This window comes from Marmota monax, unplaced genomic scaffold (genome assembly GCF_021218885.2).
Source record: "Marmota monax isolate L192 unplaced genomic scaffold, Marmota_monax_Labrador192_F-V1.1 WCK01_AAM20220418_F8-fsc00042, whole genome shotgun sequence".
NCBI lineage: Eukaryota > Metazoa > Chordata > Mammalia > Rodentia > Sciuridae > Marmota > Marmota monax.
Window position 1 is genome coordinate 3,373,701 of NW_026693008.1, and position 891,419 is coordinate 4,265,119.

The 891,419-nt window shown below is 42.2% G+C and overlaps 1 protein-coding gene across 8 annotated transcripts; it reads left to right on the plus strand.

Annotated features, from left to right (window-relative positions):
* The first annotated feature begins 405,652 nt into the window (after positions 1–405,652).
* Positions 405,653–885,978, plus strand: Cadps (calcium dependent secretion activator). Of its 8 annotated transcripts, XM_058582085.1 has the most exons (31): positions 405,654–406,486; positions 503,148–503,261; positions 515,963–516,295; positions 616,214–616,294; positions 629,812–630,045; positions 633,121–633,242; positions 685,384–685,495; positions 694,994–695,133; positions 708,753–708,819; positions 719,642–719,750; positions 727,481–727,693; positions 741,217–741,353; positions 744,824–745,011; positions 759,036–759,137; positions 760,525–760,588; positions 761,201–761,324; positions 763,972–764,040; positions 764,921–764,938; positions 776,627–776,733; positions 782,219–782,239; positions 783,463–783,619; positions 784,651–784,792; positions 794,147–794,293; positions 797,627–797,782; positions 802,138–802,285; positions 811,809–811,883; positions 812,788–812,871; positions 837,547–837,579; positions 845,723–845,830; positions 881,162–881,266; positions 884,713–885,978. In XM_058582085.1, the coding sequence occupies exons 1-31, from the start codon at positions 406,049–406,051 to the stop codon at positions 884,890–884,892; spliced, it is 4,128 nt and encodes a 1,375-aa protein (XP_058438068.1). In that variant the 5' UTR covers positions 405,654–406,048; the 3' UTR covers positions 884,893–885,978. The 8 variants fall into 8 exon arrangements, with proteins under 8 accessions (XP_058438073.1, XP_058438068.1, XP_058438074.1 ...); XM_058582090.1 differs by lacking the exon at positions 794,147–794,293 and having other exon boundaries at positions 405,653–406,486; XM_058582086.1 differs by lacking the exon at positions 782,219–782,239 and having other exon boundaries at positions 405,655–406,486.
* The last annotated feature ends 5,441 nt before the right edge of the window (positions 885,979–891,419 follow it).

Here is an 891,419-nt window from a genome sequence, read left to right on the forward strand (position 1 = left end):
AAGTTTTTTTTTGTTGTTTTTTTTTTTTTTGGTATTGGGGGGGCACTTAACCACTGAGCCACATCCCCGGCTCTTTTTATATTTTAGAGACAAGGTCTTACTAAGTTGCTTAGGGCCTCACTGTTTCTGTGGCTGGCTTTGAACTCATGATCCTCCTGTCTTAGCCTCCCAAGCCACTGGGATTACAGGCATGTGCTACTGCTCCCAGCTCTGGGGAGAAGTTTTGAGAACCAGTCATCTTGCTTATTTCCTTCTACTATGATGAATATAATTTCTACCTAGAGGTGACTTGTGGCAGCCTGGGTCCGGATACAAATATGCTGAAGAGTAGAACTGAAACTCAAACATGATGGACATGCAGCTGAGATATTGAAGTCTTTTATTACAATTATGCCACATAACCTAAGATGATTGACAACAATATTTGTCACACACACAGCTGGGCGCAGTGGGGCATGCCTGTAATCCCAGCAACTCAGGAGGCTGAGGCAGGAAGATCACAAGTTCAAAGCCAGTCTCAGCAACTTAGAGAGGCCCTGTCTCAAAATAAAACATAAAAAGGTCTGGGGATTCAGCTCAGGGGTTAATTCCCCTGGGTTCAATCCCTAATACCACAGGGGGTGGGGGGGAACACATTTGCCACACACAGGTAATAAAGTTGCTGAGCCAAAATTCTACCCTAGGATTCTATAACCTTATTGTTCTTGCATCCTAGGACATTGTCCTTGCTCGTTGTATTACAGTCAGTTAGTGTACAGGGTATAACTTCTCCTGCATAGGTTGAATCATGATGATAATTATTTTAATGGCTAATATCATTTGAGCTTCTGCTACATGCTAAGTATTATATAAACTGCCTTATATACTTCATTTAAGCATCACCTAAGTCTCTCCTTTTATGGATAATAGTATATCCATGCCTTGAAAGGCTAAGGCACTTGCATGAGGTCACCTGTACATTTGTATCTCTTTAGACAGGGAGAGAGAGAGAGGTGTATATGAAGTTTTTCCTACTTACATATCACTGGAGTTGAGAACTTGGCAAAGATGAAGTGTGATTACTGAGCCTATTCCCCCAGGTCTCTCTTCACACCCAACATTCCTCGTTGCTAATATGATAACATATTTTTCCAGTTCTCCAAACACCATGTGAAGGAAGCCAGAATGGTGACGAATGGCAATGTAATAGCTTAGACAACAATTGCACATTGTCAGAGGATGCTTTTCACATTCCAGAAATGTAGCAAACAGCGACATTTCTAACAGCTGAATCACCAAAATAACCCAGAGTTCCACAGCATGTTTGCAATGTGAAAAATTTGTAGACTTTGAGGTTAGAAGCTCTGGGTTCAGACCTGGAAACAACAAAGTTACAAAAACAATCATCTTTCATCTCAAAGAGGGTTCGTCTTGCAGCAAAACTATAAAAAAAAATCAAACTACCACGCTACCAAAGGACTTGGATTATTGAGCAAATTAAATCTTTTTTTTTCCCCCTGAAGAACTAAGTTGAGAAAGGCAGGCGAGATGATATAAACATTGCCACAATATTATCATCATGGCTGAGGGTGACCCTTCTCCTTTGCCCTAAGATGAAGAAACATAATTTCTCTTTTATTCTAGTAAACCCATTAAAATGGTTCAATGATCATCTTAACTTTGGTGGGGCATAAGATCCACTTTAGTGGCCTTTGGTAACTATGGAACTTAAGAAATTTCCAAAGTGCTCTTTTGTTTTAGATGAGGGGCTCAAATTTATGAAGACTTTCTTTGACATGCCAAGGCCATCTTGCAGTGGATCTCATTCTCAAGAGATGGTGATTTGGGTCCTTTCTTCCTTCAGGAGATATTTTTGGCAATGTTTTGATTGTCCCAGCTGCAGTGGTGGTGACGAGGAGTGCTGTTGGCATCCAGGTAGTAAAGACTAGAGATGCTACACAGCATCTTCCAACGCAGAGGAAAACTGTTCAAGATAAAGAATTATCTGGAAAAACACCAATAGATTGCCAAAGTTGGGAAATTCTGGTGCTCATTCAGTAAGTAAAGACCGAGTACCTCTTGGGTGCTAGTGCTGATCTAGGTACTATAAATAGCTTGCCCAATTCCCTGCCTTCACAAAGCTTATTTGGCAGTGGGAAATATATTAGATGTCAAGCTCAGTATTGGTTAAATAAGCAAATTTTTAAAATGAAGTCACAAAAGCAATCATTTTTTTCGTCTCAGAGAGGGTTGGTCTGGAAGCCAAAGTACAACACCAAACTGTCATGGTGCTGAAAGACTTAGATTATTCAGGCAAATTAAATCTTATTCTCAGTTTAAAAAAAATGCCTGGATTTCTTCTTTCTGACTCTTGTGAGAAAAAGGAAAAAAGTAATTTAAAAATTTTATCTTTAGCAACTTGATATAGAAGGAAACATTACTCACATGTTATAAAATCTAAAATATTTGTTTAAGTAATGAATGAAAATCTTGTCAAAATGTCGTATGTTTGTGATGGTGCTGCTAACCTGAATGTTCCAAATCTTTCCTTAGGTCACTGAGTGAATGAGTATGAAAGCAAAGGCCACTAGCATGCTCGTATACTGATTTGTGTGTTTGGTTTACATAGGGCTATTGATAAACAGGATAGGCGATGGCGTGGAAATATTTCCCAGAATTCTAATTTCATAGTAAATATAGCATTATTTCTGAAGTTAAAGGTCCATAAAACCATCTTTACTTTTTTGTTTTTGTCTTAGGTGGATGTAATATAACACATAAAGATATGATTGAAAGTGAATCACAGCCAGGCATGGTGGCACATGCTTGTAATCCCAGCATCTTGGGAGGCTGAGACAGGAGGATTGCTAGTTCCAAGCTAGCCTCAGCAACTGAGTGAGGCCCTGAGCAACTCAGTGAGATGCTTTGTCTAGATGAAATATAGACAAATGTTTAGGGATGTGACTCAGTGGTTAAGTGTCCCTGAGTTCAATCCTTGACACACACACACGCACACACACATGTGTGCATACACACAAAACGCACAAAATAAAATCTTATAAACTTCCTATTGGAATTCCTAGCATTTGAATAGGGTCGTTTTTAGGCTCATCCTAACTGACATAAAAATTCATATTTGAGGGTTTAGCAGCACCAGCGCACACATATGACATTTTAACAAGACTCATTGCTTATGCCAATATTTTAGATTTTATAACATGGGAGTAGCGTTTCCTTCTATATCCAGTTGCTAAAGACAACTCACATAAACTCACATCATAAAATGCTTTTAATATTTCTATGTTTTAAACAAAAATGATCTGCATAAATTTGTAAATTTGGACAGGCCTGAATATATGTAGATGAGAAGATCAAAACTGGCATCGAATTAGCCACCATGGAAGAAAAGTAGTGCTTATAATCATAATTATGACCCTTTTAATACCTTACTATTAGATAGAATTTGAAAAGAAAACTTAAGTTAATTTCTTCATCATCCTTAAAACCGGGTACCATTTCTCTCACGATGTAGCAAAGAAACCACAGACTCCAAGAAATTAAAAATCTTAGCTAAGGTTTTATGGAAAGTAAACAGCAGAGTCAAGATTTTCCTCCTACTCTCACAACTTCCCAGGGAAAAGATGATATAGTTTCTATTGCAAATTCAAATATGTCACAAGCTTCAGGCAAAAGTATTTTTTCCTGCTGAAACGTAAGCAAAATTTTTCTGGGGGAAAGGAAGGAAAGATGGGCCACATATTCCTTCCAGAACTACTATTATTGCATGAATGTTCTAGAACAATTAGAAAAACCTCTCCTCCTTCTCCAGGACTCAATTGTTCTAATTATTTTTGCCTTTCATCATTAGCTGTTTTTCTCCTAAAATACCAAAGTGTTCTGCTTGGATCACTTCTGTGGTTTTTGTAACTGGAAGAGCACAATAGCTTTGAGTTCATCTTATAACACCCATTGCAATTTATTTTAATTTTTTAATTCTTATTTATTTATTTGTTTGTTCTTTCTAGATATAGGTGACAGTGGAGTGTATCAGTGACCCTGCCACATCAATGCTTATAGCAGCTCAATTCACAGTAGCTAAGCTATGGAACCAGCCTAGGTGCCCTTCAACAGATGAATGGATAAAGAAATGTGGTAGATAACCACTGAAATTTTTTGAAGGAGGCAAAGGAAGCCCAAGAGAATGGAGGTCTCTTGCCTGATGTCTTCTTCTTTGGAAAGAAGCTAGCATAAGAAGTACCAACACGCGGCTGGGGCTCAGCGGTAAGCGCACTTGCCTGGCATGTGTGAGGCACTGGGTTCGATTCTCAGCACCACATATGAATAAATAAAATAAAGGTCTATCAACAACTAAAAAATAAATAGTACTAACACGAGTTCTGGAATCAGATTGAGGTCATCATACCCTAGTTCTACCACTTCCCAGTTGTATGACCCTAGGAAAGTCACACTTTGTCCTTTAGTTTGCTCATCCATAAACATAGAAGCAATAATTTGACCAGCCCCATCAACTTGTAAGAAGGAACAAATGATTCCATGCAAATAAATCACCCAGAAGGATATTTGGCACCAGGAAAATCAGTGTAGCTATCTACTACAACATCAAGAAATGGGATCAATAGTAATGGAATGCTCTAGGAATTGCTTTTGCACATATAAATATTTTTCCCTTAAACAAGGAAAGACATGGTCTGTGATATCACCCCATGAGTGGTTATCATATGATCTCTACTCACAATAAACAATTTAAGGAAATCACTTTCTTTCTCATACTTCCTTCTTTGCCAAATTCTCATTTCTCCCCCCCCACCCCCAATTTTCTTTTCTCTTTGAACCTCTAGCCTGACAGTTAATCTTGGAATTTTCACTGAAGTTAATAATATTGGTTCATTCAAGACATTCTTTTGGGGAGCTTCCAGATATACACATATTTCCTAAGATTATATAAATGCTATGGATTTTTCATGACATACAATTATATAAGAAAAATGGTATAGAAATAAACAAAATAACCCAATTTTAACAAATACATATTTTTTCTTTTTTTAGTAGTGTATTATTGTTATGCATAATCATTTTAACACAATTATACAAGCATGCAATACAATTTGCTCCATCTAGTTCAGTTCCTGGGCTCCCCAGCTCTCTGACCAGTTAGTTCCCTTTCCTCTACTCTACTGGTCTGTCTTCTATTTATTCATAGTTGTTTAAAATCAGTGCATTGGAAGATGTACATAAAAGTGAAATTTGCTGTGGTCTGTTCATATATGTACATGGGATAATTTGACCAGTTTCATTCCACTGTTTCTCCCTTTTCCTGTGGTTCCTCCCCACCCCCAATGCCCTTCCTCTCCTCCACTGATCTCGCTTCTATTTTCATGGGATTCTCCACCTCTCCCCCACACTTTTTTTTCTCTCTTTTTGATTTAGCCACATATAAGCGAAAACATTTGACCCTTGTCCGGGCTTATTTCACTTAGCAGGATATTCTCCATTTCCATCCATTTACTGATGATTATAAGTATTTTTTTTTTTTTGCCAGAGATTTTAAGATTTCCTTAAAAGTTAGTTAACTTTTAAGGAAATCATAAAATGTGCCAATATTTTCACTTTTTTAATATTTTCTTCTTGCTTTAGGGAAGAAATATTTATATGTGAAGCAACAATTTATAAATGATGAAGATTGGAAAGATCTGAAAGGCTCTACAAAGGCCCTTGATTATAATTGGTATCACTCTAAAGAAATTTACAACAGAATACATAAATGGCAAGAATGACGCTATACAATTTGATCTTCTCCTAATTTATATACATGAAGGTGTATAATCCAAATTGTGTTGGATGTGTTCACCTTATTAAATTCGTTTGTCTTCAGACCTTGTGCTTCGATATGACAAAACAAGATTTCACAGCTGCTCCAAACGAGGTAAGAAAAAAAACCTTAGCTTGCTCAATTATCGTAAAAATCCATGTACTTCTTCTTTCCTAGTTTAACCTTTAAGTAAAAAGCAGGTTCAAATGATCTCACTCCTCTGGCCCTCTGCAATCATATTTTTGCCTGCCCCAGGTCTTTGACACAGCTTGATGGCTGTGAGGGGACAATCCTGAATCCACTCACACAGACAGAAGCACAAACCGGATACCTAAAATTAGGATTTGACTAAATTATACTACACGGCACTTTTACACCTGCTTGGCAAAGAAACACCCAGAAGAAAAATACAATTGCAAAGATTCTTTTTTTTTTTCCAGAAATAGAAGGCAGGTTTATAATAAACCTTGAAAAGAGAAAAAGAAGGATCAAAGAAAGGAAAGTGGGAAGGTAGTATAGAGAAAGAGAAAGAGAATGAAAACAACCTTCTCTCCAAATCATGGTTGGGAGATATCATCAACAACATCATTGAAGTTTACTTCTATTCAGAATTTTCGATGTGTCAGGTACCTCAGTAAGCTGCTCATGACACTGTGGATTAGTTTTTGTTGTTATTGTTATTTTTATTATTATTATTACTATTGGTACCTGGGATTGAACTCAGGGGCATTCGACCTCTGAGCCACATGCCCAGCCCTATTTTGTATTTTATTTAGAGACAGAGTCTCACTGAGTTGCTTAGGGCCTCACTTTTGCTGAGGCTGGCTTTGAACTCGTGATCCTCCTGCCTTAGCCTCTCCAGCCCCGGCGATTATGGGCATGTGCCACAGCGCCTGGCTTGGATTAGTTATTATTATTCACATTTTTCAAATAGCGCAACTATTATACAAGGAATTTATAAGATAAATTGCTCAAGACCATATAACTCTAAACCAAGCCAAGTTTGAAGCCAGTAATTCTTGGGAATTTGAATTAATCTTATACCTTCCAGTAAAAAACACATTTCTTGTTTGCACAACTGAAACCTGGAGAAATTCATAAGACTTTTCCTTAGCAGCCAATCCCAACAGCCTAATCAGTATGGAGATGGGCGGCACACATCCTCAACCATTACAGATTCCGGGGTTTCAGTCTTATTGCTCATGGTATTTGCCACATCATGTGAGCTTAAGAAAAGTATTGCCTCATTATGTTTGTAAAATATCTGAAGGATTTCTTCTTTCATCTTAGTTCTGTAGAATATTAAATATCAATGAAGTGACCAAAAAATAAAAGTTAATTTAAAAAAGTTAATCACTACTTGGCTTGGCTATTTCCAGCCGGGGACCCATTTTTCTCAATGGTAGAATAAGCCATGGTTCCTATTTATGAAATCTTTCATCTGGTGAAATGAATGCAGGTTTACTTCTTTAGCATGATCTATAAATTAACCAGGAAAAAAAAGCAATTTTTTTTTTCTGAATGACTCTTATATTATAAAGACCAATCCAAGGTAATGTTCTTAGTTTTAATGTGTGAATGTCATGTGTGTTTGTTTGTGTTTATGTAGAAAACACAATCACACTAAAACCTCCGGTTTTTTTTTTTTTTTGGTAGTAGTGAATGAACCCAGGGGCGCTTAACCACTGAGCCACATGCCCAGCCTGTTTCATATTTTATTTATAGACAGGGTTTCACTAAGTTGCTTAGGGTCCCTCTAAACTGCTTAGGCTGGCTTTGAATTCACAATTCTCCTGCCTCAGCTTCCTGAATTGCTGGGATTACCTCGGCCCCTCTTGTATCTTTCTTGCTCTATTTATTTTTACTATTATTTAAAAATTCCAATGATATAGAACTATAAAAAGTAAAAGTAAAAATCCTTGTTCCTTTGCTTTCTACTTTTATAGCCGTGGAATAAATAATTTCCTATATAGAATTATTTATGTGCATATGTGTGCGTATTTGTATGTGTTTATCTATATGTACACATGTACCTATGTATATTTGATTTATATAACTATCCCACATATTATACACTTATTAAACACATATATATTCCAAATGGTATATACCTGCATTTTATAGAAACGAGGAAATACCACATAAATTATTATGTAACCTGTCTTTTCACTTTGCACTAATCATGATTACTTTTCCTTATCATTGCATAAAGATTTACTTCATTATTTCAATGGTTGCATTTTGTTTTATTATTTAGGTCCACTAAAATTTATTTGACCAATCCTGTGCTGTTGATCTTTGGTATTCATACCTATTTTTTCATGTTGTAAATACAGCATCATGCATGTAGAGATGTTCCCCTGTTTCTATGAGGTTTTTGCATGTCATTTCCTAGAAGCATAATTTCTTGTCCAGGTCAAAAAATAGGTTCTAATAGGTAGCCTTCTACTATCTTTATTTCTGTAAATTTCATAAGTGGCTACTGGATGCAGAAAAGGGTTAGTATTCAATGCCATATTTTTCATGGAGAACGACCCTTTTTTTGTATATGCATTTTTTAAGGAATTTGTCATGAAAACATTACTGTCTGCTTGTAGTCAAGAACTCCTTTATAGTTAGGAGGAATAAGTTTTGATGTTTTATCACACAGTAATTAACATAGTATTGTTAATAATAATATGTATTTTAAAATAGTCAAAAGAGAACATTTTGAATGTTATACCATAAGGAAGTGGTAAATGTCTGAAGTGACGGATGTGCTAATTATCTTGATCTGAGGTTTCTACAGTGCGAACACATATGGCAACATCGTATTGTACCCCCATGTGACTGTACTTATGTGTCAATTAAGAATTTTTTTAAAATAGAACATCTGAGTTTTAACAGACACATGGTTACACGGGTAAAGACCACACTTCCCAACCTTCCTCAAAACACCTACCCATATCTATCTACTGGGACATAGAACACCAGAATTTATTTCTCCTAACTGTAACTTGTGCCCACAGAGGAGTTCTATTTTAAAAGAAGGAGGGGATTGAGGATAAGCAGACAGTAACATTTTCACTATAAATGCATTGAATAGGTGTTCTGGAACAGGTCAATCACACCAAGGGGGTGTGATAAGCAGGTTCAATCCCAACTGTGGAAAAAAAATAGTTTGTTGTATGAATATATGATTCCCTTGAAGTTAGAAAATATAGATTTGTAGCCATTGATTGCTAAGCTCAATGTCTGCCACTCCGGGGTAGCCAGTAGTTGCAACAAACTCAGTTTGAATGGGATGGTGTTAAATGATATAAGAGGGAGAGAGGATGAAGTGTTTGGGATAATGGGTTCTGTGCAGGGTCATTGATGAGTATTTTTGGTATAGAATGTCCCTACCTAAAAGCTTATCTGGAAGTATTTCTATGAGCAAGAATTTTTAAATTCCTTTATATGTGAGATAGGACTGTCGATAATAACAATAAGTGAGCAAGAAAGGAATGGCTGCTACATAAACTCTAAGATGAACCTTGACATCTTAAAAGCACTTGTGTGCTTCTTCATGTCAACTTGAACCCCTATACCTACACTTCTTTGGTCAAGTGTTTGTGAGAAATATCCATCACTAGTTAATCTCCTTATTTACAAAGAAATTATATCCTTAGGTTAGTAGGAGAATAAATATATGAGGAACCTAAACATTCCTCATTAATTTGTTACTATTGTTGAAATCATTTAAAAAAGTCTTTTACCAAATGCTTCATGCAACTAAAATTGCCTGGATATTGAAAGAAATCTTTGCCTGGGATTGACATAGTGAAAAAAATTCAAAAAATAATATGTTCAGGATACTGACTTGGAGTACTAAATAACCTTATTCAATTCCCTCGGAATAAAATAGGCTCAGTCTTAGGTTCTCTAAATTTTCAAAATATTCTATAATTTCTATGAATGTGTTTATGTAAGTTGTGATTATTTTCAAAATATTCTATATTTTCTATGAATATGTTTATGTAGAAACTATCTCAACCAAACACATCTTGTATGTATCAGGAACGGATTGATTGTCTCCAGGTAGGGTGGCTTTTCCTTTTCTTTATACCCTGTACATTCATCTACCATCGAGGAAATTCAGGGACTGAGATCTCATGGGACCAGTTCTTTGGCTTGACCAAGGGCACTCAGATGGTCCTGTTCTTGACATACTGTTGTGGGTTTTCCTACAACATAACCTTTCACATAAGTAGGCTGCCCTGAACCATTGGAAAGAGAATTATAAATGTGTATGCCAGGAAGATCAGGAAAACACTAGAGTATGCTCATGGTGTGAGCCCAGGCAGAAGTGAAGGGGTTCACTTGGTGAAATTCTCATGAGATTGCCTAAAAGGAAAAACATGGCGGCAAGGCTTTTTGGAGGTTCCACATGTTCTCTGGGTTGGTGTCAGGACCAAGCATGCTTTCCCTGTGGAGGAGCAGAGAACCATTGTGAAAATGTCGAAGGCACAAGCACTGAGTCAAAAAGCTAAACTTAAAAAAAAAAAAAAAGGACAATAGACTGAATTTGATTATCAATCTACAATGCAAAATGGTTTCAGCCTTACTATCACTCTGGGGACTTATTTTTCTCTCTGTATATCATGTGATCAATAACTCTACAAAGTTGTCACTGTATGAATAATTGTAAATTATGTGTAAATTTACCTTGGCATGCAGAATGAGAAGTTAATGGATGGAACTGGAGACTATCATGCTAAGTGAAATAAGCCAATACCCAAAACCAAAGGCCAGATATTTTCTCTGATATGTGGATGCTAACTTCACAATAAGGGGGAGGGGGTTTAGGAAAGAATAGAGGTACTTTGGATTAGAAAAAGGGAAATGAAGGGAAGGGAGGGGGAATAAGAATAGGAAAGATGGTAGAATGAATTGGACATTTACTGTTTTATGTGCATATATGATTAGATGACTAATGTAATTCTACATCATGAAAACCAGAAGAATGAGAAGTTAAACTCTATATATGTAAGGTAGGTCTAAATACATTCTACTAATTAGAACAAAAAAATGTAAACAAAAAATCTGTGCTCATTTTATTTGCTTGTTTATATTAAGAATAATTATTCCTTAGGGCAAAATAATGAACATTCAAGTGACAGGGAATCTAGATATTGGAGACCTTTGCTAAAGTTATTGACTATTTTAGAATATTTTTGCCAAAATTGATGACACTGGGCAAATTGCCTTTGGGTGTGTGTGTGTGTGTGTGTGTGTGTGTGTGTTTATGTCTCATGTTTCCTTTAATATTATTTATTCAGTTAGGGTAAAATTTCCCCAGGTCTCTGAAAGAAACATCAGTCATGACTCTGATGTTTAATACAAAAAGTATATGGTCATTTAAAATAATCTTGATTCTGAAACTTGTAATTCCTGGTCCCATATGAAAATCAACATTGCAAACTGGATTAAAAAGTTAAATGTCCTGTCTCCCATGCAAGTGAGAAATGGGATAGACAGGAGGCTACCTGATATGGATCTCTGTAGTGCCTATGAATTTTGACCAAGTTTGCTGGATTCTGTGTTTTGAGAACTGTTTCTTCAGTGGTACAAAGGGTCTATTAGATATGGTATTTAGTATTTCCACTGTTCTAGAATGACTAAAGCAAGTGAGATAAAACATGTTGTTAAATATTGATGAATCCAATTTAAATCCATTAACTGGACAGAGGTGATACATCTAAATACTTCTCCAAACAAATGAAAAAGAAAAACACCTCATTCATTAATAATTGTTTATTGACTATCTACTCAACCCAAAGAGTGCATTAGGTATTGGGGTTACAATAGTCATGTCGCCAACCCACATGGACTGTGAATGTGTAGGGGAATGAATACATCACCCTGTTCATCCCTCGTAGGATATTAAACATTATGGAAGAATGTTCTAAGAACATCATTGGGAGCCAAGCCACCACCATATACTATACTTAAAAACACATTTGAATAATGTCTGTGGTTTTCCGTGACTCCTGGGTCTTCCTTCTAGGGAAAACTACATTGAGTCAACAAGTCTGTAATGTACCTTGTGCTCTCTGAATATCACACATTTTCTATATTTTCTGTAAAGAGAACTGGGTTTCATGTTAAATATATAAGCAGCACTAATAGCCCGGTGGAGGGGGAAACTAGACCCTAATTGACATTTAGTTCTGGAAAGCCAATAAAAGTATGTATGTACTGCTTCCATGTGCTGATAGGGGTTGGTTTGACTTAAATATAATTTCCCTTTACCCAGAATCCTTTTCCTCTTAAAAGCTCCACTGTGCACTCCAGGGACATGTGTATCTCTATCTGAAATGAGTTTTTCAAAAAGCCTTGTAAGTCAAGTGTGACTTTCTGATATGATCTTACTTTGCTTAAATTTAAGCATCATTTTGATCACTTATTTGTTAATATTTCCATATAGAGAGCTTCACCTTTTCATCTATTCAATATCAATTTTTCTCAATTTATGAAGGCCTTTTTTTGTTGTTGTTTTACACCCAGATACCAAATTCATGCTATCAATAATGAGCTATGTGAAGTTTTACACACCCTCATCCCAAGTAGAGACAGAATACCAGGGGTCATATTAGTGTGGGCTTTGGAGACAGAAAGACCTGGGCTCAAGTCCTAAATGAGGTGCACCTTGAGTCCATGAATCTCTGTAATTTCAGTTTCCTGATGAGACTGAGATGTATTAATAGCAAGTCTACCTCCTATGTTTGTTTGAAGATGTAGCAGTGTGAAAAGATGCCCCTGAAACTCTTTGATACTTACCCCACCAAGTGGGGCTGTGTCCCCTCCTAATTAATCCGGCTCTGAGACTCCTAACCATTAGAATACACTGTGTTAGTTTCTGGCACCTTCTACTTGCTATCTCATGAGGTGTTAGTTCCAGGCACCTAGCCATGCAGTTATGGTGAGGATCTGGGGAAGCTCATGAACAAACAAACATGGAAAAGGCTGCGGCTCCTGGCCCTTGGCCATGGCTGAGTGTCCAGATGGCACTAATTTGCCAGTCACGTAAGTGAGATGTCTTGGAAGAAAAACCTTGCTGCTCAGGTCAAGCTGCCCAACTGACACCACATGGAAAAGACATGAGCCTTCCCTGTTGATCACTGTCCAGAATCAATGAATTAAATAAAGCTATTTTAAGTCACTAAGGTTTAGAATGGCTTATTATGCAACGATTTTAATTGAAACAAAGATTAAAGGAGATGATAAACATAAAGTATTCATATCGTTCTAGGATAGAGGAAGCTCCTAACAATTTATTATCTTAGGGAAAATACTCAGAAGGGACATTAAACTTTGACCTCGATATTCCAAAGACTTGTTAACATTGAAAGAATCTTAGAGATCATCTAGGTGAGGGGTGACTCATTGGTGTTACAAGGGACTGACAGGTATGCTTCCTTTGGCTTAGGTGGTATTTTTTTTTAAATGAACATATATTTTTAAAATATAGAGACATCTCATGAAAATTTGAACTTCCAGATTCTCTCCTTAAAAAAAATATCATCTATCTGGCAATATGAGATCCACATTCCCACAGGTACCAAGAAGCTGTGGCCGTGGGAGGCTGTCTTCCTGATACAAAACACATTGACTCGAGTTCAGTCCTTCTCCAGCCTAACAACACCTTCAAAGCTGGCCGATGCTCTCATTTATGTTTCTTACCTGGCTATTTGGCCAGGCAGTGGGCTTTTCAACATCTGGCTTACCCCAACTTCTTTATCATACAGATAAAAAAATAAAGGCCAAGAGCAATGAGAAAGTGCTTTGGGTTGGATCTTCTGACTTGGAACCCAACATGCATGCCACCATTGGAGGTCTATCTCACGGTGGTCTCTGCAACTCCAGTAGGCAATCCACACGATTTGTGGTGAAGCCAGAGTCTGTGCTTTCCTAGATGTCCTTGGGCCACTTGAACCTATGCCTTGACTGCTTGCCTATGGCTTCCAGGGGTTGGTGACTGCCTCTGTCTTTTATGAAACTCTGGATGGGCTTTGGCTTGGCCTCCATCACACGGGCTAGAGCGATGAAGGCACCCAGTCTACCTGAGTGGACCCACATTCCCACCACCTTATGGTGGCCCAGATGACACCTTAACTTATGGCATGAAAGATCTGCTTTCCTATCTGCTTCCTGGAAGGGTCAAGTATCACAGCCTAGAAGGACAGGGGAGTGAATGTCCTGTGGAACAAATTTGTACAAGGGAAGAAGCCATTTAGATAACTTCCTCAATTTTCCTCTCCCTACTATTCTTCCCCAACACACTGTTCCTAACCACAAAGATTCACTTGTCTCTTAAGTAAAGGTCTTGCAAGCTGGGCACAGTAATCCCAGCAACTTGGGAGATTGAGGCAGGAGGATCACAAGTTCAAGGCCAGCCTCAGCAACTTAGCAAGATTCTGTCTCAAAAAAAATTTTTTTTAAATGGGCTGGGGATGTGGCTCAGTGGTTAAGCACTGCAGGGTTCAATAACTAATACCAAAAAATAAAAATAAATAAAATAGAATAAAATAAAGGAAAGGGAAGAAATGTTCTTGCAGGACCAAGCTACCAGCTGTGTTTTCCAGCAAGCTCTGATCATTGTGGTTAGGCATCACTTGTATCTGCTTTCTCACCTCTTCCTTCCTTACTCCCCCACCCCCCTAACTCTTTCCATCCTTGAATTATATATCCCAGTATAGCATTAGCACATAAATTTTGTCCCAGACTTTGCTTTCTAGAAAACTCAAGGCGCTTTCTCCATAAAATGTTTACTGATATTTTTTTCTTAAGAAACAACTTTTAAAACGTCAACATTGTAATGATAATCCCTGCGCTAAAATAAAAAATCCTGAGTCCTTAATCTCACTTCTTCTACTAACAACAAATGCAACAAACAATCATTCAATTAAGTTGATCCACATTTTGCCCACCTAAACAGCGGAAGGGAATAGCATACATCAACACTACAGGGACTTTTCACGTCACAACATACACAAAACTGTGTTCACACTTTGGCATAACTAGTTCAAGCCTGGAGGTGACAGGCCCAGGATGTCCTAGGTGAAGGATTTATATCTTGGCATTCCCACCATCCTACCATCATTTTCTAGAGTGCTATGGCAGGGTGCAAAGGGGAAGATTTTCAAGTGTCTTGACAGCAATACACAATAAGAAACTCATCTGGGTGCAATGACACACCCTATAATCCTAGTGGCTCGGGAGGCTGAGGTAGGAGAATTGCCAGTTCAAAGCCAGCCTCAGCAATTTAGGCCCTAAGCAACTTAGCGAGACCATGTCTCAAAAGAAAATATAAAAAATTGCTGGTGGTGTGACACAGTGGTTAGTGCCTCTGGGTTCAATTGCTGGCTTAAAAAAAAAAGAAAGAAAAAGAAAATAAAAGAAATTCACGTTTACCTCGTTAGTACAATCAGGTACCTCTAAAGCAGAGTTTTCAACCATGGGTGATTTTGTTCCCAAGAGAACTTTTTTCAATGCCTGGAGAAATTTTTGTTTGTCACAACTGAGAAGGAGTTACTACTGTCATCTAGTGGGTAAAAATCAGCTAGTGCTGTTGTAACAGTGTACCCCAGACTGGGCAACCTGAATCGCAATAAACACAATAAAAGATTATCTGAAAGTCATTCATGTGAGTGCGCACCTATAATCCCAACGACTCCAAGGCTGAGGCAGGAAGATCACAAGTTCAAAGCCAGCCTCAGCAACTTAGCAACCTAGTGAGCCCTGTCTCAAAATGTAAATAAATAAATTTATTAATAAGGGCTGAGGATGTGACTCGGTGGTTAAATGCCCTTGGGCTCAATCCCTGGTACCAACAAAAAAAAATGTGTGAATATTTGATTCTTATTAGGACAGTCAAAAGATTTTGCCATAAAGCAATCTCCAAGGAACTTACCAAATATTTTCAGTGGTTCAGAAATAACTATAAGAGTAATTTGAAGGGAGCCAAATTGAACCCAGGGGCCACCCAACTATGGAGCCACATCCCCAGCCCTTTTTTTGTATTTTATTTAGAGACAGGTCTTGCTGAGTTGCTTAGGGCCTCGCTAAGTTGCTCAAGTTGGCTTCGGACTCACAATTCTTCTGCCTCAGCCTCCCAAGCTGCTGGGATTACAGGTGTGCACCCATGCCTAGCCAAAGGAGCCATTCTCAGGTGCATATTCAAATTCTGTTGACTTCTTCAGTGTTCATTAGCTGCTTGCAAGATCATGTGCTAGGGAATATGAACATATGTGAACATGTGTGTCTGTCTAGGTCCTCAGATCTTGTTCTGGCTATCAACACATTTTCAGGAAAGTTTCCTGTAGCTCTGTTTCGTGACTAGCTAATAGATAATTCTGTAAATGTCCACTTTTACAGAGAGATAGTGGGAAGTTTCCTTTAGCAGTACATTGCAACCTTCTTCAAAACTGAAAAAAGAAAACCAAATGAATTCTCCTTGGCAGCTGGATGCTACACACCAAAGACACTTAAGACACATATTTTCATTCTTTATTTCGAAATAAGCGCTGCATAAATGGAATTTAAAGGCAATGAGATGGATCACAAAGCATGGCATAAAGACAAAGAGGATATTCTATTACAAATTATAAAAGTCAACACGTTCTTGGATTAAGTAAAATCTTTATAAAATAAAATAGCATAAAATGAAAAGTTTAGGGCACCAGAGGAGACCATGGTTAATTGTACCATCAATATCCTGGGAACATTGAGAACATAACATTTTTATGCAAATAAAATGAACACTATTCAAATTGTTCTTCACCTTGCCTTTTTTAATTTAAAATTTACCTTGCAGATCTTTTTTATCAGAGCATATTTACTTGCCTCATTATTTTTAACAGGTACATATTACTCCATGATTCGTGAAGTGAGAGATCATCTCATTTCTCCACCATAGGCATGGAAGACTTTCAATTGTCTTTACTCAAATTTATTTTATCTGAGGATTCAATTCTTCGGAACAGTCAAAACTTCATCTCTGCCAAGTTGAGATCCGCTCCCCGATGACATTTGTGTGGATTCCACGAGGTCTCATGGGGAAGAGAGGGCCAGGGCAAGGGTATGGCATCTTGTCCTCCAATTGTCTTTCCATGCAGGTAGACACCCCACCTTGACCTCAGTCACCAGGGAGATTCTGCTGATCATCTCTGGCTTCTACTCCAGGCCCTATAGATCTTCTTTGTGTGTGTGTGTGTGCGCCAAGAAATTTTATTTTCTTTTTCTGATATGAAAGTAGATACAGGAATGCAAATTTTTTCCTGTGTCCTAAAAAATACATTATTGATTTTTGAGATCCCCAATTTAATTTTAATCATTTGTAATATATACCATTGCTTCAAAAATATATAGCTGCTATTTTAATCCAATGAGCTTTCTATTTTAATTACTCAAGTACAGACATTTCACATTTTTCCCTTTGGTAGCAAATGGAAACTTCTGTGGGGGGCGTATCAGGGATTGAACTCAGGGGCATTCAACCACTGAGCCACATCCCAGCCCTGTTTTGTATTTTATTTAGAGACAGGGTCTCACTGAGTTGCTTAGCGCTTTGCTGTTGCTGAGGCTGACTTTGAACTCGTGATCCTCCTGCCTCAGCCTCCCAAGCTGCTGGGATTACAGGCATGTGCAACCACACCCGGCTTCAAATGGAAATTTTTACTGGTCCAACAACAATAGAAGAATTGGATTAGCATTTTATGAAACATTAAGTGTTTAAAAGATTACTGTAAAAAGTCATCTTAGAAATTATGAGTTGTGAATTTGTCAGTTGTTTCAATAGATCCAATTTTGGGCTTGGTAATCCCATTTCTTTTTATTTTCTATTTTATTAGTTTCCCAAGGCCTTGTGCATACCAGGCTGGCACCCTATTCAAGGGTCACACCCTTAGTCCTTTGGATCTTCTTAATATAGTTCTGTCACTCTCAGATACTGACTTTCGGTGCCAGGCTGGAATTGGGGGGAATCCTACAGTCTTACACTCATCACTGTGTTATACCAGCCATTAGGATTATTCTACTCTTTCATCACTGTGTCAGAACATAGGCAAAATTTGGGGTCTTGTCATCTTCCACACATCTAACTAATTGGTAAGTTTTATTTTTTTCTTAGACTCAGCAAAATAATCACAGATTTTGTTACCCAAACACCCCCACACACCCTCCCTGGATCCAGCCTTCAATGGAAGGCTTCTTTGGGGAGACACATACATACATCCTTTCAGAGTCCTTCCCAACCTTCCAAGCCACGGATTTTTATCTATGGGAACAGGTACCCAAGTTCCTCCCATTCAAGGCACAAGTTTTCAGATATCTTGTTTACGTCCAGGCTTTTGAAATTCGAAAACCAGACTTTCTCTATTTAGTTCTTATTTGCAGTCTGCTGTGCCATGTGTCCCCTGAAGCAAGTCATACCAAACACCAGATGAAAAAGAAGTTCAAGCCAAAATAAACAAATAAATAAAGCAGAGATGACAAAAGATAATCTCATTATGTATGTTTGTATCCTATTTATGATATCTTAGAGGTCCTCATTTATGATATTTTCATTTATGTTGCTGTTGTGGTTACAAACTACCATAAATCAAAATCTCCTGGTCCACAGAGCTTGAGAATTTATGTTAGAATATTGTCAGTAAAACTCCTTGCATTAGAATTCCTGGATAATGAATGTCTGTCAAAGATTGATAGATGTCATTTTTGTTTGTTTGTTGCTGGGGATTGAACCCAGGGCACTTAACCACTGAGCCCCATCCTCAGCCCTATTTTGTATTTTATTTAGAGACAGAGTCTCACTGAGTTGCTTAGGACCTCACTTTTGCTGAGGCTGGCTTTGAACTTGCAATCCTCCTGCTTCAGCCTCCCAAGCCGCTGGGATTACAGGTGTGTGCCACTTGCCCACCCAGCTGGATATTACCACCTTTACTTTTAACAATGTCACGCTATCACTGTTACGTATATGAGTACCAGTTTCTCCATTCTTCATCCACTTTTATCACATATTTTTCATTTTTTTTTCAGCCTGACAGCTCAAAATATTCTCTCTTGATTTTCTAATTTCCCCATGTCTTTAATTATAAGAGTCATTGAATATATTCTCACAGTCATTGAATATATTCTAGCCTTTTCCATCTTTTGTTCCCTGAACTACTTGTTGAAATGAAAAAGATCATGTTAAGTAATTCTAACGTATGTTTGTTCAATTGGATTTTTTTTCCAACAGCTATATTTATTTCTTTCTTTGTGTGTGGAGATTCAGATTATAAAGAATTTAAGACAAAGTCCACTCCAGTCTCTACTTCATGGGATGGCAATCGAATAACTCTTATGTAGGGACAGGACAAAGACCAAAGTGAGGATGAAAAACGGAGTCACTCACACAGAATTAGTAATTATGCTTCGACGTTGTCTTCATATCTCCAAAATGCAAGCACAGAGCTAGTTTCCAGCAAAAACGGCATTTGCTCCAATGCTCACTTGATAGCATCTTGAGAGACAGCTACCATAAACAGCGAGTGTCCCCTGAGCATGTGTAATTATGCAAAGACGCAGAGAGATAATTAGCACAATGGATTTTGGTTTCAATTCAAATGTCACAGAGCACCCATTTCCCATGTCCTATGTCATCACTGCCTCAAAGAGCTTCCACTGGAGTAGATTTGCTCCCAGTAAGAATTCCACAAAGAGAAGCCAAGAGAAGATAGATAAGAACTTCAGGAAAAATAGATGGCCGGAGTAACTGCTAACGGTATGTTTCACTTTTTAGCCCCCTAATCATGTAACATCTAAAATAGTTAACTTCTCTGCCAGGCACAGTGGTACACACCTGTAATCCCAGTGACTCAGGAGGCTGAGGCAGGAGGATCTCGAGATCAAAGCCAGCCTCAGCAACAGTGAGGCCCTAAGCAAGTCAGCGAGACCCTGTCTCTAAATAAAATACAAAATAGGGCTGGGGATGTGGCTCAGTGGTTAAGTGTCCCTGAGTTCAATAATCAATACCAAAAATAAAATAAAATAGCTGACTTCTCATTCTTTGAGCCTTTTCCCTGTCCATTTGTTATACTTTCTATTTCATACTTATTTATATTTTATCCCAACTAGCATATACCCTTCCAGCTAGAAAGCCCCTTGAAATTTCATTAACTCCTGAGCTACTTGTGACCACTATGCTGTACCTTTCTCTTGATCATCATTGGTACCATGTCCTCACTCCATACGATGTGCAGGCAGCCTGCGGCTTCAATATCATCAGTCCATTTTATAAAGAGAGACTAACACTCATAGAAGTTAAAAAACAAACAAAAAAAACTTGTCCAAAGTCAGTACCTAGTAAATTGCAGGATTAGCATTAATAGGTTCTGGAAGACTGATACATTTTGAGAAGAAAGAAAAAATGAGGGAGATTTTTGCTATGAACTGTGGCATTTCTTGAAACAGACTTTACTGAAAATCTCACTTAATAGGTCTCAATGCCAAGGTTGCCTGTACATTGCTTTCCCTCTGGGCAGCGGGCTGTCCCTGCAGTGCTCTGACAGTTCTGTTGAAGATGGCTTAAAGATGATAAGGGTAGATGAGGCAGTCTGTGTTGCATAACCTGAAAATGGAGAAGGAGACCATGTGAGGTAGGGACTGGATTCCTATTTCCTGCTCCGTGGTCAAACTCTCTCCATGATAGAAATGGCCCTCCATGGACCCCCTTCCTGTTGCTGCCTTCTCCTTTTGGATAAGCTGCTCATCCACCGTCTTCTGACTCTCATCCCTTCAGGCTGACTCACCAGGAGAGCCTGTAAAGTGCCTTTCCCTCAAGAAGCAGTAAGAGAAGAAGTGGGATTTAGAAAGAAAGAGTTGGAGAGAGATTTTAGCTCTATGAAAGGGACCATGGTAGTTCAAGTGTTGGTGCTAGACCTAGATGATGGAAATGTCTTTGGAAATAGCTCAAGACAGGAGTTCAGGGAACGCAAAGCTCTTGAGGTACATGTCAGTTGGGCAACCTTTCAGGGTGGTACCTTGAGCAGATTGGCATACTCCACTGGCAAAGGCCTTCTCCACCGAACCTCCTGCTTCATAATTCAGTCCTTCCTTGAGGGTTCCGCTTGATGGCTGAGTCCCTTATTATCTTTACCCAAAGTAAATAGAAAATTTCATCCAGTGATTTTAAAACAGGGAGAGAAGCTCTCATGCTACCTGGAGGCTTTATATTTAAAAAATCCACCATAATTTAATTCCTTCACTTTGCAAAAACTACCACTCATAGAGGGCAATGAGCTTGTTCAGGATCACACGAAGAATAACATTTCTGTTCACATTCTAATTTTCAATGAATACTTAGAAGACAGTTCCAGTCCAACACTCACGATTGATTTCATATCTGAATGTTGAAGAAAATTCAGGTTTCCCCAAGAAGCAGGGTTTTTTTTTTTTTAAATAATAGCCAATAGTTATTAGGTTAGCACAATACTGGGGAGCATGCTAAGCTCTTGTCTGCAATATTCCTTACCTTTACAATTGCAACACAAATAAAATTGTATAAATCCCCATTTTTTAGGTGAAAAAATTAAGGCTCAAAGATTTTAAACCATTTGCCAATTTCTAATGCAGTCATGGGACACATAGTGATAGGGATAAGTTCTCAGAAATGCATTGTTAGGAGCTAGGGCTGTGGCTCAGTGGTAGAGCCCTTGCCAAGCATGTGTAAGACACTGGGTTCGATCCTCAGCACCACATAAAAATAAATAAAACAAAGGTATTGTGTCCATATACAACTAAGGAAAGAAAGAAAGAAAGAAAGAAAGAAAGAAAGAAAGAAAGAAAGAAAGAAAGAAAGAAAGAAATTCATTGTTAAGGGATTCATTGTTGCTGGACAAACATCACAGAGTATTCATACCAACATGAGATGTATCAGGCTGTTGCTGGCCTAATACAGTAAAGAGTTTTCCAGTACACTTAAAAAAAATAGGTAGCCAATTCTAAAATACAATAAAAAGTAGGTGGAAGTGGTGGCTTGTGCCTGTAATTCCAGCATTTGGAAGGCTGAGGCAGGGGGATCTTGGAGGCCAGCCTCAGCAACTTGGTGAGACCCTGTCTCAAAATAAAAAGGGGTTGCGGTGTAGCTCAGTGGTAAAAACACCCCTGAGATTAATTACCAATACCAAAAAAAAAAGTATAGTGTAGTACATACATAAGCCAGTAGCTCAGTGGTTCATTATCAAGTATGACGTACTGTGTAATGGCTTGTGCTCTCCTTTGGCATGAGTGCCAGTGCGGTGTGTGCACACAGCGTCTTCACAAACATGTACGTAACACACCGTGTTATGATATTACAGGGGCCCTGCCTCGGGTGCTGTCCCTTTCACCAGCAATGGTCTTTCTCCAACTATCCTCAAAATTTCAACTCTCCTTACTTCAGGTTTCTGCCCACTTGTCACTTGATCAACCAAGACTTTTCTGACCATTTGGTGTAAAAAAACTCAACCTCTATGTCCACTCTGCCTTATTTTTTGTACATTTAACTTATTATCACATATCATTTTATCTGTCTTGCTCACTAGAAATGTAATCTCTCTGAGGCCATGAACTTGAGTCTCTTCCCTGTGTCTTCAGTACCTAGAAAAGAGCCTGGCACACAGTCAATATTTCTAGAATCAATCAATCAAACAAGTGCAATTCCATCTCTATCATTCACCTCAGGAAATGTCTATCACAGGAGTATCTGGGGGACTCCCGGAAGCCTGATTTAAAGGGTATCTGATCTTGTGAAGAAGTTTAATTTAATCATAGCATGCAAGAGGGTACATTTTTTTTTTTTCCTTCAAGAACTGACAGCTGGGAGAAGAACGTGCAATTCTGTTCTCCTCATTTGCCCTTGTGTTCCCTGCCCCCCTCCATAGCTCTGTATGTTTAAGGGTCACCGGGGACACTCACTTTGAGAAATGTAGAAGAAGCATCTCCTTCCCTTTTCTAAGCCAAACACGTATTCCCAGCGGGTAACATTTAGCAATGAAATGTTTTTGACTCCCGCACTTATCAGTGTTTCAGAAATGTGCAGTATAATTAAATTACTGAGAGGCTGTGCTTTAATCAGGAGCAAATTTAATGAATATTCAGATGGTTCATTGTCAGGAAATGGAAAAGATTGTCAGAATATTCTCGTTACAGCCTCAAAGTCATCCAGAAGAGGGTGCTGATGTACTTTATTGAAAAATACCACACACACACACACACACACACACACACACACACTACTTGAAAGCTTTCTTATGTAATCGATCAACAGATACTTACTGTATTGTGAACATTAAGTAGAAAATAGACACATGAGCATTTCACAAAGTGAAAATCAATGCCTTTTTATAGTGATAAAGTTCTTTAATAAAAAAAACCTACCTCAGTTTTAGAGAGATTAGCTAATAATTAAATAAACTGCAATGAAAAATCATCTACTTTTTTTTTTTTTTTTGGAGCTGTGGATTGATCCCAGGATTGCTTAACCACTGAGCCACATCCCCAGCCCTTTCTACATGTTATTTAGAGACAGGGTTTCAATGAGTTGCTGAGGGCCTTGCTAAATTGGTGAGGCTGGCTTTGAACTCACAATCCTCCTGCCTCAGCCTCCTGAGACACTGGGATTACAAGTGTGTAACACCATGCCCAGTGAAAAATCATATATTTTCTATCATCAACATGCCCATCAGTGTTAATACTATGATATTTCATTAAATAATAAGCTTTTATTGAATCTAACACAAACAAAAGTTAAATACATTGGCAGATGCTTAATATTGTATGCAGTGATAGATTTTAAATGAAAAATGAAAACTCCTTTCATTTGATTAATAGCACATTCTTCAAAGGCAAACAAAGATGATTACCAAGTATTGCTTAATGTTTATTCAGGAATGATCTTATTCTAGATTCTGTTCATATACTCAAAATTAAAACAAAATTTGAAGACAGATATCTTTTTAGGTTCACATGGTCACTGCTATGGTTTGGATGTGAGGTGTCTCCCAAAAGCTCATGTGTGAGACAACGCAAGAAGGTTCAGAGGAGACATGATTGGGTTATGAGAGTCTTAACCCAACCAGTGAATTAATCAGTTAATCCCACCAGGGATTGCTGAAGGTTATGACAACTGAAGGTAGGTAGAGTGTGGCTGGAGGAGGTGGGCATTGGGGATGTGGCTGTGGGGTATATATTTGGTATCTGAGTAGAATTTCTCTCTCTCTCTCTTTGCTTCCTGATCACCATGTGAGCTGCTTCCCTCCACCACACTCTTCCTCCATGATGTCCTGCCTCCCTCTCGAGCCCTGAGGGATGGAGCCTGCTGTCTGTGGACTGAGACCTCTAAAACCCTGAGCCCCCAAATAAACTTTTCCTCCTCTACAATTGTTCTTCTGGTCAAGTCTTTTAGTCACAGTAGTGAAAAAGCTGACTTAAACAGTCACAAACAGGATTTTGGAAAGAATGACATGCCTATGAACTAATTTTTTTTTTTTTTTGGTATTGGGGATTGAACTCAGGGGCACTCGACCACTGAGCCACATCCCCAGCCCTATCTTGTATTTTATTTAGAAACAGCATCTCACTGAGTTGTAGTGCCTCACCATTGCTGAGGCTGGCTTTGAATTCACAATCCTTCTGTCTAGGCCTCCTGAGCCACTGGGATTACAAGCATGTGCCACCACGCCCTTCTCTAAGTAAATTTTAACAATCCTTTTCTACTTGTACTTTGGGTATATGAGTTAAAGATAGCTATGGCAAAAACATCTTTAATTTATGTTTAAAATGTACCCTAGATTCCCTTCCTTCTCCTAAGTTTTCTGAGTTCTGTCGTCACAGTTTAAGCAATTTATATGTTGACTGTTTCTTTAAAGCAGAGCAATCATGTGAACTCTACATTTTCTGTGGGCAAAATGAATGCAAATAAGAAGAGCTTTCTGTGTCTGCCTAAGTGATTTCACTTGGAATACAAATAAGAAAAGCCATGCAGACAGCAAAAGCTATTTTTAAATCCCACTATTAGCTCCTAGGCAGAGCAGATTTAAGAGGACATCTGTATTCTAGAAAGCTCAATAGAAGGATGGGCTTAAATAAGGTTCCATCTGGAGAGCATGCAGATCCGGGGCTCTCGCTGGGAAGAGACATTGTCTTCATGTGACAGGAGGAATCCATGGAGTCACTCAGCAAAGGTATTTCTTCCAAGTGGCACTGTCTCCCACCAAACTAAAATGCAAGCCCTCAGGCAATGGGAAGAGGTAGAGAGGGGTGCAAGCACAGCCAGGACCCTGACCCTGAAAACACCTGTCCTTGAACTAAGAGCCACTGCAGTGAAGCTCCTGCCTGTGTCAGCCTGGACGAGTTGTGTCCATCACTTCCCCATGCTCAGGCCCGTTTTCTGTCTTTCTCCATGTGCTTGTGCTTTGCAGGAGACTACATTTCCCAGGCTCCCTTGCTTCCTGCTGCAGGATGGTTCTAGCTAATGCAAGTCTCTGAAGGAGGCATGGGGAAGCAAACAAATGATAAAGCCAAGACATGGACCCCACTCCTACCCCTGCTCCGTTTCAGCAGAAGCTGCCACATCTGTGTGGCTCCAGTTCCTGCAAGATGGTGCCTTATCTCCAGAGTCCCCATTCCCACCAGCCTGGCCCACTAGGCGACCTCCACCCCTGCGCTCTGCCGTGGCCCCTCCTGCTTTTCTCACTCCAGCCCTTGGTGAGCAGTGACTTCCTTCCTTCTGATAAATTTGGGGTTGCCTCCAAATTTAGGTGTCCCACTCTCAAATTGATTCTTTCTTTCTAGAATTTCTATCAGACATATATTAGACCCTGTCTTCTTACCTCCCATGTCTTATCTTCTCTTGTCCTAATTTCTCTGTTCCACATTTTAGGTTATTATCTTGCCTCTAGGCTCCAACATATACACATTGTTCTTTGTATGTGCCTTTTCATTCCATTGGTTAATCAATTTTTTTTTGTTTCTGTGAATTAAATTTTTCATACTTTTTTAGTTGTCGATGGACACAATGTCTTCATTTTTATTTATTTATTTTCATGTGGTGCTGAGGATCGAACCCAGGGCCCCATGCGTGCGAGGCAAGCGCTCTACCCCTGAGCCACAACCCCAGCCCTGTTTCTGTGAATTAAACTTTTATTTTAAGATTCCCAATATATTCTTTTCTACTTCTCAAACTTGATCACTTAATAGCTTTGGGCTTGCTTTATCTTTTCTTTTTTACCTCTGAAAACATTTTAGACATAATTTTAAAGTCTCCTAGAAGTAATCCTATCATTTCTTTTCTTAGTGTGCAAATTCTTCTTTTTGTCATATCATCTCATGCTCCATCCCATTAATTCATTTTCTTCCATGGTTTGAGTATTTGACCAGGAAATTCTTTTCAGTTGAGACTGATTTTTTGGGTGCTCTGGGTTCTCTGAGCTATGGGAGTTGTCCCTGTTGGGATGTTTGGACTTCAATCCTTCTGAGGTTCTATTTCACTCATTTTGTGTCAGTTTTCATGTTGAGTTCTTAGCTTTGGGGTTTCTTCTCCAATACTGATGGTATGAATTTGGACCTGCTCATGTACTGGGTGGTAGCTTCACTTTTCCTAGGGTTACATCGTTTTTTAACCTCTATGCTGTTTGGAAGCATTGTCCAATCCCTAGGGCTCCTGGCTGTGGCAGGTATCTCAGCTCTAGTTCCCTGTATGAATGTCACCTGGGTCCTGGACTCCTTTTTTTGCACAGGCACCAAAGCTCCCAAACCCACCCATTAAAGCCTGTCTGATTGGAGTTTCCTCCCAACTTCTGAAAATCTGTCTTTTGTTTTTGGATTTGAATTCATATCTATTCACATCTCTTATGTGATATAGTATTTTATGAATTCAGATTCTAATGGCGGGAATGTGTGGGGATCCTTTTCTCTGCTTTATTTCCTGTTTTGACCATGCTGGGGGAAAAAAAGGTACTTGAAAATTATAAAAAGATTCTTCTACCATGTATAGTGTCTGCAATCTCAGAAACTTCTGGAAGAGGGATGTAAGTATAATCCATTACCAGAAAGAAAATAATAATACTATAAGCTGGTTGTGAATCCACAAGGAGTTTGTGAAATGCTGCAAAATAATGTTAATTTTCCATCAGATTCTTGATTTGTTTTGTTTACTTTTGACGGGAAATAACCACAAACCCCAAATAAACTAAGCTTAAAAAGTAAGATCTATTTTCTTATCGTAACCAAGGCTAAAAAGTAGGGTTATTTCAGAGTCAGTTCAAATTCACCATGAACAGCTTGGTCTCTCCTCACAGTTATATGTACAGCAGTTCCAAGAGTGACAGTTTTAATATCTATAAAGATGTAGGAAAGAATGGAAGAGAATTTCTTTTTTTTTCTTATATCTCTCTCTTTTTTTTTAACAGCAAGAAAAAAACCTCTAGAATTCTTGATGGTCTTAGGTGAGTATGTATCACATGGACTAGAAGTGTGTCATACGTCCATTCTCAGACTAACCACTGACAAGGGAAACAGTTAAACAAATGGCAAAGATCAAATGAGACTCAGACTGGGGTGGGTAGCAAATCCAGGCCTCCCTGAAGTATGGGGCTGACTAATGACTGAACAATATCAGGAATCTGTTACCCTGTTGGCTAGGGAAGCAATAGTGTTTGCCATTGTCACTTTCAGGTTCCTCAGAGATGGCATGAAGCATTCAGAACACAGAGGTCCATTCTCTGGCCTCCTTTCCTCTCCATTGGCTCTCACTCTTTTCTCCTTTGTCCTTTCTAACTCTTGCCTCTGCTAGTGCACTCCAAAGATCTTGGAGGCTACCATGCTTTCTGTCTCTATTCTGAATGAGCAAAGGTGGATCCTGATAGGTGGGATCTCTTTGCCCGGGCAAACTTAGTTATTTTACCATCTTCAGACTGGACCAGTTACAAAATAAATATGGGTCATACTCTTCACTGGCCTGCTTTGGAAACTTAGTTTTTCAGAAGTCCCAAGGCATTTTTGAGAGGTGCAGACATGGAGGTCATTGGGTGGGGAGAATGCCAAGTCTCAGGTCATGGTGGGATACTACCACAAGCAGGGAATTACCTGGTGACGTGGTAACCATGAATGGTTCAGCCTTTCCTCCTGGAACAGGCTGTCAGGTACAGGCTGCATGGTTTGCAAGATGAGTAATGGAAAATTCTTACTTACATGAAGGCTTGTGGGGACAAATGGCAATGAGTCCAAGTCATCGTGGATCATGGGCCTTTGAACAATGCCTTTGAAAATGATCCTTCTTGCTTCCCTTGCAGGCTGTGCCATTTGTTATGTCATTTGGGATAAAGCCCCTGAGCTGAGGTCACTGTCACTTATAGATTGCCTCAGTTGTTTTTGCACCCCAGTTCATCCCATCACATAAAGACGTGTCTGCTCTTTTATTTCCTTCTAGAGTTCAGAGGTCCATATAATAAGACCATAGACTATAAGCCAAAGGAAAAGTTCTTTCCAAAAATGCCGTTAACAGTTTCCAGATGGTGAGGGATAACATTTGCTCTTTCTCCTGGAGTGTGGGCTATGGGGTTAGCGTCGAGTTAAAACTGGATGAGTGCTTCTAATACAGGGGTGGGTGGGACACTATAACAGTTAAGTTTTACATTAAAGTAGATACACCATTTTTATCCTGTTAAATCAAGAAATTCTTCTATTGCCGGTGTTTATTGCTTTGAATACTATATCTCTGATGTGTTTTATATTTTTAAAAGCCCAAATAGTTCATCCAGACATAAATCAAGTAAAGACTAAAAAAAAAATATTATTAATGGAATGGAGTTAACAGACATCTATAGAATATTTAACTCAGAAACAACTGGATTTACTTTCTTCTCAGTTGCCCATAGAATCTTCTCTAAAATATTGTATATTTTAGGATACAAAGCACATTTTAGTAAATACAAAAAAATAGAGATAGATCCTTGCATTCTGTCAGACAATAATGGAATGAAATTAGAAATCAATAATGACAAAAATCAAAATCCATTTTAACCCACAGAGATTAAATAATACACTTATGGATGAGAGATGGGTCATCCAAGAAATCGGGGGAGAAATAAAAAAATCCTTAGAAACAAACGAGAACAGAAATACAACAATATCATTCTGAGACAGTCTGAAGGCAGTTCTAAGAGAAAAGTTTATAGCAGTAAGTGCCTACATTAAAAACAAAACAAAACAAACCAGAAAGGTCCCAAATAAACAACTGGATATTGTATCTCAAGGCCCTAGAAAGCAAGAAGAAACACATTGTAAAATCGGTATAATTCAGAAAATAATTAAGACTGGACTGAAAATTAATGAAATTAACAATAAAAAAACCAATACACAGAAACAATGTAACAGAGTTGGTTCTTTGAAAACATAAGAAAGATCAATAAACATTTATACAAATTAATAAAAAGATATAGAAGAAGACCCAAATCAACAAAATTAGAGAAGTAAAAGGAGACATCATCACAGATACAAAAGAGGCTCATTAGGAACTATTTGGAAAATTTAGAATCCAATAAAACTGGAACATCTAGAAGATATTGACAAATTTCTAGATACCTATGACCTACCCAAATTGAACCAAGAAAATATAAGAAAACTTAAATAGACCAACCTAGATGAGATTAAAGCAGCAATTAAAAGACATCCAACAAAGAAATGCTTAGGATCATTTGGATTCTCAACTGATTTCTACCAGACCTTTAAGGAAGAACTAATACCAATCTTCTAATTATTGCATGAAATAGAAAAGAGAGAACACTGCTAAATTCATTCCATGAAGTCGTTAATAACCCTGATATCAAAACCAGACAAAGATATACCAAGGAAAGAAGAAAACCATAGACCAATATCTGATGATCATAGATACAAAAATTTCTTAATAGAATATTAATAAACCACATGAAAATACACGTCAAGAACATAGAACACCAGGTTCAAGTGGGTTTCATGACAGTAATGCAAGTTTGGTTAAATATACTCAAATCAGTAAATGTAATTCACCACATAAATAGAATCAAAGGGGAAAAAATCACACAATCATCTCAATAGATGCCAAGAACAAAAACATCAACAAACCCCATTCATGTAAGAAACACTGAAGAAACTAGAGACAGCAGGAACTTACCCCAACATTATAAAGGTTATGTATGACAAACCCGAGGCCAACATCATACTGGAGAAAAACTGAAAGCATTTCTCTAAAATTAGGAGCAAAACAAGGATGTCCAGGCTCACCACTCCCATTTTATATCATTCTTGAAAAGTAAGCCATAGCAATCAAGCAAGAAAAGGAAAATCAAAGGATACAAATAAGAAGACAAGAAGGCAAATTATCACTATTTGCTGATGACATAGTTATTTATCTAGAAGACTCAAATAATCCACCAGCAGACTTCGAGAGCTGATATACAAATTCATTAAAGTAGCAGGATACAATATCAACCTACATAAATAAATATCTTTCCTATACTCCAATAATGAATCTGTTGAGAAATCAGGAAAACTATTCTTTTTATAATAATGTAAAAACAAAACAAAGACAAACAAAGAAATAAAAACCTCAACAATAAATCTGACAAGGTGAAAGACCTCTACAATGAAAACTGTAGAACACTGAAGAAAGAAATTAAAAAGACCTCTCATATTCTTTGAAAAGAATTAATGTTGTCAAAATGGCCACATTACCAAAAAGAGTTATACAGATTCAATGCAATCCCCATTAAAATACCAGCAACATTCTTCACAAAACTAGAAAAAAATTCCTAAGATTCATATGGAAGAATAAAAGATCCAGAATAGCCAAAGCAATACTGACCAAGAAGAGGAACGCTGGGCTTACAATACCTGATCTTAAATTATACTACAGAGATCTAGAAACAAAAACAGCATGGTATTGGCACCAAAATAGATAGGAAGACCAATGGAATGGAATAGAAGACATACAGACAAACCCACACGATCACAGCCATTTGATATTCAACAAAAGTACCAAAGATATGTTTTGGAGGAAAGGAACTCCTGGAAAAATTGGATATCCATATGCAGAAGAACAAACTTAATCCCTATCTCTCACCCTGCAGAAAAGTCAACTAGAAGTAGATCATAGAAATAGGAATCAAATACCAGAAGCTTTGCAATTGGTAGAAGAAAACATGGGGTCAATACTCTAACATATTTGGCCTAGGCACCAACTTCCTTAACAAGATCCCTAAAGCTCAAGACAGAAAACAAAGAATCAACAAGTGGAATGGCATCAAATTAAAAACTTCTGCACAGCAACGGAAACAAGAGCAAGAAGATAATGTATACAGAATGGGAGAAAATCTTTGCCAGCTACTCCTCTGAGAGGGGTTAATATCCAGAATATATAAGGAGCTCAAAAACTTAACTCCAACAAATGATAAATGGGCATAAGAACAAAATAGATATTTCTCAAAAGAAGAAATGCAAACAGCCAATGCCTATATGAAAAAATGACCAACATTCGTAGCAGTCAGAGAAATGCAAATCAAAACTACATTGAGATTCTACCTCACTGTAGTTAAAATAGCAATCATCAAGAATACAAATAATAATAAATGCTGGTGAGGTTATGGGAGAAAAGGTCCCATCATACATTGTTGGTTGGACTGCAAATTAGTATAACCACTTTGGAAAGTTGTATGGAGATTGCACAAAAGACTAGCAATGGAACCACCATATGACCCATCTAGCCCAATCTTTGGTATTTATTCCAAAGAATTAAAATTAGCATTCTATAGTGATACAAGCACATCAATGTTTATAACAGCACAACTCAAAACAGCCAAGTTATGGAACTAGACCAGGCCTATCAACAGATGGGTAAGTAAACAAAATGTAGTATATATACATAATGGAGTTTTACTTGACAATAAAGAAGAATGAAATTATGACATTTGCTGGTAAATGCATGGGACTGGCGAACATAATGTTAAGTGAAATAAGCCAGATTCAGGAAGTCAAAAGGAAATGCAGAAGCTAGAACAAAATAGTAGGAAAAAATGGGGAGTTCCCACAAAAATAGAAGGGACATCAGTGGAGTGGAGAAAGGAGATTGAGGGGGAGTGAGATGAGTTGGAAAAGGGGAGGAACTCAGTATGAAATTGATCAAATTCTGCTATGTACATGTATGGATATATCTTTTTGTATGTACAAAGCACCAACTAAAAACAATAAATAAATAAAGGGAAGACCAATAGAATAGAGAAAAGGGGGGAAGGATGAAGTACTGGGGATTGAAATGGATACATACTGTATGTATGGTTTTGTCAAAATGAACCCCCCTATTATGCACAACAATAGTGCACTAATAAAATTATTTTTAGCACAAAAAGTAAAATCAAGAATTAATAAATGGGATGGATTCAAATTAAAAAGCTTCTTCTTAGCAGAGGAAACAATTAATAATGTGAGGCAAGAGCCTACAGATTGGGAGAAAATCTTTACCACATGGACCGCCAATAAAGCATTAATCTCTAGGATATATAAAGAACTCAAAAAACTTAACAGCAAAATCAAATAACCCAGTCAATAAATGGGCTAAGGAACTGAACAGCCACTTCACAGAAGAAGAAATACAATCAATCAACAAATATATGAAAAAGTGTTCAACAACTCTAGCAATTAGAGAAATGCAAATCAAAACTACTCTAAGATTTCATTTTACTCCTGAAAGAATGGCAATCATCAAGAATACAGGCAACAATAAATGCTGGTGAGGATGTGGTGAAAAGGCTCACTCATACATTGCTGGTGGGACTGCAAATTGGTGCAGCCACTATGGGAAACTGTATGGAGATTCATCAGAAAATTGGGAATGGAACCACCACTTGACCCAGCTATCCCATTCTTTGGTTTATACCCAAAGGACTTAAAATCAACATACTATAGTGACACAGCCACATTAATGTTTATAGCAGCTCAATTTACAATAGCTAGACTATGGAACCAACCTAGGTGTCCCTCAATGAGTGGATAAAGAAAATGTGGTATATATACTCAATGGAATATTACTCAGCTTTAAAGAAGAGTGAAATTACGGCATTTACCAGTAAATGGTTGGAGTTGGAGAAAATCATGCTAAGCGAAATAAGCCAATCCCACAAAACCAAAGGCTGAATGTTTTGTCTAATACGTGGATGCTAATTCACAATAAGATGGGGGGCACTGGGGAAGAATAGCATTACCTTTAGGTAGAGGGAAGTGATGGGAGGGGTGAGGAGGGGATGGGGGGATAGGAAAGATAGTAGAATGAAAAGGACATTATTAGTGTATGTATCTATGTGACTGCATGACCAAAATGACTCTGCAACACGTACACTCAGAAAAATGAGAAATTATATCCCATCTATGTATGATATTCAAAGTGCATAAATGCATTCAACTGTCATGTATGACTAATTTAATCAAATAACAAAATGAAAAGAAACCCAGATAAAAAAACTCATGACGTGTGGAGTGACAAGGTATATAAGAATGAAAGGAAGGCTAATTAGGCACATCATTCCATCTCACACATTACCCCAACCTAATTTACTAAATTTCTTAGCCTTTTAGGGACATGAAGAAATTAGTAAGACTGTCAAGGTTACATGTCCAACTGATAAGCTATTTCTACCTCCTAAGTCCTTTTATGTATTAACTAGTTACTTGTCAGTGCAGTGGTAGTAAATGTGTGTGTGTGTGTGTGTCACAGGCTTGACAATGAGAGAGTGGGTACCTTACACCCTTTATAATGGCAGGGTAGGTGTGTGACATCGATAGTGGTAGGATGGGCACATGCCATGTTTGACATGGTAGAATAGGGTCATGACACCTCTCACACATTAACAACCAAGGGGCATAGAACGTGGGTTTTGAAGGAATGGTGGCAGAGTGCTAGGTGGGAATCTCAGCAAAAGCGTATATTGTGTCCATGTCTGTAAAGGTCATAAAACAGCTTCCCAAATTCAGACTTAGTGGACAACTGTGTGCACATTTGGAGCCTAATTCATGGTCAGCCCCCAAAGAAGATGGAATCTGTGCCACTTCATTCTCCAAAATGATATTGCTCTCTCTTGGTTTCTGTCAAGCCTAACAATCTTACCAATTCCTTGGTTATTTTTTTTAAAAGATAAAATAATGGAAACATTATAATGAAGCAATGATAATTTTAGAATCCATGCTTTAAAGATTACACATCCTCTTCCAAGATACAATCATACAAAATCACCCCGGCTACCACACTACCACTATTAGGAAATGATATCTGCACTTACAAGGTCTCTGAACTTACACCTTCAGGGCTATACTTTGTTTCCCTTTGATCCACATTCAGCATGGATAACACCTAAGAATTGTTGAAACATGTAAGTTCCATCAGGCATTGAAATGAAGCGTATTAATCTCATCTATCTTCCTGTTTTCTATCACAGCTAATTTAATAACACAAAGAAAACCTTAGAAGTGGAAGCTTCTGTATTTTACAGCTGCCTTTGTATGGACCTAACATGAAGCCCTGTTCTTTTAAAAATTTGTTTGTTTCTGCATTTTTCTGCTCTGAGTTTCTCCTAGTATAAAAACCAGACCAACCCGAGACCTTAGCAGCTGCCAGGGGCGGTGAGAATTGAAGGGAGCGAAGTGTGGAGGTTGAGGGAAGGGAACTGTTGAGAGGAAAGAGGATCCAAACTAACAGGGACTTCTCCTCTATGGCAGGTGGAAATCGAATTTTTTTTAAAGTGAGTTTCTTTTGGATGAAATAGATTAACTCTGGATAAGTATAAAATATCAGAGACAAGTTTTTCCCTGTCCTTCAACATGAGGTGTGACTCTGAGCCCTGAAAAACATCAGAAAACGACTAAAGGTCAATGCTGAGAGGTGGCAGGGGTGAGATGGTTCCAGGTCTCAGGACATGAGGACCGTCACAGCGGCAGAACGGTCATGGCCCTTCACCCAACAGAGGAAGGTGGCCCAGATGCATTGCTTCCCAATCCCGCACCTTGTGAGAGAAGTCAGTCCAGCGTGGCTCATTCTCTCCCCAGATCAAAAAGGAGTCCCATTGGGAACACCAGGAAAGGTCCACAGGTAAGAACATCCAGGGACAGCACTCTCTTCCCTCTTGGCCTGAGAATGTCCATCCCTCTCAGGGAATCCTGAGGCCGAGCCTGGGGAAATGCCATGCAAGAAGTGATGGGAGCTTAAGGGGCATGACAGAAACCAAGCAGACAAAAACCATGAAAAAATAAAAAATAATAAACTCTGAAAATTAAACTGTCATGGAAATCACCACCAAAGAAATTGTAGGCGCTATACCTGGGAGAGGACTGCTTGCCCAAATGCCAAATGAAAGATTTAAGTGGGACCCTGCCTCTCCTAACCGATCATCATCATCATCATCATCATTATGACTGTTAATTATGATAACAATCATATTAATCAGAATAGAATATTCACAGTATAGGTGAAGGTGATTCATCGTACTAAGAACCAAGAACGTTATGACTTGAGAGAAGACAGTCAAATGATGCCAACATCCACCAAGATAAGTCAGATGTTGAAATTACCTGACAAGGGTTTTAAAGAAGCCAGTATAAAAATGCTACAACAATCAGTTATAAATTCTCTCAAAACAAATTGAAAAAAAATAGAAAAATTTAGCAAAGAGGCAAATTGGTTATTAAAAATGGAAATTATAGAACTCAGAAATATAATAAAGCTTAATACAATACTCACTGGTTAGCCTCGGCAATAGAGCAGATATTTCTGTTTTAGTCACTTTTTTGCATCACGGTGACAAAAATACCTGAAAAGAACAACTTGGAGGGGGGAAAAGTTGATTTTGGCTCAAGGTTTCAGAGTTCTCAGGCCAAGGTTGGCCATCTCCATTGGTCTAGGCCTGAGGCGGAGCAGAATGTCATGGTGGGAGGGTGTGGAGGAGGAAAATATCTCAGGACATGGTGACGAGGAGGCAGAGAGAGCTCTACTCACCAGACACAAAATGAAACCACAACGTCATGCCCTCAGTGATCCAATTCCCCCAGTCACTCCCTACCTGCTTACATTTACCTCCCAGTCGATCCATATCATTGGATTAATCCACTGATTAGGTTACAACTCTTAGGTGAATTTTCATCTCACCTCTGAAAATTCTTGCATCGGCTCCCACATGAGTTTTGGGGGACACTTCATATCTAAACCATAACAATGACAAAGGAGAAAATCAGTAAATTTGAAGACATGAGAATAGAATTCACCTAAATCTGAATAAGAGAGAAAACAGACTAAGGAAGAAAAAATGAAAAGACCATCAGAGACCTTTTTGTGAGACAATAATGGCATATATGACATAAACCTATCAACCATGTTAAACCATGATCACATCAATTGACACAGCAAAAGCATTTGACAAAATCTAACACTCATTCATGATAAATATTCTCACAAAGTTAGGAGTGGAGGGTAATTGGTAAAGAGCATCTACAAAAAACAATAGTTATAGTCATATTTAGTAGTGACCAATGGAATGTTTTCATCTTAGTATGGAGAATGAGGCAAGAATGTCCACTCTCACCACACTTATTCTACAGAGTACCACAAATTCTAGTTGCTGCAGTAAGCCAAAGAAATAGAAGGCATATGGATTGAAAAGAAAAATAAAGCTTTTCCTATTGACCAATGACAGGATTACTTACATGAAAACTCACAAGTAACCTGCAAAAATACTCCTGAAGTTAGTATGCAAGTATTTACAAGATGTAGAAGATCTGTATGTTAAATAGTATAATATGCTAATGAAAGAAAGATAAGCAGACCTAATTAAATAGAGAGACATACCATATTCATGGGTTGAAAGACTGAACATATCTGTTCTCTCCAAACTGATCTATAGGCTTAGTGCCATTTCTACAAAAATCTCAGCAAGTTTTTTGTAGATGCAAACATTTTTAAAAGTTTATATAGAAAAAGCACAGGCTCTAAAAAGGCTCAAACACTTTGACTAAAATATGAAACAGGAGGAATTACTCTCCCTAATTACTATTTGGCTATAGAAATTACAATGGTGTAGAATTAACAAAGAGATGGATATGTAGATAGATGGAACAGAATAGAGAATCCAGATTTAAATCCGTACAAAAACAGCCAACTAAGTTTTATAAAGGCAAAATGAATAGTTCTGACAAAAACAGGTCAATGGGGAAAGATTAGCCTTTTGGCAAAGGGAGTCAGAAGAATTTCACATTCACAGGCAAAAATAAATAAAGAAAAAGGATCCTCAGCTTCATATGTTCTATGCAAAAACTAAAACAAATCATGGGCTTAAATGTAAAACATAAGCTATAAAAATTGTGTGGGAAAATCTTGGAGATCTAGAACTAGGCCTAGTGTTCTTAGATTTAACATTAAAGCCATAACGATTAAGGAAAAAATTGCTACATGGGACTTCATTAAAATTAAAAACTTTTGTAGAGGTCCTTCACCTCTTTTATTGATTCCCAAGTATTTTATTTGTTTGTTTGTTTGTTTTGAGGCTATTGTGAATGGGGTAGTTTTCCTACTTTGTCTTTCAGAGGATTCATCACTTATGTTTAGAAATGCATTTGATTTATGGGTATTGATTTTATATCCTGCTACTTTGCTGAATTCACTTATTAGTTCTAGAAGTTTTCCAGTGGAGTTTTTTTGGATCCTCTAAGCGTAGAATTATGTCATAGTATGAGTTCTTCTTTTCCTATTTATGCCCTTTAATTTCTTTTGTCTGCCTAATTGCTCTGGCTAGAGTGTCAAGGACTATGTTGAATAGAAGCGGTGAAAGAGGGCATCCATGAATTGTTCCAGTTTTTAGAGGAAATGCTTCCAGTTTTTCTCCATTTATAATGATGTTGGCCTTGAGTTTAACATAGACAGCATTTACAATGTTGAGGTATGTTCCTAGTTTTTCTAGTGTTTTGAACATGAAAGGGTTTGTCAAATGCTTTCTCTGCATCAGTTGATATAATCATATGATTCTTATCTTTAAGTCTGTTGATGTGATGAATTATATTTATTGATTTCCATATGAAAACTACAGAACACTAAGGAAAGAAATTAAAGAAGACCTTAGAAGATGGAAAGATCTCACAAGCTCTTGGATAGGCAAAATTAATGTTATCAAAATGACCATACTACCCAAAGCACTACACAGATTTAATGTGATTCCAATTAAAATCCCAATGACATTCCTTATACAAATAGAAAAAGCAATAATGAAATTTACTTGGAAAAATAAGAGACACAGAATAGCCAAAGCAAAACTTAGAAAGAGGAGAGAAGCAGGAAGAATCACAATACCAGACCTTAAACTATTATTCAAAGCTATAGCCACAAAAACAGCATGGTATTTGGCACCAAAATAGACATGTATGCCAATGGCACAGAAAATAAGACACAGTTATTTTATACTAGACAAAGGCACCAAAAACATTCATTGGAGAATAGACAGCCTCTTCAACAAATGGTGCTGGGAGAACTAGAAATCTGTATGCAGCAAAATGAAACTAAAACCCTATCTCTCACCTTACATAAAACTCAACTCAAAGTGGGTCCAGGACCTGGGAATTAGACCAAAGACCCTGCACTTAATAGAGGAAGAAGTAGGCCCAAAGCTCCATCATGTTGGATTAGGCCTTGACTTCCTTAAGGGCAAGAAATAAAATCAATAATTAATAAGTGGAATGGACTCAAACTAAAAATCATTTTCTCGGCAAAAGAAACAATCAATGAGGTGAAGAGAGAGCCTACATTTTGGGAGAAAATTTTTGCCGTACACACTGCAGATAGAGCACTAATCTCCAGCAAATATAAAGAACTCAAAAACCTTAACACACACACACACACAACAACCAAACAACCCAGTCAATAAATGGGCTAAGGAGCTGAATAGACACTTCTCAGAACAAGATATACATTTGATAAACAAATATATGAAAAAAATGTTCAACATCTATAATAATTAGAGAAATGCAAGTCAAAACTACTCTAAGATTTCATCTCACACCAGGGTGAATGGCAGTTATCAAGAATACAAACAACAAGTGTTAATGAGGATGTTGGGGGAAAAGACATACTCATACACTGCTGGTGGGACTGCAAATTGGTGCAACCACTCTAGAAAGCAGTATGGAAATTCTTTGGAAAATTTGGAATGGAATCACCATTTTACCCAGCTATTCCACTCCTCAGTCTACACCCAAAGGACTTAAAATCAGCATACCATGGTAACACAGCCACATCAATGTTTATAGTAGCTCAATTCACAATAGCTAGACTATGGAACCAACCTAGATGCCCTTCAGTAAATAAATGGATAAAGAAAATGTCGTCTATAGACAGTGGAATATTACTCAGCATTAAAAGAGGATAAAAGTATGGCATTTGCAGGTAAATGGATGGAGTTGGAGAATATCATGCTAAGTGAAGTAAGCCAATCCCAAAAAACCAAAGCTCAAATGTTCTCTCTGATAAGTGGATGGTGATCCAAAATGGGGAGGGGCATGGGAAAAATGGAGGAACTTCCATTGGCCAAAGGGGAGGGAATAGTACCAAGGGGGAATGGAGGCAGGAAAGACAGTGGAATGAGATGGACATCATTACCCTAGGTATATGTATGACTGCACATATGGTGTGACTCTACATCATGTACAACCAGAGAAATGAAAAGTTGTGCTACAGTTGTGTACAATGAATCAAATCCATTCTGCTGCTATATATACCTAATTTAAATAAATAAAAAAACAAACACTTTTGCTCTGTGAAAAAACTAATTCAAAGAGACTAAAAAGACAAGTTTCAGATGGCAAAAAAAATTGCAAACATATGTATGCAACAATGGACTACTGTTTAGAATAAAAGGACCTCCCAATCCAGCATTTTAGGACAAATTAATGGTTGTCAGGGAAAGATGAAATGTCCTTGCAGAGCTGCAAATAGTCAGTATCTTGAATGTGGTGGTGCTAAAATTTGTTTTACCTTGATGAAGAGCATCTACACAGGCACTAAATTGTTAAGAATTTAGGGCGTGCGCGCGCACACACACACACAAATGGTATGAGTAAAACTAGGAAAATACAAAAAAGACCTATCGATTGCATCAAGTTCAGGGTCCTGGTTGTGACACATGAGTTGAGTTTTGCCAACTTCCTTCTTTGGGGAGGTGAGGTGTACAAGGACCTTTCTATTTGGTTTCTTACAATTATATGCAAATCTGTAATTATCTGTAATTTTTTTGTAAAAAATGGAAGAGCCTATTATTTCAATGATAACTGAAGTTTGGGCTGAGATGTCGCTCTGTGAGTGCTTGTCTAGCATGCACGAGATCCTGGGTTCGATCCTCAGCACAGCAACAAAATGATGTGTTTTTTTTTAAACTGCATTTAACTATGTTCTCTCCTATCAACATGTACAAAACTACATCTTTCATGAGAAACAAGCATCAAATGGTCCAGAGAGAACATACTGTATTCTGGTAACAAAAACTCTGGTTACAGGTAAGTCATCATTGAAATAGATATTGAAAGATACACTTGGGAGCTTACAAAGCCTATGTCTCTCAGCTATAAATTCCACAGAGGGGCAGCATCAGAACTTCTACACAGCTGGAGTTGATTAGAGACAATTCTTGCTCATTGTCTAAATTGCAGCTTGCATGTCTACTGAAAGGCTATTTTAGAATAAAATCCCTTTATTTCCATCTTGACCCGTGAACTATGGAAGCCCACAGTTTTCAGTTAGTGTGCCTGCTCTGTGATTCTAAACCATTCCCCTGCTGGGTTCCCAAAAATCTAGGAGATGGGGAAGGATACAAGCAAACCTATTTTTCCATATACCAAAACTACCTTCTCCAACCTAGCTTTCATCAGAATAATGTTTACCTATGTATTTATTTATTTTGATACTGAGGATTGAACCCAGGCATGCTACACCACTGAGTCACATCTTCAGTCCTTTTTATTTTCTTATTTTTGAAACGTGGCCTCACTAAGTTGCTGAGACTGGTCTTGAACTTGTGATCCTCCTGCCTTAGCCTCCCAATCCACTGGGATTACACAGGCGTGCATCGCTGTGCCCGGCAACACTTTGATCTTTGTATATCTTCCATCCAAGGTCAGTTTCTCCATTATTCCTAAGCTTAGGTAAAGAAGAATGGAATTATATGGGTATTTCATATGTCTGGTATGGGGGAAGCAACTGGTATCAGTTTGAGAGGCTCTCTCTCTCTCTCTCTCTGCATGACAAATATGTCATTTTAACTTAGACTGCCCAGTTATTCAGAATGACTCCAAACTTGACTATAGAGATGCAATGGGCTAAGTACAGCCTGGAAGACAACTCTTTCCTGGGCCACGTATCTCAACTTTATGTAGCATCATCCTTTTCAGTTTTGCGGGGGCGGGGGGGGAGGTAACTATAAGTGGTATGATGTAACTAATCAAGTTCAAGTTCAAGTTCATTCTACCCATGCAGAGTGGAATGGTATGATGTAAATAATCAAGCTCAAGTTCAAGTTCACTCTTCCCATGCAGAGTGAATAGCATGCTCAGAAACGCCGAATCACTTGCACAGATTCTTTTAGGGATTCAGAATAATCGTATATGGAGTGTAGAGGTGGCAGTGGTATCAATATGGTATGGAGGCAAAGAAAGTGATGAGAGATCAGGGTCTGGTGGCTGGAGATGGAAGACCTTGTGTGCTATGCTCAGGAGCAGGATCCTTATGATGAGGTTGATGGAGAACAAATGGGGTATTCACTAGTTGCCTCTTTTAAACCTTGGCATGAAGAAAAGAGGATTTCAATTTAGATCTCTTCCTAGGATTTATAGATTTTCTTCCTAACTACACACTAGATTTATGATCATGCCTAAAATCACAAGACCTTCCTGTGAGCTGAACACTGGTTTTGCCAATTCTCGTGGACTGAAGGATCTGCTGGATTTTCCGTTAACCACAGAGATTCTTGGGCCTCCCTCTCAAAGAGCCTGGTTTAGCTGGTCTTGAGTGGGCTCTGGGAAGCTGCATTTGAACCCCTGAATTGTGAGTCCCCAGTTCTGCGGGCCCCCCTTGGAGACGGACTGTGAATGATCAAAATTGAAAATAAAACTCTCCTTACTCCTGTCCTGTGAGCAAAAACCTGCATGCACTTTCAGATGGAATTTAAAAATAGGTCCTAGTCACCACTAGAGGGTAGCATTTCAAAATTTTGATTTTTGAACATTATTTTAATTGTGTGATTTAAAAAACAAAGGAATTGGAAGGCTTAAAGCATTGTTATGTGGCACTTTTTACACATGACAATGTCAAAATGAAAAGTATTCTTTGGAAAAATGACTTCCCCCACTTTTCTTAGTCTGATCAAGTTTTACTTCAAATTAAAATATTTCCTCAGTTGCCAACCCATGGTCATTCTGGGTGAGGACAGATAGCCCACCTTCTCCATTTAACACAGGAGAAACATGAACTCAGCAGCTCAAGAGCTCAAGGTGTCTATATTTAGTAGCATGGGAGAGACTAGGTCCCAGGTGGCCCAACCATGAATTCAATATTGTTTCCTATATGTCATCTTATGGAGGGAGGTAATTTTGGAGGTGTCTGGGATGGAGAACAAAGCCATTATATGATCATATTTTAGTTCTTTCAGCTACAGTTCCCATAACTCGAGTCTGAAATATTTATTCGAAGCAGCCCTTAAGAACTGTGTGAAGTAACTATTTAATGACTTTATAAATCCCTGTGCAGATGAAGAATTCCATATTTCTTTTTCTTTTTTTCCATGGTATTAGACCATCTCTGAATTATATATAGCTCTTTGATTTCTACCTTTTCGTCTTGTATATATTAGTTTGCTTTTAATGGTGGAACTACAGCCAATGGGTGTTAATCATATTTTTGTCACTGTGACAAAATGCCTGAGAAAATCAGAAACAGAGGTTTCAGTCCATGGTTGCTCAGCCTATAGAACATCAGTGCAAAGAACACAGGAAGCTTCTGACCTCATAGCAGCCAGGGAACAAAGCAGAAAGGAGGGTGCAGGGACACCAGTAGCTGTGCCATCTAAAGAGCTGGGAGCCTCAGATTAGAAAGGACCAATGATCAATCCCAGTGGAAAAATGAAGCCCACAGGAGAATCACCAGTATGGCCCACCTTCAAAAGCCAAAGACTGTGGAGTCTGACATCCATGGGGGATAGCATCAGCAAAAATCCCTCTCATTCAAAAAGAGCTGAGGGAACACGTGCATCTGAGCATAGCCTTTCTGCACCTCTTCTTACCATCCGGTCTCTCAGCCGACTAGGTCATGCGTCCCACTCCAAAGAACCATCTTCTCCACTCAGTTCACTGACCCACGTGTCACTCATCTCTGGAAACACTCTCACAGGCCCACCCAGCAGCTTGCTCCACCAATTTCCTAGTTGTCTATCCATCCTGTCAAGTTGACAACCAGGATTAACCATCAACTCAAGTAAAGAAAAAAAAAATCATACAAATCAGGAAAAAGAGCAGCAGGGCAGTTCTAATTTTTCATCTTGTTAAAATAAGGTCCACCCATCAGTCAGTTTACATTTTAAATGGTCTTGGCTTTGAAAAAGAAATCTGGCTGGGTGTGGTAGTTCACACCTGTCATCCCAGCGGCCTGGGAGGCTGAGGCAGGAGGATCACAAGTTGAAAGCCAGCCTCAGCAACTTAATGAGGCCCTAAGCAACTCAGTGAGACCCTGTCTCTAAATAAAATATAAAAAAGGACTGGGGATGGGGCTCAGTGGCTAAGCTCCCCTGAATTCAATTTGTGGTACCAAAAAGAAATCTGTGCAAGAGGGTTGAACTTTCTTCTTTCTTGATCCCTCTCTCAACATGTAGCTTTTTTTTTTTTTTCTGAAAGGCTTTGCAGCAGGTGAAGCCTGTGCTTTAAGACAAGGTACTGTCCCCCAAGAGCTGCTACAAGGGATGGAGAGAGAGCCTTTTCTTACAGATCCAGGAGTTTGTCAGACCCCAAAATGGTATCATCTGTACAAACAGAAGCAACGACTGTACTTCTTTATCTTGGTAGAGGTAATTTCCCGAGGAGGATGACTTAAGAATTTAATTAGAGGATGGGAGGGAGTCACTACGCAGTAATCTAGCACTTTCTCCTTTTTGATGGAAACTGTGAATCATTATTCCATGCCCTTTAAAATTTTATCTCTTGTGCCTCCTACTTACCTATAACATGGGTCAGTAAACTCCAAATTTCCAAGGTACAAACCAGTCTCACTCACTGTTATCATAATAAAATTTGCCAAGCTCCAAATAAGTGTCACTCACTAGGATAGGAAATTTATCCATAAAATCTTATTTATTTCTCAGAAGAATCTTACGTGGTGGTTGCTATGATTAGTCCTATTTGAAAGATGATGATACTGAGACTTGGATGAGATAAGATGTTAACGTCAAAAACTGGAGGTTGAAGACTCTTGACTCAAAGCCAAAGTTCAAGTACAATTCTGAACTGACATACAGAGATGTGTGCCCAGGGAATGCTTATGAGGATAACCCCATCCAGTTCTGAACAGTCATACAATGTCTATCTATATTCTGTTTAAAGTTAAGGTGATTCAAGAGAGGGGACAAGAATTACTTATCAGCCATATCTTAGCTAGAGAGACTCCGCCTGCAAAAGCTGAGTAGGGTTAATGTCTAGGCTAACATTCAAGCCAGACCTGATTTTCATGCTCTATTTACTGTAGCTCAGAATCCTTCCCTCAGAATCTCTGTAAACAGGAAGAATAAATAGCAAATATATTAAAAGGACACAGACCACAGACAGGCTATGCATATGCACATTAGAAATGAGAGTGTTATTTCAGATGTATATTAAATCACTTCTCTGGATCATGGGGACACAGTGCCTCAATTCACAATAGTTTCAAGCTCCATCTTTGCAAGATTACCCTGAGCATCCGCTGAAGCATGCAAGAAGGGGAACAGACCTCAGGAAAGAAAGAAGAAGGCTGAAATTCCTACTCGGGAGAGGCAGCAGAGGACAGGGCCGGATTGTACCACGTGGTCCTTCATGGACCTGCCATGATTCTAGGTGGCACCTGAATACATTTCGTGAAGAAATTTTTGATAGCTGTGTATCCATTTAATGAGGATTAGAGAAAAAAACCAAAAACCCTAGCATCTAAAACCCAGTGATTTCATGGACATTATTTCTCAGGACACAATTAAGGTTAAGAAATAAGCAAATTCAAATCTGATTTGAATAAAAGCATCAAGTGAACAATGCTAATCGTGATAAAAAGGCCTGGACAAAATTCTGAAGATGTTTTATGTAAGTCATTGGAGTTTGTCCCAAATGAACAAATCATGGGCTATTCATATATATATTTCTTACTGATTCTGCGCAAGTGGTAGAATCAATATATGTTAATAACTTCAGATTTGGGGGTCGAGTTTCTGGCTCTGAAACAGACTCTCCATTTGATCTTGGGTAAGTCATCTCACACTTCTAATCCAAGTAGCTTTGACTATATAATAAAAGGCTGTACCAAATCAAAGAGGGGATTTCAGGGACTATGGATCCCTAATAAGGTGTTGGAGTTACCCCAAAGGATCTCAGAATCCACCCAGATGATAAACAATGAGAGAACACTGAATTAATATACCTTACCAAGAAACAGATGACAAGTTCACAAAATCACAGAGATGCTATCATGATTAATTAGTAACTTAATTAATTTGAATTCATGTAAAAGCTCTACTTCGAGCAGAGGTACATGTATTCAATATTAGCCACCCCCTGTCCCAAATAATAAAAGTACAATTGGAATTAATGTTTCTGATATTGGCAATCCATATAGATTTTATTTTTGATATCATGAAGATATTCCCTGTTAACCCAGTTTAAACTTCTGCACTGTGAGAAAACTGCTACCCTGTGCATGACAGAAAAGTGTCCTGAGGGATCACGAATAGAAACTAATTAGTTCCCCTGTTCCATGAGGGTGCTGAGGGGGAAAATACCCTCATTTGAACTTTTTCCTGACCTAGAATATCTGTACACACATGAGACCCACTCATTCTAATGGTCTCACATACACAGGCTGATTTGAAAAAAAGTAGATGTGTAGACATCTCTTTTTTAATGATAATAATGACATGAATGACTCCCTTTTATTTACCACCTATTGTGTGAGGGGGTGTGTGGGCATCAGGTGTTGGGCTCAGTATTTCATATATCTCTCGCCTTTCAGTGTCTCTGAAAATAAAGTATGAGTAATTCTAATTTGTAGTTGATGAAACTGAAGGTCAAGAAGATTAATTTTTTTTTCTTTTGCCCAAAGCCCACAAATTCATAAGTGGTAATTTTGGGGTTCATGTTCAGAACTTCTTGGTCCCGAAGTGCCAGCTATTTCTGCATCCTAAATGGAAAACTTAAATAGATACAGGTGTAGGAGACAGGGTTGTAAGAAGCAAGCTCTACTGACCTCAAGATAAAGGCTCTGAGGTTGACAGAAATGAGGATGCAATAAATATAAGACCCATAGACACCGTCTGAACTTTGTGTTGCTGTGACCAAAAGAACTAAAAAGAACAATTTAAAGGAATAAAATTTACCTTGGGCTCACGGTTTCGGAGATTCAGTCCATGGCCGGCTGACTCTATTGATCTGGGCTTGAGGTATCATCATGGCAGGAGGGAGTCGTGAAGGAAAGGTGCTCAGCTCCTGGCAGCCAGGAAGCGGGTAGGGGTAAAGGAAGAAGCCAGGGACAAGATATAGTCTCTCAGGACATTATCCTCTATGACCTACTTCCTCCAGCCACACTACCTGCCTCTCATTATCATCCAAATATTAATCCATCCAAATATTAATCCATCCAAATATTAATCCATTAAATGGGTTGGTTTACAACTCAGAATTCATTACTTCTGCACATTGCTGCCTTGCCTAACAAGCAAGCTTCACAGGGGACATCCCCAGATCCAAACCAAAGTCACAGTTTGGATTAGGATTGACAGTGAGCATTGACACTGAGGTCTAAAGTGTATCTTCTGGCAATTACTGAAATACTTTTCTCAAAAGTTGAGCTATTAATATAATCACAAGGTTCTGGTGTCCCCATATTGTAAAACTATTCAGACTGGCAGTTCATATTGGAGACCCGTCCGACGTGGGTATGGTGGGGGGCAGCTCGCATACCGCCATAGACAGGGTAGAGGGGAATCGCCCCTCCTTGCCACAGAACCCCTCCCACATGGGTGTCGGGGGAGCTCCTACACCACTACCACCAGGGTAGAAGAGACTCGCACCTCTAGGCAGGAGACCCCTCCCATCTACAGCAGTAATTGGTTCTCATCCAACAATTTGGCAGTTCAATGGATTAAACAGATCTAGAAAGCCCACGAATAATAGTTTAAACCAAACATTATAACTATCATATTTCCATAGTTGCTTATCTATATCAAAGTACCTATGAAATAAGACCAGTGGAAAAGAAGTATGGGTGATGACACTGTTTACACAGTGGTCAAGGACATGACTTTTTTTTTTTTTTTTCATCCAGCTATGGTGTATGGAAAAGAAAAAAACCCCTCACACATTCATTTATTAAAATACCATTTTTTGAAGGGGGTGGGTTACCAGGAATTGAACTCAGGGGCACTCAACCACTGAGCCACCTCCCCAGCCCTATTTTGTATTTTATTTAGAGACAGAGTCTCACTGAGTTGCTTAGAACCTTGCCATTGCTGAAGCTGGCTTTGAACTCACGATCCTCTTGCCTCAGCCTCCTGAGCCACTGGGATTACAGGTGAGTGCCACAGCACCTGGCTAATATACCATTTGATCAATTCCTATCATGTGGAAATTACAAATGGCGGGAGCATGCCACTAACCAATATAAAAATCAATATTAGAGAAGCTCAGACAATAATGTAGGTATTTTCCACCACTCATCCTAAAGACTGACTTTATGGAAGACAGTGATCAAGTCCCAATTTTTCTATTTTAACAGCTTGTAGGGTCTTGAATAAGTGAAGCTGTCTTGGACTCAGTATCCCTAACTGAAAATGCGATAGGAATATGTCACATCAAAATAAAGGTCCAAAGCAATGACCTTTGCCTCTGCCTTTCCTCCCATTATCTACCTGAGAGGATCCCAGAGCTCTGAGAAGCTCATAACACAGCATCACTTTAAGATGACAGCCATCAAGTGATATTATCTCGTTTTCTGTCAGATCTCAGATGGCCAGGAAGTATTTTCCTATGCAGTTCCTGAAGTAGCCACTAGGTGGTGGTAGATGGCTAATTCCATTTATTATTATTATTATTATTTTATTTACATACAAGGAAAAATAAAAGCCAGAAATGAATATGTTTTCTACATCAGGCTGCCTGGGAATTCTCCCCTCTTTGTTATTTGTTAATATTTGAAACTTTGTCTTAAGTCTTAAAGAGCTGGTAGAGCCAGGTGTGGTGGCACAAGCCTGTCATCCCAGCAGCTCCAGAAGCTGAGGCAGGAGGATCACAAGTTCAAAGCCAGCCTCAGCAACTTAGTGAGGCCCTGTCTCAAAATGAAAATTAAAAATGGCTAAGTCGTTAAGCACTGCCTGGGTTCAATCCCGGTGCCAAAAAAGAAAAAGAAAAAGAATTGGAAGGAAGCCTAGAAATTTGAGAGTGAGGTAAATTGAGGAGAAATAAAGGAGACCTAAAACTAAAGAGAAAGGTACAGACTATCTGGATTGAAGAAGGAAACGATTACAACAAGGAAAGTTTTCACAAATGTGAGAGGGTGTTATCATCAGATTCAGAAGTAAATTCAATTAATTGTTTTTAATTATACATTAAGGAGTTGGCCTAGTGGCTTCCTTCAACTGATCCATAAAATAAAAATGACAATTCTTTAACAACCCCAAAGTAAGACTGTCATGATCACTTGGGCCAGCTTCTTGTTCCCGGGCTGCCACAGATTCTGCAGGATGACTGAGACAAAAGATACCACCTTTAGATATCAGTGTCCTCTCCACCCACAGGGTAGATGGTTCCTTAGGCAGGACGGGTTTGTCCAGGTGGGATGGTGGTCCCATATTCCATGTCAGGGAGTCTATACAGTCTATTGGCTCAGCGCCCTCCCTTCTCTCTTGTCCTCCTACCGTGGCCTCCTCGATGGCCTCACTGCTTCCTGTCTGCCTCTGTAGAGCCCACTCTGCCTTCTGAGTAAATTAAATTATATCACTCTCCTCCTGAGAATCCTTCAATGGCCATTCACTGCATTTAGAATAAAGCCCAAACTCCTCTCTGTGCCTTACAAGGCCCTCCACGATCTGGCCTTGGCCGGCCTGCGGCAGATGCTGTTGGTCCACTCTCAAATATCATGTGGATGTTTCCTCCTTTCTTCTGAACAGAACCCCCATTGTGTGGGGGGCTGCATGAGCGCAGTTGCAAACTCAGCTCTCAGAGACCCTTCCGGAGTGAGGAGTAGCCTTTGACCCATTTCTAGCAAATGAAATTAAGTGGAAGACTACCGGTGGGGGTCCTCCTCCTGCAAGGTCTTTTCCCTGCTGCAGGCTGCATGATTTTAGATAAGGACGGGCTCAGCTGGCCCGGGCCTTTGCCCTTCACCCCTTTTTCTTCCTGCCTTGAATAGGAACGGGAGAACCCCAGGTAGAGCAGTTATTTCGTGACAATGAAGACAAAGCCCTGCGTGCTAAATATAGAGAAGCCAGAAGATAAAAGGAGGCTGAGACCCTGAGAGCATGAAATGTGATACTGTCTGGATTTTTTTTTTTCCTAACGTGATAAAAATACATCTCCATTTGATTAAGTGACTGTAGTCTGGTTTTTATTTCAAGTTCCCCAAAGGGATCTTATGTAACGTACTATCTTTCTGATTTGCTCGTCTGCATTTCCCCTCGTCCGTCCCACGTGCTGGGGTCGGGCTGGGCTGTGTATCTCACATCCTCCTTTTCAAACTGAAAAGACTTTCTTGCACTTTAGGAGTCTTTAACAGGAAGTCAGTTTTCAGTTTCTGTGAAGATGAATAACTGATGGCTCCTAGCTCTGCAGCTCCTCAGGGCATTGTCTCATGTGAAGAGACCCAGCTTCAATGTCACACTTCCATTCAGGGCAACCCATGTGTGATCACTGTTTTAGTCAGTTTCTTTCTTTTCTTGTTTTTTCTTTTTTCCTGCTGTAACTAATAGATCTGACAAGAACAACTTCAGAGGAGAAAAAGTATATCTGGGGACTCTCACAGTTTCAGAGGTCTCAGTCCACAGACAGCAGGCTCCATTCCTCAGGGCTTGAGGGAGGCAGGACATCATGGAGGAAGAGTGTGGTGGAGGGAAGCAGCTCACAAGGTGATCAGGAAGCAGAGAGAGACTCCACTCTCCAGAGACACATAGAGACCCCAAAGCCACGCCCCCAATGCCCCCTCCTCCAGCCACACCCACCTGCCTCCAGCCACCACCCAGTTAATCCCATCAGGGGTCCATTCACTGGTTGGGTTAAGGCTCTCACAACCCAATCATGTCTCCTCTGAACCTTCTGCACCGTCTCACACGTGAGCTTTTGGGGGACACCTCACATCCACACCATAACAATCACTAAGAGATGCTGGGATGTATGTGCTCAGCCCTATGTGTTTTCCAAAGTGAATAAACTGTCAGAGTCCCCTGAGAGACTGAAGGAGGCCCTTGTTAAGACTGTATCCTGTTCCAATGACTCTTTCTTCCCCAGCCTGCCTCTTCCCCTTTCATTTCATTCCCTTGCCTTTCAAAGACACTAATCTCAAAAGCACTTCCTAATCAGCTTCCTGCTCGCCAATCTCCATCTCAGAGTCGTCTTCTTAGTGATCCAGTGTTCAAGAGTCCGTTCCGGGAGGGTCTGAATAATCCACGCTAAGATGAGATTCTGGAGCTGGATCACTCACCAGCCTCATGGCAATGAGAATCTCAACACTGTTGATGAGTGTTGTAGAGCGAGACTGCTGACCATATCACTTGGCAGTGCCACCTAGAAGTGACAAATTTCACAGAGCAGTGGAGGGACCGATAAGAGGCACAGCAGAAAAGGCAGCTCAGAGACCATGCTTGTGGAAGAGGCTCCAGGCTCCATCCTCCGGGTCTCAGCGCACACTCTACATCAATGACACTTATCCATACTGTGTCAATGGCACACGGGACACATGGGCTCCCTGCTTCTCTCACACCCCACGACACACTGGGTTCAATTATGCTTCACATTCCCACAGCTGTGGGTTTTGCAGGCTTGAAAATCTTGGTTTTCAAATCTGCGACTTTCCACCAAGGGACACAGGGAGAGGATCCATGAGCAAAAGGTATGGCTGCAATCTGGGAACATCAAAATCCTCATGTGGAGGGACCCGGTGGCAAGAAAAGACATCACTCTTCTGGTGGGCCATCCACTGTGCTCACAGGAAGAGACAGGGCTGTGACACGGGGAGACCAGGGGACGCTGTTTGGCCTCCTCTTGGCGCTCCATTGCTCAGTGTGGTCTTCAGGAGGAACACAGCAGGCGAGGCCTGAGAAGAACATGGCCACCAGGAGTCGGGCTGCTGAGTCAGGCGGCTCCATCTCCCTTCCCTCCACAGATGCCTTAGTGCTCTTCATTGTTTAGATGATAAGGCCCAAACTTGTTGGCCTGGTCTTCAGGGAGCCCCACTGTGTTGTCCCTGGTTATGCCCTGGACCATGTTCTCCACCTCAACTCCACCCTGAGTTTCTTAAACTTTCCACTAAATTCTGGGCCTCACATCAAAAATCCAACTCTTCCTTTATTCCATTTATTTTTCTGCCTAAGAAATTAGTACTTGGTTCAACTATACTGTATTGAACTTCCCCCAACCCCAATGTCCCTCTCCTGATAAAAATCAGTCACATCTTCTCTCACACTTCTGCAATAGAGGATACTCATTTCTTTCAGTTCCAGACCATAGTTAATTTCCAGGTCTGGCTTCTCCAAAAGACGGTACATTCTTTGAGGGCAAGGACTATGTCTTATTTATGGAACTAAAGACAATGAATTTACTCAACAGAAATATATGGATCACTTACCACGGCCACAGCACCCTGCTGGGTATCAGAGAGTGTGCAAAGATGAACAAGTTCAGACAAGAATTCTGCTCTCAGAACTCCATCTAGGGTCTAGCAGAGGAGGGACATGTGTATGTAAATCGCCACAACAGAATGTAGAAAAAGTTAAATGGCAAAGAGAGAAAATCCTCTGGGAATATGGAGAAGGAGTTTTTTATTTATCTTTTGCTACCTAGTCTCTGTCTGCATAGCACCTATAATGAAGGATATGTAAATGACAACCCCCCAAAACAGTGTGGCCTGGGACAAGGGATGGAGGACGAAGGCAACACACTGATAACATCGATCCTTTCCCAATACATCCTTTCGCTCTGGGAGAACAATCCCTGGAAAGGAAGCAAACATCACCCAGTGACAAGAAAATCCCTGGGAAAAGGGCGAGCATTGATCCTTTCCCAATATATCCTTTCTCAGGGACAGTACACTGGACCCTGGAGGAAGAGAGAAACAAGGGACTCTGATCTCTGGACCCTCCATCCTGGCCCTATAAAAACACACTGCCCAGTAAAAACAAATTTTTGATTTTTGCAACCTTTTTCCTGAATACTCACATCCTGTTAAAAATCTTCAATGGCTAAGTCACCTCCCAGTGTATAACCTATGTTAACCCAGACTCCTCCTATAATTCATGGCCATTTTCTATCCAGAAAGTATGCCCATCTGATGCCTGACTATACTGCTGAATAAAGGCATTGCTGAATCCGTGAGGTCTGCACCGTCTCAGTCATTTTGTGCTTACCATGGCTATGTTAGGCTCTTCCAGCTCCACATGAGAGAAAAGGAACATTTTGAAAGGCTGTTGACTGAAAGTCAGTATTCCCAGGAAAAGTGAAAAACAAGGATTAGAAGACAGGCAGAGAAAAATGGAGGTCAGAACCTCGGTCTACACCATGGTAGCTCTCTGTGGCCACCACATAGCATGAGATGTCACAACTGGTGCCGCCCCATCTCCCACCAAGGCTCATCAGGTGGAAAAGTTGACAACATGAAAGAGAACCCAAGAGTAACCAAAATGGCGCCACCATCAGATCCCAATCAAGGACACCTTTACTGCAAATGTGAGATAAACTGAACAAGAAGCATTTACAAACTGGAAACTCAGATCCAAAATCACCCCAGGCAAACATGCCTCGGGTTCACTCATGGTTTTGAGCTCTTGACCTTTTGAGGCACAGTAGAATGTTCTTCTCAATTAACAGGCAGTTTAGTTGGATGATTCTGGCCCATGAATGGAATGGAGGAGAACTTTTGGGTCTTCCAGACTGGAACCTCCCTATGTAATTCTTGAGCCTCTCTCTTTCCCTTCTGTGAGGAGGGTGGAGATGGTGGAGAACCAAGATGGCTGAGTCACTGTATGGAGTAGAGCAGCCTGGGAGTGCACCCAATCCCAGCTATTGTGAGTTGTTAAAAAAAAAAAATGCATGTATATGTGTCAAACCACTAAGGTCTAGCCCTAGCCCATCTTGCCCTGATCCAACACCCAAGAACAATAAGGACTTTCTAGCACTTATTTTGAAATGCTTTAGCTCATCCACATAAAAATAATATGCCTGAACTGTGACAATTACTACCATCAGCTTCTGTTTGCTGATTGCCAGTGATGTGTACGGCCCTATGCTAAACCCTTGGACGAGATTTAATTTAGCTATCCCAATATCCCTGTGTGCCACACATTCTTATACCTCTTTTGCAAGCAAAGTAAAAACCAATGCTTGCCAAAGTGACACTGTTCTGAAATTATACAGCCAGACAGTATTATTATCTCTTTACAGCGTCTTGTATACTTCCCAATTATACCTTGAGTTAAAAATGAAGGCAGGAGGCATTTTTTAAAAAATGAAAATCATTCTAAAAATTTTAAGTGTATCATTTTATCCAAACTTAAGGCATAACACCAATTCTTAATGTCCTTGGGATCCGTCATTCTAAATTCTTGGGATATTATTCTATTCTTGGGTTCTGTCATTCATCACTTCACTGTCAGGCTTTGGCTGAGCCATGAATCATTTGGAAACTGTGCAGTACAGTTGACCTCGTTTATCCCAGGCCTTCCTCAGAGCAGCTCATTGCTATTTTCCACCAAGAAGAATATGCCGCTTGATGTCTTCTCCAGAAAGGCAGGGTCCTGACACATGATCTGCCAGGACACATGAAGTTTATATTAAGGAATGACTCTCTTCTCAGGAAACATTCTAGCAGAGTCTTCGCCATGATGTTAGGGGTCAGACAGGTGAGGATGCGGGGAACACGAGGGTAAGAGAATAACTCCATAAAATGGGCCCACGGTGCTCACCCCCACGTGCTTTCTTTTACAAGAAGCAATTCACCTGCAGCCCTGCCTGGCCTCAGGGGACAGGACATGTCACATTCCTCAGCAAACTACCTGTTCCCTGCAGGAGAAACGCAGGCCCAAGGTAACTTTAATAGGAGGAACCCAAGTTACCCTGAAGGAGGTGACTTTTGTGACCAGATCCTAAAACTCTGGGAGATTAGGGTAGTTCCTCCTAACCATAAGATCTGTAAGAATGCATGGTGAAGAATCCAGTTAGAACCAGTCAGCATGGGCCAAGGTGACCTAGAGTTGCATGACAGTGGGGACTTGAAAGTCTGATGTCTTGTCAAACGTCAAAAGGTGGACCTGGGCAGGACTCTCTGGAAACTTCTGTGGGATCCCCCAGTAAAACTGGAGTGCAGAAGAGGCACATGGCCCCTCTCCTCTCTGAAAGGACTCACTCTCTCCCTTGAGAATGTCCCCTTTCCCTTTTCCTATCTCTTCAATAAACTCATCCCTGTTACTCTGAGCGACGTGTCTGAAATCTTTCTGACTTGGTCATAAGAATCCGGACTCGAAGGAGGGGTCTTTGTGCTGCCTTGGTTTCTCCAAAGAGCCCAGCTTTATAACAATGGAAAAGTGTGAGTTACTCTTCTTCTGCTGTATCGATTGTGACAATTACTACTGTCAGCTTCTGTCTGCTGATTGCCAGTGATGTGTGTGGCCCTGTGCAAAACCCTTGGAAGATATTTAATTTAGCTATCCCAATGGCCTTGGGTTGAACAAATTCTTATGCCTCTTTTACAAGCAAAGTAACTGATGCTTGCCAAAGTGGAACTGTTCTGAAATTATACAGCTAGACAGTATTAATGCCAAGGTTCAAACCAGGTTTTGCTGACTAGGCAGCCTATGCATTTAACCACAGAACTCTGCTCATTGCAATGAAGGAACTAGGACAGTCACAGATAGGGCTGAAATATTCTTCCCCTCAGTCAGGTCTGCACCTCTCCAGACTGCTTACCACTGGGCTTAGGGTCAGAAAAGGTCCTACAGCAGATAAATATGTTTCCTATTCTTAACTGGGGAATCTATCCCTACCTCTTTTCTATTTTCTTTTTTTTTTTAATGGTACCAGGAATTGGACCCAGGGGTACTTAACCCCTGATCCAGGTCCCCAGCCCTTTTTTATATTTTATTTAGAGTCAGGGTCTCTCTTAGTTGCTCAGGGCCTCACTAAGTTGCTGAGGCTGGCTTTGAACTCATGATCCTCCTGCCTCAGCCTCCTGAGCCACTGGGATTACAGGTGTGCGCCATCATGCCCGGCTGCCTTTCAATTTTCCCTACTCAAAGACTAGAGCAGAGTTGCCATAACAATTACTAATTCACAGTGAATATAAGCGTAGCTAGTCACTACTCAATCCTAAGGCACTTTTATTCTTTCCCTAGATGAAATAAATCCCTTTTAATCCCCTTATAGTCTCTCCCTTCAAGGAATCATCCAGCCTTGTGAATTTCGATGGCATCTGAATTGTTGAATTCCCCAATTATATTCTAAATTTAACCTAAGCTTATTTCCCCCAGGATCTGCTTGACATCCCTACCCGCGGTTATCACAGGCATCTCGAACTTGGTATTCAAATCCAAATTCTTCATTTCTTCCCCCACCGGAATTGATCTGGGTCTCTCCCCGTCTTCCCCACATCCTAGCAGTCCAATCAGAAGGCTGAGGCCTGCCTCAGGGTCCCACTGGGATCGAGAAACCACAGGAGGTATCGGAACATAGCTCACACAACTAGGTTTCAAGTTGTGAACTAGGTAATTGAGAAAAATCAAAGACCAGTCAGTGATCCTAGAGGTAGCCGTTGCAGAAATTGCCAGCCGTCCTGGAGGACACAGGACAAGGTTGAGGCTTATTAAAATTCAAAGCTGAAAGGAGGAGACCCACAGGGGTGAAAGGCAGGCCGCTGGGGTCGGAGCACCAGCTGGTGCTGGGAGCTTGCAGAGGAGAATAACGGAGCTGTTCTGTGAGTGGTAGATAAACAGCAGATTGGCTGGATCCTCTGCTCTGGGAAGGAAGGGCCTCTGCGGACGGGGAGAGGGCTGGGGAGCAGGAAGCCCACCCAAAGTGAGCAGAAGGCCCAAGTTCTGCCTCTGTCTCCCGTGCTCCCTATTGGCAGAGTGAAAGAGAGCCACAGCAAGCAAAAGCATCTTTGCAAAGAATCCCAGCCCTAGCCTTGCAGAGCCCAGGAGACAAGGCTGGACTTCCAACCCAGAGACGATAACCTGGTAATCAGCACCTCTGCTACGAACCACTTACTGACTGCATTATCTCTGGCTCTTTATTCTTGTTTGATTCCTGCTTCAAACCCATCAGAAAGCCCTCATATCGCTCTCTCCTCAATATGTATTCATTTGTCTGTTTCTGTGTATTTATTTATCTTTGCTTTTCCCCTTCTTTCTTTCCCACAATAAATTTGAGTCCAAAGCTCTGTGACATTTAACCTGCCCTATAGCAATATCCCACTCACTGGACTTCTTCGTTTCACTCCTGTTCTCTTTGAAATGAAACATGCATTCAACGGAGGTTTAATTGAGCACCTGCTATATACTCCAGGCCCCGACCCAGGAATGTGGGCAAAATGAAGGGTTATACTTGTAGAGCTTCCACTCCCATAAAGCAGTGAGGAGGCTTTTTAAAATATACATTTGAAATCATATAGCTGTTTGAAACTCTTCAGAGGCTCTCCACTCCAAATAGAACAGAAGCCACGCTCTCCATGCCCAGCCCCGTGGGGCCTAATGTCCCTCTCTCCACACTCAGTGTGGGCTCTCTCCTCCTCTGCACTGAGCACGTCCTCGCCACCTGTCAGTTTCTTGGGCTTGCAATCTTTTCCTACTGGAAGCCTTCTTTTGTTATATCTCCTCTGACCAGAAGGATCTTCAACTCCCTCTTGGCAAGGGTCCAGGCCACCATGGAGATGGAAAGACCCCAATTCTCGTGATCAAGTCAGAAAGATTTCAGATGTCACTCAGAGTAACAGGCGTGAGTTTGTTAGGAGGGAGGGGAGGAAAGGGAAGACGCTCAGGAAGAGAGTGGGTCTTCTCAGAGAGCAGAAGGACAGAGTACTTCTCCTGTCCTCCAGTTTCCTGGGGATCCCAGAGATGTTTCCAGAGAGTCCCACTCAAGTCCTCCTCTTGACTTTTGATGGACAGCAAAGTGACATCAGACTTTCAAGTCCCCCCTGCCATGGCAACTCTAGGTCACTCAGGCCCAGGTTCTCTGGCTCTAGTTGGAACCTGGTTTCACAGATTCTGTGGTGGGGGATTATCTGGGATCTGGTCTGTGTAAGAGTCACAAAAAAATGCCCCCTTCAGGCTAATTCGTGTTCTTCTTGTTGGCATGTTGGGGCCTGAATGTCTCCTGTAGAAAACGGGCAGTTTGCTGAGGAATGTCACATCGTGCCCTGTTGACCAGGCAGGGCCGCAGGTAGATTGCTTTTCAAAGGGGAAAGCACATGGGGGGGGCGGTCAGCCCGGTGGGTCCAGGTTATAGAATTACTCCCTGAACCTCATATTCATACCACTCATGTCTGTCTGTCCCCTAGGATCATATTTTATGTCCTGATGCTTGTCTGCACCCCAACTCCTGCACTTTGGGGCCATTAGGGTTACATGAACACGGGAGCTGCAGTACTGTGACAGTCAATCTGATCATGGTGGTGGCTGCTAAGTAACCAATGGGAAGAGGAATTTAAATATGCTGGACAAAGAATGTCTCACATCCAGGCAGGATGGAGCAAGACAGTGCATGACTTTGTCATTGGTACACAGTTTGAAGGTCATGAATTGTTTAACTCTGGAATTTTTCATTGACTATTTCCAGTTGGTCCTGGGAACCGATACCACAGAAAATGAAGTGGATGAAGAAGTTCTATTGTATGTTCAAGAAGCTGCCTTCCTTATCTGTCTTTATCGTTTCTTCCTGTTCAGTTGTTTCCTGGAACAGGTGAACCTGTGTTATTTTCATGAATTGGTTATTTGAATCAATGAAAAGCACCAAGAAGTCAGTTTCATGTTGTTTCAATCAGCAATACCCAAATTTATTTGATATGAACAACTTATATTCTATCAAAAATGCCAATCCCCTAAAAGAAGATCAATGAAGAAATATGAGGAAGAAAAAGAAGAAATATGAATGGTCAACAAAACTGTGAAAAAATATTCAACTCCTCTAGCAATTAGAGAAATGCAAATTAAAACTACACTGAGATTTCACCTAACTCCAGTCAGAATGGCAATCATCAAGAATACAAGTAACAGTAAATGTTAGCGAGGATGTGGGGAAAAGAGTATACTCATTCGTCGCTGGTTGGGACTGCAAATTGGTGCAGCCACTCTGGAAAGCAGAATGGAAATTCCTCAGAAAACTAGGAATGGAAGCACCATTTGACCCAGTTAGCCCACTCCTTGGTATATACTCAAAGGACTTAAAATCAGTATATTACAGGGACGCAGTCACATCAATGTTTATAGCAGCTCAAGTTACAATAGCTAAGCTATGGAACCAAGGCCAGATTCCCATCAACAGATGAATCTATAAAGAAATTGTGGTGTACACACAATGGAATATTACTCAGCCATAAAGGAGAGTGATTTTATGACATTTGCTGGTTATTGGATAGATCTGGAGACTATCATGAAACCAAAGGTCAAATGTTCTCTCTGATACGTGAATGCTAACCCACCACAAGATTGGGAAGGAAGAATAGAAGTTCAGTGGATTAGACAAAGAGGAATGAAGGAAAAGGAGTGGGGATGGGAATAAGAAAGACAGGGGAATGAATCTGGCATAACTTTCATATATATATATGAATACAGCACACCACAGTGAATGTCACCATCACATACATCCACAAGACTGGGATCCTAATTAGAATAAGATATAGTCCATGCATGTATAAATACATCAGAATAGATTATACTGTCATGTATAATACAAAGAGCAAATATGAATTAAAATATGTTAGGGAACACAGACTTTCAGTTGAGATAGACCCTCTTTGACTTTTTTATTTTGCTCTAGGAAAAGCACCTTCCAAGCAGAAGGTATATAGAGTCCAGTTGTATTTTCTCAAAAGATAAACAGTGTAGAAGCTGAGTGTGGTGGCGCACACCTGTGATCCCAGCGGCTTGGGAGGCTGAGGCAGGAGGATCTCCAGCTCAAAGCCAGCCTCAGCAATGGAAAGGCTCTAAGCAACTCAGTGAGACCCTGTCTCTCAATAAAATACAAAATAGGGCTGGGTATGTGGCTCAGTGGTTGAGTGCCCCTGAGCTCAATTCCCAGTACCCTCCCCCCTACAAAAAAAGAGTGGAGAATGTACAGATAATTTTGATTAGACTCTGAGAGTCATTCCAGGAGAGAAGCAAAGGTAGAGATTGGATTCTAAGCCTGACTCTCATGCAAAATGAAGATTATAATCCTGACATTTCAGGATTGTTGAGAGCATATAATGAAATAAAGCATACAGAGCACCTGGTGCAAAGTGCATAGTAGGACCTCAATAAAAGTTAGCCCCTCACGCTTTGCCCTGTTCCCAGTGTCTGTGGATTGGAGAAATAAATTAACAACATTCTTCCAGAGAATAATAGAAGAAACAACCCTGCCTCATGGATTATATTGACTGCTGGTGGACATGATTATCAATTAATGTATCCCTTATTATTTTTTTTTTATCTCAACAATTTGCTCAATCCTCCAATAAATATTAGACATGGCTTTTCCCTTGGGAACCTTAAAACCTAATTGTAGAAAAAAAAAACCCAAAGGAAATAAGTAGAGAAAAAAATATAATACGAATAGGCTGTAAGAGTTTTAATAAAGCAGGCATAAGGACTGGAGTATCTGAGGTTTCTCCTACAAGAGCAAGTACAAAAGACAGATATAGGCGTCCTCTCCGCCAGCCTGAAATACCAAAGCAGCTTAAACAATGTTTTCGGGAGGAGTTTGGGAAATCCACCCCAAATTAAATGAAATTCTGATTTCACAATGTGCCCTTCTAAGATCACAGTGCATTTTAAGGAGTCTGTCCACATCAATCCCCAACTAAAAAAAGATCTAAGCTGCTTTCTAAAACCTGACTTCTCAGCAGATCGCTCCATTACAGACCCTGGGAAACTCAAACGACAGGGCAATTTTTCTTCTTCCCCCAAATTGAAAACAGCTTGAGCTCTCTAAAATCCTTGTCATCTACCAAGGCAGATGGAAGCTAAAGACAAGAACAACCTCATAAGAAAATAACAGCCGGATTAGCCCGTGGAGAGAGAATGGGAATTGCCGGGATTCAATAGAACTCTATCTCTGCAAAAGACTGTGACCTTGAGTCTCCTTGGCCTGTGGGCTACCCTGGCCTTGTGCTAAGGGAGGAGAAAGACTCCAAGGCAAAGAAGGGACTCCAACACCTTCCCCAGGAGCCTAATTTTTGAAAACCAAATCTAGTTAGGATCTGGGGAACAGGATGGGCAGTGGCAGTTCAAGTTCATTTATCTCACATTGAGTGTGACCTACCAGTGAATCATGGCATGAAGATGTCAAGGATGAAGGGAGCTGACCCAAGGTGACATTCAATTACAAGGACTACACAGTTAAATCAACAATGTTTTGATTTGTTTGTTGTGGGCGGGGGGTGGGGGGGGAGTACTCAGGGGCACTTGACCACTGAGCCAGCTCTATTTTGTATTTTATTTAGAGACAGGGTCTCACTGAGTTGCTCAGTGCCTCACTTTTGCTGAGGCTGGCTTTGAACTTTCGATCCTCCTACCTCAGTCTCCCAAGCCTCTGGGATAAGTCAATGGTTTTTAATACTGGGTTGTGGTGCACTTCATAATTTATCAATGGTACCAGGGGAGGCAGAGAATTAACAAATCATTTCTTTTGCACTACACAGTCAGCCCAAATAACCTGATGTGTCATTTTAATATTTTAGTTTTGTTTCTGAAGAATGGATTCCAATGCTCAAAAAATTTGAAGTTCATAGTACTATGTGATTTGTGAAGAGTGTTGCAATTTCTAGGAGGAATCTGAAATTTTGAGATACTCCAATGTAAAACAAACAGTGCCTAGGTTCCTACCTAAGATTGTCAACATCTGGAATGGTAGGTTCCTTTTACCATGAGGTGGCAATTTTCTCTTTGTATTTAGCTCCCTGATGATCTATGGACTTGATAATAGCTTTTGACATTAGAAAGGCAGACATTTCCATACTAAAGAGCATTAATTAATAGAGAGATCGAGAATTTTACAAGTGACAAAATATAAATGAAATCTTTATTTGTTTGCTAAGGATCCATTTTTAACATTCAATCTTGGGTAAGAATAGATCTTGGGCACAGAGGTCCTTGAGAATCTACAAAATACCATTCATACTGTTGATGAATGTGGTATCAGCTACCAGTATAGACAAGTAAAGATGGGTCTCTACTAAGAAGATAAAAAGGAGGGAAATACGGTAAGACAGAAAGGAGAAACAGAGAGAAGAAAAGAAAATTAGAAAAAGGAAAAAGAAAATAAGAAAAAGAAAGGGAGGAAAGAAGGAAAAAAAAAGAAGAGAGACACATAGAAAATCAATATAGCAAGGCATGGTGGTGCTCACCTGTAATTCCAGCTACTCAGGAGGCTGAGGCAGGAGGATTGCAAGTTCAAGAACAGCCTTAGCAACTTAGCAAGGTCTTGTGTTATGGTGTGGATGTGAGGTGTCCCCCAAAAGCTCACAGGTGAGACGGTGCAGGAAGGTCCAGAGGAGACATGACTGGGCTGTGAGAGCCTTAACCCAACCAGTGAATGGATCCCTGATGGGATTAACTGGGTGGTGGCTGGAGGCAGGTGGGTGTGGCTGGAGGAGGGGGCATTGGGGGCGTGGCTTTGGGGTCTCTATTTGTCTCTGGAGAGTGGAGTCTCTCTCTGCTTCCTGATCACCATGTGAGCTGCTTCCCTCCACCACACTCTTCCTCCATGATGTCCTGCCTCCCCTGGAGCCCCGAGGAGTGGAGCCTGCTATCTGTGGACTGAGACCTCGGAAACCCTGAGCCCTCAGATAAACTTTTCCCTCTCTATAATTGTTCTGGTCAGGTCTTCGTAGTGGCAAAAAAAGCTGACTAAAATACCTTGTCTCAAAATTAAAAATAAAAAGGGCTGGAGCTGTAGCTCAGTGGTCAAGCCCCAGGTTCAGTCCCCAGTACCAATAAGAGAAAAAGAAAAAGGAAATCACTGCGGACAGCACAATTTCTCCTACTAATAGCTGCGGGAGTTTTATCCTTCCTTTCCCCATCACTCTTCTTCAGCCTTTCTTGTTGCTCTGTTTTCTGGACAGGGACATCCAAAGGCAGGGGAGGTGACAATGAGGATGACTAAGTATAGTAGAGAGAAAATGGAAAATAAGTAAGATTTGTGAGGAAACAGCAGAGAAATCGACTCTGCTCACTGAGAATGTGATTTTGAGCCACTGCTGCTGATGCTGAGATTGGGTAAAGGCATCATGTAAAAATCAGTTGGATCCACTATTTATTCCAGTTAGACTGAAGGAAATTTCTTCTAGGCCCTGGTTAGTCCTGATTTCCATGAGGACTCTGTCAACTTTCTATCAAATGACTTCTTGAGGAGGGGGAAAAAACTATTGAACTGAGCCTTTTCAAGGTTCTCATCTGAATTGAATAAGTGCAGTGAGCAACTAATATTGGCCAGGTATATAAAAAAAAATCATCCTCATTAATGAGTAAGAGGCACAGAGTGAATTAAATCTACTTTAATTACACAAAGCTAACAGTCTTAATTTAGTTAAATATTTGGATGGTTTCCACAGTTCTATCTGTTTGATCTCTTTTAGTAAGAACAATGTCCTTTTAGGGGAAAAAATTGTTAGTGAATGTGGGCTTTATGAGAATTCTTGCACCCTATTTAATTGCAAAATAAAGTACAGAAGAGCGTGGTGGTGTATGCCTCTAATCTCAGTGGCTCAGGAGGCTGAGGCAAGAGGATCTTGAGTTCAAAGCCAGCCTCAGCAAAAGCGAGGCCCTAAGCAACTCAATGAGATCCTGTCTCTAAATAAAATATTAAAAGGATTGGGGATGGGGCCCAGTGTTTCAGTGCCCCTGGGCTCAATCCCTAGTACCAAAAGAAAGAAAGAAAGTTCTAATTTACTCAGCAAATATTTATCAAGCACAGAGTTTTAGACTGGACTGAGCAAGTCCAACATCTCATCTTGTCTCACAGAGCGTCCAGTTTATGGAAGAGACAGATATTAAGCAACTTAACTACCCAATCAATCATCTGATTTAAATTGTGATGAATGCTTGCTACGGTTTAGATGTGGTTTGTTTCCTTCAAGGATTCACGTCCTAAAATTTAACACCCCTCTGTGAGGCATGAAGACAGCAGAACTTAGTCCAACTAGGGTGTTTAGAGGTGGGGCCATTAGAGGTGATTAGAATTAGTCGAAGTTATCAGGGTGGAGTCCCCATGATCCATTACTGGTGGGTTTGTAAGAGGAAAGTGACCAGAGCAGACACTCTCCCTGTCTGTTGCAGGATGCCCTGCATAGCCCGGGGCTTCAGCCAGCATGAAGGTCATGACCCGGATGTTGGAGCTCCCAAACCACCAACTCAAACCAACCTCCATTCTTTACAAATGGCCCAGTCCATGGTGTTCGGGCATGAGCAACAGAAAATAAACTAGCAACGTGCTGCTGTGTCAAAGTTTAGAATGCCAAGAAACTGTATAGGGAAAAGAACTGAGGAATCCTCCCTGAGAAAAAAGAGGATGACTGAGCCACGTATGGAGGTTAAGAAGAAATTAACTATGTGAATAAGGAGGAGCAAGAAGAGTGTTCATGGAGCTTGTCTGAAGTCCCTGCGGGAAAAAGAGCAGACATCAAAGGAAGGCTGTATGGCCCACAGCAAGGGAGATGCAAGGGAGGAGGGTCTGAGAGGATGGCAGAGGTTATGGTACGGAGCTTCACGTTTTAAACTGGACAGTCAGATTATTCAGAAAAGCTCATTTAGTACATGAAAATCATCAAGGTCCTGAATATGGGCCATGGCTGCCGGTGGGATAGAAGAACTTATCCTTTTAAGATTTACTCCCCCTCAATTCTTTCCTGACCTTTGAAACAGAAAATAATGCTTTCCATTTCCAGACCCAAGGTGCACTTTCCAATGATAGCCAAATTTATAGGTGTTTTCATTTTTTTTTACTGAAGTGATCACTTAAACCTCAAAGGAGAACCAAGGGTCAAGGAACTAGCCATTGTGTCCTGTAGTTGTAATCCAGTATTGCTTTAAAACACCAAAGAGAAGCCGGGCACAGCGGTGCACACCTGTAATCCCAGAGACTGAGGAGGCTGAGGCAGGAGGATCAAAAGTTCAGGGCCAGCCTCAGCAACTTAGTGAGGCCCTAAGCAACTTCGTGAGACCCTGCCTCTAAATAAAATATTAAAAAGTGCCACAGTCTGGCTGGGCACAAATCATGAGCCACTGAAGCAGGAACAAACTTTATTTCTGAACTCCACCAGCACACTCCACACATGCTCCCCGGGAACTATCCCCAACCCCAGGCGGCTAGTCCAGGAACCAGCCACCGGAAATATCTCCTCCGCAAATCCCTCCTCCTGCACTTCCCCAACCAATAGGAACTCTCCGTGAATCCCCGGGAATCCCGAGGAGAACTCCAAAGTAGCAGCCAAGGCGGATTGCCTGCCTGTCAACCAATACTATTGGCAAAATGCCAGGGGCCATTCTGACTTGGCTGTGGCTCTCAGCAAAAAAGGGCTGAGAATGAGGCTCAGTGGAGAAGCACCCCTGGGTTCAATCCTTGGCACCAAACAACAATAAAAATACCAAAGAGCAAGGGATGGGAGATGGCGCAAGGGTGCCTGCCCCATCAGCTCCTTCAACAGCCACATACAAGGGGGCGGGGAGCGCAAGCGCACCCTAGCAGAGAAGGAGGCCCCAGGTTGGGCTCCCACTTCTGGAGAAAGCTGCTACCCCAGGAGTTCCTGTGGCCTGGGAAAGTGCACACTCCCTTGTGCTAGAGCCTCCAGGGAAAGAGGCCACTCCCCTCGGTCCCGGTCCCGCTGCCAGGGGAGGCGCAGGCTGGAGAGGCTTCGCTGGGCTCGGACCACCCAGCCTGCACCCGGGCCCCTCCTCCTGCCAGGAGAGAGGACATCCATGCAGCTGACCAAAAAAATTCCCAGAAGGTGCCCGAACCACAGACTGAAATAGGAACAAAGAAAAAGTTTGGAACATTCAGACCCTGGATCCCAAGGGAGAAAGCTCCGGCTGCTGCTGGTACTACATCAGCCGCACAGGAGCGTCTGGGCTCCAAGGCAGATGCCAAGTGGTTCATACTCTTAGCAGTGATGGTAAAACCCATGGAGGTTTTGTCCCTGGGCATTAGAAGTGGAGGTTACCAGAAACCCTAGAAATCCAGATGTCCTGAAGAGATTGGCATTCCCCTTCAATATTCAAACAGCCACCCACAGAGGGCCAAAGTTTGATGTGGACTAAACCCCAGTTACTGGAATCTCTGAGTTAGAACTCTGCTGCACCCCCACCGCAGAAACACACAACTGGTCAACACCCACATTGTATTATGCCACTGTACATGGGAAGACTGGAAGCTGAGGTCTTCTATAGCCAGCTTTGCTCCTAGCCACAAAGATGTTGCGCTTAACAACCCCCAGTTCTTGATCCCAAGGCTACAAAGCCAAAAACCAATACCAAAAATGAACCTTCACCCCGGAAAGCAGTTTTGACCTCCTCAGCTGACCCAAGTACTTTTTATTTCTTAGCAAGATTATTTATTTTTTATTTTATTCTTTATTTTTTAAAAATATCATTACATCATCTTATGTTACTTTTTGCTTTTTTTCTATTATGTATGATTTTGTGTGCATGTATGTGGGTATGTGTGGGGGTGTGTAGGTGCTCACTATGTGGCTAGGTTCCAAAAACACATGTATTTATACAAGTTTACTTTCATGTTAATTGCTTTCTTTTGCACTGGTTTATTATTTAGCCTTGACTTGTCTCAGGTGGGGTTCAATTATTTGAGGGTGCGAACAGTTTTGATCTTTCAGTTTTTAGTTGATTCATACCTCAGTTCTCATCCCTCTTCTCTCCCCTTCATTCCTCTCTTCCCCACCAACAGCCAAATGTTTCTAACCTTACATCCTCTCTTTATTACTTTCTGTAAGTCCTTTATTCCTTCTTCATTACTGCTGACATCTCCTAACTACCACCTGCCTCTCTTTTGATCCCTTTAAAAAAAATATTTCAAACTCTCTCTCATCTTCCCTCCTTGTTTCCTCTCTGCTTAAAAAGCCTTAATTCCACTAGATAATAAAATCATATTGCTTATATAATTCATACCCCATTCATGTGATTGTGATTACTATTAAAGTGGGTGACAGTGTGGGTACCTGAGGTTGAATGCTTGATCTAGTTCACAGGTTTTAGCTGCTGGTATTGATGTTAAATGCTGACCCCCCCCCCATTCTTATGTAGATGTCAAAGTGGACACTGGACATTCATCTCAAACCTGTACATCTGCAGCTGACATTCATCCTATTCTTGGCTACCTCCTTCCTCTGAGAGGGGCTGGAAGGTGATTGTAGCACTTCAGAACCAAAGAGGAGAAATTCTGCAGCTAAAAAACACTCACGACTCAGCCAAGCAACAGTACATCTCACCCCACACATGATCTAGCCCCACCTGAGTGTAAACATTGCTCCAATTCATAGAATTGGGGAGGAAAAAACTCCACGCCAAAAACCAGGCCCCAAGGAGGACCAACCAGAGGGGAACTTCAGGTTGTACCACTTGACATACTCATATATCAAAAACCCAACAAACCCCTAGAATAAAGAAGAGCTACATGCATAAGGACACACATACAAAAGAGGAATGGGAATCTCAGTTGCAAGTTCAGGACTTCTGAAAATATCAGGACAAAGAGGCATAAGAATCTCCCCCCAAAATTCACAATCCCCAACAAAGGATCCCACAGTTATGGACGAGGATGAAATTCCAGAACAAGATTACAAAAACTGATTATTAAAATCTCTAATGACTAAAAGAAAGATCAGAAGAATTAAGATATCAAACACAGGCAATGAAACTTCAATAAAGAAATAGATACAGTATAAAGAAACCAATCAGAACTCCTGGAAATGAAAGATACAATGAGTCGAATTCAACATACACTTGAAAGCATCACCAACATAATGGGTAGAAAATAGAATGTCACCACTTGAAGACAGAATTCATGAATTAGAGTACTCAGAATTAAAAAGGGGGAGGGGCTGGGGCTATGGCTCAGCGGCAGAGCGCTTGCCTAGTACGTGTGAGGCACTGGGTTCGATCCTCAGCACCACATAAAAATAAACAAATAAAATAAAGGCATCCTGTCCATTGACAACTACAAATTTTTTTAAAAAAAGGGAAATAATAGAATGCCTCAGTCCGGCTGCAGCAAACTAACCGGGGGGTGACGAGCAACTTGTGTAGATTGATACAGCAGGAGTGGGAGCCATTTATTGCAGGACAGGAGCAGTATTTATACATTCCACACAGCTTATCTAATTAGCATAAACTAGATACATCAGTCAACCAATAAGAAATCTCCACACTTAATGGCTGGCGTTACTTCACAAACCACTCCCTCTGGCAAAATGCCAGGCGCCATCCAGACTTGTTTACAGACCCTAACATTTCTCTGGCAAAATGCCAGGCACCATCCTGACTTGTTTACAGACTCTAATAATAGAACATGATTGGAATATACAGGAATGCTGGGAAAGCATCAAGAGATCAAACATGGTGAATTATTGGGATAGAACAGGACATGGAAATACAGGCTAAAGGGATTAAGAACATTATCAATGACATAGTCACAGAAGACGTTCCCAATATCAGAAAATAGATGGATAACAGGAGGCATACAGGACCCCAAATAGACCTGATTAGAAGAGAAGTTCTACAAGATGTATCATAATCAAAATGCCTAACATAAGAATTTAAGGAAAGGATATTAAAAGCTGCAAGAGAGAAATCTCAGATGACATTTAGAGGCAAATCAATCAGGATCCCTTCTGACTTCTTAGACACTAGGAGCAAGGAGGGCATGGAATGAAATACTTTAAACTCTGAAAGAAAACAGCTGCCAACCCAGATTTGTATACCCAGGAAAACTCTCTTTCATATTTGATTGGGAAATAAAGTCTTTCCATGACAAGGATAAACTAAAAGAATTCATGACAACCAAGCCAGCACTACAAAGAATTCTCAAAGGAAACTGTACAGAGAAACTCAAATCTCAAAACTCCCAAATAGATGAATTATCAATGAAAGGCTAATCATTTAAATCAGAATCAAGACAGAATTAAACATAAGAAAAATTAAAATGGCATTAAACCACAAACCCATATCCATACTGACTCCGAAAAGAAATAGTCTCAACTCCCCAATTAAAAGACATAAATTAGCAGAAGGTGTCAAAAAAACAAAATCCACTATACGCTGTCTGCAAGAGACTCCTCTCATAGGCAAAAACACTCACAGGGTGAAGGTAAAAGAATGGCAAAAGAAATTCCATCCAAATGGAATCTGTAAACATAATGAGGAATGGATCAAAGAAGATGTGCGAGAGGAAATTCTTAGAAATAAATGAAAACAAAGATACAGCATATCAAAATCACTGCAACAGTATGAAAGCAGTGATCAGAGGAAAATTTATTTCACTGAGTGCCTACATCAAAAAAAAAAAAAAGAGAGAGAGAGAGTTACCAACTAAATAAGCTTACTCTCCATCTCAAGGCCTTAGAAAAACAAACTAACACCCCCAAATCAGAAAAGAAAGGAAATAATAAAATTCAAGCCAAAATTAATGAAATAGAGAATAAAAAAGTCAATGCACAGGATCGATGAGTTGTCTCAATGAGTTCAAAAGGATCAATGAGTTCAAAGAGTTGGCTCTTTGAAAAGATAAATATGATTGATGAACCCCCTACTCAAACTAACCAAAAGAAAGAGAGAGAAGACCAAAATCAACAAAATTCGAGACAAAAAAGGAGATGTCACTGTAGGCACTTCTGAAATCCATAGGGTCATTGGAAACTATTTTGAAAATTTATGTTCCAATAAACTGAAAACTCTAGAAGAAATAGACAAATTCCTAAACACATATGAACTGCCAAGACTGAAGCAGGAAGATATAGAAAATCTAAACAGACCACTATCAAGTAATGAAATCAAAACGGCAATTACCAACAAAGCCTACCAACATGGAATGAGGTGGACACTATTACTCTATATACATGTATGATCACACTATTATGTGACTCTGCACCATGTACAGCCAGAGCGACGACAAGTTGGGCTCCATTTGTATACAACGTGTCAAAATGCATTCTAGTGTCATGTACAACTAATTAGAACAAATTTTTTTAAAAAGTCTACCAAGAAAGAAAAGCTCAGAACCAGATGGATTCTCAGCTGAGTTCTACCAGACCTTTAAAGAATAACTACTACCTGTCTTTCTCAAATTATTCCATGAAATTGAAAGAAAAAGGAAAACTCCCAAATACTTTCTACGAAGCCCGTGTGACCCTGATACCAAAGCCAGATCAAGACCCACCCAGGAAGGAAAAACTACAGACCCATATCCCTGATTTACATAGAAACAAAAATATTTAATAAGATATGAGCAAAATATACTCAAAAGCACATCAAGAAGATAATATACTATGACAAAGTGGGGCTCATTCTAGGGAGGCAGGTTGGTTCAACATAGGCAAGTCACATACCTTACATTACCCTAAATGTAATTTACCATGTAAAGAGAATAAAGAATGAGAACCTTATGATCATCTCAATAGATGCAGAAATGGCGTTTGATAAAACCCAGCCCAACTTTATGTTAAAACTGCTGGAGAAATCAGGGATAATAAGAACTTACCTCAACATTATAAAGGCTATATATAATAAACTCAAACCCATTATCAGATTGCTTGCATGAAATAAGTAACAACAAGTATGTCCATTCTCACCACTTCTATTCAATATAATTCTCAAAACTCTAACCAGAGCAATCAGGCAATAAAAGGAAATTAAAATGATACAAATAGGAAAATAAATCAGACTATCTCTCTTTGCTGATGACATGATAATTATGTCTAGGAGATTCCCCCCTCCCCCCCCAAAAAAAAATACCACCAGATTACTCCTAGAGCTAATAAATGAATTTAGCAAAGTAGCAGAGTGTAAGATCAACACTCATAAATCAGTAGCTTTTCTCTACTCCAACAGTAGTTCAGCTCAAAAGAAATCAGGAGACCAATCCCCTTCACAATATCCTCAAAAAATTTGAAATATCTGAGAATTAATCTAACCAAGGAAGTGAAACATGTCTACAATGAAAACTTTAGAATACTGAAGAAAGAAATTGATGAAGACCTCAGAAGATGGAAAGAATTCCCATGTTCTTGGACAGGCAGAATTAATATGGTCAAAATGGCCATCTACCAAAAGCACTATACAGATTCAATGCAATCTCCATCAAAATGCTAATGGCATTCTTCACAGAACTTAGTAAAAACAGCCCTTAAATTCATTTGGAACAGTAAGAGACCCAGAATAGTCAAAACAATTCTGAATAAGAAAAGCGATGCAGCAGGCATCACAATACCTGATCTCAGACTATAGCCTGAGAGTTACTTATTTCAGTAGCAAACACAGCGTGGTATTGGCATCATAGTTGAAATGAAGATGGATGGAATATAACAGAAGACACAGAAACAAACCCACATACTTACAGGCATCCAGTACTTGACAAATATATTGGTGGTGAAAACAGTATTTTTAACAAGTGGTGCTGGGAAAACTGGATATCTATATGTAGAAGAATGAAATTAGGTTCCTGCCTTTCACCCTGCACAAGAGTCAAATATCAAAATGGATCAAAGACTTAGGAATTAGACCAAACTGCTAGAAGAAAACACGGGGTCAACTCTCTCCATTGTATAGGTTCAGGTATTGGCTTCCTCAACAAGACGTCTAAAGCCGAAGAAATAAATCCAAACATCAATATGTGGTATGCCATCATACTAAAAAGCTTCTGCACCACAAAGGAAACCATTAAGAGAGTGAATAGAGAGCCTATGAAATGGGGAAAAAATATCTTTGCCAATTACACCTCTGACAGGGGATTAATATCCAGAATATACAAAGAACTAAAAAAAAAAAATACAAATTAATGCCAGAAGCCAAATAACCCGATCAATAAATGGGCAAAAGAACTAAACAGAAATTTCTCAAAAAAAAAAAAAAAACCCACAAATGGTCAAGAAATACATGAAAAAATGTTCTGTATCTCTAGCACTCAGGGAAATGCAAATTCAAACCACACTAAGATTTCATCTCACTACAATCAGAATGGCAATTTTTAAGAACAGAAATAATAATAAGTCCTGGAGAGGATGTGGAGAAATAAAGATGTGCTCATACATCGCTGGTGGGGCTGCAAATTAGTATATACAATTTGAAAAGTAGTGTGGAGATTTCTCAAAAAAAAAAAAAAAGAAATCTAGGAATGGAACGGAACCATCATGATCCAGCTCTCCCACTCCTCAGTATATATCTGAAAGGACAAAAATCAGCATGCTGTAGTGACACAGCCACTATAATGTTTATAGTAGCATCAATCTCAATATCCAAATTATGGAATCAGCCCAGATGCTTATCAATAAATGAATGGACCAAGAAATTGGGGTGTATATACACAATGGAGTTATGCTCAGCCACAGAGAAAGAAATGATGTCGTTTGCTGCTGAATACTTGGAATTGGAGAGCTTCGTACTGTGGGAAACAAGCCAGACTCAGAAAATCAAGGTTCAAATGTTCTCTCTCCTATGTAGAAGTCAAGGCAAAATAATGGGGGGAAAAAAGTCAGTGAAGGAAGGAATTGGATATCATAAAGATAGAGGGAAGATTAGTGGAGTAGAGGAAAGAGAATGAGAAGGAGGGAGGAAGAAAGGAAAAGGGATAGAAATATGGAACGAATCTAACTGATCATGTTACACACCCATGTAAATGTACCCAAGGGAATTTCTCCTTTATGTATATGTGGAAAGTTCCAATCAAAAACAATAATAAGGGGCTGGGCTTGTGGCTCAGTGGTGGAACACTTGCCTAGCATCTGTGAGGCACTGGGTTTGAATCTCCGCCCCACATAGAAATAAATAAATAAAGGTCCATTGACAACTAAAAAATATTTTTTTAAATAATAAATAATGGATTGAAAGGAAAATTAGTAGAGGAGGGGAAAAGGGGGGAGAAAGATGGAAAGGGATGGAGAATGGGAAATGAAGTAGAATTTCTTGTATGTATAATTTTGTCAAAAGTAATCCAAATAGAATGTATAATACTCTAATTAAAAAAAAATGTTTTCAAAAAACTCACAAAAGAGTGCTATAGTCAGACCTATGGGTAAAATAGCAAATTCAGGCCAGGTGTGGTGGAGTAATCCTGTAATTCCAGAGGCTCGGGAGGCTGAGGCAGGAGGATCATGAGTTCAAAGCCAGCCTCAGCAACTTAGTGAGGCCCTAAGCAACTCAATGAGACCCTGTGTCTAAATAAAATTTTAAAAAGGGCTGGGGATGTGGCTCGGTGCTCGAGTGTGTACCTGAGTTCAATTCCTGGTTACCTCCCCCCCCCCCCAAAAAAAAGGAAATTCAGTATAGGTAAATAGGTTTTCCTGTTGACAGAGTTCTCAGAGCCTATTCTACAGAATCAGCACTTCTTCTTCACCTACTCTGCCAGTTTTAGGCTGAAGTTTAGGATCTAGAATGAATGGAAAGTCATAGTCTCTGAGCTCATGGAACTTAGAGTCTATAGAACATGGGTTGTGCTCTTCCCAGAGGGAAAACAGTTTGAAGACCTTCCCAAACTTATTTGAGAACAGAATATATTTCTTTTTTTCCAGCAGAGCCTCTCCCAGGACCACACTTGAGAAATGCTTGCTAGTCCTATCTGGAAGAGTCATTCATAGGCACCCCCCAAACACTCAGATTGTGTTATGTGGAAAAGTACTTTTAAAAATGCCAGAGGAGGTCTTGTTTCCTAGAGGACGAACTGATAACATATGGTAGGACAGCCTTTTAAATTACTGGGAGAAGCAGCGACATTAAGAAACCATATGCACCCTGAGCAAGAAGTACCAGCTCACTCTCTGCTGGGCTTGACAGCCGCATCGGGAGATCTCAGAATGAGCATGAGCATTAGAAAATCACATTTTTCCCTCATCCCGACTCTGAAGCTGGACCAGTTTATCTTCCCCAAGTAATTTAACCCTTGTGCCAATTATAGGATAATTGGGTCTGGTGTTGGTGGCTTTCTTGATGCGATTTTAATTGAAAGAAAGGCATCACTCCAGGTGGGAGACTAGTTAGGACACCCATCTCCACATGCAGAAAACAAAGGCATAGTCGGGAAGTTGTTGACTCGGAGTCTTTTGTGGGTGCACGCCTGTAAAACTAATGACAACTTTCTTTTATCCTTTACCACTATCTTTACCCAGATCTTCTCTGAAGTTCTCACCCAGAAAAAGAAATATCAACTTGGCATTGCTCAAATAACTGAAGACAGGGGGCCCCTTGATGAGAGAAATGGGCTCTTGGGTTTCATATTATTTTAGATTCCTTTGGATTCATCATGCTTGATGCTGGGATTTGAATGGAAAGTCTTTCTTTCTAAAATGCTATAGCCAGTAGTGAGCAGATTTTCAGATATCCAGAAAAGCAGAAACCAGAAGACAGCTTGTCTTTCACACTAGTTTTGTGAAGTTTCTCTCCTGATGCTCTCAAGAACTCTGTTCTGGATCCTCATGATTCACGCGATATTGAATTACGGGTATTGTGTTGTGATTTTATTTGGAAGGATACTTGTTTCAGCTAAAGGCATAAAAAGAAGCTTTCTGAGTACATCAAAGGGACTTAGGATGCTAATTAAATTGTTTAATTTTGTTAGTGACAAATGTTCCTTGTGAGTCATCTTTCTTTTGGTGACAGTGCCTTCCTGAGTTAGTCAAGACAAATATTAAATCCACCTGCTCTGGGGCCCGATTTCAAAACCACTTTGAAGGGCAGGAGCATTATCGGATAACATAATGGGAGAAATCAGAGCAGAACACATATATAGGAAAATAATATTGAGTCAAAACACTTAGATATATGTCAGGAACATGGCATTGAGGGTAAACAATGAAATTTGTTGATCTCCAACTTTTGTACCTCATTGAGTACTCAGTAAGTTCTGCACCTTGATTTTTAAAAATAACTTTGGTTCTGTGAATACAAAAACAAAGTCATTCTTTACCAAAAAGTGCTGAACATTCAAATTGGACCTGCAACATGGATCTGGTCAATTTGGAGTTCCTCCTTTCTTTCTGAGAGCTTAGTGCTTCCGTTTACGTCTGCATATCAACTTCATCCTGTTCTCTTCTGCAAAAAATGTTTCTCTATTTCTCCATGAAGTTAGAGCAGGATGAGTATCCTAACCTCAATTCCAGGCACAGCTCCTGATCTGCCCAGCCTCTCATTCCTCATCCCAACCTAATTTGCATTTTCCAGAATCCAGAATCTGATTGGTCCAGCCCAGGCATCTGCTTCTAGTGCCCTCAGCGATGGCCAAGATCAAAGAGAGATGCAGTGTGCAAAGTGGTTGACATGTCCCTTACACTTTCCGTGCCTTTTCACGTCTATGTTTAAGAACATCCCTGTGTCACATTCAAAAGTTTTATCTCCAAGAATGTAAAATTTAAAAAAATAAAATAAACCCCATGAAACTAAAAGTTTTGTGATTTCTCTATCAGGAAATATTTATAAATGTCCACTAGAGGAATCTTATCATAATGGCTTGCCTAAACTCAAAATTCTATGCAAGTGGGTTCTTAACTTTTAGAGCACCCCATAGATTAAATTCTGCACTTTTATTAACAATAAAAATAAGAATCCCATTCTGCTCTATATCGGGAAGTTTTGTAACTCTAGGGAGAATATCAGGAATAAAGTTTTATTTTTTTATGATTTCCATGTGATTCAGTTGTAAGTGGGTAACAGTTTGAGAAACACAAGAATGGATTACTTAAATACAAGACCAAAAAAAAAAAAAAAAGGAAAGTCTAACAATCTGAGAGAAAGGTGTTCTATAGAAGGGAAAACTGAAGAAAACAAGCCATTTATTGTTTCTGGAGAATCCTTTCCTAGGTATAAACTTTCTCAGTAACTAGAACTGCTAAACCCTCATTCCTAGACCAAAGGTCCTCCATAGACTTTTGTCATAGTATCGAACATGCTTCAAGGACCTGTGGCCAGAACCCTCCAGTATTCCCATGAGAGGATGTGCAACCTCTGGTTTCAGATGAGAGCATTTCTGAGGTAGTCAACACATTAGGTACAACTGCCTGACAGGCAGCAGACTGAGATGTTTATATAGTTATGAATACAAAGGCAGCTTCCCAGACAGCAGGGCTCAGCTATCCTCAGGGACCAGCTGTTTGTTACAGATTCTCTAAGCACCTGACCGAGGAGAACCACAAGCATCTCACAAAGGGCTTTGTAAGCAAGCTTGCACCCAAACACATGATGCTTTCATTCTGCTCCACAGGAGCCAGCTCTAATAGCACTAGGAATTTAACAGTTGGGAGTGTATTATGGTTTGGATGTGAGGTGTCCCCCAAAAGCTCACATCTGAGACAATGCAAAAAGGTTTGGAGGACAAATGACTGGGTTGTGAGGTTCTTAACCTAATCAGTGAATGAATCCCTGATGGGGATTAATGAACTGGAGGCAGGTGGGTGTGGCTGGAGGAGGGGGCATTGGGGGCGTGGCTTTGGGTCTCTATTTGTCTCTGGAGAGTGGAGTCTCTCTCTGCTTCCTGATCACCATGTGAGCTGCTTCCCTCCACCACACTCTTCCTCCATGATGTCCTGCCTCCCCTCGAGCCCTGAGGAGTGGAGCCTGCTGTCTATGGACTGAGACCTCTGAAACCCTGAGCCCCCAGATAAACTTTTCTTCTCTATAATTGTGCTGGTTGGGTCCTTAGTCACAGCAGAAAAAAATAAAAAAACTGACTAAAACAGAGTTTAATTCCAAAATTTTATATGCACCCCTCGTGTGTGTGTGTGTGTGTGTGTGTGTGTGTGTGTGTGTATGTTGCTAGGGATGGAACCCGGGACCTCATACATGCTAGGGAAGTGCTCTACCATTGAGCTGCTTCGCCAGCCCTCACCCAGACTTCCTGAAGCCAAACCTAAAGTAGAAAAAGGTGGGAACACCTGTTAACATTCTGAAAAATTCACTTTTGAAAATCTAGAGTGGAGAGGTGTTTTGTTGTTGTTGTTGTTGTTGTTGTTGTTTAAACCGGGATTGAACCCAGGGGCACTCGACCACTGAGCCACATCCCCAGGCCTATTTTGCATTTTATTTAGAGACAGGGTCTTGCTGAGTTGCTGAGGTTGGCTTTCAACTTGCAATCCTCCTGCCTCAGCCTCTCATGCCACTGGGATTACAGGTGTGCACCAACGCTCCTGGATGGAGAGGTTTCATTCACTTATTCAACTTTTGGAACCAGGAAGTTCTAACCAGGAGTTATTTTAAGTCTTGCTGTACAATTTTTCTGTTTCTTGTGTTCCTCATCCCCTGGGAGATAGCTGCTTACAATCTGGGAAGTGATCATGATTTTGAAGCTTGAGTGTCCCTTCCTTTTTCTTCTCCCTTCTGACTTTTTTTTTTTTTTTTTGGTACCAGGGATTGAATCCAGGGGCACTCAACCACTGAACCCCATCCCCAGCCCTACTTTGTAGTTTATTTAGAGACAGGGTCTCCCTGAGTTGCTTAGGGCCTCACTAAATTGCTGAGGCTGGCCTTGAACTCAGGATCCTCCTGCCTCACCTCCTGAGCCACTGGGATGACAGGTGTACACCACTGCGCCCGGCAATTCAAACTCAGCCTCAGCAATGGTGAGGCCCTAAGCAACTCAGGGAGTCCCTGTCTCTAAATAAAATACAAAACAGGGCTGGGGATGTGGCTCAGTGGTTGAGTGACCCTGAGTTCAATCCCTGGAACCAAAAATAAATAAATAAATATTTTTCCCCCTTAGTAGTCAATTTTAGAATGTAAACTGCACATAAAACATTAAAGAGGAGTGTCACTCCCTGGAGTGACCTAGGCCTCCCTGACCCCACCCAGCTCTTAGCAGGCTTTTTTGCTCCCTCTGTGGAGACAGCACATTGATATCATCCCACCTGGACCAAAGTAAAAGCCCCACTGTCCCTGTGTCCCCTCATCCTGACATCCTTTCTCTAATTCAAAAACAGCTCGACATGGGGAGATGCTGATAAATTAAGAGGAGAAACAATAGCCTAGACCCTGGTCCTACAACTTGTTTGCAGGGTGAACTTGGATGGGGCTCTTCATCTTTCAGCTTGTTTCTCCTCTGAAACCAGGACGGGCAGCACTGGCAACGTTGCTGGGTACTGCAGCTGAGGCTGGCACGTATCTTCATCCTTGCCGGCGCATCAAAGCGCTCAGCTTGTCCCCTGGCCTCCCTCCGCAGTCCGGCTTTGAACTTCAGCATCTGATTCGTGGTAGCTTCCGAATTCAAATGCCAGCTGCATGTCTAAAGGAGAGTTCGCCATGTCAGTTTAACCTACAAGACGATCTGTCATCCAGAACCTGTCTGACACCAAGGGTTGAACAGAAGACCACTACAGTAAAGCACTGGGAGGAAAACAGATGAGACAAAGATGACTCTGCAGAAGGTCATGGTGGGAGCTCTGTCCAGGAGTAAGAGCTTCCGATAAAATCAAAACCATCAGTGTAGCCTACGGGCCACGTCAGCTGTCCTGCTACCCACAGATGCGCGAGCCCTGGGGATAGCGGACAAACCTGAGAGGCAATGAACTGTGGTGGTTTGGAGCATGAGTTTGGGGTCAAATATAATTATAAGTTCATTCCCAGGTGTTAAGGTTTGGATGTGAAGTGTCCCCCAAAAGCTCCCATGTAAGACAATGCAAGAAGGTTTGCAGGAGAAACCATCGGGTTCTAGCCTTAACCCAACCAGTGAATGGACCCCTGATGGGATTAACTGGGTGGTGGCTGGAGGCAGGTGGGTGTGGCTGGAGGAGGGGGCATTGGGGGCGTGGCTTTGGGGTCTCTATTTGTCTCTGGAGAGTGGAGTCTCTCTCTGCTTCCTGATCACCTGTGAGCTGCTTCCCTCCACCACACTCTTCCTCCATGATGTCCTACCTCCCCTCGAGCCCTGAGGGATGGAGCCTGCTGTCTGCGTACTGGGACTTCTGAAACCCTGATCTCCCAGATAAACTTTTCCTCCCCTAAAATTGTTCTTGTCAGGTCTTATTGCACAGTGGTGGAAAAAGCTGACTAAAACATTAGCTCTGCCATATGCCTGCTGAGCCATCTTCTGCAGACTCTCTTACCTCGGTGAGCTTCAATTTTCTTATCTGTAAAAAAAGGGAATAATATAATAGTATCTAGTTTTTAGGGTTGTTCTTGTAAGTGATAAATACTGTAATGAATACACAGTGCTTTGCAGGATATCAGCCAAGCTGACAAATGGTATCCATAAATGGTATCAATTACCATTGTTCTTTCTTTTCTTTTTGTTCCCTAGGCACTGAAGGTCAAGTCTGATTCACGCCTAATCACACAGCTCCTGCCTTCTGATGCTCTACAATGCAGAAGAGGAACCCAATGCTTGGGTGTGCAAACAAATAAAAGAGGAAAATTCTCACCTCCAATGGACCCTCCCCCTCCATTCAGCAGTCAGGAAGTAATCCACTGGGTATTGGAAGGATGGAAGCAATCTGAACATCTAACTCTCAGGAAATCCAGAGGAACCTGGAGTCCGTGCTCTGTGCCCTTCCCACATGAGGTAAGGATTCTGTAAAGCATGCTTGTTTTTGTTGATCAGTTTCCTTCCAGAACAAGAGGAAGATACATAGCCATGTAACCAAAGCGGGTGTTCCCTCCTTTGTATTGGGCAGCTGGCCGGCCTGACCACGGAAATAATAGCACTCTCCCATGTCATCCCTTTTAGATGTCTAGAAAAGATCGGATGCCTGGATTTGTGTTAAATGGCGAGTATTGAAAGCAAAATCCAGCAGAGGTACTGATAATTTCTTGGGTAAAAATCTAAGTGATTTTTTTCCAGAGGACATTCAGCTTTTCTTTGCTGCATGAGAACACAGACAGGAAGCTGTAAATCATCAGTTTGCCAAAGATGGAACGTTTCCGCCTCAGTTTGGGAGAGCACAGGCCTTCGGCAAAGGAGATGAATGTGATTTGCTATGAAATCAAAGGGAGGCATCTATTGTATTACTGCCACGAGTGACTACCACTGAGCAAAAACCAGCAAATGAAGGAGCTCAAAATTCAAATGGTCAGTCAGCCTTTGCTGATCCTGGACAAGATGTTCCACTAGTCAACAACAGCAAACATTTTAATCATTTCACCCTAATTTTTTTTTAGTAGTCAGATATAGATATACATGTTCCTTAAATATTATGTGTATGCTTTTATATATGTGTAATTTGACACGTTGGGGAGGTCGGCATAACCTATAATGGGAGTATTGTGAAATTATGCAATTGGCCAACATGAAATCAGAATGCTTCTGGGTTTTGCACAGGAATGTTTTACAACAACTTTATTTGTAATTGTTGATGACTGTGACCAATCCAGTTAGCTGTGAGCTATCGATTAAAAGAAAATGTGGCATGTCCATACAGTGGATTATTACACAGCACTGAAAATGAATGCATGAGTAATTCACACAACCACGTTGATGAGTCTCAAAAGCATGAGATTGTATAAGTGGTACCATGAGTCAGGAGGCTGCGTACACTATGAGTCCACTCACAGGATTTTCTGGAAGGGGCAAAATTACAGGGGCAAAACTCTGAGCAGTGTTTGCCAGGGGCCAGGGCCTAGCTATAAAAGGGGGGTGAGAATTTGGGGAGGAGAAGTTATCAATCTTTTTCAAAATACTTTTTATTTGTTCTTTTTAGATATACATGACAGTACAGTGTATTTTGACATATTATACAGACATGGAGTACTTCTTATTAGGATCTTAGTCTTGTGGCTGTACATGATGTGGAGATTCACTGTGGTGTATTCATCTAGGAACATAGGAAAGCTAAGTCACATTCATTCTACTGTCTTTCCTATTCCCATCTCTATCCCTTATCTTCCTTCCCCCTTGTCTAATCCAATGAACTTCTATTCTTCCCCTCCCACTTCCTTGTTGTGTGTTAGCATCTGCATATCAGAACATTCAACCTTTGTTTTTTGGGGGACTGGCTTATTTCACTTAATATGATAGTCTCCAGCTCCATCTATTGCCTGGCCAATGTCATAAAGTCATTCTTTATGGCTGAGTAATATTCCATTGTGTATAAACAATGTGTAATATATAATTTATCTGTTCCTCTATTGAAGGGCACCTAGGTTGGTTCCATAGCTTAGCTATTGTGAGTTGAGCTGCTATAAACATTGATGTGGCTGTGTCACGGTCATATGCTGATTTTAAGTCCTTTGGATATATATATATAACAAACAGTAGTATGAATCTTGACTGTGATGTTGGTGACCAAAGTTCATGAACCTGTACACTCAAAAGGAGGAATCTTATTATCTGTGAATTGTATCTCATGAAAATAAAAGAAGAAAATCTCTGAGTTCATTGAAATTGCACAAAAGAATGCAGCTCCTCAAACATCCCTTTAAAAAGCTGAGGCTCCTCCTAGAGGCAAGCTCATTGCCGAAACCTGGCCTTGATGAATGCAGCTGATCAGGCCCCTATGATTGGTCTCAAAGCAAACCAGTACATCAGCGAAAGCAGCAACTGTCCACTTGAGACACTTGGCCACTTTCTCTCACTTGTGTGGGCCCTGCTGGGTATGTCTGGTCATGGATCCTCCCAGCGTCATCCAGTAATCGACGAGATTCAGATGCTATGCAGATCCCAGCACAGTGGCGCATATCTATAATCCCAGAGGCTGGGGAGACTGAGGCAGGAGGATCACCTCTGCCACTTAGCAAGGCCCTAAGCAACTTAATGAGACCCTGTTCTAAAGTAAAATTTAAAAAGAACTGGGGGTGTGGCTCAGTGGTTAAGCACCCCTGGGTTCAATTCTCAATACCAAAAAACAACCAAAAAAAGAAAAAGAAAAATTCCAAGGAAGCTAAGACCTTGGCATAGTGTCTGGATTATGGGGAACTTCTGAAAATGATTGTTATAATTAACACGGAACTGGAGATTTAAGTAATTAAATACTGCATGGGGCATTCAGGAAATGTCAACTTGTTAAATGACTTTAATATACAGAAATAAGTTTGGATAGAGTAGAGCCAGGTTGTAGAGTTTTGTTACCTACCTGTAAAATTAATTTAAAAAGCATATTCTGTAGGTCTTGTGAGCGGGCTAGACTTTCACCTGAAGGGGAGTGTTGGCTGTGTAGGGTTACATGGGAATGCTGCCCAGCTACTTCTCTGAAGTTTGGGAGAACTGGAGCTGAAAAATTAGACACATTGGCTGAGACCTGGAATACCGTGTCCTGGGGATTATGAGCTTGGTGGCCAGACTGTCCCTGGGCCAGGCCGAGGAATAAAAATTTAAGCCAGGCATGGTGGCGCTCACCTGTAATTATAGCTACTCAGGAGGCTGAGGCAGGAGGATTTAAAGATCAAGGCCAGCCAAGGCAACTTAGTCAGACCCGGTCTCAAAATGAAAAATTTTAAAAAAGAGCTGGGGTGTAGCTCTATGGGAGAGTGCTTCCAACTGAAGAGGAAAGTTGTGTCCTCCCTCCCCCACTTCTTTAATGACAGCAAAATACACACGGATGGATGTTGTGGTCAGTGGCTGTGTTACAAATTCATGGTGGATTCACATGGATTCTTTTGTACACTGGCAAATGTTTTGGAATAACATATATCTTAAGTGTTATCGTTTGTTTCTTTGGTTGTTTGTTGCTCGTGATGGGATAAAAATTAGGGAGGTGTTCGATTATTATGTTACCTTTCCATAGGACTTAAGGACAGTGCTTTTATAATAATAATAATAATATTCTAACAATTATTATAATATAATAATAATAATAACAATTTGAGAAAAGGTGCTTTAATAATAATAATGTTATCACTGTGGAAAAGTGCTTTTAAAATGATAATGAATTACCATTTGGGGAAAAATGATAGGAAAAGTGGACAGGAAAAATATATATTTCAATTGTCATTAATGCTTCAGGACCTTCAGGACATAGATAAAGGCCTGTTTTTTTTTATTTGCTTGAGGGCTCTGGGAGTATGTATTCAGTTATTTGGTCTCTGGCCACATCCTGAAGTGGCCCCACTCCTCAGGGCATTATCTTTTGAGAGCTGCTCTGGAATGGGAGGGGCTGGGCCATCAGCCTCCTCTTCCCCTCTTTAGGGCACAGGATAAGTGCCCTAGAGCCTAGTTCTCCTTTCACTTAGCTGTTCACATTGCTCAGGTGTCCATTGTTGGGTCCTCTTCCCAGGATCTCTTTCCAGGAACAACTCTCAGGGGGAAGTTCCTGTTTCTGCTGTGTCATACCATACCTCCCGCCATATTGGTTTAGAGCCAGAAAACTGACTCCAAACAAGACCTGCCAATGGTGTCGCCCCCCAAAACTTGTAACTGAAATGAATAGAACGTTGGTCCCAGAGAGTATGTGTAGTCTCAGACAAGGTGACTTAGAACTTGGAAGCACCACAGAAAACTTGGAAACGGAAGCAGCCAAGGGTCAGAGGAAGCTGAGAATGGTGGAAGAAATATGGTAAAACTGGTGGCTGAGCTCTGCGAAATTCTTCCCTTGCCCATGGGACGGTGGTCTTTGGGTTATAGGAGAAACAACTCTACTTTGTGATAATTTCCTGCCTTTTTTTTTCTCAAGTCAATATCTAGTTGGTTTCAACTTCTTACAATCAAAGGGTCTTCAGGAATGTAGGTAAAATAGCTACCTATCCAGATTCAACAAACAAGGGGCTCTTCTCATTGGGAGGACCTATCATTAATTAGTCCCAGCCTTCTCATTTATATGTAGAGGAAATAATGCATATTTTTTCTTCCCTGCTAATGTTGTGAATTTATAGAAGAGACCAGGGTTAATGAAATATTTGCTAGAGAACTTTGTCAAGCAGTATGATTGCTACTATGTTCTCACAACCCTGCCACCCCAGCCTTCTTAGCATCCTTGGCCTTCCAAATTTGTTGCTAACATTATCCCACCTTTATACATACATCTCTTACAAAAAAGTAATTACAGTGAGTTTCTGGCCTCAGATAAAAATAACCTATGCCATTACTCTCAGGAAACAGAAGGGGGCGACCTAGGAATATTAAAGTAATGGCAAATAACTGCTCTGACCCACCTTTATGTACTACAGTGAATGCTTTCAAGCATAGGAAAGAAAAACGGGGTTCATTTGATAACTGAAATTATTCTGTGGAGCCACATGACTAGGGAATGAAAATCAAGAGTGCCTAAGTCAGTTTCTGAGAGAAAGGCAAAAATTAGGATAAAACTTACAATCTGCCAAACATAGGCTATCCCCCTCAAATAATTTAATTTGATTGTCACAATGGTTTAGGGGGAAATTATGGTAAAAAAATTATTGTCATACACGATTATGGGTGGAGATTAGAGGAAGAAAATAACAAAATCAACTTTATTTATTTATTTTTTAACTTTTTAAGCTTTTTTGTTATTGTTTTTAATTTGATGTCATCCTATTTATCAACTCTTGGCATTATTTCCTGAGCTTGAGGGGGTTTTTGTTTTTGTTTTTTGGTACCTGGGATTGAACCTATGGGTGCCTGACCACTGGGCCACATCCCCAGCCACCCTCCCCTCCCCTTTATATATATATATATATAAAGTTGCTGAGACTGACTTTGAACTCACGATCCTCCTGCCTCAACCTCCCAAGTTGCTGGGCTTACAGGTGTGCACCACTGCATGCAATTAACTTTAAAGGAGAAATTTCTACAGGTCAAACATTATGTTGAATCAACATTATTTAATATTCTACAACAATTCTAAGAATTAGATACTCAAAACTCCCCAGACCTCTAGTAACAAAGCTAGCCTCTGTCTGACTCTTTTTTAAACTAGCAGTTCTTTTTAATTAGCATTGGTCCACATCGTCTTTTGAAAAATGATCAACCCGGTAAACAGGCAGATCGTTCCAAAAGTCTTTATTAAATGAAACAGATTAAAAGCAAAGAGATGAAGATCAATTGAAAGGGGTCTAGGAAGAAGGGTGCAGGGGATGGGGGAAAGAGAGATGAGGAGACAGCGCCCAGCAACAAAGAGAAACAGCTAGGGCAGGAGGCAGATTGAAACCTTCCCTTGGACCTGCAGAAGGACCTTCATGGGTCAGAGGGGCCCGGCTCTCCTTCGCTTCCCTACACGCCCACAGTGTAAATATCCACAGTTCAGAGGCCGCACAGAAGCCCCAGATATTAACAAGGCGACAGTGGCCTCACCTGGGAGTGAAGCCCGGGGCGGCTCTCTGATGGCGGAACCATCAAAAGAGAGAGATTGACTTGGCAAGCTCTGAAACCAGCCCTCCTGAAAGGTCCAGCCGTCCCCAGCTGTTCATTAGTTAATGAATATGAAATATTGACTCAAGGGGGTCCCCAAAGGTGGCCAGGAAAACAATCTCATTTCCAACCTGTCAATAGCACAGGGATTGCAGGGCGGCAGGTGGGGAAGGAAAGCAGTCCCCAGAGCCGCAGGCCACGGTGGAGCTTTGGATTCTTCTAGATTCTTTCTCCTACGTGCAGAGGTCCAAAAATAAGGACAAAGGGGACCTGTTTTATCTTTTTCTATACAGGTTAGGACAGGGATAAATGGAGTCTCAAGCTTGGGGTGACTGTGGTAGGTAAAATAGTTTTAAATTCACTCTTATGAATTTATTTTTAGTATAGTTGGATAAAAATAACATGCACATAGTACTCTGGATTTCCCAAATATTGGAGCAAAAGCTAGAGGAGGCATTTGTATTTAAAGTAATTATTTTAAAAAAATAATAAGGCAAGTAGTGTGCAGACTAATATCTGTTGAGACTAGCAAGAGTTAAATTCAGAGTTTCAGAAGCACTGAATTAAGGCATGGCACTGTTCAGCCCAGAAATAGTTCTTTGTAAGAAAATAGGTGGATAGTTACTATTGGTTGAATGGGTAATAGATATGCCATGATGCATTGGGAAAATGGGTGCACGTTTAAAAGACAAAATTACAATGCATCTCGTTTTTTAGATTTTTTTTTTCTTTGGTGTTGGGGGGTAGGTACCCCAGATTGAACTCGGGGGCACTCAGCCACTGAGCCCCAAATTCAGCCCTATTTTGTATTTTATTTAGAGACAGGGTCTCACTGAGTTGCTTAGGGCCTCACTTTTGCTGAGGCTGGTTTTGAACTCGGGATCCTCCTGCCTCAGCCTCTGAGCCCCTGGGATTACAGGCGTGCACCACCATGCATGCACCACCACACCGAGCTCATTTTTCAGATCTTAATTGGCATTATTTATGATTCCAGAATCAGCAGTATGGACCCAAAATGGCTCAGAATGCCTTGACCCACCACAGGAGCAGGTTTTATTTGTAGCCAGAAAAAAAAGGAGATGATATGCAGAACATGGAAGTGAGGTCTGAAGACAGCCCATTGGTTACAGCTTGTGTCTGTCTTGAATGTGGTCTGAACAGGTGGTGGCTTGTGTTTGGTGGAGACTCAGCTACTTGTTACAAGAATAGGTCACAGTCTGTTTACGCACCAAGTTAGGGTGTGGTTTACTGTGCAAGAGAAGCCTTTGGCCTAACAGTTCAATTTAACAAGCGGATGGATAGATAGCTAGATAAATGGATGGTGGGACAGTTGGGTGATTAAATGTGTGATAAATCAGAAACAGCTATGAGAGATGTATCCTTAGCTTAATTATTTGCTTGTATAAAGTGGGTGCCATTGGAGTGAAGAAAAATCGAAGTAGAAATGGTTAAGATGTACAGATGGGTGCCCATCTGTACATCTTAATAAATAGGGGTAAGGTTCTCCCTTCATATGGGAGCTGGCAGTCTAGGATTAAGTTTATTTTTCTTATGATCTCAAAATGTTTGTTTAGGGCCTGGGGATGTGGCTCAAGCGGTAACGCGCTCACCTGGCATGCACAGGGCTCTGGGTTCGAGACCCTCAGCACCACATAAAAATAAATTAAAGATGTTGTGTCCACCGAAAACTGAAAAATAAATATTAAAAAAAATTTCTCTCTCTCTCTTTAAAAAAAAAATGTTTGTTAGGACTGTGTGCTTTGGAGTCAAATTTTCTATGTTGAAATTCCAAACCTTCCATTCACTTGCTGTTGATGCTGGGCATGTTGCCCTACCTCTCTGTGCCCCAGTCCCCTCACTTACAGAATGAGGCCAGAGGACCTACCTTCAAGGGTTGCTGTGAGGTTTACAAATAGAGGTGACCACAACGATCAGCCAATGCAATCCAAATGATCATTATTGAGGGATGATTTTGTGTTGCTGCAATTAAAATTAATATTGATTATAAGATAAATAGATATTTGTGTGTTTCAAGTTTTACTTGTCAGTTTGGATATTTCAGTTTCTGGTTAATATTATCATCAGTTAATGTCATTTTTCCATTTTAATGATGAATTTTTTTTAAGCTCTAACCATTATTTTCTTGAACCATTCACTTGAATAATGTACCCCCAAAGTATGATATTTAATTTTTATGAGTATTTTTTTAGTTCAAATTTACTTTTGACTGGTACATGAAAAAATTAAAATGATCTTTATTAATGAATTGCCTGATGTTTTGATACATGTATACCCTGCATAATGTTTAAACCAGGTGAAGCATATTTATCTCCCCAAATAGTGCTCATTTCCTTATGGTGACACCTTTCACAATTTTTTTTCTTTTTCCTTATGGTGAATCCTTTCACAATCCTTTCTTTTAGCTTTTTCAAATGAGTAACATTCTCATTATCTATATTCACCCTACTATGCAAGTGCAGAAGTTCTTGCTCATATGTAACTATAACTTAGTAGCTGTTGATCAGCCTTTCCCCATTTCTCCCTAACCCCCTGTCTCCCCAGCCTCTGGTACCCACATTCTACTCTCAATTTCTACATGATCCATTTTTCAGATTCCATAGATGAGTGAGAGCATGCAGTCCTAGCACTTGGCTTACTTCACTTAACATCATGATATCAGTTTCATCCGTATTGTTTCAAATGGCAGGATTCCATTCTTTTTTTAATGTCCAAATCCTGTCCCATCATGTATATATGTACCATATATTCTTTCTCTAGTCATTGATTCATGGACACTTAGATTGTCACCTTTTCTTGGTGGTTGTGGTGAGTGGTGCTGCAAAGGTTGAGGGTGTACAGATGTTTCTTTGACATACTGATTTCATTTCCTTCGGATGTAAAGGCAGGAGTGGGATTGCTGGATCACATGGTAGTTCTATTTTTAATTTTTTTGGGGGGGAACCTCCATACTGTCTTAATGGTGGCACTGTAATGGTGGCACTAATTTGCATTCCCACCAACAGTCTCCACATACTTACCGGAACTTGTTATCTTTAGTCCTTGTTATGGTTTGGGTGTGAGACGTCATCTCAAATCTCCCCGTTAATGAAGGACTGTTCAGAGGTAGAGTGATTGGATTGTGAGCGCTAACCAGACCATCCTAGTTTGAGTGATTTGATGGTAAATGCAGGCAAGAGGGGCTTGATGGGAGGAGATGGGTCACAGGGGATGTGCCCTGGACAGGTTCATCTTTCCTATAGCTCCCTTCCCTCTGCCCCCACCTCACCCTCTGCTTCCTGACCCTGATGCAAGCTGAGCAGCCTTCCCTCACCTTTACCTGCCACCATGATGCTCAGCCTCACCTGGAGCCCAGCGCAATGGAGTTGGCCATCTATGGACTGAGACCTCTGAAACTGAGCCCCAAACAAACTTCGTTTCCTCTAAGTTGTTCTTGTTGAGTATTTTAGTCATAGCAATGAAAAGGTGACTAAAACAATCCTTTTAATAATAGTCCTTCTTACAGGGGTGAAATGATACCTCATTGTGATTTTAATTTGCATTTGCCCAATAATTAGTCATGTCAATCATTTATTTTCATGATCCTGTTTGCTATTTGAAAGTCTTCTTTTGAGAAATGTCTACGAAAGTCATTTTTCATTTATAATAAGATTTTTTTTGTTATTGAGTTTTTGGAATTTCTTACATATTATGGATATCAGTCAGAGGTATGGATAGCTATCAGTGGTAGACATTGCATATACTGCCTTCCATAATGTAGGATGTATCTTCACTCATGATTGATTTGCAGAAGCTTTTTAGTTCAATGTAATCCCATCTCTATCTCCTATTTTGGCTTTGGTTTCCTATATTTTCAGGGTCTTCCCCAAAAAGCCTTTCCCTATTCCAAAGTCCTGAAGCATTTCCCCTATGTCCTCTTCAAATTGTTTCATAAATTGAGTTCTTACATTTAGTCTTTTCTCCATTTTTTAGCTGATTTTTATAAATGGAGAGATAGGGGGTCTACTTTTATTTTTCTACATGGGAAAACACAATTTTCCCACTATCATTTATTGAAAAGACTATCCTTTCTCCAAAGAGTATTCTTACCACCTCTGTTGAAAGTCAGTAGATGTGTGGGTTTATTTCTAGATTCTCTATTCAATTCCATTAGTCTGTGCATCTGTTTTTACACCAGTACTATGCTGTTTGATTACTACAGCTTTGTAGTATTTTTGAAGTCAGGTCGTATAATGCCTGCTGATTTATTCTTTTTGCTCATGATGGCTTTGAGCATTCCAGTATTTTGTTGGTTTTCGTATGTTTTAGAATTTTTTTTTCTAGTTTTGTAAAGAACATCATAGGTATTTTGTTAAGAACTACATCGTTTCCGTACAATGCTGTGTTTTATGTATATTGCAACGATACTGAGTCTTCCAATCCATGAACATGGGATATAATTTCATTTTTTATGTCCTCTTCAATTTCTTTCTTCAATATTTCATCATTTTTATTAGAGATTTTTTTCTTTCTTTGGTTAAATTTGTTCCTAGATATTTTGTGGCTATTATATATGGGATTGCTTTTGTGATTTCTATTGCAGATATTTGGCTATTGTCTTTTAGCAGTACTGCTGATTTTTTATGTTGATTTTGTGCCCTGCTACTTGACTGAATTTATTTACTAGTTCTGATAGTTTTGGTGGGGACCTTGGGGTTTTCTGTGTATAAGATCAGGTCATGTGCAAATAATGGTAATTTGACTTATTTTGCAGTTTGGCTGCCCTTTATTTCTTTCTCTTTACTAGCTCTGCCTAGGACTTTGACAATCATGTTGAGTAAATTTGAAGAAAATATGCATTCTTGTCTTGTTCTAGATCTTACAGAGAAAGCTTTTAGCTATTCCCCATTCAGTACAAGGTGAGTGTTTCTTTATTATAAATGATCTTTGTTATGTTGAGGTACTTTGCTTCTATACATAATTTGTTCAGTATTTTTTTTAAACCATGAAGGGATATTGAATGTCATCAAATGCCTTTTTTTTGCATCTATTAAGGTGATTGAGTGGTTTTGTGCTTTGTTCTATTAATGTGGTGTATCACATTTATTAATTTATATCTATGGCGAACCATTCTTGCACCCCCGAGATGAATCTCACTTTGTCAAGATGAATAATCTTTTAAATGTGCTATTGGGTTCAGTTTACTAGTATTTTGTTGAGGATTTTTGCATCTCTATTCATCAAAAATATTGGCCTTTAGTTTTCTTTCTTTTATTAAAATTTTTGTTTTCTTATCTGTTTTGGTGCCAGGGTAATACAGGCCTAATAGAATGTATTTGGAAGAATTCCTTCTCATTCTATTTTTTTTGGAATAAATGAAGGAGAATTGGAATTAGTTCTTTAAATGCTTGGTGAAACTCAGCAGTGAAGCTGTCTGGTCCTGGCCGTTTATTTGATGGGAACCTTTTTATTGTTCCTTGTTATTTGTCTATTCAGGTTTTCTTCTTTGTTTTCAAGTCTGGCAAGGTGTGTGTCCAGAGGTCCCTCTCTCTAGGTTATCGAATCTGTTGGTGTCTAGTTGTTTACACTGACCTCTAATGATCCTTTGCCGCTTGTGGTACCTGTTGTAGTGCCTCCTTTTCCACTCTGCTTTTACTTACCGGAGTCGTCGTCTTCTCTCTCTCTTTCTTAGTCTAGCTAAGAGTTTATTTAGTTTGTTTATTCTTTGTTTTTACCTTGAAGTATTGGAAATTGAGCCCACAGGCACTGTACCACTGAACGCTAGATCCACAGCCCTTTGAAAAAAAAAAGATTTTTTTTTTTTTTCTTGAGAAGAGGCTTCCTAACTTAAAAATGCTGTCCTCTCACTTGTTCCTCCTGCCTTAGCCATCTGGTATTACAGGTATGTACCACCTTGGCTTGCCTTTTTTTAAAATTTTTATTTTTTAGTTATAGTGGACACAATACCTTTATTCTACTTATTTATTTTTATGTGGTGCTGAGGATGGAACCCAGTGCCCACACATGGGAGGTGAGTGCTCTACCGCTGAGCCACAACCCCGGCCCCTTGCTTTACCTTTAGGAATTTTGTCGGGTTTTTGTTGTTGTTGTTGTTGTTGCTGCTGTTGTTGTCTCTAATTCATTTTTTTGTTGTTGTTGTTGCTACAATCTGATTACATTTTCCCTTGTGCTGATTTGGGGTTTGGTTTGTGCCTGTTTCTCTCCTTCCTGTATGTGGGGCTCTGTATGTGCTGCCCATTTGAGATGGTTCTGCTTTCTTGCTTCCTGGATGGTTATAAACTCACCTATTCGTGCCACTCTTATTGTACGCCATCTGTTCTGTCTCCTTTTGCATTTGTTCCAAGAAAGTTTTAAATTTTCTTTTTGACTTTTTATTGATCCATTTGTCTTTGAAAGACAAGTTGTTCAATTTCCATGTATTTCCCATGTTTCTTTATTATTTAATTTTTAAAAATACCTTTATTTATTTTTTTATGTGGTGCTGATGATCAAACCCAGCGCCTTGCGGGTGCTAGGTGAGCGCTCTAACCGCTGAGCCTCAACCCCAGCCCCTATTATTAATTTCTAACTTCAGAGTATGTGGTTGGAAAAGACTCTTGATGACTTTGATTTTTAAAAATGTATTGCAATTTGTTGTTTGGCCTATCATCTCTCCTGAAGAACGTTCCATGTACTGAATGTGTGCTCCGTGGCCTCCGGGTGGAATGTTCTGCAGATGTCTGCTAGGTCCACTGGGTCTAGGGTACAAGTGAACTCTGCTGTTTCTTTCTTGGTTATCTGTCCATTGCTGAGAGTGGGAAGCTGAAGTCTTCAACTATTATTGTATCAGACCCTGAAGGTCTGTCAACATTTTCTTTATATATTTGGGTGATCCAGTATTGGGTGTGTGTGTTTGTGTGTGTGCGCGCGCGCGTGCACGCACATGTGCGTGTGTGTGGTGTATAATACACACATAATATATATGTAAAATATGTAAAATTATTTCCTCATGGTAAGTTGACATTTTAATAATTATATAATGACCTTCTTTGTCTCTTTTTACTGCTTTTCATTTAACGTCTATTTTATCTGATAGACATAGGGCTTCTCTACATTCTTTTGGATTCCATGTGTCTGGACTATTTTATCCCATCCCTGTCAGTCTATGCAGGTTATTAAAGTTGAAAGAAGTTCCTTGTAAATAACAGATAATTGGGTCTTTTTTAAAAAAAATCTTCCAGTTGTGTAGATGGACGTCATACCTTTATTTTGTTTATTTTATGTGGTGCTGAGAATGGAACCCAGTGCCTCACATGTGCTAGGCAAGTGCTCTACCACCGAGCCACAACCCCAGCCCCTAATTGGATCTTATTCATTCAGTCAGTGACTCAACGTCTTATAATCAGATAATTTAATCTATTTACATTCAAGGTAATTACAGATAGGCAAAGTCTTATTATAGCCTTTTTGTAACTTGTTTTCTAAATTTATTACAGTTCGTTTCCTTTTCCCTCACCTTTTAATAGTTTATCTTTGTTGTTAAATTATTTATTCTAGTGTTGTATTTTTGTTCCTTGCCTATTATTTTTAAGTTAGTCTAAAATAACTCATCATTATTTTGGTGAGCCATTCAATCACATCATGTACCCCCGAAATATGATATTTAACTTTAAAATAATTGCCTAATAAAAACTTTATTTGGGCATATGTTTCTGGAAGAATCTTTTTTGGTAGACACCTTTCACCTTCTAAAATCGTTTCCAATCCTCACTCTTTACGTGCATACCTTTGGATAACGGCAGCACACATTCCCCGTGGTTGTGGACTGGACACAGTGATTCAGGCCCAATGAATAGAGTATGGCAGAGGTGATGGGATGTAACTTTGTTATACTTTAGTAATTACTAGTTTTACTAGTTTATGCGCATGCACACACGCACACGCACATCCCTCCATCTTTCTCCCTCTTTCTGTCATTATTACTTAGAGTTCTAGTTGTGGAAAAATTAAGGTGCCACGTTCCTGAGTAGCCCTGGGGAGAGGTTCCTATGACAAGGAACAGATGTATCTGGGCAAGAGGCCCTGGGGACTGGACATTGCCCACAGTAAATGAGCAATTGAGGCTGTGTCCTCTTCCCAAGTGGAGGCTCTCCAGGTAACTACAGCCCAGCTGATGACATATTAGGGTTAAAATTTAAGAATTCCTAGAGAACTTTTTTTTCCATTTTGAAATTTTTTTAATTTCTTCTAATTAGTTACACATGTCAGTAGAATGCACTCTGACACATCATACATAAATGGAGTATAATTTCTCATTCTTCTGGTTGTACATGATAAAGAATCACACAGGTCGTGTAGTCATATATGTACATAGGGTATTAATTTCCAGTTCATTCTACTATCCTTCCTACCCCAATACCACCTCCACATCCTTCACTTCCCTCTACCTAAGGTAACTCTATTCTTCCCTAGCCCTACCCCCTTTTATTGTGAATTAGCATCCACATATCAGAGAGAACATTCAGCTTTTGGTTCTTTGGAATGGCTTATTTCACTTAGCATGATATTCTCCAGCTCCATCCATTTACTAGCAAATGCCATCATTTCATTCTTCTTTAAGGCCAAGTAATATTTCATTGTGTACATATATCCATTCATCTTTATCCATTCATTTACTGAAGAACACTTAAGTTGGTTTCATAGTTTAGCTATCTTGAGTTTAGGTGCTATAAACATTGATGTGGCTGTGTCACTTTCGAGAAGCTCTTTAGAGAACTTCCTTTACCTACTGTGCATATGAGCTTTGGCAATTAACTTGCTTAACCTCTCTGATTTCCATTTCCTCATTCATAACAGTTTATAATAATAAATCCCACACTCTGCTTAATTTTTAATTTGCTCAGTCTCTGCTATAAACTTGTGAGAGGGCTTCGTGCTTCATGAAGTGCTTGGTGTGTACATAGGCTAGGTCTCTCTTTGCTCCACTTCATGTAGGTAGAAAAGATGGTCTTGTGTGAGGGTGAAGGACTTCCATACCAGTTTTATAAATAGGGATTTTTTTTCTTGGGAAGATTAAACCTAAGCCAAACTGTCCACCTGACTTTGAGTTCAAATAAGAATTCAACTTCCAATGTGTATGTTTAAACTTTAATCAATTGTCACCTCCACAGAGAAGTCTATGTATCCCTGGGTAAAATCGCATGCCCTACCCCACCCACATTCCTGTTTTATTCTCTTCATTGCACTTAGAAGTAATGAAATGGGTTGCATGGTTTCTTTTCTGCTTCCTTTCTTGGGAAAATTGAAATTTTAAGAGTATGGTTCCATTCTGTCTTAATCATTGCTGGGGTATCAGCAGAATGCAGTAGGAACTCGATGCATATATTTCCTGCCTGCCAAGGCAAGATCAGTGCATATATTGCCTGTCTTATCTGTTTGGTCTCAGTAATACAAGAGTATTACTGAGTAGCTTATAAACAACAGAAATTCTTTTTCTCACAGTTTTAGAAGGTGGGAAGCACTAGCAGATTTGCAGGCTGGTGAGAGGCTACTTCTTGGTTCCTAGATGGTGGCCATCTTCCGGCTGTGTCCCTACTTGGCAAAAAGGATGAGAGAACTCTCTGGAGTTTCTTTGACAGGGGCACTAATCCTAGTTGTAAGAGCCCCACCCCCACAAGCTAATCACATCCCAAAGGCCCTACCTCTTAATTCTATTATTTCGTGGGTTAGGATTTAAACATATAAATAGGGGAAGGGAGAGGTCACCAACTTTCAGACCATAGCACATTGGAAATATGTTTTCTGACTCATGTTTTTGCCAAGAAAAAGAGTCTTTCAGATAGATCGACTAATTAAGAAGAAAGAAATAATCTCCATATTCAATTTAGATTTTTTAGAAAATTTTCATTGTAGTCAGAATTGATGAGGGTGGAAGGGCTGTGGATTGAAATGGATGTAGAGTTATGAAAAAAAATCATTGTAAAAACTCTTGCCCCCCAAAATTAGAATTTGAGAAATGGACCCAGGGGCTTGGGACTGTTCTGCCTGCTAGCAATCCCAATTGGAACATTTAAGTTCTAAGGGGGGCAATTATCCTGTTCTCTCTGTCATTGTTAATATTTGTCTAGGAAATAGTGCAATCCATTATTAGCTCATTGGTGGCTGAGTGCAAATTTTCAAAATCTTCAATTGAGAGAACAAGGGCCTCCCTTTTGAAATCTTACTCAGATGACATTTTTTTCTATGGAACCTCCATTTATCTTCCTCCTATTAGAATGCATCCTCTGTTGTGTGTATGTGTGTGTGTGTGTGTGTGTGTGTGTTGGGGACTTGGGAATGCTGTGGAAGGAAGAACAAAGAGAAACCTATGTGTATTAATACTTTTTTTTTTTTTGGTTTTAAAAAAAGTGCTACACACCACAGGTAAGATGCATTTTCCTGTAATACTCTAGGTACCAAAGTACCAGCAATTATTTCACTTCACTTGAGCTTCTGAAAGGATACCATGTAGTTTATAGTGTATAAACTACTTTGGGGAAAAAAATGGTTTAAAAAATAATAATCTCATACCTTTTAATTTCAGGGATGTCACTGAGCCTTTAGACCAAAAAAAAAAGAAGTAAACATTGCAAGAGGAAAAATGAATTCCAAGTTTTCATCATCGAGGTGGGAAAAGAGCAGGGAGGATGTGTTTTGCTCCTTACTTAACCCTTCTTCCCTCAGACGTGATGCTGAAAGTGAATGAGGACAATATGTTCCAAATTGCCAATCACATTAGTCTCTGTGTGGGCTGCTTAAAACATGCAAATGGCTCTGAGAAATGCCTCTCATCCTGCCAAGATAAATGGAGGCACACCTCACCATCAATCGCAAGGGGAGTCACAGGAGGTCGGAAAGCGTTGATGAATGAGCAAACTTCGCCTGTCCCCGCAGACAAACATTCTGTGCGGAAACACGCGTGTTGATGGATGGCGGTCCTGATGGTTGGCTCACCTGTAGCCTGGCTGCTTCCCTCCTCTGCCCTGCCAGACACACCTTCCTGCTGGATGGCTTCAGAGTCTGTGCTCGAACACCTTCTTCAGTGACTTCTCATTAAGTGACGGTGGAAGCCCCAGTTTTTCATCTTGGAGTTCAAGGCTCCAATGAGCGTTTCCATTCTTATTTGTCACAGTGGCCAAATATCTGTCTTGTGTTCCAGCCCGAGTCGACGTCAGGGGATCTTTATTGCCTGTTCCTTATCAGAGTGTTCTCTGATAATGGTGCTGCTTCTCTAATAATGAATCTTCTCTGATAACCCAAGTGAAGATGTTTGCAAAAGGACGTTGAGGCTGGATTGAGAGGAAAAAGGTTCACCCGGGGAGAAAATGTTTAAAAGTTTAGGATTCTAACACCTCTGCTCTTTGAGTCGATCTTTTGGTCTTGTCATGGTTGGTAGAGGGTTCAGCACACACAAGGATGCAACGTGAGTCAATCTCCAGTTTCATGCGGTAAAAGATGCAGCGTTTGAGAGGCTGATGAAAATGATATAGAAGAGATCAATGGGGCTGTCAGAATATTTTGGCAAGTATGACCTCCTCATGGTCAATGTATGAAGGCTGAACACAGTGACATCTCCATCTCAAACAAGGGTTTCACACACACACATCCTTGATCCTTGCTTATTTGTCTTAAGACAGCATGTGGCTGGGCATGGTGATGCACACCTATAATCCTAGGGGCTTGGGAGGCTGAGGCAGGAGGATCTCGAGTTCAAAGCCAGCCTCAGCAACTTCGAAGGGCCCTAAGCAACTTACTCAGACCCTCTCTCTAACTAAAGTATGTATATAAAAAGGGGCTGGGGGTGTGGCTCAGTGGTTAATTGGCCCCAGTTTTAATCCCCAGTATGAAAAAAAAAAGACTTAACATATGGCTGTGATTATAATTGATGCATAATAAAATGTAATAAAACATCATTTAAATTTATTTCTTGTATGTTTTTAAAAACTTTCTGAGATAAGTTTCCAATGAAATCTCCCTACGTTACTGACTAGGAAATTTTGATTCCCACTCTATGTGAATCCCCTTTAATGAGAGAGCAATTTCCTTTTGTCCTTGCCCTCATCTCAAAATATTCCACACTCTTCTATTCCTGCTGATTTGCACATCTTCCTGTTGTGACTCCTTCCAGGTGCAGCTCAAATGCTTCCTCTAAAAAACCCTTCTCTAGTAAAAAAAAAAAAACAAAAGAGAAATCTTTCTCCTCAAAACACCCAGCAGATTTTGTTTATAGCAACTGTAAATAGATGCTGCCTTGAATTCTAGAAGCTTGGAGTACCTAGTTTAGGCTCAAGGGCAGGTTCTATAGAGTTTTTATTTGTTCATTCCGCTAATATTTGTTGAGCTGTTTTATGTAGGAATCAATGCTCTGGGATCAATGTGGGGAAGCGGAGGGGCCACGTTGCCTCTGTAAAACATGTCTGCTTTGTGAATTCTATTTATCCAACAAAGAGGGGGACGTAAAAAGAGCCGAGCAGAAAATGAAGATTTAAAATTTCCTTTCCATTGGGTTTCTAACAGTGAAAGTGACGATTACAAACTTTCGAATTCCTTCAATCCAGGTAGATCTATTACTTGGCCAATGTGTACCTCGATTCAAGAGGCAAAGTTTCTCCATGGGAGAGGGGATCCCTTTGGAAAGGACCTGGACCCTGGTTGACTATTTCTTTTCCTTTTTCTTCTTGTTTTCATGGTTGTTTATGATCTACGGCTCTGGGTGGCTAAAAGTGGAACGCGACAGCTGGTACTTATAGGATGGTGTCAGCTGGAATTATAGGCCCTGTCCGCGGTGAATCCCATAATTTGTTTGGGTTGGTGGCTGCAGAATTAGAAAGCTGTTCGAGAGGCAGTGGCCAGTAATTCACAAGTTGGTCTGGGCTTGTGTCTAAGCTTCTTCAAGGACAGGACAGGGGAAGTGGTTCAGGGCTGCAAATCTCTGCAACACTTATTGGTGTTTCTTGTCAATCTCGGTAGAGAAACCTGAATTAAAAATACCAAGGAACAGAGTTTGGGTGCTCAGTGATCTGAAGCTTGAGATGCAAATGTGCCCAGTGGTCTCAGTGTGGTAGTGAGGGTGTGAGGGATGGCATGAGGCTGCATACCTCCTTTAGAGAGACCCAGTCACGTCTTTTTGCAAACACTCTAGGTGCTTGCCTTAATTCAGTTTTGGCCTTAACCGGTCCTAGGGATACCAACTGGTCAATTATAACTTAGAGAAACCAGGAAACTCTAAAATTATTTTTAGCGAGTTTGATGTATTCATTCATTTTGTTGCTGGTCATCTTTCCAATATCTGTTTGCACTGATACCAAAGCCATGTCCCCTCATAATAAAGGGGTAAAGCAAAATCCTGGAGCTGGGCATAATAATGCTTGCTTGTAATCCCAGCCACTTGGGAGGCTGAGGCAGGAGGATTGTGAATTCAGAGCCAACCTCAGCACTGTAGTGAGGCCCTAAGCAACTTAGTGAGACCCTGTCTCTAAATAAAATATAAAAAAGGGCTGGGGATGTGGCTCAGTGGTTAAGCACCCCTGGGTTCAATCCCTGGTACAAAAGGAAAAAAAAAATCCTTCAGTATTGAGCCCCAGCCTATGTGAAGCATTTGGGACTGGGAGCTAACTGATCCTCGTAAATCCACTGCAACAGGGAATTAGTGTACCGCTGATCAGTGCCGCTGTGACCTCACCAGCAGGCTGAAGCTTGAACCTTGGCTGAACCCTAGCATATGTCTCTAGCTGCCTTTGTGGAGAGGACTATTAATCTAGGTCCTTACTGAGTACCCTGCCCACCATGAGGGAGCTCCTACAATAGGAGGGCCACAGGAAATCCACACTCTGATCTCCTCCAGAACCAAAGTTGGCCACAAAGTCAAGCAGCTCTTTCCTGTTTCAAAACTCTCCTTAGAGGACAGGAGGATGGAGGGAAAAGAGAACTGTTAGGTTCCGTGACCTAATTACTCTCCTCCTTGTTCTGTGCCCTTGGAACTGTCTTTAATCAGGCTCTCAAACTTGGCTGCACATTGGTGTCACCCAGAGAGCTTAAAACAGCAGCAACAACAAATCCCCAATGCCTGGGTCCTGACGTGGTGCAGCCAGGGTTGGGGACAGCAAGGCCCTTGGGTGTGTGGTTGTGCTGGGATGAGGGTAGCAGGGTGGTCTCTGGGAGTGCGCCATCTGTGACCTCATTCTTTCCATTTCCATTTCCCACTGTGGTTTCTTTAAACCCTTTGCATTTGCTCTCTGGTTTATGTCCCCTCTCCTGTATAAAAAGTCAAAATTCAATTTCCTGTCTAACTATCTTTTTGATGTTTATCAAATTTAGCTACCTTAAGCGTCCCTGGAATATTAAAGCTTTCACCCCAGGGTTAGATTTTCTTCTCAGCTGCTAAATATTTGTCATAAACATGATTGTACCATCTGTATAACACCATGGCACACCTGGTCATTTATTAAGACAGCTCTCTATATAGTCATGCATTTTGGTTATTTTCATGTTTTGTGAAATGTTCTGCAGTATGTAAAGTCACTTCATTTAATTGTTAATATGTGCTTACTTCTCTACTTCCTTAGGGGTGTTTCTTAAGCAGTGGAAAATATCGGTGCAAAGATAAACATTGGTTTTGTTGTTGTTGTTGTTGTTGTTTGGTATCAGGAATTGAATCCAGGGGCACTCAACCACTGAGCCCCATCCCCAGCCCTATTTTATATTTTATTTAGAGACAGGGTCTCACTGAGTTGCTTAGGGCCTCACTAAGTTGCTGAGGCTGGCTTTGAACTCGCCATCCTCCTGCCTCAGCCTCCTGAGCCACTGGGATGACAGGCCTGTGCCACTGGGCCCAGGAGGGTAAACATTTTTAAGGCCCTTGGTATATATGGCCAAACTACTTTTCAAAGCACCTAAATTGATTTACAAAGCCAACAAGTATGACATTGTATAAGTAAGTAACTCTTAGCTTCTGAGATGGGTACATTTTAACTGTCTGGCATAATGTAAACAGAATTCAATTAAAGCCTATGTTGCAGGCTGTACTAACTAGTAATAAGTTTTTTGTTTGTTTGTTTGTTTGTTTTTTGTTTTTTTGGTACCAGAGAGATAGGATCTCACTGAGTTGCTTAGCACTTCGCCTTTGCTGAGGCTGGCTTTGAATTCATGATCCTCCTGCCTCAGCCTCCCGAACCTCTGGGATTACAAAACGGGCCACTGCACCCAGCTCAATAATAACACTTAACATAAGATAATAGCAACATCTATTGTGTATTCCAAGGAGAGCTTCATTTTATTAGTTCACTCCTCCTCTTTAAAACAGTGAAAAAAAAAAAAAAAAGAACAACAACAACAAAACTCTTAGGTTTTATTTTCACCTTGAATCATTTCCTTTATACATATAAAAAACAGGTTCTACCTGTGAATTATAAACCAGGGCTGTGGATCTGCTGATTCTCTAGAGAATCATCTGAGCTCTGCAGCTTTCTGAATTGCTTCCACAGGAGACTCAGTTATCCGATTTGATCTAGAGACAGAGAGACTATATTTTAGCAGAGGCTGCCCAGGTGAGGCCAGCTGGGGGTCAGTCATGGGTACCACAGGCATGTGTTATTAGAAGAGTGTCTTTATGCTCTTCTGTGAATACGTGTCACCATTCCTTCTTGAACTTCACATCTCTTACCTGTAATCTCAACAATTCAAGAATCATTAGAATTTCTCCTAAAATGGGATCAATGTAGTAAAATGCTTATTAAAATTTATGCTAAGATTCAACTAAAAATCTCTGTGGATGATGTCACTGTGGCAAGATACAAAGGACAGTCTATTCTCTTTAATGTAAAATAAGTGTTGTAATGTCACAAATAAAAATAAAAATTCTGGGGATGTGGCTGAGTGGTTCAGCACCCCTGGGTTCAATCTTCAGTACCAAAAACCAAACAAACAAAAGGATCAGTGTACACATTCCTATTATGCATTGGTGAATTAGTCTCTTATTTCCTCTTGTTCTTGGGAAGAAGCCCCCTTTTTCCTTCCTTTCCTCTGCTTATCATGATATACCTACGCATGTATCTTTGTGTCTAGAAAAACTAGAGAAAAAAATGTCGATGCTGATATCTTTTTTAAAATTTTATTTTTAATTGTAAATTGACAAATTATGGTTGTGTATATTCATGGGGTATAAAAGCAATGCTATAATTGATGAATACAAAGTTAAATTGATTTTATTGCTAATTTGCTATCCATGGAAGCCTTTTATTTTGATGCAATTTTATTTCTCTATGTTTGCTTTTACTGCCTGAGCTTTTGGGGTCAAATCTAAAAAATAAAAAAAAATAAAAAAAAAAATCATTGCCCAGAGCAGTGTCTTGTGATCCATGAATCTTCTTTAGGAGGATTATTCTGAATCCTTTGCTATTTCACGGATCTCTCTTCTTTAGTTTCCGTATTTGGAGCTTGCTTGGTTTCTTTTGGGGTGCCATGTTCTTCCTAGTCTTTATAACCCTTCGTATCTCCCACTGGGATCCGTGTGTGTGAGTGCACAGCCACCTTTCCCAGCTTGTTATAGGTGTTTTCTGGAAGGGATAGGCCTTCATTATTTGGTCTAACTTTTGATTGAGGATGGGTCAGATGGTATTGATCTGGGCAGATAGAGCTTTTCTTGAGTTCTCTAGATGCTTTTGTTCGGAGTTTGAGTGGGGCAGCTGAGTGGGCTCAGCTACCTAGTAAGAGAGGTTTTTTTGGAGGGGGGAGGATATACTGGGGATTAAACTCAGGGGCACTCAACCACTAAGCCACATCCCCAGCCCTATTTTGTATTTATTTAGAGACAGGGTCTCACTGAGTTGCTTTGTGCCTCACTTTTGCTGAGGCTGGCTTTGAACTCATGACTTCTTGCCTCAGCCTCCCAAGTGCTCAGCGACGTAATAAGACCACTGAGTGAACCCTGCAGTCATGCTGAGCTGCTGGATGGGCACCGTCGTCACCTCATATCAGGCCAGGCCACAAGATATATTCAGGGATGAGGCAGTGCTGCTATTTGAATTCAGGAGTGGAACAGCGTTGTGAAAGAGTCTGAGGTTGAAGAGGGTCACTGATTGCTATGGAGGAGACCAGCTGCTTTGCTCAGTAGAAATACACAATGGAGGTTCATTCAATTCCCTGCCAATGTGGGTCCTTGAGAGGAGCTTTAAGCCCGGACTGAGCACTGTTTAAAATCCCACAGGTGGTACACCTAGGCCATGCTCCCTTCCAAAATTCACTGCAGTGGGGTCTACAGGTGTGCTTCGAGGTCACGCTGAGCACTGTTAAATTGTGTGGATAACTCGACTCTGATCTTTGCTGAAGTTTTCTCATGCTGTGACCTTTCTGTAGAACATCTAGCAACACCACACAGAGCCCTAGCACTGAGAAATGACATTTGGATATTGCTGACCATTTTCATTATGACTGATATATTGTGACAACAGGAAATATATTCAAACTAATTCATGCCACAAAGTAGTTTTGAAACAATACAAGAACAGCTCATCCAGCTTTTTCATGGGCATTGATTTTCCTTTTACATTTTTACATTTTTTTGCTATTATAGATATCTGTGTAATAAATTCCAGTGCATACACATTAACTCATTATATCCTCAGATAATTCCTGGATTGATCTCCCATTCGTTTGTGTCAGCAGTTGTGTGAGAAGCAGGATAATGCACCCCTACAGACAAAAATTTTCATGTCCCAATACCCATGGTAGGGGTTCTGATATTAGACTATGTGGCAAAGAGAAATTAAGATTGCTAATTGGAAACTTTTAAAGTAGGGAGATTGCCTTGGATTATCTGAGTAGCACCAGTATAATCACAGGGATCATTAAAAATAGAATAGAAAGGCAAAGAGAGTCAAAGATGTAGCTCCAGAGGAAGGGTACAGAGAGAGGCAGTGTTGTTGACTTGAAAATTGCAGAAAAGAGCCAGAAGCCAAGGAATGTGGGCAGCCTATGGAAGCTGGAAAGGGCAAAGCAACAAATTCTCCACTAGAGCTTCCAGCTTCCACAGAGCTTTATCAGTATTTGAGTTTAGACCATTGAGACCCATGTCAGATGTCTAACCTACAGAACTGTGAGATGATAAATTTGTGTAGTCTTGAGTTGCTAACTTTGTGGCAATTTGTTACAGCAGCAACACAAAGCTAATACAGCCCACTTCCAGATTAATAGTTAGCATTGGCTCTCAGCTGATTTTTATTTTGTGTTCTACTTTATGGTGAGAGGATAGCCTTTGAGGTTTTCTCCTACTGTGGATTATAATCCACCTCAAAAGAGGCCTTAAATATCACAAAATCATCATATGTGGGAGGCTCATAAATATTATGATTTTCCCAAGGGCCTGGGTTTTCCCTAGCTGTTTTTCTTATCATATCTCCCCAGTTCTGAGATAGGAAAGACTGTAGATGACTGCTGAGCTGGAATAGCTCTTTGTCTTTGAGGTCTCATACTAAAGGCTGAAAAATCCCCCATGCTTCCTTGCACGTGCCATGATAAGCAACAGTTCTTGCCATGAATGGAAGTCCTTTAGCACCCCTCTTCCTGTTTATCTGCCTCGATTGAAGACATGAGCATTAGCTCTCAGGTATCCAAATTCCAGCAAGCAGAGAAGGACCACAAGAAAGTCAGAGACCTTGGTCCTGATGTCCCCGAATCCCCCATCCACTGCCAGGATTCTCTTTATAAGAGAAAGGTAAACATTTACTTGTTTAAGTTACTGATAATTATTTGTTCTATAATGTGCACCAAAGCACTCCTTACAGGCAGAATCTCCACTCCATCCTTATTCAGACTCTACCCTGTACTTCTCTCAGCTAAGCCTCCCCGTCCTTGGCTTATCTTCTCCTTGAAGCTGCGTTTACTGTATGACCCATGGAATCTCCTCCTCTCGACCCCTCCGGCACCATCGGAGCCAAACACATGGCAAACTATGTTGAATATTCCTCTGGCTATCTCCTGGATGTCTGCTCTGCCTACTCACTAGAGTAGCACTATCCAGTAGAACTTTCTGTGATGAGGAAATTTGTTTATCTGTTCTGTCCAACATGGTGGCCAATTGGGCACCTGAAATGCAGCTAGCACAACATACATTTTAACTTTATTTAATTTCATTTCAAATAACCACATGTGGTAAGTGGCTGCCCTCTTAGCACACACTAGAATATCAGTTCCTTAAAGAAAACAGGGATAATTGATAAAATTCTTTCTTTTAGCAGAGAGGTGGGCACTAAATACACAATAATTCTTTTTTTGGTGTGGATGGGTACCAGGGATTGAACTCAGGTGCACTCCACCACTGAGCCCCATCCCCAGCCCTATTTTGTATTTTATTTAGAGACAGGGTCTCACTGAGTTGCTCAGCGCCTTGCTTTTGCTGAGGCTGGCTTTGAACTTGAGATCCTCCTGCCTCAGCCTCCCCAGCTGCTGGGCACATAAGAATTCTTAAATGACCTTTGATTACTCCTCATAGCCCACAGTAGTCATTGCTAATCTTTATGCCTATAGGAAATCAACAGGTAATGTGAATGAAAGAAGTTTCTGGAGTGTCATAATATAAAAGGTGTATGTAAAGTGGGGACTGCAGCAAGCTGTCTCATGGGGGGCAGTAGCTCTTCAACCCAGATGATGTTGTCTTGTTAAAGGGAGAATCAGTGTGGCCAAACTGAGAATGAAAGTGACCAAATTATGCTATGAGCATATATGAACATATAAAAATAAGTTCCACTTTTATATATAATGATCACATGCCAATTAAAAATAAATAAATAGAAGGAAGACCAATAGAGCAGAGGAAGGTGATCAGAGGAAAGCACTACAGACTGAATTGGAGCAAATTTTGTTATATGCATTTATAAACATGACAAAATGAACCCTGCTATTATGCATGACTATAATACATTAATAAAATAAGAAAAAAATAATATCTAAAAACTGGTATATTTAGATAAAAGTAGCAGATTTTAAAATATTGATAAATAATTTGAAATGAAAAAATAAAGAAATTTGGGTAGCTTTAATAAAAGATCCCATGGCCAGATGTGGCCAGAGGGCCACCAGTTTGAGGCCTATGGCCCACAAGACGAATTTCAGATTCTTGTCAATTAGCCCTGCCTGAGAAACTGGCAGACATCCCAGGTCGGTCACCTGAGGTTCCTTCCTGCTACTCTGCTCTAGCAACCTGGGACCACCTGCAGTTCCCCAAACTGTCCTGCACTCTGGTGAATCTATTTTTGCTCCTGGCAGTGTGATTGCTTCTCGGTTACCCAACCTTACACAGACCTTGATGCCCCTGTTCCCCTAGGAGTCTGCTAGTTATTCTGCAGGTCTCAGCTCAGACGTCCTTTCTTTAATAAACTCTTCTTTAACCCCAATCAAAGGACAACCCGGCCCTTTGTACAGAAAGTACAGCTGCCACTGTCCTGCTCTTGTGGTGTGAGAATAAGTTGCTTACCAACCAGCTTCAGGAACAATCCCTGCTAGTTTTCCAGCAAAAGCCTAGATCATTTGAATAACCAACTGTGCTGAGGGATTCATTTAGCTGTCTACCTATTCTCCCTAGCATTAAATTAATAAGTCCCTGATGCCATTTCTTGTCTGCAAAGGATGAGTAACGAGTAGCCACCTCCAGGGGCGGAGAAGAGTAAAAGATGTGTTTCATAGATAGTGCTCAGTATAGTGTCTGAAGCACAGGGAAATTTAAATGCTCAGTAAAATATTTCTCCCATTGTCACCTTGTAGCCAGAAACATGTCAGGCAGAGGTGCCCATATGAAAGCAGTTCGATCACAAATCAGTATGTGCTTTCCCAAGAGAGTCTGCCCTGGAGAATTGGGTTCCGAGGGATGCAGGGATATTCCACCATTGTTTGCTATTGATGTTGCTTTCTGATTCTGCATCATTTTGATTCCCAAGACATGTCCTGAGACTCAGCAGGTTCATGCCCTTCTCCGTCCTTCATTTCAGATGCTTGGAAAGATCAGGAATTTTTTTTCTTTGAGTTGCTCATTAGCACGTTCCAAAGTGAATCCTGCAGGTGCCAGATAGCTTAAATTTAAAATCAATTATCCAGTTAAGCTAAGATGTAGATTTGGTGGGGAAAAAATCTACTCGATGGTTGAAAAAGTGAGCAGACCAACAATTTTGTTCAGATAGAATTTCCCCTTACAAGAGTACTCCGTGACTTCATGTTAGGAATTTTATCTGATACATTCAAAACACTGAGACTCCTACAGGTTGAACAGGCAGCCCAAGGGTGTGGGTGCTGGCGTGGGTTTGGAAGTCAGGACTGTTTAAAATCTAAGCACAATGATGCTGAAGCACAGCCCCGGGCTGTCCCCTTTGTTTCCAGGCTGCTGGGTGATGGTCACCTTGTCAGGGCAGGGACCCAAGTCCAGGTCTCCTGACTCCAGGGGCTGCTTCTGTTCTAGCCCGCTGCCTCCCCCTGTCTGAAGGAGCAGTTTGTGTTCAGGGACACCCTGAAGGAAGGACAGAGCCAAGCAGGGCTATCAGCTGTTTGGACAAAGGGCCTCTGAGGCAGGGGCATTTCCTTAAGTCTGCTGGAGCAGACTCTGGGAGCATCCGGGATGGCACCGTGATTCTTACGAGTGCCACAGGAAAGAAAGACTAGAGGGCATAGCCACCCCATGCCAACCAGGCCAAAGTGCACATGCCCTCTGCTTTCTTCAGAGATGACCCTGTGGCTCTTCTTTGTTTTCATGGCCCTCCAAGCAACCTAGACTATCCAGAAAGATACACTTAATAAATTTTAAGGTAGCAGGCCCTAAGTTCCCCAAGGAATCCCTGCAATTTTTTTTTTTTTTTGAATGATGCTGTGAAGCTTATGGCTTCAGAATTTTTTATTTTTATTTTTTTATTAATTAATTCATTGCCATACTAAGGATGGAACCCAGGGGTGCTCTACCACTGAGCTACGTGTCCAGCCTGTTAATTTTTTTTTTTTTTTCCTTAAGGCAGGGTTTCACAAGTTGAGGCTGGCCTCAAAGTTGCAATCCTGCCTCAGCCTCCTGAGTAGTGGAGATTACAGGTGTGTGCCACCACAGCCGGATGCAGAAGCTTTTTAAATTTGAGACCGTCTCATTTATTAATTCTTGGTATTATTTCCCAAGCTTTAGGAGTCCCGTGAGGAAGTCATGGCCTATGACTGGGTGTTAGAGTGCTAACACCCAGTGTGTTTTCTTTTGGCAGTTACGACATTTCTGGTCTAATTCCTAGGTCTTTGATCCATTTTGAGATGACGTCTTTTGTGGAAGGTGAGCGATAGGAACCTGTCTCATTCTTCTACATATGGGTGACTAGTTTTCTCAGCACCATGGTTTGTGTTATGGTGTGCATGGGAGGTGTCCCCCAAAAGCTCACGTGTGAGACATGCAGGAAGGTTCAGAGGAGACATGACTGGGTTGTGAGAGCCTTAATCCAACCAGTGAATGAACCTCTGATGGGATTAACTGGGTGGTGGCTGGAGGCAGGTGGGTATGGCTGGAGGAGGGGGCATTGGGGGCGTGGCTTTGGGGTCTCTATTTGTCTCTAGAGAGTGGAGTCTCTCTCTGCTTCCTGATCACCATGTGAGCTGCTTCCCTCCACCACACTCTTCCTCCATGATGTCCTGCCTCCCCTGGAGCCCTGAGGGATGGAGCCTGCTGTCTATGGATTGAGACCTCAGAAACCATGAGCCCCTGAATCAACTTCTCCTACCCTTAGATTGTTCTGGTCAGATCTTTAAGTCACAGCAGTGAAAGGACTGACTAAAACAATTTGTTTAAAAGCTCGTCTTTTCTCCAACATGTATTTGAGTGCCTTTGTTAAGAATCAGATGATCATAGATATGTGGATTTGTCTCTGTCTTTGATCCCACTGGTCTGTGTGTCTGCTTGTAAGCCAGAGTCTTGCAGCTCTGGTTATTATAACTCTATACTATAATTTGAAATTCAATACTGTGATGCCTCCGGCAGGGTCATTTTACTCAACATTGCTCTGACTTTTGTGGATCTTTTATTCTTCCACATGAATTTTAGAATTGTTTTCCTACTTCTGTGAAGAATGTCACTGGTACTCCAGTGGGGATTGTATTCCATCTATAGTTTGCTTTTTTGGAAATAGGATCATTGCACAATATTAAGACTGCCATCTATGAAAGTGGGAGGTTTTACCATCTTTTAGTGTTGTCTTTGATTTCTTTCTTTGGTGCTCTGTAATTTTGTAGAAGAATTTCCCATCTTTTGGTTATACTTATTCTTAGATATCTATATTTATATCTATATCTATCTATCTACCTATATCTATAAATATCTCTCTCTCTCTCTCTCTCTCTCTCTCTCTCTCTCTCTCTATATATATATATATATATATATATATATTATTTTGAGGGGGCTTTTGTGGTTGGGATAGTTTTCCTGGCTTTCAGTGGGTTCATTATTAGTGTATAGTTTGTATCCTGCTACTTTGCTGAATTTATCAGCTCTAGGAGTGGTTGAGTTGTTAGGATCTTCTAAGTATAGATTAGATCATCTGTAAGCAGTGATAATTTGAAGTTTTCCTTTCTGATTTGTCAGCATTTATCTTATTTCTTTGCTTACTTAATTGCTTAGGCCAACATTTCAAGTACTATAATGAACAGGAGTGGGAAGAATGGATATCTTCATCTTGTTCCTGATTGTATAGGAAGTGCTTTTAGTTTTTTCCCATTCAATATGGTGTTGACTTTGAGTTTGTCATATACAGCCTTTATGGGGCTGGGGTAAGTTGTTTCTATCCCTGGTTTCTCCAGTGTTTTTAGCATGAGTGAATGATGGATTTTATTGAAGGCTTTTTCTGCATCTATTGAGATGATCATGTGATTTTTATCCTTTATTCTATTTAAAAAATTTTTAAATTCTAATTATTTATACATGACAGTAGAATACATTTATGCACTTTGATATATCGTACATAAATGGAATATAATTTCTCATCTTTCTGATTTTACACGTTGTAGGTGACATGGAGTTTCTTAATTCTATTTATGTGATGAATTATACTTATTAATTTACATGTTGAACCACCTTGAGTCTCTATAATGAAAACAACTTGATCACGATGTACAATTTTCTTAATTTGTTGAAGACATTTTGCTAATGTTTTACTAAGAATTTTTGGATCTGTGCTCATCAACAGTATTGGTTCCTAGTTTTTTCTCCTTACTGTGTCCTCATCTGATTTGGGTATGAGGCTGATACTGGCTTCATACAATAAATTTGGAAGTGTTCCTCTTGATTCCATTTCATGGGGTAATTTGAGAATAATATTAGTTCTTCTTTAAAGGTTTGGTAGAGTTTGGATGAGAATTCATCTGATCCTGGGCTTTATTTGTTGGAAAGCTCTTTATTAATGCTTTAATCTCGATGCTTGTTATTGATCTGTTCAGGTATCCTCTTGGTTCAATTTTGGTAGGTCAGATGTATCTGAGAATTTCTCCATTTCTTCTAGATTTTCCAATTATTGGAATATAAATTTTCAAAGTAGTCCTAATATTCCTCTTCCCTTGGTGATGTGTGTTTTAGTATCTCCTTTTTCATAGATAAAATTTTAAAATTTGGGTCTTTTCTCTCTCTATTTAGTTGTTTGACTGAGGAATATGTATCTTGTTTATCTATTCAAAGTTCCAACTCTTTGTTATGATGATCTTTCATATTGTTCTTTTATTCTCTGTTTCATAATTTCTGCTCTGATCTTAACTATTTCCTTCCTTCTAATGGGTTGTGTATTTATTTCATTCTAATTTTCTAAAACCTTGAAATGCATCATTAGGCTGTTTGAATTTTTTTTTAATATAGGCACTAAAGATTTTCCTCTTATAACTACCTTTGTAGTGTCCCAGAGATTCTGGTATGATTTATTTCTATTCCCCATACTTCTAAGAATTTTTAAATTTCTCCCCTCATTTGTTCTATGACCATTCACCATTCAAAAATGTATTCTTCAAACTCCATGTGTGTATTCTCTCTGTAGTATATTTTTCCTTTTTATGTCAAATTTCATTTCATTTATCTACTGATAAAGTACAAAGTGTTACATCAACATTTTTTTGTATTTTCTAAGACTTGCTTTTTGGCCTACAATATGATCTATTTTGAAGAAAGTTCCTTTAGCAGATGCAAAGAAAGATGTTCAGCAACAGCTCTTAATGTGCAATGAACTATTCTGTGGATGTCTGTGAGGTCAATTTTATTTATAGTATTTTTTTAGATTTGAAGTGTCTGTTGATATTATGTTTGGATGACCTATGTTTTGGTGAGAGAGGTATGTTTAAATCACCTAGTATTTTTGTATTGGGATCTACCTCTCCTTTATGTGGAATAGTATTTACTTCATGTAATCAGATATACTAATATTAGGGGCATAAATATTTATTATCATTGTATCGTCTTCCCTTTCTATTTTGAAGTGAACTTCTTTGTCTCCTTTGATTGATTTTGGCTTGAAGTCTGCTTTGTCAGATGTGAGAGCAGTTGTCTCTTATTGGGTTTATACTCTATTTATTGGTAAATCATTTTTTCGTCCTTCTACTTTAGTCATGGATGTATTTGCCTGTGAGGTGTCTTTTGCAAACCACAAATAACTAGATTTTGATTTTTAATCCAATCTGACAATCTATATCTTTTAATTGAGAGTTGAGACCATTTACATTCAATGTTACTACATTGTTGTTTTATGTGGAGTGTTTAATTTGATTCTAATTCTCATTTGTTTAGCTACTTTTCTAATGAGATCATCCATTTAGGAGATCTGAAGTTTGTATTTAACTTCTGTGTCTGGTATTTCTTTGGGTACTTTCTGTAGTGCTATCTTAATAACTCTGAATTCTTTTTGTTTTTGCTTATCATTGAAGGGGTTTTTTTTAATATCTTCTTGATTCTGGAGGATAGCTTTGTTGAGTATAGCAATCTTGGTTAGTAAGGATTTTCTTTTAGGACTTGGAATATATCTTTCCAAGTGCTGCTGGCTTTTCGAGTCTCTGCAGATAAATCAGAAGTTATTCTGATCAGCTTCCTTCTAAAATATAACCTGTTTTTCTTGAGTATTTAAACATTTTATCCATATTCTTAACATTAAGCATCTTCATTTTCAGGTATTGTGGAGAGGTTCTTTTTTTTTTTTTAATGGGGTTCTCCTGTATCTTTATATTCACCTCATTCCCAAGGTTTGGAAAACTTTTTATTTCACTGAAGAGTTATCCATTCCCTTATGTTGTATCTCATGTCCCTCTTTGATGCCAATGCTTCTTAGGTGTGGTCTCTTAATGTTGTCCTAGATTTATTGTACGTTCCTTATATGGTTTCCTAACTTCTTTATTAAGGTTTCAAGTTTGTATATTTTGTCTTCAGTGCCTTAGATTCTGCCTTTTATGTGATTTAATCTGTGGGTGAAATTTTCAACTGAATTTTTAATTTGATTTATTTCCTCTTTTATTTCCAGCATTTCAGTTTGGGTCTTTTTCAGAATCTCTCTTTATGAAAATGCTCTTTCGTATCCTGCATATTCTCCCTTAGTTAAATTCCTTAGATCTTCTTTTAGTTTGTTGATCACTTTAACCATCAACTTTCTGAATTCCTTTTCTGGTATTTCCTATACTTCAGGGTCTGTGAGTTCACTTATTAGAGTATATTGTGAACTTTCGGGGGCACGTCACTCCTTTGCTTTGTCATAGCACCTCTATTTCTACATTGATTTTTGCACATCTGCTGGAATGATGATCTCTTCTGTTAAACCAGGAAATTTTTCATGCACTTCTCTCTCTTTGCTAAGTGCCTCTGGCTTGCTGCATATCTAACTGTTGGTCCTCCCACTCAGTGTGATCCTGCTGCTCTGTTCTGTGTCTAGCATTGCTTTGGGAGAATATAATAACCTCCAGTAACTGCAGCCACTTCAGAACAAAGCCATCTACTAACAAACCTTTAAAACTTACAGAAAATTGTCTCCACCAGTCCACTATTTCAAGTGGAAAATGGGAGTAATTTTCCGGAATAGGCTGAGAAATTAGGTATTAAAGAAAATAAGGTTACTATTAAGCTATGCAGGGTATGAAAAGGAAAAGAGAAAGAAAGAATGAGGTCAAAAGAAAAAATGGGGGAGAGGAAGATGGATAAAGGAGCAGAGAGAGAGATTCTTAGGAAATTCTTAGAAGAGGGATATAAACATAATCAAAGAGACAAAGGACATGATAATTCCAATTAATGCATTAAAATACTGAAGGAAATACTTTAAATTGGAGAAAGGAATGCAATATCAAATAAGGGAAAATCAATACGAAGATATCTGTCAAATGAAAAGCAGTTTTATGTTGTTTCATGCTGAGCTATTTGAGATGGGGAGACTTATTAGGTTTTTCTGATTTGAATTTTCTAAGGTTTGGGGGGTTTGGTGTATTCCCACTGTGCTCTGTCTTACCCCGAGTTTCTCTTGGGGTGGAGATGGCAGTCTCACCAGCACATCTCTGATACAGTTCTAGGATGCTCCCTCCATTCTTTGGTTTGTGAGGGTACCTCTTAACTTTCTGGTAAGTCAGAGGAGAGAACTCTTTTTATGACTTAGCAGCCAAGTTTCTCCCTGACTGGAGATACAATCTAGTATGCTCACCTGTAGAAATCCTTCATGTGCCCAAAGCTATAACAATAGCTGTGAGCTTACCTGTGTAGGTTTAGGAGGTTACAGGATATGGCAGCCTAAGGCAGAGGTACACTCCAGCTGTAGGTGCTGGGTGGCTCCTGAGAGGTTCCAGATGGCTTCCGCCACCCCCTTGGCATGTGCACATGCTTGGTGACAGCTGGTGGCTTTGAGTTCCATATCCGCAGGCCCTCTGAAGTATGTATGGCACTCTTGATTACCGAGGCCTCTGCCTTGGCTGCTGCAGATCACAGGGTTTCTGCCAGATGCTGGGGTTTCTGTCAGGAGCCCCATGTCTGTGCACTATCTGGAGTGACCCATGGCTGTGGAGCCTGCGTCTGCAGGACCTTGGGGTGATGCAGGTGCTGCTGGGGCACAGGGATGTTTCTGCAGCTGTTGGGGCTCATGTTGCTTCCCCGGGGTACCATACTCCCTGAGAGTGACTGGCTCTCTGTGCCACTCCACTCCCTTGTCAGTGGTCGAGGAGGATTTTGACAACTTCACAGAGCAGTGAACCCTCTGCGTGGATTACTGGAACCATTCTAGTCAGAGGCGTGTTCTATGATAGTATTTGCTGCTCTCTGTAGTTGGGAAGAAGTTGTGTAGATGTCATTGCTTTCAGGAAGGAAGGCTTAGGTATGTCTTTACAAGGTGGCTGCCTGGCACTGTTTTCCACCAGCAATTTCAGATGATGTGTGCATTTCTCCCCTGCTAAGTGACTTTGCAGCCCTTGTCCTGGCTTAACTGGGTCTGATTTTCTTTTCTACTGATTTTAAGGAAGGAATCTTGCCAGCTTGCCTCTCCCTCTTTCTCCCTCTGTCACCCCTCTCCCTGACCTGCCCTGATCAGGATTCAGGCCTCATGAATTATTTCCTGTTTATTGTTCTAGTAACCAGAGTTTCTTGGACCTTCCAAGTCTCATCCTGTCCAGGACTGGGTCTTTGTGCATCCCCTGTGTTACCCACCTTGTGGATCAACTGTTCTCTCACTGCTGAACTCTCAGTCCAGATTTGTTGTAAAGACAACAAAAAGAGAAGCAAGCAAGGTGCAGGGGAAATGTAAAAGGGGCTGCTCCTCCGAGCTGTCAGCTTTATTTATATCCATAGGTTACATTAGGTCATTGGCATCATCAGAACATATTGCTCATTGTATAAAGTGACTGTAACATGGGCAGGGTTAGGTGCAGTGACATATTGGTGTTGTCTAAGAGAGTTCCTTTATTCCCAGAAGCTGAATGTCTGAGATTAAGGTCAAGGCTGATAAAACTCTAACACAGAGCCTCCTCACAAAGGACATTACCATAGCAGCTAGGGATTGAGCATGTATTAGTCATCTTACTAGTTCTAGGGAGAAACTGTAGAATATTCCAAGTCTGGAAAACAGGGCGCCTGTTCACCCTGGGGGAGTTTGCTCACCAGAGGAACACTGCCTTGTACATTTCCACAGCCAGAATCCTTACAATTTGCTGCCTAGTTCCACTCCACAATCTCAAGAAGTCTTCAACAGTGATAGAATTTCACAATAAATCCTTTGTTTTTCTTTCCTTGGGGGGAAATGGATTCAAATAAACTCATAGAGTAATAACACCCAGCATGCGTTGATGTGTACACTTTGGAATATAATCTTTCTCTATCAATACATTAGCACTCTGTTTTTCTCAGTTTCACTTTTTAAAGTTTCCATTATATGCAGTCAACCAAGGTATGAAACTATGACATTAAAAATTCCGGAAGTAAGCAATTCAGGATTTTTAAAACTGCGTGCCATTCTGGGCAATGTGATGGAATCCTATGCTGTCCTGATCTGTCCTTTCCAGGACATGATCATCACTTTGTCTAGCGTATCCACACTGTATACACTACCTTCCCAGTAATCAGTTAGTAACATGTCAGTTATCAGATCAACTATTGACGAATTGCAATGCTTGTATTCTATAACCCTTATTTTACTATAACAACACCTATTTTATTTATTTTACTGTTATAATTGTCCCCCACACAAGAACAGTGACACTAGCAATTTAGATATGCCAATTAGAAGCTCTAAATTGCTTGAAGTGAGAAGGTGAAAGAACAATAGGATATTTTATAATAGATATTTTCATACAATGTATATTTATAATTGTTTTATTTTATCATTATTTATTTCTAACTGTGAAAAATGTATAAATTAAACTTTATCATAGGTGGGTATAACTAGGAGAAAACAGAGTGTCAAAGGTCAATACTCTCTGAGGTCTCAGGAATCTACTGGGCATCTTAGAAGAGAGCCCCCATTAATAATGTGAAACCACTGTACCTCTCTCATAGATAAAAGGTTGCAGTTTTCTAACTAAAAACATCAAGCAGAAACACAGCCCCTAGAGAAAACTGAGGGTGTCCAGGCAAGTTCTAACTGGAAAATGTGAATAGCTGCTTTCTTATCACTCAGAGTTAGCCATAGTTAATTTCCTGATGTTTATTTGCAGTTTTTAAAAATAGGGATTAGTTTTGTTTTTTTTTTTTACATAACACACTGAAAGCATTTTGGTAGATATTGTCTTATGTCTTGACTGTGATGTTGTTCACCCATATCTACACTGGTGACACAATGGCCCAGAACTCAATGTGTGCGTGTGTGTGCACGCGTGCGCACATACACACACACACATGCACACACACACACACACAAATAAGTCCATGTAAAAATGGTGAAATCCAGATAAGGTTAGTGTATTGTATTCACATCAACATGCTGGCTTTGATATTGCCCTAGTACTCTGCAAGATGTTACCACTGAAGAAAACTAGAAAAATAGGCTGCCCGGGATCTTTCAATACTGTTTCCCCAAGCTACTTAAATCTACAATTAATTACAAAATTAAAAGTTTAAAAATAACACATACAACATCCTTCCTCATCAACAAACATTGTTATAAAGTATCATGTTCAATAGCTGCCTAATTTATAATTGTATGGAATGATTATATAGTAAATGCCCTCTGAGGATCTCAGAGACAAGGAAAAACTGCTCATTGCAGTTATTAATCTAAATTATGAGTGTATCCAACCAGAGAAGATCCTCCTGATCACCTCCTTCTAACACATCACTTTACAGAAGGGGGAAATTGAGGCTCACAGAGGCAAAATGCCTTGTTCAAGTTCAGAAAAGCAGTCAATGGAAAACCTTGACCTAGAACCTTCATCTCTAGACACACAGCCTGGTTGTGCCAGCTCCAGAGAGCCCAAAAGCTGAGTTCAGGGATTGACAGGATAACATGCAGCCACCTCATGTGGTTAATTAGCTTACTACATAACGACATGGAAAGAGCAAAAATATACTGCAACATTTAGCAGAAAGGTGAGGGATGATTGCATGAAAATCAAGTTTAGCAGAAAGGCATGACTACTGCAGGAGTGTCCATCAAAGGTAAAGTGTCACTCATCATAGACGAGTGAAAGATCATGAATGGGGCCCAAGAGAGTGGGCAAGGAGTACAGAAAACCTGAATGACAGCAACTACCCACTTCCAATTAATGGGCCCCAAATGAGAATGCAAGTCACATGGCCACCAGGGAAGGTAGGCCTTCATGTAAAAACAGTACCTTTTAAAAGGTTCTATTCAAGTCCTTCAAAACAAAGAAGTATGTAAGACAAACAAAACCGGTTTGTGGATTGAACCAATGTATGCCCTATATGAGGGACAAGTCTGTGACCAATAAAGAATGTTCCAGTCTATGCTATTGAAAGTGTATATGTCCATATTTTTATTGGTGCACTGTAGTTGGTCATAATGGTGGGACTCATTGGTACATATCTGTATCTACACATGAGGTACCAACATGATTTTGGCAATATTATCCCTCAGTATTTACTCCTTCCCTCCCCTCCTTTCTTGCCCTTGTCCCTTTACTCTACACCACTGATATCCCTTTGATTTTCATGCAATCACCTCTCACCTTTTTATTCCTTTTGCCTCCCTAGCTTCCACATATGAGAGAAAACATATGACCTTTGGCCTTCTGATTTTCTCATTTTACTTAACATAGTGTTCTCAAGTTCCATCTATTTGCCTGCAAATAACGTAATTTTGTTCTTCATGATGGGCTGAATAAAACTCTGTGGTATGTAAATACCACAATTTTTTTATCCATTCATCTACTGACGGATGCCTAGTCTGGTTCCACAAAAAAGGTAATTATACTTCACCCATCAGGGATGTTACTCCAGACTCAAATTTAAAACTGATGATACCAGGAAGTAGAACTGCTCTGACATCTTCCCTGGAAATTCCGGCAACCTTAGTAGCTACTGCCACTTCCTGGAGACCTCCTGATGTGACAGAGGGGAGGCAGTGTTCAGTGGTACACGCTTCTTGGTCCATAGAGAAGCACTATATATGGTCCCAGGAGGGACAATGGCAGTACCTTCATGAGATGAGTTCTGCAGCCTGTGACTTTGAACATTGTTCCTGAGTGTTTCAGTAGCATTTATTCAATTATAATTCTGCTATAAATGAGCCAGAATTTTTTATGTTATCTATAATTGCAAATCCTGATCAATACAATGGGAGTGGGATGATGTATATTGATGTGTCTGTAGTAGCTCTATTTTAACACCAGTTTGTATTCATTGAACAAAGAAATGCTCAAGTACTTGGTCTTCAGATAGAGGGTCCTTGAAGAAGTATAATCTTTTAATGAATGATTCATCCCCTATCTATTTGCTCCCTCAAACACACCCTACACTTTTTTTTAAAGAACTGAATTCTGTGAGGACTGGGCTGGGTGGCAGTTGGGTGCGGGGTCTGCAAGGACCTGATTCTAAGGTGACTTCTTCACTCCCGTCCCTCATCTTGGGGATCTTGGTATCCTTCTGTCCAGATGCTTTGCATACTCCAGAGCCTTTCTGTGGGTCTCAATACCCTCAACTTTTATTTTTGCTAATTCTTCCCCCTGAAATGCCTTTCCTCCTTCCCACTTATGAAAATCCTACCGCCCTCTTGGTCCAACTTAAATAATTCCAAGATTTCTAAGTTTGGAAATGCTCATTAGCATTCTGCTCCAAGGTGTTAGTTATCTTTTTCATCGCTGTGACCAAAAGACTTGACCAGAACAACTTAGAGGAAGAGAACTTTATTTTGGCTCATGGTTTCAGAGGTTCAGTCCATGGCTGGCTGACCCCATAGCTCTGTGCCCTACATCATGGTGGAAGGGCATGGAGGAGGAAAACTGCTCAGGACATGGTAGCTCAGGAACAGAGAAAGAGTTTCACCCACCAGAGACAAAACCTGAACCCCAAAGTCATGTCCCTGTGACCTCCTTCCTCCAGCCAGACCCCACCTTCCCACAGTTACCACCCAGTTAATCTGTATCAGTGGGTTAATCAAATGATTGGGTTACAATTCTCATAATTGGGTGTTTTCACCTCTGAACAGTTTTTCATTATATCATGAGCTTTTGGGAGACACCTCCTATCTTAACCATAACACATTACCCCCATCATTACCCGTCCATACAGATTTTATTTGGCTCCAAAAGCAGAGGTACCTGGGAACAGAAGGTGTAGGGAGGAGACCAGATGAGGAGACAGACATCCCTGACCCCTTTGCCCACTAATGTTCTTGTGTTTACCAGCCTGTCTTCCCTCTCTGGAGGATGAGCCACGAGTTTGCATTCCTGCCTCCACAGCATCTGGGAGAGTTCTAGAATATACCAGACCCTCCAGGAAGGCTTGTTGAATAAGCAATTCCAGGGGTGGAAATTAAAGATGTCTGCTCACTGACACATCAGCATTTTTGCTCTGTGTTTATTTTTATACCCTCAACCAGTCAATCAATTAGATGAATCTGTGCATGATCACAACACCACTTAAGCAGTTGGGTGGTTTCCAGGTAAGTACCATTGACATGCAACTCCCCTGTCCTCCCCCAGGGCGGGACTCACATGATCCAGGTTCTCGGGCTGACAGGCTCTTCAAGGAGAGAGCTGTATGGTTCGCTCCATAGGCAGTAGTGAGAAGGGCCCTAGGGCCTCTATTTGGAGGCCTAAATGCTGTTCGGTGTTCCTCCTGAAGAGATGCTAAAGGTGACCACAGTCCCTGGGAGGTGAGAGTCTGTGGCTCAAAGTCTGGGAAAAAAAATCTCAGAAAAGTTGACATCTGAAAGGAAGTGCAAAGTCTGCAAATCTCATTTCATACTACCTAGAAGGCAAAGGGAGGATCCCATGTTGGGCTGGAATGGCTTTGAGGAGGAATCCGAGGCTCTGGCAGGAACAGGGGTACATGCCCGCCATGCCAGCACATCAGAGCTAAATGGAACTTGGATGGTCACACCCAACCTCTCATTCCACAGATGAGCAAACTAAGGACAGAAGAGAGCAGAACGGAACTCTGCAATAAGACCCAGTGCTGACACATTCCCAGGTACAAATGTCTGTCAGTGCATGGGAATCTTATTGCCCCTAGAGAATTGTACAACTCGACTCTCAGACCTTTGGTGATGGCAGGTGCTGTTGATCTGGGAACTCAGACACTACAAATGTCCAGTGGCTTGACTTGAAAAAAGTCTGATCAGCTCTCCTAAGAAAAAAATCATTCTGCCTGAAGCGCTCAATTTCCACATATTATGTTTCATCCAGCTTTCTTAATCCACCTTTAGTGGAAGGATATCCATTCGCACATTCATATTGATCAAAACTCAGAACTTGAATGAAGCAGACATATTTTAGTTTATAAGTTCAAGTCAAAGATATGCATTCTCTCAGAAATACTGTTCTCCTCTAGGGAGGCTACAGCACCCCTACACTCTGGGATGTTTGCATCATATCACAGTTCATTGGACCAGGGATGGTACCTAACTCAAGCTGGACCAATCAGATCGCCTTTATGGATTTTGAAATATGAGGAACTTAGGGAGTTTGCCAGGCATCTGAGGTGGTTTCTGACATGGAAGGAAATACTCCAGAAAGTTATAAGGAAGGGTTTTCCCTGAATATGCAAAAGAAAAAAAAAGCCAGTTGAAAAGAGATAATAGGATAATGGTGTGTGTGTGTGGGGGGGGGGGTGCTAAAGACCAGAAGAAGGAGAAACTGGCAGACCAGAGAAAAAGGAATAAGAGTATTATGGCTTGATGTGAGGTGTCCCCCAAAAGCTCACGTGTGAGACAGTGCAGGAAGGTCCAGAGGAGACATGACTGGGTGGTGAGAGCCTTAACCCAACCAGTGAATGAACCCCTGATGGGATTAACTGGGTGTTGGCTGGAGGCAGGTGGGCGTGGCTGGAAGAGGGGGCATTGGGGACGTGGCTTTGGGGTCTCTATTTGTCTCTGGAGAGTGGAGTCTCTCTCTGTTTCCTGATCACCATGTGAGCTGCTTCCCTCCACCACACTCTTCCTCCATGATGTCCTGCCTCCACTGGAGGCCTGAGGCCTTTTCCTCCTCTACAATTGTTCTGGTCTGGTCTTTTAGTCACAGGAGTGACAAAGTTGACTGAAACAGAGAGAAAGAAACAAAGAAGAAAGGGTGAGAAGAAAGTATTAACGGAGGGCTGGGGACAGGGAGAGAGATGGCGACAAGGGGTGGGGGGAGAGGGAGGCGATCAAAGACTGTCTGAATTTCACATTTCTGTTTCAAATCCCTTGAGAGGCCCAGCTGCTTTGGATTCTATGGATGACACAATGTTCTTCCAATATTTCCCCCTCTTGTAATGTGAGCTTTTGCTGTTTTCTGCTAATTGCTACTAGAAGTTTAAACTATAAACAGCTTGGCACTTCAAAAAGCAGCGCTGGTTAAAAAGAAAATGGAGAAAGAACGTCCCTCGTAAAGTGACGCATTCTGGATTTCAACACATTTGGAGATCACCGTGGTCTCTCCATATCCCTTTATACACAAGTTAATTATTTTAGTTAACGAAACCTTCACCATCAAAAGAAATTTAACTTGGCTTCTTGACAGGGAGCATCCACTAAAAATTCTTTAGGCAGAACCCTGGGATGGGTGGAACAAGTTCAGGCATCCAGGCTGGAAGGAACTAGAACAGAGATGGCCAAAGAAACTGTGGGCTTAGTTGACATATGAGCCAGAGGGGCTGAGTCTGGCCTGGAAAAGTGCCTTTGGAAACTGGGGCAGCAGAGGGTGGCACTGAGTCAGGTGGGAGCAAAGGAATGAAGACTGACAGGTGGTATCAGCGCTGTCCCTGGTACATGACATCCCCTTGCCATACCATGCTTTGTTTAATTACTTCTTTCTTCTTGCTCCAGGGTCTTATCCTGCCCACCCTGGGCAAATCGGATCATTCCTTCCCTGTCACCTCCTCCATTACTTTTGGCACTGATACCTGTTACCTGCTGGGCACCTTTCTAGGTATTGGAAACAGCAATAAGCCAAAAGCATTGTCTCACTGGCATTTCCAAGTTGCTTTGAGAGACAGACAATAGACACATAAGCAAATACATGCTTTTCACTTATGGTAAGTACTGTGAAAAAAATCATGCTGTGTAGCTCAGGATGGAAGAGGAGGGAGGGGGTCTTATTCTGGTGGTTTCACATATAAGATCTGATTATCTCAAGGTCCATTCACCCAGCCGAGAGCTCTGAGAGGTATCTTTGCCTGGCACATGGCAAGTGCTGGATAAGTTGGTATCAGAACCACAAATTTCAGGGTTTCACAGTCAAAGAAAGCTCTCCTAGCTTTAACAGAGAGCAGGTGGACTAGAGAGTTAACCAATTACCCAGAAAATGACTGAAAATTATTGTGTTCTCTGAAAAATGTAAGTATCATATTTTCCCCTGACTTTCACCCAGGAATGTAATTAACCGGAAAGCTCTCGGTATGGGTAGGTACCAGACGTCAATATTCCATTTCTCAGTTTCACAAATAGCCGTGTAGGCCCAACCCCCTCCCCCATTCCATTTTTCACTGGTTTCAATTATTTAATGCCAGGCTCTCCCATCCAAAGTGTACGGCTTATTATCTGTGTTCCTCACATTATTTTTCTAGACACCAGTACAGCTAAGTTGTAATTTCCAATTCAGTGTTTGTTATATGGCTTCCATTTCCAAATACTGGTTAATTTGACTATGGGGAATCTTGGGGGGCTGAGTTACTTGGCTGGAATAGGGTGCATTTTGTTGAGCAAAGCATAGTCAACTCATTTCTGATTATAGGCAGGAGGTGGGAGGCAGAATCCATGATCAGTAAGTTGGAGAATAGCATTGCAGAAGGCAGGTCCTTAAAATCTAGAGGTCAGCAAAGGACATAGGTTTGGGAACCCATTGGAGATTGGTTTGAATTTCAGTTCTGCAATTTATTATTTAGGTAGTTTTGGATAAAGCAATCCCAGTTGCCTCCTGAAAAAGAAAATGCTTGTTTTGCAAAGTTGCTGCAATAATCAAACTCAGAGTCCGTAAAACACCTTGTAGAGTATCTGACACATAGTAGGCACCTACAGAACAAAGTCATTAAGACCTTGACCAAAGTAGTCATCAATGTTAGAAGGAAATTTGAGTTCAATAGACTTTCCCTGTAGATCAATTACTTCAAAACTCTCTGGCCATAACTATGGCATCACTATTTTTATGGTTTGCATCATGGTAGAGATTTGGTTTCAAGAACACAAGTGGGACCCCGGGTTTGAAACCTGTGTAACTCTTCTAGTTGTATGACCTTGGTGGGCACCTTCAACTTACAGTGACTCCTTCATCTATAAAATGCAAATTGTCCCAAATACGTAAGATTAGTACAAGGGTAATTTGAGAAAATTTTCTTTTAAATTGATCTGTTCTTAAACTTAGATACACTCTTTTTGTTTTTGTTTTGGTACTAGGGATTGAACCCAGGGGTGCTTAACCACTGAGCCACATCCCCAGCCCCCCCACCTCTTTTTTTTTTTTTTTTTTTTGCATTTTATTTAGAGACAGGGTCTCTCTGAGTTGCTTAGGGCCTCGCTAATTTGCTGAGGCTGGCTTTGAACTCACAATCCACCTTCCTCAGCCTCCAGAGCCACTGGGATTATAGGCATGTGCCAAGGCTCCCAGCCGATATATTCATTTTTAAAGGAGATTTTATATGTTTGTAACCAGAAAGCACTAAGCATTAAAAAGAAGCACACAACAAAATCTAAGCAGTGTTATGGGAAGATGAGGTACACACGATTGCCTGTTGGAACCCTGTGCCCCTTTGTTGAAAGGAAATTTTTCAAGTGCTGTAGAAGGGTTCAAGTCAATCCTGCACTAGACTGAGACTTCCTGCATTGAATCAGAACAGTGCTGTGATTTGTTTTTGTTTCTAATTTTTTCTTTTTAGATATACAAGTCGCATTGTGATTTGGTCAAAGGTCTCTGTGCTTCCTGAGAGCAGCTCTCCTAGATCTAGGTGCAAACACTGGTGGAAATGGAAATCTGGGAGCAATCAGACCTAGGGCCTCACGCAGCATGGCATGGCCACCCTCTACCTAGTTCCTGTATGGAATGAAGGAGCCAGGCTCCCCAGATGCCTTTGATCTCTGGAATGCCTGAGACAAGTCGAGTTTTACTGTGACCACTGGAATATGTCAGTTTCCCTGGGAGGGTGATGTCCTCACCTCAGCTTGACGGGCAGTTACTGACAGGCAGGGATAGAGCTCATTTGCTATTTGCTCTAGTGCCAGGCTGTGGAAGGATTTGATGATTTTATCTGCTTGATCTAGATAGGACGCTCACCAGAGTTATTGTCTGTTAGGATGGTAGGAGAGGGACAGGAGGGGCATCACTGACAGAGTGAAGTCTTGTCACCCTGGAAGAACAGACTCTGAGACCCTCACGGGGCGCCAGGTTTGGAGGAGAGGCACAAGGTTGGTACAGAAAGAAAAAAGAACTTCCCACATCTAGCTCAGGTTTCCTAGGATTAGGAACCTCTACCACTGGGAAGCCCTTTTTATATAAACAACAACAACAAAAAAAAACCATTTTAAACATGCCTCTTGGTCATTTAAAAAAAATCTCCTTGGAACACTTATTAAAACAACATTATAAGCTTACCATACCATATCTTTCTTTCTTTTTTGGAGGGGTGGGGGGTAACCAGGATTGACCACTGAGCCACATCCCCAGCCCTATTTTGTATTTTATTTAGAGACAGAGTCTCACTGAGTTGCTAAGTGCCTCATTATTGCTGAGGCTGGCTTTGAACTCACAATCCTCCTGCCTCAGCCTCCCAAGCTGCTGGGATCACAGGAGTGTTCCACTGCCCCCAGCTCCAAATAGTCTTTTATAACACAGCGCCTCATTAAGTATGATTTGCTTTCGTTCTCAAGGAACTCTTTGCATGTCTACCATTTCTTCCTTTAGCCTACTCATAAGTATTAGCATTCTTCTCTTGCCTTCCTTCTATGCAGCCCCAAGACTGATCAGTCTCATCTCTGATGGATACAGAATCCCTGTAGCCACCCAGGTAATGATACCACAGGTTACCTTGAGGAGTCCTGCTTCCCAGAATGCTGAAGTTCAACACCAGAGAGGCGTGACAAGCCAAGTGTAGCATAGAAACCTAGAGGCTTTGTTGCAGGATAGTAGAACAGACTTCTCCCCAAAAGATGGAATCCATGGGACTTCTCCATCCCTTTTATATCTAAGATTTTCTTTGTCCTTCTACATTCTTGTCCTTTATCTTGCTTATTTCCCTTGAACCTGCATGTGATGGGGGATGCTGGAGGGAATTCCAAAAGGTGGGAAACAGGTGGGCAGATGAGGGAGGAGGAGTGATCCCTGTCTGCTGGGAGTTGCTTCATTAACAGTTCTTTAGCCCCTGCCAACTCCCCCCTTCCCCCACCAGCCTTGGGGATGTTAACATTTCAATCTCCCAGGTGGTGTTTCTGACTTTCTAGACTCAGACTCAGATTGGACTCCACGTTCTTTATTATGAAAGACCCACGGATTCCCTGTCCAAGAAAGACGCACGAGGCACTGGCTGCAAACGCAAGAGGTTTATTCAGACACAGACGCCTGTGGGTGCTCAGCGAAACCTCAGCCGGAGCTTTGGTGAACTGGCACACCGGGCGTTGGAGTACAGGTTTTTTGTAGGGTCAAGGGGCAGGTTTCGCGCGCGCGGTGAGCAACAGGTTTCTTATTGGTGATTTTGAACCCAACATACAGGTTACCTAAAGGGTAAAGTTATTTTTCATTTTATGTTCCTGGAATTACACCATATGACAGTTACATATGAGCACTCTGATTTTTCTATTCCTGCTTATTAGCCCCTGTTTAGTCAGGCATGCCCTGGAATCTATTCTTCTGCTCTTTCCCAACCATCCTGTTTTTTTTTTTTTTTTTTTCCTTTTAATCGGTTACACTTAACTGATTTCAAAAACACTTCTGGTGCCTGCGCAGGTTTGTGACATGGCCTGGTTATTCTGTAACTAAGCCTCGGGGTTACTGGGCTAGGGTCTTTCAATTAGATTCGACTCCATTTTCTCAATTAGACCCAATTTACCTAGCTATACTAACTACCTACCTTTAAATCTGGCTTCAGTAACATGGTGAAGTCGGACACCAGTCCAGCTTGTAAGATCCTTAGGGAATAATACTGACTTCAAGATGCTGGCGCCATCTTGGAATTAGATACCTTCTCAACCCCAGTTCATGGGAGGAAGTTTTCCAAAACTTTATGCAGATGAGATTCCTCCGAATATCACACCCTCTTCACTCTGCCCTCCCAGCTCAGCATTCCTCCCACACCAGAGCAACCCACTGGCCTGTCATTCAGATATGGCTTGTTAACCTGTTGATTTGGTCTTCCTCGCTGGAGCTCCAACATTAATATGCAGCCTCAAGTCTAATCAGTGCTTTAGGGGCCCTGTCTAAGGATAATACTAACCACAAACTCCTAACACTCTGCCAGGAATCATGCTCTAAACACATATATTTCATGGTCCAACGTACTCAGCACTGATAACAGGTGGTGACGAGTTCCATTTCCCCCAGAGGTGAAGGTCGAACACCCAAGAAACACTCAAGCAAGCACAGAAAGCAAGTTTTACTAAAAGGATAGAACCGAGGCAGACTTCCCCACAGAGAAGGGGTCCCAGAGCTGGGTGTCCGAGAAAGTGGGGGGTGTCCTGTCCCTTTTCTACATTTTAGATTTTCTTCTTCTCCCCTTATCTTGCCCACAGGACCAGGGACCAAAAGATGAGCCAAAAGCCAGGAGAAGGGAGCTTTCCAGGGGTGCCTCTCTCTATCTGCCCAGAGGCGCTGGGAAAGGTCACTCCAGGGGGAGCTTTATTACCACCCTTTGGGAGGAACAATCTCCTATAGGCAGGTAACCTTGGGGAGGGGTGGAGGAGGAGGGGGAAGGGCTCTGGAAGTATTAGCATTTGAATCCCCCAGTGGCAGCCACTGTCTCCCCAGACCCAAATGGCTCCCATGTTCCCAATTACTATCTACATTGCCTGCCTTTTGTCCCCGGGCTTCAGCACCATTTCATGAGAGATGTTCTTGTACAAACTCCAGGTCTCAGAGCTTGTGGATGCTAGATCTTCCATTCAAACTGACCCTGGCTTGTAAAGAAGTTTTTTCAAAGACAAAGCTCAGTCCTTGAAGTCCTTGGCAGTATCAAATAATGGAGAGTAGCAATGTTTATTTATTTATTTTTTCCTTTTCTTTCCTTTTTAAAAAGTGGTGCTGGGGATCGAACTCAGTACCTCCCACATGCTAGGCAAGTGTTCTACCTCTGAGCCCCAGCCCCAGCCCAAGAGTAGCGAAGTTAGCTGGATCAGAAAGAAAGTAAATATGGGAAGCTATAAGATGTTCCAAATCCAACCATCTTCCTTGAACTCCATCATAAAATAAGATTAGAGAGAGGAATGCACACCCTCACCAGGGAGTACCTAAAGAGAGAGTGTCACGAGCCATCCACGAGTGTTTCTTGCCATCCACGGGCTATCTGTGTGAGCTATGCACATTTGAGCATGTGAGGGAACTGGCCTGGCACAGTTTGGGGGCTGTGCAACCCAGGTGTGCCTTTTCTCTCACTCCTCCTGGGATCCCACATGGCACCTGAGATGGGCGTGACTTGCCAAGATGTCAATCAATCTCTTGACCACAAGACATCACCAAGCAAGACCCCACCGTGGCCTTATTTGGGTGGAACTTTCAATGGAATGGAATGTCTTTCCCCTAAATAACCAGGGGGGTTTCAGGTGTGTTCTCTCTCTCTTGCCTCCCTTGCTCCCCCTCCTCTTGCCTTCCAGCATGGGAGCTGACACCTGAGGTCTCAGAGCTGTCCCTGACCACCCCCCAAAGGTATTTCTGTGTTTGTGTGGGTTTTCAGTTGCCAGCCTGGCCAGCTGAGAAAGGCAGGAAGTTAGAATGATTTCCCCCTCCACCTTGTAGACACCACAGGCCAGTTTAGTAAAATGCATCCCTTGTCTCCCGCCTTCACATGATCAGCACAGCTCAGCCTTGACTTTAACTAGCCACCGTTTTGTTGTTGTTGTTTGTTTGTTTGTTTGTTTGTTTTACACGGTGTCCTTGAGTAAGGAAGAAAGGAGAAGCTCCACTATTTGCCTTCTTCATGGGCAGTCTTGACACTGTATGTTAGGACAAATGATGCACACGTGACAAAGGCGGGAGACAAGAAGCAAACCTCAGATCTACAGGCTTTTCTTGATTCAGTATTTAGCTGCGGAGTCTATTGGTGAAACCCAGGCATGGCTCACTTTCAGGGCAGAAAACAGCAGTCAGGTAAAGCAAGAGTCTGGGCTTCCTTTAGCGTAGGACAAGGGTCTCTCATATTGGGGTCCCTATCATTCTTTAGGGTGGGACAGGAATGTGAAGAGGGAATTTCCTGGGGCTTATTGTATTGGCTTCTGGTGACCCCATAGGGTGAGGGATCAGGTGCCAGTTCCTTTTGTGTTCCTTGCTCCAGCTGAGGCCTGGGATTTTAAATGACAAAAGCTTAAGAAAAATGTCCTTGGAGTTATTTTCAATGCATCTGTCCGAAAACTGTGCCCTAAAGTCAGGCCAATGGTATGTGCTGGCAATTTAGACAGGGGCATTTGGGAGGAAAAAGGAAAAGATTTGATAGTGTCAGAAGAGAAAAACCACCCACCCAGTCAGTCAGTCACTTATACCTCATCAACCTAGGTCCATGGCTTTTTACCCAGTCCATGCCAGTGAGCATTTGGAAGTGTGAATCTGCACTCATATGAATTCGCTGTTTCTCTACCTATAACTTGATTCTCTAGCCATCTCTCTTGATAGCACTATTTGGGATGTCAGATACAATGTGCCACAGTGGAGGATGATTGTTTCACAAACAAACTTGTTTTGGAGTCTGTTTCTAAAAACAGCAGAAACACCTTCCTAGTTGCTTAAACCAGAGATCTTGGAGTCTCATGAAAAACCAGCCTCTACCTCAGAGCAAAGCCTGTCCAAGGAAGGGATGTCACCTTTGTCCTTGGAAAAACCCACAGAGCACTTCTAGGCACATTCCCACCCTGCTAAGTTGTTTATCTACAAATAACAGGAGAGACCTGCTGTGCCAGGTGTCCCTGACTCAGTCAGGCTAGGTGGGGATCCATAGCGACCCCCTAGCAGCCACCAATCAGCATGAGACAGGGAAATACCTGGGATGCCAGATGACCCTCCCAGTAGTTTATGGTGGTTGATAACATGTTGGGAAACCTTGTAGTTCAGCACGTACACCCCTCTTGGCTTAAACCAATCGGTTCAAATGAATACCCCTTTTGTACTGACCAATCACCCCTACCCAACTTGTTCCCGCCAGTGAATGTGCTAATCGTGTTTTAGAGTTGTTATTTGATTTTCCCGGGGTGTGTGATGATTTGCTAAGAGATGCTATGATGTATGTGAAGTCCCTGCCTTCTCCAAAGAATGTATAAAACTGCTGCAAACCCTGGGATCGGGGCCTTTCAGCGTCACCAGTTGCTGTGTGTGTGTGTGCGCGCGCGCGGGGAGGACCAAGCTAGCTCGTAATAAACACTTCTTTGCTGCTTACATCCATCTTGGGTCTCTGGTGGTCTTTTGGGGGTCCCGAATTCGAGCATAACACTCATTTTTCCCCCCAATTATAATTATTCAGCTGGGCGCAGTGGCACATACCTGTAATCCCAGTGGCTCGGGAGGCTGAGGCAGGAGGATCGAGAGTTCAGAGCCAAACTCAACAACTTAGCAAGGCCCTAAGCAACTCAGTAAGACCTTGTTTCTAAATAAAATACAAAATAGAGCTGGGAATGTGGCTCAGTGGGTTCAATCCCTCATTCCACCCCCTCCCCCCCAAAAAATTGTAATTATCCTATCAACAAATCCTGTCTATTCTACCTCTCAAATACATCTTGACTCAATATGGACTCCACTACTACTTCTTCTGCTAGTCCACTCAGAGCCATTGTGGTCATTCTCTTGGTCCTGTGCCTTAGATTCTCTTGACCTTCACAAACCAAGAGTAAAAGGGATTTTTTTTTCTTGGTACTAGGAATTGAACCCAAGGGTGCTTAACACTGAGCCACATAGCCAGGATCATATATATATATATATATATATATATATATATATATATATAATTTTTTTTAAGAGACAAAGTCTTGCTAAGTTGCTGTAGGTTTGCTAAGTTGCTGAGGCTGGCTTTGAACTTGAGATCCGCCTGCCTCAGGCTTTCAGGTTGCCGTTACTCCAGGTGTGCACCACCACACCTGGCTATAAAAGGGACTTTAATTAATTAATTAATTAATTTGGTACCAGGGATTGAACTCAGAGGCACTTGACCATGGAGCCACATCCCCAGCCCTTAAAAGGGACTTTTAAAGCCCAGCAGAGGATCCCAACACCCTCCTGCTTAAAAGCCTCCATTCACCTCTCGTGGTACTTAGAAGCAAAGCCAGCCTCTTTCATAACAGGTATGTTTCTTTCTGTGCATGGCTGTGCTCCTTGTTCTCAGGATTCTCTCTCCATGTTTGTGTTTCTTGAGGTGCTTTGGCCCATTCTGCCTGCCCCTGTGTCTCCTGGTCTGACTCCATCCCAGCCTGCAGTCTAGTTCTTCATACCAAGGTTTACCAAGGCGGCTCTCCTGTTTCTTTGTCTCATATCGTCCTGTGCTTTTCCTCTATAGCTCTTACTTTGGGGATATCCTATGCTTTTCCTCTTACTTTAGGGATATTAGCTGTTTACTTACTTGCTTAATTGATTTCTCCCCTGTGGGGCTGCAAAGTGCTTGTGGGCAGGGCTCATTTATCTTGTTCACTTCTAATCTCCTCATCTCTGCCTCGTGCCCAGCACATACAAGACACTCAATAAATATTACATGACTAAATAAATGAGTGTCCGAACTTACCTTTGATTCTTTCTGTTGTCTGCTGTCTCATCGATTGTTACATAATTCCTTTCCTCCCATCTGCTTAGAGATTTATAGTTCGCAAAGCCCTTGCATTATCTTTTGCTCATCAGTGAAAAAAAAGCAGAGATGCTGAGCTGATTCCTTCCTGCAGTGGAAGAGGCTAGGAATCAGGGAGTTTTAAGTGATTTTGTCTGAGGCGAATGAAGAGCTGGAAGGTGGCAGAACCGAAACTGGAATCCGAAATTTCAGATTTTTTTTTCTGTATTTCTCTTAAGCTTCAAACAAAGGCTTGACTCTTTTGTTCAAGTGATTAATGGCTGCTAATAAGGGATTAAAAATATGTTGAAATATGAGAAAAATAAAGATAGAAAAAGGCCTAAGTACTACTTAATCTTATTTTATTTTCATTGTTTGTCTTATCAGGGAAGAAGTTAATAAAGCTCATTTATGCATTCTGTTTCCGGGAAAGCTAGGCAGAAAAGCTCGTCACTGACATTTCAGAAATAGACTCTTTCCAGGTTTTATGAAGATTTATTACAAGAGAGGCATTATAGTGGGTAATAAAGCTGGCTTCATTGACTGAGGCAATGATGAAAAGTAATTAAAAAGCTGTGGCCATACTAGATTTTAATTAGTGTAATGGACATTTCTGAGAGGCAGGTATACCTAGTCATTATTCAGTAAGTGCTCCATATTTTCTAAAACATTAACGTGTAAATGTATGTCCCAAGATTGATTGAATGGCGGCTGCATATGATGGATTATTTTGAATATAGATATTGTTCTAAATTTTAGCTGAAGACAATATTTTCTGAAAGTTCACCGATGCAGTTTTATTCAGGAGAAGTTTCCGCTACCATTGAACCACACTGGTCTCTTCTTTCTCCATGAGCTTTCTATAAAGCAACTTGTCTGCTTAAAATTTTTAGGGAAGGGCATCAGTACCAGGTTTGAGTATGGTATTCACACTTCCCGATTGATTCATTTCATTTGTTGTGACTTAGGTAGAATAAGATGTCTCCTTCCTAATCACTCATCAAATGATATCTATAGGAGAGTTAAAAATGTAATAATGGGGGCTGGGTACATAGATCACTAGTAGAGCACTTGCCTAGCAAGTATGAGGTCCTGAATTTGAGCCATGACATTACCAAAAAATTAAATAAACAAATAAATCTTAAAAATAAAATAACTAAAACATGTAATAATAGAATTAACTGATTTACCTATTATTTTAGTCAACTTTTTCACTGCTATGACTAAAAGGTCTGACCAGAATAATTTTAGAGAAGGAAAAGTTTACTTGAGGGCTTGCAGTTTCAGAGGTCCCCGTCCCTAGACAGCAGGCTCCATCCCTCAGGGCTCCAGGGGAGGCAGGACATCATGGAGGAAGAGTGTGGTGGGGGGAAGCAGCTCACAGGGTGATCAGGAAGCAGAGAGAGACTCCACTCTCCAGAGACAAATAGAGACTCCAAAGCCACGCCCCCAATGCCCCCTCCTCCAGCCACACCCACCTGCCTCCAGCCACCACCCAGTTAATCCCATCAGGGGTCCATTCACTGGTTGGGTTAAGGCCCTCACCACCCAGTCATTTCTCCTTTGACCTCTTGCATTGTCTCACATGAGCTTTTGGGGGACACCACATCTAAACCTTAACAGCTTTACAACATGATTGAATTAACTAGCACATGCAGATTGTTCTTTAGGAAGGATGCCAACAGTTTCTCCCATACTTGAGTGTACCTATTTCTACTCCTGCCAAGAGGTGAGACTGTTCCCTACCCCTTGAATCTGGTTGGTCCCATGAATTGCTCTGAAATCAAGAGTGAGACAGAAGTGAGCCCATACATGCTGAAGGGAAGATGTGAGGATCCCAGTAGCTTTTGTTTTTGTTCTCTTGGGATCTAATTCCCATGTAAAGGAACTCAGATGCTACTGCAAAATGCTGAGAGACTGCAGGGATGGAGAGAGAGAGGCCAGCTGGCCATTCCTGTCCTCTCGGCAGAGGGAGCAGACACAGGAGTGAAATGTCCTAGATGTCACAGCTCCAGCTGAGTCCTCTGCTCAGTGAAATCACACGTGTGGCCAGAGGACAATAGCACGTAGAAGAGTAGCAAGCTCTACCTGTTGGTCATGCCCAAATTTCAGAATTATAGAAGAATAGCTGGCTAGTGTTTTGAACCATTATATTCCAGGGTAGTTGTTTATGCAGCAAGAGGTGACTGAAACATCAACTAACTACATTTACCCTGGCTGCATGTAGGCAAAGCTACGTTGGTCAGGTCAATACCCCTATGAGTGCTAGGGGTATAAAGATGATTGACATACAGTTATCCTCTCTAAGGAGCTTCTCTTCTAAAGGAAGATAGAGAAGTAAAGTTACACCAGGGTTATGCTGTGATGCTTTAAGTGCTAATATAGAGCTGTGCATTTAAGAACTCTTCAGACAAACCCATGAAATCAGAGAAGGCTGGGGGAGGGGACGATTGAACTGAATCTTCAAGAATTGTCCAAGCAATAAAAAGAACAGAGTTTACAAAGCATGGAAACAGGGGGATACTGGGAAAGTGGGGGTGGGCACTTCCGTGTGTGCCCTGAGACTGGGAATAAAGGCAGTAACCTAAGGAGGATCCCAGAAAACGCTGGCCTCATGCCATAGTGAGGATCTTTGTCCACACAATATATAGTCCAGGCGAGCATTGGCAGTACTGTATATTGGGCCTGGGCCTGAGTACTAATTTCTTTAAAGGAATCATTATCATAGATATGTTGAAGCCAGGTGTGGTGGTGCACACCTATAATCCCAGCGGTTTGGGAGGCTGAAGCAGGAGGATCACAAGTTTGAGACCAGCCTCAGCAACTTAGTGAAACACTATCTCAAATGAAAAATAAAAAAGGGCTGGGGATAAAAAGATTAAACATATTGATGGGGTCTACAGCTTTCAAGATAATATCCTAGACTCTTAGTTGTAACCGAATTTCAATTCACAGGGGACTAAGTAAAAGAGAATATTCCTGGAGCCATGTGACGGGGAAGGGCATTGAGGCAGCTAATAGAAATGGAAGGAGGGCTGGGGAGATCTGGGACTCAACAGGATCAGAAAACCAAAATAACCAAGACGCTCCAATTCCCCAAGACACCTTCACTAATTCTGTCTTGATCTCCTCCAGGGCAACAGCTATAAACTCCAGATGTTCTCCCAGTTATTACCCTGTATTTCTTAAAAACAAACAGAAAAAACACTATTTCTTCAATTCCCCAAATGTAGACCCTGTGCACTGACTTCTTTAGAGAGATGAACATTTTACTTCTACATTCCATTTCTTTCACCTCTTCCCCTTTCCATATAATTATGTAGCGAATTTTGGTTAACTATGTATGTTTTAATGCTTTTATTACTATAAAATTTACATATTATTATGCAAATATTTCTCACTGTTCAAATAGTGTACATTGTTACATGGAGTTTGAACAGATTTCCTATTTATTGCTCAGTTTTATGGAAATCAATGAACTCCTTCCATACCTCCAAATTATTCTTCAAAACTCTTTTTGATGCCATTTTTTCTAATGCCCAAATTTGTGATATTTTGGTTTCAATAGAGTTGAAACAGATGGGAACACTGTTCTGTTCCCATCTGGAGTACCCTGCCCCTACTATAACTTTAACTTCTTGTAGCTGCCATTGTGGGAGTTCCCTTAGTCTGAAGTACATCTGAGCTGAGGGCCCTCTTCCATGGAATCCATTCCTCTGTCTCATTTGATTTTTAAATTTGTTAAATTAAAAAAGGGTTTATTGAAGGTAATAATTTTGAGATATGGAAGTCCAAAACATGTTTTCTTCCTATTCTCATACTTGATTGATAGTGTTATGTAGATTAAAAATAATTTTATTATTTGTACAATTTGTAGGATTTATTATTTGTATTATTCGTACAACTGTGCAATTCAATGTAGCTTAAAAATAATCTTCCCCTAGAATGTTGAAACTATTACTTAGTTTTTACTGTTGTTATTGAGAGCCCTAATGTCATTCTTATATCTGCTATATATCTAGGGTATGGGATATGTGGGTATGTGTGTGTATCTGTGTGCATATATGTATATTTGTGTGTGTATGTGAATATCTGTATTTGTGTGGTGTGTGTGTATGTGTGTGTGTGTGTGTATGTGTGTGTGTGTACCAGCTCTTCATTCACTTTGAAGAATATTATGCTCTGTATCTCTGGTCTGGGAGGATTTGGTGATGGTCTACTTTCGTGGAGATTTTTTTACTTCTATCAAGATACATGCTGAGTTCTTTAAACCTGGAGACGCATGGTTTTAAGAACTTGACAACTGCCTTACAGTATTCTTGGATGAATTTTGTAGCAGATGTATTTTCTCATCAGCTCAGCATTCACCTCCATGCCCAGGGCTACTACAGTGAGTTGAATAGCGTCCTCTCAGAATTCATGTCTACTGGGAACTCTGTGTGACTTTGGTTGGAAATAGGGTCTTTGCAGATATAAATAACTAAGGATCAAGCTGAGATCGTATCAAATTAGGATGAGCCCTAAATATAATTGCTGGTGTCCTTATTTTTAAAAAATGAGCAGGCACACAGAAACATACAGAGGAGGTGGAGACTGGAGTGATGTGTCTCTAAAGGCAAAGAATGGTTACGATCGCCAGCAACCACCAGAAGTTAGGGGAGAGACACGGAATGATTTTTCCCTCAGAGACTTCAGGTGGAACCAGTCCTGCTGAATCATAGATTTTAGGTTTCTGGCTTCTCAAATTAAGACAAAATAAGTCTCGGTTGCTTTAAGTCACCAAGTTCATGGTAATTTGTCACAGCAGTTATAACAAACCTATATAGCTACTGATGGTGAACTTCCCATGTCTCTGCATGCATGAGGGATTTTCCTCCCCCTGGCCATAGAGACCATATGTGATCTGCTGAAGAATGAGCGAGATATCTCTAGAGGCCAGCCTCAAACAGCGATAGGTGATGGAATGTATGAACAGCACACTTTCCCCTCCTTTGTTTTCATAACTCTCATGTGTATTGTACACTATCTTCTAGACCCTTCTATACAGTGAGCTCCAGTTGTCTAACAATATTTGGCGTGCTGACATGCGTTTTATTAGATTTTTTTTTCCCTTCCGTATTAACTTTTCATTACAGTAACAAAATACCTGAGCTAATCAATAACTGGGGTGGCATCAAATTAAAAGCATCTGCACAGCAAAGAAGACAATTAAGAGTGTAAAGAGAGTCCACAGAATAGAATAACATTTTTGCCAGCTACTCTTCTGAAAGAGGATTGATATCCAGATTGCATATAAAGAACTCAAGACTGGGTGCCATGGTGCAGGCCTGTAATCCCAGCAGCTGGGGAGGCTGAGGCAGGAGGATTGTGAGTTCAAAGCCAGCCTCAGCTAAAGCGAGGCACTCAGCAACTTAGTGAGACTCTGTCTCTAAATAAAATACAAAATAGGGCTGGGGATGGGGCTCAGTGGTTGAATGCCCCTGAGTTCAATCCCTGGTACACCTACCCCCACCAAGAAAAATATCTAAAAAAATAAATAAGTAAATGTAACACAAACTCCCCTCCACATCATCCCCCAATAACCAAATTAATAAATGGGCAAATGAACTAAATAGACATTTCTTAAAAAAAAGAAATGCAAATAGCCAACAACTATAATAAAATGTTCAACATCCTTAGCGACCAGGCAAATAAATGCAAATCAGAACTACATTGAGATTTCATCTCACCCTGGTTAGGATGACAAACATCAAGAATGTAAATATTTTAAAAAATGATGGTGAGGATGTGGGGAGAAAGGAATATTTCACACTTCAGGTGGAGCGGCAAATGAGGATGACTGCTATAGAAAGCGGTATGGTGGTTCCTCAAAAAACGCAGAAAGGAGCCACCATATGACCCAGCTGTGCCACTCCTTGGAGTTTATCCCCAAGAGCTGAAATTAGCATATTATAGTGATATTTACATTCCAGTATTTCCCACTAACACAGTTCACAATAGCCAAGTTATGGAACCAGGCTAGGTGTCCATCAACAGATGAATGAATGAATGAATGAATGAAGAAAATGTGTTCTAGATACACAACAGAGTTCTACTCAGTAATAAAGAAGATTAAAATATGTCCTTTGTTGCTAAATGGATGGCACTGGAGAATATCATGCTAAGTGAAATAAGCCAGATGCCCAAAGTAAAGAATCCAAATTTTTTTCTAATATGGAAACTAGAGAGAAATAAGTAATAAAAAATAGAGAGGTGTATCTAACAAGAATGGAAGAGAGAACAGTAAAGCAGAGGAAGGGAATCGGGAGGAAAAGAAGAATGGAAAAGGAGAGAAACTCAAGAATGAAACTGACTAAGTTATGCAATATGCTTGTATAAATCTATCCCAATTAATTCCATTTTATGTATAATTATAATGCAACAATTTTTTAAAATAAATAAATGCTAGTAGTAGAGGAAAAGGATCAGGGACAAAGAGGAGGTGTGAGGGAAAGAGAAAGTACTGGGAAATAAAAATGGAACAAATTGTGTTCCATCAGTGTAGGAATATGACATAATGAACTGCGCTATTATGTGTGCCTGTAATGCACTCTTATACAAAAGATAAAATCAAGAGGAGGGCTGGGGCTGGGGCTCAGTGGTAGAGGCACTGAGTTCAATTCTCAGCACTGCATATGAATAAATGAATAAAATAAAGGTCCATCAACAATTTAAAAAAATTCAGAGGAAATGTTAGCTGGGTGTGCGGATTCACACCTGTAATCCCAGTTACTATGGAGGATGAAGATTGCGATTGCAAAGCCAGCCTCAGGAATTTAGCGAGGCCCTAAGCAACTCAACAAGACTCTGTCTCAAAGGAAAAATTAAAAAAGGCTGAGGATGTGGCTCCCTGGTTAAGCGCCGGGGGTTCAATCCCAGGTACACATACCAAAAAAAAGCATGAAAAAGTTTATTTAGGTTCATGGGTCCATTGGCCCTGTTGCTTTGGGCAGCATATCAGGGTAGGGAGCTCAAGGAAGCGAAGCAAAACACAGGAGGAAAAAAAAAAAAAAGAAAGTGGAAGGGCCTGGGTGGGCTCTCCCTTCAAAGCCACGCCCCCAGTGACTTAAGACCTCCCCCTAGGCCACGCCTCTTAAAGGATCCCCACCTCCCAATAGTGCCAAACTGGGAAACATACATCCAGTATATGGGCCTTTGAGGAAATTTAAGATCCAACCGATGGCCCTTTCCCATCTTGGTGTTCTATGACCCCCACCGTAATTCCTGGGATCACCTTCCCAAAATAACTTGAGCTTAAATCTATGTCTATGAGTGACTGCCTGAGGAAACCCAGACCAAGACATTGTCTCCCCATTATATTCTTAATTCTATTTTTCTAGAATTCTAATTAATCAACAAATGGAGCTACCTAATATTCTTATTGTTCACCTTCAGGTGTCTACTTTTTTTGAGGGGGGGGGGAGTGGTAACTGGGATTGAACTCAGGGACACTCGACCACTGAGCCACATCCCCAGCCCTATTTTGTATTTTATTTAGAGACAGGGTCTTGCTGAGTTGTTTAGCACCTTGCTTTTGCTGAGGCTGGCTTTGAACTCAGGATCCTCCTGCCTCAGCCTCCTGAACCACTAGGATTACAAGCATGTGCCACTGTGCCTGGGTCAGATGTCAGATGTTTGCTTTTTATTGTTTGTTTCTGTTGTTTTGTGTGGGTAGAAGATTTACACACACACACACACACAAACACACACATCCCACATCTTTTATTTTTTCTACTCTCCTAGTTTTTATTTCCAAGAAATGTTTTAAAGTTACTTCTTGCTTCAGCAATATAGTGTTTTGTTTTTTAAAAGCTGCTTCTTGTTTCTATTTTTCTGTTTCTAAATAGAAATATTCTATTTTCTTTTACACTTTGAAGATTTTTTCAAAGTTTCATATAAATTTTCTTTTTATTTCTCTGTTTTTTCCAGTGTTTGTTTATTTTTTTCTCTCTTTCTTACAGATTACTGGATATAGTGGCTTTTTTCAAATATTTGGTGATCCTTGACTACCTTTTTTTTTTTTTTAATCAGGTTCTAAAAAGTTGAATGGAAATTTGTTTGCATGGTTGGAACTTGTCACCTGGGAGTTTAATTTTAGATTTCACAGGTGGATGGGTATGTGGGATTTCCAAGCAGATCTTTCTAGAGGGTAGTTTGGTTTTTCCAGATAAGGATCCCTCTCTGTGATGCTGTGGGTGAACGGTAAGGTAAAATGGGTATTAGCCTGCTCATAAAAGCTTTGTCCTGGGAAGGGGTATAAAGTGTAGATCTAACCTGCAGAAAGTAGCCTTCTACCTAACTCCATTTCCCATTCACACTAACCTGCCCTCATCTGTGTCTGGACTCTCAAATCTGAAGCCTCTTGGGTTCAGCTTCATAAAGGATCATTCTTTTCATCTTGTTGAGGGGTGATGGAAGTCAGGGTCTAGAGACCTGTAGGTACCTTTGCTCCCTTACACTGACTTTCAAAACATCTTGCTTTCTGCCACCACCTGCCTGCTACTATCTGCAAAACCGGGTGCCTTCAGTTCTTAAGCTTTCCGAAGTTCTTCAGGGCAAAATGACACCTCAGTATGTTGCTACTGGGCTTGGTCATTTACCATTACTACATCCGCCTACTGCCTTCAGACTTAAGGTTTGGCTGGGTCCAAGGTGGAGTTGGTACTTCTCTATTCCTTGATGGCTTCAAAAGGAGGAGGTTGATTTTGTTTCATTATCTGAAAGCTAGAATTCCAGGAAATAAATTTAATCGGAAAATGCAACTGACTTCTAAGCAGATAATTTAAATTTTGACATTAATTACAAATATATCTAAACCCAAAATAGGGAACTTTTAATTAAAGACTTATTTCTGTCTGTTTATATTCTGCAACCTTAGAATCACAAGGTCTTTGAGGGCAGAAAACACACACTCCATTATTTCCCACACTATCTCTAGCATAATGCTGAATATGAGAAATGTTTGATAAATATATAAAGTCGATGGAGAAGGGATAAAAGAAACCATACATGCCTGCAATTTTCCTTTGCGGTTTATATATTCCCAGGCCGTCATTCATATTTGCAACCTTTGCAAACCCATTTTTCCCCATTGCTTTCCTTTTGGATTTGCAAGGAGCAGAGCATAATTCTCTCTGCTCAGAACAAAGCTCTTTATCTTCTAAGGGAACAGACAACCAGTGCTTCAAAAGTTAAGTCCAAACTACCAGTGACTCAACTCTATAAAAAGGAATTCGCCCTTGGTTCTACCCCTCTGAGTCGACAAACATGAAGAGCTTCTGGGAAATAGAAAAACTTTTTTTTTTTTTTAAAGATAATCAGGGAGCATATGAACATGGTGCATGAGCTCTGCTTCACAAGAGAGAGCTGACAAGTGAGCTGGCATAGACAGGGTTCCCCAAAGAGAGCTCCTACAAAGAAATCGAACAAGGAGAGATACGTTTGGCAGTCACTGGGTAAATGTCCCCAGGAGATTCTGAGTCCATTAGCATATTAAAGAATTGCTTGAGATTAATTGAGAATTATTATAACCAGCTCAACTCGGTTCCTTCCTCCGGGTTTTATTGAGCTATGATGAACAATTAAAAATTTTAGGTATATAAAGCAAATGGCGATTTCTTTTTCTTTTTTGGGTGCCAGAGATGGAACCCAAAGGTGCTTAAACACTAAGCCACATCCCCAGCCCTTTTTTTATATTTTATTTTCAGACAGGGTCTTGCTAAGTTGCTTAGGGCCTCACTCAATTGCTGAGGCTGGCTTTGAACTCACCCTCCTCCTGCCTTAGACTTCAGGCTGCTGGGATTACAGGCCTGTGCCACCACACCTGGCTTGCCCTGATATTTTGTTAGACACACACATTTTGAAATGATTAATGCAATGAAAGGAATTAACATATCTGTCACCTCACATAGCTACAATTTGTGTGTGTGTTGTGATAGCACTTAAGATCTCTCTTCAAAAATTTCAAATATACATTTTGTTAGCTATAGTCCCTATGCTGAGCATTTGGTTTCCATTATTCATTAATCTTATCTCTGCAATTTTGTATGCTTTGATCAGCATTTATTTCCCCACTGCTCCCTTCCCCCACTTGCAGTCCTTGGAAACCAAAGCGCTCTTCTACTCTCTTTTTGGATTCCGCATGTGAGATCATGATGTGTTTGTCTTTATGTGCCTGGCATAATGTTCTTTCATCCATGTTATTGGGAATTTTAGTTTTTTTTTTCTTTTTTTTTTGGGGGGGGCTACCAGGGATTGAACCCAGGGGCACTCAACCACTGAGCCACATCCCCAGCCCTATTTTGTATTTTATTTAGAGACAGGGTCTCACTGAGTTGCTAAGCACTTTGCTTTTGCTGAGGTTGGCTTTGAACTCACGATCCTCCTGCCTCAGCCCCCCAAGTGGCTGGGAAGGTTTTTTTTTTAATTTTTATTTTTTAAAATAAGGCGAAATACATTTCCTTTGTGTGTGTTGACATTTTCTTTATTCCCTCATCTATCCATAGACACTAGCTCATTTTCACATCTTAGCCATGGTGAATAACCTGCAGTGAATACCGTAGTGCAGATCTGTCTTTCAGGTGCTTATTTTATTTCCATTGCAGCAGGTTAGGGTCCCTATTCTCTACACTCTTGCTGAACTTGTTACTCTTTGAATGTTTAATAATGGCCAGTCTGAAAGGCAGAGGGGATCATCTTCACTGCGGCTTTGATTTTCATTTCCCCATGATGAATGATGATGATCCTTTTTATTTTTATATACCTCTTTGTCATTTGCATGTTCTCTTAGGGAAAAAGCCTATTTACATCATTTCTCTGTTTTAAATTCAATTATTTGGTATTTGGCTGATTCAAGTGAGTTCCTTATACATTTTGGATATTAACCCTTTATTGGATGAACGGTGTGCAAATATTTTCTCCTCTTCTGTTGAATACCTTTTTTCTTTTGTTACTGTTTTCTTTCATGTTCAGAATCCTCTTACATCAACCATCTTGATGTGAGGGTGAGGAGGAACTTAGGAATAAATTTAACCAAGTTATAAACGGGAGTCTTCTTTGTTTCATTTTTATTTTTTTGTAGTTGGTTGTTTGTGGATAAAAACAAAACAGATCTTTGTATATTGATCTTAAATCCTACAACTGTGTTGAGTTGATGTGTTAGTTTTTTTAATACCAAGAGTCGAACCCAGTGACACTTAACCACTGGCCACATCCCAGCCCTTTTTTGTATTTTATTTAGAGACAGGGTCTCACTGAGTTGCTGAGGGCCTCCCTAACTTGCTGAGGCTGGCTTTGAAACTGTGATCCTCCTGCCTCAGCTTCCCGAGCCACTGCGATCACAGGCGTGTGCCACTGTGCCTGGCCGATGTGTTAGTTCTAACAGGTTTGTGTATGTGTATGTATGAGAGAAGCCTTATTTGTTTTCTCTCATAGCTGACTGAACTTCTTTAAAACAATTATTTTGAATTATTTGCCAGGCACTTTACAGATCTCCTTTACTTTGGGATCTGTCACTATGGCCTTGTGAGTTTCCAGGGTGACGTCATCACGTTCACCTGCCTCTGCCCCATCCATGCAGATGCATGTTGACATCTGTGCCTCTGAAGGGATGAATACCTCTCCCTGGCCTCGCAGAATGGTTTTGACAAATAAACATGTTCTTCCTCCTGGTCCCCAGTCTGACAGGGCTGCCTCATGGATCTCAGTCCCGTGGGCTGGAGCCAAGTCACTTGGAGCTACAGTTGGCAGTTCTGGGACTGCAGGCCTGGCTCCTGCTAGCTCCCCAGGCAGGCAGGACTGACGCAGGACCATGGTCACGCAGGGCTGGAACTAAGTCTCTGGGCCACGTCAGGGTTCACAGCTGGGTCAGAATTCAGGGTCCAAAACTGAAACTGAGGTTGATGGACCCGATACCAGGGTGGAGATCAGCTTTCCTAGGTCCCTGGGTGGGCAGGACTGAGAGCAGGGCTGGAGCTGGGTCACAACTGGGACCAAGGTCAGCAGGGCCATCACCAAAGGCACGGACAAGCCTGTCTCTCCTCAGGTCCATGTGCATGTGGGACTAACGCTGAACTGGTAGTACAGCAGCGCCAGAGCTGGGCGACAGTGCAGTCTTGGGATCCTTAATCAGGTCCATGCCAGTGGGCCTGTTGCCAGGGCCACAGACGGGCACGGCTCCCAACAGGTTCCTGTGCAGGCCATAGCCAGGATGGGGGTGCGGGGGGCTGCTGTGGTTGTTCTGTAGCCAGTGGGCACATAACTACGGGGTAGACAGACATGACTTCTCCTGCATCTTCTGGTGGATGGAGCTGTTTGAAGGACTGTGATCAAGTGGGACTGGAGTCAGGTCCATAGGGACAGGCTGCATTCAGGCTGTGGTCAGGACCACACGTGGCCAGCCTACGTCAGGGCATGGATCTGCCGTCTCAAATCAGCTCTTCTTTAGTTATAGGCTTTACCAGGGTTTTACATCCTCTCCCCTGGATCTGAATTATTTGCCAGGCGCTTTATAGATCTCCTTTAATTTGGGGTCTGTCACTATGGCCTTGTGAGTTTCCAGGATGACGTCATCACATTCACCTGCCTCTGCAGGTGAACAGAGGCTCTTTGGCTTATGGATGGCTGACAGATCATGGTGTAGGAGATGTGAGCTAGAGAACTCCTGCTGTTATCAGCTGACCTACAGACCTCGACTTGGCCTCATGAAATGGTTCCAAAATGTATTTGAGGACTTTTCTCATATTAATAATTAATTCTAAGAATTTTTTTTTCTTATATAAAATGAAGATAATAGTGCCAGGCAGAGTAGCAGGATTGCTCCTGTAATCCCAGCACTTGGGAGGCTGAGGCAGGAGGATCCCAAGTTCAAAGCCAGCCTCAGCAACGTACCAAGACCTGCCTCAGAATAAAAAGTAAAACGGGCTGGGGATATGGCTCAGTGATCAAGTGCCCCTGGGTTCAATCCTGGGTACCAAAAAGAAAAAGAAAAAAAAATGAAAAAAAAAAGACAATAGTATCTATATCAAAGCAGCATTTTAGGTATTTAATGAGAGAGTCCATTTAAATCCTTTAATCAATGTCTGACTTATAAGTGCTTATTGTAAGCCCTCTGCAAATTTTAATTGTGATAGTTGGATACTATGAGAGGTAGTTGGATTAATTGTAATTTCATTAGAGTAGTCGTTCTTATTTTTGTTAATAATAACGCAATATTCTATGGGATATACCTTGGAAGATGTCATATGGTAAAAATCCCAGTGTTTGCACACTATAATCAACAAAACCTACTAAGCAAACAATTCTGAGACTGGTGAAGACACTATGGACCAAAGTTTACATATATCCCCTACAGTTCTTCCGGGCTTTCAGCTCAGTATTTGTGCTATTACATCATTTTCAGCATGTGAACTAACCTGACCTTCAGACATGTTGTGAAATGATCCAACTAGAATTTCAGCAATGCAAGGTGAATGGGAGAAAAGAGCAGCAATTTTGAAGCCAGAACACATTATTGTTCAGATCTAAGGTTTATCCTTGGCTTTCTGTGTGATCTTGGGTGGTTGACTTCACCTCTCTGGGCCTCAGTTTCCTCCGCTAGTCAGTGAGGGAAATGGTTTACCTTTTACAAGGCTGGAAAGATTTATAAAGGTTATATGTGGGATGCGGGTGAATTCGTGTCTGGCCCTAGGAGGTTAATCCTGATTAGTCCTTGTATAGTCAGGTTTTTATGTTACTCTTGCTGAAGGCTTACGTTCTAATGCTGGAATCTAGAAGCTGAGTCCTTCCTGTTCCACAGAGGACATTGTTTGTCACTCACCTCATCCTCCTCCTACCCTGTCACCACCCACCCTGTGCCAATGGAGCTCGACCTCATGAGATGCTGTCCATGAACTGACAATACTAGAAATCTCTTTAACCCAGCGGATGTGTCCACTGAGACAGGCCAACTGGGGAGACAGATAGATAGGGACTTTGGGGCCTATTAGCACAACGAGGTAAACTGACATTCTGATGGACTCAAAAGCTAAGATTTTCCTATGTGAGCATTGGGTCATTTGGCACACACAGGAGACCCATAAAGGATCGCTCTCTTTTCATTCTCCTCTTGGAACAAAAGGAAGAACCTCAGAATTGGTTTAGGATGTCCCCCAGGTCATATTATGTAATGCAGGCAGCATTAGAATCAGCCTTTTGAGCTCACATAATGTATTCCAATAATACATAACACCCACCATGACGAGGACTGCCTGGCGCAGTTCAGACACCTCACCTGCCAATCACATTGAATCCCAGAAAGGTCTGAGAGGTAAGGTAACACGACTTCCCTTCCACAGACAAAGAAACAGGGACGACTGAGAAGTGGCAGAGCCAGGTACTGAATCGAGATCTGTCTGGCTCCAAAGCCCCTGCCCTGTCCACTAGATTAGGCCTACCCTGGGTGGACACTTAGGTCCTCTTTTTTTTGCTTTTGTTGCCAGGGATTGAACCCAGGGGCACTTAACCACTGAGCCACATCCCCAGTCCTTTTAAATATACTATTTAGAGACAGAGTCTGGCTGAGTTTCCTAGGACCTCTCGAAATTGCTGAGGCTGATGCGATCCTCCTGCCTCAGCCTCCCAAGCTGCTGGGATTACAGGCATGTGTCACTGTGCCCAGCTCTGGGGTCCTCTTAATGGCAGGAAGAGCTCAGTAAGATGGGCTTCTGTAATTCAGCCCCCAGGGCTACAAATAATTTTAGTGATTACTTATTGCACACAAACACCTAGATGGCTGTTCTTCAGACACAGAGTTTGAGATGTCTGGATAGACTGGCCGAGTCAGCTCATCAGGACCGAGTCAGCTGCACTGCAGAGATGGGCCAGAGGGAGCAGGTGTTTGCCTGCTGGGCTTCCCCCTGAGCCTCTGATGGGCCTGCTGTGCCCATGTTCTCTCAGGACACTCAGCCTGCTGGGCACTTTATTTTCTTCTTTCCCTTTATATCAGAAATGGTTAACAGCAAAAGAGTTAATATTCCCAGGGAATTGACCACAGGTGCCTTGAAGAAATCCTTTACCTTCATTAAAGTATTTAAATTCCTGAAGGGTTCTTGGTGGTACTTTTATTTACGAGCCCCATTTTGCCAATGAGAAAACAACATTCTTGGGCATGTCACGTAATGGATACAATGTTGCCACCTTGTAAGTGTGTATGCCCCTGGGAGGGTTGTGGGAGGGCTATTTAACCCCCGTCAGCCTAATTCCAAATTACAGACCCTTTTCCAGTTTGTCAGACTGCCCCTCCTTTAGAATGGAAAAGAAAATACAACCTTGCAGAACAACTCTTAAGAAATGCCTGGCTCTTTATCCACAAACACTGACCCCAGAAAACCAGGACAGGTGGATCAACAGGAGTAAACATGACACTAGAAGCCAACACTAGAAGTGAGATTGGTGATGCTTACTTTAACCAACTTTTATTTCTTAAGATTTCATCTTGGCTAATCTCTGTGGATTACACTATCCCAGGACAGATTCCAGAGATGCATCCATCAAACATGTCTTAGGTTCTTTTATTTATTTATTTATTTTGGGGTACCAGGGATTGAACTCAGGGGCAATCGACCACTGAGCCCCATCCCCAGCCCTATTTTGTATTTATTTAGAGACAGGGTCTTGCTGACTTGCTTAGGGCCTCACTAAATTGGTGAGGCTGGCTTTGAACTTACGATCCTCCTGCCTCAGCCTCCCAAGCTCTTGAGTTTGTTTGTTTGTTTGTTTTCCTTAAAGTTACTATAGCAAAGCCTGGGAGAAAACATCCTCTTCTACTATCCTCTGATTGGGGGTCTGCAATATCCTCAATCGGCTCATCCTTCTTTCTTCCCAAATGTTTCTTTTTTATATATGCTTGGATTAGTGATCAGACCCTCTTTGAGGAGTGAAAAAAGAAGAAACTGCATGTGCAAGTCCAGAACCCTCTTTGGTGTACTGTGGGAAAGCAAGGCAGGGAGATACCATGTGCCATTCATTTTGACTGGTCATCCCCAGGACAGATTGGGTTCTCCTTGAAGCAGATCCTGGAACAGAATTTAACATGTAGGATAACAATTAAGGATTGCTTTGGGGGAAATACCTAGGGAAGGGAAGGGAAGGCAGAGGAGGACACAATCTACTCTGTAGGTCTCAGGACCACTTTGGCTGACCTTGTGTTATGGTTTGGATGTGAGGTGTCCCCCCAAATCTCACGTGTGAGACAGTGCAAGAGGGTTCAGAGGAGACATGACTGGGTTGTGAGAGCCTTAACCCAACCAGTGAATGAACCCCTGATGGGATTAACTGGATTAACTGGGTGGTGGCTGGAGGCAGGTGGGTGTGGCTGGAGGAGGGGGCATTGGGGATGTGGCTTTGGGGTCTCTATTTGTCTCTGGAGAGTGGAGTTCCTCTCTGCTTCCTGGTCACCATGTGAGCTGCTTCCCTCCACCACACTCTTCCTCCATGATGTCCTGCCTCCCCTCGAGCCCTGAGGAGTGGAGCCTGCTGTCTATGGACTGAGACCTCTGAAACCCTGAGCCCCCAGATAAACTTTTCCTCCTCTACAATTGTGCTGGTTGGGTCTTTTAGTCACAGTGGTGCAAAAGCTGACCAAAACCCCTTCTAAGGAGCTCTGGAGTCAAAGTGGCCCATCAAAGCTGTCCTGCATTGGGCTGAAGTGGCCTGACCTTCATAGAGTCACTTCAGCGGGTCACTGGTGGTAAGGCACCCAGGGGACAGCGTGACTCTGGGGAAGGCAGCTCTCAGCAGCTGGGACAGGTCCTGAAGGGACTAAGGAAAGAAGGCTGTCTGCCAACAGGCATCCTGGCAGCCGCAGCCACAGCTTGTGAGTGGCTCGTCACTGTGTATACCACAGTCCACACATGGGACAGTGCATGTTCCTGGAACCTCATAGGCAGTTCATAAATCATAGCCGCTAGCTGGCTCTGACTGCTGGCCCCTCTCCATAGCATTCCTGGGAGCTCTCTTCCTAGAACCACCAGAAAGCTTCACTTACTGCTCCTCAAACTGCAGGGAACCCAGATCAAAACCAGTAGGCACAGACGGAGCCTCGGGGAAACACAGGCAGTCGGGCCAGGCTCTCCCCTTTTAATGTTGTAATGTTTTCTGGGAAGGGAGACTTGTCCTTAACGGGCTATTTCCTGGAGCTCTAGATCATGCAGAGATTTTGCTAGAATGCCCAGGGTCTGGCCCAGCATTATGCTGCCTCAGTGAGTTTTGTGAACTTGGCCTTCACACTTAGCACACAGCTCTGGTACTGGCTGCGTCTGACTTTGCCAGCGATGGTGCCGCTCTGTGTACTCAGAGCAATAAACTGTGAGCATTTGTGCTGGAGGTAGGACTCCCTATAAGGGACATCTCAGCATCTCCTCTGATGCAGGCAAGGGCAAGCCCACTAATCACCCCTCGCAACACTCTATAAGAAATCAGGTCAAATGAATATCACAGGCAGCTTTGAAGGGAAAGAGAAATGACCAGAGCTGAGCCTCAGGGAAACAGGAAAGGAGGGAGGTCAGCTTGACTTCCTCTCCCTGGGAATAAAGGGTTCATAGGCTCATTACATGTAGGAGCTTATTATTTCTCTCTCTCTCTCTTTCTCTACGCACCCCCCCCTTTCTTTCTCTGCCATTCTCAAGCATTGCCAGGAAATTATGGATAAAACCAGAGCAATTATCAAATGGCATATGACATACGCCACCCTAGGTGGACCCTTCTCTCATTCAGCATATATTTATTACAGGACCAGGTGCTGCTGGATACCTGGGGATAGGGCAGTGAGCAGACTAGGGCCCGTCTTCTTTGCCATTGGAATGCTGTATTATTGGACAGATGTCTAGCAACTGGAATTGGAATCCCAAGTTAAGAGCATTACACTTTAATCCCAGCACTCGGGAGGCACAGGCAGGAGGATGGCAAGTTCAAAGTCAGCCTCAGCAACTTAGTGAGGCCCTAAACAACTCAGTGAGACCCTGTCTCAAAATTTAAAAATAAATAAAAAGGGCTGGGGATGTAGTAGCTCAGAGGTTAAGCACCAAGCATCCCTGGGTTCAGTCCCTGGTATAAAATTAAAAAAAAAAAAATAAGTACTTAAATTTTTTATCCTTAACCACCATACCACACCATCTGTGTCTTTCTGTTTCCATAATATAATCCCTCCCTTCTTGCCTTTTTATTTATTTTTTATTTATTGTTGTCTAAAACTCCAAGATTTATTGTTAGAGTCTGTAAACAAGTCTGGATGGCGCCTGGCAAAATGTCAGAGGGAGTGGTTTGTGAAGTAACACCAGTGAGCCATTAAGTGTGGAGATCCCTTATTGGTTGACTGATGTATCTAGTTTATGTTAATTAGATAAGCTGTGTGGAATGTATAAATACCGCTCCTGTCCTACAATAAACGGCTCCCACTCCTGCTGTATCGATCTACACAAGTTGTTCGTCACCCCCCGGTAATTTTGCTGCAGCCAGACTGTGGCAATTTATGGCATGCAGAATTCAGTGTGGGAAGATAGGCAACTCTGAATTTTCCAAGAAATTAAAACGGGCATTTGATGGGGGGAATGGAATTACAGACTTTCCATTTGGAAGACACTGGGCATGCTCTCTGAGCCAGGACCCCTTCCTTTCTGCCTCACATCTCATGCTTGGTTTCTTTAACCAATGCTCTCTGCAGGGGTCACCCAGCTTCTACTTAAGACACCAAAATTCTTTGGGAATTCTCTCCATTTTTTGATAGATCTATATGATAAAATTCTATTATTCAAAATTTGGCTAGAAGCAGTTTGCATTCTCCCTCCGTCGTTGTCTGGCTCCTGCTTCCTTCCAATCTGTCTTGTAGAATACTCTCTGCTACCTCAGCTACTGGCTTCCTTTCAGATTCTTTCATGTACCAGGTTCTCTCCCACCTCTCCTGTTCTCTCTGCTCAAAATGCTTGTCCTCTCTGTTCATCTGGCTATGATGAAGGCATCCTTCAGGTCCTATAGGAAAGTCTGTAATAAACCCTGAAATGAAGCTACCAGTCATCTAGACTGCCTTCTTCTCTTTAAGAGTTTATTGGGTGGATGGATGAGGGGAAAGCTAGAGTAAAGCAATTTCTACTAATGATTGGATTCCATTTTCTAGGCTTTATTACACAGGCTTGGTTTATCAGATTCTCTCACTGTTTACAGAATGATATTTTGTTTTGTTTGTGTACCAGGTCTTGAACTTAGGGCACTTGACCACTGAGCCCCATCCCCAGCTCTATTTCATATTTTATTTACAGACAGGGTCTCACTGAGTTGCTTAGGGCCTCACTTTTGCTGGCTTTGAACTTGCGATTCTCCTGCCTCAGCCTCCTGCGCAGCTGGGATATAATATAGGCGTGCGCCACCACACCTAGCTCAGAATGAGTTTTTACCCTGCCTGACTCTCCATAATCGAAATATCCTCCATTCCTTCTGTGTTCCATTGCAAACCAAAGCATGAACAAGGACCAAAAGGTACCTCTCTTAGTTATATTTGACTCAATTGATTCTGAACGGAATGAAATTTAATGCATGTTAAGAAAAGGATCTTTGACAGAGGCCAGCTGTGAAGGAAAGGAGTGGAAACAGTGACAGGAAATCAATGTGGTGACATTGCCAGGAGGCAGCTAAGTGTAGCAAAGACCTGCATAAATGTGACTTAAACCATGATTGCAAACACCTATAGACATTTCACCAGCAGTCCTTTCCCAATAGGACCCAAGTTCCTCCTGAAATGTCTATATGTAAGGCCAACTTTCTCTAAATAAAAATGGCATGCAGTCATTTCCACTTTCTTTCCTGTTACTATTTGTAAAAAGAGTTGAAGTTCCTGCAGCCTGGGTCCTCTTACCAGTCCCACCCTTCTTACACCTAGAATCTCACCTGGGGGAGTCGTACCTCTTGGAGAGTCACAGACGAGGTCGACCAGTTATACAGCCTCTTTTGAGAAGTGTCTATCTGGATCATTTGCCCATCTCTCAATCACATTATCTTCTTGTTGTTGGGTTTTTGGAATTCCTTGTATGTTCTGGATATCCGTCCCCTGTTGGATGAGCCCTTGACAAATAATTTTTTCCTATTCTGCAGGTTGGGTTTTCACCCTGTGGGTGGGTTGTTTCCTTTGCTGTGCAGATCCTTCTTAGTGTGCTAAAATCCCATATGTTTTTCTGTTGTTGTCTGTGTTTTTGAGATCTTTTCCCTCCCAAACCATTGCCTATACTGATGTTGTAAATGGTTTTCCCTGTTTTCTTCTAGCAGTTTCATAATTTCAAGACTTATATTTATTTATTTTTTATTTTTTGATTTAATTTTTTTTTTTTTTTAGTTACACAGGACAGCAGAGTGTATCTTGACACCCTATACATACATGGAGTCTAACTTCCCATTCTTGTGGTCGGACATGATGTGGAGTTTCCCTGGTCGTGTGTTCGTATATGAACACAGGAAACTTCTATCCCATTCATTCCACTGTCTTTCCCATTCCCATCCCCTCCCTTCCCTTTATTCCCCTTTGTCTCATCCAGTGAACTTCCATTCTTCCCTTCCCTTCCTTTATTATGTGTTAGCATCCAGTATTCAGCCTTTGTTTTGGGGGAGATTGGTTTATTTCACTTAGCATGAATTCTTTGATAAATCTTGAGTCTTTTATTATAATAGAGCTGATAGTAGGGGTCCTTTAATTCTTCTGTATATGGATACCCAGTTTTAAAGAGGTGTCCTTTCTCCAATTTCTCCCTTTATCAAAAAAAAAAAGAGTATCATAGAAGAAGAGAGTGTAATAGTGATTACTGGGGGTAAGTAGGTAGTAGGTAGGGCAGACAGTGGTTGAATAACAGGTACCAAAATACAGTTAGATTGGAGGAATAAATTCTAGGGTAACAGGAGGTTGACTGTAGATTTAGTAACTACATGCCATGACTCTTGCTTTCATCTAAGATGCAATGCAAATTCCTTCCCATAACCCATGAAGTCAGCAAGACCTTCCCGCCTCTCCCAAATCAACCTGTACTGTGGGTTCTCCTTTTCATTGTGTTCCAGCACACCAGGCTTATAGCGACACTTTAGCACAAACTGAGGGCTCCCCTCTGCCTGGAGCGCCCCTGTTCTCCCACATCCTATAGACATTTCACCAAACGTCTTCAGATCTCTCTTTTAATGTTCCTTGCTTCGATGAGGCTTTCTCTGACAACCTTACCTAAAACAGATCCCAATCCCTTTATTTTCCAGTACGACACTTTGTGTCCTTCTGAAATATTTGTTACACATGGTAATTATTGTATATATTAATACAAGTGCTGGGTCTTGGTCTATATCCCCTCGCTAAAACACAAGTTCCATAAAAAACAGGAAGTAGCCAGGCACGGTGGCACATGCCTGTGATCCCAGCAGCTCGGGAGGATCGCAAGTTCAAAGCCAGCCTCAGCAACAGCGAGACACCAAGCAACTCAGTGAGACCCTGTCTCTAAATAAAATACAAAATAGGGCTGGGGATGTGGCTCTGTGGTCAAGTGTCCCCGAGTAGTCCCAGTAACCACCCCCACCTTGCAAAAAAAAAAAAAAGAAAAGAAAAGAAAAACAGGAAGCAATCTTGTGTCCTGAACATAGAGCATTACTTTGTGTTTGACGCACAGAGAAGCCCTTGATGAAAGTTGTTATTATGTCTAATGCAATGAATAAATCCACATTTCACCTGTTTTTGCTAAATGGTAGGTCTCTGAAGACCGGGCTGGGCAGATGCATCACAGCCTTGGTGGAGTTCAGTCACTCAGTGTTTATTCACTTGAGAGAAAACACTTGTATATCACAGTGACTTTTTTTTTTAAAGGAAGTTGGGTATGTGGCTTATGAATTGTTACTGGAAATTCTCAAGGTTGATTTTGGTTCTGACTGATGAATTTCCTCCCTCCCTGACTCAGCCATGAATCCAAAGGAAGTGGCAGATCTAGGTTTAGGGTGTGAGTGTAGAGGAGTGGGAGGCCATGGTGGTGTGCCACTCAAGTCTCCCTTCAAGAGACAATGCTGTGGAGCCAGGTGCGGTGGCGCCCGCCTATAATCCCAGCAGCTCAGGAGGCTGAGGCAGGAGGATCATGAGTTCAAAGCCAGCCTCAGCAACTTAGGCCCTCAGCAACTCAGTGAGACCCTGTCTCTAAATAAAATACAAAATAGGGCTGGGGATGGGGCTCCATGGTCGAGTGCCCCTGAGTTCAATTTCTGGTACCCGCCCCACCAAAAAAAGAAAATGCCATGGGGATGGAGAGGGCTGACAGCCTCCAGCTGAAGAGCCATCAGCCTCACTGTGACATTCTCTCCATGGCTGTGCTTCCTCTGGCTGTTTCAACCAATGACTGATCACAGGAGAGCTTTCAAAGTTGTCCAGCTTGTTCTTGATGGAGCAGTGCTCCTCCAGTGGCCCCCCAGCCCCCACTGACTTCTCCAAGCTTCACTTAAAGCTTCACTATGGCCTGATGCTCTTACTACCCAACCCCAGTTCTCCTTCCTCATTTCTCTTCCTTCACAGGTACCAAGACCCACATGGCCATCTAAATGCTCTCTCTACCTCACCCTGCTATCTCTCTCCTCCTCTTCCTCCCCTCAATAAACCTTTTGCACATCCAATTTCCTTTTGGTGTCTGCTTTCCGCAGGACTCCAATTAACACAAGGGATAAATAAATCATCATCACGGATGCTCATTTACTCAGCTTTTTCACTGTGTGACTAAAGGACCCTACCAGCACAATTGTAGAGGAGGAAAAGTTTTTTGGGGGGCTGATGGTTTCACAAGTCTCCGTCCACAGACAGCAGGCTCCATTCCTCGGGGCTGGAGGGGAGGCAGGACATCATGGAGGAAGAGTGTGGTGGAGGGAAGCAGCTCACATGGTGATCAGGAAGCAGAGAGAGACTCCACTCTCCAGAGACAAACAGAGACCCCAAAGCCACGCCCCCAATGCCCCCTCCTCCAGCCACACCCACCTGCCTCCAGCCACTACCCAGTTAATCCCATCAGGGATCCATTCACTGGTTGGGTTAAGGCTCTCACCACCCAGTCATGTCTCCTCTGAACCCTCTTGCATTGCACTACTTCTAAGGTTTCCCAGCTACATCTGAAAAATGGGGATCCATGACCTATATCACAAAACCAAATGAAAGAATGAATCAGGAACACTTTGCAAAATGACTGTATGGTTATTAATGATGGTTATGCAATGTGTACTGTACCAGATACAAAAGTATGGGGTGGAAGCAAGGACCTTGGGTAGAGGCATATAAAATATCCTATCTCTTAATTTACTGAGAATATAAACTTAGGAGGCAGGTGACACCTTACCTTGTCTATGTGCTTGGTGGCCTTAGTAGCAGGCAGTGACATACATTATAAGAAGGTAATTTGTTTTTGCCCAAATTAGCTAGACTGGCATTTGTTAATTCCCCTGGGCATTTCACCTGCATCAGAATCTCTTAGAGATGCTGCTTTAAAATGCAGATGTCTTGATCTCAATTAGGTCCCAGAAAAAATAAGAGAAGGTGAGAGATGGGGAAGGTGTCCACATTTTTGAGAATCATCTCAGGTAATTCTTATGCAAATCCAAGGTGCCTCCTCAAACTCTGGACCCAGATTGTCCCTGGTTACAATGACAGTAACTTCCATTTCCTTGTGAAGATTTCATTTTCACAAAGTCTATTTTAGCACATCATATCTCTCTCCCTTGAGATCACCACATGTTGGGAAATATTGATCAAGAGGAGATTCTGCACTTTTCGATGAAACTAATTTTAAAGTGGATTGTAGGAAGACAATAGATGCAAAAATCAACATTCAGACAACATATTGTGTTAGTTAGGAACATAAATCCAAAATTCTTCCTTATTCTGTAGCACCAGTTCAGACAGAAGAAGGAAAAGCAAAGGAGTAACTGCTTCTTCCTGCTTCCTAACATCTACACTCAGGTTGGCAATAAATGTCACTCCTGTCTTTGTGATTTCTCACATGGATCTCGAAACATCTTCCTGTTCCCATGTCCTGTGTCCAATATGACCATCCTACTTTAGTGAGATGGTCCTTCTGGAAAACCACATTATTCCCTGATTATAGCCTTCAGTGCTCCATCTCTTCAGCCCTTTTAACCCAAACTATTGTGGTCTTAGACCAGAAGCATTACACCCCTGCAGCTTGTTGGAAATGACACACGTCAGAATTCACCCTGGACTTACTGAATCCGAATCTATAATTTAAAAAGATCCCCACATGAGATGCACGTCTTTACAGTTTGAAAAGCTTTCGTCTGCAGCATAAGGGTATAAGTCATTTAGCCTGTCCACACAGCCCCTTGGGATGTGGTACCTGCCCCTCCATACCTGACTCCCTTCCACCTCTATCAATTGCAAGCTACCCACCTTTCTGCAAACACAGGAGACTATTCCACTCGTTCTTACTACTATATATGCTGTTCCTGCTGTCTGGAATTTGCTTGGGCATCCTTCCTCTGCGAAGCCTCCCCTGATCCTTCCTGAGGGAATCATTTGCTGTCCTCTCTGAAATTCTTCTATGTCATCTTTATCAATGTATGTTACAAATGTTGTGTCTGTTTTCCAACATTGGGACCATGTGGAGGGAAGGGCCTGCTTTTATTTTTAATATTTGTATCCTGTGCAATCTCTGGGATAGACTGATGGAGGGAAAGAGGTTCTCCGTCAGTGCTTGGTGAACTGGGCTGCATACCTGGGGGACATGTGGCTCAAGGACTCAGCGACTGCTCTGGTTTTGATCTTCAGTGTCCCCCCAAAGCCCATGTGATCAAGGCTCTGTCCCCAGGGCGGTGCTGTTGGGAGGTGGGGAAAACTTTAAGAGGTGGGGCCTACTGGGGGGGGCTCTATGTGGGTGAGGGCATGACATTGAAGGGAGTCAGGCACCCTGGCTCCTTCCTCCTCCTCCCTTCTGACCTTATCAGGTGCAGTTACACTCACACCACGATGACCAAGGTAACGGGGACAACTGAAAAAGCTGTAAAACTGTGGTCTGAGATAAAGCTTGCCTCTTCATAAGTTGATTTCTCTCTTGTACTTCATCATGCTGTTGGAAAGCTGATGAAAACCATGACTGTAAAGATCAGAGTCACTGTACATGATTCCCAAACACTGCCAGGACCCTTCCCCATGTCTCAAGGCCATTTCTAATTTATTCTTGTCTTATTCTATGCAGACAGACTTTCTCTGCTGCTTGACACCTGTAAATTTAAGTTCTTCCCATTTTCTCCATGTTGAAGCATTATTGGTTCAGCCACTTGCAAGACAGAGAAAGTTTCCAAAATTCCCAGGGAAAATAATCTGATTGGTCCAAATCAGATATTGTTGACCCAATATGGCCTGGGATTGGACTGTGCAACTGAAACAGGACATCTGAGGCCATATCTCTGTGGATATGTGGCTGGCAATGTCAAACTCTGGAACCAGGTAATGGGAGTATCACAGGAAAATGATACACCTGTGATAGATGGGGCCCATCGGCTAGTGATTGGAAACATACCCCAAACGAAATGTTGCTCATTCTAGTGGGATTATTTAATAGGCATTACCGACTTAGGTACTACTACTAATAAGATAGAGGCCACGGAAGGTTCCTTCCTTATTTATCCAGGGAGATGGGTCCTTTTCCAAACAGCACATTGAGATCCAGATAGTTGTCTCAACAATGATTTGGATAGGAGTCTTCTTCCATTCCTATGCTGGTCCATCAGCCATAAACTATAGAGAAGAAGTGAGCCACAAAGAGTTGGTGATTGCAAGAAAATAAAGACAAAATCCTCTGATAGACTGACTTCACTAGGGGCAGGAAGTACATTTTTTTTTTTTTTGGAGCACCAGGGATTGAACTCAGAGATACTTGACCACTGAGCCACATCCCCAGCCCTTCTAGTGTTTTATTGAGAGACAGGGTCTTGCTGAGTTGGCTTTGTATTCTCCATCCTCCTGCCTCAGCCATTGGAGCCACTGGAATTTAGGGGTGCACCACCATGCCCAGAAGGAAGTTCATCTTATTTATCCTCCTCTTCTTTTTTTCCTCCCAAGAAACTAAAAACACTGCATGAGCCTTATGAATCTTCTAGGGGATTGAATTAAAATTGACTGGAGCAGGGCATTTTAAATTCCAGGCAGAGAGGCAGTTTAGAACAGCATTGAAAATGATGTATAAACGAGACAGATTGAGCTGCTGAAGGTGGAACAATTATCAACTCTTGGTGACGGAATTTTACTTTCTTATGAATGTAATGGGTGGCACCCTGAGGCTCCATGTTGACTTTGCCATGTGTCCCTTTATACTTATCAGGGAAACGATGTCACCCACCCAAATCTCATTTTGCTCATATGAAAAATGGAAAGGATGGAAAAACCTATAATGCAGAAATGTCTATGGAAAAAATAAATGTCTAGCAAGTATTGGGCACAGAGGTCATGACATAGTGAGCACCCAATAATTGTTAACTGCTATTATTTATGTTTTTATTTCAAACATCGGCTAGTTAAGGGAACTTTGCCAAGACACCAGGCACCCACATGAGGGAGTTTACATTTCTGAGTTATATCCTAAGCCCCCAAAATACATCATAGCTTGGATGAAATAATAACTCTTCAAACCTAACTAATTTGTGACTAAGAAGCATATAGAAAGATAACGCTTAATGGGAAAATGCACAACCAATCTGTATGTGTTCTTTTTAGAATTTGCTCAACTCCCAAGGGGCCAAAAGCTTAACTCAATATAAAAGTGTTTGGGGGAAGCCAAAAACACTGCAGCATGAAAGCTAATGGCAAAGTGATTTTCTGCCTTTGATACGGCCCAAGCCTCCACCTCTCTCTCTGACCTCCTCTATGACCTTGACTAAAACCCTGCCCCTGCTCAAATCTGTAGGAAAGAAATATCCTCTCCTGTCCTTGGAAACTCTGGCATTCCAGAAACCTTGACCCAACTGCCTTACCTTCTTTTTTAGGGACTCCAGCCTCTTCAGTGACATTTCCAGAATAGATGTTCCAATTGCCGACGGGGTTGTCTAAAATGAGGAACCTGCCGTCTGAATGATTTTCTTAATTAAGAATGAGGAGGCAGAAGAGAAAACTCATTGAACTGAAGGAAAGCCCGGTGATAACTGGCTGCCCAATATTTTGTAAGCAAGTCTATCCAAAGATCCAGAGTCAAATCGCTTGGGTCATTTTCGTGAAGGTGTACAACATCTTCACCAACCACACACATGAACTAACAAGCTCCTAGTTCACTCATGTCTTTGTTCTTTTTCTCTGTGTTTTGTTTGTTTTCACGGTGAGACCTTAAGTGACACAGGAGAAAAACCACAGGCGTATCATTTTACTGTGATAACCCATTTTACTGTGATAACTGGCATAGAGGTGGCATCTGGTAGGTACCCAAAAACATATCGATGGTGGGCACAGTGGTGCATGCCTGTAATCTCAGTGGCTCTGGAGGCTGAGGCAGGAGGATGGTGATTTCAAAGCCAGCCTCAGCATCAGCAAGGAGCTAAGCAACTCAGTGAGACCCTGTCTCTAAATAAATTACAAAATAGGATTGGGGATGTGGCTCATGGTTGGGTGCCCCTGAGTTCAATCCCCATTACCAAAAAAAAAAAAATAATAGTAGCAAATAAACATTTCTTATTTAATATTTAAGGGAACAAAGTTCTTTTTATGGGTTGGGGTGGGGGTGGGTACCGGAGATTGGACCCAGGGGCACTTAAACACTGAGCCACATCCCTAGTCTTTTTAAAAAATATTTTATTTAGAGACAGGATCTTGCTAAGTTGCTTACACTAAGTTGTGGAGGCTGGATTTGAACTCGTGATTCTCCTGCCTCAGCCTCCCAAGTGGCTGGGATGATAAGCTGTGCCACTGTGCCCGGCTCTAAGAGAACATAAAGTTAATAATCTATTAGGGAGTCAATGTCCTTGAAAGAAAAGGAGAGGATTAGGGTTGGGCAGAGGAAGAAGTCGAACTATGATACAATCCCTTCAGGGCTTTAGCCAACTTGATGGAGAAACTAGCAAATTTTGGTTGACCCTTTATATCTCCACTTTGTTCTATCACTGGACACAGGCCTCCCCAGAAAGTGTTGACTTTGATGGGAAGGCTCCCTTCAGCTAAGGGCTATCTTGAAAGAGCTCACAGCTAGAGGCTGTCCACTCCCCTTATTCTCCCTCTGTTGGGCACCTCGGCCTCCCTTGAAGAGGTAACTGGTCGGTGCATTTTCATGTTTGCTGTGATCTCTGCCTTCCTTTCCTCTCAGGTGGGAATGGACAAAGGGTGGGTGAGATGTGGAGAAGAAGGCTCTTTGTTGGCTGAGCACGGTAATGAATCTCTGAAGGTGCAAAGAGAGACCCCACATGTAGCTAAGAGGTAACCAAGAGAAAGATGAAGTACAATTTACAATAAGAAAGGATGTTTTGTTTGTTTGTTGTTGATCTGCTAAGGCATAGTTATAGGATGGGTACACACCAGGAACCTGGTGTCTGTACAGGCAGAATGGCTAGACTATTTTGTAAGGCTTAATAATATAGACGTTTCATTTTAATTATCTGCTTACAAACCTTCAGCCTCACTTCCCACACCTAGCTCTTGTTGAATCTGTCCCTTTAGTAAATATGTGCCTCAGATCTATCTACTCGTATCTTGTTAACCTGCTGGAGTACATTCAAAAATTCAAGCTTTACACATATGAGTTTGAGAAGACACATGATACAGGTTGTGTTAGGATGTGGAGCAGAGGTGCCACCAGACCACAGGGAGAAAGTATCCAACAGAGGCTCTTACAGATCTACAAAAATGAATCTATCAGGATAGCAGAACTGGGTGGCCCACGCCTGTAATCCCAGCAGCTCAGGAGGCTGAGACAGGAGGATCACGAGTTCAAAGCCAGCTTCAGCAATGGTGAGGCCCTAAGCAACTCAGTGAGATCCTGTCTCTAAATAAATTACAAAAAAGGGCTGGGGAAGTGGCTCAAGGATTGAGTGCCCCTGAGTTCAATCCCTGGTATCAAAAAAAAAAAAGAGCAAAATGAGCTGGGAATGGTGGCATATGCCTATAATCCCTGTGACTCAGGAGGCTGAGGCAAGAGGAGGATTGCAGGTTCAAGGCCAACCTCAGCAATTTAGTGAGGTTGTATGCAACTTAGTGAGACTGTCTCAAAAAATGAAACAGACTGGGAATGTGGCTGACTGGTAAGCATCCTTGGGTTCAATAATCCCTAGTACCTAAAAAGAAAGAAAGTAGCAAATCTGAAATGTTCCCAACTGACCCTAGCCAGGCAACATTTTTAAAAATACTTCCTTCCCAGAGTGTATTGATCCATGTGGTAGTTTCATGTGAACCATATCAACCAGCCAAGATGCACACCCAGCACTGACAGTACATACACACACATAGGTTGTTTCTACCTCTTATTGATGGCTGTTAGAGTCTGTAAAGAAGTCATGATGGCGCCTGGCATTTTGCCAGAGAAATGTTACAGTCTGTAAACAAGTCTGGATGGCGCCTGGCAAAATGCCAGAGGGAGTGGTTTGTGAAGTAACACCAACAAGCCATTAAGTGTGGAGATTTCTTATTGGTTGACTGATGTATCTAGTTTATGCTAATTAGATAAGCTGTGTGGAATGTATAAATACTGCTCCTGTCCTGCAATAAACAGCTCCTACTCCTGCTGTATCAATGTACACAAGTTATTCGTCACCCCCCGGCTAGTTTGCTGCAGCCGGACTGCGGCAGATGGCCCCATGTAAGGTTCCTAGTTCACAATGCCCTTCCTGCCCACTGAGCCTCCCAAACTGACTTCATGAAGCCAGGGAATGAGAACTCAGTTTCATTTGTGGGTCATATAGCCAGGACAGATGAGAGATACACACGAGGGAAGTGAACCAACCATTGACAGCAGGAAATTTGAACATAAAACATTAAAAAAAAAGGATGCCCAGAAGTCGGGGAGCTCTCCTAGAATGTGGGTTTGGAGATAACATTTATGGTTGAATATCCTCCAAAGCAAGGATCCAGACTCCATTCACTTCAAGAGCAACATCTCCAAGATAATCTCCTTGGTCAGTGTTATTGGTTCTAAGAGAAATCCTTTGAACATAATAGTGACACACACCAGTGCCTAACACATATGGTACTCATCAAAATATTTAGGTTGCAGGAAGCCATAAACACAATTCAAACTGGTAGGAACTCTGGAGCGCTCATTGTGGGGTGGGGAGGGTAGATTTTGCCCCCAGGGACAGTTGACAATGTTTGAAGAGACTGACGGGTTGACTGGTAACTAGCAGGTACATCCAAGGAAGTTGTTAATGCCTATAAAGCACAGAATAACGTCCCACAACCAAAAAATCACTTAAAAATTTAAGTAGTGCTGAGGTTGAGAAATGCTGCTGTAGAGGAAATCCACTGGGATAATGCGCTTGATCTAGAAGCTTCCAGGGACATCACCAAGGACCTGGGTCCTCTGTGCCTTTTGTCCTGTTTTCTGTGCTTGTTGGTTAAATCCCATGCTCTCTGTCACCTCCCATCTGCCAGTGCCTGATACTCTTCGCTGTACTGAAATGGCTTCAGAACTTCTGTCTTGACACCATGTTACTCAGGCAAAGGGAATTCTTTTCTGGTAGCACTCACACAGGTCCTGGGCTGCCTTTGGTCATCTGTATAATAGGTTAGGAAACACAGCGGCCAATGGATTGGCTTCTCAGTCCAATGATTCTCAAAATTTAATTCACACCTGAGTCACCAGAAAGCGTTGGCTAAATGCAGATTTACTAGGTTACACTTCAGTAGGTCTGAGCCATTCTCTCTACAAAGGGCAGAAAAGTAAAATTTTAAGTTTGTAGGCTGCATTCTATTCCCCTCCCCCCTTTATCAACCATCCTTTGCTGTTGGCACCACTGATTTCTCAACTCTCCTCCCTCTCCACCTCTTCTACTTCCTCCTCCCCTTCCTCTATCTCTTCTTCTTCCTCTTCCTCATTCTTTTCCTCCTTTTTTTTTTTTTTTTTAGCCAACCCTTTAAAAATGGAAAAGACACTTTAGACCATAGGCTATATAAAAATCCCAGCCCACTGCCTGGATTTGAAATTAGGGTTGTGTTCTTATTGACCTTGAGCTTCTCCTGTTTAATTCACTGTGTTGTTTATGAGTAAATCGTGCTAAAGCCTATGACAAAAAAACCACTGAAGGACCTAAGACATCTCTGTGCGGTCAGAGGGTTGGGGGAGTGTCTTTCATGTGTGAGATGGTGCAAGAAGGTTCAGAGGAGACATGACTGGGTTGTGAGAGCCTTAACCCAACCAGTGAATGAACCCCTGATGGGATTAACTGGGTGGTGGCTGGAGGCAGGTGGGTGTGGCTGGAGGAGGGGGCATTGGGGGCGTGGCTTTGGGGTCTCTATTTGTCTCTGGAGGGTGGAGTCTCTCTCTGCTTCCTGGTCACCATGTGAGCTGCTTCCCTCCACGACACTCTTCCTCCTCTTCCTTGAGGAGCAGGGCTGTGTTTTTTGGTACCAGGGATTGAACCCAGGGGCACTTAACCACTGAGCCACGTCTCCAGCCCTTTTTTGTATTTTATTTAGAGACAGAGTCTCACTGAGTTGCTGAGGCTGGCTTTGAACTCACAATCCTCCTGTCTCAGCCTCCTTCTTTTTTAATGGGGGATTATTTCTTGTAACCACAAAGGCCTAAAAACTGTTTCCAAACTGCAACAGAGCAGTGTACATGTGGCCAGCCAACTTAGCACTGACCTCACTACCCCAAGGCTCTGCTTTGGTGGCTTGATGTCCTCAGAACTAGTAAAATTCTGGGCAGCAGCTAGAGATCAGTGTTGAAGGTCACATCATAATTCTCTTTCCTTCTTCGCCACTCAAGAAACCTTCACTGTTCCTTGGTCAAAACCATAAAAATACTTAGCATAAAATGTATAACCTCTTTGAAAATCTTTACCCTCCTGGATCTTCAAGGGGAAGTGATGAAAGAACATTTGAAAAATTCTGGTCACACACACATCTATGTTTTTTATCCAATTTTATCATTGTCACAAACGGGAAAAGCATTAGAGAATGCAAGATGGGTTTCCCGAATGTTTTTTTTTTTTTTTTAGCATCTCTGAGCTTTGGTTGAAAAGTTTATCTATCATTCTATTTATTATTGGGTCCTTGGACATTTGTAAACTGTTTTGCAAAAGCTCACGAAATGATCATTTCTTCACTTGCTGAGTTCCTCTCCCTCATGAACCTTGCTTTATAAATACCCAGAGAAAGTAAAAGTGGCCCTGGAGCAATGACATTTATGAAGTGAGTATCAGTTCTCTCAATTCCCACAGCCATTTATTTGCTTTGACTTTTGTACTAGAGAGACATTTAGCGGTCCTGAGGTTTGTGTTTTTTAATTTGTTGGAACTAGATTCTCTTATTTACTTTCACTTTAAAATATCAATTGCTTTTAAATCAAAAACTTCTAAATAAAGCTTCATAGGTTAAAGTATTTTTATAAATGTACTCCATGCACACAAGAGAAAATTCAGACAATGACAGAAACTATAAAAATAAATCCAGCCACCGTTCCACCACCCAGAGGCAGCCAAGGCTAAGGTTTTGGAGGGTCTCCTTTTGAGCTTATCCTTTCTATGTGTCAAAGTTTAGCACATTTGTATAAATCCATCAGTGTAATTTCAGGTAGTGGTTTTCTATGAATGATTATTTTTATCACCCCTGTGTATTTATCCTTGGTATAACAGGCATACAGAAAAGTTCTCAGCTCACAAGTGTGCAAGCTAATGAAGCCCCCAAACAGAACACACCCAGGTGAGAAGCATGCATAGAGGGACCAGAACATCTCCAGCACCTGGGAGGTACAACCTCCAACCCATGTCCTGCGGTCCCCACTCTACCCGAGACCAACCACCACCCCGACTTCAAGCCCCATGGATTCATTTGCTTGTTTCAGAATTTTACATAAATGGAACCAGGCAGCGTGTGCTCACGGTTGGTTTTTCTCATTCTACTCTGTGTGTGAGGTTCTTTCGTGATGCTGTCTGCAGTAGCAGTTAGTTCATATTTGGTTCTGCATACAGACAACTTTTGAAAAAAATACCAGGTGAACCAGGCATGGTGGTGCACGCCTACTATCCTGGCAACTCAGGAGCAGAGGCAGGGGGATCACAAATTCAAGGCCAGCCTCGGCAACTTAGTCAGACCCCCACTTCAAAGTATAAAAAGGGCCGAGAATACAGCTCAGTGGTAGAGTATCCCTCAGTTCAATCACCAGTACCACCAAAATATACTTATAAGTAAATAAATACATGTGTGTGTATATTATTTACTTATACATAACATACATGTGTATATTATGCCCATATATATGCATATATATACTATGTGTACATAGTATATGTATTAATATATGCAGACATATTTATAAATAAATATATGTATAAATACATATATATTCACATATACATGCATATATATACACACATATACATACACAAATATATTGGATGAGAGGAGAAAAGTTCATGTACATTCTAGAAATCAGAAGACTAATGTCTGTCATCTCCTGGTAAGGGCATTATTTAAAAAATTCTTCGTTGGTACCAGAAATTGAACCCACAGGACCCTAACCACTGAGCCACATCCCCAACCCTTTTCTTTATTTTTTTATTTTGAGATAGGTCTTTCTAAGTCACGTAGGGCCTTGCTAAGTTACTGAGGTTGGCTTTTGAAGTAGTTATCTTCCTGCCTCAGTCTCCCAAGCTGCTGGGATTACAGGCATGCGCTTCTATACCCAGACTCAAATTATTTCTGATTTGCATCAGAGTGTTTTCTGGTTTTTTTTTTTTTTAGTAGAATTTAAAGTGCTTAAGGCCATTCCCATGATGGCCTCTGAAGATTATGTACGTATCTAGGACTTCTAAGAGTCCCTCAAAATGTAAATATCCTTAAGTTAAAAAGTGTTTTCTTTCTTAGAAGATGTGTTATTGCAAAAAGGGCAAAAACATTGATTAGACAAAGCAATAAATAAACTCATCATAACTTCTTATTCTGGTTATTTCTGGAGCAGACTGCAATTCAGAGAAGTCATTAATTCATGAGAAGGCTAGCTTCTTTTTATTGAAAGATAATAATTGTACTTATTTATGGGGTGCAATGCGATGTTTTAGCACACATATGTTTTGTAATGTTCAAATCAGGATAGTTAGCAAATCTATTACATCAAACAGTTCTCATATTTTATGATGAGAACAATCAAAATCTCTTCCAGCTACTTTGAAATGTACATTATTATTAACTGTAATAACCCCAGTTTGCAATAACCCAATATTATCCCACTAACTGTAACTTTGTACCAATGGAGGAACATCTCCCCTTTACCTGTACATTCCCTCCTCACCCTCAGCCTCCAGTAACCACCATTTTATATACTATTTCTAGGAGCTTTTGGAATCCATGTATAAGTGAGAGCATACCATATTTATCCCTCTGTGCCTGGCTTATTTCATTTAACACAATGTCCTCTATGTTCCTTCATGTGGTTCCTTTAGTTTTCCCATCACCATTTATTGAAGAGATTTTCCTTTCTCCATTGTGTATTGTTGGCACCTTTGTTGAATCAGTTGGTTGTAAATGCATGGATTTGTCTCTGGGCTCTCTTTTCTTCCATCCATCCATGTATCTGTTTTTATGCCAAACTATTATGTTTGCTTATGATAGCTTGGTAGTATATTTTCAAGTTAGGTGGTGTGATGACTCCAGTTTTGTTTTTTGTGCACAATAGCTTTGGCTGTGCAAGGTCTTTTGTGGTTGCGTATGAATTTTAGGATTGTGAAGACTATCACTAGTATTTGATAGGGATTGCTTGGGGGTAGTGTGGACACTAACTGTATTTTTTCCATCTAGGAATACAAATTATTTTTCCATTTACTTATGTCTTCTTCAGTTTTATCCATCAATGTTTTATAGTGTTGAATTTTTTCACTTCTTTGGTTATGTTTATTCCTGAGAATTTTAATTTTTAATTTTTTGGTGGCTAATTTAAATGGTATTGATTTTTTGGTTTCTTTTTCAGATAGTTCACTATGAGTGTAAACACACTACTAATTTTATATGTTGGTTTTTGTATGCTGAAACTTTACTGAATTAATTTATTAAGTCTAATTCTTTTTTTTTTTTTTTGGTGGAATCTTCAGGGTTTTCCAAAATAAAATCATGTTATTTGCAAAGAGGGACAATTTAATCTCTTTTCTTCCCATCAAGGACACAACAACCAAATGACAGGCCCATGTCCTTAAGGAACACAGATATAAAAACTGTCAACAAAACACTAGCAAACTGAATTCATTAAAATGATTATTTACCAGGAGTGAGTAGGATTCCTTCTAAGAATGCAAAGACGGTTCAATACGTGCCAATCAATTGACGTGAGGTATCACATTAGCATACTGAAGGATGAAATTCATAAGATTGTCTCAGTAAATGCAGAAAAAAATGAGCAAAATTCTACACCTTTCATTACAAAAACTCAATCAATTAGGCATAGAAGAGAAGGTCCCTCAAAAAAAAGGAAGGCTATGTTTGATAAACCCATGGCTAACATCATGGTGAATAGAGAAAACCTGAAATATTTTCCTCTGAGATGGAGGAATAGAATAAGACATGGATATTGTTATAGTTTGGAGTGTCCCCTGCTAAGTCTCATGCATTGAAGGCTTGGTTTTCACCTGGTGGCACTATTAGAAGGTGATTAAAACTTTAACTTTAGTGGGAGGAAGTGGGCCACTATGGGTGTGTCCTTGAAAGTTACATTTCGTCCTTCCTCCTTCCCCCACTTCTTGACTTCGGTGACATGAGCAGCTTTGCTCTTCCCCACCCTTTCTGCCATACATCCACAGGATCAGGTGACTAAGAACCAAACTTCTGAAACCATGAGCCAAAATAAATCTTTCTCCCTTTTTTTTGTTGTTTATCAGGTATTTTGTTATGGCAATGGAAAGTTGGCCAACACCAATGCCCACTTTTGATATTTCTACTCAACATAGTATCCCACGTCCTAGCCAGAGCTGTTAGGCAAGAGAAAGAGAAAAAGACCAACTTCTTCAAAAGCAGTGCTACTCAAAGTGTGGTCCTTGGACCAGCACAATCAGTTGCACACTAATCTTGTTAGAAATACAAATTTTCTAGCTCCATCTCTCAAGTACGGAATCAGTATTTCTGGGCCTAGGGCCCAGTAGTAATCTGGGTTTTAATGAGCCCTTTACATAATTCTGATGTTGTAAAATTTGAGAAGCCCTGTTGTAGAGCAGAAGAAGGTAGTAGTAGTGAAAACATAGATTTTAAATGTAAGGAAAGTCCAGTTCAAATTCCACCTCTGCCATTTACCAACAAGTGACCTGAGAGGATTGCTCAACCTCTTTGAGATGCTCTTTTGTTACATATAAAATAAGATCACAATACCTTATTCCTAGCCTTTCAGCAAATTTAAGACAAGGGCTGTTCTCATGAAGGGCTCATCCCAATGCTCAGTTAAGGATTCTTTTTTCTTAGGATCTATATTTGTTCTTTAGGGTTTTTATGAACACTTGATTGGCCCACACGTGATACAAATTGGCCCAGCAGGGTCCATCAGAGACTTTTTTTGAAACTTGGAGGGATAGATATGAAAGTCTCTGTCTTCAGTCATTGCTTGACGTGTGAATGTCAAGGGCATGTGAAAGAACAAGCCTGGGGCAGCTGTCTTCTGCCATATGTGCAGAGATGGAGATTCAGCAGGAGTGTCAAAAAGAGAAGAATGAAGCTGAGGTGCAGAATTAAGGAGGAATGAGAGAACATATGGCCTCAAAGAGACCGTGAGAGAGACAGAGACAGAGAGATAGGGAGAGACAGAGCACATTCTCAATTTTTCAACCCACACTCTGCATGCACTGGACTACAACAAATATCCCTGGGTACCACCAAGGTTCTTTTGTCCTGATACTAGAGTCCTTTCTTATTTCAACTCATATGAAGGAAGCTGCTAATTGCAACAGAAAATAAATCTTGACTAAGATGCAGTACAGCGTCAACATGACTCCAACAAAAGCCCCATTGCTACCACCATCTGAACCAGGACCCTGGCAGCCAGGACACTCTGACCCCGCAGCATGCCTGATGTTCCTAGCTTCTCACGTAGGCATCTTTAAAATAGAGCACCTCTGGCCAGCACACCAATAATCACAGCAGGGGGAAGATGTACATGATCAGCAAAACCAGCTGGAATAATAAAGACAGAGAGAAGGTTGTCTATGGTTCTTACAAATAACTCCCTTGACTCTCTCCTTATGATCATGAGAGACATTTACTCCCCTGAGTCTAATAATATCAAAGTGGCAGATAAGTCTGATCATTAAAGTGTCTTTTGATGGTTTTATTTTGCAAGCTCCTGAAGAAATTAAAAGCAGATCGTGTAAAGAGCGAGGAAGTGTTCATCATGAGTCGATCTCCTATGTCTGTCCTCCCTACCCTGATTGACAGATGGCCAAATGGAATGCAGGTCCAACCTGGACCTGCTAATGCCAAGGTTAGTTTTTTAGATAGTCTAATAGGAAGATGTCAGTAGCATATGGATCTTGTGCATTGAGCACATGATGAAGAACACAGTATCCTACTACCCATGGGACAATTGAGAACAAGGATCAAGGCTCTGTTCTCATTTCACACTCAGGCATTCAAAACAATTTTGTTCTCATCAGAGGTCACAAAGTAGTAGCCATGATATCTATATGAAGATTTTCATTGTTTTTCACATTCTCTGTTCTCATTCAGAAAAGTATCTGGATTATTCAAGGAGACCCTCCACAGTCCTGCTGACATCCAGTTAAGCACAGGTGTGAATGAAATGTGATCATTAAACTCTGTGGATGCCACTAAAGAAGTTATATTGTACATGAAAAAGGAGTAAATATATGTGACATCTACAAAAAGTTCCTCCAAAAGCATTCTTTTGTACAAAAATCATGCCTACTTGCTTTTCATGGTTTTACTTAGAGGGGAACTTGCTCAAATGTCTCAAATGAGTTCTAAGAGTCATGATTCAATGCCAACATTGCATATATTTTCTGCTCTTAAGAAAATAATAAAAATGGGAATCACTGGTCAGGCAGCCTGTGAACCCTGTGTGCCCTCTAGTTTGTCCAAGTGGCTCATGGCTTGGGGAGGTAGTTGCAAGGGGAGATGGAATCTAAGGATGCTCAGGCATTCAAAAAAATTGTGTTCTCATCAGAGGGCACAAGGGAGTAGCCATAATATCTCAACCATGATTTTCATGTTTTGGAGACTGTATTAGTCAGCTTTCTCATTGCTGTCACTAAAAGACCCAATGAGGACAATCGTAGATGAGGGAATGTTTATTTGGGGGCTCATAGTTTCAGAGGTCTCAGTCCATAGACAGCAGGCTCCATTCCTCAGGGCTCAAGGGGAGGCAGGACATCATGGAGGAAGAGTGTGGTGGAGGGAAGCAGCTCACATGGTGACCAGGAAGCAGAGAGAGACTCGACTCTCCAGAGACAAATAGAGACCCCAAAGCCATGCCCCCAATGCCCCCTCCTCCAGCCACACCCACCTGCCTCCAGCCACCACCCAGTTAATCCCATCATAGGGTTGATCCACTTCTTGGGTTAAGACTCTCACAACCCAATCATTTCTCCTATAAACCTTCTTGGATTGTGTCACATGTGAGCTTTTGAGGGACACCACATCTAAACTGTAACAGAGACTGAACAAATTAAATGTAATTAAAGTGAATTTTAAACGTTCCATTGATTTCTAATTTATCTATTTCTGTATGTCCTGAAACTATATTTTATGGAATCAAAGTAAGATTCCTCTATGGAGTGGAGTTTAGCTTTATTAATTTTTAAAACATTTATTCATTTTTTTACATTTACTTGTTCTACTTCAATAAAAGTATCTAATTCAAAATCCACACTATATAGGTAAAACCTGAGTCCCGGAAAATATAGCAGCCCTGTCCAGACTAGGACAGGTAGGGACCCAGATCTGGTCTTCCAGATCCTAGGACACCTGTGCTTTCTCCCTTGGTCACTGTTTTACTTTAGCAGAACTCTGGCTGTCTTCAAGATATGATTAATACCATTTTGTTTAAAGTCCTGAAAACACAATTTTCCAAGTTATTGAAATTCTCAGCAAAGGCTAAGATATTATCACTGGGCATCATATCTGAGTCATTCTCTAGATATAGTTTAGACCTGAACACCAAGTATGCTTCCTTCTGATACTTCCAAGGTCATATCCCACAGAGAAAATCTTGAGATCATCTTCCATTAGTCTGAAGTTGCACTAAAGAATATATTTAAATGGAGAAGGTGCCTGTTATTATTATTGAACTTTCTAGAACTTTAAGCATCATAGATGAACTATAACTTCCTCTTGAATCAGGATTTGTCTTGTTTGAAACAGGCAAAATTTGTTTCATATGTATTTTGTCTTTCTCTTTCCTCTGCATCCTTTAGGAATTTGACCTTGACTCTGATCCCTTGGGATTCTAGAGAGATGTCAATCATGGAGTTTAGAGCCTCAGACCTCAGTGTAGGTGAAGGATCCAAGATATGACCTGATCAAAATCATATTTTCCCTCTAGAAATCTGAGTCTTGGGCAGTCATGCATGAAGTGTCTGAGGCAGAAAGATCTAATGGCCCAATCCTGGAGAGACTACTTACCGGTTCCTACCACCAAGCCCACTGGTGATGTTGGTCTCTGTCTTTCTCAACACCTGTGTCTCCATCTCTTCCTTCAGTTCCATGAATCATCTGGTATCTTTCTTACTTATTCTTACTTATCTACTTATTTATTACTTAGATTGCTACAGGGAATAATCGTTGCTCAACTACTGACTATGGGTAGGATCTTGAGAAGTTTCCTTCCCCTCCCTGGACCTCAATATTTTTATCTGTATAACAGGCACGATGCATTGGATTGGATGATCCCTTTACATGAACAAATAAGGGGGTGTAAATGAGATAGCAAGCCACACTGATTAAAAAAAACAAATAATTGCTATTTTAAGCTTTATGCTAAGCCCAGGGAACTAGAAAAATAAATGAGACAGTGTTAAGCTTCCACTTCCTTGGTTCTACATTTTTAAGGAATTAACATAGTCGAGTCAGCATTTGCAAACCTCCCATATTGGAATAAGTGATCTTTCTCCACATTTGGACAGAAATGGTGGGAAGTTATGAAAGGGATTATGGAAGAGTTACCTTGGATATGAATATTTGTTGCAATGGTCAATTGGTCCTATTAGCCCTCCTTGGTGTCCCTGTTGGAAGGACAGGCACACTGGTGCTGGCCTGCCACCTCTGCAGCCATGATTTTCTTACCCCAGAGCAGTGCCCAGCACACATCATAAAGCACTGGTCCTTAATGGATCAATGATCGGTGGAGCCAGAGTAGCATTGGTGGTTTGGCTCTCTTGTATTCCTGGCACTGACAGTGATGATAGTTTCAAGATTTGGAAGCTCTTACTTCGCCCAAACCCAGGAAGGAAAGACAGTAAGACATGCCACCTGCTTGCTTACCTCCAAATTCACCTTTTCTACTTCTTTGTGACTCCAAGTGATAGCCACTGTAGGTGGATGGTTGAAAGTAGTAAAATGGATGGAATCTCACTGAAAATGTGGTGTACGACCGGGAATCTCCCCAGCCCACACCTGATTTTTCATGCATATTCAGCCTTAAGAGGGAGAATGTATGAGCAGAAGCTTTCTTTTCAGAATTAATTTTTTTAAAAATTAAGATTTATTGAAAAAAAATTTTTACATACCCCATCCATCTTCTTTTAACTCACAAAAACATGGTGAAGGGAACTTGGTCCTCATTTGCAGTTGAGGAAGGTTTAGGATTTACAAAAAGTCAAAGCAAAAATCCAAAGCACACAGTCTGCCTCCAGTCTTCTGGCTTATCTTAATAGATTGCATCAATGCCTCTCTCCCTTTGGTAATGAAAAGAGGTAGGTGAAGGATCCAAGATATGACCTGATTAAAATCATATTCTCCCTCTAGAAATGACAAAATCATCAGAGACAAAATGAGTGACTACTTGTGTCCTCTGTTTCATTGTGATGTAGGATCCATTCCGAGCATCTCCTGACAACAATCTTACCTGAATACAGGTATAAACATCCAACTCGGTGAGTGAGATCTTGGTGTGGCTAACCCAAGAAATACCAGGCACCTACCTGGCTTGTCTTCCGTTTCCTACACCTTCCGGTGTTCCGCTCTCAGTTATCCACAGGAACATTTTGAGTTCCCAATGGCTTTGCCTCAACACCCAGAAATTCAGTTTGGCTATGAATTTCCCTCTTGTTCTTTTCCTCCTAGGGCACAGATTCTATTTAATATTGAACTGTGCAAACCCTAAACAGATTGGCCAACGAGACACTCCTGCTAAATGCTGTCACGCATAACAAGGTTGAGTGAGCTGATCTGGAGCAAATGATTCTCTGCTAGTTGATGGATACCAGCAGAAAAATATCCAACCAGATCTCCAGGCTACAATAAAATGAGTATACAAGTACAACTGGAGGGAGTCCCTGAGAGTTATTGCTATAGTTGTTATTGGGTTCTCTTAAGGTGTTCTAGTTTCCATCTATCATATTATTATCAGTTAATAAGAACTAAATATGTGCCAGGCACCATATAAAATTGGGTGTGTGTATGAAGTTTGAAGCTTTATATATATATATATATATATATATATATATATATATATATATATATATACATATATATATATATCCATATATGCATAACTTATAGCCTAATATATATATATATATATGTATATATAACTATGTATACATATATAACTACATATACATATAACTATATATGTAACCATATATAAACCACACATATATAACCACATATATATGTGTGTGTGTGTATATATATATATATATCCACATATATACATATAAAACCACATTTAATTGAAATAATAATAAGACACATATAAGAGATATGTCAAGATCATTGTGCTATCATGTGTGACTAATTAAAACAAATAAAAAAAGATCAAATGAAAGATCACCAAATAATAACTCAAAAAAAAAGAGAGAGAGAGAGAGAGAGAGAGATGCCTCTATTACTCCCAAGGAATTCGAGGCCTGGAAATTTTCCCAAATAAATAGTGCAGGACTCATGTCCCCAAAGCCTGTATTCCTAAGCCCTGAGCTCAGTGACATCTACTCTCCCAAGAAAGGCAGCATTTTGTCAATGTCATAAATCATCCCACCTATGGGTTCAATGTCAGGTACTTTACAAATATTCAGATAAATTCCACCTCCCTCACTCCTACTTATCAGAAAATAGAGAAAACGTATAAAAATATCCAGCTACATTTGTCAAACATGATGTGTTTTTTATGAAGGCAGCAGAGACTCAGTAGATTTCCACTGATACCAGCCAAGGAAATAATCGATTCTGCTGCAAACTCACCTTGCACTTAATGTCATTCATTTGCCCTTGTCGATGATTTAATAGACTTTCTGGGAACTGAAGTGTTCCTACTATAAAAGGCCAATGTTGAGAGATGTAGGAAAAAGCTCAGAAGGCCAGACTTTTTGAGTCGGTAGAATCTCTTTATGGCTGGGTGATTTAATTAAAGGGCTTGAGTGTTAGGGACTTACCTTGGACCCAAGAGACCGAGGGACTGAGCTCTTGAGTAAGCAAGAAGCAGTTAGTTGGTTCTTTCCTAAAAGGCTAAGAGCTCACTCAAAGTCCTATCATCCATTTCTCTACGGTATAATACATTTCTCTGGAATATGGTATAATATGTAATATAAAGGATTTTCCCCTCTGTCTCTTCTCTGTGTACCAGTGTAGCACCAATCTCAAGTAACCATGCTGTTCATATAAAATCCAGCAGGGACACTGTCTCATGTCTAATCTAACTACATGATACTGGGTCAAAATCACCTCCTCTCTTTAGAATGCAGTTTATATTCTCCACCAATGAATTCACTGAACATAAGAGTAACCACTTGATTATCTGTAAAGAAGACATCTTTGTACTCTTATTACACAATTCTGCAATCATGACAAAACTTGTATAGGAAGGAAAGAAGGACGTTATGGTATGCTCCAGAAGTTAGTTATGTGGTTAATTGAGTCTGTTATTCAACCATCAGAGGAAACCCAAAGAAGGAGTAATGGGACAGTTTTGATGACACAAATGTGTAATGCCTGCCTTGTTTCCGACAATGAATTCAGATTTTCAATCTCTTTGGAGTTTAAAATCTACCATGCAAAGATCACCTGAAGGGCTTTCTTCCAGTTAGCACCTAAAAGACCATCATTCCCAGCCTGAGAAGAACACATTGGATATGATATGGAACACTGAGGATGCAAGGAAACCTGAAGAACTGAATTCCAGAAAGCAATACCTTCTTAAGAGAAGACAATCAAATTCTTCTGTAGCCCACAAAGGCCTAAGAGATGATGATGATGATGATGATGATGAAGAGGATGATGATGATGATTTTGGTGGTACTAGGGAATCAGCATGCTATAGTGAAGTGGCCACATCAATGTTTATAGCAGCTCAATTCACAATAGCAAAGATATGGAACCAACCTAGGTGCCCTTCAATAGATAATTAGATAAAGAAAATGTGGTATATACACTCAATGGAATATTATCCAGCCATAAAGAAGAATGAAATGAGGGCATTTCGTGGTAAATGGATGAAACTGGAGACTATCATGCTAAGTGAAATAAGTCAATCCCCCAAAACAAAAGGCCAAATGTTCTCTCTAATAGGTGGATGCTAACACACAACAAGAGGAGGAGGAAAGAAGAGAAGTTCATTGGATGAGACAAAGGGGAACGAAGGGAAGAGATGGGGATGGGAATAGGAAAGACAGTGGAGTGAATGGGACAGAACTTTCCTGTGTTCATATGTGAACACACGACCAGGGAAACTCCACATCATGTCCAACCACAAGAATGGGATCCTAATTAGAATAAGTTAGACTCCATGAATGTAGAATATGTCAAAAATACACTCTGCTGTCATGTATATCAAATAAGAACAAATTTAAAGAGAGAGAGAGAGAGAGAGAGAGAGAGAGAGAGAGAGAGAGAAAGAGAGAGAGAGAACAATAGCAGGGGGGAAAATCTGCTGAAACATAGATAAAGATGAACCTGCCCAACTTTTAACAAACATTTAATTGCTGTATGTGAGTTTGCATGGGTATCAGAATCCTATAACTCCTCAAACACAAAGTAACTCTGCACCCATTCACTAACTCCTGCCCACAAGCTTCCTCTGGGGTTGGGGTGTCATGCTGAGAAGCAGAGCAGGGGAGGTGGGAGTTCCTCCCAGAGATCCCGGGCTTTCAACAAGATGGACTTTAGTGGTCCTCTAAAGGCTGAGAGGGTGAGTCACAAGGTCTAAGAGAGACTCCCCAAGGTATGCAATACTAAAAAACAAAGACAACTCTCCAGAGTCGAGATGCTAGGAAATTTGAAGCTCAGAAGTCTTACCAGTTCTGAAACCTTCTGTGTTCCAAAGGGGAAATCCTTCCAGTGGTCCAACTCTGCCTACCACTTCATCAGGCATGGCTAGATACAGATTAGACTTGGATCCTAACACTATTAACCTCACAGAAGAAGCAATGTGACATTCTCTGGAAGCCAATGATGTTCCCCTGCGTCTCCACTGATCTTTTTGCCCAAGGCACACAGGGCACGAGAGAAAATCAAACAATGAAAAGCAAGAACAGGACTCATCCTTGGAACAAGAATTGGTTGAAAGTGAGACACCCAGAGATAAGGCAAATGTTAGTGGTGTAAATACAGGGAATCTAAATACTAATGAAAGGTCAGTGAAGGGTCTAGAAGAGATGGCGAGCAACACGTTTGACGGATGGGGAATTTCAACAGAGTAATCGAAACTATTAAAAAAAGAACCAAATCCAATTCCAGCAATTTTAGGTGAAGAAACTGGTGCTCCATTGTAAAGTGATTTGCCTGAGGTCATCTAACTAATGAGGAAGAGCAGAGCAAAAACTGAAAAAAAATTCAATTCCCCTGTCTCCTTTCACACTTGAGAACAGAGTGAACACACCTTCTGTTCTTCTGTCTGCACTTCCTGTGAGATTTTAAATTCTTCCTCTGAAGACCTCGTTTATTCTCGGAATGGGCTGTGGAACCCAGTCCACCATCTTTGGGCTGAGGAAACTGGCTTTCTGCAGCCACCTTGGATTCTGACCTGGCTTACAGATTCCTTTCAGCTGAGGGGCTATCACCCTACTGAGTCTGGAAGTGGGGGTCTTGTGGTAGGTCATAAACCAGAGTCCAGAGGGGAAAAGCACCATGTCCTTAGCTTCCAGTGACTCCATTCATGCTAAGGCTACTGGTGACCCAGACTGGAAACCAGGAACCTGTATTCCCTATGCAGCCTCACAACCCACAAAGCAGTTCCAAGTTGCAATGGGAAAAATCTGTGGGCCTTCTCTTCTGAGGAACCCCCCACCCCACCACCATGTTTTCTTTCTTTTTTTTTTTTTCTCAAAAAAGTCTCCCTCATCTCATAGAGAGTAAACCATGTTCAGGTCGTATTGGGTTCATTTCACCTGCAGCTTTTAAAGGTGGACAAGTTATGAAGTCTAGCCTATCTGAGCGTAGGTGGGCCACCTGTGGGTGAATCAAGAAATATGTCTCCATGGTTCACACTCTTCATATTAGGTATTGAGACCATTGAGACACATACCCAATGGGAGCCACGGAGCTGCTGTCTGGGGTTGGATGGTAGGACTTGTGTGTAAAGACAGAGACGTGGTTCCTCTTTTTACCAACCCTGGAGATTGAAAAATAGAAGCTCACGGGATGGGGTGTAGCTAGCCATATAGCGCTTGCCTTGATGCACAAGGCCCTGGGTTCAATCCTCAGCACCACAGAAAAGATTAAAAGTAAAGAAATAAAAGAAAATCAGAAGCTCTCAGTTTCCACAGATAGTATGATGTTTTTGTAGAAGGATTTTACCTGAGGATGATGCTCACAGGGAAAAACAAAACAAAACAAAACAACAACAATAATGAAAACGAAAAGCCCTGGTTCTTGATCATACTGCTGGCATTTTGAATCAAGAAGAGACATTTCCTTTTATTTATTTATTTATTTTGCAAGGGAGGGTACCCTGGATTGAACCCAGGGGCACTCAACCATTGAGTCCCATCCCCAGCCCTATTTTGTATTTTATTTAGAGACAGGGTCTCTCTGAGTTGCTTAGGGCCTCAGTGAGTTGCTGAGGCTGGCTTTGAACTCGTGATCCTCCTGCCTCAGCCCCCACCGAGCTGCTGGGATTACATGCATGCACCACTGTGCCTGACTTTTCTTCTATTTTTAAACTTTGAGAGTCCTAGCTGATAAGGATGATGTTTTATAGACATGTAAATATGATAGGAAATCAATGAAAATTTAAAAATAGCACCCAAACTCTCAAGAGGCACTGAAGCAGCTTCATTCTAAGAATAGGGAATCTCCTGCCGAAACCCCAGTGGGGTGGACCTGGGTCAGGCAATGGCTGTAGTACGTGCTGACACAGGTGTCATGGCCTGGTCTACCAACAAGACTAACTGGACCCTCACTTGAAAGAATTTGAATTAGAAAACTAAAGGAGAAGTTAAATATTTGGCACCAAAAACTGAAGCTTCAAATATTAAACAGATGTTCTGAAAGGACAGGGCATGAGGCAGGTTTAGGCCTCCCAGATAGAATTTGGACACAAGAGGTCGCGGTTAACTCCAAGTGATGAAGAAGAAGAATCCATCCATCACAAAGTGGAAATCACAGTGAGAATAGGAAATTCAGTCAAAGAAGAGAGGAGAAATAGATAAGTCAAGAGTAAGGAAAGACCCAGCAGCTCATGAGGCTGAAGCAGGAGGATCACAAGTTCAAGGCCAGCCTCAGCAACTCAGTGAGGCCCTAAGTAACTCAGTGAGACCCTGTCTCTAAATAAAATAGAAAAAAGGGCTGGGATGTGGCTCAGTGGTTAAGCACCCCTGGGTTCAATCCCTAGTACCAAAACAAAACAAAACAAAAGAGTAAGGGGAGAGAAGATAATTAGTCACAGAACCACAGATGCCACCCAGAAGAGAGGGAAAGACAGAGCAGTAAACTCTGATAGAATTATTTTGTGTCTTTGAAATTCCATCTCTCACCACACCTTGCTTGTTCCCAGCAGGTCTTCTTTTGGATTCTGGTAGTGGTTAGGGACACTGGCTTTCATATCTCTAGACCTATATTTTTATCTCAGCAGCTGGACACATAGGCTTTGTCATACTGAGCTCGTCATTAACTTCACCAATAGGTCATTTCCTCATCTGTAAAAGGGCAGGTGATGGTATTGTCTTCATTGGGTTGTGATGAAGATAAACTGGTCCTCATAAGGGTCTCAGCATCCTGATGGACACACAGCAAGCCCTTGATAAATAGTGGCTCGTATTGTTCTTTCTACTGTTCATGAAAATACATGCTGACATTCTAATAGGGACAGTTGGTCTCATATACTGTGGGGACACAATAGCCAATGGGAAAATATCCCACGACAAAACAAAGCAACTGACCCACAAGTCACATGTTTTCTGCCTTATTGATTACACCCACCAAAATCTTTATGACAGTTCGGTTCTCACTGACCTTTTCTGAATTGTCTTAACTAAGAATCCATTCCTGGTGCCCAAAAGCATGCAGTGAAATCCAGCGGCCTGGGAGAGTAATTGAAGATTAAGAAGCTGGAGATTGGCCTCTGGATCTAAAATGTCTCCTTTTGAAAAATTACTCTCTATACCTCGATTTTCTTACCAGGGAAGTGAACAAAGAGCATGAAAAATAGCCCAGGTCATGGGAAAGGTTTTTGGATCTCATTCGAAGAAAAATAGTAAATGGAGCTGGAGGCATGGCACATGCCTATAACCCCAGCGGCTCGGGAGGCTGAGGCAGGAGGATGGTGAGTTCAAAGCCAGCCTCAGCAACTTAGTGAGGCCCTAAGCAACTCAGGGAGACCCTGTCTCTAAATAAAATGCAAAATAGGGCTGGGGAATGTGGCTCAGTAGTTGAGTGCCTCTGAGTTCAGTCCCCAGTACCATCCCCCCCCAAAAAAAAAATTACTAGATGGAGTCATCAAGACATCATAGCTACTTGTCCATACAACTGTCAGTTATTTTTGACATCAATTATTTAATAACTCCAGAGCATACATATTTAAGTCAATCATATGGCTCGGTTATGCTCAGAGTACAAAAATATTATTTTCTTAACAATCTTAATAAAGATGTCAGACAGCCCAGAGTTGACACATCGGGAGGAGAGATTCCAAGTCAGGAATGTAGAGAGAGAAACCAGATCCTCCAGGGTTTCAAAATTTGTTTTCCTCTGCTTTTTATTTTGGATAACGTGATCAAAATCATGGGTTGTTTCTCTGACATTTTTCAGTCCCTGAAAAATTATGACTCCAGGATTTCAAGGTCCAGAGAGATCTGTGCTTCTGGTGACCTTTAGCCTTATAATTCCATCTCATTAACTTAAGTCTGAGAAGAATAAATGAGAATTCCACAGGGAAGGTGAGACTGAGCGCCAACATCAGTCATAATTGTGGAAAATAACGTGACTCACTGTGCCTGTTTTATAACTGTGTGTCATCCAAGTGCAAAATGGGCACGTGCCTCGCCAAGTTCACTAGATGGTGAGAGTGTTGCTGAGGCTCCCTGGGGACAGCCCATGCTACCCGACATCACAGCTCAGTGGAGACCAGCTTCAGACATCTGATCAGAGGAACTCAGTTTGAGTCTTGGTGTTACCATCTGCTGTTCAGGGCTATGTGTAAGTCAGTCACATCACCCACGGAGCCTCTGTCCTTCTCTCTTTGTAGGTTAAGGGATACCTTCCTTGTTGTGAGGATAAAATTCCAAATGAGAATGAAAACCCCGCTGGAAAAAAGTGATTATGTCATCGGTGTGTGTTCTGATGGGTTGTGAGGTGTCCCCCCAAAAGCTCACGTGTGAGATCCTGCAGGAACGTTCAGAGGTGAAATGATTGGGTTGGGGGAGCTTGAACCTCATCAGTGCCTTAATTCACTGATGTGGATTAATTGGGTGGTAACTGTAGGCAGGTGGGTGGTGGCTGGAGGAGAGAGGTGACTGGGGGCGTGCCTCTGGGTTTATGTCTTGTTCCTGGTGAGCGGAGCTCTCTGTGCTTCCTGTTGCCATGTCCTGAACTGCTTCCCTCCACCACACCTTCTGCCATGATGCTCTGCCTCACCTCCAGCCCAGGGCCAGGGAGTTGGCCATCTATGGACTGAGACCTCTGAAACCATGAATCCAAACAAACTGTTCCTCCCCTACATTTTTCTTATCAGGTCGAAGAAAAAAAGCTAACTGAAACCATGTTGAATAGAAAAAGATATAAATGAATTGAAAAATACCATAAAAAGGAAAGATATTGGAGAGGGCTAAGAAATTTCTAATAAGAGATTGAATAGATCTAGAGCTACCTTTCAAGGGTGGAATTAATTTCCTTCTGGGATTTAGACAAATTTCCTAACCAGATTCCTAACCAAATTCCCACGTCGATAATAGGTTAAAATGGCCCACTTCACTTATGCCATACACACACACCTAGACAATATCACCCCACGAGGGCTAGATTTCAGTTAGAGTGCCCACTATATTCAGTCACTGACTGAACCATCCAATATATATTTAACCTCTACTGTGTGCCCACCTTATGCTGCTTACAAAGGACAAAGCAAACACGAGACCCAGTGTCTGCCTTTCTTGGAGTTCACATTGTAATATATTGGAACCAATCCTTTGAAGACCTTATAATGGTGGGTGACAGGGGAAATGCAAAAGTTGTGCACAACTGTGGAAAGAGCCTGCTATTGTTTGGCTCCTAGATGTCCCCTGAGGTCCCTGTGTTAAAGGCTTGGTCTCCCCAGGTGCCGTGGTGCATACCTGTAATCCCAGAAGCTTGGGAGGCTGAGGCAGGAGGATCACAGTTTAAAGCCAGTCTCAGCAACTCAGTGAGACCCTGTCTCTATAAATAAAATATAAAAAAGGGCTGGGGATGGGGCTCAGTGGTAAAATGTCCCCAGGTTCAATCCCTGACATCAAAACAAACAAACAAAACAAAACAAAAAGTCTCTAGCTTGGCATTGTTGGAGGTGGTAGCAACTTTTAAAGTGGGGTCTGAAGGGAAAGCCTCATGCCATTGTGGACGTGCACTTGAAGGGGATAGAGGGACCCTGGTGTTTTCTTCCTCTCTTTTGCTTCCCTGGCCACATGGTGAATGATTTCCCTCCACCAAGTGATCCTACCATGTTGTGCTCCCTCCTCATAGTCACAAAACAAAAGGGCCAACCACTTATGGGCTGAAACCCCTAAACCTGGAGTCCAGATAAACCTTTTCTCTTTTTAAGTTGATCGTCTCAGGTATTTATCACAGTAACGGAAAGCTGACTCACACAGAGCCCTCACCCTGTGCATATATTGCCAGGGGAAATCCTACAAACCCAAACATTTCAGAGCTCTGGCTTTTCTAGGCAAGAGTTAATAGCATCACCAGAGCCTGGCAGGCTCCTCGAGCTCAGCTGTCTGCTGTGAATGAGAGTCAGAAGTGACATCTGTCACCGCAGATGACACCGGCTGTCACAAACAATTGGGTCTTTAAGAAAGGATGAAGAAAATTCTCCCTCCTAGTCCCAAGTGAGTGTGCCAGGTGTAATTGTTATGCAAGAGGAGACTTTTCAAATCAGCAGCTAAAGCAGAGCTCTGAACAGCCTGGGAAGCAGCAGATCCATCCGTCAGGTGGCTGGCAGGCCTCCTAGGGGGAGGAAGGCATATTCTTTCCCAACAAGGAAAGGCACCTCATTTGTATCCAGGAGCGCATAGATCTTTCTAAAGAAAAGATGTATGGGCAGAATTCTGTTGTGTTTTCCTGCATACAACTGTCAACCCTCATCTTAGCAAAAGAACCTCCATTTTCTTTAGGAAGCGAATTCTCCCTGATGCTGACATGACGTGATTTTCACAGGAGGAAGGCACAGACCTGGAATGTTCTACCCCATCTTCACCCTAGTGACTGGTGGAGAAACAGGGATCAAACAGGAGCCAATCCAATATGTTCATGAAGACTGACCACAGCACTTTAATCTCAAAGACACAAGAAATGCAGCATTCCAGTTCTGTGCTTGGCATGAAGTCCAAGCCACCTTGCCACATACCAAGGAGAGTCCCTGTCAGAAGGAAAGCAGTAGGAAAAAAGATGAGCCAAGGGGTGGAGAGAGGTCGTCACCTGGACTCCAATAAATAATTTTCATCTTGGAACTCAGCAAAGCCTAAAGCAGAACCAATTTTCAAAATGAGTTTGAATGAATTTTCTGTTATTTACATTTGGGAACATTATGATGGATACGGATGGTACGTACCTATTCCTGAGTAGGAGGAGGGCTTTGACCAACGGGATGGCCTGTTTATAGGTCTTCCTTTTATACCAGTCATCTTTGAGAAGGTAGCTGAGTTCACTCAGAGCTTCGTGAGCCCACAGTTCAGATATGTAACCATTCCTTTACATTTATCAACTAACTTTGTTAGTCTTCCCACCCAAGGGCATTTGAATTTAAAAAAAAATATTCTTTGTTGTTTTTAGTTTTACATGACATTAGGGTGTATTTTGACATATTGTACATACCTGGAGTACAACCCTGTTGTGGTTTGTATGTGAAGTGTCCCCCAAAAGCTCACATGGGAGGTCTGGGGCTGTAGCTTAGTGGTAGAGCACTTGCCTACCATGTGTGAGGCACTGGGTTTGATCCTCAGCACCACACGAAAAAATAAATAAACAAAATAAAGGTGTTGTGTCCATCTATAACTAAAAATATTAAAAAAAAAAAAGCTCATGTGTGAGACAACACAAGAAGGTCCAGAGGAGACATGACTGGGTGGTGAGAGCCTTAACCCAACCAGTGAATGGACCCCTGATGGGATTAACTGGGTGGTGGCTGGAGGCAGATGGGTGTGGCTGGAGGGGGGGGCATTGGGGGCGTGGCTTTGGGGTCTCTATTTGTCTCTGGAGAGTGGAGTCTCTCTCTGCTTCTTGGTCACCATGTGAGCTGCTTCCCTCCACCACACTCTTCCTCCACGATGTTCTGCTGAGAAAGGGAGCCAGCCTTCTATGGATTGAGACCTCTGAAACCGTGAGCTCCCAAATAAACTTTTTCTCCTCTACATTGGTTCTGGTCAGATCCTTTAGTCACAGCAGCAAAAGAAAATCTGACTGAAAGAAACTCTTTCCAATCAGGATCCCATTCTTGTGGTTGTATGTATGGATTTACACCTGTCCAGTTCATGTCAATTCATTCTACTCTGTTTCCTGCCCCCCTTCCTTTCCCTTCATTTCCTATGTCTAATCCAATGAACTTCTATTCTTTCCTCCTCCTCCCTGGTTATGGGTTAGCATCCAAATATCGGAGAGCACTTTTGGCATTTTTTTTTGAATTGGCTTATATCTCTTATCATGGTAATCTCTGGTTCCTTTCATTTTCTGGCAAATGTCATCATTTCATTCTTCTTTATGGCTGAGTAATATTCCATTGTGTATATGAACCACATTTTCTTTATCCATTCACCTGTTGAAGGGCACCTAGGTTATTTCCATAGCTTGGCTATTGTGAATTGAGCTGCTGTAAACACTGATGTGGCTGCATTGCTGTAGTATGCTGAATTTAAGTCCTTTGGGTATAATCTGAGGAATGGAGGACATTTCAATTTTAAAAGGTGACACTAGTTAGGAATTAATATCCCAAAGGGGTCACATGATTGAAATCTGATTGAAATACCTTCCCTCCCTCTTTCCTTATTTTAATTGTTAAATGGAAGAACAATTTAAAGTGAGCTATTGTTAAATAGCTTTCCAAGCTGTGCCACATTCAGAAGCTCCTTCCTCCTGTCTCACTTGCAGCCAGACATCTCCAGACGTCTACCTAACAAATATCTAAAGAATCTTAGGAGTAAATGACCATTCCCTGTTAGTTGAATGTGGATGGGTTTTTAAGAAGGCAGATGGTGCTGGAATGTGTAGAAATTCCTGACTGTACCTGGGTGGGCTGAAGTCCCTGGTGCCTATGACAGTCAGGATATCAGTCACTGACAGCCTTGTGATCGCCTGCCTTGGGTCCAACATGCCACACTCCTCCACACGGAGGCTTTGAAATCAGATGGCCCTTAACTCAAAAACCAGCTCAGCAAACTAGGAATGGGGGAAGTTTGGATGAGTTAGGTAACCCTCCTAAGCCTCAGCATCCTCGTTAGTAAAATGCCTATAATTCTACTGTCTATAACACAGGGCTGGTGGAAGATTAATTGAGATAATGTGGCTAAAGGCTGTAGGAACAAAGGAAGGGCTCAGTCAACTTCAGCCATCATTAAAATCAGGCTGCCAAGGAATCCCAGTTCACCACAGTTGCACATCTTCACTGCGTTGGATCCTTCAGGAGACAGAGAGAAAGGCTCAAGGAACCGACTTCCATGGCCCATTTATGTGAATCTGGGCCTAGAACCTTCTTTCCAAACCCAGCATTCATTTTTTCTCTGCCCTGGGGCAGCTAATCAATAGGGCTGGCTCCTCTGCAGTGAAGGCTAGCCTCCCCCAGTGGCTGGAGGTTCTCAGGATGTGAATATCAATACATGGTTGAGGACAGTGGTGGTGTGCATAGGGACATGTGTCGACTACTGAGTGCTTAACCACTGAGCAACATCCCCAGCCCTATTTATTTTTTTATTTTGAGACAGCATCTCCCTAAATTACTTAGAATTTTGCTAAATTGCTGAGGCTGGCCTCGAACTTGCTATCTTTCTGCTGGAGCCTCCTGAGCGGCTGGGATTAGAGGTGTGAGCCATCAGGTCTGGCATATATAATGTCCACATTAATGATTTACAGTGTGCATTCAGTAGTATGGTCCATCGATGGGACAGTAGCCCGACACTGAAAGACAGGCCTTTCTTTGGATCTTTGTCACTGTTCTTCGGTGACTATGATTGCTTTGTTTGCACAAAAAATCTAAAATGTCCACATGTAGGCATTTTAGATCCTTCATGAATATGAATCTCAGACATGATGACTCCCCATAGCCTTCTTCCCTACCCAACCATGCTTGGTCCATATCAGCAGACATGGAACTTAGGTGTAAAGAAAGCAATCTCATAGCACCCTTCATCATCCTCTCATTAGTCACATATGCAAAGCCAGCACCATTTCTTTCTTCCTTCCCTTTCAAAATATGTTGCCTACAGCTCAGGAGGCTGAGGCCGGAGGATCATGAGTTCAAAGCTAGCCTCAGCAACTTAGCAAGGCCCTAAGCAACTCAGTGAGACCCTGTCTCTGAATAAAATACAAAATTGGGCTGGGGTGTGGCTCAGTGGTTAAGTGCCCCTGGGTTCAGTCCTTGATGTGTGTGTGTGTGTATATAAAATTATATATTATATATAAATGTATTTTATACACACACATATATATTTTAATTTTATTCATATATATATATATATATATATATATATATATATATATATATATATATCAATCAGTATAAAATAGACTACTCATCCCCTGGCATAAGAAATAAACAAGAAATAAACATCACTAATATAGCTAAGCTTCATTTTATTGTATTTTTAAAAAGTGTATCTTCCTGAGTTGTAGAGAAGCAGAAGGCATGTTATAGTGGACATTTCACTGGGTCCCCTAGACTTACACAATCCTCAGAGAACCCATTTTAATATGAAGGTAAACAAACATTTTCTGAGGCCAGAAGGCCTCCTGACTCTCCAAATCACACCCTTCTTCCCACACCCCGCCCCCTTTCCTGGAGCTGAATGAGTACCCCCGGGCCTTGGCCACCCCCACTACTGATATGGACAGCCTGAGATCCTGCAGGCTGATCCTGTGGCCGTCTCCCAAGCCAAGGCAGAGCCCAGTGAGGCTGAGAGGAAATGGCCAATCATCCTACAGTAGGACGGAACTAGAATTTAGGTACCACCCGGAGCTGAGCTTCTGTCCATAAATCCCCTAAGTCCGCCTCAGACTTTTGAAAAATCCCAGTGTGTCAGCTACTGCTACAAAAGCAACTTTGGCCTGGGAGATTAACTTGAAAAAGTGCATCTTGGGGCTGGATTAGTCATGATCCCCGTCTCTGGCTTTAGGAATGACTGTAAGTCATTAGATACCAAAGTTGTCTGATGATTCCTAAGTCACACTCTTAAGCCCTTGTCTCGGCTACAGGATGAGAAATGAGCACAGACCTAGGGTTTAGTGAGTGTTTAAATCAGGGTAAGCACAGCCAGCGTTTTCCAAGATGCCACTAGATGCTGAGGTCTTAGATCTGATGGGTGGACAACGTATTTACTGAGAACACTTAGCACTCTCTGACATCAAAAGAAATGGAAGACTTTAATATTCTCTCTCTCTCCTTTTTTTTTTTTTTTTTTTTTTGGTACCAGGGATTGAACCCAGGGACGCTTAACCACTGAGCCACAGCCTCAGTCATTTTTTGTATTTTATTTAGAGACAGGGTCTCACTGAGTTGCTTAGGGTCTCACTAAATTGCTGAGGCTGGCTTTGTATTTGTGATCCTCCTGCCTCAGCCTCCCAAGCCATTGGGATTATAGGCATGAGTCACTGAGCCTGACTGGGTTCTCTTTTTAAACCATCTACTGGGGTGACATTTGCAAGTGTATAAATAACATCTATGAAATAATTTAATCAACCCAACGTGTCTGTCTATGCCAATGCGGATTTTCATTGCCATCCAAAAGCAGTTTTTGTTGACTTCCATGTGGCAAATCATCTCTGATCATTCTATGCAAATGTCTTGTGCCAATAAAAGCTAAGAGGGTGGTCAGATTTGTGAGCCCCAGAGAAGCCACTAAAGCATAAATCTGTCTCCTGGGATCTAAATTTCCACCTCGAATACAATTACCTGTATCTATGCCTTGCTGAAAATCCCCAAGGGCAACATAACCAGCTAGGAGGCAGATTAAAGGGCTTTGGGGGATGATCTGCCTACTAAGTAACTTCTTTTTAGTAAACAACTGGTTCCTGGTAAAGATACTTGAGATGATCACACTTCTTTAGCAGCTGGTCCTTCAGTTCAGCACTTGTTTACTTAATGTCTGTGACATTGTATTAGGCACTTAGGGAAAGCAATCATGAAAGAGATTCCTCACCTTCAGTAAATTACATTGTAATAGTTGTATTCCAAACCAAGAATTCAAATGACTATAATTCAAAAAGATGAGTCCCTTTTTTTTCAGGGGCTGGTACCAGGGATTAAACTCCCCTGAGTTTAACTTACCTAGACACACAACCACTGAGCCACATCCCCAGCCCTATTTTGTATTTTATTTAGAGACAGGGTCTCACTGAGTCGCTTAGGGCCTCGATATTGCTGAGGCTGGCTTTGAACTCTCAATCCTCCTGCCTCAGCCTCCTGAGCCACTGGGATTATAGGTGTGCACCACCATTCTGAGTGGTGTTAGGGATTCAAAGGTTGCAGAGATACATCATGCAGTGAGGCATCAGAAAAAAATTCTAATTAGGGACATTTATGTAATAATACACGTATTGAAAGATGGAGACAACATTGACAGGTTAGAATGAAAGAGATTTCAATTAGACTCAACAACATGAGAAAAACAGAGATTTTCGATGTGGGATCCTTTCAGGAAAAAGCAAGTAACTCATTTTAATTAAATCATGGGATATCTGCTGGGAAGAAACAGAAGATGATTACAACATGAAGAAAACAACAATAATAGGAAAATAACCACAGTGACCTTAGCAGCTAACATTGATGGAGCTAGGCATGGGTGTGAGTTTTTTCTTTCTATTTAATAATGTACAACCACCGAATATATGAGAAAATAAGGATATTTATATGTCATGTAGATATATACATTTTGGGGATCATTTAGTCAGTAAGGAATCAACAAATACATATTTTTAAAGGTACTCATAGGTGCAGTGTTAAATGCCTGTAACCCCAGTGGCTCAGGAGGCTGAGGCAGGAGGATCATGAGTTCAAAGCCAGCCTTACCTAGTAGTGAGGCCCTAAGAAATTTAGCAATACCCTGTCTCAAAATAAAACATAAAAAGGGCTGGGGATGTGGCTCAGTGGTTAAGTGCCCCTGGGTTCAATCCCTGGTACCAAAAAAAAAAAAAGAAACATATATTTAGACACTATCAGTTGCACAAATTTAAGAGAATAATCATAGAAATATTGGGAGTGATTCAAAATTAGAGTGAAACCAATTTATTCATCAGTCTATTAAACATCATCCCAGCTTATAGAAGACATATTTCTACTTATGTATTAAATAGAAACATTTCTGGAAGGACATCAGACAGATTTCTAAAAATTTGCATGTGGATATTTTGTGCACATTAAATACTTTGCTTGTCTCCATTTCTTCCTTTTTCTACCATAATTGCCCATTGAGTTTATGAGCATAACATAAGTGTGAAAGTTTGAAATAAAAAAGAACTGGTGCTTTCAAGCAGCTAGATCTCACTCCATGTGTTTCCCTGGAGTCACTGGGGGGTCCTTCTATGTGACCTCAGGGCTGCGGAGGGCTTTCTGATCTCAGTCACAAGGGATGAAGCGCTACTCAGACCTTTCATGCAGCCACAGGGAGGCTGAATCAGTGGCTTAGGTCAACCCCATCTTTTTGCATTCTTAAAGCTCTGCGAGTCCTATGGGAAGCCAATGCAAAGATAAGATGAGGTGGAAGAGTGGCCCCCAACTAATTCTGACGGGATCTGAGAACTGGGCTGGATTTTGAAGGATGAGAGATTAACCCAGAGACTTTCCGCTTGGTGAGACAAATATGATCATCTGTGGAAGAAAAAGCAAGAGAGCACCCTGAGATGCTGGATCGTCTGGGTCTCCTTCTTACCTCTGGCTGTGAGAACTAGATGCTACTATTTTCAGTCTTACCAGGGAGGAAACTGACTTCAGTTATGTAACTTGGGTCACCCTGGGTAGTAAGCCACGAGGCACACCCACAAAGCGGACACGTAGGATTTATAGAGATGAATTTCAGTTCAGCACCGAGAGGAAGAAGTCTGAAATAAGCCTCCGTGTGCAAAATGAGCTCCACACCACCCGTGTCAACAAAGCACAGCTTAGATTTCTATTCCCAGCCCTTTTTATTTTTTATATGGACACAGGGTCTCACTGAATTACTTAGGGCCTAGCTAACTTGCCGAGGCTGGCTTTGAACTTGCTATCCTCCTGCTTCAGCCTGAATCACTGGGATCATAGGTGTGTGCCACTGCGCTCAGCTCTTTCTTTTTCTATTTCTTCTCCCTGATCGTCTCTGGGTCAAATTGCTTTATTCACTACCTGATTACCTTTGTTCCTTTCCGATGCTCTGTCTTGTGTTGTTTAAGAGACATAGCCTAGGATGATTTCACTTTTCTCACTTCTCTTTTTAGACACTTTCAATCGATACATATCAGCACAGATACAGGAAACCGTGTACAATGAAAGAAATCATGTCCCAAAATACTGTTCACATGCTTTCAGAGGGCCTTTGTTCGTGGAAGTCAAAGCCAAGTTCTATCATATTCTCCCAGCCAGCGCCCTGGAAACTGTCCTTACAATGTTAAAATGGGAATGGTGAGCCTGCTGTGATCTCAGTTAAAAGAGAGAGAGAGAGAGAGAGAGAGAGAGAGAGAGAGAGAGAGAGAGAGAGAGAGAGAGAGAGAGAGAGAGAGAAAAGGGTACCTGGGGCCAATATGGAAACCCTAGGACATGCAACCTTTTCTAGCTCCCCCGCTGACAACAAGAGTTCCCAACAGACCTGGCTTCACTCACCTGTTCATCCAATCATTTTTTCATCAAGCCTCCATGGACCGTCTATCATGTCCATAATAGATTCATCACCAAAGAACTCAGCCGAGAGACAGACAAACGTCTGTGATCCTACCATCTCGGGAGGCTGAGGCAGGAAGATAGGAAATTTGAGGTTTGTCTCAGCGATCTTGGCAAGACCCTGTATCAAAATAAAATTTAAAAAAAGGATCTGGGGCTATAGTTCAGGGGCACAGTGCTTCTGGGTTAAAACCCCAGTAGTGCCCTCCCACTCCTGCCCCCAACACACACTCTGCCAAAGAAACACAGGGAAACTAGATTTGAAGTTGGAGGAGTAAAATGGCCTCCAGCTACTAATTCCGGTATTCGTACACCTCTCTAGACAAGCCATTGTAGCAAAGGTGACATTGTAGCAACTTTTGAACACCGATGAGTATAGTTACGGCATGGTAAGCATAACTTTATTAATCCCCTCTTAAGATAAATGAGATTCAACAGGTTTTTGTTGTTGTTGTTTGTTTGTTTGAATACTCACAGGGTCACACAGCCCAGAAGAGGAAGACTCTGGGTTAAAATCTGTCTCCACATTTTATGCATTTTGCCTTAGAGTTGAGATGAAATGAAAGGGAATACATCTCTACACCTTAGGGAAATTTAGTTTCTTTTCACCAGTTCTGGAAGGTAAATTCCATTCAGAGTGTCCTCTGATGGATGCCTCCAGGAAGCAGAGAGGCAAGACAAACAGAAAGAATGGATAGAGTTAAGAAAAAAAAAAGAGGACAAATTGTTGCTGTTTTTCCTTCTCCAACATCCCATCTGCAACCCTGGCAGGTGTGCACATCCATGAGGACGCCCCACGCCCACGACCTCTCCTGCTCGGGGTATCCTTCTCGTACTTTCTGGAATACCTTTCCTGGTCACATGCATCCTATCAATGCAGGCAAATCCCCCATCAAATCTCTCATTTTATATTCTCCCTGATTCACTTCATTAGTGACACCATTTTCTGAACCAAACTTTTTTTTGGGGGGGAGGGGATACCAGGGATTGAACTCAGGGCACCCGACCACTGAGCCACATCCCCAGCCCTATTTTGTATTTTATTAGAGACAGGATCTCACTGAGTTTTTTACCACCTTGCTTTTGCTGAGGCTGGCTTTGGACTCACAATCCTCCTGCCTCAGCCTCCTGAGCCACTGGGATGATGGCAAGGCCCACTACACCCAGCTCCAGACTTCAAATAGAATCTGTACAATCCTGCCAGTCAAACCCCCTTGAACTTATCCACAAATCCAGCATGTCTCAACAACTCAACCTGAAAACCCCCCCTGCCAAAAAAAGAAAGAAACCTTGGTTTCCACGTGTTTAATTGTTTTCTATTTTATAACACAATCCTGGGCACAAGCAGAGATTTAAAAATCAATATTCAATGAAAGGTATGATTGAGAACAGTTGGAAAAAATGGTTCATGGGAAGTGAGTGGAAGCCAGGTGGCAGATCAATATTGTTGGCCAAGACATAACATTTTATGGGATGGTTTCAGCCTTGTTCAATCAAAGCCTGTCTCCAGGGGCACTTGACATGATTGGTCATATCTCCAACCTGGAAGAAATTTGACTGACAGTAGGGATGGAATACCATCCAAGTCACTACCGCCTATGTCAACACCATGCTGTGTCGGACACAGCTTATTAGGGCTATCGTGGGGACTGAGGCCTTAGCCAAGCGGCTCTAGCAGAGTGAAATGGAGAAGAAGCCAGTCTGAGGCTGATCACAATTTCTGACGAGGTGTTTTGTTTTATTCTAAAGTAAACCAGATAATTTTGAACTTGGAGGAGTTAGTGAGCGTCTGGGAATACAAAAGAAAATAGTGGTGATGACTTAATTCATAGAAAACACTGAATTGGATAATAGTTTTTCAAATAATGAAAGAATATGTTCTCAACTTCTTTTTCATGGAGGGCGGTTACTGGATATTGAACTCAGGGGCACTAGACCCTGAACCCCATCCCCAGCCCTATTTTGCATTTTATTTAGAGACAGGGTCTCACGGAGATGCTTAGCGCCTCCCTTTTGCTGAGGCTGGCTTTGAACTGGAGATCCTTCTGCCTCAGCCTCCTGAGCCGCTGGGATGACAGGCATGTACCATCATGCCTGGATGTTCTCACTTTTCATGCTAAACAAAATGTTACAGCTTCCAGTGTGACACACTTTTAAGCTTCATTTGCTTTGTTAATATTTTCTCTGTAACTTACCGAAGTTCAGACAAACAACAAATCAATGGATATGGAGCGTTTGCCAGTTTCTGTGCTGCGTAGACTTCCATGATGGCTATTTTAAGTTACCAATGGGACATCACGGAAGGTAGAATTGGGTGGATATCCACCATAGCCCTCTCCTATATGGTAATCCATCACATGGGAACAATGGACCAAATAGACCAGTGAACGAACTTAATAAACAAATTAGGAAACTATATACTTTGAATTCTATCACCTTTGTTTTTTTTATTTAATTGTTAGTTGATATAATCTAAATTCTAATGATGGTTCTATTTAACTCAGCATGGGTGTTAGCAAACTTTGTGTCACTGAGCAATATATCCAATAAGAACAACTTAGAGGAAGAAAAGTTTATTTGGGACTCCCAGTTTCAGAGATTCAGTCCATGGTGGACGGTGGGTGAATCCACAGCGCTGGGCCCAAGGTAAGACAGGACATCGTGGTGGGAGGGCACAGCAGGGGAAAGCCACTCAGTTCATGGTAGTCAGGAACCAGAGAGATGGAACAAGGAGGCCAGATATAATCCAAGCGCAAGTCCCCAGGGACCTGCTTCCTCCAGCCACAACCTACCTGCCCATTGTCAGCACCAGTGTATAGTCCTTTCTAGTTATCAATCTGTCAAATTGCAAATCCACCAACTGGGTCATAGCTTTCATTATCTGATCATATCACCTCTTAACATACCTGCCTTGTCTCCTACAGGAGCTTTTGTGGGGACACATCCTATTCAAACCATAGCAGCTTACAACGCCCTGGAAAACTGAACGTAGCAGGCCTTGGTCAGTTTCTAGAGGCCAGCTTCAACACGCCAGCTCTGTGTCCTTGCGCTAGTTTCTCTCTGTGTCACCATGTCAGGATAATTCTTTCCGGGTACTAATCAAGATCCAGTGCTAGAGTGTCTTGTGCTTTAGCGTCTCTTCCCCACCCACCAATGCCCTAGATCCTCCTGAGAGCAGCAGTCCTGCAATTTTTCTCGTGTTGTGGTCCCAGCTCCAGGAATAGCCTCTGGCACCGTGGAACATGCTCAGTAAACATCTGCCAGGTGCCGAACGCACACAGAATATAGAACACCTGCCGATTAATGTGAAAAAAAAAAAAGCATAAATTGGCTAATAGTACCGGGTCTGAGGAAATAGGAAGCATTCGGCAGCTGAAAAAATGAGAAGGTTGGAAAGTGTAAGAGGAGACAATCAGCCTCAGGTAGAAATTATGAAAATGTCCATCACAGTTACTATGCAGCTGCCCCTACCCTGCTCACAGAGAGGGCCTCCTGCTCACCTTATCTCCCCATGTGAAGGAGTGATCTTCCAATGTGGGTGTCCACGCCAAGCCTCTTAGAGGGCTCTGATTCTGTCAACTGAAGGATCTCCTTTGGAGAAGCACAACAAAGTGGCCCAGAATTTGGGGTAGAATCTCAGCTCTGTCCCTAGCTGGTGTTGGGATCTTGAGCAGGTTGTACCATCTTTATGGTCATCTCCAAAACAATAAGATGCTCTTTAGGCCTTCCAGGGGGATGCATCTTTAATCATGCTGGACCCAGTAAAGAAAATTTCAAGTGGCAGCTGTCTGCCAAGGGACTTTTCAGACATGGGGGACATGATACCATTTACGCCTTAAGTTCTTCTCCAGCAAAGTGAAGCTGGTTCTGAATCAAGGTCACCAGCAGAAAAATTCTAAAGGCCATTTATATGGCACTGCTGGGACCATCCTAGAGACAACTGATCAAATTCTCCGCGTTCTTTCTCTCAAAGCCTTAGGGTATTGATAATTCAGTTCACAAAGTAAAATAGCAACACAGCACACCCTAAACAAGAATGTTTGGATGCACATAATTTTTGTACTTTATAGAAATGGAATCGAACTGGATGTATTTCTATTACTTGTTTTCTTGCCCAAAATCATATTTTTGAGCTTCACTCTTGTTGAGTCATATAATTATGGTCTATTTCATTCATGTCCAGTTGTCCTTTGTCTGAATTGACTGTAACTCAGGGGTCATTTTCTCTTTGATAAACATTTGGGCTATGTCTAGTTTTTTGTTATTGCAAGCAATCTTGGTATTATGTGTCTTGTGTATACACATGTTTTAAAATTGTAAAGAAGGTATGGTGGTACATATCTGTAATACCAGCTGCTCGGGAGGCTGAGGCAGGAGCATCACAAGTTCAAAGCCAGCCTCAGCAACGTAGCAAGGCCCTAAGCAACTTAGCAAGATGCTGTCCTAACATTTAAAAAAAAAAGTGGGGGAGAGGTGCTGAGGATGTTGGATCAGTAGTTGAGCACCCCTGGGTTCCATCCCCAGTACCAATAAAATTAATTAATTAATTAATTAAATTGTAAAGAAAAGCAAGAGAATGTTAATGAACCCAAGATTCAGCACGGGAGATCTTCCTGGCATTAGAGAGAGGCATGCAGAGCCATCAAAAATCATGTTTTTGTTTTATTTTTAATAACTATTTTTTTAAAATTTATTATGTAGTTCTGGGGATCAAACCCAGTGCCTCACACGGGCTAGGTAAATGCCCTACTACTGACTGAGCCACAACCCAGCCCATGTTCTGTTTTCTTTTTTGAGGGGTGGGGGTACCAGGGATTGAACCCAGAGGCACTCAACCACTGAGCCACATCCCCAGCCCTGTTTTGTATTTTATTTAGAGACAGGGTCTCACTGAGTTGCTGAGTGCTCCGTTTTTGCTGAGGCTGGCTTTGAACTGGCGATCCTCATGCCTCAGCCTCCCGAGCCGCTGGAACTACAAGCCTGTGCCACCGCGCCCAGCCCATGTACTGTTTTCTTAAGGTGAGTGTATAACTGGGATTTTAGTATGTGTGTGTGTGTGTGTGTGTGTGTGTGTGTACACATGCAGATATATACCTACATATACAAATGTAGGCTTTTAAATTTTTTAAATGTCAATGTAATTTCAAAATAATGCACCTGCAGTTGTGAGACATGACAGAGAGATCCCATATCTTCTCCTCCAAGTATTTATGTCTCCTGGGTGGCATAGTACCAGCCATAATGGTGCCCACACAAAGCTGATGCAGGCAGAGATAAATGGACCAGACACCTGCTTTGTAATCCAGTGGACTGCAGGATCCCAAACGATGGAACTTGAAGGCTTCACCTTATTTGCCCTTCCTTAGTCAGAACCTCTCTCTCCTAGTTATACGGTCTCCTACCAAAAAAAGTATTTCTTTCCAGTCGCAGATTATAATATCAAGGCACATAAAGAATAAGCCATTATCCAGGGTCATTATTAGATGGAAACGATGCATCATTGCAAATCCAATGGGTTAATACAAGGAGTTTACCTGTGAATGTGAGCCAGAAAATAAAAGCCACATCTAATCCAGCACCTTATTTTAGAGATGAGGAAACTGTAATCGCTAAAGGGTGAGCATGTTATCCAAGATCCGTTGGTTACTGGAAACGCTGCTCTCTGGACAGCCAATCATTTCAACCACACTAGCAGCTTCCACTTCTGACTGCACATTAATAATCCCCCTGGAGCTTAAGAACAGAACAAGCAAAGAAAAACATAAAGACATTGATTCTCTGAACACAATGCCAGAGATTCCAGATCACCTCATTTGGAATGAGCTTTGCCATCAGTGTTTTTTAAAGACCACTGTGGGTGATTCTAACATCAAGTCCAAGGTCAAGACACACTCAAGGGCTGGGGATGTGGCTCAAGCGGTAGCTCGCTCACCTGGCATGTGTGTGGCCAGGGATCGATCCTCAGCACCACATACAAACAAAGATGTTGTGTCCGCCGAAAACTAAAAAATAAATATTAAAAAAAATTCTCTCTCTCTCTCTCTTAAAAAAAAAAGACACATTCAAATGTTAGAGTGTTTCAGAATCATTCAGAATTGGGTTGTACCCTCAGAATTTCTTTCTTTCCTTTTTCAATATTTTTAGGGGGGGGTACTGGAGATTGAACCCAGGAGCACTTCACCACTGAACAAACTCCTACACCTTTTTTAAAAAAAGATTTTATTAGAGACAGGGTCTTGCTAAGTTGCTTAGGGCCTCACGAAGTTGCTGAGGCTGGTTTTAAACTCGTGATCCTCCTGCCTCAGCCTCCTGAGCCACTGGGATGACAGGTGGGCACTACCACACCCGGCATACCCTCAGAATCTCTAAATCAATATGCGTGGGATAAGGCCCAAGAATTTCCATTTCTGGCAAGTTACCATGTAATGCTTGTGTTACTGGTCTCAGGGTCACCCGATGAGAAGCCACTGTACTGAATTCAATGTAATAGCACATCATAGTTAAAACTGCTGGATTAACTTCCTCCTTAGGCCTCTTCTTGCTTCAGGGAAGATGGAGGCAGTTACATATCCTTTATAGTGGAGGTTATTCTGCCGTCTCTCCTCCCATCCCCCTATCCTGGAGATCATTTGGTAACATCTGGAGGTGGTTTTTGTTTTCCCAAAAGACAGCCTGTCATAACCCGTCCCCTGGTGGGTAGTACCAGGGTGCTGCTAAAGATCCTGCAACACACAGTACAGACCCTGCAGTCAAGACTCACCTGTCCTCAGATGTCAGCAGCAATAAGGTTGAGAAACTCTGCTCTATTGCTTTAGTTTCCTTTTCTGCAAAATGAAGATTATAAATGATCTGCCTTGTAAAATTAGTAGGAGGATTGAAGGAAAGACAGCACATAAAGAAATCAGAACTGTGCTTGGCACATGTTTAAGGAAGCAAATCCCTTTTACTCAGGGTGACTCACCTTAAATGCCAAAGGTTTTGATAAGAAATATGGGTCCAATCGCTTCCTTAAATGTAGAAATGGTCCTAATACATCCGGTGCTAGGGGTGATGAAGCAGGTCCACAGTGCAGGGATTGAGAGGGTGCATTGCCTGTGGGCAGTTTAAAAACAACAATAAAGCAGACCAGAATTGGTCTGTGTTTATTAAGGATCAGAAATTCTGAACAATAGTATCCAGCAAGCATTTCCCCCACCCTGGGGCATTTTGCTTCCTCAGCCTCCCTGATTGTCCATACCACCGTGTGCAAGAGCTTATTATAAACCAGGTACTTTTCCTAAGTACTTCACATTACATTAGCTCATTTACTAATTTTATTATTTTATTTTTTGGGGGGTACCAGGGATTGAACTCAGGGTACTCAACCACTGAGCCCCATCCCCAGCCCTATTTTGTATTTTATTTAGAGGCAGGGTCTCACTGAGTTGCTTAGGGCCTCACCATTGCTGAGGCTGGCTTTGAACTCGCGATCCTCGTGCCTCAGCCTCCAAGCCACTGGGATTAGAGGCCTGTGCCCCTGCGCCCAGCTCAGTTACTAATTTCAACAACACACTCTGAGGAAGTTATTGATGTCACCCCCATTTTCTAGGCAAGAAAACTGAGAACAAAAGAAGGATATTAATGTGCTCACAAGCACAGCCAGCAGGTGGTAGGAGGAGACTGGAACCCAGCAGTCAAACTCTCAAGTTCCAGTGGCAAAACCAGATGCCTTCAGTAACATGCCTCTGGACATCCCAAATTACCCCGGAACCTTCTGAGGAATCGTAGCTCAGTCCTCCTATTGCTTTATCCTTCCTTCTATCAGAAAACAGAAGAGATTCACCGATGAGTAAATTTATAATATTAACGATGGGAGCATTTTGCAGTGTGGTCAGCTCATGGTCTTATAAGTCAGAACCATGATTGGGTTCGCCCCATTTCCCCAGCAGAAGACCCCAGAATACATGTCCGTGGATTGAAGGAATGTTTGCTGATTCCAAGTGGAGAAATGTTCCAAGTTCTGGCTCCCACAGGGGTTCTTGCCTGTGGGTGGACAGAAAGTGGCATCTGCCACTCGGATCCTGGGCTTTTCCAAGAAATGTTGGAGGACTCTTGTCTGGGGTTTGTTTGCCTCGGTGCTAGCAAACGTGTGCTCTGCCTTCTTTTGTGCTGAATAATGGTTTCACAGAGTCTAATTTCACAGATAAAAAGCCGTATCGATCATTCTATTTTTAAGATTCAGGACAGAGGTATGGGAGCAGGAATTGGTGAAAAATGCAGGCTAGGGGAAAATAATTCAGTTTCCCATGGAAATATTTCTGCTTCTAAATTTACTCCTAAAGACAACATAGGGAAATCAAATGCATGAGTCCGGGCAAGACTGTAACCATCAGTTCTTAAGCCATCTAAATGACAAATAAGGTTATAAAGAAAAGGGTTAAATCCGGGGCACTCAATCTCCAAGGGCTGATGATTTCAGATGACCCTACCATTTAGACAACCCCACCAGCATCACCCACCCCCACAGAGAGCCCTGCTCTCTTCTATGAGTAAGAAAAAGCATTGAATAGTCTTGGAGACTATGTGGTATTTAATAGTGTTCTCCCACAGGGTGGAATAAATGGGAGAGGTTTGAAAGGGCTAACCTCTTTACCCAGGGAGAGGTAGAAAATCAAACCTGCCTAATATTTCCAAAAGATGAGCAGTGCTATCAAAACGTATTTTCAAAGAGGAAAAAAAAAATTAACACTATTCCTTTTGGAAATTTTTTTTTAATGTGGTCCATTTTCCTATCATCATCCAAAGAGGTACAAGCATTGTTGTGTTGATTTGGGGCTTAATTAATGATCATTAGTTACAGAACTGTCTCTAATAGGACACTCTCTCTAGGGTTACCAACACGTGTTGTCTCTCACTTATGCTAAATGGCTAACTGCTAAAAGCTACACTCAGTGTTATTCTCTGAGCTCCCCTAGTTTTGCTGTTTCTAGTGCCTTCCCTGTTGTCTGGTGCCTGTGGTTAACTCTGGTATTTTGTATTCTTCTTGCCTGTTCTATTTTATTGAAGTCTGGAAATCCAGATAACCAAGCTAATTAGAACTGTTTGAAATATAAGAGTAAATGGGCTGTATGTGAAACTACTACAGGGTTCTTCTATGAGTAAGGAAAAACACAGAATAGTCTTGATGACTCTCTCTCTCCATATATGTATCTATATGCAAAATCTTTTTTTTTTTTTTTTTTTTTTTGGTATCAGTGATTGAATCCAGGGGCACTTAACCACTGAGCCACATCCCCAGCCCCCTATTTTTATTTTTCATTTTGACACAGGGTTTTGTTCAGTTGCTTAAGGCCTTGCTAAGTTGCCGAGGTTGGCCTTGAATTTGTAATCCTCCTGCCCCAGCCTCCTGAGTTGCTGAGATTACAGGCATGCACCACCAACCCCGGTGGTGACTATTATTTTTGCTCTTAAGAGTTCCTAGGCCCCAGGATAATTCAATCAGATGGACTTCAGATGAGTGTGGTTTTATTATGTTTATTTATAAGTAGATTCATGTGCTGAAAACGTCATCTCCAAATTCAAATGTTAATATATTTGGAGGTGGGGACTTCAGAAGATATTTAGGCTTAGAATAGGTCAGGAAGTTAGGGCCCTCAGGAGGGCATTAGTGGCTTTATAAGCAGAAGACAGACTTATCCCTCCATCTCACCATGTGATGCCCTCCACCATGTTCCAATGCAACACAAGGGCCCTTACCAGGTTCCAAACCGATGTTGGCACCTTGCTGTTATACATCCCAGTTCTACAAACCTCCATTCTTTATAAATCATCTGGTCTGTGGTATTCACTTACAGCAACAGAAAATGAATTAAGATAATCATTTCCCCTTAAAAATAAAATATCTGTTGTGACTAGACAACTTTGTTCTTTGCTTGTGTTTTTCTGTTTCCTATAATGCACATATTAGCTTTTTAAAAATAACAGCTACTTTAAAAAATAGAAATAAAACATCTAAACCAAATTACTATGCCTCTGAATTTTACGATTTGGCATCAAATATAAAATAGAATGTTCTTGAACTCATGAAGTACATATCCCAATACTGTTTTTTCATATAATGAAATGATGACTCCAGGGGTTCACTGATTTGCCCAGAGCTGATTAAGAGTTAAATCTAGAGCAAAACTTGGCTGTGAACTTTAATACCGAAGCTGGGGCCTCCTCCCATACTAATAATATCAGAATATCTACCATGTGGCCTTTGTACTGGTATTTTTTAAAAACAATCCAGGTCTCATTTTCAGTGGCCTGAGCATGCATCAGATAACAAACAGTGATTCGAACAAACACTGCGCAAGACCATTTGCCACATAAAACTACAAAACATTATATAAGAAGACCTAAGAAAATAGGCTGTGTCCATGAGTAGGAAGACAATATGCTAAAGTTGTCACTTCTCTCCAAACTGATCTATGTACTCAATGTAATCCAAGTCAGATTCTCAGTACATTATTTTTAGTAGTAATTGACAAGCTAAAATTATCATGCAATGCACAAAGCCAAGCCTAACCAAGACAGTCTGGAAGAAGAATAAATCTGTAGGCCTTGCCATTATGTAACAAAACTACTATAAACTTAACAATAGTTGAGCCAGTATGGTCTTGGTGCAAGATTACCCAGAACAGAATTCAGTATAAAAACAGACCCACAAATGAATAGCCACCTGAGCCGTGTCAAAGGAAAGCTGTATTGCAGTTGGCAAAGATAAACAAGGCTGGGTCAAGTGGATATCAAATGGGGAAAAAAATTTTATCTTGTCCCCAACTTCACCCTACACCCAATGCCAATCCCAACCACATTGCATATCTAAATGAAGAAAGAAGAGTAATAAAGTCTTCTTTAAAGGAAAAAAAAAGTAAGATTATCTATATAAGATCTTAGAGTAGGTAAAAATTTCATTTTATGGAACTACTATAAAGGATAAAATTGATAAGTCAGACTATGCTAAGTTCATCAAATACAGCATTAAGTGAAAAAGCAAACCCTAGAGTAGAAGATATTCATTTTATGTATGTCCAGTAAGGATTCACATCCAGCATGCAGTAAGAACTACAAACCAAGGGGGAAAAAACAAACAGAAATTTAGGTAAGACGAAAGAAATGACTTTGAAACACTGATCAAAAAATGAGCAGCATGCACAGAGAAAGGAATGCAGCTCTCAGGGAGTGCATCTTAAAAGCACAAAGCAATATTACCACATACCTACCAAAATGGTGGAAATGAGAGACGCAGAGTATCAAGTGTGGGCGAGGCTGTGGAGCAACTGGAACTCTTACACACTTACAAGTGGGCATGCACAATCATTGTTATGGTTTGGATGTGAGGTGTCCTCCAAGATCTTATAGGTGAGACAATGCAAGAAGGCTTAGAGGTGACCCAATCAATGAATGAATCCCTAATGGGATTAACTGGGAGGTGGCTGGAGGCAGGTGGGTGTGGCTGGAGGAGGTGGCATTGGGGGCGTGGATTTGGGGTCTCTATTTGTCTCTGGAGAGTGGAGTCTCTCTCTGCTTCCTGATCACCATGTGAGCTGCTTCCCTCCACCACACTCTTCCTCCATGATGTCCTGCCTCCCCTCGAGCCCTGAGGAATGGAGCCTGCTTTCTAGGGACTGAGACCTCTGAAACCACTAGCCCCTAAATAAACTTTTCCTCCCCAAACTTGTTATTGTCAGGTTTTTTAGTCACAACAGAAAAAAAAAAAAGCTAACTAAAACAATGGTACAAACACTTTAGAAAATTAATTGGCAATATCTCCTAAATCTGAACACATCCCAGTTCTACAGCTTAAGAATTCCACTCCCAAGAGAAATGGGTCTATGTCCATCAAAAGATAAGTTTCGAAGTGTTCACAACAGGACTACTGAAGAGAGTTCAAAAACCGAAAAGATCGCCTTCCAGTCAATAGTAAGATGGATTCATTTTTTATTCACAAACAGGGACACTATAAACATTGAGAATGAATGTTATAATACTACACACAATCATATAGACAAATCTCAAACATAATGTTGGATGAAAGAAGCCAGACACCAAAGAATACATTCTGATTATTCCAATTATATATAATGTGCAAACATAGCCAAAACTTATCCAACGTATAGAGTTGGAAGTCAAATAGTGATTATTCTTTGCTGGGGTTAAGGCCTGAAAAGGGACACATCAGGAGCTTCTAAGATGTCCTCAATATCCTGCTTTACTGAGATGGGTCCATCTGGCTGAATGCTAATGACCTGGGCACTTCTCTTTGTGTGTGTTACATTCTAAAACTGGATGGAAAATTCCCCAGGTGATTCTAACATGGAGCTAGGATTGAGTACTAGCTGACGGGGGCTCAGGTCAGTTTTTGTCCCTCCCTCCCTTCCCTGCTCATCCCACCCACCATGCTGCCCCCTCTCGCATTCTCTACCTCCAACATGCCAGACACTGTTCTGGGTACCTAGGACACAGAAGAAAAAGCTGTCATTCTGCCTTCAAGAAGCTAGATGTTTTCCTTCCATTTCACTTAAGCCTGTGTTTTAGTCAGCTTTTTTTTTTTTTCTCACAGTGGCCAAAATACTAGACAGAAACAATTTGGAGAAGGAAAAGTTTATTTTGGCTCAAGGTTTCAGAGGTTCAGTCCACAACCTACCAACTCCACCAAGAAGCAGAAAGAAAGAGAGCTCTGTTCATCAGAGACAAAATATAAACCCCACAGTCAGGCCCCCAGTGACCTACTTCTTCCTGCCACACCCTACCTGCCTCGAGTTGAGTTACCACCCAGTTAACCCACATTAGCCCACTGGTTAGGTCACAGCTCTCACCATCTAATCATTTCACCTCTGAGCATTCCTGCACTGTCTCACCCATGAATTTTGGGAAGATGTCTCATATCTAAACCTTAACAGCCTGCCTCCCGACAAGACTTACCTGTGTACACTGTGGTGGTTACAGTTATCTCTAATGACCAAGTCATCCCTAATGGCAACTGCAAATACCCCCATGACCTTCATGAATAATCGAAGTATCCGTGCAGAGGCCATGTCCATAATGTGGGCAAACTGTACTGCAACAGGTACCAATTACCTGTTGTATTGTGTTGGGGTTCTGTTCTACTCCAGGTATAACAGAGGGTATGTAAGAATGAGCTGAGTGACAGGCACTAGGGTTCCAGAGCTTGATGTTTCAAATTGCACCTGGCATAGGACCACTTCCACACCCAGTCCTGCTCTCCGTCAACACCACATGCCTTCCTGAGCATAAATTACTACAAACCTCTTTTTTTTTTTCCTAGCCTGTCTTTTGCAAGCAGTGCGTAAAAATTAGGCTTTCTTCTCTCTGCTTTTTTTTTTTTTCCTCTGCCTTTTTTTCATTACTCGGAAATAAAAGCAGCCTCTCTGCAGAGCCTGCTCTGGGGATTTCTAGAACCCGTCTCCTGGCTCATAACTTTGTCCTCGGGCATTTCCGATAACCAAGGCACCGGCTGACATGGAAAGTCAAAGCAAATCATCTTTATCTTTCTGAGCACACTCTGTCTCTTAAGAACATGGCCATTGATTATCTGACCGTGGCCGTTATGGTAAGGTCTGCCTTCATAAACAACAAAAAGATGCACTAACCTTGACCTGAATCCTGCCTTTCATTTACACCCCTGCCCTGTTGTTACCAGAAAATATAAATGCCCAGGTGAGGAAGGTCCTTGGGAACTTACAAGGGCTTAGATCCTCATGAGCCACCTGGTTAAGAATAAGAAAAAGACGTGAATGAGTTCACTGACTCCAACTTACCCTTCAGATCCCACGCTAAATGTGGCTTTGAAGACAGCCCTCCCCTCACTCTTCCAGAATAGCTTCTGCAATCTGTACAATTAGAAAAATGAGAAATTATACCCCAATGATTCAAAGGTATGAATTGCCAAGATCATTGTAATGTCATGTGTAGCTAATAAAAAAAAAATTATTAATCCATCAAATGGATGAATCCACTGAAATGAATTGCATCCTGCCATCATGTATAACAAATTAGAATAAATAAATAATTTAATAAAGACAAAAAATTATAAATAAATAATTTAATAAAGATTAAAAAAAATTTCACAGAACTGTGGAATGACCCTTTAGAGTACTATTTGCCTCTAATCCATTATTGTGATTATTTGTCATATTCACCCAGATAGCCCTAGCACACAGCATGGGGCCTGTTCTAGTCAATTTTGACATGGTTGGGACCAAAATACCCAACCAGAACAACTTAGGGGAGGAAAACTTTATTTTGGCTCATGGTTTCAGAGGTCTCAGTCCATAGATGGCCGACTCCATTGGTCTGGGCCCCAGGTGTGGCAAGACATCAAGGTGGATGGGCATTGGCAGAAGAAAGCTGCTCCCTTCATGGAAGCAAGGAAATTTAAGGTGAGGACACTGGGAAGGGGCCTGGAGAAGATGTACCCTTCGAGGGCACACCCTGGGTGACCCCCCTCCTCCAGCCAGGCCCCACCTGATTAGGTTACCACTGTCCAGTCACTGCACCTCTGCACATTCCTGTGTTGACACAGGCACATTTAGGGACACACCTCATATCTCAACCAAACCAATCCCTCCTATGCTGTAGATGTTCAGTAAAGTCACTGAGTGAATGAGCAAATCAATGAAGGAAGGAATGGGTGAGCTCATAAAGAACTTGTTACTTTTTTTTCTTGGTTGGAAGATAGGTTTTTCTTCTCCGGGATCCCTTTCTCCTACTCTAAGTAAAGCACAGTACCCCTTGAGCTCAGTAGAAGTGGGTGGCAAACAGTTGCCCAGAGTGTCATTCATCAGATCATAAACCATGACAACGATGCTTATTCTGAGACGTTACGTCTTGTTGATTTTCTCTGAAGGAGACCTCGGTCATGGGAGCAGACTCCAAAAGAAGCGTACTTTGTGCGCAAGTTTGTGCCAAGCACTGGAGAATCCGTGGTGATCTAAAGTCCTGCTTTCAAAGGATCCACTTGCGACTGGTAGGAAGGGGTGGTTGGGAAAGTCTTTCTGGCAAAGAAGATGTCTAGTGATTTAGCATGCCTTGTGACCAACTGCGGGGCTTGTTAAAACACAGATGGCTGAAACCCTACCCTCAGTTTCTGATTGTCTTGGATGGGCCTGAATATTTTTGCCTTTATTTTTTATTTTTTATTTTTTTTTGGTACTGGGGCTTAACCCAGGGGCACTTAATCACTGAGCCAAATCCCCAGCCCTGTTTATTTATTTATTTATTTTTATTTTGAGACAGGGTCTCGCTAAGTTGCTTCTCCAACTTGTGATCCTCCTGTGTCAGCCTCCTGAGTCACTGGGATTACAGTCATGGGCCACCACACCCAGCTGAATTTTTTAAGACCTTTTCCCAGATGATGCTACTGGTCTGGGGACCAAACTTGGAGGACCACTTGCCTGGGTTCAGTGGAATATTAAACAAGAATAGAGTTGACAGAATTTAATAAACATCTGTGGGATGGATACGTGAATGTTTTGGTCAGTCAGCCAATCGGTGCAAAGCCATCAGTTATACATCAACAGCATTAACTCCCCCATAAAAGGAGCCCATAGGGATGGATCCCATGGAGGTTTAGTTATCACAGAGGTGTGAGGGATTCTGCCTCTTCTCTCTCTGCGGTTCCAAATACAACTCCTTCCTAACAAAAATGGTATCGTGGAAATTAATCAAGCTGCTTTTCTCTATTTGTGTCTTGTTCTGTCTGGGGTTGTGACGGGCACTGCCTCCTCTGGAGTGTAATTCAGGTTGACTCATTTCCAAGGCCACTGTCAGAAAGGTCAGCCTAGCTCCAGTTCCCAGGGAAGGCGTAACAGGAGCTGTTGATCAGGAGTTGCTCATCAGAGGCCCCTCCTGTGGGTTTTCTCGTCTTCTTTGTCAGGATCTGGCAGGTCAGTGGGACCAAATATTAATATTGGGGGCTGTCAATGTGGCTCAGTGGTACAGCACTAGCCTAGTGCTGAGGCCGTGGGTTTAATTCCCAGTACCATAAAAGTCAAACAAAAAAAAAATTATGCAAGGTGCGATGGCGCACTCCTGTAATCCAAGCTGCTTGGTAGGCTGAGGCAGGAGGATGGTGAGTTCAAAGCCAGCCTCAGCAAAAGTGAGGCCCTAAGCAACTCAGTGAGGCCCTGTCTCTAAATAAAATACAAAAAGGGCTGAGGATGGGGCTCAGTGGTTAAGGGCCCCTGGGTTCAATCTCTGGTATCCCCCAGCAAAAAAAAAAAAAAAATTATATTGCTATGTCTGTGGATGAAAATGCAGCTCACTGCATAGTAAGTTATGATACTAGTCCTGTGGAGACTCAGTACATAAACCTTGCATTCAGACAGAGGTGAGGGCAAGTTCCAATTCTGTCACCTGTGACTTACACAAAATGCTTCTAGTCTGCAGTTCCTGCCACTATATAAAAAGAACAGCAGTAATAAATAAATTATGTTGCTGTATAGAAGGGTTAGCACACCACTGTCATAGTCACCATTCAACATGGTTCAGCCGGAATTGTTCTTCATTAGCTTCTCAAACTTCCTTCATCGGTGTTGTTTTTGGTTTCCTCATCTCTGTCAGGCATGGGCATCATCTTTTGTAAATACTAAATGTTGCTTATATCCTTCAGTTACCTTGAGGCTGAGTCTGTAGGGGAAATATTGGTGCTTGGACTTTCAGTCCTGGGTCTGAGAGTCGGGTAATTTCTAGGTGCTGGATTCCCTTTGCTACACAATATTAAGATCCCCTCACCAGGCCAGGATTCCTTCCCCGTTAAAAGTAATGAGAGGAGATCTGTCAAGGAGGTTAGTTGTCTTCCTAAAAATCAGCTTTGAGAATTAAGAACATAATGCTTCTAGTTCCTCTCTTCCCCAGACCCTAAACCTTGTCTTGCATCTAGCAGTATTCCTTTGGATATAAACAACTAAATGGGGAGTGTTCCACATCCACTTAAGGACCAAGCACACCTGGTTTCCAATCCTGCCTCTACCACCAAGCTGTGTGACTTTGAAAAAGCTACTGTGTCTCTGTTTCATTATTCTGGGACTCATAATTATTACTGATGGAATTATTGTGATGATTGAATTATTCAATGTAGTTCTCAGTACCTGAAAAAAAAAAAAAAGCTAAATGCTTCATGCCAGCTATGTGAATTTTTAACATATTATCCTGTTCTATGACCTTCATTCTAAGATTCCTGGCTTTAGCCGGGAGTGGTGGTACATGTCTGTAATCCCAGTGGCTCAGGAGGCTGAGGCAGGAGGATCAGGATCAAAGCCAGCCTCAGTAACTTGAGGGACTTAGGGAGGCCCTAAGGGACTCAGGGAGACCCTGTCTGTAAATAAAATATAAAAAGGGCTGGGGATGGGGCTCAGTGGTTAAGCGCTCTGAGTTCAATCCCTGATACAAAAAAAAAAATCTGTATTGGAAAGGCTTCAATCATATCCCCTTTCAACACCCTTTTTGAATTCTAATATAAAACTGCTAATCCTTTTAAAAAACCTACATCCCTTTGAATACCTGGTGATTTTTTTTCCTCTTACAGATGCTTCTTCAATCTCACTGGCAACCCTTAATAAGATCTTCCTAAAGTGGGCTTTGTGCTGTTGCTGCCATAGGACCTTGCCTATATAATACATCAGGAGATGATTCTGTAAACATTTGTTGAATAGGTGAACACATAAATTTAGCCAAGACAGGCAAAAGTCATCACGGCACTAAGCTACAGATAATGCCCCTGGTTCCTCTGTGGCTCTCACTAGAGCAAAATTATCCCATGGCCTCCAAAATCACTCCAAAGCAGTCACCCATAGAGGAGCTGTCCCCAACCCTAACTATCCCAATGCCATTATAAAACACAGGAGGAAGAGGGCACTGTCCCCTCTGCATGGAAGATCTGTCATCTTCCAATTTGTGGCTGAAGATCCACATCACCTAGCTAGAGCCAAAATCCAAGGGGAGTCGCCTCAGCCTCATCTGTAGGTGTCTCCAGAAACCCATCTCATTTAGGACCCGACCTGCTGCTAGTGAACCTTCCAGAAGTCAAATTGGAGGATTGTGATTCTCTGTTTAAAACTAGCCTGTGAATAATTTATACTCCATGTATGTATGTCACGTATATCTAAAAAGAACAAATAAGAACTAAAAAATAAATAAATAAAACTTCCCATTCCATGACACATAAAACCCAAGCCCCTCACCATGACCTAGAAGGCCCCACGTGACGTGCGTGGGTCCTGCTTCCTCAGAGAATCATCTCCTCTCTCGCCCCCACCCCCAAGGACACTCTTCCTTCCTTAAGACAGAGTGTGGGTGAAGATTTAGGTGGTCACTCCATAAAGCTTGGGGGGCCACACAGTCTCTGTCACAACTCCTGAACTCTGCCATTTGTGTTTGAAAGCAGCCAGAGAAAAAAATGTATGGGATAGATGAGACTTGTTGTGGTTCAATAAAGTCTTATTGACAAAGATGGGCAACTAACTGGATTTGACCTGGGAGCCTTAGATTGCTAACGCCTCCCCTAACAGAAGACAGACCCCTTCCATCACTGTCTTTCCTACATCCTGCTTCAGTGGCTGTCACGTATTTTCTTGCCGGTTACTTGTCTGATTTGGAAACTAGAATCTGAGCATCCTGAGGACCAGTTGTCCAATCGCATCTCCAGCACCTAGGACAGCTCCTAGCATGCACTATCTGTTCAGTGACCACTGAATGACTGGCCTCATTGATACCACCCATCGAGTCCTGCTCCCTCATATGTTGAGTATAGCATTCGAGAAGCACACGGAGGCAAGCATAAAGCAGGGTTTATTTAAAAAGGGGTCACACAGCCTATTCCCAGGAAGGAGAAAGGGGCCGTTGATGGTATCCTGGTATCCCAAGGAGTGAGGGTGTTTTGCCTTTGTATATGTCCTGGGCTCCCTTTGTTCTCCTGTTCTCTCCCCCCTAATCCCTCTTCTTTCTGCTTACAGGACTAGGCCCAGGAGATGCTCCTTGGGATGAGCCTAGCCATGGGCTGGAGGGGCCAGGGAGGAGTGATCCAGGCAGGAAGGGGCCCAGGGCAAATTAATTAGCAACTTTTCCAACTCCCTGGGGAGGGTCAGACAATTCCTGGGACAGGTTACCTTAGCAGCAGGTTGGAGCAGGGGCGCTGTTCTTGATGAGGGTGGAGGAAGGGCTCTGAAGGAATTAGCATTTCAATCCCTCCCTTCTCTGGCTCTGGCCCTGGCCCAGCTGCCTGCCTGCTCATTGCTCATTACTTTTCTGTCATCCAGAACACTCCAGGCTCCTCATTCTTACCTCCGGGGCCTTGGGACTGTCCCCCCTTACCTTTACATGTCTGCCTCCCTTTCAGGTCTCAGATCAAAGGACAGCTCATTGTATAACCCTTTGTTTTTTTTGGATGGGGGGAGACCTGAACCCAGGGTTGCTTAACCACTGAGCCACACCCCCAGGTCTTTTTGTATATTATTTTGCGACCGGATCTGCTGAGTTGCTTAGGGCTTTGCTAAATTGCCAAGGCTGGCTGGGCTTTGAACTTCCCGAGATCTTCCTGCCTCAGCCTCCTGAGCCACTGGGATTACAGGTGGGTACACAGCCTTTCTTTAAAAAAAAATCATAAATGGACATGATATCTTTTTATGTATTTATTTTTTATTGGTGCTGAGGATCAAACCCAGCGTCTCTCACATGTGAGGCGAGCGCTCTACCATGGGGCCCCAGTCCAGCCCACATAAGCCTTTCCTGATGGTGCTAAGTACAGCTTTCCAGGAGCCAGGAGTCTTAACTTGTCTGATTTGGAAACTGGAATCTGAGCATCGTGAGCACAAGTTGTCCTGACTTACTTTCTCCCTTCTTAGGAACTGCAATTGTGTTTTTTCACTTCATTCTTGTACATCCTCCCTGGGGACTCCAGAGAGTTCCTCCACCTCCTTAAAACCTAGAAGGATCTATGACACACAGACTTCAATAAATATTTGTGTAGAGCAGTTCTTTTTAAACTTTAATGTACATATGAATCATCCCAGGATCTTGTTGAAATGCAAATTCTGAATCAGTAGGTGTGTGGGGGGGCCTTGAAACTCTACTTGTCTGAGAAGCCCCCCCACCCCCACCCCCCCTGGGAGACGCTGCTGGCTGCTGCTGAGGATCTACATTCTGAGCAGGGAGGGTCTTGAGTAGTCTTAGCTGCCCGGCAAAAAGCACTGAACTATAGAACAGGAAATGGAATGTAGGTTGAGGATCCTTCAAAAGCCTTGGGAGGCAGCCTGAGCCAAAGATCAAAGTGAGAGAAGGATCCCAGCCTTAAAAGGCTCAGCCAACAGCAAAAAAAAAAAAAAAAAAAAAAACCAAAAAACAAAAAACAAACAAACAAACAAACAAACAAAAAAAAAAACGAGCAGAAACAGATTTTCCTGAGTCATTTAAGTGGTTTTGGCCCCAGGCCCCAGGCCTTCAATGAACAGGAAATGGGCAACATTTTCCATATTCAATTTACCTTGAAAATGCTGACTCATCCCCAGGAACCAGGGGGAATCTGTCCTTATCCTGAGTTCAGGGATGTCCCCCTTCCTTTCGACCCCTTGCTCCCACACCTGGAGCAAATGCCCCGTTCTCCACCTGAGTGTGGGAACCCAAAGAGACCTCAGGTCTCCACTGATGGAGCAGTCATTGTCACTTTGTGCTGATGTGATCTGAAAGAAGGCTCTCTACCTCCCAGCAGAGAGGGAAGATCCAGCTGAGAAACACATGTGGCCCTGAGATGGGGAGCTGGGCTCTGGGGAGTCTGATGACCACTTCATCTCCGTGACCTTGAGCAGGACACCTGCACTTTCAATGCTTCAGGGTGTTTTTTTTTTTTCTCTCTCTGTCTTAAGTGGAATAATAAAGGGACCTGACTCATAAAGTTGCCATAATGAATACTTCTTGTGGAGAGCGTGACACAGGGCCTGACACACACGAGCCTTCCTGTATACCAGTGAGAACTCGTATTCTGCTCCATCAGAGAATGCCGTGATTTTGTTGAGTGTGATCTCACATCCCAGAGTGTGCAGAGTGGCTTTGAATATACAATTAACAGGTAACATGATTATTTAGCATGATAATTAAAATATGGACTGCTCCGGATGTATTAGGCCATATATTAAGTGCTGTTTTGTCTCATTTAATCTTGGAAATGAATCTTATAGAAAGTGAATCTAGGGCTGGGGTTGGGGCTCGGTGGTAGAGCCCTTGCCTAGCACGTGTGAGGCACTGGGTTCGATCCTCAGCACCACATAAAAATAAATAAATAAAATAAAGGTATTGGGTCCATCCACAACTAAAAAAAAAGAAAAGAAAAGAAAATCAATCTGTAAAGTAGACATTGGTGTGTCCATTTTGCCCATGGGAAAATAGGGTCTGAGGATGCTGAAGAGATTTTTTTAGAGGTCACTCTGCTAGTAGGATTGGAGGAGAGATTGGAGCCCAGGGCTGGCTGACCTTAGGGTCCCGGATCTTTATCACTATGCTGTACCCCATTGCTAGTATTTTTCATACATTTAAGTATAGACTTAGAAATCCTGGCTCCATAACCATGAGCCCTTTCTATGACAGCACCAGTCCTTTGGGTAGTTTTCTCTCCTGTAAGACAGAGAGTTCTAGTCAATGGTTATGAAGCCTATTTCCAAGTCAGGCAGTGTGGGGTTCAACTCTGATGAGACAGTGGGTTAGCTGGCTAACTGGCTGATTTGTCTAACTGCTTCCCCCTGTAGGAACACCCAGCCTCAGAAGTCACATGATGTCACTTCCTTAGTGCTCTGTGCTACAAATGATAATGAAGAAATGCTTGGATTCCAGGGAGGAGTATTAGACTGTACTTTTCCTCCATTTTTAATTTTTTAGTTAGACATAATATCAGGATCCCTTTTGACATAATGATAAAAGCATGAAATAGAATCTGCTCTAATTTAGTCCTCAGTGTTTCCTTTCTCTATCTTCCTCCCTCCCCCCTATTTTCTTCCTTTTAGTGAGCTTTTCCTGATCTTTCTGCTATTTACTTATAGTCTTTTTTTTCTTTCTTTTTTCTTTTTTTCCTTTTATCCCCCTTAGTGTCTTGTTGATACCCCAGTGGCAAGAAAGGTCGCGGTGTTGAAAAGTGAGCCATATTGTGCCAATCGGTGGGAAATGCAATCTGTTGTGATCTTTCCCTCCATATTTTCCATGTTTCATCACATTAAATACCCAGTACCTTGAAGAGGCCCAAAGCTTCACTTCCAACCTCCAAAGTTATGGCAATAAGGAGAAAAAGAACTTCATAAATGTCTCAAATGACCTCAGAAACCATTACCCCTTGGTAGGTAGAATGTCTTTGAGACATGAAAAATAGTATTTCATAAAGGCTTTGGTAATTCCCAAGTGGTTGAAGCAAGGGATGTGATAAAGAGAAAAAAAAAAGTTAAACTGAAGGGACCTTGCTAAATAGGCCCACCATTTATGAATTCCTCAAGGGTCTTCTCTTTCAAGTATATAATCTTAATGATCCCAAAATATAAGTAATATCCCAAGTTCATTGTATAAGAAGCAAAGTGAGGGTTAGAAACTCCAGGTAGGAAGTCAAGTTTGCCCCAGACAGGAAGTCGTACATAAAGCAAGGATTCAGGCCCCATTGTCTCAGAGAACCACAGCCATTCAGTGATCAACTGGTGATCTTCCTTGGAGATGAGTTAGCTTCAAACTCCACTTATCAGTCAACACACATTGATTATGGTGACAACAAACAAACAAGCAAAAAAATAATGACTGCATTAAAAAAATTGGGTTATATAAATGGCAACTCATGTCAGTTATAGGAGCTTCAGGCATGGCTGGTTCCAGGAGCTCCGACAATATCAGCATGAAGCTGTATTTTCCCATCCCTTGGGTCTCCTTCTTCTTCTCCTACTGGTTTCATTCTTTAGTCAGCCTTCCTCATGTGGAGAAAGAGATACCAATCACTAGATGATCACTGAATGGCTATGGTTCTCTGGCCTCTGCCAGCCACCAGGTCTGTGTCTTACCACTTGAGCCAAGACAACACATATTCAGCTTCCTTTCTCTACCAAGTCATTCATTCATACCAAGGATTCTTTTAATTCTTCAACTTACTAAACTAGTTGTCCTCAATTGAGTTTCAGCCCATTCCATTCCCATCAATCACATGTGATGGGGAGATGAAATAAAGTGACTGGCATGTCTAAGCCACGCCTTCACAATCAGCTTGATCACGTGTGGGGGAGGGATGGCTTCCGGAAGGAATCTCAGGGTAAAGTAGACAATGGCCAATGATGGGCACTAGGCTGGGGGGGGGGGGGGAACAAAACAGGTGTTGATTATATCCTGGTTTTGCAGATGGATAATCTCCTAGCTGGCAAGATGGATCCTCATTCCATTTTTATCCATTCCTTCCCTTTGGCTCCCGGTGTTCTATTCTTGCATCTGTTCCCCCTTCCTTGGAGGAAAAGAGTTGACAAATTTATTCACACTAAAGTGTGAGTCACTCAATCACCAAGAATCCGTGCATTCCAGTTTCTATGAAGAGCCTCCACTCCCTGACTGCTGCCTATTGAGCTTTCTCTAGGTGACAGGCTTGCCCCGGGTTAGCACTGCGGATGCCGAGGTGAACGAAGACAGCCATGTTTTACAGAGATTTGAGTATGTATGTGTACTCTCGTGGGGGGAAAAATGAACCACTTTCACTTAAAAGACATTTTAAGGTCATCAGAGAGGAAAGAAATACTCAAGGATTTCCAAATTGGAGGACTTCATCATGAGGAGGTGTTTTCTCTTCCCCAACCCTAAGCCGAGCCCCAGAGCTGTGACTTGGCAGGTCTGGAGTCAGACTCCGGAAGCTGATTTGATAAAGCATTGCCATGTTATTTTGGTGAAGATGGTTCAAGGATGTTGCTTGGAGTCTCATTGGAGTTCGTCTGTCATGGCTACGTTTCTAGGATCATGGAACCTCACTGGAAAAAGAAAAGTCTTGGAGCAAGAATGCTCTTCCCTTCAGAAGATAATGCACCAGTAGTATTTACTCTGGTCTTTCTGTAAAAATCCCTCCATTCTGACCCCACTGCATTTCATATTTGTTGAGATTTGCAAGGTGGATGCAAGACTCCTGAGGGTCACGTGACATTCTGCAGCCAGGGTGGGTGATTCCTTTCGGTCATGTGTACAACAGAGGCTGTCAGTGCCTGGCCCACAGCCCCTTGGTACTAGCAGGTAGGAAAGCTGTACTTTGAACCCCTGCAGGTGTCTGAGGACATTTTGTCTGGCTAAGGGAGTCACAAGGATGGTACAAGAGCACATAGCAGGTTGGAGAGGGAAGCTCCCGGGCGGCCCTCAGCCCGCGTCTGAGGAGGAGTTGGGGAACACACACCCAGCTTCCTTCCTCTCCTGGGATGGTCCAGTCATGTTCTCCACTGTCCCTCAGAAAGCCCCAAGGGTGTTACACCCCAGTCGTCCACAGTGGTGCTGGGCATGCAAAGTCCCCTTCCTTGGCCCTCTTCCCCACCCGGTGTCACCCCTATTCTTCTACGAGTGTGTCTTGGGATCCCTTCCCACGCAGGTGACTAGCACGTCAATCCTTGTTCCCAAGGGAGTGCCCATGCGTGTCTATTTGTAAAAGCCACATGCTGTGCTCAACTTTGGTCTTAGGGACATTAAATGCTGACAGGTGCCCTGAGATGAAATCACCAATGAAGAGGTTCTGTTTGAGTATCTGAAGAATTAAGGCAGGGCTTATGTTAGAGTGAATTCCTCAATGTCTATGGCGCAAATTAGTTCACACGCTCTCAGCCTGTCAAGCTGAAGGTGGAAACCTTACAATTTATTATTATTATTGTTATTATTATTATCATCATTATATTTACCCTTAACTCTGAAAAACCACTCAGTCCAAATCATACTAAGTAGCTATTCCGAAAAAGGAGAACAAACTGATATTAAAATGATTAAAATGTTAATGTACTAAAATAATCATAGAAAGTGCAAAGAGTGTGTCTATCACACATGATGCACCTGAGCCTCATTAGATATGCGGCAGAATGGAAATAAGGAAGGAGTGGGAAAAGCCCAGCCAGACCCAAAGATTTACTGTCAAACAGAATGAACAGAGAACTGCTTCTTGGGATTTCGATGTCGATGCTAACTGCACCCTTCTTCATCTAATTTCACATGGCAACAAATCATTCGGGTGATAATTGCAGAACAGGTCTATTTATGGCTGTGGGATGGCCGAGGAGATCATCCTGTCCTGTGTTCTATTGATCACCCTCCAAACTGGGCTACCTAGGAGCCCAGAGAATAAATAACAACTTTAGGGCTTTTTTCCCTAAAATGAAGAGAAAAAGAAAAGAAAACTACTTGTTCAATGAACTTGTGAGAAAGGAGACCAAATCAAAACCAGTATTCAAGAGAAGGCTGGAAGGATGTATGTGTGTGTGTGTGTGTGTGTGTGTGTGTGTGTGTGTGTTTGAGAGAGACAGACAGACACTAGGAGAGCTTTTTCAGACTGATGCTTAGAATTTCTCTTCTCTATTCTGGCTATAACCACCAGGGAGAGATCAGTTTAAAAATTTGTTCTCAGTTCTATAATTCAGACTGCCATCTTGTCACAGAAGAAAACACGCAGTAGAAAACTCTTGGAAATAATTTTGCGGTCTTTGTTTTGGTGAGAATTTCAGATGGGTGCTCTTCCTCTGAAACTATTTATTGGATATGCTCAAAAATTATGCCACAAATCCTACTCTTCTAATCACAACAAAACCATCAATTTTCTTTAGGATTCTAAGTTTGCAAGCAGGAGAAAATGTGAGTGAGGTCGGCTCACTTAAATACAAAGTCATTCATTGGTGGGACAAAAATAAACGACAAACTACCCAGACAAGTGATTCTCTGGTGATCTTGGGGACAGGAAAAAGAAAAAAATGGGCAAACTCATCAGCCACCACAGCTGGGATGAGCCAGCTTCAACTCCTCCTGGTCCTCATGTCACTTTGCCATAGATTAGGAGAACTGGGAAAGTATCATCTGTCCATCTTGGACACAAGCTGACCTCATGTCAAGGGGACATCAGGGTACCTGGAATGATGCTTCCACTGAGATGGCATGCCGTGGAGAAGAAATCACCTCCCTGGAGAAAATGAGGTACTGTGACAGAAGAAGGAGACAGTCCAAGCCGAGGACCAGGCTGGAGGTCTGCACAAGTATCACTGATGGCTGAGATGGCAGAGTGTGACGAACGGACCTGCCTGAGACACTCTGTCTCCCCTCTTATGGTCTTGCTGTTTGGCTGCCGCATCTAAACTATTTCATTTGTCATCTTTATAACAATAAACCAACACTACAGTTTTTTGAATTAATTTTTTATTTGTTCTAATTAGTCATACATAACAGTAGAATGCATTTACCCACCTTGCTATATCATACATAGATGGGATACAATGTCTCATTTTTCTGAGCGTACATGTTGCAGAATCATATTGGTCATGCAGTCACATATACACACAGTAATAATGTCTGTTTCATTCTACTATCTTTCCTATCCCCACACCACCCCCCTCCCATCACTTCCCTCTACCTAATCTAAGGTAATGCTATTCTTCCCTAGTGCCCCCCGCCTTATTGTGAATTAGCATCTACATATTAGAGAAAACATTCGGCCTTTGGTTTTGGGGCATTGGCTTTTTTCACTTAGCATGATATTCTCCAACTGCATCCATTTACTGTCAAATGCCCTCATTTCATTCTTCTTTAAAGCTGAGTAATATTCCATTGTGTTTACATACCACATTTTCTTTATCCATTCATCTACTGAAGAGCACCTAGGTTGGTCCCACAGCTTACCTATTGTGAATTGAGCTGCTGTAAATATTGATGTGACTGTGTCCCTGTAGTATGCTTTTTTAAGTCCTTTGGGTATAGACTGAGGAGAGGGATAGCTGGGTCAAATGGTGGTTCCATTTCCAGTTTTCTGAGGAATCTCCATACTGCTTCCCATCAACACTAGAATTTTTGCTGAATAGGGGTCCCACATCCCTCTCAGGGCTCCCAAGCATGGAAGCTCTGCCATCTGTCCTTGTTGGTCCTTCAAACACAGAGGCAGCCCTGCCCACCTTCTCTGGTGCCTTAAGGATTTAGGTTTCAGAATTTAAGTGTGACTCTCCATGTTCTAATAGGAGAACAATTACTGTGTGTTAGCAAGCAGACGCCGCAGCCCTGTGACAGGTATTTAACCTCTATGTTCACTTACGTGCAGTACAAATAATAATAATAATAATGCTAATGCAACGGTACTTCGGAGCCCAGGCAATTATATTGCAAGGTCTTTGAAAAACACCAAACACCCAGGCATAGCTCTTCAAATTATATTTTTTTTCCCTACAAAATGCAGTAAGGCATAACTGAGAAACTATGAATTATCCCCTCGGTCTTTAATGATTCTATAAATATGAGACGAAAGTCATTTACAAAGCCATTAGCATAAATACTGGCCAGAGCCCTCACTGAAACAACTTCACAAATTACTTTTGTGTGTGTGTTTTCATAGTTGAGAGAGCAGAGATTCAGCTCAGTGCTGATGGGAACATTCTCTATTTTTATGTTTCCAACACATGTAGTTTCCAGATAAGAGCTCCCAGTTTTACAAACTGTGCTGTGTCCCCCATTGATGCTGGTGGTTGGGTTAGGGCCCAGTAATGAACTGGGCTTTGGAGTTAGAGTTCCCAATTTCAAATCCTAGATCTGGTGCTTGGTACTATGTGAATTCGACAAGGCCTCATTTTTTTGTGGTGGGTTTGGGGGGTTACCGGGATTGAACTCAGGGGCACTCGACCACTGAGCCATATCCCCAGCCCTATTTTGTATTTTATTTAGAGACAGGGTCTCAGTGAGTTGTTTAGGGCCTCACTTTCGCTGAGGCTGGCTTTGAACTCATGATCCTCCTGCCTCAGCCTCCTCAGCCACTGAGATTACAGGCGTGCACCCCCACACCTGGTCAACAAGGCCTCATTTTCATAAGCCTCGTGTTCCTCACCTGGAAAATGGTGTAATGACATTATCTGCATGTGACAATTCATTCTAGGCACTTGTCGAAGTGTCTGGTACATCGTAAATGCTCAATATATTTTAATTGTTACTTTTTATTTTATTTTTTCTCAGAGGCAGGGATGGAACCCTGAGCCTTGTGCATGTTGGGCAAGTGCTCTACCATTGAACTACACCCCAGCTGTTACTTTATTTTTTTAAAAAAATAGTCTTTGAAATAATTATATTAGGAGACTAATTGCACCTGCCAGAAGTACCAGAGAACATGGAAGCACCTTGAAATTTTAGTGCGAGGTGCTCAGGCCAGCCCACTCACAAGAGGGTGACTCATTCCCCACACAATTCATAGTTATGTCTTAGAAAAATTCAAAATTTCTTTATGGCCTCGACCTTCAAGTTTCCTTTCCCATCAGTAACTGAAATAGTAAATTCATATGCATCAAGGATTTACTGCCCAATTGCCAAACAACTGGAGAATAAAGTAGTAAACTTTTAGTAGCAATGTCCCTGAAATACCACCCTGCTTTGTGACAGAAACACACACACACACACATGCACACACGCACACACACACACACACACACAGTCTACAATAAAGTTATTCAGGCATAACTGAGCCACAGAATGTTGTATAGAAAACTCTGTAGTCAGCCAGGCACGGTGGCACATGCCTGTAATCCCAGTGGCTTGGGACCCTGAGGCAGAAGATTGCAAGTTCAAAGCCAGCCTCAGTAACTTAGCAAGATCCTAAGCAACTTAGGGAGACCCTGTCTCTAAATAAAAAAAAAAATAAAAGAGTTGGGGATGTGGCTCAGTGGTTAAGTACACTTAGGTTAAATCCTTGACTTAAAAAAAATAAAAGAAAAGAAAACTGTGTAATTTTCCAAGCAACTTATTAGAACTTCAGGTTTAATATCCAGTACCAATAAGGTACTTGAGATCACTGAAGTGATCATCCCATAATGATAAGGCAGTGTTTCCTAGCAAACACACTGAAGTTGCTAAATGGAAGGATTTGGTAAACATAAAATCCCACAATCATCTTGCCTCACAGGAATTGGCTTTAACATGTCATAGGAAGCACATTGGTGATAAGGTCCATGTTCGTACAATGTGATTAAACAGCAGTACAATGTGATTAGTACAATGTGATTAAACAGCACAGTGAAACTCACTGAGGGCAGCCAATTTGGTGTCAAGAATTTCCCATTCATTTTCACGGAACATATTCTTCCCAAGTCCATTACAAAAAGTTACAGATGCTGGCTCAAACATGGTCTGGAGGAGGTACAGAACTTGAATGTGGTAGGACTGTGGTACAGTTTACACATGGCCTCGGGGAAGATGTGTGACTTCAAATAAACGAGAAACTGAAGAACATCAGATAAATATTCCTCTCAAGGACTCCTCTCTGCCCAAGAGGCCCAGGAGATCCCACTGCAGGGAAATTTACTAGTCAGCACTTTCCCTCCTTGGCAACACTACAGAGGAGTCTCTCTCTCACAGTTTGTTTGATCTAGTATGGGGCCCTTCCCAGCAGCTCGGGTTTTGTTAATTAGGGTGATGATCAGCAGTTCTGCGGGCCTGTGCACTCAGGTGTCACCGCACCAAGACATACAGGCGCTCCTTCCTCACTTGATCCTCAGGGTTCCCCATTCTCCTTGCAAACTGTATTTATCTCAAATATAAATGCTCCCAGGATGAGGCAACACATGATTGCTATTGCCTTAGTGGGAGCTAATTCAAGGCAACCAAAAGCCATTCACACTTGCAAAACAGATTTACAGATCTTTTTGTGCTATAGGGGGATGATGCCGTGGAGCAAAGGAGTGGAGATTATTGGGTAGATGTTATGGTTTGGCTATGAGGTGTCCCCCCCAAGAGAGAATGTTCCAAAATGAAAGGATTAGGCTGTGAGATTCCTGATTGGGTGGATTAATCCACTGATGTGGATTAATCCACTGATATGGATTAATCCACTGATGTGGATTAATCCACTGATATGGATTAACTGGATGGTAAGCATTGACAGGTGTGGATGGAGGAAGAGGTCACTGGGGACGTGCCTTTGGGATTTGTATCTTGTCCCTGGTGGGTGGATTCTCTCTCTCCTTCTTGTTACCCTGTCCAGAGCTGCTTTCCTCCCCCACACCCTTCTGCCATGATGTTCTGCCTCATTTGGGGCCCAGAGCTGTGGAGCTGATTGACCATGGACTGAACCTCTGAAAATGTGAGCCAAAATAGACCTGTGCTCCTTTAAGTTATACTTGTCAGGTCTTTTGGTCACAGTGATAAAAAACTGACTAAAACAGTAGACACCAATAAAATGTCCTGTTTGGATGCTACATATTAAAATCATAATAAATGAGATTATTTTCACCAAATATTAAATTTCCTCCTCTCATCCCACTTTGAAAGGAGCACTTCTCTGTCCCACTCTTATGGTTTGGATGTGAGGTGTCCCCCAAAAGCTCATGTGTGAGACAAAGCAAGTTTTAGAGGAGAAATAATTGGTTTATAAGAGCCTCAACCAACCAGTGAATGGATCCCTGATGGGATTAACTGGGTGGTGACTGGAGGCAGGTGGGTGTGGCTGGAGGAGGGGGCATTGGGGGCGTGGCTTTGGGGTCTCTATTTGTCTCTGGAGAGTGGAGTCTCTCTCTGCTTCCTGATCACCATGTGAGCTGCTTCCCTCCACCACACTCTTCCTCCATGATGTCCTGCCTCCCCTGGAGCCCTGAGGGATGGAGCCTGCTGTCTATGGACTGGGACCTCGGAAACTATGAGCCCCACCCCCCCAAATTTTTCTTCCTCTACAGTTGTTTTGGTCGAGTCTTTTAGTCACAGCAGAAAAAAAGCTGAAGAAAACATCCACTGACTTTGGACCTGGTCATATGACTCACCTCAACCAGTAAAATGTGGCCGTGAAGTCAACAGAGGACTCTCCTGTGTTTGCTTGACCTGTCTCATTCTTTTGCTCCACTGGCATTAATGTCCATAAAAGGAATATTCCCAGAACATTCCCAAATTACAAGCCTCCTTGAAATTTGGTATGCAGCATATGGAACAATAATTGTTAACATAGAACCAAAAAAATGGACAGATGAATAACAGCAGCTCAGACCAATTGAATCCTGATTTTTTGCCAGGCACTGAGGACTTATATGCATGATTGTTTCATTTCTTAAATGTATCAGAGAGATGGGTCTTACTCTCCTGTTAAAAAAAAGTTAGATGATTGGCCTAAAATCACATAATTTCAAGTGTCTGAGTTAAAATTCAAACCCAGGGTAACCAGAATGTAGGGCCCAGTTATTTTCCATTGTGCTATATCCCTCTCTAAGTATATGGAGGTATATAGCATTTAAATCAGTGTAGACAGTGGAGGATTATTGAACCATAAAGATGAGTAAAATCATATAATTTGTAGGAAAATGGGTAGAGTGATAAAGTCTGATTCATTATACTATCCTTTCTGCCCCCTACATCCTTCACTCCCCTCTGCCTGATCCAATGTACCTCTATTTTTCCCTAGCCGACACTCTTATGAGAGTCTCCAGCTCCACCCATTTACCAGCACATTCCATAATTTCATTCTTCTTTAAGGCTGACTAATATTCCATTGTGTATATATGCACATGTTCTTTATCCATTCTTCTATTGAAGGATATCTAGGTTGGTTCCATAGTTTAGCTATTGTGAGATGATAACTACTGTAAACATTGATGAGGCTATGTTACTATAGTATTCTGATTTAAGTCCTTTGGGTATAAACAAGGAGTGGGATAGCTGGGTGAAATGGTGGTTCCATTCCAAGTTTTTTGAGGATTCTCCATACTGTTTTCTGAAATGGTTGCACCAATTTGCAGTCCCACCAGCAATATACGAGTATACCTTTATCCCCCACAATCTTGCCAACATTTATTGTTGCCTGTATTCTTGATGATTGCCATTCTGACTCTAGTAAAATGAAATCTTAGAGTAGTTTTGATTTGCATTTCTCTAATTGCTAGAGATGTTGAACATTTTTTAATATATATGTTGATCGATTAGATTTCTTCTGTGAGGTGTCTGTTCAGTTCCTTTGCCCATTTATTGATTGGGTTATTCGTTTTGTTGGTGTTGATTTTTTTTTGAATTCTTTATATATCCTGGGAATTAATGCTCTATGTGAAGTGCATGTGGTAAAGATTTTCTCCCATCTGATAGGCTCTCTCTTCAGGGTCTTGATTGTTTTGTTCCATGTGAAGAAACTTTTTAGTTTGACTCCACCCCATTTATTTATGTGCATATTGGATTACACATCTGTGTGATCCTACATCACGTACAACCAGAAGATTGAGAAGTTATACTCCATTTATGTATGATGTATCAAAATGCATTTTATGGTCATGCATAATAATTTGAACAAATAAAAAATATAATTTAAAGAAAAAAGAAAATGGACAGTCAAGAAAATGATGTTAAGTGAAGCAAACCACACTTAGATAATTATCACATGTTTTCTTGCAAATGTGAAATGTAGTGGGAAAAAGACAACATGAAAGTGGAATAGAGACTATTAGAGAAGAGGAAGGGGTGGGGGGTGAGGGGAGAGTACGCATGCACATGGCCAAAGTCTGCTATGCATGTTTGGATATGCCACAAGAAACCCATAATTCTGTAAAATTAATATACACTAACAATAAATAGAAGGGAAAGGAAAAAATCAATATGGAAAAGGCAGAGTTTATTTATTTTTTTTTACCCATATTGAGTTAATAACTCTTACATTAGTAAGCGTTGATTGCCAGGCACAAGAGTACATGCCTGTATTCCCAGCAGGTTGGGAAACTGAGGCAGGAGGATCACAGGTTCAAAGCCAGCCTCAGCCATTTGCCGAGGCCCTAAGCAACTCAGCGAGACCCTGTCTCTAAATAAAATATAGAAAAGGGCTGGGGATGTGGCTCAGTGGTTAAACACCCCTGCGTTTATCCCTGATTCCAAAAAAAAAAAAAACCCTATTTATTAAGAATTTATTACATGCTATTCATGGAGTCTGGAATACAATAAGCCCTGATTGCTGGTGTACATTAACTACCATTGTTTTGGTTTTACCCTGTGGGTATATGGGGGAAAAAAATCAAACCAAATGAGATCTTGAAATTAAAAGTAGAAAAATCACAACAGTTCTATGAATAATATATTTGATCAATGTGAAGAAGGAAATCGCCTGTAAATGTTTATGCCAGATAATTGATTACCACCAAAAAAAATCTCAAAGGCTTAATTTCATTAATCAGAGCCCATAAATTCATTTGAAGCCTAGAAAAACATTTCTATTTTAATTCTATCATATTTCTCACTAACAGCTTTTATATTTTAAATTACATCTTGTACCCGAAGTTTGTTTTAAAAACAAAACCCAAAGATCCTCCCTAAACATAGCACATAACTCCCTCCCACCCCATCTCCACCTTTCTCTCTGATGCCTATAATGTGAGGATGAATTAAATGGATGCTAGAAAGATTCTAGATTGAAAAAAAAAACCCACCTAACCCTCCATACAATGTACCAGAGGAGGGCATTCTTTTTCTATAAAGGATTTTTCAAAGCTTTTAATAGTTAGAAGGGGGAAAGCACTTCTGAATAATTACTAGATACCAGATATTCATGTAAGTTCTAGAAATCTTATCATCCAATAAAACAACTTTGTTTTTTAATCTTAGGACATCACAGAAGTTGTTTATGATGTCCCTGGTCACACACTAGTAGTGTCCTTTGGAGAGGTATAGACAAATTTATCCTAAACTAACAAATGGGGTGCTTTGGTTTGAGTGAGTCCCCTGAAAGTTCATGTGCGGAAGCCTTCATTCCTCAGTGCACCAGTGTGGGGAGCTTCTTCATGGATGACCCAGTCTCGGGTATTTTGTTATAGCAACAGAAAATGAAGCAAGATATGGGGCATCTTGTTATGCTAGAACCAGACAAGAAGCAGGAAGGTAATAAAGGTTGCTCTAGGCCTAGAGTCACAAATGCCCATAATGACTACTCAGGTGAAGGGAATGAATGGCTGTGGCTGAGTCCTGCCATAGGAAGCAAGGGGGACTGTGGGGAATGGGGAGCATGAATACATGGCAGGCCCCGTGCATTACCACCTGTGTTCAATCCTGACTTGCTCACTGAGGGGTGGTGATAATGTTCCCAGTCCCAGGTGACAAATGAGGACTAATATAATCAAACCATAGTAATCCCATTATCCTTTGCTAGTAAGGGGGGTGGGGGTGGGGTGGGGGTGGGGTGGGGGTGGTCATGTGACCCAGCTCTAGCCAATGAGAGCCAGGGAAAGACTCCAGATGGCTTTGGAGAAGATGGACAGGGAGCTCTTTTTGAGGGAATGTTTTCTCCTCTTACATAATGGAGGTGGAGGGAGCCAACACACTTAGGATGGCAGCAAATAAAAGGAAGCTATCCCTATCAAGCTCCTGAGTGAAGTCTGGACAAACCCAGCTCCGAACTCAGACTCCTTCTTTCTCTTTTGAATTTTTATTTTTTGGCACTGGGGGTTGAACTCAGGGGCACTCAACCACTGAGCCCCATCCCCAGACTTTTTTATATTTTATTTAGAGACAGGGCCTTACTGAGTTGCTTAGGGCCTTGCTAAGTTGCTGAGGCTGGCTTTGAACTTGCAATCCTCCTGCCTCAGCCTCCGGAGCCACCAAGATTACAGGCATGAGCCACCGTGCCAAACTCCTTCTTAAGGAAGCAGTAAATGCCCCTAAAATTTCAACTGCTCTTATTTACAGCAAAACGCGTGTTTAAGAGCTCTATGTCCCAACTAAGGAGTCAGCTGCCATTCCGCTCCACTGACGTGAAGGTGGGAATGGAAGGCCAGTGTTGCCGCGTCTCCCAAAGTAGATAGAAATCTGGATTTTTAAAAAACTGGGAAATCACCTGCTTTTAAAATACTGCTCACTAAATCCAATTATGAAAACATTGTAGATTCTCAACAAAGCATACCCGCAGGCCAATTCTGAGAGCCACAGATCTTTAGAGCTGTGTTTGTAAACTGTGCCCTAAATTAACTACCCCTTTTGCTGCCTGATCTTATAGGAAACCCACAAAAGGCCAATCAAAAGGCAATTATTATGTGAACACTGAATTCCGCAGACAGAAAGCCAGAGTTTACCTTCCTAGCTCCAGCAGGAAAGTCGTGGCTGAGACAGGAAAACAAGGTTGGATCATTTGGTCATCGAGAGGATTGGGCCTGTGCTTACGTCTCAGTAGGTCTGTTTTCCAAACTGATTTGTCATTCTTCAGATAAGATCTCCAAAACCGATTGCAGAGCTACTTTCAGCTCGGGATTCATGCAACTCTCTGCAAAAAGAGGAAGAAAATAAGACCCTTTCTATGTCAATAGTCAAACCCGAGACCTGCTGCTAATCTTGGGTTTATTACGGGGCTTCAGATACTGTCACAGAGTGGAGAAAAAATAGCAGCAGTGACAGTCACTACAGCAGTAACAGGAAGGGCCTCCACCCAGTCCAAGCATTGAAATAGATCTCTGTTGTTTTTATGTTGGTGTTAGGACATTGCTGTGCCCTATCTCGATGGTGTCGGTGGAACCGTAAATCCCAGCCTGCCTCATCCATGCTGAGGACAACGTGTGACTCAGGCCTGGCCCTTGATCTTCCTGTGGGATTGACTGGAGCCTTGAGCGTGTGATAGAAGCAGGGAACATCAGAGACCCTTAAAAAAAAAAAAAAGCTACTATGTGGACAGAAAGACAGAGCCTCTTGCCACCGCTGTCACCCTAAACTATTAAGAAGAGCTCTATGCAATACCAGGCCCCATCTCACCATCGATGCTAAAACCTGCATATAGAAGCAGCCAAGTGTGTAGCCAAGAACTGAGGACAGAGTTGGAGCCCAGGCAATGGGACATCAGTTCCTGGATCCAGCCATACCTGAATGAACTCCATTGTCTGGATGTTCCAATTAATAAAACCTATACATTTCCAAAGAAATATTGCTAAAGAGTCTGAACCAAAGGTACTGGTGTGTTGAAGATAAGGCACAACTACATGTAAACTATAATTAAAGGGTAACTATAATTCAGATCCTTATTAGAAAATTCTCAAAGGAAGGAGAAAGGTGTTTTTAAGAACTCAAACAAACAAAAGTAACACAGCATGCACAGATGACATTCTTAAATTTGTAAATTCTTAAACACCCTCGGTCTTTGTTCTTATAAGTAACTTTTTTTTTTTTTTTGGTACCAGGAATTGAACCTAAGGGGCACTTAACCACTGAGCCACTTACCCAGCCCTTTTTAAAAAGTTTTAATTAGAGGATCTTGTTAAGTTGCTTAGGGCCTTGCTAAATTTGCTGAGGCTGGCTTTAAAAAAAAATGTTCTTATTAGTTATACATGATAATAGACTGTATTTTGACATACTATGCATATTTGGAGTGTAAGTTCTCATTCTTCTAGTTGTACATGATGTAGAATTACAGTGGTTGTGTAATCATACGTGCACATGAGTTTGGCTTTGAACTCAAGATCCTTCTGCCTTAGTCTCCTGAGCCACTGGGGTTAGGGGCATGTACTGATAACCATATCTTGAATGGTGTGTCTTCTTTTTACTCCGTTTCTCCTCCTCCTCCTCCAAATAAGGTGCATAGTCTCCAGACAAGAAGGGCATGACCTTCAGAGGTAATGCTCCTAGGACAGATAATGCTCACAGGCCAGGAAACACCTGTCTCTTACTTAAATCCTTTCCCTTTCTCACTATTAACAAATTATGTTATGTCATAAACAAGAGAGAATAGACATTCATTCTGAATACAGGCCTCAGACTTGGCTGGATTGTCAAAACAAGCTGCAATAGATCAGTTACTTAAACTCCATGAGCCTCGGTTTTCTTGGGATGAACTGTGGCTTTTTTTGAGGGGGATACCAAGGACTGAACCCAGGGGTACTTTACCACTGAGCCCCATCCCCAGCCCTATTTTGTATTTTATTTAGGGTCTCACTGAGTTGCTCAGGGCCTCGCTAAGTTGCTGAGGCTGGCTTTGAACCTGCGATCCTCCTGCCTCAGCCTCCTGAGCGGCTGGGATGACAGGCGTACACCATCCTGCCTGGCTGCACTGTGGTTTTGGTGAGCACTGCACCAGATCTGTGGACAGGTTCATGATACCATGCACCTGAATCAAGAGGTGTTGGAGACTCTCAGTTCCTTTGTTCCTCCGATATCTCTTCCTTGCTCTTATTCTCTTTAATCTTCCTTTGTTTCTCAAAGTTTCCTCTGATCATCTTATTTGTTTCCCTTTCTGGAAAAGAGCAAAATGGAGAACACCCTTCCCCAAGGCTTATGCCTTGAGCTCCCACATTGCGTCTCCGGAGCTTCCTTGACATTTCTTTGTAGCAGATTTAACACAGACACTAGAGAGCTCCTTATTTCCTCCAACTACTCAAGCCCATTTTTTCCTCCATCTGAGGAAATCACACCACCACACACCCTATGCCCAAGCCAATTTGTTGCTTTGTTCATTTCCTGCAACCAAGACCTCAACCAGTCCTGCTGGGCCTGTCTCTAATTTATCACGTACCCCATTATTCTTTGCTCACTACCCCCCTACCCCGTCATGCCAGTTCAAGACCCCATCACCCCTTACCTGGCTCCTACATCCCAACTTGCCTGTCACTGGGTTTGGACCAGCTGGCCCAAGCTCTTTCCCATGGATGTTTCTAATAAAACCAGACTGAGTTCCAGCCAAGAAGGATTTTCTGCAAACTCAAAAAGTCAATGCACAGTGACATGAATTTTCTCACTGCAGGACAGAGCCCAAGAATTCTTGAGAAGGAGGGCTCCAAGTGTCATGCCGGCAGAAAGTGAGTTGGCACCAGTCACATATTCTTTCAGGCACGGCCAGTTTTTCTAGAGCTATTTGCCCAACCCTGTAACCCTGGGAGGGAAAGCAGGCTTCTTAAGCTCCTGAGACATTTAAGGGGAATTAATTGGAGGCTTGTGAAATTCAATCAATCAATGCCTGAAGCCCTGACAGAGAAGGTAGCAATCAGTTTCAGGTTTCTGCTGCTCCAACAAAACAAAGTATCTAGGCTACAGGGTTACTAGACAAAGAATTTGGATGCAATTATAGCTACCCTTGAGGAACTCCAATATTGAGTTGAGCCATATGAAATTGCCATTTCTCCAGGTCAATGGGGTAGACTCATAGCAACTTCTATTATTAAACTTACTAATAACAACTGACGTTTATGCATTTTACCTACTATGTATTAGAAACCATACTAAATGCTTTATAGAAAGCACTGTCTATATGAAAGTGCTTAGCCATATTAAAACCATTAGTAGCTGAGTGCAGTGGTATATGCCTGTAATCCCAGCTGCTTGGGAGGCTAAGGCAGGAAGATTGCAAGTTTGAGGTCAGTCTCAGCAATTCAGAGAGACCCAAAACAACAAGATCCTGTCTTGAAATGAAAAATTCAAAGGGCTGGAGATGTGGCTCAGTAGTTAAGCACTCCTGGGTTCAATTCCCAGTACAAAACAGAACAAAACAAAAATTAATAATTACCGACTGCAATTATAGCAGCCAATAATGCACCACTCATTTAAACCCCATCCCAAAATATTATTATCCCTTTTTATAGATGAGGAAACTGAGAGTGAAATTGGCCAGTTACTTGGCTAAATCTAATCTCTTATTAATATCAGTGTCAAATAATAATAGGTTTCTCACATTCTACATGCCACCAGTCTTGCTTTACAGGTGCCTAATATGTATGGAGCATTTAAAGAATATTAGTGATGCAGCTACATCGATGTTTATAGCAGCTCAATTCACAATAGCTAGACTCTGGAACCAACCTAGGTGTCCCTCAATAGATGAATGGATAAAGAAAATGTGGTATATATACTCAGTGGAATATTACTCAGCTTTAAAGAAGGATGAAATGAGGGCATTTGCCAGTAAATGGATGGGGTTGGAGAATATCATGCTAAGCGAAATAAGCCAATTCCAAAAAACAAAGGCCAAATATTTTCTCTAATATGCAGATGCTAATTCACAATAAGGCAGGGGACACTAGGGAAGAATAGCGTTACCTTAGATTAGGTAGAGGGAAGTGATGGGAGGGGAGGGGAGGGGATGTGGGGATAGGAAAGATAGTAGAATGAAACAGACATTATTACTGTATGTATATATGTCACATATATACATACAGTAGTATGATTCTGCAACATGTACACTCAGAAAAATGAGAAGTTATATCCCATCTATGTATGTTATATCAAAGTGCATAAATGAATTCTACTGTTATGTATAACTAATTAAAACAAATTAAAAATTTTAAAAAACAATATTATTTCTAATTTTCACAACAGGATATGAAAGGTAAGGATTATTCTTACTTATTTATTTACTGGCACCAGGGATTGGGCAGAGGTGTTTAAACACTGAGCCACACCCCAAGCCCCTTTTATATTTTATTTAGAGACAGGGTCTTGCTAAGTTGCTTAGAACCTTGCTAAGTTGCTGAGGCTGGCTTTGAGCCTCAGCAACTTAGCAAGGTTCTAAGCAACTTAGCAATATTATCCATATTTTATAGAGGAGGAAACAGCCCATGAGGTTAAGTGACCAAAAGCCAGGTAACACACGGCACAGCTGTAGCTCCAATGCAGAGCTGATGCCATAGCACTGTGGGGTTGTGGGTGATGGAGGGTTCTAGGCTGCTCAGATGGATTTTTAAGAGAACACTATTTTCTTTGACTCCTGAGGATCCTGTGATGTGCATCACTCTCCCCAGGATCCATGCATATCCACATGGAGCTCAGGAATGAAATTTGGACACTGAGCTCCAAATTTGTTCTAGATAAAAATGCTACCTAATGGTTTCCTCTTCCCCAGTGAATTTCCAAGCCCTTCATGTGCCCGGCATAAAACTTCCTCCTCCTCACAACTGCCCCCAGGGAACCAGTGTGTGTGGAATGACTCACAAAAACATCGTAAAAATGAACAGATCTTTGCGAGGCTGTCAGCCAACACTGAGAAATTTGGTACAGACCGTCAACCAAATGGAACTCATTCCGTCTATATTAGGAGAGGGGAATGAGTCAATCTCTGGAGCCCTGAACTTTTCATTTCAATTAGTCCAAATAATGTAAAGCAAATGTTTTTAAACCACTAAATTTCAACAAACTGCCCACAACTTACCATAAATACTCTGCCTCCGCCCTCCCACCCCATATTTTACCTTTTTGCAGACAGAAGAAATAACTAAAGTCCAAGAAGAGCATTTGGGATCAGGTTCTCTCTGCTCCTCCATGAACTGAAGCCTACAGCTGCCAACTTTGTAAATCTGGTAGCTACAGAAGCTAGGGAAGGCCACTCGAGATGAAGGATTCAGATTAGAATTCGGAATCAACCCTAGACTGGAAAAGCATGTGGTCCGGAGTAATTCTTCACAACTTGAATAAGCACAAGGAGTCTCAAATACCTATTGCTCATCATGTGAAGGCATTTGCTTCTGGTTAGTGATCCCAACATGGAGGTAAAGAACACAAACTCTGAAATCAGATAGACCTGGGTTCAAATCTTGCCTCTACCACTTATTAGTAGCACAGACCTTGCCCGTTTTCTTAAAATCATCTGGCCTCATTTCCCTCACCTACACAGTGGGACAAATATTAGTCTCTAGTTCGTAGGATGTTTTTAAGATTAAGTGAGATAGGAAACTTGTTAAGTGTTTAGAACAATATTGTAGCACATCATAAGCCCCCAGTGAAGAGGGCAAGAATATCTATTATCATCCAAATATTGGACACAAGTCTTTGGATTGTAAGCAAGAGAAACCTAACTTAGACAGGTTTTGGGGATAAAAAGAAAATAATACAAAAATAAAAATGATACAATGGAAATTCGGTGACTCACATAAATATATAGGGAATTATCTGACATAGCTGAGCCCACAGCTCTACCTAGATCATTAAGAATCTGAGGATTTAGGCCAGGCGTGGTGGGTGCACGCCTATAATCCCAGTGTCTTGGAAGGCTGAAGCAGGAGGAGTACAAGTTTGAGGCCAGCCTCAGCAATTTAGCAAGGCCCTAAGTAACCCAGCAACAGCCTGTCTCAAAATGAAAAATAAAAACCGTTCGGGATGTGGCTCAGTGGTTCTGTGCCCCTGGGTTCAAAAAGAAAGGAAAGGTGAGGGTTTGGGGGGAGAGGGAGGGAGGAAAGAAAGATTGATTCTGCGTATTCATTATCACCTGACATTTTCCCATTGGAAAGAGAATCTTCCTTTCTTAATAGATCTGGAATATCCATAGGCATGTTACATACTGGGCTAAGAAATTTTGGGGGCGGGGCAGGTACTGGGTATTGAACTCAAGGGTACTCAACCACTGAGCCATATCCCCAGCCCTTTTTTATATTTTATTTAGACACAGGGCCTCGCTAAGTTGCTTAGGGCCTCACTAAGTTACTGAGGCTGGCTTTGATCCTCCTGCCTCAGCCTCCGAAGCCGCTGGGATTATAGGCATGGGCCATTGCACCCCCAGCTGGGCTAAGAATCTTATCTACCCATTTCTCTCAGTAGTTGCTGTGGGTCTTACTAATCAATCCCAGGTCCTCTCACAGCCCAAAGGACGTAGAACAGTGGAAAGTCTACTTGAATCCATGTTCCAGGATCAGGGGAGAAATGAGTTCCCCCCAATAAAACTACATTCTATGTTCAGAACAAGGAGGAATGGAGGCCAGAGAAACAAAGGTAGCCCTCCTGGTCCCCAGAGTCTTGTGGTGTCAAATGCAAGACAGACACGTTTTCTCATGATTCGTCCTGTAGAAATCAGAAACTTCTGAAGCCGACAAGAAGGGTCTCTTTCTTCTAAGACGTTGTGCATTCTGAATTCATTCTTAATACAGGGAGCCAAGTGCCTGGTCTCCAGACTACTTTAAATTCTTTCCAAGACGCCTCCAACAGGACTAGCCACAAACAGCATGGCATTTCACAGTTCAGTTAAAATCGCTTCTAAATGTCGACAATTCTGAAGGGCCAGCTCTGCCCCCAGGGAAAGAAGGGTCCTGCCTGCTTCTCTATGCACCTTCTTTCTTTAATTCTCAGCCCTGAGAAGTAGGTGTCATCATCTTATAGATGAGGAAACTGAGGCTCAGCAAATCTAAGTGACCCAGTAAAAGCCATGCAGACCTGAATGGGTCCCAGTTGTGTTTGTAACCCAAATCTGTCCAACTTCAAACTCTTCCTAAAAGAGACCATTGTTTTTTTTTTTTCTCCTCAGCAAGATCCAAGAATAGTTCCTCTTTTTTTTCTCTCTCTCTCTTTTGCTACTTTTTCCACATTTGAAATGCTCTGTGAAGTAGAGAGCACGGTCCTGTGGGTCCTGTGTTAGAGTCTGTAAACAAGTCAGGATGGTGCCTGGCAAAATGCCAGAGGGAGTGGTTTGTGAAGTAATGCCAGCAAGCCATTAAGTGTGGAGATTCCTTATTGGTTGACTGATGTATCTAGTTTATGCTAATTAAGACAAGCTGTGCGGAATGTATAAATACCTCTGTTGTCCTACAATAAATGGCTCCTACTCCTGCTGTATCAATCTACACAAGTTGTTCGTCACCTCCCCGGTTATTTTGCTGCAGCCGGACTGCGGCAGTCCTGGGTGAGGATGGTGGGTCTCTGCAGATGTGCAGGCAGTCCTTTGTAAGGGCACCGAGTGCAGATGAAGAAGCACCTTGAAAAGCAGAGGAGATGCCACTTCTAAGAAGCCACCCTCTCCAAACTGGAACGTCTCGGCATCCTCTCTCTGCTGAAGAGTGGCTGCTTTCCACACACCTGAGAGAAGTCCTTTGAGCCATTTGTGTCTGTGACAGCGGACACACAGAGCCTGCAGGATGTTCTCACCTTCGGATCACTATGGAAATTCCCACTCTGGCGACAGCGTGTGTGAGGTGAGCAGAGACCTTGAAGAAAGGACCTGAAATCTCTTGGTGGTTGCTGTGCATTTTGATTTTAGTCTACAAGCATGATGGTTTGGGCACTTTTTTTTTTTTTTGGTACTAGGAGTTTAACTCAGGGGCACTTAACCACTGAGCCACATCCCCAGCCCTATTTTGTATTTTATTTAGAGACAGGGTCTCGCTGAATTGCTTAGGGCCTCCCTAAGTTGCTGAGGCTGGCTTTGAACTGGTGATCTTCCTGTCTCAGCCTCCTGAACTGCTGCGATCATGGGCATGCGCCATTGCACCTGGCACATGGGCACTTCTTAAACTGATTATCCCGAGTGGGCTATTTCTGGGAAATTTATCAGAATAGAAAAATGGCCTTTTTTAGAGGTGGCCTCTCACAAATGATAGTTTATGTGAGAAAACTGCTTTCCCTGAAATGTGGCTCTGATTATGGTCTTATGAAAATTTTCACTCCATAATCGCTCACACACATCTTCAGTTGAGATGTGGAAGAATTTAATTTTGGGTTTCCTCCTCTCAGAAGAACTCAGGAATGTTCCAGTTACCATTATGGTGCCGGGCTGAACAGAAAGACGGGGCATGGTGATCGCAGTGTCTACCTCAAAGGCTTCTTCCCACTGTCTTTCCCGAGGCAGAAGAGATCACTCCCGGGGAGTAGATGCACAGAGGTCGAGATTATCAAATGAATCCTCCAAATTAGCACTTGACTTCTTTTACATAGTTAATTTACTTTCTTTCTGGCTTTTCTAAAAATGTGTTTGACGCTTGCTCCATGTATGTCCTTCAAAGCGTGTGCTACGAGACACAGACACAAACGTACGTCAAAGAGAACGAGGTACATGCATCTACAGCTAACTAGTCTACAAAGTCAGAACAAATATCACTACAAAATCACCACGACTACAACCAACACGAGGAATAAGAATAAATAAGACATTGCCTTTCTTTCCTTGACAAAGCTCATGAAATACAGAAATCAACTTTCTAAAACGTCAGGTAGGTGGTGCATCGGAGTACATGGTGGTTGCTTGATAAGGGATTATTATGGTTTGGATGTGGGGTGTCCCCCAAAAGCTCATGTGGGAGACACTGAGGAAGGTCCAGAGGTGAAATGATTAGATTATGAGAGCTGTGGCCTGGCCAGGGGGATAGTCCATGGGTTGGGTTAATAATTTGAGTGGATTAACGGGTGGTAACTGGGGGCAGATGGGGCCCGTTGGAGGAGGTGGCTCCCTGGGGATTTGCCCTGGGGGACCATATCATCCTGCCTTCTATTGCTCGGGTCTCTGCTTCCTGGGCTGCCATGGGCTGAGACGCTTTCCTCCACCAGGCCCTTCTGCCATGATATTGCTTTACCTCTGACCCAGAGCAATGGAGCCAGCCGACAATGGACTGAACCTCCTGAAACCGTGAGCCAAAATGAACTTTTCCTTCTCTCTGTTGTCCTTGTCAGGTCTTTGGGTCACGGCAATGAAAAGCTGGCAAAAATAATCACCCATGGAATAAAGAACAAGGGACACAATTGTGTGATTCCTTGGAGTCTGGCAATTTCTTGGGGCATTGCGGCCATGGGTAAGAGATGTTCAGGGTTTCATTGTTTAGTTGCCTCCTAAGCAGTTCTGACATAAGGAGTAGAGTTGAATAGTCAGGGAGGCCATTCCAGGAAGTGCCAATACGGAAAGAGAATGAAATGTGAACCAGCAGAGAGCTAATAAAGGGGGCTTTCACAAAGAGTTTACCACAGCGGGCACCAGGAGTTCAGCACCCCCGGAGACACTGGAAGCTCTGTGCCCCCAAGGACACCGGGGGGTTATGTAGATCACACCTCAGAACCATGGGCCTTGAATCACCTCCCCTCTTCCTTTACTGATTGACACTTGTTCCTAAATGTGTTAATCCCCCAGCATTTCTGGCCGGTCTTATCTGTGAGCCAGGCATACTCCTGTGGTCAGAGAAGGCCCTCAGAGTTTTAGGTTCTTTTTTTATTGTTGTTGTTGTTCTAATTATTTAGACATGACAGTAGAATGCACTTTGACACCTCACACATAAATGGAGCATGACTTCCCATTCTTCTGATTGTTCCTGATGTAGAATCACACGGATCGTGTAATCATGTATGCACATAGGGTAAGAATGTCCGATTCATTCTACTGTCCTTCCAACCCCCATACCCCTCCCCTCCCTTCTCTCCCCTCTGTCTGATCTAAAGTACCTCTATTCTTCCCTAGCACCCCACTTATTGTGAACTAGAATCTGCATATCAGAGAATACATTTAGCCTTTGTTTGGGGGAGATTGACTTATTTCACTTAGCATGATATTCTCCAGCTCTATCCATTTACTGGCAGATGCCATCGTATCATTCGTCTTTAAGGCTGAGTAATATTCCATATCGTGTATGTGTACCACATTTTATTTATCCATTCATCTGTTGAAGGGCACCTAGGTTGGTTCCATAGTTTAGCTCCTATGAATTGAGCTGCTATAAACATTGATGTGGCCGCTTTACTCTAGAATACTGATTTTTAAATCCAGTTATAGGTTCTTGATGTAGGATAGAATCACATGTACTAGAATGGTACATGCAAGATATAGCTGCGTGCACGTTGTACAGACAGCTCCTCAAATGGCCCCAGTGGTTCCCACATGTGGGTATTCACACTCATGATCTTGGCCCTTTGAGTGTACACTGGACCCAGTGATCTGCTTTTAAGGAGCAGAATAGGGTGGAGAGATGGGATATGACTTCTGCAATTAGGTTACAAAAAGATGACTGTCTGGACCACTCTCTCATGCTGGGAAGCTAGCTGCCCTGTGAGGTGTACTATGGAGAAGCCCCCATATCATGGTGAGGGACTCAGACCCACAGCAGCGGGGACCAGAGCTAACCACCTGCTAACCACCATGTGAGTGACCCATCAGCCTCAGCCTGGTTGTGAGATGACTGCAGCCCAGGTCCACCATGTGACTTCTACTTATGTGGGACACTGAGCCAGGGGAGCCAGAAGAGCCACACCTAGATTCCTGACCTGCAGAAACCCATGAGATAATGGATAGTTTATGGCTTAAGCTGCAAGTTTGGGGATAACCCGTTACACAGTGGTATGTTACTAACTTAGCAGCATCAGAAAGACAGAAAGTTTCTATCATTTGCTTATGACGATGTAAGAGCTTCAGAAGAGGTACTACCTTCTCTGTGCCATGGAGTGGCACTACCCCAAGTTTTCAAACAACAACTTTCAGAGAAGGAATTTAAACAGGTCACTGGAGATTTTGCCCGGCTCTTAATTTTTTTTTTTTCATAGAATTCATAGGGCCGAATCTACCATCTAGAACAATAACTCATTTATTGCACACAATAACAGACGTTATAACCTGAGCAGACATATTTGAACTAAAATGTGTTACAGCCAGATGAGAGTCATTAACTTTCTACAATTGATTTCTGACTCTTTGTGTGTTTGTTGAAGCTATTGACGGAAATACTAAACCCTGCTACTTTTCTTTCTTTTCTTTGGTATGAGGGATTGAAACCAGCAGTGCTTAACCACTGGGCCTCATCCCCATCCCCTTTTTAAAATATTTTATTTAGAGACAGGGCCTTACTTAGGGCTCCTCTAAGATGCTGAGGCTAGCCTCGAACTCACCATCCTCCTGCCTCAGCCTCCCAAGCTGCTGGAATTACAGGCATGCGCCACTGTGCCCAGCAACCCTGCTACATTTCTTCCTGAAAAGGAAAATAGTGGAATGTCATCTGAGTGTGTCCATTATCAAGATACAGTTTGAAGACCCATACATTTGAGACCATAGAGATTAAGTTGGGACAGAGTCATCATATAGTAAGCCTTCAGCCTCATTCTCAACTTGAACATCTTATCCTAAAAGGGTCTATAAACTAAGATAGTTTATGATGGACGCACGTGTTTTGAGCGCTGCCTGTTTACTGTCTTAGGGAGGGAATTCCATCTTAGGGTTTCCAGATGGCCAAGCACAAGCCACTTACTTGATACTTGACAGATAAGATTGATAGCAGTTTATTAGTCACATATAGTCCTGGAGAGAGGGACACCATGTGCCATGCAAGGACACATGTGGGTTTTACCCAGAACAGAGTGAGCAGCCAGAGGCCTGGGGATAGACTTGGTAGCTTCAGGATAGACGACCCGTGGATCCTGCAGAAAGGTGAAGCTGGATCCTGATAATCCCATGATGTGGTAGGGAACTGACACCCTCTAAGCAGGAACGGCATTTGGCCCATTTAGAAGAAGGGCTATTTGTCCAGGGGATGTTTAATACAGAGGAGAAGTTACATGAAGACCCTCTGAGGCCCTCCCGATTTTACCTGAGACGGGAGGATAGCAAGTTCAAAGCCAGCCTCAGCAACTTAGTGAGGCCCTAAGCAACTCAGTGAGATCTTGTCTCGAAATAAAATACAACTAGGGCTGAGTATGTGGCTCAATGACCGAGTACCCCTGTGTTCAATCCCTGGTACTTCTCCCCACCCACACACACCCCAAAAAAGAAAGGAGATATCCTTTATTGGAGTAACATACATTTGTTTATACAGCCACAATTTAAGGAACAGAGACCCTGAGATATAAAGTACTGCCAGAAGATCTCATAGCTGATCAGTGGTTTGAAGAATGTGTACAGAACCCTTGGTGTTGGGGTCAATTTAATCTGAGTTTGAATCCCACCCAGTTCTTCACCCAGAGTGTCACAATGAGCTGGTGATTTCAAGTCCTGATTCTGGCTTGCTCTTTGGTGTGAAAGGTTTGAATACATGTATTTTTACCAGTATGGAAGCAAAATTAGAAATAGTGAAGTGTACATGATCAACGTAGTTGAGACAGAATTCAATGCCTGGTATACCACTCTGAATTCACTGTGCACATAGATTCTCACTTAGTAGCGTCCATGCCACTAACAGATCCCGTTAGAATGGTCTAATATCTGCAATTCCCAGATGAAGATGCATCAATAGAAAAACATTCTGGCAACATATTAAGACTTGAAATTAGTGCTTGATTCACCACTAACACTGACTCTCTCTGTCTTTCCATCTCTTGGAGCAATACTCACAAAGAAGTATAATGCTCCCTTCTTTGATTTGAATTCTTTTGATTCTATTTGTATCTAGAGCTGGGAAGCAAAAATAGATGCTAGATTGATGGATGAGTAGACAGATGGTAACATGTGGAGCCATCAGAGTTCAGTGATCTCTTGCTCCTGGATTGTACTTTACAGTTTGCAATGCCTCTGCATAGAATTTTTTTTTTTTTTAAGAATTCAGCCTATGAATAATTAGTGCCTATCCACAATGTCCCAGGCACCATTCCAGATACTGAGACTGTAGAATAAACAAAAGAAAAATATATTCCAGTGCCTTCACTTAGCTTAAATCTCAGTGCATAGGTAGTGAGGCCTCAAAATTGAGAAAACAATTCTCTTGTAAAACAGATGGTGGATAATAACTGCTGTGGGGAAAAAAAGTCAGAGAAAGAAGATAAAGTTTGCTTCTGGGAAGCGGACCGCAATTTAAAATATGGTCCTCTGGGGAGGCTGCTTTGAGAAGGTGACATTTAAGCAAAGGCCTGAAAAAGCAAAGCCATCAGGAGCGCTCTAGTCATAGGCAACTAGATGCAAAGGTCCTGGGGCAGGAAGCCAGCTGTGATGTTTTGTTCCACAAAGAGCAAGGAGGTCGATGTGATTGAGGGAAGGGAGCAGAAGAGAGTGACGGAAGAGGTGAGAGACGTATGGCAGGGGCGGATTGTGAAGGATTGGCCTTGCTTGACTCGTGCTCCAAGTGAGATGCGAGGGTTAGGACAGACAAGTGGCAGAGTCTGATGTAGGTTTTAAAAGATCGCTCTGGTTGCTGGGTTGAGAATGGATGGGGAATGCAGGCTAGAAGGAGGGAGAATCAAACAGGGACTATGGCAGAATCCAAGGGAGAAGGTCCTGCTGGCTTGTTCCGTGGGGTTAATCGTGAAGATGGCGAGAAGTTACAGGATTCTGGAAATATTCTGAAGGCACAGCAGTAGAATATGCTGAAGTGGATGACAGGACTAATGGGAAGAGTTAGGGTGACCCTGAAGGTTTTTGATTGAAGCCAGGAGAAGGAGAGAGCTCTGTGTGAAGTTCCCAAGACCAGTTGTTCAGGGCCCCGGATTTCAGAGCAGAGGGTCAGATCAGGGCCTGAGCTCTGGAATGTGCAATGTTTTGGGGGAAATGAGGACAGATGAACACAGATCACCTGTGTGTGCTTTATGACCCACGGAGATCTTGGAGTCTGTCTTCTCCCCAGAATGCCTTCCCTGCTGAGCTGCATTTCCCTGCAGGGGCAAGGCAAGGTCCCCGTGGGAAGCCTGGATATTGAAGAGCACATAACTCCGGGGCAAGACACAGGTGAACGAATGAGCAGGCACCTAGTGGGTTTTCTGCAGCCTGCATCCGAGTGACCTGTGACTTGGGACTCCTTCCCCTCAGACATAGCAGAGGGGAGAGTGCCTGATTCCTGGGGGCTTGGGGGACAAGGCAGAAGCAGCACAGGTCACCACAGCCCCCGTTCCCCACCCCTGCACTCAGGACGGTGTGTGGAGCCCTGGGTATTTTTCCACTGGAGAGCTGCTTCTGTGGGCTGTGGTGGCAGGAGCTCCTCCTTCAAGATGACTCAGCGGCTCTGGTGTGCCGCCAAGCTCCTGCACCCGGGGGAGCCCGAGGAGGCTCCAGGCAGTGGGGATGGCTCTGGGGTCTGGATGCCACTTTCACCCACCTAACAGTGGCTCTTGGTTTTTCTTTCAGCAAACCATCACGCTGTGCCAGGTATGCAGACATGCCGTCTGCTGGATGCGTTTGGAAGGCATTGGGAAAGTGATGCAAAGTGAGGTCCTTCTGAGCCTGGGTTGGGGGGTACCCAGGATTGAACTCAGAGACACTTAATCCCTGAGCCACACCCCCAGCCCTATTTTGTATTTTATTTAGAGACAGGGTCTCACTGAGTTGCTTAGGACCTCGCTAAATTCTGAGGCTGGCTTTGAACTTGCAACCCTCCTGCCTCAGCCTCCTGAGCCACTGGGATTTACAGGTGTGTGCCACCACGCCTGTCATGAGCCCATGCCCTTTCTTGATTGCTACAGATGGCTACACCTTTGGTGTTTCTGAGCAACATCAGATTCTTCCAGGTGCTTCCAGAAGGAGGGTCTTGACAAGGTAAACTCAGAGCTCGCCCTTTTAGCCTCACCTCCTCCTTAGACCCTGCAGATAGAAGGAAGGGCTCAGGAAAATAGCCATAGAGCACTCTTACGTAAGGACACACATTGCAGGAGAGGAAAGCAAAGCTTATTTCGGGATAAGTCCTTTTCCCTTGACAGAACTACCTTTTTATGTACGATAGAGTTGGAGCCACGAACCAGCCACACACGTAGCTTCTTTTCCTAGGAAAAGAAAGACCTGGATAAGAAGATCCCTATGTTTAGCTTGATAAATGTCTCACCATTGTATCTCAGCTCCCCAACGTATATTTTTACCATCAGAAGCAGAGATTCTCTCAGCTGAGGTCATCTGCTGTTGAAAGTGGCAGAGAGTGCCCCCACCTTCTGGCTATGGACCAAGTGACCCACCTTCTCTGTTACCACCAGGGCCCTGAGCCGTATAGTCTCCCCACATTCCACACTAACGAAATGATTTTTTTTCACCCCAGACAGGAACAATGTTTCTGTATTTATAAATCCAAGAGATTCAGACACATCTGCTCATATTTACACCAATTCTGTCGTGGCTGTAAAATTGCATATGCTCTTTTGATGAAACTCTATCTTAATTTCATTACCAGCATGATTCATCATGTGATCATTGCCTGATTTCCAAGTAACCAGGCAAAAGTGATTTCTTTTTTTTTTTTTTTTTTGACTCATGACTTCAATAAAAATACTGTGCTATTTGCTAGTATGGAAGTCAAAGTAAGAGATTTTCAAGCTACTCAGGTGTCTGAACTGGAAGGGAACATGGTTGACTTTCCCTTAAAATGGAAGTCATTGAAGATCATGGGGAATGATGGTCTAACCCAGGCACAGAAAGCCAAAGGAAAGTGCATTTGGGGTGAGAAAACACACTGTAGAAGAAAGAGCTCAGTATTTTGACATCAGATAGGTTTAAGTTAGCAACCAGGAGCTTTTGCTAGTTAGTTAACTGTGTGACTTTAAGCTAATCACATAACTTCTCTGAGCCTTTGCTTATTTGCCAGCTGTGTTCCAAACCAATAATTCTCAGCCCCAACCAATCATGAGTCACCTGAGGATGGTTGTAGAGTGTCCAATGCCTGCTACTACTTCACTAAAAAGTGCATTCGATAGCATCTGGGTCAGCCTGGGAATCTGGTGGGGTTAAAGCCTCTGAAAGGGTTCTAATGTTGAGACAGGTTTAGGAATAGTAGAGCAGGTGATTTCCAAGGTGATTTCAATGCTTTCTTAAGTTATTTTGAGCTTTGTCCTTAATATGACACTTGACTAGATGATGACAATATCCTGTGCCCCTGAGGAATCCCAGGCAAGGGTGCAGATGAATCTGCAAATGAATCAGCCACAGCATGTTGAGTAATTTAGGATTCTCCCATAATATACCTTTTTGGGTATGCACTGAGCCAGAAAGAGAAGATCCCTTGAGGCATTGAGAGGGGTGATAGCTCCCAGACTCAAGGGAAGGAAATGTAACTGATTTATTTTCTAGAGGCCTAAACCACAGATCCCTCCCTGAAAAACTTCACATACGGTTAAGAGGAGCCATCGACAGTGAGCTTCCTACCATGACCTAGCCGGTGAGGTACATACAATTGCCTGCACATGAAGATTTCCCGATTAGAATACTAAAACCTACCAGGAATTACATAAAAATATTGAACAGCTAACACTTATTAAGTGCCTACTCTGAGCCAGCTCTTGGGCTGAGACTCCCCTGCCTTATTTCACTGATACTCCTCAATAGACCAATGAGATGGGTGTTTGTGTTATCACCATTTAATAGATGAAGACAGTCCAGAGGCTGTTGTGGTTTGGATGTGAGGTGTCCCCCCAAATGCTCCTGTGTGAGACATGCAAGAAGGTTTGGAGGAGAAATGATTGAATTATGAGGGTCTTGACCCAATCAGTTAATGGATCTCTGATGGGATTAACTGGATGGTGGCTAGAGGCAGGTGGGTGTGGCTGGAGGAGGGGGCATTGGGGACGTGGCTTTGGGGTCTCTATTTGTCTCTGGAGAGTGGAGTCTCTCTCTGCTTCCTGATCACCATGTGAGCTGCTTCCCTCCACCACACTCTTCCTCCATGATGTCCTGCCTCCCCTCCAGCCCCGAGGAATGGAGCCTGCTGTCTATGGACTGAGTCCTCTGAAACTGTGAGCCCCCAAATAAACTCTTCCTCCTCTACAGTTGTTCTGGTTGGGTCCTTAGTCACAGCAGTGAAAAAGCTGACTAAAACAAGAGGCATTGGTAGACTTGGTTAGAGTCACAGAACTAGAGTGGCAGAGCCAGCCAGGGTACATGTAGATGAGACTCCAAATCTCACACCCACTAGTGTGCCATTTAACTGCTTGATGATGCTGTCATTGATGCAAAGGAAGGATGATCTCGTTCCAGAAAAAAAAAAATGTTCTTCTAAGACACATTAACTGTGATAGAATGTTAAATCAAATTCATAACCATGCAAAGAAAATGAAGTGCTGGCTGGGCGAGGTGGTGCATGCCTGTAATCCCAGCAGCTTGGGAGAGGCAGGAGGATCATAAGTTCAAAGCCAGCCTCAGTAACTTAGTGAGGCCCTAAGCAGTATAGTGTAGATCTTGCTTCAAAATAAAATATAAAAAAGAAGGGTGCTGGGGATTTGGCTCAGTGGTTGAGCTTTCCTGGGTTTAATCCCCACAACCAAATAAAATAAATAAACAAATATATTTTTTTTAACAAATGAAGTTCTAGTTCTCTCCCTTTCTCATCAAAAGTTGCAATCCTGCTTGGCACGGTGGCACACACCAATGATCCCAGCGGTTTGGGAGGTTGACACAGGAGGATCACGAGTTCAAAGCCAGCTTCAGCAATGGTGAGTTGCTAAGCACCTCAGTGAGACCCTGTCTCTAAATAAAATACAAAATAGGGCTGGGGATGGGGCTCAGTCTCCCCCATAGACTCCCTCATGAACAAAGAAGACATAGTTTCTTAAATTCCCAAGGGCTAAGATCACCTGAACAAGGCTTGTGTCTCAATTTCTTGCAGGGACTGGGGTCTTTGGGAAAGCTCAGCATTAGCAGCTCTACGTCAAGTAGCTCTTCTAAGGTGGATGGAACCCTTTCTTAAACACTAGTTGAAATTCATTATAATAAATATTCAAAACCTTGCTAACTTAACCCTTAGATCACCCCCTAGGAAGGTGGGGAATAACTGTGCTTGTTGAATTAACTCACATCCTATACTGTAAGGACTGAGTAAAAGTTAGGTATTATGATGATTACTGTTGCCATTATTTTTACAGGTTAACTAATTAAAAAATTAAAAATATTATCCCTAATTAAAAAAAATCCAAAATGACTTCATTGAAGCATGAAATGACTGAAGCATCTAAAAATGACTGAAAACTCTTAAATGACTTAAGTGCCAACCTGTCACCACAATTGGAAAACTTTACAGGAAACTTCATGTGACAGGTATCAGAGACAACCCAGGCTTTCTAAAAATACGGTATAAAATCACCTTCAGACTATATCCATAATGTGTATTAGAAACAAATGAATTTCATGTTTACACGAGACCCATCCCCAGGATATCTGAGGATGTATATGCAAATATTCTAAAATCCCAAATCCAAAATATTTCAAAACAAAAATCTCAAGTATTTCAGATCAGGGATTCTCGACGTGTATTATATGTCTCTATTATACTTTGCAATTAGGGCTGGGAAAGGAAAATGCCTAAAATTGATTAAAATAGTTCTTACCAAACAGCTTAAAGTAGCCAGGCACAGTGGTGTACGCCTGTAATCCCTGTGACTCTGGAGGCTGAGGCAGGCAAAAGATGAGTTCAAAGTCAGCCTCAGCAAGTCAGCAAGGCCCTAAGCAAATTAGTGACAGCCTATCTCAAAATATAAAAATATAAAAAGGGCTGAGGATGTGGCTCAGTGGTTAAGTGCCCCTGGGGTCAATCCCTGGTACCCCCCCCAAAAAAAAAATTAACAAACAAAAAGACAGCTTAAACTTGACACCCAGATATTCTTAGTGTTCTACATATTTTAAAATAAAGTAGGCATTAATAATATTTCCCTTTCTACTTATGAAGAAATTGAAACACAGAGGTCGAAGCCACTTGTCCAGAGCCCCCAGGCTAAAATGTGGCATGTCCAGTATTTGGAGCCAGATTAACATGTCTGCAAGCCTTGCCTCCTCTGCCTGAAATCATTGGATCATTCCCTCAAAGATCATCAAAGAGAGAAGTCCCAGGTGCCAACATAGCTGGAGCCACTAGGAACTTAAGGCTCAAGAGAAAGAAGCTTTTGGGGAATGAATTTTCTTTTGACTGTTAGAATGTCCTGGCAAGGATTTTCAGGATCGAGAATATTAAGATTGCACACATATACATATACATCTGCAAAGGGTTCAGTGGAAGCTTAAAATGTCTTTGTTAATAAGAGGTTAGACATCTTTAGATAAAATATACTATAAGGTCAGACTTGGAAATTAAGGTCTACCTAGCTAAGAAAAAGAAAACTAGAATATGTTTCAATTGAAGAGATTACCCAGTGATTTAATATGAAATTTATTTTATTTTCAATGAATATTTTTCATGTTTTTTTCTCCTTGAAACCCTTTCATCTTGTTTCACTCAATACTTCAAGTGAGAGATTAATTATTAAGTCATAATTACATGTGCAGCTAGGCACAGTGTTGCACACCTGTAATCCCAGCAGCTTGGGAGGCTGAGGCAGGAGGATCACAAGTTCAAAGCCAGCCTCAGAAAGAAGGCCTTAAGAAACTGTCTCTAAATAAAAAATAAAAAGGGCTGGGGATGTGGCTCAGTGATTAAGTGCCCCTGGGTTCAATCCTTGGAACCAAAAATAAATACATTATAATTACATGTGCAATAAAATAGCTTTTGTTCCCTAGTTTCATTATGGTCAATAATGCTCATCCAAATCTTTCAAATGGATAGGTAACATAAAATCTTTTTGAAGAGTCAACAACTAACCCATTTCATTGAAGAATAAAATCTGATCTTGGCCTCTAACGCTGTGATTGTCTTGTGGGAATTCCCATTGATGCCCCTCAATTTTAGAGTTATTTCTAACCTGCATCTGCATGATGCCACCAAATTTAAAAATTCTCCCCAGATATGTGAGCCTCTGTCTTTGGTGGGAAATGACCACTCTCTGTACTCTCAAATCATGAGATTAGAATTGAAATAACAACAACTGGCCCTATTGCAAGAACAGTATTTATTAATTTTTAATGCAGCAATATGTCCATATGGTCAAGATTCATTCATTTAAAAATGCTTTGGGATTAGAATATGAATAAATATTGCATAGTACGTATTGTCCCACTTAGAGCTTTCACAAAGACCATATTATATGCTGTCAATATTATGATGACCCCACTTATTTCCTTTATTTGATTATCATAATTGTATTGCCACCTTTAAGTACTATTTGATTTTACTGTGAAATATAAATGACTAACAAATAAGGAGGCAGTTCATAAAAACCCACTAAGTAATTCTAAATGAGGCTGTTCCTGCAGCAGGGAAAGCTTGGTTCCTTCATAAAGCTCTTATTATATATGTGTAAGCCTGAGTTCGTGTACCATCCATTAGATGTGATCTGATAACTCTGTAATAGAATGCAGAATCATCTCAGTTTCGCCTACAGTATGTGGACCTTCTTTCATAAGGAATAAAGTTACAGACTCATTAGTGTAACCGAGATATGTGCATTGAATTTTCTCCCACTAGTAGTTATAGGTCACAAAAACATTTAGAAATCATTAAGGTCATTTAACCATCTAATGCCATGACAAGTGGATGTTTTCAAGATGATGGGCTAAAGCCTATGGGGGGCAGTGAGTGCCTCGAGGACTTTTTTTTTGTTCTATGTAGACCTCATCAACAATGCCAAGTGTCAAGTTCAAGTTTAGATCACACTAAAATTCATTAGGCGAGAACATAATTCTGTAGACGAGGCCTTTTCTTGCAATCTAGGAAAAACCCTGAATGTCTCTTATTCTACCCAGTAATTACAGTTGCTAAGTTGGGTGGAATGCATGTTGAAATTTTAAAAGGGGTGAGTTAGAGTGGGGCTAAATATAGAAGCCATGATCCAGATTCCATTGTATTCGAATTCTACATGACTCAAGCAATTCCCATAGGTTGATAAGCTGTCTAATTTTAAATCATGATTCTTCGTAGCCATAAAAAGAATTTCCTAATTAGGTAAGGCACTTGCCTGCCATTCCACACTCTCTCGTTAGTTATCATGAGAAAAGTAATTTGTGTTTTTCAACTTAACATTTTCAGAGTTCTCCATTTTGTTCCAAGCCCCACTTGACTTCCAAGAAATGGCCTAATTGTCTTACGTGTAGAATCATCTCTAAACCATTCTGGGAACTGAGCTGGAATTCCAGTAAGCAGAGCTTCAGTTACAATGGCCAGTATTTTACTGTCACTCACACTCACCAAATCTCAAAGGCATGAAAAATGACAGAACCTCATTTAATTACCATTTGTTCTTCATGACAGTAGAATTATTATAAATTATGCAGATAAGTAATTCATCATGGGGAATAAGGCAAAAAAAATCTAAGTCTGTGATATTAAATAATGTTGACTCAAGGCTTTGTGTAAATTAAAATCATATAGCAAGTGGATAGCATTTGCCCTAATACTTGGGACAAATGAAATCTCTTTTCTTGTTTGAATATCTCTAGTGCTATCAATTCTTCAATCATGATTCAATTATGCAGGGCAAAGACATACTAAAATAGTTTAGAAAAGTTGACTTCAAACAAATTAGGCATTTATTCAGTGTCTACTGTGTACAAACCTTTGCGTGAAACTCTAGTTCACGGGGACATATTAGACGCATTGAAATTCAAGATCCCAGTGATAGTCCATTTCCCAAAGGAGTTAAATGAAGAAAATGTCAGTCCCTCCTTTATCTTAACAAAACTTCTAAATTCTTGAAACTCCAGTTTTCCAAAATGAGAAGAATTTGCTAAGATTCTTTTGCCTTATCAAAAGCTGAAGTTCCAACTTGTGTGTTGGTGAATGAGATGTTAAAGTTCAAGTTCAGTTCATTTTCCCTTCTATAAGACATCCTTTTCTAGAGTTTACAAAGGGTACTGATACCCCCAGTTATCGGTGACGAGCTCTGCTTCCTCAAATGTTGAAGTTTGAATGTTAGAGAAGCAAGCGAGGCAATCATATAAAGCAGGATTTATTTTAAAAGGGGCATCATAGTCTTCTCCCCAGAGGGAGAAGGGTTAGGGTTAGGGTCCATAGCTGGTATCCTGTTATACCCAGAAGCGAGGTGTTCTGCCCTTTTTCTATGTCCTAGGCTTCCTTTGTTCTCCTGCCCTCTTGCTCTTATCTTTCTGGATCCTGTGTATGTGACTAGGCCTAGGGATGCTCCATGGGGTGGCCCCAAGGTGGGAACAGGTGGGCTGAAGGGGGAAGGGCAGGACGGAGAAGCCCAGGAAACATTAATTAAAAATTTTATAGCCCCCCTATAGGGAAGGTCAATTCCTGGGGCAGGATACCTTAGCAACAGGTTGGAACAGGGGCAGGTTCTTGATGAAGTGGAGGAAGGGCTCTGAAGGATCCTGGAACTCATCCAAATTGACCTGACTCTATCTGACCTGACTGGATTTACCTATCTATACTGACTGCCTGTCTATTCTGGCTTCAGTACTGTCAATGAACACCAATACTGAAGTGGCACCCCCTTTCTTCACTGAAAAGTCTTAAATGGGCCTCTCCAGAAACCTTCACCATGGCTGATTTTAGGACTGTCAGCAAAAGAGTCTCTGAGAAAGAGTCCAATGTAGATAAACTTCCTATTTTCCTGTCGCCCTGTTTACTTGGCCACTGGCCAAGAAGATACCAGCACTCCAGGTGCTGGACACCCCCTTACTAGTTTTTCACAAACATATCCAGTATAGTACTTTGAAGAAGTGTGCAAACAAGGCCTCTGGCCTTGAGCAGGGCTTCACAGAGATTTCTACATTTTTAAGATAAATTACAACTGGGCCCATGGTAACAGCTGGCAGGGGGTGGAAAGAAAGGGGAGAAGAAGCTCTCCCCTTCTCAGGAGTTGTCCTTGAAGGGTTAACTTGCCCAGAACAGTGAAAGAAAAAGCTGCTTTATGTGAACTTCTGCAGACTGTGAACTTCTGAGCCCCTCCCCTTACACGCTGGGTATAAAACTCTGAAACTACCAGAACTCGGGGTTCAGGGGATTGATTGATTACAGCAAAAGCTGTGCCCTCTGAACCTGGCTGCAGCCAAATAAAACTGTTTCCTGCTATCTTTGGTGCCTTGCCTCGTTTGTCCCAACAACAATCCTGCAACAGCTGGGCGTGGTACAAGCTGTGATAAGGGGTAATTGGGATTTATGGGAGAGTGAGGCTCTTAGGTGTTCAGGGCAACCACAGAGAAGCCCTGGAACTCTAAAGAGCTGGGAAACTGCTTCAAGGGAAGGAGAAAAGATCTAATGAGAGCAACGACCAGCACTACTATCACTTTTGAATATAAGCTGTCCCAGGGACTATGCCAAGTGCCTCACATATATGATTTCATTCAATTCCCACAATAACAGCCACTCTGGACTGCTTGTTTTTGAGTTCAGAAAACTGAGTAATGGAAGGATTGAAAAATTTCCTGAAGGAAACTCAAAGTTGAGAAGTAGTAGAGCCAGGAACCAAACATACATCTACCCCCAGAGCTCAAATTCCTCATCACCACATTTTAATAGATTTCACAAATCTGAAGGTTGGCAATGCTTGGGCCAGGACATAAATGGCAACACAACTGATTTAAGTTAAAAAAAAAAAAAAAAAAAACTAGTAGTAATCCCTAAACAACACTTTCTGGCTACTTACTCCCAACTTCTAATCCACTGGGTCAATTCTACCTCCAAATTGTGTCCCACCCGTGGCCACCATTCCTCATGTCCACCATTTTGTCTTGAATCCCAAAGCCATTATCTCTTAAACTAGATGACTGAAGTGTTCTCTAGATGGTCTCCTGGCTTCCATTCTTTATAAAAGATTTTTTATTTTATTTTATTTTTGAGACATGCAGACATGAGAATGTATTTTGACATACCTACATACATGGAGTCTAACTTCCCATTCTTGTGGTTGGACATGATGTGGAGTTTCCCTGGTCGTGTGTTCATATGTGAACACAGGAAAGTTCTGTCTCATTCATTCCACTGTCTTTCCTATTCCTATCCCCCTCCCTTCCCCTCATGCCCCTTTGTCTAATCCAACGGACTTCTATTCTCCACCTGCTGCCATTTTGTGTTGGCATCCACATATCAGGAGAACAGTCACCCTTTGGTGTTTGGGGATTGGCTTATTTCACTTAGCAGGATAGTGTCCAGTTCTCTCCACTTACCAGCAAAACTGGCCCCTATTCTTGCCTCCCTATTCATTTGCCACTTAGCTGCAGGAGTGAACTTTAGAAAAAAACCAATCAATCAATCAAAGGATAACACCACCCTGTTGAGAACTCCCCAATAGCTTCTGATGAGTTTTAGAATAAAATCCAATATGCTTTCCATGGTGTGTTGTTGGCTTCTTTGTTGCTGCAACCAAAAGAACTGAGGAGAACAATTTCAGAGGAGGAAACATTTACTTGGGGCTCATGGTTTCAGAGGTCTTGGTCCACAGAGGACCGACTCCATTGCTATAGGCCGGAAGTGAGGAAGAACATCCTGGCACAAGGGTGTGGGGGAGGAAAGCAGCTCAGGACACAAAATTCAGGAAGCAGAGAAAGAGGTCCACCACCAGGGGCAAAATATAAGCCCCAAAGACACGACCCTAGTGACCCATCTCCCACCTCCTGCACCTACCACCAGCCAATCCATCCAAGTGAATCAATGCACTGATTGGATTAAGGCTTTCAGAAGCCACTCATTTCACCTCTGAACCTACTTGTATTGTCTCAGAAATAAGCTTTTGGGGGACACCTCATTATTAAACCCTAACACACCGGATATTATCTTTTAGCACCTGTTCTGTGTACCTCTTCAGAGCTACCAGTAGCTTCTATGTGATAGCACTTGCACCTGGTCACTCTGGTCTTTCTTTTTATATCTTTATTTTATTTATATCTTTTTATGTGGATTGAACTGAGGATGGAACCCAGTGCCTCCCATGTGCCACACTCTGCCACTGAGCCCCAGCCCCAGCCCTGAACAAATTCTTAAACTCACCCATCCTTCAAATTCCTCTTCTCACATGAGCAGGCTAGACCCAACCTCACAGGCTGTTGTGAGAATTCCGGGGTGGGATGTATTTAACACGTCCTCCTCCTTACCTGGCCCACAGTCAGGGCTCACAAGAATGGAAGCTATAATTCTTCCCTCCAATCCCTTTCCTGTCTTCTGACCAATTTTATCCAACAAGTGACTCTTTACCTGGCGGCTCGACCTGAAGCGGTTTCAAGGTACTGAAGCAAAAACGACGATACTACTGCTGAAAGTGTAAACCTTGACTGGTTGTCAATTATTCGTTCAACAAACACCTACTGAGATCCTACTCCATGCCAAGCACCATGTGGGGAGTGACAGGGTGGCAGAAGGTCTTCATATTCAAAGTCGATTTCAGAATAATTAATTTAATGGGAACAGGATAAAATAGCTGAAATTTGAAATTGGGAAGATACACTCCCCATACACAACTATATGCAAAGCCAAATGAGAGAAAAATGTTTTCCTCTACTTTTAATAAAACTTACTGTATGAATGAATATATAACTTGACTGGTGGATCCAGTAGGGAATTTTTGTTTTGTTTTTGTGGCCTTTGTTTTTTGAGCCAGAGAGGTACCGTCCTGGGCCATTATTGTTCCTTCCTGCCTGGGAACTCGTTTCCTCCAGATCTTTTCAGGACAGCCTCTTCCATTTCAGACCCAAGGAAAGCATCGTTGCCTGCATGATTCACAATTTGAACTCCCATCACATCTTGGTTCCTAGTCCCAAGATGGCATCATGTCTTTCCTTCATAACACCTATCAATACCTGATTGTGTGTCATCCATTACTGATTAATGATCCACTTTCCCAATCTCAAATACAATTCCTGAACATAGCCCTCTGGCCTGTCTTTGGCCTTCATGGTCCACCCCCCAGGAGACCACCTAGAACATATTTAGTCGCTCACGAAATATTGAAGAGTGTGGGACTGAAAGAACAAATGATTGGAGAAAACAAGACTCTGGGAAATTGAGGGAGACTTAATCCTTACTTCTGTGCTAGTGTAAGGAGCAGGAAGCAGGAGCCAGGAGGTGCTGAGATCCCACCCACCCCGTGCTAGGGAACAGGAGCTCAAGGAGTCAAAGGATTTGAGCTGAGTCTTAACAAGAGGAGGATTTTGACATGCGGATACAGAGACCAGGGCAATTGAAACGGAGTGATGGGAAAGTTCAGGGAGAGCGCGTTCCCCCACAAGAACAGAATATCAAATGGGCAGAGATCTGCAAAGAAGAGGAAAGCCTGATACCTTAGCCTCCCACTCTGCAGCCTCCACGCTTATGGGAGAGTTTTCCCAACTGACACTTAAGAGATTCTTCTTGTACCTTTTTATTTTTTAGCTCCGCAGTTGCAATACCTAGCCCAATTCTACTCCACCTCCATCACCAAGTTTTCACCCAGCTCAGATTTAATAATGACCACGAGGTCGCCTCAGACTCTGAGAACACACACGCTGCAAAGCTTGATGGGGGGTGGGAAGAAGTGGGAGTCGGGGGGCTGGGGTCATTTGGGACCTGGGGTTGACAATTTGATTTCTCAGACCTAGCTGCAACACTCCATTTCTAAAATTCTGTGGTTTGGCCTAGAGAAACAGTTATCCCTGTTAACTTCAAAGAATTTAATATTTTTTTTTTCAATCAGGCAGGTTTTTTCAAAAACTTTTTTTTTTTTAGTTATACCTGACAGTAGCATGTATTTTGACATATTAGACATCCAACAGGCAGTTTTTATTGGTTTTCTGTTTGATGGGGTGTGGACTTATTTCCTAGACCTGCTATAACAAAGTACCTGAAGCAGGTAACTTTATTTTTTCATCATAGTTCTGGAGTCCAGAAGTCCAAAATCATAGTAGGGCCATGCTCCCGCTACGGCTGTAAAGGTGGAGAATCTTTCTTTGCCTCTTGAGGATTCTGATGGCTCCAGACATTTCTTGGGATGTGGGAGCATAACTGATCTCCACGTCTGCCCCTGATGGTCTTTTGCTTTGTGTATTTCTCTTCACCTCAGAACAACAGGCATTGGATTTAGGATCCACCTTAAGTTCAGAGGAATGTTCCCTTGAGATCCTTAAATTAATGACATCTGCAAAAGCCCTGTTTCCAAATAAGGTCACGGGTACTATAGAAGACCTTGACTTATCTTTCTTTTTAGGAGGACATAATTTAATCGACTGCTAGAAACTGCACAGGGTACAGAGTTGTCCCAGAGTCACAGCGTTGGCTGAAAAAACTTACTTCCACCACTTCTTCCCCGTGTGACCTTGAACAATGTACTAAATGTAATCATCTAGGATTGTTCAGAGGATTAGATGAGAATATATGTATGGCACTTTGGCATAAGACTATCCATGAATGTTAGTGATTCTAACTGTTGTTCTCCTTAGCAAAGTGTTTCCTATGATGGAGCCGTCTGTCTATCAAGAAGACAAGCCTGAATCCACACTAAAGCATTATAAAGGAGAGCAGGGGTAGTTGACTGGAAATTACAATCCAGAAAACTTACCTTAACAAACACAGACCTGAGTAGGGCATGGGGGTACACGAGGCTGAGGCAGGGGGATCCCAAGTTCAAAGCCAGCCTCAGGAACTCAGTGAGGTCCTAAGCAACTTAGTGAGACCTGTCTCCGCTGGCCTCTCCGGCTTCACGACCCATCCACTGATTGAGGCACACACTCTCTTAGATGCAAAGTGCATTTCTAGTAGCTCATTAGATTTATCAAATGTAGATTTTTCTAGGATTTTCTAGTTCTGGCATAGAATTCCAAGGAGCCTGACCACCTTGACCTCTTCTTTGTATTAAAGGACACATCACCAGCTCTCAAGACACAGGGAACATGTGACAGCAATGTTCTCTCTCTTCTGGAAAATTAACGCTGAGGATATTGCCTTAAGAGTGAACTGGAGGAAGTTGTTCTAGAGCTTCTTGATGCTTCTCTCAGGTTTGGTCTGTGTTATGGTTTAGATAACCATAACACAGTGTATAAGGGTATATATTAGGTGTCCCCCAAAAGCTCACGTGTGAGACAATGTGAGAACATTCAGAAGAGACATGACTGGGTTGTGAGAGCCTTAACCCAACCAGTGAATGGACCCCTGATGGGATTAACTGGGTGGGGGCTGGAGGCAGGTGGGTGTGGCTGGAGGAGGGGGCATTGGGGGCGTGGCTTTGGGGTCTCTATTTGTCTCTGGAGAGTGGAGTCTCTCTCTGCTTCCTGATCACCATGTGAGCTGCTTCTCTCCACCACACTCTTCCTCCATGATGTCTTGCCTCCCCTCGAGCCCTGAGGGATGGAGTCTGCTGTCTATGGACTGGGACCTCTGAAACCCGAGCCCCCAAAATAATCTCCCCCCTCTAAAATTGTTCTGTGGGTCTTTCTGTCACAGGAGTGAAAAAGCTGACAAAAGCAGTCCATAGAAACACCTCTGCTGATTACCTGCACATCGTGCCATTTGAACAGATGCAAGAGTTTTCATTCTCCCCTAATTCTGGAGATCAGAATCAGGGCAAGGCTCAGTGCTATTCCGTCACCTTTGTTTGATTTATACCTGTTGCCCCCAAATGTTACAAACACCTGTCTGGCTTATCACTGTGTATAGTAAGCCATCAATAAATATGTGTGAGAAGGGAGGAAGGAAAGAAAAGAGGGTGGGAGGGAGGGAGGGAAGGAATAAGGAGAAAATAAGGGGAAGGGAAGGGAAGGACACTTGGGAGCCTGGTGCTTCCTACCGAGCTGCATGGTGTCCTCAGCTACCACTTCCCAACTCTGCCCAGTTGGTACTACCTTGATCTTACAGCTCGTATTATTCATGTTTTTATATTGCTCCCTTCCAGACACAACATCCTGGGGTCCAACCCTAGCAGGGCTTCTCCATTAGCCCTCGCAGCACCTACACCTCCTTCTCTGACTCTTCCCCAGTTCAAACTCCCAAACGATGGAAAATACTATGGTCCCATTTTCTCTTTTCCAAGTTTCAACCTTGCCACACCACAGACGCTTCATGGCTCCACCCTATGTTGGAGGCTCACACTCCGTCCAGTTAGCTTCGATTAGATTTAGTTGGGACCGGACATTTACTTTGTAAACATTTTTTTTTTTTGAGTGATGAATGCAGAGCTTTTGAGATGAGCCCATCCAAGGATGCACCACTTTTATTATTTAGCAGCAACATCCCATTACCATATTGGTCAATATCTTTTAAAAAGACAGGGACCCAAATCCTCTTATTAGGATGGCAGAGAAGCCAATAAAACTCATCATCCATATAGCTTAGGAGACTGCGCCTGACTCATTCCCAGAAAACTGTCTCGGTGGGAATAGCTGGAAAGTTCTCTCTCTCTCTCTCTCTCTCCACTCCCCATACTGCCTCATCTCCATGTCAGTGAGTTATTTTCACACACTCAAAGCACCCAGAGGGGAAGCAGTTCCCCATGTCGGCTCCCATCCGAAAAGAGCTCTCTTTGCTTGCTTATTTCACAGAATACAATTGATACCCCTTTCCCTCTTGCATTGGACATTGGTGCCCATGGGAAGAAACAGTCCTGAGAGAAATTTATAGTTTTCAAAGAAGTAGCAGTGCTTTGTTAGGGCAATAAAGAGGCTTTTGGGTGTTGGGCAAAATTGGAGCAAATAATAATATAACAGTTTCTTTCTAATCTCTTGCTGCTAGGATATGTGTTTAAGTGGAGGATTTTTGCAAAGGGTACACAAAGCTGAGATGGTGCAATGATTGTGCACCTCTTGTGATAAAACCAGCCACTACTCCCAGCCCTCCGAACCTCCTTTAAGCTCACAGATAATATTCGGTTTATTTTAAATCAATCAAATGTCCCTAGAGGATTTCACCAGCAACCCAAATATAATTACATAAACACACAGGCTTCCTAACTATGCATGTGTTATGCTCACAGAGAAAAAAATTTATATGGATATATATATATATATATATATATATATATATATCTTCAGAATGCTACAGAGAAAGGTTTAGAAAATGCGTTTGAGTGACTTAACAATTCTGCACTTAGAGTCGAACACATATGCCTTATCAAAAGAGAAAACAATAATTAAGTAGAGAAGATGTTATTAGACCCTGACTGTGGTTGGAATTACCCCGAAGTGGCCTCTCCTCATTTCAATGAGGCTCGATTCCCCTTTGGTCTTTGTTCCCGTAGTGTACTTATTCAAATCCTAGAAAATTGCTAACTTCATCAGCACCAGGCATGGCCAGGGCCTGAGGGTAGGAGCTGCTCTTTTATTTATTCATTAGATTTTCTATAACTTCTCTTTTCCAAAGTGCTCTTAAGCACTGCAAGGAATGCTTGACTCATGTTCCACCAAGGTTTTGAGAAAATAAGAAGGGAAACTGTGTCCGAGGATGCCAGCTCTTTATGCACTTATTTTGTAGCAGTGGGGAGGGAACCCAGGACCTCCTGCATGGGAGGCAAGTGCTCTACCACTGAGCTGCGTCCCGGGCATGTCTGCGGGGAAGTGGAAGGAGGGCAGGGCAAGAGAGGAAGAAGACATGGAGGAGCTCATGGGGGGAGAGAGGGGAGCAAGCTTAACATGCTAACAGACAAAAAGGGAAGTCCCAGGGCCAGATCTCTGTCCTGAGTCCAGACAGCAGTAGGGTGACAGAGAGCCTACTTCTATAAAGGAACATTGTTTTCAATCTCTTTCTCATAACTGCACATATCAAACAAGCTTCTGGGTATCTATTTTTTTTCCTTCTTCTGGTACTGGGGATTGAACCCAAGGGTGCTTAATCCCTAAGCCATATCCCCAGCCCTTTTTAAAAAGTATTTTATTTAGAGACAGGGTCTTGCTGAGTTGCTTAAGGCCTCACTAAATTGCTGAGGCTGGCTTTGAACTCAAGATCCTCCTGCCCCAGCCTCCCAAGCCACTGGAATTATAGGTATGTGCCACTGTGCCAGGCTTGGCATCTCGTTATTGATAGATACTTTAAACATGTGCTGCATGCTGACAAAATCTCATGTTGAAATCAGTGACACTTATTTTTAACATTTGAATATGGCCTTCCCTAAGAAGTAAAGCTTCCTCCCACGTCTCCTGAGACTGATGTGACTGAGTTTTTTGTTTTGTTTTGTTTTGTTTTTTATAGTTCACACCATTAGGAAAGTTGTAGAAGTCACAAAGGAGGATGGGTGGAAGGCGGTGGGATTAGTAGGTATTAGACTGTAAAAGCCTGCAGTTAATGGGAAGCTCCGCTGTGGCATGTTTTCCCCCTTGCCTGGCCACAGAGATGTTAGGCTCCTTCTGTGACGATCACTGCAAACCTCATTCAGTTGTGGGCCCAGCAGGTTCTGAAGTTTAAACATTAACAGCAAAAAACACCACCAACAACAAAAAACCAACTCTACAGGAGCTGAGCATGGTGGCGCACGCCTGTATTCCCAATGGCTTGGGAGGCTGAGGAAGGAAGATCTTAAGTTCAAAGCCAGCCTCAGCAAAAGCCAGGCCCTAAGCAACTCAGTGAGACCCTGTTTCTAAATAAAATACAAAAATAGGGCTGGGGATGGGGCTTAGTGCTCAAGTGTCCCTAAGTTCAATCTTGGTACCAAAAAAAAAAAAAAAAAAAAAGAAAAAAGAAAAAAACCCAAAACTTCAGCAGTATATTATGATCATATCATGGGCTACAATAGATGGCATTTTAAAAACTTCATTTGGGGAGAAAAACAGAAGATTAAATAGTTTATTCATTTTATATTCTTGTTGCTATTAAACATCGTTATTTATTAAAACACTGATCATTACTCACTTTAAAAATTGAACCTGACATACTCATAAATTGCCTATAAATAATTAAGTCTAGGCTGATGGAGAGAAATCGGAATAGACAGAATTTGGAAACTTTAGTTATTAGAGTGTGGATGGTGGAAGATGAACAAGTAGGAGGATTAGTTTGATCTCAGACAAATGTGTCCTTCAGAACCACATTGGGGAACCACAGAAAGAAAGATAAGTGTTTTTCTCCTACTGCAGCATTTTAGATCAATTTAATTTAGTGCAGTTCACTATTTGCTGGACAGCAGCATTACACTTGAGGTAAGATGTGTCTCTAGCCTCCTGATCTAGGAATCCATCATGAGTAGAGCCTGAAACACCATATTAAAAAATATATATTTTTGTTTTAATTTTAATTTTTTTCTTTTTGGTGCTGGAGATTGAACTCAGGAGCACTTAACCACTGAGCCACATCCCCAGCCCTTTTTTATATTTTATTTTAAGACATAGTCTTGCTAAGTTGCTGAGGTTGGCCTCAAACTTGCCATCCTCCTGCCTCAGCCTCCCCAGTCACTGGGATTATAAGCCTATGCCACCACACCAAGCTTTTTAAATTTTCAAACCAACTTTCTATCAGAAGATTATGAGAAACCACTGAGGGAAAAAAAAAAAGAGTTTTTACTATCAGGATTATGGGAACCACTGAAAAAAATAATTTTTACTATCACAAGTATTTTTTAAAAAATGGTTGAAAAAATCATAGACGGTGACAGATTTTTATTCATATTCTTTTAGAAAAGAATGCTATCTTTAGTGGCTCTCTGGAGAAAACTCTTGTTTTACTTCAAAGATCGATAAGTGAATTCTAAATCAGGAGGACTAATTAATAATGGTTTATTTATTGCTTTGTTGGATACACAAGGTTTCAATTCAGTATCTGCAAACGTTATTGACCAAACAAAATAAATGTTTAAGAACATCAATGACGCCTAGAACACAGAAATGAAAATCAAGTGAACTAAAATGAAACTTTAGCTCTTGTCTATTCTTAAAAAAAGAAAGAAAGAAAGAAAGAAAGAAAGAAAGAAAGAAAGAAAGAAAGAAAGAAAGAAAGAAAGAAAGAAAGAAAAGAACTTAAATTAGGCCTTATAACCGGAGAGCCCATTAGAAAGCTGGATTGAGCTGAAGGTGGTCGTCCGACAGCCTGTCCTCAGACATTTGAGCTTTTTGTCCAAATGGAGTTTGAATCCTGAGTGACAGAAATTCAGAAGGACTGTCCCTGCTCCTGCAGGGTTCCTAGTTTTCTGAGGCTGCCTTTGAGCCTCTCTCTGTGCCCCAGGGGGACTCTACAGGGTATCTTTTCTGCCTACAATAAGATGCCCAGGGTTGTTTTGTTAGGGAACTCAGGTCTGTTTGAATGAAGAGCAAGCTGTTGAGGTACAGGGAAAGGATTTACATGACAAGCCAAGAAGAAGCAGCACTAACACCCCAGAAGACCACCTTGGCTCAGCACAGGATTCTCGCTCCTTTTATCTTTACGCAAAGGAGTGAGAATAGGTTAGCCAGGGACAGGTGGCTGGAGACTTCTAGGTGCTGCTCTGGTGGCCCGGAGCAGGAATGGATGCTGTGACACCTTGGTATTGGGATGCCCCTATAAATTGAGAAAGAATCTCAGTTGTCCTTACCTTGGTGACATCAGTCCTGTTTCTGTCACTGATTGTACACCGGTGCAGGCCCCAATGGAGAGTCAGTGATTTGGGAAAAAAAAAAAACATGGCCTTCAAGTCCCTAAGAAATAACCTAGCCATCGTTATTATTCCCTTCGTGTCAGAGGTGTCACCTGCAAAGAAGCTAGAGGGAGCTGAACCATGTACAGCGTCCTCCAAAATGAGTGGACTGAAAGCAGGTGAAGCAGGAGGCTGATGTAGACTTCCCGAATAAATGTAAGCCCAAGAAATTTGCTCAGACAAAAACTTGTGAAAAATGGGGCTGGGGTTGTGGCTCAGTGGTAGAGTGTGCGCCTAGCACGTGGGAAGCCCCGGGTTCCATCCTCAGCACCACGTGAAACTAAATAAGATAAAGGTATCATGTCCAAATACAACTAAAAAAAATATTAAAAATAAAATACTTGTGAAAAATGGTGCTTACCAGATTGTGTGGATTTCCAAGGGATGAGACAGCTCAAACAGGGGACGTTTTTATTTGTGAACTCCCATATCGTGCCTCCTGGGGACATTTTTTCACATGTAGCTTTGGGCCTCAGAAGGGAAGACAAGCTTATTTATTCACAGATAAGTGTTTTCCTGGAGTCTGGTCATTGAAAGAAATAAGAAACTTCTGGATGTCTTTCAGCCGTCCAGCCGTCCTCCTTCTCTGAAATTGTGGGCCAACTCGTCTCACTCCAGCTCTCCAGGACACTGAAGCAAATGACAAAGGATTAAAGAGCTCAAGATGTACTGCTCAGCCAGCCACCGTGGCCCACACCTGTCACCCCAGCGGTTTGGGAAGCTGAGGCAGGAGGATCACAAGTTCAAAGCCTGTCTCTAATGAAATATTGAAAAAAATGGCTGGGGATGTGGCTCAGCAGCTAAATGCCCTGGGTTCAATCCTTGGTAAAAAAAAAAAAAAAAAAAAAGAATTATTGCTCAAAGGCATTTGCTCAGAAAAATCCAAATCCAAGTACAAGGAATAGACTGAACTGTAAGGAATGCAGCTTCCTGAGTTTACCCATGAAATTCTCAAGACAGAGAGAAGTGACCAAATGGCAGCCTTTAAATATAAGTGCGATGCTTCCTGACAGCGAAAATGGTATCATTTTACACTTTGGTTGTGCTAGCCGGAAAAAAAAAGATATAATGTCAAATTACATAAGAAATATTTAACTCTGGTAAAATGGTTGGGGTGTCTCTGGGGATTTAAAGACATTTTACATGCACATTTAAAAAAGCAACCCTGAGGGTATTTTCAGGCTGGGGACTGATGTAACCACGCCAACAGGTAACAGATTCTATTTATAATTTCTTTTTTTTTAAATATTTTTTTAGATGTTGATGGACCTTTTTATTTTTATTCATTTTTATTATTTATATGCAGTGCTGAGGATCGAACCCAGGGCTTCACCCATGCTAGGCAAGTGCTTTGCTGCTGAGCCACAACCCCAGCCCCTCTATTTATAATTTCAACAGCTCTTCCCCATCCCCACCTGCCGGGTTTCCTTTTTAATTTATTGGTACCTTCTCCTCTCTCTCTCTCTCTCTCTCTCTCTCTCTCTCTCTCTCTCTCTCTCTCTCTCTCTCTCTCATCTCTCTCTCTTTTATTCCTATCTAGAATTCCTCCCAGACTTTGCTTTCTCTTGAAGAGGAGTCCATTTCAAAGGTGAACACTGTTTTCATATTTCTAAGTTGTTCTGTGTTGCCTCTTACCTGTAATTGATCTCGATAGAAGCTTAATTAGCCATTAAGGAGCTAACATGCCAAGACTTCTAATTGATGGTGACTTGCCTATCAAGGTAATGTCCTTGCAAATTATCTCCTAAAGATTATTATGATTTGCAGATGGAAATCTGATATTCATTATAGAGAGGTCTTTACAGACACTAATTTTAAATATAATGCAGGAGACACTACTTCTGAAGTTAGTGTGCAAGATGAAAAATGTGTGCCAAATTAGCCCCTGGACAAGCCCTTTAGTGGCACTGTGTGAGACACTGATAGCCTGGTGTTTGAAGTTCTGCACAGGTGACCTGATTTTCAATTGACCCCTGGATCCTTAGCATATAGGGGTATATGGAATGAAAATTGATTATTTTTAAATACTAGAATCACAGAAGCCTGGCATGACCCCATGCTGTGAAATAAGCATAGAAATGTAGATTTCCATAATATCTCAAGCCCACCCCTGGGGAGGCACTCTGAAGGAATATGCCTGAACTTGCTGCATTATTTAAATTACTCATTCAGTCACCTCCTTCTCACCTACCTGCTTCTTTTCTTACTTTCTTAATTTTTATTTTTGGGGGCAGTTTCACTTATTTTATTGGCAATTTTAGGGTTTCTTTCTTTTGGAGGGGGTACTGGTGATTGAACTCTGGGGCACCTGACCACTGAGCCCCATCCCCAGCCCTATTTTGTATTTGATTTAGAGACAGGGTCTCACTGAGTTGCTTAGAGCCTCTCTTTTTGCTGAGGCTGGCTTTGAACTGGTGATCCTCCTGCCTCAGCCTCTGAAGCCAATGGGATGACAGGTGTGCACCCCCGTGCCCGGCCAATTCTTTCTTTTTTTAAACCAAAAATATGCAGGTGAATTTAAGTAAATGAAACAAGTAGAGGACATGATACCACAGTCCTTTTTTTTTTTTCTTTTTCTTTTTTTTGGTACCAGGGATTGAACCCCAGGGCACTCGACCACTGAGCCACATCCACAGCCCTTTTTATATTTTATTTAGAGACAGGGTCTCCCTGAGTTGCGTAGGGCCTCTCTTTTGCTGAGGCTGGCTTTGAATTCAATGATCCTCCTGCCTCAGCCTCCTGAGCTGCTGGGATTATAGGCCTGTGCCACCGCCCCCGGCTCACAATCCAATATTTTAAAGCGAAAGTAGCACTGATAGATAATTCCATGGCTCAGTTCTGGCCCTGTGTGTTTCCACACCGTTATATTCGCCTTGTTTCTGGACTCGTCAAATCCACACACGCGTGTCAAATTCCCCAACAAGAGCCTCTCTGTCAAAGTTTTCCAGAACACGAGTTGAAATCTATAGGGAGGAGCCCCCAGTAGATTTTCCAGGATTTGGGGGTATAGTGAGCACTCCCTCAGAACTCCAGGGTTGGTCTAGAAAATTCTTCTCAAGACTGGTAGGTCATCCGCCTCTGGATATGGTTCCTGTTCTTGTCCCAGAGATGAACAAGATATCAGCATTTTGAAGGTCTTCATAAACTGCTTGTTGAGAGAAAAGGAGGCTGGGAGAGAAAGACCAAGTAGAGGGTGGAGAAAGGAGAGAGAGGATGATGGAAGAAAGGAAAGAGGGAAGCGGACAGGGAAAATAAGGAGAACAGAGGAAGGGAGGGAGAGAAGGGGAGGAACTGACAGGACGGAAGCCTGAGTTTCAAGGCTGGGAACTCTGTGACCTTGGCTGAGTCCACTTCCTGTCTGATTCTCATTGGATTCTTGGTTTTCTCAGCTCAGTGAATGGAGAGCATTAAATGAGTGCCATGCAAAGTTTCCCTAATCGGGAGCTGGACCTTGCTAAGTACTGACCCTGGGTCCAACCCAGCATCCTGACTGCTTGGAATCATGACACGGATCTGCTCTAGTCACAAAACATAAACACATAGATGTGTATGTTTGGAAACTGGAGCCGGCGACTAAGGAGTTGTGTCTTTGTGAACTGTCTGCTCATAAAGATTATCGTGAAGAAATCAATATTCGAGCCAGGCGCGGTGGTGTACGCCTGCAATCTGAGCAGCCCGGGAGGTGAGGCTGGAGGATCGCAAGTTCAAAGCCAGCCTCTGCAAAAGGGAGGCCCTGTCTCTAAATAAAATATTAAAAAAGGGCTGGGAATGTGGCTCAGTGGTTAAGGGCCTCTGGGTTCAATCTCCAGTATCAAAAAGAAGGAGGAAGAAAAGGAGGGGGGGAGGGGGAGTGGGGAGGGAGGGGAAGGGGGAGGGGGAGGGGGGGAAGAGAGGGAAGAGGGGGAGAAGAAATTTGCTGAAAACTCTTCAAAAGACACTGCCTTCGTAGGCAAAAAGCTAACCAAATCATCTGGAAACAAAAATGAAACAAAGATTTGATCTGAAACCTGTGAAATCATTTTAGACAGGACTGTCTCCTCCTTGTAGGTGCCACACATTTAGCATATATAAAAGTTACCCTCATGTCTCATTGGTAGGAAAGTGTTCCTCTTCTCATTCTTCAGGGAAGGAAATAGAGTCCAGAGAAGTTTAGTAACTTGCCTAAGTCACACAGGTCTTGAGTTCCCTGGGCCTGGACTCAATCTCAATTCTGCTGATAACAACATATCTGGGTTTTTTTTCCTACAGTACCACTCTCCCATTTGCTGTCCTTTAATTGGCTGATTAACTCTAAAGAAAGTGTCCAAAATCATTAGAAGCAAAATATTTGCTAGGGTTAAAATAAAACAAAACAAAACAAACAACAACAACAACAAAAAAAAAACAGTAAAAGAGACTCAGTGTAGACATAGTGTGGAAAGAGAATTTAATTTAATACAAAGTGCATTCTCTGCCACATATCTTTGGAGAACTTTTTTGTTTTATAAGATAAAAAGAACTGATACAGTTTTTATAGCAATATGAAGACCCCTGCAAAAGTGGAGGGGGGGGGTCTTTGAATACATATTTTGTAGCACATGGCGTTCTAAGCACTTTTATAGATAATAACTCATTTTATCTTTAAATATCTGGAACAGAAACTAAGTTCCAGAGAGGCTAATATAACCTTTACATAAGAGATGGGATTAGAGCCAGGAACGAGAGGTTCTCATTTCTACCGAGATCACCAGAAGGGTGAAATAGAATGTTCTAGAATGTGGCTGCCATCATGCTACTATTTTATACTCAGTCTCATTGAAAATGGAGCAGCACACCAGAGGGAGATGGAGAAAGTGAGAGGGCATCATTTGAACCCCGGTGTTAAACCAAACCTGAGCCAGACAGACCTCTGGGCTTCCTGGCTGTAGGATCCGTAAGTCCTCTCTCTGCCCCTTCCTCCCTTGGCCGCTCCCGTTCTGCCTCTCTCTCCCCTTCCTAGGTCTGGCTTGGATTCTTGTCATAGTGATATGCGTTCTCAGTTTCACCTTGAACCTGGATCTAACCTTCCCCCAATTTAGGACTATCCCTCCAAATTCTGGAGGCCCTGTATTCGTATTAAAGGGGGGAAAAATCAAGCCAGTCGCGGTGGCACACGCCTGTGATCCCAGCAATTTGGGAGGCTGAGGTAGGTGGATCACAAGTTCAAGGCCAGCCTCAGCCATTTAGCAAGGCCATAAGCAACTTAGGGAGATGCTATCTCAGAATAAAAAAAAAAAAACGGGCTGGGGATGTAACTTAGCGGTTAAGCACACAAAAAAATTCAAGGCTTCAAAGCAATTGCAAGAATAGCTGGCAGCTCAAACAGAATCTCACTTTCCTGTGGAAATCCATTCTTCAAAGTAATAAAAATGACCATGTTGACAGTGTAGAACTCCAGATAGATACCCAAAGACCATCAGAAGGTCTTTATGAATCTGTGGTGTGAAAGGGCAAAGCAGACGCCCCCCTGTGTGATGAGCACATGTGGCCCCTGGGTCCCATCTGTCATACTGGAGAGCGTGTCAGAGAAGTGGGAGGACAAGGGGGGATTCTATGCAGGTCACTGTGGAAGACGAAATAGGGAAAACTGTAAACCAAGGGTCCACAGGGTCCATCCTGCCTTTTGGATGAAGAAGACAGAACAAATTAGATTTGAAAAATGGTCCAATCTCCTATGCTCCTGGAGGACAGAAGAAACTCCAATAGCTTCCAGAGAATTCTGGAAGAATTCTTGAGAATTCCTAAGTAAATACCCCAAGCTGCTGGGTAACATTTCTTGTTGTGACATGTACATAAGTTTAGTACTACTCTCCATCTCTGTTGATTGCTTTTATAGTTCTGAAGCACTTGGTACACAATTGCGAACTAAGAATAAAAAGAGGAGATAGACACGGTGGCCCACGCCTGTCATCCCAGCGGCTCAGGAGGCTGAGGCAGGAGGATCACAAGTTCAAGGCCAGCCTCAGAAACTGAGTGAGGCTGTAAGCAAACCTAGTGAGATCCTGTCTCAAAATAAAAAATACAAAGGCTGGAGAGGTGCCTCAATGGTTAAACACCCTTGGGTTCAATCTCTGGTACCCCCATCCTAAAAATAAAAAAGGAAAGGTTATATTTGGAAAATTGTGGAATTTGGAGTTTTCTCTTTGGCGTGCTAGCAGACATGAATTTCATCTGCACATATTAAGTGTGTGATCCACTGTCACACACACCTGCAGTAGGGCAGGTGCCAATGCAGTCAAGCATCGCCATCTACGCTAGCTGGCAACCTATACTGGGTTCACAAATCTGACTATTCCAATAACTTAAAAAATCAGGGAAGAAAACACACAAACACACAGAAGTACCTTTTCAAAATCCAGGACAGCTCTCTGATCTTAGGGGTCCGTGGAAAGACAGTGAGCCACTGGGATTCTTTATTCTTATACAGGGGACACACAAGGGGGAAGTTTCATGGAACATTCTATCCCCAAAAGGGCAAAAGGGATGGGATTACAAAGGAACAGGTGGGTGTAACTCAACCCACCCACCGGGTGACACCCACTCCTGGAGCCATGCCTCATATCTGAGCAGGGGCACAGTGATTGTTCAGTATCTCTTGCTCAGGACTTAAGGGCATGTATTTCCAGAACAGCTCCTGACAGCCAAGGCCACTGTCCACCCGGAGTTCACTTTTTGGTGATGATATTCTCCAGTTCCATCCATCTGTCCATTCAAAACAGACAAGTAAAAATAATAATGGCAACGAATGCATAAGGTAACTTGAGAGAACAGGAATGCTTTAATAATATGGAAATAGTGTAAAGAGTGAGCTTCATGTGGAGGACAGCATCTTCCAATGAGTGAGTTAGGGAGGCGTCACTGAGGAAGAGGGAAAAGGGGTCTCAGGTCAATGGAGAGCTGTATAAACTTCCCAGTTTAGAAAACAAAAATGCAGGATTCCAGCTCAATGTGAAATTCAGATAGACCATGAGTAATGTTTCTGACCCAGATCAAAAACAGCTTTGAGATCTAGCAATCAAGGTAAAAGTTGGGGTGCAGTCTTTTATCATTTGTTCTAATTATTTATACATTGCTGCCCCGACCTGCGCGGGTAGCTGATCTTGAGGTCACTCGTGTGCATTTCCAGAGATACTAAATAAAACACAGACACTCTTTACCTTTACACAAGCTTCAGGATGGCTTCTCCACTCTCAGCCTCAGGCTCCCCAAAAGAGAGAGCAGGAGAAGGTCATGAGAGGCTGGTGAGAGAGAGAGAGAGAGAGAGAGAGAGAGAGAGAGAGAGAGAGAGAGCACGTTCAGAAGTGGGTGGGCTTTTACTGGGGGGACTCTTGTTCTTTAGAAAGTTCTATCCAAAAAAGGCCAGAGGGGCAGGGTTACAGGGGACAGGTGAGTATAACTCAACCCCAGGGTGACACCTACATCTCAAGACACAACTCTGCTATCTGAGCTGGGACAACGCCCAGGTCACCACGAAATGTAGTGATTGGTCAGAGCCTCTGGCTTCAGGACTGGAAGGCGTGGGTCTTTCAGAGGGGCTCCCCACAACACATGACACTAGAATGCATTTTGACACATCCTACATAAATGGAGTGTAACTTCCCACTCTTCTGGTTGCACATGATGTAGAATCACACTGGTTGTGAAATCATATATGTGCAGAAGGTAATGAGGTCCGATTCATTCTACTGTCCTTCCTACCCCTGTATCCCTCCCCCCCTTCACTCCCCTCTAATCCAAAGTCCCTAGGCCCACCCACCTTATTGTGTGTTAGCATCCACACATCAGAGAGAATGATTGCCCTTTGCTTTTTCTGGGATTGGCTTATTTCACTTAGTATAATATTCTCCACTTCCATCCATTTACCAGCAAATGCCATAACTGTATTCTTCTTTGAGGCTGAATGATACTCCATTGTGGATAATAAACCACATTTTCTTTATCCATTCATCTGTTGAACCTAGGTTGGTTACATAGTTTAGCTATTGTGAATTGAGCTGCTATAAACATTGATGTGGCTGTGTCCCTATAGTTATGCTGATTTTAAGTCCTTTGGGTATACACCAAGAAGTGGGATAGCTGGGTCCAATGGTGGTTCCATTCCCAGTTTTCTGAGGAATCTCCATACTGCTTTCCAGAGTGGTTGCACCAATTTTCAGTCTCACCAGCAATGTATGAGTGTGCCTTTCCCCACATCCTCATTTATCATTGCTTATACTCTTGTTTATATTGCCATTCTGACTGGCCTGAGATGGAATCTTTGAGGAGTTTTGATTTGCTTTTCTCTAATTGCTAGAGATGTTGAACATTTTTTCATATGTTTGTTGATGGATTGTATTTCTTCTTCTGTGAACTGTCTAAAGTGTTGAAGAGTTCCATGCAGGCGAGAGGCCTGGTCTGACATGCAGTTTTATGTAGTGGCCGGGGGCCTGTGGGGGCATTGAGGCAGGAGGCACGCAGAGGCCACTGCAGTGACCCAGCCTGGACACAGTGGGCCCCACTCCAGGGTGAGAGCCTTGGAAGAGGAGAGACAGAGCCTGTGTCATTCTGAGAATTTAGGAGCTTGCTGAATGCAAAGGGGACCTAGAGATGGAAAAGAAACAAACTCTGAAGATGAGCAGGAATTCAGGGAATGCAGGCCTCAGGGACGGCCGAGGTTGTGCCAGGAAAGCAGCACAGGGACCAACCTGCCCCTTCCAAGCTTCACTCCCCATCCTGCCCCCTCCTGGGAGTATTTTCGTGCCACCCTTGCATCTTCACATAGAGACGCGAGGACCTTGACAGGGTCATCTGAAGGGCCCATCCCCACCACAAGCCTCTTGACCTGGGCTGCAAAGGAGTATCCTGGCCTCCTTTGCATCCTGCCGGCTGGGATCTGAGGCCAGATCAGGGAAGTAAACAAAGTATCATATTTCTTTGGGTACCCGAGATTGAACTCCACCACTGAGCCCCATCCCCAGCCCCTTTTAATATTTTATTTAGAGACAGGGTCTCGCTGAGTTGCTGAGGGCCTCCCTAAGTTGCTGAGGCTGGCTTTGAACTTGGGATCCTCCTGCCTCAGCCTCCTGAGCCACTGGGATGACAGGGGTGTGCCGTTGAACAAAGGCTGGAACAGTTAGATGGATGTTCTTAATAAACTTCAGCACTGAGTCCAAAAATGCCACCTGTGGCCTAGAGAAAGAAAAAGGTCCTGATTGTTCATGGCATAGACACACAAGACCTGGGGATTTTAATGTGGATAAACATCTTTTGTCAACAAAGGGTTCTGCCTAACAAAATAACCTAAGCCCCCGTGGAAACTAAATCAGCAGAGATTTAGAAACGGGAAACTCAGAAGAGAACACCCTTGAGCCTGACTCTCCGCAGACCCAGGTACTTTTCCAGAGTTTATTTTTATGGCTGGCTGGAAAGATCATAATGTTCTGGCCATCGCCGAGCAACAGCCCTCTCTGCTATTATAATGCTCTCCGGTTGCCATGAAGCTGAAGGATGAAATTGAAGCCATGCACCGAAGATAAAATCTCAGGCTGTGCAGCCAGACAGACCAAGGTTGAGCAAGGGAGTCAGCCCACGCCTTAGGTTAAAGGCAGATGATAAAAGAACCAAATTGATGCAGTTATTTGAAGAATTAAATGAGATGATACATGCAAAGTGCCTAGTGCCTAGTGTGCCTTAAACATCCAATAAATAATAGGTGTTTTTTTCCACAAAGGTTTTGCAGCTTTTAAGAGCAGCCCCCTTTATATCTCAGAAATAGACAATCAGTGAAAACCAATGAACTGACACTTTTCAAGGTGAAATAGCTAATCAAAATTGCCCACAGAGAATGAATGGAAGTGGGGATGGGAATGGGAAAGACAGTGGAGTGAATGGGACAGAACTTTCCCATGTTCATATGAACACAGGACCAGGGAAACTCCACATCATGTCCAACCACAAGAATGGAAAGTTAGACTCCATGTATGTGTGATAGGTCAAAATACACTCTACTGTTCCCAATCAACAAATGGGCCAAGGACCTGAACAGACACTTCTCAGAGGAGGACATACAGTCAATCAACAAGTACATGAAAAAATGCTCACCATCTCTAGCTGTCAGAGAAATGCAAATCAAAACCACCCTAAGATACCATCTCACTCCAGTAAGATTGGCAGCCATTATGAAGTCAAACAACAAGTGCTGGCGAGGATGTGGGGAAAAGGGTACACTTGTACATTGCTGGTGGGACTGCAAATTGGTGCAGCCAATTTGGAAAGCAGTATGGAGATTTCTTGGAAAGCTGGGAATGGAGTCACCATTTGACCCAGCTATTCCCCTTCTCGGTCTATTCCCTAACGGATATCTAAAATGAACAAATAAAAAAATTAAAAGGAAAAAGAACTGCCCACAGAAGCCAGGTGCGGTGGTGTACACCTGTAATCCCAGCATCTCAGGAGGCTGAGGCAGGAGGATGGTGCCTTCAAATACAGCCTCAGCAACTTATCGAGGCCTTAAGCAACTTAGTGAGAAACCCTGTCTCAAAATAAAATATAGGAAACGCTGAGGATGTGGCTTGGTGGTTGAGTGTCCCTGGGGTTCAACCCTCCCCCCCAAAAAAAATTTGTCCACAGAAAGGATTAAAATCAAAGGAATAAATTTAATTGAAACACCCAATAGAAGTCACTTGTCAGCTCAGTAGAGGGGTCTCTTTTTATTAACAGGGAACTACTCAGTGTTCCTACTTGTGATATTTGGCCGTCATTGGCAGGAACTCAGCTGATATTTAAACTGGATGTGGCCAAGATCAGCATGGAGGTTTCACGGGTACCTTGACCGTGGCTCTGGGTCACACCCTGTTCCTCTCCACCCCGTCACTACCTGACCTTTTCAACCAGTAACCTAGAAATCAAATTCAAATCAACATAAATAAAATCTACAACCTTCCTTTACATATTCTGCTCATTGATGCTCATTTGATGAGACAATTACAAGACAAAATGGAAAAGTGGTTGTTGAAATTTTATGCAACAAGGAATATTTTATAGACAGAAAATGTACCACTGTTGCATCAAAACCAGAATATTCATGGCCTAAGTTATCATCTTTCTTTCCTGTCATGCGTATGGCTTATATATATATTCTGCTTGATACTTCATAACAATATTTCAAATATTTCCTTAACTTTATATGGGTGGACGACACTTATTCTTCTGACATTTTTAATTTTTCAAAAAAGAGAAAGATTAATCAGTAGACCAACTGGAGATGAAGTTGGTAGACGAGCTTTTTGAGTGTGAGAGCAGCTGATATTCATGGGGGGAGATCAAAACAACTTGCATTAAAGTGCAGGCCAGAGATCCATAAAGTATATATACACTTGCCCCTAGAGAAAAAATTGGTTTTTAATAAGCACAAGTGAGGGCATGCTTGACTTGACTGTATTTTTTGTGGACTATCAAGTAAACCATCTTTAATATCAAGCTGCTTTTTATCTCTTAGGTTCAGCCAGGGCTTCTATTCTTTTCTGCAGGGCACTTCGATGGAGCCAATAAATTGAATTTCCAGCATGAGTAAGGAGCAATCAGAAATCAGACCGAAGAGAGATGTCCTCTTTCATTCTAAGTCAGAGATCTAATAGGAAGGAGTTAAATTTTGTTCTGCTTTAATGTGGTTTCTTGTGGACAGCAGGCAATTGACATGAATTCAACCTAAACTACAGTTCTCTGTATTGTTTTGGCCCCGAGTTGTTTTTTAATTTTGGAAAAATTTGATGGAGACGTAATAGTCGTGCATCTTTGTGGGGGGTGGGTACGTGTTGGTGATCTGATACATGTATACAAGGTATAATAAATAATATCAGGGTAATAAGCATTTGTATCCAAACATTTATCAGTTTTATGTTCTGGGAATTTCATGTTCTTCCAGGGATTTTGAAATATGTTGTAGATTGCTTTCACCAATACACAGCTGTGCTATTAAAAAACCACAACTAACTTCTCCTAACTGTGGGGTTTTTTAAGTGGGGGCTTTTATTTAACTTTGCTTCCAAGTCTTTAGAGACTACTATTCCATTTCATTATTCTCCACAAATGAGGGTTTTGTTGTTGTGGTTTTGGTTTTTTTTGTTTGTTTGTTTTTTGGTACCAGGGACTGAACACAGGGGCACTTTACCACTGAGCCCCATCCCCAGCCCTTTTTATTTTTTATTTTGAGACAGGGTCGCACTGAGTTGCTAAGGGCCCCTCAATTACTGAGGCTGGCTTTGAACTCACAATCCTCCTGTCTCAGCCTCCCTAGCCACTGGGATTACAGGCATGCACCACCGTGCCTGGCTCAACTGGGTTTTTATTTTCCACAAATGAGTAAGACTGGGGTGTTTGTCTTTCTGTTCCTGGCTTATTTCACTTAACATAATGTCCTCCAGTTCCATCCATGTTCCTGTGAACAACAGGATTTCATTTTTAACAGCTGAATAATGTTCTGTTACATATCTACTACATTTTCTTTACCCATTCAAACACTCATGAGATTCAGAGTGGATTCTATATATTTTTTAAAGAGAGAGAGAGAGAGAGAGAGAGAGAGAGAGAGAGAATTTTTTAATATTTATTTTTTAGTTTTCAGTGGACACAATATCTTTATTTTATTTTTATGTGGTGCTGAGGATCGAACCCAGCGCCCTGTGCATGCCAGGTGAGCGCGCTACCGCTTGAGCAACATCCCCAGCCCGATTCTATATACTTTAGTGGGGTGGGTACAGGGGATTGAACCCAGGGGCACTCGACCACTGAGCCACATCCCCAGCCCTGTTTTGTATTTTATTTAGAGACAGGGTCTCCCTGAGTTGCTCAGAGCCTCACTAAGTTGCTGAAGCTGGCTTTGAACTTGAGATCCTCCTATCTCAGCCTCCTGAGCCTCTGGGATTACAGGCATGTGCCACAGTGCCTGGCTGGATTCTCTCTATTTTAGCTATTGTAAATAGTGCTGCAATAAATATGTGAGTGCAATACCTTTTTTTGGATAATGATTTCCTCTCCTTTGGATGTGTAACCAGTAGTGGAATTGCTGGATCATTTGGTAGTTATGTTTATGCTTTATAAAGGATCTCCACATTGCTTCAGTAATGGCTGCCCTAATTAGCATTCCCACCAACAACGTCTATATAGGTCTATATAAGAGAACTTCTTTCTCCACCTCCCCATTAACGTTTGCTGTGTTTTGTGTTTTTGATTCCAGCAATTCTACCTGGGAGGAGATGATACCTCTCTGTGGTTTTGGTTCACATTTCCCAGTTAGTGAAGTTGAGGACTTTTCCTATGCTTGCTGTCTATTGGTATGTCTTCCTTTGAGAATTGTCTATTTAGATCTTTTTTAGCTGGATCCTTTGGTATTGAGTTGTTGAGTACTTATGTAATCCTGGATGTTCTCTCTTAACTCTGTTTATTATTTCCATTGCTGTGCAGAAGTTGCTTAATTTCATATAATCTCGTTTCTTTATTATTATTATTATTATTATTATTATTATTATTATTATTATCTGGTTGCCTGTGCCTTTGGGGTCCTATCTAGAAGATCTTTGCTATGTCAGCGTCAAGCGTTTCCCCTATGTTTTGCCATAGAAATTTCAGCTTCAGGCTTACAGTTAGGCGTTTGATCCATTTGGAGTTGATTCCTATGTGCCTGAGAGGAGGAGGTCTAGTTCCATTCTTATGAATAGGAAGATCTAGTTTTGCCAGCACTATTTATTAAAGACACTGTCCTTTCTCCACTGTATGGTCTCAGAGTCTTTGTCAAAAGTCCGTCAGTGGGGTGCATGTGGGTGAATTTCTGGCTTCTCTGTTTTCTGTTCCATTCTCTGTATGTCGGTTTCTGTACCGCCGCCACCATGTGCTTTCATGCTATAGCTTTGAAGTCTGTTTTGAAGTCAGATGTTGTGATTATTTTTTAATTTTTAAATTTGTTTTAATTAGTCATACATGACAGTAGAATGCATTTATGCACTTTTGAAATATCATACATAAATGGGATATAATTTCTCATTTTTCTGAGTGTACAGGTTGCAGAACCATATTGGTCATGTAGACACATAGATACATACAGTAATAATGTCTGTTTCATTCTACTATCTTTCCTATCCCCACATCCCCTCCCCTCCCCTCCCATCACTTCCCTCTACCTAATCTAAGGTAACGCTGTTCTTCCCTAGTGCCCCCCGCCTTATTGTGAATTAGCATCTGCATATTAGAGAAAACATTCGGCCTTTGGTTTTTGGGAATTGACTTATTTTGCTTAGTATGATATTCTCCAGCTCCAACCATTTACTGGCAAATGCCATATTTCACTCTTCTTTAAAGCTGAATAATATTCCACTGAGTATATATACCACATTTTCTTTATCCATTCATCTATTGAGGGACACCTAGGTTGGTTCCACAGTCTAGCTATTGTGAATTGATCTGCTATAAACATTGATGTGGCATGTTGTGATGTTTTATTTTGTTTTTGGATTTGTTCTTCTCAGGATTGCTTTGAATCATTTGTGATTCTGTATGGATTTGAGGATGGTTTTTCTATTGCATTAATTTCTAGAGATTGCTTTGGGGAGTATAACCATATTAACAATATTAATTCTTCCACTCCATGAACATGGGATCTCTTTCTGTATTTTCCTGTCCTTTATAATTTTTGTCAATGTTTTGTGATTTTCATTGTACAGAATTGACTTCCTTGGTCAGATTTATTTCTAAATAGTTTCTTTTTCATCTGTTGTAAATGAGATTGCTTTATTAATTTCTTTTTCAGTAAGTTCATGATCAGCACATTGAAAAATGCTTTTTGTATGGTTCATTTTTGTATTCTGCAAGTTTACTGAGTTCATTTATCAGCTCTAACAGTGTTTTGATGGAGTGTTTAGTTTTTCTATGTACAAATTCATGTCAACTTTAAACTTGGACAATTTAACGTCTTTTCCAATTTAGATGCCCTAGATTTCCTTCCGTTGCCTAGTGCTCTTGCTAAGACTTCCAGTACAATATTAGATAAGAGTGTGAAATTAGACATCCTTGTCTTATTCTTAATCTTAGAAGACACACATTTTAAGCTTTTTCCCATTCAGTATGATATTGACTGTGAGTTCCTCATTTATCACCTTCAGTATTTTGAAGTATATTACTTCTACACCTAATTTGTTGAGAGTTTTGATCATAAAGGTATTTATTATCTTTGAGGCCAATGACGCCGTCTAAACTCAACATCTTTATCTCAATTTATTAAATACTTTTTTGCTACATCTATAGAGATGTTCATATGGATTTTGTAATTCATTCTTTCCATGTGTTGTATCAGATTTATTGATTAGATTAGCATATATATGTGTATGCATATACATATATAATATATGTAGATATATATTATATATCTTTATATTATATGCATTTATATATAATTATATATTATTTATAAATTATTTCTATTTAATAAAAATATAATTTAATATAACTTAATAATTCAATAAATAAAATTTATGTATTATTAATATATTGTTTATGAATTTCATAATTTATAAATTATTACATATAAAGTATATATTTTTATATAATTGTTATTGTATAAAGAATTTATAAAATTTATATATCATGGTTTATATAATATACAATGCATAATATATCATTTATGTTATATATTATAAATATATTATCATATAATTATATAATATATGATGATATATGATATAGAGATATATGATATGACATATGGTATAGTATATGATATCATATATATGATATATGATGTGTGATATATAAAATATATATTATAAAATACATGACAATATAATTATATATAAATACATACAATTTATATATATACACAAATATATTATATATATTTATATATTTTTTGCCATTCTGGGGATGTGTGTGTGTGTATGTATGTATATGTATGTATGTATGTATATGTATGTGTGTATATATATATATATATATATGTGGCTGGGCATGGTGGCACACACCTGTAATCCCAGCAACTCAGGAGGCTGAGGCAGGAGGATCTCCAGTTCAAGGCCAGCCTCAGCAACTTAGTGAGGTCCTAAGCAACTTAGCAAGACCCTTTCTCTAAATGAAATATAAAAAAGGGTGGGATGTGGTTTAGTGGTTAAGCACCTCTGGGTTCAATCCCTGGTACCAAAAAAACAAGTGAAAATTTTTAATTAAAAATTGTGGTCATGAGTTTATCCTCATGATCTAACCTATTGGAAATTATTATCTTTGCTCGCCTGGATGTTCATTCTAGGGAGCAGAGAAAGCAGTTAGAGTGGCCCTGAGTGTCAAGCCCTATTTCCAGGGCAGGTTTTGACAGTACCTTCCCTGAGGACCTGGGACAAATCCATGAGGCTGTCTAAGCTCAACATCTTTATCTCAAAAGTAAGTAGACTTGACAGATGTTCCCGAAGTTTCAAATCCATTTGTGTTCCTTACAGAAGAACACAAAAGGGTCTCCCTGAGTTGCTTAGTGCCTCACTTTGGCTGAGGCTGGCTTTGAACTCAAAATCCTCTTGTCTCAGCCTCCTGAGCCACTGGGATTACAGGCATGCACCCCTGTACCCATCTTCCTTGTTCATATTTTTGGACTCTTCTAAGGGACAATACTTCTTTCCACAACTAATTTCCCAGTAGTGTTTGTTCATCCTTTCCTGTTCTTGAGCATACCAAGGGCATTAAGATAAACATTAAAATATCATCACTTTACCTTAGTTTATTTTTCAAGAAGCTATTTGAAGCAAAGAACCTAGGAAAGGCCCAATATAAGAGTTACTTCTCATTCCAAGAAAGATTTTTTTTTTCATTAAGGAAAAAACATTCCTGAGTCTAGCAAAAGTTGAGGCATTTGAATTCCATGACATCTTTCTCAGGATTATGACTTCTACTTGGGTGCAGAATTTCTACAATTGTCCCTGGTCTTTCCTGGGATGGCTTGTCATTCCGTATCATTTACCACTTTCAAACAGTGACTTTTAAAGAGATGGCCGTTTTTCAGAGGAAAAAGGGGGTGTAAATATGACAATTTCCCTCACCCATAGCTAAGACAGGTGCAAATCTGGAGCTGAGTTTCTTTCCTCTATGAACTGAAAGATGAGTTCCCCATAAAATGTAATTATGTGGCTCAAGAAAAATAATCTCCCAGTTATAGAGCAGTTATAGACTGGCGGGAGAGGGGACATTACATGAAAAGATGTATGATGCCTAATTTAAGAAGTAGAAAGACATCAAAAAGAAATATAGAAAGTATGTTGGCTTCTATTCAACCTTATTCAAACAATCTTTTAGTGTCTATGTATTGGTTTATTTGTTTTTTCCTTCATCATTATGAAGAAAAAAAAATTCTGTACCAAATTGAGGTCTGGTAATTAAATTTTAAAAAGTAGGTTTTTTAAACAGTATTCGTTTCTGTCCATTCTGGGATTTTAATTCAAGGTATATTTCTAGAAGCATAAAGAAAGGGAATTATGCCCTGAATGGTGGCACATGCCTGTAATCCCAGTGGCTCTAGAGGCTGAGGCAGGAGGATAGAGTTCAAAGCCAGCCTCAGCAAAAAATGGGGTACTAAGCAACTCAGTGAGACCCTGTCTGCAAATAAAATATAAAAAGGGATGGGGATGGGGCTCAGTGGTTAAGTGCTCCTGGGTTTAATCCCTGGTACAAAAAAAAAAAAAAAGCGGGGGGGTGGGGGTTGTGGTGTTGGTGGATTATATTACCAAAAAATAATAAAAGGGGATTAAGATAATGATAGTGAATCAATATAAATGCAGTGTTTAACAAGAGTAAATGCATAAGCAAAATCAATATGAGTTCCAGAATATTTGTAGTCTAGAGTTTTTATATGCTATGAAGGAACTATACTTAGTCCTTTCTCTAAGGAATGTCAATTATATATATAATTATTCCTCAGCATTAGGTTTTCATTTGTTTTCCCTGTTTTTTTTTTGTAGCAGGGATTGAACCCAGGGGTGCTTAACCACTGAGCCCCATCCCCAGCCCTATTTTGTATTTTACGTAGAAACCTGGTCTCCCTGAGTTGCTTAGGGCCTCACTAAATTACTGAGGCTGGCTTTGAACTCGTGATCTTGCCTCAGCCTCCCGAGCTGCTGGGATTACAGGCGTGTGCCACCACAGGCAACTGGTGGAGTTTCTAATCACTAAATACTGTTTTTTTTTTTTTAATATATATATATATTATTCCACAAGTTAGAATACATGTGAATATTAAAATCATGTGTTTAGTAAATTCTACTATCCCTGTTTTTTCTATTCCTGAAGCCACCCCAATGTGGATGATTTCAATAGGTGCATATTTTATTTAGCTTTTTATTGCCCAGCAATGAAGATTTAGGAGCGATGTTTGGGATTTGATGGATAAAGACCATCAAACTGATCAGTCCACACAGTGAGACCAGTCTCTGCTCTGGCTCTAGGACACTGAATAACAGCGAGTCTCCGGGGCACTTGGTTCCTGCTTTTCTGGGTTGTGCTAGATCCACTTTCCTTCCTTCCTTTTAACTAGTATTTACTGAGCATCTTCCACAGGCCAGGATGTAGACAAAGCAAAATCCTTATATCTATACAGTTTATAACCAGTATAAATACAGAAAATGAATAAATACTTCCATGATACAAGGAAGAAAGTGTGATTTTAAAAAGCAGAGTTTGGTGGGCTGGGGATCTAGCTCAGTTGGCAAAGTGCTTGCCTTGCATGCACAAGGCCCTGGGTTCAATCTCCAGCACCACAAAAAAATAAGAAATAAAAAGCATAGTTTGGTGATGAGGAGTAGAGAATACTAAGAAAAGGTATGGAACGCATCATGGTTCCATTAAAAAAAAAAGAAAAGAAAAATGGGGATTGGTATCAAGGAAATTCGAAAGTATGGAAAGAAACAATAACTTCTCGACTATATAGAAAGGTCAAGATGAATGAGAATATTTTAATATGAACGGCATGGCATTTATATCAATATTTCAAGTCTTTTTTATTTGTTTGTTTTGTGCCAGGGATTGAACTCAGGGGCACTCGACCGCTGAGCCCCATCCCCAGCCCTCTTGTATATTTTATTTAGAGACAGGGTCTTGCTGAGTTGCTCAGTGCCTTGCTTTTGCTGAGGCTGGCTTTGAACTCGTGATCCTCCTGCTTCAGCCTTCCCAGTCACTGGGATGACAGGCATGTGCCACCACACCCTACTCAAGTCAACTTTTTCATGATTATAGATCTAGGCAAAATAATGTTAAATACTTAACATTTCATCCAATAAACATCACTGAGCATCTACTTTGTGTCACACACAGTTCAAGGCCCTGGAAATACAGCTATGAACAAAACTAAACCCTTTGCTTACAAACAGGCTGACCACAGCAACTGCTCAGGCTGTGCACTGCACAATTCTCAGAAACTCCTTCTCAGAGAGAGGATGCATGCGGCCTGGGAATGTGCAGTGTAGCAGCTCTGCTCTAATTACAGTATATGTTCTGGCGAGGGGAAGACAGATCATGAACAAACCAGAATATCACATAGAAGTGCCTTGGGAGAAAAATAGAACAAGATCAGAGAGAGAAGGTAGAAAGATGATTTCAGATTTTGCAGTCAGAGCAATTGTCCCTGATAGGGTAATACTGGTGTGATTTGATCTGATTCATGTTCTGTAGGAATCGTTCTCATTTCTGCTTTAACAATAAAATGTGCAGCAAGGTCAGGAGCAGGGAGAGAATGACAAGAGGAGACCCCTGCACTAATTTCTGTGAAAGGTGACTTGGCTTGGGCTAGGTGACACAAGGAGGATGGCCACAAGTTTTGAAGGTACAGTAGGATTTGCTAATGGATTGGTTGAAATGTGAGAAAAGTGAGAGTCAGAAATGACTGTAGGATTTTTGTGCTGAGTGACTGGTTACTGAGACAGGGAGGATGGTACATAGGGATGTCAGTTTTGATTGACGTGTGAGATGTCTGAGAGACTGGTTAGAATCCAAGTGACAATGCCGAGTGAGTATTTGGAGAGATGAAGTTGAAATTCAAGGTTAAATGGGGTGGTAGATATGATTTGCTCGTTGTGGCTATGTAGATGATGATGATGATGATGATGATGATAATAATAATAATAATGATAATAATAATAAAGAGCAGACAAAAATTATCTGGCATAAGATCCCCAGTTCTTTAAAAGCCAGCCTCAGCAACTCAGCGAGGCCCTAAGCAACTCACTGAGACCCTGTCTCTAAATAAAATAGAAAAAAGGGCTGAGGATGTGGTTCAGTGGTTAAGCGTCCCTGGGTTCAATCCCTGGTAACAAATAATAATAATAATAATAATAATAATAATAATAATAATAATAATAATTCCCAGTTACAGCTGTGTTTGGTCATCACCTAGACAGCTCTCAAAAAGTGCTGAGGACCAATGCCTAAGCGAGACTGTTTAAATCTACATCTCTGGAGGTGACTCCAAGGCACCCATAGTGTTTCTAAACTTCCCAAGTGATTTTTAGGAGCAGCTGGTGTTGAAAATCATTGACCAGGAGCTGGGGTTGTAGCTCAGGGGTAGAGCACTGGCCTGGTACGTGTGAGATCCTGGGTTTGATCCTCAGCACCATAGGTAAATAAAATAAAGTTATTGTGTTCACCTACAACTAAGAAAAAAAAGTTTAAGAGAAAAAGAAAAAAAGAAACTCATTGATGGAAAGGGAGGGGGAGGGGAGGGGAGGTGGAAGGGGGATGGGGAGGGGAGGGGGGAAGGGGGGAAAGGGAGGGGAGGGGGAGGGGGGAGGGGAGGGGGAGGGGATAGGGGAGGGGAGGGAGAGGAGAGGGGGAAGGGAGGGGGAGATATGAAGGGATGTCTAGGAGCCACCCTGGAAGGCTCTACAGCTCACAAATCAGATATGGTGGTACTTACTTATAACAGGAAGACAGTGAACAAGTTGGCTTCGCAGGCCACAAAAGCCTCCCTTGTCACCACTGAACTCTGCTGTAAGGGCAAGAAAGCCGCTTTCCACGGGGTGTGAACAGTGCATGCGGATGTGTTCCAATAAAACTTTATTTACACAAACAGTGCAGAGGTGGCTTCTGGACGGTCACTTTCCAATCCCTGCGGCAGAGTGTCTTGGAGGCCTCCTCTCAGGTCACGATGGTGTGCACCTGAGGTGGGGATAAACAAGGAGCAGCATGGGTTCCCTCTGCAGTGATGGCCAGGAAGACATCAGAGCCATCAGGAGCGCCACCACACCAGGCTCAGTTAGAGAGTTTTGAAATAATACAGTAAGGGCTGTCCACCTGCTGAGGCTGGCTTTGAACTCGTGATCCTCCTGCCTCAGCCTCCCCAGCTGAGTTGTGCTATACTGCACATTCCCAGGCCGCATGCATCCTCCTCATCCTCTCCCCAGATCAAACCACACAGTATTACCTTATATAATTGCTCCGGCTGCAAAATCTGAAATCATCTTTCTACCTTCTCTCTCTGATCTTGTTTTATTTTTCTCCCAAGGCACTTCTATGATATTCTGGTTTGTTCATGATCTGTCTTCCCCTCACCAGAACATATACTGTAATTAGAGCAGGATCATGAGTTCAAAGCCAGCCTCAGAAAGTGGATAGCCCTTACTGTATTATTTCAAAACTCTCTAACTGAGCCTGTGAGGTGGCGCAAGACTGTCATCTGAGCGGCTCAGGAGGCTGAGGCAGGAGGATTGTGAGTTCAAAGCCAGCCTCAGCAACTTAGTGAGGCCCTAAGCAACTCAGTGAGACCGTGTCTCTAAATAAAATACAAAATAGGGCTGGGGATGGGGCTCAGTGGCCAAGTGCCCCTGGGTTCAATCCCCAGTACCAAAAACAAAACAAAAATAAAAACCAAAAAAAAAAAAACAACTTCTAATTGAATCTGTAGTGCTTACTGTAATTCTGGATGTAGGGATTCAGGAATAGACACTGATTTTTTATAAGGCATAAAAGCCCTTCTTAAATAAATACAACTCAAAATGAATCCCTGAATAAATCAGCATTTTTTCCTGTCGTGTGAACATGCTGCTGCTTGCTTTCAAGATGGGGTGATCTCACCGCCCCCTGCTTGGCCTTGTCCTGTAGAACTTAATTATTCTTCTCACTACTCTTATAAAAGTAAGGCATATCGCGTTTAATCTTATGAGTTATCCCAGTCACCCATGGGCAAAGGGATCTCATGGTGAGATGGAAGCCTCTAGAAAATTAAAGGGGACCTATTGAACACGTAGCTTCCCACACAAGCAAGAAAGAGTCACAGAGGAAGCAATTTGGGGGAGACCCAGGCTGTTGCTCTCAGTTGGTTAGCAGCTAAATCATGATGATTATCGTGGTAATTTACAGTTTTAGAGAACTGTGAACTCAAATACCTCAAAGAGTTTTGGAAACTCAAACAAACCCCATTCTTCTTTGGTGGTTATGAAGCATACAATTTACAGGCACGGAGGAAATGGCAGCCAGGTTAAAGTGCGTGATTGTTCTACGGGGTCAGAGAGAAGGGAAGAAAGAAGCAAATTCTAGTAGAAGAATTCCAAAAACCTGGCCAGCCTAGCCCTAACTGAGGTGCATTACTGTTGGGAACTAAACTTCACTAAAAAGCTCAGAGACTTCTGCTCAGGGCCATGAGAAGAATTGTCACACAGTAGGACTACAACAGAACTGACAAGTTGAAAGCTTGGAAAGAAGAGACTCAAGTCAGCGTTCTTCAACAATGTATAGGCAGGTCTAGTGGAGCAAAACTTGGATTCCAGAGCAGCTGACATTAATTGAACACCTACTAAGTGCTAGCCTTCAGTTGGGTTGTACTACAAAATGTTGATATGGTAAAAAATGAAGGAGAAGATTGCTGGTTCTCCAAAAGATGGAGTAGTCCCACCCTGACCCAGGTCCTCCCTCTTAAAAGTGAAAATCCATGGATATAACATGATACACAGCAGAGGAAGATTCTGACAAGTGGAAAGAAGACCAGCAGCCCAGGATCCCTGGGAACTGCGGAGTCCTCTGGACTTCTTTCTTCTTTCCCAATTCCTCAATATCAACGATGGGATATCACATAAGCCTTCAGCTCTGAACCACCAAAGTAGCCCAAACAAGAAAGCTCCAAGGAGACCCTATTCTCCCCCAAAAGACAGGAAAAGAGGCAAAACTAACAACAACAACAAAATCTTTCTGGTACTGTTCACTTTACACCAGCCAAACACCATCAGAACAACCAAACCCAAGTACACCCACAGTGTCACCAGCGAGCCGAGCTACCTGTGAACATAGACCAGAGGTGTCTGCGTCTTTCCACGATGTCAGGGTTTATTACATCACAGTGAATTCACAAGCTACACCATTTTCTTGGTCCTACTTGGGAATTTATGAGTTCACCAAGAAGAACTCAGGGGTCACCTGATAGTCACGAGCTAGGCAGTCACTGTCCTTCTATAGCAACTTTAATCGCTAATATCTGAAACGTTCCGATCACACATAGTATGTATGCAGTGACATGTCACAGAAAAAATAAGGGGGGGGGGTGAGGTGGCCACAAGATTAGGGGGGGCTGTGCCCTGAGCAATGACAGAGCAGATGTGAACACGGAGTCCCTGAAGGTGCTCAGGTAAGATTAGGAGCAGCTCGGAGGGTGCTACTAAGTGCTAGCCTTCAGTTGGGTTGTTTCAAAGGGGCCACATTAAGCATGGAGGTCAAGCGGAGCTGAGGCCTGGGGACAGAACTGGAGGTTCATCTCCTGTTCACCTTGGAACACACACACCAGGCGGTCTGATGATGAGTTGGCATGTGGCGCCGTTTCCAGTCTTGGGAGGGTTCTCTTCTCTTCTGTGGGTCTCAGGTCTCAGGGGAGGGGTTGATCCACTCAGTGGTTATTTATTTATTTATTTATTTTGGGGAACCTGGAGTGAACCCCGGGGGTGCTTAACCCCTGAGCCACATCCCCAGTCCTCCCCGCCCCGCCCTTTTTAAAAAATCATTCCTGTGCATTCATACGTTGTTGGTGGGACTGCAAATTGGTACAGCCAATCTGGAAAGCAGTATGGAGATTCCTCAGAGAACTTGGAATGGAACCACCATTGGACCCAGCTATCCCACTCCTCAGTTTATACCCAAAGGACTTAAAATCAGCAGGCTACAGGAACACTGCCGCAGTCCAGCTTGGCAAAATAACCGGGAGGTGACAAGCTACTTGAAGGTTGAAGTGGGAACTGCTTTATTGCGGAACAGCTGAGGTATATATATCTTACTGATTCACACAAAGCATGACTCAATCAGCATCATCCAATCATAGCATTGCTCCCCTACAGATACAGCAATCAGCCAATAAGGAGTCCCCACCATCTTGATGGCTCGGTGACATTGCCTCACAAACCACTCGTCCTGGCAAACCGCCAGGCTCCATCTTGACTTGGTTGCGGCCTCCAACAGGACACAGCTTGACTTTTGCCAAGTCACTTGTCCTGTTTCCTGATGCCCCCAGAGGCAGCAGCCAGTAGGCAGCCCTGAAGTGCTTCACCTAGCCTGAGCAGGAGGACTCACCAGAATCTGGAACCTGCCACCCAGCTCTTTTTATAGTTCATTTAGAGAGAGAGTCCCACTGAGTTGCTAAGGACCTCACTAAGTTGCTGAGGCTGGCTTTGAACTCGTGATCCTCCTGCCTCAGCCTCCAGAGCCACTGGGATTATAGGCGTGTGCCACCACGCCAGGCATTGGTGAGTTATTTTTGAAACAAACCCCATGCAGAGATCTATCCTTCCTAAGAATTTAGAAAACTACTGTACCTTGCCACAATTTAACCAGTGTCACCCATTGCCATTACATTTACCCCTAAATACCAAAGCCAGCATAATCATTCCAGCCGGGAAGAATCTCCTACTTACTTTTGACACCTGTTATGGTTTGGAAGTGGTTTGTCCACCAAAGGTTCATGTGTCGGAAACTGGGTCTCCAATGTGGCAGTTTTAAGAGGCTATAGAGCCAGGCATACCTGTCTTCCCAGCAGCTCGGGAGGCTGAGGCAGGAGGATGGTGAGTTCAAAGCCAGCCTCAGCAACTTAACAAGGCCCTAAGCAACTCAGCGACACCCTGTCTCTAAATAAAATACAAAATAGGGTTGGGGATGTGGCTCAGTGGTTAAGTGCCCTTGAATTCAATCCCCAGGATTCCCCCCCCCAAAAAAAAGAGAGGACGTAGAATCTTTAAGAGGGGGGTCTCCTGGGAGGTAACGAGATTATTGGGACTTTGCTTTCAGAAGGAATACATGCACCTGTGACCTGAAAAGAAAAGCAACTTATATAAAAGCATACTAGGAAACTCATCTTATTAGAGCAGCACCCCAATCTTCAGTTCCCTCTCTGTATCTCTGCCTCTTCCCTAGGGACTGACTAAGCTTCCAGAAGGGCTAATGTACTGAATGCAGAGTTCAGCTGACACTTCTCGACGAGGGTCAGTAAACATCCCCATCTATAGTGGTGGCAAAGGTCCTGCCAAAGAAATGAAAGACCCCTTCTTAGATGCCACTAAGTGCTCTTCTCATCCTTTTCATTAAGAGAGACCTGATTCAGCTCCGAGAGTGCTACACAAAGCATCCTGAACACAATGGCCGTATTTCTAAAGCCTTTAGACGGATGAGGCTGATTCTCAGGGGAATGCCGAGGGAGAAACTTGAATTATCTTATTTCTGAGAAACTCCATGAGCTCAAGTCCCCGATGCTTCATTCCACCTCTCACGGTGTGCTTTTCTGGAACCCCGATAAAGTCTCGATCAACTGAATTACAAACAGAGGTGGCTTCCCTCTCCAGCAGTCTGCAAATTGCCTCGGGCTCATTGGCTATTAATGGTTTCCCCTTCAATTTGTGGGACTTTGCATTTTTCAGGGGTCTCTCTCTAAAGCCTCTCTGCACCCTACTTCTGTGCTCTGCTTTTGATCTATAATGTCCACAGGGTTTTTGTTAATTTGGTAAGAAAAAAAAAAGAATTCTCCAATTGTCACAGTAGAAAAATGATCCTATGGCGGACAGGAAATGTAGATAACCATTTACCGCCTGTGTAAAGCCATTAAGTCTCATTTGGTCACAACATCTTAGAACCCTAGGAATTCTTTTTGCTTATTTAATCCAGCCATTGAGGAATGACATAGTAGTGAGCTCCCAAGTGAATCACAAATGCAATCACTAATTCTCTTTGGAACTCCATGTACCTATTGTGTTTCTGTTTATTTAGGTAGGACACTTGAGCCTCTTTTCTAAGCCCAATGGAGTTTAAATGTCACTAGGTTGGCATCTCCAAATGCCAAAGCCAGAGTAACCATTCCAGCCCATTAGGACCTCCTCCTTACTTATAATACCTGGTTGGAAGTGGTTTGTCCTCCAAAGGTTTGTCGGTCGGAAACTTGGTCTCCACTGGGACAGCATGAAAAGGTGGCAGAATCCTTAAGAGGCAAGGCTTCCCGGGAGATAATTAGGTCATTGGATCATTGCCCTCAAAAGGAATTAATGTTGGTCTCTTAGAGTGATTTAGTTTCCACAAGAATAGGTGTGGATTGCAAGTTCAAAGCCAGCCTCAGTAACTTAGCTAGGTGCTAAGCAACTCAGTGATACCCTGTCTCCAAATGAAATACAAAATAGGACTGGGGATGGGGCTCGGTGGTTAAGTGCTCCTGAGTTCAATCCCCAGTACCCGCCCCTGCCCCCACCAAAAAAGGACAAGACTGTTCTCTCTGCTCTCTGGCTTCCTGTCCCACCATCCATGGGATCTATCCCTCTTACATATGGTCCTACCCAGATGCCACTCTCTATACTGCAACACAGCCAAGGGGGACTTCACCATAGGTCAGTCAGATGGGTCCACCTTATCTTCCATTTTCAGTCTCCAAAACTATGAGCTAAATAAATCTGTTTTTCTTATAAATGGCTCAGCCTCAGATAGTTTGTTACAGCAACAGAAAAATGAATGAATACAATATCTACCAATGGATGGCTGCTATAAAACTTGGACCTGGACCTAGAATTTAGAGGCCACCACAGTATTGCTCTTATGCTTTAAGCTGAGCCTGTGTGACTTCTGAAGCCTAATTCATGATCGCATGCTTGAACCAAACCTTTCCATCCAGGCCTGACTTGGTGACTAGTTCTGTTACATCATCTATTTCCCCAAAGAGAAATGTAGAATTCATTCTTTGACTTTATTTCTAGCGGGTATCAGTTACTGTTGAACAACTAACAAAATAAACAAGATACCTGCCCAACTAGAGCTTACAGTCTAGTGGAAGAGAAAAACTATAAAGGATATTTTAAAAATTAATCAACAATAGACTTCTGGATTATGATAAATGCTATGAGAAAAAGAAGATGATGGTGAGGCCCTTACTGTGGTCAAAGTAGAGGAGATCTGGGATGTTTTGAGGAGCAAAACTTATGGCAAAAACTGTACAAATAGAAGGTGTTTTATTGTCATTTTATTTTCCTAGTCTTGACCTTGGAACATGGATGAAACAGAATTCCTAGGAGAGAGAAAGGGCACACTTGCCTGGGAGGTGTTACAAAGAGTTTAATGGGGGCAGGATTAAGGGAAAGCACAGAGGGGTCGTGGTGATCCCTCTACCACGTCAAGGCATGAAGAGGCATGGAAGGAGGAGAGGTTGCGAAAGTTGGAAGGAGATGTCCCCAGGAGCCAGGGCTTTAGAAAGAGACCACAACTGTCTTGGCAAGGAGTGAGCCAGGGAGATGAGGACCCCCCAACTCCCTCTCCTCTGGCTGTGCATCCTCTCTCGGGGTCCCACAAATAGTGAAACCCAGCCGGAAGTCAAAGGGCAAGAGATTGTGGACACCGCAGCCCACAGAGATCAGCCTCCTGAGGACAGAGGGAGAACTAGCAAAGGCTGGAGGTGAGCATGGAGGACCAGGGGGGAATAGACATTGTTATGGTGTGGATGTGAGTGTCCCCCAAAAGCTCACCTGTGAGACAGTGCAAGAAGGTCCAGAGGAGACATGACTGGGCTGTGAGAGCCTTAACCCAATCAGTGAATGAATCCCTGATGGATTAACTGGGTGGTGGCTGGAGGCAGGTGGGTGTGGCCGGAGGAGGTGGCACTGGGGATGTGGCTTTGGGGTCTACATTTGTCTCTGGAGAGTGGAGTCTCTCTCTGCTTCCTGATCACCATGTGAGCTGCTTCCCTTCACCACACTCTTCCTCCATGATGTCCTGCCTCCCCTCCAGCCCCGAGGAATGGAGCCTGCTGTCTATGGACCAAGATCTCTGAAACTGTGAGCCCCCAAATAAACTCTTCCTCCTCTACAGTTGTGCTATTGGGTCCTTTAGTCACAGCAGTGGAAAAGCTGACTCAAACAGCCATCATAAAATAGCATGCACCAGGTTTGAACTATGCTAACCTGCGCTCCCACCTCGAAGCATTAATTAAGACAAATACAACTGCAGGGAGAGGAAATTCAACATACAGCTCAGGTTTCACTGTAAACCTGTCCTGGGCAGGCAGGCCGTTTTGGGGGGTAGGAGCACCAAGACCGCGTGCCTTCATGAGATGATGCAACTAACGTCTTTCCCATGCCACGTCTCTCTACAGTCAGTCCTGTGACCATGAGAGTGTCCTGCGTGGTATTTCAGAAAAATCAAGAGAGCCTGACAATTGTCATAACAACCATTCCCAACAAGAGTACACCAACAATTTGAGTGACTGTTTGAGACATTCAAGATGACAGGCTTGGGTGGCTTAAGCTCTGGTTTATCAGGGATAAAATAAAAAATTGCCTTCTGGCTGGTCTTGCATAAATTTGGATTGCAGGTAATAAGTGACAAGATGAATTTTCCTTCCCAGTCAAGTCCCTTGTCATCCTTCAGGCCACCTTCAATTACTTGTGCTATCTTTAGCATTCAAGAGATATTTATATATATATCAAATTATAGGAAACTATTTAAGGGCCAGAAAGGATTTTTCTGTTCCTGATTTTTCTTTTTCTTTTTTTTTTTGGTACTTCCTCAATTTCCTAGTCATACATTTGTGGTTTATTTCAATTCAAATCAGCTTTACAACTTAGCAACCATTGATTGCATGCCTCTTCTGTGCCAGGTTTAGATACAAACTGCATGAACTAAAATTACCTTCCAGATACTCCAAACTTGCCCAATGCATTTCAAAGTGTCTGTGTGATTTTTGTGTTTACAGTGTTACATCAGTTTATCTTTCTTTCTTTTTTTTAAATATTGGGAATTAAACCCAGGGACTCTTCACCACTGAGCCCCATCCCCAGCCCTTTTATTCATGTTTTATTTAGAGACAGGGTCTCTGTGAGTTGCTTAGCCCCTTGCTTTTGCTGAGGCTGGCTTTGAACTCATGATCCTCCTGCCTCAGCCTCCCAAGCTGCTGGGATTAGAGGCATGCGCCACTGTGCCTGGCTCAGTTTATCTTTTTAAATTAGCATTGCTTTATGATTTACAGTGAATGCTTGAATTTCTTTCCTGAGGATATTGATGTGGTACCACTATATATTACCTTGGCCACTTGGCCAACATATTGCAGCTAGTGGTCACAGGATGGAACTCCTAGGGATCATCCACATGATTTTTGCATAGGTTTTGCCAACATGCATTGAGCGGTGGGCCTGTGTGCACCCTGGCAGAAACGTAATGGAGGCTTTGCAGGTTAGCACAGGTGAGAATTGTGTAGGTTGTGACTACACTGTGCCATGCCATGCACCACAGAGACACAGAGATGAGAACTGCGACATTTCCACACTCAAGGAGACCCCAATCTTATGCAGAACGGAGACGATTAAGAATAACTAACACACCAGGGAGAAGGTTGTATCTGTCTTATGCAAGGGAAGGGGGGGGGTGTAAATCTGAGGCCCATCAGAAAGGATAAAGGGGAAATAGCCCTGGTGCAGGCCTGAAAAGAGAAGTAGGATTTCAAAGGGCATCTTTGGTGGTAAAAGAGAGCCCAGCAGAGTGGGCATAAGCATGCTCAGACCCAGGAAAGGACCAAGGTGCTCAGGGAATGTGACAATGCTCTCAGTGTCACTGTCAGGTGAGGAGATAAAGGCCTGCAGTGTCAGAGCAAGGTCATTAGAATAACCCAGAGATAATGCGAATCCCAGCTCTGCCCTTGCATGACCTTGGACCTGTTACTCAATTTGATGATGACTCAGTGGCCTCATCTTTTGGATGAGGAAGCAACACTGTCTCATAGGGTAGTCATGAGGGTTAAATGAGCTGAGACATTCATTCAAAGCACTTTCCCTTCTCCCACATCTTATTTTTCTTCTGAAATCATTCTGCAACCAAAGAAAGTAAAAGAAGCATTTGAATACTGATTTTTAAAAATAATAATAATAACTGTAAACATCTGCTGGTTTTTCGATACCTTCCAGACACAGGCTAAGTACTCCATCAGCAGCCCCTCCACAGATCACATGGGATGGTTTTACCCACTTTGCAGATGAGAAGACTAGAACTTAGGGAGGTGAACTAAATGTCCATGGATTGTGAAGTGGTAGGGCAGGCGTTTTGAGAGAAATAGTCTAGCTCCATGGCCCAGGATCTTAAACACTACATTAAATGGTGCCCTGGATAAGTAGGTGAGACTCACCCATTTATTTGGCACCAAGTCACTCAACATAGTCTGTGATAGGCACTGTAGGTAAACCAAAGAACAAAAATCTCTAGCCTCATGAATCTTCTATTCTGTACAAGAAGAAGGCCAATAAATAAATAAGGTGTATATTTCAATTTTATTATGGTGTATTTAATTATGCATATTCATGGGGCTCAGCATGATATCTCCATATGTACATATAGCAAGAAATCAAATCCAACCTACCTTGGTCATTCTCCCTCTCACCCCTCACACACCCTTCCTTGTCTGTGGTAATCACTCTTCTACTTTCACATTGATATTTTTTTAGCTTCCACATAGGAGAGAGAATGTAGCACTTTTCTGTGTCTGGTCTATTCCACTTAACACAATCTCCTGCAGTTAGTTCCATCTGTTTTGCTGCAAAGGACACAATTTCCTTCTTCTTTATGGCTGAGTAGTATTCCACAGTGTTGATGCACCATATTTTCTTCGTCCATTCATCTATTTATGGCACCCAGATTAGTTTCATATCTTAGCAATTGTGAATTGTTCTGCAACAAACATGGATGTCCAAGTATCTCTTTGGTATACTGATCTCTCTCTCTCTCTCTCTCTCTCTTTTTTTTTTTTTTTTGGTGATATAGCCAGAAGTGAGATAGCTGGATCATATGGTAGATTTATTTTTACTTTCTTAAGGAACTTCCATATCGTTGTCCATAATGGCTACACTAATTCACAGTCTCACTCACAATGTATGGGGTTCCCTTTTCTCTGCATCCCCTCCAGCACTTGTTATTTTGGGGTGGTTGATAATAGCTATGCTACTGGTGTGAGCTGCTAACTCCCTTTAGCTTTAATTTGCATTTCCCTGATGGCTAATGATACTGAGCATAATCTTACATGTTTGTTAGGTGCTTGCATTTCCTGGTTTGAGATGTGACTATTCATACATTTTCCAAATTTAACTAGATTATGTGGTAGTTATTTAATGCAGTTGTTGTGGGATTTATTGTGCATCTTACATATTCTGGACTTTAATCTTCTGTGAGATGAACAGTTGCCAAATATTTTCTCCCCTTCTGTAGACTGTCTCTTCCCTCTCTTCATTGTTTCCTTTGCTATGCAGAAGTTTTTTAGTCTGATATAATCCTGTAGCAGAAAACATGGGTCAGGACACCGAGATCTAAAAGCAGCACTCTATTAGTGGCGCCACGGCCCAGAGGGATAATTCCCAAAGTCTGAGCCCCGAGCACAGCAGGGCTTTTACTTTTATACATAGTGAGTTTAGGGTGCATCGAGGCAAGTGCATCAAGTAGGGTGCAATTCTATTGGAGGGTACATTCTACATTCCTTACATGATATAAGCTTGTCAACAGACTGGGGACTCTGAGCCCATACAGTTTAGGGACTTTTACTGCACTAAAGCTAAAGGGGGGACTGTTCTGTCCCGTTGCTGTGTTTCCTGCTTCCACCACAGCAGTTATCTCTTATAGGTACCTGTCAGCCACTGCAGACCTCTATGGTTAAATGACAGTCAGCAGAGCTGCTGTGTGTGTGAGCATGCAAAGCCACAGCCTGTCACCTCTTACACTGCTGAAGTTCCCATTTTGCTCCACCACAATCCCATTTGTCCATTTTTGCTTATGGTCCCTGTGCTTTGGGGTCCTATCCAGAAAATTGTGACCTGTACCAGTATCTTGAAGTGTTTCCCCTGTTTTTTTTTTCCTAATAGTTCCAGATTTGCAGGTCTTACATGTAGGTCTTTGATCATCCTGAGTTTCTTTTTGGACAGGAGGAGAAAGAGGGGTCAAGCCGCATGTGGATATTCAGCTTGCCCAGCACCATGGATGGAAGAGGCCGCCCTTTCTCATAGGTTTTTGTCACCTTGGCTGGGAATCCGTTGCTGTAGATGTATGGGTTGATTTCGGGGATCTCTGTTCTGTTCCATTGGTGTGTGTGTGTGTGTGTGTGTGTGTTTGTGCCAGTTTCCATGCCGTTTTGGTTTTGTAGCTTGAATGGTAGAGATATTCACTTTCTCTTTATCCCTAGGCATTGGACTTATTTATTGTAGCTATTGTGAATGGGATTGCTTTCATGATTTCTTTCTCAGCAAATCATTATTGGTATATAGAAAAACTACTGATTCTGTATGTACATTTTTTCTCCTGCTACTTCACCAAGCTTGTTTGTCAGTTCTAATAATATTTTGGTTCAATCTTTAGATTTACTTTTTTTGTTGCTGTTGTTTTTATTTTCTGGTACCAGGGATTGAACCCAGGGCTGCTTACCCATGGAGTCACATCCCCAGCCCTTGTTCATATTTTATTTAGAGACAGGGTCTCACTGAGTTGCTGAAGGTCAAACTATATGGCTAAGGTTGGCTTTGAACTCACCATCCTCCTGCCTCAGGCTCCTGAGCTGCTGGGATGACAGGCTTGTGTCACCACTCCCTGCAGGTCTTTAGGTTTTTCTATATGTTGAATCATATCACCTGCAAACAGGGGTAGCTGATTCACTCCCTTTCCTGTTTGTATGTCATTTATTTTCTGCCTAGTTCCTTCCTTCATTGCTCTGCCCCAAACTTCTGGTACTAAATTGAATGAGAGTCATAGGAATGGACACCCTTGTCTTGTTCTTGATCTTGGAGGAAATGCTTTCAACTTTTTCCCATCCAACATGACTTTGGCCTTGTGCTTGTCATATACACCCTTTATTTTGCTGAGCTACAATCCTTCTCTGCTTAATTTCTTCAGACCTTTCCTCATGAAGGGATGGTGGATATTATCAAATGCATTTTTTCCTGCATCTATGGAGATAATCATATCGTTTTTATCTTTCGTTCTGTTGACAGGGTTTTATTAATTTACATCTATTGAACCATCCTTGCATCCCTGGAATTAAATCAACTTTCTTATACTGAATGATATTGTTTATGTGCTGCTAAATCCCAGCTGCTAGTTTTGTGGAGAACTTTAAATCTCTGTTTAGCAGGATATTGGTCTATAATTTTCTTTGGTCATTGTGTCCCTTGTCTGGTTTGGGTAGTAGGGCAGTGCTGGTCTCAGATGAGAGAGTTCCCTTCCCTTTAATTCTATGGAATTGTTTTGGAAGAACTGGTATTAGTTTTTTTAAGTTTTTAAAATTTTTAAATAAAATTTTTTAATAAATTTTTTTAAAGTTTTTAAACATTAGTTTTTAAAAATTCAGTAAACAAGCCTTTCAGTCTTGGTGGGACACTTTTTATTGCTGATTTGGTCTCATTACTTGTTATTGGTCTATGGGGGTTTATTATGACCTTCTGGTTCAATATACTCGCTAAGTGTAGTATTCTTGGTTGGTGGTTTTTTTTTGTGTCAAGACTTGAATTGCATAATTCCATATCTTTCTGACCCTTAATGTTTCTGTTGTTATTCTGATAGAGATAGTGTAACTTGCTGCTTTTCTTTGGCAGATTTTAGAATTTTTTTCTTTGTAGTACTTTTTTTTGTATGTGTGTGTATGTGTGTATATATGTGTGTGGTGCTGGGGATTGAACCCAAGGCCTTGTGCATGCAAGGCAAGCACTCTACCAACTGAGCTAGATCCCCAGCCCTTCTTTGTAGTCCTTTTGGGCATTTTCCTATAATTTGCCACAGTGAAGGTCTCTTCTGGTCACGTCCATTTCAGAGCCTCCTTATATAGACATCCTTATCTTTCTGAAGATTAGGGAAATTTTCTATTATTTCGCTGAATACATATTTTGTGGGATTTTTATTTTGTTTTGTTTTGTTTGAAATTAACTTTTTTTTTCCTCTTTGGATATTCTGAAAATGTGGCTATATGTGCATTTCATGGTATCCCAGGGTCTCGAATGATGTCTTCATTTCTTCTTCTTCTTTTTTTTTTTTGTCTGATTAGGATATTTAAAAAATAAATAAATAAAACCTGTCTTGAAGTTCAAATATTCTTTCTTCTACTTGATCTAATCTGTTTTGTTTGTTTGTGTGTGTGTGTGTGTGTGTGTGTGTTTGTTTTTGTTACCAGAGATTAAACCCAGGGTCATTTAACCACTGAGCCACATCCCTAGCATTTTTTCATATTTTATTTAGAGACAGGGTTTGCTAAATTGCTCAGGTTGGCTTTGAATTTGCAATCCTCTTGCCTCAGCATCCTGAGCTACTGGGATTACAGGCATGTGCCACCGTGCCTGGCTTGATCTAGTATTTTATTGAGCCTTTTAACTGTATGTTTTATTTGACTCACTAAGCATTCATGTCTAATATTTCTGTTTAGTTCTTTTTCAAAATTTTTTATTTCTCTTCTGAATTTCTCATTCATATCCTGCATTATCTGGCTAATGACATTTAACTGTTCATCAGCATTCTCTGAAACCTCATTGAGTTTTTTTAGTATAACCATTGCTTTGCATTCTTTATCAGGTATTTCATCCATATCAATTTCTTTGGGATCTGTAGCTAGAAAACTATCATGTTATTTTGGATGCATGATATCACCTTGGTTTTTCATAGTTTTTATGCTCATGGGTTGAGATTTATGCATCTGGTGAATCAAGTCTATCCACTGGTTTAATGGGGTGGCCTTCTTGGTAAGTGGTTTTCTTCTGACGATGTGTCTTGGGGTAGTGGTTTGATAGGCAATATTGGCATTATTTCCAGCTGGAATACCATAGTGTCATCTGCTAAGGCTTCTTTTTTGGATGTAGTGCCTGCTGTGGAGACTTGGAGAGATCCAATGTGTCTGCAGACCACACAAGGTGGGAACCCCCTAGCAGTTCAGGCAGATGTGTTACAGATGGCAATGGGTGTGGGTCCTCACCATGTGGCTCCTCCTACAATAGGAGTATTGGTGCCTATTGGGTGATGGGGGTTTCCTCAGGTACTAGGGTGCTGTCTGTGGTACTATCAAGGATGGCAGGCATTTGCAGTCCCAGCAGTGCTGAGGGGCCTGAAGCACCAGTTCTCTGCCCAGTTAGTGGCATGGGTCCAGATGCTGTCAAGAAAGAGGCAGTGGCAGGAACTGCAGCCACTCTGTGGTGCTCCCACCCAGGCCTGACCCCAGTGAATACCCACACAAGGTGCATAGGTGGGCGGCAGGATCCTGTAGGTGGAGTGGCAATAGCAACCACGGTGATCCTCTCATGGCTAGCTGTACACATCTAGAAGTGTTCCTATAACTCTTCTTTGGCCATAGGTACCAGATATACGGCAATGTCCAGAGCCAGGCTGTTCTCCCCCATCCCACCCCGCCATCAGATCCTTCAGCTATTGCATAAGCTCAGGGATGGAGCAACAGCCCAAGGCACAGAGCAACAGCAGGAACCAACCAGGGTGCTTCCTCCCCACCCTATTAGCAATGGGCACCTGGGCACCGAGTGGTGGGGAGGGATGTCAGGCACCACGTGGACACCTGGGTCTAGTCCTGAAGCTAACACACATCCATCACAACAGGTCACACCCTTGGTCTCAGAGGCAAGCACTCTGATCTCCCAGTTCTTGAAGGTGGCTTCCTGTGTCACAACATCCGTCCCCTACCATGCAGCAGGCTTTGGTCATAGTCACTGTTCTGGGCCAATTCATACCCACTTGGTAGATAGACCCTGAACCAGTGCAGGGCAATGTTTATGAAATCCAAGAGATGGGCATATGCCTGGGTTTCTTCCTCCCAGAGCAGACGAAGCCCAGACAGTAGCTCAGTTCTTTAGATGGTTCCTGGCAACAGCACCCTGGGTATTCAGATCATCTTCCAAAGCAAGTCTACTGTGAAGATTTCAGGTGACTTACCTGAGTGGGCTGAAAACCTGTGGGGACTGGGAAGCTTTCTCAGCCAGGTTGCCCACAGCCACACCCACCTGGTGTGCTGGGACTCTCTCTTCTACCAATGTCCCTGCAAAAGGGAGACACTTCCTCTCCCAGTGGCGGAGGCAGGGTGGCAGGTGCCAGGGCATTCTGTTTCTCTTACTGTTCTGTTGTCCCAGGTCTCTGGAACGTACAAGGTTCCAGTCTCTCTTCAGCTGATCTCTGGTGTCCTCCTACCTCACTCACCTCAAAGTGCAGCTCTACACCTGGTACTTTGGTTCTTCTCATGGAGGAGGAGAGGGTTGGGCACCTCTTTTCAACCATCTTGGATCTCCAAATTGGAGACATTTTCATGTTTTGAAAGGAGATAAGTGCTGTCAACAACAACAACAACAAGCCGGGCACGGTGGCCCATGCCTGTAGTCCCAGCAGCTCCCAAGGCTGAGGCGGAGTTCAAAGCCAGCCTCAGCAACTTAGAAGCGAGGCCCTCAGCAACTCAGCGAGACCCTGTCTCTAAATAAAATATAAAAAGGGCTGGGGATGGGGCTCAGTGGCTGAGTGCCCCTGGGTTCAATCCCTGATACAAAACAAAGCAAAAAAAAAAATAGCATAAAACCAGAACACATAGTCAGGAGTGTGGAGGGCATAATGGTGCTTAAATATGGTGGCCAGGGAAGATGGCATAGCAGAGGTAACATGGAGGGACGTGGAAGAAATAATGGAGAGCCCCGCCAGGGTATCTGGGTCAGAGCTTTCCAAAGGGCAGGACTGCAAATTAGGGGACCCTGAGGTGAAATCAGGTTGTGTCTTCTGGAGAAACAGCAAGGTCAGTGTGACTGGGGAGGGTTGGTGAGGAGGAGAGGGACAGATAAGGACCAGAGTGACCAGGATGAAGTCAGGAATGTAACCAAAAGTCACACTTTATCCGTCACACCTTGTGGACCTGCGAAGTACCTGGAATTCTCTAAGAATGACAGAGGAGTCACGGATAAACCTTGAGCACAAGAATAATGCCATCTCGCCCAGTGCAGTGGAACACACCTGTCATCGTGGTGGCTCACAACTCAGAGGCTGAGGCAGGAGGATCGTGAGTTCAAAGCCAGCCTCAGCAACTTGGTGAGGCCCTAAGCAACTCAGTGAGACCCTGTCTCTAAATAAAATACAAACTAGGGCTGGGGATGTGGGTTCCATGGTTAAGCGCCTCTGGGTTCAGTCCTTAGTACCAAAAAAGAAAAAAAAAAAAAAAAGAATGACACTGTCTCATCTTGTACCAGCGTCACTCTACCCATGCATTTGCAGTGAAGCAGGGGATCAGTTTGTGTTAGAGTCTGTAAACAAGTCTGGATGGCGCCTGGCAAAATGCCAGAGGGAGTGGTTTGTGAAGTTACTCCACTGAGCCATTAAGTGTGGGGATTCCTTATTGGTTGACTGATGTATCTAGTTTATGCTAATTAGATAAGCTGTGTGGAATGTATAAATACCGCTCCTGTCCTGCAATAAACGGCTCCCACTCCTGCTGTATCAATCAACACAAGTTGTTCGCCACCCCCCCCCCCCCCCGTTATTTTGCCCAGCCAGCTGGGCTGCGGCAAGTTTGCAGGTGACTGCAGCCACCCTGGCCAAATGAACTCAGTCAGATGGTGGTTGCAGTGGCAGAAGTGACAGGCAGTCGACTGTGGTTATATGTGGTTATAGTCTCGCTGGGAGGGTTTGCTGGTGGATTAAACGTGGCTCAGGAAAGAGAAGCTGAGTGGACAATGGAGCCCAGGGTTCTACAGCCTCCATCACCAGATCCATTCCTCAACTTGAGACACCGAGAAGGGGGAATCTTCCCCTAGGACTCTCATATTCAGAGAAATAATCTAGGAATGCAGAAAACAAGGAGCAGTGGAACACAAGCGTGTAGCACTGACAGTGACCATGGGGGTTTGTGTGACTCTATTGTCCTAAACAGAATAGACTTTTTCTCAGGCTCCCAAGCACACGCAAAGCTCTTCAGTGGAAGAAGGGAGTGGAGCTTCCGATGGGACATGAAATAGCTACCTTGGGAGTTTTGCTCTCATTTTGCTTTAATTGCTTTACATTTTGGGGGAGCAGGAGGAGCTGACTTTACTGGGGATTGAACTCAGGGGCACTTGACCACTGAGCCCCATACCCAGCCCTATTTTGCATTTTATTTAGAGACAGGGTCTCACTGAGTTGCTTAGGGCCTCACTAGATTGCTGAGATTGGCTTTGGACTCTCAGCCTCAGCCTCCCAAGCTGGTGGGATTACAGGTGTGTACCATCGTGGCCGGCTAATTACTTTATATTTTTAAACTGTGGCATATTTAAAGGCTGACACACCTCTCCCTGTTTTTCCTCCCTGTGTCTGGTGTGAAGCCATTTTTCTCCCTCCTCATCTCTCCCTCTCTCACTGAAAGGCATGCATTTTCTCCTTGAAGAGAGTCATGAGCTTCTGTATCCACAATTGCACGGCTATAAACCCAAGCGAATCTTCAGTGCCCAGCACAAATCAAAAAAGGAATGGTCCCTTTGAGGACCAGGTCACATAGATCACTAAATGAGGGTGTATAAATAATGACCTTTCCTGCTGTGTAATGTAGACTCAGTTACTGAACCTGGAAAAACTTCTCTCCTTTTCTGTTACCGGTGGTGGTGGTGGTGGTGGTGGGCGGGTGAGGGGGGGACATTGACATCAATCTCTCAGGGGTTTTTGATGAAGACTGAAATAAAGCATGTAAATAAACCATGTTGGCTAATTTATTATAACTTATTAATAAACTTCATGAAGTGCTCAGACTAAAGTAGATGATCAATGAGCTTTAATGCCTCTCTCTTCTTTCTCTACAAAATTTGACCCAGAATCTTTGAAAGCTGGAGAAAATTATAGTGATATTTGAGAGAGAAGGGCACAGTCCTAGGAAACTGCATGAGAAGTTTCTAGGGATGGGGAGTACCACAGTAAAGGTGAGGAGAGGAGATGGATTAGAGATTCATAACACATGGGATAAATCCTGATGACTGATCAGAAAAGAAAGAACACACATTCCTTCTTCTTTCTGCCAGACTAAGTGTTTTGTGAACTTTGTATCAGTTATCAATTGCCCTAATAATGCCCTGTAACAAGCAGTCACAAAAACCTCATATAATAGGAATGTTTACTCATGATTTTACTGATCAGTCAGCTAGCACTGATGATCTAAGACAGGCTTATTTAACCTCGGCTACACCCATCTGCAGCCCGTTGACAGGTCTCTTGACACCCACCTGGCTGAGGATGATTAGCTATTGCTTGGAGCAGTACAGTGACCAGACCTCTCTGCTGTCATCCAGCAGACTCAATGGGCTTATTCGCACAGGGTTAACAGAGTTCCAAGACAGAAAATCAAAGCAGACACACCTCTCGAGCCATGTAGGAGGAGCTGACACACAGTTCTTTCTTCTATGTTCTAATGACCACAGCAAGTCATTGGCAATTATTTCCATGCAGTGGCATGGATTTGGTGGGGGGGCAAGGGATATGAAGATTGAGAAAATTTTGAAATGAATTGATCACACACATCAATTTATTGAAGTCAACAATTGCAGGGGGGAGGAGAGGGTGTCAGCCCATAACCTTAGTCTCCTCTTGCAGTCAGCTGGGTCACCCTGAGACAAATTTATTGCAGACGATCCATCTTGAGAGTTATTCATATCCTCTATGGTGACTGAAATATTGAGGTCCCTGTCTAACCTTGCCCTCCATATCAGAGAGCCCTGCTTTGCAGGAGCAACCTGGGGAAAAAATCGTATGCAGTTTCCAGTTTGGCAACAGATCCTATCTCCCCAGAGACCTGTTATTTTCGTTCTCATCATTTCTGATTGATCTTGGCAGCATTTGTGACTCTGCTATTCTCTAACCCGTGGCTCCCAAATTTCTCTGACAAGCTGATTTACAATAATTTGTAAACAAACACTTCTATTTATCGGACGTGTTTCGTTGCAAGGCAATTCAGTGACAAATCCTTCTTTAAGTCACTTGCCTCATTTGAAAAATGGGAATTTTTTTTTTCCAAAATGGAAGATCCCCTAGATTATTCACTAGTGGACACAGAAATCAGAATATCAGCCGGAGCAGTGCTTGTCCTGAGGTTTTTAGCTAGAAGAATCCAGTGTCATCTTTAAACCAATGAACTATTGCTCACTGATGAAGTGGATGATTGAACCCTTCAGTGAGTGAGCATAAACCACCTTCCAGGTGGACAAGGTAGGCATGACCCTTACAGGCTGTAATTTTAGGACTATGTAGAATGCACCAATTCATCTGCTATCAGTGATAGCTGACATAGCGCATAATAGCTATTATTTTATATTTAAAATTAAGGCATTAATGATTAAATTATTACAACTAATTATTATGATCAAATGTTACAACTTTAGTCATTTTTTTGGTGAAATTTATGTTGTTTCTAATTGCTTTATATACATAAATTATATGTATTTTTTAATACCTTTATTTATTTATTTATTTTTATGTGGTACTGAGGATTGAACCCAGGGCCTCACATATGCTAGGTGAGCGTTCTACCACTGAGCCACAACCCCAGCCCTATATGTATTATATATATATATATATATATATATATATATATATATAAATAACTTTGTGATAGATATTATCAGACATGAATTATTTTCTGGATTTAGGATTATTTCCTTGTTATAGAACTGTAGAAATACAATTATCAAACCAAAGCTTATGAACTTTCATCCCTTGATAAACAATGTGGAATTATTGGTAGTTTTGCTTTGCTTCTTTCCTGGGTTAGGAAAAAATGATTTCGTTTGATAATGGGAAATTGTCATTCCAAAAGGTTGATCTTCATTTTATTATGTGCTGAAATTATGCTCACCCTTGACTCAGTGAAGGTGCCTATTAATTTCTGTAGTAATTTACACAACAAAAGGGTTTTCCTCAGTTCTTCTTTTGATTTCTTCATGAGTTAAGTGTATCTTCTGAGCCACACCCGACTGTTGTTACCTAATGTTGGTGATACTAGGTCACTTTCTTTTAAATGTATATAGACATCTCTAAGCAAATTCAAGACAGGTTAAGGTTCACTTTGCTAGAAACTCAACTTTGACCTGTTGCTCACTTAATGCAGGTTTTTTTTCTTGGATATAAGTGAACATGTGAGAAGTGTTCAAAGAGAAGCCAAAAATAAGAAAGCAAAAGATGTAGAATTACATATACAAAATTTTAGCTGGGCTTAAAATAAGTAAATAAAATGAGGGAAAAAAACTGGGCACAGTGGCACACTCCTGTAATCACAGTAGCTCTGGAGGCTGAGGCAGGAGGATCCTGAGTTCAAAGCCAGCCTCAGCAATGGTGAGGTGCTAAGCAACTCAGTGAGACCCTGTCTCTAAATAAAATACAAAATAGGGCTGGGGATGGGGCTCAGTAGTTGAGTGTCCTTCAGTTCAATAATCCCCAGGACCGAAAAAAAAAGAAAAAGGAAAAAAGATAATTAGAAGGTAACAATGTTAGCCAGAGTTTATGTGATTGGGAAAATTTTTATACATTTCTGTTTTCCAATTTTTATTTAATGAGTATGTTTTACTTTTAATAATGATTAAACAACTGAATATTAAAAAATAAGGCTTTAAATTGCAGATATTCCTATTGGCTCTAACACAGGGACTTGCATTCCTATGAATGATACAATGGGTTGGATGCAAAGATGAGGCCTGGGCATACTGGTGATCAATCTTTATTGATCCATTCACTCTTTTATTCATTATTCATCAAAGATATTCTGAGTATTTACCGTGTCCTTAGTTTCTTTCCTTCCTCCATCCTTCTTTCTCCTTCCCTCCTTCTTCCTTTCATTTTTACTTCTTAATCCAAAGTAGATCCATTAAATCAAAGTTAGCTCCAAACCTCCATGCAGAGCTCTCATCAGCCGGAAAGGGCCAAGCAGAAACATCCCCTGGAGACAGTTTTAGAGCTGATGTATTAATCACATCTTTTGTTTCTGACACGTTGATACCTTGAGACTTCCCTGAAACTGGAAGGAACTCCTACCTTATTCCTGGAGGGAACAGACTACATACTCCAGGGGTGCACTTTTCATATGCAAACCAACCAATCCAAACCCCCAAATCCCACTACCTCCTCTATTGATTCAGGACTTACATCCATCCACCCTCAACGACTTAGGGCCAAGAACTGGACTGCTAAGTTGCTCCTCTTCCCCAAGGCCACAGAAATCACTCCACTGGTCAGTCCCTAGCCTGACTGCTCTGTTGGGTGTGATTCTTCCTACAAAACCCACAGCAAACATATGGGCCACTCTCTCCCTTTACTTCCTCTGCTTTCTGGTGCTTCCCTGTGTGGCCCTGTGTGGAGCGCGCTGCTTCCTGCTTCCTGCTTCCAGGTAGGTGTGAAGGTAAAAGCTGCTCCCTCCAGGACAGTCACTTCCAGGACTGTGTACCTTACCATAACGCATGGAAACAAATCCCAGCCATGTCTTAGAAAACCTGATGTTTTAGTCGGGTTTTTGCTTCTGGGATTAAAAGACCTGATAAGCAAGCACAACTGTAGAGGAGGAAGAGTTTATTTGGGGGTTCACAGTTTCAGAGGTCTCAGTCCATAGACAGCAGGCTCCATCCCTCAGGGCTCTAGGGGAGGCAGGACATCATGGAGGAAGAGTGTGGTGGAGGGAAGCAGCTCACATGGTGATCAGGAAGCAGAGAGAGACTCCACTCTCCAGAGACAAATAGAGACCCCAAAGCCACGCCCCCAATGCCCCCTCCTCCAGCCACACCCACCTGCCTCCAGCCACCACCCAGTTAATCCCATCAGGGGTTCATTCACTGGTTGGGTTAAGGCTCTCACAACCCAGTCATGTCTCCTCTGAACCTTCCTGCACCGTCTCACACGTGAGACTTTGGGGGACACCCCACATCCAAACTATAGCATCTGAATAACTGGAATAATCAAACGGGAGATGAGAAGTATGAGTTTGGATAAGTTGATTCTGACATCTGTTATAGGAAGAAAGTGAACCCATAGGCAATCTGCCCGTAACAAAGAAAACAACCAAAGCAAGAAGTGAGATAGTTAAAAGGTCCTGGTGCCCAGCTCCTGAGCTGCCTTGGCTTCCTGCCCTATGAGAGGAGGGAGCCTGCCTCTCCAGGCCAGGTACCAAGCAAGGATGTGCGGTGTCAGTTCACATTGTCTTCAGTAAAATGTTTGGAGACAGAAAGTTGAACAGAGTACATCCCTGCCCTGAAGGGAGTTATCTGCTGGGAGTGGGGAAACACGGTGCACAAAACCTCACTGTAAACACACTAAAGCTCTCCGTGGGTCTCTCGGGGAAGGCTATCCATCCAGTCGGGCATTGGCATTAGGTCTTGAAGGATGAGCAGGGGTTTACTTGAAGGTCAGCTTGGGGTTCTTCAAGAGAAGAACACTAATTAGTTTTTTGCATAAATAAAAAGTGCGTTGAGCCAGGCATGGTGGCACATGCCTGTTATCTTGGACACCCTCCAAGATTGGGCACATCACCTGCTTGGGAGGCTGAGGCAGGAGGATCACGAGTTCAAAGCCAGCCTCAGCAAAAGCAAGGTGCTAAGTCACTTAGAGAGACCCTAATCTCTAAATAAAATACAATAGGGCTGGGGATGGGGTTCAGTGGTTGAGTGCTCCTGAGTTCAATCCCAGGTACCCCTCAAAAAAAAGAGTTCATTGAGTGTTATGTATAGCTTGTTTTTAGAAATCTGATAATGCTTCCATGCTTTGGAAATTTTCCTTAGTTTATATTTTCTTCATAGGCCATTCTAGCTATTCAGCAAATTCTGAGAGTAGAACAGAATCTCAGAGTTGCATATTGTCATTCTCAGGAGATCAATCATCCCTGGGGATTGCTAATTTGAAGGCACAGAGGAAGGTCCTTCCTGTTTTGCAAAACTCAGACCCTGTCTCCAGAATCTGGAGGCAGGCAAGAAGAAGAAAGCACTAGACTTCACAGGTGTCTGGCCCTTTAAGAGCATTTGAAATAATACCAGGATAAGAAAAAGGAATCAGTGAGTTGAATTTTTAGCAGATTTACACTATCGTTAGTGCACTTGATTCCTTGAGAGCTCACCCAAAACACTGGAAAATCAGGGTGGAAGTGTAGAGGGCAGCATTCTCAAGATGCTAGTTATTAAGGTCAATCATCATATTTGTGCAGTAGCCCAGATTTTTTGTTGTTGCTGTTGTCTTAAAGTAGCTCTGTATTTTCTTTCTTTTTAAAAATTTTTCATTTTTTTTAGTTATTCATGACAGTAGAGGGCATTTTGACATATTATACAAACATGGAGTCTAACTTCCCATTCTTGTGGTTGGACAGAATGTGGAGTTTCACTGGTCACATATGAACACTGGTCTCATTCATTCCACTGTCTTTCCCATTCCTATCCCCCTCCCTTCCCTTCATTTCCCTTTGTTTCATCCACTTCTACTATTCTACTAATCTAATGCACTTCTACTATTTTTCCCTCCCTCCCCTTTTTGGGTGTTAGCATCCACATATCAGAGAGAACATTTGGCCTTTGGTTTTTTGGGATTGCCTTATTTCACTTACCCTGATAGTCTCCAGTTCCATCCATTTACTGGCAAATGCCATAATCTCATTCTTTTTTATGGCTCAGTCATATTCCACTGTGTATGTATATGTACCACATTTTCTTTATCCATTCATCTGTTGAAGGGCACCTAGGTTGGTTCCATAGCTTAGCCATTGTGAATTGAGCTGCTATAAACATTGATGTGGTGGCACCACTGTACCATGCTGATTTTTAGTCCTTTGGGTATATACTGAGGAGTGGGATAGCTGGGTCAAATGGAGGGCACCCAGATTTTTGATAGTCACTAATGATCATGAATTCCAAAACTCCAAAGGTTTGTTCAATGTAGTCTTTAAAAAAAGGAAGAAGTAAAGAAAGAAAAATTTAAAGTTCTCCGTTAATTTCAAATTGTTCTACTCTGCCTAGACCCAAAGTGTATTTATTTCCAAAGGAAACAACTCCTTAGAATCAGAAGGGCCTCAATTATTCTAAATCCCTCTGCAAGGCAAACACAATATTAACTGGGGCTCCAGTGTGTGCATGTTTGACCTCAGCCAGGTGTGGTAGAGAAGGCCATAGATAAAAACACCAAGCCAAGCTGTCGGCCAAACCCTCAGGAAAGTTTGTTTTCAACTGGACAAAATAAACTCACATTAACCTGTTTAACACATTCATCTGTGTGGGAAGACAACCTGGAATATCCTCCAATAAATAAATACAGTCTTGATTAACAAGGAGCTGCTTCTTCACTATTAAATGCACTAGCAGGGATACCTACATATTTTCTTTCTTCTTTTTTTGGTACCAGGGATTGAACCCAGGATCACCTGACCACTGAGCGACATCCCCAGTTCTATTTTGTATTTTATTTAGAGACAGGGTCTCACTGAGTGGCTTAGGGCCTTGCATTTGCTGAGGCTGGCTTTGAACTCACCGTCCTCCTGCCTCAGCCTCCCCAGCTGCTGGGATTACAGGTGTGCACCACTGCACCCGGTCCTCCTTATTTTATTAAGATGTTAAATAGTTACCATTATTTCCTGTAGGAGCTCAGTGATGTTTCTATCTAGACAATATTCAGGGCTTGGAATATTGTGCACTGACATGACTATTAAAGCTGCTAAAAAGCCTTTGGTCTTTTTCCAGCACTTACTTGATATTGCCAAGGATGCTATAAATAATAAAATAAAAGATCTTAGAGATAGCCACTGCAGCAGAAATAGGTATAAAACCAACCATTCTGAAGATAAATCATCACCATCATTTACCAAGCATTTATTGTGTTTGAAACACTATGATAAAAGCTTTATATGACAACTCTTGAATTCTCAGAACAATCTTATGGAGAAGGCCTTTTATTAGCTTCGTTTCATATATGCAAAGCCTAGGAAGGCCATGTATGATATCCAGGATGCCCCCACTGAGAAGGGGAGGAGAAGGACCAGGCCACATTCCACTGGATAGCAGACCTGGCCTCAGCACATAGGTGGTGAGGCCATAATGAGGACCCAGCCCTTTCAACTCCCTTGATTTATCCTCATGCAAAATCCAAAATGGTAGCTGATGGTCAGGCACAGTGGTGCACACCTGTAATCCCAGCAGCTTGGGAGGCTGAGGCAGGAGGATCACGAGTTCAAAGCCAGCCTCAGCAAAAGCAAGGCCCTAAGCAACTCAGTGAGACCCTGTCTCTAAATAAGACACAAAACAGGGCTGGGATGTGGCTCAGTGGTCGAGTGCCCCTGAGTTCAATCTCCGGAACCCGCCACCCTCCAAAAATGGTAGCTGATGGAGCTGCAGGAGGTGGATATAAATCCTTCACTTTTCGGCCCACCCCAGCATTACAAGCTGCTTGGGGAAGACTGTGTTTCGTCCATTAATTAATAATATAACCACCACTGGATACAGTCAGGCCTTTGCTTATGGATTGATCCATGGTCACTGAATAAGGGAATGAATAAGTTCAGTGGAAAGTCAAATTCCTTTGAACGATTTTCAAGTCTCCGGTAAACAGCACGATGGTACTGATATCTAGAGGTAGCAAATGCAAATTGAGCTCCAAAAATCCACGTGTCCACTTAAAAGGAAGAGTCTTTCTAAATTTTCATCCATGTTCCAACCACCCTCACAGATACACAATTCAGCAGATAGACAAAGGGTACTTATAGGGTTGTCTTAGACAAGAGCCTGGACCTAAAAGAGACTCAGTCCACTAGGGACAGATTCGTGGCCTCCATCTTGGGCACAATTCAGTTGAAGGATAGAAGGGAAAACTAGAGCTGAAAAACTTACTAAAATAACAAGAGAATGTATACAAAGAAGTTTCTTATTGCCCAAGGAAAACTGCATGTAAAAATAGTTAAGATGTAGCCAGGCACGGTGGTGGTGCACACCTATTATCCCAGCAGTTGGGGAGGACGAGGCAGGAGGATCACGAGGTCAAAGCCAGCCTCAGCAATGGTGAGGTGCTAAGCAACTCCATGAGACTCTGTCTCTAAATAAAATACAAAATAAGGCTGAGGATATAGCTCAGTGGTTGGGTGCCCCTGAGTTCAATCCCTGGTACCCCCCAAAAAAAATTTCAAGATGTAAAGTCAATTCTTTGTTATATAGAATTCAAAAGTAAGTCCATATCTGTAGGAGTTCACATTAATTTCATATATTCAGTCCATCTGCTTCTTTTCAAACTCATAAACATTTGGTTCCCAAATGCATGTAATCAGACAAATGAAGAATCATTTCCTTAACCAAAATTTGTAGGGGTACAGTTGTGTGCTGTCTAAAGACATTTCAGTCAGGAACAGACTGAATATATGGCGGTGGTCCCATGAGATGATATGGGACCAAAATCTCCCTATTGCCAGTGACATGGTAGTCATCCTAACATCATAGCGCAATACATTGATCACATGTCTGTGGGGCTGGTGGTGCAAACACACCCACAGTGCTCCAATCACAGAAAAGTATAGTGCAAGTGATTATCCACAGTACATCACACTTGGCAATGAACAGAGAGATTACTGGCGTATGAGTTTTACTATGATGTATTTTCATCATTATTTTAGAGTACACTCCTCTACTTATTAAAAAATTGTTGTAAAACATTATGCATGTTAGGGAAGAGAAGCCTCTTGTGTTTCATGACTCTCTTTTTTTTTTATTTGTTCTGCTTATCTTGTGTTTCATGACTCTCTTTTTTTTATTTGTTCTGCTTATATATACATAGAAGTAGAGTGTATTTTGACATATTATACAGATGTGGAGTCTAACTTCCCATTCTTGTGGTTGGACATGGTGTGGAGTTTCCCTGGTCGTGTGTTCATATATGAACATGGGAAAGTTCTGTCCCATTCACTCCATTGTCTTTCCTATTCCCATTCCTCTCCCTTCCCTTCATTTCCTTTTGTCTAATCCAATGAACTTCTATTCCTGCCCCTTCTTGTGTGTTAGCATCCACATATCAGAGAGAACATTCTACCTTTGTTTTTTGGGGGGGATTGGTTCATTTCACTTAGCATGATCATCTCCAGTTTCATCCATTTACTGGCAAATGCCATAATTTAATTTTGTATAGCTGAGTAATATTCCATGGTGTATACATACCACATTTTCTTTATCCATTCCTCTGTTGAAGGTCACCTAGGCTGGTTCCATAGCTTAGCTATTCTGAATTGAGCTGCTATGAACATTGGTGGGGTTGTGTCACCATAGTATTCTAATTTTAAATCCTTTGGGTATGTACCAGGGAGTGGGATAACTGGGTCAAATGGTGGTTCCATTCCAGGTTTTCTAAGGAATCTCCAAACTGCTTTCCAGAGTGGTTGCACCCATTTGCAGTCCCACCAGCAGTGTAGGAGTGAACCTTTTCTCCCATGAATCTCCAGGATATACAAAAAACTCATAAAACAACATCAAAACTAAAAACAAAAACCAAAAATCAAATAACTGGGCAAAGAAGCTGAACAGGCACTTCACAGAAGAAGAAATAGGAATGGTCAACAAACATGAGAAAATGTCCAACATCTCCAGCAATTAGAGAGATGCAAATTAAAACTACACTGAGATGCCATCTCACTCCAGTCAGAACGGCAATTATCAAGAACACAAGCCACTGAGTCTCTTGGTCACATGTCATTTTCTCTGACTTGATTTGACCTCCTGTTGTTTTGAGCAGCTCTAGGCTCAACCAAGGCCAACGTCACACATCCCAAGTGTGCAGTAGGCTGCACTGTCTAGCTCTGTGTGAGAGAAAAATGCCCACACAATGACAAAGTCACCTGGTGACACAGCCTCTGACTAGAGCCCATTCATCCAGTGACTCAGGACTGCACTTATGTAGGGCTGGTTTCTGGAAGAAAGGGATGGGGAGAGAGGACTGAGGATAGCACCCCCTGAACGAGGCTGCCTGAGTTTAAGGCTCTGCCTCACCGTGCCCCAGCTGTGGGGCGTGGCCAAGTGATTTCACATCTCGGTGCCTCCTTTTCTTTCATTATCAAATGAAGATGATATTAAGTGCCACCGGATGCCAGGGGAGTGCTCTAGGGATTGAATGAAGTGACTGATTCAGAGCTTATGAAGCAGGGTCGGGGTCACGGCAAATGCTTAATTTTTATTATTATCAATTATCAATTTGTAATTATAAATTTATACCACGTCTTTGGACCTCACTGGGGATACTGTGAGTTCAGGGGGGCTGCCACTCCAAAGACAGTTTTGTGCTGAGCAGTGAGGCGCATGCCTATAATCCCTGTGGCATGGGATCTCAAGTTCAAAGCCAGCCTCAGCAACTTGGCGAGACCTTGTCTCAAAATAAAAGCATAAAAAAGGGCTGGGGATGTGGCTCAGTGGCTAACCTCCCCCCCCCACACACACACACCCCTGGCTCAATCCTGGGTACAAAAAAACAACAACAGATTTGATCATAAAGCTGTGGCCTTATTTAACAATTTGATCATTTAGAGGCACAACTTCCATTTCCACAGCCTGGATAAGATGCTGTCCCTGGTCTTAGGATGTCAATATACTAACATTTTTGGAACAGAACTAAAGAACACAGAATTTGTCAACCTTAGTACATAAATAATGAAAGTGATCTACTATGTGTTAGAAATTCATATAATGTCTAATCTTCAACTCTAAGGAAGTCACTATCAACCTATTTTATAGATGTGAACCCAGAGGCTCTGAGAGGTTAAGCAATCTGCATCAGATCACACAGCTAGAAAGGGACTGATGGGAATCTTTTCTCACACACACACACACACACACACACACACACACACAATGTGCCTTCTTTTCACAACTGCTCTGAGTCCTAACAGAACATTATAATCACTTGGGAAGTTTTACAAACTCTTGGTGCCTAGGACCTAGTTCAAACAACAGACTCAGAACTTCATGGTGTGGAGAGGAGACCCAGGGCCCTGAAGTTTCTAGTCAGTGTTGAGAACAACTCAGCTGGACTCTACTGTCTTCCTAAAATAAAGATTAATTGAAAAATAAATATTAATTGAAAGGTCAGTTCACCTTATGGATTATCTGTTCCATTAACTGTTTAAAGGACCTTAACTGAAGACTGATCTGCATCATTTATTCAATGAACTGATTTCTCTTCTTAGAAGGCCATCCGTACAGATTTGTTGAAGGATCCCACAGTATTGAGTTGGTTTATGAACTGGGGATCAAAAATTTTTCCTAGAGATTTCTTTTTTTTTTGAATTTGATAATTATTTTTGAGATCCTCTCTTTGTTAACCTTATTTATGTCTCTCCTATTATATTTGATTATTTATATCATGCTATAATATTATTTATAGCATACTATATTATAATTTATAAATAGCTAATATATAATTTGTATCATATTATAATATTATTTATATTATATTATTATTTTTATTTGAGATCCCCCCTTTGTAATCTATTGCTAGTTAGAAGAGAAGTAAATAGAAATAGCCACCATCATAATAATAGTGATAATGATAATAATAGTAATGTCACTGTCAAGAAGCCTGCAGTGATTATTGCAATTACATATCTACTTGGTATTTCATTCACACTGGAAAACCATCAGGCATTTTACAGCAGCAAACAATGAACAGGTAACTCTTGCCCTCTTGGAAATTAATATATAATCACAAACTACAGTAAATTCTATGAAGAAATAAACAGAAGGTCTCCCGTAGATTCGGTGGTGGAGAACAAAGATATTTTCATGAAACAGCTTTGAGCATTTTCTGGTTTACTCATAACAATTAATTTCATAACAATGAATAGGTTCAGCGTATACCCTTGAGTTTAACTTTTCTCTCAGCTTGCTGTTTCTGAGATGAACCCATATTATCTCATGTATCCATAGGTAATTCATTATTAATGCTAAATAGAATGTAATTGTATAAATAGACTCTCGGTGATTTGTCTGCAGATAAAATTTTAAGAATCACTGAATTAGATTGCTAATTCCTCAAGGGTACAGACAAGGCCTAATACATTTGTTTTGTTTTCCAAAACTTGGACCATGGTATTCCACTTGGTAGGTATTCAATAGGCATTAGTTAATTGGATAATTTTGATGTTCACCGATGATATCTATTATTCTCTCTCCATATCATGAGACTGTTTTGGAAAATTTAAAGCATGCATTAATTTCAGCCAACAAGAGACTGGAGTGAGTGATTAAACATTTCCACACAAAGCAAATAATTCATTTGCATGAAGGGCAAGGAATCAGACTAACAGCACTGAACCTTTTATCCTCAGGATGCTTCAAAATTAAATGTGTCTAATGCAAGCAGATATTGCCTTATTCATGAACATGTCTTCAGCCCTGATGCTAATTAACTATCCCAAACTTGGATGCTTTAGGATATGAGACTACTATACGAGGATCCTAGCAAAACCTGGCTTCACTTTATTCACCTCTGTTCCACTATAGCCTGAGACACAGCACTTGAAGCTAGTAGGTGCTCAATAAATGTTTCAGAATTGAACTCAATGTAGACAAATTGCTTTAATACCTAACGTGAATGCTTACTCTGTGCGTATCCACACTGATTAGTTTGGCGAATGTTACAGAAACCTTACCTGGCCTGAATTTTTATGCAGGGCATGTTCTGAGCTAAGATTGATGTTCTCCTTTAATGTCTCCCATGAAACCAGACTAACATTCAAAACAGTTAGTATGCCAAACGCGGACAGGGAAATGTCAGGGTGGTTTGCGATTACGAGCTGGTGGAAATGAAGAATACAAGCTTCCCTTAATAAACTAAGCTTTTATACAGGCTGCACCAGCCCATTAAAATGAAGGGCAACTGACTTGACTAAATCGAAAGGTTTAGACATAATGTTGCCTATTAAAATTTATTTGCTAATTATAGAATAAAACCATTAAGAGTGATTCCGTTTTGATGGGAGGCAGTTAGAGGATCCTTATTGAGCTTCCAGGCTCTGGAGTCAGATAGAATTATGTCTGCCGCTTCCTACCCAAGACCAGGGTAATCCACCTAAGTCCTCTGCACTTTTATTTCCTTATCTATAAAGAGGTAACAGTACTAACAACCTCCCCGAGTGACACCCTGCTTATATTATACAACGCATTATATAGTGCCATGCTAGACTAACTGTGCATGGACACGTGGATGTCAGCACCATTTGAGAGACTGTTAGAAATGCAGAATCCAAAGCTCTACCCCAGATCTACTAAAGCAGAAGGTCCCTTGTAGCAAGATGCCCAGGTGAGAAATGTGGATTTTTTTTTTAACTGAGCCACATCCCCAGCCCTTTTTTATATTTTATTTAGAGACAGGGTCTCACTGAGTTGCTTAGAGCCTCAAACTAAGTTGCTGAGGCTGGCTCTGACCTCACGATCCTCCTGCCTCAGCCTCCTGAGCTGCTGGGATTACAGGGGTGCGCCACCATGCCCAGCAAGAAATGTGGATCTTAAGTACATTACAGATGCCGGGTCCAAAGCAAATGCTTGATAATTATTAGCTATTATCATTCCATTAAAGCTGCTTAAAAATATAGATACAAAAGAGTTCCATTCTCTCCCAAGGGACAGTCACATGCACTTCTTGACCTCGTTCTGTACGTCTTTGACGCCTTAGGCTCCTTTCACCACTGCAACAATCAATGGTCCTTTATTCCAGACACAGCATTCAATATAAACACAGCTATCTTATTTTTAACCATCATTTGCAAAACTGGGGTGCACTAGTTGGCATTCAACCCCTACAAGTGCAGCTCAGACGCCTTCATGGACCACAAACTTACAGCTTTATCAAAATTGGCAGGCGAATGTTAAAATGAAATTATTAATTGACCTTTCTCTTGTCCCACAGCCATGAACAGTATATATTGGTTTTAAATGGATTCTTCACGGTCTGGCAGCTTGAGCACTCCTGGCCACACCTAAAATAGACAGAAAGGACGAAACACAAAAAAATAGAGAGCAAAAAATGAAGAGGCCATAATTTCTAGCTCCCTTGAGCTTATTTTAACAAAGACTGGAGACGGACTACATTGGATAGGGGACAACAAGGCTTTGTTCATGGGTTTCCACCTCTGTGTCAACATATTTGTGCCTTGTCTGAAAACGTCTTAGAAAACTAAGCAGTTCAGGAGTTGGCATGGAGAATTCCCCATCTCCCTTGGATGGAAAACCAGGAACATAACAAATGGCCATGTTTTTTGGGGGGTACCAGAAATTGAACCCAGGAGCGCTTAACCACTGAGCCCCATCCCCAGCCCTATTTTGTATTTTATTTAGAGACAGGGTCTCACTGAGTTGCTTAGCACCTTGCTTTTGCTGAGGCTGGCTTTGAACTCCTGATCCTCCTGCCTCAGCCTCCTGAGCCTCTGGGATTACAAGCATGTGCCACTGTGCCTGGCTGGCCATGCATTTCTAATGAGCTTCCAATGGAAAGTACAAACTTCAAATGCTTCTCAGCAGCCTGCTGTCCCCAGAGCAAATGGACTGGAGACAGCGTCAGTCTGTAAAAAGTTAATTTACTGGAGTCTCTTCTAAGAACAGTGGAGCTGTTTGAATTTCAAATGCAACCCTTCTCCATAACAGAACGGACACGGGAGACATTTACAAGGGAAGCTTTAAAAAGAATCAGAAGATGGTGATCCCGTTCCTGTGCTCCCCTGAGTTGTTGCTCCTCTCCGCCTTCCTTGATTCTTTATTCTGATCTCCTAAGAATTGCCTAGACCACCGTGTGGAGATGAAGTCTCCCAGTGCACGGGTATATCAATTGTATAATGTGATCTGATGTCTAATCTGGAATATTCACGTTGTTTTCACCCACTACTCTCTACCTCACCCCCACCCCAAACACACGCTTCTTTCTTCGGTCCTTTAGCTCCACAGTTTTTGGTGAGTTACCAGGGATTGAACTCAGGAGCACTCGACCTCTGAGCCCCATCCCGAGCCCGATTTTGTATTTTATTTAGAGACAGGGTCTCACGGAGTTGCTTAGCACCTCGCTGTTGCTGAGGCTGGCCTTGAACTGGTGATCCTCCTGCCTCAGCCTCCCAAGCCGCTGGGATTAGAAGTGTGGACCACCTTAACAAATTAAAGCTCTACGCTTAACAAATTTGCCTTCATGGGTGTCTCAAGGTACCATGAGCATCTCTGATGGTAGATAGTGAATCCAAGAAATGAATGCATCTCCCAATATCAATGTCTGATAGCATTTCTCCATTATTTAGCTTATTTTGAAATGTTGTAGGCATACAAAAGGCATAAAGAATAGGGCTTTTCTTTGCAATACCCTCCAGGGACTTCCTCTCTTGCAGAATATAAAAGCCTGATTCCTGGCCCTAGCAGTGCAGCCCTACAGGAGCCGGGGTCCCTTCCCCAGGCACCCGCCTCTCTCCCTCCTCCTGGCCATTCATGGCTCCCAGCGCCAGCCCTCCATGCCTTGCTTCCTGCTCCAAATGTCCACTGACTTCTTTCCCCATGTGCTCCAGCCTCTGAAATGCCTCTGTATCAAGCCGTTCCTGACACCACTAACTAAAACAGCCCTCTCCCACCCCCACCCCGGTGTCAGCCTTTTATCTCCTTATCCTGCTTAGTTTTATCCATAACGCCGATCTCAGCCTTACAGAATATGTATTTTGTTAGGTATGTATTTATTATCTGATTTCCCTGATTAACATGTTAGCTGCATGCTGTACATCCCCCAAACCTAGTAAAAAAGCCTTCAACAAAATAGGGGCTCAATAGATTATGGTAACAGATGAAAGAGTTCAGCTTTCTCTGCACTCACTAACCAGCTTAAGAAAATTATTGAAATAAACCAGGTTGGTAATCCCAGCAGCTCAGGAGGCTGAGGCAGGAGGATCCCAAGTTCAAAGCCAGCCTCAGCAATTTAGCAAGTCCCTAAGCAACTCAGTGAGACCCTGTCTCTAAATAAAATAAAAAATAGGGCTGGGGATGTGGCTCAGTGGTTGAGTGCCCCTGAGTTCAATCCCCGGTACCCACACAAACAAAAAGAAATAGACATAAAATTCAAACATATGCATGTGGAAGTCACCCCTGTATCCATCCTGGTTTTTGCTCCCTCCCTCTCTCCTGAAAGTAATCCCTACCTCTAATTTGGTACTTGTTATTTCCATGTGTATCTTTATTTTTAAGCCTATATATTCTGAAGCAATATGTACCTTGAAGAAGCCATGTTCCATACTCTATCATAGTGAGCTGCACATGGGAACATAGTGTAGGATAATCCCACAGTAAAGCATATGGTTCTCCCGTAGGGAATCACCAGAGGAGCTTAAAACCAATTCCCAGCATCCTGACACTGTAGGAATTCAATCCGAATATCTCTGGAGGTGGAATTCCAACCTTGCTTCTCTCAGCCCCTCCCTCCAAGTGCTTCTGGTGGAAGCCAGCACTGAGCACGAGTGGCATTGCCTGTAACTGAGTGCAGTGGTCAGCAGCCAGGCTTAGGAGCCAGCCTCTGGGCTTTGAGTCCCACCTCCAATCTCTCCATGGTCTCCTCTGCTCTCCAGATGGTCCTTTCAGCCACCCTGGATGGAGCAGCACCCGGAATCTCTTCTCAGAGGTGTGCAGCAGAATCCAGTGCTACCTTTTCCCATAACCATCCATGGGCACATTTTTTTTTCCTGAAATATTTAATGCTCAGGCATTTCAATCTGACTTTCCATCTATGTCCTTTAAACAAACAAACAAAAGTCAACTCCTTGCTTCATTACTTTTTCTGAATTCACAAGACTTCATTGGAAGACACACTGGTCAGCATCTTCTCGTGCAATGTGTGTTGCTGAAAAAATGGCATGAAGATAGGTTATCTGAAAAGGTGTTATGGGAAAGGTCCCCGAGACCCACTCTGGGTGCCCTGTTAATAGGCTGGAATAGTCCATAGCCTAAAATTCACTTCTGTTTCACATAGGAGTATATGTTTTAAGGTCTAAATGTTAATTCATAGTGAAAGTTTCAGGGCAAAAACAAATATTAATCTGAAATACCTCTTGGTTCACCTATTCAACATACCTTGAGCAACACCGAACCCAGGCTCTGCCCTAATGGATCTTACAGTCCAGCGGAAGACAGACATCAATTGATGAACCATTAAAACAAATTTAAACTTCATGTTAAAGGCTGAGAGGAGGCAGGCACTGTGACTTGGTGGAGGAGCCACTCACTCCACAAGGAAGTGAGGATGGGTGATCATTAAAAGCAGGATAACAAGGAAATCCTGTCGGAATTAAAAATAGCCTTGAGCTGGGTGCAGTGGCCCATGCCTGTCATCCCAGCGGCTTGGGAGGCTGAGGCAGGAGGATTGAGAGTTCAAAACCAGCCTCAGTAAGAACAGGGTGCTAAGTAACTCAGTGAGACCCTGTCTCTACATAAAAAATAAAAAGGGCTGGGGATGTGGCTCAGGGGGTAAGCTCCCTGAATTCAATCCCCACTAACAAAACAAAACAAACAAACAAAAAACAACCCTGAAAAAAAATCAGGTTCCATATACAGAAAAGGACTTTGACCTTTCAAGGTCATGTTTGTCTGGAAGATTATCCAGATTGTCCCCCATCATCACTATCAGTCACCCCAAATACACACACACACACACACAATATGCTGTATAGCTCTTATGTAACCTAAGGTGTCAGTTATGATTCCTTTTTCTTAGGGAAGAAGTCTGTGGGTAGTCTCCATGAACCAACAGCAGGTCAAGTCCCCTATTTCTACCCTGTTATACTCATCACATCTTCTCCATGGCATTGGTAGATCTTTCCTCTTCTTTAAAAATTTTTAATTTGTTCATTTTAGATATACATGAGAGTAGAGTCTATTTTGACATGTCACACATACATTGGTATAACTTCCCATTCTTGCTGTTGGACATGATGTGGAGTTTCCCTAGTCGTGTGTTCACATTTGAACCCAGGAAAGTTCTGTCCCATTCACTCCACTGTCTTTCCTATTCCCATCCTCCCCTTCCCTTCATTTCCCTTTGTCTAATCCACTAAACTTCTACCTTCCCTCCACCACCATTTACTGTGTGTTAGCATCCACGTATCAGAAAGAACATTCAGCCTTTGGTTTGGGGGATGGGTTCCTTTCACTTAGCATGATATTCTCCAGTTTCGTCCATTTACTGGCAAATGCCATAATTTTATTCTTCTCTATGGCTGAGTAATATTCCGTTGTGTATATATACCACATTTTCTTTATCCATTCAAATGTTGACAGGCACCTAGATTGGCTCCATAGCTTAGCTATTGTGAATCGATCTGCTATAAACACATAACTGTAGTATGCTGATTTTAATTTGGGGGGTATATCCCAAGGAGTGGGATAATACAGAGATTTCCTGAGGAATCTCTGTACTGATTTTGCTTTAGTTGATGTTGTATTGATTATCTTTTTGAAAGCATGCCAGAGCAATATGGCCAAAAGTGAGTGGGAAATATGCTAAAAGCATCTTGACATTTCCCAAAATCAATATTGTGGCATGGATTAAAAAATACATGATGCAGTTACAATGATACAAATTGAAAATATCAGTATCATTGAAAAGCTAATATTGAAAATTGAAAAGCTAATATTCATGCATAACGTGATGTAAGCATATGGTAAACATCAGCTCAGATTTTCCTTGAAAATGTAGGGAACAAAAGATGAATTTACCATTATAAGTTCCACTCAGCCCAGAGCAGTTAAATAACTTGCCAAAGGTGACACAGCTTATATAAGCTTAGATTTGAACTGAGTCTTTCTCTGGAGCAGTTTGTTCAATAGGAATATAATTAACTGGCGTAGGGGTGCACACCTGTGATCCCAGCTACTTGGGAGGCTGAGGCAGGAGGATTGTAATTTCAAAGCCAGCCTCAGCAACTTAGTGAGGCCCTAAGCAACTCAGTGAGACCCTGTCTCCTGTCTCTAAATAAAATATTAAAAAGGGCTGGGAACTTGGCTCAGGGGTTCAGTGCCCTTGGCTTCAATCCTTGGTACCAAAAAAAAAAAAAAAAAAAAAGAAAGAAAGAAATATTTAAGCCACATATGCAATTTTGGATATTTTTGAATTTTCTGGTAGCCATATTTAAACAGTAAAAAGAAACAGAGGAAATTTGTTTTAACATTTGTTATTACCCCAACACACGCAAAATATTATCATTTTAACATAGAATCAAAATAAAGATTATTAATGAGGTTTAAATTGTTTTTATCCTCAGTTTTGAAACCCACTGCACATTTTATGCTCACAGCACATCTCTATTGGAATGTAAATTTTTAACAGAAGTAGGTCATATGTATTTAGATTTCATACGTTTACAGTTGAAAAAGAAAGTTCACATACCTGAGTTGTTCCAAGCCTACTTTAAGAGCTTTCTAATATCTGAACTGAGTATTCATTTTTCCAATTTTTAATTAAAAGAGTGTTAAACAAAATTAAAGTCACAGCTCCTCAGTCCCACTGGCCACATTTCAAGTGTTTCGTAAACTGCATGTGACTTCTAGCCGGCCTATCAGAAGCATAGAACCTGGGCCCAGGCTCTAACCACTACTCCACCCTGCCTCCCTATTACCACACTAACACATACCATAAGGCCATTTGCATAGTTATAAGCTATATGTATAGAAGTCAGGAAAATAAGAATGGGACTCTATGCCCTGGGTCACCCAGAGTCACTTCGTGCATCTTGGAAACCTCTCAACTGAGCTAACTGAGGCGTGCAGTGGATCCATGAATCTCAGGGTTTTAGTCACATTTTTCACTGCTGTGACTAAAAGGACCCGTACAGAACAACTGTAGAGCAGGAAAAGTTTATTTGGGGGCTCGCGATTTCAGAGGTCTCCGTCCACAGACAGCAGGCTCCATTCCTCGGGGCTCTAGGGGAGGCAGGACATCATGGAGGAAGACTGTGGTGGAGGGAAGCAGCTCACATGGTGATCAGGAAGCAGAGAGAGACTCCACTCTCCAGAGACAAATAGAGACCCCAAAGCCACGCCCCCAATGCCCCCCTCCAGCCACACCCACCTGCCTCCAGCCACCACCCAGTTAATCCATCAGGGAGTCATTCACTGGTTGGGTTAAGGCTCTCACCACCCAGTCATTTCTCCTCTGGACTTTCCTGCACTGTCTCACACGTGAGCTTTTGGGGCCCACCTCACATCTAAACCATAACACTCTGGAAGACATATTTGGAAAGGGTCTAAACTATGAAGCCAGTGAAGTCAGTGACAATAATCTCAAGAGACACAAAGGAAAAGATGTGCTATTGAAAGGATCACTTTACAAGGGACTTCTTTGAAGCAGAGAGCAAAATACATAAGGATCACAGTTTCCTCTTGGATTTAGGGAAATGATGGGTCACCTCTCACCTTGTGAGTTAAGAACATGTTTTATTAGTTAAAAATGTCACGGTTAGTGGTTCCAATATAAAAATTTCAATTGGGTGTAGAAGTGGGGAAGGAGATCTGAAAATACAGATATTCCTTAGGGCATTAACTTGTCACCCAAGTTATCCCAAATCTTAGGGAATTCCTTCTTTAAATAGTTTATGTATTCAGTCACGTTTATTTATTTTTTACTCAATGAACATTTACTGAGAAGCCACCATATGTTAAATACTTTGCATATATGATCTCATAGAAATCATTACAACTGCCCTCTGGGGAACATGCTATTACTATTATTATTATTATTATTATTATTATTATTATTAGGTATCAGGGATTGAACTCAGGGGCACTTGACCACTGAGCCCCATCCCCAGCCCTATTTTGTATTTTATTTAGACACAGAGTCTCACTGAGTTGCTTAGTGCCTCACTTTTGCTGAGGCTGGCTTTGAACTCACCATCCTCCTGCCTCAGCCTCAAGAGCCACTGGAATTACAGGCATGCACCAGCATCCCAGGAAAATGTCAACAATTTTGAGAACACATGATTATCTGCTTATGTCCAGTGGAAAAGAAAGAGCCCACTTCCCTGGGATCCTGTAGGAAATGGCTTTCATTGATTCTGTTTTGGGCTGGACTTGGTAATATATCCATTTTTGTATTTATGAAATAAGCAAAATGAATATAAAATTCTTCCATTGATTGGTTCATGTCTGGCTCACAAGATCTGCACCTGGAACTGGAGTGACATCAGCTTCACCCAGAGAACTCAGCTGAAATTGAGGAGGGGTCTCCAAGAAAATTCAGTCATTTTGCCCTTAAAGAAATCTACAGAGCTTGGCCACTCTCGGTGCCCTAACTGTCCCAGGCCAAGAGAGTGATGTTGCCTACAAATGCCTGATATCATCAGTAAAATTTCACATTTCAATGGGACTTAAAATAATTTTTAGAAGCAGTCAGTGTGCCATGTGATACTGGCACACTAGTTTGTTGAGACCATTGTCCCCCCAAAGTGGGGTGGGGGGATATAGGGAGGGTACAAGTGGTAGAAGACAAAGAAGGATTAAGCTAGATGTGGACTTTCATTTATACTAGTCAGAGGAAAAAAATTCATTAATCTTCCCTCAAAATTGCAGCCAATGCCAAAGGAGACACTCCATCATCCTCCATCACCATGATGGCTTGGCCATTTTCTGTAGTGACCCAGCTGAGAACTTAAAGAGAACGGTCATTCTCCGTTTTTATAAGGAGCTATGAATTTTAACAGGAATAAAAAATAAGACTATTTCTGTAAAACAAAACCAGCATACATCTCTGAGAAAATGAAGCTCCCAGAGAAGTAAACCAAAATTAAAATTTGAGTTTCAGTCTCTGCATTACATGTTTTATTTGTTATGATTGATTTTTGTGTGTGTGTGTGTGGCAGAGCTTGGGATCAGCTGTGATTGATTTTTACCAGTTAATTAGAGTGATTCCTGATTAAATCAAACATTTTCCCCCAGGGATGCTATAAATCTTTACTGTACCTTTTTTTATTTTTCTTGGCAAATAAATTCTATTTCCGTGTGGTTTTTGTTTTTACTCCTATCTCTTAACATGTTTCATAACAAATGCTGACAGAAACCGGTAGTTAGACTAAAATAAAACGATGAAATACTTGAAGAAAAGCTTCTAGTAGGATCCAATTCCAACAGCAAGGGAGGTTTTAAAGGAAAAAAAAATAAAGCTGATAAAATTTACTTTGTCATAGTTTTGCTATCATGTTTTAATTTCTGCCCACTTGCAAAGCAAAATGGAAAAAAAATAAAGACTCAAGGGGAGAATAGACAAATTGTGCCACATTTTATTTCACCTTGATGCTAAGAACATCTGCTGGATGAGGTTGTAAAATTCATAATTGAAATCCCACTAGACTAGAACATGAGCCCCATGTGGACTGGGAGGGTTCTGTTTATTTCCACCAGATCTTTGTATTTTCCATAATAATAGTTGGAGAAAATTGTTGGACAAATGCATTTAGGGTGAAGAAACTGATGTTCTCAGGGTCAACTGAGCAGGTGCTTCTTACAGCTGTGAGAGAATCAAGATTACAGCATGGGTCTCCTGATTGACCTTGACCTGATGTTGTTTAACCTGAATGATAATAGTAAGCAACAACATTGTCTAGACACATTGTCTCCATCCTTAGGAACACGTCTCCTCCGCCATATCATACGCTCCCAGTGTTCACTACCAATCCACAGGATCTTGAAATATTTGATTGTAGAAGGGCGTGGTGGCACATGCCTGTAATCCTAGTGGCTGGGGAGGCTGAGGCAGGAGGATGGTGAGTTCAAAGCCAGCCTCAGCAAAAGCAAGGCGCTAAGCAACTCAGTGAGACCCTGATTCTAAATAAAATACCCAATAGGGCTGGAGATGGGGCTTGGTGGTGGAGTGTCCCTGAGTTCAATCCCCAGTACCCGCTTGTGTGGGATGTGAGTGGGAAGGCTGAATCACTTCCAGGTCTGTACAGAGAAGGGCCCAGGGTGGACGAAGCCATCTTTATCACATGCCAGGAGCTAGTTGAATAAAAACATTGATTCCCCTGGAGAACATACCCGAGAGAAGAGAACTAGACCCTGAGTTGGTGGTAAACCTCTGGACCAAACTCCCCTACTAAAAGTTTGAGCGACCTTTATTTTTCTGCTTGAATTTCTTGAAGAAATCAAGTCATCCACAACCCAAGGGCGCTTGTAGACGTCCTACCATGTGCAAGTATGGTGATAGCCACTTAACACAAAATATTTCATTTTGTCTGCATAACCTATATAGGAAATAGTCATTAATTATATTATCACATTTTTACAGATGAAATAATCATGGAGGCTCAGAAAGGATCCAGGATGTGTCCAAGGTCTATTAAGTGGGCTCTACTCTGGCTGCTGAGCCCACACAATGCATTGCTGTGTTATAGTTCCTAAGAGGACATTGCCTCCTCTCAGACTCTCTAAAACTGCAGGAACTAGCCTTTTAATTTGTATTTCCCTCTTCCTAAAAGGCTCTTCCTGTTATTCATGTCTCAGGTCAATGAACATCTTTTAATTGGCTTCCTTTGGACCAACTTATCTAAAATAGGACATTCCCAAGAACCTTTCCTCCATGATACTCTTCTCATTCTGTATATATTCCCCACGAGAATGTCAACTCCAGGAGGGCGGAGACCTTGAACATCCTTGAACCCTGTCTTGTTAGTGCCTAGCCCAGAGCTCCACATGGGGCAGGCTGTCAAAAAAAATGTGATATTTTTGGAATACATGAATACATAAATTAATTAGACATCCTTGTGATGATTCAGATCATAATCTCATTCCCATGATTGTGTGCTAATGAAATAAAGCATCGAAGAAAAAAAATAAAATAAATAATACAGCAATGAGCCAGGTGCATGCCTGTAATCCCAGCAGCTTGGGAGGCTGAAGTAGGAGGATCATGAATTCAAACCCAGCCTCAGCAACAGTGAGGCCCTAAGCAACTCAGTGAGACCCTGTCTGTAAATAAAATACAAAATAAGGCTGGGCATGTGGCTTTGTGGTCGAGTGCCCCTGAGTTCAATCCCTGGTACCCACTGCCCCCCAAATAATAATGCATCAATGGAGTCAAGATACTCATGAGCCTTGGTGGCCTCGATCATTGGCAGGCTTGTTCTGTGGTGGTGCCTAAGCATTTTGATGAGTCAGTGACTCTGCATTATCTCTGAATAGCCATGCTATCATTTTAAATGTCCTCTGGACCCAGTCACATGGATGGCTACCCAGACAGCTATTTAAGACAATAGGGAAAGGAACTGACTGTATGATTCATTGGCACCAGGAGAACAAAAGGAGGGGAAACGGAAAGCAGTCAAGAGGCTGAATAAGATGAGTCCTTGGCCATGTCTGAGTGAATTCAGGGGCCTCCCATGCCCACTCCCTAACCCACTTTACTTACTTTTTATTTATTTTAGGTTTTGGTACCAGGGATTGAACTCAGGGGCAATTAACCACTGAACCACATCCCCAGCCCTATTTAGCAACCCAACCCACTTTTTCTGGGGGACTTTGCAAAACTCCCAGCCCAGAGCTGTGCTCTGGAACACAGCCCTGAACCTGCCTAATGTCAGAACTCCACTTTGCCAATATTCCATCTCCAGAGCGAGCCTGAGGAAGTCTATTTTTTTTTTTGTCTCAGAGGGCAATCGGGCTCTAAAATGTGGTAGGATTTGTTTCTTGGTGGCAGCCCTTTATCAATGATGGATAAAGTCAGTAAATAAATAATCCAATCTCCCATTCTATGATCAATGATTGCCTTTGTCTGTTTTGTATTGCTATAAGAAAATACTGGAGGCTAAGTTCTTTATAATGTAAAGACACGTATTTAGCTCATGATTTAATGAAGGGTGGGTTCCCATTGCTGGCACTCTGGAGGGGTTCCCCGGCTGTGTTACAAGATGACAGAGGAACAGAAAGGGAACCAGCCACATGCAGAAGCAGCCAAACAACAGCCAAACAACCTGCTCTTGCAAGAACTTGCTCACTCTGGGAGATGAGTGTGCATCCCTTAATTAGGGCAGAGTCCCGTGACCTAATTACCTTCCCCTGGGCCCCCCTGTTAAGGGTCTCACCACTTATCAGCACGACCACACTTGGGACCAAGCTACCAGCATGTGAATGTTTGGGGGACAAATTCAAGCCATATTCACATCACAGCCACCAACTTCTCCAAAATTTCCTTGGAGGGTCCTCAGTACAATTGAGTTTTATTTGCCCTGGGCGGGGGGCTGTTTAACAACAGGAGTTTTACTGGCTTTTACCTCTCCCTCCCTTTCTCCTTCTTCTTCTCCTTCTTCTCCTTCTTCCCCTTCCCCTCCTTCTCCTCTTCCTCCTCCCCCCTCCCTCCTCCTCCCTCCCTCTCCCTCCTCCCCTCTCCCCCTCCCCCTCCTCCCTTCTCTTCTCCTCCTTTTTTACTTTGCTTTCTGGTGTCTCCTTGCAAATAAACTACCTGCACCCAAGTCCTTGTCCCAAGATCTGCTTTCTGGGGATCCTTTGAGCAAATGACAAAAAGATCCTCCCAGATTGTGAGGATAAAGAGAAGCCCTCTCTGGGGACTCCACAAAGGAAAAGGAAACCCCTTCCTTTGGCCAGTCAGAGGCACCCTTCAACCTCACAGCTTGTATTTCAGCCCATCTCTCCTGTCCCTTGTCCAGAGGACCTCAGTGAGGCCCAGGTGCACCATGGTACATTACCTTCCTGCCCTGGTTTCTTTCTTCATCCCCTCAGATACAGCCAATCACATCTAAGGTCATTCAACTGCCCCGAATCCTAAGTGACCCACCCCCCCAAACTCCCTTTTGCTCCACAGTAGTACTGGTATTTATGTAAATGTATGTCTTAATCAGCTTTTTCACTGCTGATATTAAAACATCTGACCAGAAAAATTTTAGGGGAGGAAAAGATTATTTGGGGGCTCAGGGTTTCAGAGGTCTCAGTCCATAGACAGCAGGCTCCATTCCTCGGGGCTCGAGGGGAGGCAGGACATCATGGAGGAAGAGTGTGGTGGAGGGAAGCAGCTCACATGGTGGTCAGGAAGCAGAGAGAGACTCCATTCTCCAGAGACAAATAGAGACCCCAAAGCCACGCCCCCAATGCCCCTCCTCCAGCCACACCCACCTGCCTCCAGCCACCACCCAGTTAATCCCATCAGGGGTTCATTCACTGGTTGGGTTAAGGCTCTCACCACCCAGTCATGTCTCCTCTGAACCTTCCTGTACTGTCTCACACGTGAGCTTCTGGGGGACACCTCCCATCCCAACCATAACAATGTATTTATTTAAAACTCTTCTTATCTCACTACAGTGATTCTAATGAAGACTATAAATGTTTAGGTTTTTGTTTCCAAATTGCTGTACCATACATAACCTCACATGTGGTTCTTATTCCTAGAGTACAGATGAGAAAATTGAGACTCAGCAAGGCTAACTAAATTGCTCAAAGAAAAATGAGCCATTAAGCTAGAAAATGATTAACCTGGTATGTCAACATGGGTCTTGCAATCACAAATTTTAGAATCATTCCAGAAGCCCAGGCAGCCTCCCTGAGCAGCCCAGGAGACAACCAGACATTTTTGGAAACTGAATATTCTTTCTTTTACTCTTCTGAGTTCCATAAATATCCTACTGATGTGCAAAGTCATTTAGAAGGATAGGATGGAACAGAGGAACAGCGTTCTAGAAGGACTCAGTATATATTTTTTTTCCACTAAATGGATGAATGACTGAAAAACAAGTACAGAGGAAATTGAATTTTTTTCCTATTCATTCCTTAATATGGAAACTTAAAACTCTAACTTCTGACAGTGGTGGCCTTTATACCAAAGTGACTTGAATGTGTAAAGAGAGGGTAAGTGGGAAGTGAAACCTGGTTGAACTCTTTTCCTTGAGTAGCTCTGAGACTTTCTGCAAGCATCTCACAGGGTTGTTTAGAGGATCAAATGAGATACCGTTTTTTCTGGTGCCAAGGACAATTTCAGGATTACAGTAGATTGATTGATTGATTGATTTTCGGATCAGGGATGGTTGAACTCAGCTTAACCACTGAGCCCCATCCCCAGCCCTTTTTTGTATTTTATTTAGAGACAGGGTCTCGCTGAGTTGCTCAGGGCCTTGCTGAGTTGCTGAGGCTGGCTTTGAACTGGAGATCCTCCTGCCTCAGCCTCCCGAGTTGCTGGGATCATAGGCGTGTGCCACTACACTTGGCCACATTTTAAAAATGAATTGTTTCATGAATTAACATAGAGTAAGTGCCTACTCTATTGGTAATTATTGCACAAACTACCCCGGGAACTAATCATCGATGCTGCCAGCCCTCAGCCCTCAGTCTGTGGGGAGACAGGTTTTTTAATCAGAAGGTAGATTGGAAACACTCCGAGTTCTGACTGTCCTCTGTCATTGCACAGTTAATGTGCCCCTTGTTGCCACGTAGCTGTCGTAGGCAGGGAAATCACTGAGCCCCAGCTTTGTTGAGGCGCGTGTGTGAATCATGGGCTGTACTGGGTTTCTCTGTCCCTTTCTCATTTTGGGTCTGTCTGCGTTTGTCAAAGCCGAGTGACTCAGGAAAGTGCTAGAACATAGAATGATATAGGCAGGGAATTTCCCACACCTAAGCTGGGGAGTCTCAGAGAAGGAGGTTCGGCTCACGGAACAGACCCAGAAACCCTGCATTTTAACTAGTTCCTCTCCTGTGGCTAAGGCAATGGTTAGGACTCTCAGCTCAGGAGGTTAGATGGGGGCTGGGCGTGGGGGGGAAATATTTCCTCATCTCCTTATAAACCACTTAGTTCCAATGCCATGTCCACCCTTGCTGGATGAAGGGTAGGGGGTTTGCTCACTTGGGATTCTCCTTCCCTGGGATGATCAGTGGCCTGGAGGTTATGTAGAATCACAGCCTCAGGGAAGCTTCTGTGGTCATTAACTGAAACCCACTCTGAGTGACACCAAGGGGCCACCCCATCCCCCCTCCACCCCACCCCCCAGTTCTGGTGGTGCTGCTGCCTCAGGGACATACTGGGGCCTGGGAGTGACAGGAAGGCTGTGGCCTCTGATGTCTGCAGGGACTTCAAAGGCTTCTTCCCCTGGGAGGCCTGGACATCTCTCTGAGATGCTTTTGGAGAGGACCCCACAAGCCCTTGCAGTTTAAGACACACACACAGACAGGCACTGTCTCTGTCTTTGTGTCTGTCTGTCTGTCTATCTCTCCCCTGTCTCTTCTCAGTTTCCCAAAGTCCCTTTTTCGTCTAAATGAAATTCTCTCCTTGGGCTCTGATTCCCTCCGCCGTCTCTCCTCTCCCTACCAGAAGTCTAGCATCCTCTCCTCAGACTTGTGTAAATCAAGAGCTCACATGGGGACTGTCTAGTTCCCTGCTAGCGTCCCCTGAGGCAGGAGAGGGAGCCTTGCTCGCTGCAGGAGCGAGGGACACGGGAAATGAAAAATGCACGGGGGACAGAGGTAAATGAATGTCTGTAAGTGCCTCTGCCAAGGTGCTGGGCTGCTCCAATTTCAAAGCAGCGAGGAGGGGGGTCGAGGAGGGACCCGAGTAGCTGGATGTCTGATACCTACTGTACATCAAAAGATGAGAACACTCTCCTAAAAACATGTGTTTATAGCTAATTAGAAGTTAGACATAAAAGAGAATTGCATTGCAGCATTAGTATTTGAGCAGTTTTGTATTTGAGCAGAATGGAAGAGGGGGGAGGGAGGTGGGGGGGGTGCGGGAGTGGGGGGGAGGGGGGAGGGGGGAGATAGAGCACCAGGGTCTGCCCAGCCCCTCTCCCTGGAGAGCCTGCATCTAACAGCAGGAGGGGGAAAGTGATGGACAGCTGCCTTCTGCCATTCATTCACTGGGCATTTACTATATGCCAGTAACTGCCCTGCTCACATTTAAACTTCATATACAGGTGGGATGGGAGCTCCATATGGGAAGAGATTGCTTATTGCCCAGCCATGATTGGGGCTGGCACCTGGGTACTCTGTACCTATTTGTTAAAAGGATGAATAGACTGGGGTGGGGATCATAGGGACAGAGAAATATGGCAAATGTGGCTGTTTGTCTCCTTTACCTGAAAGCCTTCAACATTTAACCTGTGCAGTCAAACTCCAAAAAGGGAACACAGCACAGAGCAGTTCCCCAACTTGATTGATCATGGTTTCCTGTTTTCAGCGGTCACCTGGAAGGAAGTAGAACTCTGGCTTCCAGTTTCCAGTTCTGTAACCTACATCTCTCCATTGAAAAAAAAAAATGATGCTCCTTCATATGGAGGCAGGCACACATCTGTAATCCTAGCAACTGGGGAGGCTGAGGCAGGAGGATTTGCAAGTTCAAGGCCAACCTCCCAACTTAGCCAGACCATAAACAACTTAGCAACTTAGTGAGAACCTGTCTCAAAATACAAAATGAAAAGGGCAGGAGTTTTTTAATATCCACAATCAATGTGATATATGGTATCAGCAGAATGGCAAACAAAACACTGGGTTAAATCCCTGGTACCAAAAAAAAAAAAAAGGTTAGATTGAATTATCTGTTTTCTAGATTAAAAATCTAGAAAGGGGAAGGCCATCACATGTGACCTAGATCATTTTGTGCCTAAGATCCTACAAATTATAATCCAATTCTTGGGAACTGAGCAAGATAAAAAAAAAAAACCCGAAGTTTCAAATTATGAAAATCAAGAATCAAAGAGGCAGCATCTCTGTTTATCTTATAAAAATAAAAATAGTAAAAAAAAAAAAAGCAATTTAAAACTCTCAGCCAACAAATTAGTTAATTTGGAAGAAATGGATAGATTCCCCAAAAAGACACAAACTACTGAAATTGATTCACGCAAAAGGAAATAACAAATCTGAGTAGATCTATCACCAGTACAGAGATGGAGTCAATCATCATTTATAAATTTCCCACAAAATGAGTCCTGGGCCAAAATGGTGAATTCTTCTGAATACTTAAAGAAAAATTAGTAACGAATCTTCACAAACTCTTCCATGGAATAGAAGAAGAGGGAACACTTTTCAGCTTGTTCTATGAGGTCAATGCTACCCTGATACTAAATCTAGACAAAGGCATTACAGGAAAAGGAAACTGTAGATCAATATCTCTGATGATCATAGACAAAAATACTCAACAAAACATGAGAAAACTGAATTTTAAAAAGTGATTCATCATGAGGAAGTAGACTTTATCTCAGGAATACAAAGTTATTTAATATCCACAATCAATGCTATATAGTGTATCAACAGAGTGGCAAACAAAACCATCGAGCTGTCTAAATAAATACAGAAACATCATTTGACAAAATCCAATACCCTTTCATCATCATAAAAATGCACAATAATCTAGGAATGGAAAGGAATTTCCTCAGCCTGATAGAGTACATCTCTGAAAAAACTCAGGCTCACATTGTTCTTAATGATGAAAGGCTAAATGTTTCCCCCTAAGATCAGGAATGACACAAAGATATGGCCACTTCTATTCCACCCTTGTGCCGGTAGCTCAAGCCATGTTCATTCTATAAGAAAATGAAATCAGAGTCATCCCAATAAGAAAGGAATAAGTAAAACTCTCTCTATGCAGATGGCATGATGATGTGTATGGCTAATCCTAAGAAAGACACAGACTACCATTTGACCCAGCTATCCCACTTCTCTGTTTACACCCAAAAGACTTAGAATCAATATACTAGAGTGATGCAGCCACATGAATGTTTATAGCAGCTCAATTCAAAATAGCTAAGCTATGGAACCAACCTAGGTGTCCTTCAACAGATGAATGGATGAAGAAAATGTGGTATATATACACAATGGGATATTACTCAGCCATAAAGAAGGATTAAATTATGGCATTAGCAGGTAAATGGATGGAGCTGGAAAATATCATGCTAAGCAAAGTAAGCCAGTCCCCAAAACCCAAAAGCCAAATGTTTTCTCTGATATGCAAATGCTAATTCACAATAAAAATCAGGGGTGAAGCTAGAGAAAAATACAGTTACTTTGGGTTAGGCAGAGGGGAGTGAAGGATGGGAAGGGGTATGGGAGTAGAAAGAAGAGTAGAATAAATCAGACATTATTGCCCTATGTGCGTACACAATTACACAACCATTGTGATTCTACATCATGTGCAACCAGAAGAATGAGAAGTTATAGAGTTATATACTCCATTTATGTATGATGTGTCAAAATGAATTCTACTGTCATGTTATTATTATCATGTTATATTATTAGAACAAATTTAAAGAAAAAAGGAAAAAAATTAAATGCATCAAGATTGCAGTGTACAAAATTGTCTTGTATTTCTATGTACTAAGTTATAGACGGAATGTGCATCCCCAGAATTCACATGTGGAAGCCATAATATCTAATGTGTGGTATTTGGAGAGGGGATCAGAGGAGGTACTTAGGATTACATGAGTCATGGGGGTGAAATCATTATGATGGCATTAGCAACATTATAGGAAAAGACTGGAGTGAGTGGGTGAGGTCAGGTCTCTCTCTCTCTCTCTCTCTCTCTCTCTCTCTCTCTCTCTCTCTCTCTTTCTCTCTCCTCTCTGCCATGTGAAACTGTAGGAAGACAGCATCCTGTAACTCCACAATACTGGCATTCTGACTGAGACTTCTCAGCCTCCAGAACTATGAGAAGTAAATGTCTATTTTTTAAGCTGCCCAGTCTGTGATTGCACTAAATTAACTAAGAGGACTATCAATAAACAATCAAAAATGAAATTAAGAAAGCAATTGCTTTTAAAATTGCCTGCAAATTCATAAAATACTTAGCAAAAAAAAAGTAACCAAAGTAAGAGAAAACACGTGCTTTGAAAACTACCGAACACTGTTGAAAGGAATTAGAGAAGACAGACTTAAATAGGCATCCTTTGGGTCATGAGTCAAGAGACAGTATTGCTAAAATGGAAATATTCTTCAAAATGATCTCTAAATCCCACCCAATCCCTATCGAAATTGCAATTTTTCTTCTTTGCAGAAACTGACAAGTTGATTCTAAAATTTATGTGGAAACTTAAGGAACCCAAAATAGCAAAAAACAATCTTTAAAAAGAACAAAATTGGAAGACTCACATAGCCCAGTTTCAAAACTGAATACAAAGTTATAGTACTACTACAGTGGGGTACCAGACCTACAGATGGGACAGAAGTAATAGTTCAGAAATAAACCCTTACATTCACAGTGAAGTGATTTCTCACAAAGATGCTAAAAAAAGTAAAATAGCAAAAACAAACAAACAAAAAAACCCCCTGTCTTTTCAACAAATACAGTTGAGAGAACTGGAAAGCCACATAAAAGTATTAAATTGAACCCCTTTTTCATGCCCTCCAAAATATAAAAATAAGTCATGGATCTAAATATAGAAGTTACAATTTAATGACTCACAGAAGAAAAAGAAAATAAATCTTGGTGACCTTGGGCTAGAATATTGGGAATTTCCATGTTTGCATGTGGCCAAGCAAGAATATGGAAGCACCTTTGTCCTGCAAGCTTCCATTCTCCATGGTGCTACTCAAAGTTTAGCTCCACCTCTTCTTAAGACCCTAGCTTTCCTCTGGCTGGGTTAAATGCCGTCCTCCCCAACACACACACACACACACACACACACACACTCACACACACACACAGAAGTACTGATTGTTGTAAGCTGTATGCTTGACCCCACAGATCCAAACCATCATTCACACAAACTCCAAGCTACTACAAACTCCAGGAAAAACAAAAATGAGGTTATTTCATAATCCGAATTACAGAGACTGGCAACTCAGCACAGACGATCCATTTAGCTGCCTCGTTCTTGTTCTAGTCCAATGTGTGGGCCTAAAATTGGAAATCAAAATATTGGCACTTAGATGGCAAGTGGCAGATTTTATGTCCCTATCCACCCCATCAATGTGCTTACTATGATGAGCCTCCAGGAGATCCATGGTCGAAACCCCCAGAAGTGAGTATTGGCGCAGGCAGAAAGGTTCTAGAACTAAAGAGCCACAGACCTAGAGGGCCATGAGGTCTGAGAATCACACCCAAGTTAGACCATGCCTCCCTGGTGATCCAGACCAGGGAATCTTAGAACCTGTGGAGGGGGCAGGACACTGGGGGAGGGATAGGTGAGTGGTGGACGCTGAGTGGGCCCCTGGATGCCCCTCTAGTGAAGATCTCTCCACCTCCTCTGCCAACAGTGTTCTCAGCGGAAGCCTTCAGCATCTGCCCTTCCAAGGATGCCCTTGGCTCCTGGGATCATCTTTTCTTCTTGGGGCAGCCCACATCCAATGGCCCATATCAAGGAGATGGCCAGGAGTATAAAGACCTGGTTATCTTAGCCGTACTTGGGAAGCTCAATGAAACTTTTCTAACTCTTTGAAGAGTTGGCCAAAACTGTCCCTGGGCCTTTGACCTGCGGAATTACTCTGTCCAGTTCCAGTTCATTCTCTTTTCTTCCCTGAGTAATGGATCCCAAGGATTACCTCTGAGACCCTTCCATGGCACCCCCCCAGTCAACTTGCCACCTCTAACCTCCAACCCAGTCCCACCTCCCAGTAGTCCATTCAGCCATCAATACCCACTGATGATGAGGGCCAAGCCCTCCTGATCCACTCATTTTCTCAAAGCCCCCACTCTGGGTAGAAGAGACTGTGTGCCACTTTGCAGATCCAAACTACAACCGAACCTCAGTTTGTCTGTTTCTTTAGCTTGTGCTCTTCCACCCAGACTCTCCGGGCCATCATTCTTTGTCTTCACATCTCTCTATTCAATGAAGGATTCTCTGGCATTAATTTTTTTCTTCCCACAGAAGATGAAATTTCCAAGACGTTTCAATCCTGTCCTCTGACCTTATCTGGGCTTTCACGTTTAGATTCCTCCACAACAGGACAGCCAAGCCTCGGGGAGCCCCTAGCCTGTACAAATTTCAGGGATGGGAAGTAGAGAGGGCTAAGCCTACTTGCTGTTCCGAGTGCCTGCAGGACTTCCCAATTCAATGTAGTCTGACTTCTTGTGACGGACAGTGGGTGCCCGCCTTTAGTCAGAAATGCCAGAAAATTCACATGGACCTCACCAAGAGCCTTTGGCCAGTGAATGAACCGTGGGCATACAATCCTTCTAGCACCCTCAGCCCCTGGGTTTCACACAATTCCCAGAAGTTCCACAGTAGGATTCAACTCTAGTGGTGCCTGGATGCTACCCACCTAGGGACAGCACATCCGAATCTCACAGCCTGCACGCCCTGTCTCATCCCCCACCCCCAACCCTGCCCCACTGCTTCTCTCACTTTCTAAATAGACTGTTTACACACTTGAATCTTTGCTTCAAGGTCTGCTTCTTAGGAACCGAAATGAAAGCTTATGCCATCCCTGACTATAAAGAATATATAGACTATTACACATCTATATAGATACAAAAGGACATTAAAAAAAAAAGCAGGCAGGCTTCCAATGACCCAAAGAGAATTTTCTGTTTCTTTAAGCCTTTGAAATTGAGTAAATAGTGAATTAAGAATTCATCTCAGCTGTTTAGCATAGTGGCTGTGTGTGGTGGCCCTGGGGAGCTGTTAGTTAATCTCATCAAAGGTTGTCCCCCTTGCTGAGAGAGTAAGGTCCTCTCTCATCTCCTCACCCTCCCCTACCAGGGGCCATGTTACCACCAGCACCTCCCTGATGAAAAATTAAGCCACTAGAGAAACCCAGAAAGACTCCTTTTAGGAAACAGAAACACTGTTCTGCTTTGGTCCCAGAATCAAAGAAAGATTTTGATGTCAGCAGCTCTGAGTGAATTGTTAAACTTTTATTTTGAGGCTGAAGGAAAAGTCACCTTGAACTGCGTCTTATGAATAGCCAGGAAGAGAGTGAAAGTGTTCACTTGGGTGTGTGTGCATGGGTGCGTATACACACACACACACACACACACACAAAATCACCAAGTGTGAAGTAGCTCATTTTCCTGAAATCTAGAAAGAAAGAAAGATAATAAAAAAGTAAAGCAACAGACAACCTTTATTTTAGTGCTTCCTAGGTGCCTAGAACTCTCCTTATGACAACCCTAGGAGTAGGTATTTTACCCCCATTTTACAAATGAGTAAACTGCGGTTTAGAGAACGGAGTCACTTGCATGAATACTGAGAAAGAAAGACAGTACAAGTTCCATGAAAGCAGAGATTACATTTTGTTCACCATAGCATCCTCTAGCACGATGTCCAGCCTGTAGTAAGTGTTAGGTAAATGTGTGGGGCATGTTGGATGGCTGTTGAAAATCTGTCTTGAGTAGCAAGTATTTGCTGCCAAAGGAATCGTCTAGGGTAGAAGCAGCAGATGTTTTCTGCGAAGGGCCAGATAGTAAATATTGGAGGCTTTGCAGGTCATAAGTTCTCTGTGGTCTATACACAAATGGAATATTCCTCAGCCATAAGAATAAAATTATGGCATTTGCTGGTAAATAGATGGAACCGGGGACTCTCATGCTTAGTGAAATAAGCTAACAAAAACCCAAAGGCCAAATGTTCTCCCTAATATGTGGATGTTAATCCACAAAAAGGGAGGATAGGGAGGGGAAGAATAGAATTCACTGGATTAGACAAAAGGGATTAGGGGAAGGGAGGGGATGGGAATAGGAAAGACAGTGGAATGAATGGGACAGAACTTTCCTCTGTTCATATATGAACACACGATCAGGGAAACTCCACATCATGTCCAACCACAAGAATGGGGAGTTAGACTCCATATATATATGATATGTCAAAATGCACTTTATTGTCATGTATATCTAAAAAGAACAAATAAAAAAAACTACAGGGGAAAATAGCCATAGACAATATATTATCCAATGTTCATATCTGTGTTCCAATAAAACTTTATTCACACAACAGGCAGAGGGCAGAATTTGAGTCACAGGCGATATTTTGGCTGACCCCTGATCTGGCACCTTGTTACTCAAAGTGGAATCTGTGGATCTGCCCATCTGCATGACTTGGGGCATTAAGTATAGCATTTCAATGCTGTGCTATATGTATTAAATTAGAAACTGCATTTTAATAAGAACTGCAGGGATTTATATGCAGACTAGCATTTGAGAAGCGCTGCTCTGAGACTTGGATCATGTTGGCTGTCAATCAGGATCATTATAGGGGTTTTTAAATAGACTCTTATTTCTGATGAACACTGCAAGAGTGTGATGATAGCAAGATTTGCTTGGTTTTATGTGATCACCCAGGTCCCCGCTGGTTCTTCTTCCTTACTGATGAAAAGAGGAATAAGAAAAATCCACTTGGGCTGGGGCTGTGGCTCAGTGGTAGAGCACTTGCCTAGCATGCGTGAGGCACTGGGTTGGATCCCCGGCACCACATAAAAATAAACAAGTAAAATAAGGGTATTGTATCCATCTAAAACTAAAAAGAAAAAAAGCCCACGGAATTGGAACAGACCACCAAATCTGGACCACGCAGTTCCGTATAACTCCCAGGTAATCACTCCACGGCATAGGACCAGAGGTCCCATGCCTTCCACAGAGAAGAAACAGCTTCTATGGAACCAAAGCAATCAGCCTCGAATCTGATTGCTCAGATATGTGTACAAATAATTTAGATGTCTTTGCCATCACAGGTCATTAAATGTTCCACAAAGTGCAAGCTGTTCAAATAAATGTCAGGCTCAGAACCTTGGAAAAAAAATGAGTCTCTCTCTCTCCAAGGGTTTAAATGCCTGATTGTAAAACTCGATGATGAGTCTGTGCTTTTTTCAAAATGAATTTGTAGCAAAAAGGACCAAGGAGGCAGAGTGTGGGGCTGAGGGGGCAGGTGGCTCTCCTATTCCCTGAGTTCCCTACCCCCAGACCCAGTCAACCGCAGACCACTGGCCTGTGATGCCTGCATCTATGTTGATCACTAGAGACCTTTTTTTCTTGTCATTTTTCCCTAAACAATACAGTGTAACAATTATTACCCCACATTGACTTTGGATTAGGTATTATAAGTAATCTTTAATTATACAGAAGGATGTGTACCCATTGTAATTGTAATACCATTATAATACCACCATTTTATATAAGGGTCCTGAGCAATGGTGGATTCAGATATCCACGGGGAATCCTGGAACCAATCCCTCTTAGGTAGTGAGAAATGGCGGTACTGCCCCAGACTGAGAAAACTTGGCCACCTACTCTGCCTTTCATTAACCACACGAGCTTGAGCAAGTCAATTGAATCCATAAGTCACTTGAGTACTCTCTTCTGGAAAGTACTGGAAAATGGGGAATAAGAACGCCAGCTTCTAATTTCTCCATGTCTGTAAAAATTCTACTGGATCATGGGTTGGAGTTGGGGCTCAGTAGCAGAGCACTTGCTTAGCCCATGTGAGGCACTGGGTTGGATCCTCAGCACCACATAGAAATTAATCAATATAATAAAGGTATGATGCCCACCTACAATTAAAAGAAGCATTTCTAACAATTCTACTGGTTCATGATATTTTGCCCTTACTTACAATTTTAGTAATATGTTTTCCAAACTTTTCACATATGTAATTCCAAAGTTTGTAGTGAGATATATTCACTCAGTGCAATTTTCATAGTAAATTTGGAAGCAACCTGAATGTGCAACAATACGAGAGCGGCTAAATAAATTGTGGGACAGCTAAATATGCTAAAATATGTAGCGGTTGGAAAACAAATGGATCTATTTGCACCGAAGTGAAAATATATCCACGCTGTACTGCTACATGGGGGGAAAAAACACAAACAACGACATAGTTCATTGATTCCAAGATGTTCATTTTTTATATTCTCACAATCATCATCTTATAATTGTTGGTGTCTTATAATTGTCATTGACCAGACAACAGACTCGATGCCGTTCAAAAAAATAATGACATATTGTACCATCAGTGGCATCTACGGTTTAACACATTATGCAAAAAGAACCACATACATATGTGAATAGATTTGTTCATCTGTTTCTCTTACAATGTGTATATCTATACATACAAACACACACACACACACACACACACTAGTCTACAGTCTCCATCCTACAATGGTTTGACGTACGATCATTTGCTTTACAACAATGCAAAGACAAGAAACATTGGGTCAAAATTATATTCAGCTTTCGAATTTGATCTTTGGCAGGACAGTAAGCTATTTTCTCCAGATGCTGAGTGGCAAGCAGCTCCCAGTCACCTGCACAATCACTCATAAGTGGGAAGAACTGGTCCCCTAAAGTGTGTTATGTAGCTAAGATGTGAGGCTGGGTTGCTGGGGTGTGTGTCAAATGCATTGGCGACTTATGATATTTTCCAGTTATGATAGACTTATCCGGACAATCTCCCATGATAGCTTGGGAAATATCTCTATATGAAAATTGAAAAATAGCCAGAAATATACAACCAAAGGAGGAATAATTCATTATAAGGAGAAAGTTAAATAAATCAAGCTGGGGGGTGAGATCAGAGCAGTAGTCTTTCCTTGTAGATTTTATAATTTTCACAGTTTTCATATTGTGTTGACAGCAAACATATTTTACTTTTTAAATGGAAAACAGAATCGTATGATCCCAATGCTGTCTTTATCATTGTCCCCCAGGACTCAAGTGAAAACGTTACCTTCTGCTGGTAAGTCTGTAGAGAGAGGTGGCGATTCTACTTTGTTTTCTCATCACCAGAGACGATGCATCAGAGACAGAAACTGGAGATATTTAAGACTGCCACCATTTTTTTATTTGGCCTCGAGTGCAACATTTATTCTGTGAGAAAATGAGACAGGACGGCCCGTGGTGACAGGGAAAGCCAGTCTCCTCCTGTTGGCTCCCTGGGATATCACTTTGATTGGGGAAGTGTCGTGAGGCGCTCATTCATGAGGCAGATCAGCAAGGAAATGTCAAAACATCGGCAAATTGTGAGTAAATAGACTCAGACGTTTTGCTGCAAACTTGCTGAGAACAGAGACTGTGGTTCCCATATGCCCCAACAGACTCCGCTGGGTAGATGCCTTCATGAATATTAACCAGTGGTGCATTTCAGGGTGAGTGGTGGATACAGCATGCTTACCAGCCCAGCTCATGAGAAGCCTGGCCCGTGGGTGGGAGAGAATCAAAAGACCACAGTCCATCCTGGCCCCTTAAAGGCATCCTCTAGGAGCCAGAAAACCATGCCCTAAGCAGAGGAATCAATGGCACATTTCATCACATCTGATGAAACGTAAGATTGGTTGGCAAACTATCCAGCATCTTGTTTATTCTCATCTTTGTAGGCTCATAGGAACAACACATGACAGTGTTGACACCCTTTGCTTTTGGACCCCAATTCCTTCCATCAAACATGTGCATCATTAGGCAAAACACAACCCCCTATAACAGGCAAAAGATACACAGTTAGGCAAAATTAATGCATCAACGTAACCTCTCTGAAATTCCCAGGATATTTCATGTTTGCCCCTGAGGATCTGCAAGGTGAGTTATTTATTCTCAAGATGTAAATGGCCAGAGGGGTTCACATGGAAAATTGAAGAAAAAGAAGATGAGCAAAACTTGGATGAGTTTAGCAGTTAAACAAGATCATTGTTGAAGCTGGGAGGTGGACACCTCGGGGGTCATGAGGCTTTTCACCCTAATTTTGTGTAAGTTTGAGTTTTCATAATAAAGTATTAATTGAGAGACTACTGGGAGACTCTTAATGTGATGTGCTGAATTTCTGCATCAGCAGGGAGATGCTAATTAATATGCAAGCAAAATCGTTATTATGTTCTGTTTCCTTACCGAGGATGGGGAGTGGGAAATGGAGATAGTACTTCCAAACAAAAATGCAGATAATAGCTGGGCATGGTGGCACATGCCTGAAATCCCAGCAGCTTGGGAGGCTGAGGCAGGAGGATTGTGAGTTCAAGGTTAGCCTCAGCAAATAAGTGAGGCCCTAAGCAACTGAACAGACTCTGTCTCTAAACAAAATGTAAGAAAGGGTTGAGGATGTGACTCAGAGGTGAAGCATCCCTAGGTAGAGGTGAAGCATCCCTAGGTTCAATTCCTGGTACCAAAAAAAAAAAAAAAATAAAGATAATATTAACTCACTGGGGTATGATAATTATGAAAAAAAAATGAAAGTAAAATTCCCAGCACTGTGTTTCAAAGTAAGTTATCACTAAAATAAAATCAGAAAAAGATTACATTTTAAATATCTGTATACTGACAACAACTATATTTTAATGGTGGGACTATTTGTATTTGTTATTTTTATCCCTTTCCTATTGTGTACATGGAGAAAAACACATCATTTATGATAATTTTTGTTTGCAACTAATGGAGATGCATTTTTACCCATACAGGGATGGGTCTGAATTAGATTACAAAAAGATTCAGGAACATTCCTAATCTTGGAACTATAATTCCTCCCTGAGTTCAAAGGCTTATGGAATGATAACTTTGTTCCATGTTCCCTGCAAGAGCAATTAAAAAAAAAAAAAGACACCTAATTTTCCAGGCACAGTGGTGCACATCTGTAATCCCAGCAGCTCGGGAGGCAGAGGCAGGAATATCACAGGTTCAAAGCCAGCCTCAGCAACTTAGCAAGGCCCTAAGCAACTTAGTGAGATCCTGTCTCTAAATAAAATACAAAACAGGGCTAGGGATGTGGCTCAGTAGTTAAGCACCCCTGGATTCAATCCTGGGTATCCTCCTTCCTCTAAAAAGCCAAATTACAGTGTACCCATATCTTCAACCTGGTGGTTCCAATGGCGTTCATAATAGCTGCTGGATAAAATTGCTGTAAAATCAGTTGGTGGTTTTACTTGACAAGATGGTTGCAGTAACTCACCCTGTAGTTCCCTTGGGGATAAACAGGAAATATCCTACTACTATTCGAGCGTTATTGTTTGTCTGTTTGTTTGTCTTAAAAGCATGTCTTATATGCCTGTTGCCTCTGCTTTTATCAGGGACCTAAAATAAATAGCGCTCAGTGATTTCCAAGAGTCAGTGATGTTGATGCTGCTGTGAAAGCATCATATCTACTGCATCCATCACATGTCCCCACGACGATGCTGCATGATTAGGCAACATCAACGCGACCAAGGAGCTTCCTTGAAAAGAGAGGACTATTTCAGGGTTTTCCCTGAGGTAACTGCAAGGTCAGTTACTGTGTCCCTCAAACTATCTGAGAGAAAAATGCTCATGGAAAACTCAGCAGTCTATAATAATAAGCAGCCTATAATAACAAGACTTGCTTGCGAGTCTCGGGGGGCAGTTGATTCAGAGTGAGTTGACTGACAGGGCTTGACTCAATGTCACCATCCTAAGGATCACTGGCTGTGAGCTCCTTCAAGGTGGCGCTGGCTGAAATGAAGAGGCCAGACCTCCTTTGGGCTCTTTGTTGCTTTCATTCTCCCATCGTCCATTCTAGATTAATTTTCCTGATGACAGAAGAGAAAGCACGCAACAAAATGCACCAGTACTTTTTCTTCTCTGAACACTTCCTTGGAAATACGTCTTATCTTTTCCCCTTAAAGTTGTCATTCAAGTGCCTCTCTAAGTTTCTGTTGGTGTCATATCTGCTGAAGTCTCATGGGCCAAGCAAGTCATCCAGGCAGCCCAGATGGCAGGGTAAAGAAGCGGGCTGCACCTCCGCAGTGAAAGGGATAAAGAATTGAGGTCCCCCGTGCAAACAATTGGCCACATGGACTTAGATAATAAGGACTCCTGTTTCTCTGTGCTGCAGTCAAGTTTGCATTGGCATAGAGCGCCATGGATCTCAACAGATCCCTGAGGCAAAAGAGAACTAGGAGAACCGTGAGTTGTTTCAATGCTGGAATTCGTTTTAGCTTGTAGCACACTGTCTTCTAGATGGTCCATACATGCTGTCCACTATGAACGAGGAGCTTCGATGTCTTTCTTCTGGAACACTTCTTCCGAGAGTCCCTTTGGTGTCTCTAGAGAGAATTCATCATGCCTTCCTCTGATCTACCTCTACACCTTGCTCCTAATTCAGCTTTCCCTCTTCTCTGTTGGTTTAAACCATGATCCACCTCCCTAGTGTCTGAAGCAATTGAGAAGAGGAAAGAGCATACATTATGGGGTCAGGAGTCAGGGTTCCAATCCCGGGTCCTACAAGTGGGAACTCCCACAAGCTATTCAGCCGGGCGTTGTGTGCCTTCGTCTTCTCTTCTGTAGAATGGGAATAATGGTGGCACTTGCTTAAAACAGATATTGAGAGAATTAAATGAGAGTTAAACAGTAAAGTTCCTGGACTGTGCTCAAATTAATTGTGAGGTATAACCTCTTTATCCTTAAAGCTATTTAACTGACTTCCTGCTGCCTTGGAGTAACGTTATAACACGGTCTTGACTTCCAAAGAACACAAAGATCCTGACGTCTCCATAAGGTCCTTTTTAATTTGATTGCTGAGATCCAAATTGTTAATGGTGTAGCCATTGGGCCCTGAACAGAAGGGGGCAAAAAACTAATCGCAGGGTAGCCCCCAAAGACCACCTCATCTGACCCCCAATATACAACTCCACGAAGAGGAAAGAAAACACAGGAGGATCAAAATGTACCCAATTAATATTCATCTTTACAGCTCTCATTTCTACATATTGTATTTCTATTCCTCTGAGCAGAAGGTTCTCTGAAGTCATTTGGATAAACTCCATTTGCCAAAAACCCAAATAATAAGATGATGTGGGGAGAATGGGAAATTAAATGGAAGGGCTAGGGCCAGACGCGGCAACAAGATAAAATTCCATAAGCCGCCCTAAGTCCTCAATCTGAATGATGCATTACTTTGATGCTTCTCATCTTCAAAATGGGTGAGCTGAGGGTTAGAGGCACGGAACAGATGGCATCTTGATAGACTGAATTAATACTCTGAAAATGAGGGAGGAGACGCATGGTCTACAAAATCCAGAAAGCATTTCAAGTAGAATGGAGCTTATGTTATATTCTGAAGCATCTGAACATTGGATGTTTGGGTCACCACTGCTATTTTAACATATTTGTCAGGGAGAGCTGAACAAGTAGAGGTCCTCTATGTGCTACCCAGTTTTCGATTCAAAAGACGACCTTTCATGGTGAATCATAAGTACACCAGGACTTATCAAAGAAGTTGTCTTTGTAGAAACATTTAATTAGGATTTCTAAGAGATAGAATGCATAAATAATAAAAACTAAAACTCAAAGAATGCAAAAGGACCTATACTGAAAACTGAAACTCCCCAATTCTAGTCCCCAGTCCTCATGGGAAATGCTATTACTAATTTCTTACATGTCCTTTTTTACGGTTATATGTTTGTACATTCTGACAATTGTAAAGAACCAGAATTTTTGATTGCCATATTCTGCATGCATCTTTTTAAAAACTAAAACCTTGTAGGAGAGAGAATTTAGATGATTTGGGTGAAGTTGTTCAGTGATTCAATGAATCAGTTAGGATTTAGTCTTAAGTAAACAAAACAAATTAAAAAGTCAGCATACTACAGTGATGTAGCCACATCAATATTTATAGCGAATCAATTCACAATAGCTAAGCTATGGAACCAAACTAGGTACCTACCCTTCAACAGATGGATGGATAAAGAAAATGTGGTATATATACACAATGGAATATTACTCAGCCATAAAAAGGATGGCTTTATGGCATCTGCCAGCAAGTGGATGGATTTGGAGACTATCATGCTAAATGAAATAGGCCTGTCCCCCTGAAAAACAAAAGGTTGAATGTCCTCTCTAATGTTCGAATACTAACCCACAACAAGTGGTGGGGGAATAGAAGTTTAGTGGATAAGACAGAGGGGAATGAAGGGAGGGGAGGAGGATGGGGAAAGGAAAGACAATAGAATGAATTGAACATAAGTTTCCTACGCTCATGTATGAACACACGACCAGTGAAACTCCACATCATGATCAGCCACAAGAATAGGATCCTAAGTAGAATAAGTTATTCTCCATTTCTGTATAATATGTCAGAATACATGCTCTGTAATGTATATATAAAAAGAACAAATACAAAGCTATATGTATATGTATGTGTCTCTCAGCTCATAGGAAAATATCCAGGGGTCGATCTGACAGCTTTGAACACGGCTTGCAGCCTTAGCTATTCATTCTCCCTCTCACTGTTTTGATCCATTCCTCACATGTTGCCTTCACTTTTAGATCATTCAGAATGACAACATTGTGGCCAAAGGGTCTCCTGCTCTCCTTCTCCTTCTCCTTCCTCTTCTTCTCTCTCTCTTTATGCCAAGGATTGAACCCCGGGGCACTTAACCCCTGAGCCACATCCCCAGCCCTTTTTATTTTTTATTTAGAGACAGGATCTCACTGAGTTGCTGAGGGCCTTACTAAGTTGCTGAGGCTGGCTCTGAACTTTCTATCCTCTTGCCTCAGCCTCCAGAGCCCCTGGGATCACAGACGTGCACCAATCCTTTCTTCAAATACAGCCAAATGCAATGTTCTCCAGCCGTTCAACAGAAGTCTGAAGACAACGGCCCCTGTTGCCTCATGCCCAGCCAGAGCAAATCACTGTGCCCACAGGCACCTTCTCCCCATTCTCTCGCCCCCAAGGTACATGGTCTAAGAGGAAGGGAGATTGTATCACAGAGGGGAAAGCTGAGGTGCCATTAGCAAAAGAAGGATGAATTCGTAGGTAGTTGGAAATCACAGAAGGTCACTGAACTCCTACGATCAGGAGAAAGATGGAGTTGTGATCTCTTCCTATGCATCAGAAACTAGTCATAGCTAGGATCAGGAAGGAAACCTTTATCCTTCTCTTACAATAACACATAATTGTCTATTCTCATATCTTATTTCTTATTACAGGACAAGCCTCAATTGGATCAGTTATGTAAGTTATCTGTCTAAAAGCCAATCCAATGTTTCCATTTTCTATAATAGTGACTTGAATTCAATAGTACAATAATTCAGATCTTGGTCTCTTTCCAAACGCTTTGCAAAATAATTCCCAGCAAACACATGGTGATTGCTTTATATTTTTTTTTCATCCTTTCAGGAAGCCGATTACCAAAATGTTCTTAGCCATGAAAACTGGCAGCTACATTTTTCCATTACCCAGATAACACAAACATGCACGCTAGATCCTCTCTTAAATAGAAATGATGAAGTGATATCCAGAGGATTGGTATCAAATTAGGAAAATTGCAGGCAATTATCAAATGGAAGAAGTAAACCAAAAGATAATACAAGACAAAATATCTTGCTTTAAGAGGCACATTTCAAGTGACACTATATTTACTAGTATCATATGTGCACAAACTGGGTTGACTCATATGGAAAACATAGTCTTTTTTAATATCAGGATTGCAAGAGATTCAGATTGAAATAAATATCACCAAGCCTCATGACGTGGTTGTCTGATGGACTAGACCATTGGAACCCCAGGGTCTGGGTTAAAATGACCTTTATGTAAAAAGCTAATGGATCTGGGGAATCTCTCTTAGCAATGCTTTAGTAACCTACACTTTAAAAAGGTAAGATGGCCCCAACTCCTTATTTGATAAACAGTGATACTGAAGTACAGAAAAAGAAAATTGCTGGGGCCGAACCCACATTTAAAACCACACTGGTCTCCAGATTTCCTCACCTTTTCCTTGCCCCCAGGGCCATTGAGAATGAATCTGAGTGACCGGGTAGTCAAAGCTGGTATGAAATTCTATTAGGAAAATGTCTGGTTGAAGAATTACCAAAATCATGGACTTTAACTGTTCCTTACAGAACTCTTTTCCTGACTGTACAAAGCTTCTGTCTGATTTAAGGCTTAGTTGGTTCTTAAGTGAAAGTGTTCTGGGTAAGAAATGGTGTTTCCCTTAGTCAAAGAGTCTATATTCAGAAGGTCAGAAGTGCCCTTAAAATGGGTCCACTTCACAGAACAACTGATTCTTATTGTATTCTCTATTTAAAAAAAAGTGAAGAGAGAGGAGTTTAATACAAAGAAAACTTCTAGCTTATGTTTTTCCCGGGTGACTTGAGTCTTATTTCCCTATTTATAAAATGGTATCTATACAATTTATTTATTTTTTATTTTGTTTTTATGTGCAAGGGACAGAACCCAGGGCCTCATACATGCTAGGCTCTAGCTGCATCTCCAGCCCTGGATAATTTATTTAAAGTGATGTTTCAAATTGGAATCATGCAATCTCCACAATCTTCTGGTTTCGATAGATAAGATTTCCTCTTTCTTATTTTTTTTTAAAATTAATGAATTAATTTATTTGTCATGTTACATGTGAGAGCAGAATGCATTTCGACTCATAGTACACAAATGGAGCACAATTTTTCATGTCTCTGGCTGTACATGATGTAGAGTTGCACCACATGTGCAGTCATATATGTACCTAGGGTAATGATGTCCATCTCATTCCACCATCTCCTGCCCCCTCCCTTCCCCTCCCTCCCCTTTGCCCTATCCAAAGTTCTTCCATTCCTCCCATTCCCCACCACCCCCATTGTGGATCAGCATCCACTTATCAGAGAAAACATTTGGCCTTTGGTTTTTTGGGATTGGCTAACTTCTCTTAGCATGATATTCTCCAACTCTATTCATTTACCTGCAAATTCCATGATTTTATTCTCTTTTAATGCTGAGTAATATTCCACTGTGTATATATACCACAGTTTCTTTATCCATTCATCTATTGAAGGGCATCTATGTTGGCTCCAAAGTTTAGCTATTGTGAATTGTGCTGCTGTAAACATTGATGTGACTCTGTCCCTGTAGTATGCTGTTTTTAAGTCCTTTGTGTATAAACCAAAGAGTGGGATAGCTGGGTCAAATGGTTGTTTTATTCCCAGTTTTCTAAGGAATCTCCACACTGCTTTCTAGATTAGTTGCAACAATTTGCAGTCCCACCAGCAATGTAAGAGTGAGACTTTTTCCCCACATCCTTGCCAACACTTATTGTTGTGTGTATTCTTAATAACTGACATTCTGACTGGAGTAAGTTGAAATTTTAGAGTGGTTTTGATTCGCATTTCTCTAATTACTAGAGATGTTGACCATTTTTTTCATATATTTGTTAACTGATTGTATATCATCTTCTGAGAAATGTCTGTTCAGTTCCTTAGCCCATTTATTGATTGAGTTATTAATTTTTTGGCATTAATTTTTTGGAGTTCTTTATGTAGCCTAGAGATTAGCGCTGTATCTGATGTGTGTGTGGTAAAATTTTCCTCCCATTCTGTAGGCTCCTATTCACCTCTAATTATTTCTTTTGCCAAGAAGAAGTGAATCCATCCCATTTATTGATTCCTGGTTTTATTTCTTGTGCTCTAGGAGTCTTGTTAAGGAAGTTGGGGCCTAATCCAACATGAAGATGACTTGGGTCTACTTTTTCTTCTATTAGGTGCAGGATCTCTGGTCTAATTCCTAGGTCCTTGGTCCATTTTGAGTTCTCTGCATGGTGAGAGATAAGGGCTTAATTTCATTTTGCTGCATATAGATTTATAGTTTCCCCAGCACCATTTGTTGAAGAGGCTCTCTTTCCTTCTTTAATTTTAATTTGACTAATTCATCTTTGTATCTTCCGCATCCAGCATTATGCCTATCCATAATATTATAGCATTATGTAGAAGTTATATCTGTGGCAGTTGAGACAAGGGGCCACCACTGTACCCATAATTTCCAAGTTTAAAAAAAAAAGTCTGTTAAGTCCCAAGTTTTTAATTTTATATAGAATGGTGGGACATCATGGAACAATAAAACTCACTCTTTAGGGCCTAAAAGTCTTGTAGAACTTACTGATTTCCATGGTGAAAATAGCCAACCATGGCCAATTTCAAACTATTGATAACTAAATAAAAAGTTTTAAAGATAAGTGGCATAGCATACCATTATGCCACAGAGATGCAGTTGATGGAAATAGCTTTAAAGTATGGACAAAGTTGAATGAAATAATTAGAAAGTGATGAGTCTAAGTGTTTTTTTAAAATTTAAATATAATTTATTTAATCAAAAATAGAAATAATTTACTTTTTGAGGTGTTATCAGAGATTGAATTCAGGAGCACCAGGCCACTGAGCCACATCCCCAGCCCTATTTTGTATTTCCCTTAGAGACAGGGTCTCACTGAGTTGGTTAGGATCTCACTGAGTTACTTAGGGCCTCACTGTTGCTGAGGCTGGCTTTGAACTCACAGTCCTCCTGCCTCAGCCACCAGAGCCACTGGGATTATAGGAGTGCACAACTGGGCCCAGCAATAACTTAATTTTTGATAATGATTGTGTTTAATAACTGAGATTCAAAGTAAGTGAACATGAACAGCCAGTTCTTGGAAGCCAATATGATCTGGGTCCATTGTTATCCCCAGAAAGGGCCAAAGCACCAAAAAGGTCTGTGGGATTTTGCCATGGCTTCTCCAACAACTAACTCTGAGACTGGAGCAAGTCTATTTCACCTGTCTCCATTGCCTTACAAATAATCGAATCATGGCAGTAAATGTCTCACGGGTTAGGTTAAGAATAAAGGAGAGAGTATAGAAAAAATTAGTGGCATATTTTTAGAGCTCAGCAAATATCAGCCTGAAGGAAGAATAATAATAATAACACTAAAGAAGGGTTCCCTTATTGACAGATGAGGAAGGGATACATATATGGATAGATGGATGGATGGATGGATGGACAGACGGACAGAAAGATGGATGTTTTCCAAGTGGGAGAGTAAAAGGCTTTTTTGATTGAAAAACATACAAAGAAAACGGAGCTGTGTTCACCCTGAAATACGTCCCCGTGGAAGAAAAGAAATCCTCCACTCTTGCACGCGGGGTAGACTTAACCAGCTGCTCTGCTCTCTGGGACGCTGCAGGCCTCTATTATATACAAAGAGACACAAAATGACTTGCTATTAGTAGCATCAGCTGCTGCTAAAAAAGCAGGGAGAGAAATGTCTGTGACTCGCTCCTCCTCCATGCAGTGGGCTTTCCAGGCTTTCCAGCCCAAGTGTTAAAGTCCCCCCCCCCCCCTTCCAGTCATGATTTGAGAGCTTCTACAGCTATTTTCCTTGGAAAAGGACTGAGTCTGTCTTTTTTCCGAATCACACCTCAGCTAATTGCAAGTGCCACTGTCTTTTCTCCAGCCACCTTCTCCTCTCCTGAGACTAGCAGGGAAGACATATCTTTCAGACCCCAGCACAGCCAGCAGGGGCAGGCTGCAAGCCTTCAGGGGTTAGAGTACATCTTTATAGTCCAAAACCTCATTGATCATAAGTGGCTATGGCTATGATTCAAAACCATCAACAGATGTTATGAGATCTAAAATCATAAGCAGAAGGGGGAGTGGGTCAAAAGGACCCCAGTGGAGGACAAGTTAATGAATGGTGGCTAACGTCTAGATGATTATTTTCTGAGAGGATACATTGTCCAAGAAAAATGGGAACCAAAAAGAAGACCATTTTACTGTGTATAAAGAAGAACAGAAACATTTGTTTCTAAGCAGAGTGTGCTCAGCAGGATCAGGAAGGCAGAGGTGGAATTTTCTCATGGGAGAAGCATTTCTTATATGATGTGGACTCTCAGGGCGAAGTGGAGTCTGTGTGGTCATTGCCCAGATAGCCTGGCCCATAACAAGTACTGTCTCAGAGAAAAAAAAAATGGAAGCAAAACTCATTTACCATTACACTTTGCAGTATTGTAAATCTTCAAACAAATCCTCAGATGGTGATGCAACTGAAATGAGGACAGGCAACCTGCGTAGAGGCCTAGAACTTTCTTTATGGGATCATGCTGCCTTTCTCCCACCATGGAGCAGGGGGGAGACCTGGACATGTGTTTCTGTACGCGTCCTCCGAAAGCTAACCTCTGAGAGTATCCTTGTGTTTGAGTGCACAAATCTAAACCTGGCTCTTCTATCCTGGACACTTCAAAATGAAGAAAAGATATTTTGAAATATCTGTCTGTAACAGCCCTGGTAAACACAGAAAAGGTTCCATCAAAGGACAAAAATACAACAAAGTGGATAGAGACTTGGGATAGAAGGAGCACCTTCAGCCTGGTAAAGATTATCAGCCAAAACCCCAGAGAAGGTCCTATATGAAGCATTCCTGTTGAGACCAAGGAAAACACTAGGGTAACTTCTTCCTCTCCTTTTATTATCCCGGAGGTGTCCGTGTGGCACGAAGACAAGGAAAAGAAATGGAAAGGATGAGGACTAGAGAGGAACCCAGGAAGCCACTACCCACCAATGATGAAAAACATCAAGAGCTCAAAAGAATCTTCACATTATCACAGTGAATGAGACCGTGTAAGAAAGGTTCTTGTATATAAAAATCAATATGCACAAATAAATCTCTCTACTAGCATAAAATATTTAGAGAACAACTTTTTTTAAGTTTTCATTTATATTCAGAAATTAAGGATGAGGCACCTTCTTAATGGCCAGGAAAGGTCTGCATCACAAAGTCGTTGTTTCTCACCAAAGTAAATTAAGACCAGTTCCAGGAGAAATCCCTGTAGATTTTTCTTGAGTCATCTAAAAGGTAAGATAATTCTAAAGTTTGTATCCAAGGGGACAGGCTAAGCTGTGGCACTGTTAAAGAAAAAGTTGGGAGACAGACATACTTTCTGGGTAACAAGACATAGTATAAATCTATGGTAATGATGACAATGTGATTTGTTTTAGTCATGTACAGAAAATGTAACAGAATAACAAAATCAGAAATATGTAGAGAGATTGTTGTGGGTTGAATTGTGATTTCCAACTAAAAAAAAGAAATGTTGAAATTATAAGAAGAGACACAGTGGTGGTCATGGAGCACCCTCACAGGAGAAGACGGAGACTGCAGTTCCGAGAGGCCAGGAAGGTGCTTGGCTAGAGCTTGAAAGGGAGCCTGACCCTGCTGACACTTTGAAATTGAACTTGAGTTGAATTTTCCAGAACTGTAATATATTTCTATCATTTTAAGCCTCACGGTTTGAGGTATTTTGTCATGGCCCATTAGGAAACAATTACAGGGATGTATGAAAATAAAGACAGAGCCATAAAGAGAAACGTTCACAAGGTTTATGAATGGGTTTAAAGGGAAAAAGAATCCTTAAAAGATTTCAGAGAAAATATAAAAGCATATCTTCATTTCCTCTTCTAGGCATTCTTTATATAATTTGAATACTAATCCATTACTGATACTGCCTGTTATGGGTGACGAGTTCTGCATCCCCACATGTTGAAGTTAGAGAAGCACGCCGTTGCAAGCATATAAAGCAGGATTTATTTAAAAGGGGGTTGTTGAGAGCCACAGCCAAAGGGGCCCCAGCAAACTTCCAGCTGCCAGCTGATGATTGGCTCACAGCGGCCCCAGCAAACTTCTAGCTGCCAACTGATTGGCTCCTCTGCAGTGATGCTCATTGGACTGTTTCCCCGCCCTTTCAGACCACGGAGCTGCTCATTGGGGGACTTTTTTTGGCTCCGCCCATGCGACCCAGCCAATTGGCCTCAAGAGCAGGAGGAGTGGGGGGGTTGAGAGGTTTGTGGGAAGCTGTTGGTGGCAGTTGGGCTCTGAGGGAATTCCTGAAGAGCTCGTGTGGTGTGGCATGTGTGTGTGTGTGTGTTCTAAAAATAAAGTTCGTTTCTGCTTGATAAGTGGCTCCTGAATTGTGCCCAGCCAGGCTGTGGCAGGGGGTCACATAAACTTCTCCAGGGAGGGAGAAGGGGACAATAGCTGGGATCCTGGTATCTCGAGAAGCAGGTGTTCTGCCCTTTTTCTATGTCCTAGGCTTCCTTTGTTCTCCTGCCTTTTCCCCCTTATCTTTCTCCTTCCTGCGAAGGTGACCAGGCCCAGGACTAGGCCCAGGAATGCTGGTGGGGTGGCCCAAAGTGGGGAAACAGGTGGGCTGAAGGGATGGAGCAGCCAAGGATACATTACAACCTTATAGCTCCCTGTGGGGAGGGGCAATTCCTGCGACTGGTTACCCTGGCAACTGTTTGGAGCCAGGGAAGGTTCTTGATCAGAATGGGGGAAGGGCTCTGAAGGAATTAGCATTTCAGTCCTTCAGGGGACAGTCTCAACTTGCTGGACTCACTCAAAATTGGCCTGACTCATCTACCTTACTGGATTTACCTGTCTCTACTGACTGCCTGTCTAATCCTGGCTTCATTATCAGGCCTATGCATCTAATTTATTGTTACCCAGTCTTCCCCTTTGAGTCAGTGACTCACCATCTACTCCTTTATTGAAGCTGCAAACACAGGGACTTCCTTAATCCTTCTTTTTGTCTTGCATTAATTTTTCCAGGAAACTCTCCTGACTCTGCCACCAAATATATCTAAATTTCATCAATTCACGTCATTTTTTCTGTAATTTCTTAAGTCAAAACTACCATCCTGAAACTCTGGGCCCCTGAAGTATACCTGCCCCTTCTCTGAGACCCTCATACATCCTGAATAGATAATTCTCCACCAAGCCACTTGGTTTAGAATGAGTAATGATGTTCCAACCTCCAATGTTACATGTTGATGCTCTAATCCTCAATGTGATGGCATTTGAAGTTGGGACCTGTGAGATCAATTAAGATTAATTAAGAAGTATGATAATTACAAAATATTTTTTTAAAGAGAGAGAGAGAGGGAGAGAGAGAGAGAGAATTTTTTTATATTTATTTTTTAGCATTCGGCGGACACAACATCTTTGTTTTAGTATGTGGTGCTGAGGATCGAACCCGGGCCGCATGCATGCCAGGCGAGCGCGCTACCACTTGAGCCACATCCCCAGCCCAATTACAAAATATTAATGGCCATGAAAATGATAATAAATCTATAGTTGCCTCTCCAGGTGAAATTTTCTGGGTTTACTCATTGATCTATTGGCCAGGGTTTTAAAAGCACCAATATTCAGGTCCCTATTGCCTCAAATTCAATTGCTAAAAAAATTCAGTGGTGATTATAGTTAATTTAGGTTTTGATTGAATGAAGATAATAAGAACTATCCTCACGGCGTGTTGTTTAGAGAAAGCTGCCGCAAATAGAACCTCTGAAGTTTTATTTTTTTTTTAAAAAAATTATTATTAACTTCTCATTTGGAAACGAAACACAAAAACATTAAAAATAAACCCTCTAGGTTTCAAGTGAAAAAAAAAATCTAAGCACTACAAATAATCAAGCCCTGAAGCTGTTTTTAAAAATCTATTTGTGATGCTCTAACACCTGTTAAATCCCAGTCTCTATTTTAAAAACCATTCAATCCTCAAACTAAATAAGATATTATTATGCCCTTTAAAATGGATTTTTGTCTAGAATTATTTCAGATCAATATGTGTGCTCTCTTTTAAAGGAAAGAGATTGACTTTTTTTTTTACATACAAAGCGATTGCTATTGATGATCGTTTTGAAATTTATTTCATCATGCAACACAGATCTAAAGGTTTTTATGGGTGCACATGGTTACCCATAACAGTGGGGCTCATTTTGATGTATTTGTAAATGTGTGTAATATAATTTGCTCCATTCGGTCAACTGCATTTCCCCTGTCCCTCCCCTCCCCTTATCTGCTTCTTCTATCCTTCTGGTTTTCTTTCTATTTATTTATTAACTTTTTAAAATTGGTACAACATAGTTATGAGTACATGTGGAATTCATTGTGATATATGCATGCATGCACATAGCATCATCTGGTAAATTTCATTCTGCACCTCTCCTCCTTTCCTACCTCTCCTCCCTCCCTCCTGGATTCTCTTCCTTCACTCCACTGTTCTTCCTTCTCCTTTCCTGATATTCCCTTTTTTTGATTCCTTATTTCTCTCTAGCCTCAGCATATGAGAGAAAATGTTCCATCCTTGACTTTCGGTGTCTGGCTTATTTCACTTAGCATGATGTTCTCCTGTTCCATCTATTTCCCAGCAAATGTCATAATTTCATTTTTCTTCATGACTCAATAAAATTTCATTGTGTATATAAACCACATTTTCTTTATCCATTTGCCTGCTGATGGCCACCTGGGTTGGTTCCCCGTCTTGTCTATTGTGAATTGCCCTGATATAACCATTGGTATGCACATATCTATAAACTCACTTTTTTATGATAATGCCATGAAAGAAATGATGAAGTTATGTATTAATCTGATGAGGGAGTCATGGATTATTGCTGTGTGCAGAGTTTTTGGTTTTGTTCATCTAGCAATATTTCTCTTCCTTTTAGCCACAACAGCTTTGGTTGCTATTTCACCCAGCCATGGTCCCACATGGTTTCAGGGAAGCTGACCGGACTTCCTGTTTTGGTCATTCACATCTTGACCCAGACTAGGAAAACCAGGTTGTGAAAGGAGTGCCTCTGGTCAGTGGTTCAGAACTGGACCATGACCCAGAATGGGTTAATGAGTTTTATGGAACCAGTAGAAAAAAAGAAGCTCACTTTGGGCTGAAACCACCAAAATAGAAAGACGTAAGACCAAAGATAGCATAGCACTGAGATGAGTCTTAATATTTTCCTGAAGAGAAAGCAATAGAGAAAACAGAGCCAAGTAATGGAAAAACACAGAGTCCTGGTGACCTGCCTGAGCACCTGTTATTACCCCTGTTGGACCGCACTGCAAGACTTGTAGGTTACTTCTCAGGTCATACCAGATGACCTTGAGTAAATAGTGCTCTCACCTATAAAATAAAGGTTTGAGGCAAGATGATTTCCTAAGATCTCATGTAAATCTCACACTGAAAAAAAATATTGTGATTGACCATTCATTACTGGCTCCATGGATAAAATCTTAAAGTGACCCAATTTTCAGTTGAAAAAATTTAATGATGCTGACCATGTTTGCTCTTTTTGTAGATAACAAAGGATGAGTCTTAACTGTATTCATAATTGAAGAGGCTATAACTTCATTCTGAGTCTCTGATCCTCAGTGAAAAAATATACAAGGATTATACATGGTATCTTCAATCTGGTGAAGCTCAAGGGCAAATACCCAAGTTAACTTGATCAAAGATGTCATTTTCAACCTATGTCATGGTCTTCAGTATCCTTGCCCTTCCTTGTTTGAAGAACAACCCTAGTAGCTTTCTCATTTCACATGTATTTGATGAAATTCTGTCTGTACTACTTAGCAAATGCAAAGAAAAAGCCCTTTCATGTAATCCTTCATAGTTTAATAATTATTTGACAGACGGCATCCATATCCCCTGCTAATTATTTCCTCCATAAGGCAGGATATTATATTTCCCAGAAGATGTTTTACAAGTAGGAGAGATTTTGAAAATATATAATATTTTGACCCTTTAAGATAAAAGATTTGTTGGTGAAACTCATCCTTTTTATTACTGAGGTGTCATTCAAAATAAAATAATACGTTTAGACATACTACAGCAATTTACTTGCTATTACTCAAATCTCACCCTCTAATTAGAGGGAGAAATATGAAACCTCATCAGTGCATAATTTAACAAACTCAGTGTCGGGAATTACCATATTTTCTTCTTGCCTATCACCCAAATTTGTGGGCATGAAGAAAAAAAAATGTTCACTTCTAAAATGCAAAGCTGTGATTTATAACAAATGAGTGCTTTAGAGGTGAAAGAGTGAGCTCGGGCTCATCAAAGGTTTTGGACAAGTTCCAAAAGGCAGATTTTAAAATATGACTCAATCTCCAAGTCCCCATCTGCTTTGGGATGCAGTGGAAAAAAGAAATGAAGTCACTTGGGGAGAGAGAAAACTGTGAAAACCAGAACTTTTTAAAACTTGGAAGGAAATGATCATGAAGCCATGGAGACTCCAGGAAGAATTCTCACACTGAGAATCACAGTCCCACGTGAGTAGCAGAGACATCCCTAAGCCGGAATCCGAGGTTCACTTGCTCTGCCATTTCTGTACCCACCCTCCATCTCTATAGCCTATTAGGATAGGTTAGAGAGGTAGTCCTAAAATTATAAAGGTGTAACCAAATCAAGGTTAGTGTTCATTCTTATCGTATTCCAATATGTGTGTTCCTGGTCTGGAAGGCTTCTATGTGGTCTTCCCTCTGTGACTCCACCTTTCCCCAGGTCCTTGGGGTGGTCATCTTCATTCAGACAGGTAGTTGGGAGAATAAGATCCAGGGAAGGAACACTCACATCTTAACTACTTTGGCCTAGAAGAGATAGAAATCCACTTCCCTTCACTTTCCATTGGCCAAAAAGCACTCATTGTCTGCATCCAGATGCACAGGGGGCAGGAACATCTAATCTAACCATGTGCCAGGAGGGAAAAGAAACAAGTACTAGTGGATTGCTGTAGACTCTGCTATGCCCCTGTTTCCCCCCACTCTCACATTTGCAGAAGTGACAATGCAGAACAGTAAGGACCCAGAGTAAACTATGCCCTAGGGTCAGACTGTCAGATCCCAATGCAAAATAATCTACTCTTAAGACCTATACAATGGTGAACAGTTGTGTGAGCTTTCTGTGTTTACTCTTCTGTAAAATGGGAATAAGGAAAGCAATTGACCATGGCATTGTTGTGAATGTTGAATGCATATTAAATAGATATTTGACATTAAAAAATATTAGAGAAATTTTAAAACATTTAAAAATAAATAAATATTAAATAACTATTAAACAAATAAAAATTTAAATGAATATCAAATAAATATTTAACATTAAATAAATATTAAATAAATTTTAAACATTTAAAAATAAATATTAAATAAGTACCAAATAAAATTTTAAAAATATTTACTATTAAATATACATTTAATAATAAATGAACATTTACTATTAAATATATATTTAATAGTAAATGTATATTTACTGTCAAATAAATATTTAATATTAAATAAATTAATGTCCATAAAGAACTTAGAATATGCATGAAACTTAGTTCCTTCTCTGTATCTTTTTTTTTAGTCCGATATCTAGTTGACAAGAAAAATAGTCTTGCTGAATTAAGCAAAAGAGAACTATGGGGGGGATCAAGGAGGACTACAGAAACAAGGAGGCTTAGAAAATAAACAAAGAGCAAGCAACCAGGCAATTCTTCCAGCAGCCCAGATCCATCCATGGGTCCACAGTTGGCTCCTGCTGCTTCCTCCCTCCAAATGTCACCACACCCTGGAACACTTAACTCAGACTCCAAGTGCTAGAATCAACTGCCAGGTTGGCCAAGCTGAAGTCAATTGCCTGCCCCTGAGCTTGCCAGAGTACCCCAAAGGGGTACTTGGCTCCACCTGCTTTCCAGTTCCCAACAATGCGCACACTCCTCAAGGGATAAAGTTATACTGGTGCTGGTACCTTGCCATGATTAGGTACTGGACAAATAAATAAACAAAAAATCCCATCCACGCTATGATCCATCTCCCCGTGCATGCACCCATTCAGCCATCCATCTGTCCATTCCTCTACCATCTCTCCACCCATCCATCATCTCTCCTCCATCTATCCACATAGACATAGATTCATGCACACATCACTAGATTTCAGTCATGTTCTTGATATCCAAGTGCCCATAAAAAATGAATCTTTCAAAGGCAGCTTTTATGGACCTAATCCTCCCCAAGGCTCGTGTCTCCGTGAGCAGCAGATGACAAATATCACAGCCAGAAAATAATTGACTGGAAAGAATTAGGTCCCCTACCTCAAAGCCTAACCTTACAAAGGACAGTCCAGCTCTAGGGTGAATGGAATCTCATGTTTCATGAGGTCGATATTTGTTATGATGGCATGACAAAACAACCTTAGTCAAATCTTAAATCCAGGCTGCATCGAAAACCAGAAGATCACTTTCAAATCCAGATAACAAATGTACATTAAAGGCAAAGAGGGTGTACAAATTCTGTTTAAATCTCTCTTTATAGAACCAGATTAGGGTTGCTCTTGATACAAACGCTTCTTTATCCTACCCGAGATGTATATGACACTTTGAGCAAAGTTTGAGTCTTTTCTTCTGGAACTAATAACCTAATTGAATTTACAATTGCTGTCTTAGAATTGACATATTCAAAATAAAAGGAAAAAAGAACATTGTTCATCTGTGGAATTCAAATTAGCCTTTCAGATCTCCAACGAGGACAGCCTCCACAAAAGATTCTGTATTATAAGGGGGTTAATAGTTTTGGCATTTTGATGCCATGTTTTCTGGAGAATTAAAATTTAGTCACCAAAAAAGTGCAGCGACGAGTCATAAGAGACACCTTGTTGTGTTTGCCTCCTACTCTTCATGTTTGGATGCAAGATACCATACTAAGGGGGGTATGTCAATCATTTCAGTTGGTCCTCATGACAACCCTCATAATGTAAGCTTTACTTTTTTCATTTGATCTCTGGGGAAATTGAAACCAGTTTCTCACCCACCTTCAAACTCAAGTAAATGATAAATCTGGAAGCCAAACTGGGAGTCCTATTCGAGAACCTAAATTTAAGTATTATATAGCTCTGCAGATCCACTGATCAGTCTCTCACTGATGGCTGCTTAATTTTTTATTTTGATTTTTGCTTTTGTGCCAGAGATTGAACCCAGAGTTGCTTAACCACATCCCCATCGCCCCTCTTCTTCTTTTTTTCTTTTATTTAGAGACAGGGTGTTGATTGCTGAGTTGCTTGGGGCCTTGCTAAATTGCTGAGGCTGGCTTTGAACTCAAAATCCTCCTGCTTCAGCCTCCTGAGCTGCTGATATCATAGGTGCACACCACCACACCTGGCCTGGCTGGCTATTCTTGGTATATGTAATCTTACTATTCTGAGTGATATTATAGGATTAGATATTTTGTGAAAAGACCACCTGGGTTATTTCTGCCAGAAATCTGGAACTAGGATTAAAATAGGGTCATGTACTCTTTGTTCGATTCAGAAAATGAAAGAGATGTGTTTAGGTGGGCATATTAGTCACAGAAAGTGGGCTGAGTAGCAGAAAAATAAGAGAAACTGTGCACATTCCTTAAACCATTTTTTTTGTTTATTTTTATTTTTTGTTTTGTTTTGGTACTGAGGATTAAACCCAGAGGCATTTAACCACTGAGCCACATCCCTAGTCCTTTTTAAATATTTTATCAGAGACAGGGTCTCACTGAGTTCCTTAGGGTCTCCCTGAGTTGCTGAGGCTGGCTTTGAACTTGAGATCATCCTGCCTCAGCCTCCCAAGCTTCTAGGATTACAGGCATGAGTCACCATGTCAGGCTCTTAAACCATTTTTTAATTAGCATTGGATGAAACAAGAATTTAATGTTAACCTCGGTAATAAAAGCAATGCCGAAGACATCCCTTCCCAGATGTGTATTATTTCAATCCTCAAGAAAATCTGTAGAATCTCATAAATTAGACAAAATGACCAGTATGTCTACCTATTAGTTGCTTCACTGCTATAGTTGTAATTGATATTTCTTAGCACTTTCTGTAACTCATAGCAGAAGTCCCCAAAAGTTATTTACTTACAGGAAATTATTAAGAATAATGTACTGGTACTTAATAGATCATTTTCACTTAGGGTCCCCTTTTGAAATAAGGTAACTTGTTCTGTATTATAGAACTTTGCTAATAGCTTCAAATTCTCTATAATACATGTTTAAATATTATAAACATTAAATCCTTCTACTGTTTTCCTATTCCCATACCTCCTCCCTTCCTTTCATTTCCCTTTGTCTAATCCAATGAACTTCCATTTTTCCCTCCCCCCAACCTTTTTGTGGGTTAGCATCTGCATATCAGAGAGAACATTCAGCCTTTCATTTCTTGGAATTGGCTTATTTCACTTACCATGATAGTCTCCTGTTCCATCCATGTACTGGAAAATGCTATAAGCTCATTCTTTTTATGGCTGAATAATATTCCATTGTGTACATATACCACAAAACTTTCCTATGTTCACATATGAATATACACAACCAGTATAACTCTACATCATGTTCAACCACAGAATGGGATCCTAATTCGAATAAGTTATACTCTATGTATGTATAATATGTCAAAATACATTCTACTTCCATGTATATGTAAAAAGAACAAATTTTTAAAATACTGAAAAAAATTAAGTCAACTAAATACTGCACATGTTCTTGTTAGCTTTCCTGTAAGTCCAATTCCCTCACCAACCCAGTTGTCCCTTCCTTAAAAATGTCCCCCTATGTCTAAACAGTGTGTTTTCCAATGTGTTTAAGATAATTGGAGTTGCTTTCTATTGCTACAACTCAAAATATCCTAATCCTTCAAGAAATGAGGAACAGACCCAATATTTATTAAGTGTTTCTTTCCAACAACTTGCTGATTCAGTTCTCATGATATTCCACCACGGGATTATCAAGTTTAACGCATTCAAATCATTTGGAGATATCAGAATCTCAGCAGCAGGTTTCCTGAACTCCAGATCCCAAGCTCTATCTCTTACAGCAAGCAGTTTATGTCAGAAATAAGAAAGAGAGAGAGAGAAAGAGAGAGAGAGAGAGAGAGAGAGAGAGAGAGAGAGAGAACTACAGCACTGAATGATGACTATTTCCTTATGATCCTGAGTACCTGAGAAAGATAAAGCCAACATAGTTATTGCCATCACATGCTCAAAGCAGAATAAAGTGCAAGGCCCATCATTTTGAAAAATGTAGGGAAAGAGCCAGGGATGAACAAAGAGAGAAGACAGTCCATGCAAAACATTATAAATGGGGTTCGCTTTGCTTCAGCTTTTGGGTGACAAGGAGGAGACTCCACCCAAGTTCAGAAAGCAGGGATCTCAGGACAGTCTCCGTGTGACCAGGCCTAATGAGGACGATGGGAACAGGAGGTTAAGAGAATAATCCTATAAAATGGGCCCACGGTGCTGAGCCCTGCATGCTTTCCTTGTCAAAAAAGCAATCCACCTGCGGCCCCACCTGGGCTAAAGTGGACAGGATATGTCCACATTCTTCAGCAAACCGAGTCAGGGGGGAAGTTCAGGCCATCAGTGTAGGTAATTAATGACGGGAGTCCAGAGAGGATGAAGAATGGCCATCAAAAAGAGAATCATGGGTGCTGATCTTTGCAATGGCACTCCTGGGAACCCTGGGTTACCAGCAATTCACTTCTGCATCCCTGTCCTTGGTCATCTCTATGAGGAAAAAAGGAGAAGTCAGTAGTTACAGAGAGGGTTCTGGGGTCTATAAATGGGCAAGACACACCCCCTCCCATGGACCCCCAGCTCACGAGCCCCTTCTCTGCAGAGAAGCCTCTCTGTGTCTCTTTCTTAAATACGACGTGCTTTCTACACTAGCCTGGGCGTTTCTTGGGTGCTCGGCCTTCAGCACCAGGGAACAAGGACCCGCTCCTCATCATCACCAAGACTGTTGTCACTGAGGCAGGATCAGAAGTAGGCAACATGAGGAGTCTCAGCAGCTGACTCTGCAGATCTTGCCACCAGTGCTCCACCCAAAAGGTGACCTGGTGGCTCTTTGTCCCTTCTTCGGGTGTTTTGGCTTCTCTCAAGGCCACTGAACCACACTTTTCTCTTCCTCATGGGCTCTGTTTCTCTCTATTTCTATCTCACTGCACAGAGCTATCGATTCTTCTGTGTGCTTCTGCCCCTCATGAACCCCACTGTTCTTTGGTTGCTGTTACTGGGATTGAACCCAGGGGCACTTAACCACTGAGCCACATCCCCAAATGCTTTTTATTTTTTATTCAGAGACAGGGTTTCCCAGAGTTGCTTTGGACCTTGCTAGGTTGCTGAGGCTGGCTTTGAACTCGAGATTTTCCTGCCTCAGCCTTCCAAGCTGCTGGGATTATAGACATGCACCGCTATGTCCAACTGAGACCAGCTGTTCCTTTTTTTTTTATTTTTGGTTTTTTAAAAATTTTATTGTTTCTTTTTAGTTATACATGACAGTAAAATCAATTTTGACATAATTATACAAGCATGGAATAGGATAGATCTTATTCTAAGTAGGACCCCATTCTTGTGGATGTACACGATGGTGGGATTCACTGTGGTGTATTAATGTATGTACATATAAAAATTATTTCAGATTAATTCCACTGTCTTTCCTTTTCCTATTTCCTCTCCCTTCCCTTCATTCTCCTTTGTCTAATTTACTGAATTTCTATTCTTCCTCTCATCCCACTTACTGTGAATTAACTTTCACATTCAGCTAAAACATTTGAACTTTGGCTTTTGGGAACTGGCTTATTTCACTTAGCATGCTAGTCTCCAGAGCCATCCATTTACTGGTATATATTATAAAGTTATTCTTCTTAATGGCTGGATAGTACTACATTGTGTATATATATTACATTTAATAGAATGCTTTAAACAAATAGGATTCATGATAATGGGCTAAGGAACTGAACAGACACTTCTCAGAAGAGGAAACACATATATGAAAAAGTGTTCAACATCTCTGGAAATTAGAGAAGTGCAAATCAAAACTACTCTAAGATTTCATCTCACTCCTATCAGAATGCAATCATCAAGAATACTGGCAACAATAAATGTTGACAGGATGTGGGGGGAAAGGGCACACTCATACGTTGCTGGTGGGACTGCAAATTGGTGCAAACACTCTGGAAAGCAGTATGGAGATTCCTCAGAAAACTAGGAATGGAACCACCATTTGACCCAGCTATCCCACTCCTTGGTTTATACCCAAAGGACTTAAAAATCAACATACTGCAGTGATGCAGCCACATCAATGTTTATAGCAGCTCAATTCATAGTAGCTAGACTATGGAACCAACCTAGGTGTCCCAGCAGTTCTTCATGGGAACTTTCAACCTCACCTGGACCATGAGCAAGCTGGTTGGTGCCTTGCCTCCCCATACAAATTTCTTCAGCTAGAATCTGGTTCTCTGAGTCCATCATTGCCTGGGCAGAAGCTTGTTTGCTCATTTGTTTATTTGCCAAGCCCTCTCTACACAGCTGCCCGCCTTAGGAGCTCATCTCTGATCCCAAACAACTCCAGGTAAGGCGTGTTGGGGAGCAGGGAGCGGAGGGATGAGTAGGCAGGAGAGGTCCAGCCCAGACGGAGCATGCAAATCACCTTGGCTGCTCTCCTCACTAAATGCAGTCAGAAAAAGCTGTGGCAGCCACCAGAATGGACCTGCTTAGTTCAGGTTCTGCCTCAAGTCTTTGCCTATGAATAATTAACATCCATTAATAGGAATCATCCCTCTACTCTGTGCTAATAGTGACTTCCATCAAGTAGGTTCCTGTTTTGGAGTCCTTTTTGAAGTCGACCCCATTATGAAGTATTATTCTCATTTTAGGGATGAAGAAGATGCTAAGGCACAGAGGCCATCTTTACCACTCCATAGATGATAAGTGATTAGGAGCTGGGTTGGGGAGTTTTTTTGAAGGAAAAAAAAGGGGGGGAAGACACCCTCCAGAAAGTGAAATTGGGCGGAAGTTTTTGCTTGTCTTTGGGATTTGCAATCTGCCATCCTTACCTCTAAGCAACAGACCAACAGCCAGCACCGTGGTTGGAGGTGGTTCCCAGGGCACTGGAATGGGCTGTTCTTCCAATCTGCATCTTTGATCTTCAAAGGGGAACAGCTAAAGGCCAATCAAGAATCCACCTGGGCTTAACATGTGAGAAGCTCTCTTCCAAGAAGACTCTCTCAGTATTCCAGAATCTCTCCTGCTCTGCTATATTCATTAGACTGGCTTATAATACCAGAAGCTGGACAGTCCACAGTGGCTGTCTGCAAGCTGGAGAGCTGGAGGAACCAGCACCTGCCCAGTCCAAGAGGCTGACACCACAGAACAAGAGGGATCGGTGATGCTACCCCAGTCAGAAACTGAAGGTTCTGGAAACTCCCTGGAGAATCACTGGCAGATTTCACTTTGGAAGGGTGAAGGAGCTGGTGTCTGACATCCTCAGGTGATCGAAGCAGGCCATCAAGAATCCATTCGAGAAGAATTGAGCTTGTATCTGCTGCTGCTTCTTTGTTCTTCCAACTTTTATTCCATCCAAGCCTCCAACCTACTGAACAATGCTGCCCACACCATTTCAGTTCACTATCCCACATGTCAATCATTCCTAGACACACCCTCAGGGACACACCCAGAAGCCTCTTACTCTTAGGCATCTCTTAATCCAATCAAGTTTGACAGTTCAGATTGACCATTAGACCTGGCCTTCCCCTTGCATTTATTTTGTGGCTACCACCCAAGTGCTGTGTGCAAAATAAAAATAAAATAACAGAAAAATCATAAATGACTGTGGGTCCCATGGCTGAGCCTCTTGGTCACAGCTTCCACTGTGCAAGCAGCCAGGGGCTAAAACAGCTACCAGAATGTTAATATCAGCTATTGGGACAGATGCCAAAGTCCAAGAGCAGCCAAGGATCAAGGGAGAATGGTGCCATCTCTGCTGTCTGCCTTGATGAGAAGAAACGTGCACTTATGCTCAAGTTCATCCCCAACCCTTGCCAGCAAAGAGTTACCAATCTGTTTGAACCAATGGCAATTCTTTTGTAAGGGAAATGGATAAGAGCCTCTTTTCTCCTCACGCTCTCAAACACCAAAGTATTTTGCTTATCTTTGTAAGCCTAAATTTCTAAGGAAGAATTTCCTGCAGAAGCAGGGGCTCACGCACCTCATCACATCACCCTGAGTACTTGTCTATCGGTTGGAGAATCAGGTAATGCAGACTGAAATCTGGAGTGAGATGTAGCACAATTCACAACCAACAGCCAAGTTTTGGAACCAGCCCAGGTGCCCCTGGTCAATGAGCAGACAAAGAAAATATACGTATTCACCATGGAATTTTTCATATTTTAAAAAAATGAAATCGTATCATTTGCTGGTAAATGCATGGAGAACATCATGCTAAGTGAAACAAGCCAGGCTCAGAAAGTGGATGATAACATATTTTTCTCTCCGATCCAGAAGCTAGAGGAAAACAAAGAATTTTTTTTAAGGGAGTTCTTTTGAAAAGAGAAAGGAGAAGAGTAAAGTACAGGGAGGGAATCCAGGGAGCAGGAGGATGAATGGGAAAGGGGAGGAAGTGTAGAATGAAATAGACCAAATTATGTGCATGTGTGATTACATCACAATGAATTCCACTTTTATGTATAGCTGTAATGCATCTATTGAAAGAAATTAATAGAAGGAAGACCAATAGAGTAGAAGATGAGGATCAGGGGAGGGAGGAGGAGAAGGAAAGAGGTGGTACTGGGAACTGAAATAGAGCAAATTACGTTATGTGCATGTATGCATATTGTCACAATGAATCCCACTATTATGTATAACTATAGTGCACTAATAAAAACAAACTTAAAGAGTTTTTTAAAAGTTAATTTTTTTTCTTGACCAGAGTATGGCATTCTTTTAGAAAAGAACCACCAGGATGCTATAAGTTAGTTTCTTTCTTTCTTTCTTCTTTTCATAGCATAGTAGTATTCTCATTGGGGAATTTTCCTCCTTTTCTTTATTTTCCTTCAAAAAAAATTAGGCACAACATAAAACATATCCACATAACCTTTTGTTTAAAGAGTTTCTCACCAGGCACAGCAGTGCATGACTGTAATCCCCGTGATTTGGGAGGCTGAGGCAGGAGGATCGTGGGTTCATATCCAGCCTCAGCAACTTAGGGAGGTCCTAGGCAACTTAGCAAGACCCTGTCTCAAAATAAAATATGAAAAGGGGGTGGGGATGTGACCCAGTGGGTTCAATTAATACCAAAAAAAATGTTTCTCAACCTTGGCGATATTAATGTTTGCAGCTGAATAATTCTTTGTTAAAAGGGACGTCCCTGTCCCATGCAGGAGATTCAATAGCATCTGAGACTCAACCACTAGATGCAAATTTCCACAAACTCCACCCCTGACTCGTAACAGGCAGAGGGCATCTCCAGTGTTGCCAGATGTCCTCGATGTGGCAAATGCACCTGGGTTGAGACCTAGAGATCAGGCACAGGGCTCTCCTGCAGTTGCCACCCAAGATGTGGATTTCAGTGTAAACAGTGATCCTGCTGTAATCAAGGAAGAGGCTCAGCATGCCCACTTGACCTTGAGGTCCAACATGGACTGCCAAGCTCACAGGTCACCTCTGCTCTCAGCCCTAGCCGTGCTCCCTGCTGCCGTAGTTCTCTGCAAGCTCAGCCTCCCTGTGCAGTCACCTTCCTGCCCCTTCCTTGCAGATCCGGTCCTGCTTCTCCTGCATAGCTCATGAACATGGCACTTTCTCAGGAAGTGATGATCAGCTCCTCCCTTGGTGGGTTTCACCCCTTATTACAGCAACCCTCCATACTCCATGTCTCCATTTGGCTCGTCTCAGGTGGAAGTTGACAGTTGTCTGTGGATTTTTAATAAATGTCTCTCTCACCCCATCAAGCTCTAATTTCCATGAGGGTAGGGACCAAGACCAGATTTGTTTTGTTCTCATTCTTTTTATTTTTGGTACCGAGGATTGAACCCAGGGGCACTCCACCACTGACCCACATCCCCAGCCCTATTTTGTATTTTATTTAGAGACAGGGTCTCACTGAGTTGCTCAGGGCCTCGCTTTTGCTGAGGCTGGTTTGAGCTTACGATCCTCCTGCCTCAGCCTCCTGAGTTGCAGGGATTACAGGCGTGCGCCACCGCGCTCAGCTTCTGTTCTCTGATTCTTGTTCTTCACCCTTATTGCCTAGCACTCAGCACAGTACCTGGACCACCCTGGATACAAGGCATAATGAGTAAATGACTCAAGGAGTGTCAGGTAAGGTCTGATAATTTGCATTTTTAGGAAGGTCCCAGGTGCTGTTGCTAATGCTGGCTGGGGTACCATGTTTTGACCACCTTTGTTCAAGAACAAGGTTCAAGGAAGAGCCACGGAAAGCCTGGGGAAATCAAGGCTTCTCTCCAGTCGTGACTTTTCTGGGAAAAGCTACTCTAACAACCAAATTGATGTTCAGGATGGTGAACCAGAATTGAGAAGCCCTAATCACTCAGCTCAGTAGTGAGCAGTAGAGTCCGGAATCAGATCCAGCACTGAGTATGCTTCAGCCACCACACCCAGGTATGTCTTCCTAGCCTAATGGCAAGAATCACCAGAAGCAGCTGTTGTAAACATACAGTTTGAGAAACCCTCATTGGCTTCATTTCCTGTTTCCAGTTCAGGGACCCAGCCCTGTAGGCAGAGCGCCATGGGACACATCTTCTTCCTGAACCACCCCAGGCTGTTCTGTCCCTGAAAGATGACACAGAGTAGCGTCGTCTTCATCTGGTATCTCCCTAGAGTCAAACAGGGAGCCTGGCGAAGCTGCAGAGTAGAAGGGGCTCTTTTTTTACAATTATTATTATTATTCCTCAGTGAGCAACTTTTTAAATTTTTTATTAAAAGCAAGACTGTTACAGGCTGTAACAGTAACTGTATGTGTGTTTAAGGGAAAATGCACACCTCCAGTGAATCTGATGCTTGAGTCGTGTGAGTCACTCCCCACCATCGAACACCCCAACCGTACGTGTCATCTTTTCTGCTGTTGGAGCAATATGGTGACAAGTTGTAATTGCTTTCTGGCTCAATACATGTGGGAATTCTCTTATCAGCCAGAGACATAGTGAGGACATCCAAGATGACTGTACTCTCTAGCAGGGGTCCAAAGGCTGCTTTAATTTCTGCAAAAAAAGAGGTGAGTCATGTGTGGCACCTACCTTTAAGAAATTACAATCCCATAGGAGTTGAAGTGGCCAGAAAAAAAAATACAGGATGCTGGTTGCATTTGAATATCAGATAAGAACACCCCATGCAATATTTGACATATACTAAAAAAAATTATTTTTGTTTGTTTGTGTTGGTGATACTGGGGGTCAAACCAGGGTCCCTAGCATGCTAAGCACATACTCTACCACGGAGCTACATCCTGAACCCATGTTATTTCTTATCCACTTGAAATTCCAGTTTAACTAAGTGTACTGTTTCCCCAAATCTCCAGCCCTAAGTGGAGCAAGTGACCACTATCCATGGGATTATAACAATTGTGACTCAGAGGAGGCAAAAGTCACACCTAGTTGAGAAACTATAATAGGAAGATGGACATGGAAGGTGAGTGTTGAAGAAGCAAGATTTCAAAGAAGCCATGTATGGGGCAGAATTTCAAGCAGGAGGAAGAGGTAAGGAGACAGGGGAATATGGAGAAGGTGTAGTAGTCAGAACATAGGTTTAATGCTGATGTCCTGCAGCTGGCAAGGGATGACAAAGCCAACATACGGGGACCAATGTTGGATTAATTTAGGATTAATCAGTGCCAGTGGTTCTGGAAAAACTCCGGTTTCATGAGATCTGGGCTTCAAAGATTGATCTGATAGGGGCCTGTAGAATAGACCAGAAGGGGAGGAAGACCCGAGGGCTGTTCTAGAAGACTGTGTCAGTTTTTTCTCAACCATGGGTTATGGCTTACTAGTAGGTTAAGAAATCCATTTAATTAATCATTAAATAGAATAAACAAATTATAGAAATCAATACATATCCGCAATCATCACATTTAAACTTTGCTTTAATAAATACTTGCTTGTTTATGTGGGCGGCATGGTGGTATGAGTGAGTGAAGGGTCATGACATAAAATGTACTTCTTGAAGAGTCACAGTCGGGAATGTTCGAAGGCCATTGTTCTGTGTGGTAGATGGGTCAATTGGTGTCTTTGATGTCTTTGACTTGTCCACGTCACCTCAAGGAATCAGCTGTCTCCCACTCTATTTGGCAGTGGGGGCTCCATATGTAATGCCTGACCCAGCCAAAGCCATTCACACCAGGGTGACCTGCTGGTGCAAAAGTAAACAAGGTACTGAGGGGAGCTGAGAAGATCCCCCCATGCCTAGGAGAGGTCTTGAGAACCACGGTCTGCAGTTACCTGGGTCTGGAGGCTTCAGCTGTGAGGACACGTGGTCTGGCAGACAGTGGCCACATTAAGCTACTGGCAAACTGAAGCAATCAGTAAGAGGGAGGGAAGTAGCCAGGTTCAATGGTACATGTCTATAATCCCAGTGCTTGGGAGGCTGAGGCAGGAGGATCACGAGTTCAAAGTCAGCCTCAGCAACTTAACGAGGTCCTAAGCAACTCGGCGAGACCCTGTCTCTAAATAAAATATATAAAAGGGCTGGGGATGTGGCTCAGTGGTTAAGCACCCCTGGGTTCAATCCCTGATACCAAAAGGGGAATGGAGGGGGCATAGGGGTAGGAAAGACAGTGGGATGCGACGGTTATCATTACCCTAAGTACATGTATGAAGACACAAAGGATGTGACTCTACTTTGTATACAACCAGAGATATGAAAAATTGTGCTCTATCTGTGTAATATGAATTGTAATGCATTCTGTTGCCATATATAACAAGTTAAATTTTTTAAAAATATTAAAAATAAAAACTTAAATAAACAAAAGGAGAGAAGTGATCATGAAAGGGAAAGCTGAGTCCCAAAGACAGGAAGGCGAGACCCAGTGACATCACTGACGGACAGAGAGAGTATTCCGTGTTCCACATTTCCGGCTCCAGCCCTTGTGACTGCAGCCAGCCTTGGCGTCTGGGAGATTGCCTGTGGGATCTCCATGTTTTATTGGTGAGGAGTGTTTCCTGTCCTTAAGCAAGATGGAGCAGGTTCCATTCTTTATTAACAACTCAAACTGGAGCAGACCATTTGAGCGGTGGGGATGTCAATGAATACTCCTTGTGGGAATAGGTAATGATAAGTATTGCATGGCCCTGTGTTCCCAGAAACAGCAAGGTAGACAGTCCCCTGGATGTGGCCACCAGGCCTGGGAATTCTTACCCTATGAGTGCTAGACATTGAGTCTATAGGAGGTTAGAGAAATAGCCCTGGGTTTCCTTACTAGTAAGTGGTACTAGGGACGTGCCTGGGCTGATCGTCTTCTGCTCTTCATGGCGTTTCCACCACAGTGCTTGATGTGGTCAGTGTGGAGCAAAATCTAAGACAACAAGATAACCAGCCCCAGTGACTATACAAATAGCCTAGACTCAAACCGTGTGGCTCTTTCCCTTCCAATTTCTCTTTGAAACTTCCATTCTAACAGCAGTCAACAATCTTGAACATGAGATGCATATAGGCCACAAAAGGAGTGGGAATGACTATTGTAGAGTTAATTTGATCAACAGTCAAGTTTACCCAAACCAACAAACAAAAAAATCTCTAGAAATGATTTGTCTTCTCTGATTGCTGGGTTCAGTCCTGCCCTGGTTTTGTGAGTGGCATTAACAAGGCCTGGTGAGTCCATCAGCAAATGGATAGTGGCCCTGTCCTGCACCCTCACCTTTTCTCTTGGGCTGGTTAGTATTTTATCCGTCCCTCTTCACCCCTCAAATGTCAATCAAGGAGGACCCAGGGCTGCTGTGTACTATCCTCTGGTTCCAGATCTTTAGTGATTCTCATTCTTGAGGATATAATTCCTATTCTTATAATGATATTCAGATCCCTCCAAAGCCTGCAACTGACCTGAAATAGAAGATCTCCCAACTTATTTTCCACAGCTAATTTTTCCATTCATGCATGTATGTTGTTATAGTCTGGATGTGAGGTGTCCCTCAAGAGCTCACGTGTGAGACAATGCATAAAGGTTTTGAGGAGACATGACTGGGTTGTGAGAGCCTTAACCCAATCAGTGAATGGACCCCTGATGGGATTAACTGGGTGGTGGCTGGAGGCAGGTGAGTGTGGCTGGAGGAGGGGGCATTGGGGGCGTGGCTTTGGGGTCTATTTGTCTCTGGAGAGTGGAGTCTCTCTCTGCTTCCTGATCACCATGTGAGCTGCTTCCCTCCACCACACTCTTCCTCCATGATGTCCTGCCTCCCCTCGACCCCGAGGAATGGAGCCTGCTGATCTATAGACTGAGGCCTTGGAAACCGTGAGCCCCCAAGTAAACATTTCCTTCCCTAAAATTGGATCTTTTAGTCACAACAGAAAAAAAAAACCTGACTAAAACACATATATACATGCATGTTTTATAAAAGAACATTCATAGTGTTCCTACCACATGCCAGGTCTGTTCTAGACATTGGGCATTCAAAAATTCATAGTAGCAACAAGAAGAACAATGGAAATTCATCAAGTAACTAACACAAACCAGGTTCTAGGCTGAGCAGATTATCTGCACTAACCCATGCTATGTTCATTCTAAGTGCAGGAGATGGGTCCCACTCTTTAACTTCCATTTGAGATTACCAAACCGTCTCATCAGCTTGGCTTGCCTGCTGTCCCCAAGCACCTGGAGCTGATGTCTTCTCTCTGCCCTTTCTCCACGACATTTCTCTTGCCCACAGTCCCCATCCAAGAACTTGTCTCATCACACCACGGAGGGAATGAGATAGGAAGGTGGACCTCCCATAGGCAGAAGGAAAGGAGGAGAGAACATCATGCCATCCCGGAAGAAGACATCGGGTCTGGAGAATATCCTGTTAGTTGCTCCTGACTGACAGCCTTAACCTCAATGACTTTTTTTTTTTTTTTGTACCAGGGATTGAACCCAGGGGCACTTAACCACTCAGACACACCCCCAGCCATTTTCATATTTTATTTAGAGACAGAGCCTCGCTGAGTTGCTTAGGGCCTTGCTAAGTTGCTGAGGCTGGCTTTGAACTCGTGATCCTCCTGCCTCAGCCTCCTGAGCCACTGGGATGACAGGTCTTTAACACCAGAGCTAGAACCACAATGGTTTCTTAACACCTGTTACTGTTCCTAACAGCTTCAAACACAATAGTTCTTCCTTAGCTACCCCAAAACCCTACTAATAAAGGCAGCCGACCACCAAACCTAGTCTTATCTGAAGTTCTGCTTCTCCCCAACAGAGGTGCCAAACCACCAGGTTGGACCCATCCTCTTAATTATGCAAATATGGGATTGAAATTATGCACTTCTGATTGGTTTATTAACATCAGAGCTTGATTGGCCCATACTCACGTCCCTCATTAACATAGTCCCCACCAATAACCTGCTCTGTGCCATCAGACATGCCTTTAGAAACCCTGGGGACAACAGACACCCACTGGCATTCCTCTCCTGGGACCCCTCCCTCTTGGGGAGCTCTGCTTTCTTTCTATTACTCTAGTAGCTCCTGATGCTCTGCCCTCGCCCTTGTGTCTGTGGGTTTCCCTCTTTGGATTCCCAAGACAAAGAGCCCACCCAAGCTCAGTATTGCACTACCACAAGTCACCTGTGGCTCCACAGCTACCCTCCCACCCATGGCAGACATAGCTCATCAAGCACGATGATCTTTCCTACCTCAGCTAGAATCATTCTTACCAATGGATGCCTTCAAAGCATCCATTGTTAATTAACTATTAATTTGCACATTAGATAAATATATCTCTCAAGATGAAAGGTTTTTTTTTTTGTTTTTTGTTTTTTTTGGTACCAGGAATTGAACCCAGGAGCGTTTAACCACTGAGCCCCATCCCCAGGCCTTTTTATATTTTATTTAGAGACAGGGTCTCACTGAGTTGCTTAGCACCTCACTAAGTTGCTGAGGCTGGCTTTGAACTCACGAGGCCTGGAGAGTTGGAATAACCACCTGAGATCACAGGGTTAGTAAAAGGCAAAACCAGGTCTAGCAGCCAGGTCACTTTTCTCTGTTCCAGGGCTCTTTGTCTTGCACCACCCCCTCCCCATCCTTTCCGTATCTGTGCCATCTATTGCCAATCAGGAGAAGTGGTGACACATGAAATCCAAGTAAGCAGAGAGAGAAGAGGGACATCAAACGCCAATTACTCACTCCTGACAGACTGGCTGCCCGCCTGCAAGCTGTGTAGGGATACACCTACAGGAAACATCTTTAATTAGAGACAGATTCCAATAAAGGTTGGCAGTAGCTCTGAAAGTCTTGTTTGCATTTAAGTGCATGGAACACTATGCATTTATATCCATCTCCATGCCATATTTGAGTTGAGGAATATTAAATATTTATTCTTCATCCGTTACTGAGTAACATGCTGCTCAACTTTCCTATTTACTCACCCAACGGATTTATTCAGTCAAGCTACATTTCAGTGTGAATAGTTGGAATGTCGCTTTAAGCAGATTCTTAGGTATTTGGTCAAAATTTAAATTTACAGACAAAGGCATAGCAATTATAAGCCTGTAAGATAACATACTGGCCTGCTCAGGGTTCTTAAATCCTACAATATAGGAGGAAGCATCTTTAGAACCAGGAAAATAGGGATTTGTGCCTAATTCTGTTCTTGCCATCTGTGTGGACATGGAGAATTTACTCAACCTCTCTGAACTTGGTTCCTCATCTCAGGGATGCAAGTTTGGTATTAGACAAGAGGATTAATCTAACTCTAAAAATGGCGATGGTCGTGATCATTCATCCCACTTGGGCATATGCTGTGCTATGCTTGGAGAAAGCCACCCAGATTCTTCAATTCTGCATTTCCACCAGGTCCATTTCAAGTCTTTCCTCAGTGAAATGTGCCCTGATCCCTCTAAGTCCACAGTCACTACTCTGTCCTTTGAATTTTCATGTTGCTCATAATTGCAGACAGTCATTTGGTATTTAATGTCCACAGTCTTAAATTAATATTTACTTTTTTTTTTAGTACCAGAGATTGAACCCAGGGGTGCTTAACCACTGAGCCTCATCCCAGCCCTATTTTGTATTTTATTTAGAGACAGGGTCTCACTGAGTTGCTCAGCACCTCACTGTTGCTGAGGCTGGCTTTGAACTCGTGATCCTCCTGCCTCAGCCTCAGCCTCTGGAGTTGCTGGGATGACAGGCGTGCGCCAATGTGCCTGGATTGTTGTTTAACTTTTAATGCATATTTCTGTTTTCTTGCTGAAACATGTTACCTTTTGCCCACTTTATGCTAAGATCATAACAGCTGATGGGAAGTAAGGGTCTCCCACCTTCTAGGCCATATGGATGGATCTCTTCACATGGTCGCTGTCCACATGCTAGTTTGGCTTCCTCACTACAAGGTAGCAGTGTGCTTGGAGTTCACAGGGAATCACCTCCACTGTGCCCCACTCGAAGGAGCAGCCTTAAGGCCGTCCAGGTTCAAGAGGAGAGGGGATGCAGATTCAGCAAGAACATGGAGGACCAGGGGAAATGCAGTCTGGCACAGGGAACATTCATGCCACAAGGGCAAGAACTTATGTCTGTGTTAATCCCAGGGGTACCCTACTCTAGGACACGATGGAGCCTCTGGCCTGCACAGTTCATCTTCATTGAATGAATCAAAGACTGGCAGTGTGCAGCGCTTGTGACTCATCAAAGGCTTGTTTTGTTGCTGTTTTGGTACCCAGACTGAACCCAGGGGCATTTAACCGCTGAGCCACATCCTCACCCCTTTGTATATTTTATTAGAGACAGGGTTTCACTCAGTTGCTTAGGGCCTGTATAAATAGCTGGGGGCTGGATTTGAATGTGATCCTCAGGCCTCAGCCTCCCCAGCTGCTAGAATTACAGGCATGCGCCATCACGCCTGGCAAATGCCTTGTTTTATGGGAGATAAAACCAAGACCTACAGCAGAAAATGGACTGGGGCTAAGCCCTGGTATCCCTCCTTCCAGATTCATGTTCTTTTTTTTTTTTTTTAATAATGTTTTAGTTGTAGATAGACCCAATACCTTTATTTATTTGTTTCTTATGTGGTGCTGAGATCAAACCCAGCGCCTCACACAGGCAAGGCAAATGCTCTACCAACTGAGCTACCACCCCAGCCCAGATTCATGTTCTTTCTACACCCTGATTCTTCTTCTCTTGGATGAAGTTACTGGGAAAATCCAAGAGTAAAAGCCATTTGTGATCCATCGTCTGGCAAAAATGACCAGTGTAGGAATGCCCAGAGAGTTTCTGGAAATAGCAACCATCCTCCCAACAAAATATCCCGACTAGAAATTGCTAGATGTTCAGAAACCTGGAGGAGTACCCCATGTTCATAGAAACAGCTGGAAACCTAGAGAACAGTTATTAAAGAATTGATTGCCTGTGGCTCGACCCAATGAGTTTCACATTGTCTGCTATTACAAAGTCCCAGGGAACCCAGGGCTGTGATATTTTAGAAGGACCACTGATGGCCCTCTGGATAGGAAATGCAGGCCATAAACTCACCCTGCATGGGAAGCCTATGGGATTTTATGTAGCTCCCTGTGCAACATGCGTTCCCAAAGGAGCTGCTAGTCTGGTTCCTATGCTTTAGTGTTTGGGTTTCAGAAGACAATGCAGGGCTTATGGTATCCAATGAAACCAGTTTACTCTCAGGTCCACATTAGAGGATATTGTTCTCTATCATCTGGATCTGGAAGAATAAATCAAAGGTCACAGCCAAGGTTGCCACATTTCCTCATTAGAATACCGATAAGGCAGATAAAATAAAAATGTGTGAGCCACCACAGATCATGGAAGTCCTTAATAAAGAAGCCTCATTACTCCTGTTTCCATCTCTTGTAGTGGCTGGATTGATGATTCCCTTTGTGTTTGCCTCATAATCTCCATCTAGACAGACAGACAGACAGAAGCCCATGTTCCCTGACCTCTTTGGCAAGTCCTTCTCTATGTAGGGGGACCTCCTGCGACTTCTGGTCTCTTCTCACAGAATCCCTTCCCAAGTGGAGACAGGGTGACATCAAGCCCTGACACTGAGCAGAAATCTGAGTTTCCAGACCCACGACACTTGATGTAAAATTGTATAGTGCTTTCCCATGTGCTAGGTGCTCCAGAGAGCCACCCTGTGTAGTGGGCACTATCACTGTACCCATTTTATAGATGAGGAAACAATGGCTCAGAGACGGTAATAACTTGTCCAAAGTAGCATGGGAAGAACAGACTGAGAGCCCCAGGTAAAGGGGATTCTAAGTGACCTGAGTGGCACACAGTGGTCCCTCCTCTTAACTGTCTGTAACATTCCCCTAGGTACTTTGGTTCTCAGTACTGTTTTTTTCCCCACCCCTGTGTCTTGCAAATGTCTTCCTGCCTCCCTGCAGGAGCGCATGTCAATCACTTGTGGTGGACCAATCACTGTGCCCGGTTGAACATCAGGCCTCTGTTCTCATGAAGGCCCCAGGCACCCCCCAAAATACGTCTTGGACAGTCTAATCCAAAGCACCCCCATTTGGCATTTATTGTATTGAGTATTTTAACCACTTGGAAGACTTTCCATTACCTTCCTTTAAACCTATTTTATTTCTCCTTCTTGAGTACCCAGCATTTATTAGGATGTTTAGAATTCCTCTCAGCTTCATGTGACCCCCATATTTGATCAATAACAAGTCTTTGATGGGATATACTGAAGGCATAGGCCTGTAGATGAATTTCAAGGTTGGCACAAGTATAAGAAGCCAGCAATTTTGAAAATATGCCATTCAGCTCAACTGCCTTGTCTGTATTTTCTTTTTTCTTCTAGGGATTGTGTGGTGAACTACCTTACATTCATTTAATATAACCCACTTGTGATGAATATTGGAGAGCTTCATGGAAGAAATGCCTTCGACTCAGAAAACCTTGGTTTCGATCCTGGATCTATATCACGTTATCTGGGACAAAACACTGAATTTTGCTTTTTGTGTTGATCAAGTAGGGGAAATAAGACTACCTGTCTCACAGGAATGTCATGAGTACCTTCTAGGTACCTAAAAAGAAAGTGATTAATAAATCACATTTCTAAGACTTTTCTCGTTATAAAAAGGAAAAGAAGTTATAGTTGAGCATCTTTGTCCGCAAAGAAAAATGGATGTTCAGTTATCTAGGACCATAGGAAGGCCAAATGGCAAACAACCCCCCAAACCTATTATACCATTTATACTTATCCATGCTCCTAAGTCTGTGGATCTGCTGGGTGATTTGGCTGACCTGTTCTCTGGACCGTGCTCAGCTGGTCTAACTTGGGTTCCTGCATAGGTCTGAGGTCAGCAGGTGAATTAGCATCAGCTGGCCGGTTGGAGGTCAGCTGGTTGGTCTGTCTTCCAGGAGACTTCCCATCCTCCAGCAGGCTAGCTGGAGCTCATTTCAGGGCATGTTAAGAGTCCAAGAGATTCAGCAGCAATGTGTGAAGTGTCATGAGAGGCCCAGCCTCAGCAATGGCATTGCATCTGTTAACCAGAGCAAGCTGCCGGACAGCAAGCATTCAAGGGGGCAGGTGGACCTGGCTCAGTCTCTTGATGGGAGATGCTGGAAGTGACATGGCAAAGGCAACAGATGAGGAGCCCATTAGTGGAAGTCCTCATGCCATCAACCTGCCACAGATGCATTCATTTTTCCTTCTTCAAATGCATCTTCTTCTTGGTGCGTCAGACCTTCACCACTCTGTCTTCATCTTGCTAATCTGAGGTTACTTTTCTTTCCTCTCCAACTTGAGGCTTCCACTGTGGCTAGGTCAGGCTCTGACATGTGCCTCTGTGGCTTCCCCAACTCAACTGCTGCTAGCAGAGCAGCCTTCCCCCCGGGATCCCTTCAGGCTCTACTCATCCCCCTGGTCTGGGCTCAGTCTTCCCAGTAGCCATTCCAGGCTTCTCTGATTCATCTTTTCCTGAGCACCATGCACACTGGTTACTACTGCGGGTCGTTCAGGTCACATGTTTCTAAATCTCAGGGTGAAATGAAAGTTAAAAGGTATCAGGAACTTATTAGACCCATTGGGCAAATGCAGGAGAAGATTGCAGAGAAATAAGACCCCGGGAGAAAGTGGTACATAATGCTTTGGCAAACTCTAGGCAATCTGATCCACCAGGATTTGAATCCCTGCACACGGGAGCTGTGTGTTATTCAAACTCTTTGAACCTAGAATCTATTAAATAAAATGTTATCTTATGGAGTTTTAAACAAAAAATGTACATAAAGCCTGGCACTCAGCATTCCATAAATGTTAGCTGCAATGACAGCTTTGACTGTGAACAGCATTCTCTGATGATAATACCTGATTTATTTTTCTATCCACTCCTCAATGCTCTCAGCAGAGTAAGTCAATATCACCAAGTTAGCCAGGTGCAGGGGCACATACCTGTAAGTAATCCCAGTGGCTCAGGAGGCTGAGGCAGGACGATCATGAGTTCAAAGCCAGCCTCAGCAAAAGTGAGGTCCTAAGCAACTTAGTGAGACCCTGTCTCTAAATGAAATATAAAATAGGGCTGGGCTTGGGGCTCAATGGTCAAGTGCCCTGAGTTCAATCCCTAGTACTGGGGGGAAAAAAATTCGCCAAGTCATGATGTGGCCTTTCTATTTTTTGTTTGTTTGTTTGACTACCTTGATAGGTTGCACTTAGAAACTGAGTCCCCTGCTTATATGATTAAAGAGCTAATCAAAATGTAAGCATTTACTTGTTAGAAATGAGGAAGTCAAATTGGTTTTTGTAGGAGTGTTACATTTACTTATCTTGGCTGATTTAATCACGTTTAACTGAGCACTAACCACGAGTCTAACCTTAGTTATTTGGCCATCCAAGCCATGGTGAGTTTTGGGTCTTCCAATTAGCTCCTAAGTTGAACATAATTTTCCTGGGATCATGGGTTCCTCTCCAAATATTGCCATCTTCAGATGATTAGAAGCACATCAATGTCCTGAACCAAGGGACACTGTAAATCTTTACCATAGATTAATCTTCATCTCAAATTTCTCATCAGCAAGAAACTGGATTGGAGCGTATACTCCAACAGGGCAAGGACAAGGACCATGTCATTAACAAATACGTACTCAACAACACAGTACCTGGTGCAAAGTCAACCACTGATCAATATGTGAGGGATGAATGAATAAATTCCAAAATTTCTAATGAGAATGATATTGCAGGTCTTCAACCACGCAGAGTTCTTTAAGAATCAGGCTAGATATTAATTAATTTGCTAAAATCCCTAGTTTACCAATCTAGTGGCTGTCTCAAGAAAAGGAAATCAGATTACATTACAAATAATTACTTTAATGATCTTCCTCTAGGGATATGTTTTACTCTAATCCATATGACAAATCACCGCCAAATTAATCTTCTTGAAATTTAATCTTCTACTAATTTATTACTAATTTTACCTATCATATATAGGTACTTACTCTTCAACTTCAAGTAATTTTATCAAGTATTTCAATTAGATAATAATAACATTCTCTTAAGGTATAATGTTTACATTTCAGTGGGCGTAGGTGGTGGTTGTGATTTTTACACTCAAAGTTATAAATCTCCTAGAAATGTACTGTTTTACCAGAATGACAATCTTAGATTTATTTATTTATTTATTTATTTATTGGTATCAGAGATTGAAGCCAAGGTCACTCAATCACTGAGCCACATCCTCAGACCTTTTTATATTTTACTTAGAGACAGGGTCTCAGTGAGTTGCTGAGGCTCAGAAAGTTGCTGAGGCTGGCTTTGAATTCTCAATCCTCCTGCCCCAGCCTCCCAAGCCACTGGGATTACAGGCATGCGCCACCACACTCAGCAACAAACATGTTTATAAAAACTATATATTTTTCTCTCTCTTTTAAATGTCAAGCTGTTTAATCAGGAGGAGAATGGAGAATCCTAAAGGCAAATAGCATCATTCAATATAGTGAGGACCTCCTATGAAATGTGGTGAGTGAATGGATACTTGCAGCAATTTTGAAAATAGAAAATTGAGACAAAGATAACCATCATGGAGAGCTAAACTTTTTTACAATCCTCCTAGAGAACTCATTTATGACTAAGACCTCATGATATGAGCAACCTCTCCAGAAGGTAATGTTTATAATAATCATTAATACCTGCCATGCATACATTACTTGCTTGTTTGACAGTCACTATGCTGCACGTTCTGTATCTGCCAGTTTAGATAATCCTCACCTCTCTAGAATATTGTTACTATTATAATCTCAGTTTCATACATGAGGAATTTGAAGCTCAGAAATATTAAGTAACTTGCCCAAAACACTCTGTTCTCCAAATTCCTGGTTGTGTTCACTCCATCTATTTGATTTCCTTCTATAAATTTTGCCAGCCTCTTCCTGGACACTTTTAATCATCCTCATCATTAAAGCAATTGGCAAAGCAGGAGGGAAATAAAGGCAAAAGCATGTTGAGCATCAAATGTGTATCAAGTGCTAAAGTGGGTTATGGCCATCTACCCTAGCTGGCAACTTATGCTGGGCTCGTAAAGTCTGAGCATTCCAATAAACTAAGAAAACAAGGAAGAAAGCACGCAAACACACAGAAGTACCTTTTCCATAATCCAGGGACAGCTCTGTGACCTTAAGTGTCCGTGGAAAGAAAGAGAGCCACCGGAATTCTTTATTCTTATATAGGGGACACATCAGGAGAGTTTCCATGGAATATTCTATCCCCAAAAGACTAAAGGGGTAGGATTACAAAGGAACAGGAGCCACCCCTCGTTATCTGAGCTGGGGTAACGCCCAAGTTACTGTAGAAGGCAATGATTGTTCAGTTCCCCGGGGGCATCAGGACTTAAAAGGGTGTTCTCCAGGGCATCTCTGACCATAGGTACTTTCTCTAATTATTCCTTTTAATCAACACACCAACACAACCAGGAATACAGTGCCTGCCACCAAGTAAGTATTCACTAAATATGTGCTGAGATCAACACTCGAGCTCGTACGGTAGAGAAAAAGATCAGGTGATGGATTGGGGGCCTCCCCAATTTGTCATGACTCAGTTTCCTAATCAGATCTGTGAAAATTCTCTTCCTGAGTGAAAGTGTTTACAAGGAAAAACAATAACATAAAAATTTGAAACTAATATTCAGACTCTAGATTTAAGCTTAAGTTTACGTCTATAACCCACCAGCTAATAATGACCCCAGATACATGAGAATGTTAAATATGAATGGTACCTGAAGCAGGGTCTAGAGTCTAATTTTATGGGATATTTGTCAAGACAGGGGTCCCAGAATACAAAGAAGATGGTTAGGTGGTCTCATAGACACAAAGAGGTGAAGGGAGCCCTACTCCAAGGAATCTGAGCACAAATCCAATGATGATGGATTAAACATACAATGCACATTTCCACAGGATAGGGCAGATCCTCTGACCACTTCCTCCCACAATGACTGCATAATGTTCCTCCCCTCTGCCCCTTTCTGGGTACCCATGCAGAGAGAGCCATCCTTTGTAATCCCTCGGCTAAGAGATGTATAGCCTTGTGAGAGCCCCAAGTAGCTTTCCCTGTTTTTAGATGGCTTCATCCCTGGCTAGCCTTGGGGTACTAGCAAATAGCTACAAAAAGGAAAACCATAAAACATTAAGGACTTTGAAAATCAAATTCAGGAGAGCAACTGTCTCTTCCATTTCGTGGACGAGCAAATACATGGAGACTTGGAGAAGGTAAGCAACTTCCCTGAGGTTGTAGAGTGGGTTGCAGGGGTCAGACTGCTGTGCCCCCAACAGGGATACATTCTTTTATCCAATGAGAAGATAGAACAGAAAGTTTTCCAAAATACATTTACAATTCAGAATTCAAACAAATCTTATGGAGAGGGGATGATAAAAATCCAGGAGCAAGATGGTTCATGGACCCTGTGCTTTAGCAAGGACTTGAGCATCTAAACAGCTGGGAGCCTAGATGATAGAGGTGTGGAGCTGGTGGCGGGCACCCAACAGACCATTGGAAGAACCTCGCTCAAGGAATCTACTGTCTATTGGGAGAGCAGTGAAGGTGGAGAAGGGAATGAAACCAAAAATCTAGTTCACACAGAGTTTAAACCAGAGTTTAAACATAGAACTTAAACCATGGTAATGTCCACTGCTTGAATGCTTTGGGAGGTTTATATTAGTTAGAAAATTTATATAAACCAGAGCTGAGGTTTAAATGAAAAGGAAGACAAGTGTAACCACACCAAAGTATTCCTTGCTTGAGGAAGACAAGATGGCGGAATAAAGAGAGGAAGGGCAGCCCAGTGGCACCTGGGAAAACCAGACCTATAAAGTGGAAAGACTGTTCCTCAGAGAGGTGAGGAACCAGGAACCTCACCGAAACTTCATACAGAACTGGAAAAAAAAAATTCATAGGGCTACAGAAAGCTGGTAACTTGAACCTAAGAAATAATACTTCAGAGACATGTGGAGCGGGGAGTGTAGACAAGAGAGACATGAGGCCACAGGTAAAGAAATTTTAAATCAACTTTAAAAAAAGGCGGCGGGGTACGTGGGGGCAGCAAGGCCTCTGAGAACATAGAACATGCCAGAAGGTGAGGAAAATATTTCCAGGAACTGTTCTCTCCCTCTCTCTCTCTCTCTCTCTCTCTCTCTCTCTCTCTCTCTCTCTCTCTCTCTCTCTTTCATTCCTTTAAGTTAACTTTCTATTTCTTCTTTTTTATAGCTGATACCTGCTCCCTATCTCCTTTCTTTCCTCTGATCACTTTTTCAAACACTTCAATCTTTCTCCTGCCTGCCTTCTTGATTTTCTCTTGAGAAATTGTAATCCTGATAAATAATAGAAATAATAGGGCAAGAAGGCCACTATATTCTGATAAAGGAGACAATCCAACAAGTCGATATAATGATAGTAAATATTTAGGCCCCAAATGTTAGCTTATCCAATTACATAAAACAATACTCCATGATATTAAATCTCAACTAGACCCCAACACAATAATACTGGGAATTTGTATTATCACTAATAAACAGGTTATCATACCAAAATCAATAAAGATATTCCCAACCTAAATAAAACTGTAAATCATATAGATTTAACAAGCATCTACAAAATATTTCATCCCAAATCAACTCAATTTACCTTCTTCTCAGCAGCTCATGGAAGCAGAATGTATTCTAGGTCAGAAAGTAAATCTTAACAAATAAAAAAAATCAATATAATCCCATACATCCTGTCAGACTATAAGGGAATGAAACTAGAAATGAACAACAAGAAAAATAACAGAAGCCACATAAACACATGAAGATTGAACAATACTATATTAAATAAAGAAAGGATCAAGGAAAAATTGAGAGTAGAAATCAAGATATCTTAGAAATGAACAAGAACAAAGATACAACATATCAAAATCTCTGGGACAGTATGAAAACAGTTCTAAGAAGAAAATGTATACCACTGAGTGCCTACGTTAAAATAAATAGATTCCAAATAAATGAGTTTATGCTCCACCTCAAGAACTTAGAAGAACAAACTAATCTCAAAACCCCTAGAAGATAGGAAATAAGTAAGATCAGAGCCAAAATTAATGAAATCGAGAATAAAAAAAATACACAGGATCAATGCATTAAAGAGTTGGTTCTTTGAAAAGATAAATAAGGTGTACAAAACCTCAGCCAATCTAACCAAAAGAAAGAGAGAGAAGAACCAAATCAATAAAATCAAAAGGAGTTATTGTAACAGACCCTTCTGAAATCCAGAGGATTATCAGAACCTATTTTTGAAAATCTATACTCCAATAAACTGGAAAATCTAGAAGAATCAGACAAATTTCTAGACCATATGACCTGCCCAAATTGAACCAGGAATATATAGAAAACCTAAACAGACCGATATCAAGTAATAAAATTGAAACAGCAATTAAAAACCTTTCAAGAAAGAAAATCCCAGGTCCAGATGGATTCTCAGCTGAGTTCTACCAGACCTTTAAAGAACTAACACCAGTCCTTCTCAAATTATTCTGTGAAGTTGAAACAAAGGAAACACTCCAAAATATATTCTATGAAGCCAGTTTTACCATGATGCCAAAAGCAGATAAAGATGCATCAAGGAAAGAAAACTACAGACCAATATCATTGAGGAACTTAGATACAAAAATCCTTAATAAAATATTAGCAAACCACACTCAAAAACACATAGAAAAGCAGGGCACAGTGGCACATGCCTATAATCCCAGAGACTCTGGAGGTTGAGGCAGGAGGATCTCAAGTTCAAAGCCAGCCTCAGCAACATAGTGAGACTCTTTCTCAAAATTTAAAAAAGAAAAAAATTAAGAATAGGCTGAGGATGTGGGTCAGTATTTCAGCACCCCTTGATTTAATCCCTGATACAAAAAAAAAATTAAATAAAAATATAAATTAAAAAGATAATACACCATGATCAAGTGGGTTTCATTCCAAAGAGATGCAGGGCTAGTTTAACATATATGTAAATCAATAAATGCAATTCACCACTTAAACAGAATTAAGGACAAAAGGCACACGATCATCTTATTAGAGCAGAAAAGATCTTTGATGAAATCCAGCCTGCATTCATGTTAAAAACACTGAAGAAACTAGCAATACAGCCCCTTCAATGTTTATAGCTGCACCATTCACAATAGCTAAATTATGGACTCGATAGATAAATGGTTCAAGAAATTGTTGTATATTTGAACAATGGAGTTCTACTCAGCTAGAAAGAAGAATGAAATTATGGCAAAAGCAGAATGGATGGAAAAGGAGACTATCATGCTAAGTAAAATAAGCCAGACTCAGAAACCCCAAATTTGAATGTTTTCTCTCATCTATGGAAGCTAGAGTAAAACAAAGGAAAGAAGGAGGGAAGGATAGGATATCATAAAGACATAGGGAAGATCAGTAGTGTAGAAGAAGGCGATCAGAAGGAAGGGTGGGGGGATAGGAAAGGGTGGGCAATGCAGAATGAATTCTTAAAAACCATGTTATGTGCATAAATAAATGAACCACGGAGAATTTCACCTTTCTGTGTAAGTTAAAAAGAACCAATCTAAATTAATAAATAGATGAGTGAAAGGAAGTCCAGCAGAGGAGAGGAAGAATGGGGGAAAGGGAGAGAAGACCAGAGAGAAAAGGAAGGGATTATGAACTGAAATCAATTTGCATGCACATATAATGTTGTCCAGATGAACCCAACTACTATGTATAACTTCAAAGCTCTAATAAAAAACAAAGTATTCCTTTCTTTAGTAGTAGTGCCCATGCAGAGTCAAAAAAGTTAACACTCCAGGCATGGTGGTGCATGCCTGTAATCCCAGCAGCTCAGGAGGCTGAAGCAGGAGGATTGAAAGTTCAAAGCCAGCCTCAGCGACAGTGAGATGTTAAGCAACACAGACCCTATCTCTAAATAAAATACAAATAGGGCTGGGGATGTGGCTCAGTAGTCGAGTGCCCCTGAGTTCAATCCCCTGCATCCCCTCCCCAAAAATGAACAATCATAAACATATTCACATTATATCAATGAACACATTCCCTAGGGAAGAAGACAAATTGAACTTTCTAAGAAAAAGACACCATGAGAAAGCTCTGACTATAAATGTGGAGAGCTCAGAAGTTCAAAAATTATTGGCTGCCTAACGTAGAAATCAAAGAAGGGGAAAAAATTACTGGCCAAATTTTCTCTTCAAGAGAGAGGAGAAGATTTAAAAAAGAAAAGAAAAGCCTTCACAAATTGGAAAAATCCAAAAAGCCCTAGGACACTGGATATTGTTTTTTGAAGATTCTATTATTTAGTAACAACTGGTTGGTATTAAAAATCCCAAAATAGTTCAACTTAGAAATTTCATGACAGTGCCTTCAGTAGAACTAGTTCTTCTAATTTTGAACTTTGCTCTTTCCCTAAGCTAGTGATAAGTAATGGGCTACTCTGTCACGATACTGGGCAGCAGGAGGGAGCTACAGCCCCTACAGCCCCTACAGCCCTGCAGTCCTGATCACCAGGGGAAACAACCGACCATCTCCAGGTACTGCCTTGCTAAGCTGCTCCGTGGGTGTGCTAAACGCATTTTCAGCTTGGGATGTTGACAACTTCGGATGGCTTTATTGGGTTGTGACCCCCATTCTAAGTTGAGAAGCATCTCTACAAGATGCCTTTCACTTAAAAAGTGGTTCATGCTTTTCAAAAAGGTATCTATAATAAACTGTGCGACAGAGGCAGCATGTTTGCAGACTGCAGCATAAACTTAGGGAAGTGACTAAATTCAAGCCTATGATAGGTTGCCAAATGGACTTCTGAGTTTGAAAGTGATACGATATGAAACATTCTGTAACTTCCTTTGTGACATGTCTGGGACAAACAGGATACCCTGCGTCATATTTTATTTATAAATTTGTACATATTTACATTCTAACTACATTTAGGTATTTTATATAGTAGATATGCATATCATATCAGATAGCATAATATACACATACTATACCATGACTTACAACAAATCAAGGAAGAAAATCATTCAAATGACTAGTCTGCCCAATTCTTCACCTGCAAGCTGGAGAGGCAAGTCTCAGCTTTAAATAGTAACTAAAGAAAATATTTTGGGAAGGAAAAGCATCATAGGTGGGTCTCTTTGGTCCTTGGTAGACAATACCCATCCTAGTGGTCCCCCATGGGAAATGCCATAAAAGGAGAAGTCAGACAGTATCTCATCCCCATCCCTTTCTTGGGGTTTCTCTGGTCTGTTCAGTCATAAGATTTTGGTTCTTAGCCTCGAAGAAGGGCTAGGGTCATGGCTCAGTGGTAGAGGGCTTGCTTAGCATGTGTGAGGCACTGGGTCCCATTCGCATCACTGCATATAAATAAATAAAATAAAGGTTTATTGACAACTAAAAAAAAAAAATCGGAAGAAGCCCAGCCTTCGGGGTTCTCCTCTCTGAGATCATTCTGGCCAGGAGCAAGCTAGGTGGTCTTTGCCTAAAACCTACCACCCCACCCCAGCCTGTGTGGTTGAATTAATTCAGTGGTATTTTTTTAAGTATAAATGGAATATGTACTTATAACAAAGAGTCAAACAAAAAAAATTAATAATATTTGTTTCCCTCTAAGCATCCCTCTCTGTATCTTCCTGGAAACAATTGAATGATACTAGGTTAGTGGATATGGTTCCACTTGGTTATCTATTCTCCAACACACGAAAACTGAAAATCTCACAAGCAGACTTTGACACAGTATTTAACAATAAAAAAAAATGGAACCATATTCATTTACTCTGATGCTTGTTTTTTCATTGGACAATTTTATCATAAGTGTCCCTTTGGACCAATACATACAGATCTAACTTACTCTTTGGGGTTCATAGCCCATGATACAACATGATATAAATGTGTCATCATTCAATTGACCGTCCCTCTACGGGTGGGCTTTGTTTTTCACTACAACAATTTCACAAAAACTAGATGTACCCATCTCTATGTATTAGAAGTCTACATTTGCAGTTAAATATGTATGCATCGTGCTTTATCTTTAAAAGAGATACCAAAAATGAGATTACTGCCTCGGGTGAGTAGTAATTCACATTACAATACAGGTGCAGAGGTAATTACAACCACCAACAGTCCTTTTTCCCTCTTTTTATTATTTGGGACCTATAAAGGGTCATGTAGTAACACCAAAAGACAATGGTGATTCACTCTGGAGTACATTTATTGGCAAAACACCCTCCACATCATGCAACCAAAGACCCAACTAATTGGGATGCAAAGAGCTTCCTACAGGATTTCATAAACCAACGGGGGAAATGACTTCTTGGGTCCTTCCCCATTGCATCCCATTCTGGTCTCCATGACAATGTCTTAGCTAACGGGGTAGGAAAAGGAGTTTCGGGTGGTATCTTCAGCAGGGTGCATGTTTCCTCCTTGGGAATATCAAGATTCTTCTATCACTATTTATTGCTGTCATGAAGAATCAAGGTACCTAAATACTTTTTCAAACAAGGGAGGGCAGACCCTTCTTTTGAGGGTGGCAGTTTTGCAAAGCGTAGCCACTTTCTCAACAATGACCTGGGGAGACATGAATCATTAAAGGAATGCCATCTCTCATCTGCATGGCTAAGGTGACCCTCTTTGACCCCAAGATGTCTAGATAGAGAAAAGGTAGAAGGCCATTCCCTTAAATTGAAGCCACACTGAGATATTCAGTTCCTTATAGTAAATCTGAGTTCCTGTATGATTATTAATGTCATACCTCAACTGAAGCTTTGACACAGAGATGGCTATGAAAATGGATCAGCCCCCAGACGGCTTTCCAAATAACCCCCTAGAGAGGAATTTGTGTGATGTAGGATCCCAGAAAGGGATCACATAGCTCAGACACTTGCCCTTCAGTGTTGTGGAAACCAGTATGGATTGGAACTCAAAAGAGCCAGACAACATATAAACCCTGAGCTATTGAGCTTCATTCTGAGCTTGGCCAATGGAATTAGATGCCTGGAGAAACCAAACCAAAATAAAGATGGAGGTTGAGAGGACAGATTGACTTTACTGGCAACCATCTGGATCATCCTGATCCTGTTATTTATCCTCTGAACTCCAGCTTCCAAAACCAGAATCCTACAGCCACTGTTTTGACTGACTGAGGAACTAGCGGGGATCATGTCTTCAAAAGTGCGAGCACCGCACCCTGGATATAGCAGGACCTCAGTAAAGGAGGGTTATTATTTGTAAAGTTCCACTTGGATGTGATCGTCTTTTTCCGAAAGCTACAGCTCTTCTCCGAAGTCATTTAAACGTTCTCTCCCCTTCAGTAGCTATTTGCTTACCTCTCCTGAGCCCTCTGTTCTTGCCAAGGTCCATTTGTTCTGTCTCTGGGAGATAAATAAGGGTCTCAGTGTTAGAATCAAGTCTGCAGAAAAGGGTTGGGAACATGAGACCCAGCCTGTGGTTTGACTGGAAGCCAAGTCCTTAGGGGCCCCCTGGCCACAGCATGAAAAACACATTAAATCCTGATTGTTCTGCAACCCAGGATTAGACCCAAAGATTAAAGCACGCTACTCAGGGCCAGATGCAGTTAGAGAAGTTTCCTTCAATCCATTTTGACACAAAGTAAGGAAGGAATTGGCAAAATATATCCGCTGCTGTTAGCCTGTCACCAGCTGCTCTGTCCTTAAGACGGGGTAGTAGAGATGACACTCATTTGTCACTTCATAACAGGGATGCATCATTAGGCGATTTCATCGTTGTGCAAAAATCAAATTGAAATTATACAAACTAGGCTGGCTATGATGTCCATATAATTTCATGGGACCATTGTCTATGAAGTCCATCACTGGCTGAAGTGATGTGGTACATGACGGTACTTGTGTAAGTCAGTCACACCCATGCAACAGTGAAAGCCAGTGTGTATTTGATTGGGATGGGGCAGGACCATTCTACCCAGCTCCAGTGTAAGACACAGCTCTGGCCTTCGATCTTGTATTCAAAGATCCTTGTCAAAAGAATCTCCATGTGGCCAGGAGCTGTGGCGCACACCTGTCATCCCAGCAGCTCTGGAAGTTGAGGCAGGAAGATAACAAGTTCAAAGCCAGCCTCAGCAACTTAGCAAGGCCCTAAGCAACTCAGCGAGACCCTGTCTTTACAGAAAATATAAAAAGGGCTGGGATGTGGCTCAGTGGTTAAGTGGTTCAATCCCCAGCACAAAAAGAAAGAAAGAAAAAAAAAGAATCTTCATATGAAGGAGATGGATTGACCCATATAACATGGTGAGAGATTAGAGGGCCAGAGACCCCCTCCATCATGTACAGATGCTGCAAAAAGTAATAGATATCATCCTATATTAAATTTTCCTCTGGTGATTTCCTTTCTCTAAACTTCAAGCCTCCTGCTAAGCCTGTTGAATACCACAAACCAGTTGCCACTGTGTTTTGAAGGGCTTTGAAGGGTTCAGGGAAGGGTTTGTGGCCATGCTTGGAGTGAATAAAAAGATCACAAGTAAATAAAATCTTACAAATGGCTAAAACATTACTTGATGAAAACAATGTACTCATATTGTTCTGAAGATAAAGTCCAGGGATAAGGGGAATTTGGGGAATGTATGCAGTGAAGCCTTCAAAAAAGATTTCAGAGTGAATACTCTGAAAAAAATCCCGGAAATCACCTAGGGAGGAGATTATAGCCCACTGAGAGCAGCCTCGGGGTGTCATCTTCTGGGTTTTAGACACAAGGGTGATTCCCCCAGGGAGGAGAGCCAAGAGCCACCTGAGTTACATAATTACCAGAATAGTAACTGGCAGCTGCTGACTCCTGACCAGCAGGAATACGCCAAGAGCATGGATGGCAATACAAGGTGGATGGCCTTGTCCCCATTTTGCAGGTGAAGATCAGTGGCTTGAGGTAAGCAGTTTCTGCCACTTACCTGAGGTCCTATCATGAGTATATGTCAACCCCAGGTCTGTTTGTCTCTAAAGACTGGGCTGCTCTCTGCACACGTGGTTTCTTATAGGATGTCACACTCAGTTGGTGACTTACCCTATCTTTGCCAGAATGTCCTGCCAATCATGAACTTAGATTTCCTGGCTTGAAAGTAGAAACGGGGGAGAAGTAACAGTTATGAGATGTTGATTCCTGCCTGTTGTGAGGGTAAGAGGTGCCTCAAGCAAACCACGTGTAAAGGCTGAGGGGCATGGAAGGACATGGGCTGTGTGAGAATTTGGATATGTGCTGTCCCCCAAAAGCTTCTGTGCAAGATAATACAGGACTGTTCAGAAGTGGAATGATTAGATTAGATTTTGAGAGCTATGACCTAATCAGCAGGTTAATTCACTTGAATGGATGACCTGGGTGGTAACTATAGGCAGGTAGGGTATGGCTGGAGGAGGTGGGTCATGGAGGGCATGCCTTTGGGGTTTACATTTTGTTCCCTGGTGCTGAGACCTCTCTGGGTTTCCTGGTTGCTATGTCCTGAGCTCTTTTCCTCCACCCCACCCTTCCACCATGATGTTCTGCCTCACCTTGGGCCCAGAGCAATGGAGTCAGCCAAAACACGGACTGAACCTCGGAAACCATGAGCCCAAGATTTCTTCCTCTATGTTTTTCTTGTCTTGTATTTGGTCTCAGTGATGAAAAGCTACCTAAAGCAAGCTGCTCCCGTTTCTGTTTGATGGCAGAAAGGGTACCTGTAGGAATGGGTGGCCAGCATCCTTGGCAAGGTGGGTTTGTCTGGGGACAATTCCTTGGAAAATAGTCAGTTCCCGCTCCACATACGGAGACTGGAAATGACATTTAGGATTCAGCTACCACCGTCATCCAAGGGAACTTTCTTCAAGGAAGGACTTGTTCCATATCCACATTAGCTACATGTGTCTATTGAGTATTTAAATGGGAATAGGGCACCAAAAGAATGAACTTTAAATTTTATTGCTTTTCAATGTATTTTGATTTAAATAGTCACATGGGTCCAGTGGCATATTGGATAATGAAGGTCTATACCATCCTTCTGCGGCCCAACATGGCTTTCTCAAGGCTATGTGCCAGAGAGCCACACCCTACTCCCATGATTGCTTCTACGAGAAGTAGTGTGGTCTTTGGGAGAGGCTCTGAGGTCCCACAGCCTGCCTGGCACACTGCTCTTCCATTGACTCCCTGTGGAATGCCTCTGTGTCCCAGTTTCCCCATCCATAAAATGGCGATTAAAATGGCATCTACTTCATTGGGTAGTGAGTGAAATGAGCGAGGGTTTCCAAACTCCTTACCTAGTGTCCAGACCACAGTAAAAACTGAATAGACACCACTAGACAGGCATTTGTTCAATCAACACTTGAGTCTCCGTAACTCATCTGACCCTGTACTCAGTTCCATGAAAAGGATACAAAAAGAAGTATGATAGTTTTAATTACTGTCTTACCTTTAGGATTTTTACTTATTCTACTTCCCCTAATTCTAATAGTCCAGTGAATACTAATTCATGGTCCAGAAATACCTGAAGAGTGGGTATTCAAACACCCAGCATAGCACCTGGCACATGATTCTAATTTTTCCCTTGCAATTGAGAGTCTATTATTTGCAAAGCTAGACTGGGCCCAATTGGGGCTACAGTCTTGAGCTCTGGATGCTCGGGCGGGTTTCGCAGGAGGTACCAGCACAGGATTTGATTTGCTGCTTCTGTTTCTGGGGTCCTATTTCAGAGGCTGCATGAGATTTGGAGATATGAGGTCACTGGGGATAGTGGGTGCTCTCCCACGTCCAGAAGTCCAGCAAGATACTCACAGTCCTCATTTGTTTTATCTGATTAAATAATCTGCAGTAGGTTTTTGTTGCCTACAACATTCATCGATCTTTCTTCACAGGGTGCTATGGTTTGATTGTATCTGACAAAAGTTCATGTGTTAGAACTTTTTAATTATTGAAGGAGTGTTGGGAGGAAGGACCTAGTAGAAGGTGTTTGAATCATGGGAAGGAGCCCTTATGAATAGGTTCATGACCTCTTGTGGGAGTGAGCTCTCAGGAGGGAAGTCTTGCTCTCCCAGGACTGGATTAGTTACCACTTGAGTGGTTTTTACTAAGCCAGTTTACCCCTCCTGTTTTCTCTGCTTCTCTTTCCACCATGAGTTGACATAGTAGAAAGCCCTCACCAGATTTGCTGCTTGATTGTTGAACTTTCCAGCCACCAGAACCATGAGTTAAATAAACCTTTTTTCTTTCTAAGTTACCCAGTCTCAGGTATTTGGTTATACCAACAGAAAATGGACAAAGATAGAGGACCAAACCCATATTTTCAGGAGAATCACTCCTTTCTTTCCCATGTGATTTTGGTTCATGTCCTTAGTAAAGCTGTCAAGCAAAATGACATTTGGTCCAAATAAATCCAATCAGGTTCAAATCAAAACTTTTGAGGGATGTGTGGGAAGAAAGAATATTTCTTTCTAAAGGACAAACAGAAGGACTATTGCCTGGAGTTGCTGAAAGCTTTTCCATGGAGAAGGTCTGACAAAGCAAGGCAGAACCAAAAGAAAAGGGACCACCATGACTTATTTTGAGCCCTGTACCCAATCATGCCAAAGCGCTATCGTTGTAATTTAGTATTGTGAGCTGATATATTACCTTTTTGCTGTGGCCAGTTTGTATTAGGGTTCTGTTTCTTATGACCCATGCAGGATACTCCCCCTGCCTCTCTCTTAGAGCCCAGCAACTCTGTGAGGAGTGGAAAGGCAGATGACCCACCCTCTGGTTCTCATGCTAGCCGTAAGACCAAGTGGCAAAAGCTGCTCACAGGCTCATGGCTGCAATTTTAAGGATGCCCTGTGTGGGACTGACCCTAGGAAGGGACTCTAGAAAGAGCCTTGCTTATATAATTCAATTCTTAAAATAACTACCCTTGGAGTCTGAGGATTCCTCTGGGGATCATGACTGCCCAACCCGGATGGAGAGGTCAGAGATTCTCAGTGAATGAAAAAATAGGCTGAGAACAAAATCATCTCTCCTCCTCGGCAGAGGATCAGACTGGGTCAGGACTCCAAGCAGGAAATTAGTGACTGCATTTATTTAACAACTTCTCACGAATACCTTTAGCAGCACAGGAGGAGAGCTGACCCATTTTTTGGGTCTGGAATCAATAGACTAATAAAAGTCATCCTTAAAAATAGCTTCACCTTCTTAAAATATACTTCCCATTGAGCAACAACCAGAAGAAAAATTGTTCTCTGGGCTCTGATGGGCTATGACTCATTTTTTTTATTTTTTAACAGATTGAAACAGTGAGAAAGAACCCTAGGTGTACTTGATGGCCATTTGCCTGGATGCTATGCACAGGACTCCTGTTCCTAGTGGAAATTCCAGCCCAGGTTTTACTGCTGGGTTTCGCAGGCTGCTCCACCCCCAGCGGGTGGGAAAGTAGGCGTGGCCATGTAGGCTCCCAGGCACCATCCCTTGCCTAGACAGATGCTCTTGGTGTTCGCATCCTGTTTCTATTAAACTAGAACCAGAAGCTGAGCATAAAAAGCCATTAGTGACAATTTGGAACATGGCAGAGAACCTGTTGGAGGAACAACCCCTTTGATGACCCTTGAGTTGATCAGAGGAGAGGAAGGAAACTCTTTTTTTAAGAGAAAGGAGACCCTTCAGCAGATGTGATTTGTCATGTGTGGATGGTTCCCTTGAGGTTAGGCATCTCCTCATTCTGACTGTCCTAGAATGATATTGTCATTAAGACCCCATTGGTGGGCTGGGGTTGTGGCTCAGTGGTAGATTGCTTGCCTTGCCTGTGTAAGACACTAGGTTCTATTCTCAACATTGCCTATAAATAAATAAATGAAATAAAAAGGTTTATCAACAACTAATCAGGGGATAAAAAAGAAAAGACCCAACCCCATTTGTTGGTTTTTTTTTTTTAATTCAAGGATTCTTTTTCCTACAGATGTAGAAGACAGTATCTTTCAGATTCTATCCATCATTCCTATATCATCAATAATTTGGTGTCTACATCCCATCTCTTTCTCCCACGTGTCAAGGGAATGAAATTTACCCAATGAACATTTCTTAAAGTGGGGACCTAGGCTACCTGTGCCAATCCCCACTAACGTACTTGATCCCAAATGCATATTCTAGAAAATGACTGCAGACTTCTTACTTCTACATCTCAGGAAATAGAACTCAGAAATTTCCGTTTTTTAGGATTTGCCTTGGCATCCTTTATATACATGAAAATTTGAAAGCCATGGTCTAATGATGACAGCAGCTAATGTCTTGAGTTGTCCTGGGTGCATAGCAAAGTAGAGTTTCCTATTGCCATGCACATTTGGAGAAGGCCCCTGTGAAGGTGGGCTGGGCAAACTTGATAGAGAGGGGAGATTTTAACAAGAGAGGAGCTGGGTACTGTGGGACAAGCCTGTAATCCCAGTGACTCGGGAGGCTGAGGCAGGAGGATGGCAAGGTTCGTGCCAGTCTGCCCAATTTAGTGAGACTCTGTATCAAAATTTAAATGTAGCATAGTTGTAAAGTGCCCCTGGGCTCAATCCCCAGTACCATGATAGATAGATAGATAGATAGATAGCTACATACATACATACATACATACAAACAAAAATTGAGCAGCTATGATTTTCTATTTTCCTTCTCACTTCATTGTCCAAACATAGGATCCTATTTCTTTCAAGATTCTGGAAAAAGAATTACCTTGAAAATCCCAGAAGTTACATGTTTCTTCATGAATCCAGCTCAGCCACTTTTATGAAACATGTGGTTAATATTGCTTCGTGGACTTTGGAGTTTTGGCTGTACCTCCTGCCGCCAGATGGTAGTGTGTTGTGAAAATTGTTTTCTTAGGGACCATAATCTGCATTTTTCATAATGGGGACAGTGGCTATTTTGCATTCATAGCTTCTGAGCTCTGAGGCTCAATAATCTCCCTCAGGAGGAACAAAGTAAAAATAAAAAAACTCATTTCAAGGTTGTTGTTTTTTTTTTAATTGGAAAGTGGAAAGCATGAGAGAGAGTAGAGATTGTCCATGGGATATCGAGTCTGATTGAAGATGATTGACAGGTGCAAATTGAATCAAAGGAGCTCTGAGGAGTAGAAAGAGTAAAACTTGTCCATGATGGGTTTTGAATGGAGTCTCTTGGGAGCAAAGGTGGTAAAAAAAAATAATGGTAAAACCCATTATAAATTATATATTCACTCAAGAGCCCTCCACAAAGTGAGTAGATTGGAATGAAAACCAAGGGGGTGTCCTAGCGGCGCATTTGAGGAGTATGTAATGTCCTTGAGGAGCATGGAGAAAACTGGTGATGGTTATTATGAGCCCTCTAGCAGTTACACCTCCTGAACCTGACTACACAAAGTAACTTGCTGAGACCCCCGTGTGGAACATGCCCTTTAACCAGGATCTGAATCCAGTTTCCTGTAGCAAAGGATCTGAATCTTAAATCTTTTAATGATGATGTTTAAAGGGCCCCAATCAAACTACAAGCTAGATGCAATCTTAGAACTGCATTTGCCCTAGAGAGGACTGAGGTGTCTAAGAGGACAGGCTCAAATCAAGACCCTGGAGAACACATGAGAGAAGTAGAGATTGTCCATGAGATATCGAGTCTGATTGAAGATGATTGACAGGTGCAAATTGAATCAAAGGAGCTCTGAGGAATAGAAAGAGTAAAACTTGTCCATGATGGGTTTTGAATGGAGGTTTTCAATTTGAGGGAAAAAAATGAGAGAAAATATCTAAAGTCCCACATTAATTGGGGTTCCCAAAGAGAACAGACTTAAGAGGATATTATATCTATAAGAGAGAGAGAAAGAGACAGACTTATAAGGAATTGATTCTGAAATCTCAAAAATCTGCAGTGAGCAAGCTGGAGCCCCAGTAGATCCAAAGAGGAAGTTCCAATCCAAGGGCAGGAGAAGCCAAAGTCTCAGTATGTGCAGGTCTGGCAGGAAAAGTTCCCTGTCACCCAGCCTTTGCTGTATTCAGGTCTTCTGTGGGTCGTTGGTCAGTAGGTGGAGAGCTACCCACACACTTAGTCTATCAATTCAAATGTTAATCTCATCCAAAACACCCTTAGAGAGACATCCAAAAAAAATGTTTAACCAAATGTCTGGCCACCCTATGTTCCAGTGAAGTTGACACCTAATATTCACCTTTGCAAACAGCACCCAGAGACGAGCCTGGCGTATACCATCATCATTTTTATTAGCATCATCAGCAACATTGGGCGTTATCATCATTACCATGATGTTCCAAATAGGGAAAATATTAAGGTTACTTAACCTCAGGTTTGCCAAAGTTAATAACAGAGTCTAAATTAAAAATAACCCAGGTGCCTTGACCCACGCCTGTAATCCCAGTAGTTTGTGAGGCTGAGGCAGGAGGATCACAAGTTTAAAGCCAGCCTCAGCAACTTAGTGAGGCCCTAAGCACTTACTGAGTCCCTGTTTCTAAATAAAATGTAAAAAGTAGCTGGGGATGGGGCTCAGTGGTTAAGCGCCCCTGAGTTCAGTCCCCAGGACCAAAAAAAAAAAAAAGTCTAAATTAAAAATAGAAGGATATGGGGCTGGGGTTTTGGCTCAGTGATAGAGCGCTTGCCTAGCATTTATAAAGCACTGGGTTTGATCCTCACCACCACATAAAAATAAATAAGCAAAAATAAAGGTATTAAAAAACTGTATAAAAAACAGAAGGATGAAGCAAAATATGAGGCAGTGTCTGAGTATATTCATTCTGGTGGGAAGTTGTGACTTGGACTCAGAACTACCTACTTTCAGGGCCCAAGATAGTGCTTCCCTCTAATATTCTATTCTTTGTCCTGAGCCTCTGCTTACTTACCTGGATCTCCCAGCCTATAAAACCCCTTCTGATCCCCTTCTACATTAGGGTAGCTATCAGCATAGAAACATACTATCATAGAGACTTGTTCAGCAGCGACAGAGATTCCACTGTCCCCAAGAGCCCCTTCTTGGGGACAGTTTTCATCTTTCACACCTTTTGGACCATAGCCCCTTATCATTCTTCTAGGGGGTCCCATAACACCTACATAGCCTGGCTCTGTCATGGGACATTCCAGAGGGCATTATCTTTACTTCCTTTAATTGCCTATGTTCCAAATCAGACTATAAGCTTGGAAGCGGAAAATCTGGCCCATTTCACTTGGCATTTTCAGGATCTAGCACAGAAGGTGGGACATCATAAGGGTTCAACATGTGTGTATTAAATCAATGAAAAAATAATAATTGAACTCTAAAGTCAAGGGTTAACAAGTTTCCATATGCTTAAGCGGTAAGGATTATCAGTGTCTCTACTCACCAAATCTAACTTAAATGACTGGCGATGCTACTAACATATCCACATTTCAATTAGCCAAATCAAAATGCCATTGATGTCCCGGAATGCACTTTGAGGGTGCATACAGCAGAACTCTGGGCTCACTGTATGGTTTCTCATATAATTCTTGTCACTTATCATGCTCAGGCTTTAAAATTGGCACATGCTGAAAGGAATCTCTGGGGTAGGAGAAAATCCTGATTCCCTGATATGTTCCAACAGGGACAGAAGGATTGTAGCTTCATTTCCTGCCAATTTTTAAATTATGAATATTTTGCTATCATTATAAATAAGCATGACAAGCCTACCAGGGAATCAAATAATCCCAGAACATGAAAACATAGATTATTGTTTTCCTTCCCTCCTCCTTTCAAGTTGATTTGTTTCCCTGTTGCAAAAGAAAATAAGTTCAGGTGGCAGAAAAATAAATACATGGAGAAATTTAAATCTACAAAACCATAGTAATAGGAACTTTGCTGTCCTTTACTCAGTCAAATCATTCAAATGCATATAGCTCTCCCTGGTTTCCTTGGAATTATGAACAAATTATTTGATTAATTTAAGACCTTTCCTTTAACAGAGGCATCATGATTGACAGTCCCATCCCCCCACCAAATAAATCCCTCTTCAGGTTGGGTAAAGCCTTTAGGAACCACCTCTTGGAGATGTTGGTAGTAAAATACAGGCAGTTTAAAAGAATTCTTAATTCAGAACAATAATAGAGGTGAGACCTGACTTCCTTTTTTAAGTTTCTGGAGTGAAATGAAAAAGCAGTAGATTTTATAGCATATTTCTGTAGTAATCTGAAGCAAGGTTTTTGTTATGTTACTGAAACGAGCTCTACTATTTGAAGACTCACTCTATTTCCTTTCATATGAAAGCACTTTCAGAATCCAGACAGATGAGGTTAGAGCAAGACTACCTTTCTCATCACCACTTTATAAGCAAATTTTTCAACATCAGCATATGTTAGTTAGTTGAATTAATGAGAGCGATCAACAAAGAAGCCAAGATTAGCCTTGAACCTACTCAATGGAAAACTTCATCTTACTCCAAATAGTCTCCTTTTTTTTTTTTTTTTGGTATTTGAATGTCATTGCTAAATATGAGAATGCTTTCTTGTATACTTCTCTGTATGTTTCGGTCTCCTTCACAGACTTTCTGACTCACCCCTATTCAGGATCAAACACCCATGTCACAAAAGGTTTAATTGCATCTAGACTTTAATAAATATTCCACTTGGGATCTGCAAATAAAACCATAGGAAGGTGGGGGAATCTTTTTGTTATGCAAATACTAGCTAGTGGAGCTCTTTATGAAAGCTATTTAGCTGGGCCCTGCAAAAGCAATGTTTGAATGGCCTTTTCTTTCTTTTTTCTTTCTTTTTAATTTTTTTTCCTTCCAAGAATGTCAACCTCATTACCAGTCTGGTTATAACATCTCATTTTGTGGTCAATTGGCAAATAAGTTCTTCCTGAGATGAATTTTGATAAAATACAGAATGATAACTTCATGTATTTTTATAAGCCTTCTCTAATGAAGCTCTTTATGCAGAGGTGGAAAATCGAATTCTTGATAACAAGGAGGAATTTTTGCAGAAGCTTCTCCAACAGGATATGACCTCTCTGCAGAAGGCAAACGCTGAATATACTTCTTCTTGTAGTTTTGCTATTCAGTGAGACACAAATTGATGCATAATATTGATAATAGCCTCCATTTCCTGAACATATCACAGACATGGTTCTGAGCATTTGAGAAGCATTAAAACTTGATTCTTCTTCTCAAAAACCATATACGTTTTATTGTCCACTTCAAGACTAAAGGACTGAGGATCAAAGAATCTACTACATTTTCCAGGGTCATGTAGCTGGTGAGACCAAAATGTAAACCCCAATCTGTGTGATTCCAAAAGCACAGTTTATACCCTTTATCAAATACCGGGTGTTTTCTTTGATTCTTTGTTCAAGGGTTCTTTTTCTTTCTGGAAACAACTACATGAATAAAACAGGACAAGTTTACCCAGTGAGCAATGTCTGTAAGAATTAAAAATCTATATATAAAGCAGGGTAATAGCAAGGGTAATTATGGGAAGAGACAAACCAGGTATTTGACTTTGAGACAGTGGCAGTAATTGTGGAATAAAAACATTGCAATAGAAATGTCAGGGGTGTGCCTCTGCCAGTCCACCTGCGCAAATTCAGGGGAAAACCCAAACTCATAACAGGTAACGATTTCTCTTCTGTTTTGGAATGAGTGACTCCCTTGGGAATTTAAATTTTAAAATCACATATTTTGTGTAAAAGTTTGGGCACCATTGAATATTCACTTTTTATTACCCAACATATAAAATGCCAGTAAGAAACTGAAGACTCAGATGCCCTAAAGGCCCTGCATTCACAACTGAAGCCAGGGGTGGAGTTTTTCTATGATGAGTTCATCCCACCACCTGTGCAGTCACCAGAGGTCGTGCATATGTGTGCAGAGGAAAAGGGATTCCTCTGTTTTGGGTGATGACTCAACACATTGCTTGCAGGCATCATGGCACAGGTAACGTTTTTCCACTTTCCACACATTTTTGCCTATAATAATCAAAAGGGTTATGACCACTGTATGGTAAATGTGCTGCTTCAGTGCCTGGCGATACCTTACGGGACTCTTATTTTGTTGGGCAGTATAAATAATAATGCAAGGAGAGATAAAGGCCTTCTATGATTTAGTTCTAACTTTTGCAGACTCTCCATTGTGAGTTGACTTTGATCATTCTGTTTGTTGCTTCTCCTGTGATGAGATGATTGAAATGGAGGTTGGGTTTCACCGGTCCAAGGAGAGAACTGGTTTTCAAGATGTGGAAAGATCTATGTGGCCATTGATGCACCTGTTCAAATACACTTCCGTTCAACTCTTCCAGCCAAACTACTCATGGCTGTCCTTTATTTCAGTCTCCTTGAAGACTGAAATACCTTCTGGTACCTTCTAAAAATGTAAAAGTAGGCTAGCACATGAGAGAGGGTCAAGAAGGAACAGGTATTAAGTCTATACAGCGGGGACACAGCACCCACCCCCTCCAAGACTTCTGTGGTAGCCACCGTTTGATCCTCAAAGCCTACAGCAGATTGCAAATCCTAAGTGGCCTTGCTGTAAAGGGCCAGAATTTCCTCATTGGCCTTAATAAACAATGCACTCTTCCTCTTTCCAAAAATGGGGCTCAGTCTTGTTATTTGGAGTAAAAGATCATATTCAACAGCATCTCCATCTCTACTGGCATTAATCAGAAGCTTGCTATGGGTCAAGCTTAGTTGTGATCACATACATTAGCTTTCTATCTCATTCAATGTTATTGCCAAAAATAGCGCCGCCGGCATTGCAAATAACTACCAAGGATGGACAGAAATCCACCCTTGAGTTAGGTCCAGGTGATCTTCTCTCTTCTTGGTTGAGAAATAATAAGGAGTCTCACTTGGTGAGAAGTGGTAACTCACATTGTGATCTTAAAAGGAGAATGGTGAAGGAGCTCATGACACATGATCCCCAAATTTGGAACCTTGGTATTTGAGAAAAGAGCCGGGGTAAGGAGGTCAATTTCACCTTCCCCCACTCTTCTCCCATAAAGCAGGCCATGAAACCTACAGGGAATTCTCTAAACTTCCTCTAAAGCAAGTCATAATACCTTTATCTGAGAGGTTTCCAGTGTATGCCTGGGGGAAAGGAATGTCTTGGTCTCTCAAGGACATGGGGACACAGAAAATAATCAGGACCAAAAGCTTATGCTAAATTTCCCCCAGTTCACTGCTCTTGGGTCAGACCCCCTTTGTCCAGTTCTACGTTTTCTATGTTCACACTTCATCAAACTCAGGCATAATATACACGGCTTCCCATGTTTCTTTGGGTCTTCACTTCTGAAGTTTCTGGTGTCCTATAAAATTTATATTAAATAAATTAGCATATTTTCCTCTTGTTATTCTTATTTTGGAGAAGAACTTAGTTATGGGTGAAGAAAAATAAATACCCCCTTCAAAGCCAGGCTCCTGACTCTCTGATAACCCATTTTTTACCCTCTCCCATCACCTTCTCAAGAAGGAAAAGTAATCCTATCTGTCAGGTGACTTCTGCATTTGAGGAGTGTTTACTCTGGGGTTAGGTTTCTGAGCATTAAAAACTTTGTCACTTATGTATATATGTCTTCTAATTTATTGTGGTTTCCATATGAGATGTCCCCCAAAAGCTCATTTGTCCAAAAAAAGCAAGAAAGTTTAGAGGTAAAATAATTGGGTTATGAGAACCTTAACCTAATCAGTGTATTTGGATTAAGGGTGGTACCTGGAGGCAGGTAGGAGGTAGTTACTGGGGCCAGACTTTGGTGTATGTATTTTGTCGCTGGTGAGCAATTGAGCAGCCCTCTCTCTCTCTCTCTCTCTCTCTCTCTCTCTCTCTCTCTCTCTCTCTCTCTCTCTCTCTCTCTTTCTCTCTCTCTTTCTCCTTCCTGGTGCCATGTCCTAAGCTTCTTTCCTCCACCCCACTCTTCTGCCATGATGTCCTGCCTCATTCAGACCCAGAATAATGGAGGCAGCCATCTATGGACTGATATCTCTGAAACCTTGAGCCCCAGAGAAACTTTCCCTCCTCTAAATTGTTCTTGTTGGTCTTTTGGTCACAGGGGCAAAAAAAAAAAAAAAAAAGGCAGATTAAAACATATTTTCTTTTTAAAAAAATTAATTTTTAATTGTTTCTTACATACATCACAATAGAGGAGTGCATTACATTCATAATTTTTTTGCATTGCAATTATTAATACACCTTTATACCACAATTTATCAAATCTCTGTTTATATATGAGGTATATTGACACCAGATTCACATCTTCATACGCGAATTTTATATAATGTTGACCATCTCCTTCCATTATTCTTGCTATTCCCATTCTCCCTCCCACCCCTATTCCCTATCTAGAGGTAATCTTCCTCCCTTGCTCTCCCTCCCAACCCCATTTTGAGACATCCCCCTTAGAGAAGACATTCGGCATTTTTTTTTGGGGGGGGGGATTGGCTAACTTCACTTAGCATAATCTTCTCTAATGCCATCCATTTTCTTGCAAATGCCATGATTTATTATTTTTTGATGCTGCGTAATATTCCATTGTGTATAAATGCCACATTTTTGTTTTTTATGCATTCATCCACTGAAGACATCTAGATTGGCTCCACAGTTTAGCTACTGTGAATTGTGCTGCTATAAACATTGATGTGGCTGTGTCCCTGCAGTATGCTGTTTTTAAGTCCTTGGGTATAGTCCAAGGAGAGGGATAGCTGGGTCAAATGGTGGTTCCATTCCCAGCTTTCCAAGGAATCTCCATACTGCTTTCCATATTGGCTGCATCAATTTGCATGAAATAGAACTTTGAGAACTGAATCACCAGAATAATATAATATAGAGGAATTGCATATGCCCTACTTCTCCCCCTTTAACATTTTCTTTTTTCACATGACTGGGGTGAGTCGATTCAAGATCTACAATCTTGGGGTCGACCATTTGATTCTCTTTGGCTGGTTTTCCTAATTGTACTAATTATTTCATTTTCTATACCTTGCAGTTGATCAGAGGACAGTATAATATGAGGGTATGAATTCTGGCTGATGAAGGTAGAGATTCTGTTTACACATAAGGCCTAAAATATGTGGTTCACTCTAGCTTTATCCAAGTTCTGGGCTAAGGGAACGTGGAGCCCTGCTCCAACTCTCACCATAATGGCATTGTGATTTCTATAGGCAACTGGTTGTTTGGTAACTGTCAAATGTACATTATATGAAGGACAGTGAAAAAATAAGATTTGTATACTCCTGAGTATCTGGTTGAAAAATACATATTCCATCATAATGCAACCCCAAGTTCTTACAGAAGACTTTTGCTTCTCATAATCCATCATGAGATACATCTCGTAAGGGCAAAAAAGCATGATGTCAGCATCTCCTTAAATATTCTTTTGGAACCAAATTGGGACTGAAAGTTATTGTTGAAAGGAACAACAGGAGAGTAGGGATTTCTCCCAGACATGGGGCTGGGAAAGTGGAATTTACTATGGAAGAAGAGTCAACAATCACCTTAAGAAGAAGAAGGGCATTTCGCAGAGCTGAGGTCGTAATCTATGGCACCTTTCCTGGACTGGCTGGCCATTTAGGTAACTTGAGCTACTTTAGAACATTCCCCCAATGTGCTTTCCCTGTTCACCCATAACTCAGATAACCTTGATGGTCACCCATCCTTACTTTATTGTTATTCATTAAAGTCTCTTTCATTTTTCTTTTCCTACCCAGTTACATTCTCCAAAACCATAAGTAACATCTAGATATTTTAAGCCATCCTAAACTAAGAAATCATCTTTTTTTTTCCAGTTAAATGAAATTGAAACGTGTTAATAGGAAAACACCCTCATTTCATTCATTCCTATTTACAATCTGTAGAAAGGCCTCCAGTCTGAAGCCTCTGGACCTCAGAGGCTGTATGTAAAAGCAATTAAATAGAACCCAACCTACTCAGAGCATTCTTTGGAGCAGTCAGAGATGTAATCTTACCAGTATTTTTATCAAGGCAAACCTCACTGGAGTACTGGGCTAATTGGGAAAATTATCAGCCTGATAGCTTATCATCTGCAAACAGCTATTTGGGTATTCCCCCCCCCCCTGCAGTTTGCTGTCATGTCACTGAAAAGCCAGAGTCAACGCAAAATGACAAGACCCCCCATCTTGTCCATGTAAATACTGCATCATTGCACAAACCGCATTTCAATCCCAACCACATCTACCTCCACTTCTATCAAAAGAAATTGTGTACCCAAGAAACACGGTTACCCCTGTGAACAGTTTTCAGAATTCATGTTAAATATTTATCATACAGTGGGCTGTTCCATTTTTCTTTTTCATCTTCTTAAGTAATAAGAGTGGTTTCTCAGGACCAAGTTTCACAAGTAAGTATTATTTATCATTCCAAAACATGTTTTGTTGCCTGGAGTGAAAGAAGATGTTTTTGTGTGGCTCGATTGTATTACTTTTAGTTTTATGATTATCCTTTAATTCCCTTCTAACCTAGTTCAGTTCACTTTCGGAAGAATCATTGTATGATAAAGAGTAATGATAAAAAGAAAGTAGGTTTAGAACAAAACAGATCATTTTCTAAGCTTCTGGGGGAAAAAAAAACCCATCAAAAACAAGAGATGTTTCAATTAAGTAAATTCGAAAATATCCTATTATTTAGAGGCATTATTTCTGGATGGTTTGATGCTTCTCTTTGTTTCTTTCCTCCCAGTCATTTGTGTTCAATTTTCTCATCACTCTTATTACAGGTCCCTCTTCCATCACTTGAAGAGCATATCTAAAGCTAAAAATCTGTTCAATTTTTATGTCATCTGTTCTTACTTTTTATGTCATCTAATTTAATTCTTTGGTTATTCCAAGACAGGGAAGTGCTAGGACCTCCCCTTTTACAGATGAGAACACTGAGTCTGAGTCCTCATGTCATTTGTTCAGTATGACTCGGCCATTAGGTAGAAGAGGCAGGACTGCCTGAGTCGAGATGCAAGTGTTTTACTTGACCACTGGCATCAGGTTCAAGTCAATCCCTTTTTGGATCTCATGAATGATTCTTATAGTTTAAATATTTTAGAAAATATTGATTAGATGAGCATGTCTAGAGTATGAAATACATTAGCATTTTTTAATAAGAAGATTGAGTTGACTAAAGTCTGTCTTCTGGTAACAAACCCCAAAATATCAAAATGGAGATCATTCAGGTTTAGTAGTGAAACTCCTGGTTTTATGTTACCGTCATTTCCTTTCTTCTAGATTTCATTTAGGATTAGCAAATTCAGTGTGACAACTTTGACTTTTATGATACAGTCTCCATGTGATTGGTTAAAATGTATTCTGTCACCTTGAGGTTGCCCACATTTCCCACAAAGCCAAACCCCATGTGTGTGTTGGGGGGGGAGCTAATGCACCTTACCTAAAATAGCTTGTTTGAGGAGGTGAATAGGTAACTGTATTGGAATTCCTGGTAGAATTGCACTTTTTGTAAGAACACGGATGTTAACCAGAGGTATATGAAAGTTAAGAGCCTTTGGATGTGTTGTGGGAATATTTCCTTCTTTATTTACCAAAATGTGCATCTGGGGAGGCTATGACCCCTGGTTTACTTGCCTAAGGAGTTCTGGTTGGCATTACTTATTTACAACACTGACAAAGATTTACAATATCTACAAGGACATCAAACTACTTTTGGCTAAAGTAAGAAATATCTTTGAAAGGGTGTATATTTAAAATGAGAGTAGTGCACATCGGTTGAGAAGAAAGTTATAAAAGTATTTCTGGTACAATATGGTTAGGCCTCTTTGAATACTCTTAAGAGGCGTTGAGAAGGTTATTAGATTTTATCTAAGCAATGTTATATGTACTATTTATAATGTTATTATTAGATTTATCTAAGCAATGTTATATATAATGTCCAAATTGTAGGTTTATATGAGTAGCAAATGGCATAGATTGAGCTTCTATATTAATGACAATAATTGGGGGAAAAAAAGCATATAATCCCAAACAGATTTGCTAAGATACAAAACCAAGTGAAATTTTATGGTAGCACTTGAGAAATTCCGAATGGTTCTGCAGACCGAATCCATGGCCATTCTGCCACCATTTTATTATTTAAGAATATTTGAATGCCCAAACTTGTTTAAGTATGGAATATTTAATCATCAAATGGCTTTTGGCTTTCAGGAGCACCTCCTCCCCAAATCATCACATATTCCCTGGCTAACTGAATTTATTTCTTTATGTCCTAAACACTGTCCCTCTGCTTAGCCAAATGGATTCTATTTCATCTCACTCTTTCCTACTTGGCGTACCCTTACCTATCCCTACCCTATTTCTACAGAGTTCCATGCTTTACTTAGTCACTTAATGTATCACTATGGTTTTGCAAACCACCTCTTCTCTTTGTAACATCTTCTATTTTTATCACTCATTCATATAGTTCTTTCCTTTACTATTTCACTTTTTTTTTTTTTTTTTGAGAAAGAAGAATGATTCCCTTCCATTCCAAGTTGCTTTATTCATGCAAGCTTTTTGCAGGTTGCTAACCTAGATTTGTAGATATGTTGACTTAAAAGAGTGCTGTCAATCTTGTTCACATGGTTATGTTGTATCTCCCAAAGGAGATTATAGACTCTTTATAAGAGACTGTCTCCCAAGAATTCTATCTATGCCAAGTGTCTAAAACAATGTTCCTTTAGAAATGCCAAATAAAGGTTGTTGATGCATAGATTTGCCTATTAGTCACTATTAAAATACAGGAATATTTTGTTCCAGAGAAACCAACAAAACATTACTTGAACATTTTTTTTTACTTCTTTAGAACAATTAAAAAGCAAGAACTGCTAAATTTTAGAAATTCCCATATTGTCCTTTTTTTTTTTTTTTTGGTGTGTATGTGGTGCTAGGGATTGAACCCAGTGCCTTGTGAATGCGAATCAAGCACTCTACCAACTGAGCTATATCCCCAATTTTTAAAAAAATTTTAAGTTGATACAGAATGCATAATGAATGTAACAGTTGTGTCCTTTAAGTGAGATGATAGTGAAGTCAAATATAAGTCATCTGCATGTTACTTAATTTAAAAAATCAAACAATTTTTGGAGTGTATGTGAAATTCGATGTTATTTAGAGTTATTTTTCAGGTCCCAAATAGGTTAGCCAGAAAGCTTTATTTGACTATCCAAGTTTATGGTAAAACTCATGGTGAATTGGAAAACACACAGACTGTTGTGTTGTAAACTTGACTAATGCTATACATCTACAGTAGCTCCCAAGAGTACCTACAGATAATTAGAGAATTAGAAAACACATAAATATAGCAAATGGGGTGCGGGGAGGTGGAGAGAGGTCTCCAAACAGCCTAAGCAGCAAATGTGGAGGGTACTGGTTTGTTTTCCATCCATCTGCAGGTCGCTGATTAGATTCAGCACGCTGGCCAGCTCCCCCGTGCAGGGGTTTTATAGGCCTAAGCGAAAGGAACTAGGGGAAGGAAGGCACCATCAGCTGCTCGGTACTATTAGACAACCCCACAGACCAAGGGAGTCGGTACATTAATATGCGGACGCTGCTCAATTCTTGGGGTGTGTCTTTCTCATCGGGGAGTGGGGGGGGCACTCCTCGGCTTACCTATTCCAGCGAGTCAAAATGGATGAAGAAAGGACTGAGACACCAGAAGAAACCTTGCTTTTTCTGGGGTAGGTTCATTACAGCATAAAGTGATCTCAGTTCTTGGGAACCTAAGAATGCTCATCATAGCTTTAGGGAGGTAGGCAAAAGCAGGGGTTCCACTTAAGAAGTTGAGCTGCATGATCGATTCGACAACACACTCAAAATTTGATTCCCTTGTATTTTAATTAGAGTGGGCGTCTGCGTAGTAAATCGCTGGAATCAGAGTTTTTACGGGTGGGACAAACTTGCTGCCCAGCCCCCACCGCCCAGGCGTGAAGCCTGGGGCTAGGAGATCGACCCTTTCTTCACCACACGGAAACTCGCACACTTCTTCTGAGTGATGACACCTCTTGATTTGGCCTCTCCAGACGGCCTGTTCTCCGCTGGTAAAAGTCACTGGTTTCTGTATCCCCCCCCCCCCAAGAACTTTTTTGTCCCCTGGAGGGGAACAGAGGTCAAGACAATGAGAAGTGGGGATCAAGGAGGAAAATAGCCACAAAAGGGAGGGGGGCTAGGAAGAAGTGAAGGCGTTAGGGTCAAAAGTGCTGCGACGCTGAGGCTTTGGGGACGCTCCGCACCCTCCCCCTCTCCAAGCCCTTTGCAACCGCCCTTTACGCCGCGGACACGGGAGAGTTAAGCCAATAAACACGTAAGCGCCGCTCCCTCCCCAATCGGCAAGATGCCTCGCCGGCTCTTGGCTGCATCGACAGCTTGCAACACTCGGCATCTTTTCTGGAGGCGCCTCCTTCACCGGCTGCAGATGGCATCCGGCTGTGGGCTTGGGGCTCGCAATTGATTCTCGCCCTTGCCCACCTCGGATCCACGGACGCACCTCTCCCTTCTCCTCCTCCCCTCGCGCTCCTGGGTCTAAGCCCAGCTCGCGATCGCCGGGCGGAGGAAGCAGTCGCGGCGGCCGAGGCTGAGCAGCAGCAGCAGCGCGCTAGCTCCCTGACCTGGGGAGAAGCGCCCACCCGCGAGAGCCGACCTCCGGCTGCCTCCAGCGCCCCCCACCTTTTGCACCCCAAATCGGGGGCTCCAGGGACCCCCCTTCCCAGACGCCACCATGCTGGACCCTTCGTCCAGCGAAGAGGAATCGGATGAGATCGTGGAGGAGGAGAGCGGCAAGGAGGTGCTCGGCTCGGCCGCGTCCGGAGCGCGCCTGTCTCCCAGCCGCACCAGTGAAGGCTCGGCCGGCAGCGCCGGGATGGGGGGCGGCGGCGGCTCTGGGGCCGGGGTGGGCGCAGGCGGCGGCGGGAGCGGCGGCTCGAGCAGCGGCGGCGGGGCCGGGGGGCTGCAGCCCAGCAGCCGAGCCGGCGGCGGCCGGCCCTCCAGCCCCAGCCCGTCGGTGGTGAGCGAGAAGGAGAAGGAAGAGTTAGAGCGGCTGCAGAAGGAGGAGGAGGAGAGGAAGAAGAGGCTGCAGCTCTATGTGTTCGTGATGCGCTGTATCGCCTACCCCTTCAACGCCAAGCAGCCCACCGACATGGCTCGGCGGCAGCAGAAGGTAGGTGCGCCTGGGAGGCCCAGGGAGCAGCCCCGGACGTCGCCAGGCGGGCGGGGCGAACAATGGGAACTGGCGGCGCAGCTGGCGAGGAGGAGTCGGAGCAGGTGGAGACCGCGCCCTGGGAGGAAGGGGCTGCGAGGCTGCCTCCCCGAGGCCCAGTCCGGCCCGGAGTTGCTGGGACCCGCGCGGGGCCTGGAGCGCAGCTCAGCGCCGCGTGCCGGGGCCTCCCTGCCAGGGTGCTGGGCAAGCAGGTCCCGCTGTGTAACCCCGTAGGCTCGGGAGTGACTTGCAACCCGCGGCGCCCAGAGAGGCCTTGCTCGCTTGCAGGGCTCCCAGCGCTCTCCAGCGGCCGGCGGCTGCGCTCAGCTCCGGCCCGCCCTCTTGGGCGTGCGCTAGGCGGGCGGGGGCACCCGGCAGGAGGGGGCGCCGGTGTGCTGGGAAGAGAGCACCTCCGAGTAGTGTTTAGCTCCCCGAGGACTCACGGTAGCCTCAGGGGCCAGCGGGAGAGACGCTGCGAAGGGCACCCTCCTCCCAGCTCATCAGCTGATCACCAACCCGGGTCGCCTAAGGGCCCTGGGGCACCTCTCCCCACTGGTCGCGGTTCTTTCCAATCGACCTTCCCCTTTCACACTGACTCCGGAGTAGGGGCGCGCCTGGTGGGCCTTCTGCCAGGGTCAGCACCTCCACCTTCTTCCCTTTGACCCTCTTCTCTTCCCAAGGTGACTTCGCTGCCACCTTCTGGCTCGCCGAGGCCCTCCAAACCCTGCTGCTTCATAAAGTGCAGCTGCAAAAAACCCCCTATTTCTATCAGCTATTCTCCAGCCAAAGAAAGGAGGGGAGTGGTGCACACGGCAGGGTGAGGGGCAGTGTCGGGGGACCAGCAGAGAAGCAGTCAGGAACCCAGGTGGAGTTAGTGAGGAAAGTCAGCAGTGGAGCTAGCAAGAAAGCCAGTGAAGCCCCCAAGGGGCTATGTGACCCCACCACATCAGGGCAGCTCTAACTCCATCAAGGGGGTTACTTTCTTAAAAGAGACTAGTGTCTTAAAATAGTGCATTTCTCCGTTGCTGTCTTTTAAGTCTGAATTATATGTTGCTGTAGTAGAGTGTTAGATTTTTCCATATTTATCTTACATCGTTATCTTGAATTAGCACAGATTCCTGTTTGTTTTGCTTACATACGTACACACATTACCCAACCCTGCCGATTTATTTCAGCCATCACAAGTTTGGATATCAGTTTTTACTAAGAAATAAAACTCATTTCCTGGCTAAGAGACAGAGGTGGGCTCTTCACCCCACCCTCAGAGTGACCCCTTACTTTTTTTTTTGGAGTATCATAGAGCAAAAGTATTCTCAGAGCAACGAAATGTATTTTTGTTGTTGTTGTTGTTGTTTTTAAGGTTGGATGTTGGGTCCACAGAACCAGACATTTCAATTTTCAGCTTGGAATTACTGCAGTAATTGTGTCTTCATAGCACTGCCAAATCCATCTCCAGCGTATCCCATTAGTGACAGCACTAACCAAAGATGTGCTATACTTTCACAATGAAAATAAAAATAAGGGGGGGAAAAACCCCTTTCATTAACAAAGTCTCAGTAACTGCGTCCTTTAAACAGATGATTTTTCTCCATTCCAACACTGTAACAGGAAAAAAAAAATCCCACCTAGACCCAGTTCTTCCAAACAAACCTTCAGCCATCTGACAAAGATCATTATGAGGTCACATTTTTCTGATCTGATTATATGTTTTACCTAAATGCATTCAAAGCTGTGGTTTTAAGGGGCAAGCTGCTTCTGTTTTAACCCATGACCTTAACATCAAAGAAACTCCAGAGCAGATAGATAACATTGCCCTTTGGTCAAACTATTTTTAGTTATTGCAGGAAAATATTGCTAAATATATATCCCAGCAAAGCAACCCCAGGGCCTGTTGGCTCTACTGAGAAGCTGAATATATATATATATATATATATATATATATATATATATATATATATATATATATATATCTTCTTATGTATAAGAGAAGATAAGCTTTTCCCATTGTATTTTGAAGTTTTTAATGCATTTCTGGAAAAGTATTTTTGCTCCTTCTCCAAATAAAAGTCTTAAAACTCTGATTTTTTTTTCTTGAATGAAAGATCAGTGAAAGTAATTGAAATGTTTTCATAATCATTGTGTTAAGACTGTGGCCAGCAAGTGGAATTGGAGAACTAAAATTAGCCTTGGAGAAATATAAACTACTTGTATATTAAACAGGAGTTCATAGTAGAATAGAAATGAACTAGAAAAACCCAGAGAGAAGTAAAATGATGTAGAGAAAGGGATTTAGTGACATGGGAGGCAAAAAGATAGAACTGTCTATGAAAAGGAATTGCTGAATAGAGGAAAAGATCATATTGTAGAAAGTATAATGCACCTTATAAAACTAAATAGTCTATATCATTACTATATGCAAGAGGCCACACTTTGATCATTTTTTAAGAAGATAAACTTTATTTTGTAGAATAGTTTTAAATTAGCTGAAAACTGAAAATCAAAATAGTACAGAGAGTTGCTATTGACCCTACAGCTAGTTTCCCCTATTATTACTTAATATCTTACGGTAGTATGGTACAAATGTTGTGATTGAAGGAGCCCCTAGCAATACATTGCTATAAAGTCCATAGTTTATTTAGATTTCCTTGGTTTTCATCTAAATTCCTTTTTCAGTTCTTTTTAATCATTTTAGTTCTCCTCAAACCCTATCAATATGCAAATTACCAAGAGAAAACTGAGATTCGAAGGTTTTGTGGTTGCCTAATACACTAAGTAGATAGGTAAATGAATGAGAATTAAGACATGGGGACATTCTGATTCCAAAGCCTATCTTTTGAATAGGAGAAACTGGCCCAAAATATTCTAGTACAAGAACAGAAGCACCATGATAGCATGTCAAGTGTACCTGTCCACCCAGGGTTATTTCTACTTGACTTGCTCTCTACCCCTCTTCCTCTGGGAACCAATCAAACAATCAACATGGGCATTTAGGTATTAACCTCATAAGGAATATAGAAGAAAGAGCTAAGCAGTTAGCTGGTAAATCCAAACACCAGACTGTTGTCAGTTTTGCTATGTTATTCTAGCTGAAAAAAAAAAGTATTTTATTTTAAAAGAATCATTGGGAAGGAGCCAGGGGAAAAGGTGCCATTGTTTGGATAATTTTGATAGTTAATTACTTGGGTTTCACTTTTCCTAGGGTGGGGGATAAGTACCTGGGCATTCCAACCATCTTATTTCATTAAAATACAAGACTCTGAACAGACAATTTGCAAACCCTATTTTATCATTTACAGGCATATTTTGCTTGCATTTCTGTGACTTTAAATATAACTTGATGGTGTTCATCATTTATGACCCCAAACAAAAAATTCCATACCCGACTGTCAAAATTTAGATTTCAGCAACTCATAATGACAACAGTTCTTTGCTTTCCCTGCCCCCTCTTCCCCCCATCCCTTCTTTTGTCAGAATGGTAGAATGAATACCTAGAAGTTGGCATGGCAAAGCTATACCATCTGTTTCTAAACTGTGTAGTAACGGTGATGGGTGGCTACCTCGTGTGAACTAGCTACATATAGATGTTACTGAGGGCGTGTACAAGCAGGCATTGTAAACAATTCTGTGTAATATTTAGATTGACAGCACCATTATTTTTAATTGGGAATCGTTCATCATGCCTGGATTATGAAGAGTCTGAAATGAGCCTTCTTTTCTTTGCATATGTAGGTGTGTGCGCCTGTACCTCTCTGTGCAGGTATTTATATGACGGTAGGAAGGAGTGATCCTAAAATTGTGTCTACTTCATGGTGACTCCTATTTCATTCAGGAGGACTTGATGACTGCACCAAATGTGTTATAAATTCAAGCTACTCATTTCCATGTGATTCAGCTTGTAACCTTCCCCTGAAAGTACAGCCAATGTTGAGTCACTTTTAGCCATAGAGAATCCATGTTTACCCATTTACTTATTTGGCTGTATTTGGGCACAACTTAACAGCGAGGCTTTTCATAAAATTTAAGACCTAGTACTGGTTAAGTCTGTGTGTGTGTGTGTGTGTGTGTGTGTGTGTGGATTTTAAATCAATAATAGTGATTCGTTCATTCTGATATGCTTGGAGGCCCTTGGATTGCTCCACTATTCAAAATTCTTAAGGTTCACTTTGTCAATGCAAAATATGATTTGCATTCAAAAAAATAAAATAGTCTAACCTTTTGAGAGAACTAAGTAACTGTTAAACCAGATTTCCTTCCAGCAGAATTACATGTTTCTCTTTTCATCAGAGGGAGAATTGAATTATTTAAATATGTTTTTTGACATTTTTCCCTGCAATCTCTTTGGTGCAGACAGAACTGTTATGCCCTGGTACTAGCAGAGACTTTCTGAAGATGCAGAATCTAGAAGAAGTAATAAAAGAGGTTTTTGCCTCATTACACACCTGAAATAGCCTCCCACTTCCCTAAAACCAGACTGAAGGACAAAGAAAATTAAATCTTTCATTCCTGAAGAATTGCACTGTGTAAAGTAATAAAAGTCAAATGATTCAGAGATCTTTCCCCTGCAAAAGCAAATTCAATACACAATCATAGGCTATCACTTTGAAATATGACCAGTATTTGATTTGGGGCCAGGTCTCTACAAACCGAAGCTGAAAAAGACGAGGAGAGTTCTCATCTCCAAATGAGTTTTAATAACCCACTGCACCAAGCACTCTTCCAAGCTTGGAGGCAAGAATCAAAAGCTGTCTGAGAGATCAGCTTGCTGATTTAGGGGAGTTTAGGCTTCATTTGGGAAGAGAACATATATGTGTCAAATAAGTTGGGAGAAGGAAAGTATTTAATAGTAAGAAGCTGGTTACAAGCTCTAAAGGAGAGAAGGGGGAAAGAGCATATGCATAAATTCATAAAGACTGGAAGTGATACAGGAAAAAATCCAGAAGGAAGCAGGCTACTTCAGATCTTGAAGAAGGAGCACAAGTTGGGTAAGCAGAAGGAGGGACAGGTATTCTAGTCTGCAAAAGAGCAGGAGGCAGCAGGAATGTAGAGAAGAGTCCCTGCTGGATTGGAAATGTTAGATCATTTTGATTCCAAGTGGCAGAAACCTAACACAAATGGCTGAATCAAAAAGAAAAGAATGTGGCGGGCAGGGAGACAGCTTCTTAGTAGGTATCATTGAAAAACCCCACAAAGAAAGAGAGTCTACAAGTTCAAATGAATACAGAATTTTGAAAAACTAGGTGACGGGGAAAGGCATGGCTATTGGAACATGCACTGGAGCTCAAACATGGCCACTAATGAATTGCTGGTTGTAGGCAAGTTGTTGGTCCCTGGGGTAATTTCTTCTTCATTTGAAGATGGGGATTGGGAAGCTCCCAGAGATTTCTAAGGTCTCTCCCAATGTAATCACTTGTTGTTCTTTCTGGACCATGAGGTCACTCTTTATGAAGACTTATAAGTTCTTGGGGCTGAGGTTGTGGCTCAGAGGTAGAGTGCTCGCCTACCATGCGTGAAGCACCGGGTTCAATCCTCAGCACCACATAAAAATAAAAGTAAAAAATTAAAGATATTGTATCCACCTATAACTAAAAAATAAATAAGTATTTTTAAAAAAGACTTATAAGTTCTTTAAACTTGGATTTGCTTATGTTTTTACAAGATAAGGCACAGTCTTCAAAGAATCCCTGATGGTTAGATGAAGTTAGAATTTGTTGAACCCAACTTCTTCAATTTTCAGATGAGGAGATCCGATCTCAAAAGGTTAGAAGAAAACAGATCTCATGGGAGAGGGTAAAGCCTACCCCAGAGAGCCATAGAGGTACTTTGTTTACAAAACACTTTTCAAATTTTTCAGTTTTTTGAACTAATTATCAACATTTAAAGCTATCAAGGTTCTCTCTCTCTCTCTCTCTCTCTCTCTCTCTCTCTCTCTCTCTCTCTCTCTCTCTCTCTCTCTTTTTAATGTGGATTTCTGGCTTCTCTTAAAATGGGAAGATGTTGCAGGACGAGGCCAAAGTTTTCATAGATTTGCAAAAGGCAACAGCAGTAAGACTCCCCAGCCATCACTTAAATAGTGGAATCTTCATCAGGTTTAACTGAATTATACTGTTCCAAGTGGAAAATCATATATACATGCGTGCAATAAGACGGCAGCTCATGGTTTTTGTTGACACCATTTCTTAACAAGTATTGATGGTTAGGTCCTGGCCCCTGTAAATCCTCCTAGTGAGTAATCTGGAATTTTGAAGTCTATGCTGTTTCTTGTTATTGTAACAGTTTATTGTTTCTGCACAGTTGTAGCAGTGAGGGTCAGAATCACCTTTTTTATTTTTTGTCTGCCGCTCCAAGCAAGTGATGGAATGAATTTTCTGTTCTTAACAGGAAATAAAAGTAAAGAAGTCAGCCAATAGTTTGAGGCTGGTAGTTGCTATGGATAATCTTGACTGACGATGAAGAACAGAAATTAAGATCTTAGACTCTGAATCTAGAAGGCCTGGGTTTGCTTCCTAACTGTTAGAGGCTCTGTGATCTTGGGCAATTTATTTCATCTGTCTGAGGTTCCGTTGACTTACCCTCCCGTAAAAACGGGCTAGCCGTGGTACCTCCATGATTGGGTTCCTGTGGAATGGAGATAATCAATCAAAGCTCTCAGAAACAGGTCTGGCATGCGGTACATGCAATGTGCGTATTAGCTCTTGTTATTGATAGGTTGATATATGTAGCTGTGTGTTATTTTTATTGCTATGTTGATATATGCAGCAATGTATTATTTTTAATCTGTAAAAGGATCAAGCAAATTAATATATGTGAAGTTCTGGCCAGAGAGAGCCTTATAGCTGTCATCGTTGTCATGGTCATCACCATCAACATGATGAGCAGACCCAGGAGGCAGGTGGTTTAGATTATAGCATCCTCCACAAGCCAGCTGGGGTCAAGGGCACAGTACCTCCCGCCTTCCTCTTTCATTGAGCTGTATTACTTCAGACAAAGAATGGGCTATTTCTCTGGCTTTAAAAACTCACTTTGAACAAAAGCAGTAAGGATAGGTTTGCCAGGCAATTTGTCAAATGGTGGATGCCAAGCACGCTTTGATGGGGTACAGGTGCCACAGGCTTATCAGAGGACTTGTAAAGGGTCCCACAGCAGTGCTTACTCCTCATGTGGCCTTTCTTATTCTTGCTTTTATGGAGGAGGTCACTTACCTCTTCAAATCTTGATATTTTGGTCCTGATTCAAATGTGTGGTTTTTTTTTTTGTTGTTGTTGTTTTTTTAAGTGTTGAATGATGTACCCCTGTCATCCCAGTAGCTTGGGAGGCTGAGCCAGGAGGATCACAAGTTCAAAGCCAGCCTCAGCAACTTAGCAAGGCCCTAAACAACTCAGAGAGACCCTGTCTCTAAATAAAATACAAAAAAGGACTGGGGATGTGGCTCAATGGTTAAGAACCCCTGGGTTTAATCCCTGGTACAAAAAAAAAAAAAGTGTTGGTTTACCTTATTGGTATTTACTATTGCCATTACAAGTAATCTCACCAATTACATGTTTTTGTATGTGTGTAAGGAGTAAATTCCAAGAATATCTGACTAACTGTAAGTGCATCTATCTAAACATATATACACATATGTATATGCACACATATGTATTATTCATCTATCAAGGAAAAGAAGCCTCACGTGAATAGACAATGTGCAGACAGAGCACAGTGAGTTTCAGCTCTGTTCTCAGTCCCTGGTTCAAATTCTTGCTTGGTTTTGTGACCTGGTGCTGGGTGATTGTTACAATTTAGAGGTGAGGTATCTCCCCAAACCTCCTGTTAGTGCAGGCATATTTAGAGGTGAAATGATTGGATTATGAGAGCTGTATCCTAATCAGTCCTAATCGGAAGGTGGGTCACTAGGGGCAAGCCCTGGAAGGGAGAAATCTTCCCTGTGGTCCTTTCCCTCACTTTCTCTCTCTGCTTACTGACCCCACCATGACCTGAGCAGCTTTCCTCTGGGCCCTTCTCCCAGAATGTGCTGCCTCAGCTCGGGCCCAGAGCAATGGAGTTGGCCATCTCTAGACTGAGACTTCTGAAGCCATGAGCCCCAGATAAACTTTCCCTCTTCTGATTTGCTCTTGTGGGGTGTTTCCGTCACAGCAACACAAACCTAACTTAAAAGGTGAGCTTATGCAAATTACCCATCTCTTTATGTCTTCATGTTCTCCTTTGTAAAATTGAGGAAAAACAATAGAGAGGATTACAAGAGAAGATGGGTGCCAATTGTTTGGCAAGACCTCAGGATGGGATGGATGCTCAGCAAACATGAGCAGCAACAGGAATAACAGCGCTCATGCATTTAGGTCCACTAAAGGTCCCCACACTATTTCAGACTTAGACACCTTTACTGGAGCCACTCCTTATTCTAGAAGGTCTTTCTCGCCTTTCTTCCTTGGATTTGTTCTTCTTTGTTCTTTAATTAGCTCAAGTGTCATCTCCTTTAGGAAACTTTATCAAACCTTCATATTGGGCTCAGTCTCTCACAACTCTGTAGTCTGCCCCTCTTAGCTCCTGTGCACTGTGTTAAATTAGCTGTTATGCCAGGTGCGGTGGCACACAACTGTAATCCCAGTGGCTCTGGAGGCTGAGGCAGGAGGATTGTGAGTTCAAAGCCAGCCTCAGCAAAAGTGAGGCGCTAAGCAATTCAGTGAGACCCTGTCTCTAAATAAAATACAAAATAGGGCTGGGGATGGGGCTCAGTGGTGGAGTACCCCTGAGTTACTTCTGTGAACCTTTAGTGGACCACCCTGACCCTGGGGACAAAAAAAAAATTATCTTTTATGTGTGCATCTCTCTCACCAGGCTTTAAGAACTCCCAAAACAAAGTCACTGTACTCCATTTGATTTCCCCATCCCCTAAACAGTGTTTGGGCACATAGTAGGTGTTCAGCAAATGTTTAGTCTTCGTACTGATGCTTTATTTCTTAGAGAGTTTTCAAGATGAGGAGGTGAACGGGTTTTAAATACAATCTGCTTGTACTACAGAGACACAAGTTATTTACTTTAATAAAATCTTCTCCGTGGAAAACATGAAGGGTGAAGCAATTTCCAAGTGATTTCAAGATAATTTATGCCACGGAAACATGCTATCGATTACCTCAAGACTTGGCTTGTTTATACCAAGAACTGACAAATTCCTAGTTCCAATATGGACAAAAGTCTCTTAAAAGCCATCCACAAGTATGAATCGCTTGCAATAGCTAAATCTGAATTGAACCGTAGTGCACATGTCTAAATGGCCAAACATTAAAATAAAAATGAGCCACAGTGAGAACTAAGTTTCTATGTTGGGTTTGTGTTTTATAACAAACTGTATTTAAATTAGCTTTCTCTGGGGGAAAAAGTCAAGAGCATTATAGTGAAATTTATGCTATACACACACACATATACATAAATACATATATACATATATATATATTATATATATATGTCTATACACGCATACATATGTATACCATTCCCAGCCCTTTTTATTTTTTTATTTTAAGTTGCTTAGGGCCTCTTTAAATTGCTGAGACTGTCTTTGACTTGTAATCCTCCTGCCTCAAGCCTTCCAAGGGGCTGGGATTATAGGAGTGCACCACAGTATCTAGTTGCTTAAAATATCATCAGTCACAAGGTTGTCAAAGTTATGTCATAGAGTCTGTAAGTTCTATATGTTTAGACATAACTGTGCTTCTTTTCTGGACTTTTATTCTTTTATGAGATTTGGCATTATTTTCCCTGTTCTTTTAATGTAAGCTGTCTAAGGTCTCTTCCAGATGGAGCGAGAATATAAATAAATTATAACTCTGGGACTATTGCATATTGAACATGTAAGAAGAACATAATATGCATAAAATATCTATTAAAAAAAGGACAATTACTTCTTAGGTATGGCCTTTTCTTGATACCTTTCACTATTCAAAGGGGAAGAAATTGCCCTTTTACTGTATCATTCCTTTCATTTTAACAAGTGGGAAAAAGATTTGAAAAATGCATTGAATTATCAAGTCTTCAAATGTTCCAATCTGCTGGCTGGTATTGTAAAGTTGAACGATAGGGAGGAAATCGATCATGTACTGCTGGCCTTTCCACAGACTATGAGAGGAAAATATCAACTTCATCTTTGGTAGTTCTCTAAATCACTTCTGTAGAGTAGTAAAGTTCTGAGATACTTTGAAATTAACTTTTTTTTTTTTTAAGTCCCTAAGTGTTGCAGGAGCACATGCTAAACTTCAAACCCTTCAGGGGCTGTAACGTTTTCAAAAAGACAATGGGATTTTGGCAAACACGCAGAGAATCTACTGTGCCACTTAAGAAAGCAAATGGAAAACATTGAAAAATTTTTGCAAATAATTACGCCTTCTGCAGAAAAAAAAACAGCCTTTTGGTGTGGCTGGTAGGCTCAGAGTTGTTTAAGTAAATGAGTTGAAATATATCTATGAACATCAACTTTGGTGATTGTTTTTTTCTGAAATATGTAGCAACTGCTGTCTATAAAGCAACGTGTCGTAACATACTGTGTTCAAAACATTTCTTGGGGGCTTTTCCATATTCAGTGTTTGTTTGTTAGACATCATCACACAATGTTATACATTGTTTAGAGACACTTGTACATAAAGGAACTTACTAGATCCTATAGGCAAAACGCACAGAGATGTTTTAGACAGCCTTCCTGACCTCGGGGAATCTGCTGGTCTGGTTGGAGATTGGAGGAGCACCTACATAGAATAGCGTAAGACAGGATGGGCTGAGTGTCTGAATGTCTAGTCTTCGCACTGACACTTTATTTCCTAGAGAGTTTCGGAGATGAGGAGGTGACACAGAGCAATGACTACCCAGAATACACATCTTTTTAAAAAGTTACTTTTTCTTCTAGTTCTTTGTCATAACTGAGTTCTTTGTCATAACTATGGCTGTAGCTGCTAACATCTCTATGTTGAGAATTCTCCAGTCTCTGTCTTCTGTAGACCACCAACCCTTTATGCCTGCTCACCTCCATGAGTGCCGTTAGAGGAGTGGCTGCGTGGGTGTTGAATGTCGTGAACGCCTTGTTCTGACCTATAGGGAGGTTAGGAACTTGGATTGGAACGTGAATCAACCTCCTGCTTTGTTCTGCAGGGAAGTTTTGGTGCCAAAATATGGTCAGCTGACTTGAACAGGAGGAAGTTTCACCATGAAGTTGATGTCATTTTGGGTACAAGTGCTTTCCTATGATGAGGGCCAGTAGCCAGAGGTTCATAGAAAGCACAGACCAGCCAGAAGACATCGGAAAAAATATTGACCTTCAAGATATCTCCCCTGGCTGGCCTCAGACCACTCAACAGTAACATGTTATCTTCTCATCCATATTATTGGTTTTATTGGATTTTTTAAAATTTGGGTTTTTTTTTTAGATATACATGACAGTAGAGTGTATTTTGATATATCATACATACATGGAGTATGACTTATTCTTCTTAGGATCCCATTCTTGTGGTTGTACATGATGTGGAGTTTCCCTGGTTGTGTATTCATACTTGAACACAGGAAAGTGATGTCCAGCTCATTCCACTATCTTTGCTATTCCCATCCCCCTACCCTTCCCTTCATTCCCCTTTGTCTAATCGAATGAACTTCTATTCTCCCCCACCCCCTTATTGTGTGTTAGCATCAGCATATCAGAGAGAACATTCAGCCTTTGGTTTGGGGGGATTGGCTTATTTCACTTCACATGATAGTCTCCAGTTCCATCCATTTTACTGGCAAAAGTCACAAAGTCATCCTTCTTTATGACTTTTAATATTCCACTGTGTACGTCTGCCACATTCTATTTCTCTATTCATCTGCTGAAGGGCATCTAGGTTGGTTCCATAGCTTAGCTCTTATGAATTGAGCTGCTATAAACATTGATGTGGTTGTGTCACTGTAGAACGTTGATTTCAAGTTTTTTATGTGTCAATAGACATGTATGATTTGGATCTGGGCAGAGGGATGGAGAAAAGCTACGTGCTCCGGCCAGCCTTCCAGAATTCTCCTCCTTGTGATTTCATGTTCCAGTTGAAGTTAGAGCTCTCCTGAGAGGTCAGGGTGCCTTGATCTGAGAGAAGAGTCAGATGTCCTTGGATCATCTGGTCAGTGCACCGTCCTATCGGCTTCAGAATACCCCATCAGCTATCAGAGGGTCTCCACTCTCGGGAGGTGGGTGCATTCGCAGCTAAGGAACAGTTCAGGTTGGAACGTGAGGCAGGAGATTAGGTCCTTCAGGGTCAGCATGAGGAAAGAGAGAACTACAGCAAGCCTCAGGCAAGAGGTATATCATGGTTAAAGGAAGTTGGGACCAGATAATGGTAACCAGGGAAACTTACAGGGCTTCATCGGTTCCTTATTGGCTAGGGGGTAGTGGGGTAGGGGGGCTTTTCAAAATGATATGCATCCCTGAGTCGCTCTGATGTCCAATAACACTGGCTATCCAAACTGCCTGAGACACCCGGGTGATGGCCAGAGGAAGGGTGATTGGCCTTGACTTTGTCTTAAAGTGATTTGCTTTCCCACAAATCATTTTGAGGCTTCAATTTTTCAAAAAGTATGGTCATCACCAACAAGATGAGGACATTATTTGCTCCATCATTTCTCCCTGGCCAGGTTGGAAACATGTTCCTATAAATTTTGTGGGGGTTTGGGTTTTTTGTTGTTGTTGTTGTTGTTGTTGTTTTGGTATCAGGAACTGAACCCAGTGCCACTTAACCACCAAGCCACATCTCCAGACCATTTTTGACTTTTATTTAGTTATTGTGGTGCTGGGGATTGAACTCAGGGCCTTGTGCATGCAAGGCAAGCACTCTACCAACTGAGCCACATCCCCAGTCCCTTTTTTGTATTTTATTTAGAGACAGGGTCTCACTGAGTTGCTTAGCGCCTCACTTTTGCTGAGGCTGGCTTTGAACTCAGAATCCTCCTGCCTCAGCCTCCTGAACTGCACTGGGATTACAAGCATGTACCACTGTGCCTGACTCCTATGAGGTGTTTTTTTTTTTTTTTTTTTTTTTGTACCAGGGATTGAACTCAGGAGCACTCGACCACTGAGCCCCAGCCCCAGCCCTATTTTGTACTTTATTTAGAGACAGGGTCTCACTGAGCTGCTTAGGGCCTCACTTTTGCTGAGGCTGGCTTTGAACTCACTTTGGCCTCCTGAGCTGCTGGGATGACAGGCATGCACCACTGCACCCAGCCATCCTTGAGGTTTTGACAAAAGCCACATGATGTTTGCCAGGCTTCCTGGGAAAAAGAAAAGGATTTCTTCCCCCCCTGCCTACTTTGCTGAGACAGCCTCTGAGCGACTGTGTGTTGTAATTCAGTGTGATCGAGACCTTCAGAGTCAGGAGACGCTGTCAAGGTCTGCACTTGTTTTAATTAATTAGAAGGATGTCCCCCTCCTGCCCTGACCCCTGGCTGCAGTTCTAAACAATTGTAGATCTGCCATTTACTCTAAAGAGCTTTTCATATTTCCCCCCTCTGTTTCTAGGAGGACAGCCCAAAGCTATCTTTTCAGTCAATATTCAATTAGGATTCCTGTTGTGTGAAGCTCCTACAGAGCTTCGTCACACAGCCGCTCGGCTTTTCCACACACCTCCATTTGCTTTTGTGAGGAAAACAATCCATCATTTTTTTTTCCACTCCAGAAAAGTGGTTCTGCTGCAAGCCTCATTTCAATAGGATGCCAAATTAACAGCGTCTGCTTACTTCCTTATGACCTGGCAATAAATGACTGCGAGAATCATTGGAAAAGAAAAACAAATGCACCATTATACATATTGGATCCCTGCGCACATTGAGGGAGGTTTATGATCCAGAACACTTCCCTCTCCGTCCGCAGCAAGAACTCTGGGCCTTCCCTTTTCTGTGCCCTCATGCAAAGGCTTTTATGTAAGGCTTTCCCGAATCACTCTCCTTGGGCATATCTTTTTGTTTCCCGAACAATCCCATACTCAATACCATCTTTGTCATTGAACTGTGGTTTCAGAACAAAAACAATTCACTCCTAGGATTTAAAAAAAAAAAAAAAAAGATTTCTTTTGTTCAAATGTTATAGCAACAAAGATATTAGAGAATATGATGATTCCTTTGGATTTTATTTATAGCAAATTAACCTGTCTCGTTTAACAGCCAGATCTTTGGAGAAAATAGCCATCTGAGACATTTCCATTAAGTTGAAGGAGGATTTTAAACTTGTTCCTTAACTCTTGACTCATCCAAGCAACATGGGTCTTTAAAGCGATGTGGATAATCTACCAATTTACCCAGTGAAATTAACCCATATGAACTGCTCATATGCTGTGATATGCTGATTTTTTAAGTCCATTGAGTATAAACCAAGGAGTGGGATACCTGGGTTAAATGGTGGTTCCATTCCCAGTTTTCTGAGGAATATCCATACTGCTTTCCAGAATGGTTGCACCAATTTGCAGTCCCACCAGCAATGTAGGAGTGTGCCTTTTCCCCCCACATCCTCACTAACCCTTCTTGTTTGTAGAGTAGCTTTGATTGGCTTGCACTTTGTAAATATAATAAAATCTATAGATCCTATTTTTCGTGGACGTGATTGGGCATCTACTTTTTCAACCCCCACTTTCAAGCAATTTCTTTTCAGATTCCTTCATATCCCTCTCTTCAGAAAGAGACTTTAAGCCTATCAGCACATGGTACTGTACTTGAAGTACAATTGGTTCATGAAAGACAAAGTGACCTAATTGATGTAATGAGACTGAAGGGAAGGATTTGTATGCTGTGTTGGGGAGAGAAGTGCTGCTCCCCCTCCCCTGACCAATAGAACCCAGGAAGAATGTGCTATGATGGCTGCTGGCAGCCATCTTAGCACTAGGAGGAGACTCAACCTAAGCCATAGTTGGGACTGAAGGTTGTGAGGCAAGGGAGACGTGGAAATAACTTGAGCTCTTGGTGTCAATGTTGGGCCATGAAAACAAACCAGGCCTGGACTCTGCATTACATCAGGACTTCCAACAATATTGTCAATTCCCTTGGTGTGTATGTGTGTGTGTGTGTGTGTGTGTAATTTTGCAATCTACTTTTTTTGCACATCATTAGATAAAGGAAATTTTACCATGTCAGTGAATATAAAAAATATGTCCTTCTAACTGACATCAGTAGTCAATCTTTTTAAGAATGTATCATAATTTATTTAATCCATTATCGATTGATCTGTCTTTCACTATTCTGCAGTGAGCCTCTTTGTCCACATCTTTCTCTACCCTTTTATTGCCTGTTTGTATTTCATCTTTCACCAGCTCCCTGCTCTACCATCCACAACTATATTTATTATTTGTTTTTAAGACTTTATTCTATTTTATTTTATTTTTTTAAACTTTTTAATTTTTTTAAGTTGTTGATAGTCCTTTATTTATTTTATGTGATGCTGAGAATTGAACTCAGTTGCCTTACACATGCCAGGCAAGTGCACTACCACTGAGCCACAGCCCCAGCCCTTTTAGAGACAAGGTCTCCCTAAGTTGCTTAGGGACTCACTAAATTGCTGAGGCTGGCTTTGAATTTGCAATCCCTCTTTCTCAGCCTCCCAAGCCCCATGCACCACCACACCTGATTTCTTCTATCACTTTTATTATTTCATTTTTTACCTTTATGTTTCAGAATCATTGGATATTTACGTTGATATAATGAGTGAATCCTCAGACCAATTTACATTTTTAACAAATGAATGGTCAGTGGTCTCAACATCATAGACTTTGAAATAATCTGTGTTCAGGTTATCTTAAACGCCTACATATTCAAAAACATTCTTATTAGTGATTGAAGTTTGGCTTTTGTTTTGCTTTGGATAGAAAGACATTGATGTATCTTATGGTTTGGATGTGAAGTGTCCCACATGTGAGAAGGTGCAGGAAGGTCCAGAGGAGACATGACTGGGTGGTGAGAGCCTTAACCTAATCAGTGAATGAACCCCTGATGGGATTAACTGGGTGGTGGCTGGAGGCAGGTGGGGGTGGCTGGAGGAGGTGGCATTGGGGGCGTGGCTTTGGGGTCTCTATGTGTCTCTGGAGAGTGGAGTCTCTCTCTGCTTCCTGGTCACCATGTGAGCTGCTTCCCTCCACCACACTCTTTCTCCATGATGTCCTGCCTCCCCTCGAGCCCCGAGGAGTGGAGCCTGCTGTCTATGGACTGAGACCTCTGACACCCTGAGCCCCCAAATCAACTTTTCCTCCCCTAAAACTGTTCTGGTTGGGTCCTTTAGTCACAGAAGCAAAATAGCTGAGTAAAACAATTATCTTCTCTCAGCAAGGTGTGACCCACAGCCTTCAGAAACTCTAGAATAGAATTCAGTATGTTCCAGGAAAGACCATGTTCCTGCCACGAGAGACACTGATGGCCCACTCTAGTGTTCACGGGACACGGCTGCAAATGGAGCATGTTGTGAGAAATATGTTGCTTTTTAAAAAAAAATTTTTTTTTAGTTGTTGATAGACTTTTATTTTATTTATTTATATGTGGTGCTGAGAATCCAACCCAGGGTCTCCCACATGCCAGGCAAGTGCCCCACGGCTCAGCCACCACCCCCGCCTCGAATCTGTCGCTTTAACAGGGAGATCAGTCATTTAATTCTATCCTGACCACACCGACTGGGTCTCTCTATTTGTGTAACTTAGGAAGTGTTGAGTTGTGGGTTGGAGTTGTTGAAAAGCAGCTCATTTCGATCCCTTTCTGAGCAGACACGAAGGCATTCCAGCTCATTCCGTGGACACATTCCCTTTCTCAAAGGCCTTGGAAATGCTCCGTGCATGCCAACAGCACTGCAGGAAGTTGAGCATCAAGGGACACCAGGAGTCCAGAAGCCAATCTTTCTTCCTACTTATTTTGTTTTATATATTTTAGGAGCTTTCTCACAGTTTATCACTGTCTTCTTGACTGTCGGCCATCCATATGGAAAACGGGGTGACTGGGGTGATGGACCCTGTTTGGACTTGGCCTGGTGGAAGTACCTTTTATTTCCTGGAGGCTCTTTATGTAGTCTTTCATTCTGCCTTTAGAAAGAGAGGGTAATAGTGGCAAGTGACCACAGGGACGTGTTCCTCTGTTTGAACTGCTGTTCATTTGGAAATTCGGTTCACAAAATTAACAGGTCAAGTGCAAGATAAAGCATTTGCTCCTCCATGGGGGAAGGCCTTCTAGGGCTTGCGAATTTTCTTAGATATCAAGGAGGTCTGGGAAATGGGTTCCAGAAGATGTTATCAGACCAATAGCTTTTACATTTTTAAAAAATTTTTTTGTTTGTGTTTTATTTTTTTTAAATACATGACAGTGGAATGCATTACAGTTCTTATTACAAATATAGAGTATGGTTTTTCATATCCTTGTATATAGAGTATGTTCACGCCAATTCATGCCTTTATACGTTTATGTTTTTTCATTACCATTCTTATTACACATATATACCACAATGTTTCATATCTGTTTATATATAAAAGTATGTTGACACCCAATCTGAGTCTTCATACATGTGCTCTGGATAATGATGTCCATCCCATTCCACCGCCCTTGCTAATCCCCTGCCCCCTCCCTTTCCCTCCCAGCCCTAGGATGATCAAAAGTTGGAAATATCAGTAATAGGTCTCTGATCTGAAAAATTCCCAAAGGAGAAAGCAAAGGGAGGTGGCTCGTGGCTTGTGGACACATCTAGAAGGAGATAGCTTCTCATCCAAGCCCTAGAATATTCCTGGAATGGCCAAAAGTGGAAATTGGAGATTGGCTTCATCCAAATATTGAGATACAGAAATGCAGGACATTTGGAAAGATGTAGAGTGGTATATTTTGATTAGAGCCTAGGATATGCTTCAGAAAATTCAAAGTTAATGGAGACCGGGGGGTGGGGGTGGGGGGGCAGATGGGTCCCCGTCAGGGCAGATCTCAACAGTCGCAGCAGTGAGCTTGTATTTATTTTATGTACAAGGGGGAAAGAGGTAGTAATGATTTTTTAGTAAGGGAAGGCTCTGCTTAAGTGATTTTTTTTTTTTTTGATAAGCCTATGTGGTGTGGGTTAGGAGAAGAGAGGTCCATGGAGGAAGAAATGTTCACAGTGTATTGAGGGGGCCGTCAGGAACCGGACTTGACTCCTGGCCAAGGAAAAAGAGACAAGAGAATGGAGGCCAAAGTCATCTCAGAGGAAATGCCGATGGGATTTTGTGACTCTAAGTGGTGAGACCGGAACATTTTGTCCTATCAAAAAGCAAAGAAGTCATTAACAAAGTAGTCAGAGCTACTAGGATCCCATCAAGAGGACTCGAGAGCCTCCTCGAATAGGCTCTGACCAGCCCAAGAGGGGACAGTGTGAAGGTTTAGAAAGAGTGGAAATTGCTTCAAACCATGACATTTGTTCATATCGACCCATTGATAGTGACATTAAGAGAAAGAGACTCATCTTGTTGGTCTGTTTGGGAAGATGCTAGAAAGACCTATATATTATGAAAGAGAAAATGGATCCAAGGAAGGACCCACGCATTTATTCTCTTTCCTCAGGACAGGGCATCAGGCCAACCAGTTGGGGGAAGTTTCTCCTTTGAGAACACATGACGTAATATATAAAGAAGGAATGGCAGAGCTGGGTGCTGTGGCTCACACCTGTCATCCCAGCAGCTCGGGAGGCTGAGGCAGGAGGATCGTGAGTTCAAAGCCAGCCTCAGCCACTTAGCAAGGCCCTAGGCAGCAAAACAAGACCCTGTCCCTAAATAAAATATTAAAAGGGGCTGGGGATGGGGCTGAGTTGTTGAGCACCTCTGGGTTCTATTTCTGGTACCCAAAGGAAAAAAAAAATAGAAGGAATGACAGGATCAGATCATCATCACCATTTTACAACTCTAATGAATTGATGGATGGATCTAGGCAGCGGGTGGAGGGTTGACATTCTCAAGAGGGAAAAACTAGACTTTACAGGTCTTCTAATGGAAGTGCAGCATGCAGTCTAGCAAGTGGTCCTGCCAGAAACTGAACATAATTCTAACTATTCACCTGATTATTCAGAGAACAGGAAGTACATGGAGAGCAGAGCTTGCCAAGTACCACATGGGAACAAGATCAGGAAAGTTTGCGCAATCAGAAGTTGATTTTTTTTTTTTTTTTTTTGTACCAGGGATTGAATCCAGAGGTGTTTAACCACCAAGCCACATCCCAACCCTTTTTAAAAATATTTTTTTTTTTATTTAGAGACAGGGTCTCACTAAGTTAATTAGGGCCTCATAAGTTGTTGAGGCTGGCCTCTAACTTCAGTCCTCCTGCTTCAGCCTCCCTTGGGTTTACAGGTGTGCACTACCATGCCCAACTAGAATTTCCTTAAAATAAAACCAGGCCTCTTCAACAATATCAACAAAATACTGCCACAAGAAGGGATAGGTAAGAGAGGGAGGGCAAGAGGAAAACAATGGATAGATTAAAAGAAATTTAAAATTTAAATTAAAAGAATTTAAAAGTATTTTTCATGGAAAATACTTCAGGGCAATAGGGTTTCAATGGAGTTTGAAATTTAATCCAGATTCTCAAAGTTCACTCTTGCTAATTATGACAGTAGTTACAGTGATGCCGACCATCATCCCATTCCTGCTGACAGAATTGAGCATATTTCCTGTGTTTCCTCCTGACAGTATTGTAGGCCAATATACGGGGATGCTTACAGGTCAAAATTTATTGACCTGTATAATCTCGTATCTTCCTCAGACAGCTCCCCGAGATCTGTACTCATCACCTCTTCTTTAGAGGTAATGGAATGAGTGACAGATACAGAGTTCACATAACTTGCTCAAGGTCACGACATCTGGTAAACTGCAAATTCTAGGCAAAGGGCTAAGTTGTGGGCTTCTCAATATCTGGAAAGTTCTACTTGGGGGACTTTGGTGTGAGTCTTGGGATATGTAGTTCCATTTTACCTCACAGAGAATGGCTCGAAATGGCCAAGTACTTGTTCCTCAGGTTCTGTGAGCCTAGAAGTCTGACCCACGTTGGCCAATCTGATGGACATTTCCTCCTGAGATGAAGAGCATAGAGTAGTTATGAAGTGAAAAGAACCATTTAGGATTTACTCCATCCACAGGGAGACCATCCAGTGTCCAGTGGGGCTCAAGGTCGCCAAGCTGAGAGCCCCATCATAGGATGCAGTGTGCCCGTGACTGTTTCTGAGTATGAGAGGGATCTTTTTCCTCAAAGCTCAATTTTGGTTTCTGCCTATTTTATAAACCTTTCTGCCTTCTTGAAGATTCTATAGCTCTATAGCTCACCCAATATCTTTCCAGTAAGATTCTTTTTTTTTTAAATTCAGTTAGCCAGAATAAATTTCTTGGCACATACTTGTAATCACAGCGGCTCAAGAGGCTGAGGCAGGAGGACAGCAAGTTCAGAGCCAGCCTCAGCAATTAGGGAGTTGCTAAGCAACTCAGGGAAGCCCTGTCTCTAAATAAAATATGAAAAGGGCTGGGGATGGGGCTCAGTGGTTGAGCACCCCTGAGTTCAATCCCTGCTGCCAAAAAAAAAAAAAAAGAAGAAGAAGTTTCATTGAAAACCCAAGAATCCTGATTAACATGTGGCCAGAGTTGGACCACAAGCTCATCTGAATTTGGGACGATCATTTTGCCAAAATCACAAAATAAGGGAGTAGTCTCCATCTTTTCTTATGTTTATCCACTGAGAATCCTGTGTCATTAGCATGTGGAATAACCTACCTCATTGAGATGCTGAAGTCTCTGGTTACGGTTTGGGAATAGTTCAGAAGTCTTGTGAGCTCAGGATCCTAAGGCCTTCCTTAAGTTGGCTTCATACTTCCATTGGCCACTGCTCCCCTCCCAACATGGATGCTGCTGCTTCTTGGCTTTGGAAGGCATTGATCGGGGTGGGGATACTCCTTAGTAGAACATAGGAAGAAAAGGAAAAGGGGGAGAGAATCTACACATGGATCAAACTCGGGGAAAAAAAAATTTGAACTAGCTCAAAGGAATAGGAAGCTATGTCCAAAAGTGGGTGTTACCAGCCTCAATCAGGTTTGCCTTTCTTTGCACTTTCTAGCCTGGATTTTCATTTTCAATCAGGTGGTTTTACTGTTTGATGTTTTGCCTCTCCTTACAGTTCAGTGGAGCCTAAGGTGTTTGATGTCAGCCCAAAGAAACCATGTGATTGCGAATGGATGACATTTATGCTCCTTAAGTTCATACCAAGTGGTAGTAACTGAATTTCATGATTTAACCCTTTATGTTTCCTTTCCTGACAATGGAAACGTGGGCTCAATGAGATATCCTTTGGGAGGAGCAAAACAATAATATTGATCCCTACCCACAAGTATCTTGAGCTCTGGATGATGCAGTTTTATTCAAGCCTTTAGATTTTTATATAGTTGACAACGGCTTAGATGTTGACAGTAGATATTTGCAAAGCCCTAGATAATGTTTTATTTTAAAGGAAAAAAAAAAAGTATTGGTCTTTTTACATTCTGAAGTTCTAGTGAGGCTTTTCATTGTCTTCTAACAATCCATTTTCCTTTACTTCCAAATACCAGAACCTGATATTTTTTCCACGCTGAAAAGAAAACAAAGATTTTTTTTTCCAGCTCCTCTCTTATATATAGGTGTTATACCAAGACTAAGTCCCTGGTCCATAGGATGAAGTCAGTGACTTCTAGGAAGTCTCATGAAGGAGGCGTCCTCTCCCTTCCTTCTTCTTTCCTCTTTCATGCTGGATAGAAAGACCCAATGGCTGGAGCTTGAGCAGCTACCTTGGACCATGAGAGAAGTTTTGTTATGAAAATGGTAGAGAAAAAGAACTGGAAGTGTTTAGGGGCTGAGGCAAGGTTTCCTCTACATCTGTACTTCTTTGCTTTAACTTTGATTTCATGCACACACACACGCACGCAGGCACGTGCACACACATGCGCGCGCACACACACATACACACACACACACACCAGGTGCTATCTTGTTTATATCACTGTTGGAGTCTATTATAATTCAATTTTATTTATTTTAGAAATACAAACATAAGATACTGCTTTTAACATAGAAATCTCAGCTATTCCTTTTTCAGGTCCATGAATCTTTGTTATTTAGTAACTTTCTAATAATGAAAATGTGTGTGTTTATAGTAAAAACAAATAGTAAGGAAATAGAGTGAGGTATCATTTTCTGTTTAATATTGATTAACAATCACTAAAATGGTCGAGTATTATAATGTTTGGATGATTAATTCACTTTAATTTAAAACTGCCTCATTTGTCTCCTGGGAAAGAGCATTCTTGATAGAATTATCTGTTAATGTTTTTGTTTTTTTGAAGTTTAGAAAAAAAATGGGAAATTAATTTATCCAATGGAACAATAAAAGCAAAAATTTCATTATACTAGAGCCCGATAGTGTCGCTAAACTTAGTGATGAATTGACATTTTTATTTTAAACACCTTTGTCACAGTCTTTACAGAATGCCAGGCATCCCAGGGGTTAGGAAGAAAACTAGCTCCCCACCAGGCTGATTGGGCTTAATTCTAAGACCCTTCCAAATGAACCTTGGTTAAAGAGCGCAGATATGTTTGCATAGTTGTGACGATGATGGGGAGTATAAAACTTTTGAATTATCCTAATTCAAAGCAAAGACTGTGTCTATACAGGGAGATTATGTCCGTGTCTCCCAGTCAGAGGGCCTGTGCCTCGTGAAGACCAGACCCTGGCTCCTCGTGTTGATCCTGGCAAAGACCCTTAAACCTCTGAGCCTCAACTTCTCTCATCTACAAAAATGAGGCAAATTGCTGCCTTGTAGAATTTTCATCCAGGCACCTATATCTAACATATTGCTATGCATATGACCTACAGACAATAAGAAAACACTTATAATTATTATTGTTAATGAGTCAATGGATAATTAGTATGATTATGTAGAAAGTCAAGCACATAGTTGATGTGAAATGAATAACAGAATTATTTTCATTGGTTATACATTAGACGGATGTACAGAAGAAAATTCTCATTCAATAATGGTTAGAAATCCAGACTCTTGAACCTGACTCTCTGGGTTCCAATCCCATCCCTACCACTTACCAGCTGTGTGACTTTGGGAAAATTACTTAAACTCCCTGGACTTCAGTTTCCTCCTGGGTTCTTGTGAAGCTTCAGCAAGATGATATGTATAATGCTGTTAGAATAATGTCTCTTTTGAGTGGGGGCCAGTACTAGGGATTGAACTGAGGGGTGTTCCACCACTGAGCCCCATCCTCAGCCCTATTCTGTATTTTATTTAGAGACAGGGTCTCCCCGAGTTGCTTAGCGCCTTACCATTGCTGAGGCTGACTTTGAACTCTGGATCCTCCTACCTCAGCCTCCCAAGCTGCTGGGATCATAGGTATGCGCCACCGCGCCCAGCTAGAATAATGTCTTGATGCTGGTGACTGTTGTATTTGTATCAGTTCTTTTTATTGCCAGGTATGCATGAGAACACACACAGAGACACACCAGGTGCTGTCCTGTTTGGACCCATGATGAATGAGGTCCACATAGATTTGTCTTCTGTATAAACTATCCCAAATATGGTAGTTTATTTAAAATAAAAGAATCTGCTTCTTGGATGTGGCTTAAATATTTTTTTTCCCCACAGCTGGGTTCGATCTGAGGACATCTATTGTATCAATCTACACTCTTGGCTAAAGTCCCAAGACCAGGAGAACTGTCAACGGTAACATTCTCCATACACGAATACCGTCTTTCACTTAAAGGAAATGAATCATTTTTTTTTCTCCACTCCCATTTGTCAGGGCAGAGAACCACGGGGAGAGGGAAATCATATGTTGACATATTTGGAAAAGAAAATTATAGTTGGCAGGCAGAGTTTCTAATTGCCTGCTTAGGGAAGTCCCATTATTACAAGGGAATGCCTGGTGGCCGTAGGATTTTCCAACTTATTTCCTTTTGATTCTGCATCTTGCAGATCCCAGGGTCAAAAAATCAAGGTCCAGGGGGTAATGTTTTCTCCTGAGAAAAGACAGTCATGAGGCATAGGAGTACCCATGGAGAATCTGGGCCAGGGGGCTGCCTTTTACCTGTTCTGGATGAAAAGATTTATCTTCTCTCACTTACTACTGGATAAGGTCTTCCTCCTGACAGCCCTTGTGTTGGCTGGTGCCTAACAATGGATTTAGATGAGACTCAGAGGAGATATTCGCTGGCAATAAGGACTATTAAAGAAGAGAATGTTACAGGGATAAAATGACAAATCTCATTTGCTGCCTGGAGACGGGGAAGGGAGTAAATGAGCTCCTTGCGACTCTAAAGGGAGTGGATTTTTTAGGTGAACGAATTCAGAGATCTCTCTGGTTCTTGGAGGTGCCAAGATCACTGGAACTACGAAACCGGATTTTAAGTAATTGGTTCTGTTGCAATTTCTGGCCATGTTCTGCAGATCACAAAGGATCAGCAGTAGTCCAGGAAAAATACATATATAAATCAGAATCTTATGTACCTGCAGAAATTCAAATGGGTTTCTCCAAATACCTTGGAAAATTGTCCATCCTTAATTTGAACTTTTTGTGGGGGGAGGGTATGGGGCATTGAACCCAGGAGCACTCAACCACTGAGCCCCATCCCCAGCCCATTTTTTGTATTTTATTTAGAGACAGGGTCTCACTGAGTTGCTGAGAGCCTTGCTTAGTTGCTGAGGCTGGCTTTGAACTTGCAATCCTCCTGCCTCAGCCTCCTGAGTTGCTGGGGTTATGGGCATGCACCACTGTCCCCTGGCCTTAATATGAATTTTTAGTTTTTTTCCTCCTATGATCAGTTAGAATATCAAGTGTTTATGGCAAAGTGTGTCAATTCTTTATAAAAAGCATCAATGCCTTAGCTTTGATTGACCGATGAAGTCCAGGGACTCAGTTGCATTACTAGGTTGTTTATTTCCTCTCTGTACCTGTGAGGGTGTACACTCTTCCACACACACACACACACACACACACACTCACACACACACACACTTTTCCATATACATGTCCAAAAACATAGGCAGTATTTTTGTCTTCTGGGAAAGAGTCCTCAAAAATAGACATAGGAGAGTTAGCATTTAATCATATCATTGATGAGATTTAAAATATCATGGCAATATGGCTTTCATATTAAACCATGCATATCAGAGCTCTAATTGCCTTCTCGTTATTAAATATTGAGGAAATGATTGTTGTGAACTGTCTCATCTCTGAATTTAATGGCATTTAATAATATTGCATTGGATTTCTGTATTTTTCCTACAAAGAACTGGATACTTCATAAACAATTTCATTTTACGCTCAAACATCCATATGAAATAGAGAGAAGGGGTGATTATTATCCCCTGGAAGTGGATGGAAGATTTTAGGCTACAAGAGGTTAAGTAAGAACTCTGAAGTTCTTAGTGTAAGCTAATGGCAATAATAATGAGGATAATTGGTTGTTTTTTTTTTTTTGTTTGTTTGTTTTTAGCCTATGAAGCAGTCCATGTGCATTATCTAATTTAATCTTTATTAGAAGCCTATTCTGGATTTACTGAATATGTTCCTACTCAATTTAATTCAACTCTGTATTTCCCTTGCTGAGTTTATCCTCCTCTGTCCATCCCTCTAAAAACACACTTCAGCTCCTCCTCCCACTCCTAAATCCAAAGGATGGGGTCATCATGCACCTAGTCACTCCAGCTAGACATCTCAGCCATGGGACTTGATTAAAAGTTTTTTTAATTTTTTTTTTTTTGGTACCAGGGATTGAACCCAGGGGTGCTTAACCACAGAGCCCCATCCCCAGCCCTTTATTGTGTTTTATTTAAAGACAGGGCCTCACTGAGATGCTTAGGGCCTAGCTAAGTTGCTGAGGCTGGTTTTGAACTTGCAATTCTCCTGCTTCCGCCTCCTGAGCTGCTGGGATGACAGGTGGGCACCACTGAGCCCGGCTGAACATGTCTACCTCTTATCCCACCTATAATCCATTAATTAGCAAGTCATCCCATGTTTATCTCCTAAGTGCTCCATGCATCTGTCTCAGTGCATGCTTTGCCCTTAGTTCTTGACCTGCCTCTTTCTCTATATCAACTTCAAAGACCTCTCTTAATCTCCCGCACCTTAGTCTTGACACCCTTTCTTCACCCAATGCCAGATTTATCCTTCCATGTAAACCCTACAGGGAAGTCTTAGCTCCTAAAAAAAGCAGTATGGAGATTCCTCAGAAAATTGGGAATGGAACCACACCATTGGACCCAGCTATCCCACTCCTTGGTTTATACCCAAAGGACTTAAAATCCGCATACCGTAGAGACACAGCCACATCAATGTTTATAGCAGCGCAATTCACGGTAGCTAGATCTTGGAACCCACCTAGGTTTCCCTCAATAGATGAATGGATACAGAACATGTGGTATATGTACTCAATAGAATATTACTCAGCTTTAAAGAAGAGTAAAATTATGGCATTTGCCAGTAAATGGATGGAGTTGGAGAAAATTATGCTGAGCAAAATAAGCCAATCCCCAAAAACTAAAGGCTGCATGTTTTCTCTAATAAGCAGATGCTAATTCACAATAAGGTGGGAGGCGTTAGGGAAGAATAGCATTACCTTAGATTAGGTAGAGGGAAGTGAAGGGAGGGAAGAGGAGGGGATGTTGGGATAGGAAAGATAGTAGAACAAAACAGACATTATGTGTGTGTGTGTGTGTGTGTGTGTGACTGCATGACCAATGTTATTCTGCAACATGTACACTCAGGAAAATGAGAAATTATATGCCATCTACATATAACAAAGTGCATAAATGCATTCTGCTGTCAAGTATAACTAATTAAAACAAATTAAATTTTTTTTTTTAAAAAAAAGCATTCAGGCTGGGCATGTGGTACACACCTGTAATCCCAGCAGCTCTGAGGCTGAGGCAGGAGGTTCGAAGTTCAAAGCCAGCCTCAGCAACAGTGAGGCCCTAAACAACTCAGTGAGACCCTATCTATAAATGAAATACAAAATAAGGCTGGGGAGGTGGCTCAGTGGTCAAGTGCCCCTGAGTTCAATACCTGGTACCAAAAATCAAAAACAAACATAAAAAAAAAAAACATTCAGGCTGTTAGTGGTCTGGCTCCATCTGACTGTTGTTCTGTGGACTTCTAGAACATGAACCCCAACAGCTCTTCCCACTTGGAGCCCTGCTTCTGGTCTCTGAGCCTTTGCATATATTTTCTGCTTGAAAGACTCAGACCATTCCCTCCCCCTGCAATGCTATCTCTTTAAACAAAGCTTTCCTGGACAAATATTGAAGGTCATGTCTTCCCACAGCTGAATTAGCATCTGTCATCTGTGTCCCCCTAATCCTCTGAATATATTTTTTGTTAGACTCCACAGTTAATTATGATTATCTGTTTATGTTTATTTTGCCACTTCTCTGCCCACCCCAGATGATGGGTTTCTTCAGGGAAGGAGTAGTCTCTTATTCACATGTATAATTAGAGGGTCTGGAGCAGCAAAGGAGGTGTTCAAAGATACTGGAGCAGGGAGGCATCCTATTTCATAGATTGAATATCTAATGCACAGTGACTTACTTTCTTTAAATTTTAGGACAAGGTTAGTTCAGGCCCCAGAAATCTAGGGACCATGCTGTTCCTTCCAGATCCCAGATGATGATTATCAGTGAACACTATGTCCCAGGTGCTTTTCTAGCTGCTTTATGAACATTAATTCATTTAATTATAACTGTGGTCGGAGATAAGCTTTATTATTCTTCCCCAAAAAGGTTACGCAACTTTCCTAATCATCACACAGAAAGAAGCACGGCAGGGCTCTGAACCTGGAGTCTGCCCTTAACCCTTCTGACCACCCAAACAGTGTAGACCTTCTGCTCATCAGTGCATGGACCACAGAGTTTGCACACAGTTTTAGGGGCTTCTTGGATTCCTTCATGTCCACAGAGGGATCCCTTATCCAAGAACCCCAGGTAAAGGACCCCAGAACTGGATGTGCCTTCCTCTCCAGACCCTCAAGGCTTTGACCTTCAAAGAGTCACTTGGTTTATACTCAGTCCCTCCGGCCTTAGATTTTTTCATTTATCTTCTACAACCCAGGATTGTCTCTCTGTTATTTTAAATTGCATTGCCCGCCTCTGTCAGAGGAAACCCACCACACACTCCTGAGACATCAGCGGGCCTTGTCATTCCAGAGACATTCCTCAGTGAACCCAGAGGCACCCTGGGGGTGGACCCAGCCTCTGGGTTGGTCTCCCCCACGAATGCGCAGCCTTCTTCCTCCACATGCGCAGATGCAGAGCTCTCTAAACAGGTCCTGGAAACCGGCTTATGGGGCCTGTGGAGTCTGCATCTGCACCAGGGTGGCGTGTCTCCTAAAACCTTGTGGAGCCAATCTCATGTCCACTTAAGCACGTGGGTTCTGGAGACTTGATAATTTAGTAAGTTCCTAGAGAATACAAGAAATCCCTGGTCCATCCTTGAAACCCAGGGGTGGCTGAACACTGAGCCCCATCCCCAGCCCTTTTTGTATTTTATTTAGATTCAGGGTCTCACTGAGTTGCTTAGGGCCTCGCTAAGTGGCTGAGCCTGGCTTGGAACTCACGATCCTTCTGCCTCAGCCTCCTGAGCCACTGGGATTACTGGCATGTGCCACTGCACCTGGATTATACCAGTGATTTTTAGCCTAAATTGCACATTGGATCCACCCAGGAACAGCTAAAAGATTCCAGAAGCCCAGGCATCAGTAGGATGCAAGGTCTCCCCAGGTTGTGAATCAATGAGGGCAGGAGAAGAATGAGGCAGGAAAAAAGTGTTTGCTTTTGAGGGAGTCACCTAATGAGTCACTCCCCCAGTAACACACAATGGCATTCCAAAATAATGGGATTTAAGTGGTGCCAGGTTTTGCTTTTTCTTGGATTTTTTAATCTGTCGAGCATGGTCGGGTCTTTGGGCTGGGCAGCTGTGTGTTCCCTGAAATGTTGTAGGTGGATCTCTTTAAGCATCAGGGCAAACATGAAGTCTGGTGTTTCCTGTTGTCCACAAGGCACACAAGATGCACCATGTCCCCCTTGGTGGGGCCTCACAGCTGCTCCCTCTCATAATAGACAACCAATGCTGGCCTGGGTAATTCATGGACAGGAGGTATACACACGTGCAACAAAGAAACTGATGCTTAATTTACATGGCCCCGTGTTTTCTCCTGAAGAGCCAAGAACACCGAGTCACAGACTCAGTAATGAAGAACAATAAGAAAAATGGGTCAGGGTGTCATTTTACAGTCATGACTGCAAAAGAATTGAATTGGCGGGGGGAGGGTACTGGGGATTGAACCCCAGGGATGCTTAACCACTGAGCCTCATCCCCAGCCCTTTTTATTTTCTATTTTGACACAGGATTATACCAGTGATTTTTAGCCTAAATTGCACCTGGATTTAGGGTCTTGCTGAGTTGCTTATGGCCTCACTCGATTGCCAAGGCTGGCCTTGAACTTGTGGTCCTCCCACCTCAGCCTCTGGGAGCTGCTGGAATTAGGCATGCATCACCAGGCTCAGAGAGAGAGAATTAAATTTGAAGATAATAGGAACACCTGGATAAAAACAGGGTTGTTTTGAAAAATCAACTGAAATATGACATTTTATATGAAATTTTACGGATTTGACATACTCATCATCTCCCTACCATTTCTTGATTATCTTCATTTACCTTAAGTAAAAAGCCTGCAATGTTAGTTCTTTCTGTTTTCAAAATAGTACTTAATAGTGAAAGTAACTTTACTATCTGATCTTCACTTATTTGCACAAAACTAAAAAAAAAAATTCCCTTGATTTACATTATTCCAATTCAAAAGGCGCCACTGAAACATTGTTTCTTCAACAAATCAATGGATATTTTGCAAAGACTTAGAGAACTTTCAAATTAAATTATGTAACAATCTCTGTTTCCTCATACTTAATATTTGGAGAAGCATGGTTCATTGTTCATCATATTATCTGCTCTTCCAAGCAAATGGCAAAGGGAAGTAAAATTCTATATTTGAACTCTGGTGACAGACAGGATTATGATCCTACTCACTGTTTCATATTTGTCTAAGAGAATTACAACTGAGAGAACATTGCAATCTCTTGGCTGAGTTGCCTCAAATGCTAAGGGAGCCCCTTCTCTGCACCATCAAATCATTTTCTATTACTTGACTGGGCTTAAAATGAAATACAGCTGAGTGGCGCATGCCTATAATCCCAGGGGCCCTGGAGGCTGAGGCAGGAGGATGGCGAGTTCAAACCCAACCTCAGCAACTTAGGGAGGCCCTAAGCAACTTAGGGAGGCCCTAAACAACTTAGCGAGACCCTGCCTCTAAAGAAAATATGAAAAAGAGCTAGGAATGTGTCCCAGTGATTAAGGGACCCTAGGTTCATTCCTGGGGGAAAAATCAATTATGAATATGATGCTTCCAGGGAAATCAGGTGGGAGGTGCAAAGAAAATTGGATAATAACACTGATTTCTAATGAATACCTGGTGAACTCAGACAGGGGTCAGTCCCATGTGACCAGATGTGCAGGAGGTTATTGGATTTAAGCCTCATAGTAATTCTGAAAAATAATATCATACCACAATGTTCCAGGTGAGGAAGGTGGGACATGGAGAGAATAGGTGGCTTGTCTTCGGTTGTCAGGGTAGATCCCAGGCTCTACCAGATGTCTGACCCCAAAGTTGGAAAACTTGACTCCTCTGCCCTAGCTTCAGTTTGCCATTGAAGAAGGACCAGCATCCAGTTGATTCAAGGAACTCAGGAGACCACAAATTGAGTCCTCGTTCTCTATAACCAGCGTCTGGTAGGCTTCTGCAATAACACCCCCTTGGGAAGCATCTGTTCCGGGGGGCTAGGCCATCCAGCCTTTAAGTCTGAGCTGCCTGTTCCTGTCATCATGGTCCAGTTGACAATGGCAAACCATCCTTCTTGGAATGGTGAGGGGGGCCATGTGAGAGCCACTCCCTTGTTCCCTGTGTGGACATGTCAGCTCTGAGATACCCCAAAGCAGGTGCTTCTGTTATGGAATTGGGGACCTGCTGGGTCCTTGGGGGCCAGTCCTTGTGACTTCACCAGAAAGAATCAAGCAGAACACAGAGAAGCCAGCAAAAGTTCAATAGGGAGAGTGAACGGAGAGGGTCAGGGGCATCGTAGGGGCTGCATGGGGGCCTGCCCAAAGAGAGGATGGCGTGGTGCTCACAGGGCCAGCTTTATGAGTCCTTTGCTCTGGCCTTTATTTCCTTGTCCCCCCTCAACTGGTTTATGACCCTTTGGATAGCCCCCAGCAGCTTCCTCTGTAACGACCTGGATCTTCTGCTTGATGAGGTGGTTGTGACCTGGTGGGTTCCAAGAGATATTGATGGTACTTAATCTGAAAACCATGGTGCCCCCTGAGGGGTCCTAATCAGCTGTAGCTGGGGGTTGGGGTGTACCAAACCCACTTTTCTGATACTTATCTGTTTTAGTTAAGCTCCCAGAATTTTAGTAATAATTTCTATTGTAGTTTGGATGTGAGGTGTCCCCCAAAAGCTCAGGTGTGAGACAGTGCAAGAAGGTCCAGAGGAGACATGACTGGGTGGTGAGAGCCTTAACCCAACCAGTGAATGGACCCCTGATGGGATTAACTGGGTGGTGGCTGGAGGCAGGTGGGTGTGGCTGGAGGAGGGGGCATTGGGGGCGTGGCTTTGGGGTCTCTATTTGTCTCTGGAGAGTGGAGTCTCTCTCTGCTTCCTGATCACCATGTGAGCTGCTTCCCTCCACCACACTCTTCCTCCATGATGTCCTGCCTCCCCTCCAGCCCGAGCAATGGAGCCTGCTGTCTATGGACTGAGACCTCTGTGACCATGAAACCCACCCCCCCCAGATAAACTTTTCCTGCTCTACAGTTGTTCTGATCAGGTCCTTTAGTCCCAGCAGCGAAAAAGCTGGCTAAACCAAATCCCTCAAGGGGTCATGTTCTCTGCAGTCTGGGAAAGTTAGGCATTCCGGATCTCGTGTCCTGCGCTTACCTGTTGAGATAAGTCTCGCCACAGTTTCAGTTCTATGGCTCCTGGATGCTTCTTGGGGCATAGGCCTAATGTCTTTCCTTCATTGTCCTTTGCCTGTACCCACCTGTTCATAGCTAACCCACCTACCTAACACTTCCACCTGAGGCAGGGCTGACCTTGCACCAACACACCTTAGCAGAACACCACTATACATGCAGACCACGCCACACCTTCACGTCGACAAACAGTCCTCAACATCAGAATGGTTGTACACATGGGTTTTTTCTTTTTACTTACACTTGTGATTTCTTCTTCTACAAACTCACGACATAGTACTTGGAAAATACAAATAAGCAAGATAGCAAAAATATGCATTATTACCAATGAAATCAATAAAAGATGAGTTGGGCCAGCCTGGTGGCACATGCCTGTAATCCCTGCCACTCAGGAGGCTGACACAGAAGGATCATCAGTTTGAGGCCAGCCTCAGCAAGACCTGTCTCAAAGTTTGAAGACTAAAAATAAAGGGCTGGGGATGTAGTTCAGTGGTAGAGTGCTTGCCTAACATGCACAAGGCCCTGGGTTCAACCCCCAACATCTTCCCCCCCCCCCAAAAAAAAGAACAAAAATAATAAGTCTCTGCACATATTCTTAGTACCTTCTTTCTGTGCAATGTAGATAGATATACAAGGTCATCATATATACATGATTCAAGATTCGATTTACCCCAATTAGTATGTTTCAGCAACTCAGTTTTCTCAAAAGCAATCTTATACAGTACCCCATCAGGTAAACAGATGAAAATAAAGATGCCATCTTTAATTTGGGGGTGGGGGGTGCCAAGAGAGAAGAGTGTCCCCAGGCTGTGCCCCAGCACCTCTCTGTCTCAGTGAAGCCCTAGAAGCTTGTCAGAGCCCCCTTTGAAAAACCCTCATCTTAATTCCAGTTGAGATTCCATTTTGTATTATACCAATGAAAATTCCAGAATTTTGATAATGAATATCTCCTCCCGGATAAGATAGGGCTAAAAGATACCAGCAGCCACCATGGTTGGAATGATCATTTATTAAGAATTTGAGAATCCTTGGGATGCGGCAGCACATGCCTGTAATCCCAGCGGCTTGGGAGGCTGAGACAGGAGGATTGTGAGTTCAAAGCCAGCCTCAGCAATTTAGGAAGGTCCTAAGCAACTCAGTGAGACCCTGTCTCTAAATAAATACAAAAAGAAAAAAAGAACTGGGGATGTGGCTCAGTGGTTGAGTGCCCCTGGGTTCAAAACCTGACACCAAAAATAATAATAATAGTAATAATCTGAGAATCAGAGAGAATTTGGTGCTGTCTTCACCCATGTATTAAGAATAATCTGGACTCTCCCTAAAACCAGGCATTAAAAGGAATTGGAACCAAAGGGAAGGCACCTTGTGGATTTCTCACTGTTTCCTAATTTTAGACATACAAATATGTTTCTGATGCTCCCTACCTAGAGGAAGCAGTACCTCCAAAAATGGAGCAGGAGAGGTTTGTGGATTGTTGTTGTTGTTCAGTAGTCGTGGAAGGAGGCTCTCTCCATCCAAGCAGAGATGGATCCGCAGCCAGCGCCAAGCAGATGGCCCCTTCTTCTCTGCCTTTTAGTTTTCTGACTGCGCTCCTGGGAGATTTTTTCAGCAGTCGCGATAGCTGGCTCCATCCGTCAAAGCAGGGGATGCTCAGCGGCTGCTGCTTGGCACCTGACATTTGGGATTGTGGCTGTGGATGGAGCGAAGCTTCGTGTTTTCACATCAGGAGCTGATGATTGTGGGGAGACGGAGTCAAAGAGATTCCACTCTCCATTTCTGAGTCCTGCTAGTGACAAGTGAGCTTCAGGAGGAAATTTATGGCTGGAGGTCAAAACTCTGCTCCAGAGGTGAAATCGATCATCCTCTGTGTCCTCTGGGGGAGGGAAACTGGCTTCCTGGCCATAGTTTACGCTGACTGAAGTAGTGGCAGTGTCTTTATCTCACAGATGGTCCCTCAGCTCTGAGCCCAGGGCGTCTGGATTCTGGGTGCACTTTGGCATTATTGTGCTGTGTGCCCTTGAGCAAGCCCGCAACCCGGCTCCGTCATCATGCCACCATCCCCCCAAGGCTTAACACAAAGCCCTTCTTTAAGAACTCTGCATGCATTAGTGGCTCTTGACCTTAGCTGCATGTGGTAGGATCACTGAATTCATTTTTTAAAATTAAATATCAAGACCCTGTAATTCTAAAACAGCCAGAGTTTAGAAACGCTCGCCTCTACAGTCTCATGGAGAATCACTCTCCCCTCCCTGTGCATGTTCTGTATTTCTTTTATAATGGTCATCTGACAGGTGTGTCTCTCTGTTACTTCTGTGCACACTTACCTATGGACCGTGAACTGTCATTTTCTTTTCTTTTTGGTACTGGGGATTGGACTCAGGGACACTTAACCACTGAGCCCCATCCCCAGCCCTTTTTTTATATTTATTTAGAGACAGGGTCTCTCTGAGTCGCTTAGGGCCTTGCTAAGTTGCTGAGGCTGGCTTTGAACTCATGATCCTCCTGTCTCAGCCTCCTGAGCTGCAGGGATTACAGGCATGGGCCACCATGCCCGGCTTAAACTGTAAGTTTCTTGAGGAAAGAGACAGTTGTGTAATTCATCTTTGTGTCCCCACCATCTTTGTCTCCCAAATGGGGAAACTGGGTTGAAAAATCAGCTTTCATTTTTGCCAGTCAGGAGCTCTTCGGCAAGACATTTAGTTCTTCTGCACCTTTATTTTTCTCTTGTCCAAAATGGTTGGGAACAGGAAGATCCACACTGCAGGGTGTTTGGTATTAAGGCTTAATGAAATTGTCCCTGTGAAGTTTGTAGCACCCAGTAGGCAATGTATCCAGATATAGTGAATGTTGGCTGAATATAAAGGCCCTCATGCAATGATCACTCACACAATGAATATTTTTTAGCACTTTATGGCTCTAGGTATTTAGGATATTGTAAAGAATATATGTTCATGGCATTTACATTTTTAAAAATCATATTTTCTACCTCATTTAATATTTATAAACTCCTGTTTACTTAGGCTCAAATCAAATGAGAGCCTCAAGGGTAGAGAGATTAGTGTTTTTCTTTTTTTCTTTTGGTACCAGGGATTGAATTTGGGAACGCTTAACCACTGAGCCACATCCCCAGCCCCATTTTTATTTTATTAGAGACAGGGCCTCGCTGAGTTGCTCAGGACCTCGCTTTTGCCAAGGCTGGCTTTGAACTCAAAATTTTCCTGCCTCAGCCTCCTGAGTGGCTGGGATTACAGGCATGTGTCACTGCACCCAGCTAAAGTGTTTTTCTTAAGGCCTCACTGTAATTTGGTGATGGAGCCAAATTTCAGGATTCATTTTAAAAGACAAAACCACCATCATGCTTCTTTAATCAGTGGTTGGGACAAAGGGGCTGTTGTCACAGTGGGAACATCACGTAGGGGATTAGAGTGTAAGTTCGGGAGCTGGACTGACAAAGTGTGGCAGTGACCAGGCGGCTTAACTGTGAGACTTTGGAAAAATGACTTCACCTCTCTGTGCTTGAGTGGCTTCATCTGGAAAGGGAAGACAACGTTTACTTCAAAGAGTTTTGTGAGAATTAAATACATGTCAAATGCTGCCCAGCATCGGACACAGAGCACAAAATAGATGATAGCTGTTGCTGTACTATTATAATAAGAATATTAATGGTCAGGCCATCAGGGGAATGGGCCCCAATTAAGGTCTGGTTCACATGTAAAGACCATGAAGCCAGCTCCTTTGTCCCAGGGATGGGAAAATCGAAGGTGGAGGTGAACCAGGGTGTTGCAGGATGGATTAGAACTCAGAGGCTGAAGGACTCAGTCAGCAGCCTTGACACTTCTTCAATACTTATTTAATATAGATTTTGGTCAATGTTCATAACCCTAGGCTAGCACACCCAAACGGGTTTTCCTGGTATCAGGTTCCTTTCCCACATGGCGGGATTCTCTCTCCTCTCTTCTCATTTTAATAAATCCTGCTCATTCACTCTTACCTTGCACCCATGGATTTTATTCTTCAAATCTATAAGACAGGAAGCTGGCAAAGTGGGGGATCTAGTCTCACCACAAAACTCTGTTTTTCAATATCACTCTAATATTATAATAATGTGAATGCATATTATATGTAATATATTATTATTATATGGTAAAATAATTAACTAGTCATTAATAATATTATATATATATATATATATATATATATATATATATATATATATATATATATATATATATATAGTTAAAATGAGAAGTCTTTCTTTAAAAACTTCCCAAGAATTTAAGGGGGGCCTCGCACATTGTTCTCCTTAAAAATATTGGGGGTTTGTTATTTTTTTAATTTGTTCTAATTAGTTATACATGACAGTAGAATGCACTTTGACACATCATACATAGATGGAGTATAATTTCCCATTCTTGTGGTTGTACGTGATGTAGAACCCCACTGGTCATATAGTTATATATGTACATTGGTAATAATGTCTGAACCCATTTTTTATTGTCCTTCCTACCCCCATACACCCCCTTCACTCCCCTCTACCTAATCTAAAGTAACTCTATTCTTCCCTAGCCAACCCCTGCCCCTTATTGTGAATTAGCATCTGCTTATCAGAGCAAACATTCCACCTTTAGTTTTTGAGATTGGCTTATTTTGCTTAGCATGGTAGTCTCCAGCTCCATCCATTTACCAGCAAATGCCATCATTTAATTCTTCTTTGAGGCTGAGTAATATTCCATTGTGTATATAGACCACATTTTCTTTATCCATTCATCTGTTGAAAGGCACCCAGGTTGGTTCCATAGTTTAGCTACTGTGAATTGAACTGCTATAAACACTGACGTGGCTGCATCACTGTAGGATGCTGATTTGGAGTTGTTTGGGTATAAACGAAGGAGTGGGATAGCTGGGTCAAATTCTGGTTTCATTCCAAGTTCTCTGAGGAATCTCCATACCACTTTCCATAATGGTTGCACCAATTTGGAGTCCCACCAGCAATGCATGAGTGTGCCTCTTCCCCCACATTTATTGTTGTTTATATCTGTGATAATTGCCATTGTGACTGGGGTGAGTTGAAATCTTAGAGTAGTTTGCTATTAAGCAAATATCCTAGCTTATCATCTTTTCAATGTACCCACGGTCTACAACTCTATGTCTAAAACATGCAATATATTTTTGTGTGTGGTAGTGGGAATTGAACCCAGGATGCTCTACCCACTCAGCTGCATCCCCAGCCCTTCTTTTATTTAGTTGTGAGACAGGATGTCTCTAAGTTGCTCAGGCTGGTTTCCAACTTTCGATCTTCCCGCATTAGCCTCCTGAGTCACTGGGATTACAGGTGTGAGCCACCATGCGCAGCCTGGGAAATGCAGTGGTTTGACATTTGTGCGGAAGAAGGAATAAATCCTCCTGAGCAAACTGGAATTGCTCCCTGGCGCACAGTGGGTCAAGTCCACAATTTTCATGAGAATATGTGACCATGTTACACCACCATTTTATTAAGAGACTGACTGTATAATAGAAATACCCTCTGCCGTCTATACCCTGAGCTTGGAGGAGATGATCAGCGTGAGTGTGTGCATGCTTCTGCTTTTCTGGGGCGAGGGTAATCTAATTGCTCTCTGCGGAACACGTGGGGTCTTATCTTAGGACAGAAATGTCCAGGCCCAGCACACCCCATCTGTCAGTGTGATAGCTTTAAGAAGGTAGAAAAAGGCCATGTGTTCAAAGTTCTCTTGCATCATGTCTGTTCAGCGATCACATCCATTTCCTGTAAGGAGACTTTGTTTATTAACTGAGCAGAGTTGTGAGGTTTCGAATGAATGTAGCCCTTCTCCCTTCACCTTGTGTTTTCCTGTATTTAACTCTTCTAAGATACAAATGGGGAGAAGAAAACAAAGACTAGACATTCCTCTCGCTTATTGTTCCAATTTGGCAGATAAGTGTATCCAAGGGGGGAAAAAGATTGTTAGCAGATGATGGTGATTAAAGGAAGCCGAGGAAGAAGCTTTTAACTCAGACGGGGGTAAATGTCCTCTTGAATGTCAAAGAAGATCCTGATTTGTAAAAATGTCAAAACCCAGAACAACAACTCTGGTGGCTTGCTGGGGGGCGGCGAGCAGGGAGAGAGGATGGTTTTCAAAGATGAGCCTCAGTTGGATCATTCAACAGATCATAGAAATGATTACCCAGAAAATACCAGGCTCCCCTGTGGGGGCTGGGATGGTGGAGGATGCTCGCGATCCCCTGCAGGGGGAAGGCGACAGAGCACAGGGTGGGGTGGGAGCAGAGAGAAGGCACTCAGCCACCTGGCGGTGGTGTCCAGAAGAGAAGGAAGAAATGTCACCACAGCGATGCCCCTTGATTGACACCAGGTTGACTGCTGGGCAGGGAGAGCTCACAAGGGCTCCAGTCTGGTGAAAAGCAGCTGAAAAGCAGCACCTTCTTTAACCTCTCTTGTCTCCATTTTGCATTCTTCTTATCCTGCATCAAAGAGCTGCCTGTCAGGAGCAAGTGAAGTGTTCATTGACATTGAATGCAAACCCTGCAGACCTAACAATAGCTCCATGAAGCCTTGACTTGTGCATTATTCTTGGCCCAGAACCCAGAAGTGACTAGTCAATGCGAAGGCCCGCCAGAATGGGCCAGAATGGGCCAGAATGGGCAGCTGCTGCAATTCAAGTGTCTCAAAATGTGTCCCCTTTTATCCATGTGTCCAGCTTTCACCCTCAACCCCACAGGGGTGAACTAACAATTCTAGCCTCATTTTGAAGGGAGGATAGTACCAGGGATTAAACCCAGGAGCACTTGACCACTGAGCCCCATCCCCAGCCCTTTTTCTGTCTTATTTAAAGACAAGGCCTCACTGAGTTGTTTAGGGCCTCGCAAAGTTGCTGAGGCTGGTTTTGAACTTGTGATCCTCTTGCCCCAGCCTCCCGAGTTGCTGGGATTACAGGCGTGCGTCACCCACCGTACTTGGCTCTTATAAACCTCATTGTTTTTCTGCTGGAAAACCAAGTCCTCAGAAAAGGGGGAAATCTGTTCTTCTTTTAAACGGTTCTCCATCAGACCCCTCAGATCTTAATGTGCTACCCATTTTTATTAATCCTCAGTTTTTTTAGAAAACAATAAGCACCAGACTAAAGTACTTCTACATGGCCATCCAACTAAAAAAAAAATTAACATAAAGTCAGTGTAATACAACCAGGAACGGCAGAGACATATCTCTACTAAGGAAATCACAACCGAATTCTTAAAAACACAGCCTAAAGCAAACACTCCCATTGATTAGTAGGATTGGTTCCATCAGCGGCCAATTTGCAATCTGAACTAGAAAACTGAAATGTAAAATATACCCTAAGCAGAATGAGTCGAAGAGAAAACCTGAAAAACAATCTCCCCGTATATGTCTTTACATGTTACTAAAAACATTCTGAAAGATGTGATTTGGTTTACAAACTGTAAAGACATAATTAGGTACACTATTAAAACGTTACTGATATGCAAACTAAATGCAGGCCTAATCCTTGTGATAGGAAAGGGTCATCTCTCTCTGTTTGCCCTCGGTACAGATTCTAGGAACTCAATGTTTTCAAAAAATAAGCAGAAGGTTATGGCCAAAGCTATTATTTCAATGACCAGTTGGTCCTTTGCCCAATAATTCCCCTCTTGGTGCCCAGTTTTTGTAAAGCATGCTCCCTGATGACTGGCATGAGGGGACTGCTCTACAGAGGCCACACAACCTGACCAGGCTGCTATACATCTCATGGCTTAGCATACTGACCCAGCAGAAGGAACGCCAGCATTGCCACCAAAGCTGTGGTCCTGTAACTTGAAGGAGTGTGACTTGCTGTCCTCACCCAGTCCATATACCAATGGATCTCCAGGGGAAGTCATCTCTCCTAGGACACATTTGAAAATGTTGTTGAAGCCAGGTGCCATGGCACACGCCTATCATCCCAGCAGCTCGGGAGCCTGAGGCAGGAGGATGGAGAGTTCAAAGCCAGCCTCAGCAAAAGCGAGGCCTGAAGCCACTCAGTGAGATCCTGTCTCTAAATAAAATATAAAATAGGGCTGGGGAGGTGGATCAGTGGTTAAGTGCCCTGGGTTCAGTCCCCTGGACCAAAGAGAAGAAAATGTTGTTGAATGGACCGTTGGTGGTGACAGTGACCAGGCAGAGCTCTTGGCCTTGGGTGGTAGCAGCTTTGGGAGGGTGGCAGGTCTTTCAGTGTGCAGGACAGCCCCATCCAAGGAACGCAGTGGTCTAGGCCAAGCAGGATTCTCCCTTGGAGAATCGGCGCTCTAGATGATTTATTTATCCTCCATGAACTACATTTTCCTCATTTGTAAAATGTCCCGCTGAGTTTATAGGATTATCATGAAGATCAAATGAGATAATATATGCGAAAGTGCTTTCTAAGCCCTAAAGCACTGTATACATGTGTGGTATTAAAATGATTACTCTAAGTGGCAAAGAGAGGCCAAGCTCTTATAACAAATGCGGAATTGTACAGATCTGTAATCTCCTCCTTTTTTTTTTTTTTAACGTAGCTTAATCTGGACCATCTGAGCCAGGATGGTTGATTTGTTTCATTTAAGGGCTTCTGATTTCTGATGTTCTTTAGAAACCTCTCAGTCCCTGGATGCATTTATTTTTGAAAATGTCAGCTACAATGGTCATTTACCAGTATCTAATTTACTATCAAAGCTATTCAAAACTAGAGTTTCCAGCCAGACAAGTGGTGGCACACACCTGTCATCCCAGCGCCTCTGGAGGCTGAGGCCGGAGGATTTCGAGTTCAAAGCCAGCCTCAGCAACTTAGGGAGGCCCTAAGCAACTCATCGAGACCCTGTCTCTAAATAAAATATTAAAAAGTATTTTAAAAAAAAGGGCTGGAGATGTGGTTTAGAAGTTGAGCACCCCTGGGTTCAATCCCCGAATGCCAAAAAAATGTACAGTTTCCCAATGATTCATAGAATCTTAGAAAAATCTAGGCTTGGAGAGGTCCACAGAACAGACACACATAACGGCTAAAAGTATGAATCTAGACGTGAAAGGCATTAATTTGAGGCCAGACCCCACCACTTCTTTATTAGCTGTAGGGACCTGGGACAAATGAGCTCACTTTCTAGCCTTCAGTTATCTATAAAATGTGTGCCGGGAAGGATACAAGGACAGTGGCATTTGGCCTAGTGAATGTTTCCAATAAATATATGCTTTGATTTGTTCATCCCCCAACATCTGCTTGACCAGTGGCCAACCTGACTTGATGTCCACACTTCACCACCCATGGGAGAAGTAGGCTTCCCATTTTTCTGTCTTCTCAGAAAGATGTGATAGGAACTCCATTATCTTCCCAGTTATAGAAGAGAGAGATTCCTCTACACAGCTGGGAGTAGGGGAGCAAAAAATAGCCTCCCTTACTCTGCAGGGTATTGTCTGATCTTGTCTGCAATCAAATTATCTGCTGGGATGCGGTTTGTCACATCCAGTCACCCATCAAAACCATTCACAGGCAGTCAGCTGATGTGAAATTCTTGGCACCAGCAACAGCTTAGGTGTATTTTTAAATATTCCGTCTGGCAGCTCAGAGAGAGGAATTAAAACCACCAGCAGATTTCTTTCCAACAAAGATTTCTTCCCCACCACCTGTCCACCCCTTTCGAGGAAGGAACAGGTTGAGAGATGCTACATCCGAATAGCAGAGTGGTCATGTTACCTAGCAACCACCCCTCAGGAGGGGTACCAGCCATACCCACTAATGACCAGAGCAAGGAGACCTGGGAGTATCCCCTGAACTGAGCAGGAGCAGCTATGTTTCAGCAACTTGGGGGAAAAGGTTAAGAATGATGTGAATTCCCACCTCCGAGCAATGAACACGGTGGGGCCCCCCCACAGGGATGACCTTCAAAGCCATAAACTAGTAAGTTCCAGGTTACTTGTCCCAGACCATGTTTTGCCCTTCTTTCTGCGACATCAACCTTTTTTTTTTTTAATTTGATTTTGAGAAAATGCATTCACATACAGCTGTGAGAAATAATATAGAAACCAGGCACAGTGGCACAGGCCTGTAATCCCAGTGGATCAGGAGGCTGAGACAAGAGGATCGTGAGTTCAAAGCCAGCCTCAGCCACTTAGGGAGACCCCATCTCAAAATAAAAAAATTTAAAAGGGCTGGGGATGTGACTCAATGGTTAAACGCCCCCAGGGTTTAAATAATAATAATAATAATAATAATAATAATAGAGAGATCACAGGCATCCTTTACCCAGTATTACTAATGGTGATACTGCACAGCTATCATTCCTCATCACAGCCCAGAAAATGACATGGATCCAATCACCTATCAACCTAATTCAAGTCGACCCCACTTTACATGTCCCAGGTTACCACCTCTCAGGAAAATGTAAACTTCCTCTCCTAGTGAAACAGACACTTTGCTTAATTTCTAGAAGGAACCTCTTTCTCTTTCTGGATAACTCTGATCTGTTGAATACATGACCAGAGCAAAAACCCTAATGTCCCAGCAGTGTCTCCATAGCTCCGAAAGAATCTTCTTCTCTCCTTCTCTTTCCACCTCCATTATTTATCTCAACCTCCTGTCTTGGAATTCTTGGTATGGAACAAGGTCCAACTAGGATGAGGCTCAGGCACAGCATCCTATGTTTCAGTTATTTTTACTTATTTACTTATTTATTTGGTACCAGGGATTGAACCCAGGGGTGCTTAACCATCGAGCCACATCCCCATTCCATTTTTATATTTTTTACTTAGAGACAGGGTCTTGCTGAGTTGCTTAGGGCCTCACTAAGTTGCTGAGGCTGGCTTGGAACTCATGATCCTCCTGCCTCAGCCTCCTGAGCCCTTGGGATTACAGGCGTGTGCCACCACGTTCAGCCTCAGTTATTTTTAAATTCATGCCCTGTATGTAGTCAGATGCTGAAGTCTAAGTTCTTTGGGGCCAAGGAATGTGAAGATCTTGTCACCCTGATGCCTTAACTGCAACCTCCCAGCTCAAGTGTATGATCCTGTCTCCCTCAGAATGAGCACTGAGGATAGAAGAGAAGGTTTGGCGGGCAGCTGAGTAGGAAGGGTCATTGACCTCCCCCTGGGGGCAGTTACTTTGCCTCTCCATAAGGCCAGGCAGAGCTGTTTCCAAAGTTGGAAGCTGTTTTTTGTGGCCAGTTGTAACTATGTGAAATGCTGCTTGGTGAGGGTTTCCTGTAAGAAGGTGAACTAGCTGGAGTGTCAGTCCCAGACCCCTTAGTGCTCAGCATGGTGACCATGGGCCTTATGTTTCCAAAGCACTTTTACTTCGTCTATGAAAGGTTGGAGATGGAGACGACCGTGCCTCTTCTTAAGGCATTGGTGAAGCTGAGATGATACAAGGCAGGGAATCTCAGATCTGAACATGCATCAGAAGCACTTGGAAGATTTGCTGGACCTAATCCCCAATTTTTAGATTCATTTTGTCTCTAGTGAAGGCTCTCTAATAATTTGCATTTCTTTATTCTGGGTTTTTTTTTTTTTTTTTGGTGGTGGTACTGGGAATTGAATCCAGTATTGCTTTATCACTGAGTCCTTTTTACTTATTTATTTTTTTAATGTCAACCTCCTGAGTTCTGGAGATTACAGGTGTGCACCACCTGGTACCTGGCTACAATTTGCATTTCTTAATGAACTTGCAGGGGCTGCCCCTGGTTAGGGGAAATCATACTTTGGAGACCCCCATCATCACTTTTGTAGTCACATACATGACTTAAGGTATTCACAAAAGGGAAGTTAGTTATCCTCTGAGATAATAAGGATAATAAGGTTCTCTATCCCCCCACCCTCCTGCCACCTCCCAGCCAAAATGCCTGAGTTTTGTGACTTTCTAAAAACTGATTTCCTGGTTAACAGAAAGCCAACCATGTCTAAACACGCACTGTAAAACAAAGGCTGTGAAATTATCAAGCATGTTTAACATGGGTACACAGCCAGTTTCTAGTTTTCTAGCCAGATGTGATGGCACAATCCTGCAATCCCAGCAACTTGGGAGACTGAGGCAGGAGGATCCCAAGTTCGAGGCCATCCTCAGCAATTTCACAAGGCCCTAAGCAACTTGGTGAGATCCTGTCTCAAAATAAAATATAAAACGGGCTGAGGATATGGCTCAGTGATTGAGTGCCCCTGGGTTCAGCCCCACCCAAAAAAATAGTGATTTTTCTTCCTGAAAGCAAATTTAAGGGTGGGGATTTATGCTAGATTTATGTTCATGAACATATGTACACACACACCTCTTGGCTTTTTACAAGTCAGCTGTACCCTGACACAGAATATCCTATCCAGGCAGGGCTATTATATATGCTGTTTTTTAGCATGTGTATGTGGGAGAGAATGTGGGAGAAGAAAGCTTGAGAAAACAAGTGTTCTTAGAAGAACTGCAAAGAACCTCTCATTAAAGAAGCGATTAAAATATTTCAGTCCCTGGGCTGTTCTCTTTAAATACACCACATTGCATCAGATCTTGATCAAAGAATAAGCTGCAGACTTTATAGAATGATCTTCTTTATTTAAAAAAAAATACGTACTGATGTATTTCACTTGTGCTGTGAGCTATGTATAGTGATCACTCTAAATGCTCCTTTCTTTATCACTATGGATTTATTTTTTGCAAGAGGAGGAACCCTCAGCATAAACCTGAGTGATTACTTTTAATAATTTTTGGTTCTCTGGACCTCCTGACATTGCATGCAACCCTTGCTTCTTTTATATTATCTCTCTCCAGGCTCATTATATGCTCTGACTTCCACCATGGGTGAGAACATTGCAACCTATGATAAAACAGACTTATCACTGTAGCCTGAAACCGCAATTCCAGATTCGCCATGCTATTGAATCCACATTGCAGCAAATGGTATAATCGAGTTCATTTTTAGCAGTTAACTGTTGAATATTCATGCATCAGACAAACATCAGTAGCTTTATTTTTCTGTGAGATATGTGGCTTGGCTTTGAAATGTATCTGCAAAGATGCATCAGGGGTTTTGTTTTGTTTTCTTGGTTTCTTTTGAGGTTGTACCAACAGGTACCAAAACACAAACAGCAAAGTGTTTCAGAATCAGGAGCTATGAATGACAGTGACAATCCCAGCCTTGTATAGCAGTTTCAATTTGGTTCTTTGTTCAAATCCTCCTAATCTGAGATTATTTCAGACCATTTCCCACCTTGCTGGTGTATTATGTAATATCTGCAAAGAAGAAAAGTCAGATTGAAACTCAGGGCAGAAACATGGTCAGCTTTACCACAGGCTGCCAGGAGACTTGTCAACCCACATCCCCCGGAGGCCCAGTGAGAGGGCAGTTGACAGGATCCTGATTCCCAATCAAGTTGTTCCTATAAAAGGAAACCAGTAGGAATTAAAATGGCAATTGCTTTTCTTTATTCAAAAAAATCATGGATGAGAGACCATGAAACAGATTGAGGCTTACCTCCCTCAGTGCACAAAATATATAGAGTCTGCTTTTCTGATTGGAATGTAACTGTCATTCCAAGGGATAGGCCACGGGAGGTCCTGGTAGGGAGGAAGGAGAGAAGAGATAGCCTTAAAATGTATTCAAATCTGCAAACTACAGCTGTGGATTTTAATTCTAAAGATACACATTGACTTGTCCCCTCTTTGAAGTCGGCTGTTCTGTTAGCTACAGGTTCCCGATCCCAACCACTTGCCTTAGATCTTTTTAAATGACATTTTAAAAATCCATTTAAAAAAATCCGACTGCATTGAATCACCCAGAGGGAAAATATTAATGAAGGTAACTGTTCGTATTATCTTCCATGAGGAGAAACTTTGGAAGTGTGATTAATTTGGAATACTATAAGGGTCTGATTGTATAGTTGGAAATGCAACATTGTTTTATCTAAAAATACCTTTTTTTTTCCCCCAGCAGGTTGGTGGTTTTGTACTTACAAGAGCCTGTTTATCCATTTAGCAATTCACTGAGGACTGAGTGTAGGTTTTAATTTTGGCAGTCTGCATATGTCTGTTGGTTTAAGTTGAACCAGATAGGTGAGCACAGTCCCCAAATGCACATACTGTGTTCTCATTAGCTGTCACCCAATTGTCTGCACCTATTAATTTTTGGAAAAGGAAATAGATGTCCCTGGAGAAAGCAAGAGAAAAATGACACAATAAATGACAGGTTATTTCTCCCTGTGGCAATAGAACTTCAGCACTTATGACTTTCTGACCATCATCAATCAAGGTCCTGGGTTCATTATCTCTACTTTGTCCTGGGGTTTCTCATTTGCAAACTCAGTTTTGTCCTACCATTTCCGTGCCTGGGGTGGCGGGGAGTCTGGTCAATTAAGATCCTGCTTCTTAAGGTTTCCATATCTAAGGTGCACACTAATAGATCAGCATCACTATTGAACCAAGAGAAATCCGTCTGTCTTTCCACCCATGCATCCATGTGTCCGTTCATTGATTCATTCAAAGTGACTACTGGGTGGCCTGCTTGGTGCTCAAGATCCCAATTGTGAATAATGAGCTTTTATTCCCTCCCCTCATGGGGCTTACAATCTAACATGGAAGGCAAATGTTGAATAAGTAATTACAAGTTGGAAGAAAGGTGCCAAAGAGATTGGCCGGGGGTGACGTGGGGCACAGAATACCAAGAGTGACCCCCACTGGCCTGGCCCTGGGCTTTGTGTGTGTAGAGAACCTGTGACTATCCCACTGCCTTCATTGTGTTGTTTTATGCAAAGGAGAACTGATCCCAGTGGCCCTGATCTAATTATGTGAGCCCTGTCAAAGCAGAATTCTTTCTCCAGCTGTTGAGCACGGGGAAAGTCAGAGGGATTTCAAGTGTAAGAAGGATTTGGCGCACCATACTAACTTGAGGATGAAGGAAGTCACAGGATGATGTATGTTGGTGGCCCTGAGAAGCTGAAAGCAGGCTCCGGCTGATAGAGTTCTCATTCCTGAAGCCACCAAGTATCAAACCTTGCTAACAACTGAATGAGCTTGGAAGTGAAATCTTCCCCACAGCTTCCAGATTCCGAGTCCAGCCCAAATAACACCATGGGTTCAGCCTGTGGGACTGTTATGGGTTGAACTGTATCCATCAAAAAATATGCATTTTTTGCAGGGCAAGGTGGTGTGTGCCTGACATCTCAGCAGCTCAGGAGGCTGAGGCTGAGGATTATGAGTTCAAAGTCAGCCTCAGCAAAAGCAAGGCCCTAAGCAACTCAGTGAGACCCTGTCTCTAAATAAAATACAAAATAGCGCTGGGGATGGGGCTCAGTGGTCAAGTGCCCCTGAGTTCAATCTCAGATACTCCCTCCAAAATAAATAAAAACAAGCAAACAAATAAATAAATAAACGGCAGGTATATTGAAGTGCTAAGCCCCAGTCCCTGTGAATGTGTCATTGTGAAGAGACAAAGTTTTTGCAGATTTGATGACGTTAAGATGAGTTCATTCTGAGGGGACTTAATGCAGTATGACTCCTGTCTTAATAAGAACAGACACAGTGAAGAGGGTCATGTGAAGACACACAGACACAGAGGGAAGACAGTCACATGAAGATGTAGGCTGAGTACAGAATGATGCTGCTACTGTTATGGGGAGCCGGTTCAGAAAACAGTCTGAATTCGAATCAATGAGAGCTTTATTTACCTGGCCGGGGACTGTCACCCACCTACAGAGACTGAAGCTCTGTGGGAGAACAGCAACTTCCTGGCCTGTATCCTGGGAACTTAAAGATGAAAACCACAACTCACAGGCTTTCCTTAGCGTCATGCAAGCAAGCCAATCACAGAAGCTAAGACAACAGTAAGTGGGACCTGCAAGCCCTAAGCAGGACTGGAATTTTCCACTTAGCAAGCAAGCAACTACAGAAGCTAGAAAAAAAGCAATCTGCTTGCAACTCAGTTATCCACATTTCCAGATTCAAGCAGGTGCTAGACAACTGTATCCTGAGTTTGAGCAGGGGTCGACGGGGGGCGAGAATTTATTTCAAAATCATGTAGACCCACAAGTGCACTCAATCCCATGACCACCGCTGCATCCTGAGTAGGGTACAATTTGTGGGCTAAAAAGTACAGAAAAATAATTTTTATAAGAGAGCAGCTTCCATTTCCATTTCTCAGAAACAGCTCTTGTAACAGTTTTTTTAATAAAGGCAGCAAAATGGAGTCTTAGGCCTGTCTATGACAGTTCTTGCTTTATAATTGTCTTATCTCACTGATCATATCTATAATGAACATTTTTTTTTTTACTAATCTATAACCTATAACTTACAGGCTTCCTGATTTCATTGATTAGTTTATACCACAACACTACAAGCCAAGTGTTCATGCATGTGCTTGCGCACGTGTGTGTGTGTGTGTGTGTGCATGTGTGCATGCACATGCACCTACGCAGTCCCCAAGACCATCCTCAGTTTGATGATCCTCTTAAGGGACTCTGAGACGCAAGAAAAGCTATCATATAATTCATAGCTACAGTTTATCATAGTAAGGCGACAGATTAAAATCAGCCAATAAAAAAAGGCACCTAGGGCACAGTCCCAGAGACACCCTGCACAAGCTTCACTTGTCCCCACCCAGTGAAGTCACATAAACAGCATTGGCTTCTCTCAGCAACAGTGAGTGACCACATGTGCAGAGTGCTGCCAGGCAGGGAAGCCCACTCAGATCTTGGTGTCCTGGGTGTTGCTGGGGAGTGGGTCACGTAGGGATGGAGTGCATGACGAACCTGATCCTGCTCAATCTCTGGTTCAAGGTCCCCATGGTTAATGACCCAAGGCCCCAGGAACAAAGATACTCATCTGTAGTAGAGCAAAATGGGAACTTCAGCAGTGTAAGAGGTGACAGGCTGTGACTTTGCACGCTCACACACAGCAGCTCTGCTGACTTACATTTAACCACAGAGGCCTGCAGTGGCTGACAGGTACCTATAAGAGATAACTGCAGTGGCAGAAGCAGGAAACACAGCAATGGGGACAGAACAGTCCCCCTTTAGGCTTAGGTCAGTGAAAGTCCCCAAGCTGTATGGGCTCAGAGTCCCTAGGCTGTTGACAAGCTAGTACCCACATAAGGAATATAGAATGCACCCTCCAATAGAATCGCACCAACTCTCTTGCCTTGAAGTGCCCCAAACTCACTCATGTATAAAAGTAAAAGCCCTGCTGTGCTTGGGGCTCAGACTTTGGGAATTATCCCTCTGGGCGTGGCTGCTAATAAAGTGCTGCTTCCAGATCTCAGTGTCCTGACCCACGTTTCCTGCTATAATCCAGCAAGACAGTTCTCCACCCAAAGTCTGCAGAGGGTGGCTACACCATTCTTTGGAATGAGCAGAATCTGAACATCACGGATCCACTGAATCAACCCATCACTGAGACACACACACAGCCTACTTGTCACCACTTCAACCCTAACCCCAAACCTCGCTTTCTCAGCAGGTTGAGAGCACCATCACCAATATTGGAGTTGTAGCAAGTTTATTTTGCAGTGCTCCTCCTCGCTTTCCCTTGATGCTGTGGTTTACGAAATATAGATTTGCATTGTAAATATGTAAATGTGTTGATCACACTTCTCTTTGCAGTCTTACTTTACTCAGGGATAGTGCACATCCATTCAAATGAACAGGACTCAGGACTTATATGCACATGTCACATACTACTTTGTAAGATATAGACCATTTCCATATCTTACAAAGTTTTCTCCTCCTCCTCTTCCTTCCCCTCTCTCTCTCTCTCTCTCTCTCTCTCTCTCTCTCTCTCTCTCTCTCTCTCTCTCTTTTCTTTTCTTTTTTTTTCTTTCTTCTTTTTTTTTTTTTTTTTGTGCTGGGGATTGAACTTAGGGCTTTGTGCATGCTAAGCAAGTACTCTACACGAAGGTACATTTCCAACCCACTGTTGTTCTTCTTTTACATTTGCTTGTTCTAAAACTTCATGCAAATAGAACCAAGTAATGTATGGTCTTTCACATCTGTTTCTTTCATTGTGTTACCTTTTTTTACTTTTTGTTGGGTGGGGGGGTACCAGGGATTGAACTCAGGGACACTCGACCACTGAGCCACATATCCAGCTCTTTTTGTATTTTACTTAGAGACAGAGACTCACTGAATTGCTTAGGGCCTCAGTAAGTAGCTGAGGCTGGTGTTGAATATGTGATCCTCCTGCCTCAGCCTCCCAAGCCACTGGGATTACAGGCATGAGCACACATGCCCAACTATCCATTCTTCTTTTCATGGACATTTGAATTGCTTCCGGTTTTTAGCTGTGAAGGATAAAATTGCTATACATGTTCCCATTTAAATTTTTCTGTGGACATATATTTTTATTTCTCTTGGTTAAATATAGCTAGGAGGGAAGGTGCTATTTGGTAAGGAAGGTTTAGGAAAACATACCATTATGCAAAGTGGTCGTACCATTTGTACATCTACTAGCAACGTCTGAGAGTCCTAGTTGTTCCGAACCCTCCCCGGTGTGGGTGGTCCATCTTTGTCATCTCAGCTGTTCTTACAGGTGTGTAGTAAAATTCCATGGGAGTTTCATTTGCATTTTTCTGATGACTAATGATGCTGAGCGCTTCTTCATGGACTTACAAAGCGTCCATGCATCTCCCATTGTGAAGCATCTCTTTATGTCTTTTGCAATGTTTTCACATTGGCTTGTTGGACTTATTGGATTGAGTTGTGGGGATGCTATTTGACAAGCCTCTCCTGAGATTTTGATACTGTAGGTCTAGAGTGGGTCCCTCTGTGACTCTGAGGCACAGGCAAGTTTCAGGGTGATTGTGTTCATTGGTGTCTCATCATTTTGCTAAGACTTCCTCTCTGTTGGCAGCCATAACTTGAGATTTTCCCCTCCAGAGGTCCACACCATGATGATTTCATATTGTCATTTTACTCTAGAAAAATGGTTTCTAGAGGGTGATTTCCTTCTTACTCTGAAAATGCCACTGAATTTAGCATCAAACTTCAGTTAGAAAATCCCTAAGGCTGAACACAGTCACTTAAACCAGTGCACACAAGGAATTACATAGCTATTAAGGTGCTTTCCAGTGGATTAGCAGCGCACATCCCATTTCTCTTCCCTCAAAGGGAAATGTGGGATGTGGAGTTGAACTGGGAAGCCCACATATGATTTGCATTTTGGGCTTGAAAACTACTTGAACTTTGTGTCCCTGTTTACTGTGTAACAGTTGATGTAGCAGGAAACCTTCCTCATCCAAAATATTGGCTTCTTCTCTGTAATTCCTAAAACCTCTGTACTGATCTGCTTAGGGACCTCTGTTTATCCCCAAAAGAAGAGATTTCACAAGTCATTCCATCCAATTATTTAATAAACTCCAAATGGTTTTTCTTCTTTAAAGTTAACTCCCAGTGTAGAAGTTGTCTGAACTTATGGTTCATGGCTCTGGGGGGGTTAAAGGGCTAAAGCATCAGAGTATTTGTGAGATCAAAGCCAGCCTCAGAAAAAGCAAGGCCCTAAGCAACTCAGTGAGACCCTGTCTCTAAATAAAATACAAAATAGGGCTGGGGATGGGGCTCAGTGGTCGAGTGCCCCTGGCACCCCCCACGTCACCTTCAAAAAGAAAGAAAAGAATCAGAGTATTCAAGGTATCAGAAAGTTTGTACAAGCTTATGCATTTTAAAAATTTCCAGTGGATCATTTCTTTCCCCCCCCCCCCAGAAAGCCTGATACTTTAGGCAAGATGGCATGGTAGGCTTTGTCCCCTATGAAAATGCTGGTTGGTTTGATTCTCTTGAAGGATCCTGCAGTCCTGCAGAAAGCCTTCTCTGGCACCTAGGGAAGCATGCTGCAGTTGATTTGTGATGCCCTCGGCCAGAATATACCTTTTTCAATACAGTGTATTTGACCTTTCAAAATATGAGGTTCTGAAGCAAGCCAGGCAGCAAACTCAAACAAGCGGCACTGTGTCTATCAAAAATTCGGTCATCCCAATGTTTGGAAAGTCTCATCAGGTAAGTTTCTGCTTCTGCATGCATATGAGAGCAATAATTTAATACCTAGGGAGGAAGGTATTTACATCCTTAGGGACTCCAGATGACCTTTTGCTATAGTTTGGATCTTAAGTGTCCCCAGAAGTCCATGTGGTAAAGACCTGCTCTCTACGATGGCATTATTGGCAGGTGGTGGAACATCCTGGAGGCAGGGCCTGGTGGGAGGTCTTTAGGTCATTAGGGGTGTGCCACTGGGAAGGATAGTGGGACCCTATACCTTTCCTCTTTCTTTCATTTCTCAGACAGTAGGTGAAAAGTTCTGTTCTCCCCTGGACTCTCATGCCACCACAGGCCTGAAGCAGTGGAGTCAACTGGACATGTACTGAAATCTCTAAAATTATGAGTCAAAATAAGCCTTTTTTCTTATAAGTCATCTCAGGTATTTCTTATAGTGATGGAAAGCTGACCTGTCTCTTTTCTAGGACCCTCACTTGCCTTTGCTTTTACTTCCTTTCCTGAGACCATTTCATGGTATTCCCACTCAGTTGAAATTGAGAAAGCCCAAGAAACGTTCCAACTAGCTCCTTCCCTTCATCTACAACTTTGGCTGGAATACTTTATAGGCAAAGAGGAAGGAAAGCTTGGACTTTGTTTCAGCTTCTGGGTCACTAGATGATCTTTGTTACCATGGACTGAGGAGATCAGGAGGTTTAGCACAAGGCGCTGAAATATGTGTTAGCTCTGTTTTATTTACTTTGGGAGAAACTGCATTCTTCAGACTCTGCTGTGGGAAATGTGATGCTCTCTAAATGCACAACTTCTTCCCATTCTGCGCGGAGTCAGATTTCTGCAAAGGTGGTGGAGAATCCTTACCCAGCAGGGCCAGGAAGACTGCATTTATCTATCCCTGACTTTTATTTATTTATTTTTTGAAAGTTACCATCAAGGGGAAATTTCTTCCTTTTTCTCATCCTGGAGTAATGCATTTACTCTAAATGAAGGTCCTAAGCTGCAAATGGATTTTCTTTTTCCTTTTGAAATCATCTGCCATAATTTCCATATAGTGCTTTGAAATGAAGGTCATTTTAACACAAGTTGCATTAGTGGCAGGCAGAGACTAATAAATACCCATCATTGTAAATAGATTTATTTGAGGATGGGTGTGGGCGGCGGATGAGAAGCTCAGAATGTGGCCTGTTCCTAGGGGACCGCATCCACAGCCTGCAAGTGGCTGATCTTTGTACAGAGGCACTGGCCTAGGCCTAGGCAGATGGGAAAGAGTCTTGTCCATCACATATGGGCCAAGGTACACACGACACATTTTTCAACCTTTTGGCCATTCGTATATTTCTTATAAAAGATGCAAAGTGTTCGTAGCAAAAGAGGGTCAGAGTATCTCTCATGCCATTGTTCATTTAAAATTTTATAAAAATGACTCCATTCCCTATAGTCACTTCCCATCAGAGTTGGGTGAGTAGAGAACAATTGATCTGTCCTCCAACCAAAGAACAGAGAGTAAAATGATCAATCAATAATAAATATTTTAACTATTCAAGTGCCCCATGTAAGCACAGAAAGAAAAGATTAACTGGAACCCTTCAGAGGCGTTCTCTCGTGGGCTCTCTCTCTCTCTCTCTCTCTCTCTCTCTCTCTCTCTCTCTCTCTCTCTCTCTCTCTCATGCCTTTACTCACTTGCACAAGAGAAAGGCCGGGACCCAGAAGTCAGGGCAGAGGAAGGAGTTGGCAGGAGGGAGACAGAGGGAAAGTCACAGATATTCACAGAGAATAAAGTGCCTTTTACTTAAAAGCCATAGCAGTTATTTTATCTTATTTTAGAATGAAATTCAAAAGGGCAGAAGCCAGAGGCAGCATTGTGATGTGCCGCCAACAGGAACATGAGCCAGGGGTTTGTGACACCAAGCTTCTGAAGTCCTCCAGTTGCTTTTATGTAAATAGCATCAAAGAATAATGGACATGCAGAAAATCATACAAATCATGCACCCAGATTAGGGGACGGGATGTGACCTCTGCCCCAGGAGACCTCTCCTGTCTCCTCGCCAGCACATGCTTCCACCAACGGTCCCCCCTATCCTGACTTCTACAATCATCAGTTCATTTTGCCTGTCTTAAACTTTATATAAATAAAATCATAACGTGGTGTCTCTGTCTTCTAGCTTCTCTCACCAGTTTGTAAGTTTCATCCAAGGTATTATAGGTAACGGTAGTTGATATTCGTTCTGTGTAGTATCTCCTTGAGGATAACACAATTTTTCCCTCATTCTTTTTTGGGCGGTGGGGGTGGGGATGGGAGGTACTGGGGATTAAACTGGGGGGCACTCAACCACTGAGCCCCATCCCCAGCCCTCTTTTATATTTTATTTAGAGACAGGGTCTCACTGAGTTGCTTAGGGCCTCACTAAGTTGCTGAGGCTGGCTTTGAACTCATGATCCTCCTGCCTCAGCCTCCAGAGCCTCTGGGATTACAGGCATGCACCACCGTGCTTGGCATTTTTTCACCCATTCTATGGGGGATGGACATTTTGGTTGTTTCTGGTGTCAAGTGATTAGTATTGTATTTCCAGGATCAAATTTGTACATATATATGGGTGAACACTTATCTATAAATATGGCCTTCATTGATCATAGAAACCCTGTCTTACAAAGGTCAAAGAGACAAGTTCCATTTGTTTATGAGCAAAACCAAATAAAACAACTGTATGAATGCTAAAGTGGGGGATGGAACAATTTTGAAATGGTCGACTAGCTCTGCAAATATTTTAACCATTCCAGTGCCCCATATAAGCACAGAAAGAAAAGATTAACTGGAACCCTTCAGAGGCAAGTTTAGGAAACAATAAGGTTGAAGCAAAGAGAAGACAGATGTAAAGCAAAATCTGTTTTGTGAAGTTTATGTCTCTGCAGAGCCCTTGAAATTGAGTTAATTTTAAAAATGTTCAAGTGTGTTCAGTGATTCATGCCATTGACTAATTGCTTTGATCTTTAAAGTCATGAAACAGTTGGAAGAGGCAGAGAGTGGGAACTCCCTGTGCTCAACCATTGAGTTTCTTGGAGGTGATTCCTGGTGAAGCCACACTCGTCTGAAACATGCTCTTCCAGTAACAAGTTCACGTTGCAATCTTCCATGTAGGGCTTGCCAGTCTTGAGGGAATCTCATGTTTGACAACCATGATGATTTGGGTCCTCTAACTGCGGAACTTCTTCCTGGAATTCGATTGGACATTTTGGAAAGTTACAGACCCATGCTGAGGTGTGTCCTATGTGAAATACACACATATTCAAAACAATCATTTTTGAAAAGCAAACAGCATGGGTAGCTTTTGACAAAAATTGATTATATTTTGAAATGAGGATATTGTGAAGGTATTGGGGGTTAAGTGTATTTATTAAAATTAATCTCATCTGGGCTGAGGTTGTGGCTCAGTGGCAGAGCGCTTGCCTTGCACATGTGAGGCACTGGGTTCAAACCTTAGCACCACATAAAAATAAATAAACAAAATAAAGATATTCTGTCCATGAATAACTAAAAAAATTGTTTTAAATTAATCTTATTTGTTTCATTTTTACTTTTTGAAGGCAGCTACAAAAAGTTTATGTATGTGGCTTATGTCATGTTGCCTTTGTGTGTTTAGACTCTTGCTTTACCTGGCCGACTGGAAGTTTAAGAAACAATAAGGTTAACAGAAAAGGGGAATACTTTTTTCAGATGATATAAGTACTTGCTTTATGCATCTACCCTTGATTTCACAGCAAATATGGGCTTAGTGCAGTTGCAACTATATTATTATTAGGTACTGGGGATTGAATTTAGGGGTGCTTAATCACTGAGCCCCATCCCCAGTCCTTTTTATATTTTATTTAGAGACAGGGTCTCACTGAGTTACTTAGGGCCTCCCTAAGTTGCTGAGGCTGGCTTTGAACTTGTGATCCTCTTGCCTCAGCCTCCAGAGCCACTGGGATTGCAGGAGTGAGCCACCACGCTCAGCAGTTGCCGCTATATTTTACTTTTTCTTTGGTCATAGTTTTTTCATAAAGTTAATACATATTTATTAAGTGCCAACAGTTTGCAAAGATGAGACATGTCATATGGCCAGGGCTTCTTATTAAAGTGAAGAACCCCATGTATTTAACTCATTCATTCAATAAAAATGTATTGAGCTTCTGTGTGCTGGCAACAAGACAAAGTTCGGGGGTTTGGTGGTACACAAAGCTCCTGTGCTTGTTGTTTTCTCCTGAAACAAGGCCATTTAATTTCTACCAGGAAGTTATAGGATCCAGTGGGTGGTTAAGAGGCTCCTACACATACACATGAGTCCCATTGCCTTCAGAACCACGCCCCTGGTCTGAGGCTTGGGATGCTCTCAGAGGGAGTGATGGAGAATTCTCTCCCTCTCTCTTAACTAACTGGAAGGTATTCAGTAATATCTGTTTCCTAAAAGAGCTTGCATATGTTGTTTCGGATGATGGAGGGGACGCACTTCAAACCACTCAGCTGTCCCTATGATTTGAATAAGGCCTAAGGAAACATCTAGGCAGTGTGTGTGGCCTGTAACAGCATGCGCCAGTTTTCTCTGATGCCTCTAAAATGAGGTCACACACACCCGAGGTGACACAACCCTGGATGTGGGATTGTACCTCAACACTGATTCAAAATGTAAAAGATGTCTTTTTCATGAATTCATTCTCTTTCTCTCTCTCTCTTTTTTTTTTTTTTTTTTTTTTTTTTGTACCAGGGATTGAACCCAGGGTCACTTAACCACTGAGCCCCATCCCCAGACCTTTTCATTTTATATTTTGAGACCGGGTCTCACTGAGTTGCTTAGGGCCTTGCTAAATTGCTGAGGCTGGCTTTGAACTCGTGATCCTCCTGCCTCAGCCTCCCAAGTCTTTGGGATGGTAGGTGTGCACCATCCACCGGGCCATAAACTCATTTTCTGGCAGGAAAGAATCCTTTCCAGACAGTGACAGGTTTGGGCTTCACATTCCTTGTTAGGGTCTGTAAACAAGTCAGGATGGTGCCTGGCATTTTGCCAGAGGGAGTGGTTTGTGAAGTAACGCCAGGGAGCCATTAAGTGTGGAGATTCCTTATTGGTTGACTGCTGTATCTAGTTTATGCTAATTAAGATAAGCTGTGTGGAATGTATAAATACTGCTCCTGTCCTACAATAAATGGCTCCCACTCCTGCTGTATCAATCTACACAAGTTGCTTATCTCACCCCCCACCCCACCCCACCCCAGTTATTTTGCTGCAGCCGTACTGCGGCAATTCCTCTCTGGCACTCAGCAGCTAATTAACCTTGGGCACATCAGCCAGATGGTAGGCATCATCACCTCCCAGTTCTTCGGCTTACATAGGAGAAAGAAAGGACTGTTGGAAAGTGCTATCTATATGATGGTACCAGTGAAGTGTTGCTCATTTTGCACACATGCAGAAAAGCATATTAAAAAAAAAAGTGGAAAAACCACCTATATTCCTACCACCAAAAACAAATATGTTCCCATTTTTGCATCTTTCCTTTCAATGGCTTGTGGATTTCTTTTTAGAGTTGAGGTCAAACTGTATTTAAATAACAACATATTTTGTCTTTTTCACTTGGCATTAATGTTTAAGTATTTTGCCTCGAGATGAAAAATCTCGAGATGAAGTTTAATGCAAACCCCAAAGGTCCTTTTTATTTTATTTTATTATTTTATTTATTGGTACCAAGGATTGAACCAGAGGGGCTTAACCACTGAACCACATCCCAAGCCCTTTTTATTTTTTTAATTTTGAGATAGGGTCTTGCTAAGTTCCTGAGGGCTTTGTTAAGTTATTAAGGCTGGCTTTGACCTTGTGATCCTCCTGCCTCAGCCTCCAGAACCTCTGGGACTACAGATGTGTACCACCATGACCAGCTTGATTTGATTTTTTTTAATGAATTTGTTTAAGCCATGGTGCTCAGAGAGAGCAAATGTCCTCATTTTAGGGAGAAATCTACTTTCCAGCCAAAGTCAACTGAGCATTTAATAAACACTAGTCTTTGGCTGTGGATGAACAAGTTGTGAATTGCCCATTACATACTGATGCAGTTGTTTAGTTGTCTGGGCCAAACGTTAGGTTGTATGCCCATCAGAGAAGGAAAGTGGGGTGGGGCTGTATGGGGTGGGGCACTGGAGAAAGTTTGGGAGCAAGTGGGTCAGTCTTAAACTGAGTTTTGAAGGGTAGACTAGGATTGAAATAAACCCTCATGATGCAGGGCTTTTGGTAGTCAAGTGGCATATCCCTGAGTCTACACATATTGGCTTTTGCAATTGTTTTAAAACAGACATAAATCCATAGCAAATGCATGCTTTCTTTTTTTTTTTTTTTTTTTTGGTACTTGGCATGGGACCCCAGGGTCACTGAACCACTGAGCCATATCCCCAGCCCTTTTTTTATGTTTTATTTAGAGACAGGGTCTAACTGAGTTGCTTAGGCTGCCTTTGAACCTGTGATCCTCCTGCCTCAGCCTTCCAAGCCGCTGGGATTACAGGTGTGCGCCACCGTACCCGGCCGCATGCACTTTCTTTAGGCTTGGGGTGCGGATAGTGTGTGCTTCTGATAGGTCGAAATGCCTAGCAGTTAACTCTAGTGGTGGGATCAGGGTGCAGCTCTGAAGTGGCAGACTGTTTTGTTTTTTTTTTTTAAACAAGATTGCCTGGTGGGAGGAGTGGGTGGGATATATGGAAAGAAGAGGAGAGAACAATTGGGTAAAAACATTAGGCCACTCGCTCTCTGATTTCAATATTGATTAATATCGTGGAGAGTTTGCGTTGATTCATCTAAATGTGCTTTACATCCAACACTGTCTTCGATCTGCATCTCTGACTCTTGGCTTGGATGAAGGCATCCACCTGTTTTGAAAGCTTCACACCTGCAGACTTGCATTGTACTTTCCAAAAAGAGGTTGCATGCCTTCTTAAACTTTTTACTTATATTACTTGGGTCTCAGGTGAAGAAGGCTGATGTACACACAGATGCTGGTTACAGACTCCCCTGTTCTGGTTCATCTCTACACACACACACACACACCCCCACACACACACACCAATTACTTTGGATCTGGTATCAGGCTCTTCTGAATCGGAAGGGGAGAAGGAAGCTCAGCCTAACCTCGTCCCTCTCTGCTGCTGGTGCTAGACACCAAACACACCACAGATCCCTGAATCCTCCCTTCATAGTAGCATCTCCTGGGGAGTCCTCAGAACAGGAAGCTCACAGAGACCCCAATCTTCACGAGTTAAGCTGCAGCATCAGAAGACATTTACACAACTCTTGCTGCCACTTGTCATGTAACGTCACACATTAATTCTGCTCCAGAACTTCATTTCAACTGAATAACGGGCAGTCATCCTTTGATCTGATCTATCACTACTGGAAACAAGTGGCTGGGAAAGAACAGACCATTGATAAGAATCAAGCAGAGGAATCGTGAAATTCATCAGATACTTGTCATCAGAGTTTTTCCCAAAGGTTTTACTGTCTGGTGGACAGGCATTTGAAAAGCTGCTTCTTAGTAGCTGAATGTCATGGGTGATGTTGATATCAATAGTAATGCTAAGATGAGCCCTGCTGCTAATGCTTTATGTGCTCACTATTACCTCGTGTTTTTATTGGGTGCTTATATGAATAAAATCACTCAATTATTTAACTGTAGATAATATTGTTATCCTTACTTTTAGAGGGAAAACTGAGACCTAGAGAGGTCAAGAAAGCTTCCCGTGGTCATCCAGGTAGAAAATGGTATGAATCCTGATGTATATGGCACCCCCAAACCATGTTCTGACTGCTCCTCTCCTTTGCCTGTTAAGAGCTGGAAGGGACCTCAGAGGAGGTCATTTTACAGATTAGGAAACAGAGGCCAGTTAAGGTAGTGGCCTGACCAGCATCTCACAGCTCCTTAGCAGCAGGGAGAGGATCGCACTCAAGTCTCTGGTTACTGTTATATTCGGAAAGTCTGTAGCCCAATGCAGACCACATGACAATACACCTGGTGTTCAAAGATGATTTGTGGGTGATATGGCTAGATTGTGGCAAAATTATAATGCCATGTTTCATGCCAAGGTACAACTGCATTTGTTCAAAATAAGGAGGCTGACAAGCTATTAAAGAAACATCCAGTGGGTTTCTACTCTGATGATTGCACAGGTGTCATAGTTTGGATGTAAGATGTCCCCTAAAAGCTCACGTGTGAGACAGTGCAGGAAGGTCCAGAGGAGACATGACTGGGTTGTGAGAGCCTTAACCCAACCAGTGAATGAACCCCTGATGGGATTAGCTGGGTGGTGGCTGGAGGCAGGTGGGGGTGACTGGAGGAGGGGGCATTGGGGGCGTGGCTTTGGGGTCTCTATTTGTCTCTGGAGAGTGGAGTCTCTCTCTGCTTCCTGATCACCATGTGAGCTGCTTACCTCCACCACACTCTTCCTCCATGATGTCCTGCCTCCCCTCCAGCCCCCAGGAATGGAGCCTGCTGTCTGTGGACTGGGGCCTCTGACACCCTGAGACCCCAAATCAACTTTTCCTCCTCTCCAGTTGTTCTGGTCATATTTTTTAGTCACAGCTGACAAAAAGCTGACTCAAACAGCAGGTATTATGCACCACCTACTACATGGCTGTGCCAGGTGGTGGACATGGAACGGCAGTCAGAGGGACCTCATCTCTCCTCTCATGAGCCTGGTGTCCTACTGGGGTTAGACAGATGACAGTTCTGCAGATGATCATAAGGAGAAGATCAGACCGTGACAGATGCCTGGCACAGTGCAAGGCCTGGATGTTGTGATGGTTAGTTCCTGGGGGACTTGAGATTGGACAGACAGGGGCGGTATTGTGTAAGCTGAAATCTCAGTCACAACATGAGATAGTCACAGGAGGCAGAAAAAAAAAAAAAGGTTAGTGCATTGAGAAACCCCTGGGGCAGGGCAGGCTCTGAGATTGACACGTTTGGAGAAACAAAAGATCCCTGCCACCCCTCAGGGAGGACAGTAACATTGCAGAGATGATCAGGAGTTTGATCTGGGAGGTGTCTTTGAGCCAGAAGATGTTTGGTTGCTCTTCTAAGCGCCCTGGGAGTTCACGGGACATTTTCTGCAGGTGAAGTGACGTGATTTGATTTCCTTTTTCACAAGATCACTGGCAGCTGGGACACATGGCAAGAATGGAAGTCAGAGCATTAGTGGAAAACAGCAATTGCTCAGCAAGAGAAGGTGGCGAGGCCTCGCCTGTCAGCAGCATGGATGGAGAGGGGTAGACGGTTCATTTGGTGACATATGCAAGGAAATTTGACAGTGGATTAACTGAGGGAGAAATAGAAACTGAATTCAGAATAAGGCCAACATATTTTGGTTTGTGCAATTGAGTCCACAACGGTATTGTTTATTGAGAGGAGGGAGGAAGATGTTTAGGATGGAAACGCCCAGAATTTTGTTTGGGCTGTGTTTGGTTTAAGATGCACGTTGGACTCCGGAGGCTGAGGCAGGAGGATGGCGAGTTCTAAGCCAGCCTCAGCAATTGAGCAAGGCCCTAAACAACTAGTGAGACCCTGTCTTTAAAATAAAAAAACATAAAAATAAAACAAGACTGGGGATGTGGCTCAGTGGTTGAGAGCCCCTGGGTTCAATCCCTGGTACCAAAAAAAAAAAAAAATGCATGTGGGACTCCACCACCATTAAGATGGAGGCCTCCATCATGCATTGGGTCTCTAAGCGTACAGCTTAGTGGACTGCCAGCCTAGAGATATAGCTTGGGTGTCATTTGCAGGGGAGGTGGCACTTAGAGCTGCTGGATTGGATGAGAACACCTAAGGAGAGAAAGGAGGTTGATAAAAGGAGACCCAGGGCAGGTCCTGGATCTTCACATCAGAGGAAGAAGGGGGTGAAAGTGGTGCATGCTGGGAAGAAAGGCCAGGGCACTGGGAGGACAACCCGGAGAGTACAGGACCTTAGAAGTGAATAGCAGTTAATCAGATAAGACATCACTGGGAGCCACTAAGTGAAGTGAAGCACTGAAATCGCCATGGACCTGAAACAGGACTTTGGACCCCATTAGAGACTTGGGGTTGGTGATTAAGCCACGAGGAACACCTGGGGCTCCTTCCTTCCTCTTGCTTTCTCGGCCTCTCCAATGGCCCCTTGTTTGGGGAGTCTGATGCTCCAAGACTTGCACCTTGGTTTTCTCATGAGACTATCGATCTTTTATCTCATTTATGATTCTGGGGGATATTTAGAAACACTCAATATAAAGTGAGAATACCACAAACCACACACGATGTAAACCGGGTATTACCTAAAAAAAAACAATGGGAAAGAACATTTTCTTGACAAAATCTAATTTGCAAAAGTTGGCTCAGGAAAATGAGCCTTGATAGAAATAGGGGCTTGTGAGAAAAGTCACGGTGACCAAAAAAAAAAAAAAAAAAAAAGACCATAAAATAAAATAAAAATTAAAACCTTTCAAATTAGTGTGCATAAACTCTAATGGATGGCACAAATGTTTATTAAAGCTTTTTGAAAAAATGAGCTCACCCCCCGTGAAAGCATTTTTGATACAATAAAAATGAAAATGGGAAATATTGGGTGATTCAATTGTGGGCTGGGTAGAAATTTGATTAAGGAATTAAATTGGCTTAATGACATTTACCCAAGAAACAGTTGCCTTGATGAAGATTGCCCAGTGTTGATTAAGTCTGATTAATATTTACAATCAAAACATTTGTGGCATCCAGATGGCAGGGTCAAATCCTGGGGTCAAAAATTGTTTTCCCACCAGGCACCGTGGTGCATGCCTGTAATCCCAGCAGCTTGGGAGGCTGAGGAAGGAGGACTGCAAGTTCAAAGCCAGCTTCAGCAACTTAGTGAGACCCAAAGCAACTCAGGGAGACCCTGTCTCTAAAAATATATATAAAAGCAGATGCGGATGTGGCTCAGTGGTTGAGTGCCTGGTACAAAAAAAAAAAAAAATGTTTTATTTCCTGATAGACCCATTTTATCATTGATGCAATTCTACATCATGAACAGAAAGTATAAAGGGCAAAGCTTTTAGGGCTTTTCAGAGGTGAAGGCCCACTGAAGTCATCCCTGATTTTGAAGGCTTTGATTGGAAAAAGCAATCACTCTGGACTTAAGCCTTTTCTGTCTCAATTAATCGTGTAGTGCTGGAGGCAAAATAATTATTCCGCCATCGCATCCAGACCGAGTTGAGGACGCCTTGCTTGAGCAATTACAATTTTTGAATTAGTGTCATCTGAATTAGTGCCTTTTCGACTGGAAACAGTTCTCTCTAAAATACTTGTTTGTTCTTATGCTTGTTTTTTCTTCTTTTCTTTTTTATTTTTAATTGCATTTGGTTGCAAGTGAGGTTAATATTAGTTAAATTCAATTCCACTTTGATCACTTAATTCGGTAACAGGCTCTGGCACTTGGTAGCTGTGTGCCCTTAAACAGGTCACTTAATCTCTGTGATCTTCTTTCCTCAGCCCTATAAATGGGACCGGGGACACACACACACCCACACAGGGTTATTGTGAGGATTTAGTGAGAGAGAGACTTTCCATGCCCTGGTTTTAGGTAGAGGCTCAATGAATTCTAGACTTTACTATTACCGCCATCACTAGAGTATCGCATATTTTCTTTGCACCCAATGTAGTTACTCGGACTGTTTTGTTTGAATGATTTGTCCCCCAGTTAGGTTAGAGATTTCTTAAGACAAGGGGTATCTTTTCCCTCTGTATCATTCATAGCAGAAAACAGCTAGCCCATCCAGAGTGGGTCATGGAGGGGAAGGAGCTTCATGGGGCTACCCATGACAGGGAGCCCTTAGCTTTAAAAGGCAGGGGGAGCCCCCAACGCAGTGGTGCACATCTGTAATCTCAGCAGCTTGGGAGGCTGAGGCGGGAGGATCGCAAGTTCAAAATCACCCTCATCAACAGTGAGACCCTAAGCAACTCAGTGAGACCCTGTCTCTAAATAATACAAAATAGGGCTGGGGATGTGGCTCAGTGATCCAGTGCCCCTGAGTTCAATTTCTGATACCAAAAAAAGGGGGGGGCAGGGGACAAAGCTCCTCGTAGAAGATTGCAGCCATGGAAGAATGGAAGAGAGCCCTAGGACCAGAACTGGGGGGATTAGGTAGAAAAATACCAGACCCGCCTCTAATCTCCTGCTGATGCTTCTTATTGGCTGAGCTCAGCAGAAGGGCAGCAGGTAAGACTAGACAATCTTCACACCTGTCATCCCAGCAACTTTGGAGGCTGAGGGAGGAGGATCACAAGTTCAAGCCCAGCCTCGAAGCTTAGTGAGACCCTGTCTCAAAATTTAAAAAAAAATAAGAAGGGGCTGGGGGGATGTGGCTTGTTGATAACCTCCAGTTTCTAAAAAAACAAATAAATAAAATAACCTGTAGACGCCCACATTCCTGATCACAGAGCAGGGACAGGAAGGGAGGAGAAGAACAGAGCTGGGTAAGTCAAATGCTGAGGCCACTCTGGGGCCTACTCAATAAATACAGCTGCTTCCCATGGAGTTGGTGCTCATCAATGTCTGCAGACAGAAAGGAGCGGAAAACAGGCTGACGGCCATTCATCAGGTGCAGCAGGTTTATCTTCAAACATAGACTGAGAGAGTTTCCACTTGATAGCATAGTGGTTTAAAGATAAGATTTGGAAATAGACCAGTTTCAGTTCCAGTCATGCCTCTTCCTCTTCCCGTGTGATGAATGGCAGTTACTAAATGAGTCTGTCTAAGCCGGGTGCAGTGGCCCACGCCTGTCATCCCAGTGGCTCAGGAGGCTGAGGCAGGAGGATGGAGAGTTCAAAGCCAGCCTCAGCAACTTAGTGAGGCCCTAAGCAACTCAGTGAGACCCTGTCTCTAAATAAAATACAAAATAGGGCTGGGGATGGGGCTCAGTGGTTAAGCACCTCTGGGTTCAATCCCTGGTACCAAAAAAGAAGAAAAAAATGAGTCTGTTGTCTCCTCAGAGAGGGAGAGACATAGAGTTAATATAGACATAGAGTTAATACCTATGTCATGGGAATAAAGGAGATGATGTAGGAGTATGGCTGGCGCAGGAAGAAATGCTTGAAAGATGTGGGCAAATTAATTCTCTGTACGAGTGGTTCTCAGCATGGGGTGCTTTGGCCCTCCTCCTTCTGAACCTCCCCTGGGGGAACCTTCTGGAGTATCAGGGGACAAGTGTGAAGTGCAGCTGGCATCTAGTGGGCAGAAGCCAGGGTCCAACTAAACATCCACTGTGCCCAGGACAGGCCCTCACCACAAAAATTATGTGGGCCAAATGTCAGCAGTACCGAGATGGGGAAATCCTGAGCCGAGTCATCTCTGCACTGTTATCCTCAGGCCTCTGTTTCTTTTTGGGGGGAGTGAGGGCACAGGGCAGGGTACCGGGGATTGAACTCAGGGGCACTTGACTCTGAGCCCCATCCCTAGCCCTATTTTGTATTTTATTTAGAGACAGGGTCTCACTGAGTTGCTTAGGGCCTCACTAAGTTGCTGAGGCTGGCTTTGAACTTGCAATCCTCCTGCCTCAGCCTCCCGAGCCGCTGGGATTAGTGTGTGCACCACTGCGGCCAGCCCTGTCCTTCTTGATGCTGGCTCTGAATTTCCATGATGACCAGACCTTTGTTTACTCTCAGGTAGTGTGAGATTGATGTTGTCTCTCTTCCCTAGTAAGATGAGGACACCCGACATCCACAGTCCTTCACACTCTCTAACTTTGTCCTTTCAACCCTTTTTAAAATAAGTAAGCATAATATAGAAATCACGGTGATGATCGGTTCTAATCTGGGCTGCGGTTTCCCAATATGAAAGCACTTTGTGTCAAGTGGATGACATAAATTTGCAAGGTAGCCACAATACAGGGCTATTTCTAGGGGCATTTCAAATCTCCAAGGAGCCATGTTTTGGAGCAGACTGTTATTTCTGCATCTGAAATCTCCAGCCAGGCTCTTTCTATGGAAAACAAAAGCCACAAACAAATTCATTATGCTAATGAGTCTGAACTAGTTTCCAGGAATTAAGTGGGACTTTAAATAAGTTCAAACTAATTTAAAAGTGTCTTTTCCTCCCCATCCCTCTTCCCTGTCCCCCAGCTCAGTCCCAATGTACCCAGAGTTCTTGCTCCTGACAACAGGGTCCTCTCCTGTGAAGAATGTACAAGTCACCAGGGCAGGACGTTCTCCCACCTCCAAACAACCTCAAAACAATGTTTTAATTGAAGCAAAGGGAGATGGGGGAATCCCTGCAGGACTGCATGCAACCAAATAAGTCACTAGAAAGAGAGGGGGAAAATCAGGATTCAGGAAAATCTAGACCGACTGGATGCTCAAAAGCAGAAGTCCACTGGGACGTGGAGGAAAGAACACCAATTTTGAGGTCAGAGCTCAGCTGTGCCTCCTCTGTGACCCTGAGCAAATTGGCTTCACTTGTCTGAGCCTGTTGTCTATAAAACAGGGATAATGACACCTACGTCCCAGATTCAGGGTCAAGCCTGTTACACACAGGATCTCACTGGACCACACTACAACCCTGGAAGTAGACAGTATTATCTACATTTATGCATAGACGTACTTGAGACAAGAAGTTAAATGACTTCTCTGGGGTCACACACAGAAGGAAGAACAGCCAGTACTTGAGTGTGAGTCTACATGATTTCAAAACCTGCACCCTTATCCTATCATTTTGAAGCTTGCTGCTTCAAAAATATTTTTAATCCAATGAACTTCTATACTCCCCCTCTGTACCCTCCCTTATTATACATTAGCATCCACATATCAGAGAGAACATCTGGCCTTTGGTTTTGGGGGACTGGCTTATTTCATTTAGGATGATATTCTCCACAACCATCCATTTACCAGCAAATGCCATAATTTCATCCTTCTTTATGGCTGAGTAATATTCCATTGTGTATATAGACCACATTATCCATTCATCTGTTCAAAGACAACTAGGCTGGTTCCATAGCTTGGCTATTGTGAATTGAGCTGCTATAAACATTGATATACCCTACTGTTATGTATATTTAAAACAACAAATTCAAAAATATAAAGGATACACACACACATATTTCATAGAGGAAACAAATTGCTTTTCATAACTAGAAATTTAGAATGAGTCTGTGAAGGCACTATCCTTTATCTTACAAGATGTCAAGGGAGGCAGCTTCATATGTGAACATGTTGCGTGTGTTAGTCAGCTGTCCATTGCTGTAACAAATACCTGAAATGATCAATTTATAAACAGAGAAGGTTTATGATCTTGCCTCACAGTTTTAGAGATTTAGGTCTACAATGCTTTGGGCCCATTCCTTGGGGCCCATGTCAGCACAAGACAGCCAAGGCAGAGCTGACCTCATGATGACTGGGAAGAAAATTGAAAGACCAGAAAATTGAGACCAGAGTCCTTGCATCCCTTTAAGGACCTGAGGACCTTCTACTAAGCCTCCCTTTTAACATTTCCACCACCTCCCAATTGCACTAAGCTGTGGACCTTTGCCATGTGTGACTGTTGGGGCTTTCCAGAGGAAGCCTAGCCCTGGGAGGGTATCTGACACCCCAGATCTGCATTGAGGAATTCTGCCTCCAGAGCTGCCGTCTTTCTCCTTCCGGGTGTGTGGCCAACCCTGGACATACTGGCCCTTTTGTTTGGCTCTTTAACTTTCTATTTAAGGAACCCAGAGTTCCTGGGAGCGCCTCAGGGTCAGCAGCCATCTACTCTCTGCAGAGGGCTGTTTTTCTCCAGGAGCTCCTGGGCAGTCAGGCCCCCATGCCCACGTGGGCTGCCCGCAGCAAGACCTTGCAACCAGATGCTGGGAAACGGCCACCCACAGGAGCCTGGAGAAGCAGTTTTACAGGGTGTCACCAGAAGCTGGTGATGCAGTCAATGCCAAAATATTTGCTGATGTCTAAGACTCATAGCAGAGGATTCTCCATTGAAATCTAGAAAGTTCTGATGCTTTAGGAGCCCGTACAGTCATTCATTCATTCACTCAAGGAGTTCTCCATGTCTGAGATTCTTGTTCATGTTCTGGTCTAAGTACTGAGAAGGAAGCCTATTTATTAGAATCCAAAATGAGGCAAAGGGAGCTGTGTAGATAGAATTAATGAGAGAGAGAGAGAGAGAGAGAGAGAGAGAGAGAGAGAGAAATGACTTGTATAGTTGAGGGACTTTGGGGCAGTTGTCAATGAGAAATACTTGAGCAGAACTTTAAAAGAGAAGTAGAAATTCCAAGTCCTCCTCCATCTGGAAAGTTGAATGGATGTATTGTACTTACAGGCTGTCTGTCTCCTGTGTCTTTCAAACCCATCACATTCACAGTCACAAGTCACACTAGAGCACTGTAAGGCTCTGCGTTTTGTTGAATGAATGAATGAAAGTTAGACATTGAGTTTTGCTTGTATTCTTCATGATCGTGTGTGTGTGTGTGTGTGTGTGACATTTTAGAGTCTCAGAAGATCGTTTTGTTAGAGGGCACTTTCAGAACCTTTCCCCCTTTTGTGGTGATACACTACCTATCTTCTATACCAGGCAGGAGGCAAAGGGAACTGAAATTTGATTGGCTGGTGCACTCATCATTCATTCAAGATGTTTGGAGTATCTACTCCATGAACACAGCTGGAGGTGAAACCGTCACATGGAAGCCAAAGACTCGATCCTCAACCATGAAGGACCCAAATGGGACCAGTGCCGTGGAACACGCCTGTCAGATCCCAGAGACTGGGGAGGCTGAGGCAGGAAGTTCGCAAGTTCAAGGCCAGCCTCAGCAACTTAGTGAGGCCCTAAGCAGCTTAGCAAGACCCTTTCTTAAAATTAAAAATAAAAAGGGCTGGGGATGCGGCTCAGTGGTTAAGCACCCCTGGGTTCAATCCCCAGAGTCAAACAGAACAAACATAAAACAGCCACAGGACGTTCAGTCTGAGCCTGCTGTAGAAGAGAGAATGAAAGTAACAGCCAAAAGTATCAACAATAACAAAACAAAAACCAATAGAGAGGTACCATACAATCCCATGCGTATTCCCTGAGCAAAACCCAAACAGTAACTTAAACTGATCCTTCTGGGGGACAGACTTTTGTGCTGAGTAACACAGATAAACTCTGCGAATTGATCAATTGCCCCAAACTGTCTCTCCCTCCACCTTACTTTCTTCTCTCCTTCCCTCTCACCCTCTCCCCCTCCTTCCCTCCCTCCCTCTCTCTCCCCCTCCCTCTCTCTCCCCCCTCTCTCCCCCTCCCTCTCTCTCTCCCCCTCCTTCTCTCTCTCCCCCCTCCCTCCCTCCCTCTCTCCCCATCCCTCTCTGCCCCCTCCCTCTCTCTCTCCTCCCTCTTTCTCTCTCCCCCTCCCTCTCTCTCTCCCCCTCCCTCCCTCTCTCTCTCCCTCCTCCCCCTCCTCTCTCTCCCCCTCCCTCTCTCTCTCTCCCCCTCCCTCCCTCCCTCCCTCCCTCTCCCCCTCCCTCCCTCCCTCCCTCTCTCCCCATCCCTCTCTGCCCCCTCCCTCCCTCTCTCTCTCTCTCTCTCTCTCTCTCTCTCTCTCTCCCTCTCTCCCTCCCTCCCTCCCTCCCTCTCTCTCCCCCTCTCTCCCCCTCCCTCCCTCTCTCTCTCCCTCCTCCCCCTCCTCTCTCTCCCCCTCCCTCTCTCTCTCTCCCCCTCCCTCCCTCCCTCTCTCCCCATCCTCTCAGTGCAAAGGGGATATTATGCCCTTGGTGAAACTGCAAAAATAAGCATACTTACAGTTTTAAGAAAAACAAGTTATGCTTAGAACTGTCCTATTTATTTAATTAGTAGGTGATTACTAAATATCAATAGGGTCTAGTGTTTTCACAGCAATCATTAATTTATCCAAAAAGTTTCTGTCAAACATTCTTTTATTCCAACATTCCCTACGTTTATTTAATTTTTTTCCCTCTCTGTAGTACTAAAGCCCACAAGTTTATTAAATAGTCTTGCTCACCCTCAAATGTGCTGATCCTGAATGCTTATAAAATATTTAGGCAGGTCATTTAAGTTGAACCAGAGATGGTTTCCAATCAGAGTGAAATCATCGCTCCGTTTAAGCAAATGTTGCCAGTATAAAAAAGAATTGCAATTATGCCCTAGACTCTGCTGTATGCCTTCACTACAAAAAAAAAATGTCCTTTTAGTGTATCATTTTTCTTCTTATGTAGCTTCCTTATGGACCTCCTCGTCATTCTTTTTTTTTTTTTTTTAACAACTTGGCCAAGAGCAAACTGCTACCCTGAAAAGCTTTAAGGTTGTTTTGGGGTTTTGTTTTTTGGAACCGGGAATTGAACTCAGGGGGACTGAACCCCATCCTAGCCCTATTTTGTATTTTATTTAGAGACAGGGTCTCACTGAGTTGCTTAGGGCCTCACTAAGTTGCTGAGGCTGGCTTTGAATTCATGATCCTCCTGCCTCAGCCTTCCGAGACACTGGGATTATAGGCGTGTGCCACTGAGCCCGGCAAGGTTGCATCTTAAAAATTTGAACAGCTTCGTACCTGCCCTGAAGATTTCCTTCTCCTGGATACAACCCTCAATGGCTCCCACTGGTCACAGGGTGGAGTTTCAGACTTTCAAAGTGTGACTCAAGGCTAGGCATCGCCAGGGCCATGCCACCCTTTCCTCACACTGGACCATCTGATCATCAGAAGCACAAAAACCATAATAGCAATATCAGTGCTGACTTACCAAGTGCCAGAGACTGGGCCATACAGCCCCTGGCACCAGTGGCCTCTGGAGTCAGTCTCCGTGTATTCAGACGCTATCTGATCTGTCAAATGGAGGGATGGCGGGAATAACAGTGCCTATCCTGTGGTCCATTGGATAATAGGCAAAAATAAATAAAATAGCACTTTCCATGTACTAAAGTAAACACAAGCTTCCCTAGATCATTTATTTTATATTATATTTGCGATAATAGCAACAACCTTCTGGTTAGTTCTATTGTTCTCTCCATTAAACATCCCAGGGAATTTTAGCAGCTGTTCATAACACACCAGGGTTGTTCCTGGTCAATGGAAGAGCTGGGAATTAAACTCATACTGATTGCAGAACCCAAACTTGCTAGCTTACTCTCTCTCTCTCTCTCTCTCTCTCCCTCTCTCTCTCTTTGATCCCAGGGATTGAACTCAGGGCCCCATCCCCAGCCCTTTTTTGTATTTTATTTAGACACAGAATCTCACTGAGTTGCTTAGGGCCTCGCTAGTTGCTGAGGCTGGCTTTGAACCTTTGATCCTCCTGCCTCAGCCTCCCAAACTGCTGGGATGACAGGGATGCACCATCATGCCCAGCTCAAACTGTCTGAATCAACATTTTCTCCTACTTCTTTCCTTTAAAGTAGAGCTATCTGGGTTGGAGACTTGCCCATTCATTCACAGTTTAATTTGTCCGAGTTGGACTGTGTGTTTCCTTTGCTTACTTGCTGTTCACAGTGGGGGGGGGGGGGGGGGCTAAGAGAAGAAGGCTATCTTGAGATGGAAACCAGAGGGCTTTTGGATCAGGCCTGGACCTCAGATCCGCAGCACAGCCAGAGAGTTCCACAGGCCCAGACCGCAAATTGGATGCTAATTGGAGTTTTTGCTTTCCAAGGGCTTTTTCACAGCACCCCTACGATTTTTTTCATGATGATTTTGAGAGAAAAAAAATCATCAAACACACACGTACATACGCTCACCCCGTGCTCAGGATGGGCTTCAGGTTTTTAGATTTTTTTCTCTGAAAATCAGAGATCCTTCAACTTAACTATTGAAATTCTCTACAGACCAGATTACTTCCTAGAAAATGATCTCACTTCCAATCAGTGTGGGCACGTCAAGTTTAACTGGGGAAAGGACCCGTGTTGTTTGAGGTGGTCAATTTCTAGCAATGGTTGATGTCAAGAGGTCCATGTTCTGGGTTAACTGTGATGCTCAAAAATGAGAAAGGCCGCTTCGTGGATTGGTCAGCTGCACAAGTGCGCTCCAGTGCTGAACTTGGTCCTTGAACCTCTTCTACATTTTTCTTTTTTTTAAATTCAATCTCTGGAAAAATTTGGTCAGTAGTATCACTGAAATGGATTCTGTAAACTCAGATCTGTGTGGAAACCTTTCCCAGAAGACTCCAGTTACATAGAATGCCGAAAGGAACCTGCTTCAAATAAAGAGTGATTCTCCACCCTGTGAGATTGAGCGTTAGGGCCAGGCACGGTGAGTTTCACACACCTGTCATCCCAGTGGCTTGGGAGGCTGAGGCAGGAGGATCGTGAATTCAAAGCCAGCCTCAGCAACTTAGTGAGGCCCTAAGCAACTCAGGGAGACCCTGTCTCTAAATAAAATACAAAAAAGGGCTGGGGATGGGGCTCAGTGGTTAAGTGCCTCTGAGTTCAATCCCTGGTACCCTCGCCCCGGAAAAAAATGAAATTCTATGTTAGGTTTCACAGGCATTATAACTGCTCTGTGTCACCTGGCATTCAGAAGTTCTCACAACAGCTGGACACTGAGCACAGATGTGGCAAATTTATAAAGAATGCTCTGAAACCCTTCTTAGGTTGATAACCTTTGGGCAGGTTTTTTTTTTTTTAATTTACTCTGCTACTGAATTCTTTCTTTTGTCTTCTTCTTCTTTTTTTTTTAAGTACAAACATGTTTTATTTTGTTTGCTGCTGTTACCTTTCTCGCTTATTTTTAAGGAGCTGCCAAGGACCTGACACTCTGCCGAATACTTTCAATAACTCAGCTCCCTGAACATCTCACAGTGCTGCAGCTTGATGTTATTCCAGTTTTACAGATGAAGAGACTGAGGTTCAGGGAAGTTGAAAAAAAATTGCTGTAGGCCACAGGGTTAGGCCTCCAATCCCAGTTGTGTGGCTCGAGGATTCACACTTTAACCTCGCAGCTATCCTGCCTCCCAAAAAACTCTGTTTTCAAGAACGATTTGTGAAATAAATGGATGATCAGGTGGGTTCCAATGGAGGAGAATAGGCAAAGTCCTGTGGCAGGCAATGTGGCATTTAAAAATTAAACAGGCACACTCATTGGGTAGTACATGAGCTGATGACCTTATGATATTTTGTTTCACAAAGAATGAATCCATGTCCCAAGTCCTGCCTTCCCACATGCCTTCCCACTGGTAAGAGTGACATTTCCCTAAGAATGATGATTGCTGAGATTCAGCATCTTTGCACGGCAGGCTGTATAGTTCGACTTCCCTCTGTTCCAAGGGTCCATCTCATCTCAACAGGCTTAACAGAGCGAATCTCCTGCAGCTTCATTCTAAGAGCCTACATCTGTAAAACAACAGCAAAAGTTGTTATTTCTTGGAAGATTATTGTCGACCAGGCATGGGGTAGGCATTCAGTTTGCATGAGCTCATTTACAAATCGCTTCTGTTTAAAGGAAGTAGAAAGAGCCTCAAGAGAGTGCAATTAGCTTTCTGGAGATGCTGCATTTTTAAACAGCATGTTACAGGCCGGGTTGATCCCAGCTCATTCTCTCAGCCACTTGCTCCACCGGCTGGTGTCCATTTAGACCCCCTTCTCTTTTTCCTTGTGGTGCCTTTTCCAGGCCCCAGTACCATAGACAGACATTAGCACCTGCTTCCTGAGTGAAAGGTAGGTTGGTACTGGATGGACAGATCAGCAAAACAGAAAGCTGAGCAGTTTTCTCTAGAGTGATGCTTCTGTACGTTAGTTTTCACACGAATCTCCCAGGGGTGTTGTTAAAATGCAGATTCTAGTTCAGTCGTTTCCGATGGGGAATGACATTCCGCATTTATAACAATTTTGCATTCCTAATAATTCCCGGATAGTGCTGATGCTGCCGTTGCATGGACCGCCCTTTGTACCCTGAGCTGCTCAGGGTGGCAGCCAGGAGCTCCAGGTGACTGTCTGGATTTAAATGAAGTAATCACACCGACATTCAGTTCTTCCCACACGAGTCCCATTTTGAGGGGTCCAGAGCCACCTGTGGTTTTTGCCCACCCTATTGAACAATGCAGATCTGGAGCCCTCCAGTTGGATGGTGCTGCTGTAGAAGATTCAATTAGTCGGGAACCTGCTTTCTATTACCAAAGACTGACCTGCTCATGTCCCTGCTCTGGAAAAGACCTGTCTCCATGTCTTACATTGTCCTCTGTGCACGCAAGACACTCTCATCTTTAACAAGGAATTGAAATCTGGCACAAAGAATACTGATAAATATGTTTGTAGTTTTTCTGGGGGTCCAATACACGCTTGAGAAAAAAAATTGGTTTTTTTCCAACATTTTTTATCAATGCATTATTATTGTACCTAATGGTGGGATTTGTTGCTACCTGTGCATACATGCACACAATGGAACGTAATTTGGTGAATATGGTGCCCTAGTAATTCCCCTTTCCCTCCCCGCCTCTCTCCCCCAGGCCTCTTAAAATAACACACAGTAGGATTGTCACGACCCTGACAAATGCAACAGAGCTTTATTGAAAATATTCTATTCAGACTCAGGAAAATCTGGACGTCCATCTGCAAAACCAGAACTCTCCTGTCCTTTTTCATTGAGTTGTGACTCTTCTCCACACATAGTTTTGTCAAAGACAACTTCCATGGATGCCCTGGGCCCCGGAGGCCAAGTTCACTGACAACAGTGTGAGGGAAATCATTGTTGATGATTGACCATATTCTTAAAAAATAAAAGAATCACTTTATTTACCCATTTTACAGATGGGTAAAAGAAGGCTCAGTGTGGAGCCATCATATGCAGGGAGTTCCTGGTAGTTAGACCTGGTCCTGGGGAGAGAGTGGTGCTTCTTGAACTGATAGGAATAGAGATCTGTTTCCTTGCTACACTCTCTGCTATTGGAGAGTGTCACAGACACTGCAGCAAAACACTTCTCACTTCCATTTCTTTGCACTGATTCAAAAATATAATCTATATTAGATTCAGACCCCCATACAGAGACAGACATGAGACTCAAAACTAGTTGTCTGGCTTGGAAACAAATAGGACTCTAACATTTATAAGGTCATTTCCTTTCGTATCTGTAGTGGTTGTTCATTATAGAAATTTAGAAAATACAAACCAAGGGATACAATGTGCATCATCCATGAGCCAGCTCTTCAGAGATACTGTTATAAATTTGGTGATTACTTGGCCTTCTTGTGTTTTTCATGTGTATGATTTTTTAAAAAATGTATGAAACCTACTCTTTGGCAATACCACTGACATTTCTCTGGATCATTTTACAAAATTCTAAAGCATTTCTAGTGATTGATGTAACATTCCATTGCATAGAAGTTTCCAAATTAATCCATCCTAATGACAATTGCTCAATGTGTATAGTATCTCCTACAAGCAACCCTGTAATGAACACCCTTGTAGGAAAAAAAAAAATGATATAACTGTCTTTAGGATAATTTCCTAAAGCAGAATTGGTTCAATCACATTTTAAAAGGTTTTAAAAATTTCAACACCATTTTTCAAGTTTTACTCCAAAAATCTTTTATTTGTATATCCAGATATTTCTGTGTTTTAGTTAACCTTTCACTGCTCTGACTGAAGGACCAGACCAGAATAATTGTACAGGAGGAAAAGTTTATTTAGGGGCTCCTGGTTTCAGAGGTCTCCGTCCACAGACAGCAGGCTCCATTCCTCAGGGCTGGAGGGGAGGCAGGACATCATGGAGGAAGAGTGTGGTGGAGGGAAGCAGCTCACATGGTGATCAGGAAGCAGAGAGAGACTCCACTCTCCAGAGACACATAGAGACCCCAGACCCCAAAGCCACGCCCCCAATGCCCCCTCCTCCAGCCACACCCACCTGCCTCCAGCCACCACCCAGCTAATCCCATCAGGGGTTCATTCACTGGTTGGGTTAAGGCTCTCACAACCCAGTCATTACTCCTCTGGGCCTTGTTGCACCGTCTCACACGTGAGCTTTTGGGGACATTTCACACCAAACCATAACATTCTATATAAAAATAAACTATCTTCATGAACTATGATTATTGTATTCAACCATGTATCCACAGAGCTGTAACTACCTAGCAAATATATTAGACACAACAACCCCCAAGGAGCAAATTAACCTGCTCAAAATTCTATTAAGTTTATGAAAAACAAAAGAAAATGAAAAAAGGCTCACCCTCTCCAATATAAGCAGGTTGGACTCCCTCTTCTCCTCCCCCTTGGAAATACAGTGGATTATTTAAAACATTGGCTGTAGGTTGGCCCTTGAAGTTTGCCATTCTGGCTGGGTGACATTGGAGATGCCATTCAGCTTCTCTAAGTCTTTCCCAGTTGTGGGAACAGTACCTGTTTCTCAGAGTTCTCAAGAGGATCCCCTGAAACAGTTCCATAAAACTCTTGCTACCAAGTGTACCGCAAATAGTGACCAAAGACACTCGGACTTCCTTAACCCCAGTGATTGGAAACTGAATATCTGTATTGTTTCATGTTCCCCTGGTTCTATTTTGTGGACTTGGCGTTTGCTTTCAGATTCCAAGAGACGAGTGCATTCAATTTTGTTGGGCTTATCACTCAGGGAGAAATTTCAGCAGGTTTCATTGAACCCGTTTTCCACTTAGAGAAAATGAGACCTGGTAGCACACAGCAAATGTACCTGGTATACCAGAGACCCAGCAAAGCAAAATATCGGAATTGAAACTTGAACCGGAGTTCCTCCATTTCCATGTCAAAGTGTCAGACAGTTGCCTGGTCATCATGTAATCAGTGCTCATCGATAATGACCATCATGATAGAGTTAAAAGGAGCTTGCAAAAAATGAGTGCTGTGTTGGAGTAAATAAGTAAATTGTAAATTGTCTCACATCATCTCATTTAATCCTCAAAAACATCCACAAACCTAGGTACTATTATTCCCAGAAATTGTGTTCATTTTCCAAAGATCACAGAGCTGGGAACTGCCAAGATATAACCAGAAAACAAATCCAGTTGACACCAAAACCAGTGCTTCTAACCACCACAGTCTGCCCAATAAAACTCTGTTGTTCAGAAACTAGTCCCTGCTCTTACCAAAAGCCTGGAAGAATACTCTTTATGATCACAGAATGTCTGCTGAATCACCAGCATTGAATATGTAGCCAGATCAATATCAGAACCTAACCTCTGTTTCCTGCTTACAGTCCTCTGGAAGATCAGTGAAATATACCCTCAGCCTCTAGCCTTTCAAATTCAAAGTTTGGTAGAATTTATTTTTAAAGTCTTCTTGGAAAAACATCTGTGGGAAATCCTGCTTACTTTTTTTTTTTTTTTTTGGTGCTGAGGATTGAATCCAGGGGCACTTAATCACTGAGCCCCATCCCCAGCCCTTTGTTATATTTTATTTAGAGACAGGGTCTCACTTTGTTGTTTAGGGCCTCGCTAAGTTGCTGAGGATGGTTTTGAACTGGCAATCCTCCTGCCTCAGCCTCCGGAGCTACTGGGATTGCAGGTATGCACCACAGTGCCTGGCCCTCCTGCTTACCTTTTTGAAGAGACATTTATTTTTGCCTGTATTCATTAGCTCTCTGGTTGAGCACACAAAAGAGGACCAAGTCAGATAATTATTCAAATAAATAAGCCATGTGATTGAAAGTCCACCGATAACCCTGTGATCTAGGAGGGTTAGGTAGGGTCTCTACCCTGCCTACAGGGAATCTCCAGCAACAATAGTGTCACTGAATCAGATTCTAAAACAAGCATTGACGTGCACATGGAATAACTGTGCAAAATTAAACAATGCAAGTGTGATGGTCCTCGAGGTCTTTCTGATGGGACTCTAAGACACAGGGAGGGAAGGCAGAGATCTCATGTAAGTGGTCACTGGGAAGTGAGTAACTTTCCATGAGTCACTGACCTTCCAGCTACCCCATCCTAAAGTGCATGGTCATTTTAACTTCTTCATTCAGTTTGCCCTGATCTAGGGACACCTTGGGATTCCACCCCCAACAAGCAAAACCAAAGAAGAAGTCCAAGAGAGGACTTGGATGGTAAGAGGGGCCTAGCACCACATCCTGATTTCTTCCAAGGGTCTCTTATGTCTCTCGTGTGTCCTTGGTAAACAAATTAAGAGAGTAAACTAGTGAGAAAAGTCATTGCACTCTCTGCCCTCCAGTTAGTTCACATTCCACAGCGTGTGGTTGTCATTGTGTCCCTCGAGCATGCCTCCGGGGACACCTGACCCAGTGGAGTGGCCATGCCTTTAACAGAACTGCTGAGATAAATCATGGGGTTCATTACACAAATGAGGGTCTCTCTCTCTCTCCTTTTTAATTTGCTCTTTTTATATATACTTGACAGTAGAGTGCATTTCGACATGTTATACCTACATGGAGTCTAACTCCCCATTCTTGTGGTTGGACATGATGTGGAGTTTCCCTGGTCGTGTGTTCATATATGAACATGGGAAAGTGATGTCCCATTCACTCCACTGTCTTTCCCATTCCCAACCCCCTCCCTTCCCTTCATTCCCCTTTGTCCCATCCAAAGTACTTCTATCCCCTCTCCCCCTGCTTATTGTGTACTAGCATCCACATATCAGAGAGAACATTCAGCCTTTGGTTTGGGGGGGCTGGCTTGTTTCAGTTAGCATGAGAGTATCCAGATCCACCCATTTACTGGCAAAAGTCACAAAGTTATTCTTTTTATGGCTGAGTAATATTCCATTGGGTATATATATACCACATTTTCTTTATCTAGCCATCTGTTGAAGGGCACCTAGGTTAGTTTCATAGCTTAACTATTGTGAATTGAGCTGCTATAAATATAGATGTGGGTACATCACTGTAATATGCTAATTTTAAGTTCTTTGGGTATATAATGAAGAGTGGGATAACTGGATCAAATTGTGGTACCATTACAAGTTTTCTGAGGAATCTCCATACTCTTTACCTTAGTGGTTGCACCAATCTGCTGTCCCACCAGCAATGTCGGAGTGAACCTTTTCCCCCTACATCCTTGCCAACATTTATTGTTACTTGTATTCTTGGTAATTTCCATTCTGACTGGAGTGAGATGGAATCTCAGTGTAGTTTTGTTAGCATTTCCTGAGAGGCTCTCTTAAAGACACCCTGAAGGTTGATTGAGTTTTACTGTTTAGAGCATTAATGGATGATAGTGACCAGTTTAGTTGCAATATCAAGACAAGGATGATGAAGACCATGATAATCCCTAACATTTTACTTTATCTCATTTGATTGTTACAATGATCACAATGAAGATGCTATTAATATATTGTTTTACAGACAAATAATCTGAGGTTTAGAGAAGCCAAGGTGCTAGGCCAAGGCCACATTGCTAGTGGGCAGTGGGTCCAGAATTCAAACCGAGGCATTCTGAGTTCAGAACTGAGAACTTTAATCACTGTTATGTCCATGGTCTCTAAATTGTTTTGAACACACACTTCATGAGTAAAATATTTTGAGGACACCCCAGGCTTGCACTTACTGATTAATAACTGGTACTATGCCAATATTCTATATAAATAAAAGTACACATAAAAAGTATAAGTTCATCTCCAGGCTTGGTGTTGCATGTCTATAATCTCAGCTACTCAGGAGGAGTATTGCAAGTTCAAGGCCAGCCTGGGTAATTTAGCAAGACGCCATCTCACAATGATGATTTCTTTTTTAAAGGAATGGCAGTATAGCTCAGGGGCAGAACCCTCACCCTGCATGCACAAGGTCCTGTGTGCAATCCCCAGTACTTCAAAAATAAAAAGGATGAAACAAACATGAATTAACGGTTAGATTTTATTATATTTATCCATGGTATGAAAAATGTTTTTGCATGAATGAATATCCAGTAATAATTTTTGAGTGAAAAAAATACACTGGAATATGCTTTAGAATTTTTTTTTAAATTTTGGTTTAATCCTTTGTGGATTAATCACTCAAAAACCCCATTCTGGATGTTTTTCAACACTTGATCCAAATGGGAAAAGAGGTTTCAAACTGATTCATAGATCCAAATGGGAGATGGATATCATTGGCTCCGCCTTTGAAAGCAAGATTTCCATGTTCAATTGTGCCTAGCAATTTTGTTAAGATTTTTAAAAACCCAGTTGTAAATTGAATGTCTCCCAGTGTCATTCTATGGTTGTCATTGGACAAATGTGCGTCTTTATATCTTTAAAACATTTCTTTAGAACTTACTAAAACTTTTAATTCAAACTCCTAGTTCAGGTTTATAAAAAGTATTTATTCTGCTGGTGCAGTGGCGCATGCCTGTAATCTCAGCAGCTCTGGAGGTTGAGGCAGGAGGATCCCAAGTTCAAAGCCAGCCTCAGCAATTTAGTGAGGCCCTAAGCAATTCAGTGAGATCCTGTCTCTAAATAAAATACAAAACAGGGCTGGGATGGGGCTCAGTGGTTAAGTGCCTGTGGGTTCAACCCCAAGTCCCCCCCCCAAAAAAAAGCATTTATTTTAAAAGGAATTATGGGGGCGTAGGCAAAGACAGGATTTTTCTTTCCTTTTATTATTATTATTATTATTATTATTATTATTATTATTATTATTATTTTGCTTTTTAAATTACCCGTGGATGCCAGTGTCTAATAGATGCACATTGGTGGTGCTCAATAAATAGTTGAACGGACGCGTGGGCAGATGCATGGCTGAATTGGAACCCCAGAAGTTTGAAGGGTACATCCTGACCTTGAACCTGTGCTTCTGTCCTTGGATATTACCAAGAAAGGGAAATGCCTTCTCTGCCTCCTGTTTCTGTCTCTCCTTTCTCCAGGAACCTGAGTGGTTTCTCCCCTGCGCCTGTGTCCTCCTAGTAAAATCTAATTTGCCATTTTTAGAGCACTTGTCCCACACCGTCCCCTTTTTATTTCTCCCCAGGATTCTCAAAGGCTACCCTGGCTGGGTGTCAAGTGCATCCTCACCCCTTCCCTGGGTCCAGGGGCCCAGGAGGCTGGCTCTGCTAATCTCCTCTGCCCTGGGCTTCTGCACCCACTTCTAAGCCGCTTATCCAGAGGAGGAGGCTCGGTGGGCGTGGCTTCTGCATTGCCAAGTGGGGGGAGGGGAAGACAGCCAGTGCAGACTCAGCTTCCAGGTCTCCGCCTGCAGATCCCCTGCTGTTACTCAGCCACAAAAGGGCAGGTGGCTTTGTTGGTGGGGAGCCCTGGGGCAGCAAGCATTCCAGAGGGAGGTGCGCACCCACCTGGGACAAGCCGCCTCCTGTGGTCTGTGTCAATGAGATCCAGCCTGTCTTCCCAACTTGGAAAAACAAACAACCCTGCAAGGTCTGTCCTAGTCCGTCCCAGTCCCAGCTGCAGCCAGAGTCAGTGATCAGAAAGGAGATTCGCCCTTAATAAGCATCAGCCCCATCTTTCTGTAAAAATGTAGAACCTGCCTCCTGAGAGATGGATGAGGACTAATGCTTATCGACTAGCTCTTAACCCCAAGCCCTCTGCTGAGTTCTTCATGTATCCTCAAAGTGCCTTTATTACAGAGTTAAAAGCATGATTTTCATATGTATGCATAACGAGTGTTTATCAGAAATGTACCTAGCTCATTAGTAAAGGAACTAGTAGTGTGGCAAAGCTGGTTCAGAGAGCAATAAAGAAGGGAAAGATTTAGATTCTCAACCTAAAGTTGGCTAAACGTTCAGAATTAGGTCATGCTCATTAGATCAATAAATCCCTTGGGTTTATATATATTTTTGTTGTTGTTGTTCAAAGATAATTTGCAATTTGTCAAAATTTGTCAAGCTATCTTCCAGCTTAAGAATCTGTACCCTAATCAATAAAGTAAGTCAAACAAATTTAGTGTTTATCTACAGTGGGATGGCCTGTGATTTTTTTTTTTTTTTTTGGTACCATGGATGGCACCCAAAGGCACTTTACCACTGAGCCACATCCCCAGCCCTTTTTATTTTTTAATTTTGAGGCAGGGTCTTGCTAAGTTTCTGAGGACCTCACTAAGTTGCTGAGGCTGGCTTCAAACTTTCGATCCTCCTGTCTCAGCCTCCGGAGCCCCTGGGATTACAGGAGTGCAGCTACACAGTCATCTTTTTATTTGATTTCAAATGTTTGATATTTTTCTTTGTGAATTATCTAATTTAATCTCCACGATCAAAATATTGGATAGATATGAATACCTTCATTTTTTAGACAAATGTAGAAAATTTAGGGAATAAGCCTAAATTTCTCTGTTGGAAAAGCAGAGAAGACAGACAATCATCTTTATTCCCCAGCTAGGGACTTGTTCAAAAATATAACCATCCGCGTTTTATGACATGTTCATTTATTTAACAGATATTGAAGACACAGACAGCTGTGTCTCATGTGCTCTCTTAGTGCAGGAGATTCCATACTGAGGGGAACAGACCCCAAACCAAACTAGACCTTCTGGGCACATCCTAACAGCATCTGGATTCACTGTCTGTCTCTGAATACGAGGGTGGAAGGTATTTCAAACTGAGGGAGCGGTGGATGTATATAACCTCCTCTGGATGCTCACAGAAGTTTTCCTAGAGCATCATTTTGAGTTTGGTATTAAACCTAGGGTAAGAGACAGGAGGTGAAGAATTGCAGACATTCCCCCAAGTCCTGTATTGGGACAGAGTTTGTACCTGCATGAAGATTACCCAGCTGCTAGATTCAAATAAGAATTCTGGATTTTAAATAGGTGTGATGGAATTTCCTGGGAGTTTCAACTAATACTGTCTAGTCCTAAGTCAAATACCGATGAAGAAGGAGGGGGATGGAGAAGGGGGAGGAGAGGGAAGTCCAGGACAGCAGGAGGAGAGTGTGTCACTTTCCAGTGTCACTGGATCACAAGGAAAGACTGCTCAAGTTTCAGGAATTTTGTGAGCCACACAATGTCCCAGTAGTAGATGGAAACCCATCATGGAGGAAGCATTTAGATCAGGGACATCACTGAATGCTACAAACCAGGGATAATTTTTTTTTCCCTCCTCTGGGAAACCAGGTTCCTAGGCCTCCACCTGCACATTGTGACATTTTCCTCTATGGAAAATTCAAAACCACAACTTGAGTTTTCATTTTCAGAGAAGATAATTAGCTGCCTCTTGTGTCCACGAGGAATACAGTTCTAAAGTAGAAATTCACAATAGAATAAAGTACCCTAGACTCTGGGCGCAAGGGGCCGTGGTAGCCAGATTTTCTAATCCTCAGTTCAGTGGTGACTGCCTTCCACACAGGGGATGTTCACAAAGGCAGGAAACGGCATCCAGTGGCGACTGGATCCACTTTCAGAGTTTCAAATAATAGAAACTTCATCTCCTGTCACCCCTAAATACACCTACCTTTATTTTCTACTTAGTCCTATTTAGTCTTCCAGAATTGCATGGAAAAATCTGGTCTCTATTTTACCTGATGTCGTAGGATATTCAATCCATGCTGAAGAGAATAAGAAATATCTTAGACCTGTCCTTAATGTTCATGCAGTCAGTATTCCTTGCACTGGCTCTCTACCTGGTGCATCAGAATGCTTGGGAAGTTTCTAGGGGCCGGGGTAGAGCTCAGTGGCATAGCATGTATGTGGTGTGTAGGAGGCCCCGGGTTCAGTCCCTGGCATACACATACAACTTTTTTTTTTGTTAAAATTGGGTTCCTGTCACTGGACATCCTGAGTGACTGGTCTATGGTGGGGCCAGGGACATCAATATTTTGGTAAATGTGGATGCAAGGTGGGTGATAAAGATCTTACTTTATACCCATACTATATACATAGGACTGAGAGCCCAGGAATCAGAGTTGAGACCAAAGGTAAGTAGTTTAACACAAGGAGGAACAATCAGAGAGAAGGGACCTTAATAGCTATTGATAGACAAGGTTGAGCTAAGGGAAGGGAGAAGAGAAAGAAGGCTTGCCTAGAAATGGTACAGATAGGCACAGAACTCTGGACTCGCTAAACTGCTGCTAATCAACCAAAGGACCAGGGTTCTAGACACAGCAGAGAAAAGCCATTGTCTCCTGATTTCAGACCAATGTACAAGGGAAGAAAAGGAATGTCCCTTATAGAGACTTCCGCGATATTCCGGAGAACACTCGGGAGTACTTACTTGAGCAGGAAATAAATACCGCTTGTCCACTGTTAAGATCAGTGAAGTCACTTGTCTCAAAGGAGGTCCCTCTTCCCTACAGATTCCAAGGAAGAACCAAAGCAATTACAAAACCAATGCCTTTAAAATATGAGTAATACCCTGTCCAGGTGCCATGGGCCAAGCCTGTCATCCCAGCAGGTCAGGAGGCTGAGGCAGGAGGATCATGAGTCCAAAGCCAGCCTCAGCAACTTAGTGAGGCCCTCAGCAACTCAGTGAGACCCTGTCTCTAAATAAAACACAGAAAAAGGGCTGGGGATGTGGCTCAGTGGTTGAGGTCCCCTGAGTTCAGTCCCCAGTACCTGCCCCTCTATACACACACACCACACACACACACATAATACAAAATCACAGAGGAGAGAGTTAAATCAACAATAAATATCATTTTAGTATACAGAACTCATTTGTGAGTGCAGAGGGTCTCTGAAACCACTGGCTCATATTACCATGTGACATGGGATTCAAAAACACTGGTGGCTTTGACTTTTTCCTGCTTCTGAATTTCAGGGCAAACTTCAGTGCCAGTATTTTCTGTTTGTCCCTTGTGTTTGTGTGTGTGTGTTGCAGTTCTAGGTTCACAGACAATTTGAGCACAAAGTCCAGAATTCCCATAGACTCTGGGCCCCTCTCCATTACAGTTTTCCCGACTATTAACCTCTTGCTTCAGTGTGAGCCTGTGTTACAGTTGATGAACCATCAGTGATCCACTACTAGCTAAAGCCCCCACCCCGTGTGCATTATTAACACCTGTGTTCTAGTTGTTTCCAGTGTCAGAGCACCTTCCAACTTCGCCGCATTTCTTCTCTCTTTCTGGATGCTGGATGGAAACTGCTGGAATAAGCGGTTAAGCTTTGCATGTTCTTCCAAATAGCCCAGCTCCATGAAGAGGAATTCCAATCCACTGTACCTGTTATCACTGTGCATGACTGACAGGATGAGAGTCTTATCTCAGTCGATTTCAATGAAGTTCATGGTCACAGTTTGGAGGGTACAGCATTAATGAATTTTATACAGCCTACCCATAGACCTCATTCAGGTTTTTTGTTGTTTTTTCTCACTTTTTCCTTTGGAAATAATTGCAACGGATAAATTCATTATGAAACCTCCTAAGACCCAAGATGGTGTCTAGTGATTAGGGATTTCATATATTGCTGCATTGGCCCTTTTAATCTGGGTTCCAACCCAAGGAAACGACCTGCCCATCCATTCCCAACCACCATGACTTTTACTTTTGGACAGCCCTGTATGCTTGCACCAAGAGCTGCCTCTTACTCTTTTTTTTTTTTTTTTTGGGGGGGGGGTCAGCAGAGTCTACATTATTCATTGACCAAAGAAGTTCTTGATGGAACGCACACTTTCTTTTCTTTTTTCCTGTGCTCATTTTGTACCCCCATCCTGGAATAACCTTCTCCTGCCTCCTCCCAACTTCCCCAGCTCCTTCCTCTTCCCCCAGCCTTTCCTGTCTTGGTAAACAAAGATTCTGTTCCATGCAAGACCCTCCTCTCCTATGCCACAGCTTGCATGAAATGTTACCTTATTGCACGTTGACCCTGAAAAGTTGTTCCTGGGCCCCAGTCCCTCGTCCTGTCAGATCATACGGGTCTTCTGTACAGAACACATCAGGGACTTCCCATTGCAGGAGGAGTTCAATCCTAATGTCCCACTTTAGGATCCAAAGCCTGATACCTGTTCTGTTCTCTGACTATTCTGTTCTCACACTATTCACCATGATCCTCTGCTCCTAACAACCTTGGAACATTAAAAGCTGGTCAGGTTGTTGGATTCACTAAGTTAGTATTTTTTAAAGCATCGTCTACATACCCCTAGTGATTTACAAGCTTATTTTTCTAATACTACTGAGACATTATTTGCTTTTCTCCTAACTGTGTTAACATTTGCAAAAATGGTGCAAAAGCACTGGTGGAAAACTGCCGATGCCCTGTTACACCGAGGTAGTGCCAAAGCATACTAGTAGTTATTCTTCTCCTCATAGTTGCACATAAGCTGCTTAGAAACTGCCATCTTCACTGAATCCTTTTCGTGATAAAGCAGTAGGAATTATTTTTATTAACTTTTAATCCTTGAATACACATCTTTTTAATATTCCTCATAGTAAAATGGCAAATACAGATAAAAACACTAGGACTCTATAACCAGAGACAGTGTCTCATGGGAAGGACATACAATATAAAAAAAGTTTATTGATGCTATATCAAATTTTATATTGCTGCTAATTTTTTTTTATATTTTTTTAGTTGTTGATGGAGCTTTATTTTATTTATTTATGTGGTGCTGAGAATCGAACCCAGTGCCTCATCCATGCTAGGCAAGCGCTCTACCACTGAGCCACCACCCGAGCCCTTGCTGCTAACTTTTGAGAGAATACCACCACATGAGCTTTGGTAGAGTATTAGAGACAACTATCCACATTTATCTGAAAAGACTATTAAATATTCTTTCCTTTTCCAATAACCCATCTATGGGAGGCTAGATTTTCTCCATATACTTCAACCAAAACAACACTGCACAAAAAATTGGATACAGGAACAGAAATGCAAATCAACTGTCCTCTGTTAATCTCTGAAAGAGACTTTTAATACTATAAAATGTTGCCAGTCTTTTCACTTATTCTTTTGTTTTGGAAAATATGGTTATTTTTATAAATGTGTGTTATTTACCTTAACCCATGAGGAGTTTATTATCATTATTTTTAGTGAATTAGTAAATATTTAAGAAAGACCCCAATTTCTGTTTTAAAAATTTTTTTATTAGTGTGTGACAAAATCCTATCTGCATGGAATATAGTATCCTCCACGTCAGTCCCCAGTACTTCCTCTTTCTCTCCCCTCTTTGCTCCCCATGTTCCTTTCTTCTATTCTAGTGGTCTACCTTCTACTTTTTATTGTTTGTTTTGGGTTTTTTTTGTGTGTGAGGGGGGGGGGGCATGTACCAGGGATTGAACTCAAGGCACTTAACCACTGAGCCACATCCCCAGCCCTATTTTGTATTTCATTTAGAGACAGGGTCTCACTGAGTTGATTAGCACCTCACTGTTGCTGAGGCTGGCTTTGAACTCACCATCCTCCTGCCTCAGCCTCCCAAGCTGCTGGGATTACAGGCATGCACCACTGTGCCCAGCTATTTATTATTTTTAAATTGGTGCTTTATAGTACACATAAAGGTGACTGTGGCATATTCACATATGTACATAACATAATTTCATTCCACAATTTCTTCTCTCTCTCTCTCTCTCTCTCTCTCTCTCTCTCTCTGGATCCCTTTGTACCACTCCACAGATCTCCCTTCTATTTTCATGGGATCAACCCTCTTTTTGCTTCCTTATTTTGAACTCGCTTTTGCATATGGGAGAAGACAGTCAAGCCTTAACTTTCTGAGCCTGGCTTATTGCACTTAGCACGATATTCTCTAGTTCCAACCACTTACCAGAAAATGCCCAATTTTGTTCTTCTTTATGGCTGAGTAAAGCTCTAGTGTGTTTTATATGTACCACATTTTCTTAATCCACTCCTCCGCTGACAGGCACCTGGGCTGGTTCCATAACTTGGCTATTGTGAATGCTCTGCCATCAACATGGATGTGCCTGGGTCACATATGGGCACAGACACTGACTTCCTTAACAGGATCCTTAAAGCACAAGAAATAAAACCAGAAATCAAAAAGTGGGCTCTCAAAACATTAAACAGCTTTTGCACAGCAAAAGAAATGATTATGAGGGTGAAGAGAGAGCCACACAGTAGTAGAAAATCATGGCCAGCTGCTTTTCTAAAAGGGAATTAATATCCAGAATCTATAAAGAACTGAAAAAAACGTAACCCCCAGGACACAATAAATGGGCAAAAGAACTGAATGGATATTTCTCAGAAGAAGAACTACGAATGGCCAACCAATTTAGGACAAAATGCTCAATGTCCCTGTCCCTAGCAATTCAGGAAACGCCCATCAAAATGACACTGCGGTTTCATCTCACTCTAATTAGAAAGGCAATCGTCAGGAATACAGACAATAATAAGTGCTGACAAGGACATGTGAGGAAAGGTGCATTCCTCCATTGTTAGTGGGGCTGCCCATGAGTGCGACCACTGTGGAAAGCAGTATGGAGAGTCCTCCAAAGACTTACATTATGATATCGACTCCGATAGCCATCAGTAGATACAATACAACCTGTATAGACTAAAGCTCTTTGGAGTCCTCAACAATATTGAAGTGTTTAAAGAAACTTGGAATCAATAAGTGGAGAAATGCACGACAGCTGAAAGGACTCTGTTATGGTTTCCATCTGGAATGTCCCCCAAGATCTCAGGTTGAAAACATGGTACCCAATGCAGCAAGGTTCAGAGGTTGGGCTTTCAGGCTCTGACCTCAGTTCAGCAAATGGATTAATCCACTGACAGCTGAATGGGCCGCTGGGTGATAACTGTAGGCATAGAAGGATGAAGTAGATAACTCGGGGTGTGGCTCTGCCTCCCCACACTCTCTCTTTGCTTCCCAGCTGCCATGAGCTGAGCCAGATTCTTCCATCTACCCCATCCCTCTGCCATGATGCTCTGCCTCACCTGAAGCCCAGAGCTAATGGATCCACCCAACTGTGGACTGAGGGCTCTGAAATCATGAGCCCCTCAAAGTTGTTCTAGTCAGACATTTTGGTCACAGTAATGAAAACCAGTGAACACGACCTCTTAATGAGGCCCTTGCATCTAAAACTCCATATCTCACTTCCCCACAAAGGCCAGATCTAAGTGAACACTGCCTGAGCACTTCTAAAATGGAGACACATATTCTTATTTAAAAAATAATGATAATAACTATTGTTTGCAAGGGTTGAACATTTGTCCTACTAAACAACAACTTTAAAATGCTTTGTCAGAGGGGCTGAAATGTGGTTTGCATTTCTTCCTCTCCTTCCATCTTCAAACCAAATATTAGCCCTGATTCACTCTCTAGATTCATTCTTCTTATTTTATCCTCTTCTGCGAGGTGGTTGTCTTCTGAGAGAACTCCCATTCTGCTCCCATGATCCCTTCTCTTCAGAGCTCTTTGTGGGAGCATCACATGGTGGTCTTGACTCTCTTTATTCTTTCTTTCCTACCCAAATAGATCTTTAGAAATAATGGAACTGCTGGGTCTTTCTATTGCTCAATGATTTTTTTTTTCTTTTTGGTACCAGGGACTAAACCCAGGGGCTCTTAACCACTGAGCCACATCCACAGCCCTTTTTAATATTTTATTAGAGACAGGGTCTTGTTAAGTTGCTGAGGCTGGCTTTGAACTTGAGATCCTCCTGCTTCAGCCTCCCGACCTGCTGGGATTAAAGCTGTGCACCACTGTGCCAGGTATTGCTTGGTGGAATTAAAAAGCATAGTTGATTTTTTAGAGTATAATTAACTTAAAGATATTCAGCAGCTACCCTAAAATAAAATACACACACGTGTGCATACACACACATTCAAGAATTTGTTTATATAGCAGATTAATTTTTTTTTCTCTAAAAATGCCCTCCTGGTCTTGGATACAATTTAGTCGTAGAGTGTGCACTTCCCATACATGAAGCTCTGAGTTCAATCCCCAGCACCAAAACAAACGAATGAAAAGGAGCAATTATTAAATATGGGAGGTGTATGGAACCCATCTATTTTAACTATAGCTGCAAAATGAAGCCTGCAATTTCAGATACTATTGCTTAGAACATTTTCAGTTTGAAAAATGAAGTGATTTGAAATATATTTAGGGCAAAAATATAAAGCAAATATTCATACCATTGGTGCATAGGAAGAGCTACTCCTAAAGATATTACATGAGTGGCAGAATATTGGGAAACAGGTTCAAAATCCAGGCCAGGGGTACAGCCTCATTCTGAATTTTTCCCACCTGCAAGAGTTTCGCCCCTCAGCTTCCCTTTTAGAATGATTCATTCATGTTTTTCCATTCAAATGGATCTTTTTTCTTCAACCCAAATGAATGAAACTCACTTAACACATCCTTTTCAGAACATGTTATATAAATGTATCTAATATAGAAGGTGAGAAGAATTTTATGTAAATAAGTAAATAGTTGGTTAAGTGTGATATGATTTCTAAATTCCCTAGAAACAAGATTTCATTTAGGATAGAGAGTATTTTAATGTGCTTATAAAAGAAGACCTTTTGATATTTATATTTTGCCTAATATCAAGTGTTGCTCTCTCTAAGAAAAGGAAATTGAGTAAACATTGCCCTCATCTCTCTGAAGGAACTGATGATTTTTAAAAACACTTGTTGATTTGATATTTTTGCCACTTTTCTATAAGGAATAATAGTCTTTAAAAACTCTCATTTTTTTTGAAATGGAGCTCCTATTGTGAGCTTGCAGAATACAGTCCTGGTATTGTGCTTTGTGTAGAAAAGGATCCCACCTGTGCATATAATTGGAATGTCTTCTAGCATTCAAAGATGGTTTTCTGCTTCCTCCCACCTGCATTTGGAATGCTCCCATATTAGATTCAGTCATTTAGGGTAAGCATTGCTTCCTTCTTCCCACATAATAGAGTTGCTGCTGTAATCAGAGGGATGCTAATCAATAAACACCTTAGTAATGCGTTTTCTTTTATGATAGAGAAAGTCACACATGTCCATTAGGAAAGCATTTGGCTGCAAGTAAGAGGACACACACAGTGACCTGAAAAGGAGAAATACATTTTTTTTTCTCTCTCTCTCTCACACACACATTATGAGAAATCCAGAAAGGATGTTTGCAAACATAAGTTCAACTGTTAAATGTAAAGGCCAACATCCCTATGATGTTCTTGGCCTACCTTCATGATCGCAAGATAGACACCCCAGCTCTGGACAATGTATTTGGGTAGCACAGGGCAATATCACTAAGTGTATTCCTTTTAACCAGGGTGTTTCTCCAAAGTTCCCCAAAAGTTGTCTGACTGTGTCACATGGACACCTGTAATTACGAGGGAGACTGGGACAGGAGTATAGGGTTTTCCAGATTCTCAAAAGGGAGGGTGGAGGAAGAAGGAGGTAAAGAACACCATGTTAATGTACCTTCAAATCAATGAGTAGGCCAGGTATGGTGGCACACACCTATGATCCCAGTAGCTTGGGAGGCTGAGGCAGGAGGATCGTGAGTTCAAAGCCAGCCTCAGTAACTTAGAGAGGCCCTAAGCAACTCAGTGAGACCCTGTCTCTAAATAAAATACTAAATAGGGCTGGGGATGGGGCTCAGTGGTTAAGGGCCCCTGGGTTCAATCCCTGGTACAAAAAAAAAAAAAAAGACTGAGTAGATTAAAAAAGAGAGAGAGAGTATGAAAAGAAGATAAAAAATGAAGAAAAGGGAAAAAGAAAAACAAAAGAAAATACTTTTAATATGTTTTTCATTATCATGTTCTTACTGTATGCCAGATTCTAGTCTTTGTACCTCACATATAATCTCTCTTCATGGTCATTGCAACCAGATAGCAGATAGCACCATTCCCTGTTTTTTAGCCAAGAAAACCAAAGTTAACTACTTCTCCGAGGTCTTGTAGTAAATCCAGGATTCTTCCTCACTCTGAATTTGACTTTCTCTCCTGAGGCCAGCACTTAGAACATGTGGTTTTTTCACCATAGGTCCATGTTTTAATCAGTTTTTTTCACTGCTGTGACCTGACAAGAACAATTAGACAAGGAAAAGTTTACTGAAGTGCTCATAGTTCCTGAGTCTCCGTCCACAGACAGCAGGCTCCACTCCTCGGGGCTCGAGGGGAGGCAGGACATCATGGAGGAAGAGTGTGGTGGAGGGAAGCAGCTCACATGGTGACCAGGAAGCAGAGAGAGACTCCACTCTCCAGAGACAAATAGAGACCCCAAAGCCACGCCCCCAATGCCCCCTCCTCCAGCCACACCCACCTGCCTCGAGCCACCACCCAGTTAATCCCATCAGGGGTTCATTCACTGGTTGGGTTAAGGCTCTCACCACCCAGTCATGTCTCCTCTGGACCTTTCATTGTCTCACACGTGATCTTTTGGGGGCCACTTCACACCCTAAGCCAGTCCATCTGGCACGTCCCCGCTGTGCTGAGTGGATTGCAGATGGCCCAAAATGCAATGGGACTTTTCAGTACTTGGTTCATGAGGTAGACTGAAGCAAGGGCGCTTGGATAGTTCTCGCAAGAGCTGCAGCCGCACTTTCCTCTGTCATAATTACCCTTCATCTTTTCAGGTTTTCTGCTCTTGGAACGCGTTACAGCAACTCCCAGTTCTGGCCTCGATGCACAAGTGGATTCTATCCATACTAAATACCGCCCACTGGACTTCTGTCTCCAGAGGGTTCGCTCTGTACGCAGCTTGCAGAATCCTGCTTATCTAGAGTTGTACACCTGGCGTCAGTTGCTCTGGGCCAATTATTTTAGTTTGTTCCTGTAAGGTCACCTTCTGGGTTCAGTCTTATCTAGGTTACCCAGAGATCAACTCTGCCCCACGGATTAATTCTCAGGCTCACTGTGTTTAAGAGCCGCTAGGTAAGATTTTCCATTTACTCCTGCAGTTGGCAAAGAATGCTAGGAGGTCGAAGTTGAACTTGTGATCTCTGAGGCTAAGATTGTACCTCGGCCATTTTACATCTCCAGAGCCTGGTATGCAGTAACCATGGAGTGAGTTAATGCCTGCATTCAGCAAACCTTGGTTAGAGTCCATGGTGTGTAGTGCAGTAGAAGCTACCAGAGTGCAAGATGGGTGTGGTTCTTGTACCTGTATTCCTCTTGTGGATGGGTGCACAATGAAAAGTCAGCACAGTTTGAAAATAAAGAAAGTCCTGCTAGCCATCAGGATAAAGTGGGTCAGTTATGGTGGAGTCCTACGTTGGATCACCATGTGGCAATGAGTTTGAGCAAACTTGGATGAATCTCATCATGTATGGTGCACAGGTAGCAAGTTGAAAACCAGGCAGAACTAACCTAGGGTGATAGATGTGAGGCTCATAGTCAGCTTCTCAATGAGGCAGTGACTTTGGGGACCTGCAGGTGTTTCTGGGTTCTGGGTGATGTTCTTTATTTTGGTATGAGAGTTTTTTTATTTAACATTTTTTTATTTGTCCTTTTCACATATAATGATAATAGAGTGTATTTTGACATATTATACCTACATGGAGTGTACATTCCCATTCTTGTGGTTGGACATGATGTGGAGTTTCCCTGGTCGTGTGTTCACATATGAACATAGGAAAGTTCTGTCCCATTCATTCTACTGTCTTTCCCATTCCCATCCCTCCCTTCCCTTCATTCCCCTTTGTCTCATCCAATGAACTTCTATTCTTGCCTCCTCACCCCCTTATTGTGCGTTAGGATCTGAGAGAACATTCAGCCTTTGGTTTGGGCGATTGACTTATTTCACATAGCATGGTACTCTCCAGCTCCATCCATTTAACAACAAATGCCATAATTTCATTCTCCCTTATGGCTGCATAATATTCCATTGTGTATATAGACAACATTTTCTTTATCCATTCATCTGTTGAAGGGCACCTAGGTTGGTTCCATAGCTTAGCTATTGTAAATGGAGTTGTGTTGTGGTTTGGATGAGAGGTGTCCCCCAAAAGCTCATATGTGTGAGACAATGCAAAAAGGTCCAGAGGAGACATGACTGGGTTGTGAGAGCCTTAACCCAACCAGTGAATGGACCCCTGATGGGATTAACTGGGTGGTGGCTGGAGGCAGGTGGCAGGAGGAGGGGGTATTGGAGGCGTGGCTTTGGGGGTCTCTATTTGTCTCTGGAGAGTGGAGTCTCTCTCTGCTTCCTGGTCACCATGGGAGCTGCTTCCCTCCACCACACTCTTCCTCCATGATGTCCTGCCTCCCCTCTAGCCCCAAGGAATGGAGCCTGCTGTCCATGGACAGAGGCCTCAGAAACTGTGGGCCCTTAATTAACTTGTCCTCCTCTACAGTTGTTCTGGTTGGCTCTTTAAGCCATAGCAGGAAAAATGATGACTAAAATAAGCTGCTGTAAACGGTAGTGTGGCTGCATCCCTGTAGTACACTCATTTTAAGTCCTCTGGGTATATGCTGAGGCATAAGATAACTCTGTGCCAGTTTTTGTGCTGATTGTTTTCCTGACCCCAGTTAATCATCATGAGCACGCCCCAAGGTCAGTGCTGGCCCATTATACAGGTGAAGCAGTTGAGGTTTTCCCAGCGACACACCCAGAGAGCTGACTGAATGAACTCAATCCTTGTTTACTTGGTGGTGAGAAAGTAGTGGATGTGCATGTGCAGGGGGCAAGAGAGTTCTGCCATTCAAATCCCCACCCTTCACTCCCCTACTGCTGGGAGCTGATACCTTGAGGGAAATGTGAGATGATCTGTATGGATTTGTGTTGTGTGTTCTCTGACCTTGATTGAAATCAATGTTCCTGAAGATTCTTTCTCTTTTCAAAGTTTGATACTCTGTAGTTTCTCCTGTGAAATCCTAAAAAAAAAAAAAAAATTCTTCATATGCTTTTCCCTCTTCATCTGAACTGCAGAATCCCTGAGGAGAAACCCTTATTTGTTTTGATTTCCAGTGCCTGGTCCTGATCAGTGAGATCAGGGGTTGAATATGTTTACCTGAACACCAAAGCATGGGTCCTGGTGCAGGGAGAGGCAAATGGTAGTTGCTTTGCAATTATTTGTGAATAAATGAGCATCATGCACATCTAATGGAAGGTTAAATGGGTAGTGGATTTGTCCTGGGTCGTCAAGCAATCATCATCATTCAAATGATGGTACATGGTTTTATTTCAATTAAGCATTTAATGTTGTATGGAATATTACTTGGCCATAAAAAAGAATGACTTTATGGCATTTGCTGGTAAATGGATGGAACTGGAGATTATCATGCTTAGTGAAATAAGGCTATCCCCCCAAAAATCAAAGGTCGAATGTTTTCTCTAATTTTTGGAAGCTAACACACAATAAGGAAGGGTAGAGAGGAGAAGAATAGAAGTTCAATAGGTTAGACAGAGTGGGATAAAGGGAAGGGAGTGGAATGGGACTGGAATAAATCTGAAACAATTTGCCTGTGAAGATATGTAAATTCACAGTAAATCCCACCATTGTGTACATCCACAAAAATGGGATGCTAATTAGAAAAGGATATATTCTATACCTATAGAATTATATAGAAATGGATTCTACTGTCATGTATAACTAAAAAGAACCAATAAGAAAACAAATAAGTAACATAAAAGAAATTAAGCATTTAAGACAAAAGCAAAATTGATTGCTCTCTCCCGCTCCATTACCCCAACTCACTCCCCAAAATGTTACAGAGCTGGGCCTGACCCTGCTTGGAAGGAATTCTGAGCAAGAAATTCTGTGCCTGGCCTTGCTTTGTTCTGTTCTGTAAGGATTTGTGACTGAAGTCACTGAAGTCATATAATCATGTTAGGGTGGCATTTTTATGAGCAAATGAATTGCTGCCTCACATTGTAGCTCAAATGGTTTCAAGCACATTCAGAAAAACTATGATTTTCTCTTCATCTCCACTTACACCAATATCCCTGGATCAGAGGAGGAAAGCTTCAACAAAGTGAGTTAGAAGTGAGTTCATTGTGCCGGGCATGGTGGCGCAGGCCTGTGATCCCAGCAGCTTGGGAGGCTGAGGCAGCAGGATCGCGAGTTCAAAGCCAGCCTCAGCAACTTAGTGAGGCCCTCAGCAACTCAGTGAGACCCTGTCTCTAAATAAAATACAAAATTGGGCTGGGGATGGGGCTCAGTGGTCGAGTGCCCCTGAGTTCAATCCCTGGTACCTGCTACTCCCCAAAAGAAAGAAGTGAGTTCATTGCATGCTGAAGATCTGCAGCATCCAGTACAGTAGCCAGTAGCCATGGGGCCCTTGAACACTGCCCTGTGGTCACTCTGAACTGAGATGTGTGTAATAAGGGTAAAATATACCTGATTTCCAAAACACAGCGTTAAAAGTGTAAAATGTCTCATAAATTTATATAATGATCACAGGTTAGAAATGGTCATATTTTGGACATATTGGGTTCACTAAAGATATTAAAATTCACTTCAATTCTTTTCTTTCTTTTTTTTTTAGGTGGGGGTGGGGGTGGGGGTGGGGGGTTGGAGCACTTAGGTTGAACCCAGGACTTCATGAGCGTTCTCCTGTTTCTTTTAATATTTTTGAAAGATGGCTTCTAGAAAATTTAGAATTACAAATGTAGCTACCATTGAACAGCAGCACTCCAGGATGGAATGACTGTGAATTTGCCCAACACCCGACCCCCCTCTTTATCTGACCCTGAGTCCATGGTTAGCACCCCATTTCCATCTCACAAATATCCCAGATAGAAGTAACCCCACAAAAGCCCCGTAAAAGGAAGATTTGGGAAAACAAAGGCAATTACTATCGAGTCTGACACATGCATTCTGTGTTACCTTTGCTTCTAAGGCAGTTTATTTAACTGGGATTTGGGTGACGTTTTAGTGGTATCTGTTAATGACTGGCCTCTTTGGTGGAAAGTCACCATTAACTAGCCTTGTCCTGAACAAGCCCTCATTTCTCCTGTTTCTGGTTTCTTGCAGATCAGCAAACAGCAGCTGCAGACCGTCAAGGACCGCTTTCAGGCCTTCCTCAATGGGGAGACACAGATCGTGGCCGACGAAGCCTTCATGAACGCAGTGCAGAGTTACTATGAGGTGAGAATCACCAAGCAAGCAGCCCAAGGCCCAGGCTACCCAGGCCCCAGGTGCAGGAATTCTGAGCTATTGGAGACAAGGAACCAGAGCCTTGGGTTCCTGTGGGGTCATCCCTCCTGAGGCAAAGGGGGTGGTGATTTGTTACAATGTTAAGGAATAATGGCATTTTGCTTTAGGGACCCTGCAAGTACCAACTATTGTGGTTTTGTTGTTATTGTTGTTTTTCTCATGCAGGGGAGATTTACTACTGAGCCACATCCCCAGCCCCCCCTTTTTTTTTTTGGAGAAAGGATCTTGCTAAGTTGCTGAGAATGGCCTCCAACTTGAGATCCTCCTGCCTCAGCCTCCCACATTGTTGGGATTAGGAGTGTGCTGCCATTGTGCTCAGCCAAACTACAATTTTCTAACAGTTTTTTTTGTGCTGAGTGTTTTCAATAGGATTGGTAACATTCATATGAGTTAGATCTTGCTAAATATCTCCATTTTACTGATGAAGAAACTGAGACTCAAAGAAATTAAACCAGTTAGTCAAGGTCATGTAGCTGTTAAAATGTTGTAAACTAAGACTTTGTGACCAGAGCATTTTTCCACCTCTTCAACCATTTCTAATGTAGCTGTGCATGGTGATGCATGCCTGTAACCCCAGTGGCTCGGGACGCTGAGGCAGGAGGATTGCAAGTTCAAGGCCAGCCTCAGCAATTTAGCAAGGCCCTAAGCAATATAATAAGACCTTGTCTCAAAATTTTAAGAAAGTCTTTTTCTAGAATATAACTGGGAAACAAATTTTAAAAATTAAAAAAAAAGCTGGAATATAACTCAGTGGTAACCCCCCCGACTCAATTTGATTCCTAGAACCACAAAAGAAAAAAAAAAAAAGAAAAGAAAAGAAAGAAAGGAAAAAAACCCATAAAACATGAAAAAATTAAAGGGATAATTGTGCCTCCCAAGGATGGTGGCTTAACAATCTCCCTTGTGTTTTTTATTAAAATGCTGCCATGTGTGGGTTCCTTCCTAGAGATTAACATTCTGTCCAAAATGCAGTACTTATCTGAAGAAAAAACACTACAAAGGAGAGAACGTATCTCTCCTGAGTACGTATCTCAGATTTATTTTTACCACTGGGTCTCCAAGGTTTATTTATCAATACAGTGGATCTGCAAAGAAAAAAAAAAATTCAAGTTTTTTGTTTTTGGTACCAGGGATTGAACCCAGGAGTGCTTAACCACTGAGCCCCATCCCCAGCCATTTTTGGTATTTTATTTAGAGACTGGGTCTCATGGAGTTGCTTAGGGCCTCACTAAGTTGCTGAGGCTGGCTTTGAACATGTGATCCTCCTGCCTCAACCTCCTGAGCCACTGGGATTCCAGACGTGTGCTACCGTGCCCAGCTCCACCAGTATTTTTAAGTTTTATAAGTATTCTTTCTCAATGTGGATATTATCTGTCATTTGTCCATCATTAAAGAAATAGGCATGCCATTTGCTGGAAAAATGGATGGAACTCGAGAGCATTATCTTAAGCAAAATAAGCCAAATTCAGAAAGTGAAGGGTTGTATGCTTTCTCTCATATGTGGAAGATAGGGAGGGAAAGGGAGTAGGGGGAAATGGCAGGGGGTGGTGGTCTTATGAAAATAGAGGTGGTCTAGCAGAGTAGAAGAGGAGGAGCAAGAGGAGGGAAAGGGGAGGTCCTGGGAAATGAAATCGACCCATTTTTGTATTGTTGTATTGTGTGCATGCACAAATATATAACAATGCACCCCACCCACTATTATGTAAAATCATAAAGCACCAATTAAAAAATTATAAAGCACCAATTTTTAAAAAAGTTTTTTTTTTTTTAAAAAAAAGAAGCAGACATACCCTCCCTTCCCATTGGCAATGTTTTACTGACATGCATATTTTCAGAAATGACTACGTAGACCTTAAAAGACATTTTACTTTATGTCCTAATCGATGATAATGTGAATCAGATAAATATTATCTGTATTTGGAATGTTATGTCCCAGATTTCTTATCCACCCTCAAGGCTAGGTTAAAACCATTAGATTCTAACTCCTAAACACTAAAAGCTGATGGCACCTTGCCATGTGCAATTCAAAATAAAAATAATTGTGAAACAAGTGTATGAAAATCCAAAACAATCGGATTCTTGCCCCAACAGGATTGCTTCATTAATTTTCTTCTTCCTTCCCTCCCTCCAGCTCTCCTTCCTTCCATTATTAGACAGAAAATTATTTCAGAACAAATATGTTGGAGCTCCTGCCCCTCAAATGCTCTAAGCACACCATCGATCTTCCCATTGGCCAATTCAATCCATAATTGCTTTCAATATGGTAATTGATTGACATCTTAGTTGAGAGATCCTGATTTGGTAAAAATCTCCTTCTTACTGATTGAAGTATTTGATTCCTTCTTTCATGCCAAGAGTGGAGCATGATTGCAGTGAGATCTTATGAAAATATCAACTGGTTTGCTGAGTAGCATTTAACAGTAAACAACCTTTGTTTCTGGATATTTGTTGGTTCCAACCACAGACTCCTTTTACACAATGTTTTCTTGATGGAATTTCTATATGAAGCTGTTTTAGAAGTTGAGGTCATTTTTAGCCAGGTGCAGTGGCGCACGCCATTGATCCCAGCAGCTCAGGAGGCTGAGGCAGGAGGATCTTGAATTCAAAGCCAGCCTCAGCAAAAGCAAGGTGCTAAGCAGCTCAATGAGACCCTGTCTGTAAATAAAATATAAAATAGGGCTGGGGATGTGGCTCAGTGGTTAAGTGCTCCTGAGTTCAATCCCAAAAAAAGAAAAAAGAAAGAAAAAAAAAGTTGAGGTCATTTGTATACTTATGCAAATTTAAATCTTTTTTATTTTTTAACTTTTGCAATTAGCATCCATTATTGTCAGTGAGCATTGGTCTTGCTGTTTATCTGATGTCATGCAATTTTTCAGTTGAATTTCATGGAGAGTAGAAATGGAATTTGGAATCATAGTGATGTATGGCAGGGACTAACTTGAGTATATCTAACTGAAGATAGTGTCTAGAAAATGCCTGGTAATGAAATTAATTTCTCCCTCTTTTTCAAGTTCTGAAAGCCAGTGGGAGAGAAATGTGAGAACACTTGTCAGAACAGACCCTTATCAGTGGTTCCATGTTTAGACTCATTCACTAGAGTTTATAAATTTGTAGATTGCACATCTTAATTAGGAAGCTCATTTGACTAATGACACAAATTAAAAGAAAGTGCCATTTCTGTTAATTAAATTTGAAAATTAATAGTCGTCACCAAGCTAATGAGTCTCCGGGAATTGTCATGATATCTAAAGTGATCCCCATATTTTCTTTTATGGTGTCTGGTTTATTTGAAAGAGCTTCTTTTGGGTCTCGTGAGAATGCAGGCCAACAAGAAATTACTGAATGTTTAATGTTAGGATTTGAGTAACATAGGAGAGAACGTGGGCATTAATGATCTAACTGCTGTCTTCATTAGTACAGCTTTGGAGAGTCTGAGATTCACTTTTCTCGAGAAGTCTGAACCTCTGAAGCAGAGGTCCTCAGTCCAGGGATCAGGATTAATACTTAGGCTGGCCGAGCTTGGATCCATCACCCCTCCCTCTCTCCGTCTCCTATCACTCCTGGGCTGTGGGAAAGCTAGTACCTTCCCCACCCGACTCTGGGGGCTGGTGTATCCCCAGTAAGCCTTTTGGACTAGGATTCTTTGAATTCCAAGTGACAGACACCCACCTCAAATTGGCTTTAGCTTTAGGCTAAAGACATATTTGCTCAAGTAATTGAACAGGCCAGAAGTAGGCCCTGCTTTAGCCACGCAGAGCCAGAGACTCCAGATTGGCCAGTAGGCCAGCAAGATGGGCATCTTCACCCACTTCTTCTTTTTTTTTTTTTTTGGTACCAGGGATTGAACTCAAGGCACTTAACCACTGAGCCACTTCCACAACCCTTTTTAATTTTTTTTTTTTTTTAATTTACAGACAGGGTCTCACTGAGTTGCTTAGTGCCTCGCTTTTGCTGAGGCTGGCTTTGAACTCGGGATCCTCCTGCCTCAGCCTCCCGAGCCACTGGGATTACAGGCTCCATGCCTGGCCCTTCCCCTCTACTTCTCACATGAGTCCACTCACATGTGAACTTCACTCTTGAGCAGGTACTCTCCATGGAGAAGACACTAGACCCTTCCACCAGCTTTGCAATCCCAGGGGTGAAGAGAACACCTCTTTGCTGAGAGTCCCAGCAAAGACCAGGGGAGATTTCCTAGAATAGCCATGGTCAACTGTACCTTCCTGAGTCAATCACAATGGATTGAGGAGAAATAGCCCAGGGGAAAGGCCCGAGATGGTACCACCTCTAGAGCCTGCAGTCAGACTTGGCCTGCTGCAGTCACAGTGACACACCATGGTTTCCGAATAAGAAATTAAGGTGTTTGATGCTGGAAGAGGGTGAATATAATGCTCTGAAGATGCGATCAGCCGACATTCTCCTTCCAAATGGAGTCTTCCTCCTCCCTTCCTCCCTCCCTCTTTCTCTCTCTCTCATTATACACTCCATCTTATTGTACCACGTTTGCATACCAGTTTACCAACATCACTGACAGTTAAATATATATATCAACTTTTCCTTTAAAACTTTTGAGATTATTGTCCTAGGAAAGCGCAGTTTAGGACTTAGAATTGTTCGACCAGGGCAATGATTTATCAACATGCTAAAGCAATCCAGAGCCATTTTTCAGAAATAAAAGCAGTGGGGAGGCATGTTCTTCTCCACAGCTGGGCCCATCCAACTGGGTCTGAACCAGGTTGGCCACCATTAAAGCTAGCTCCTGTGGCCTAGGGCCTGAGCTGGAAGATGAGGCTGAGATTCCCATGTCTCTCAAGAGTATATGGGCTACTTTGTCCTTTCCTGGTGGCCCTGATGGTCTGAGCGGATTATGCAGAGCAGCAGAATAAGCCTTTAAGCTCTTTGTTTATGGCGTGAGGGCGGAGGGCTGGAGTGCATGCTCTGAAATCTGACTCGCAAGGCAACTCCATCCTGTCCCCACACCCACAGTCCTGATGGGGCATCAGAGGGGCCACTACACCCTTCTGGACTCTCAGCTCCTTTAAGATAAACATCTTGGCCAGGTGCAGTGGTGCACACCTGTCATCCCAGCAGCTCAGGAGACTGGGGAAAGAGGATCACAAGTTCAAGGCCAGCCTCAGCAACTTAGTGAGGCCCTAAGCAACTTGGTGAGACCCTGTCTCTAAATAAGATATAAAAATGTGCTAAGGATGTGGCTCAGGAGTTGAGCACCCCTGGGTTCAATCCCCAGTACAAGGGAGGAAAAAAACCAAACAAACAGAATTTATCACTGTGACCCAAGCACTCTAATTGGTAGCAGGAATCTGTGTCCATATTCTACACAGACTGCCCCACTCTTCATGTGATGGAGCAGCTGGAGGAATTATCAGGAAGCAGGTTTATTTAAGCTGCAGTGGTCCAGAGGGACTAATGCCTTAAAATCCCTGGACCCTGAGTCTGGAAATTCTTTGAAATTTACACCCAGTTTGGGGGGTGGGGGGAGCGTTACATAAAGGTGGTTACATGGCAGGTAATATTGTAAAACCATTCTTAGGCTAAACAGAGGTTTCCCAAGTTTTTACCAAGGAAAACAGAAATAGTAACGTTAGTAAAATGAGCTCTCTTTGTTTGCTTTGGTACAAGAGATGGAACCCAGGGGCACTGGATCACTGAGCCACATCCTTAAGCCTATTTTGTATTTTATTTAGAGACAGGGTTTCACTGGGGTTGCTTAGCACCTTGCTTTTGCTGAGGCTGGCTTTGAACTCGAAATCCTCCTGCCTCAGCCTCCCAAGCTGCTGGGATTATAGGTGTGCACCACAATGCCTGGCTACAATAAGGCATTTACAAAAGAGAGGAAGCTTCAAACCACATTGAGCTCTCAGGTGTGCATAAATGGTATATGTATATATGTCTATGTGAGTTTGCATACTACATATGAATATACACACACATACAGACATATGCACATGTCCTGGAAAGTTGCATTATTGATACATTAAGGTTAGAGGGGGAGAAAGGTGGCCTGGTACCATGTGCGACATGTCATACAGCTGCATGTATTTCTATGCATGTGCTATCTAGCAATAATAGAAGAGAAATCAAACTTAATCAGTCCACTGCCTGCTTTAGGGACCTGGGCAAGGGCAAGGGAGGTGCAAGGAGGAGACAGGGAAAAGGTCTCAAGAGACAAAAGGGAGATGGTTTGCTCCTACCCTAGTTCCACCTACCACCTGGCCGTGGCCCCAGGTGTGCTAATGAAATCCGGCCCAGGACCCTTTACCTTTTGGTGGGGAGTATCTTTAAACCCAAGAGGTGTCAAGTTTCCAATGCCTGCAAGCATTTCAATGAAACTGACACACGTGCATGAATATAGGTTGGAAATCATCGTAATCTAGAATTTATTATATTATTTATTATCATAATATTATCAATGACATCATCGCTGTTAATGAATATCATCACCAATCATTCACCTCTTACTTTTCCCAAAAGAATAGAACTCTAAAAACAAAGATCTATTTCAAAGTTATCATAAGTGCTCTATTGTTTGCTTAATTTAAGTTTTTAGGTGTCCCATAAATGAGATCATGAGACATATGGGTTAAGATTAAAAAGTGCATTTTATTTTAGAAATTAACAGGCACCTTGCCTCAAAGAAAGTAAAATTTCATATTTTTTCTTTTTTTAAGTTAGAGAGTGGTATTTCAAAAGATGATAAAAGTAAGGGATACCAGTTATAAAATAATTAGACAATGTAGGGAAAAAATCTCTGAATTTAAATGGTTGAAAATACCTATAATCCTAGACAACCATGCTTAAATATATATATATAATTTTCACGGCTGCATATTTCTATTAAAATAACTATAACTTTTAATCACATTCTGACCCTGTCATGGGCAATGTAATAATGAAATGGAGGCATGAACTCATTGGATGCTTATCAGAATCCTACAGTTAAAGTTTGTTCTGATCCTCATTTTACTTTATTTATTTAGGTACCAAGATTGAACCCAGGGGCATATAACCATTGAGCCACAGCACAGCCCTTTTTATCTCATTTTTTAAAAGTTTGAGACAGGGTTTTGCTAAGTTGTTTAGGGCCTCACTAAGTTGCTGAGGCTGGCCTCAAACTTGAGATCCTCCTGCCTCAGCGTCTTGAGCCCCTGCGATTACAGGTGTGTGCCCCACCGCACCCAGCCTATGATCCCCACTTTGATGGGAAGGAAATTAAAACCAAGGACAATTACTGCCCAGGTGACAAAGCTAGGAGGCAGAAGAGCCTAGATTTGAACTCATGTGGGGTGATCCCAGAGCACCCTGCCCTGAACACTATGTCGGCCCCATGCCGTTAATGAACGGTGACCATGTTTTACGGGTTGGCGTCTGGGGCTTTCTGAACCTCATTGCCTCTTTCTTATCTGTGTTGGAATGATAAACTTGTTCAAAGCAGGAAAGAATCTGTCCTGGCTTCTCAGCCTGTCAGCAAGTCATGGGAGCTGGACCAGCCTCACCATGTACTAGAGCCACTGGGAGCGGATGTGTTCCTGTGTTTCCAAACCGACCTTGGTTGCTAGGCTGTGGGGGGTAGGGGAGGGCTGATAAAGGGGCCACGCTTCTGGATTGACTGCCCTTCGCAACCCCATATTTCTTTGTCTCCCATCTCTCGTGATGACCTGTCTGGGGGTTGGCAGAAGAGTAGAGAGGGTTTCTGGATGGGCTGCCAAGAGTGGCACCTGAGGTTAAAGTCCCATGTCACAGCCACTAAACCACACACACACACACCCCCCCCACACACACACACAAGAGGCCACAGGAAAGCGGGTAGAGCGCCCAGCACACGTGAGCTCCAGTGGTTGTTGCAGATGCCCAAGCACATCCGTCCCCTGTGTGGGGGTCACGGGGAGGCTGGCTCGGGCCTCACTTGCCTTTTGACGGACAGAGAGGCCAAGGCAGATGATGAGCCTGGGGAAATCCACTTCCTGCTGTCTGTCCCCTTCTCTCCCCAGGGCTGTCTGGCCTCCTTTGGTCACTTCACCTGCCCCTATCCCCTCAGACTTCAGCTTCCTTTGTCACCCTGTTGACAAAGCTCACTGCCCCTTTCTGGGTCCCGGAAGTCACATCTCCTTCCACTTTTCAAAGTCCTCTCAGTGTGATCCTTGTCCAGGGAGGAGGGGGGATGAGCCTGCGGGGAGCGGGCAGGAGAATGAGGTTGATGGAGGTGAAGTGACCGCTAGGCCACCACTCGTGGGTCGACAAACATGTCCTGTGTGGCTGCTGGGCACCAAGGGAGTGACTGTGAAGCAGGGAATGTGTCTGGGATTCAGAGCTCCCCAGCCAGTTATGGACACCAGCTGGGGTCAACATCCTGCCTATCTCTTAACTCCTTGTTATCAGGTCCCTGGGGCGGGGGGGACTCACTAACTTGTTTTGAAAGACCCCTAGAGCCAGGCACGGTGGCACACATCTGTAATCCCAGTGGCTCGAGAGGCTGAGGCAGGAGGATCTCGAGTTCAAAGCCAGCCACAGCAACTTAGCAAGGCCCTAAGCAACTCAGTGAGACCCTGTCTCTAAATAAAATAGAAAATAGGGCTGGGGATGGGGCTCAGTGGTTAAGGGTCCCTGAGTTCAATCCCTGGTACCAAAAAAAACAAAAAAAAAGAAAGAAAGGAAGGAAGGAAAGAAGGAAGGAAGGAAGGAAGGAAGGAAGAAGGACCCATATACTCTGCCTGCTGATTTCCTCTTGACCTTCTTATTCCACCCAAAGCTGCAGCGAGGTCTTTGCCAGAGCAGTCAACTTTGTTCTGATGGTTCGTACACTCCTTCAACAAATACCGAAAACCAGCTGGGTGCTAGGCCCTGTCTTTGGTTCTATACCCAGAAGAGGTGATCAGACCAAAGCACCCCACCTGGCCCTCCTGGAACCTGTAGACTGGCTGGGGCTCAGATCTCCACCAGACGGCAGATGGCAGCTAGGGAAGGGTGTTGAGGAAATCACATTTGGTGATGAGTGCTGGTCCCCAGGCTGGCCCAGTCTGTGGGACACTGATGTGGACAGGTGGGGAGAAGAGTGTGGCTTTGTCATTCAGCATTTCCCCTCCGATGCTGATTGGAGCTGACTAGGAAGAATTCGTCCTCTGTCTACGCTACTGCTTTCCTGTCCTTCTACAAAGTGCCTCTCAACTGGCCTCCCTACCTATTCCCTTTGTCCCTTCCAGTCCTGTGACGTGAACCAGCTTGAAATCCTCAATGGCTTCCCAGTGCCCTTGTATTCTTTTTATGGATTAACAATAAAAGGCTGAAAACTGACATTTTTTATTTGTTCTAGTTAGTTTTACATGAGAACAGAATGCATTTGGACACACACAAAATGCATTTGTCCCCAAATGGAGCTCAACATCTCATTCCTCCGACTGTACACGATGCAGAATTGCACGGCTCCTGCAATCATGCATGTATATAGGGTGATAATGTCCATCTCATTCCACCGTCCTTCCCACTCCCACATTCCCTCCCTCCCTTCATTTCCCCTCTGTGCAATCCAAAGTTCCTCCTTCTCCCCTACCTCCACCCTCACTATGGATCAGCATCCACTTCTCAGAGAAAACAGTCAGCCTTTGGTTTGTTGGGATTGGCTTAGTTCCTTTAGCATGATAGTCTCCAACTCCATCTATTTACCAGCCAATACCATCATTCCATTCTTCTTCAAGGCTGAGTAATATTCCATTGTGTATATATACAGCATTTTCTTTATCCATTCACCTGTTGAAGGGCACCTAGGCTAGTTCCATAGTTTAGCTCTTGTTAATTGAGCTGCTATAAACATTGGTGTGACTGTGTCACTGTAGTATGCTGATATGAAGTCCTTTGGGTATAAACCAAAGAGAGGGATAGCTGGGTCAAATGGTGGTTCCATTCCCAGTTTCCTGCAGAATCTCCATACTGCTTTCCAGAGTGGTTGCACCAATTTGCAGTCCCAGCAGCAGTGCCTTTAAAATGCAGGCTATTAGCCCTGATGCCTGCCTTACCCAGCAAGCTAGGGCCAGAGCTGGCATGGGACCATGGTTTAAAGTGCCTGTCACAACAATACATTGCCTTTCCAGAGACTTCTTTATGTGCCTCAGAACTTTGGTCTTCCTTGAGGTCTAGGCCTGAAGCTGAGGCTCACAATAGGTTAGACAGAGAAACCGTCTGCGTGTAGCATTCCAGGTTTTTGGGTGAGTTATTTAGCTCATTAAGGCTCCTCCGCCCTGAGCATTCATCTGGAACTTTTCCTCTGTAATTGATTTTCAAAGGACCTCCAAGGTCTCAACCAAGTCCCAGTTTCCAGGAAGTGGGGAGCCGGCCCCTCTCTATGCTGTGAAGAAGCCCCCAGCCCCCCTTCCTAAACTAATTACTTCATCCAGCCAACAATAAACAGAAGTCATCTTTGTGACATCTCTCCACCCAAAGAAAGTGTTGCAATAAAGCGTGAGGCATCGGGATGCCCTCCAAGTGCCCCCAGGCAATACCACCTCCGTCCTGGCCAGCCACGGCGCTTCCTACAGTCGCACAGAGGAACATCCGACATTTGCTCTGCCTTTCGAGGGATCTTTATGCACCTTATGAAGTGTGACCAGGACACAGCTCAGGAGTGCCTGTTGTTCCCTCTCTGAATATGAGCCTTGTATTACATCCCAGAACCATGTAGCTCTGTCACTTTGGAGTGGTGGATAATGGACCGAAAGCAAGAAGCTCTTAATAGGTGGCATGAAGCCAGAACTCAGGCACAGCAGCCAAACCACTAAGGGAGGGTCCCACCGGGCGGAACAGCCCCAGAGGGAAGGAATCAGGTTGCAGTAAAAAAACCAGATGTTGCTGGGTATGGTGGCCCAAGCCTGGAATCCCAACAGCTAGGGAGGCTAAGGCAGGAGGATCCTGAGTTCAAAGCCAGCCTCAGCAACAGGGAGGCCCGAAGCAACTCAGTGAGACCCTGTCTCTAAATAAAATACAAAATAGGGCTGGGGATGTGGCTCAGTGGTCAAGTGCCCCTGAGTTCAATCCCCAGTAACCCCTGCTACCCAGAAAGAGACCAGATATTGGTCATCAGACAGTTTTGGTGACCAAGAACGATTCCTTTCCCCTGTCTTGGTTTTTCTATCTACAAAGCAGACAGCAGAGAGCACCACAGTTCATTGCTAATTTTCTAAGGGTCAGGTGCTGTACTAGAGGCAATAGATATTGTGGAGAACAAGGACACACCGTTGCCTGGTATAGCGGCTCACACCTGTGATCCCAATGACTCGGGAGGCCAGCCAGAGGATTGCAATTTCAGAGCCATCCTCAGCAACTTAGTGAGACCCTAAGCAACTTAGATCCTGTCCCAAAATCAAAATATAAAAAGGGCTGGAGATGTGGCTCAGTGGTAGAGTACCGCTGGGTTTAATCTCCAGTATAAATAAATAAATAGGGAAAAAGGGACCTAGTCCTGCCTGTCTGGAGCTTACATTCAGGAAGGTAATAAAATTTAAATATATGATTATCTAATACTCATTTAATTCCACTAATGACAAGCATCATCAATCCAGGGAATAAAATGAGGTACAGATACTAGTTATCAAGAGCTCTGTCCACACATCATGCCAGCTACTTTACCCTATAATGATCATAACAGCTTATGTGGCATTTAGTGAGTCAGGCACTGTTTTAAGTACACTTCATTGAATCCTCATTGTAAAAGACCTATGTATATAGTGACCATTACCCCCACCGTATAGAAAGGAACACTAAGAGGTTAACTTACCAAAATTCACACTGCCACTAAGTAGCAGAGAAAGAACCCCCGGTGGCCTGAGCAGAGACCTGCTGCCTCTTGTAATATTGTCCCATGCAATCCTTGCTACACCTGGGAGGGACTGTCCTCTCTATCTGGGGTTTTGCTTTCTGCAAAGTAGTCAAGTACAATCTAAAAATATTAAATTGAAAAATTCCAGAAATGAGCAACTTGTAAGTTTTAAGTAACTTTTATGACAATGCATTGTTATAATTGTTCTAGTTTATTGTTGGTATTATTGCTAATCCCTTACTGGGTCTGATGTATAAATGAAGCTATATCATACTTATATAGGTATAGGACAAAAACCATGGTATATATAGGGTTTAGTAATATTCATGGTTTTAGCCACCCACTGGGGTACTTGAAAGATATCCCTTTTAGCTGGGCATGGTAGCACACACCTATAATCCCAGTGGCTCAGGAGGCTGAGGCAGGAGGATCGTGAGTTCAATGCCTCAGCAATAGCAAGGCCTTAAGCAACTCAGTGAGACCCTGTCTCTAAATAAAATACAAAATAGGACTGGGAATGGGGCTCAGTGGTCAAATGCCCCTGAGTTTAATTCTCGGTACCCTGCACCCCCCAAAAGACATCCCCTTCATATAAGGGGAGACTGTGGTAATATTGCTACTTTCATTTTGCAAATATGGACACAGAAGCAAAATGTGTGACTTGGCTGAGTTTGCACAGTGAGGAGGTGGTAGGACTGGGTGTGACCACACTGCTGCCTTCCGTGGGACACTTGAGAGACAGCCCTATGTCCACCCCAAGGAACCAGCATCTCCATGGCTGACTCTCTTTCCTGGCCCTTTTCTACCTCAGGTGTTCCTGAAGAGCGACCGTGTGGCCCGCATGGTGCAGAGTGGAGGCTGCTCGGCCAACGACTCCCGGGAGGTCTTCAAGAAGCACATCGAGAAGAGGGTGCGCAGCCTGCCCGAGATTGACGGCCTCAGTAAGGAGACCGTGCTGAGCTCCTGGATGGCTAAGTTTGATGCCATCTACCGTGGGGAAGAGGACCCTAGGAAACAGCAGGCCCGGATGACGGCTAGCGCGGCCTCCGAGCTGATTCTGAGCAAGGAGCAACTCTACGAGATGTTCCAGAACATTCTTGGGATCAAGAAGTTCGAACATCAGCTCCTGTACAATGCCTGTCAGGTAAGATGTCTCTCACCTGGGCCCAGAGCCATCGGGTAAGCAGAGATATGGTATGATTTTCCTGATAAGAAGACATTAAAATTTGGGCTGGGGCTGGGGCTCATCAGTAGGGCATTGCCTAGCACATGTGAGGCCCTGGGTTCGATCCTCAGCACCACATAAAAATAAAAAATAAAATAAAATAAAGGTATATGTCCAACTACAACTGAAAAATAAGTATTTTTTTTAAAAAAGAAAACATTAAAATTGTATTTTATGACTATATTAGCATAACACTGTGTATAATAGAGACTAGATTATATTCATAGATTTTTTTATTAACAACTTACTGTTAATATGCTTTAATTCCATTTGGATATAGTTATATAAGCATGGAATATATCTTATTCTAATTAGATCCCCATGCTTATGCATGTCCATGTAGATTTTTTTCTGATTTTTTTTATTTTTTTGGTCATTTTTTTCTGATTCTGTAATAAACTGAAATATTTTTCCTGGGCTGCTAGAAGTCTCACGGGCCCTAAGATTGAGCTCATGGTGTTGAGGGGGAAAATTCGCCCTATGAGTAAGACATGCTTTTCGTGTGTCAAAAAATGTCAAAAATCAAACTGACGACTCTTTTAAAAGATAGTTCTGCCTATAAAATAGGGGGTGTCATCAGTTGAGTTCACACTTCTTCCGCTGGGGAAATGTAACACCTGGTCGTCCAGAGTGATTATTTAAAATAGAAAGCTCGGGCAGTTCTGGGTTTCATCATAGCTCTGTGTCAATCACAGCATGAGTTTCTGGGTGTGACCAAGCGGGAGACCAGAGGCTTTACTTGAACCCACCCTAAAACAGGCCTATATTTCCTCTGGGTGGAGAGTTGTTCTAGATCTTAATTTCCTGCATGACCTTACCATGATATCCATTCATTCAACAAATACTTATTTTGTCTTCTTTGCAAGACTTTGAACATTTTAGTACATTTCACTGTGGAACATTTTTTAAATGCACATCCCTGGCCTTTAACCCTAGAGATTCTTGTTCTGCAAGCCAGAGTAGGGTCCAGGAATCCACATTTGAAAATAAGGGCTTATTCCCATTTCCTTCTAAGAACTCTTGGCAAAACAGTTGGCTCTGATTTCCCTGGGCCAGTGCAATTTCTACCACAGGTTAAATTAGGGCACTTAAGGGTATTAACAAGATTTGCTCTTTGCTCAGAGTCAGACAGACCTAGGGAAATCCTAGCCTGACCCCTTGTTAGCTTTGTGGCCTTGGGGTTTAGTTAACTTCCCTACATGAGTCTGCATTTATAATCAATTAAATACTGATTTAGCCATAGAGGAGAACATGTTTAATCCAATAAAAGAGTTGTTGAAGAATCAAGCATCCATGTGGGAAATTTTTCATTGGATACTAATAATTGGAAAAACTATCTGGCTACGCAACAGAATATGGAGATATAGCCCCATTTTTATGGAGGAAAATAAAGAATAGAAAAAGTACCGGATGGGCAGAAACGAAAACATGGACTGGGTTTATCTTAACGGGATGATATTATGGCTGATTTTTATGATTTTCGCTTGTGCTGTCTCACATTTTTCTACCTTAAACTTGTGGTTATTTTGAAAATGGAAGTAAATACTAAAAAATCTCTACAAAGAAACAATCAAAACAATGGGATAAGGAAAAAATAATCTTCTGAATGGTTTTCTAGACTTTGACTATCAACATCCTACCTGTGTGATTTTTTCCATTTCTGAGTACCATCTGTATAATCGCTGAATTCTTTTTTTATTTTGTACCAGGAATTGAACCCAAGGGTGCTTAACCACAGAGACATATATCCCCAGCCCTTTTTATATTTTATTTAGAGATGGGGTCTCACTGAGTTGCTTAGGGCCTCACTAAGTTGCTGAGGCTGGTTTTGAATTTGTGATCCTCCTGACTCAGCCTCCTGAGCCTCTGGGATTACAGGTCTGGTGTATGATCATTGAATATTTTGTGTTTAGTCAATGGCCAACTCACTTTTTAATCTGTCTGTATCTTAAGAAGTAATGCATGTGAAATCACATCTTTGATATACTCATTTCTCTCTCTCTCTCTCTCTCTCTCTCTCTCTCTCTCTCTCTCTCTCTCAAATATACATTAAAACAAAACAGAACTATTGAAGTAGAAGCTGTTCATTAGTTGGTCCTCTTAGATCATCTCACAGTGTCAGTGATGTACAGCCAGGGCCCTGTGTATACAAGTTGGTGGGGCAGAGGTCTCTGCTGCTGTGTCCCAAAATATCCCCATGCTGATCAGAGCAGCTCTCACATGAAGTCTGCACAACCAGCAAAGCATAGGTATAATTTACTTCCCTTCTCTTCCCTTGGGGGCAGCCCATACATGGACAGGCAGGGGAACCTACTGAATGTCTCACATCCTTTAATCAGATATCAGAAATTAGAAATTCACTGGCTTGCTTTCTCCTAGACTTCCCTCAGATCTGCCAGACCTCTGTCAACTCACATGAGCAAGAATAAGAAAAATGATATCCTATAGCTTTCCTCCTCACCCTGCCTCCTCAATGATTTCTTATTTTTGTATTTTCTGCTCTTCCATTCTCCTCCCCCACTTCCTTACAAGACAAAGCAATTCCTAGGCACTTCCAAAAATATGCACGAAGTGTTCCTTTTATGCATGTCGTATCTGAGGGGAAGAAGCTGTAATCTCATTTCTGTTGCTGCTTTGGAAAGTTCCCACCATCTCTCTTTACGGGGACCTGCCAGTGGCTGCCATTTTCATCTCAAGTGAGAAATGACACTTATCAAAGAGCAATTACATCAGTTACACATCCGTTGTCTGTTGGAACGTGAATTGTGTCCATCAAAACATAAAAGCAAGAAGCCTTAACAAATGTCTCCCTGTTTGCACGTGGAATTTTTTTTTAAAGTCGATTTTATTTAAGAATGTATGGATCACTCTTCCAGAACAAGTTGCTCACGTTCAACAAACTATCCAATGCAAAATAATTGACAACCCATTAGAAAATCAGTGTTGTTTTTATTTTTCATAGGCCTTTGGGAAGAAGCAGTTAATTATGGAGCTCTTTGAGCATTTAAGCTGTATGCTAAAGCTAACTCAGAAAAACAAATAGAAATGTTATCTGTTGGAGATGGGTTGCATCATCTGAAAAATCAGACTAAGGCAATGCTGTGTTCCATCTTCACGAAATGCAAAGCTCATGCTGATGATAATAATGGTGTGATGTTTAAAAGTCTCCCTAAGATGCCTCACCCCTCCCAGTCCTCTTAAGTGACCTTCAAATTTGCTTTTGGTTGGATACCATGTGTCTGCAATCTGCTTGCTATCTTCTACTTCCTATTCCTCTGCTAAGGACACAAGTCATCTTTAATTGCCTCTTTCTGAAATATATGGGCATTTCCCTTGGAAAAACACCTTGGAGATGCACTTCGGGAAGAGACAAGCATAGATGGTCACATTTTTAAATGCAAATAAATACTTCTTGGCAGAGTCACTTAGCTGATGCTGAAGGGTGGTAAATGAGCAGGACCTAAAGAAAATTATTTGGGCTCTACTGATTATACTCTTTGCTCCAGGGACCGTCAGCTGGAGTCCACTAGCTTTCTCTGTGACCACCACTCATGCCCAATGGCCAACAGAAATGACATTCATGTTCCGACTCTTAGGATGTGACAGTGTACTTCCCCTCTGAATCTCTAAGAGTTTTCAGATGAATCTAAAAACCTTGACTAGACACATGGAATGTGATTTCCCTATCTATGGAACACCTTTGCGTTTTTCAGTATTGAATTCGTCATCGTTACAGAGTTGCTAATTCTCTTACTATTTCATTTTCTTCCCTCCAAACCATCAACAACATCAATGTGGCCTTGGATGATGGGGTTATCTCATTACAGTACTGTCTTCCTCGGACTTGATTAGCACTTGGCAGGTTTTCAGATAGTTTATTAAGCTCTAAAGAGAAACTTCAAATCATAGGCTTTCAGCTGTGACCCAGATTGCTGGGCGGTATCATACCTCATTATGGAGTCCTTAATCTCCGAATAAGTACGTCGTAGCTTTTTCCTGGTTCAGAAGTTCCCAAAAGATCTGCTAGCTAAAAATTTGCTTCTTGGGACAAACTCTATTTCTTAATCACTTTCCTTGGCTCTAAGACAATGATATAGTCTTTGTATATGATGGAATTTTAATAAATACTTGTTGAAGACATTTTAATTTATTTTAAATATTTTTTTAGTTGTAGTTGGACACAATGCCTTTATTTTTTATTTTTTTTATGTGGTGCTAAGGATTGAACCCAGTGCCTCACTCATGCTAGACAAGCACTGTACCGCTGAGCCACAACCCCAGGCCCTTGAAGACATATTCTAAAATCTGGGAACGGGGCTGTGGTCATGGCAATCTAGTGTTAAACACTTATTTAGAAACACACTTTCATGAGTCATTCATTCAACAGCTTTTTTAAGCATTTCCTGTGCAGTTGGCATCATATAGCCAGGGACTGCTGTATGTCTGAATTTGTTCTGGAAAAGTCTACGGTGTGGCTCCTGTCTCTCTTCTTCTTTGCCTGCCTCTTAACCTTCCGGCTTAGATTGGAGTAGCATATTTGTTTTTGATGTATTGCTGTGTAATGAATTGCCACAAATTTAGTGGCTTTAAAGAATATCCATTTATTATCTCCCATTATTAAATATCAGTTTTTCTGGATCAAAAGTGCAGATGGGACTCAGTTGGGTTTTTGGCTCAGGGTCTCACACGACTGGGATTTAGGAGCTGCAGAGACTAGGTTTTCACATCGAAGCTCCACAGGGAGCGACACAGATCTGAGCTCCTTCCTTGGCCCCTCATAGAATTGCAGCTATGGAATTACTTAGATTTAGCAGCAGAGACTATAGTGGGAAATGAGTGAGGGTCAGGACACCAAGATCTGGAAGCAACACTTTATTACTGGCACAGCATAGGGACTTTCACTGTACTAAGCCTAAAGGGGGACTGTTCTGTCCCCATTTCTGTGTTTCCTGCTTCCGCCACTGCAGTTATCTCTTACAGGTACCTGTCAGACACTGCAGGCCTCTGTGGTTAAATGTCAGTCAGTAGAGCTGCTGTGTGTGAGCGTGCAAAGCCATAGCCCGTCCCCTCTTACACTACTGAAGTTCCCATTTTGCTCTACCAAGAGACAGTCTGCTTGTTCAGATCTCTGATTTCTGAACCCAGTCTTAACAGGATCACCTGGTGAAATCAGGCCACTAAGATCATCTCCCTGTAGATTCATTTAAGTTCAAGGGATTAGGAACTTTACATCTGCAAAATCTTATGTTCATTGTTATCATGTACTACTGATTGGAATCAGGTTGTAGGTTCGCCCATACTCAATGGAGGGTCCATAGTAGGGCACAACTCACTGGGGGTCATGCTAAGGTTGACCATCACAGGTGCGTGCCCAGGTGACTTGCTTCTTCAGGTATCAATTTAAATGTGAACTTTTTAGGGAAACTCCCTTGCCATCCTCTTTTATTTGTTTGCTTTCCTGAAACAGATCTCAGTTTATCACTAAGATAGCCCTTGAAACAATCTGAAATTACCTGACTTCCTTCCTTACAGTCTATCTCCTTCTCTATTTCTTTCTTTCTTATTTTGCTGATGCGATTTAATGATATGGGATAATGTGCTTCATGGTGGGATATTTGCACATGCAAACTATTTTTTTAAGAGCAGGAACCATGTCTGTTGTATTCACCACAATATTGACCAGCACTCAGTACAATGGCTGGCACAAAATAGATGCCCAATTAAATATTTACTAACTCCGTAAGTGCAGAGGCCAAGCCATTTGTGACCTCCTGGGATTAATGCACACATTGCACAAAGTTGTGTGTTCCGTCATTTTTTTCTCCAGTGAGGCGAAGTGTAACAGTGGAACGGCCTGTCAGCCTGTGACCTCAATCCACCTGCCAATCACTCCTATTTTATAATGTGGATATCACCTGAGAGTCACAGTGTTCTTCCAGGGATAAACTTTCCCTCCAGTTACACTTAACTTGTCCCTTCCATCATGTGCTTGACCCAAAGAGGACAGAAATTCAATCTTGTCTTTCTTTGCAAAGTCATGCACTACCTTTTACAGTTCTTAACAACTTGAGAGACTTCCAGTTTTGGCATGCCATATGAACTAATTTCAGCATTCTTCTAGTGTAAAAAGAGATCCAATTGCTTATACCACGTGAACATGTCCTGTTCAGTTAGTAGAGACAAAATTGAAGTCATCGATGATGTGAGGAGTATAGGGCCCGACAGCTCTATTTCATTTCCCAGAGCATTAATTTTCTAATGATCCCATTGTGATTTTTTTCCTAGTTCTCTATCAGTTGTTACTAGAACACACAGCGAGATATTTCTGATGGTGCCTGCTATTACTGAGAGACGAACAGCTGCAGAGAATTGAAATTGAAAGACAGTGGGTATCCTGCATCCGAGAAGCAGGGAATTGGGCATTTTCTCTGCAGCCTTCAAAACTGCTATAGACATTTCAGCAATTCAATCTCTTCCCTACCCTTTGTTGCCAAAAATGGAATCGTAAATATGCTTGTTTACTCAAAATGCTTTCATATGTACTGAAGCACAGAATTGTAATCTGAGGTGTTAAAGAAGTGTCCTTTCAGAAAAGGACATTTCGGAAATAGTATTTTCTCCTTTTTCCACCTTTTGCCAAATGAAAGCTATTATAAGTCATCCAGCACAACCTTGCAAATAGATATATTTTACCAGCCTTCTGACATGCTTCACCAGCCCAGGCGCCCCACAGTGATGATTTAAATATCCTCCTTCTTCCAACAAGCATCCTTCCTGCTTCCTTAATAACTGAGACCCAGAATTAGCAGAAGTTTGGGAAATACAGGGTAATATACTGGTTGAATTTTGTTGTCACCCTTTTTGTTTCGATTGTTTCTGAAAATATGAGTAATATACATTAGTCTTCTTCCTTTTGTGCTGGATTCAGTCAGTGGAGGTCGCATGATCTATGTTTTGACCTTCAGCCTGAACAGTAATAGCACATCAAATATTAAGCATCTACTGGGGGCCAGGCACTAAGTCTAGCACCACACGCACACGTGGACACGTTCATGTAAAATCCTCATAACAAGTCTGTAAAGTAGACATTTAACCCATGTGTTACTCAGCCTTGTATCATTGTGACCAAAATATCTGACAAGAACAATTTAGAGAAGGAAAAGTTTATTTTGGCTCCAAAGAGGTTTAGTCCACGGTGGGCTGACTCCATTACACTGGGCCCAAGGTGAGGCAGAACGTCATGGTGGATGGACATGGTAGAGGGGCACTACTCTGCTCAGGGTGGACAGCAAACAGAGAGAGAAAGTAGAAGGGGCCCACAGGGAAGATGCATCCTTCCAGGGCATGCCCCCCAGTGACCTACCTCCTCCAGCCACGCCCCACCTGCCTACAGTCACCACCCAGTCATTCTCTTCAAACTAGGAGTGACTGATGAGGTTCCACCTCTCACAATCTAATCATTTCCCCTCCGAATATTCCTGCACCAACCCAGGAGCTTTTGTGGGACACCTGATGCCCAAATCATAACAATCCACATTTTAATAAAGATGCTAAAAAGAAACTAGAGAGTGAAAACAGGTAAACTCAAGACTACATGATTCGAAAGCGAATGCTTCAACGCAACCGCTGAACACAGTGAGTGGTACAGCTTTTCTATAGATACACAAGTCGTAGATCTTTCCCATAGATTTGAAAGATTTGGGAGATTAAGTAGATTTATGGATCCTATCTATATTCTAGGAAGATAGGTATATGTGTATCTGACTAAATCCTATGAGTCTTTTTATATAGCCTATTCATTTCCCCCACTAAAATTTATTGAAAGGAAAGAAAAGTCAGTGGAGGACCAATTTCTGTGCTAACTATGATTTTAATGGGTGTGTCTGTTGAATAGAGACTGGTTACATTTGATGGCTTTACTCCTGGAGGCTTTACCATATTGATATATGTATTCCCTGATTTAATTTTTAAACATACTTAACAAAAGATGGCCGAAGGTTAGGAAATGCTTGTCTTTCTTGCCATGTCATTGCTTATGTGATCCAGGACTGAATGACCTGAAAAATGGCTCCTTTGTGTTACACACTATACTTCTAGAAGCTGGGTCCAGTGACCTCAGAATTAGTGGCTCAGTGGTAGAACACTTGCCTGGCAAAAATGTGAGGCCCTGGGTTCAATCTTCAGCATTGCATAAAAATAAATAAATAAAATAAATAAAGCTATTGTGTCCATCTACAACTAATAAAAAAATATTTTAAAAAAAGTTTTTAAAAATACAGTTACTCTTCAGAGGAAAAATACCTAGAAAATCATAAAAGAAAATTGAAATTTAAAGTTGCAAAGTTAAGAATTAAACCAGGGATTAATAAATATCTTCAGCTTTGTGGAACTTATAGTCTTTGTACCAACTACTTAACGTGTCACTGTAACAGAAAGCAGCCATAGATTATATAAAAAACATATGGACATGGTTGTGTTCCCATAAAACGTAATGAAAACTGGTATTTGGCAGATTTGACCCAAGAACTGCAGTTTGTCAACCCCTAAATTAAATAATTATCACATCATAACAGCAAAAATTATTTATTTTTCAAAAAAATTACTCTATAAATAAAAGATTTTACCTTTTCAACCCCGAAAATGTTTTAACAAAAAACTCGGCATATGCATTCTGTAAGCATGGCTTTATTTATAATCTTGGAATTGAAGACAGAGTCCTTGTGTAACACAGAAGCCAAGTATGTTTGGTTAGATTTTTATCATATGAGACTGTTATGGGCTATGCTTCCTACCTCCACAAATCTAGCTAAGTCCCTTTCCTGAGCATGCTGGGATAAAGTAATGAATAAATTAGGACCATGCTTGGCATATGTACATTTTTAAAAGATATAAACTATCAGTATCATTTTATATTACAGCCTCTTGAACCAAGACTTGATCCATGTGTAGGGATTTACCAAGAACTGATCTGTGGAGTTTCATATGTAAAGCCTTCAAAATAGTTATCATTTAACACCAGCATTGGACAAAAAAATAAATATGGAATATCAGTGATATCAGTGATTATAAAAAGAGACTCCAACATAAACCAATGAAAAGATGTGTTAGTCAGATTTTCATTTTTATGACCAAAAGACCTGAAAAGAACAACTTAGAAAAGTTTGTTTTGGCTCATGATTTCCGAGGTTCAGTCTATGGTGGGCTGACTCTAAGATGAAGCCGGATATTATGGTAAATGGGTGTGGGCCGAGGAAAGCTGCTCAGTTTGTGACATCCAGGAAGCAGAGAGAGCTGAGTGCAAGGAACTAGAGATAATATAATCCCCAAGGACATGGCCTCAGTGACCTACTTCCTCCAGCCACATCCTTCCTGCCTATAGTTAACACCCACTTACCCATTCACATTATTAATGCATCCAATGGACTAATCCACTCATTAGGTGACAGCTCTCATGAGCTAATCAATTTCACCTCTGAACATTCCTGCATTGTCTCACACATGTGCTTTTGGGGAACCCCTCATATCCAAACCATAACAAGAGGAGATTGCCCAGATTTGATCAGTACATATTGTGTATGTGTATTGAAGTACCACACTGTGTCCTTCCATCATGAATAATTGTTATGTGTTAATTTAAAATAAAAACTAAAGACTAAATAAAATAACCAAAGTTATAGAGCTCTGGGCTTGTATTCTAGCCCTGCTGCTTACTGTACGAACATGAATCAATCAGCTAACCTCACTGAGCATCATTTTCTGCATTTGTAAAATGGGAGTAATTTACCTTATAAGGTAAATGGTGCTATTTTTTATTACCTGGCATCAATTAATTGAATTTCTATATCTATGGAAAATTCTGTTCTGATAAATATTGATGTATAAGGTTGGACTGATTTTCTGATGTCAGTTGTTGAAATCAAATGATCCTATTGTGCCGGGTGAAGAATTCTAGGACCCAAGGCTCTTGCCTTCAAGAAGTGAAAAATAGGGTTAAAGGAACAAATTAATACATAAGCAAAATCATCCAGAATACAAAGTCAATATGTGAAAATACAGATAGACAGAATCCACAATTCCTGTGTGAATCTAGACTCAGCAATTTCTTACATATCTAATATTTATCAGTTAACTTCCCCATAAAATAGTTGTTAACTACCAGGTAGAAATGAGGTATTTAAAGAGCCTGACACATGATAGCAACTCAGTAAATGGTAGTCTGGGTTGGTGATGGTAGTTAGTAGCATTGTTAATGGAAGTGTTGGGGGTAGAAGCGGAGTGGTATAAGATTCAACAGCTGAGGGCTTCCGAGATCTCGCATAATGGTGGGGTTTGATAAGTCTGTGGCTGCTCCACAGAGGCACTAGTTCAGTTGGGGTTAAATGAGAAGGAGATGGTTTGGACAAATAGAGATTATATGAGATGTTTGCTATCCTTTCTGCCCAATGATTGACTAGAGCAGAAAAATAAATTCTATTGTGAAAATAATGTGGCAATTGAAATAATTGGTCTCAATTCTTCACTCCCCTGAATTAAAGTTGAACCTGCTGCCATGGCTGTTGGGGCATTTGGTAAACTTCTTCACCTCTTGACTGGGAGCCTATCCCATTCGCTTTGTCAATGGGCTGTCAGCTGACAAAGAGCAGAGTGTTGACAAATGGGTGTACCTCTGGTTTTGCTGGCATCTCATTTTGGCAATCTTGCAAGAGTAGATGGTGCCGCAGGTATTTGTTACCCCACTAGCCTGGGTCTCAGTATGATACACATGGAAGAAACCTAACTCAATGTGTGGGCCAACCAGCCCACTGTCTAAAACCTACAGCCCTGTTCAGTCTAGATCTGCAGAAACACAGCTAAAACACAGACCCATGAGCATGATAATTAACATGAGTTAGTGTAAGTCAGAGTTTGAGGGTGGTTTGTTATCCAGCATTATCATGGCAGTAACTGACTGATACATACAACAAATACACATTTTGAATAGCAGATTACTAGTAAGATACAGATGCAATCATAATGGTAACAGGGGATGTTATGAACCTCTATTTATTATGGCAACCATACTAATCCAGAATCTCCTTTTTCCTCTCATTTTCTGCACTCAACATGAATTGTTGGCTTCTCTGAACTATGCAGGTGTGCTTGCTTCCTGGCGTCAGTGCCTAGCAATATCAACTTTAAAAGGCTTGTTTTGTGAAATTGGAAGGAAGGAGAAGGTAGGCTGGTTGAGGCAAACATTTGAAAACTCAAGATTGATGATTTTCCTCATTGTCTAAGAGGAACTGTGAAATCTAAATAAATTTGGGAAGTGGGCAAGTGATCAGGAAGTCTGAAATCCATATTCTTAGGGATGCCTAGGAAACTTAACAGATCATCAGAAAACTGCAAAGCCCTTGCCTTTATTTGACTCTTACGACAATGTGTATCAGCTAGCTATTTCTTGGTAACAAACTACCTCAAACTCAGTGGGTTAAAACAAGAAGCATTTGTTAATGTTCCTGAGGCTTCAAATGAACCTGATGTTCCTTCAGGTCTTGGTAGGGCTCACTTGTGAGATTTCTGTCAGATCTGGGTTTGGCAGGAAGCTTTGTTCTGCTTGGGGGTCGGATCACCACAGACTGAAGTGGGATAAATTCAGCTGCATGATTCTACACCCTGGACTTCTTCCCATGGCCACCGGAGAGTGTTCTACGTGAGCAGACAGAAGAGTGCAAAGGCTCTGGAAGTCTCAGTGCAAAATAATTGCTCCTCCATTCCCCTGATATTCCATCAGCATAGGGACTCATGAGGTCAGCTGTGATTCGAGAGGAGGAGCAGCAGACTCCATCAAGTTCACAGTGCAAATGGTAGGGCTATGATCAGTGAAGGATCATGGTCCCTATGAAATCTACCTCAGTCTCATGACTGTGGTTGACCTGCCTATATTACACAGCTATTTCAAGACAGTACTATGGTCAGCAGTGGATGGGTTGAAAAGCCCTCTGTGAATACAAAAATCCAGGATGCTCTACTTCCTTATAAAAAATAGTATCTTATTTGCAGATAATTGGCACATCTTCCATGTACTTTAAATCATCTCTAGATTACTTATATCAAACACAGTGTAAATGCTATGTAAGTAGTCATTGCACTATAGTACTTAGCGAATAAAGATAAGAAAAAAATTCAGTACATGTTCGATATAGACACTGTTTTTCCTCTAATATTTCAATATATAGTTGGTTTTGAACTTGTAGGTACAGGAAGCCAACTAAACATATTCAATTTATTGAAAACAAGCAATGCTTTATTAAGAACTAATTATATATATATATATATATATATATATATATATATATATATATATATGTATATATATATATATATAAAACTAATAAAAATATATGTGTATACATGTATTTTTTTGGTACCAGAGGGGCTTTACCACTGAGCCATATCCCCAGCCTATCTATCTGTCTATCTATATCTATATATCTATATATCTATCTATGAGAGAACGATCAAGGCTTGTGGTTGGAGAAAATGCCCGTTTATTGAGGAACAGCTCTGCATATTTATAGAGCCGGGGGTGGTTTGACAGTTGGCATGGGGTGCTTTTTTATTGGTGGGTAAGGATCAGGTGAGCCAGCAGGGCTAGTCTGATTGGTGGGTAAAGATCAGGTGAGCCAGCAGGGCTAGTCTGATTGGTGAGTAAGGATCATGTGAGCCAGCAGGGCTCACCATTGGATGGCTCTTCTTGGGGATGGGGAAGTTAGTCTTTGGAGCCTGGGCGATTCCCAACATATCTATATATCTATATCTATATATATTTTAGAGTCAAGTTCTCACTGAGTTGCTTAGGGCCTCGCTAAATTGCTGAGGCTGATTTTGAACTCACGATCCTCCTGCCTCAACCTCCAGAGCTCGTGGGTTACAGACATGCACCACCACACCTGGCAGGAAACTATATTTTTATTAATAGTGTAAAAAAAAACAAAGAAAAGAAAGAAAGAAACAACACTGTAACAAATATTTAAGATCTAGAGGTGATTCCTTTCCTCTTAATGAAAAGTGAACCAAAATTTTAAAATTGGAAACTATTTTTGTTCTTAGGAAACTCTTAGGAAATGTAGAAAAATAGATCCAATAGTGTCTTTATTGTCAGTTTGGAGAGTCGTCAGTTTGTTCTCATGGTTTCAAAAGACTTTCAGAGAAAAGAACATATTTCCTCCTTAATCTGTTTGTCATTGAGAGCTTTAGCCGGTTCAGTGTGTCCCTGTGAGAGGGGCAGGCGTTGCTTTTCGGTCCCCAAGTATTGTCTTGGTTACAATAAAAGCAGAAACACCTCATAGAAAAGTGAAGCGAGGAGGAAATTAGGTGTATACGACTGTATGTAGCCTTTGTGATAAAACAGCATTCAATCATGCATCACTGAATATGAACGGCATCTATGATGTGCCAGCCAGGGTTCTGGGAACTGGGCATCCAGCAGCAGATGTGACAGTAAGATCTCCACTCTCCCGAAGCTGAAGCTTAATGGGTGAGACAAGCAAAGACATCAACAAATATACCATTTCCTACCAAGAGAGATAAGGGCTATAAAGAAAACACAGGAAAGTGAGAGGGCAGAGGATAATGGTGGTAATTTAGATAACGTGGACAGAAGAGAGAGAAGTCTCTCTGGGAGACAGTGACTCCTAAACTCAGGCCCAACAGAAGTGAAGGAGTCAATCCAAGACATGGGGAATGGGAGGTGGCTTTTGATAAAAGAAGGCGATGAGCTTGGCATAAAGGATGCTAGCCCATGTAAGTAGGTCACTGTGTTTGCAGCACAGAGACATGCAGAACCTGCTAGGGAATATGGATGGGCCAAGGACAGATCACCCAGAACATGGTTAGGAGCTGGGATTTATCCCAAGAATGAGGAGAGGTCACTGCAGGTTGATGAGTGAGAGGTTGACAAGCTCTGGTTTACCTGGTAGAAAAACAAAAAAAGGACAGAAGTGAGGCCTGTGGCACCTGTGTGACTAACTTACTTAGCTGGATCTTAAAAGCTTGGTGGGTCTGTACTTTGCAAACAGAATTGTTTTTCCTGGTCTTTGGATTTCTGCAATTGTCCAGCTATGCGGCGTATCACAAGGAATGAACTAGAAAAAAAAATCAAGTTCTTTCCTCATTTCTCCTTTGTTTCCCCACTCCTCCTAATTCCTTCTTTTAAAGAATTTTTTAATTCTTTAAAAATTTTAAATTTAATTTTTCTTGTAGAATTGCTTTCAACACCTTTCTTAGTTTTATTCTTTTTTTTTTTTTTTTTTGTAATAGAGATTGGACCCAGGGTGGGGGAGCTTATCCACTGAGCCCCATCCCCAGCCCTTTTTTGTATTTAGAGACAGAGTCTCACTGAGTTGCTTAGGGCCTCACTAAGTTGCTGAAGCTGGTTTTGAACTTGAGATCCTCCTGCCTCAGCCTCCCAAGCCCCTGAGATTATAATCGTGCACCCAGCAGTTTTATTCCTAGTATTTGTTTCTTTTATGGAATGAGATGAGAAGTCATAGCATTAATGTATCAGGAATACTTATTCAGGAAATGATAGAATTGTTTACTCCATAAATTATTTTTCCAAGATGAATTACCTACAAACTACTCCAGATGGCTGGTTTCGTGTACAAGTTTTACTCTATTGGTGATCTTACCCACTAAATAGTCTTTTACGTAATTTGTTCCTGCTATTTATCCATGAGCTTACTGGGATGAGCCATATTATTAAAAATTTTTGTTGAAAGTAAGGTTTTGTGGAAATACTAAGTCATACCATTTCCCTTCATGCTGACACTTTGCTGCATTCCAAGTTAGGCAGTTGGCGCCATTGTATTTGATCTTCAAAGTTCTCAATGGGGCAAGAGGACGTTTTCCTACTTCCCCCTACAGATAAGGGAAATGGTGCCTGGATAAGTGAAGGACTGGTTCAGGGTCATATTGGTGGAGACTTTGAGCTAGAATCTGACAGTTCAGCCTCCACATCTGAATCCTTGCTGTCTTACATTGGTTCTATGTAAGACGTGTAGATGAAGCCAGTTCCCGTTCACAGCCACCAGGCCCAGCTGACTGTGTTAATCCGGGCTAGTGTAAGCTGCCTTAGCTAAGAGACCCAGCGTGCTCTATGTTCCTCTGATGTAAACGTCTGAGCCAGTAGTTTTCCAATTTCGTGATATCATCATCTCCAAAGGTGATACATATCCCACCACCTCCACCTCCACGGCCAGCCCCTAAGAAGAGAGAAGGAGAGTGTGAAAAGTCTTCTGCTTTTTAAGGTTATAACGTGGGCAGTGTTCTCATTTCTATAGAAGTCCCTCTGGAACTTTGTTCCACACCACATCTCTTTACAATGAAGCCTGAGAAGGGTAGGGCTCACGCTGGGCAACCCTATGACCAGAGTCTTAGTTACCTTTTCGGCCACTGTGACCAAAATACCTGATAAGAACAACTTAGAGGGGGAAAGACTTATTTTGGCTCTTGATATTAGAAGTTCAGTCCAGGGTTGGCTGGTCTAAGGCAGAAACATCATGGCAGAAGGGCATGGCTCAGCTTCTAGCAGCCAGGAACCAGAGAGAAAGAGACAAAGGCAAACAGACAGACATGAGCATGTGCAGATGTGCACACACACACACACACACATAGAAGGAAGCCAGGACAAGATATAATCCTCAATGGCATGCCCCTTGTGACCTACCTCTTCCAACCATGCTTACCTGCCTATAGTAACCACCATTCAATTATTAATAATCCATTCAATTATTAATAGTCCATTCAATTATTAATCTATAAGTGAACTGATCTACTTTTGAGGTTACAGCCCTCGTTTTCCAACCATTGCCTAAAATCTCTACTTGGGATCCTTGCTGCATTGGAGACCATGATTTCAACACATGTGCTTGTTCAGGGACATTCCAGATCCATACCATAACCCCCTGCAAAGATTTTGGGGAAATCAAGGAATTCTTAGCAGCCTCTACCCCTTTCACAGGATCTTTCATGATTATTAATGAATATTTAAAATGCCTGAAATAGTACAAGGTGTAATAGCTTCAACACATTCACACTCATTTTCTAGGTTAATAATACATATTAGAATCCCAGCAACTTGGAGGCTGAGGCAGGAGGATTGTTCAAAGCCAGCCTCAGCAACTTAGTAAGGCCCCAAGCAACTCAGTGAAACCCTGTCTCTAAATAAAGTACAAAATAGGGCTGGGGATGTGGCTCAATGGTTAAGCAACTCTGGGTTCAATCTCCAGTACTAATCAATCAGTCAATACATATAGTGGTGCATCTGAAGTCTCATTCCCTCACTCTTTCTCAAGCATGGAGTACCCTCACACTGCTTTTGCTATTCACCCCTTTCCTGTATTTCTCAAGTACATTACTTTCATTGCCAATCTATGCACCCTGAACAGGCCTATAGCAGTGCTTTGATGATTTTAACTCTTCTTACACATGATATTGAACAATGGCTTTCTGCCACTGCTTTTTAGAACTCAATGTATTGGAAGGGTTCATTTGTACTGATACATGTAGATCTATCTGTTCATTTTCTAAGTGATGCATCATTATGCATAAATTGCCATGTATTTATTCAATAAGATATTCCAAGTAGGTTTGCTACTGGAAAAAAGGCCATTATAAATATTATACATGCCTCCTTGTACACAAGTACAAGAATTTCTCCAGGGAAAGAATAATTACAGGGACATGAGGTTAGTGTATCTTTAAAATTATTAGATATTACCACACAGTGTATGTTAATGATGCTTTCCCTTGAATAGAATGCACGTATTAACATGTTGACAAAGAGCTGTGGTTTAAAGTAAAACTGTACAATGAAGCAGTTGGGCCTCTCCTACGTTGCTGTACAGAGGGAAAGATTCAGCAATAACACCCCTTGGTACATATCCAAGAGAAATGTGTACCTTTGTCCACCAAAAAAGATATGCACACGAATATTTTTAGCAGTGCCATTTCTAATAACCACAAATCGGAAAATACAAAATATTCACCAACAGTGGAATGGATATATTGTGGCATATTCATAAGAGTCTATTACAACATTTAACAAAAAGGATAAATCTCACAGATGTTCTATTGAGAGAAAAGAGCCAGCCTGGCATGGTGGCTTTGGAGACTGAGGCAGGAGGATCACAAGTTCAAAGCCAGCCTCAGCAACTTAGTGAGGCCCTGAACCACTTAGGGAGACCCTGTCTCAAAAAAAAGTGGGGTCAGGAACTGAGCATATGGCTCAGTGGTCAAGCACCCTTGGGTTCAATCCCTCATACCAAGGGTCAATAAAATAAAATAGCCAAAACCCAAAGAGAAGATATTCTATGTTTTTTTGTATATGAAATTCAGGATTAGAAAAAATAAATCTATGATGATAAAAAGAGAACAATGGTTACTTGAACTGGGGAAGAAGGGAGGGACTTAATAGGTATCAATTTAATAGTATACCAGAAAGTTTCTGGGATGATAGAAATGTTCTTTTCAATGTCCAAAGTGGTCTCCTTACTGAATAAGATGTCATGCCTCAATTACACCAGCCACATCTTTTTTGTTACTAAATTTATTTATTGGTCTATTTCATGCATTAGATCATCTGTTAAGACTGTTCCCTCACATCCTACATTCTAAAGTCAGCTGAAATAATTCTCTGCACAATTATATAACCAAAATTATTTACAATTAGATACGCTGTTTTAGTTTATTTTCTCTTTGTAGAAGTGCCTTTTTACATATTTATTTATTTTTAAAATTTCTTTATTTTTACTTGTTCTTTCTCATGTCAAATACAGCCACATTTTTCAAACCCAGTAGCCATGTGAGGCTTGCAGTTGCCCAAATGACTAGCACAGGTTGGAACATTTCCATTCACGCCATGCCCCAGTTCACATGCCCCTGGGTGTGAACATCCGGCAAAGTTAAACAAGCTGCACCCTTGAACTTTGTACTCTACATATGCCTCAAAAATAAAATACACTTCAAAATAAATATGTGAGCCTTATGAAATGGAAAGGAAGGAGAACAAGAAAAGAAAGAAGAAAAAAGAAAATAAATCTTCCAGGGCCCTTTCTATTTGAATTGTGAATGTAACATATGAAATGAACCTGGGAGAGAAAAGGCACAAGAGCTCTTTACAAAAGTTACAAATTAATATGACTTTTTAGAGGGAAATTATTTCTCTTTCGTTTTTAGTTCGTCCCCTTCTAGATTTGCAGGTTGGACAAATGATCAAACCCAAAATAAAAAAAAAAAAAAACTCATCTCTCAGGCAGGTTTCCTCCAATCCTCAAGTGTCCTTAGATCCTCTCCTGATACCATTGCCTTTGTAATATTTCTGGGTAGCTAATTTTCACTGCTGATTTGATTTCATCCTGAAGCAGGGCTGCGATTCTTTTCTTTCCAACACTTGCATCTTTCTTTATGTAGGGATGCGTGACCCTCAACCATGAGCAAATGCACACACAGCCATGTGCTAGATTAAAGTGGTCTGATTTCTGGGTTTTGCAAGCTAATTAGAAATGGCAGTTTCATCTTTGTCACCAGAACCTGATTAACCCGTAGCTTATCTTATATTTGCATTAAAGAATGCATTTCAGCTCCTATTCATTTTTAGATTATCAAGACGCCTAAGAGAGAAGCTGTCAAGTATTATAGATGAAAAGAGACATCTCACACTGGAGATAAACACATGGCTTCTATCACAGTGGAGCATAACAGAATGAATCCTAAGAGCTGTGTGACCTTGGGCAACATTCTACCCTCCCTGAGCCTCAGTTCCCTCACTTCCTGCCCTCCCAAGGTCTGGGGGACAAAGTTACTATGTCTTCTATTTGGATCCACCATGAGGCATTGCAACCACTGGAAAAGTACCGAGTCCAGTTGTCTGTCATTTGGTCCTCTCTGAGTCTGTGAGCATCAGGAGACTGTAAAGTCTGTGTTATTTCTTTAGCATGTAGGCTGTCACCTGACCTGCAGAAATCTCATATTTTTAAAATAACAATCAGAAAGTGAATGAATAAATACTATATTGTCTATTGCTGGTTAACACATTAATGCCAGAACTTTGTAGATTTCAAACAACACAGATTTCTTATGCCTAAGTTTCCGAGGATCAGGAATCAGGATCTTTTGTTTTGGGGGTCTCTGTGGGGGCTACTAGGAAGTCAACAGCTGGAGTCACAATCCTCGCAGCCAGGGCTGGACCTATATCCCAGGTCTATCCCTGGTTACTGCAAGGATTCAGTTCCTCGTGGACTGCTAGACTGAGATTTGAACTTTCTTGTCATGTGGGACTTTCCAACATGGCGGCCTGCACCAGCAAGAGGGGGTGAACAGGCAGGAGAGGGCCACGTTCTTCTATAACTTAATCACAGAAAGGATATACCATGGCTTTGGCTGTACCTAATTGTTAGAAGCAAGTCACTAGGTCCAGACTTCACTCAGAGGGAAGGGATCACACAGGCATGAACACTGAGGTGGAGCTCAGGGCCATGTTAGAAGTTGTCTTCCACAAGCACCTACTTCACAAGAATGTGTGGAAGTCCAAGAGGAGACTGTCTATGAACAATACAACATGCTTGCAGTTTTGCTCTTTCTAGATTATTCCTTCCCCTTCGATGCACTACATCCTTCTCATTTTTTATGTTTCAACTTTAATGCCTCCACCTCCAAAGGATTTTCCACTGATCATTAATTACAGTATGATCCTAGAGTTATTATTCTAACTCGGCACTCTACTCATTTCCAGGACAAATTATCATCCATAATTACTTTATTGGCTTATGGTCAGTCTTTTCCAGTAAGAAGGGAGCTCCAGGAGGTTAGGAGCCAGCCAGTCTGATTTATTCTTTTCTTACCAGGGCCTGACACAGGGAAGGTCTAAGAAATATGTATTGGAAAATTCTTCACCTCTATTACATTGCTGTTAACTTAGTGCCAGATGGAAAGAGAGTTCTTCAGAGTTCTAGAATCAGAAAGTGTAGGCCTTTAGAATCAGAAAAGCTGTCCCAGATTCAATAGTATACATTCCAACAACAGCAACAAAAATAGAAGACCTTGGAGTAAAAGTTGTTAATAAATGGCTGCAACAAACTTGAATGATGTATGTGTGGACAGTGAGAAGTACACATCACCCAATCAATATAGACATTTGTATTTGACTGTTTGTCATTATACTTCCCTCCCTTTTCCTCCAGCCTTTCATGCCTCTGACGTAGCCAGCTTGGCACCCCTCTGTCCCCTCCCTCTCAGCTCTGCCCCCTGACCCCTGCCCCAGAAGTCAGGGCTGAATTTTCCAATGCTATAATAGCCACCATTTAGTGAGCAGTCACCGCATGCCAGGCATTGTAATAAAACGTTACATATGCACTTCCCAATTCTCATCATATGTACAGAAGCACAAATAAGTCAAGATTCAAAAACTCAGGGCCACCAGAATTGGAAGGCTGAACTCACTCTACCCTGCACTGTATTTACCACCTTTTTCCAAGCTGTCTCCCCTCTCCAACCTAGATTTCAAAAGGTGAAAGACTTGAGAGAGAGCCGGACTGGACGTGGTCATTTCATTCATCCTGTTACCTTGAAGACATTATTTTTTTATTTGTTCTTTTTAGATATACATGACAGTGGAATGTATTTTGACATGTTATACATGGAGTCTAACTTCCCATTCTTTATATATATATATATATATATATATATATATATATATATACAGAGAGAGAGAGAGAGAGAGAGAGAGGGAGAGGGAGAGGGAGAGGGAGAGAGAATTTTTTAATATTTACTCTTTAGTTCTCAGCGGACACAACATCTTTGTTTGTATGTGGTGCTGAGTATCGAACCCGGGCCGCACGCATGCCAGGCGAGTGTGCTACCACTTGAGCCACATCCCCAGCCCCCTAACTTCCCATTCTTGTGGTTGAACATGATGTGGAGTTTCCGTGGTTGTGTGTTCATATATGAACACAGGGAAGTTCTGTCTGATTCATTCTACTGTTGAAGACATTATTTTTAAACCTCTGTCAGGTACATTAGTTAAGCTCTTTGAAGGAAATCTATTAGAATTCCACCCTAAGCCAGGCCTGCAGATGTTGGACTGTCAGAAGTCTGGATCCAACTGGCCATCCCATACCTATGCCAACTCCCTGCCCTTGTGAGCCTTGGAATCAAACATGTAATGACTCAAGATCTGGCCTATCTGCTGTTTTACCAGAAGACAACAGTTAAGTGTGTGCCTCAGAAGCAAAGCAGCGATGTTCAGTGGAGAACAGAAAGAGTCCTCTTCAGGAGAAAGATGATTAATTTCTCCTCATCTCTGGACTTCAAGTTTGGCTCACCGCCCCCCGCCCCGGGGGGGAACCCTTGGCAGGGTTGGTCTGCAGAATACTCACTAGAGAAATTTGACTGGCTCCACCATATCTCTTTGTGTTCCAGGTAACCAGGCACACTGAGAACTGAGCAGAGGTACTCTGGGTACATTCTCTGATCACAGGCCGTGGAGGGTTTAAGAGAGGGAGGAGTATGAGGGGCTGAGGAAAACTCAGTAAGTAGAGGGCTATTGACATTTTCCATTAGAATTCCCTTTTGGGGGGACTATTCTATTTCCTTACTAATATAACACCCCCATTTGTGACCTTCTCAGGTCCCCAGACATTGCCAAATGACCCTTGATGTTAGAAGGAAGGTCTCCACCACCTTCAATGGTCTGGGGTAGGGATAGATGTGCTTTGATAACCATCATCCTCAACCACTTAATGACCAAAAACGACAAGAGTCTGTTTGTTGCTCACTAGCTGAGCATTGTTAAGTGACAGAAGGACTCTACCTCACAGTGGTTCAGAGGCTTGGATGGATGCAGTAGCCAGCAATTTCCTTACATCATGAGTTGTCCCAACAGAGGGAACAGGGTGCTCCGGTGTGTCTCAAATCAGCAGTCAAGGCCTTCATCTCAGAAGTTTTCCATCACTGGCTTTCACAAGCCCTGAGTCAAAAGTAGACCCACCCAACCACAAAGGAGACCAGGAATCCTGGGCACGCTGTAGGGCAAACAGCCAGCCCTGTCTCCAAGAAGGTGTCACTTCTGTATCCATGTAGAATGAGAAAGTGTCAAAGTCAGGAGCTGCTTCCAGAAAACAACAGCAATAACAGCTTCAAGGTGATAATGACTGCAGTTCCCATCAGGTTTGTTACATCAGATAGCTTAGCTGTCACACAACAGTCCAACCAGGTGAATTCTTTTATTACTTTCATTTTACAGATTGGCCAACGGAGTGACTGGCATAGAATGACACAGCTAGGAGGTGGCAGATCTGACATCCCCCAGACATTAAGCACTGAGTTCTTAAACCTTACTTTATAAACCACTTTGGCTCGTGTGCAAACTGCTTCCTCTCCTTATGGGATGAGTGCAGAAGTTGTCTCCCTGTAACCTGCTCTGCACGTCTGTGTATTTTCTGTTAGAAGCATGACTACTATGGTGTGTGCAAATTCCTTCCATTCTTCTCAATGAATTCCACCATTCTTAGAGCATTTGCAAGGGCACCTCTAGTCACTCCGTCAAGGGGAGATCATGCTCAGAGAAACAAATAGAGTCTGTCTCTGGACATTTAGAGGCAGCACTGAGCTCCACTTAAATTTTCATTCGGAGAAAATAGGTTCCTATATCAAAATCAGGTAGCGGGTTTAGCAGTATGATGGCCTGGGATGCTCTGATCACCTTAGTTGAAGTAGGCCTGGATACAAATGTAGAGTATTTCTACATCCCAGATGTTAAGGCCAGGGGGTTAATTAATAAAGCAAGCCGTAATAAAAATGACTAACACTTATGCTAGGTATTGTTAAAACTGGGCATTATCTCCTGCACATATACTATTAATATCACTATTTTAGAGATGAGATCACCGAAGTTGAAGGAGGTTAAGTAGCTAGGGTTACACAGTAGGTATTTGGAGGAATTCCAGAGTTGGCTCTGAATCATAAGCACTTATCCACACTCCTGGATGCATCAAGTTGCTTACAGTTTCAACATACTCACACATCTCCAAGTCAAGCTTACAGTATTTATTTCAAAAAGAGAGAAGACTCAAAGAAAGATTTATTTCACTTTCCTCTTCCTGTGGTCCAAGAGGCTACCTGAGAGATGTTAAACTTGCTATGTCTAAATACAGGCAATCAGTCTTCCCAAGCAGCCTTTAAAAGGGGATAACAATAAGCTATGCCCACTGGGAGAGCATGTGCATTTGGATTTGAAATAACAGCTGGTCTTAAATCTTCCTCCAAGTTCCAACTCCAGTGTTCCGTGTTTGTGAGGTTGCTGAATTATTTGAATGGAGGGAGGGAAAGATAGGAGGATACGGTAAGACAAGAGAAAACTTGAGATGGAGCTCAGAATCTTTCAAAGAATTTAAATGAATCTATTTTAGGAAAAAGTGAGATGAGTGTTAAATTTAAGAGAAACTTCCCCAGGAGTGGTAAACAGATTGTTAGAGGTGAGGAGGAACATAATCCCTCTTTCACCCTGTTGAAGTCCAGAAAGGGGTCACCCTTGCCAAGTGAAAAGGGTTGATGTGGTAGCAAGTGAAGGCACTCTGCAGACTGCATCTGGATTGGAATTTCCGCTGTCACTCCGTGTGTGACCTTGAGTGGGTGGATTTCAACTTGATGGGCCTCAGCTCCCTCATCTGCAAAAGACAAACAGTAAAGATGCTCTGCTTGCCTTGGGAGAGTATATTCATAATCAAAGGACACACATGCCCCTCTCTAAATCGATAAGAGCTATGCAAGTTCAAGTGGAACCGAAATTGTGTTTGTGCCACTCCTTCAAACCAGCTTCTGCCCCTGAACTTATAGAAGAAGAACAAGACCACCAATTGGATGTTCTCCTTTGGGTTTCACTCAAGGTCTAAGGGAACTAAGTGTGGGGGTGGGAGGAGGTCCATCAGGATTTCCATTTTCTATATCCAGTCCCCACCCCCAATAGATGAATCGCAGATACTCAGAACAGCAATGAACCAATGGCAGTCCTGTCGCTGACATTCATGAGGGATGTCATCTGCCCAAGGCCTCTCGAGTGCTCTCATTCAATATCGGGCATTACCAGTGTTGCATATTACCCTTTGCAAAACCTTCCTCTAATGAGAAAAACCACAGGAAGCCCCACATCTCTGCAGGTGCCTCTTCATCAGGGCATCAGTCACTTTCCCAGGCTGCTGTTGAGACTGACAATGTGTCTTTGGGTGCAGAGGCTACATGTTTCAGGGTGTGCGACTGTTTCTGTAGAGACAACGGTCTACAGGACATCAGAGAAAAGATGGGTACCGGGCCCTTGAAACCAACCTGTTCCCTGGATTGCCCACCCACTGAAACCCTTCTTTCAGGTTAGTTTGGCTATTTTTGGACTTTGTCTAAGTGACCTTATGAGACTGATGTCATACCTAGAGCCCTGGTGGGGCACCATCTATAAATGAAGTTGTAAAGCCCTCTCTTGCTAACTGCAGGCCTCTGAGGCTTATTTATGTTTTGCACTGAACAGCTCTTCCTTCTCGTCTCTCACTCTTCCAGTGTGCGAACAGACCCAAACTGATCTCCCCATCTTGTTATTAATGAACATGTGCATTGTTTCCAGTTGGGAAAGAGTAAAGCTCTTCTAAACCATCCTGTGCATGCCAATTCATGTATGTAAGCACTCCTTTCTTATTTCTTGTGTAGTTACTCAGGAGCAGAGTCTTGGAGCATGAGAGACAGGTGTATTCAGCTTCAAAAGATATTGCCACCTTTCCAAAGTTGTGTTGTTACATTTGTTTTGTTTTTTACCAGTAAATATTATTTCCAGCAAGGTAAGAGAGTTTGGATATTTCACATTATAATTTGCAAAATAAGCCTTGCTTATATTGTTCTGAAAGAAATGGCCCTGAGGAAGGAAAGGGGGAGAGAAGGAAGAGAAGGAGGGAGGGAAGGAGGGAGGGAGTGGGTTGAGAGGGAACCTGTAAATACATAACCTATAAATCTGTAAGAACCTGTAAAAATATAATATATAAATCTACATAACTCTCCCAATTCTAGGTAGACCCATGAATAGAACAGGAACTTGAATCTCCTATGGGGTTTTTTTTTCTTGCCTTATTATGACCTTAAGAAAAAAGGAGAAATTTCCATCCAGTGGGATGACACTGGCTTGTAATCCTAGCAGCTCAGGAGGCCGAGGCAGGAGGAACAGTTTTGAGGCCAGCCTCAGCAATTTAGTGAGGCTCTAAGCCACTTAGTGACACCTTGTCTCAAAATGAAAAATAAAAAGTCTGGGGATGTGGCTCAGTGGTAAAGACCCCTGTGTTCAATCCCTGGTACCAAAATAAGTAACTAAGTAAAAGGAGGATTTTTATTTGAGATTTTATTAGTTCATAGGAAAGAGATAAAATAAGCAGAGGGGTTAATTACTCGGCTACATATTGTTTTTATTTCTGCTAGAATCTGGTATTGTTTGTCAATAGCCATTAATCAATATACTTAATGGCTCACTTAAAAATAGTGCATATCCTCTATATCCTCTGCAAAATTAGAAACAGAAGAGATCTTGGATCCCTGTAATTAAAGATACAGCAAATTAGCCTTCCTAGGAGAGTGTGGCTCACATCCTATGGTGGTTCCTCTAGTGAAGGCTGGGTCTATGATTCCTGATTACCAGAGGCAAATTCTCTGTCCCTCTGATATTTGTGGTGAAGGCCTGGGCCACTGAGAACCTCATGATCGTTTTTGTTTATTTGAAGGAATGTGATCTTCTGGGACCACAGTTTTATTTCACATTTCAATATAGAAAAGTCAAGAGTTCCCACCCAGGAAAAGAGGTCTAAATGCATTATGCATGTGATAAAGAACAGTAAAGGAAATTGGTATGATTATTCTTCCAGCTGAGTGAGTGAATTCCAAAGTCCCCTGATGGAGCTGTGTGGGGTGGCACACATGTATAATCTCTGCAGTTCTGGAGGCTAAAGCAGGAGGATCCCGAGTTCAAAGCCAGGCTCAGCAATTTAGCGAAGCCCTAAACAACTCAGTGAGACCCTGTCTCTAAATAAAATACAAAATAGGGCTGGGGATGGGACTCAGTGATTGACTTACCCAGTAACCCCCCCCCCCCAAATAAAGTCCCCCGATGGACCCAAAGTGGCCTCTATCAGGGTTCAACCTGTGCTAGGCCAGATTACCAAAAATAGCTGCGGACACTGACTGCCCAACCACTCCATCCTTGGGTTATCAAGGGTGGAGCTTTGCAAATACCACTGTGTGTCCCCTTCAGCCTGCTGCCCCCCTACCTGCTCCTTCCTCTGTGCCTTTAGTCAGAGTGGCATTCTGGATCATAGCCACGTCAGAGAGCAGGCAGTGAGCACCATGTTGAGGGCCTCGTGTCTGAATCCAGGCTTGGCCATTCCAGCAGTTGGGCAAGGTGATTCTGCCCCGTGCCGCAGTCAGTCCCTGGGGTGATAATACCTCCTCGCTGAGCACCGATGTCAAGCGAGAGCCTGTAGAGTGTGACCGTGAACATCTGCTTCTGCCACCACTGCTGTCAATCACGCGGTCTGTCTCGGTCAGTGTGAGACCGCTAAATCCCTGACTCAGGAGCCAGGGCTGGTGACTTGTCTTTGGCAGTTAGTCCGAATGGAATCATGGACTTCACTCAGAGTATGATCTCAGTAAATCAGTGCTTCCTGGAGGCCAGGCGGTGTCTGAACCTTTTACACATGTTAAATCATTGAGTCATCGTCCAACACTGTGCTATCATTCCTCTTTGAACAGTGGAGAAAAGTGAAGCACGGAGTTAAGTCACCTGTGCAAGTCAATACAACTAAATTAGTGCTATCAGTGAGTCTGCCTTGGAGAGACTGTATTTTTCATTTGAACATTTATGGGATCTTCTATCTGGGCTCCCAGTTAGTGTTAAAAATCCCACTCCTCGGTTTATAGCCAAAGGACTTAAAATCAGCATATACAGAGATGCAGCCACATTCATGTGTACAGCAGCTCAACTCACAGTAGCTAAACTATGAGATCCACCTAGGTGCCCTTCAACAGATGAAGGGATAAAGAAAATGTACTATAGAAACAAAATAGAATATTACTCAGCCTTAAAGAAGAATGAGATGATGATTGCATTTGCCGGTAAATGGATGTAGCTGGAGAATATCATTTTCTCTAATACACAGATGCTAATTCATAATACGAGGGCATGGCTAGGAAAAAATAGAGTTACTTTAGGTAGAGGGGAGTAAAGGGAAGGGAGGGGGTATGGGAGTAGGAAGGATAGTAGAATGAATCGGACATTATTCCCTATGTACATATATCACTATATGACTCGTGGGATTCCACATCATGTGAAACCAGAAGAATGAGAAGTTATATTCCATCTATGTATGGTGTGTCAAAAATGCATTCTATTGTCATGTATAACTAATTAGAACAAATATTTTAAAAAGAAAAGAATGGAACGTACAGAGAAAGGTCTAGACCTTTCCACTATCATAGCTACTGGTCATATGCCATTATTAATTAAAATGTAGTAAAACTTGACTGTCATGTTTCTCATGAATAAAACACTCAGGGGAACTGGGTTGCATGAAATAACCACACAGAGACAGAAATACCTTTTTCTCTGGATCCTGTGACAGCTCCTCTGACCTTAGGGGTCCATGCAAAGAGAGAGAGAACATGTGTTGAACAATCTTATTGGGGAGAAGCTATTCAAATGAGGCATGGGGTCAGGTTTCAGGGGGTGGAGTCTAGCTTCGTGATGTCTGCTGTCAGCAGGATGACTGACATCTGGGAAGGCCACACCCAGGGGCAGAGTAAGAGAAGGGGACACACAAAGGGAGTTTCCATGGAACATTCTATCCCAACCAGGGCAAAGGGGTAGGATTACACAGGAATAGGTGAGTGTTGCTCAACCCCAGGGGTGTGCCTACTCAGAAGACTGGCCTTGCTATCCTAGACTGGCCTTGCTATCCTAGACTGGCCTTGCTATCCTCGCAGGGGAAAAGACCAAGTCACAGTCATGGCACTACCGCGTCAGACTACAGTGATCTTTCAGATCCCCGTGGTGCATCAGGACTGGAGGGCGTGGTAACTCAATGCGGCTCCCCACACTTGACATTCAGTTCTTTGGTCACGCCAACCACATTTCACATGCCCACTAGCCACGTGGGGCTGTTGGCTACCATCTTGGACAGCGCAGACAGGGATGCCCAGCCTGCTGGATACCTGTGGTATCTCCGCCATCTAATCCCCCAACCCCCAACACCCCATTCAAACTCTGACTCAAATCAGGAATTATCTGTGCAACCTGGAGACATCATGCAACTTCCTGTTTCCCCAGGTGAATTTTGCCTCCCCCTAACACAGCGGAGGGGCAGTGGGTGGATTTTCAGCAGTAGACAGTTATGATGACCTTTGAAGAAGCTGTCTCAGGAGAATTTCAGGCATAGACAGTCAGGAAAATAAGTTAGGATGCTGGTGTCTACATACAGGTCCTCAGACTGGTGACAGTCTCTGGAGGAGTTTTAATTAATCCATTGCAAAATGAGGAAAGTCATGGATGTGTCTGGATATGTATCATGCATGTCACTATGTATGGAAGAATCCCAAGGTTCCAGTTGGACTCTTCTGAGAATGCCTTATTATTGACCAAGTACTGTTTATCTACTTTGGGGAGCATTAAGTGCATTTCGTTCACAAAATAATGTCTAGTCATAGTGGGAATTCTTTGTGTCCTTTCCTGACAAAAATAAAACATGTCTGTGCCTCATTTTGCTTGTTTTTAATCTGTTTTTGCTGTTTTGTTTTGTTTTTGTGGTCTAGCCAGAGAACCCAGGGCTTTGCACATGCGAGGCAAGCACTCTACTACTGAGCTACACCCCAGCCCTAAATTATTTCTTAATCCATAAAATCTCAGATCTGAGACCTTCTGAGTTAAACACCTTTGCAATGGTTGTCTGGGTAAGAGCCACTGGAATAAGCCAGAAGGTATGGGGATGGGAAAAATATCAAGGAGGAGGGAATAAAGGAGTGTATTCCCCAGAGTCCCCTGGCAAATCATGGGGAGAGAGAGGATCCCAAGACCCCTGCACTGGTTTCAGGGGGTTCAGTCTAGCTTCCTGATGTCAGCAGGTTGACTGAGTTGACTGACAGCTGGGAAGGCCACGCCCAAAGGAATTTACAAAGCACCAGAAGCATCCATCCCGAGCATGCACACACCAAGGTTAAGAAGACACAGGAAAACAGTTGGTTCTGATCTCACAGAAAGCCAAGTGACAAGTTTCTTGAACACTGGTCCTCCCCAAGAGGCTGCGCATGCTCCTCCCGTTGCCCTTCCTCTGTCCTGTTTTGGAAACATGATCCCCAAGGCAAAAAGCTCTCTGCAGCCTGTAGGTGAATTCTGCACCAAATTCTGCACCTCTCTCAAACAAAAGCTCCCACCTTGCCTCTCCGACAGGGCCTGCAGAGGCAGGAAAGGAAACCAGCCAGGTGCCAGCCTGCAGGGAACTGCCCAGACCAGAACAGCAGGCTTCTTGCATTTTAAGCAGCATATGCAAATTAAATTAGCAAGGGTTCCACTTCATCTCCTGAGTGGCTCAGCCAAGCTCCCCTATAATTCCCAAGCCAAACTGACCCAGTTTGAAATTAAAATCAGGTTTATTTTTAGAGGGAGATATTTTCTCTTGACTCAGTCTCAGTGGATTTTTTTTCCCCCTGTTTGGCTTGATAAACATCCAAGTACATTATCTCCAGACCTTCGGAGTCCTGTTGACAGCTGCTTGATAGATCAAAGGCCTGGTACAGTCTACCTCATGTATATTCCAAGGGCAAGGTGAGCCCTGCATGCCCTCTTGGTGCAAAAGAAGGCTGTCTCTGCTCTGTGCATTTTCCTCCTCCTGCCTGCCAACCTGCAGGCTGGTATCAGGGTTCTCTGAGCTGGAAAAACCTCTGTTTAAGGTGATTGAGAGCCTGGTCACAACGGGGTTCAGCAGAATATCCTGGCATTCATTGGAGACCTATAACATCTTCCCTTGATAAAAATCTAGTCAAAATGGATTGCCTCCTTGTAGACAGGTCCGGGAACATTTTTCTTCCCCAGCTGAAGGGTGCCATGTTTATCTTTGGAAATTCTGCATAGAATTCTGTGGTTATCATCCGTCTCTCATCTCCTAACTGGGAGCTCCCTGAAGGTCCACCTCTGGGTTGCACCCCTCACCATCCTAAGAGACTAATATTGTTACAGAGCTGGGGCCTTCCAGAAAGTGAGGCAGTGTGAAGACCCCCCCTTTTCAAACACTGATTCTTGCAATCAAGTTAGAAAGATCTCAGACATGTCCCTCAGAGGAACAGCAATCATTTTCTTGAAGGGATATGAAAATGGAAAGGAGACACTCTCGAGAGAGAGAGAGAGAGAGAGAGGGTCCTCTTAGAGAGGAGAGGGATAATGTGCCTCTCCTACACTTCAGTTTTTTGGATGATCTCAGAGAAGTTCCAAAAAAGTCCCATCCAGGTCTGATTGAATGACACCAGGGAGACATCAGACTTTCAAGTCCCCCCTGTCATGACAACTCTAGGTCACTTTGGCCCATGCTGACTGGTTTTTATTGGATTCTTAATCATACATTCTTACAGATTTTATGGTTAGGAGGAACTACCCTAATCTCTCAGAGTTTCAGGACCTGGTCACAAAAATCTCCTGTATTCTTCCCATCAACATTATCTTAGGTCTGCATTTCTCCTGCAGGGAACAGGTAGTTTGCTGGGGAATGTGACATGTCCTGTTCCCTGAGGCCAGGCAGGGCTGCAGGTGGATTGCTTCTTGGAAAAGAAAGCACGTGGGGCTCAGCACCGTGGGCCCATTTTATAGAATTATTTTCTTAACCTCATCTTCCCACCATTCACATCTGTCTGTCCCCTAAAAATATGATATTAAGTCCTCAACAAATAAGTAAAATTAGGTGCTAGGCCAGTGGTTCTCGGCTGGGGGCAATTTTGACACCTCCTTCAAAACATTCGTCAATTTTTGATTCAACTGGGGATGGGGGTGTTGCTCTGGTATCTAATGCACAGTAAAGACCCAAAAGCTAAATGTCACACAGGGCACAGAACGGTTCCCCACAACCAGGAGTTGATGAGCCCTCATGCCAGTACTGCTGAGGTCCAGAAATCCAGTGCCAGATACATCCTTTCCTGTGTGCTCACGCTCCCCCAATTGAGAAAACTGTGAGGTGTTCATTTTTAGCTTAGAGTTGGACACACCATCACTGTCATTGGAAAAGACGCTGTTTATGTGAGAGTGATCTTTCCTACATTTAAGGAGGACAGGAGTTAACTTACCCAAAGGCAAAAGAGTCTATTGAAGAATTGAAATAGCTCACTTTCTGCCTGCAGTCACCCACTTGAGTGACACAGATCTCAGCCAACCTTGGAATCTCCCCCTACTTACTTCTAAGATGTTTACCAGCCAATAATCCCAGTGGCCCAGGAGGCTGAGGCAGGAGGATCGTGAGTTCAAAGCCAGCCTCAGCAAAAGCGAGGCCCTAAGCAACTCAGTGAGACCCTGTCTCTAAATAAAATACAAAATAGGGCTGGGGATGGGGCTCAGGGGTCAAGTGTCTCTGAGTTTAATCTCTGGTAACCCCCCTCCAGCCCAAAAAAGATGTTCACCAGTGTTCACACCCTTATTTATGAAACTGCTTCCAAGGGACACTTCACCCCATCCCCTCGACACTGTTCTCCTTAGAGTCACTGGGTCCCTCCAGGAGCCCTGTGTTCAGGGGCTGCCATGTCTGCAGAAACCTGGAGACATCCTGCAATCCTGGCCTCACCCAGGGGGCAATGCCATTTTCCACACAGAGGTAGGAGGAAGCAAATCTCTGTTCCCAATTCCATGTGGAACCGGTCAGAGTGGGCATTCTCGAGCTGGAATTCCTAGGTGTAAATCCAGGTGCTACTATACACTAATTTTTAAAATGCTTTTATTAATGCATTATCGCTACTAATAGCTGGGTTCGTTTTGACATAATCATACATGCATGGGACTTAATTGGCTCCAGCTTAGTTCCTGGTACCCCCTCTATGCCTCCCCTTCTCCTTCCTCTGTTTCCCACCTTCTACACTAGTGGTCTTTCTTCTATTTATTTATGGCATTTTTAATTGGGGCTTTACAGATATACATAAAGATGGCATATTTATGCATGTATATAGCATAATTTTTTCAATTTCATCCCTCATTTCCTCCCTTCCCCACGATCTTCTTCTTTGATTCCACTGACCTTCCGTTGACTGTTATGATATCCAATCCTGCCCCCCCCCTTTTCTTCTCCCTAATTTTACTGTAGTTTCTGCATCTGAGAGAGAAAAAATTTGACCCTGGATTTTCTGAGTCTGGTTTATTTCAGTGAGCAGGATGTCCTCCAGTTCTATCCATTCACCAGCAAATGCCATCATCGAGGATGGAATCATCCTCGACGGCTGAGTCAAGCTCCAGTGTGTATTTATACCACATTTTCTGAATCCATTCATCCTGTTGGTGGGCACTTGGGCTGGTTCCACAAGTTGACTATTGTGAATTATGCTGCTATAAACATTGATGTGCCGCCATCGCTGGAGTAGGCTGATTTTAGTACTTTTGAATAAATACCAAAGAGTGGGATAGCTGGGTCATCTGGTGGTTCTATTCCTATTCTTTTGAGGCGTCTCCATGATGCTTTCCAAAGTGGTTGTTCTAATTTGCATTCTCACCAACAATGTATGAGTGGACCATTTTTCTCTATATCCTTTGCCAGGATTTATTATTATTCGCATTCTTGATGATTGCCATTCTAACTGGAGGATTCATTTTGGAATTTTGGACAGGACGCTTCACCTCTCCAAGCCTCAGCTGCCTACTATTGGGTTTATGACAACCCCATCAGGTGGTCATGAGCACTAAATGATGTGTACACCCTAATAGAGTCCCTCGCACTGTAGAGCTGATGGTTGCTGAGTTCTTTCTATTACTGTGTTATTGTTGTGATTCATGGTAGGGGTGTTAGCATTGTGCTTTAAAGCCAGACTGGGACCCCCCAGCCCAGATCTGATACTTACTGTCTCTGTGAGCTTGTGGGATGACTTAACTTTCCCCTACCTCGGTTTCCTTATTTGCAAAGTGGATTAAAATTAAGAATAGTACCTGTTTTACGAGGTACATTGCACACTAGATAAATTAAATAATTTTCATAAAGCTCTCAGAATAGTGTCTGGCACACAGTAAGTGCTAATAATTATGAATGTCATGTAAAATTATTATTTAAAACGTTATTATTACATAAAAATAAGGCTGTTGTTGTTGTTGTTGTTTTGTGGTACGGGGGGATTGAACTGTCCGGGGGGTCACACCCATATTGGCCATGCTGTACCCCTGAGCTATACCCTTAGCGGTACCCTTAGCCTATGTGTCATGTTTTGCTTTGCTTCTCTTTTGAAGCTGAATTGGAAAGTTTCCTCTGTGAGTAGATAGTGATAATGTTGTCAACTGACAGAACAGTCTGGAAGTTACAGCTTGTTCTAGAAGCTTCTCTGAACTTCCTCTGAACTTCCCCAAGGAGTCTATAAAATGCAGACAAAGAAAAGGTTTGGTGAGTCTTTTAAGAGGGAGTGACGTGCTGATCTCTAATCTGTTGGCTCACCTACCCAAAGCAGACTGAGCTTGAATTTTCTGTTCCCCATTATTGTGTAGGCATAAGGAAAATTCATCCATAAAATCTGCTCCTGTTTCAATTCTAGCTAAAATGCTCCAAGGTGGACAGTATGGCCAAGCATGTGTATGTAAGGGGCTCCCTGGATTTCTTACTGCCAAAAAACTCTTGCAGGGAAACTGTATCCCAAGATTCCAGGCCCTTTGAAGAGCAGAGCATTTGATGTCTTCTCCTCACACATGGAGATCTGAATGTTGCTTTCCTTCCCTCCCTTTCTCCCTACCTGCCTTCTTCCTCATCCTCCTCCACCTCTACCTCTTTCTTCTTCCTAACAGTCCAATACATATGATAGAATATTTAATATTCTAATAATATTAATAGAAGTGATTAACAACATGCAGGCTTTGAAGTAGAGCAGAATCAGGCTCTGTCTCTTCCAAACAAGCTGATTTTGCACCATTTGCATGACCTTTAAGAGTCTAATTTCTCTATTTGTATACTGGAATTTAAAATATCTCCCCTTTATACCATTCTAACTATTCCCAAAACATAGGAACCTGTCAGCAAATATTCATTATTGTTGTTGCCATTCTTCCTATTGCTGGTCTTACTTTTGCAGCAAGAAAGTTTAGATTTAGCTCTTTCATCAGTCAGCATAAGCTTCGTTATGCTGTGGTAACAAGTAACCCCAAATCTCAGTGACTTAGAGAAAAAGAGTTTATTTCTCTTTTGTGTTGTGTCCACTGGAAGTTCACAAGGAGACTTTGTTCACTATGGTTACTTAATAATTCATTCAGGCTGATGATGAAGCCCTATTCCAATCCATCCTTCCATCATGCCAGAGTAAAAGAAAGCTCCCAAGCGTCTTGCACCTGGAAACAAAGGTTCTAACTTAGAAGGGACACACAGTACTTTTGCTCACAACTCATTGGTCCAAACGAGTCATATAAACTGACCCAGTCCAAGATAACAGTAAGTCAAATCCTATCCTATTAGCACAAGTAGACAGCTGGAAATGTTTTGCCAATAAATAAACAAAGTGATGACTGACCCTCACATCTGCTTAGCACAATAGTAGGATGAAACTTTTCTTTTGTCCGTAGCTATATTTTTCAAACTGTGTGTTTTCCAGGAATGTATCAACTCTTTTTTTGCAAATAACCTAGTTATTTACATTTAATAATTGTTTGCTGAAGGTGAGTAGTATGCTAGAACTGGGGCTCTAATGATAAATAAGGACAGACACATTTCCTTCACCAGTGCACTGTGTAGATAGATCATTGAAGGAAACCAAAGTTGATCTGAAGATGGTGGGAATGAGTTTATAGTCATAAATGGAGATGAAATCTCTAAAGGAATGGGATGTAGAAGTGGGGGCCAGAGGTAGCGTCTCTTAATGGATGCTTGCGTTTGATGTGTACAAGATGCATAACTGTTCCCCAGGTAAAGTAGGGAGGGAGTGAAGGACATTTAGGATGGTGGGAGCAGGCTGTGCAAAGGCCCTGGGCCACAAGAACCTAGAAGTATGAGGGGTTAAAGAAAGTCTGCATAACCAGAGCAGGGTCAATGGGGGCGTGCAGGAAGAAGATCTGGAAAGACAGGCAGGGACTGGGCCATGCAGATCCCAAGTGAGGTCTGGGCAGGATCTGGGTCTTTCTCTCCACCATCAGTGGAAGACTTTGGAGGACTTATCACAGGGGCCTGTCACTCAAACCCACATGGCCTCACCTTGAACTCTGAACTTCCCCAAGGAGTCTACCTGTTGTGTAGGCATCCTCTTTGCTTTCCCGCATCAGAAATGCTTTGAAATTCCAGGTCTGCATAGCAAGCTGCTGCATTTTACAGCAAGCAAACACCTGAGCCCTCGGGAGCCAGCTTCTGTACAACAAATGTGCCCCTCTCTGTTTGCACTTCTCATGCCTGGGGAGGCCTCCCACAGACTTGGAGAAGGAAATGTGATATCCAGGCACAGCAGTGCCACTGCCTGCAGAGAGCAAAATGCTCCTGGTAAGACTGACAATATGTTTTCCCTCCTGAGAGCGTGGGCTGCGCTCTGTCTTCCAGAAATTGAGGGTGGGAATGTGTCACTCCCCCCTCCAAGCCCTGGAGGATCAGAGAGGATGGAGTCTCCAGATCTGCCAAAGCTGGCTTGACTCACTAAGCCCACCCAGCCTCGTGTCTGCATCTTCATGAGGGTGACAGTGGCACCCGCATGAGCAACAGTGACTCAACTGGCAGGCATCGAAAATCCTCCAACTGGCACTCTAGGAACTCCAGTGGCTGTGCTGGAAGAGAGAAAGAGCTGGATTTTGCTCTTTTAGACTTTTCCAGAAAAGCAGCCCATTCCTGGCCATTTCCTGTAGGCTGAAAGATAATAGTCTGCAAACCCACAAACCATGGAAATTATTTTGCCTTTGTACACTGGGTAGGGGGGCTAGTTCCTGGTTTACAGTGGGTGCTCAGACATTTCAATGGGCAGGGTCTTTAAATGCATCCATTTGCCAGGTGTTGTGGTGCACACCTGCAATCCCAGCAGCTCAGGAGGCTGAAGCGGAAGGATCGTGAGTTCACAGCCAGCCTCAGCAACTTATCAAAGCCCTGAGCAACTCAGTGAGACCCTGTCTCTAAATAAAATGCAAACAAAAAAAAGCGGGGCGGGGGGGGGACTTGGGCATGAGGCTTAGTGGTCAAGTCAACCTGAGTTTGATACCCCCCAATACCTGGAAAAAAAATGCATTGATGTGCTTATTAATGGAACCATCATTTATTGCACACCTATGATACTTCAGCCACTGTGCCGGATGCTGGGGAAGTGATAGATGTTAACAAGATCAATGGTTTTGGGTGCTTTCATGCTAGTGAGAGAAGACAGACAATGAACATGTAACTGATGAAATGTGATAATTGTAGCCATGAAGAAAATAAAAGATAATAGGATAGTTTACAGGAGAAGAAAAGGAACAATTTTTTTTAGCTATAGTCATCAGCAGAAAAAAAAAAATACTCCAAGAGGTGACACTGGGTCTAAGGACTGAACACAGGGAAGGAGGCAGGGCTCCATAGGAGACAATTTCCAGCAAGGAGAAAAAGAGGGTGATGTGTTTGAGCGCCCTGAGTTCAATCCCCAATACCAGGGGGCTGGGGTGGGGAAAGCACCCATTTGCTTATGAATGGGACCATCATTTATCGCACACTTACTGTTGTTATCTTGACAAGGGAGGGATTTCATTTGGGGGAGTTAGGTACCCAGAAGATGTTTTATAGGGACTCACCGGACAGGGAGGAAGGTGATAAGAAATGAAGTCAGAACCGTGGGACACATCCAGATCTTACCGGGTCTCCTAGACCAGGACGTCAAGGTCGGATTTTATCCTGCCTGCAGAAGGATTGGTGGATTTGAGCAGAAGAGTAGTAAGATTTTATTTGTACCCAGAGAAGGTCACCCTTGGCTGTTTTGTGAAAACTGGCCTGAAGGGTGGTTGTAGGGAAAGTGGGTAGGAATCTGTTCTGTGGTCAGGTGCTTTGGAGACATTAAGTCTCTTAGATTCAGCAAAAAACATGAATCAAAGGCTAACAAGAGTGATTGCTGGACTGGATATGGAAAGTGAGAGCCAAGTGAATACATGGATGATGTCCAGATTTTTAAATATGAGCACTGGGATGCATGTGGAGGTTATATATTTTTTATTTTTATTTTTTAAGATTCTACATGTAGATGAGATCATGCAATTCTTTTTCTTTTGGGGTTTAACTTAATTAATTTATCATAGCACCCTCCGTGCTCATCCACTGTCACAGCAACTGGTGAGATCTCGTACTTTTTAGGGCTGCTTAATATTTCCTTGTTTGTATGTATCATGATTTTTATTCCTTAATTAGTCCACCAGTGAACACAGAACATTGTTCCTGTGTCTTGACTGTGGTGGATAGTGCTGCAGTTGACATGAAAGAGTAGGTATCTTGACAAGGGAGTGATTTCATTTGGGGGGCTATTTACCCAGAAGAAGGATTGCTGGATTTTTGAAGACCACAAAGGAACATGTTTGGGAATGGATAGAGTCCAGATTTCTCTTTTGTGCAATTGGGTTTTAAAAAAAAAAAATTTTTGTTGTCAGTGGACTTTCATTTTATTTATGTGTGGTGCTGACTATCAAACCCAGAGACACATGCTAAGCAAGCACTCTACCACTGAGCTACAACCCAGCCCTTGTGCAATTGGCTTTGATACTTCTAAGTGGATATGTTTAGGAGGCATACCTCATAACAGATGAATTGCAGGGCCAAGGGTGAGGTAGGGCTATTGTGTTGTATACAAAAATGCCAAATACCACAGGATTCATTTGCACTGTTACTAGAACATTTGGCATTTATCTGCTCTTTCATTCAACAAATATGTGTTCAGTACAACAGTGTGTGAGATTCTGTCCTGAACCCTGGCAGAGCTCATTTCATCTTGGTTGGTGATGAATAAGTAATAGAGCTGTTCATTGGTTGTTTTATCTGTGTTATCTTCAAGGTAGTGGGTGTTGAGTGAAAGGTGAATGAAATGGAGATATTTGCATGCAGAAAAGGAAAACACAGGATCAATCAGTTCCGGTGTGTAGTTATTCTGAGTGTTGAAGAAGCGAAAATTTCCCTACTGCTAAGAAATCCTCAAGTAGACTCTATCTCTAACATATTAAAAAGGGCTGGGTATAAGGCTCAGTGATTAAGTGCCCCCGAGTTCAATCCTCAGTACCAAAAAAAAAAAAAAAAGACAAAGGAAAAAAATTTGCTTTCAATACAGACAAATGATAGAAAACAGCAGTAAAAAATCTTCTTTGGGTGACAGTGTGTAATGTAACATCTCTTTCAGAAATTCTGAAATTCTCCAGACCTACCATGTAGCAGGCAAATGATAGGAAGCATTCTGACTTTGCATAAAGATATACCTTCACATTAAAAAAAAAATCTATCTTTGGACCCTTGAATTGTTTACTTCCTGGATTTTTCCAGATGTTCTCTTTCTTAGTCCATTTTCTATTGGTATAATAAAATTAACTAGGTACCTCCAAAGAAAAGAGTTCTATTTATCTCAGTTTGGGAGGTTGAAAGTCTGTGAGTAGGTGGCCACATGTGTCTGGCCTCTGGGGAGGGCCACCTCCACCACATGGTGATGCCATTGTTCTCAGAGCAAGTTCAAAGAGAGATCAGATGGTGGACAGGAAATCTGAAAGGGAATCAGGGCCAGGTGCTCTTTTCGTAACCACCAGCTCTTGCAGGAACTAACCAGAGGCCCTGCAAGAATTACATTAATCCCTTCCAAAGACAGAACCGTCAATCACCATTATGTTAGGCCCCACCCCTTCAAGGTTCCCCCACCTCCCACCTCCCACCACCCACCACCACTCGAGGACCACCAGCCAACAAGAAGGACATGCTCATTCTCCTGTAGCTCTCCTGTAGTTCTCTACTAAATCTAGATGTGTGATGGTACAAATTGAAACATCCTATCACAGGTCACAATCTGTTCTTTCTTTGTCTATAAGCAATAGATAAATGTGAATTTGTATAGTCTGATAGAATTCTAAGCACTATACTATATTTTAAATATGCACAATATTTTGACATTTTATGTAGAAATACCGTATATATCTTCAAGTAACACTTGGGATAATTAACATGCATGTGTTAATAGGTACCAGATATTTCTAAAGAACACGTAAACTGTCTTTTCCTGCAACACAGCACAGATATGGTGTCTTTTGAGACTCAAGTAAATGTAATATAATGTTTAATTCTCCAGCAAATATTTTAAAATTCCAGGTATTGAATGAGTCATTATGGAGATTACTCAAGTTTAAAAAGGATGACCCCAAACCTTGAGGGACCTACAGTTTTCTAAAAAGGAAAAACAAGTTCCTAAAGATATATTAAAAACATAATAGGGGCTGGGGTTGTAGTTCAGTGGTAGAGAACTTGTCTAATATGTGTAAGGCCCTGGGTTTGATCCTCAGCACCACCTAAAAATAAGGAAATAAAATAAAGGTATTGTGTTTATCTATAACTAAAGAATATTAAAACAAACAAACATAGTAGACCAAGCATGGTGGTACATGCCTGTAATCCCAGCAGCTCAGGAGGCTAAAGCAGGAAGATTGCAATTTCAGGCCAGCCTCCATAACTTAGAGACGCCTAAGTAACTTGGTAGCTTAATAATATCCATTCTCAAAATAAAAAATGAAAAGGGCTGGGGATGTGACTCAGTGGTCAAGCACCCCTGGGTTCCATCCCCAGTACCAAAAAAAATAGGCATTCAATGAACATTAAACTGATAAATTCCTCAAAATGTCTCATGTCCATTATTAATCATCATGATACTAGTAGTAACAGAGATAAGAATATTGATTGAGTTTTTATAATATTTCCTATACTGAGCTTCATGCTTTATAGGGATTTTTAGCTTAAAATTCACAAAAAGTCATTATCTCAATTTTAAAGACTGAGCTACAAAGAGTTAACTTGTCCAAGGCCTGACATTTGAAATGTCTGATATGAGACTCATACAAAACCCATTCAGAACCTAATAGACATTGCAGACAATGGCTAAATTGAAAAAAATTAATGACATGGGTTCATCATCTGTACAAAATAGTAAATATAAAATATAGAGACAATTTAAAGAATAATAACAATAAAATGAATGTGAACCCCCTAGCTTAAGAAACAAACTTTTGCTGACTATATTTAACTTTTTATGGAAAGTCCCTGATATATGCTAAAGTAAAAAAAAAAAAAAAAAAAACATGTGGCTACCATACAGGTTTTATCACCTGTCACCTGGTAGGTCATGGTCATCTTTATTTCATCTTTGCCCCCATCCAATCCCCTACCCTCAGATTATTTTGAAGCACAATTCAGACATCATGTTTGTATTTATTTCAGTATGTGTCTTGAAAAGATTAGGACTTTTTAAAAAGCAACATGTAATCATAACCATGAAGCCATTATTACACCTAAATATGGTCTCATTTCTATATTTTTTTCTACACGTGGCATTTTTTAAATTTTTTATTTATTTATTTTTTGTGGGGGGAGTATTGGGGATTGAACTCAGGGAGACTCAACCACTGAGCCACATCCTCATCCCTATTTTGGATTTAGAGACAGGATCTCACTGAGTTGCTCAGGGCCTCACTAAGTTGCTGAGGCTGGCTTTGAACTCATGATCTTCCTGCCTCAGCCTCCTGAGTTGCTGGAATTACAGGCATGTGCCACCATGCCTGGTATATGTGGAATTTTTAATACTTTGCTTAAACTAAGGCCTAGTATATACACCCGAGTGAGATCCATTCATTGTGACTGGTACTGTGTTACTCATGGCTCTTTTCATCTATAAATAGAAATTTCTTTTTCAAAATAATGGTTTTCCTAGCCCCAAGAAATGTCAGTGTCATACCTGGCAAGAGATTTTGTACAAGCAAAAACTTAAAATGACAGGAATATTTTGCTTCTAGAAATCTTTTCTTTAGGACTCTAGCCCAATCACATCTTGTTTATATCTGTGAATTTGGCCAAATATTTTTATTTCCTAACTTACATTTTCTCCCAACCTAAACAGGCACCTAATATTTTGCAAGCAAACTCCTTTTTCTCTTAGAAGTTTCCTGCTTTGTGCAAACTGACATCCTTCCCCCTTCCCCTCCTTTTCTTTCCTTTGTCCTTGAAATCACAGCCCTGCCGTGATTGACTTTCTTAGAGTTCTTCTGGCCTCCATTCAGAACAGCTAAACAGCATTTCCAAAGAAGTAACCAGGAAGGCAAAGTCTTCCCTTGTTAGGGTCTCAAAACTGACCTAATGGAGATGCTGGTTCTCTAATCATCTGTCCAAAATTAGGAACTTGTGCAGTATCAGGAAGCAAAACTTAGCAAAATGAGCAATTAATTAACCACGTTATAAAGCTACTTAATTTTGTAACAATCCCCTCAATATGAAAAGGACTTTTTAATTGAGTTGTTTTGTTGCAGAGAAATTTCCCAAGTTCATTGGCTTGCGTGCTTGCCTCTCTCTGTACCATCTTGCCTTTGATCTTGGAAACATATCAGTTTATTAGAACTTTTTGGTATTGAACAGATTATGGCTAGTAGTCTCATCTCTGTAACCTGCTAGCCAAGAGAGCCTCAATTACTTAATCTGTAAAAATGGAACTAATAAGAATATGTGAAAACTGATTGACTCCACCTAAGGAGGAGATATTGACAGGATATGCAGAATTCAGTCACAGTGGCACACGGGTGGCACACACCTGTAATCCCAGTGACTCTTGAGGCTGAATCAGGAGGAAGGCAAGTTCAAAGCCAGCTTCAGCAAAAGCAAGGCGCTCAAGCAGAGTTTCACTGAGACCCTGTCTCTAAATAAAATACAAAATAGAGCTGGGGATGTGGCTTAGTGGCCGAGTGCCCCTGAGTTCAATCCCAAGTACCAAAAATAAATAAATAAATAAAAACTAGAAATAGATGCAAAACAGTTTTAGAAAAGTAAAAAATCCAAGTATCTCTAGGGTTCTAAGTAGGAAGGACTAATGAAATAGTTCCCCAGGATATAACCTCCGTAAGGATCAGCTCCAACTGGATGGATTTGAAGTACTGGAGAAGGACATTGGGAGTGCTGGGGTACAGTATCACTTCTTGACAAGGCTCCTTAATTGACAGGTCCTGCCAAGACTAAATATGGTGAAGAAAAGGCCATCCCTCTGAAAGAAGTGGTAGTCTTTTACAAAGAATGGGCTGAACAAAACCAAATCAAACAAACAAATAATGAAATAAATACGCATCATATTGTCTCACAGAGTTTTATGAGGATTAAAGGAAATAATGCATATAAAATTCACAGCATCTGGCATTTGATAAAAGCTCTGTAAATGGTGCCAGTGTTGCTATTACAGTATAAGGACAAAATGAGCAATGATTCAGCCCCAATGCAAGGTTATACAGCCATTAGCAATTCCTTGCAATGCAAAGGACCCAATGTAATAACTCCTCTGGAATTCTCAGAACTAGACAGGTTTGAGGTTGGCTCATTTGCATCCATTAATTTCACGACCTTTAGTCTTCACCCTTCTGGCCAGTCAGTCCCTCCTTGAACGAAATGGTAGCAATAATATTGAACTATGTCTGAGGACCGCTGTAGGGCACAATTCATGACCAGTTGTCAAGGACTCAGGAAAACAGAGAGCGATGTTAGTGCCCAGTGTCTCTTCCAGAGTTGAAGGGAAGATCTGAAGCGACTGGCATAGAATCGTATTTTGCATACTTTAAAAAGTGTACTTAATTTATCACCCTCTCTCATTCCAAAAGGATTTTTGGCTGCTCATATTTTATACAAGGAGCAATGATTCAACTCTTAGCTAATCAAATTCAGGAGGAAAGCTGAAGAAATGAAATTCGGAGGTGAAAAATACAGCTTTATTTATCCATTCATTATTGAAGAAACATGTCTATTACCTAAACAGGAAATTGAGCAAAGGGCATAAAAAACAAATAAATATGAAGATGCAGTAAGCATATGGAAGAAGTTTCAACGTTGCTAATAATCAAAGAAATGCAAGCTTGGCAGCATTGTCAAAATTTGCACTTTATTGGCAACGATTAAAAATAAAAACTCCTAATACTTTGTATTTGTAGGACAGCAGGGAACTGGCGCCCTCACAGCTTGCTGTGGCGAATATAAATAGGCACCGCCTTCTGGAAACGAATAAGATGATATCTTCAAAATTGAATAAAACTCCATTTGCCCCAATAATCTGACTTCTAGTAATCTGCTTTACAGAGGTATCCATATATGAGAATAAAGAAATATATGCATTAATATGCATTGGAATTTTTAAAAAATATACATATATGAGCCAGGTGTCCTGATACTTGCCTGGGCCGGAGGCTCTAAGCAACTCAGTGAGACCCTGCCTCTAAATAAAGTACATTTAGGACTGGGGATGTGGCTTAGTGGCTAAGTGCCCCTGAATTCAATCTCCAGTACCAAAAAAATTATATTAATGGATACATTGTTATTGAACACATTTATGGGGTACAGTGTGATATTTCAATGCATGCATATAACATGTAATGATCAAGTCAGGTTTACTGGTACCTCCAACATTTCTTTGTGCTAGGAATATTCAATATCCTATTAACTATTTTGAATTGTGTAAGGATTCTGGTGAGCAAACTCCTGGGGGGAACAGGCGCCCTGTTTTCCACACTTGGAATATTCTACAGTTTCTCCCTAGAACTAGTAAGATGACTAATACATGCTCAATCCCTAGCTGCTATGGTAATGTCCTTCGTGAGGAGGCTCTGGGCTAGGGTCTTATCAGCCTCGACCTTAATCTCAGACATTCAGCTTTGGGGAATAAAGGAACTCTCTTAGACAACACCAATATGTCACTGCACCTAACCCTGCCCACATAACAGTAGCTTTATACAATGAACCATATGTTCTGATGATGGCAATGACCTAGTGTAACCTATGGCTATAAATAAAGCTCGAAGCCCCTTTTACTTTGCCCCTGCACCTTGCTTGCTTCTCTCTATCTCTTTTTTTTTTTTAAATTTCTTTACAGAATTGTGCAATCGTGGGCAACCATATTTATCCTGATGTGCTGTAGAACATTTGAAGTTATTCCTCCTGTCCATCTGCACCCCCCGAGCCACCAACCTCTCTCCAACCTCTCCTTTCCCCATCCTTTCCAGGCCCTGCTGACCAATCTTCTACTCCCTACTTCTATGAGATCAACATCGTTTTTAATAGGAAAAAAAAATCAGAAATGATCAAAAGGTCACCAATTGAGGAATTATTTAAAATTTCAATAGAACCATACAGTTGAGATTCTGCATATTTGTTCAGGCAAGAAGTGTATGAACTGAGATGAAAAATCAGTATGTCAAACAATGCATTTTAAAGTGAAAAACTAAGATGCCGAGAATGGGTAGCATGATCCTGTTTTGCAAGTAAGTGTTTCTAGATGTTTTAGAAGGACTGAAAATCTCTCACTCAAGAATGGATTTTTTTTAAGTTGTCATTGAGTTGCTGCGACAGGACAGTGAGGCCACAAAGAAGGAATGAATTCTGCTGTCATGCATTTTGCTGTCGGAATATAAAGCAACACCGTGAATAATAAACACCCTACACAAACCTGGTACAAACGATGGGGAATAATCAGTTCATGCCAACCTGCTAGGAGTGTTCACCGAGGGGATTATATTTCCCCTGCCAGCTGTTGATCTCCATTAGCCACTTCAGCCCTCCCCATCTCCGCTGCTTTGTAGGGAAAAACCACCAAGTTCATTACCCTCAACTGACTCATGACCTACAGGAGATTCAGGGGGCATTTTAGAGGCAGAATACAAATTACATTTAGGAGGCTCATGGACTCAATGGGAGGAAAACAAGTTTCATCTTTCTACTAACCTTTACCTGAAACGTGGCATTTCACTCAATTATGAATGTTGGCTGCAAATTGTGATCATATTAACAAATTCTTTGCATATCATGTGGGCAGTTGTTACCAATAGTTTGAAATATTGTTCATATTCATCACCACATAAAAATCACTATAGGTTTTAGATCTGCTGCTAGATCTTAGTGAGTTAGTAAGTAAGCACATAATTAAAATTGTGTTTCAGATTGTTTTCTGTGTCTATATATCAATGGAATCAGTTTTGCAATTCTACAGGTTTTTCTTTATGCATTAAAAACATTATACTAAGTTGGGCATGGTGGCTCCAGAGGCTGAGGCAGGAGGATGGTGAGTTCGACTCAGCCTCAGCAATTTATGGAGGCCCTAAGCAACTCAGTGAGACCCTGTCTCTAAATAAATACAAAATTGGGCTGGGGATGTGGCTCAGTGGTTAACTACTCCTGGGTTTAATTCCTAGTATAATTTTTTTTTTTTTGCTAAGATGAGGTGTAGGCTTCACCAGACTATAAGGGGAGTTCTTGGCACAAAGAAAATGAAGAACCCCCACCTTTATTCTTGTTGGCCTTTCTTCTATAGATGAAGCAGTGATTGGCTTCAGGTAGAGAGGCAGGCACCACAGACCTCAGAGAGGTAGCAATTTGCTGGAGGATCATGAAGAAACAGGAGGGAAGGAAATCATAAGTCAGGAATGAAATGAGCAAGTGTAGGCAGCATTGATAAGCTTGGGTTAGAGGATTCAATTTCCTCTTTGCCTGGATAATTAACTTAATTAAGATTCATCCCAGCATTTCCTGTTCTCCCTCACCTCATGAAGAAATTGCCCAAAGACAAGTTCACAGATGTTGGGGGGGGTGGTGGTGGCAGAAGTGCAAAGTCCTCGTTCTAGCATCTAAATTGGGGCTTCTCAGCTCTAGCTGTACATCAGAGTCATCACGAGGAGGACTCCAATCTGTATCCATGGATCCCATGTGGCACTGGTTGGAAGAGGCAGGAGGGAGCTTTCCAGAGGGCTGGAAATAGCTCCCGCCTTCCTTGATCTAGGGGGTGGTGCAATGTGTGTATCCACAGATGAAAATTCAGTGAGCTGGAGGCTTCAGATTTGTGCACTTAAACCTCTGTTTTTAAGAAATGGCCATTTCCCAGGTCCCACCACAGCAACGTCTAATATAACATGCCAGGATGTGCCCAGGATCAGTATTCCTTAAAAGTCTCCTGCTCTTCCCTCCTTCAGGATTCTAATGGGCATCCAGGATCGAGAACCACATAGAAACTTCAGAGAATGCAAACATTCACTCAGCCATTACGTCTGCCAGTACCTGAGTGCTGATAAGTAGAGGCGATAGGTAGAAAGAACATCTTCCCTCTTTATTAATGAAATGGAGTAATAGTACCTCTATTGAGAGATTAGCTAATCACCAACTTCAGCTCCATCCTTGAATAAGGACTCACCTGGGGGCATATTGCAACTGTGATTCCCAGGCTCCACCCTAGAAAGTCTGGTTCCATAAATCCAGGCTGGGGCCTAAGGAATCTATAAAGAATGATAAATAGCAAGACCGGCACAAGCCCAGCCCATAATAGGAGAGCAAGGAATAGCTGTTGAGCAAGTGGGCCAAGTACTGCCTATACAGGTTATAATTTAACAAACATAACCATTCCATGAGGGTATATAGTTAAGAGAACTTTGTTTTTTTAAGGAGGAAACTGCTGATTGGATTTGTCCAAGGGTTGTCTGCTAATAAGCTGGGGGACTGGGATTCAAGCACATGTCTCCATAATTCACAAAGGGCAGACCTCCTCCCCCGTCTGATCAGGACTCAGCCTTATTAGACACAATGAGGAAACCCAGTAGAGTCTCAGACTGCTGCAGACGTCTGCATAAACTTTTTCAAAATCAGATTGGCAGGGGCTGGTTGGGGGAGGGATATAGTTTTATTTGCTCCCTGAGCGAAGTTAGAATAAGGAGAAGAGGAGGAGGGAGTCACCCTGGTGCTCAACTTACTGCTAGACACACCCCTGTGAGCAGAAGAGATACTCTCATTGAATCCAGTATTAACCATAAGATGCAGGAAGAAGGATCTGGAAGCTCTTGTTCGAGTTAGCTCTTGCAAGTGCCTGCAAACGCCTTTGCAGAGAAAGGGAAGGTGTTCTGGTCTCTGAGCTCATTTCCTCACATCCCAAAGAGCCTCTGCTGGGGCAGATCCCTAGCAGAGAGAGAGAGAGAGGCCACCATAGCTAATTGTTCTGTATCTGCACTTGATTTCTGCTTGACTTCCAGTCCCCGGGAGCTTCCCTGAAAATTGAATCATGCTTATTCCACCTCTGCCCCTTTCTTTATCCTGTTCAGCTACTGCAGATGCCACAGCTGCTGGGCTTTCTGCTTCATCATGGTGCCAACAATGGAAGCAATTATAGGAGGGTGGCCGGCCAGCAACTACTGGATTTCTTCATTGTGTCTGATTAGGGCTGAGTCCTGATCTGACTGGGGAGGAGGTTGGATGTTCCCTCCCACAGGGTTCTACACTTCCCAACTCAGCTGTTAGCTCCTCTCAGTACTTTTCCCCTCTGTAAATAGACAAGTCTCTCATAGAAAGGAAGCAGGGCAAAAGGGAAGGGGTTCTGGAGATAAAAGGTCTGGGTTTAAATCACCACCTATAGTAACCTTGGGCAAATAACCTTGTTATTACTCTCTAGAGGTGCTGGGTCTTTTGGCTCCATTCTGCAAAAAATTGAAGAACAGGACACAGAGATAGCAAGCAAGAAGCAGGTTCCTTGCAAAAGCTACAGAGATGGAGTAGCCATCCCTCAGTATCCACAGGGAATCCATCCTGGACCTCATAGCTACCCAAATCAGTGCATGCTCATGTCCATTATATAGATGGTGTGATATTTGCATAAAGCTTATGCATATCTACCCATATATTTTAAATCCTCTTTAAGGTTACTTATAATAACTAATGACAATGTAAATGCCGCACGAATAGTTATCATACTAGGTTGTTTAGGAAATAATGACAAGAAAAAAGTCTGTACACATTCAGTACAGGAATGTTTGCTTCTAATCTGTGGATGTGGAATTCCCGGCTATGCCGGGCCAGTTTTACTTAGCATGATGGAAACATGCACATATTCCTGTAATGGAAGCAATTATAAGCCGGTGCCAGTGACTGAACTGGGTTCCTTCATTGTGTGTGATCAGGCTGAGATACTTCAGTAACATGAACACATACACACCAGGAAACATACAAATACAATTGTTGCTGTTCCCAGGCTTCTTTCTCCTTCCTCTCCCCACTTCTGGATCTTTCTCTGTGTTCCAAATCCATCTTATATCAGCCCTGTTCAATACAAATACAATGCACGCCATTTAAAATATCCTAGAGACAACATTTAAGAAAGAAAGTTAATTTCAATAATATATTTTATTTCACCAGATATATCCAAAATACTATCATTTCATCATATCAGCAATTGAAAGAGTAAGAATGTATTTTATGTTGTGGAGTTTTTTTAAATGTATGCATTTTTAAGTCAAAAAGCTGGTGTGTAGTCTGCAGTGATAACACAACTCAACTTGAATTAGCCACGTTTCGAGTGCTCACTAGCCACATGGAGTTAGTGGTTATAAATGGACAATGAAGCCTTAATCTACTGCCCTCTTTGTGAAAATTTTCCAATCTGGTGTTTCCCTTCAGCCCCATGATTGTTTTATTCATTCAGGATGGGTTCACCAAGTGCCTGCTGTGTCAGGTGCTATGTTGAGTGATGCATGTGACAGCTACGTAGACCTTGTTTGTTTTCCAAGTAAATGCATGCGTTGGATTTCTAACCACCAGTAAATATAACTTTATTGGGAGATAAAGGGTTCCTTTTTATCAACATTTTATTTTTTCCATTTTTTAGTTGTTGGATTATAATTACACACAATGGTGGGATTCCTTGTTACGTATTCATACGTGCACATGATATAACCATATAACCTGGCCCATATCATTCCCAATATTTCCCTTTTCCTTTCCTCCTCACTCCTCATGGTCCCTTTCCTCTCTTCTACTGATCTTTGGATTTTCACAGGATTCCACCTTTCTCTTCCTTTGTCCTTTGTCCTAGCTTCCGCTTTTGAGAGACACATATGACCCTTGACCTTCTGAGTTTGGCTTATTTTGTTTAACATAATGGTCTCAAATTCCATCCATTTTCTTGCAAATGCCATAATTTCATTATTCTTTACGGCTGTATAAAACTCTGTGTGTGTGTGTGTCTGTGTGTGCACCACGTTCTCTTCATCCATCCATCCACTGATGGACACTTAGGCTGGTTCTATGGTTTGGCTATTGTGAGTCTTTACAGAAGTGACCAACTTAAAATGAGGTCTTTAGGGTCATAGGGATAGTGTCTGTATAAAGAGAGGAACTTTGGACAGACACACAAGGAAGATATGTGAAGACATATGATACCCCCCACCCACGGGCCACTGGGATTACAGGCATGTGTCACCACACCTGGCATCATAGATTATTCTTAAAAACCTCATCCAAGTCCAGGGATTCTGAGCTTGATGAGCTGATGTGGATATTTTTGTGTGTGTTTTGAGTCTTTCTACATAGTGACTCCATTAGGGGCATCCCACCATATTGGGCTTTCCAGAAGTATTACCATAAGGAAGGGAGAAGAAGATCTTTCTTTGCTCTGGTGTGTTAGTTGATTAAAATGTCAGGTGTTTTGCAGAACACCTGCAAAATTTCTGTAAAAGAAGAAATTTTCAGGTGCCACTTAATGCTGGATCCTCCTCTTCCAGCTAAATGCTGATGGTACTTTTTTATAGATTAAGGAGTACGATGTCTGACGGAGGTTTTTTACCTCATGCAAGAGGGCTAAATCATCTAAATGATCCCCAGCACTTGTCAACAACGATGATGACTTCAATTTCAGCATGGCAAATCCAAGGTCATTAGCATGAAGCCCAGAGTGGGTGGATGAGAGAAGTCTGGCAGGGTAAAGGAAGGACAAATGAGGGGTTCTACTTGGGAGCAAAAAAGTGAAGAAATAAAATGGCAGTTAAAACAAATGGAAATTCCAAGGAGACCCACAACTCTTCCTACAAATCATTAAATCATACGTGAACAATGGAATAAGATGAAAGTCAAATTTATGCTCACCTAAGCAGAGCACAGACAGGCACCTCGCATTTCCAGTCTGCAAGGAGTGATTGGTGACATACAGGTACAGAGCAGGGAAGGAATATTCTCTGACAGTAAAGGATGAAGTGACCTTTTATCACTCGGACCAGGAGAAATGTCCCTCTATTATTAAACCACTGTATTATTTTTCTTAGCCCAGGTATAATTATCCCAAATTATCTTCCTTGTGTAATGTTCTTGTTTAGAGCAAGAACATTCTTTTGCTTTTTCCTGCTAGAACGTAAGCTTTGGTGAGGACCTAGTTTGACTCATTCACTGCTCTGTCCTCAGTATCTAAAATCTTCCCTGACATGGAGTATTTCGGGCCTCATAAATGGGCGGAAGGAAGGAAGGAATTCAGAGCTAAGTCCTGAAGCAGGATGGCTTAATGTCATTCAAAGAGAATTTTTTTCTACTCCCAGGAATTCACTTGGGGACACCCTATGCAAGATGCAGGAGCTGTTAGAGGAACGTACTTTGACAATAGGCCAACTGAGTTGCACATTGCATTTTATAGACCCACTACCTCATTAGGAGTCTACACATATTTCAGCATTGAACCTTTGCAACCAAACATTGTATCTCAGTATGAAATGCCTAACTTTCATCTTGAAGTAACACATTCTATGACCTTTGCCAGTTTCCTGTAGCTCTGCCACATGACCCTAGGAGCCTCTGCTTCACATCTATCTGAGCCTGTCATTCCCTATGACTCCTTCCCTAGGGTATGCCACTCTAAGGCGTCTCTCTTCAAACTGCCATTAATCCTACTGGAGAAAACACTGGCATTAGAATTCAATTTCCGCTTCCCGGCAGGACAGGCCAAATGTCGGCAATCTTTGAGGACTGTAGAAAGATGTTCCCAGGAGCTTTCTCCAATCCAAATGACCAAGTCCCCAGCTGTGAGCTCTAATGCCAATTCCCTACCCTGAAGGTGTAAAAAATTAAAATTAAAATGTCCATTGACTTCATTTGATTAACTACGGAACTATTCTCCATTCCTATCATGAAGTTCTTCCTTGGATTAAGTGACATCAAGAAATGGGTTTGGAGTCCCTTAAACAGTTACTGCATTTCCAGAATGCATTAAGCACTGTCATTTGGTGGGAGATGTGAACCATCCTTAGCAAATATCCATGGATTTTTCCAAAGAGTTAAGCTGCCTTAATTCTTTGTAAGTAATTCTACTATCAAAAATCTCACAAACATTTTTTTTGGAGGGGGTGGTTACTGGGGATTGAACTCAGGGGCACTTGATCACTGAGCCACATCCCCAGCCTTATATTGTATTTTATTTAGAGTCAGGGTCTCATTGAGTTGCTCAGTGCCTCACCCTTGCAGAGGCTGGGTTTGAACTCACGATCCTCCTGCCTCAGCCTCCCAAGCCACTGAGATTACAGGCGTGCGCCACCACACAAGCTTTTAATACCACCATTGTTACATAATTGTGCTCATCTCCTCAAAAAGATACATATGTACAGAGTGTGACATACTGATGGAGTAGTAAACAAGATGAGCTCAGGGACGGGGACGTCCCACCTCAGATCCTACTTACTAACTAGGTCATCCTGGGCAAGTGACTTCTCCTCACTGTGCCTCAGCTTCCCTATCCATGAAATGGGGCTAATGATGGTACCCACTGAATAGGATCATTGTGATAATCCCACCATGCATATAAAGTGCTCGACGATTGCACTGTGCTGTCCCACATGTTAGCCCCTAGTGACAGTGAGTTTAGCCAACTTAAATTTAAATTAATTAAAGTTACACACAAATTTACTTCCTCAGTTACACTAGCCACATTTCAAGCATTCGGTTGGCCTTTGTGGCTAGAAGTTTCCATACTAAACAATGCAGATATAACATTTCCATCCTGGCACCAAGTTCTGCTGGACAGAATATTGCCAGAACTACCAGAGTGACACTCACCCCAGTGACTCCTGAATTTCCTTTGCTTTCCTGCACCCAGGTGTCCCTGAGCCATAATTCCCATGTTCCCTTCTCTCTGCTGTCCCCATCACATACTCATCTGTTCCTTGATGGTAGCATTCCTTTAACTGGTCTTCCTCCATCTCCCCTTCCTCTTAGCATCCTCTGGGGCTCCCCAGGCTGAGACCCGTGACTCTTTATCATTCCTCCTCAGTTCCTAGCATCAAGAGCCCAGTAGGCCTTGGTCTTCATGCTGCTTGAAAGCAGAGACCCCACTTTATTTTTGTGTCCCCCACAGTTCTCATCTTCTAATAGGCATGTAAATGTTTGCATGGAAGAATAGACCTGTGAATAAATAAAGCATCCAGGGAACAGGAGACTATATCTAGTTCTCATCAAGGTCCCCTTCGCTGAACCACACCTGGGCCCCAGGCAGTGCTCCCAGGAATGGGCCTGCAGAGGCTGATGGGAGACCAGATGGCCAGCAGGTGTCTTTTCCAAGTGTTGCTTTGCTCTTGGGCTTTTGAAGAGACTCTCCAGTGGTTTCAGGGTCCCCTGTTACCACCCAGCATCTGGGATCCTATCTCCTGTGTGTGTGTGTGTGTGTGTTCCTCATCAGCTCTTTTTTTTAAATTTCTTCCAATTAGTTATACATGACAGTGGAATGCATTTTGACACATCATATATAAATGGAGTATAACTTCTCATTTTTCTGGGTGTCCACTTTCTTTTCATACTTTTGCTGCTAAGCAAGGTGGCCTCAGGCCTCCAACTACATACAGTCTTCTAGTCCTGGGCTTTCACTCCTCACAACCACTGGCACCAATGGAAATGATCCATCCTCCAAATAGCTGCCCTCTCCCCTCTTTCACTCTCGTCTTAGGGCAGAAATGTGGGCGAGACCACAGTTTCTGGGATCCAATTAGAAGGGTTCCTATGTTGAAAATCTAATTCCCAGTATGATGGTATAAAGAGATGGGGCTTTGGGTGTGAAGATAGTGCCCTTGGTGAATGGGATCAGTGCCCTTCTAGAAGAGACCCTAGAGCATTCTCTCTCTCTCTCTCTCTCTCTCTCTCTCTCTCTCTCTCTCAAGTCAGGTCTCTGCAGCCCTCTGCAAAACCTGACCCTGATCTTGGCCATTCAGCCTCCAGGACAATGAGAAGTAAATGTCTCTGCTCATAAGCCACCCACTGCATGGCATTTTGTTATTGCAGCCTCAACCAACTAAGAGTCCTCATGCCACCTCTGTCTCTAACTATGTGACTTTAGGGACTTAAAAGTTCTCTGCTCACTTTCCCTAACCGTACACTGAGAAGCATAATGGCACATCCTTCACAGCTATTATGATTAGAGGAGATGAAGCATGGGAAGGGCAGGCATAGCATTAGACTTGGAATTCTGAATTTAATAACGCCAGTGAGTCATAGAATTAGGTCCCCAACTCCTTCCTTTAAAATGCAAAAGGCATCTCTAATAGGGTGACCCATTATCAGGGATGGATCATTATGATATGAGAACTAATATTTACTTAAAAGATTTACTATGTACCAGACACTATGCTAAATGCCTGGCCTGCATCATTTAATTTAATCTCCTGAGTAATAATAACATGAGAGAGAGCAACTAAAATGAAAACCACAGTGCTTTTGAATGGCCTTGTCTCCAAAGTCACTATTCATCACTTCTACTATAATATGCTATTCCTCACCAGCATTCCACCACGTCCAGCCCTTGTTCCAGGAAAGAAGAACTGGGCTGTACCTCTTGAAGGGCAGACTCCCTTGAAGAATCTATGAACGTATTTTTAAACCTATTGCAGATGTGCGACATATTTCTTATGATATGTTGTGGTCTAAAAATGTCTGAAAGCCAGTTCTGTGGGTTATATATGTCATCTATACGATCAGATAAAAATCATGTGTCTACTGTGTGGTAGAGACAGAAGACCCTGGGGATTCTTACAGACTTCTAGAAGGATTAGTAATTTTTTTTTTCTAAAAGGTTAGTTAGCAAATATTTTTATGTTTAGTAAAAATAGGAGTTTGTAAATATTTTAGGCCTTGTGGGGGATGTGGTCTGTTGCAATTGCTCAACTCTGCTGTCAGAGCACAAAGGCAGTGTAAGACAGTGTGTACACAAACAACTATAGTGGTGTTCCAATAAAACTTTATTGACACCAGGTGTGGTGATTCACACTGTAATGCCAGCCTCTGGGAAGGCTGAGGCAGGAGAATCTGGAGTTCAAAGCCAGCCTCAGCAACTTAGTGAGGCCCTAAGCAACATAGGAAGATTCTGTCTCAAAATTTAAAAAAAAAAAAAGAAAAGAAAAAGAAAAAGAAAAAAAGAAACAACTAAAGGATTGGATGTACCAGTGCCTTGGGTTCAATCCCTGATACATTAAAAAAAATCACTTTATTTACAAAAAAAAAAAAAAAAAGAGGTCTTCAGCTGAATTTGACCCATGGGCTATGATTTGTTGACACTGATCTAGAACAGTATTTACAAACCCTGGGCTTGCAGTAGACTCCAAAGGTTGTGTCTGTGTGTTTGTTTCTTAATGACCAATGTCTAGGCTGCACCTCAAATTAATCAGAACCTCGGAGGATGTGAACCCAGACATCAGTATTTTTTTTTTTTTTGCAGTACTAGGGATTGAACCCAGGGGTGCTCTACCACTGAGCTACATCCCAGCCCTTTTTATTTAGAGACAGGATGTTGCTAAATTGCCCAGGCTGACCTCAAACTAGTGATCCTCTTGCTTCAGGATCCTGAGTCTCTGGGATTACAGGCGTGCACCACCACACCTACCTTAGACATCAGTATTCTTTTCCAAAAAGCACCCAGGAGCCAGGCGCAGTGGCACACACCTGTGATCCCAGCAGCTAGAGAGGCTGAGGCAGGAGAATCATGAGTTCAAAGCCAGCCTCAGCAATAGCAAGGCACTAAGCAACTCAGTGAGACCCTGTCTCTAAGTAAAATACAAAATAGGGCTGGGGTTGGGGCTCAGTGGTCGAGTGCCCCTGAGTTCAATCCCCAATACCAAAAAAAAAGAAAGCACCCAGGAAATGCCAAAGTACAGCTAGAGTTAGGAAAAATCATTGATGTTGGAGGCATTCCCTCTATTTAGGACATTGAGGATCTGCAGGGTGAAAAGAAGAGTCCTAAATTCTACCTTTGTTGGGCGGCAGTACCTGGGTTAGCTAATATTTAATCATGAAAGGGGATCCTAGAAAGATGCATTTAAGCAGGTGTTCACATATCAGAAACCAGCTGTGAGATGTCACCTGTACAAGACACATCTAGGTAGGCCAGGGTTCTGTGCCCCTCACAGAGAGGCTTCTAGAAGATTTGTATCACCATTCAAGGAGAAGAGGGAGCCCTGCATTCACCACTTAGTGGCTTTGGGCAAGTAAGTCCCCTCTCCAGTTTTCTCTTTTCTCACTCATAAAATAACAGCAGGCATTTATCATACGAGGCAATGTGCCAAGTGCTTTATGCACTTTCTCTGTGCATCACAACAGACAGATGAGCTACTCCATGCTTGTGTGTCCACCTTGAAGACAAGGAAACTAAAGAAAGCGGCTCCCTACAGCTCTCTCATGAGTTCAAAGCCAGCCTCAGCAAAAGCAAGCCTATAAGCAACTCATCGAGACCCTGTCTCTAAATAAAATACAAAATAGGGCTGGGGATGGGGCTCAGTGGTCGAATTTGACCCATGGGCTATGATTTGTTTGGTAAAGACTGTAGTAGTGTTAAAAATTTCAGGTGATGGATGCTAAGTGGCAGACAATGTGGATAAAAGAAAATCACATCTGGAGTTTTCAATGCGTTTCCTAAGAGAAGGCCATGTTATCATGCTCTTTCATTCGTTGTTTGTAGCTTTCCATCACCATGACAGAGTAACTGAGATAAGCAACTTGAAAACATCTCCTGCATCCTGGAAGAAAGACCCTGTGTGACCGTCTAGGGGTGCTGGGTACGTTGTCTCTGTTCAGCAAAGAACTGAAGAATGGGACACAGAGATAACAAGTGAGAAGTAGGTTTATTGCAAAGGTGTTAGAGATACAGACAGACTTCTCCTGAGAGCTGGGAATCTGGTGGGGGAGTTTGGGCCTGTTCTTTTTATGGTCTTGTTTTTGTTTTTCTATTGGGTCCCCCACTTAGGAACACAAGTACAGGAGTGTCTGTCTGATTGAGTCCCCACTTGTGTCCACGAGCACTTTGGTCAGGCAGGAGGTTGACCTCATCAGAAGAACCTCTCTGTACTCCTCTGTTCTGGCCCCGCCCCGACCTCCTCACTCGCCGTCTTTCCCTGGATGCCTAGGTCCTTCTACAGCTCCCTCACCTTGTTTCTTTAAGGTGCTGACCAGCCAAATAACTGAGTCTCCAGTACCACTAAATAACTGAGTCTCCAGTACCACTAAATAACTGAGTCTCCTAACCAGCCAATAACTGAGTCTTCAGTACCTCCATTCAGTCTCCATTCAGTCTTTCATCTAGATCAGTCCCTCTGGATGATGTGGGATGGGGGTGAGAACTGTCCCAGCTGTGGATGGAGCCCACTGCTGCCCTCCTGGATGAGTTTCTCCGTCTGATGTGAAGCTGTGTGTGCTGCCGGTGGGTGGATGGGCCATTCTGTGAGTCCCTGGGGGATGGCTTCCAAAAGGATTATGGGCCAGGAAGACCAATCCATATCCAGAATATTCCAACTAGGACTGATTTCTGTGCCCATCATGGTGGAAAGAGTCTAATGTAACCTGTGTGCCACTAGCTCCCTGGCTGCTCCCCCAGGACATGGCTCTCTATAAAGATTCAGGGTTGGTCTCTGCTGTTGCCAGATCAGCACTGGTGCAGGGAAGTCCACGTTAAGCAGCCCACGTGCACATTCTATCCCTGCCACCACTGCCCCTTTGTATATGAGCCCATGGAGCCAGCACTGGGGTGGCCAAGGACGAAGCTGACTGACATCAATAGAACATGTCATGACGTCCACCTAATTCACCAGAGTCCCCACTACTATTGTTGCCCTTTGGTGAGCCTTCCCGTGCACCCCGAGAGAAGGTAGGAGAACAAATCTGCAAACACTTAGAAGATAGGTTCATAAAGTGGCAAATGATAAAGCTCAGGGATTCCATTGCTAGATCATCCTGGAAATGGAGGAAAATGGAATTTTGAATTTTTCCCATTCATTCATTCACCAATAGCATATTGAGAAGCTGCTCTGGGCTCTGCATGACACTAGGTCTTGGAAATTCAAGTAATAACCATAGAGATAATGGTTTCTTAATCCCAGCAGCTCAGGAGGCTGAGGCAGGAGGATTACAAGTTCAAAGCCAGCCTCAGCAATGGCAATGCCCTAAGCAACTCAGTGAGACCCTGTCTCTAATAAAATACAAAATAGGGCTGGGGAGGTGGCTCAGTGGTCGAGTACCCCTGAGTTCAATCCCTGGTACCAATAGAGAAAAAAAAAACAGTGAAAAAATGAATATGGAGAGTAATGGTGGCTTGTGAGCAGGATTGGAAGGAAATGAACAGATTGGTGTGAAAAAGTAACAGAGTCAAGGCAAACTCTGCTTTATCTATGGTGGCCCAGAAGGACCCCTCTAAGAAGTAAATGCAAGCTGAGACCCGAAGGGCGGAGAAGAACCAGGATGGAAATAGGGAGAGACTGAGGGTTCCTAACAGAGGGAAGATTAATTGTGGGGAATTTCAGATGGGGACGAACTTGATGTTTAAGATGTGGGGGAAAAAGAGAAGTTCAATGAGGAGGAGAGTGGCCTGAGATGAGAGAGGTTATTAGAGAGGTTAGAGGACACCAAGCCATCTGCTCAGAGACATGGATGGTTTTTAAGCCTCAGCACGACATGATTGTCTTTACATAATAAAGATGTCAACTCTTTCTAAATTAGTATAGAAATTCAATGTAATCTTAATTTTAAAAAAAATAAGAAGAACGCTTGGACATGTGTGACTGCTGTATTGTAGAAGGTAAGCATCAAGGTAGAGGTGGATGCTATTGCAACTGTCCTAGCGAGCAAAGGACAACCCTAGCTTGGGTTGGGACAATGGGAAAGAGATGAATGGCATCCTTCACCATATGGTGACAAAGTCAGATTTTTTTTCCCATAAGCCAACTAGATATGGGCTTATGCATTCCACCTATTTAAAGAAGACTAGAACAATATATAGGGTTTTTTTTCCTCCTGAGCCAACTCTAATTAAGTAGTAGTCATGGTGAGCAATTTGAGGCTTACTGGGAAAGAGTGCAGAGATGAAATAGTAATGTCTGCTACAAGGCATGGTAGGAAATGTGCCAGATATTTGCCTTCTCTGGATCAAATGGTTCCTTTGTCCTCAGTGATTCTTATCCAGTGGTTCTTAATTACCTGGGGAATATGATCTGTCACAATGCCCTGGAAATCTGAACCAAGGCTTGGGCTGAGCTCTGAGCATCTCTATCTTTTTAATAAATTCTGATGCAATCCTGACATAGACCAGGGTGGGAGGACCTGTTCTAAAACACCCTCGTTCATATTCGTTGGTAGGTTTGGTAAAGACCTTAGCGGTGTTAAAAATTTCAGGTGATGGACGCTAAGAGGCAGACAAGGTGGATAAAAGAAAATCACTTACATCTGGAGTTTTCAATGTGTTTCCTAAGAGAAGGCCATATTATCTTGCTCTTTCGTTCATTGTTTGTAGCTTTCTGTCACCGTGACAGAGTAGCTGAGATAAGCAACTTGGAAGGAGGAAAGTCTATTTTATTTTATCACAGTTTCAGAGGTATATGCCCAGGGTCACTTGGCCCTACTGCTTTGGGCCTTTGGTGGCACAGTAGATCATGGCAGGAACGCATGGTGCTGAAGACTTGTTTACCCCATGGTGACCAAGAAGTAAAGACAGAGATAGGAAGCAGCAAGGTTCCAATATTTCCTTCAAGGGCACATCCCCAATGACCTTACTTCCTTCCACTAAGACCACCCAGGAAAGGTCCCACCACCTCCTGACAACACCACAAGCTGGTGACCAAGCCTTCAACACACAGGCCTTTGGGAGACACTTCTAAACCACAGCCCTATCTGAGCCCAAGGACGGCCAGGAGAGGAAGAAGTATCACGACTAACTGTTGTCAGAAGGATCATTTTGAAATACAAATAATAGTTAGAGCATTTTTAGGTTTATATCAAAATTGAGTGGAAAGTCCCGAGATTTCCCCCACCCTGTGCCCACCCAAGCCCAGCCTCCCTACTACCAACGTTCCCCACAAGAGTAGAACATTTTTTTAACAATGGATGGACCTATATTGACACAGCACTATCACCCAGATCCATGTTTTGCATTAGAATCCACTCTTGCTGTAAAACATTCTATGGGTTGGGACGCATTCATAATCCCATATATCTACCTTATAGGATTCCTAGAGGGTAGTTTCACTGTCTGAAAATTCCTCCATGCTCTACCCACGCACCCCTCCCTTGCTGCTAGCCCCTGGCAATCACTGACCTAGGCTTTCTCTCCATCATTTTGCCTTTTCCAGAATGTCATTCTGTGAGTAGCTTTCAGATGGTCTTTCTTCACTTTGTAATATGCATTTAAATGTCCTCCATGTCCACTCAGGGCTTTATAGCTCTTCTTTTTTTTTTTTTGGTGCTAAATGATTGTATTGTTTGGAGGTTCGTTTACACATTCACCTACTGAAAGGCACCATGGTTGCCTCCAAAGTTTTGACAATTATGAAGAAAGATGCTATAAACATCCATGTGTAGGGATTTTTTGTGGATCTAAGTTTTTGACTTCTGTAGGTAAATTACCAAGGAATAGATAGAATCATATCTAACATGTGCTTTCCTCTGGGTCCTGATGAATGTACCTTTAAGAAATTCTGTCACTAGGCAGATTAGTGTCTCTACCTGTCTGTCTATCTATCTACCTATTAATGTATGTATCATCTATCTATCTCAGACTCATGCAAAATTCCAGCTTAACCATTAATTTCGGTTTCTAAATTGAAGTCCTAAGATTCAGGAGGGGAGTTTGTTGAGTCCTGAATAGAATGTGGTGGGTGAAAGTTTTGCTTTCCATGATGCTGCAGTGAACGGAGAGATACCCATTTTTAAAATTTGTACAGAGAGATAAGAATGGCCTGGGAAGCTGCTGTATTTGATTGCTATGTCAGGCATTGTCTTCCCCTGTGGCCTTGGAAAATTATTTAGAGTCTCAGTGGCAGTCTCCCAGCCCATTAAAAAAAAAAGCTTGCTGTTCACCTTGGAGGAATTTTACAAGGAAGAAAATATTAAGTTCTCTGTATGGCGGCCATGGTGGCAATGAGGTGCTTCATATCTCTTCCATTTAATGAGTACCTACTGTGTGCCAGCTACTCTTCTAATTACTATATAACTCCTGTCCTTAAGAGAAGATACTAGCTCCCATGGAGACAACAGAAAGGTTCCTGAAGGAAGACTTATGATTGATTGCAGGGTTAATGGCAGTATATCCAGATAACCTTTGTAGTTAACCATCTCCAGGTCACTCATCTTGAGTGGCAGCATCACATCATCAGTAAAATTCACCTACAATGTCTTCTCGAACATGTACATAGCACTTAGGTAATAAGCACCTTAAACGGATGCCAACCAATTTAATGGATTTTTTTTAAAGAGATAGTTGAGTGATCAGACTTGGGATGGAACATCTGTGAGGGTAAGAGCAGCAGATAAGTTTGACTGGTGTCCACCATGTGAATGACCCAACTTCAGCTTCATTCTGTCCTTGTACCCCTCTGCTTATAATTAAGAAAATGTCTGATTGACTTATTAGATATTATGTCCATGTTTGGCTTGGGTAGAATGGTGGGGCTAGTGGGCAAGAAGGTCATCTCTTGCTTGAGATTGTCATTCTACCAGAACATGATGTAAATAGGGGTAGTTCACTAAAAGAAAAGTCATGAGGCAGTGCACTGTTGCCCGCACCCCCAAAGAAAATAATCCTTTAGGACAGCAAAGCCCAGCAGAGTTCTACATCATACAGAGGGGTGCAAATGACTTCAGGAGGTCTGATAATGGATGACAAAATGGCGGCATGGTGTATGGAACCCAAAGCCTCATATTCATACACAGCCCCACATAAGTTTCCTCAACTTTAAAAACATCACGTGGGTAGTGCCTGATTTCCCATGAGAATGACCCATGATGCTCTACAATCATATTCTGGTCAGTGACAGGTTATTTAAAACATGCCCTATCATTTTGTCTCTGTATTTGTTTTTGCTTCCTGTCCTCTCATATTCAGAAACCCTGGTGACTAAGCCTTAACTTCCTTAATAGATTCACTAATACAGATTATTCTTCAGCTCTGTCCTTTACTCCCTGAAGCCTGGCCTTGCCCCAGTGGAGTCCTCTAAATTCAGTGGCCTCACCTCAAGTCACCACTTCGACACAACTGGCCACATCCTTTAATCTCCACCCACCCTCTCCCTGGATTCCCATCATGCTTTGCTCTCCCTGATCCCCCCCATGGCCTCCTCATGACTCCTGAATGTGGCTCTTCCCATGATTCCCACATGGACTTCTACTCTTTTCTTCCTATGGTCTCTCAGCCTCAGCGACCTAGATTCCATGGACGTCAGCTGCCTTTCCTAGGAAGCTGACTTCCTCTTTTCTCCCCTTTGCTTCAGTCTCCCCATTATGTCCTGACCTCACATTTTCAATTAATCTGTCCACATCCTTAACCCATTACGTATCATTGTATATGTATATGTATAGGACACTGTTATGGTGTGAATGTGAGGTGTCCCCCAAAAGCTCACATGTGAGACAGTGCAAGAAGGTTCAGAGGAGACATGACTGGGTTGTGAGAGCCTTAACCCAACCAGTGAATGGATCCCTGATGGGATTAACTGGGTGGTGGCTGGAGGCAGGTGGGTGTGGCTGGAAGAAGGGGCATTGGGGGCGTGGCTTTGGGGTCTCTATTTGTCTCTGGAGAGTGGAGTCTCTCTCTGCTTCCTGATCACCATGTGAGCTGCTTCCCTCCACCACACTCTTCCTCCATGATGTCCTGCCTCCCCTAGAGCCCTGAGGAATGGAGCCTGCTGTCCATGGACTGGGACCTCAAATAAACCCTTCCTCCTCTATAATGTCCTGGTCAGATCTTTCACTCACAACAGTGAAAAAGCTAATACAGACACCTATAAAAATAAATTGAGCAATTGTATGGCTGTTCCATAGAATTGTATAGGCTTTTATAAGTTCTACAGCTAAGATAATGGGAAATAATGGGTTCTTCAACACATCCAAAAGGAATTCATCATCTCAGTGTACCATAGTTCCTTCTTCCAGTTCTCCAATTTCTGATGTCATGTACTCAGAAAGTCAGGATAAAAGTTCTCAAAATTCTCCTTCCTTCCTCTCTCTGAGCCACTCTGTCCTTGTCCATCACTCCTGCTCCCACCTTTGTGACCTGCTCCTCCTGCACTGCCATCACCTCTTCATTGGACTTTCCTTGAGCATCTTTCTTTCTTCTCTACCTCGTGTGATTTCCCGCTCCCAAACTGAGAGGTCATTTTTATGCCATCATTCCCTTTTCTCAAAATCTTTTAAAGTCTTTCCCTCTCTAAGCAGGGGTCATGATCTCAAATTACAGAAGTGAGCTTGCTGTAAGAAAAGGCAACTTTACTTTGCACGATCTAAAAGTACAAGAACAAAACACAATACAAACTGTGCATCTTCTAGGAAGTTATGATTCTCTACCAGAAGAAAAACCTTATAATAAAGTGCAACTGCCTTTTTCTCAGTGCATGATGGAGACACTAGGGATGATGGGGATTGTGGCTAACTGGAGAATCAATAACCTTCCTCACATGGGTAACTGCTAATCAGCCAAAGCTCCATCACTGATGCATCTCCCAGAATGTCAAGAGATGTCATTATTAAAAAGATAGATAGATAGATAGATAGATAGATAGATAGATAGATTTCACAGGACAATGAAAACATATTCTCACTCCAAGATACATTTTGGTCTACACTAGGATCTCTACTCTTTCCAGCAAAAATATTGATTACTTCTCTCTGTCCAAACCAGGCTACTCATCATCCTTGTAAACTAGCTTTGGCTTCTCTCCACCACACTTTGTCATTTCCTCCATTTAGATGGCCCCCTCACCTCACATCAGTCCCAGCTTTTGAAGCCTTATCCATTCTCCCATTTCAGGACCTGCTTCTTTCCAGAAGCTTTTCCAATTATTAAAAGATGAACATAACTCCTGGTGCAAAAAAAAAAAAAGATTCAAAAAGCTATTTGCACCTTTGTGTGAATTGATTTATAAATACCAGAAACAAAACCTAAGGTTTTGAAAGGTTAAGATTAGAGTCAGATACATTTTGGCAACTAGATATACTCATGTCCAGAGAGAATTACAAACCCATCATCCAAATACAAACGAATTTTTATGCCTTGTAACCCACTCCTGAGAATGATAGAGAACTAACTATGTTTTATAAAGCAATGATTCAGTTATCACCCCAGAAGCCCCCCGGGGGCACTAGTGTTCCACTGAAGGTCTTGGCTGACACCCAACCTATATATCTGAATATTAGTTCCCTTCTCCTTCCACACTTTGCAGAAATTGGAGGTCACAGTCTCAAGATGACATTCTATTCTCAGCATTATCTCTTAATTATGTTTACATTATGCTTTTAAAGTTCATTGCATAGAGTCTCTGTAAGTTCATATTTCCTACTACAGGGAGAGGGTTCATAATCCATCCAAGGTAATAATGGGAAAAAATGTAATAGGGGAATGCTTTTTTTTTCCAGCTCAGGTGCAGCTTGGAAAAATTAATTGCACTGTTTTGCCTAGAGAAAACTCTTTATTGCTGGAGGGAAATCAAATGTCAGGTCTTCCTCATTCGAGATGCATTCATTGTTAGAGCTAGGAAATTTTCCCACAAATAAATATCACTAAAGTTCTTGAAAGCTGTCACATCACAACCTAGGAACAAAGAAAGTCAAAGAAGATCAGTTGTCATAGTTTTACTCTTATTCACATTCTGGAAAGATCTTTTTTGTTTTCCTGGAACTCATGCTAACAATGTCAACTTGGTTTCTCCTCTTCATCTCTTCCTACGTCATCTCCTGTGCTACCAGGACTGCATCATGGACAGGGAGTCACAGTATACCCAGCCCCTTCTGCCACTCAGATGTTGAGGGATTTGTGTTCTCTTGTGTGGATTGTTCTTGAAAAGGAAGAACAGGTGACAGAGAGCCTCCAGGTATGGCAAATTCTAAAATGTCAGCCTGAGCAAAAACCTTTTAAAAGCATTTTTATTTGTTGTTTTTAGATGTACATGACAGTTGAATGTATTTTGACATATTATATACATACATGGAGTGTAACTTCCCATTCTTGTGGTTGGACATGATGTGGAGTTTCATGGTTGTGTATTCATAGATGAACACAGGAAGGTTATTTCTGATTGATTCTACTGTCTTTCTTATTCCCATCCCCCTCCATTTCCTTTATTCCCCTTTGTCTAATCCAATGAACTTCTTTTCTTCCCTCCCCACTCCCTTGTTGGGTATTAGCATCTGCATATCAGAGAGAACATTTGGCCTTTGGTTTTTTGGGATTGGCTTATTTCACTTAGCGTGATAGTCTCCAGTTCCATCCATTTACCAGCAAATACCATAATTTCATTCTGCTTTATGGCTGAGTAATATTCCATTGTGTATATAGACCACATTTTCTTTATCCATTCATCTGTTGAAAGGCACCCAGGTTGGTTCCATAGTTTAGCTACTGTGAATTGAGCTGCTATAAACACTGATGTGGCTGCATCACTGTAGAATGCTGATTTTAAGTCCTTTGAGTATAGCCTGAAGAGTGGGACCACTGGGTGAAATACTGGGTGACACTCCATCTCAGTCCAATCAGAATGGCAATTATCAATATAAGTACAATAAATGTTGATGAGGAAGTGGGAGAAAAGGTGCACTCATATATCGCTGGCGGGCCTGCAAATTGGTGCAACCACTCTGAAATGTTAATAGTGCTGCAACTGAGAAACCTCACTTGAAGGCTTTTATTAAGTCCTGCTTCCAAACACATTCTGACCACAGTGCCCCACCACTCACCAGTGTCATGTGATTTGGCACTGAACAAAGAGTGCTCAGTACCTGGTGACTGAGTGAATGAAGGTGCCGCAGTCTGGCTGGGCACAATCAGGAGCCACTTGTCAAAAGAAACTAACTTTATTTTTAGAACCACACACAACAAACAAAATAGTCTCTCAGGAAAAACCCTCAGAGCCTCAACTGCCACCACCGGCTTTCCACAAGCCTCTCTCTCCCACACAAGCTTCTCCCCACCTCCCACAATCCTCCTGCTCTTGAGGCCGATTGGCTGGGTCACGTGGGCGGAGCCAAAAAAGTCCCCCAATGAGCAGCTCCGTGGTCTGAAAGGGCAGGGAAACAGTCCAATGAGCATCACCGCAGAGGAGCCAATCAGCTAGATGTTGCTGGGGCCGAGGAGCCAATCAGCTAGATGTTGCTGGGGCTGCTGTGAGCCAATCATCAGCTGGCAGCTGGAAGTTTGCTGGCAGCTGGAAGTTTGCTGGGGCCCCTCAGGCTGTGGCTCTCAACATCTCCCCCTCTCTGTTTAAACAACAAGCATGTGGCTTAGGGACCGTGCCTGTTAGGCAGTCCAATTCAACATATGGTCCTTACCCGTCATCGGATGAACTGACCTCTAGGCGTCAGCCTCCTGTCTTAGGTTGGTACCACTGCAATTGGATCATACCCGTCACTGACTACCGGTCCAGCATACAGCCATACTTGTGGATAGGCCTTTGCACCTGTGGGGGGGTGAGGTTCTTTGCCTCACCTCTGTTGGCCCCCAAATTTTAGACCATCACTAGTAGAGGAGGATGCAAAATGCCATGACATTAAGCCAATTGAGGGCTCCTTTGAAAAATTGTACCACCGGTGACATCATCAGCAAAAATACCCCAACACTACCATAAGTCGCTGCACCAACAGATAGTTCACAATGCATACAGGTGAGCTCACAATGTGTCCAGGCAAGTTCTGCAAGCAGTTCAGTGATGGCTATTGTAGAAGCTGTAGATTGGTTTTATCTTTGACTTCACCAGCACTGGGATGAAGATAGGAATTCTGGCAATAATGGCTAAAGAAAAAATTATGTAACATTCCAGAAGGCACTAAAAGAAAACAATTTTCTTAACAATTTACATTGTCTTCACCGGCACTGGGATGAAGATAGGAATTCTGGCAATAATGGCTAAAGAAAAAATTATGTAACATTACAGAAGGCACTAAAAGAAAACAATTTTCTTAACAATTTACATTGTCTTTAAGAGAATTATTAAATATAATGAAAAGGAAAGGTGAAAGTAAACAAACAGATCTGTTAACCTTCTTTTTTGTTTACATATTAAAACAATCCTCAACAGTTGTTTACCCAATTTAAATTAAACCATATAAATCACGTGAAAAAAAATATTTGGATCCATTTTATCATGAGCGCTCATCATATATGATATATGGACATACGTACATTCAAACATATAACATAAAACACAAGTGTGCACACATAATATAATACATACAACACATAACATTATAGTAAAGGCCTTATAACTTTTTACAGGTGAAATCTCCATTGCAATGCTTAAAAACTCTATAGTCAAAAAATAGAACTGATCAGCAAAACATTAACCTAGGTCTGTATGAGCTCAAAAAACAAAATAGAACTTCATGATATGGCAAACGGCAATAATAAAATAGATATTGAAAAAAGCATCCTGGTTCTGTTGCAGATATAAGAATAGCCAAACTGGAGTTTTGGATATCAGTTGTTATGGATTTGAGCCAAATCATCTTCTTTTTGGTCTGTAGAAATCGCTTTAGTTAATCTTTCTGGAATCCAAATCGGCTGCTGTTCTCCCTGTGGAAACACATAAACAGACCCCCGACTCCAGACAATCACTGGGTCAGGACCTTGGTTAATCTCTCTGGAATCCAAATCGGCTGCTGTTCTCCCTGTGGAAACACACAAACAGACCCTCGACTCCAGACAATTACTGGGTCAGGACCTTTCCATTGTCCTGTTAGAATATCCTTCCAAAGTACCTTGGGCTTATGTACATTTTTTGGACACATATGCCTTTCCGCAGCACTAAGTCCTGATGAATCCAAATTTAAAAAGTTTAGAGTAAAAAGGGTTATTTTAAGTTTATCTTTGGGGAATATATACCCCTTCCCAATTCCTTCTTTTTGCTTTAATAAGTACATTTTAATAGTTTGATGAGCTCTTTCAACTATGCCTTGTCCCTGTGGATTGTATGGGATTCCTGTTATATGAGTAATGCCAAATGTTGAGCAAAATTGTTTAAAAGAGGTAGAAGTATAACCAGGGGCATTATCTGTTTTTAACTGTTTTGGAACACCCACAGTGGCAAAATTTTGTAAGCAATGAGCTATAACATCTTTAGTTTTTTCTCCAGCATGAAGGGAGCCCATCAAAAATCCAGAAGAAGTATCAACTGTAACATGCAAATATTTTAATTTTCCAAATTCTGGCAAGTGTGTGACGTCCATCTGCCAAATATGGTTAGGTATCAATCCTCTAGGATTGACTCCAAGATTAACTTGTGGTAAAAAGGTCACACAATTTTGACATTGTTTTATTATTTGTCTAGCTTGTTCCTTAGTTATTTTAAAGTGCTTTTGTAAAGTATTAGCATTGACATGGAACTTTTTATGAAAATTTATAGCTTCTTCTAGTGTAGAGAAAATATGTATGTCATGTGTAGTTTTATCTGCTAAATCATTGCCCAAACTAAGGGCTCCAGGCAATCCTGTATGTGCCCTGATATGTCCTATAAAGAATGGATCTTTTCTGTCCCAGATTAGACTTTGTATAGTGGAAAGCAAAGAGAAAACAGTAGAAGAAGGGGAAATCCTACCAGCATCTTCAAGAGATACTATAGCATTAACTACATACTGACTATCAGAAAATAAATTAAATACAGAATCTTTAAACATCACAAAAGCTTGTAAAACTGCATTAAGCTCTACCTTTTGAGCTGATTGTTTGGGTACTAAAAATGTAAAAGTTTGATCAGGGGTAACTACTGCTGCTGTACCATTATTTGACCCATCAGTGAATATATTTGGAGCATTCATGATAGGTGTTTTTCTTGTCATTTTTGGAAAAATTACAGGATGCAATGACCAAAAAGACAATAAAGGATTAGATGGTAAGTGGTTATCAAATGAAACATTAGATTTACACATGATTATTGCCCAAGTATTTAACTCATTAGCTAACTCATCAATTTGATTCATAGTATATGGAGTAATAATTTTATTGGGAGAAATTCCAAACACTCCCTTGGCTGCTTTTATTCCTTTGAGTATTAATTGTCCTACAGCCTCAGGATACCTAGTAAGAATAGTGTTAGGAGAATAAGATAAATGTATCCATAATAATGGACCTTCTTGCCAAAATACTCCTGTAGGAATATTTTTTGTTGGTAGTACAATAAATAATAAAGGCAAACTTATATCAATTCTATCCAAATGCATATTTTCCATATATGTTTCAATGATTTTTAATGCCTTTCTTGCTTCAGGCGTTAACATTCGGGGTGAATTTGGATCTGATGGACCTTGTAGGATATCAAATAAAGGTCCCAACTCTCCTGTTGGTATACCTAAATAAGGCCTTATCCAATTTATGTCTCCTAATAACTTTTGAAAGTCATTAAGTGATTTGAGTTGATCTACTCGTATTTGAATTTTTGGTGGACGGACCATGGTTGAGGATAATAGAACTCCTAAATAATTAATTGGAAAATTTAATTGTACTTTATCTATTGCTATCTCTAGATTATAATTTTTTAATAAGTTTGTAAGTGTGGCATAACATTCTAGCAATGTGTTTTTATCTTTGTGTGCTAATAATACATCATCCATATAGTGAAATATTTGTAGTTCAGGATTTTGATTTCTAAGTGGCTGGATTACTTTGTTAACATAAATTTGACACATAGTTGGGCTGTTAGCCATCCCTTGAGGGAGTACTTTCCATTCATATCTCTGATCAGGACCTTCATGATTCAGTGCAGGGATAGTAAATGCAAAACGTGGACTATCCTCAGGATGAATTGGAATTGAAAAAAAACAATCTTTAATATCTATAACTAAAACATACCAGGTTTTTGGCAAAGCAGACAACTGAGGAATCCCTGATTGAGCAGGTCCCATAATAACCATCTCATTATTAATGGCTCTTAAATCTTGCAATAATCTCCATTTACCAGATTTCTTTTTGATGACAAAAATGGGAGTATTATGGGGAGATACAGAAGGTTGTATATGTCCTTCTGCTAATTGTTGTTTGACCAGGTCATGGGCTGCTTGTATCTTTTCTTTAGTCAGGGGCCACTGAGGAACCCATACTGGTCTTTCTGATTTCCAAGTAATTTTTATTGTCTCAGTGGCCCTTTCTGAAAATCCAACCCATGTCTGTCTCTCCCTTGATCTATTTGTATTGGTGCTGCTATACCTTGTTCTTGTTTTTCTAATCTTTTTCCTTTCCTAAAACCTTGTCTAGTCATAATAGTGGGTGCATTTTGGTTGATGTTATTTGTTAATGTCAAACCTAATTGATCTAGGACATCTCGTCCCCATAAATTTACGGGAAGATGATCCAATACATATGGCTGTATAGTTCCTTCACATCCTTCAGGATCCTTCCAATCTAATACCATTGCACTTCTATGGGGATTAGTTGCCACTCCTAGGCCTCGAAGCGTTTGAGTGGCTTGTTGTAATGGCCAATGTTTTGGCCATTCTTGACGAGAGATGATGCTAAGGTCTGCACCTGTATCCAGTAGCCCATTAAATTCATGTCCTTGAATATTTAGTTTTAGCATGGGGCGAGAATCTAAATTTAAAGAAAGCATAGCCCAATCTACACCTGTGGAGCCTAATCCCTTGGAACCTCTTTCTACAGTACGACTGGAAAATTTATCATGTAGGCTGGGTATTATTAGTAACTGTGCTATTCTATCTCCTGGTGAAATTACTGATATACCCTTTGGAGAACTGGCTATAATTTTTATTTCACCTTCATAATCGGGATCAATTACCCCAGGACTTATCATAAGTCCTTTTAGAGTAGAAGAGCTGCGTCCCAATAATAAGCCTACTGTTCCTTTGGGAAGAGGTCCTTTCACCCCTGTGGGAATGATTTGAACTCCCATCTCTGGAGTTAGTACTGCTCTGGCGGAGGCGCAGATGTCCAACCCTGCGCTCCCTCTGGTTTGTCTGATGAGGGATCTGATGGACAATGTGTCCTGGGCACTACCCTGATGGGGTTGCTGGGTTCCTCCAGTGCTCCGTATATTTGTGGTTTTGGGCCCCGGAGCATTGGGCCCCCCTGTCCGTTTTTTGGCAATGGAGCCCGATGCCTTTCTCCACGATATTGTGGATAAACACCTGGTCCTTGTTCGTTTTTTGATAATGGAGTACCCTCTATGGTGGTTTGAGAACGGCATTCATTAGCCCAATGTCTCCCTCTACGGCATCGTGGGCAAATACCTGGTATTCTACTCCTTTGATACCTAGTTTTGTTAAACCCTCCTCCAATGGGGCAATTCCTTTTAAAATGTCCTGTTTGTTCACAATTGTAGCATGTTCTTGGCCTGGCATCTAAAGCCTGTTTTACTGCAGCTGCCACAATTTGCCCTTGTTCATTAATGTCTCTGGCATCTAAAGCCTGTTTTACTGCAGCTGCCACGACTTGCTCTTGTTCATTAATGTCTCTACATAATTTAATATATGTGTTTAAATCTTCATGTTTCCATGGTCTAATGATATCTCTGCACCAACGATTCGCTTGCTCATAAGCCAGGTGTTTTAGTAATGGCATTGCTTGTTCTGTATTCCCAAAAACTCTGGTAGCTGTTTGAATAAGCCTATCTACAAATTCAGCATAAGGTTCATTAGCTCCTTGTATTACCTTAGATAATTGACCTTGTAAACCTCCATGTCCTTGTAAAGTCTTCCATGCCTTAATTGCATCTGCAGCAATTTGTGCGTATACGCCAGGATCATATGCAATTTGTTGCTGCTGATCCTCATAAGGTCCCTTTCCTAACAACATATCTAGATTTCTCTGAGGATAACCAGCTGCTGCATTTCGCCTAGCCGTCTCCTTGCAAAATTCCTCATTGGCAACCTTCCATAACAGGTATTGTCCTCCATTTAGCACAGCTTTACACATATTAGCCCAATCTGCTGGCGTCATGTTCAAGTTGTTAATGGATTCGACCAAGCTTACAGTGAAGGGTGCTTGAGGACCATAGGTTGTTACAGCCTCTTTTAGCTGCTTCACTGTTTTGAAATTTAAAACTTGGTAAAATCGCTGCCCTCCTGCCTCAAATACAGGGCATGTTAATATTTGAGACCTTGTCTCAAGATCCCAACTATAAACTGCGGGGGTTGGGGGCCTCCCAGCATATGGAGGTGGCGCTGTTGGTTGGACACTTTCGCCCTCTGGTGATAGAAAGGTGTTAGTAGCAGTCTCCTGTAGAGGTGGTGCTGTTGGTTGGACACTTACACCCTCTGGTGATAGAAAGGTGTTAGTAGCAGTCTCCTGTTGTACCTTTCCCCCTGATGGCTTTTTCTGTTTTACACTTTCTTTCTCTGTCTGACTAACTTGAGAGACCTTCTCTTTTACTTGAATCAATATGTCTTCTCCTTCCTCTACCATTGTCTGAACTGAAGGCTTTGGACTAAGCAAACAAGATACGAACGTCCACAATGGCAATGTGCCAACTGGCAGAGTCCCTGGGCTTTTCTTTTCTATTCTTTTTAAATCTTCACCATGATGGTTCCATTGTGATATATTTAACAACTCCTCCTTAAAAAGCCATGGGCTACATTTTTGTATTGTATCAACGTATGCCCTGATTGTTCTTGATTTTACTGAGATGCCTCCTTCCTCTAACAATTTACTTAACACTCTTTCAGTTTGTTTTTTACTAATTTCTGATCCCGTATTTCTACTATAATACAACCCAACAAGATGACGCCAAACAAAACCGAGACAGAATGAAATAAAAAGGGAACAACAAAAAGTCATTATAGCCTTTCTATCCTCCTGACATGGGCATCCGTCCTTTCTCCCTATCTGTTCCTCAGACGTAAATAGTTTTTCCTCAGATGTGAGCGGTTTTTCTTCCGTCTCACTCATCTCCAGGGACAGGCAACTTAAAACAAAAGTGAAGCAAAATAAAAGAGGAATCTTAAAATGGCTACCCATCCTCTCGCCCTGCCCTCAGGGGCGAGCAGTTTCACTTACCCTCAGTCGCTCCCCGTACGGGCCACCAAATGCCGCAGTCTGGCTGGGCACAATCAGGAGCCACTTGTCAAAAGAAACTAACTTTATTTTTAGAACCACACACGACAAACAAAATAGTCTCTCAGGAAAAACCCTCAGAGCCTCAACTGCCACCACCGGCTTTCCACAAGCCTCTCTCTCCCACACAAGCTTCTCTCCACCTCCCACAATCCTCCTGCTCTTGAGGCCGATTGGCTGGGTCACGTGGGCGGAGCCAAAAAAGTCCCCCAATGAGCAGCTCCGTGGTCTGAAAGGGCAGGGAAACAGTCCAATGAGCATCACCGCAGAGGAGCCAATCAGCTAGATGTTGCTGGGGCCGAGGAGCCAATCAGCTAGATGTTGCTGGGGCCGCTGTGAGCCAATCATCAGCCAGCAGCTGGAAGTTTGCTGGCAGCTGGAAGTTTGCTGGGGCCCCTCAGGCTGTGGCTCTCAACATGAAGGGATAACGGGATTCAGTGGATGATTTATTTTAGGAATTTCCTTTACCTTTCTGGGTCTTGATTTCCTCAACTGCAAAGATGGGTCTGGCTTATTTCAGTTCTGCCTGCTTCATGGTGCTCTAGAGCAGTCCAGATAGGATACTGTCTTTGAAAGTTCTAAATTGTAAAAAAATAAAATAAAATAAGAAAGAAAAAGTACAAAAGTATAATAATAATGGATTTTTACCATAGATGTGTTAAGATGGAAACAAAATCAAATAAAAAGTGAACAATAACCAGGAAGCAACATTTTAAAAAACTCAACACATGATATTGAAATATAAGGACAAGATTTAAAATTACACGATAGAATATATTAACAGAAATTTGAAGTAGATATGGTAATCACCTTGAAATTTAAAATATAGCTGGGAGTGGTGGTGCATGCCTGTAATCCCAGCGGCTTGGGAGGCTGAGGAAGGAGGATCAGAAATTCGAGGTCATCCTCAGCAAGTTAGTGAAGCCCTGAACAACTTGATGAGACCCTGCTTCAAAATAAAAAATAAAAAGGACTTTGGTGTAGCTCAGTAATTAAGCACCCCTGGATTCAATCCCCAGTACCAAAAAGAAAAGAGAAGAAATTTTGAAGTATTGAATCCAATCCTTCCTGACCCTAAAATCCTGGCACCCTGGGGTCTCTGAGGCCTCCCTTTCTGATTGTCACCTTCTTGTCATTTAATTAGAAACAGGAAGAAATTCCTTCACTTGGAATCAGTGAAGTGTTTTTTGTTTTTTTTTTCTTAGAATCTATTGAGTCACCCAGTAAAATGCCCCAGCTATGACAGAAGTCATTTCTACTTGAATCAGATGCACTTGGTAGTATTTCCGGCTCCCTGTAAAACATTTTCGCAGATTCCCTGAGAAGGTCACTGTGAACTTACAGACCTACAAACTGATATCGAGGGCAGTGGTTTTTTTTTCTCCTTCTTTTGAGTGGTGAATTTTTTAGCCATCTTCAATTATTCTCTGACATCAGCCCCTTAGAAAAACAAGAACAGATGGGAGGGATTTGCCAACCCCACCCCCACCCCAGGCTTTGGTCCCCCTCAACCCTAATCTACGCAAACAAGACAGTTGATCTCTCTTCTCTGCCATAAGCAAAGCTGCTTGTGGTGTTCCGAGCTGCAAGCCTGTGGTCATGAAAGAAGAAACCCGTTCCTGATGGCTGTTCCCAGGCTGTTGTGACAGATGCTGCAGCTGTTCTTCTTGGTGGCAGCCCTCAGCCATCCCCATCATCACAATTATGTCATTAAGAACTAGCCTGAGGCCAGCAGCTCTCTCGGCCATCACAGTGTGGGCAGAAGCACAAGACCAAAAGGCTTTTATAATGATGACAAATTCCCTAGGTCCCTGAGGGCTTAAAAACACTCCTGCCTGATCACCTGGTGCATTCTGGGAAGCTCCCTCAGCAAAAGATGCTATCTATGTGCAGAATGTTAAATAAATGGTCCTCTTGAAATACACACTCAAATGCAAGTGAGTTAGTTGAATGTTACTTACCTTGGACCACCAGTGCAAGATGGGGAAGGTACCATCATGAAATGGACTTCACACACAGGCACAAACGGAAAGAGTGGAAATGACTCATCTTCAAATATATGCTCTTATGAAATCTAGGGATTTTATTTGCCTCTGCTTGTCTGCAGATCAGCAACAACTCTTTTTTTTTTTAATGGTATGATATGGAGTGTATATTGATTTCCCTCATCTCCCTTCAAATAAAAAGCACCAGAAATTCAAGACAACAGCTCTCAGGTTTACAGTTACAAACATATTTCTCTTGTTAGGGACAAAGGACACCTCTCTGCCCACTGCTATCAGTTGATCAATCCATTGACTCCCTCCGTCAACACCTGAATTTCTGAAATAAATTTAGATTTTTGTTGCTGTTGTTGTTGTTCCATCCGTTGGAAAGCATAGACATTTTCTGCTTCTGAAATGTTACATAAAGAAAATGGAAAGGCTCTTCTGTTTACCCAAACATGTAGGAATTTGTTTCTTTCTTTGTTCATTTATTGAAATGAAATTAAAGCACTTTTTTTGGCTTTGTTCTTCCTTTCGATTCCTCTGACTGTTGTTCCCACATTCCGGACTTCAGTTCACTAATCTCTAGACTGAAATGATAGGATCAGACTATTTTTGAGCAGCACCTGTTTTCTTCTGAACACTAACAGCACTGTCACGACCTCTTGGATTTTCATGTATTTATTCTTCACACAAGGCTTATACATAAGCTGTATTCATTGCTTGTTTCCTTGATTATGCATTCCTTTCATCTTGATTGACTTGTGTCAGGCGTGTGTGTGTGTGTTTTAGCGGGTCAGACTAGGAAATCAAAGTCCTGCTTCTTGTCGATTTCAGTAAGTTTTCTTAGTGTTTGAATGAAATTGCCACTCCCAGTTTTCAGTGAATTCATACACTTTTTAGCCTTGTTTGCTGGAGGGGTTTGTTGCATCTGTACCGTTTTGGAACCCACCTAATTCTTCCCTGAGCTAGATTATCCATCATAAGTACTCGAACAGGTGGGAGACATACTGTCTGGAAATGGTAGTGGAATATTCACCTCTGTATGATCTCACTTTGGCAGCTTTTAGGTTCAGGGACAGTGTCCACCTTCTTTGTTTTCTCACAACGTGCCTCAGAGTCTTAATATGTCATAGGGTTCCCTGACAGTTCCTTTCACACTGAGCAAGAACAGAGAATTTTCCCTGATGGGACCCAGAACACTTAGGATACTAGGGGGAAAACCAAAGAGGCCCAAAATAAAGTATGGAGTTTAGTTAATAATGATATATCGAATTGTGATTCACTAGGTTTTGACAAATGAATCATGACAATGTAAGTTGTCAAGAACAGGGGAAGCTGATTTTAGGGCTGAGGTAAGCAGGAACTAAGTTAAGCCTGGAGGATCATGTTTAGAGCCTAAAGGAAAGAGCTTTAAAAAAATTCCACAGCGATGGGTACATTGTAAAGGGCCAGGGAATCCACAGAAAGAATCCCTAATGACCAAATTCAAGCAACAAATTAAATAAGACAGTATTGGGTTATGACTCAAGATATGAAACCAATGTCCCTAAGTCCATTCAGAAATAAATAAATAAATAGGGGATAAGAAACAAGTAGAAGATAAATATCCCAGATAGAAAAATCCAAAGAATTTATGTGGACGTATGAAAAGAAGTAGAACATAACTTGCCCAGGAGTTTTGACTGTAGGTAGTGACTTGGTGACCAGTCACACGGATAGCATAAGCCCTCAGTAGGCTTTATTGAGAATAGACATTTCCTTTGGTGGCCTCCTCTCCCAAACTCATCAATTCATTGTGTCCAAGAGAAAAACACTAGGCAAACTCAATTCTACTAATTACCTGACCCGTACTCCCTCAAAACGGTCAAGGTCACCAAAAACAAGGAAAGTCTGACTAAGAAACTGTCATCGTCTAAAGGAATCATGGTGGCAATGTAATGTGCCATTCTTGGTAGGACTGAGGACACAAAGGGACACAAGAAGAAAACTAAGGAGGTCCCAATAAATTATGGAGTTTAATTAATAATTATATGCTGATATTTGATTTACTCGTTTTGACAAACATAACACGGTCATGTAAGATATCCATACTAGGGAAAGCTGGGTGGGGTATACTGGAACTCTGTATTACCTTTGTGACTTTTCTGTAAATCTACAACTATTCCAGAATAAAAAAGTCTTCAAATATTTAAGCAGCCTTCTTTCCTGAACTGTAATCACAAACAAATTCACATTAATCACAAATAAATTCACATACTATACAAGCACCTAGCCCACAGTACCCACTGGGTATGTTTGATTGGCTCCCATCAGGAATAGGTGGAGTCTCACTTAACCCTTCCAGTTATTCTCTACATGAGCCAGACGGTGCTTATGAAGTGCCAACTTGAACTTCTTCCTATATTTCCCACTCTAACCTCCCAATTGAAATCTTCCAGTGACTTCCTATTGCATATAAGATAAAAAAATGCACAGCTATATCAAACCTATGAGACCCTATGCATGGCTTGACCCCTGCCTATCCACCCAGTCTTATCTCTTACAATACTACCCTTCACCTTCTTTTTAGCCAACTGACCAGCTTCTGCACTTCTTCCTGCCATGGACCCTGAGCACATACTATTCCTGTCTGAAATCCTCTTCTCCACTCTCCCAAGTTCATCTCTACCTATCTTTAGTTCTCACATCAAGAGAGGCTACGTCAGACTTCTTTCATAAAATCTTTTCTCATTCTCCGAGACCATTATCTCTTTGTAAGTTGACATGAATATATGTGGTTATTTGGTTACTATCTTTCTCCTTCAGTAGATTATGAATTCCAGGATGGGAGACCAGTTCATTGATACTCCATCATTAGACACCCAGCACCTAGTGCATTGCCTGGCACAGTCTAAGTTTCAAAAGAGTAAACTGCCTCTGCTATGTTTCCTTTTAGAAAGTGGCTGTGTTTTTCCCCCTCTCCCAGGAAAACCGATATTTATTTATTCCTGCTTATTTATCCACAGGTACTCACACACAGTAGGAAGCAATATTGTATATCATTTTTTCTTTATTTGTGGTGCTAGGGTTCACACCCAGGGCTTCATGCATGCCAGGCAGACACTCGACCACTGAGCCACATCCCCAGCCCAATACAGATATCTTAAGTGAAATTTTGGAAATGTTAAGCCAGCTTCCTGACCCCTCATCTTCCAGCTCCATTGAAGAGTAAAGTGAAGGAGAGTATTAAAATGGACTGACAGTCCTGCACCTCAGTGGATGCTGGAGGCTTCTGGAGATGATCTTTGAAGCATTAACCTGTAGGCTGGTGCTTCCAGAACATCTACAAAAGGCAGCCAAGAATTGCTAGTTTCTGGTGTTTGGGATTTCCTTGCAAGGATTCTCAATTAAGCTGTGGACCATTCTGGCATTTTCTGGTCATTTAGTGATTCAGTGCCTTCCTAGGGGAATAGATTGACTCTGCCAAAGCAGAATAATCAGTGGGGAAAAAAAAATAGCTCCCGAACCTACTCTTAATGTCAAAAGAAGGAGGAGGAGGAGGAGGAGGCAGAAGCAGCCCCAGGAGAGTTCTTCCTTGATTCTAGAAATACTGTTATTGTGGTATCAAGACCCAGCCTTAGACTCTGTGGAGTGTGAAATGGGATTTCAATTATTAAAGAAGGAGGCCTCCGCTTTCCCAAACTCTCTCTGTCCCTTGTGCTGCCAAAAATAGTTCGCTTTTATTCCTTCTGATTATTTCCCGACTCTCTTTGAATTCATTAGTTAATAAGATGGTCCTGCCAGAAATGCTTCGCAATTCACCTGCAGAGGCAGGCACAGGGTATCTCTGTTGATATACGTGTTTTGTCCAAATGAGTTTCCTTAGAGAACAAAGGGTCCTAAGGGGTCATGCTTCCTCTGTTGGCATTTAGCATCCCTCTGACCTCCCCATTTATTGTAGACATTGCTCTGGAACCAAATTGAGAATAAAGTGGAGGAATCCTAGAGATAACGTAGATGGACAGAAGTCATCAGGTCAATGTCCCAAGCTCTTCAAAACAAGGCCCTGTAGCAAGGACTCCCGGGGTAAGCATGGAAGGAGAATCCAGTGTGGATTTTTGTTCATGTGGTTTTGTCAACCAGCAAAAATCTTTCCCATTTATTTATTTCTTCAAGATCCTGACAGGGAACAGGAGAGAAACCAGTCATAGTTCCTGTGCTCAGTAGTTTTGGGGTCTTGCAGGAATATTAGATGTGTTGCAAGCAGTACTAAGATGAGGATGGACAGAGGTAGGTACTATGGGAGGGACACTGGGAAGGGAAAAAATGAAAACTTCATTTCCTTCTTCCTTCCCATGGGTGTTTATTAAACCCCATCCCAGGTCGGGCTCAATGCTCATCTCCAAGGCCCTCATGTTGATCAAAAACCATGGAATTCATTCTCTAATGGTGGAACAGATGTCAATCAAGCAACCACACCAATGCGTGCACACTTACCAAGCTACCTTGGGTTGTATGATGCAGATGACATGGACCCAAGGCCACTTCTGCAATAGGGTACCAAATGGGATTCTGCCATTCAGGGAATGGGTCATTCACACCCTCAGGAATCACCCAGAACACAAACCTGTCAGTGGCTCCCCTTTCCACCAAAACCCTTAGTGGCTCCCCATGGCCTGTAGATAGAGTTCTCAATTTTTAAAAAAGACATCTAATGCTTGGTAGACATTTGGCCCATTAGAACCCATGCCCCTTAGCTACACCAGGCAGGGGTAGTAGAGATAGTGCCGCAGAGGTCCAGTGCACCCTCCTGTCTCTCTCTGGTTCCCTCTGTGTTTCAGATCTGCCCAACTAGACAGAGAGGGCAGGTCGACCAGTTGGCTACAAAACAGACATCCAGCAAAGCAGTAAAACTGAGATGCCCACTCTCTTAGTCTTTGGAAGTGACTTTCTCAGAGGGGAAGCAATAGGAAACATCACAGGGAGGACAAAGAAACAGCAATCTCTTAGGCTAATGCTGCAGAAACCCTGATGGTTTTCTCATTCTTTCTAATCAGTCCCTCTCGTCTCCTTTCCCAGATTGGTTTGTTTATACTTGTTGGGAGGGTCACTGGAATGAAAATAGCAGGGCTAGGCTACATACGTTTTTTTAAAAAAATGTTGGTTTTAGTTATACATAACATTAAGATTCATTTTGACATAATCATAAAAGCATGAAATATAATTTGTTCTGATTCAGTCCCTAGTACTTCCCTCCCTCTCTTCCTCCCCCGTTCCCTTCCCTCTACTCTAATGATCTTTCTGCCATTTACTTTAGTTCTTTTGTAAAATTGGTGTCTTGTGGATGTACATGATGGTGAGATTCACTGTGGATTCCTATATGTATATAGAAATGTTCAGTCAGATTCATTCCACTGTCTTTAGGGAAAGACATCCTCTCCCATCCCATTCCTCCTCCCTTCCCTTATTCCCTTTCATCTGCTCCACTGATCTCTCTTCTATTTCTTTCAATCCCCCAACCCTTATTTTGAATTAGCTTCTGCACATCAGAGAAAACATTTAACCTTTGGTTTTTGGGGGACTGGCTTATTTTGCTTAGCATGATAGTCTCCAATTCCACCTACTTACCAACAAATGCCATGAAGTCATTCTTCTTTATGGCTGAGTATTACACCACTGTGTATACATACCAAATCTTCTTTATCCACTCTTCTGTTGAAGGGCACCTAGATTGGTTCCACAGATTAGCTATTGGGAGTTGTGCTGCTATAACCATTGATATGGCTGTGTCACTTTAGTATGCTGATGCAAAATCTTTTGGATATAAACCGAGGAATGGGATAGCTGGGTCATAAGATGGTTCCATTCCCAGTATCTTGGCCAATCTCCAACTGCTTTGCTATTGTGAATGGAGCTGCTATAAACATTGATGGGCCACATCCCTCTTAATGAGCCCTGGAGAGCATGAATATCCCAGTAAAGTTTGTGCCCCCATTTCCTGAACATCAGGAAGAATCTCATTGGACACCCTGTTGTAGAAATGATCTTGGGTCCAACCAGAATTTCTCCTCTGCAGCTTTGTGTATGTAAAAATTTCATGTAATAATGTGCCCGATATTGCTTAAAAACACTTTAACAACAAATGAATGAGGTACGCCGTGAGCAGATAAATCTCAACCTCACCCTCACTGCAAGGAAGGGAAGAGAAACTGGCTTGAAAGATCTCTATAAAATGAACTCATTATAGGCCAGGCACAGTGGCACACGCCTGTAATTCCAGTGGCTTGATCGTGAGTTCAAAGCCAGCCTCAGCAACTTAGTGAGGTCCTGAGCAACTCAGCGAGACCCTGTCTCTAAATAAAATATAAAAAGAGCTGGCTCAGTGGTTAAGCACCCCTGGGTTCAATCCCCAGTACCCCCAAAAAAATTATATATACATATGTCATTGCAAGATTTTTTTTCTTAAGATTAGTGTGGTTTTTCACTTCACAAAAAGAATCTCCAGAAATGCAGATGTTGAAATCAAGCTTTGTGGGTTTTTTTCCCTCTTTATATGCTATAGGGGCATTGGCAAACCCCAAAACCTAACAGAAAATGGAATTTAGCAAGGACGGGAAGCATCTGGGTTTTTCTTTCATCTGAATGTGAATTCAGTGAAGGTCAGTGTGATTACCTGCCCAAGTGACCTGCCCCTGGCCCCTTTTTCTACCCACCCCCAGCTTTTCTTTGTCCTGATTTGATTCCAGGTGACATCTGGGGTTTTTAAATCAAGGAGAGGTCGTTGTGTGTCTGCGGCACACTTTCTCTCTGGTGTGTCTCAATCAGCCGGCAATCAGCAGGCGTGTGGCAGACCGTGAGAGGAGTCTGTCGCAGCTTGCCCCTGGAGCCGGGCAGCTTGCATCGGGAACATGCGCACAGCCTAGATCTGCTCAGAGCTCTCCTAGCAAGTCCCCAGCAGTTGAAGCCCTGTGTCTTACATGCCTCACTGAAATCAACCCCAAAGCAAGTTCTACAGATACCTGTCTGGATGATCCTTGCAAACCGGTCCCCTCTTGAATAGATTTCTCAAACACAATATCAGCTGTCAAAATTCCCGTTCTTTTTTTTTTTTTTTTTTTGGTACCAAGGATTAAACCGGCGGTGCTTTAACACCGAGCCACACCCCCAGCCCTTTTTATTTTCATTTTATATATTCATTTATTTATTTTGGTACTGGGGATTGAACCCCAGGGTCCTATACCTCTGAGTCATATCCCCAGCCCTTTTTATTTTTATCTTATTTATTTATTGAGGTACCAGGGATTGAACTCGGGTGTTTTAATACTGAGTCACATCCCCACCCCGTTTTTATATTTTATTTAGAGACAGTCTCGCTTACTTGCTGAGGCTGGTCTCAAACTTGCCAACCTCCTGCCTCAGCCTCCCAAGCTGCTAGGATAACAAGCGAGTGCCACCGCGCCTGGCTGCAAAATTCCCTCTCTGTCTCTTTCCTTACTCAAATTATTTTAGCTGTCAGTCCAGCTGGCAATATTAGAAAGGGTTTAACAGCTAGAGGATTAACACTACGGAGTTAAGCCTCCATGTCAGTTTAACAACTTTTTCTTTGCCTCCGTAATCACATGTTGTCAGGGCAAACATCTTGCTTCCCCGAGGTCAGCATCTATAGCAGGGCTCTCACCTCAGCCCTGCTGACATTTTGGACTGGATAATTCCTTGTCACCGTGAGCTGGCTGGTACATTACAGGATGCTGAGCCACATCCCTGGCTTCTACCTACTAGATGCCAATATAGCGCTTCTCCCCATGTCATGACATCAAAACTGTTTCCACGACTTATCAGATGTCCCTGGGGATGGTGGGGGATCGCTCTGCTCTCCAAACCTGGGTAAGAACCCACTGACCCACCCATGGAGATTGTAGGATTTTGTCAGAAAGAAATCTCAACTTGCCGGGTGCAGTGGTGCACACCTGTCATCCCAGCAGCTCAGGAGGCTGAGGCAGGAGGATCACGAGTTCAAAGCCAGCCTCAGCCAAAGTGAGGTGCTAAGCAACTCAGTGAGACCCTGTCTCTAAATAAAATCAAAATGGAGCTGGGGGATGTGGCTCAATGGTCCAGTGCCCCTGAGTTCAATCCCTGGGACCAAAAAAAAAAAAGAAAAGAAAAGAAAGAAATCTGAGTTTTAGTGTTGAACCTAAACCTCTTTTTTTTTTTTTTTTTTGAATGGGGAGGAGGGTGGGACCACTGTAGCTAGGGGGAGACATGATGCCTTCATCTTATAAATTACCATGGGGAATGTCACCGCATAAGCTGAAGACCGGCTCCTGGGTTTCTGCAGCCTTGCTCTTCTGATAAGAAACCGAAGGTTGCCATGATATTAATCACTCCGGAGGGTTTGCAGAGGGAGGTAGCTCCGATCCCTGGCTGCTCTCCAGGGTTGGTCAGTTTTAAATTGCCCAGTGCTTGTTGACTTAGAGATTAATAATTAATGATTAGGAAGCTTATGAATTTTTCAGAATTTTCTGCTCTTCGGGTGCGTGTCTGGCTTCCTATCAGGAATGTAAGATCCCTTCCAACCATCCTACATCAAAGCCACAGGCTGTCACCCCGGGCATTATCTTGCTCTGCGCAGGCTGGCTGCATATGTTGACTCTCCATTTTTTCATCAGATGTTTTCCAACTCAACTGCACATGTCAGTCTGTGGAGACAGAATCCATTAAGCCCCGTCGGAAAGCAGCAGGGGCCTCGTGGCATCTTGATTTGATATCTCTATGGCAGACTTTCCCAATGAGAAATTATAGGAGTACATATTTGGTGGAAATGTCAGCAAAATACCTGTAGGATTTAAAAGGAGGTGAGATACCAGGAGCAATAAGGATAATCTCTGCACTTTCCTTTCACCTTTTTGAAGAATTTCTGTGTGTATTTTGGGTATCTCATTTTCTTTGAACCATAGACTTCTAGATGATTCTCTTATTCGTATTGAGTCAAATGAATAAGCAGCTGATACAATCATCCCTTTATGAGTCGATTTGACAATGATAGTTATTATATGTTGGACGATGAAGTGCACAGGATAATTTTTCAATTATAAACAAATAATAATAAAAACTACCAGGTGTGGTGGTGCACACCTGTAATACCAGCAGCTAGGGGAGCAGAGGCAGGAGGATCACAAGTTTGAGGCCAGGCTCAGCAACTTAGTGAGGCCCTAAGCAAATTAGTGAGACCCTGTCTCAAAATAAAAACTAGAGAAGGGCTAGGGATTTGGCTCAGTGTAAGCACCCCTGGTTTCAATCTCTTATATGGAAAAGGGAGAAGCAGAAGTATAACTCAGTGGTAGAGTGTGCGTGGGTTCAATCCCTGATGCAAAATATACCCACACACACACACACACACACAGATTGGTTTAGAACACTGAGGGTTCCCTGATACATGGAGGACAAAATATTTGTAGACAATCATCCAACAAATATATAAGAGTCACTATTTTGAATCAGGCACTAGCTGAGCTATTAACCTAAAAATCAATTGAGTTTCAGTTAATGTTAAAACTATTTCTCAAAAAAAAGTCTTTTTTTTTTTTCCTGCTCTCCTAACTTACAATACAACAAGGATTTGTCAACAGGTATCATTGTGCAATTTGCCAATAGGTATCAATTTTATATCTAGCACCACTGAATAAAAGGGGCCAGGGTACTGACCTTGACACATTTGTTATTGCTTTTCAAAACATAATTCCCATTGCAAACTTACTTTCCATGTAAGTACTTTTCCATGAAAGTCAGTTCCTGTTTTAAAGGTGATTAATTGAGGTTGTTGGATAAATTTTTGTTCCTTTTGAGATTTTATAGTAATTTATTGGGAGAGTGGATTTGCTATAATCGCCTCAAAGAAAAATCAACTTAGGAGCTTTTGCAAATGTTAAAAGGCAACATCAACAAATGAACTAAGTGACCCTAAAACTGGTTTCACAGAACATTTGTTTGAACCTGAATTACAAATAAAATTTTGAGAGTTGAGAAGTCATCTGTCTGGATGGTGGTCTACCACTCAAGTGTTTCTCAGTCTGGGAATTGATTGGCACATTGAGAAGAAATTAGGCTATGTGAACCTTGTGATCGTGAGGGCCATCTTGATCTGAACTTCCCAAATGCTGGACATGTATATTTCTGTCAATATTGTATTAATTTATGCCGGTTAAAATATCGCTTATTTTCAGGTTTCTCTTTCAGAAAAGAGGACTTCTACATCCTTTCTCTAAGCCAAGGTCATATTTGCCTTTCTTGATGCAAATTTAATTATGTTACACCATGTTCACTTGAATTAATTGGAATTGATGTAGAATTGTCCACACAGGCCAGGTAAAATAGAGAATCTAGCAATTCCCAGATACTCAAGGTAGATTCTATATTGGGAGGGATTACCAGGGATTGAACTCAGGGGCACTCGGCCACTGATCCACCTCCCCAGCCCTATTTTGTATTTTATTTAGAGATGGGGTCTCACTGAGTTGCTTAGCACCTCACTGTTACTGAGCCTGGCTTTGAACTCATGATCCTTCTGCTTCAGCCTCCCAAACCACTGGGATTACAGGCACGTGCCACTGCACCCAGCTAGATTCTATATTTTAAGGCATTTTCACCAGAATCCATAGTAGTGTGTTTGCGTGCATGCATGCGTGTACACCAGAGACAAGTAATGCTTATGAAATATTTCATGTATTTTTACAAATTTTCCAGTTTGTTTTGCAGTTAGGTCAGGGCCATATTATCAGTTCCATAACAAACAGGCTATGAATTTTCCATGGCCTATGTCGTCCTGTTCCCCTAAGACTGGAGGCCACATGTTGGGAGAACAGAAATGCAAAACAGGGTCCTTCCATCTGCCTGGGTCCCTGAGTGATTGTGTGGAAGACAGTCCTCCATAACCAGCAACAGACAGTTAGATTAGGCAAGAAATAAACTGTTGTGTTAAGCCACTGAGATTTCAGGGTTAAATCTCAATGGACTAAATTAACCTCTTCTTATTAATTCATCTCCTTTTTAAAATTTGCTTCCTCAATATTTACTTATGTTTTCAGTATAATACATGATTACCCTTGATTATAATTGATGTGGAATTATTGACCTCAACTTCATTAAAAATACAAAATCGTCTTTCAACTTGTTGAACATAGCAAGAGTTAGGCATTGGTATATTCTAACAAGTAAATTAGGAACTGGTATGTGTGATAGAATAAATGATACCTGATGCTTTTGCTTTCCTACAGCACATAATACAGTAATACTTTATGCAGGAGACACTTAATAAATGCTGATGACATAATTTTGTATTTTTTAGTCATTCTTTTTCTCCCACCTATTGGAGAATATGGGCCCTCCTTCTTTTGTTTTTGTTTTTGTTTTTTGTAACCAGGGATTGATCCCAGAGGCACTCAGCCACTGAGCCACATCCCCCAACTCTTTTTATTTTTATTTTATTTTTTTTATTTTGAGACAAGTCCTCACTAAATTCCTCAGGACCTCACTAAGTTGCTGAGGCTGGCCTTGAACTCATGATCCTCCTGCCTCAGCCTCCCGAGCCCTTAGGATCACAGACATGCACCACTGTGCCCACTAAGCCTCCTTCTTTTAATATTACCTCCTCCTCTTGCCCACAGATAACTTTTAAAAGAACTAATTAAAAAAATACATCTCCTTGGTTATGGATTTAATACTACACACTGATTGTTCTTTTGACAGGTCTTCATCAAGGTGAAACCTACCCTTTATAAATATTTTTGACTTTCAACAATGGGTACAGCATGGTAGACACACCCTCAGGGCAAGCCAAATGAGATAATGATATATGTGGGTAGACTTTGTGAATAGACCCAACTGCTACCAGGTGCTTGGGTAATGATCAGCCTGGAAATGGAAATGAAGCACGTCTTGTATTTGTGACATGCTGCTCGAAGGAAACAGCAGCATGTGTGACAGTTCTCATACGCCCTGGAAAAGGCACTTCCTCTCCTCAACTTTAATTGGCATGGGTAGCTCTTTGACTTGTCGATTTGAATGCTTGCTACTGCTTAAGATCTCTCTTACACACTCAAAGATGCATGCTCACGAGCACACACCCATGCACACACACTCACCTGCGTGCACACACAGTCACTACAGCCCTAATTTCAGAAACTATAAAGCTTGATTTCATTTTGATCTTGCAAGCAACGTTCATACTACATTATCAATGTCTCAAAATGAAGTTCACTTCCCCTTAAAATAAAGAGCAATGGTATTTAGCTAAAGCATTCAATTTTCTTACAGATAATGTAGACATTGGATTCTTCTGGACTTTCTTTTGAGCACATTTACTTTTGCCCTCTATAGTTTTTTTTTTTTAATCAAGACTTGTTGCTACTGAAAGGACAAAAGTTTTCAAAGCACCAAAAAAGGATCTTTCCCATAAATATCAAAAGCTCCAGAGAATAAATCAACTTTGGCTCATCTTGGAAAAGTGATTATTTTCCATCAAATTGTCTGCTGGAACAGAATTTGCAAAATTAGTAAAAACTAAAACCAGGGCTTGGGAATGGCTCGGAGGTAGAGTACTTGCCCGGCATATGCATGGGCCTGGGTTTGATGCCTAGCACTGCAAAAAATAAAAAATAAGTTCAAAAAACAATGACTAGATGGCTCCGGAGGCTGAGGCAGGAAGATCTTGAGCCAGTCTCCGCAAGCAACTAATTGAGGCATTAAGCAAATTAGCAAGATCCTGTCTCTAAATAAAATATTTTTAAAAGGGCTAGGGATGTACCTTAGGTGCTAAGGTTCCTGGGTTCAATCCCTAGATCCAAGAAAAAGGAATGACTAGGCTGAAGGTGTAGGCCAGATAGAGTTTAGCCTGCACGAGGCCCTGGGTTCAATCCCCAACACTAAATAATGATAATGATAATCATCATCATCATCACCATCTAGTAACAATGAAAACCATTTCCATGTGTACAATATATGACTGATTTTGAAAAATACTCCTTCTTATTTATTCTAAGAATCCTGAAAGTTGTCAATTTCTATGCTTACCCTAGTCTGGCAGCTCGTAGCCTAATCCCTAGATGCTAATGCAAAAGCAAGTATATAGTGAACATTTTCTAAATGGTGAGCAGAGTATTTATCATCCCAATTTCCAGATGAAGAAACCTAGATACCTCTATTATTCACGCCACATTTGTCAGATGTTTCCTGACCCTTCTGCTGCACTTAGTCAATTTCATTTATTCAATCAACAAGGATTTAGCTGGGTGTAGTGGCGCACTCCTGGAATCCCAGAGACTCAATGTGCAGCCTGGACATTGCTATTGCCTTTTAACTCTCTTGGGGGGATCTTAGTATGCAGCCAGGATGGAGAACTGCTGTATCAAAGAGAAGCAAGACAGGATGCAGATGACCTCACTGGTCCAGATTGGAGATGATGGCAGCCTCACCCAGGAAAGTGGACAAGCAGAGTAGATGGGTTCAAAAGAGATTAAGAGGTGACTGAACAACTCTGAAGGGTTAGACCACACTGAATCCCTTTGCCCTTTCTTTACAAAACCACCTGCTGTTTCTCTACCCTGGTCTTTGGCTGCTCCCACCCAGAAAGACAATGCCCAGCCTCTTCTTTGAATGGCTTCAGTTCCTGTGTTTCTGGACAGGGCAGGTGAACCGAGCCATCTGCCCATCCAGCTGTGATGGATGCAGGAGAATCGCCAGTTCAAAGTCAGCCTCAGCAACTTAGTGAGGCCCTAAGCAACTCAATGAGAGCCTGCCTCTAAATAAAATATAAAAAGGGCTGGGGATGTGGCTCAGTGGTTAAGTACTCCTAGGTTCAATCTCCAGTACCAAAATATATATATATATTTATATTTATATTTATATATTTAAACCATTTGCATTAAGAATTCTGTTTAGGGCTGGGGACATAGCTCAGTGGTACAGTGCCTAATACGCACAAGGGCCTGGGTTCTATCCCCAGCATCAAACACACACACAGAGAATTCTATTTCAGTAATGACTTGACCACCTACTACGTGTCAGCTAAGTACCTGGACCCACATGTCATTAACTCATGCAACAGCCCCTCAGTTGATATTATTGTCTGTACCTCAAATTTAACTATGCAGATACGTCTTGCTTTTCTACCATGCATGCATCAGTTACTGATGATCTTCATAGTGTACAATATAGAGGAGCTCTTTATCCACAAGGCACTTGCCTCTTTGAGAGAATAGACAAGCAGCAAATCCTGCCTGGGGTTGGGGGGTGGTAAATGAGGAGGTTCAGGCTGCTAGGTAAAATGACCTTGGCTAGGACCAAGAAGAAGCCAGAGGAAGCAGCATGGAGACTGGAACTTGGATTAATGACTTAGTTTAGCCAGACAAAGGTGACAGAGGAGGGGGGAGCATGCGCATGGCCCAGGGGCCTGGGCAAGGATGTGGTGTGTTGGAGAACAGGGAGGAAGGAGTCCAGAATAGCTGGAGCTTAGAAAACAAGATGGAAGGGGGGGCGGGAGGGGAAATGAGGTTGAAAAGCTGTGCTATAGCCAGATGGTGACAGCTCCCTGAGCTTTGATAAGGATCTCAGACTCCTACTGCCAAGGAAAATGGAAAGTTACTAAAGAGTGTGGAGCAGGAGAGGAACAGAAGCAAATGGAAAAAGATGAGCAGACGGCTGTGCAGGGGTTAGGGTTAGCTAGAGCCACAGCGTCCCCCAGGAGCTTGGGAGACAAGTACCAATTCTCAGGGCTCACCCCGTACCTACTGAACCCAAACTTTCCAGGGATGAGACTCAGTACTCTTTTTTTTTCTTTCAATTTTTAAATATATTTTATCGGTGCATTGTAATTATCCATAAAAGCTGCATTTATTATGCCATGTTTGCATCCACATAGTTTGCTCCATCTCATTCCCCAGGACCTTCCCTTTCCCTCTCCTCCTCCTTCCCCCATTCTGCTTGCTCTACTCTTCTGATCTCCTTTCTATTACTTTCTACTATTCAACCCTCTGTCACTGAACAAGTTCTCTGGTGGATTGTTATGTGCAGCAAAGATTGAGAACCACTGGATTTGGATAGAGGTTTCTAAACTTTGCTGCATTCGAATGACTTCAAGAGGTTTTGTTTTGTTTTTTAAATATTGTTTTAGTTGTAGTTGGGCACAATATCTTTATTATTTTTTTAATCTGGTGCTGAGGATTGAACCCAGGGCTTCACACATGCAAGGCGATCAAGAAGATCATGAACATCATGAAGATCATGAAGGTGATTCATTAAAAGTTGTAGGTGAAAAAAAAAGAAAAGAGCAGTACCCTCCACACTGCATTAGAATCGTAGTCTCCGACCTCAACAGTGAAACATTATAGCTTCAACTTTTGCAAATCCTCATCACATTGGAGGGATAGGGCGAAAAGGTGCTTGCTGAGCATCTGTGTCAGTCTTTCGCAGTCATTACAAGCCTCTGCTCTTGGCCTTGCTACTGCTTGAACTCTTGCTTCGACAAATGAGGCTGCAGATAGAGAGCGCTCAGTATTTTGGTCAAGGGTGGCAGAGCTAGTAAGAGACAGAGCAAGCATTTGAGGTGAGACCTGACTGTTTCCAACTCTTGGGTGCCTGACTACCAGTCCCCATAGGAGCCCAGGTGGTTGGAAGGGAAACCTGAGACACAGGATGGCTTAGATAGGAGACCAGCTGGCCATGCCTAGTAAAGCAAGTAGATGTGTAGCTACAGCCCCGAAAAGGGCCTTCTTGAAGAAAGGCCATGCAAAGCCAAACTCTGAATATATTGGATTTGCAATGATAGGAAGAGGAGGGGAGGTCACTCCAGGACTGTGGTGACATGGGGAAGGGACGGCGTGATGACTAGAAGCTCACAAAGGAGTGGACTGGCTTTGGGTTTGGGGGGTATTTTATGGATTTATTTGCTGCTTGCTCTGAGAATTGCTGGATCTGGGACTCCAGTGTTATATTTACTGCATTGCCAGAAGCCAGCAAAGACAGCAAGCCGGTGACTCAGATGCAGGTGACCTTCCCATTGGCTAGCAAAAGCTGGGAGCTAAACCCTGCATTTGGCAGTCGAGGGGGAAGTGCATCATTCAGAATGGAAACTTTGACCTGCTCAAGGTCTTCTCTGGAAGAGGAAATAAGGCCTGGTCAAGAAAGATGCCAATGGTCTGATTTTAACTCTTCTGCAAACGAGGTAGTACCTCCTTGGGTTTTTGTTTTTTCTAAAAACAGAATATAACTGAATGTGCACAGGATACCTAATTCTATGTTCTCTCTACAAATAACCCTGGAATCGAAGCCTCTGTACAGACTCAGGTGGGAGTGGAGTCTACATATTTCATCAGAGTCTCCTCCACTGATAATAATAGACTCCTATATACCAGCTATGTGTGGCACCCCCACTGTGAGGAAATGCTTATTGTCATCGCCATTGCAGTTGTCCTCCGAGATTATGATTTTGGAGCTACAGGCACAGATGATCAGAGGGGCCAAGGGTCCTGGCTGTGATCACACCATAAAAAAGGAGTTTGAGCTGTGTTGGATCTCAAGATTTCTGATTCTAAATCTCTGCTTTCTTTCTTTCATTTGTTGCTACTGAGTGTTGAGCCCAAGTGCTTAACCACTGAGCCCCATCCCCAGCCCATTATATTTAATTTAGAGACAGGGTCTTGCTAAGTTGCTGAGGGCCTCACTAAGTTGCTGAGGCTGGCTTTGAACTTGCGATCCTCCTGCCTTGGCCTCCCCAGCCACTGGGATTACAGACATGTATCACTGCACCCAGCCTCTGCTACTTTTTTTTTAATAAGGGATAAACCCTCTATGCAGGGCCAGTTATCCCTTGAACTACAGGCAAACTACTTAACCTTCTAAAGCTTGGTCCTGAATGGGGGTACCCTGATCTGTCACTTTGAGTGACATAATCATAATAAATCATAATCTGTGTGAAGGTGAACATGGGAAGTCTGTGGAATGCCAGGGTCCGATGGATACTCAGATTCACCAAACATGCCTGCATGCTGAGCTCTTTGCTAAGTATCCTACCATACCATCTTACTTCAGCTCAGATCAAGCCTGTAAAATGGATGGTATCCTTATTATTCCCATATTAGAGTTAAAGGAGTTGAAAAAAAAAAAACCCTAAGGCTCAGAGAGGTCCAATAACTTGCCCAAGGTCACTCAGCTTCGGGCTCAAAGGCACAGATGTGAACTTAGGTGGTAGAAGGGAGACCTGCCAACCACATTCTACAGCCCCAACATTAAAAGTAGACAAACAGGATTCAGAAGGAAAGGAAAAGGGAGGTGACAATTAGGCACTGAAGGTGATTATATAATCATAATTCAAAAAAACTTCAGTACATTCTAGAACACAGGAGCACCCACATCTCCTGGTCCTGGCTGTAACTTTCCAGGCTACAGTGTGCACCAGGAATATGGCAGTCGCTGGAGCAGTTTGCTTTTAAAGAAGATTAAAAATATAAATAAAAACATGGAGCAGTGGAGAAAAGGTGTGCCAGCTGATGGAGAGGTTTAGGAGGTTCTTTGCAACCTTCCTCTCCAACCCCAATCCCCAGAAGCCCAGGCCCCGGCCTGCAAAGCAGAGAAGCAACAAAGTGAATGGATGGAGTTAACCCACAACAGCAGGGGGCTTGCATCACAGTGGCTTCAAGATAACCCTGCCTCCCTCCCTGAAAGCCCACACTCAGGATGCTCTATCAGGACCAGGACGGACTGTGGGCCAGCAAGAGGCCAGCCTTCACCTGTGGCCGCACAGAACTGTCTTCTCACTAAGCAGTGAGGCCCAGCAAACCAGAAGTTAGTGGACTGGGAATTTGTTCCCAGCATGCTCCATGATGGTGCTGTGACTCTGGGCAGGTCGCTGTCTCGCTCTGGGTCACAGTTAATTAACTCAGTCCTGTTGTCAGCCGGACAGTCATTTTATTCATATGCCAATTATTTACTCTCACTGTATATTTGCTTCTGCGGTGGGTGCCGGGGTGTGGCGGTGAGCAGACTCCCAGCCATCCTTTGTGGAGCTCACAGCCTCCTAGGGAATATCCAATGATCACAGGGTAAAGTTATGATGGCGACAAATGCCAGGAAGGAAAGGCTTAATCCTTGGAGAGCGCGTGAAGGCACAAATCCACTTAGTCCAGAGCCCATTGGAGAAGGATTTGCTGCAAAGCTGAAGGATGAAGGATAAGATGTTAGCGTCAAGGAGGAGACACAGAGGCATGTCCCATGCATGAGGAAGAGCATGTGTCAGGACAGCGCGTAAAAAGAGCTAGAAGGGCCGGGCGCGATGACGCACATCTGTAAGCCCAGCAGCTCTGGAGGCTGAGGCAGGAGGATCACAAGTTCAAAGCTAGACTCAGCAACTTAGCGAGGCCCTAAGCAACTCAGTGAGACCCTGTCTCTAAATAAAATACACAATAGGGCTGGGGATGGGGCTCAGGGGTTAAGCACCCCTGGGTTCATCTCTGGTACCCCAAAATATAAATAAAAAATTTTAAGACATATATTTTAATAAAAGGACTAGGAGGCTGATAACCCTTCCAAAGACCTCTGCTGGGGGGAGGGGGGAAGCCATGTCTCATGAGGTCACAGAGCTCAACAGAGACCAACAGCCAGCCCGAGGCTACTGCATCACGTCTAATGCTCCCACTGGCCGGAGTTCCAGGGCTTCTTCATTTTGGTCCCCAAGTCAAAGTTGGTTCATTTACTGGACCAGCTGAGTTCCATTGATTTCTTTTTTCTTTTTCGAAAGTAGGGCAATCATTCAAATAATGCATTAAGCAATCTGCCTATCTCTGCTGATATTTTTCTGCACATTGGAATCACATCTTTCTTTGCTTGCCTGAAGCAGAAATAAGAATGAGGTTGGAAAAGACTACAGCTGGGATTGCTTCCTTATGGCTGTGATGTCCTGGGAGCCCCCTTCAGTTACCTATTCCAATATGTGTCCTTCAGGTGTTCAAATATGTAGCATAAGCCATCCGGAAAGTTGGGGAAATTTGGGGCTGCAGGACTCCTGGGCCCCAGAACACAACTTTGAGAAACGCTAGTAAGGCCTTTCAGAGCCTCCTAGGATATGATCGCTTGTCACTTTTCTCCTAGGAAGGGGCTGTGACTTTGGCCCAAGGTCCCACAGTAGAGGACAAATCCAGGACCAGACCACAGACTCCTAAAGTCTATTCCAGGACTCCCTGCCCCAGGATGGGTTCTGTCAAAAATCCCAAAAGGAGGGAGGAGAGTGTCCATCCATGAGTGCCCCCTCTAAAATGGGATAACTCTAAAAACTATTTGCTAAACTGCAGGACCTACTGTGTGCCGGTACCATGCTGGGAGCTTTGTGTACATATCACCTGAACTGATCATAAGATGTTAGGGGTGGGGGTGGGGGGTGGTTACCTCATCCCAGATTTACAGATGAGGAAACTGAGGCTCAGTCGAGCCATTTTCCTATCCCTTCAATAAGGACATTGCAAAACCAAGATTCAGACCTGAGAAGGTCTGACTTCCCTTGCATAATTCATACATTAAGTCATTTCTTCCTTTCAATGGCCATCTGAGATAGAAAGGTATCCATTTTGCAGATGAGGAAACCGAGGTTGGGCAGCACTAAGAGATTTCACAAGGTCCCCCATCCAAGGAGTGGTGGGGTGCAGTTCCAAGTGGCCAGATCTCGTGTCAGTGTCCACTCGGGCTCGACATCGGTGCTGGTCTGAGTTCTTCTCTGTGCATTGACTAACAGGGCATGAAAGTGAGCGAGAAGAGTCACGGTGCACTTGACCCTGTGACCTTCCTGTATGCATTCACGCAATGCTAGCTCAGCTCCGCATCTCTTCAAAAGAGAGGCCCAAGGAAGTAGTTCCCTGTGCTTGATGGACAATCCGAAAAACAGCTGCCCCTCCTCTCCTTGACCTCTGCTGGAAGAAGGTGATTTTCCTAATGAGCTAACGAGCCTTCCTGCCCATGTGCATTTCCAACCCTAATTAGCTGGCTGTCCAGGTGAAAGGTTTGCCCTTGGCCTGGTTCTCCTGCCTATCTTCCCTGTCCTCGGTGGAAAAGACCCAGCGCAAACAGAACCCCGTTTCCATGGAAGCCCCCAACCCCGCCTTTCCCTTCCCGGCACTTGAAAGGGTAATTACTCGATTCCTCTTTATCTGTTTGGATTTCACGCGCCAGACCCATCGAGCCGGTGATAGAGGACGGCCTTCTCCATCACGCCTGGCTATTTTAGGGAACTTCCATCGCCGTCCCCTTTTATTTCTCTCTTTAGATCATTAGCTGTCAGGCAGATGTGTCCGCCTTCTGGTCACTCCTGCTAATTAGAGTCTAACAGAGGAAAGGGACGCGACCCCACAGAAAGCAAGAGACACTGAGAAGCCAGGGAAGTGCGTCAGGAGATGAGGGCCTCAGAGGCACAGCCACTTCAGAGCCCACTGTCCCCTCTGGTGCCTCTCTTCTGAATCTCTGCCGCCCCACGGTGGCCCACATCAGAAATGCAGCCAGGGCGGGCTGCTCCATTAACAGCCCAGACAGCCCCAGCCACCATTTCCTGAGGGTTCTCTGCATGCCCAGCGCTGGGCTGAGCACTTTTATATCTGTTGTTAATCTGCATGGCAACCTTAGGTAGAGTTATTCTGAATGTTCAGACAAGAAGAGCTGAAGCCCAGAGAGGGTAAGTCACTTGCTCAAGGTCACACAGCTACGGAGCGGCAGAGTCAGGGAAAGGACGTGCCCATTGCTGTCATTTCTTAGGATTCTGGTACTGCTACAGCCTCCCCTGAAGACATCAGTCACAACAAGTGACAGAGGCTGGCTCTGTATGGCAGATTGACTCATGTGTACAAAGTGAAGATGCTGAGTTAGTTAACCACCACAACCAATTAGAAAATCACAACGAGGCACTCAAGAAGGAAGCCACCATAATGTCAGGGAACAATTCAATTTGAGGCAGAGCAAAGTCAGGTGCAAATGCCTAGCTCCAGCTGTGCTGACGGGGACATGTCCCTCCACGTAACGGAGGTTTGGTTTCCTCATCCGTAAAATGGAGACTAATGGTATCTACCTCTTAAGGTTGCTATTTTGCCATTGGGAAATGTGAAATTTCCCAAACTGTTCTTTGGAAGGTTTGTTTTCCATGAAGTAATTGTGTAAAAGACAAAGTTAAATGAAGTTACACAGAGAACGTTCTCAAAGTCTTGATGATGCTAATGTGTGGATAAATTTTCAGGAACGGACAGACTTTCCTGACCCCAGTATCTTTTTCCCTTTGGAAACTAATAAGCTTCTGTTTGAGGGGGACGCTTCAGAAAAGGCTGTAAAACAGGTCAGAGGGTATTCAGAGTTTGAAATGGGGACTAGTAAATGCTAATCCTTTTTTTTCTTTATGCCCAGATTGTTCAAATGACCTGTTTTTGCTGGCTTTTTGCTCCAGGGAGTTCAGGGTCTTGCTAATTCCTTTCTGAATTCCATTTTCTTTACATAGCAAACACTTAATGAATGAGTAAATGTGGGAATAGATGAATGCTGCTTAGTGTAGCTCCTGCCTGTTCACCTTCTTCTACCGCTTTCTCTGCTGTACTCCGTGGGGCTCAGGGGAGAATACAAATGCTCCTGGGAAACTCAGCAATGGGGCTGGTTCTCACTGATTTCCCTTCTCAATTTTCACCTGTGTGAACAACCGGATCTTCTGACAGAACTCAGTGCTGCAGCCCCTAACTAGTCAGGTTTGCTGCTTCTCTCGGAAACCGTGGGATGTTTCATTTGGGTACATGTTTTGAGCAAGACATTTCTGAGCTGTCCCAGTAGGTCTGCGCCTGGATCTGAAAAACTCTTGGGCTATCCCAGGGGATAAAAGAAAAGCAGCTCATTGGAGCCTAAAGATAATGCAGAGAACACAGTTTCCCATGTGTATCTATCAGTATACTGTGATGGGGTGGACCAGTGGTCAGTGGTGACGGGGTGGTGTGCTTTATATTCATTTAGAGCAGGATTTCCTACTGGTGTTCTCTGGGTATTATGCAAAAAACACAAATTTGTTTCTGCTAAAAAGCATGAGCTGAAAATTCATAATAGCTAAGTTATGGAACTAATCTAGGTGCCCTTCAATAGATGAATGGATTAAAAAAGGTGGTCTATATATGCAATGGAATATTACTCAGCCATAAAAAAAGAATGAAGGTATAGCATTGGCTGGCAAAAGGATGGAACTGAAGACTATCCTGCTAAGTGAAATAAGCCAATCCCCCCAAAACAAAGGCCAAATATTCTCTCTGATATGTGGATACTAATCCATAATAAGGTGGGGGGGGGGGGTAGCAGCTCATTGGATTATAGAAAGGGGAACAAAGGGAAGGGAGGGGGATGGGAACAGGAAAGACAGGGGGATGGGAACAGGAAAGACAGTGGAATGAATGGGACAGAACTTTCCCATGTTCATATATGAACACACAACCAGGGAAACTCCACATCATGTCCAACCACAAGAATGGGATCCTAATTAGAATAAGTTAGTCTCCATGTTATTTATAGTATGTCAAAATGCACTACTGTCACGCAGGTCTAAAAAGGACAAATAACATTTTTTTAAAAACAGAGCCGAGTTGGTCAGAATCTAACAGGCTTCCTTCTGGCGGAACTTCTCAGAGACGGTGCATTTCAGCACGGCATGTCCCCAATATCTCTGACCGTTCCTCTGGGGCCACTCTGGAAGCCTGTCCTCTGGAACAGCTGCCCAGTGCTGCTGCTCAGCAGAGCACCCTTGGACACCTCCTGCCTCAGGACACACAGCCAGATGTCTCAGCCCTGTCTTCACAGTCTAGGGATTGTGGGAAAGAGAAGAGGAGGCTGTGGTGACTGCTGATCAAGCAGGGATTCAAATGTACAGCCCCGAGCCGGATGGATTTTCTAATGTGTTTCATAAGAAGATATAGCTGGATGAGGTGGTGCACTTTTGTCATCCCAGAAACTTGGGAGGCTGAGGCAGGAGGATCTCAAGTTCGAGGCCAGCCATGGCAAATTAACAAAACCCAGTCTCAAAATTTAAAAAAAAAAAAAAAAAAGTAAAGATAAAAAGAAGTTGCGCATGGTGGCACAGGCTGTGATCCCAGCCTCTTGGGAGGCTGAGACAGGAGGACAGCAAGTTCAAAGCTAGCCTCAGCAACTTGGTGAAGCCCGGAACAACTTAACAAGACCCTGCCTCAGAATTTAAAAATTTTGAAACAAAAGGGCTGGGGATGTGGCTCCGTGGTTAAACACCCCTGGATTCAATCCCCAGTACCAAATAAATAAATAAAATTAAAAGGGCTGGGGGTGTAGCTCAGTGGTAAAACACTTCTGGGTCCAATCCCTAGTATGGTAGGGGGAGGGGAAGAAGGAAAAGAAAGAAGGAAAAAAAAAAAAAGAAGTAATCATGAGGCTTCAGAAGCATGGCCATAAGTTTCCTAGCAATATTGTTTGCATCATATTAGAGGTAACTATTTTCCATACCATTAGATAGCACAGGTAAGAAGCAGGAAGCTTCAAACTGATGAATAAAAAATGGCTTTTAGAGCAAAGGGCCTTGGGAAACTCATCTATTCAGCAACTTTTTATTGCGAGTTGATATGCGCTCCAAAGAGGAATCCGGCTCATCCTATTTGAATACCACCACCGTTTCTGATTAAAATTTCCTGTGAATGAAATAAATCATGTCTTACCAGAAAAAGCAGACTCAATTACAGTTTGCAGGAGATTGGTAGGCTTGCTTGGAAATAGAAAAAAATTCAATGCCTAGGCCAGGAATCCGCAAGCATGGTCTGCCACCTGTTGCAAATAAAATTTTATCTGGAGCCTAGCGGCGCTCATCCATTTACATGTTGTCTCTGGCTGTTTTCACACTGTAATGCAGGAGTGGATTCATTGCGGCACAGAGCTTCTGGTACTCAAAGGATAAAGCCTTAATTATATGGCCCTTTACATAAATGTTTATCAACCCCTTTCATAGGTTTTATAGGAAGGAACGAAGATTCCAGAAGTCAATCTTTTGTTCTGTGGATGGAAAAACCAAAATCAGAGACATCAAGGAATTGCCCTGGTTTATTTAGACAAGGGGGGGAGGGGATCTTGATATCCCCAGAGCTGTTATCAACAAAGGAAGGCAGAGATGGATTTTGTCTTAGATACCAACATGGCAGCCACCGGCAGGTGGGGTTGAGAAGGTCTCAGGGCTCAACAAGAAGGAATGTAAGGATTCGTTGGTTTTCTATAGTCCAGGGATGGAGTGTGTTAGGACTCACCCTGGATCCAAAGACTAACTTCCCCATCCCCCGAGAAGAGCCGTCCAATGGTGGCTCACATGATCCTTTCCCACCAATCAGACTAGCTCTGCTGGCTCACATGATCCTTACCCACCAATCAGACTAGCCCTGCTGGCTCACATGATCCTTACCCACCAATCAGACTAGCCCTGCTGGCTCACAGGATCCTTACCCACCAATCAGAAAGCACCCCATGCCAACTGTCAAACCTTTCAACCTTTAAACTGTCATAACTGTCAAACCACCCCTGCTCTATAAATATGCAGAGCTGTTCCTCAACAAACGGGCATTTTCTCCTTCCACGAGACTTGTTCATCCTTTCATTAGACAACCAAAGCAGACGGCCCCTTTTTTGGGCCCCTGGATACCTCCATTCTAAGGGGTCTCTACAAAGTAAGTGGTGACCGGGAACCAGATATGCATGTGGGTATCCTGGTGTCTTCTTCCTACATCTCTAATAGTCACCTGGCCATCCCCCTCCTTGCATGTCCACTGTATGAGCACTTCCTCACCTGGACCAAACCAGGGGTGTTTCATGGCCTCCCCATTAGAAACACTTATGGGGACCAATTCAGAAGTGATTGATGATGATTCCCACACAAGGTCATTCAAGTGTCTCTTAGCAACTTTTTAACCCACCGTGCTCCGCCCAAAAGAACTTAACTTGGGATTTCACTCAAACCGGGCTTGTTGGTGACAAGAGGCTTCTTCTAGTGTACTATGTCCACGGATCCCAAAGGGGGCATGCAAAACGAAACATGGTGAGTCGATTGGCTTTTGTGACCCATGCTGAAGGTCTGTATATTTGTGCTTTTGTGCAGCTGGACAATCCGGATGAACAGGCGGCCCAGATCCGAAGAGAGTTGGATGGACGTCTCCAGATGGCAGACCAAATAGCCAGGGTAAGGAAACCTGGGGGACGTTTGCTGAGTACCAGGCCAAATGTCCAACCCAGGAAACACACTGATTATTAATAGCTTTTGAAAGATAACGGTGAGCTGGGCATGGGGGTGCACACCTGTAATCTCAGCAACTCAGGAGGCTGAGGCAGGAGGATTGCAAGTTTGAGAGCAGCCTGGGCAACTGAGTGAGATCCTGTCTCAAATAAAAAAAATGAAGAGGGCTAAAGATGCAGCTCAGTGGTTGAGAGCCCTGGGGTCCCTTCCCTAGCTCTGATTGGGCCTTTAGCCAACCCATATCCTCCCAGAAGTACCACATGCTCCAGTGAACTACCGAAACTCAGATTCCACCTTTCTCCTGAGTCCTAGGCTCACATTTTCCCACCATCTACTTAACATTTGCACTTAGACATTCCCCTGGCGTTTCAAGTCAGATGTGTTGGAAACCGGGCTCCTACCTTCTTCCTCCCACCCCATACATACACCTCCACTTCCTGCTCTCCATTGATTCTCTACCCAGTTAGTTTGGATGAAGGTTCCCAGTCACTATCAACCTCCTCTTCCTCCTGCCCACACCCCCACTAGCAGCCACCCAGCGTCCTGACTCAGCCTCCTGAATGTGGGTTGGAGACCTCCTGTCTCCCTGCTCCACGGCTGCTCTGATCCAGCCCAAGTCTGCAGCACTTGGAAGCTATTGTAGAATCCCAGTAGGTCCCTGGCTCTGGCCCTCCCCAGACTTTCCATCCTGCTTGCTGTTGCCATCGTAAAACCCACATGTGAGGCCCTCACCACAGAGCTTCGGAGCCCTCACTAGATCTCACATGGATCCCAGGACCCAATCTAACCAACCTCTTTAGCGTGGTATTCAAGGCTCTTAGTCAACAGACTACAGCTTCCCTTCTTGGCCTCATTTCCTACAGCTCTCACCAGGCCTCTCTGATCCAGCTGCAGAAGGTGTCTCCTTCTAGCCTGGCTTGGTGGTGCACACCAGGAATCCCAGCAGCTTGGGAGGCTGAGGCAGGAGGATCCTGAGTTCAAAGCCAGCCTCAGCAACTTAGGGAGGAGCTAAGCAATTCAGTGAGATGCTGTCTATAAATGAAATACAAACATAGGGCTGGGGATGTGGCTAAGCGGTCAAGTGCCCCTGAGTTCAATCCCAGTACCAAAAAAAAAAAAAAGAAAGAAAAGAAAGAAAGAAAGTAGCTTCCTCTAAACCTACCAGTTTCTTTGTACCCACTGATGCCTGAGCCTGGATGGACCTTTCTTCTCCCTTCCACTTAGCAAACTCCTGACTCAGTCTATCTCTCCATGAGCACATCTTCTCTGACCACTGAGTGCCTAGCATACCGCACATAGACCTTTATGACACCAGGTCATTGAATGGTGAGCCTCTGTTTGCCTGTCTAATCTCGAAACGGATTGGCCACCCCAGGGTTGAGATCTTCCTTGTCATTAATGAGTGTAGCTAAGTGTTACCTACTACTATTGCTGCAGCTGCCAATCATGTTATTATTACTAGCTGCAAGGCCTATAGTCTTCCTTGGGCCCTGATTCTGGGCTAAGCATGCTCAATGCTTATCATGAACCATCTCAGTCAATTCTGAAAGCAGAACTCTGAGGTTGTTTCTGTCATCATTCTTGTTTTAGAGATGGAGAAATCTCCATGAAGCATGACAGGCACTAATTAAGATGCTGTACTGGACCCTCACTGAAGATTTGTCTAATCAGGGTTGGTGCAAGGCTGAGCACCTCAAGTACAGACATAGTGGGAGTCGGGCACCGTGGTGCACACCTGTAATCCCAGCAGTTCGGGAGGCTGAGGTGGGAGGATCACGAGTTCAAAGCCAGCCTCAGCAACTTAGCAAGGCCCTAAGCAACTCAGTGAGACCCTGTCTCTAAATAAAATATCAAAAGGGCTGGGGATGGGGCTCAGTAGTTTAGTGCCCCTGGGTTCAATCCCATCCCCAGTATAACAACAACAAAAAGAGAAGAATGTGACAGGGTCTCAGAAACTCATTAATCAAAATAAATAATATTTTGATGAGTGTTTTAAAAGTCATAATTAATGTCAAAAATCCATTAAGAATAAAATATCAAAAAATTAAATAGCTACCAGTTCTGGCTGGCTCCTACTGAAGCAACAGGTCCTGTGAACATGTAACGGTGGGGACCTGTCAGAAAAGATGGAGAGATCAAAGAGACAGTGGAATGAATGGGAGAGAACTTTCCTCTGCTCATATGTGAACACACGACCAGTGAAACTCCACATCATGTCCAACCACAAGACTGGGATCATAATTAGAATAAGTCAGACTCCATGGATATATAATATGTCCAAATACACTCCACTATCATGTATAACTAAAAATAAATAACAGGATATACACAGAATAGCACCTAGCACTGGCCCTTACTCTCCGTGGAGAGAAGTATCCCAGGACTTGGACACAGAGAAAAGAATTTTACCAGATCAGAAACCAAAGAGAGATTCCGGGAGGCAGGAGAAGCCCTCTGTTTTTTGCTCAAGCAGTTTCACTGAAGCATTTTGTGTTTTGTTTTTGGACACCTTTACAGTTTATAGTCAAGTCAGTCTGGTGGCTAAAAACAGGATGCAGTTATAGATTTGGCTAAAGGTAGTGTAGAAGGCACTTATATTTTAAAACCCTGCTTAATGTGGGAGTAAACATCCAAAGGCTTTAGAATTGACTCCTCCTGTAAACTCAGTGTCTCGCTATTTTAGTCAGCTTTTCTGCCACTGTGACTTAAAGATCTGACCAGAACAACTGTAGAGGAGAAAAAGTTTATCTGGGGGCTCATGGTTTCAGAGGTCTCAGTCCACAGACAGCAGGCTCCATTCCTCAGGGCTCGAGGGGAGGCAGGACATCATGGAGGAAGAGTGTGGTGGAGGGAAGCAGCTCACATGGTGATCAGGAAGCAGAGAGAGACTCCACTCTCCAGAGACAAATAGAGACCCCAAAGCCACACCCCCCAATGCCCCCTCCTCCAGCCACACCCACCTGCCTCCAGCCACCACCCAGTTAATCCCATCAGGGGTCCATTCACTCAGTGGGTTAAGGCTCTCACAACCCAGTCATGTCTCCTCTGAACTTTCTTGCACTGTCTCACATGTGAGATTTTGGGGGACACCTCACATCCAAACCAGAATACTCCCATTAGAGGGTTGGCTAAAAAATGGAGGCCATTAGATCCATTCCCCTGCCTTTTAGGCAACTATTACACCTTACACCCCAACTAATAAGATTCATCCTATCTACATAAAATTATACACTTCAAAAACAAGCTCATGACACCTCTAATTTTTTTCTTTGAGACTTGACATGATTGACATGATAATTTAAAAAGCTGACATTAGGCTAATTTTAATTTGTCAAAGAGCATTGATGAATAATTGGTATATAGTGAGCCATGATGCTCATCCCTAAACTAATCAAAGAACTTTCTCCCCTAGCCCACACCCTTAGTATTTTGATGTGTAGACATTATTAACAACTTAGAACTAAGCTTTCTTTGATGAAATGTGCAATTCAAATGAATCTTGGTTAGCATGTGCAGGAAATGGAGAACAATTTCAGAATACATGGAGAGACCCACCCAGACATTTACAGTATCTCAGATTTCCATTAGGTAGTCTTCCCACTGCTATCTCCTTTTCTCCTAGAGATTCGCTTCCTTCTTCTGTAATATTTTTTCATGCCAATGATCTCTTCTCCCTGGTTCTTTGTTCTTGGAGTGAGGTGAGCTCTTCACAAATGGGGAACATATCACAGTTCCCAACCTTCCCTGGCCATTGGTGGTTGGTTAAAAAATGGGTGTTTGGTGCAATGAATCCCCTCTGGGCCTGTGGACTGCAGGCCAACCAGACTGTGTCTTCCAGGGATTGAAAGGAGTCTGCAGTCATATTTGATTCTTACATATAGGGGAGAAAAGTTGGAAGGATAAAGCCAATGCAGAGAGAGAAACAGAGAATTCACAGAGATGCTAAGGAGTCTCAGGATGTTCACATACCTGTGTCCAGTTATTTTTGTGTTGTGGTTGTCTTAGCTATAAAAACTCAAGTTAGAAAAGTCAATTCTCCCTTTGCCTAAACCAACCAGGCTCACACTGGGGAAAACTGAAAAATATCTCCTCTACCAAAATTTAAATAAAATATCAAGATCTCATATATAGACTAGTTCATGAAGAGATATTTAAACAAAGCACCTTACTTCTCTCCTTTTAGCAAGTCCTGATTTTCTATTTCCAGCCCCACAGTGAATTTTAGTGGAAGATGTGCAATTCAATCCATATGGCTGAATGTTGGCTCCTGTACAAGTGATAACCAGAAATTCCTACCTTTGGGTGTTACCCCCCCCAACATCATGGATAATTCACTCTGTTTCCTTATGTAAAAGATGGGTTGAGCACTGTGGATTGCAAGTGGAGAACACCAACTTGAGGAAACTAATGGAAACAGGGAATGATGTTAAGAATCAAGAAACCCATGGTCAAAGTACAGCCAGACTCCAGGAAAGAACTGGAATCAGGGGCCACAAAGGGGTCAGGATTTTCTGTCCACTTCTGTCTCTGTGTTTCACACTGATGATCCTTTCTCTGTAAAACCAGCTTTCCTAGTGTCTCAGTTGCAGGGTGGAGGGTGTGGGGCTGTCCCATAGCTCTTCTTGTTTCTGGTATGTACAAATAGGGTATCAATCAACCATTCAGCCTCCCTCCCAAATCCTCCTCCTTAATTCCCTTTCCTCTTCCTCACTACCCCCTTGAAATTCACAATTCCGGGAATCAACCTCTGATTGGCCCAACTGAGTTCAAGGACCGACCCCTGTTGCAATCAACCAATCCACAATGGATAAAGGGTGTGGGTGTCCCTTGTCTCAAAGATGCTGGAGATGTATCACCTAGGGTGAAGGTGGTACTTACAATGGTTGTAGATAGGGTGTCATTATGAATTTGAGATGCCCCAGATGTGTCCTAATGCTATTAACTATTCACTATGTGCTAGAATCTCTTCTAAGCATTTTACCCTCCATATCTGACCTCTAATGACCTTATGAGAAAGGTACTATCACCGTCCCCACTTCTTAGATGAGGAGGTCGAAGCAGAGGCATCAGAGTACTTGGCCAAGGTTCGGAAACTGCATTCTTAACTAATATGCATACTACCATGACAAAATACCTTTTTAAATACAGGCCTTCCTGTTCCTCTTCACCTTGATCTGAGAATCCAGTATTCCCCTTGTGCATTCTTTCAACTTCCCTTATCCTGGCTCTCTCAGCTAAGCAGCCCTTTATTAAATGGGTTTCTCATCCACTCTCACTGAGGCCTGGATCAGGCAATCCTTGGTGGATTTAGTAGGCTGGCTAACCCAACCAGAAGCTGGATAGTCCACTATGGCTCTCTGCAGGCTGGAGAGCTGGAGGAACCAGCAGCTGCTCAGTCCAAGATGCTGATGCCTCAGAATTAGAGGGATCCCATTCTGAGACTGAAGGCTTCTAGAAACTCCCTGGAGAATCACTGGCAGAGTCTGCTTTAGAAGAGTGAAGAAGCTGGTGTCTGAAGTCCTCAGAGGATCACAGCAGCCATCAAGAACCCATCTAAGAAGAATTGAGCTTGCATCTGCTGCTGCTGTTCTTCCAATTTTTATTCCATTCAAGCTTCCAGCCTGTTGGATGGTGCTGCCCACACTTAGGGAGGGTCTCCTCTCCCATTGGCTATCCCACATGCCAATCATTCCTAGACACACCCTCACTGACACACCCAGAAGCCTCTTAATCTTAGGCATCTCTTAATCCAGTCAAGTGGACAGTGCAGATTAGACATTACCCTTGGAGTTACAAGCTTCTGCACAGTTTGGGCAAATCAAAGCTGAGGAAGTAAGAGCAAGTGAGAAAAGAAGCTAAACCAGGACACCATGCCTGAGTTCAAATGCCTTCTAGCGTGTTCCTGGTTTTGACAAATTATGACCAAAGCCTTCCTTTCTCTCTTTTAATGTGCCCACCCTTTCCTCATCACCCGCTGCCCTTTATCCCCACCTTGTCCATGTTGACTGGGAAACACTGGCTTGGCCATTGCTGTAGAGGACTCAGCCATCAACCCTCTGCAAAGTTTTAATGACAGGTCCAAGTTCATTCAGTTAGTAAGCGGGAAACCTGAGTCCCCTTGTTTTAGTCAGCTTGTTCACAACTGTGACCAAAGACCTGACAAGAAAAAATAAAAAAGGAAAAGTTTATTTGGGCTCATGGTTTCAGAGGTCTTGGTCTATAGAGGGTCAACTCCATCGCTTTGGGCCCAGGGTGAGGCAGAACCTCATGGTGGAGGAAAGCAGCTCAGGATACAACCACCAGGGGAGCAGGGAGAACTCTACTCACAAAATATACACCCCAAAGTTACTCCCTGCCCAGTGATCCACCTCCTCCAGCCACACTCCACCTGCCTACAGTTACCACCTACTTAACCCATATCAGTGAATTATTAACCCACTGGTGAGGCTACACCTCATAATCTAATTATTTCACCTCTAAAAATCCTTACATTGTCTCACACATGAACTTTTGGGACTTACCCCATATCTAAACCATAACACCTGTAATTCTAAATTTCATGCATTTCCTTTTGAATAATCAGGTGAGAGGCAGGAAATTACTCCAGGACAAGAGAGCTTGCCAGTCCTGTCTCCCTAATGCTGGCCTCTCTAGGAAACAACTTCCTTCCACTAAGATTTGCTATATATTCCCTTCAGCTTCTCTAGAAGCCCCTACAGGTAGCAGCATTAGGCAGAGCTGGCTTGTGGAATTCAGAGTGCTCTCTGCTTTGATTTCTTTGCAATCTTGAAAAGAGGATGTAGAGACCCTGGAGTTTCTGCCAGCAGTGTTCTTAGCATCAGACACTAGTACTGCAAGGCGTGTGTTTGTCCTCTCATCCTAGGAGAGAAGGGAGGCAAGAGCAAGTCATCTCTCACCCACAGCCCTGAACAGTGACCTATCAATCCCATCACTCCAAGATCTCACAAACCATCAGACAGAGACGGTGACACAAGAACATCAGACACAGATAGTCCCCCTGTGAACATCAGTCACACTGCCTTACATAAAATCCCAGGAAGAGATTGGGGTGCATTTTTTTTTCCTTTAATCTAGTAGAAAAAAACTTCTTAATCCCTGTTCAAACATTTTCCCAAATCCTCTCATGTTAATATTAAAGTGTCCCCATATTTCACCCTCAAATTAAGTCTAAGTTATTTAAATGATGTGATCCGAAGTTGACATTGAAGCTTAAACGGCAGATTGTGGCATTAGTGCTGGTGTGATATTTACCAGTTCTTTTGGCCACATTTTGGGGATAAAATTCCAAAATTCTCAAGCTAATTATATAATATAAATAGTTCAGCTTTTGTGATCTCAGTGGCAGAAGTCAGAGTGAAACACCATGGGTTTGTTTTTTTTGTTTTTCAAGCTATCATTTAAATGTGGAAATGCCAGTTAGACCCTTGTTCTAGACAGAGCAATATTACCCTCTTCTTCCTGGCCCTGTTGTAAATACAGTGAGAAATAATATCTAAATAGTTCCTCGATGGAAAAGTTCCTTTCTATACACTGCTGTAAATCAGATGAAGATATAATCATCTCCTATCAGAGAAAGATACTAACACCCCAGCTTACAAACTGATATTGCACTCGGAATTCACCCTGTGTCAGGAAGTAGCAAAAGTGTCCAAGCACACAAGAGGGATCTAATTCAGTTTATTTCCTGGAAAAAAAAAAAAACAATGTGTGTATGGGAATCTTTCTGATTCTGGCCTTGGTCAGATAGCTAAGAACGCAGGGAAATAGGTGTTTGAGAAAAAAGCTAAATTCCAGGAAGGTTCTCTGAAAAAGTCCATCCATTTTATAAAAACTAAGGAAATAAGAGCAAATGGGTAAGGAAGCTAATCCAGGAAACTATGCCTGAGCCCTGGGTGCCTTTTTATGTCTGTAAATGCTGATTTTGACAAACCACTATCCAGGCTTTCTTTCATTCATTGGAAGGACTGGCCTTCCTCGTCCCTCCCTACACTTGTCCCCCATGCTGTCTATGTTGGCTGGGAAATGCTGGAGTGGCTATTGCTGTTGGTCATTGGTCCCCAGTCTTCTACTGAGCAATTAGTGCAAAATGAGGTGCTACCTGCAGGGTATACCATGTCTGGCGACCCCATCGCATCATCTCAGCCTGTGGACATTTGGGGTCAGATAGTTCTGCTCTTTCATATTGGAGCTAACGTGGGCTCTGGAGCCAGTCTACCCAGTTCCAAACTCAATTCCTTTCCACCTTAACATTTTTGGCCTCATTTTCTTGCTGGAAATGGGGTTCCAGAGCAGCACTTGCTTCTGTGGGTCATTAGAAGGATTTAAAGAGGTAAGGTGGGTAAAATATTTGGACTGGTTCATAGTTAGCACTCAGTAAATGCCAGAGAGTCTCTTTTTGCTTTTTGCAGTCACTGGCATTATTACTAGTGTTGTGGTTGTTGTTGGTGGTAGTGGTATACGGTAGTATGTGTGTGTGTGTGTGTGTGTGTGTGTGTGTTTAGAAGGAGAAGGAGAGCAAATCCACGGTCACCACAAAGGATTCACCTTTGTGATCTCGTACCCTTCTCAATAATTCTATGAGGCTTATTATCACCATTTCAAATGTGGAAACCAAAATTCAGATGAATGAAGGTGTCTGTGTATCATCACAAAGCTAGTCCATGGCAGACTCAGCCTGTTTCGTGAACGTGAACTAAGGTGCTTCTCAAGCCTTCTCTGTGCTCTGTGCCTGCCTCTGTGGTGGCTTTCTGGCATGCCTCCCCTCTACCGTCACTCATCCCACTCCTAACTTCTTCCTCCCCAGTGACCACCACACCAGGGGACACATGATAGGATCCCAGAGTGAGCTCCTGTGTCTAGACAGCACCCTTTGGTCACATTCCTCCGGATTGACACATTCCATCATACGTCATTTGAGCCTTTGGGTACCTTTGGGTGGCATTATCGGTTTTTACCCATACCCCCTTTATTTTCTCTAGGTAAAATAACAATCCAAAATAGCAAAGAAAAGCCAATAGCTAAAGGAGCTGTTAGGACTTTCAAATGCTGTTTTTCAAGATGTTCCAAAAATCCTTCAGCGTGGCCAAGCATAAATAACCATGGTGAGGATTGTCCTTGAGAGGCCGTTCCCCCTGGAGGAGTGTTATCATCCCCAAACAAAAACAAATGGCCAGTGGAGATTTTCTTTGGAGGACTCTGTCCACCCCTACGCTGTGTCTTTCATGAAGCAATATGCATAAACGGTTCTTTTGTCAAGGTTAATTCGTTTTTATGCTTGCAAAGGAGCACTAGAGATGGAAGGCTCTGTTTTCCTTATTATGGCTCAACCGCAGCTTTGAAATGTGTGCGTAATGGGCCACTGACAGGTGCTCTCAAGAACCTCAGCCTAGATTGACAGAAGGCTATTTCTTCTCAAGGCTTAAGTACTTGGAGCAAAGAGGGAAAAAAATGGCCTTGTTTCCCCTTGCAGACTTCCGTTTTATTTGCTTCTTTTTATGATGTCATTAGAAACTGTCCAAGTTTCAGGAGGAGTAATCATTCTTTGGATTTGCCAATATTCTGCTGCCTAAAGTTGGGTGGAAGCTAGCTCTGTGCCAGAACGGTATTGCTTATAACTGCTGAGTCTTCTTCCAAAGTGTGCAGACTGGGGATATTCTCCAGAGAGTCCCCAGGAGGGGTGAGGGGAGGGACTGCACTCCATACAGTCTCTAAAAACTTATTAGCATGAAAAAAAAAAAACAGTTTACAAATACTAGTTGTTGTTGTTGTTGTTTTCCCTTCATCCTCCTGGCAACCACAAAACTAGAAACTGGTGATAAAAATCACAGAGATCATTTACCCAGTTTCCCCCAAAATCCCCCCCAAATAGCTCTCTAAGATTTGAGCTCCAATATGAGAATAAAAGAGGTGCATCAATCTATACTTCAGCCTCTTGGGATGCAATCTTTACTGTGTGGCCGTCTTTAACCTAGCCTAAGGACCGTCTCAGACCACGAGTCAACCTACTTTGTCCTTCTTTGCAGAAGCTCCAGGAAGACAGTTCATACCTTCTTCCCAGGATAGCCCCAAAGCTAACACTTCCCCTGGCAAGTCCCCATGTTTTCTTGGCCTTCGTCAAAAAGGATACCCAAGTTGGAAGGCTAACAACTGCCCCCCGAACAAGTTTAAGAATGAAAAAAACAAAAATCAAACCTGCTAAGCAGATGTCTTAGAGAAATAAGACTCTGGGAATCGAATGCCAATGGCCCTGACATTGAATCCTCACCAGCTGCTTCATGAAACCTATTGTTTCATTTCAGAAGTGTTCATCCAGATTCTCCTCTCACATTCGCCCACAGTGTGTTCAGAAAGCACCACACTGGGCTGAGCCCATCTCTAAAGCAAGAAGTGAGTATGAGCAGAGGTTCCAGAAGGAAGCCATCCTCTGAACCACGAATTTCAGACCCCATACTCATTTACATGGAAAAGCAGAATCTCATCTCAGGGTTCTTCCAGAACTTGACTCATTATCTCTCATCTCATAGTTTTACCCACATTGATATTTACCTACCTTGAGGTACCTATATTTACCTACATTGAGTTTTACCTACATTGATATTTAATATGGACATTTCGACAAGCCACTGATCCATCCACACAACTCATGTACTGAATGTTTATGACGCGTCAAACTGCGTGTTAGATACCAAGAATTTAGCATAAGTATCTAGGTAGTTACAGTCCTGATTCACGGAGCAACAGGAAAGATAGGTCTTAAATATTAAATATCACAATCGGTCTATTAATTACAGTAGGTGTTTTATTCTACTCAGGCTACTAAAACAGAATACTATAGATGGGTAATAAATAACAGAAATTTGCTCCTCACGGCTCTGGTGGTTGGAAACACCGAGATCAAGTCACCAGCACACTCAGTGCCTAATGAGGGCCCACTACGTGGCTTACAGACAGCCTTATTTACACTTTATCCTCACATGGTAGAAAGAGGAAACCAACTCTCTGGGGCTCTCTTAAGGGCTCTAATTCCATTCATAAGGGTTGTGTCCATTCATCAGACCTCATCACCAACCATAGCATAGACCTTATCTCCAGATGTCTTCCTGTGGGGATTAGTGAATTTGGGAGGAACATAAACCTTCAGTTCATTTCAAAAACCATTGCCACAAAGATGAGCTAGAATCACAAGCAAGCACAACTGGGGGACCCAACACAGAAAGTGCCATGTTGAAATTGCAATATGGAAGATGGGAGTGACCTTGGGAGGAAGAGGTCAAGAGAAAGAACCCTTAGGACAGGACAGCCTCCAGTTCTGCAGAAGACTGGCACAGGACAAAGGCACCTTCAGACTCTATGTAGAGGCACCAACGTGGGCATTTGAGCAAAGGCTCTACAGTGACAAGAAACACTCTTGCAGCTCACTAAGGGTTAGGGGAAGTGTCGATGGAAAAATGAAGGATTCCTAAGGAACTGAAATGCAAGAGAAATAACTAGGCTCTGCAAAATGAGAAAACCACTACCAGCTGAAGCTCCTCCCCATGACTCTAGACAACCTCTTCTCTCACTCCTTTCCTCTCCCTCCTTTTCTTCTTCCCTGTGTCCCAACCTCTCCTTCCTTCTCCATCTATATGCTACCTCTTTCTCTCTTGCTTGTCAAGTGTCTTATTCAGCTTTGGACTGGTCTAATATGGCAGCCAACCTTAATTTGACATGATTCTACAGTTTTCAATTTCACCAGCCAACTTTAATCTTAGTATTTCTTAGTTTGATTGCTTAAGAGAGTTACTCATCTGATGGACTATTAGCTATATAATGAAGTCCCCTCCCCAGCCATTAGGATGGAAGATGGAACCCTTGCCTAAGCCAATCAGCCCAGGGTCGTTTTTATTTGTTCTTTTTACTTATACATGACCATAGGGTATATTCTGACATATTTATACAAACATGGAGTACAACTTATTCTAAAAAGGATCCAAGTCTTGTTGTTGGACATGATATGGGGATTCACTGTGGTGCATTCCTATATGTACGGGACAGTGTAATAGTACCCACAGAAATGGCTTCAGAGTATGTGCATAAGTCAGACACCGGGTAGAATTCTGGGATAAAAGATTCTCCATCTTTTGTGGATGTTACAAGGATAAATAATCAGTTTTCCTGTAGGTTCTGAGATGGGATGTAGTAAATTCCAGATCATAAGCAACATTTTTTGTGACATTAGCCCATTTTGTCCCTGCATCTCAGGCAGAACATGTATAAAAACTTAAATTTAGTATAGAATACATAATCATGTAATAATAAGAATATAATTATATAATCATATTAATATCCCAGATAAGCTTGGGATTATTATTTCCAACTGATTTTAAAGCACCTGTGTCGATTTTCTTGAAATATTCACAGCCTTGTAAACGTGGGACTTAATGGGTTAAGGGGAATAAGATTGAACATGAAGCCATCCCAGAGAAGCCAAAACCAAGATTATGAAGGTGGCATTATCTGAGCTTTGCCTGAAGCTGGGTCTTACCCAGGACATTCCCAAGCCAATCAATTCCTTTTCTTGTTAAAGCCAGTTCCTGTTGTATTTTGCTCTCCCTTGCAAAAAATAAAAATGAAAAGTCAACTGATTTGGCTTGCTCCTTACATCACTATTTGTGGACTGGGAATTGGAGGGCAATTCCATATTCCAAGTGAGAAATGGTTCTTTGATTAGTGATTGATCCAAATGATATTTAAGGTACCCGGACAACTTAGAGTTACGGGCAAACAAATGGTTAGGCTGGGGTACGTTGCCTTTGGAACTGAAGTCATAAGTATGGAAGGAAAAAATACAGGTCTGTTTTGATACTGAATTACACTCTCTTCCTTTCTAAAGAATTTTAATCACATTTTCACCACTTCATTAATTTTTTCTATTTTTCTTGAAAACTATATGTATTCTTCTTAGAAATAGCCACAGGCTGTGTTTGAAACATCTCAAATGAATTCATTTTGAATTATTCATGTGAGAAAATCTCTATAGATCCCAGAAATAGGGTGTCTTTCTGTTTCTATAACTTAAAAACAACTTGACTATGTTTTGCTAAAAAGAAAACCATTTGAACGGAAAAAAAAAAATCACCCCATTTTGCTTTCCACAAATCAAATTTGCTGGAGAAAAAAAATTAGAACTTTAATAAAACATTCAACTCTTTCTTACCAGATGTGGATATGTATGTTCTTTTTTTAACTTGTTAGAGACCACAAGCAACCGGAAGACAGACTGCTTGGCTGCTTGCTGTCTATGCATTAAGGCTGAACATATTCTAGCAGAATACCAGGATATTTGGGGAAATTCCATTAAGGGTAGATGCATCCTAACTCCGGGCCATGATACAAAATCTTTCTATATAATTCTGATTTCTGTTTACTCCTTTGTTCACATTTTGCTTTTTTTTTTTTTCAAGGAACGCAAATTTCCCAAGTTTGTTTCCAAAGAAATGGAGAACATGTACATCGAGGAGCTGAAGTCCTCCGTCAACCTGCTCATGGCCAACCTGGAGAGCATGCCCGTGTCCAAAGGCGGGGAGTTCAAGCTTCAGAAACTCAAACGGAGCCATAACGCCTCCATCATTGACATGGGCGAGGAAAGCGAGAACCAACTGTCCAAGTCCGATGTCGTGCTATCTTTCTCCTTGGAGGTAAAAAGCCTTAAACCCTTGAAAGCTTCCTTGCAGCACAGGCCAGAGCTGAGTGATTAGATATAGCACAATCAGCCTCTTTTCCCCCCTTGCACCCTGGGAGCAGTTATTAAAATAATAGCTTGCTGAGCACAGGTCAGCTAATCAGCCAGTGCTTCTACCCTCTCCAGGAGCACACATTTTTTTTTTCTTGAGGAAATGGAATCTTAAGAACCACCTACTAAATGCAATCTCCCCTATCTCCAAACAGTGCTGAAGGATTTCATAAAGACTTGATGCACTTCAATTTAGAAGGCTTAAAATTTGGGTTCCTTCTAGCATCAGGTCACGGTGAACTGTAAATTTTCTTTCCCACCTTCTTAACGACTAGAAGGGACCCCAGCAAGCACTTAGCTTTGCACAGGGGAAAAGTAATCTGTGATGCCAAGTGGCGTGCCCAGCATTAGACAAGGGGAACATTTTGGTCAAAAGCAACCGATAAGTGTAGAATGCTGATAAGGACCAGACGTTTCACCTTCAATAACTGCATGTAGCATCACAGTGGTCCTTGGAGGTATTTGCAGATGTGGAAACAAAGTCTGAGAGAGGTTAATACACCTGAAAATGATTGCCCAGCTAATAAAGACACAGAATCAAGATTTGAAACGAGATCTATTAAAGTCCCCCAAATTGTGCTCTTTCCAAGGTGCCTTCCATTTCTTTCCATGCATGTAATTCTTCCCTGGATAAAAATATTCAATTGTACCCATTAGCACTTTGGATCCTTACTCAACAGGCACAAGATACATATCATTATCTCTCTCTCTCTCTCTCTCTCTCTCTCTCTCTCTCTCACACACACACACACACACACACACACTTTGCAGATAAGAAAGCTCAGACTCTTCTAATCTGAAATTAAAACAAGGCAGGTTCGATGTCAAGGTGTTTCCCAACATCACATGAGTAATACAATTGTTCTCCTGGGTCAGCAGCAGCAGGATCACCAAGAAAATTTTGAAAACGCAAAGTCCCAGGCTGCATACCACCTACTGATCAGAAATTCTGAGTGTGGAACCCAGAAATCTCTAGATTTTTTGTTGTTGTTGTTGATGTTGTTATTCTTTTTATTGTTTTAATTAATGTTTTTATTCTTTGTGTTGTTGTAGTTGTTGTTATTTTTAGATATGCATGGTGGTGGAGTGTATTTTGACACATTATACATACATGGAGTGTAACTTATTCTAATTAGGATCTCATTCTTGTGGTTGGACATGATGTGGAGTTTCACTGGTCGTGTGTTCATATATGAGCATAGCAAAGTTCTGTCCTATTCATTCTACTTTGTTTCCCATTCCCATTCCCCTGCCCCTCCCTTCATTCCTCTTTGTATAATCCAATGAACTTCTAGTTTTCCCTCCCCTCCTTATTGTGTGTTAGCATCTGTATATCAGAGAGAACATTGGTTTGGGGGGATTGGTTTATTTCACTTAACTTGCTATAATTCCATTCCTCTTTACGGCTGAGTAATATTCCATTGTGTATATGTACCACATATTCTTTATCCATTCATCTGTTGAAGAGCACCTAGGTTGTTTCCATAGTTTGCCTGCTGTGAATTGAGCTGCTATAAACATTGATGTCACTGTAGTATGCTGTTATTCTGTTTAGTTATACATGACAGAAGAATCTATTTTGACATATTTACACAAACATGTATTATATCTTATTCTAATTAGGATCCCGTTCTTGTGGTTGGACATGATGTGGAGTTTCCCTGGTCGTGTGTTCATATATGAACACAGGAAAGTTCTGTCCCATTCACTCCACTGTCTTTCCTGTTCCCATGCCCCCTCCCTTCCCTTCCTTCCCCTTTGTATGATCCAGTGAACTTCCAGTCTTCCCTCTCCCACTTATTGTGGGGTAGCATCTGCCTATCAGAGAGAAGTCTCTGGTTTTACAAGCCTGACCAACAATTCTGATTCATACTGAGTCTGAGAACTGTGTACTATGGCAAATGCGACAGCCCTGTTATTCTTCCCTGAATGAAGCCAGTGGGAAAGTTCATATTTTTCCTATCCACTTAGTTCTCCTTTTGTAATGGGGTTTCTTCTTCCAGAGTCCAGCCAAATGATTTTCACACACATTACTCATGATAGCTGGCTGATGGAGGTGATTTGGTTCTGATTCTTAAATTCCTCCCCCTCTCCCTTCTCCTTTCTCCCCTCTTCCATCTCCTCTCTCATGACAGAGCAGACCCCAAATCACTAAATATTAGAAATAGCAGGTAATCGGATGCAGCTTAGGGTGGTGGTGGGAAATATGAGAAATAGCCAATGATGCCTCTTGGTCCCTGACCACACCAGTGTTTTCCCTCAGTCTTGCCCAGAGACTGTGCAGCCCCAGATCTGTTTTTGTTCTGACTCAACAACACTGGCCTGCACAGAGTTCTCCTATTGTATTCCTCTTCATTTGGACGATCACTGACATTTCAAAATTAAATTTCTGACTGCAATGCTGATTCACATTTTCACTTTCTGGTAGGAAAACTGGAGTATCTGGTGACTGGGAAGGGAAACTGGCAGCTGCTCCCTTGAGACGGAGCCTGCGTTCTCCAGCTTGCCACAGTCCCCACTGCTCCCTATCGCATCTCTGACTGTAACGTCGACTGGTCCTAGCCTTTCTCATACTTTATTTGTGCTATCGCTTACCTTATTGTAAGGAGAAAAGTGAATTCATTACTTGTGTATCTGCCAAGAGGTGAATCACAGGCTAGAGTATTTTTTAAGAAAATAGGAGAGAATCTATTTCTTGGTGGAAATGGCAGTGGGGGCCAGGGAGTGAGGAAATGACTCTATTTGCTCAATATGGAAAAAGTGGTCTGATTAACTCACACAGCCTGCCTGGCCCTGAGAGTATCTGGGTCAGGAAGCTTGTCTTTCCGGTTGGGAGACCACTGGCTGTGCCATGAGGAACCCCAGCTTCCTTCCTGACTGGTCCAGCACCACAGGTGGACACCAGACACTGTTTCCCCCTGAGATGCCATCTGGGGACATTGACCCTAACCTCCCCCCGCCCGTGTGGTTCTGTCTCCAGGTGGTGATCATGGAAGTCCAAGGCCTTAAGTCCTTGGCTCCGAACCGCATCGTGTACTGCACCATGGAGGTGGAAGGAGGGGAGAAGCTGCAGACGGACCAGGCCGAGGCTTCTAAACCAACGTGAGTAGGGGTTCTCTGTGATCCATCTGGAGAGGGCTGGAGCCATCGGTTCTGTCTTGCCAGGTACAAGATCAAAGTCGGGTTTCCCCCAGGAGGACATAGCAGGCACTCACCTGGTCCATTTATCCAACAAGATGACTTGACTACTTGTTTTATTTGGCAGCCACAATAAAGGTTCCAGTCCCTTCTAAACTGAGAACACAAGGGAATGGAAGAAACGGCCTCTGTTCCAGGATCTTTACGTATTCTTAGATTGCTTAGCTTCACCGTGTGTGCAGGAGAGCTTGACATAAATTGGTTTTTTTATCTTTTCTTTTTGGGGGGGAAAGAGGTACTGGGGATTGAACTCAGGGGCACTTTATCACTGAGCCCCATCCCCAGCCCTATTTTGTGTTTTATTTAGAGATATGGTCTCACTGAGTTGCACAGGGCCTCACTTTTGTGGAGGTGGCTTTGAACTCGCTATCCTCCTGCCTCATCTTCCCGAGCACTGGGATGACAGGCGTGGGCCACCGCACCCAGCTGGTTTTGTTATTTTTTCTAACTACTATTTGGTTTACAGCATAATTTTTTTTCAAGATCTTTATGGGTCCCGAAGTACATTAGCCAGACAGCGTGTTATAGGGGACACGGGACATTAATTCATTAGGTCAACACAGTTTCCTGCCATGTGCACTGTGTTTAGGTGGCATGGAGGAGGGGGAAGGAGAAGGTCCCTGTTGTAGCCATGCAGTGCTCACAGGTTTGGGTGGCATCAGAAAAACAGAGAACTGTAAAGGCAGCAGCCCTCTATGGCTCCATGGGTTCCATGCCCATCAGTTCAACTAACTGGAGTGCAGATGTTTGAGGAAAAAAAATAAAAGGTCTGAACTGAACCAGCACAGACCTGTTTTTCTTTTTCGTAAACCCTAAACTACACAGGATAACGACTATTTCCATGGCACTTACATTGTACTAGGTATTGTAAGTGATCTAGAGATAATTTAAAGTACCCAGGCAGATGTGCATAGGCTATTGCAAAAACCATGCCATATTTGTAAGGGACTGGAGGACCCATGGATTTTGATATCTACAGGGAGAAAAGGAGGAATCTGGAAAGGAACCCATCCCTCTAGGATATGAAGGGTCAACTAAATTATCAATGCTGAGAAAAAAAAAAGTCCTTCAAGATAGCAGGGACACTTGAACCAGTTTGTGGGGACACAGTTAGGCCTTCCTTAGGATACCTGAAATGTTTAATATAAATTATGAAAGTCAAGGAATGGAGGTGGAGTGGAGAGCAACCCAGGTGGTGTGAACAGCTTGTGCCAAGGTCCTGTGGTCACCTAAGGCCTGTGGCAAGGAGGAATTCAAAAAATGCCAGCGGTGCTGGAGTTTGGAGAGGAATAATTCCCTAAGCCACCAGAGAGCAGGCAGTGGCCATCCCAGAGGGTCACATAAGCCCACAGAGGGGAAAGCCCAGGGATACATGATGGGATATGTGTTTTGGAAGGATCTCTTTGGCTGTAGAGGAAGGGGCCCGAGGTGACGCAGGAAATCACTCAGGATCCTGGGGCCATGGTCAGCAGGAAGGGTGATGATTAATTCACTCGGGTCAATAGAATCTCAAGCCTCAAGGATTCGTGAGAGATCACTGCTGTGTTCCCTCCCCACTCCCTGCCTGGGTCCCTTCCTTTCCTACCTCTGTGAAGCCAGCCTAGACTAAGGAGCACCTTTTGTTTGTGGTGGGGGTGGTGGTGGTGTGAACTCATCAGAGAGTCCTCAAAAGAGTCCCCTCCACCAGCGGCTCACTGCCTGGCCTCCCCCAGAGCATCCTGAGCTGTTTGGCGGAACAGATATCACTCACCAGGATGTTCAGACAAAATAGTTCAAAGAAAACCCTGAGGGTTTCCCAGGCTGCCGGAGAACCAGGGCCTCGCGTGCCATCAAGGGGTTCTCCGCGTCAATAGGCAAAGCCTGGGGTGCTCAGAAGCTGGGTGCAGTGAATGAGAGCGTGGGGACCCTGTCTTCAACATGGGTCCACGCTGACAGCGAGGGCCACCTCTTTTTCTCTACCATGGGTGAAATCCCAGTGTCCCCTCCAGTGCGTGCTCATGATCAACGCGGTGATGTTAAGATGACCACTTATAGGTGCTTTTGGGGGAAAAACATATTTAGTGTTTCTGACAACCTTTGGAGAGGCTGGGCCCAACATGGTGTCAGATAAAGGAGGAAAGAGAAAACCTGTAATGCGCCTAACAGGCTGCGGCGTCCTGGGGACTATTTCAACTCAGTGGCGATTCATGTCATTTTATTGGGTGTCACAGCCTCAGCTGGGAAAGGAAAGGATGAGTTGATTTTTCCTGTGTTTACGAGCATTTAAAACAGTTTCATAAACATATGGAGACAGCTGGGTGTCCCCACGCAAAACGCTCATAGCTCACACCCCTCTTTATATCTGACCCTACGTGAATGTTATCACGTCCACACCCATCAGCTTCTCCCACTGCAGCAGTCATGCACTTTGTCTTAAAGATTCCTCTTTCATCGTTGAGAATTATTCAGAACCCACAGAGGGTTTGTTGATTACTTTTTTGGTTTTCATTTTGTTTGTTTTTAGTACCAGGGATTGAACCCAGGGGCACTTAACCACTGAGCCACATCCCCAAACCTTTTTTTAAAATATTTTATTGATCGACAGGGTCTTACTAAGTTGCCTAGGGCCTTGCTAAGTTGCTGAGGCTGGCTTTGAACTTGCAATCCTCCTGCCTCAGCCTCCCGAGCATCTGGGATGACAGGTGCGCACCACCACATCCAGATGGTTTCATTTGTAGTGCAGGCTTTTAAAATTTTTTTTTAATTTATTCTTTTTAGTTATACATGGTAGTAGAGTGCACTTTGACATATCATACAAACATGGAGTAGAACTTCCCATTCTTGTGGTTGGACATGATGTGGGGTTTCCATATGAACCTGGAAAGTTCTGTCCCATTCATTCCACTGTCTTTCTTATTTCCATTCCCCTTTTCTTCATTCCCCTTTGTCTCATCCAGTGAACTTCTATTCTTCCCTCTCCCCCTTATTGTATGTTGGCATTCACGTATCAGAGAGAACATTCAGCCTTTTGGTTTTGGGAGGATTGATTTATTTCACTTAGCATGATAGTCTACAGCTCCATTCATTTACCAGAAAATGCTATGATTTCATTCTTCTTTATGGCTGAGTGATATTCCATTGTGTATATACCACATTTTCTTTATCCATTCATCTGTTGAAGGGCATCTAGGTTGGTTCCATAGCTTGGGTATTGGGAATTGATCTGCTATAAACATTGATGTGACTGTGTCACTGTAGTATGCCAATTTTAAGTTCTTTGGGTATATGCCAGGGAGTGTAATAACTGGGTAATTCCAATAATGTAAGCTTTTTAACCAAGATCAAGCCCAACTTGCTGGTAGGAGCTACCTAACATTGTGAGCCAAATCTATCCAGATGAAAAAGTTCCATAATCAACTCATAACATCTGCTGTGGGCGAGGAAGAGGTCCAGGTACCCTGTATTTGCTGGGTCTATGGTGTCAACAACGTCGACCCAGAGTCTGAAATCCAGGTGTTTCTTCACACCTTTCTTTCTGCTATTTTGATTGTTCTCACCTTTCTCCAGATGCTCTTCTGTTCCCTGTACCCTTCTTTCCCCTTCCCTTGGTCACAGCTAGTTCTAGTGGCCTTCTTCGCCTTCCCTTTCCCTGGGAGGATCACCCGGGCTGTGTGTCCGGGTCTGTTTTCCGTCTGCCTCCCGGGTTTTGATTTACTTAGAACCCTACATTTCTTTTCTTGGAGTCTTTTTTTCCCCTCCTCCTTTTCCTCCCTCTCCACCCACCTTCGCTTACAATCTCTTCCATCCCTAACCTCCAGCTCTCACCTGGGCTGCTTGATGTTGATTCTCCCAGAGTCTCCCTGGGAGGCTCTCTGTCCTTGGTGCTGATGACTCTACCTCATCTTTAATGATTGTAGGTAGCCCTTCTCCTGCCCCGTTCATCTTCTGAATCTCGGTTTTTACTGTTCTTACAGCTTTTCATGCCCGTGCTCTCTGTGTACATTCTAAACCAAAATTCCATCCAACCCTGCTTTGTCTATCCCGCATAAATTATTATCACTAAGTATGACTTGGTACCTGCAATCAGAACAATATTGTCTATTGCTAACAATATTGAGGAATGTGGTTTTGGTCTCTCTCTCTCTCTCTCTCTCTCTCTCTCTCTCAAGTATGGTCACAAATTCAGGAGTGCATTATATAACCCAGGTTGGCCAAGAGAATTCCCTTTAGAACTGTAATTACAGAGCCCTCAAGAAAAACAAGGGCAGAGTTGGTACCATGGTCAAGTGAATTGCAGAAATTCAAGACATTACATCTAAGTTATCCATAGTGTACGTTGGCATTTGAAAAGCTTTGAACGTTCCAACAGTAAATAACCCTGTTTAACTTTATGTAATGTTTAATGATTTCCCCCAGACTTCTTTGAACTAATACCTCTTCACATCCACTGGAAAACATTGGTCTTTGTTGTCAAATGTAATAATGGAGAATTCTGCGCTCTAACGTACCCTCCTTTTTTCCAATAACATTTCTTCCTTGGCCACCAGAGCCCTGCCCAGCATATACAGTAGATCAGTTGCATAATATAAGAATTCTGTGCCCGTGAGTTAAATATATTTAATAGTTAAAGAAACACTGTGACAGGGGTAGATGGGGCCATCTTTTATACTCAGCTAAATTACCACCCCTGCTCACCCTTCCTTTACCAATCCGCTACCTATGGGCTATTTTCAGCATGTCTCCTCTCCACTGTTTTACTCCCCTCCTGTTTTTTTTTTCCCCACAATGCCTTTATTTTATTTATTTATATTTATGTGGTGCTGAGGATCAAACCCAGTGCCTCACATGTACTAGGCTCTACCACTGACCAGCCCCTCTCCTGGGTTTTTTAATGGGAAGAGCCAAGAGAATATATGATCAAAAGTTTCCATGAGCTATACTTATTCAAAATCTTGGCTTTCATTTGCAACATGCTGTGTCTGCTTGTGAGAAACCAACGAGCAGAAGGAATCAAAATCCTGTTATTAGTTGAGGAATCTCAGGAAGGCACAGGAATGAAGAAGGGAAATTCTTTGTGGATTCGGGAACTAGGTACTTTTGTCCAGGTCCTGTGAGGTAGAGCCCCGCAGCTGTTCTTGCCATATGGAGATGGTTTTCAAAAGGCAATACTCCTTTTTTTTTTTTTTTGGTACCAAGAATTGAACCCAGGGGCCCTTACCCACTGAGCCCCATCCCCAGCCCTTTTTTGTATTTTATTTAAGAGACAGGGTCTTGCTGAGTTGCTTAAGGGCCTTGCTGAATTGCTTAGGGCCTTGCTAAATTGCCGAGGCTGACTTTGAAGTCAGGATCCTCCTGCCTCGGCCTCCTGAGCTACAACAATACTGTGACCTCTGCTGATGAGAGATGATGTTAGGTGTTACCCAGACGGGCATTGAGTAACATCAAAAAGGGTGAAGAGGAAGTTTCTCCTTTCCACTTGATTTTCAGTTCTTCTTATCCGATTAAAGAAAGGAAAGCATTTTAATCTGGGGTCAGAGGCTCCTTGACAGCTCTTCAGGACTCATATATGCACCAGGATCCAGCTGGGATTTACACAGCCACCCCCATTGTGCTTAACTGTCGTCTGTGGCTGGTGGGGATGCTTTGTCCTTTTGTGGCAGTGACATAAGTCTTCCTTTTTAAAGAAATATGTTAACATTTTTAAAAATGAATTCATTTGAATAAGATATATTAAGTAAATAATAGCACAGGTGGTACCTAGATTTGATAAAAAAAAAAAAAAAAAAAAAAAGTTATCCTGAAAATATCTTGGGTTGAAGTATAAGAATGGCAGAGACTGGGAAGCTGATGAGCAAATCACTTTCATTTAGAAAAATTGATCTAAAGTAACTTGACATATTCCCTGATTGGAAAGTAGGCTCCAAAATCACAGTCTTTTTTGGTAGTCGGGGGCCGTGTGAATGACCTTCTAAATGAAGCAGGCCCTAAGGATTAATCTGCACAGCAAATGTCATCCCGGGAGAGGGTTGGACAATCCAGCATGTGCAAAAACTGCACCTTCATCTTTTTTCTCCCGGGTTGCATTGAATGGGGTTGGAGCACAGGAGATTTTTTAGCCTGACCTGTCTCCCCTATCGCCATCACAATGCCATCAACTTTAAGGGCATCCCCACTGTTGATTGTCCCCAGAGGCTCCTTTGAGGCCTTTTTCATATACTAGACATATTAATATGCAATGGAGGACACCCTTCCCATCCTCTTCTTTTTTGGGGCGGGAGAGGGTGTAGTACTGGGGATTGAACTCAGGGGCACTCAACCCCTGAGCCCCATCTCCAGCCCTTTTTATATTTTATTTAGAGACAGGGTCTCACTGAGTTGCTTAGGGCCTCACTAGACTGCTGAGTCTGTCTTGGAACTCGCAATCCTCCTGCCTCAGCCTCCTGAGCCTCTGGGATTACAGATGGGCACCCCCACGCCCAGTTCCAACCTTTTCTTTAGGCCTCCTTGAAGAATCCCTTGCAGAGGCTGCCTACCACACACGGTTGGCCCTTCGTTTCTTTCTCTTTCTTGGGTGCAGTTGTTTATCCTGCCCATCTCCCCAGGCACCTAGTTTATGAGATACTGTTACAGCAAGAACTGCTTTGCCCCAGTGATGGACATCCCCTGGCCCAAGCGAGAGTCCTGTCTGATCTTAAAAGGGAAGACTATTCCTGTCCCCTAGGGTCATAAACTGACCATGCTGAAACCTACTACCACAGGCACTGAGGATTAAATATCAGCACATTTAAAGACTGTTGCTGAAAAGAAAGGAAGTTTGAATTCACAACACCCTATTAAGCTAATGCGTCTGAAAGTATGTCCTTCTGAATTGAAACCAAAGATGCCACCTGCCCTTTGATTGTTGAACAAGTCCACCACCCCCTGGCAAGCCACGGGCTCCGTGATGTATGGATTCTATTATTGTCGGGAGTGGAAAACACACATACACACACACACACACACACAATCAGACTGCATCCTGCCATTTTTCAAGGGAACAAGTAATAAAATGCCCTAACTGGGAAATCATGCCACAGCTCCAGATTTGTTTTCAAGGACACTTCATCTGATGAGACCACGTGAAAGCCAAAGCCAAACCCAAGGCAGCAAGCAACATTCTAGAATTTTCTTCCATGAAATAGGTTTGTCCAAAATGGTGCAACACAGAATGTGGGCCACACTTCTGATGCCCAAATTATTCATAGAAATGGAATTCTGTTAAATCACCCCCACATCAAGTTGCAAAGTCAGAAAAGGAAGTTACTCCTTCGGATGGCTTTGTCTTGTGTACCATCTTCTCAATAGGACTACTTCCTTTCTCAATTTAACCAAAAATATTTTCTGCGTAAAAGGCCCTTGGAATGGTTTAAATGGAAGCAGAACATCTTCTCTGAATGGATCCTTTGAAATGTTGATGCAAATGAATAATATGGAAGGGTGGGTGTTCACATTCCCTCTGCAAGTGTCCATGGAATGTTTATTTTCCTTGTGTCCAGCTAGCACTGGAGCTAGAGCTGGGAATGATATATATCAGGCCTTGACCTTGGAGTCTCTCTCTGCTTCCTTGTGTCATGAACATCCTAATCAAGGACATGGGCACCAAGCAAATTAGCCAATAAATATGTTAGGTCATGTCAGACTGTAATCTGTGTTCTGCAAGAAATGAACAGGCTTCTATGACAGGAAGTCATGGAGCATAGGCTGCCCCAGGGGCCACGGAAAGCCCTGGAGTATGTGAAGCTTGACTTGACACCTGAGAGATGAGAAGGAGCCAGAGAAATAGCATTTCTAGCAGAGGGGACAGCAGGTAAAAAGGCTTTGAAGTAGAAAGGGATGTTAGGGTTTGGGTGGGAGGTGTCCCCCAGAAGCTCACGTGTGAGACGCTGCAGGAAGGTTCAGAGGAGACATGACTGGGTTGTGAGAGCCTTAACCCAACCAGTGAATGGACCCCTGATGGGATTAACTGGGTGGTGGCTGGAGGCAGGTGGGTGTGGCTGGAGGAGGGGGCATTGGGGGCGTGGCTTTGGGGTCTCTATGTGTCTCTGGAGAGTGGAGTCTCTCTCTGCTTCCTGATCACCATGTGAGCTGCTTCCCTCCACCACACTCTTCCTCCATGATGTCCTGCCTCCCCTCGAGCCCCGAGGAATGGAGCCTGCTGCCTGTGGACCGAGACCTCTGAAACCATGAGCCCCCCAGTAAGCTTTTCCTCCTCTATAACTGTTCTGGCCGGGTCTATTGCACACATACTATTTTCCAGCTGTTAGTGACAGAGTGAGGGATCATACAGACATAACCTTTGAAGTTGCAGAGATATGGGAAAGAGCTGATTGGAAAAATCCAATCATTTGGGCACAATGATAAGTTATCCAGGAGCCACGGTAGCTTCTGAGAACTTGAAAAGCCACTGCACAGAATAAGGAATGAGACATCCTGAAAAACACCTCCTTTCCTGTGGACCTTCCTCAACACCCCACGCACAAGTTCACGGTCGAGAAGTCATCTGCGTAGGAGAGATGGTGTAGTGGGAACTCAGATGCAATTTCTCTTGTTCTCCCTTCCTGAGAAAAGGCTTAAGTTTCCTTCAGAGTTAATTAAGTCAGAAATGGTAAAAAGCCAACGCTGACCCAGAAATTCAATTCTGCTGGGCTCCCAGAAGATGTGTAGGTTGGGAGGAAGGAAAATTATAATCACCGTTTGAGCTGCTTAGAGACAGTTTCTGCCTCTCAAGCGAGAAAGTTTGGTCCAGAAACCCCAACATGTATGGAAGAAAAATTTGTCAGCATGAAGGGGAAGGTCCACTCACTGGCAAGACCCAGGCAGTCAGGTAGACAGTAGAAAGAACTGGGGTGCTAAGGAGCAAGCTTCGGAGAGTGAGTTCTGGGTTCTACACCTGACTCCATCACAAAGTTACCAGCTTTCCAGCCCCTCCAAGTCCTACCTCAGTTCTCTCCTCTAGCTGGGGGGAGGAACCATCATAAAAGAACTTAAACCAGAGTTTTCATATCTTGCATCTGACTCAGAGATGGTGCAATTTCTCGAATAGTTAGGAGTTCCACAATTGGATGATCAAGTAGAGGCTGGAGTTAGATATTGACATTCCAGGATACAAATGTGAGAAGTCCAAGAAATCTCTGATTTCATGAGTCATTTCATCTTAGGTTCATAGGCTACCAGGTTGTACTTTTCAAAATAGCTCTTCAATGGGCTGGGGTTGTAGCTCAGTGGCTGAGGGCTCGCCTCGCACAGGGGAGGCCCTAGGTTTGATCCTCGGCACCACATACAACAATAAATAAATAAAACAAAGATATTGTGCTCATCTACAACTAAAAAAATTTTTTTTTTCAAATAGCTCTTTAAGGACTGGCTGACTATAGGCCATCTTCTTTCTGAATGCCTTGCTGGAAAAGATCACCTGCCACTTGTACTATGGAGCAATCTTGGTGTGGGGATCCATTAATGTACATGGAGGTCGTGGAGGTACAGCTGGGAACCGGCACCATCCACTGACCAGTCTAAGCCAGGTCTTTTCTTCCTCCATAAGGATTAATGTATAGCTGTACCAAATTTGCTCTTGCTCCAAGTAAGTAGAGATATGTCTTTTTTTTCCCCTTTGGTACCAGGGATTGGAGCCACAGGTGTTTATTCCCTGAGCCACATCCCCAGCCATTTTTTTAATATTTTATTTAGAGGCTTAGGGCCTCCCTGAGTTACTGTGGCTGGCTTTGAACTCTCGATCCTCCTGTCTCAGCCTCCCCAGCTGCTGGAATTACAGGCATGCACCACCACACCCGGCTAGAGAGGTGTCTTTTACAGAATGTTCCACACTGACATAGGAGCAACACCTACACCAAATCAAAAGAGAAAATTAACACATTCGCTTCCCCTTCTTGGTCTCATCTCCTCCTTGGTTTGTAAGGCAGATTACACTGTGCTAGTGGGAAAGCTTGCTGCTGATAAAGGTATTAAGGAGAAAAGATTTCAAGAAATAACCCACAGTTGAATCCGACCCCACAGAGCAAGTGAGCCGCTCTCTCTAGATAATGTCAGTGCTAGGTCCTTGAAGTCTTTCATGAGGATAAATTTTAATTACATGTAAATAAGTCAGGCTCAACTCCAGCTCTACAGTGGAATCTTGGACCCAAGACTCCTCCTGACAGATGCAGCTGAAATAGCTGGTGGAAAATGCAGATTTTGTGCATACGCTTTAAATAATATTTCTTCCATAACTCCTCTGTATAAGATACTGGGCTCCATCTTATTATTGGGATCATTTTTTAAAAAAGAGTTGATGCTCTTCTGACCAAAAAATTAATGTGTTAATTGCAAAAATAGAAAAGCTAAATATCACTCACAATCTCCACACCCAGAAATCCTCACTGTAAATATTTTGGATGTGTTTCTGATTCGCTTTGCTCAATTTACAGATGAACCCACACCCACCCAAAGATATATGCACATGATAGGTAATCTTTACCTTCAACTATGATGGGAACTTTTGGATAAATTCCTAAAAATGGTATTATTAATTCACAGCAGATTATTTCCTCCGTGTTGAGGAGTGGGGTAACCAGCTCAGCCCAGTGTCCTCAGAATTTTCCAGTCTTAGCCCTGAGAATCCTGCATCTGGGATAAACTGGGAAAGTTGTTCTCATTATTTGAATGAAGACTTGTACTCATTCTCCATCATCCTGTATCTTTGATCTTGCTGATTACGAGAGAATCTTAGATGTTACAATTATGGTGGGGGCCTCTTTGGTGGGAGTACTTGGTGGCTGCATCATCCTAGGGGTCAGTGTAGGGCTGGAAATTGCTTGCTGAATTTGTTTGGGGGAGGCCTCTCTCTTTTTGGCTTCCACCATAAGGAAGCTGTCTTTGTCTCTGGCAGACTCAGAGAATTCCTTTCAGCCTACAAATTCGAGCCTGGAATTAAGACACGGTTCAGCTGTTTGTATACAAACAGCAAGCAACTCTTTGTGCTCAAAGGAAAGTCACTGCCCGGCCTCACTGAGCAATTCTAGTTTGCTCCATTTGTCTGGATACATAAAAAGCTGCAGGATGAGAATTATTATATTAATAACAGCAGAGTGATACTTCATGTGACTAAAGCAGATTACATCATGGTGCTTGTACGTGGAGGTGAACACAATTAACGTCTTAGTTATATTTATGCAGGATTCTGGGTATAAGCAGCAAGAGAAAGCAAAAACTGTGGATTAAAATGTATAGGGAGAGGGCTGGGGTGTGGCTCAGTGGTAGAGTGCTCGCCTAGCATTCCTGAGGCACTGGGTTCAATCCTCAGTACCACATAAATAAAATAAAGGTATTGTATTCACTTACAACTAAAACAATTTTTAAAATATACATATAGGGAGAGACATATACAAGAACAAATGCAGCTTATTGTAGGAGACTTCCAGGGCTCACAATAACTAGCAATGGTATATCTTTTGTAAAATCAAATTTTTGTTCATGTTTTCTCCACTTTTTTTAACATATTAGTGATCAAGACACTAAATCCATATTGTACATGTTAAATCAAGTAAAAATGGGTGTGTCTTGCTAAACAGGTTTTGGAACCAAGGTTAATTCAGGTGGGTTTAATTACTGTAAACTAAGATGACCTACCAACTTCATTGCCTAACAACTAAACTTCTTTTTTTCTCTACATACTAAAGAAAAACATATGTATTGTATGTACGTGTATATATTTTATATCTTTTTCAATATCTCTCTATATCTATCCATCTCTATCTATATATCTCCAGACCCACTTTGCATTCCAATGTAGATATATAGATAGATATTTAAAGTATATATATAATATATTATTACTATATTTAATGTATTGTAGAAAGATAGATATTTAAAATTATATATAATATATTATATATATATATATATAAAATTTAGAAAAAGGACTCTGTTTTCCTTTGGGGTTTTATTTATTTTTGTTGTTGTTGTTGTTGTTTGTACAGAACCCAGGGGTGCTTAACCATTGAGCCACATCCCCAGCCTATTTGTTTATTTTTTATTTTGAGACAAGGTCTTGCTAACTTGCTGAGGCTAGCCTCTAACTTGCAATCCTCCTGCCTCAGCCTCTGGCACTTCTGGGATAACAGAGCTGAACCACCATGCCCAGCTTATTATCTTTTTTTTAAAAAGCAAACCAAGTAAAAGATTTGACCAGCATTTGAAATGGAAAATACTCAGAATTTAAGAAATAACCTTGAGGACACTCTAAACAGAGAGGCAGTTAACAGGGCTTAATTCTAAACCTAGGTTGCCAGGTGACTGAAACCACAAAGTCTCTTGAAACTTACACCAAATACCTTGTTAAAAAGTGGGAGTAGCTGGGTGCAGTGGTGCATGCCTGTAATCCCTGAGGCAGGAGGATTACAAGTTCAAAACCAGCCTCAGCAAAAGCACGGTGCTTAGCACCTCAGTGAGACCCTGCCTCTAAATAAAATACAAAATAGGGCTGGGATGTGGCTCAGTGGCCAAGGGCCCCCGAATTCAATCCCCAGTACCAGAAAAAAAAAGTGGGGGGTAATTACATAAAACTCCAAGCCAGTCAGCAGTATAACATGTTATTTACCCTGATTTTTTTTTTTTTTTTTTAGTTCTGAAGTTTTGATCACATGTATGAATGTTCTCTGCATGAGCTTAAACCAGTCAAGGTATAAGACATGGCTTTTTCATAAGAGTATTTACTTTAAAAAGAAAATGAGGAATCATGATCCAAAAGTACTGTCAGTTCAACCAAAAGATATGATTTGATACAGAACTGCTCTGTACGTGCTTCAACTCTCCAAACCCACTTCACATTCTGATTTAACCTATTTTTATCCATTCAATAAATGCTTTCATACAAATATGTATTCCACACTGCCCTAAGCACCAGGGTTATAACAATGAGCAAATCCACACAGTCCCTGCTCTCAGCAACACTGTATTCTGAAGGAAGGATACCTAAAATAATTAGATAAACAAATAAGATAACTTCTTAACACGTGAATCATAATAATCAGGGTGACCTGATGGCAAATTACTGGCTGGCCAGGAAGTATTTCCAGGAATGTGCTGTTGGAGTTGACATTTCAATGTCAAGTGCCCAGACCACTGAAAATCAAAACAAATAACAATCAAGGGGAAAAAAAGAGCCAGTTAAAAGTCCCCAAAGGGACCTGAAGCAGTGGTGCACACCTGTAATCCCACTGACTCAGGAGGCTGAGGCAAGAGGATTGCAAGTTTGAGGCCAGCCTCAACAATTTAATGAGCCCCTGTCTCAAAATAAAAACAAATCAATAAATAAAGGCTGAGTGTGGTGGCACACACCTGTAACCCCAGTGGCTTGGGAGCCTGAGGCAGTAGGATCACAAGTTCAAAGCCAGCCTCAGCAACTTAGTGAGACCCTATCTCAAAATAAAAAGTTAAAAGGGGCGGGGAGAGGGTGGGGATGCAACCCTGTGGTAAAATATCCCTGGCTTCAATACCCGGTATCAAAACAAAAAAGAAAAGAAAATCCCCAATGTAGGAATTAGTTTGTGATACCCAAGGACAGAAATTCTAGCATTGTCTTCAGAATGAGCAACGTGTAAAGTAATAGAGTTAGGCAAGGATCCCCTGGTGGAGAGCCTTGTAGACAATGGAAAGACTTCGGTTTTCATCTTAGGGCAATAGGAAGCCCTGTCACTTCTCACTCAAAGGATTGCCCTGGTGCCTGTGACTCTGTCGACCATGGATTGTAGAGAGAAGCAGAATTCTAAATAGTTTTGCAAAATTCTACTTCTAAGTTGAATGGTAATCTTCTGGGAGTTTATTTTAACTATTATGCTTTGAAAATCATGTCTAAGGATATACTGTTTAACATCAGAAAGAATTGCAGTCCTGATCTATTCTACAACACATAAGCCTCAAAAAAATTATGCTAAGTAAAAGAAGCCAAGTGCAAAGGTCCACAGTTTTAGTCAGCTTTTCACTGCTGTGACTAAAAGACCTAACAAGAACAATTGTAGAGGAGGAAGAGTTTATTTGGGAGCTCCTGATTTCAGAGGTTCTCAGTCCATAGACAGCAGGCTCCATTCCTCAGGGCTCGAGGTAAGGCAGGATATAACAAGGCTAGTGATTGTGTTAGAGATAGAATGGGTGTGTGTAGGGATACGTGTGTGTGTGTGTGTGTGCATGCACACCCATGTGAAATGGGCATAATGAGGACAAGAGAGGAACCAGGTATAGCATCTGGGTTTGGGAGGTTGAGCCATCAGTTGCATTTCCTGAGTTACCGAAGAGCAGGTAATGCATTTGTTATCACCTGCTAAGTCACCATCAGTACAAAGCATATTGCCGGTGATGTTACTAGATTTTGCACACAGTAAAAAAAAAAAAAAGTTTTTTAATTAAATATGGAAGATTCAGAGTTATCCTTGTGTTTACAGCTCTTTGATTCCTTTGTGCTTTGACATGTTTGTTTGGAATCTGCAAGACAAGGGCTGTGGGATGGCTAATGTGTACAGAGAATCCCATTGAATCCGCATCCGCCCTGGCCACGTCATGGTGCTGAGCCAGGGATGGTGGCCAAGGCAGCATTTACTGCTGTGGATACTGACACCGAGCTCCATGCCTCTGCGTACATCAGAGAGCACATCTTTCCGATCTGGTTACACCCAAAGAAGCAAATCACACAGCAGAACACCTTCCTAAATTGTTTTCTTTCTAATTTGTGAGTCTGAACCAAGGAGAAGGAACGCCCTGTCTCACCTGCCACAGAGAGGGCATTATTACTGTGGAAAACGCACCTGCACAAACTTCTGTAGGGCAAGGGGTAGACCAAGTGATTCATGAACATGTTATTTACCTTGAGGTTTCTCAAATTTCATGGGACAGTTTGAGACTGGAGAGGTTTGAAATCCCCCAAATCTTGGCTTTTTAAGGAAAGAGGAGTCCTGTTTCCTCACACTGTTGTTTTAAATATTGATGGTGACACAGCTCAGATGATGAAGGGGAGGGGACATAAATGCATGCTCAAGTGACCTTTGATGATCAAACTAAATTGCAAAGAAAAAAATTCACAGGTTAAAGTCTTCTGACTCTCTAGATTGCTTAACCAGCAGCACAGGTGGGACTAATGTGTATAGAAGCATTTGTTAAAATTCTGTATCACCATATAATTAAAGAAAAACACGAAATAATGGTGTGTTTTAAAGATCCACCTATTATCCTGAGAGCATTCTTCTGTTTAGTAATTTCTATACTTATAGCTTCAATATAGTTGATGTCTTTTAGATTTGCTAAGTTTGAGAGTTTCAGTTTAGTAAACAGACCATAAAGTAGGTCTTATTTGCTTTCTAACAAATAAGGCAGAACAGCTTGCCCACGGGGGATTTAAATCATAATTTACATTTAAGTTTATTTTTATAGACAGGCCATAAGCACAATTTGCAAAGCTGGATAAAACTGAAGCACTAGAAAATTAAAAAGAGAGATTTATTTTTCCCCTTAAAATTGTACTCAGTTGTAATTTTAAACTAACTGCTTTAATTATACAGAATAATTGGATTAGGTGGAGGTTTGCATAATTTGTCAGAATCAGAATGTGACAGTTAATGTTTGTTCTTCTGTTGAAAGCAAGATGCACACGCACACACAAACACACACACACACACACACACACACACACACCTAGAAGGGAAGCAAAATGTAACATGGGGATGAATCAGAGGAATTAAGAACTTAACATTACATAAGAGTAAATCCTCATATGTACATATTAATGATGAGGTTTTTGTAGAAAAATCTATCCCAAATAAGCCTTGGCAAAGCATTAGCACATCATATCTACTGGTAAGACACCCTCCCTTTTTCAAATCCCACAAATCTTCAGCATTCATTACAGATAAATGTGCAGGGGCAACATTGGGTATGTCTCTCCAAAACCTGCGCCCTTCCTGCCCACCCTCCCAGCACGCCTGTTCACCACGGCTGCTAATATTGGTTTTATAGTTTTCTTTAAATTCATGCTCATGTTTTAAGTGAACTGTTGGATGAGATCTTGTTCCATCTGATTATAAATAAAGAGCAGGTATAAAAGCAATTCAGTGAATAGAGAAGATGTAAGTGCATTCTAGACTGAATCTGTTCTCTGCAGAACAGTACAAGGCTCCAAATGCCAACTGCCCCCTTTGTCGAACAAAACAGCTTAGCCAGTTTAAGACATTAGAGGTAGCAGTGGTGCTGTCCATGTCTGTTGAGTAGTCTAACTACACTCTGTGAATTCCCCCGCTTTATGGTCATCCGCTTGGGTGTTTGTTTTTTTTTTTTTTTTCTAGAACATTCCATGGTTTCTTTTCTTCTGAGGCCAGCCTGCAAAGTGATGTGGATGAGAAAGACATAGTGAGTTTACTGAATGTGGACACTCAAGATGAAAGAAAGAAAATGTTTTCCTCCCTAGATGACTTTGTCTTCTAATTACCTAAATAAAATATCAAATGCAAGTGTTAGCACTTGAGGCGAATAGCAAAGCAGGCTTTGTGGGGAAGAAAACACTTGACAGAGGCTCTTACTTTTCTCTATATTTTGTTTGGATATACATTAGCATCTTATTACAGTCTTTTAAAAAAGCCAAGATCAAAACTGAAATCAAGAAGTTCCCACGCTACAAAAAAAATAAAATAAAATGAATAATTTTATTTGATAAATGTCAGTTAAGTATCTACAGTAGCACTGTGTAATGCCAAAGATCAAAAAAGAAAAAGAAAAGAAAAAAATATTGTCCTTTAGGATGCAAAACACACTCTCAAGGAAAGATATATAACTAAAAAGAACCAATAAAACAAAATAATTCCCGTAAATTATTAATGAATATAAAATAGTAGGGATTCCATTCTGGGGAGAAATGCAGATTCCTCTTTATTGGGAGGAAAAAAGTATCCCCAAAACCTAGAATCGTGGAAGTACCAGAGCACAGAGGGAACCTAGGTTCAAAAAAGGTATCAAAGGAGGAAGAGATGAAAGTGCCCCAGGCTCAATCCCCAGAGTATTGAATAAGCGGATCTATAAGAAGGAGGAGCTCTCTTATTGATTCCTTGCTATTCCCCTTCTCCCTCCTTTTCCCTCCCACCCCTATTTCCTATCTAGAGGTAATCTTTCTCCCACGCTCTCCCTCCAATAAATAAAAAATAAGAAAAATAAAAAGTTATTTTGTTATATTAAAAAAAAGAAGAAGGAAGAGGAGGAGGAGGAGAATTCAATCAATCAATCAAGGGGCAGGAAGAACCTTGAAAATTAAACTAAGGGAGGGGACATGAAGGAACAAGTATATTTAGAAGGGACAACGTGAAATCTGCAGACAGCAAGTTTGTGAACCTCCGTGAATGGAACCCAGCCCCCTGGTTGACCTGTTTCCATGAAGCCCCATCCTGAGTTTCAAATGCCAGAATAAAGGACCCTGCTTGGCTCATCCTAGGTCAAATGCTTATCCACAGAGAAGTCAGCAGTGGCCAGGAAGACAAGGTCACTTACACAGACCAGGCCACTGGAGGCCCAAACCAGGGCCCAGAGATGAAATCAGAGAGAAGACTGCCCTGAGCTGGACACCAGTGTCCACCTCACCTCAACAGTTCTGTGAAATAGGTCCTAATGTCACCATCTCATAAAGAGGAAAAACTAGGATTGAGCACCCTTAGATGACCTGTCCTGCAGAATAGGAAGAACCTTGAGTGTTCTCAGGAAAGAAAATAGAGCAGTCTGTGAATTCTCAGTAAAGCAGGAGACAACTTTGTTGGAAGAGATGGGCAACTAATCTCTCAGCTGGGGATTTTTTTTAAGAGACTCTAAGAGAATGGAGAAGTTTTAGAATCTTTTTTTTTTTTTTTTGGTGTGTGTGTAAGAAATATTACCAGTCATGGTATAAATGGTTCTTTGCAAAGAACTGTACTCAGCAGGAAACAAGTCATCTGCATTTTTTGGATATCTTTTTTTTCTTCCTGCAGACAGATGGATGGTCTGATTCAATTCACCAACCACTGGAGCTGGGAAAGGTATAAAAATACATTGGGATGGAAATGGGGAGAGACAAATGGAAGGACGGAGATTTAGGGGCCAAACCTTGTCTCCTACCCAAATGGGAAGAGACAAACAACCCCATCGTTCTTCTAACTGAGCTGTGCAACCCCTAGACCTTCCCAAAGCATCCCTTCCACTGTATGAAAGTGAAAGATTTGGCCAAGGTTTCTGTCTCGGCATTACTGACATTTGGCAGAGCGCTGTCCTGGGGTTATACTGATGTTCAGCATCATCTCTCGACTCTAAGTTTCAAAAGGCTCTGCAAACTTATAAAAGGAAGAAAGGAAGAGAAAGAAGTCTATAAATACAGGCAGATTGGATGCCAATAACACCTACACCCCGTGGTGACAACTTCCCCAAAAAAATGTCAGCCGATATTGCCAAATGTCCCCAGAGAGGGAAAGGGCAAAGTCACCTTGGGTTGAGAAGCATCAATTTAGCCAATTCCTTTCATCTGTGATGTCAAACCACTTGAATGCTTTTTTGTTGACTGAAATAGTGGTTTGAGAAAATGATTGTGTAGCAGCAGGAAGTGACAGTTCCTCTCCTTTGTCCTTGCTGGCCACATCTTGAGTGGGAAGCTGTATTGAAGACATACAGCCTGGTGCTTAACTCAGAGAAATCATCAATTCGGGACCTAACCTATCTCATGCTGTTAACGAACAGTGACCAATGTGCCGGTAGCAAGAAAGAAGTCTCAAAATTATTGGAAATCTATTTAGGGCCTGATGCTTAGGTCATATTAATCTTCTTACATGCCCAAAATAAATAAAAATTTATTTGGGTCTAGTCCATTTCCTGAGGGGATCCAGGGATAGAACCTGATGTAAAGGATTCAATTGGAAGCAATGGAGGGATTGTTTCAGTATTCATTAAATACAAGGGAGTTATCAGCCACTTATAAAGAATAATCCAGTGGTACATTCCATTCCTAATCTCACCATCTCCCTTCCCTGCCTTTTGATCTCTCTAAGTGTCAGGTTCCTTAAAGAGTAAGACCTGGAGCTGGGTGTGATGGCACACCCCTGTAACCCCAATGGCTCGGGAGGCTGAGGCAGGAGGATCACAAGTTCAAAGTCAGCCTCAGCAACTTAGCAAGGCCCTAAGCAACTCAGTGAGACCCTGTGTCTAAATAAAATATTTTTTAAAAGGCTGGGGCTGTGGCTCAGTGGTAGGGTGCCCCTGGGTTCAATCCCTGGTACCAAAACAAAAGAATAAGATTCTGCTTCAGCCTAGTGTCTGTCCCTGCAGGGTCACCTTAAGTTCATGGCATGGATACAAGCCTTGAACCCACCTTCACTCCCACATACAGGGACCTGTTCCCAGAGAAGGAACATGGAATTTTCTCGAGCTATTTTTACATTTCAGATCACCATTGTGCTTTTCTACAAAGCAGGTTCATTGAAAAAAATAGCCAAAATATATTTTTGATTCCATATGATTGTTAACTATAACCACAATTCCTCTGTACTAGTCAATTAACTCTAGATGGATGAATGTGAAAGGGAGTTCAGAATACAAAAGACATAGTTCGTTCTTAAGCATTTCTTAAACCAACTAAAAATGTTTTGGAGCCAAAATGTTTCTGCAGTCAATGGAAATATACTTGGAAACTGGAATTTAAATGCACCACGGCTGAATTGCAGCAACACTCTTTGGAGGTTGACTGGCGACAAAATCAGGGACGCATTTGCAGCCTGGGAGTGCCATCTAGTGGCTAAATCCTATCGCAACCCACAACTCCCCTGCCCTTTTTTTCCCGTAAGCTTTACCAACGTTTTATACTTGTTTCACAATGTCTTATCCGGGATCAAATCATCAAACAGGTCAGTGTATCTATGCATCCAAGTTCAGGGATAACTGAAGAATTATATAAGAAATAAGGATCCCTAAAAATACCAGCACCAGCGGGGCACCGGTGGCTCAGGCCTGTAATCCCAGTGGCTCGAGAGGCTGAAGCAGGAGGATCACAAGTTCCAAGCCAGCCTCAGCAACTTAGTGAGTCCCTAAATAATTCAGCAAGATGCTGTGTCAAAATAAAATACAAAAGGGGGGGGGGCTGTGGGTGTGGCTCAGTGGTTAAGTGCCTCTGGGTTCAATCCCTGGCACCAAAACAAAAAAATACCAGCACCTAATGTTTGGCCCTTTCCATTTGTAAGACTTTTTTTTTTTTAATATTTCTTATTTAACCAAGGCTGGCTGCCTACCTTAAAAATTCTTAGCTAAAACAGGAAAGCCTAAAATAACCATGTCTGGACAATAAATTAGATGCACATATATGTATGTGACTCTGATGGTTCAGTTTTTGGAAGAAGTTTGGTTGGCTCAGGAAAAAGAATAAAAATGAATAAAACAAAGACCTGGTACACAAGTAACAATGCTATGTTGGTCCTGCTCTCTGTAGGGTCCCTGGCATTATGCACTCTACGTAGTAGAAAGACAATAAATGTGTGTAATTCAGAAAGTCAAAATTTGAAAGTCAAAGAGTTTTTACTCCATTCCATTTCCACCCACCACACACCCACACCATCCCTGGTGCTGAGGATCAAACCCAGGGCCTTGTGCGTGCTGGACAATGCTCCACCATTACCCTGTGTCTGCAGCCCTTCCATCTTTCCTTCACACCCAAACCCTCTGAGATACAGGAAGGGCCTACTCAGTATTACAGCCCTGGACCGGACGCCCTGGGGATCCAGACCAGCTGCAGGCCAAACATCACCAGGGAACCAATTACAGGCAACCGAGACATAAACTCTACACAGTATGGGTAATTACAAGAGAAGGGAGCAAGGGCTGGAATTTTCCAGAAAAGAGCAGGCAGGGGGATGAAGAGCCATTACTAGTGGAGACAGCAGTCTCAGGAAAGGTTTGAAATGGAGTGGGATTGTGGGGCTTGGGGAGAATGGTCAATATTAGGAGTGAGAAAGAGGGAAGTTGGGAGACTGGGATTCTGCCAAGCCAGTGAGCTTTCCCATGCTTTGAAAGTTGGTGTTCTGCTGTGCCTTGGTGGCACATCAGCTCAGCTCCCTGTAAGCGACTTCTGGCCCCGACATACTCTCTTCTCTCCCCTCCCCATCCTGCCTCCACCCATCCAGGTAACCGTCCTCTGGACTCAGGAATGAGCCCAAGGAGTTTCCCAGAATGCAGCACTCCGAGTTCACTCCCCAGGGCCACCTGTGGTTCCCCCACATCCAGAGATTAATCTAGACTTAATTCACCCAGCATGGCCTGGAGGATCTACGACAGCTTGGAAACAGAGACTAAAGGGCAGAAATACAGATGCTGGGACCCCGAAGCGAGTGTGTGTTCATCCAATCCAACTCCCTCCTGCCACTGCAAAATGGCAGGCCAGAGAAGACAAGCACTTAGGCTGTCACAGGTTAGAAATGCAGCTGGAACCCGGGCCTCCACCACCAGCCCCGGCCTGCTCTAAAGTCCCCGCTAAGATGGGGGGATTCTGGCCAGGCCCTCAGCCAGAAGGACAGGTCCAGAGGCAGGCTCTGGCTGGCGGTAAAAAGGCCAGGTCTAACCCAAGAGCCAGGAGCACTGTTCCAAAGGGTGCTGAGTTTGCTGAATGCCAGTTCTATTCCCAGCAGGTGGGCACTTCTGCATTAGCCCAGGTTTTTAAACCCGACTCTGAAGCCTGTCTGGCCCTGAGTTCCAGCTTCACTCCTTACCCGTCTGGTCACCTGGAATGAATTCCCTAATTTCTTTGAACCTCAGTTTCTTGCTCTATGGCATGGTATAATGTTAGAATCTGTAAACAAGTCAAGATGTCACCTGGCATTTTGCCAGAGGGAGTGGTTTGTGAAGTAACGCCAGCGAGCCATTTAGTGTGGAGATTCCTTATTGGTTGACTGCTGTATCCAGTTTATGTTAATTAGATAAGCTGTGTGGAATGTATATATACCCCTCCTGTCCTACAATAAACGGCTCCCACTCCTGCTGTATCAATGTACACAAGTTGCTCGTCACCCCCCGGCTATTTTGCTGCAGCCGGACTGCGGCAGTATGACAACTGTTCCACAGTTAGTGGTGACAGTCAAACAGCATACTGTGTTTAAAGTGTTTAAAGGGGTACCTGGCAAATTGAATGCTCCATACATGTTAAATTATTATTATTATTATTATTATTATTATTATTATTATTATCATTATTATTATTTACTGAATGATGTTTGAATGATTTTTTGCCTTTTTAAAAATTTGTTCTTTTTAGTTACACATGACAGTAGAGTGTATTTTGACACATCATACATACATGGAGTCTAACTTCCCATTCTTGTGGTTGGACATGATGTGGAGTTTCCCTGGTCGTGTGTTCATATATGAACATGGGAAAGTTCTGCCCATTCATTCCACTGTCTTTCCTGTTCCCATCCCTCTCCCTTCCCTTCATGCCCCTTTGTCTAATCCGATGAACTTCTGTTATTCCCTCCCCCACTCCTTTATTGTGCGTTAGCATCTACATATCAGAGAAAACATTCGGCCTTTGGTTTTTTGGGATTGGTTTATTTCACTTAACATGATAGTCCCTAGTTCCACCCATTTACCAGCAAATGCCATCATTTCACTCTTCTTGATGGCTAAGTAATATTTCACTGTGTATCTGTACCACATTTTCTTTATCTATTCATCTGTTGAAGGGCACCTACGTTGGTTCCATAGCTTAGCTATTGTGAATCGAGCTGCTATAAACATCGATGTAGCTGCATCCCTGTAGTTTGCTGATCAAAACCCAATTGAAGTTGGGTGCAAGGGCACACGCCTGTAATCCCAGCAGCTTAGGAGGCTGAGGCAGGAGGATCCAAAGTTCAAAGCCAGCCTCAGACACTTAGCAATGCCCTAAACAACTCAGTGAGACCCTGTCTCTAAATAAAATACAAAAAGAGACAGGGGGTGTGGCTCAGTGGTTAAGCACCTCTGGGTTCAATCCCTGGTACCAAAATAAACACACACACACACACACACACACATAACTGAAGTCACACTGTTGGCCTTGAGTTCCAGCTTCACTCCTTACACACCTGATCATCTAAAATAGGTTCCCTAATTTCTTTCAACTTTAGTTTCTTGCTCTGTGGCATGGTCGTGACAATAGTTAGCTGTGACAATTAATATATTGTATTTAAAATGGTACCTAGCATATTGAATGTTCCATATGTGTTAAATTATCATTATTATTATTATTATTATTATTATTATTATTATTATTATTATTTTAGTTATGGTTTAGCTGCATGGTCTTGATCAAGTTCCTTCAAGCCTAAATTTCAATGTCTCCCTCTGTAAATTGGGAGTAAAGTCTCTCCCTTGCTGTGATCATGGTGTTTATTTAAAAAGAATAATGCAGAAGAAATACTTAGCACAGCACTGAACACCTAATCAGCCCCAATCTGTGTCTGTAAAGAGTGAACTCCAAGCAGTCCCTAAATGAGAACAGTTTTTCAGTCCTACCTGACATCCCTGCCCTGCCAAAGGAGGGCCTGGACCTGTTTGGTTAAGAGATTTTTTTTTCCCAATAGACTTAAATAATACCCAGTCATATGAACATATCCCAGTTCTCCAAGAGTTAAAAAAAATCCATAAAACCCAATAAATAGTGTATGAGGTATTTTTTTTTGTACATCAATAAATGCAATGCTCTAGCACGCAGAACAGTCTTTCTACTGCCAAACAAATAAAGGCTGCAGAATAATCCATAATCAGAACCTCAAATGAAGACACGCATCTGGAAGCAGCCTCTGTCCACAAATATTGATGAGCTCCAACAAGGCACTCAAAGAGAGGTCACCAGGGGCAAAGGGGATAAAATGGGACATCAATCAACAGGAAAATATCTGCTTGCATTAGGAAAACTGTTACACTTCAAAAAACTGAAACAAGTAGTACATTGAAAATGTGTTTCTGATCCTTGTAAACTTCAAGTCTTCCAATGAGTCAAAGGGTGAGATGCAAAGACCAAAAATTAGCTAAAAACAGGGGTCTTTACTGATTGCTATCATCTTACCCAGTTTTCTGCTACTGTAACACTATAACTGAGGCTGCATTGTTTATGAAGCACAGAAGTTCATCTGATGGTTCTGAAGGCTGGGAAGTCTGAGAGCATGGCATGGCATCTGGTGGGGGCCTTCTTGCTGTGTCATGACATGGTATAAGGCATCCCATGGTGAGACATAGAAAACATGCTAGCTCAGGTCTCTTTTTTTAAATATTTTTTTAGATGTTGATGAACCTTTATTTTATTCATTTATTTATATGCAGTGCTGAGAATTGAACCCAGTGCATCACATATGCTAGGCAAGCGCTCTACCACTGAGCCACAGCCTGAGACCTCAAGTCTCTTTTCTTATAAAAACCACTGATGTCATCCTGAGAGCACCACCCTCAGGAATTCATGGTATTCTAACTAGGACCCCAAGGCCTCCCATGAATTTAGGGATGAAAAATCCAACACAGGAACTTTGCAAACAATAAAAAAAAAGGCATCCTCTCTTTGATGGGAAACAAAGAAACATTGCAGGTACTCGAGAAAGATTCCTCTCCCAGCTACCACTTAAAAGGTCCCACATAGAGACACACTTTTCTGATGCAGGCCATGATTCTCAAACTGAAGTACTCATGGAACCCAGAGTCCTATAGCTCAATAGGGAGCATCTTCCTGTTAGATGACCTTCCCAGAAAAATTTAAAGCATCAATTTTATGTTAACTCAAGCAGCCATGTTCTGGAATGAAATGCAAAATTTGTTAAGTTTTTCTTGAATCAGAATATTTCTAATCAATGTTGGGACTTCAGAGGGTACCACCGAGCTCCGAAGAGTTCATGTTTGCCCTTTACTCTCCTGGACCATTAATGTTAGAACCACAGAGGCTGTGTAAAGGAATTGGCATGAATGTTCCTCCAATAAAACTTCATCTACAGACCCGGACAGCAGGCTAGGCGTGGCTCACAGGCCTTAGTTTTTTTTTTTTTTAACCAATCCCTGGATTAGGTCATCCCCAGTCATCAATATGTAAGTGAGGTTGAATTATTGTACAGTAATATTGAATATTAGCTCTGTGAGGTCAGGGACCTTTCCTATCTAGTTGCTTTTGAAGTATCTATTACAGAGTGTCAATCTACTAGATTCTAGTAAATGAACTGAATAAATATATGAGAAATTTTAGGTTCTTAAACTAGGCAAAGTTCTGAGAATCTCAAGGAATGGAACTCAGGACAGATAAGGTTGGATTAAGAGTTCTTAAGAAATGACTAAATAATGGAGTGAAGGCAGCCCATTTGGAAGAGTAATATGTCAGGCTCTGAGCCCGTGAGTGAGCCTCAGAAAGGAAGGACTGCATAGAAGATGAGAGGAAAATGGAAAAGGAGGAGGCAGATGATGAAATATTGATAGGCAGAGCTCTGCTCTGCTAAAGCCTTCTGTTGCTTTTACCAGAACACTAATTCTATTCGCTTGGACTAAGGATTGTATCATTCCGTGTAACTGAAGAGTGAGGAAAGTTGCAGGCATGGCTGAATCCAGATCCTCAGATGATATCATCAACAGTTTCCCTTCTCTCAGCTGTTGAGTTGTCTTCATTTTTAGGCAGCTCTTTCCTTGTGGAGGCAAATGGGTTCCTGTCAGTCATTCTTGAGCCGCATTCTATGATATAATAACCCCAATAGAAATAGGATCCCTTTCCCTGTAGTTTCAGCCAACATGTGTGGTTGACTCTCACTGAATCACCTGAGTCAGGTATCCTCTCCTGAACAGTCACCATGACTTAGAAGGCAGTATCAGGAACGGCCACCTCTCACTTCATGGTGGGGAGCAGCTTCACCCAAAGCACATGAACCAAGGTCAGGGAGCAGTGGTCCCCAAGTGGTTCAGTCAGCTCTTTCACTACTGTGATGAAAAGGACCCAACTGGGACAATTTTTAGAGGAAGAAAAGTTTATTTGAGGGCTCACAGTTTTAGAGGTCTTAGTCCATAGAAGGCTAGCTCCATTCCTCGGGGCTCGAGGGGAGGCAGGACATCATGGAGGAAGAGTGTGGTGGAGGGAAGCAGCTCACATGGTGATCAGGAAGCAGAGAGAGACTCCACTCTCCAGAGACAAATAGAGACCCCAAAGCCACGCCCCCAATGCCCCCTCCTCCAGCCACACCCACCTGCCTCCAGCCACCACCCAGTTAATCCCATCAGGGATCCATTCACTGGTTGGGTTAAGGCTCTCACAACCCAGTCATGTCTCCTCTGAACCTTCCTGCACTGTCTCACACATGAGATTTTTGAGGGACACCTCACATCCAAACCATAACACAAAGGAAAAGTTGAAATGTTACAACCAAAAACAGGGACAGGGATGCTGAGCAAGCAAAACAGCCTATGTCCATGAACTTCTCCTACTTCACCAATTTCCCCCAGGCAAGCTGGCCTGCTCTCTGACAGCCCATTCATCCTGCCAAACCTTTCTCCAGCAGCCTGGGCCAGCCGCCCCTCTACAGCCACCAATACTTCCCTGCAGAAGTAAAGAACTGACACCAGATATGTGAGACGTTATTACAGGGACACATAGCAGAGCAGCCTCTCCCTCCCTTCTGCCCATATTGCAGAGCTTCCACGTTGTAGGATCCTTTAGCTTCTCTGCTCCCCCTTTCACCACACAGGTCTAGTTCCCTTCCAGCTTCTCTGCCAGCCTAGGAGCTCAATGAAAGGAGGGACCAGATCGTGTCTGTGACAACCAAGCACAGCAGGTACTAGGTAAATATTGACTGATCAAAGAAATGAGAGCTTGAACTTTACCCTGAGAACAAAATGAAAGTATTGACAGATGTTCAAGTAACTACTGATTTCCCCTTCCCCTTCCTGGTACACTTTCTTTGCCCACCCCAATTTTAACCATTTTATGACCCATTCTGGTTGACACCCTCCCCCATGACAAATTCCCAATCCACCCCCCACCCACGGTCTCATTGTCCTCTGAAACATAGTCCTCTGTCATCTCTGTTAATTATCTGTAGACTCCTAGCATGCAGCATTGGGACATTTCTTAAACTGAAGTAAACTGTTTAGGTCCTCTGTGTGGTTATTCAGTTGTCCAGGTAATGACTCAGATTTTTTTGTTTTTGTTTTTAATGAATTAGGAGAGAAACTGGATGCTAGACATCTTTGTACCACCCCTAAAACTTAACATTGTGGTTTATGGAGAGTAGATTATTTTTATGGTTTAGATGTAAGGTGTCCCCCCGAAAGCTCATGTGGGAGACAATGCAAAAACGTTCAGATGGGTTATGAGACCCTTAACCCAATCAGTGCCTCAATCCCCTGATAGGGATGACTGGATAGGAACTGTAGGCAGGCAGGTTGTGGCTGGAGGAAGTGGGTCACCGAGGTAGACTTTTAGCCTAAAATTGTGTCCTTGTTGAGTGAAGCAATCTCTCTCTCTCTCTCTCTCTCTCTCTCTCTCTCTCTCTTTCTCTCCTTCTCCTTCCTACTCTCTCTCTCTCTCTCTCTCTCTCTCCTTCTCCTTCTCCTTCCTGGTCTCTCTCTCTCTCTCTCTCTCTCTCTCTCTCTCTCTCTCTCTCTCTCTCTCTCTCTCTCTCTCTCTCCTTCTCTCCTTCTCCTTCCTGGTCTCTCTCTCTCTCTCTCTCTCTCTCTCTCTCTCTCTCCTTCCTGGGGTCTCTCTCTCTTCCCTCTCCCTCTCCCTCTCCCTCTCCCCCTCCCCCTCCCCCTCCCTCTCCCTCTCCCTCTCCTCCCTGGTGGGGTGTCCTGAGCTGCTTTCCTCCATCACACTTCCGCCATGCTGTTCTGCCTCACCTAGGGTGCAGGGCAATGGAGCTGGCCGTCTGTGGACTGAGACCTCTGAAACCGTGAACACCAAATCAACTTTTCTTCCTCTACAATTGTTCTTGTCAGGTGTTTGGGTCACAGCAGCTAAAAAACTAAATTAAAAAAATTTTTTCAAAGAATGTTTACTGAGAGCATAATCATCCACCTTTTCTCAGAGTACCAAGATATCGCAAAATCATAAAACCTTAGGTGTCTGATTTTTTTTTTGCAGGATTTTTTAATAGGTTTAAAGGAACATTTGCGTAAAACCAATTATTTTCATAAAAGTGTGTCTAAATTCCAATAACAATGCATAAGTAGACCATATCCTGTGGTAAATATATGTGGTCTTGGAGACTAAAAATGTCGCTCAGCCTTGGTGAGTCACTATGACACCCATAAAATAGAAGTAGTCGGACCTCCATCTGTTGCAAGGGCTGTGGGAAGGATCCAGGTAGGTGAGGGGTACACAGTGCTGACACTGTGTTTAGGACACAGTAAGTGTTTAATGTCACTGTTGTTAAGAGTATACAAAACGGGGAATTACAAGCCAGAGTGCTATGACAGGATCCATTATTACAGAAAAAGCATTGACCAAGCCAAACTCATTGGACAAGACCATCAGATGACAGTCTAACTCCTGATGGTCAGATGTGAATACAAATGTCCCTTGACACACTTGCTAAACTATATGTCAATCACTCACTTGTGTCACTTGTCTTATTATTTTTTTTTTTGGCATTTTTCCCTCTCACCTGCCTCTCCCCCCTGCACAGACCATACCTTTGTTTTCTGCCACCCTCTCATGCAGAAGAAAACACTGCAACACCCTAAACGACACCAATATTTGTGCCTGACACAAAACAGAAAGAGAGGGGAAAAAGAGACTGAACCAAACAGCTCAGAATTGCCATGTGAGACACATGTTGCATTTTTAATGATGCAAATAATTCATTCAAATGTAAGTGCAATCATAATAGATAATAAAATTATCATTCCCGGCTTAAAGTGATGAAATTAGTCACCACAATTCTATGAATTTTCTCAGATGATTGATGGAGGAAATGAACATCAATCATGGTTGTGCTCACAATGATCAGCCAGAGCCTAAGCTACTGGTGGTCAGTTGGGGAAAGGGAGAGTGTTTGCAGACCCAGAAAAATGATACATGGACTTCTTAGGGGGAATGGAGGCTGGCGTTGAGTTGGACAGTGGTGGGCAGTTGCCTCTGCTCTCCTTCACTGTGAGAAAGGAGCAAGGCTATGCAGCAGCCATCAGAAGGTTCTGGAGTTGTCTTGCTATTTCTGTGAATCTGGAAGCTTCGAGATTAGTGTCTGAAACACCAATGGTTGCAGAATTCCAACTTTCAATCCAGTTACTTATCGCATTTTACTCGGAGACGAAAGGGCTTCTTCTGCCACTCCCTCATTCTCTGCTGCCATTATTCTCTCTCTCTTCTCTCCCCTCTCCCCTCCTCTATCCCTCCCTCCTCCTCCTTGTTCTCTCTCTCTCTCTCTCTCTCTCTCTCTCTCTCTCTCTCTCTCCCTCTCTCTCTCTCTCTCTCTCTCCCCCCCTCTGACCCTCTATCTCCCTGTCTCCCTCCCTGTCTCCCTCTCTCTCTCCCCCCACTCTTCTCTCCTCTCTTCCCTCCTCTCCTCCTCCTCCTCCTCTTCCTCCTCCTCTTCCTTCTCTCTCCCTCTTCCTCTCTCCCTCCCTCTCTCTTTCCCCCTTCTCTTCTCTCCTCTCTCTCTTTCTCTCCTATTTTCCCTCCTCCTCCTCTTCCTTCTCCTCCTCTTCCTCTTCCTTCTCCTCCCCTTCCTTCTTCTCCTCCTCTTCCTCCTCCTCCTCTTCCTCCTTCTCCTCCTTCTTCTCCTCCTTCTCTCTCCATCTCCCGCTCTCCCTCTTTCTCCCCCCTCCCTCTCTCTCTTCTCCCCCTCTCCTTCTGTCCCTCTCTCCCCTCTTTCTTCTCTCCTATCTTCCCTCCTCTTCCTCCTCCTCCTTCTTCTCTCTCCCCCTCCCCCTCCCTCTCTCTCTCCCCCTCCCTCTGACCCTCTTTCCCTCTCCCCCTCCCTCTCTCTCCCCCTCCTTCTCCCTCCCTCTCCCCCTCCTTCTCCCTCCCTCTCCCCCTCTCTACCCCCTCCCTCTGTCCCTCTTTCCTCTCCCTCTCCCTCTTTCTCCCCCTCCCTTTATCTCTCCCCCCTCTCTACCTCTGTCCCTCTCTCCCTCTCCCTCTCCCTCTCTCTTCTCCCCCTCCCCCCTCTCTCCCTCCCTCTGTCCCTCTTTCCCTCTCTCTCCCTCCCTGTCTCCCCCTCTCTCTCCCCCTCTCTCTCCCCCTCTCTCTCTGTCTCTCAGGCTGGCCTCTATCTGTTGGACCCTGAATGTTCCCACCATAGTGTGAAATAGGAAACCCCTTCTCCAGGGCACTCTTCTCCTGGGCTCTGTTCCCTGGAGCTGGAGCGCAAGGTTCTCAGAAGCACTCAGGCCTCAAGCCTCCTGAGCTGGACTGACCTTGTTCAATGGAGACGCGCGCTAGCCAACATCCATGCAGCCCAGGTTCCCTTCTTAATTTACTAAGTGACACCATCCCTGTAAAGCACTGTGCAAGGCCCCCAGCTTCTGGTGAGCACACAGTGCTTTGTCATCACCACCATCGTCTGCCAGGATTGAAAGAGTCACTCCTAACGTCTAACTCAGAGTCGCTCTTGTGGACACTCCGCCTTGGTGGACATTCCTGTGGACATTATTTCTCTAGCCTAGTAGAGAGTTTGAGGAAATCTGCCTCCCCCCTTTTTTATTTTTTAAATTTGTTCTGGTTAGTTACACACGACAGTAGAATGCACTTTGACACATCATACATAAATGGAGGATAATGTCTCCTTCCTCTGGTTGTACATGATGTAGAATCACACCAGTTGTGTAATCATATATGCACATAAGGCAATAATATTCGATTCTTTCTACTATCCTTCCTACCCCAAAACCCCCTCCCCTCCCTTCACTCCCTCTAACTAGTCCAAGGTATCTCAATTCTTCCCCAGATGCCACCCCCCCCCTTATTATATGTTAGCATCCACATATTAGAGAGAATATTTGGCCTTTGCTTTGTGGGAATTGGCTTATTTCACTTAGCATGGTAGTCTTCATCTCCATCCATTTACTGGCAAATGCCATCATTTCATTCTTCTTTAGGCTTGAGTAACATTCCATTATGTGTATATATACCACATTTTCTTTATCCATTCATCTGTTGAAGGGCATCTAGGTTGGTTCCATAGTTCAGCTATTGTGCATTGAGTGGCTATAAACATTGATGTAGTTGCATCACTGTATGATGGTGATTTTAAGTCCTTTGGGTATAAAGGAGTGGGATAACTGGGTCCAATGGTGGTTCTACACCAGGTTTTCTGAGGAATCTCCATACTGCTTTCCATAGTGGTTGCACCAATTTGCAGTCCCACCAGCAATGTATAAGGGTACCTTTTCCCCCACATCCTGTCAACATTTATTATCGCTTGTATTTTTGGTAATTGCCATTCTGACAGGAGTGAGATAAAATCTTAGTGTAGTTTTGGTTTGCATTTCCCTAATTGCTAGAGATGTTGAACATTTTTTTTTTCATATATTTGTTGATTGATTGTATTTCTTCTCCTGTGAAGTACCTGTTCCATTCCTTAGCCCATTTATTGATTGGGTTATTTGTTTTGTTGTTTTGTTTTGTTTTGGTGTTGAGTTTTTTTGAGTTCTTTATATATCCTGGAGATTGATGCTCTATCTGAGGTGCATGTGGTAAAGATCTTCTCCCATTCTGTAGGCTCTCTCCTCATGTAATGAATTGGGAAATCTCCTTTTGAGGCCACATCCATCCTCCATGCAAACCATGATTTTGAGACCTTTCTTGTCCCAGGTAAACAATTACATGCTCCCTGGCCTTACCTTGCTCTGATCTGTCCTGTTACGTTCTTAACCAATTATAATCCTAAACTGCATAGGTTGATACTTATCAAGCATTCTCAGAGGTAACTGGCACTACCCTGAGCCCTTAAGATTTTACCAAGCCCCGTGGCAGACAGAGATTTGGAGGTGGATATGACTTATTCATGGTCCTTCAGATTGGCAGTAACTCAAAAGAGAGTTCATTCATTCACTTAGCAAATGTTCTCAAGATGCTGGCCACCAAAGTGGGAACAAGAAGTGTACCGTCTCATTTAATCCTCACGACTGTAAGAGGTAGACATTATCTGTGCCCCTGAATGACAAGAAATCTGAAGCTTCGAGAATCACATGGTTGTTAGCAATTTATCGACACCAGCATCTGACATAGGAAACCCAGGCCTGTCTGATTTCGGAGACCCCCTCCCCAGCTCCTACGGACCTACACAGTGACCATTCCATCCCTCCCTGCAAAGGTACCCTCCTATTTTCTCCAGCATATATCACCAAATTAAATGCTTAGGAGGGCAACTCAGCAGAAACAGAACACAGAGCCTGGGCTGGGAAGGGCAAGCTAGGGGAAGCTTGTTCTTTCAGTCAACAAACTTCATGCCACCCAGGTAGAATGTCTTGTCACACCCAGTGGCCAGGCCCTGGGCTCTCTGCCTTCAGGCAATCATCATCAACATACTTAACAAGTTCCACAAATTGAAGTACTGATCTTTATTGATCTTTCCTAGAGCTTTGCTTCTAAATAAAGACAATTTCTATGTGATATAGGGGCACTGACTCTGATAATGGAGTCAAAAGTTGCATTTTTTTAGCCGGGCATGGTAGCACATGCCTGTAATCCCAGGGGCTCAGGAGGCTGAAACAGGAGGATCATGAGTTCAAAGCAAGCCTCAGCAACAGCGAGGCCCTAAGCAACTCAGGAAGACCCTGTCTCTAAATAAAATACATAAAAGGGCTGAGGATGTGGCTCAGTGGTTGAGTGCCCCTGAGTTCAATCCATGGTAACCCCCACCAAAAAAAAAAAGTTTGATTTTTGGAAAAGAAGAAGTCAAAAGATCCAGGGACTCACAAAGCTCAGCTTAGCTCAGGTGTCCTTCTGACCTGATCATGCCCCGCCCGCAGGCCCATGTCTAGCAAAACTCTTGAATATTCTGATGCCACCCTAAGATCCTACAGTCAATTAATCAAATTGACCAAGAATAGGACTGGAACCTAAGGAAGAGGGGTCACATCTATCTTTCAGCAAATGAGTGGCTTTTTTTCAACCTTCATATTTGTAAGCGTCAGTCTCTGTGTCTGACCCTCACCACCCCATAGCATCACGGTGAGGATTAAATGATGTAATATGTGGACATTTGCTAAGTGAATGAATGAACTCTCTTTTGAGTTATACTTGAAATAGTGCTCTGTAGATTGTGGCTGGTAGGCTGAATTGATGGCCATTGTGGGGACTATGTTTAAAATAATCATCTCACCCACCCTAGAGTAAAACAACAATCTAAGATGTTTCCAGGCCTTGTGGGAGACAGAGCGTTGGAGGTGGACGTGGGGGCACTCACTCATGGTTGTTCTGATTGGCATTAACTCAAATAGTTCATGTATTCCCTTAGCAAATGTTCTCACCATGCTAGGCATACTGAGACAAAATGAGGACCAAAAGTTTAGGTCCCTCCCTTCTGATGGTGTGTTAGTCAGCTTTACATGGCTTTGACCAAAGATACCAAACAAGAATAACTTAGAGGAGGAAAAGTCAATTTTGTCTGATGGTTTCAGAGGTTTGGTTTGTGGTGGGCCAAGTTCACTGCTATGGGCCTAAAGTGAGGCAGAACATCATGGCGGGAGGGCTTGATGGAGGGACACTGCTCCACTCACAGTGGCTGGGAAGCGGCAAGGGAGGGGCCACAGGGAGGATGCACCCTTCCAGGGCACGCCCCCAGTGACCCACCACCTCCAGCCATGCCCCACCTGCCTCCAGTGACCATCAGCCCATCCTTTCAGATCGGATGGACTGATGGGGTACCCCTCATTTCACAATCCACTCATTTCACCTCTGAATATTCCCGCATTCACACAGGAGCTTGGTGGGGACATCTCACATGCATAACAGATAGGTAGGGAGTGGTGCTCCCCTGCCTCATTCCCCCCTTGCCTCACCAAAAGACGGACCAGAGAAAGAGGTTAGCAATTTGATGGGGACCCCTCCTCTATGTGGGCACCATTCAAGCAGCATGTCCTCATATATAGGATGTGCCCTGGCCTCCTGCCTAATGGACCTCTGCCCTGGCCACACTCTGCATCATGACCCTGTTCTCCTGTCTTCGTAGCTACTATCATTCTCAAAAATCATCTTTATTTATTTGGTTAGTGTCTGTCTTGCCCAAGCGAGGTGAAATTCTTCCTGAGTTCAAAGACCTTTTTTTTTTCCCCTCTTATTCATCAAGTTTCTTTCCAAGCCTAGAACAGTGCCGGGTTCTTGGTATAGATTGGACAGGTGGGTGGATGGATGAATGGAGGAGCAATAGCAGAGATGACAAATGAGGACCACCAATGCTAGACCAGGACTCATCCCCTGGAAAATCCCAAGAGGGTGGCACCATCCGGGTCCCATCGATTCCCTGTTGTCTGCAATGCTATATTACGGCTCCCATCTCTTATCTTGCTCTTCTCACATGGCCAGGATAGAAGTCCTTTCTTTGACATCTACTCGTCCATCCTCATTAGAGACCCAACAGCTCCATTTAGCAAGGAGTCCCTTATTTAATTCATTGACCTGGACTAAAATGGATGGAATCAGAGGACTCAAGATCCTCCTGCCTCAGCCTCCAAAGCTGCTGTTGCGTGCACTGCCACCACAGCTCTGTCTATGTTTTGAAGACAGGACCAAGCAGATTTGTTGAAGTACTAAGTGTGGAACATAAGCTCCAAAAAGGACTCACAGACAGCTCAGGTTTTCTCCTGAGCCAGCCAGAGCTCACATTTCAAGCCACAGATCTTCAGAGTTCCCTATAGACTGCACCTGGTTTTGCTTTCAGCCATTCAATTTTACAAAACATTGGGCCTCAATGTGGTGGAAGCTTTAAAAAAAATAAAACAGAGCGGCTGACAGACGACAGAGAGATGAGAATGCAGAAGCACCCAGAAGCTGATGGGCTCCAAATGGATTTAATTGCATATCTTGTACCCATCTCTAAACAAGGAAGAGGAGAACACTGGAAATAAAGGAAGCAGGCAGACTTGATGTGTCATAAAAAAAAAATTAAGTCTCCACTGTTAAAGTATAAACTAACATTTGCAAGAGCCTTAGAAGCATTAAAAGGTTTTTATAACCATTATCCACGCAGAGGGTTAAAGAAAAGGTTTGTTATTGCCAAATGCAGAGCAAGTGAGCAAACCTCCAGATCTGATTGCTCCTTACACTAGACATGCCAGGTACGCTTCCTTGAGCCTGCCCTCCCTCAAGTTCATGTCCCCCCAGCTACCCAGCAAAGGAGAGTGCAAATACCCGTCAGCAGGCGACATGTGGCAGGAAAATCTGCTCACTTACTGAACCAGGGCAAAGGGAACCAGGGTGGTTTTATTGAGAGGAGGTATATAGTTGGCATCAGAAGAAATTAAAACTAATCCTGGCTCTTATCATTGGGTAAGCCTTAAATTTATTATTTCAGAATGAAAACTGAAGATCCCATCATAAAATTTTGGGTTATGTATGTCTGGGCCTATGACAGTATGACTAGCAGGGCCCAATGTTTGTCAAGAGCCTTGGAAATTATCTAAACCTTAGAGGGAAAGGTATTAACTCTGAATTATATAAATATAACTTATAGAATCATAACCAATATTTCATTAAATTCAATGGTTATAGTATAGGTTAAAAATATATAAATGTATTACCTATTTATAACCTATAACATGCATTTATAACATGTTATAAATTTAATCTGTCAACTAGTCAATTGCAACTCAACTCAACTTTCATGCAGTTTTTTTGTTGGTAAATATTTCTCACAGATGCTCCTGGGTAGCTTTTAGTATATTTAATATTATGTGGGGTAAGAGTACCTAGGCCTGGTGGGGAACTTAAAATGACCCAGTGGTCAATGTAAAGAGATTCAGCTCCAGCTGGGAGCAGGGTGCATTCCTGTCATCCCAGTGGCTCAGGAGGCTGAGGCAGGAGGATCAGAATTTCAAAGCCAGCCTCAGCAAAAGTGAGCCCCAAAGCAACTCAATGAGACCCTGTCTCTAAATAAAATATAAAATAGGGCTGGGGATGTGACTCCATGGTTAAGTGCCCCAAGTTCGATCCCCAGTATCACACCCCCCCCTTAAAAATAAAAGATCCAGATCTGGCGGGGGACATAGGCAGAATTTTGGCTCTGCAGAAATGGTGTCAATCTATCTGGGTCTGGTTGAGTGATGCTAATATTACTTTACAACTGAGGTCCGTCGCTTTTGAAGAACAACCCTCTGCTTCCAGGCGGGACCCATGCCACCCATGAACTTGCCCTTCAGAGCGCTTTCCCAGGGCTTTAAGACAACAACCCAGTCTTACAAAAGGGCATTTGGCCAGCTGGCCCCCTTCCTCATTTCCCTTTGAGACTTCTGGCATTCACAACCACTCCTAGTGGTTTTTCCTAAATGCTGAACAGAGAAAAAATAAAGAACGAACCTCCACGCAGTTCCTGGGGAAAGCCATGAGTGCATTCATAGCAGTGTCCTCAGGGATCCTCTCTGTAGGATGATAGGAACTCAGCCCGAGGAAGCGGGCAACCTTTTCCCAGTGCAGACCAGCGGCAGCTCCCATAATTCCCTCTGCCAGAGGCAACCAGAGGGGTCTCACGGGATGGGCTGATTGCTTGGAGGGCAGTCAAAGCCCTGAAAGATCATCCCTGAACTCTCTAGTGCTGCTACCTCTGTGTGCCACCATAGTTTGGGTCCCCACTGGGACAGAGCCATAATGTCAGGGGCACTCAGGGGTGATAAAGCTGACTTTGTGGTTATGGCATCCACGTGAGGGCATTATTCGGAGCACTGTGATGGGGTTGGGGCTTCCCCTGGGAGCTCTGGAGCACTAGAGGTTTGAGAGACGTTGGTTGCCTGCCTTGGCCCTGGGAGATGTTGACACACTTGCTCATTAGGAAACCTAGACAGTGGCTGGGGCAGCCTTCACCAGCACCATCCAGTTCTCACACTGAGGACGAACTCTGCTTCATTTGACACAAAACAGGGAGGTTATGTTGAAGCCAGCAAATTCATTAGGCAGGTATTTCTTGAGAGGCTGCCACAGACTTCACATCACTTTGTTAAGATCTGTCTGGGTTCTGCATGATGTGATATTCTAACCAAGGACTCCAGACCAATCTATGGAACGTAGGGTGAAACAGGATGGTGCAAATAATTAAGTACCAGACAATGGGGCTGTGTCGGTTAGCTACGTCTGCGTAACAAACCACCCCCAAATTCAGTGACTTAAAGCCACAGTTATTTATTCTCATTCAAATGGTTTCAATGAGAATGTGCAAATTGATCTGAGGTTGATAAATCCATGTCACGTTCAGCTGGATGGCTATACTTCAAACTGTGCGTCTGACTGACCTTGACTGTACTGTACGTTGGGCTCTGATCTATTTCATGCAGCTCACTCTGGGGTCCAAACTGAAGGGACAGCAGCTTCCTGGAGGAAGCCTTGATCCTTGATCATGATGGCAACAGAGGTGAGGAGGGTAAGCCTGACCCCTCAAGACTGTGCTTGCATCACATCACAGGTGCCCTGTTGGCCAAAGAAAGAGAAAATGGAAATTTTCTAAATGAAGTTGTAGGGGTGTATATTCTGCCCAGAAATCAAGCAGTCACATGGACAAACCCAACATCCATGGGGCCAGGAAAAAAATGATGTCTTGGAGAAGGCAGAAGAGAATGGATCTTATTGAACAATAATCTGATTTACATCTTATATCAGAGAAGTCTGGTGAGGGAAGATTGGAGAATTAGGAGCAAGAAATCGCGTTCCAGGCACTCAGAGAACACAGGAATGAGTTTTTAGCACTTACTCTTTTGGTCATAGTTGCCCCCCAAAAATCAAACCCAAATTCATGTTTAAATCTCATTTTGACCAAACTGAAAAATACACACACACACACACACACACATGCACGCACGCACACGCACATGCACACACATTCAGGAAACATTCGTAAGGCCAGTTTCTACCTTGGTCTTTGATTCTAGTGCCAGTGCTTGGACTAACTTGCTTGGAGATATCACGTAATAATTATCACCTCAGTTTCCATTAAGAACATTTATTCAGGACTTTCTGAGAATCAACCCGAGAAGCATTTTCTCATCTAACATAAGAGAGAGATAAAAGACAGGCATTATAAACATTCCCATCTTACAGGTAAGAAAATAGAGGCTTTGAGAGATTCAGACAGAGACATAGAGTCACTTAGGTAGAAGATGGTACAGCTGAACATGCATCCAGGCCAGAGACTGCAAAACCTGCATTCTGAATCCTGTGCTCCGTGGAAAATGCTAGTTGCCCTTGATCTTGAGTTGCATCTGGACTTAAATACACAAGCATTACATGGCACTAAGTGGCTCTCAGTTACTTGGGGGTCAAGCAGATAGGCAGCCTGTAAGATAGAAGCTATCAATGTGTCCATTATACAGACATGAAAACCAAGACCTGAGAGGTCAATAAACTTAGGTAGTTTATAACACACTCTGGTGACAGAAACAGAAGAGTCTGACTGCACGATCCTTCCCCAATGTACCAGCTTCCTCATTTGTAGATGAGGAGTCTCCCCAAGTGATCCTCAGGACTTTTTTCAACTCAGAGTCTAGGTCTCTGCCTCTCCCAGTTGTTTTTCCTCATTTGGGTCAAACTCTCAGTGGGACTGATTACAGTGCCTTGGGATGTGCACCGCATTTTGTGATTCCCCTGGCCCAGGCCTCTTGAGAGCCTTGGCCAGCTGTCTGCAGTGTGGATTCTATTGCACCCTTGTGTCAGCTGCAAGCTTTAAGGTGTCCTGAGACTGATTCCACTTCCAAAGACACAGCTAGTGAGTGAGACAGCCTCCCAGGTTTTTATGGGAATCACAGGTTGCAACTATAATAACCAGATCGAGTTACAAAAGCTATTATGAGAAAACAAGCAGTGTTGGAAATTAAGAGTTGGTTGGCTGAGTCACTGACAGGAGAAAATGAATGAAATACTCTCCCTGCTCTTCAGGGAACAGTTTGTTTTCTCTGAAGATCCTCACAAACTGGAAAGTACAGATTTTTGGAGGAAGTCAGCTAGGTGATGGAGATGCAGAATTCTTTTTTCTTTTTTTGGTACCTGGGATTGAACTCAGGGGCACTAGGCCACTGAGCCACATCCCCAGCCCTATTTTGTATTTTATTTAGAGACAGGGTCTCACTGAGTGGCTTAGGGCCTCACTAGATTGCTGAGGCTGGCTTTGAACTCAAGATCCTCCTGCCTCAGCCTCCAGAGCCACTGGGATTACAGGTGTGGGCCACTGTGCCCAGCAAGATGCAGAATTCTTGATGGGAAAGAGAGAGCCACCATGCCCAATGACAACAGCTCACCTCCTTCCACCAGGATAGGACATCTTTAGAGGCCTCACTGTAAGTTCCGCTTCAGAGAAAGAGACACTGTCATTTAAACCCTGTGATGAACCCTGATCTCTGTGATTTTAGCTTCAGACAGGTCCTCCCCACACTACCACGTGACTTAGTTGGGACTTTTTTATTTTCCTGTTGACCACCTGTATTTTTTTTTCCTATGAGTCATCCTTCAATGAATAATGCATGCCAAACTCTCAAAATATCCAGGCTCTGTTCTCTGTTGGACTTCCGGTTTCCTGCCCAGCCATCTGAGGAGCTCAGAAGTCCTCATTCCCCTCCCGCAACCCAAGAAAGAGCTGAACAAGCTGAATCGCAGCAGCTCTTCTGAGATCCATCAGAGAAGTGAGCCCACAAGACAAACCAGCACCAACCGGGAGTTGGACAGGTAGACACAGAGGATCTCCACTGACCCGAGCAGAGGTTGCTGCTGGTGCTTGGTTCCTTTTTCCCAGGATGTTAGCAAAATTTGCTTTCAGCAAAAATTAGAAGACATACTTTATTTTGTTTATTGGTACTAGGGACTGAACCCAGCAACACTTAACCACTAAGCCACATTCCCAGCCCTTTTATTTTTTATTTTGAAACAGGGTCTCTCTAAGTGGCTTAGGGCCTTGCTACTTTTCTGAGGCTAGCCTCGAACCCATGATCCTCCTGCCTCAGCCTCCCCAGCCTCTGGGATTACAGGCATGCTCCACAGCACCTGGCTCCTGCAGGTTTTTATTACTTCTTGGTGTGGTTTTACCTGGCCGTCCTACCTCAGTCTCCCCCACCCTCGTCTCAGTCCTCTCAACCTCTCTTTTCCCCTTTATTCTTCTTCATAGCAATGGTCAGATGTGTGATATAGGTACAAGACCTGAAGGATCTGGTGATGGGGGTCCAGGGGGGCCCAGAGAAGAACACAACAATGAGGTCTGGGTGGCCAGCAGTTCCTTTGACTAAACTGGGGAAGCCTTCGAAAAACAGAGGCCAGGGAGGAAAGTTCCAGCTGAGGTTTGGACACATCAGTTTCAGATTCCTGGAGTGGAGATGTTCCGGTGGATATGTCAAGGAAGCCAATGGAGGTCTTGGTCTTTCTGCCTCTCAGAAAACCCAGTCTCTGTACCTCAAATGCCTCACTTACATAGGTAAGCGGTGCCTTAGCTTCCTAGTACACCAAAGGCCCCAAATCACAACAGACGCACTGCAGTCCCACAGCGGATCTGTTTGGAGTAGGAAACGGTGCGGTCCAGCTGAAAAGCAAACCAAAAGATTTTAATGCAGTTGCCACCGTGCAATGATTCCCTTTTTCTCTTAGCACCAAGACCTGAACACTTTTGTTCCTAGAAATGACATCTCTCTCTTTGGAAAGCCCACAATTCATTTTAGGAACTGCACAGATTTCACACCCTGCTCACATGAGCCATATACCTTGAATACATGCAAATCCAGTTTTCGGCATGAATTATGGCCTGATGCTGAGCATCACCATGGCAACAAATGACATCGCCCCCTCCCAACGCCCCCAGCACCAACCTGCACAAACCCCAATCCTCCAAGAGTCCCGATGTGTCTAACGTGGCTGTGTTCCTGGCTTACCCAGACATTTGTCAATATCACTCTGTTGTCAAAGGTTTGTGGTGACTTGTTTACTGTCATTTGGGGAGGTATATTCCCTTTGTGGCAAGTTATTTTTATTTTTATTTTTATTTTTTTTTTGTTCGTGGGGAGAAAATTCTAATGGAAATTACTGTGTGTATTTGATTAGCGACATTTGTTGATAACATATGGTCCGAGGAGGCTTCCGCAAATAAGAGGCTTTAAATAGTAAACAGAAATGCACTGCAGCCGAGCAGATGCTCTCTGCAAACACACAGTACGAGGTTGCTTTACACCGTGGATCTCTCTTGGCTTTTCCCTCATTTTCTCGGCAGATCAAAGTGCTCACTTTCAAAGCAGTGGCCCTGTTTGGTAGATTTGCAGAAATAATGTGCTGTGACTTTAAAGGCACCCCCCCACACACACCATGTTGGAATATAAATTATCTGCTACTCATGTTTATTATTTGATATTAATAATGATGTAGTGTGACTCAATGAGTCAGCCTGCTAGAGTAGATCTCAAAGCAACATTTGGACACCATGTGTCTGAAACGTTCTAGTACCTAAGCCCCAATTTATTAATATGCCAGGAATGCTGGAAAGAATTCCATGAAGAATTATGAGCAGCACGTTAGATCCCCCGGGGGGAGCTGTTCTTCCAAGTGCAGGTTTACAGTTGGTCTTTGTAGATGTGCTGGGTGAGCATACTTCTGCTAATGAAAAGAAAATTCTCATTAGTCTTAGCAGATGATCTTACTGGTTTTTTGGCGGGGGGGGCGGGGAGAAGGTACTGGAAATTGAGCTCAGGGTCACTTGATCCCTGAACCCCATCCCCAGCCCTATTTTGTATTTTATTTAGAGACAGGGTCTCACTGAGTTGGTTAGGGCCTCGATTTTGCTGAGGCTGGCTTTGAGCTTGTGATCCTCCTGCCTCAGCGTCCCAAGCTGCTGGGATGACAGGTGTGCACCACCACACCTGGCCTGATTTTACTGTTTATAACAGGATTCTGAAAACTTTTTCTAGAAGGGACCAGACAGGACAGGTTTGGGGGTTATTGGCCATGTGCTGTATGTGGCAGAGACTCAGCCCTCCCGCTGGAATATAAAGATGGGCATAGACAATGAGTGAATGAGCTAATGTGAATGTGCTAATAAAACTTTATTGATGGGCATGAAATTTCAAATTTCAGATAATATTCGTAGGTGAAAATGTATCATTTTTATTTGATTATTCTTAGTTGATTCAGCCATTTAAAAAATGTAAAGACCATTCTTGGCTCATGAGCATGGCTATAAGCAGTTAGCCAAACTTGACCCCTAAGCCAAAGTTCACCAACTCCTGTCTGTATTCCTAAACTGAACACTTACATTCTTCCATGAATTCTGTGTGTCAGGTATTGAGTTAAACATGGTATGCACAATAGCTCATTCCCAATATATCCTTCCTTCTTTATTTTATTTAATTATTTATATTATTTTATTTATCTACTTTGGTCCCAGGGATTAAACTCAGGGGTGCTTAACCACTGAACCATATCCCCAGCCCTATTTTGTATTTTATTTAGAGACAGGTCCTCACTGAGTTGCTTAGGGCCTTGCTAAGTTGCTGAGTCTGGCTTTGAACTTGCAATCCTCCTGCCTCAGCCTCCCAGGCTGCTGGGATTACAGGTGTGCACCACTGCATCCAACATATCCTTTCTTCTTAACCCCAGTTTAAGATGTAAAAACTGGGAGAAGAAGGACGACGGCAGAATAGAGGGGTCACTTCCTTGGTGGCTCCATGCCATGAACCAAGAAGAGCAAACAAACCTAATGAATGAAATGGAAAATTAAATACAAGAGGCCTAAAGGACCCCAAATATACAAAATTACAACAGATCCACACCAAAGCACATTATAATGAAAATGCCTAACATATGGAATAAGGATACAATTTTAAATAAGGATAGAGAGAGAAAAATACCAGATTACATATAGGGGAAAACCAATATGGATCTCAGCCTATTTCTCAACCCAGACCCTCAAAGCTAGGAGGTCTTGGAATAACGTACAACAAGCTTTTAAAGAAAAATGGATGCCAACCAAGAATTCTGTATCCGGCAAAATTAAGCTTCAGATTTGGAGACAAAATAAAAACCTTCCATGATAAACAAACATTAAAAGAATTTACTAGAGAGCTTGCACTATATAACATTCTCAACAAAGTATTCTATGAAGATGAAATGAAAAAAAAAGTGAAAACCAGCAAAGGAGAAACTAAGTCAAGTTAAAAAGCAGCAATAAACCAAAATAACTGGGAATACAAATCATATCCCAATAATAACCTTGAACATATATGGCCCAAACTCATCAAGCAAAAGACATAGACTAGCAAATTGGATTAAAAAACAAGATCCAACAATATGCTATCTCCAAGAAACTCACCTCATAGGCAAAGATATCCATAGACTGAAGGTGAAAGGATGGGGAAAAAACGTATCACTCACATGGACCATGTAAACAAGCAGGGGTTTCCATCCTCATATCAGATAAAGTGAACTTCCAGCCAAAGTTAATCAGAAGGAACAAAGAAGGAAATTTAATACTGTCTAAAGGAATCATCCATCAACAAGATATAATAATCATAAATATCTATGCCCCAAACAATGAAGCAGCTACATACATCAAACAACCCCTTCTCAATTTCAAGAATCAAATAGACCACACCACAATAATACCGGATGTCTTTAACACACCTCTCTAACCACTGGTTAGATGCTCCAAACAAAAACAAACAAACAAACTATGAAACTATATAATACAATCAATAATTTAGACTTTACAGACATATATGGAGTATTTCATTCATCAATGAGCAAATATACCTTCTTCTCATCAGCACACAGATCCTTCTCAAAAATACAACATTTCCTATGCCACAAAGCAACTCTTAACAAATACCAAAAAAAAAAAAAATAGAGATAATACCCTGCATTCTAACAGATGATAATAGAATGAAATTAGATTAAATTGGATTAAAGAACACAGCACCCTTCATGTTCAAAACACTAGAAAAACTAGGGCTAGTAAGAACATACCTCAACATTGTAAAAGCTATATATGCTAAATCCAAGGCCAGCATCATTCTAAATGGAGAAAAATTGAAAGCATTCCCTCTAAGAACTGGAACAAAACAGGGATGCCCTCTTTTACAACTTTTATTCAACATTATCCTTGAAACTCTAGCCAGAGCAATTAGAAGAAAAAAATTAAAGGGATATGAATATGAAAACAAGAACTCAAACTATCACTATTTGCCGATGATATTGTTCTATATTTAGGAAACACAAAAAGTTCCACCAGAAAAATTCTAGAACTAATAAATTCAGCAAAGTAGGAGGATATAAAATTAACACCCATAAATCAAACATGTTCCTATACATCAGCGATAAATCCACTGAAAGAAAAATTAGGAATAATACCCCACCCACAATAGCCTCAAAAAAATAAAATATTTGGGATTCAATCTAATAAAAGATATGAAATACCTCTACAGTGAAAACTACAGAACACTAAAGAAAGAAATTAAAGGAGACCTTAGAAGATGAAAATATCTCCCATGCTCTTGGATAGGCAGAATTAACATTGTCAAAATGACCATACTACCAAAAGCGTCATACAGATTTAATGCAATTCCTATTAAAATCCCAATGACATTCTTCATAGAAATAGAAAAGGCAATCATGAAATTCATTGAGAAAAATAAGAGACTCAGAATAGCCAAAGCAATCCTTAGCAAGAAAAGTAAAGCAGGAAGCATCACAATACCAGACATTAAATTATCCTACAGAGCTATAGTAACAAAAATGGCATGGTATTGGCACCAAAACAGACACATAGACCAATGGTACAGAATAGGAAACCCAGGGACAAATCCACATAAATACAGTTATCTCATTCCAGAAAAAGACACCAAGAACATACATTGGTTAAAGATAGCCTCTTTAACAAATGGTGCTGGGAAAACTGGCAATCCATATGTAGCAAAATGAAATTAAACCCCTATCACTTGCCCGGTATAAAACTCAACTCAAAGTGGATCAAGGACTTAGGCACTAGATTGAGACCCTGTGCCTAATGGAGGAAAAAGTAGACCCAAATCTCCATCATGTCAGCTTAGGAAATCACTTCCTTAACAAGACTCTTAAAGCACAAGAAGTAAAATCAAGAATCAATAAATGGAATGAAATCAAACTAAAAAGCTTTTCCACAGCAAAGGAAACAATCAAGAACGTGAAGAGAGAGCCTACAGAATGGGAGAAGATCTTTACCATATGCACCTCAGATAAAGCATTAATCTCCAGGATATATAAAGAACTCAAAAAAACTCAACACAAAAAAAAAAAGCAAAACAAAAAACCCAATCAATAAATGGGCTAAGAAACTGAACAGGAACTTCACAGAAGAAATACAGTCAATCAACAGATATATGAAAAAGTGTTCAACATCTCTAGCAATGGGAGAAATGCAAATCAAAACTACACTAAGATTTCATCCTGTCAGAATGGCAATCATCAAGAATACAAGCAACAATAAATGTTGTTGAGGATGTGGGGAAAAGGTTCACTCCTACATTGCTGGTGGGATTACAAATTAGTGCAACCACTATGGAAAGCAGTATGGAGATTCCTCAGAAAACTAGGAATGGCACCACCATTTGACCCAGCTATCCTACTCCTAGGTTTATATCCAAAGGACTTAAAATCAGCACATATAGTGACACAGCCACATCAGTGTTTATAGCAGCTCAATTCACAATAGCTAAGCTATGGAACCAACCTAGATACCCTTCAACAGATGAATGGATAAAGAAAATGTGGTATATATACACAATGGAATATTTACTCAATCTTAAAGAAGAATGAAATGATGGCATTTGCTGGTAAGGAGATGGAGCTGGAGATTATCACACTAAGCAAAATAAGCCAATAAAAAGAACCAAAGGCCAAATGTTTTCTCTGATAGGTGGATGCCAATTCATAAGAGGATGGCTAGGGAAAAATAGGGGGACTTTGGCTTAGAGAGGGGGAGTGAAGGGAGGGGAGTTAATATGGGGTAGGAAGGATGGTAGAATGGATCGGACATTACCCTATGTGCATTTATGATTACATGACCATGGTAACTCTACATGATGTACAACACGAAGAATGAGATGTTAAACTCCATTTATGTATGACGTGTCAAAGTGCATTCTACTGTCATGTGAAACTAACTAGAACAAATAAAATAAACAAATTTTAAAAATGTGTAAAACCTGAGGCTCACTATCTTTTAAGTGTTACCACTATCTACACATGGGATCTCCCAAAGTGGAATGTCATCAACATGAGGACCCTTTTGGACCTGCAAGACTACCTCATAGAGTAATTTGCTCATGGTAGACATTAAGAAAAGACTTCTTCAATGAAAAGCTCATTAGAGGCTTAACCCCTAAGCAACAGAAGTTAGAGTGTCTGTCATCTAAGGCCATGTGGTACTTGTAGTCCGCTGTGCTATTCATCTATTTAGTCTCCAAATTTTTACAAAAATTATTTATTTAGAATAGACACATCTTAATACACACACCTTGGTATTTGGAGGTACCACGTGGGTGGGCATTTCCATGGTCTTTGCTTATGTTCTTGTGTGTGGAAAGACCAGATGTCAGAACAATAGCTCATTGTATGACCTGGTAGCATTTCCTAGCATTGGAGCTATTGGTATCCACAGAGCTGCGGGCCTTTGGCCTCATGAGACAACCATTGTCTGAGCTCAAAGGCTCATCCCTGGCTCCTCAGAGAGCGGTCACATTCAGAGCATTCACTGCATGCACTCCAAAGACTTGGGCTGATCCTAACAAATATCAAGTCTTCAAGGAGATAGAAGTACTCTGTTGAAGGAATCGGTCACATCCTTGGTTATCCCATCTCTCCGCCAGCCCCTGAATTTTGTGACATGGATATTCTGAATTTATTACTAAATAAATATTTATTGTGTGTCAGGCCCTGTGCAGAGTACAGGGTTTTAAGAAAATTATTTCTACCCCAAGGTATTCACCCTGGAGAGAAGGAGACAGATGAATGCACAGATCATTGCCAAACCATACTTGAATACTGTGTTGGGAGTTACCTAGAGCATAAAAAGGCCTATGGTTCAATGCATCGACTTTGAGATTAGAAATTCTGATTTCAAAGCCCAGTTCCTGAAATCCGGGCCCAGTTATTTAACCTTCTCAAACCCAAGTCTTTCTATTTGTAAAGGGGGGATAAAAAGGAATGTATTTTGTTGACCTGTCAGGAAGATTAAATGAGATAATCCATGATAAACCCTAATCCCAGAGTCTGGCAAACCATAAGCACTCAATAATTGGTGGCCATTTTTAACATCTTTATAAGCTTCCCATAAAGAGGCAGATATGATAGAAACATAGAAGAAGGAGACCTAACCCATTTTACTTTTTCTACCTTGTGTTCAGAGAAAAGTTAGCTACCTGTTCCAGCCTGGGCTTGCAATAAACATTATCAACTGCTAATCTTCTCAAATCAAAATGCAATCCTATACGGGTGCCATGGCCCACGCCTGTAGTCCCAGTGGCTCAGGAGGCTGAAGCAGGAGGATGGTGAGTTCAAAGCCAGTCTAGCAACTTAGGGAGGTGCTAAGCAACTCAGTGAGACCCTGTCTTTAAATAAAATACTAAAAAGGGCTGGGGGTGTGGCTCAGTGGTTAAGTGCCTTTGGTTTAATCCCTGGAACCAAAAAAAAAAAAAAATTGCAATTGCCTTCCAATCCTGGAAAATTTTCACTAAAAGAGAAATTCATCTTCGTGGCTACAGCAAGAGGAAAGAGATGGGCAGAGAAACAAGCAGCATTGAGAAATAGATCACTTATTCATGTGTGGTCCTACCAAAGACCAAGGTTTCTGATGCTTCCTTCCCTGGCTAATTTGTCTACGACCAATGTTGCACTCTATAAGGTGTATTGAACATGGGAAATAAATCCACGGTTAGAAGTCAGAGTGGCCCCGAGTCCCGGCAATCTTAAACAGAAACTGCTATTCACTGCAAAGACAAAAAGGACCCAGGGTGGCAGTGTGGTGACAGTCTCAGAACGTGAAATCAGGCTGCCATTCACTCCCTGTGTGTGACCTGGGGCACACTCCCTAGACTCTGTGAGCCTCAGTGGACGTCTCATAGACTGCTAAGAGGGTTGCAAAAGACGTAATGTACCCATGACTGTAGACACTAGAGATAAGTATCTGTGCCTTGAACACAGTAATCTGGATAGATCCTTGCTGTCTTACTATTTAAAAAGAAAAAAGAAATCCAGGTCTCTCTGTAGCTAGAACAGACAAAGAATGGACATTTTTCTGACTTTTTCCCTCTAAAGGGAGAGGGACAGAAAAGGATAATTAAGCCTGGCAGATTCTCCCAAGAATCATTGACACAAAGGAGCCAGAAATGGCTTCCACAGAAGCCAATGACCAGCTAGGAGCAAACGATTCCCACTTTCATGGCCGATGTTGGTCCAGGCTAACCAGTGGGGTGGCATCTGGCTCAGAGCTGGGTTTATGGGCATGGGACCACACAGCTGCACCAGTTATAAGGGACCCACATCTGGTTTGTTGCCATCTTGCAATTCTTTTTTTTTTTTTTTCCACATTGCAATTCTTGCTAATGGTATCTCTGAAGGTACGTTCGTAAATAACATCCAGTGATAATGAAGCATGCGTTTGAGCGGAGGAAAAGAATCTTTCATAGCATTTTTTTTTTCATGTGTTTTTACTTTGCACAGGGCCCCAAAGATTACATAGCCTGTCCTGATTAGGCTAGAGGGTCTCCTTATGTCGGCTTCCCTGGGCCAGCTCACTATGTCTAAGTCTGATAGATAATTTGGGTGAACCAAGGCTCGTGGCAGAAAGACAAAAATATTGCTGCAGACCTGGTAGAAAGGAAAAGTGACTTGGTGTCAGGTTGCAGGAGGCTGTCAGGTAACTTCCGGTGGCTTGAATTCTGTCCAGTGGGCAGGACCTCAGTAGCCTTGCATTACCCTGGAGTCTGAGTCACATTACATTTACCTGCCTAAGGAGCAGAGCATGCTTGGGTGGCAACAGGACTTCAGGCAAAGTGCTCAGCAGGCCAGGAGATCCTTACAAACCAGGCCAAAGACAGTATCATGAGGATACAGGGTGGTATGCCCCCCGGGACACTGGACTTCTGTCACGTGTATGGCGTAGTGTAAAGCTTCTCATTCCAGAACCCTTTTGGCTTCCAGGGGCATGTTTTCTCATCCCCAGGACCCAGTGTGATGAAGGCTCAAAGAGACTGATAGTCTAATTAATCACAAATAATAAATGAATAGTCACTTTGTCATCAATACTGCTGATCACTAGTAAGGCTTATCACTGACAATTATGACAATAATATCAGTAAGAACTATAACTTGGGAATTAAGAGATTTGCCTTTTTCTCCAGTTCGGTCACGATTCCCTGGAATAAAACAGACCTTGCGTTTCTCTTTAGTTTTCTCACCTGTCATAGGGCAGCTGTCGTAATTGCATTTACCTGTGTAGTAGGAATGTCAGTGTCCATCTTGCTTTATTTGTGTGGGGTTCAACACTTAAGACGTGCTGGACAAACATGTATTAGATAGATGACACAAATGTAAATGACACCTGCTTTATTCAAGCACACAGTTAATTTGGGTAAAGAAGGTAGCCAAAATTTGTTGGTTTCCCCACTTGTTCTGAGCCTTTACAACTACTCTGTGAATTGAGCTTATTTTATAGCTGAGGAACTTGAAGTACAGGAATGTTAATTCACTTGTCCCAGATACCCAAGTTTACATTGTAACTAAGCCAAGGTTTGAGCTAAAGATGTCCGGTTCAAAACCTTGTTATGTGACCTTAGCTAGAACAGAGGTCCCCTTCTCTTAGGGACGTGCTGCAGAATCTGACAAACCATCAGTAGGAGTTTCTGTCTGTACTTGAGCCACTCTGCGGCTGGGCTTGGAACCTGTCTCTCTGCTCAGTCTTGGGCCCGCCTCCGTGTCTGCTCCCTGTTGCCATTGTGACTGTTGTGGTTTCTCATTGGGGCACCTGGCTCCCCACAGTCTGAGGCTCACTTGCTGACTCCCCATAGACACTCTCTGTCTTTTAGTTCAGTCAACGGAATCAACTTGGTGGAGTGCAACAGTGAGACTAGGAGTTAGGTTTCCACAGTTGACACAGGAAGAGATAAACAACCAACAAGCACAGGGTAAGATATCAAGCTCACTAGTCGCCAAAGAAATACCATGAACCTAATAATGACAAAACAGGGCAGAAGATAGGTGAGGAATGACGCCAGGGTGGGCCAGGAGGAGACCCTTTGATTAGTGCTCTCACACCCAGATGGAGAAGATAGTCACTGCCTTCCTGGAAAGGTTTTTGGAAACAGGTATCCCAAGACTTGACAGTGTCTATGTATGCACACAGTTCCTGCGATATCGTAAGAGCTCTGAACGTTTGCTGGTGAATGAAGAGATGTCTCTCTTCTGGGTCTGTATCCCAAAGAAATAATTAGTGATAAAATCAAAAGCTAATATCCAACTGAATTTCAATGAAAGAACCAGGGTTAAAAAGAAAAAAACTATAATGTATCCATAGGTGTGATATTATGATGTCATTTAAATAATGTTTTAATAAATATTTTATAATATAGAAATTATTTTAATGAGGGGAAGTGAAAAAGTTCCATATAAAATGTAGCTCTACTCTTTCCTAGTTCTGTAAATGAATATACATTTTGCATCATTTATTCATTCAGCAAACATTTATCACATCTCCTATGTGTCAGGCACTGTGCTGAGTTCTGAGTATTCAATATGCACCAAACACATATGGTCCCTGCAGTCCTAGAGCTTACAGAGTATGCACGGGTTCTGCTATTAAACTATCACACAAGTTAAGCAGACCCAATGATTGCTAGAATGTGAAATGAGAAATTGTTACAGAAAATCATGGCACTGGAAAGAGACAAATGGCCCTTGGAGATGCAGAAGAGCAAGGCTTATTTAGCATTGGTACTGGCTCAGCCGAGTCTTCTCCAAAGGCTGAGCACCACCCATTTTTATGGGGAGGGGTACCAGGGATGGAACTCAGGGGCACTTGACCACTGAGCCCCATCCCCAGCCCTTTTTTGTACTTTATTTAGAGACAGGGTCTCACTGAGTTGCTTAGGGCCTTGCTTTTGCTGAGGCTGGCTTTGAACTTGCTATCCTCCTGCCTCAGCCTCCCAGGCTGTTGGGATTACAGGCGTGTGACACCACACCCAGTGAGCACCACCCTTTGCTCCCAGTATCTTTTATACAGTACAGACTTCCAGGTTTCAAGACTTTCTCATGCAAGGAGCCTAGGGGTGCTCTACCACTGAACTAAATCCCTAGTCCTCTTTATTTTTTATTTTAAGATAGAGTCTCATTACATGGCTGAGGCTGGCCTCTAACCTGTGATACTCCTTTCTCGGCCTCTAGAGTCACTGGAATTACAGGCTGTGTCACCATACCCAGTCACTTGTTTCTTTTTTAAACTCATCTCCAAGTGCCAGTGGAAATGGGGCTCCCACCTCCCCAAAGTCTCATTTACAATGAGACTTTGGCTAAAGTGAAGCCTCATCTCAAAATTTAAAACTTTAGTTTCCAAGGACTAGAGATCCAGAAGATGAAAGAAAGTTTTAATAGATGCCCTGGAATAATGTGTAGCTGTAGCAAATACATGGGGGAAAGTTCTCACCAACTTGATTTCATGCTCATTCCAAGTGATTCCTTACCGTGCTCTGTGAAGACCCTGGAGAGTTTCTAAGTATCTGTCTTTGCCTTTGCCTAATAAGTTAACTAATGCTTTGTCTCTCTGGTAGCTTTGGGGAGGATGGCAGGAGGGTGTGACGGCCATCCTGCATTTACTCAGCCTAAGGAAAGAAGGAAGATTCCACACTGACCTCTCTGATTCTTTGTCCACAGCTGGGGCACCCAGGGTGACTTCTCCACGACCCACGCACTGCCCGCGGTGAAGGTGAAGCTGTTCACAGAGAGCACAGGTGTCCTGGCCTTGGAGGACAAGGAGCTCGGGCGGGTAAGTGCTCCTGTCATAAGAGGTATCCAAAAGAGCTCCACAGAATGGGCGTTCTGGCTGTGTATCCAACACATAGGTCGCCAAGAAGCAGCACTGCCAAGTTCTGAGAGGCCCAGCTTTGGGATTGAAAATCCTAGCCTCTACTCTACATGAGCTGTGTGACCTTGGGCAGGTCCCTCAACCTCTCTGAACCTCAGGTGGTTCTCCTCTATAAACCTGAACTAACAAGAGTATGCATTGGAGAAGATAAAGAAGGGATTCTCAACGTCATTGGGCCCAGCCACCCTTTATAAGCAAAAATTTGTAATGCCCTTGACTATCATCATATACAATTCTCAGATTATAGCTATATACTCATTTAACAATGTTAACATTAACATAATGGCATAAAAGCAGGGGAAGGGGGACAAATTAGTAGTAAACAAAAATTCAAAATGAAGCCAGGTGTGGTGCACACACCTGTGATCCCAGAGGCTCAGGAGCTTGAGGCAGGAGGATCACAAGTTCAAAACCAGCCTCAGCAACTTAGTGAGGTTCTAAGCAACTCAGTGAGACCCTGTCTCTAAATAAAATACGAAAAGGGCTGGGGATGGGGCTCAGTGGCCAAGAGCCCCTGGGTTTAATTCCCAGTACCTCCCCAAAAAATTTCAAAATGAAAATACTCTAGTCCTTAAGAAGCAGTAGTTTGCTTGACCCCACCTGGAGAGTCACCGTGAAGGTGACAGCTACCAAGTCCACTATGGAGTGGTGCTGAGCACCAGTAAACTGATTGAATGCAGTGGTGAGCAACTCCGGGCAAAATGTCCCTCATTTCGCTGGAAATATGCCAAACATGCTTTGATTTGAAGTGTCGGAGGCAGAATGTAGACTGAGTTTCTTGTAAGCAGTTTTTTCCATCCCTGTTCATATCTGATGGCAGTATTCAAAAGTCAGGTGGGACACAGGCCAGCTCCTCCTTTCAGAGGAGCATCTCACTCCTCCCTGAATGTTGAACAGGCCCCACCCATTCAATGCCAGTCTCATTTATTTTGTCAACCAAACTGTCCTACAATGTTCTGAAACATCCCCAAGAGGTGGTACCAACCCGCTTGGGGACCACTGGGATCCTAGAGACACCTCTCTTTTCATCCCGCCTTTTGATCTGCACCGAGCAGCAGCCAATACTTTCAGATGTTGGATTTGTCACTTGCTGGCTTAATTTGTTCCATCACCCCACATGGCTTCTTCCGAGTCTTCCAGAGGCATAGATGCCTTCCCTGAGTAAATGCCAGTCTCTGGAGAGCCCTCTCCTGACTGCCATCTGCACCACAGCATCCCTCTGCCCACCTTCTCCACCGATGAGACAGAAAGGGGGAACTCAGAAATCTTGGTCTCTGTCTCCCCCAGGGAATTCTAAAAGCTCCTTGGGAATAGGAACGTAAACTATTTTGTTCTCCACCCAATACCCAGTGTGCAGCAGAGAGACTTTCAATGATTTGTTTCTTTGTTTATACTTTCAATGATTTGTTTCTTTGTTTATACTTTCAATGATTTGTTTCTTTGTTATTTTGTATTGGGCTGCCGTAACAAATTACCACAGACTGGATGGCTTGACCCAGGGAGATGTAATCTCTCACAGTTCTGGAATCCAGAGCATCCTAAATCAAGAGTCAGGAAGGGGCAGGTGCCGTGGCTCAAGTCTGTCATCCCAACAGCTCTGGAGGCTGAGGCAGGAGGATTGAAGGTTCAAAGCCAGCCTCAGCAACTTATCGAGCTTGTAAGCAACTCAGTGAGGCCCTGTCTCTAAATAAAATACAAAACAGGGCTGGGGGTGGGGCTCAGTGGTTGAGTGCTCCTGGGTTCAATCCCCAGCACACCCCAAAAAGAGGAAGTTTCTCTTTCTGGGAAGCGTTCATTTTTCTGGATTATAGATGGGCACCTTCTCCCTGTGTGGGAGATGGGACACATCTTCTTTTTATAAATAGGTCACCAATCCTTCAGATTATGACCCCATCCTTATGACCTTGTTGAGCTTTTTTTTTTTTTTTTTTTCTATTGGCACTGGGGATTGAACCCAGGGGCACTTAACCAGTGAGCCTCATCCCCAGGTTTTTTTTAAAAAATATATTTTATTATTTTATTTAGAGACAGAGTCTCACTGAGTTGCTTAGGGCCTCACTAAATTGCTAAGGCTGGCTTTGAACTCTTGATCCTCCTGCCTCAGCCTCCCAAGCTGCTGGGATTACAGGTGTGTGCCACTGTGCCCGGCTTCATTTAGCTTTATTTATCAGTATCTCCAGATACAGACATGTTGGTGGTTACATATCTTCAATATATGAAATTTAGGGGAAACGATTTAGAGTTCATTCATATTGGTTGGCTGCATAATCCCTCCTGAAGGCATCCTCTCTGCATCTCTGGTCTATCATCTAGAGAAAGGTGGGCACCCCCAGATGCACGTGGCACACACACCTGGCGGGACCCGCCAGACCTCACTTCCTGTGCTTTCCTTTTCCTTCCCTTTGTGTCTGTGATTTTTCCTTCCTTTCATCTCTAGGTTTTCCCTGGAATCATATTTCTAAAACACAGATCACAGACGGAGGCCAAACAAAAAGTAAATAAGGCTAAGAGCAGAAACAGTGTCCCTCCCCAGAAAGGAGGGGACTGAAAGAAAGGGCTTAGCTGTTTCCTTTGAGCAGTGACAGGTGTTCACTTCTGTCCGTGGGGACACAGAGCGGGAGAAGCAGGCTGTCTTTGTCTTTTCCTTCTCTTTTCTCACGAAGGCAGATGTCAAAAATCAGGAGACTCTCAGGATCCAGCCTATGGGTGTTGGCAGAGAGGCATGGAACTGTCCAGTTCAGGGCGACTCCCCTTGGGTCCCCAGATGGGCTGCACAGAACACAGGGTGCCCAGGAAATGGTCTACAAATGCAGCAATACAGATGATACCGGCACTTTCCTGATTCCCCATCATGTCCTCTCAGGAGAGTTTAAGCCATGAGTTCTTCAAATTCTTTGTAGTATAGATGAGAGAACTGATTCCTGTGGGAGGCGAGGGGCCCCCAGAGCCCCCAGGTCAGGGAGGGGCCTGTGCATCCTCCATGCCCCACAGGCCAGGCTCAGCCCCTCAGGGACCCTTCACAAGTGTGCCCACCGAGGCAGGGACTTCTCCCCAGTCTCACTGGTGCAGAGAAGCACAGGAGTCCCGGGGGGTTAAGTAGCTGACGAGGAATGGAGGCAGCTCAACTCCAGGGCACCTTCCCTACACCACACTGACGCTCTGCAGTGGTGAAGCCCTAGGCTCTGCGGTGGCCGAGGCCACGAGCTTGCCCCAGACCACACGGCCACTTGTTCCTGGATGATTGACACTTGCTTCACGCCTAAGAAATGTCCACCATCTTCATGGGGCTGGCCTGCCTGCCTCCTCCTGCTGGCTGGGCACCCTCTGCCACCGGCACCTGGACAGGTCAGATGAGCCAAGTGCTTCTCCTCCCCAGGGGCTGGCCCTCTGCCTGAAAAACTCTTCCCCACCTCCCAGGCCTTCCAAAGCCACACACGATCTCTCTGAGCAAATGCCAGTCCTCACCGCCATGGACCTTGGGCACCACGGCAGCCCTCTGCCCACATCCTCCACTGGACTGATCCCCAATGAGACCGGGAGGGAGAGCTGACCCCGCTGGACTGAGAAAGCTCCATGGGGAGACAGCAGTGCTGTCTTTTTTTTGAGGGGTGGGATACTAGGGATTGAACTCAGGGACACCCAACCATTGAGCCACATCCCCAGCCCTATTTTGTATTTTATTTAGAGACAGGGTCTCACTGAGTTGCTCAGGGCCTCGCTTATGCTGAGGCTGGCTTTGAACTTACAATCCTCCTGCCTCAGCCTCTGCCTCAGCCTCCAGAGCTGCTGGGATTACAGGCGTGTGCCACCTGTGTGGCATTGCTGTCTTTTTTAGGTGAGGTTACTCTGGGTACCCTATGGGAGAGTGCTTCTGTGTGCTGATTCTATCAAGTGGTAGCAGAATTACATTGCAAATCCAAGTGATCCATTCAACCATTTTTAGTCTGTTTCTTCTTTGCTAACTATTTTAATTGAAGAAATAATCCATGCAGATGGTTTAAAAATGGATACTAGTGGAAACTAATGATCCCTGTTTTGGTCAGCTTCTTCGCTACTGTCACTAAAGGACCCAACCAGAACAGTTTTAGAGGAGGAAAAGTTTATTTGAAGGCTCACAGTGTCTCTCAGTCCCTAGGCAGCAGACTCCACTCCTCGGGACTCGAGGGGAGGCAGGACATCATGGAGGAAGAGTGTGGTGGAGGGAAGCAGCTCACATGGTGATCAGGATGCAGAGAGAGACTCCACTCTCCAGAGACAAATAGAGACCCCAAAGCCACGCCCCAATGCCCCCTCCTCCAGCCACACCCACCTGCCTCCAGCCACCACCCAGTTAATCCCATCAGGGGTTCATTCACTGGTTGGGTTAAGGCTCTCACCACCCAGTCATTTCTCCTCTGGACCTTCCTGCACTGTCTTACACATGAACTTTTCTGGGTCATCTCAAATACAAACCATAACAGTTTCTTTCACCTTGACCAGATACCACAATGAAAATGTTTTTTGCAATGAAAATGAAAAATATTTTTTTGCAATTCCTGGCATATCCTTCCCAAAATATTATCTGCACATACATTCACAGCATGTGTGTGTGTGTGCATTCCTCTATTTAAGAACAGAAAGCACAACTGAAAGTTACTTTATAACTACTGCCCTATCCATCAGTTGGAACATCAGCATATTTGGAAATGAGTCCACTGCAACCCATAGTGACCCAGTTCTTTTTTATATGGCTGTATAGTATTCCACTGTGCAGATATATTTCATTCAATACATCTTCTGTTGATGAATTTTTAGATTATTTCATCTTTGGGTATAAAGCATAAAGAATGCTTTGGTGTGTAGCCTCAAATTTATTTATTTTTTCTTGCATATGCCTACAAGATGAATTTCAAAAGAAATATTTTGCTGAACACAATTTGAATTTAACAGTTACTGCCAAACTGTCCATATGCCATTTTATACCTCCACAAAAGGCATGAGAGAGTGCCTGTTTCCCCACACCCAAGCCAACACTGCAATGTTATCAAACTTTTTTTTCCACAAATATGATTGCAGGCCTGCTGTGCCTAATCATTAGTGCCGTGTGCCGAGTAAGCAGGGATAAAAGCAAGCAAAAATCATTAGCCTCTCAGAGCTCACAGGGCACAGGCATAAAATCCAGAAATTTCTGTGCAGTGTGGTAAGTGGGCAGAAGTCAGTCTGAGGAGCAGGGATGCCTTTCCCAGGGCGTGCAAACAGGTAGGGAGAGAGATCCAGGCTCAGCTGTGGAGATCAGCCAGGTGAGGACCCAGAGTAAAGCAGTCCCCAGCCAGTTCCACTACATGCCCAGGTGACTAGGAGAAGCTGCAGCTGGCTGGGGTGCAGCCTACTGCAGGGGGGCTGTGGTCGCCATACCAGCCACCCCACATCAAAGCCCAGCACACATGGGCCTTGGCTGAGATGACAAAGTGCTTGATTAGCAGCCTGGAATGTGCAGATGAGGTGTCTGATCTGCCCAGGGCTCCCATGCCCCCAGAAGGACCCTCATCACTCAACAGGGCTGACACTTATACAGGGGCGGTCAAGGGTGGGGACCCAGATGCAAGAGAACCGCAGTGACCTCATCTCTCCACCCACTCTGCAGAAGAGGTCTCCCCAGGGAGTGACCACAGGGAGGGGAAGGAGGTCACTGTGGAGTGACCAGGAATGAGCAGCAGCCATTTGCATCTTAAATGGACACCATATTGCTGGTGGGACACGCGCCCAGGATCCATATGGTGGGAGGCTTGTTAATGAGCTCCGGGTGCCCAGGGCACCGCTCCTGTCCTACTTTGCCAAGCGGGAAGGAGCAGAGAAGCCAGCCAAGGACCTTTCCTGCTGCCTGCCTGGGTTGCTCCCACCAGCCCGTCCCTGCCACTCATTACCTCCCAACCTGGCCACTCCTGGGCCAAACTAGCTCAGGACAGGGGGCCAGCTTCACTGGGTCCAGCAGCTCCCTCTTCCCATCTCCAAAAGTGTCAGGACTTCAGATCTGGAATGCATTGTAGGGTGACAGGTGGGCATCCTTAAGGGAAGGGAGAGGTCTTCCCAATGCCATGACACCCCGAGTTCCTCTTCATTTCCATCATTTGTCCTATGCCATATTGGCCCGGAGAGGTTTGCTAGTGCCAGTTTTGTGAACTTAGACACTTACACATAGTTGTCCAATTAACCCTCACAGAATGATCAAAAGGCCTAAAAAGATCACAAGCAGGGGATTCTGATTTGAAGGTGACACTAGTAATGCAAGTTTAGGAAAAATAAAAAAGATGCCAGAGTCACCACCCAGATTCAGCCTGCGGGGCATGACCAGAGAGGACAAGCTGTCCGTCAGGATGGTATGACAGTATTTAGAAAACTCCCAGAACTATAGGGATTTACTCTATTGGGTTTACACCCAGTGTCATTAACAATGCACCTTGCCCTAAATAGAGATGATCCCTTAAAATATAGCTCACCATAGAACATGGCCACAATGACCAGCAATGATCACTCAGTACCTGGGGCCTGGTTCCAGGACCCCCTGCAGATACCAGAATCTTTGAATGCTCAGGTCTCCTGTGTAAAATGTGTGCTGCTTGCATATCCCCTACTTTGCATCTGCTTTAAACCATCTATTACTTATATTACCTAATTGTTTTAGTCAGCTTTTTAGCTGCTGTGACTAAAGGATCTGACCAGAACAACTGTAGAGGAGGAAAGGTTTATTTGATGGCTCACAGTTTCAGAGGTCTCAGTCCATAGACAGCAGGCTCCACTAGGCTCCACTCCTCGGGCTCGAGGGGAGGCAGGACATCATGGAGGAAGAGTGTGGTGGAGGGAAGCAGCTCACATGGTGATCAGGAAGCAGAGAGAGACTCCACTCTCCAGAGACAAATAGAGACCCCAAAGCCACGCCCCCAATGCCCCCCTCCAGCCACACCCACCTGCCTCCAGCCACCACCCAGTTAATCCCATCAGGGGATTAATTCACTGGTTGGGTTAAGGCTGTCACCACCCAGTCATGTCTCCTCTGGACCTTCTTGCACCGTCTCACACGTGAGCTTTTGGGGGACACCTCACATCCACACCATAACACTAATAGAATGTAAATACTATGTAAATAGCTGTTGTTCTATTCTGTAATGTTTAGGGAAGAAAGACAAGAAAAGGTCTGTACCATGTTGAGTGCAGATTTATTTCCCAAACATTTTCAATCTTTAGTTGATTGAATCCATCAAAACGAAACCTAAGGATACAGAAGGCCAAGTGTACTAGAAATTAGGGATTTTTTTTTCTTGATCTCTATCCCATCATTTTAAAATTTATACATTTGTGTCTATCTTTGATACATGTGATAAGGTAGTATACGAATACAAAGTAAACAAATTTAATGTTAAATGTTGGCATCTGGGTATTGAGCTCATTGCTCAAAAAATATTTCCCTGAAGTTGAGCTTGATCAAACATCTTTGGCAGCCACTTCTTCTGTTTCAACCACATCATAAAACACTGGGGAAACTGGAATTTTGTGTTTTGCAAGAAGTTATCAATTTTCTTTCATCATCGAGAGGGAAGTTAATGGAAAAAAGGGTCAGGCCCCAAAGAGAGATGGGTGGAAATATCACACAATGGAAGCACGTTGCCGTGTTTCTGCCCCAGTCCCCTTCTCCGAGCCCTTATTCAGGTCACGGGGAAGGCCATGTGCACCTGTCCTCCAAGCACGGACCATGCTGGCAGGACAGAGCAAAGCTGAGGCTGGACCAGGAAGGCCAGAGTGTCCACTGCTGAGACTTTGAGTCTCTTCTAACCCTCTCCACTGGGGAAAGGAGCCCAGGAAAGGAACCTGCTTTCCCTGCACCTGGGGAAAATAGATGCTTTGAAAACAGCCCAAGCTACCTGAACAAAGCTGGGCGTGCTGCCATCGCAGGAGACAGAGCCCAGCGTTTGTTGTGCCTATGTTTCCTTAGCATAGCTCTTCCAGCGACTCCACTCCTCCCCGACTGCATGTTCTGCAGATTCTATCTGGTTTCTGACAACCAGAGTGAGAAAGTGGATTGCCCAGGTTGTCCACTTCTCTGTCACCTCCAGCCTCTGAGGCAATGAGAACCGAGGTAGGACACCCAGGTCTAAGAGCCATCTCTGATGTGTGCCTCTGAAAAGCATTTTCCTGGAGCTGATCTCTCACCAAGCTACCTATGCCTCCTTCCATGCCAGGGCAAAGCTGGATGGTGTGGGACAAGATTGCCAGTCCAGGTGAATTGGGCTGACTGACTTGTGACCCTTAAAAGACCCCTTTCCCTTGTCTACATCTACTTTTTTTTGGCCGGGGGTGGGGGGGCAGGATTAAACCCAAGTGGCTGAACCACTGAGCCACATCCCCAGCCCTTTTTTATATTTTATTTAGAGACAGGGTCTCATTGAGTTGCTTAGGGCCTTTCTAAGTTGCTTAGGGTCTCACTAATTTGCTGAGGCTGACTTTGAACTCACGATCCTCCTGCCTCAGCCTCCTGAGCCTCTGGGATTACAGGTGTGCGCCACCACACCTGACTTCCTTCTCGCCATCTTAACACTTCTTATCTATTTGATAACATCCTTTCTATTTTCCTCTGTGGGTTTTGAGGAATTTCTCTTCTTGCAATAGTAAAAGATATCCTAAAGAATGGGAGGGGCTGGGGTGTGGCTCAGTGGCAGAGCACTTGCCTGGCATTCGTGAGGCACTGGGTTTGATCCCCTACACCACATAAACAAATTAAATAAACAAAATAAAGGTATTGTGTCCATCTACAACTAAAAAAAAATTTAAAAAAAGAATAGGGGGGAGAGGGCTTAGTGGTAGAGCACTTGCCTAGCACATGTTTGATCCTCAGCACCGTATAAAAAAAAATGAATATATAATATTCTACAATTAAAATGCACACACATACACACACACACACACACACATATATATATATATATATATATATATATATATATATATATATATGGAGATAGAGAGAGAGAGAGAGAGAGAATATAGAAGGAAGAAAGGAATGGAGTAGAAGTGGTCTCTAGCTTGGCCTCTTTCATTCATCTATATTATTGGATGATGGTAATAACACCGTTCTCTGATCAGGGTTTCCTTTGTGTTTTTCAACTTTGGAAAAGCAACAAAAAATCACAAAAGTCATGATCCTTACTTTTTTTTAAACAAACTTGGCCAGGAAAAGAGAGAAGGGAGCAAGAGAATGCCCTGTCTGTCTTCAGGCCTGGCCAGCCTCTGTGAGTAGATGACACGTTGGCTGTGGGACCTGGACACGTCACTCCACATCTCAGCAGCAAAGTCTCTGATCCACAAAAACATGCCCATCGTGATGCTTGTATTGTCCCACTAACACATTTGTCCCTTTGTTCCCTACAGGTCATCCTCCATCCCACCCCAAACAGCCCCAAACAGTCTGAGTGGCACAAAATGACAGTCTCCAAAAACTGCCCTGATCAAGACCTCAAAATCAAACTTGCCGTCCGGATGGATAAGCCCCAAAACATGAAGCACTCTGGGTAAGTGTCTCGTCCCCATGTGGTCATGTGGGACATGTGTCCACTCCTTTTCCAAGACAGAAGTCAAATGAGGGCTAGGCACGTAGCTCAGCAGGAGAGCAGGTGCAGAGCCCTGGCTGGGTTCCATCCCCAGCACTGCAAAAAAAAAAAAAATGAACAAAACAAATACAAGACTGATCTTCAGAGAACCACATGGAAGGAAGTCGAAAACATTCATGAGAGGTTATTAAAATATTTGACTGGGAAGCCAGGTGCAGTGGTGCATGCCTGTAATTCCAGCAACTCGGGAGGCTGAGGCAGGAGGATCTTGAGTTCAAAGCCAGCCTTAGCAACTTAGGCCCTAAGCAACTTAGTGAGACCCTGTCTCTAAATAGAAAATAAAATAAGAGCTGGGGATGTGGCTCAGTGGTTAAGTGTCCCTGGGTTAAATCCAAAACCAAAAAAATTGACTGTGAAAGTTACTCTGAGCTTCCTCACTTCTGATGATCTCTGTATTGGCTTTTTCGCCATCAACAGAGAATAATTTCCTTCTCTTCCTCTGAGAGGATTTTCAGTACTATTCAAACCCTACAGGAAGCATGTGAAGGGGTCTAGTGTGGGGAGTTCTTCTGGGTCCCATGCCCCTTGTCACACGTCTAGAGCTCATCCAGACTACAAATTACCCACTTATGCCCCTTGGTCAGCAACTGCCCCCGTGAGCTGGGAGCAGCTGCCATAGCCATGTTGAGGAGGTCAGTTCCCACTGGAACTTTCTGAGGGTTTGCTGCCACATAGAAATGAATGAGCAAAAAAATAATGAAAAATTGTGATTATCTTCATTATCTTAGAGGTTGGAGTGGAATGAATAACTAGGTAAGTTCAAGGAGGACAGAATAGGACAAGAATAGGTAAAATATGGTTTTATTTTACAAAGCCACCGGTGAGCAATGAATTCCTTAAAAACACAGTCAGACCCAAGGTGGCCTACATCAGGGGTGAACAGCCTAAGCTGCGTGAGGAAGTGTTTATTGATGACTGGGCTTATGTTGAGACGTGGCCTATTAAATAAGTTGGGAACAGTTGTGCTGTGTAGTGACCTAGGGACGTTTATCAAGTGCTCTGCAGGGGCAATTGGCCAACCAGCTTTCATTCTGCTTGGCCTTTCTGGTCACCAGAAATGTCCCCTTAATTCTTTTCCTTTTTTTTTTTTTAATGAATTCACTTAGGATAGGGCTAGAAGTGGTAACCCCACCATGAAAACTGAGGATTATCTGTTTGTAGTGGAGGTTTGGGGAATTCAGACACCTGAGATCAAGGCTTAACCATGGATTAAAGCAAGTTGAAACAGAAGTTCATGTGGATTCCAGGAGGGTGTGACCAGAACAGGAAGAGAACATCCCCTTGGAGGAGAGCCCACCACAGAATGCAGTCAGAGAGGAGAGAACAGGGACCTCCCCCTAGGGCCTCCATGTTCTTGGGAGCAACCAAATCCAGAGAGGCCAGGGAAAGATAGCTACCTGCCAATCAGGGCACAGAAGGGTTCAGGTCCAGAAGACTCCAGAGAGAGCAGGGCCACGTGTAACCTGGAGATGTGGAACAGAACAGAACCCAGGCTTCAGTTTGGCCTTGGAGAATTTGCATTGAACTTCCTTGAGACCAGATTATTCCCAGAGCCTGAGATGGGATTATGTCATGAGGAGGATGTGGGGGAGTGGGCCAGGCCCAGAGTATACAGTTGGTCCTTCCTGAGGAACTTCAGCCAGCCTTTCTTCAATCAAATTGGCATCTCAGAAAGCTTTCTTGAGGTCAGCTCTTCTTCTCCCCATCACACTCCTTCCATATATTCCAGAAACATTAATGGCATTTCTCCCTAACACCACTTCCCTTTCAAGAGTCAATATCCTAGTTTCAAGACAAAGGAATTGAGTATTCTGTTCACTTCCTATAGTATTCATTTCCTGTCCACAACGAAAGATCCTGCAACCTTAACAAAACCTGGGTTCATAAAGACTCTGTTATGGTTTAGATATGAGGTGTCCCCCAAAAGTTCATGTGCGAAATAATGTGAGAATGTTTAGAGGCAAAATGATTAGATTGTGATCAGTGGATGAATCCCCTCACAGGGGTTAACTGGGTGGTAACTGAAGATGGGTAGGGAGCGGCTGCAGGAGGTGGGTCATTGGGGTGTATATTTTGTCCCTGGTGAGCAAATCAATCTCTCTCTCCCTCTCTCTCCTCCACCCACTTCCCTTCTTGAGTCATGACCTGAGCTGCTTTCCTCCACCACACCTCCCTTCTGCCTCACTTTAGTCTAAGAGCTTTGGAGTTGACCATCCATGAGACCCAAATACACTTCCTCTCCTCTACTTGTTCTTCTCAAGTCTTCTGGTCAAAATGATGAAAAAGCTAGCTAAAACGGAGTCTGTAAACATTTGCTAAAGGAACCAGAGTATGAGTGAGCAGGAATGAATGGGAAAGAGAAAAACAAGGAGGAAATGGCAGATGGAAGAGAGAATGGTAGACAAGAGAATAAGAATGTGGATGAGTAGATCTGTCCTCTCAACTGCTTCTTTTTAATTTCCTTAAAAGAATCGGTACCTCACCCTGCAGCCTGGGCCCACTGAAACACTGAACTAGGAGTTTCACAAACACTATTCTCCACAGCAACACTTGGCATGGGTATTAGTGTCCCCACTGGACAATCCCACTTCCCACATTCTCTTTCTTCACAGTGTTGAAAACTGAATTAATCGATCTGGACTTCGGAATTTTTCTGTTGACTCATTTGTAAAAATTAATGTGTTTCAGGCTACCTTATTGTTCTAAACAACTGAAAAAATATACAGCTTCCTTCTGTATAACTAATTTGTCTGCCGAGGCCGCCATTTTAAAATGACCAAGAGAGCCTAAAATAGCTCTGAAAGTGAGCAATGAGTTCCTTAAAAACACAATCAGACCCAAGGTGGCCTAAATCAGGGGTGAACACCCTAAGCTGCATGAGGAATGATTCAGGGAAAAATAAAAAATGTTCCTGGACAATATCTTTTTTTTCATTTAAGCTTAAAATAGTTTTATTGAGTCCTATTATGTGGGGAAGGGTGATAAAATTATCAAAGCAACATCACAGCTTAGAAAATGAGAGGTGGGGGAATTTTTAAGAAGCATGGCTAAGATTATATATATATATATATAATATCCACTTTAACACATAAGATGAAAATCAGAATTACTGTGAAATATTCCTCGATGAAGTGAAACAGATCCTTGAATGAACCACGGATCCATCTAGAATAACCTTATTAAAGATAAAAATGCCAATGAGAAAAATCAACACTGTTTTTTTTCTTTCTTTCTTTTGGTCTTAGAACAGAGGTATCTGGGCACATTTGAGAATTAACAACTTCAAAGTGGCTTTCTAATTTTTCATCTTTTACCTCCAGATGGTGCTTTCAAGTTCCAGAAGTGTCTTCACAGCCACTTTCTCATTTCATCCCTGAGACAGCCTTTACAGGAATTGGGAAAGATTGCCCCCCCATCTTAAGAAAATGGCCCCTCCCTCCACCCACATGCTCAGACCCACCACCTTGGAGTCCTCTTTGACAAGTCTCATTCTTTCTCACCACACGTCTCATCCATCATCCAGTTCTGTTCGCTCCACCCTCAGGATCTTCTAGAGCTCCCCACCCGTCCCCATCTCCTTCTCTGCACTGGGCCCTGCGCCCCCTTCCCCTCTCCCCTTCACTTGAGCTGTTCCCCTGTTCCTTACTTGGCTTGCCTGCACTCTGTTTCTTACTCTGAAGCCATGGTGGTTTAAAAAAAAAATAGGAGCCTGATCCTGGCATCTGAATGCTAGGAAACCTCCCATTAGTCCCCATCTCATTCCAAGTAAGGACCAGCACTGTTACCATGGCTACAAGGCCCCCCATTGCTGACCTTGATCACTACTGCAGCCCCTGGCCTCCTTGGACCTCCCCAAAAAGGTTCCCATCAGGACCCCTGCCCTTCCTGTTTCCCCTGCCTAGGATGTCCCCTTTCCTCCATTCGGACGTCCCTATGGCTCACCTGGATCTCTGCACATCTCTGCATCTTCTCAGAATGTCCCCTTGGCCCCCTGGGTCATGTCTCCCCTCTCTCCCGCCTTTTCTTCCTTTGCTTTTACCAGTGCTCCTGTCCTATCCTACCCTACCCTATCCCTCGTGTTTCTTTGTTCACTAGTTTATTGCCTTTCTTCCTTACTAGGCTGTGAGTTCCTTGTTGGAAGGGACACTTGTCTCCTTTGGTCGCAATACCTCGTACAGGGTTTGATTATCTTGCAAAAGTCTAATTGACTATTGGTTGCATAGAAAAATAAGTGAATGAATGAATCCTCCACTTGACAGAGAAACGGAGGGATAACACGGTAACAGGACTTGCCCAGGTGGGAGTGAGCCTCAGTCCTGGGTCTACATTTGTTTACTCCTCTCAGTTCCATCTTAACCAAGGACTAAAACACAGTGTTCCACATGGCTCTGCTTTGGGTTCATTCAAAGAACCACAGTCCACCACCCAAGAGTCAGTCACAGATATTCTGATTTTCCATCTACGTGCTAGCAAGCCTCAAAGGAGACAGAGTATAGAGCCCTCCATCATTAAGATCCCCCTTTCCTCTTCTGTTTTCCTAACTGTGCCTCTGCTCTAGGATTCTTTGTCCTTCAAAACCATCCCGGTCCTTTGTCCTCCCCGTGGGTCTCCGGGACACCAGGACTGCTGGCAACAGACACTCAAACCAGACTACCTGGATTTTCAGGATTCGATTTTATCTCCCTGGTTAACTTCCTAACTCTAAATGCCATACCAAATGGTTTTTACCTTGTTGTCCACATATTCTATATTCTTCCTGATTTTCTAGCAATTTTTGAGAGAAGGCTATCAAAATCTCTGACTGTGATTGTGGATTCTTGTTTTTTTTTTTTTCCTTCTGGCCACCCTGTTCATTTTTGTTCCATGCATTTTGGAGCTTGGCTATTTGATGCCTGAGCATTTAAATGATTATTTCTTCTTGATGAATTGACCTCTTTATCATTATGAAATGGTCTTCTCCATCCCTGGCAACACCCTGTCTTAAATTTACTTTGTGGGACAGGTGGAAGTGGAAGTTAGGTTTCCAAAATCTAACTTTAGCATGGGGAATCCTTTTTTATCTTTTGCTTTTTGTTTTCTGTCTTTAGAGTTCAAATGTGTCTCTCTCGTAGGCAGTATAGAGTTGGGTCTAGCTTTTTAAACCTTATCTGAATCTCCGGATCTTATGACTGATATATTTAGCCTATTTATATTTCATGTGATTACTGACATGGTTTAAATTTATCAGTTTGCTATTTGTCATCTTGCTATTTGTTTTCTTTGTCCCATCGGATCTTGTTTTCTCCCCCCCACCCCCTTTTCTACTTCCTTTTGAAATAAATGAATAATTTCAAGATTCTATCTTACTTTCTTTATTGTGCTATTATTTCTCAATGCCAATCAGGTCAAAATTCCAGAATGGAATCTTTGGCACCACCACTTCCTAGCTCTAGGCAAGTTGCTGAACTTCTCTGAGCTTCCTTTTGCTCAGCATAATATGGAGGTAGCATGGTGCTTATCTCATGAGTTGTGGTAAGGATTAAATGAGTTACTCCATATTGGGCACCTGAGCAAGGTTTGATGCATGGTAAGGGCTGGAGCCACACAAGAGTGGTTGGTGGTAGTGGAAGCTGTCTTCTGTGTTGTTTGTCCTATCCCTTTGCACTCTCTTCCCCAACCCATGCTTCTTCCTGCTGGGCAGCTGCCCCACTAGTGAGGCACCTACAGCCTCCCGACCCTCCCTCTTCTCCTGCACTCCCATAAATGAGCAGGAAGCATCCCAAGTGAGTTCCTGTCTCACTGTGACCTCTCTCCTTAAAAGAAATTCTCATAAGCAATTTCTAACAAGGAGCAAGGATCAAGAGATCTGTTATATGACGTGGTCACTTTGGTTAATAATCACATATGGTACACTTGAAAATCACTGAGAGTATTTTGTAAGTATTCCCACTATTAAAAAATGATGATTATGTGAAATAATCACAAATTAATCTAACTTAGCCATTCCACAATGTGTACCTATTTCAAAACATCTGGGTATATATACCACATATAGATATAGATATCAAGTAAAAATAAATCTAAAAGATTAAATCATGAAGTCATAAAGAAGAAAAGAAAGCCAGACATGGTGGCCCACACCTGTAATCCCAGCAGCCTGGGGGGCTGAGGCAGGAGGATCACGATTTCAAAGCCAGTCTTGGCAAAAGCAAGTCCCTAAGCAACTCAGTAAGACCCTGTCTCTAAATAAAATACCAAATAGGGCTGGGGATGTGGCTCAGTGGTTGAGTGGCCCTGAGTTCAACCCCCCACTACCCACCCCCTGCAAAAAAAAATGAAAAAAGAAAAATGAAAGACCCTTTCTCAAAAGCCCCTATGATGCTCCAGGCACTATGGTGGCACAGGGACATGGTGACAGCAAATGCAGCCATTCCTCCCTCAAGGCCAGGCCACACTCTCCACCCAGACCAGAAGCGCACCAATGCCAGCGACTTTTGACTTCAGGTCCCCTCACGATGAAATGTTGGCCCATCTCTGGTTTCCATGTCCCCTTCAGCCATCCTGACCTGCATAAGTGCCAGAAGCAGATGATTCTGGGAAATGTCCTTTCCCTGCACTTAATGATGCTCATGCCAAGGCATCCTAAAAGAACACGCACCATAAGCCATTTTCTCCATGAGTAGTTACTAAGCACCCACCACGTGCGAGGCGGGTGCTAAGCACAGTAGATGCTTAATGAGCAGATCTATGCTGCCATATGAAGTTCACAAACGCCACACAAACCAAGACTGTCCGTGTGTGTGTGTGTGTGTGTGTGTGTGTATACAAATAAAAAGTTACAAGCATCACCACGGTGCTTCCCTGACACATTGCTCCAGGGCAGAGGGACACTGAGGACAGGGTAATCCTTCATCACTCAGTGACTTTGGGGGATTCAAAACTCTAGGATATAAGTTCAACCCAAACCCGTCTTCCTCTTCTCTTTTTAGTCCTCGCTAGCTCCCTCTCACATAGCTCAGATACCCTCGGCAAATGACAGAGATGCCAATGACACACTGGCATGGCTTTCATAAGATGCTACAAGAAAAGGATAGATTGGAATTGGGGTGTAAAATATGACTCAGAGCTCTAAAACCAAACCTTGCTTGATTTCCCAACAGATGTACACCCAAAAGCCGAATATAAATTCAAATAAGGAGTCCCAAAGTGAACCCTTTATGAAATTGATAGCTCTGTGCTCTTTCTACCACGGCTACCATTTCTGCTGCTATGAACATGAGCATAGCAACAGGAAAGACTGACATCTCTGGGATCTCACTGCACTAAACCCTGGACTCACATAAACTCCATAAATCTTCTCAACCACCCTGTGATACTGTGTGTTATGTTATTCCCATTTTACAGCTCAGAAAACTGAGGCATGGGGCAGGTAAGCCAAAGGAGAGTTAATGACAGGAACAGAATCCCAACTTAGGAGCTGGGGTTGGGGCTCAGTGGTAGAGCACTTGCCTAGCACGTGTGAGGCACTGGGTTCGATCCTCAGCACCACATAAAAATAAATAAATGTATGTGTCCATCTCCAATTAAAAAAAAAGAAAGAAAGAAAGAATTCACACTTAGGGATTTCCCCCAATCTGAGATATAATCAGTAGACCCAACTGCCATGCACAATACTGGAATGCGGATTTATCGAAGACAAATCCAAATTTCTGCATCTCCAGACAATCCAAAGAGAAAGTAAAGGGTACACACAGAGAGATCAGGCTGCAGGGAGAGGTGCTCAAAGGGAGAGCCACCTGTGTGTCTGCAACCACAGAACTGCCATCTGCTCCAGGTACCGCACATTCTGTTCAACAAACATGTTTCAACCCGAGCAAATGCAGAGCCAGCCCTGACTATGGAACCAGGGCCCTGCAGCTCTCAGCTCTTCTTGGTTTCGACACCTTCTGGCATGTGCCATGGTAGCAAAAAATCCCCAGGAAAACCTCAGAGTGAAAGCCCCGCCCTCACCCAGAGACAGTGGGACTTTCCCAAGGAGAATTGATGTAGGGTTTCTTGGATCCCATCAGCTTTTTCTTTCAGAAGCTCTTAACCAGAAAAAGATGAATAGCCATTCATTTTCTAAAATTGTTTGAAATTTGAATTTATTCTTAAAGAATCCATAAAAACATAAAATCGTACATATTTACAGAACCCCATGTATTGCTTCAGTGCTGGTATACATTGTATGGGTTAGACAGCTTTTGGTCATTGTAACCAAAATATCTGACAAGAATATAATAAATCTCTCCTCCTAGGAGGCAGGAGGATTGCGAGTTCAAAGCCATCCTCAGCAAAAGCAAGGCCCTAAGCAACTCAGTGAGACCCTGTCTCTAAATATAATAGGGCTGGGGATGGGGCTCAGTGGTTGAATACCCCTGAGATCAACCCCCCACTACCCCCCCGCTGAAAAAAAAGAAAAGAAAAATGAAAGACCCTTTCTCAAAAGCCCCTATGATGCTCCATAATCTCCTAGGAGAGGTTTATTTTGGCTCATGATTTCAGAGGTTTCAATTCATGGTTGGTTGACTCCATTCCTTTGAGCCTGAGGTGAGGCAAAACATCATGGCGGAAGGGTACAATGGAAGAGAGCTGTTCTACTCATGGCAGCCAGAAAACAGAGAGAGAAAGAAAGGAAAGAAAGAGGCCAGGGACAAGATATAGTCCCCAATGTTACTCCCACCCAGTGACTGGCTTCCTCCAACCACACCCCACCTGCCTATATTTTCCACCTTCTCTCAATAGTCCAGTCAAACCACTGATCTATCAAATGGATTAATCTACTAATGAGTTAGAGTCCTCATGATTCAATCACTTCCCAAAAGCCCCACCTGCAGGATCTGGATGTTTGATGCATTGGGGACCAAGTCTTCAACACACACTCTTGGGGAATATTCTACATCCAAACCATAACATTATGTAATGCTTAAAGTAAGGTATCACTGCTTATCACTTTTTTATGATGAAAACATTCAAAATCCTTTCCTCTAACTCTTTGAAATATATATATGTACACAATTATTATCTATAGTCACCCTACTATGCAATAGCACCCCAGAGCTTCTTGCTTCTTCTACCTGTTCCTTGGTCCCCAGAAGTCATCTTCTCTCTATCTACCTCCATGTTCTTTATTCAATGAAGAAACCCAAGTTTATCATCCAGAATGGAAAGAGGAAGCACCTGGGGAAGAGGCTGCTTCAGAATCAGATGGCTCTGAGTTTAGCTTCTGGCTGCACCAACTCACCAGCCCTGCACACGTGACTTAACTTTCTCAGCCTCAGTTTCCTCAACTGTGAAATAAGAATAGTAGCCCAGCAAGGTAGTTAGTAGTAACTCTGTGCTTTGTGGGAGGTGTTAGTCCAAGAATTTTGTATTTGTGCTTTAATCCTTTCCACCTATCAAATAGGTACCGTGGTTATAATCATGTATTACAACAGTACAATATTATTTTTATAATCATCATAATGGGGTACTAGCATTATCCCCTTTGTATGGATGAAAAACTGAGGCAGGATAAGTCTACTAATTTGTTCAAGGTTGCAACATGGCTCCATCCCTGAGCCCTTAACCCCTCCTGTGAGCATCATAAAGTCATGTCAATGCCAGGATGAAGGACAAGGTAATGATTCAATCTGAATCCCATCCTGTGGTTTCTAGTGAACTCCTTTTTCTCTACATCCATTCTCATCAATGAAATCTATAAACCCATTCATTAGATGTTGTGGCTTGTGAACCCTATTATGTAGACACAAGGTAAGTGGAAAGGGTAAATAGTTAGTAGCTGCAAGAGAAAATTCTGGAAGATAATGAGACTATTATGATCATACCAGCCATTTATTAATCAAAATACAAAATTTTTTCCCATTTTCTTTTCTTTTTTAAGACACTGGGGATCAAACCCAGGGCCTATGCTAGGCAAGTGCTGTACCACTGAGCTATTACCCCACAACCCCCATATTCTTAATTTGATATTTATATAATATACTTCCCTGTGTATAAAAGTCTGAAGAGATTTTTTTTAACTGATTTAATGATTATTTACTGCTAATTATACATTTTTCTTTGGACACAGATATTTCATACTAAATTAATATTTTTCGTGTATCTACCTCTTACCCTAACTCATGCTTATATTCCACAAGCGCTGTCTCATTGTCTCCTCACAACAACCCCATGAGCAAGGAGCCATAGCTGCCCTTGTTCTACAGAGCAACAAGAAAGGTAGCCGGGCGCAGTGGCACATGCCTGTAATCCCAGTGGCTCAGAAGGCTGAGGCAGGAGGATTTGCAAGTTTTTAGAGGAGGAAAAGTTTATCTGGCTCATGGTTTCAGAGGTCTCAGTCCATTCCTTGGGTCTCAAGGTGAGGCAGAACCTCATGGCAGAACAGTGTGGAGGAGGAAAGCAACTCAGGACATGATCAGGAAGCAGAGAGACAGAGGCTTCACTCACCAGATACATTATAAACCCCAAAGGCACACCTTCTGTGACGGTCCTCCAACTAAACCCTGCCTGTCTACAGCTACCACCTAGTTAATCCATATCACTGGATCAACCTACTGATTAGGTTGCAACTCCCATAATCTAATCATTTCACCTCCAAATGCTCCTGCATCATCTCACACATAAAACGATGCACACGCACGTCCAAACCATAATATCTCTTTTGTGTCCATTTCTGCCATGAAGACATTATCATTTCAAAAAGGCTAAGAATACTGATCAGAACAGCTAGGTGTTCCATGAAATGACATTGGAAGTTGGCCTTGGCAGTAGCTTGGGGCTAATAAACTTTCCAGCCATCCAGCCTTGCTGGATGGTGAACCTCAGCTTCACTCCAGCCCCCATCTGTTCTTGCCTGATCCCCTGCCACTGTCTCCCCCTGGTCTCTCCATTTTCTGTCTTGCCCCTTCTACCTGTAGGGCATTCTCTACCCAGCAGCTGATGTGATCATCTTAAATAGAAATATAATTGTGACCAGGCACCGTGGCATACGCCTGTAATCCCGGCAGCTCAGGAGGTTGAGGCAGGAGGATCTCAAGTTCAAGGCCAGCCTCAGCAACTTAGCGAGGCCCTAGGCAACTCAGTGAGACCCTGTCTCTAATAAAATACAAGATAGGGCTGGGGATGTGGCTCGGTGTTTGAGTGCCTATGAGTCCTGAGTTCAATCCCCAGTACCTCCCCTGCAAAAACCCTTCCATCCTTAACTAAAATGAGTGTATTGATTTACCCTTTTAGAAAAATCAGTCCAGCTACTGTGTAATGAATGCAGCATAGGGGCAAGATTAAGGAGGAAAGAAAGGAGGCCTCTGTCATGGTCCACATGAGGATGGTGTGACTTGACTGGGACTCGAATTGGGGCTGGAAAGAGGTGGGGTATACTTTGGAAGGAAAGCACAAAAAGCACGGTGATGGATTGCGTGTTTATAGATGGCATTTTAAAATCTCATCAAAATATTTATAAAGATTGCTCTGGTTTCTCAAAAGCATAGCACTCAAAACCAAATGAAACATAACAAACAGCCATCAACCACTTACCCAGTATCAGGAAATGTTAGGATTTGAGAAGGAAAAACAAGACTCTAGACCAGGAATTTAGAAAGAAGGACCAGGCTTCCTGCCCTCAAAGAGCTAGCAGTCCCAGAGGGACAATAAATATGATGGAAATCATAGCAGAGGAATAATTGTAACCGCAGAATTATCCACAAGCCCCAGAGGTGATGACATGGAGGTATGGTTTAAATTCAGAAAAAATATAAGCCCTGGCATGAGGAGCAGCAAGATGGCAGAGTTACCAGGTGTGAAACATTCTGTGTGGTCAGAAATCCCAGATAATACAGCCCAGGCAAATTGAGTCTGGCGAAATGAGCAGGTGTACAAAATGAAGAGTGTTTTGTCCCAGGGCAAGATGCTAGACCTGATCCCTCTAAGCTGAAGTCCCCCAAGTATTTGTGCCACCCACAATACATAAGATCATTTCAGTGACATGCAGACTAGCATGCATTAAATAAATACTTAGGCATTCTAATGTTTGCTATATGGTGTGTCAAGTCTATGCCATAAAATTTCCCTTCAAAATAAATCAATTCATGTTAGGTAAGTCAATTTAAAGAAAAAAGCATCAAGTAAATCATACACTAGGTAGACAGATGTGAGCCAAGCCATGAGAGTGGAAAGTGAGAGGCCATCATTTGGGGCTCTTGCATGTGGACAGGGGAGACCCACTGAGAGAGTTTGCACAGGGAGTTGGTGTAAGAGAATTTGCAGATGGTGGGGTTCATCTCATGGTCAGGAACTGGATGGAAATCCTTCCTGTATGCCTGAAACTAATTAAGAGGATTATTTTGTTGTCCCCAGAAGCAAAAATCATGGGTAGGGACTAGAATCGTGGAAGTGGGAAGTAGAAGATTGAGCCAGGGAGAAACTTTCCAGCAGATAGAATTTTCCAGAAGGTAGAAAATCCATTGCACTTGGAAACTGAGGAATAAGCATGAGGAAACAAAGGGACCCGGGATGACTCCAGGTTTCTGTCTTGACATTCTGAGTTGATTTTGCAGGGGTGTGGGGGGGGGGGTGGGCAAGCGGGGAGGGCCTAAGAGCTCCTAAAACAAATCAGAGAGTCAAAATTTTATTTAGGTGCATTCTTCCTTATGTTCCAAAATGGAAATTCAGTCTGCTTCTAGGTGAATGAAGGTTTAGAAGTTGTCCAGTGGGTGTATGTTAGCAGGTGATGCCAGTTGTGCAACTGGAGAATTTGGATGTATCTGAGTGGCACCAGATCTCTCTCCTCCCTTCAATCTGGAGAGTCTGCCAAGAGCCAGGCTCACCTCCTTTATCACTTCCAGGTCAATGTGCAGGGTCCACATGCCCAATGGGGAATTAGTAACCGTGATCTGAAAATCTCCAGAGTGCTTTGAGCTATGCCTCTATAGTTTTTAACATTGCTTCTTATCTCGCTTTTCTATATAAAGACAAATTTCCACCAACAGAAGAACATTTGGAAAAGGGAGATGCCCTTCCTTGGTATGGAACTTCCTTCCTGTAATATGCTTTTCTCGCATTTGCCAGAATTAGAGCAAAGGATAGCAAGGGAAGGTTTTCCTGAAGGACGCCTGGCAAGAGGTGACACAGGCAGAATTGTGAGATTTTGCACTCCACCCCCCACACACACACCAGCCTTGCACAATATCTTTCAGGAAATTCCCTACCTAAAAGACTTTTTAGCACATAAACACATTAAGTCACCAGGTGGTTTTCCAAGGTGCTTTCTGGGATCAGTCAATGCATCTGATTCGAGTCTGATGTTGGGACACAGCTCCTCCTGTCCATGGAAGTGAACCCGGCCTGCTGCTCCTTGTTCTCTACTATCTAGAGCTCCTAAATCTGCATTCTGCTCCTGGGCTCCTGCATTTCCGGTGAAGGAACACCAGGCTTCCTGGTAAAGTGTGTTCTCCTGTGCTCTCACTCACACATTAATGCGGCTCTGGTCTTTCTCTTTCCCCTAGGTATTTATGGGCCATCGGTAAGAATGTCTGGAAGAGATGGAAGAAAAGGTTTTTTGTGTTGGTGCAGGTAACTCTTTAACTCAGTCTTAAGAGCTGTCCGCAATAAAGATGTGCAAGGAAGAATGAATGCTTTTTCACTGAGGTGTAGCTTACATACAGGACACAAAGCTCAAACATTGTGCTGGATAAATTTTTACAGATGATGTATCCATGTAAACACCGTTCAAAGACGGAAACAAACATTTCTAATACCTAGAAGGCTCCCTCTTGCTCTTTTTCCTTTTTGTATCACTTTAACATTTTTTTAAAAATCAAGGAATGCCTGTTATTTTTTTTTTCATTCTAACAATACAGAAGTATATCAAATAAATAAGGAGAGAAGGCCCCACTCTGCCCAGTTCTCTGGCAGGGATGGAGGAGGACCCCAGGAAGGAGCCAACATGTGTCTGATTAAGACAGCAGGGACACTGACATTGTCTTCAAGTAATTTGGTATTTCTAAAAGCCCTGAGGTAGGCATGATGAGCAAGATCAAAATTCAGCTGGACTTTTTGCGTCTATTTTATTATTTAATAGATTCGATTTGGAATTATCTGGAGGAGAATACTTCACTCTCTTGGTGAGGGGGCTTTCAAAAGCCTTCAGCAATGCCCCCATAAGCATGTTTGATAAAATATTTTTTTCCAGATCAAAGCTAACCGAAGTCTTCCTGTGTCTCCACAACTTATTCATACCAGCTATTATAGACATTTTTCCACATTTACACATATAGCTCTGGCTCCATCTGCATTTAGTTCTGGATCCGTACCCTGTAGAATTTTCCCTTTTTGATGGACTTCTGGGCTTTCTCAATGTGGGTTATTATTAACAATGCTGTCCTGATATCCCAGCAGCTTGGGAGGCTGAGGCAGGAAGATCTCGAGATCAAAGCCAGCCTCAGCAACTTAGCAAGGCCCTAAGCAACTCAGTGAGACCCTGACTCTAAAGAAAATCTGAAAAAGGATGGGGATGTGGATCAGTGGTTAAGCACACCTGGGTTCAATCTCTAGTACCAAAAAAAGAACAATTCTATGAGGAACACCTGTGCATCTATAGCTACTGAGGCAGATGTATATAGTGCTATTAATGATACATGGTAATATAAAAAGACTATCTTGGTTCTCTTGAGTGTTGTTTCTAAGACAGAAGTTTTTCAGAAATAGTAATAGTATATCCTTGAAAAGCCTTTTTTAAAAAAATTTATTTTTTGTATCAGGATCTTTTAGTTACAAAAGAATTCGCCATTATTTATTTACAATTTGCAGGCTCCCCCAGAGTATATGCACTGCCATTTGGTTTGCAAACTTTTAATGTAAGCTGTACTTGGAAAGACGTCACAGAGTGAGCCAACTTGTAATTCAGTGACAAGTGGGGCTCACTGAGTTACTTGGCTAGTATTGAGAATACTACCAATCATGAAATCTCACTATAAAGCAGCACCCTTCTAGGTCTAAGTGACCTTGAAAGTTCCACCAACCCTGAACTTCCACTCTTCTACTACTCAAATACCTTTTCTTCCACTAAAGCAAAATGTAGCTCTCTGCTTATAAGCAAGAAGCCATCTTTGCTTTCATAATTGCTACAAGGTAAAGCAAAACCATAAAGTAAATTAGCCAGAAGGAAAATTTGGGAATGGTCCCCATCCCCAAAAATAACCCTTAATTAAGCCATGGAAGACATTCCATTCTGAGATGCGTTCCATCAGTCTGTCAACTTACCAATACTTACTGAGCCCCTGCTTTGTGCAGGGCACATTGAGAGGACATAGACGAGAACTAAGAAGTCTGGTCTCACTTCCAGAAAGGTCATTGGTTAGGGTTTTTAATATACAAACAGCAGAAATAGACTCAGCTAATTAAGTTTTTTAAAAAAGAAAAGAAATGAATGTACTAGAAGGGTTGCAGGTGGCACCCAGGATTCTTGAAAAAGCTGAAGTCCAGGGTGTCACGAGTGTGGTCCTAGGTCAAATGGGTTCTGACCATTTTCTATTCTGCATCACTCCACTGGAGGGTCAAATTCCAGAGAGAATCAGATTGATCCAGTGTGGGTCATGCACCCGACTTTTAGCAAGGGGAAGGGGTTGCATTTTGACTGATGATCCTAGTGGGCTATTTCCAGTGCAAACTGAGGATGCCCAGAAATGGGCGCTGGGCAGGCAAAAACAGCCAATGTCTGCTTTAAAGACAGCACAGTGTAAATAGAGAGGCAGGCCCAAGGAAAGAAGCGATGCTGGATGGGGGTAATTCTTGCCCCTCGGTGTTTCCTGTGATTTTGGCAAAGCACCTTCTCTTAGAATCCCTTGGGAGGGTGCCTGGCCTCCCCAAGTAGGCGTTGTGCTATTTCAAGACCAGTTCTGTTTCTGATTCACCTCTGGCCTTCCCTTTGCCACCACACCTATACACACTTCCTAGCCAGTGTCTGGTATGGGCATCCGGGACCTGTTTGGAGGAACAGGAAGAAACAGAGAGAAGAAGAACTCAGGCAATGCCTGGCTGGTTCTGAGAAAAGACAGAGCACATGGCCTGGACAGTGGGTGAGATATCTTCCCAGAGGAACTGGACAAGTGACCCTTGTCCCATGGTATGGATCTCCCATCCACCCTGAGGCCACGAGCAAATGCTCCACAGGATGCGTGACTTTCCACCAGGAATCTTCCCAATGACAAAGTGCTTAGAAGACTTCGCTGATCTCTTACTTTGGAAGAGACTTTAGAGGGGGAAACTCTTTAGGAAAACAGCAAGAGGAAATGGGCCAAAAATCTCAGCGGAGCCGTGTCTGTGCAATCTGTGCTGGACCGAGAAGGAGAGAAGGATTTTTTTTTTAGGCTGTGCAACTGGAACACAGATGTTTTAGGCCCTTCACACTGAGCCTTCCTCCAAGAGAAGATGAGAATCACACAGTAGCTCCAAAGCAAGCTGTGTGCTCACTTCTGAAAATCATAAAAGGGCATCTAAGGCTCGGCGGTTTTCCTAGAAAGGCAGAAGAGACGAATTTCAGGATTTTGTGAGGTTTTTTTCATGCAAGTCAGATTCTGATTCATTTTGAAGAGCCATTGAGGTGCACTGGGTGCCTCCATCCCCCAGGTTAAATATTCCATTTTAACCTAAATCAAATTCCTTCCTTACACTCTCAGGGACCTGCAGAGGTGACATGACAGCCCCATCATCACCAAGGTAATGGGGAGCCTGTATGAGAACTCAGGTCTTCTGTCTCCATCTCTGCCCTATTTATTTATTGCAACAATGCCTAAATCCAATTTTGGTGGCCTACCTAAAAAATAGCATTTGTATTATTTGGGGGATTTTTCCATTTTTTTCTTCTCCCCAGTTTATGTGATCCCATTGAAAAGCACTGTATCAAAATGATAAAGAGAAAAAAAAAAAGATCCACTCCCTTTAAAACAACCTCAGTTGACAACAGGGCTACAGGAGACAAGTTCAAGGTCACCCATCCTGGCCCAATTCAGAGGAAGCAAAAATGGGCCAAGTTGTTTGAAAAATGAATGGCCATCCAGGCAGTGAAGATAGGCCCCCCAGTAGCTGCATGCAGTGAAGAATATCATTTGTTGGACATGACAATGATTTCTAGTTTTGTTTTGTTTTGTTTTTAGCCACACTGACACTCGAAATGCTAAAGTGAAATTAGAAGACCCAGTCTGGTCAAATCTGTGATAAGGCGTGGGAGCTGGGAAGGGAGCAGACTCCCCTAAATCTTCCCTGGTCTCCCAGGCAGCCTCAGTGGGATATGTTGGGGGGACATTATAAAAAAAAACATGAAATAGAATAGTTATTGACCCAAATGACTTTCTGTATCTTTGTTCCTCTCAGTTCAGATGTTATGTCTTATGGAATCTATTTTATAGAGTTGGCAACCCATAATTCCCAAAATACTTGTGATTTTATACATTAAATTTAATACATGGGTTGTGGTTGTGGCTCAGAGGTAGAGCACTCGCCTAGCATGTGTGAGGCACTGGGTTCGATCCTCAGCACCACATAAAGTAAAATAAAGATACTGTGTCCACCAGAACAAAAAAAATATTAATAAAAAATTTAATACAGAGGAAATTGTTTGAAAACCCTAAAAGAAAGAGAGGACATCCAATATCAGTATCCCCTGACCAACAGTCTACTTTGGTGTTTCTTATACACAAGTATTTAAATCCTCCCTACATGAGATCCCTGCCTAATTCAAATACTAGGGGAAGAAAATGATGGATGATAAAGAGGTATCCTTATAGCCAGGGACAAAGGACATCTTCAGAGGGGTGTTGAACCCAAGCATGCACAAGGCCCTGGATTCGATCCCCAACACTACCAAAAACTCATACCCATTTAAAGATAAGGAAACTGTGTCATAGCAAAATTATGTGGACTGTCTGGGGTTACACAGCTTGTAGAAACTTAATGGGTCTGAAAATCAAATCCAGCCTGTACAGCTCCAAAAATATGCCTCCTCTACCATGCCAGATGGCCTTCTTGACGTCAGTCAGGAGTCTGGGATTGACATGTTATAATCCTTTGTTCACAATCATGTCACGTTACAAATGGTCCTTAGTCCCCAGCAGTTGGGTGCCTCATACCATAAAAATTTGTCCATCCTCAAATCTTGGTTCAGTCATTCAGCTACTTCATGAATACTTTGTCCAACCACCAAGCAGGCCATATCCTTAGGTCTCACAGTACCTTACCAGAGCTTAAATTATACTACAGAGCCACAGTAACAAAAACAGCATGGTATTGTCACCAAAACAGACACATAGACCAATGGTACAGAAGACACAGAAACAAACCCACATAAATACAGTTATCTCATACCAGAAAAAGGCACCAAAACATACATTGGAGGAAAAAATAGCCTCTTCAACCAATGGTGCTGGGGAAACTGGAAATGCATATGTAGCAAAATGAAATTCAACCCCTATCTTTCACCCTGCACAAAACTCAACTGAAAGTGGGTCAAAGAGGTAAGCACTAGAACAGAGAGTCTACACCTAATAGAAGAAAAGTAGGCCCAAATTTCCACCATGTTGCCTTAGGAACTAACTTCCATAACAAGACTCCTAAACAGGACCTCTCCTGTTATTATTTGTCACTATTAAAATAACACTAGTCTGAAATAATGTGATTAGCATCTGTGCTTGACACAAGGGTAGAAATCATGTCTGGGTTTCTGCATCTTTATTTTCCCGCAACAAACTCAATACCTAAGTATTTACTGAATGAGCAAATGAGCCATAATAAAGAACTCATTTCTAAAATACACATATATGGACTTTGAGCAAAAACTGGTAACCAGAGCCAGTAAAAGCAACCACTGATTAATTCTCAAGGAACAGCAAGAATAGGGAATTTAGAAAAAAAAATGTATCCCACTGTTAAGTTATACATCCAAGTATTTTAATCTTTTATAGACAGAAGGGGAAGGAACTTCAGAGACAAGAAAGGGCCAACCTTGTTAAATCACAACTGGATTGTGCTTGATAAATACACTGGAAACTCAGGGGCAATCTCAAAGGTTTTGGATAGATCCTGTATGTTAGAACAGTGAATCTCAAATGTAAGTATACATTAAGAAACATCTGAGACATAATCCCAGTGGCTCAGGAGGCTGAGGCAGGAGGATCCAAGTTCAAAGCCAGCCCCAGCAACTCAGCAAGTCTCAAAAAATAAAAAGGGCTGGGGATGTGGCTCAGTGGTTAAGCATCCCTGGGCTCAATCCCCAGTACCAAAAAAGAAAACGAAAATAGAAATATCTGAGACAGTTATAAAAATGTAGATTATCAAACCTCACCCTGACCTGAGTTTGTTTTGCTTTTTTTTTTTTTTTTTTGGTGGTGGGGGGGTGTTCTGGTTTTTGGTGTTGGCCTTAGAACCCAGGGCCTCCAGGTCATCACTCTACCCTGAGGTAGGCCCCAGCCCCTGACCTGGGAAACTGATCCAATTGGTCTGACTTAAAGAATCTGCCTATTTGTAACTTTTCCCCATCCCAACACACACAATGCACTACTGCAGGTGGCCACAGGAGGCTCCAGGTCACCTTTTCTACTTTAAACAGGTATCTGGCAGAGAGCTAAAGTGTTCCCCATGAATCAAAGCTACAGCCATTTTTTCAATAAAGCCTTTATGACCATCCCCTCAGAAGTCCCAACAGCCAGCAGGTGCAGTGAGTGGCACACATCAGTAATCCAGCAGCTTGGGAGGCCGAGGCAGGGGGATCAGAAGTTTGAGGCCAGCCTCAGCATTTTAGCAAGGCTCTGTCTCAAAATAAAAAAAACGAAGAGATACTCTACCCTGAGAGTTCTTGCGGTTTCTTGCTTCAACTGTGCTGGGACCCAACCTCCATCAAGCCCCGGCCAGCCACTCAGAGCCAGCAACCCTTCACTACCTCCGCACGACACCCTTGAACTGACCCAACCCCCGTGCCTCGCAGCTGCCAGCCAGGTAGACCACGTCCACCTCACAGATGCACTAGAACTGCCTCTGGGACCCAGAGGCCACCATCAACTGCCAGATCTTCATGGAGCTCTAAGCCTCTGACCTGTTTGTGTCTTACTGCTTGGACTGTGATGATGTGGCTTTGAAGAACTTTGCCAAGAACTTAACATGTTGAAAACGGATGGGGCTGCAGAACCAAGGAGGGACCCCACCAGGTGGTCAAATCTTCCTTCAGGATGTCACGAAACCAGGCCATGAGGACTGGGAGAGTCAGCTGAATGCCAGGGAATGTGCTTGGCTCTTGGGAAAAAAAGGGTCAGCCAGTCACTGCTGGGACTGCACAAACTGGCCACTGACAAAATGGACCCCAGCTTTGTGTGACTTCATGGAGACTCTTTACCTGAATGAGCAGGTGATAGCCATCAAAGAAATGGGTTGACCGTGTAACCAATTTGTGCAAGATGGGAGCCCCAGAATCTGGGGTGGCAGAATATCTCTTTGACAAGCTGTTTTAATCAGTTTTTTGCTGTTGTGACCAAAAGACCTGACAAGAACAATCATATGGGAGGAAAAGTTTATTTGGGGCTCACGGTTTCAGAGGTCCCAGTCCACAGACAGCAGGCTCCATTCCTCAGGGCTCGAGGGGAGGCAGGACATCATGGAGGAAGAGTGTGGTGGAGGGAAGCAGCTCACATGGTGATCAGGAAGCAGAGAGAGACTCCACTCTCCAGAGACAAATAGAGACCCCAAAGCCACGCCCCAATGCCCCCTCCTCCAGCCACACCCACCTGCCTCCAGCCACCACTCAGCTAATCCCACCAGGGATTCTTCACTGGTTGGGTTAAGGCTCTCACAACCCAGTCATTTCATCTCTCAATGTTTCTTGCACTGTCTCACACGTGAGCTTTTGGGGGACACCTCACATCCCAACCATAATACAAGCACACCCTGGGAGACAGTGATAATGAGAGCTAAACCTTAGACTGACTTCTCCATAGCCACCAAATAACCTCCCTGGTCATCAAGGCAGTGTATGCATATTGGGGTTATCTTTTCTACAAGTTGTACCAAAATATCCACTTAAGTACTTTAATTTTTACCATTAAAGAAACTTGGTAAACCCCCTGCCTTGCAAAATAAATAAATAAATAAATACATAAAATAATAAAAGACTGTGGAGGTAGCTCAGTGGTAGAGCACCCCTAGTGATTCAATCCCCAGTACTAGAAAGATTAAATTTTAAAAGTCCTTGCCAAGCACAGTGGCACATGCCTGAAATCCCAGTGGCTCAGGAGGCTGAGGCAGGAGGATCATGAGTTCAAAGCCAACCTCAGCAACTTAGTGAGGCACTAAGCAATTCAGTGAGACCCTGTGTCTAAACAAAATACAAAAACAGGACTGGGGATGCCGCTCAGTGGTTAAATGTCCCTGAGTTCAATCCCTGGTACAAAAAAAAAAAAATCTGAAGTCCCAACACCCCATCCTTGATTTCACAAGAAGTTATATACAGCTAAAAATCCCAGTGGTGTCAAAACCCTCGCCCTTTAAGCCCTCTCTCTATAGGGCACTGTCAGAGAGGTTTGCTCTCCTCTGAGCTCCCTCCCTCTCCCCGTCAGCCTCTGGGACAGGGGTGGGGTGACTGACTCTGACTTCTAAGATGCATTCTAAGCTCTGCCAGTGACATTGGCGCTGTCTCATTAACCTTTCATCAAAATGCAATTTTTAAGAACTTTTACTGTGAGAGAAAGTATGCATTTCACTGTAAATAGCTTTCACTTAGTGAGTCTTATGGAAATTTAACAAGCAAAAGTTCCTAAATCTTTGCCATGCCCCCTCCCTTCAAGCACTGTAGAAAAACAAAGTTTCCCCCCATATTTGCAAAAATTAGAATCAGTCAAATATCCTTCTATCTTCCTTTATGTCCTAAATTTCCAGATCCTCAGTAAAAAACATACGCTCTTAATAAATCAACTCATATTTCTAAAGAAATCAATCCTGTTTCTAAAGGGATCTTAAGAAACCAAACTCCATCAGTTTGCCAGGCGCAACTTCACAGTCTAGCCAGAAGAGGGCAGCAGCAGACAGCGGTACAAGCAGCAAGCCACCAAAACCAAAAGGAAAAAGCCCCAACAGTGCAGTAATAGTAAATGCAAGAATTTTGTAATAACACCCTTCTGTTGTGATATTTTTCTAATCGCAAGTGAATATTAGCACCTCTCTGACTAATCGTATTAATGAACTATATCATCTTTCACGTCGCCTGATGAAATAACAGGCATAAATCCCCATTGAACCATTCAGCAGCATCTGTGATCACCATCTGCAGGTGACCTGTCAGTGTGCCATCCAGAGGATCAGTCACAGGTTGGAACCCCCAGGTGCTGTGCGTGGAGTGACATTTAACTTCAGGGGAAATGTCACTGACCTGTCCACCTCTCTAGAACCAATCAGATGTAATTGGGGAATGTCCATTATATGGTAGCTTTTGTGGGTTTTTTTTTTTTTTTAAGAGAACCAAGATTCAGGAACCCAGGGTCCCACCTTGAAAGGATTTATAATCTACTAGGCAAATAGACCCGCTGAGCTACGCAATATTAGAATGTAAGTACAAAATACAAGGAAGATGCTTACATAAATACATACGTTGAGAGTGCAAAAAGTAGGCTGGGGCTATAGCTCAGATGGTAGAGTGTTTGTCTCACATGCACAAGGCCCTGGGTTCGATCCCCAGCACACCACACTCCATAATTCTCAAGCAATAATAAAATACAAATCAGATGGGAACTCAGGGGCTTATGGAGCTGGGATGGGAGTCGAGTCCTGCATACCTGACACTTTTGAAGCAGGAGATGTTGTTGTCATTCTATTTATTACTGCAAATTAATTCAGGTTCCCTTACCAAGTGTCTCTTGGAATCTGACCTTCTATTGCCCATAGGACCCATCAGGGTCTTGACAATGTCAGGAACAGGTTCTTGGACTCCTGTGTTATAAGGAAAGTTGAGTGGGAAGGTAAAGTTTTCATCAGGAACCAACAGAGGGCAGCAACACACAATCCAACCCACCGGAACATATTTTTGAGAACACCTTTCATCCTGCACCGTGAATTTCAAGATGGGACAGCCCGGGAGATGCTTATGGGGCTGAAGAACACCCATTTCTTATTGTCATTTAAAAAAAAAAAAGACTAACCTCACCATTGAGGAGACTAAAATTGTCCCCAGCTGGGATCAAAGTTCACTTCGAAAATGTCTCCTTGAATAAAGGGGTGACATCTGACAGCCACGGCTGGTAACTCTGCCTGCGAGCTCACCCGCCAGCTGGGGTGGGCCCGAGGGAGAGACGCGAAGAATCCAGGCTGGGTCTGGATGCACGGTGACAGGACGACAGGGTCCTGAAGGTGGCCCCGCAGCCTTGCACGCCCACCCTGCCCTGGCAGGGACACTGCACATCGGGCAGAGTGAGGGCTGCCACTTAGGGCACCAGTGACAGGGGCCGTCGGGGGCTGGGGATTGTTCCACTGTGACCAGCACCTAGCGATGGAGCGCTCATTGCTTGTGACAGCGTGTCACAACTGTGCTTGTCTGAGATGAAGAGAAGACTGAAGCAACCCAGAACACTCCTGCGGTGAGAGTGGGAGCAGAAAAAGACCTGCAGAGCTTGATGCTGAGAATAGGCCTGCACAACTAAAATGCTGCTTAGGCTGAGTCAATGCCTAGTCTCTCACCTGTGTCTGCAAGTGTGTGTGGCAGCGTCAGACAGGGCCCTGGTCTTATTAGGGAGAACCTACAAATTGCCTCCATTCAACCAGCTTTGCTCCACAAAAATGACAAGTGCAAGAGCCCTGGTGGTGCACACCTGTAACCCCAGCAGCTCAGGAGCTGAGGCAGGAAGATCAGGAGTTCAAAGCCAGCCTCAGCAATTTAGCAAGACCCTAAGCAACTCAGTGAGGCCCTGTTTCTAAATAAAATACAAAATAAGGTGGAGGATGTGGCTCAGTGGTCAAATGCCCCTGAGTTCAATCCTTGGTAATGCCCCCCCCCAAAAAAATGGCAATTGCATATATCTTAACTCAGGTATAATTAGAACAATGATGATGATAATAATGTGCCATTCTGAAGTACTTTCTAAGTGCCAAGATCAGATTCTAATGCATGTGTGAACCCATTCAATACTCGCCATAAGCCAGTGTAGTAGATGTTAAGATCATACCTAAGCTACAGATGAGGTGATGGTGGACTAGAGAGGTTAAGTAACTTGCTCAAAGACACACAGCCAGAAGGTGACCAAACTTGATTTGAACCCAGCTATTGAGTCCAGAGTTTCAGGGGAGAGGCTGTGGTCAAATGGGGAGGGTCTCTCTGGGGCAGATGAGCTTTAAAAGAACAACCTCACAATCTGCTTTTCCTTCCCAGGTCAGTCAGTACACATTTGCCATGTGCAGTTATCGTGAGAAGAAAGCTGAGCCTCAGGAACTTCTACAACTGGATGGCTACACTGTGGACTACACTGACCCCCAGCCAGGTACCTGCCCACCCTCAAGGCCATGAAGCCACAAACTCACTCTTCTTAAATCAACATTTGCCGGGTACTTAGCCACTTTGCTGGGCACAACAAATCCAGTTTATAGAGGATTTCACAGGTGATCCTGATGGCTTCAGTCCTCATTTTAGAGTTTACATCCTGGCTGATCAAATGTCATCCTCATCTAGGATGTTGGGGGTTATTTTGGGGGGAGAGGGGGTACCAGGAATTGAACTCTGAGGTACTCCACCACTGAGCCCCATCCCCAGCCCTCTTTTGTATTTTATTTAAACACAGGGTCTCTCTAAGTTGCTTAGCACCTCGCCATGAGGCTGGTTTTGAACTCACAATCCTCCTGTCTCAGCCTCCGAAGCTACTGGGATTATAGGCGTGCGCCACCATGCTCAGCCAGGACTTTGGGTTTTACACAGGGATTCTCTGGTTAAAAACCCAAAAGAAAACAGCTGTGTTTTTATATTCTGTACCTATAACTACATCAAATATAGACTATGCCGTTTGATGCTAAAAAGTATTCCTGAGAAAGAAGTCCCCAAATTGCATTTTGTGTATCTGTTGGTGTGTGTTGGTTTTCACCAGTGGTGAGTGGCAGATATGTCTTTGTGACCCAGTGAACTCGCCCTCCATACACCCACATAACCCTAGCTAGAATTCAGGTACCCACCAAGGTTAGCAAATGGGACTCAGAGAAGCAAAAACCTCCCTAATACTCTCTTTGCCTAAGACACCAATCCATAAGCACAGACATTGATGCTCCTAAGTCTCATGTAATTACGGGAACCATAGAAATGGTAGTTATTTCTTGTAAGTTCTACATTGCCCAAGTTCTATATCCTGCCCCCTCACACCTCTCCCCCTACCCATTTTAACTTTTTCCCAGAAAGAAAAAAAATGAATAGAAATCAGCCTCAAAGAACCTTCAAAATGGGGGTGGGGGTGCGAAATCATTTCAGCATATTAATGAACCACAAGCACCAACAGCCCTCTCCCAGAGAGGTTTATTTTTATGCCAAATCTGCACAAGCATTTCCAACCATACTGCATTATTTGGCCCAAAACCTTTTTTTCTACTCCCATATTGCTCTTCCACATGCAATGAAATACACATAAAAGAAAAAAAATAAGAGTTTGTAAGAGGATGGGGTGTTAACCTGAAAAGGTGTGGCAGGGACCACTTGGCCCCGCCCACTTGGAGACAGGGACCCGCCCCACCGCTTTGGACTGCCTGAGGTTAACTGGCCTCTCACCAGAGTCTGAGGGCAGAGCTGACCACGTAGGTCTGGAAAGACTTCATCATGAACATGAGCTGGAGTTTGAAATGAAAAATTTCACAGAGCCTGTCATTGAAAGAAGGGGGTCCAGAGTTACAAAATCCCCCATCCGGGCATTCCCTGATGGTTTGGGTCCTTCTTTAGTCACTGGGTCCTCTTCATAGACTCAGTCATTTCTAAGACCTGCAGCTTCAAGCAAGAAGCTGAAAGGTCAGTATGAGAAAGAAAACTCAGACCGTCCACTGACAGTAATTCCTCCTAAGTTGGCTCCTTCTTTCCCTCTCTGCGATTGCTTTGGTCCTGACCACAATCCCACAAGGTGGAGCGGGACCTGGATCCCCATCCCACTTTCTAGCTGGGGAAAAAAAAAAAACTGAGATTCTAAGAGATCAAAGGCATCTTCATGATAGAGCTTGGACTTGAGGTCTAGCCCAGGTCACCTTATGGCACTTGTTAGGTGCCAAGCCATTGTTGTTATTTATCAGATGAAAGCAAAACTGTCTCCCTTCAGCGGAGGAGGAGGCAGAGTTGGGGAGAGAGCTATTCTGTGGACATGCGGGAAGAAGTACTGTGCAAGTATATTTTTAAAGCTTCTTTTATTTCTTTTTTTTAACATTATCCCATGAGATATAGTTTATAAATTCCTTTACAAAAGTGGAAAGTAAATTGATTATGTTCCTGAGGATAATAAGCAGCCTCTCCTCCCTGCCTCTCTCTGTGCCAAGTCCTATTTATTTCCCAAGTACTGTCGCCACCGCATTAACGTAGATTCACAAGTATTCCCTACAGCCTCATCTATAGCAAAGTTAAATAATAAATGATTTTTTTAAAGTAACACGAGAATAATTTTAAAAGAAAGCTTCACAGAATGGTCTCACCCCACTTTTTTTTTTTAATCCTGGAGATTGGACCCAGGGGTGCTTTCCCACTGAGCCACATCCTCAGACCTTTTCTGCTTTTTGTTTTGAAGAAGGATCTCACTAAGTTGGTTAGGACCTTGCTAAGTTGCCGGGCGCTAGCCTCAAATTTGCAATCTTCCTACCTCAGCTTCCCAGGTCACTGAGATTACAAGCACGTGTCACTCTTGACTTGTACCCACTTTTTGCAAAACAAAAATGGCATAAAATTTGCAATATGTATGCAGTGAAATACTGTAATGTGTGATAGAAAATGAAGATTTTAATATTCACAACTGTCATTTTTTTAAAAGCCTAACACAGAATTATTATTATTATTATTATTATTATTATTATTAGGCAGTGCTAAGGATTGAATCCAGGGCCTTAAGCATGTTAGGCAAGTGCTCCATCACTGAGCTGAATCCCCAGCCCCTTAATGCAGAATTTCTTATAAAGTGCTTGTCAAAAATAAAACTTCCTTTTGGGCATGGTGGCACCCATCTGTAATTCCAGCCATGTAATCCCATTTGGGAGGCTGAAGCAAGAAGAATCTTAGGTTCAAAGGCAGCCTCAGCAACTTTGAGAGGCCCTAAGCAACTCAGCAAGACCCTGTCTCTAAATAAATATAAAAAGGGACTGGGAATGTGGCTCAGTGGGTAAGCACCCCTGGATTCAATCCTGGGCACCAATAAATAAATAAATTTGTGCTAAATAAACTATACCTGTTGAGGGTCCTCAAAATGTCAATTTGGGGAATTGTTAAATGAGTATATGTGAGTCTCACTTAGAAGCTCCTCCTTTTCAGCTAAAAAAATGAAAATGCTTTCCTTACCTTTCTCTGGGTATGATTTGAAGAGTCCATTACAGTGTCTCACTTCCCCAAGCTATGTAATCATCCAGTGAAAAGACATTCACTTAGAATAAATAATTCCATGGCACAGTATGTCGAGCAACTAAAATAATCTTAGACAACTCATATAGACCCCCTTCCCTGCTATAAATAGGCTACAGTGAACACTTATTTAGTGCCAGTTATTGGAAAGGAGTCCCTCCCCACCCGAGGGAGCTGGCCAATACACCCTCCCCTGGTCTGCCTTCCTCCGTTCTCAGATGTGTCCTTGGTCTTGGCAAGTCAGCATCCAGGGGACTGTGCTCTGTCTTCTCCATGGAGAGGTCATGAAATGTCCCACCTTATAAAATTCCACAGCGTCCGGCCCCAGGAAGCGCTGCTTTGACTGGTCCTGCCTTGATTATGGCCCACCCTTAAGCATGCTAGGCAAGTGCCCCATCACTGAGCTGCATCCCCAGCCCCTCAATGCAGAATTTCTTATAACGTGCGTGTTGGAAATCAAACTTCCTTTTGGGCACAGTGGCACCTATCTGTAATCTGTTCCCTTTGTGTCTTCCTCTCTTGGCTCTCACTCAACTGCTTTGCTCTTTCTCTCCTTGTTGGTTTTGCTGTGTGTCCTTGGTGTCTTATAGCTCAGCACTTACATCTATCAACTCTGCACTCAAATAGTCGGGGTTAGAAGCCTAGCTCTGCAGCTCCCAGGCTAGCTTTGGGTCCAAAGGGTAGTTATCAATATCTGCATGACTCAGTTTTCTCATCTGTAAAATGGGAATATTAGCACTTATATCTTAGGGTTACTTTTTTTTTTTTTTGGTACCAGGGATTAATCACAGGAGCACTTAAACCCTGAGCCCCATCCCCAGTCCTTTTTATATTTTATTTAGAGACAGGGTCTCACTGAGTTGCTTAGTTCCTCACTAAGTTGCTGAGGCTGGCTTTGAACTTGCAATCCTCCTGCCTCAGCCTATCCTAGGGGCTGGGATCCCAAGCATGCACCACTATATTTGCCTAGGAAATTAAATGAAAACCTGAAAATTTAGCATCTTTCTTTGTCTCTGAATGACCACATAATGGAGAGGGCTCTCCACTTCCCAAGGTGACCCTGGTTGTCTTTCTGACAGTAGCACCAGGAACACTATCTCCATCACCAGCAACAGGCCCTGGGGAAAGGAGACGGCACCCTTCCAGTGAAGCTAGCCTGACGTTTAGTGACTATAGCAAGGTAGCTTATCCCAAGACTGGACTACAGTCTGCCAAGCCACTCTTCTTTTAAATGTTTGGTATTCATTTTTCCAGACTGACAGTACCCCTCAAAGCTCTTCTCCTCCCTCACTTCCAGAATTTTCCTTCTTGTTATACCATCCATTAAGTTCACCGGATTTCCCCAGCTCGTTAACTATCTGCCATTCTCCCCAAACTATACATGTTTATAACTCATCCTAAGAAATGAGACAAGCCAGGTTCTGTGGTGCACGCCTATCATCCCAGTGACCTAGGAGGCTGAGAGAGGAGAATCGCCAGTTCAAGGCCAGCCTCAGCAATTTAGTGAGGCCCTAAGCAACTTAGCAAGACCCTGTCTCAAAATAAGAAATAAAAAGGGCTGGGGATGTGTCTCAGTGGTTAAGTGCCCCTAGGTTAAGTCTCCAGTACCCCCACCAAAAAATAAATTAGACAAAATATCCCTCATAATCTTAATCATCAAAATCCTTTTATTAAAACTTGACATTGTACCTCTAGACTCTCCATATAAACAAACAGCTGTTTATTGTCCCCACTCCCTGGTCTTTCTAAGTGAGAAATTTGCAAAATTAAGATCATCATCACGTGGAGAAGTCTTATTATCACCAGAAATCGCTTCCAATGCTAATGTCAGACAGGACTGGACCTCACTAGAAATTTGGAGATGCCAATCACTCATTTAAACTCCTTTGAACTTTGAAGTAATATTGGGACGATGATGAGAAACCTGATGAAGCTTTGTTTCTGGATAGAAAGTTCCAAGGGACCCAAAATACACATAGGGTTCTGGAAAGAGATGCTTCCACCTACTGATTTCAACCTTGAAGATTGACTATAGAAAAAGATGGGTTTATAGCATATCATTCATTCAGTGCGTGTTTATTGAGCACCTACTGTGCGTTCTGTGCTGTTTTACTTACCAAGCAAACAGCAGTGAGTGAAACAGAAAAACCCCCATCCTCATGAAGCAAAATAAGTGTTGCAGTTTGCTGGAAGGTGCTAAGAACAATAGGGAAAAAATAAGCAAGATAAAGAGAGATGGAAATGAGGAGTAGAGGCCAGAAAAGGTCTTGTTGAGAATGTGAATGTAAGCAAAAAACGTTAGGGAAATAGGGATGGGAATCATGCAGATATCTGGAAGAAGAATACTCTAGATTCAGAGAACAGCAGATGCAAAGGCCCTGAGGTGAGAACATGCCTGGGTGTTCCAGAAACAACAAGAGATCATTGGTTTTGCAATGAATGGAGCACAGATGTGCATGAAAGAGAGAAAACTCAAGGTGGTGCCAATCAATGTAAGCTCCGGGCTGTGTCAGAAGCTAGGCTTTCATCTCAGTGGAATGTGGAAACTGGCATGTTTTGAGCAGAGGAATAACAGGATCTGACTCTCATCCTAAACCCATGACTGGCTGGCTGCCATGTTGAGAACCCACCATCCATAATGAAGCTGGAATCACACAGATCAGATGGGACGCTATTCAAATAACCCATAAGAGGGGTTTACAGTGCGATTCAGGGTGGTGACACTGGAGGTGGAAGAAGCCACATTCTGGTAATGTCTAATGTCCTGAAGGTAGAATCATCGAAATGTCCATCCATGCCCTTTGGGAGAAACCAGAGAGAACATGAAGAATGACTCCTGGATTGGGAACTTGAACATCTGGAGAGGCAAGCCCCATTTCCTGAGATGGAGTAGAGGTCAAGGAGAAAGACTAGGAGTTCCATGTTGCAGAAGGCAGGCTTGGGATGTCCGTCAGATGCCCACAAGGAGAAGTCCAGGAAGCCACTGCCACCCAAGTCCGGAGCTTGAGGGAAAAGTTCAGGGCTCAGGAAGAAACGTGAGGACCCTCACTCAGCATAGTCCTGGCACTGAGAGTTTAGGTAACATCGTGGGAGTGCTGTAGATAAAGAGGAGAAGGGGTACAAGGAGAGAACTCCAAGGTGCTCCCACATTTGAAGGTCAGGATGAGGAGGAGCAAGGTAAACAAGACAAACAGCAGCCAGGGAGTAGGAGGAAATCAGTTTTCCTGGTAGGCAAGTAAAGAGAGTGTTTAAAAAGAGAAAGGAGTAACAATTCACAAAAGCTAAACTGTGGGACCAACCGAGCTGCCCTTCAGCAAATGAATGGATAAGGAAAATACACAATGGAATATTACTCAGCCCTAAAGAAAAACGAAATGATGGCATTTGCCAGTAAATGGATGGACCCGGAGACTGTCATGCTAAGTGAAATAAGCCAATCCCCCAAAACCAAAGGCCAAATGTTCTCTCTGATATTCAGATGCTAACACACAATAAGTGCAGGGGGTGGGGGGGTAGAAGTTCATTGGATTAGACAAAGGGGAATGAAGGGAAGGGAGGGGATGGGAATAGAAAAGTGGAATGAATGGGGGACATCACTTTTCTGTGTTCATATGTGAACACACGACCAGGGAAACTTCACATCATGTACAACCACAAGAATGGGAAGTTAGACTCCATGTACGTATGATATGTCAAAATTCACTCTACCGTCACATATATCTTAAAAGAACAAATTTTAAAAAAGAAGAAGAAGAAGAAAGAAAGAAAGAAAGTGTAAAATGCTGCTCATTAGATAACAGAAAGAAATTAGAACTTTGACCATCAGACTCAGGGATGGTCATTGGTGGCCTTGAAAAGAAAATTTCAGCCAAGCAGCAGCCTGATTGGAGGGACTTGAAGCCCCAACAGGAGGAGAGAGAGCCCCTTGCTGCTCCAGCTGTGGTCTTCACACCAGCATCCTCTGGAGCTTGTTAGAAATGCAGAATCCCAGCGGGGTACCATGGTGCACACCTGTGATCCCAACAGCTTGAGAGGCTGAGGCAGGAGGATCACAAGTTCAAAGCCCTAAGCAACTCAGTGAGATCCTGTCTCTAAACAAAATACAAAAATAGGGTGGAAATGTTGTTCAGTGGTCAATGCCCCTGAGTTCAGTCCCTGGTACCCACCCCTGCTCCCCCGAAAAAAAAGAGAGAGAGAAAAGAAATGCAGAATCCTAGGCTCATTCCAGAACCTACTGAGTCAGAAGCTACGTTTTAAGAAGATGCCAGGGAATTCTAACATGTACTAGAATTTAAGAAGCCTCAATAGAGATGCTCCTTTTGTTGTAAAGAGAATAGAACACTCCCTGAAGGGGGGACAAAGGTCAGGAGAGGTTTTGGTGGTGATGGTTTATTTGTTTTTAAATCTGAGGGGAAATTGTAGGGCAGATTTTGGTAACAGTACTGTCACCAGTAGGATTAAGGAAGGGACACGAGCCAGGCTCTTTAACACCATGGTCCCACTCGGTGGCCAAGTGGTTCTCAGGCTCCCCATGGTAGAGACAGATCCATGGCTCCTCCCCTCCCCTGGCCCAAGGAGAAGCTTCAGGAGCTGCCTCCTAAGGGCTGAGTCTGGGCTCCGCTGAGAAGTTGTATTTCCCTCCTCTTCCAGGTTTGGAAGGTGGCCGAGCCTTCTTCAATGCAGTCAAAGAAGGGGACACAGTGATATTTGCAAGCGATGACGAGCAGGATCGCATCCTGTGGGTCCAGGCTATGTACCGGGCCACTGGACAGTCCCACAAACCGGTACCCCCGACCCAAGTCCAGAAGCTCAATGCCAAGGGTGGGAACGTGCCTCAGCTGGACGCCCCCATCTCTCAATTCTGTAAGTAAATATGCCATTTCTTAAAAACGTAGCTATGTACAGTAAAGTGAATCTTCCAAAGTTGAATGCAAAAAAGAAAAAAAACTAGTTGCTTTTATATTTAGGTTTCAAAAAAAATCATGTTTATGGAAAGCATATAGGTGCATTCAGGGCAAAAGTTGGGAGAAAATATCAGTTGAAAATAAATTTTAAAGTGCAATACTTGACCTTCTCCACCAAGGACTGAGCGAAGCAAAGTCTATTTTGCATGTATTTTTATCTCTTTGTCTTTCTTGGTGAGAGAGTTTGGAATTCACAAACAGGTATTTGTTTGAGTTCGTCTTCAAATAGAATAGATTAGGGATGTCCCTGCTTCATTTCTTCCCATTAAAAGTTATTCAAAAATAGGGTTGATTTGAAATAAACTTAAATCTGCGATTTAGAACCATTTAAAAATAAATGATGACATTTTCACATGCAGTGGGAAGAAGGGAAAAAAAAAAAACATGGTACCTAAAATCCGATGCTGAGTGAAAATATCAGAGACTCCAAAATGAAACCGTCTCCTTAAACAGCCCCCAGTTCAGGTTCTAGTATCTTCTCCTCTGATCTCTGTAGCGGTTTGCCTTCTTCCCCTTTGCCCTTCCCATTTCCTACCTAGGATGGACCCCAACACTTCTGATACACAGGGGAAGGCAAAAGCCATCATAGGCTTGGAGATATTTATTAAAACAAAACTGGAGACATCAAGCATGCAATGTTGCAAATATTGACCTCCAAGTGGAGACTGTGCCTTACCCTGAATATCAAGTTGACTAGGGACAACTCAGGTCCAAGTCATTTTTCGCAGTGGTCATGGGGACCTCTGACATCAGCCTGGAGCCCACTCACTGACTCAAGTTCACTGAACAATTATCTAGAGAGGAGAAACACTTGTAAGAAAGATGCACCAGGTCCCTGCAAGAGCATCCGCCTCCCAGTGGGTACCAAACCAGGCAGCCAAGGTGATAAATTGATAAATACCAGACAATGATCAATGTCTGATAACCCGAGTCGTTTGTATTGTGGTGACTGGTGGGAAATGAGACATTAGGCAGATAGACAACCAAGGAAATCTTTTCTGAGTCCAGGTCCAAATTCTAGGGTGTTGGCCCCCCAAATACCTGAGGATTGAGAATTGCAGCTAAAGGAAAAGCAGGTGCCAAGAGCCCCCCAAAGCTGGCACATCCCCTTCAGCAGTGCTTTCGGTTTTCCCTTGTTGCTCTTAAGCAAAAGGTGGAAATAGATGGCATAATTTTGCAGCTCTGATGAGTAAATTCCCTTTTTTATGAATTCTACTGCTGTGTCCATTTTTGCTGGACAGAGCTCTGCTCTTACCATAAAATCGAGAGCAGACCTCTTTTTGAATGGCAACCTCGGACCATCTGGTGCTTCCAGGAAGTCCTGTTCAGTACTAGCTGTTTCTTCAAGGAAGATGCCTTTCTATGGTGGAACCAGATAATCCCAACAGCTTTCCACACAGAAGGTCATGAAAGAGTAGGAAAGACGTAGAGGTCGGATCTGGGAGAGATGGGTGGCCCTCCTGCCCCGACCCCCACCAAGCTCCCAATCCCTTGCTGTTTTCTCTCATATCTCCTGGCACCTAGGTTTATGGATAATTCTGAAGAGAGCAGCAGTCATTGGTTGCAATCAAAGCATAACGGATGTTCATTTAATTTTTCTAAACAAAAAGCAACGCTGCCTGATAGGCTCATTTTTAAGACATTTGGGGAGAATACCTTCCCATACACCTGAAATGGAACCATCCCTGTACAAGAAAAAAAAATTGTAATGATGATCACCATCCAAAGCAACCTCATAAAACATACATCTTGGAATATTTGGAAAATACTGGTTTTATTTCCAAATACTCTCCAATTCTTTGGAGATCATTTCACTTTGAATTCATTATCTCTGTTCTATCATCGGCCCAGTGGAGGAAATTCATCTCTGTTAATACTACATAGTTTGTGGTTAGCCCCACTTTTTTATCACAGGTATAGGGAAGACAAAGGACACTCATAAGTAATATTAAATGACAAGGACCTGGAGGCCGAGCTCAGTGGTAGAGCACAGGCTGAGCCTGGACAAGGCCCTGGGTTCAATTCCCAGCACCTCCCCCCCACACACACACACACAAAATGACTGGTGACAGAAGCGACTGTGGAAGGGTGACTTTTCAGGAAAATACACAGGGGCTCTTGCTTGAGATTTCTGCCTGTAATTAGGATCACTAGCTGTTAGGTATCAAAAAAAGGTGCAATTGGATACACACAGCAAGACCCACGTCACTGCCCTGTTTAAACAAAGGGGGATTTTAGTAAATGGGGCATCCAGCAAAATCCTAAAAATTCCATTTGGGAGGAATAAAGAATATCTATCATCTCTTGAGAGTATATAAAGTACATTGAGAGATGAAGGAGAAGGACACTTAACAATACACATCTGGGATTTATTTATCAGAACTGGGTTGTAGGGTCACCTGCTTCTCATGCAACTCCCTAAACTCTGCTCAGGATTTAAAATTCTCCAAAGAGCATGAGGTCCTACTGCATGTACCTGTTTCTACAAAAACAAGGCCACCACCAGGTGTGGTGATGCAAACCTATAATCCCAGTGGCCCAGGTGGTTGAGGCAGGAGGATCACAAGTTCAAAAGCCAGCCTCAGCAAAAGCGAGGCACTATGCAACTCAGTGAGACCCTGTCTCTAAATAAAATACAAAATAGGGCTGGGGATGTGGCTCAGTGGTTGAGTGCCCCCCTGAGTTCAATCCCCAGTATCCCCCCCAAAAAAATCATACTCAGAATAAGTTATGATTGTTTTTAGTTTTTAATTTTTTTATGCACATCCCAGTTTGCCCAGGTCTGAGGGACTTACTGTGCTAAAAGCAGGGGAGATTTGGGCAAATCACGATGCACTGGTCACCTTAAGTATGCATTGACACTGGGTTTGACAGAGCTCCCCACATATAAAACTTGATATGTTTGATAGCTATGTTTTGAACTTAACAAATAAAAGCAGCTGTGAAGTAATTGTGAACTAACCTGATGGTTTCTAAGTCATGGGAACAGAAGCCAAACTTGCTGGAACTCTAGGTGAAATTTTATTTAATACCTGAACTAGCAAACAGGGCATCCAGCAAAATCCTAAAGATTCAATTTGGGAGGGATAAATAATACCCATCATCTCTTGAAAGTATACAAGGAACATTGAGAGATGAAGGAGAAAATCAGATAACATACAGATTTGGGATTTATCAGAACCGGGTTGTAGGGTCACCTGCAACTCAAGTGACTTTCTTTTATTTAGAGATAGGGTCTCACTGAGTTGCTTAGCACCTCACTTTTGCTGAGGCTGGCTTTGAACTTGAGATCCTCCTGCCTTAGCCTCCTGGGCTTCTGGGATTACAAGCTTGTGCCATTGCACATAGTCTAAGTAGCAAATTTTGATTCTTCATTTACATTGGTTGACTTGTATTTAAAAAAAAAATCAAGTATTGCATTTTAAAAATGTTTCCTTGACTTCCAGAAGGTAAGGGTCATTTTTAAATACTTACACATATCTCATTAAATCCTGTTTTTGAATATTTTTTCAGAGGACTTGCCATTCTTGCTAGTGAATGATTTTTTTAACACCTTTCAATAACTTTGAAATTGCTTTATTAGTTTTTACTCTGCAAAAGGGGAGCTATATAGAAATGTTTTGAGGGCTAGAAAGAAAAGAAAACACTCCAATCTCATCATGAACTAACTGTTCACCAGAGACACTTGTGAATGGGACATTTTCTAGATTGGGAAACTTGGGGGTACTTGGGAATTTTGGGGGTCTCTCTAAATTCAGTTTAATGGCTTTCTTGGTGCAGTTTGTATATCTTACAATTTCAAAATGAAAGACACATCTACGAAAGAGTGGAGTGGAGTGTTGATATGGAATTATTTAAAAAAAATAGATCCTGCTATTCATTCGTTTGTGTGGGACTCTACAAAGATTCTGGGAGGGTTCCATCAACCTTTAACACTTTTTTGTTCTTTTACAGTTTTTTTGTGTCTGTTGTTGATTTAATTTTTTTTCCTTTTTAGTTAAAATTCTAAAAAAAATAATAATAAGTTGGTACCTAGTTACCCAACTTTTTTAAAATAAATACTTGCAATTCTCTAGTTTTTAAGGCCAACGGGGCTCCCATGGAGAATGTCCAGATCAAAAATGGAGCCAAGCCACCATTCCTTATGCCAGGTGGCCGCTCACGAAGACACCCATTGTGTGTTGGTGAAAAACAGAACCCCAGTTCTCATTTGGAGAAGGGTGGGCAGGAGGGGGTACTTTCAGCTTGGACATTGGGTCAATGATTATTTGATGTATGACTCACCCTGAGTTATTGTAATATCATTTTTCTCCACTAATAACTGTTAACAACATCCGTGATGCCCCAAAGATGGATGTTTCTATGAATAGTTCATTTTTTTTTTTTTGTCAATCCTTGAACAGTCTTCTACGATTAGTGGGGCTTGGGGTTACTGTTGGTTTGGGGGAGGTTGATTTCGTTTTTCTTTTTCTTTTCTTTTTTTTTTTTTTTTTTTTGTTCTGTTGAAGTTTTCTTGTTTGATCTTTGCTCGAACCCAAGAACGTTAGCTGCTAGGTTAGAACTCCTGTCTGCTTTCCTGAGCCTGTTGCTAGTCTTTATGTTATTCTGGTTTGTTCCTTCTTACCCTGCTAACTTCTAGCTGGACAAAAGGGTAAGTGGTCGTCTGTAGCTAGCACAGCTCAGATAATCCGACTCGATTATCTGATGCCTGCAATGTGCTTCTCCCCCTCTCCTCTCCGGTCTTCCTCATGTCTAGACCTCCTAGTCAACTTTTCATGTTATTTTCCTGACCTTAGGTTTGAAATGTAAGCTTCCATACTGAAACTCGGATGCATGTCACGTGTGCATAATTGCCTTCTCTCCTTGGCTTGCATATTGGCATCAAGTGATCCTCTGGGTAAAGCCAACCATGAGCATCTCCTAATTCTTTGTCATTCCAAGATAATTAATTGACAGCCCAATGGAACGGCACCTAAGGCCTTTGCTTCATGGAATTCCCAGCTACCTGACTGCTTTTAATGCCTGAAAACATCATTTGGCACTCGGAGAATGCGTTCTTGTTGTTGTTGTTCCTTGTCTAATTCCAAAGATGAGAATGGTCAGTGCACCCAGGGTGTGGTGACTATGGAAACCTTGACCATGGAAAGGTAGGGTAGGAGACCCGAAGACCTTAACGGAGCAAAACTTTTTTTTTTAAATGCAAAATACGATGAACAAAGTAAACTTAAAAATGCAAAATGCAACCGGTCGAGTACATTTTTAAGATGTTCAATTTTCCAAATGCACAATGCAATTCATCAAGTCGATTTTAAATTTTAAAAATGCAAAATAGAATTCATAAAGGAAACACATCATTGGAACACAAAAGAATTCCTTCAACCTGACTAAAGGTTTGATTTTTGAAAGGAGAACTATACTAAGTGGGACGGCCACACATAAAAATAGCAAATTAAGGACTCCGTGGAGTCCAAGCACCTTAGTCACGAATGCTTTGGATTTTCAATCTCACAGTGCCAGAGAGAGTTTTTGACCTCTGGTCTCAAATGTCATCCTGCTCCTCCCCCAAGAACAATGACAACAATAACTTTTTCAAGGTCATTTGTATGTGTGTTAATATTTCTAAAACTACATTTGTAAGAGAAAAAGAAAGATACCTGAAAACTTTAGAAAAATCTTTCTCTTCACTCTTTAAAAAGAGAGCATATAATTCCTTTATACGTGTAGGAAAAAGCTACTCATCAAAAACATGTTTACTGAAGATATGATATTAGAAGGAACTAGAAAAATCGGTCAAGAGAGCAGGCAAATATGTATTTGAGTATTCTGAATGCTGATTTAGATGAAGTAGGTCATATCATTCCTCCTGACCATTCGATAATATTCCTTTGTTCTAATTCTTTGGGTTACTTTAATTTGCTTTTTCTCCCTTTTTTTTTTCTTTCTTTTTTTTTTCTTTTCTTTTGCATAAATCTACCCCTGGCTAGCAGACAGAGGTTTTTCACCACGCCAAGCGGATACTTAATTTCACTTTACTTTCTTTTGAATGTCTGATGAGGCATTTTTTAAAAGCTTACCATAGAATGTGAACTTAGTGGGAATTTAGGATTTTTGCTATATTTTTTTTCGAGAATGAAAGGATGGATGAATAGATGACTGAATGAATTCTGTTTTGAGAGAATTTGCGCAATGCATTGCTATCCTCATAGATTTTCCAGTTTGCCTTCATTCCTTTCTATAATTTATCTTATGAGATTTTTTTTTGTTATATCTTCTTGTATTGTCAACTTGCAGTTGCTATGTTGCAGAAAAGAAAATATCAAAGAATGAATTCAATATTAACTTAATTTGCATGGCCCAAAACCACACTGTAAATCACATTTCTTCTCAGTGTTTAAAATAAATGACGTTTTAAAAGGATAGACTCCTACAATCAGGTCCAAAATTTTTCCAACATCGGGATATGATCTAAGTAGACCATATGAAATGAAGGTTTGTTTCTTTGTTAACTACTGCAGAACCATTTAATGTGCTATCCATGAATCCGTTGAGCATTTTCATGTCATAGAGTGATTTACAGTATGATTCGTTACTAATTAGTGAAGCAAAAAAATTTACTTTCATTCATGTTGTAAACGGTCTGAAGATGATGATTTGCTAATGTAAGAATTACAATCAGGGAAATTACTTGAAAAAGTTAAGAATTATGCAGGGAAAAAAAGACAAATCTCTAATTTATTTGTTTTGAGATCACTGACAAAAATCTCTGATATGATTTTTACTCAAAGAGACTGTCTAATAATGAATTCTAAAAATGAGCACTAAAAGAAACATCACATGTTTATCCCTTTGGGTGTATTACCATGGTAGTTTTAAATCTGAGATTCCTACAAAATGCAATACGGCCCTTGAGAGCTTCGGAAGAAGCCATCCTCTCTCAGCCATTCTGTGTTAGCTTGGTTTTGTCAGAGAGTCCGCAAAAGAATGAAGTTATTTCTCAATTAAGCGGTCCACCCCGTGTACCTCACTCGGGGCAGCGGGCTTGGAAGGGCCAGTCTTCTGCTTGCTGTGCAGAGCTCAGGCAGAGCACAACATCCCCTGATGACTTGACTCTGCCAAGGAAAACTCTTCTAGAAAAATCTGTAAACAGCCAACTGCCATCAATCATTGTCATTTCTTTATTCCATGTCTTCTGATGAAGCTGACTACTGTCATTGTTCGTTATTGTCCAAACCATACATTCACTCTTGTACTGTCAAGCGGATATGACAAGCACACATTTTCCATATAAGAAAAGAGATACAAAGTCACCTTTTAATTTGCAGTTTGGGTTCACAGATGACTTTAGAGTTACATTAGCTCTTCTCTTGCCTCTAGCATCTATCAGGAGTAGCAATAGCCCTAACCGTGCTCTAAATTGTGATGATAAAACAGCTACCTCTAGCTAACTATGGAAGGGATTCGTGAGACAACAGAGTCTCTTTCAGACAGTTTGCTAACAGTACAGTTCTAATTATTTTCAATTGTAGAATTGCTTGTTCACCAGCCCATGAAATTTTCCAAAATGTGATATTACCAAATAAAAAGGGAGACTTGACCTTTTGTTTTTAAGCTGTCAGAATAATAGAGAAGTCTCAATAAAATAAAAATCTGAAAGCTCTATTATTCCTGCAAGAAAAGTACATGCATTTGATAGGCATTATTGCAACTCTACTTAAATATATATATCAGAAACAAAATCACCTGAGTATACTTGCGCTTAAGAGATCATGAAAAATATTACATATTTTTCCAGTTGTGAGGGGAAAAATGAAATGAATAATGAACATGAAATGAACCCAAATATCATAATTAATTACAGAGCAACATAAATGGCAGGGTGGTCTGTTGAGGGCCATTCACTTGAATTTTCACAAAGCAGATGAAATGCGAGTTTAAACATATATAATGGTATCACCCACCTCCACCGTAGGAGCCAGTTTCCCTCCCACATTTCTTAAATATCAAACCAAAATTGTTCCCAGGAAAACTTGGGATAAAGGTTTTGATGCATTTCCATTTGAAAGTGTGCCTGCTCCCCATAAATCTGCCTGTCCATCATTCTGGTTCTGGATCCTGGATACCATTAATAGGTTTAAGGTTCTTAATGTAGTTTAGGGACCAATATTCATTTTACTCGCTTTAGTTACAAGTCAGTCTCCTAAACATGCAATTAAACCCCAGAAATGAAACCGGCAGCATTATTTGGCGAGTGTGTTGATTATACTCTGCTACAGAGCCTAGGCCACTTTTGGATCATTTGGAACCCTTGCAGACAAAGCCAGACTTGAGAACTACTTCCTAAAGCCAGGACTGGAAAAGGTAAAAGTTAAAAATTGGTTCTTAAAGTGCAGTCAATTCTTGATTTCTTTTTTTTTTTAAATCATGTTAATGAAAAAGAACATGAGTACATATCTCCCAAAGCAAGAGATAATCCAAACATCACTGGGATTTTAAACAGCAACTTTACCCTCCTGATTCTCTTTTGCTCAACCTAACGTTCAAATTCATTTTCATTCTCTTGACACATGCCAAATATTGGCAAAGGAAGTGATCCCTGTGTCCTGAATTCAGGAATTGACTCTCTCATGCTTTTGCTCTGGGCTGTTTTCTCCCCTGATAATGTCAACATTGGAGGGTTGTTTTTTTTTTTTTTTCTTGAATCCACCAATTCCAATTATTTGTACAAGGAGAAATGAAGTTTCAAAGAGCATTTGCTTTTTCATGTTCAGCGCTCTAGAAGAACAGACTGGGACAGTGCAGGAGTGACTATATGGTGTTGCTTGGGAAGCGCCCACAAGTTCTTTGAAACAGAATTTGGAACAGCTGGACCACTGCAATGTTTTATTTTAAAATAGACAACATATGTAATGCATATGGTCCTAGACATGTATGGAGACACAGGCAGACAATCTGAATGGTATCCAAAGACACCTGCACCTAGAATTCTGTTTCCTTCTATAAGATTTTTTTTTCCCCTAAGAGCACATGTTCCCACTTTTGGATTTGCAAGATACCATCTGAATCCCCATGTGTGTGGCTCCTTAATAAAGCCAATGAGAAGTTGCCTGCAACGGAGGTGTCGGAGTCAGTGAGTTAATAACCACCTCCTGAGGACTCTCTGTTCTAGAAGCTCACAGGGGAACCCCCAGGTTGGAAACTGCCCTTGAGGAATGCATTATCTACCAAGGTGTTCAACTGTGTGCCTCTGTCCTCATCACAGAGAAACTGGAACACAACCCAGCAACAACTCAGAGACAGGACATAGGAATTGGTTATACAGGGGCAGAGCGCATCCACAAAGCAGAGAGATTGGAGAGGAAATCCAGCTTCCCAGAAATGATTCAAGAAGTAAGGAAAGATGGAACATTAGCCATAAGGCAGAGTCATCTTTGGCTCATGAGCAACTTAAAACAAGTGCCTTTGCAAGCACCAAGAAGCCTGCCTGATTACACCTAACTAACATTTATTGAGCAGCTAGTATGTGCCAGGTGACTTCCAGGCACTTCTTATGAGATCCCATCAACACGCTCCATGGTAGGCTTGAACACTGTCTTCCACTCACCCATGGGGACAAGTAGACTCAGAAACATTAAGCAACTGCCTCACACCACATACCCAGTACTGGCAGATCTAGCCTTCAGCTCCAGTCTTTGTGATATTCCTAAGCTCTCCCACTTACCTCCTTGCTATCTATCTCCTAGAAAATACACTGTTCCTAACTAGTTAATGTAACAATATTCCATAAAATCATGAGATAGAAAACATTTACTGATAGGGTGAATTTGTTTATTTTGATGAAATAAATTCCCTGTTTTAACAAATATGGACCTACTAGTAATCCCAACAGTTAGGGAGACTGAGGCAGGAGAATCATAAATTCAAAGCCAGCCTCAGCAACTCAGCAAGGCACGAAGCAACTCTGTGAGACCCTGTCTCTAAATAAAATATGAAAAAGGGGCTGGGGGTGGGGCTCAGTGATTAAGCACCGCTGGGTTCAATCCCTGATACCAAAAACAAAAACAAAAGTACCTTCTATGTGCCAGGTACTATGCTAGGTGCTAAGAATATAGCGGAGAACAACAACAACAACAAAATACTGAAATCCCTGCTTAACAATAACAATCGGATCCCTTTCACTTATACCTTGAAATAGCATTCCTGGTCTATTCTCCCCCTTTTTTTTTAGGTTATACTAAACTCAGAGAAATCTTCAGGATGTCCCAGGAGCCCGTCACCCTTTTAAGTACTCTTGAGTTATTGGAACAATTAAAATAATAAGCCTAAGTCTGAGTAAATGATAATTTTGTGCAAGCAAAAATCCAGGGGCTGCTCGTTTTGCTTGCTGGAAATTCTACTGCCTTAAGCTCTCCCACATCCCCAGGTATGCAAAGGATCTTGAGGATCCTTAAACTACTGTCTGCGACAGCAGAAGGGAAACTGAAAGGTCAACTCCTCTTACACGCAAGGAAACCAAGGCTGAGAAGAGAAACAGTTCAACCAGCACCCGACAATTATTTAAAAACAGTTCGCAAGAACCCAGACCTCCTCAATTCAAGTTCATTCCCCACGTGAATCAGGAGGAAAAGGAAAGAGAGAAAGAAGGGAAAAAGGAAGATTTATTTCATATATATATTGGGGATTAAACCCAGGGGCACCGAACCACTGAGCCACATGCCCAGCCCTTCTTATCTTTGGAGGCAGGGTCTTGGTAAGTTACCGAGGGCTTTACTAAGTTGCTGAGGCTGGCTTTGAACTTGTCACCCTCCTGCCTCAGACTCCCAAGTTGCTGGGATTGTGGGCATGTGCCATCGCGCCCTGCAGGAAGTTTTATTTCAATAGAGTTATTATCTGAAAAAAAAATGCTAATTTGATACGCATTTTTCTGTAAGCCTGTTTGAAACATTAGTAGAAAAGAAAATCGTGCTTAAGACTCGCTCCTAGCCAAGTATTAGCAGAGTGAAGCTGTCTTCATTGAGCCCTTGGGATGGGTAGAGGGGTGGGGAGTGGGTTTGTAGCCAGGTCTCCCTAGAAGAGCCAAATTGCCTTTTCAGATCCATTTCCTAAGTGGCCCGAAAGGCAAAATAGGTCATCAGCAAAGTTTTCAAGAGGTTTTAATAGATCAACAAAGAGCAAAACACTTGAAACGTGGGCCATATTTTTTCACAGTCACAAAAGAGGCCCCTTCTCTCTGAGCTAAATGACCAGTTGTACCGTCATCATTGAAGAGCGATAAATTAGCCAAGCCAAACTGGCAAAGTGAGGCCCCGGTCGATTTTGTCAGCTTGCAGCCTCATCCGTGAAATCCGAGAGCAAGAAGCCAATGCTAGCCAAACTGCCTGATCTGCCTGTTAAAATCGGGAGGCAGGGGGTGGATGAGGCTTTTTTATGAGGACCTAGCAGGATGAGCATCCTGCACACCCCACGCTTAGTTTTTTTTTTTTTTTTCCTGAATTAAGTTGCCCTGGGACGCACAGGGTGGAGGGCAGAGGTGGAGGGCAGAATCTGTTGGAGGAGATGGAGAAGAGCCACCTAGATAGCACCAGAGTCCTCATGTCAGGGGAGAGACCTCAAGTTGGAGCAGGTTTAAGATACTTGCACATCCAGGCACTGGAAGCATTTAGATTGCCCCCAGCCCAGCCAAGCCCAGCCCAGCACCACCTTCCTGACTATTCCAAATCAGAAGGGAAATGTTTCAAGACCAAGCAACAAACAAAACAGAAGTGATCTTCCCAGGCGAAGCACCCAACCTCAGCTGGAAAGCACTTTCCTGAGATCGAATCTAAGGCAGTTAACACAGCAAAGACGATTCTCGCAGATTCTCTAATAGAATTCCTGCCCATGCGATAGCTCTTCCAAAAGCTTGTGTTTTATCATTTTAATGGAGCGATTTGGCTGTTAAAATACACATTCTTCAACTTGCCTTCTGGAAATCGAGGCTTTTTTGTGTGTCTTGGGCATAAACAACACATCTCGTTCAAACACTGACCACTGCTGCTTCTCAGAAATATGACAGAAGATTTTAAAAATCCAACATAAGAGGGTGTAAATCTCCCACGCCATGCATTTAGGTTTGAACAATACCCCAAATCAATAAGTGGAGAAATCATCGCATTAGAGTCACGCTGTCACCGTAACCCATCTTACAGCCAAACCCCAAGCATGGGAGACAGATAGGGGGAAAAAAAACTGCCTGAAGCAGAGACCACACATGAAAATATTATTCAAACACCCTTCCAAGTCAGAAATTGATTTTCCCCTTGCCCCGATAGGATTGCTGGTTCCTGGCAGGTCCCCGTACTCGAGTAAAATGTTGCATTCGAGGAGATGAATAAAATCTTGCTCCGTTTGATATGAGATTATTTTTCTTCGTAGTCTGCATATCAAGAGACCGAGTGCAGATGAGGTGGAATGAGCCGATTTCCTTTAACAGAAAAGACCTTCTTCATTCTACCTCCTTACGATTTGCTTGGTGGCACTCCAGTTGAATCCTCCGAGTTACATTGCCAGTGGAGGGTAGTATATGTTAGTTCCACGTGTTGGGATTAATTAGTTAGCCCTTAGGAGGTTTTGCCTACAGCCCTGTGAGGAAAAGTGTGAATACATTGAGACAATTAATTCACAATAAATGGCAGATCATAGCCCTCGCTGAGTAAATTTCTGTTTGTCTCTTTCATAAGCTTTGCTCACAGACGAAGCACACTATAAAGCAATGCCCTTGGCTGTCACAAACTAAATTCCCATTTAGCTTAACCCTCCAGGTTTCAATGAAAAAAAATCTTTTTCTTTTTCTTTTTTCTTTTCCTTTCCATTCTTTTAGTTTTTAATTTTGGAGGGTGGGGACTCAAACCTTTTAATGCTACACCAAATTGGCCATGGGGATTTGGAAGGGGAGGACCCAAATCTCGTCACTTTGCTGAAAATCAGCAGAAACCCTTTTTGTCCAGAGAATCCCAATAATTGTAGAGAAATTGCTCTAGACATAACCGCTGGAATGGCAGAATCTATTCAAAACCTATGCAGCTAAATAGGCGGTTTTAGCAAAGATCCGATCTGCTTTCAGTGTTTTGGTGGAATGCAGGCGAAGTTCCAGTCTCGTGTTTAGTTTTTAAAGAACATGAGTGCACTGGCATTGTGATCATTTGATAAACATGTTGATGCCAATATATTTTTTGCCTACATGCAGTAAACTTAACCAGTTAAGTGATGCAAGTTGACAATGGGAGGTAAATAGATATATATATATATCTTGGGATGTTGGTGGGAGGTACCGGGGAAGCAGCTAATGTTTGTAATGCCTAGTGAATTCCTGTGTATTTGAAATGTCAAAGAAAATGTGATGTGTTTCTCTAAATTGTGTCTCTCTCTACATGTATAAATGAACAGACGCAGATAGAGCCCAAAAGCATGGCATGGATGAATTTATCTCTTCCAACCCCTGTAACTTTGACCACGCTTCCCTCTTTGAGATGGTACAGCGCCTTACTTTGGATCACAGACTTAATGATTCCTATTCTTGCCTGGCAAGTATCTTCTTTGGTCTTACAGCACTTTAAACATAGCTTTTTTTTTTTAATGAAATTTTTCTCTACCTTTATGTCAGAAGCTCTTTTCTCCATGATGGAATGGCTTTAACAATTGCAAATGTGTTCTCCATTTCCCGGGGTTGAGATAGTTTAACTTACCAAGAAACAAGACTGAGCGGCAGGAAGTTCTCAGAAGAGACACGTCCAAGTCCCCAGCTTCCCCTTCATAGCTTCCCCACTTTTCAGCTGCTACATGAGAAATATTCCGGAGGGGGGTAATCGAGTTTGGCACCTGCTACTGGAGAACTTGCAAAAATTGCCTCCTTATCTTAAGAGTTTAAGATGTCCCTCGCTTCCTAGCCCAGACCTGGTGCTCCTATCTCAAAAAGAAATAGACTCTTTACTGTGTCTCTTTTAAAGATTGAAACGATTCAACAAATAAATTCCACTCTCCATAAGCCTTTATTGACGGGGGTTTGTTTGTTTGGGTGTCTTTCCTTTTTTCTTCATAATATTCAGAGTCTTTTTTTTCCCTACCCTTTGAGTGAATTTTTTATGGTGCATTAGAAATTTGGAAATCCAGCTAACCAGCAGGAGTCTCAACATTTTCTAAAATCCTATTTTAAACCTAGGTTTAAATTAGTTAAATTCAAGGGAATGCTATTATGTCTCTTTTGGATTTCTGAAGATACATTTTTGGCTTTAAACTATCAAATTCAAAAGCCTAAAAAAGACTCGGGTTTACTTCCTTCTGCAAACCCTCAATTATTACTTCATTTCTTAAAGGTAAAGGCTAGGAATCCCACTTTATAGATGGGAAAGATGAGGGGGAAACGATGAGAACGACTTCATACACAAGAAAACTCTCATCCCTAAATCCAAACACTGAAGTCAACGTGTCTTCATAGTATTAATATGGTATAATTAATCAAGCAAGCTAACACACTATTGATTTCAAATTTCTAATGCACCATTAAAAAAAATCCCTCAAAGGGTGGGAAAAAAAATCTAAGTTATATCTTCACTGTATGCTGAATAATTTATATTTCAAATTCCTTTTTTTTTTGTTTGTTTCTTTGGGTTTTGGTTTTTTGGGTTTTTTTTGGTTCCAGAAGCCAATATATAATATATAAAGGGTAAAAATCATCTTAAAAATAGAAATGGGATTCTGTGGAATAATTTATTAATCCATGTCTCATAAATGAAATGTTGATTATCTCAGGTTTAGAATCCCTTTATCAGAAGGCTCTGAACTTTGCCAATTTGGAAAAGAACATATTACTTTGACTTCAAGGGGGAAAAAAAGTTTACCTAGCATTGCAAGGCAATTTTTCTCAAATGCGTTTCCTACTATTATGTAGCTTACAAATTATAAATTGCAATTATGTAATTATAAATTGCACTTATGAAACTTGTAAGAATGTGCCTCTGCACTTAAATTATTGCCTGTTATGTATAATTCTCTTTCTCTTGAGGGACTTTTTTTAAGTATATAATTTTCAAGATTTCTTTTTCTCCACATTGCCGTTATTTAAAACAATTTTCTTTTGTTTTGAAATTTACTACAAAGGAAAATTAGCAATGCCCTCTTTAAAAAAATTAAACCAAAAAGAAACATGAAATATTGAAGCTTGTTTCCATTAGTCATTATCGGCTTAAAAATAGGGTCCAAAATCCAAAATCATTTATGAATAGAGTAAAATAGCCTTCTCCCCCCATTTATATACCTATATCTATTAATCATCGTTCCAGAGTTTCAGAAAATAACAGAAATTAAAAGAACTTTATCTCCCACTTCTATATATTCCATTTTCTCATTATTACAGTCTTTTTTTTTTTTTTCAGTTGGTTTTGGAGACCGACCAGCAGGGATACATAAATTTTTCTGTGTCTTCGACTCAGTTCCTAATTGATATTTCTTCAACTCTTTTCAAAGCAGCTATTTTGGCATCTACAAAAGACTTGGTGTCATCTGAGTCGTAGAAAATATATTTTAATCTTTCACAGCAGTGTTGTTTCTAAGATTTAGCATTTGGGGTAGCAGATGGAGTGGCAAAGAAGTTGCCTATAGGGGCAGCCCATTGCCTCGACTACTCTCCCGCCCTCTGCAGTAACTTATAATTTGAAGTAGGAAAGATGCCGTCTTTCGTTGGATGCATCTCTCTAAGCTGCATGTTGTCAATCGAAGATTCCCCCAGATCCCTAATGCAAGACTGGAGGGTCGCAAAGGCCCCCTTCGCCGCACTTCTCTGTCCTCTCCTCTCTCCTAGTCTCTTTCTCCTCTTGCCCTTTCTCTCCCAAGATGGAGCAACACTCAAAATACAACTCAGAGAAGACCCTCAAAGTAAAAAGGAAGTTCAGATTTAAAACAGTCCTAAATTCCCAATTTACCAAGCACTTCCTGAATCGGTTTATTTCTTGCTCAGCCAGCACTGAAACCAGAAACGGTGATTTCATTCAGGCTCAGCCCAAGGATGACCTTGAGCTGCACACATTTGTCCTTTCCGAGTACCTGTTCTCTTAAGCCCATGACAGAGGTAGTAACTTCTACCCCATCATGCCACCCCATCTAAGTCAGAGACCACATCTGCATTTTCTTTGATAGCAGAGTCTCAGCTGGTCTTAGAGCAAATGCATTATAAGAAGACAATTACGGTGGGGGCAGGGGGCGGGGGACTGGAAACCAGGACACAAGAAGTTCCTCTCAGTTTAACTGAATCATTTCTGATTTACAACTGCAAAAAAAAAAAAAAAAAAAAAAACATAGTCATGCTATCTCTTTGGAGAATTCGGTTATTAACTTCATTTTAAGATTTTAAGAATATTCTTCTAAAATGCAAGGATTAATGAGGCCCCCATATATATATAAGGGCAACTCTAATATTTCTTCACGTTCTGGATTAAAGAAGTAGAAGACTTGGAATAAGATAGAACTGAATTTGAGTCCTGTTTCTGTTTTGTAATATCTATGTGAGTTACTTAACCCGGATTTCCATTATGTTACCTATAAAACGAAGATCAGCATGCTGTATCTACTTCACCAGGTTGCTAGAGAGCTCAATGGAAAGTTCTTTGTCCAGCATAAAGCACTAACTAATTTAAGGCATTCATGTTATGATTTTCTCTTACCAGCAATCAAGATTTTGCTCAGCCCATGGTCTAGTGGTAGAGCCCTGGGTTTCAATCATACTATCTGCTAATACAGCTCACCCACTTATCAGGAAATCCCATGTCCTCTCTGCTCTGTTTTCCTGTCCGTATAAGAGGGATAACAGAGTCTACCTTATAGGTTTGGGGGGAGAATTAAAACACGTAGTACACACAATGTGTTGAGCACAGCAGCTGACGCTCAGTAAGCAATCAGGGAGCTGATTTTTAGACTCCTTCCCCAGCCACTCTCAACTCTATCAGTTCTCCAGGAAACAACCTGTATTTAAAAGAAAGTCTTTCCTTCATTCCCCCCACAGGGCTGGTTCAGTCCTGGCCAGGTGTTTGTATTAGACGAATACTGCGCCCGAAATGGAGTGCGAGGGTGTCACCGACATCTCTGCTACCTCAGAGACTTGCTTGAACGGGCAGAAAATGGCGCCATGATCGACCCCACCCTTCTTCACTACAGCTTTGCCTTCTGTGCATCGCACGTCCACGGGAACAGGTAAGCACGATTCTGGTGATGCTGATCAAAAAGCGGAAGGAAAGTGGAACTGGCAGTGATTGGTCACTGGCCTTGCTTTGACAACCATCCCTAACTGTCTGTCCATCCCCAATCCCTCAGTAGCAAGGGGAGCACACACATGCACACACGACACCTACAACACACAGAACATAAAGGTCTAATTTAGTTTCTTCTCCTTTGGAAAGACTATAAGACTATTTTTAAAAAAAATGGCAAACAGGTGTTCATTTTTTTTGGGGGGGGGGCGGGGTACTGGGGATTGAACTCAGGGGCACTCAACCACTGAGCCATATCCCCAGCCCTATTTTGTATTTTATTTAGAGACAGGGTCTCACTCAGTTGCTTAGCACCTCACTTTTGCTGAGGCTAGCTTTGAACTCGTGATCCTCCTGCCTCAGCCTCCTGAGCCGCTGGGATTATAGGTGTGCACCACTGCACCCAGCCAAACAGGTCTTCTTGGGTGACCTCTGAAGTAAGACCATTCTGAGTTCAGATCATGGCTCCTCTTTTCACTAGCAATGAGTCTCCTTGGTAATAACCCCCTCAGTGCCACGGTTTTCTCATCTGTGAAATGGAAATGAGAGCATCCTCAGAGGGTTGTTGAGAGGACACTGGTGGCTATAAAAAGCTCAGCAATATGCCCAGAACGCAGCAAGAGCTTAACAAATGTTTGTCTTTGTTGTTACCACTGTTCCTTCCATGAGTGTTTGGTGATTACTTCGTGTCAGACTCTCTGGTACACATTCGGTATCAATGATGAGTCAAAATGAGGCACCCGACCAGGGCAGGGCTCCATGAGGATGGGTCCTCAGAAGACAAAGAAGAAAATTCCATGGTCAAATGGAAGCAGGAACATGACTCAGATGGAGTGGCAGGATGGTAGAGGGAGGGGGGACCTCTCTGAGGAAATGATGTTGGAGCTGAGAACTGAATCGTGTGTAGGAGTTGAGTGGTTCCAGACAAAAGGAACAGCATGTACAACTGTCCCAGGCAAGGAGGGAGGCGGGCACATTGCAGGAGCTGAAGCGAGCTAGGTAAAGCCGGAAGGCGGAGATGCCGACGACACTTACCACGTTCCCTGGAGGTGGGAAGAGCTTTAGAGATCACAGTCACATTATAGATTTTACAGATGAGCCCAGAAGGTCTAGTCTCCTGACTCTGTACTAAGTACTCTTTCTTTAGACCTTGCCCAGCTCCTGGAAGGAAAGATCCATGTTCTGAAAAAAAAAATGCAAAGAAGCAAATAATTTAAGAACATTGCCATTTGGCTCTGGAGACATGGAATAAATTTCCACACTGCCACAGCCAGTTTAACATCCCAATGTATATAGCGTCACATTAGTATAAAGATAAGCCTACTATATCCCAAAGCACCCCAACCAACAGCCAGGGGAGGTGCACCCAGGGAGAGCAAGTGGCTCTGGAAAATCATCCTTCAATGAAAAATATAGTGGTTCAGGGAAGTCCAACCTGGGGGAGGATCCAGAATGGACGACCTTTCTTTCAAATCAGATCTGAGTGTGTGCTCATCTTTACTCATGCCACAACTCTAAATTATCAGTTGGGTTTGTTCTGTGCTTTTCTTTCCTCCGGTGCTGGTAGATTTTTATGAAATGTAACTTCAACATTTAGAACTGCATAACAATAGCATTGTAGGTTTGAATATTTAACAGGCAACAGGGGTACCTTCAACTCCTGTTGTTACAAGATTCCATAGCACCGCCAATGACCTTTTATTTGCATAAAAGATACTCACGAAAACTCTGATACCTGGGGTGTATCTGTGCATAATTCTGCTTTTTATAAATATGTACACTTTGATGACTATCTGTTACAGCCTCTTGGACTGAATTCTTTAAAGAGAGAGAGAGAGAGAGAAGTTGCATTATATTCTCCGGGTTGTCACACTGTATTCTACATATGTTACTGAATAAGAAAGTGTTATAAAATAATGAAGTGTTTTTGTAAACTCCCTGGTAAACATCATCATGAATTATGATACACATTGTCTGGATTTCATATTGTAAGACTGCCACTTGATTCACAGTTAGGTTTATACATCTTGTCATGGAAACAGTTTTGGATTTCTTATTTTCTTTTCAGTTCTGATTTTCCTTATGCAAGTTTGCATCTTTTTTTTTTTTTTGCTTATTATTTTAGTTTAAATGCGTTTGCTTTTGCTTTTTGATGCATCCTTCTCTTTCTTTCTTTCTTTTGTTGGTGCATGTTTGTGTGCCCTTGATTCTCCTGTGGCTGGCCACACTCTGCATGCCTCATTGTTCAACCACCCCTTCGCAAAAGTCAACAAATGCATGTGTACCTTAGTGGGCTGCTGTCAAATGCAGACTCTGCGGGGAGCAAAACTCCCTCCCAACCTGAACCAGAGACTAAAAAAGATACCAAAAGAGAATCCAAAAGGAAAAAAGAGTCCAAAATCCAGACAACTCAGGAGATCAAAAGGTAAGAAGTTATGTGTGCTATGGCTTGGGCTTTGCAATGTCTTTGACCTTTCCCTGTCCTTCCATCCATGATGTCACTTCTGCCTTTGCAAACAGCAAGTTTCGTGTATTCATGAAGTCTCTGTTGCTTTAAGGGTTTTCAAAGGTGCTTTTCAAAAAGAAAAAAAAAAACGACTCTATCAGTGAGCAAGAACATTGTGCATTGGGACTGAATTTGAGTCAGGTGTTTAGTGACTTTTAAAACATGTACATATTGAAAAGACTAATTGAGCAATATGTAAACAGAATTATGAGTCAGATTGCTTTTTTAGTGGCATCTAGTTAGGGACCTGGTACCTTACCAAGTCATTCATAATAAGCAACCCGTGCTTGTAATTTTGAAATTATGTTTAAGGAGCAGATAAAATGGATTGGCATCAAATAGGCCTGTACTTTTATAGCATCTCTATCATTTTCACCAAACCCTCCTCAATTCCAAAATCATCTCCCAGAAATGAAACCTGTCTCAAATAATGATTTTTTTTCTTTTTTGCTTATTTACTCACAGGTACCTACACAAAGCAGGAAGCACTATTGTATATCTTTATATTTTTGCAGTGCTAGGGATAGACTCCAGAGCCTCACGCATGCTAGGCAGGCACTTTTTCACTGAGCCACATCCCCAGCCCTTAAATAATGATTTATAACATTGACACAAAATAAAGCCTATCCGTAAATTAATGATTATTAGTAGAATCAGTTATATATTGAGGTATTTCTAAGTTCTAAAGGTTTGTTTACCTTGGTGCTATTTCCTGTGTCCGTCAGGAATTCTTTCTTTCTTAGCTGATACATTAGCGACTTTTTTTTCCCTTTTAGACATACTTATTATTTTCATGGTGTTCCGTATGTCCTTTACCTTCCCCTCACCCCCAATGAATATGGACGCTTTAAAGTTTTGTCGTGGTGGTTTTAGAACTAATGATTCTGCTCCTAGCACTGCCAAGCTGCCCTAAATTCACCAACACATATTCTTATGCTTCAATATAAATGTGTTCACTGAATATAAGCCCTGAAATGCATACAGTTCACTTGTAGCAGAGCAAATGAAAATGGAAACATTTGCTTTTGAAGGCACATGGCATGCTGTCCATCAGTGTATGCAGGTCCCACAGTGAAGGCCAAAGAAAACCCTAATTCCATGTGGCCACCCATTTCCTTCATGGCCATATAAAAGGACGTGGGTGACATGCGGTTTCTGTTTGGGTTCCACTGTGAGAGTCGGACTGCAAGGCAACAGTCAATGCAAGCAGTAAGAGAAATTGTAGGTGCCTGATGGTCAGGCCTGGCAGAATCAGGAGTCTCTAGAGGGAGCAGGCCTGGCTGCTGTCCAAGGTGCTGCTTTTGGAAGGATCAACATCCAGGCAGAGCAAGAAAGTCGAAAAGCAACACTTGCTCAAGCCTGACCTATTTGCTAGGCCATGAAAAACTAGCCAAATGGATCTCCACTGGTACTTTGACAGGCTTTACGTGTATTTCAGGATCTATGTTTGCACTGCATTTTTTAAATGAAGAAATCATAATATTCAGTATCAGTTGTGTGACCGCCTTACAGTTTACAGGGTACTTTCAAACATTCTCTCACTTGCTGTCAAATTCCCAGGTTAGTCATTTTTGCATCCCTTTTGCAAATGATAACCCTGAGCATCTGTAAATTTAAATGGTGACCCAGATATCCTAAGTCCACTGCTCTTCTTCTTTCATTGTATCAGCACTAAAATTCTGAAGACCTGAATGTCAGAAACTGTTTTCTTTTTTTGGTACCAGGGATTGAACCCAGGGATGCTTAACCACTGAGCCACATCCCAGACCTTTTTTGCATTTTATTTGGAGACAGGGTCTTGCTGAATTGTTCAGGGCCTCACTAAGTTGCGGAGGATGGCTTTGAACTCATGATCCTTTTGCCTCAGCCTCCCAAGCCACTGGGATTACAGGCTTGTGCTACCATGCCTGGCTGAAACTATTCTTCTTAAATTCAGGAGTGCTCTGTCTTATTTCTGTGCCTCAGTTTTCTCATCTGTAAAATGAGCAGATTTAGTATCTTAATATCCCTTGGACATCTAAAATTTTCTTGTAGGAGTTATATCATAATTATAAGCACGAGACAATATGAACCCATCCACATATTTGATGTCTTTTAAGAAAGTGCTTCTCAACTTGGGGGTGATTTTTCCCCCAGAGAACTTTTGACAGGACTGGAGACAGTTTGGATTGCCACATTATACTATTATCATCTAATAGGTAAGGGTCATGGGGATATTGTTATACATCCTATGTAATGCACAAGAGAGTTCCTGCAAACAAGGCCCCAAATGTCAGTAGTACTAAGGTAAAGAAACACCTGGAAACACTTTAAAATCCAACTCCCACCAGATGCAGTGGTGCATGCCTATAATCCTAGCAGTTTGGAAGGCTGAAGCAGGAGAATGGCGAGTTCAAAGCCAGCCTCAGCAACTTAGCAAGGCCCTAAGCAAATCAGTGAGACCCCTGTCTCTAAATAAAATATAGAAAGGGCTGGGGATGGGGCTCAGTTGTTCAGCACCCCTGGATTCAATCCCCTGGGCTAAATTTTTACCCTTTTCCATAGATTTTGTTTTTCTTTCATCTGAAAGTATAATAGATACCCCTACTGATATTCTGTTTATGCAGTAGTAGCATGCACACCAGTCCAATGGAGGGTTTGTTAAAATTCAAAATATTGGGTCCTATCCTCAAATAATTTGATTCCGTTGGTTTCACAAGGAGCCAGGAATCTGTGCTTTTAATACCACCCTACAATTCTAAGACATTTGTTCTTCGGATCATACCTCTTTGAGGTGTTGGTTGTTCAACTGGGCTGCATATTTGAATCACCTGGTGGGGTAGGATGGGTGTAAAAATTCAGACACCTGGGCCCCGCCTGCAGAGATTCTGATTTCGCTCATCTGGGATGCGGCCTACGCATCGTGAATTTAAAATCACAGACGATCCTAATATATAACAAAGTTGAAAACTCGTTGATTGAGGGAACATTCGTTTGGGCCAATTCTTTAAACCCATTTTCTCAAAAGAGAGAGGGACAGAAAAGCAACATGTGCGCATGTTCAGCCGGTTGCCTTTGGCGATCATCGAATCCACAGATGTAAATTGCTCTATCTACTCATTTTGAAATCAGCTCCTAAGGTTGCAGTACTTAATTTTCACCATAATATTTTTAGTATTCTTTCTAGATGACATTTAGATTAGCATCTCTTTGGTCACTGTCCCACAGTGACAAGGCAATCAAACAGCTCCGGGGACTGCACCACCGTGCGTCAATGTTCCTTGGATCCCTTGATTATTGGGATTGGAAATTTTTCTCATTTACATTATTATTTAACATTTTCTTGAATGCCAGTGCTGCTCTTCACATATGGCCTGCGTAGAAAGTACATTGTATCAGCAATTAACAAATCCATAATGCCAACCGCCCCAATCCAAAATAAGCTGCATAGATTAATGAGTCTGCAAGCAGATGTAAGAGGGCACACATTCTTAAAAATCCTTCCTCAAAAATCTCTGCAAATGTGTCCAAAGATTCTTTGGAGAAATTCATTTGGAGCCACGGTGCTGCCCATGTTCAGACACCAAGCGAGCCCTAATGGGTCAGGATTTAAAACCATCACATGGAATTTGCTCCACCCCTCTGTCACTCTGGCAAGATCCCTAAGTAAATAAGCGGTTCCTTTATCCACTTGCCCAAGAGAGAAACTCAGAAGCCACCTTGGACACCTCCTCCCTCTGCAGTAGGTCACTTTCAATCACTACACCCCGTCAACACTGTTGCGTATCTCACAGGTGCCTCCATTTCTTCCTGTCTCTTTTGCCATGACCACACTTTAGATCTCTATCTTCGGTTCCCTGCACCATAAAAGTGGCTTATTTGCCGTATCCTTGCTCCAGCTCTTGGCCCTCACTCCAAGTTCATGTCACATAGTGGCTCTTTATTTTTTTGTGGATGTCTATTTAACAGTAAATAAATAAAATATATATTCCATTCTAATCTCTCTCTCTCTCTCTCTCTCTCTCTCTCTCTCTCTCTCACACACACACACACACACACACACACACAGAGGCATTGCGTCTGGTGCCTTTTAACTCTATTTCCCTTGGAGAGAAAAACAAAAACTGCTAATAAGAACCAATAATTTTTTTTTAATTTAAACAGTGTTGTAGGGATAGCTGTGTTTTCTCTCTCTCTCAATGGAGCACATGCTGTAGCAGGCAGGCATAAGTGGGGCATAATAATAAACCCCCACACTGTTGGTCTCATGTTATGCACCATCGCAAGGTTTGCTGCCCTGTGAACATGAGTGCATCTCTGACTGGCCCTCCAGCTGTGGGCAGGTGTTGGTCTTGGTCATGGTCACCCTTGCTGTCTAGATTCTAAAGAGCCAACTAGGTCTAATAGGGAGTATTTATTTGTACGAGAGGAAGAAAGCTTCCAAACCCATTTCAAATAAAAATAGGCATCCAAGATATCCTCAGAGAAGTTCCCTTTTAGAGCATGTCTCCTTTGAAACCATGTGACTCGCTTCCTGGAGGAAACTTCCCCCTATGAGAACAGCAGGTTTTTCCTACTCAGACATGAAATCTTGTGAAATGTGCTGAATTATCGCTCCCATTTGCTCAGTCTTTCTGGCCCATAGCAAACTAGTAATGTGTGTCTTTCGTCTCAGATTCCACCAATGTGTCTTCAACCTGTGGTCATTGAAATCATTGGTACAAAAGCATATATTGAGAGGTCCCACCACATCAGCATGAATGAGATACCAAAAAAACATTCATATTACTGTTCTGACCACTCAGTCCAACAGAGGGTGAAACTTCAAAGTGGAAAGTAAAGCCTAGTTATATATATTTACCTAGGAATAAAGAAATCCGTCCCCTCTCCTTTTATTCCCCAAATGGAAAAATACTTGTAGTACCAATTTTGGAAATTGATTAATGCAGTTTCGAAAATTGGTCCAAATTGATCCATGCGATTTTGGAAATGGCATCCTTTCCTGCATTTTATATTATTTCTCAAATTATCTGTTGGGGTCTCACTTCATTCAGTACCTGGACCACCCCTGAGCTCCTCTGATTAATGTCTTTACACCAAAAGCATCTGTATTCTTTGTGACTGTTCATTAGGGAGAAACTTCTGAACACCTCTGGTCTGATGATAACAGAGTACATGAACCCTCTCCCTCTGTCGGGGTTGTAACTGCCTATTTGGCTAAACTGTGAACAGGTTAGAAAAGACCTTACCAGTTGAATTTAGGTCTCTCCAAGACTCTTTTTAAAAACTGACTAATAGCCAACCCTAAGGAGTTACAAGGAACACTTATAATGGTGTAGAAATTTCGTGTTGTTGCTTCCTGTCTTATTCGTCATGATAGAAACACTTTGATATATTTGTTTTAGCAGCGTGTCTGAGCCCCAGGGCGTCGGGGCATAATTAGAAAAGGGCACAGACTGGAAGGAAAGGAGAGGGTAGGGGTAAGGCTGGCTTTCATAATGCAGTGGTGACTCTGGCTTGCGAGAGCCCTAATTATAATTCATAATTAACCCAGAATTATACAAACCATCCAGATGAGCAAGCGGGGATGTCTCCTTTGGAGAGGATAATGCTTTGGTGTGAACTTGAATTTGTAGTTATTAACTGCTTGAAAGAAACAAAGAGAAATATTCCACACTGGGATTAAATTCAATTGTATCTCTCAAAAAAAAAAAAAAGTAGGGATAAAGTGTTGCCAGGAGAAGCAAATGTTTAAAACAAGTCAAGGTTTAAGAACATTTCATGTAAATGTCCTGTTTAAAGAACCTTACGTAAGATATTCTGTCCCGCTCTGGCCCTTTAAGCTCTCGTGTTTCTGGAACAATTTAGTAGCAAGTAGGATTCAGTTATCATGCTTGTTTAAGGACATTTTCATGGATCCATAATGCGGTCTGCAGGCATGCATCCATTTGGAGAGAGAGAATATATCATGTTTACAGTGCCTCACCAACATATGTGGACATTTGCATTTGGAAATGGAACTATACTCTCTCTTCAGCTGGAGTTTTACCCCTCGTTGGGAGTGATCAGAGGCTTAAAGCTGGTTGTATGCAGAGCGGTGGGCCAGACGCTCCTTCCTCTTCTGTTGAATTCATGCATTTCTTTTCACACCTGGATTTTGTGCTATATCACCAAATAGATGCAATATCAGAAGATGTCAATCACTGTAAGCTTGGAATTAATTCTGCATCCCAGCCTTCTTTTGTGGTGGGGGGTGTACCAGGGATTGAACTCAGGGACACTCCACCACTGAGCCCCATCCCCATCCCTTTTTTATATTTTATTTAGAGACAGGGTCTCACTGGGTTGCTTAGCACGTCACTTTTGCTGAGGCTGGCTTTGAACTTGCGATCCTCCTGCCTCAGCCTCCTGAGCTACTGGGATTACAGGTGTGCGCCATTGCGCCTGGCTCCGACCTTCTTGAAAAGACATCTTACCTTACAAAAGAGGGTTCTGTGGCCCAGATTTCAGCATGATGTAGAAAATCATGCTTGCAGGAAAAATCCAGTGCTAGGAATCCTGTGTACTCCTGTGGGTGTGTAACCACCATCTAATGAACCAGAAAAGTCAGATTGTTTTTAAAAACACACCGCAGCTGGAATTCCTTGTTCATGCTTAATCTCAAATATCAAAATCAAAATTAATGTTTTGCATACAGAGCTTCAGGTCTATTGAATTAATCCTACAATAGTCATTCATTAATAAGCTCAAGTCAGAAGCATTAGAGGTAAAGGGAAAATAGTTTGCAAAACCAGTAACACAACGGATTGGGGAGCTGGGTTCTGATAGTTTCAACTGGACCAAAAAAAAAAAAAAAGAAGGAAAGAAAGAAAGAAAACTGCAACTCCAGATGTATTATCATTTGTGACATGGCTCAAGATGGGAGACTGTGAGGAGAGTGAAGATGACAGAACTGGTGCTAACCACTGTGACAAGAACTTGAAGAGCAGCCGACGTGACATCTTTCCTATCATGCTGCCGAAAATGTCAACTTTGTGAAGGACAGTGAGAAAATGGTTTGCCAAAAACTTGAAAGGTGGATTCCGGAGATGCCCGCCGTGTCACATGCGATATAGTCTGCTGGGGCCTGAGAGACCCACTTCTGGCTCCAGAGATGGCCTCCAGGTGGAAGACCTTCCGGTCTTCAGCCAGGCTCCAAAAATGACGGCGCTTGACCTGCATATTGTCTCAAGTTTGCAGGATCATGATATACAAGAAGTGAGTTGTTAGCCAGTGTGCAGTTAGGTGGAACCAGAGACCAGGGGCTGTGTGGACGTGGTGTGAGTGCTTGTTCCTAAAGCTAGATTCAAAGACGTCCACGGGTCTAGTAAAACTCAGGTGCCTAGGGAAGGAGGGAATGTGTGCTTTGGGGACTTACATCAGCAACAGAAAGGAATTCTGGATAATCTAAGCAAAAGCTAGTTGATCGGGATGATTGCCAAGTATCTCCAAGGAAAGGAGCAGAAAACTGGAATTAAGGCAGTCACCAAAGAGCAAGAAGCAGGACCCAAGCAGTGGTTCTGTGTTTAAACAACCTGGGAATCTTCTACAGACAGGCTGAATTGAAACATTGGGGAAATCCTTTCCTGGCTCCAAGGGACAGTTAGAGGTCAAGGCCCAGCTGTGGGCCACACAAATTCTGCCTGTTCCATCTGCCTTGGCCTCACTCAGGGTAAAGATTCAGAAGAAGGTACAGGTGGCTGATCTTGGAGTCATTCCAGCTTAGGTGGATAGTGACCGTAAAAGGGAAGAGCTGGCCCCTAGGGAGCCCTTAAGTATTAGTAATGGGCAGCAGACCCCTAGGGTACCCACAGTGTGGCTGAGGGCATTCCTCCAAACTTAGGAGCCATTAGAATGTGGCAATGGATGCTAAGAAGCCAAAGCCCAGAACATGCACACTCAGCCACGAGAGAAGAGACCTCCAGGCCCTGAACCGTGTCTTCTGCATAGACACTTCTCAGCCCAGAGTTTCCTAGCTAGAAGTTTAAAATCCAGCTTCATCCCTCTTCTTCTCTCATTTTTTGTGACTCCATGAATGTTAAAAATATTGAAAAAAGGAACAGCGCACAGAGCCAGTTTTATGACAATTATAGAAACACCCCCAAATGTTTCCAGGAAGAAAACAAAAACCGAAAAATACAAAAGCCTGGCCCCTGAGAAACACCCATTTCAGTTCTACCATTGCTATTTATTTTGCTGCCGGCGCTGCTTGGATGGTACCCGGGGAACAGTGCAGATGCCAGTTTTGCAAGGGATGAATAAGTGGACCATGTACCTCCAGTGGAAGATTCTGGTTCCAAATCCATCCCAGTCTTAGGGAAGTTCAGAAACCTGAATCAAATGGACCCTTTCAGCAGCTGGAAGAGCCTGCTCTGAGTTTGCTTGTTTGTTCCTCTAGAACTGTGGTTCTCAGCGTGTGGTCCTGGAACTCTAAGACCAAAGAAGCTGCTGGCAATGCACATTCTCAGGCTCAGACCCACTGATTCAGAAACTCTGGGGTGGGGCCAAGTGATCGGAGCTGTTGCAAGCCCTCCGGGGGATGCAGGGGATGCCAAGACTTGCTTTTGTTAGAGAACCACTGTTCTAGTAAAACTACTTATGGCTTCTATGGCAAACAGTGCTCCCCCAAAATATTGTACCAGGATTTTTCAATAAGTAGTCCTTTCAAGGCCTAATCAAACCTGCACAATGAACCTTGACCAATGATATGAAGTCAGTGGAAAAGAAATGAATGTCTGACAGAGTTTTTAAAATAATTACATGAAACCAAACAAAACAGGGAAAGTTTTGTTTTTAAACTGGTATGGTTACAACCTGTGGTCTTTGACCAATTGATTTCCTTAGAGTGGCGGGGCGGGGGTGTCTCCTCCTCAGTTCACGAAACAGCATTTTCCTGTTCCCAATACCATTTCAGAGCAACCCTGGCAATTACAAACAAATTTGCATTCGATGTCAGCATTGAGATTTGTTTTATCACCTGTTTTTGCTGGCGAGCTCTGTACGACGTGCTCTACAGATTTAATGAGATTGGGTTGTTTTATTTATGTTAAAATAAAACTATTCACACCGACATAGGTGATCAAGGAGCAAATTAAGGAGGCTACAACAGTAAATTGGTAGTTGTTTACTTTTTCCAAGAGTGACATGAAGGCTGTAGAAAGTAGTCTGCAGAGAGGGTGATATGGGAAGCAGAAGCTTCTGTCCAATACCTTAATAATTACAAATGCAATCTTAATAACAAAAGGCAGAAAACACAATCACATTTCACATTTGCAATAATATCCTTTGTAGTGAGAATGAGCTGAGAAGTGAGGTACATGTAAATGTTCAGTTTTTATCATCTCACACACACAAATGAAATAGCTGCCTGCCTCAGAAGGGTAATGAATGATTTGATTCACAGAGAGTTTGATCTTCTAATAATGGCTCCAGACATCTCTGGACTGTCCATGGAAATTGGTTTCCATGCTTTGGTTGTGGTCTAGAAGCCCCTCCCTGAATTATAAATTAATATCATTTTTCTCTGGGTTAATTCCACACTAAGAAATGCAATGATTTGTTGTTGTTTGGGGATTTGTTTGTTTGTTTGTTTGGTTACTACTGGGGATTGAACTCAGGGGCACTCAACCACTGAGCCACATCCTCAGCTCTATTTTGTATTTTATTAGAGACAAGGTCTCACTGAGTTGCTTAGCACCTCACTTTTGCTGAGGCTGGCTTTGAACTCGTGATCCTCCTGCCTCAGCCTCCCGAGCTGCTGGGAAAATGAAATTATTTGAATGACCCCTTTGTCCCCAGTTAAGTGTGTGCTTATACATGCCAATCATGGTATGTTCAATGCATTAGCAAACTGAATTTTGGGTAAACAAAACTCAAAGGCCAGGGCTAAAGTAAATTATAACTTAGAAACATGAGAAGTTACCAAGGAAAGTGAAGCATGCATTTTGCAAGGACTAATGGGGGTCCCCCTGAGATTTAAGCACAGGTTCATGGATATTTTTCATGTAAAACAAAAAATTTTTAAATCAACTTTTTAACATCACATTTGAATTTTTTTTCAGAAAATTTTAAGATAAGGACTCTTTTACCCAGATTCCATAGACTACTTGATACTTTCCATTTTGTTTCTCTTTGCCCATGAGTTTGGAGAAGTATGAAGAAATAGACAAAATTCTATTTTTTTTTTCTGTTTTGTTTTATCTTGTTTATGAAGTAGGAGCAGAGAAATTTCCTCATTATTCAAATAGGACATTTTTATTATTTAGAGAGAAGGGAAGTTGACCAGTTTACCTCTGACAGGAGGGACTTTGCCATCCATTGCCAAGTTTTCTGTGCCCTCAGACTGGTATGATGTAAAGGATTTTCCCAACTTATGCTGGGTTCCTGAAAAGGCATATAAACAAGACCATTTGTTTGGTCTCAAGACAACTCACATTTGCAAACTGAGTAATGATCTCATGGAAGTTCCATAGTGACATACCCATCTGCAGACTGGCTCAGCCCCTAGTCAAAAACCAGTCCCGATGAGATCCAGGAAGCTGAAGGCTTTCAATAGGTCAGATGATCCTGCATCTAATTTGGCACAGAGAAGTTTGGGTTACATATATGTAACCCTCTTTATACTTTCAACTTGAACGGTCCATAACAAATTGGGGAAACGTGTATGTATTCAGGGGTGACACAGAAACCTGATATGACTGTGATTCAACTGAAATCACTTCTTTACCCCAGGGTCTACCTTGTTATTGCAATGAGCAGTCCTTCCCTAAGATTGGAAGATGGGCGGTGCTTCATTGAATACATGAGGGCTTCAGTTCTTCTGAACATGTAGTACTATAAACCAAATTTGAGCTATTTAGGGACATTGAACACTGGGCAAGTCAGACATTCAAATGCCACCTGGTTTTCATAGGAATTCATGTGCGTGATTCAGGGGTCCCAAACTCAAGTGCCTACAGGAGAGACAGGTAAAAACAGATTCAAGATGTGGACCAGATGAGCACCCACCCCAGCCGAGGGAGGAGCTGTTTGTTGATTCTTGCCCCTTAAGCCAGCTGTTCTGAATTTTCCAGAGAAACTAGAAATCAGAAGAGTATTGTAAAGCTTTCCTAATTGAAGAAAATATTGGCAACTAGTTCCATTTTTTTTTAAGCTGTGAGCCAAATAGAAGAAGTCTAGGAGCTGGACTTTGAAAAGCATTCCCTGGGTACATTTCACCATTTCCTAAGAAATGAGCTATGGTTCTGCAGATGTCCCCAAAATGACAACCCCAAAACCAACCCATCCTCTTTAGAAGCCTGCCCTGAATAGCAGGGCTTCTTGGGCAGTCACAGCGATCATTGTAATTGTTGCTTCTAAAATGGACAGTTTCCTCCTGCTAGAGATTTGGTGTTACAGTGTCAGCCTACGAGGTAGCCGTCACTTCATAACATGTCTTCCTTCAGGCCTGACGGAATCGGAACTGTGACTGTTGAAGAAAAGGAACGCTTTGAAGAAATCAAAGAGAGACTCCGAGTTTTGCTGGAAAATCAGATTACGCACTTTAGGTAAGGATCTGGGCTTGGACTGATAAGGAGGGTGAAACTGGGGAAGCTCGGTTCCCCTAAACCGTCAATCTGTCAGCGATACGTCGCATCTCTCAAAATAACTGAATGTGGAAAACCAGCCATTGAACATGGTTCGGCAGTAGCTAGCCGATTTCCAATTAAGTTCATTTTCTTTCTACTCAAAGAAAGAAGCCTTCCTTTTAGGAGATGACATTGGTCATCAGTCTATTATTAAAAGTTGAATTTGAAGCTTCTTTAAGTTCCTGATTAAAAGAGTTAAAAAAAATCAGTGAATCATAATACTTGGGGGTTGGGGGGTGCAGTTCCCAGAAGTTTCTGCCTTGCCCACACTCCCAAAAGTAGGATGAGCTGGCTCTGCAGAGCAAGAGAGAGATTTGGATTCACCTGGGAGACCAGGTATCCCACACACACTGCAGAAAGATCCAGTACAGGATGTTTCCACCACAAAGCCCATTTCTCCCTTGGAGCAAATTGGGCATTTCCAATGCTCTGCAAGTGCTTCTGGGCCAGAGATCTTGAAATAGAAAGAGTATATGTAATTTTTCCTATTTATTAAACACTTCCCATGTGCCAGTCACAGAAATCTATTAGCTTATGTTTTTAATTGGGAAGGACTTTATAAGGTAGTTTGTATAGAATGAGAGCAGGAGAGGTTAAAGAACTTGACCGAAGCCACCCAGGACAGTGTGAGTTGAAGCCACCCATGCCACTTTCGGTATGAAGAGCAGTGGTTTAAAGAGCTCATGACAGCCTGACATAGCTCTTGGGGCTTGTAGGGCTACCTGACATATTTCTATCTGCCACCAAAGACCTCTGCTTGAGGGAGCAAGATTTTGGTGCAGGATCCTTTGTTGATCACAGAGGACAGTAAAATGCATGACCTACAGCCAAAGGTCCAATAAGAAGGAGAAACCTCAAGAAAGCAAAAAGTCAGGAATTCACTCTGAGCTCCCTCTTCTATTTCACGCATTATGCTTGGGGGATTTAATGTGTCTTTGAACTTCAGCCTGTTTCAACAAATTTTTGTAAGTGCCCACCTCTATAATAATAAGGGTCACCTTCGAGCAAACTAATGGTTTTGCTTCACAATAGAAATCTTAAACACAGCCTTATGTCATCACTTTAAATATTCTTTTTTGCCGCAGACATTTGCAGAGTGCCTCTTTAGTCATTATTCACACATACACATATATACATTATATACACACATATATGGTGTGAATTCAGATTAACATAACACAATGTGACAAAATAAAAAGCATTTTCCGTTCCTCGGAGAGAGTTGCTATAGGAATCAAATCGCAGCATATTTCCTGCTAAAATGTAATCGATCTGGGCAACCTGAAGAATTTTGTGTCTTTTTTAGGTATTGCTTTCCATTTGGTCGGCCCGAAGGTGCTTTAAAAGCTACTCTCTCGCTCCTGGAAAGGGTAAGAACGAAAGTGAAAGACTGATAAGGAGACTTACACCAAATGGTAACGAAATAGTGTTGTTGAATGACCCACTTTGTCATTTCCAAAGGATTTCTTTACCGTTCATCAAACATCAGAATAAAAATGAGGAAACTGCCAAGTTGCTAGAAATTTTATCTCCGGACCCCCAAATAGTTAGGATAAGTTGAAAAGATGTTCCTGCCCTTCCCTGATGGGTGGGTGGGCTTTGGCCTCCTAACTGTGCATTACCATTCTATGTTTTTGTGTTGTTGTTTTTAGTTGTTGGTACTGGAGATTGAACCCAGGGGCGCTTTACCATTGGCTACATCCCTAGCCCTTTCCTTCTTTCTTTCTCTCCTTAATTATTGAGACAGGATCTCACTAAGTTGCTAAGGCTGGCCTCAAACTTGAGATCTTCCTGCCTCAGCCTCCCATGTTGCTGGGGTTACAGGCATGCCACAGTATTTTCTCTTTAACCACATATCTCCATCATTGCTCAATAACCAGGAGGGAATCACAACTAATTTTAAACCCCAAACCTTGGAACAGGGAGTAAGGAGTAAGCCTGGTTCAAACCTTCTCAATAACCCCTTTTCTTTCTGCCTAAAGGTTTTGATGAAAGACATTGTTACCCCAGTGCCACAAGAGGAGGTAAAAACGGTCATCCGTAAATGTCTAGAGCAGGCCGCTCTAGTCAACTACTCGCGCCTCTCTGAATATGCCAAAATTGAAGGTAAGGTTCCCTTCTGTCCCCAGTTTTGAATTTAATTATACAATGGCTCCCTGGGAAATGTTTTTTTACCCCCTATGGGCACCAGAAAACAGTGGTCCATCTGAGTACGTTAAGCTGAAACCTGAAAGCACCTGAAATCTAGAAGCTTCTTGGCTGTGGTCCAATAAATAAATAAGAGGCTCAGGAGCCAGCCTTTGTGGGGAAGACTAGTGAATGGAGATGTGATAATATAACTAAGGTCCTTATAAGAGATCGCATTGGCCCTAAATGTCTGTTCTACTGCTAATATTCTCCTAGGAAAGGATTTGGTTAGATGGCTGCCTGCCTTTCCTTCTTTAAACACAGGGAAAAGGAGCACTCTCTTATCTCCTGCTGATAGTATTAGAAAAACAAAACAAAAAAAAGCTGAATAATGTAATGTCAAGGTTTAGCCTTAAGCCTTCCTTCCCCTTGAAAGTATCTTCTCCGAGCTGGGCACAGTGGCACATGCCTGTAATCCCAGCAGCTGAGGAGGCTGAGGCAGGAGGATCACAAGTTCAAAGCCAGCCTCAGCAACTTAGAGAGGCCCTGAGCAACATAGTGAGACCCTGTCTCAAAATAAAAAATGAAAAGGGCTGGGGATGTGGCTCAGTGGTAAAGTGCCCCTAGGTTCAATCTCTGGTACTAAAAAAAAAAAAAAAAAAAAAAAAGGAGGAAAAAAAGAAAGTATCTTATCCTTTGAGAGCTTTTGAACTTGATGGCAGGTTGGCATGGAGCCCTAGATGACTCAGGTTAGCTTTAGATCTCATTCATTGCTACTAAAGACCTGAGATGATTGCTACCACTGCCCTCTCAAGTTTTAGGAAAGTGGTCACTGATGATCCTATAATCACCCAAAAGGCACTTTGAGTAAACTCGAGTTGAGAAAGGTAATGGTTCTCTGGGACCTATTTCTTCGCAGAGGTATTAATCACTTTTCATTGTTACCCCGTTGGCTGCTATAGGGTGATTTGAAAACCACACCCAACTTGACCAGTGGTGTAAGTGTATAAATGTGGGAGTTTTGTGTGCAAAACTTGATGTGTCCGCATTCTGGAATCTGATGTTCTGTCACACACGAAACACATGACACCTGACCAAGTCCAGCAAAGGCACGTTGCCTACCTCAGGACACGACTGGGGAAGAAAATAAAATTTTAAAAAGAGAAAGAAACTAACCTACCACCCAGACCCTACCACTTTACCCTGCCAAAGTCCTTGTTTCCTTAGAGAATTAGGTCAAGATCATGTCAAATTTGCAGCATTCTGTACATCACATATTCTCCCTCTCTCAATTTTGTCTGTCTGATGATGCAAATTGTGTACCAGTGGTAATGAATTCATTGTTATGCATCCAAGGAGAAACACTTAAGAATTGGGCACTAAAAGGATGTTTATCAACTCTTGACTTGGTAATGAGTGATAAAAATAGATGAACAAGAAGATTGATCATGAAAGGGCTATATTAGCAGATAATTGTTCCAGCATTGACCGTCCCAGGACATAATGATTGCAACCAATGATTGCATTTGGTCAAGTGAACCAGGTACTGAATTATTCTAGGCAAGGACAGAGATGGGATGGGATCAGAAAACATTTGGTCACCGTGGCTGCTCCCTCGTAGATCTTGGTCTAGCGATTACTTAGTCTTTTGGTAAGATCTGCTCTCTTCTTTCAGATAAATAAATCCAAAAAACAAACTTTAAGATCTGTAAGTAAAAATGCATTCATTTCCAAAGTAGATCAGCTGGTCTGTAATTTCCTTTTGTGCCTCAATTCTTCTCGGTTGTGTTAATTATCTTTTGCACTGTGACTTTTAGGTCTGGGGATTCTTTGAAGAAACCAATCCTTTTTTTCCAACTCTCTTTTCAGAGAAGTACCTCATTCCACACTACCCGCTCTCTTCTGCTTCTCTCCTTCCTTGTCCGTGATTGGCTCAGCCACTTTTTGACGTGACCTCTGCAAAAGTGGCTGAGACCCCAATTTCAAAGCATGCTGGGATTGTTAATTCAGACAACCCAACATCCTCTGGCTGCATGTATCAGGTTTTCTTTCATGAACATAGTCCACCCTGGGCTGGGACATTGCAGCTTCAAAGATATTACTACCAGACAGCTTTCTTTCACAAGGTTCTGATCCTACCCTCAGAAAAGAAATCTTCCATTTTTTTGCATTTGAGCTCCCTCTGTGAGCATGAACAGCTTAGTGCCCTGCGAATTCTGGAAAGAAGTTGTAGTAATATTGCTGGCGACTATGTTTATGAAGAAATACCTCAAAGAGCCTTAGATACTAAAGTCTTAAATCCTTAGTATCTTGGAGCCGTAAATCAATGAGATTCTGTTTCCCCTTGACTCATGATGTTTTTTGGTCATTGTATTCTTGCCAACAACTCTAAAGAGACGTGTAAGATCATGGTCACAATCTCTCTCGTGACTCACGGCATGCTGAATGGTTAATCCAGTAGATTACCAATTTTTGAAACTCCTTTTTTTCTTTTATCCTGTGTTGATCCCAAAATACTCTGTGGCTATTTTCCTTTGAGCTAATGTAACGTTTTCCTCTAACCTGTGACCTTTGACCTCTTTACCTCTGACCTAAGCCTCTTGCATGCCCAAATCCTCTTTTATAGGGAAAAAGAGAGAAATGTATGAGCATCCTGTCTTCTGCTTGGCCTCCCAAGTGATGGATTTAACCATTCGTGAGTACCTACCACCTCCTCACCACGCTTTCCTTCACTCTTTTCTGTTTTCATTATTTCAAGAAAAATCCAGGTCCAAACCAACTCACTCTCCTTGCTTCAAGTTTTTTAGCATTGGCTTGTCTGTTGGTTCTGTCTGTGAAACCCAGTGTGAGAAGTCCAGTCACTTTTTTATCAACCTAAAACAGGTTAGACAATTAAGCCATTTGTTTGTGATAAACTCAAACTCGTCTGTAAGTTTTTCAGTTCTTCTCTGTCTGTGACCTGAATGCATTTTTACTTTGCTTGTGTGTGACCCTAATCTGTAAAGTGCTTGTCACTGGTACACAATCCAAAGGAAGCAGCTAGGCTGGGGGAGCAACGCATTAGGTGTCAGATGAAGGACATTTGGGGCAAAGGAATGCCTCCTTCTCCATGTTGGAGAGGTCAAACTACTGTGGGTACGAGATCACGTGAGGTGGTCCACTCTCTGTAAAAAATGAGATCTCATTTGCCTCCCCTCTGTTCTCTCTCAAGCTGGGAAGCTTTCCCTTGTTCTCTCTGGAGGGTTTGACTTGTCCTTTGTCCTCGAAGCTCTGGCTAGAACATATGACTTAATTGTCATTTGGAGAGTTCATGTATGTTTCATAGCTTGATTTCACATTAAACTTAATTTGACTAATTTTCTATTTGTGCAGCATTTTCCACCTCTGTGAAGGAGCCTTTTTTTGCTGGCCCCCACACTTCGGGGCGGTGGGAACCCAAGGGCAACCTTTGCTTTCCAATACCATGTATCACACATAAGTTGGGGGGCATTGTGGTCCACTTGCTCATTAATCTTGCATATGTGTTCTTGTTTCTCTCTCTCTTCTCTCCTTGTTGTGCTCTCTCTTTCAAATAGAGAATCAAAAGGACGCAGGTGAACCAATTGTATATGCATTATCGATTATCAGGACTGTTGAGTTATATTCAGTTTTTGTTTCTGTTTTTGTTTTTTTAATAGCTCCTTAAGGTATGTACTCCCAGAGAGCCATGCGGAGTTGCAATTATACTTAAGGAGTTAATTTGTGCTGTCTAAATACATCTCATGCCCATTTGATGTTGACCTTTATAGAGCAGAATTTCCATAAAGGCATAAGCTTTGGAGGAAAGAATTCTGGTTTTGCTGCAGAGATTCATTTCATCTTTGGTTTCAGGATACAGTGATTTGGCCTCATGCGCGTTAAAAAAAAAAAAAGTTACTGAACCAAACGAATCTTCCTTTTTGCTTTTCATTCTCTCTCTCTCTCTCTCTCTCTCTCTCTCTCTCTCTCTCTCTCTCTCTCTTTTGTTTTTAGTTTTTGTTTTTGTTTTTGTTTTCTGTTTTCTGCCCTATGGAGAAGTTTGTGTTCTTCGATGAGTGTTTATTGGCCAAGACAGACGGAAGTTGTGTCCGTGTTGTATCTTGTATGTATTCTGTGATGACGTAGGAGAACAGGCAAATGGAGCAGGGGTCATTGCTGGAAGTTTCCCAGAGGGGTGGCTCCTAGGAAGTCCTCTGGCTTCGAAAGTTTTCTTCTTGTTTGGTCCCCAAACTTCTGAGCCTATTTTGAGAGGAGCTCTGGCTAAAAATGTTCATAAATCTATAATATTAGTCATTATTTTTAAGACCTAAGAGTCTCAAAAAATAATAATTGTCATATCTAGAGTTAACAGTTGAGCTTATTTCTGGACAATTCAGAGAGCATTTTTGAGCCAAGCCTTAGTTTAGCAGTAAATATTAGAAGACTCACAAAACTATGTTCAAGACACATGAGCCTGCCCCCCCCCTCTCAGGAAAGGCATTCATTCATTCATTCATTCACTGGACAAATGTTTAGTGAGAGCCCAACTTGACCCTGTTGTTCAAAGCCAGGTACTATGTAAACAAGAGGGAGACAGCTGTTAGCCTCATGGAACATATGTGCATGTGTGTAATTGACAAATTCAGTACACTGAAATACCTGTTGGTTGAGTGTGTGTGCAAGAGTTGGGGTGCTGTCAGAAAACCACAGAAGTCTTCATAAGGTGATAAGGCTTGAATTTCATCTTGGCAGAGATGAATCAGAATCAGTTCAGGGGAGCTGGAATTGAAGATTGGGAAGGCATTCTTGATAGAGAAAAATCTGCAAATAAGTAAAACCATATTGCTAATCAAAAAAAAAAAAACTAAGGCTTACTTAATGCTTATCATACTCCTCACATGATTCTACATGCTTTGTCTGTGTTAACACATTTAATCCTCAGAACCCCTTGTGGGAGACAGGATGTTGTTGCTCCCGTTTTACAGATGAGCAGACTGAGGCACAGAGAACTTGAACATGCACTTCTGGAAACATAAGTGGTAGAACCAGAATCTGAGCCCAGCAGAAGCACACTCTTGACTACTCTGTAATTGAACATTCTGCAAATCAAAGTAGATGGTGGCAGTGGCAGATGTTGATGGCAAAGGTAGGCATGGGGGCAATATCTCAAAGGCCTTCATATGCCATAATGAGACAGAGCTCTGACTGTATCTCATGGTCCAAAGGTTTTCAACCTGAAATCTAAGCCCACTTTTGCATGCATAGGATTTTTTCAGAGGAATGATTTCCCAGGTCTCACCCCTCCCCCAAAGTGGCAGAGAGCCACCAGAGGTTCCCTAAGCAAGAGATAGCTTGGTGGTTTGCACTCCAGAAAAATCACACTAGTAGCAATGGGGAGAAACAACTGAAGTGCAGGAATAGAGGAAAACTGAATCTACAACATAAGGTCAAAACAGAGATGGGTTTAAGGCTTGGGACATTGAAGCTCTTCTAAATATCCCAGGTCTTTGTCACAATTACAGTCATAGTTTCTTTGCTGACCTTTACATTTTTTGTTATTTTCTTCCTCCTCTCTTTTCAATGTCCTCCGGGAGTAGAGCACCAAAATCTGGGTGGGTATGGAGGTAGCAGGACACTGCCAGAGTTCCAAATTGGGTGAGCTGGAATGCGGGGACTAGAATGTGGTGGCCCCTGAGTCCTTTAGTCAGGCGGAGCTTGAGAAGCAACAGAATCTGCAGGTGACTCTTTGGTGGACTTGGGTGTTCTAGCTGGTGGCATTATTAGAAATTAAGAGTTTAATCACAGTATCTCAAAGAGGGGAAAGCTGCAAAGGATTGCTAGTATGTGAAAGAAAACCTGTGACTCCTGCAAATGAATTCTATTATTTTAAATACATATCCACTGAAACTGTCACATGTTCCCCACCAAGCAGGCTCTAAGAAAGTCGACACTACTATTGCTGTTTTGCCTCAATTCTTGGCTAAATACTTGCATAATTTTCTGAGCATCATAACGATTCCACTGGAATTTGAAATAAAGCAACTTTTTCCTTCGAACATGCCAAGGATTTCCAAAATTGGACAGAGATGACTTACAGAGATAGATATATGATAGAGATAGAAGTAGGTGGGTGGGTAGATGGATAGATGGGTATATACAAACAGAGATATATAGCTAGATAAGTAGGTGGATGGGTACATGGATGAGTGAATGGTGGGTGGATGGACGGTGGGCAGACGGGTACTTGGATGAATGGACAGAGGGATGGATGGATGGATGAATGGATAGATGGATGGATGGACAGATGGATAAATAGTCATCCCATCTCAGGCCCAGGCACTGTGCTAAGGACTTTACATGGAGGATCTGATTGGATCTTCCTTTACCTTATTCCCATGAAGAAGACTTCATTATTGCTCCACATACACATGAGGGAGCTGAGATTCAGGAAGGTAAGTGAGTTTTTCAAGCAGAATTTGACTCAGATCTGACTAAATGCAAGCACCATAGTTTTTGTCTCTTTCTGTCACTCAGATTTTCTAGCTGAAATGGTAGACACTTCAATAATATTCATTCATTCAGTAAATAAGTCCAAAAGTACATACAACCTGTCACATAGGAAGACTACAAAATAATAAAACCATCCCTTTGGGGCCAAATTTGTTTTCATCCTAAAGCCTTCCTGAGGGCAGTTGAGATTCCTGAAGATTGCCGAAGAACAAGGGACTTTTTTCTTGTCCAGTTGATAGAAACTTTGTAGAGTGAGTCATATCCATCCAGAGAACTTCCAAGCAGATTCTGTGGTGTGGAGGTTCTGTTTCTTTTCCTATATCAAAGCAAATGTCCCACAAGTCTAAGGCCTGTTCATACAGAGAAAGGACCAAGTCCACAATTCCCACTAGCCCACAATCCAAAGCCATCACTCTGCTTTCTTCCCAAGGGACCAGCGAGGGATAAGCCCAAGCCTGCAAGATCCGGGCAGTTCTTGGAGGAGGACAGCCCATGCTTCAGGTCTTATACAGGAGGAGTTAAATGTTTCTCTTTTCACCCTTTTTGTTTCAGTGATGCATGCATAAGCGTTTCCAAGCTCAAATTATTCTGTTCACTAGCACCTTATTTATACTTTACAAAAAGTGAGGGGGGCAAAGAGAAACATATTTCAAAACCGTCATCAAGAAGGATCCTCAAGGAAGAGAATTTGTTGTCTCTCAACAAATGTGAAGCCAGGATACAAGGAGCAAAAGCAGTCATGATCTCTGCCCTTATGGAACTAATGTAAAAGTAGGCATAAAATAAGCAAATGTGATGATTATGGCAAAAGGGATGCAAGATGCCAAAGGAATGCAGTGCAAGAGGAGTATGCCCAGGCCAGTGTCTTTGATGTATTGCATATTGGGGGCTAGTGCCAAAGGAGGACATCATGAAGGTCAAGGGCTAAGCCCCCAATAACTGGCAAGAGTTTTTTCTGACTATGTTGCTTGTTTGCTTATATTAACTATCCCTCCAGATGCTCTAAGATCCTGTCCAAGAGAGCAAATGGCTAAGTACATGAATGATTACTAGGGATTGAACAGATCCTTTTTTTCAATTTTATTTATTTATTTATTCATTCATTCATTTATTTTGCAGTTGTAGATGGACAGCATCCCTTTATTTTGTTTATTTGTTTGTTTGTTTTTATGCAATGTTAAGGATCAAACCCAGTACCTCACACATGCTAGGCAAGCCCTCTACCACTGAGCTATAGCCCCAGCCCTGAATGGATCCTTAAGAGTGCTATTAAATCAGTATTCTTGCTATAGCGAGTGACCATAAAGAAAAACTCAAATAACTTAAGCAAGCAAAAGGCATATTTTTAGCTAGGAATTTCAAGGAGGAATGGGACTCAAGAATGAAGAAGTTTAGTTTGTTTTCATATCTCCAACTGCTAAAGGCTTCTTTAACATGACTCGATGTAATACAAGTGTTTGAGCAGTAACATGGCCACAGTTATCCTCAGACTTTTATCCAAGTTAATGACCCTAGAAGCAAAAGAGCTTTCTTCTCCTAGCAACTGTGTAAAATTCCAGAGAAGAGTCTCATTGGCCATCCTGGGTCACCTGAGAATATTATGAGCCAATCATAATATCTGATGATGGTGAGGGGGCACTCTGATTGGCTAGGCTAAGCTCACATGACTGCTTCTGTAAGATATGTTATTTGACTTTCCCACTAGAACTTTATGGGGTAGAGAAAAGGCTATTCCATGAGAAACTTTTCTGCATGGACAAGGACAACCGATCCATTACAGCATCCATCCAGAATTAGCTTAATTGTCTTAGGTGCAACAGCTTAGCCCACTGGACAAAGCCTAACTTTGAATACAAAAACACCAAATTGGAGAAGAAAACTATCACCCATAAGTGTCATTTTCCCCTTGTGGGTATTTTTTATTTGAATTTAAATAAAAATATTTGGGGTCTGGGGATGTAGCTTAGCATTAGAGCCACTTGCCAATAAATAAATTAAAAATTCTATATAAGAAATATTTTTTAATGGCATTAAGATACCTGAAGTTGCTCTCTGACTTGGAAGTTGCAGTTATGTTGATTTTTACCTAGCATTTCAAATTAGTACATCCATTAAGTAACCAGGGGCTTTGGGAAAGAGGTAAATGGTGCTATGTGGTTTCTGTGCATACTGAAAACAGAGCATTTTCTTTTCCATGAAAGCACTTTATTGGGCAGGATTCACTAAGGATCCCTTGCCACCAATATGTGAGGACCTGCTCAGGGCCAGGCTATGCTCTAGGCCCTAGAAAATAGGATTCAGGCCGGGCATGGCTGAGGCAGGTGGATCACAAGTTCAAAGCCAGCCTCAGCAACTTAGCGAGTGAGGTCCTAAGCAACTTAGCGAGTGAGGTCCTAAGCAACTCAATGAGACCCTGTGTCTAAATAAAATACAAAATAGGGCCGGGATGTGGCTCAGTGGTCGAGTGCCCCTGAGTTCAATCCTCAGTACCCTCACCCCCACCAAAGAAAAGAAGAAATACAGGATTCACTGGGTAGAGAGGGAGACAGATATGTATGTATAATCTACTCTTACAAATGACCATGAGCACTTAAATAGAGATACAGACCAAGGATTTGGGTGCTTGTCATGAAGACACTGTCTTATTATGGCACAGGAAGGCATAACTCTTGCTAAGAAGGACTCTCTCGAAGGTTTCGAGAAGGAGTGTGACGAGTTTGGATGTGTGCTTTGCAAAGATCACCATGGTGCTCCATGAAAGAGAATGAACCACAAAGGAAGAAAGGGACTAACTTAGGCTGGCTTGAGAGTTTTAACAATGGAAGAGGTGGAGATAATGAGACCTGACTCACGTGCCCACCCACCTCCACAGGAGTGTGGGCATGTTATCCAGTGTGGTGGGAGAAGAGATCAAGAGATGTTTTGAGGGTAAAATAGACTATCCCATCCCACTTAGGTTCTTACGGAGAGGTGAAAAGATGGCTCAGATGGAAAAAAGTGGAGAAGAGAATCCATGATCCATCCATCTGCTTTCCTAACATACTCTTTATACTGCCCTGGAGATGAAGCCTCCTGAAGCACATTCATGGAGATCCCAGGGGATCAAGTATATAGCATGGACAGCCTCACCAATGAAACGATGTTAACCCGAAGGCTTTGGTCCTTGTAGCTAACATTCTAGGAGGCCAGGTGTTCTTTCCACCATGATGCATCTATCTGCTTGGCTTTCTGTTCCTCCTGGGGCTTTTATCCACCCCACCCCACCCCCAATTACAGCAAATTTTACAGGCTAGTTATTTTCAGTAATAGCATAGTACAAACACTGGCATCTTCAATGATACATCAATGGCTGGAACTTGGTAATAAGTGGGCTACCCTTCTCTCTTGTGATATTTCAGGAACTGGCAGTTTGCTCTCTGGAAGCAGAGATGGTCAGGTTATTTAAGGGCTAATTGGAGTGTCTCTGGCTTCTGGATGCTTCTCTTCCTTGGCTTAGCTGAGCATGCAGAGGAATTCTCTTTTTGTTTTTCTGTAGTCACATTTAATTCTCTCTCTCTCTCTCTCTCTCTCTCTCTCTCTCTCTCTCTCTCTCTCTCTCTCTCTCTCTCTCTCCTCTCTCTCTTTCTCTCTCTCTCTTTGGAAGCCAAGCAGATTTAATTGTGTAAACATGAGCAATGGTAATTGGGTAAATGAAGTTGGAAACCAAGGTATGATGTTTTTGTTTTGCTCTGTAAGAGAAAAAAAAATAGGGAGCTTGTTTTTCTAGGGTGGCAAACCTCACTGTCAGAATTCTGGACAGACATTTGGCAGGAAGGAATCCGTTTATGAATTTCTCATCAAGACCCACTGAGCTAAAATACGTATCTGCTACTTCTCGGATTATGGATCAACCCTAGGGATGCTTCATTGTTTCCTTAACCCCTGGATCAAGTAGTTTGATACACCCATTCAGTTACCTGGGTGAGAATAGGTAGGAAGTTTCCATGAGAATTACACACTCAGGTAACAAGCATTTATTGCAAGAGCCACAAGTATATGTGACAGAGATGTACCTAACTTCAAGGCAGTGCTGTCAGCAAAATATAAGATATGGACTACTTTCTCTTTTAACAATAAAAGGAACGGTCATTGCCTGCCTTTAAATAGATATCATTTAAAGTTGACTTTTTTTCCTAAATTCTATGGACACCCATTTTTTCCCCTAAACAATTTAAGTAAGAAGAAATGGGTAAAGATACTTTTTGGTCCTATATACCAAACATCGAGGTGGTCCAGCAAGAAAAGGATCCCATGGAGTCTTGCTTTTAATAGATGATATTGCCAGAATATTATAGTTATCCATATCCCCCACTCTTTTTTCCTTTCCTATTAATGTCACTAGAATTCCACTTCCTATACGCCTGCCGTAAAATTCATTTTCCCAATTGAAAATTCACGCAAACCAAGAAGCAAACTTGGCAACAGAGTATGTCCCCCTCGCTGTACAGATTGCTTTGTAAACCAGAGCTAGCAGAAAGGAGCGGGTCCAAGGTTAATGAGACACTCATTATGGAGAGAGAACAGTGGACGCCATCGGTACACTGTGCCTATATGGAAGGAGAGGCTATTGTTACAGGATGTTTGCAGTGCCGATATTGTAAACCACATGACAGATGGGTCAAGTGCTGATTACGGTATTCTAACATTTGGAATAGCAAGTAACATATTTGATAAGCTGGCAAGTTTTTATATATGATTCAACCCACAATATAAAAGCCACGAGAATTCCAAATTAAAAATAATTAAATGAGCTGGAAACAATCAGATACCACACATTTTCCCCCAAAATGACAGATTTTGACATGTTGAAATTCCACAAAGGGAGCAAGAATATTTCCCAGCTAACTTGAACTAATAACGGCCCTTCGTCTGCTTTGGCAAAGCAATTAATTCCAGCCTTCTCACAATGTGGAGGTAACAAATAAACATTTGGAGGCACCTTAGACTTTAGATCTCTCCCATGCCTGCAAGGGACACCGAAAAGACATGAATACTTGGAATTTATAGGTGAGGAAACTAAACTAAGTAGCAGGTGCAAGGTTACCTGGAAAGCCGGTAGGTAGCCTATGGGGGTTGAGGAACCAAATCTTCCAACTATTCAGACATCATGTCCTGTTACCTGGTCACCTGAATGGAAGAAGCCGCTATTGGTACATAAGCGTTCTTCATGGTACAAAAGCATCTCTTCTTTGGGTCAATGATGTTGCCATCATCATTCATACACATCCATCTAGATGAGGCATCCAGTATTTGCTGTGGGTGTCTCAGTAGGGGTGGTACCAGAGACGCTGGTAAGAGTCTGTCAAATAATGTCACGCCTCTGTCACACGTTCAAGTAATGCCGAGAAAGTATCAGCTCTCCATTTGTGTTTGATCATTTGTTGGGTTGTTCTTTTCAGAGTTTGTCATCCTTTGTCAAAGTCACTTTGTCTCTTTTACTTTTTTTTTCTTTTCTTTTTTTTTTTTTTACCGCCTCTCTTCACCTACCTGAGCAGGTCCCCCGCCACCTCCTGGGCCTCCTCCTCCTCCACCCACCCAAACGCAGACCAGCATGTTATATCAGAGGCTCAAAGGCATGCCTAGGCCAACATCAAGTACTGTAAACTTCTATTGTTCCTGTACTCGGCAGCTTTCTAGTTTAGTTGGCTTTTCTGTTCACTTTCCCTTCTTGAAATTTTGTTTCAGTTTGGAATACTAAGCTGAGGCTTGGGCTCTCGAGTTTAATGCTGTAGGTTTTGAGATACTCAAAGAGAGCATTTATTTCCAAATGTCCACATTTTTTTTTGTCTAGCTCTGTCTGACATATGCAACATTTTCAAATCTCAATGTCAGCACAAAATAACATTGTTGTTGCATAACATTTTGCATGACAATTTTTTATATGTTATGAGCTTCAATTCTGTTGTATGAAATGTTTCCTAAGTATACTGTATTTTTAGTTCTCTTTTGTCAGTGCTCCAGCTAGTGCAAGATTGGGGGACAGGAATATTGCAGTACATTTCAAGACAGCAGAAGTGATGCAAAAAAAAAAAAAAATCATTTCTAAGCACAAACTTTTCCTTGACCTCTGGGTGGGGGGGGGAGCGCTGAAGGATTTTACACAATATTTTCTTTAAAGACAACATCTCAGAGAAATCATGTCTAGTCTTTTTTTTTTTTTTGCCTCCTTGCCATTTAGCTAGTAAATCAGCTATGCAAATGAACAGGAAAATAGTACTATGTCTCACTCAAATGGCTTGATCTACAGATAATGGAACCATAATTAATTGATGGTCAACGAAAGTCTGGCTAAATGGGTGAATTGGCAGATTAAGTGTTCTAGATTAAAAGATTCTTAACCAACTCACTTGAATGGTTGCATGTTCAAGTAAAATTGAAAAAGGTTTTATTAAACATACTGTCTGTATATATACATCAGGCATACACATATCTGGTACATGTGCACACACTCTTAGAAAGCCTGTGTGCACATGCACACTTTATGTGTATCTATGGATTTCTATATTGTAGTCAATCTAAAAGTACCGCATATTAAAACAAATCTTCAGGTGGTCCTATCTTAAGCATCTTGGATTTCTCCAAACATAAAAAATTATTCACGCTTTTTAAATTTATTTTTTCATTTCTGCATTGTATGTTAGATACAGCAAGAATCCCCTTAGATTTGGTGAGTATTCCATCCAAAAGGAAAATGCTCTCTGTTTTTAAAGTGAGAGATCTCAAAGATGTGTCCCAGTGGAATTTCCTGCAGATTTGTATTAATGTGCAGGCTTGTCTGGTTTCTAGAAAATGTATGTAAGTGTGTGATGTATGTATGTGGGTGTATGTGTCAAATGGGTAATAAGTATAGGATGAGGAATTTGCAAATTGATGTGTAAATGTGAGTATCAACTAATAAAAAATAGTAGCCTATGCATATTTACTATCAAAATGCAAATACCTCACTCTACACATATTACTCAAACATATATACGCAGTATGTTTGTAGAAATGCCTGAAAGCCTATTAATGAAATTATGATAGTCTCCTTATAAAATTACAAACAGATCAGGGGCCCCAAAAGCACCAGTCAATCTTTCTCTGAGTATTTCTTGCTCTGGACCAGGCAAGAGCTGTCAACACTCAACTTCCACATCTCCTCACTGGCTGTTGGCCTTTCTCCATCTGACACATGTCTGATGTTCCCCCAGAACTCCCCTCTTCATGCTCCAACCAGATCCAGCCACATTTCCACCTGGGCATGGCGGAGACAATGGAGATTCCAGTGCCCTGAAAGCCCTTGTCATGCCAGCCACCAGGCCTGATTGGACAGTCTTACCCAATCCTCTTCTCCAGTCTTGGCCCCCAGGGACTCCAACGTTCTTTTTGCATTCTTTTCACCAAATTTATTTTTCATTAGGAAATCCTAACTTACTAATGATATGATAAGAAATACACAAAAGGAAGTTATGAGGACTTTTACTATAAATTAGCCATCTAGAATTTTGTTTAATCTCCAACCCCTTCCCCCCAAAAAAGAACCTTTTTATGAAGTTTTTTGTTTGTTTGTTTTGTTTTGTTGCAGTACTGGGATTGAACCCAGGGCTTTGCATAAGCTAGGCAAGTTCTCTGCCACTGAGCCACATCCCCAGCCCTCAGCAGTCCTTTTGTGAACCTATATACCTCCTGTGCAATTCTGCTGAACAACTTCTTTCCATTGGACCCCATGTGTTCTAAATGACTTTGAGGCTTCAAGGTCTGAAAGGGACTCAGCCGGAAATGCAAATTTCCCTGCAAGTTCAGTCTCACTTGATGTTTCAAATATGATTCTTTTCTCCAATAAAAATATGGATAATTTTTTGGCAGTATCATGGCCTTGCCAAACATTGCCAAGCACAGCTCTCTGAAGGCTGCAATGGAAAGCCAGGGATGGTTTCAGTTTCTTCCTGGGCTAGGTGTGGTGCACAGAAAAGAAACTAAAACAAAACAAAACAAAAAAGAAACCAAAAAACGAAGACATTGTTGCAATCTAATGGATAAATCTTCAATTAGAGCAACCAATGGCACAAACTACTACCACTTTGTGTAATAATCTATCTCCAAAATCCTTTTTGAGAATTCTCTTCTGCCTTCTCCATAATAGCCTGGAAATGTCTATTTTTTTGTTTGTTTGTTTGTTTTGTTTTGGGTTTTTTTTTTTCTTTTCAATCTCCTCCCTAGACACCTTGAAGCACACAGAACTTTAAATCTGCTTTTTCAAAATGAATATCCCAATACCAACATACATACCTAGAATGAAAAAAAAAATATGCTGTAGTATTAAATGCTGAATGACCATTCTAGAAAATAGACATAGCAGCGATCAAGATTAAGCTTCTATTACATCTTCCCACCTCAGGTAGCCTGAACACAGACTAGAGAATGACATAGGATAGTGCTTTTATGCTGTCTTTAAAGAACATGTGTACAAAATGTCACTAAATTTGAAATGGGCTGTCATAGACTTAATATAGCTTCCTATGCAAATTTGAAGCTGGAGCACTGCTTTTTCCTAATACCTATTATAACGATGGTGATAATAATAAAAAACGGTTCTATGGTTTGCTCACTACTAATTACATGGCACTTAACATTTGCATGAAACTTTTTTTTTAAAAAGTCGGTAACTATTCAAAATTTCTTATCCACTAGTTCTAATGGCCATGCAACTAGCCTGCCACGTTCGCTGAATTTTAACACTAATTCTTGTACTACAGAAAATGTAGGCCGGTTAATCACTCCTGCCAAAAAGCTCGAAGATACAATACGTCTCGCTGAACTAGTCATTGAAGTCCTTCAACAAAATGAGGAACACCACGCAGAGGTGAGCAGGCTCGGTGGGAAATGTCTCTGAGCTTCCCTTAGCTGTGGTCACAGAGCTGACTCAACCAACCAGGTCCTGAATCAGATGCCTTAACTGCCATTTTCTTTTAACTGGGCTTGCAAAAAGAATCAAAGTGGAAGTTTTGGAAGGAGAAGACTTTGGAAAGTTGCTTAAAGCAAGCACGCAGTGGTTGTGGGTTATACATTTCAACCTTAAGTTTTCATATGTTTCTAGCAAGAAACTAATGAGGTGAGTTCATCTTAAAGTGAATTATTCAAGCCACATTTGGTTACCATTATACAGAACACACAAATTCTAGTTTTCTTTCTTTTTATTTTTTATTTATTTATTTATTTTTGGTCTTTTGTGGTTGTTTTTTGTGGCCGCCACTGTTGTTTCAAAGGGTTCTTTGGTGTGTGAATCGAGAGCCATGTTTTTGAATCTATCTCTGTAACTTATTCTTCTTGTACTAGGATCTCTTTTTTATTTATTTATTTTAGATCACCTGGGTTGTTAAACGCAGTGACAGAAGCAAATTATTCTGTGTCGTTCAACTTGTCAGTTTCCTAATATACACCTAGATAAATACAGTTCACTCTTTTATTTTTCAAACCACTATAAATATTATGATTTTGATAATAATGATAAACAGAGATTTCAAGACCCACTAAATCCCAAACCTATATGGACTTAAACAACCCAACCCTCCAAGAAGTGATTTCTACATTTTATGAAGATGAATAGTAATAGCAGTACTCATTTAAAATTTGAGCTTGAAAATCATGTCTCTCTTAAAATAGCCTCTTTTAAAATTACACCAATTCTCCTTCTGCATTCAGATTTACAGAAAAGGGGGAGGGGTAAAAGTGTTCCATAAAAGTTATTTCCCACACACCTAAAGGGATCATTCCCATGACTAACGGAAAACTGACAGACCAGTTAAGAGATACATAATACACCATAAATCCAACCAGCCCAACTAATGCCTGATTGCATATTTAAATTTCCTCCCTGTTTCTCTACTGTTCTATTCAATCTTGGCTGATCGTGGCAGGGGAAAGAGGTATGTGACTAAATCGAATGAACCGGCCACCTGCTGTCATACTCTGTGCATGCCCTTCTAGTACCATGTCTTCTAATGGGACTTTCCCCCCTGGTGCTCCTGCTTTCTAACACTGACCCAAGGAATGTAACAGCAACTTCCAGTGGACTGCTTGTGACATGGGTGGCCCTCCACGGCAGGGTAAATGTGGGGTGATTCTCTTGTGCGTGCATGAAGCGATTGGTATACCTACAATGACTGCAGTTACATCCCACACACGCCTCCCACCTGCCTTGATTCTGTCCTTAGCCTGTGGTAGTTCCCTATGTCCGTCTGTACTTCCCTTTATTACAGCAAATGAGTCCCAAGCTTAGTAACTAGAAGCTCGTCGGAGTGATACTAATCTCCCTCTAGACTGTCTGTATGTGAGTCATATATACAGTATTTATATATAGAGAGAGTGCCGAAGAATCACCATGGCCCCGAAAGTCCCCTCTGAGGATGGGCTACAGTCCCCTTAGGTGGGAATCATTAACTCATACATCACCTAGCAAGGACCCTCAGCTGTGAGTGACAGGGGACATCAAATCAACAACCTCCAGCCACGCACACCTGGGCTGACTTCCTGACCCATGAGTCGAGTTAGGATTTGTCTTTATCACACACGATGGTCTTTTTAGATCGGGGGCATTCAGGGTTCCAGCAATGGTGGTAAGTGTTTTCTTTCTGGGTATCTTCAAAATCATCTCCAGAAGCATGGGGAGGGGGGGGAGCTCCCACCTGCCTTCTCCAGATTTGAGGGGTCCAGGCTTGATCCATACATTTGTGAGACAAGGACCCAAGGAAGACAGTCTGTCTCAGTCCCCACTGTGCTTTTAAGTGAATAACAGAAGAAAAACAACAGATACACTTGATTAATGATCAAGTTATTATCTGAGGCTACTACAGGCTAAGAAATGATGTTGAGTTTTTCTACATCTCTCAAAAGGGCCACCAAGGGAAAGTTTATATTCTAAGGAAGGCCTTTTTCACATTTCTAAAAAGGGCTTTATCACTAACTGCTAAACATTATCCCACCTAGCCTCTCTAATCATCAACACAAAATATTTTAACTTTGTATATTTAAGCCATTTAGGGCCAGCACCATGGCACCTGTAATCCCAGTGGCTCAGAAGGCTGAGGCAGGAGGATCACGAGTTCAAAGCCAGCCTCAGCAACTTAGTGAATCCCTCAGCAACTTAGCCAGATCCTCTCTCTAAATAAAATATTTAAAAGGGCTGGGGATGTGGCTCAGGTAGTTAACCACCTCTGGGTTCAATCCCTAGTACCAAAAAACAATAAATAAATATATATATAAATAAAAGTCATTCAGGAATACAAGCTCAAATACACACAATAAATTTGAATAAATTCAAATAAATTCAATTCTGTTTTTATTAGTACCTTTAGAAGTTAGGGAAGAGAACTTTAACACCCTTTGGATTTCCAGAGATCAAATTTTCTTTTAGATCAATGTATAGGATTATTTCCCAAATTAGTCATTTCTCCCCATCACAGAATCCTATTTATTACTCAGTCAGAGCTGCCTATGGAGCATCTTCTATCTGCTGAGGCAAGTACCCTGGTGCTTTGTGAGGGGCAGAAGGGAGCCTTGCCCTTCAAGGGAGAGAATGCAGGGTAGCAGGAACTCAGGCTATGTGCCTGAGAAGCTGTGCTGTGAACTCCTGCTGTGCCTCCTCCTTGCTTTGTGACCTTGACCTAGTTACTCAACCTCTCTTATCCCATAAATTGGAGATAACGGTGGTCCTTGTTAGAGGCTACTTTAAGCAAAGGACCTGACCTTGTGCCTGACACACAGCAAGTAAAAGCTTGGCTATTGTGGTGTTAAATATATGATTGTCTGATCATGCCAAGGACAAAACCTATATGGAAAGTGCCAGATGAATGAGAACAGACAGAAAGTGTTGAAAGGAGAGGGAGTCCTTTCATGGTGGAGTGGTCCTGAAAGCCCCCCCTTACACACACACACACACACACACACCTATTTATTCTCACTGTCCCCTTATTGATTGCCATCACCTAAGAGGCTTGAGGAAATTCAGATTCCCAGATCTTGCCCCAGCTCCATTAACTGGCCTATCCTAGGGAGCATCAGTCACTTTTCAAAGCTGCTCAAGTGTTTCCAGCACACAGCCCAGGTCGAAAGTGCCAAGGTGCAGCAGAAAGGTGGAATTTTCCCTGGCACACCTCAGATAGGGTTTTTCTTCCAAAAAGAATGAATTTTTTTTTCTCGTGCCCAGTACTCACTACCATTTTCTCTGAGTGCTCAGTAAACCCCTTAAAAAAATCATTCCCCTTAAAAAAAATCATTAAGTCCTAAGCATGGGTCTTGACCATGAAGCCATGCTGTTGGGCAGTACTACACGAAAGAAATTAACCTGCCCCCATCCAAAAACAAATAAAAATTAACAATCTTTAAGCCATATTTAATTCCAAGATAAAGCAATTAAATGTCCCAAGAGAAAAAAAAAATTGCCTTGGCTAAGAACACATTCTATACTGTGAATACATGCCATTTAGGGTAACAATTGTCACATTTCTCTCATTCTTCCAGTTAAATTCTGTTCGAAAAGCCTAATGCACATATGAATTATGCTTTCACTTATTGTTGCTTTCTCTTCCTGATCTCTCTCTATGTATACGTATGTATATGTATATATGTATTGTGGTACACAGAGGGGTACATATATACATGTTAGTTTGTGTGCAAAACAAAGTGTGTTCAGTGTGGTGAACTGTACCCCTAAAGCACACAGCTTTGTCTTTGAATAGGGAAAAGCACTGGGTAAGTATTTAGAAGCCAATATGTGACTCTGAATATCTTTGGAAGAAGTTTATTGAGACTTCAAATACCCATGAACATTGCAAATTAGCTCCCCACAAACTCTGAAGATTTGCTCATGTACAAAAATAGCATTTACCTGTAGGAACAGGCACGAAATAAATAAATATGTATCATCTATTTTTTGAAGGCGTCCCTCAAACCAGTCACATACACTTTGTTCATTGAATCGATATTACACTTTGGCTTTTTGGTTATTATTGCCCTTGAGAGGATCTTTATCTCTTACTTGAGAGTTAAATTGGATGATAGGGTTTTTAAAAGAATTACCTTACAGAAATAGCTCTTGTTTTTCACTTCTTCTGCAAGTCCCAAATCTAAATTCTCTTGGTTCACTCAAATTTTAAATTCCCCCACCAACCTCCATAATGATGACCCATACCACAGTACTTACTGTTCTTTTTAAGGTTGCCAATCTAGATGATTATTATTTCAAGGACTGTAGATACTCGCTTGGCATTATATTAAATTACAACAAGGGATTACATTCATTATAGGTGGTAAAAGTGGTGTTTCTGATGGTCTCTGGTCTATAACTTTTAAATAAAAGCTGGTAAAAACCAAATATGAGATTGGGTTAAGAAATTTTTAACTTCAGATATTTATGGTTTGTTTTTCTTTTGGTTTGTGGTTTTTTGTTTTTTTTTTTTTTCCTTCTTTTTCTTGACATTGTGTCTGGAAAAGCAACCGGGTCTACCCAGCTTTGCTTGGCTCACCCCGAAGAAGTAGTTGATCAATAAAAGAAAAAATACTCACCTTTGTGAATTTTATAAATATCCTGGATCAGATTTGATGAGAGTCGGCCCTCCATATAGGGTTAAGGGTGGGGATGGGAGTCCAGCAAGTTCCAGTATTTAGAGTCTCTGCCTAAGAGGCTGAAGGCTGGGAAAGCTTGGGGGGTGGGCAGGGGATTTCTTCCTCTGCTGGATTTAGTCAGTAATTAGAGAAGCAACCCCAGACTCCAGGTTTCTCACCCCAGATGGTCAAATTACAATAAAACCTCATCAGTTCAGACCCAAATGCTTGGAATCTGTGACAATACTCTTGCAGATGTGGCTTTTTTAATTTCTCCTAAGTGAAATTTTTGGCATGATCTCAAACTTGCCCTTGAAATTCTAACTGCTCTTCTTACTAGTTAGAGACTTTCCATAGTTTTTCTATCCCATAACCTATGAAATTAAATCCCCCACTTTTAAAATTTCAATTTATATGTTAAATTATCCACAATTATTAGAAGAATTTTTTTAAAGTACACATTTGTGATACATGGGTATGATAACCCATGTAGACTTTATGAATACCATTTACTTTGGTGCCCAATTACAAACTATGTTCAAAAGCTGTTAAATGATATCTCTGTTAAAAACGCCAACCCTTTAGGCTAAATTTTGTTGACAGACCAGCATTTCTCTTTGCCATAACTCTGAATCCGTGAGGTTTTACTGTAAATTAAAATGGAAACAGCAGGTGTCTATTTCCAGTCAAGCCAACCTTGCAGAATGGTCCATGACTTGATTTTTTCCATTTAATTTGCAAACCAGCCACATGTTGATAAAGGAGAAGTAAGTAAAGTAAAATCTCACAAAAGAAGAGAGGTGGACCTCTGTTCTGCCTCCTAGTGGCTGATAGATTATCCCCTCCAATGACTACTAGATCACAGAAGAGCTTGGCCATTGAACAAACCCTTCCATTTATGGAATTATTTCCATGATCATCTTTCATGTTTTCAAATCCCTTCCCACCTTTTTTTGGGGGGAGGGGGGAGGGGCGTGTGAATGCTCCAGAAAGTGTTTCCAGTGTAAATACTTTACAGCATTGAGTGGGGAGGCGGGGGGCTAGTGGGGCTGGCAATTTGTTTTTTCTGCTCTCTTTGAAATCAGCAAAACAGGGCCTGTTGACACCGCCACACATTCTGCATGCTCTCTGCCAGAAATGATTAGCCAACATGCATGCATGCCTTTGAATTGCATTCACATCTGGCCAAGTCTGATGTGAATGATTGCCCTAAGACCCTGCACAATGTTTTCCAAGGGCCCATGTGCATGAAAATGAGTTACTTCACTGATATTTTTTGGTTTTCAGTGTACATACATGTCCAACCCCCAGAGAAGTGAAGTCCTGATTTTACTCAGTGTTTCCTAGCTTAAGCCTGATCTTTCCAGCAGACCGGATGCAAAACCAAATACCTCCATGCTGAAAGAGATTTCAAATCACACTTTCTGTGGACAATTGCAGTAATGGTTTCCTTGGACTTAGCCTGAAATAGAAGTAACATCCCCAACGTGTAGGGATACATGAGTCCCTGAGTTTGTACGAGACCCTAGACAAATGAAGCCCCAGACATGTAGATTAATGTGATCAATAATGACCAATTTTCAAGTTAGACCAGCAGAAAACCCATAAACACAGTGAAGAAACTCCCCTCTTCTAATATTTTAGAGCAAGAACTAGCCACCAATGGTGATTGACAGCATGACTCCAAACCTACTGAGTTATTGTAAATTGAACAGAAGTTCCACGTCTGTCATTTCTACAGCTGCAACCTCTGACCTCCAGGTCAGAGAAGAGGCTCTCGTGTGGCAGGCCTGGGATCACGAGGAGCACTGCCTTGGACCCCGAGAGCCCCCATTTGTTTCCAAAATGCTGTTCTCTTTACAATAAAAATGACCACACCCTGCTGGATGCATAGTCAATCTTGAACAGCGAGGGCTACAGATCACATCTTGTATCAGAGAGAGAAACTCACCGCCTCTTGTGTCTATTGTTTTTCTGCCACATTTCAAAGGCCTTCGCATGGTGGTCGGACTTAATGGTGGAGCACGCAGAGACGTTCCTGTCCCTCTTTGCGGTGGACATGGATGCAGCATTAGAAGTGCAACCCCCAGATACATGGGACAGTTTTCCGCTGTTTCAACTACTGAACGATTTTCTCCGAACCGAATGTATGTATCATCTTGGACTGTTTGACTTTCTGGAGTAGTGAGCAGACAAACAGATTGCTAAGACATCTTTACCCCAATGAGAACATGGGTTGGATGGAGAGCTTCATGGTGCTCCCGTGACCTAAACACACATGCACACATCTCGCAGCTCAGGGACCTTCCCTTTCTTCCAGAAAGTGTCCTGTGGCAGAGAGGCCCTCTCTTAACTGCAAAGAAAAAACCCAAGAGCAGTGTGAGAAGAGGTGTCCATGCCTTGTGATTTGTTTGTCCTCGATCAAATGAATTAGCTTACCCTCTTCACCTTGGGCACTGTTTATCAGAAGATGCTTTCTCGGTCAGAAATGATTTCTGGTGCAATAGCACTGCAAGCAATTACAATGTGCCTTATGGAAATAATAGCTGTAAATTGATTTTCCTTGCCTAGAGAGGGTGATGGAGGAAGAGAGGGAGTAAAGAATGTTCTTTCTTCCTGGTAACTGAATGGGAGCTAGGTAAACATAAAAGATGGTGTGCATTAGCTGGGCATGGTGGTGCATGCCTGTAATCCCAGCAGCTCAGGAGGCTGAGGCAGGAGGATCTCGAGTTCAAAACCAGCCTCAGCAAAAGCGAGGTGCTAAGCAACTCAGTGAGACCCTGTCTCTAAATAAAATTCAAAATACAGCTGGGGATGTGGCTCAATAGTTGAGTGCCCCTGAGTTCAATCCCTGGTAACCCCCCCCCCAAAAAAAAAAGATTGTATGCATTGCTATTACGTTGTTTCTTGAAGGAACATCATTGTTTTTCCTTAAATGACACAAAATGAGTAAAGTATTTTTGAATGTCGTTTCTCTTCCAAAGAGATTGAAGCAAGAACTTCTGTTCATGTTCTTTTTTTTTTCCTCCTCTTTTATTTGGCAGGGGGGTGGGGGCTGGCAGGGACCAGTTCCTTAAAAGCAGGGTATTTAATATAGAATGCCATCATCTCTGTGTGTACACTGTACTTTGATAAAGCAACTGTGGGTTCTTACCAAGCTTTTGCTTCTCTGTTCTAGATAATTTGTGCAATGGAAAATTCCACAAACACCTGCAAGACCTGTTTGCCCCACTTGTTGTTAGATATGTGGATTTGATGGAGTCCTCAATTGCACAATCCATTCACAGGGGCTTTGAGCGGGAGTCATGGGAACCAGTCAAGTAAGGAAACCTCTTTTGATACCATCAGAGTTTGGGTGCAAATGGCTGGAGAGTCATCCAGAAATGGATTGATGGTGTCACATGACATTTTCATTGTTAGCCTGAATAGAAAGCAAGCACTCTATTTATTTCCTACCATGGTTCTCTTACCTTTCTTGCCCAAATGGGGTGGGGGGAAGAGGTTGAGAAATGTTTTATGAAGTGAAACCTTTGTTTTATTGCACAAAGTTTGATAAGGACGAAGTGATATAAACCTGGCGGTGATATTTGTACTGTGTATCTTCCTCAAATGGTGTTATCCCAAGCAATTAGTGTTTCCCAAAGCGTGTTCCATAGGGTTCTCAGAGGGTTAACAAACTTTTTCTATAAAAGTCCTAATGACTAATCCTGTAATTCCAGTGGCTCGGGAGGCTGAGGGGAAGGATCTCAAGTTCAAAGTTAGCCTCAGCAATTTAGTGAGGCCCTGAGCAACTCAGTGAGACCCTGTCTCTAAATAAAATATTACAAAGGGCTGGAGATGTGGCTCAGTGACTAAGCACCCCTGGGTTCAGTCCCTGGTACCAAAACAAACAAACAAAAAATGGCCAGATAATAAACATTTAGGCTTCTTGATTCACATGATCTGCAACACAACTACTCAACTTTGCTATTGTATCATGAAAATAGTTATAGATGACTGTGGCTATGTTCCGCTAAACTTTATATACCAACAGGGCATAGTTTGCTATTCCTGGGTTGGGCCCTTGAGACACACCTCAAAAAAGAACTCTACAGCCAGATGACTTCAGGAAACACTACCTACCCAACTCGTCCACCCATACCCTTATCCTGAACAGCCACAAAGCGGGCTAGTTTGCCAACTCTGAGATTCTAGTTACACAGAATCTTGCTCACCTCTGATTAACCCAGAGTTTCCTTAATGTACCTGACCACAGTCTGCATTTTAAAATGGATTTTTCTATCCTGCAGGAAAAAATCACAGGACATCCTGTGGGTTGAGTTTGTTCATGTTCACCACTGTCTAGCACATAGTAGGTCCCATTTGATTGTGTTTGGTAGAGTCTGTGTCACCTCCATTCCCCAGCCAAGAAGAGGGCTATGCCCCCAGGATGCCAGAGGCTCAGCCCCAGCCTTCCCTGTCTGTAAATAGAGACCCCTGTGTGGAGAGTTTGTGGTGTGGTTTGCAAAAGTCTAGTGAAATCTGGTTCGGGCTTTTCCCTATCAAATTTTAGGTTTTGTTTTTGTTTCCTTTTACATCTTTGGGGCATAGCAATCCATATAGAACAAAGTGGGACTAGACTGTGTCCTAGTGACCTAAAGGAAGTCCAGATAAATATTCAAGAAGCTTGTCCTCAGTATGGAATCTTTGACCTGTTTTTAAGCAATTTCCTAAATTAAGATTCTCCCTCTAATATTCCACTGTATATGACTGATTAAGCTTTCTCTGAGCCACAAGGAATGATTTCTAGCTTGCTCTACTGACAGCAACTTAATAGGCAGTAACTCTTTATTTGCAAATGCCAAGAAATTTAAATTTTAGCTTATCATCCTTAGGTTGATAATGGCCTCTTGACATGGCCCTGTTGCCTTTTTAACTCATGAGGATGAAACTGGATCCCTTGATGGTAAGGCATTAATGAGAGGCTTCTAATTTTTTTTCTTTTCTTTCTTTCTTTCTTTTTTTTTTTTTTTTTGTGCCAGAGTTGAGCCCAGGGGTGCTTAACCACTGAGACACATCCCCAACCCCCTGCTTCTTCTTCTTCTTTTTTTTTTTTAGATAGAGTCTCACTAAGTTGCTCAGAGCCTTGCTAAGTTGCTGCAGCTGGCTTTGAACTTGAGATTCTCCTGCCTCAGCCTCCCAAGCCACTAGGATTACAGGCGTGCACCATTGTGCCCAACACTAATTTTGTTTTAATCACTCACTATAATCAATACAATTCTGCTTTGGAGAATAGCTGTGAAAATAAAATAAAAAATTTAAATGAGTAATATCCCCATTTTGAAAACAAAATGGTCTTGAAATAGCATGTACTTATTTGGGTTTAAATGTATAAATGCCAACAAACCTTGGAAGGAATGATCAGTACCTTTCACTGCTCCTTAAAAGGCTTAGATTTAGGACCTCATCGTCCAAGGCAAGCACTTGAACAAAACTCTAGTAATTTGTTTTCTCATCTGCAAAACCAATTTTTAAGCAGTCCCTACCCAGGGTCTGAGAATTGTCGTGGAGCTCTGTGATAATGTCACCTAAGTCATTTTATAATCTGTTAAATTCTTCAAAAGCCAAACATATGACTGCTATTCCTTTGGAAGCATTAAATATTTTTAGTACTATCAGAAGTAAAGATAGAATTGAAATCGTTTTCACAATTGGAAGTCTTAGTCTGGGAATATTTTGTTGGGGATGTTTTTTACTGAGGAAAAGAACTGGAGTTGGTGGATTGATGATTTAAAGATCTGAAGCTTCATAAAGGAATCAGAGTTGTGATTTTAATCACCTGGAAATTATGCAGATGCGCGTGTATATTTTAAGGAGTCTTTGCCGTCCAAAACTGTGCTGTTGGCGAGTGAGTGTGATTTCAGTTTGTTCAATTTGTGCTAAAATTGTACTAAACAGTACGTACCTTTCAGAGGATGTGGAGAGATTTCAAAGGGCCAACTAAAACACAGACTAAATTAAAATTATTTGAAACCAAACACGTTTTATTAGCTGATTTGTAAACAGAATGAGGAAGGTGTGGGACGGCTTTGTAGAATGGCAGAGGATGAAGGGTAAAAATGATTTTTTTGGAATCCTTTTCATCAAGCTCACCCAAAAAACAAGAAACTGACTTGGGTAAATTTAGATTTGCTCATTCCTTTCAGTTAGGGCTCCATGATCCTCCAATACACACACACACACACACACACACACACACACACACACACACCAGCCTATCTGTCAAACAATTGCTATCCTCAAATAGTTCTTATTCTTCTATTTTTCAGAAGTCATGGTTACAGGTAAAATGAGAAAGGCATTGTAAAAGCTATCTTCGAAATCACCAGTATTCAAAAACATTAAAGAAAAACAGCTCTCTGACCAGAAAATGCTACCAATGTGTTGAGTTTGCTAAAAAAACAGTGTTAAAAGTATTATTTTTCCTTCCAATTTCCTCATTTCAAAATAGGGCCCTATAAATGAAAAGGGAGATATAATTATCTGGGCTTAATGCAACCAATGTTATTTGATGGAAAGGGTAAAATGACTAAGTCCTATGGTCATCTTCTCTTGAAAATCCAGCGGCTGTCTTTCCATCTCTGGGAGGAGAGAAAAGAGAGACTACATCTATTTTCATTGTGCCATATGCAGTCCTGGCTGGAATCTCTGCACATTGGTGGAAGCTGCCCCCGCAGAGCTTCTAACCACAGCTCAAGGGAGCCCTCTCTGGGGTGTCCATCAGGATGTGTCACAGGATCACCACCCACAGTTGGGCAGGTGGTTTGCACCTCTTCTGGCAGCCCACCAACAAGCAGGTGTACAGCATTTCCACAGCTCTTTGCTGTTGGCTCATTGCTGATCGGTCTTATGGCCTTGAAGGTAGACGAAATCCCAGAAAGCACCTCATCCAAAGTCTGGCCAAGTCTAGCACCTGCCCCAACCCATCCCCAGTGCCTTTTCCTGACATGTGGTCACTCAGTCTCTCCTTGAACACTCCAAGCACAGGAATCCTTGGCTTCATAGTTATAATTTTAGGTTAGGATGGATTCAAATGGTAAATCTAAATGCTGCTTCATGATCTATGCACACAGTAAAGTTTGGGTTCCTCTTTTCTCAAAATGCACTTTTTTCCTTTCTGCCTGAGATATGCATATGAAAAATCTGAAACTTAATGTCCATTTCCAGATTGCTAATGATGTCAATATTTTAATCATAAGAAATATCAGACCAGAGACAATTTAGCAACGTGTAGGTGGCCTAGTGTCAAATTGACAAGGATCAGATTTGGCATGGGAACTCGTGTCACTAGATGACGTTGGGCCACCAAGATCCTCCCTCAGTTGATTTTGCTGAGACGCATGCAGTCCTTTATAAAACAAGCACAGAATAACCAAGCTCTTCCAATGTTCACATTCCTGCAAATGTACCTCTTCATATCTGTACACATCTACACATTAGATTGTCACGATCTCAGCCTGGTACAGTGGCACACTCCTGTAATCCCAGCAGCTTGGGAGGCTAAGGCAGGAGGATCATGAGTTCAAAGCCAGCCTCAGCAATAGTGAGGTCATCAGCAACTCAGTGAGACCCTGTCTCTAAATAAAATACAAAATAGGGCTGGGGGTGTGGCTCAGTGGTCTAGTGCCCCTAAGTTCAATCTCTAGTATCCCCCCTGCAAAAAAAAAAAAAAAGATTGTCACTATCTCCTTAGCAGCTAGAGCAGGGATCTGGTATATAATCTATGCTCAGTGACTCCCCATGACTAATTGGCATACTGATGAAAGAAGTTACACAGGCTGAAGATTGTAAAGATAACAATAGGAAAGTGATGAGAATAGGAAAGAAGAAAAGATACATTCACCTGATTGCAGAGATTTCAATCTACTTGAGCCTGGGCAACATTCACACAGAAGAATGACTAAATACTTACCAGTGTACAAATACCATAAGGAAGAATTGCAAGATCATAGATTAGAGGGAGCGAACTGTGAGACCATGAAGGTAATGGCTTGGAGATTAAAATTTCAAAAGGGATAGGGGTGTTGGGAAAAGAGCATGAAATAGAAACAGGGTAGAAAGCAGAGTTTGCAAAGGGAACGAGGAATGTTCCCTTTAGCCATCACAATATGGAAAGGAGGAGGGCTGGGGGTGTGGCTCAAGCGGTAGCGCGCTCGCCTGACATGCGCGAGGCGCTGGGTTCGAATCCTCAGCACCACATACAAATAAAATAAAGATGTTGTGTCCACCGAAAACTAAAAAATAAATAAATATTTTTAAAAAAAAGAAAGAAAGAAAGGAGGAAACAAGCCTTGGAGACAGGCTTGAAAGGTTCCAAAATCCCATGAAGTTTGGAAATTAATTCTGTAGGCATTGCATCCTCAGTTGGGGGCTTTATAATCCCCAAGCTGGTGAAAATTGGCATTTTACAGAGCATAGTAAAGTAGGTTAGTCTTTTCATATATTTAGCTTACCTTTTCTTGCCCATTCCCACAAAACCACCTTTTAGTCCCAAGTAGTGATGTTTAATGGACTTTCCCAAAAATGAGAAGTGAAAGGATAAATTTGTGAGACACCTGTTTCTTTTACATGCAATACATAAGCAGATACACAGTATATCTGTGGTATTAAATTCCTGTGGAGAAGGAGGGGGTCATGAATGTCACTATGGACTCTTGAGAAGATATCAAAGGATGCCCATGCCCCCAAAGTAGGATTAAACCTAAGAACATTGAGAGAGTTTTGATGCCCAGTGCACCAAGACAAGACAAGATACACTGCATAGCCGGGCGCAGTGGCACAGGCCTGTGATCCCAGCGGCTCAGGAGGCTGAGGCGGGAGGATCACAAGTTCAAAGCCAGCCTCAGCAACTTAGTGAGGCCCCAAGCAACTCAGCAAGATCCTGTCTCTAAATAAAACATAAAAAGGGCTGAGGATGTGGTTGAGTGCCCCTGAGTTCAATTCCCGATGCCCCCCCCAAAAAAAAGATACACTGCATATATTCATGCAAAAAATGAATAAGAGTAGAACATGTTCTGTATCTAAAATATACCCCATCCATAAATCTGAAGCAGAAATCACAGACAGAAGACACACTGTGCCCCTCTGCAGGTAAATGTAGTCTTGCATAAAATTAATTCCAGTAAATAAGGAATGACTCCACCTCTGGTCCTTCCCATCAGTAGAAATGATTAGACACACACACAACTATAAACATTCATCCACGTGAGAGGGTAGATGAGAACTTTTTTAATCCAATGCTTCACAGATGGGAATGAAATGAAAGTTATCCTTTTTCATCAGGGTCCCCAAAATGAATGAATCTGATTTTTAAAAGATATTTATTTACTTGTAGATGAACATACAGTATCTTTATTTATTTTTATGTGGTGCTGAGGATTCAACCCAGTATGTCACACATACCAGGCAAGCACTTTACCACTGAGCTACAGCCTCAGCCCCAATGAATCTGATTTTTAACATGTATCCATTTTTAGAATCGCCGTTCACACATCTTGTACTATCCAGTGACATATAAGTTATGATTCTTAACAGAGAAGCATGACTAACTGGCTCTTAGATTATTGATAAAGGGCCCTCTTTAAACATAATAATTCATTACAACCACCAACAGCTCCAGGAGCCTGATCATTGGGACTGAGTGCAACTAGAACATTCTCCCCTTTCCCATGGATAATAGTGAAATATTATGCTTGCAATTCACCTCTTTGATTATTAATATGTTTTTAATACCCAAATGAAATATTAGTAACATTATTGATACACTCTATTATTTTGCTAAGGCAGAAATATCAAGCATGTTATATCATTTTAAAAGTTGACCATTATGATATGTCCCTGAAGGAAATGTCTCTATATGAGCCCAGTGCAAGAGGGTAGCCAAACTGTCATATTTTACAAATATAATATGCTTTGATTAATATAAGTATTTTTTTTAATTTTCGTGTGCAAAATGAAGCTCACTTCTAATTTGTGTACCCACCATCCGCTAATATGTTTAAATTAAGTTGCTTTTCTGCATACATTTGTATGTTATTCATTCCTAGCTACTTTTAATTTGCTCAGAATTGACATTTTAACTTTCCAGGCTGCCATCTCTAGGATCTCCTAATTCCTTGATCATTATTCAGTGTGTGTATCATTTAATGATCACATTTGCTTATATAGGCTTACACATGTCTCAGTGGAAATTGCTAACGGATTTGTTACATGGCAGTGTTTAAGACTGAGAACCACCAGGGACTGAATTCAAAGGCAAATTCCTGAGTTAAACAGAGACACACGGAGGGAAGAGTTCCATTTTTCTTCCTCTACTTAGTACTCATATTTAGCTCACCTTCTCTAGGCCATCCCCACAAATCCACCCTTTCTTTCCAAGTAGGGATGTTTAGTGGGCTTTCCCAAAAAGGAGAAGTATAAAAGATAAATCTGGGAGACACCTGTTCCTCTGACTCAAGGAGAGGATGCCAGGTTGGCAATTTTGCCTTCTAGAGTTTTCGTTCTACAGCCAGGGCTATGTCACCCTTGTGAAAGAGTAACTTGTTTCTGGAGGGTATCAGGTGTCCAAACGATCTACAAGGGTCCAGAATTTCTGACTTAGAAAGAGGCTTACCCCACTGAGCAAGCCCCCAGAGGCAGCTCCAGCCCTCCAGGAGTCCTGTTAGTCAAACAGCTTCCCCGGGGCAGAGCTTCGTTGGCAAACCCTGCTCTTCTCCTGCAAGATCCAAAACAGAGAACCTCAATTCCTTTGCCAAAGTGCTGTCAACTCCACTTAAACAGGAAGGCTCCTCTCAGATGCGGAGCTGGGCTGGGCTCTACCGTGCCAGTGACTTTGGCTGGATAGCACACCCTTAAAATGCCACTCCTAGGCGTTCAGTGCCAGCTTTTGGAACAGTCCGTGACATGGACTCTCCAGAGAGAGGCAGTTGATTCAAGTTGAGGGTTTTGTTTTGTTTTATTTTCTCTCTTTACTCATAAAACCACCCATCCTTCTTCTATCACATTAGCGATCCATCTTTGTTGAAAAAAAATGAGAAAAAGTTACATTTTTAATATTTGGAGCATTTCTTTAAAACTGGGGATTGAACCCAGTGGGGTTTAACCATTAAGCCCCATCCCTTGCCCTTTTTATATTATATTTTGAGACAGAGTCTCACTGAGTTCCTTTAGGGCCTTGCTAAGTTGCTGAAGCTGGCTTTGAACTTGCAATCCTCCTGCCACAGCCTCCCAAGCCATTGGGATGATAGGCATGTGCCATGGTGTCCAGCAATATTTTCTGCATTTTAAACTGATGTTAACTTTTTATAGAAAAAAATGTGTAGCTTGATTAATTTTCACACAGTGAACACATCTATTTAACAATCACTCATATAAAGAAATAAAGCATCCCCAGCCTCTCCGGTAATCCTGGTTCTTTCCCAGACATATCCCACATCCAAGTGCACCTACTATGTATGACATGAAGTCACATTTGAAATCACTTTTGGTCGAAGAATTTGATATGAGTCCTGCATTTAGGATTCTTTTTTTTCCCCTAGGTGTCTATTTCTGTATACAAACATTTCTCCATTGTACTTTATCTTAGTTTGGGGAGGGCAGAAAGTTTGCATTTTAAGTATTCTATAAAATTACTCAGAGCTGATCCTTCTTGATACAATTTCTTCATCTTTGCCATCAACTCTGTCACCCCGTTGCACATACTTCCCAGCTTTAGAAATAGCAGTTGGAAAGAATTCAACTTCTGCATATCATCATTTTGTGTATGTTCAAGGGGATGAGCTTTCTATCCTGTCTTGTATCTAATACATGACCCGAAAAGTGTGTCTCTTTGGATAATACTTATAAATGAGACTAAGAAAGTTAATGTGCTCCATTGTTTCTGTTTTAAATTTATCATTTATTTTTTGATGGACACCTACTATTTATACATACATGTGAGGTAGGAGGTGATATTTTGATTCATGTGCACCTTGGGTAGTGATGAACTGGGTGGTTAGCATATCAATCCTTATAGATTTTGTTTCCTATGATGAGTACATTCAAATTCCTCTCCTCTAATTATTTTGAGATATTGAACACATTCTTATTAATTATGTTCACCCTACGTGAACACGAGAGCTTATTCCTCCTAGCAGACTCTAACACGACACCTGTCAATCAACCTCTCCCCTACCCCCTCCACCTGTTCCTCTGCCTTTGCTGTCCATTCTACCTAATTCACAGCAGCCCCAGCCTGGTCTGCCCACCATGCCAAGAATTAATTCCATGAACTTCAAGTTCTTAGTATGAGGCAAGTTCTCTTCTGAACTCTTTTGACAATGGATTTGGAAACAGAAGGCCCCTCATGAAGACATTGAAACAATGTGATCATGGGCCCTCGAGGGCCCGCCCTTCTGAGCCACTCCCTGTTGATTTTTTTCTGTTTGTTTCTTCATTAACGTGCGTCATTTCTCTCTGCATCCCGAGCCACATCCCAGCTGCCGTCCGTAAGCTGCTTCCTGAAGTGTGTCGCTTGAGTTCTTACTGTTGTCTTGCTGTGGACTTAGCCGATTTATTTACAACAGTTGTTGTGCTTCTGCCACATCTGCATTGTCACTGTGATGGTATTTTTTTCTTTCTGTCTGTTTCTTCCACAGGAGTTTAACCAGTAACCTACCCAATGTGAACCTACCCAATGTGAACCTTCCCAAAGTACCAAATCTACCAGTTAACATCCCTCTAGGCATCCCTCAAATGCCTACTTTTTCGGCACCGTCATGGATGGCTGCTATATATGATGCTGAGTGTGTATTCAGTTCACATTAGATCTAATTTAAATTTAAGTGATCTTGGCATGGATATGTATTGTTTATTTCTATACATCCTATATAACAGAGATGGAGATGGATAATTAGACATATTTTGCTGATCATGCAGAGACAATATTGTTTATTTCTGGCATACATCATGTTTGTAAGACGTTTGCTATATATACAGCACTAACAATTTGTCTTACACCCACTGAACACTTGAGGACTATGTTTCACTTCCTGAATTCTTTTGTGAAAGGATTTTACCCCCCTTTTTTTCATGCAGGTGACATGATTCTGGGGAGTTAGTCACCCAAAAATAGTCCAGGAAACCTATTGGACAGGCTGGCCAGTCATTTCTTGCCTGATCCCAGTCTCAAAAGGGAAGCATACTTCCCTAGAAGCTGAGTTTTGATTTTTTTAAAATAATAATTATGAGTCCCAGAGACTGTTTAAGCCACAAAGCATATTTCCGGTGTCAGCAAATGGCAGAATGTAGTAACAGTTTCTTCAGGACTAAATGAAAATTTCTGATGGATCAAGCCCTAGTAATGTCAATACTATGTAAAGATACATTCCTAGGTCAAGTTACAGTAAGGATCTTTTGAGATCTAGGTAGCAAGAAGTTCTCTAAATTTGAAAAAGCAAGATTCAGACCAGGCAATATTAAATTTGGGGTAGCCACGTCATCTGTGGTCTGAGACGTAGGGTCGTCCTTCATCTCTGCTAATATCAGGGCTGGATGAGGTGAGTTTTCTTGGTGCCTGGATTACTTCCTCAAGTCTAGTGGTTCATGGGAGTAAGCATTGAGTAGCCATTTCTTCTAGCTGAGGAAAGGAATCCTCTCCCCTTTTTCCTTAGCAAGAAGATCCGGCACCCCTAAATTCTACCTCAGGGAAATTAAATTAGAACCACGTGCATGATTTAATAAGTGAAATAAGGTTTAGCAATTCTATACCCTCCTTTGATCCTTTTCTTCGACCACAGCTAATTATAGGCCAGATAAGCTTTTTTCTTGAAAGAATAAATTGGCACGTTTTCAAAGGAAAGTGTTATTATCAAAGGAATAAAAAAAATGATCTGAAACTGGCAGTGATGTTTTGAAATCTCGAAATCACGTTCGTCAGGACGGCTGTCAGCTTTTTTTTAATGTTCTTAGACTCCAGGTAGAGAACAGGGCATTAAAAGGGCTTCTTGCTTGGCTTCTCCAAAGCTACCTCACATTTTTAAAAACCTCTAATTGCTCTCAAGTTCACAATGAAATCATATGTTCAACAAATTAAAGCCTCCCCCCCCCAAAAAAAAAAAGGTATTTCTCAGGAAAAAAAAAATCATCTAAGAAAAACATATCATATTCATGCTAAGATGACTCTATTAAAAGTTAGATTAGGTAGCATCTGTTTAAAATTTAAAAGTAAATATCTTAGAGCTTCTCTTACCTTCTTCTCTGCATGCTCTGTGACACTGTTTTTGAAAAGATATGAATCAAGACATTGTAATAAAGCAGATAATGGTCTCCATTCAATTAATTAAGGCATGAGTGGGAACACATTTTGGTAACTGCTTAGCAACCAAAATAATCTTGGTGCTATTGCCTTAACATTAGCAGTTTATCTTAAAAATAAAAAGAAAATATTCTTTTCCTCATGTCAAAACTTAATAATAAGCTCTTCAAAGAAAAAAAAAACCCTAAGAGAATTTTCTGAAACTCTGAAACCAGATGGGTGTCAAAATGTTGTTGTAATAAATACCAATTATTGCATTCATATGTACTTAATGATTTAAAACATAAACCATGCAGTTCCAAAACGGGGCTTAGACTAGACAAAGTTGGGGTTTCTTTTTTTCCCAGGCCTAGGATGGGACAGGGGGGAAAGGCTGAACTTCCGCAGAGAGACAAAAGCATCTCTTCTGCACGATGCTTACAGCAGTATCTGAGAAGGAGGCGTGGATTCTCTATCACCCACCAGGAAATGCCTGATTCCATATCTTTTCATGATTCCAATTTCCTCCTTTTGCCACCTTTCATTTTAAGGACGTGTTTCCATGTTACCTGCTCCTACGTGTCAGATAACATCTACGTACTGACCTCAGACTGGTCTGTCCTGAAAACATTACCCTGTCGGTCCAGGCCGTAGGCTCCCTCCTGGCATGTTGGGAGTTTGCCCCGCCCCCCCCCCACCCCGCAGTAGCTGTGTATGCATTTATGCACTAGCTATATTTCTCTCTGAAGCATTAATTCAATGCAGCTGGCATCTGTCACAATAGAAACACCCACTCTCATCTGTTTCTATAGACGATGTCAGAACAAGTGATAATGCATGGTGTGTTGGGCATTTTATAAATTACCGTGTTAGCATTAGTGGTATGCGAGGAAGAGGGTAGGGGGGGCGGCCACCCCTCAGAGTTCCAAAAGGGATTGTTACCAAAGAGAAAGCCAGCAAAGGGCAAGATGAGAGTGGATCATTTCCTATACACAGGCTTTCCGTGGATGCCCCAGGTAAAAGTCCCTTAGTCATCATTGGACAGAAAGGAATCACCTCCCATTTCCCCATCTGTACAGAGGACTGGGTAAGACAGTATGGCCGAAAAAAGAGCTCAGGTTCTGAGCCCTGCAGCATTGCAAATCTCTCCGGTCCACTCACCTCCCCTGCCCCGACTCCCCTCCTCCTGGGGCTGCCTGTGCAGCAGGCTGGTCTGTGAAAATTGGAATGAGAATCAAACTGAACACGAATTTTGGGTTTGGGGTACCCAGGTGTCCCCCTGTCTTGATGCCCCCCACCCAGTTTCTTTCCAGCTCTTCAAGAGAAAAAGCAGGTCCTCGCTCACCACTTTGTTAGCACTAAAACCGAAAAGTCTTGTGCAATCTCCAAGAAGCCTCCGCTCTGGAGGGCAGCTGGGGAAGTGCATGAAACCCTGAATCTTAATAACTGCATGTTGCCATGTAGTTATTATCCGTGGAAACTGACTTCTCCCCCTGGTGCGTGGCCTTCATCTGAATCATCACATGTGTTAATGTGGTTATTGAAGGAAGGCTGATTTTTACCATACGCCATTCTCCTAGTTACTATGGAACCAACCCCTTCTTCAGACGTCTCACTGGTCTGGAGTAATTGGCAGAGCAAAGATGACTAGGTCCTGTATGGTAAAACTCAAAAGCTGCGGTGGAGATTGCCCCCACCTCCACCGCCAACACGCGTCGTTTTGTATGTGGAAGCCACTGTTTGCCTAAAGCCTCCTAGCCCCCCGTCAGTTGTCTCTGTGTTCATTTCTACAGAGCCTGGGGCTCACTGGGTGACTCTTGTCTTCTAATTCTTGTCCTGCTAGTAATGGATCAGGCACCTCAGAAGATCTATTCTGGAAACTTGATGCCCTTCAAACCTTCATCCGGGACCTCCACTGGCCCGAGGAAGAATTTGGAAAGCATCTGGAACAGCGGCTGAAACTGATGGCAAGTGACATGATTGAGTCCTGTGTCAAAAGGTAAGCACAGGTGGCTGGATAGATCCAGCATGTCTCTGCCACTGTCCACTGGCACCAGGATGGTGTCTTCTCTTTCACTGTGTTTTGGAGTTTAATGGAGACAGTTATTGTTTATAAAAGCCAGCTGGATCGATAACTACCCAAATCTAGCTTGTATTCACCTGCCACCCATCTGTCCCAAACCCAAAATAACTTGGCTGCCAATTTTATCATGGTTATCACCATCAGGAAGGAAAGATACACATGTTCTTTTTTTTTTTTTTTTGGTATCTGGAATCAAGCCTAAGGGCATTTGACTCGTGAGCCACACTCCCAGACCCCAGCCCATTTTTTAAATTTAAATGTAAATTTTTAATTTTAGAGAGATAGGGCCTCTGTAAGTTGCTGAGGCTGGTTTTGACCTTGTGATCCTCCTGCCTTAGCCTCCTGAGTCTCTAGGATCACAGGCATGCACCACTGCACCCAGCACCACATTCATTCTTGTTCATCTCTGTATCCCCATTATCTAGCAGTGTCTGGCACACAAAAATATTTTACCTAGTAAGATTTGTTAAATACATGAATGTATGTAGCTAGGTGGAGTGTTGAGAGGAAAGAAAAAGAGATGAACAAGCTGGGTATGATGGTGCATACCTGTAATCCCAGTGGCTTAGGAGGCTGAGGCAGGAAGATCGCAAGTTCAAAGCCAGGCTCAGCAACTTAGCGAGTCCCTAAGCAATACAGTGAGACCCTGTCTCTATTTAAATTTTAAAATGGGCTGGGGATGTGGCTCAGTGGTTAGGCACCCCTGGGTTCAATCACTAGTACCAAAAGAGACAGAGAGAGAGAGAAAAAAATGAACATACAATTCAAGAGTATCCAGTATATTTGGTACAGGCGATTTTCCAGCAAAGTGAGGCTAGACCCAGTCCTGTCTATCATTCTGTATATGTGAAGTAAGCACCTATAGTGTGATAACTATTCATTGTCTCTGCCAGAATCTGATTGGGTATCAGGAAGTGGGCAGGAGACATTAAACATACACTTTACCTTCCCACAAATTGCCCGTTTTGTCACTGTGGCTTGTAGGATTAGGGTAGGACTTGGAACACTGTACCTGAAGTTCCTAAGCCAACTGTTCCAAGAAGGTAAGGGGAAGAGAATGAGGACGACATGCAGCCTTCAACAAAAACTGAGCTCCTCCCGTAGGCCAGACACAGTGCTGAGTCCCCAGCAGGCATGTCGAAAGAAGGACCACCTCCCTTCCCCCATGGAGCATCCATAGCTGAATATCAAGTACAGACGTGAAATCCACTGACTTGACATCCTCATCATCATCACCCTGCTTGCCACAGGCCCAAGCCCCAATTCTTTTTCCAACTCATAACTGTCCCATTATTTTTCCTCATTCAAAAAAAAAACCACTACAATACAAGCTGCACAGGCTACTCCAGCTCTCCAGATGTTGTGTAGTTTAGTTGATGGATCAGTTGTGGGTGATGGGAGCAGGGTTTGCCTGGAAGTGCTCCGAATTCATCATCTTATATTTTGGAAGAAGAAAAGAGGAAAAGAGAAGTAATAGTAATCAAAACAGGAAACCAAAAAGGCCAAAGAACATCATGACCCCAGGTAGGTGGACAGCCTCTTGGTGGGAATTGGGGAAGAACTGTGCGCCCTGGAGAATCTGGGCAGGTGCTCAATGCTGCTTCTGGAAGCTTATAGTCCTGGTGATCCAGATCCTGGACTTTGCTTTTTTCTTCTCACTTTTAGACCCAAGGACAGGCCTATTTCTCAAACCCACAGTTTCAAATTCCACCGTCTCCTACAGAATCAATATCCATTTTAACAAAAGCTATACTTTTCTGATAGCTGAACCCATCCACCATTAAACATCTTACAGGAAAGTTCTTTACAGCCAAAAGTCCTCCCCCAATCTGTCCTAGGGGCTGAAAAGCATTCGAATTAAGACTTACCAGCTCCTGCTCTAGGTACACACAATTGTGCAAAAAGACATTTATGTCCTCTGCTGAGAAGCCAGTCCTTTATGTCCTTTGCTCAGAGAAAAGGGGACGATATGAGGATATCAAAGGTAGATAGGACTGTTTTATTCCTTATCACATTATAATCATCTTAAACAGAGGCAGGGCATGGACCTGGTTCCGTCAAATCTCCTCACTCTCCCCAGGACCTAGAAGCATGCTAGGATTGTAGGAGTTAAGTCACCTTTTATTGGCAGAAGTTGGGCCAACACACTTGTATGGCTCCTGGACTCCTGAATTTCCTTCAATTCAGGCCCCAAACACAGGCACAAAGCAGCCAAGAGCAAATGCTGGTAGAAATATCATCCCTTGACCTCCAGCTTTAGAGGAAGTCCTGGAGAAGCCCTTAGGTGTTTTAACTCATAACATCTGTGTTAGAAGAACCTAGAACCACCTTGTTCCTCTTTGGGACAGAATAAAATAACCCCTGCTATCGGACAGTGTAGGGAGGATATTGTTTCACAGATGTAAATATGCAATGCCAAAAAGTCAGGCAGGCACTCTTCAGGTCTGAGCTTCCAAGAAATCGAATGCATCCGTCTGACAAGACATTTACAGAGCCTCAGAGCCTAGTCTGTGTCAGGTCTGAGCTGAACACGAAGCCAGCTGGGTTAAGTGAACTCTCCATGCCTGGCTTTTGGGTCCCAAAGAGCCCTCTCAGTCATATTAATTCTACATTCATCTTGCTTTTCTCACAGCCCCACACTCCAAGGGCTATGAACAGTTCTCTTGTGAAAACAGAAGACGATTACTTCATTGGAAGGGAGCGATTTAGCATTTCCATCTCTCAAATTGGGCCGGAACTGGCACACAAGCCTCGGAAGATCAGCACAGGGACCTGTCCAACTCAATTCCCCATCAGGCCTCCTTTTTCACAAAACTAGAAGAGGATGTATTTTCAGCATAGCTTAAAATGATCATCATGATTAGAAAGCTACTTCAGTGTACTGAGTCTTTAGAAGCCAAAATACGTTTATCTTTAACATGATCATATAATCTATAGGGGTGTTTGGAGGGTTGGGTTGAGTTTTTTTTTCCCCCCTTAAGAACTGGGCTTCCAACCTTAGAAATTATACTTGGCTTCTCTGCCTGCACCCGGGGTATGATAGCAAACTGGCATCCTTTCCTGAGCTAACTAGCTGTGTGGTCCTCCTAAGCACTGTTAGAAAACTGCCACAGATCCCTCTTAAAGCAGTGCCTTCTTGGTGGCTACGTGAGCTCTGGAACCAGACAGTGAAGAATGCCCATAAGGTGCCTTAGATGAAAGGGACTTTCCTAAAGCCACCAATAACCGCTTGCTTTCCTTTAAAGACATGGAACAATGTGACACCATTCCCGGAAACCTTTTAAAATATAGCTGGGCCTTTTTACAATGCTGATATCAAGAATTAGATCTCACGCCTGTAAATACCAACTAGCCACATCAGATCAGGATTTTCCTGTGAGCAATTAGCATATTGCTGGTGTCCTAACTGGATGTACATCAGAATCAGGTTACATTAGATGATACAATGCTCCAATTGTATATTATGTATATCTTACAAGTGAAGTCAACATAACATTGTATTTTAAATCTATTGGTTTTAATGAGAAAAATACATTCTTATTGAAAATAATACATTGACATTGAAAAACAAAACAAAAACACACAACAGAAATTTCCTAGTCCCACACCTTCTAATCTCACTCTCCTCCCCAAAGGTAGCCCATCTTTAATGGCTTGATCCATTTCCTTTTTTATGACCCTTTAACAAGCAAAAACTGTTTTGGTTTTTTGGGGGTGTTTTTTTTTTCAGTCTTTAAAGCAATGCAATAAATTTGCTGGATTTTCCCCCCCTTTCAATCTCTTTCAAAAGCAGCAAGAAAGAAAACAATAAATGTCACTTAAGATTTCTCTCCACCGTGAGGTGTTGAAGATTAGAAACTGCTTTTTTGTGTTTTTTTTTTGTTTTTTTTTTTAATGAAGTGATTCAAGGTAGGCCATTGCCAATGTGAGAGATCTTACGTATGCTATAATGCTATAATCGGGTTTTTGTTAATTCATTCGTTCTCCTGCAATTAGGGTTCTCCGTAGCATGTAAACTATAGACAGAAATACGCCAAGCTACAGGTGTTCCGTGGACTGCCGAGAAAGGAAGGGTGTGCATGGCTGTCTCCATGAATAGACCCTCCTTAGATGGGGAAGTCATTTAAAAGAGAACACATGTGAAGTCATTGTCGCTTGAAACTGATTACAGCCTTCAATTTTCTTTTTTCACTGGCCTCTCAGAAAAAATGTCTCTTCCACCTGCTGCCATCTGAACACTGAATTGGTCTTTTCCTACTTTGTTTTAATAGAACCAGGATTGCATTTGAAGTTAAGCTGCAAAAAACCAGTCGATCAACAGATTTTCGAGTCCCACAGTCAATATGCACCATGTTTAATGTTATGGTTGATGCCAAAGCTCAATCAACAAAACTTTGCAGTATGGAAATGGGCCAAGAGGTAAAAAAAAAAAAAAAAAAAAACAGATTTTTTTTCTGTCTCCATTGATCATGTAGAAGAAAACTTCACAAATTCCTTCCATCCACTCTAATCTGATAGTTTTAGAAATATACTCAGAACATTTGTAGATTAAGTCGTGGTGGATGAGTGTTCAGTATCTGTCAAGTAAATTTCCAAGGCAATGTGCTGATGAGATTGCCAGTCACTTGGAAGTGATTCTTGACTGGAGCCAGGGTGGTCGTAAGGTTTCTTAAAGCTAAATGACGTTTGATGACCTTAGTTATTAGGCTGGTATCTCCAAAAGATCTGCGTTTGCCAGCATGCAAGTCATTTTCATGTTCGAAGTGCATGTTAGCACTTGGAACATCTGGACAGCAGGAGAGCTCTTTCTTATATCGAGCAACTCCTCGGGAGTATAACTTTAGCTCTTGCTGCTAATCCAATCCCCAGCCAGCAGGTTCTGAATGTCCAAAACAATTGCAGGCTTTCAATTTTCTATAGATTCGCATAGATTGTGAATCTTCCCTGACCAAAAGTTTTCGTCCTTTGCTAAGTTTCCAACTCCAAAGTGGTATTTAAAATGTAAAGGCGAAGGAAACAGCAACTCAGGCTTGATTAGAGATATCATGATCATTTTTCTCCAATGGCCTTAAGCCAGCTAGATATTCATATACCAATTTAGAATTAATTCAGAAACATTTCTGGCAACTGTGTGTTGTTGCCAATTGGCATAAATTGCTCCTAAATCAGATCTTTCGATACCAGCCTTCCATGCTCAGAATTTTTACTAAATTATATTTGCTCCCTATTTGTTATTTATTTTCTCTTTCGGTACCTTCCATTTTTAAATGTGGGTTGGTGGTATTCTCTTTCTGGCAAGATTTTCTTCAACCTTGTATCCCCCACAAGCATGCTTCCTTAGCCACCCCCTGCTAACTTCTGCTCCTGTCTGATTCTCCCAAGCCTTTCGCAGGGAGTAGGTTCTAGGCCTTGGAGTCAAATGCAGAGGCCATAGTTCTCTTTCCCAGCCCTATTTGCTGCATATGAATGATCTCCAGCCATGGTTCTCAAATTCCGTGGGGCATCACACTTATCCAGAGAGCTTCTTAAGACTCACATTGTTGTATCCCATCTGGAGCATTTCTGCAAGGTCTGGGGTGTGACGTAAGAATCCACGCTCCTGATACCAGGCCATGCTGATCCTGTAGTTCCAGAGACCACACTTTGACAACCATTGTTTTGGAGGCTCAGTTTCCAAAATTGAGTTCACAAGAAGGACTAAGACACTTAGACTAGTCCCCTGGGGGAAGGCCTGTGTTGGATGTGCAACCACCTAGATTCTTGCCCTGGTTGCTCTGCAAACTGGAGTTGGACAAGTCAGTCTGCTACTTTAGGGCTCAGTTTCCTCATCTGTAAAATGATAGCACTATTCTAGTTTTAGCCAGCTTGTTTTTAGCTGCAGAATTTGGTTTTTCAAACCTTATGGAGACAGCCAGCCTATGAAACTAAAAATAGAGCTGCTCTGGATGATGAGGAAAGAGAGGTGGGGAAACAAAAGGATACTCCAGCTGGTGACTCCTCTCTACCTCTTCACCCCCACATCCCACCTGAGCTTCTCTGGGGGGCCCTCAACACTCTCAGGCTTCACAGAGCCTTGTTTCAAGAAATCTCTAAAATTCATTAAAATTCCTTTGAGCCGGGTGTGTTGACGAATGCCTTTAATCCCTGCGGCTCTGGAGGCTGAGGCAAGAGGATCTCCAGTTCAAAGCCAGCCTCAGGAAAACTAGGCGCAAAGCAATTCAGTGAGACCCTGTTTCTAAATAAAATACAAAATAGGGCTGGGGATATGGCTCAGGGGTTGAATTCACCTGAGTTCAATCCTCAGTACCAAAAAAAAAAAAAAAAAAACTTTCAGTTTATACTTTCCAGAATGTTGTTCCTCCTGAACTTTTTTCCCTTGGAGTTGCTGCTGCTTTTTATTTAATTGAGATAGAATCCCCATAAAATTTGCCCTTTTAAAGTATATAATTCAACAGGTTCAGTATATTCACAAAGTTGAACTGCCATCACTATCATCAATTTTAGGAACATTTTCATCATTCCAGAAAGAATCCAAGTACCCATTTAGTCATCACTGTACCCCTTCCCTTCCCAGCCCGAGGTAATCACCAGCCTACTCTGCATAGACATGCCTATTTCTAAGGGTTTTCCTATTCTGGACATTTCATAGGTGTGGCCTTGGGTGCCTGGCTTCTTTCACTTAGCATAAAGTTTGAAAAATTCATTCATGTTGTAGCATGTATTGTTCCTTCCTACTTATGAGTCCATCGAGTAGATATACCACATTTGTTTATCTATCCATCAGCCAGTGGGCATCTGAGTTGTTTCTACTTTTAGCTATTACAAATAATTCTGCTATGAAGGTTCACGCATAGGTGTTTCTATGAACTCATGTTTTCAGCTGTCTTGGGTATATATCTAGGAAGAGAATCACTGGATCATAAGGTCAATGTGTGTGTGTATGTGTGTGTGTGTGTGTGTGTGTGTGGTACTGGGAATTGAACACAGGGGCACTCTACCACTGAGTCACATCCCCAGCCCAGAGTCTTGCTAAGTTGCTGAGACTAACCTCTAACTTATGATCCTCCTGCATCATCCTCCTGAGTTGCTGGGATTTCAGGCATTTGCCAGTGTGCCTAGCCTTTTTTAACTTTTTAAGGAAGAGCCAAACTGTTTTCTAAAGTGGCTATACCATATATTCTCACAAGCAATGTACATACAAGAAATCCAACTTTTCTACATGATTTTTTTTTTGTACCAGGAATTGAACTCGGGGGCACTCTACCACTGAGCCACCTCCCCAGCCCTATTTTGTATTTTATTTAGAGACAGGGTCTCACTGAGTTACTTAGGGCCTTGCTTTTGCTGAGGCTGACTTTGAACTGACGATCCTCCTGCCTTAGCCTCCCGAGCCACTGGGATTACAGGTGTGTGCCACTGTGCCCGATCCACATCTTAGTAAACACAGCCATCCTGCTGTGTGTCTCATGGTGTCTCTTGTAGTTTTGACTTTCAGCACTATTTGACATCTTTACACTTGTTTATGGGCCATTTGTTTATTTTCTTTGAAGAAATGACTATTTGTAGTCTTTGCCAAATTTTTAAACTGGGTTTTTTTTTTTAATGTTGAGTGATTGGAGTTCTTTATGTATTTTGTATACTAGACCATTATGTACATGATTTACAACTATTTTCTCCCATTCTGTGGATTTTTTCCACTTTCTTAGTAGCTCCTTTTAAAGCAAAAAGTAAAAAGGGGGAAAGTTTTTTTTAAGTTGAATGAAGTCATATATATATATATATATATATATTTCCCTTTGGAGCTTTTTAGGGTGGGCATCTTAATTGCATTTCACACGGATGACACGATTGCAGGGTAGGAGAGGCTTGATACAGTAAGACTGGCCTCCTGTTCCACTCAGTAGCTGCTTCAGACCCTGCCCAGGTTGATTTAATTATGGCCTTCTTTAAGGAGTTCCCACATATCTGGCCAGAGGGCAAAACAATTCTTCCAAACAAATCAAGCGACTTTGATCTGAACTCTTTTTCTTTTTGCATTGGGGGCTTGGAAAGAGCAGTAGGTATAGGAGATTGTTTAAGATCCACTGAGAATCTGGTGAAAGTTAAGGAGCCATTTCTCAAGAAAGCAACTCTTACACACAGTGTTGCCATACCAATTTCAGGATAGCTATGACCCTCCAGAGACCAAACCAAAGATCCTGGTGAGAGATATCTAATAAGAAATAAGAAGTCACCCTTTCTCTCATTTTTACCACTAATCACATCTGTGCTAAAGTTGAATGACCTTGGCTTAACCTTGGAATCTGGTTTTCTAGAAGAACAAATTGTCTAGTGGTTTCATCACTTTGTCCTATGAACCCTCATCTTAATTACCAAATGCATGAACTTGAGAAAGTCGTTCACTCTGGTGACCTACTGCCACTGTCAAATGAAAGATACAGCAGGTGCCAGGCCTGGTGGTAAATGGCTATCATCCCAGCAACTTAGGAGGCAGAGGCAGGAGGATCTCAAGTGTTAGGCCAGCCTCAGTAACTTAGTGAGGCCCTAAGCAACTTAGGGAGACCCTTTCTCAAAATGAAAAAATAAAAATCGATGGGGTGGGCATTTTACATTTTAATGGAAAAATAAATATTTAAGATGGAAAAGTATGGTTAATAAATGTCACAGCAGCTGCCTTTAGATGAGACATTATCCCCATGCGGAAATTCAGGAAGGGATCTTAAAATTGGAGATTACATCACCTTGACAGCTTTTAATAGTGGAGGGAGACGGAATCTGGGTGGTGGAATCCAGGATCAAAAACTAGATCTCTAATATGGACTTACTCTCCAGCACTCACAAAATACAAGCTACATAAAAAATTTTAGGCCAGCCTCATTTCTCAAAATGAAAAAATAAAAATGTAGCTCAGTGATAGAGCGCCCCTGGATTAAATTCCCAATAACCCCCCAAAAATTGGGGTACATATTAACTTCTGGATGTAAGACTAGAAAGTTGTCTTGGGTTTAGCCAAATAGGAACATTCCAATGCCTCTTTCTGGACATTGTTCTATTTGATACTGTAGAAAGGATTACATGTATTTTTCCCCCAAGCTACTCAATGTTTTTTAATGAAAACAATAACTGAGGCGTTTCTCAGGTTTTTTTTTCCAATATAATACAGAGAAAGAGAGAGAGAAAGGGAGAGAGAGAGACCGACTACATGTTTTTATTAAAGGTCCATCCAATACTGCATTATAATCGATGGCTCTTATCCAAAGGATATGGTTTTTCATAGCCATATTAGAAAGACCTACCATGATATTTCTCCTGAGTATAAAGGAATCAGAGATACCTAAATGACCAGCTTGTAGGAGCAAGGTCCCTTCTGAGCTTAGAAAGCCGAGCATCTGAGAATACACAGGAGGAAACAAGAAGAGATTGTACTTCCTCCGAGTGATTTGGAGCCATAGCTGTGACTTTGACTGGACCTTCGATGGAAATCCCATGAAAATGGTCTTTCCTCCTTTCCTCATTTTACAGAATGGAGATATTCATCTCCAAAATAAAACTGATTTGTTAAAACCAGTTGACCAAGGATGACTGAAAACATCCTAAAATCAGGATAAAAATAGCTGAAAACCCCATTTTTTAAGTAGCTTGTATTTTGTGAGTGCTGGAGAGTAAGCCCATATTAGAGATCTAGTTTTTGATCCTGGATTCCACCACCCAGATTCCGTCTCCCTCCACTACTAGAAGCTGTCAAGGTGATGTAATCTCCAATTTTAAGATCCCTTCCTGAATTTCTGCATGGGGATAATGTCTCATCTAAAGGCAGCTGCTGTGACATTTGTTAACCATACTTTTCCATCTTAAATATTTATTTTTCCATTAAAATTTGTGAAGTACCAATAGAGAGGAAATTGTGTATTAAATAGTTTCTCACTTGGTCTAGTGTGTTTTCGTCTCGTTTCCAAGGTCAGATGGTCTTAACAGAAAGACAACATACACACAATCTGTTCCATGACAAGGCAAAATGTGCAGCGCAGGAAGTCAAGTGGAATGTTTTTCACGTCGTGATTGTGAATTTGCAGCAACTTAGCCTGTCGGAAGCAAAAGTGAACTCCGCAAACTTTCCACACTATTGGAAATTTGTAGTTCCTTTGATAGCTCCCGCCATGATGGAGGGCCCCAGGGTAGAATTCAGGGTTATAGTAAAGTGAATCCAAGAAGGCTAGCAGAGACAGCTGGAAAATGGGGAAATGGAACTGGTGTGGTGGTGCACGCCTGTCATCCCAGCAGCTCAGGAGGCTGAGGCAGGAGGATCTCGAGTTCAAAGCCAGCCTCAGCAACTTAGCAAGGTACTAAGCAACTAAGCGAGACCCTGTCTCTAAATAAAATATAAAAAGGACTGGGGATGTGGCTCAGTGGTTAAGCATCCTAGATTCAATCCCCCGAACCCCATACCAAATAAACAAGGCAGACGGGCAGAATGGGAAAGAGACTTCTATCAGAATGCAGATAGAACTGGACAGTCAATCAGATTACAAGGGTTTGGTGACAAGAGAATCTGGTAGCAGTGATGGTAACTAGAAGATGCCTTTATGCTAGAACAGTGTATCTCCCCAGAAAGAGCAGACTGAAGGCAGAGTCCTGTTGCTCCAGAAAAGCAAACCAGCCAAACAAGTATCATATATCATAAAAAATCTGGCAAAAGGGATTCATGCATTTTGTAATCGCTCCAAAAGGAATAGGAGCTGTTTTGATATTTATCCCTTTGCTACTTGATTAGCAAAGTAATTAATACCCTGGCCTGCTATCTTCCCAAAGTAGATTTTACTTTAATTAAAATATAATTTGCATACAATAACGTGTATAGATTTTAGATGAGTTTTGAGACGTGTGCCAACCCATGTAACCACCATGCTGACTAGCAGTGGTTGGACCTTAGTAATGACACTGCCACACAGTACTTGGAAGTTTCTAAACCAGATTCCCATATATGGCTTGGTGACTTGATTAGGTGAATCTGATTTCTACATTCATAGCAGTGATGATTCTAGTTCTGTAGCAGAGATAATAAAATAGACCCAGCAGTAATTGCCATATTCAAATTTCCACTGGAAGTAAGAGACAGAATACTCAGATCAGGACACTTCTCAAGCAGGAAAATGAAAGGAAGGAAAGAAGTTAGGTCCATTATAACAGGAGAAAACTGAAGAGCATAATATCTGTAAAGAGCAAGTTTGGCATGGAAAAAAATCGAAGGTAGGAGAGGTTTCCATAATCACAGTGTCCCCAACCTGCCTCCATATGCTCCTGAACAGAAAGCATGATTCTCTTGGCTGAAGAATGACATCATTAACTCCTCACACCAAGATCTTTCTCTTTGTATTTATCCCTTCAGCCAAGTTTCTCAAGAGAATATTTTGATTCTCAATGATGTTCTTTGCTTGGTTAGAAACCCCTCAGTTAGTATTTCATATTGTATCATTTTGCACACAGCTAGCTTCTCTGGCTTACTTTAAATCCCATAATTAATTTAATAAATGTGACTCATTTCTAGCAATGCAAAGAAAACCTAGCAGAGTGAAGCAGTCACATGGGGAAGGAAAGTCAAGATGTGATTCTGGATCTTATCTCAAAGACCTAAAAATGAATTTGGAGCCCCGTCAATATTCCTGAATTCTTTTGCTCCTGACATCTTTCTTTGTGTTTCTCGCACAGAATTCTGCAGATCAGTTTTCTGCATTTAGCTTCAGGTTTATGCTACTGACAAGTAAATCCTTTCTTGAATCTAGCAATCGAGCCACCTCAGTTCTGATTCACCAGGACTGTGCAAACAGGGTTTGGGCTTTGTTTTTTCCTCTAATCAACTAAAACGAGGAGGAGGGTGATACATGATAAGATCCTCTCACCTCATCAGCTAATCAGTGACAAACGGAACAAATAATAACTTTTGAGCTGAAATTACGGTTGACAATATGTTTTCACATCTAGAGCCTCACTAGGTCTTCAAAACAGACCTATGTGTTGAAGAACCCGAGTACCAGGAAAGGGTTTGGGCACTGTATTTTTTGAATAATAGGACAGACTGGCTAAGAATCTTTCTTCTTATATTTTATTTTATTCTTGATAGGTTGGCACATACTGTACATGTTTACGGGGCACATGGGGAATTTTGATAGGAATATACACCATGTAATTATCAAATCTGGGTATTTAACATAGCCCCTGCCTTAAATATGTGTGTGTGTGTGTGTGTGTGTGTGTGATGGGAACTTTCAAAATCTTCTCTTATATTTTGAAATACAGATCTAAAAATCTAGGTACAGTGTCTTCTCACTCCCATTCCAAAAATCAGTAAGAAGAGGGACTCCCCCCTCTTATTGGTCCTAGGTCATGGTATTATCTGTTTTGCTTTGTTTTTTACAGATAAGGAAACTGAGCTAGTTTTTTGTAGGAAATGTGACTTCTCAACTTGGCACTGGGACTTATCCAGGTCTTCCAATGGCAAACAGACCTCACATATCTTTATTCATTCTCAGTGATTCTGACTGCCAGTTATTAGAATATCAAATCCCATTCCTATGGTTTATTATCTGTATGTTTTCATAGCTTCTTTTTTTATTTTGGATGGTTTATTTAATTATTTTTATTTTCTCATATGTCCTTCTTGTCCTAATTTTCATTTGCATTGTTCCTTTGTTTTTTTCTGTTCCTAATTAATCATCCTCTGAAAGTTTGCTAAAGAGTGGGTAAGTGCGTTTTCCTTTCCAAATAGCAATGTTTTGCATTGTTTCTTTTTTGTGTGTGTTAAGGAAAGACAGAATAATTGAAATGGATAGTAAATTGATCTAATAAATGTCAAGGAGCTGGCATCTCATATTTTGCATTGAAATCGCTTTTCCTTTTTCCCTGGCATGTATGGTAGATTTTTTTTTGTGTGTGTGTGTGGGGGGGGGGGTTTGTTTTCCCATTGCTATTTAAATGTAATCAACAGCCACAGTTAGAGAAATTGAAAAAATTCAGCCGCTGTCTCAGAAGTTCTTGGTCTGAATGGAGGAAATGGGTCGCTTGCCATAGAGTTCACTGTTATGTTGCCAGGACACACATTCCACATCTGTAGATAAAAGTGGGCAGCTCCGTGACATGAGCCCAAATCACCTAAAGGTTTCAAAACAATTTTTGGAAAACCAGTGTGTTGGTCAAATTCCCTTTGGATGGATCCAGTTCTATAAGCCACAACCCGCCCCCCCCCCCCGACCCCGGCAGTTTCCCATAGATAATTTTCATCTCCTTTATTAGATTATTGTGGCATCTGGCTTTGGAAAAATCCAGATCCACACACTGTCAGGCTGTTAAGCCACCCATGTACGTTATTGGTAAATCTGTGTGTGTCTACATATATCAGAGACATCTACAGCCCTGGGTGAGATATAATGAGCCTAGTCATCTTTTAAAGAGTTTCAAATCTCTCTCCATTAAAGACCTGGAGTCAGAATCTTATAGATGTTCCTGGAACTATCGAAGTAAACTGGATTTGCAGGCCAGGCTTTATTTATAAATTGTGTGGTCTAAAATTACCGGTGGCCGGGCTCAGGGGGCACACAGCAGTAAGACCAGGGGCTCAGGAGGCTGAGGCAGGAGGATCGCGAGTTCAAAGCCAGCCTCAGCAATTTAGTGAGGCTTTAAGCAACTCCGTGAGATCCTATCTCTAAATAAAATACAAAATAGGTCTGGGGGGATGTGGTTCAGTGGTTGAGTGCCTCTGGGTTCAATTCTCTATATAAATAAATAATTATTTTACATATATTATATTATATTATTATATTACATATATTATATATATACATATATACATATATACACATATAATATATATATATATAAATATATATATATATTACAGTGGATGTCATGCCATCCCAAACATGCTAATTTTTTTTTCTGTGTTCCTTAGCATCAATACCATTCAAAAATAGACGAACTAATCGAAGAAACGGTTAAAGAAATGATAACACTCTTGGTGGCAAAGGTAATCAGCCTCTGGTGAAATGCTTCTTTGTAATCAGGCTTTGTTTATAGCTTCATTTCCATTAAAATGTAGCACATTAAATAAATTAAAAAAAAAAGTTGAACCAGAGACTTGTATCTCTCAGGAAACAAGATTGCACACCACCCAGCCGCAGCTCCAAATGATTTTCCGATGATTGCAAGCGGAGTGAAGATAAATTGATCAAGTGGCATATGTTAACTTAATAAGAATTTGTCCCCAAACGTTGCATGAGGTTATACGGGAAATGTTTGTTTTTTCAGCCCTGACAAAGTTAGATTTTTAAACACAGAAAGTTAAACGGTAATAAGGAATTCTGCCATCATGAAAACCCCTTTTTCTCTAGTTTCACATTCAGTGAGAGTCATAATAAAACATAAAAGTCAGATAAAGCTATTTCAGTCACCCTCATGAATTATAGAATTTTAACTAAGTAATACTGAATGGGAAGACATTTATATTTGCCAGTGCTAAACTTCTGTTTCCCCCAAATTACTGATAAAAGACAAATAAAAATAGATTGGATTAAATGTAGTGCTAATATGTAACGTAAAAACGGCTTTGCACAGTTTTGGATTTTGAAAAGTGCATTTAATATTATCGCACGCTATGCGCAACGCAATAATATTTTGTCACTTTGCACTTCTGTAACCCTCTATATTTGCAATCACATAATAATGAAGAGAAAGCCGGATAAGTCAAATATTTCTGTGTAGAGGCAGAGCCTCTTCTTTTCTCCGAAGGTGGGAATCAAGTCATAGAATTCCCAAATGAGCCGAGGACTCAGCCCCAGTCTCTACGTGGTAGAAAAATATTGTTCTTTGTCATGAACAATTATGTTTTAAAATAATGATTTTTTTTTCTCTTCTGCTGTTTTTTTCACTAGTTCGTTACTATCTTGGAAGGAGTCCTGGCAAAATTATCCAGATATGATGAAGGGACCTTGTTTTCTTCTTTTCTGTCATTTACCGTAAGTCAAGAGCTTCTTCCTTTCCCGGGTTTTGTTTTAGTTGGGGTTGGAGTTTGCAGTTGGGGTGCGGCTGTGGTGCTTCTTTTGGGGGATGTGCATGTGTGTTGAGATAAATTATGATATGTAATATTAACATAAAGAGAATGATCAGGATGTTTCCTAATGGCAGGTAACCCAACATCATTGCTATTTCTTTTTCTTTTTCTTTTTTTTTATTTTGTTGTTGTTACCAGGGATTGTACCCCAGGGCACTGAACCACTGAGCCACCTCCCCAGCCCATTTTCATATTTTATTTAGAGATAGGGTCTCACTGAATTGCTTAAGGCCTCGCTATATTGCTGAGACTGGCTTTGAATTCTCTACCCTCCTGCCTCGGCCTTCTGAGGTACTGGGATTACAGGCGTGTGCTACCACATCTGGCTCATTGTTGCTATTTCATTTGTGAGTGCACAATATGTGTATGAATACACACACACACCTCTCTATATGTCTGCATCCAAAGAGTTGCACACCTGCCTTAGCTATCTCAGGCAAATCACTTTGTGTGGGCCATAGTTTCCTTACCTGTAAATAAGGAAAATTCCCTTTAGAGATTGTACTTGGAAGGGCTGAAGGTCTCATAGAGCTGCAAATAGTTTTATGTGGTCCTTCCCATATCAGGAATGCTTTTCTTGACTGGATTCATTTGCATGTGAACACCAAGAGGCTTCATGAAGCAGTCTGCCTTTCAGGATAGACCTGCCTGGGCTCACAGCCACTCGCTGCCTGACAGAGCCTCAGTGGTCTCTGCAGACTGGACGTGTGTGTGCCAACTCTGGGTGGTTTCATATATTCATATCTGCCCGGGACTGGGAACCATTTGCATTCACAACCTCTGGAGCAGATGACTAGGGCCTTTATAAATGTTGAGAGGTTCCAATTCTGTGCCAGAATTGGGCTTGGGCAAATTTGAATAGAAAAGGCAACGTATGTCCTGTAGACAGGAGATCACTGGAGCCGGCCACTGGAAAGGCTGCTTCAGGGACCCAGTTCTCCACTCTTCCTGGTATCAGGCAGATAGTGCAGCTGCTTGTACCCCTGTCATTTTTGATAGCAGGATTTGGCTGGCTCTGAGATATTATAAGACAGACAATCAACTTAGGACCCCCTGTCTGTGGGTCTTTAATTCAGTCTCATTGTCGGAAGGATCTCCCAGATGGGTATTGAATGCAAGAAAAAGCCCATTACAAGGTAGTGGGCAGCATACCACCATCTTTGGAAACTAACACCAATTCCATTACCAATATTAACCAGCTGTGTGATCTTGAGCAAGGGTCTCACTCTCTCTGAGCCTGTCATCTGTAAGGGAGTAAGGGGAGGATAGGATCTATAGTCCCAGCTTATAATAGAGCTTATTAAACAGCAGCTATTATTAACAGCAGGTAACTAATATGGTTATTATAATATGCATACAACCTCCAAATATACCCTATTTTGCTCTTTCATCAACCCATACTTTAGTCTTCCAGGAATTAAAAAAAAAATGTTGGCAGAAAACAATTAAAAGTTTCTAGACGGCATCCAGTGCCAAACTTATCTTGATGTGCAACCCTGACCTTCTTAGGCATAAGGACTAGATTCAGTCCCAGGAGTGTGAGGACCCTCCCTGGAGTTTATTGGTGAAGGTGGAGTAGGACAGAGATAGTGACAATAGAAATTCCATCCAATTTCATTCTGCAGAACCACCTTTAATGTATCACAGCTAAAAGGATACCTAGCCATCACACTCCTTTGACAAAGAAATGAAGGCCCCGAGAGGGGGAGTAATTTTTCTGAGGTCACACAGCAGTGGGCACGATGGGGACAGGAGCCCATGTCTCCTGCCAGCTTTCACCCCTCCAGTGAACAGCTTCCTGGAGAGAGCGGGATTCAGCTGGCAATTGCCTGGCACTAGGAGGCAGATGGGCAAAAGAATGGGGAAGATTCATAAAGAAGGATTCAGGGCACACGAGTGGGAAATATTAGACAATGTTTCATTTCTCGGTGAAATCGTAGAAATGGAGAAAAGGGATCCAATAAATGCAACATTTGTGGAAAATGTCACCTTGATCCCTACCAAAGACATGGCTTTTTCTTGAATCTTCCTTTTGGGCAAATGTATTTACTGCACTAAAATTGAACCCAGTGAAACCAGGAAAACTCCTCTGGTCTTTACGGTCCCCTCTGTCAATCCACCAAGGGCCCCATCCTCATTTCAGACTTAGCAAGAGGACAGCTGGAAGGTGGTCCAGCAGCAGGGGGACGCAGGACAGTCTCTCGGGAGGTTTAGAGACAAAGACCCGGAGTGGCCTCTGCCGGAGTTCTCGGTCTCAAAGTCCCATCCCCTCCTCTCCCTTTCTCTGAGTCATTTTGCAGTCTCGCAGCCTGCCTAGCGAAGGCTCGGTAATGCCGAACACTTGGGTGCCTATTGCTGGGCCTGTAACTTCCCTTCTTAGTGACACTTCTCCCACACACTTGGCCACCTCGGGGCCAAAAGCACCCACTTCTCATTTGCAGCCTATGTTCTCATCTCCTGCCAGAATTCCAGTATTAGAGAAGGCGAGCTGTGCTCAGAGGTGGCACATGGATTCTGAGCTCCTGCCCAAATTTCAGGGGGCCTTTCAAGGTTGCCCACAGCCCAGTTGGGTTGACTCCCCAGGAGTGGAGTGGAGGTCAGCAGGACCGGGGCAGAAGGAGCAGGTATCGCAGAAAGAATCTGAAACCCACGCAAGAACCAGCGAGGGGTCCTAGGACCCTGGACCAGCGCCGCAGAGACCCTGCGCACCTGCCCACCCACCGTGGGCATGATGCCCTTAATCTCGCTCCCATCTCTGATGCCATTCTTCAAGGATTACTGTGCACTTACCACGTCCCCACCTCAGCAGGCCTGCCAAGTATGAGCCATGTGCTCTGCCCCCCAGAAAGCTGACGCGCATCGACAAATATGCCACCCTTTCCCCCTCTTTCTCCTGCTGAGCGCCTCCTTTCCTGGGCGGGCTTGATTTCATGGTCCAAGCCAGACATTTTGGAAAACGTCTGCAGTGGCACCGAGCAGGCAGGAATATTTATTTCTCGTCTCCATCTGCATTGCTTCCTCTCTTGGAGAGGAGTTGGGGGAGGAGGGAGGATGAGATGTGGCTTCCTCGTGCCAGCCCGAGAAGCGCCCAAGCGCACCCTCCTCTCCTCCCTCCGCAGTCTCGGCAGTGGTAGCAGTCTGGGATTTATGGAGGCAGGCGCCTCTCGAACTTTTCAAAGATCAGCCCAGTTGGAAGATGCGATTAGCAAGTATCCGCCCATTTCCGTTGAGTGCAAGATGTGCTTTTGTGTGGGAAGCTCGTTTGGAAAGGTCTGAGTCTTGTGGATAGCCTCGCGCTGTTCTTTTAGGAAGCCAAGAAGGGGGGCGAGCAGGTGCGCAGGTAGCTCTCCCAGAAAGTTCAAACGCTTTCCTCCGTTCTAACCCAGGCATGAACCAATCAACCAGTTCTGGGATTCACTCACTCATTCATTCATTCATTCATTCATTTAATCAATCAGTCATTCACCTGGAATATGTTTACTGAACAACTTTGTGTCAGGTACCGTGCTAGGCACTGGGCACACAGCAATAGGCAGAAAAGATGTTCTGTGTCCTATTAGAGCTTGTATTTAGTAAAGGAGACAGGCAAAAGAAAAGAATCAAATGGAGGGAAGCATGGGCGAAGGATCTAAGCTGGAGGGCAAGAGAGAGTGGGGAGGGACATGACTTGGTTTAGGAGAATCGTCCAGTATCCCTCCTTAAAGAGCCCTGAGCTTTAGGAGCCAACCATGGATAAAGAAAAAGGGAGAGGTGGGGTGCCGTGGCACATGCCTGTAATTCCAGCAGCTCTGGAGGCTGAGGCAGGAGGATTACAGTTCAAATCCAGCCTTAGCAAAAGTGAGGTGCTAAGCAACTAAGGGATACCCTGTCTCTAAATAAAATACAAAATAATGCTGAGATGTTGCCCAGTGGTCAATGCTCCCGAGTTCAATCCCTGGTGTGCCAAAAAAGAGAGAGAGAAAGGGAGAATCTTCTAGAAAGAGCAGCAGCTGTGGCCTCCAGGAGGCAGGCAGGCAGGGAGCATGTTCACAGGATATTTTGCAGGTCAAGGGTGTTGGGGGTGGAGATCCCAGCAGAGAGGGCAAAGGTGAAAGACCCTAAAGCTATGATTTATTGAAGAGTTCCAGGGAGTCAAATGAAGACCTAGAGTAAATCAAGAAAGACAGCCCGAAATAGGGAGACCCAGAGGGGAGCCCAGCCCTGCCCCTTATCATGGAGCTGGGTGACCTGGAAGAAAGGACATCTCCTTGGCTTATGATTTCTTTCATGGATAGACGCTGACAGATCAGATGAGTTGGGAAGTCTAAAATAACTACAAGAGTACAGCTCCCATTGCTTAAGTACTTGCTAGGAGCCTGGCACACAGCTAAGTGCTTTAAATGTACATCTTCTGTGGAATTCTCAGAACAATTCCATTCCAACAGTGCTCCTCAGCAAAGAGGAAGCTGAGGCTCAGAGAGGCTAAGCTCCCCAGCTCCTTTCACTCAGCTGCAGAACTTTTTCCACAGAGGGATGAAGATGGAACAGCTGTGTTAGATGTTCACAGCCCTTAGAAGTGAGCTAGGATCTCCCATCAAGCAAATCCATTCCAGGTGGTCACAAACATCACATAAAAGACACTCAGGACCCGGAGGATGATGCCATTTTAGGACTGTCAGGAGACCAAAACCTATGTTATAGCCAATCTTTATTTTTTTTTTGGTGGGGGGAGGTACCAGGGATTGAATCCAGGGGCACTCGACCACTGAGCCCCATCCCCAGCTCTATTTTGTATTTTATTTAGAGACAGGGTCTCACTGAGTTGCTTAGCACCATGCTTTTGCTGAGGCTGGCTTTGAACTGGGGAGCCTCCTGCCTCAGCCTCCAGAGCCGCTGGGATGACAGGCATGCACCACCGCACCTGGCCCAATCTTAAACCTCAAGTTCTCATTCACCTTTTTTTCCCCCTTTTGCCAGCATTAGAGATGCTTTGTCACTTAGAAATTTTAAAAAGTAGACCTTCTCCTCCTCACTAGAATCAGTAACAAAGGCTGGATTTGGTGTAAATCAACAGCATTGGCTGCTGAAGTCCAGAGACCTTGATATCATACCTTCCAACAAGACTGTCACCTCCATCAATATCAGCACAGGATCAAAGGAGTCCCCCTCTGTCCCCAGAACATGCTGATCAGGAAGCCCATGTGGGGTCGAAAGCAGCATGTTGGTGTTTTTCTCAGATGGTGTTTCACTGGGCTTTGTCTTTGGGGAGTGTCCAGAGTAGGAGATAAGGCTTTGTACAGTATGGACTGGCAATGGGTGACAAAGTCAGAGAAGGGCTGGTCCACCCTCCAGAAATAACTTCATCAAATTATCAGCCACTGATTCATGTTGTTCTGGTTGGTTGCTGGTCTACTTCAGACTGGAGGTGCCTGCCTTAGACACTGTACCCAACATCGCACTCATGGCTGGCATATATGGGCTACTGTGCTAAGGGATGAACATGCATTTTTCTCTCTTCAGTTTCAGCCACTCTGTGCAATAGATTCCATAATGTTCCCCCACTTTCCAGATGAGAGATGTTGAGTAATGCATCCAAAGTCACACAGCTACTAGGAAATTGACCAGATTATATTACTATATTGTACATATGTATGAGACGATCATAACCAATCCCACTGTTATGGACAATTATAATACACCAATAAAAATATACATAAGCAAAAAAAAAGACTTCACCCTAAATGTACTCCTTTATTATGGATGGAATGATATTCCCCATAAATGCACAGAAACTCATAAATGTCATCCATTAGTAACTCTTCCACAGACCTTCCACTAACTGCTATCATTCATCAGAGAAGGAATTATCTCTTTTTCAAATATGACCAACAAAATTATTTTATAAGTAATTTATCCACCAGCCAGCCAGTTGTGCAATAACACCAAAGTAATGGACTCACAATATTCTCCACTTCCTTCAGTCCTTTCACCAATCTTCCCTTTTATATTAGCCCGTCATCCCATGCATGTTTAATGAGTGCCTACTATGTGCTAGGTACAGGGGGCTTAGCAATAAATAAGGGAGACAATGCCTCTTATTTTACATTTGAGTGAGAGAGAGCTGTTTCCAACAAGTAATTATAAGTGTGATGATATTTGAGAGACAGAGAGAAGTAGCCATTGCAATGGGATTGCAGACCAAAAGGGACCCAATGTCATCTGGGAGGCCACTGAAGGAAATGACATGTAAGCTGAGACCTACACGATCAATAGAATTTTGCCTATCCAAGAAGGAAACTCAAGAGTATTCCAAGGGACCAAAGCCTAGAGAAGAAAGGGAAGGCCTAGAACATTCTGGGAACTCAAAGTGCCTTGGGACCCAAGGACAGGCCGCAGTAGAAGAAGGGAAATGACAGCCATCCCATGGTAGTATTACCATGGGCAGTATCACCAAAATTGATTCCGCTGCAGAAGTTCTGAGAGGTCACAGAGAAACCCACTCCCAGGATAAGCCAGGACCAGCTTGTGGTCTTCTGATGCAGAAGCTATGAGCCACCACTGGAAGGTGGCTGGGGAGTCACCATGTTTTTCTTCTAATGCACTCTGTTCATGGTGGACCCACCAAAACCCCATGCTCTAGAAAGTAGGGCCATCCAACACTGGTCTCCAATGTCTGGTAGTGACTTCTTTCATCAGCCACTCCCCAATGTTGTAGGATTTGACCTTCACTTTCGGGTCTGTGACAAATCGTTTTATCACCTAGTAGGACACCCTCATTTCCAGTGGCTTCCTTGAAAATGCACTTGACAATTATCACACCTGCTATCCAGAGCCACCCCGCAGGAACCTCCCCCCCAAAAAAGATACACATCCAAAGTTGACCATTCCCTTCATACTCTTTTGCAGACAACAGAATGTCTTTCAAAGCAAACATAAGATAGACACAGACGATGAGTGCCAGCCATGAGAGAAAGACCTAATGAAGACCTACGTCGCTTCAAAACAGGCAATAATTGTTGCGAAATTAAAAAGTTAGAGATTCTGCCCTGATTCTGACCCACAGGCAGTGGGAAGCTTTATCACCATAAAGTTAGAGAGAAAAAGAGAGGGAGGCAGGGGAGGTGTGTAATAGTGAAAACCAGACCTTTGGAAAGGTGAGCAGGTAACTGGCCATTTCAGAGCCTCAGTTTCCTCATCTATCAAGTGGGAATGCTGCTACTTCTGAGCTGTTGGGATCGATGGACACACAGTAGGCCTTGCATGATACTAAATAGTAATGAGCATTCAATGCATGTTTATTGAGTGCCTACTATGTGCTCTAAACTGGGGGCTTAGTAATAAATGTTATATGCTACAGTTAAAATTCAAAGAGAAAACAGTAGCTGTTCTGTAAATAGCCATTCTAAACCTGACCATCAAGTTTCTCAAAACTATAAGAGGGTTACATAACCCATCATAACCCCATGCTCTCTCTCTTTTTTTTCTTTTGTACCAGACATTGAACCCAGGGTCACTTCACCACTGAGTGAGCCACATCCCCAGCCCTTTTTATTTTATTTAGATACAGGGTCTCCAAAAGTTTCTTAGTACTTTGCTAAGTTGCTGAGGCTGGCTTTGAACTCGTGATCCTCCTGCCTCAGCCTCTGGAACTGCTGGGATGACAGGCATGTGCCATCATGCCCAGCTACTCCATGCTTTTAATGAAGCACGTTCTCAACTGTTTAGTTTTAACATACCAGTTGTTTCTCCTATAAATAAATCCTATGCCTTACTCTCCATAATGATAACAACCCAAATCATTATGACTTTTGCATTTCAGCATATTCTTATACTCAGAATTTTGATGGATCAAAGAAAGATATTTTCCATTATGGTTAGTGTAGTGTTAGCAGTTTGGGTCTCATTTAAATTTTTCAAGAATTTTTCATTCATACCTCATTTCTAGAATCCTTCTTTATTCATCAAACGATTGGCTGGGGCTGGGGATGTAGTTCAGTGGAGAGGTGTTTTCCTAGTAAGTGCAGGGTCCTGGGTTTGATTCCTCCAAACCAAAAAATATATTGTATATCTTGGCTTAACCAGAATTGTATATCCCATGCACTAAGCATATACTGGGGTAAATCAGGTTTATACCATGATGCCCTGAGGTTTTGCAATTTATCCAATTTGCCCCTTTCTGAAGTATAATCTTGGACAGATTAGTTAACCTATGACCCTCATTTAATGATTTGTTAAATGGGAATAATGAGATACACATTATGTATTATGCTTCAAATTAAAAGATAAAATACTGCCAGGCACGGCAGCACAAGCCTGTCATCCCAGGGGCTCAGGAGGCTGAGACGGGAGGATAGCAAGTTCAAAGCCAGCCTCAGCAACTTAGCAAGGCCCTAAGCAACTCAGCAAGACTTTGTCTCTTAATAAAAAATAAAAAGGGCTGGGGATATGGCTCAGTGGTTAAGTGCCCCTGGGTTCAATCCCTGGTACCAAAAAATAAAATAAAGTACTATGTACGTGGAATGGGATAAGCATTCAATACTTGCTAGATATTGTTATGGGAGCTAACAGTGTGGTTTTATCACTAGGTAGTAAATATTAGAATCCGTTAGCCAATCAGCCTCTATGTTTCTGATGAGTGCCATAGGTAAATTACTGAATCAGGAGGGGTAGAGAGAGGAAGATCTTTAAAAAAATTAAAAGCTATCTGGGATGTCTAGAGGGTACTATCTAGGGCTCATACATGAGAAAGAACCTTGGAGATTTCCTAGTGAGTGCTCCAGTGGTGAGAGGTTCCTACCTGCTGATGAGATCCCATTCTCGCTTCCTGTCTCTGCATGTATGATGTCACATTGTTAACCTAAAATTTACAATGTGGAGAATAGTTGCACCATGGAAATTAGGAAATAGTACCAAACAGGCTTGAATGGTGTGTGGGTGAGTGAGTGAGTGTGTGTGTGTGTGTGTGTGTGTGTACATGTGCCCCTTACACCATTATTCCATTGAGTACTTCCAAAGCATAGGACATGTACTAATAGTCCTAAAGCCATATCGATGTCAGATGCTACAAAAACTCAGCACGTCATAACACCAGCCACACTGTGAGAGGGTTATTCCCTATGGATTCTTTTCATCTTTATGGAGGAGAAGGATTCCATTTAGTATTTCACCCTTCCCTAAAATTTACAAGTTTTTATGTGTGTTGGAGAGAGAGAGAGAGAGAGAGACCCCTCAGCTTGGCATCCTCAGGAGGCAGCCATGTCTAGCTAGAACTTAGTAACTTTATTTAGATAGTATTTATTTTTACCCTTGATTTCTCTTATTGAGTGAGATAACTGATCTTCCATTTATAGTAGTAATATAAGAGGACTATTAAGGAAATATGCTACAGATAGCTCATGGGCCGTGGCCAAAACCAAGAAGGTGGTGTTGATGCGGGAAGTTTGGGGAAGCTTGGAGACTTTCTCTCCACCCCCATTTTGCAGATGTGGAAACTGAGACCAGAGGAGGAAAATGACCTGCACGTTTGGTTCCGGAACATTGGGCTTCTAGCTCATCTATGTGTTCCTCTTTTCCACTCTTTACCCAAGAGGAAGAAAATAGAAGAAAACTCTCCTCTGTGTAACAGAACTGGGCTGACCATGACCAATAACTTATCCTTGACAGTGGCGATGTAAATTATTTCTACCTTCAAATTCAGTCTGAGACAGCCTGGGGGCTGAGGGAGGGCATCAGGTGTGACAAGTGACCCCTTCATGCTGAAATGTTACTATTTGGTAACAACGATGGAGTCCTCAACTGCTCAGCACAAAGGCCAAGCAGGAGCCAGAATGTGAGCATACTATGGCCCCCGTCCCCTGAGAGCTTGCCATGTATTGGACTTCTTAGTGTTGAGAGACGTTCAAGAGGCAAAGCAAGACCGGGAAAATGCCAGAGGCAGGCAAGGGCTCCCACTTCCAATCAACAACAACAACAACAACAAAGCCTTCATGCTTGATTGAAGTTTTTACAAAATTAATATTTTCCAATTTGCTCTTCTGAGCTTCTTCTAAAATAACATCAGGTCCTAGACACAGACAAAATGGGACAGCCATACAGCATAGCCCTTGAGAGGGCAAATCTGGAAGCCAAGGGACCCCTGTTTAAATGCCAGCTTCATGATGCCATTAGCTGTGGGTCTTTTAGGTAGTCACTTAACCTCTCTGATCCTCCGTTTCCTCATCTGTAAATGAAGATCATCATCATCGTGCCCACCATTGCCAGGGTTAATCACTTATAAATCGCTTAGCCTTCTGCTAGGCAAAGAATAAGCATGCAAGTGTTGTCTAGTCTTGAAAGCATTCAGAGGGCGGGTTTGAAGGAGCCCTTGAGACTTGGGGGGGTGGGAATCCTCTCTGGGAATGAAGGATTGGGACAGAAATGTGGAAAACTGGAAGGAAAAACAGGTCTACTTGAATCGGGCATCTGTTCCAAAGCCCTGGGGGGGAAGAGAGATGAGAACATACACTTCCTGGATCTCGTCTCCGCGCACAGTACCCTGAGCAACAGGAGATGAGAACAATCCTCTTGGTTAATGAGGCTTCGGCTCCTAATGGGCGCATGGAACAGAATGCTTTTGCTTAATAGAGATCTTTTCCCTGCCTCTTGCCCAACTCCCCGGCAGCACCAGCAGCCCCTTTGTTTAATGAAAGGTAGAGACTTTGGGAAGTATGGGGGGATGGGCTGAAGGAGGCATCATTACCCTTATTATTATGCTAATAGTTTAATCACAATCAATATTTATGAACATGCACAGAAACTGTGCAGTTCCCCACCCCCCCACCCCCCCCACCCCGCGCCACTGGGGTTTTATGTCCTCCCAGGGCTTTATGTCTAAGGGCATTTTGTGGGGAAGCCTAGGATCTCTTCTACAATCCCCTGGCCTCTCCCAAGTTCTGCCGTGGTTCTCAGAGGTCACTTCAGATTATTTATCAAGGTTGCATCATTATTGATGAGGTTTTATTTGTGCTAGGTAGATATTTAAAAATACCTTTTGGTTTTTGAAGTATTTCTCTGGTCTGTCTGATTTGAACCTTTAAATTCTAGTCCATTATCATGTAGAAAAGATAGCAGTAGCCAGGGGCAGTGGCGCATGACTGTAATCCCAGCAGCTCCAGAGGCTGAGGCAGGAGGATCCCAAGTTCAGAGCCAGCCTCAGCAAAAGCAAGGCCCTAAGCAACTCAGTGAGACCCTGTCTCTAAATAAAATACAAAATAGGGCTGGGGATGGGGCTCAGTGGTCGAGTGCTCCTGAGTTCAATCCCCAGTACCCCCCCCAAAAAAATAATTGAATAACATAGGGGCTGGGGGCGTAGCTCTGTGGTGAGCATTTGCCTGATGTGCATAAGGCCCTGGGTTTGATCCCCAGCACCACAAAAAAAAAAAAATGGAATTGAATATGACAGTGGATATTAGGCATTCAGTTATTGGTAAAATACATCCATGCTTTTATATGTGACTAGCTATCAGATAGAAAGGATTTAATTCAACATTATTTATAAGAAAACCACAGTTAATTGCTTTTCCCAAGGACACAGCCAATAATTCAAAGGTCAGGAGTAAGAGTGGAAAATTGACCTATGTTCTCTTTCCAGTCTCTAAAATTGTTTTCCCATTTTTGGTCTATTTAGGGATATTTCCTAAAAATTATTTTTTAAAAAACTTAATGTTTCTTTTCTTTCAATTGTGATTCAAATTTCAAAAGCCATGGTTCATTTTTCTGAACTGTGAGGTACTCAGGAGAAATTTGGGGTGTCACAGTTCCCATGTCAACAATTAGAAAGTCCAGCCCTCTTAAAAAAGAAAGAGAGAGAGAGAGAGAAATGGCCTTATGGTTTGTACATCTATTTAGTGCTCGTGTTTTGTTTTGTTTTGTTCTTTTAACTTTTTTTTTTTTTTTGGTACCAGGGATTGAACCCAAGGACACTTAACCACTGAGCCCCATCCTCAGCCTTTTATTATATATATATATATATATATATATATATATATATATATATATACACATATTTTTTTTTAATTCTATTTATTTATTTTTTTTAAGAGACAGGGTCTTGCTAAGTTGCTTAGGGCCTTGGTAAATGCTGAGGCTGACTTTGCTATCCTCCTGCCTCAGCCTCCCCAGCCACTGGGATTACAGGTGTGCACCCCACTCCATCTGAACTATTTTCAAGTGTATAATTCGGTGGCATTAAGTACATTCTCAATGTCATACAACCATCACCACTATCCATCCCAGAGCCCTTTTCCTCCTGCAGTACCATTTATACAGTGTTTGATTCCATGCTTACAAGGACACAGTCCTCCACGAGTGGCCGACAGCGAGGATATGGCAGTCCCTCTGGTGGCTGAGCTCCGCGTCCCCATTATGCTGTTTTTGATCCACATTTGCTTCAAGGGTTCTGTTTCTCTCCAGTCCTCAACATTGGAAGGGGCTTCCACTGCAGTTGTCACTTGGCCCCAGGCAGGAGCCACCGAGGTTTGCACAACTGCTCACCCACACACACAGTCCCAGTACATCCCACCCACTCGCACATTCTGCTCACCCAAGCAGTCGGTCCCTCCATTGGCTCTTAGAATGTATTCATCTTCCCAAGATGCACTCAGATCCTCCAGGCTGGGGGTGGGGGGTGTCAGGTTTCTCTTTTGCCTACAGAGGATGCATCTCCAGACCAGGAATCCATCCAGAGACCTTGAGGAAATCGCCCTGGGAAAGGAAGGGTCCTTGCCCATCACCACGCTGTTTCTCCCCTAGAGTCCTGAACATCCACCATCATATTGTTCGTTTATCAATCACTTATCAGGAAAGTAATATAAGCACGTGGCTACAGGAGGAAATGGTACAGAACTCAAAATTTTTTAAAAAGCAACAGTTCAGGCTGGGGTTGTGGCTCAGCAATAGAGCACCTGCCTAGCACGTATGGGCACTGGGTTTGATCCTCAGCACCACATAAAAATTAGAAATAAAGGTAGTGTGTCCATGTACAACTAAAAAAATATTTTTTAAAAAAGCAATGGTTCTCTGACCTACTTTTTTCCACACCCAGTCTTTTCGATCAGCAGGGACCCTCAAGCCCATGTCATAGCTAAACCTTCATAGCAGTAGATACTATTCTTATATAACTTTTTTGGGGGGAGGTGGGTACTGGGGATTGAACCCCAAGGGTGCCTAACCACTGAGCCCCATCCCCAGTCCTTTTTTATTGTTTATTTAGAGACAGGGTCTCACTAAGTTGCTTAGGGCCTTGCTAAATTGGAACTCCATATCCTTCTGTCTCAGCCTCCCAAGCCACTGAGATTACAGACATGCACCATCTCGCTTGGCATAACTATTTATTGACTGGCCAATTTTAGAGAGTATTTGTCTCTCTCATGTGGTAGACAGAGTTTTAGCTCCCCTTGCCATTTTTACCTTCTCCCCTGCCCTCCTTTATTAGTTATTATAAGGTACTGTTGCTCCTTTTGGTATCTTTGTAACTTTTACTATTGTTAATCTCAATTGTTTGTGTGTGTGTGTGTGTGTGTGTACCAGAAATTGAACCCAGGGCCACTTTCCTGCTGAGCCACATCTTCTGCCTTTTTTATATTTTATTTTGAGATAGGGCTCACTAAGTTGGGTAGGGCCTTGCTAAGTTACTGAGGCTGGCTTTGAACTTGGGATCCTCCTGCCTCTGCCTCCCGAGCTGCTGGGATAACATGCATGCACCACCGAGCCCAGCTTGACTTTTGTTTTTGGTTTTTTTTGTTGTTGTTGTTGATGTTATTTGGCCCACAAAGTGAGCTTATTAACAACCATATCCTTTTCTTTGCCCTGCTTCCTCCTCCAGTTAATTTCTTGCTACGACATGGAATTCAATGACACACTTCTTCACTTGTAAATGTGATAACTCTATTTATCAAGGGTCTCTTGAGTCTAGACCATCACTGTCCAATAGAACTTGCAGCCATGATGGAAATATTCTGAGCTGTCTAAAACACAGGATGCTAGCCACATGTGGCTCTAAAGAGATGGACACAATACCTTTTTTAAAAAAATTTATTTATTTTTATGCGGTACTGAGGATCGAACCCAGTGCCTCACACATGCTAGACTCTAAAGCGATTGAAATGGGGCAAGTGCACAAGGGTTGAATTCCTGCTGGATGCAGTGGTGCATGCTTGTAATTCCAGCAGCTTGAGAGACTGAAGCAGGAAGATCTCAAGTTCAAGACCAGCCTCAACAACTTAGGGAGACCTCGTCCCAAAATGAAAAGGGCTGGGATGTAGCTCACTAGTAAAGCACCCCTAGGTTCAATCCTCAGTACATTCTCCCCACCAAAAATAAGTTAAATTCTTTTCTTTTAATATTTTTTTAGTTATAGATGGACACAATACTTTTTTTAGAATTTATTTATTTCTATGTGGTGCTGAGGATCGAACCCAGTGCCTCACATGTGCTAGTCAAGTGCTCTATCACGAGCCACAACCCCAGCCCCAAAATTCTTAATTGTACTTTTAAAATTCATTTAAATTTAAATAGCTACTTGTAGCCATCAGAGAGCACAAAGTCCACGGAGGCCTTCCAGCAGAAAGAATGATAATGACAACCAGCAGAAAGGACAACAATGATAACAAACTCGTGTTTCTTGTCATGCCCCAGGACTGTTCTGAGAAATCAGTTCATAACAACTTTTATAAAGGACTCTATTCCCATTTTACTGAGGCATCCAAAGATTAAGTAACCTGTCTAGGGACTGGTGGAGCTAGAATTTGACCCCGTGCGTCCAAAGCCAAGGTCTGTGCTCTTAGCCACTTCCCTATATTAATCCGATCTCATCCTGATTAGAAATCGGCACATCCTTTTTCCAGATACAGCCCACCTTCTGATCAATGAGACGGTCTCAGCTTCTCCTGTTATTGACAGCAGTGTTTCCCACTGGGGTTGTGTGCAGGGTGGGTGCCAGCCTGCCCCTTCCATGTCTGTTATAAAAAGCAAGCATAAAACCGGAGGTGGAGGAGGGGTGTGGACATGTATATGGGCTCCAGGGAAATCAGCCAGGGGCTCACTGCCCAGACACAGAAAGGGTACTCCTTCCGTCTGTACCCAGAGCCTGCCATGCCCCACTGTTATGGACCTTTATATGGATCCTCCTCATCAATCCCCAAAACATCCCAAAGAGGGACCGATGTTGCTAGAGTGTTGCTGGGAATAATCAATGAAGTGGCTCCCCAGAAACACCCAGAACCCTTCTAGGGAAATGCTCCACCCATACCGTCCATTTGCATTCCTTTTATGTCTATACCAAATGTCCCCTACTTTCTTGTCTACTACCTGTGCAAAAAGTCTTTTGGGAGGCAGGGGTACCAGGGATTGAGCTCAGGGGTGCTCGAGCACTAAGCCACATCCCCAGCCCTATTTTGTATTTTATTTAGAGACAGGGTCTCCCTGAGTTGCTTAGCACCTCCCTTTTGCTGAGGCTGGCTTTGAACTCAAGATCCTCCTGCCTCAGCCTCCCAAGCTGCTGGGATGACAGCATGCGCCACCACCCCCATGAAAATATTTATCTCTAATTTTCTTAGAGATGCTAAAAAATTACAATGATAAAAATTAAAAATTTTACTATAATAAAAATTACTATATTTTTCCCAGAGTCTTATTTCCAGAACTTCTATTAATGCTAAAATATGAAAGGGCTTTGCTTTACTACGAGAGCATTGATAACCTTCTCAAGGTGTGGGAAATGTTTCCTCGCCCACATTCTCCCTAGAACTTGCCTAATAGATCCTCTAAGAGTCACAGGTATCTTTTTTTTTTTTTAATCTGGAAGGAATTTAAAGAGAAAACAATTAACCCACCCTCATTATAATAGATAAGAGGCCAGCAGTGTAGTCATCTGGTCAAAATAGGTTTAGAAATTCATGTTTTCTGATTCTTTCCACGCACACCACTATGGGAGAAGTGAAATCAGAGGATCTAGACACAACCCACAATATTCCAGCAAGAAAGAGAGAAAGTAAGATGGTCAGGCTTCTTGCCCATGGATGTCTTCCCCTCAGAAGTGTCCTAACCAGGAAACTTCTGAACATACCTAACTGTGTGGTGTTTAAAGACCAATGACCCCACCCACCAGCAAACATAGCCAATAGTCTTAACCAGTGAAATGAACCCCTTTGGAAACAGGTGAGAAAGAGATGGTTAAAATAGCCAAGACTAATTGAACACTTAGTATGTGCCAGGCCCTGTGTAAAAGTTAGCACTACTTCACAGTCACTAAGTGAATTAATACAGGTAAAATACTTTGTATAGTGTCCTGAATGTGATTAGCATTTAAGAATTTCTTCTTTTAAATTAATCTACACAACCACCCCATGAGGAGGTGCTATGGTTTCTATTGTCATTAGCTCTACTTCCAGAGAGGAAGCTGATACCTAGGTCAGTTACCTGACACCCTGCTGGTGTCCTCCTCAGAGTACAGGAACAAGAGACCCTTTAAGTTGTTCTCAGAAGCAGCAAAGACAGTTCCCTTTGAACTCATAGTGCCTAGTCACACTTTGCTTAATTGTTTCTTAAGAGTGCAAAAGCTCAAACAACAAAAAGAAAGCTCTAGAAACCTCTATCCTGGGTACTGAATAGAGTACCACAGTCCAAAGGTCCATCCAGTCCACCAGCTTTTATTGAGCCACTACTATACACCTTGTAGTGCAAACACCGAGGAGAGAGATGTTTCTTATTCCTCATCAAATCTATATTCTGGAGATGAAGATGGCAATAGATAAGACTTGAACAAATAAGAGATAAAAATTATTTTAGGGATGGTAGCAGCACCAAGTATTAATTTTTACATACTGAATTGCCTTGAGTCTTTAAAAAAAAAAAAATCCACATCTCTAAGATGTCCTGGGTTAAAGAAGTGGAGAAAGAAGCCAAATAGCATCCTTTAGTCTTATTCCAGAAATTTCAAAGGCCAAACATTGACGTGAATGTTGCTGGTCCTTCTAACAGTGGTGTGGTGTGCAGTTTGCAGGCAAAGGCAGAGAAGCCAACTCTTGAAGTCCCACAGGCGGAGTGGAGTCCGTGCAGAGAAGAAATCATTTCCTTGGTATTTTTTTTTTTTTTTTAAGACCAAGGGGAGAAAGGAAAGCTCGGGATGTCACTAATGCAGTGGTATCTGTTCAGATGTTTTTTTTTTTTTTTCTTCCATCTTTGAGCCTTCCCCAGCAGATTTCTGTTGGCAAAAAGAACCTAATCCACATTTTTTTTGGGGGGGGTCTGTGCATTGATTTAATAGTATCAACCCCTGAGGTCCTCGTGGTCTGCACCTGGGTTGCTTTTTTCCCTAATGAAGCAAGAGAAGTGGTTTAAGCCCCTGCCGCGCTCCCTATCAAAGCCACACAATGATTAACTCAGGTCCCCTTATTAGGACCAAGCAGAAGAAAATCCCTTAGTCATCAGCATTGTGAAAATCCCAGGATGGTGAGTGTTCAATGAAAAGATTACCTTGGGCACCTGAGAAATAATGGAAGAGCTCAATAGACAGACCATTAAGCCCGTCCACACACGCTCAGTCAGGTGGAGGGTCGAGGTAATTAGCTGCGACATTCAGGCCAGAGAATCCATTTTGGAACTTCTGCCCCGACTAGGTCAGTGTGGATAATTATTCAAATCCCTCCGATATTTTTCCTGAAGAAGCCATTTTAGGTTTTGTCTACACACACACACACACACACACACACACCTACACAAACAAGACTAAATATGACTAGTCAATAAAAGTGGGTGGATGGATATTTTATTTAACTGAATACTAAGACACTTGGAGAATGAGAGGTCCAAAGATGTAACTTTTTTGTTGTTTTTATTTGTTCTTTTTAGTTATACATGACAGTACAGTGCATTTTGACATATTATACAGACATGGAGTCTAACTTCCCATTCTTGTGATTGGACATGATGTGGGGTTTCCCTGGTCGTGTATTCATTCCACTGTCTTTCCTATTCCAAACCCCCCTCCCTTCCCTTCATTTCCCTTTGTCTAATCCAATAAACTTCTATCCCCAACCCCTTATTGTGTGTTGGCATCTGCATATCAGAGAGAACATTCAGCCTTAGGTTTTTGGGGATTGGCTTATTTCACTTAGCATGATAATCTCCCATTCCACCTTTTATCCACAAATGCATAATTTCATTCTTCTTTATGGCTGAGTAATATTCCAACATTCATTCATATATATATATATATATATATATATATATATATATGTATATCACATTTTCTTTATCCACTCATCTGTTGAAAGGAACCTAGGTTGGTTCCATCCAAAGCTGTAACTTATTATTTGTGTGAGTTCAAGCCACATTGTTTTGTCTCTCTCAGCCTCAGTAGCTTCAACTGTAAGATGGGAATGTTAATAGGCCCTCTATTAATATTAATTCAATTAATATTGTATTGAATATAAAATGCAGTATTTTTAACTTATATCCTGATAAGTAGTAAGCACTTTTAAAAGATGACATGTTTGACTAGTTGTTGGAACGGACTGTCTCATGTTTGGAGAGATGGAACTTTTGGACATCATTCAAGAAGGGGGTCAGGAGCCTCAGAGCAAATGCCTTTACCCTCCAGCCCTAGTGTGGTGCCTTCATAGGAAATCCGTGTCCTGGGTTTCGGGCATGTGAAAGCCCGAACAAGTTGCTCCCTGGTAGTAGCACATCTTCCTGCCTTTGATCTTGGTCTCCATCAGTCTCTCCACCTGGGTCTCCCTTTCCCTCCTCCCTTCCCAGAACTGGCTCTGCTGGGGGTTGGGGGCAGCAGTCTGGGAGCAGCGGGAAGCCCTGATAGAGAAGAGATGTTTGTTCCAAAAAGCAAAAGTCCTGGGAAACGAGGTCCAGCTCACAGTTCTTGCCTCTGTTTTGAAGCCATGGAATCCCTCAGAAGGGTTGCCAGACCAGAGTCGGGGCAGACCCCTTGCCCTGGCCCTTGTCTCCTGCACCCGGGCACATGGCTTGGTCCCAGAGAGGAATAGATTGCGTTCCTGAAGGCTCTGGCTGGGGGACGTGTCCTGTCTCATGTGCCCAGACTCAGCCATCCTGTGGGGGATAGTAGATCTCTGGCTTCAGCCTTGATGGCAAGTTGTCCAGAGCATGGTGTGTCACCAAAATGACGGAAGGTATCCCAGTCAGGGAATCCACTCAGATACTTGCTGGTAATCTGGGGAGATTCCAGAATCCTTTTTATAGCCAGAGATGACCAGCGGGCTAGGAGTGTGAAGGGAAACCTACTCCTGCCTCCAGGATGGGACGCAGACCCTCCTTCTACGCCAGTGAGCAGTATTCCAGAAGCCATGGTGAGTCTTTAGCACAGAGAGTACCATCTGTCATTGTCATGCCCATTTAGGATGTGAGGATTACCTCATTCAGTCCTCCCAGTATGCCTTGAGGGACATTATGATGGTCCCATTTCCAGAGAAGTAACTTGGTCCAAGTCACCACTCTAGAAAATGGCAAAGCCACACTTCCAATCCAGACAGTCCTAGACCCGTCCTCTAAGCCACTTTTCTGGGAAGATTTCTTTTGAAGTTAAAAAAATAAAATAAAGTAGCATACTCCTGTAATCGCTGTGGCCAGGGAGGCTGAGGCAGAAGGATGGCGAGTTCAAAGCCAGCCTCAGCAACTTAGCGAGGCCCTAAGCAACTCAGTGAGACCCTGATAGACATGGTACCTGGTACATGTTTAGATTTTTCTGGCAATAACTTCAGAGCTCTAGGGCCTGGGAAGGATCTGGTCACTCTTTTCTACTTAGAATGTAGCCGGCCAAAAGGTATAACAGATGATGCTTATGGGGAGCTGCTGGCATTATACAGGAAAGGGTTCAAAGGGACCAAAATTCTGTCAATTTTTTCTTCACTATGCTACAACTCAATTGCAAAAAAAAAAAAAAAGCCAATTACAACAAAAAGTAGAACTGATGACCACTTCCGAGCTCAGGAGGAGGCTGAAATCAGAAGCAGGAGACAGACTGAGATGGGCCTTTCACATAGGAAAGAGCCACGTGTAGGACATCCTTTCTCACCAGGAGCGGGAGGGCTGGACCAGCAGAGGTGGCCATTTCCTGCCAGAACTGTGTGGGGCTGTGTTTGCATCCTCTTCTGGGTCTTGTAACTTTACTCACTGTTCCTGATTCAGTGCTCGGGAACACCATGACTTCAGTGTAGTTCAATCCTACCTTGAATCTCTTTCTTTCTTTTTTTTCCTATGGAAGTTAATTTTGTGGGGTTTTTTTTAACTTTATTTTTTTAATGTTTATTTTTTAGTTATAGATGGACACATATTTTATTTTTTGTGGTGCTGAGGATTGAACTCGGTGCCTCACACGTGCTAGGCAAGTGCTGTACCACTGAGCCACAACCCCAGCCCTTGAATCTCTTTCTCTGCCATTAGCTCTTCCTTTTTCAGGCAAGATGCCTGCCCCTTCACTGTCCTCATAGAACACACTTCCAGAATATTCTTTTTTTTTTTTTGTACCTGGGATTGAACTCAGGGGCGTTTAACCACTGAGCCACATCACCAGCCCTTTTTTATATTTTATTTAGAGACAGGATCTCACTGAGATGCTTAGAGCCTTGATAAGTTGCTGAGGCTGGCTTTGAACTTGGGATCCTCCTGTCTCAGCCTCCTGAGTGCTGGGATTACAGATGTGCACCACCACACCTGGCTCAGAATATTCTTTATCATCCTCATCATTGGTATCCTTCCTAAAATTCAATAGCTAGGAGGTTGGGACTGTAGCTCCGTGGCAGAGTGCTTGCCTAGAATGTATGAGGCACTGGGTTCGTTCCCTAGTACCACATAAAAATAAATTACTAAAATAAAGGCATGTTGTGTATCTACAACTATAATTTTTTTAAGAATTTAATGCCAGAACCAAAAATGATGTACTACACCTGCTCCTAAATAACAACAGGGTCACAGGGCCTGGCACAGTGGCGCACACCTGTAATCCCAGCAGCGCAGGAGGATGGTGAGTTCAAAGCCAGCCTCAGCAACTTAGGGAGGCTCTAAATAACTCAATGAGACCCTGTATCTAAAAAAAAGGGGGGGGGGGGCTCAGGCTCAGTGGTTAAGTACAAAAAGATAAAGTAATAATAATAAAAGGGGGCTACAATTTCCCCTGCTTTGGGGAAGCAAGGAAGATCATTAAGACTAAGTGCAAGTCCGTTGCTGTCAAATAAAGATGAGCCTAAGGGACAGAAGGCTGGTCCCAGTCACAGAGCCCCAGGTTTGCATTCACGACAGGAGCTTGCCTTGTCTTCCCCGAGAGGAAACGGATTTGACTGGTGTCCCTCTCTGGATTGGAACCGCATGTGCGTGGTAAGAGGAGAGTAGGCGTATTTAAAGGTTGATCATTTCAACTGTAGCAAAACTCCCACCAACTGCCAAGCATCAACTTGACAGAGCAAAGGAGGGAGTTTCTAGCTGAGAACAACTCTTGCCAGCGCCCGCTCTGACCAGCCATGCTTGAATCCCTCCAGCTTTTCCGCTAGCGATGAGGCCATCGGGAGATCCCAGGGAGGAATTCGGGCTCTGGTGATCCCCTAGGAGTCCAGACTTCTTTGCCTCTTGGCAGAGAGCATGAGAAAACCCAATTCTTAAATTCTAGGCATTTTAGTTGGTTTCCTTGTAATTGGATTTGATTGCTAGCCCCCATTTCCCTTGATGGCTTAAAGAAGAAATTCTGTGAAAGAGTCCTGCGTGGTGCAAAGTGATAGTACTGAACCTGAGAAAGACAGAAACAAGGCCCGGCTGTAATCCCAGAGGCTCTGGAGGCTGAGGAAGGAGGATCACAAGTTCAAAGCCAGCCTCAGCAAAAAGCAAGGCACTAAGCAACTAGTGAGAGCCTGTCTCTACCTAACAAACTACAAAAAAGGTCTGGGGATGTGGCTCAGTGGTTGAGTGCCCCTGAGTTCAAGCCCTGGTACCAAAAAAAAAAAAAAAAAAAGACAAGCCACCTTCTTGCCTGGACTCGATTTTGGAAGAGTCATGGAGAGGACAGATTTAGGATGAGGAATCCTTTAGTACAAATGGTAATCACACCAAATCTGGAAAGCTTTCCTGAAATCCCTCTAAAGGCCACAAGGACAGTTTCCTTCTCCCACCAACCCTGGCAGGCTTTCAATTAGCTATGTTGGTTTTCAGGTTGACCAATCTGGTCTTTTCCTCTGCTTTTTTCGCAAGCACCTTGAAGCCAGAACTGGCCACAGGCTTTCTCTCAGTCCCTCCCTTCCCAGATTTTCCCTGAGTTTCCTTTCAAAGTCAGGTAGCCCATGAGTCACAGGGAGACAGTTGTTTGCAAGACTGATATAACTTTTGCTCTCATGACATTTTGCAGGTGGCACACATGCAAGAAAAGGTACCGAATTGCAATTGTAATTGGTGCTACAAAGAACAAGGGTAGAGCCCGGCACAGTGGCCCACACCTGTAATCCCTGCAGCTTGGGAGCCTGAGGCAGGAGGATTGTGAGTTCAAAGCCAGCCTCAGCAACTTAGTGAGATTCTAAGTAACTGAGTGAGACCCTATCTCTAAATAAAATATAAAAAGGCCTGGGGATGGGGCTCAGTGGTTAAGTACCCCCAGATTCAATGCCTGGTACAAGAAAGAAAGAGAGAGGGGAAAAAGGAGTAGGTTTCTTAGAGAATCTTAAACCAAACAAAACAGGAATGATTTGGGTGCTGACAAGAATTCTCCCCCTCCACCAACTTTAAAGTTTACTAAGCACTTTCTCCCATATTCTCTCACTTGATTACAGTATAAGCCGTACAAAGTACGGTTTTATTATCCTATTCTAGAAATCTCATCGAGGCTAATGAACTTGACACGGTTTCCCCAGGGTCAACTGGCTGGGACACTTACCAAAATTTTGACACTCGGTTTTGGACTCTTTCTTGGGGCTTCATTATCTGCCATCAGGGGGGAGTTGAAAGTTTGGAAAGGCACACTGGGAAAAGGGGCGAGGATAGGACTCCTCGGGGTGACTTTCTGGAACACATTTGGATGAGGGCTATGAAGACTGATATTGATCTCAACCAAATGGTAAAAAACAAACCTCCCTGAAACGTCAGCAGATATTCAGACTACCCTGTGCCCTTGGCAGTCTCTGAAGTTTCTGGTAAAACTAGAAATGCTCTCTGACCAGAAACACAGTCCCTCCATGCCACACGGAGACACACAGAATATCAAACATGCTCCCTCAAACCTAGCAGTTCCTCAGCCTCTCACCCATGTGTGTCTATGAATCCTTAGTGACAGTGTATCCCAGGCACCATATCCCAAGACTTTATATGCACTTCCCCGTTCACCAACCCCGGAGAGAGGTATTATTAGTATCTCCATTTTGCAGATGAGGCCAGTAAGGTTCAGAGAGATGAAATAACCTGTCCAAGATTACACCGTTCCCAGTAGAGCTGGATTTGAACCCAGGTCTGACTCCAAACTCTATGTCCAAACGTTACTCTCTACCACATGCACTCCCAAAACTAAAACTGAGTTACAGAGCCACTTCCTGAACTTTCCACCTGTTTTTTGTTTGGTTTGGTTTGGTTGTTTTGTTTTAGCACCTAAAACCAGAATGAGGCATAATAGCAGCTTTTGGGACAGTTTTGAAAGGCTCTGGTACCTGGCCCTCAGACACCATGTCCCTCTGGGTCCTTCACTCACCCCATTGCATTCCCTCCTCTTGAAGATCTAGGTTAATAGACACTGAGAACTGACAGATTCAATCCAGGCAACCTGCAGCCAAATTACACCAAGGCCCAAGGTGAAAGAAGTGCCAGTTATCTTAGTTGCTTCTCTAGACTAGTGAACCCTCTATCCATCCGTTTGGGTTTAGCTAGAGTCATTTTTCTTCTTTTTAAAGATAGGTGGTGCACACCTGTAATCTCAGCAACCCAAGAGGCTGAGGCAGGAGGATCACAAGTTGGAGGCCAGCTTTCTCAACTTAGTGAGGCCCTAAGCTACTTAGCGAGACCCTATGTCATAATGAAAAATACAGAAGGGCTGCGGATGTGGCTCAGTGGTAAAGTGCCCCTGGGTTCCATCCTTAGTACCAACCACAAAAAGAAAGAAAAAAAAAGGAAAAAAAAATAAAGATGGGGGAAAATGCAAATCACCCACACCCAGCCCCAGAATCTGAATCAGTAAAATTGTGTGCTCTTTCTCTCTCTCTCTCTCTCTCTCTCTCTCTCTCTCTCTCTCTCTCTCTCCCTCCAAAGCAGTGTCTAGGGATTTTTTTTTATTTTTTTATTTTTTTTATATTTATTTTTTAGTTCTCGGTGGACACAACATCTTTATTTTTATCTGGTGCTGAGGATCAAACCCAGCGCCCTGCGCATGCCAGGCAAGCCCGCTACCACTTGAGCCACATCCCCAGCCCAATTTTTTTTTATTTTTTAGTAGCAAACATTTTATCTTTTCATACCTTTTTGTTTTCCCTGGTCTGTGCTGCGTGCCTGCGTGTTGTTTGAACTTGATCTGTGAACAAAAATATTAAACATAAACACCTGCCTCACCGAGCCATTCTTCTTTCCTCCTTAGGTGAAGGCAGCTTCCAAATATGTGGACGTACCTGTGAGTATTTGAAAATTGCTTTTCGTGGGTTTGTTGTATTGTCTGATTTTTTTTTTCTTGTTTTGACTTTGCTTTGTTGGTGCTGTTCATTACTTGCTGCTAAACTGTATATTCCCCACTTGATCATCAGAAAGAGAGAAGTCAAGACCCTTTCGTTAGTAGGATCTTTTTTCAGACCAGCGTATGGTTTCCTTCACCAGGAAGAGAGTGTTCCAGCTGCAGGGTAAACCTAGCTCACTTTCACTTGTCTTTTTCTTGATTTCTCTGGTCCTTTTCTTTCTGTTTCCATCCTGCTCACCCCCACCCCTTACATAAACATCTTAAGAGTAGAGCTCTGAGCTAGAAATTTGCACAAGAGTACCAGTATCTTTTTTTATATATGTATATATTAAACAATATATATTAGTTATATATATAATATGTATACAGTAAATATATATATTTTAGCTGTAGGCAGACAGCATGCCTTTATTTCATTTATTTATTTTTATCTGTTGCTGAGGATGGAACCCAGTGCCTCACACATGCTAGGCAAGTGCTCTACCACCGCGCCACAACCCCAGGCCAAACAGTATCTTTTTTAAAGCAAATAAATTCTGAATTTGTTCATTTGGAGGTCAGTTCTGCAGTTGTTTTAAGGAAACCTTACAAAAACTGCTTATAATTAGTGCAGGCCTCATTAATGGCGAGAGCCCTCAAAGTTCACAGATAAAGCACTCCAAGTTGCCCAAAATTTACATTTAAATTGAGGTTAAGTACTATACATGAATGCTAAAAAGTATGGGATTACCTGTGATAAACCAGGGTACATTTATAGACAGACTTTGCCCTGCCTATTAGCAAAATAAAATTGGAGAGATTTAAATATATTCCAATAAAGGAGGGAAGAAAATGATTCTGTTTCTCCATTTCTAACAAAAGAGGTGTGAGTCTATTATAAAATATTAAATTTAGAGAGCTTATCTCAACAGCCACCAAGGGTCTTGTACTGAGCATTTCTCATTCTGAACGTGGTTAAGTACCCTCCTTGTTCAAATACTTATTTGTTAAAATTTGTTTTTTTCTAAAAGGATTTATATTAACATTTAAATTCATTTCCCCAGGAAGCTAAGTGTGTAATGGTTTATTGGCTTATTCCTCTAAGGAAGACAAAATGGAAAATTGGAGTGAATTTAGCATTAGCATATATTTTGTTTGTTTAATGAAAGAATGTGCAATCAATAATTATGCTTTGAATTCATATAATACTTCTCATCAAGGGACCTCAGACTCCTTCGTGTAGGCAGAAGAATGGAGAATAGAAAAAGCTCACAAAACCACAGCAAAGAAGTTAGGCAAATGGCTTTGTCAAGCCCTAAAGTATAAACTTTGGCTTCATGGGGAGTTTCTGGCCCTGGTTCTCCATCTTTAAAATGGAGATACTAATACCAAATTCAATGCAGAACAGGAAGCACCTGACCTGGCACTCAGCAGACAGGTCATCAGAGAAGGGCATGCAATGGTATCAATGTGGAAAGCGCAAGTCAGGATGAACGGCTGGCATCAGCCCTGCCCTCCCCGGTCTTCACCAGTGACCGAGATTGAAATTCTCATCTCCCAGTACAAAGATCTGGCTTGTCAGTCTGTTTTCTGTAGCCCTCAAAGCAGAGGAGAGATCTCCACATGGAGGTCTGGCTGGGTGACCCCATAGACAAGGCCCATACATGGAGAGATTTGATCTAGCCATTGGTGTTACCAAGCTGTTAGGTTGAACCACATGAGAATGGCATTTTAGAGAAGTCGAAGGAAGATCAAGATCAGCAATTTTTAATGGCTCAATATAAGAATTCTTTTTCTTCTTCTTCTTCTTCCTCTTCTTCTTCTTCTTCTTCTTCTCCTTCTCCTTCTCCTTCTCCTTCTCCTTCTTCCTCTTCCTCTTCCTCTTCCTCTTCCTCTTCCTCTTCCTCTTCCTCTTCTTCTTCTTCTTCTTCTTCTTCTTCTTCTTCTTCTTCTTCTTTAATACCAGGGTTTGAACCAGGTGTACTTAGACATTGAGTCACAGCCCCAGCCCTTTTTTATATTTTATTTTGAGACAGGGTCTCACTAAGTCACTTAGGGCCTCAATAAGTTGCTGAGGCTAGCCTTGAACGTGCAATCCTCCTTCCTCAGACTCCTAAGCCACTGGATTGACAGGCGTGCACTCAGCTTAATAATTCTTGCAAGCCAGATTCATATTTATTGTGAAGAAGGGGGTAAAATGGACTCTATATTAATATGAAAGTGTTCAGATCTTAGTTATTTAGTCATTTGTGTATTCAAAGTCTTGTTAGGATAGGAAAGATCAAAAGAGAATTTTCAGAGGGCTGGGGCTGTGGCTCAGTGGTAGAGCTCTTGCCTAGCATGTGTGAGGCACTGGGTTGGATCCTCAGCACCACATAGAAATAAGTAAATAAAATAAAGGTATTGTATCCATCTACAACTTTTTTCTTTTTTAAAGAGAGATAATTATCAGTTTCTGCACTCTATGGAAGAAAAAAAATGAATCACTCAGTATGTCCCCAAATGTGATATATTTGCCATTGAAGATGAACAAAGTAATTAAGGTACCTATAACTACTACCACTTAGTCTTCACAAGTGCCCCACTTTAAAGATGAGGAAACTGAGGCCCAGAAATGTTAAATTGCTCCAAGCAGCACAGCCGGTAAACAACAGAGGTAAGATTTAAAGCAATGATCTTAAGCACTATGTCCTGCTGAAAGATGATTTTAGCACATAGACATCCATCTTTATTTGCATAGTTGAGTCATGATTTTAGTATCAGAAAATGTGATTAGCACATAAGACTCACGACTGCACCAGTTATTACTGGCTTAGGAACAATGTTAAAGTTTAAAATTAAGTTCAACAATGTGTACTTTTATAGTTCATCATATTTTAATGTGTCTGATGAATAAATAATCATTTTATGGAAAATAGTAGTGTACAATCCACACATAGACAATACGTACATAGTTTTTTGTTGTTGTTGTTGTTGTTATTTTGTTTTGTGGGGTGAATTTTAATACCGGGAATTAAACTCAGGGGCACTTGACCACTGAGCCACATCCCCAGCCCTTTTTCATATCCTGTTTAGAGACAGGGTCTCACTGAGTTGCTTAGTGCCTCCTGGTTGCTAAGGCTGGCTTTGAACCTGCGATCCTCCTATCTCAGCCTCCTGATCCGCTGGGATGAAAGGTGTGCGCCACTGTGCCCAGTATTGTTTACATGTAGTAAATAATTATCATTTATTTCTGAAAACAATCCTATGAGGATTAATTAATTTCATCCTGTTTTACAGATGAGGAAACTGAGACAGAGAGGTTAAGTAGCATGCCCAAGTTCACCAGGCAAGTCAGTAGGGAGTAGAGATCCAGGGACAGGACTTGTGGGTGTAGCTCAGTGGTGCAATAGCTTGCTTCATGTGAACAGGGCTCTGGGTTTAATCCCCAGCACCAAGGGAAGAAATAAAATAAAAAAAATACAGGCTCTCAATTTGACTGTAGAGCCTGAGCTTACAGAGATATGGCAGAGTCTTCAACATTAGCTCCTAAGAGATAATAGTACATGTTTCACTCCAACTCAGCCTTCAGTGACAGTGGTCTGGTAGCTCCCAATCAACTTTAATAGGATCGTTTACACCATGGGAATTGGCAGACCCTACAAATTGGAGCTTGTTTATCTAATTTTGTTGTTGTTGTTTTGTTTTTTCTGAGAGCCTGTTCATAAGCACTGGCTATCACCAGCAGCCCCCAAACCAGAATATGCAGCAGTTAAACTTGTAAAGATTTTTTCTCTTTTTTTTCTTTTTTTTTTTTTGTTTTGTTTTGTTTTGTTTTGTTTCTTTGCTCATTTTTTAATTGGGATTCCCAGACTTCACCTCTAGAAATTCTGATTCAGTAGTTCTGGAGGGGAGCCTGGAAATCTCTTTCTAAAAAGATCTTCATGTTCATCTGATACATGATACAAATTTGGAAACCAATGGATAAATCAGTGATATTTTTACCTTGGCTGTGTCATGGAAACATCTGGAGAGCTTTTATAAGTATTACTGCCCAGGTTCCTTGCCAGACATGTTAAAACAGAATCTCTGGGCAGTGGGTAGAGGTGGGGCCACAGGCAATCAGTGTTTATAAAGCTTCTAGATCCTTCTCGTTTGCAGCCAGGTTTAAGTACCATTGGATACAAAGCCAAGCATGGTGGCACATGCCTATAATCTCAGCAACTTGGGATGTTGAGGCAGGAGGATTGCAAGCTTGAGGCCAGCCTCAACAACTTATGGAGGCCCTAAGCAATTTAGCAAGATCTATCAAAAGAGGAAAAATAGAAAGGGCTGGGGATGTGGCTCAGTAGTTAGATGCCCCTGAGTTCAATCCCCGGTACCAAAAAGAGAGAGAGAAAGAGAAGAAGAAGAAGAACTATTGGGTACAATCATTTCTCAAGTCGTGGTCCAAAGTCTGAGTTCATCTGTGTCACCCAATGAGGTTTCTGGCACATCATTTATTAGTTGAGTTCTGTGTAGGGAGTAGCAGTTACTTTAGAGATTTGCCTCTTAATTATCCCCACTAGTGGAAAGAAGAACTGCTACCAGTCATTCCAACCATTGCATAATCCCCAAAGCATCCCTCTGTGTCTTAGATATAAGATTCAACCTTTCGGTATATGTAGCAGATTTGCATTCATCCTCAGGGCTTGCTTGGGATGCTGAAAATTTGGGTTTGTTTTCCCCATGCTCAGACGTATCCCAATGGGGGCTAGCTAAGTTGAAATGTCCCATTTTTCCTAAGCCACAGAATCACTTATTCATGAATCATGTCTTCCACACGTGGTGGTGTTAATTGAACAGATATAGATTTATTGTATTTAAATATTTTCTAAAAATTATGTCAGATTCTGATTCTGTCCAAGCCACATTTATAAGCTGTCTCTTAAAAGTTGATCCGACTGTGTATGAACAGCAATGTAATATAAAGCTTAATTTATCTAATGGTATCAGTTTTCCAGTCAAGTTTATTTTTCAATTGTAACTACTTTTCAGCTTATTGTGTGTCAACAGTTTAGATTTTGTTTTGATTGGAAATCTACTTAAAATGTATTATACATCGTTTCTGCATTTTTATCCCTGTGTGGTTTTTTTGTTTTTGTTTTTTGTTTTTTTCGAGGTGTTTTTGGTTTTTGTTTTTTGGTATCAGGGATTGAACTCAGGGGCACTTAACCACAGAGCCACATCCCCAGCCGTTTTTAAAAATATTTTATTTAGAGATAGGTTCTCACTAAATTGCTTAGGGCCTTGCTAAAAGTTGCTGAGGCTGACTTTGAACGATCCTCCTGCCTCAGCCTCCTGAGCTGCTGGGATTCCAGGCATGTACCACGGCACCTATCCCTGGGTTTTTGACCAGGGAACTATCATTTAATCTTTCCTCAATGGCCCAATGGCGCAGGGCCAGCTCACCCCGTCCCCTTTTGTTCCAGACCCCAGCAATTAGTGAGTCTTTATGTCTCAGGGTGCAGTCTGGCAGCCTCGTCCCTCATGCTTGGCACACCAGGGCAAAGGACAGGGCCTTCTTACCAGCACGCCTGGGTTCCACCATCTCCCCATGCCCCATTCCTGGCCCATCAAGGGATGACAAACAAAACTCATTGGAATTGAATATGAAGCTGGCTTAAAAGGAAGGTCGTTGGGAGTGAAAGTCTGAGGACTATGATAAGAGAAGTACACATTTTGTGCAGAGACTTTATTATTTTCATCTTGACACAGATCCACTGAGGACCCTTTTTACATCTTGGGTCTCAAGTAGATTGAAGAAGTAGATAGGGCCCTGGTGTGATATAATATCAGGAAGGGGAGTCAGGGGCTGATGTTGACATTGCAATTTATGGCTTTTGAGACAATTTCATATACATTATTTTAGCTGATGATCATAACAATCCTTGAAGGTAAGTCAGGAACCTGTTATTAGTCCCATTTTACAGGTGGCATAACTGAGGCCCAGAGAAGTCTAATGATTTGCATAAATTTCAAGGTTTTTTGGGAGGGAGAAGGAGGTGGATTCAGTAATAATCCATACAGTGTGCCTGAAGAGCTTTGAAAAGGAGGTAGAGGTAGGACTTGCTCATTCATTCATAGATTTTTTCACTCTGCAATTATTTACTGAGCACCTACTATGTGCCAGGCACTATTCTGTGAGCTGGAGGTACAACAGAAAACAGATCAATGGTCCTTTATTCATGTATCTTATGTTTGGTGGGAGAAGACAGACAAAAAACAATCAAATAAATATACAGTACAATGTTAAGCTATTGATTTTAAAAAATATTTAAAAAAAAAATAAGAGTCAACAGAGCTTCTTAACTACCTGGGTGAGATGAATCAAACTAATTTTTTTTTAAATCAGAGCTTTTTTAAAACTTAAATGAAATGCCCCTGTGAGGACAGTAAGCCTTGTTGAAAGAAGGAATGATGAAAATAGCATCCTTCTAGATGTCTGTCTGTAACATCATGGGTTCCTGACAGATCTGCTGAACTTGGCTTTGGATCTTAGCTCTAAGATGGCTGCGTGCACCCAGGAAAAGGCTGCATCTGCCACAAGTATCACAAGGGAAGAAATGGAAACAATAATAATAAGTTTCTCAAGTCCCCCAGGTAGGGGTCCCCATCCCTACCAAGAATGTCCTTTGATGTGCGGCTGCCAAAGAGAGAGGGGAGAGGTGCCAGTTTGGAATTGATAAGCTGACACGTCTCATTGGAGAACCGCTATTGTTTCGTATCATAAAACTGCAACAATTATAGGACCATCATGGACCCTGCTCAATCCATTTGCTGAAAATTGCTTGAAAGTGTAACACTTGACTACTGTGGCTTTGGGTTGTCCTCATTGTTTTTCAAATTAATACCTTGTCATTGTTTCAGCGGGTGTTAAGAAATGTTACTAGCATCCCGGGGGCCAGGGATTGGCCCTTTGCTTGATAATTGTTTGCTTTGTATGAGGGGGAAAAAAATATACAGTCCTACTGTTTCCAAACCTTCCTCATTTTCACCCTGGAAATTACACAGAAGTGTTAACTAACTTCAATTTGCAGTGCCTGACAGTCCCCGTCTTGTAGAGAAATGATACTTTGTGATCTAAGGTAAATCACAGTAATGAAAACTAATCTTTTTAGTTATTAGCAAACATACATATCTATTGTGGAAATTTAAGGGGTTTGTGGCAGTTGTGCTAATGACCCATATTACAGTGTTTTAATAGGTTTCTTTGGAGATAACTTTGATTTTGACATCTCAAGCGGTGTACATCCTGAGATTTTTTTTTTCTTTAATTCCTTACAGTAAGTCATTGCCTGAAGAATGAACCACCTGCTTACCTTTCCAGAAAATCTAATTTATTTAAAACTCTTCCCCTCCTCCACTAGCTTGCTATGATTCTTGGGATTTTTTTTTTAATCTTCAACTTTAAGGCTACATTAGAAAAGAAAAACTAATGTCTCCACTTTGTAAACTAATTAGCAAATTCTCACTCTATATACTCAGGTTAAACTATTCCCCAAAATGGGAATTGGGCAGGAAGAGTTATAGTTTTCTTTCTTTTTTAAAAAAAAAATATTTATGTTTTAGTTATAGTTGGACACAATACCCTTATTTACTTATTTATATGTGGTGCTGAGGATCGAACTCAGGGCCTGGCACGTGCTAGGCAAGTGCTCTACCGCTAAGCCACAACCCCAGCCCCTGATTATAGTTTTCTTTTTTAAGAGGAAAAGGAGACAGATAATAAAGAATATCCATATGCATCACAGGGGTTTCAATGGAAAGCCAGAGAATATTTCTGGTGAAGATACAGTGAAGATTCATCCATTAGATAAAATTGCCAGAAAACAAAAAAAGAATTAACGATAGGGAAAAAAAAATCTGCAATTCCAACTCTCCTCTTTGCCTGGCTTGATTTCTGAAAAGAACAGGAAGGGCTAATATCAATTCCTACCAGTCCGGGCTGTGTGCTGCAAACCTGATCCCGCCAAAACAGTGCAGAGGATAGGAGGGGCTGCGGGTGGGAGCCAGGACAAATGGGTCATCCCTGAAGAGTCACTGTCTGCAAATCCCATTTTCATGTTTTCCTGTTTCTTTGCAGAAACCTGGAATGGATGTGGCCGACGCCTACGTGACTTTCGTCCGCCACTCTCAGGATGTCCTGCGTGATAAGGTCAATGAGGAGATGTATATAGAAAGGTTATTTGATGTAAGTAAATGCCTTCTCCTCCTTGAAGACCAAGGAGGAGACCCTCCAAAATGTGACAAAATAAGAGACAGGAGGATAAGTCACATTTTGAGAAAATGGATTGCTCCTGATTTCAAGCAAAATCTTTTCCTCTTCCTCTGCCTTAGGCGCCTATCTGTCGTGTGTCTGTTCTGAACCCACCCCTGGTGTGGCAGTGTCTCTGTCCCAAGGCTGTGTGTTACACGTAGGACAGCACGCAGGTGCGTCCCCGCACGGAGCTTGTGAGGCAGCATTCTGTAACTGGCAAAGACCAGGTCTTCCTCCTTGCAATCTGGCCTCACATGAGGGAGGCTGGGGGAGGGAGGCTACCTCCAGCAGCAGGATGGCATGCAGATGTGCAGATGTGCAGTAAATGTCACATTATTATGGCTTCAAAGATGATTTTATTTCTACAAGACCAGAAATCCTTAGCCCTGGGTTTTGGCAAACTGGTAGGATTGATATTAGCACTTTTTCCTGCTCTTTTCAGAAATCAAGCCAGGGTTTGGGTGAGAGTGAATGGGCCAGGTGCCTGTCTGAGCAGTGGTGCTCTGCCCCCACCCACTCACCTGAAAAAAAATGCATGAAGAAGCAGGTATTCCAAAGTGAATACGCTGGGCTGCCAGACCCAGGTCAAACTTCAGATTTCTTATTTCCACTGTGACTACATCTGCACAGCAAAGCAAGCCACCAAGGCAAAAAGAAAAAGAAAAGAAAAAAAAAAAAAGAATCTGCTTTGGTCTCAAATTGCTTGCCTCTTTCAGACCAAAACAGATGGGGTTGCTTAATATAGCCAGGTATTTTGCTTCCCATTTCCCCACAACTTGCCAGTGGAGACCCGGCCAGAGTGCATGGAAGCCAATGTCCTTGTCTCCGTGTGGCTCTAATTGTGCAGACTACTTCTGTCTCGTGAAACGTGAGCTCCTCCTGTCCAGGTTTCTTGTATTTTTTAGTGCCAGCCCGAACATTAATGTTTTGGTCTATTATGGAATCCTTGTTTCTATATTTTTTCTGTGATTGTGTTCACCAATTTACACTGAGTTTTTTTGTGTGTGTGCGTGTGTGTGTGTGTGTGCGCGCGTGTGTTTTTGTTCCATAGCTAAGTGAGCTCATTGTTGGCACCGCTTTCGGATTCTGCAGCTTCTGACTTTTAAATGCTTTGTCTTCCAGCTCATTTGCTTTCCTAGTGTGTTGAAAAGGCTTCTCTCTCTCTCTTTTTTTTCTCCCCTTTTCCCAGTCGTCCCCTCTCTGTGTTCCATACCCCTCTCCCCCGCATCACCTTCCTGCACCACAAAACCCTTCTTACTTTTTAATTCCCACTCGTCCTCTCTTGGATTAAAATGGAACTTATCTCTCATGTCAAATGTTTTATCACATTATATCAAGTGGCATGAATTAGAATCAAATAATCTTCCTGTGTACATCTTCTACCATGACCCACATCCACTGAGAATGCCTCATACATACATAAAGCTCACCAGCGGGTCCTCTCCCTTCTCTGCATATGCGCCTTTATCAAAGTCCTGAGCCTAATATATCTGGGGCACAATCCCCCCCTCCCATAGGCATTGAAAACAGACAGGCAGCACCCTCGGGGTCTGCAGATAGGAGTGTGGACACTCTTCCCCTCTCCACTGAATTCAATTCCAAACCACAAATTTTCAAGAAGCCTGTGGATTGTTCTTTTCAATGCCTAGGTTGCCTTTTTTTTCTTTTCTTTTCTTTTCTTTTCCTTTGATCGGTTATCTTCTGATTCTCGGTTTTGTGTGGCCCGCGTATGCGTGTGCACCCTTGTATGCGTGCGCGCGTGTGTATGCGCATGAGTGCATGTCCCCGCACGAGCGTGTGTGCCATGATCTCGCTGGAACTTCAAAAACACCTAGTACTGAATTGGAGGCTTCGTCTGCAGTTTAACCTGTCACTTCATGGATATGAAATAATCCCCTCTTTTTCTTTCTTTTTTTTTTTTCTTTTTTGTTTTGTTTTAAATTTCAAAGTAGAAGAGGGGAAAAGAACTTTTTAAAGGTAGTCTTGCAAAAAACCAGCAAGGTAAATGATCTCTTTGGGGGCTCTTTTTAAAGAAAGGGACAACCCACTTTTGATGCAAAAAAGTAAAGAGTCCAGCCTTGGCAGCAGATACAGAAGGGGAAAGTGGGCATGCCTAACTGTGGGCACATGCAGGCCCATTTCCACCCCCTGGGCATGACTGTGAATGGATAACTGAAAGAAATATTACTAAGAAGATGCTTTTCAGAGAGCCAGTTATGTTCAGGGTCATTCAGGAATTCACAAGTGTCTCTGATTCTTCCACATATTCCACTGCATGAGCAACAGCCTGGGAACAATTGACCTTCTTATTGTCCCAATTTTGTTTTCCCAATGGAGTCCCTAGTGATTTTAAAGGCTGAGCCAATCTGACCATTGACTTCATATCTCTCCCAACCCCATGGAGAGTCATTTTTTTTATTTTCAGGAGCTTATTTAGATATAAATTTCTTGGCCATTTACTTTTCTCCTTTCCAAATAATAACCTGATCCCCTAATTTACAGAATATATTGGTGCTAGGCAACCTAACTGATGTCGTGCAAAAAAAGTTATTGAATCTGTCAGGGATTTAAAACATTTGTCATTTTCAAAACCCAGAGCTTCTCAAAAAGCTTCATTACCATGCAGCCTCGGTAATTTAATTCAGTACTTACTGTTTTTCTATAATCTAGCAGCAAAACATCAGATTACCAACATGTTTGATTATTTTTGGCTTCTGTTTCCTCAAGCATCCTGTTTATTTCTTTGCATAGATGCTCTTTGAGACTCCTGTCCACCGAGCTAAACAAGAGGGTGGGAACATCAAGGCAGAAGGGGCCTGAAAGCTGCTGCCCTATGTTTCTGGCTGCAACGAACTTATTCTTTAAACTTCACAATGGTGGTCCTATAAACAATTGGCAGAAACCTTTTGAGAAAGACTTGTTGATCTGGGAGGTTTTGCTTCCAAATTGTTGCATTTTGATAAATGGCAAAAATGAATAATAGCAAATTAGCATTTTGAATGAAGGGGAAAAAAAAAATATATATATATATATATATATCTCGTCTCTCTCTAAGATTGTTTGCTGTTGGGGGGGTGTTGGTTCTGTGGTGTCATTCCCAGGTTCTGTTCTGCTGGCATCTGTCATTCAGAGGCATGTTCTAAGAGTTCCTGTTGTGTTTTGAACTGAGTTTCACGTCTCAGTTTTATTTACCTGGTAAATCCCTTGAGTTCTTGCTATTTGGATTGTTTCCTTTTTTGCACAATTGAGTGTGCCCTTGGAGAAAAGGCTGGATGGCTTTAGTGTGTGTGTTTGTATCTGGGAATATTCTGCATAATAGCTGGTCACTTAACGGTGCATGTTCTGTTTTAGCGAGGCCCCCCCATCCAGTAATCATGAACTCACTTCCTCTGCCTCATCTTTGTACTTGTGGCTAGAAAAGGGTGCTTGGGGAAGATTATCGGCATAGCATTCAGGGCTCTATTTGGGATGTTCTGCATTTTTATTTTATTATGTAACGTAAGAATAGGCTTTCCAAATTCATCTTACCAAAAATTTTTTTAAAACCAAGCATACTCTAGCTTTATTGGAGAAAATACATTTGGACATAATATTGCATTACCAGATTATTTTCCTGCAACAAAAGTTTCCTTGTTTATTGATCTAATTGGTTTGTATTAGTCTTTCCATAAAACATTAACAATACTTTTTTTTGATAATGAACTTTAAATGGGACCTAACCAATCCAAAATAAAGTACTGATTAGAAAAGAATCTCCAAACTGTTACCCACGATATTTTAGATGTACATTTTTTTAATCTATATTTTTTCTAAAAATCATATATGAAGAATAGTTGCATACTGTTCTCACTTGTTGCAAAGTAAGTTTCTTCTATTTAGAAACAAAATATTCAGAGATTTAAATCAAGAGAATATTCCAATATGTACAATAACAATGAATTGAAATTATATTAAAGTGGTGAATTTTTAAAAGGAAATCAGATTGCTGTCAGTCTCAAGGGGAACCTTGCCCTCCTCGGCAATTATTGCTGATTTTTAAAGAAAATATAAAACATGGATATGAAATAATCTCCATGTTCCTGCAGCAGCAGCTAAGGAGAAAATCACAAGCTCAAGAAATAACTCGAAGATAGCGATTTCAAGTTGGAGTATCTATAAATCATGCAGATGGCTTCCTGCACTCCACCCCCCACCCCACCCCCCCACCCCCGCCTTCTCTAGTGATTAATTCAACATCTTCCCCAAAACAAAAACATGCTTTTTGAAATGAGAGATCAGATCATCAATAGAAGCACCTAAGATTTTCAAGGTCTAAACAAAAATTAATTTATTTTCTTTCCTCCTTGTACTTCTTGAAGACACAGACTGAGAAGAAAATCAGGATTAAAAGAGATGTGCTTAGGGTGAATTCATCTGCTTAAACCTCACAGGCTCTGAGATGAGTGATTAAAAAGCCATCTCAAACTTGGATGGAATCCACACTGGTGGTGATGCTGCATGACGCTGGCTTTCTGCAGGCCCCCGTGTCATTGTGAACCGGACCCAGGGAACATTTGACTGGAGATGATACATGGATTATCTAGGTCAATTATACACTTAATCTGCCTTCTGGAGGATTAAGTATTTGCAGATTGACTCCGAATTTGGCTTCTCCCTGGCAGTTATCAGATCAGGAAAGGGCCCCTTTACCCAACTGCCTTTAAGAACTTAATCAGGCAGCACGGTCAGATTCAGATGGAGCTGCTACTCAGTATTCTTTGCTTTGCACAGACTTTAATTTGTTGTTCCATTCTCGAATCGTATATGTGTCCAGCACAAGAATGGAGTGACTATTTCCCTTTAAGGGGGTAATTCAAAAAAATGAAATCTGCCTATGGAAACATACTGGCAGTATTTGTATAGGAAATCACAGGTCACCTTATTTTTATGACCTTATTGACAGACAAGAGCAGATGTCAATCAAAGCAGGAGTCATCTTGCTCCAGGAAGTACTGAAGAATAGGCTACAAGGAGAGCATAATGTTATAGCCATAATGTCCTTCACCAGATGTCCAGGTGAGAGAAGTGACCTTCCAAAAAATGTAGGTTACAGTTCTGGGGGTGCTGATTAAAGAAAATCCAGGTAAATAGCATAGTAGACACTGAAATAGTGAGTTATCCCCTCTATCAGAGGTAAACAGACCTGAGTGTCCTAAATGGGAGTTACAGTATGACAATCTCAGACCTTGCAAGCTAGGTGACCTTGGACAAGGTATTTAATCTCTCAGAGCCTCCGATGATTCATCTAGATAATAAACAGAGCCTCTCTTGTGGGGTTGCTGTGAGGCTGAAAGGCCATGCCATACGGAGCTGCACCGGGCTCAGAGGCTCAGAGGACGCATTTGGTAAGTGTCAGCCAACTCCACCCACCACCACCACCACCATCATCTTCATCAGCATCATCATTAATTGAAATGCAAATGCTCCCCACCCCAGCCCAAAGCCAGCCCTGTTTTTCTTGCCAAACAAAACTCCATCTCTGTTCTATGGTGTGTCAGGATGTCTGTCACTTTAAGATGCTAAACTCATCTTAAGATGCTTAGAATTCCCTGGTGTACAGGAACCTGATAGTCTTTCTGAACTGTGCAGAACAGTAATGGTCAGGAGGAAAGCCTGCATGTAAGTCAGACAGGAGGAAGAATCCTGGTGTTGCCACCTCTGAGCTGTTGGGCCTCTGAGCTGTTGGACCTCAGGTGAATTTCTTAGTCTCTCTGAGGCTCAATATCTGCTTTTGGCGGGGGCAGAGGAGGGGATTGAACCCAGGGTCACTCTACCACTGAGCTACATCCCCACCCCCTTTTAATGTTTTATTTTGAGACTGGGTCTCACTAAGTTGCTGAGCTGGCCTCGAACTTTTGATCCTCCTACCTAAGACTCCCAAATTCCTGGGATTACAGGTGTGAGCCATTAAAAAAAAAAAATTTATTTCTCATAGTTGCTGTGAGAAGTAAATATAATGTAATTAATATAGAGTGGCATAGCAAATCATTTCTCATTATCCACATCATCTCTTAGAACTACTTGTTTGTTCAAGGGATTTTTGAAATGGCCTGTTTCTGTCTCCCTTACTAAAACTGCAACAAATTAGCAAATAAATCAATCCACCTCCTGAACTTCAGAAGGAATTGAGGTAGGAGGGAGACCAAGGGAAGGAAAGGTTCATACCTTTTATTATGATGATGAAGTATTGTAGACATTCAGAAAGCAGAGCTGATGAAAAATAAAATTCAATTTTGGGTTCCCAGAACTCTGAGATGATTACCTGAATATTTATTCTTTCAGATTTTTTTCTTTGTGCTTATATTCCTTATGTACCCTTTTCCCAGAATGAGTAAACAAAAAAGAGTTGCTTTCTCCAAGTTCAGGACCTCTATTTCCCATGCCAGTAAATGTTCAAAATTTCCATTTTCTCCCCTAAATTCTCTCCACAACTGGCTGGTTCAACCAAGATCTGACACAAAGTCACAGGGCAGGGTCGTGATGCCATCTCAATCTCTTTTTTAATCAGTGCTGGCCCTTTTTCCATGATCCTGACTTGTGCAAGGGACCACCATGCCAGTTGTTCTACAGACTGGAGGAGTTTATTACTATCTAAACATAGAACCCATTTGTTGAAGAAAAAAAAATCATGCTGAATTCAACCAAGTACTTCTCTTAAACATAATTAGTAACTTAGCAGAATTCAACCCAGGATTTTTTTTTTCAAAGCTGTTCTCTGAATGTAAGGAGAATGTCTGAAGCCAGTTTAAAAAAAAAAATAGTGAAACTGGAAGAAACCCACAGAGGCCAGGTACTAGTTGGCCATGTGAAGAACTGCAAGGATTTTATTTCATGTAATAAGACTCATATATCTGAGCTGAGTGGATCAATCTGAGGCTCATGGTCTCCAGTTTCTGTGTCGCTGTAATTATTTTTTTTCTTTTTTTTTATACCAGGGATTGAACTCAGAGTGCTTAATCACGGAGCCACATCCCCAGTCCTATTTTGTATTTTATTTAGAGACAGGGTCTCACTGAGTTGCTTAGCACCTCGCTGTTACTAAGGCTGGCTATGAACTCACAATCCTCCTGCCTCAGCCTCCCAAGCCCCTGAGATTTCAGGTGTGCACCACCACTCAGTAATTATTTTGGTAACATCTTGGTCTAGTGTCTTTGATGCATTCGTAGCCACACCATTAGGAAGGTCTCTTTGTTAATTCAAAGATTTTTTTCCCCCCTGGGGTTATCAATCTGAAATGAAGCCTTCCAAATTAGTCTGATGCTTAGCTTTTTCATATTCTTCAGATCAAATGTTAATTGAACTGTAACCTCATCTCTATGAGCCTCAATTATAAGGCTAGAGAGCATATTGCCAGTCTGCCAGGACATCCTGTAGAATCTGTACAATGATAGATATTGGAATGGAAAACAAATCCAAAATTCAGTTAGGAAAAGGAGAGAGAGTTGATTGTTTCACCATTTTGAGTCTCCCCACACCACCCCCCCCTTGTAAATTCTCGATTCTAAGTCATGCCCTAGGCCACGTTATTAGAGCTGCAGAGGAGTGTCATTCCCCAAGAATTCAGGTACTGTGCAAGAGTCAAGAAAAATGTGAAGTGGATGGCCCATCCCTCTTACCTTAACAGATAACGTTACCTGCCGTATACATAGAACGGGCAAGCGTGCATGCGTATGCATGTGTATGGTGGGTGTATACTGTATGAAGACCAGGATATGCACATCTGTTTCATCAGTGAGTTCCCTTAGTTAAAGCAAAGCATATATCCAGCCCCATTATAAGTTCTGTTCGGATTCTTACAAGTCCATCACAAGATTTTTCCAAGCTCAAATTACAAAACAATCCAAGTTTGTCTTCAAGTGTGTTACCCTCCAGGGCCACTCAAAGACCCAGTGTCTTCCTGCTTTCTCTGCTACCCACCATCCATAAATTTAATCATCTTCATTGACTTTCTTGGAGTACTTGCAATTTTAACAAGGTTGTTTTTTTTGTTTATTTGTTTGGGTTGTTTTGTTTAGTTTTGGTTTTGGTTTTGGTTGGGGTTTTGTTGTTGTTGTTTGTTGTTTGGTACTGGGGATTGAACCCAGAGATGCTTAACTATTGAGCCACATCCCTAGCCCTTTATAATTTTTATTTTGAGACAGAGTCTTGCTAAATTGCTAAGGGCCTTGCTAAATTATTGAGGCTGGCCTCAAACTTGCAATTCTCCTGCCTCAGCCTCCCAAATTGCTGGGATTATAGCCACCACACCTGGCTTTAACAAAGAATTTGACCAAAGGAAGAAAGGGTTTTGCCTCTCTGTGTATTTCTGTAGGATGATAGAAGTAAACCTTATTAGGATGAGAGGGGAAATGACATGGTATTTTGATGCTTCTAATTGCCCATTGCAATGAATCTCATATTCGAATCCTCTTACCCCATGGCCTCCACAGGTAAATGATAGCAATTAATTCCTTTGATTTGGGAGTCTTAGGTCTGGAAATACCTTTCACATGAACATGAGAATTCCTCTTTCCATGCTGAGAAGTTTCAGCATACAGAAAAGATAAGGGGACATTAATAATTTGGACTAATCATGTAAAATGGGTTGTTTCTACCTGAAAGGGATTGAGTGTTCATTATTTTTGATGCAGTTGTCCTCACAGATACTCTGGTGTATCAAAACATCAAATAGTTCTCATGTAATCTAGCTACATCCTTTCAAAGTCATTCACAGAAATAGATCTCATTTACTTTAGGACAAACCTTACATAAAACCAGCCGTGAATTTTCTCTGTAGCTTGTGTGCCACGGAGAGTTTTGCTAAGTGTCTTTATCAGAACAGCTTTCTGTGTTCCAGGAGACATTTGGTGAAGACAGTTAATTTGTTTTCTTTTCCAGAGGAGAATGTTCCATTAATCACTGTTAGAAGCCAGGCTGATTGCTCTATTACGTTAAGGTCACAGTATTCTTGTTAACATGACCCACACACTACTTTTGTGTCTTAGAAAAGATTTTTTGTTTTTGTTTTTTTTTTGTTTTCTGGGTTTTTTTCCCTCTTACCACAGACTTATGGCATAGAAGCAGAAAGTGACAGACTTTTATACATGCTACGCATGTGCATACATACACACACACACACACACACACAAATACAGAGTAGCCAAGACACATTGTGTAGAACAAATATTATCACATTGTGTTGAAAGAAACGAGATGTACTAAATCCTCGGATACTTCCCGTTAATTAACCAAGTCACTATTTTCTCCCTGCCAGGCTCTGTAAAAGCTATGACTTCTATCAAAAGGTTTCACTGTCTGTCAGCATCTAGACTCTTAACCAATCGCTCAATTTTTTCCTGCATGAATGAATTTAATATAAGTTTTTGTTATAAGTTCTTGTTATTCAGAGTGTGGTCCATGGACTCTCAAGCTCAGCATTACCTGGGAGTTCATGAGAGATCCATCATCTCTGCCCCAGCCCAACCCCAAACAAGTCATAATCTGCATTTGAACAAGATCTTCTGGTGTTTCAAATGCATGCTAATATTTGAAAAATGCAGATAAGATCAGTGACTTTCAAATTTATGTTCCCCATAACTCACAGTAAGAAACAAATTTTAGAGTCAGGGTATAGCTCAGTGGTAGAATATTTGCTTGGCATGCAGAATGCCCAGGGTTCAATCCCTAGCATCACAGGAAAAAAAAAGATTAAATAAAAATTCACTTTGCATCATAATGTATGGATATATGCACACATGTAAAGAAAAAAAAAGTTTGTGAAACAATATTTGCCCCTTACTACATATAATACAGTCTGATAATGTTCTCTTTCATCTTTCAAAACATGTTGGTGATAGCAAATGAAACTATTTCACTGTACACTAAGAAGTTATAACCCTCAATTTTAAAATGCATTTGGGCCAGACACAGTAGTGCACGCCTGTCATCCCAATGGCTTTGGAAGCTGAGGCAGGAGGATGGCAAATTCAAAGCCAGCCTCAGCAACTTAGCAAGACCTAAGCAACTCAGGGAGACCCTGTCTTTGAAAAATCCAAAAAGGGCCGGGAACATGGATGATTTTGTTCCAAAAAACAAAAAAATGCATTTGGAACAAAATTTCTCACTCTTGGCTGCTATTGACATTTTGAGCCAGATAATTCTTTGTTGCAGGTGCTGTTCTCTCTATAGAAGGATGGAGCAGTGTCTCTGACTTCTATTCTAGACACCAGCAGCAATCACAACCCCCCACCACCACCAGTGGTGATATCAACAAATGTCCCAGGTAGGGCTAAATTTTCCCTAGGGGGCAAAATCACCTCAATTTATGAACCACTGATCTGGATGAACCAGGAAACTGGTCACTGCTAGATGTGTATAGGGAACCCTTCCTCTCCAAATGTCACAAGTTCCTCTGCTACCCCCATCATAACAAACATGACACACACAATGTAGCAACAACAAAGTAGGGCTTATTCATTGTTAAAATGATTATTAAAATAATAAATATTATTAAAATAATAAATATTAAAATAAAGAAGTTCATTTGTCAGCCAGGCACCGAGGTGCACATCTGTGATCTCAGCAACTGGGGAGGCTGAGGCAGGAGGCTTGCACCTTTGAGGCCAGTCTCAGCAACTTTGCAAGGCCCTAAGCAACACAGCACGACCCTGTCTCAAAATAAGAAATAAAAAGGGGTTGGGAATATAGCTCAGTGGTAAAGTGTCCCTGGGTTAAATCCCCAGCACACTCCACCCTCAAATAAAAAGTGCACTTGTCAACCCAAGGAATTAGCTTGAGACCTAGTCTGCAAAATACATAATGTCCAGAGGACTTCATGCAGTGACAGGAAAAGCTTATGAGACATTTCAAACTCTCTTCACCTCTCTCATTGGATCTTCCCTGAAAGTTCTGATAGGAGCCAAGGGAAGGAAATGTAGGGGCACGTTAGATCAGCAGTATGGATTCCCTCCATCCTTCTCTTTTCTTTCCTTCTTGTAATTATATTAGGATCTTGATTTTAAAAGAGGGAGAGAAAAGAAAAGAAAGGGGAAAAGAAGTGGTTGCTTCTACCATGTTGCTGCAAGTCATTTTTTATGTGTGTCCAAAAACCTGAAAAGAAGGTTCAACTTCGTTCATCCCAAATTCCCAACTCAGAAGAGTTAACATGTTCCTGCTCTTCTGTTAAACTCTTACTGCTGTTGATTAAAAGTCCAGTTGATGGAGCCTCATGATCCACCTACAGCATGAAGGTTCCTGGATCCAAGGACTCCCGAGGATAGTGTCACCTGCCTTTGGCAGAGACTTTCACTCTGACCATCCCTGGACTAACTCCTGTCATATCAACAAATCTCCAGGTCTTACCTAGGATGAATTCTTATTAATTACCAGATCTGTGTGCCAATCAGGGCAGAAGAGCCCCTCTCATTAATTTTGTAGGAGGAGAAAAAAAACTGTTTTAGAAAAGAACAAATTATATGTAAAATAAGTAACATTATTCATGAGTTGTTTTCTAATGAAACTCTCTAAAATCACCTTTGAAGAAAAAGAAATCTCACTCCCTTGGGTTCAGAAAATTCATTCTGTGGCCTAGGAAACCTTCCTACGAAAGGAATGAGACTTAAGTGATTAGCTGCTTCCCTAGTTTGGGGAGCTCTAGACCAAAAGAAAAGAAAAGGAAGTTGTTGCTCCTTTTTCCACCTGGGGTGACCGTGTTCTGTAGAGGACATGGGGCCATATCAAGGGACATTTTGGGTTATCACAATTTGGAGGTTGGGAACATATTATTGGCATGTGGTAGGCAGAGGTTAGAGATCCTGCCAAAAACTGAAATACTCAGCGTAGCTCTCCCTACAACAATCAATGACCCACTCAAAATGTCAGTGCTGTAAGAGATTGATTGGTGGGGAACAAAATGTTCTAACACCACCGCTTCCTCCACAACTCCTTGTTTTTTTTTTAAGTATCTGGAACTGAACCCCCCCACCCCGGGGTGCTTAACCACTAAGCCACACCCCCAGCCCTTTTTTTATATTTTATTTAGAGATAGGGTCTTACTGAGTTGCTACGGGCCTCACTAAATTGCTGAGGCTGGCTTTGAACCCACAATCCTCCTGCCTCAGCCTCCCAAGTTGTTGGCACTACCTTTGTCTTCAATGATTTGGGCTGTTTGAGTTTTGACTTTAGGAAACCCTTATCATTATCACGTGAGTCTTTTTCTTTTTTAACCAAGGGATTCTGGTTACTGCCTCTGAAGAATATTGTACGCAGCAGATACCTCAGAAAGTGATCTCAAAAGTCCTTTTGATAAGCTTCCTCCAAAAAACATCTTTTTAAGGGTCTAAGAGATAAAACCCAAGGAATCATTAACACCTAACTTTCTCAGCTTGAACTTAAAGCTCACCCATGTGTAGCTCCCATGGAGCTTCAGTACTCCAACAAAATCTCAGATCTTATCAGTGAAACGAATCACTGCATGTTTCCTCCTAGAAGATGCACCTTGGATCTTTAAGGGACAGGTCCTTCACATCATGCAGATGTTAAAAGCACTGATTTGGCATTCAGACATCTCTGAGTTCAATTTCTGGGTCTGCCACTCACTAATGGTGTGATTTCAGGTACGTTACTTTATCCTCCCTGGGGCCTCAATTTTCTCCTCTGTAAAAATGTGGATTAAACACAGTTCCCAACTCTTTGGATTCAGATGACTAAATTGAGGCAGGACCTATAAAGCACAAACCACAGTACACGGCACATAGAAACTACTCCAGAAATAGTTCTCCTCTGCTTTCTCCTTCTTTGTCTTCTTCTTCTTTCCCTCCTTCCCTTTTCCTCCTCCTCTCCCTCCCCTCACCCTCCTTCTTCTCTTAGTAGTGGTTGTGTAAAAACCAGCATAGAGACTTTACCCAATGCTAAAGTGGCCTTTGCGGCAAAGAAAGTTAAAAGTCATGATAAATTCCACAACAATAGTATTTTAAAAGGCAGAGGATATGATATCAGGCAGCAAAAAAATCCGGTTGTGCCTAATCTACCCTAAGGTCAAGCAAGATCCAAATGAGAGGACTGGGGGTATGGTTCACTGGTAGAGTACTTGCCTAGCATGCACGAGGCATTGGGTTCCATCCCTAGCACCAAAAGATAGAGAAGAAAAAAAAGATTCCAATAAGATGAAGACCTCAGAGAAAGGGCCCTGAAGGCAGATATGGGATGGAAGTTTACATTTCTAGGATTGGGGGAAAAGAACCAGGTAGGAGTTTATAATTAGACACTAAGCCAGGAGATATTTTGGCTTCCTCTGGAAGCGTCCTGCCTCATCAACACTGTCTCCATTAGCCTTAGAGAGGCTTCTTTCTGGAGATGTTGTTGAAGAACACTGGGGTTATGAGGTCTCCAACTTAAGGGTATAGATATCTGCTTTGTAGGCATTTTCTGTTCTGTAACCTCTGGGGCTACATTTTTATGTTACTGTAGACCGTGTGCTTTCAATATGTGCTTCTTAATCCAGAAATGTGCATGAGAACTACTTACGTCCTTTTTTGATTGTAACAATGTCTTCATCCCAGCTCTCCACCAAAAATCCCGAGTCTCTAGATCTAAAGGAGAGTTCAGACATCTGTTTGTTGAAGTTGGTTCCAAGAGATTGATCTGGTCCAAAATGATTGCATTAAAGAGGTTCTCCCCTGTGAGTGATTTTGTCCCCCAGTGTGTGTGTGTGTGTGTGTGTGTGTGTGTGTGTGTGTGTATATATATATATATATATATATAAAATATCCAGAGACTTTCAGGACTATCACAGTTGGCTGGTGGGTTGGGAGTGGAGATGCTATTGCCCCCTCATGTGTGGAAAGCAGCAGATACTCTACAATGCTCAGAGACACCCCCCTCCAACAGCTACCTGTCAGGATGTCAATAGTGCAGAGGTAGATAAATCCTGACATAGAGAATAAAAATACTAAAAGACATATTGATGAATAAAATGGACCCCATCTCCTGAAACTATGGGTGCTCCCTCCCCATTCCTGAAAGCATGGATTTTGCTCACCATTACATCAGAGTCTGGCATATGGAAGCCCCCAAGAACCATTTGTTAGACAGGTATTGACAGCTTTGTCAAGTATATTTTCAATTCTATGTCTAATCCTAACTTGAAAATAGTAATTAAGCACTTTAAGGAATCTCACTATGAATGTTTTGATGATCACTTAAGTTTTTTTAAGCCTACAAGATACGGTGCTCTGGTTAATTTAATGGGGAATGAATTATTGGGGGCCCATTTGATTCTCTGGTTAATTTGAAGATTCATTGGAAAACATTTTCTCTTTCATCTGCTTTTGAAATGATTTCTAATATGTCTTAGTTCTTACTGAGCATTTGAAGCAGAATCTGGGTCAGAATATTTTTTATTTTTTTATTATGGCTTCACCCTACTTAGCCCTTAGTGACACTATCTGGTCATAAAGATGTGAAAAGAGTGAATTATCCAGAAATGCACCACTATTACTTTCTTCAACTCTGAATACAATGTGTTGCACCTTTTCCTATTCCCTGTCACACAGAAGATATGACCATGCTCAGCAGTCCAAAGCACATTTTGAAACCTTTTTTGTTTTTTTTTTCTTTTTGATACTAGGGATTGAACCCTGGCCTGCTTAACCACTGAGCCACATCCCCAGCCCTTTTTTATATATATTTCATTTAGAAACAGATCCTAGCTGAATTGCTTAGGACCTCACTAAATTGTTGAGACTGGCTTTGAACTCATGATCCTCCTGCCTCAGCCTCCTGAGTCACTGGGACTACAGGCATGTACTACTATGCCTAGCTGAAAGCTGCTCTTTTGATTCAATCCCTAAGGGGGCTTTTGGGGGGAGGAGAAGCGGCAACTTTCTCCTAAAAGGTCAAGTGCAAACAGGGAGAGGAATTCCAGTTAATTAAAAGTTCTAACAAATGGCTGTTTAATAATGACAACATGATAACCTTTATTTATTTATTTATTCTTTATTTAATATTTATGTCTATTTTCCTAACTGTACATTGCAGACAATAGCACCATTATATTAAAGATATTATATTAAATCCTCCTGGTAGCCCTAGGAGGGACTTTCTTGCTCTCCATTTTTTAGTTTTTTTACATTTGATTGGGGCTGATGAAAGCCAATATTTGCTGGGTGCTACCTGCGTAACAGGTTCTGTTCTGGGCAGTTAAATGTGTAATGCAGGTAATTTTTATGACTTCCTTGATAGGTAGGTAGTTTTTTGCAGATGAAGTTTTTCAGAGCCAGGCATGGTGATGCATACTTTCAATCCCAGCAGCTCAGGAGGCTGAGGCAGGAGGATCGTGAGTTCAAAACCAGCCTCAGCAATTTAGCAAGCCCCTAAGCAACTCAGTGAGACCCTGTCTCTAAATCAAATACAAAAAGGGCTGAAGATGTGCTTCAGTGGTTAAGTGCCCAAGGGTTCAATCCCCAGTGATTTTTGGTCACTGACTGGTAAATTGACTTCACCAAATTTAGAACCCTAAAAAGTGGTCCATCCTAGATCCAACCCTTTTCTTTCTGACCCAAAGAGTGGACACTTGACCCTACCGTCTTAGGGCAGTGGGGAAGCTGTACTATTCAAATATGTGCTTCTCACATCCAGAAGTCCTTACTCCACTGAACGCTTTGCATCCCAAATCCATCCCTGGGTTCTTACCTGAGTAATCACTATTTCCAAATGGGATCTCAGCAGTATATGAGACAGAAATTGCCATTCAATGATCCTCAGAACATGGCTTATTAGTCATGGCTTGTCCACTTTCAATGACGGGAGTTGCATAGCTAATCAGAGAGACCCCCTTAATGAAAATTCACCATCCCCTGGAGCAGACCTCCTCCCGAACGTGAGGATGTTGTCACTGGGGTCAAGGTCCATGAATGCTGGCAGAACTTAGGCCTAAAGATTGGGGTGGGGTAGGGGGGACAAAAAGCACCATGGTAGCCTACTCCAGGGAGAAACCTCAACTTGAGCTAAAGGGTCTAGAGCACAGGAGGAAATCTCACACACTATATGTACTGCAAGAGTCCTTTCTAGCTAGGCCCAATGGAAGGGTTTCAGCTTTCGATCTCTGTCTCCCTCTCTTGTGAGATCTTTTATCCCCTAGGAACAAAGTTTAGAGATTTATTTGGGAGGGGGAATATGATGGTCACACAATGCCATTTACATCCCAGACAGTTGATAAATGGTTTAAGGTAGCAGCTTAAGTTCCTTAAGCAAAGCTTGACACAGTGGTATTATTAAACAACAATGCTCAAGATTTTCCTACCGGGGCCCTGTTGATTCTTTTAACTTACCCACATAGCTAAGTTTTGAATGGCACTATGAGGTTTCACAGATCAGTTGTGCTTCACAGGGGAGGAAAAAAGTAATCCAAAATTACAGAATAACATGGTCATACAATCTGTGCATAATACAATCCGAGTTGCAACTAAATCATTACGTGGTCATTATCCAATAATGCCTAAGATGTCAGCAGTGTGAAAATTTGAGATCGGGTATCGCCCAAGTCCTTCCTTGATTTATTTCCAGCCAAAGCTTACAATAAACAATGTGACAAGGTGCAAAAAGAGGGAAAGGGGAAGGAAGGAGAGAAGAAAAAAGCAGGAAGGAAAAAGAGAGAAAGGATTTTTCCCCCTTTCTTAAAGGTTTAAAGAGCCAACTCTTGAATGTAGCAAATCCCTTGGCCAGTGGAAAGTGGTGTATAATGCATTGTTTCTAAAGAGTTTGTTTATTCAAAATATGTCTGGTTTGGGTATTCAGGGTTCTAAGGGACTGGGGGCTCCAGGGCAGTGGCTGAGGTTAATGAAGTTCACTCCATTCCTGGTGGTTTCCGAACACCACCAAATAGTGGTGACTGAGCACAGGGGGACATGGATGTGAACGTGAGGGAATTCTTCCAGAGGCTCCCCCACACACTCTTGGCCTATGTGGAACTAGACAAACGGAGGCCTGTGTCATTTGTTGGTGCAGATTAGAAATAAATGTGGGCATTCGGCTTAAAGAACTCACTGACGGCAACATGCCCAAGGAAATGTCATTATGTATTTAAGCACAGTCTTTGTAAGCTTGGCCAGGCAAGGAGGTTTATCAAAAGAAATATGTAAATAACACAACCTGCTTTATAAAGGCAAAGAGAATCAAATTAATCCAAGACATCCGTGGCATAATACTATTTTCTACAACTAGCTTATTCTCTTTATAACTTGAGACACAGAGCCTCGCAGTCCAGGGGGCAAAACAATGGCTCAAACAAAACAAGAACCAAACAAAACCCCAAAACGGAAAAAATAAAAATTAAAAAATAAAATAAAAAATAAAAAGAGACCCAGGACATCCCTCAATCCCTACGAAAGAACTCCAAATGAGTCTCCAGCCTCATGCCCAATATTATTATGAAATCTAACTTTGTCGTAGCCAAAAGTTGGCTTGGTCAAAGTCCACCCCCTTCCCCCTTTCTCTTTGGGGGGGGGAGGGGGAAAGTATTGGGAGAGGTGGAGGAACCAAGCCAATCAAAGTTAAAATAAAGTCTCTTTCTAGCAAGACTACTGTCTATAACATGTTGTTCCTTATAGAAAGTGGGATATGGTGGCATTTGCTTGATTAACTTGCTCGACAAAAGTGACAGCTGCTGTGGGTGCATGCGGATAAGCTGCACGGCGTAGTTCCGCCTTTGTACATCTGTCAGCAAAAAGGGAAGAATAAAGAGTGAAAAGAGACAAATTGGTCCCCAAAGACACTCCATTCAACTTAGGAGGTTTGCCCCATTCAAGCGCTCGCTGTGTGCCTCAAGTACTAAGAGCTTATTCAATTTCATTCACTCATTCGAATGAACCCACAAGTGTTTAATTTCTTATTCGGTCGCCTCAGAAAGGGGGGTGGGGGTGGGGGGGTGGAGAGGAAGGGGGAGGGAGCCTTGGGGAAGGGAAGCAGGCAGGGTGATCCGGGCCGCACATATTAACTCATGCTTTAACTGTCTCTGTGCCCAGGCCCTAGACCCCGCTGAATGCTTCCCTGGGGGACCTGGCGCCGGCTTCTTACCTCCTGGCTGATGGATCCCAAAACCATCTGCAGATAGGAGGGACAACCAGCAAAACTGACATGTTTTATCTTGTGTCAGGGCAGTGGTCTGAAATTTGTGCCATTTACAGGAATGAGATGGCTGGTTCCCCCAGGGTAAGGTTTAGGTAAGCGATCTGGCAAATGTGTGGATTTTTTTTTTTTTAATCCCAGAAAGGGGAGAGAAAAAAAAAGATAGAGTCACACGCAGTGTGAAGTAGCAAGAGGGGAATATGGTTTCCTGAGATTAAAAATAAAGCAAGAGGAAAGGGCGCCATTGGAGGCAGGGCCCAGCTGCACGCGGTAGAAACACATGTTAACTTAAAAAGCAGCATTTTATCTCTTTGCCCCCCCATCCCTGAGCCCCAGCCTCAGAACCTGTTTTCTGGGCCTCCTTTAAACAGGAAATGCTATGAACACCCAAATGTTTCCTTTGGGGCTTTGAGGTACCTCATCCAGGCCACCTGTATGTCCACTAGGCCAGGTCGGCTGTCTTCTCTTTTGAAACTCAACACTCCTTCCAGCTCCTGGGACCACCATCCGAGTATCGTCCCAGCCCCTCCATCCGCCTTTGTTGACTGCTTTTTGGAAACTGCTCAAAGCCATCTCTGGCTCCTAAAAAGATCATGTTCATTCTGATGAGAAATCATTCCCCAAACAGCTCACGTTCACTAAGTTGCCACAGATCTAGTCTGAAAAGCACTTGGAAGACTTTGGAAAAGTATTTTGGATCCAGTGATATTTTTTGAGGTTTGGTTGTCTGAATTCTGGGGCTCTGGACAGCACCTTGTAGGTGGTTATCTTTGTGCTCTTTCATGATCTCCTTGGAAATTAGCTGTTGTGGTTTAGCCTGGACCTTTCCAATAACCTCCTTATCTGAACACGCTATATTAAGATTTTTTCAATAGCACAGTAATGACATGAGTATACAGGCCCTGTTTTTGCATAGTGAAGGTAATGATTGGAACCACCTCAGCCCAGGAAAACAGCTTTCTAAAGTCAGTGTGAATTTTCCAAAGTAAGAAACTTCAACTTGGGCTCGCAAAACTAATGATTCATTGTTATTACAGAAAGTTGAATATGTGCAAATTATGAAATTAGCCCTAATATGGATAACCGACCCTGTTTTAAAAAGACAAAGTTGGCACTCAGCTTTCTCTTTCCGTTCTGTATATGAGTTACAATCCTTATTTTAGAGTACGATTTCTATAATCATTTCTATATGGTATGCAAATTGCTTTTTCAGTTGCTTACGTCAATCTGCTTGCGAATTAATGCATTTTAACTCTAAATGCAGTTCCCATACCTAAGAAGCAATCAGAGGAGTGGGCAGATGCTGTTGGAGAATAATCTGAATTCAGTTCATACTGAATCCTGATCCTATCTTTTAAGACCTTGTATGCATATCAGAGAATAGTTTTCAGATAAATTATTCCTACTTCTCACATAGTTAATAGGCAGTAAGGATGTGCCACCAAAACTAGAATTTCGTTCTAGACGTAATTGAGCTTTAAATGATTGAGCGGACTTGAAAGTGTGAATTTAGATTGTAACTATACATTTTCTCAAAACAGTGGGTTCCTTTGAGAGGACAGAGGCTAAAGGCATGGGGGTCCATTTTCTCAATGCCCAGGGAGGCCTAGGACTGAATCCCTGACATATCCAGAGAAAAATAGGCCGTGGGGCTGGCGGGGTGAAGATATTGTTAAGGGTGGTCAGTTTGTTAATGCCCAAACTGCACACCTGCCCTGGGAGACCCAGGTGGCAGACAAGGGCCGGTTAGAAGCTGATTGGGGCTTAATCACATTGGCTTTATTATTTATGTCTCTTGGAGAGAGAAATGGTCTGAGCTGAGAAATTTCCAGGTACCGGAGAGAGCAGTGCCTTTCCTCTCAGACACTACAGTTCCCTGGTTCCTTTGTCTAACGTGGTGCGTGTCCACCTCTGACATTTGTGACAAGCTGCTCTGTGTCACAGAACTCTTGATTTTGCTGTGTTGGGTCCCTGCTGATCAGCAGGGGGTGTTGGAACAGCGGGTTCAGGGTCCAGGTTCCTTCTTTCATTGAGGAGTTGACCACTGGTTACATTTTTATTCAATTACTTAGACGCTCAGCAGTTTCAGAAGTCATGTTGTGTCCACGCAAGCCCAGATCTCATTTTGATATCTAAATTGGATTCTTTCATTCAGGACAGCAGGGCTTTGGGGGCTAATCAAAAGACACAGAGAGGGAAGGTGTATTTTGCTATTTGGATAGCAAGAGTTGAACAGTGGAAGGATTTTGAAAGAGTTTGCCTTGCTCTTCATTTACCTTGATATTAAATAGGGCAAGGAGTTCTAGGGGGAAAAAAATTATCTATCTAGGAAACCCAAGGGCTCCAGATTTTCTGAGATCAGAAGCAGAAAAAATATAATAAAAATTAAAAGCCACTTTATTACATAAGGCTGATTACATTTCTTTCTCTTCCTTTGTCCTATAAAAGAAATATGTATCAATATTATATATCATAGAAGTGTACACTGAGGCTTAAAAAGTCACTACTTGTTTAGGTTGTTAGGAGAATTAAATGTATTTAATTCATATAAACCACTTAGACTAGTCCCTGGCTCCTAGCAAGGGCTCAATAAATGTTTTCTGGTATTATTTTTATTGAAATTGCTAGTTATTGTTATTCTTATTGTCACTCTAGAACTTTTTCCCAAAGTGGGTTCCTTGTATAAATACCCTGAAAATTAAAGTAAGTGGCTCATGAAAAGTGGCTCTTCAGTCATTTTCAGTTACATCTGAAAGACATAAAGTTAAATGCATATCTTTATTGCAGAACTTTTCAGAGAATTTAAGAAGTCGATGCCATGCATAAAATCTAAATAGCCAGATGGGCACAGTGGCACACACCTGTAATCCCAGTGGCCCTCGGGAGGCTGAGGCAGGAGGATCGAAAGTTCAAAGCCAGCCTCAGCAAACTTAGCAAGGCACTAAGCACCTTAGTGAGAGCTTGTCTCAAATTAAAAAAAAAAAAATTTTTTTAAAAGGGCTGGGGATGTGGCTTAGTGGTTGAGTGCCCCTGGGTTCAATCCCATGTCCAAAAAAAAAAAAAAAAAAAAGTCTAAATTGACAATAGTAATAAGTTGGAATATATAGTATACATATGTGTATTCACATACATGTCCATATCCACAGGTCAGTGGAAAATGCAAAGCTAGAAAAGTCTATGCTGATATTACTTTTATTTTCTTTTTTAAAACTTACAATTAAATCTTAACCTGATCTTGTCCTGTGGGCATTTAGGCCTGTCAATATGATAAAATTGCCACAGTTCCCCAAAAGAGCTTCCCATGTGGCCCCTCCCAGGTCTTGCAGACGATACCTGGAGATCTGAGTGGACGACAGGACAGATCCCACAACTGGGGAGCCTGCTGGCCTTGGATGCACACATGTTCATTTCTTTTTATCGGGCATCATTGTGTATCTTTGTGATCATTTTGAAGGCATGGCATAACCCCAAATCCATTAACTTCAGAAGCACCTTGGATTCCAAAGGTGAAAGGCCCTTCCTTGCAATTTCAAAACAAGTACTCATCCTAGATAAAGAGAGGAATAGCTTTGATTTGGAGCGTTGCAGTCCAAGTATATGTCACATTTAAATAAATAAAAAGACACAAACTCTTTGGATTGGTACAGCTGGGCTGGGAGCCCTGCGATAAGAGGTCACTGGTGTGAGTTACTATGGTAATTGAGTAGTATCAGCAATAGTTTTGCTCTCATGAGCATTAAAGCACATAATAATAGGCAAACAACAGTGGTTAAAGCAAGCAGGTAGGATTACTATGTTCTTTTGTCAGAAGTATATAATGTCTTGTAGTCAGTTTTAAAGACTTCTCAACCCCCAAATCCACCCCCCCTCCCGTCACCTGCTGAGTGATTTTGCGTGCTTAATCTCTTACCCTCAACTCCAAGCTCTCTGCTAATTTGAGGCAAATGGGTATTTCTGACATTAGATAGGGCGGCAAGGGAGCTCTGACCTAGAAAACCCGCATTCTGAAGCACCGAGGAAAAATATTCTTTCAATGATTTTGTTAAGATTCTTTTGAATGACAGGGCTGGGGGGCGGGCGGGATAGCTTGCACTAAAACCCGAGGTTACAGCCTCCCAAGGAAGACGTATTTTTTTTTGTTTTGTTTTGTTTTGTAGAACAAGAAAGAAGGAAAGAAAAAAAAGAAAGAAAGAAAGAGGAACTTGCCGAGCATCCCCACTCCCAACTTCCCCCATAAAACTTGTCACTTCGCATTGCCATCGCCACCCCAACAATAATCGCTCCGTGCCTATTGCTAATTGCAAGCACAGCTGAGGCCCAGCAGGGAGCCCTTGCACAGTCTCAGGCCTTTATACGAGGCTCAATCTGTTGTATGGCACTTGTTCACACACAAAAAAACTACCAGCAAAGGCAGAAAGAGGCAGAGTCACAGGTTTCTTGTAATCCCTCTGCCTCCCCGCTGACAACCCAGCCCTAGAAGCATTCCTGGTTTTGTCCTCCTCTTTACAAAATCTGAAGTGACCTTAAGCTACTAGCATGTCAACTTCTGAATGCGGAGCTGCCGGCTCCTTCAGGTGCATTAAGGAGCGGGGGGGGGGGGGGGGGGGGGGGGGGGCTACATCTGGCTTCTGCGTGTCTGTTTGCAGCACCCCTGGGGCGAGCTGTGGCTTCCTGTAACATGTAAAATATGAGTGTGAACTCAGGGTTCATGGCAAGGAACAGGAGGTCATGCCTCCATTCAGTTCTAAGTAAAGAAACTGGGAGTTTGCAGATGTTTTTCTGTATGTGTAATGACACCAACCCCCCCCTCCTCCCCAGCCACCGAGCAATGGAGAGCCGGTTTTTTTTTTCTTTTCTTTTTTTTTTTTTTTTGATAAAATGTGCCACAATCAGTGTGCTACTTGCAGATTTATTCATATCAATTTTTGCAATTTATATATTCAGAGACAAGATTGCTATTTCGGCAACTTTATGTTGGATGTCGTACGTTTGCGTCTAGAGAAAGAGGGAAGAAAGAAGTATGTGGCAGGGAGGGGTGGGCAGAGAAAGAAAAGAAATTAAGTCTGTTCCCTGGGCCACCGGCTGGGGTGTTGTCAAGGAGACAAAGCATCAGACTGGAGGGTCTGTGTCCCCCTTTTGCCCAGCGGTCACTTCCTGCCCAGGCTGGGAGCTGGGACTTCTATTCTGGCCCACAAGATGGCCCATTAGTGGCTCTTGGGAGGGGAGAGTGGGTTTTTGGGGGGCAGGGAACAATCCCTTCAGTAGATGAGGCCCCAGGCCACTTGAAGAAAGGTCAAGAACAGGGAGGCCCAAGAACATCCTTGGTGTGGCCCCCCATGTGGGCCTGGCAGGGGGCATTTGGTCCTTCCTTTCTGCCCTGCCACCCTCTCAGATAAGCAGGGAATTAAGCCTCCTACGAAATTCCTGCTTGCAGAAATTCCTGTTCCCAGCCCCAAGCCTCAGGGAGTATTTTCACGGAAGGAAGACATTGGTGCAGCGAACACAGAGACTAATCCTCCCAGGCCTGGGGAGTAAACGCTCCACAGTGGGGCAGTGTTAATTGCTGAGCTTGGTGCAAAGATCATTTTGAGGCATTTAAGAAATACATGATTTTTATTAGTATGACTGTTCCACGTAGGAGTTATTTCTCAGCAAAGGGCAAAAGCTTTGCCTGCCTCGCATTATTAGCCTAATTCTACTTAATTGTTTCCTAAAATACGGGCTTCCTGAACACACATTCCAAACCTTAATAAGTCTGTTGTGGAGGGAATGATTCTAGATGGGGAGCTGTTGCCCTTTTGGGCAACCAAAGTCTCTAAGTGACTGAGAGCTATTTGATCAAATCCTGCTTGGAAAATTGGGGGGAGCCCCAATGGGGGACAAGGGAGAGTCTATGGAAACATACAAAGTGATGTGGCATGCAGTGCAAAAAAAAAAAAAAAAGAATTTTTTTTTAAATGGATTCTTTTTTGGTTGGATCCAATCCCCTTTGAGGAATCTCTGGGCTTCATTTAATTCTCTTTCACAGATTTAGAAATGTTTGGCCCCGTGGCATGTTTTAAATAAACCAAATAAATGACTGAGCAAATGCTACCAGATTTGTTCTTTGTTCTTCACACTCTCAAATCTCGACCTTGAGAAACTGTCTCAGTCCTGGGATTAAATGAAATGCCCACATTTATCCTATAAAGAATTTTTTTTCCCTCTTTTTGGAAAATAGGGTTGAGTGTTCCCAGATAAGAATATATACACAGCTACCCATCTGAACTTTCCTAGGCAAAGTTTCCTCTTCAGTATGAAAAATGATTTTGATTTCCCATTTTTTCTCTTCTGGTGGTAAAATTATATAATGTCAAATGTACCATCTTAATCATTCCGGAGTATACAGTTCCATAGCATTAAGTAGATTCACGGTATTGTCCAACCCATCTCTATAGCTTCTTTCATCTTGAAAAACTGAAACTCTATAATCATTAAAACCAATATTCTATTTCTCCTCCCTTATCCCCTATCAATCACCATTTCTGTTTCTGTGAATTTGACTTCCTTTTTTTTTAAATTTGTTCTTTTTAGATTTACATGACAGTACAGTGCATTTTGACATATTATACAGACATGGAGTCTAACTTCCCATTCTTTTGGTTGGACATGATGTGGAGTTTCATTGGTCATGTATTCATATATGAACATAGAAAAGTTATGTCCAGTTCATCCCACTGTCTTTCCTATTCCCATCCCTCCCCTCCCTTCCCTTCATTCCCCTTTGTTTAATCCAATGAACTTTTATTTTTCCTGCTCTCCTTATTGTGTGTTAGCACCCACTTATCAGAGAGAACATTTATCCTTTGGTTTTTTGGGATTGGCTTGTTTCACTTAGCATGATCATGGTGTCCAGTTCTATCCATTTATCAACAAATACCATAACTCCATTCTTCTTTTTGGGCTGAATAATATTCCATTGTGTATATGAACCACATTTTCTTTATCCATTCATCTGTTGAAGGGCACTTAGGTTGGTTCCATAGCTTAGCTATTGTGAATTGAGCTGCTATAAACATTGATGTGGCTTTAAGAATTTGATCTGTCTTGATTACCTCATATAGGGAAATCATACAGTATTTGTCTTTTTGTGGTTGGCTTATTTCACTTGACATTATCCTAACTGTGCATCCATTTGGGGGCATATGACAGGATTTCCTGGACTTTTTAGGCTAAGTAATATTCCATTGTATGTATCTATGACATTTTGGTTTTCCATACCTCCCTGGATAGACACTGCTTTCTCCCCTTGGCTGTTGTGAATGATGCTGCTCTGAGCACAGGTGTGCAAATATCTCTCTGCGATCCCACTGTCAGTTTTTTTTTTTTTTGTATTGATTCCCAGAAGTGAAATTGCTAGATCACCCAGCATTCAATAATGTCACTCACTTAGATTGTGGCAATGGTGGAAGGGTGGTATTTGCCTTTGGTTGGAAGTAGTATTTGCAACTGAAAATCACATTTAAGACTCTGTCTTCCCGTCATTGATGTTCCTGTCTTGAAGTAGATATCTCTGAATTGATCTTTGACTTTATTTTCTCATTCAAAGGTGATAAACTGTTTCTAGTAGTATCATGATTATTAGGAAAGAAAGCCTTTCAGAGACCATCGTGTCTCCTTGTAGATGACCGTCCACTTCATCAAGACAGGAGTTTGGGTAGCATAAAAGGAGATTGTGTTATTTGTGGGGTTTCATACAGTCTGGTTGATTCAGCAGCAGCAAAATCATTAACAGTCTGGCTTTGGCTAGCTTGTGTAGCTTGTTGTGGCTGCCAACTAGTTAACCAAACCACTAAAAAAAACACAGAATATATCTTCCTGAGAGAGATACATGTAAGGCCCATGTAAGCTAAGCTTTGAATTAAGCTTACCTACTTGGTTGCTTTCTGGAAGGATCCTTCTAGACTCTTACCTCTCCTTGTATTCAGCCCATGCAATGAATATTGATAGGTCTGAGACGAATAAAGAATCCAAGTTTAGATTCACTATTTGGATCATTCGCTTGAAATTTGGATACTGAAGATCTTATTGTTGGATATTTCTCCACATTTCAGGTTTAAAGAGATAAACTTTGCTCATGTGAAAAATAACTGTTTATTTGAATAAAAGAATACCATGGGGCTGGGGTTGTGGCTCAGTGATAGAGCACTTGCGTAGCATGTGTGAGGCACTGGGTTCCATCCTCAGCACCACATTAAAATAAAGATATTTTTTAAAAGAATATCATGATATTATTTAGGTCCTTGCTACGGGGGTTAAAATAAAATTGCTCTCAAATGCTAACTTCCAAGTTCCTACAGAAGTAAGCATTTTAAGCAGTGATAATTTAAATCCATTTTTTAAAAAATGTCTTTTGTACTATCCCCCCACCCCCCACCCCCAGTAGGAGAAAAGGCTAAAGGCAAAGGAGCTTTATTGTCCCAGCTCCAAGTTGTAGGTGACTAGACTGTGAGACTGCCAGTGTCTCTTGGCCTGCTCCGTTAGTGAGCCCCCAGAGAGATGCGGTCTTGCTTTCAGGCTTGGGCCATTTGAACAACTACAGCAAGCTTTGCAAAGACTTCCAACCCAAAGATGAGTTTTTAGGCATCCAAAGAAATATAGAGGTAGGAAATCCATCTTCAGCTGAAAAGGACATTTGGGGCTGCGGGGAAGGTCATGGGGCTACTCCCAGTCCTCTGTTTTGGATGACTGGTTTTGGCTTTGTGCTTTTAGCAGAGCGTCCTGAAGCTGTGGCTAGGAAATACCCATCTCTGATGGGTTTCAGAAGGTCAGATCCTCAATGACAGTGACACTCAAGTGGGGCAGAAGCCATTGAATGGCTTCCCCTTTCCAGAAAGCATTCAGATGATATGCCCTTTAGAAAGGGTTTACTTGGCCCTTAGGGAGCTCTGACAAATCCTGAGATATGAAGTTTTTTGCCTATTTGGCAGAGATGGCTTGAACAAGCCAGGGCTTTTTTTGGTCATACCCTCCCTGAATCTTTGATTAGAACACTGAACAGAGTTAGATCCCCAAGAGACTCATGGAGCCGTGGAATTGTGGCTTAGGGTGATCAGGCTACGGTTACTTCGGTAGACATTAAAAAGACCCTGGATGATATTTTTCACAGGTTCTTAAATTACCCAAATTGTATGGTAGAAACATGCACGGAAAGCTTTGAACGTGAAATATTTCATTACAGTATTTCAATGCAGCCATTTAAACTGGTGGTGGGAATATTCCCCCCCCCTAATTAATAATAACTCCCCTTTGTCACTAAAAACAAAGCGAAGAGCTTAGTCACATGGGTGTGGTCAAGGGATTATCTTCCTCTTGGACTCCTTGCCAACAGATACAATGTCATTTCTTCATTAGACAGGATGCTGAGCCAGTTTCTCTGATGGATGGCTGCGTTGAGTTGGAGAAAGGGTACTTTCCAGAAAAAAGATAAAATCCTCCAGCTTTCACTGTGTCTCTTTAGTCCCCAGACACAGGTTGTTACCATTCTGTTACCAAATTACCTGCTTGCTCAGGCATTTTAGGAGAATGGGAACTGCTCATAATGTTTTATACAGTTCTGAACAGCTTGCCCTTGGGGATATTTGATTTCTTCCTTATCAAGCAGGGTGGGATAATATGGCTCACATTATAATGGCTAATGCTTAGTATGTGCCTGGCCCATTGAAAGGACTTGAGACATATTGACTCATTTAATCCCATCAACCCTCAGTGGGTTTTATTATCATCCCCTTACCAGATGAGAAAACCAAGGCACAGAGAGGTTAAAAGGGATCAATCAAGACTGACACACAAAGCCAGGCATGGGGGCACATGCTTGTAATCCCAGCAGCTCAGGAGGCTGAGGCAGGAGGATCACAAGTTTAAAGCCAGCCTCAGTAAATAAGGCAACTCAATGAGTCCCTGTCTCTAAATAAAATATTTAAAAAGGCTGGAGATGTGGCTCAGTGGTTGAGCAACCCTGGGTTCAATCCCTGGTACAAAAAAAAAAAAGATTCACACACAGGACAGCTAGGTCCAGTGGATTCTGGTAGCCACCAGGATGCCGTGCCTCGAAGAGTTTTAAGTCCCTGCTCCATCTCTTGCTAGTTACTACCACTTTACCTCACTGAGCCTCTGTTTCCTGTCTGTAAAGCAAAACTATGGGTGATCCAACTATACTATGGCACTATTTAGAGGTAGGCTATGAACTGCCCAGGTTTTAGCTGCCTTGTGTCCCTAGTATATATGATTTAAACATGCCAATTTCAAAGGAAATGCATATTTAGAATGAACACAGTTCCTGGTGAATTTTAGCTGTTGTTCAGGCTGAGGGTATGTTCAACAGAGTCATGAGTTTTAAAGAGATTGAAGTGACACACATCTGTAATCCCTGTGACTCAGGAGGCAGAGGCAAGTTCAAGGCCAGCCTCAGCAACTTAGTGAGTACCCCTGGGTTAAATCTCTGCACCACACACACACACACACACACACACACACACACACACAGAGCTTATTTTAATGGTACATATCTAAATATTATTCTCAGTTATAGACACAGGGCTGTGTGCCTTGCTGTATGTGTGCGTGGTTACACGTGCACATGTACAAATGCTGTAACTGTACATGTTTGGCCAAAGTGAGATACCTATAATATGCATGTTATACATCAGTAAAAATTTTTCTTTAGGAAAAAAAAAAAGAAAAGCAATAGGAAGAACTGAGTTTTGCACTGGACTGTTTTCATTATTTGTGAATCTACCTGAAATTGATTCTCTGACAGCACTGCCCTATGACATCTTTAATTTTATGAAAGAAACATTGGTCCCCTGATGTGAAAACTCTTGACTGTTTTGCTTTCCCTTTTCACTAAAACTTTTACAGCATATATAATTTTTTAGGACTGAAGTTTTGATCCATATTATACTTCTTTTATCTCTAACACTCTGTTAGGAAAACCCAAGCCATTGTGATGAAGGCAGCTTTGTGAGTTGTATTTTCCCTTAAAAACAAACTGCCCACGGTGAAAAATCTTTCCCACTAGCAATTGCAGAGCTACCAACATAAAATAAGAAGAAAAGGTAGGACTAAGAAGACAAACTGTGTTAATTCTAGATAAGAAAGGACATCCTGGGCTGGGGTTGTGGCTCAGCGGTGGAGTGCTTGCCTAGCATGCATGGGACACTGGGTTCGATCCTCAGCACCACATAAAAATAAAGATATTGTGACCACCTAAAATTAAAAAATAAGTATTTAAAAAAAAAAGAATATCCTTCATCCTCTTACAAATTTTCCTAATCATTTCTCTCAAGAGGAAGCAATGAGTTGGGCACAGGGGTGCATGCCTGCTAGGAAGACTGAGGCAGCAGGATCTCGAGTTCAAAACCAGCCTCAGCAACTTAGCAAGGCCCTAAGCCACTCAGTGAGACCCTGTCTCTAAATAAAATACAAAATAGGGCTGGGGATGTGGCTCTGTGGTTAAGTGCCCCTGAGTTCAATCCCAGGTACCTCCCCACAACGTGTGCAAAAAAAAAAAAAAAAAAAAAGAGAGAGAGAGAGAGAGAGAGAGAGACTCTAAAGTCTTATAGAATGGTCTGGTCTGACAGGGGGTTTGCATAAGTTCAGGAGATAATAAATTGCCCTTGTGACAGGTGCATATGGAATACAGTACATGGCCCCATCTCCCGTCTGTTCCTTATTTCCATTGTCACTCATCTGTGAGATGTGTTTTGTTCTGAAAACAAATGTCCCCATTAACAGTAATGTCTCTTTAGGACATCAAATTAATATCCATATGTCAGGGGTCAAGAATTAAGACTTATTAAGTGACGGTGGCAGAAAAGACAACATCACTGATTGACATCGCTGATTGGAGATTACCCAGATTTAAGCAAAAGCCCTACACTGGCTCCTGTGAACCCTTCCTTGTCCAGTGAGGTGCTAATTATTCATCTTGTCTCTCAATCCCTGCATTTTTCTGGGGAATAAAGTTTCCAGTGAATCGAAGGGCAAATGCTAGGGAGAAGTGAATGAGTCACCTCAATTGCAAAATAGATGGAAAAATCTGATACATGTAATCATCAAGATCAATTCACATTTTAATACAACATTTTAAAAATCACAATCAATGCAAAAGAATCCATGGTGAATGAAATATCAAAATTGTAATTAAAGTCAGTATTCAATCCTGCTTTTGCACAATTGTGTTTCACTGCCTCAAACTAATCCTGGAGGTAGTGAAGCCTGAAGCTACAAAGAGACATGTCATGTGTAAGGATTCCTCCATATGAAGTCAGTATGTTTGCAGGCAGAATATGTGACCTGAGTATATCTGCCTGTCACTGACCTCAACTTCTATTAGAAATGGACCAAGGGAAAAAAAAATGTTTTGTTACAAACTTGAAAGTCCATATTATGTTTCTGAGAGTCATGTGATGGCTAAATTTTATTGAGTGCTTATTATGTGGTAGTCACTGTACTGGGCACTTTACATAAATTATCTCTTTTAATGCTCACACTAATCCTATGAAGTAGGTATGGCATTAACCCCAAGAGGAGACCAAGGGTCAGAGAGTTAAGCAGTTTGCTTGAGGTTATCCAGATAATAAGTCGCCAGCCCTGGCGGAAGCTGTACTTATCACCATGGGGTTTGAGAAGTCACTCATTCTTTGAATCCTTTTAACCCAAGACTTTAATCCAGAACAGTATCATTTAAAATGTGCTGTATGCACCCAAGATAGGTTTGGGTGATGATCTACCACGGCATGATTTTCCAACAGAATTGCATCGCTAAGAGTTACTCTGTGTTTGATAAGTCTTATCGAAACAGTCTGCTTTCTCCCTTAGGGTTTTTTTTTTTTTTAATCTCTTAGATTGAGAGACAGAAAAAAATAAATGAGAAATGATGATGGTGGCAGTTGAGGTGGGGGAGGAGACAGTAATAGTGACGACAGTGGTAGGGGGCTCACATTTATGGCAGCCAATTACCATGATGCATGAGCATTACTTTATTTACTCATCAGAAAAAGACTAGAAAAAACTGTTCCGTTCCCATTTTCATCAGGAAACTGAGTCACTGAGATTGTAAGTAACTTGCTTTAGATCATAAACTCTGGTGTGTGTTAGGGCCTGTGCTTTTAACCACCAACCTGTAAAAAGTAGAAAAGAATTAAATGGTAAGGATTTTGATCAGCCTTCCAGATCTTTTTATTTTTATTTATTTATTTACTTTGTACCAGGGATTTGAACCTGGTACAAATCTGAGCCATATCCCCAGCCCTTTTTATATTTTATTTAGAGACAGGGTCCCACTGAGTTGCTTAGGGCCTTGCCAAGCTGCTGAAGCTGGCTTTGAACTTGGGATCCTCCTGCCTCAGCCTCCTGAGCCACTAGGATGACAGGCGTTCACCACGGCACCCAGCCCAGCTCCCTTTAAATAGAACCTTCAGATGGAGTTGCAGCTGCTGGAGAAGATCCAGCTTTTCAAGGGCCCTGAAACCCAGGGACCATACATGTGATGGATATCTCTTTGGGTTCCAAGTGGAAAACCGTCACAGATTCATCCCCCCAGGGACATATTTTAAAGAAGCTCAGGCTACTGCAGATTTTATTCTCTACTGCTTTTTCTTTCTTCTTTTTTTTTCTTTTTTTTTAGGATTAAAATAACCTTACTCAGGAAGTTTTGAATTAATATACCTGAATTTAGGGAAGGCAACCAAGAAGTCTGATTCGACTTAAATACTTAGTGCATGTCGCTGGCTCGCAATTCTTTTTCCTTCCCATTTAGAGTACAGTTTATCAAAAATTTAGTGCCCAGGTGTTAGGATAGCTCCAGAAAAGGCATATCCGAACCAAAGACAAAAACAAAATGGGGAGAACTTAAAATGTTTTATGAATTTTGTCTTTTGAAGAATCATAACAAATCTGCTGCATTAGCATTGATCTCAAATAAAGCAACCCTGATTAATAAGCACTGGGAGCCCCACGAGGAAGAGCAAGAATAACTCAGACACCCGATAATTCACTGATAAATATTTAACAATTGGCTTTCTAGGAGGGAGAAAGCCCTGGTCTGTGGCGTTTGCCAATGTCTGTGGTGTAAAAACCTCCTCTGTGGCCTGTTTCTAACTGTCCGCGTGTGTCCCTAAATGTGGACTTGGGAGGAGATGCATGGTGCCAGTTCTCAGGACCAGCATGTGACTGTATCTGCATGGTGGGGGGGAGGGGGAGGAATGGATGGTCTGCTATTTCAGTCCACTGGAGAGCTTGCCGCTTCTGGCATCACTCAGTGTGTGCTTGGACAAGTCACTTGTCCTCGCCTCCTCTCCCAAGGGTACTCTGGAAGATCCCTTTTACCTCTAACATTTTTAAAGTTCTAGAAGGCAGCGCCTCCTGCTTTCTCCGACTTCCAAATGCCTTTAAGCGCCTTTCTGGAAAAACCAAGTTAGCTCTGTGCTGATTCCAAAAGTGCCTCCAATTTCATCTACTGAGCATAAGGTTTGGAAAGGAGTGACTTACTCCCTTTTGCCTCTTTAAATGTGCAGCCAATGGGGCATCATACATTTTTTACACTTCTTTTGCTAGATGTGAGATCCAGGAGAAAAAGCATGGATGTTCCAGGGTTTTCTTGTTCTCCTGGGGTGGGAATCTGCGTGTGAGGCACTGATCCCTTGCTGTATACTTTCCCTACCTCCCTACCCTTCCAGAAGCAGAGCAAGATGCTTGATAGCAGGCTACCTTTTTATTTGTATTTTTATTTATTTTGTGTGTGTTTTTTTAACTATTTTAAAACCACGTACAAGAGTGGGAACTGCCTATATAAAATGAAAGGGGGGGTGCTATTTTTTTTTTTTAATTTCCTGAAAGGTGGCACGTCTCTCAGCAAAGAGAAAAAAGGCATGTTGCACAAGGCTTGCTGGCAGTGATATAAGCCAGCGCCGGTTTGTCTGTTGTCACAGCCAAAGCAAAATGCCACCTCTGCCTAGAAGCCAGAGTGCCACACTCCTCTTTTGTGTCCCAGAGATGTATCCATCATGAAGCCCTGAGCTTGTAGTTTGGCCAGGAAGTCACCAAGGTTGTTTTGAAGGTCATCTTCCAACCCCAGGAGGCCAAGGTCAAAGGCAGAGGTTTTTTTTTTTTTTTTTTTTTTTTTTTTGACTCTCAAAATCATCAGATTCAGCAAACAAAGATGAAATTTGAGGCCTGGGGTGAGCCCAGGAGAGTCCCCAGTTGCCTAGAGTAAGGTTAGGCTGCACAAACACTTGTGACCCATGACAGCCCTGTCTCCAGACCCCTTCTTAACAAACCCAGATGCCATAGAAGCAAATGCTCCAGAATCCCAAGGCAGGAGGTGCCAAAAACACTCCCCCACCACCAACCACCACCAAAAAAAAAGTTTCAGTAAAATATTCTCACCCCTAGAGGGGAAAACCTGTCCATGCCTGAAGAAAACTGACCCTAGCCATCTCTCCCCTCTCCATGGGGTGAACTGTACATGTCACACACACACACGCACACCAAAAAAAAAAAAAAATCCCCCACCCGCCTGCTCCCTGGGGAGGGACAGAAGGTTCCTAAAACTGACAGTTTCGCCTCCATGATCTTTAAAAGAGCAGGAGTTGGCTGTGAGGCTTCAGTGCTGCCTCGATTGGGGTAGTGTGGTCTCTGTTGCGGCTGGGCTCCAAAGAGAGCCACAATTGGCTCTGATGAGCAAGGAGCCTAGCTAGGAGAGAGATTGCAAAGAGGGCTTCTGGATGCCATGGCTGAGACTGTGTCGTTTCTTGCAAGGTGAAACTTGGCAGTTCTACCTTGCAAGTAAAAACCCAAATTAATTTTTTTTTTAAGAAATTAAGTCAGAAACAAGGCTTCAGAAAAACTGTGAGTGTTAGGCATAAACTGATTTTGGATGATCTTTAGGTGAGAAAGGGTGGAGTTACCATCGGAAACATGTTTTTATTTATGCTTTCTGAGTCCCCACTGCTGTGTGATGTGAGTGTGGTGTGTGTGTATTGGTTAGCATGAGAGTGTGCTTCCTCTCAATTCTCTAACCACTTTTTTCTTTCTTTTTCTTTTTCTTTTCTTTTTTTCTTTTTTTGCCTCTTTTCTGTGCACGCTTCATATAGATGCCCTATAAATAAATATATAGGTCCGTCCACACCTTTTCAGTTTATTTGTAAATTGTTTGGTATAAGCAGCAGAGCGTAATGAAACCTGGTGAAGTTTAAAAGATTAGATTTTTTTTCATACTGACACTTCATAACACTGTTCATATGTCTCCGAGTGAGATTTATGAATATATGAGCAGTACTGCAAAATTATACTGCACCAGAGACTTCCTGCACCACAGGGGTGGCAGTCTAAAGTGACACAGCTTCAAGCATTTTTCACAGACAAGAAGCAAAATTTAACCCCCTTAAGGGGAAGTATGATTTCAACAGCTTGAAATGAGCTCATTTGTAAATGGGTTTTTTTCCCCTTCTTCTTCCATAATTTTTTGGTGTTAACATTAAAACAGATTGCACAGCCAATATAAGGGCACATGGGCTGCCCAGAGTAGAGTTTGGCCCTTAAAGAGAAATAATCATTCATTGTCTTTATCAGAAACACTCCAATTGGGTAAATGGAGGTAAACGTCTCCCCCAGTTCATAAGGCTCTCAGCCTGATTCCCAGAATTGTACTTAGCAGACAGAAGTCCAGGGCTTTCCAAAGGTAAGTTGCAATGCACATTAAATAGTTCAGTGGAGAAGCCCCCACTTCTCTGGACATCGGAGACAATAGCATTAGGAAATCAGGAATGCTTTGAATCAAAGCTGAGTAAAGTAAACCAATTCCAAAGAGAATCAGAAGAGCAAAAGGTGGACTATGTTTGGAATGTCTAGAGTAGCGGAGTTCTACCTTAGCTTCTGAGTCCACACCGCTCTCATTTAGACCCATCCAGCACCTGGCGGCTTTATGTAAATTAATGTTCATGATCTCTGTGCTTGCAAACTCTCTTTAACCACTTTGTTTCCTCCTGGAACAGAGCAGGGTGCTCAAACGTGGTCTGTTCCCTGTCTGCCCCGTCAGCGCTCCACGATGCGTTGGCTGGAGAACTTCTGTCTCTTTTTCAGCAATGGTACAACAGCTCTATGAACGTCATCTGCACCTGGTTGACAGACCGGATGGACCTACAGCTTCACATATATCAGTTGAAAACACTAATTAGGATGGTAAAGGTAAAAGAAAAAAAAATAATTATTCTCCTTTGCAAATACCTTACTGAAATACATTTCATTCCCAAGCTGCAGAACTTCCTTAACACAAAGAATATCTACATACATATAAAATACATACAAGATGATTTCTAAAACAGTTATCTCCCATAAGAAAAACCAATGAAATCACTTTGTGATGCCTGGTTAATTTTTATTTAGACTTTAATAAAAAGGAATTTGATATCTTTATCCAGATAGAAAAATTATTTTATGTATTTGCCATTTAAAATTACAACAGAGGCCATCTCCCTTGCTTTAGATTTTAAAAGCTAGCTTTGGGTGCCGTTGATGCTAATCACATAAATTACGAATTTCACTTATGGTTTAATTAAATAAAATTTTGCCACAATTAATTTAATGGAAATATTTACCTCCAGCTATTTCTAAAGATGTCCTGTGATCATTATCAGAATGCAAATCAATATTGTTCTCATAGTTAATTGAAGTAGTGTCTCTTCCAAGGCGTGTATACAATCAAATGTAAAGGATCACAAAGGTGAGATAACATACCCTCAAAGTAGCTTTTTTTCCCTGTTCTTGTGTGTGTGCCTTGAACTAATGATAATTATTTCAGCGTGAAATCTCAGTGGTTTACATGAAATAATAAGATCACAGAAGGGGGTAAATACGTTTTTGATCATTTCAGTTTCCATTTGATGCTTCACCCGTGGAGGGTTTTAAAACATTCGTATGCAAAACTCCTATTCAAAGCACAAAGTCTCTTTTAAAATACTTGAACCCTCAAGGTAGCTGAATTGCTGGGGTTTTTTAACAGTGTGCCAAAAGTTTTCCCGGCACTCACCCCCACCCCCATTTCCTGGTCCCTTTTGGATTAGCAACTACCCCCCTGAAGGTACTCCTGGACCCCAGTGCTGACTTACAACCAATTACTGTTTGGTTGTGTGTAATTAAGGAGAGTTATCATCATCTGCATTTGATCTCACAGAGCGTCTGCCCAGGAAAGGTTACAGGCAGCAAGAGTACTGTAGCTCTTTAAAAAGAAACGTATGCACTTGAACTATGAACCTGTCTTTTTCCCTTTTTTTATTTTTTTATTTTCTTTGCTTCTTTAAGGCAAACTCACTAACCTCTTGAATTCCATTTTCTGAGTATGAATATGCCTGGGCAGAGTTGGGGTCAGATTTTCTGTTTGACCTGAAAAGAAGACATAATTTAGAATACCTTAAAAATGATCTCCCCATCACTGGTATTTCCAGGTCTCTGTTGAGAATTCACCCTATTTAATTAAGAAAAGATATGTCAGAGAGAAGCCTTAATGTTCACCATCTGCCAAACACACTCGGTTGCACATACATGCATGCGCGCACACACGAATCACAAGAGGGACAACACGGAAAGGTCATGCCACGGGAGTCCCTTCACTTTCACCAAAACCGGGCCCAGCTGAATGAAGGCCGTGACACAGGGGTAGGAAACAGAATTGCCACCTCTGTGCCAAGTCCGTGACCCAGAGGTCTCCTTCTCCAGGGCAAATTTCCAAGGATATTTGGCTTTCTTTCTTGTCTCAACAGACACCCCGTTTATTCATCCATTCATTCATTATTCAGCAAGCATGTATTCATTCATCCAACACTGGGTACGATGAGGCGAGCCCCTCCCCGTGTATCACCAGATGGAGGATTCAAAAGTGACTAGACACGGCCTTTACCCTTAGGCACTCGGAGTCCGGTCGGGGAGCGCACTGCTCTGGAATTTGTATAAAGGGGAGAAATGCTAGAGCTGTTTTAGCTTTATTTTTTCTCTCCGGTTTTGGCAACAATTATGGCATTCTAAGTGGCCATAGACTATCTGATTGAAAAGTTCAAAAATTCCGGTTGATCCACTCATTTTCCCGCCTTATCGCGCTCAAGGCGGAGACACCATTCAGGCACTGACCTGGCTGCTTCGTCCTCCTCTTCAGAAAACCTGCAGCTTGATCCATGATTTGGGTCGACCTTATACACTCAGTTCGTATTAAGAGGGAAGGAAGGCTCTATGGGTAATCCTGCTGGAGCATTGGGCATAAAATAGCAAAGAGGGAACATAGCCATCTTGCACATAATCTTACATTATGGGGCTTCTCTAAGCCAAGCTGTCATTGACTCTACGGTCATCATAATGTATGACCTTCAGAGGAGGTTGACCTTGCGATTGCTAACACTGTGACTGCATTGGATGACTATTGAAAATAGAAATAATGGTCCGGCACAGTGACACAGGCCTGTAATCCCACCGGCTTGGGAGACTGAGGCAGGAGAATTGCAAGTTCAAAGCCAGCCTCAGCAAAAGCAAGGTGCTAAGCAACTCAGTGAGACCCTGTCTCTAAATAAAATACAAAAAAAAGGGCTGGGGATGGGGCTCAGTGGTTGAATGCTCCTGAGTTCAATCCCTCTACCAAAAAAGAAAGAATGGCAAGAGTGATACTGAAACAGGTTAACACTCCTTCTCTGGCCCCTTTAGCAAATTTCCTATATCAATAGGAGAAGCAAACAGCAGAATCAGTAGCTAAAATGATAGGCAGTGTGATGAGCAGAATTGTAGTTAAACAGAGACCTTTTTTAAAAAAAAATATTATGAAGTAGACAACAGCCAGATGCTTCTGGTCATGTTCAATTAACACTAAGGGATTTCTAGCAAAACAGTCCTTAGGATACCTAAGGAAATCCGAAAGAAATCGCCTGAAGGAACAAAGAAAGAACTTGTGGTACAGTAATCCCAAACCATTGTTCTTGAAAAAGAGCCAAATTTCTTCCCTGAGAGCATAAAGTTGTGAACAGAATCAATACAGTTCTTTCCCAAGGAGATGAGAAATGAGTCACATGCTTGCACCATATTGATGAGGCATTAGCGCTCCATCTTGCCCATAATTGTTGCTGCCCGTAATAGGTTTCATATACCAATATACATATGTCTATCTTGTGAATGAGACAGAGGGATATGGCTCATGCAATTATAAGACTCAAAAATTCCAAAGACCAGACTGTAACTGAAATAATAAAATACCATAATCACTGGATCCATTATTTATACATTATAGCCCCTTAACACTGTCGATCATATTATTTTATACGAACCTAAGAGAAAGAACCAGACCCCCTCCCTCCCCCCCAAAAAAAAGAACCAAAACAATCATGGAACATTTCCCTTTATGGAATTAAATAAACACAAGCTTATGTTCTTTGCTTTGTCTCATCTAATACAGTTTATCCTGTCACAGTTTCTCATTTTCTGTCATTTAATGAATCTCAGTTTTCAGTACAAGTGAAATCTGAGCACGGTGGCTTTTTATCTAGCAATGCATAAAGAGTGACATTTAGCAGAAGGTCACACCTGCTTTGCATCCTCTCCCTACCCACCTTGGAGACGATATCTCCCTTATCATTTCATTTCATCTTTTCCCTCCTTAGAAAACCTATAGAGATTTCCGATTGCAAGGGGTCCTGGATTCCACCTTGAACAGCAAGACCTACGAGACCATCCGGAACCGGCTCACTGTAGAAGAAGCCACGGCCTCAGTGAGCGAGGGTGGGGGCCTGCAGGGGATCAGCATGAAAGACAGCGACGAGGAAGATGAAGAAGATGATTAGACCATTTGGTCCTTCAAGTCCACTGGGACAGTCCTGTAATCAATGCATGTCCTTAGTCTGTTAGTTAACTCCATTAGGGAATTTTCTGTCAACTACCATGCCCATGAGATGTTTACCAATACAATTGCCATTTTAGCTATGTGGTACCAAGATTAGCAATGACCTTCCAATCCATTGGTTTCCTTATTTCCATGTCTATATGTTTACAAGCAATATGGCGCACCATTCTTTAAATACTGTTCATGGAGAATACATAGTCCAACTGCTAGACGGGTCTCTCTTACCAGCCAAGTGAAATGATGCTTCATTCACAAACTGTGTAGACATTGAAGATAAATGGATGTGAAGGCGAGGATGCTGGAGACTTTTTTCTTTGATTCATGTTTGTGGATGCTGGTTATTTAAATGAGTACATAAATAATTTAAGCACATAGATCTGCTTTTTTTTTTTAATAAACCAAAGGCCAGGCCCCAATAGCCAACTTTTGGTTCTTTCTGTTCCCCTAAAACTAAAAAAAATATATTTTAAAAAAATGGAATCCTAGCATCCTTGTTGGCCTATCCTTTCATCTATATGCTATCAATATAGTTAGCCATAAAAGGCTACATACTGGCAGATTAATTCTCTTAATTGCCACGGCAAGGGGGCAATCCCATCATGACTTAGCATGGAGCACAGTTCAGAGTAACTGTCTTCTGTCATAAAGTTTATCATCCTAAATGTTAACATTTTGCTTTTATGTTTCAATAACTGTGTATGTAAAAAAAACCCACCTGAATATTTAAATGACAACCCTAGATTATAAATGTGTTTATAATAAGATGTGGATATTTCCCTCTGTAGACTGTAATCATAATTTAAATTATTTTGTTCCACACTGTTTTTTATATCTGTCATGTACATTGCGTTTTGATCTGTAACTGCACGACCCTGAGGTCAGCTGCAGAGCGCTCTCTTCCTGTGTAAAGTAGTGGATCCATCTTGCTTTTGCCTTATATAAAGCCTACAGTTATGAAAGTGTGGGAAACTGTGGCTTCTCAATAAATAACCATTCAAATGTCCTGAGAATATCCACTGGCATTTGTCTTCCTCTGTCTCCTTTGAAAGCCAGACAACAAGCAGGAAGAGAGAGGAAAGGGGAGGGAAGAGGTGATTTTTCTTTTCTTTAGTTGTAAATGACACAATATCTTTTTATAAGTACTTTTTTTTTAATGTGGTGCTGAGAATCGAACCCAGTGCCTCACTCGTGTGAGGCAAGCGCCCTACCACTGAGCTACAGCCCCAGCCCAGAAGAGGTAATTTTTTTGGAGTGTGCTTAACATTCTTGGAGTGGGTTGTTTTTCAGATGCTTGTCATTTCTCCACGAGAGACTGCTTCGAATTCCATTAATTCAGACTCCACTAATTCAGGATCTGTGGGCATTTGGACATGTTGGGCAGATTACGCTTGCATTATAGGATAAATAAGGGTTTGCTAAGCAAGTGAGTAGTGTAAACGAGAGAAATGTTTCTCCTGTACGAAGAGAAGGCCAACAAACTGTTTTTAAGCACCACTTCAACAGCAGTGTTTGCATTCAAACAAAGTGTGTGCCAATTATATATGATTCTTATATATTTGTTAAAGCATCTCACTAGCTTCTCTAAGATATGGAGTACTCTTCTCACTCCCCAGCCCCTCTAAGCCACATAATCACCTATGTTTGAAAGAAATCAAACACATGTAGCCCTATTGGCTTTATTTTTATGTCCCTAAATCAGGGTGACCTCTCCTGGGGGCTGAGGTTTTAGGGAAATGACTGCTTTTCTGAGAGGAACAGGTGAAATGGTCACTGGTTGTTCTCTGCAGAATAGCCCTCCAGTAAGCACATCTCACACTACTTGGTCTGCAGGTGCAAATCAGCAGCAATTCTGCCCTATTTATTGAGCAACTATTCTATGCCAGGCATTCTACATGTATCATCTCACTTAAATCTCCTGACAATCATAAGAGGAGAGGGTTGGCATTATCCTCATTATAGATGAGGAAATTAAGGTAAAAAGATTAAACCAGCTTGCCCGATGGTTACACAAATCGATGCAGAAGCATGAGTCCAGAGATACCAGCATAAAACTGGTAACACAAATAGTGGGTGTATATCGTTCAGGTGTGAGAAAATTTTGACGCCTAATGGCTGGCACATAGTTAAGTTGCACTAGCAAACCCAAGATTTTTTTTAAAAGATATATTTTTATGATATTTTGAGTTTTGAAACCAAAGCATATTTCTTGCAACAATTGCAAACAATTCAAAAATGTGCACAGTAAAGAGGGAGCATCTGCCCAGTACATACGCGTTGGAAGAGAGAAGAAAAGGCTCAGGATCCCTGAGGGGAAGTAAACCAGCGGGTTAGATACCTAACCAAAGGGCATAACGAGAACCAAGTCAGAAAAGAACATGTCTCTAAGATCAAAGTTTTAAAAAATACAAGAAGCCAGGCATGGTGCTTTACGCCTATAATCCCAGTGACACTGGAGGCTGAGGCAGGAGGATCGCAAGTTCAAAGCCAGCCTCAGCAACTTAGCAAGGCTCTGAGCAACTTAGGGAGACCCTGTCTCAAAATAAAAAATAAAAAGGAGCTAGGGATGTGACCCAGTGATTAAATGCCCCTGGGTTCAGTCCTCAGAATGAATGAATGAATGGATAGATGGATGAATAAATAAATAAACAAACAAATAAAACAGATTCATTCAAAAGGAAAATTCGCCACCATCTGGCACCTGAAGATCCTGTCAAAGAGCATCTCCTAGTATGGTGACATGGTAGAAGGGCCAAGGGAAGGAAATGATATCAGAAGAAAGCAGAAAGAAAGCACTGACCAGGTTTAACCCTGAGGTCATTCTTTAAAAAAAATAAAGAAATATATATATATCTTTATTTTTAAATTGCATTTGGACACAATACCTTTATTTTATTTATTTATTTATTTAGTGCTGAGGATGGAACCCAGGGCCTCACACAGACTAGGCAAGTGCTCTGCTGCTGAGCCACAACCCCAGCCCAATCCTGTCACAAACACAAAGATAAGAAGATGGCTTTGGCATCTTGAGCCTTCTTCTTTATTTCTTTGATATCTTGAGCTTTCTCTGTTTTTCCCTTTTTAATCTGTTATTAAAATATGCATGAAAACGAGTCCACAAATCCTCAGCATACAGCTCAGTGAATTCATCATAAAGTGATCGTGTTTGTGGAACAGTGACCAAGCTGAGAAAGAGAACATACCAGACAGTCCCTGGCAAACCCCATGTCCCTGCACCACCCCAACTTCTGCTTTCTCTGGACTCCCCAAGGGAACCACCACCCAGATTTCTAATAGCACCGATTAACTTCCCTACTTTAGATCTTGATGGAATTACAGTCACTATATATATATATATATATATATATATATATATATATTCATTCACATCTAGCATCTTCTGTCCTACCTTTTATAGTTGTGGTTCATTTCTTATTTTTGTTGCTGCTTCACGTCCTGATACATAAACATACCATAACTGATGTATCTACATTGAGGTGCCATTTTCCATTTTGAGTTGCTGTGATAAATGGCCTTGTATAGTTCTTTGGGTGCAATTGCCAGGCCATAGAGCAAAAGGTATGTTCACCTTTAGAAAACACTGTCAGTTTTCCAAAGAATGTGAACAGAGTTGTACCCTTGTCAACATCCCTGAGGTTCCCCATTCTCAGCGACATTTAGATATTGTCCTGTCTTCCCTGTTCACCATTCTAGTCAGTGTGGTGGTTTATGATTTTAGTTCACTGATCATGAAAATAAAGTTGATTTGCCTTTTTAAACCAATGGATTGGTTATCTGGGTAGCCTCTTTTGTGAAGTGCATGTTTAGGTCTTGCCCCCCCGCCTTTTCTGGAAAGAGAAAAATTCTAAAGCTATTTGAACTGGGTGATGGAGAAGAGGCCATAGGAGAAAATGTCAGATGGATGGAGAAGAGGTCAAGGGAACCCGTGACCGGATGGAAAAGCTTTTGCTCTGCTAATACTCAATCTGTGCATAGTCGTGTACACTCTGGTCGAGTACCGAGCTAGAAACACTGGGCCCTCTGTTACCTGACTCATCAGTCAGAAGGCCCTTCTAAAAAGCAAGTGTTATCTTGTCACTAATTAAAAGCATTCTATAATCCCCAATCTTCTCTTAGAATGAAGCCCAAACTCCTTAAAGTGGTGTACAAAACCACACAGGATCTGACGCTTGCTGTTATGGTTTGGATGTGAGGTGTCCCCCAAAAGCCCACACGTGAAACAATACAAAAAGGTTTTGGAGGAGAAATGATTGGGTTCTAGCCTTAACCTAATCAGTGAATTCATCCCTGATGGAGGCAGGTGGGTGTGGCTGGAGGAGGGGGCATTGGAGGTGTGGCTTTGGGGTCTCTCTCTCTCTCTGCTTCCTGATCACCATGTGAGCTGCTTCCCTCCACCACAGTCTTCCTCCATGATGTCCTGCCTCCCCTCGAGCCCCGAGGAATGGAGCCAGCTGTCTGTGGACAGAGAGACTTCTGAAATCGCAAGCCCCCAAATAAAACATTCCTCCCCTAAAATTGTTTTGGTTAGAGCTTTTGGTTACAGCAGTGAAAAAACAGACTGAAACAGGTTACACAGAACCATGCAGTACCTGACCCTCACCTACCTCTCCAGCCTGCTCAGTTCACCCTGCTCCTCAGACTCTCTGGAATCATGCTGCCGTGCACCTTGGATTTTCCCACCTGGAGCTGTGTCCCCCGAATCACTTTATTTCATCCTTCAAATCCCAGCTAAACTCAGACTTCCTTTCAATGCCTTTGCAAACCTCACCCTTAAGCTCAGCATCCATTTCTTTTTAGTACCTAGCCTTATAAATTCTGCTTCTTCTCTATAGTGTTCACTATGCTATATGAGTGGTTGTTCACATCATTAGCATTTCCTGTCACCTTTCTACACTTCAAGAAGGCACAGGAGCTGGGCATGGTGATGCATGCCTGTAATCCCAGCAGCTCGGGGTGTGGGTGGGGGGCCTGAGGCAGGAGGATTATGAGTTCAAAGCCAGCCTCAGCAACTTAGCAAGGCCCTACACAATTCAGTGAGGCCCTGTCTCTAAATAAAATATTTGAAAGGGGCTGGGGATGTGACTCAGTGGTCAAGTGCCCCAGAGTTCAATCCCCAGTACCAAAAAAAAAAAAAAAAAAAAAAAAAGGTCCAGGAGGTACCAGCCTCCCCCATCTGTACTCAGTTCACTTAAAAATGCAGACCACCAAATGAAGGCCAGGCAGACACAAATGGAACCCATCCAGTTGCCTTTCTTTTAGACCCTGTGGTCAAGGTGGTTTGAATCTTCAAAAGTCTCCTGTAGATTAAATGTTATAAGATGCAGAAGAGGAAGAAGGAAAGAGAGACTCCCTGAGCTGAGCCTTAAAGAACACGTAGAGAGGCCAGAAAAGGGACTGTGTCACCAGGCTGAAGCTCCACAGAGGCAAGAAGCTGTTTTATTCTCTCATGAATCCACGGTGCACATAGTAAATGCACAGCAAATACATGTTGACCGAAGGCATTAAGGAATATTCTCAGTGAGTTTGGGGCGTGCTGCTTCATGGAGAGATGTACACAGGGGCTCAGGAGGGAGTTTGATGGGAAGAGGAGATGTCTTGGAGGGCATTTAGTTTCCTCTAGTCTGGGTTTGTTGATCTGCACAGCCAAGAGCTAATAGTTTTTATTTATTTTTTTCCACACATTAAAAAAAATTTTTTAAGTGGAAAAAACCCAAAGAGGACAGAATTCTGTGAGACAAAAAGTTCAAGCCTCTCCCCCACCAACCTATTTCCCATAAGTAGCCATTGCTAACAGATGGGCAAATAGTCTTCCAAATATGTTCAAATCATATACAAATATATGTCACATACATCTTATATATTTTTTTACAAGAATGGAAATCATCCTGGACCTACTATCGGCAAATTGCATTTTCTACTTCTCATTGTAGGATTATTTGTATGTCTGCGCACAGAGACTTTCCATATTATTTTGGTCATAAATGGGATGTCTACTTGAGCCAGGAGTGTGATGAATTTAAAGGAGATTTTTTTGGTCAAAGAAGAAACAGGAGCAAAGTAAGGTAAACTGAAAATCCAAGATGAAGTTAGGATGGATCAAAACATAATGGAGGAAATGAGCCATCTGTGGAAGTGACCCAAGAGACTGTTTGAAAATGTGTGACTGGAGAATTTCTCAAACACCCTAAATCCACTCGCAGGCTGAGTGCACTGTGTTACAGTTGTCTGTTCACGTGTCTGTCTCTGCCTCTCTGCCAACTCCTTGAGGTTGGGGACTGTGTATCCATTTGTGCATACCAGCCTGAGATACAATAGGCACTCAATAAATGTTGATAGAATTGAATGGGTGAACATCAGACAGGCACATCTAGATATGATCTTGACCAAGAAAGAAAGACAGGCACGGTGGCACAGGTCTGTAATCCCAGCAGCTTGGGAGGCTGAGGCAGG

Excerpts from the sequence above, each read along its gene's own strand:
- Cadps (XM_058582085.1), top strand. The coding sequence starts at position 406,049 with ATGCTGGACCCTTCGTCCAGCGAAGAGGAATCGGATGAGATCGTGGAG. Across the intron at positions 759,138-760,524 it reads AATCAGATTACGCACTTTAG|GTATTGCTTTCCATTTGGTC; the intron begins GTAAGGATCTGG and ends TGTCTTTTTTAG. Across the intron at positions 761,325-763,971 it reads TGAATATGCCAAAATTGAAG|GGAAAAAGAGAGAAATGTAT; the intron begins GTAAGGTTCCCT and ends CCTCTTTTATAG.